The sequence below is a fragment of the Neoarius graeffei genome, chromosome 27 (genome assembly GCF_027579695.1).
Source record: "Neoarius graeffei isolate fNeoGra1 chromosome 27, fNeoGra1.pri, whole genome shotgun sequence".
Classification (NCBI taxonomy): domain Eukaryota; kingdom Metazoa; phylum Chordata; class Actinopteri; order Siluriformes; family Ariidae; genus Neoarius; species Neoarius graeffei.
Window position 1 is genome coordinate 32,979,138 of NC_083595.1, and position 940,274 is coordinate 33,919,411.

At 42.9% G+C, this 940,274-nt stretch overlaps 10 protein-coding genes and 2 long non-coding RNA genes across 20 annotated transcripts; 6 read left to right on the top strand and 6 right to left on the bottom strand.

Annotated features, from left to right (window-relative positions):
- Positions 1–550: 550 nt before the first annotated feature.
- Positions 551–43,679, bottom strand: pamr1a (peptidase domain containing associated with muscle regeneration 1a). 3 transcript variants are annotated; one of them, XM_060911340.1, is made up of 12 exons: positions 43,458–43,679; positions 30,793–30,969; positions 27,882–28,007; positions 27,663–27,777; positions 27,367–27,584; positions 27,145–27,252; positions 23,669–23,851; positions 21,262–21,459; positions 21,108–21,174; positions 20,758–20,981; positions 17,727–18,058; positions 551–2,651 (listed from the first exon to the last, which is right to left on the bottom strand). In XM_060911340.1, exons 2-12 carry the CDS (start codon positions 30,920–30,922, stop codon positions 2,109–2,111), a joined length of 2,244 nt encoding a protein of 747 aa, XP_060767323.1. In that variant the 5' UTR covers positions 30,923–30,969; positions 43,458–43,679; the 3' UTR covers positions 551–2,108. The 3 variants fall into 3 exon arrangements, with proteins under 3 accessions (XP_060767323.1, XP_060767324.1, XP_060767322.1); XM_060911341.1 differs by lacking the exon at positions 43,458–43,679 and adding an exon at positions 42,833–42,930; XM_060911339.1 differs by lacking the exon at positions 43,458–43,679 and adding an exon at positions 37,447–37,623.
- A 92,225-nt stretch (positions 43,680–135,904) lies between these two features.
- On the bottom strand, positions 135,905–137,370 carry ascl1b (achaete-scute family bHLH transcription factor 1b). 2 transcript variants are annotated; one of them, XR_009651788.1, is made up of 2 exons: positions 136,465–137,370; positions 135,905–136,323 (listed from the first exon to the last, which is right to left on the bottom strand). XR_009651788.1 is itself a non-coding variant. In XM_060912057.1 (2 exons), the coding sequence occupies exon 1, from the start codon at positions 137,194–137,196 to the stop codon at positions 136,546–136,548; it is 651 nt and encodes a 216-aa protein (XP_060768040.1). In that variant the 5' UTR covers positions 137,197–137,370; the 3' UTR covers positions 135,905–136,323; positions 136,540–136,545. The 2 variants fall into 2 exon arrangements, 1 of the variants encoding a protein (XP_060768040.1); XM_060912057.1 differs by having other exon boundaries at positions 136,540–137,370.
- A 24,280-nt stretch (positions 137,371–161,650) lies between these two features.
- si:ch211-210p4.6 (malignant fibrous histiocytoma-amplified sequence 1) lies at positions 161,651–170,976 on the bottom strand. Its single transcript, XM_060911890.1, has 10 exons — positions 170,913–170,976; positions 169,746–170,613; positions 169,365–169,653; positions 167,622–167,808; positions 167,357–167,538; positions 166,757–167,256; positions 165,313–165,461; positions 163,720–163,918; positions 162,080–162,148; positions 161,651–161,989 (listed from the first exon to the last, which is right to left on the bottom strand). The coding sequence occupies exons 1-10, from the start codon at positions 170,926–170,928 to the stop codon at positions 161,965–161,967; spliced, it is 2,484 nt and encodes an 827-aa protein (XP_060767873.1). The 5' UTR covers positions 170,929–170,976; the 3' UTR covers positions 161,651–161,964.
- A 3,048-nt stretch (positions 170,977–174,024) lies between these two features.
- LOC132874816 (PHD and RING finger domain-containing protein 1-like) lies at positions 174,025–189,720 on the bottom strand. 2 transcript variants are annotated; one of them, XM_060911221.1, is made up of 6 exons: positions 189,650–189,720; positions 179,299–179,471; positions 179,057–179,140; positions 178,804–178,934; positions 174,416–174,704; positions 174,025–174,280 (listed from the first exon to the last, which is right to left on the bottom strand). In XM_060911221.1, the coding sequence occupies exons 2-6, from the start codon at positions 179,452–179,454 to the stop codon at positions 174,128–174,130; spliced, it is 813 nt and encodes a 270-aa protein (XP_060767204.1). In that variant the 5' UTR covers positions 179,455–179,471; positions 189,650–189,720; the 3' UTR covers positions 174,025–174,127. The 2 variants fall into 2 exon arrangements, with proteins under 2 accessions (XP_060767204.1, XP_060767203.1); XM_060911220.1 differs by lacking the exon at positions 189,650–189,720 and adding an exon at positions 183,119–183,399.
- A 7,654-nt stretch (positions 189,721–197,374) lies between these two features.
- LOC132874718 (uncharacterized) lies at positions 197,375–198,803 on the top strand. Its single transcript, XR_009651704.1, has 2 exons — positions 197,375–197,660; positions 198,404–198,803. It is a non-coding gene; the product is annotated as an uncharacterized LOC132874718 (long non-coding RNA).
- A 59,269-nt stretch (positions 198,804–258,072) lies between these two features.
- Positions 258,073–295,538, bottom strand: rassf7b (Ras association domain family member 7b). 2 transcript variants are annotated; one of them, XM_060911956.1, is made up of 6 exons: positions 295,272–295,538; positions 278,912–279,061; positions 274,078–274,961; positions 269,617–269,773; positions 259,665–259,772; positions 258,073–258,341 (listed from the first exon to the last, which is right to left on the bottom strand). In XM_060911956.1, the coding sequence occupies exons 2-6, from the start codon at positions 279,012–279,014 to the stop codon at positions 258,310–258,312; spliced, it is 1,284 nt and encodes a 427-aa protein (XP_060767939.1). In that variant the 5' UTR covers positions 279,015–279,061; positions 295,272–295,538; the 3' UTR covers positions 258,073–258,309. The 2 variants fall into 2 exon arrangements, with proteins under 2 accessions (XP_060767939.1, XP_060767940.1); XM_060911957.1 differs by having other exon boundaries at positions 278,912–279,064.
- A 20,054-nt stretch (positions 295,539–315,592) lies between these two features.
- Positions 315,593–336,641, top strand: hrasb (HRas proto-oncogene, GTPase b). 2 transcript variants are annotated; one of them, XM_060911781.1, is made up of 7 exons: positions 315,593–315,901; positions 318,115–318,276; positions 328,059–328,190; positions 330,519–330,697; positions 330,774–330,933; positions 331,790–331,913; positions 335,595–336,641. In XM_060911781.1, exons 3-6 carry the CDS (start codon positions 328,080–328,082, stop codon positions 331,907–331,909), a joined length of 570 nt encoding a protein of 189 aa, XP_060767764.1. In that variant the 5' UTR covers positions 315,593–315,901; positions 318,115–318,276; positions 328,059–328,079; the 3' UTR covers positions 331,910–331,913; positions 335,595–336,641. The 2 variants fall into 2 exon arrangements, with proteins under 2 accessions (XP_060767764.1, XP_060767763.1); XM_060911780.1 differs by lacking the exon at positions 318,115–318,276.
- Positions 336,642–345,549: 8,908 nt separating this feature from the next.
- On the top strand, positions 345,550–407,644 carry tsg101b (tumor susceptibility 101b). Of its 3 annotated transcripts, none has more exons than XM_060911664.1 (10): positions 345,550–345,692; positions 384,375–384,462; positions 393,357–393,422; positions 394,430–394,593; positions 399,782–399,908; positions 400,228–400,288; positions 400,375–400,463; positions 400,566–400,768; positions 403,029–403,268; positions 404,657–407,644. In XM_060911664.1, the coding sequence occupies exons 1-10, from the start codon at positions 345,654–345,656 to the stop codon at positions 404,744–404,746; spliced, it is 1,167 nt and encodes a 388-aa protein (XP_060767647.1). In that variant the 5' UTR covers positions 345,550–345,653; the 3' UTR covers positions 404,747–407,644. The 3 variants fall into 3 exon arrangements, with proteins under 3 accessions (XP_060767647.1, XP_060767646.1, XP_060767648.1); XM_060911663.1 differs by lacking the exon at positions 345,550–345,692 and adding an exon at positions 384,152–384,280; XM_060911665.1 differs by lacking the exon at positions 345,550–345,692 and adding an exon at positions 384,152–384,280 and having other exon boundaries at positions 400,378–400,463.
- LOC132875073 (uncharacterized) lies at positions 345,859–349,320 on the top strand. Its single transcript, XR_009651756.1, has 3 exons — positions 345,859–345,874; positions 348,083–348,155; positions 349,236–349,320. It is a non-coding gene; the product is annotated as an uncharacterized LOC132875073 (long non-coding RNA).
- LOC132875242 (uncharacterized) lies at positions 358,466–364,308 on the top strand. The gene is made up of 8 exons (XM_060911950.1): positions 358,466–358,681; positions 358,769–358,871; positions 358,987–359,078; positions 359,506–359,712; positions 359,802–359,834; positions 360,293–360,522; positions 361,165–361,342; positions 364,153–364,308. Exons 1-8 carry the CDS (start codon positions 358,483–358,485, stop codon positions 364,269–364,271), a joined length of 1,161 nt encoding a protein of 386 aa, XP_060767933.1. The 5' UTR covers positions 358,466–358,482; the 3' UTR covers positions 364,272–364,308.
- Positions 407,645–435,791: 28,147 nt separating the features above from the next.
- On the top strand, positions 435,792–857,569 carry brsk2b (BR serine/threonine kinase 2b). Its single transcript, XM_060911874.1, has 20 exons — positions 435,792–435,885; positions 639,254–639,348; positions 709,109–709,194; positions 709,936–710,076; positions 741,303–741,419; positions 763,402–763,435; positions 764,549–764,617; positions 776,487–776,633; positions 787,930–787,961; positions 792,246–792,410; positions 797,415–797,512; positions 801,134–801,284; positions 803,412–803,480; positions 809,863–809,923; positions 819,050–819,698; positions 825,862–825,910; positions 828,444–828,567; positions 838,215–838,395; positions 839,043–839,132; positions 857,376–857,569. Exons 1-20 carry the CDS (start codon positions 435,792–435,794, stop codon positions 857,567–857,569), a joined length of 2,646 nt encoding a protein of 881 aa, XP_060767857.1.
- A 2,163-nt stretch (positions 857,570–859,732) lies between these two features.
- Positions 859,733–929,184, bottom strand: abtb2a (ankyrin repeat and BTB (POZ) domain containing 2a). The gene is made up of 17 exons (XM_060911158.1): positions 928,146–929,184; positions 899,592–899,741; positions 891,406–891,613; positions 889,557–889,709; positions 889,290–889,455; positions 886,163–886,252; positions 884,727–884,828; positions 882,328–882,424; positions 881,110–881,242; positions 879,365–879,606; positions 876,224–876,402; positions 874,273–874,378; positions 871,861–871,963; positions 867,009–867,093; positions 866,848–866,916; positions 862,708–862,821; positions 859,733–860,962 (listed from the first exon to the last, which is right to left on the bottom strand). The coding sequence occupies exons 1-17, from the start codon at positions 928,990–928,992 to the stop codon at positions 860,777–860,779; spliced, it is 3,030 nt and encodes a 1,009-aa protein (XP_060767141.1). The 5' UTR covers positions 928,993–929,184; the 3' UTR covers positions 859,733–860,776.
- Between the last annotated feature and the right edge of the window lie 11,090 nt (positions 929,185–940,274).

Below are 940,274 nucleotides of genomic sequence, written 5' to 3' on the forward strand. Positions count from 1 at the left end.
TTTTACAAATCCCTGGGAGTCCCTGGACCCCATTTTGACATAGATGCAACTAGATCTTGTATTATTTTGAAAAATATACACTACTAAATGTAAAAAATATTGCTTTTTTTCATGTGGTGGTTCAACAAAAAAGTCAATAGACAACATTCACACTTGAACATGACCCTACATGCATACAGCCTTATCACTAGTTAAACCAGTAATGCCATTTATATTCCATGACTCAACCACTCCTGTCTTTCATGTGTGCTAACTTTCTCCAACAGTTTTTCTTGCTTTGCCACTTTTATAAAGGATGTCCTCCACATGCACATATGCATAGACATGCAAGTGGTCTTGATCCTTCATGACTACACCTAATCGTATAGTGCCTATTTACATCAGCATTAAGCTCTTTTGAAGTCTAGAAATGACTCCATCTAACACCACAACTTAATTCTCATTTCATCTTCACACCCTTTGAGTCATTCTGCAGAATAAATATTTTGAGAGTAATTTTCGTGTGAGACACGTTATTATTCTATTGAGTAAAAAATACAAACAAAGGGAGTGGGTTGGAAAAAAAAGTTTTATTGCCGTATGTTTTGGTTTAAACTTGTAATGATTAATGATGGTACAAAATACAATATTGAATCCTGTTACCCAGTTTCTTTCATGCCTATTTGAAAGCATTAATCATTGGGGTTGACGTTAATTTTTAAGGATCAGAAATAAAACATTATCGGCTTTGGCTTGTGAAAAGGCTCTGGGCCTGAGGACATGATTAAACAAAAGAGCTTGCACATGTGCTGTTTTAATTTTTAAATAAAATCTTGTTCATTATTGGTTTTTGCTTTGAATTACTATACGCACTTGTTAAACTGGTATTCTTGTTGTCTGTCCTTTCAATTAAATTGCCAGGCTCAGGAGTGCAATTTGAATCAATTGTTTGTGAGAAAGAAAATTTGTCTCCTCTTGCTTTAGATTGATTGTAGGCCTCCCCATAGTTTCTGTTTTTTATTTGATTTTCATTATTTAATATGAAAATGTAAGGTGGTCTGTATGTAATTGGACTATTGATCCAGGCAACAGTCACATAACCATGGGATGAGATCTATAAGCACTGTGTGGATCATACACAGACACGAAAGATGAGCTTATTGACATCTGGCAAATCCAAGCATGCCTTTGTAATATATCAAGAACCTGAGATCTGAACGAATGGGCAGTGGATAAGAAGAAAATGCTCCTGAAACTGTAGGAGTTGAAACCAGCTGGATATGAGTGTTAAAAGATATATAAAGAATGCCCTCGATTAGGGAAAAAAGACTTGCCTGTGCATGTGAAGATACAAACAAGTTTGGCAAAACACAGTATTATACCATGATAACAGGCTTGCACTGATGCCCTTATGATTCATGATTGTGCTAAGGAAATTCCTATGTGTTCGATACTTTGCCTAAAGACAAAATGACAAGGAAGTCTATAAAAAAATTAAGATAATGTTTAGAAGAAGAAGAAGAAACCTTTATTTTGTCACATGTACACTCAAGCACAGTAAAATTCCTCTTCTGTGTTTAACCACCTGAAGCACTGAACACACAAGTGAGCAATGAGCACACACACATACCCAGAGCAGTGGGCAGCGATGCTACAGCACCTGGGGAGCAGTTAGGGGTTAGGTGCCTTGCTCAAGGGCACTTCAGCCATGAAGTCATGATACAGAGGAAGGGGAAAGTGCTGTTCATTCACTCAACTCCCCTCACATTTTTCCTGCTGGCCCCAGGAATCAAACTGGCGACCCTTTTCCACCCAAGGCTTGCTTCTTTAACCTTCAGGTCATGGCTGCCCCTGTGTATATATTTTAAGATATTATTAAGTGTTAAATGCTTTCTGTTTTTGTTTTTGTTTTTTTAGATAAAGATTTAAAGGCTAACTTGGATCCAGACCATGTCGGAATTTGTACAGCACCATCTTTTAAGTATTAGTATTGTTCCAGACACCTTTCAATATCACCTGACATCACCAGCTCATAACTTATAAAATCACACCATGTACAGTCAGTGAGTGTCATCACTATTGTCCATGACCTGATTTGTCACATCTGTATGTTTAAGAAATACAGTATTCTACTTTATATTATTCTCAATCCAGTTCTTAAAGTTGGCCACTCGTGTATAAGCAGTGTATAAGTGTGGATTACAGTTTTGCAGATTGTAGCCAAAGCTCACCAGGCCCAGTAGTTCCCAGCTAGACTCAGAAACACTTTCCTCTGCTCTCCTGTGCTGTGGTGCAGTAGGTACAAGTATGATTCCGCCTGATCTGGCAGGACACACTCTGCTGGAACTGATTGGGTGTTGCCTCCCACACAACATATTATCAGTAATGCTGTTGTGAAGCCCTTGTTTTGCAAACTGTCTTTCACACTGCAACACATCAGTTAGTTCAATCATTCCAGTCTGTGCCACTTGAGAGTGTATTTCATGCTTTCTTGCTGCAGACCAGCCAGTGATGTAGGCCTGGTTCGCAGTTAGCTCCCCTCCCTGAAGACGAGGCAAACACACAGGGGAAACAAACTCGCTGATCCTCGCCTTCTCCACCAGCTTCAGTATAGCTAGGTCTGAGTCAAACCCAATAGAACCATAGCTGGGATGAATCAGGATCTCTGAGACCTGTAGAGAAGAAGGCAGGAGATGTCAAGGCTCCAGATCATGAGGAAATCATACCATGTACAGTGGCATGGTGGCACGATGGTGTAAGTGGTTAGCACTGTTGCCTCACAGCAAGAAGGTTCTGGGTTCGAGCACAGCGACTGACAGGGACTTTTCTGTATGGAGTTTGCATGTTCTCCCCGTGTCTGTGTGAGGGTGCTCTGGTTTCCCTCACAGTTCAAAGACATGCAGTTAGGTTAACCTGGGACAGCCTTGGGCTGAAGTGATCAAGAGTGGCGGTACGCAGTGGCTTTGCTCTCCGATGAGGAACAAAATTTCATTGTACATTTATGCAGTGACAATAAAGGCATTCTATTTCTAAAAAACTATTAAAGCTGTTGAGGGTGAAACAAGTTGATATTGATTGTATTTAAAGAAGAAGATTTATTCAAAGGGATTCTAAAGTGTCAATTGCTGCTATAGCAACAACTTACAAAGAAAGGATTTGGTGGCCATTTCATCAAGCTCTCTTTTATCATCTTTGGTGAGACACTTCAATAGCAAGACCATCACATCAATCAAATCTAGGATGGCAATGCAGATCTTATCTCGGTTGCAATGTTAGTTGTTGCTATGGCAGCAAAAACAAAAGCAAATTTAAGGAAATAGCATCTCATCTCATCTCATTATCTCTAGCCGCTTTATCCTGTTCTACAGGGTCGCAGGCAAGCTGGAGCCTATCCCAGCTGACTACAGGCGAAAGGCGGGGTACACCCTGGACAAGTCGCCAGGTCATCACAGGGCTGGAAATAGCATTCAGCTGGGGGTTTTTTTGGATACTGGTGGAGAGTGCTGTCTATCAAGTTGGTAGAAAATCTCCCCAAAATGTTCAATGACATAATTTAATACACATCAAACCATCCAGTTTGTGCCCTTGTGCCCTGTAGATGGGTACTGACATCCTGAAAGAGACAACTCCAATGATGATAGTAATGATTTATCAGAGGATAAAGGTGAACAAATTGTACTGATTTGCAGTGATGATTCCCTCTAAGGGGCCAAGTGAACTCAAACAACGGCAGCAAAAACTGGACTGCATCTGTAGGGGTTAAGTGTTAGGTTCTGCACCATTCTCTTGGTGCACTCACACACTTAACTCAAATGACCTTCCTCCCTGTTTTTTACGTCTCTGTAGACCAGTGTGTGTGTTTTTTGCACTACTGAACTCTAAAACATGCATCTCCCTGTACATTTGCAACCCTATTATAATCTCTCTCTCTCTAATACACCACACACACAGTGGTGCTTGAAAGTTTGTGAACCCTTTAAAATTTTCGATATTTCTGCATAAATATGACCTAAAACATCATCAGATTTTCACACAAGTCCTAAAAGTAGATAAAGAGAACCCAGTTAAAAAATGAGATAAAAAATATTATCCTTGGTCATTTATTTATTGAGGAAAATTATCCAATATTACATATCTGTGAGTGGCAAAAGTATGTGAACCTCTAGCATTAGCAGTTAATTTGAAGGTGAAGTTAGAGTCAGGTGTTTTCAATGGGATGACAATCAGGTGTGAGTGGGCACCCTGTTTTATTTAAAGAACAGGGATCTCTCAAAGTCTGATCTTCACAACATGTTTGTGGAAGTGTATCATGGCATGAACAAAGGAGATTTCTGAGGACCTCAGAAAAAGCGCTGTTGATGCTCATCAGGCTGGAAAAGATTACAAAACGATCTCTAAAGAGTTTGGACTTCATCAATCCACAGTCAGACAGATTGTGTACAAATGGAGGAAATTCAAGACCATTGTTACCCTCACCAGGAGTGGTTGACCAACAAAGATCACTCCAAGAGCAAGGCGTGTAATAGTCAGCGAGGTCACAAAGGACCCAAGGGTAACTTTTAAGCAACTGAAGGCCTCTCTCACATTGGCTAATGTTAATGTTCATGAGTCCACCATCAGGAGAACACTGAACAACAATGGTGTGCATGGCAGGGTTGCAAGGAGAAAGCCACTGCTCTCCAAAAAGAAAATTGCTGCTCGTCTGCAGTTTGCTAAAGATCACGTGGACAAGCCAGAAGGCTATTGGAAAATGTTTTGTGGACGGATGAGACCAAAATAGAACTTTTTGGTTTAAACGAGAAGCATTATGTTTGGAGAAAGGAAAACCCTGCATTCCAGCATAAGAACCTTATCCCATCTGTGAAACATGGTGGTGGTAGTGTCATGGTTTGGGCCTGTTTTGCTGCATCTGGGCCGGGATGGCTTGCCATCATTGATAGAACAATGAATTCTGAATTATACCAGCGAATTCTAAAGGAAAATGTCAGGACATCTGTCCATGAACTGAATCTCAAGAGAAGGTGGATCATGCAGCAAGACAACAACCCTAAGCACACAAGTTGTTCTACCAAAGAATGGTTCAAGAAGAATAAAGTTAATGTTTTGGAATGGCCAAGTCAAAGTCCTGACCTTAATCCAATCGAAATGTTGTGGAAGGACCTGAAGCGAGCAGTTCATATGAGGAAACCCAACAACATCCCAGAGTTGAAGCTGTTCTGTACAGAGGAATGGGCTAAAATTCCTCCAAGCCGGTGTGCAGGACTGATCAACAGTTACCGGAAATGTTTAGTTGTGGTTATTGCTGCACAAGGGGGTCACACCAGATACTGAAATCAAAGGTTCACATACTTTTGCCACTCACAGATATGTAATACTGGATCATTTGCCTCAATAAATAAATGACCGAGTATAATATTTTTGTCTCATTTGTTTAACTGGGTTCTCTTTATCTACTTTTAGGACTTGTGTGAAAATCTGATGATGTTTTAGGTCATATTTATGCAGAAATATTGAAAATTTTAAAGGGTTCACAAACTTTCAAACACCACTGTGTGTATATATATGTGTGGCAGCGGGGGCATGATCAAGCACCGGTCTGTGACCGGAGGGCGGAGTCAGGGAAGGTAAGTGGCAGAATCACTACACCTGATGTCAATTAACCTGTGTTTGTGTGTCTTCCCAGTGACCGCGCCCTATATAAGAAGAGAGAGAGCAGAGGAAGAGAGCTCTCTCCCCAACCAGACGACTTGTGTGTGTGCGTGCGTGTGTGGCTGGTAGAGTTAAATTGCACTGAAAAGTGAAAATAAAAGAGTTTTGTGAACTCAGTTCTGGCCTGCCGTCCTTCTGTGCTCCACCCACCCATACGAAGTGCTACAGTGGTGCTGAAACCCGGGACGGAGCACAGAGAAGAACAGCCCCATGGAGTCCTCCCCCTTCGCGGACCTGATCCACACCCTCGCCACGGCCCAGCAGAGCCAGCACCAGGTGCTAATCGCCCTCCAGAAGGAGCAGGAGCAAAGGTTCGAGGCCCTGGTGCTGGCGCTGCAGGAAGATCGACAGGCATTCCAGTACCTCCTCGCGTCGGCGGGGTCCACCACGTCCACCGCCGCGAGCCCTTCCCACCTCACCCTAACGAAGATGGGCCCGCATGACGACCCCGAGGCCTTCCTCATGCTCTTTGAGCAGGCAGCAGAGGCCTCGGGCTGGCCAGTGGAACAGCGCGCGGCGCGCCTCCTCCCCCTGCTAACGGGTGAGGCGCAGCTGGCCGCGCTACAGCTCCCCGCAGACAGCCGGCTGGTCTACGCGAACCTCCGCCGGGCCGTCCTCCAGCGTGTGGGGCACACCCCTGAACAACACCGACAGCGCTTCCGCGCTCTGCGCCTGGAGGAAGTTGGCTGGCCATTCACGTGTGGCCAGCAACTCCGGGACGCCTGCTAGTGGTGGCTGAGGGCTGACAACCGTGACACCAAGGGAATCGTTGATCAGGTGGTACTGGAACAGTTCATCACCCGACTACTCAAAGGGATCGCGGAGTGGGTCCAGTGCCATTGCCCAGCGTTGCTGGATCAGGCCATCGAGCTGGCGGAGGACCATTTGGCAGCTGTTCTGACGGCAGGACAGCAGATCTCCTCTTCTCCCCTCTCCTCTCTCTCTCTCTCTCCCCCTCCCGTTCTGTGTCTTGTCCTCGCCCCGTTCCCCCACCGCGGAGGCGGGGGCCGGCTCCACCCCAGCCGGCCCGCCGCACCTGCGGTGCCCTCCTGTTTCCCACTTCTGTGTCTGTCTCTTCCCCCCCTCAGGTGAGTGAGCCCCAGAGTGCCGGTGCAGAGAGAAAGCCTGGGCCGGTTTGCTGGCGCTGCGGGGAGCTGGGCCACCTCCAGCAGCAGTGCTCAGCAATGGAGGTGGGCACGGTGGTTCAGATCCCCGATGCGCCAGGAGCTGCCCGTCTCTCGGGGAATCCCTTGCGGATTTCCCGTTAGAACAGTCGCGAGATGAGACTCTGCGGCATGCGTTTGACCAAGTGAGAGTAATCGATGGTCAAACGCTCCAGCCAAACGCCACTCCATCCTTCCCCTATTTCTCCATTATGATTGATAGATTATACTGAGTGACGCTGGACACTCAGACTAAGGAGCCGATTACACAGCTTTTGATTCCAAAGAGCCGCTGGGAATTAGTATTCCAGGCGGCTCACTTTAATCCCATGGCTGGACACTTGGGGCAGGATAAGACACTAGCCCGAATAATGGCCCGGTTCTATTGGTCAGGGATTCGCGGTGATGTCCGTAGGTGGTGTACGGCATGCTGCGAATGCCAATTAGTAAATCCAGTGGACATTCCAAAAGCGCCTTTGCACCCTCTCCCATTAATCGAGACCCCGTTCGAAAGAATTGGTATGGATCTCGTCGGGCCATTAGATTGGTCAACACGAGGGTACCGCTTTATTTTAGTTCTAGTGGACTATGCAACGCGATACCCGGAAGCAGTGCCTCTTCACAATATCTCAACACGCAGTATTGCGGAGGCGCTCTTCTGCGTCATCTCCCGAGTCGAAAGCCCAAAGAGATTCTGACTGATCAAGGCACCTCATTTATGTCATGCACACTGAGCGAACTGTATGGGTTATTGGGAATTAAACCGATCCACACCAGCATTTATCACCCACAAACAGACGGTTTAGTCGAACGGTTCAATCGCACACTCAAGAATATAATTAAAAAATTTGTTCGCGAGGACGCACGTAATTGGGATAAATGGCTTGAACCCTTGTTATTTGCAGTGCGAGAGGTCCCACAAGCCTCCACGGGTTCTCCCTGTTCTAATTATTATATGGGCGTAAGCCGCACGGTATCCTAGATGTACTACGAGAAAATTGGGAGGAGGGACCTTCCCCGAGCAAAAATGAAATTCAATACATTATTGACCTGCGCGCAAAATTCCACACACTCACACACCTAACCCAGGAGAATTTGCGGCAGGCCCAAGAACGGCAAACCCGCCTGTACGACAGGGGTACGCGCCTTAGGGAGTTCGCACCAGGAGATAAAATACTCGTACTGTTGCCCACATCGAGCTCCAAATTGATCGCCAAGTGGCAAGGACCCTTTGAGGTCACATGGCGAGTCGGGGACGTCAACTATGAGGTGAGGCAAACGGACAGGGGTGGGGCGCTACCGATTTACCACCTCAATCTGCTCAAACTCTGGAATGAGGAGGTCCCCATGGTGTTGGTGTCGGTGGTTCCGGAGAAGGTGGAGCTGGGGCCGGAGGTTCAAAAGGGAACATTGACATCGCATACCTCTCCGGTCCCCTGTGGAGACCACCTCTCCCCGACCCAACTCGCGGAGGTTGCCCAGTCGCAGACCAAATTTTCGGACGTGTTCTCGCCCCTGCCCGGCCGCACCGACCTCATAGAACACCACATTGAGACGCCCCTGGGGGTGGTAGTGCGCAGCCGCCCTTACAGGCTACCCGAACACAAGAAAAAAGTGGTTTGAGAAGAACTCGAGGCCATGCTTGAAATGCACATCGTCGAGGAGTCCCACAGTGACTTGAGCAGCCCGGTGGTCTTGGTGCCCAAGGCCGACGGGTCGGTCCGGTTCTGTGTAGACTATAGAAAAGTCAACGCGGTGTCTAAATTCGATGCGTACCCAATGCCTCGTATTGATGAGTTGCTGGATCGACTAGGCATGGCTCGCTTTTACTCGACACTGGATTTGACAAAGGGTTATTGGCAGATCCCCTTGACTCCACTATCCCGAGAAAAAACAGCCTTTTCCACACCATTTGGCTTACACCAATTTGTTACACTTCCTTTTGGGCTGTTTGGGGTGCCCGCTACGTTCCAGCGGCTTATGGACAGGGTCCTCCGCCCCCACGCCACCTACGCGGTCGCATACTTGGATAACATAATAATCTATAGTAATGACTGGCCGCGGCATCTGCAACACCTGAGGGCCGTCCTTAGGTCGCTGAGGTGAGCGGGTCTCATGGCCAACCCGAAAAAGTGTGCGATTGGGCGGGTGGAAGTACGGTATCTGGGCTTCCACTTGGGCAATGGGCAGGTGCGTCCCCAAATTAACAAGACATCAGCGATTGCGGCCTGCCCGAGGCCCAAGACCAAAAAGGGGGTGAGACAGTTCCTGGGACTGGCTGGCTACTATCGTAGGTTTATACCAAATTATTCAGACGTCACCAGCCTGCTGACTGATCTCACTAAAAAGGGGGCACCAGATCAGGTCCAGTGGACGGAGCAATGCCAGCGGGCTTTCTCTGAGGTGAAAGCTGCACTGTGTGGGGGGCCACTGTTACACTCCCCTGACTTTTCTCTCCCCTTTATGTTACAGACGGATGCGTCGGACAGAGGGCTGGGGGCTGTTTTGTCCCAGGAGGTGGAGGGGGAGGACCGTCCAGTGCTGTATATCAGCAGGAAGCTGTCGGTGCATGAGGGGCACTACAGCACTATCGAGAAAGAGTGCCTTGCCATCAAGTAGGCAGTCCTCGCCCTCCGCTACTACCTGCTGGGACGCCCTTTCACCCTCTGTTCGGACCACGCGCCCCTCCAGTGGCTCCACTGCATGAAGGATGCCAACGCGTGGATCACCCGTTGGTATCTGGCACTCCAGCCCTTTAACTTCAAGGTGATCCACAGGCCGGGGGCGCAGATGGTTGTGGCGGACTTCCTCTCCCCTCAGGGGGGGGGGAGTCGGCTGCAGGCCGGATGGCTGCCCGGCCTGAGTCGGGCGGTGGGGGTATGTGGCAGCGGGGGCGTGGTCAAGCGCTGGTCTGTGACCAGAGGGCGGAGTCAGGGAAGGTAAGTGGCAGAATCACTGCACCTGATGTCAATTAACTTGTGTTTGTGTGTTTTCCCAGTGACCGCGCCCTATATAAGGAGAGAGAGCAGAGGAAGAAAGCTCTCTCCCCAAGCAGATGACTTGTGTGTGTGCGTGTGTGTGGCTGGTAGAGCTAAATTGCACTGAAAAGTGAAAATAAGAGTTTTGTGAACTCAGTTCTGGCCTGCTGTCCTTCTGTGCTCCACCCACCCATACGAAGTGCTACAATGTGTGTGTGTATATGTGTGTATATATATAAAATATATTTTATATAATGGGAAATATGGGTGTAACAGTTCTAACGAAGGGGTGGAGCACAGAGGACGGCAGGACAGAGATGAGGTTTGTAAATATGGCTTTTATTGCTACACTTTTCAGTGAACAACTTCCAACTCAGACACACCCACACACAACCGGCGTCTGGTCTGGAGATGAGCTACCTCCGCTCTCACGCTCCCTCCTCATATAGGGCGCGGTCACTGGGAAGACACACAAACACAGGTTAATTGCTCTCAGGTGAAGTGATTCTGCCACTTTCCTTCCCTGACTCCGCCCTCCTGTCACAGACCGGCGCTTGACCACGCCCCCGCTGCCACATACCCCCACCGCCCGACTCAGGCCGGGCGCCCGTCCGGCCTGCAGCCGACTCCCCCCCCCTTGATGGGAGAGGAAGTCCGCCACGACCATCTGCGCCCCCGGCCTGTGGACCACCTTGAAGTTGAAGGGTTGGAGTGCCAGATACCAACGGGTGATCCGCGCGTTGGCATCCTTCATGCGGTGGAGCCACTGGAGGGGCGCATGGTCCAAACAGAGGGTGAAAGGGCGCCCCAGCAGGTAGTAACGGAGGGCGAGGACCGCCCACTTGATTGCCAGGCACTCCTTCTCAATCGTGCTGTAGCGCCCCTCACGCACTGACATCTTCCGGCTGATGTAAAGGACCGGGCGGTCCTCCCCCTCCACCTGCTTGGACAAAATGGCCCCCAGCCCTCTGTCCGACACATCCGTCTGTAACATAAAAGGGAGAGAGAAGTCAGTGGAGTGTAAAAGTGGCCCCCCACACAGTGCAGCCTTTACCTCAGAGAAAGCCCGCTGGCACTGCTCCGTCCACTGGACCGGATCTGGCGCTCCCTTTTTAGTGAGGTCAGTCAGCGGGCTGGTGACGTCCGAATAATTAGGTATAAACCTACGATAATAGCCAGCCAGCCCCAGGAACTGTCTCACCCCCTTTTTGGTCTTGGGCCTCGGGCAGGCCGCAATCGCTGTGGTCTTATTAATTTGGGGACGCACCTGCCCGTTGCCCAAGTGGAAGCCCAGATACCATACTTCCACCCGCCCAATCGCACACTTCTTTGGGTTGGCTGTGAGACCCGCCCGCCTCAGCGACCTAAGGACGGCCCTTAGGTGTTCCAAGTGCCTCGGCCAGTCATTACTATATATGATGATGTCATCCAGATAGGCGGCCGCATAGGTGGCGTGGGGGCGGAGGACCCGATCCATCAGCCGCTGAAACGTAGCGGGCGCCCCAAACAGCCCAAACGGAAGTGTGACGAATTGGTGTAACCCAAACGGTGTGGAAAAGGTCGTTTTTTCTCGGGATAGTGGAGTCAAGGGGATCTGCCAATATCCCTTCGTCAAATCCAGTGTCGAATAAAAGCGAGCCGTGCCTAGTTGATCGAGCAGCTCATCAATACGAGGCATTGGGTAAGCGTCAAATTTAGACACCGCGTTGACTTTCCTATAGTCCACACAAAACCTGACCGACCCGTCGGCCTTGGGTACCAAGACCACCGGGCTGCTCCAGTCACTGTGGGACTCCTCGATGATGCCCATTTCGAGCATGGTCTGAAGTTCTTCCCGAACCACCTTTTTTTTGTGTTTGGGTAGCCTGTAAGGGCGGCTACGCACTACCACCCCCGGGGGCGTCTCGATGTGGTGCTCTATGAGGTTAGTGCAACCGGGCAGGGGCGAGAACACATCCGAAAACTCGGCCTGCAACTGGGCGACCTCCGTGAGTTGGGTCGGGGAGAGGTGGTCTCTACAGGGGACCGGAGAGGTACGTGATGCCAATGTTCCCTTTTGAACCTCCGGCCCCAGCTCCACCTTCTCCGGAACCACCGACACCAACGCCACGGGGACCTCCTCGTTCCAGAGTTTAAGCAGATTGAGGTGGTAAATCTGTAGCGCCCCACCCCTGTCCGTTCGCCTCACCTCATAGTCGACGTCCCCGACTCGCCGTGTGACCTCAAAGGGTCCTTGCCACTTGGCGATCAATTTGGAGCTCGACGTGGGCAACAGTACGAGTACCTTATCTCCCGGTGTGAACTCTCTAAGGCGCGTACCCTTGTTGTACAGGCGGGCTTGCCGTTCCTGGGCCTGCCGCAAATTCTCCTGAGTTAGGTGGGTGAGCGTGTGGAGTTTTGCGCACAGGTCCATAATGTACTGAATTTCGTTCTTACTTTGTGAAGGTCCCTCCTCCCAATTTTCCCGCAGCACGTCCAGGATGCCGCGCGGCTTACGCCCATATAATAATTCGAACGGGGAGAACCCCGTGGAGGCTTGGGGGACCTCTCGCACTGAGAACAGCAAGGGTTCGAGCCACTTATCCCAGTTACGTGCGTCCTCACTTACGAATTTCTTAATAATATTTTTGAGGGTGCGGTTGAATCGTTCCACTAAACCGTCCGTTTGTGGGTGATACACGCTGGTGCGGATCAGCTTAATCCCCAATAACCCATACAGTTCGCGCAGTGTTCGTGACATAAACGTAGTGCCTTGATCAGTCAGAATCTCTTTCGGGATTCCAACTCGGGAGATGACGCGGAAGAGTGCCTCTGCAATACTGCGTGCTGAGATATTGCGCAGAGGCACTGCTTCCGGGTATCGCGTGGCATAGTCCACCAGAACTAATATAAAGCAGTACCCTCGTGCTGACCGATCTAATGGCCCGACGAGATCCATCCCAATTCTCTCAAATGGGGTCTCGATTAACGGTAGAGGGCGCAAAGGCGCTTTTGGAATGGCCGCTGGATTCACTAACTGGCATTCACGGCATGCCGTACACCACCTACGGACATCGCCGCGAATCCCCGGCCAATAGAATTGGGCCATTATTCGGGCTAGTGTTTTATCCTGCCCCAAGTGTCCAGCCATGGGATTAAAGTGAGCCGCCTGGAATACCAATTCCCGGCGGCTCTTCGGAATTAAAAGCTGCGTGACGCGCTCTTTAGTTTGAGTGTCCTGCGTCACTCGGTATAATCTATCTTTCATAATCGCGAAGTAGGGGAAGGACGGGGTGGCGTTCGGCTGGAGCGTTTGACCATCGATTACTCTTACTTGGTCAAACGCATGCCGCAGAGTCTCGTCTCGCGACTGCTCTAAGGGGAAATCCGCGAGGGATTCCCCAATAGAGAGAGGAGGAGCCGGCGGCTCCTCACTCTGACGCGGAGATGACGTAGACGGCTCTGTGACAGCTGCTCCCGCCAAAGCGACACCGGGACCTCCCCCTGTCAATTGGCAGGACCCACTCTCGACTAGGCGTGTCATTAAACCCCGAAATCCCGGCCAATCAGTCCCCAAAATTAGAGAGTGGGTAAGGCGAGGATTAACCGCTGCCTTCACTATAAATTTTTCCCCTCTGAAAATAATGTGGACCGACACCAAAGGGTAGCTGTGAACATCCCCGTGCACACATAACACCTTCACCCCTTGTGCTCCCCCCAATGCCTCGTTTTGAACCAGGCTTTGGCGAATTGAGGTCTGATTACAGCCAGAATCCACCAATGCCTGATATGTAGCCCCTTGGATACTCACCGGTATGCGATACGCTCCGGCCCGATCGAGGGCGGCCTCTGGCGCATCGGGGATCCGAACCACCGCGCCCACTTCCATTGCTGTGCACTGCTGTTGAAGGTGGCCCAGCTCCCTGCAGCGCCAGCAAACCGGCCCGGGCTTTCCCTCTGCACCGGTGATCTGGGGCTCACTCACCTGAGGTGGGGGAGAGACAGACACAGAAGGGAGAAACGGGAGGGCACCGCAGGTGCGGCGGGCTGGCTGGGGGGGTGCCGGCCCCCGCCTCCACGGAGGGGGAATGGGGCGAGGACGGGACACAGGAGGAGGGAGAGAGAGAGAGAGAGAGAGAAGAGGAGAGAAGAGAAGATGCCATCTGCTGTCCTGCCGCCGGGACAGCCGCCAAATGGTCCTCCGCCAGCTCGACTGCTCGATCCAGCGACGCCGGGCGGTGGCACCGGACCCACTCCGCAGTTCCTGCTGGCAAGCGAGCGACGAACTGTTCCAGCGCCACCTGGACGAGGATTCCTTCGGTGTCGCAGTTGTTGGCCCTCAGCCACCGCCAGCAGGCGTCCCGGAGCTGCTGGCCAAACGCGAACGGCCGGCCGACTTCCTCCAAGCGCAGCGAGCGGAAACGTGGCGCTGCTGTTCTGGAGTGCGCCCCACGCGCTGGAGGATGGCCCGGTGGAGGTCCGCGTAGGCCAGCCGGCGGTTGGCGGGGAGCTGTAGCACGGCCAGCTGTGCTTCTCCCGTGAGCAGGGGGAGGAGGCGCGCCGCGCGCTGCTCCATCAGCCACCCCGAGGCTTCGGCGACCTGCTCAAAGAGCGTGATGAACGCCTCGGGGTCATCCTGCGGGCCCATCTTGGTGACGGTGAGGGTAGATGGGCCCGCGGTAGGAGCGCTGGTGGGCCCCACCGACGCGAGGAGGTGCCGGAACGCCTGGCGATCTTCTTGTTGGGCCAACACCAGGGCCTCGAACCGCTCTTCTTGCTCCTTTCAGAGGGTGAGTAGCGCCTGGTGCTGGCTTTGCTGGGCTGTGGCGAGGGCGTGGATCAGTTCAGCGAACGGGGAGGACTCCATGGGGCTGAGAGGCTGCTGTGCTCCAGGTCCCGGGTTTCGGCACCACTGTAACAGTTCTAACGAAGGGGTGGAGCACAGAGGACGGCAGGACAGAGATGAGGTTTGTAAATATGGCTTTTATTGCTACACTTTTCAGTGAACAACTTCCAACTCAGATACACACCCACACACAACCGTCGTCTGGTCTGGAGATGAGCTACCTCCGCTCTCACTCTCCCTCCTCATATAGGGCGCGGTCACTGGGAAGACACACAAACACAGGTTAATTGCTCTCAGGTGAAGTGATTCTGCCACTTACCTTCCCTGACTCCGCCCTCCTGTCACAGACCGGCGCTTGACCACGCCCCCGCTGCCACAATGGGAAATACACCACTCGTATTTTTCATACGAGCTACATCTGGGACATAGAGAACCAAAACCGTGACATGAATCTTTATATATCACTCATGAGGAAATCGATGAGTTGCTTTGATAAATCTGGGTACTTTTTGTTTGTGAATGTGTCATATATAATAAAAAGAAAACCACACGTTGGCTTAAAGATATTAAATTTATCTTATGTATATATGTAATACGTATCTCATGGCATTTTCAATTAACTTTGACAGTTTACTGCGGGCGCTGGAGGCTGAACAAAGAAGTGGTTCTGCAAATGCGCAGCATTCTCATTCAATATTCGCATCAGCTCCGACGTATGACATCATTTTTTCTTGACAACCATGCAATATCATAAACCATATTCAACGCTCATTCTCCACTGGGTAGAATGATGTAATACACGTAGAGTAAGCGATATGCTAACAATATTGCATGCTAGAAGGGAATAGAATACATGTTTTTATTCCATGGAAAAGTGTCCTGTATGTATAATAATTCCCAATATTTCACTCTGATGACGTCACTCCCAGTGTTTTTCCACTGACTGGATGTGTGTTGTCAAAATGGCAAACCGGTTCAAAATTAAAACTCTTTTCATTGATTAGCTTGCTTTTTTTGTGTGTGTGGATGTGTCCATATAATGCAAAGAACATTGCACAGTGGAGTGAAGATATGAAGTTTATCTTTTCATATTGAAAATATTTTCACTTGCTTGCTTCGGTCAATCATGAAATATACATTCACTACTTGAAGATAAACCTCATATCTTCATGCAACCATGGAACGTGTGTGTGTGTGTGTGTGTTTTCACATCGTGTTCACAGCCCGATCACGTCCTGGATCGACATTCTCAGTCACCTGAAGTTCAATCTTCAGGCTTTCCTTACATAGCACTCTAATGCATGAGCATCACAATCACTGAATGTGTGCTCTTAACCACAATTTCCAAACCCATTTACTGAATTGCAGATGTCACTTGAGTCACTGTTGCAATTGATTGAAGCTCCTGCCATCTGTGTCCCAATAAATAGCCCTCTTTCAAAGCCATACAACTTTTCTCTTGCCATCTTGATCCAAGATTGAGGTTAACTAGTCCTTTTAATCATGCCACAGAGCACGCTAAACTGCTAATTGCATAATTATATCATGCAGTACACCTGTCTAGAAGTATCTGCCCTTGTTTCTGTACTCATCTATTCTTTTGATTCAACACCTATGCATGTATATATATTATGTGTATATATGTTGCTCGAAGAAATCCATCCATTATCCATAACCACTTATCCTGTGCAGGATAAGCTGGAGCCTATCCCAGCTGACTATGGGCAAGAGGCGGGGTGCACCCTGGACAAGTCGCCTGGTCATCACAGGGCGGACACATAGAGACAAACAACCATTCACACTCATGGTCAATTTGGCACCACCAATTAACCTAACCTGCATGTCTTTGGACTGTGGGGGAAACCGGAGCACCCGGAGGAAACCCACACAGACATGGGGAGAACATGCAAACTCCACACAGAAAGGCCCCCATCAACCACTGGGCTCAAACCCAGAACCTTGCTGTGAGGCGACAATGCTAACCACTCCACCACCTTGCTCAAAGAAATCCTCAACTATATACATAAATACATATAAAGTTGCAGATTTCTTTGAGCAACCCTGGGAAGAAGATATTATAATGGATGTCAATGAAGATTAAATGGCGACAATGAAGATTAAATTTGAGGATGACTTTTCACCAGAAAAGACCGATTTCGAGTTCATCATGGAAAGTGCTAAGCTGCTGGTGTCAATGATGTCGACCAAGTCAAGTGAGAAAAAACTTCAAAAATAAGTCATGTTTTTATGTCTTATGAGCAGATACTATTATCTTTCTGCACTGTGTTGTAGAAGCTGTATATATATATATATATATATATATATATATATATATATATATATATATAAAACATTCAAAATGTGTGAGCAAGCTCTGTATAGTTCAGTTTCAAGGATCTGCGTTTTCCACTTGTGAGTTTATGCTATGTATTTGAATAGGTATTCCTTTGTATTCGATTTTGATAGTTATGAAATGACCTAGGTAATACACTAAGGCCTTTCGATCCTGTAGTATACAGTAGGGTCCAGAAGTCTAAAAGCACAAGTGAAAATGCTTCTATTTTGCATTCTTTCTAATTTAATACAACAATTTTCATATTAATTTGAATATTTTTTGAATAATTGAATATTTTTGGTATTTGGCACATACTGTTTTTGCTTTAATGAGAGTGTGCATTCAAGCTGGCGTGGACTTCACAAGTTTGTGCAAAACCTTATAATCCATTTTAGATCAAATCAGTTGTACTCATCTGAGTATATGCTTCAATGGAACAGATTAGACACAAGGAAAATCTGACCTGTTTGTAATTAACATTTTCAATATAATACATTTGCATACATTTACATTGGGACCTAGAAATAGTGCAGAAAGTTGAATATTAAATATTGAAGACATTGAACATGTACATTCTTTGTTTGAAAATTTTCAAAATTCTAAAACCTTCTGTTTATTCCAAAGAGAAAAAAAAATCCCAGATTTTCAATGTGGTCTCAGACTTTTGAACCCCACTGTATGACGTCCTGATGTTCCTGGATGAGATTAGATCAAAGTGTTGGTGTGTGAGCTTCTACCTTCATGTGCTGAAGTCTCTTATTCTTTCCCAGCACTACTTTTAGATCAGCCATGTTGTTAGGCAGTGACTGACCAGGCTCAGTTACACAGTGTGCTGGCACCAGGACAGCATGCTGGCTCACCAAAGCACCACTGCACACCAGATGCCACTTGTCCTCCATGCCCTTCTCCTGCCAGTAGTCATCGTCATCTTTGGAAAACATGTCCCTTTGTCTGTTGGTTCTCCCTGTAATGGGGCTGGTGTGGTCAGGGAGACGGTGATATATGGCTGCATGCCATGGCCAGTGAGTTTGCGCCAGGTTCTGGGGTTTGGATGAGAGCTTACCACAGACTGCAAAGGAGAACAAGAATTCTAATTTCCATTCCAATGAAAATGAAAGGTCAGAGTCGACTACCAACTAACAATTTCAATGATTGATCGAAATGACTACATAATGTTTTAAGGACTGTGCTATTTAGGCTAATACTAAGCATAGGTCGATAAGAGATTTAAACAATTACTGTACTTTGCTACAGGGGTGTAGGTGGCACAGTGGTTCGGATTGTGGCCTTGCAGCAAGAAGGTTCTGGGCTCGAGCCCAGCAGCCAACTGGGGCCTTTCTGTGTGGAGTTTACAAGTCCCCTTCTGGGTGTTCTGGTTTCCTCTTACAGTCCAAATACATTCAGATTAGGTCAGTTGGCTACTCTAGATTGCCCAGAGGTATGTATGTGCACCTGCCACCAGATGGGGTCTCCTTGGTGTGCTATAATCGCCCGAGAGAATTCATGGAAGCTAGTTAATGGCTTCCTGGATTGCTGACCCTCAGCTATAAGGATGGCAGATGACAGACAGACAGCTATAGGGGTGTAAGTCAATGTCACTACCTGTATTGTAATTAGATATGCATGAATTTATATATCCATGTACAGTAACTTATTGTTGGGATCTCATTTCTGAGCCACACCTCTAATCTCAACCATATGCCATATAAACATTTCTGGTTATTTCAGAAGAAGAAGAGTAGACCTCCTACTCATCTGTATTTGTATTCATTTATATATTCAAGCTGAATAATGCATATAATTTATTCATACTGGGTTACATCCCTGGTGTGTTAGGAGCATACATTATACAAATCTTGTGAGAACATGACATTCATACATTCATGTTTCTTGATGAGCTAAAATTTGTCTCAAGTTTAAATAATATATTCATAGCTAATTATCACTGAGTAAAACATTGTACTAGCTTATTACCAGTTATTGGTAGTGAATCTAACTCTGGAACTCTACTGTACATGAAAGAATGCCTCTGTATAGTACACCTCAATATATTATCGAATCTTTCTTTAAGACATCGGCTTCAATGATTCAGTGTTCAGTTATCTTCATTTATCACAATTCTCTTCATTTATCACAATTCTTGTTTTTAACACTATTAATGCACATCCACATGTACAAAGCACATATATTTTATCGTTGCATTTTTATCTTTATATTGTATAGTCAGATTGTTCTTGGGATCTTTTTTCTCTTCTAAATTCTATTTTATGTTGTAGAGTGTGTCTTTTTCTTTTTGAATGCCTGATAACTTGCTGTTGTAACATTACAATTTCCCAGCTTGTGATCGATCTATCTATCTATCTATCTATCTATCTATCTATCTATCTATCTATCTATCTATCTATCTATCTATCTATCTATCTAGTGTGTGTGTGTGTGTGTGTGTGTGTGTGTGTGTGTGTGTGTGTGCGTGGGCACATTATGTAGCAGCTGGATATAAGAATAACTGACACCTCAAACCGAAATCAGGGACGCTGTGTCATTTGGACTAAAGAGGAGAAGGACGACCCAAGTTGTTATCGGCGCTCAGTTCAGAAGCCTGCATCTCTGATGGTATGGGGTTGCAATAGTGCATGTGGCATGGGCAGCTTACACATCTGGAAAGACACCATCAATGCTGAAAGGTATATCCAGGTTCTAGAGCAACATATGCTCCCATCCAGACGACATCTCTTTCAGGGAAGACCTTGCATTTTCCAACATGACAATGCCAAACCACATACTGCATCAATTACAGCATCATGGCTGCGTAGAAGAAGGGTCCGGGTACTGAACTGGGCAGCCTGCAGTCCAGATCTTTCACCCATGTGTTGTTGTCATGAAATTTAAAATCACCTAATTTTTCTCTTTAAATGATACATTTTCTCAGTTTAAACATTTGATATGTCATCTATGTTCTATTCTGAATAAAATATGGAATTTTGAAACTTCCACATCATTGCATTCCGTTTTTATTTACAATTTGTACTTTGTCCCAACTTTTTTTGGAATCGGGGTTGTACATTATCGAGTCAGTACAAAAACATTTTAGAGTCCAAACGTTCATTTTCCAGCACAAAATAAAATGTTACAAGAAAAAAAAAAGCTTGTATCTGAGAAGCGTATTACATAAGAGAGGACTTTTCGGATTAAAAAAGAAAACATAATGAAGGCTGCTGGGTTTTGGTGCAAAATTAAGAAGCGAGTGTGACAGTCAAAGTGACCAGAAGAACTGCAGCTGGTTCTGTAAGATGCTCAGTAAAACCTACAGCTCATTTCTGCATAAAACTGCACTCGTACCTGAGACTACTTTTAAAAAAAAAAAGCAAAGGATCATCTCACACGAAATATTGATTTTGTTTCATTTATTATGGCTTACTGCTGTTTATAGTATTTTTTTTAATGTTGAAACATTTCACTTCGTTATTTTTAAGTCATTTTTGGCTTTTGGCTTGTTTCACCTGCAACATTTATAAATTTATTTGAAAAGCTAAGTTTGCAGGTTACATATGATTTTTTTTTTAAAGGCTGATGTACATTTCTCTATAGACTTTAATTGGCTTTCAATCAAATCTCTTCTGTTTCTAGTGTACCACTTATCACAGCACCTCGCAACCACTTATACATACTGTATATGTGGCTGTTTCATGATACCTGTCGTAAACCTGAAGAACATGAAGTCCTTCTTCTCTGTGCTTGAGTATGTGTGTATGTGTGTGCTGCCCCCACCTGGTAAACAGGAGAAATGTTGTCCACTCCACTTCCCAGTTTTTAGACATGTACGGCGTGCACTTCCAGTATACTGGTACAGAGGAGAGATGCACTCATACTCAATGCTTGTGTAGAGGTGGTGGAAACCAGTGGGTAATTCATCCTGCACTGTCTCTATACTGGTGCTGCTTTCTCTTCCATGAGGCTGGAGGGAAGCGTATAGCCTGTGCAGTGGACTCTTTCTTAAAATAAATAAATAAATTCTGGCATTTCAGGATGTACATTAATCTTTAATTAAGTGGTAATTAGTTGCACTGGCTTTTTTTTTTTTTTGATGGGGAGGTTAACAAAAAACAATATGTGTGTACCTTAAAGGAAGTTGGGACTTCAAGACCTTCTGGCGCACTAGCTTTGAAACCTTTGGTTCCCGACATGCTGTAACACAACCACTGGAACATGATTATTCTGGTCTGGCAATACTGAATGACGCATAGTATTGTGATATGACAAAAAGACAAATACCTTTGATACACTGAGGCTGCCTGCCATTCCAGGTGCCATCAAGCTGACATGTTCTTTTGGAGTTTCCACTGAGAACATAAGAATTATTGCAGGAAAATTCCACACTTTTGACAGCACCATCTAAGCCAATAGCTTTTAAGGTGTATCCATGATGGAGTTGTGATAATGGAGGACACTGTTTCCGAATGACGTCCGTGTCTGTATTTACAAAGAACAGTGGGAAAAAAATCTAAACATGGGTTATCACCCATTGATATGCTGATAAGCTCAGCTTTGGTAAGACAACATGTGGAATAAAACACAATAGAGTGTTGTTATAAGAAATAATGAATGACAGAGTGATGAAATGCAGCTGATTGTGAAACGGAGTTTCTGTTGACACATCAATGTTGATTACTTCACATATTTCACACAGCCCAAATTGTTTCACTGTGCTTGGACAACATCGCTTTTTCAAATATTACTTTTTTTTAAATTAATTAATTAACTTCATATTGATTTTTTAAAATCTGATTATAATTACATTTAAAGCTATACGACCTTTCGATTTCATAAAATTGGTGAAATTTAGTTCCCTCTGAAATTTGGTCATTGTGATACAGGTATATGTTTATTTCTGCCATATCTAAAAAAAAATAATAAATCAGTCAAGCAGACAGAGGAAGTCCGTGTGCGCATGCGCAAGTTTACCTTCTTCTTCTTTTGGGTTTTACGACAGTTGGCATCCACAGTGTTGCATTACTGCCATCTACAGGTTTACCTTGACTGTGCACTGACAGTTACATCATTCTGTTGCTAAACGAACAGCTGATCACACCGAGGTGCTCGCTGACCGCCAATATTTATTAGTTTGGTCCTGTGTTTCCTTTCCTTCACAACATAGCGTCTTTTCTTCTCACTTTCTGTTACTGTAGTCGGTCTTTCACGTTTCATTTGCACACTCACATCCTCCATTTTTCCCTCCTGTTTCAAATTTGTATCCCACAATGCCTTGTGAGAACAGGGAAAGCCCACCATGTGATGCATGACATAGTATCTTGAATTGGGTCATGGTGAAGCAGGAAAAGATAGCAGAGAATTTAGGGCCATGTGGCCCTAAATTAATTAATTGTTCTATTTAAAAACCCGAATAAAATTGGAAGTCTGTGATTCATATTCAGTAGCTTTCGGTCCACTAAACAAAAATAATCAGGTGTCAGGGAAAATTCTTTTTATGACCTAAACTTGAAAAATCTAAAAGTCAGTCTACCTTTAAAGTTGTGGTACATCTACGAGAAAATTTAGTTCCTGTTGTCAGTTTCATTCCCCCACTAGCCACTCTTTTTCCTCTCTCTTCAAAGATGAAAAAAGCACAGCTTGTGATGTTAATGAGAATGTTAATGAGAAGTCCTCTGTCCTGAAACAGACTACTACAAATTGCTCACACTGGAGACCCTTCCATAAATGTTAAATAAACATATTCTTACAGAAGTGATGAACCATAGCCATGATTTTTTTCTTCATTAAATAACACCTTTTTTAGCCATTCATTATTAACTTTAGATTATGGTTGAGCATCAATTATAAAAGTCTCTGTGAATGAGCTGTCACTATGGAAACAATAATGTATTCGAATGAGCTCATTAATAAAAACTAAAGCTGTGCTCTGACAGAAAATTATTCAGTGCTTTCTGACCAATCAGATTTGAAAATCCAACAGTGCAATGGTATATAGGGTTCCAACAATTGTCATAAAACTACTGTATTCAGTACTAGATGCTCCAAAATAAGCCTTCACAATGAATGATGATGATGACAACCTGAGATCATTATTGGTATAATATTGCTCTTGGACACAATTCCCTACAGGAATTGAAAAAAGTTTATCTTATCTTATCTTATCTTATCTTATCTTATCTTATCTTATCTTATCTTATCTTATCTTATCTTATCTTATCAGCAATAATTTAAATGTGCGCCTTTCCTCAGCATTGAAAATGTGCATACCATGAAGTACAGTCAGTGATTTTTAAGTCAGAGCATTACTTTTGTCATATTTGAAGAAATTCTTCTTACACTGAAGCAACTGACAGTATTTGGTCAGAGGAGAAACACAGGTGTCCAAAATTTGGAGAATTGGAACAAATGATCTGGACCACCAACCAGGACAAGGAGGCATCTCTGCTTGTATGTATATTTGGGGTTTGACTTTGGACGGAAAACTCCAAAGATTTTGAGCATCAACCCAGTTAACATGCACCAAAATCACTGACTTAACCTTTTTTTCAGGTTTTTCACAATCAAACTGACCTTCACACTGAATTTCATACTCATTATATCATCAAATTTAAGAAAAGTGAGAAATAATTGTCAGTTCTTATCAATGACCAAGCATACACAAGTTAAACTGGAATCATGTCTCCCATACCCCTGGTGCATGTAGGAGCTGTCCCACTCCAGGTGCCGTTGGATAGACACATCCTCCGTGAGACTCCTCTGAGTTTGTAAGGTTTATAACACCGGTACTGAACTCCCATAGCAATGCCTCCATTGTCATACAGCAGGAAATGATCCCCATGAGCAGGCTTCTGAGGGATTACACAGCCAGATTCTGTTTGTTCAAAAACAAGGTAGGTTTATATGAATAGCGTGCCATATAGCAGGGGTTCTCAAACTTTATGCAGCCAGGAACACCTTTAACTGTAAAATGAATGTGGCACATTCCCCAGACACTGCTAATACATTTTTTATGAACATAATAAAGCTATTGAAATATTTTCCAATAAGTCAAATCTGTAGAATAATATTCTGCCTATAACTTGGAACTATAAAGCTTTTTATTCTATCCACATTCACTGGATATGAGCAATCGCACACTCTGATTGGCTAGTGTACTACTAGGCTATCAGCTCATATACAATGAGGAGAGAAAAAACAAAATTTTGCTGAACCAACCGAGGATGAAATAAAGACTCTACTCAAAAACAAAACCCCCCAAAATCCATCCATTATCCATAACCACTTATCCTGTGCAGGGTCGCAGGCAAGCTGGAGCCTATCCCAGCTGACTATGGGCGAGAGGTGGGGTACACCCTGGACAAGTCGCCAGGTCATCGCAGGGCTGACACATAGAGACAAACAACCATTTACACTCACATTCACACCTACGGTCAATTTAGAGCCACCAGTTAGCCTAACCTGCATGCCTTTGGACTGTGGGGGAAACCGGAGCACCCAGAGGAAACCCACACAGACACGGGGAGAACATGCAAACTCCGCACAGAAAGGCCCTTGCCAGCCACTGGGCTCAAACCCAGGACCTTCTTGCTGTGAAGTGACAGTGCTAACTACTACACCACCGTGCCGCCCCTGGCATTACTTGTTCTGATTAATTTTCTACAACTACATAGCATGGACTTGGTTCCAGTTCCAAGGTTACTCACAGTTGTAATAAGATATTGTTCTGGATTCTATGGTAACAGCTTTTTCACTGGAACTTTGTGGTATACTTGGTGGAACTTCTGGGGAAAAAAATAAAACCCTTTGGGGTTATAGGAATATAATACATATCTGAGTAGGAACTAACTCTGATTTGCATAAGGCCACATGACACCACCCTGTCATTGATTATTTTCTGATAACAGCATGTCCCATCATGTTTTATTCCTTACATCTATGTAGCACTTGTCATACTTGACAGGCACTGTCATGAATCACAGTGAAATTACCATATGTCGTAACTCATAACTTGCTGCAGATCATTTGTTTATCATCTTACCTGAGAATGGATTGTGAACTTGTGCCAGCAGTGTCTCTGGTGCTATTTTTCTTATCCCAGGTCATTGCAGGGCTGACACATAGAGACAAACAACCATTCACACTCACATTCACACCTACGGTCAATTTAGAGCCACCAATTAGCCTAACCTGCATGTCTTTGGACTGTGGGGGAAACCAGAGCACCTGGAGGAAACCCACGCAGACACGGGGAGAACATGCAAACTCCACACAGAAAGGCCCCCATCGGCCACTGGGCTCGAACCCAGAACCTTCTTACTGTGAGGCGACAGTGCTAACTACTACATCACCGTGCCACTCCACAGAATACATATACACTACAAAAGTTTTAGTAAGTATAGAACTTACCAAAACAGCATTTTTAAAAACTTTTTACCAGAAGATAATTATAGTAGCGTTCTATTGGACCCAGTACCAGGTCTGTAGGGTTGAAGAAATTAACCCTAAATGAAGGGACAATTTATTGTCAGACAACCAACCTGAATCTTTTTGAAGCTTGGCACTTAATCTATTTTCTTACTTACTGTAATCGAATGCAGCATCATCAGCATAAAGAAAAAGACCATGCTTGCAACTTGCTTTTAAAATAATTATTATAAAATAAGAAAAATAATGGCCAAAGAATACTTCCTTGCAGAGCGCCACAGTATACTGATGGCTTGAGCATGTCCCATTTACATGTTTACCATTTGAGATCATCCAGTGAGGTAAGATTTAATCTAACCTGCATGTCTTTGGACTGTGGGGGAAACTGGAGCAAACCCACCAGACACAGGGAGAACATGCAAACTCCACACACTGGGCTTGAACCCAGAACCTTCTTGCTGTGACGTGACAGTGCTAACCAGTACATCACTGTGCCACCACCCCCAAAAAAATGCAAAAAAAAAAGCAACCAAATATGGAATAAAAGTATTTGATGGTAAGAACATCTCATCTCTCATCTCATTATCTCTAGCTGCTTTATCCTGTTCTACAGGGTTGCAGGCAAGCTGGAGCCTATCCCAGCTGACTACGGGCAAAAGGCGGGGTACACCCTGGACAAGTCGCCAGGTCATCACAGGGCTTACACATAGACAACCATTCACACTCACATTCACACCTACGGTCAATTTAGAGTCACCAGTTAACCTAACCTGCATGTCTTTGGACTGTGGGGGAAACCGGAGCACCCAGAGGAAACCCACGCGGACACGGGGAGAACATGCAAACTCCGCACAGAAAGGCCCTCGTCGGCCACGGGGCTCGAACCCAGACCTTCTTGCTGTGAGGCGACAGCGCTAACCACTACACCACCGTGCCGTCCGGTAAGAACGTATCTTTTTTTATTTTTCAAGAATTATTATTATTATAGCATTTTTCACAAATTGTTCCTGTCATTTTGCTGGTTTGTTTACATCAAGTTTTCATTTATTTTTATCAAATTTACTGAAAGTAGAAACTAAAATGCTCTGTTTCTCAAAATCCAGTGAATGTGGATATAATAAAACAGTTATTCCACTCAATCTCGTCGTACATGGCTTATAGTCAACTCGGTGCTACGCGCCTCGTTGGCTATCAGCTCATGTACGACTTGGTTTCATGGAATAACTGTTAATTATTCTTGAACATTACACCAACATCACATTTGGTCCAAGTTGACATTATTTATAGGCCACTTTTTATTGAATTTTCTTGGGGTTTCATTTCAACCCATATCATTTAAATGACAATGATATCGCTTTTAACTCTGAGTCAAGTTAACATTATTTATAGGCCAAAACTATACTGTAAAATAGATCCCTGAAATGCTGTGTCTTCCTTAAAGATTCTGCAGATCCTTTGTAGGAAAGTAAGAACACTTAATTATTTAATGAACCTTTAAAGAACCTTTTTTTTCTAAGAGAGATCTTTTTTTTAATTAATGAAGTTTGGATTAAACCCATTATATTTGAGTAACCAATCAACAACTCATAACTTAATAATAAATATGATAACTCTGAAAAAAGGTGGGTTGTGATATCCACACAAGAATGATATTTTTAGTTGCACCATTTTGCAGCTTTATCTCATTCACATAATTACTACGTACAGTTTAATTTTTTACAACGAATCAGTGGCACTCACCGTTCTCACAGTGTAGGCCTGTGAAACCTGCTTGGCAAGCACAGTGGAAAGTTTTAATTGTATTCAGTGAACAAACACCACCATTCATACACGGATTGGGGCTGCACACTGCAAACACAAAAATCCAAGCTAGTGAGGGCATACAATATGTGTTCTGTAATTAAAAAAATACACTCTGTCATTTGAACCAGACACATAGATACCTGTGTTTGTAAACTGCACCTGAGAGTTCCTGAAATGTAGCAGAGAAACCGTCATAATTATTATAGCCGTCTGACACAAAATGGATGTGCAGGGAGTCTCCTGAGCTCCTGATCGGTGGTGGGATTTTGTCTCCACAGTATCGGCCAATCAGAGGCGAGTGAATGCTGTCACCATCTCTGAGCTCTACAAAGTCATATCGACATCTATGATCAAACTCCAAATGAAGCATTGTAAACCTGCAAGAGATAAAACATTAAATTACATAATAAAGGAGTTCTGAAGTAAGTGAACTTGGCATTAGGTCATAATCTTGCCTGAATTCCATGGCCGATCCTCTGCTGACTTGTAGTGTCCAGTCACATTCTGCATTGATTGGATAACTCTCCAGGGTCACATGACCTTGACGCCTCTGTATAACTTGTCCACATGCTGAAGGGAAAAACAGCAATGTGAACGCAATTACAAATTTTTTTTTAACTTTTTTTTTTTTAAATCAAAACTTGTTGAAATCTGTGCTGGACCAAGACACTCACTGAGACAGTCCCCTCCAGACCATCCCTGACGACACTCAGTGCAGTATCTTCCACTGATGTAGAAATCATCCTTTGCCTGCCATGTGCCATTATTACATCTCTTACAGTTATCAAACACATTGCAGCCTGAGAATAGGAAAAGAGACGCAAAGTCAATTCTTGCTCCGTGTCAAAAAGGACATTTGAGGCAGGGGACAAGAACTAAGGACATTTTTTCAAAGGACTTGTCATTTGTCCATCACTAACTTATGTAACAGTCACTCTTGGGAAAAAAAAGTGTGTATATATATATATATATATATATATATATATATATATATATATATATATATATATATATATATACAGTGGTGCTTGAAAAAGTTATTGAAATCTTTAAAATTTTCTATATTTCTGCATGAATATGACCTAAAACATCAAAAGATTTTCACACCAGTCCTAAAAGTAGATAAAGAGAATCCAGTTAAACAAATGAGACTAAAATATTATACTTGGTCATTTATTTATTGAGGAAAATGATCCAATATTACATATCTGTGAGTGGCAAAAGTATGTGAACCTTTGCTTTCAGTATCTGGTGTAACCCCCTTGTGCAGCAATAACTGTAACTAAACGTTTCCGGTAACTGTTGATCAGTCCTGCACACCGGCTTGGAGGAATTTTAGCCCATTCCTCCGTACAGAACAGCCTCAACTCTGGGATGTTGGTGGGTTTCCTCACATGAACTGCTTGCTTCAGGTCCTTCCACAACATTTCGATTGGATTAAGGTCAGGACTTTGACTTGGCCATTCCAAAACATTAACTTTATTCTTCTTGAACCATTCTTTGGTAGAATGACTTGTGTACTTAGGGTTGTTGTCTTGCTGCATGACCCACCTTCTCTTGAGATTCAGTTCATGGACAGATGTCCTGACATTTTCCTTTAGAATTCGCTGGAATATTTCAGAATTCATTGTTCTATCAATGATGGCAAGCCGTCCTGTCCCAGATGCAGCAAAACAGGCCCAAACCATGATACTACCACCACCATGTTTCACAGATGGGATAAGGTTCTTATGCTGGAATGCAGTGTTTTCCTTTCTCCAAACATAATGCTTCTCATTTAAACCAAAAGGTTCTATTTTGGTCTCATCCATCCACAAAACATTTTTCCAATAGCCTTCTGGCTTGTCCACATGATCTTTAACAAACTGCAGACGAGCAGCAATGTTCTTTTTGGAGAGCAGTGGCTTTCTCCTTGCAACCCTGCCATGCACACCATTGTTGTTCAGTGTCCTCCTGATGGTGGACTCATGAACATTAACATTAGCCAATGTGAGAGAGGCCTTCAGTTGCTTAGAAGTTACCCTGGGGTCCTTTGTGACCTCGCCGACCATTAAACGCCTTGCTCTTGGAGTGATCTTTGTTGGTTGACCACTCCTGGGGAGCGTAACAATGGTCTTGAATTTCCTCCATTTGTACACAATCTGTCTGACTGTGGATTGGTGGAGTCCAAACTCTTTAGAGATGGTTTTGTAACCTTTTCCAGCCTGGTGAGCATCAACAACACTTTTTCTGAGGTCCTCCGAAATCTCCTTTGTTCATGCCATGATACACTTCCACAAACATGTGTTGTGAAGATCAGACTTTGATAGCTCCCTGTTCTTTAAATAAAACAGGGTGCCCACTCACACCTGATTGTCATCCCATTGATTGAAAATACCTGACTCTAATTTTACCTTCAAATTAACTGCTAATCCTAGAGGTTCACATACTTTTGCCACTCACAGATATGTAATATTGGATCATTTTCCTCAATAAATAAATGACCAAGTATAATATTTTTGTCTCATTTGTTTAACTGGGTTCTCTTTATCTACTTTTAGGACTGGTGTGAAAATCTGATGATGTTTTAGGTCATATTTATGCAGAAATATAGAAAATTCTAAAGGATTCACAAACTTTCAAGCACCACTGTATATATACTCCAAATTGTAAAAGTTTCATCCCCATTACCTTCTGGGTGAAAAATAAATAATATTTGTTCATGGAGTCGAAGCCAGAGGGTCGCTCTATGTGCTGACATAGCAAGCTCAAATGTGTGTATCCTCACTGAGCGCTAGTTAATTTAGTAGAACTTGCCAAATTAAGGTGTTGAATGGCATAGAATATTCAACACATGGCTACTTCGTGAAGTCTTTGCAAGCAGTTTGCTGTAAGCAGTCAAATTAATAAAATAATACTAGTCACCTGTCCCCTGTCTCACCTGTCAGTTCCACCCCACACCACCACAGATCCCCATCGCTAGCATTCTAGGCCACTTCCAGCTCATCTGTACTTTCACCTGCACTCCCTCAATGACTCACTGTTTATAAAACCCTGGTTTTCAATATCCTATCACGAAGTCTTGCCTTTTTTCCCTACAATTACAGTTCTTCATGTGCCAGGTTTGTTTTTTCTCTTTTTTCTGGATTTAAAAAAAAAATCTGCCTTTTGTTATAACTACACCTAAAATGCAAAATATTGAACTTTAATAGAGGTGCAATAGGCTTATTTAGAATAATTCAGAAATGTAAGAAACATAGACAAAAGTTGTTAGATGCACATCATACAGTTTATAATGTTTTTCTACTGTTAAAATATTGACATAAGTTTTTGACCATCTATGATACTAGTTTGTAACTGGCAGGGTCATTTATCGGATGGATGGATGGATGGATGGATGGATGGATGGATGGATAAACAAACTAACTAACTAGGATGGCCACTAAGATGGTACCCACAGAAATATATCATTTGTACTTTAAGTCTGAGTACCTACCTAGCACATATGCACTTGTAAATCAGCTTTTTCTAACAGTGTTTGGTCTGATTAAATCTGATTCGATCAGTTCCCACCCAGCCACAGATTCAGCACAGACTCAGTCATACCTTGGTGGATGATGCAGGGGTCACACTGGAGGATGTCGTTACGGCAGCAGGGCACAGCGTAGCCCACCTGTGTCCTTTGAGATGGACACTTACAACGGATCAGTTCATACTCACAGCAGGAGCGACACATGACATTCCAGCGAGGGCCAGGACACTTATCTTCCTGGACTCTGGACACTGAAACACACACATAGAATAAATAATAGGTATAAAATATATTGTGAAATATTCTGTTTCCTGCTTGTTAATTTACCTCCTGCTTTGTCCTGAAATTGAACGGGCCCCCTGGAACCAGAATTTGCACAGTAGAGGCCTTGGAGCCAGTCCATATTTCTCACCCACCCATATTGGTGATGGACACTAAACTTGTTAATGTCAGGAGCCTTGGGCACAAGATGGTGCATTGGCTAACTCAAAGTGGCAATTACAGCATTATTAACTGATATGTAAAATGCTAAATTGTAGTCATATAATTTTCACAAGTACATTGATTGAACCACTGTCAGGAAATGAGTCATGACTGTCTGAGCTACCATTTGCTAGCTAGCTGACATTATTCATCATTTTGGTTGGTCTTCTAGTTATAATATCAGTACAGTGAGCCTGCTTAGACATCTAAATGAGCAACATTTGATCCGAGTCAAGTCCAACACTCCAACCGCACCATCTGACAGTGCCTGTTTCAGTGCCATTAACATTAGTTTGTTCCTGAACATGACGTATGAACAGGTGAATGTGCTTCTCTTTGTCAGGGAGTGTGAAGTATTCTGTCAGAAATGGTTGGGAGATGGATGTAAGTGCAGAAGGTGTGTTTATTAATACAGGTGAAGGCAGGTAAACAATCCAGAATAGCAGGCAAAATCGTAAAACGATGAAACAGGCAATAGGCACAAACAGGCTATTGTAGACTCGGCAGAATCAAAGACGAGAAACAGGAAATCAGGGATCAGGAAACCAAACAAGGAAATAAGGCTTGGTAATGTGTCAGCAACACAACTCAATACTCAAGAATTCTGGCTCTCACAGACCTGTTAGTTTTTCTTTAAGAAGAACTCCTATTCTCCACTCATTACCTGTATTAAATGCACCTGTTTGAACTCGTTACCTGTATAAAAGACACCTGTCCACACACTCAATCAATCAGACTCCAACCTCTCCACCATGGGCAAGACCAAAGAACTGTCTAAGGACACCAGGGACAAAATTGTAGACCTGCACAAGGCTGGGATGGGCTACAGGACAATAGGTAAGCAGCTTGGTGAGAAGGCAACAACTGCTGGTGCAATTATTAGAAAATGGAAGAAACTCAAGATGACTGTCAATCTCCCTCAGTCTGGGGCTCCATGCAAGATCTCGCCTTGTGGGGTATCAATGATCATGAGAAAGGTGAGTGATCAGCCCAGAACCAAGGCCGGATTAACTATATGGGCCTGCGGCACAGTGCCCAGGGGCACTAACCACTCACAGCCAGTGGGGGGGGGCACCACATGACAGAAACTTTAAAAATATTTTTTGTGAATGTTTGTACACTTAAAATGATTATACACTTGACATTGTTAAATAGTCATATATAATTCATTATGAACACTAATTTCATAAGAACAACAACAATAATCATAATTCTGAGCAAGAGTGGCCTATGTGACCATTAACCCCCCTTTCTCAACCTGTCAGTTGAGCCAGTCCACCTACGGTGAAATGTATCAATTTTTTAAAAACCGCGGTAGAAATGAAAAATGGACAGACATCAATTGAGTGGTTGTGCGAAGAGAAAATTAAAAAAAGAGAGACTCCAGGCGTGTAGCTGCAATTAAAAATGTTCCAGTGTTAGATCGTTTTTTTTATAAAAACATCGACAACTGCTGTCACTACCAGCGCTGAAGCCGAAGCTAGTGAAATCAGCGATGCTAGTGAGGGAGATGGCCCTGCTAGCACTAGCCGGGGAGATGCTACAACCACAGCCAGTGTTAGCCGAGGGGTCGGCGACAACGAGGATCCCCTTGAGGAAGATGGGAGCGAGGGAGACCGCGGGGAGGAGGATATGTGTGAAGCCACTTTAAGCCAGGTAGAGATCAGTTCACACCATGGTGACGAGAATAGAGTATGGATGCTTTGAAGGTTTTTATTGAGACATACAAATATGCTGCTCATTTTTGAATAAGACATTTCAATATGCCTACATGCATATCGTTGGTTGTTTTCAGTGAATTTGATGGGCTGATGTAGCCTACTTAATACATTTTCAATGAGGAAGAATGACCTTGTTTATGTGTACTATTGTTTATGTATATGCTACTATTTTTGACAGCAAAAGGCAAGGTTTGTGAGTGTGTGCAGGAGGTTACTGAACGCGTGCGCGCAGGGTGGTGGTGGTGGGGGGGCACTTGAGGTATAGTGCCCAGGGGCACCGCATTGGCTTAATATGGCACTGCCCAGAACTACATGGGAGGACCTAGTCAATGACCTGTACAGAGCTGGGACCACAGTCTCAAAGATTACCATTATTAACACACTACGCCGTCATAGATTAAAATCCTGCAGCGCGCTGAAGGTCCCCCTGCTCAAGCCAGCACATGTCCAGGCCCGTCTGAAGTTTGCCAATGACCATCTGGATGATCCAGAAGAGGCATGGGAGAAGGTCATGTGGTCAGATGAGACCAAAATAGAGCTTTTTGGTATAAACTCCACTTGCCGTGTTTGGAGGAAGAAGAAGGATGAGTACAACCCCAAGAACACCATCCCAACTGTGAAGAATGAGGGTGGAAACATCATACTTTGGGGGTGCTTTTCTGCAAAGGGGACAGGACGACTGCACCGTATTGAGGGGAGGATGGATGGGGCCATGTATCGTGAGATTTTGGGCAACAACCTCCTTCCCTCAGTAAGAGCATTGAAGATGGGTCATGGCTGGGTCTTCCAGCATGACAATGACCCGAAACATACAGCCAGGGCAACTAAGGAGTGGCTCCATAAGAAGCATTTCAAGGTCCTGGAGTGGCCTAGCCAGTCTCCAGACCTGAACCCAATAGAAAATCTTTGGAAGGAGCTGAAACTGTGTTGCCCAGCAACAGCCCTGAAACCTGAAAGATCTGGAGAAGATCTGTATGGAGGAGTGGGCCAAAATCCCTGCTGCAGTGTGTGCAAACTTGGTCAAGAACTAGAGGAAATGTCTGACATCTGTAATTGTAAACAAAGGTTTCTGTACCAAATATTAAGTTCTGTTTTTCTGTTGTATCAAATACTTATTTCATGCAATAAAATGCAAATTAATTATTTAAAAATCATACAATGTGATTTTCTGGATTTTTTTTTTAGATTCTGTCTCTCACAGTTGAAGTGTACCTACGATAAAAATTACAGACCTCTCCATTCTTTGTAAGTGGGAAAACTTGCAAAATCGGCAGTGTATCAAATACTTATTTTCCCCACTGCAGGTGCACTGATTGCGCCTTAATCCTGTGCAGGTGCGAGAGTCCTCTTGGCGCACATGCTGTCCGGAGTGCGCCCGATAATCTATCTGATGCATGTGCCAAGGCACGCAGGTGTGGCACTTTTGCATGAAATTAGTACAAAAATTAATGTAGATATAAATATATTATGCCAAATTATTATGGCATGTTACCAAAAAAAATAAAGAAAAAATCTGAGTCCTTGTCTCCAATTTACGAGTCCTAATGCAGTTAATACATGAATCCGAGTCCAAGTCTGAGTCATCAGTACTCAAGTCCGAGTCGAGTCACGAGTCCTTAAAATTAGGGCACGAGTCAGACTTGAGTCCGAATCCTGGACTCAAGTACTACAAGCCTGCATACCCTCTCTTTAAACATCAGAGAACAATTTAAAATACTGAATAAATGCATTCTATGGCATCTTTAAACCATGGTTTCCACTACTGTCTGTTGTTCTTTCTAGTTTATCTCATCTCTCATTATCTCTAGCCGCTTTATCCTGTTCTACAGGGTCGCAGGCAAGCTGGAGCCTATCCCAGCTGACTACGGGCGAAATGCGGGGTACACCCTGGACAAGTCGCCAGGTCATCACAGGGCTGACACATAGACACAGACAACCATTCACACTCACATTCACACCTACGGTCAATTTAGAGTCACCAGTTAACCTAACCTGCATGTCTTTGGACTGTGGGGGAAACCGGAGCACCCGGAGGAAACCCACGCGAACACGGGGAGAACATGCAAACTCCTCACAGAAAGGCCCTCGTCGGCCACGGGGCTCGAACTCAGACCTTCTTGCTGTGAGGTGACAGTGCTAACCACTACACCACCGTGCCACCCCTTGTTCTTGATTATATTAATTCAATTCATTCATTCATCTTCAGTAGCTGGTTTAACCTGGTCAGGGACACAGGGATCCAGTGCTTCTTCCAGGAGCACTGGGAATACAACCTGGATGAGATGCCATGAATGGGACACTATAAAAGATTATAATGATCATTTGTTGTTTGAGCACCCCATGTGTTCTGAAACTCTGGGACTTTCTGGAAGCTCATTATGTTCAGATTCAGTTCCTGAACACAGATCCTTCAGCATACAATAAAACGCTTGTGTTTTGTGATATAATAGCATGTGTAACTTGGCTACAGTGTTGCTGCATAGAAATGAGACAGATCAGCAGCCCTACTGTCTAATTACTGCCATCAATCATTACTCACCTGTCATGAACATTGCTGTAAGCATTGTTGGAATATACACATCAGAGAAACAGCATATAATGATTCTACAACTGCAGAATTTAAAGGTGCATGACTTCCCCTGTGGCAGCACAGTGGTGTAGTGGTTAGCACTGTTGCCTCACAGCAAGAAGGTCCTGGGTTCGAGCCCAGCGGCTGGCGAGGGCCTTTCTGTGTGGAGTTTGCATGTTCTCCCCGTGTCTACGTGGGTTTCCTCCGGGTGCTCCGGTTTCCCCCACAGTCCAAAGACATGCAGGTTAGGCTAATTGGTGGCTCTAAATTGATCGTGAGTGTGAATGGTTGTTTGTCTCTATGTGTCAGCCCTGCGATGACCTGGCAACTTGTCCAGGGTGTACCCCGCCTCTCACCCATAGTCAGTTGGGATAGGCTCCAGCTTGCCTGAGACCCTATCCCAACTGCGAACAGGATAAGTGGCTACAGATAATGGATGAATGACTTCCCATGGACCTGATGGATAAGCGGATGGATGGATGGAATTCTGTTGGAAAACTCCTCTCTCATTCTCATTATCTCTAGCTGCTTCATCCTGTTCTACAGGGTCGCAGGCAAGCTGGAGCCTATCCCAGCTGACTACGGGCGAAAGGTGGGGTACACCCTGGACAAGTCGCCAGGTCATCACAGGGCTGACACATAGACACAGACAACCATTCACACTCACATTCACACCTACGGTCAATTTAGAGTCACCAGTTAACCTAACCTGCATGTCTTTGGACTGTGGGGGAAACCGGAGCACCCGGAGGAAACCCACGCAGACACGGGGAGAACATGCAAACTCCCCACAGAAAGGCCCTCGCCGGCCACGGGGCTCGAACCCAGACCTTCTTGCTGTGAGGCGACAGCGCTAACCACTACACCACCATGCCGCCTGTTGGAAAACTACTGAATTCATTTTATTTATTCATTATCTTCAGTAATCACTTTATCCTCATCAGAGTCAAGGTGGATTCAGAGTCAAGCCTGGGAACATGGGATGTGGGTGTGAGGTGAGAATGCACACTGAATGGGACTCTCTCTCTCTCTCTCTCTCTCTCTCTTTCTCTCTCACTCACTCACACTGATTCATGTGATTCATGCTTGGGGGCAATTTCGCATAGCCAATCTACCCACCAACAAGTTTTTCAGAATGTGATTTAAACTCGAGGAAACTTACACTAACACACGGAGAACATACTGTAAGAAGCTCTGCACAGACAGTAACCTAAGCTCAAGCCTTGGACCCTGGAACTGTGAGACAGAAATGCTACTCAATGGATTTAGCTCTCATTATCTCATTATTCATAATTACTGATACTATTACTTACCAATACTAAAACAGTTTTATTTTCTTCTGTCTACAAAATAAAATATATCTAATTTACTTTTCAGATAGAGGTGTCTCTAAATAGAACATAACAATTTCAAATTCCTCAGTTTAATCCCAAATAGCATTTCCAGCCATCCTTTCTTGGCATACTTATCTGATTTCTGCTTTTCTCATTTGGGGAAACAACACCATGGAGCAGAAAGCATTTGAACGGCGGTGGACCATAACCTCGAGCATAACCTTGGATCCTCATGTGACCCTTCCCTCCCCTCTCAACATACATCTGCATATCCCAGAGCACACTCATCACCAGGCAATGGTTAATGACTAATACGTCTATGGAGATCTGAACTCCATATATATATATGGAGTTTTATATATATATATATATATATATATATATATATATATATATATATATATATTTTTTTTTTTTTTTTTTTTTTTATCCATGTATGCAGCAAGGTCAGAGGAAGAATGATTTAATGATTTAAGAAAGAAACATTTGAAGAACTCTTGCAGAACACTGAACCATGCACAAGTACATACAGCATAATTTCCTGTGGAAACGTTTCAACTGCAAAATCCTAAGAAAAGAAAAGAACCTCATTAGACACAATAGACTATAAATTGTTCTTACCATATGGCCAGGTTATCACTGTACAGCAGAACTGAAGGGAATATAAGAAAAGAGGTAGCACACATGATTGCTGTCTGTGTAAAGAAAACATCCAGAATCCTCTGCTTTTTATGAGCAAGACCATTTTTTTAAGTAAGGACGCTACTACCTATTATTGATTTATCTGCCCACAGGCTCCTTCATTCACTCCCAGTCTCTCATTCAACTCTCTCTGAAACACACAGAAAGACTCACCACTGAATTATTGCGGTGACGTAACAGGGTTTTTGAGAGACTTTGATCGAGAGTAAGACTATTTAACCCATTCTCTCAACACAGCCACATCTGCTCTGCTGTCTCTCTCTCTCTCACACACACACACATAGACAGACACCCTTACACCAACTGATATCTAACACACAAAAAAACCATACATACAAATACGTACAGCTATATATAAATAAAAAAACAGGCCTCATAAACTACTGTGCATTGAATCTGGATATATTTTGGTACTAAAGCCAGACTTAAGACAGACAGTGAAAAAGCATATTTCCGTTTTGCAAAAACAAGTTTTTAAAATGAGTAATAGACATGTATGTGCCTCATGGTTCCATGTTCCAAGTAATAGTGATAGTCAGAAGAATGTTTTTTTTTTCTGTTTGTATTACCCTGATATCATCAAATGCATAAGTAAGCAAGCTGTTTATTTTTATTGGAATAACTGTACATGACTACACTCACACCTAAGCATCTGACTTGTTTGTTTTGAATCACCATGGACACCGAGTTTCCATGTTCTCAGCTGCTCCATGCTCCACTTAGTCTGTCCTACATAGAAGCACAAATTGGAATTACAGCAAAGACACGTCACAGACACACAGAAATATTTCAATAAATCTTTCAGTAATATTTTCTGCTCAACATTTCTCAACCCTTTCACAGATGGCACACTTTACTTTGTGTGATGTTTTGGTTTACTTTTGGTCTTTCTGATTTGTACATATCTACAGCATGTGTTCTAAAGGAGCTATAGGGAAAGAAAAATATATTCTACTAGCTATCATTTCAGCTAGGATGGAGCTCAGTTGTGGACTGGAAAAATGTAAACAGAAGCCTGAAGCCAAAATCCAAATGCTCTTCTTTCAAGATAGTAATCATGTTATATGTGATTATAATAGGGCTGTAATATCGTTTTTTATATCCCTCATAAAAAAAATTCCTGTGCAGGGATTGGCCAAGGATGGCTCACATAACATAAAATAGTTCCAACATTGATTAAGTAATGTTGGGGTGCCACGGTGGTGTAGTGGTTCGTACTGTCGCCTCACAGCAAGAAGGTTCTGTGTTCGAGCCCCGTGGCCGACGAGGGCCTTTCTGTGTGGACTTTGTATGTTCTCCCCGTGTCTGCATGGGTTTCCTCTGGGTGCCCTGGTTTCCCCCACAATCCAAAGACATGCAGGTTAGGCTAATTGGTGGCTCTAAATTGACCATAGATGTGAATGTGAGTGTGAATGGCTGCTTGTGTCAACCCTGCGATGAGCTGGTGACTTGTCCAGGGTGTACCCCGCCTCTCGCCCATAGTCAGCTAGGCTCTAGCTTGCCTGCGACCCTGCACAGGATAAGTAGTTACAGATAATGGATGGATCTCGCGATGTCAAAAAAAAAATGGATATGGTGCGAGTCAGTCATGGTGTATCCTTGATATACCATGAACTGACATCACAATTTCAAACTATACGGCCAACTTGAGTCACAGCTGTGGCTCTGCGAGCATTTCTTTGTGTGTAGATCTACGTATCATGATCATGCCTAGAGAGGCAGATGATAGATAGATAGATAGATAGATAGATAGATAGATAGATAGATAGATAGATAGATAGATAGATAGATAGAATTTAAAAAAGGATTAAAAAAGCAATAGCATGGTACATTGCACATGTGCAGGTTGAAGGTCGCTCTGTTGTAAACAACAAACATGGCTGCCTCCAGTGAGTTGATGCCAAGATTCAATATCATAGATGAAAGTTAAAAGTTAACATTTTTAGTTTGGAATTTTTTGATGAGGGATGTAAATCTAATATATCATGCACTGAGAGGCTCTGGTTGAAATTACAGATTCTCTGAGGTGACTGGCATAGTAGTATTTTCTTCAGGGCTGCACCACTCACAAAATAGTAATTAGTATCCATAAAAAATAAAATAGTAATAGAATACATAATTACAACTGGAGCTGGATTAGATTACAATATCACAACACTGTTTAATTATTTATTTTGATTAATCAAAAGAAGAAGAATCATTGTATATAAAATCACTTCATTTTGCTTTTACTTAAGTTATTGAACTTATTTAAATTTATTTTATTTATTCTTTTTTCAGATGATTTTATCTTCTATTTTTAGACATGTTTACTTCTTCTCTGATTCAGGAGCTTGGTAGCAAATTTGAATTTCCCTCCAGGGATTAATAAAGTAATTCTGATTCTGAAGAAGAAGGCTTTATTTATCATATATAGACTCAAGCACAGTGAAATTCATCCTCTGCATTTAACCGATCTGAAGCAGTGAACACACACATGCGCGCGCGCGCACACACACACACACACACACACACACACACACACACACACACACACACACACGTGAGCAATGAGCACACACACATACCCAGAGCAGTGAGCAACTATGCTACAGCGCCCAGGGAGCAGTTGGGGGTTCAGTGCCTTGCTCAAGGGCACTTCAGCCCAAGGTCACCCCATGTTAACCTAACTGCATGTCTTTGGACTTCGGGGGAAACCGGAGCACCCAGAGGAAACCCACACATACATGGGGAGAACATGCAAACTCCACACAGAAAGGCCCCCATCAGCCACTGGGCTCGAACCCAGAACCTTCTTGCTGTGAGGCGACAGTGTGAACCACTACACTAGAAGATGTTGATTAATTTTATTTTTATTTGTACACTGAAACCTCGGTGTTAGTTAGTCAAGCTGTTCGGCAAATTGCAGGTTCACATAGATGTGCTTATCAGTAGATTTAAGAATATGTGATATGTGTAAGGCCCCGTCACACTTATTTGGAATTAGCAGGAATCAAGCAGAACCAGCCGGAATGAAAAATTTTTCAAAATTGGGCCATATTCGTGCCACAATTTCAAATTGACAGCTTTGTAAGAATGCCGTTTGAATACTTAGAATGCACTTCAAACCCGCCTCAAATGATTCTTGCACATTCCAGGTGTATTAGCTTTCGAATGCAGTTCAAATGTAGTTGGAAAACAGTAGGAATACCTAGAATGCTGTTAGAATGCAGTAAGAATATTAAGAATGCACTTCGAATGCCGTACAAGCGCGGTTCAATTGCTGCCCGAATACCCCCCGAAGTCGGGTTGGAAGGTGCCTTGAATGCTGTATGAATTCACCTCAAATGCAGTCAGAACACTCCTGGAATAGCCGCCAAATATGTTTAGAACATCTAAGAATTCAAAGAGAATGCAGCTCGAATACTTAGACTGTACTTCGAATGTGCTTAGAATGTAACACAAATGTCCCGAGTGTACCAAGAATGACACCGGAATGGTCCCCGATAGGGTATAAAATTTTGCCAAATCTAGCATTTTCATCAGTCTCAGCCCAGACACCATAGAGTATGGACCCCCTGGTCCATGTTGCTTTGCTCCAGATTGCTGTCCTCCAGCAAGACCTGCTTGAAAGAGATGTGGAGGAGGCTAGGAGAAGAAACATTAGGAGGAGAAAACCCAGAAGGTATCAGATCCGACCATGGCCACAGCCAGTGGTGGAGTTCTTGACCTTGGCTCCCTTCTTCCTTGGTGGCATGACGTGAGAAACTTGGGAAACTTTTTTAACTTTTTAAAACAATGTACAAAAGGTTGATGTTGAGCAGGCGACTCCTCAATGCAGACTGAAGTTCCAGCGGCAGCTAGCCGTGTTTTTATGCAATTTGGTGGTGTTCTGAATCACATCCGGACTCATACGAGGGCCAATCGGGACGTTCCGACTGCATTCGAGATGTATTCGAGTGGCGATCAAAATATTCAGACAGCATTCGAAGTGCATTCCAGCTGAACTATTTTAATATCGAAATAGATCCCGGCAGCAATCGAGATGCACTCGAGGTGCATTCCGGCTCATTCGAGGCACATTCGGGACATTCTGGCAGGATTTGAAGTGGCTTGCCATTTAGATTTTTCCCTTGAACACGATCAGAATGTTTCGAATGCCGTAAGAATATTTAGAATGCAGTCAGAATGCAGTTAGAATACACTTCAAATGCTGTTCGATATTTCTCCTCTTCGAATGCACCTCGAATGCTTTGAGCATGAGCAAAACATTCGAGCCAGCCACAAGAATGGGCCCGAATGTTTGGAATGCACTCAGAATGCAGTCAGAATTTTTAGAATGCACTTCGAATATCCCGGAATATACGAAGAATTTTAATTCCGACGGCATTCCGGCTCATTCCGCCTCTAGTGTGACTACCCTATAATTGTTGAGGTGTTGTGGTTTTCTTTAAAACACTTTAGTATGTGCTGTTATAGAAAAATAATAGAAAAAATCAAGAGTAACCCCACTTTATATCAGGCCTCATCACATCACCTTGTCAACAGCACATCCTGTTGTGTTTTAATCCTTACTTATATAGCATGTTTTGTTCATAGGTTGCATTTCCATATGATAGAGTATGCTAAGTGCCCTACCATTGCATTGTGGGTATTTTCTAAAATGTTCTATAAGATAAGGGTAAGCGAGATAACATGCACAATAATGACATCAAACAACAGATGTTGAATGAGGGAAAGAAACTGAAACATTATTGATCTGTTAGTTAACTAAGTCTGACAGTGTATTATGACAATCAGTTATACTGGCAAAGCTATAAACTAATTGCACATGCCATAGCCAGAGTGCTCCCTTAAGCAATGGGAAAGATTTTATCACATTTTTTAAACGCTATGAATGTCTGAAATTAAATTTGCCTGTTTTTCTGTAGGCTTATTGAGCTCCTGTGCTTGGAATATTTGGTTACAGTAGCTGTTTAAGACTTTACAGTGCTATAATGCTCATATGAGATAAGGTATGATTAAACAGGAGCCATATGTAACTCCACACAGAAATCCCCCCCGTCTGCTGCTGGGCTCAAACCCAGAACCTTCTTGCTGTGAGGCAACAGTGCTAACCACTACACCACTGGAAAATATTGTAATATTGTAAAAAGAAAACAAAAATTCAGCTGAAATGAGCTCACTGAACATGGCTGTTTACAAAGATGTAGAGGAGAGTGAGGAGACTTTGGACAAGTTTTCAGCTTTTGTAGATTGTGTGAAATTCTTTCCAGCTAGTGTCACTTTCATATTGCATTAGAGAGGATTTACTGTTCCCACTTACCACAACATTAGTGTCTCAGCTTGTCGCATATACTGGCCTTCAGGCTTCACTTTTTCTCTCATTATTTTTTGCAGGGAGACATGGGACATTGTGTTGGGAGACTTGGGACATAGAGGGGAGACATGGAACAAAAATAAAATACCTAGACCTACATGTTTAATTTTTATTTATTATCAAAATGTGTAACATATGAACTGTATAAACACACAGTGCTGGTACAGTGATAGTAAAATGTCAGTTTACCCAAAACCTGAGGAGACAAACCAGTTCTGTTCTCAAGAAGGAATGAAATAAGTTTCATCCTCGTGCAGGGACACGCCCACATTTTTAACAAAGAATTTTAAACAATTTTATGTTTGCAAACCACAAGAAAAAAACTGTTACATGATGAACTGTCCCAACTCTCCCTATCTGGACATTTAGAGAAAAAAAATCCTGCAATGTTTTTTTTTCTTTCCCCAGAATTGAAGTTTAATCAATAACACTATAACCAGTAACTCTAGACAACATACTTTAATTCCTAACAAATCCCAAATTCACTAGCGTACATTACACCACAGAATAGAGGTGGAGGCGAAGTAGAAAATACAAGTTTTGGTTGACAAAAGTATTTAACTGCACAGACCTGACTGCAGTGTCCAGCTTCATAGCTCCAAAGGAAGTAGGTTACTCTCAGGTGCAACATCTAACTTCTGATATAATCTAAAACCTGATTGGTTGAAATTAATTCATGGGAATCCAAACTGTCCCAAGTCTCCCCTGTCCAAAGTCTCCCCGCTCTCCCTTATTCAGGAAAACCATTCTTTGTTCAAATCTGGGACTAAAGCACTTTATTCTGGCCTTGAGCTCTGGTCCCATTACTCCTGTTTGTCTCAGACATGTCTGATCAAGTGTAAAAGCTCACATGTCAACACAAGCAAGACATGCTTAAATGTGTTGAAAAGAACCCAGGTCTCCACAACACAACACAAAACAACACAACACCTATTATCTTTTATTATTACAGGTGGTTTGTGTATTACAGAGTCCATTATATAACAGATGAGCCACTGGAAAGATCTGTATCCTACAAATGAAGAGCCAACTAATGCAGTAGACAGACGTCATTCCCTTGGCTGCTGAACAGTGTAGTTTTGTAGTTCTGTTCAGAAACAGAAAGATGCAGGTATGTGGAAACTGGGCAAGAGGATAATGATTATAATGAACACAGTAATTTTCCGTAGTCTGTAATTTGCCTTATATCATTAGATTACATTAACTACCTTTTTTTTTTCCTTTGTCACTTAGGTTTGTGAGCAAGCAAAACATGAGACGGGGCAAGCATACTGGATTTGTTCATCTCTGTTATAGATACAAATCTATATAATTTGTTTGTTTGTTTGTCTTGAGTTAATGTCGCCATTTCTCGACACATTTTCACCAAATTTGGCAAGTAGGTCTGGGGATGATCCGGAAGATATAAGCAAAATTAATGTACGGGCCCCAGGGGGTCCCTGGTGGGTCCCTGGGTGGTGGATGCTTGGATTTTTGCTTGTCTTGGGTTAACATCAGCATTTCTCAACAGATCTTCACCAAATTTGACATGAAAGTCTGGGGGCAACCCAGAATTTTGCAAAACCCGGCCAACGCTGGGTAACCTGCTAGTATACAATATCCTGGCTGGAAAACAGTTACAGATTTGAAGATAATTTACAACAAATAGATGGTGCAAGGCGGCACGGTGGTGTAGTGGTTAGCACTGTCACCTCACAGCAAGAAGGTCCTGGGTTTGAGCCCAGCAGCTGGCGAGGGCCTTTCTGTGTGGAGTTTGCATGTTCTCCCCGTGTCCGCGTGGGTTTCCTCCGGGTGCTCCGGTTTCCCCCACAGTCCAAAGACATGCAGGTTAGGTTAACTGGTGACTCTAAATTGACCGTAGGTGTGAATGTGAGTGTGAATGGTTGTCTGTGTCTATGTTTCAGCCCTGTGATGACCTGGCGACTTGTCCAGGGTGTACCCCGCCTTTTCGCCCATAGTCAGCTGGGATAGGCTCCAGCTTGCCTGCGACCCTGTAGAACAGGATAAAGCGGCTAGAGATAATGAGATGAGATGAGATGGTGCAAGGCGGCACGGTGGTGTAGTGGTTAGCACTGTCACCTTACAGCAAGAAGGTCCTGGGTTTGAGCCCAGCAGCTGGCGAGGGCCTTTCTGTGCGGAGTTTGCATGTTGTCCGCGTGGGTTTCCTCCGGGTACTCCAGTTTCCTCCACAGTCCAAAGACATGCAGGTTAGGTTAACTGGTGACTCTAAATTGACCGTAGGTGTGAATGTGAGTGTGAATGGTTGTTTGTCTCTATGTGTCAGCCCTGCGATAACCTGGTGACTTGTCCAGGGTGTACCCCGCCTCTTGCCCATAGTCAGCTGGGATAGGCTCCAGCTTGCCTGCGACCCTGTAGAACAGGATAAGCGGCTACAGATAATGGATGGATGGATGGTGCAAATGATGGTATAATTTTTTTTTGTCTCAAGTACAATTAATTTCAGTTTACATGGGTCCTTAGGGCAGCAGGATGCAGAGGAACGTGATACAAGTAGATACACCACCTGTCAATAACGGTCCGTATGCCAGACGCCATTCAGATTAAGAGACTGCGAGGTGGCCGAGAGGGATCATTAACAATATGCTTTAATGATGTTATGTCTGCACTGATTCTATTCCCTTTTACTTTTTGTCAAGGGTGGTGAAAGTCCTCAATATTCATCAAAATAAAACCTCTGATAAAAGTCAAAGCACAACTTTGAATGAGGAAAAACCTTACATACAGCGAACAAGCAATAATTCAGCATTTGCTTATCTGTCAAATGTTAGCTAGCATGATAATAATTAACTTGTAACTAATACAAGTTAGTTAAAGGCTAATAGCTTGCTGTCATGATACAGACTGCCTCAATGAATGGGACAGATTTGTGGAGAATTTATATCAACTCCTCGAAGCTGTTTGATAGTGAAGGTCACCTCATGTTGCAAAAATTATATCGACATATGACAGAGACATGTAGTGATGTGGTGTTTAGAAATGTAATAATGTAATTTGCAAAAGCTGAAAGTACAGCATGAAGTGAGAGAAAAGTTCAACAAAACTAAGTACAGAAACAAAGTCCTTATTATTTATTACTTCCTTTTTCTGTGGAAGAACAACACATCTGTCACATTTTCCACCTTCACTTTTCTAATTTGTTTCCTGTTTTTATGTCCCTGCGAGTCAGGCAGTTCATTTGCATCACCTGTTGTGTTTCAACCCTTCATTGCATTACATTTACAGTTTCATAAGCTGAAGCAATAGTCACAGTATATGTTTTTCAGTCATTAATATTAATAAAACTCAGTTTAAAGGACTTGAAAATGTCTTTGGCTTATGGCTTGCATTATATGTAAGCCAAGAAGTATTTCTGAGAAGAGAATCAAGTCAAGTTTATTTGTATAGCACTATTAAGAACAGATATTGCTGCAAAGCAGCTTTACAGAAAAATAAAGACTTTAAACATATGAACTAATTTTATCCTTCATAAATTTATTTATTCCTGATGAACAAGCCTGAGGCGACGGTGGCGAGGAAAAACTCCCTCAGATGACATGAGAAAGAAACCTTGAGAGGAACCAGACTCAAAAGGGAACCCATCCTCATCTGGGTGATAACAGATAGCATGATTATAAATAACTCGCTTCCATAACGGCATCCTATATAGTCGCAAAGTATAATTATGTAACCAGGAAATTCATTATAGTTTGAGCATGAAGTCTATTTGTTATCAGCTGTTCACTGATGGAGACTTCAATGCAAAACTGTTCATGACAACTACGGTTCTAAAGGTATCATGTTAGTTGTAGTCCTATACCATAGTAGCAAAACTGTAAGTGTCCAGAGCCATCTTATAAATGTATCTTTTGACTGTCCATATGGGGCCATCCTCCACAGGAGCAATGTGATGAAACTCCAGTCAGAAGTAGGGCATCAGGATGGATCAGGCAGGGCTGAAGAGCAGGAGACACTGACATCACTGGTGTCGAAGGATTGACATTTGACTCGACAGAGAGAGAGACAGAGAGAGAGAGAGAGAGAGAGAGAGGGCTACAGAAAGAGTACACTTGTTAATGCCCATACTTCACATTCGTTTTCTCTCTCCAAATTTTCAAGGAAGTGTGACAAACACCCAAAGCACTCCAAAATAGATTTTATGCACTTTCTCCTCCCTCACATGTCCTGTTTAATCACCACATTGAATAAAATCTCATCTCGTCTCATTATCTCTAGCCGCTTTATCCTGTTCTACAGGGTCGCAAGCAAGCTGGAGCCTATCCCAGCTGACTATGGGTGAAAGGCGGGGTACACCCTGGACAAGTCGCCAGGTCATCACAGGGCTGACACATAGACACAGACAACCATTCACACTCACATTCACACCTACGGTCAATTTAGCGTCACCAGTTAACCTAACCTGCATGTCTTTGGACTGTGGGGGAAACCAGAGCACCCAGAGGCAACCCACGCGGACACGGGAAGAACATGCAAACTCCGCACAGAAAGGCCCTCGCTGGCCACGGGGCTCGAACCCGGACCTTCTTGCTGTGAGGCGACAGCGCTACCACTACACCACTGTGCCGCCCATGAAGTAAGATACCGCAAAAAAAAAAAAGGCACCCTATGGGTATATGTAGCTACTGCTTATAAATAAAATTGTTTTCTGATCCCATGTCCATACAGTAAATACAGCATATATATTTAATCTATGAGGCAGCAGCCACAAAGATGAAGCGTCATCCAATTTAAAAATCAAGTCAAGTCAACTTTATTGTCAAATATGCTATACATGCTCGACATACAGCACAGATGAAATTTCAGTCCTCTCTGACCCACGGTGCAAACAGGCAATGCAATAAATCTCATCTCATCTCATTATCTGTAGCCGCTTTATCCTTCTACAGGGTCGCAGGCAAGCTGGAGCCTATCCCAGCTGACTACGGGCGAAAGGCGGGGTACACCCTGGACAAGTCGCCAGGTCATCACAGGGCTAATGCAATAAATAAAAATAGAATAATTGAAAACAAACAAACAATATAAACAGTATAAACACTCTAGATAGGAACTAGACATAGACTAAACACTCAAACAATATAAACAGTATAAATAAACAGTATAAACACTAGATAAGAACAAGACATAGACTAAACACTCAGACAATATAAACAGTGTAAACACTAGATAAGAACTACACACAGACTAAACACTCAAACAGACAATATAAACAGTATAAACACTCTAGATATGAACTAGACGTAGACTAAACATTCATATATATATACATAATCATCATCATCGGCGGACACTCATCGTCGAGTATGTCTGTCCTCCTTCATGGTCCTTATGGGTCTTCAGATGGGCAAAGAGGCCAATCCTGGATCCACATACTTTGGGGCAATGTGGGCATGGGTGGGCAGGGGTAGTTATGGGTTTTGGTGGAACCTTATTGGTGGAGGTGATCCTTTTCTTCCGTTTGCGCTTCTGCTCTGCAGCACTGTGGAGATCATTGTTGTATTGTGCAGCCCCCTCTCGAACCGCTCGTCTCCAGGCAGGCCTGTCCTTCACTGTAGTCTCCCAGGTGTTAAAGGGTATATGGCACTTCCTGATGTTGTCTTTAATGTTGTCTTTGTACCTTTTCTTTTGGCCTCCTGGAGCACGTTTCCCTTGGACAAGCTGTGAGTACAGGACTTATTTGGGTAGCCGATAGTCTTGCATTCGGATGACATGGCCAGTCCATCTGAGCTGGTGTTGTGCGATGATGGCTGTGATGGTAGGGATGCCAGCCTCCTCCAGGACGCTGGTATTTGTTCGGAGATCCTCCCAGGTTATCCTGAGGATTCTCCGGAGGTATCTTTGATGGAAGGCTTCGAGTGCTCTCAGGTGCCTACTATATGTGGTCCAGGCTTCTGACCCATACAGGAGAGTGGGGAGCAGTACCGCTTTGTAGACTAGGATTTTGGTCTTTGACTGGAGATCACGGTTTTCAAACACCCTTTTCTTTAGTCTTGAGTATGCCGCACTGGTGCAACTAAGGCGGTGGTGTATCTCTTCATCAATGGTGGCTTTAGATGACAGAAGGCTGCCAAGATATGGGAAGTGGTCCACATTTTCCAACCTGGTGTTTTCAATAAAGATGTTTGGGGGAGTGATGCTGTCAGGTGGTGGCTGGTAGAGGATTTGAGTCTTTTTGATGTTTATGGCCAGACCAAGCTGTTTGTATGCTTTAGCACAGGGCTTTTCAAAGTGTGGGGCGCGCCCCCCCTGGGGGGCGCCAGAGTTCTTCAGGGGGGGCGCAACGTGAGGAGCCTTTACCAGAGACAAAATGGATCGATTTTTAGTACCTAAAGCTACAGTGAGTGAGGAGACAGAGTTTGGGCCAAGCAAAAAAACCCAGAGCCTCCAGGATGTTGCGATTTGCAACTTCAGCGCAAATTCAACCAATCCCCGCGAATTCAGGGCGGTGTTACAATTATATCCAATCACCGCAACTTTCCCGCAAATTTGACCAATCGTTGGCGTCGTCTTGAAGTGACGTCGACAAACTACCTTCCGCCTTACTTCCGTGTTTACGTTCAAGAGAAGCAGCATGCGCGCAGTGTTGCCAGATTGGTTTTAAGTGCATTTTGGCAGATTTTGAACATATTTTGGACTGGAAAACGTCAGCAGTATCTGGCAACACTGCATGATGTGCGAGTCAGTGTTTATGTAGGCTTAAATTCTGTTACTGAAAGTGTGTTATGTTTACAGTGAAGGACTGTGTGCACTTTTTTTTTTTTTACTTAATACAAGAAAGTAATGGATGCCAACATTTTTGCCAAAATGGTATTTTATTTTCCATTGTTTAGGCAGCTTCAGCATCATACTGTGAGATTCTGTTCAAATTGTTTTTTTTTTCTTCTATGAAGCCTGAGCCATTTATTTTATTAGTTTATAATTATTGTTTAATTTAGTCTTCAGGAGAGACTGCCTACACACAGCACTAGTATTAATAGTTTTTTTTTTCTTACATGAAAGCTGCAGCATTTATATTCTATTTTAAGGTAACTTCATGTTGTGCTGTGAGGTTCTATGCACTATAACTTTTGAACCAACAGGTGCATTTGGATAAGTAAAGCCTATTTTTCTGCATTTTTGTAGTCCTGGTAATCTTTTATATTGGTAAAGTTGTTTATAGGACCATTTCTCAGTGCCTTTGTTTTTTAATCAATAGTTTTTCAGTAATAACTTAATATTTAAGATGTCACTCAATTTTAATCACAAAAAGAGAAAATCGCAACAATTTCTCGCAACTTTCACTTTCTCCCGCAATGTAATCGCAACAAAAACCTAAAAAACACCGCAACTTTCATCGCAATTTTTTTGGGAACCCCCCACGCAACATCAGACATTTTAGCCCACAACAATCACAAAAAAGGCCCGCGGAATCCTGGGGGACTGGAAAAAGAAGGAAGTATGACCACGATTATTTAAAGTTTGGATTTTCATGGACTGGATCTGAAGATGCTCCACTGCCACAGTGTGTCGTCTGCCAAGAGGTGCTAGCTAATGATGCTATGAGATGTTTAAAATGTGTAAAACAAGATGTTTTAAAAAGCACAGATGTTTAAAATGTGAAAAAGAAAAAAATAAAAATGTGTACAACAACCATTTTTTTTAAATACGAATGGAACATTAAGTATAGCAACAACAAAAATTGTGGGGGGGGGGGGGGGGGCGCTGTTGTTTATTTGCTCTCCGAGGGGGGGCTGACTCTCCCACGCTTTGAAAACCCCTGCTTTAGCAAAAGCAGTCAAGGTGCACTGTAGGTCCTCTTCTGAGAGGGCTACAATAGCATTATCATCTGCATACTGCAGCTCTGTGATGGATACGGTGGTGGTTTGACCTTTGGCCCTGAATCTGTTGATGTTTAGAAGTCTGTCAGTCCTGTACATAATTTTGACTCCCTGTGGCAGCTGGTTCCCTGTAAGATGGAGGATGCTGGCAATGAAGATGGAGAACAGTGATGGTGCAATAACACATCCCTGTTTAACTCCTGTGTCAACCCGGAATGGTTCGGTTTCATCTCCAAAGCCAGTCAATACAGTGGCAGACATATTGTCATGTAGCAGCCTCAAGACTCGGATGTACTTATCAGGGCAGCCAATTTTTGCCAGGACCAGCCATAGAGCTTGGCGGTTAACAGAATCAAAGGCTTTAGTGAGATCTATGAAGGCCATGTATAGAGGTTGATTCTGTTCTCGGCACTTTTCTTGCAGCTGACGAGCAACAAAGGTCATATCCATGGTGCCTCTGTTTGGATGGAATCCGCTCTGTGACTCAGGAAGAGTGCTTTCTGACAGGGGGGCGAGTCTGTTGGCCAAGACCCTGGCTAATGCCTTCCCTATGGTGGAAAGGAGGGAAATGCCTCAATAGTTCCCACATTCTGCCTTGTCACCCTTCTTGAAGAGGGAGATGACTAAGGCATCCCTCAACTGTGCGGGTATTTCCTCTTTTTCCCATATTTTGACAAGCAGGGTGTGGATGTGTTCAAGAAGGACAGGCCTGCCTTCTTTCAGAACCTCAGCTGGGATACCATCAGGCCCAGGAGCCTTGTTGTTTTTCATCTTCCTGATGGCATCCTGTACCTCTCCCAAACTGGGTAGTTCTCCCATACTTTCAATTATGGGCAGTTGAGGGAGTTGGTCCAGGGCCTCAAAGTCAGGGGTAGTGTCCCTGTTCAGAAGCTCTTCATAGTGCTCCTTCCACCTATGTGTTATGGCCTCTTTATCCTTCATCAGGGAGAGCCCATCCTTAGAGCCAAGGGGGGTCAGGCAATGATGGCTAGGTCCATATATGGCTCTTGTGGCTTCGAAAAAGCCTCTGGTGTCTCCAGTGTCAGCAAGCTGTTGGATTTCCAGAGCTTTTTGTGTCCACCACTGATTCTTGAGTGCCCTAACCCTTGATTGAACAGCTGCTTTCGCTTTAGCATGGGCTTCGCTTTTAACATTGCAGTTGATGTCATTCTGCCAGGTGATGAAAGTTTTCTGCTTGATGTTGATAAGCCGCTGGATTTTGGTATCATTCTCATCATACCAGTCTTTATGTTTCCGCGTCTTCTGGCCAAGGATGGTTTTGCAGGAGTTCATGATGGTGGAAGAGAGGGTATCCCAATGTTTTTCAATATCCAAGGGGTACTGATCTGGCAAGTCTGGACTCATGGTTGCCTGTAGCTGTTGTTGATAGGCTGTTTCTCCCAGTCGCTCGATGTTGAACCTTCATCGAGGCTGTCCTTTTTGGTGCCTCCTTTTCCGCATCAGACGGATAGACATGGTGGAGCGAATGAGGCGGTGATCAGTCCAGCATTCATCAGCACTGGTCATTGCTTTCGTGCTGAGTACATCTCGACGGTCCTGGGAGCGGACAATGACATAGTCGATGAGATGCCAGCATTTTGAGCGGGGATGCATCTAAGATGCTTTGAACTTGTTCTTTTGACGAAAAAGGGTGTTGGTGATGACCAGGTCATATTCGGAGCACTTGGTTAACAGCATTAAGCCATTGGAGTTAGTGTTTCCAACCCCTTCTCTCCCCAGCGTGCCTCTCCATAGATCGTGGTTTTGCCTGACTCTGGCATTAAAGTCTCCAAGAAGGATTAGTTTGTCTTCCTTGGGGACTTTGGATAGAATTGTGTCTAGGTCAGCATAGAAGGCCTCCTTTACATCCTGCTGCGCATTGAGTGTTGGGGCATAAGCACTAATAACCGTGGCCATCTGACTGCTAGAAAGCATCAGGCGTAAAGTCATTAAGCGCTCGCTGATGCCTACAGGAAGTTCATGGAGCTGGTTGACGAGGTTGTTCTTAATGGCAAAACCCACACCATGGATTCGTGGCTCATCAACAGGCTTCCCTTTCCAGAAGAAAGTATAGCCCCCTTTTTCCTCCTTCAGCTGCCCTTCATCAGCCAGGCGGGTTTCAGAGAGAGCTGCGATGTCAATTCGGAATCTTTTTAGTTCCCTGGAGATGATGGCTGTTTGTCTCTCGGGCCAATCACTGGCTTGATTGTCTGTGAGGGTTCGCACATTCCAGGTTCCAAAATGAAATTTGTGTTTCTGACCGCATGGTGGTGACCCCTCTGGATGCGGTAGTCCAAACAGGGTAATAAGAGGCAGGATATGTTTAGGGTACCTTTTCTAACCCTCTCCCCTCTTGGGGTGAGCAGAGCGGATCCTAAAAAGGGCTGCTCAGTCATGGGTGCAGCTACCGAAAAGCTCTTTCTGCCTCATCCAAGAGCTTAGCAATCTTCTTGCACCCACCGCCTGTGTGCCGGGTTGTGGCTAGGGGCTGCCAGACTACACAATCCTGCCCCCGTCACCACTTCCCAATCGCCACAGGGCTTTGTATCCAGGATGTGAAATGGAATGGGTTTCCTTTCGGGAGGACGCCTGCGCGTGGCATCTTTTAACGTGGGGAGACTGATGCGCCTGCAGCCACCACACGGTCCTTGGCAGAGAGAGGCCTGGATCCAGTGGCATGGAGTCCAAGACAACTGGAGGTCACCCTCTGTTGCAGCCTTCATCCGCCTTCTCAGCCGTTGTGGTACGTCTCCCTGTTGCCATCTTCCGTCTGGTCCACCGTTGAGGTCTTTGCTATTTACCCATAGCTGGGACAAGGGTTGACGGGCAGCAGGGCGTGTCCACACTGTAGTGGGCATGCATGCCGCGTCTCTGGGGCCCCCCTGCTACTCTGAGATCCCGTACAACTTTGCCTGGAACCGCAGGGAACCAGTTACCATGTGTGGCCACGAGGAGGCGTGTACGAGTCTTGGCAATGGAGAGGCTATGTACCGGCAGAGGAGACTTACGCACTCGGCTCCTCTTTTCGCCCCCCGAAAGAGGTGGCTAGCCGGCGGCGGTAGCTGAAAGCAGAGAGCAGCAAGCAGAAGCAACATGCAGCATGCACTAACATGCACTAACCGCAGGCACTATTTCTACTCCAACACTACTGCACTGATGCATCATATATACTGCACATGACATACATATATATATATATATATATATATATATATATATATATATATATATATATATATATATATATATATACACACACACACACACGCATATAAATTGGTTCAAATAACCAAACAGTCAAAGGCACTTGAGGTATAGCATGTAAACATGAAACATGAAATAAGCAGTATAAACAAACTAGCAGCTGTTAAGATGAGGTAGTGTGGAATAGTGCAAATGAGCGAGGTAAAGTGAGATGTGCGGTCCCTGAGTTCAGTGCATTAATGAACGATGAGATGTATGTGTGTGTGTGTGTGTGTGTGTGTGTGTGTGTGTGTGTGTGTGTGTGTGTTGGGGGGGGAAACTGTGAGGATGACATGTCAGATGCTGAAGGGGGGTGTGCGAGCAGAATCTGTGGCAGGGGGCAGAGGGGGGAGGAGGGGCAGAACAGGGAGGGAGTTGAGCCTCCTGACTGCCTGGTGAAAGAAACTGTTCTTGAGCCTGCTGGTTTTGGCCCGGAGACTCCGCAGTCTCCTCCCCGATGGCAGCAGGCTGAAGAGGCTGTGAGATGGGTGGGTGGGGTCACCTGCAATCCTGATGGCTTTGCGGGTGAGGCGGGAGTTATAAATATCTGTTAGAGAAGGGACAGAGACACCAATGATCCTCTCAGCTACTCTCACGATGCGCTGCAGAGACTTGCAGCAGGACACGGTGCAGGCGCCGTACCACACGGTGATGCAGCTGGTCAGGATGTTCTCGATGGTGCCTCTGTAGAAAGTGTGCATGATGGGGGCTGGGGATCTTGCTCTCTTCAGTTTGCGGAGGAAGTACAGATGCTGTTGGGCTTTTTTGGCCAGTGATGCGGTGTTGTTGCTCCAGGACAGGTCTTCAGAGATGTGCACACCCAGAAACTTGGTGCTGCTCACCCTCTCCACTGCAGCACCATCAATAGATAGTGGAGCATGCTGGGTGTGCTCTCTCCTGAAGTCCACAACAATCTCCTTCATCTTCTCCACGTTCAGACGGAGATTGTTGTCCTTGCACCACATGGCCAAGCGGCTCACCTCACCCCTGTAGATTGTCTCATCGCCATTGTTGATGAGACCCACCACAGTCATGTCATCCGCAAACTTAATGAAGAGCTTTGAGCTGGATGATGGTGTGCAGTCGTGGGTCAGCAGAGTGAAGAGGAGGGGGCTTAGCACACATCCTTGGGGGGCCCCTGTGTTCAGTGTGATGGTGCTGGAGGAGTTGCTGCCGACCCATACAGTCTGTGGTCTCCCCGTCAGGAAGTCCAGCAGCCAGTTGCACAGGGAGGTGTTGAGTCCCAGCTGGTCCAGTTTGTGAATGAACTGCTGAGGAATGATTGTGTTGAATGCTGAGCTAAAGTCTATGAACAGCATTCTGACATACGAGTCTTTTGTCTCCAGGTGGGTGAGGGCTGAGTGGATGGCAGTGGAGATGGCGTCATCGGTCAAACGGTTGGACTGATATGCAAACTGGAAAGGATCCAGGGTGGGGGAGAGGGCAGACTTGATATGCCTCATGACTAGCCACTCGAAGCACTTCATGAGGATGGGAGTGAGTGCGACAGGGCGGTAGTCATTGAAGCAGGAGGGAGACGGCTTCTTCGGGACCAGGATGATGGTGGTGGTTTTGAGGCATGTGGGGACAACAGCCTGGCTCAATGAGATGTTGAAGATGTCTGTAAAGACATCTGTGAGCTCCTCGGCACAGTCTCTCAGGACACGACCAGGAATGTTATCAGGACCCGGGGCTTTTCGTGCATTTGTCGTCCTGTCCTGTCGTCCTCTCCTCACACTGTCTGGGGACAGCGTCAACACCTGGTCGCCAGGAGGTGGTGGGGTCTTCTGTGCCGTGGTGCTGTTGTCTGCCTCAAAGCGAGCGAAGAAGTCGTTCAACTGATTCAGCAGAGACGTGGAGTCGTCACAGGTCTGTGGTGAGGGCTTGTAGTCTGTGGTGGTCTGAATCCCCCGCCACAGGTTCCTGGTGTCTCTGCTGTCATTGAAATGGTCAGCAATGTGCCTGGAATACTGTCTCTTGGCCACCCTGATGCCTCGTGACAGATTGGCCCTAGCTGTCCTCAGGCCCACCTCATCTCCAGCTCTGAAGGCGGCGTTCCGAACCCACAGGAGCCTATAGACTTCCCCTGTCAGCCATGGCTTCTGATTGGCCCGAATGGAGATGGTTCTGGTGACCGTAACGTTGTCCATGCACTTCCTCATGTAGGCAGTGACGGTCTCCGTGTACTCCTGGAGATCTGTGGTGTTGTAGGTGGCCGCCTGTCTGAACATGCTCCAGTCAGTGGTGGAAAAACAGTCCTGGAGTGCCTCTGAGGACCCCTCTGGCCACACACGTATCTGTTTTGTAGCTGGTTTGGTGACTTTAACCAGCGGCCTGTATGCTGGCATTAGCATAACAGTGGCGTGATCTGAGGCCCCAAGGTGGGGGAGGAGTAGGGCTTTGTAGGCATCTTTATGCATGGTGTAAACATTGTCCAGAGTATTGTTTCCACGTGTAGGAAAGTTGATATGTCCATAGAGTTTTGGAAACACGCTTTTGGGGTTTGCATGATTGAAATCCCCAGCCAGGATGAGGAAAGCATCTGGGTGGGCTGTCTGCTGCTCACTGATGTGCTGATAGAGTTCATTCAGTGCTTCACTCCTGTTGTTATTGGAGCCGGGAGGGATGTATAATGCTACCAGCAATATGGCTGTAAATTCCCTCGGCAGGTAGAATGGCCGGCACTTAATAATCATAAACTCCACCAGAGGTGAGCAGTGTTTGCAGACCACAACAGCATCACAGCACCAGGCATCACTGATGTAAACACAGAGTCCTCCGCCGCGAGTCTTCCCCCCCTCAACTAGCGCTCTGTCTGACCAGTAGCATGTTAGCTGGGCTAGCTGAATGGCACAGTCTGGGACACTGTCATTAAGCCATGTTTCCACAAACACAAGGACACAGCACTCACTCACAGACTTAAAAGATGAGCGGAGCAGGTGGACATAATCCATCTTGTTGTCCAGCAAGCGTACATTGGCCAGAGTGATGGTAGGGATAGCCGGCCGGCGAGGGCTAGCCACTAGCCTAGCTCGGATACCCCCGCGTTTGCCTCGCTTCTGCTTCCGCATGTTCCACCTGTGGCGCTTCCACTGCGGGCTGGATGCAGGAGTGGGGGTCGGTGATTGAGCAGGCCTCCGGAGCAAACTGTAGCTGCATAGCACTTCCACGTCCACTGGATTTATATCCATGAATATAGTTCTGCGGATGTCGAGCAGAAACTTACGGGAGTATGTGCGCCTTGAGACTAATGGACGCGACAAAGACGAACAGATACACACTGTTTTAAAACACAAAAAACACGAAAACATCATTCTGTCGGGACAGAGAGGAGCCGCTGCGTGTGTGCGCGCCGCCATCTATTGACATTTATTTATTGTGATTTTGTACTTTATATTATTCTACTCTTACCTCTTACAGTTTTCGAAACTGAAACCTCCGAACTGAGGCTGACATACACACTGTTGCCATGACCCAAACTCTTATTTCCCAGAAAAAGCCCGGTGCTAGAGCTCACTGGAACACACTTTCCCTCTGTAATAAGCATAAACATGTCTGAAAGCGATTTCTTTAGTCTAGTCCATTTATTTCGAATGGTGAACTGAATTGTATACACTCACTAGCCATTTAAATCAGAAGACGTGTATGCGCAGTGCGCGACTGTTACACTCTTACATTCTTACAGCACAATGACATAGTGGCTAGCGCCTCTATATGAGGCAGCAGCCACAACAAAAACGATTTTGACCTTTTTGGTGACCTTGACCGGATGACTCTCAAAATGTTGGAGGTTCTATTTGAGACCAATGCTCATCTATCCTGAAAGTTTTATGAAGATTGGTCCAGCCATTTTCCCGTAATATCGTTAACAAAGAAACAAAGAAACCCAACCGAAAACAATACCTCACCCCCTGGTGGACTCCGTCCCAGGCGAGGTAATAATAATAATAATAATAATAATAATAATAATAATAATGCGTGCAGCGCATTCTCTCCTCTGTCCATCAGTTCTGCTTTCATGCCACATTTATCATGCAGTTAAATGGCTCTTTTACACAATGCACGACTTTCTCCTACAGTCTATTAGACACAAATGAAGTAATCATTTTTCTCCCTGTGGAGTCATTTGCATAATAAGAACTTATTAAACTGGAGGTGATATTAAAAAGCAATTCTACCCATTCCTTTTTAACTTCAGCCTAATTAACTTTTTACTTTTTGTAAAAGTCTTACAGTGTTTTGGAATATATAGAAAACAGTTCCAGTCAAAAGTTTGGACACCCCTACTCATTCACCGGTTTTTCTGTATTTGACTATTTTCTACATTGTAGAACAACAGTGAAGACATCAAAACTATCAAATAACACATGGAACATGTATACAATTATCTCATCTCATCTCATTATCTCTAGCCGCTTTATCCTGTTCTACAGGGTCGCAGGCAAGCTGGAGCCTATCCCAGCTGACTACGGGCGAAAGGCGGGGTACACCCTGGACAAGTTGCCAGGTCATCACAGGGCTGACACATAGACACAGACAACCATTCACACTCACATTCACACCTACGGTCAATTTAGAGTCACCAGTTAACCTAACCTGCATGTCTTTGGACTGTGGGGGAAACCGGAATACAGTAAATAGCCCTATTCCACAACTGTAGTAATCCATATTATGTCAAGAACCGTTCAACTAAGTAAAGAGAAACGACATCCATCCTTAATTTAAGACATGAAGAGTCTTTTCATTCATAAAAATAAAGAAAAACATTGAATTAGAAGGTGTGTGCAAACTTTTGACTGGTACTGGATATATTCTATCCACATTCACTGGATATGAGCAATCACGTGCTCTGATTGGCTACTCTACTACTCCAGCGCAGTCAGCGGCGGTAATGCACCTTTAAGTTCGTTTGCCAACCACCAAAAAACCCTGAAGAAGAAGACCCCCAAAAAGCTACAAAATATGGAATAAAAGTATTTGATTGTAAGAACATGTCTTTGTTTTATTTTTCAATAATTATTATGATAGCATTTTTCACAAATTGCTACTGTCATTTTGCTGGTCTGTTTACATTCTAAGTGAAAATTATTTTGTCAGACGTTTTGTATCAAGTTTTTATTCATCAAATTTGCAAATAAAATAAAAATAAAAATGCTCTTTTTCTCCAAATCCAGTGAATGTGGATAGAATAAAACAGTTATTCCACTCAATCTCGTCAGCGGCGGCTATCAGCTGATGTACGACTCGATTTCGTGGAATAACTGTTAAATATACACATACAGTATATGTACGGACACACACACACACACACACTGACTCATCTGCAATTTCTGTAGAATCATGTCTCAAAACCTTTGATTAATTGAAAGCGCATGACACAAAACAATTTTTTTTTTACTTTTTTTCTCCCTCAGGCCAAATTTACTCTGATGTACTCACTCCCTGCTGTTGATCGTTGCTATTGCCATAATCTATGGCTGACTCATGGTGTGAGTCATCACACAAAGACACACCCTTTTGTCTTTCTGTGCTTGTGGCATATTTATTAATGCATCTAATAAATATTTAACTTTTTCTACATCTACATCTAACCTAAAAGATAAAGCTTTTCGTGCTTTTGTTTGTTTGTTTGTCAAATAAAACTGCAGGCTTTTTTGAAGCACCCTTAGAAGCAATGGTATCCCATCCAGAGTGTACTTCTGTGCATTCCTGTGTATTTCTGTGCCCAGTGTTCCCAGGATAGTCTCTGGATCCTGTCCAGGATAAAGTGGTTACTGAAAGTGAGATTTTTTATTTATTTATTTATTTATTTATTTATTTATTTTATTTTTTTTTTTTTTGGGGGGGGGGGGGGGGGGGGTAAAAAAAACAGCTTCCCCACCAAGTTCCAACACGGCCAAAAGTGTCCTTTGTGGGTACTTTTGAGCCCCACTACACATTCACACACATACAAGAAGACTTGCATTGTAACATTTTGTCAATCCCTTAGCAGCTGAAGCTATAATGCACATATGTAAGCATTGATCATATTTTTTTTTTACATCTTCTTTGCAAATCAAACGCACCATCATCATCTTCAGTAACCATTTCATCCTGGTCAGAAAGCCATAGTTCAATTCAAGGTTCAGTCTTACTTTGAGCCATTTTGTGGATGTTTTGCCAGCAGTAAGGATATGTTTAGCATCGTGAGACTAAATATAAGTAAGGAAAGACAGAAAGGCATTTTTCTATAATTATTTAATATTTGTCAATGTTATTGTGCTTGGTTTGTCCAGACCAACTGAACTTGGGCGGCACGGTGGTGTAGTGGTTAGCACTGTCACCTCACAGCAAGAAGGTTCTGGGTTTGAGCCCAGTGGCCAATGGGGGCCTTTCTGTGTGGAGTTTGCATGTTCTCCCCATGTCTGCGTGGGTTTCCTCCGGGTGCTCCGGTTTCCCCAACAGTCCAAAGACATGCAGGTTAGGCTAATCGGTGGTTCTAAATTGACCGTAGGTGTGAATGGTTAAGAGGAGAAAACCTCTATAATAATCCTGTTGAAGGCAATGGGAAACCACTACTGCAATGTTCCCTTGAGACTCTGATGGCTGGAGCTGTCAGAGTGGCCATGTCACTGTAGCGATATGGATGGAACTGAACTGGGGTGGGTTTCCCAAAAGCCTCTTAATGCTAAGAGCATCTTAACTAGGAGAGAGAGAGAGAGAGAGAGAGCATTCATTATGCTGCTTGCTCTACCATTTAACGATGATCTTTGTGCTACGATGCTTTTGGGAAACTCAGGCCTGCACTGTTATCAAGATCAAAATGCAGCTATTAACTAACTAATTGATTGATTGATTGATTGATGTTAAAAAGTGGTTTGTTGGAGGAATCAGTTAACTAAAATCATGGACAGTCAGTGTTAGAATTATTGGAATTAAGAAACTTGTTCAAAAGCAGCCACCTGCTGCATCATAAAGTTTTGTTGTTGTTTGTTTGTTTGCTTGCTTGCTTGCTTTTGTTTCTTTGTTTTTTTTATCCAAATTTTGAATGTCCATCAGGTGGCGCTCTGTGTTCAACCACCTGCTGTATCCTAAAGATTATTTTTAAACCAAATCCTGAATGTCCACCAGGTGGAGCTCTATGCTAAAAAACTATTCATGAAACCTGCCATACTGTTGTGGATGTTTTTCATTCATTCATTCATTCATTCATTCATTGTGGGTTGTGGGTGAGTTGGAGCCGATTGCAGCAGACATTGGGCGAGAGGCGAGGTACACCCTGGACATGTCACCAGTCTATCACAGGGCTAACACAGACTGCCATTCACACTCACATTCACACCTATGGGCAATTTAGAGTAACCAGTTGACCTAAACCCTGTCTTTAGGCTGTAGGAGGAAACCAAAGCACCCAGAGGAAACCCGCACAGACACAAGGAGAACATGCAAACTCCACACAGAAAGACCGCAGCTGACCAACAGGTTCAGTGTAAGTGATAACAGGTAATGATTTGTCTCACAGACATTTCATACTGTTACAACTTAAATGTTACAATAAATGGATAAATAAAGACTTGTGTGTCATTCATTAATAAATTAAAAAGTGTAACTGTCATGTACAGCCATGAGATGTGACTTGAGTCCCTGTAACACGTCCTTTTAGATAGTTTGTTCTAATATTTATGTATTACTTTATAATACTGCTAACATACATTAAACCAGATTCTCCTACAAAGGAGTACAAGCGCTATCAAAATAACAAACCATCGCATTAATCCTGATTAAACAAATGCATATAGTTGAAGCATACGAAGCATGTTTGAAAAAGCCCTCCTCAGGCCTTTCCATCACCTGCCCTGCACCTTGCACTGAGGAATGTCTAAGTAGGCATGTGCAATTCCCTGAGGAGTGCCCCCACTTCCTATTACATTAAACCCCTCGAAGCGTAAACTGACACAAATATTTCACCATCTTAGTGAACCTGAAAACAATAGTCAGTGGAGTCTATAAGCCCAGGCAGGAGTCATTGTGATGTTCAACACCCCCTGTGGTGGTCAATGCGTGCCACACTTTCACTGCTTCAAACAGTAAGCATACCTTCCCTTCAGTGAGACACAAAAGACAACATGGGGAACATGCTAATCATCCGCCCATCAAACAAACCAGCAAGGCTACCTGCTCTCTTATCAGTCATCCAGTCAGTATCTTTTCTCAACATGCACGTTTATTTTAATTCTCCATCCAGCTTGGATTACTGAAAGAATGTCTTTCCAAAAATGGACTTCTGTGATTAAGATTTCAGCCAGCTGAAAGTGAATGTAAAGCCTCTCTACCCTACTTTTTTCCTTGTACAAAGCAGCAATCATTATGTTTATTGACCATGTGTTTTCGAACCATAGCTGATCCAAAAGGCCATAAATTAATGGAAAATCACTGAGCTCAGCTGATTTTCATGGAATCTGCCGAGACTGAACTGGAAGATCCCGAAGAGGTGTGTGACGTCACATGTGTAACAATTCAGGTATTGATTTCATTCCTGTGCACAACAGTGGTTAGATCAGTCTTGATAAGGAATCACGTTTTGGAGAGAATTCTGATAGTGATTGGGATTCTTGTATGTCGGATGAAGGGGCAGATGATTATCAAGGATATTCCGGAGTAAATGGTTATTTTTTCAAGAACCCAAGACGAGAAACTGCCAGTTCACTCAGTTCATGACAGTCTTCCTCTGTAGCATGCGAGATAGATAGATAGAGAGAGGGAGAGAGAGAGAGAGAGAGAGAGAGAGAGAGAGATGTGCAGAAAGTGGTGGTTACCTTTCATCATGTTTTCCTGAACAAAACTAAAAACAAATCGAGTCTTGCAATATTGCAATCTGAAAGCATTTAACACGCTTCAGTTAATAACAAATGATGATGATGATGACTGCGTGCGCACATTTTTCTTCCTGTTAAACTGCATCAGATATGATAAGATCGGATGTCTCGAGCGTGTAAATGTTGCTCATAATCCTGCGTCTGGTGCACTGTGTGTGTGTGTGTGTGTGTGTGTGTGTGTGTGTGTGTGTGTGTGTGTGTGTGTGTGTGTGTGTGTGATAATAGAGGAATTGACGAACTGTCCAAATGTCAGATCAAGTGTTTTTTATTAAATAAATGGGTTTGTTTTTGCTCCAGTAATTCCCGTATGGTCGTTCTGGTGGTGATGAACACTTGATGAATCAAATTTATTATTCGTAGGCGACACAAAAAATCTACCCGCTTCGTTTGCACAAACTTCACCCACTGTCGCTTTAGATTAGTGTCATTTCTCAGAAATTCATGAACTGAATGTCCTGTTGTATATGGATTTGAACATCCAAACACAATGCAGTGCTTTCACATTGTTGTTTTTGTAAGATTCCGACAACAATATCCAATTTCAGCGAGTAAACAAGCACGGAGTCAGATGAACCGAAATGACCCAGATAACCGGGGTTCCATGTATGATGTCATGCGAGATTAGCCCTGGGGCAAGGCTGCCTTTTTTTGGGATCCGGAAGCCATGATTTATCGATAGTTTTGTGCTTGATAATATAATAAAATAACAAATAATTAATATTATTTTCCCCCTGCTTTATTAATTCATTTTACTTTATGTTACTAATGATATATATTCATTTTAAAGCATTACAATAAGGCACTACATACGCTTTAAACACCTTTCCATCTAACAACCTTCATTCAAGCCAGTCCGATTTGCCTCACACTAAGAGTTGCACCTTACACTGAGGAATGTCCTTCCTGGGGGGGGGTTCCTTTCTATAAAGCTTGTCATTTTCCCCCTGACCCCAACCCTAACTTCCTCCCTGATCAAACCTCACGTGCCCCCTGCATCTGCAAATAACCTGCATGTCATCCTTATCAATAGAACAAACATGTAGCTTCATTCCAGCCTCTGCAGTGCAGTCCATGAGCCCAGTGAGGAGTCATTGTGATGGGCAACGACCCTTGCAGAGGGACAGTCAATGCGTGCCACACTTTCACTCCTGCAAATGGCAAACATACCTTCCCTTCAGCGCCACACAAAAGGCTACAAGCAAGAAATGCTAATCATCCACCCGTCAAAGTCTCACAAACCTGCTCTGCTGACTGTCATGGCTACAGGGATGCAGGGCTACTGATGGGTCCATTTGCCAGCAAAGAGAGACATCCTCTGAGGCTCAAATGGTGGCCCAGGATCCCAGAACAAAAGTTTTGGGCCCCAGGGATGTGGATACATTATTAGCATGCATGCCACTGTGTTCTCCCGTTGACTTCTGCACTGGTGACAAGAGCGAGAACCAGTCCTTTATTAAGCAATGGGGAGCTTATCTCATTCATCAGTGAATGCTCCTTTTTGTATGCATTCAAATGAATGTTATCTCATTACTGCTGCATGTCCATATTTCTACCAAACATTGTTCTCCTAGGTTAGGATGCATCGTGTTTGGTTAAGTCTGACTTTTAGAGCCGAATTTAGGAATTGAACAGAATGGAGAATTGAACCAATTAGAATGGTGAAAATTTAGTAGTACTGTATTTAACTACTGATTGTGGTCCAGGTCAGGACTTTTAAAGGTTCTAACAAGATCAAATAGCTTTTTATCATATATTTGAGCAGCCTTTGCAGGAAATGACATGCTGACTATTGTCCAAAAAGGAGACCAGAAAACAGAAACGAAAGTGAGAATTTGTGCAAATGATTATTTTTTCAGATATATTCTATCAGTTTACAGTTTATATCTTTTATAACTGCTCCCCAGTGAACATACAGACTAATTCATTGTGTCGTAGCCCCTTTACAGATTCATAATCAAATCCCCCTGTACCCCGCCTTGTGCCCATCCCACCCCCAACCCCAGCTTCTGGGGGCCATCCAGGGAAAGAGGCAGCACGTCCTCCATTCAGGCGCACCGCCATCCACAAAAGCAGTGGTGACCCAAAGCCCATCCGTCACGCTGCCGCCCCCAGTGCCTCCGCCACCCTCTCCCACAAAAAAAAGAAGAAACAGGAGCAGCACTCACTCCGAACAGCCTTCCACGGAGCTCAAAACAGCCTGAACCAAGCAGCGCTTTTGTCTTCCCCCTTTGAGGCCCCTATTTACAATACAGTCGGGCAGGAACAGAGAGAGATGGGAGTGTCTGAGCCCAGGCAGTGGACCCTCCTTTGCCGGCCTTCTTCGCTCTGGTCACCAGCAGCAGCTCTTGTGTTGCACCCTCTGAGGGGCTTGCCTGGCCTGCCCCCTATTGCGCTGATACCGTAACAATAGACTGGTGTCCATTCACAGCCACAGCGTTCAGCCATTGCTGGACCTAAAGCATCCAGAGGTGACGTATTGATGTTGAAGAGTCTTAGCTTTGAGATGAAAAGTGCTTTTGCTGTGTGTGACGTTTTTCGGCGCATTACAATGAGGAATGAAGGGTTTTGTGTTACTATTCCACTTGTGTCAGTGTTGCTCTGGCACTTGATTAAAATTCGGCACAAGTATTGAAACTCAGGATACATGGGAGTTAAGTTGAGTGCTGCTGTCACAAGGCACTATTGTGATACACTGCTTCAGTCGTCTTTGTTTCCCTTTTATTCAGTATACAATAGTTTAAGAGCAGTATCCTGTTTAGCCCTTAATGTAAGACCAAAAGGGTTTAAATTTATATCTTATCTAATGTCGTATTCTTTTTAACAGGAACGTTCTGTTCTGTTCTGAATTATGAGTCTGGCTGACTTGAAATTCACCTCATGCAAATGAGACGAGTCTCTTCACTGCTAATGTAAACAGCCATGCATGGGAACATTCGGAGATTCTGTCGTCCCTCTCTGTAATCCCTGTGGTGAGCAATTCAGCCGGCATCATGCCCTCAACTGAGCGGGCATGTGCCACTAGGCCAGAAGGGGCCACAACCTCAAATTACACTGAACCCCAATACAAGAACCCCGCTGTGCTGTGCGTTGAATCGAAAGAATAGTGGCACGCACTCATAGTGGAGGGTAACAATGAATCTGTGTGCATATGCGTGTATGCATGTTTGTGTGTACGTATGATTGAGTGAGTGTTTATGAATTAAGCGCCCTGGGGGAAACATTTGATTGGCTGGTAGGGAAATCCAGCTTGGCCCCTTTTCACAGCCCCTCTGATTGAGCTTTCTTCAGAATTTGCTATGGTTGTCTTGTCCTGCTGCAGCTGTCCTATAAGGGAAAGCAAGCATAGTGAAAAGGCCAGGCATGCTGGGAGTAAAGGTAACACAGGGTCGAAGGGCCTGTATTATTCAGTATTGTAGGGCATGACGCTTCTCATTAACTAATGTTATTTGGGAGAGTGGGAGAGAAAAAATGCAATGAATGAATGAATGAATAGGGTGGAGAAAGAGAAAGGAACGGGACATGAGAGAAAGAAGAAAGACAGAGAAAAAAGAGTGGAAATTAACAGTTGGTTATTAAAAATATTGGAGCTGTCCTGTACAATTAGAGGTATTGCATGCATTTAATTTTTTTTTTTTTTTTTGTGTGTGTGTGTGTGTGTGTGTGTGCGCGCGCGTGTGCGCACATCATGTTTGCTGGAGGTCGTAGTCCAGCGTATGCCCTGCAGGGCTATATGTTGCTAGGCAAAGTGTATTGGCTCAGTTGGAGGTAGATACACAATGCTGCAAGGCCCATTGGTCCTGATGAAAATAAATGAGGTGCCAGGGCATCTGTGACATCCCAAAACTCAAAGGGAGTCTCTCAGTATCCCTTCAATCTGACATTTTGAATTATAATCTGAGAGCAAAGGCCTTTTATTACTTTATTGTGTCACTTGGGAGCAGGGTGCCTTTCATAAATCTTAGAAAATGTGCGAGTGTGCCAGTAAAACTGTCTTTTTGATCAGCCATAGCTGATAAGATGTATCTCCGAAGGAATTTGAAGAATTATAACACTGCAACATGGTGGTAATTTTTTCTCGTTTATACTTGTTGGATGAAATCTGCAGTCTTAACTTGATTAATATACATTTTTTTGGTCTTTGCCTTATATATATCCAGTGTCAAAAACATTCCAATTATTTCTGAATATCCAACAAAAGTAGGAATTAACAAGAAATTCTAAATATTTATTGAGCCGCTTTTGAATATACTGTTAGCACATATACTGTCATCGGACACTAGCTCTGAAGAAGTTTTAATGCAAACAAGATGGGACAGTTTGGAGACAATGTACAAGGTACGATTAATGGAGTTTGTCTTCAAATGCGTAAAAGGTTATACCGTTACAGAATCCTTGACTTGCAAGTGACGTCAAAGCAAAATAGAAACCCGGATGTCGGCCATGTTGGTGGATATACAAATGCAGGGTCAAGCGACATTCCATACAAAACATAGTCATGCGTACGCAACTCTCTTTTTTTTCCACTGCTTTAAGCGTTCTTTTAGCTATGCCATATCTTTGTGCATGGTCATATCTATGACATATCTCTATGGTCATGGTCACAACAGTACTCATGACTGTGGCACGTTCCAATTTTTTAGAATTCTGTCCGTGATTCAGAAAGAGGGCAAGGAAACTCTGATGCTTAGTATGGAGAGGAGACGAGGGGATCAGGACACTTCATCCAATGACCATTTTGTCCAATAGTTAAGACATTTTATCCAAAGCCTTTTTAATTTGCACTATCAATTATTTTATATTTCAGGTATTCCAGTGTTCACGAATGAATAACTCGGCCAGCGGAGCTCACAGCGAGGCCAAAGTTTACAGGAACCTCCCTTTAAGCCTCCCCCTTCGAAAGAGCACAGTCTCAGGTTGGTAGGACTGCACCTCGGCCTGGGATTCGCAAACGAAGCCCCCGTGAGAGCGCTGCTCCGTGCCTAAAGATTTAATATGATCCAGACGGAAACATAGACATGCAAACGAGCAGTCTGCAATGACAAGGGAGTGAACTCATCCCAGGGTCAGCAAGTGACACAGGCTGACGTGGTTACCCCCCTTAGTACACTCTTTAGTGTCGAAGCACACATACTCTGGCACTCATTTGCTTTACAAAAATGTGTTTTGCTTCAGTCAAATTCCATTGAGAATTTCTCCTTTTTTCAAACAAATACCTGAAATATAAAATAACTGATAGTGCGTATGAAAAAGGCTTTGGATGAAATGACCTGTATTCATACTCGATGGTCGGTAGAAGCGTCTTATCTTCAGAAATGACAGACTTTTTTTAAATAATATGGGTCAAAACCACACATATCTATCTTCTCTTTGTATTGAATCTTCACTCGACCGTTCAAATCATGGTAATAGTGAGAAAATACAGCATTGTTTACAGACACACTTTCAGCGGCTGCCATCCAAGTTGCTTTGTATAGCCACCATCATGGCGAATGCTCATGACGTAGCACATTTTGATCACGTGGTTGCAAGTCATCTATTCAAGGATTTATTTGCACAGAGGAATTCAAGCCATGAAAGTAGAAGAAATGGAGACATAATTCTTCCAAGTCCAGAAACGAAGTACTGTATCCTAGGAACTCCATACGATACAGAGGAGCAATAGCACAGAACAGTCTATCTAGCAAGGAATCAACGTCCAATAACTTAAATGAATTCAAACATTTGCTAGCTAAATTTGACATTAGTAGAATCAAATTTGATCCTATTGTAGCTGGAACTAAATACAAAGACAGTAGTTATGCATACTAATAATTAACTTAATGTGAATATAATTCATAGATAACCAACAGAGCTTAAGTTGTTTTTTTAAAGGAGAACTGAAGGCAAGCTTTTTATTCTCAAAATTCTATTTATCTCATTTTATTAAATATAGGAATGCATTTCTGATAGCTATTTTGTCACTGCTATAGCAAGTTATGAGTGTTTGAAATATGCTATATAATATATCAGTCCATATGTCAAAGCAATGGCTGTAAACGAGATTCGTTGAGACCTGTGCGAGACTTCGTAGGACGGAAGTAAAACGTACAGCGGAAATCAAAGTGACCAACATCTGCCAACATTGTCAAAAGACGCGGGCGCCCTCTTTCGAATGCTGATGTAATCAAGCCAGAAGTTTTATTTGTTTTGATAGCAATCAAGAAAGTTTGTAAAAAGTAGGCAGTAATCGGCATTTAAACTCATTTTATTGTGCAATATTTTGTTTGGAAAACAGTTTTCAAAATGGCGGCACTGACACCTGGCTGACACTTCACGTTTCGAAGTCTCGCACAAGTCTCGTGAAAATCGTGCGGATAAACGACGCCTGTCGTGGACCAAACGAACTAAATTCAACATGGCTAAAAACCGAATAGGCCGATAAGTATAATATTTAATTGCAATTAGTTGCCAATACGAGTCACAATATAAGGTTACTAAAACCGAAAATGTAATTGAATAACATGTTAATTAAGAAATAAAGCAAGTTTAAAAATGACTTCAGTTCTCTTTTAAAGGTTGTGTATATTCTTAGTCTTTTGTATTTGTATTTATCTGTATCTGTACATGCACGACCCCACCAGCTCTGCTGATCAATTTTACCATGTTTAAATAAAGTCATTCATTCATTCAGTTGGTCAGTCTGTTCAATTTATCTACTGATTTCAGAACATTGAATATTGCACACTGATAAAGAAAAGATGCTCAATATTCGTCAATAAATCGTCTTTTCCAAGATCACTTGAGCTGCTTACTCAGTGTTGACCCTTGGTGCCCTGGGATCATTCATGCTAATAGTATCTTGGCCGTGCTGTTCCGAGGGCTCCTGAGTGCTATAAATCCATGCAGCAGCCTACTGTCAAAGGTCACTTCGGCCACACGCTCAGGTCAACTCATGACCTTGTGGCCTCTGGCTGAGCCCATGGAGATTTTTACTCCAAACGGTGGTGTAATTATCTGCTTATTGCAGGAGCGCTAAGGCCTGAGGAGTGCTCTGCACCCTGTAATCCACAGCCCTCATTAGCTCTCAAACCCTTTCTCCAGCCCAAGAGCACACAAAGAGCCCTCAGCTCGTCCAACAGAGAGAGGCTTCATCTTTGACAATAGAGGCTCCACCTTGTCCCTGAGCGGAACATAGGCCTTGCTAGGAGTTTGAGTAGCAGGCCCCACACTCTCTGTTAATCTGAGCGATTCAGCGTCAGACTCGAGTCGCGCTTCTAAATCCTTGTCCAAAAGGATATGTGGCAGCAGTGGCTCTCAGCGGTGATTCGGAAGCTCTTACTGAAGTCACTGTGGATTTTAGGGGCATAATGTACTCCCCAATAGCTACAACTGACAGACTGCTCACTGGGCAACCTTAATAACACCCTGGGCTGCATTGAGTAAAGAACAGAAGGAGGTGTAATGTCAAAAAACTGGAATGCTGTGGCATTTCCTGGGTAACACAAGAAGAGATAAACAGCAGCATGAGTTGGAAAAGATGGTTGCACCTGGGTTACATGCATGCAATCTAAGAAAGAGGAGATTTAGGAGTGCAAAGATAAAGCAACGGGTTAAAACAAAAACAACAACTCTGCATTACAGTAAACATGATTTGCTTTATCAAGAACTCAAAGAGGGAAACTCCATTTATAAACATGCCAAACTAGTTTTGTCCTCAGGCATGGCTCATTTGGTGTTGTAAATCAAAACATTGAAAAAATCCAGTTCTGGAGTTTGAATATAAGTGGTCAAGAAACTCTGTGAAACTGAGACAGGTTTATTGCTGAGGTCTAGATCCTGATAGAAGTCTGCATAGTTTTGGCAGTGTGTACACTTTAAATAGGAGCATGTTCAATCATGTTTGTGTAAATTTTCACAACCAGAGATTATGAATACAGTTCATAATCTCTGGTTGTGAAAATTTACACAAACATGATTGAACATGCTCCTATTTAAATCATCTTTTTCCTATTTAATCCTATTTAATCCTTCCTATTTAATCATCTTTTTCTACTGTTAGGCATGTTCATTGAATTTGATCTTGACAAAGAAGTGACATTAAATGTATTTGAAGGTGAGCTTTTGATTTTTATTTGTCTGTGCATGTTGGACCCTAAGAAAAGTCTCTAACTGGATTAATCACACATTAAAATAATTTCATGTTTTTTTTCTTTTTTTAAATAATTTCTGACAACTTCCTGGGTTTTGTCAATAGTGAAATGGTAGAAAACTAGGAATAAATAGGAATCAGATAATGCTTTTAAGTTCTTATTAACAATTTATTTTATAATTACCTTATGTCAGGCTTTAAATTATGTTAAAAACATGCAAATCTTTACCATTTTTCTTCATTAAATGTCAAAGGTTGAGAATATCACATTTGTATTCATACAGTAAATCAATTATATACACGAGACAAGTCAGCCCTTTTAATTTTATAAATTTTAAATGTTATATATTGTCTAGCATCATGCAAGGTGGTGAAGTGGTAAGCACTGTCGCCTCAAAGCAAGAAGGTTCTGGGTTTGAACCTTGTGGCCAACTGTGGTTTTTCTGTGTGGAGTTTGCATGTTCTCCCTGTGCTTGCATGGGTTTCCTCTTACAGTCCAAACACATGTGAATTAGATCAACTGACAACTCTAAATTTCCCATAGGTGTGAGTGTGAATGTTGTTCATCTCTGTGTTATAGTTTGGCGACCTGCCCAGGGTGTACCCCACCTCTCACCTGAAGTCAGCTGGGATTGGCTCCAGCTTCCCCCGTGACCCTGACGGATAGTACCTAATCAAGCATCTCAGTAATGAACAAGTGTTGCCAGGCAAAACAAACCTCACTCAGCAGCACTTATTTAATACCTATATGTACCTTGCTCATTTGCACTATTCCACACTACCTCATCTTAACAGCTGCTAGTTTGTTTATACTGCTTATTTCATGTTTACCTGCTATACCTCAAGTGCCCTTGACTGTTTGTTTATTTGAACCAATTTACCGGTGTGTGTGTGTGTGTGTGTGTGTGTGTGTGCGTATATATAAATATATATATATATATATATATATATATATATATATATATAAAATCTCCTTCTCACCCCCGGCGGGGGGGTGGTATCCATGTCATCCTCAAGCTCAGGTCCTCTACCAGAGGCCTGGGAGTTTGAGGGTTCTGCTCAGTATCTTCGATGTTCCTAGGACTGCACTCTTCTGGACTGAGGCTTCAGATGTTGTTCCTGGGATTTGCTGGAGCCACTCTCCCAGTTTGGGGGTTACTGCCCCAAGTGCCCCCACTACCACGGGGACCACGCAACCCTTGACCTTCCACATCCATTCCAGCTGCTCTTTCAACCCTTGATACTTCTCAAGTTTCTCATGTTCCTTCTTCCTGATGTTGGCGTCAGCTGGGATCGCCACATCTATCACCACCACCCTCTTCTGCTCTTTGTCCACCACCACTATGTCCGGTTGGTTAGCCAGGATCTGTTTGTCAGTCTGGAAGCTGAAGTCCCACAGAACCTTGGCCCTGTTGTTTTCAGCCACCTTTTGTGGTATGGCCCATTGGGACTTGGGTACTTCTATTCCATACTGGTTGCAGATGTTCCTGTATACTATCCCAGCCACTTGGTTGTGCCTCTCCATGTACGCTGATCCAGCTAGCATCTTACATCCTGCTACTATGTGCTGGACTGTTTCAGGGGCTTCTTTGCACAGTCTGCATCTTGGGTCTGATCTACTCTGGTAGATCCTGGCCTCTATGGCTCTTGTGCTTATGGCCTGTTCTTGTGCTGCCATGATTAGTGCCTCTGTGCTGTCTGTCAGTCCTGCATTATCCAGCCACTGGTAGGATTTCTTGATATCAGCCACTTCCTCTATCTGATGGTGGTACATGCCATGTAGGGGTTTGTCTCTCCAGGTTGTCTGTTCCTCCTCCTCCTCTGCACTCTCATCAGGGTTCTGCTGCCTGAGACATTCACTTAGCAGTTCATCCTTTGGGGCCATCTTTCTGATGTATTCTCGGATTTTCGATGTTTCATCCTGGACCATGGTCTTGATGCTCACTAGCCCTCGGCCTCCCTCTTTCCGCTTAGTGTATAGTCTCAGGGTGCTGGACTTGGGGTGGAACCCTCCATGCATGGTGAGGAGCTTTCTAGTCTTGATATCTGTGGCTTCTATCTCCTCCTTTGGCCAGTTTATGATACCAGCGGGGTATCTGATGACTGGTAGTGCATACATGTTGATGGCTCGGACCTTGTTCTTACCATTCAGCTGACTTTTCAGGACCTGCCTTACTCTCTGGAGGTATTTGGCTGTGGTTGACTTCCTTGTGGCTTCTTCATGGTTTCCATTAGCCTGTGGGATGCCAAGGTACTTGTAGCTGTCTTGGATATCACCTATGTTGCCCTCTGGTAGGTCAATCCCCTCAGTCTGGATCATCTTGCCTCTCTTTGAGACCATCCGGCCACACTTGTCCAATCCGAATGACATCCCTATGTCATCGCTGTAGATCCGGGTGGTGTGGATCAGCGAGTCTATTTCTCGCTCATTCCTGCAGAACAGCAGTGGTGATAGCGCATCTCCTTGGTATATGCCGCACTTGATGTTGACTTGGGCAAAGGGTTTTGAGTTGGCCTCTAGGGTTGTCTTCCACATTTCCATTGAGTTCTGGATGAAGGTCCTTAGGTTCCTGTTGATCTTATACAGTTCCAGACATTCCAGTATCCGTGTGTGGCATTGAGTTGTAGGCTTTCTTGTAGTCAATCCAGGCAGTGCACAGGTTGGTCTGTCTCTTCTTACAGTCTCGGGCAACTGTTCTATCGACCAGTAGCTGGTGCTTGGCTCCTCTGGTGTTACTGCCAATCCCTTTCTGTGCCTCGCTTATGTATTGAGCCACATGCTTACTCATTTTTGCCGCAATGATGCCTGACAGGGCCTTCCATGTTGTGCAGAGACAGGTAATTGGCCAGTAGTTGGATGGGATGGGTCCCTTCTGGGGGTCCTTCATGGTTAGCTGTCCTGCCTTGGGTTAGCCATTCTGGGTGGGTTCCATCCCTCAGCAGCTGGTTCATCTGTGCTGCTAGGCATTCTTGGAGTGCAGTTAGCTTCTTCAGCCAGTACGTATGGATCATATCGGGGCCTGGTGCTGTCCAGCTCTTCATCTTTGACACTCTTTCTTGGACGTCTGCCATTGAGATGGTTACTGGTTCTTGTTCTGGGAGGTTGCTGTGGTCAGCTCTTAGGTCCACTAACCATTGGGCATCGGTGTTGTGTGATGCCTTTCTTTCCCATATGTCTTTCCAGTATTTTTCCACCTCAGCTCTTGGTGGGTCTGACCGGTTGTTGTTCCCCTGCCACTGAGAGTACACCTTGGCTAGTTCAGTGGAGAACAGCTTGTTTATTCTTCTGGCCTCTCCCTCCTTGGTGTATCTCTTCAACCGGGTGGCCAGAGCTGTTAGTCACTGTTTGGCAGTTTCGAGTGCCTCTGGTATGGAGAGTGAGTTGTACTTCCTGGGTGCCCCTTTATTCACCATGTTCCCTTTCTGTAGTTCAGCTAGCTGGCTAACTTCTCTCCGTGCTGCCTTTATCTTGGCCTCTAATCGTCTCTTCCATGGTGGATACTGTTTGTTATGTCCCGAGCCCACCTTGTGTCCAAGCATCTCCATGATTACTGTTGCTGTACTGTGTATCAGCTTGTTGGTCTCAGTGATGGTTCTTGTGGAGATTGTCTTCAGAGCAGCATTCACATCTACTAGTAGATTTTCTGAAGGTACTTGGCAACTCAGCTTCGGTATTCGTCGGGGGCTCCAGGTTTCCAGTTGGGTCACAATCTTCCTTCTCAGGTCAGCAGCTCTTGTGTTGAGGCTGTTAGGTGTTGGGGCTTGGTACCCAATCTCTGGTTGTGGGGATGATGACATCTCCCCGCTGACCTGTCTTCCTGGCTCCCCCTTGCCGTAGCATCGTTGTTGTATTTCATTAATCTCTAGTTGTGATAGTAGATTTCGATTACGGATGTTGGAATACTGGGCTAATAGCTGTTTCTTTGTTAGCCTTGATTGTGGGTTTCGAAGCTCATGGCATTTTATATAATGTGTGTGTGTGTGTGTGTATATATATATATATGTATGTATATATGTATGTATATATATGTGTGTATATATATATATATATATATATATCTCATCTTATCTCATTATCTCTAGCCGCTTTATCCTTCTACAGGGTCGCAGGCAAGCTGGAGCCTATCCCAGCTGACTACGGGCGAAAGGCGGGGTACACCCTGGACAAGTTGCCAGGTCATCACAGGGCTGACACATAGACACAGACAACCATTCACACTCACATTCACACCTACGGTCAATTTAGAGTCACCAGTTAACCTAACCTGCATGTCTTTGGACTGTGGGGGAAACCGGAGCACCCGGAGGAAACCCACGCGGACACGGGGAGAACATGCAAACTCCATACAGAAAGGCCCTCGCCGGCCCCGGGGCTCGAACCCAGGACCTTCTTACTGTGAGGCGACAGCGCTAACCACTACACCACCGTGCCACCCATATATATATATATATATATATATATACACACACACATATATGGGTGATTCTTTAACTATGGGCACTATTGGCCTTGTGAACTTGAAGGGGAAAAAAGTGTGAAAATATAAATTGTCACACTGGGATAGGTAAACACAACTAGTCTAGTTTGATGGTTCATAAGAGAACACACTGATATTCTAAGACAAGTTGGTGATTTTTAACAGATTTCCCGACTCCCCTTGCACAAATATAATTTCCATCACATGTAAATATTTGTCATTTATTTTAAAATAGTATGATACACATCATTTCTTTTCACTGGAAGACCAATTTCATATATAGTTTTAGCAGTTTATGCCTATATTGTAATTCCCATGAATTTATGGATTAGGAAAATTAATTGTGATGAGGACCAAACACGAATCTTACGTCCACCACAACCTGAGATGTAACATTGGAATGGTTAGATACACTTCAAGGAGTAACTACTTGTGTTTTTACTTGAAGTGGAACATTACCTCATAAATTATGCAGATGTTTTTAATGAGTGATTAGAGTTTTGTAACTATTTGTTTAAAAAGAAATGGGGTGGTGGAAATTACTAGGCGTAGTGGAAATTACTGGTTGTTGTGGAAATTACAATAAATGGACCCCATAGAAAAACAAAACTTTTATTTTAAAACTTTATGAAGCATTCAATTCCATTCAACAAATTCATTTAGTATGTTTGAACCTTTCTTTTTAAAAAGACAACTTCATATACATTTCATATCATATATTGCATACAACATGAACAGTATTTTGAAACCGTTCACAAACAGTAGTCTTGACAGTATCATGAAAAGTATTCTGAACACAGAGAGAGGGAGGTTTGTCCTGAGAGCATGACCATTGTTGGCCAAGAGAGCATGACCATTGTTGGCATGTGAATGGTTAATCAGGAACACTAAAAACAAACAAACAAACAAACAAACAAACAAACAAACAAACAAACAAAATAAGGCGGCGGCTGGAGTTGTCACAATGAGAACACAAGTCATTGGGCTGGGAACAGTATTCACAATAAAGAAAGAAAACATCACAACACAGCCATCATGTGAACTTGCAATCAAGTAAACCTGAAGACATTTGGATGAGATATTGAAACATTCTGATTACTCACAGTTTTCTGAGCTAAGCGAGGAGCGTGTGTGTGTGTGTGTGAGTGAGGGTACACTGCCATGGTGGTTGGCCTGGACATGGGCTCTCTGTGAAAGGGAGATGGAGTGTGTGGGACAACATGGACTATACTGGATGCGATGGGAACCATGAACTTTGTGTGTGTCAGTGAGAAGTGAGCTATGAGTGGGGTAATGTGAAGGGGCATGAGGTAGTTGGGGTCTATGCGTGTCTGTGGTGTGAGAGAGCATTCAGTGATGTGGATGTGGGAGAGCATGGACAGGATGTGATGGGGGAGAGTAGACTGAGTGTGTGAAGTGTGTGCATAGGCTGAATGTGTGGGGAGAGCATGAGATGAGTGTGTGAGAGAGCAAAGGCAGTGTATGGGGATCTAAGAATTTCGCCTGCATGCATAAATGTAATTTCCACCAGACCATTGTAATTTCCACCCAAGAATGCAATGTGGTGGAAATTACGGTGGTGGAAATTACAGTCCTACAGTTTTTTGAGGAAAAATCTACGCTAACATCTTATATTAGCTAAGAAGTGGTATCTATCATTTTGTGCACGCAAAATACATCTATGTGCATTAAAAAAACAACTTATTTACAAACTCAGTTGACGTTACGGCATGTTTGGAAATTACATGCAATAAAAATATTTTCATTTCAAGCTATATTTACCTTGGCTTTTCTTCAAAAGTTGATGGATGAAGTCAAAATTCCCTCCATATCAGACATGTTCTCTGGTGTCACTGTTCATCTCCACAGAAACTACCCAAACAATCTTTCATACAAACCTTTTAAAGGGACATTACAGTGTTGTGGTGGAAATTGCAGCAATAGTGTGGGACAAATACATTTGGTTAAAAAAAAAACACAAATAGTTGAATGACCTCGAATACCCCAATTATGTTTTGATTATTTTACTGATACTTTATTCAGTGACATTTTAAAACATTAGAAAAAAATTTTTTTTTACAATTAATTTTTATCATTGAAGATCAAAAGTCTGGGTGTGGGACAACCACAAAACAGCAACATTTGCATATATAATGATGTTGAAAAAAGTGAAAAAGTCATCATACACTACCAGTACAAATTTCCTAAAACACTCTCATTGTAAAGATAACTATAAAGGTGTGAAATTTCCCTTTTTTTCTTTCTTTCATAAAATATGATCAAAGGACATAAAAGTGCCCGTAGTCTAAGAATCACCCATATATATATATATATATATATATATATATATATATATATATATATATATATATATATGTGTGTGTGTGTGTGTGTGTGTGTGTAGTATATATATATATATATATATATATATATATACACACACACACACACACATATATATATATATATATATATGTGTGTGTGTATGTGTATATATATATATACACACACACATTATATATATATATATATATATATATATATATATATATATATATATATATATATATGTGTGTGTGTGTGTGTGTGTGTGTATATGTCTATGTCTAGTTCATATTTAGATTGTTTATACTGTTTATATTGTCTGTTTGAGCGTTTAGTCTGTGTCTAGTTCTTATCTAGTGTTTACACTGTTTATATTGTCTGAGTGTTTAGTCTATGTCTAGTTCTTCTTATCTAGTGTTTATACTGTTTATTTATACTGTTTATATTGTTTATCTGAGTGTTTAGTCTATGTCTAGTTCCTATCTAGAGTGTTTATACTGTTTATATTGTTTGTTTGTTTTTTCAATTATTTTATTTTTATTTATTGCATTGCCTGTTTGCACCGTGGGTCAGAGAGGACTGAAATTTCATCTGTGCTGTATGTCGAGCATGTATTGCATATTTGACAATAAAGTTGACTTGACTTGATAATGGTAATATTTCTCAATCATCAGCTGTCAGGTTATAGTCCGATGAAAATCTATGACCTTGAGTTTGACATTTCAGAGTCATTCAAGGTCAAAGGTCATGGTGCCAAATGAAAGCCCATATAGCACTTCCTATAAGTTGATAATGGTAAATATCTATCTACCATCAACTGTTTTCAAGTTACAGCCCTCTGAAAATCCGTGACCTTGAGTTTGACCTTTTAGGGTCACTCAAGGTCAAAGATCATGGTGCCAAATGAAAGGCCATATGGGGGTTCCTATATGCTCATAATAAACATTTGTCTATCGGCAACCGTTTTTGAGTTATAATGGAAAATATGTTATTTTGACCTAAAAGTTGACCTTTCTGGTGACCTTGAGCTTCACCTTGACCGGATTACCCCCAAAATGTAATCAGGTAATCTATGGACCATTGCCCACCTACCCTGAAAATCTGAAGTCAATCGGTGCAACTGTCTAGACGCTAGGTTGTTAATAGGCAGACAAACAAACAAACCACACTGATTACAATACCTCACCCCGCTTACTCCTTCGCAGGTGAGGTAAAAAGCCCAAATTGTTCTGATAGTAACATGAATATTTCTGTTTTGACTGTAGCACTTGTGACATGCCAAGTTGATTCAGCACTAATCTTAGGATGTGTGCATAGTAGAAGACTGACAGCAACTGATTTTGATGCAAGTCATGAAAAACACATTTTTGCATTTTGCACTTTGTAAGATTTTTCTGACTTTGAAACAGTTCTATTTCAAAATTTTGAAAGACATCTACTTATCATGGCGGCACAGTGGTGTAGTGGTTAGTACTGTTGCCTCACAGCAAGAAGGCTCTGGGTTTGAGCCCAGTGGCCAATGGGGGCCTTTCTGTGTGGAGTTTGCATGTTCTCCCCGTGTCTGCGTGGGTTTCCTCTGGGTGCTCCAGTTTCCCCCACAGTCCAAAAACATGCAGGTTAGGTTAATTGGTGGCTCTAAATTGACCATAGGTGTGAATGTGAGTGTGAATGGTTGTTTGTCTCTATGTGTCAGCCCTGCAATGATCTGGCGACTTGTCCAGGGTGTACCCCGCCTCTCACCCATAGTCAGCTGGGATGGGCTCCAGCTTGCCTGTGACCCTGCATAGGCTAAGTGGTCATGGATAATGGATGGATGGATCTACTTACCATGTGATCCAGATGGGGGAAAAGTTTAATATTTCTTCCTGATCATATGACAGGTGTGACAAAATATGATGAGTACAGATACACTGTCTGGTGTCAGAAGACCATGCACTGCATAGCTGTGGCTGCATTCACTAAAACCAAATGGTTTTCTAATGATAATCAGTTTCTTTGAAGCAGAGATGGTTAGGCATGCAAGATCAAGTCTCACCTAACCTCAAGTCCCTCAAAGTCAATCCCAGGACTATGCCTGGATGAACATGACCGTTTGAGGATCCAATCAAAATGGATGAACATCTAATGAAAATACTATAAGCATGTAAACTAGTGACAATTAATTGCACATTCTGCTACATATTGCCATAAAATTTAGTTTTTATTTTGCAAAGACTCCTTATACATAGATATGATAGCAGTGAAACATAACCTATGAAAATGGAAACATAAGCAGTTGTTGAATAATCTTTCTGAAATATCTAGGGTGAGGAGAGCTGTAATGTATTAAAACCTTCCTTTGTTAGTTATTTTATGAGCTAGGCTTTTTACCGTATATATCACTGAAATGGTGTAGTAATTTTCATACAGAATTTCTTTCAGAATTAATGTATGAAACAAAACTTTTCCTTATTCTTGGGCTGGTACCATTGATGGAAACTTGAGTGCAAAACTGTTCATGACAACTGCAGTCCTAAAGTTAGCAAGTCAATTGTAATCCTCAGCTATAAACGTATTACTGTAAGGGTCCAGAACCATCTTCCAAGTGCAACTTTTGACTGTCCATATGAGGCCGTTCTCCACAGGAGCAATGTGATGAGACTCCAGCCAGACGTAGGGCATCAGGATGGATCAGGCGAGTCAAAGGAGTAGAAGAGGTCAGCATCTTACTGGTGTCTCAGGATTGGCATGTAACTCAACAGAGAGGGACAGACAGAGGGACGAAATGGGGGAAGAGAGACAGAGAGAGAGAGAAAACACAGGTTGTTAGGCATGCCCAATGTCACCTAAAGAGTGAGTTACATGTTGAGTTGAGTTACCTGTTGAGTTACATGTCAACCCTGAGACACTGGTGGTACTGACCTCTTCTGCTCCTCGGGCTCGCCTGATCCATCCTGATGCCCTACGTCTGTCTGGAGTCTCGTTACATTGCTCCTGTGGAAGACAGCCCCATGTGGACAGTCAAAAGTCGCACTTGAAAGATGGCTCTGGACACTTACAGTAATGCAGTTATGTCTGAGGACTTCAATTGACTTGCTTACTTTAGGACTGCAGTTGTCATGAACAGTTTTGCACTCAAGTTTCCATCAACGAACAGTTTATAACTTCAGCAAAACAGACTTCATGTTAAAACTATAAGGAATTTCCTGGTTACATAGTTATATTTTCTGACTATATAGGACACAGTTATAGAAGCAAGTTATTTATAATCACGCTATCACCCAGATGAGGATGGGTTCCCTTTTGAATCTGGTTCCTCTCAAGGTTTCCTCCTCATGTCGTCTGAGGGAGTTTTTCCTCACCACCATCGCCACAGGCTTGCTCATTGGGGATAAATTAGCTCATGTTTAAAGTCTTTAATTTTCTGTAAAGCTGTTTTGCAACAATGTCTGTAATTAAAAGCACTGTACAAATTGACTTGACTACCTTGTTGCTAGTGTACCTTTAGTGTTTTTTTTTTTTTTTACCTGGGACACTAACAGTGTACATTTTGCACTGAGTGCAATCAGGGACTCCAGCAAGACTAACTATGACAGCATAATTAAAAGGGGAGAGCCAGAAGGTAACACAGACATGAGGGTAGTATTGCTTATAGCATGAGGGAAGTACAGTTTGGTACCGTAATTTCTAAGAGTGTAGCATATTAAGACAAATGAAATGTTCCTCTCCAGCCCATATTCTCTAGAAGAATCTCTATGTGTAAATCAACTGGCTGGAAATACAGTAATATATTGATAATATGCATCTCACAAGATGTTAAAGATGAATAGCATTAATTCAGAAGGATAAAAAAGCAGTATGGCAGTTTTACAAGAAGGATTATTGTTATGTTGTCATGTTGTTTATAACTGAAGGATAGCACATCCCTTAAAACTCCAGTCAAAAGGCTTTGAAAGAGGCAAAAGCAACTCTGAACTTTATTTCTATCATAAGTTTTTATTCTACTAGAATCAATAAAAGACCATTGTTCCAGTTGTACAGACATTTGAAAGAGACTTTTAGAAGAAGGTCTTACTTTTCCAAACAGAGGATGGTTGGTCTGTCTCAACCATTGTGCAATAATTGGGCTATGAGAAGTATAGAGTTGGATGGACAAAGTGCAAAAGGGTACTAGGTAGGGGACATCTACACAAAGAAACTTTTTGCTTGACCATCTCTAATTGGCCACCCATGGCTTATGGCCGTTCACCTTTCACATTTGATCCCAAACACCAAAATGAAGAAAGAGAGAGAAAATGATGGATAAAAGCCACCACATCGACAGGCAGGGTCTGTCAAAAACGGACTAACAGTCTATAGTATTCTTTAATGCCATGTTTTCTATCTTGCTATATGATTTAGCACCACAACTGATGACAGACTGAGTCTCTGAGATGTGTTGGTTATGTTGGCTGGGTTAACGGGGTTAAGCTTAAGGTGAGGAAGGGGGTTGGGGATCAAATGCTTTATATGTTGGAAACCTTTTCAGCCCTGTTCATGAGAGCAGAGAAATGATTGGATTATTCTTTTTTCCTTTTGAGAAAAAGCAAAGGCATCTGAAAAGGGCTCGGCAACCCAGTGGCATTCCATAGCTCACTGCTTTCAAACTTTTTGCCAAGTAGCCTTGATAGATGAGCAAAAGATGATCCAATTATTTAATTTACTTATTAGCACCAAAAGAATCTGTCCTTGGTCTAGCTGGCCTCTTTAAAGTTCCCCTGTCCAAAAGGCCATCTTGATTTCTCCAGAAAGAGAAAAGGATAAAGACAAAGCTAATTTCATTGTGACTTTTTTTTTTCCATATGCTAGCTGGCCTGTGCGGTCAACCAAAGCCCCCTGAGACTGAGCCAGGGCATTTCAACCAACAATTGCTACATGTCACCCCCTAGAAAACAAACACGTTGAATCTAGTTAAGGGGAGGACGGTGGAACAAATAATGTAGGAGGAATCAAGTGACCCACAACAAATACAGCCAAACAGCAGCGCCAATCACAAAGCCAGGGGGAAGCTCTGTCTTTCCTGGGCTCTAGCACTGGCAAGGCAAGATAAGACATGGCACTGATAAACAAAAAGGATTATTTATTCTTTCATATTTTTTTTTCTCAAGGTTTGAATTTTGGGGGAAGGATTTGCTTAGGTTAAGGAACAAGATGGGGAGATTACACATATTTGAATACAACACACACCAACTGTTTTTTAAGGTAATATGAGCAATGTGGTGTGATTAACTGGGAACATCAAGTCAAGCAAATAAGGTGTTGGTTGGTGAAATACAAAGGATGCAGTTTGGTAAATGTTTATGTTTTACTAACTTGGAATAGCTGATGAATCTGGATGCGGTTTCTGCATATAATAAGCCTTCTCCATTGGGAAGTTGGCTTGAATCATGTGGTCATGTGATGCCTTGCACCATGCAGGACCATGTAGCATGTATTGTTGAGGGAGACTTCAGCATCACGCACTCATTAAACCTAGCCTCCATCCCTGCCTGCTAAAAAGCTTGGCTTTCTTTGCACCAAAGGAGCCAGCGTATGGATTCAAACCAAACAAGGATGCCATTAAGTACCACAATGCACTGAATGAAAGGCTCACTTCATTGTAAAGGCAAGGCCTGCAGGGAGAGTGCTCTGTCTGGCTTAAAGTAGGGGGGAGTGTTTAATTAAACTTTGGAAAAGGCTGAAGGTGCATCTGAACCAAATGACCCTCCAAGTGAATAGGGGATTAAGCTGGTGGAGAGAGCAAGTTCATTAAAGAAAGGAAAAAGACATGCTCAGTAGAGACAGTGCTTTAAGATGCTACTGCAACTATAGGCATGCAATCATGAGCAACTCAGTAATTACATAATACCATTAAATTCATACCAACTTCTTGAAGAGATTACCGTAATGTCAAATTAATAGTACTTTACAGACCACTAAAATATTTTTCATAAGAGGCTAAAACAATCAAACTTTTACTTTCTGGCACTTTTCGTAGTGCCATTACTTTGTTACATGTTGATCCTGAGACACCAGACCTCTTCTGACCTCTTCTGGTCTCCGGACCTGCCTGATCCATCCTGATGCTCTACGTCTGGCTGGAGTCTCATCACGCTGCTCCCGTGGAAGACGGCCACATATGGACAGTCGAAAGTCACACTTGGACGGCGGCTCTGGACACTTACAGTAATACATTTATGTCTGAGGACTTCAGCTGACTTGCTAACTTTAGTACTGCAGTTGTCATGAACAGTTTTGCACTCAAGTTTCCATCAATGAACAGTTTATAACTTCAACAAAACAGACTTCATGTTAAAACTATAATGATTTTTCTGATTACGTAGTTATACTTTGTGACTATACAGGACACAGTTATAGAAGCAAATTATTTATAATCATGCTATCTGTTATCACCCAAATGAGGATGGGTTCCCTTTTGAGTCTGGTTCCTCTCAAGGTTTCTTCCTCATGTCGTCCGAGGTAGTTTTTCCTCGCCACTGTCACCACAGGCTTGCTCATTGGGGATAAATTAGGGATAAAATTAGCTCATGTTTAAAGTCTTTAATTTTCTGTAAAGCTGCTTTGTGACAATGTCTGTTGTTAAAAGTACTATACAGATAAACTTGACTTGACTTAAAGCATCCTTGGGTTGGTGATAGGCACTGTACTATAAATTAAACTTCTTGTTGTTGAAGAACTTTTAGTTACTTTCACTAAAAATGTTACCACTGAGCCAAATGTTAACCATTATGACTTTTGTACTCGAATGCTTAGAAAATTTATGAGGAGCCCTTAGGACTGGAAATAATGTTCTTGACATTAAAACGGAGAACTCTACTTACGGTATGCCTGAGGTGTCGGTCTGGAGAACACAACCAGGGCTAACACTAAATTGTACCACCCACACAATAAAATATACAAAATGGCTCAAAGTGGCAAAGTGTTTGTACCACCTACTTCTATAGTGCATCTGCAGTGAAGAAGGCCATAATATGGTAATAATGGTGCCTCTCTATATATTTAACAGATTGGTCCAACAACAGGCCAACAACAGAGCTTACAAATCATGTTCCTATACTAGTTTTAATCTTTGTAAACATTGTGCACTACCCAAAATGCAGAACATAGAACTTGGATACAGATGCACAAATAGGCCCAACATCTGTGCAAGTCTGTGGACATTCCAGGGCCTTTGTAGAAATTAGCAGGGAGTACAGCTCCTGTCGGAAAGCTGAATTGGTGCATTAATAATTAACCATATCCCCATTTCTGAGTCTCAGTGTTGAAGCTTCCAGGGTAGGCCTCTGAGGGAGGACGGACTTCTTCATTTGGAGCGTAGGACAATGCAGCACACCGCTTTTGTCCCTTTGATATCCCACTGAGCCACAATATGGCCAGTCAAGGATCAATGAGAGCACACAATAGCCATTACCCCACAGTTTCTGCAAGCTTTTAGGGAAGACGCGGGGCGGACAGCTTCCAGACGGCATGGTGTCTGGGCCACACTGGGTGAAGAAGGAAGAAGGCAAAGGAAAGGCAGAGAGGAGAGAAAAAGAGAAGCTGTAGTGGAGGGGAGCAGTCACGGTAAGTTACTTTTTTTTATTGAAACTGAACTTGGGTGATGAATTTAAAAAAAAAAAGGAGCCTAACACGTCTTTCTTTCAAACAATATACACAAGCAGTATTTATATGAATGGCAGTTAAGCATTTAAGACAAGGCCATTCCATCAATCCCAATAGATTATTCTATAAATTCATTGAAGAAATTGGAACAGACTTGTACATATTCATCATGCTTTTCCCAATAAGGATTTTATTTATTTATTTTTTGAGCCATTCCTTTTCTCAATCTCATTCCTTTCTAGAAAAGGACAGATGGCCGTCCGTGCCATACATATCATCACGCACTGAGGGACTCTTTCGTCCCCATTTGACAGGATGTGATTTCTCAGTTCAGTCAAAGCCTGTGAGAGGCCCAGGCCCCGTCTTTTGTGTAAGAGATGAGTGCATGAATGAAGAAAGTGGCAGAAAGAAATAAAAGGGAGGCTGCCAAAAGGTGAACTCCATGCAAAAAGACAGCATGGAGGTGGTTGTGGAATTAGTACTATACACTTTCAAGCGTGCTAAAAATGTTGGACACTGGTCTGTGGGCTCCTGCCAAGACGTGGATTCTGGATCCCTGAATGTAGACACTGAAGTTTTAAAGATGGCATGAATGCCGAAACACCACCACTCTCTGTGAATGGAGGACAGCGGCAGGAGACCTTGCTCGTTGAACCTTCCACCATCTGCCAGTACTGAGTACTTTGTACTCCTGAGTTCATCAGCATGCGAATTCAACAATGTGCTAACATGCATGTACATAAGTGGGCTTTCATTTGCATGTTTTGGTGCAAACATACTGAAAAAAAATGTAAACGTTAATAAAAAAAACAAATAGATGAAATTTCAAAAAGGTAATAAATCATGTAAAATAAACTAATAGATAAATAAATAATTGTGACTTAGTAAAGTTGAAAAGATCACAAAGAGTAAACAAATGTTTCGAGTTTTTTCATGATAACAGAGAATGTGGGTTCAAATCTATGTCTGATTCACATCTTTTATTATTATTATTATTATTATTAAATTCACATTTGTTCACTTTTGGTTATAGCAACCATATACCTACAGTGTCTTGCAAACATATTCATTCCCCTTGGTGTTTGTCCTGTTTTGTCACATTACAAACTGGAATTAAAATGGATTTTTGGAGGGTTAGCACCATAAGTAGCCTACCACTTTAAAGTGTTGTTTTATTGTGACAGAAACAATAATTAAGATCTCATCTCATTATCTCAAGCCGCTTTATCCTTCTACAGGGTCGCAGGCAAGCTGGAGCCTATCCCAGCTGACTACGGGCGAAAGGCGGGGTACACCCTGGACAAGGCGCCAGGTCATCACAGGGCTGACACATAGACAACCATTCACACCTACGGTCAATTTAGAGTCACCAGTTAACCTAACCTGCATGTCTTTGGACTGTGGGGGAAACCGGAGTACCCGGAGGAAACCCACGCGGACACAGGGAGAACATGCAAACTCCACACAGAAAGGCCCTCGCCAGCCCTGGGGCTCGAACCCAGGACCTTCTTGCTGTGGGGCGACAGCGCTAACCACTACACCACCGTGCCGCCCCAATAATCAAGATGAAAAAAAAAACAGAAATCTGGAGTGTGCATAGGTATCTCCCCCAAGTCAATACTTTGTAGAGCCACCTTTTGCTGCAATTACAGCTGCAAGTCTCCTGGGGTATGTCTCTATTAGCTTAGCACATCTAGCCACTGGGATTTTTGCCGATTCCTCAAGGTAAAACTGCTTCAACTTATGCCACAGATTCTCAACTGGATTGAGGTCTGTGCTTTGACGAGGCCATTCCAAGACATTTTAATGTTTCCCTTTAAACCACTCCAATGTAGCTTTAGCAGTATGTTTAGGGTCATTGTCCTTCTGGAACATGAACCTTCATCCCAGTCTCAAACCTCTGGCCAACTCGAACAGGTTTTCCTCCAGAATTGCCCTGTATTTAGTCCCATCCATCTTTCCTTCAGTCCTGATCAGCTTTCCTGTCCCTGCAGATGAAAAATATCCCCACAGCATGATATGCTGCCACCACCATGCTTCACTGCAGGAATGGTGTTCTCAGGGTGATGGGTTTGCTCCACACATGGCATTTCCCATGATGGCCAAAAAGATCAATTTTAGTATCATTTGACCAGAGGATCTTCTTCCATGTGTTTGGGGAGTCGGCCACATGCTGTTGGGCAAACCCTAATGTGATTTCTTAAGCAATTACTTTTTTCTGGCCACTCTTCCATAAAGCCCCACTCTGTGGAGTGTATGGCTTAAAGTGGTCCTGTGGACAGATACTCCCATCTCCTCTGTGGATCTCTGCAGCTCCTTCAGTGTTCTCTTTGGTGTCTTTGTTGCATCACTGATTAATGCTCTCCTTGCCTGGTCTGCAGACCCGGCGGCAGAAGCGGTCTAGTAACCGGGCATTGCACTGGCTGGGGGTGGGCACGCATCAGCGAACCCAATTTTACTAGGGGGGTCCGGGGGCATGCTCCCCCAGAAGAAATTTTTGAAAAAAACACTCTAAAATGGTATATTTTGAGCTCTTCAGACACCCTGTTCCGAGAGCATTTGCAGGGAATATTCCGTTTCATACGGAATATTGGCAGTATTCCGTTTGCGCACGAATCATGTTGTAAACTCGTTCCGAATACCCAACACTGAATGCGCAAACGGATGATTGTGATCAATGTTGACAGCAAATTAAGATTGATATTTACAATTAAGAGTGCGCAACAGAAGATTACATCACACTCATACCCCTGTGCCACACTCATCCTCCCTGCACAAAGCCTAACTGCAGTCACTGAATCCCTTCTAAGTGAAACCATGCGCATTAAAAGTTTTATGTCTCAAATATAGTTTTGTGAAGCATGACAACATTAATCTTTAATACAGATGTGTTTTGTAGTTTAACTGAAACGTCAAAACCAGTTTCTTACCTCCAGTGCTTAGTTTGCAAATCAAATGCCAAGTGCATGACAGCGCAGGGCTAACGAGATGGGCGCAGGCCGAAACGTTAAGAAAACAGTGTGTCATATATAACTATTTTGTAGCCCATACAGTAGGCTTACTATAATCAACAACTCAAGTATAACTATTATGTAGTGATTAAAAATTCAAGCTCACCCTCAGTAAAGCGGTAGGTGACGATGTGCAGCTGCGTGGAATCTTCGCAAGACAGCGTCACTCCACTCCTCCCTGAACTTTTTTGTTAAGTCCTTCTCAAATGCCAATTTGATCAAATTGGCCTTGCGTGTGTGCAGCATGCTTTGTCTGTGGTCGGTGAAAACGTTCTTCAGAGTGGAAAAGGAGTTCTCGCAGAGAGCAGTGCTTGCGCCAAAAGTCAGAGCGTGTTTCCATTTCCGTTTAACCAAACCATTTCCGTTTAACCCGGATCATTATGAAATAACCAATCAGATGATTACAAATAGTTTTAACACATTTTAAATTAAGGACTTTTTCTTTAATATTATGCCCTTTTTTTTAAAAAAAAGAAAAGCGTTTAATTGTAGTAGCCTGCGATTTATTTATTTATTTATTTTAAATATTGTGTTAAGCTGTTGGCCCTAGCCTATGACAGGGCAGGCCCACACTAGGGCGGGCCCACGTGACTAAATGGGCAGGCCCGGCCCCCAAAGGCCTGCCCATCGCGCCGGGCCCGCTGGTCTGTGAGTTTTGGTGGACAGCCTTCTCTTGTCAGGTTTGTAGTGGTGCCATATTCTTTCCATTTTGCTATAATGGATTTAATAGTGCGCCCTGGGATATTCAAAGTTTGGGATATTTTTTAATGACCCAACCCTGATCTATACTTCTCCACAACTTTGTCTCTGACCTGTTTGGCGGCTCCTTGGTTCTCATGTTGCTTGCTTAGTAGTGAACCTTCCAGAACAGGTTGATTTATACAGACATCATGTGAGAGATCATGTGACACTTTGATTGCTTGTACACAGGTGGATCTTAATCAACTAATTATGTGACTTATGAAGTGAATTGGTTGGACCAGCTCTTATTTAGGGGTTTCATATGAAAGGGAGTGAATACCTGTGCACACTCCAGATTTCTGTTTTTTCATCTTAATTTTTGTTTGTGTCACAATTAAAAAAAAAAAATTGCACCTTTAAAGTTGTAGGCATGTTGTGTAAATCAAATGGTGCTAACCCTCCAAAAATCCATTGTAATTCCATCTAGGACAAACGCCAATGGGGGGAATACTTTTGTAAGACACTGTAGTAACCCAAGCTTACAATAAGCCTATACACACCCAGATGAAAATAAATGAACTACTACTGCTTTGCCGTTTATCTTATTATGAGCACTAAAATAGCTGTGTGTGTGTGTGTGTGTGTGTGTGTGTGTGTGTGTAATGCTAAAATGTGGTTTATTTGTTTAATTGCTGTGTACCGTGTGCCTTGAAAGGAGAAGTGTCCACAATAAATGGCATGGAGCCATTCAGAGAACAAGCAGCGACAGCAACTTTAAACGTCCTGTTTTGTTTGAGATCCATATCTGAGTCAAAAGCACAACAGACACTAAATAGTCCTAAAGTCTGTGGCTTAGATGTGCTTGGAGTGGCGGTTAAAGGAGCGTCACCGCATTTGTAAAGCAGACTTGCTTCCCCAAACACAGGCTAAATTCCAACACCCACAAACAGAGCGATGTTATTCTTAATATACCACTGTCGACTGATATCAATTAATCAAATGAATTAGCCTGAAAACATGTAGTGTAATTACAGATAACTTTTGTTACATATCACTCTGAAGACAAGAAAGGAAGTAGAAAGGCAACAGCCTGTTCCAAACAGTCAAAGGTGAGCATGAATACTGGACATGTAGGATCATGTTCAAATTGCTACTGGAAATTCTAATTATGAGTAAAGAAACTGAAATAAACAAGCCTTTTTTCTTTTCTTTTTTTGTTTGATAAATGATATTTAGCAACAAATACAAAGGTCAGTAGCTATTGTGATCACAGATAAGATTTGATTTATTATCTTTAGGGTTCATCACTGATATTTATATTCAGCATTTCTTTTTCTTTTTTCTTTTTTTTACCTTTCTGCTTTTAACTGAACAAGACTGAACAAATACTCAGAGTAAAAAAGACGGAGTAAAGGATAATAAAAAAACAAACGAGAAGACACTGAGTGGTTATATCACCTAATATATTCCAATTAAGTGTATATTGTTTTAAATACAATATTCATTTCAGTGAAATGAGGTTTGGCAGTTTAGTCTGAACAAATGTGTCATCAAGAGTTCTATCAAGCACAAGCACATGATCTGGACAGAAGATTGCTTTCCGATGAGTCACTTCAAATTTCAAGTTTAATAAAAATTAGGTCTGATTCACTAAGCACATATCAGTTAAACCCTATGTTTGTCTTTTTTTTTCCACAACAGCTTAAAAAATACATCACAAACCAGAACAGTGGTGAACTGTTACTATTAGAGCTGGGACTTGAGCTCAGCCAAAACTTAGCCAGACACACCAAAAAAGCAACAGGGCAAAGGATTTTGCAAGGGATTATAGCGGCAGGCTGCCAGGTCACTCCGTTGTGTGTAGCTGTTGATTTTAAAAGTAGCTAAGTAAATTACACAGGGAAATGAATACTTAAGCATAAGTGAAAAATACTGTAGCGAGCATGCAGCGTGGAAGAAGAGTCTGGAGACAGAAATCTTAGTTTCTTGGTCGTTAGCCTGTGCTACTTCCTCTTGAAAGCACTGGCTTGACCACTTTATTAGCATTCACTAACACTACTAATGAACGCTACACCAGCTGGAAGATGACTTCACTGCTGCACTGATGACGCCGACTCGCGGGTAAGCTAGCGTTGGCCTTCGAGAAGGCCGAGGGCGATAAATTTTTGGTCCCTCCCACTATAAGAAGAAGAACAGCTTTATTCATCACACGTACACTTTTGAAATTCCTCTCTGCATTTAACCCATCTGAAGCAGTGAACACACACATGCACATGAGCAATGAGCACACACACATACCCAGAGCATTGGGCAGCTACGCTACAGCACATGGGGAGCAGTCAGGGGGTAGGTGCCTTGCTCAAGGGCACGTCAGCCTAAGGCCACCCCATGTTAACCTAACCTGCATGTCTTTGGACTGTAGGGGAAACTGTAGCACCGGGAGGAAACCCGCACAGAGACGAGGAGAACATGCAAACTCCACACAGAAAGGCCCCCAGCAGTCACTGGGCTCGAACCCAGAACCTTCTTGCTGTGAGGCAACAGTGCTAACCACTACACCACCATACTATAAATCAAAATCTGATTGGTTAATTCATCTGTCACTTCTTACGTACACTGCCATGGCCTTTTGTCCTGACAATGAAGTCCTAACCAATGAGTGAGCCAGCTCTAAACTCTTCTCAGCCGAGAGACAACAAACAACAAAAAAATTAATTGGCTAACTCGATTTTGAAAAGAGAAGGCCTTTCCATTTCATAAAATCAGTGAAATTTAGTTCCCTCTGAAATTTGGTCTTTGTGATATGTTTATTTCTGTAATATCTAAAAAAAACCAGGCCACTTTGTGGCTGGGAAGTTATTTAATGTGAGGGGATTCCCTAGCAAATAATGTTCATGAAATCACTCGCTTCACGCAGTCAAGCAGACAGAGGGAGTCTGTGTGCACATGCACAGGTTTACCTTGACCGTGCACTGAAGGTTACATCATTTTGTCACTAAACGAACAGCTGATCACACCGAGGTGCTCGCTGACTGCCGATATTTATTAGCTTGGTCCTGCGTTTTCTTTCCTTCGCAACATAACGTCTTTTCTTCTCGCTTTCCATTACTGCAGTCGGTCTTTCACGTTTCATTCGCACACTCACATCCTCTATTTTTCTCTCCTGTTTCAGATTTGTATCCCACAATGCCTTGTGTGAACGGAGAAAGCCCACCATGTGATGCATGACATAATATCTTGAATTGGGTCATGGTGAAGCAGGAAAAAATAGCGGAGGATTTAGGGCCACATGGCCCTAAATTAATTAATTGTTCTATTAAAAAAATAATGATAATAAAATTGGAAGTCCGATTCGAATTCAGTAGCTTTCGGTCCACTAAACAAAAATAATTGGGTGTCAGGGAAAATTCTTTTTATGACCTACACTTGAAAAATCTGAAAGGCAGTCTAGCTTTAATGTTTTCAGGACAGTAACCCTTTCATTTCTGAAGCAAATTTGATAGTAAATGAGGCCAAATTAGAATTAGAAGAAAATGATTATATTGAAATTATGTAAGATTGAAAGAAATTAAATATCACATTTGAAATGGTGACATGTTTGGCCTTCTCTGAAGGCCTAGAAGGCCCTGATGGTTCCGAGAGGTGGAAAGTAATGAAGTACATTTACTTGAGTACTGTACTTAAGTACACTTTTTGAGTATCTGTACTTTACTTGAGTATTTTTTTTTTTGGAAACTTATGACTTTAACTTCACTACATTTGAAAGGCAAATATCGTATTTTTTACTCCACTACATTTCTATCTAGGTCCTCATTACTCGTTACTGTGAAGCAGCTTTGAAAGTGGATGTTTTTTCTTTTCTTTTCTAAAACATGATGTTTTTTTCACAGGTGAGACTGAGACAGCCGATCAGTAATCACTAGGGTCACGTCACATCCATAGACTGTATAAAATCAAGTTCAATGATTTCTCTGCAGCATTATTTGAACATGATCAGTTGATGTCAGAACAGAAGGAAGCAGTTTTTCTGGCGAATGCACGCACCCATGACGCATGAACCCATGTTTCAGTTTTCTGAAAAGATTAAAGATTCGTTTTGTTTTAAGTGTTTGCTTTGTTTGTCAAAAATGAACCACATCACAGCCACTTGCTGTCCAACCTGTGGAAGCATATTGAAGTCTGTAAACGTGTTATTCCAAGAGAAAGCTTGCAACGAAGTTGTCTGTGCTTTTAGAGCTAGCAATAACGTAGCTATGCAGTCTGGTTAGTCAAATGACTTGCTATGGATTTACCCGCCAAGTTGCCATCGCCTTGTCCATGGCTAACATTAACACATAGCTAATTAACTTGAACACCGTTAGTTAGCATGTAAAAACGGAGTTACGCTAACATGAATAATGATAACTTATCTGAAGTCCTTTCAGAAATATGTTTTAGCATAATCTTGATAAATAAACAGAATGTAGAAATCTTTCTTTTCTAGTAGCGTTAGCTACCCAATATGATTTCAAGTTGGAAAAGGGTTTGTTAGCATGTCAGGTGGAGCATCACTGACTAGCTAGCTTAACGTTAAACCACCATGATGGCATAGCATGTGGTCATTTTGTGAATTCACATTTCTGTCTTTGGTCACAGCATTAGGTTTTGTAAGTGTGACAATAATACAACAATGCATTGACAGAAAATTTTGACTGGACAACTTTCACTTGTATCGGAGTAACAGCTGACAAGTGGGATCTGTACTTTGACTTAAGTAATGAAGTTGGGTACTTTGTCCACCTCTGATGGTTCCCCTCTGAACCAAAACACACTGTAATTTCATTTGATGTCTCTAATTTTTCAGCGGCGTCTAATTTGACACTCTTTGGCAGCAGAAACTGTTTTTTCTTATGCTCCTGCATAACCTGGCAGTCTTACACCTCATGCTGTGGTAGTGTTTGCCAGAGGCCAGAAGGGTAAACAGTCCATGGGCGGGGTGGTGTTGTCTCTGGCTATTTTGGTAGCTCTGTTCAGGCAGCAGTGTTTCAGGTACAGCTCCTGTATAGGTGGCAGAGAGGTCCTAATGATTTTCTCAGCTGTTCTCGCCACCCTCTGGAGTGACTTTAGGTCTGATGCGGTGCCGCTGCCATACCAGACTGAGATGCTGCTGGTCACAACACTTTCAGAATGTGGTGAGGACAGGAGGGGGAAGGGAGAAGGCAATTAGAAAGGCATGTGACGGTTTTCTTCTTGTCTCAACTGTCAATAGAGCTAGGGGCAAAACTTTTGGATACATTCCACTGAACACCCCATTTACACAGTAGGTAAATACATATCATGTGGCACTGGGTGCATAAGCATTGTGTGTAATGTATTAATGAGAAACTGACTAGGCAGTTATATTGTATCTGTAGATTTCTTTTAATAAATCTGAGGAACAGAAAACAAGTCTGGAGAAGAGACAGGTCGGTTAAATCTCAGTGTCTTAACTTACAGTCTAAAGCAACGTTAGCACGTCCTCACACTTTACATGGCGTGATAATGTCTGACAAAAATCAAACCTGATGTTCTCCACAGCAAATGTTGTCTCACTTGTTGTCACATTTCTTTATAGCGTTTTTTTTCTTTTTCTGAGCTCTCATCTGTGTTTTTTAATGCAAATCAAGATATCTAAATTTTCTAATGAACCCATTTGCAATTTCGAATACCATCAACCAAATAACCATCCACATCATGTACAAAAAGAATGAAAGTTTCAGGAACAAAAGACGTAATAGGTTTAAATGCGAGTATTTGCATGATAGTAGACTTATCTCTTAGAAATGAGAGAGGAGAGGCCTTGAGGCCCTAAAATTCCACTCCAAACAGAAGAGGACTAATTGAGCAAAAGGAAAATGCAAGCTGGTCCTATCATAACAGCTAAGGAGAGAAGGGACATCAAGAGACCAGTCAACCTCAATTCAACCTCAAGTCAGCACTCTACAGAACAATTGACCTTGAAAATATAGCAGCAAAATGTTTTTTTTTTCTATTTATTATTAAGTCCATTTTGGTGCGGAGACTTTAGAAATGAAATTTGTAAACTTCATAGAGTTATGCTTTAATGGGTGAAGGTGAAAGTATGCAAGAAAGGAATGGAAAAAAAAACAGCCAATGAAATTCCAAAGGCTATAATATAAATAAAGCGTTGGTGAAACAGCAACTACTCTAACACTTCTATCCTCAAATGCACCCAATACCCCAGTGACCCCCACCAGACGCCACGGCCATTCAGACCCCCTCTTTGCTCCTGCCGGGGCCTCCATCCTCAATCTCTCATTCACAGATGGAGGCAGCAATGAAGGGGGGCAAAGTATTGATATAATGAGAGAAAGAGAGAATAAGAGAGAGAGAGAGAGAGAGAGAGAAATAAGAGAGAGCACAGGCCTGATTAGAGCCTGAATTCCATTATGTCTCTTGTGCACGCTGGACAAATAAAAGGCAGTAATAAGAATGAGTAGAGTGGGGCCTTCAGGAAGCACAAAACCTCATAACACATAAGTAGAGATGATCCTGCAAGGAAACAGAGCCTGATAGTCAAATATTTGAAAATACACTATTGACTGAACAGACGCATTGTGATGCATATAATTGTATATGGGCAGAAGCAAATATTGGCCTTGAGAACACACCAGAATGTGTGTAGACAGCAGGCCAAAGGGGAAAAAAATACAGGAAATTACCTGCTGCTTTCCTTAAACAGGCAGATCTACAGCTGAGTGGCTTTTTAAAATAAATAATGTTTGCTTTACGTAATTGTATTATGGACGTTACGTTTGGTGCATGCGTCGGGTGTGATTTTGTGTATCAGGGATGTTGTTGTGTCAACATATAAGCTCACCACTCATTTATAATAGACTGTGTGTAAATAACTGTATTTTTCTTGGGACCATATATACCAATACCATACTGTATATACCATTAAAGTACCAGATGTCTTCTGAATAGGTTGATGTCAACTTTTCGTCTTGACATGATGATATTGTTGCTCCAGTAATCAACTGTTGTTTGAAACCTGAAGCCCACTACCTCAGAAGACCTCTACAGTAGCGATGGCCAGCACCTGCCTGGCTGTTGACACAAGCCCTTTTGAGCTCATATCTTTAATCATCAAGCCTCTGATAAATGAGGTCTCTTATTCAGGCCGATTCTATCTACAGTGCTACGCTAAACACACAGATTGTTAATCATGGGGTGATAAGGGGGCACCTGAACGTCAAGCCAATGATTAAACCTGCAAGCTGGGAAGGCCAAGGGGCCGTGCATACACTCACACTCCATACCATGCAAATCACTATCTACAAAAAGCAAACTGAATGTTCACACCTTGTGCAGCATCGTTTGAGCTAATCATATTTGCTTGAAGTAGACATACCATATACTCTTAGAGGAGGAAAGTTAATGCTAGAATGTAAAAGGGAACTTCAGTTTGTTCCTCTGGAGGAAATGCCTATGTACAGCTCTACAACAATTTTTGCCTCTAAGAGAGGGTGCCAAACGTCCCTTTAAGGCACCATAATGATCCAGTAAACTCTTGAGAGTTTATTAACTTTTTCCCAGGGAGCATTTTAGGTTTTTAAATGAATGTACAGCATCACACTACCATTCAAAAGATTAACAAACTGGAATAGTTTTATTCAACACTTTTTTTTTTTTTTTTTTTTAATAATAATGCAGCGGCATGGTGGTGTAGTGGTTAGCACTGTCGCCTCACAGCAAGAAGGTTCTGGGTTCAAACCCAGTGGCCAACGAGGGGCTTTCTGTGTGGAGTTTGCATGTTCTCCCCGTGTCTGTCTGTGTGGGTTTCCTCCCACAGTCCAAAGATATGCAGGTTAGGTTAATTGGTGGCTCTAAATTGAGTGTGAATGGTTGTTTGTGTCTCTATGTGTGAGTGTGAATGGTTGTTTGTGTCTCTATGTGTGTGTCAGCCTTGCGATGAGCTGGCAACTTGTCCAGGGTGTACCCTGCCTCTCGCCCACAGTCAGCTGGCTCCAGCTTGCCCCCCTGTGACCCTGCATGGAATAAGTGGTTACAGATAAAACAAACAAACTTGTTTTATTCAGTAAATATTCTGAATAAAATAAACCAGGCACCAAAAGCTATTTTAGATTCTTGAGTTAGTATTTTAAGTACTTTGCACAAGCAAGTACAAGATTACAACAGAATCCAACATACAACAATACAACAAATACAACAGAACATGCTGTTGAAGAAAATTATCAGTGGCAGGGTGATGGGATGAGAATAGATTATTTTCTTATAACAGGAACAGTATGTCCTGAAGTGTTTTATTCCTCTTATAACACAGAAATTTGCCAATGCTATTATGGCAGTGGGGGTGTGGTCAAGCGTAGGTCTGTGACCGGAGGGCGGAGTCAGGGAAGGTAAGTGGCAGAATCACTACACCTGATGTGAATTAACCTGTGTTTGTGTGTCTTCCCAGGAGCCGCGCCCTATTTAAGGAAGAGAGCGAGAGCAGAGCGGGCTCTCTCCTAACCAGAGATGTGTGTGTGTGGCGTGTGTGTATATGTTTTTCAAAGTATAGTTAAGGCTGAAAAGCTTTAATAAACGTGTTTGTGAACTCAGTTCTGGCTTGCCGTCCTTCTGTGCTCCACCCACCCATCCGAGTTGCTACAGTGGTGCTGAAACCCGGGACGGAGCACAGGAGAAAACAGCCCCATGGAGTCCTCCCCTTTCGCTGAGCTGGTCCACGCCCTCGCCACGGCCCAGCAAAGCCAGCACCAGGCACTAGTCGCCCTCCGGACGGAATAGGAACAGCGGTTCGAGGCCCTGATGCTGGCTCAGCAGGAGGAGCGACAGGCATTCCGGCACCTCCTCACGTCGGCAGGGTCCACCGCCGTGGGACCGGCCCCCTTCACCCTGACGAAGATGGGCCCGTAGGACGACCCCGAGGCCTTCCTCATGCTCTTTGAACAGGTTGCAGAGACCTCGGGGTGGCCGATGGAACAGCGCGCAGCGCGCCTCCTCCCCCTGCTAACGGGAGAGGCACAGCTGGCCGCGCTACAGCTCCCCGCCGACCGCCGGCTGGCCTACGCAGACCTTCGCCAGGCCGTCCTCCAGTATGTGGGGTGCACCCCCGAGCAACAACGGCAGCGCTTCCGCGCGTTGCGCTTGTAGGAAGTCGGCCGGCCATTCGCGTTTGGCCAGCAACTCCGGGACACCTGCGGGCGGTGGTTGAGGGCCGACAACCGCGACGCCAAGGGGATCATCGACCAGGTGGCGCTGGAGCAGTTCATCGCGCGTCTACCAGCCGGAGCTGCAGAGTGGGTCCAGTGCCACCGCCCGGTGTCGCTGGATCAGGCAATCGAGCTGGCGGAGGACCATTTGGCGGCTGTCCCGACGGCAGGACAGCAAACAACCTCTTCTCCCCTCTCCTCTCTCTCTCTCTCACACCCTCTCCTCCTGTGTCTCATCCTCGCCCCGTTCCCGCACCGCGGAGGCGGGGGCCGGCCCCACCCCAGCCGGCCCGCCGCACCCGCGGTGCCCACCCGTTCCTCCCATCTGTGTCTGTCTCTCCCCCCCCTCAGGTGAGTGAGCCCCAGAGCACCAGTGCAGAGAGGGAGCCCAGGCCGGTTTGCTGGCGCTGCGGGGAGCCGGGCCACCTCCAACAGCAGTGCTCGGTAATGGAGGTGGGCGCGGTGGTTCGGATCCCCGACGCGCCAGGAGCTGCCCTCGATCGGGCTGGAGCGTATCGCATACCGGTGAGTATCCAAGGGGATACGTATCAGGCATTGGTGGATTCTGGTTGTAATCAGACCTCAATCCACCAAAGCCTGGTGCAAGACGAGGCATTGGGGGGAGCACAATTGGTGAAGGTGTTGTGTGTGCACGGGGATGTTCACAGCTACCCTTTAGTGTCAGTTCACATTCTGTTTCAAGGGGAGAAATTTATAGTAAAGGTGGCGGTTAATCCTCGCCTCACCCACTCTATAATTTTGTGGACTGATTGGCCGGGATTTCGGGAATTAATGAGTCATTTAGTGAAGAGTGGGTCCTGCCATAGTTTAACAGGGGGAGGTTATGGTGTCGCATTGGCGGGAGCAGCTGTCACAGAGCCGTCTACATCAGCTCCATGTCAGAGTGAGGAGCCGTCGGCCCTCCTCTCTCTCTCGGGGAATTCCTCGCGGATTTCCCATTAGAGCAGTCGCGAGACGAGACTCTGCGGCATGCATTTGACCAAGTGAGAGTCATCGATGGTCAAATGCTCCAGCCAAATGCCACCCCGTCCTTGCCCTACTTCGCGATTATGAAGGATAGATTATACCGAGTGATGCAGGACACTCAAACTAAAGAGCAAATCACGCAGCTTTTGATTCCGAAAAGCTGCTCGGAATTGGTATTTCAGGCGGCTCACTTTAATCCCATGGCTGGACACCTAGGGCAGGATAAAACACTAGCCCGAATAATGGCCCGGTTCTATTGGCCAGGGATTCACGGCGATGTCCGTAGGTGGTGTACGGCATGCCGCGAATGCCAGTTAGTAAATCCAGTGGCCATTCCAAAAGCGCCTTTGCGCCCTCTCCCATTAATTGAGACCCCATTCGAAAGAATTGGGATGGATCTCGTCGGGCCATTAGATCGGTCAACACGAGGGTACCGCTTTATATTAGTTCTGGTGGACTATGCAACGCAATACCCGGAAGCAGTGCCACTTCGCAATATCTCAGCACACAGTACTGCGGAGGCACTGTTCCGCGTTATCTCCCGAGTTGGAATCCCGAAAGAGATTCTGACTGATCAAGGCACCGCGTTTATGTCACATACACTAAAGGAACTGTATAGGTTGTTGGGTATTAAGCCAATCCGCACCAGCGTGTATCACCCACAAATGGATGGTTTAGTTGAACGGTTCAATCGCACCCTCAAAAATATAATTAAAAAATTCATAAGTGAGGACGCATGTAATTGGGATAAGGGGCTCGAACCCTTGTTGTTTTCAGTGCGAGAGGTCCCACAAGCCTCCACGGGGTTCTCCCCATTTGAATTATTATATGGGCGTAAGCCGCGCGGCATTCTAGATGTGCTGCGGGAAAATTGGGAGGAGGGACCTTCACAAAGTAAAAATGAAATCCAATACGTTATTGACCTGCGCGCAAAACTCCACACACTTGCCCACCTAACCCAGGAGAATTTGCGGCAGGCCCAAGAACGACAAACCCGCCTGTACAACAAGGGTACGCACCTCAGGGAGTTTGCACCGGGAGATAAAGTACTCGTACTGTTGCCCACGTCGAGCTCTAAATTAATCGCCAGGTGGCAAGGACCCTTTGAGGTCACACGGCGAGTCGGGGACGTCGACTATGAGGTGAGGCGAATGGACAGGGGTGGGGCGTTACAGGTATACCACCTCAATCTGTTAAAACGTTGGAGCGAGGAGGTCCCCGTGGCGCTGGTGTCGATGGTTCCTGAGAAGGCGGAGCTGGGACCGGAGGTTCAAAAGGGAAAATTGGCATTACCCACCACTCCGGTCCCCTGTGGAGACCACCTCTCACCGACCCAGCTCGCGGAGGTCACCCGGTTGCAAACAAAATTTTCTGACGTGTTCTCGCCCCTGCCCGGCCACACCCACCTCACAGAACACCACATTGAGACGCCCCCAGGGGTGGTAGTGCGCAGCCACCCTTACAGACTGCCCGAACACAAGAAAAAGGTGGTTCAGGAAGAACTCGAGACCATGCTCGAAATGGGCATCGTCGAGGAGTCCCACAGTGGTTGGAGCAGCCCGGTGGTCTTGGTTCCCAAGGTCGACGGGTCGGTCCGGTTCTGTGTCGACTATAGGGAAGGTCAACGCGGTGTCTAAATTCGACGCATACCCAATGCCTCGTATTGATGAGTTGCTCAATCGACTAGGCACGGCTCGCTTTTACTCGACACTGGATTTAACAAAGGGTTATGGGCAGATCCCCTTGACTCCATTATCCCGATAAAAAACGGCCTTTTCCACACCGTTTGGCTTACACCAGTTTGTCACACTTCCTTTTGGGCTGTTTGGGGCGCCCGCTACGTTTCAGCAGCTGATGGATAGGGTCCTTCGCCCCCACGCCGCCTATGCGGCCGCCTATCTCAACAATATCATTATCTATAGTAATGACTGGCCGAGGCACCTCCAACATCTGAGGGCCGTCCTTAGGTTGCTGAGGCGGGCGGGCCTCACAGCCAACCCGAAGAAGTGTGCAATTGGGTGGGTGGAAGTACGGTATCTGGGCTTCCACTTGGGCAATGGGCAGGTGCGTCTCCAAATTAACAAGACAGCGACAATTGCGGCCTGCCCAAGGCCCAAGACCAAAAAGGGGGTGAGACAGTTCCTAGGGCTGGCTGGCTATTATCATAGGTTTATACCTAATTATTCGGACGTCACCAGCCCGCTGACTGATCTCACTAAAAAGGGGGCACCAGATCCGGTCCAGTGGATGGAGCAATGCCAGCGGGCTTTCTTTGAGGTGAAGGGTGCACTGTGTGGGAGGCCACTGTTACACTCCCCTGACTTTTCTCTCACCTTTATGTTACAGACAGATGTGTCGGACAGGGGGCTGGGGGGCTGTTTTGTCCCAGGAGGTGGAGGGGGAGAACCGTCCAGTGCTGTACATCAGCAGGAAGCTGTCGGTACATGAGGGGGACTCCAACCCTTTAACTTCAAGGTGGTCCATAGGCCGGGGGTGCAGATGGTCATGGCAGACTTCCTCTCCCATCAAGGGGGGGGGGAGTCAGCTGCGGGCCGGACGGCTGCCCGGCCTGAGTCAGGCGATGGGGGTATGTGGCAGTGGGGGCATGGTCAAGCGTTGGTCTGTGACCGGAGGGCAGAGTCAAGGAAGGTAAGTGGCAGAATCACTACACCTGATGTGAATTAACCTGTGTTTGTGTGTCTTCCCAGGAGCCGCGCCCTATTTAAGGAAGAGAGCGAGAGCAGAGCGGGCTCTCTCCTGACCAGAGACGTGTGTGTGTGTGTGTGGCATGTGTGTATATGTGATTCAAAGTATAGTTAAAGCTGAAAAGCTTTAATAAACGTGTTTGTGAACTCAGTTCTGGCCTGCCGTCCTTCTGTGCTCCACCCACCCATCCGAGTTGCTACAGCTATTTTTTCATATATTAAAGAACGTACTTTAAAAATATGTTTTATCCTTTTGCAGGTTTGTAGTACTCAAGTCTGACTCGTGCCCTAATTTTAAGGACTTGTGACTTGACTTGGACTTGAGCACTGATGACTCGGTCTTGGACTCAGACTCGTGCATTAACTGCATTTGGACTCGTAAACTGGAGACGAGGACTCTGAGTTTTCTTTTTCTTTTCTGTAACATGCCATAATAATTTGGCATAAGATTAGGGTGACCAGATGTCCCAGTTTTACCGGGACAGTCCCGATTTGGGGTTGTGTGTCCCGAGTCCTGACAAAAGTCTGTCAGGACACGGATATGTCCCGGTTTTCGCCACTCGCGACGTTTGCGACTGAGCAGTGTGGGAATCATTAGCGGAGAAATGTCTGCATTTACTATTTTGATGAATTGACAGGAATCGCAAACTTACCTGATTACTGCCCCCTGGCCCTGTGGCATGAGTGTTTATTTAGCCACATTATTCCAGACAACAGAACGTGTTGCCATGCAACAATAAAATAAACATTAACTGGCACGAATGTTCTTTGTCTAGCAGCTAGCAGCAGTAATGCCGCAGCAATTATGCCGAAAAGAAAATGTACCTTTTCCAAAGATTTACAGGGCACTACCCCTTCCTCCGAGAGGTGCAGAACAATGCGCACGAAGCCTACTGCACCCACTGTAAGTGTTCCTTCTCCGTAGCCCACGGTGGTAACACCGATATACATACAGGATCACATTAAAACTGCTAAACACAAGTTGGGTGGATTGACAGTCACCTTAGCTTTGTTCCTGTGCTTTGTTCTTGTATTGAGTTGGGTAGCCTATGTTGCAAATGATGTGCGCTCCTGTGGGGGCTTTCCTCGGGCTGTCGCCCCTCTCCTCCTTTATTGCTGTTTTGTTTGAGTGTATATTCTCAAATCACTTGTCTCTTTTTTGTTTCTGTTTAACATACCATTCTGACAGTTTGGCCATATTGCTGTGTTGAACAACTTGTTGCACCTTCCATTAAAGTGTTCACTTTTGTACACATCTTCTTGCTTTATTTATTCAGTTGTGGGGAATGGTTAGTAAGGTTGATTCTGACCTAGGCTATGTTGAGGTCACATATCTACTTTTTAAGTTCACGCTATAGTGCATACAATTTTAGAGATATAGCCTACATGTGCCTATGCATTCTTCTTGGTGTTCTCACAAACAGGTGAAATAAATCAGTTTAAATTTGGCCTATGGACATAGCCTGGCCTATTCTCAGCCATTACAAAATCTGTTGTCTGACCATAATTTAACTGATCTGTATAACACCATGCTACTAGATAACAAAATGCCTGTTTGTTTTATTTCATGTGAGATGTTGATAAATGTGAGCTTCAACAAAATGATAAGAGCACCTCTCTGAGTGTCACGTTTACGTAAAAAAAAAGGTGTGCGTGCACGAGCATGGTTGTGCGCAAAAGTGTCCCGGTTTCAGACTAGGGAAATCTGGTCACCCTACATAAGATATTTATATCTACATTATTTTTTATACTACTTTCGTGCAAGAGAATGCACGTTCACCTGTTCATACGTCATGTTCAGGAACAAACTAACATTAATGGCGCTAAAATGCCTGGAGAGAAGCCCCTAGGATTGTCCACTTTGCTTATACAGACTTCTCGTGCAGTGGGAAAAAATGCACTGCTATGTGTTCAATATGTAGAAGAACTATCGAGGAGACGACGGGGACAACCTCGAACTTCAATCGTCATTTGGCAAGACTCCACCCAGCGAAGGAAGTGACACGCTGTGTTCATTGCTCTGTTGATAGCGGGGCTTGCTTGCTGAGTGATTAACTAGCTAGTGTTAACCCTCTCTCATGTTATTTGCCCTGTTGATATTGGGCAGGGCTTGCTGAGCAATGAATAAGTTTTTTATCTGTAGCCTATTAACTAAAATGGGGCAGTCGGGCAGTAACATTAGTCCAACACAGTAGCAGAGACGCTTTCACATAAAGGCAGCAACAGCCACCGTCAAATGGTGCAGTTGGAGTCTTGTTCTCGGACTCGACTCGGATCAATAGTGGACTCGACTCGGACTCAACTGGAAATTTTCTTTATTGACTTGGACTTGAACACTGGGGACTCGAGACTGGACTCGGACTTGAGGTTTAGTGACTCAACTACAACACTGTCCTTTTGTGAAATGTCTATGAAACAAGTTGCTTCCTGTTATCGCTTACATTATAACAGTGACAAACAGCACTGTTGAATTCTTGATTCTGATTGGTCAGAGAGTGTTCTATACACAGCTCTGACAGTAGTTCTAGCAGCAATCACAAGTTTTGTATTATTGAGCTTGTTTTCATACGCTATCATTTCTGTAGCAGCAACTTACACAGAGACTTGCATGGTTTCACATAAACTGATTAAAAACACCTGTAATTGTAATTGTTATAGTGAGATTTTCTAAAAATGAGCTTTATTTATACAGGAGACACACTTCGGCATAGACGTTCTCCCACGCACCCCGATACAAAATAAAATACAAAATTATAATGAATAGGATAATTACAATTATTTACAATTTGAGATATGCTATCAAATAATTATTATATACAAAATAGTGACGCTATTAAAATATATGTACTAGTAAGTATAGGTATGGGTGGCACGGTGGTGTAGTGGTTAGCACTGTTGTCTCACAGCAAGAAGGTTCTGGGTTCAAGCCCAGCGGCTGACAAGGGCTTTTCTGTGTGGAGTTTGCATGGTCTCCCCATGTCTGTGCGGGTATCCTCTGGGTGCTCTGGTTTCCCCCATAGTCCAAAGACATGCAGGTTAGGATAATTGGTGACGTGTGAATGGTTGTTTGTCTCTATATGTGTCAGCCTTGCGATGGCCTGGCAACTTGTCCAGGGTGTACCCTGCCTCTTGCCTATAGTCAGCTGGGATAGACTCCAGCTGGTCTGCGACCCTGTACAGGATAAGTGGTAATGGAAGTATAGGTGACTCCATTAAAATATATGTACTTGTAGGTATAAGGAACTGATAAATTAAAACATATCATTTAGACATCTTTTGAATGTTTTAATTGAGTCTGAGTTCTATATGTCTTCTGTGACAAGACATCTATTTAGTAATTTTCTGGAAGGCGTCTCCAGTGTCAATGCTTTGTAACAGTGAAAGGTAAAGCTGTTCCTTTACATTTTCAGAAATAGGAAAGTCTCCATGACAAATAGCTTTACTGGTAACTTAACAGGCTGAATTATTGTCTTATTAACTTGAAAAGAAAAAGAAGAGCCCCTGATAAGGGAACGGCTGTTTATAGCTGCTGTGATGTAAGAACAGGAACTTTCTTGGATGTTTTGCAACACAAGACTTTCTATATTATTAGAAAGTTATTTGTTGCATTTAAGATACATGGCAGAGAAGATTGAGAAAGACATAGTGTGCCAGTGGTGTACAGTGTTCTGTAATCTGGAGTCGCACACTTTCTCGGTAAGTTGTTGGTGTGTACTGTCACACCACATCACCATCAACTGAACTCATTGTGTAAAAACTGGAATATGGATTTAATGTAACATGAAATGTTTTTTCACAGCATGATAGAAGAGTCAGATGAAGTGATGCACAACGTTAATACTGCTGTAAATCAGTAGCCCAAGTGAAGAGATGAAATCATCGCTGATCATCAACATTGAAAAACAGCTAGTTAACACAGCTGGCTGTGATATAGTAAGGCAGATAAAGGAAGAGAATTTCCAATCATCCATTACACATCAGTCTTCATCCAGAAGGAGAAAGTTAGTTGACTGTTGAGCTTACTTCATGCCGGCTGAATAAATTCAGAGAGCCACCCACAAAGCGGACCTCTAATCAGTGCAGCTCTACAAACAAGCAGAAGCCATGGAGATATTAGACGGCTCACAACAATGGAAGTGTGGCTGTGTGATAGGAGCGAGACAAGCATATTTGCTTATGTGCCCCCTGATCAGCCCACAGCGAGACTCCACAAACCACACACAGGTTTGTAATACCAGCCAGTCTCTTTTTGTTAGGTCTCTGTAAATCATAATGTTGTGATCTCTTTTGTCTGTAGTACACTCAAGGGTTCTCTATGGTTATGGGCTCCTGACGCTCTCTACTAGAAACCCTTTCCTGTTCAGACACAGTCTCCTGTAGAATTCGACACCGAATCTTTAATTTAAGGGGTCTCTGGTAGGGAAACCCTCTTTTGTAGGTTTCTACATAGATCATTTAAGGTTTCTCTCTGACAGGGGAATGCTCTGCTATATAATCGTATATAGAAAATGGAAGGGTTTGCTTTGACAAGGAAACTCTGTTATAGGTTTCTACATAGAACGATATCTCTCTGATAGAGAAACATTTTTTACATAGGACATCTAGAAGTTCTTTCTGACATGGAAATACACTGTCACAGGTTTGTCAACAGAACATGCAAGGGTTCTCTCTGATAGGGAAACACACTGTTATGGGTTTCTACACAGAAGATCGAAGAGTTTTCTCTGATAGTAAAAGGGATAGAAAATAGGCAGTTTTTTCCATAGGAAAACACACAGTTGAATAGTGCACATACCGGTACACTGTCAGATAGGGGTACAGTAGGAGTCCATTTCTGTCCCCCAAGGTACAATCTACACTAATGTACCCCCTTGAGCTCATTGTTGGGCCTCAAGATAATTATGTGTACCTTTTTAGGGCCAAAAAGGTACATATATGTTCTCAAGCAGTATATAAAGTGTAGTAATAATAATAAGAAAAGGAACTTTATTCACCACATGCTTGTGAAATTCCCCTCTGCATTTAATGCATCTGAAGCAGTGAACACATACATGAGCAATAAGCACACACATATACCCAGAGCAGTGGGCAGCCATGCTAACAGCGCCTGGGGAGCAGTTGGGAGTCAGGTGCCTTGCTCAAGGGCACCTCAGCCCAAGGCCGTCCCATATTAACCTAACCGCATGTCCTTGAACCCCTTGAAACCCACGCAGACAACATGTAAACTCCACACAGAAAGGCCCCCGTCGGCCACTGGGCTTGAACCCGGAACCTTCTTGCTGTGAGGTGACCGTGCTAACCACTACACCACCGTACCACCCCAATAATAATAAGTACCATAGAGGGTACTGCCCCAGTGACAAGCCAGTGTACCCCTAAAGGTACAATAATGTACTTTTATTTTCTGAGAGTGTAAAACCTTTCAATATTTTAATTATACAGGGTGTTTCAAAAAATGTATATCATTTCACAGTCTAATAACTTTGCCAATTCTTGTTCGATTGACCTCAAATTTTAACAGCGTGTGTGGAAACAGGTCAAAATTTTATGTTTAATGTTTTTTGGATTTATCTTTTTAGGTATAGAAATGCCATTCACTGGAAAAGAAAAGACGTTTTGTGTGTTAGAGGACGCTCGAACACAGTCGAACAAGACTGTGCAGCATGCGTTTATGAGAGAATTCTCTAAAAATGCACCAACTGCAATGTAGATTTGGACATGGCACAAAAAGTTCAAAGAGGAAGGCTGTCTGTGTGTGCAGGGCAAAAGGATTTGGACGACCACCAGCATCGGAAGAGACAGTCGAGCGGGTTCACAAAAAACTCTTGCGAAACCCCAAGAAGTCCATAAGAAGAGCCAGCCTGGAGACCCAGATTCCTCCAACGACAGTTTGGCATGTCCTGAGGAAATGTTTGCGAATGAACTACCGACTTGACATGTGTCATGTCTCAGGCAGCATCCATCCATCCATCCATCCATCCATTATCTGTAGCCGCTTATCCTGTTCTACAGGGTCGCAGGCAAGCTGGAGCCTATCCCAGCTGACTATGGGCGAGAGGTGGGGTACACCCTGGACAAGTCGCCAGGTTATTGCAGGGCTGACACACAGAGACAAACAACCATTCACATTCACACCTACAGTCAATTTAGAGCCACCAATTAGCCTAACTTGCATGTCTTTGGACTGTGGGGGAATCCGGAGCACCCTGGAGGAAACCCACACAGACACGGGAAGAACATGCAAACTCTACACAGAAAGGCCCTCGCCGGCTGCTGGGCTCGAACCCAGGACCTTCTTGCTGTGAGGCGACAGTGCTAACCACTACACCACCGCAGGCAGCACCCATATTGAAAACTTGTGAAATCGTTCATGGAATCCACATACTTTTGAATTTCTCATTCAAATTTTGAGGAATCAATCTTATATTGGGGCAGCACGGTGGTGTAGTGGTTAGCGCTGTCACCTCACAGCAAGAAGGTCTGGGTTCGAGCCCTGTGGCCGGCGAGGGCCTTTCTGTGCGGAGTTTGCATGTTGTCCATGTGGGTTTCCTCCAGGTGCTCCAGTTTCCCCCACAGTCTAAAGACATGCAGGTTAGGTTAACTGGTGACTCTAAATTGACCATAGGTGTGAATCAGGGCTTTACATTAGCACCCACCCACCCGGCATATGCGGGTAAAATTCGGCTTTGGCGGGTAATAACTTTAGCCTCACTAGCCACTTTGGCGGGTGGTTTATTCTGTGGTATGACAATATATTTTAATTGCAGTTTTCTCTGAAGGCATCTGATATAATAAACGCATTGCAATGTAATATTACGCACCTACAACTCCCATGAACACCTGCATAAACATTCTGACAACATGTTAGAATTGTTTAGAACGTTCGTTAATGGCTCAGATAAAATCACTGATACGGTAACCTGCGGTTAATGAACGAAGCAACAAAGTTGCTGACGACTGACAAGCGCCCTATGTGGTGGCATATAGCTGGAGTTTCAAACCCTGCTGCTCAGGAAAAAAGGGGCCGAAATGAGCAGAGCCGGAGCAGCATTTTAAAATCACCGAGGTCTGTGATGCGCAAAGTGCGCGCCGAAACATTTTCGCCATATTTAAATGAGAGGGGTGAATTACACGCCACACAAGAGATCTATTCCTGAAATTACTTTTAATGGTGTTTGAACTGAATATCGTCAGTTTTGAAAAAAATCATGTATCTGGCAAGAGTAAGAATAATTTAAGCTTGTTTAATGGTTTGATCTGGCCCAAGCAATGAGGACAACAGATACCCTCACCATGTAGCCTATGGAACTAAGATACATTCACAATCTGGCATCTGTTACACCTACACAAAAAAAAAATTCTGGGAAAAAATCAGTATACACCACCATGTTTTAGGCAAAGTTATCCAAGGCAAACATAAGTTGAAACTTTCCATTCTATTGCTTTGGCTTATCGAATGATTTATTTTTAAAATCACAAACAAGGTAGGCTACAACTGCGCTGCTTCGAAAATGTAAATTTAACAGCTTGATGAAAGTGCGCTGATGGTTCCCATGGAAACCCCATGTATCCTGCACTGCATTCCTCCCCCGAGTTGCGCGCTCATTCGCTTTTGTGTTCTTGGTCTCAGAGCCATGCACCAAACACACACAGAAGACAGAATCAACGTTTAACATAATTAACAATGCACTTTTTACATAGACGTTTTAATGTTATTCTTTTTTTTTTATCCAGTTGAATATTTAGCGCCCTGGCGACTTGTCCAGGGTGTACCCTGCCTTTCGCCCGAAGTCAGCTGGGATAGGCTCCAGCTTGCCTGCGACCCTGTAGAACAGGATAAAGCGGCTAGAGATGAGATGAGATGAGAATATTTAGCATACAAATGTATTTTCAGCTCTTAAAAATGACCGAGGTCCGGACCACGGGGGCCTCAGAGCTGGCTCCGGCCATAGAGATGAACAAGACGCTAATAGGAAGATAAGACAGTTCAATGACAAATGGAAGTTCGGGCGAGATCGGCTAGTTCATAGCAAAACCGAAAATACCCTGTACTGTGAAGACTGTAGAAAGTCTGGCAAAGACAGGCACCAGCAATTTTAAACTCGAAACTATAAAGGACCACAAAAAGTCAAATGCACACATCGGTACTATAATATCAAAACAGGCGAAGACGGCTGGTTCACTACAGGACAGCATTGCTTTCAGTCCCTGGCTGTCATGAAGTCGGCTGAGCTGGAGAGGATGGAGCTGCTGGTTAGAAACATTCACGCGATTGGAAAGAAGTTGATCTCACCCCAGCTATCAACTTATGACCTGCTGGAAGCCTCAGATCACGAAGACCATTTTTCATGGACCATTCAGACTCATCTGATGATGAATGTAATGAGGACATTTAATGTCTCTCTCTACACATGTTCACACACACACATACACACACACTATTAATAGATAATACATAATATACATAATAATACTTGATAATACACATAATACTTGCATATCAAAACATCAAATGTTTTTCAATGATAAATGTTTTGAATTGGACTTTTAATATTAGAATCAGTTCAGTTGTACTGAATGTTATTTTTCATATTATACAATATTTCATATTGTAAGGGGCTTGAATTTGAGTTCAATAAACAGAATACTCTGTTTATATTTTTGTCTGAATTGGTTGCATGTTTTCATATAGGGAGCTACCTGAACAGCACTGAATACTTGAGTGCTACTGTAGAGATACATTATACGCTGCCATTCATAATTAAATCTAGATCTTCCGAACTTTAACGTATCATGGTGAAGAAAAAACTGTGATTTCCTGGCAACAAAATTGTGGCTAGTGAAAAGGCTGAATGTGACTCGGGAAAACCACTAGCCACAGTGGCCGGTGAGCAAAAAAGTTAATGTAAAGCCCTGGTGTGAATGTGAGTGTGAATGGTTGTCTGTGTCTATGTGTCAGCCCTGTGATGACCTGGCGACTTGTCCAGGGTGTACCCCGCCTTTCGCCCGTAGTCAGCTGGGATAGGCTCCAGCTTGCCTGCGACCCTGTAGAACAGGATAAAGTGGCTAGAGATAATGAGATGAGATGAATCTTATATTGCTCAACATTAAGCCTGTTCAGTTTCATTTGCCTAGACTATGTCGTTTGCGGGATATTTAAATCTCAAATAATATCAAATTTTTTGAAGCACCCTGGATGATAGAGAGCCTTCCCAGGTAACAAAACAGTCTGTTTTATAGGCTTAACATTGAACTTAAAAAACTCATAAAACAAAAAACTGCTGTGGATGGAAACAGCAAGTTATAGGTGTAGGTGGAATTGGGATTAATTAAATTATAAATTATGTGATAATTGATAATTAAATTAATCAATTTATAAATAAAGATCAGTCTCATAAAATCTTAAATTATTAATCTTAATACTCACCGTGAATGGTTACACTCAAGATTAATGGTAGCTCTGTATTAGATGGGAAACCCAGTTGTATACAAAAGCTAAATTCTGAAGGAAAAAGGAGTTCTAAATAGTTGACCTTGTGAATAAACAACAGGAACAAGTAAAATGCAATTCAATTTTATTAGCTTTTATTTGTCTACTACTCACTAATAATAATAAACTCAAAATACATTCAATGTCAGCAAAGGTAATAACAAGACAAAACAATGGAACAATTACACCTGGACTATAAATTTGAGGGAAAGAGAGAGAGAGAGAGAGAAGGAAAAAAAAAGAGAAAAGAATCCCTTGTGTGTGCGTGTGTGAGGCTAGGGCAAGCCGATGCGTGTGTGTGTGTGTGTGACCTAGCTTGTCGTTAGCTAAAACAAAGGAATGTTAGCTAAAACAAAGGAATGTTAGCTAAATAGAACAAAGGATTAGCTCTGTGGCTAATGTGTGCTTTGTGTAGGTATCTGTGGGCAGATGCTAATGACTAGCCACTCTGGCAATGCTTAAACAAAATGGCGGTCAGTGCCTAGGTGTCGTATCACAGGTAACTCAATGAGGAAGGTATCAAAATGGCGTCGGAAAAATGGCGCCTGCAGGCCTAGTCGAGAACACAAGCCTACCAGCTAGCGTATCACCCTGAGGTAGCTAGCAATAAGTTGCTAAGGAGAATCTGACCACGCTACAGCTGGATCCAAACACTGCACTTAACAACAATTTCCAACAGACTATCTAGGCAAAGAACTCAACGCGAGAGAGAGAGAGAGAGAAAGAGTGTGAGAGAGTGTGTATATGTGTTGGATGGAGAGAACTAGGCCTTGTAGCGGTCTAGCCTCGGAGCTTAAAATAACAAACTTGTCGCTGCGCTGCTAATCAGATAGGGAAGCTAGCAATGGAGTTAAGGAAAGATATCATGCAAGATACCCTGTCTAACAAGTTCAAAGAAAAAAAACAGAACCAAAACAAACAATAAAAACAAACAAACAAACAATAAAAACAAACAAACACCTTCCGTGTCTGAGCGGGTATGCTAAATAGCTCAAAGCTTAAACATGACCCTAACAACCATCTGAATAAGCTACAAATTAAAAATTTGCCCAAGTGCCTACTCAATGCGATGGAAGTTCTTTCTCCGATGTCCGCGCTGAGGGTCGCAGTCCGAGGAGAGGAGGTTAGCGGCGCGTTGCGTCCAACCGCGGCTAACGAAGCAGGGAGATGAAGGCCTAGCTGGCCCACGGTGCTTCAGGAGAAACCTCCGGTGATGCGTCGACGAGAAAAAGGCTGAGAGGAGCGAAGCTGTCCGCAAATGCCTCTTAGCGTGGAAAACTACTTAACTGTAGTTAAACTTTGCAAAGGTTTAGAATCGAAACCACTATATCGCTGAAACTTAGCGGGTCGTTCAAAAGTTCGGCCGAAACTAATTTGAACAGGCTGTTCTCAGACAATAGCGGTTAGTCTCAACACTGTAGCTTGCGTGCCTACAGTCCGTCCGACCACTCCAGTAGTCAGAACATGAGAGAGCGAATCGAGGCGCTCTCGATACAGTTAAAGCAGTTCCACTTTACATCACATCCGGGTGGAGCGCGCAAGGAATTGTGGGATCGTTATAGGGGGCGCTGGCGAGTTACCAACATTCCCCCCTTGGCCATAGGCGCTGAAAGGAGTGATACCCTATGGGCACATGGTGTTTAGTCTGCGGCCCACGGTCCCTAGTAATCCACAATGAGGTAGTTCCACAATGAGGTAGTTCCACAATGAGGTAGTTCCAAGGGTCCTTTCTGTGAAAAGTCTTTCAGACACAGTTCAACAGTTCAATTCATTTCATACAGTCCATAAGATGCATAGGCACTTGGGCATGAAAGCATAGGCACTTGGACATGAAAACAATTACACTATGGCTACTTAACTACCTTCTACATACAATATTTCACACAGCAAACAAAAATAATCAAAACTCCATAAGGGAAAATGGAAAAGAGGGGTTAGTTAGCATGTTAGCAAGCCTACTCTTCAAGAAAGTTAGTGGAGGCCTTAGGCCTGATGGAGAATCGGACAATGCCACGATCTAATTTCTCAGGTGCGTAGATCGTTTTGTCCAGTTTGCGGTGTAGTGTCAGTATGTACCTGTGTAGAGTGATGGCTATGAAGACTGTGATAACCCAACCGCTAGCTAGAAATCCCAGCGCAATTCGGCTTATTAAAGATCCTTGATCGGACGAAGGGTTTGCGCGGTTATTCAAGAAAGTGGTAGCGATGCCAGTGGGCTTAAGATCGAATTGCACGGTTTTGGTCCCTTCCAGCAGTAGTTGTGCTTGGAGGGTGGAGTTTATCTCAAGTTCGTGACCTGGGAAGGCATCGGGCATTTCTATCTCGGTCTCATACTGGTCAGCGCTAAGGTGATGGAGGGTGATGTCACCCACGTGAACAGTGGCTCCTAGTGGGACACTTAGGAGAGAGGTTTCGTTAGGGATCTTCATTCTAGTGGCAGTGTTATGTTGATCATATGATACCAGAATCTCAGTTTGGGGAGTGTTGATTAGCCACCGATTACCAGCTCTTTCTACTCTAGTTCCTATTCCTTCATCTTTAATAGACAATTTGCCTGCACACTTCTGCTCGGGGACTTTTGTCAATCCACAGAGACGGTCTGTGGTGTCTCGGATAAAGGGATTGCTGGGGCAGACCCAGTGGATATCTTTGGTAGAGATGCACATGTCTAAGTTAGGGACGAGGTAGATAGAGGGGTTGTCATCGTGATAGGCTATGGTGGGAGGTGTCTGCAAACGTACGTGTACGTCGTTGTTCCAGAAACCTACATTAAGGACAGATTTGATTCTGTATATGTTTTGCCGTTCAATAACGGGGAGATTGAGGATGAAGCCTATTTCTAGGTTTTGAGGGTTCACAAAAATGGGGATAGCACTGCCAAGACTATAAGCCAGATGAATCTGTGATGAGTAAACGTTAGTCGTGGTAGTAGATCGGAGTATGCTGTCAACCATGCTGAGGGGTATCAAATATGGTGGGATTTTACCTCCACTCAGGGTGCTGAGAGAGCTACTTACTTCTCTCATCAGGTCCTGCATTAGGTCTCGGATTACTCGGACGTACTTGACTTCGCTTCTCATGATTGCTGCTAGCCTGTCTACGGCATGTACTGTGTTCTTGATTAATGTAGAATGCATGTTAACGGTTAGTATGGTTCCCTGCAGGGTTTTGCCTAGGCCCTGCAGCTCCTCCTGTTGAGTTAGTAGTCTACCCTGGATTTCTGGCATTTCTTCCTTAAGAATGTTCATTTCTCGTTTGACCGCGGTTAGGCTAACGGTGTTAACGGCAGAGAGGCCCATTGAGAACAGAGAGCCAATGGCGGATGCAGCAGTAAGTAGTCCTCCGAGGAACCGTTTAGGGCGTGTTTTGCCGCTGAGTTCCTCCTCAGTGACTATGAACTTCTGTAACTGTTCGAGCATGTGAACTGTGGTACGCTTGGCGTGTTCGATGTTGGACCCAATCTCGGAGTCAGGCCCGGTTTCGAGGTTTGTTTGTGTGGGCGATCTAAAATGCTTACGGTACACGTCCCAAGGATCGAGGCGGGTGTACACGCGCTGGGTATGGACGCGGCAATTGGTGAGGAGCAGTCCTGGGGCATCTTGGAGAACGATGCCACTCGGCGGACCTGGTTCCACTATGTTACCGGCCAATGTGGTCTGCAGGACTAGGAAGATGCCGAGGATCCAGAGAGGGGCCATTCTGCAACATACAGGAGTTTGTTATTCCGATTTGAGTGGTAACGAGGGTGGTTACTTATAGATGCACGCTTATGGATTGAGAGGCATGCAACTAAGTTGGGCAGGCTATAACTTATTGTTTGTCCACCCCCCTATGGAGTGTGGACTGCTCAAAAAGCTTTATTTGGTTGCTATGGACCCATCTATACGAAGGCGCCTGGCTGGGCTTCGAAGTTTTGATGCGGTAGGCGACGGGGGACAGTTTACCGACGATTTCGAAAGGACCGGACCAACGGGGTAAGAATTTTCTGGCTACTCCTACCGGTTTGGTGAAATTGAAGTATAGGACTCTGTCGCCTACTTCGTACTCACGGTGTGTCGCCTTTCTGTCGTAGTAAGCTTTCTGTCCTTTCGCACTCTTTTCGAGGTGTTCCTGGGCCCACGCAAATGTGGCCTGCAAGTGGCGTTGCAAGTCGGTGACGTACTGGTGTGCGGTGTACGCAGTGGCAACGCTTAGGTCCTCTGGTCGGTAGAGGAGGTGTAAGGGAAGAACCATTTCACGGCCAGTCATCATTTCGAACGGGGTGACTCCGGTGGTGCGGTGAGGAGTGGACCGAATGGCCATCAGCACCAGAGGGAGTTTGATGTCCCAATCTTTGCCATGGTGACTCACATACTTGCGAAGCATGCTCACGATGGTTTGGTTGGCGCGTTCGACCTGACCGGAAGACTGAGGATGATACGCGATGTGGAATTTTGCCTCGACTCCGAGCATCTCCCACAACACTCTCATGACCTCTGCGGTGAAATGAGTACCTCGGTCGGAATCAATGGATAGGGGCAAGCCCCAACGGCTGAACACATGGTTCATAAGAAGGAGAGCGGTGGTCTCTGCGGTTTCGTTTGGGGCGGGCAAGCATTCCACCCACTTCGTGAACGCGCAAGTGACGGTCAGGAGGTACTTATTACCTCGAGCTGATTTCGGCACCGGTCCGACCCAGTCTATCTGGAGATTAGACCAGGGGAATGAGATGCCTTTGCTTTGCAGTGGGGCGCGGTTCAACGGTTGGGCTGGTCGGAATTGGCAGCAAATCAAGCACCCTTTAACATACTCGGTAACGTCCTGAATCATGAAGGGCCAATAGACAATCTGTTGGAGTGTCTGGTAGGTCGCCTGAGCGTTCCTATGGCCCCCGCACGGGCTGTCATGAGCGTACTGCAACATGACCCCCCTATGATCTGTGGGCACGACCCACCGGGGAGGTCCCTGGTTGCGTGGTGTGTACACCAGGAGTCCTTTCTCGAGTTTTGAGCCGTTTTTGAGATTGTGAAGGTGATTTAAGTCTCGGGACTGTTGCAACTCTTGTGGGGAAATTGGGGACGCCACGGGGTCCGCAAGGAACTTACGGATTTGGTGGATCACGGGATCCCTTTTCTGCATAGACACCAGGTCGGCATCCTGGGGCAGTCGGCCGAGTTGCACTGTTCCTGCTTGGGGTACTGCGTCAGTTTGACCTGCTCTAGCCTGTCGGCGAGTAATCGCGGTTACGTCATGGCGTGGCGTCTCGGGAAGCCATGGCGGCTGGAATTCCCAAAGGGGGCCGTCTACGGCTCCCGCTTTGGCGAGGCCATCTGCCTCATCGTTACCGACTTTGTCAGGTCCTGGGACTTGAGAATGTCCCTTCACCTTCTTCCAATAGACGCACATTCCCTGTTCGGTTACGAGTCGATCGCATGCTAGGAAGAGTTCGGAGTGTTTCACTTCCTTGCCCCTTGCATTTTTCATGTCCTGCACCTTCCACGAGGGAAAGTGTGAGACGAAGCTATGCCTGGCATAATTTGAATCAGAGCAGAGGACTAACCGCTTGATGTTCTCACGGGCAGCTTGTTGCAGGACGATGAGCACGGCTGCTACCTCCGCATATTGGCTAGTCTTAGCCCCGAGTTGGTGTTGGTATTTCCCTTGTATAGGGCCGTTCGCCCATACGATACCGACACCGGCTTGCACTTTGCATTCATGATGGAATGAGCATCCATCTATGTAAGCGGTGGGGAGGTCTTTGCAGACGTTCTCGTCATAGTAGTGGTGGTCGGAGGGAAGAGCAGGTACGGTTGTTAGTTCGGTTTGATCTGGACTATTCTCGCAGTCGCAATGCTGGCATTCCGCCAGCCCTCGGCCAAGCACCATCTTGTGGTTCTGGGCGTACTTCACCTCGACGTCGTAGCCCTGTAGTGCCATCATCCAAGCTGCGATGCGACTGTTCGAAACTCTTCCCTCTCTCAGCCTCTGGCTGTTCAAGAACGAGACCGGTTGATGATTGGTCTCTATCACCACCTTCTGGCCACCAATGTAACTGCGAAAGTGTTCAACGGCCCAGACCGTGGCCAGCAGGGCTTTTTCGCAGTCTGAAAATTTCAACTCCACAGCACTGAGGGGCCGACTGGCGTATGCTACGACACGGCGATCTTTGTCATGCTGCTGTGACAGTGCAGCGCTCAGGCAGTGGGTGGAGAAACTAGCCTCCAAGAAGAACGGTTTGTCTTTGTCGGGATACGCGAGGCAGGGAGCAGAGCAGAGCTTCTGCTTCATGCTCTTGAACGCGAGTTCTTGAGGCTCACTCCACTGGAAGGGTTTATCCTTCCGGAGGAGCTCGGTGAGCGGTCGTGCTATCTCCGCGTAGTCCTCGATGAACTGTCGGGAGTAGTTGCAGACCCCTAAGAAGCTCCTGAGTTCGGGTACGTTGGATGGGGCTTTGATATCTTGGATAGCCCGCACCCTCCCTGACTGGGGTTCAATGCCATCTGGCCCGACGCACAGTCCAACGTATTCAACTTTGGTGCGACACCACTGCCCTTTGGTGACAGAGAGCTTCGCTCCTGCTCTGGACAGCTGGGACAGAACATGGCGTATCTCTTCGAGGTGTGCATCAAAAGTCTGTGACCTAATGAGGATGTCATCGACATAGATCAAGTTGCCACGAGCTGCGGCATCGCTCATTGCCTTATGCAAGAAGATGTTGAATTCAGCGGGGGAGTTCGCGTAGCCGAACGGACATCGGTTGAAAGTTAGCTGACGGTTCCCAAAGGAAAAGGCCAGCTTGTGCTGGTCAGCTGGATCCACGCGCATGGTCCAGAATCCACTCGCCACGTCGGCGGTGGAGAAGAACTTTGCACCCTTCACCTTGGCAAGTTCTTGATCCAGATGGATCATGGGCCATCTTGACAAGGGCACTTGCTTGTTCAGCTGCCTATAGTCAATGGTGAGACGCCACTTGCCGTTCGGTTTCAGCACTGGCCATAAGGGGGAGTTGTAAGTCGAGTTACACTCACGAATGATCTGCTTTTCCAGCAGAGTGTCCAGTGTTTCTTGTATTGAGTCGTATGCGGCTAACGGGATTTTGTATTGCCGCACGAACGTCGGTGGAGCGTTCGGATCTGTTGGGATTCGGACGGTGTGGATGTCCGTGACTCCGCAGTCATTGGAATCTCGCGCCCAGATCGCCTTGAAGTCGTAGAACAGTTCACGGAGCTGTCGTCTCTGGGTGTCCGTGGTCAGGCTGTCAGCTTTCACCAGCTGTTGTTGAACTTCTCGTTCGAAGCCTGGGTACGGTTCACCTAGAGCTGAATCGACGACCTCAGTTGCAGGGGTGTCGTTGCTCGATTGCGTGGCAAGAGCGTACACCAGCATGTGTTTCGGGGTGTCAGTTCTGGTCATGACTATGCGCTCGTCGCGAAGCATGTCGTGAGGTTCGACGTGGATCATGTGGAAAGGAAGAGTGATCCAGGGAGGTTCCACTGGATCGGAATGAGTGTCCGGCGTTGGCAGCTCACCGATGACTGGAATGGTGAGTTCAAAGTCATGGAATGCCTGGTCTATCAGAAGGCCTAAAGGCCGACGGGCGGGGATCGTGATGGCGTCCCGCGTGGAGTTTTGAACCAGGAGGTAAGCGGAACGATGACTCACTTCAAGCAGCGGAGTCCCACACACGGCTAAATCGAGCTCCATGAAGAATCTGAGAGGCTGGAAGAACGCCTGGGAGCTACGAAACTGTTGGTCTTTCATGATGACCAGCTTAAGAGGGGAACCAGCAGTCCTAGCGGGAATGACAATGTCAAATTCGCTAGCGACATGGCAGGCTTGGGGAATCGTTTGTCCTGACCGCATTTGTTCCAGGTCAGCTTGGAACGGGTGCTTAGCAGCGTCGGCTTGGGTCCAGATGACCCGGTTGACTAGGTCCAGTTGGGCTCCCAGTCTGACCAAGATGTCTGCCCCAATGACCAGTGGGTCAGGAAGTCCGGGGACGACACTCAAGAAATGAAGGAATTCTCTCTGACCGATGGCGAGCGACACGGCGCAGACGCCCGTGGCTTTGATGGGGCTCTGGGGTTGTTCGGCTGACAGTAGCCGGTGGCTCTTCTGCACAAAGACAGCGGAAGGAGTGCTCTGACGCACTATGTCGAACCACGTTTGGCTGATGGCTGACTTCTCTGACCAAAGCGCTAACCTGACGGCAGGTGCCGTGACGCCGTTGACAGCAATGTTGCCAGATATCCAGGGGTAGTACCTGGTTGGGGCAGATTCGCCAAGAAAGCAAAGGAAAGACGGGTGGCCATCAAGCGCGTTGCGGTTGAGAGGAGTGTCGGTTGAGTTTGGTGCGTCTTGACTCGGCTCAGGGTGGAGCGGAGTGGTCTCGAGGTTCTCGGGGACCTGCCCTGACTCAGCTATCAGTGGAGTAGCCTCCACGCTAACTTCATCGCAACAGGCTCGATCGTGACGACGAGGATCTGGGGTCTGTGGGGACGCGACCTGGGCCCACAGTTGCCCACGACGACAGTCAATGAGGGGCGCTAGCCTATCTAGTAGGTCTTGGCCAATGAGGAACGGTTCTACCCCAACAGAGCAGATGTAAGTGGGGTGAGTGATGGACATGCCCTGGAAGGTGAGTTCTAACCATGCAATGGTTGTTACTGGGGCTTGATTCTGGGTGAAGCTAACCAAGTTGACGTCACAACGTTCGGTTCTGATGGGTCTACCTTGCGCGCGCCGCGCATCAGAAACCTCTGCGAAGACTTTGGAACACATCAGGGTGATTTTTGACCCGGTATCTAAGAGAGCTTGGAGGGAAACGTTGCCTTCTACCACAACTGGGGTATAGATACGCTTGGCGTTGCCTTTCCTAACCAAATCTCCAAGAAACTGCGTCAGGGGTGCATCCTGCGGGTCAGGCTTCACTAACGGAGGGGGTGGTTTCAACTCATCGCTGCCTATTGGGCAGGGATCCTTTCCCCACCCCACGAGGTAGACACGCGGTGGTGGTGGGGATGGGTCCCGGCCTAGTCATGCTGACGGTTCGTCCCTGTCCTTGCTCGGCTTACCCTTCCTGTTCTTATTGCTCAGCAGTTGTTTAACTCGTGCTAATTCGGTCCTCAGTTCTGCCATCCCAAGCGGCTCTTGGTTGGCTTGTTTAATCCGTGCTAATTCAGCCCTCAGTTCTGCCATCCCAAGCGGCTCTTGGTTGGCTTGTTTAGCGGTAGCTAGCTTAGGGCTCCGCTCCCTTCGAGAGGAGTTGCGATGGGGCCTTGACTGTCCGCTATTCTGAGATTTAGGGCCGTGACTGCCAGGTTTGCGGTTACCTTGCCCTTTGGCGTTGGGGCCCTGTTCCCCCTTGGCTCCAGCTTGTCGAACTTTCCAGTTACCTTTGGGTTGACTCGACGTCTGGTGGCCGGGGTTTGGGTTCGCCCAAGGGGGCCCGCGGTTTGGGGCTTCACCCCCTTCTAGGCCTAAGGACTGACCTTCCTGCTCATATAGGCTGAGGACTCTGGGATCGTCCTCGTGGCGGTCCGTGGGTCGGACGAACGTCTCCCACGTTAGTTGTGCGGTGCGACGCATTTCTCTCATAGTATGGGGGCGCTGGCGACACGCGAGTGTTACTTGGTTACGGATGCACGGGTGAAGGTTATGGAGGAAGAGGGACTTGAAGTTGCGATCTTCCTCTAGCCCGGGCTCGCTTCTGCCCTGAAAGTACGCTGCTCGGAGCCGACGGTAGTACTCGCGAGGGTGTTCGCTTCGTTTCTGTCTGATCAGAATGGCACCCATCGTCGCAGCAGTCTCGTCCTCGTACAACGAGTATTCCTCTTTCAAGTACTTGCGTATCTTCTTGTAGTTGTCGAGGACTGACTGCGGTAAGGTCTCAACGAATGCTCGTACGCCACTACCTAAAGTTTTCCAGACTAGTCTGGCCTTTTCATGCGACGTAGCCTCTGGCAGGTCCAGGAGGCTACGCTCGATTTCCCGGAAATAATCATTAACGCTTCGGTGTCTATGTTTTTCCGGCTCAAAACGCTCTATGTCTTTCGCAAGGACGTCGATTTGGCGGATCCTAGTTTTGCGTTCTGCGACGAGGCGTTTTGATTTTGACCCGTAGGGGTCCTCGCTGTCTTCGCTATTTGAGCTGCTCTCATATCGCCTATGTCTGCGTTTCGGCTTGTAGGCGGCCTCTCCGTCAGAGGAGTCTGAGGGTACGTAGCGCGGCGTTTTCTGCGGGCTAGAGGCTGCAGCGATATTGAAGCGCGAGGGGGTGTAGTGGGGAGTAAAGTAAAAACTCCCAGCGCCACGAGGTGGCGATCGTGCGACTTTCACGCGAGTTGAGCTTGAGTGCGGTGTCTGATCTACCGTTCTAAGCTCAGGTTCTTCCTCCTCCAGAGCGGAACTCTGTTCTTGGGAGGGTTTGGCCGATCCCTCATCTGAGCGACGTGCTTGCGTCACTTCTTCTCTGAGGTATTCTATTTCGCGCTTTAGTTCATCTTGTGTGGCTCTCAGGCCCACGAGGCTACTCTCCGCGCTTTCTGCTCTCCTTTGAGCTTCGGCCAGTTGTCGTTTTAGTGTTCTTTTCTCTTGTTCGAGGGTCATACACACATGTTCCATTTCCTTATAGTAGATCATGAACAATTTGGGTAGCCCTTCTGGAAGAGTCATAGTACGCTCCTTAAGTTCCCTAACGGCTATGTGTATTTCATCAAAGCGAGCCTTTTGGTCCAGATCACAGAAGTAATTTCTCCTATCCTCCGGGACTTGGCCTAAATCGCCTACAACGTCGAAGAGAGAGAGGAGGGGCCCTTCTGACTCCCTTGATGGGGAACGCGACATTTTGTTCGAAATGTATTAATTAACTTAAAGGAAATTAATACTAGGGGTTGATTAGGTTAGAATTTAATTTAATCCAAGTTGCTAAATAATTGATGTGGTTTCTTAGCTACTTTGTTTTCACTAATGTTTCACTTGTATTAATTAGCTCAATTAATAATTAGTTAACAATAATGATTATTATTATTAATAATATTAATTAAGTACTTGGATTAGATATTACTCTAATGTACTAATCAATTAAACCAGTTTATCAGCTAACTGTGGTTGGCAGCTGAATTTCAGTTCTGTGATTAACACACTGTTAATGATTCACCATTAAAGTCATCTGTGTTATACCTTGGCAGTTGATTTTGGGTATACAGCAGTTTACAAGTTATTGTTGAGAAATTCACAAGGTCATTAAACTATTCCTCACACGGGGCACCACTTTAATGTAGGTGGAATTGGGATTAATTAAATTATAAATTATGTGATAATTGATAATTAAATTAATCAATTTATAAATAAAGATCAGTCTCATAAAATCTTAAATTATTAATCTTAATACTCACCGTGAATGGTTACACTCAAGATTAATGGTAGCTCTGTATTAGATGGGAAACCCAGTTGTATACAAAAGCTAAATTCTGAAGGAAAAAGGAGTTCTAAATAGTTGACCTTGTGAATAAACAACAGGAACAAGTAAAATGCAATTCAATTTTATTAGCTTTTATTTGTCTACTACTCACTAATAATAATAAACTCAAAATACATTCAATGTCAGCAAAGGTAATAACAAGACAAAACAATGGAACAATTACACCTGGACTATAAATTTGAGGGAAAGAGAGAGAGAGAGAGAGAAGGAAAAAAAAAGAGAAAAGAATCCCTTGTGTGTGCGTGTGTGAGGCTAGGGCAAGCCGATGCGTGTGTGTGTGTGTGTGACCTAGCTTGTCGTTAGCTAAAACAAAGGAATGTTAGCTAAAACAAAGGAATGTTAGCTAAATAGAACAAAGGATTAGCTCTGTGGCTAATGTGTGCTTTGTGTAGGTATCTGTGGGCAGATGCTAATGACTAGCCACTCTGGCAATGCTTAAACAAAATGGCGGTCAGTGCCTAGGTGTCGTATCACAGGTAACTCAATGAGGAAGGTATCAAAATGGCGTCGGAAAAATGGCGCCTGCAGGCCTAGTCGAGAACACAAGCCTACCAGCTAGCGTATCACCCTGAGGTAGCTAGCAATAAGTTGCTAAGGAGAATCTGACCACGCTACAGCTGGATCCAAACACTGCACTTAACAACAATTTCCAACAGACTATCTAGGCAAAGAACTCAACGCGAGAGAGAGAGAGAGAGAGAGAGAGAAAGAGTGTGAGAGAGTGTGTATATGTGTTGGATGGAGAGAACTAGGCCTTGTAGCGGTCTAGCCTCGGAGCTTAAAATAACAAACTTGTCGCTGCGCTGCTAATCAGATAGGGAAGCTAGCAATGGAGTTAAGGAAAGATATCATGCAAGATACCCTGTCTAACAAGTTCAAAGAAAAAAAACAGAACCAAAACAAACAATAAAAACAAACAAACAAACAATAAAAACAAACAAACACCTTCCGTGTCTGAGCGGGTATGCTAAATAGCTCAAAGCTTAAACATGACCCTAACAACCATCTGAATAAGCTACAAATTAAAAATTTGCCCAAGTGCCTACTCAATGCGATGGAAGTTCTTTCTCCGATGTCCGCGCTGAGGGTCGCAGTCCGAGGAGAGGAGGTTAGCGGCGCGTTGCGTCCAACCGCGGCTAACGAAGCAGGGAGATGAAGGCCTAGCTGGCCCACGGTGCTTCAGGAGAAACCTCCGGTGATGCGTCGACGAGAAAAAGGCTGAGAGGAGCGAAGCTGTCCGCAAATGCCTCTTAGCGTGGAAAACTACTTAACTGTAGTTAAACTTTGCAAAGGTTTAGAATCGAAACCACTATATCGCTGAAACTTAGCGGGTCGTTCAAAAGTTCGGCCGAAACTAATTTGAACAGGCTGTTCTCAGACAATAGCGGTTAGTCTCAACACTGTAGCTTGCGTGCCTACAGTCCGTCCGACCACTCCAGTAGTCAGAACATGAGAGAGCGAATCGAGGCGCTCTCGATACAGTTAAAGCAGTTCCACTTTACATCACATCCGGGTGGAGCGCGCAAGGAATTGTGGGATCGTTATAGGGGGCGCTGGCGAGTTACCAACATAGGTTTCTACTTAGAAAATTTGTAGGGTCTCACTAGCCATGTTTCCATTAGCCTGTTTAATGTGCAATTTGAAATTTGCAAATCAAAAAAACAAGCAAAGTAAGCAAGTGAATTTGGAAAAAAAAAACTCTCAAATATCGTAATAATGTTTTTATGCTTGCATGACATGGCTTTTCAGATATTTTAAGAAAGCAATATTTTGCAAAATTGAAAAGGAAACACGTTTTTTGCATTTTAGTCACATGACATGAGGTGAAGAGTAAATGGAAATGCTACTATTCTGAAAAAAAGAGCTCCGTGTGCAGAGGAGAAACTATCACAAGAAAAGAAACCCAGTTTAATCACATAGCATCACTTAGAGTAAACACAGACCATTCACAATTGTGTTTTGTCAAAATTTTTTAATTATCACTTCTATTTTTGTGCAAAACTACAATGGAAACCAGGCTTCTGATAAGGAAATGCTCTGTTATAGGTCTCTATATCATATAAAATATTTAAAGGTTCTCTCACTGGGAAACTTTGTTATAGGTTTCTACAAAGAACATATCATGGTTCTCGCTGATGGGGAGGCGTTCCTTTGAGGAGATTTACTTAATGTTGAACATCTACAGCTTATTTAATCGGGAAACTTTCTCATTTCTCAACTTTCTCACTACATAAAACCTCTCAGTATTTTCACTAATAGAGAACCCTCTCTGATGATGAAACATGGTTTTGAGAGGTTTAGAACTTTCAAGGGTTTTTATCTTTCTAAGAGGTAGACTTTGGGGCAGACTTTCTAAGAGGCAGCCTTATTATTGGTTTCAAAATAGAACCTTGAAGGTTTTCTTTCATATGAATCTTTCTCTTATAGGGAAACACACTGCTGTGAAAGTGTATGTAGAACTCTAAAATGTTTTTTTCTGATAGAGACATTCTGTTTCATTTGGTTTGTACATAGAAGAAGAGGAATATTTAATATATATTTTTTTTTACTTTGAGATCTCATCTCATCATCTGCAGCTGCTTTATCCTGTTCTACAGGGTCGCAGGCGAGCTGGAGCCTATCCCAGCTGACTACGGGCAAAAGGCGGGGTACACCCTGGACAAGTCGCCAGGTCATCACAGGGCTGACACATAGACAACCATTCACACTCAATTTAGAGTCACCAGTTAACCTAACCTGCATGTCTTTGGACTGTGGGGGAAACCGGAGCACCCAGAGGAAACCCACACAGACACGGGGAGAACATGCAAACTCCACACAGAAAGGCCCTCGCTGGCCACGGGGCTCGAACCCGGACCTTCTTGCTGTGAGGCGACAGCGCTAACCACTACACCACCGTGCCATCCTACTTTGAGATGACTTTGTAAAAAATTAAAAGCATACATTTGTCAGTATACCGTATCTTTTTTGCATATCCCAGAAATATCATGTTTTTCCTCATTTTTTTAATCTTACACATAATCAGTGCTTTATACATTATTACCTGTGCCAACTTTGTTAGAGGAAGTTATGTTTTCATCTCCATTAATGGTTGTTTGTTTGCCTGCTCCAAACATAACTCAGAAAGTAATGAATGGATTTTTATGAAATTTTGAGGAAAGGTGAGCCATGGGCCAAGGAACAATTGATTAGATTTTGATGAAAATCCAGATATATATGCAGATCCAGAGTTGGGTTTTTTTGTCTGTTCCCAATGTAACTCAAAAAGTAGTAAATGGATTTGGATGAAATTTGGTGTACAGCTTTAGTATTATCCGAGATTCAAGTGATATGAGTTTGATGTTGATAATATGTGGCTTGGTGGAGGTATACACTCCACCAAGTGCCCTTCTAGTTAAATTTGTTGTTGATGAACAATGTACTCTTTTCTGGAACATACAGTTGTGGTCAGAAGTTTACATACAGTGACATGAATGTCAAATTGGATATGAATGTCATGGCAATATTTGGGCTTTCAATGATTTCTCTGAACTGTTCTTTTGCTGTGGAAGAATGATTGTACAGCATACATCTTTAATTTAAAAAAAACCACACACTAGAATTTGGTGCACAAGTTTTTATTTTCTTTGGGTTTTCTGAAATCAACACAGGGTCAAAATTATGCATACAGGGTCAAAAATGTACATACGCTCAATTAGATTATTAATTCAGAGGTGATGAAACGTCCAAAATGTCTCTTATCTTGCCAGGGCCAAGGTCTCTTAACTTCCTGTTAGTGATCTTGATTGACTATAGCTGATAGCTTCTCTGTGCCTTCATTAAAAGGGTTTGTTTACAGCACTCATTGGATTGACCAACACACAGTAAAATGGGAAAGTCCAAGGAGCTCGTTGCAGATCTGAGAAAGAGGATCACAAATATACACAACTCCAGAATGTCTCTTGGAGCCATTTCTAAACAACTGCAAGCTCCAAGGTCAGTTCAAACAATTGTATCCAAGTTATTGTGAGGTGTAGTCACGTTACCAAGCCACTTTGCTTCAAGAAAACCCAAACTGTCACCCTCAGCTGAAAGGAAATTGGTTTGGATAGTCAGGAACAATCTGGGAACCACCATGGCACAGCCCTGCCATGAACTGGAAGCTGATGGATCACTGTCTACAGTTCAGATCACCATGAACTAAGAGGCTGCTATCCAAGAAACAACCCCCTGCTCCAAAATTGACACCTTCAAGCTTAATTAAAGTTTGAAGCTGACCACACAGACAAAGAAAAAGCCTTCTGGAGGATAGCTGTATGGTCAGATGAGACAAAGATTGAGTTGTTTGGCCACAGTGACCACCATGTACAGAGGGATACTGTACCAACTGGTGGTGGTGGTAGGATCATCATGCTCTGGGGCTGTTTTGCTGCCAGTGGAACTGGTTCATTGCACAAAATGGATGGAATAATGAAGAAGGAGGACTACCTCAGAATTCTTCAGCATAAACCATCAGAAACTTGAACACAACTTGAGAGTTACAACAGGACAGTGAACCCAAACACACATCAGAGCTGGTTGTGGAAGATAAAGCAGGCTAACATTAAGCTTAAAACAAGTCCTGACTTCAACCCTATTGAAAATATATGGACCGTGCTTATAAGTCAAGTCCATGCCAAGAAAAAAAATTTAATTGAACTCTACTAATTCTACCATGAAGAGTTGTGAAATATCCAACCAGAATTCTGCCAGAAGTGTGTTCATGGTAGACAAAAATGTTTGATCAAGGTGAATCTTGCGAAGAGACATTTTACCCAAATATTAGGTGTGCTGTCTGTATATTTTTGATCCTGTGTTGATTTCAGAAAACCCAAAGAAAATTGAAACTTGTGCACCAAATTCTAGTGGGTTTTTTTTTTAATTAAAGACGTATGCTGTACATTCTGCCACAGAAAAAGAACAGTTCAAAGAAATTACTGAAAGCCCAAATATTGCCATGACATTCATATCCAAGATGACATTCATGTCACTGTATGTAAACTTCTGACCACAACTGTACATCTGTCCCTCAATTCATTTGATATTATTTGATGAAATGAAACACTTCTTGGTTATGACTTGTTGTTTACTGCATTTTAAAGAGTGTGCATTCTGCATCTCACTTTTTTTTTTCTTTTATTGCTGCTTTACTGCCTGTAGAATTCTGAATGTCTTGCTCTACTTTAGTAAGTTTTACTTTGGAGTTGCTATTGAGGCTTGAACACCATAATGCAGTGAGGAAAGTTAGTTATGTCTGAGGAGGTGGGGGGTGGCTCTGTGCCAAAACCGTCAGTCATTGTGTTTCAAAAGGAGCGTGTGAGGAGGGTGGGTAAATTAAGACTGCTTTTAGTATGCACAGTCAGTGCAAATGAATCATCTGCTCTGCACACAGTCACGCAGCATAAAAAGAGAGTGTGTGTGTGTGTGTGTGTGTGTGTGTGTGTGTGTGTGTGTGTGTGTGTGTGTGTGTGTGTGTGTGTGTGAGACAGACAGAGAAGAAAGAATCAAAAGAGTCATCAGAACACAAGTATTGATTTTCATGTGATGCATGAAATCACAAAATCAAGATAATTCCTTCGCTCTGTGTTTGTGCATGATAGCTGTACTGCAATGGGCAAATGAAGAAATATACTCTGCAAACAGTTATGAGCAAATACCTGAGAGATGGACAGATACAGTGCTCTGACAGGTGCGTAAAACATACAATAGTGATAGTGATACCAAGTAGATGATGTGCTGGATGACTAGAAGCCTTCATGAAGAAAAGAAAAGAACTCAGATTTTTAAACAGCATAATTCAATACGCTTTTGCACAGTGGAGATCTGATTTTTTAAATTTTTTTTAAATTAAAATTCACACTGGTCTTCATCCATACTGAAACTTTCCATGGTAGAAAAGCACCAGGCCCTGTCTGGCTAGCCACAATTAGTTGTTCTGCCAAAGTAGAATGGCTTCGTATATGCACACATACTCAAATAAAGCGTTAGGGGGGTGGGAGGGGGGGAACAAACAGAGGTACTGCAGAGAGTCTATAAGGAAGGCATGCAGTGAGAGAGAGAGATTAAAATTTGCTTGAATGAAACCCACGCTCGTCTCATTCATTTGGCATCAGGCATAAATCAGGCCTTTGTTTGCTCCTCTGTAAAGTAGTGTCAATCAGCCTGATTGTTTTCATAGGAGCAGTGTTATTATGAATTTACTCTTTCACAGATTAAAGGGACCCCCTTTTCCCCCACTGCTCCAAGTGCTGCAAATAGGCACTAGAGGCTGAAGTTAGCTATCACTGGGCCACTCACACACTAGATCAGCATCAAAGAGTGTGAAACAACCGATCTGATTTGTCTCAAAGACACTACATGATGAATATGGTGTGGCCCTTTGCACAAAAGTGCTTTTGTGTCACTTATGCAAAGACTATTCAGCATCTGAGCAGTGCTGTATGACTGGGTAATGGCAAGAGGGCTCTTCTACTTTGCAGCCACAAAAATTCAAATGATTACATTTACACATATACATACCGTATACTCAGGGTCTGGTCATACCAAAGACCATCATAAAATTGGTGCCCACTACCATCCGGCGAGGCACGCTGCAATACAGATGCGAGTGGAGAGTCAAACTCTCGCAGTTACCAGAGGACTAGCCCCCCACTGTAACCCTAGCTACAGTATGTAATATAGGCAAGAGGCTGAGGGCTATGAAACGAAGATCAGCGCCACCAAACTCGTCATGAATGGTGCGGGAAGGCCTTTGACATATACTTGACATGTACATATACATATACAGTGCCCTCCATAATTATTAGCACCCCTGATAAAGATCAGTAAAAAGGGTTAGAAAAAATCCACCATTTGATGAAGTAGCTTCATCCCACAATGAGAAAAATCCAATCTTGAATTGAAATACATCTATTCAAAGAAAAACTAATCCCTAATCAAGAAAAAAAATTTTCAACAAAAACACATGCACCACTATTACTGGCACCCCTGGAAACTGCAGTGAACACAATGTAACTGAAGCATGTTTCCCAGTTAAATTGTACAGTATTTTTGAGTTGATTGGCGTGTGTAGGAACTTTTGAGCTGTAATCCATGACTTCCTGATTAACTGGGGTACAAATATAAGGTGACACAGAGGCCAAACTCCCTTCATCATCCATCAACATGGGAAAGATAAGAGAACACACAAACCAAATGAGGGATCAGTGTGTTAACCTACATAAGTCAGGGAATGGTTATAAAAAACAATAGCTACTCACCCGAAAATGTCCATTTCTACTGTTAGGGCAATAATAAAAAAGTGGACACCAACTGGAACTGTTACAAATTTGCCTGGAAGAGAATCCAAGTTTATTTTGCCCTACGTACAGTGAAGAGGATGATAAGAGAGGCAAAAAAAATCCCCAAGGATCACTGTTGGTGAATTACAAGAAAAAGTCAAATCTTGGGGTTTCCAAAACTGCCATCAGACACCACCTACATGCCAACAGATTATTTGGAAAGTTTGCCAGAGAAAAGCCTTTTCTGTCAGTTAACCACAAACATAAGCACCTGAAGTTTGTGAAACACAACTTTGACTGGAACCATGTTCTCTGGTCTGATGAAACAAAAATGGAGCTTTTTGGCAATAAACACTCAAGGTGGGTTTGACATAAAAAGAAGGATGGCTATAATGAAAAGAACCTGAGCCCACCTGTAAAATATGGTGGAAGTTCTGTGATGTTTTGGGGCTGTTTTTCCTCTAAAGGCCCTGGAAACCTTCCACGGGCGATTGCTCTAAAGGCCAATTTATGCTGACAACCCAGTCCTCGCAGACGGTGTCGCAGATAGCGTCTGCGTAGCCCCCCCACCTTCGCAGATGCTCTGCGCACACCTCCCAAAAATTGTGACCACCGCAGAAGCCTCGCAGACAGCGTCGCAGACAAGAGGGCTCTGATTGGTCCACTCTACATCCGCTGTACACGCACTTCCGCTTCCCTACTTTCCCGGTTTGGTTTGTTTTCACAACCGGCATTTTTAAAAACACGAGCGAAGATGGAGCAGCACGAAGAGCGGTTGATCGAGGAAGTGAGGAAGTACGTACATCTATACGACTCCAGTTCTAGTCATTATAAAAAAAAAGTTCTAGTCATTATAAGTAACCGGAGGATAAACACTCCACTAACCACACCCACCAACTACTCCTAGCGACTTCGTGCCCCCTTGCGTTGTGCCGGTGAATAACATCGCGCATGCCTATTACTCCCCGCTCAACAATAAATTACAACTGTCTGTGAAAAGCTATCTGCGAAAGCCTTGTCGCAAGAGCATGCAGAGGCCTTAAGACAACGAGGGAGGCTCAGCCTCCTCTAAAAATGATGAACATCGTGTAGGATGAATTGCGCTAGGCTTATGTTCTAGCCGACCTTATAACATTGCTATTTCAGATCCAGAATCATAGAAATATATGTGCTCAACCCAACTACAGTGCGAAATCATTCCATTATAACTTTAATGTGTGCGTGAGTTTTTCCCCCTCGTGACAGCACGATGCAGCGCAGCCTCAGTGGATTGAGAGCTATGTGCTTGTCAATCTCAAAATGCAAGACGATTATTGGACAAATACTGCGAAAACGCCCGCCCACGGAGTCTCACGGACTCCCAGCCTCAATGGACTTCAATGGCATTTGGGAGCTATGCGCTTTTCAATCTCAAAATGCAAGACAGTAATTGGACAAATACTGCGAAAATGCCCGCCCACGGACTCCGAGCCTCACAGTGGGAGGGACATGGCAGTTTCCGCGAGGAGACTGGTGATTGGTGAAAGCGGCCAGATATTTTCTTTGATTGACAGCTCGTTTCAACTATAGACAGGCAGCGGTACAGTGTTGCCAGATTGGGCGGTTTCCCGCCCAATTGGGCGGTTTTAAGTGCATTTTGGCGGGTTTTGAACATATTTTGGGCTGGATAACATCAGCAGTATCTGGCAACATCAGTTCAGTCCCATGCGGATTCGCAAGTGCTGTGGTGTATTGTAAGAGATCAGCTTACATTTCGATTTCATTCATTACATACGGTTTCTACCAGCTTTTTTAGATTGTATATATTTTCATTGTAAATAAAGTGTAAATATAGTGTTGTCAAGTTTGCTATCTTAGTTCCAGAAATTTCATTTATTTGAGTGACTGAACTTGAGGGGGCTAGTCAGCTAGCAAGAAAGCTGCGCACAGATGCCAAGCATTGCTGATTTAATTTTGGCGAAGCCATTTGCCAGTCTTCCTTTCGAGGAAAAAATTAAAATTAAAGAGCAGGGTAGACCAACGCCTCAAATTGACTTGGTGAAAAAGGTAGGGAATAATACTCGTTCCTTTCAGCTCTCCTGGTACGAGAAAGTGAATTGGCTAACAGCAAGTGACCCACATCAACAACAGTAAATAGGCTACTTTAGTAATATGTCATGGATGGACCATAAATATAGAATCTATTTAAAATGTTTATGCTGAGTATATTATATTGGAATATATATTTTTCTGGATATGAATTAAACACAGCTACAATTTGGAAAACATTTTTAAACAAAAACACAGCCGAGAACATTTCACACTACAGACCTGGATTAAAAGTGAAGGGTTATCAAAATTGTCAATAAAACATTTCTCAGTCAAAATAAGTAAAATATAGGGAAAGTGTCATTGAATGAAATGTGTGGCACCCAGCTCTATGTTTGGCTCCCCAAGGTCAGTGCTTGTGCCTATTCCAGAACACTCTGCTGTTACTGCTGAGGTTCCTGACAAAGAGCTGCTTTCAATAATGATCAATTTTTAAACAACATGCCACAATTTTAAAATATAAAATGTTAAAATATACCCCCCAACACCACCATCATGTATACTGGACAGTAGGCTAATGGGCCAAAAGAACCTGTTATTTCATAGTTTGTGACCCTGCCAACAATCAGCCAGATCAGAGGCAAGAGTATGGGCAAAATTGATGTGTTTTTTCTTTTAAAATCTGGAAATATCGTGACCGACCAGCCTCCCCTGTTTGAAAGACTACCAGCCGCCACTGAAACCTTCTTATGGTACATGGTATCATGGACTCCATGAAATACCAGGACATTTTAAATCAAAATCTGTCTGCCTCTGCCAGGAAACTAAAACTGGGTGGTCATTGGATCTTCCAGCAGGACAATGATCCGAAGCATATGTCCAAATCAACACAAATGGCTCACTGACCACAGAATCAAGATTCTGCCCTGGCCATCTCAGTCCCCTGACCTGAACCCCAATGAAAACCTATGGGGTGAGCTGAAGAGGAGAGAGCACAAGAGAGGGGTCAAGGACCCTGGATGATCTGGAGAGATTGTGTAAAGAGGAATGGTCTCAGATGCCCTGCTCTGTAACCTTATAAAATCTTATAGTATTGTTTTACTGGCAATGGGGAGTTGTACAAAATACTGAATGTGGGGTATACCAATAACAGCGACATGTTTTTGTTGAAAATAATGTCTTGCAAAAGTATTCATCCCCCTTGGTGTTTGTCCTGTTTTGTTGCATTACAAACTGGAATTAAAATGGATTTTTGGGGGGTTAGCACCATTTGATTTACACAACATGCCTACCACTTTAAAGATGCACATTGTTTTTTTTTTTTTATTGTGACACAAACATTAATTAAGATGAAAAAACATAAATCTGGAGTGTGCATAAGTCCCCCCCCACACACACACAAAGTCAATACTTTATAGAGCCACCTTTTGCTACAATTACAGCTACAAGTCTCTTGGGGTATGTCTCTATTAGCTTAGCACACCTAGCCACTGGGATTTTTGCCCATTCCTCAAGGCAAAACTGCTCCAACTCCTTCAAATTAGATGGGTTGCATTGGTGTCCAGCAATTGTCAAGTTATGCCACAGATTTTCAATTGGATTGAGGTCTGGGCTTTGATTAGGCCATTCCAAGACATTTAAATGTTTCCCTTTAAACCACTCCAGTGTAGCTTTAGCAGTATGTTTAGGGCCATTGTCCTGCTAGCTAGACCATGAACCTTCGTCCCAGTCTCAAACCTCTGGCTGACTCAAATAGGTTTTCCTCCAGAATTGCCCTGTATTTAGTGACATCCATCTTTCCTTCAGTCCTGACCAGCTTTCCTGTCCCTGCAGATGAAAAATATCCCCACGGCATGATGCTTCACTGTAGGGATGGTGTTCTCAGGGCGCTGGGTTTGCTCCACACATGGCATTTCCCATGATGGCCAAAAAGTTCAATTTTAGTCTCATTTGACCAGAGAATCTTCTTACATGTGTTTGGGGAGTCTGCCACATGCTGTTGGGCAAACTCCAAACGTGATTTTTTAAGCAATAACTTTTTTCTGGACACTCTTCCATAAAGCCCCACTCTGTGGAGTGTATGGCTTAAAGTGGTCCTATGGACAGATACTCCCATCTCCGCTGTGGATCTTTGCAGCTCTTTCAGTGCTATTGTTGGCGTCTTTGTTGCATCTCTGATTAATGCCCTCCTTGCCCGGTCTGTGAGTTTTGGTGAACGGCCTTCTCTTTTCAGGTTTGTAGTGGTGCCATATTCTTTCCATTTTGCTATAATGGATTTAATGGTGCTCCCTGGGATATTCAAAGTTTGGGATAATTTTTTATGACCCAACTCTGATCTATACTTCTCCACAACTTTGTCTCTGGCCTGTTTGGTGGCTCCTTGGTTTTCATGTTGCTTGCTTAGTAGTGTTGCAGAGCCAGGGACCTTCCAGAACAGGTTGATTTATACAGACATTAAAAAAAATGTGCACCTTTAAAGTGGTAGGCATGTTGTGTAAATCAAATGGTTCTAATCCTCCAAAAATCCATTTTAATTCCAGTTTGTAATGCAACAAAACAGGACAAACACCAAGGGGGATGAATACTTTTGCAAGGCACTGTACACACACACACACACACACACACACACACACACACACACACCATTTTATATGCCTATAGATTTCCTAATGAACTTGCTGTTCTTTGTTCTTGCTACTTGATTCATATAACTATTCTACCATTGTGAATAGCAGACAAAACGTACATGCAAACAGTGAAAAGGCAGCACTTAAAACAAATGTCTTGCATGCAGCCACATTGCATGCATCCTGATGACGTCCACTTGGACACCCTCCAAAACAGTTTATCAATATCAGTCTTCTAGTGTTTTCTATTCACTGTCTCCGTCATCCTTTCCAGACAGATTGGTTACACTATAAAGCTATTCATGCGCTGTAAATTGCTTTGAACTTCAACTTTTTTGTTGTCTCTTTAAAAATTAACTGGCGAGGCAGTGGATCTCAAGGTTGTGCCAGTCCTTCCCGTTCCCTGTCAGCTCTCAGTTTTCTGGGTCGTAATAAATTGTGCCATCAATTAAACCATGCTGACACGATGCAGAGTGGCTCCTTTTGAAATGTCAGGCAATGCGAGACCAGCATGAATAATTTTCACAAATGGCCACTGAAAGTGATTTGAGGAGCTGATAAACTCATCCCCCCTATTGCACACAGTCTTATTTCAATGCAGCTCTTAGATTCATGCTGCAGTGCACTGATAGCTTGGTTGATTTATTGAATGCAGGGTATTGGATTTCTTTTTCAAATAAGTTTAATGCACTGAAACTGAAACATGTTTATCTCAATGCAAAAAAAAAAAGTTTATACCCAGTTCTAACATATAAATAAATGATTTTGGAGCATTAGATTCATTCAGAACTTACTGACAAAATTTGCACAATAGTTTTGTCTTGTGAATTCAGCAGCTCTTAAATGTTTTTCTTTCTAACCAAAAGTCCCGTGTTTGTGTATTTGCAGATTGTGACTAAAAGATCAGTATTATTTAGGTTTTCTGATGTATTTCGAACTGAACAGTTTGGTGACTCAGTAACACAAGTGTTTCTGAATAAATAACATCTTTATTTGACATAAAATAAGCATTCTCTATATATAAAACAGTCATATGCACAGGTTTGTATGAAAAGTCCCAAGTGCACACTTTTATGATATATAAAAGCCATTGATCAAATACAGAAAACCCTCACTGCTTGTGTAATGTGAATGCAATATCTATTACTATTCACTCTTTACCTAGACAAATGTGGATTTAGTGTTTACACACGTGCAGGTCTTTGCACTCATATGAAATAATAGTTGAAAGTCTCTGAGTAAAGGTCAGTATTCGCCACGTCTCCAGATGTTCTGATCATCACACTAGGAAGTGTTTGGGCGTGAGGTCACGTGGCTAAAGAGCACATGTGGAAGTTACTTTCGCCGCCCGGAACTTTCCTCGCGCATGTGATGTGTCGCGTTTTGATTGAACGCGAAGTGGACACCGGAGAAACCGCTGTTCTTTTCAGCACCACCACAGGACCAAACACATCTGGAGCGGAAAAGAAGGAATAATTAGTGTTGTGCAGTACATGGTGCTTTTGGGTTTACAATGCTATGTATTTTACATATAACCTTCACCACTATTGCTTACTAAAACCAATAAATTACAATGACTGAGAAGTCCCCTCACCATTACTTGCACACTATCTGTCTGCACCCGTTTGATGTTTACGGTCAGCCAGTGGTTTAAACTGGGCTCATTCACCTGTAACTAGAACCCGTCGAACCATGCGGCGAAGTCCAGCAGCTCCTGCTCTTCCGAGTTTAGATGCTCGTACCCGCCTTCGTCAGAGGAGCAGGCGGAGCGGGGGGACTCCGGGTCAGCAGAGCACGCGCTCGAGACCGTGGGAGACGGGACCGCGCACCGGAACGCAGCAGACACGGCGTCGTGCTCATCCAAAAGGCGCTGGAGCGCGCGGATGTACTCCACAGCCGAGCGCAGCGTCTCTACTTTGCTCATCTTCTTGTTCGCCGCGCCGTTAGGCACGTGCTGCCGGAGAGTCTGGAAGCCCATGTTGACCTGCTTCACCCGGTTCCTCTCGCGCTCGTTGCGCCTGGCCACAGCCACCGGCTGCTGCTGCTGCTGCTGACTGACCCCGAGCCCAAGAGCTCCGAAGTTCAGCCTGCGTGTGCACCTCAGGCGCTCCGGGCTGCTGCACCGTTGCCTTTTCAGCAGCGTGCGCTCTGGACTGCGCGCAACCGGGGCTTTCTGTCGAGGCGCAAAACCGTCCGAAATCTGCAAACTGTAAATCTGCGCGCCAGGATTTATCTGTGTCTTTGTGATCTCCATTTCCGTATAATACATGAAAAGGCAGCGACGATACAAATAAATAAATAAATAAATAAATAAATAGACGTTCATGAAGTCGCGCGGGACCGAAGTGGAGACGTGGCTAGACACCGCGCTCGTGCCTTTCGCGTGGCTCGCTCAACCGGAACGCGAGTGGAATGGAGTGGGATGTTGGCGGCACCTGTTCAACAAGCGATGTGAAAGTGACGGGCGACACGCGGTCCCTTTTCAACACGCACACGGTCACATCCCTTCCACCCCCCCACCACACCCTACCCCACCCCACCCCCGGGCTGCACGCTCCACAGAGAAAACCCCGCCCACTACTCAACGGCTCCCCCAGCACTGGCTCCGCGAGCCGGGCGCGTGGCTTTGACGAATTCAAAAGAATCTATTCGGTGCCACACGCACGAGCCAGACAAATAAAGAACACGTCACACTGTTGGCGGAAGTGAATTCCTCATATTCTTTACTTGTCATGTTTTAAGTTAGGCCACGGGTTTGCCCTCAAGTTCCAGAAAAGACATTTAAATGTATTTCATCCTTTGTGATTTTGTGAATCTGGACTTTATCAGAAATAAAGATACCAAACTATGTTTTTTTTTCTTGTTGCTCAGTTGTTCATGTTTCCTGCCTTTATCATGTATTTTACCTGGAAACCTTTAAAAAAAAACTGGCCCACATAAATAAGCTGAGGTTCTAATTGGACCATACTCTCAAAGACTGCTGGGTTATTTTTACAACTCAGTTGCTGGGTTTAGTTTTTTGTTTGGTTGGTTGGTGGCCGGGTTTGTAATGGACAACTCAGAAAGCTGCACTATAAAACATTTCAAATTGGTTTAACTTGGAAATGCAAATTGGTTAGTGGTTAGCACTGTCGCCTCACAGCAAGAAGGTCCGGGTTCGAGCCCTGTGGCTGGTGAGGGCCTTATGTGCAGAGTTTGCATGTTCTCCCTGTGTCCGCATGGGTTTCCTCCGGGTGCTCCGGTTTCCCCCACAGTCCAAAGACATGCAGGTTAGGCTAACTGGTGACTCTAAATTGACCGTAGGTGTGAATGTGAGTGTGAATGGTTGTCTGTGTCTATGTGTCAGCCCTGTGATGACCTGGCGACTTGTCCAGGGTGTACCCCGCCTTTCGCCCATAGTCAGCTGGGATAGGCTCCAGCTTGCCTGCGACCCTGTAGAACAGGATAAAGCAGCTAGAGATGAGATGAGATGAGATGAGATGAGATGAGATGAGATGAGATGAGATGAGATGAGATGAGATGAGATGCAAGCTGCCTTGAAAATGCAAGTTAACTCAATTTGACGATGATCTTTATTTCAACTCAGAAAAAGTCTCAATTAATCAAAACACCTAAGTAATTCAAGTCTAACCTTTGAAAACTTGCACAGATTAGTTCAAATTAAAACACTTTTCAGAGCTCATTGAGTTAAAGAGAAAAACGGCACAGTGGTGTAGTGGTTAGTACAGTCGCCTCACAGCACAAAGGTTCTGGGTTCGAGCCCAGCAGCTGACGGGGGCCTTTCTGTGTGGAGTTTGCATGTTCTCCCCGTGTCTGCAGGGGTTTGCTCCGGTTTCCCCTACAGTCCAAAGACATGCGGTTAGGTTAATATGGGACGGCCTTGGGCTGAGGTGCCCTTGAGTGAGGCACCTAACTCCCAACGCTGTTAGCATGGCTGCCCACTGCTCTGGGTATGTGTGTGTGCTCATTGCTCACATGTGTGTGTTCACTGCTTCAGATGGGTTAAATGCAGAGAGGAATTTCACAAGTGTGTGATGAATAAAGTTGTGCTTTCTTTCTAACTAAACAAGGCTGAAATGTTTTACAGTGTGGGGTTTGGAAGCAGACCTAAAAGGGAACAGGCATACGATTCCTTTCCTGGTATTTTCCACTGTACCTGTGGAGACCGAGCGACAACAAGGGGAAAAAAAGGTTTTAGTATTAAAAGAAAAGAAAAGTCAGCTGGAACAGCAAAAAAATTGCAAGTTTATGCTCACATTTAACTTCATTTATAAATTACTTTCACCTTTAAAAATTCTATTTCCATATACATTTTGTAGGAAAGAACTTTTTAATGTGCAGTTTGGCCTAATTCTTGGGTTTCACGTGATGTCACATCCGCCTCATTAGTTATTCCAAACTTTAGCTGGTGGTCTACCAAAGCTCAGTTGACAAAGCGTTTGTACAGAGAAGGTGCATTGCTCGCGTGAAAAATGCCTTACGCTTGTGTTGTTTTAGGTTGTTTGAATCGATCAAACCGTGAAACTGATAAAAGTTTCTTCAGGGTTCCCCATGAGCTAATAAAAAAGGGTGAACGAACACAGGATTTCACAAAAAGACGTGGAGAAAGGTGGCTTTTGAACCTCTCACTGAAATTGAAGGGAGCCGAGTCGAAGCACGCTCGAGTTTGCAGTGATCGCTTGGTGAAAGGTTTGTATCTCCCTCTCAGCTATGTCCTTAGTGTTTTCCAAGTACTTTTCTTGCTACAGTATGTATTGTTATTTTACGGTACTTTTTTTTTAGTCACGAAGCGATAAAGTCCCCAGCTGTTTCTTTGTTTAAGCCTCGGTCACAACTGGCCGTACGTGCTCCTATGGCTGGTCTACGTGCAAAAAACGCAAGAAACGCATGGAGGGTGTGCGTGTGACGTGCTGATTTTCGAGCCGTAGACTGGCCGCAGACCGGCCGCAGAGGTTCTTTGTCATGTCAAACAAACTCTACGGGCGCTTACGTTTTTTTCAGGTTGCAAGACAAACTTACAGCCAACGTGCGTCTTTCTCCATGAACAAAAAAAAAAAACGCAGCGATTTAGGAAATGCCAAAAATCGCACGGCCAAAAAATCGTACATCCGGTTGTGACCTAGGCTTTATTCCTCACTCGATGGCCGCCATACTGAAAACAACATGTGTCTCACTTTCTTTAACAGGGTGTCCTAGCAGTCTCTTCAACGAGTCTTTCAGCAAGTGCACGCAATCAAAACAATCATGAATAATAAAGTCCATATGCATGAAGGTTGCGACAAAATTCTTACCTAGCCAACCAGTTACAATGCGCTGTGATCACTTCTCCGTCTTGTTGAACTAAGATCCAGGTCTTTAAAGGGGTTTCTGATGATCTTTGTGAATGATTTACCTAAGAGATAAGAGCCAACACGAGTGAGAATCCAGCCAACTGATGTTTGTTTGTGCTTCATTGTAAATATATGAACGAAAAGCTTAAAAAATATACTTACACGGGCAAAAACAATACAGGATTCATTCGGCAACAACTTGATCCTGAGGTCCTTTACCCAGCCACTTAGAAAAAAGTTGTAAGCCTCCATACTCTTCCATGCTTTCATCTGGTTTGTGGTGTAGAAGGACGTCTGCAACACCAGATAGTTCGAGATGTCGGGGAACTCGACTGAAGGGTAGTTTTCGAGATCGTATGACAAATCCTTCTTTCCCAGACTGTAGGGGTCGATTCCATTGCACATACTGCAGCAATCTTCTGAATATATATAAAGCGAGCAGTGGCTTCTAGATTACGAGCATACTCTGATAAGTTATCGCTAATTGTTTGCACTACAGCAGCCGTTTTAGTTTATTTGACCACCAGCTGTTTTACCGGAAGTGAAATCGCTAAGAAAAGTCACGTGACTGAAACCCAAGAATAGCTTGCGGTGTTAGCCTGCTGACAAAAAGAACGCTAGCTAAGATTATCTGAGGGGAAAATGTGGCACAAGTTGGCTTCTTTCTTTCTTAAATCGGAAATTTAAGAACAGTTTAAAGAATAGATAAAAAATTTCCATTATTATATTTACAGTTAGTATAAATACACAGGTGATTATAGAAAATCGTGCGCACTGATTGATCGAAAGATTCAGATGAGAGCGGCAGCTACAATTATCGACAGTCCATAATTATCGACACCTTTTCAGATTTACCAATAAAAAACAATTTTACAAAGGTGAGTTTCAGTTACAACAGTTATTACTGGTTAATTAATCAACCGGAAGACCCCACCACCACCACCACCCTTTGATCTTGTCGTCTGATGACGCAGCTTGTTACCCGAGATGGAATTTTTTTTATCACGATCAGCAATTTGAGGAAAACCCGGACATTATCATCACAGGTAAGCATGGTGGAAAGATCATGGACATGTTTCTACTGATCAAATGCACCCATATTTCATGATGTCCTTGTCGAAACCTACTTTGTTTCTTACTCTTTCATTTGACAGTCGCCATTTTGTATCTAAACACGTGCTTGAGAAGTCACGTGAGGTGTCGATAATAGTGATCACTTTCACCGGTGTCCACCATTATCGACACCCTGTGGAATTAAGTGACATTTACAACTGTTATGTATCGATCTTTGTGTAACATTGTTGAAGTAGATGAAGTACTTTAAAAAAAATAAAAGTGCTGTAATTTATAATTTTTTTTCTGATTCATAACAGAATGGAATGTTTATAGAGTATTTGGAATCCTATTGCACATATCAGGTAAACATGAGTAAACAGAGGTGAACAGTAACAAAGTACATTTACTTGAGTACTGCATTTAAGTACACTTTCTGAGTATCTGTACTTTACTTGAGTATTACTTTTTGGGTAACTTATGAATTTAACTTCATTACATTTGAAAGACAAATATCGTCCTTTTTACTCCACTGTGTTTCTGTCAAGGTCCTCGTTACTCGTTACTATGAAGCAGCTTTGAAAGTGGACGTTTTTTCTTTTCTTTTCTAAAACATGATTGTTTTTTCGCAGGTGATGCTGAGACAGCCGATCAGTAATCACTAGGGTCACGTCACGTCCACAGACTATAAAATCAAGTTCAGTGATTTCTCAGCAGCATTATTTAACACGATCAGTTGATGGCAGAACGGAAGGAGGCGGTTCTTCTGGGGAACGCATGCAGCCATGGCTTTATCTGGAGCCCATGTTTCAGTTTTCTGAAAGAAATAAAGAGTTGTTTCATTTTAAATGTTTGCTTTGTTTGCCTAAAACGGAGCACACCACGGCCTACAAAAACTCGCCGTCCAACCTGCGGAAGCATATTGAGGTCTGTAAACATTTAATTCCAAGAGAAAGCTTCCAATGAAGTTGTCTGTGCTTTTAGAGTTAGCAATAATGTTGCAATAGCTATGCAGTCTGGTTAGTCAAATGACTTTCTGTGGATTTGCCTGCCAAGTTGCCATCGCCTTGTCCATGGCTAACGTTTACACATAGCTAGTTAACTTGGACACTGTTAGTTAGCGTAACTCTGTTTTTACATGCTAACATGAATAACGTTAACTTATCTGAAGAGCTTTCAAAAATGTTTTAATATAATCTTGCCAAATAAACAAAATGTAGAAATCTTTCTTTTCTAGTCATGTTAGCTACCCAAGATGATTTTGAATTTGAAAAGATTTTGCTAGCATGTCAGGTGGAGCATCACTGACTAGCTAACTTAACATTACAGTGGTGCTTGAAAGTTTGCGAACCCTTTAGAATTTTCTATATTTCTGCATAAATATGACCTAAAACATCATCAGATTTTCACACAAGTCCTAAAAGTAGATAAAGAGAACCCAGTTAAACAAATAAGACAAAAATATTATACTTGGTCATTTATTTATTGAGGAAAATGATCCAATATTACATATCTGTGAGTGGCAAAAGTATGTGAACCTCTAGGATTAGCAGTTAATTTGAAGGTGAAATTAGAGTCAGGTGTTTTCAATCAATTGGGTGACAATCAGGTGTGAGTGGGCACCCTGTTTTATTTAAAGAACAGGGATCTATCAAAGTCTGATCTTCACAACACGTGTTTGTGGAAGTGTATCATGGCACGAACAAAGGAGATTTCTGAGGACCTCAGAAAAAGCGTTGTTGATGCTCATCAGGCTGGGAAAGGTTACAGAACCATCTCTAAAGAGTTTGGACTTCACCAATCCACAGTCAGACAGATTGTGTACAAATGGAGGAAATTCAAGACCATTGTTACCCTCCCCAGGAGTGGTCGACCAACAAAGATCACTCCAAGAGCAAGGCATGTAATAGTCAGCGAGGTCACAAAGGACGCCAGGGTAACTTCTAAGCAACTGAAGGCCTCTCTCACATTGGCTAATGTTAATGTTCATGAGTCCACCATCAGGAGAACACTGAACAACAATGGTGTGCATGGCAGGGTTGCAAGGAGAAAGCCACTGCTCTCCAAAAAAAACATTGCTGCTCATCTGCAGTTTGCTAAAGATCACGTGGACAAGCCAGAAGGCTATTGGAAAAATGTTTCGTGGACGGATGAGACCAAAATAGAACTTTTTGGTTTAAATGAGAAGCATTATGTTTGGAGAAAGGAAAATGCTGCATTCCAGCATAAGAACCTTATCCCATCTGTGAAATATGGTGGTGGTAGTATCATGGTTTGGGCCTGTTTTGCTGCATCTGGGCCAGGACGGCTTCCCATCATTGATGGAACAATGAATTCTGAATTATACCAGCAAATTCTATAGGAAAATGTCAGGACATCTGTCCATGAACTGAATCTCAAGAGAAGGTGGGTCATGCAGCAAGACAACGAGCCTAAGCACACAAGTCGTTCTACTAAAGAATGGTTAAAGAAGAATAAAGTTAATGTTTTGGAATGGCCAAGTCAAAGTCCTGACCTTAATCCAATCGAAATGTTGTGGAAGGACCTGAAACGAGCAGTTCATGTGAGGAAACCCACCAACATCCCAGAGTTGAAGCTGTTCTGTACAGAGGAATGGGCTAAAATTTCTCCAAGCCGGTGTGCAGGACTGATCAACAGTTACCGCAAACGTTTAGTTGCAGTTATTGCTGCACAAGGGGGTCACACCAGATATTGAAAGCAAAGGTTCACATACTTTTGCCAGTCACAGATATGTAATATTGGATCATTTTCCTCAATAAATAAATGACCAAGTATAATATTTTTGTCTCATTTGTTTAACTGGGTTCTCTTTATCTACTTTTAGGACTTGTGTGAAAATCTGATGATGTTTTAGGTCTTATTTATACAGAAATATAGAAAATTCTAAAGGGTTCACAAACTTTCAAGCACCACTGTAAACCACCATGATTCCACAGGCAGATTCATATGTGCATGAATACTTACACTTGCGCATGTGTGAGACCTGTGAGATGGACAGTATTGTACTCGTCAGTTGCAACAAACTGTTGGAATTTTTTATTTTGATGTCAGATGATGGTCTTGAATTTTTTTGTCTTGCTGAAAGCAGTGTTGCTGTTGGGCAGTTATTAAGCTCGAGGTGTGGACCAGGGTTTTAAGCAGGTTGGATTGTCCTTTTTATTTTCTGAGCAAGCTGCATTTACAGCTATTCCACTGTCTTCCTGATTAACATACACATCCATGTGTGCACACACTGCCAGAGCTGGGTCAGTACACTACCATGCTGCTTTGTGGGGGTGGGGAGGAGTGATACAAATAAAAAAAAAGAAAATAACAATGGTTCTTTTTCAGTTCAGTTGTGTTTCATTTTGTAACATTCTACCAGGCGTTTATTCTACAGGCACGACAAGTTAGTCAGTAAATCCAGTCGGTTGCTTCAGAGGCATGAGGTTTTGTAAGCGTTGTGGCAATAATACAACAATGTGTTGACAGAAAATGTACTTTTAATACTTAAGTATTTTTAAAAGCAAATACTTCAGTACTTTAACCTAAGTAAAAAATTTGACTGGACAACTTTCACTTGTATTGGAGTAACATTTGACCAGTGGGATCTGTACTTTGACTTAAGTAATGAAGTTGGGTTCTTTATCCACCTCTGGTAGTAAATAATTGATCTATTTTGACATTACAAAAAATGTACCAAAGTATAACAACAGAACAAGTTTAGGATGACCGAGATTGACAACAAGGTACGTACAGTTTTGGTTCGAGGAATGACATGCGACCTTTGACTTGGATTTTCACGTGGTTACAATGTCAATTGCCTGTTGACATTTATTGGTAAACTACAAAACTAGAAATTAATACAAACAACAACGAATGATTAACAAAATATGATCTACAAAAATACTTAGAAAGTGGAACAAAAAGATTTTCTGACAGGTTAAACATCAGTTCATTTGCTTACAAACATTACAATTACTTCCTCATTTACGTCAGCAAAGACATCGATATATTTATATAAAAGATATTTTGTACTAAACATAAGTCTATGTAAAACAAATTTTAAATAAAAACTATGTTTTGTTAACTTAATACCACATACTGATTTTTAAAAAAATAAATGATCATCTAGATGTCGATAATTGTGGAACAGTGTTAATAACTGTGGACAAAGGTGTCGATAATTGTGGAATGGTGTCACGTGATCTGATAGGCTAAGTAATTGGGAATCAACTCATTTTTTTTTAGTGAAAGTTTGAGTAATTATTCAGGCACAATTTACATATTGAAAGTCTTTTCTACTTTTGCAACAGCCAAAAGATCATTAAGGTGTCAATAATTGTAGCTGCTACTCTATTTCTCGATAATCACCTCAAGCGAGTCAGCAAAATGGCAGCCAGTCGCTTTGTCACCATAAGTGAAGAATTACAAATGATGAAAGATGTTGTTGTTCCTAGAAGCACTAAAGTTGCTATGAAGTTTGATCTGAAACTGTTCCGTAAGGTGGAATTGTGATTTATTTTATCGATTTCGAAACAAGGGGCGGCACGGTGGTATTGTGGTTAGCGCTGTCGCCTCACAGCAAGAAGGTTCTGGGTTCAAGCCCCATGGCCGGCGAGGGCCTTTCTGTGCAGAGTTTGCATGTTCTCCCCATGTCTGCGTGGGTTTCCTCCGGGTGCTCCGGTTTCCCCCACAGTCCAAAGACATGCAGGTTAGGTTAACTGGTGACTCTAAATTGACCGTAGGTGTGAATGTGAGTGTGAATGGTTGTCTGTGTCTATGTGTCAGCCCTGTGATGACCTGGCGACTTGTCCAGGGTGTACCCCGCCTTTTGCCCGTAGTCAGCTGGGATAGGCTCCAGCTTGCCTGCGACCCTGTAGAACAGGATAAAGCGGCTAGAGATAATGACATGAGATGAGACCTGAATAACATTTATACACAAATAGCATGAACAACGTGACATTTGCATGCCGCTTTTGAAGTTTGAAATAAATAATTTTTTAATATGATTTTTTTTTCAATAATCACCTGTGTATGTATGCTAAAACAATTATCTGCCTCAGGCTCAATGAATATTCACTTCGCCTTTGGCGAATAATTGTTAATTGTTACATTAAAGGAGAACTGAAGTCATTTTTAAACTTGCTTTATTTCTTAATTAACGTGCTATTCAATTACATTTTCGGTTTTAGTAACCTTATATTGTAACTCGTATTGGCAACTAATTGCAATTAAATATTATACTTATCGGCCTATTTGGTTTTTAGCCATGTTGAATTTAATTCGTTTGGTCCACGGCAGGCGTCGCTTATCTGCGTGATCTTCACGAGACTTGTGCAAGACTTCGAAATGTGAAGTGTCAGCCAGGTGTCAGTGCCGCCATTTTGAAAACTGTTTTCCAAATTAAATCTCATCTCATCTCATTGTCTGTAGCCGCTTTATCCTGTTCTACAGGGTCGCAGGCAAGCTGGAGCCTATCCCAGCTGACTACGGGCGAAAGGCGGGGTACACCCTGGACAAGTTGCCAGGTCATCACAGGGCTGACACATAGACACAGACAACCATTCACACTCACACTCACACCTACGGTCAATTTAGAGTCACCAGTTAACCTAACCTGCATGTCTTTGGACTGTGGGGGAAACCGGAGCACCCGGAGGAAACCCACGCGGACACAGGGAGAACATGCAAACTCCACACAGAAAGACCCTTGCTGGCCACGGGGCTCGAACCCGGACCTTCTTGCTGTGAGGCGACAGCGCTAACCACTACACCACCGTGCCGCCCCCTCCAAATGAAATATTGCACAAAAATGAGTTTAAATGACAATTACTGCCTACTTTTTTCAAACTTTCCTGATTGCTATCAAAGCAAACAAAACTTCCGGCTTGATTACATCAGCATTCGAAAGAGGGCACGCGCATCGTTTGACAACGTTGGCAGATGTTGGTTGCTTTGATTTCCGCTGTACGTTTTACTTCCGTCCTACAATGTCTCGCACAGGTCTCAACGACTCTCGTTTACGGCCATCGCTTTGACATACCGTATGGACTGATATATTACATAGCGTATTTCAATCATTCATAACTTGCTATAGCAGTGACAAAATAGCTATCAAAAATGCATTCCTATATTTAATAAAATGAGATAAATAGAATTTTGATAATAAAAAATTAGCCTTCAGTTCTCCTTTAATGTGCCTATTTCAGGTTGCTACATATCTATTCACGTCACTTCTAGTGAGTAAAAATTGACCTTGTATTTCCTCTGTAACATTAGCTAGGTTTCCATTGCAGTTCTGTGCAAAATAGAGCAGTTGTTTTTAAAGGCGGCAAAATAAAATTGCAAATGATCTGTGTTTCACTTGAGTGTTGTGTTGTGATTAAAGCTGGGCTTTCTGCTCTCATGATCTGAGACCTGACATTTGGCACTGGATTTTGATTGCATGTCAGCCCTGTGATGACCTGGAGACTTGTCCAGGGTGTACCCCGCCTTTTGCCCGTAGTCAGCTGGGATAGGCTCCAGCTTGCCTGCGACCCTGTAGAAGGATAAAGCGGCTAGAGATAATGAGATGAGATGAGATTACTTTCTCAAATCAATTGAAAAACCACCTCATGCGAGCATATACAGTGGGGCAAAAAAGAATTTAGTCAGCCACCAATTGTGCAAGTTCTCCCACTTAAAAAGATGAGAGAGGCCTGTAATTTTCATCATAGGTACACTTCAACTATGAGAGACAGAATGGGGGGAAAGAATCCAGGAAATCACATTGTAGGATTTTTAATGAATTAATTGGTAAATTCCTCGGTAAAATAAGTATTTGGTCACCTACAAACAAGCAAGATTTCTGGCTCTCACAGACCTGTAACAACTTCTTTAAGAGGCTCCTCTATCCTCCACTCGTTACCTGTATTAATGGCACCTGTTTGGACTCGTTATCAGTATAAAAGACACCTGTCCAATGAGGAAACTCGCGTGGCTAGGTGGGAGTGCCGTAAAGCTGAGCGAAAGTGGAAGAAGGACAGGCTGGAGGTTTCCTTCCAAATCCTAAAAAGCTGCTGGCGATGCTACCAGAACACCGTTAAGGAGACCAAAAGACAATGCCTGTCAAATATCATTGAGTCCAATTGTCAAAACCCAAGAGTGCTATTTAAGACCATTGACACTGTTCTTAATGCCCCACAGCCTGTCAGCGTGGAGGCATCTCCTGAAATGTGCAATAGCTTCCTCCACTTCTTTATTGATAAGGTTGCTACTGCTCGGGCTCTCATCTCAGCTCCTGCATCGGACCCCTCGGACTCTGCTCCTTGTTCTGTAGTTCTTGATAAGTTTGAACCTGTGTCTCTGTCGTTTTTAGAAGATCTGGTCAGCCATATTAAGCCTTCAGGTTCTCCCTGTGATACTGTCTCTCCTCGTCTCTTTAAAAAGGTTTTTCCTAGTATAGGGCAGTCAGTCCTGGCTATCATAAACAGCAGTCTGTCTTCTGGTGTTGTCCCCCTGAGTTTTAAACATGCAGTGGTGCAACCACTACTTAAGAAACCTGGCCTTGATCGTAGTGTGCTGGCCAATTTCAGACCCATCTCTAAGCTACCTTTTATTTCAAAAATTTTGGAGAAAGTTGTTCATGCTCAGTTGAAGTCATATTTAGACGAGCATGGTGTCCTGGAGGTCTTTCAGTCCGGTTTTAAAACTCTGCATAGTACAGAGTCAGCTCTATTAAGGGTTTTTAATGACATCCTCATGGCTAATGACTCTGGTGACCATGTAATTCTTGTTCTGTTGGACCTAACTGCAGCCTTTGACACTGTGGACCACAACACCTTAGTGGCTCGGTTACACCGCCTAGTGGGCATTCATGGTACTGCTCTGGAATGGTTAAAATCATATCTGGCTGACAGAAGCATGAGTGTAAGCCTTGGAAATTTGGAGTCCAGCTCTGCTCCACTGTTGTATGGGGTTCCACAGGGGTCCATTTTAGGGCCGCTGCTTTTTTCTTTGTATTTATTGACCCTGGGCTCCATCCTGAGAAAGCATGGCATCTCCTTTCATTGTTACGCAGACGATAGTCAGATATATGTGCCACTGAAGAAAAAAAATGCTTTCTCCCTCACACCACTTCTGTCATGTCTCGAAGACATCAAGGCCTGGATGGCCTTGAACTTTTTAAATTTTAATGAAAATAAAACAGAAGTGATGGTGTTTGGCCCCAGCGGCTCTTGTGAACCCTTGCCCGTTGATTTGGGCCTTTTGGCAGACTATGTAAAGCCAACAGTTACAAACCTGGGTTTTAAGATGGACAGTGATTTTAAATTGGATCGGCAAATTAGTTCTGGAGTGAAGTCCAGCTTCTTTCAAATTAGGCAGCTGGCAAAGGTGAAGCCTTTCCTTGCACAAACGCACTTTGAGACAGTAATCCATGCCTTCATAACATCTTGGCTGGATTACTGTAATGCACTTTATTTTGGAGTCAGCCAGTCCTCCCTCGCACATCTCCAGCTGGTGCAAAATGCAGCCGCTCGCCTCCTAAATGGAGCACGTAAGAGGGAGCACATAACTCCCATCCTGGCCTCCCTCCACTGGCTGCCTGTGCACTTTGGAGTCCATTTTAAGATTATTTTATTTGTTTTTAAGTCTTTAAATGGTCTCGCTCTCCCTTACCTCTCTGAGCTCCTTCAACCCTATGCTCCTGCTCGGTGCCTCAGGTCAGCTGATTTGCTGCTCCTGGAGGTACCGAGGTCCAAACAGAAGCTCAGAGGGGACAGAGCTTTCTCCACTGCTGCTCCAAAATTATGGAACGAGCTACCATTGCACATTAGGCAAGCCTCCTCACTGTCCATTTTTAAAACCAGTCTTAAAACCCATTTTTACTCCTTGGCTTTTAACTCCACATGAGACTCTGCTCTTGTTTTAGTGTTTTATGGTTGCTTTTATTTATTGTTTTATTGTTTCTAATTGCTTTTAAAAACAATGAAACAACTGTTCTACTGTCTGTTTTATATATTTCATTGCTTTTAATTGTTTTATGTCTTTATGTACAGCACCTTGTTTTCAACTATGGTTGTTTTAAAGTGCTATATAAATAAAATTGAGTTGAGTTGAGTTGTCCACAACCTCAAACAGTCACACTCCAAACTCCACTATGGCCAAGACCAAAGAGCTGTCAAAGGACACCAGAAACAAAATTGTAGACCTGCACCAGGCTGGGAAGACTGAATCTGCAATAGGTAAGCAGCTTGGTGTGAAGAAATCAACTGTGGGAGCAATTATTAGAAAATGGAAGACATACAAGACCACTGATAATCTCCCTCGATCTGGGGCTCCACGCAAAGTCTCACCCCGTGGGGTCAAAATGATCACAAGAACGGTGAGCAAAAATCCCAGAACCACACGGGGGGACCTAGTGAATGACCTGCAGAGAGCTGGGACCAAAGTAACAAAGGTTACCATCAGTAACACACTACGCCGCTAGGGACTCAAATCCTGCAGTGCCAGACGTGTCCCCCTGCTGAAGCCAGTACATGTCCAGGCCCATCTGAGGTTTGCTAGAGAGCGTTTGGATGATCCAGAAGAGAACTGGGAGAATGTCATATGGTCAAATGAAACCAAAATAGAACTTTTTGGTAAAAACTCAACTTGTCGTGTTTGGAGGAGAAAGAATGCTGAGTTGCATCCAAAGAACACCATACCTACTGTGAAGTATAGGGGTGGAAACATCATGCTTTGGGGTTGTTTTTCTGCAAAGGGACCAAGACGACTGATCCGTGTAAAGGAAAGAATGAATGGGGCCATGTATCATGAGATTTTGAGTGAAAACCTCCTTCCATCAGCAAGGGCATTGAAGATGAAACGTGGCTGGGTCTTTCAGCATGCCAGTGATCCCAAACACACCACCCAGACAACGAAGGAGTGGCTTCGTAAGAAGCATTTCAAGGTCCTGGAGTGGCCTAGCCAGTCTCCAGATCTCAACCCCATAGAAAATCTTTGGAGGGAGTTGAAAGTCCGTGTTGCCCAGCGACAGCCCCAAAATATCAGTGCTCTAGAGGAAATCTGCATGGAGGAATGGGCCAAAATACCAGCAACAGTGTGTGAAAACCTTGTGAAGACTTACAGAAAACGTTTGACCTCTGTCAATGCCAACAAAGGGTATATAACAAAGTATTGAGATGAACTTTTGTTATTGACCAAATACTTATTTTCCACCATAATTTGCAAATAAATTCTTTAAAAATAAGACAGTGTGATTTTCTGGATTTTTTTTCTCATTTTGTCTCTCATAGTTGAGGTATACCTATGATGAAAATTACAGGCCTCTCTCATCTTTTTAAGTGGGAGAACTTGCACAATTGGTGACTCACTAAATACTTTTTTGCCCCACTGTACTTCTTTGTGATATTTGAGAGGGTTTTTGTTTGTTTGTTTGCTTTTTTTTTTTTTTACATCCACATGTTTCCGTAACTCATTTTTTAGTTTGCGATTTCAAATTGCACATTAAGCAAGTTTGTGGCAGTTCATATGAGTGGGAGGAGCACAGAAAGACGGCAGGCCAGAATTAAGTTCAAAAACTCTCTTTATTTTCAGCTTTTCAGCTTGAACATTCTCCCAGCCACACACGCATGCACGCACACACACAAGTCTTCTGGTTGGGGAGAGCTCTCCCTCTGCTCTCGCTCTCTCTTTAAATAGGGCGCGGTCACTGGGGAAGACACACAAACACACATTAATAGACCTCAGGTGCAGTGATTCTGCAACTTACCTTCCCTGACTCCGCCCTCCGGTCACAGACCGACGCTTGACCACGCCCCCGCTGCCACATACCCCCACTGCCCGACTCAGGCCGGGCGGCCGTCCGGCCTGCAGCCGACTCCCCCCGACGGGAGAGGAAGTCCACCACGACCATCTGCGCCCCCAGCCTGTGGATCACCTTGAAGTTAAAGGGTTGGAGTGCCAGATACCAACGAGTGATCCGCGCATTGGCATCCTTCATGCGGTGGAGCCACTGGAGGGGCGCGTGGTCCGAACAGAGGGTGAAAGGGCGTCCCAGCAGGTAGTAGCTGAGGGTGAGGACCGCCCACTTGATCACGAGGCACTCCTTTTCGATGGTGCTGTAGCGCCCCTCACGTACCGACAGCTTCCTGCTGATGTACAGCACTGGACGGTTCTCCCCCTCCACCTCCTGGGACAAAACAGCCCCCAGCCCCCTGTCCGACGCATCTGTCTGTAACATAAAGGGGAGAGAAAAGTCAGGGGAGTGTAACAGTGGCCCCCCAAACAGTGCACCCTTCATCTCAAAGAAAGCCCACTGGCATTGCTCCATCCACTGGACCGGATCTGATGCCCCCTTTTTAGTGAGATCAGTCAGCTGGCTGGTGACGTCCGAATAATTAGGTATAAACCTACGATAGTAGCCAGCACGGGCGATTGCTCTAAGACAACGAGGGAGGCTCAGCCTCCTCTAAAAATGACGAACGTCGTGTAGGATGAATTGCGCTAGGCTAATGTTATAGCCGACCTTATAACATTGCTATTTCAGATCCAGAATCATAGAAATATATGTGCTCAACCCAACTACAGTGCGAAATCATTACTTTATAACTTTCCCCAGTTCGCCTAATGTGTGCGTGAGTTTTTCCCCCTCGTGACAGCGTGATGCAGCCCAGCCTCAGTGGACTTCAATGGCATTTGGGAGCTATGCGCTTTTCAATAACAAAATGCAAGACGATTATTGGGCAAATACCGCGAAAACACCCGCCCACTGGACTCCCAGCCTCAGTGGACTTCAATGGCATTTGGGAGCTATGCGCTTTTCAATATCAAAATGCAAGACAGTTATTGGACAAATACTGCGAAAACGCCCGCCCACCGGACTCCCAGCCTCACAGTGGGAGGGACATGGCAAAGCTTTCCGCGAAGAGACTGGTGATTGGTGAAAGCGGATGGATATTTTCTTGGATTGACAGCTCGTTTCAACTATAGACAGGCAGCGGTGAATTTCAGTTCAGTCCCATGCGGATTCGCAAGTGCTGTGGTGTATTGTAAGAGATCAGCTTACATTTCGATTTCATTCATTACATACGGTTTCTACCAGCTTTTTTAGTTTGTATATATTTTCATTGTAAATAAAGTGTAAATATAGTGTTGTCAAGTTTGCTATCTTAGTTCCAGAAATTTCGTTTATTTGAGTGACTGAACTTGAACTTGAGGGGGCTAGTCAGCTAGCAAGAAAGCTGCGCACGGATGCCAAGCATTGCTGATTTAATTTTGGCGAAGCCATTTGCCAGTCTTCCTTTCGAGGAAAAAATTAAAATTAAAGAGCAGGGTAGACCAACGCCTCAAATTGACTTGGTGAAAAAGGTAGGGAATAATACTCGTTCCTTTCAGCTCTCCTGGTACGAGAAAGTGAATTAGCTAACAGCAAGTGACCCACATCAACAACAGTAAATAGGCTACTTTAGTAATATGTCATGGATGGACCAAAAATATAGAATCTATTTAAAATGTTTATGCTGAGTATATTATATTGGAATATATATTTTTCTGGATATGAATTAAACACCGCTACAATTTGGAAAACATTTTTAAACAAAAACACAGCCGAGAACATTTCACACTACAGACCTGGATTAAAAGTGAAGGGTTATCAAAATTGTCAATAAAACATTTCTCAGTCAAAATAAGTAAAATATAGGGAAAGTGTCATTGAATCAAATGTGTGGCACCCAGCTCTATGTTTGGCTCCCCAAGGTCAGTGCTTGTGCCTATTCCAGAACACTGCTGTTACTGCTGAGGTTCCTGACAAAGAGCTGCTTTCAATAATGATCAATTTTTAAACAACATGCCACAATTTTAAAATATAAAATGTTAAAATATACCCCCCCAACACCACCATCATGTATATTGGACAGTAGGCTAATGATCCAAAAGAACCTGTTATTTCACAGTTTGTGACCCTGCCAACAATCAGCCAGATCAGAGGCAAGAGTATGGGCAAAATTGATGTGTTTTTTCTTTTAAAATCTGGAAATATCATAACTGACCAGCCTCCCCTGTTTGAAAGATTACCAGCCACCACTGGTAGCCAGCCAGCCCCAGGAACTGTCTCACACCCTTTTTGGTCTTGGGCCTCGGGCAGGCCGCAATTGCTGCTGTCTTGTTAATTTGGGGACGCACCTGCCCATTGCCCAAGTGGAAGCCCAGATACCGTACTTCCACCCGCCCAATCGCACACTTCTTCGGGTTGGCTGTGAGACCTGCCCGCCTCAGTGACCTAAGGACGGCCCTCAGGTGTTGCAGGTGCCGCGGCCAGTCATTACTATAGATAATGATATCATCGAGGTACGCGGCCGCATAGGTGGCGTGGGGGCGGAGGACCCTATCCATCAGCAGCTGGAACATAGCGGGCGCCCCAAACAGCCCAAAAGGAAGTGTGACAAACTGGTGTAAGCTGAACGGTGTGGAAAAGGCCATTTTTTCTCAGGATAATGGAGTCAAGGGGATCTGCCAATCACCCTTTGTCAAATCCAGTGTCGAGTAAAAGCGAGCCGTGCCTAGTCGATCGAGCAACTCATCAATACGAGGCATTGGGTACGCGTCGAATTTAGACACCACGTTGACTTTTCTATAGTCTACACAGAACCGGACCGACCCGTCGGCCTTGGGTACCAAGACCACCGGGCTGCTCCAGTCACTGTGGGACTCCTCGACGATGCCCATTTCGAGCATGGCCTCGAGTTCTTCCCGAACCACTTTTTTCTTGTGTTCGGGTAGCCTGTAAGGGCGGCTATGCACTACCACCCCCGGGAGCATCTCAATGTGGTGCTCTATGAGGTCTAACTCGGTCTGCAACTGGGCAACCTCTGCGAGTTGGGTCGGGGAGAGGTGGTCTCCACAGGGGACCGGAGAGGTATGCGATGCCAATGCTCCCTTTTGAACCTCCGGCCCCAGCTCCGCCTTCTCCGGAATCACTGACACCAACGCCACAGGGACCTCCTTGTTCCAGAGTTTGAGCAGATTGAGGTGGTAAATCTGTAGCGCCCCACCCCTGTCCGTTCGCCTCACCTCGTAGTCGACGTCCCCGACTCGCCGTGTGACCTCAAACGGTCCTTGCCACTTGGCGATCAATTTGGAGCTCGATGTGGGCAACAGTACGAGTACTTTATCTCCCGGTGCGAACTCCCTAAGGCGCGTACCCCTGTCGTACAGGCGGGTTTGCCGTTCTTGGGCCTGCCGCAAATTCTCCTGGGTTAGGTGTGTGAGTGTGTGGAGTTTTGCGCGCAGGTCAATAACGTATTGGATTTCATTTTTACTTGGTGAAGGTCCCGCCTCCCAATTTTCTCGCAGCACATCTAGAATGCCGCGTGGCTTACGCCCATATAACAATTCGAACGGGGAGAACCCCGTGCAGGCTTGGGGGACCTCTCGCACTGCAAATAACAAGGGTTCAAGCCATTTGCCCCAATTACGTGCGTCCTCGCTTACGGATTTTTTAATTATATTTTTGAGGGTGCGATTGAACCGTTCAACTAAACCGTCCGTTTGTGGATGATAAACGCTGGTGCGGATCGGCTTAATTCCTAATAACCCATACAGTTCGTTCAGTGTACGTGACATAAACGAGGTGCCTTGGTCAGTTAGAATCTCTTTCGGGATTCCAACTCGGGAGATGACACGGAAGAGCGCTTCCACAATACTGCGTGCTGAGATATTGCGAAGAGGCACTGCTTTCAGGTATCGCATTGCATAGTCCACCAGAACTAAAATAAAGCGGTACCCTCGTGTTAACCGATCTAATGGCCCGATGAGATCCATCCCAATTCTTTCGAACAGGGTCTCAATTAATGGGAGAGGGTGCAAAGGCGCTTTTGGAATGGCCGCTGGATTTACTAACTGGCATTCGCGGCACGCCGTACACCACCTACGGACATCGCCGCGAATCTCTGGCCAATAGAACCAGGCCATTATTCGGGCTAGGGTCTTATCCTGCCCTAAGTGTCCAGCCATGGGATTAAAGTGAGCCGCCTGGAATGCCAATTCCCGGCGGCTTTTTGGAATCAAAAGCTGCGTGACTTGCTCTTTAGTCTGAGTGTCCTGCGTCACTCGGTATAATCTATCCTTCATAATAGAAAAATAGGGGAAGGACAGGGTGGCGTTTGGCTGGAGTGTTTGACCATCGATTACTCTCACTTGGTCAAACGCATGCAGCAGAGTCTCGTCTCGCGACTGCTCTAACAGGAAATCCGCGAGGGATTCCCTGAGAGAGGGAGGAGGAGCCTGCTGCTCCTCACTCTGACGCGGGGATGACGTAGACGGCTCTGTGACAGCTGCTCCCTCCAATGCGACACCGGGACCTCCCGCTGCTGAACTACGGCAGGACCCACTCTTCACTAAATGGCTCATTAACTCCCCGAATCCCGGCCAATCAGTCCCCAAAATTATCGAGTGGGTGAGGCAAGGATTAACCGCCGCCTTTACTCTAAATTTTTCCCCTTGGAAAAGAATGTGGACCGACATTAAATGGTAGCTGTGAACATCCCCGTGCACACACAACACCTTCACCCCCTGTGCTCCCCCCAATGCCTCATCTTGCACCAAGCTTTCGTGAATTGAGGTCTGATTACAGCCAGAGTCCACCAACGCCTGATATGTATCCCCTTGGATACTTGCTGGTATGCGATACGCTCTGGCCCGATCGAGGGCGGCTCCTGGCGCGTCGGGGATCTGAACCACCGCGTCCACTTCCATTGCCGAGCACTGCTGTTGGAGGTGGCCCGGCTCCCCGCAGCGCCAGCAAACCGGCCCGGGCTTCTTCTCTGCACCAGCGCTCTGGGGCTCACTCACCTGAGGGGGGGAAGAGACAGACACAGAAGGGAAAAACGGGAGGGCACCGCGGGTGCGACGGGTCGGCTGGGGTGGGGCCGGCCCCCGTCTCCGTGGTGGGGGAACAGGGCGAGGACGAGACACAGGAGGAGAGGGGGAGAGAGAGAGGAGAGGGAAGAAGAGGATGTCCGCTGTCCTGCCATCGGAACAGCCGCCAAATGGTCCTCCGCCAGCTTGATGGCCTGATCCAACGACGCCGGGCAGTGGCACTGGACCCACTCCGCGGTCCCCTCTGGTAGGCGGGCGATGAACTGCTCCAGTACCACCTGATTGATGATTCCCTTGGCATCGTGATTGTCGGCCCTCAACCACCGGCAGAAGGCGTCCCAGAGCTGCAGGCCAAACGCGAACGGCTGGCCAACTTCCTCCAGGCGCAGAGCACGGAAGCGCTGTCGCTGCTGTTTGGGGGTGCGCCCCACCCACTGGAGGACGGCCTGGCGAAGGTCCGCGTAGACCAGCCGGCGGTCGGTGGGGAGCTGTAGCGCGGCCAGTTGCGCCTCGCCCGTTAGCAGGGGGAGGAGGCACGCCGCCCGCTGTTCCACCGGCCCGAGGCCCCTGCTGCCTGCTTGAAGAGCGTGAGGAAGGCCTCGGGGTCGTCATGCGGGCCCATCTTAGTTAGGGTGAGGGGAGAAGGGCCCGTGGCAGTGGAGGTGGTGGACCCCGCTGACGCGAGGAGGTGCCAGAACGCCTGTCGATCTTCCTGCTGCGCCAACACCAGGGCCTCGAACCGGTGCTCTTGCTCCTTCCTGAGGGCGACTAGCGCCTGGTGCTGGCTCTGCTGGGCTGTGGCGAGAGCGTGGACCAGGTCTGCGAAGGGGGAGGACTCCATGGGGCTGTTCTTTTCCTGTGCTCCATTCCGGGTTTCAGCACCACTGTGGCAGTTCGTATGAGTGGGAGGAGCACAGAAAGACGGCAGGCCAGAATTAAGTTCAAAAACTCTTTTTATTTTCAGCTTTTCAGCTTGAACACTCTCCCAGCCACACATGCATGCACGCACACACACAAGTCTTCTGGTTGGGGAGAGAGCTCTCCCTCTGCTCTCGCTCTTTCTTTAAATAGGGCGTGGTCACTGGGGAAGACACACGTTAATAGACCTCAGGTGCAGTGACTCCGCCCTCCGGTCACAGACCGATGCTTGACCACGCCCCCGCTGCCACAAAGTTAAAGAAAGCCCACTATTGTCTCGGATTGTTGGCGAGCACTGAAATCAGGTCCACTCGAATCTTACTTTTGATTCACTGCTTTGATTTCAAAATGTATGTGGATATGATATTATCATGTTAGATTACATTACTCAAGTGTTCATTGAGTAGGCTGTTTTTCTGATGTTTTTGGAGAGGAAAAGCACTGCCTGAAGTTTCTTTTGCTGATATGGACAAAAAAATTTCACACCATGTGCTCACTGGATTCTTCATTCTTGATTCTTCATTCTTAAGCGGAAACGGTTAATGCACTCAACAATAATCAAAGATTCATTTTAGATAAATTGACAAAAGGAATAGGGTGGCACAGTGGTTTCATGGTTAGCACTGCCATCTCACAGCAAGAAGGTTCTGGATTCGAGCCCAGTGGCCAACAAGGGCCTTTCTGTGTGGAGTTTGCATGTTCTCCCCGTGTCTGCGTGGGTTTCCTCCGGGTGCTCCGGTTTCCCCCACAGTCCAAAGACATGCAGGTTAGGCTAATTGCTGGCTCTAAATTGACCGTAGGTGTGAATGTGAGAGTGAATGGTTGTTTGTCTCTGTGTCAGCCCTGCGATAACCTGGCAACTTGTCCAGGGTGTACCCCGCCTCTCGCCCATAGTCAGCTGGGATAGGCTCCAGCTTGCCTGCAAACCTGTAGAACAGGATAAGCGGCTACAGATAATGGATGGATGGATGGACAACAGGAATACATCTAACATCCTGTGGCATCCATGACACCCCCGAACTCCCCCCACTCCCCCAACTCCCAGGTGGGGTTTAGGCCACTTACAGAATTGTTAGGGTTAATTAAAAAAATAATAAATTCAGGCTTTCAGTAGCACCAGGAAAATACTGGACAACGTGCAATATCTTTCCTGCTTCCCCCCACCCACCCACCCCCACACACACTTACCCTAGCCCCACTTCTTCCCCCCTTCCCCATATCTTATTCTTTTATATTTGTATATGTAAATACTTAATTTATTTTAATTTATCTAGAAGTTTTTCTCTATTTCTTTTCTCTGTTTATCTGTAATGATGCTGCTGGAATCTTAATTTCCCTGAGGGAACCCGCCCAAAGGGATCAATAAAGTTTTATCTAATCTAATCTAATCTAATCTAATCTAATCTAATCTAATCTAATCTAATCTAATCTAATCTAATATGTGTTTATCCATTCTTGAGATTATAAGAGGTTATAAGCTTTTTAATGATAGTATTCACGATGGAAAATATTCAAGAGTTAAGCAATGACAGATTTAGAAACTTATAGTGGTGCTTGAAAGTTTGTGAACCCTTTAGAATTTCCTATATTTCTGCATAAATATGATCTAAAACATCATCAGATTTTCACACAAGTCCTAAAAATAGATAAAGAAAACCCAGTTAAACAAATGAGACAAAAATGTACTTGGTCATTTATTTATTGAGGAAAATGATCCAATATTACATATCTGTGAGTGGCAAAAGTATGTGAAACTTTGCTTTCAGTATCTGGTGTGACCCCCTTGTGCAGCAATAACTGCAACTAAACGTTTCCGGTAACTGTTGATCAGTCCTGCACACTGGCTTGGAGGAATTTTAGCCCATTCCCCCGTACAGAACAGCTTCAGCTCTGAGATGCTGGTGGGTTTCCTCACATGAACTGCTCGCTTCAGGTCCTTCCACAACATTTCGATTGGATTAAGGTCAGGACTTTGACTTGGCCATTCCAAAACATTAACTTTATTCTTCTTTAACCATTCTTTGGTGGAACGACTTGTGTGCTTAGGGTCGTTGTCTTGCTGCATGACCCACCTTCTCTTGAGATTCAGTTCATGGACAGATGTCCTGACATTTTCCTTTAGAATTGGCTGGTATAATTCAGAATTCATTGTTCTATCAATGATGGCAAGCCGTCCTGGCCCAGATGCAGCAAAACAGGCCCAAACCATGATACTACCACCACCATATTTCACAGATGGGATAAGGTTCTTATGCTGGAATCCAGTGTTTTCCTTTCTCCAAGCATAATGCTTCTCATTTAAACCAAAAAGTTCTATTTTGGTCTTATCCATCCACAAAACATTTTTCCAATAGCCTTCTGGTTTGTCCATGTGATCTTTAACAAACTGCAGATGAGCAGCAATGTTCTTTTTGGAGAGCAGTGGCTTTCTCCTTGCAACCCTGCCATGCACACCATTGTTGTTCAATGTTCTCCTGATGGTGGACTCATGGACATTAACATTAACCAATGTGAGGGAGGCCTTCAGTTGCTTAGACGTTACCCTGGGGTCCTTTGTGACCTCACCGACTATTACATGCCTTGCTCTTGGAGTGATCTTTGTTGGTCGACCACTCCTGGGGAGGGTAACAATGGTCTTGAATTTCCTCCATTTGTACACAATCTGTCTGACTGTGGATTGGTGGAGTCCAAACTATTTAGAGATGGTTTTGTAACCTTTTCCAGCCTGATGAGCATCAACAACGCTTTTTCTGAGGTCCTCAGAAAACTCCTTTGTTCGTGCCATGATACACTTCCACAAACATGTGTTGTGAAGATCAGACTTTGATAGATCCCTGTTCTTTAAATTAAACAGGGCGCCCACTCACACCTGATTGTCATCCCATTGATTGAAAACACCTGACTCTAATTTCACCTTCAAATTAACTGCAAATCCTAGAGGTTCACATACTTTTTCCACTCACAGATATGTAATATTGGATCATTTTCCTCAATAAATAAATGACTAAGTATAATATTTTTTGTCTCATTTGTTTAACTGGGTTCTCTTTATCTACTTTTAGGACTTGTGTGAAAATCTGATGATGTTTTAGGTCATATTTATGCAGAAATATAGAAAATTCTAAAGGGTTCACAAACTTTCAAGCACTACTGTAAGCTTAATATACTTCGACTTTTCTATATACTTTTCACTATAAGCCAAGTATACTTATGTATAACTTTATTAAGTATATCTCTGATAAGTAAATAAAAAGTAAACTGAAAGCATAACCTTATTTCCAGTTTAAAATAAGTATACTAGAAGCACACTTGAATAAACTTCTTTTGCATAAGGGAGGTGATATTTTTTCCCCCTTATCTTCAACTGTCTATTTTTGATGAGACGTTGTGGCTTATGTCTAAGCAGCACTTTAAGGTTTGCAGAGGGCCAAAATAAGGGGCTTTATTGCAACCATTTAATATGAATGCTTGTGTAGCATTTCACTTTTGGGGCAAAACCTTCATTCTGCATAAATCATAAGAACTCATGTGCCTTTACCCCCACTACAGAGTCATGTTTAAATTGCTCCTCAATAAATAATGTTCTCCACAGCTGAATTATATTTTTTTCTTCTTTATTAAATAAATTAAGTAGACATACTTCCATATGAAGGAATGTTAACATGAAGACCACAGACTTGAATAAAGTAAACAGCACCCTCAACTGGACATTCTACATTCCTCCAGACGAACAACTACAGTACATAAGTTACATTTATTTCCCTCTACTAACATTCTCATGAATCCTATGTGTGTGTGTGTGTGTGTGTGTGTGTGTGTGTGTGTGTGTGTGTGTGTGTAATAAGATTGTTTTCGTTGTATTGTTATTATATTTTGCCCAGAAGAGTGTGACAGCTGTTGGGTTCGAAGAAGGTGCCATGTCTCAGACGTCAGTTCTTCAGTCCCACACAACTTCTGGAAAAAAGACAAGATTTGGATTTTTTATTTAAAGACAGTTTTTGAAACAGTTTAAACAAATAAAAATGTCTTAATAATAAAGATTACCTAATAGGAAAGAGCAACTCAGTTCTGCGACTGTGCGAGTTAGAACAAGTCATTTTATCCTCTGGATCCCTGTAAAAACGAACAATGAAGTTAGGCATTGTGATGCCTTTAAACCATACCAAAAAAAAAATGCAGATGATTAAGACAGCATGTTTCATGGAAGATAACATGTTACAATCCTAAAGAGCCAATGTTGGGCCATGAAACATGACCCTTAAGGCCTGGTCCCACAATACCGATAACTATAACTACAACTATAGCTACTATAGCTATAATGATAACTATAAATAAATCAGTCCTCTGCAGTTTATGTGGTTGGTGGTCACACCAGACCGATAACGATACCTATAGCCCAGGCCTGGGTTTATCCGTTTCGGAGAGATTGCTTCTGGAGCCATTTTTCCAGGCCTGGATCTGATCTGATAAAACATCTGACCAATCAGGTAACTGTTTACATGTGACATTGTCTGAGCACATGCTGTTTTTCCTGAGCAACTTTGTCCGTGGGGCGGCACGGTGGTGTAGTGGTATAGCGCTGTCGCCTCACAGCAAGAAGGTCCGGGTTCGAGCCCCGTGGCCGGCAAGGGCCTTTCTGTATGGAGTTTGCATGTTCTCCCCGTGTCTGCGTGGGTTTCCTCTGGGTGCTCCGGTTTCTCCCACAGTCCAAAGACATGCAGGTTAGGTTAACTGGTGACTCTAAATTGACTGTAGGTGTGAATGGTTGTCTGTGTCTATGTGTCAGCCCTGTGATGACCTGGCGACTTGTCCAGGGTGTACCCTGCCTTTCGCCCATAGTCAGCTGGGATAGGCTCCAGCTTGCCTGCGACCCTGTAGAAGGATAAAGCAGCTAGAGATAATGAGATGAGATGAATTTTGTCCGTCATTGTTGCATCATGAAGTCACAGAATGCAGGTTCATGGAAAATTATATATATATATATATCATACAAAGCACAGATCTTTTATTCATGGTTATGTGATTTTCTGTGAAATATCAAGAGTAAATTAATAAAGTAAATATCTAAATGCAGGTAAGATATTTTAACTCTGAACTTCGGAAGTCCAAACATTTAATTGTTTTAAACTTCTTAAATTTTTTTTTTTTATCCGTGATACATCATCTGTAGGAAATTGATAACCAATCTGTAATATACTGAAACTTCCATGACCAATCCGTAAATTATTAGCATCCGTGATGCATCTGTATTAAAATCCGTAACCACTCTGTATTTTGTACACGTTTTTATTATATTTCTGTAGTCCGTGATCTATCTGTATTTTGTTAGCCATCAGAGTGCGTGCATGGGCTGTTTTGAAGTCCAAGCTGTACAGTATGACCTGGAATAATATGCTACTACTTGGAAAAAACTTCCATGACTATTCCGAAGTTGCATGTATTTATTTACCTGAGTGGCAGGACCAAGCGATATTATAGTCGGGATTATAGTTGTGGTGTGACTGCTCCAGACTGGAACTAAATTCAGTCAGAGGTACAGTCATAGTCATAGTGATAGATATAGTTATCGGTGTTGTGGGACCGGGCCCTTAACCTTTAACGGCTTCACTTTGTACTTACTGATAAGTCACTAAAAATTAGAGCATCTATCAAATGAAAGGTAAATGCACCAAACCATAACATACATGTTATATTTTTCACATGTGTTAGGCTCAATCCAGTCTTGCCAGTCTGCCCACTCGAAGTAAGCTGTGCAGCCTTTCTGTTTACATGGAGTGTGTACGAACTGGCACAGGCCTTTCCACTGCTGTGTGAGGTGAGCCAGCCGCATCATCATCACCTTTATCATGTCCCATGCCTTTTGGATATCGGCTGAGGTGGACACTGAAATACACAAGAACGAGCAATAGAAACCTCAATATGAGTCAAGGAACATCGAGAGCATCGAATAGTTCAGCAGAAAATCATATTTACAAAAATCTCCCATTTTACACAAACAGTCATTGATCAGACAAGAAATTTTTAGTTCCAAAATTCGCTTTAGTCTTTTATTAAAATTATGAGATGAACATAGGCGGCACGGTGGTGTAGTGGTTAGCGCTGTCGCCTCACAGCAAGAAGGTCCGGGTTCAAGCCCCGTGGCCGGCGAGGGCCTTTCTGTGCGGAGTTTGCATGTTCTCCCCATGTCCGCGTGGGTTTCCTCCGGGTGCTCCAGTTTCCCCCACAGTCCAAAGACATGCAGGTTAGGTTAACTGGTGACTCTAAATTGACCGTAGGTGTGAATGTGAGTGTGAATGGTTGTCTGTGTCTATGTGTCAGCCCTGTGATGACCTGGTGACTTGTCCAGGGTGTACCCCGCCTTTCGCCCGTAGTCAGCTGGGATAGGCTCCAGCTTGCCTGCGACCCTGTAGAACAGGATAAAGTGGCTACAGATAATGAGAGAGAGAGAAAGAGAGATGAACATATTAGTCATCAGAAAGCTATGAGCACCAATTAACATGCAAAAATCATCACAAATTGGCCTGAGTCCACATTGTGTTAAGTAAACTAAAATAGACCTGCCAGTGTGTTGGCCTGTAGAGAAACTGTGTGACGTGCTGTTAAAAAAATAAATAAATAAAATTAAAAAATAAAATAAAAAACATTTCCATATATAAATATCACTCAAGCGAAGTGTGTGGTGATCTCCTAATATACTTCAAATATAACTCATTTGTGATCATCCTCTTCCAATACTTTGTACTTTAACCTTATAGATTCAGTATTAAGTTAAACAACTTTAATTTTCCATCCATCCATCATCCTGTTCTACAGGGTCGCAGGCAAGCTGGAGTCTATCCCAGCTGACTATGGGTGAGAGGCGGGGTACACCCTGGACAAGTTGCCAGGTTATTGCAGGGCTGACACACAGAGACAAACAACCATTCACACTCACATTCACACCTACGGTCAATTCAGAGCCACCAATTAGCCTAACCTGCATGTCTTTGGACTGTGGGGGAAACCGGAGCACCCAGAGGAAACCCACGCAGACACGGGGAGAACATGCAAACTCTGCACAGAAAGGCCCTCGCCAGCTGCTGGGCTCGAACCCAGAACCTTCTTGCTGTGAGGCGACAGTGCTAACCACTACACCACCATGCTGCCAACTTTTATTTTTTTGCATTTTCATGTCAGGTAAGTGGAATATTTTGAGTGAATTAAATTCCTTCTTGAACATCTCCTTCCTTAAGCATAAAATGGGGAAGACAAAAAAAAAAACATAAATGATGGCTTACTATCACTGTGTTTTCCCCGGATCTCAATTAAATCATCCCCGGTACCAGTTTTCTCTCTGAGCAGGAGACGTCTGTTTCCGCTGGTGAAAAGACACTGCTCTTTCCCAATCCAGTAGGTTGAGTAAATCGAACATATCCTAATAGCCAGCCTGTAAGGAATAGAAATAAACACATACAATCTTGTAAAACCTTGTTCCCCTCAAATAATAACCAAATAACTCGAGAAAAGTTGGATTACGTCCTGTCTTGAAGGTCTGGTTATTTTGTTCTCAGCATTTGTTGTTAATAATACAGGAACTTTATGAAATAAACAGAAAATTGAACATTAGCTTAAGGAGGAACAACAGGACAAAATATTTTTCAGTGAAAGCTAGAACAACCACTCAAAATGCGTTGAATTCTTAGAACTGGATTAAAACCATTATCTGGAATATGAAGCAAGAGAAAGGATTGGGGAATAACTAGACACAGCATAATTTCTGGCCTATAATATTTAAATAATATTGGCTGGCGTTAAGTGGTCTATCAGATATATTCCATTCAGTTAATATGATATTGAACGAGTCAAAGACGAGTTCAATATCATGCGAGCTAAATATCTGATATACCATGAAAAATGCCAGCCATTATTTATTATTACCGGTATTATACATACACTCTTCATATCAGCATTCTCAAAGGCCAACTCTAGCTTACTTGCGAGTTGTCGCAGTCAGCACAGCAGTGAAGTCACCTTCCAGCAGGTGTAGCGTTCATCAGTAGTGTTAGCAAATGCTAATAAAGTGGTCAAGCCAGTGCTATCGAGAGAAAGTAGCACAGGCTAACAACCGAGAAACTAAGATTTCTGTCTCCAGACTCTTCTTCCACACACACTCGCTACAGAATTTTTCACTCAGACTTAAGTATTCATTTCCCTGTATAATTTACTACCGTTACTTTGAAAATCAACATTGAGAACTACACACAACGGAGCGACCTGGCAGCCTGCCACTAATCTCTTGCAAAATCCTTTGCCCTGTTACTTTTTTGGTGTGTCTGGCTAAGTTTTGGCTCTAATAGTAATGGTTCGCCACTGCTTGTAAATATCCATGAAGAATATCTTATGAAGTTTTGGTAGCCTTTCGGGTGTTCAACATCTCTTTCTCTTTCCAGGTGAATAGAGAAATTGTTCTGCGAACACGCAGCAGAAAACTTTCTTATTGGATATTCGCATCAGCTCCGACATGTGACGTCATGTTTTCTTGACAACCATGCAATATCGTAAACGATAATCAATGCTCTTTGTTCATTGGGTAGAGTGACGTAATACAAGCAGGATAAGTGATATGCTAACAATATTGCATGCTATCAAACCAAATGAAGGAAACCCACTAGAAGGGAATAGAATACATGTTTTTATTCCATCGAAAAAGTGTCCTGTATGTATAATATTTAATCATATTACCTATGGAAGAATCCATGGGGTATCTCAGGGAGGAAGTAAACTTGGACAGTGATGTCTTCCAGGTTGTCCTCTCCCCACTTCTGCATTACGTCCAGATTGTTTTCCTGAAGGAAACTCGGGAATAGACAGGCTCCATTTGGTGCATACACATCATGGCTTGATGGCTCCCATTTTTTGTTTGGACAAAACTCTGGGGCTGTTGGGCTGAGTTGAACACTTTCTTTACTTGGTAGACAAACATCAAAGTGCTGCAGCAGCCTGATAAGATTCCCGGCTTTCTTCTTGGTCCCAACTATGTCCTCAATCAGCTCTTTGTCATCAACACCTGACCGCTCGAGTTCTGCAGACACCAAGATTCTTATGGCCACATTGCTCAGAGTAGCTCTGCTTGTAAAGTCTTCAATCCATCTGTCTCTGTGCTTCTCAAGAGAGTTCTCCCTCTTCAGCTCTCCCCTGGAAATCTCTTTCAGCATCCTGTCTAAATCATGTCTAACAATGGCCTGTGTTAGAATAAAACATATGGATTTGGAATTAGATCTGCAAGTATGACGAACAGAATTTTCACTTTTGGGGGTATACTGGAGTTTTTCCATTACAAACCTTGAACAATGAAATAAGGAATGATGGTTTAACAAACACCATGTCTTGCAAATCTGGAATGTCTGTGTACCACATAATAACCCCGGTTCTGTGCAGGTATTGAAGAATACCCCTCAGCTTATCAAGGTTCAGTTCATGGCTAGTGTTCAGGTGGGCCAGGATGTCCCCTTGACTTACTATTCCTATTGAAAAGTGCATAACATCAAGACTGAGCGTATAATTAACAAATTAATATTAGTGCTTCTAATCAAATGAGGACACTCACCATGTTGCGGAAAGTTGTCTCTGATCAAATGGTCCTGAATAGCGTTTTCCACATCCTGATAGCATTGTGGTAGTGTTTGTTCCATGAAAGGAAATTTGTCTTCATCCAAGACCACACTGTTGATATATTTTCGTAACCTATTAATGTCCTCAGGTTTTCTGCAGTCAATGGCTATAAGATCAAGGACCTATATATGCAGAAGAGATGTGTATTACAAAAAAAAAATTGCAGGTATAAACACAGAATAGCCATAACATTAAAACCTCATCGAGGCATGGATTCCTCAAGACCTCTGAAGGTGTGCTGTGGTAACTGGCACCAAGACATTAGCAACAGCTCCTTTAAGTCATGCAAGTCGAGGTGGAGCCTCCATGGATCGACCTGTTTATCCAGCAAATTCCACAGATGTTTGATGAAATTGACATTTGGAGGCCATATCAACATCTTGAGCTTTTTGTCATGTTCCTGAAACCATTCCTGAACAATTTTTGCAGTGTCATAGGGCACTTTATTCTGCTGAAAAAGACCATAGCAGGAATGAGGGAACCATGGCATGAGGACCATGAGGGAATACCGCAGGACCATGAGGGAATACCGTTGCCATGAACGGGTGTACTTGGTCTGCAGTTATGTTTAGGTACATGTCAAATTAACATCCACATGAATGCCAGGACACAAGGTTTCCCAGCAGAACATTGACCAGTGCATCACACTGAGCCTCCACTGGCTTCTTCCCATAATGCTTCCTGGTGCTATCTCTTCCCCAAGAAAATGACACACACATCTGGCTGTCCATGTGATATCAAAGAAAATGTGATTCATAAGACCAGGCAATCTTCTTCCATTACTCCATGGTCCAGTTCTGAGGTTTGTGTGCTCATTGTAGATGCTTTCAATGATGAACAGGGGTCAGCATGGGCACTGTGACTGGTCTGTGTCTACGCAGTCCCCTTCGCAGCAAGCTGTGATGCAATGTGTAATCTGACACCTTTCTATTATAGCCAGCATTAACTTTTTTTTCAACTGTGAGCTGGCCTAGTGGTTAGTGTATCTACCTCTCAATCAGGAGCTCATGAGTTCTAATCGCAGTTGGGTCATACCAAAGACCATCATAAAAATGGTACCTACTGCCATCTGGCGATGCAATACAGATGCGAGTGGAGAGTCAAACTCTCGAGTTGACCAGAGGCCAAGGGTTATAGAAGTGGAGATCAGCACTGCCCAATGCAGCTTAAGGGCCTGATTGGGATAGGAGACTGCCTAGAAAGACCAGGTCCTGGCATGGGAAGGATCTTGACTTTTTTTCAGCAAATCATGTTACAGGAGCTATTCTTTCGGGATTGGACCAGACGGGCTGGCCTTCACTACCCATGCAGATCAATGAGTCTTGAGCACCCATGCCCCATCACTGGTTCACCAGTTGTCCTTTCTTGGACCACTTTTGGTAGGTACTAACCACTGCATACCAGGAACACCCCACAAGACCTGCAGTTTTGGAGATGCTCTGACCCAGTCATCTAACCTTCACGATTTGGCCCTTGTCAAAGTCACTCAGATCCTTATGCTTGCCCATTTTTCCTGCTTCCAACACATCACCTTTGAGAACTGACTGTTCACTTTCTGTTTAATATATCCCACCCCTTGACAGATGCCAATGTAATGAGATAATCAAAGTTATTGACTTGACCTGTCAATGATTTTAACATTACAGTTGATCAGATATATATGTACACACACACTTACCTGCAGTTTGTATTCTTCAAGTCGCACAATATCACTCATCTGTTCAGAGACCAGTGAAGGGTCCTCTAATTCTTCAAGGTTCTTTTTTTGCAGTTCTAAGCTATCTTTTCGGTCTAACAGCATCTGGTTCACCCGATCCTCAATGTCTTTCTTCTTGTCATGCACCTCCTTATCATCAGAGCAGCAGTCAACATGAGTACCCAATAACAAGACAACTGCATTTGGGACCTTAAGCTGTATATTGTTGATCCAAAAGCCCACTTTCTCTCTGAAAGACTCAGCATCATACCTGTTAAAACATTGGTTGTATTTAACAAAAACTCACAAAGACTACAGATTGTTGTTTTAATAGATTTCATCATAATATGAGTGTTTTAATACTTGGAAATATCAATAGCAAGAATGACGAACGCCTGGGGCGTTATGAAGACGTGGTGAGTGTAGTAGTATTCCTCTTGTCCCGCAAAGTCCCAAAAAAGGAAGCGAACGCCTGCATCGAAGACTTCTTGGATTTCGATACCCACAGTGCGATCATCTTCAGCAACCTTTACAGGGTTACCATGCCTCAGACTGCGACACACAGTGGATTTCCCAGCCATGGAGGACCCCAGGAACATTGTTTTAATGGTACGGATCGTGAAAGAACTTTCTTCTAACATCTCAAAGTAGCTTTGAATGTCCTTCAAACCACCTACACAAATTGCTTCAGGAGGCTGTCTCAGTGGGTTGCCGTTTGCTTTGAATTTTTCCAAGATCTGAGACTGAAAGAGGGCACGTGGAAGTTCTGTCAGCCGGTTCTTCTCCACGTAGAGCTCCTTTAATTGACCAAGACCCACCAGAGGCTCCACATCCCTCAGACAGTTGTTGGACAGGTTTAGATAGATGAGGTTTTCACATTTGTTCATGTCTGATGGTAATTGGCTAAGCTTGTTTGTGCTCATCTTTAGAAACTTCAGTTTCTTCAAAGATGGGAATATGTTCTCAGGTATGCACTTGATATTGTTCTGATTCATGTACAGTTTGACCAACTGCTGTAGCTCGCTAATCTCTTTAGGAAACTCAGTGAATTCATTCCGGCACAGATTGAGCTCTGTCAGGTTTGACAAGCAAGAGATGCCAGTAACTTCCTTCAGTCTGTTCTTCTGTAGGTCTACCTTGCCCACATCCTGGCCTCCCTGAACCAGATTTAAAGGAAGAGACTTCAACTTCTTTTCTGAGAAGTTCATCTCCAGGTTTCTATTGGAAGAGCCTAATGTAAGATAGACGACAAAGTGAAGATGTTAAGCAGCTTATAATTTCAGCAGATTTGATAAGCGTGTGTGATGAACATGCAGGGTTGACAATGAATTGATAAATATACAGAGATACATGGAAAGTAAAATGTAACTAAATTTTGAAAATCTAGTCATCAACTAAGAATGAACTGTAGCTTAAAGGAAGAAATGTTTGCCATCAGTTACTTTGCTTCTATTTATATAATATGACTGAATCTATAGGAATCCTACTTGTGTATATATGTATAGTTAAAGATAAAGGTAAAGTGCTTACCATTAAACACAGGCATGTTGACACTTAGCCGGTACACAGACTTTAATACTTCCTTCTGAACAATCAGAATAATAATACTTCCTTATTACTCCTCAAGGCAGAAGCGTCATGCTGACATCAACCAGCACTGGCACAACCCCTTAACCCTTTATTTCCCAAAGTTTTAATTATAACAATTTTTAAAACTAATGTTTTGAAGGGGTTTTTTTTCCTTTTATAGCCTAATACTTCCCATTCTCTGACTTTAAGCTGCTAATTCAGATATGAATCAAGTAAAGCTCAAACTTTAAGTAGGGAGGACCTCCAATCAGTTTCACTTTCATTTTCTCAAAAGTCACCATAACATCTCTTTCAGTTTCTGTCATATGACTTGTACAAGCCCAATTCCAAAAAAGTTGGGACACTGTGTAAAGCATAAATAAAAACAGAAGATCTGCAGATGATGGAAAGCTATATTTCACTGAAAATAATACAAAGACAACATATCAAATGTTGAAACTGTTTGAAAAATTTATGCTCATTTTGAATTTGATGTCAGCAACACGTTTCAAAAAAGTTGGGACAGGGGTATGTTTACCACTGTGCTGCATCGCCTCTACGTTTAATAACACTGTAAACGTTTGGGAACTGAGCAGACCAGTTGCTGTGGTTTTGAAATAGAAATGTTGTCCCATTCTTGCCTGATATACAATTTCAGTTCAACAGTTCGAGGTCTCCTTCTGTTTTTATTTACAGTTTACAGCATCCCAACTTTTTTTGGAATTGGGGTTGCAGAATGTCTAATGCCTCTTACATACAATAAGCATGAGGAAATGTACATTACATATACATCGCTCCAAAAGTTTGAACCTTGTAGTATTTTACAAACATTCATTCATCTGCAAAATAGCCCTGCTGTCAGTCATGTAAAAAACAAACAGTGTGGACCTATAGCTTTGACTCTAGCTTATAAAGTTGGTATTTCACACATACACACACAATTACACAGTTGCACGAAGATAAGAAGTTGATGTCCAAGCGGTGAACATATTCACAAGTGACCGAAATGAACAAGTGAAAATTTTTCAACCCAAGAAGATAAACTTCATGTCTTCACACCACCGTGTAATATTGCTTATTTTGTATGGACACATCTACAATTAAAAATAAAATAAAAAAATACAAATAAGTAAAAGCAAATTCAGGGTGGCACGTTGGTGTAGTGGTTAGCGCTGTTGCCTCACAGCAAGAAGGTCCGGGTTTGAGCCCCGTGGCCGGCGAGGGCCTTTCTGTGCGGAGTTTGCATGTTGTCCGCGTGGGTTTCCTCCGGGTGCTCCGGTTTCCCCCACAGTCCAAAGACATGCAGGTTAGGTTAACTGGTGACTCTAAATTGACTGTAGGTGTATGTGAGTGTGATGACCTGGTGACTTGTCCAGGGTGTACCCCGCCTTTCGCCCGTAGTCAGCTGGGATAGGCTCCAGCTTGCCTGCGAGGCTGTAGAACAGGATAAAGCGGCTACAGATAATGAAAAAAGCAAATTCATCAAAAGAATTTTAATTTTGAACCGGGTTGCCATTTTGACAATGTCCATCTAATCAGTGGGAAATAGTGAGCATGACATCATCAGAGTGCAATATCAGGAATTATTATACATACAGGACACGTTTTTGATGGAATAAAAACGTGTTCTATTCCCTTCTAGTGGGTTTCATTCACTTGGTTTGATAGCATGCAATATTGTTAGCATATCGCTTATCCTATGTGTATTATGTCACTCTACCCAGTGGAAAATGAGAGTTGAATATGGTTTACGATATTGCATGGTTGTCAAGACAACGTTACGTCACACTTCAAAGACGTAAAACTTCTGCACTAGCGAGTGACTGTGACAACTTTTAAACAAACATGGCCACCAGGTTTGCTTCATTAAAGGTCCCATGGCATGAAATTTTCACTTTCTGAGGTTTTTTAATGTTAAAATGAGTTCCTCTGACCTTCTTAAGTCACCCCAGTGGCTAGAAATTTCATAATGTGTAAACCAAACTATGCCCAACATTTGAGAATGGCGCTTCAAAACGGCGCGCTGATAAACTCTTCCCTTACCTACGTCAGCAAGGGAGATGATCCCCACGCCCCCCCTCTGGATTCCCACCCACCACGTTAGATTTTGAGAGAATTTTGAAAGAGAAAGGTGTGTTGAACACCCGAAAGGGATGTGTATGTATAATAATGGCTTTTTTCCAGGGTATATCAGCTACATGCAAGCTGAATGGAATGATACTGAACTCCTCTTCGACTCATTCAGTGTCATGTGAGCTAAATGGAATATATCTGATATACCACGAAAAAAAAGCCAGCCAATATTATATAAATGTCACTCAGATCCACGATGTATTTTGTATGAAAAATACGAGTTTTTCAACACAAGATAAACTTCATATCTTCAATCCAACGTGTGATTTTCTTTTTATTAGATAGACACATTCACAAACAAAAAGTACCCAAATTTATCAAAACAATTGATCGATTTCCTCACAAGTAAGGATATTGGAAAATTTATCATGGTTGTAGTTCTCAATGTCCCGCATGTAGCTCATATGAAAAATACAAGTGTTATATTTTCCAGTAAAACACTCATGTTGATGTCATTAATCAATTTATTAAAAAAAAAAAAACAAACAACCATACACATTTATTTATTTAGCAAAAAATAACCAGAGTATGGCTTGCCTTGTTTAGGTGACTTATGGTCTAACTTTGAAGAATATAACAAAAATTTAACGCCAATCCAGTCACTGAGACAAAGGCATTTTTCTGGTTGACCGTCAACCATGTTGTTGCTCTCCAAGTCCAGATCTTGCACAATCCAACTCTGTTAATGACCCTTTACCACAGGGGTGTCAAACCTGATCCATAAAGGGCCTTGTGGCTGCAGGTTTTCATTCCAGCCATGCAGCAGCACACCTGACTTGGCTCATTCAATCAACTGAACTGTCTTCACACAGTCAAATATTTGCAGCCACACCCACCCTTGATTAAAGGGTGGGTGTGTCAGTTGATTGAATAAGCCAAATCAGGGTGCTGCTGCATGGCTGGAATGAAAACCTGCAGCCACACGGCTCTTTATGGATCAGGTTTGACACCCCTGCTTTACCAAGTAGACTGCTGCCATCTTGTGGCCATATGCAAAGCATTTTAGTCTTTTTTTTTTTTTCAAATTGATTTTTCAAAAATCATCACAGTTTGGTGCCTTCACACAGAGTTTTCCGTCTTCTTGTTTTCTTATAAGTGACCTTCTTGTCTGCTGGTTGAGTGTGTAGTAGAAGGTTGCTTGTTGTGGCATCTTCACTATTAGAACAGCTTGATTTCAAAAGGTATCTGGGTACATGCTGTAAAATGAACAACCAAACATCACACATTTTGAATAAATCAGTAAACTGTAAATAAGTTCTAATGGTCATCGTCTAAAGATCCTAACATAATTAGGACCAAAATTAGTATGTTTCCAAAAAAGACAAAGTAACCTGGACTGTTTGAGACAGAGTGGTGTGTGTTCTGTTGCTTTGCTGTCGAACCCTCTCACTCCTGCGGGTGTGGACAGAAACAGCACGCTGGGCTGTAGTGGAAGGTCTGAGACGACTGGATGTTGGAACAACTTCAGATAGCAGATCCATGATTTCAGCCTCCACTATTTCATGCTCTTCTCTGGAGAAACTGTCACTTGTGTGACTGTCTTCAGTGGCACATTCCTTGCAGAACCAATCCTCGAATGGTACTGCAGCCAAAGGTGGATTGAGACAGGCTGTGTGGAACCTTCCAAAATCAAAACAGACTGGTCAGCGTCTTAGTTTCATTATAACACCATTGGGTTTTTCTCCTCTACTTGGACCTGTGTTGTATGTCAGGAATCAAACATGGCAGATGATGCTTTGTGTTCCAGGAAACTAATCAATAACAGGGGATGTAATCTGGCCTGAAGTGGATATCAATCGAAACTTGATTATGGTCCAATAACAGCATGCACCGTCTTATTTCTCTTACAGCACAGCAATTTGCCAATAAATACGTCTTATTTATTGATGGACTGAGACACAACCCCAAATAAATAAAGAAAATTGGGATGGTATGGAAAATCCAAATTAAAAAAGAAAGCAGTGATTTCTAAAAATACTTTGACTTGTATTTCATTACAGACAGTATGAACCCAAGATATTTCATGTTTTGTCTGGTCAACTTTATTTCTTTTGTTAACATACATCCATTCCTGCATTTCAGACCTGCAATATGTTTCAATAAAAATTTGGGACGGGAGAAATTTAGGGCTAGTAATGATGTGATTTGAAACGGACGATTGTCAACAGGTGATCGTAATCATGATTTGGTACAAAATCGGTATCCAGGAAAGGCCGAGTCTTTGAGGAGCAAAGATGGGCCGAGGATCTCTAGTTTATCAATAAAAGCATGAGAAAATTATTGAAATGTTTCAAAACAATGTTCCTCAAATAAAGATACAAAGGGATTTCGATATTTCACCCTCTATGGTGCATAATATCATTAAAGCTAGACTGCCTTTCAGATTTTTCAAGTGTATGTCATAAAAAGAATTTTCCTGACACCCAATTATTTCTGTTTAGTGGACCGAAAGCTACTGAATTCGAATCACAGACTTCCAATTTTATTATTATTTTTTTAAATAGGACAATTAATGAATTTAGGGCCATGTGGAGAAATTACTCCGTTATTTTTTCCTGCTTCACCATGACCCAACTCAAAATACTATGTCATGCATCACATGGTGGGCTTTCCCTGTTCGCACAAGGCATTGTGGGATACAAATTTGAAACGGGAAAGAAAAATGGAGGACGCGAGTATGCGAATGAAACGTGAAAGACCGACTACAGTAACGGAAAGCGAGAAGAAAAGACGTTATGTTGCGAAGGAAAGGAAACGCAGGACCAAACTAATAAATATCGGCGGTCAGCGAGCACCTCGGTGTGATCAGCTGTTCGTTTAGCGACGGAATGACGTAACTGTCAGTGCACGGTCAAAGTAAACCTGCGCATGCGCATATGGACTTCCTCTGTCTGCTTGACTGCACAAAACGAGCGATTTCATGCACATTATTTGCTTCAATCCCCTCAAATTAAATAACTTCCCAGCCACAGAATGGCCTGATATTTTATGAGACATTACAAAAATAAACATACATCACAATGATCAAATTTCAGAGGGAACTAAATTTCACCGATTTTATGAAATCGAAAGGCCGTCTTGCTTTAAACAATTCAAGGAACCTGGAGGATTTTTGGTGCATAAAGGGCAAGGGCCCAAGCCTAATCTGAACATCTGTGATCTCCAATCCCTCAGACGGCACTGCATCAAGAACCGTCATTCATCTATAGCTGATATAACCACATGGGCTCAGGATTACTTTAACAAACACCTCTGTCAATCACTACAATACGGAGTTACATCTACAAATGCCAGGTAAAGCCTTATTGTGCAAAAAGGAAGTCTTATGTTAATTGTGTCCAGAAGTGCCGTCGGCTTCTCTGGGCTCGGAGGCATCTGGGATGAACACAGTGGAAACATGTATTGCGGTCAGACGAATCAGTATTCCAGGGCTTTTTTTTTTTTTGAAGAAACAGACACCGTGTGCTCTGGATCAAAGACGAAAAGGACCATCCAGACTGTTATGAGCAACAAATCCAAAAGTCAGGATCTGTCATGGTATGGGGTTGTGTCAGGACCCTTAGTAAAGGTAACTTACACTTCTGTGATGGACAGATTAACGCAGAAAAGTACATTGAGACTTTGGAGCAACATATACTGCTTCAAGATGACATCTTTTCCAGGGATATTTCAACAAGACAATGCAAAACCACATTCTGCACACATTACAAAGGCAGGGCTGGGGAAGAAAAGGGTGCCTGTCCCCTCTGTCCTCAATAGAGAATATGTGGCAAATTTTGAAACAAATAACGTGACAATGACATCCCCGTACCGTTACACACCTTAAGACTTGTTTGCAGGAAGACTGAGACAAAATAACACCTGAAACACTTCATCACATGGTGTCTTCAGTCCCTAAACATCTTTTAAGTGTTGTGAGAAGGAATGGCAACATTATAAAGTGGTAAATGCTTTACCGTCCCAACTTCTTTTTTTTTAAATATGTTGCAAGAATCAAAATTGAAGTGTTGCACACTGAAGTGTTCATTTTTGCAAAATCAATAAAATTTATGAGCTAAAACATCAAATAATGTGCTGTTGTATTGTTTTGAGTTTAATACAGGACAAAGATTATTTACAAATTATTGCTTTCAGTTTTAATTTCAATTTCAACAGACCATCCCAATTTTTTTTTCTGATTGAGGTTGTACTTTTATTCTATTTACAGTTACATTTAATGTTGTCGAACATCCAGGAAACAAGTTAGTTCATGTTATTTCTTACGTTATAAGCTCTCTGTCCTGAGGTCTTTCTCTGCTCAGAAAACCAAAAACAGGTTTACCTCTGGAAATCTAATTTGCCAACTGCAACCTTCCTTTGTATCAGTCAGGCTTGTAGTGCTCAAGTCCAGGACTCGGACTTGAATCCGACTCGTGCCCTAATTTTAAGGATTCGTGACTTGACTTGGACTTGAGCACTGATGACTCGGACTCGTGCATTAACTGCATTCGGACTCATAAGTTGGAGACGAGGACTTGGATTTTTTTCTTTGTTTTTTGCAAAATGTCATAATAATCTGGCATATTTATATCTACATTAATTTTTATACTAATTTTGTGCAAGAGAATGCACATTCAGCTGTTCATACACAACCGTTCAAAAGTTTGGGGTCACCCAGACAATTTTGTGTTTTCCATGAAAAGTCACACTTTTATTTACCACCATAAGTTGTAAAATGAATAGAAAATATAGTCAAGACATTTTTCTGGCCATTTTGAGCATTTAATCGACCCCACAAATGTGATGCTCCAGAAACTCAATCTGCTCAAAAGAAGGTCAGTTTTATAGCTTCTCTAAAGAGCTCAACTGTTTTCAGCTGTGCTAACATGATTGTACAAGGGTTTTCTAATCATCCATTAGCCTTCTGAGGCAATGAGCAAACACATTGTACCATTAGAACACTGGAGTGATAGTTGCTGCTAGAATAGTCATTTACCACATTAGCAATGTATAGAGTGGATTTCTGATTAGTTTAAAGTGATCTTCATTGAAAAGAACAGTGCTTTTCTTTCAAAAATAAGGACATTTCAAAGTGACCCCAAACTTTTGAACGGTAGTGTATGTCATGTTCAGGAACAAATTAACGTTAATGGTGCTAAAATGCCTGAAGAGAAGCCCCTACGATTGTCTGCTTTGCACATACAGACTTCTCGTGCAGTGGGAAAAAATGCACTGCCGTGTGTTCCATATGTAGAAGAACTATCAAGGAGACGACCTCGAACTTCAATTGTCATTTAGCAAGACTCCACCCAGAGAAGGAAGTAACACAGTGTTCATTGCTCTGTTAATAGCGGGGTTTGCTGACCGATGAACTAGCTAGTGTTAACCCTCTCTCATGTTATTTGCCCTGTTGATAGTGGGCAGGGCTTGCTGAGCAATGAACAAGCTTTTTATCTGTAGCCTATTAACTAAAATGGGGCAGTCGAGCAGTAACTTTCGTCCAACACAGTAGCAGAGACGCTTTCACATAAAGGCAGCAACAGCCACCGTCAAATGGTGCCGTTGGAGTCTTGTTCTCGGACTTGACCCGAAATTTTCTTTAATGACTTGGACTTGACTCAGACTTGAACACTGGGGACTCGAGGTTTAGTGACTCGACTACAACACTGGTATCAGTACTGCAAATAATTGTGCTAGTGATTAATGATTAATGTGCAGCAAAGGGTTTGAGGTCTCACACCTTGAGTCACAGGCAGAGCAGAGGAGCATCAGGTGTCTCTGATCACTCCTGCCACACTCCTCACACACACTCAGCTCCTCAGATCTTTCTTCCTCCTCTAATCCCTGACCGTCATGTGGCTCTACCGTAATCTGAAAACATACACAGAAAAGTGTTCTGTCTGATATGCTTCTAATTAAAGTGAAATCTTATTTTCAACACACTATACCTAAAAAAGTTGACTGAAACATTTACAATAATTCATTTGCCTTACTATTTTTTGAATACCCCTTCCAACGCAACTTCTCTGGTAGAGGACAGTAAATTTTCGACGATCTACAGGGCAGGAATTTGTCATCTATATAGAAAAGCATCTATTAGTGTTGTCCATGTTGACACAAACAGCAAACATAAATTGACTGGAATCACAAGACAGCTGTTCACACTGATCAGTCCATGTAATAAGACAGAATAATTAATGGTAGAATAAATTGACGATACTAAAAATAACCTTACCTTGGCCCATTCAGTGATGCAGGTGAGGCAGTAGAAGTGGTCACAGTGTTGTGGACTCGCCACTGGCTGCCCGCTGAATGTGTTAAGGCAGATAAGGCATCGGATAGCATCAGACACATCGTCTGGCTTCAAATCTTTGAGATGCTGGTCATCCATTATCTACACTCCCATGCCTGAAGGAGAATATGTCTGATTTAGGATAGTCACATTTACACAGAAAACGCAGTGGGTTTTTTGTTTTCGCCCCAAATCAAGAGCTTTCAACAGTGTTCTTAAATCCTGGAGTCTTCATCAAGTCATACGCTTGTGTTCTTCTTACAGCTTTTTCATGAGATGACGAGTTGGATGTGGTGTGATAGAGCCACAAAATCATGTAGTGAACTGAGTCTTGAATCCATGACAAAGACAAATTTGTGTGTCAAATCTCATAGACACTGTACCTACAACGGTAAGTAATGGGAAGTAAGACTCACTGGTGGCCTCACTACTAAGACCCTTCATTTTGGTCTTGCCACAGAATCAAGGTCTTGGAGCAGCCAACTGGCCTGATTGTACACTTGAGGCTGTTAATCCATGCACACACATTACATTGCATTAATGGTATTTAGCAGACGCTCTTATCCAGAGGAGCCCGGGGAGCAGTTGGGGGTTCGGTGCCTTGCTCAAGGGCACTTCAACCATTCCTGCTGGTCCAGGGAATTGAACCAGCGACCTTTTGGTCCCAAAGCTCTAACCATTAGGCCATGGCTTCCCACTGTCCTATGAATGATGTTCAGACATTTGCCTTTAAAGATATCTCCGCTTAATCATGAATATCAAATGGTATAATCGGGTCACCAATGCTGAGGTTCTTGATTGGTGTTCCCTCTGGATTCTGAAAAATATTCCCCACTTTTTTCCTTGAAAAATCAAGTCAAAGAAGTATTCTTCACATTTTTCTTTGTTACCGACATATCAAAGTGGACTTGATACAGGTTTATACCAACCAAACTGGCTCAATTCAAATATATGTACAGATACAGCTGTACTGTTAATATTATAGTCAGGCTGTCTGTTGTTGCCCAAATGAGGATGGGTTCCCTTTTGAGTCTGGTTCCTCTCGAGGTTTCTTCCTCATGTCGTCTGAGGGAGTTTTTCCTTGCCACCGTCGCCACAGGCTTGCTCATTGGGGATAGATTAGGGATAAAATTAGCTCATGTTTTAAGTCGTTCAAATTCTGTAAAGCTGCTTTGCGACAATGTTTATTGTTAAAAGCGCTATACAAATAAACTTGATTTGATTTGATACAGCTAGGCCTCTCCATTACATATAAAAAAAATTGGGGCTCCACTCCAGCCTCAAATAAGACAGACTTGATTTTGGGCGCCCTGTGCACCATCAAGCTAAGATAAATCTCTTTAGTCTGATCTTACTTCAAGTTATTTGCACATGGAATTATTCAAAAGAGGTATTAGGACTCCCTTTAGCCTTTTACTTCAACACAACTTGATTTACAATTGAACAGAGTCAAGAAGAATCTTGGAACAACCAACAGTGAAGGAATCTGAATTTCCCGTTGATTTACGAACTGAACACAGAATGGCACGGCGTCTTTTATTATGCGTTAGCCACAGGGACTCAACACACCATGCTTTCCGAAACATAGCTCCCTTTAGTCGCTTGCCGGCTGACAACACTTTCACTTTGGCGTTTATTTTTTTTTACTGACCCCTGTATTACTGACACTGTCTGATGTGCTGGGGGACAGTAGGGGCTCTGAGTGTGCCTCCCTGTGGCTGTTTCGGCCCTTAAATCATCTTCAATGCTTGAAGAAGCTCATCCAAAAAACTTCATCAGCTTAGACTGCACCATTGTTTGGTTCACGTAGAGATGATTACACCACCACACCAGGCCAATTAATTCGCATTGTGATTGGTCAAAAGCTTGGTGCTCATTTGGTCATTGTGTAGTCGATTTTTATTGGTCACAAGCACGTGCTCATTGTTTAGTCTGGTTTCCCGCCATCTCTCCACTGGGGTTGGATTTCAGCAAATGGAGGGATTTCTATAAAAGATGACTTGTGATGATGACAAATACATTCGTCACTGTGATGACTGCTAGTAATTTTCTCTTCGTCACTGATGGATTATGTTCGTCAATGATGAGCGCCAGCAAAAACCCTCATGTTCTGTGACAAGCACTGAGGTGATATTACAGCATAATAGACCAAGATGGTATGAACATGTTAGAATGGACACACATCATCTTCTTAAGCAACTTTTCTTCAGTCAGTCAGCTGTCTCCAGGAACCAGAAGCATCAGTGCTCCTAAGAAGAGATTCAAAGATGTCCTCAGAAGGATACTGAGAGACTGTGAGATTGCTGATTGGAGATAGACTGGTGTGGAGGAGAACAGTTTGTGATGGTGTCAAGACCTTTGAAACCAACAGGCAGACAGCTGAGGAAAAAAGATGAGCTGCCGAGGCTCTCAAACTGGGGCAGCCTCCTGGGTAGACGCCTGAATAAACTTCATTTGGACTGACATGCTCGAGTCGAGCAGCAACGATGATGATGATTCTTCCAACGTATAAACCAAAGCAGTTATTGTAGGGCATACATTTTAGTGTCTGTGGAAAAGATGTTCCTTTATTTAAATCGACACGCAGTAAACTAACGATACACAGTTGTGGAAACCCAAGTGTTGTATTTTAAAAAGACAAATGATTAGAAAAACTAACAGGTTGTCTTTTTTTTGCATCACTGCCTCAGACCAACATCATGAATAAACTAATATTTATCAGTTTGTGGATTTGCAGCTGAATTTGTTTGCATTTATATGTTTCTCTATATTTTAATAAGTGATGGAGTGGACTTCAGGGTATCCTTAGCAGTCAAATGTTCTTGTATTGACTTTTGATCATGTCTTGCCAGGCTTTTCATCAACTGTACAGCTGAATGTGTTGAATATTTTATTCAGCATGCCCATATATTTACACTTACATGCTTGCTGTATACTACGGAAGCCTGTTTCCACCACCATAGTAATAATAAGAATTCTTATAATACATAGGGCCAAATTACTCAATTCTGATTGGTCAATCAAGGAGGGCTTTTTTTCCTTAACACAGGGCTGTATTTCTGAAATGCTATTAGCTAGTTCGTTGCTTGGTTACGGTTACAAAAATTAGCAAATTTTGTCAACAAAATGGCTGACTCTGCAACGCCGCGTTTCGCTATATTTGACGAAGAAATGATAAACCTCAAAATCCTCGTGTCGTGTCGCCGTGTCATGATGAAAGACGCTTTAGAAACTGATTCAAACGTGCAAGATAGTCTTGCGCCCTGATTGGTTCCGAAAACGTGAATGACAAATGTTGTGAACTTGAATGGCTTCCGAAGTATGAATTTGGCCCTATATATTATAAACAAGTAATCGTATGGTTCCTTGTAAAATTAAGGATCAATTTCACTCGTGATTTCAAAGTTTTAAAATTGCCCTCTTCGCTTCGCGACTCAGGCAATTTTCAAAACTTTGAAATCACTCGTGAAATTGATCCTTAATTTTACTCGGGCCCCATACGATTACCTATACTAATAATTGATTGGAATTCTCATAATAATGACTTGATATCTCATAATAATGAGATGACTTAGTATCTCAATTATTTACACAAGTTCTAATAATGAGATATTAAGTCATAGTTTTGAGAATTATAACACTCTATGTGTTTTCCATTTTTTTAATTGACATAAACGGCCTTCCATAATATACAGACGTTTGCCAGAAAGAAAAATAGAAAAACAAACAAAAAGCAGTGCTTAAAAGTAAAGCGAGTTCTGACCCGCGTCTCTCTTCCAAGTATAATCTTGCCCCATCCAAGATGTCGGGCGCGTTCTCGTATCACAGGAACTCACAAAGACGACTAATGACTCATTTCCTTGTTTCCTCGGACCTTTGAAAAATCCTCTCGTGCTTTAGAAACTCGCGTTAAAATTATGTTTGCTTCTTGTTGAGCGAGATACTGAATTACAGTGCAGCACAGGAAGAAAATATTCTAATATTTAGGTTCCAGTCGCTTAATAAACGACTAATTTTCACCGATCTGACTCGCCACCGATTTGTGCTGGTAAAGGAAGAGAAGCAATGGTGAGGCGCGCTAACAGATGACGTCACTACCGGTGCATGTGTTTACACAACGCAAACAGCTGAGAAAGTCTGAGTGAAGTAACGCGGACATTTTGTAAAGTAATGTTTTATAACCGCACATTCTTAAAATGTTTACACACTGGTTTTTTTTACGTGTGATTTAATTCACACCGCGGTGTATTATACAGTGAAATAGCGATATACAGTTGTTGTTTTTTCATATCGCGAATAAAGACATCAACCAATCGCGTCGCGCAGAATAGACGTCACGTGGTGATGTTGGAGACAGCACGCAAAACAGACTCGAATGTAGCAGTGAGCCTTTGCTATGCGCCGTTACTCACTTCCGGGATCTGAGGGCTTTATTTCATAGAGTTTTATTTCTGTCTTTTAATCAAGAGTGTATACTGTGTATATATATGAGAGTGTGTGTGTATATATACACACACACATATATATATATATATATATATATATATATATATATATATATATATATATAAAACCCCGATTCCAAAAAAGTTGGGACAAAGTACAAATTGTAAATAAAAACGGAATGCAATAATTTACAAATCTCAAAAACTTATATTGTATTCACAATAGAACATAGACAACATATCAAATGTCGAAAGTGAGACATTTTGAAATTTCATGCCAAATATTGGCTCATTTGAAATTTCATGACAGCAACACATCTCAAAAAAGTTGGGACAGGGGCAATAAGAGGCTGGAAAAGTTAAAGGTACAAAAAAGGAACAGCTGGAGGACCAAATTGCAACTCATTAGGTCAATTGGCAATAGGTCATTAACATGACTGGGTATAAAAAGAGCATCTTGGAGTGGCAGCGGCTCTCAGAAGTAAAGATGGGAAGAGGATCACCAATCCCCCTAATTCTGCGCCGACAAATAGTGGAGCAATATCAGAAAGGAGTTCGACAGTGTAAAATTGCAAAGAGTTTGAACATATCATCATCTACAGTGCATAATATCATCAAAAGATTCAGAGAATCTGGAAGAATCTCTGTGCGTAAGGGTCAAGGCCGGAAAACCATACTGGGTGCCCGTGATCTTCGGGCCCTTAGACGGCACTTCATCACATACAGGCATGCTTCTGTATTGGAAATCACAAAATGGGCTCAGGAATATTTCCAGAGAACATTATCTGTGAACACAATTCACCGTGCCATCTGCCGTTGCCAGCTAAAACTCTATAGTTCAAAGAAGAAGCCGTATCTAAACATGATCCAGAAGCGCAGACGTCTTCTCTGGGCCAAGGCTCATTTAAAATGGACTGTGGCAAAGTGGAAAACTGTTCTGTAGTCAGACGAATCAAAATTTGAAGTGCTTTATGGAAATCAGGGACGCCGTGTCATTCGGACTAAAGAGGAGAAGGACGACCCAAGTTGTTATCAGCGCTCAGTTCAGAAGCCTGCATCTCTGATGGTATGGGGTTGCATTAGTGCGTGTGGCATGGGCAGCTTACACATCTGGAAAGACACCATCAATGCTGAAAGGTATATCCAGGTTCTAGAGCAACATATGCTCCCATCCAGACAACGTATCTTTCAGGGAAGACCTTGCATTTTCCAACATGACAATGCCAAACCACATACTGCATCAATTACAGCATCATGGCCGCGTAGAAGAAGGGTCCGGGTACTGAACTGGCCAGCCTGCAATCCAGATCTTTCACCCATAGAAAACATTTGGCGCATCATAAAACGGAAGATACGACAAAAAAGACCTAAGACAGTTGAGCAACTAGAATCCTACATTAGACAAGAATGGGTTAACATTCCTATCCCTAAACTTGAGCAACTTGTCTCCTCAGTCCCCAGACGTTTACAGACTGTTGTAAAGAGAAAAGGGGATGTCTCACAGTGGTAAACATGGCCTTGTCCCAACTTTTTTGAGATGTGTTGTCATGAAATTTAAAATCACCTAATTTTTCTCTTTAAATGATGCATTTTCTCAGTTTAAACATTTGATATGTCATCTATGTTCTCATCTCATCTCATTATCTCTAGCCGCTTTATCCTTCTACAGGGTCGCAGGCAAGCTGGAGCCTATCCCAGCTGACTACGGGCGAAAGGCGGGGTACACCCTGGACAAGTCGCCAGGTCATCACAGGGCTGACACATAGACACAGACAACCATTCACACTCACATTCACACCTACGGTCAATTTAGAGTCACCAGTTAACCTAACCTGCATGTCTTTGGACTGTGGGGGAAACCCGGAGCACCCGGAGGAAACCCACGCGGACACAGGGAGAACATGCAAACTCCGCACAGAAAGGCCCTCGCCGGCCCCGGGGCTCGAACCCAGGACCTTCTTGCTGTGAGGCGACAGCGCTAACCACTACACCACCGTGCCGCCCATATATATATATATATATATAATGTGTGTGTGTATATGTGTATTATCCTGTCGTCTTTCCAACTCTTCTCTACCCCACGTTGGTTCGAAGTCGTATGGGATAATCTCCATCACCGATGAAGTTGGCAAATCTCGAAATTAATCTAAATTGGAATGATATGGTGATCTGGCCGCTGTGTAAACAGTTTTCAAAATCGCGGCGCTGACACTTCATGTAATTTAAAAGAAGTATACTAGAAGCACACTTGAATAAACTTCTTTTTTGTAAGGGATGTTTATCAGTCAGTTACAAAAAAAAATGTATCATGGTTTTGTGTGTCAAATCAGTCATACGTATATATATTATGTGAATAGTAACAAAAAACATGTATTGGCCTCTGCTTGCTTGCTTATTGATTTATTTGCCGCTAGCATGTACTGTACTAAACAAAGACTGGAGTCATGAACCTTTTTTTGACTCATTTAGATTTGAAGCTTCGTTGGTTCAGAAAGCTTCAGTGCCCCATGATTAGTAAAGGACCTTATAGCCCATATCGAACATTTCAAACATTTTGTGGTAGAGTAGGCGGGGCTAAGCATAAGCAAGATACTGACTGCCTGTATTGGATAAAATCACAGTCATTCATATCTTATGCAGCATCTCCTGATGAGGTGAAAAGTGGGCGTGTCGATCAAATGGGATCAGTGATTTCATAGAAATTTTCATTTTCCCTTAAAAGTATTGGAAGTTCTGTTCTGTTATACCACAACGCTGCTAAATTCTCGATTCTGATTGGTCAGCAGCTCTGACAATAGTGGTGACTGTAATTAAAATCACAGGTTTATATTAATTAATGTCCTCATTCTGGTTTCTACAGAAATAATTCATTCACAGGGACTCGGTGGACAAGCTACAAAATCTATAACTAATAATAAACAGATTAAAAACAAGAAAATAAAATTATTAATTAATTCATTGATTCAAAGCTTTATTTATCTGTATGTACAATGAGCCAAAATCTTGTAACAAATACATTCAAACTAATACACAGAGAATATTACATGGTTGCATGAAGATATGAAGTTTATCTTCGAGTGGTCAATATATTATCATGAGTGAGCGAAGCGAACAGGTGAAAATATTTTTCAACACGAGAAGATAAACTTCATAGCTTCGCACCACCATGTAATGCTCTTTATATTATATGAACACATCCACACACAAAAAATACAAGTTAATCAAAAGAATTTTAATTTTGAACTGGTTCGCCATTTTGATAAGTATCCAGTCAGCAGGAAAACACTGGGAGTGACATCAGAGTGCAATATCAGCAATTATTATACATACAGGACACATTTTCGATGGAATAAAAACGTGTTCTATTCCTTTTTAGCGGGTTTCATTAATTTGGTTTGATTGCATGCAGTATTGTTAGCATATCGCTTATCCTACATGCATTACATCACTCTACCCAATGGAGAATGAGCGTTGAATATGGTTTACGATGTTTCATGGTTGTCAAGACAACATCATGTCACATATCGGAGACGTAAAACTTCCACGCAAGTGAGTGACTGTGACAATTTTTAAACAAACATGGCCACCAGGTCTGTTTCATTAAATACAGAAGATATTGAGAGAATTTTGAAAGAGAAAGATGCGTTGAACACCCAAAAGGAATGTGTATAATAATAATAATAATAATAATAATAATAATGGCTTTTCTCATGGTACAGTATATCAGATATATTCCATTCAGCTACTCATCTTCGACTCGTTCAATATCATGCTAGCTGAATGGAATATATCTGATATACCACTCAATACCAGCCAATATTATTTAAATATGTCACTCAGATCCGCGATGTATTTTGTATGAAAAATGCAAATGTTTCAACACGAGAAGATAAACTTCATATCTTCAAGCCAACATGTGGTTTTCTTTTATTATATGGACGCATTCACAAACAAAAAGTCCCCAAATTTATCAAAACAAATAATCATTTCCTCATGAGTGACATATAGAGATTTATATCACAGTTTTGGTTTTCCATGTCCTGGATGTAGCGCATATGAAGAATACAAGGGGTGTACTTCTCAATAAAACACTCATTTCCATATAATATAATTGTCTGTTATTGTGGAGCTTTTGGTGAGATGTTTATTGAACATTTTTGGAAGGAGTCTCCAGTGTCATCATATTTTTCTCCACAGGAGTATTGTGGTATCATATGGATGGTGTACTTTCTTGTTTCTCAGTAACATGACAAATAAACTGCTTTATTTTTTTTTTGTCTCATTACCTTCAGTTTATTATGGAAGTCCAAAAGGGCCATCCAAAAAGGCCTTTATTCTTGTGATCTACAGATAACAAAAGTGGTTTTCTTGTGGCCAGTAATGTTAATGCAGTAATTACATCCTATTTCCAAAGATTTCAATCACCATTTGCCTTGTGAGCTACAAACCATTTCAGCAGCAGCTCTCAGACATCAAGTGGTAATCATGGAGACTGACCACCCATTCAGGATCACTGTAGTGTCCACAATGGTATTGTTGTAGTTTTCTGAGTTCACCTTTTCAACTAAAGGACACATTTGGAAATTGTGTAGCATAGATAGATTAGACAGACAGACTTTATTGATCTCGAATGGGAAAATTAAAGTCAGAGATCGACACAGTCACCGACGCTCAAGATTAAACCCACTAACCCGAGGGCTGTAAGACTGCAACTCCATGACACCAGCTATATTCTCTTGTGTCAGTCCCTGATTAAAATACAAATGGATGCAGTCATCCACGATGAAAAATATGTAAGCCTAATCATGTATTTTGATATCTCATCTCATCATCTCTGGCCACTTTATCCTGTTCTACAGGGTCACAGGCAAGCTGGAGCCTATCCCAGCTGACTACGGGTGAAAGGCAGGGTACACCCTGGACAAGTCGCCAGGTCATCACAGGGCTGACACATAGACACAGACAACCATTCACACTCACATTCACACCTACGGTCAATTTAGAGTCACCAGTTAACCTAACCTGCATGTCTTTGGACTGTGGGGGAAACCGGAGCACCCGGAGGAAACCCACGCGGACACGGGGAGAACATGCAAACTCCACACAGAAAGGCCCTCGCTGGCCACGGGGCTCGAACCCGGACCTTCTTGCTGTGAGGCGACAGCGCTAACCACTACACCACCATGCCGCCTGTATTTTGATATCATGAGAAAAAAATAGGTTGTAAATAAATAAATAGGCCGTATAAGTGTGAACAGGAACTGGCTTGTCCCATGGACATTTGTCAACATTAAATGTAATGAAACACTTACAAACATGATGTGTTGTTCATTGTTAAATTAAAAAAAAATGTAATTGGTAAATTGCTGTGGCATAATCAGAATACACTTTGGCTTGCTTTTTGAATCTTGAATCATCTTCAGAATAATCAGAGGCATCACACCACCTCAGGCTTGTAGTGTTTGAGTCCAGGACTCAGACTCGAGTCCGACTCGTGCCCTAATTTTAAGGACTCGTGACTTGACTTGGACTTGAGCACTGATAACTCGGACTTGGACTCGTGCATTAACTGCATTCGGACTCGTAAATTGAACAGGAGGACTCTGACTTTTTCTTTTTTTTGTAGCATGCCATAATAATTTAGCATAAGATATTTATATCTACATTAATTTTGTACTAATTTCGTGCAAGAGTGTCACACCTGCGCACCTTGGTGCGTGCATCAGATAGACTCTCGGACAGCGCACGCGCACCAAGTGGACTCTTGCATGTGCCGTAAACAACTTGCGCCTGCACAGGATTAAGGCGCAATCAGCGCGCCTATATAAAAACTGTGAAAACGCACTTACTTTGTGAAGTATTGAGTTGCATTGCTGACACATTACCGAGCCTTGTTTTCTTGTTTGGGTTCCTCATCCCTGATTTCCTGTTTCTCGTCTTTGATTCTGCCGCGTCTACGATAGCCTGTTTGTGCCTCGCTCGACCTGTTGCCTGGTTCGCTGTTTTATGATTTTGCCTGCCGTTCTGGATTGTTTACCGTCTTCACTTGTATTAATAAACACACCTTCTGCATTTACATCCGTCTCCCAACCAGCTCTGACAGAATACTTCACACTCCCTGACAAAGAGAAGCACATTCACCTGTTCATACCGGTACATCATGTTCAGGAACAAACTAATGTTAATGGCGCTGGAACAGCCACCGTCAAATGGTGCGGCTGGAGTCTTGTTCTCAGACTCAACTCAAAATTTTTTTTAATGACTTGGACTTGAACACTGGGGACTCGAGACTGGAGGTTTAGTGACCCGACTACAACACTGAACCACCTCATCATCATTTTTGCTGTTTGTAGTTTATCTTACATTTAGGTGTTTAGATAGTTAAATTAAGTTTAACTATAACTTAAATTTATATTATTGTGACATATGTAGTATCATATTGTATATGTAGTACATGTACATCATAACATCTTTTGGGTTTGGGATTATATCATTCATCATTATCTCTAGCCGCTTTATCCTGTTCTACAGGGTCGCAGGCAAGCTGGAGCCTATCCCAGCTGACTACGGGCGAAAGGCGGGGTACACCCTGGACAAGTCGCCAGGTCATCACAGGGCCGACACACAGACACAGACAACCATTCACACTCACATTCACACCTACGGTCAATTTAGAGTCACCAGTTAACCTAACCTGCATGTCTTTGGACTGTGGGGGAAACCGGAGCACCCGGAGGAAACCCACGCAGACACGGGGAGAACATGCAAACTCCGCACAGAAAGGCCCTCGCCGGCCACGGGGCTCGAACCCAGGACCTTCTTGCTGTGAGGCGACAACGCTAACCACTACACCACCGTGCTGCCGGTTTGGGATTATATATTAAGATAAAAAATAAATAAATAACATTATAAAACTCTAGAAGACTGGACTTGTCAATACAGAGAGAAATGAAACAAAAACAATCCAGACATTTTGTATTTCATAATGTTATTTAATAATGAAAGGTGTTTACAGGTGTTTAGAAATTATACATGAAAATACAATTTTTATAAAATACACTGAACAGTTATCTTCAGCTACTTAATAATTACAAAGGAAACAATATTTACATACATGTGCTTCCACATAACATTTTTACAAACAGATTTTATAGACTGCTACAATATAACATATACTTAATTAGAAAATTATATTATGTAGACAGGGAATAAAGTGACTAGATCCTCAGGCTTGTAATCCCTTCTTTATCGCCATGACACCTCTCTGGATTGCAGGACTGAAAGACATAAAAACGGATTGAGCTTTCTACCCAGGTTTTACGATTTTTTTTTTATTATTACAGTTTTCATTCACCATAAGATAAGATCTGAGGTTCATCCTTCCTAGATATAAAATTGTTTATGAGTCATTGACTTAGAGGCATCTGACTCCAGTCCTGGAGGGCACTGATCTTATAAAAATTTGTTTTTCACCTAGAAATTTGCCAAATTAAGTAAATATTTTAACACTTGTTGTAGGCATGTTAAATCGGTAGAATCCTGAACTTTGTAGATCTGTGACCTTTCAGGACTGAAGTCTTATATGTTAGAAAAGACAGTAAGCAGAAACAGGTTATGGGAGGGGAAAAAAACAATCACAACAATGACAACATCAGTTATCAACTTGCCCCAGGCCAATTTAGTTTTGGAAAGTTCACATAAACCACAAGACAACACAAGTCCTCTGTTAAAACACTGTCATAGACTTAGAGTCCTGTGCAAAAGTCTTAGGCGCATGTAAAGAAATGCTGCAGACCAAAAATGGCTTAAAAAATAATGAAATGAAACGTTTCAACATTTAAAAAAAAATACTATAAACTGTAGTAGTAAGCCATAATAAATGAAACAAAGTCAGTATTTGGTGTGTGACGACTCTTTGCTTTAAAAAAAAAAAATCGTAGTCTCCGGTACAGTGGGTGCAGTTTTATGCGGAAATGAGCTGTAGGTTTTACTGAGCATCTTACAGAACCAGCCACAGTTCTTCTGGACACTTTGAGTGTCACACTCGTTTCTTAATTTTGCACCAAAACCCAGCAGCCTTCATTATGTCTCATTCTCATCTCATCTCATTATCTCTAGCCACTTTATCCTGTTCTCCAGGGTCGCAGGCAAGCTGGAGCCTATCCCAGCTGACTACGGGCGAAAGGCGGGGTACACCCTGGACAAGTCGCCAGGTCATCACAGGGCTGACACATAGACACAGACAACCATTCACACTCACATTCACACCTACGGTCAATTTAGAGTCACCAGTTAACCTAACCTGCATGTCTTTGGACTGTGGGGGAAACCGGAGCACCCGGAGGAAACCCACGCAGACACGGGGAGAACATGCAAACTCCACACAGAAAGGCCCTCGCCGGCCACGGGGCTCGAACCCAGAACCTTCTTGCTGTAAGGCGACAGCGCTAACCACTACACCACCGTGCCGCCCGCCTTCATTATGTTTTCTTTTTTAATCTGAAAAGTGCTCTCTTATGTAATATGCAGCTCAGATACAAAATTATTTTTTTTCTGTAACATTTAATTTTGTCCTGGAAAGTGAACATTTGAACTCTAAAATATTTTTGGACTGACTCGATAATGAAGAAGTCATAAAATAGAGCTCTATAACAAAGTTCATACGAAAAAAAAAATATGGGTGCCTAAGACTTTCGCATGGTATGTCATACAGTTGTTGGAATGATCTAGATATGAAATGTGAAATTTGTTTCGAAGCAAAATAACCGGACGTTACTGATTACCATACCTCAGAATGTATCTGTTTTGCTTCGTCAGATTTCTGACTGAAATGCAACCCAGAGAAACTGAACTGAAAAGGCAACCGAAGGGAGAAGAAGAGCTGAGAGAAGCACAGCAGGGAGAGCGTTAAGTCTGAGAAGGAGGAAGAGGAAGTCTGGGAAAGGCAATGATGATTACTGTTATTCTATGACTATTCTTTCTACATCATCGTGCCTTAAAATGAAGTGGTGCTTATGTATGAAGGTTGTATGTAGTGTCAAGGCCAATAGACAATGTAAATGATTGCAATCTGCAGTTTCAGCACACAATCTCACAGAAAACTGACTGTGTCCCAAAGCCTGGCAGGACCAAACTGTTATCTGTTATCAAACAGAAACTTGAATCAAGGCCAAAATAGTTGTAAAGATGAATACTTTAGCAGTGGAAAGTGGTGAATGGTTTCTAACACATTGCATACGCTAAGATATTACACAATCGTGTGTCTGCATCTTTGCAAATCTTTATCTTTGGCAAATCAACCCACTGATTCAGCTCTCCATAATAAAATATGGAATCAAAGATCTGCCTGCAGGTCCTGACAAACCAGCCCTGCTTGGTCTTTAACATCAGCTGTGATATTCATGCTCCAAGGGCAGATCCGATCCTCAGGGCATTGTTTGTAAATGCACAGGTGAAGATCAATAATGCCATACAGTACTGATTGTGCAGTGTTAATGTTCTCCAACTCTCTATCAGGGTAAAGGCCGATGTGGAGGTGGAGCACTTGCACCAGCTTGTGTTTGATACAGATTACACGCCTAAGGCAATCATTAACCAATGCGCACATTCCTGCACATTCTGACACTGTGCTCACTCACATAAACCAAATCCAGACTGCACTCTGTGAAATTTTATATATAATCAACATGAAGCCTTGATTTCATGTTCTTTAAATTCGTTTCTTAAGACAAGGATTTTTTAAGATGTTACCTTGACAGTTTCGGCGATAAACTTCCGCCTTCTTCAAAACAGTCACCAGATGTCGAGTGGTGACGTGCCTTATCAGCTGATGCTACTCTAAGGAGGTGTGAACGTCCCGCCCAATTTGACAGGTAGTTCACGCCTCCTGCTGTCAGGTCGCTCCTCCAGGACGGCGCTCCAGGTGTACGACAGCGCATACGCTCCCTCATCCCGGTTCATCGTTCTCTGCGCACGCTTTCGTATCTCCACTGCCTCTAAAATCCAACGCTGGAATCTATTTTCTTCAGCTTTGGATTTTAGATCCAGCGTTGGATTTTAGAGGCAGTGGAGATACGAAAGCGTGCGCAGAGAACGATGAACCGGGATGAGGGAGCGTATGCGCTGTCGCACACCTGGAGCGCCGTCCTGGAGGAGCGACCTGACAGCAGGAGGCGTGAACTACCTGTCAAATTGGGCGGGACGTTCACACCTTCTTAGAGTAACATCAGCTGATAAGGCACGTCACTACTCGACATCTGGTGACTGTTTTGAAGAAGGCGGAAGTTTATCGCCGAAACTGTCAAGGTAACATCTTAAAAAATCCTTGTCTTAAGAAACGAATTTAAAGAATAGTTTCAATAGGTAGACATAATGAACTTTCACTACATACTTGATTTCATGTGTTAAAGTCCAAAAAACAAAAACATTTCATGGCTTGCTATTGTAGGTTTGAATTAAATTGATGAGAGCAGCAAGGAAGCTCACTTGCACAAAGCAAATTCAATTTATTCATGTTCTCCTAAAGTGTACGCCTTCTAATGATTAGTTGTCAGTGATGAGTTTAACCACAGAACAGTTACCACCTTCGTAATGGTTCAGATGTGGGCTGTACAAACAAAACAGGACTCATAACAGTACAATCCCTACAATCCTACGTTAGCCCGAACTAATCTCGTGGTGGCAAAATAGTACAAATCCCCATATTATGGGATTTACATCCTAGAATGAAACAAGAAAACTTTTTTTTTTGTTACTTTGTCCATTCCTTCATTCTATCTCTACACCACTTATCCATTGTGGGTCGCAGGGAAACTTGTTTTTAACTTGCTTTATTGTTCTCTTGCTGCTTATTTCTGTTTAAACGTTTGGTGATTGGGTGGTAAATCGGTTCACTGCAGCCCGACTTCTCCAAATCCAAAGGCCAGCCCCACCTCCTCGTGGTGCATCCTGGATAACGCACTTGTCTATGGACAGGGGTGGTTAAAGGGGCTCTGGTGAAGGCAGGATAGGGCTAGCAAGCCATTGCTGGATAAATATTGCTCGAGTCACTCAAAAAAAAGCTTATCTGCTGACAGGTGTTAGGCCTACCAGGAGCTGGGTGAGAGTAAGACCAACTGGGTATCTGCATCTCCCCACAACTGGATGAGGGTAAGAACTTCTTCCTTCGTCCAGTTATCACAGCGATTGGCTTGGGAATCACTTCACTCCGTCGGTTAAAGGCAGAGAAGTTTGACAAGGAAAAGCACTCGAGAAGAACTGACCACTGAATTTGCTTGTCTGGATGATAAATGACCTGGATAAATCTACTGCACACACGTAAGCCTTCCTACTTGCCACCAATTGTTTTAGATCGTGAGTGGGAACAAGTTGCACCCGGAACAAGATGTTCTGGAACAAGGTGCACCACCTCGTAAAAAGGGGGAGCAAGTTGTGCCCACTGGTGTCAAATTGTCCCGGAAGAAATCGTGTTTAGACAGGCAGTTGCACCAGGGCAACTTGTTCTGAGAGCAGCTTGTTCCAGCGCAAGTGGTCATGTAAAAGCAGCTTATAACTACCAAATGTCACTGCATCAGATACCTGATGATTACTGAGTGATTGCCACAAATGAAACTTTGGACAAGTTTTCCCCTAAACTCACCTATAACAGAAGCCTAACCCCTGTTGTTGAAGAGGTCGGTAAATGTTTGCACAAAACTGTAATTGCCTACTTTATCCTGTCTTGTTCTTGTGTTCAAAAGTAGGACATATGTATCTAAGAATTGCTTTGGAAAGACACATTTCCTCAGATTTATATTATCCTAAAAAACCTTTTCTGTTACCTTGTCTTGTTGAATTTGTGTGATTAATTGTGTATATTAAACGGTTATTGATGCAATTCAGGGCGGCATGGTGGTGTAGTGGTTAGCGCTGTCACCGTACAGCAAGAAGGTCCGGGTTCGAGCCCCGTGGCCGGCGAAGGCCTTTCTGTGTGGAGGTTGCAGGTTCTCCCCGTGTCCGCGTGGGTTTCCTCCGGGTGCTCTGGTTTCCCCCACAGTCCAAAGACATGCAGGTTAGGTTAACTGGTGACTCTAAATTGAGCGTAGGTGTGAATGTGAGTGTGAATGGTTGTCTGTGTCTATTAACCCTTTTCCTTTTCTTCAACGTATTGTCATTTAACCCTCCCCCTTTTGCGAAATGGTGCGGTCCAGTTCTGGTAGAAGCGCGATGCGTTAAATCTGTGTGCTGATCAGTGCAACGCTACTTGCTGCTGTGTCGCGGTGCAGCAGCCAGCAGTGGAGTGCGTACAGTCTATGATCACTAAATATGAAGAGTGGCTGTCAAAAACGTAAAGAAAGGCAGCTGAAAGCTGAGAGGGACCGGAGAGGCAGGCAACTGGTCACTCAGTTTTTCCCAAAGAAAGGTAGCTATCGCTCACATGTGTGTTCAAAATATTAGCGAATGGTAAATGAACAGTATGAACGTGGTTGGATTAGCCTATCAAGAGAACACTTTTACAGTTTGTACAGTGACATTTTTTCCATTTTAACAACTGAACTGACTTGTGTGATAAACAAGATGAAATATTACGTTATGCTGGTGCTAATGACTTGTGCTAATAACCAGTTTCATAACTAATGGGGTGCCCTAAATATGCACAGATTCAGCCTCAGGGGGACCTCCGCCCTACCAAACCACTGAACCCCCCTTTGGAGAAGGAGGGAAGCAGCAATACAACCCATAAATGCTTTAGGATTGAAGTTTTTAATGAGCGAGCCCCATATACAGTTCATGGGATTTCCATAGGTATTCTGATGCTGGGTAGAAAACTTTTTCTATAATTTATTAGCAGTCACATCATACATTTCACTACCAATTGTCCTAGCACACGAAGGCATGTGGCAAAATCTTGCATTTTCATTTGTGATTGTAAATGCACCAGAATTAGTCACTGACCAGTTTTCATCTAGTCCCTGGTAGGTTAATACATAAAATGTAATAACAAAGTCACAAACTCAAGGTCCATGGGCTATCAAAAGTCAAATAATGACAATAGTGCAATTGTGACGAAGGTGGGCAAAGTTGGGGGGCCCAAAATTCTAATCTTTCATGGGGCCCAAAATTTCTGGCGGCGCCCCTGGATTCACAAACATTTTAGAGTCCAAAGTTCGTTTTTTTCCAGCACAAAATTAATCGTTACAGAAAAAAATGTTGGTATGCGAGCAGCGTATTCCATAAGAGAGCACTTATCAGATGGAAAAAGAAACCATAATGAAGGCTGCTGGGTTTGGGTGTAAAATGAAGAAGTGAGTGTGACAGTCAAAGTGTGCAGAAGAACTGTGGCTGGTTCTGTAAGATGCTCAGTAAAATCTGCAGCTCATTTCCGCATCAAACTGACCTCACTGGCCCGGAGCCGGATGTTTATGGAAGCAGCATGAAAAATCAGCTCCCTCATGCTCTCTGTGGGATTGAGGCAGTTACAGTAAGCCTCCAGTAGGGGGCAGTGTCCCCCCGCTAGTGTTGTTTTCCCCGTGAGCCGAGCTCAGGTATCGCGTGAAGTGCGCACCTGCGAGCAGATGCCGTTTTTCTCTCAGACCCGAGGCAGACAGCAGCAGAGCAGACCGGATCGAGAGAGTCGGAGCAGGAAACAAAGAAAGCCCGAGGCAGAGTGTGTGAGGCAGCCGCGGATAAAGGCAGAGAAGTCCGCAGGCAGAGCCGGTGGTCACAGGCGAATCCAGGTTTGATGCTGATAAGCTGTGAGCCGAGGAGAAAAAGCCCTTTGTGAGAGGAAATGCTTGAGACTCCGGGGAGTTAGCACACAGTAGCCGCTCATTCGATGCCGCTCACAAGGAAAACATGCATTTATTGCGCTATTAACTTGGGGTAAGTTGGTCTGTGCGGCTTAAAATATGCCATAAGATGCTTTCCAATGTTTTTTCTGTGGCTTTTGTGCTCTTTATACCGCAGTTTATTGTTTGGAAAAAGATCGCTAGTTAATGCTAATGCTAATAGTGGCCGCGGTATGCTAATCGCTAGGCCCAAATGCTAATTTCTCTATTGTTTATGCTAATCGCTAAGCTAAAGCTAAGTTGCATGTATTTTGCATTGGGAAGATGCAGTTTATTTATTTTTATGCCGTTTGAGCTGCTCATTTTGTGTTATTAGCCGCTGCAATGGGTAACAGGACCAGTTAAGGTGCGGTATATTTCATTTTTGATTAAGAAATTGCATTTTAGTGAATAAAACTGTAATTCATCTGTTAGAGTTAAATATTAAAAAGGTGAATTAAAATAGTTAAAAATTGATAGAGGTTAAAAAGGATGCATACATTATGTGTCTGTTAAAAATAGTATTTTTGTTGTGATAATTCATGAATAATTGAGTACATTTATGGTTAAAACTAATATAGTTTTAATTCATAATTAATTTGTGTTTATGTATTTCCTTGATTGTTGGAGATATATTTCATGCTTTGAACTGAGAAAATGATGAGATCTCATAAGAAAATCATAAGAAACTGATCAGAAGCTGAGACAGAATCAGATGAAGTTCCTTACAACTGTGCACCTTCTGCGTAGATTTTTTAATTTATTTTTTGCTCGTCTGATCTCCTGTCGGAGAAATAGAGAGAAGCGATTAAGATGGCGAGCCCAGCCCAGCGATTCTGAGAGAGAGTTGGAGATGCAGTGTGGCCAGCTGCAGAACCGACCTTGACAACTCCAGATCATCTGAATCTCTCACTCTGAGAACAGATAAGACACACACACTCCTCACCTACCCGGGTAGTAGTTTATAGGAATTGAGGACAAAGAAACTGAATGGACATTGATACACTGAACACATACACACACCCACATTGGATCTTTCTTCTTGAACTGAACCGACCAGAATATCGAGCAGGAGAGCTCCAGTTCTGTGGACTTTTTTTTTTTGGTGGCGCCTTATTTTGGTAAATAAAAATACAGCCAAGCTGTTGATGTTATTTGTTTTGCATTTATATTAAAATATCACCTGTTCAAATGCCAACACCCACTCCTTTTTGTGAGTCACTTCCTGGTGCGACTCCTACCGGACCGAGAGCGATGTGAGGATCTCTTTAACCTCAAAGTCACGACTAAAGGTGCTACATTTATATTTTTAAAGCAAAGGGTCGTCTCACACTAAATACTGACTGTTTCATTTATAACGGCTCACTGATTACTGTTTAAAAAAATACTATAATGTTGAAACATTTCATTTTGTTATTTTTGAAGTGATTTTTGGTTGACAGCATTTCTTTACACGTGCCTCAGACTTTTGCACAGAACTGTATGTATACAGTGGACATAAGTGTACACACCCCGTGAAAATCTCCCGTATTCTCCATATGTCTGGACTATGAGGTAGGGTTGCAAGATGGAAGCCTTTTCTTACAAAGAAAAACATCCAGGCCCGGCGAAATTTTGCAAAACAGTACATCAACTCTCCCAAAAGCACGAGGGAAAATGTGTTATGGTCTGATGAAACCAAGGTTGAACTTTCTGGCCACAATTCCAAAAGGTATGTTTGGAGCAAAAACACCACTGCGCATCACCAAAAGAACCCCATACCCACGGTGAAGCATGGTGGTGGCAGCATCGTGTTTTGGGGTTGTTTTTCTTCAGCTGGAACAGGGGCTTTAGTCAAGGTGGAGGGAATTATGAACGATTCTAAATACCAGTCAATTTTGGCCCAAAACCTTCACGTGTCTGCTAGAAAGCTGATGATGAAGAGGAGTTTTATCTTTCAGCACGACAATGACCCCAGAAACGTTTGGAACGGCCCAGCCAGAGCCCAGACCTAAATCCAATTAAAAATCTGTGGGGTGACCTGAAGAGGGCTGTGTACAAGAGACGCCCTCGCAATCTGACAGGGTTGGAGCGCTTTCGCAAGGAAGAGTGGGTGAATATTGCCAAGTCTAGATGTGGCAGGCTGATAGACTCCGACCCAAAAAGACTGAATGCTGTAATTAAATCAAAAGGTGCTTCAACAAAGTATTACTTTAAGGGTGCGCACACTTATGCAACCAGCTTATTGTACGCATTTTATTTTTTGTTTTTCCCACCGAACAGATTTATCTGTTTTTCAATTGAATTTCTCACATTAAAGGTGAGAAAAGTTTTGAAATTATTTACCGTCGTCTCATTTTTTTAATATCAGAAAAACTAATATATATTAGTATGTGTGTGTATATAAAAACAATGAAATGGCATCAGGAACGGCACTCACTATAAACTAACAAAAAGCTGGTTTCCAATAGCAAATTTTCAATCCCACATGGGGATCTTCTTCGGGCACTGTATTTAAACGTACAAACAGCAGTACACGGAGCAAATGGCACGGTGGTGTAGTGGTTAGTGCTGTCGCCTCACAGCAAGAAGGTCCAGGTTCGAGCCCCATGGCCGGCGAGGGCCTTTCTGTGCGGAGTTTGCATGTTCTCCCCGTGTCCGCGTGGGTTTCCTCCAGGTGCTCCGGTTTCCCCCACAGTCCAAAGACATGCAGGTTAGGTTAACTGGTGACTCTAAATTGAGCGTAGGTGTGAGTGTGAATGGTTGTCTATGTGTCAGCCCTGTGATGACCTGGCGACTTGTCCAGGGTGAACCCCGCCTTTCGCCCATAGTCAGCTGGGATAGGCTCCAGCTTGCCTGCGACCCTGTAGAACAGGATAAAGCAGCTAGAGATAATGAGATGATATATATTACGGAAAGCCATTAGTGTTAAAACATGAGCGAAGTGGCACGAATGACATTAATTAAGCAAATAATTATGAAAGTCAAGTTCATCCAATCAAAAATAGCTAAAAGTTTACAATGGGAAACCGACCAATAAAGAACAGCAAGCCAAAGGCCAATCAGAAAAGGATTAGGAACGAGTGGCATGTGGGCCTCTAAGCTGACTACAGAAACAGTCTAACATTTAGACCTGAAGGGTGCACTGTTTTTAGTTTCCAGATCCAATCTCTTTCTGCCTCCAGTAGATCCTGAGTTTTGGAACTCACCTGTACAATGGTGAAGGACAAGTTAGATTGAGAATGTCCGTTCACAGTAAAATGTTCATACAACTGCGTACAATCGTTACCCGAGTTTACCCTGGTGTTTCTAATAGCACTTTTATGACTATTAACATGAAGTCTTAACGTTTTTGCCTGGCCGACGTACTGGGCCTTACACAGGGTACAAGTGATAACGTAGATACAGTTGGTAGAGGCGCAGTTGGCCGCACTACTGACAAGGGCAAAAGTAGCCGAAGTCGTTGTACTAGTGATTGAAGTTTGTGAAGGAAGAATACTACAAATCTGACAACGCGACTTTCCACAAGGCCCACAAGAACCTTGTGTAACTGAGTTAGTGTCTGGGTTGGGCAGCTTCGCCCGTGCCAGCAAATTACGTGGGAATTAAGGGGACACATTAAGGGGACGTCGGAAGCAGACCAAAGGCTCCTCAGGTACACACACTTTCATTCTGCTGGAGCAGTGGAGAATAGGGAGGTAGCGTGACAAAATATCCATAGTCCTTACCGGTACAGGGGCAGAAAACAGTTAAAGTTCTGATAGCGATTCACATATGCCGTGCAACTTTCAAGACACCAACCTTAAGTGCTTGCTTACTTGCTTAGCCTTACTTATCTGCTTGTTGCTTCAGTCCATTAACAAGATCCATCCCATTTGTGGAGACCACTTCTTCCCAAACTTGCCACAGGCTTGCCACTTCGCATGCAGGGTTGGCCACTTCTGGTCCTGGACTTCACCGAAGTGTTCTACTGTACCGCCCTTAGTCACAATCCAAGGCCCAGGTTCTTAATACTGATGTTTTTCTTTATTGTACAAACACCGTAGAACTACACAAACAGGACAAACATAACAGTCAACCATACATTCATAAACATGAACTTAAATCTTATTAAAATAACAAACAAAAGGCAACATGCCACTTTTGCCGGCTTGTAGACTAAGAGGGTTACAAGTTGTTGTTAAGCATAAAAGATGATCTCAAACTTGACTTGTGAGCATGAGAGGACATCAAACTTGCAATACTTAAGCACAAGAAACTAGAGAACTTCCAGCACATCAAACAAGTAGCCTTTGTGCTCACCTAAGAGCTCCTTCATTCATTAGGCGCCAACAACACACTTCACAGGAAGTGACATACAAAAATGCATCATGGGAGATTGAGTCCACCCAAACCATTACAATGTTCATCTTTACAATGTTTCTCTTTTAAATGAAGTCCATTACACTTTTAATACAGTCATAATATCATACAAATATGTGCAATATTTTAATATGTAAAAACAAAAGTTATAACTTTAAGTATGCAAAATTGTGCAATACTTGAACATTCAGGGTAGCCATTACTTTCTATGGCTGCCTTCACACTGATGCTGTGGCTGTTTTTATTAACCGCGGCTTTAATAAATCGCGTTTCTTTGACCCGGACAGGCGCCGTTTGGCCCCTCGCGGCTCCCGTCACTCTGTTTCCTTGGCAACACGTCAACTTTCCATCAAACTCTAAAGCGGATCCAGACGAATTAGAACCGACCAGGAAAATTCTCTCTCTTAAACAGCCTCTAGTGTAGATTTATTATTGTTAAAAGGGTTATAAATATGTATAATATGTGTTTTAATAATCTTGAGAGCTTTTATTTCAGCCAGCTGGGATTTCCGGCTTTAACGGAAGTGACGAAAAGAAAGATGGCGGCGCCTCAGAAGCGCTAAACACACAATTAGTTTTTTAATTAACCCTCATGATAAAACTCATCCCGTGTACCGACACAACCACAGAGTCAGGGAACTGATTTAATTATACATTATTAATTACAGAAACACCACACATTGGGCTAACCGTGAAGCGAAACGCAAAGCTAACTGCGAAGCTAACCACGAAGCTAACTGAGCCGCACGAGCTGTTGAGCTGAAGCTATTGTTAGCATTGTGTCCGCTGTGCTAAGCTAACGGCTTCTCCTCAGACCTTCACACGGCCTCCAGAATCCGGACCGAATTCAGCCATCCTCTTAAACATAGTCCCCACAGAGGGAACCCGGAACCCGTCCTCTTAAACATAGTCCCCACAGAGGGTACCCGTCCTCTTAGACATAGTCCCCACAGCGGGTACCCGTCCTCTTAGACATAGTCCCCACAGCGGGTACCCGTCCTCTTAGACATAGTCCCCACAGCGGGTGCCCGTCCTCTTAGACATAGTCCCCACAGCGGGAGCCCGTCCTCTTAGGCATAGTCCCCACAGCGGGAGCCCGTCCTCTTAGGCATAGTCCCCACAGCGGGAGCCCGTCCTCTTAGGCATAGTCCCCACAGCGGGAGCCCGTCCTCTTAGGCATAGTCCCCACAGCGGGAGCCCGTCCTCTTAGGCATAGTCCCCACAGCGGGAGCCCGTCCTCTTAGGCATAGTCCCCACAGCGGGAGCCCGTCCTCTTAGGCATAGTCCCCACAGCGGGAGCCCGTCCTCTTAGGCATAGTCCCCACAGCGGGAGCCCGTCCTCTTAGGCATAGTCCCCACAGCGGGAGCCCGTCCTCTTAGGCATAGTCCCCACAGCGGGAGCCCGTCCTCTTAGGCATAGTCCCCACAGCGGGAGCCCGTCCTCTTAGGCATAGTCCCCACAGCGGGAGCCCGTCCTCTTAGGCATAGTCCCCACAGCGGGAGCCCGTCCTCTTAGGCATAGTCCCCACAGCGGGAGCCCGTCCTCTTAGGCATAGTCCCCACAGCGGGAGCCCGTCCTCTTAGGCATAGTCCCCACAGCGGGAGCCCGTCCTCTTAGGCATAGTCCCCACAGCGGGAGCCCGTCCTCTTAGGCATAGTCCCCACAGCGGGAGCCCGTCCACTTAGGCATAGTCCCCACAGCGGGAGCCCGTCCACTTAGGCATAGTCCCCACAGCGGGAGCCCGTCCACTTAGGCTTAGTCCCCACAGCGGGAGCCCGTCCACTTGGGCATAGTCCCCACAGCGGGAGCCCGTCCACTTGGGCATAGTCCCCACAGCGGGAGCCCGTCCACTTGGGCATAGTCCCCACAGCGGGAGCCCGTCCACTTGGGCATAGTCCCCACAGCGGGAGCCCGTCCACTTAGGCATAGTCCCCACAGCGGGAGCCCGTCCTCTTAGGCATAGTCCCCACAGCGGGAACCCGTCCTCTTAGGCATAGTCCCCACAGCGGGAGCCCGTCCTCTTAGGCATAGAGGATGGGTTCCCTCTGTGGGGACTTAGACATAGTCCCGACAGAGTGAACCCGTCCTCTTAGGCATAGTCCCCACAGAGGGAACCCGTCCTCTTAGGCATAGTCCCCACAGCGGGAGCCCGTCCTCTTAGGCATAGTCCCCACAGCGGGAGCCCGTCCTCTTAGGCATAGTCCCCACAGCGGGAGCCCGTCCTCTTAGGCATAGTCCCCACAGCGGGAGCCCGTCCTCTTAGGCATAGTCCCCACAGCGGGAGCCCGTCCTCTTAGGCATAGTCCCCACAGCGGGAACCCGTCCTCTTAGGCATAGTCCCCACAGCGGGAACCCGTCCTCTTAGGCATAGTCCCCACAGCGGGAACCCGTCCTCTTAGGCATAGTCCCCACAGCGGGAACCCGTCCTCTTAGGCATAGTCCCCACAGCGGGAACCCGTCCTCTGAGGCATAGTCCCCACAGCGGGAACCCGTCCTCTTAGGCATAGTCCCCACAGCGGGAACCCGTCCTCTTAGGCATAGTCCCCACAGCGGGAACCCGTCCTCTTAGGCATAGTCCCCACAGCGGGAACCCGTCCTCTTAGGCATAGTCCCCACAGCGGGAACTCCTCCTCTTAGGCATAGTCCCCACAGCGGGAACGCCTCCTCTTAGGCATAGTCCCCACAGCGGGAACTCCTCCTCTTAGGCATAGTCCCCACAGCGAGAACCCCTCCTCTTAGGCATAGTCCTCACAGCGGGAACTCCTCCTCTTAGGCATAGTCCCCACAGCGGAAACCCCTCCTCTTAGGCATAGTCCCCACAGCGGGAACCCCTCCTCTTAGGCATAGTCCCCACAGCGGGAACCCGTCCTCTTAGGCATAGAGGATGGGTTCCCTCTTTGGGGACTTAGACATAGTCCCCACAGAGGGAACCCGTCCTCTTAGGCATAGTCCCCACAGCGGGAACCCGTCCTCTTAGGCATAGTCCCCACAGCGGGAACCCCTCCTCTTAGGCATAGTCCCCACAGCGGGAACCCCTCCTCTTAGGCATAGTCCCCACAGCGGGAACCCCTCCTCTTAGGCATAGTCCCCACAGCGGGAACCCCTCCTCTTAGGCATAGTCCCCACAGCGGGAAGCCCTCCTCTTAGGCATAGTCCCCACAGCGGGAACCCGTCCTCTTAGGCATAGTCCCCACAGCGGGAACCCGTCCTCTTAGGCATAGTCCCCACAGCGAGAACTCCTCCTCTTAGGCATAGTCCCCACAGCGGGAACCCCTCCTCTTAGGCATAGTCCCCACAGCGGGAACCCCTCCTCTTAGGCATAGTCCCCACAGCGGGAACCCCTCCTCTTAGGCATAGTCCCCACAGCGGGAACCCCTCCTCTTAGGCATAGTCCCCACAGCGGGAACCCCTCCTCTTAGGCATAGTCCCCACAGCGGGAACCCGTCCTCTTAGGCATAGTCCCCACAGCGGGAACCCGTCCTCTTAGGCATAGTCCCCACAGCGGGAACCCGTCCTCTTAGGCATAGTCCCCACAGCGGGAACCCCTCCTCTTAGGCATAGTCCCCACAGCGGGAACCCCTCCTCTTAGGCATAGTCCCCACAGCGGGAACCCGTCCTCTTAGGCATAGTCCCCACAGCGGGAACCCGTCCTCTTAGGCATAGTCCCCACAGCGGGAACCCGTCCTCTTAGGCATAGTCCCCACAGCGGGAACCCGTCCTCTTAGGCATAGTCCCCACAGCGGGAACCCCTCCTCTTAGGCATAGTCCCCACAGCGGGAACCCCTCCTCTTAGGCATAGTCCCCACAGCGGGAACTCCTCCTCTTAGGCATAGTCCCCACAGCGGGAACCCCTCCTCTTAGGCATAGTCCCCACAGCGGGAACCCGTCCTCTTAGGCATAGTCCCCACAGCGGGAACCCGTCCTCTTAGGCATAGTCCCCACAGCGGGAACCCCTCCTCTTAGGCATAGTCCCCACAGCGGGAACCCCTCCTCTTAGGCATAGTCCCCACAGCGGGAACTCCTCCTCTTAGGCATAGTCCCCACAGCGGGAACTCTTCCTCTTAGGCATAGTCCCCACAGCGGGAACCCCTCCTCTTAGGCATAGTCCTCACAGCGGGAACTCCTCCTCTTAGGCATAGTCCCCACAGCGGGAACCCCTCCTCTTAGGCATAGTCCCCACAGCGGGAACCCCTCCTCTTAGGCATAGTCCCCACAGCGGGAACCCGTCCTCTTAGGCATAGTCCCCGCAGCGGGAACCCGTCCTCTTAGGCATAGAGGATGGGTTCCCTCTTTGGGGACTTAGACATAGTCCCCACAGAGGGAACCCGTCCTCTTAGGCATAGTCCCCACAGAGGGAACCCGTCCTCTTAGGCATAGTCCCCACAGCGGGAACCCGTCCTCTTAGGCATAGTCCCCACAGCGGGAACCCCTCCTCTTAGGCATAGTCCCCACAGCGGGAACCCCTCCTCTTAGGCATAGTCCCCACAGCGGGAACCCCTCCTCTTAGGCATAGTCCCCACAGCGGGAACCCCTCCTCTTAGGCATAGTCCCCACAGCGGGAACCCCTCCTCTTAGGCATAGTCCCCACAGCGGGAAGCCCTCCTCTTAGGCATAGTCCCCACAGCGGGAACCCGTCCTCTTAGGCATAGTCCCCACAGCGAGAACTCCTCCTCTTAGGCATAGTCCCCACAGCGGGAACCCCTCCTCTTAGGCATAGTCCCCACAGCGGGAACCCCTCCTCTTAGGCATAGTCCCCACAGCGGGAACCCCTCCTCTTAGGCATAGTCCCCACAGCGGGAACCCCTCCTCTTAGGCATAGTCCCCACAGCGGGAACCCCTCCTCTTAGTCATAGTCCCCACAGCGGGAACCCCTCCTCTTAGGCATAGTCCCCACAGCGGGAACCCGTCCTCTTAGGCATAGTCCCCACTTGGGAACCCGTCCTCTTAGGCATAGTCCCCACAGCGGGAACCCGTCCTCTTAGGCATAGTCCCCACAGCGGGAACCCGTCCTCTTAGGCATAGTCCCCACTTGGGAACCCGTCCTCTTAGGCATAGTCCCCACAGCGGGAACCCGTCCTCTTAGGCATAGTCCCCACAGCGGGAACCCCTCCTCTTAGGCATAGTCCCCACAGCGGGAACCCCTCCTCTTAGGCATAGTCCCCACAGCGGGAACCCCTCCTCTTAGGCATAGTCCCCACAGCGGGAACTCCTCCTCTTAGGCATAGTCCCCACAGCGGGAACCCCTCCTCTTGGGCATAGTCCCCACAGCGGGAACCCCTCCACTTAGGCATAGTCCCCACAGCGGGAACCCCTCCTCTTAGGCATAGTCCCCACAGCGGGAGCCCCTCCTCTTAGGCATAGTCCCCACAGCGGGAGCCCGTCCTCTTAGGCATAGTCCCCACAGCGGGAGCCCGTCCTCTTAGGCATAGTCCCCACAGCGGGAGCCCGTCCTCTTAGGCATAGTCCCCACAGCGGGAGCCCGTCCTCTTAGGCATAGTCCCCACAGCGGGAGCCCGTCCTCTTAGGCATAGTCCCCACAGCGGGAGCCCGTCCTCTTAGGCATAGTCCCCACAGCGGGAGCCCGTCCTCTTAGGCATAGTCCCCACAGCGGGAGCCCGTCCTCTTAGGCATAGTCCCCACAGCGGGAGCCCGTCCTCTTAGGCATAGTCCCCACAGCGGGAGCCCGTCCTCTTAGGCATAGTCCCCACAGCGGGAACCCGTCCTTTTAGGCATAGTCCCCACAACGGGAACCCGTCCTCTTAGGCATAGTCCCCACAGCGGGAACCCGTCCTCTTAGGCATAGTCCCCACAGCGGGAACTCCTCCTCTTAGGCATAGTCCCCACAGCGGGAACCCCTCCTCTTAGGCATAGTCCCCACAGCGGGAACCCCTCCTCTTAGGCATAGTCCCCACAGCGGGAACCCGTCCTCTTAGGCATAGTCCCCACAGCGGGAACCCGTCCTCTTAGGCATAGTCCCCACAGCGGGAACCCGTCCTCTTAGGCATAGTCCCCACAGCGGGAACCCGTCCTCTTAGGCATAGTCCCCACAGCGGGAACCCGTCCTCTTAGGCATAGTCCCCACAGCGGGAACCCGTCCTCTTAGGCATAGTCCCCACAGCGGGAACCCGTCCTCTTAGGCATAGTCCCCACAGCGGGAACCCGTCCTCTTAGGCATAGTCCCCACAGCGGGAACCCGTCCTCTTAGGCATAGTCCCCACAGCGGGAACCCGTCCTCTTAGGCATAGTCCCCACAGCGGGAACCCCTCCTCTTAGGCATAGTCCCCACAGCGGGAACCCCTCCTCTTAGGCATAGTCCCCACAGCGGGAACCCCTCCTCTTAGGCATAGTCCCCACAGCGGGAACTCCTCCTCTTAGGCATAGTCCCCACAGCGGGAACTCCTCCTCTTAGGCATAGTCCCCACAGCGGAACTCCTCCTCTTAGGCATAGTCCCCACAGCGGGAACCCCTCCTCTTAGGCATAGTCCCCACAGCGGGAACTCCTCCTCTTAGGCATAGTCCCCACAGCGGGAACCCGTCCTCTTAGGCATAGTCCCCACAGCGGGAACTCCTCCTCTTAGGCATAGTCCCCACAGCGGGAACTCCTCCTCTTAGGCATAGTCCCCACAGCGGGAACTCCTCCTCTTAGGCATAGTCCCCACAGCGGGAACCCGTCCTCTTAGGCATAGTCCCCACAGCGGGAACCCGTCCTCTTAGGCATAGTCCCCACAGCGGGAACCCGTCCTCTTAGGCATAGTCCCCACAGCGGGAACCCGTCCTCTTAGGCATAGTCCCCACAGCGGGAACCCGTCCTCTTAGGCATAGTCCCCACAGCGGGAACCCGTCCTCTTAGGCATAGTCCCCACAGCGGGAACCCGTCCTCTTAGGCATAGTCCCCACAGCGGGAACCCGTCCTCTTAGGCATAGTCCCCACAGCGGGAACCCGTCCTCTTAGGCATAGTCCCCACAGCGGGAACCCGTCCTCTTAGGCATAGTCCCCACAGCGGGAATCCGTCCTCTTAGGCATAGAGGATGGGTTCCCTCTTTGGGGACTTAGACATAGTCCCCACAGAGGGAACCCGTCCTCTTAGGCATAGTCCCCACAGCGGGAACCCGTCCTCTTAGGCATAGTCCCCACAGCGGGAACCCGTCCTCTTAGGCATACTCCCCACAGCGGGAACCCGTCCTCTTAGGCATAGTCCCCACAGCGGGAACCCGTCCTCTTAGGCATAGTCCCCACAGCGGGAACCCGTCCTCTTAGGCATAGTCCCCACAGCGGGAACCCGTCCTCTTAGGCATAGTCCCCACAGCGGGAACCCCTCCTCTTAGGCATAGTCCCCACAGCGGGAACCCGTCCTCTTAGGCATAGTCCCCACAGCGGGAACCCGTCCTCTTAGGCATAGTCCCCACAGCGGGAACCCGTCCTCTTAGGCATAGTCCCCACAGCGGGAACCCGTCCTCTTAGCCATAGTCCCCACAGCGGGAACCCGTCCTCTTAGGCATAGTCCCCACAGCGGGAACCCGTCCTCTTAGGCATAGTCCCCACAGCGGGAACCCGTCCTCTTAGGCATAGTCCCCACAGCGGGAACCCGTCCTTTTAGGCATAGTCCCCACAGCGGGAACCCGTCCTCTTAGGCATAGTCCCCACAGCGGGAACCCGTCCTCTTAGGCATAGTCCCCACAGCGGGAACCCCTCCTCTTAGGCATAGTCCCCACAGCGGGAACCCCTCCTCTTAGGCATAGAGGATGGGTTCTCTCTTTGGGGACTTAGACATAGTCCCCACAGAGGGAACCCGTCCTCTTAGGCATAGTCCCCACAGCGGGAACCCGTCCTCTTAGGCATAGTCCCCACAGCGGGAACCCCTCCTCTTAGGCATAGTCCCCACAGCGGGAACCCCTCCTCTTTGGCATAGTCCCCACAGCGGGAACCCCTCCTCTTAGGCATAGTCCCCACAGCGGGAACCCCTCCTCTTAGGCATAGTCCCCACAGCGGGAACCCCTCCTCTTAGGCATAGTCCCCACAGCGGGAACTCCTCCTCTTAGGCATAGTCCCCACAGCGGGAACTCCTCCTCTTAGGCATAGTCCCCACAGCGGGAACCCGTCCTCTTAGGCATAGTCCCCACAGCGGGAACCCCTCCTCTTAGGCATAGTCCCCACAGCGGGAACCCCTCCTCTTAGGCATAGTCCCCACAGCGGGAACCCGTCGTCTTAGGCATAGTCCCCACAGCGGGAACTCCTCCTCTTAGGCATAGTCCCCACAGCGGGAACTCCTCCTCTTAGGCATAGTCCCCACAGAGGGAACCCGTCCTCTTAGGCATAGTCCCCACAGAGGGAACCCGTCCTCTTAGGCATAGTCCCCACAGAGGGAACCCGTCCTCTTAGGCATAGTCCCCTCAGCGGGAACCCGTCCTCTTAGGCATAGTCCCCACAGCGGGAACCCGTCCTCTTAGGCATAGTCCCCACAGCGGGAACCCGTCCTCTTAGGCATAGTCCCCACAGCGGGAACCCGTCCTCTTAGGCATAGTCCCCACAGCGGGAACCCGTCCTCTTAGGCATAGTCCCCACAGCGGGAACCCGTCCTCTTAGGCATAGTCCCCACAACGGGAACCCGTCCTCTTAGGCGTAGTCCCCACAGCGGGAACCCGTCCTCTTAGGCGTAGTCCCCACAGCGGGAACCCGTCCTCTTAGGCGTAGTCCCCACAGCGGGAACCCGTCCTCTTAGGCGTAGTCCCCACAGCGGGAACCCGTCCTCTTAGGCGTAGTCCCCACAGCGGTAACCCGTCCTCTTAGGCGTAGTCCCCACAGCGGGAACCCGTCCTCTTAGGCGTAGTCCCCACAGCGGGAACCCGTCCTCTTAGGCGTAGTCCCCACAGCGGGAGCCCGTTCTCTTAGGCGTAGTCCCCACAGCGGGAGCCCGTCCTCTTAGGCGTAGTCCCCACAGCGGGAGCCCGTCCTCTTAGGCGTAGTCCCCACAGCGGGAGCCCGTCCTCTTAGGCGTAGTCCCCACAGCGGGAGCCCGTCCTCTTAGGCGTAGTCCCCACAGCGGGAGCCCGTCCTCTTAGGCGTAGTCCCCACAGCGGGAGCCCGTCCTCTTAGGCGTAGTCCCCACAGCGGGAGCCCGTCCTCTTGGGCGTAGTCCCCACAGCGGGAGCCCGTCCTCTTGGGCGTAGTCCCCACAGCGGGAGCCCGTCCTCTTGGGCGTAGTCCCCACAGCGGGAGCCCGTCCTCTTGGGCGTAGTCCCCACAGCGGGAGCCCGTCCTCTTAGGCGTATTCCCCACAGCGGGAGCCCGTCCTCTTAGGCGTAGTCCCCACAGCGGGAGCCCGTCCTCTTAGGCGTAGTCCCCACAGCGGGAGCCCGTCCTCTTAGGCGTAGTCCCCACAGCGGGAGCCCGTCCTCTTAGGCGTAGTCCCCACAGCGGGAGCCCGTCCTCTTAGGCGTAGTCCCCACAGCGGGAGCCCGTCCTCTTAGGCGTAGTCCCCACAGCGGGAACCCGTCCTCTTAGGCATAGTCCCCACAGCGGGAATCCGTCCTCTTAGGCATAGAGGATGGGTTCCCTCTTTGGGGACTTAGACATAGTCCCCACAGAGGGAACCCGTCCTCTTAGGCATAGTCCCCACAGCGGGAACCCGTCCTCTTAGGCATAGTCCCCACAGCGGGAACCCGTCCTCTTAGGCATACTCCCCACAGCGGGAACCCGTCCTCTTAGGCATAGTCCCCACAGCGGGAACCCGTCCTCTTAGGCATAGTCCCCACAGCGGGAACCCGTCCTCTTAGGCATAGTCCCCACAGCGGGAACTCCTCCTCTTAGGCATAGTCCCCACAGCGGGAACCCGTCCTCTTAGGCATAGTCCCCACAGCGGGAACCCGTCCTCTTAGGCATAGTCCCCACAGCGGGAACCCGTCCTCTTAGGCATAGTCCCCACAGCGGGAACCCGTCCTCTTAGCCATAGTCCCCACAGCGGGAACCCGTCCTCTTAGGCATAGTCCCCACAGCGGGAACCCGTCCTCTTAGGCATAGTCCCCACAGCGGGAACCCGTCCTCTTAGGCATAGTCCCCACAGCGGGAACCCGTCCTTTTAGGCATAGTCCCCACAGCGGGAACCCGTCCTCTTAGGCATAGTCCCCACAGCGGGAACCCGTCCTCTTAGGCATAGTCCCCACAGCGGGAACTCCTCCTCTTAGGCATAGTCCCCACAGCGGGAACCCCTCCTCTTAGGCATAGAGGATGGGTTCTCTCTTTGGGGACTTAGACATAGTCCCCACAGAGGGAACCCGTCCTCTTAGGCATAGTCCCCACAGCGGGAACCCGTCCTCTTAGGCATAGTCCCCACAGCGGGAACCCCTCCTCTTAGGCATAGTCCCCACAGCGGGAACCCCTCCTCTTTGGCATAGTCCCCACAGCGGGAACCCCTCCTCTTAGGCATAGTCCCCACAGCGGGAACCCCTCTTCTTAGGCATAGTCCCCACAGCGGGAACCCCTCCTCTTAGGCATAGTCCCCACAGCGGGAACTCCTCCTCTTAGGCATAGTCCCCACAGCGGGAACTCCTCCTCTTAGGCATAGTCCCCACAGCGGGAACCCGTCCTCTTAGGCATAGTCCCCACAGCGGGAACCCCTCCTCTTAGGCATAGTCCCCACAGCGGGAACCCCTCCTCTTAGGCATAGTCCCCACAGCGGGAACCCGTCGTCTTAGGCATAGTCCCCACAGCGGGAACTCCTCCTCTTAGGCATAGTCCCCACAGCGGGAACTCCTCCTCTTAGGCATAGTCCCCACAGAGGGAACCCGTCCTCTTAGGCATAGTCCCCACAGAGGGAACCCGTCCTCTTAGGCATAGTCCCCACAGAGGGAACCCGTCCTCTTAGGCATAGTCCCCTCAGCGGGAACCCGTCCTCTTAGGCATAGTCCCCACAGCGGGAACCCGTCCTCTTAGGCATAGTCCCCACAGCGGGAACCCGTCCTCTTAGGCATAGTCCCCACAGCGGGAACCCGTCCTCTTAGGCATAGTCCCCACAGCGGGAACCCGTCCTCTTAGGCATAGTCCCCACAGCGGGAACCCGTCCTCTTAGGCGTAGTCCCCACAGCGGGAACCCGTCCTCTTAGGCGTAGTCCCCACAGCGGGAACCCGTCCTCTTAGGCGTAGTCCCCACAGCGGTAACCCGTCCTCTTAGGCGTAGTCCCCACAGCGGGAACCCGTCCTCTTAGGCGTAGTCCCCACAGCGGGAACCCGTCCTCTTAGGCGTAGTCCCCACAGCGGGAGCCCGTCCTCTTAGGCGTAGTCCCCACAGCGGGAGCCCGTCCTCTTAGGCGTAGTCCCCACAGCGGGAGCCCGTCCTCTTAGGCGTAGTCCCCACAGCGGGAGCCCGTCCTCTTAGGCGTAGTCCCCACAGCGGGAGCCCGTCCTCTTAGGCGTAGTCCCCACAGCGGGAGCCCGTCCTCTTAGGCGTAGTCCCCACAGCGGGAGCCCGTCCTCTTAGGCGTAGTCCCCACAGCGGGAGCCCGTCCTCTTAGGCGTAGTCCCCACAGCGGGAGCCCGTCCTCTTAGGCGTAGTCCCCACAGCGGGAGCCCGTCCTCTTAGGCGTAGTCCCCACAGCGGGAGCCCGTCCTCTTAGGCGTAGTCCCCACAGCGGGAGCCCGTCCTCTTAGGCGTAGTCCCCACAGCGGGAGCCCGTCCTCTTAGGCGTAGTCCCCACAGCGGGAGCCCGTCCTCTTAGGCGTAGTCCCCACAGCGGGAGCCCGTCCTCTTAGGCGTAGTCCCCACAGCGGGAGCCCGTCCTCTTAGGCGTAGTCCCCACAGCGGGAGCCCGTCCTCTTAGGCGTAGTCCCCACAGCGGGAGCCCGTCCTCTTAGGCGTAGTCCCCACAGCGGGAGCCCGTCCTCTTAGGCGTAGTCCCCACAGCGGGAGCCCGTCCTCTTAGGCGTAGTCCCCACAGCGGGAGCCCGTCCTCTTAGGCGTAGTCCCCACAGCGGGAGCCCGTCCTCTTAGGCGTAGTCCCCACAGCGGGAGCCCGTCCTCTTAGGCGTAGTCCCCACAGCGGGAGCCCGTCCTCTTAGGCGTAGTCCCCACAGCGGGAGCCCGTCCTCTTAGGCGTAGTCCCCACAGCGGGAGCCCGTCCTCTTAGGCGTAGTCCCCACAGCGGGAGCCCGTCCTCTTAGGCGTAGTCCCCACAGCGGGAGCCCGTCCTCTTAGGCGTAGTCCCCACAGCGGGAGCCCGTCCTCTTAGGCGTAGTCCCCACAGCGGGAGCCCGTCCTCTTAGGCGTAGTCCCCACAGCGGGAGCCCGTCCTCTTAGGCGTAGTCCCCACAGCGGGAGCCCGTCCTCTTAGGCGTAGTCCCCACAGCGGGAGCCCGTCCTCTTAGGCGTAGTCCCCACAGCGGGAGCCCGTCCTCTTAGGCGTAGTCCCCACAGCGGGAGCCCGTCCTCTTAGGCGTAGTCCCCACAGCGGGAGCCCGTCCTCTTAGGCGTAGTCCCCACAGCGGGAGCCCGTCCTCTTAGGCGTAGTCCCCACAGCGGGAGCCCGTCCTCTTAGGCGTAGTCCCCACAGCGGGAGCCCGTCCTCTTAGGCGTAGTCCCCACAGCGGGAGCCCGTCCTCTTAGGCGTAGTCCCCACAGCGGGAGCCCGTCCTCTTAGGCGTAGTCCCCACAGCGGGAGCCCGTCCTCTTAGGCGTAGTCCCCACAGCGGGAGCCCGTCCTCTTAGGCGTAGTCCCCACAGCGGGAGCCCGTCCATTTAGGCGTAGTCCCCACAGCGGGAGCCCGTCCATTTAGGCGTAGTCCCCACAGCGGTAGCCCGTCCTCTTAGGCGTAGTCCCCACAGCGGGAGCCCGTCCTCTTAGGCATAGTCCCCACAGCGGGAGCCCGTCCTCTTAGGCATAGTCCCCACAGCGGGAGCCCGTCCTCTTAGGCATAGTCCCCACAGCGGGAGCCCGTCCTCTTAGGCATAGTCCCCACAGCGGGAGCCCGTCCTCTTAGGCATAGTCCCCACAGCGGGAACCCGTCCTCTTAGGCATAGTCCCCACAGCGGGAACCCGTCCTCTTAGGCATAGTCCCCACAGCGGGAACCCGTCCTCTTAGGCATAATCCCCACAGCGGGAGCGCGTCCTCTTAGGCATAGAGGATGGGTACCGTCTGTGGGGACTTAGACATAGTCTCCACAGAGGGAACCTGTCTTCTTAGGCATAGTCCCCACAGAGGGAACCCGTTCTCTTAGGCATAGTCCCCACAGCGGGAACCCGTCCTCTTAGGCATAGTCCCCACAGCGGGAACCCGTTCTCTTAGTCATAGTCCCCACAGCGGGAGCTTGTCCTCTTAGGCATTGTCCCCACAGAGGGAACCCGTCCTCTTAGACATAGTCCCCACAGCGGGAACCCGTCCTCTTAGACATAGTCCCCACAGCGGGAACCCGTCCTCTTAGGCATAGTCCCCACAGCGGGAACCCGTCCTCTTAGGCATAGTCCACACAGCGGGAACCCGTCCTCTTAGGCATAGTCCACACAGCGGGAACCCGTCCTCTTAGGCATAGTCCACACAGCGGGAACCCGTCCTCTTAGGCATAGTCCCCACAGCGGGAGCCCGTCCTCTTAGGCATAGTCCCCACAGCGGGAACCCGTCCTCTTAGGCATAGTCCCCACAGCGGGAGCCCGTCCTCTTAGGCATAGTCCCCACAGCGGGAACACCTCCTTTTAGGCATAGTCCCCACGGCGGGAACTCCTCCTCTTAGGCATAGTCCCCACGGCGGGAACTCCTCCTCTTAGGCATAGTCCCCACGGCGGGAACTCCTCCTCTTAGGCATAGTCCCCACGGCGGGAGCCCGTCCTCTTAGGCATAGTCCCCACGGCGGGAACTCCTCTTCTTAGGCATAGTCCCCACGGCGGGAGCCCGTCCTCTTAGGCATAGTCCCCACGGCGGGAGCCCGTCATCTTAGGCATAGTCCCCACGGCGGGAGCCCGTCCTCTTAGGCATAGTCCCCACGGCGGGAGCCCGTCCTCTTAGGCATAGTCCCCACGGCGGGAGCCCGTCCTCTTAGGCATAGTCCCCACGGCGGGAGCCCGTCCTCTTAGGCATAGTCCCCACGGCGGGAGCCCGTCCTCTTAGGCATAGTCCCCACAGCGGGAACCCCTCCTCTTAGGCATAGTCCCCACAGCGGGAACCCCTCCTCTTAGGCATAGAGGATGGGTTCTCTCTTTGGGGACTTAGACATAGTCCCCACAGAGGGAACCCGTCCTCTTAGGCATAGTCCCCACAGCGGGAACCCGTCCTCTTAGGCATAGTCCCCACAGCGGGAACCCCTCCTCTTAGGCATAGTCCCCACAGCGGGAACCCCTCCTCTTTGGCATAGTCCCCACAGCGGGAACCCCTCCTCTTAGGCATAGTCCCCACAGCGGGAACCCCTCTTCTTAGGCATAGTCCCCACAGCGGGAACCCCTCCTCTTAGGCATAGTCCCCACAGCGGGAACTCCTCCTCTTAGGCATAGTCCCCACAGCGGGAACTCCTCCTCTTAGGCATAGTCCCCACAGCGGGAACCCGTCCTCTTAGGCATAGTCCCCACAGCGGGAACCCCTCCTCTTAGGCATAGTCCCCACAGCGGGAACCCCTCCTCTTAGGCATAGTCCCCACAGCGGGAACCCGTCGTCTTAGGCATAGTCCCCACAGCGGGAACTCCTCCTCTTAGGCATAGTCCCCACAGCGGGAACTCCTCCTCTTAGGCATAGTCCCCACAGAGGGAACCCGTCCTCTTAGGCATAGTCCCCACAGAGGGAACCCGTCCTCTTAGGCATAGTCCCCACAGAGGGAACCCGTCCTCTTAGGCATAGTCCCCTCAGCGGGAACCCGTCCTCTTAGGCATAGTCCCCACAGCGGGAACCCGTCCTCTTAGGCATAGTCCCCACAGCGGGAACCCGTCCTCTTAGGCATAGTCCCCACAGCGGGAACCCGTCCTCTTAGGCATAGTCCCCACAGCGGGAACCCGTCCTCTTAGGCATAGTCCCCACAACGGGAACCCGTCCTCTTAGGCATAGTCCCCACAGCGGGAACCCGTCCTCTTAGGCGTAGTCCCCACAGCGGGAACCCGTCCTCTTAGGCGTAGTCCCCACAGCGGGAACCCGTCCTCTTAGGCGTAGTCCCCACAGCGGTAACCCGTCCTCTTAGGCGTAGTCCCCACAGCGGGAACCCGTCCTCTTAGGCGTAGTCCCCACAGCGGGAACCCGTCCTCTTAGGCGTAGTCCCCACAGCGGGAGCCCGTCCTCTTAGGCGTAGTCCCCACAGCGGGAGCCCGTCCTCTTAGGCGTAGTCCCCACAGCGGGAGCCCGTCCTCTTAGGCGTAGTCCCCACAGCGGGAGCCCGTCCTCTTAGGCGTAGTCCCCACAGCGGGAGCCCGTCCTCTTAGGCGTAGTCCCCACAGCGGGAGCCCGTCCTCTTAGGCGTAGTCCCCACAGCGGGAGCCCGTCCTCTTAGGCGTAGTCCCCACAGCGGGAGCCCGTCCTCTTAGGCGTAGTCCCCACAGCGGGAGCCCGTCCTCTTAGGCGTAGTCCCCACAGCGGGAGCCCGTCCTCTTAGGCGTAGTCCCCACAGCGGGAGCCCGTCCTCTTAGGCGTAGTCCCCACAGCGGGAGCCCGTCCTCTTAGGCGTAGTCCCCACAGCGGGAGCCCGTCCTCTTAGGCGTAGTCCCCACAGCGGGAGCCCGTCCTCTTAGGCGTAGTCCCCACAGCGGGAGCCCGTCCTCTTAGGCGTAGTCCCCACAGCGGGAGCCCGTCCTCTTAGGCGTAGTCCCCACAGCGGGAGCCCGTCCTCTTAGGCGTAGTCCCCACAGCGGGAGCCCGTCCTCTTAGGCGTAGTCCCCACAGCGGGAGCCCGTCCTCTTAGGCGTAGTCCCCACAGCGGGAGCCCGTCCTCTTAGGCGTAGTCCCCACAGCGGGAGCCCGTCCTCTTAGGCGTAGTCCCCACAGCGGGAGCCCGTCCTCTTAGGCGTAGTCCCCACAGCGGGAGCCCGTCCTCTTAGGCGTAGTCCCCACAGCGGGAGCCCGTCCTCTTAGGCGTAGTCCCCACAGCGGGAGCCCGTCCTCTTAGGCGTAGTCCCCACAGCGGGAGCCCGTCCTCTTAGGCGTAGTCCCCACAGCGGGAGCCCGTCCTCTTAGGCGTAGTCCCCACAGCGGGAGCCCGTCCTCTTAGGCGTAGTCCCCACAGCGGGAGCCCGTCCTCTTAGGCGTAGTCCCCACAGCGGGAGCCCGTCCTCTTAGGCGTAGTCCCCACAGCGGGAGCCCGTCCTCTTAGGCGTAGTCCCCACAGCGGGAGCCCGTCCTCTTAGGCGTAGTCCCCACAGCGGGAGCCCGTCCTCTTAGGCGTAGTCCCCACAGCGGGAGCCCGTCCTCTTAGGCGTAGTCCCCACAGCGGGAGCCCGTCCTCTTAGGCGTAGTCCCCACAGCGGGAGCCCGTCCTCTTAGGCGTAGTCCCCACAGCGGGAGCCCGTCCTCTTAGGCGTAGTCCCCACAGCGGGAGCCCGTCCTCTTAGGCGTAGTCCCCACAGCGGGAGCCCGTCCACTTAGGCGTAGTCCCCACAGCGGGAGCCCGTCCTCTTATGCGTAGTCCCCACAGCGGGAGCCCGTCCATTTAGGCGTAGTCCCCACAGCGGGAGCCCGTCCATTTAGGCGTAGTCCCCACAGCGGTAGCCCGTCCTCTTATGCGTAGTCCCCACAGCGGGAGCCCGTCCTCTTAGGCATCGTCCCCACAGCGGGAGCCCGTCCTCTTAGGCATAGTACCCACAGCGGGAGCCCGTCCTCTTAGGCATAGTCCCCACAGCGGGAACCCGTCCTCTTAGGCATAGTCCCCACAGCGGGAGCCCGTCCTCTTAGGCATAGTCCCCACAGCGGGAGCCCGTCCTCTTAGGCATAGTCCCCACAGCGGGAGCCCGTCCTCTTAGGCATAGTCCCCACAGCGGGAGCCCGTCCTCTTAGGCATAGTCCCCACAGCGGGATCCCGTCCTCTTAGGCATAGTCCCCACAGCGGGAGCCCGTCCTCTTAGGCATAGTCCCCACAGCGGGAGCCCGTCCTCTTAGGCATAGTCCCCACAGCGGGAACCCGTCCTCTTAGGCATAGTCCCCACAGCGGGAACCCGTCCTCTTAGGCATAGTCCCCACAGCGGGAACCCGTCCTCTTAGGCATAGTCCCCACAGCGGGAACCCGTCCTCTTAGGCATAATCCCCACAGCGGGAGCGCGTCCTCTTAGGCATAGAGGATGGGTACCGTCTGTGGGGACTTAGACATAGTCTCCACAGAGGAAACCTGTCTTCTTAGGCATAGTCCCCACAGAGGGAACCCGTTCTCTTAGGCATAGTCCCCACAGCGGGAACCCGTCCTCTTAGGCATAGTCCCCACAGCGGGAACCCGTTCTCTTAGTCATAGTCCCCACAGCGGGAGCTTGTCCTCTTAGGCATTGTCCCCACAGAGGGAACCCGTCCTCTTAGACATAGTCCCCACAGCGGGAACCCGTCCTCTTAGACATAGTCCCCACAGCGGGAACCCGTCCTCTTAGGCATAGTCCCCACAGCGGGAACCCGTCCTCTTAGGCATAGTCCCCACAGCGGGAACCCGTCCTCTTAGGCATAGTCCACACAGCGGGAACCCGTCCTCTTAGGCATAGTCCACACAGCGGGAACCCGTCCTCTTAGGCATAGTCCCCACAGCGGGAGCCCGTCCTCTTAGGCATAGTCCCCACAGCGGGAACCCGTCCTCTTAGGCATAGTCCCCACAGCGGGAGCCCGTCCTCTTAGGCATAGTCCCCACAGCGGGAACTCCTCCTCTTAGGCATAGTCCCCACGGCGGGAACACCTCCTTTTAGGCATAGTCCCCACGGCGGGAACTCCTCCTCTTAGGCATAGTCCCCACGGCGGGAACTCCTCCTCTTAGGCATAGTCCCCACGGCGGGAACTCCTCCTCTTAGGCATAGTCCCCACGGCGGGAGCCCGTCCTCTTAGGCATAGTCCCCACGGCGGGAACTCCTCTTCTTAGGCATAGTCCCCACGGCGGGAGCCCGTCCTCTTAGGCATAGTCCCCACGGCGGGAGCCCGTCATCTTAGGCATAGTCCCCACGGCGGGAGCCCGTCCTCTTAGGCATAGTCCCCACGGCGGGAGCCCGTCCTCTTAGGCATAGTCCCCACGGCGGGAGCCCGTCCTCTTAGGCATAGTCCCCACGGCGGGAGCCCGTCCTCTTAGGCATAGTCCCCACGGCGGGAGCCCGTCCTCTTAGGCATAGTCCCCACGGCGGGAGCCCGTCCTCTTAGGCATAGTCCCCACGGCGGGAGCCCGTCCTCTTAGGCATAGTCCCCACGGCGGGAGCCCGTCCTCTTAGGCATAGTCCCCACGGCGGGAGCCCGTCCTCTTAGGCATATTCCCCACGGCGGGAGCCCGTCCTCATAGGCATAGTCCCCACGGCGGGAGCCCGTCCTCTTAGGCATAGTCCCCACGGCGGGAGCCCGTCCTCTTAGGCATAGTCCCCACGGCGGGAGCCCGTCCTCTTAGGCATAGTCCCCACGGCGGGAACCCGTCCTCTTAGGCATAGTCCCCAAGGCGGGAGCCCGTCCTCTTAGGCATAGTCCCCACGGCGGGAGCCCGTCCTCTTAGGCATAGTCCCCACGGCGGGAGCCCGTCCTCTTAGGCATAGTCCCCACGGCGGGAGCCCGTCCTCTTAGGCATAGTCCCCACGGCGGGAGCCCGTCCTCTTAGGCATAGTCCCCACGGCGGGAGCCCGTCCTCTTAGGCATAGTCCCCACGGCGGGAGCCCGTCCTCTTAGGCATAGTCCCCACGGCGGGAGCCCGTCCTCTTAGGCATAGTCCCCACGGCGGGAGCCCGTCCTCTTAGGCATAGTCCCCACGGCGGGAGCCCGTCCTCTTAGGCATAGTCCCCACGGCGGGAGCCCGTCCTCTTAGGCATAGTCCCCACGGCGGGAGCCCGTCCTCTTAGGCATAGTCCCCACGGCGGGAGCCCGTCCACTTAGGCATAGTCCCCACGGCGGGAGCCCGTCCACTTAGGCATAGTCCCCACGGCGGGAGCCCGTCCATTTAGGCATAGTCCCCACGGCGGTAGTCCGTCCTCTTAGGCATAGTCCCCACGGCGGGAGCCCGTCCTATGAGGCATAGTCCCCACGGCGGGAGCCCGTCCTATGAGGCATAGTCCCCACATTTGGAGCCCGTCCTCTTAGGCATCGTCCCCACGGCGGGAGCCCGTCCTCTTAGGCATAGTCCCCACGGCGGGAGCCCGTCCTCTTAGGCATAGTCCCCACGGCGGGAGCCCGTCCTCTTAGGCATAGTCCCCACGGCGGGAGCCCGTCCTCTTAGGCATAGTCCCCACGGCGGGAGCCCGTCCTCTTAGGCATAGTCCCCACGGCGGGAGCCCGTCCTCTTAGGCATAGTCCCCACGGCGGGAGCCCGTCCTCTTAGGCATAGTCCCCACGGCTGGAGCCCGTCCTCTTAGGCATAGTCCCCACGGCGGGAGCCCGTCCTCTTAGGCATAGTCCCCACGGCGGGAGCCCGTCCTCTTAGGCATAGTCCCCACGGCGGGAGCCCGTCCTCTTAGGCATAGTCCCCACGGCGGGAGCCCGTCCTCTTAGGCATAGTCCCCACGGCGGGAGCCCGTCCTCTTAGGCATAGTCCCCACGGCGGGAGCCCGTCCTCTTAGGCATAGTCCCCACGGTGGGAGCCCGTCCTCTTAGGCATAGTCCCCACGGCGGGAGCCCGTCCTCTTAGGCATAGTCCCCACGGCGGGAGCCCGTCCTCTTAGGCATAGTCCCCACGGCGGGAGCCCGTCCTCTTAGGCATAGTCCCCACGGCGGGAGCCCGTCCTCTTAGGCATAGTCCCCACGGCGGGAGCCCGTCCTCTTAGGCATAGTCCCCACGGCGGGAGCCCGTCCTCTTAGGCATAGTCCCCACGGCGGGAGCCCGTCCTCTTAGGCATAGTCCCCACGGCGGGAGCCCGTCCTCTTAGGCATAGTCCCCACGGCGGGAGCCCGTCCTCTTAGGCATAGTCCCCACGGCGGGAGCCCGTCCTCTTAGGCATAGTCCCCACGGCGGGAGCCCGTCCTCTTAGGCATAGTCCCCACGGCGGGAGCCCGTCCTCTTAGGCATAGTCCCCACGGCGGGAGCCCGTCCTCTTAGGCATAGTCCCCACGGCGGGAGCCCGTCCTCTTAGGCATAGTCCCCACGGCGGGAGCCCGTCCTCTTAGGCATAGTCCCCACGGCGGGAGCCCGTCCTCTTAGGCATAGTCCCCACGGCGGGAGCCCGTCCTCTTAGGCATAGTCCCCACGGCGGGAGCCCGTCCTCTTAGGCATAGTCCCCACGGCGGGAGCCCGTCCTCTTAGGCATAGTCCCCACGGCGGGAGCCCGTCCTCTTAGGCATAGTCCCCACGGCGGGAGCCCGTCCTCTTAGGCATAGTCCCCACGGCGGGAGCCCGTCCTCTTAGGCATAGTCCCCACGGCGGGAGCCCGTCCTCTTAGGCATAGTCCCCACGGCGGGAGCCCGTCCTCTTAGGCATAGTCCCCACGGCGGGAGCCCGTCCTCTTAGGCATAGTCCCCACGGCGGGAGCCCGTCCTCTTAGGCATAGTCCCCACGGCGGGAGCCCGTCCTCTTAGGCATAGTCCCCACGGCGGGAGCCCGTCCTCTTAGGCATAGTCCCCACGGCGGGAGCCCGTCCTCTTAGGCATAGTCCCCACGGCGGGAGCCCGTCCTCTTAGGCATAGTCCCCACGGCGGGAGCCCGTCCTCTTAGGCATAGTCCCCACGGCGGGAGCCCGTCCTCTTAGGCATAGTCCCCACGGCGGGAGCCCGTCCTCTTAGGCATAGTCCCCACGGCGGGAGCCCGTCCTCTTAGGCATAGTCCCCACGGCGGGAGCCCGTCCTCTTAGGCATAGTCCCCACGGCGGGAGCCCGTCCTCTTAGGCATAGTCCCCACGGCGGGAGCCCGTCCTCTTAGGCATAGTCCCCACGGCGGGAGCCCGTCCTCTTAGGCATAGTCCCCACGGCGGGAGCCCGTCCTCTTAGGCATAGTCCCCACGGCGGGAGCCCGTCCTCTTAGGCATAGTCCCCACGGCGGGAGCCCGTCCTCTTAGGCATAGTCCCCACGGCGGGAGCCCGTCCTCTTAGGCATAGTCCCCACGGCGGGAGCCCGTCCTCTTAGGCATAGTCCCCACGGCGGGAGCCCGTCCTCTTAGGCATAGTCCCCACGGCGGGAGCCCGTCCTCTTAGGCATAGTCCCCACGGCGGGAGCCCGTCCTCTTAGGCATAGTCCCCACGGCGGGAGCCCGTCCTCTTAGGCATAGTCCCCACGGCGGGAGCCCGTCCTCTTAGGCATAGTCCCCACGGCGGGAGCCCGTCCACTTAGGCATAGTCCCCACGGCGGGAGCCCGTCCACTTAGGCATAGTCCCCACGGCGGGAGCCCGTCCATTTAGGCATAGTCCCCACGGCGGTAGTCTGTCCTCTTAGGCATAGTCCCCACGGCGGGAGCCCGTCCTATGAGGCATAGTCCCCACGGCGGGAACCCGTCCTATGAGGCATAGTCCCCACGGCGGGAGCCCGTCCTCTTAGGCATAGTCCCCACGGCGGGAGCCCGTCCACTTAGGCATAGTCCCCACGGCGGGAGCCCGTCCACTTATGCATAGTCCCCACGGCGGGAGCCCGTCCATTTAGGCATAGTCCCCACGGCGGTAGTCCGTCCTCTTAGGCATAGTCCCCACGGCGGGAGCCCGTCCTATGAGGCATAGTCCCCACGGCGGGAGCCCGTCCTATGAGGCATAGTCCCCACATTTGGAGCCCGTCCTCTTAGGCATAGTCCCCATGGCGGGAGCCCGTCCTCTTAGGCATAGTCCCCACGGCGGGAGCCTGTCCATTTAGGCATAGTCCCCACGGCGGTAGTCCGTCCTCTTAGGCATAGTCCCCACGGCAGGAGCCCGTCCTATGCGGCATAGTCCCCACAGCGGGAGCCCGTCCTATGAGGCATAGTCCCCACATTTGGAGCCCGTCCTCTTAGGCATAGTCCCCACGGCGGGAGCCCGTCCTCTTAGGCATAGTCCCCACGGCGGGAGCCCGTCCTCTTAGGCATAGTCCCCACGGCGGGAGCCCGTCCTCTTAGGCATAGTCCCCACGGCGGGAGCCCGTCCTCTTAGGCATAGTCCCCACGGCGGGAGCCCGTCCTCTTAGGCATAGTCCCCACGGCGGGAGCCCGTCCTCTTAGGCATAGTCCCCACGGCGGGAGCCCGTCCTTTTAGGCATAGTCCGCACGGCGGGAGCCCGTCTTCTTAGGCATAGTCCCCACACCGGGAGCCCGTCCTCTTAGGCATAGTCCCCACGGCGGGAGCCCGTCCTCTTAGGCATAGTCCCCACGGCGGGAGCCCGTCCTCTTAGGCATAGTCCCCACGGCGGGAGCCCGTCCTCTTAGGCATAGTCCCCACGGCGGGAGCCCGTCCTCTTAGGCATAGTCCCCACGGCGGGAGCCCGTCCTCTTAGGCATAGTCCCCACGGCGGGAGCCCGTCCTATGAGGCATAGTCCCCACGGCGGGAGCCCGTCCTATGAGGCATAGTCCCCACATTTGGAGCCCGTCCTCTTAGGCATAGTCCCCACGGCGGGAGCCCGTCCTATGAGGCATAGTCCCCACGGCGGGAGCCCGTCCTATGAGGCATAGTCCCCACGGCGGGAGCCCGTCCTCTTAGGCATAGTCCCCACGGCGGGAGCCCGTCCACTTAGGCATAGTCCCCACGGTGGGAGCCCGTCCACTTATGCATAGTCCCCACGGCGGGAGCCCGTCCATTTAGGCATAGTCCCCACGGCGGTAGTCCGTCTTCTTAGGCATAGTCCCCACGGCGGGAGCCCGTCCTATGAGGCATAGTCCCCACGGCGGGAGCCCGTCCTATGAGGCATAGTCCCCACATTTGGAGCCCGTCCTCTTAGGCATAGTCCCCATGGCGGGAGCCCGTCCTCTTAGGCATAGTCCCCACGGCGGGAGCCTGTCCATTTAGGCATAGTCCCCACGGCGGTAGTCCGTCCTCTTAGGCATAGTCCCCACGGCAGGAGCCCGTCCTATGCGGCATAGTCCCCACGGCGGGAGCCCGTCCTATGAGGCATAGTCCCCACATTTGGAGCCCGTCCTCTTAGGCATAGTCCCCACGGCGGGAGCCCGTCCTCTTAGGCATAGTCCCCACGGCGGGAGCCCGTCCTCTTAGGCATAGTCCCCACGGCGGGAGCCCGTCCTCTTAGGCATAGTCCCCACGGCGGGAGCCCGTCGTCTTAGGCATAGTCCCCACGGCGGGAGCCCGTCCTCTTAGGCATAGTCCCCACGGCGGGAGCCCGTCCTTTTAGGCATAGTCCGCACGGCGGGAGCCCGTCTTCTTAGGCATAGTCCCCACACCGGGAGCCCGTCCTCTTAGGCATAGTCCCCACGGCGGGAGCCCGTCCTCTTAGGCATAGTCCCCACGGCGGGAGCCCGTCCTCTTAGGCATAGTCCCCACGGCGGGAGCCCGTCCTCTTAGGCATAGTCCCCACGGCGGGAGCCCGTCCTCTTAGGCATAGTCCCCACGGCGGGAGCCCGTCCTCTTAGGCATAGTCCCCACGGCGGGAGCCCGTCCTATGAGGCATAGTCCCCACGGCGGGAGCCCGTCCTATGAGGCATAGTCCCCACATTTGGAGCCCGTCCTCTTAGGCATAGTCCCCACACTGGGAGCCCGTCCTCTTAGGCATAGTCCCCACAGCGGGAGCCCGTCCTCTTGGGCATAGTCCCCACAGCGGGAGCCCGTCCTCTTGGGCATAGTCCCCACAGCGGGAACCCGTCCTCTTAGGCATAGTCCCCACAGCGGGAGTCCGTCCTCTTAGGCATAGTCCCCACAGCGGGAGCCCGTCCTCTTAGGCATAGTCCCCACAGCGGGAGCCCGTCCTCTTAGGCATAGTCCCCACAGCGGGAGCCCGTCCTCTTAGGCATAGTCCCCACAGCGGGAGCCCGTCCTCTTAGGCATAGTCCCCACAGCGGGAGCCCGTCCTCTTAGGCATAGTCCCCACAGCGGGAGCCCGTCCTCTTAGGCATAGTCCCCACAGCGGGAGCCCGTCCTCTTAGGCATAGTCCCCACAGCGGGAGCCCGTCCTCTTAAGCATAGTCCCCACAGCGGGAGCCCACAGCGGGAGCCCGTCCTCTTAGGCATAGTCCCCACAGCGGGAGCCCGTCCTCTTAGGCATAGTCCCCACAGCGGGAGCCCGTCCACTTAGGCATAGTCCCCACAGCGGGAGCCCGTCCACTTATGTATAGTCCCTACAGCGGGAGCCCGTCCATTTCGGCATAGTCCCCACAGCGGTAGTCCGTCCTCTTAGGCATAGTCCCCACAGCGGGAGCCCGTCCTATGAGGCATAGTCCCCACAGCGGGAGCCCGTCCTATGAGGCATAGTCCCCACAGCGGGAGCCCGTCCTCTTAGGCATCGTCCCCACAGCGGGAGCCCGTCCTCTTAGGCATCGTCCCCACAGCGGGAGCCCGTCCTCTTAGGCATCGTCCCCACAGCGGGAGCCCGTCCTCTTAGGCATCGTCCCCACAGCGGGAGCCCGTCCTCTTAGGCATAGTCACCACAGCGGGAGCCCGTCCTCTTAGGCATAGTCCCCACAGCGGGAGCCCGTCCTCTTAGGCATAGTACCCACAGAGGGAGCCCGTCCTCTTAGGCATAGTACCCACAGAGGGAACCCGTCCTCTTAGGCATAGTCCCCACAGCGGGAGCCCGTCCTCTTAGGCATAGTCCCCACAGCGGGAGCCCGTCCTCTTAGGCATAGTCTCCACAGCGGGAGCCCGTCGTCTTAGGCATAGTCCCCACAGCGGGAGCCCGTCCTCTTAGGCATAGTCCCCTCAGCGGGAGCCCGTCCTCTTAGGCATAGTCCCCACAGCGGGAACCCGTCCTCTTAGGCATAGTCCCCACAGCGGGAACTCCTCCTCTTAGGCATAGTCCCCACAGCGGGAACCCCTCCTCTTAGGCATAGTCCCCACACCGGGAACCCCTCCTCTTAGGCATAGTCCCCACGGCGGGAACCCGTCCTCTTAGGCATAGTCCCCACGGCGGGAACCCGTCCTCTTAGGCATAGTCCCCACGGCGGGAACCCCTCCTCTTAGGCATAGTCCCCACGGCGGGAACCCCTCCTCTTAGGCATAGTCCCCACGGCGGGAACCCCTCCTCTTAGGCATAGTCCCCACGGCGGGAACTCCTCCTCTTAGGCATAGTCCCCACGGCGGGAACTCCTCCTCTTAGGCATAGTCCCCTCGGCGGGAACTCCTCCTCTTAGGCATAGTCCCCACGGCGGGAACTCCTCCTCTTAGGCATAGTCCCCACGGCGGGAACCCGTCCTCTTAGGCATAGTCCCCACGGCGGGAACCCGTCCTCTTATGCATAGTCCCCACGGCGGGAACCCGTCCTCTTAGGCATAGTCCCCACGGCGGGAACCCGTCCTCTTAGGCATAGTCCCCACGGCGGGAACCCGTCCTCTTAGGCATAGTCCCCACGGCGGGAACCCGTCCTCTTAGGCATAGTCCCCACGGCGGGAACCCGTCCTCTTAGGCATAGTCCCCACGGCGGGAATCCGTCCTCTTAGGCATAGTCCCCACGGCGGGAACCCGTCCTCTTAGGCATAGTCCCCACGGCGGGAACCCGTCCTCTTAGGCATAGTCCCCACGGCGGGAACCCGTCCTCTTAGGCATAGTCCCCACGGCGGGAACCCGTCCTCTTAGGCATAGTCCCCACGGCGGGAACCCGTCCTCTTAGGCATAGTCCCCACGGCGGGAACCCGTCCTCTTAGGCATAGTCCCCACGGCGGGAACCCGTCCTCTTAGGCATAGTCCCCACGGCGGGAACCCCTCCTCTTAGGCATAGTCCCCACGGCGGGAACCCCTCCTCTTAGGCATAGAGGATGGGTTCCCTCTTTGGGGACTTACACATAGTCCCCACAGAGGGAACCCGTCCTCTTAGGCATAGTCCCCACAGCGGGAACCCGTCCTCTTAGGCATAGTCCCCACAGCGGGAACCCCTCCTCTTAGGCATAGTCCCCACAGCGGGAACCCCTTCTCTTAGGCATAGTCCCCACAGCGGGAACCCCTCCTCTTAGGCATAGTCCCCACAGCGGGAACCCCTCCTCTTAGGCATAGTCCCCACAGTGGGAACTCCTCCTCTTAGGCATAGTCCCCACAGCGGGAACCCGTCCTCTTAGGCATAGTCCCCACAGCGGGAACTCCTCCTCTTAGGCATAGTCCCCACAGCGGGAACCCCTCCTCTTAGGCATAGTCCCCACAGCGGGAACCCCTCCTCTTAGGCATAGTCCCCACAGCGGGAACTCCTCCTCTTAGGCATAGTCCCCACAGCGGGAACTCCTCCTCTTAGGCATAGTCCCCACAGCGGGAACTCCTCCTCTTAGGCATAGTCCCCACAGCGGGAACCCGTCCTCTTAGGCATAGTCCCCACAGCGGGAACCCGTCCTCTTAGGCATAGTCCCCACAGCGGGAACCCGTCCTCTTAGGCATAGTCCCCACAGCGGGAACCCGTCCTCTTAGGCATAGTCCCCACAGCGGGAACCCGTCCTCTTAGGCATAGTCCCCACAGCTGGAACCTGTCCTTTTAGGCATAGAGGATGGGTTCCCTCTTTGGGGACTTAGACATAGTCCCCACAGAGGGAACCCGTCCTCTTAGGCATAGTCCCCACAGCGGGAACCCGTCCTCTTAGGCATAGTCCCCACAGCGGGAACCTGTCCTTTTAGGCATAGAGGATGGGTTCCCTCTTTGGGGACTTAGACATAGTCCCCACAGAGGGAACCCGTTCTCTTAGGCATAGTCCCCACAGAGGGAACCAGTCCTCTTAGGCATAGTCGCCACAGCGGGAACCCGTCCTCTTAGGCATAGTCCCCACAGCGGGAACCCGTCCTCTTAGGCATAGTCCCCACGGCGGGAACTCCTCCTCTTAGGCATAGTCCCCACGGCGGGAGCCCGTCCTCTTAGGCATAGTCCCCACGGCGGGAGCCCGTCCTCTTAGGCATAGTCCCCACGGCGGGAGCCCGTCCTCTTAGGCATAGTCCCCACGGCGGGAGCCCGTCCTCTTAGGCATAGTCCCCACGGCGGGAGCCCGTCCTCTTAGGCATAGTCCCCACGGCGGGAGCCCGTCCTCTTAGGCATAGTCCCCACGGCGGGAGCCCGTCCTCTTAGGCATAGTCCCCACGGCGGGAGCCCGTCCTCTTAGGCATTGTCCCCACGGCGGGAGCCCGTCCTCTTAGGCATAGTCCCCACGGCGGGAGCCCGTCCTCTTAGGCATAGTCCCCACGGCGGGAGCCCGTCCTCTTAGGCATAGTCCCCACGGCGGGAGCCCGTCCTCTTAGGCATCGTCCCCACGGCGGGAGCCCGTCCTCTTAGGCATAGTCACCACAGCGGGAGCCCGTCCTCTTAGGCATAGTTCCCACAGCGGGAGCCCGTCCTCTTAGGCATAGTACCCACAGAGGGAACCCGTCCTCTTAGGCATAGTACCCACACAGGGAACCTGTCCTCTTAGGCATAGTCCCCACAGCGGGAGCCCGTCCTCTTAGGCATAGTCCCCACAGCGGGAGCCCGTCCTCTTAGGCATAGTCTCCACAGCGGGAGCCCGTCCTCTTAGGCATAGTCCCCACAGCGGGAGCCCGTCCTCTTAGGCATAGTCCCCTCAGCGGGAGCCCGTCCTCTTAGGCATAGTCCCCACAGCGGGAACCCGTCCTCTTAGGCATAGTCCCCACAGCGGGAACCCGTCCTTTTAGGCATAGTCTCCACAGCGGGAACCCGTCCTCTTAGGCATAGTCCCCACAGCGGGAGCGCGTCCTCTTAGGCATAGAGGATGGGTTCCCTCTGTGGAGACTTAGACATAGTCCCCACAGAGGGAACCTGTCCTCTTAGGCATAGTCCCCACAGAGGGAACCCGTCCTCTTAGGCATAGTCCCCACAGCGGGAACCCGTCCTCTTAGTCATAGTCCCCACAGCGGGAGCCCGTCCTCTTAGGCATTGTCCCCACAGCGGGAACCCGTCCTCTTAGACATAGTCCCCACAGCGGGAACCCGTCTTCTTAGACATAGTCCCCACAGCGGGAACCCGTCCTCTTAGACATAGTCCACACAGCGGGAACCCGTCCTCTTAGACATAGTCCACACAGCGGGAACCCGTCCTCTTAGACATACTCCCCACAGCGGGAACCCGTTCTCTTAGACGTAGTCCACACAGCGGGAACCCGTCCTTTTAGACGTAGTCCACACAGCGGGAACCCGTCCTTTTAGGCGTAGTCCACACAGCGGGAACCCGTCCTCTTAGGCGTAGTCCCCACAGCGGGAACCCGTCCTCTTAGTCATAGTCCCCACAGCGGGAGCTCGTCCTCTTAGGCATTGTCCCCACAGCGGGAACCCGTCCTCTTAGACATAGTCCCCACAGCGGGAACCCGTCCTCTTAGACATAGTCCACACAGCGGGAACCCATCCTCTTAGACATACTCCCACAGCGGGAACCCGTCCTCTTAGACGTAGTCCACACAGCGGGAACCCGTCCTTTTAGACGTAGTCCACACAGCGGGAACCCGTCCTTTTAGACGTAGTCCACACAGCGGGAACCCGTCCTCTTAGGCGTAGTCCCCACAGCGGGAACCCGTCCTCTTAGTCATAGTCCACACAGCGGGAACCCGTCCTCTTAGACATACTCCCCACAGCGGGAACCCGTTCTCTTAGACGTAGTCCACACAGCGGGAACCCGTCCTCTTAGACGTAGTCCACACAGCGGGAACCCGTCCTTTTAGGCGTAGTCCACACAGCGGGAACCCGTCCTCTTAGGCGTAGTCCCCACAGCGGGAACCCGTCCTCTTAGTCATAGTCCCCACAGCGGGAGCTCGTCCTCTTAGGCATTGTCCCCACAGCGGGAACCCGTCCTCTTAGACATAGTCCCCACAGCGGGAACCCGTCCTCTTAGACATAGTCCACACAGCGGGAACCCGTCCTCTTAGACATACTCCCCACAGCGGGAACCCGTCCTCTTAGACGTAGTCCACACAGCGGGAACCCGTCCTTTTAGACGTAGTCCACACAGCGGGAACGCGTCCTTTTAGACGTAGTCCACACAGCGGGAACCCGTCCTCTTAGGCGTAGTCCCCACAGCGGGAACCCGTCCTCTTAGTCATAGTCCCCACAGCGGGAGCTCGTCCTCTTAGGCATTGTCCCCACAGCGGGAACCCGTCCTCTTAGACATTGTCCACACAGCGGGAACCCGTCCTCTTAGGCGTAGTCCCCACAGCGGGAACCCGTCCTCTTAGGCGTAGTCCCCACAGCGGGAGCCCGTCCTCTTAGGCGTAGTCCCCACAGCGGGAGCTCGTCCTCTTAGGCATTGTCCCCACAGCGGGAACCCGTCCTCTTAGGCATTGTCCACACAGCGGGAACCCGTCCTCTTAGACGTAGTCCACACAGCGGGAACCCGTTCTCTTAGGCGTAGTCCCCACAGCGGGAACCCGTCCTCTTAGGCGTAGTCCCCACAGCGGGAGCCCGTCCTCTTAGGCGTAGTCCCCACAGCGGGAGCCCGTCCTCTTAGGCGTAGTCCACACAGCGGGAACCCGTCCTCTTAGACGTAGTCCACACAGCGGGAACCCGTCCTCTTAGACGTAGTCCACACAGCGGGAACCCGTCCTCTTAGACGTAGTCCACACAGCGGGAACCCGTCCTCTTAGACGTAGTCCACACAGCGGGAACCCGTCCTCTTAGACGTAGTCCACACAGCGGGAACCCGTCCTCTTAGGCGTAGTCCCCACAGCGGGAACCCGTCCTCTTAGGCGTAGTCCCCACAGCGGGAACCCGTCCTCTTAGGCGTAGTCCCCACAGCGGGAGCCCGTCCTCTTAGGCGTAGTCCCCACAGCGGGAGCCCGTCCTCTTAGGCGTAGTCCCCACAGCGGGAGCCCGTCCTCTTAGGCGTAGTCCCCACAGCGGGAGCCCGTCCTCTTAGGCGTAGTCCCCACAGCGGGAGCCCGTCCTCTTAGGCGTAGTCCCCACAGCGGGAGCCCGTCCTCTTAGGCGTAGTCCCCACAGCGGGAGCCCGTCCTCTTAGGCGTAGTCCCCACAGCGGGAGCCCGTCCTCTTAGGCGTAGTCCCCACAGCGGGAGCCCGTCCTCTTAGGCGTAGTCCCCACAGCGGGAGCCCGTCCTCTTAGGCGTAGTCCCCACAGCGGGAGCCCGTCCTCTTAGGCGTAGTCCCCACAGCGGGAGCCCGTCCTCTTAACAATTTGTTCACTTTTCTCGAAAAAAATCATCGAATGAGATGGTGAACTGTAATCTTGCAGCATTTACTTTACTGTTAATATTTACAGGTTGCTTTTTTTAACCAACAACAAAAAATTTGACTGATTGACCATGATTCCTCGATCATCAGTCAAGCGTGGCCATCTCGTCAGGCAATGTTGGCTTCCAAAAGCTAATCGGTTCATGTAGCCTCCCCTAAGTTTTAGCGGGAAAAAGTAAAAATCCGGCCACCATTACAAAAGTTATTGTGCAAACAAACATCTGTTATGGACACCCGTACATTCAGCCCAATGACAGCCTAAAAATAAAGGCTTGGAGCAAATATTCGGAAAGCATCCGTTAACATTGAGCCAGCGCACACAAGTGTCTGCATGACACTTTATTTATTTATCTACTACAAACGTTTTTGTAGAGTTCCTACACTCGTTTTGAACAGCCAACGGTGATCTTAATTAGGATGCCAAACAACTTGTGTTTAATAAATCATGCTTAGGCTAATCCTTGTTTAACAGCCACCATCCGCCACAAAACCAAAATTACACACAAATGTACCTTGCCTAATGTAGAACATGCACTGTTTCTTTCAATATTGTAAAAAAAACATATTGAACTTACCAGGAAATAATGATTTGATGATGATCGATCAAAATTTACCAGATAACCAAGAAAACCTTTCACACTGATCTGCATCAAGCCGACGCATGCGCTGGAATTCTACAAAAATGCCCGTTGCTCCCCCCGTCTGCTTTATAGATAGTTTTCACTGACGTCACGGCATTCCGGGGAACGCCCCCCAGCTGCCATGTTGGTGGGCAAACAAAACGGACCATCGCCACTACCGGCTACGTTATCTCGGATGAATTTATGAAGTTATATAGTCAGTTTTCTAAAATAAAGATCAATGTCAGCAAAATCAAGCAAACAGAAGTATATAGATACATTAGACGACATCTCACGACAACGGTATGCAGCCAAACTGGCCTTGATTGGGGGAATTGACCCCTACAAAGTGGACAAAGATGCATTTTCAAGTGACTATGCAGGGCTGCCAAAGCCTGAAACTGCCAAAGCCTGAAACTGACTTCATCAAACTTTAAAGGCTGTCTGATATATACAACTTTACATATTCACAGCGTGCCTTTTGGCGGATGCCGCCTGAATCGCGCAGATCCGTTTTTTTTTTTTTAGGGGGGGCGTTGGAGTGTCTGATTATAATTTCAAAGTAAATTCTGTATTAAAATGCGCACATTTGCGCAGTCCTGCACACCGCTCGGGCTGCGCAAATGTGCGCAGCTTTCCGATTTAAACTGTTTTTTTCTCATCCTTATACTTCCTGTTTCATGGACTGTAACGGATTTGCTTATTTAGTCATTTTAATACAGAATTTACTTTGAAATTATAATCAGACACTCCAATGCTAGTCTGGCTAACGCGACTGCAAAGCTCTACGAGCTATTGGTCTGGCCAAGATATTAAGCCCAACCGTTTCCCAAAGTGCATGCTTGACCCGCAACAGGCCCTCGTGTTGCGTCACGCTTAGGATGGGCGGGCCCAGGCTACTCCAACGCCCCCCTTAAAAAAAAAAGATCAGATCTGCACGATTCAGGTGGCATCCGCCAAAAGGAGCGCTGTTTGCATCCCAAAGTCACAAATCAAATCATACAGAATAGACCTAAAATGTTTTTTAAAAATGACCCTTGCGTCAGTGAAGTGACAAGTGTCAAATAGAAACGTGACAAACGAGCGATATTAAGTGTACATTACAATGTAAACGTACACTCAGTGGTTCCAGTTAGGCATTCTCCAGAGAGTGTTCACATGATGTTTTGGTTTCCAAAAACAAACTTAAACACAATTGATTGTTTATTTAAACAACTTACCACTTATAAAATGATCGGAGCAGACTTTGCTGTGTTTGGAAGGCTGATAATCCTTGCGGTGGATTCTCGCAAGCCATAGATTTCTCCTTTGTATGCTGAGTTTCTTTGTTTGCTCGCCTTCGTGCTCCCGTACAGTGGGAATTCCATAAAAGCTCCGCTTGACTTCATCATCTGACCTATTACGACAACAGGTGTGCACCATTGCTAGCTTTAAATAGCCTGCTTGGGTTCTTTTGAAGACTTTGTACTCGCGCGTTACAATGTGTGCTCAGTCACCCGTACGGTAAGCTGGACCCCCAAGATGGCCGCCACTAGGGAATCCCCGACTCTGTGACGTCATGTGAAAACTACCGACTGTTGCCAGGATGCGCGCGCAATTTCCTCTGACGTATGAAAGTACGGAGAGCGCATTGGGACAACCTGAATGCAGTTTAATCAACTGTATTACATAAATCCAACTCAATATGGTCTAATAATCATAAAAACCAAAACTGTTAGGTTATTAAAACAAAACTCACTTGATTTAATCGTTAAACAGGACAATATTTAATAAATTTAACATGAACTAGTTATTTAACTCCAGCAACATGCATGTTTCATTTCTAAGAGTGCAGAAGCAGCAGCTGTACAAACGCGAAGTCATCCATTATTGTTGTTGTTGTTGCTTTGATGTTTGCGCCAAGGTTTATGCAAACGCAGCGATGTAACTGACGTATACAGTGACGTAATGACGTGGCTCCCCTTAGCACCCCGAGCTATGGAAAAGCAAACTGGTTCTCAGCTGGCTCGCAAGTTGAACGAGTTGTGAACCAGCACCGGCCCCGAACCAGCCCTGGAACTGATTTGGTGGAAAAGGGGTAACAGTCACCCAACTTCACAAATTGTGTCGCTCAAATAACTTCTTATCCAATTTAATACAGCTCCCCTGATCCCATATTGTTCCATCTTATTAATTAATATATCATGATTAATAGCATCAAAAGCTTTTTGAAGAGTGTGGCAGAGGGGGCGTGGTCAAGCGTCGGTCTGTGAGCGGAGGGCGGAGTCAGGGAAGGTAAGTGGCAGAATCACTGCACCTGATGTTGATTAACGTGTTTGTGTGTCTCCCCCAGTGACCACGCCCTATTTAAGGAGAGCGAGAGCAGAGGAGGAGCTCTCTCTCCCCAACCAGACACCTGATGTGTGTGCGCATGTCTGTGTGTGTACGAGAGTGTGCAAGAGACCACTGAAAAGCGTCAAAATAAAAAGAGTTACGAAACTCAGTTCTGGCCTGCTGTCTTCTGTGCTCCTCCCACTCCTACAAACTGCCACAAAGAGCAATAAATATCCCAGCGACATATTTATCATCTATAGAGTTACTGATTTCTTCAATGGTTTCCATTAGTGCCAGCTCTGTTGATCTATTTGCTCTAAATCCATATTGACCATGGGCATAGCGGACGCGGGGTACACAGGGGACATGTCCCCCGCACTTCCCGCATTTGTGCCCTCTGTCCCCTGCACTTCCCGTATTTGTGCCCTCTGTCCCCCCGCACTTTTTACAGCCATTACAATCACTCAATTCATGTTTAACATATGGAAACGCGTTTTTCTGAGCCGCCTCTAAACGCATCATGAGCAGGCGGAATTCAGGTGGCAAACAAACCCCGCTGTCGTGTGTTATCAGGGACGCTTTAGAAAATATTGTATGAGTATTTTTGGTGTGATTCAGATCTGGGCAGCGCTTCTGTATGTTCAGTAAACCAGCCAAAAGGCTAAAGACTTTACACAGTTTTTTCCAAACAAACCGTGTACCGTAAGTTGAGTAATGCTGTTGAATGTAGATAACGTTTAGCTAAAAGATGACAAATAGATGTCAGTTTAGTTAGTTAAGCTAGCTAGCTAACTTAGAGGCGGTAGTAACTAGTTACATTTACTCCGTTACATTTACTTGAGTAACTTTTTGGATAAATTGTACTCTTAAGAGTTGTTTTGTTGCAAAATACATTTTCCTTTTACTTGAGTAATATTATTCTAAAGCAGTGGCGGCTGGTAGTCTTTCAAACAGGGGAGGCTGGTCGGTTACGATATTTCCAGATTTTAAAAGAAAAAAGAAAAAACACATCAATTTTGCCCATACTCTTGCCTCTGATCTGGCTGATTGTTGGCAGCGTCACTAACTGTGAAATAACAGGTTCTTTTGGCCCATTAGCCTACTGTCCAATATACATGATGGTGGTGTTGGGGGGGAGGGGTATATTTTAACATTTTATATTTTAAAATTGTGGCATGTTGTTTTAAAATTGATCATTATTGAAAGCAGCTCTTTGTCAGGAACCTCAGCAGTAACAGCAGAGTGTTCTGGAATAGGCACAAGCACTGACCTTGGGGAGCCAAACATAGAGCTGGGGGCCACACATTTCATTCAATGACACTTTCCCTATATTTTACTTATTTTGACTGAGAAATGTTTTATTGACAATTTTGATAACCCTTCACTTTTAATCCAGGTCTGTAGTGTGAAATGTTCTCGGCTGTGTTTTTGTTTAAAAATGTTTTCCAAATTGTAGCTGTGTTTAATTCATATCCAGAAAAATATATATTCCAATATAATATACTCAGCATAAACATTTTAAATAGATTCTATATTTGTGGTCCATCCATGACATATTACTAAAGTAGCCTATTTACTGTTGTTGATGTGGGTCACTTGCTGTTAGCCAATTCACTTTCTCGTACCAGGAGAGCTGAAAGGAACGAGTATTATTCCCTACCTTTTTCACCAAGTCAATTTGAGGCGTTGGTCTACCCTCCTCTTTAATTTTAATTTTTTCCTCGAAAGGAAGACTGGCAAATGGCTTCGCCAAAATTAAATCAGCAATGCTTGGCATCCGTGCGCAGCTTTCTTGCTAGCTGACTAGCCCCCTCAAGTTCAAGTTCAGTCACTTAAATAAACGAAATTTCTGGAACCAAGATAGCAAACTTGACAACACTATATTTACACTTTATTTACAATGAAAATATATACAAACTAAAAAAGCTGGTAGAAACCGTATGTAATGAATGAAATGGAAATGTAAGCTGATCTCTTACAATACACCACAGCACTCGCGAATCCGCATGGGACTGAACTGAGATTCACCGCTGCCTGTCTATATTTGAAACGAGCTGTCAATCAAAGAAAATATCCGGCCGCTTTCACCAATCACCAGTCTCCTCGCGGAAAGCTTTGCCATGTCCCTCCCACTGTGAGGCTGGGAGTCCGTGGGCGGGTGTTTTTGCAGTATTTGTCCAATAACCGTCTTGCATTTTGATATTGAAAGCGCATAGCTCCCAAATGCCATTGAAGTGCACTGAGGCTGGGCTGCATCGCGCTGTCACGAGGGGGGAAAACTCACGCACACATTAGGCGAACTGGGGAAAGTTATAACGGAATGATTTCGCACTGTAGTGGGTTGAGCACATATATTTCTATGATTCTGGATCTGAAATAGCAATGTTATAAGGTCGGCTATAACATAAGCCTAGCGCAGTTCATCCTACACGATGTTCGTCATTTTTAGAGGAGGCTGAGCCTCCCTCATTGTCTTAGAGCAATCGCCCGTGTCCTAAAGTAACAATACTCTTACTTGAGTAATATTATTCTAAAGTAACAATACTCTTACTTGAGTAACGTTACTATTTTGGCTACTCTAAGATTACTCACTTCTGGGTAGAAAATAAGAATATAAATGTATTTGTGTTCCTTTGACTGTCATTTTTGTAAAGATTTAATTTATTTTGTGGTAGTTAAAGTTTAAAGTACATAAGTTTGCTGATTAATACTGTATTCCTAATTCTATTTCAAAATGTTGCTTTCCACATATTTAATTTTTATTGCCACAATAGAAAGAGCAGGGTGAGAGGAGACAGTGGACCAGAGGCCAACAGGGATGATTATGCAGGGTCACAGCTGAGAAGAGAATATAACGAGCTATGTCACTACTATTCTTAATTCTATTTATAAATTTTACTTTGCACATTTACTATCTATATTATTGCAGGAGAAATTGTAAGTGGCTAAAGAAATGTATATAGGATAAGAGTGACTCTAAGATTAGCATTTCCACTGCTATTTCAGAACGAGTATTATTTATACTAAATGTTTTTTGTCTGTGTTGCAATAGGCAGCACAGGGAGAAGGTCATGGGTCGGGGAGAGACCAGGCTGCAGCATTGACAGGCAGGGAGAGGCTTCAGACAGAGATACAGCAGAGGATGGAGCTTCTGTGGCCACTTTAAAACCACATCAGCCAGATCCTAAGACCATTGTGTCTCAGAAGTTGGCAGACAAAACTCTCCGGTTTCAGAGACAATGGTATCAGGTTCCCTGGTGCTGTGCTGTTTGTGGTTATGTGGTTCTTTAGCTGCTAAGGAGAGGTTTAATTGAATGCGAGAGGATGATAAATCACTCAATAGACCTCTGAACAATTTGTCCCCCTCACTTCTAAAATGATGGCTACGCCCCTGATGTTGACCATCACTGAGTAGTTTGTATTTTTCAATGAATTTATCGAATCTGTTATTGAGTTTCTCAAGAATTTTGGAGAATTGAGGAAGTAAAGAAACAGGTGTGTAATTTGTGAAGTTGTGTTTGTCCCCAGATTTATACAATGGAATTACTTTTGCTGTTTTCAAACTGCTTGGAAATGTACCGGTTTGAAATGACAAATTACAGATGAATGTTAATGGTTTAGAAATCCCCAATAATAGTTTTCACTAGTTTCATATCAATATCATTACAATCTGTGGATATTTTATTACTACATTTATTAACTAGATCAATAATTTCCCTCTCATCTACTGGTGTAAGAAACATAGAACAAGAATTCCTCTTTATAATATTATCTATACAATCATCATTTGTTACCGGATCAGAGGTATTTTGAGCTAATCTTGGTCCAACATTAACAAAAAAATTATTAAAACTATTAGCAACTACATCCATGTTATAATTTTCGACACCTTTGTCATTAAAGTATTTAGGGTAATGTATTTGTCCAGAGCCATCTTTAATAACACTATTTAATATATTCCATATTCCTTTAATATTATTTTTGCTATTATATATTAATTTACCATAATAATCCTTCCTACATCTCCTTATGATACTCCTTAACTTGTTTTTATATTTTTTATATTTATTTTCTGCCTCTTTGGTTCTTAATTCAATAAATTCTCTATATAGAGTGTTTTTCTTCTTACAGGCATTTTGTAATCCCTTAGCAATCCAAGGTTGGTCATTATAGTTTTGTTTTGTACGATATTGCTTCAGTGGGCAATTTTTATCATATAATAATTTGAATATACTTAAAGTTATCATATGCTCCATCAATGCTATTCTCTATATAAACTGATTCCCAGTCTTGCAGTAATAAATCATTATTTAATGCAAACATGGCTTCCTCTGTCCTAACTCTTCTGTACTTAAGTTTATGGTCTGTCACATTTCTCTTACAATCCCATCTCATCTCATTATCTGTAGCCGCTTTATCCTGTTCTACAGGGTCGCAGGCGAGCTGGATCCTATCCCAGCTGACTACGGGCGAAAGGCGGGGTACACCCTGGACAAGTCACCAGGTCATCACAGGGCTGACACATAGACACAGACAACCATTCACACTCACATTCACACCTACGCTCAATTTAGAGTCACCAGTTAACCTAACCTGCATGTCTTTGGACTGTGGGGGAAACCGGAGCACCCGGAGGAAACCCACGCGGACACAGGGAGAACATGCAAACTCCGCACAGAAAGGCCCTCGCCGGTCACGGGGCTCAAACCCAGAACCTTCTTGCTGTGAGGCGACAGTGCTAACCACTACACTACCGTGCCGCCCCCATGCAGAAGTCATAAAATAAAAATCTATCACAAAGATTTCATTAAAAAATAGGATGCCTAAAAGTTTTGTACAGAACTCTCTCTCTCTCTGTATGTATGTATATGTGTATATATATATATATATATATATATATATATATATATATATATACACAGACATACTTGCTTTATTTGTGTTTACACTGAGGGTGTGGGAGGAGAAATGCTATTTCAATCCTGTCTGTCCTGTACATATGGCAGAATTTACAATCAAGTTCACTTGACTTGACTTGAAAAGCGCCAGTGACTATCAGCATCTTGTTTTCAGTGGCAATCTTCTTCCAGAGTGTGAACAGGTTCTTTACATCCCAGCAAACACATACGTATATACGACGTAGTGGTTAGGTAGTGGTCTGGTAATGTCAGGGAAATACGTCGTAGTTATGTAGTAGGCACGTCCTAATAAAACGTCGTGCCAATATGTAATGACAATATAGTGGAAATATATAATGGCACCGTCATAACAACAACATAGTGGTAATACGTAACGACAACGTACAGTAGTGGTAATACGTAACGACAACGTACAGTAGTGGTAATACGTAATGACACCATAGTAACGACGACATAGTGGTAATACGTAATGACAACATAGTGGTAATATGTAACGGACACGCTATCCAGCGACCATCCAGAAACGTATGTCCTAGTCTACATGTTGTGTGTATTTTCTATTTGATGATCGATGTATTAATAATTTGCTTTTGTACATTTTGTTGTATGTCTCTATGAATAACATTAACCATGTGATCTTGGTCTATTGATGAATTGATCGTGGTTTATTTAACTTTAAAATAGCGCTGAATGAGGCCATTTCAGTGACATTCCATGTCCCAACAGCCAGCCGCTGTGTCCGGGGATCAGGTCGTCGAGGCCCCTGCCTTCGACTGCCACCCAATCCACATTGCACCAGTCCCCTACTGCTACCTCTGTGGGTGGTGAACCCACAGGAGGTCGGGCCCACGTCACCTCTTCGGGCTGAGCCCGGCCGGGCCCCATGGGCAAAGGCCCGGCCACCAAGCGCTCGCATACGAGCCCCAACCCCGGGCCTGGCTCCAGGGTGGGGCCCCGGCTGCGTCATCCCGGGCGACGTCACGGTCCTCGGATTTCTCTCCATAGGGGTTTTGGTGAACTGCTCTTAGTCTGGCCTGTCACCTAGGACCTGTCTGCCTTGGGAAACCCTGACAGGGGCATAATGCCCCCGACAACATAGCTCCTAGGATCATTCAAGCACACAAACCCCTCCACCACAATAAGGTGGCAGTTCAAGGAGGGGCACCAGGACACCTTAGGTCGGAGGTCAATGATAGACTTTGTAGTCGTTTCATCTGATCTCCGGCCCTATGTCTTGGACACTCGGGTGAAGAGAGGGGCTGAGCTGTCAACTGATCACCACCTGGTGGTGAGTTGGATCCGCTGGCGGAGGAGGAAGCTGGACAGACCTGGCAGGTCCAAACGTATGGTGAGGGTCTGCTGGGAACGTCTGGCCGAGCACTCTGTCGGGGAGGTCTTTAACTCCCACCTCCGGGAGAGCTTTTCCCAGCTTCCGAGGGAGGCGGGGGACATTGAGTCTGAGTGGACCATGTTCTCTACCTCCATTGTGGACGCAGCTGTTCGGAGCTGTGGCCGCAAGGTCTCCGGTGCCTGTCGTGGCGGCAATCCCCGAACCCGATGGTGGACACCAGAAGTAAGGGATGCCGTCAAGCTGAAGAAGGAGTCCTATCGGGCCATGTTAACCTCCAGGACTCCCGAGGCAGCTGACGGGTATCGGCAGGCCAGGCGTGCTGCAGCTCGGGCAGTTGCGGAAGCAAAAACTCGGAACTGGGAGGAGTTCGGGGAGGCCATGGAGAAGGACTATCGGTCGGCCTCGAAGAAATTCTGGCAAACCGTCCGGCGCCTCAGGAGGGGGAAGCAGTACTCTGCCAACACTGTTTACAGTGCGGGTGGGGAGCTGTTGACCTCGACTGGGGACATTGTCGGGCGGTGGAAGGAATACTTTGAGGATCTCCTCAATCCCACCGTCATGTCTTCCACTGAGGAGACTGAGGCTGATGACTCAGAGGTGGACTCGTCCATTACCCAAGCTGAAGTCACTGAGGTGGTTTGCAAGCTCCTCGGTGGCAAGGCACCGGGGGTGGATGAGATCCGCCCTGAGTATCTCAAGTCTCTGGATGTTGTGGGGCTGTCTTGGTTGACACGCCTCTGCAACATCGCGTGGCGGTCAGGGACAGTGCCTCTGGAGTGGCAGACTGGGGTGGTGGTCCCTCTTTTTAAGAAAGGGGACCGGAGAGTGTGCCCCAATTATAGGGGAATCACACTTCTCAGCCTCCCAGGGAAGGTTTACTCCAGGGTACTGGAGAGGAGAATTCGACCAATAGTCGAACCTCGGATCCAGGAGGAACAATGCGGTTTTCGTCCTGGTCGCGGAACACTGGACCAGCTCTATACCCTTCATAGGGTGCTCGAGGGTTCATGGGAGTTTGCCCAACCAGTCCACATGTGCTTTGTGGATCTGGAGAAGGCATTCGACCGTGTCCCCCGTAGTATTCTGTGGGGGGTGCTTCGGGAGTATGGGGTTCGGGGCTCTTTGCTAAGGGCTGTCCGGTCCCTGTACGAACGGAGCAGGAGTCTGGTTCGCATTGCCGGCAGTAAGTCAGACCTGTTCCCAGTGCATGTTGGACTCCGGCAGGGCTGCCCTTTGTCACCGGTTCTGTTCATAATTTTTATGGACAGAATTTCTAGGCGCAGCCAGGGGCCAGAAGGAATCCTGTTTGGGAACCACAGGATTTCATCTCTGCTTTTTGCGGATGATGTTGTCCTGTTGGCTTCTTCAAACCAGGACCTTCAGCATGCACTGGGGCGGTTTGCAGTCGAGTGTGAAGCGGCTGGGATGAGAATCAGCACCTCCAAGTCCGAGGCCATGGTTCTCGACCGGAAAAGGGTGGCTTGCCCTCTCCAGGTTGGTGGAGAAGTTCTGCCTCAAGTGGAGGAGTTTAAGTATCTCGGGATCTTGTTCACGAGTGAGGGAAGGATGGAGCGTGAGATCGACAGGCGGATCGGTGCAGCCTCCGCAGTGATGCGGTCGCTTTACCGGTCCGTTGTGGTGAAGAAGGAGCTGAGCCAAAAGGCGAAGCTCTCAATTTACCGGTCGATCTACGTTCCGACTCTCACCTATGGTCATGAGCTTTGGGTAATGACCGAAAGGACAGGATCGCGGATACAAGCGGCCGAAATGAGTTTCCTTCGCAGGGTGGCTGGGCGCTCCCTTAGAGATAGGGTGAGAAGCACAGTCACTCGGGAGGAGCTCGGAGTAGAGCCGCTGCTGCTCCACATCGAGAGGAATCAGCTGAGGTGGCTCGGGCATCTTTTTCGGATGCCTCCTGGACGCCTCCCTGGGGAGGTGTTCCAGGCATGTCCCCCCGGGAGGAGGCCCCGGGGAAGACCCAGGACACGCTGGAGGGACTATGTCTCTCGGCTGGCCTGGGAACGCCTCGGTGTTCTTCCCGAGGAGCTGGCCGAGGTGTCTGGGGAAAGGGAAGTTTGGGCTTCCCTGCTTAGACTGCTGCCTCCGCGACCCGGTCCCGGATAAAGCGGAAGAAGACGAGACGAGACGAGACGAGACGAGAGGCCATTTCAATGAAATAAAAGTTCATAGATTCATGATTTTGCAGTTTGTCTTATCAGTTTATCTGCATTGTAACCCTCGAATATAACTATTAGTGGTATTTTTTTTTAATCCCAAATCATGTTCGGTACACGCAAAACTTTAACTGAAGGGAAGGACTTTCACATGACCCATGATTGCCAATTTCCATGACCCGTGATTTGAGCCTGTTTCTATTCCTGTGATGTGTGATTGAGAATTTTTATTTTTGTGATCCCCCAGTGGCGGATCCGTAACCCCCCACCCCCCTTCAGCGACCAAGGGAGGGGGGGAGGTATAAAAGAGTAAACACAACAGAAAGCTTGAAGCAAGCAAAAATATTCAAAATATGCTCAAATTCACTGAATGAACATGTACATTTTCATTTTCCAGGGCGCTCCCTTCGGGCCGTTCGTCGACGCTTTTCATAGAAATGATCAATATCCCCCCACTTTTTTTCCAAAGCCAATACCCGCCCCTATCCCGTGACCCCCTCCACCACCCCACTTCACCCTGTTAACTTGGCGGGAAAAGGGCATGCTGAATGTCCCGAACTTTGGGCTGACCTCTATCCCATCATGCTTTGCGGCTCCAGATTGCGTCAGTCTTTCAAAACCCATTGGATCAACTTCCGTCCCAGTTTTTTTTATTCGTGCGAAGGGAAGGTGTTTCATTATAATCGGAGAGCTGTGATCGACAGAATCTTTCAAGGTAAGAATAGTAGATGTGAATGTAAGGGGATTAAGTCTGACGATATATTAGATGCAAATGTTATCGTTAAATGTTTATTTTAACGAATTTTAGTGTATGAGTATCCACCGCAGGAAAGCGCGCCGCCGCACCATTTTGAAATCTTACTTGAGTGTCAACCCTGTTACTGAATGTTCGTGTGGATCCTTTATGGGGAATTTCATTCACTTTTTTAAACCATGGTTTAAAGCTGTGAAGGTTTAACTACCTCCTGATTTCAATCAAAAGATGACTTTGGTCAGTTATTTCATATTGTTACAATATAAACTGATAAACATGCATCCGAATATGAATGTTTGGTGAAATTTAAAAACTAAATTGTTTCACAAAATGTATTCTGTAACAACACATGTCGACTACTTATTGGGGTGTTTGGAATGTTTCATAACGCTGTTCCACACTATTTCAGTTTGTTTTACTGTTACATGCATTTATTATGCAATCAAAAGAAAAATTCACTTAGGTGGAATTTCTTTTTATCTCTTGGGAATATCATTCATCTCCAAGGTTTGCATATTACATTCATTAAAAACAAACAGTAAAATCTGACCATTAGCTTAATTAATTCCATTCGTTCTGCAAGATATTAACTGGTTTGCAAATTTGTCTCTGAGACAGAGGACCTTGAAGAGCTGTTCAGGCCGAGGAGTGCAGATCCACAGCAAAATACCAGATCAGACAGGGAGTTCTATTCTTACTTACAAAAGAGACATGCTAGCGTACACATTTTATGAAAAGATAGAAACACTACTTGAATAAATGACTTACATTTGTGATCTGTCAGTCTGAATATCTGTGTAGTGACATCCAGTACTAATAATATTACTTATTGATGTGTGGCATTTTATCATAAAATCCAACCTTTTTTTTTTATTTATGTCTTTAATTCATAAATGCATAATGCTCACTCATTTTTATGTGACCCATGACACTAACCGTTTCCTTTTTATGTGTTTTTATAGATTATCAGAGAAAGGTTCTGATGCGCCTAGATGAAATTGTGCAGAATCAGAAGGTTCAGATGAATCTTTTGAAACAAATCCTGGCAAAAGGTTCAGCAGCAGGGCCTGATGTTGATGTTATTGAAGACGTGTTGGAGGATCCTCTAACATCAGCTGAAGAGTTAGACAGGTTCTGTGAAAAGCTGGCAAAGTGTGATAAATAAAGTTGTTGTTCTTCATCTTAAAAAATGATTGAATGACAGTAAAGAAAGCAGCAGATTACAGAAAAGATCATTTTCAGGAAAAAAAATGAAGGCTGCTGAGTTTTCTGCAAAAATAAGAAACAAGTGTGACAGTAAAAACCTCCAGAAGAACTGTGGCTGGTTCTGCAAGACTTTCACTAAAGCTTATCTTTGAAGGTGTCTTTGTTCTCCAGCATTTCTTGACACATGCCCAAGACTTTTGCACAGTAGTGTGTGTGTGTGTGTATACACTTCTGGTGACATCTAGAGCTGATTGTTACCAGTTGAACATGTTGGGGAAAAGGCGATATTTTACTTGTAATTTTACTGATTTCCCACCAGAAAAACAGAAATAAACCCCAATAGTCGTCGCCCTGATGTGGGTGGAGTCCTGGAGCACGACAGGCAGGAGATGTTCACACACACTTTATTTTTAAGACTATCACTTTTCAGCTTCATTCATTCACTCACAATTCACACACACAAACAATTTTTCCATCCACTAGATGGCAGAAAAGCGCTTCCAACCTGAGAATACTCATCTCATCTCATTATCTCCAGCCGCTTTATCCTGTCCTACAGGTTCACGGACTGGAGCCTATCCCAGCTGACTACGGGCGAAAGGCGGGGTTCACCCTGGACAAGTCACCAGGTCATCACAGGGCTGACACACAGAGACACACAACCATTCACACTCACATTCACACCTACGGTCAATTTAGAGTCACCAGTTCACCTAACCTGCATGTCTTTGGACTGTGGGGGATACCGGAGCACCCAGAGGAAACCCACGCAGACACGGGGAGAACATGCAAACTCCACACAGAAAGGCCCTCGCCAGCCACGGGGCTCGAACCCGGACCTTCTTGCTGTGAGGCAACAGCGCTAACCACTACACCACCATGATGCCCAGGTAGGGAGATGGTACATAGTAATCTACATGAATGTGAGGACCCAAGGTTTCCCAGCAGAACATTGCCCAGAGCATCACACTGCCTCCTCCAGCTTGCCTTTTTCCCATAGTGCATCCTGGTGCCATCTCTTCCCCAGGTAAGCGACAGACACACACCTGGCCATCCACATGATATAAAAGAAAATGTGATTGATCAGACCAGGCCACCTTCTTCCTTTCCTCTTTGGTCCAGTTCTGATGCTCATGTCCCCGTTGTAGGTCTTTTGGCAGTGGACAGGGGTCAGCATGGGCACTCTGACCGCTCTGCAGCTACACAGCCCCAAACACAGCAAGCTGCAATGCACTGTGTGTTCTGACTCCTTTCTATCACAGCCAGCAGGAACTTTTTCAGCAGGTTGTGTTACAGGAGATCTTCTGTGTTATGGGACGAGATGGTCTAGCCTTCGCTCCCCTCGTGCATCAGTGAGCCTTGGGTGCCCATGACCCTCTCACCAGTTCACCAGTTTCCTTCTTTGGACCCCTTTTGGGAGAGACTCACCACTGCACACTGGGAACACCCCACAAGACCTGCCATTGTGGAGATGATCTGATCCAGTCATCCAGTAATCATTTTTGTGGCAAAAAAAGAAAGAAAGAAAACAAACTTTTTTCTTCAAATATTTTTCAAATATTTTTTGTTTTAGAAAACAAACAAACAAAAAAAATTAGTGGGTGGGGATTGATGGGGGGAGGGGTGTGTGTTTGCCCAGGGTGCCATATATAGCACGCACTGCCACTGCCTAATATACCCCACCCCTTTACAGTTGCCATTGTTACAAGATAATCAATGTTCTTCTTTTCACCTCTCATCATCATCATCATCATCATCCAGCAACATTCTAACAGCGCCCTCAGCAGGTCAGTTCAGAGAAAAATAAATTTCATGAAACACAATCAGGAACAGCAAAGACTCTCATGCGTGTCCTCCAAGGAACGTGACACCAGCCGACTGCATCTTTTTGATGCGGCTGCTGATGTAACATTAGGGGCGGAGTAACACACTCAGAGGAAAACGGTCTCCGCCCATGAGCACGAGCTCACAGATGCCCATGATTGGCTATCGTCACTGTAATAGACAGGGGTCAGAGAGTACACCACTCCTCCCTCCCTGAGAGCACGGATCTCTTGGGCTTCCGGCCACGGATGGCTATGACATCATCAGGATCTGAACTAGTGACCTCCAGATGATGGGGCAAATACTTTTCTGTTGTGGCCCTCAGGAGCCCAGTTAATTATAATTATTTGGAATGCCGCCAAAAAGAGTCTTCAGCCGAAAGAGAAAAAAAGACCAAAATGTGGCCCTAAAAGATGAAATGGGCTGACAGTGACGTGTCAGATCTAATGAATAATGTTAATGGTGATGTGAATTAGAAAGGGATTTATTTTTGCTGTTTTTGTGCCTGTGTTGTGCTGAATTCTGACTCCCTGCAGAATCTGACTCCCCTTCATGTGCACATGCAGATGGACCTGATTTCTGCTGTTTCTCTTCTCCTGGTAGATTGCAGTTCATTTTTAATTGTCCTCCACAGTGACCACCAGAATAACGCAAAACATCCCAACAAAGAGCCTCACAGTGAAAGTAAATGCATCTAATGAGCTGAAGACTTTGTGAGTGCGCTGTTCAGAATCCAACTTCCCTTCACATGCATGCAGGCCTCATAGTGTCCTTTTCCTCACATCGCATGTTCTCAACAGAAACTGGAGGAAATATGCAGCTTCACTATACGGATTCTGTAACACACATGAAGAGCAGTCTGATTCTGCCGGGAGTCTGAATTGGACACGACACTGACAAGCGATTCCCAAGCTCATGAATCGGCCGTCAGTTCAGGATGATTATATCGTTTATCTCCAGATTTTAAAATCTCAATCATGGACAAGGAATAAATCAATATCGCACAAGCTGATACTGCACTATTGCCCTTTCACCTGCCCCTGACTACCTCTATAAGCTGCTGTACCGTTCTACAGCCCACATTCTTATCATTATATACATCCATATTTTTATTTCTAATTCTGGGCATTTTAGGACTTTTATTTTACTGCAACCCAAATGTGACTGTACCTGTACGATAACAATAAAGATTCTATTCTCAGGAACACAAACATCATCAATCATGAGTTTATACACATACATCACCAAATTTAGGCACGCCAACATAGTTTTATTTGTTTTTATATATATATATATATATATATATATATATATATATATATATATAATATTAAATGAAAAAAAATCTACTGTACTATATATTATGTGTGTGTGTGTAGCTGATGTATTTGCAGTGTGCTGCAGTGGTTTATCAGTGTGTGTATCTGCTCTGTGCAGCTGTCAGGAATTAATGCTGTATGAGAGCCGAGTGCTTCCTCTCTCTGAAATCAGTGTGTGATGTGGTCGACTCTCATCAGTCACACAGCTCAGAGCCGGGAGGAGGAGCTCTGTTCATCAGTCACACAGCTCAGAGCCGGGAGGAGGAGCTCTGTTCATCAGTCACACCCCTCAGAGCCGGGAGGAGGAGCTCTGTTCATCAGTCACACACCTCAGGGCCAGGAGGAGGAGCTCTGTTCATCAGTCACACTCCTCAGAGCCGGGAGGAGGAGCTCTGTTCATCAGCGCTGATGTTATTTTGATATATATGGAGAAAGTGTAAGATGCCTCTTCTGATTTGTTCTTGAGGCTGTGTGATGATTTCCTCTCATCTTTCTAATAAGGTAACAGTGAGTGTGATTGGTCTCTCTCTCTCTCTCTCTGTAGGGGCTGAGTGAGGAGACACACTTCTCTCAGTCTCTCTGGGTGAGTGGAGGTGAACACATCGTGTACAGCGAGGAGGGAGATGGAAATCTGTCTTCGTTTTATGATTCTCGCTTCCACAATCAGTCTCTCCGTTGCAGGTAAGAACACACTGCTTATTCACACTAAAACATCACACACTTCTCACTTTAACAGGAGGGATGATTTTTAATCATGAAATCTGAGAAAGTTTCCTGGAGCCATCGTAACTTTATAAACAGTGAAACTTTCATTGTTATAGAATTTAAAAAGCTGTATATGAGTAAACACACACCATCCTCAGGGTTTTTTTCTGAGGCATCAGTTAAAAAATCAGCTCCAGATTAATGTTTAGAGTTTACACATGATTTATTGTGATTAAAAACACCTGAACTAACACAAGGCTGTGTTCATGCATAGGTCTGAGAGAAGGAGTGTGTGTGCGTGCGTGTGTGTGTGTGAGAGAGAGAGAGAGAGAGAGAGAGAATTTTGAATTTCCAAATTCCTTTATTACCAAAAGTTTAAACACGACAGACATAAAAGAATCTCACTGTCATTTTGTTAAAAAAAAGATGTTTTTAAATAAACAAATAAATCAGCAAGTAAGTAAATAAAGAAATAACAGAGGAAACGAAACATGAATCAGTCAGTACAGAAAACTCTAATAAGTTCTGAAATTGTGCCTCATCTTCTATGACGATACACACAGCTCTTTTCTGACACCAGATATTCTTGAAGGTTTCAAGATCTTTCATTTCTTTATAGAAACGAAAATCAGTGAAAATCCTTGATTTTATCCGGGTTGTAAACACCATTACTCTGCTGTACCCTGAACTGGCTCCACTTTGTTCCTCCTGCTAACATATACAGCCATCTTAGCCTGCCCAATGATGGAATTCATCAGCTGACACTTATACCATCGTTTCTCTCAATATTTACAACCAAAGATCAAAGTTTCCATTGAGACATTTTCATTAAAAAGACCAATCAGTTTCTGTAAAATGGAAAATAAAGGCTTCAGTCGTACACACCGCATGAAAGCATGAAACACAGTTTCCCTTAGTGTGCAAAAAGGGCCTTCCTGCCTCACATCACAATTTACAACACTAATAAAAGAATTAACAGCAACTGCACCATGTAAAATCCTCCACTGTAAATCCCCAAACTTTTTAATGAATGGTGACTTGTAGAAACTCCCCACTGTGGTTTGACCACAGCACACCAAGGTGTGTCAGCTCTGTTCTCAAGACACTTCATATTTAGAGATTTCACACAATCTGTAAAGAGCCTTTCCAGAGGCTCAATTGGGACCCACAAAAGCTAAATGCTCTTTCTTCAAAAACCACCAGAAACTTCTGAAGACACACTAACATTAGGTCCTGGATCTCACTCATTTGGATGGATTAGACCCCTTGAATAATGAACCAACGTTCTTAAACCCCCTTCTGTCAAGCATGAATGCAATTCCAAAATGAAATTTGTGACCCCACAGATGGATCTCATTTTTTGGTGCTCAGCCACTACCTTAGCATTCCCAAAGCCTGGTCCTGCTAACTTCAGGAGGTCCCCCAGAGCGATGACTCCAGCCTTGGAAAACACTTCTGTAAGTGCAGGAAAATGTTTCTCTTGTCTGAGATCCAAGATTGAACCATAGATCAGTGGCTGCCACTAGTCTGGTTAACACCAGACCATATCACAAGTGAAATATGGTCTGGAATCCGCCAATTGAATTTCTCGTAGGGGAGGTGTGGTTTACGATTGTCAACGGCCGTTTATTGGACGTTGTGAATGTCTATCATTTGGCGTATACGTACCCCATGGCCAATCATGGCAGTTGTACCCGGTGATGTAGTTAGAGCGACGAAGAAGACGAAGAGGCGAAGAAAGACTGTAATGCCAAACGCTGTTCTTTTTTTAAAACAAACTTTCGCTCTAAACTATTCAGAACAGTGTCTAAAGCTTGATTGAAAGTTTGGTTCGTATCGCTCGCCGCCATGTTAAATGTGATCCGGAAACAGTCCCAAATAAACTACAAGCTTCCGTTTGTCGAGTAGTACGCGTCACCGTCTTTCCACCCCTCCCCACTCTCTGATTGGCTCCCTAACTCAGGTGAGCCTTTAGACCATAGTTTCCATGCTGTCTTTTCAGATCGGAACGATTGTGCAAAGCAGCATGGGATTTCCCAGGCTAGGCTGCCACAGGAGCCAATAGAGAGAACTTGTGTTCTGAGCTCTCGATACTGTTAAAAGAGTCCATACTTTAAAAACATTCTGATAAAACACATGGAGCTTGTTAAGGTTCATTAGAGTTGGATTCATCCAGAAAAGGGTCCTATCCAGACTCAAGCGCTCGAAGGTCCTTAGACTAGCACATGCCACAGCTTTCCAGCTGGAGTCTACAGGTCCGTTCAAAAGACGAAAAGCTGCTGTCCTACTCTGCAGGTAAACCAGCCCCTGTCCACCTTCATCTTTGGGTAGGGAAAGGAGACTCTGTGGGACCCAGTGCAGACTGTGCCAAAAGAAGTTAACTCATGCTTCTTGTATTTTGAACAATGCATGTGCAGGAGGGTCCATACAGGCAAGTCTGTGCCAAAGGGATGATGCCACCAGGTTATTGATTATAAGAACATGCCCCTTGTTGGACGCATTTTTAACAACAACAAAAAAAAAACTCCATTTACCAAGATGGCCCTTAGCCTTCTAAACAATCTCTCAAAATTTTTCTGTATAAAATTCTCATCCCAAAGACAAACCCCCAAATATTTAAAACCATCCCTGGACCAAATTAAACCACCTGGGAGGCTTGGTGTTCCATCGGACCAGTTTCCAACTAACAAAGCCACACTTTTTCCCCAGTTAACCTTGGCAGAGGATAAAAAATTAAAATCATTAAACACTTCCAACATGATGTCCACATCTCTTTGGCTTCCAATGAGTATGGCCATGTCATCCGCGTAAGCCGATGACTTGAAAGAGGATTTACATTCTGGAAGAGTTACACCTTGCAATTTAGCTCTCAATTGCACTAAAAAAGGCTCAATCACTAAGGAGTATAACATACCAGACAAGGGGCATCATTATCAAATCCCCCTATTAACCTTAAAGGGAGCACACAAATCACCATTCATTTTCAGAATACTCTCATTGTCATGGGACAGAGCTCTTATTTTATTTATAAAATCAGGATTCAAACCAAAAGCAGTCAAGACACTCCAAAGATAACTCCGCCCTGCACATTTTTAAAAAGTTTCTGCTGTTTCATTTAAAACTAGCTCTAAAACCAAATTTGAGGAAGCTGATTTCAAAAAATGCTTTCCAAAAATTTCCTGGACCTCAAGTTTTTAAGATAAAGGCATATTTAATATATCTGCTGTAATTCTAAATACCAGCTTTCTACAATATACAGAAAATTACAGATATTCCCTTATAAAATAATATTTATTCAAATATTCATACAGAATATGAAATATTGATTAAAATAAGGCAGAACTTGGGTATAATAGTACAGTAAATAGTTAAATGGGAAATTACCTCCAAAAATATATGCAATATGAAACACAAATCTGATACATGTCCTGTACATATATTTCATTAAATATAAACCCCGATTCCAAAAAAGTTGGAACAAAGTACAAATTGTAAATAAAAACGGAATGCAATAATTTACAAATCTCAAAAACTGATATTGTATTCACAATAGAACATAGACAACATATCAAATGTCGAAAGTGAGACATTTTGAAATTTCATGCCAAATATTGGCTCATTTGAAATTTCATGACAGCAACACATCTCAAAAAAGTTGGGACAGGGGCAATAAGAGGCTGGAAAAGTTAAAGGTACAAAAAAGGAACAGCTGGAGGACCAAATTGCAACTCATTAGGTCAATTGGCAATAGGTCATTAACATGACTGGGTATAAAAAGAGCATCTTGGAGTGGCAGCGGCTCTCAGAAGTAAAGATGGGAAGAGGATCACCAATCCCCCTAATTCTGCGCCGACAAATAGTGGAGCAATATCAGAAAGGAGTTCGACAGTGTAAAATTGCAAAGAGTTTGAACATATCATCATCTACAGTGCATAATATCATCAAAAGATTCAGAGAATCTGGAAGAATCTCTGTGCGTAAGGGTCAAGGCCGGAAAACCATACTGGGTGCCCGTGATCTTCGGGCCCTTAGACGGCACTGCATCACATACAGGCATGCTTCTGTATTGGAAATCACACAATGGGCTCAGGAATATTTCCAGAGAATATTATCTGTGAACACAATTCACCGTGCCATCCGCTGTTGCCAGCTAAAACTCTATAGTTCAAAGAAGAAGCCGTATCTAAACATGATCCAGAAGCGCAGACGTCTTCTCTGGGCCAAGGCTCATTTAAAATGGACTGTGGCAAAGTGGAAAACTGTTCTGTGGTCAGACGAATCAAAATTTGAAGTTCTTTATGGAAATCAGGGATGCCGTGTCATTTGGACTAAAGAGGAGAAGGAAGACCCAAGTTGTCATCAGCACTCAGTTCAGAAACCTGCATCTCTGATGGTATGGGGTTGCATTAGTGCGTGTGGCATGGGCAGCTTACACATCTGGAAAGACACCATCAATGCTGAAAGGTATATCCAGGTTCCAGGTTCTAGAGCAACATATGCTCCCATCCAGACGACGTCTCTTTCAGGGAAGACCTTGGATTTTCCAACATGACAATGCCAAACCACATACTGCATCAATTACAGCATCATGGCTGCGTAGAAGAAGGGTCCGGGTACTGAACTGGCCAGCCTGCAGTCCAGATCTTTCACCCATAGAAAACATTTGGCGCATCATAAAACGGAAGATACGACAAAAAAAGACCTAAGACAGTTGAGCAACTAGAATCCTACATTAGACAAGAATGGGTTAACATTCCTGTCCCTAAACTTGAGCAACTTGTCTCCTCAGTCCCCAGACGTTTACAGACTGTTGTAAAGAGAAAAGGGGATGTCTCACAGTGGTAAACATGGCCTTGTCCCAACTTTTTTGAGATGTGTTGTTGTCATGAAATTTAAAATCACCTAATTTTTCTCTTTATACATTTTCTCAGTTTAAACATTTGATATGTCATCTATTTTCTATTCTGAATAAAATATGGAATTTTGAAACTTCCACATCATTGCATTCCGTTTTTATTTACAATTTGTACTTTGTCCCAACTTTTTTGGAATCGGGGTTGTAAAGCAAAAAGAAATAATAATGATAAATGTTGGTTAAATTATAGGGTTTTAAGAAACAAATGCACAAGACTAATAAAAAGTACAAAAAGTGAGCATTATCTGAATTTAATAAATGAAAACCTTAATGACCCCCCAAAATTTTGGAAAGCAATTAAATCTTCTTCAGGTGATGTGCCATCCACCACTATCCCTGAAGTTATAATAACAAGCCAAGGTGAAGTAAGGGGTAAACAAAATATAGTAGCTATTTTCAATAAGCACTTTATGAATGCAGGAATAGCTACTCAGTCAATACTCCCAGCCAACCCCATGGATAGCGCAACCTCCATCACAGACTTGTTTAATGTACGTTTGAATAATTTTAATTTTACTTCTATATCTGCCTCTGAAGTACGAAAGGCACTGTTAGGCCTGGACTGTAAAAAGTCTGCTGGCCCAGACCAGATTGAGCCATATTTTCTTAAAATTGCTGCAAACTTCCACATCATTGCATTCCGTTTTTATTTACAATTTGTAGTTTGTCCCAACTTTTTGGGAATTGGGGTTGTGTGTGTGTGTGTGTATATATATATATATATATATAGTGTGTGTATGTGTATTATCCTCTCGTCTTTCCAACTCTTCTCTACTCCACGTTGGTTCGAAGTCGTATGGGATAATCTCCATCACCGATGAAGTTGGCAAATCTCGAAATTAATCTAAATTGGAATGATATGGTGATCTGGCCGCTGTGTAAACAGTTTTCAAAATCGCGGCGCTGACACTTCACGTAATTTAAAAGAAGTATACTAGAAGCACACTTGAATAAACTTCTTTTTTGTAAGGGATGTTTATCAGTGGGCGGCACGGTGGTGTAGTGGTTAGCGCTGTCGCCTCACAGCAAGAAGGTCCTGGGTTCGAGCCCCGGGGCCGGCGAGGGCCTTTCTGTGTGGAGTTTGCATGTTCTCCCCGTGTCCGCGTGGGTTTCCTCCGGGTGCTCCGGTTTCCCCCACAGCCCAAAGACATGCAGGTTAGGTTAACTGGTGACTCTAAATTGACTGTAGGTGTGAATGTGAGTGTGAATGGTTGTCTGTGTCTATGTGTCAGCCCTGTGATGACCTGGCGACTTGTCCAGGGTGTACCCCGCCTTTCGCCCGTAGTCAGCTGGGATAGGCTCCAGCTTGCCTGCGACCCTGTAGAAGGATAAAGCGGCTTGAGATAATGAGATGAGATGTTTATCAGTAAGTTACAAAAAAAAAAATGTATCATGGTTTTGTGTGTCAAATCAGTCATACGTATATATTATGTGAATAGTAACAAAAAACATGTATTGGCCTCTGCTTGCTTGCTTATTTATTTATTTGCTGCTAGCATGTACTGTACTAAACAAAGACTGGAGTCATGAACCTTTTTTTGACTCATTTAGATTTGAAGCTTCGTTGGTTCAGAAAGCTTCAGTGCCCCATGATTAGTAAAGGACCTTATAGCCCGTATCGAACATTTCAAACATTTTGTGGTAGAGTAGGCGGGGCTAAGCATAAGCAAGATACTGACTGCCTGTATTGGATAAAATCACAGTCATTCATATCTTATGCAGCATCTCCTGATGAGGTGAAAAGTGGGCGTGTCGATCAAATGGGATCAGTGATTTCATAGAAATTTTCATTTTCCCTTAAAAGTATTGGAAGTTCTGTTCTGTTATACCACAACGCTGCTAAATTCTTGATTCTGATTGGTCAGCAGCTCTGACAATAGTGGTGACTGTAATTAAAATCACAGGTTTATATTAATTAATGTCCTCATTCTGGTTTCTACAGAAATAATTCATTCACAGGGACTCGGTGGACAAGCTACAAAATCTATAACTAATAATAAACAGATTAAAAACAAGAAAATAAAATTATTAATTAATTAATTGATTCAAAGCTTTATTTATCTGTATGTACAATGAGCCAAAATCTTGTAACAAATACATTCAAACTAATACACAGAGAATATTACATGGTTGCATGAAGATATGAAGTTTATCTTCGAGTGGTCAATATATTATCATGAGTGAGCGAAGCGAACAGGTGAAAATATTTTTCAACACGAGAAGATAAACTTCATAGCTTCGCACCACCGTGTAATGCTCTTTATATTATATGAACACATCCACACACAAAAAATACAAGTTAATCAAAAGAATTTTAATTTTGAACTGGTTCGCCATTTTGATAAGTATCCAGTCAGCAGGAAAACACTGGGAGTGACATCAGAGTGCAATATCAGGAATTATTATACATACAGGACACATTTTCGATGGAATAAAAATGTGTTCTATTCCTTTTTAGCGGGTTTCATTAATTTGGTTTGATTGCATGCAGTATTGTTAGCATATCGCTTATCCTACATGCATTACATCACTCTACCCAATGGAGAATGAGCGTTGAATATGGTTTACGATGTTTCATGGTTGTCAAGACAACATCATGTCACATATCGGAGACGTAAAACTTCCACGCAAGTGAGTGACTGTGACAATTTTTAAACAAACATGGCCACCTGGTCTGTTTCATTAAATACGGAAGATATTGAGAGAATTTTGAAAGAGAAAGATGCGTTGAACACCCAAAAGGAATGTGTATAATAATAATAATAATAATAATGGCTTTTCTCATGGTACAGTATATCAGATATATTCCATTCAGCTACTCATCTTCGACTCATTCAATATCATGCTAGCTGAATGGAATATATCTGATATACCACTCAATACCAGCCAATATTATTTAAATATGTCACTCAGATCCGCGATGTATTTTGTATGAAAAATGCAAATGTTTCAACACGAGAAGATAAACTTCATATCTTCAAGCCAACATGTGGTTTTCTTTTATTATATGGACGCATTCACAAACAAAAAGTCCCCAAATTTATCAAAACAAATCATCATTTCCTCATGAGTGACATATAGAGATTTATATCACAGTTTTGGTTTTCCATGTCCTGGATGTAGCGCATATGAAGACTACAAGGGGTGTACTTCTCAATAAAACACTCATTTCCATATAATTGTCTGTTATTGTGGAGCTTTTGGTGAGATTTTTATTGAACATTTTTGGAAGGAGTCTCCAGTGTCATCATATTTTTCTCCACAGGAGTATTGTGGTATCATATGGATGGTGTACTTTCTTGTTTCTCAGTAACATGACAAATAAACTGCTTTTTTTTTTTGTCTCATTACCTTCAGTTTATTATGGAAGTCCAAAAGGGCCATCCAAAAAGGCCTTTATTCTTGTGATCTACAGATAACAAAAGTGGTTTTCTTGTGGCCAGTAATGTTAATAAATGTGGGGTTTTTTTTCGTTTATGGTTAACCCTCAAATAATCGTATCCCAATAATACGTATCACTGACTTATCCGTATAGGTACTGTTGAATTTAGAGACATTGCTGTTAATGCTTAAACAGTCCATGTAGGAAAACTTCTTCTGGTGAAATAACATTATAAAACTCTAGAAGACTGGACTTGTCAATACAGAGAGAAATGAAACAAAAACAATCCAGACATTTTGTATTTCATAATGTTATTTAATAATGCAAGGTGTTTACAGGTGTTTAGAAATTATACATGAAAATACAATTTTTATAAAATACACTGAACAGTTATCTTCAGCTACTTAATAATTACAAAGGAAACAATATTTACATACATGTGCTTCCACATAACATTTTTACAAACAGATTTTATAGACTGCTACAATATAACATATACTTAATTAGAAAATTATATTATGTAGACGGAATAAAGTGACTAGATCCTCAGGCTTGTAATCCCTTCTTTATCGCCATGACACCTCTCTGGATTGCAGGACTGAAAGACATAAAAACGGATTGAGCTTTCTACCGAGGTTTTAAGATTTTTTTTTATTATTACAGTTTTCATTCACCATAAGATAAGATCTGAGGTTCATCCTTCCTAGATATAAAATTGTTTGAGTCATTGACTTAGAGGCATCCGACTCCAGTCCTGGAGGGCACTGATCTTATAAAAATTTGTTTTTCACCTAGAAATTTGCCAAATTAAGTAAATATTTTAACACTTGTTGTAGGCATGTTAAATCGGTAGAATCCTGAACTTTGTAGATCTGTGACCTTTCAGGACTGAAGTCTTATATGTTAGAAAAGACAGTAAGCAGAAACAGGTTATGGGAGGGGAAAAAAACAATCACAACAATGACAACATCAGTTATCAACTTGCCCCAGGCCAATTTAGTTTTGGAAAGTTCACATAAACCACAAGACAACACAAGTCCTCTGTTAAAACACTGTCATAGACTTAGAGTCCTGTGCAAAAGTCTTAGGCGCATGTAAAGAAATGCTGCAGACCAAAAATGGCTTAAAAAATAATGAAATGAAACGTTTCAACATTTAAAAAAATACTATAAACTGTAGTAGTAAGCCATAATAAATGAAACAAAGTCAATATTTGGTGTGTGATGACTCTTTGCTTTAAAAAAAAATCGTAGTCTCCGGTACAGTGAGTGCAGTTTTATGCGGAAATGAGCTGTAGGTTTTACTGAGCATCTTACAGAACCAGCCACAGTTCTTCTGGACGCTTTGAGTGTCACACTCGCTTCTTAATTTTGCACCAAAACCCAGCAGCCTTCATTATGTTTTCTTTTTTAATCTGAAAAGTGCTCTCTTATGTAATATGCAGCTCAGATACAAAATTATTTTTTTTGTAACATTTAATTTTGTCCTGGAAAGTGAACATTTGAACTCTAAAATATTTTTGGACTGACTCGATAATGAAGAAGTCATAAAATAGAGCTCTATAACAAAGTTCATACGAAAAAAAAAATATGGGTGCCTAAGACTTTCGCATGGTATGTCATACAGTTGTTGGAATGATCTAGATATGAAATGTGAAATTTGTTTCGAAGCAAAATAACCGGACGTTACTGATTACCATACCTCAGAATGCATCTGTTTTGCTTCGTCAGATTTCTGACTGAAATGCAACCCAGAGAAACTGAACTGAAAAGGCAACCGAAGGGAGAAGAAGAGCTGAGAGAAGCACAGCAGGGAGAGCGTTAAGTCTGAGAAGGAGGAAGAGGAAGTCTGGGAAAGGCAGCACAGGAAGTTTTAAGAAGCATCAGCACTTCAGTGATTGTCTCATTTCACACATACACACCCTCTGGATGGAGGCTGGACACCAGCGGGTTTTGCAGACTGCGAGGGTTGTCCAGGATCTGCTTGGCAGTGGTACGAGGGTTGAACTCTAACACTGAGTGATTTGAGTCTGTCAGAGAGTTCAAATAAAGCAAGAAATGCAGATTGTTATGGTCTGTCATGTAGGATTTTTTTTTTTAATCCTCTTCAGTCTGCATGATTATCTGGAACAACCTGGAGGTAATTTGTGTCAACTTTGTTGTGAAGCATGTGATGGTTCTTACAATAAATGTGTATACAATAAATAAAAGCTCGCAAGAGTTGACATAACACCTGAACCAGAGATATAATCGCTACATTTATATTAATGTGCATGCCAAAATCAATTTTTTAAATGTCACCACATCTCTAGAGATGTACGTCTCAACAGCGAAGATCTTAAGTGTGTTTTTATTCCAAAATATGCACTGGGCTGTTGAGTGACATGTCACCTCCTTACACATCTCTGTGCTAAATATCTACCAATAAACTAGTTGGACTGGAATACTGTAATAACATTCAGCTGAAAAGGAGAATTTCTTCCTTTGAGCGTGTGTGCTTTTGTGAGCTGGGTGCCAATAAGTGACAGTTTATCCTTCCATGAAATATCACTTTGATACTTGTGTGGAACTGAATGGCGCTCCCGCCTATTCCCGAACGAATTCTAAACAGTCCCACCTCCACCTGGAGTTATTTTTGTTTGTACCCACTCATGATATTTTGAAACAAATTTCGTTTTTATTTCAGAAAATAAAATACAGTATATTGCCAAAAGTATATGGACACCCAGCCAACTACACCCAGTGTTGTAGTCGAGTCACTAAAGCTCAAGTCCGAGTCCAGTCTCTTGTCCCCAGTGTTCAAGTCCAAGTCATTAAAAAAATGTTCAAGTCGAGTCCAAGAACAAGACTCCAACTGCACCATTTGACGGTGGCTGTTTCAGCGCCATTAACATTAGTTTATTCCTGAACGTGATGTACGAACAGGTGAATGTGCTTCTCTTTATCAGGGAGTGTGAAGTATTCTGTCAGAGCTGGTTGGGAGACGGATGTAAGTGCAGAAGGTGTATTTATTAATACAAGTGAAGACGGTAAACAATCCAGAACGGCAGGCAAAATCGTAAAACGGTGAAACAGGCAACAGGTCGAGCGAGGCACAAACAGGCTATCGTAGACTCGGCAGAATCAAAGACGAGAAACAGGAAATCAGGGATCAGGAACCCAAACAAGGAAATAAGGCTCGGTAATGTGTCAGCAACGCAACTCAAGACTTCGCAAAGTAAGTGTGTTTTCACAGTTTTTATATGGGCGCGCTGATTGCGCCTTAATCCTGTGTAGGTGCAAATCATTTACGGCACGCGTGAGAGTCCGCTTGGTGTGTGCGCTGTCCGGAGTGCGCCTGAGAGTCTATCTGATGCATGCGCCACGGTGCACAGGTGTGACACTCTTGCGCGAAATTAGTATAAAAATTAATGTAGATATACAGTAAATATCTTCAAGCAAATTATTATGGCCTGTTACAAAAAATAATTTACGAGCCTGAATGCAGTTAATGCACGAGTCTGAGTCATCAGTGCTCAAGTCCAAGTAAAGTCACGAGTCCTTAAAATTAGGGCACGATTTGGACTCGAGTCCTGGACTTGAGTACTACAAGCCTGATTACACCCATACGTGCTTGTTGAACATCCCATTCCAAATTTATTCCCCCTTTGCTGTGATAATAACCTCCATTCTTCTGGGAAAGCTGTCAACAAGATTTTGACGTGTGGCTGTGAGAATTTGTCTTCATTCAGTCATGCACTGAAAAAAGTGACTTTTTGGTGCAGTAAACTCTATTAGAGTAACTAATAATTTCTACCTTGTATTTTTAAGATTCAGTAAGAACTAGGGGACGGCACGGTGGCGTAGTGGTTAGCGCTGTCGCTTCACAGCAAGAAGGTCCGGGTTCGAGCCCCGGGGCCGGCGAGGGCCTTTCTGTGTAGAGTTTGCATGTTCTCCCCGTGTCCGCGTGGGTTTCCTCCGGGTGCTCCGGTTTCCCCCACAGTCCAAAGACATGCAGGTTAGGTTAACTGGTGACTCTAAATTGACCGTAGGTGTGAATGTGAGTGTGAATGGTTGTCTGTGTCTATGTGTCAGCCCTGTGATGACCTGGCGACTTGTCCAGGGTGTACCCCGCCTTTCGCCCGTAGTCAGCTGGGATAGGCTCCAGCTTGCCTGCGACCCTGTAGAAGGATAAAGCGGCTAGAGATAATGAGATGAGATGAGTAAGAACTAGAGTTTCTTAAGTAAAATTAAGCATTTTATTAACGTAATACATGAATTATGGGGGAAAAGTAAGTTTTACTTAGGTTTCCTCATACTATTTAAATGTTTAATAGTTGTATGTACATAAACCTAGAAATACTACATAAACTTTACTCTAGCGTTTTGAAACGCATGCACGACGCATGCGCACAGTACAACAGGACTGGCTCTGCTCCGGACGTTACAGGATCACAGTGCAAGGTGTAGCACATACGACAGTCATTTCGCAGGTACACTACCGTTCAAAAGTTTGGGGTCACCCAGACAATTTTGTGTTTTCCATGAAAAGTCACACTTTTATTTACCACCATAAGTTGTAAAATGAATAGAAAATATAGTCAAGACATTTTTCTGGCCATTTTGAGCATTTAATCGACCCCACAAATGTGATGCTCCAGAAACTCAATCTGCTCAAAGGAAGGTCAGTTTTATAGCTTCTCTAAAGAGCTCAACTGTTTTCAGCTGTGCTAACATGATTGTACAAGGGTTTTCTAATCATCCATTAGCCTTCTGAGGCAATGAGCAAACACATTGTACCATTAGAACACTGGAGTGAGAGTTGCTGGAAATGGGCCTCTATACACCTATGGAGATATTGCACCAAAAACCAGACATTTGCAGCTAGAATAGTCATTTACCACATTAGCAATGTATAGAGTGGATTTCTGATTAGTTTAAAGTGATCTTCATTGAGGGGCGTCACGGTGCTGTAGTGGTTAGCGCTGTCACCTCACAGCAAGAAGGTCCGGGTTCGAGCCCCGTGGCCGGCGAGGGCCTTTCTGTGTGGAGTTTGCATGTTCTCCCCGTGTCCGCGTGGGTTTCCTCCGGGTGCTCCGGTTTCCCCCACAGTCCAAAGACATGCAGGTTAGGTTAACTGGTGACTCTAAATTGACCGTAGGTGTGAATGTGAGTGTGAATGGTTGTCTGTGTCTATGTGTCAGCCCTGTGATGACCTGGCGACTTGTCCAGGGTGTACCCCGCCTTTCGCCCGTAGTCAGCTGGGATAGGCTACAGCTTGCCCGCGACCCTGTAGAACAGGATAAAGCAGCTAGAGATAAAGAGATGAGATGAGATCTTCATTGAAAAGAACAGTGCTTTTCTTTCAAAAATAAGGAAATTTCAAAGTGACCCCAAACTTTTGAACGGTAGTGTAAGTTATTACCGTTCTGTTTTAAATTTGTGATAATATATAAGTCTGCATGTAGTTTGATGCAAGATATGTCACTGTTCATAAGTTAATTTAAAGTTAGCATAATGCCACATTGATCCGTGCTAGCCTGCAAGTGTGTGTGTGGGGGGGGGGGGGGGGTGCAGTTTTTCCCTCTTTTATATACGGTACAGTCTATGGTTTTTCCCGATAAAAATAACTAAAGTTAGGATATTAAAAAAGCACCAACGTAACGGTACTATAACGTTTATCAACTGATGTCAACATAGTAGAACATGTTTTTTTTTCTCTGTAAAACTTTTGGCGGCGACAGTGAAGTAACGTTCCGTTAATGAATGAACGCTGTGCGTTGAGAATGAGGGGGAGAGGCTGATGAATGGGAGAAATGCCACAGAATAGGTTTTTAAAACACACGTTTACTGGCAGAAGCGCCAGAGGTCTTTGAGAGCACCAGCTTGCAAATACAAAGAGACGTCGCTGGCAGTTTTCTTTCTTTTCTTTTTTTGACACGAAGCTAGTTAGCACGGCTAGTAGCATGGCTGTGCCGTGCAGTATGAAGCCCACAGCAAGTTCGTGATGTGCGGACCGATACTTTCGATACCAAATGTGTCCGTTTTAGTATCGATACTCATAATAAATTGTCTATATTTTCACCAGTCTGCACTAATTTGGGTTAACTTTTTTCGTCACAGTAGACAGTTATTTCACTAGTTATAGGACCTATTTTCTGCAACTGAGGCAACTAAAGTTGTATACTGTAAATGTGCCCGTCCATGTGCGTGCGTACGACTGAATTCAAGTGACTGCCAGCCACTACTGCACACTGCATGGCGTCACTCTCTGTTGACTAATGTTAAAACATCCCAATATATGAGTGGAATGTACTGTTCTTGCAACAGTATTTACAGAACAGAATTTATAATCTTTTTTTTTAATAACTGTCATGTGATCTGCTACTTATGTCTACTGTACCTTTTTAAAAAGGTTATTCCTCAATCACGTGCACACAGCACAGCTCACTGCAGGGATATTGTGTGTGTGGGGGGGTATTATTTTACTCAGGATTCATGTTTTTGTAATTAAATGAAAGAATCGATTGTTCATTACAAGTTCTACTCGCAAATAAATGTCATGTGTTAATTGTTTTATTTAGCTATACAAAACAAAATGTTCATTTACGCTTGCTCATGATACAGTTTATTTCTTCTCATCTCATTATCTCTAGCCGCTTTATCCTGTTCTTCAGGGTTGAACGCAAGCTGGAGCCTATCCCAGCTGACTACGGGCGAAAGGCGGGGTACACCCTGGACAAGTCGCCAGGTCATCACAGGGCTGACACATAGACACAGACAACCATTCACACTCACATTCACACCTACGGTCAATTTAGAGTCACCAGTTAACCTAACCTGCATGTCTTTGGACTGTGGGGGAAACCGGAGCACCCAGAGGAAACCCACGCAGACACGGGGAGAACATGCAAACTCCCCACAGAAAGGCCCTCACCGGCCACGGGGCTCGAACCCGGACCTTCTTGCTGTGAGGCGACAGCGCTAACCACTACACCACCGTGTGGCCCCAATATTATTATTATTATACATACACATTTCTTCCAGGTGTTCAACACATATTCCTGGTGGCCATGTTCATTTACAAATTGTCACAGTCGCTTGCAAGTGCGGAAGTTTTACGTCTCCGATATGTGACGTCATGTTGTCTTGACAACCATGCAATATCGTAAACCATATTCAACACTCGTTCTCCACTGGGTAGAGCGACATAATACACGTAGGATAAGCGATATGCTAACAATATTGCATGCTATCAAACCGAATGAATGAAACCCGCTAGAAGGGAATAGAACACGTTTTTATTCCATCGAAAAAGTGTCCTGTATGTATAATAATCAGCGATATTCAATGAGCCTGAGGCGGATAATTGTTTTAGTATAAATACACAGGTGATCATTTAAAAAGAATTTTTAAAATCAAAAATTATTTATTTCAATCTTCAAATGCGACATACAAGTGTAATAAAGGCATGATGCTGACTTGTGTCACTTATCTACGCCGACTCATATAAAATACTTTGTTACTTAAGTACAGTACTCAAGTAAATGTACTTCGTTACTGTCCACCTCTGGTAAAGGGGAATTCTTAACGCTACAGCATATAAAGACATACAGTTTGGGGAAGACCCAAATATGGGTGTGATGGTCAAGTGTCCATGTACTTTTGGTTTCTAGTCTACTTTAAACAACAGTGACCCTAATCAGGGAAAAACTGTTCCTGAAATTGAATGACTACACACTAAATGCTTTGCGCAGTACCAAGCCACATCCAGTACACTCCGATGTTCCTGAAACTTTTCTGTTAGATCCCAGTGAGATTCCACTCCTGATGCACACCTTGACCTACCATCACTTTGCATTCTTTGACTAGGTCAATTCCTTATGATTTAAAGCACTTGTAGTCTGTAGCTCTAGTGGCGTGTATGTTTATGCGCCAATTAGGGATGAAACGGTTATTGGTTTCACGGTAAACTAGGGTAAAATTCCTGACAGGTAGTATTACCATTTCAAATTTTAATTATCATTAAAACCGTGTTGATTACTGCAGTTTGAAACACTCACATTAAATATTGTTCAGCATCAGCCAAAGTTAGCAACAGTCTCCCAATATCACAATGTAAATGCTGCATGCTAGACGCCAGTCGTTTTTCTATGGCGTATAGTCTCCATTCTCCAAACCTGCATGTGCATGTGATCTGCGAGCGGAAAACTATCCTTGTACCTGTTCTGTGCACTCGTATCACATGTATGCATGAGTTTTTAATGGCTTTTTTTTTTAGCTCTGATCATTGGTCAACTCGAGTCAACACGACAGTTTAAAATGTCACGGCGGCTAGAAGTTCAATTCGGTTCAATGTAAAAGTTTTTATAGACCCCAGGCTTCGAAGGTATGAGAGTACTTCAAATTATAGCAACACTATGCACGAGCCTGACAGAAAAGGCAAAACAAAACTACCATAAGGCCCCGGCCCCACAACACTGATAGCTATAACTATACCTATAACTACAACTATGCCTGAATTTAGTCCCAGTCTGGAGCAGTCACACCACAACTATAATCCCGACTATAATATCGCTTGGTCCTTCCACTCAGGTAACTGAATATATGCAACTTAGGAATAATCATGGAAGTTTTTTCCAAGTAGTAGCACATTATTCTGGGTTACACTGTACAGCTTGGACTTCAAAACAACCCATGCACACACTCCAGTGGTTGATATAATACAGATAGGTCACGGATTACGGAAATATAATAAAAAAGGATACAAAATACATATGTTATTTACCAGCTGGGAGGTCCGTATCGTGAAATACCGTGACCGAGGTCTTGGAAGTACTGAGCGAGGCCCTCTGGGCCGAGGTCAGTATTCAAGGCCGAGGTCACGGTATTTCACCATACGGACCGACCTTAAGCTGGTAAATAATATTTTTTTCTTTACCAAATTCTAACAGAAAACGAGAGCGCCCGAAAGGGAAAACCGAGCCGAGCAGCCATTTTGAATCCTCATTCACGGCTGTAATGCAAATGGCTTTCTCCTCGGTATACAAGTGCACTTCCACGGCAGGAAAAAAACCCTACATTTTGCCACCTATGTAGTCCCCTATTTATACAAATAGGAGTCATTCAGGATTCAGCCATGTTTTTGCTCGGCGTTAGCAAGTTACAGGTTTTTAGCTTTCTCCTGAAATGTTTTCTTTTATTTTGTCTTCCTCAGGGTAGTAAAACTCGCTTTTGCTGTGAACACTGTCGTTATCGCTATCCATGCTGTAAAATTAATGCTATTCTCCTGAGAAATGCTGGCAAAAATTTATAAGATTTTTGATAATCTTATAAATAAATCTTATAAAAAAAGATACATGTTGACAAAAAATGCTACTATGTTTGTTGTGAATGAGCGAGTCACCAGAGGTCCATAACCGGGGTCCATAACTGGGGTCCATACTGTAGGATACGGATCCGCTCGCCAGCCAATCAGAGTGCAGGATTTGGACCACGAAAAAAATACAGAGTGATTACGGATTTTAATACAGATGCATCACGGATGCTAATAATTTACGGATTGGTCACGGTCGTTTCAGTATATTACAGATTGGTTACTGATTTCATATCACGGTTAAAATATTAAGAAGTCTAAAACGATTAAATGTTTGGCCTGCCAAAGTTCATAACTAAAATATCTTACCTGCATTTATATGTTTATTAATTTACTATTGATATTTCACAGAAAATCACATAACCGTGAATAAAAGATCCATGCTTTGTATTATTTTTTTTTAATTTTCCGTGAATCCGTATTCCGTGACTTCATGATGCAACAAGGATGTACAAAATTGCTCAGGAAAAACAGCACGTGTTCAGACAACGTCACGTGTAAACAGTTACCTGATTGGTCAGATATTTTACCGGATCAGGTCCAGGCCTGGAAGAAAAAAAATCGCTCCAGAAGCAATCTCACCGATACGGATAAACCCAGGCCTTGGTGTGTTGAATTCAAATATGAACATTAAAACAGCTGATTGGCTACGGCTTCCAAGATATTTAAGATTTTACATTTTATACTTAGGTGCATTGTGTAGATTATAACGTTTTAAGTATAAATTGTAAACCTAGGTCTCTTCATGTGTTTATGGTTGGTTTACATTATATTTCACCTGTTCTCTGTATGTAACACTAGAAAATCAGCAAAAAGTTCATATAAATAAAATGTATTATGAACCAAATGGGTGGTATGGTGGTGTAGTGGTTAGCGCTGTCGCCTCACAGCAAGAAGGTCTGGGTTCGAGCCCCGTGGCCGGCGAGGGCCTTTCTGTGCGGAGTTTGCATGTTCTCCCCGTGTCTGCGTGGGTTTCCTCCGGGTGCTCCAGTTTCCCCCACAGTCCAAAGACATGCAGGTTAGGTTAACTGGTGACTCTAAATTGACCGTAGGTGTGAATTGTTGTCTATGCGTCAGCCCTGTGATGACCTGGCGACTTGTCCAGGGTGTACCCCGCCTTTCGCCCATAGTCAGCTGGGATAGGCTCCAGCTGAGTACACACTGAATAAGGACTAAACCTATTCAGTACTTATACATAATTGGTTTTTTTTTCCATTTGGTTCATCTCATCTCATTATCTGTAGCCGCTTTATCCTGTTCTACAGGGTCGCAGGCAAGCTGGAGCCTATCCCAGCTGACTACGGGCGAAAGGCGGGGTACACCCTGGACAAGTCGCCAGGTCATCACAGGACTGACACGGACACAGACAACCATTCACACTCACATTCACACCTACGGTCAATTTAGAGTCACCAGTTAACCTAACCTGCATGTCTTTGGACTGTGGGGGAAACCGGAGCACCCGGAGGAAACCCACGCGGGCACGGGGAGAACATGCAAACTCCGCACAGAAAGGCCCTCGCCGGCCATGGGGCTCGAACCCGGACCTTCTTGCTGTGAGGCGACAGCGCTAACCACTACACCACCGTACCGTACCACCCTACCTCCAATGATACTTGTGAAAAAATACTATTCAGAATCTACCTCATAGCTGAAAATCCTACATGCTGTCATCGAGACTAGGCGGACTGACAAATGATGTGGGTTGTTGTAGATTTACAGAGGTTGGTGGTTGGCATCATGGTATCATGTAAACATGTTTTATCAACTTCAAGGAAGCCAAGAGCTTATCATCAGATGTGGAAAGATGTTGTTTACTGATGCAGTACTCCAAAAGTAATTTTGATAGTGTTTTTACAGTGCCTATCTTTGGTAAACTGTGTTTCATCTCATACCAAGAATTCTCAATGGAGTGAGTCATCTGTATCAACTTCAAAACCTTCACGAAACTCAGATGTGATTGATAAAACTGCGAATCATGTCTTATTGATTTCTATTTTCCGCATGGACTGCATTGCCAACAGACGCTGTCTTGACTAAACGTTTTATCTTCCCTCAAAGACACTTTACCTTTCAGTCACCACAAATACCACTGAAATCTCCCAGCAAGCCTTCCTCGATCAGCCGTTTCCTCAATTCCACCTCATCTCTACACAATTCGTTAAAATTATGCTCATAATTCATACTCATGATTTAGATCTACTCCATTCGTGTTTGTAAACAAGCCACCACGGGTCATTGGACAGCGTTGAAGAACTGATTTTTGAATATTCATCAAGCACACACACTCTTAGCCAATCAGCACTTTCCTTATATAAGAGCAATACCTTTGCAAGATTTCATCAACAAATTTGGCAGAGTGCCAGTTTCGCTAAAGTGCAGTTGTCCCATATTTTTTCCCAAAGTGGTCTTCAGGATTTGTAATTTATATGTGTAAATAAAAACGTTACGATTAAAAAGTAAGCTTTTTTTCCCCCTGGGAAATGTAGTTGTGTCAGGAATAGTGTTATTTTATTTACCTTCATCGCTCTGTCCATCTGGCATGAGGTAAGCAAGTTCAGGGTCATCTGCTGGGACACTGAGCTGAGGTGAAGGACCTCCTGCCTGCTGGATGAACTGCTGGAGATTACACTGCCGTAGCTCCTTATTTAGTTCATCCAACTCCCTGCTCTTAGCCTACAAACAGATCAGAGTTTATTGCTTTTTATTACTCATGAGAGAATTCCGTTCATGATAACAAAAGAATATTTCTTTCGCATTTTTCACTTAAGTCACAATCAAAGAAAAGATCACTTCAAGCCAAGTGGAAAGTACATGATTGGTTCATATACCTTGTTTTATATCTGTTACTTAAAGGTGCATTACAGTATGTAGTATTGAGGGAGATCTAGTAGCAGAAATGTAATATAGTATTCATAATATGTTTTCAGGGGCGGCACGGTGGTGTAGTGGTTAGCGCTGTCGCCTCACAGCAAGAAGGTCCTGGGTTTGAGCCCCGTGGCCGGCGAGGGCCTTTCTGTGCGGAGTTTGCATGTTCTCCCCGTGTCCGCGTGGGTTTCCTCCGGGTGCTCCGGTTTCCCCCACAGTCCAAAGACATGCAGGTTAGGTTAACTGGTGACTCTAAATTGACCGTAGGTGTGAATGGTTGTCTGTGTCTATGTGTCAGCCCTGTGATGACCTGGCGACTTGTCCAGGGTGTACCCCGCCTTTCGCCCGTAGTCAGCTGGGATAGGCTCCAGCTTGCCTGTGACCCTGTAGAAGGATAAAGCGGCTAGAGATAATGAGATGAGAATATGTTTTCATTAGTGTGTAACTATGAATCATTGTGTTTTTGTAAGCTTAGAATGAGCTCTTCATATCTACATAGGGAGCGGGATATCTACCAAAGTGGCCACGCCTTGCATGTGCTGCCGCTGGGATAAAACTGCCGAGGTAACATTGAGGTAAAACTGCTGAGATGTGCAGATAGAAATACCGTACATGACAACCACTGTATGATGTAGTACGTGATTGGAAACAGTGGAATAGTCAGTTGTAATCTGCAACCTCATCACTATGTGCCACTGAATCCTACATAGTGCACCTTTAAACTTATTTGAAACACACCTCCTCAAATATTTCCTCAACTTCTTTACAGTGCTCTTGCCTTTTCGTGATGCATTGTGGGATACTTTGAGTGCACTATACAGTATAGGGTGTAAATAATCCTCACTAAGGTTTCGGACAGCACTACAAAACGGCGTCCCTACTACATAGTGCCCTATATAGCGAGTAGGGAGCGATTTTGGACACAGGGATTGTCAAAAGACGTGCACGTTCTCTTTCAAAGGCTGATGTAATCAAGCCGGAACTTTGTTTGTTTCGATAGCAATCAGGAAAGTTTGAAAAAAGTAGGCAGTAAGCATCATTTAAACTCGTTTTTGTGCAATATTTTGTTTGGAAAACAGTTTTCAAAATGGCGGCACTGACACCTGGCTGACACTTGACGTTTCGAAGTCTCGCACAAGTCTCGTGAAGATCGCGCGGATAAGCGACGCCTGCCATGGACCAGACAAACCAAATTCAACATGGCTAAAAAACGAACAGGCCGATAAGTATAATATTTAATTGCAATTAGTTGCCAATACGAGTCAAGATATAAGGTTACTAAAACCGAAAACATCTCATCTCATTATCTCTAGCCGCTTTATCCTTCTACAGGGTCGCAGGCAAGCTGGAGCCTATCCCAGCTGACTACGGGCGAAAGGCGGGGTACACCCTGGACAAGTCGCCAGGTCATCACAGGGCTGACACATAGACACAGACAACCATTCACACTCACATTCACACCTACGGTCAATTTAGAGTCACCAGTTAACCTAACCTGCATGTCTTTGGACTGTGGGGGAAACCGGAGCACCCAACCGAAAACGTAATTGAATAAAAAGTTAATTAAGAAATAAAGCAAGTTTAAAAATGACTTCAATTCCCCTTTAAGGTCACCTTGATTTTTCTAATGTCACTTCATAAAGTAGCCACAGGGAGGCAGCAAAAAATCCAAGGGTTGAAATCCAGCACAAATTTAAACACCAGGTTTCAAGTTCCTTTCAATTTATTTACTTTCAAATTTCAAAGCATGTCTGGTTCAGAGCTGATATCAAATCCACACTGATACGGTTTCTGTTAATCATTAATACTATGTACCTCTTTCATCTCCATTTCACCTCTGCCTTCCTTTTACGGTTTCGTGTTCACGTATAAACTCGCTCTTCTGTGTTTTCAATCATTTTTCACAATTACAAAATGGTTTAGAGTTCAAAGTTATTGTTCTTAGTACGTGAGGCTACATGGATCTTATGTTACCATTTTATGAGATTTAATTGTTAGATTGTTAGTGTTACCAGTTTAAAAAATTTTAACACTGCATAGACGTCACACTGTTCAATTCAGGGCCTATGAACTGATATGAACATTTTTATTTTTTTTAAATAAAAGTAAACTGTTCAAACTAAAAAATTAATTTATGAGTCAGACAACACTAGTTATGGTTAGCGCTGTCGCCTCACAGCAAGAAGGTCCTGGGTTCGAGCCCCGGGGCTGGCGAGGGCCTTTCTGTGTGGAGTTTGCATGTTCTCCCCGTGTCCGCGTGGGTTTCCTCCGGGTGCTCCGGTTTCCCCCACAGTCCAAAGACATGCAGGTTAGGTTAACTGGTGACTCTAAATTGACCGTAGGTGTGAATGTGAGTGGGAATGGTTGTCTGTGTCTATGTGTCAGCCCTGTGATGACCTGGCGACTTGTCCAGGGTGTACCCCGCCTTTCGCCCGTAGTCAGCTGGGATAGGCTCCAGCTTGCCTGCGACCCTGTAGAAGGATGAAGCGGCTAGAGATGATGAGATGAGATGACAACACTAGTTATACACTACTTGCTGTGTTTCAATAGCATTTCTATATCATGAGGAGCTTAGCCTGGACTCGTTTTCTAGCTGTTGGTTGGTTCTTCTTAGTCTTGTGTCTTGTCTTTTTTCTAGTTTATAAAAAAGGACCCTTGGATGGTGTAGCAGCTACGATTAATGGACTAAAAACATAGTCTTGCATCGACACACTTGTATCTTTCACCTTTTACACCAGTGTGGTCTGTTTCATTAAGATTCATTATAGCTTGTGTAAGTATGATTACAGCCTTTTCTGCCTTCTGCAAACTAAAGTGGTTGACGAGGCTGTGATGCAGGATGGATTTAATCACACCTTTTAGGTGTAGTTGCCCTGCGGTAAACTTAGTCATATTGAGTTTACACTATTTTGTTTGCGTAACTATACCTCACTGTTAAGTTTCCTGGAGTGATGTGTGAGTCTTCAGAAAACATTGAACTCTGCCTTAATTTAAGCAGTTGCAAAGAGGTGATGTGACAAGCCTGGGCAACTGATCAACAGGAAATAAAAGTGGTTGTACAATGCTGAGTTTAGCTAGACATTACATATAAAAATGGGGTTGGGACATAACCAAAAAAAAAATCACCACATAACACGCTTATTGTATGTTACAGTATATAAACATACACCATGAAACTGCATATAGCACTCCAGTAACCATGCAAGTACGAATATCGTTAACTTGGTTGGGCAAACCACAAGAATAAAAGTACATTTTTATTTTTTAACTTTTTAAGAGGTGTATCTGGAAATTATATTTTTGTGACACGACCATGCAGAACAATATAACACAATGTTACCAGCATAACTCATTCACATTTCCTAATCATGGTATACAAGTATCGCCTTTTAAAAACAGAATGAACTGGAAAATGTAATCACATCTGTTTTCTAGCCAGTGAGCACTCATACAGTAGTGGGCAGTTACTGATTTCAAAATATGACCTTTCAATGAAATCAAACATTTCAGCTCCATCATGTTCTGATCACAGTGAGACGCAACCATCTCATGTCTTCCTGAATTCACCTCCCAGGGTGCCAAAATAAATAGTAAAGAATGGGGGAACCGGGGCAGCACGGTGGTGTAGTGGTTAGCGCTGTCGCCTCACAGAAAGAAGGTCCGGGTTCGAGCCCCGTGGCCGGCGAGGGCCTTTCTGTGCGGAGTTTGCATGTTCTCCCCGTGTCCGCGTGGGTTTCCTCCGGGTGCTCCGGTTTCCCCCACAGTCCAAAGACATGCAGGTTAGGTTAACTGGTGACTCTAAATTGACCGTAGGTGTGAATGTGAGTGTGACTGATTGTCTGTGTCTATGTGTCAGCCCTGTGATGACCTGGCGACTTGTCCAGGGTGTACCCCGCCTTTCGCCCGTAGTCAGCTGGGATAGGCTCCAGCTTGCCTGCGACCCTGTAGAACAGGATAAAGCGGCATGAGATGAGAATGGGGGAACCGATCCTTTAGATACTCCATCCCAGGATACCAAAATTAATAAGAAAGAATGGAGAATTCTGGCTGGATAATGTTTCCTATCATTGACTGTACTAGAATGATAATACTAGTGAATGAGAGCATATTACCTGCAGCAGTGCCTCTGCCATCTTGAGAGCCTTTTCTGTCTCCTCGAGGGAGGAGCTCAGTTCAGATCCCTGATGTTGCACCGTTTCTAGCTGTCCCCTGATCTGTCCCAGAGATTGCGCCATGTTAGCTTGTGTGTAACGCATACCATTGTTCCTGTTCTCTTGTAGTTGGATATCGTGTTCAAATCTCCCAGAATGGGTTTCTGCTTCATGAATCCTCTGGCTATGCTCATCTAGAACTACATTGAGCTCTCTTAGTTGTTTGAGCATGCTTTGTTCTTTTTGAACCTCAGAGTGATACTCAGACTCCCAGTACTCCCCATGAGCCAGTTCTGCCTCGTTTTGCCTAAATTTGTCTCCCAGATAGTTCATCTCCTCTATAAAGTCTGGGGAAAAACTCGGAGGTGAAGGTTGCTCCAAAACCCAGGTATGCTTTTCCACAGCTTCCAAATGGGCCTGGATGTCCTGCAACCTGCTCTGCTGCTGAAGAATCTGCCGGAAGACCTCCTCTTTGGATGGGTCGGCTTGGGCATTGGATGATCCAGGAGGACCAAGGGGTACTCGTAGTTCTGGAGAGTCCTTTGGAACATTTTTGGGTTGCTTAACAAAAGGTTCTGAAGAAGCAGATGGCCCCAGGTTGAAGCTGAGAGCCTTCTTGGGCACTTTACTTTTTGGAGGTTCTGGTTCCAGGAGTTTTGGTAAGGAAGGCACTCGGTCCAGGTCAGAGCCCTCACTGCTGCTGGGTCCAGTACGGCGCAGGATGAACTGTACTTCACTGCTCAACTGGCCTAGTTTGGCCAGGGCTTCCAGAGGACGCTCATTAGCAACAAGCTGACGCTCTTTGTCTCTCAGCTTCTGGACAAGAACATAGCGACCTGTTTGCCCTGCAACATAGTTATATAATTTCATAGTGAGACAAACTAGGATTTATAATATTGCTATGCAGTACTGTAGATCTGGTTAGATTATCTCTGTCCTCTATTAAAATATTTTCCAGGCTAGCAATTAACCCCACCCCTAGCCAGAAAACAATTACAATGTCTTGCAAAAGTATTCATCCCCCTTGATGTTTGTCCTATTTTGTTGCATTACAAGCTGAGATTAAAACTGATTTTTTTTGGGGGGTTAGCACCATTTGATTTACACAACATGCCTACCACTTTAAAGGTGAAAATTGTTTTATTGTGACACAAACAATAATTAAGATGAAAAAAAACAGAAATCTGGAGTATGCATAAGTATTCACACACACACACACACACACACACACACCAAAAAAAGTCAATACTTTGTAGAGCCACCTTTTGCTGCAATTACAGCTGCAAGTCTCTTGGAGTATGTCTATATTAGCTTAGCACATCTAGCCACTGGGATTTTTGCCCATTCCTCAAGGCAAAACTGCTCCACCTGCTTCAAGTTAGTTGGGTTGTGTTGGTGTACAGCAATCTTCAAGTTATGCCACAGAGTCTCAACTGGATTGAGGTCTGGGCTTTGACTAGGCCATTCCAAGACATTTAAATGCTTCTCTTTAAACCACTCCAGTGTAGCTTTTGCGGGATATTTAGGGTCATTGTCCTGCTGGAACGTGAACGTTCGTCCTAGTTTCAAATCTCTGGCCAACTCGAACAGGTTTTCCTCCAGAATTGCCCTGTATTTAGTGCCATCCATCTTTCCTTCAGTCCTGACCAGCTTTCCTGTCCCTGCAGATGAAAAATATCCCCACAGCATGATGCTGCCACCACCATGCTTCACTGTAGGAATGGTGTTCTCAGAGTGTTGGGTTTGTGCCACACATGGCATTTCCCATGATGGCCCAGGGATGAGAGTTTTCCGCTTTTCGGCGGATTTCCGCTTTTTCTGAGTAAAAAACAACCTTTTTATATTATGCCAAATCTGTTGAGAATTTTTTTTTATTAATTTCGGGGGGTTGGGGTATGTTCCTTCATGCTGTTCAAACTTTATTAACTCCAACGATGTTTACACATTATTTGTAAGTCTCCATCTTTAGTCTCGTTTAAATCTCGTTGAATGTGATGTAAAATTCGTGTTATCTACATTGTTATTGGTCAAAACATCGATGTCGAGACCATAATAGCCAATCAAAACAGTTTGTACAAAGGCACCCACATCCGCTTTCTTTTATCAAAACTTACACATGTTCGTGAGCTGCATATCAAAAATACTTTCCTCTAATCGGCATTTTTTTCTCAAGATGCCGAATACTATTTACAAGCGAGATGAAGCGAAGGTATGTGAAATTGATGCTGGTATAAAAAACAAGTTAACAAAGCAAAAGGAAAGCAAGAGAGGAGTGTGAGAGAGAGCAGAAGAGAACCAGGTTAGAGCATGTAAAAACACAGGAGGAGCTAGCTTATGAAAGAAAAAGGAAAAAAGAGAGGACTGATGAGCTTTTGGCTTTGGCCAAGAAGCTGAAGTCCAAATGATCAAATGAAAATTTGCTTCAAAAATAACTGGGAACTGTAAATAACTTTTTACTGTAAAAAGTGTAAATAGACATTTTCCTTTTGAAGAAAACATACAAGTGATGTGGACAGTAAGATAAAGACAGTCCCCATAAAATATGCATTTGTTTGATTCAATACATTAAATATACGCTACCGTTCAAAAGTTTGGGGTCATTTTGAAATGTCCTTATTTTTGAAAGAAAAGCACTGTTCTTTTCAATGAAGATCACTTTAAACTAATCAGAAATCCACTCTATACATTGCTAATGTGGTAAATGACTATTCTAGCTGCAAATGTCTGGTTTTTGGTGCAATATCTCCATAGGTGTATAGAGGCCCATTTCCAGCAACTCTCACTCCAGTGTTCTAATGGTACAATGTGTTTGCTCATTGCTTCAGAAGGCTAATGGATGATTAGAAAACCCTTGTACAATCATGTTAGCACAGCTGAAAACAGTTTAGCTCTTTAGAGAAGCTATAAAACTGACCTTCCTTTGAGCAGATTGAGTTTCTGGAGCATCACATTTGTGGGGTCGATTAAATGCTCAAAATGGCCAGAAAAATGTCTTGACTATATTTTCTATTCATTTTACAACTTATGGTGGTAAATAAAAGTGTGACTTTTCATGGAAAACACAAAATTGTCTGGGTGACCCCAAACTTTTGAACGGTAGTGTATGATCATTTGAATTATAGCTGACAGTGTTGATAACTATATAACTTTAAAGTTTAAATAGACATTGTGAAGAAATCATATGCAAGTAATGTGGACGTTAGGAAAAGGTCAGTTTCCATAAGATATGAATGTTTTTATTTAATTCAATATATTGAATATATGAAAATTTGAATTATTAATGGAACTGTAAATAACTATGAATTTTAATGGACATTAGAAAAACAAGTGATGTTGACAATGAGTAATAACCAGTCCCCATAAAATGTAGATATTATTTTGAATTAATGCAATGCACATATTGATTTTGATACATACTGTTTTATATAATAGTGTTTTTATTTCAATAAGTATTAAAATAGTCATCAGGTGTTTTAATTAACTACAGCTCAGATTGCAGGAAATAGGGTGTGTAAGGTCTCATTTTGAAAAAAAAAATTCCCGGGGGGTGTCCCCCTGGACCCCTCTTATTACAGATTTTCTGCTTTTTTCATCAGGACCCACTCTCATCCCTGATGGCCAAAAAGATCAATTTTAGTCTCATTTGACCAGAGAATCTTCTTCCATGTGTTTGGGGAGTCTGCCACATGCTGTTGGGCAAACTCCAAATGTGTTTTTTTTTCTTTTTTTTTCTTGAAGCGTTGGCTTTTTTTCTGACCACTCTTCCATAAAGCCCCACTCTGTGGAGTGTATGGCTTAAAGTGGTCCTATGGACAGATACTCCCATCTCCACTGTGGATCTTTACAGATCCCTCAGCGTTATCATTGGTGTCTTTGTTGCATCTATGATTAATGCCCTCCTTGCCCGGTCTGTGAGTTTTGGTGGGCAGCCTTCTCTTGTCAGGTTTGTAGTGGTGCCATATTCTTTCCATTTTGCTATAATGGATTTAATGGTGCTCCCTGGAATATTCAAAGTTTGGGATACTTTTTATGACCCAACCCTGATCTATATTCCTCCTCAACTTTGTCTCTGACCTGTTCGGAGGCTCCTTGGTTTTCATGTTGCTTGCTTAGTAGTGTTACAAAATCAGGGTCCTTCCAGAACAGGTTGCTTTATATAGACATCATGTGACAGGTGGATCTTAATCAACTAATTATGTGAGTTATGAAGTGAATTGGTTGGACCGGCTCTTATTTAGGGGTTTCATACGAAAAGGGGTGAATACCTAGGCACACTTCAGATTTCTGTTTTTTCATCTTAATTATTGTTTGTGTCACAATAAAACAATTTGCACCTTTAAAGTGGTAGGCATGTTGTGTAAATCAAATGGTGCTAACCCTCCAAAAATCTATTTTAATTCCAGCTTGTAATGCGACAAAACAAGACACACCAAGGGGGATGAATACTTTTGTTAGACACTGTAACCAGCTTTTTTTTTTGCTTGTTTTTGCTTGTCCTACAAAGACCACTCATGGTGTATACATAACCAAGGGGATGGGCTCAAATGTAGTGGAGGTAAAATACTGCCAGCATTTTCACCTCCCAGACAACAGGGGGCTCTAAAATTACAGACTGCTCCTTTAGGCCTCATCTGTTAAACTATATGCTGGTGTCTGTTCTGGCTCAGCTTACTTTAGACAAAACAATCTGCCAAATGTGACTATATTTAATTTACCAAAACCTGTTGAGAAATATCGATCAATCAGAATAACATTACATTTTGCTATCACACAGATTCTACATGCTAATACATACCTATTGCCTGAGCAAGAGCGATGACCACATCCTGACAAGACGTTTCTTCAGACAGGCCGCAGACGACTCGCTGCACGCCGTCGACCCACACCTTTAGCTCCATCTCTGTGTATGAGCTTCATGCAGCAACTCCTTTCACATGGTAGTGTCCTACTGAAGAAAATGGACACTTTTAAGTAAATCTAGATGAATAATCATACTGAGAAGATTTGTGATCACAAATATCCAGCGCTGTTAAAATCCAGGTACAAACAGAGGCAGTAAGCTTTACACTGATTATACTAAACAATGTGAAAATGATGAATTGTTAAAACAAAAAATCAATAATATTACACTCAAGTCTCCCAGACTGGGTCTGTAACTTAAGAAGTTCTGTCAGGTAATTTGTGCCATAGTGTTTTCTAAAAGGGCAGCAAGATGGGTATCAACTGTATGTAAGTTGGTATTCATATGTTTTGCAAAATATATAATATTTTAAAAATTATTAATTTTGCCATTTTCCGTGCTACTTCCATAAATAAACATCAACTAAAAAGTTACATCTTTCGACGTAAAATATGTTTCTGATATTAGTTCCCTTTATATGCATTTTTTTTTCTCCAATGAGGAAGTGACATGCAGGAAGTTAATATCGGATGGCAGTTTTAGCACTGAGTGCACATGAATCTGATGGTCTGGATGTAATAAAACAGACGCAGAATCCAAAGGTCTGTGAACACTCGTTAAAATGCCTCTGTTTTTTGTTTTTTCCTCACTGAAAACAACATTTTACATTGCAAATTTCATTCTCAGCAACACCTAGAGTGAAAAATAGAATCTTAGAAAGATATACTGTACATACAGTTTGTATTTAAATAGATTCAGTAAACTTATTCAATACATTTCAGAACATATTAGTATTTGGTACATTCCCCCAGTATAGTCATTACAATACAGGCATTTAGCAGACACTCTTATCCAGAGCTACTGTACGCTCAACAGGGTGATACATGATATAGTGCTCCAGGGTTAAGGGCCTTGCTCAAAGGCCCAACAGTGGCAGCTTGTCAGTGCTGGGGCTTGAATCTATGACTTTCAAGTCAGTAACCCAGAGCCTTAACCATTGAACCACCACCGCCCCAAGCTGGCATAGTCTCTACAAACTTGCCGTTCTGTATTAGATCAAATCGGAGTGTCATCTGCACAGTTGCTCAATGGGAGGTATAAGACTCAAGGAAAATCTATCCTTTTGTATAAAAGAGGTGGTGAATATATCAAAGTCCCTCTCACACCAGAATCTGGTCTTCCCAGGTAGTCTCCTGTTCCAGTACAGTACTAACCAACTCTTTAAGGCATATGGGTGCAGCGTCAATCTCCATTTCGATAGCCTATACAGCTAGGGTTACAGTGGGGGCTAGTCCTCTGGTAACTGCGAGAGTTTGACTTCCCCGCTCGCATCTGTATTGCAGCGTGCCTTGCCAGATGGTAGTAGGTACCATTTTTGTGGCTCCTGCCTCATAGAGGTAGAGCCACGATGTCATTGTCTTGTCAGAATGTAAGAATGAGTGTAACAATAGTACACTGTGCATGCGCATACACATAAGCATTACAATCACCAGAACAGCGAATTGTGATCTTGTGATACAAACAGTTGATTTCGCGTTATCAAAGGTACACAAGAACGAGTGGCAAAGCCACCATGTCATCGTGTTGTAAGAATGCAAGAATGAGTGTAACAATAGTGAAACTTCGTAAACAATCAGCACTTATCCTCATCAAGTTCGATTACCCGTTCTACTTCTTGATAAACTTCGGAACCAATCAGAACCAGAAAAGAAATAAGAGAAACTTCGTTATAACTTTGTAGTATCAAAAGATAATTGGCAGATAAAAAGATAAAATTCACCTCGTGGTTCGCCAAGGCTACTGATTCAATATCAAGTAAATGGTGTTTATTTTAAGAAAATTTACCTTTTGATTATCACAGCTTTTGTTTCGTCCTTCTGAAAGGTCAAATGAAAGGTTTTGTAAGGTTTTTTTTAGCTTTTTGGCAGATATTTACGCCAAGATTTCCAGCCATTCAACAAAAACTTGAGAAGGCAGTGAAGACAACGTTGAAATCTTTTGAGTGATCCGCTCGGTTTGCAATTACAAAAGTCCCATGTGGGAATAAATCAGCTCCTTCGTGAAAACTAAGAGTAAAAGTTCAAAGTATAACTGGTCAAACTTCTGCTATTCGCTTTAATTTTTTAATTTTAGAGTCTTTACACTACACTTGTGAAACAGAATGTGCTCATTAGTACTAAAAAATGCTTCTAAGACAATTCATGAACAAGTGCTTTCTTACTATTTTGAAAATAGATCTAGTTCACAGCACTGTATTTTGAACAAAACACAGTAAACAAAATTGGTAACTAAAATACTCCAAACCCTGATGCTGCCAAGAGATGAGGCGAGTATCACTGATAACGTACATATTTACTGTATGGACATGGAATCAGAAAACGATTTTATTTATAAGCAGTAGCCATATGTACCCATAGGGTACCTGTTTTTATGATGGTCTTTGGTATGACCCAACCATGAGTAGAACTCATGATCTCCTAGTCAAGGGGCAGAGACACTAACCACTTGGCCAACTCACAGTCGGTGAAGACAGAATATATCATAAATTTAAATAGTGACCTACAATATTGAATAAATATTTCCTTTCTTTGGTTAAGGGAACAGTCCACCGTACTTCCATAATGAAATATGCTCTTCTCTGAATTGAGACGAGCTGATCCGTACCTCTCCGAGCTTTGTGCGGCCTCCCAGTCAGTCAGACGCGCTGTTACTCCTGTTAGCAATGTAGCTAGGCTCAGCATGGCCAATGGTATTTTTTGGGGCTGTAGTTAGATGCGACCAAACTCTTCCACGTTTTTCCTGTTTACATAGGTTTATATGACCAGTGACATGAAACAAAGTTCAGTTACACAAATTGAAACATGGCGATTTTCTATGCTATGGAAAGTCCGCACTATAATGACAGGCGTACTAACACCTTCTGCGCGCTTCGACAGCGCATTAATACCTTCACTCCTGTTTTCCCCCTCTCCCCCCTCTCCCCAGCCCCCCTGACTAGACTGTGTTCCAAGGAGTGCAGGCTACTTGTCTTGGTGGTCACGTTGGTTGTATTGACGGAAGTTGGGGGGGGGGGGCGGGGGAGAGAAAAAAAAAACAGGAGTGAAGGTATCAATGCGCTGTCGAAGCGCGCAGAAGGTGTTAGTACGCCTGTCATTATAGTGCGGACTTTCCATAGCATAGAAAATCGCCACGTTTCAATTTGTGTAACTGAACTTTGTTTCATGTCACTGGTCATATAAACCTATGTAAACAGGAAAAACGTGGAAGAGTTTGGTCGCATCTAACTACAGCCCCAAAAAATACCATTGGCCATACTGAGCCTAGCTACATTGCTAACAGGAGTGACAGCGCGTATGACTGATTGGGAGGTCGCACAAAGCTCGGAGAGGTACGGATCAGCTCGTCTCAATTCAGAGAAGAACATATTTCATTATGGAAGTACAGTGGACTGTTCCTTTAAAATTTTTCAAAATTCTAAAACTTTTTGTTTAGTTCCAGATTTAGAATGTGGTCTCAGACTTTTGGACCCCACTGTATATGTATTTAGATACCTTATAGCTACAATAATTAGTCATTTTTCATCAGATAAAGCTATCATATACGTAAGTGCTCTTTGCCAACTATGCTATACTCCATCTATCAATAGAAAGGGTTGATTGTCGAGTCACAGCTGACCAGATATTATAGAAGAAGTGGATCAGTCTCAGCACAACAGTGACATTGTGTGTGTGTTGTACACACTGTATACACAGTTTAAAACTACAGCTCAAGAGTTTATATTAATCACCCTACAACCTTCATTGGTTAATTATTCTTTACCCAGCAGTGACATCAACACAACTGTCAACACTACTGTTTTTGTATCCTTGGGTTAGAATGGACACACCTTCTAATTCAATGTTTTTTCTTTATTTGTATTCATTAAAAAACACGTCATGTCTAAAAGTAATGATGGACGCTGTTTATCTTTACTTAGTTGAGCGGTTCTTGACGTAATATGGATTACCACAATTGTGGTGTGGAATAGGGCTATTTACTGTATTTTTATTATTTACTGTTTGATTTCAAACACGGGCAGCACGGTGGTGTAGTGGTTAGCGCTGTCGCCTCACAGCAAGAAGGTCCTGGGTTCGAGCCCCAGGGTCGGCGAGGGCCTTTCTGTGTGGAGTTTGCATGTTCTGTCCGCGTGGGTTTCCTCCGGGTGCTCCGGTTTCCCCCACAGTCCAAAGACATGCAGGTTAGGTTAACTGGTGACTCTAAATTGACCGTAGGTGTGAATGTGAGTGTGAATGGTTGTCTGTGTCTATGTGTCAGCCCTGTGATGACCTGGCGACTTGTCCAGGGTGTACCCCGCCTTTCGCCCGTAGTCAGCTGGGATAGGCTCCAGCTCGCCTGCGACCCTGTAGAACAGGATAAAGCGGCTAGAGATAATGAGATGAGATGAGATTTCAAACACATTAAGAAGGAAAGAAATTTCACTAATTAACTTTAGACGAGGCACAGCTGTTAACTGAAAAGCATTCCAGGTGACTACCTCATGAATCTGGTTACGATAATGCCAGTAGTGTGTAAAGCGTCATCAAGGTAAATGCTGGATACTTTGAAAAATCTAAAATATGAAACCTATTTTAACACTTTTTTTTATTTACCACACAATTCCATATATGTTCCATATGTTATTTCATGGCAGCGCGGTGGTGTAGTGGTTAGCGCTGTCGCCTCACAGCAAGAAGGTCCGGGTTCGAGCCCCGTGGCCGGCGAGGGCCTTTCTGTGCAGAGTTTGCCTGTTGTCTGCGTGGGTTTGCTCCGGTTTCCCCCACAGTCCAAAGACATGCAGGTTAGGTTAACTGGTGACTCTAAATTGACCGTGAATGGTTGTCTGTGTCTATGTGTCAGCCCTGTGATGACCTGGTGACTTGTCCAGGGTGTACCCTGCCTTTCACCCGTAGTCAGCTGGGATAGGCTCCAGCTTGCCTGCGACCCTGTAGAACAGGATAAAGCAGCTAGAGATAATGAGATGAGATGTTATTTCATAGTTTTGATGCCTTCAGTGTTGTTCTACAATGTAGAAAATAGACAAAATACAGAAAAACATATGAATGAGTAGAGTAGGGGTGTACACACTTTTGGGGTTTGATTCCAGGTGGTTTACTGTGGTAAAATTTGTTTCATATTCAGAACTTACCCAAGTTCTTATTTCAGAAATGTTTTTAATATGACATTAAAAAGAGAATCAACTGATTCTGAGTTAGTAGGACATTTTCTCCAAGTGTGTTTCACTGAAACATTAGGGACCATCTCTAAATTACAGTAAAACAGAAAAGTGTAAAAACCTTTTACCAATTGCCTGATTACAGTAGGATGTTGCTAAATAAAGGCCATGAAACCCAAATCACTCTAATCAGTGACTGCCTACACACGCAAATTGGTTAGCTGAATTTTTCAGGTGGAAAAGATTTGAACAGTAGCTTCAAAACTATTTGTACAGCAATAAGCACCGTCTCATCTCATCTCATCATCTCTAGCCGCTTTATCCTGTTCTACAGGGTCGCAGGCAAGCTGGAGCCTATCCCAGCTGACTACGGGCGAAAGGCGGGGTACACCCTGGACAAGTCGCCAGGTCAATAAGCACCATAATAGGCATATTTGACTTCATATTTGCGATAAATGTGTAATTATTTTTAAATAATCATTAATACTTGATAATGATATAGAAATAAACAAAGCTAGGCTAATCAGATACTATTAAGATAATGGAGTGGCTGAGTAGTTGCTATTATATCATAAATTGTCCACTACTACCATGTCATCATGCTCATTTAGTAGCTGACTGGTAATTATTGCCCGTAAAACCTGTGTCTCCTCAGTGACGTAGACTCGGCCCTAGCGGAAGTCTCCGGCGAGGAGCGCTGATTGCGAGGTCCCGTACAATTGAAACTCTCAGGTGAGTCGGGGAGGGGATTCTCCACCGAGGCTGCGTGCAGAGTGTTAGCATGAGCATGTAGCTTATGGCAAATGATAGTGTCTTGGATTAGCATAGTGCATTCGCACGAGCATGTAGCCTACAGGAAATGAATAGTGTGTTGGATTAGCACTAATCCCATGTTTTGGAAAATCGAAAATGTTGTCTTGGGCCCCTCTGGGGTGTGACCAATCCATGTGCAAAGTATGGAGTATGTGTGTCCAGCCGTGTCGATTTGCATAGGCGGACAGACAGAGAGAGAGAGAGAGACAGACAGCCTTCCTTTGGTAGAATAAATATACCTTTTGTACTGTAGCAGCTCTGCTTTTTCTTGGTTGGAGAAGTTGTAGATTCATGTCATGGTGTGTGTCCATAGGGCCCCAACAATGGTTTAAGCCCAGGGGCACCCGACACCCTACGTCTGCCCCTGCCTATAGATAAAAAGCCCTGCCTATAGATGAAACCCTCAGTCACATGCTCACATCCTGACACTGACATTCCAGTGCAAAGCCAATTCACTGAGGAATGCTGCATTACAAGTCTGAGAGGAAGACCGAGACTAGGACAACATGGTGATGTAGTGGTTCACACTTTCGCCTCACAGTAAGAAGGTTTCAGGTTTGAACCTCACTGCCAACGGGGCTTTTCTGTGAGGAGTTTGCATGTTCTTCTTGTGTTTGCGTGGGTTTCCTCTGGGTGCTCTGGTTTCCCACACAGTTCAAAGACATGCTGATTAGGTAAAAAATACCCAGCCACTGAGGTTGTACAAGCCAGTGCATACTTAGTGCTGGTCCCAAGCCTGGATAGATTGGGGAGGGTTGCGTCAGGAAAGTTATCTGGTGTAAAAGCCTATACCAAATCAAATATGTGGATCATGATGATCCGCTGTGGTGACCCTTAAGAAGAAGGACACGTAGATATGTCATGAGGGACAAAATCTTACTAATGATGATTACTGTTATTCTATGACTATTCTTTCTACATCATCATGCCTTAAAATGAAGTGGTGCTTATGTATGAAGGTTGTATGTAGTGTCAAGGTCAATAGACAATGTAAATGATTGCAATCTGCAGTTTCAGCACACAATCTCACAGAAAACTGACTGTGTCCCAAAGCCTGGCAGGACCAAACTGTTATCTGTTATCAAACAGAAACTTGAATCAAGGCCAAAATAGTTGTAAAGATGAATACTTTAGCAGTGGAAAGTGGTGAATGGTTTCTAACACATTGCACACGCTAAGATATTACACAATCGTGTATCTGCATCTTTGCAAATCTTTATCTTTGGCAAATCAACCCACTGATTCAGCTCTCCATAATAAAATATGAAATCAAAGATCCGCCTGCAGGTCCTGACAAACCAGCCCTGCTCGGTCTTTAACATCAGCTGTGATATTCATGCTCCAAGGGCAGATCCGATCCTCAGGGCATTGTTTGTAAATGCACAGGTGAAGATCAATAATGCCATACAGTACTGATTGTGCAGTGTTAATGTTCTCCAACTCTCTATCAGGGTAAAGGCCGATGTGGAGGTGGAGCACTTGCACCAGCTTGTGTTTGATACAGATTACACGCCTAAGGCAATCATTAACCAATGCACACATTCCTGCACATTCTGACACTGTGCTCACTCACATAAACCAAATCCAGACTGCATTCTGTGAAATTTTATATATAATCAACATGAAGCCTTGATTTCATGTTCTTTAAATTCGTTTCTTAAGACAAGGATTTTTTAAGATGTTACCTTGACAGTTTCGGCGATAAACTTCCGCCTTCTTCAAAACAGTCACCAGATGTCGAGTGGTGACGTGCCTTATCAGCTGATGCTACTCTAAGGAGGTGTGAACGTCCCGCCCAATTTGACAGGTAGTTCACGCCTCCTGCTGTCAGGTCGCTCCTCCAGGACGGCGCTCCAGGTGTGCGACAGCGCATACGCTCCCTCATCCCGGTTCATCGTTCTCTGCGCACGCTTTCGTATCTCCACTGCCTCTAAAATCCAACGCTGGAATCTATTTTCTTCAGCTTTGGATTTTAGATCCAGCATTGGATTTTAGAGGCAGTGGAGATACGAAAGCGTGCGCAGAGAACGATGAACCGGGATGAGGGAGCGTATGCGCTGTCGCACACCTGGAGCGCCGTCCTGGAGGAGCGACCTGACAGCAGGAGGCGTGAACTACCTGTCAAATTGGGCGGGACGTTCACACCTTCTTAGAGTAACATCAGCTGATAAGGCACGTCACTACTCGACATCTGGTGACTGTTTTGAAGAAGGCGGAAGTTTATCGCCGAAACTGTCAAGGTAACATCTTAAAAAATCCTTGTCTTAAGAAACGAATTTAAAGAATAGTTTCAATAGGTAGACATAATGAACTTTCACTACATACTTGATTTCATGTGTTAAAGTCCAAAAAACAAAAACATTTCATGGCTTGCTATTGTAGGTTTGAATTAAATTGATGAGAGCAGCAAGGAAGCTCACTTGCACAAAGCAAATTCAATTTATTCATGTTCTCCTAAAGTGTACGCCTTCTAATGATTAGTTGTCAGTGATGAGTTTAACCACAGAACAGTTACCACCTTCGTAATGGTTCAGATGTGGGCTGTACAAACAAAACAGGACTCATAACAGTACAATCCCTACAATCCTACGTTAGCCCGAACTAATCTCGTGGTGGCAAAATAGTACAAATCCCCATATTATGGGATTTACATCCTAGAATGAAACAAGAAAACTTTTTTTTTTGTTACTTTGTCCATTCCTTCATTCTATCTCTACACCACTTATCCATTGTGGGTCGCAGGGAAACTTGTTTTTAACTTGCTTTATTGTTCTCTTGCTGCTTATTTCTGTTTAAACGTTTGGTGATTGGGTGGTAAATCGGTTCACTGCAGCCTGACTTCTCCAAATCCAAAGGCCAGCCCCACCTCCTCGTGGTGCATCCTGGATAACGCACTTGTCTATGGACAGGGGTGGTTAAAGGGGCTCTGGTGAAGGCAGGATAGGGCTAGCAAGCCATTGCTGGATAAATATTGCTCGAGTCACTCAAAAAAAAGCTTATCTGCTGACAGGTGTTAGGCCTACCAGGAGCTGGGTGAGAGTAAGACCAACTGGGTATCTGCATCTCCCCACAACTGGATGAGGGTAAGAACTTCTTCCTTAGTCCAGTTATCACAGCGATTGGCTTGGGAATCACTTCACTCCGTCGGTTAAAGGCAGAAAAGTTTGACAAGGAAAAGCACTCGAGAAGAACTGACCACTGAATTTGCTTGTCTGGATGATAAATGACCTGGATAAATCTACTGCACACACGTAAGCCTTCCTACTTGCCACCAATTGTTTTAGATCGTGAGTGGGAACAAGTTGCACCCGGAACAAGATGTTCTGGAACAAGGTGCACCACCTCGTAAAAAGGGGGAGCAAGTTGTGCCCACTGGTGTCAAATTGTCCCGGAAGAAATCGTGTTTAGACAGGCAGTTGCACCAGGGCAACTTGTTCTGAGAGCAGCTTGTTCCAGCGCAAGCGGTCATGTAAAAGCAGCTTATAACTACCAAATGTCACTGCATCAGATACCTGATGATTACTGAGTGATTGCCACAAATGAAACTTTGGACAAGTTTTCCCCTAAACTCACCTATAACAGAAGCCTAACCCCTGTTGTTGAAGAGGTCGGTAAATGTTTGCACAAAACTGTAATTGCCTACTTTATCCTGTCTTGTTCTTGTGTTCAAAAGTAGGACATATGTATCTAAGAATTGCTTTGGAAAGACACATTTCCTCAGATTTATATTATCCTAAAAAACCTTTTCTGTTACCTTGTCTTGTTGAATTTGTGTGATTAATTGTGTATATTAAACGGTTATTGATGCAATTCAGGGCGGCATGGTGGTGTAGTGGTTAGCGCTGTCACCGTACAGCAAGAAGGTCCGGGTTCGAGCCCCGTGGCCGGCGAAGGCCTTTCTGTGCGGAGGTTGCAGGTTCTCCGGGTGCTCTGGTTTCCCCCACAGTCCAAAGACATGCAGGTTAGGTTAACTGGTGACTCTAAATTGACCGTGATTGTGAATGGTTGTCTATGTGTCAGCCCTGTGATGACCTGGCGACTTGTCCAGGGTGTACCCCGCCTTTCACCCGTAGTCAGCTGGGATAGGCTCCAGCTTGCCTGCGACCCTGTAGAACAGGATAAAGCAGCTAGAGATGATGAGATGATGCAATTCAGCGATTTCCTTTAGACTTCTATTCCATTACGATTCCAAGTAAATAGGCTTTTTGTGTCAAAATGCGTTGAAAGGCACACGCCTGTAATCTATAGATGTGGTGGGCAGACATTAGTTTGAAAAAAAATTCACATATTTCTTAACTTAAATTTAAATGCGTTCTGCTGAAAGATGTTTTCCTTGGCAGATGTTTAATCAGACTAGCTGGAAAAAAGTGCAAATGGAATGCAAACATGGAATTCACCTTTTAAAGGTCTGTGAAAAGTAAAGTCTTAGAGTGGAATATTTCACAGAAGATAGTGCTCTGTTTTGCTGAAGTCATCAATGATTAACTTATTGGAAATTATTTAACAGCCGGTGTTAGAATGCTTGGTATTTGGTTGTGTGTTTGTTTAATTATTTATTGTGGCTACTACCTCATATAGAGGCGCTAGCCACTATGTCATTGTGCTGTAAGAATGTAAGAGTGTAACAGTCGCGCACTGCACATACACGTGTTCTGATTAAAATGACCAGTGAGTGTATACAATCCAGTTTACCATTCGAAATAAATGGACTAGACTAAAGAAATCGCTTTCAGACATGTTTATGCTTATTACAGAGGGAAAGTGTGTTCGTATTTTAAAATATACTCCAGGTCGTCCCCCTTTCCTCGCCTTCTTCGGCCAGTGGTCCCATGTGTGATGTAGATGCGACGCACTTCCGAGTTGTTACGGGAAGTTGTTGAAAAGAGTATTGAGACCACTGAGCTCTAGCACCGGGCCATTTCTGGGAAATAGGAGTTTTAGTCATGGTGACAGCGTGTGTATGTCAGCCTCAGTTCGGAGATTTCAGTTTCGTAAACTGTAAGAGGTAAAAGTAGAATAATATAACACTTGGTATATTTTACTTGTGATTTTTAAATTGTTCATTTTTGAATTACGCTTCATTTTTGTTGCTACTGCCTCATAGAGTAAATATATATGCTATGTTTACTGTATGGACATCTCATCTCTCATCTCATTATCTCTAGCCGCGTTATCCTGTTCTACAGGGTCACAGGCAAGCTGGAGCCTATCCCAGCTGACTACGGGCGAAAGGCGGGGTACACCCTGGACAAGTCGCCAGGTCATCACAGGGCTGACACATAGACAACCATTCACACTCAATTTAGAGTCACCAGTTAACCTAACCTGCATGTCTTTGGGGGAAACCGGAGCACCCGGAGGAAACCCACGCAGACAACGTGCAAACTCCACACAGAAAGGCCCTCGCCGGCCACAGGGCTCGAACCCGCACCTTCTTGCTGTGAGGCGACAGCGTTAACCACTACACCACCGTACCGCCCCTGTATGGGCATGGTATTAGAAAACAATTTTGTTTATAAGCAGTAGCTACATGTACCCATAGGGTGCTTATTTTTATTTAGAAATGACAAAACCCTTTAATTCCAACGTAAACAATTTTGCAAGTTACGAGTTAAAAAATGCTATAAAATTTATTGTTCACAATTTATTTATTTATTTGTTTGTTTTTTATTACAACATTCTAACACGAACAATTTTACAACTTAGATGTTTTATTTATAATAATTTTAATTTTTTTTTATATGATGTATTATTTGCTGCTTATTTATTTATTTATTTATTTATTTTAAATGAACATTAACAGTTTCAAAATACAGTTTTTTTTAAAAATAACTTACAACTATTTATTTGTTTATTTTAAAATACAATATTCTAAAAAATTATTTACAATTTATATCCAATTTATCTATTTGTTTGTTTGATTGGCTGTACTGCACTAAATGACAAAATTCTTGAACTCGAATGCTAACAATTTTACAGCAATTCAGTTCTATTCACCAAACTAGTTCTCTTTCCACTCGGATCAGTAGAGATCTTATTAAGTTTCATTCGTGCCCACACCACTGATCTGTGTGAAATTACACACCCATTCCCCAACTCGGTGAAGCTGCACTAGATTATGGTCTGCCGAATGTCCCTCACAAAAGAGTCACCTGTTCTCCGAGCTCCTCTTCCAACCACTCAGATGTGGCATCAGCAAGATGAAAGCAGAGGGACAGAAACTAATGCAGGTGTATAGATCCCATATGGGAAACTGGTGACATCAAAGATCCAGGTGTGCCTGTGTTCATGAGGGTTTTAATAAAAAGAGACGATGGTGTGTCGGTGATGGTTAAGAAGAAATGCATTTAGTTCAATAGATATGGGTTTTTGTTTGTTTGTTTTTAACTATTTTCTTTGTACGCCTCTTGCGTACACCATATGCACTCCCATTTTCCCATGTTTACCCATAAACATGGAAATTTGATCAGTCCCCAGAAGGAAAAATGCAAATGTAAACAGTAATAAATAAAGGGAAAACAAAAGATGCTGGTTTTCCTTTGACATTATTCTTTTGCCAGATACCAGATACCATGCCTAATGAGATACAGAGGGAGTGTTACGTATGTTTGACAGCTGTCACCGAATAAATAAGAATATCTGAGAGATATCCAGCAGGTACGGTAGGGAGGAGGTTTTTTTGTTTTGTGTTGTTTTACAATGAGGACTGTCTGTATTTGATACTATGAACAAAACGTGTTTAAACATTCAGAATTCCAGAGAGTACATGAACCGGTCAGAACCAGGTTCTCGCCCTGGCATTAAGTTTCACATGTCTAGTTAAAGAGTGAAACACATTCTCAAGGCCAGCATATCTACAGTAAGCCTTCCTCATTGTGTACAAAGGGAGGAGTGTACTTTCTCATTCCTCTATGAGTTCACCAAAGCATCAAACTAAAGAATGATTACAGACTGAATAGGCAATTGATGGCATGCGGTATTTCAGGTGGATCAACCTACACTTCACTGTCCAGGAAGTCCAAAGAGCCTTAAAAAAATCTATATTTAATGTCAGCGTTTGAATTTATATTACTGTACATACTACTTGACTGACTGATTTGGTACAGCATGGAAATTTAAAGTCGGATATTTTCCAAACTACTCGGAGCAATGTTGTTTCACTGTTTATAATAAATTTGCCTTTGAGCTCGAAACACTCTGCACATCTGATCTGTTCTAAAATTTCATTAAATAGTCTCCCTGATCTGATCCTTACAGTAAACCAGACACTATCATTACTAGAATCTGAAATGCATCATTTACCAACAGGAACCTAGCCTTCTTTTCATTATCTAAACTTCAGCAAAGTGGATTTATTGTTATGTTTAAACCTTTGTGTTGATGGAGGCAGGAAGCAAACACACGCTGGATCTTCATGAAGTGGAATAGATGTGACCGGATAGTTTCGTTTGCATATCCAAATGAACTTGTCATCAGATAAAAGGAACTGGAGTTTAAAAAAAAGCCAGTGGAGTGAATCATCACAACTTCCTGGATGACCTCATGTTTAACCCTTTGTGCTCTTTTAGGTTAACCAACCTGGACTCCTATTATTCAGTAACTACAGGAAGAACAAACAAAAAAAATCATGATGGTATGTTACATTCAGACGCGCAGCTTGTGAACTGGCAAGGCAGGCAACTGCTTGGGGCCCCCTTGCCCAGGGGCCCCCCGAGAGTCGGGGCCCGAGGGCTTATTTATTTTGTTTTTTATTGTTTTTATTGTTCTTTACCATTGTATTTTCACATTTGGAATTTAAAAAACTTTGGTTTCATACATTTTTCATTGGTGTCAGATTATTTATAACATATTGGTGATGAACACAGGTCAGAAGGGCCCCCTGGAAATTTTTGCTTGGGGCCACAACAGACTCTAGAATCGCCTCTGGTTACATTATAAATTCGAGGTGGAGTTGTCAGACTATCCATCGATACGAGAAGCTTGGGGGTTTTAAAGAACAGCTTAAATATTTCAATTTAAACACCTATAAATTAAAACAAACTATTAACACACTTCATAATATTTTATTCTCAGTCACGCATTCTAAAAGAAGTGGGATCGATTACGGACAAAATATCTTTCCCAATATTTAATGTTGGTCTATATATCATGAGTAATAGTCATTTTTCCAGGATTATGAACAGCTCAATCTGTCTTACAATACAGCAATGGATGTCAGATCTGGAGTGACGTCCAGCAGATCATGAAAACCAGAGGTGGACAAAGTACCCAACTTCATTACTCAAGTCAAAGTACAGATCCCACTGGTCAGTTGTTACTCTGATACAAGTGAAAGTTGTCCAGTCAATTTTTTACTTAAGTTAAAGTTCTAAAGTATTTGCTTTTAAAAATACTTAAGTATTAAAAGTACATTTTCTGTCAACACATTGTTGTATTATTGCCACAACGCTTACAAAACCTAATGCCGTTACCAAAGACAGAAATGTGAATTCACAAAATGAACGCATGCTGTGCCATCATGGTGGTTTAACGTTAAGCTAGCTAGTCAGTGAAACTGCACCTGACATGCTAGCAAACTCTTCTCAAACTCGAAATCATATTGGGTAGCTAATGCTACTAGAAAAGAAAGATTTCTACATTCTGTTTATTTATCAAGATTATGCTAAAACATATTTCTGAAAGGACTTCAGATAAGTTATCATTATTCATGTTAGCGTAACTCTGTTTTTACATTCTAACTAACAGTGTCCAAGTTAACTAGCTACGTCTAAACGTTAGCCGTGGACAAGGCTACGGCAACTTGGTGGGCAAATCCATTGAAAGTCATTTGACTAACGAGACTGCATAGCTACGTTTGCAACATGATCGCCAGCTCTAAAAGCATAGACAACTTTGTTCCAAGCTTTCTCTTGGAATAAAACATTTATATACCTCAATATGCTTCCGCAGGTTGGACGGCGAGTTTTTGTAGGCCGTGATGTGGTTCATTTTCGGCAAACAAAGCAAACATTAAAATGAAACATGGATTCCAGGTATAGCCATGACTGCATGCATTCGCCAGAAGAACCGCCTCGTTCCATTCTGCCATCAACTGATCGTGTTAATGCTGCTGAGAAATCATTAAACTTGATTTTATACAGTCTATGGACGTGACGTGACCCTAGTGATTACTGACAGGCTGTCTTAGTGTCACCTGCGAACAAACCAAATCACGTTATAGAAAAAGAAAAGAAAAAAAAACATCCACTTTCAAAGCCGCTTCATATTAACGAGTCACGAGGACCTTGATAGAAATGTAGTGGAGTAAAAAGTATGATATTTGTCTTTCAAATGTAGTGAAGTTAAAGTCATAAGTTTCCAAAAAAAATTAATATTCAAGTAAAGTACAGATACTCAAAAAGTGTACTTAAGTACAGTACTCAAGTAAATGTACTGTACTTCGCGACTGTCCACCTCTGATGAAAACCCATCAGCCACACCGATCTTTCACTTGGATTTAATATTTATCAGATGTTGTATTTGAGGAAATTAATAAATAATGAGGCTGTTCGTATGTATTGCTTGCCAGAATTAAACGTTGTTTATAAACAGCTCGGATTAAGCACAGGTCGAAATAGATTTGTATTACACCCTCCCTATAGTGACATAGATATTGAAAAAAAATGTAGATACAGTATTACATGTTTGTAGGTGTTATATAAAAATGTCCCTGGAAGATCCTGTGTCTGTGTTCACAGTCGGTGTTACTGATATGATAAGAAAAAGAAGAAATTATGTCAGTAAGTACCATAGGTACCGTCATCTGTATATAAGACTCACCTTGGAAAATAAAATGACTGTCATTTGTAAATGAAATATACAGTATATTATCGAGCTGAATGGCCTTTCAAGAGCTACAAAGGTAAATGTTGCAGTAAACAATAATCTAAGAAGATAAAGTATGACTTTTCTTGCAAAAGTCCAGCATTGGAACCATTTTGTAATGTCGACTGATTATAAGCCTATAAGCGTCAATGACATATGACAGACTTATAGTCAGACTCAGACTCAGACCATGTCTTTTTCAACTGATCTAGCATACGGCACACTTTCTACTGACGTTTCTATTTCGTCTCTGGATAAAAGACGAGAGCAGACATGAATACTGGAAGAAAATCATCGACAGGAACTGATTGACCCTGTGGAAGAACGAGACAAACCTGCTGCTCAGGCGCAGAAGGCTGTATTTACCTTAGAGCTGAAGCGTCTCTCCTGAGCAACAGCTTTTCTGATCACCATTCTGAGCGAAACCAAAGACAGTATCAGCCACCTTCAGTACTCCTCTGTAGGTAAGGTAAAAGAAAAAAAAATCCTATAATGTACAACTGGTGTTTTGCTCTTGTTATGTAGTAAATATCAAGAGTGAGGCTGTCTAAGTGTCAAAAAGTGACTGTCTTTCTCCTTCTTTCCTCTTCTCACTACTATGCTATGCTGGTGCGTACCATGACTTTCCCATGCTCCTCCCCTCCCACAGGTGAGAGTCAGAAAAAAAATGCACTTCCTATTTAATCTCACTCTGGCGCTACGTCTCTCGCCCTCTTGTTTGACTTTGACTAAAGTTTTGGATAAAACTATGGCAACGCAGTCTTGCTTACAAATAACAATGCAAACCGATTACTTACATTTTACAGAATTAACTACCATTTGTTATTTTGATGCAGACATACAGTAGAGTCCTTCAAAAAGGGTACTAAATGAAACATGAGTATAGGATACCATTAAAGCTGTTACTGCATAACTGAACCATAAAGATCATCGTTATACCTTTAATTCATTTTTAAAGCAAGTCTTTCAAAGTAAAATATTCATATTTAATTTTAATTAAAAAAAAAGAGACAAAACAAACTTGTGAAAATATCCTACTGAGGAAAGCACCTCAGCAGCAAGAAAAGGAAGAGTTTAGTACCTTTTTTTTGTCTGACAGGACTATATGAAGTCCTTCCTCTCTTTGATACAATAAAGTTCCTTTATGTTTATAGTATATACAGGTTCATCTACTAATGGACACTTGCAGCTCTCTCTCTCTCACACACACACACACACACACTTTAATACTATTATTAAAGGAACTATGCACATGGTGGTGTAGCGGTTAGCACTGTTGCCTCACAGCAAGAAGGTTCAGGGTTTGAAGCTCACTGCCAACAGGGCCCTTTGTCTGTATACTTTAATTAGCTTTGCCATAGCAAGATATATGTACATACATTATGTCTGGGAAACCACTACAGCTTGCGCCAATTACAGTGGCCCCATTGTACCAAATCTGCATGTCTTTGAACTCTGGGGGAAACATGCAAACTCCATACGGAAGTGTTGGCCGTGAGGTTTGAACCCAGAACCTTCTCACTGTAAGGCAACAGTGATAACCACCATGCCACCCTATGGTATGGGTTTCCTCCGGGTGCTCCGGTTACAGTCCAAAGACATGCAGATTAGGTAAAATACCCATCCGCTGGGGTTGTACAAGACAGTGCATACTTATTGCTGGTTCCAAGCCCAGATAGCTTGGGGAGGGTTGTGTCAGGAAGGGTATCTGGTGTAAAACCTACGCCAAACCAAATATGTGGAACAAATCCACTGTGGCGACCCCTAACATCTCATCTCATCTCGTTATCTCTAGCCGCTTTATCCTGTTCTACAGGGTCGCAGGCAAGCTGGAGCCTATCCCAGCTGACTACGGGCAAAAGGCGGGGTACACCCTGGACAAGTCGCCAGGTCATCACAGGGCTGACACATAGGTGGGGTTTACATTAGACCGTATCAGCGGATCATCAGATTAACGTTTTTAAAATGATTAGCGTGCACACAGCAACGCCAATACACGATTCGCGTGCATACAGCAACGCCAATACACGGATACGCTCGGCTCCGCAGGCATCCTGCGCTCCAAATCACTCCGCCCTGAACAGCGAGTGCCCTCTGGAGGGTGCGCACTCCGGCCCTGCGCAGCTCACAGAGCACGCGAGTGAAGCACACGAGCAGTGATTCGGGACTGAGCCGCTGTGTGTGTGATCTCAGTGCATATCGGGCATGCGCGTCACTTACCACTTGCAAGTGGAAGGATGGCAAGCCTAAAGACAATCATAACTACACAATGGGCAGTATTTGCAGTATTTTCATACTTTTATACTCTTTAATGAAAGGTGATACAAGGCGGAAGTCCGCGCCGTTTTTCAGCAGTCGTGTCACATGACCAACGCCAGCTAATCAGGAAGGTGGATGTCACAGTGACGTTGTCCAATGATGACGCCAGCTAGAGCTCAGCACAGCGTATCCGCGTATTCTCAATGTTTACACAGCACCGGACCAGACACGATCTGGATTGAATACGTGGACGCTGGCGGATTCCCGTTTCCCGGCGTTTCCAGGTAAACGGACAGTGCATCCGCGAAGAAAATGAGACAGATACGGTCTAATGTAAACTTGGCCATAGACACAGACAACTATTCACACCTACAGTCAATTTAGAGTCACCAGTTAACCTAACCTGCATGTCTTTGGACTGTGGGGGAAACCGGAGCACCCGGAGGAAACCCACGCAGACAACATGCAAACTCCACACAGAAAGGCCCTCGTCAGCCACGGGGCTCGAACCCGGACCTTCTTGCTGTGAGGTGACAGCGCTAACCACAACACCACCGTGCCGCCCACTGGTTGCAAAAAATGTTATCTTAGGAAGTGAAAATAGTTGAAATGATCTGGCATTTCCTATTAGAAGAACACAAGACACTGATTCTGAGATTATTAAAGCTAGTTTGAGATTGCACCCAACTTATTCTAAGATGTCTTATCAAGTAAAAATATTGGTCCATGCAGCAAGATAATTTCACTAGTATGAAGTAATTTTGTCCTCAAATTCAGTTTTCAATTTTTTGCAGTGCAGGAGCAGCCGAAAGAAGAAGAAGAAGAGGAAGAAGAAAGGAAATATGCACAGGTTACTGTGATATTATTCAGTTCAAATTATTGGAGCAATGCTTGAGCAGCAAAGCAATGTCTTGGCTCAACATTTATATGCAAATTATTCCTCTGTCATGTAAAACAGATGAACTTTTTGAACAGATTGAATGAGAACGACGCATTCAGGTTACATTCACACAATCTCAATGCCCAGCTCCAGCACTAACCACCTAAATACTGGAGCCTGCTATTATAAACCTCTCATATTCAGAATTATTTTGTGGATTTTGGCAAGATATGTACGTCCTCAGAAGAAGCACTGACCACACACACCTTTACTGTTATTATGCTTCTTTATTTCACTCCTGTTACTATTTAAGCCCACGTCAGCGTCACAACTGAGCAATGACATGACTGTGTGATTACTCGGCTGTGTACTTCCTATCTACAATGCCACCTTTAGAGATAACTGACTGTCTGTCCCTGAAGAGCCTTACTGCCTCTGATTCTGACAATGGACCATCTTGCACATGTTAAACAAGCTGCAGTGAAAGATTATGTCATGTGTTTGGATTTAGTAGTCTCGGAAGATACCAGTGAGCACTGACTGAGTGTCCACCAGAAAAGGTGGGCGTCATACATATAACGACACGCCTTTTCTTCATCCTCAGAAGCCATAACAGAAATTCAGATATCCCAATAGCACTGAGTGAAGGTTTACCGTATACTGGGGTTTTGTTGTTGTTACTTGCGAAAATCGGAGATTTTTGCAAGTATGTTGATTTGTCCGTTTGTTTGTTGGTGCTCTACTGTAGCATCGTCATTTTTTGACCAATCTTCACCAAAATGCACAGGACAACTCACTAGTGTCACACAAAGACATTAGTAGTTTTTGGTGGGTCAAGGTCAAAGGTCAAGGTCACCAAGGTCAAATCTAGTAAAAACACCTCATCAGCCATAACTTCCGAATCAGCATGCGTATCGAGATGGGACTGGTGGCGTTTGGAAAACATTTTTGAATGCCTTTCGATGACACCATTGACGGTTTACCTGCGATGTCATCTTGAGGTCAAAAAATGAGGTCAGATTTCGCAAGATTAGGAAATTTGTGCTTATTTCTCGTGAATTGTGAATGTGTGTTTTTATTTGCCATGAATTATGATCAGGGGACCACACACACACACACACCCTCATATAGATTTAATTTATAGAGTATTTCGTCTTCGGGTGGCACGGTGGTGTAGTGGTTAGCGCTGTCACCTCACAGCAAGAAGGTCCGGGTTCGAGCCCCGTGGCCGGCGAGGGCCTTTCTGTGTGGAGTTTGCATGTTCTCCCCGTGTCCGCGTGGGTTTCCTCCGGGTGCTCCGGTTTCCCCCACAGTCCAAAGACATGCAGGTTAGGTTAACTGGTGACTCTAAATTGACCGTAGGTGTGAATGTGAATGGTTGTCTGTGTCTATGTGTCACCCCTGTGATGACCTGGCGACTTGTCCAGGGTGTACCCCGCCTTTCGCCTGTAGTCAGCTGGGATAGGCTCCAGCTTGCCTGCGACCCTGTAGAAGGATAAAGCGGCTAGAGATAATGAGATGAATGAGTATTTCGTCTTTGAAGTTCTCAGGTCAGTTACGCTTACTGTTTTCTTCTGTTTTTGCTTTCTTTCTTGATTTTGTTTGGTTTTGCTTTGTTTCTTTGTGATTTTCATAAGTATCGTGCTCTGCACGACTTTTCACTTGTTTGTTTGTTTGTTTGTTTGTTTGTTTGTTTTAAATTCAAACCTGAAATTGAAATTATATAAAACATTATGGTAAAGCACAATGACGAATCAATTTCGCATGATTCATCAAGTAACTATCGATGAAGGCTATGAAAATGACCATGAAAAGTAAGTTTGATAAAAGGTTTATTTAAAAAAGAAAGAAAAAGATAAAGGCGGGGCGGCTTGTGCCAATGGACTAGCAGGGCTAATCCTTCCTGTCTTTCAAATGTAAAAGAAAAATTAATATCAGGTTTCATTTTGGACATCCACATCTGTGGTAAACAAGCATTTTAAACAAGATTATTATTATTTTTTAAACCAAGTGTAAGAGCAGCACTAGCATTCGTCCAAAAAAACACACAATGATATGAAGCGAGGCTGTGAGCGAGCAGTAACGAACCCAGTGCTGTAGGTTCATGTACCCAAACACGACAGTCATGTCACATGATTACAGAGCACGACACGTTCTCTAATTTTGAGCTCCAATGGGCTAATATTCGAGCCCATTTTGGTGACTCGGTCATAGGTGTAATGAATGTGAACAAAGTGGATTATTTACTCTATGATTATTTTTCCACTAAAATATATTTGAAGGAGAAACTTTCTTCTCTGCAACTGAAGCTAATAGACTGAGCACACATTGCCTAACCAAATTACACAAAAGGACAGATGACCTTTTGTAAACTTAGTGCTTTTTTGGTTTGTACAAAAGTGTTATAACTTTTCTGTGTACTGTTGTTATTCAGACGGAACACAGTTGAGATTCACATGCCATAAGTTTTATATAAACTTTTACGTTATACATTACCGTTCAAAAGTTTGGGGTCACTTTGAAATGTCCTTATTTTTGAAAGAAAAGCACTGTTCTTTTCAATGAAGATCACTTTAAACCAATCAGAAATACACTCTATACATTGCTAATGTGGTAAATGACTATTCTAGCTGCAAATGTCTGGTTTTTGGTGCAATATCTCCATAGGTGTATAGAGGCCCATTTCCAGCAACTCTCACTCCAGTGTTCTAATGGTACAATGTGTTTGCTCATTGCCTCAGAAGGCTAATGGATGATTAGAAAACCCTTGTACAATCATGTTAGCACAGCTGAAAACAGTTGAGCTCTTTAGAGAAGCTATAAAACTGACCTTCCTTTGAGCAGATTGAGTTTCTGGAGCATCACATTTGTGGGGTCGATTAAATGCTCAAAATGGCCAGAAAAATGTCTTGACTATATTTTCTATTCCTTTTACAACTTATGGTGGTAAATAAAAGTGTGACTTTTCATGGAAAACACAAAATTGTCTGGGTGACCCCAAACTTTTGAATGGTAGTGTATATTAGTGAAATAATAATAATAAAAATAACCATCTGCTGGAGCGGCACGGTGGTGTAGTGGTTAGCACTGTCACCTCACAGCAAGAAGGTCTAGGTTCGAGCCCTGTGGCCGACAAGGGCCTTTCTGTGTGGAGTTTGCATGTTCTCCGTGGGTTTCCTCCGGGTGCTCCGGTTTCCCCCACAGTCCAAAGACATGCAGGTTAGGTTAACTGGTGACTCTAAATTGACCGTAGGTGTGAATGTGAGTGTGAATGGTTGTCTGTGTCTATGTGTCAGCCCTGTGATGACCTGGCGACTTGTCCAGGGTGTACCCCGCCTTTCGCCCGTAGTCAGCTGGGATAGGCTCCAGCTTGCCTGCGACCCTGTAGAACAGGATAAAGCGGCTAGAGATAATGAGATGAACCATCTGCTGCCACTGGATAAAGGGGCTTTGAACAACATAGGCCAGATAAAGCAGATATGTTTTTAACTTGGATTTAGAAGAAACTAAACATCATGTGTGAACACAATATCAAAAAGAAAGATCTTTGTAATATCTAAGCCCAAGAATAATCTCCATAGTTTTGCTATCTGTAAGAGAATGGGTCTGTTGTGTCATGGACACATATCTTGGTGTACAATTAATAAGAAATCCAACATATGCTACCATGTAGTGAAATAGACAATGATATTCTTCGTGTGCATGTGATGTCATGCTTATTTTCCAAACCGGAAGTCCACCATGTTGGATGATAACAACAACCAAGACTTCACGTGTGAGCTGCTGCAACATTTCATGATTTTCTTTTGATTTCATTGCCTTTGAAGAAAGACAATGACTACTTTGTGTGCGAGATAATAATTGCAGTAATAATGCCACTCGTGACAAAGAGAAACGATTCTTCAGAATTCCCAAAATAATTAAAAACAGCGACAGAACAGATGAAGAGCTGTCCAGATATTGCCGTGCATACACTGTGGTTCAAAAACATCCATGGTCAGGACTTAACTGAGGAAAAAGCTAATTGCACCCGCGTGTGTGGTGACCACTTGATATCTGTTAAGAGCTCATGGCTAATTAAAGCTGTGTTTATTGCTGATTAAAGGGGAACTGAAGTCATTTTTAAACTTGCTTTATTTCTTAATTAACATGTTATTCAATTACATTTTCGGTTTTATTAACCTTATATCGTGACTCGTATTGGCATATTATATTACACTTATCAGCCTTTTCAGTTTTTAGCCATGTTGAATGTAGTTCGTATGGTCCACGGCAGGCGTCACTTATCCGCACGATCTTCACGAGCAAGACTTCAAAAGTGAAGTGTCAGCGCCGCCATTTTGAAAACTGTTTACACAGCGGCTGGATCACCATATCATTCCAATTTAGATTAATTTTGAGATTTGCCAGCTTCATCAGCGATGGAGTGTCAGTCCTGCATGCTGTGGCGCGTGCACCTGAAGGCGCGCTTCAGGCTGTGCATGCCAAGCGGACTCGAGTACACGTGCCGTGAACAAGACGCACCTGAGCTCAATGAGTTCCAGGGTTGGTTCGGGGCCAGTGCTGGTGCTGGTTCACAACTCGTTCAACTTGCGAACCAGCTGAGAACCAGTTTGCTTTTCCATAGCTCGGGGTGCTAAGGGGAGCCACGTCATTACGTCACTGTATACATCAGTTACGTCGCTGCGTTTGCATAAACCTTGGCGCGAGCATCGAAGCAACAACAACACGGAGAAGAAGAAGAAGCAGCAACAACAACAATAATGGATGACTGCTGCTTTACTGCATCCATGATATCTCATCGCTTGTTTAAAAATGGCGCCCTCTCGCGGTCTTGCTATCGTTGTTGGTCTTAACAACTCCCCCCCCCGCTGACGTAAGCAGTTCTTTCCTCTAGCCCAGCAAAGAGCTGGTGCTACCCTGGAACCAGTTTTTCTGGCCCAGAGCCAGTTCTTTGTCAGTGGAAACAGAAAACCCGGTTCCAAACTAAGCACTGGCCCCAAACCAGCCCTGGAACTGATTTGGTGGAAAAGGGGTATTAAGGAACTGTGTTTGCCTATTTAAGGACTGTGCTGATGCATTTGCATCACGAAGTATTACGATACGCATGACCGAGCCTTTCTACCTGTTGTCTTGAGTTCCTGTTTCACGATCCTTGTGCCTGTTTCTCGTTCTTGTCCTTGCTTAGCCTTTGATGTACTGTTTGCGCCTCGACCGACCCTTTTGCCTGTATTCTCATTTTTGATCGAGCCTGCCGTTTTGGATTGTTTGCCTGTGTATATATTGTCTCACTGTATATATATTCTGCACTTTATTAAACTGTATACTTCTGTACATACATCCGCCTCCCTCGCGTACATGACATGGAGATTATTCCATACAACTTCGAACCAACTGAGAAGAGTTGGAAAGACGACAGGATAAGGACTAGTCCGTCGCGCTGGTATTTACATCATTACTGTCACACAATTAAAACGTGCCGGATCAGGCAGCTGGTGGGTTTTCAAAATAATAAATACATGCATGTATTTTTGTGATAAATACATATTATACTGAGTGCATTTCCCACAAAATCCTCACTAAGGTTTCGGACAGCACTACAAAATGGCGTCCCCGCTATATAGTGCCCTATATAGTGAGTAGGGAGCGATTTCGGACACAGGGAAAACTTCCAGCTTGATTACATCAGCATTCGAAAGACAGCATTTTGACAATGTTGGCAGATGTTGGTCACTTTGATTTCCACTGTACGTTTTATTTCCGTCCTACGAGGTCTTGCACAGGTCTCAACAAATCTTGTTTATGGCCATTGCTTTGACATATGGACTGATATATTACATAGCATATTTCAAACACTCATAACTTGCTATAGCAGTGACAGAATAGCTATCAAAAATGCATTCCTATATTTAATAAAATGAGATAAATAGAGGCGGCACGGTGGTGTAGTGGTTAGCGCTGTCGCCTCACAGCAAGAAGGTCCGGGTTCGTGGCCAGCGAGAGCCTTTCTGTATGGAGTTTGCATGTTCTCCCTGTGTCCGTGTGGGTTTTCTCCGGGTGCTCCGGTTTCCCCCACAGTCCAAAGACATGCAGGTTAGGTTAACTGGTGGCTCTAAATTGACCGTAGGTGTGAATGTGAGTGGGAATGGTTGTCTGTGTCTATGTGCCAGCCCTGTGATGACCTGGCGACTTGTCCAGGGTGTACCCCGCCTTTCGCCCATAGTCAGCTGGGATAGGCTCCAGCTTGCCTGCGACCCTGTAGAACAGGATAAAGCGGCTAGAGATGATGAGATAAATAGAATTTTGATAATAAAAACTTTGCCTTCAGTTCTCCTTTAAATTGAACTGTTGAGCTTTAGCATGAACACTCTGCTTCTCACCTTGCAGGAGCACCGGCAAACCTACACGATAATGCAAATCCAGATTGGGCACCAACACTCAAATTAGGACACGATAAGCTCAAGACGAAAACTTATCTCACAGTATCGAGAAGCAACAGGATAAATGAAAGATCTGCCAAGAAAGCCAGATTAGAAGCAGCGCGAGAAACCTTAGCGAGTTTGTATACACAAGGAGAACAATGTGGGTCAACTTTGCCAGGTGAGATATTAGTAATGCCGTTCCAGTAACCCGGTAACTTCATTTTACTTAAGCACTTTTTTTGTGTGTAGAACAAGATGGTTCACAATATCAGGGTAATCAATTGCTGGTAATGAAGCTAAATCCTTTGTATACTGTAATCGGATGGCTTTAACATATACGGGTCAAAGCCACAAATTTCAACTTTTTCTCTGAATCTTGACTTGGCAGAGGACGCCAGAGAATCATAATATTTCGAGAAAGTCAGAGATGCATTACAGTTATCATCCAACATGGCAGCAGATGCATCTCATTCTCATCTCATTATCTCTAGCCGCTTTATCCTTCTACAGGGTCGCAGGCAAGCTGGAGCCTATCCCAGCTGACTACGGGCGAAAGGCGGGGTACACCCTGGACAAGTCGCCAGGTCATCACAGGGCTGACACATAGACACAGACAACCATTCACACTCACATTCACACCTACGGTCAATTTAGAGTCACCAGTTAACCTAACCTGCATGTCTTTGGACTGTGGGGGAAACCGGAGCACCCGGAGGAAACCCACACGGACATGGGGAGAACATGCAAACTCCGCACAGAAAGGCCCTCGCCGGCCACGGGGCTCGAACCCAGGACCTTCTTGCTGTGAGGCGACAGCGCTAACCACTACACCACCGTGCCGCCCGCAGATGCATACGTCACACTATTTTGTCACGTGGTTGCACATGAAGAATTGCACATATGCCTATTAAATTTCTTGCAAGATTAGAACAAAGAACCAAGGCAGCCCGCTTTTTAATGAACAACCTTAAGAGGTGAAATTTCCATGTTTCCTTACCTACAAAAATGAGTACTGTACTTGGACTCCTAGTGCAGTATACAGTAATATTTCTGATTTAAAATGCCGAAGCTGAAATGATATGAACAAATACTGAGTTATAGTTATCATACCTCAACTTAAAAAAAAAATCAACTGTATCTCTTTATTCAAGTCAGTCTTTTAGTTGCCATGGTTCACACACTTCCCACTGAATTTAGATTACAAAAGAAGATAAGCTGATAGACGCTGATCCTTTTCCAAAACGAAATTTAAATACTGATATTAAACTTATATACATGGCCAGTGGCATGACTAAGATGGAGCACTTAAATGTTATATGACATTACAGTTTTGCACAAAAAAAAGGTCAATTTTGCAAAGTCAGCACCAAACCTAGGAAATATTGAGCACAAATTTAAGTATATCTTCAAGGAAAATCCCAAGAATCAACAGGACTTTGTCAGTAGACTCACCTGGTCTGGACTCTTGTCGTCCACTTGGCAAAATGGTGAAGATAGAGTGAGAAAAGACAAAGAAAGATAAACAGAGGGTATAAATGGATCAGAGTGACTTAGCTAAGGCCTCAGCATTCAAGTGAAGAGGAGCTGCAGCTCTCCGTCGCCTTGGATACGGATGCTTTTTCAAGCAAATCAGCCAATGGGAAGCTGTCATGGTGGGACAGACAAAAGACCATGTGACGGGCTTTCAGCAGAAAAGGAGACATGGAGGGCAAGGATTACTGACTCAGAGAACGGCAGCTGAACTTTTTTTTCCCCTCGTCTCTCTCGTAGCTCAGTAACCACAACAGCCAGTTGCGGTTAACATAACTGTGCTTTATCATGAGCGTCACATTTCAAACAAATTTAATGTATTTAATATGTTAGAATCAAGATCCAGAAAGTCTGGGAGGCACATGTTTGATTGGTTGTGGTGTGAAAAATAGATTGGTATGATTTTACAACATATCGTTAATGCATTCATCTCCAGAAAGCCCTTTATCCTGTTCTGAGTAGATCCTATCCTGGTAAGAATGGGTGTGAGGCGGGACCTCACCCTAGATGGGACACCAGTACGTCATAAGGCACCATGTACGCACGGATTCACACACACACACACCCACACACACCTAAGGGCAATTCAGCAAAAACCAATCCACCTACTACCAGGACTTTTGAGTGGGAGGAAGCCAGCAGAAACACAAGAAACTGTAAAACTCTGCATCAACATAAACTCAGGCTCAGGGTTGAACAAGACACCCTGGAGTTGTGAAGCTCGCTGCACCTCCATATCAAAGAAATTACCATTTAGAGTCTTATACACATGCTATGCTATGCTTTATACAGTTATACATACACTACATACAAAAATATAATCTTATCCTTTGTATTATTTTTTAAAACAGGTTACCTTCTATGACCATATAACTTTATTTTTGATCATATAGGACAATTATAGAAGCAAGTTACTTACAGTATAATCATACTATCTGTTATCACCCAGATGAGGATGGGTTCCTGTTTGAGTCTGGTTCCTTTCAAGGTTTCTTCCTCATGTCATTTCAGGGACTTTTTCCTTGTCACCATCGCCTCAGGCTTGCTCATTAAGGATAAATTCATAAGTTTAAAATGTATATTTTCCTGTAAAGCTGCTTTGCGACAACATCTCATCTCATCATCTCTAGCCGCTTTATCCTTCTACAGGGTCGCAGGCAAGCTGGAGCCTATCCCAGCTGACTACGGGCGAAAGGCGGGGTACACCCTGGACAAGTCGCCAGGTCATCACAGGGCTGACACATAGACACAGACAACCATTCACACTCACATTCACACCTACGGTCAATTTAGAGTCACCAGTTAACCTAACCTGCATGTCTTTGGACTGTGGGGGAAACCGGAGCACCCGGAGGAAACCCACGCGGACACGGGGAGAACATGCAAACTCCGCACAGAAAGGCCCTCGCCAGCCACGGGGCTCGAACCCGGACCTTCTTGCTGTGAGGCGACAGCGCTAACCACTACACCACCGTGCCGCTGCGACAACATCTATTCTTAAAAATGCTATAAAAATAAAGTTGACTTGACTATACAGTATCTGTTTTCTGAAATCTGTTTTCAGGAACTCTGCAATAAAACATCCATCCATTATCTGTAACCGCTTATCCTGTGGAGGGTCGCAGGCAAGCTGGAGCCTGTCAAAGCTGACTATGGGCGAGAGGCAGGGTACACCCTGGACAAGTCACTAGATCATCGCAGGGCTGACACATGGAGACAATCCACAATTCACACTCACATTCAATTTAGGCTACGGTCAATTTAGAGCCACCAATTAGCCTAACCTGCATGTCTTTGGACTGTGGGGGAAACCGGAGCACCCAGAAGAAACCCACACAGACACGGAGAGAACATGCAAACTCCACACAGAAAGGCCCTCGTCAGCCACCGAGCTCAAACCCAGAACCTTCTTGCTGTGAGGCAACAGTTCTAACCACTACACCACCGTGCCGCCCTCTGTAATAAAACCGTCACCTAATAACACTTCTATACTGAACAGAATGGCTCAATAAGGCTAGATAGCAAATATGAACACAGGCATTTCCTGATCAAGTGCGTGTCACTTTCCCACATAACTCACATAGCTATCTGTTGAAGTAGGAGGAGTTTCTCTGGAGCTTCTCGGCTCTTATGGTACCTTGGTAAGAAGTGAAAATCATAGCACTTTTCTATACGATATTGTGGTAATTTTTGGCAAATTACCCATAATCCTCCATTTCTACCACCAAACAAGCCATAATACTTACAGTAAGTACCCATTCTGAATTAAGTTACCCTTCTTGTCCAGATATGACTCAAGCCAAGGGGCATGGAGGCAGAGCTAAAAAATATATAGCAGCCCTTTGAGTTATCACAGTCATCACAGAACCATCCTGATTCATGTCGAAGCCTGTCCACTCTGCGGCCATCTTAGCAACACTCTGGTCTTTTTCTTTACCCGAATCTCAAATGTCATTCGACACCATTTGTGAGGGCACTAAGTAGGGCATTCAGCTTCACCTTATACCTAAACAAAAAATTTGTAATGTGATGATTATTTGTTACTCGCTTACTGTTGGTCTTCATGAAGTAACTTTGAGTTTGAGAAATTATCTCATCTCATCTCATTATCTCTAGCCGCTTTATCCTGTTCTACAGGGTCGCAGGCAAGCTGGAGCCTATCCCAGCTGACTACGGGCGAAAGGCGGGGTACACCCTGGACAAGTCGCCAGGTCATCACAGGGCTGACACATAGACACAGACAACCATTCACACTCACATTCACACCTACGGTCAATTTAGAGTCGCCAGTTAACCTAACCTGCATGTCTTTGGACTGTGGAGGAAACCGGAGCACCCGGAGGAAACCCACGCGGACACGGAGAGAACATGCAAACTCCACACAGAAAGGCCCTCACCGGCCACGGGGCTCGAACCCGGACCTTCTTGCTGTGAGGCGACAGCGCTAACCACTACACCACTGTGCCACCCAGGGCTGATGATTATTATTATTATTATTATTATTATTATTTGAAGACATGAAAAGTACTGATAGTCAAAAAAAGATGAGTACTCAAAACAAAGCATTTAATCGTTACACTCTGCTGTAGTATTTGATGTCATGTAATAAAGTCTTTTGAGAAATGGATGATGCAGAGATAGGTTACTGACTGCTGTGATATTTGGTGGTACAGTTATACTGTACATTTTTCAATCCTGTTCCACTGATACCAGATCAAATATCGACAAGATTTTCCTGATTTTGTGACAGAAGTGATCATTTCACTTGGATTTGACTGTGTGCTGTGGTTGGAGATCTAATATACTGTTTGAGCAAGATAAGCTTCTCTACACTGTCCGAGGAAGAACTGAGGTGAGTGCTGGGGTTCAAAAGAGAGCTGTTTCCTGTCTCGCCATAAATCGTGTACTGCTGCACTCTACTGGAGGTCTGTACACCATGCAACCGGGTCATTATGATGGATTAAAAATGCAAAATACTTCATTCAAACATGCAGATAAAATAATAAACCTTAACTGTTCACATCACGGGGTGGCACGGTGGTGTAGTGGTTAGCGCTGTCGCCTCACAGCAAGAAGGTCCGGGTTCGAGCCCCGTGGCCGACGAAGGCCTTTCTGTGCGGAGTTTGCATGTTCTCCCCGTGTCCGTGTGGGTTTCCTCTGGGTGCTCCGGTTTCCCACACAGTCCAAAGACATGCAGGTTAGGTTAACTGGTGACTCTAAATTGACCGTAGGTGTGAATGTGAGTGTGAATGGTTGTCTGTGTCTATGTGTCAGCCCTGTGATGACCTGGCGACTTGTCCAGGGTGTACCCCGCCTTTCGCCCGTAGTCAGCTGGGATAGGCTCCAGCTTGCCTGCGACCCTGTAGAACAGGATAAAGCGGCTAGAGATAATGAGATGAGATGAGATATTATCATCACTTGATAGAGTACCTTGGAGTGAAGGAAGTGTTTTACATGATTGACCAGAAATATTCTTCTAATAAGCTTTTCACATGTAGCAGTGTTCAATACAGCAGATAAATGACTAAAAAAAAACCTCCTGTGGGGCTTTTAGAGGCTGTTTTTAAGTAAAATGAAGTGATTATTTCATGCTTGAATTGGTTCAGAGTGAAGGCCAGAGGATCTGCAGCTCAGAGCTGTTGAGTTTGGGCGTGGGCTGCAGCAGTCGAGACAGGGTTGCCAGATTGGGTGGTTGTACTCTCGACTCTGCATATTTTCTATAGCCTCAGGCAAATGATGAACACTGTCAATGAGGATATCTATTTGGAGGTCAATCAGGGTGATAAATAAAAGAGTAAATCACAGCATAGCTGCAAACTGAAATAAATGGAAAAGTGTACAAGGACAGAGTTACTTTTCTTGCTTAATTATGTTATTTATTCAACAAAATGATAAGATTAATATGATCAGATAGGTATAGTTACAGTATGCTGATATTTAACAGTTATTCCATGAAATCGAGTCGTACATGAGATGATACGCGCCTTGTCGGCTATAAGAAAATTACAATTTTTCCGTTTCTGGTTGAGAGTACGTTGTGCACATTCTGGCTGTCGCTTCTCATCGGAGCTTTTTATTTTATTTTCTCTCCTTTTTTTCTTTTTTCTTTTGTGTGTGTGTGTTTGTGTAGTTTGATGTTTGCTTTTGTTTGAGTGTTTTTGTCCGCCGGTTGTGGTGTGGCTCCGGACCCAGTTTTGGGCGTCGGTTCCCTCCAGGCCTTGGTTCGCCTGTGCTCCTCGCAATGGACTGCAGTGAGTTCGTTGCTTATTTTAACATCATGATTGTCCAGCGCTCTCTGCTTTAGTGCTTGGCGTGATGTTCCGAGCGATATTGCTCGGTGGCGTCGCGGCGGATGTGCAGGCAGTTTGGGACATAACAGCGCTCTGCGTGGCGGTGCTTCTGTGCTCGTTTTGTGGATCCATGGTGCGGTGTTCCGAGTGATGTTGTCCGGTGGCGGTGCTGGCGGTGTGGTGGCAGTTTTCATGCGCCTTTTGATGGGACTGTGACTGCTATACCATTGGAATGACATCCTGACCTCTGTTTGGTAGACTTTTTTTTCCCTTATAATTGTAAAGCGACCTTGGGTTTTGAGAAAGGCGCTGTATAAATTGAACTTATTCTTATTACTTATTATTATAAGCCATGTCCAACGAGATTGAGTAGAATAACTGTTTTATTCTATCCACATTCACTGGATTTCGAGAAACAGAGCATTTTTATTTTTACTTTTAGCAAATTCGATAAATAAAAACTTTATACAAAATGTCCGACAAAATCATTTCCGCTTAGAATCTAAACAAACCAGTGAAATGACAGAAGCAATTTGTGAAAAATGCTATACTCCTAATTCTTGAAAAATTAAAAAAGACACGTTCTTACCATCAAATAGTTTTATTCCATATTTTGTTGCTTTTTTTGTAATTTTTGGGGTTTTGTTTTCGAGTAGAGTTTTTATTTCATCCTCGGTCGGTTCAGCAACACACTCCACCGTTTCGTTTTTCTCTACTCACGGTATATGAGCTGATAGCCTAGTAGTAGAGTAGCCAATCAGAGTGCGCGATTGCTCATATGCAGTGAATGTGGATAGAATAAACTGCTGATATGCTGTTAGTATTTAAGCATTGAGGTAGTTATTAGAACTTGAGAAGCATTAATAATAGGCCCTATTACTTCAGTGTGGTTTGCTCGCTAGTGCATTGTAAGAGGACGTCTTCTGGGTGTTGCAGCTGACAATTCATGGGGTTTATGGGGTTTATTGCATGACACTGCGCTCAGAACATGGCAGAAAAAGAGGAACAGAAACAATGCATTAAAACAGTCACTTAATAACACTTCTCCAATGAACACAATGGCTCAACAAGGCTTGGTAACAAATATGAACCCAGGCATTTTCTGACCAAGTGCGTGTCACTTTCCCACATAACACACATAACTCACATAGCTACCTGTGGAAGTAGGAGGAGTTTCTCTGGAGCTTCTCGGCTCTCATGGTACCTGAGTAAGGAGGGAAAATCATAGCAGTTGTCAATGATATTGTGGTCATTTTTGGCAAATTACCCATAATCCTCCATTTCTACCACCAAGCAAGCCGTAATACTTTCTTGTCCAGGTACTACTCAAGCCAAGGGACATGGAGGCAGAGCTAAAAATACAGCAGGCCTTTAATTGATCACAGTCATCACAGAACCATCCTGATTCATGTCGAAGCCTGTCCTCTCTGCGGCCATCTTGGCAACACTCCCAGGCAGTTATTTTCAGTCGTAGAAGACCAGGCTCTGGTCTTTTTCTGTAGCTGAATCTCACATGTCATTCTACACATTTTGTAAGGGCGTTAAATCGGACATTCAGCTCCATGTTCTGCCCAAACCAAGTGAATAGGAAGCGATTTGGGTTTTACACCAAGTACAAGATGGAGGATTTTGGATCAAGGGGAAGAAGTGTAACAAAAACCTACAGTAAATATTGATATGAAATTGAATATGAAACATTAAATTGCCATGGGCGGCACGGTGGTGTAGTGGTTAGCGCTGTCACCTCACAGCAAGAAGGTCCAGGTTCGAGCCCCGTGGCCAGCGAGGGCCTTTCTGTGTGGAGTTTGCATGTTCTCCCCGTGTCCGTGTGGGTTTTCTCCGGGTGCTCCGGTTTCCCCCACAGTCCAAAGACATGCAGGTTAGGTTAACTGGTGACTCTAAATTGACCGTAGGTGTGAATGTGAGTGTGAATGGTTGTCTGTGTCTATGTGTCAGCCCTGTGATGACCTGGCGACTTGTCCAGGGTGTACCCCGCCTTTCGCCCGTAGTCAGCTGGGATAGGCTCCAGCTTGCCTGCAACCCTGTAGAACAGGATAAAGCGGCTAGAGATAATGAGATGAGATGAGATGAAATTGTCATTTAAGACTGTTTAAATTATTTAGATTATTTAAAGAAACTTTAGCAGGTGCAACATTAGAAAATGTCTGTGTTCATAGCAAAGCAATTCCAGCCAGAGTCATTAATCAGGATGATCCTGTGACAATATTATGATCAATCTGCACTATGGTCTGCGTTATTTTTAGCTTCATCTGTTCCAGCTTGGTGCACATGGCACCTGCTGCACAGTGAAGAAACTTGCTACCAAGAATTTCACTATATGAAGATATTGTACTCTGTGCAACAATTTGCATTTGACAAATAAAATTTGAATTTTGAATGCTAAATCAAGAAGGTTAACCAAATTCTGCACAGGTACTTAATTATGGCACAGCTCACTTAGTGGAAAAAGCAACAAGAAAAGAGAATTATGGGTAATTTTCTGTGCTGAAGTTTACTGGTGGGAAAAATGTTGCTGTATGTATTGGGAAAGCATCATGTGCACTTGGCTAGGATGTACGTAGCCCTGGGTTCGCATTTGTTGTCAAGCTCTGGTGGGTCCCACTGTTTGGTGGAGAAGCACTGTAAATTCAGCACAGGTACAACACAACTCACTTGGTGCTGGAAACATCACACCAACATGAAGGATAATGGGTACCGTAATGAGCCATAATACGCTATCCGGTGGAAAGACGTTCTTACCATCAAATACTTTCATTCCATATTTTGTTGCTTTTTTGTATTTGGGGGGTTTTGTTTTCAAATCAAGTTTTTATTTCATCCTCGGCTGATTCAGCAACACGCTCCGCCATTTTGTTTTTCTCAACTCACAGTATATGAGCTGATATCCTAGGTAGCCAATCAGAGTGTGTGATTGCTCATCTCATCTCATTATCTCTAGCCGCTTTATCCTGTTCTACAGGGTCGCAGGCAAGCTGGAGCCTATCCCAGCTGACTACGGGCGAAAGGCGGGGTACACCCTGGACAAGTCGCCAGGTCATCACATAGACACAGACAACCATTCACACTCACATTCACACCTACGGTCAATTTAGAGTCACCAGTTAACCTAACCTGCATGTCTTTGGACTGTGGGGGAAACCGGAGCACCCGGAGGAAACCCACGCGGACACGGGGAGAACATGCAAACTCCACACAGAAAGGCCCTCGCCGGCCACGGGGCTCGAACCCGGACCTCCTTGCTGTGAGGCGACAGCGCTAACCACTACACCACCGCGCCGCCCGTGATTGCTCATATGACTGAATATATAATAATAATAATAATAATAAAACTTTATTTGCCAGGTATGTGAACACACAAGGAATTTGACTCCGGTTTCACTTAGCTCTCTTAGTACAAACAGATAAAAAGCGTAGACAAAAACAAAAAGCTATGTACATGTAGAAGGGTAAATATATGTATAGACAGCATAGTGCAAAGATGAATTAGTAAATATAAATATACAGTGTGCACAGAATGACGGTATGAGTGTGCAGATATTTCACAGTTGATGTAACTGATATTTGAGTCCGGTTTTAGCTGTTCATCACAGAGACAGCCTGAGGGAAAAAAACTGTTCTTGTGTCTGGTTGTTTTTGCGTACAGTGTTCTGTAGCGTCTCCCAGAGGGGAGAAGTTTGAACAATTTGTGACCAGGGTGTGATGGGTGTGCAGAGATGTTACCTGCCCGTTTCCTGACTCTGGACAGGTAGGTACAGGTCTTGGATGGAGGGCAGGCTGACACCAATAATTTTCTCTGCAGACCTTATTGTCCGTTGCAGTCTGTTCTTGTCCTGTTTGGTGACCGATCCAAACCAAACAGTGATGGAAGAGCAGAGAACAGACTGAATGATTGCAGAGTAGAATTGTGTCAGCAGCTCTTTAGACTAAAGTAATGGTTAGCGCTGTCGCCTCACAGCAAGAAGGTCCAGGTTCGAGCCCCGTGGCCGGCGAGGGCCTTTCTGTGTGGAGTTTGCATGTTCTCCCCGTGTCCGCGTGGGTTTCCTCCAGGTGCTCTGGTTTCTCCCACAGTCCAAAGACATGCAGGTTAGGTTAACTGGTGACTCTAAATTGACCGTAGGTGTGAATGGTTGTCTGTGTCTATGTGTCAGCCCTGTGATGACCTGGCGACATGTCCAGGGTGTACCCTGCCTTTCGCCCGTAGTCAGCTGGGATAGGCTCCAGCTTGCCTGCAACCCTGTAGAACAGGATAAAGCGGCTAGAGATAATGAGATGAGAGATGAGATAATTGCAGGGCGGCACGGTGGTGTAGTGGTTAGCGCTATCGCCTCACAGCAAGAAGGTCTGGGTTCGAGCCCCGTGGCCGGCGAGGGCCTTTCTGTGTGGAGTTTGCATGTTGTCCGCGTGGGTTTCCTCCGGGTGCTCCGGTTTCCCCCACAGTCCAAAGACATGCAGGTTAGGTTAACTGGTGACTCTAAATTGACCGTAGGTGTGAATGTGAGTGTGAATGGTTGTCTGTGTCTATGTGTCAGCCCTGTGATGACCTGGTGACTTGTCCAGGGTGTACCCCGCCTTTCGCCCGTAGGCAGCTGGGATAGGCTCCAGCTTGCCTGCGACCCTGTAGAACAGGATAAAAGGGCTAGAGATAATGAGATGAGATTGAGATGAGATGAGATGACCATGTAGCTCAGCCAATCATCCAAACCCTCCCTTGTTGTGCACCGTTTCCCTATATAGCTTATCCTCCAATCTGGCAACCCGTCTGTGTTAACGGTGGATTCGAACCTGGGCGGCAGCGCGCGCGTTGTTGTGCAGCCCCAGCAGAGCGGCTGGAACAGCGGTGTGTTTTACTGAACACGCCCAAAATCTGCACTGCTCTTTATTTACTGCTTTTATTTTAGTGGCGGTGGTATTCCTGACATTCATAAAGCGGGGCTTTTTTTTTAAATTGTGTTTTCCAGCTGTGGACTCGAAACCTAATAATAATAATAATAATAATAATTAAAAACACACCACCCGTCTTGGTGGGTCGACTACGGCAGCAGCAGCAGCAACAAGAAGAATCCGGGACTGGACGGTGGTGTATATTGTGTCACTGTGAGTAATGTTATTGTGTACATTGCATACCTGTGAGTAGTGTTATTGTGTATCTAATAGTGTTATTGTGTATATTGTTTATCTGTGAATAGTGTTGTGTATCTAATAGTGTTATTGTGTATCTAGTAGGGTTACTGTGTATATTGTTTATCTGTGAATAGTGTTATTGTGTATCTAGTAGGGTTACTGTGTATATTGTTTATCTCTGAATAGTGTTGTGTATCTAGTCGTGTTACTGTGTATCTGTGAATAGTCTTAGTGTATATTGTTTATCTGTGAATAGTGTTATTGTGTATCTAGTAGGGTTACTGTGTATATTGTTTATCTTTGAATAGTGTTGTGTATCTAGTAGTGTTACTGTGTATCTAGTAGTGTTACTGTGTATCTAGTCGTGTTACTGTGTATCTGTGAATAGTGTTAGTGTATATTGTTTATCTTTGAATAGTGTTGTGTATCTAGTAGTGTTACTGTGTATCTGTGAATAGTGTTACTGTGCATCTAGTAGTGTTACTGTGCATCTAGTAGTGTTACTGTGCATCTAGTAGTGTTACTGTGTATCTAGTAGTGTTACTGTGCATCTAGTAGTGTTACTGTGTATCTAGTAGTGTTACTGTGTATCTAGTAGTGTTACTGTGCATCTAGTAGTGTTACTGTGCATCTGTGAATAGTGTTACTGTGTATCTAGTAGTGTTACTGTGCATCTAGTAGTGTTACTGTGCATCTAGTAGTGTTACTGTGCATCTGTGAATAGTGTTACTGTGCATCTGTGAATAGTGTTACTGTGCATCTAGTAGTGTTACTGTGCATCTAGTAGTGTTACTGTGTATCTAGTAGTGTTACTGTGTATCTGTGAATAGTGTTACTGTGTATCTAGTAGTGTTACTGTGTATCTGTGAATAGTGTTACTGTGTATCTAGTAGTGTTACTGTGTATCTAGTAGTGTTACTGTGTATCTAGTAGTGTTACTGTGTATCTGTGAATAGTGTTACTGTGTATCTAGTAGTGTTACTGTGTATCTAGTAGTGTTACTGTGTATCTGTGAATAGTGTTACTGTGCATCTAGTAGTGTTACTGTGCATCTGTGAATAGTGTTACTGTGTATCTAGTAGTGTTACTGTGTATCTAGTAGTGTTACTGTGCATCTGTGAATAGTGTTACTGTGTATCTGTGAATAGTGTTACTGTGTATCTAGTAGCGTTACTGTGTATCTAGTAGCGTTACTGTGTATCTAGTAGCGTTACTGTGCATCTGTGAATAGCGTTACTGTGTATCTAGTAGCGTTACTGTGTATCTAGTAGCGTTACTGTGTATCTAGTAGTGTTACTGTGTATCTAGTAGTGTTACTGTGTATCTGTGAATAGTGTTACTGTGCATCTAGTAGTGTTACTGTGCATCTAGTAGTGTTACTGTGCATCTGTGAATAGTGTTACTGTGTATCTAGTAGTGTTACTGTGTATCTAGTAGTGTTACTGTGTATCTGTGAATAGTGTTACTGTGTATCTAGTAGTGTTACTGTGCATCTGTGAATAGTGTTACTGTGTATCTGTGAATAGTGTTACTGTGTATCTAGTAGCGTTACTGTGTATCTAGTAGCGTTACTGTGTATCTAGTAGCGTTACTGTGTATCTAGTAGCGTTACTGTGTATCTAGTAGCGTTACTGTGTATCTAGTAGCGTTACTGTGCATCTGTGAATAGCGTTACTGTGTATCTAGTAGCGTTACTGTGTATCTAGTAGCGTTACTGTGTATCTAGTAGTGTTACTGTGCATCTGTGAATAGTGTTACTGTGTATCTAGTAGTGTTACTGTGTATCTGTGAATAGTGTTACTGTGTATCCGTGAATAATGTTATTGTGTATATTGTCTTACCGAGAGACCTTTTTCTGTGTTTAATTTGTTATCATTTGCATTTAGCGCCACATATCTTGTTTCTTGTTTTTAACTGAACGGGTTTTGTGATAATGGAGAAGGGAAAGAAACAAAGGAGTTGACCAAATCAGTGCTGACAGACAGACAGGCTGTATCCTGTGTGGAACCATAACAACATTTAGCTCCTCTGCTACAGTCATGACCATTTATCTCATTACTGAGGGGTTTGTTTGTAAGCTCCAACCCTTAGAGCCCTGAACAGGAGGCTCATATTTGTGTCTTTTTAGGAATTAAAGATTTAATAAGTGATATTTTGATAAATCTCGAGCAGTCGTGTATGTGTAGTTTCCAGATGTGGTTGCAGTGTTTACAGGGCCCTCACTTTACTGAGAGATCAATACAGAGTCAGGGTGATGTCATTCACTGCGGCCTCGCACACATCACATCCCATCCCATCCCATCCCATCACAGCTGCAGGCGAACAGCCATCAACATCAGCACACGGAGGTGAGGTGGCCTACTGCATCGCCTCTTTCAGGAAAAGCTTTTAAAAAAAATAGCAAATCTGCTGTTTAAATTGCACTGCAGACTCGGACAGCATCCTCTTCTTGCCTCTGACTGAGCGACTGTTCTGTACAAACTGTGTGTTGTTCTAGGGTGACGCCCAGTTATAAACAAACAAACAACACAATAGCACTTGTAGGCTCCAGCAGGGGTGCGCAAACTTTTTGCAAGGCAACGATCCTTGTGAAATAAATGTCCCGGATCCAATCTGAACATAATAAGGCTACTCAAATAGTATTAGGTTAAATATTAATGCGTGTACTAATGTATTTAATGACTTTGTTTATTGAGATTTATGGAGATTTTTCTTCCTGAATTAAGCCTGTACATCATCCAAGTTGACATTAGTTATATTTGTTTGTTAGTTTTACTGAATTTTGGATTAAATTCAAGTAACTGATCAAACAGGCTAATAACTACCGGAACTCAGTTGATTTAAGAGCTTTGAAAATTGTGGATTGTGATTTTCACCACTGTAACAAAATAGTGAATGAATGAATGACCCTTTGGTGATGCTTCATAAACTCCTGGAGTTCCTCAAACCGTACTTTTGAGAAGCACTTTAACACCTTAATTTCAGCTGCCATTTTGCCACGTTCTTCTTCTCCCTCCTCCTGTAAAAGTGTACGTCTTAGGGTGCCAATCACTGATTAACTAAAAACACGACTACCATAGTCTGTATCGTGGTCACCAGCTAAAAATAAGTTTGTGACCCCTACCCATTGGATATACCCGTCCTAATGTTATTCCTTCTCAGCTCGCTTAGAGTGTAAATGTGCTAGAGGGATTTATGATTTAGGGATTTATACAACAGCACTGTTGAAGGTTGATTAATTTTCTGTAATAGCAGTGACGACAGTAGTGCCACTGTAATTCAAATCACATATTTATATTAATGCATTCATTCTAATGTGTTATCATTGTGGCTACTGCCTCATATAGAGGCGGTAGCCACTATGTCATCGTGCTGTAAGAATGTAAGAGTGTAACAATTGCACACTGCACATACGCATAAGGATTACAATTGCGCATGCGCATTACAATCACCGGAACGGTGAATCGTGATCTTGCGATATGAACAGTTGATCTCGCGTTATCATCGTGTTGTAAGAATTAGTGTAACAATAGTGCAATGCGCTAAGTATTACAATCACCAGAACGGCGAATCGTGATCTTGCGTTATCAAAGGTATGCAAGAACGAGTACAAGAATGTAAGAATGAGTGTAACAGTAGCAAAACTTCGGAACCAATCAGCACTTATCCTGATCAAGTTCGATTACCCGTTCTACTTCTTGATAAACTTCGGAACCAATCAGCATTAGAAACGAAATAATAGAAACCTCATTATACAAACCCCGATTCCAAAAAAGTTGGGACAAAGTACAAATTGTAAATAAAAACGGAATGCAATGATGTGGAAGTTTCAAAATTCCATATTTTATTCAGAATAGAACATAGATGACATATCAAATGTTTAAACTGAGAAAATGTATCATTTAAAGAGAAAAATTAGGTGATTTTTAAATTTCATGACAACAACACATCTCAAAAAAATTGGGACAAGGCCATGTTTACCACTGTGAGACATCCCCTTTTCTCTTTACAACAGTCTGTAAACGTCTGGGGACTGAGGAGACAAGTTGCTCAAGTTTAGGGATAGGAATGTTAACCCATTCTTGTCTAATGTAGGATTCTAGTTGCTCAATTTTCTTTGATCTTTTTTGTCGTATCTTCCGTTTTATGATGCGCCAAATGTTTTCTATGGGTGAAAGATCTGGACTGCAGGCTGGCCAGTTCAGTACCCGGACCCTTCTTCTACGCAGCCATGATGCTGTAATTGATGCAGTATGTGGTTTGGCATTGTCATGTTGGAAAATTTCAGGGAAGACCTTACAGAGACGTCGTCTGGATGGGAGCATATGTTGCTCTAGAACGTGGATATACCTTTCAGCATTGATGGTGTCTTTCCAGATGTGTAAGCTGCCCATGCCACACGCACTAATGCAACCCCATACCATCAGAGATGCAGGCTTCTGAACTGAGCGCTGATGATAACTTGGGTCGACCTTCTCCTCTTTAGTCCGAATGACACGGCGTCCCTGATTTCCATAAAGAACTTCAAATTTTGATTCGTCTGACCACAGAACAGTTTTCCATTTTGCCACAGTCCATTTTAAATGAGCCTTGGCCCAGAGAAGACGTCTGCGCTTCTGGATCGTGTTTAGATACGGCTTCTTCTTTGAACTATAGAGTTTCAGCTGGCAACGGCGGATGGCACGGTGAATTGTGTTCACGGATAAAGTTCTCTGGAAATATTCCTGAGCCCATTTTGTGATTTCCAATACAGAAGTATGCCTGTATGTGATGCAGTGCCGTCTAAGGGCCTGAAGATCACGGGCACCCAGTATGGTTTTCCGGCCTTGACCCTTACGCACAGAGATTCTTCCAGATTCTCTGAATCTTTTGATGATGATATGCACTGTAGATGATGATATGTTCAAACTCTTTGTGATTGTACACTGTCAAACTCCTTTCTGATATTGCTCCACTATTTGTCGGCGCAGAATTAGGGGGATTGGTGATCCTCTTCCCATCTTTACTTCTGAGAGCCGCTGCCACTCCAAGATGCTCTTTCTATACCCAGTCATGTTAATGACCTATTGCCAATTGACCTAATGAGTTGCAATTTGGTCCTCCAGCTGTTCCTTTTTTGTACCTTTAACTTTTCCAGCCTCTTATTGCCCCTGTCCCAACTTTTTTGAGATGTGTTGCTGTCATGAAATTTCAAATGAGCCAATATTTGGCATGAAATTTCAAAATGTCTCACTTTCGACATTTGATATGTTGTCTATGTTCTATTGTGAATACAATATCAGCTTTTGAGATTTGTAAATTATTGCATTCCGTTTTTATTTACAATTTGTACTTTGTCCCAACTTTTTTGGAATCGGGGTTGTATTTTCCTTTAACAGAATGCCTCATTGTGTTTTATTCCTTACATACTTAAGCACAATGTCGCCAAAGTTTGAAGTAAAGTGCGATGAAGTGACGATATTTTGAAGTGACCACTTAAACAAGTGTGTGTTGAATTTCACTGCATATCATAATGGTTTATTGGTAAATGGAATGAATAGAATGAGCATGTTCTCCCAGTGTCTGCATGGGTTTCCTCCGGGTGCTCTGGTTTCCCCCACAGTCCAAAGACATGCAGTTAGGTTAACTGGCTACTCTAAATTGTCTATACGTAGGTGTGAATGTGTGTGAATGGTTGTTTCCCAAGCCCGGAAATGGCAGGGTTGTGGCAGGAAGGGCATCCGACACAAAACTATGCTCCAGTTAATGACGTGGATCGCTAGGGTCCATGTGACAGTGAGTGGGGAATGAACAGAATGAAGAGCTGCTTTGCTTGGTGTCGATTTTGTATGGAGCTTCGTCTTTGATAAAATAAAAAGTTGATGTTTGATGCATCAGCAAAACAGCAGCAAGGTGTTCTGTGAGCTGTTGAACGAGGCAGATTGTATCCACAGAACGAACTCTTCCGGCAGCATGAGCTACTAATAGATCACTGGCAGGGTTTGACAGGGAAAACCTTGTCACTGATTCTAGCCGAGTTTCTTTTTGCTGCCAAAATAGCTTTCTTTTTTTTGCCGCGTGTACGTCACTACACAAAAGGTTGTCTCATTTGTCATGGCAACAAAAGGCAAGGTGGCTGGTTGCCATGCTCCGTTCCGGTAGAGTTGGCTGCGGGAAAGTGGAGAGTGTTCACTTTTAATGGAAGGCAAGGAGGTTTAAACTCACTGCACCATGCTGTTGTGTCATTAATTATTAGTGAAGTGACCAGAATTGATGAGGACAAACCTCTGTTTTCTGCTGTAGGATTTTCAACCACTGCTAATTTGGTTTTACTGAGCCATTAGGCATTAGTGCATTTTTATTTATTTTTTTAAATCACCATTAAATACATTTTAGCACCGTTTATGATATATAATATATATTTTTGTATGTAGGTGCTGTTACTGATCAGGCCTGAGTTTCCTAAAAGCATCGCAGTACAAAGATCACCGTTAAATGGTAGTGTGAGCATTACAATGAACACTCTCTCTCTCTCTCCTAGTTAAGATGCTCTTAGCGTTAAGAGGCTTTTGGGAAACCCACCCCAGGTCAGAGTTTTCTGAAAACATGGCGGTGGGTCTGGCAGCATGGATCAAGCACAGTATTACAAACCAAACTTTTAGCATTCACTAGAATTATTTGCAATGCGGCAATAACATTGAACTCTCTCTCTCTCTCTCTCTCTCTCTCTCTCTCTCTCTCTCTCTCTCAGTAAAGGTGATCTTAACTTTATAAAGCTTATGGGAAACGGGGCCCAGGCCGATCTATGAAATGTATGGGTGTGGCCTAATATTTTTCGGAGCGTGCCTGATTGAGATTCCTCTGTCCAAGTATCTCAGCCTGCTGTATCACACAAGCAGAATGAAACACCACAGCACTAGTGGCGAGAATTTGCATGGCTCAAGATGACATGTATAAACACGCTTAATGATGGAGTTAAGCTATGCTTGCTATGTTTGCTTTCACTCACTTGATTGTTTCGACTTGAAGTGACCATTCAAGAGTGAGTGCATATTCCTGAGTAGCCAGCTCCCTTGGTAAAGGAGGCTTAAAAAAAGTTTGGGGAGTAAAAAAAAAAACACCATTCCTAGTAGTTGTTATGACCAACATATAACAGAAGCATGTTCCAATTCCTATTTTACCTTTGTGTTTAGAAACTCAATGACTACATGTTTCACTGGGGTATAAATACGAGGTGACCCAATGGCCACATCCCTGTAGTCATTCATCAGCATGGGGAAGATTATAGAATGTGCAAACGAGACCAAATTTACCCCTTTTCCACCAAATCAGTTCCAGGGCTGGTTCGGAGCCAGTGCTGGTTCACAACTCGTTCAACTTGCAAGCCAGCTGAGAACCAGTTTGCTTTTCCATCGCTCGCGGTGCCACGTCATTACGTCGCTGTATACGTCATTACGTCGCTGTATACGTCAGTTACCTCGCTACGTTTGCTTAACACGGAAGAAGCAGCAGCAACAACAACGACAATAATAATAATGGATGACTTTGCGTTTGTACAGCTACTGCTTCTTGTCGCTTAAAAATGGCACTCTTTCGCGGTCTTGTTATTGTTGTTGGTCTTAACAACTCCGCCCCCCCCCCGCTGACGTAAGCGGTTCTTTCCTCTGGCCCAGCAAAGAGTTGGTGCTAGCTTGGAACCGGGTTTTCTGGCCCCAGAGCCAGTTCTTTGTCAATGGAAACAGAAAACCCGGTTCCAAACTAAGCACTGGCCCCGAACCAGCCCTGGAACTGCTTTGGTGGAAAAGGGGCATGTTGCCCTTCATAAGTTAGATGATGGAAAATGGACATATCCTCAGTTACAGCTCAAGCTTTAATGAGCCTGCATATAACAGGATGCAAGTGCATTTTTCTCAAACACACAATGAGTAAAATGGGTAGAGCGGGAAAAAATTATCCAAGGATTCCCTTTATTAATATTTTAGAAGATGGTAGCATTTAGCATCACCAACTTTCCAGATCAATGCCACATCAACACCAAAAAACTATCTAATCATAAACTTAGAAGCCTGGAGGCTGCTAGACACGACTGGAACTTTGACTCGGATCAGAATGAAATTCGAGCTTTTTGTCAACAAACACTGAAGGTGGTTTTGGTGTACAAAGGAGGATGGTGACAGAAAAGAACCTAATCCCTATTGTCCTGTGATCTGTGATGATGTAGCTGATTTTCTCCAAAGGCCATGTGAACCTTGTTAGGATACAGAGTATCATGGACTCCACAGAGTACCAGGATATTATAAATATAAATCATTCTGCCTCTGCCAAGAAGCTACAACTTGATTGTGGGTAGATTTTCCAATGATCGAAAACATATGCCTCAATCCTCACGCAAATGGTTCACCAGTTTTAGCAAAAATGGTTCAGTGATTGGATTTTGATCTAGCCTTCCCTGTTCCATGATCTAACCCACATTGAAACCCTTTAAGGCAGGGCTGCCAACTTTTCGAAATTCCTTGGAGTGAGATTTTTTTGGGGGGGGGGTCGACGGCAAAATTTTTCCGCACACCATGCAGTAAGTGGGAATTTTGTATTCAGTTTGATATTCACTTGTCCCCCTGCATTCTGGTGTTTTGTTTGTGGGTCGTCCAGCTGGAGATGGACAATTGGGGGGGGGTGTTGAAATTTTGGATTTAGTAGATGTTCCTGCATTCTGGTGGATTTTTGGAGTGGCCTGCTGTGCCATACCTACATTCTTACACACCCTGACTTGCCAGGCCTTCAGCTTGTGGCCAACAAAAGCACCAAGTTTTGGCTTAAAAGTCCCCACACTAGAAAACTACAGAAGACTGCCAATGTTCCTGTAGCCCTATAGGCCTGTGTTTCAGATTTAAAGGCAAGTTCATGTTTGAAAATATTTCATCAGCTAAGCCTAAACACCTTCTGAATTGAAACTAAGGCTACATCCACACGACAACGGCAACGAGATTTTTTTTTTTTTTTTAAATATCGCATTCACATGGGCAACGGATCAGTAAAATATCAGGTACATATGGCAACGCAACGCTTGCTGAAAATGATGCAATACACATGCCACACCTCTACGTGCGCTGTAAGACGGTCCCATCGGAGACACCAGAACAATAGAAGAAGTAGACGCATGCGCATAAACCCCTTCTTCTGTAGCATTAGCCACATAAAGTTTTGATTATTAATCAGTAGCGTAAAACGAAAGACTCGGAAAGAGGAATGAATGGGGGTAGATGGAAGCCGGTACGCCAACATTCTGATATCCTCCAGAATTCTTTAATGGTCCGGAATAAATTGAATGCTACACGTTGATGGATTACTTTGTTCTTCTACGCCCTTTTTGAGGAATGTATTGTCGGACTTAAACCAACATCTGAAGAGGTGAGATCGCTCCTTTTTTTTTTTCCTATTTTTGCTGGCGGGATTGTTTTTGTTTTTGGAAAGCGCACGGGCGGTGCGCGGTTTGGTACTGCTTCCGCAGTGTTTGGACTAAAGACTCTGCCCTAAGGGCTATTCTCTCTCTCTCTCTCTCTCTCTCTCTCTCTCTCACTTTGCACCATTACACAATAAATATTCACAGTGAAAATATTTTGTAAGCGCTTTCATGAACCAAGTTATAGGATTTGTTGACAACTCACATCGAGTTCATTACACTTCTACCCGGCGTGAAGCACTGACAGTCATGTGGTTGTGACGTCATCGTAAACAAATCCGTTCTACTCATCCAGACGACTTTGCAACGGCTCCGTTGCCAGATTTTTCCACTCTGGAACCCATTCTCAAAAGATTTCGTTTTGGGGCACCCAAAACGCTGGTGCCGTGTGGATGCCAGGCCGAAACGATAAACAATTTTATCAGATTCACCTGAATCCATTGCCATGTGGACAGGGCCTAAATGTTAAGTTTTTAATAACTGTTGCAAAAAATAAGATTGTCCCTCACTGACTATTCATTATGCATTTAAGGGCTTTCCCCACCACTGGGTTCAGCAGAAGATTGGCATGGGGAAAAATATCAACAGCAAAAGAACAAATAAAATGCTTAAACAGTAAGCAAAATGTGCATGTGCTACAAGAAACATTAAAATGATTAAGTTTGAACAGTATTGAAACACAAAAAGCTGAACCTTGGCCATAGGTGGGACTGTGCACACAAAGTTGGGCTTAAAAATGTTGGTCATACTTAAATAAGCTATAGTAATATATTTCTTATTAATTTATTTCTTATCTATGTTTCTTATTAGTAATAGAGCATTCGCCAGGGCCTGTTATCTGACAAATATTCTCTACCTGTCTTGCCCTCTTTGAAACCCTGTCTCCTCAGTATATTGTTCTCTGTCTTTTTTTTTTAATTATTCACAAGTTCAAGTTCTTTGATATTACAGGTGACCATGCTTTATTTACTTTAACTGAGCAATTACATACATCATAAATAATTAAAAATAAATACCCTGTAAATAAACAATAGATATGGTGGCTAATGGCTCTTCTTGCATTTGTAATATTATCTCTTACTTGCTTTATTTTACAACATTTCCAGTATGGCTTCAAATAAAGTCATAAAGTATGATAACATACAGTAAACAAACTAAAAATGTGCCTTAATAAACGTGTGCTAAGGAGGTGCTCTCCCGTGCTGCTTGTTGGGGAAGATAGAGGCTGTGGCACGGCAGTAGGCCTATAATGATTTAGCATGCCTAGTACACAGCTCTCGATATGGCATTAAATATTCTCACAACACTTATAGGCTAAAACGATTAAGAAACTTTATAGAAGTTCATAATTACGCCAGTAACACCACACATTGGCGTGCATATGTACAAACCTGTCTGAGACACCCGTCTTCAACTCGGATACCTTCTTCTCTCTCCTCTTCCTCTAAATTGACGGTAGACAATTATCCAACTTCCGGCGAGTGCAGCATCATTAGATGCGCCACCTACCATAGCGGAGTCTGTACAGAAGGGAACACCTCTCTGCCTGTTTAGCCGTGCGTAAGGCGTAATTGATCGATCGCAAGTGGTTGGCGCGACGCAATGGGTAGCCTAGATCAGATAGATAAACTAGATTTTTTTCTAGCGTGAGAAATCAGAGGTATGGCGTGTGAGCGTGTGAAGACAATCAAATGCGTGTGTCTCACGCTCATTGCGTGAGAGTTGGCAGCCCAGTGTAAGGTGAGCTGAAGAGGGCGCAGGAAAGGATCTAGGACCCTGGAGGATCTGGGAAGCTTCTGGATTGAGGAGTGTTCCCAGATGTGTCCTTCCTGTGTATTGTCCAGTCACTTCAAGTATTGTAAGAGAAGACTCGCTGCTGTTATGGTGGCAAAAGAAGGTTGGAACTATGTAGGGGTGCCAGTACTTGTCAAATCTGCTTTTATTTCTTGGAGTAAATTGAATTAAGGGTTATATTTTGCTCATAATTTCAGTGTGAGGTTAAGAAAATTAACCACAAAAGGCTTTTTTTAAACCCATCCTTACCAAGGGTGCCAAAAGATTCTGGAGCTGACGCTGTGTGGGAGGGACAAGCGGCATCAGGAAATTATGAAGTTTATACAAGGTTTACTCAAGATTAGTCATGTTGCCTTTACACCGAAAGGCGAGTCAGAAAATTATTCACACTTTAGATGAGAAGTCAATCGGTTATTTATTTTAAACATGGGGTATGCCCTTTGCATCATTTCATTCAGATGCAGCGAGATGTACATGTGACATTATGTACATGTGCTTGCAAGTTTCTCAGCTCGAGTGATGGCTCAGGTTTTTGAAATGGGTTTGGCTCTCATCTCATAGCAAACAGCAAGCTAACTATTTGCTGGCTTATTGAGCTAACTAATGCATGCTAGATACGATGTCTGGACGTTAGCTAGCTTAATTAAACCATAGAATATTTTTTGCCAGTGAATTAACCAAACTCAAACTATTTACCGAACTGAGGCAGAATGATAAAAACAATTTTAATAATAGCATAATGTTATGACCATGTGCATTGAATATTGTATAAATATCATGTGGTTGCGTATTAGTACTTGTATGCTAGCCATATTAGTTTTCTCTTAATGATTGACCTTGTTCTGTAAATAAATTGTATTGCATTCTAGTTCATGCCCTTTTGCTTCCTGTTTTCAGATTATTACAAACACTGTGAAGATGACGGAGTACAAATTGGTGGTGGTTGGTGCTGGTGGTGTGGGCAAGAGCGCGCTCACAATTCAACTGATCCAGAACCACTTTGTTGATGAGTACGACCCTACTATTGAAGTAAGACTCAACCCAGCTGAAATGCTTTTCTCTTAGTAATCATCCCCTGCCCAAACAAAGTTTAGCGGAGGATATAGAAACAGGTGGGCGACACGGTGGTGTAGCGGTTAGCGCTGTCGCCTCACAGCAAGAAGGTCCGGGTTCGAGCCCCGTGGCCGGCGAGGGACTTTCTGTGCGGAGTTTGCATGTTCTCCGCGTGAGTTTCCTCCAGGTGCTCCGGTTTCCCCCACAGTCCAAAGACATGCAGGTTAGGTTAACTGGTGACTCTAAATTGACCGTAGATGTGAGTGTGAATGGTTGTCTGTGTCTATGTGTCAGCCCTGTGATGACCTGGCGACTTGTCCAGGGTGTACCCCGCCTTTCGCCCGTAGTCAGCTGGGATAGGCTCCAGCTTGCCTGCGACCCTGTAGAAGGATAAAGCGGCTAGAGATGATGAGATGAGATAGAAACAGGTTCCGTCTGACTGTCTATCCGGTCACGTTTCCGTTTCCAGTCCATATCTTTAAAACTACTGAAGATATCTTCATGAAACTTTGTCTACATATCAAGCAACATGTGAACTAGTGCCTTTTTCTATTTTGGACTTTCAAAAAAAGTATTTTCCAAATTTTTACATCATAAATAGATTTTGACTTAGTTCCTAAGAGCAATGTTCGTTTCCGGAGCATATATCCAAAACTATTCATGATACGGATTTGAAACTTGGTATACATGTTAACAAGGTGATATAGATGTGTCTTTTCCTACTAAGAAATTTTAATTTTTCATGTTTCTATGGAAACAATTTCAGACTTAGTCTCTCAGGTTAGTCTTAGGGGTAGGTTTTGTTTCCAGAGAAGAACTTGAAAACTATGAGTGATATGGTCTTGAAAGTTGGTGTATGTGTTGAGTAAGTAATGTATATGGGCCTTTTGATACTAAGAAATGTGAGAATTTTTCATTTTTAGCTCACCTGGACCAAAGGTCCGGTGGGCTTATGCCATGGGCTGCTGAGGTCAGTGTAAAGAGGTAGGGTTGGTTTCCTGCAGCAGAACTTGAAAAATGTGACAATATCTTGAAACTTGGCATATAGTTGGTATATAGGGCGAGGGATATATAGATGACTGTCTTCATGTTTGTATCTCACAGAGGTAATTGCTGGGTTTCACGTGACATCACATCTGCCTCATTAGTTATTCAGAACTTTAGCTGGTGGTCTACCAAAGCTCAGTTGACAAAGTGTTTGTATGGTGAAGCTGCATTGCTCGCGTGAAAAATGCCTTACGCTTGCCTTGTTTTAGGTTGTTCGAATCGATCAAACCGTGAAACTGATAAAAGTTTCTTCAGGGTTCCCCGTGAACTAATAAAAAAAAAGGGTGAACGAGCACAGGATTTCACAAAAAGACATTGAGAAAGGTGGATTTTGAACCTTTCACTGAAATCGAAGGGAGCCGAGTCGAAGCACGCTCGAGTTTGCAGTGATCACTTGGTGAAAGGTTTGCATATCCCTCTCAGCTATGTCCGTAGTGTTTTCCAAGTACTTTTCTTGCTATGTGTCGTTATTTTACGGTACTTTTTTTTTGTCACGAAGCGCTAAAGTCCCCAGCTGTTTCTTTGTTTACTCCTCACAAAGTCCATATGCATGAAGATCGCAGCAAAATTCTTCCCCAGCCATACAGTTACAGTGCGCCATGATCACTTCTCTGTCTTGTTTAACTAAGATCCAGGTCTTTAAAGGGGTTTCTGATGATCTTTGTGAATGATTTACTTGCGAGTTAAGAGCCAACACAAGTGAGAATCAAGCCAACTGTTGTTTGTTTACACTTCAACTTGCAGCGCTTCGTTTTAAAGACGTGAATGAAAAGCTTAAAAAAACATACTGACACGGGCAAAAACAATGCAGGATTCATTCGGCAGCGACTTGATGGCGAGGTCCTTTACCCAGCCACGTACAAAAAAGTTGTAAGCCTCCATACTCTTCCACGCTTTCATCTGTTTTGCAGTGTAGAAGGACGTCTGCAACACCAGATAGTTCGAGATGTCAGGGAACTCGACTGAAGGGTATTTTTCGAGATCGTATGACAAATCCTTCTTTCCCAGACTGTAGGGGTCGATTCCATTGCACATAGCAATCTTCTGAATATATCTAAAGCGAGCAGTGGCTTCTAGATTACGATCATACTCTGATACATTATCGCTAGTTGTTTGCACTACAGCAGCCGTTTTGGTTTGCTAGACCACCAGCTATTTCACTTCCAGTAAAACCGCTAAGAAAACCCAGCAATAATGTAACTTCTCAGAGACACTTGGTAGGTGTTGTCCATTTTCTGTTCTGTTTTCCATTCTCAGGACTCCTACAGAAAGCAAGTGGTGATTGATGGCGAGACATGTCTGCTGGACATTCTGGACACTGCCGGTCAGGAGGAGTACAGTGCCATGAGGGACCAATATATGAGGACAGGAGAGGGCTTCCTCTGTGTCTTCGCCATCAATAACACTAAGTCCTTTGAGGACATCCACCAGTACAGGTTAGTGTACAGCATGCTTTATTTATTCAAGATCAAGCTTCACTTCCTTGCTTGATTTGGTTGATCTGCTTCACAGGGAACAGATCAAAAGGGTAAAAGATTCAGACGATGTGCCCATGGTGCTTGTGGGTAATAAATGTGACCTACCAGCTCGTACAGTGGACACAAGGCAAGCCCAGGAACTGGCTCGCAGTTATGGCATCCCTTATATTGAAACATCTGCCAAGACGAGACAGGTTAGTAACATTTCTGAAGTGGTTTTACTGTACATCAGCATGACCTCACAACTTTGACCCAACAGCTATAAAAATTGAAGAAAGGTATTTATTTGGTACCGGAAAATATTGCGTAAGATTATCAGCAACTTACCTATTTAGGATGTGTTAAAGGAGAACTGAAGGCAAATCTTTTTATTATCAAAATTCTGTTTATCTCATTTTATTAAATATAGGAATGCATTTTTGAGAGCTATTTTGTCACTGTTTATAGCAAGTTATGAGTGTTCGAAATATGCTATGTAATATATCAGTCCATATGTCAAAGCAATGGCCGTAAACGAGATTCGTTGAGACCTGTGCGAGACTTCGTAGGACGGAAGTAAAACGTACAGCGGAAATCAAAGCGACCAACATCTGCCAACGTTGTCAAAAGACGCGCGCGCTCTCTTTCGAATACTGATGTGATCAAGCTGGAAGTTTTATTTGTTTTGGTAGCAATCAGGAAAGTTTGAAAAAAGTCGGCAGTAATCGTCATTTAAACTCGTTTTTGTGCAATATTTCGTTTGGAAAACAGTTTTCAAAATGGCGGCACTGACACCTGGATGACACTTCACGTTTCGAAGTCTCGCACAAGTCTCGTGAAGATCGCGCGGATAAGCGACGCCTGCCGTGGACCAAACGCACTAAATTCAACACGGCTAAAAACCGAATAGGCCGATAAGTATAATATTTAATTGCAATTAGTTGCCAATACAAGTCACGATATAAGGTTACTAAAACCGAAAGCATAATTGAATAACACGTTAATTAAGAAATAAAGCAAGTTTAAAAATGACTTCAGTTCTCCTTTAATGTATGCTGGTTTTCTGTGCAGGGAGTGGAGGATGCGTTCTACACACTGGTGCGGGAAATCAGGCAGCACAAGCTCAGAAAGCTGAATCCGCCAGACGACAACGGTCAAGACTGCATGAACTGTCGCTGTGTCGTGTCATGACCAAGTCAGTACCCTTAATTTTACAGTTATAAATTTGCCCGTGCTTTCTTGTTAGCACTGGAATATATAGACAATACCAAACAACAGAAGTCTTTAATTTTTACAGATTTGAGATTGTGCCTCGAGGCCCTTTTTTTTTTTTTAATGAAGTTTAATCATCGTATATTTGTCAGTATTTTAGATAAACATGAAATTTTACAAAGACAGAAATTGAATGTTGTTTTCTGTTAGGTTCCAGGCCATGTTGTAATGAGCAGGCAGATAATGTGGCCGAAAGAGCCATCACTAAAGAGGTCACTGAATGTAAAATCCCAGCCTCAGACCTCAGACCTGTGCTAGCAGCTTATATTTTAAGGAAGTGGCAGACTGAATGGGACGTATGTCTTGAAAACAAATTGCATATGAAATCAACCCTGCCATCAATAAGACACTTTTATTCTCATTTCAAACCAGACATGATCAAGTTGTGTATACCAGGTGTCATACTGGTCATTCAAGACTCATCCATGACTTTTTGTGGCTACTGCCTCATAGAGGCAGAGCTACTGTGTCACCGTGTTGTAAGAATGAGAGTAACAATAGCACACTGCGCGTAAGCATTACAATTACCAGAACGGCGAATTGTGATCTCGTGATATGAACAGTTGCTCTCGAATTATCAAAGGTACACAAGAACGAGTGGTGAAGCCATTATGTCATCATGTTGTAAGAAGGTAAGAATGAGTGTAACAATAGCGAAACTTCATAACCAATCAGCACTTATCTTGATCAAGTTCGATTACCCGTTCTACTTCTTGATAAACTTCGGAACCAATCAGAACCAGAAACAAATTAAGAGAAACCTCATTATAACTTCGTATTATCAGAAGATAATCGACAGATAAAAAGACAAACGAAATTCACCTCGTGGTTCGCCAAGGCTACTGATTCGATATCAAGTAAGTGGTGTTTATTTTAAGAAAATTTACCTTTTGATTATCACAGCTTTTGTTTGGTCCTTCTGAACGGTCAAATGAAAGTAATCTGTGGTTGGTTGAAGAGAGCAACTGGACTTGTTTGAAGATTCTTGAAAACATTTCGCCTCTCATCCTAAAGGCATCCTCAGTTCTGTCTGACTAATAGGGAGTATCCAGTATTTATCCTCTCATGGATCATCATAGAATCCGAATCAGAATGCTGATGGCTGCATTGTAGGTGGCTGATAAAAGATGTCTTAGACACCCACCTCTGTTCAATGATGGTCGTTCCAGGTTGACAAAAATGAACGATCCTCTCTGGCTAAGATGTCTGCCAGTTTTCTGGAAGTCCTCTCATAGGGATCTCATCCCAAAGTGCGTAGAAACATATCTGTGACGAATCTCAGTCATCCAGGTACATAGTAATCTGTGGTTGGTTGAAGAGAGCAACTGGACTTGTTTGAAGATTCTTGAAAATAAGAAGAATGAAAGGTTTTGTAAGGTGTGTGATTTTTTGTTTTTTGTTTTTTTTAGCTTTTTTGGCAGATATTTACGCCAAGAATTCCAGCCATTCAACAAAAACTCGAGAAGGCAGCGACGACAATGTTGGAATCTTTTGAGCGATCCGCTTGGTTTGCAATTACAAAAGTCCCATGTGGGAATAAATCAGCTCCTTCGTGAAAACTAAGAGTAAAAGTTAAAAGTGTAATTGGTCAAACTTCTGCTATTTGCTTGAATTTTTTTTTTTGAGTCTTTACACTACACTTGTGAAACAGAATGTGCTCATTAGTACTAAAAAATGCTTCTAAGACAATTCATGAACAAGTGCTTTCTTACTATTTTGAAAATATAGTTCACAGCACTGTATTTTGATCAAAACACAGTAAACAAAATTGGTAACCAAAATACTCCAAGCCCTGATGCTGCTCACAGCTTGGTGATGCTTGCAAGAGATGAAGCAAGCATCATTGATAACATGTACACTACCGTTCAAAAGTTTGGGGTCACTTTGAAATTTCCTTATTTTTGAAAGAAAAGCACTGTTCTTTTCAATGACGATCACTTTAAACTAATCAGAAATCCACTCTATACATTGCTAATGTGGTAAATGACTATTCTAGCTGCAAATGTCTGGTTTTTGGTGCAATATCTCCATAGGTGTATAGAGGCCCATTTCCAGCAACTCTCACTCCAGTGTTCTAATGGTACAATGTGTTTGCTCATTGCCTCAGAAGGCTCATGGATGATTAGAAAACCCTTGTACAATCATGTTAGCACAGCTGAAGACAGTTTAGGTCTTTAGAGAAGCTATAAAACTGACCTTCCTTTGAGCAGATTGAGTTTCTGGAGCATCACATTTGTGGGGTCGATTAAATGCTCAAAATGGCCAGAAAAATGTCTTGACTATATTTTCTATTCATTTTACAACTTATGGTGGTAAATAAAAGTGTGACTTTTCATGGAAAACACAAAATTGTCTGGGTGACCCCAAACTTTTGAACGGTAGTGTATATATGCTATATTTACTGTATGGACATGGAATCAGAAAACAATTTTCTTTATCAGCAGTATTCACATGTACCCATAGGGTACCTATTTTTATTTAAGGGTGAAGAACCACCAACATGCCATTTTCTCTAAGATATCTCTGACAGTCAAGCATATTTTATTTTGTTGTCCTGGTCTAAACTCCACAAGGGGACAATTTTATAGTCAAAGTACTTTGGATGATGTTTTTAACAAGGTGCCAACGCAAGCATCTCATTTAATTACTTGTATATTTATGTAACATATGTTTTTAATTCATTTATTTATGAATAAATTATAGTACCTTTTTATAAATGCTCTTGCCATGAAATAGCTTTTAGTGCTGACATGGCTTTAAAAAAAAAATCACTCGGTTATAAGTTTACAGTTGCATTCTGAATGCTGTCCCCTGTGAATATAATTACATTGCTTCATTGTTTATATACACTCACCGGCCACTTTAATAGGAACTTGTTCTTGATCCTAAGATTCCTGTTCTTGGCTGCAGGAGTGGAACCCAGTGTGGTCTTCTGCTGTTGCATGCCGAGATGCTTTTCTGCTCACCACGGTTGTAAAGAGTTGCTATATCCTTCCTGGCAGCTCGAACCAATCTGGCTATTTTCCTCTGAGCTGTCTTATCAACAAGGCATTTCCAAACACAGAACTGTCGCTCGCTCAATGTTTTTTGCACCATTCTGTGTAAACTCTGGAGATTGTTGTGTGTGAAAACCCCAGGAGATGAGCAGATTCTGAAATACTCAAACCAGTCCATCTGGCACCAACACCCATGCCACGGTGAAAGTCACAGAGATCCGTTTTTCCCCATTCTGATGTTTGAAGTGAACATTGACTGAAGGTCTTGATTTGTATCTGCATGATTTTATGCACTGTGGTGCAGTCAGCGGATTGACTGATTAGAGAACTGTGAATAAAGTGCCTGGTGAGTGTATATTAGGAGAATGATGTATCGTATACTGGCGTACAAGTACTCATGAATTAGTTACAGGAGATTGTTCTTGATGTCAGTTTTTCCACATTTTTAACAGAAAATACTATTGGTTCTCATGGGAAACTATTCTGTTTTTGTTAAAGTGAGAAATTTCAATTGTTTGAGTATTCTTTTGAGTTTATATTTGTGTGTGCGTGTACAGCAATTTGCCTAAATCAGCTAACGACGAGGTATCCATGTTCTCATTTCTCAGGTTGCTTGCATAAAATGGAAGAGACTTTTGGAGTGGCTGCACTGCTCCAACACTCCAATGCCTCCACAGATGTTGGAGATTGGGACAGACTGTATAAAAGGAAAACCTTAACGTTGGCACAAGTGGATTGATTCTCCACATTTGTTTGCTGAGGGACATCTCTGACACTGGCCTCCACTGGAGAAAATTTACCTCAAAGACTAGTCTCAACACTGGGTTTGCTTGGGTTGTGTTAAGGACTGCCACACTTAAACATGTTATCCCTACTAAAACACTATCTACTCTGAACTGGAAACAATAACCTTGCCCATCACCTCATCAGCTTTGGACTTTTGACCAACATGCAGGAGGAATGTAGAATGGTTACCATACTCCAAGTTGTGAACATAATGCATAGATTAGCAAATGTAATGTGAGGAAAAAATTATACAACTTGTATACCATATTTGAGAAGGGCCTAACTCAATATAATGTACATATTTACTGACCTCTGTTGCGGCAAAATATTTCACTGTTCCAGTGCAATAGTTGGTAGTGTTGATCAAGGTACAGTGATAAGGGAACACACTGCTTGGACACTATTGATTTGTACATGGCAAAAGACTGTGTTTTAAGTGCAAGGCCACAGTTCATATGTGATCCTCTTTATCTGTTGGCCTCTATTTAAATAACAATGAAAATTTAGGATTCTAACACCAAAAATTTGACAAGGTTTGTCGACTTTGTGATCATCTGTGTTTTTCTGGAGTGGTAATACATGGTGCCTGTAGGCTACTTTATTTCACAGAGGGCAGACTCTAACTGAATTGCACATATTGCAACCTCAAACGCCTAAAGCACTTATGTTTCTGCCCATCACTGTGCTTTGTTTTGCTCAGGGCACAGGGTTGAGACAATGTGTTTTGGTTTGGAGTCTCTTGTCATATTGTGAATGATTTGACTTCTGATGGTTCTGTTCTTTCTTATCGGAGTGTTTAGAAAGGACAATGAAGTGCTAATGTTACCAATTCAAGTGCTGAAACATTAAAATCAGTGGTCTTTTAGGGATTACTGTAATATTATTGTATTGTTATAACATCTTTTTTTTGGGGGGGAGCATGGTGGTGCAGTGCTTATCACTGTCACCTCACAGCAAGAAGGTTCCGGGTTTGAACCTCGCAGCCGACGGGGGCCTTTCTGTGTGGAGTTTGCATGTTCTCCCTGTGTCTGTGTGGGTTTCCTCCAGGTGCTCCAGCTTCCTCCAACAGTTCAAAGATATGCAGATTTGGTAAAATACCCAGCCACTGGGGTTGCACAAGACAGTGCATACTTAGTGCTGGTTCCGAGCCCGGATAGATTGGGGCTTGGGGAGGGTTGCGTCAGGAAGGGCCTCCGGTGTTTTTAAAAAAAAAAAAAAACTATGCCGAATCAAATATGCGGAACAGATCTGCTATGGGGACCCTGAATGTACGGGAGTAGCCAAAAGAAGAGGAGGAGTGTTATAAAAGCGGGGTTTTTTTTGTTTGTTTGTTTTTTGTTTTTGTTTTTTTTAAATTAACAGGTGATAAATGTTACACTGTTGGGGGGGGGGCCCTCGAAATATTAGATATTTAGGATTCACTTCCAAGTTGGAATGGTTTTAAACATTTTCCCTATGAAGAAGAAGTATTTGTAATAATAATAATCATCATCATCTTTCGGCTGTTCCAGTTAGGGGTCACCACAGCAGATAATGTCCCTCCATTTCCTCCTGTCCTCTATATCTTTTTCTGTAGCACCAACCATTCTCATATCCTCCTTCACCACATCCATAAATCCCATCTTTGGTTTTCCTCTTTTCCTTCTACCTGGCAACTCCATCTCCAGCATTCTTTTCCCAATATACCCTGGATCTCTCCTCTGTACATGTCCAAACCATCTCAATCTCACTGTTCTCACTATGTCTCCAAGCCTCTTTCTTGCTCCTACTGGCTTTAATCCCCCTTCTCTGTAGTGCATACCTCCATGTCTTTTCCACTTGCTTACTGTTCTCACTACAGATCACAAAATCATCTGCAAATATCATTGTCCATGGGGCCTCTTGCCTGATGTTGTCTGTCAACCTGTCCATTATCAGGACAATCCCACATCCACCTTAAATGCCTCCATCATTCCCATTGCAAATCTCATTGCTGTCACACTGTCCTCATACATATCCTGCACCAATCTCATACTTCTCCGCCACTTCTGATTTCCTCATGCGGTACCACAACTCTTCTCTCACCACCCTGTCATATGCCTTCTCTAAATCCACAAATGCACAATGCAGCTCCTTCTGGCCTTCTCGATACTTTTCCATCAGTATTCTCAAAGCAAATATTGCATCTGGGGGCGGCACGGTGGTGTAGTGGTTAGCGCTGTCACCTCGCAGCAAGAAGGTCCGGGTTCGAGCCCCGTGGCCGGCGAGGGCCTTTCTGTGCGGAGTTTGCATGTTCTCCCCGTGTCCGCGTGGGTTTCCTCCGGGTGCTCCGGTTTCCCCCACAGTCCAAAGACATGCAGGTTAGGTTAACTGGTGACTCTAAATTGACCGTAGGTGTGAATGTGAGTGTGAATGGTTGTCTGTGTCTATGTGTCGGCCCTGCGATGACCTGGCGACTTGTCCAGGGTGTACCCTGCCTTTCGCCCGTAGTCAGCTGGGATGGGCTCCAGCTTGCCTGCGACCCTGTAGAAGGATAAAGCGGCTAGAGATAATGAGATGAGATGAAATATTTCATCTGTAGTACTCTTTCCTGGCATGAAACCATATTGCTGCTCACATATCTCCACCTCTCCTCTTAGCCTAGCTTCCCCTACTCTTTCCCATAACTTCATGCTGTGACTGGTTAGCTGTATGCCTGTGTAGTTACTGCAGCACTGGACATCCCCCTTGTTCTTGAATATTGGTACCAGTATACGACTCCTCCACTCCTTAGGCATCCTCTCATGTCCCAAGATCTTGTTAAACAATCTAGTCAAAAAGTCAATTGCCATCTCTCGTAAGAATCTCCACGCCTCCATTAGTATATCATCTGGCCCAACTGCCTTACCACTTTTTATTCACGTCATAGCTCTCCTTACTTCTTCCATGCTAATCTGCTGTACTTCCTGATTCATTATCTCCTCCTCAGCCAACCTTCTCTCACTTTCATTTTCTTCATTCATCAGCTTCTCAAAGTACTCCATCCACCTTCTCAACACACACTCTTCACTTGTCAGCAAATTTCCATATGCATCATTTATCAGCCTAACCTGCTGCACATCCTTCCCAGCTTGATCTCGTTGTCCTGCTAATCATTATAGGTCCTTTTCTCCATCCTTAGTTTCTAACCTTTCATATAGTTCATCATATGCCTTTGCCATTGCTCTCTTTGCTTTCCCTCATATCTCCTTGTATTCTTGCCTGCTCTCTTGATCTCTCTTTTTATCCAAGTTTTGCTTTGCCAACTTCTTCCTCCTTATATTCTCCTGGACGATCTCGTTCCACCACAAAGTCTCCTTGTCTTCCTTTATTTGTCCTGATGTCACTCCCAGCACCTTCCAAGCTGTCTCCCTCATCACTTCTGCCATAGTTGTCCAATCATCTAATACCTCTTCACCCAATGTCTGTCTCATCATATCCCTAAATTCTGACTTACAATCTTCCTCCTTCAACTTCCACCATTTGGTTTAGCTTTCTCTTTCTTCCTCTTTTTTTTTTTTACCTCAAAGGTCATCCTCTCAACCACCATCTGATGCTGCTTATCTACACTCTCCCCTGCTATCGCTTTGCAGTCTCCACTTTCCTTCAGATTCCATCTCCAACTTAAAATATAGTCCACCTGAGAACACCTTCCTCCACTCTTGTTACTCTATGCTCTTCTTTCTTCTTAAAGTATGTATTCACCACAGCCATTTCCATCCTCTTTGCGAAATCCACCACCATCTGCCCTTCCATATTTCTCTGCTTCACTTCATACCTACCCATCACCTCCTTGTCACCCTTGTTCCCTTCTCCAACATGCCCATTTGCAGTAGGTCTGCTCCAATCACCACTCTTTCCCTTTTTCTGTATACTTTCAACCACTTCATCCAACTCGCTCCAGAATTCTTCTTTCTCCTCCATCTTGCACCCCACTTGAGGAGCATATGTGCTGAAAATGTTCATCACCCCTTTGATTTCCAGCTTCACACTCATCAATCTGTCACTTACTCTCTCTACCTCCAACATACTCATACTCTTCGTTCAGGATTACCCCACACCATTTCTTCTCCCATCTATACCGTGATAGAAAAGCTTGAAACCGCCTCAGATGTTCTTGGCCTTACTTCCCTTCCACTTTGTTTCTTGTACACACAGGATGTCAGTCTTTCTCCTGACCATCATATCTGCCAGTTCTCTTCCTTTACCATAGTGCCAACATTTAAAGTTCCAACTTTCAATTCCTCTATCCTGCTTTTTCTATCATCACGTTTCTTCCGAATTCACCTTCCACCTCTCTCCTCCTTTTCCCACTAGTAGCATAGTTGCCACTGGTAACCTGCTGGGAAACAGTTCCAGTGGCGGTCATTGTTAACCTGGAGCCTTGACCGATCCGGGATGAAAGGCCTCACCGTCATCCGCATAGTTGATTTGGTATGAGTTTTACGCTGGATGCCTTTCCTGATGCAATCCTTCCCATTTATCCAGGCTTAGGACCGGCACTAAGAACACACTGGCCTGTGCATCGTGGTGGCTGGATTTAATAATAGCAGTAGTAGCAGTAGTTTTCAGACGTCACTCATTCTTGAGTCAGATCCAGGATATACGGAGTTCTTCTATCTTATAATAGACTAGCTCCCAGTTCTGTTGATCTAACAACAACAAAAAAAAGGTTAGATACAGTATCTTGCAAAAGTATTCATCCCCCTTGGTGTTTGTCCTATACTGTTGCATTACAAGAGGGAATTAAAATGTGTTTTTGGAGGGTTAGCACCCTTTGATTTACACAACATGCCTACCACTTTAAAGGTGCAAATTTGTTTTATTGTGAGATAAACAATAATTAAGATGAAAAAACAGAAATCTGGAGTGTGCTCATAGGTATTCACCCACTTTCGTATGAAACCCCTAAATAAGAGCTGGTCCAACCAATTAACTTCATAAGTCACACAATTAGTTGATTAAGATCCACCTGTGTGCATAAGTGTCACATGAAGTCTGCATAAATCAACCTGTTCTGGAAGGATCCTGACTCTGCAACACTACTAAGCAAGCAACATAAGAACCAAGGAGCCTCCAAACAGGTCAGAGACAAAGTTATGGAGAAGTATAGATCAGGGTTGGGTTATAAAAAAAAAAAATCCCAAAATTTGAATATCCCACAGAGCACCATTAAATCCATTATAGCAAAATGGAAAGAACATGTCACCTCTACAAACCTGACAAGAGAAGGCCATCCACCAAAACTCACAGACCGGGTAAGGAGGGTATTAATCAGAGATGCAACAAAGACACCAAAGATCCACAGTGGAGATGGGAGTATTTGTCCACAGGACCACTTTAAGCCGTACACTCCACAGAGTGGGGCTTTATGGAAGAGTGGACAGAAAAAAGTAATTGCTTAAGAAAACACGTTTGGACTTTGCCCAACAGCATGTGGCAGACTCCCCAAACACATGGAAGAAGATTCTCTGGTCAAATGAGACTAAAACAGATCTTTTTGACCATCATGGGAAATGCCATGTGTGGCGCAAATCCAACACCCTGAGAACACCATTTCTACAGTGAAGCATGGTGGTGGCAGCATCTTGCTGTGGGGACAAGCTAGTCAGGACTGAAGGAAAGATGGATGGCACTAAATGCAGGACAATTCTGGAGGAAAACCTGTTTGAGTCAGCCAGAGGTTTGAAACTGGGACAAAGGTTCACGTTCCAGCAGGACAATGACCCTAAACATACTGCTAAAGCTACACTGGAGTGGTTTAAAGGGAAACATTTAAATGTCTTGGAATGGCCTAGTCAAAGCCCAGACCTCAATCCAATTGACAATCTGTGGCATCACTTGAAGATTGCTGTACACCAAAGCAACCCATCTAACTTGAAGGAGTTGGAGCAGTTTTGTCTTGAGGAATGGACACTCAATATGAAATGTGCACAAACAGATCATATATATATATGTGTGTGTGTGTGTGATCTGTTTGTGGACATTTCATATTCAGTTAAAACACTGCACATTTTTTTCTTATGTGTTGAAGACATTTTATCAAAAGAAGTATTTATGTAGCCTACCTACCTACTTACTAGCTTATTTTTGTTAGACAATAACAAGGACTCATTCACAATGTAATTACATCTTTCTACTACATTGGAGCAGTGGCTGTACTGTATAGAAGTAGTTCTTTGGTAACGGAATTACATTCACAGGAAAAAGTGATAACTTTTTTAGTTGCAGTACTCAAGATAATGGTATTAAATGAAAACATTCACATTGTATGGGGTATCTTTTGACCCTAAAAAAAAAAAACAAGTGTTGCCAGGCAAAACAAACCTCGCCCGGCAGCCTGGCCTATTCACCTTACAAGGTGAATCTGTGACCTTCAGTTTGACATTTCAAGGTCAACATTCATGGTGCTAAATAAAAGCCCATATGGGACTACCTCTATGTTCATAATGGTAATATTTCTCAATCATCAGCTGTCAGGTTATAATCCTATGAAAATCCATGCCCGAGAGTTTGACATTTCAAAGTCATTCAAGGTGAAAGGTCATGATGACAACTGAAAGCCCATATGGGACTTCTTATATGTTGATAATGGTAAACATCTGTTTATCATTAACCATTTTAAAGTTATGAGCCTTTGAAAACCTGTGACCTTGAGTTTGACCTTTCAGGGTCACTCATGGTCAAAGGTCATGTTGCTTAATGAGAGCCCATATATGACTTCTTATATGTCAATAATATTAAATATCTCTATTTTTTTTGCGGTCCGGTTTCCATCAAATCGTGCGCTCTGATTGGCTCGCAAGTGGTCCGGAATCCTACAATACGGACCCCGGTTATGGACCTTTGGCGACCTGCTCGTTCACAACAACAAAAAACATGGTAGCAATTTTTGTCAACATTTATTTTCGCATTTCTCAGTATAATAGCATTAATTTTACAGCATGGATAGCGATAACGACAGTGTTCACAGCGAAAGCAAGTTTTACTACCCTGAGGAAGACGAAATAAAAGACAATATTTTCAGGAGAAAGCTGAAAACCTGTAACTGTTGCTAACGCCGAGCCAAAACATGGCTGAATCCTGAATGACTCAATTTTGTATAAATAGAGGACTACATAGGCGGCAAAATGTAGTTTTTTTCCTGCCATGGAAGTGCACTTGTATACCGAGAAGGAAGCCATTTGCATTACAACCATGAATGAGGATTCAAAATGCTGGCTCGCCTTGGCTTTGTTTTCCCTTTCTGGCGCTCTCATTTTCTGTTAGACTTTGGTAAAGAAAAAAATATATTTACCAGCTTAAGGTCGGGGGTGGCACGGTGGTGTAGTGGTTAGCGCTGTCGCCTCACAGCAAGAAGGTCCGGGTTCGAGCCTCGTGGCCTGCGAGAGCCCTTCTGTGCGGAGTTTGCATGTTCTCCCCGTGTCCGTGTGGGTTTCCTCCGGGTGCTCCGGTTTCCCCCACAGTCCAAAGACATGCAGGTTAGGTTAACTGGTGACTCTAAATTGACCGTAGGTGTGAATGTGAGTGTGAATGGTTGTGTGTCTATGTGTCAGCCCTGTGATGACCTGGCGACTTGTCCAGGGTGTACCTCGCCTTTCGCCCGTAGTCAGCTGGGATAGGCTCCAGCTTGCCTGCGACCCTGTAGAACAGGATAAAGCGGCTAGAGATAATGAGATGAGATGAGCTTAAGGTCAGTCCGTATCGTGAAATACCATGACCTTGGCCTTGAAAATACTGACCTCGGTCCAGAGGCCTCAGTCAGTATTTTCAAGACCTCAGTCACAGTATTTCACAATACGGACCTCCCAGCTGGTAAATAATATATATATCTTGAACCGTTTCCCAGTTATGAGCCTCTGAAAACCCACGACTTTGACCCCTGACATTTGACCCCCAACCACTAAGAAAACTATGAGAGATACCCGATCATGTAGCATATCAATGGAAGCAGAATTGAAAGATTAACATTTTGGATTTAGTTTGAAGTAAATATGATGAATATGAAGGAAGATATCGCAAAAAAAAAAAAATTTACCTTTTTGGTGACCTGGACCGGATAACTCTCAAAATGTTGGAGGTTCTATTTGAAACCAATGCCCATCTATCCTGAAAGTTTCATGAAGATTGGTCCAGCCGTTTTCCTGTAATGTTGCTAACAAAAAAACAAAGAAACCCCACCGAAAACAATACCTCACCCCCTGGTGGACTCCTTCCCGGGCGAGGTAAAAAGCACAGAAAAATTGGTTATGTTTAACTATGAAAGCGAACTCTTTTATGAGGAAAGAAAAGTCAGTTAATGAATTACATCGGAAAAAAAACCTGAACTTTCATTTGTTAAAATTCAAACCAAGATTTCACTGAAGCGACATTGCTATAATTGGGGTGATGATGGTTAGCGCTGTCGCCTCACAGCAAGAAGGTCCGGGTTCGAGCCCCGTGGCCAGCGAGAGCCTTTCTGTATGGAGTTTGCATGTTCTCCCTGTGTCCGTGTGGGTTTCCTCCGGGTGCTCCGGTTTCCCCCACAGTCCAAAGACATGCAGGTTAGGTTAACTGGTGACTCTAAATTGACCGTAGGTGTGAATGTGAGTGTGAATGGTTGTCTGTGTCTATGTGTCAGCCCTGTGATGACCTGGCGACATGTCCAGGGTGTACCCCGCCTTTTGCCCGTAGTCAGCTGGGATAGGCTCCAGCTTGCCTGCGGCCCTGTAGAACAGGATAAAGCGGCTAGAGATAATGAGATGAACTAAAAACATCACTTTCAGACATGTTTATGCTTATTACAGAGGGAAAGTGTGTTCCACTGAGCTCCAGCGCCGGGCCATTTCCGGGAAATAAGAGTTTGGGTCATGGCAACAGTATGTGTATGTCAGCCTCGGTTCGGAGGTTTCAGTTTCGAAAACTGTAAGAGTAGAATAATATAAAGACACTTGGTATATTTTACCTCTGTGATTTTTAAATTGGGGTGGCACGGTGGTGTAGTGGTTAGCGCTGTCGCCTCACAGCAAGAAGGTCCTGGGTTCGAGCCCCGGGGCCGGCGAGGGCCTTTCTGTGTGGAGTTTGCATGTTGTCCGCGTGGGTTTCCTCCGGGTGCTCCGGTTTCCCCCACAGTCCAAAGACATGCAGGTTAGGTTAACTGGTGACTCTAAATTGACCGTAGGTGTGAATGTGAGTGTGAATGGTTGTCTGTGTCTATGTGTCAGCCCTGTGATGACCTGGCGACTTGTCCAGGGTGTACCCCGCCTTTCGCCCGTAGTCAGCTGGGATAGGCTCCAGCTTGCCTGCGACCCTGTAGAAGGATAAAGCGGCTAGAGATAATGAGATGAGATGAGATTTTTAAATTGGATTACGATTCATTTTTGTGGCTGCTGCCTCATAGAGTAAATATATGTGCTATATTTACTGTATGGACATGGGATCAGAAAACAATTTTAGTTATAAGCAGTAGCCATATGTACCCAAAGGGTGCCTATTTTTTTTTCCCACGATATCTTCCTTCATATTCATCATAAGTGCTACCGGGCGAGGTTTGTTTTGCCTGGCAACACTTGTTAAATATGGATTTAGTACATTTTGCCTTGGATTCCATACTGTACTTCAGCAATATCACTGAGCTGACAAGTTAATGCAATCTTAATAATTTCATAATTTTGGCCTCTATGCTGAAGAATTGCCCATAAGTATTTATTGTGGAGTCCATTCGGAAACAGACCCACTTTTTTTTTTTTTTATGATTAGTCAGCTGACCGGAAATAACATGATTTCCGCATTGTGGGATGTCAGTGCGCATGCGCAGTGTCATAGTGGAAGTAAAATCACTTTCTCAGCACAACGTTTGTGAATTCTTTTGTCGGGTTGAAAGTTGAAGTAAATTTATTCAAAATATGGCTGTGAACGAGAATGCTCTACGGAAAATGTGTAAGGTAGATAACTTCGTGTTTTTGAAGCTCTTTCGAAGTGTGTTCTTGTTTTTATTTTCTGTTTGTTGAAGCTGAAAGGTTTCTTTTTCTTGTTCAGAGTTATAAATACAGAGACCTGACCGTGAAGGAAATCATTCATGTCATAAATCAGTACAAAGACCTGAGACCTGTCATGGACATTTATGGTAAGTGTAAGATACTGATTATTAGTTTTAATTAACGTTAACATGCAGTGTTGAGAATGGAAGGGCCCTATTTAAAGCAAACCTTTCAGCATGTAGATTTTGTTTGTCAGCTGTTTTTCCAGATTTTTTTTAATTTGATAATTTGCTTATATAACACATCTTATCTTAGTGTCAAAACTCAACAGAAAAATAAGTTTATTTCACTCTATTTCCTCTTGCAACTACCTCCTTATCTGAAACTACCTGAAGCAAGATTGAACTAGAGTCGACAGTTCCCCGGGGGAAATTGTGAGAGTGATGCAGTGCGCGTAGCCACGTCTCTAGGTGAAAGCATGCCAGAGCAGCGGATGTCTGAAAATGTGTGTAGTTTTTCAAAAAATCCCATTTTTCCTAGGTATAGCGCCCCCTAGCGGCCAATTGGTCCCAATTTTTTTGTGGGCCTTTCTGGTGGGTTGCGGCATAATGCCACCAAGTTTCGTTAAGATATGCCAAAGGGCGGCCGAGATATGAGCACGCTTCCTGTTTCGCGTCTGCGCAGGCAATTTTGATTGGCTGCCACGGCCAAACGCCTATGAAATTCTAAACACTGGTTAATTTTCTTGTGCAGCCTAGTCCAAAGTTGCTATGTACCGAGTTTGGGAGAAATTGGTCAAAAATTGAGGGAGGAGAAGCATTTTAATTGATTTTCACAAAATTCAAAATGGCGGGAAAACTTTCCGGGGTTGAAAATGACGTCATAGGGTGCGCTGGATTCGTCTTGGCCCAGGGATACCACGTTTTTGAAAATCGGACCAACGGTTCAAAAGTTACAAGCAGAAATGTACCCACGACTTTGAGCTGCTGGTGGCGCTAGAGAGTTTAAGGTGGTGACTTGAAACTTGCTGAGAAGAACCGTGAGGGTGTCAAGTATCAGTGTGCAAAATTTCACAACTTTTCGCCAGACGGTTCTGGGGCCGCCAAAGTTTTTCAGAAAATTCCATAGAAATGAATGGGAAATTTTGGGTGATTTTTTTCACGACTACGTCGTGAAAAAATCACATTTTGATGAACAAAGTAATAGCATAGCGAGTCCGATCGAGCCGCACGTTTTGATATATTGCTTGTCTGTGTGCGATGTCCGGTTATTGAGTTATTCAACGACAAAATTTGTACGGAAGATGAATAAGAAGAAGAAACACATAGAAGAACAATAGTGATGCTGTGCTTTGCACTGCATCACTAATAAGCCTTTAAGCTCCACCCACTCATCACATCACATATCATATCATACCTACAACCCGCTGGCCACTTTAATAGGAACTTGTTCTTGATTCTGAGACTCCTGTTGTTGGCTGCAGGACTGGAACCCAATGTGGTGTTCTGCTGTTGCATGCTGAGATGCTTTTCTGCTCACCACGGTTGTAAAGAGTTGCTATGAGTTACTATATCCTCCCTGGCAGCTCGAACCAGTCTGGCAATTTTTCTCTGACCTCTCTTATCAGCAAGGCGTTTGTTTCCACCCACAGAACTGTCACTCACTCGATATTTTTTGTTTTTCGCACTATTCTGTGTAAACTCTACAGACTGGTGTGTGTGTGTGTGTGTGTGTGTGTGTGTGTGTGTGTGTGTGTGTGTGTGTGAAAACCCCAGGAGATCAGCAGTTTCTGAAATGTTCAAATCAGTCCAACTGGCACCAAACACCCATGCCACAGTGAGAGTCATGAAGATCACAATTTTTCCTGTTCTGATGTTTGAAGTGAACATTAACTGAAGCTCTTGATTTGTATCTGTATGATATGCATGTAATGAGTATGTGATGTAATGTGATATTTCACTGAACCTTTCTGTAAGTTTTCCTCCAACAATTGTCTTCAGCGTGAAGTAAATTTTATAAATGTAAATATCAGCTTTATTCTAACATCAAAAGGCAAGATTTCGCTTTTAAGTATGCATGTTTAATTAGACAGCCTCTTTTGCATAAATCCGTTTACATTTAAAAAAAAAAGTTCCAAAAGTAATAAAAATACAAGTAATAATCCCAGCAATCCACTGGCAAAGGTTGTTTGAAATATATTTTTGTTTTTAAAAAATGCCCCATTCATCTATAGTGTTTTGCCTTAAAATAATTTCCAGCAGGATGTAATACCAGATGTATAAAGCATGTTTATATGTAATAATATATTTAGTTTGGTTGTGGCTGATTTCTTAATTTTTCTGCCTTATGACAAGTTTTCAGAGTTCAATGATGGCAGCAACAGAGAGTTACTGAGTCTTACAGGAACTGTACCAGTGAGCTTCAAAGGTGAGAACAAGAACATTTACATGATCTGGTAGTTAAATGAGCTCCAAAATAAACTCATCATGTTAAATGAACACGTACAGGATGTAATGATGCCTCCTTTGTGTTGATTTGTGTCTAGTTAAACCTGTAGACAGTATATCCACGCAACATTGGCTGATTTTGATGTCAATGTACAATACATATTGCTGATGGGCTTCCCCCAGCACACTAACTTACTTTATTTACCATGGAGAGTGATATATTTGCAGTGTGTAGATGGACTTTTAGGGATATATTCTGTGATCCAATCCTAAGTGTCAGTATCAGGGCTAATACTGGATCATTAAATTGTTGGATTTTATTTATCTTACAGTCCAATTCACTCTCACATTTTTATGTGTGGGGCGGCACGGTGGTGTAGTGGTTAGCACTGTCACCTCACAGCAAGAAGGTTCTGGGTTCGAGCCCAGTGGCTGATGGGGGCCTTTCTGTGTGGAGTTAGCATGTTCTCCCCGTGTCTGTGTGGGCTTCCTGCGGGTGTTCCGGTTTCCCCTACAGTCCAAAGACATGTGGTGGTTAATTGGTGGCTCTAAATTGACCGTAGGTGTGAATGGTTGTTTGTCTCTGTGTCAGCCCTGCGATGATGTGGTGACTTGTCCAGGGTGTACCCCACCTCTCACCAGCTGGGATAGGCTCCAGCTTGTCCACAACCCTGCACAGGATAAGCGGTTACGGATAATGGACGGATGAATGGATTTTTATGTGTGAAGGAGCGTGATGTGCATCGGCTTGCATGTGACCATACAGCATATCTTGTCTTAAAGCACGCTGTCATCACAATACTGAGGGCTCTGATATAGCAATGAAAATAGGAAAGTGTGTTCTATGCAACTATGGAAATTCGCAGGTTCTGCTGTAGTCCTTGGTGAATATTTGACTACTGACACTCTGCTTTCAGTTTGTATTGTTTTGTTGTTTTTTCAGTTTTGCTTGTTTTCTATTTTTTTTTTTATTTTTTTTTTAGGAAATGTGTACAACATTCCCATTTGCCTGTGGCTGCTCGACACTTATCCATACTATCCTCCCATCTGCTTTGTCAAGCCCACTAGTGCCATGATGATCAAAACAGGGCAGCACGTCGATGCCAATGGAAAAATCTCCCTCCCGTATTTGCATGAATGGAAACATGTAAGTTGAATTTACACACAGGCAAGTTTTTAAAATCTTTCATTCATTCTTTACCAAGTTGATATGATTCCATTATCATTTTAAAGGATCCATTTTCAGGCACTACTTAATAATTTTGTTCTGTTGGTTTAGCCGCAGTCAGATTTGTTTGGGCTGATCCAGGTGATGATTGTAGTTTTTAGAGAAGATCCACCAGTTTTTTTCACGGCCAACCACACAGACAGCTTATCCAAGATTACAAGCTGCTGATCCATTTAATGGTGTGTTGAGATTATTGTTGATTTGAAGTACGCTAGGTTCATACATGCAGTTTAAAGCTGCTTTTTATTCTGTTCTATCCTAGTTGTTTGCTTGTTTTATATTTTACTGAATTCTACTTTATATAAAGCAGGGTTGCATTTTCTGATCCAATTTGTGTGTTGTCGATTTCTGGACATGTGATTCAGTTTGACAACACAGATCACATGTTTTTTCCTCTTATTATCTCTTCTCATTATCTCTAGCCACTTTATCCTTCTACAGGGTTGCAGGCAAGCTGGAGCCTATCCCAGTTGACTACGGGCGAAAGGTGGGGTACACCCTGGACAAGTCGCCAGGTCATCACAAGGCTGACACGTATACACAGACAACCATTCACACTCACATTCACACCTACGGTCAATTTAGAGTCACCAGTTAACCTAACCTGCATGTCTTTGGACTGTGGGGGAAACCGGAGTACCCGGAGGAAACCCACGCGGACACGGGGAGAACATGCAAACTCCACACAGAAAGGCCCTCGTCGGCCACGGGGCTCGAACCCGGACCTTCTTGCTGTGAGGCGACAGCGCTAATCACTACACCACCGTGCCGCCCTTATTATTATTATTATTATTATATACTCTCCAGTTCTTTGACGTTCTACTGGGTCTTCTAAGTCATGTCTCAGCTACTTCCCGCAACTTAGAGGCATAACGCTTTCTGCAACATATGAGCTGTTCCGAGGATGGCAGGCATTATTATTATTGTTGTTATAATTCCAACTTCAAAAAAAGATGGTCCCTTGTCAGGGTGCAGGCATTTACCGATGCAGGCGCAGGGGAGAGCAGGTGTGTGGCAAAACTAGTAACCAAACCCGAATCGTAATCCAGGAAACGTAATCAGGGTCAGGCAAAGGTCGGTCAATGTACAAACAGAATATCAGAGACTAAACTAGGTCGAGCTCAGAAATAAACAGCAACAAGGTCAGAGTCATGAGAATCCTGAAACAGGAGATAAAGGCTCAGTAAAGTCATGTCACAACACCGAGCAATACTTAGTAGTCTGATTGTGTGAATGTGGATTATATAGGCAGGGTGAAAATTGGGGAAACAGGTGCGTGGTTAATATTCCAGGGAGGAGGGGCGCTGTAGCGCTTGGGAATTGTAGTCCATCACAGCCATGTTTGGAGGCTGCGCTGAACTTAAGCTTTCGGTGCTATCCACAGCTTTCCTGCGAGAGACAATGGGGGTCGCCATGACACCCGCCTCTCCCGGATGCCGGTCTTTGAGTTACGGTTTACACTACCGTTCAAAAGTTTGGGGTCACTTTGAAATGTCCTTATTTTTGAAAGAAAAGCACTGTTCTTTTCAATGAAGATGACTTTAAACTAATCAGAAATCCACTCTATACATTGCTAATGTGGTAAATGACTATTCTAGCTGCAAATGTCTGGTTTTTGGTGCAATATCTCCATAGGTGTATAGCGGCCCATTTCCAGCAACTATCACTCCAGTGTTCTAATGGTACAATGTGTTTGCTCATTGCCTCAGAAGGCTAATGGATGATTAGAAAACCCTTGTACAATCATGTTAGCACAGCTGAAAACAGTTTAGCTCTTTCGAGAAGCTATAAAACTGACCTTCCTTTGAGCAGATTGAGTTTCTGGAGCATCACATTTGTGGGGTCGATTAAATGCCCAAAATGGCCAGAAAAATGTCTTGACTATATTTTGTATTCATTTTACAACTTATGGTGGTAAATAAAAGTGTGACTTTTCATGGAAAACACAAAATTGTCTGGGTGACCCCAAACTTTTGAACGGTAGTGTATCTAAGCAGCTGAGGCTGAAGGAGCTGAACTTGGCTGAGCAGAGCTAGCTACGACAGCCATGTTTTAGTCAGAGGACAACACCTTTTTAAATTAGATCTTTTTCTGGTTCAATGTGTGCCATCAGGTGCACAAACAACTTGCGAAAGCTGAAAGGTTTTATCAATGGAATCTGTTTTGAGCTCAAACGGACTCGCAAGACGTGTTGTCCAGCAACATGCGCTACTCATCTGTACATGCGATTCCTGTCTTTCCATGAACCAATGCATTTTGGACCTGAGTCAACAATGTTAATTCTATATAATTGTAGTTTAGATATTGTACATTATTCAAACATTACACTACATTAGTCATTTAGCTGACGTTTTTATTCAAAGTGACTAACAATAAGTGCAGGTAGCCAAGAGAATCCAAGAGCAACCTGTGCTGAAGTACAAGTGTAAACAAATAGCCTACAAATACCAGACAATATCTGGAATGATCAGGGGGTTCAGAAGTTGAAGAAGCTTGGACAAATACATCAACAAGGAATTAGTTAAGTATGGTATGTTTATTGTTTCCAAAGTTTGACAGCATCTGCATTAAAATGGTTAGCCTGTGCTTCTCTTTTTTTAAGATTTTTTGGGGGGCTTTTTTCACCTTTATTGGATAGGACAGTGTAGAGACAGGAAATAGGCTGGAGAGAGAGACGGGGAGGGATCGGGGAATGACCTCGGGTCGGAATCGAACCCGGGTCCCCGGATTTATGGTATGGCGCCTTAGTCGACTGAGCCACATATATAAACACTACATTATTCGTAGGGCTGGGCGATTTTACGATTACGATGTTATTCACGATATAAAATCTCTACGATTAGAAATTAGACACGTACGATAAGCCTACGCCTTCAATAAAATTACTTCATCCGAAGTTTTGACAGACACGTGAATAGCCAATCATAACTAAACAGTACCGCACGTAACCAATCAGTTGGAAGAGAGCCACGTCAAGTTAGGTTGCGTGCACACACAAACGTGTAGCAGCAACGCACAGCATGGCTGTGGTGAAGTTTGCAGGAGCGCGGCATTTCTCCAACAAATCGTGAAACAAAGCGATTATAACAGGGTTCCCGCGGGGTTTTAAAAGGTAGTTAATTAAAATAGGCTAAATTATGGCCAGTAAAAAGTAGTAAAAGGTAGTAAACGTAATCTGACGTGGTAGTAAATTTTTTTGACCCCCATCCAACTGGGCCTATGTGTTTTCTAATTCGTTTAATTAACCTGCATGCCATAATATCCATAAATTACTACATTTGGGCGAATTTATTTTTATGTATCGAGGAGGACCGCAGTGAGGAGTTGGTGGCGCATGCGCTTTGAATTCCAATAACGGTCGAATCCAGTATAACCCAGATAGCAAGCTGACATTGAATAGATATTGATTTTCCATCTGAATCATCAGAATGGTCGACATTGAAATCTTGATGCAAAATAGATGTTGAATCACCATTGTTAAACCGATGTAACCCGACCTAAAATAAAGTTGACAGCAGTGATATTGAAACAACATTGATTTATAGTCGTCCTTATTATGATTGATGTATCATTGATATTTGGTTTACCGGGTGATAACAGTCATGTTGAAAAGTCATTGATTTTGTGTTGACCGGGAAATCACGTATGGTCGAAAAGCCATCGATATATAGTTGACCGGGAAAGATGATTGAAAAGTCATCGATCATTGTTGAACGGGACAGACAAAGACCGGCAGCGGCGCACAGGCACCCGTTCTCGGATCCGGGATCAATTACAGGTAAGCAGCACTTTCAGCATTTAATCCTTACACATAGTTCAATGTATAGTTCACGCGATACATAGACTGCCACAGCGTGCTGTCACGGCCGATCAACTCCGATCAACTCCGATCAGCAACGCAAGCTGTCAAGTAGGCTAGCCTGCTAGCAAGCTTGATAAACTGCAGGTTCTAGTTAGCTCAATGACTTCACTGGTGTCATAGTTGCTGTAACCAGGGCAGTAGCCAGGATTTTTCAAATACTGAGGTCAAACATTGCGATACATCTTATTTGCCAAAAAAAAAAAAAAAAAACCCGCCCGGTGACTTTTCATACATTTTGGAAACGAGTCAAAATCACAAGCCCAACAAGATGAACATGCAGGTGAACATGTTTATTTTAACAATTGCAAAACTGCACGATCACAAAAGTATTGTGTGTGTGTGTGTGTGAGAGAGAGAGAGTGTGAGTGAGTTAGTGTGAGTGTCTGCTCTTCGCTTCTCTTCCTCTCCTGGCTCTCCCTCTCCAGTGTCCTCTATTTGATTTTAAAACATTATCATCATCATTATTACTACTATTATTGGTGATCGGAGGAGGAGCTGTGAACGCGGCTGGGCTGCTCATGATTGACAGAAAGCAGTCAGAGGTGGTACATCATGTTGTAAATAAAATGTGAACATAAGTTTGCTACCCGTTTTCATTTCCGTTCGAAAATACAACCAATGATCAAAACAATAGTGTCTTGTGTTCACGTTAGCCTATAGTCTGGTAAGTTAGCAAAATAGCTCAAGTCTCGTCAGTAGCCAATAACTTCATAAACAGGTCACGACTGTCCAGCCTTTTCTGATCTGAAACGCACCAAATCAAATCGAGAGAGAGAATAAAAGAGTTTGTGCCGAATCCTATCTAGCTAAGTGGCTTCGACTGTTGTTGCTTGAAATGCTAATTAAAATTGCACTGTTAATGATCATAAGCATTCCGGACTGGCAAAATTAACTCCCCTTCTTCCCTCTTTCCTTTTCTCTCACTTGTTGACTTTCCAGAGCTGAGTTTGGTTTGTTTTAGTGTAGTAGACTTCTTCATCTTATGTCAATTTTCAGATTCCACGACTAATTGACAAACTGGCTGGCTGCGGAGTCGGACCTTGATGAGAACACTTCTCAGCTCTTGTATATCCCGTGGTGCTTAGCTGACTATCGCGAGGCTGCCTAAGATGAAATGTTTCCAATGTCGGATATTTCAGCTTCGTTTAAAAATGATTATGTGGACCAGTGGCGGCTGGTGAAAAAAATTCTTGGTGGGGCTGGTGTGTGCCAATAGATTTCCCTGCCTAGTCCAGTATAAGCATTCAAATGAACAGTCAGAAAATGACAATTCCACAATAATAATTTAATTTCCTTCTCAAAATCAGCAGTTTCACAGATAAAGTAAATTAACAATTTACAGCTATAGGCTCCATTTATGGAACCTAATATAGGAAAGGAACGGTATCAAATACAATACTCAAGTTCTTGAGAAGTTTACAGCAAGGGTATGATTTCAGCTGAATCTATGCAAATCAACTGTGTGTGTGTGTGTGTGTGTGTGTGTGTGAGAGAGAGAGAGAGGGGGACTGAGTGATTGTATGAAAATAGAGAGGTGGTGTGTGTGTGTGTGTGTGTGTGTGATTCTAAGGTGAGTATTTCTTGTGTGTGTGACTATGAAATGGTGTGTGCGTGTGTGTGTTCTGAGCTAGGTGTCTGTCTGTGAAACGAGAGAGGGGGAGTGAAACAGTGTTGACACTCTTGTTGTGAATACAAACTATGACAAGAAAGATGTGATTATTGTCCAGTATGAACCAAAAATCTAGTTTTGAACATCACCTCTAACCAGAGAGAGAGAGATGCATTTTCTGTAGCAGGGGCGAAATTTCCAGCGCCCCAAAACCATTAAATTCGGCGATGCCGATTGGCCAAATATTTATTTTTCCCTAGCAACCATACACGATTGGCTATTTCGCTGCACTTCTGAGGCGCTTTGACGAGCGCCCAAGAAGAGAAATGATCCGAGTCTTTCGGTGGAAATTCACTGTTGAATAAGAGTCAGTTGGTGGAAATGTTGTTTAAATAATTAAAATTGCGCGCATATTTTTATATATATATATATATATATATATATATATATATATATATATATATATATATATATATATATATATATATTTTTTTTTCCCTCCTCCACATCTGGGAGGGCGGCGCCCGAGCGCCCCCTATGGGCCAGCCGCCACTGATGTGGACTTTATTTTTAAACAAACAAATGAGAACAGGGGGATGCAAGCTGAATTTAGAATTTTCCACCGATCAAAGTCAGAACGATTTTCATCATGTATTAATTTCACATTTCTGAGTGAAAAAAAAAATACCGTGGGAAAAAAATGCCAAGGACATGACCTCGGTGTCCTCAATGGTAGTTACGGCCCTGGCTGTAACACTTAACACACTTAATACATTGCCCACTTAATACAATTGTGTTGCACTGCAATGTAGATCCTAGTCCCTTTACCTAGGATCAGCGATCAAGGCGGAATGTCGATTTTGAATGAAACACTGCATGTGTGACCGAGGTCATCCTGCGACAGTTCGCTCGAACTCGCGACCTTCTAATCAACGTCCCTCTGTCCGGCTTGAGAGCATCGGTGCGAAGCCGCTGAGCTAAAGGTCCGGGCCGATAGCTCAGCAGCTAGCCAGAAATGAACTCGTAGCCTATTACAAGCCTATTACAAGTATTATGGACATTATCACAGTAATGTTATGCTACTGTCTGTGCAAACAATTCACGTAACATTATGTTCTAAAAACAGCAGAAAGTAATAGAAAATGAAAAAGTAATAGTCTAAAAATATTAGGTGCCCAACTGTTTCTCATACAGATAATTTAACATACTGTTATCATATGCTTTGCTGCACAAGTGAGTGAGATGCTGTTTGCCAACACTGTACTCTCCTTTTTTCCCCTCTTTCCCCAGAAAATTCATTGTTTGTCAAGTAAGCAAGTGCCTTTTCTGAATTGGTACACCACTTCCACAATGGCTTCACGCTGGTCAAAGAGGCGCAAAATTAGGTCACAGCTTAAGGCCACAGAAGCTGATATTTTACAGACCTTTGAAGAGAAATTTAGAGGTTCAAATATGCAAGGCAGCACAATCATAATAAAACATACTGATTGCCAGAGTGTAGAAATACAGTCAGGTTTGTCAGCCTCTGGCCCAGGTACAGAGGATGTACCCATATGTGAGGATTGGGAAAATGAGCCAAATTCACTCGATAACGAGACCCATGAGCCAATGGACACTGTAAATGATAATGACTCAGATTCAGAACATGAGGAGGAACCCAGCCTTGAGTTTTTGTTGATTAGTTTGAGGTATTGGGCTTCAAAATTTTCAGTCTCTCTAGTGGCTCTGACTGCACTTTTGAGCATTTTGCACGTGTTTCACCCAAAATTGCCCAAAGATGCTCGGACAGTTCTTAGGACGCGAGCTGAAGTACCAACTCAGGAGATGGAAGGCGGGGAATATCACCATTGTGGGCTAGCCACAGGGCTGATGTCAAGACTAAAAGCTTTGACCTTCTCTGGTAACACTTTGTGGCTGCAGTTCAATGTGGATGGACTGCCACTGTTTAAGAGTAGTAAACTGCAATTCTGGCCAATTCTTGCCACAGTGAATGTGGATCCTACCAGGTCGCCATTTCTTGTGGGCCTCTTTTGTGGTGCTGGTAAGCCAAAAAGTGTGTTTGAGTATTTGGGGCCATTCATAGCAGAGCTGAAAGAGATCCTAGAGAAAGGTATTTGGCACAATGGACGGCAGATACTGATTAAAGTTGGTTCATTTGTGTGTGATGCCCCTGCCCGAGCCTTTCTCAAAAACATAAAGGGCCACAATGGTTACTCTGGCTGTGATAAGTGTGTTCAAGTGGGTGAATGGCAAGGCAAAATGGTCTTCCCGGAAGTTGATGCGAAACTGAGAACTGATGAAGACTTCAACTCAATGGTTGATGAGGACCACCACTTAAATCAAACACTGTCTCCCCTAGCTTCTGTGGTGAAAATGGTAACAATGTTTCCCTCAGACTACATGCATTCATGTTGTCTCGGAGTAACCAGAAAACTGCTGAATATCTGGATAAAAGGGAAGTCACTGAAAAATAGGTTGGGTAGCCGCACGATTACAGAAATCTCTGATAAACTCTGCCAACTGAGTCCCTACACCCCAACTGAGTTCAGTCGCAAGCCCAGGGCCCTCTCAGAGATCGATAGGTGGAAGGCAACTGAACTGCGGTACTTGATGCTATATGCTGGCCCTGTAGTTCTTAACAATAGCATACCCATAGAGATGTACAACAACTTTTTGTTGTTTTCTGTGGCAATGCACCTCCTTCTGTCACCAGGAACAGCTGAGAGCATGATAGACTGTGCTAATGAATTGCTTATTTCATTCGTCAATCACTTTGGGCAACTGTACGGGAAAACTGAAATCACTTATAATGTCCATGGGTTGACACACCTGGCAGCAGAATACAAGGTCTTTGGTCCCCTAGACAACATTGCATGTTTTCCTTATGAAAACTATTTAGGCCAATTGAAGAGCCTGTTACACAAGCCTCACCTGCCTTTGCAGCAAGTCGTTAAGAGGCTTTCAGAGATGCCCACAGAGACAGACTCAAACCAGAACAGCCACAAGTACATGCATCATCACTATGATGGTCCAGTGGTGCCTCACTTAGAGCATGGGGATCAGTACCGTAAGGTTGTCACTGAAAAGTTCACCTTAACAACCAACTGTGGAGACAATGGCATACAAATTCTTGAGGACATTGGGATTGTTGAAAACATTGTCAGGGTAGCTTGTGAGACTTTCATAATTTTCCGAACCTTTAGAAAGAAGGACTCCTACTTCCAGTATCCCTTTCCTTCCTCGACAATAGGGCTATATAAAGTGTCAGGGCTGAGCAAGAGTGTCAGTGTGGTAAAGTTGGACTTGATTAAAAAAAAATACATACTTTACCCCGATAAAACCGATTTCATTGCCATTCCCCTACTTCATACGAAGTAAATATCCTAACTGTCAACCAGTTTATCAAAAGAATCAAATAGTATATTACAGTTCATTCATAAATTCATAAGTCATAAAAAACTCAATCAGTTCAACAATCAGTTCATCAAAAGAATTAATAAATAGTATATTAAATAAATAAATAAAATTAATAACAATCATAATAAATTCATAATTCAGTTATTTGTGTCCTTTTTAGTCCTTACAAACCGCCTCTCTAAATCACAGCAATGAGCCAGTGGTCAATTATCCAGTTCACCAATGGGGGTACAGAACTGGTACCCAATACATGGGTGCAGGGTGACAAAGTCTTCTGGCCACCCTACCCTCCCAAGGACACTGCCAAGCTCCGGGCTGCCGTCAATAGGAGGGATGAGCCAAGTAGTGGGTGGCATATGTATCAGCCCATAAAAGTCCTCTGTAGCCGTGGTGGGTATTGTCAAATAATTTTACATTTGATAAACATGTCAATGTTATCAACACTTGCTCGTATCTGATAACAATTCTGCGTTATAGGGACATTTGAGGAAGCACAGAGGAGCATAGACCGGTACTTGAGGCAGCATTGTGATACAACAGACATGGAGTCAGATGGGGAGGATTCTAGAAGATTGAAGAGGTTTCCTTTAAATTTACAAATTCAAAACCATGCATGTTTTCGGTACTTGGCAGAGTTCCCACTGTTTTAAACGGAATATTCAGTTTTGTTTTGCTTGTTTTTTTTTCACTTCTAGACCAAATCCAAACTACGTGAATGATGAATTTGACCGGGGAAGTAAAGCATCCAAACATCAATATCCAGCTGCACCAAAAGTTTTACTGCCAGGTATGGCGAGCTGGATGTGTGTGTGTGTGTGTGTGTGTGTGTGTGTGTGTGTGTGTGTGTAAACTTAAAGGAGAAGTTTGGTGTGAATCAATCCATAGCCCTGTTGTTGAGGGTCACTGAATGCTGTTTATAGGAAAAAGAACGAAAAAAAATTGATACAATATAGACCGAATAATGAACAAGGCAACTAAGTAAATGGAGCATAGCATCTTTCAGTTTCATTCAGCTATGCCCCATTCAGTTAACAATAGTTATTGGTTAATAACTCGGCCTATGTTGCATCATTTTTTTTTCCGTTCTTTTTGCTACAGACAGCATTCAGTGATCTCTAACAACAGGGCTATGGATTGATTCACACCAAACTTCTTTAAGTACAATGGCTTGTAATTAGGCTACCTTCATTTCCCCTAACTCTTTGTTGATACAGCAACAGCATCCACCACCCTGCAGTCCCCACCAAATAAAAGCCCTATATACCACAATCTCGAGCCCCTCTCCAGCTCCTCTCCTCAGTCCACAAATCTCCCGGTCCTGCAATCCTCTGCGATGCTTTCTTTCGCAGAGGACTTCCCAGCCATAACGCATCATGCAGAGATGCCAGCAGTCCATCCCTTCCAAGAGTTTTCACCTGAAGGTCTGTTGTAACAGAGGATATTTCATGTAATATTTAATTCCCATATTCAGTACTGTGCATTATTCATTTTCTCTTCATGGTTGTTACAGATACCAGAGACACTGCCAGGCAGGCTTTAAAAGGCAAGTGCAACTTTTGTGCCTTTATATTATCAGTAGATTGCCACTTGATGTAAATGGCCATATACAATGCCTCTGGAAAGTATACATACCCCTTCCAATGAGTCACCTTTTGTTACATTGCAGCTGTCTCCGAGAATATGTTCAGTTTTTCTCCCCAATCTATCATGTCCAAACAATTTAATTAAACAAAGGTGGTAGGATGTAGACTTGTGTCAAAGATATATTTGAAGAGGTGAGGGGTGCCATAATCTAATTCTGCTCATGTGGATTGAGGAGAAAAAAAAAATGAACACAAATGACTCAAGGAGATGGCTGCAATGTAACAGAAGGTGAAGCATTGAAAGGGGTGTGAATACTTTCGAGGGGCACTGTAGTTGTTTGCATAGCCTTAATTTTATTATTTCAACATGAAACACATACAAATCCTTGAACTCAAGTGTGATGAATACCATCAACAGATGTGGCCTTGCAGAAGCTGCTGGCGATGGTCACTGAGCTCTCCTCTGAAGTGAGGGAACTTCGGAAGGAAGTCCAGGAGTTCCGCCAGTCTTGCAGGTGCTGCCAACCTGTAAGGGGGGTGGGACAACAGGTGGCCCAGGCAGACGTGCTGGAGTTGCCCCTCCGAAGCATCGATGCATTTGAGCGCGCAGAGGATGTTCTTCAAACTTCTGAGGCCTGCAAGGCCTTGGTAACTACGTCATTGTTGTGGTTGAACATGCAAGAACATGACAAGCTTTTCAGACATATAAGGAATCATTCTGAATGAATGAACCTTATAGTCCTTGAGGGTGAATAGGGTAAAATTTTCAATAAGTATCCCCACAAAACTTCCCCAGTAGATTGTTTACATTAAAACAATACCTTTTTTTGTTTTGCAAGCTTACTGGAATACTTTGTGCATATATGTAGATGAGCAATTATCAACTGAAATATTTGAAATTGCCATGGGTGGGGGGGGGGGTTCTACCAATGAAACGTACTTTTTGTGAAAGGCCTTGGCCAAGCGCTGTTGGTAGGTGTGAGAACAGCATGTCTTTTCTACAAAATAGATCAGATAGCAAAATGACTGATATTATAAGATAACTTTTGTCCCCTGTATTTTTGCCATGTGGTCTATGTGGCACTACATTCTCCCTCATACATACCATCAGCACTCAAACAATACCACATTAATTACTCTGACATTGTGTAACCAATCTCACAATCTGAAGCTACAATCTGCATTACCAGCAGGACTTAATTGAGGTGGAAAGAAAAGGCACTTTTGTGCATTACTAGCTTTAAAATAACTTGCCATCTGAAACTCACAATCACTGTATTTTTATAACAGGTGACTCGCTTGGCAGTTGTTGGTGGGAACAATTTGGAGTCCAGGGTGCGCCGGATCCTTTCATTGCTGCTGACCAATGAAGTGGCCTCTGGACTGAACTGGGCTGGGAAAAGGTCTAAGGAGGATGGGAGACAGAAGAGGGCCTTCAGAGATACAAGACTCTGTAAATGCATTTATGGTGAGTCATTACTGCTACCATTCTGCCTTTGTCAGGTTGTCATATGGTAACACACACCAATCTCACACACACTAATCCCGCTTGGTGTATGGGTCTATATTATGTCCACTCTGCATCGTAGCCTAGCCTACTTACATCACTAACGCTTAATCTATACAAGTTTAATTTTTTAAACTAAATTATAGAAATAAATAAACTTTTCCATGATACTCTAATTTTTTGGAAAGCATCTGTAGTATATTTGACGTTTTGTGATACTTTCCGTTTAATTGTTGCCGTTTGCTCGTTATGCAGCAAAAGTTGATTAGTTTTACCGGAGCAATCCCAAAATACAATTTGGCAACACTTGACGCGTCCCATGTAAAGTGAATGGAGCGCTGCTTCACTTATGCGTCTGCCGCTTCACTTTACATGTGACGAGTCAAGTGTTGCCGAATCAACTTTTGACGGATGACGAGCAAGCGTACGACAAGCATAAAAGGGGTTTAATTGGACTTGGTGGATGAAGGCTACGGAGCATCTGCAGGTTGTTAGAGACACACTCACATTACCCTTCAGATAACGTTTCACCAGACTGTAATGTTACAGTTGTCCCATGTTGGATGCTGAGCATGTTAACTGCAGTGGCATGCTAATTCCTCTGGAGGTCTAAATGGGCCGGTTGTAGTGAATTTGTCATCGTCACGACGCACGTAATGAAACAATTAAAGGGTCATTCCACGTCAATTCAACCAGTGCCCACGCACTTAGGTCTCAAAAAAATACCAAGTGTACCTATGGTACCCAGGGGACACTTTGTAAATTTTTGTTATGTTAAGATCAATCCTTTCCAAGTTACAGACAGTTTTATGGAGGGAGGAGTGTGTCGATAAGGGGGAAAAAATCAAGAGCTTATGCTGAGTGAAAATATGCCTTCTGAAGGTCTCAACAGAGCCCAGACAAAAATGCCAATAAAATTTTGATCAACTTTGAGGGACAGATGTGACCATGCAGGATCATCCAGACCATGTGACAATTCAGCTACATACTATTCCTATTTATGTACCAGCATACAATATTTTAACCTCCTACATGGTTTAGTTCTTGAGCTATGGGCTTGTGAACTTGGCCAAAAAAAAAAAAAAAAAAAAAAAAGGACGAACAAAATCGACACCCTCCTCCCTCCGTAAAACTAACTTGAAAAGGATTGATCTTAACAAAACAAAAATGTACAGAGTGTCTCTGGGGTACCATAGGTACACATTTTTTTCAAATTTTTGAGACCCAAGTGTGTGGGCCCTGGTTGAATTGACATGGAATGACCCTAAAGATAATTCCAAAACCAACAAAAGTTCTTGTCTGATACCTACACGGCCCTCGATGCGGCATTATCCACATTAACTTAAAACATGCAATGTTAAAAAGCAATGGCAATAGAGATTAAAAATTTAACTGGTGTTCGAACCACGACCACAGCTAATAAATCAATTAACTTACATAAAAGACTGGCACGCATCGCATCACGCCACCTATTGCCGAAAGCCTACAAATGGTAGCAGCTAACCGCACATAATCATCAGGTTAACATAAGATAAATAGCCTACACTTAGACCTCCAGAGCCTTATAAACATTCCGTGAAATTAGGCAAATGACAAGTTGACATGTTCACCATCCAACATGGAACACCTGGAACGTGGCACTAACTTGGTCTACAAAAAAAATCTCTAAATAAACAAAATTTGTCCGCAGAATAACCAGAGATAGTCTATCCAATTAGGTCTATACGCATACAACAGGCCAGTTGATTTGTTACACTTTCGTATAGGTAGGCTAAGCTAACTGGGGCGTGGCAGTAGTGCCTGAATACAACGTAGACGACCCGGTCGATTCCCTCTATATTTTTCTTATGCAAGCGAACATCGAAACTAACGTTAAAAGTAAGGTTTTGTTAGGTAACTTGGACAGTTCCCACACCGAAAATAATTTAGGTTCCCCGAAAGTTCACATAACCAGAAAATGTCACCTGATGACCCCTCTGCTGCAGCTGGGCCTAGCGTTCTGCTTACCTTCGTTCTGCTTACCTTGGGGAAAACACACATAGGCGTGAGGCTAAAAAAAGCGACGTTAAACTGGTACAAGACAGTATCATATAGCCTATATAATAAAGGTGTGCTTACCATTTGACGTTCCCAGATGTAAATTCTCTTCAAAGAAATTTTGAAATGCATATATGGCATCGATGGTGCCTGCTGAGCCTTCACCTTGCGACCCCAGTGTGTGTCTGACCTAAATCTCTGGGCAGAATTAACTGATCATTCAATCAGCGCAAACGTTCACATATTCTCCACCAATCAGAGAGCGAGACGGAAAGGCGACGGGAAGATGAGTTGAGGCTTGCTTGCTAGTTATTCATTTTTCTCCTCGAGTTTTACTTGCCTACTTTTTATCTTTTCCCCTCCCCGAGCGTGTTTGACCTTTATGAGGATAGATGACTGTAGCGAGAGTAACGTGTGGGTGGAGCACAGAGGACGGCAGGACAGAGATCAGGGGGAATACAAGGCTTTATTGCCAGACTTTTCAGAAAAACAAGTCAACCAACACTCAGAGGCGCGCGCACACACACACACTCTAGTCTCCTCTCCGGAAGCTCCCCGACTCCGCCCTCCTGTCACAGACCAGCGCTTGACCACGCCCCCGCTGCCACAGTGACATTTAAATAATAGTATTCCACAAAATATATAGCCTATTTTTTTTTTTTTTTGGTAGCAGCCTATTATTAGCAGCAGTAGTACAATGTGTAACTGAAAACTATGTTTTGTGTGTGTTTCAGATGCCCTCACTCAACAGCCTGGCATGAATGATCTGGTCTTCACCCAGGCTGTGCAGAAATGGCTACGATATGCGCCAGACAGAACTGGAGGTGTCGCTCGCGCCGAAAGACATAATTAAATGAATTTAAAATAAAAATCTTGTTTTCTTAAAAAAAGGCATGTGTTTCATATTTACTATTTTAGGCAATTAAAATGGAGATCCTGGCTGTAGATAAAGCAGGATATATGAGCCAGATATTTCTGGTAGGCTATCAATTGAAATAACATTGAAAGCGCATTGATTTTTAGTTATGTCGAAATTTCAATGTTGTTTCAATATTGACGCGAATTGAAATACAATTGAAGTTACGTGTGTCCATAGTTAATAAATCAACATCGTTTCAATGTTAGCGGAGGGTGCAAACTGATGTTAAATCAACATCGAAATCTGACGTTGGTTCAATGGTTTAACGTCGACAATGCAATGTTGATTCTACATCGTTTCAATGTCAGCTTGCTATCTGGGAAATTTATACCAGAGATTGTTTAGTACGAGACTGACTTTGTTTATACGGCTCTAGTCGAATCTATCTGTTGACCCGACTGGCGACATCTGCACGAGAATTAAACAATGGGGAAATGCAAATTTTCAGGCCTCTGGCTGGAGGAACCTGATTTTAAAGACTGGCTAAAGGCGGTAGATGGCAATCGGCGAGAGGCGCTCATTGAAAAGTTGATCGAGGCACATGTAGTGCGTTGTGCGCGCGCGCCTGGTGCATTGTGCGCGCCATTTGAGGCATCCAAAATGTGATGAGCAAATCTGTTGAACTGTTGAAATGATTAAGATTAACCCTCTAAAACACTGATCTCTGGGAGGAAGGTGTTGACTCTGCCCATGGGCCTTCACGACTACAGGACTGGTGCAAATGACTATCTTAAGCAAACTTGGCAATGTGTTGAGAGACTGCCAAAATAGGGCTTGGGTTATGTGTGTTTTGTATCTTTAGGGTGTGCGTCTTGTCTTTGTCATGTGTGTGTGGGGGGGTTCGTGTTTGTCATTTGACCTGATCTAAATGTAATGAGTTGATGTACCTAAGCACATAAGATTTTTTGTGCAAATCTGTTCACCTGTTCAAAAGATTATTCCACAAACAAAAGGTTGGCCATCTTGAAAGTGTTGGCCGACAAAATGTAATCAGATCTTGTACCTAATGTGAAGTGTTGACACACAAGGTTTAGTGCAAATCCGTGTACCCGTTAAGAGGTTATGGGCCACAGTTTCACAGTTCAATAAAATTATAACTTGTATGTGGAAGTTTGTTTTCTTTTATGCAAATATGCATTACTCCATGTGTAGCCCTAGCAATGGGAGGTTCTATTATGCGTCCAAAGGGAAAGAGTTACACTACCGGTACGTTCAGATTTTCTTTCTATCTTGTCTCATCAATCCAACTCTTTGGGTAGAGTTGTCACTAACTTATATGTAGCACATTCACTTGGACTAACACATACACTCAAAGATTACCTTGTTAAATTGTGAGAAAATGTCCAAATCCAAATTGTCGCTGTGGTAGTAAAAAAAATTGTGAAGGTAGTAAAAAGGTAGTAAATTCAACATAAAATATCTGTAGGAACCCTGTATAAAAATGAGCGAGAAGCCGACTGACCGGAGTTCTGAACAGGAAAGTCAGAGCACTGCCCTGGAGGACATCGTTGAAAAGAAGGGCCAGAGATCTTCGGTTGTGTGGAGGTATTTTGGATATTTAAAATCGGACATACAACAAAGTGTTACACAAAACCTTAAACACACTGACGTACAGGATTGCACTTTTTTTCTCCTTGCAGCATAAGGTTTACATGTCAATATGTCTTTTATGTTTATTTGAAAGCTGCTAGAATTTGCACAAATGATTAACAATGGTATATAGTTTTTATTTTTCAGTTTCAATTTATTCATTTGAACAAAAAGAACAAAAGAATGTGCATCCAGTTTGTTTTGGTTCTGTGAAACTTGAAGGCTTGTTAAGCTATTTTTGTTAATTAGGAAGGAACTACTAATTTGTAATGTTCATATTTTGAGCAGAAAATTAAAGAAAATACAAAAATGGTGATTTGATTTATATCGTGATATATATCGTTATCGAAAATTTTGAAAAAATATATCGTGATATAATTTTCTCTCATATCGCCCAGCCCTAATTATTCGTAAACCAATACAATAATACAGTCGCTCTACTCTGACACAGCCTCCCTTCCAGATGCTGCATGACTGCAGGATTTCCCTTTTTTTGCTCTGGCTCGGCTCAACCTCAGCCTTTCAGCAAGCAAACTCGCCCTCTCTTTTACACATAATTTTGCCAATTTTATTACTGTGTGGATAATCGTACGCCTCCGTGCTTTCGTAGCTCCTTAGCTCCTCACCATCAACGCCCTCACTAAGAATAAAATAAATTGACAATGTCAACGTAGCTGACATCAGGCCACAACTTCGTCGTCTATCCATTCCATGAGGGTAGACGGATGTGGCACTTTGATCATATTATCCCTAGAGCACGTCAGAAAATCGGACCCGCGTAACCATCTTTTAGCCATCCTACGTAGTAGTTAGCGTTAGCTACAAACGTCAACACAGTGGAGCGGAAGAAAGAGGCCGGCTTCCGCTATGACGCAGCAATGAATCATGGGAAAGGTCAGAGTTCGGGAAAGTTGTGGATTACTGACACTCCTTTTCAGCCCAGAGGATGCTGTGTCCATGATTTTCATTTGTCAGACCACAGGACAGTTTTCCACTTCGCCTCAGTCCATTTTAAAAGAGCTCAGGCCCAGAGAAGGTGCTGATGTTTCTGGACATTGTTTATATCTGGTTTTAACTTGCATTTGTGGATGCAGTAATGAACTGTTTTCACAGACGATGGTTTTCTGAAGTGTTCCTGAACACGTACAGTGATTTCCACTACAGACAGTCTGCTTTTAATGCAGTGTCTCCTGAGGGCCTGAAGATCCCAGGCATCCAGTGTCAGTTTTCAGCCTTGTCTCTTGCATACGGAGATTTCTCCAGATTCTCTGAATCTTTTAAGTATATTATGTACCATAGTTGATGCGATCCCCAAATTCTTTGCAATTTTACATCGAGGAACGTTATTCTTAAATTGTTGCACTGTTTGCCCACGCAGTCTTTCACAGAGCGGTGAACCCCTCCCCATCTTTACTTCTGAGAGACTCTGCCTCTCTGGGATGCTCTATTTATACCCAATCATGTTACTGACCTGTTGCTAAATAACCAAATTAGTTTTTTTTTTTTTTAATCATTACACAACTTTTCTAATCTTTTGTTGCCTGGCCCAACTTTTATAAAACATGTCGCTGACATCAAATTCAAAATGAGCATATATATATATATATAATATATATTTTTTTTAAACAATAAAAATCTCTGTTTTAACATTTGATATGTTGTATTTGTACTATTTTCAATTAAACATAGGGTTTCCATGATTTGCAAATCATCCCATTCTGTTTTTAATTCATGTTTTACATGGAGTCCCAACTTTTTTTTTTGAAATTGGGGTTGTATTTAACCATTAAAAATGTGTGACGCAGCATAGCTTAGTGCATTCTGCAATCTGTATAAAACAGCAAGCCTGTGTATCCGGTCAATTCCTGTGCTCTTCTGCAATAGCTATTGTATTTTGACATAGCTAAATAAGATTTAGCATGCAGTGCAGTGTAGCTTGATCATTCACTTTGCCCTGTGTATTTGTCTTGTTTGTAGATGATTCTCCAAGACCAGAAACACTCACAAGACGCCTGGGAGAGATGATTGTGAAGGACCTCCAGCCTCTGTCCATAGTGGAAGATGAAGGGTTCCAGGGATTTGTGAGAGCGCTTAACCCAAGCTATAAACTCCCGAGCAGAGAAAGCCTGACTGAGACTCATCTTTTAAATATGTTTAATGAGTGCAAAGGCAAAGTAAGAGAAATCATACAAAATGCTTCAAGTGTCGTCCTCACCACTGATATGTGGACTTGAGTGCCCACAAAGGCGTACTTGACTGTAACATGTCATATGATTCAAAATTGGCAAATGAGCGAACTTGTTTTGGGAACTCACAGTTTCCATGGGCAGCATACAGCAGATGATCTCAACTTGGAGCTTAAGCGAATCACGGATGAATGGGGCATAAGTGAGAAGGTGGTGGCAGTCGTGACAGATAACGATGTGAATATGGTTGCTGCAGTGCAGAAAGCTGGGTGGAGTCATTATCCTTGTTTTGCACACACCCTTAATTTAGTTGTAAAAGACAGTCTAAAGGCTGTCCCAGAAGTGGTTCAGGTCCTGGCAAAATGCAGTAAGATCGTGTCCTTTTTTGACCACAGCGCAAAGGCCACAGAGAAGCTCAACGCTGTTCAACAGCAGCTGAAATTGGCAAAACACAAGCTGATTCAGTCAGTAGATACTCACTGGAATTCTGTTTTCGACATGATGGAGAGGTTGTATGAGCAGAATGAAGCTGTAACCACAGCCCTCTGCCTGCTAGAGGAGAATGAATTGTGTTTAAGTACAGCAGAATTATCCCTGATCAGTCAAACACTTGATACACTGAGGCCGTTTGAAGAAGTTACACAAGAACTTTCATCTGAAAAATATGTTTCGGTCTCGAAAGTGATTCCTCTTGTGTCACTCATTCACAGGGCTGTAGCAGCCTGTGAACATCCGGGCAGCTCCCTTGCCACACAGCTGATACAGCAATGCCAGTGCAGATTCGGGTGTGTTGAGACCATGCACTGTCTGGCTGCCAGTACGTTTCTGGATATTAGGTTTAAAAACCTTGGATTTCGAGAGAATAATGCCGAGGCAATAAAACTCCAACTCCTCGCCGAGATGCAGGAAATCTCTCAGACAGTAGAATCAGCTCCCATTCGAACGCCAGACTCTACATTGACATCTACTGCTAGCTGTACCTCAGTACCTACGATCCATTCTACATCAGTGCCTAGCTCTCAGAGCCCTGCACTTGCCTCAAGTTTACCTGCAGCAAAAAGAGGGTTATGGTCAGATTTTGATATGCATGTTTTGTCAGCCAAACATCACCCGTCAGCAACCGCTGATGTACTCAATGAAATGCATCATTACACAAAGGAAAAACTGATTCCCCGAAATAAAGATCCATTACTTTGGTGGCAAGAGCATGAGCAAACCTTCCCAACCCTTAGCAAACTTGCAGTGAAATACTTAGGAATTGTTGCTACTTCTGTACCTGCAGAAAGAATTTTTTCAAAGGCAGGGGAGGAAGTGAACAAAAAACGGAGCAGACTTCAGGAGAAAACTGTCAACATGATGTTGTTCCTGAACAAAAACCTATGAATGACGGAAAATTTGAGAAAAGGTCGAGTCAAACATTTTCGACAGAACCTGATTTAACATCTTGTTTCTCAACAAACAAACAAAAATAGGTACCCTAGGGGTACATGTGGCTTCTGCTTTTAAATAAAATTGTTTTCTGATACCATGTCCATACAGTAAATATAACAGTCATGTGAAAAAGTACACCCTCTTCCAGTTATATGGTTTTACCAGTCAAGACATAACAAAAAAAATAAATCATCTGATCCTTACCAGGTCCTAAAATTATGCAAATCTTACCTCAGGTGTAAAGTGTAGGTACAGTCACGTCCCATCTAAGAACTACAAATCCCATCAACTAACTTCCGCGATGACTTACATCACGGCTGGGCGAGATTACCTACGTCACATCCGCCCTGAGCCCATAAGTGACTCAGTCAAGTTCCGTCCGTCCTCTTTTGGCGCTGTGAACTCATCACACAGACACAAAGAGACATCCTGCTCATCGGAACATCCGAGATAAAGACGTCTGACTTGCAAGAAAAGAAATTCCGCGCGTTTTCGTTTACCACTGGCCGTGGTAAAACTACTTAAATCGCGTCATCTCACTCAGATCAAGTTACAACCGGTTTTTATTTGTTCATTATAAGTAACGTTACGACTGCAGCCCAAAGCAGTTGATTAAAAGTTAGAAGCGACCGGATTCCTTCTGACTTAATCGCTGTGCACATTGTTTGATCAGAGACTTTTCCTCACGAACGCTGAAGTTCGGACCAAGAAATTCTCTGCGCTTTCTACAGAAACCTCTACGAGCTCTGTGAACTCCAGAAGTTTCGGAACATCTCGGCATAATCTTGCATAGAAGCAAGATACTGGAAGTAAGACTGGCATTTTGGGCAAAACTAGTCTTAGGAATTAGCTTTATGAAGTAGTGTGAATTTAAACTCAGGAACTGTTTAATTGTGCACACTGAATATTGGTTCTATGTGTCCTCTCAGTTGTTTTTAAGAGAGAGGTATTGCATGCTCTTTCTTTATCCTTTCTAACCTTTAATTTCATTATTACACGTATTTTGACCTCATCAAGATTTCAGTGGATTTGGTAATGTTATAGGCTAGTGGGTTAGCTAGCAACCAGGGCTAATCCCCTTTGTTCTCCTCAAAACCACGAGGTGGAATCCCTTTTGTCTCAAAAGCTAGTGGAATTAGCAATCAGGGCTATTTCTTTTGTTCTCGAGGGACCACGAGGTGGAATCTCCACCCCCACCCCCCCCACCCCCCCACATCTCAGATAACATATACACACACACATACATACATATATAACTGTTGATGCTTATATATATATATATATATATATATATATATATATATATGTGTGTGTGTATGTGTATAGATCACTGATGACCATTTGAATGTATTTCAGCTGCTATTAGTCATTTTTATCATTATTATAATGAATTCAATTATTCTGAAACTGTGATTGCCTGTTTTTGCTGATATCCTTGAAGTCACCCAATCTCAAAGAATTCCAAGGTGTATGAGTGCTATTGGCTGTAGCTTGGTAAGTGATACATTATTGCTGCATTGGTAGTGATCATAATAATTTGGAATATACCATAATTTAGCTGTTTGATAATTTATTATTAAGCACCAAAATTAAAGGTATTATTAATGAGACTGATCACTTAAGACCAATTGCACCCACAAAAGCAACACACAACAGATTCTACCGTGTCACTACTTATTTAACATAAATTAAGTGAAAATGCATGTGTGAAAAAATAAGTACATCCCATGATTCAATAGCTTGTAGCAATAACCTTTTGCAGCAGTAACTTGAAGCAATCATTTTCTGTATGATTTAATCAGTCTCTCACATCATTGTGGAGGAATTCTGGCCCACTCTTTACAACATTGCTTCAGTTCATTCATGTTTGAGGACATTTGCTTATGCACAGCTCTCTTAAGGTCCCGCCATAGCATTTCAATTGGGTTGAGGTCTGTACTTTGACTTGGCCATTCCAACACCTTGATTCTTTTCTTTTTCAGCCATTCTGCTGTAGATTTGCTGGTGTGCTTGGGATCATTGTCCTGTTGCATGACCCAGTTGAGGCCAAGCTTTAGGTGTTGGGCAGATGGCCTCATATTTGCCTCTAGAATACTTTGGTATACAGAGGAGTTCATGGATAACTCAATGACTGCAAGGTGCCCAGGCCCTGTGGCTGCAAAACAAGCCCAAATCATCACCCCTCCACCTCCGTGCTCGATGGTTGGTATGAGGTGTTTGTGCCGATATGCTGTGTTTGGTTTTCGCCAAACAAGGCGCTGTGCATTATGGCCAAACATTTCCACTTTGGTCTCATCTGTCCAAAGGACATTGTTCCAGAAGGTTAATGGCTTGTTCAGATGCATCTTTGCAAACCTAAGCCTTGCTGCTGTGTTCTTTTTAGATAAAAGAGGCTTTCTTCTGGCAACCCTTCCAAACAAACCATGCTTGCGCAGTCTTTTCCTAATTGTACTGTCATGAACTTTAACATTTAACATGCTAACTGTGGCCTGTAGAGTCCTAGATGTAGTTCTTGGGTTTTTTGCAATTTCTCTGAGCATTGCACGGTCTGACCTTGGAGTAAATTTGCTGGGATGTCCACTCCTGGGAAGATTGGCAACTGTCTTGAATGTTTTCCTCTTCTGAATAATCTTTCTCACAGTAGAATGATGGATTTCAAATTGTTTGTAAATGGACTCATAACCCTTCCCAGACTGATGTGCAGCACCAATTGCTTCTCTAAGATCATTGCTGATGTCTTTCCTCCTTGGCACTGTGTTAACATACACCTGAGTGCTCCAGACCAGCAAACTGCCCAAACTTCTGCTTTTTAAGAGGTGGCCACACTGGCTGATGATCAGTTAATCAAATTCGTATGATCAGCAACACCTGGCTGCTAATTGCCTTCAAAATTTCTATGGAAGCAGTAAGGGTGTACTTAATTTTTCACACACTGCTACTGCATTTTTGGCTTACTTTGTGTTAAATAAATAATGACAGGGTGAATATGTCACGTCTTATTGGTCATCTGAGGTTGTATTTGCCTAATTTTAAAACCTGGTAATGGCCAGATGATTTTTTATTATGTCCACACTTAAAACCTAGACTTGAAAAAGGGTGTACTTTCTTTTTCACATGACTGTATATATTTACTCTATGAGGCAGTAGCTACAAAAATGAAGCGTAATCCAAAAATGAACAATTTAAAAATCACAGAAGTAAAATATACCAAATGTCTGTACTTTTATATTTTTCCACTCTTACCTCTTACAGTTTTCGACACTGAAACCTCTGAACCGAGGCTGATATACACACGCTGCCACCATGACCCAAACTCTTATTTCCTGGAAATGGCCCGGTGCTAGAGCTCAGTGGTCTCAATACTCTTTTCGTCAACTTCCCATAACAACTCGGAAGTGCGTTACATCTACATCACACATGGGACCACTGGCTGAAGAAGGCAAGGAAAGGGGGACGACCTGGAGTTTCATCTCATCTCATTATCTCTAGCCGCTTTATCCTGTTCTACAGGGTCACAGGCAAGCTGGAGCCTATCCCAGCTGACTACGGGCGAAAGGCGGGGTACATCCTGGACAAGTCGCCAGGTCATCACAGGGCTGACACATAGACACAAACAACCATTCACACTCACATTCACACCTACGGTCAATTTAGAGTCGCCAGTTAACCTAACCTGCATGTCTTTGGACTGTGGGGGAAACCGGAGCACCCGGAGGAAACCCACACGGACACGGGGAGAACATGCAAACTCCGCACAGAAAGGCCCTCGCCGGCCACGGGGCTCGAACCCGAACCTTCTTGCTGTGAGGCGACAGCGCTAACCACTACACCACCATGCCGCCACGACCTGGAGTATATTTTAAAATAGGAACGCACTTTCCCTCGGTAATAAGCATAAACATGTCTGAAAGTGATTTCTTTAGTCGAGTCTGTTTATTTCGAACGGTGAACCGGATTGTATACATTTACTGATCATTTTAATAGGAATATCTGTATGTGCGTGCGCAGTGTGCGATTATTACATTCTTACAGCATGATGACGTACTGGCTAGTGCCTCTACTGTATATGAGGTACTGTAGTAGCCCAAAAAAAAGAATGTGGAACGTTCTGTCAAATGTTTGAGGCTTTCAAGGTGGTTTTCAAGTATATCTGATTCAAATGCTGAAATATCAATTGACATGCAACTTTTTAAGTGTGTTTTTTTGTTTTGTTTTTTTAACCTGTAGTGCATCTTTTTTTTATCTTTTAGGAAAACTGAAATTATTCTGAAGGTGCTGAGGATGCCGCAGTACCTCATAACTAATAGGCTATCTGATCATGTTTTAAATTCTGAATAACATATGATAAGGTGGGCGGTACAGTGGTGTAGTGGTTAGCACCGTTGCCTCACAGCAAGAAGGGCCGGGTTCGAGCCCCATGGCCGGCGAGGGCCTTTCTGTGTGGAGTTTGCATGTTGTCCGCGTGGGTTTCCTCCGGGTGCTCCGGTTTCCCCCACAGTCCAAAGACATGCAGGTTAGGTTAACTGGTGACTCTAAATTGACCGTAGGTGTGAATGGTTGTCTGTGTCTATGTGTCAGCCCTGCTATCACCTGGCGACTTGTCCAGGGTGTACCCTGCCTCTCGCCCGTAGTCAGCTGGGATAGGCTCCAGCTTGCCTGCGACCCTGTAGAACAGGATAAAGCGGCTAGAGATAATGAGATGAGATATGATAAGGTGCCGGTCAGGAAATATATGGAGAAAAAATATTTCAAATTCATGAATTGAATTTGTCATCAGGTCAGGTCAAACTTTGAGTAAAAGGTATAAAAATAAATTATGTACTGTATAATTTTGTAATAAAAAAAAAAAAACATGAACTTGATTTTTTGAGAAAGAAAATTGACACAGAGCTAAACATGATGGGATTGTGTATCGGCGACAGTATTATTGCCTTTGCTGATAAATATTGGGGTTGGTGGCACGGTGGTGTAGTGGTTAGCACTGTCACCTCACAGCAAGAAGGTTCTGTGTTTGAGCCTAGTGGCTGACAGGGGCCTTTCTATGTGGAGTTAGCATGTTCTCCCCGTGTCTGTGTGGGTTTCCTCCGGGTGCTCCGGTTTCCCCTACAGTCCAAAGACGTGGTGGTTAATTGGTGGCTCTAAATTGACCGTAGGTGTGAATGGTTGTTTGTCTCTATGTGTCAGCCCTGCGATGATGTGGTGACTTGTCCAGGGTGTACCCCACCTCTCGCCCATAGTCAGCTGGGATAGGCTCCAGCTTGCCCACGACCCTGTACAGGATAAGCAACTATGAATAATGGATGGATGGATGATTAAATGGGGGAATGTTGATCTCCTTCTGACATTAAACTGTGTTCCTCGTCACATAGCATCTTGCATCGTTTGTTTCTTTTTGAAAATATTTCATATTTCATTTGAAAGTGGTCAAGTCGTCGACAGGAAGTGAAAATAACTTACATACATTACCGTTCAAAAGTTTGGGGTCACTTTGAAATGTCCTTATTTTTGAAAGAAAAGAACTGTTCTTTTCAATGAAGATCACTTTAAACTAATCAGAAATCCACTCTATACATTGCTAATGTGGTAAATGACTATTCTAGCTGCAAATGTCTGGTTTTTGGTGCAATATCTCCATAGGTGTATAGAGGCCCATTTCCAGCAACTATCACTCCAGTGTTCTAATGGTACAATGTGTTTGCTCATTGCCTCAGAAGGCTAATGGATGATTAGAAAACCCTTGTACAATCATGTTAGCACAGCTGAAAACAGTTGAGCTCTTTAGAGAAGCTATAAAACTGACCTTCCTTTGAGCAGATTGAGTTTCTGGAGCATCACATTTGTGGGGTCGATTAAATGCTCAAAATGGCCAGAAAAATGTCTTGACTATATTTTCTATTCATTTTACAACTTATGGTGGTAAATAAAAGTGAGTTTTCATGGAAAACAAAATTATCTGGGTGACCCCAAACTTTTGAACGGTAGTGTATGTATACATATCCAAACAATGCTTCTAAAACCCAAATAAAATCAGCATATCCCACGTCTTAATTCGGAAAATCCTAAATTCAGAATAAGGCCAATTCGTAATATCCAAACGGAATATGCGGTTCACATGACACGTATCAAATTCCAAATATTGTCATATTTGTAATAATAATGGAATATTTGTGTGCATGTAAACATACTAAATATTGCTTGGCCCAGTGAATGAAAAATTTACATTAAAAAAAAAAACACCCAGATGGAATTTTGCAGGAAGGAATTTTCATACCATTGGCGTAATTCAAGCCTGAAATACCACCACAATGAAAAACACTGAGCAGCGAGCTTGGAGGTAAAATCTAGCGTAGGCCCTGATGCTCGAGCAGGCGCTTAGACACAAATTGAATAAATTTACCTGTGACAGATTAACCAACTCAGTAGCTAAATGGATTGCAATGGACTGCAGGCCAATTTCAGTGGTAGAGGACAGGGGGTTAATGGAGGTTTTACAGACTGCGTCCTCTGACACAATTGAAAATGTTATGACTTGTGTCTTAAACTGTATCATATGTTACTATTGGTCTGTGTTAACTAATTTTAGTTTATGGTTGTTGTTTATTTTTGCATTTAAAATACACATTGATAATTATTACAATGTCAAGAATATAATTAGAAACTTAGGGACTTTTTTTCAATCATCCGGTCCTTGCTGAAATATTTCTGGTTTTATTTTTTTTGTTTTTTTTAATTTCCTATTTTCTCAATTCATTAAGTCATTTTTTTATTGTTATAGTTATTGCATATGAACAGTGTAAAAATGTTCTGAAAATACGGGAAATAAAAGAGATTTTGACCATGAAAGTTTATAATGTCTTATCATTGATGCACTCATCTACAAAAATCCATTTGAAGTTAATATTTTTAAATGCTTCTATTTGCTATAATTTGAAATGGGAACAACCTACATTTTATTCCCTTTTCTGAACACATTAAGCATTTGTACACAACATGTATCAGTATCGGTGACACCAGCCTGGGATTTACTTGGCATTGGATCTGAAAGGTATGGAGCCAATCTGTTGATATTGGTGGGGAAAATATTAGTGTGGCCATGAGTTAGCCATGCAATAACTCACTCCGAAACTTAAAATCCAATTCTGTTGTTATAACAAAGATTTATCTAAGAGATCCAGGATTGACTTTTGGCTCATATCAAATATGTAGTGGTTAGCGCTGTCGCCTCACAGCAAGAAGGTCCGGGTTCGAGCCTTTCTGGGCGGAGTTTGCATGTTCTCCCCGTGTCCGCGTGGGTTTCCTCCGGGTGCTCCGGTTTCCCCCACAGTCCAAAGACATGCAGGTTAGGTTAACTGGTGACTCTAAATTGACCGTAGGTGTGAATGTGAGTGTGAATGGTTGTCTGTGTCTATGTATCAGCCCTGTGATGACCTGGCGACTTGTCCAGGGTGTACCCCGCCTTTCACCCGAAGTCAGCTGGGATAGGCTCCAGCTTGCCTGCGACCCTGTAGAACAGGATAAAGCGGCTAGAGATAATGAGATGAGATGATGGAAAGCTCAAGAAGATAAAATATATGGCAAACACTGGGAATATACAAAATTTCAGATTTCTAATATGGAAATTAAAAGGGCGAAAGGACTTGGCTAAAGAAAAAAGATTTTAAAATTTTCTTTGTGTGTGCAAACTCCACACAGAAAGGTCCCTGTCAGCCACGGGGCTCAAACCCAGAACCTTCTTACTGTGAGGTGACAGTGCTAACCGCTACACCACCGTGCCACCATTCTTACAATCGAGAAGGCTTAAATGTGCTTGACATCCACTCATCTAATATAATTCAAGGTAATCTGGATCAAATATTTTATTAAAAAATAAAGATACATAATGGTACCTAATTCGAGAAGTTATTTTTGAAAAACAAATTATATAGATTTGTATAGAGGTATAGCCTTCCTTCCTAAAGGCAATTTTGATGTAAATAAACTTTTCAGGGTAGCACGGTGGTTAGCACTGTCGCCTCACAGCAAGAAGGTCCCGGGTTTGAGCCCAGCGGCCGACGAGGACCTTTCTGTGTGGAGTTTGCATGTTCTCCCCGTGTCTCCATGTGTTTCCTCCAGGTGCTTCGGTTTCCCCCAAAGACATGCAGGCTAAGGTTAATTGGTGGCCCTAAATTGACCGTAGGTGTGAATGGTTGTTTGTTTCTGTGTCAGCCCTGCGATAACCTGGCGACTTGTCCAGGGTGTACCCCGCCTCTCGCCCATAGTCAGCTGGGATAGGCTCCAGCTTGCCTGCGACCAAGTACAGGATAAACGGTTACGGACAATGGATGGATGGATAAACTCTTCAGTTATCCAGTTTCTACAGGCAGGCTCTTTTATGTTGGCTTCTTATTTGTTTTATCTGTAACCGCTTATCCCGTGTGGGGTCGCGGGGGCAAGCTGGAGCCTATCTCAGCTGACCATAGGTGAGAGTGAGGGTACACCCTGGACAAGTCACCAGCTCACTGCAGGGCTGACACACACATAGAGACACAAACAACCCTTCTCACTCATGGTCAATTTAGAGCCACCAATTAACCTAAACTGCATATCTTAGGACTGTGGAAGGAAACCCACGCAGACACGGGGAGAACATGCAAACTCCACACAGAAAGGCCCTCACCGGCCGCTGGGCTCGAACCCAGGACCTTCTTGCTGTGAGGAGACAGTGCTAACCACTACACCACCATGCTGCCGGCTTCTTACTTATAGGCACAATTATTATTTTTTTTAACATACACTGAATTCTTCAAGACATTTGGTATCCAAATCCCTGCAGGAGAATACAGCATAGTATTTGAAGCAGTACCAGCATGTTATTTAAAACTGGTGCAAAGCAGCAATGCATCTAATGAACAGTCTGTTTTTAAGACAGATGTTCTGTTAAATAGCATCAGTATAAAGGGAAAAAATGTAATTACAGATTTTTTTTTTAGACATATGATTCATTGCCCTGCAACTTGTTATCGAAGACACTAGTGGAATAACCATCCATACATCCATTATCTGTAACCGCTTATCCTGTCCTACAGGGCCGTAGGCAAGCTGGAGCCTATCCCAGCTGACTATGGGCGAGAGGCAGGGTACACCCTGGACAAGTCGCCAGGTCATCACAGGGCTGACACATAGACACAGACAACCATTCACACCTATGGTCAATTTAGAGCCACCAATTAGCCTAACCTGCCTGCGGGGGAAACCAGAGCACCTGAAGGAAACCCACACAGGCAGACACGGGGAGAACATGCAAACTCCACACAGAAAGGCCCTCGCCGGCCGCTGGCCTCGAACCCAGAACCTTCTTGCTGTGAGGCAACAGTGCTAACCACTACACCACCATACCGCCTAGTGGAATAACCATTTGAGAGAATTAATCAGAAACTGACTTAGGCTTACAATAACAAATGTTTTGTCAACAATAAAGTCAATAATGTATATTTTAAAATGGTACATTTAATTTATCCAACAAACCATTTTCTAAATTATATATAGAAATTATTTTCCTGAATCCTGTGGGATTTTTTTTTTTTTGGTAATACTGGATCAGAAACAATTTTACATTTATTTTATGAATAAAGTAGTCTGGCTCTGATTCTGAATGCATTTATGTTTTTTTTTTGGACTGATGTCTCGTCTCGTCTCGTCTTCTTCCGCTTATCTGGGACCGGGTCGCGGAGGCAGCAGTCTAAGCATGGAAGCCCAAACTTCCCTTTCCCCAGACACCTCGGCCAGCTCCTCGGGAAGAACACCGAGGCGTTCCCAGGCCAGCCGAGAGACATAGTCCCTCCAGCATGTCCTGGGTCTTCCCCGGGGCCTCTTCCCGGGGGGACATGCCTGGAACACCTCCCCAGGGAGGCGTCCGGGAGGCATCCGAAAAAGATGCCCGAGCCACCTCAGCTGATTCCTCTCGATGTGGAGGAGCAGCGGCTCTACTCCGAGCTCCTCCCGAGTGACTGTGCTTCTCACCCTATCTCTAAGAGAGCGCCCAGCCACCCTGCGAAGGAAACTCATTTCCGCCGCTTGTATCCGCGATCTTGTTCTTTCGGTCATTACCCAAAGCTCATGACCATAGGTGAGAGTCGGAACGTAGATCGACCGGTAAATTGAGAGCTTCGCCTTTTGGCTCAGCTCCTTCTTCACCACGACGGACCGGTAAAGCGATCGCATCACTGTGGAGGCTGCACCAATCCGCCTGTCGATCTCACGCTCCATCCTTCCCTCACTCGTGAACAAGATCCCGAGATACTTAAACTCCTCCACTTGAGGCAGGACTTCTCCACCAACCTGGAGAGGGCAAGCCACCCTTTTCCGGTCAAGAACCATGGCCTCGGACTTGGAGGTGCTGATTCTCATCCCAGCTGCTTCACACTCGACTGCAAACCGCCCCAGTGCATGCTGAAGGTCCTGGTTTGAAGAAGCCAACAGGGCAACATCATCCGCAAAAAGCAGAGATGAAATCCTGTGGTTCCCAAACAGGATTCCTTCCGGCCCCTGGCTGCGCCTAGAAATTCTGGCCATAAAAATTATGAACAGAACCGGTGACAAAGGGCAGCCCTGCCGGAGTCCAACATGCACTGGGAACAGGTCTGACTTACTGCCGGCAATGCGAACCGGACTCCTGCTCCGTTCGTACAGGGACCGGACAGCCCTTAGCAAAGAGCCCCGAACCCCATACTCCTGAAGCACCCCTCACAGAATACCATGGGGGACATGGTCGAATGCCTTCTCCAGATCCACAAAGCACATGTGGACTGGTTGGGCAAACTCCCATGAACCCTCGAGCACCCTATGAAGGGTATAGAGCTGGTCCAGTGTTCCGCGACCAGGACGAAAACCGCATTGTTCCTCCTGGATCCGAGGTTCGACTATTGGTCGAATTCTCCTCTCCAGTACCCTGGAGTAAACCTTCCCTGGGAGGCTGAGAAGTGTGATTCCCCTATAATTGGAGCACACTCTCCGGTCCCCTTTCTTAAAAAGAGGGACCAGCACCCCAGTCTGCCACTCCGGAGGCACTGTCCCCGACTGCCACGCGATGTTGCAGAGGCGTGTCAACCAAGACAGCCCCACAACATCCAGAGACTTGAGATACTCAGGGCGGATCTCATCCACCCCCGGTGCCTTGCCACCGAGGAGCTTGCAAACCACCTCAGTGACTTCGGCTTGGGTAATGGACGAGTCCACCTCTGAGTCATCAGCCTCAGTCTCCTCAGTGGAAGACATGACAGTGGGATTGAGGAGATCCTCAAAGTATTCCTTCCACCGCCCGACAATGTCCCCAGTCGAGGTCAACAGCTCCCCACCCGCACTGTAAACAGTGTTGGCAGAGTACTGCTTCCCCCTCCTGAGGCGCCGGACGGTTTGCCAGAATTTCTTCGAGGCCAACCGATAGTCCTTCTCCATGGCCTCCCCGAACTCCTCCCAGTTCCGAGTTTTTGCCTCCGCAACTGCCCGAGCTGCAGCACGCCTGGCCTGCTGATACCTGTCAGCTGCCTCAGGAGTCCCGGAGGTCAACATGGCCCGATAGGACTCCTTCTTCAGCTTGATGGCATCCCTTACTTCCGGTGTCCACCACCGGGTTCGGGGATTGCCGCCACGACAGGCACCGGAGACCTTGCGGCCACAGCTCTGAACAGCTGTGTCCACAACGGAGGTAGAGAACATGGTCCACTCAGACTCAATGTCCCCCGCCTCCCTCGGAAGCTGGGAAAAGCTCTCCCGGAGGTGGGAGTTAAAGACCTCCCCAACAGAGTGCTCGGCCAGACGTTCCCAACAGACCCTCACCATACGTTTGGGCCTGCCAGGTCTGTCCAGCTCCCTCCTCCGCCAGCGTATCCAACTCACCACCAGTTGGTGATCAGTTGACAGCTCAGCCCCTCTCTTCACCCGAGTGTCCAAGACATAGGGCTGGAGATCAGATGAAATGACTACAAAGTCGATCATCGACCTCCGACCTAAGGTGTCCTGGTGCCACGTGCACTTATGGACACCCCTATGCTTGAACATGGTGTTCGTTATGGACAAACCGTGACTAGCACAGAAGTCCAATAACAAAACACCACTCAGGTTCAGATCGGGGAGGCCGTTCCTCCCAACCACGCCCCTCCAGGTGTCACTGTCGTCGCCCATGTGAGCATTGAAGTCCCCCAGTAGCACAATGGAGTCCCCAGTCTGAGCACCCCTCAGTACCTCTCCCAGGGACTCCAAGAAGGCCGGATACTCTATACTGCTATTTGGCCCGTAGGCACAAACAACAGCAAGAGCCCTCTCCCCAATCCGAAGGCGCAGAGAGGCGACCCTCTCGTTCACTGGGGTAAACTCCAACACATGGCGGCTGAGCTGGGGAGCTATAAGCAAGCCCACACCAGCCCGCCGCCGCTCACCACGGGCGACTCCAGAGAAGTGGAAAGTCCAGCCCCTCTCGAGGAGCTGGGTTCCAGAGCCCAAGCTGTGCGTGGAGGTGAGCCCGACTATCTCTAGCCGGTACCTCTCAACCTCCCGCACAAGCTCAGGCTCCTTCCCCCCCAGCGAAGTGACATTCCATGTCCCAACAGCCAGCTGCTGTGTCCGGGGATCAGGTCGTCGAGGCCCCTGCCTTCGACTGCCACCCAATCCACACTGCACCAATCCCCTACTGCTACCTCTGTGGGTGGTGAACCCACAGGAGGTCGGGCCCACGTCATCTCTTCGGGCTGAGCCCGGCCGGGCCCCATGGGCAAAGGCCCGGCCACCAAGCGCTCGCATACGAGCCCCAACCCCGGGCCTGGCTCCAGGGTGGGGCCCCGGCTGCGTCATACCGGGCGACGTCACGGTCCTTGATTTTTTCTCCATAGGGGTTTTTGGTGAACTGCTCTTGGTCTGGCCTGTCACCTAGGACCTGTCTGCCTTGGGAAACCCTGACAGGGGCATAATGCCCCCGACAACATAGCTCCTAGGATCATTCAAGCACACAAACCCCTCCACCACAATAAGGTGGCAGTTCTAGGAGGGGTGGACTGATGTTAAACATGTATTTGATATGTAGGACTATGTTTAAGTTACAGAAAAGAAATGTTATATTTCATTTTGAAGAAAATGACGTGTTTTTTTTAGTGCTTTCAAAAATGTTGCATTATTAACGCGTTAACTTGACTCAATTTTAACGGCGATAATTTTTTTATTGCGAGATTAACGCTCTGTGACATGATGTAGGTTTTTCATAAGCTTTTGAAACTGCCAGGAACTTGGAACAGAGACTTTGCTTAGAAAAACGATAGCAGCTAGACTGTAATGCCACGCCCCGCACAGCCAGAGTCCTCTGCCCTCCCCCGAAGAGCCACAGTGCTCGGCTTAGGTTTTGTTTTCCCATCGGTGGCTCCAGCCCGACTTTGCAGTGGCTGTGACAAGACGTGTTATGCTCTGCAATAAAAAAAAAACATTGGTACAACCAGTGTTCGAACTATGCCGATATTTTCGGGGGGTCCCTGTTTTTCCCTTGGGGGGGTGCTTGCGCTTGTCTCAGAGCGCGGATCTCCATCGCGCGCTCACTTCGGATATGCAAATGCTTCCCGTTACACACGATTGCTATGTCAATAAACATCATTTTGCCAATATTTTAGAGACCCCCCAACATTTCCCAAATCATGTTTTCAAGGGATCTCATGTCTGTTTCAGGGGAGATCGGATCCTACCCCCGTAGTTCGAACGGTGAGCAAGCCCATTCACTTTATGCTGATAAGAGAATTACAATGGTTTTTCATGCGACAAAAATGTGCGATTAAATTGCGATTAATCGCGAGTTAACTATGACAGTCGTGACATTAATCGCGATTAAATATTTTAATCGCTTGACAGCACTAGTTTTTTTTAAGCTTCTCATTTTACACAGGAAGTTTTATCTCCATAAATGCCAAGTGTCTGAAAGGAAACCCAATATTCACCAATTTAACTGTGAAATGAAACTTTAATTGGGGACAAAATATGTATACATGTACTACCCCTTTTATTTTTTCCCCTTTAATGTTCCCTGTTAATAATTGCATTCCTGACGTTTTTGTATCCTTGTATGAGATAATAATAATAATAATAATAATAATAATTCTTCAGTGCTCGTGCACGTCACGAGTACAGAGTACAAGTGGAATAACTACACAGGACTACTCCCTTAGTATCAAGGATATTTTTTTCTATTATAAAAATCCTGAAAAGAAATCCCTGGAATATGCTGTGATTTTTTTTTTTATTTTGCAATCTAAATTTTTTGTTCATAAACAAAAGTGGCAAAAATTGCAACCCTCTTTCTCTCTGTTCTCCTTAGAAATGGAAACACTCTTTAAATATAGTTAAGAAAAACTCAAAAAATGACAGACTGTTGTGTCTTATTAGCACAGTATTGAATAGGTGATCTACATAATTGATTACTTGCATTCATTATATGTTAGGTTTTTTGTTTGTTTTACTTCTTTCTGTTAATATCTGATGTCTATTCCTTTAAATGACTGGCTTTGTTGTATTGTGTTGTTCTAATAAAGCATTCAAAAGGAAAAAAAACAACTACACAGGACTTCCGCATTGTGGGATGTCAGTGCGCATGCGCAGTGTCATAGCGGAAGTAAAATCACTGGTTATCAACACAGCATTTGTGAATTCTTTTGTCGGGTTGAAAGTTGAAGTAAATTTATTCAAAATATGGCTGTGAACGAGAATGTTATACGGAAAATGTCTAAGGTAGATAACTTCGTGTTTTTGAAACTCTTTCGAAGTGTGTTCTTGTTTTTATTTTCTGTTTGTTGAAGCTGAAAGGTTTCTTTTTCTTGTTCAGAGTTATAAATACAGAGACCTGACCATGAGGGAAATCACTCATGTCATAAATCAGTACAAAGACCTGAAACCTCTCATGGACACTTATGGTAAGTGTAAGATACTGATTATTAGTTTTAATCAATGTGTTGAGAATGTAAATAACGATGACATCATTTAAGATAAAATACTACACACAGAAACGACCATTTAGTTTGTCAGCTGTTTTTCAGATTTTTTTTTAAACTGCATATTAGAACACATCTTCTCTTAAACAGTCAAAAGTAACAGAAAAGTGCTTGTTTATTTCACTCTTTATCGACCTTATTATCTGATACTTGGCGAAATTAAAATAGGCTTTAAGCTCCGCCCACTCGGTATGATCACGTCATCCCTGAAAAACTTGTTTCCTGATGTACAGTATACTGCATGGCAGATTATATGGCATTATTTAATACACTGTATTCCACTGTTTTTCAAACTTTAAAAAATCTTTCCATAAGATCTGCATTAATGAAATTCTGCATCTTCATTCCCTAATTAGTAGGATAGGATGCATACCTCCATCTCTGCAAAGGAGGTTGAGTTGGGTTTGGAGAGATGGAGGTATGCATTGGAATGAAGCAGGAGCAAAACAGAATACATGTGCATCAATGAGAATAGGGATGAGAGTGTAGTGAAGATGCGAGGAGTAGACGTAAAGAAAGTTGGTGAATTCAAATACCTGGGGTCAACTGTGCAGGAAAATGGGGGCTGCGATAGTGAGGTGAGAAAGAGAGTGCAGGCAGGGTGGAGCAGTTGGAGAAGGATTTCGGGAGTCGTTTGTGATAGGAAAGTCCCAGCAAAAGTGAAAGGTAAGATGTATAAGACAGTAGTGAGACCAGCTGTGATGTATGGGTTGGAGACCGTACCCTTAATGAAGAGACAGGAGGCAAAGTTGGAGGTGGCAGAGTTGAGGATGTTAAGATTTGCGATGGGAGGTTGGACAGGATAAGGAACGAGCACATGTGGAGAGCTTGGGAATGAAGCTAAGAGAGAGGAGACTGAGATGGTACGGGCACATCCTGAGAAGAGATGCAGAGCATGTTGGAAGGAGAATGTTGAGGATGGAGCTGCCAGGCAAACGAAAACGAAGAAGGCCAAAGAGGAGATGCATGGATGTGGTGAGAGAGGACATGAACGTGGCAGGTGTGGTAGAGAAGGATGCGGAAGACAGGGAGCGATGGAGATGAAAGATCCGCTGTGGCAACCCCTAATCGGGAGCAGCCAGAAGATGATTATTCCCTAATTAGTAGGATGTTGGAGAGAAATCTCCTAAATGTTTATTACCACTGGATTTACATTCAGTTTTAAATTGGGATAAATGTTTTCAAGTGCATTGTATTTTCATTGGGTAGCCTTCCTACCGCACAGCTTCATGAGCTTGAGTTACTGGCAGTGTGGAGTTTCTTAAACTCAGTTGGCGGCACAGTGGTGTCGTGGTTAGCACTGTCGCCTCACAGCAAGAAGGTTCTGGGTTCGAGCTTGTGGGTGTGGAGTTTTCATGTTCTCCCCGTGTCTGCGTGGTTTTTCTCAGGGTGCTCCGGTTTCCTCCACAGTTCAGAAACATGCAGTTAGGTTAGCATGGGGTGGCCTTGGGCTGAAGTGTTCTTGAGCAAGGCATCGAACCCCCAACTGCTCCCCAGTCCACTGCTCTGGGTATGTGTGTGTGCTCATTGCTCACTTGTGTGTGCATGCGTGTTCACTGCTTCATATGGGTTAAATGCAGAGGATGACTTTCACTGTGCTTGAGTGTACATGTGGCAAAGGCTTCTTCTTATGTCCTCCCCATCGTATGTGTGGGTTCTCTGGTTTCCTCCCACCTCCATGAAACATGGCAGGTGGATTGGCTAAGATAAATTGCCCCTAGGTATGAATGAGTGTGTGGCTGTGTGCCTGGAACACTGAGATGGATTGGCTTCTCATCCAGGGTGTCTTACTGCCTGATTCCCAGTGTTCCTGGGGGGGGAAGGGTTGGTGGGTGGGTGTGAGATGCTATTCCAACAAACATTTCTGTAAGTTTTCTTCTGAACAGGATGTGTGAAATAAATGTGAATATCAGTTTCATTCTAATATCATCAAAAGAAAATATTTTTTGCTTATAAGTACATACTTGAGGTCAGAAGTTTACATACACACGTCATGGACATGCACTATTGGGCTTTCATTGATTTGTTTGAACCGTTCTTTTTCTGTGGTAGAATGATTGATTGTTAAACATGCATTTATAATAATAAACACGAATTTGGTGTGCAATTTTTCATTTATTTTGGGCTTTCTGAAATCAACACAGGGTCAAAATTGTACATACAGGACACCTAATAGTTGGTAAAATAGTTATGCCTTAGTAAGTTTCACCTTGACCAGATGCCTTTCGTAGCCATCAACAAACTTCTGGCATAATTCTGGTTGGGTATTTGACCGCTCCTCATGGCAGAATTAGTTGAGTTCTATTAAATTTGTTGTTTTCCTGGTAGGGTTGGGCGGTATTACGGTAAGAAGGTATCCCGAGGTATCCAAAAGTACCAACGGTATCGGTCTCATTACCGTCATTTTAAAAAAATATATAATATCTAAATAAATATGGAGTACATGAGGTCATAATATAAAATAATTGTCATGGCTCAGATGGCTAAGGCACCGTACCATAAATCCGGGGACCCGGGTTCGATTCCGACCCGAGGTTATTTCCCGATCCCGTCTCTCTCTCCCCCGCTCATTTCCTGTCTCTCTATACTGTCCTATCTAAAAAAAAAAAAGAGACTGAGACCGCGGTTGAAAGATGGCAAGTCAAGATAACGAGTTAGTGGCAAAAAAAAAATACAACATCGGCAGTGTGGCAGTATTTTGGTTTCAAACCAAACGAAAAATCTAATATGTCCCCGAAGGCACACCATAGCCTGGGGTACTCCACTTCCACGAGATCTCTCCAATGAGTTGTGTTTTGAGTAGGTTACATGAGTAACAACAAGGTAAAATAATATAACGTATGACATTTGGGATGTGGGTAATAAACGTTTGAAATGTCATCTACTGAAGAAACGGAAGAAAACATCGTAGCGTAAACCGTTAGGTTTCTGGTGGGAATTAGCAATGCGCTTGCTATCTTTGTTGGGTGTGTTAAACCGTATGGATTTAAGTGGAATAATTGTAAGGAGTTATGTGATCAAGACAACGTTTTAAGCAAGGTAAGGCCATTTGATTATTAATTTCCCCGCCATGGCATGACGTGGGCCCATATGATTTTGCCTTGTGCAGCTACCGCGCATTTGAATTAGGTTCGCCTCATTTGCGCTGAAGAATATGGTTTATCGCGCAGTCTAAACGGACTTGGGTGTTGGTTGATTCTTTTTCTTTTTTTTATTTCCCATGCTTGAAAGGGTATGATCCTGCTCATCGTGTACTTTTTTTTTGATGGAGTAGGTGAAATAGTGCTGCAAATGGCGTTTCAACACAGACGTGTAAACGAGAGTTGAATGCTATTTTCAAGATGAAGGAAGAGTTGCGTGATGCTTTGAAATATCTCTTAATCCATTCATCAATGCACAAAATTCGCTTTGCTGCTTAATCCATACCACAATGCATACAATTCGCTATGCTGCTTTTAAATAGTACATTTGAGGCATAGGCGCACGTTACACAGTAGGCCGAAACAAAATATTATTTTTTTCTCGGTAATACCGTATACCCCGGGAAAACACAGAGACGGTTTAAAGGTATCAAAATTTGGATACCGCCCAACCCTATTTCCTGGCAAGGAACTGGCTTTTAAGCACATTTCATATATTTTTGAACGGGTTGAGGTCAGGACTTTGGGAAGGCCATTCCAAAAGCTTAAAGTGCATATCCTGGACCAATTTCTTTCTTTTTGTTATATGAAAGAATGTCCTTTTACACACTCATCCAGAAGGGTAATTTTGCACAAGGCCATCTGTCTACAGCAGAAAAAAATAAAATAACAAAACGCATCTGGAAAAATCCCAAGGGAGTCTGGAGCCAGATTCGTGACGTCACCTGCGGAAGCGCCAGCAGGCTGAGAGAGCTTGCACGGTTTTAGTGCACAGCCTGTGTAGACCAAGTTTAACAGCTAGCAATTTTGCATTGAAGTATGGAATTGTCACCTGAGCGCAATGCTACTTCACCTTTGGATGAAGAATATAATGAGATGTCAGAATTATTTCTTACCCTGGCAACAGTCAACTTGTGAATTGCCGATTTTCTTGGTCTTTTTCTCGGCTCTGCTTGGTCCTCGGCTTTTTCCGGGTGCCTCGCACAAAGCGCTCCCATTTCTCTCTCATTGTCCAGTCTTTTGGAAAACGATGAGTACTAATCCCATCAAGATTGGTGTTGCTACACCCTCCTACGATACATCTGTTAACCATTTTAATAATTACGTGATAACGTTGAAGAAATTTGCAGAAAACCACCAGGTCGTTTTCTCATAAACAAACCAGCGCTGACGTAGGATTCAGAGGGAGGCGTCCCGCACGCGACGTCAAGAAAACCACCACATGTCAGTGTTTCCTGGGAAATCCAAATGCCAAGTTTTTTCAGAGGCAGACCAATTCACCTCAAATGGCTTCATTTCAACTGAATTTTTCTGGTATTGCGCAAGGTAAAAAAAATTGCGCAAAATGTGACAGATATTTGACCCTAGTTTAATATAAAATAGAATTACATTGATCTTGCTCCTGAATTTACCCGTGATATGCACTTTAATATTAACCTGCTTTATCCATTCCACAACCGGCTTTGATGTGTTTGCGGTCATTGTCCTGTTGGAAGACCCAGTTGTGCCCAATTTTCAACCGTTTAGCTGATGGTTTGAGGTTTTGTGGAAGAACAGGCCTCCTGCTTCATTATTCAATGCACAAGGTCCACTAGCAGCAACACAGCCCCAGAGAATGATGCAACCACCACCATGCTTAACAGTTGGTACAGTGTTCCTCTGTGCCTCTGGTAATTGTGGCCAAATAACTGAATCTTTATCTCATCTGACCATAAAACTTTCCTCCAAAAGGCTTTTTCTTTGTCCATGTGGTCAGCTACAAACTTAATTAAAGGTTGAAGGTGCCAATTTTGGAGCAGGGGCTTCTTTCTTGGACAGCAGCCTTTCAGTTTGTGACAGTGTAAAACTTAATTGACTGTAGACAGTGATGCTGCTGTTCTAGCAACTTTGAGTTTAATGCAGGCTTGTGCTTTGGTGGTTCCTGTGTTGTTCCTGATCATCCAACTAATTTCTTCTCAGCTGAGGGTGATAGTTTAGGTCTTGTTCCACACCTTGGTAAAGTGGTTACACTACCCAATAACTTGTAATTGCATACAGTTGTTTGATCTGATGATCTTGGAATCTGTAGTTGTTTAGAAATGTCTCCAAGAGGCATTCCTGACTTGTGTAAATCTAGTCAAATCAAGTTTATTTGTATAGACCCCTTTCACTGACGTCACCCGAAACCGGAAGTAAACAGACCCTGCGCCATTTTGGAAGACCAACAAACTCGTGATTAGGGGAAAATAACGGCAGCGGTATGTGAGCCCACGAGAATAAAGTGGAGTGGCAAACGACTTAAACAAACAAATCTGAGCTGTTTTATTTATGATTTATTGGCCCAACAGTAGACTTGAAAGAAACCTGTGTGAGACTTGGCAAAAAACTGTGGATATAATGGATAAGTCTGTGCATGATCTGTGGACATTTGAGGTAAGCAAACGCAAGAAATTCAGATTTAAAACATGCTAAATTGGCCCCAAGTTGATAACTGTATGAGGAGCAAGCCTCCCAGACTTCTACAGTATAATAATAATAATAATAATAATAATAATAATAATTTAGGATGGTTTGGGGCTTGCTCGCTGCTGCCAGGTTGGTTGTTGAGTAGCCTGACTGTTTTTTTTTTTTTTTCTTGCGTGTGGTATCATTGTTGACGCGAGGTTGTTTTTTGAACATGCCAATGCGGACACGATTTCCCCTGATGAGTTATGACTTCAGACGCGATGCGTGTGTGGAGTCCGCGTGATATGTGCGTAAGATAGGCTTCTCATGTGTTTGGAGATCTGCGCTCCGAGACAAGCGCAAGCGCACCCCCCCCCCCAAGGGAAAAAAAGGGACCCCCCGAAAATATCGGCATAGTTCGAACACTGAGTGTAGGCACTGGGTGTAAACAACAAATAGTTTACAATGTCTAGCAAACAGATGGCAGAATTGGTGTCAGGTCCTCCTTATGTTTCCATTCTCCCTTGCCGCGAGTCTTATCATATAGGTCAAACCCATCAATCACAGCCAGTTTCTCCACATACCGTGCCCTTTCTGCAGCTGGTAATGTACTCACATAACCCGAATTATCATCCATCGTGTCACTTTACTCTCACTCGTACTTTGTTTTATATTGTGAGTTCATGTACTTGGTCTTCCAATATGGCGCCTAACAAAATCTCGCGGCGTGGTGACGTCATGTGAAAGGGGTCTATAGCGCGTTTAACAATAAACATTGTCACAAAGCAACTTTACACAATTTGAACGACTTAAAACATGAGCTAATTTTATCCCTTATCTATCCCCAATGAGCAAGCCTGTGGCGACGGTGCCAAGGAAAAACTCCCTCAGATGACATGAGGAAGAAACCTCGAGAGGAACCAGACTCAAAAGGGAACCCATCCCCATTTGGGCAACAACAGACAGCATGACTATAATATTAACAGTTTTAACATGAAGTCAGTTTTGTTGATGTTATAAACTCTTCATTGATGGAAACCTGAGTACAAAACTGTTCATGACAACTGCAGTCCTAAAGTTAGCAAGTCAACTGTAGTCCTCAGCCATAAAAGCATTACTGTAAGTGTCCAGAGCGTCCTCCAAGTGTGACTTTCAACTGTCCATATGGGGCCGTCCTCCACAGGAGCGATGCGATGAGACTCCAACCAGACTCAGGGCACCAGGATGGATCAGGCAGGTCCGAGGAGCAGAAGAGGTCAGCATCTCAATCCCAGGACCAACATGTAACTCAGACAGACAGATTTGATGGGGAGAGGGAGAGAAAACACAGGTTGTTAGGTATGCCCAATGTCACCTGAATAAGTAGGAACAGTGTAAATATTGCACTGAGTACAATCTACAGTCCTTTTTCTCGGATCTGCACTGAGCTTCTTGGACTTTCCCATTGTTTTATGTGCTGGTCGGTCCAATGAGTGCTGTAAAACAAACCTTTTTTTTGCTGGTGCAGAAAAGCTACCAGCTGTAGTCAGTCATAATGATTAACAGGAACTTAAGAGGCCTTGATGTTGGCAAGTTAAGACGTTTTGAAACTTTCAGCACCACTGAATTAATAATCTAAGTGGGTGTATGTATAATGTTGACCCAGTGCTGATGTCAGAAAACCCAAAATAAATTAAAACAAGCACCAAATTCTTACTTTTTTATGAGCATTTAGTACAATCATTTTGCCCCAGAAAAAGAACAGTTCAAAGAAACCATAGAAATCCCAATATTGTCGTGGCATTCATGTCTGATGAGCGTATGCAAACTTCTGACCTCAACTCTATGTATGCATGTTTATTTAGACAAAGTCCTATTTGCATAAGTAAATTTACTTTTTATTAAACAAAAAAGTTACAAAAGTAACAGTCTAATAACTTTGCCAATTCTCGTTCAATTGACCTCAAATTTTAACAGTGTGTGTGGGAACAGGTCAAAATTTTATGTTTCATGTTTTTTGTTTTTATCTTTTTAGCTATAGAAATGCCATTCACTGGAAAAGAAAAGGCGTTTTGTGTGTTAGAGTGCACTCGAACACAGTCGAACAAGACTGTACAGTGTGCGTTATGAGAGAATTCTCTAAAAATGCACCAACTGCAATGCAGATTTGGACACGGCACACAAAGTTCAAAGAGGAAGGCTGTGTGTGTGTGCCGTGTCTCAGGCGGCACGAATATTAAAAATTTGTGAAATTGTTCAGGGAATTCACACATCTTTTGGAATTTCTCATTCAAATTTTGAGGAACAAATCTTGTATTGCTCAACATTAAAGTGCATATTCTGGACCAATTTCGTGTTTTTTTGTTTGTTTGTTTGTTTGTTTGTTTGTTTGTTTTATATGAAAGAATGTCCCTTTACACACTCATCCAGAAGGGTAATTTTGCACAAGGCCATCTGTCTACAGCAGAAAAAAAATAACAAACACGTCTGGAAAAATCCCAAGGGAGTCTGGAGCCAGATTCGTGACGTTATCTGCGGAAGCGCCAGCAGGCTGTGAGAGCTTTGCGTGGTTTCAGTGCACAGCCTGTGTAGACCAAGCGCTCCCATTTCTCTCTCATTGTCCGGTCTTTTGGAAAACGATGAGTACTAATCCCATCAAGATTGGTGTTGCTACACCCTCCTATGATACATCTGTTAACCATTTTAATAATTACGTGATAACGTTGAAGAAATTTGCAGAAAACCACCAGGTCGTTTTCTCATAAACAAACCAGCGCTGACGTAGGATTCAGAGGGAGGCGTCCCGCACGCGACGTCACGAAAACCAATGTTTGCCGGGAAATCCAAATGCCAAGTTTTTTCAGAGGCGGACCAATTCGCCTCAAATGGCTTGATTTCAACTGAATTTTTCTGGTATTGTGCAAAATGCAAAATGTGACAGATATTTGACCAAAGTTTAATATAAAATAGAATTACATTGATCTTGCTCCTGAATTTACCCGTGATATGCACTTTAAGCCTCTTCAGTTTCATTTGCCTAGACTATGTAGTTTCTGGGATATTTACATCTCAAATAATATATATATTTTTTTGAAACACCCTGTATGTATGTTCGTTTTATTTATTTCCCTATTCATCTGGAGTGTTTTGCCTGAAAATAATTTCCAGCAGGATGTAATACCAGATGTATGAAGTATTTTTATGTGTAATAATATATTTAGTTTGGTTGTTGCTGATTTCTTCATTTTTCTGTCTTACAACACAATTTTTCAGTGTTCAATGATGGCAGCAACAGAGAGTTACTGAGTCTTACAGGAACTGTACCAGTGAGCTTCAAAGGTGAGAACAAGAACATTTACATGATCTGGTAGTTAAATGAGCTCCAAAATAAACTCATCATGTTAAATGAACACGTACAGGATGTAATGATGCCTCCTTTGTGTTGATTTGTGTCTAGTTAAACCTGTAGACAGTATATCCACGCAACATTGGCTGATTTTGATGTGAATGTACAATACATATTGCTGATGGGCTTCCCCCAGCACACTAACTTACTTTATTTACCATGGAGAGTGATATATTTGCAGTGTGTAGATGGACTTTTAGGAATATATTCTGTGATCCAATCCTGAGTGTCAGTATCAGGGCTAATACTGGATCATTAAATTGTTGGATTTTATTTATCTTGCAGTCCAATTCACTCTCACGTTTTTATGTGTGGGGCGGCACGGTGGTGTAGTGGTTAGCACTGTCGCCTCACAGCAAGAAGGTTCTGGGTTCAAGCCCAGTGGCTGATGGGGGCCTTTCTGTGTGGAGTTAACATGTTCTCCCCGTGTCTGTGTGGGTTTCCTGCGGGTGTTCCGGTTTCCCCTACAGTCCAAAGACATGTGGTGGTTAATTGGTGGCTCTAAATTGACCGTAGGTGTGAATGGTTGTTTGTCTCTGTGTCAGCCCTGCGATGATGTGGTGACTTGTCCAGGGTGTACCCCACCTCTCGCCAGGTGGGATAGGCTCCAGCTTGTCCACAACCCTGCACAGGATAAGCGGTTACGGATAATGGACGGATGAATGGATTTTTATGTGTGAAGGAGCGTGATGTGCATCGGCTTGCATGTGACCATACAGCATATCTTGTCTTAAAGCACGCTGTCATCACAATACTGAGGGCTCTGATATAGCAATGAAAATAGGAAAGTGCGTTCTATGCAGCTATGGAAATTCGCAGGTTCTGCTGTAGTCCTTGGTGAATATTTGACTACTGACACTCTGCTTTCAGTTTGTATTGGGTTTTGTTGTTGTTTTTTCAGTTTTGCTTGTTTTCTATTTTTTTTTTTTTTTTTTTTTAGGAAATGTGTACAACATTCCCATTTGCCTGTGGCTGCTCGACACTTATCCATTCAATCCTCCCATCTGCTTTGTCAAGCCCACTAGTGCCATGATGATCAAAACAGGGAAGCACGTCGATGCCAATGGAAAAATCTACCTCCCGTATTTGCATGAATGGAAACATGTAAGTTGATTTTACACATAGGCAAGTTTTAAAATCTTTCATTCATTCTTTACCAAGTTGATATGATTCCATTATCATTTTAAAGATGAGCTTGTTCACACTGCTGGGTATCAAAAACCAATTACCATGTTTTAAGCTTCAAATAATAATACACTTTTTTGCCGATTGGATATGCATCTGATTGATTGACATGAAACACCAGCAGTCTGAGGCCAAGTTTACATTAGACCGTATCTGTCTCGTTTTCTTCGTGGATGCACTGTCCGTTTACATTAAAACGCCGGGAAACGGGAATCCGCCAGGGTCCACGTATTCAATCTAGATCGTATCTGGTCCGGTGCTGTGTAAACATTGAGGATACGCGGATACGCTGTGCTGAGCTCTAGCTGGCGTCGTCATTGGGCAATGTCACTGTGACATCCACCTTCCTGATTCGCTGGCGTTGGTCATGTGACGCGACTGCTGAAAAACGGCGCGGACTTCCGCCTTGTATCACCTTTCATTAAAGAGTATAAAAGTATGAAAATACTGCAAATACTGATGCAAATACTGCCCATTGTGTAGTTATGATTGTCTTTAGGCTTGCCATCCTTCCACTTGCAAGTGGTAAGTGATCTGCGCTGGGATCACACACACAGCGGCTCAGTCCCGAATCACTGCTCGTGCGCTCCACTCGCGCGCTCTGTGAGCTGCGCAGGGCCAGAGTGCGCACCCTCCAGAGGGCACTCGCTGTTCAGGGCGGAGTGATTTGGAGTGCAGGATGCCTGCGGAGCCGAGCATATCCGTGTATTGGTGTTGCTGTGTGCACGCGAATCGTGTATTGGTGTTGCTGTGTGCACACTAATCGTTTTAAAAACGTTAATCTGATGATCCGCTGATACGGTCTAATGTAAACCCCACCTGAGAGAACAAATCTCGTACGAGGGTATGTTGGAGCTACCAATTGCAAATTTTTGTCATCAAAATTACCTCTGTTTTAACAAACAGATGTGACGTTTTGGGGAATGTTATACTATCTCACAAAAATCATGTATATACCGGCTTTCACTGTCCTTTTATATTTCCTGTGTGATTCAGAAATACCTTGACTTTGTAACGATGTATGATAGTTCATACTTCATATTGCTAGAAGCAGTTTGACCAACAGGCACATAAACACAAAATGACATTTGTATATCATCTGTGGATTATGTCATTAAATTGTTCCAAAGTTGTTATTGAAAATGGAGATATCCGCTTTAAAAATGTGATGGGAAATAATGAAAGTGATAATAGCTCATAATAACAGATTTCTTCTAAACAAGCCTTTCAATTTTACTACAGATAATATTTAAATAATACTGGCTGGCTTTGAGTGGTATATCAGATATTTTCCATTCAGCCAGCATGATATTGAATGAGTGGAAGACGAGTAGCTGAATGGAATACATCCATGAAAAAAGCCAGTCAGTATTATACATACACATTTAATGGAACAATTATAGATTTTACAAAAAGTTAATAACAGGGCTGTAACTTACCAATATTGAATGCTGATTCTGATCGAATGTAATTCAATGTTCTGTCAATCCAGTGTATTGTACAAAGTCAAAGTTCTAACACTAAAAATGGTACAAGTCTAAAAAGCCTGAACAACAACCCAACTTGTATCCAAGTAATATCCAGGTAGACAGTTCAAGTTCAGTTACTTTTGGTCGTAGTTAATTGTTCCATTGCAGTTGTTCAAAGGGGTTTGCTGAGTGAAGTCCTCTTGTAAAAGTCTCCGTCACTTTTCCTCACCTCCAACTAGAACTTTGACAGTATTTCCGCTATTGCTCTCTTTTCCAGTTTTTCAATGTCCATTTGTATGTTTTTCTCTTGTAAATATGTGTGAAGAATATCCAGTGAAGTTTCGGTAGCCTTTCGGGTGTTCAGCACATATTTCTCTTTAAATTTTCCACTTTTAATGAAGCAAACCTCGTGGTCATGTTTGTGTACAAACTGTCAGTCACTCACTAGCGCGGAAGTTTAACATCTCCGATGTGTCTCTTTTCCAGTTTTTCGATGTCCATTGGTATGTTTTTCTCTTGTAAATATGCGTGAAGAATATATAATGAAGTTTTGGTAGACTTTCGGGCGTTCAGCGCATCTTTAGTTTCATTTTTAAGTTTATTTATTTAGTGCTTAAACTGAGTACTGGTCCTTCTCTCTTTTCTGGCTGACCAAGAAATGATTGTGTGCATGCGCAGCAGCAAAGTTTTGTCACTGGCTCTTCGCATGAGCTCCGATGTGTGACATCGTGTTGTCTTGACAACGTACAATATTGCACGCTCATTCTACATTGGGGAGAGTGGCGTAATACATGGAGGATAAGCAATATGATAACAATATTACATGCCATCAATAAACCCACTAGAAGGGAACAGAATACATGTTTTTATTCCATGGAAAAAGTGTCCTGTATGCATAATAATCAATAATAATAATCAGTAATAGTTTATTTATATCATACTCACAAATCAAGCTACATACATAAAACTAATACATATGAACGATATCCTGCCTAGAAATAACTAGTAAGCTAATCTAGCTAGGCATTTATTATAGTTATTTATTACAGATATTTTTTCCATCCCACAGCGTCTGTCCATGATGGCACACAGCTCCTCAGCAGTGTATGCAGTTGTAATGCTGACATGATGGTAGAAAGAGCTAATGATGGTCTACTTGTACAACCCTGATTCCAAAAAAGTTGGGACAAAGTACAAATTGGAAATAAAAACGGAATGCAATAATTTACAAATCTCAAAAACTGATATTGTATTCACAATAGAACATAGACAACATATCAAATGTCGAAAGTGAGACATTTTGAAATGCCATGCCAAATATTGGCTCATTTGAAATTTCTTGACAGCAACACCTCTCAAAAAAGTTGGGACAGGGGCAATAAGAGGCTGGAAAAGTTAAAGGTACAAAAAAGGAACAGCTGGAGGACCAAATTGCAACTCATTAGGTCAATTGGCAATAGGTCATTAACATGACTGGGTATAAAAAGAGCATCTTGGAGTGGCAGCGGCTCTCAGAAGTAAAGATGGGAAGAGGATCACCAATCCCCCTAATTCTGCGCCGACAAATAGTGGAGCAATATCAAAAAGGAGTTCGACAGTGTAAAATTGCAAAGAGTTTGAACATATCATCATCTACAGTGCATAATATCATCAAAAGATTCAGAGAATCTGGAAGAATCTCTGTGCGTAAGGGTCAAGGCCGGAAAACCATACTGGGTGCCCGTGATCTTCGGGCCCTTAGACGGCACTGCATCACATACAGGCATGCTTCTGTATTGGAAATCACAAAATGGGCTCAGGAATATTTCCAGAGAACATTATCTGTGAACACAATTCACCGTGCTGTCCGCCGTTGCCAGCTAAAACTCTATAGTTCAAAGAAGAAGCCGTATCTAAACACGATCCAGAAGCGCAGACGTCTTCTCTGGGCCAAGGCTCATTTAAAATGGACTGTGGCAAAGTGGAAAACTGTTCTGTGGTCAGACGAATCAAAATTTGAAGTTCTTTATGGAAATCAGGGACGCCGTGTCATTCGGACTAAAGAGGAGAAGGACGACCCGAGTTATCAGCACTCAGTTCAGAAGCCTGCATCTCTGATGGTATGGGGTTGCATTAGTGCATGTGGCATGGGCAGCTTACACATCTGGAAAGACACCATCAATGCTGAAAGGTATATCCACGTTCTAGAGCAACATATGCTCCCATCCAGACGACGTCTCTTTCAGGGAAGACCTTGCATTTTCCAACATGACAATGCCAAACCACATACTGCATCAATTACAGCATCATGGCTGCATAGAAGAAGGGTCCGGGTACTGAACTGGCCAGCCTGCAGTCCAGATCTTTCACCCATAGAAAACATTTGGCGCATCATAAAACGGAAGATACGACAAAAAAGACCTAAGACAGTTGAGCAACTAGAATCCTACATTAGACAAGAATGGGTTAACATTCCTATCCCTAAACTTGAGCAACTTGTCTCCTCAGTCCCCAGACGTTTACAGACTGTTGTAAAGAGAAAAGGGGATGTCTCACAGTGGTAAACATGGCCTTGTCCCAACTTTTTTGAGATGTGTTGTTGTCATGAAATTTAAAATCACCTAATTTTTCTCTTTAAATGATGCATTTTCTCAGTTTAAACATTTGATATGTCATCTATGTTCTATTCTGAATAAAATATGGAATTTTGAAACTTCCACATCATTGCATTCCATTTTTATTTACAATTTGTACTTTGTCCCAACTTTTTTGGAATCGGGGTTGTATAAATTTCAATTTCAATCCTTTTTACCTACTATAGAATCATCTCCCTGCCAGGAAGTCTTTGTTTAGGTTGTACAAGATCACTGTAGACTGAATAAAAGTATTTCACTTGTCCTGATAAGTGATTTTATAATTACACTAACTGTGGAATTTAAACCTGCTTCTAAAAAAAGGAGTTGGAGATGTTCTTCAGCCCAGTGTGTCATGGTGTTAAAGGAGCTATCAACTAAACACTGACCAGATTATTTCCTCGATTCGAAACAAGCTTTTGAGTCCAGTGTAAATATGTACAGGAAAATGATAATTATTCTGACACGCAATGTCTATTTTAAAGCCATTTTAATCAAAGGCTACTGATTTTATGTACTGAATCCAGAGAAAGACTGCTTGCTTACTTATACACCTCAAGGAAATGAAAAATATACAAGCGACGGTTTATTTTTCAGCAGCGGCGTTATATTGTTGATGACCACTCTTTAAAAAAAAAAAGTTATTATACACAACTGAAGAAATTTTCACTTACTTATGACGTTTCGATGTCTTTCTTAGCCGACATCTTGATCACATCTAACGCTTGGCGTCTCTGGCCACCGCCGGATGGTGCACGTGACCTAGAAATCAATTCTAGCACCATCCGGCAGTGGCCAGAGATGCCAAGCGTTAGATGTGATCAAGATGTCGGCTAAGAAAGACATCGAAACGTCATAAGTAAGTGAAAATTTCTTCAGTTGTGTATAATAAGAACTTTTTTTTAAGATTACTAATCAACCAACTGGATGAAACTTTGTTGTTGATGATCAGCATTGTGAACACACTCTGGATCCTTTTTTCAGGCACTAATTAATAATTTTTTCTTTCTCCCCCCGTCTGTTTAGCCTGAGTCAGATTTGTTTGGGCTGATCCAGGTGATGATTGTAGTTTTTGGAGAAGAGCCACCAGTTTTTGCACGGCCAACCACACAGACAGCTTATCCAGGATTTCAAGCTGCTGGTCCACCTAATGGTGTGTTGAGATTATTATTACTGTTGATTTGGAGCAGTTTCGGTTCATGCAAGCAGTTTAAATCCCTTTTTTAAAATCTCTTCTGTCCTATTTGTTTGCTTGTTTTTTATTTCATTTTACTTTTATTTTATAAAGAGGGTGACATTTTTCTGATCTACTTTGTGCTTTTTTTTTTTTTTCAGCATTTGATGCTTGGCACTTCTCGCCATCAAAAATTTGTGGCACAGTATAGCTTAGTGCCTCTTTAATTGTTTTACAATTTCACTGACAATATTCATGTAACAGTGGTGGTGTTCTGATATTTCACTCTTTCTTGTAGCTTCCTACTTGCCAAACACACCGAACACTCAGTTTGTCCAGAGTTACTCTCCTAACCCAGGGTAAAATATCTTTTTAAAGTCTTGTTGTTGTGATTATATGATTTAAATCTTTTGTTCTACAACATTCTTCTAAATGTCTCCGTTAGTAGTTTTCAGGGTTATCCGTACCCTGCTGCCAGTTCAGGATACCCAGCCACATCTGCAACAACACACTATACTCCCACCACCGCTGCAGGCAAGTTCTACAAAACCTGTGTGTGTGTGTGTGTGTGTGTGTGCCCGCCTTTCAAACTTCAGAAATGACAGCTGGCAAAATGAACTCCTTTCTATGACCCAGGTCCCAGTCGTGATGCCACCATTGGCGAGGACACGATCCGTGCGTCTCTGGTGTCTGCAGTGAGTGATAAGCTGCGCAGGCGGATGAAGGAGGAGATGGACCGCGCTCAGGCTGAACTGGATGCTCTCAAGAGGACCGAAGAGGACCTGAAAAGGGGACAAAAGAAGCTAGAGGAGATGGTGTCCAAACTGGACCAAGAGATAGTATGCCTTTTCCTGTAGCATTGCCTAAAAATGAACCTTTTGTAAACAGTCATGTTCTTATTATAAAATTATTTTTTTTTAAAAACTGCATATTGTTACATATTAGGAACACCTGAACTCATTCATGAATGCATTATTCCAGTCAGCCAATCATGTGGCAGCAGCACAGTGTACGCCAGCACATAAATTCATGCAAATACAGGTCAAAAGCTACGTGTTGACATTCTCAGAGTTACTGCATTCTCAGTTACGTTGACCCTGGCATGTCTGTAAGTTGGGTTGGTTTGAGTGTTTCAGAAACTGCTGTAGACTGGTACCAAAATCCAGAACTGTGACACCCAAAGGCATTTTTGAGACAAAGTCAGCAAACAGTCGTATTTTGTCAATTTGGGTGTGCCGAATTCAAATCTGCAATATGCCGAGCTCTATCTGACCTCTGTTGACCTCTAGAGGTCATTGAACTGTGGGCCTGTAAACGTCTCAGCTGAACCCAGTTTCTCAGCTTTCTAAGGAATGAAATGTACTAAAATGATTAATGAAGTTAGCAAATGGCCTTGTTTGTTAAATGTTTGGGTGCTGAATTCATTTTTCATTTGTAAAACGACATATGACCTCTGATAACCTCAAGGTCTTTAAACTTGGCCTATAGGCCTATGCATTTAACGGCATTTTTAAACTGACTTTACTCCCCCAAAAAGAATATGAACAGACAAAAAACAAATAGAAAGGAACAAATACAACATTAAATGCCAGTCCATGTACATGTGACTTACTTTTCACAATGAGAATGCCTCGGCGATCACCTTACATAACATTGCATTACATTTAGCGGTTATTGTTTATACAAAGCTACCGAAAAAAGGACAGATTCAGCAGTATACAAAATGTGGGGGCATACAGGGTATACAGGTTAATCAGGGTTAGTATATATGAGTTTTTTTCTTTGTTGTTTGTTTTTTGTAAAGGCTTTACCCCATTTAAAACAAAACAAAAAACAAACAACAAAGAAAAAAACTCATATATACTAACCCTGATTAACCTGTATACCCTGTATGCCCCCACATTTTGTATACTGCTGAATCTGTCCTTTTTTCAGTAGCTTTGTATAAACAATAACCGCTAAATGTAATAGCCTGGGCCCGCCCATCCTAAGCGTGACGCAACACGAGGGCCTGTTGCTCGTAGAGCTTTGAAGTCGCGTTAGCCAGACTAAAATGTAATGCAATGTTATGTAAGGTGATCGCCTAGGCATTCTCATTGTGAAAAGTAAGTCACATGTACATGGACTGGCATTTAATGTTGTATTTGTTCCTTTCTATTTGTTTTTTTGTCTGTTCATATTCTTTTTGGGGGAGTAAAGTCAGTTTAAAAATGCCGTTAAATGCATAGGCCTATAGGCCAAGTTTAATGACCTTGAGGTTATCAGAGGTCATATGTCGTTTTACAAATGAAAAATGAATTCAGCACCCAAACATTTAACAAACAAGGCCATTTGCTAACTTCATTAATCATTTTAGTACATTTCATTCCTTAGAAAGCTGAGAAACTGGGTTCAGCTGAGACGTTTACAGGCCCAAAGTTCAATGACCTCTAGAGGTCAACAGAGGTCAGATAGAGCTCGGCATATTGCAGATTTGAATTCGGCACACCCAAATTGACAAAATAAGACTGTTTGCCGACTTTGTCTCAAAAATGCCTTTAACTCCTTAAATAAGCACTTTTTTGAATTTTGGTACCAGTCTACTGGTCTCCTGGGGTGTTTACACACAACAGCCTCTAGAGCTGACCGAGAATGGTGCAGAAAACAAAAAACATCCACCGAGAGGCAGTTGTACAGATCCAAACGCCTTGTTGATAAGATGGGTCAGACGAGAATGGCTAGAGTTGTTCTAGCTGACAGTAATTTAAATAATCACTCTTTACAACAGCGGTGAACGGAAAAGTGTTTGAGAGCGCAATGCATCAAATCTTCAGGGTACAGGAATCTGAGGCTACACTGAGCACAGACTCAACGAAACTGGACTATTGGGAAAATGTTGTCTAGTCTTATTGCTGCTCCTGAATTGGATAATCACCTGAATGTGCAGGGGGACAGGTATTTCTGTTAAAGCGTAATAATGCTGTAAAATGAATGGTGGTCGACATAGTGCAGCTCTGTTGCTGTTCTTTTCATTAGAATGGTTTATGATTTTATTTATTTATTATTTTTTTTAAATCTAGCTGTGGTGGAAAAATATTCTGTTTCGTCTTGCTTGTCCAGGCTGATGTGGACAGAAACGTAGATCTGCTGAAGAAGAAGGACGAGGAGCTCACAGCTGCTCTGGACAAAATGGAGCAACAGTCAGAGAATAACGATATTGACGAACTCATCGTGCCCACAGCGCCGCTGTACCGCCAAATTCTAAACCTGTATGCTGAAGAGAATGCCATCGAAGACACGATCTTCTACCTGGGCGAGGCACTACGCAGAGACGTCATCGACTTGGACATCTTCCTTAAGGTCAGTCCTTCTGCTGTCATCCCTCCGTTTTACGGTGATACTATTTGCAGAGGTGGCTGTTGGCTGAAGTGTACAGTCCAGTCGTGTTAGTCTAGTAGTTACTTTGAATTTTGGAGAACATCCACAAGACAAGTTGGTTCCTTTTATTACTTGTGTGATAGTCGTTCCCGCACTGAGAAGTGTGCTTACCTTGGCTTACTGATGCAGTTAACAATTATTCCACGAAATCAAGTCGTACACACCTCGTCGGCTTTCAGCTCATGTACGACAAGATCGAGTGGAATAATTGTTTTATTATATTCACATTCACTGGATTTTGAGAAATGGAGCATTTTTATTTTTTTGCAAATTCGATAAATAAAAACTTTATACAAAACGTCCGACAAAATCATTTCCGCTTAGGCGGACTTCTTAAAAAAGCCATCAATGCCTGCACGAACCAACTTTAGTGGTGTTTTGTTTTGTGTTTTTGTGTTTTTTTTTTTTTTTTTTTTTTGTAGAAATTGCCGTCTTGCTGTCGTGCCAAGGTAGAGAATAGCTTTAGACTTTTATTAAATTTTTCCCTTGGACACTTCTTCAGTTTTGTAATTTTCAAACTACTTTTCAGCTTTTGAACCAGTCCAAAAAAAATTCAACAAATTTTAATTCGGGCGGCACAGTGGTGTAGCGGTTAGCGCTGTCGCCTCACAGCAAGAAGGTCCGGGTTCGAGCCCCATGGCCGGCGAGAGCCTTTCTGTGCGGAGTTTGCATGTTCTCCCCGTGTCCGTGTGGGTTTCCTCCGGGTGCTCCGGTTTCCCCCACAGTCCAAAGACATGCAGGTTAGGTTAACTGGTGACTCTAAATTGACCGTAGGTGTGAATGTGAGTGTGAATGGTTGTCTGTGTCTATGTGTCAGCCCTGTGATGACCTGGCGACTTGTCCAGGGTGTACCCCGCCTTTCGCCCGTAGTCAGCTGGGATAGGCTCCAGCTTGCCTGCGACCCTGTAGGACAGGATAAAGCGGCTAGAGATAATGAGATGGGAATGAGAAATTTTAATGCTTAAGGATGAAGAATGTAAACAAACCAGCGAAATGACAGTAGCAATTTGTGGAAAATGCAATAATAATAATTCTTGAAACATAAATTGTTCATTCCATATTTTGTTGCTTTTTTTTTGTGTGGTATTTTTTTTTGGGGGGGGGGGTTGTTTTCAAGTAGTTTTTATTTCATCCTCTATTGGTTCAGCAAAACGCTCTGCCGTTTTACTTCTCTCTGCTCACGTATATGAGCTGATATCCTAGTAGTAGAGTAGCCAATCGGAGCATGCGATTGCTCATATCCGGTGAATGTGGATAGAATAATACAAAATAGCCTGTAAAACATTTTTTTTGTGCTTTGTTTGTTGTAGCATGTGAGACTTCTCTCACGGAAGCAGTTCCAGTTGCGCGCTTTGATGCAGAAAGCCAGAAAAACTGCAGGCCTCAGCGACCTCTACTGACCAACTCCAAGCTCAACACATCTCTCTCACATCTCTCTTCTCTGTCCTGTCTAACCCCACAGTCAGTGCATTATCTACACACAATTACCAGGTTTCACTTTATAGAACAATCAAACATTAAAGTTTATACACACTTTTTTTATTTGACCTTCCACTACAATCTTAAGGGCATATGGGAATTGATTGATTGATTGATCATAGAATCAAGAAATGATTAACACTTGCGTTTAAAAATATATATATTTTTAAATCATGCATTACTATGATTATATGTAAATGTGAAGTGACCTTTCCAGATGATCTGTAGTGACAGTTTTGACAATCAGAAGGCACAGGGAAGGCAGATGATCGCAACTGCTGTTGCTCCGAAGGGTTTAGACAGTTTGACTTTTGTACTTTTTTTGTTTAGAACACTCAACAATCCATTCAGGCATATTAGGAGTCACAGATGTTTGTCTTCCATCAATTTAAAGCACTAACAGATTGAACACGGCTCATATTTAATCCATTCTGGCTATGCAAATGGAAAATGCACAATACGTTCCAAATATTGTGTATTATTTGATTTGATTGAATGTAAATGCACCCTTTTTGCATGGTTTGTGTGCGCATGGGGAAATTGTCATGAGCTGTCGTGGAAATAGGAAAAAAGTTCGTTTTTTTTTTTTTAAACCCAGGATTAGTCTGTATGATATCCACATTCACTGGATTTTGAGAAACAGAGCATTTTTTTTTTTTTTAAGATTTTTTTTGGGCTTTTTTCACCTTTATTGGATAGGACAGTGTAGAGACAGGAAATGAGTGGGAGAGAGAGACGAGGAGGGATCGGGAAATGACCTTGGGTCGGAATCGAACCCGGGTCCCCGGATTTATGGTATGGCGCCTTATCCACCTGAGCCACGACGCCCCCTTTCTTTTAATTTTTTGCAAATTTGATAACTATATACAAAACGTCTGACAAAATCATGTAAACAAACTGAGGAAATGACCGTAGCAGTTTGTGAAAAATGCTATAATAATTCTTGAAAAACAAAAAAGTGATGTTCTTACCATCAAATACTTTTATTCCTTTTTTTTTGGGGGGGGGTTGAGTAGAGTTTTTATTTCATCCTCGGTTGGTTCAGCAACATGCTCCGCCATTTTGTTTTACTCTACTCCCGGGATATGAGCTGATATCCTAGTAGTAGAGAAGCCGATCAGAGCGTGATTGCTCATATCCAGTGAATGAGGATAGAATAATTTCTTATATATTTACAACAAAGTTACTCAAATCTTGTAAGTGACTTCATGAGTTGCATGTTTAATGATATCACGTGAGCTTTATTATTCTTTTTTTTTTTTTTTACTCTACACTTTGTCCTGGGTTAATACTACCATTAGTATTTTTACAGTATCAGTTGTAATAGGAATTGTATTTTTGTGTTATTGCATTGTGTATATTATTCAATCCTTTTTTTTATTTATATATGTGCATACTTGAAAATAACCTCAAAAGCACTTATACTCTTCTCATGAAGGGAATTATTCATAATTCAAAATTATTCTTATTTCATCTTTATTATATTATGTAGTTCTCTAAAAAGATTTAATTAAAATCATGACGCTTGTATAATTGCTGTGATTCTTGCACCATGCTGCGTACTTTCCTCCCAAATGTGATCCAAGATGCATCAGGATTTAAAAAGAAATTGGGCCGTGCGTCAGATGAATGACGTATGTATCGACACCTCACACAGACAGAGTATAGCTTTCAACCTTGTGATACCGTGTCTCTCTCTTTTTTCTCTAATGTTTCTGTTTAAGATCTAAATCCCCAGAGGTGATGTATTGAGGTTACACATAGACCTGTGAGTCTAAAGCTGTGACACCGGCTTTACGTTTTCCCCTGATGTGGGATCAGACGGTGAGGGGGGAGGCTTTGTCCTACTTTGAAGGGATTTCTTCTTAGGGTGCATTCAATCAGGATATCGAGAGGTTCACAAGTTCACCAGTCCTACAGTGTGTAATGCATGTAATGAAGCTCTGGTCTGGTTTTACTTGCTTTTTAATACATAGTTAATGTTGTGGGGGATTTTTTTTTCCTTTTCTTTTTTTCTCTTAAGTTTTGAAACCTTGATTTCACACTGGGGTGATTCATTGATAAAGAGATGATGTTCTAAAGATCGTTTTTGGAACAAATGATCTGATTGTAAATATGAAACAGACTTTATTTAGCTGAAGCTTTTTTTTTTTTTTTTAAATGACATCACCTTGTCTAGCCTCTTCCCAATATCCTGACCAAATAATTTATTTTAAATTAAAGTTAAAATGATAATTTTTAAATAATCATTTAAACTTTTGATTGAAAGTATACACTTTTTTAAACATACCGGAAATTGTTCTTTTGAGCAGTGCTATAGAAGAACTACTATTGTTTTCATGTTCATAACTACTTTTTTTTTTTGTATTAACAAAAGTGATTATAGATCCAGCACGTGAAAGTTTGCACGCACTACAAACTTGTGTATGTGGGAATTAAGACATTATTAACACTGATTATAATTAAACATGAATATTTTATAAGCATAAATGTGGCGTGACCCTTTTCAGATGATTTATAGTGTTTTTGACAATCGGTCATATGGGAACAGGATTGATTTTTTTTTTTTGAGGAAGGGACGCAAACAATTACAACTGCTTTGGCTAAGAAAGCATTAAACAGTTTTGCCTTTTGTACTACTTTGTCTTTAACAATGAACAATTTTTGAGCATTAATTAAGATTCACACAATTTTTTTTTTTATTATTATTAAAACATTTTGATTTTTATAAGCCATGCTTTTCTTACATTCCTTGTTACATTCCTTATATTAAAAACAACAATTCTGACAAATGTACTAATTTCATACTCGCTGTAATTCATTTTGGTTGTTCAAGCTGAATTTTTAATTGTGTTTTTATTTGTATTGTTAAATGTTAAAAGATCTATCAATTAAAAGATTCATTATGAAAAAAACGACAATAAAAAAAATCTGTCGTCATGTTTGGGTTTTTTTATGCCTCAGAACTCATCGGTGTAGCAGATCATTAGAAAGCTTTACATTACATCACTTACACCAGAATGAAAAATCCCGAGCTGAGACTATAAGCATTAACCATGACAACTCATAAGCATACGCCTGGCATAAGACGCAGGACTGACTATATTAGTTTCATACCGTAAAATATATTCATCCAATATCTGATTATAATATACTGAATATTATATATCTCAAGTGAACCTTTAACCTTCAATCTGCCATCTTACAGGCCTTCTGTTCAAACCCCTTTCCCCCTCAATACACACACGCACGCACACCCACATGTGGCCTCTCCCCACTCGGCCATCCAAAATTTCATTTCACAGATGACAGGCTTCGGCCTCTAATCCAGCAGCTGTGAAGGAGGGGACGACTGGCCAACTGTTTCAACTCTAATCAGCTTTTATTGCACGCAGAAGGAGGAGAAAGGCCCCCCTGCTACTCGAAGCACAACTCGGCTTGGGTGTGAGGAAGCTGCTGACTCTTAATTCGCTTGGAGCTGGTGGACAGGCCTGTGTCAGCAGAGCCGCTGCTGCTAATGGGCCTGTCAATGCTCATGATTTTACCTTACAACCTTCAGCAGCTTTAAGGTGGTAGTCTGTGTGCCATTCAGCCTGTTCATCTGTCCTTTTTAATCACTAAACTGCAACTGTTCACTCGGGTTTCCTCAATTAATTAGAAGCATCATCAAAATCTCATCTCGTCTCATTATCTCTAGCCGCTTTATCCTGTTCTACAGGGTCGCAGGCAAGCTGGAGCCTATCCCAGCTGACTACGGGCGAAAGGCGGGGTACACCCTGGACAAGTCGCCAGGTCATCACAGGGCTGACACATAGACACAGACAACCATTCACACTCACATTCACACCTACGGTCAATTTAGAGTCACCAGTTAACCTAACCTGCATGTCTTTTGGATTGTGGGGGAAACCGGAGCACCTGGAGGAAACCCACGCGGACACGGGGAGAACATGCAAACTCCACACAGAAAGGCCCTCGCCGGCCCCGGGGCTCGAACCCGGACCTTCTTGCTGTGAGGCGACAGCGCTAACCACTACACCACCGTGCCGCCCACATTTATATATGTGTGTGTAATTCTAATTTCATAGATTAACCATCCGTTATCCGTAACCACTTATCCTATACAGGGTCGCAGGAGCCTATCCCCAGCCGACTATGGACAAGAGGCGGGGTACACCCTGGACAAGTCACCAGATCATCGCAGGGCTGACACAGAGACAAACAACCATTCTCACACAGTCAATTTAGAGCCACCACTTTGGACTGTGGGGGAAACCAGAGCACCCAGAGGAAACCCACACAGAGAACATGCAAACTCCAGACAGAAAGACCCTCATCAGCCACTGGACTTGAACCCAGAACCTTCTTGCTGAAAGGTGACAGTGCTAACCACTACACCACTGTGCCGTCCCTCACAGATTAACACTCAGTTATTTTTTAAAGCTTTAATTCCATTATTTACTTTAAAGGAATGTAGGTGAATGCAAAAGACAAGGCTGTTCATCCTTGTCATGGTCACAGTGGATCCTGAGCCAATCCTGGGATAACTGGGCACAAGTAAGGAATATGCCAAGGATAGTACGCCAGTCCCATGCACTTACACGTTCATACCTAGGGGCAGTTAAATATAGCCAATCCAGCTACTGGTAGGTTATTGGGTAGTGGCAGGAAACCAGAGAACCTGGAGGAACCTCATGCGAAACATGACATTGACAATAACCCAAGCTCAGGATCGAACTTGGGACCCAGGAGCTGCGAGACAGCAATATTTCCCACTGTGCCACTGCAGTGCATAAATACGTCTACATATGTACAACAATATTGGCTGTAGAATTGTAATAAATAATTGCAATATTGTGGAAAAATTACAGTCATTATGATTTTGACTATTACTCTTCAGCCCCACTGGTTAGTATATATTAGTATTAATATTTTGCTATGTTTTTATTTAGATCTTTTTCATGAAATTTGCATTATTTTATTCCACACTATAGTGTATTATTTGCCTTGCTTTCTTTAAAAATCAATAAAGCAGATTACAACCCTCCTGGGTGTGCACAGAACAGTGCTGTTTGATTGGGACTGCTGTGTGTTTGATATATTATGGGACACTGTAGCACATCAGGCTTGTAAACACTCGACAGAAAGCACATAAACGTAACACAAAAGGCCATAAAGGTATTTATGGGGTTTAATGTTCGGCCATGGCCTTGTCGATTTTTACTGGCCTCTGGGTGTGAAGCTGAGAAGCCCAGTGAACGGGTTTTTCAACCCGTCAAGTGATTGGCTCTCAGAAACGAGACTGACGGGCTGACGGCTACACACTGCCTGTGACTCCTTCTATTCCCCCTCAGTGACACTTTACTGACCTCAATTGAAGAAAGCTTTTTCAGGCAAACACTCAAGTCACATAGATTTGACCAGAGTGACCAATTTGTATCCCTGGCGAATCCATGTGTCTGCTCACTGCCGCTAGGATTGTTGTGTCGGAGGATTTGGCTTAACCGCCACCATAGATCATCTACAGCCAAGGCCTTAGGAGCTGCAGTCACTTATAGGAAGCCAAGAACAAGTGCACTGATGACAGGTTCCATTATAGTGGCAGGATAGGGAATGCTGTTTGTTCAGTGTGTCCCTTAAAGGAAACCTCCATCTTGAAATGCATTTAATATGTTTATACTAAACTATCTGTGGCACTATGGTGTTGGATGGTATTGTATTTTCATTATTCATGTGAGAAGTCAGTGGTTATGTACTGCACTGATATCACAGGGGGACAATGCTGGAGCACTTACAATGGACCCGTCATTAAGGGATAAGGGTTAACAGTTAGGTTTCACTATTCGCACTTAAAAACGAAAGAATGAGAGTTTCTTTTCTCTCATACTGATTTTCAATGATGTTAAATTTCACTGAACATAGAAATAATGCAGAGAGCAAACATTGGATTAAAAGTTCCAGAATGTAATGCAGCTATACACTACCGTTCAAAAGTTTGGGGTCACTTTGAAATGTCCTTATTTTTGAAAGAAAAGCACTGTTCTTTTCAATGAAGATCACTTTAAACTAATCAGAAATCCACTCTATACATTGCTAATGTGGTAAATGACTATTCTAGCTGCAAATGTCTGGTTTTTGGTGCAATATCTCCATAGGTGTATAGAGGCCCATTTCCAGCAACTCTCACTCCAGTGTTCTAATGGTACAATGTGTTTGCTCATTGCCTCAGAAGGCTAATGGATGATTAGAAAACCCTTGTACAATCATGTTAGCACAGCTGAAAACAGTTTAGCTCTTTAGAGAAGCTATAAAACTGACCTTCCTTTGAGCAGATTGAGTTTCTGGAGCATCACATTTGTGGGGTCGATTAAATGCTCAAAATGGCCAGAAAAATGTCTTGACTATATTTTCTATTCATTTTACAACTTATGGTGGTAAATAAAAGTGTGACTTTTCATGGAAAACACAAAATTGTCCGGGTGACCCCAAACTTTTGAACGGTAGTGTACAATGCAGTTGCTCTGAGTTATAGCAGAGACATAGAACAGTTTGTTACTCGAGTCCGACTCATGACTTGACTTGGACTTGAACGCTGATGACTCGGACTCGTGCATTAACTGCGTTCGGACTCACAAATTGGAGACAAGGACTCAGATATTTTCTTTATTTTTTGTAACATGCCATAATAATTTGGTATAAGATTTATATCTACTTTAATTTTTGTACTAATTTCTTGCAAGAGTGTCACACCTGCGGACAACATGCACTCCAAGCAGACTCACCTGCACAGGATTAAGGCACAATCAGTGCACCTATATAAAAACTGTGAAAACACACTTACTTTGCGAAGTATTGAGTTGCGTTGCTGATACGTTACCGAGCCTTATTTCCTTGTTTGGTTTCCTGATCCCTGATTTCCTGTTTCTCATCTTTGATTTTGCCGAGTCTACGATAGCCTGTTTGTGCCTCGCTCGACCTATTGCCTGTTTCACTGTTTTATGATTTTGCCTGCCATTCTGGATTGTTTACCGTCTTCACTTGCATTAATAAACACACCTTCTGCACTTACATCCGTCTCCCAACCATCTCTGACAGAATACTTCACGCTCCCTGATAAAGAGAAGCACATTCACCTGTTCATACGTCATGTTCAGGAACAAACTAATGTTAATGGGGCTGAAACAGCCACCGTCAAATGCTGCAGTTGGAGTCTTGTTCTTGGACTCGACTCACAATTTTTTTTAATGACTTGGACTTGATTTGAACACTGGGGAGTCGAGATTGAACTCAGACTCGAGGTTTAGTGACTCAACTACAACACTGGTTTGTTAGTGATCTATGATATAACAAGTGCAGTGATATTGATAGAGGTATTATCATGAAATGTGACGCTTTGGAAGCTGGTTTGATTGAGCAGAGTAGACAGATAATGAAGCAAAAGAACTGGACTAAAGAATTGAAGCACTACTGAGTAGCTCTCTTTAGGTAGGGATGAAGCAAGAGCTGGGGGTGGCACGGTGGTGTTCTGGTTAGCACTGTTGCCTCACAGCAAGAAGGTTCTTGGTTCGAGCCCAGTGGCCAATGGGGGCCTTTCTGTGTGGAGTTTGCATCTTCTCCCCGTGTCTGCATGGGTTTCCTCCGGGTTTCACCCACAGTCCAAAGGTTAACTGGCTCCTCTAAACTGTCCATAGGTGTGAATGGTTGAGAGGAGAAAGTTTCTATAATAATCCAGTAGAAAGCAACGGGAAACCACTACTGTAATCCTTCCCTAGAATCTTTGATATCTGAGGTGGTCAGAGCGGACCTGCCATTGGACAGAACACTGAAGAAGGAGGCAAGGGCTAATTTACTGCCGCCGCTAGCAACAGGTAATTGTGGGTAATGTAGAAAACTGCAAAATAGGCTGGCATGTCAATGAAAGAAGCCCCAAAGACTAAACTCATTCATTTTCTATACTGCTTATTCATTGTGGATCGCAGTTGGGCTGGAGCCAATCCCAGATGAGATTGTGCGAGAGGCGTGGTAAGACTAAACTCATTATGAAATAAATCTTTTGCACAATTGAAGATCATATGTTAATTATAAATATTACTGTGTAAATTCTTCAGGGTGTAGCTTATTCTTCCTTTCCGGCATCCCCTTTACAGAAAGCGCATTCAGTATAAGCCACTGCCTTTGAGAACAACTAATTAAAATGAAAATAACAAACATAGAACATGAAGATAGTAATGAACAGCATACTAAAATCAAGACGGAATGAGCTCTGAGTGGGAGGTGTGTGCCAGAGGCCTGGAGCAGAACTCTGTGTACTGCCGGATTGGGGATAATTATGAGAGCCTGGTTAATGTAATTGCGCTGATTTGCAGGGACTAGAATTGCAACACAGCATTCCGCATTAGCCACTGTGCAATTATTCAGACAGCACATGCATAATTATCCCTGCCAGCATTTGAGTCTTCTTTTGATTGCTAGCAACTTGCACTTTTGATGCTAATTGTTGGCCATGTAATCATGCATATTTAATAAGAATTAAAGACACAAATCGTATATACAGTACTTATTTTCTGACTGACCACTCTGCATGGACGTACTGTATTGAAGAAGTGACAAAGACATGGATTTTACTTCTACGTCTCAGAAAACAGGTGAGACTGATTAGCATTTGAGCAGTGATTACAGGATCTCAGGCTTGTCCACTCCTTGTCTACTGTGTTTGGCGAAAGCATTTCAATGCTTAAATCATGTAGTAAGTCTTGCGATTATTTTCTAGCATGACATAAGGTGAGGAGACACGACTGCTCGCCTCCAGAAAGCTGAGTAGACACGCCCACGGATACAGACGTTATTCAAACACAGGCTAGTCAGATTCCTGCACACGCATACTCTAGCCTCTTCTTCAGGAGGATTTGTCTTTGACATAACTTCACAGTTAAACTTAAAGGTAGACTGACTCATAAAAAGAATTCTCCCTGACACCCAGTTATTTTTGTCTAGTGGACCGAAAGCTACTGAATTCGAATCACAGACTTCCAGTTTTATTAGGTTTTTTTCCCCTAATTGAACAATTAAAATTAATGAATTTAGGGCCACGTGGCCCTAAATTCTCCGGTATCATTTCTTACTTCACCATGATGCAATACAAGAAACTACGTCATGCATCACGTGGTGGGCTTTCCCTGTTCGTGCAAGGCATTGTGGGATGCAAGTTTGAAACAGGACAGAACAAGTGTTGCCAGGCAAAACAAACCTCACCCGGTAGCACTTATGATGAATACGAAGGAAGATATCGCGAAAAAAAATAGGTACCCTATGGGTACATGTGGCTACTGCTTATAAATAAAATTGTTTTCTGATCCCATGTCCATACAGATATATAAATATAGCATATATATTTACTATATGAGGCAGTAGCTACAAAAATGAAGTGTAATCCAAAAATGAACAGTTTAAAAATCACAGAAGTAAAATATACCAAGTGTCTGTACTTTATATTATTCTACTCTTACATCTTACAGTTTTCGAAACTGAAACCTCCGAACCGAGGCTGACATACACACGCTGTCGCCATGACCCAAACTCTTATTTCCCGGAAATGGCCAGGCGCTAGAGCTCAGTGGAACGCACTTTCCCTCTGTAATAAGCATAAACATGTCTGAAAGTGATTTCTTTAGTCTAGTCCATTTCTTTATAATTTATAATAATAAATCAACAGAACGGGGAAGTTTTTATCAATGGGGTTTAAAAGTGGGCGTGGCCAAAACCCCTTCCTTTGCGTATGTAAACAAACCAAGAAACCATTCAATGACAGCACAGTGTATGCAAATGATGCAGGTAGTGATCCAATCAGTGTGTTTGTGGGAAGAGTCTTTCCAAGGCAGCGCTCCTGCAGTCTGAGCTCAGACCTTTTTTTTTTAACCTTTTTGGTCACCATGACCTTGACCGGATGACCCTCAAAATGTTGGAGATTCTATTTGAGACCAATGCCCATCTATCCTGAAAGTTTCATGAAGATTGGTCCAGCTGTTTTCCCGTAATGTTGCTAACAAAGAAACAAACAAACCCGACCAAAAACAATACCTCATCCCACTTACTCCGTAGCAGGTGAGGTAAAAATGGAGGACGTGAATGAAACATGAAAGACTGACTACAGTTACGGAAAGTGAGAAGAAAAGACATTATGTTGCGAAGGAAAGGAAATGCAGGACCAAACTAATAAATATCGGCGCTCAGCGAGCACCTCGGTGTGATCAACTGTTCGTTTAGCGATAGAATGATGGAACTGTCAGTGCATGGTCAAAGGTAAATCTGTAGATGGCAGTAATGCAACACTGTGGATGCCAGCTGCCGTAAAACCCAAGAGAAGAAGAAGAAGAAGAAGACAATGTCAAAATGTAAACATGCGCATGCGCACACTGGACTTCCTCTGTCTGCTTGACTGCGTAAAGTGAGTGATTTTATGCACATTATTTACTCAGGAATCCCCTCAAATTAAATAACTTCCCAGCCACAGAGTGGCCTGATATCTCATCTCATTATCTCTAGCCGCTTTATCCTGTTCTACAGGGTCGCAGGCAAGCTGGAGCCTATCCCAGCTGACTACGGGCGAAAGGCGGGGTACACCCTGGACAAGTCGCCAGGTCATCACAGGGCTGACACATAGACACAGGCAATCATTCACACTCACACCTACGGTCAATTTAGAGTCACCAGTTAACCTAACCTGCATGTCTTTGGACTGTGGGGGAAACCGGAGCACCCGGAGGAAACCCACACGGACACGGGGAGAACATGCAAACTCCGCACAGAAAGGCCCTCCCCGGTCACGGGGCTCGAACCCGGACCTTCTTGCTGTGAGGCGACAGCGTTAACCACTACACCACCGTGCCGCCTGGCCTGATATTTTGTGAGATATTACAGAAATAAACATATATCACAATGACCAAATTTCAGAGGGAACTAAATTTCACAGGTTTTATGAAATCGAAAGGCCTTCTACTTTTAAACGGGGCCTAAAACCTGTTGTATCTCTTAGCGATGGGTTCTTTGGGGAGAAAAACACGTCCTGAAGATGGCAGCGGTAGAACCTCAAATGGTGGGTGAAGGATGAATCATTGGAAGGAAGGGATGAGAGTCAGGTACATCTTTATGATGGATTAACAACTGCCCCCTGCCCCCCTGGTTCAGTGAAGCCGATGACATGCTATACAGTATTACCAAAATGCCCTCTTCGTTCTGTATATCATCATATCATTTCAACAGCAGTACACACACTATTAGCTGTCTGTCACCCTGAGCAAAGAATGATCGGGATCTGCTGTATGAGTACATCACACTTTGGTTCTGCTTGGACTGCTGAACAATGACTCACTTGGCCACCAAAGTGATAAACTGACAGAAAGAGAGAAAGATTAACTGGCCTCCTTCTATCAAGTTTATCACAGAGCTGATGCAGTGAGAGTGATGACTGCTATGAAGTTACCGTACACCAGCCACATGGAGCTGTACAGCTTGTCCTGGGATTTATTTATTTTTATTTTATTTTTTAACAGGCTACGATGTGCACAGAATCCCTAATGCTACATCAATAAAATGTATTCAAGAACTTTTCAAGCTAATCTCCATCCAATGCAGTAACAGCATATGTACAATTACCAAGGACAAGAATTTTGGTGCAGTGAATGGCGGATGTTTCCAGTGGGCACATTGGTTTCCTCCTGCATTGTATTGGCTAATTTAAATTGCCCCTAGGTGTGTGTGTGTGTGTGTGTGTGTGTGTGTGTGTGTGTGTGTGTGTGTGTTTTGCTCCAGCTATGGACTAGCTTATTACTAGACTATTGACTTGCACCCAGCATTCCCAAGATCCACTGCAAACCTGACCAGAATAAACTGTTCACTAAAGAAGAGCAAACGAAGCAAATGGACATGATAAAGATCTCAGGATGTAGCTAGCATCAATAAAAGAAACATTGATGCAAATGTTGTACTTTTCTACTTTTTTTTTCTAATATACCTAATGCCCTCCACAATTATTGGCACCATTTGTAAAGATTAGTTAAAAGGGTTAGAAAAAAACCCACCTTTTGGTGAAGTTGCTTCATCTCACACTGAAAAAATGAGAAAAATCCAACCTTTAATTGAAACAAAATTATTCAGAGAAAAAAAAACAACAACAAATCCGTCCATCATCTGTAGCCGCTTATCGGGTCCTACAGGGTCGCAGGCAAGCTGGAGCCTATCCCAGCTGACTATGGGTGAGAGGCGGGGTACACCCTGGACAAGTCGCCAGGTTATCGCAGGGCTGACACATAGACACAGACAACCATTCACACTCACATTCACACCTACGGTCAATTTAGAGTCACCAGTTAACCTAACCTGCATGTCTTTGGACTGTGGGGGAAACCGGCGCACCCGGAGGAAACCCACGTGGACATGGGGAGAACATGCAAACTCCACACAGAAAGGCCCTCACTGGCCGCAAACCCAGGACCTTCTTGCTGTGAGGTGACAGTGCCAACCAACAACAAATCCTTCATCAAGAAATAATTATTTTCAACAAAAACACGTCACTATTATTGGCAACCCGACATTTAACCTTTGTACCGGTATGGTGTTCATATTTTTGTTACTCAGCCAGTGTTCGTGGGTCTGGTGCACCCGCTGCATTTTGGTGTTTTAAATTCAACACAAACAATTTTACATTAAATACTTAACAGATGTTTACTTCACCCCAATTACAAGCAACATAAACAGCATATATGGTTAATATTTGCCCTTTACCTTTGTTAGATTAAATTTTTTTTAAAAAGTGCCACTCGTTTTGTATTTTTAATAAAATGTAAATTTGCAAAAAGAAAATCAATTACAGTCAAGATATGAGTGGAAAAAATATGTTTATCTTCAGATTTACAAATGAAGCAAGGTTTTTCATAACAACTGATTTTTATTTCTTTGAATTTCATTAGAAATTTAACCCATTCAGTTCAGTTTACACAACACAAGCTGAACACATACAGTAACCATGTCAGTCTATATAACACATCATCCCCATGCTCGTCTTCATTTTGGGACTGGCTGATGCTCCATCTCATCCTCTTCTTCAAAGTCACTGTCAGACTCTGAATTTTTAGAAATGTGATCCTCATGTTCTGAAACGTCTTCCTCTACATCATCATCAAAAGCTTCTCTCTCTTCCAAAATCATTTGCAAGTCCATCTGAGCAGAGAATCTTTTGGCCATCTTCATCAGTTGTGATAAGCAGCCACAGTGGAAAAGCTACAGTTAGGTCCATAAATATTTGGATAGAGACAACATTTTTCTAATTTTGGTTCTGTACATTACTACAATGAATTTTGAACAAAACAATTCAGATGCAGTTGAAGTTCAGACTTTCAGCTTTAATTCAGTGGGTTGAACAAAATGATTGCAGAAAAATGTGAGGAACTAAAGCATTTTTTAAACACAATCCCTTCATTTCAGGGGCTCAAAAGTAATTGGACAAATTAAATAATTGTAAATAAAATGTTCATTTCTAATAATTGGTTGAAAACCCTTTGTTGGCAATGACTGCCTGAAGTCTTGAACTCATGGACATCACCAGACGCTGTGTTTCCTCCTTTTTAACGCTCTGCCAGGCCTTTACTGCAGCGGTTTTCAGTTGCTGTTTGTTTGTCGGCCTTTCTGTCTGAAGTTTAGTCTTTAACAAGTGAAATGCATGCTCAATTGGGTTGAGATCAGGTGACTGACTTGGCCATTCAAGAATATTCCACTTCTTTGCTTTAATAAACTCCTGGGTTGCTTTGGCTTTATGTTTTGGGTCATTGTCCATCTGTATTATGAAACACCGACCAATCAGTTTGGCTGCATTTGGCTGGATTTGAGCACACAGTATGTCTCTGAATACCTCAGAATTCATCCGGCTGCTTCTGTCCTGTGTCACATCATCAATAAACACTAGTGACCCAGTGCCACTGGCAGCCATGCATGCCCAAGCCATCACACTGCCTCCGCCGTGTTTTACAGATGATGTGGTATGCTTTGGATCATGAGCTGTACCACGCCTTTGCCATACTTTTTTCTTTCCATCATTCTGGTTGAGGTTGATCTTGGTTTCATCTGTCCAAAGAATGTTCTTCCAGAACTGTGCTGGCTTTTTAGATGTTTTTAGCAAAGTCCAATCTAGCCTTTTTATTCTTGAGGCTTATGAGTGGCTTGCACCGTGCAGTGAACCCTCTGTATTTACTTTCATGCAGTCTTCTCTTTATGGTAGATTTGGATATTGATACGCCTACCTCCTGGAGAGTGTTGTTCACTTGGTTGGCTGTTGTGAAGGGGTTTCTCTTCACCATGGAAATTATTCTGCGATCATCCACTACTGTTGTCTTCTGTGGGCGTCCAGGTCTTTTTGCATTGATGAGTTCACCAGTGCTTTCTTTCTCAGGATGTACCAAACTGTAGATTTTGCCACTCCTAATATTGTAGCAATTTCTCGGATGGTTTTTTTCTGTTTTCGCAGCTTAAGGATGGCTTGTTTCACCTGCGTGGAGAGCTCCTTTGACTGCATGTTTTCTTCACAGCAAAATCTTCCAAATGCAAGCACCACACCTCAAATCAACTCCAGGCCTTTTATCTGCTTAATTGAGAATGACATAACGAAGGAATTGCCCACACCTGCCCATGAAATAGCCTTTGAGTCAATTGTCCAATTACTTTTGGTCCCTTTAAAAACAGGGTGGCACATGTTAAGGAGCTGAAACTCCTAAACCCTTCATCCAATTTTAATGTGGATACCCTCAAATGAAATCTGAAAGTCTGGACTTTATGTCCATGTCCATTATATAACTATAACTTGAATATCTCATCTCGTTATCTCTAGCTGCTTTATCCTGTTCTACAGGGTCGCAGGCAAGCTGGAGCCTATCCCAGCTGACTACGGGCAAAAGGCGGGGTACACCCTGGACAAGTCGCCAGATCATCACAGGGCCAGTAAACAGGTAAAAAAACAAAATTTGTGTCAGTGTCCAAATATATATGGACCTAACTGTATATTTATTGCGTCCTGCCCCCAATTTATGGGAAACTCTGTCTTGGTTCCCGCAAGACACAGGGTAAAATGTGCAGGAATGTGAGAGCAGACAGGTGTCAGTGCTTGAATGGCAGGGGCAGAAACACAAAACACACACACACACAATAACAGCAGGCCCAGACAGGAGGAGGACAGAGTGAAGGGGCACACTTTTATTAGCCCCGGGTCCAGTGGACCCGAACATCCTGTATGTAATATAAATGTGTGTGTGAGTGTTACAGTGTGTGGTCATCAAAAATGTGTTCTGATATATGTTCTTCACAGAAAATGAGCCAAGGCCAATGAGTCTGAGTTTGAAAAAATAATTAATCGTATCATTGTTCCTTTGATAAAAAATGAAAACAGGTCCTGGGTGGCACGGCATGGTGGTGTAGTGGTTAGCGCTGTCGCCGCACAGCAAGAAGATCCTGGGTTCGAGCCCAGTGGCTGACGAGGACCTTTCTGTGCGGAGTTTGCATGTTCTCCCCGTGTCCACGTGGGTTTCCTCCAGGTGCTCCGGTTTCCCCCACAGTCCAAAGACATGCAGGTTAGGCTAATTGGTGGCTCTAAATTGACCGTAGGTGTGAATGTGAGTGTGAATGGTTGTGTGTCTATGTGTCAGCCCTGCGATGACCTGGTGACTTGTCCAGGGTGTACCCCGCCTCTCACCCGTAGTCAGCTGGGATAGGCTCCAGCTTGCCTGCAACCCTGTAGGACAGGATAAGCGGCTACAGATAATGGATGGATGGAAAACGGGTCCCACAGACCCAAACACCATTCAAGGGTTAATACTTTGTACAACCTCCCTTTGGCAGTAAAACAGCACTGAGTCTCCTATAACATTTGATAAGGTTGGAGACACAGAGCAGGGCATCTGAGCCCATTCCTCTTTACACAGTCTCTCAAGATCATCCAGGGTCCTCGGCCCTCTCTTGTGCTCTCTCTTCTTCAGCTCACCCCACAGGTTAATACAGTGTCTTCCATGATCATTGGCACCCCTTTTAAAGATTTTAGGGTAAGGAAAAAAAAATCCACCTTTTGGTGAAGTCGCTTCATCTCGCACTGAAAAAATGAGAAATTTTTTATATAACCTTTAATATAATCATGAAGGGCTCATGATGGGCACTGTAGCTTATTGGCATTTGACATATTTTTGAGGAAGACAGCATGGTAGCAGGGTGGTGGAGTGTGTAACATTGCTGCCTCACTTCCTCTGTAGAGTTTTGCTTTTTCTCCCCACAGCTGTGTAGGTTTCCTTTATATACTCTGATTACCTCCCCAGCTCCAAAAACATGCCTACAGATGAACTGTCTATTCTAAATTTGCCTTTGTGAATGAATGTGTGAATCAGTGTGCGCATGTTGTTTTGAGATGGATTGGTGTCCCATTGACGGTGTATTCATACCTCACAAAAGGTTTTGAATCCACCACATTCTGGACGAGGATAAAGCTTTGACTAAAGATGAGTGGGCGGCATGGTGGTGTAGTGGTTAGCACTGTCGCCTCACAGCAAGAAGGTTCTGGGTTCGGGCCCAGTGGCCGACGGGGGCCTTTCTGTGTGGAGTTTGCATGTTCTCCCCGTGTCTGCGTATGTTTCCTCCGGGTGCTCCGGTTTCCCCCACAGTCCAAAGACATGCAGGTTAGGCTAATTTGTGACTCTAAATTGACCGTAGGTGTGAATGTGAGTGTGAATGGTTGTCTGTGTCTATGTGTCAGCCCTGTGATGACCTGGCGACTTGTCCAGGGTGTACCCCACCTTTCGCCCGTAGTCAGCTGGGATAGGCTCCAGCTTGCCTGCAATCCTGCACAGGATAAGCGGCAATGGATGGAGGAAGATGAATTACATTTTTGAGGTGACATAATGCGCATACTCTGAATCACTTACTTTAAAGAACTGAAAAAGTAACATGTTTTCCTAAAGACAAAGGGTCTTGCCTTAGTTTTATTCAAAGAGGTAATTTTTTTGTAAATATCTTGGTAACACCAACTGTGAAGATCATGGTTATTTATACATTTACAAAAGGTTTTAAGAAATACTGTCAGGTTAGCTTTTTTTAGCTATACATAATCTCTCTCTCTCCCTCACACACACACACACACACACACACACACACACGCTTTATTAATACCAATGGCTTCCTTCCATCTACTTGAACAGTTACAAATATGGAATCAAAGATACGTTCACACTCAAGCGCTCATAAGAATTTGTGAATGAATATTTGTTGACATACAAGATTTTTCATGAAGCAAGTCATGTTTTTTTTGTAAATAAGTATAATATATATTTATTTTATCCACATTCACTGGATATGAGCTATCACGTGCTCTGATTGGCTACACTACTACTAGGCTATCAGCTCATATCCCATGAGCAGAGAAAAACAAAATGGCGGGGTGTGTTGCCGAACCAACCGAGGACGAAATAAAAAAACTACTCGAAAACAAAACCCAAAAAAATACAAAAAAAAAGAACTAAAGTATTTGATGGTAAGAACATATCTTTATTTATTTTTCAAGAATTATTATTATAGCATTTTTCACAAGTTGTTCCTGTCATTTCGCTGGTTTGTTTACATTCTAAGCGGAAATGATTTTGTTGGACGTTTTGTATAAAGTTTTTACTTATCGAATTTGCAAAAAATTAAAATAAAAATGCTCTGTTTCTCAAAATCCAGTGAATGTGGATAGAATAAAACAGTTATTCCACTCAATCTCGTTGTACATGGCTTATAGCCAACTCGATGCTACGTGCCTCGTCAGCTATCAGCTCATGTACGACTTGATTTCATGGAATAACTCATCTCATCTCATTATCTCTAGCCACTTTATCCTTCTATAGGGTCGCAGGCAAGCTGGAGCCTATCCCAGCTGACTACGGGCGAAAGGCGGGGTACACCCTGGACAAGTCGCCAGGTCATCACAGGGCTTTCATGGAATAACTGTTAAATATTTTATTTTCACACATCCAATTACAGGGTGAGCACAATTCCTGCATTGCATACCAAAGAATCTGGCAAGTATCTACAGTGTACTTCAGTAATAATAGTAGATAAAGATTTGAGATATATAATGCTCTTTGGGGAAAAACATCAAGCTAATGCATGCTTGTGTGCATTCAAGGAGAAACAAAAAGTAAACTATTAGAAAACAAACCAAAACATTTGAAAATGAGCTATTGGCTCATGTACAACTCGATTCTGTGGAATAACTGTTAAATGACAGTGTACTGTAGATGTTCCTGTTATAGATCAGAAGCAGAAGTGGAACCAAAGTCAGATGGGTCCACATGACAGAAGGAAAAATCCCATTCACGTTAAGTACTCACTTAACATGAATGGGGTTTTTCCTTCTGTCGTTACATCCATCATCAGATGACACCGAACACAAACAGAGCTGATGATTAAATACACTCGCTCGAGCATCTCTTGTGGTTTATATGATCTGCTATTGCTAATTCACTTTGATCATTTGATGTGAAATGTATCTGACATAGGAAAGAAAGCTAATGTATACAAGATCCCTTGTGCCTGTTAGTGCTGTTCAAGTTTAAAATAAACTCCACTAGTTGCATAGGAACCGAGTGCTGATGATAGTCCACTTAGTCACAGATCTACAGATAAATACATAAACTTCCATTTTCTGAAGCATTTTTTATACAGTTTTCTTGGGACTTGATCAAAGTAGGCTATTCATTTGTATAGAAACCTTTAAAGGTGCATCTTTATGCTGCTCAGCAAGTACTCTTGTAAGTATCTGTCTATCAGTGTTGTAGTCGAGTCACTAAACCTCGAGTCCGAGTCCAGTCTCGAGTCCCCAGTGTTCAAAGCCGAGTCAAGTCCGAATCATTAAAGAAAATTTCGGGTCGAGTCCGAGAACAAGACTCCAACCGCACCATTTGACGGTGGCTGTTGCTGCCTTTATGTGAAAGCGTCTCTGCTACTGTGTTGGACGAACGTTCCTGCTCGACTGCCCCATTTTAGTTAATAGGCTACAGATAAAAAGCTTGTTCATCGCTCAGCAAGCCCTGCCCACTATCAACAGGGCAAATAACATGAGAGAGGGTTAACACTAGCTAGTTCATCGGTCAGCAAGCAAGCCCCGCTATCAACAGAGCAATGAACATAGCATGTCACTTCCTTCTCTGGGTGGAGTCTTGGCAAATGATGATTGAAGTTCGAGGTTGTCCCCGTCGTCTCCTCGATAGTTCTTCTACATATGGAACACATGGCAGTGCATTTTTTCCCACTGCACGAGAAGTCTGTATAAGCAAAGCGGACAATCCTAGGGGCGTCTCTCCAGGCATTTTAGCGGCATTAATGTTAGTTTGTTCCTGAACATGATGTATGAACAGGTGAATGTGCATCTCTTGCACAAAATTAGTATAAAAATTAATGTAGATATAAATATCTTATGCCAAATTATTATGGCATGTTACAAAAAATAAAGAAAAAATCAGAGTCCTCGTCTCCAGTTTACGAGTCCGAATGCAGTTAATGCACGAGTCCGAGTCCAAGTCTTCAGTGCTTAAGTCCAAGTCAAGTCACGAGTCCTTAAAATTAGGGCACGAGTCCTGGACTCGAGTACTACAAGCCTGCTCTCTATGCATGTTAGTCTGTTAGCTATGACTTTAGATATTTTTGGTCACAGTTAAACAGATTTATACCACAGCACTGTTGAATTCTCAATTTTGATTGGCCAGAAGGTATTGACTAGATGTTGGTTGTTTCTATGGCAACAGTTAACACAGGGATTATATGATGCTCCATATAATCTAAGGCTCATAACAGACGGGTTACAAAAAATCATTATATAACAAAGGGAAATCTATAATTGTTGATATAGTGAAGCTTACTGGAGGGAGATATTTCATTTTTAGAATATTTATAGAAGGAATCTTCAGTATGAGTGCTTTGTAAGAGTCAGTAAATTTTCCACCATGGAAAACTTTGTGCTTTCCAAGTTGGTTTCTCTGTAACATCACAACCTGCACAACATTAGATACAACCATAAATGGATAAAACATAAGATGTATTATTTTTAGAAAATTTTTAAAATGATTGATGCAGTGGTTAGCACTGTTGCTTCACAGCAAGAAGGTTCTGGGTTCGAGTCCTGTGCTCGACTGGGAGTTTGCATGTTCTCCTCATGCCTGTGTAGATTTCCTCTGAGTGCTTTGGTTTCCTCCTGCACTCCAAAAGACATGTGGATTAGGTCATGTGCACTCTCAGAAAATAAAGTACCGTATTGCACCTTTAGAAGTACAGTGGCTTGTTACTGGGGCAGTATCCTCTAGGGTACTTATTTGTACCCTTTATATACTGACTGGGGACATATATGTACATTTTTGGCCCTAAAAAGGTACACGTAGTTACCTTGAGGTCCAATAATGAGCCCTAGGGGGTACATTAGTATAGACTGTACCTTGGGGGACAGAAATGGACTCCTACTGTACCCTTATTTCTGACAGTTTGGCTACTCTGAATTGTCCGCAGGTGTGAATGGTTGTTTGTCTCTGTGTTGGCCCTGCGATGGACTGTCCAGTGTAAACCATAGGTGCTAAAGAAGGCAACTGGACTCGCTTGAAATCCTTGAAGGAGGATTTCAAGCAAGTCCAGTTGCCTTCTTTAGCACCTACAGTTTACGACGACCTGGATGACTGAGAACCTTCACAGACAGACCGTCCAGTGTCTACCCTGCTTCTCGCCCAGTGTCAGCTGGGATTGGCACCAGCTTCCCTGCAACCTGCAATGGATAAGCGGTACAGAAAACGAATGAATAAACAATCATTTTTGACAAACTGCTGTGGTTTAAGAGGAATAAAAGACTTTGGAACATACTTTATCATACTGATCCAGTATTGGTTATTTCTCTATAACAACATGCCCCATTGTTCGATTTCTTACTTATGTGTCCATACACAACAGGATCAGTCCCATCATTCCTTTTCATGTTTACATCAGAGATATTATGTACATCATAAAATTCACGTTATATCTTTCAACGCAATATAGTCATGTACACAGGACCCCCAAATATTTAAGTCATTGGAAATGTACTGTAAGATATATATATATATATATATATATATATATATATATATGTTATTTACCAGCTGCAGCTGGGAGGTCCGTATCGTGAAATACCGTGACTGAGGTCTTGAAAGTACTGAGCGAAGTCCTCTGGGCCGAGGTCAGTATTCAAGGCTGAGATCACGGTATTTCACCATACGGACCGACCTTAAGCTGGTAAATATTTATTTTTTTCTTTACCAAATTCTAACAGAAAATGAGAGCGCCCAAAAGGGAAAACCGAGCCGAGCTGCCATTTTGAATCCTCATTTACGGCTGTAATACAGATGGCTTCCTCCTCAGTATACAAGTGCACTTCCATGGCAGGAATAAACTACATTTTGCCCCTATTTATACAAATAGGAGTCATTCAGGATTCAGCCATGTTTTTGCTTGGCGTCAGCAACAGTTACAGGTTTTTAGCTTTCTCCTGAAATGTTTTCTTTTATTTCTTCTTCCTCAGGGTAGTAAAACTCGCTTTCGCTGTGAACACTGTCATTATCACTATCCATGATGTAAAATTAATGCTATTCTCCTGAGAAATGCGAAAATAAATGTTGACAAAAATTGCTACTATGTTTGTTGTTGTTGTGAACGAGCGAGTCGCCAGAGGTCCGTAACTGGGGTCCGTATCGTAGGATATGGACCCGCTCACCAGCCAATCAGAGCGCAGGATTTGATGGAAACCAGACCGTGAAAAAAATAATTAACAATTATTCCACGAAATAAATTCGTACATGAACTGATAGCCAACGAGAGAACATTTCGTTCTCTCTTAAATTCTTAATTTTGATTAATTTTAGTAAAATTCCCTCAATAGGTCATTTATTTACTACAAATGCCTTCGGAAAACAACCGAAACATAAGAGTAGAATGATATTTTGTCATATTTATGATTATTAAGAATTTAAAGTAAAAGAAACAGCCTTAATTCATATGTACACTTTATTAGGTTTAATTAGTTTGTTAGCTTGCATACTCATCTACATTTATTGCCCATTTTATCAGATTACCTATCATATAGATCACTTTGTATAAGCATATAGACCCCTTCGCATGTTTGTAAACAAACCGACCGTTGCCAGGATGCGCACGCAGCCTGGACTCAGAAACAATGGCGCTGCCCATAGACCGGCATTATGAGCTGTCAGATTATGCAAAACAATTGTCGTTACACGATCGAGAATGCTACATAAATAAGTTAACTCTAACAAGTGGACATCGCCTACCGGATCCGCATTTAATTAAAGAGTGGACGGACGATGTTAGTAAGTTTTCCTCTGATACCTGAAGGCAGTCATATGTACTATTTACAAAAAATGTCAAACTCAAAAAAAAAAAAAAAAACAATTTACAAAAGTAGCCTGCCATCAACATTCTGGTTACAGCGAGACTACAACTTGATTAACAATGGGACATTCATATTCATTTTGTTTTAATCAAATTATGCCAGTGATGTGATGGCAATGTGGCTTTAGCTACAACAGCAAATACCAACACTAAACAGCAATTTGCAGGAGGTAACGGCATGAAAGGAATGATAGTGTAAAGAGTGCAGCGAAGAGAAATCAGAGCTGCGTAAAAAGCGAGAGGCAGAGAGCAGAAATGAAACTGAACGGGGCGGGAGCTAGGTTAGCGCAGTCAGCATAAGTTGGCATTTAGAGTGAGGGCACACAATTTTACCTTTCCATCCTTGCTTTAAAATTGTGATTTTCGGCATACACAAATAATGATGGCACAAAATCTGGACTGCTTGAGTCAAGCGAGACCTCTCCTACAAACAAAATTGCATGCAAAGCTAAGTTAACATGCTAACAATATTCATTACATTGTGTAACTATGACCCAGCTAATCAGACAAACGTTACCAAAGTATTTTGCTACATCAATAAACGAAGACTAGAAAGAATAAAAAAGAAAGATTTAATAAATAGCCTGATCTTACCTGTGATGAAGTGGGTGCTGCAAACCCGCGCGTTTTTGATAGTGCTTTCATCCCAGTCTACATGTTTGATGGCTTGTAGCCATAGACGTCGGCGAATTTTTTGGAATGGGTGAGATCCTGCTGGAATTCTGTACATTTTAACCCCATCACTGCTACGATTCTGACACCCGACAACAGAACAACTAGGCATTTCTTCCAAATATTTCTTCTCGTCTCTATCGTCGCTGAGTCTTTTTTGGGTCCAGGCTGCGCGCGCAATTTCCTCTTACGTATGAATGACGTTTACTGCGAAGGGGTCTATACTTAACAGTTATTCCACAAAATCGAGTTGGACATGAGCTGATAGTCATGTACGACGAGATTGAGTGGAATAATTGTTTTATTCTATCCACATTCACTGGATTTTGAGAAACAGAGCATTTTTATTTTCATTTTTTGCAAATTTGATAAATAAAAACTTTATATAAAATGTCCAGCAAAATCATTTCCACTTCGGCGGACTTATTAAAAACCTATTGATGGCTGTACAATTTGATTTTGGTGTTGTTTTTTTTGTAGAAAGTGCAATCTTGTTGTTGTGCCAAGGTATAGAATAGCTTTAGACATTCATTTAATTCTTACTTGGACATTTCAGTTGTGTAGTTTTCAAATTTCTTTGAGCTTTTGAACAAGTCTAAAAAAAATTCAACAATTTTTAATGCTTAAAGACGAAGAATGTAAACAAACTAGCGAAATGACTAGCAATTTGTGAAAAATGCTATGATAATAATTCTTGAAAAATAAAAAAAGATATGTTCTTACCATGAAACACTTTCATTCCATATTTTGTTGCTTTTTTTGTATGTTTTGTGGTTTTGTTTTTGAGTAGAGTTTTTATTTCATCCTTGGTTGGTTCAGCAACACGCGCTGCCATTTTGTTTTTCTCTACTGACGGTATATGAGCTGATATCCTAGTAGTAGAGTAGCCAATCAGAGCATGCAATTACTCATATCCAGTGAATGTGGCTCTAATTATTATCATTTGTCTGCACTTTTCTCTTAGTTACATCAAACATTAAGGCAGTAAACAGCCAATAATGTAATCAAAGCCTCTCTTTTTTTAGTCTTTCTTTCCAATCACTCATTCCCCACTTCATCATTTTAATTATTCCGTATGTCCTAATTGCATTTTACAATGGAATAAGATTGTCCAAATTATAATAATTTCATGATCAAAAAGCCATGAAGTTATTCCACAGACTTCAGTGTGGTTTGTTTGGCAGTGGAAGATGGGTTTTTGAGTTCTCCTCTATGAGTAACTAGAGTGACACATTTCACATAAAAGAACTTCATGGTTGATTGCACTGGAGTTGTGTATTTTAGAGCTGAAACAATAGATAAAATGTCACGGACAATAGAGATGTAAATAATCAAGAATTTACTTGTAACTAAAAGGTCAAATTACAAATACTGACACACCACCCTTTGAGAAGTCACGGAGTGCGCATGTTTGTAGGTGTGCCTGGGGAGTCAGAAAATAGTGACTCCGTTTTGAACCCTGACTTAGGCCCTGTCCACACGGCAACGGATTCAGGTGAATCTGATAAAATTGTTTATCGTTTCGGCCTGGCGTCCACACGGCACCGGCGTTTTGGGTGCCCCAAAACGAAATCTTTTGAGAACGGGTTCCAGAGTGAAAAAATCTGGCAACGGCGCCGTTACGAAGTCGTCTGGATGAGTAGAACGGATTTGTTTACGATGATGTCACAACCACATGACTGTCAGTGCTTCACGCCAGGTAGAAGTGTAATGAACTCGATGCGAGTTGTCAACAAATCCTATAACTTGGTTCATGAAACGCGCTTACAAAATATTTTCACTGTGAATATTTATTGTGTAATGGTGCAAAGTGAGAGAGAGAGAGAGAGAGAGAGAGAATAGCCCTTAGGGCAGAGTCTTTAGTCCAAACACTGTGGAAGCAGTACCAAACCGCGCACCGCCCGTGCGCTTTCCAAAAACAAAAACAATCCTGCCAGCAAACATAGGAAAAAAAAAGGAGCGATCTCACCTCTTCAGATGTTGGTTTAAGTCCGACAATACATTCCTCAAAAAGGGCATAGAAGAACAAAGTAATCCATCAACGTGTAGCATTCAATTTATTCCAGACCATTAAAGAATTCTGGAGGATATCAGAATGTTGGCGTACCGGCTTCCATCTACCCCCATTCATTCCTTTTTCCGAGTCTTTCGTTTTATGCTACTGATTAATAATCTAAACTTTATGTGGCTGATGCTACAGAAGAAGGGGTTTATGCGCATGCGTCTACTTCTTCTATTGTTCTGGTGTCTCCGATGGGACCGTCTTACAGCGCACGTAGTGGTGTGGCATGTGTATTGCATCGTTTTCAGCAAGCGTTGCGTTGCCATATGTACCTGAAATTTTACTGATCCGTTGCCCATGTGGACGCGATATTTAAAAAAAAAATCTCGTTGCCGTTGTCGTGTGGATGTATCATGAGTGTCCTCTCATATGGACATTTTGGAACACTCCAGTGGTGAAGATGTGCCAAGTCAGTAATACTCCTTCATTAATGGAATCATCTGTTGAGTCGACAGTTTCCAGAACACGTTCAAAATTCTTTAACAGCACCACAGTCGTCCACACAGTGCCCGTCTAACACCTTTAAATAAAACAATCGGACAGTATGCTTGTCTAGATCACAGCTTTGCTTAGACAAGAAACTGAAAGAGAGAAAGGGACAGTGTAGAACCATGAGCTCCAACCTGAACAGATGTTCCCAGTAACTTCAAAAGAGCATAGCAGCTCTGAAGTGTTACTTTGGAATGTGGTTTTGAAACAGATCCAGATGCTCCTGGTAGCATCTGACTGTCCATGTGTCAGATTATCAAGCCAAGAACCACTAGAGCTACATTTTATTCTGACAGCAGCTGCTTTAATAGCCACATTTTTCAGAGGTACCTGTTCATTGGGCAGAATTTGAACTGAAACGATCCAAGGCAGGGATTGTGTTCAGACACTATTTAGTGTCACGATATGCCATAACTTCCAGCACATTTGACAAAGCTTACCAAAAAAGCCATCATAACCAAAATGGCTTCAGGAAAAGCAGATCAACCACTGGCCAGATTCTCACTGTCAGAAGAATCATAGAAGGTGTTAGAGCAAAAGATCTTCCAGCTGTATTAGTTTTCATAGATTTCACCAAAGCCTTCGACTCCATCCATAGAGGCAAAATGGAGAAAATATTAAGAGCATATGGTATTCCATCTGAAACTGTTGCAGCCATCGTGATGCTCTATAAGAATACAAAATCACTTGTAAGATTACCAGATGGGGATACCGATTTTTTCAACAAACAAGCTGGCATGCTACAAGGAGACACCTTAGCTCCTTTCCTCTTCGTCATCACCTTAGATTATGTATTGAGAACATCCATAGACAAACACAATAGCTTAGGTTTCACACTCACCAGAAGACAATCACGCAGATTTCTAGCAAAAACATTTACTGATGTAGATTATGCTGACGATTTAGCCCTCTCGGCAGATATCATCGCCAACGCTACCAACTAGAAACCGCTGCCCAAGATGTTGGTCTATATGTCAGTACCTCAAAAATGAAATACATATGTTTCAACCAATAAGGCTCAATGCAAACCCTAGGAGGTGAATCCATTGAACATGTTGAATCTTTCTGTTGCCTTGGCAGTGAAATAGCATCCAGTAAAAAAAAGACCTCAGCATGCGTATTGCTAAAGCCTGGACTGCCCTCCACAAAACGAATCCTGTGTGTGTGGAAATCCAATCTCCCCAACCACCTAAAACGTAGCTTCTTCAGAGCATCCGTTGAATCCGTATTGATGCACAGTGCCACAACCTGGAATTTAACAAAATCACTTGAGTCAAATCTTGATGGAACATACACATGCATGCTGCGAGCCATATTAAACATCTCATGGCGTGACCACCCCACCAAAGCTCAGCTATATGGAGATTTACCCCCATATCAGAGACCCTGAGAGAGTGCAGATTGCAATTCAGAACAAAACAAGAACTTGCTAGTGAATTGCTTCTTTGGACCCCTCGACATGGCCATCTTCGTGTGGGTTGTCCTGCGACAACATATATTGATCAACTCTGTTCAGACACTGGGTGCAAACCAGCCAATCTCCCAGCAATGATGATGGATCATGATGGATGGCATTGGACGGGTCAAGTTTATCTGAGATCGCTCGACCAATGATGATGAACCAAAAAAGCTATAATTGACAAATAAGCTAGTTTGGTAATGTGGGATATTATGAAGCAACTTCTGGTGATCTATAAACACAATTATGAACATGAATAGGACTATTAGCTATGAAGGACACAAACAATTTACCCTCACTTTGTAAACATAGGCCTTCACTTCTTAATTGGAGTGAAAGCTTGGTCTTCCAGGTTTACTCTTGAGAACCCCAGAGGACAGCCACTATTCAAATGGGACAGCCTTTATCCCAGAAGCGGTTGATGGTTCCTAAAAACTCTGCATAGATACTCCATTCAAATGGGAACAACACACATGATACCACCACCATGCTTCTCTGTGGGAATTGTGTTCTCAGGGTGATGAACAGTGTTGGATTTCAGCCAAACAATTCAATTTTGGATTCATCAGACCAGACCATTTTTCCTACATCTTTGCTGGGTCTCCAATATGCATTTTGGAAAACATCATTGGGATTTCATTTGCTTTTTTTCAGCATTGGCTTTCTTTTGGCCACGCTTTCATAAAACCAGACTATGATTGTGGATTTCTCCAGCACCTTCAGAATTATGGGCTATTTTCTATAGATTCATGACCTACATTATAATCCCAATTAAGTCCATTTCAGTTCCAGATTATAACACTACAAAACGCAGAGAAGTTCCATGGGGTTGAATACTTATGCAAGGCACCGCATTGCATTTTAGTTTATACTTTGGTTTGTGATTTCTTCTGTGCCAGAAAGGAAATCAATTTTCAAGCTCTATCACTAACATATACAGTAATATATGAAATCAGAAAAAAAATTAAACCCGTGACAGGAGAGATAGATTTCTGATATGGATATGGATTTCAGTAATGGGATTAGAACCAGGCTGAGCTTTATGTGTTTGCAGGGTTGCCAGGGTGGTGGATTCAAAACACTATTTTTTTTTATTATTTTTTTTATTTGAATAATTATTTGCTTATTTATTTGATTAATTAATTTGGTCTTCATGATACAAGCCCATCACTGTGCTTCTAAATCAAATGCTATATAAAAATAACATGATGATCTCAATGGTTTCATCAATTAACAAAAAATAATATGACAAATAAAACAGCAAAAATATGCTATTTGGCCAAAAATTTGTGGACTCCTTCCCATTACACCCAAATGTACTTGTTGAATGTCCCATTCCAGATTTAGTCTTACTTTGCTGTTATAATGATCTCCATTCTTCTGGGAAGGCTTTACTATATGTTCAAGCTTAGTTGTGAAGATGTGTCCATTTTGCAACCAGACCATTAATGAGGTCAGGCACTGAGGTCCGATGAGGAGGCCTGGGGTGCAGTCAGCGTTCCAGTTCATCCCAAATGTGTCTAGTGTTGTAGAGTTCAGGACTCTGTATGGGACACTCCAGTTCTTCCACTCTGACCTTGGAGAACCATAGCTTCATGGACCTCACTTTGTGCCAAGGGCATTGTCATGCTGGAACACGTTTGGGCAGTGAAGGGAAATTGTAATGCTCCAGCATACAAAAGTATATAGCTTCCTAGTTTGTGGGAACAGTTTGGTGAAGAGCCACGTATGGTATGGCTGTGATGGTCAGGTGTCCATACAGGTGTCATTTTACAGGTATCCATATACATCATCTTCTTCGTCCCATAGCCAGCAAGGGCCGTAGGGGCACCACTGAAGACATTTTAACCATCCATCATTGGTGTGTCTAGGGTATTTTAAACTTGGCAGAGCCAATCCCTCTCCAAAATTGATCAATTGGATGGTGGCACAGTGGTGTAGTGGTTAGCACTGTTGCCTCACAGCAAAAAGGTTCTGGGTTCAAACCTGGTGGCCGAAGGAGGCCTTTCTGTGTGGAGTTTGCATGTTGTCTCCATGTCTGCATGGGTTTCCTCCGGGTGCTCCAGTTTCCCCCACAGTCCAAAGACATGCAGGTTAGGCTAATTGGTGGCTCTAAATTGACCGTAGGTGTGAATGTGAGAGTGAATGGTTGTTTGTCTCTATGTATCAGCCCTGTGATAACCTAGCGACTTGTCCAGGGTGTACCCCGCCTCTCGCCCGTAGTCAGCTGGGATAGGCTCCAGCTTGCCCATGACCCTGCACAGGATAATCGACTACAGATAATGTATGGACGGATGGATGTCTTTGGACTGTGGGGGAAACCGGAGCACCCATTGGAAACCCATACAGACATGGGGAGGACCACTACACCACCGTACCACCCATCCATAATCATCCATCCGTCCATTATCTCTAGCCGCTTATCCTGTTCTACAGTGTCACAGGCAAGCTGGAGCCTATCCCAGCTGACTATGGGCGAGAGGTGGGGTACACCCTGGACAAGTCATCAGGTCATCGCAGGGCTGACACAGAGACAAACAACCATTCACATTCACACCTACGGTCAATTTAGAGTCACCAATTAACCTAATCTGCATGTCTGGGAAGCCAGAGCACCCGGAGAAAACCCACGCAGACACGGGAGGAACATACAAACTCCACACAGAAAGGCCCTTGCCGGCCGCTGAGCTCGAACCCAAGACCGTCTTGCTGTGAGGCGACAGTGCCACCCCCCATCCATAATCATCTCATCTCATCTCATTACCTCTAGCTGCTTTATCCTGTTCTATCCCAGCTGACTACGGGCGAAAGGCGGGGTACACCCTGGACAAGTCGCCAGGTCATCACAGGGCTGACACATACACTACCGTTCAAAAGTTTGGGGTCACTTTGAAATGTCCTTATTTTTGAAAGAAAAGCACTGTTCTTTTCAATGAAGATCACTTTAAACTAATCAGAAATCCACTCTATACATTGCTAATGTGGTAAATGACTATTCTAGCTGCAAATGTCTGGTTTTTGGTACAATATCTCCATAGGTGTATAGAGGCCCATTTCCAGCAACTCTCACTCCAGTGTTCTAATGGTACAATGTGTTTGCTCATTGCCTCAGAAGGCTAATGGATGATTAGAAAACCCTTGTACAATCATGTTAGCACAGCTGAAAACAGTTTAGCTCTTTAGAGAAGCTATAAAACTGACCTTCCTTTGAGCAGATTGAGTTTCTGGAGCATCACATTTGTGGGGTCGATTAAATGCTCAAAATGGCCAGAAAAATGTCTTGGCTATATTTTCTATTCATTTTACAACTTATGGTGGTAAATAAAAGTGTGAGTTTAGAGTCACCAGTTAACCTAACCTGCATGTCTTTGGACTGTGGGGGAAACCGGCGCACCCGGAGGAAACCCACGCGGACACGGGGACAACATGCAAACTCCGCACAGAAAAGCCCTCGCCGGCTACGGGGCTCGAACCCGGACCTTCTTGCTGTGAGGCGACAGCGCTAACCACTACACCACTGTGCCACCCCCCCATCCATAATCAGTAGTTTCAAAATAAATGGAACACTACAAGGCATGAGTCATGAAAATGCAAACTGGTAATCTGGCAACCCTTAAGTGCGTCTTTGCTCTCTTGCGCCATCTGCAGGTAGATAGAGATAGAGAGAGTGAGAGAGAGAGAGAGAAAGAGAGAGAGCTGGGCGGGGAAGGAGTTGCTCCTACTGGCCTTGAGAAAGCCGCACATAGCGGACTCGCAGCTGATCGCTGAAGCATCGCTCCTTTTTCACTCTAAAGCCAAAATGTCCTCTTTATCGGGGAAAGAGAGCTGCGCTCAGCACGCCTCCTACGTGGGACCGTACCGGCTGGAGAAGACACTGGGCAAAGGACAGACAGGTCCGTGCGCTTTTGTGCGTCTCTCTCTCTCTCTCTCTCTGTGTGTGTGTGTGTGTGTGTGTGTTAGGTACCCTCTGCACGCGCTGAACTGATGCTCATCCTCAGCATCACGCACCGGCTGGGCTGCGTCTCATCCCGCACAGTGACACTACAGTTAGACAGTTTGGACAGATCTGTAATTTCTCGCACACTTTTGCACTCAGTTGCATGGCTCTGACATTCACTTGTCTCCACTACGAGACGTTTATTAAAGTTGCTCTGTGCAGTTGTCACTTCAGCTGTCTGTTCTGCAGATTATTCCCGCCGGTTAAAGCGTTCAGTCCGGATTTTGCGCCACACGCGACTGCAGCTGGCACTGGGATCAAATGTGATTTGAGATTAAACGGTATGGACTGAATGGTGTGTGCGTGTGTGTGTGCGCGTCCTGCGCTTGGACACATCTGGTGTCTCGAAACAGCGCTTCTTCATGATGCTCTGCGTAACAGCGCGCCCCCTACTGGTCACCTGGAACGTCAAAATCGAAGCATTTCAAACTGAAAAAGGGACTTTTTTATTCATCCATCCATCCATTATCTGTAGCCGCTTTATCCTGTTCTACAGGGTCGTAGGCAAGCTGGATCCTATCCCAGCTGAATATGGGTACACCCTGGACAAGTCGCCAGATCATCGCAGGGATGACACACAACCGTTCACACTCACATTCACACCTACGGTCAACTTAGAGCCACCAGTTAACCTAACCTGCATGTCTTTGGACTGTGGGAGGAAACCCACACAGACACGGGGAGAACATGCAAACTCAGCACAGAAAGGCCCTCGTCGGCCACTAGGCTCGAACCCAGGACCTTCTTGCTGTGAGGCGACAGTGCTAACTATGGGCGAGAGGCAGGGTACACCCTGGACAAGTCGCCAGATCATCGCAGGGCTGACACACAACCATTCACACTCACATTCACATCTACGGTCAATTTAGAGCAGACCTGGGCATTTTATGGCCCGCGGGCCGCATCCGGCCCTTTGGTTCATTCTGACCGGCCCGCATAAGGTTAATTAGAAATTACAAAATAAACGTATTTTCTAATTTTATCTCATGCAATGACTGAATGTGCATTGCTTTTATTTTGAAGTTGTGTTCAACAAAAACGCAATGCGCGCGACATGAACATGACATGAAATCCCACGAAACCTAATCCCGCGATAACTACTTCCGTAATTTGTCCAGACCAACCACAAACTTGTACGTCATCCTTCAAACGGTCCAGCCAATCACATAGTGTGACGTCACCAGCAAGCGCCAGAGCCCAAGCCGATCTGTAGATCTGATACCTACACCGAATCGACACGGCATCATTATTATAATATGATGTATCTTGCTTGATATTTGGAGTAGAAAGACAATATTGTGATGTCTTTATTGTGTTTTGGGGTGAATGTGACTGAAAAAAAATGGTACAAACGTTCACATTTTGTTAACCATTGTTTTGGGAAATTTGATTGAATAAATGACCGTTTTTTTTGTAAGGCAACCTCGTTTTTTCCATACTCTTACCAGTCTTAGCAGCTTGTAAAAACAATGTTATTTACTGCTTTATATAAAGAAATACAATTAATATTACGCAGAATTTAGTTCAGCCTTTTGGTCCGGCCCTCCCCAAAATTTTCTGTTTCTCATGTGGCCCCATGGAAAAAATAATTGCCCACCCCTGATTTAGAGTCACCAGTTAACCTAACCTGCATGTCTTTGGACTGTGGGGGAAACCGGAGCACCCGGAGGAAACCCACGCGGACACGGGGAGAACATGCAAACTCCGCACAGAAAGGCCCTCGTCGGCCACTAGGCTCGAACCCAGGACCTTCTTGCTGTGAGGCGACAGTGCTAAAGACTACACCACCGTGCCACCCCACTTTTTAAAATAATTTTTATTTATTTATTTATTTATTTATTTTTTAGCATTCTTGTGCTGTAGCTTTAATTTTACTTGGTGTGTTAAGTTTAAAAGCTGCTCAGGACATGTTGCATCGCCACCTCACACCTCCATGGTTTCTGGTTCGATCCTGGGGGTTTTCACGGGGTCTTTGGAGATTTTTACGTCTGTCTGAATGGGGTTTTTTGGGTTTCCTCTAATTACCCCCCCCCCCCCCCCCCAAAAAAAAAAACCCCAGCAAAACATGGCAGTAGGTGGATTGGCGACTATAAATTGATTAACATTTGCCGTTGTAACAACTGTCTCAGGCAGGTTGTTCCACCAACAGACCACTCGGTTGCTGAAGAAATACAGTCTTTTGTTGCTCTTGACAGCGTTCTTTTTCAGTTGTAGACTATGCCGTCTTGTCTTGGTGTTTGTCTTCATTCCTGTTATGCATGCATTTGTATCGTATTTTTCATGCACATATACAAATTAGCCCTGCATGTGTGTGTGTGTGTGTGTGTGTGTGTGTGTGTGCATGGTACCCTACAATAGACTGGCATCATATCCTGAGTGTATTCCCATCTCGTACCCTCGGACAGGCTCTAGATCCACCGTGACCCTGACCAGGATAAAACTATTACTGAAGATGAAAGAAAGAAAGAATGATTGCTTCACATGATGCATATCACAATAAATAGAATTTGGTACAGAAATAGATTTCAGTGTGCAGTCAGTGTTTCTCCTAAATTAACTGGTTTGGAGGGGGGGTGCACTGGATGAGGATGGTCACCTGCAGGACCCCTCCCTGCGGCTCCTATTCCAGAACATTTGGACCTGAGCAAACGGTTAAAGGAGTCATGTTTAAGTCTTCACATTTATTTTAGAACAATAATTAGAACAATATAATGGTGGGGAAACACTGCCAATGTGTTAACGTGTTACTGTGAGTAAGAAAGAAGTTGGTTGGTTGTAGTGCTGACATGAAAAGCTTATTGTGTCAAATGTACCACAGTGTTATGTTGCCCAATATTATACTGATTGAATGTGTTGATTCATTTTCTTTAGCAGCAGCTGGTAGTGACAGTAGTGACAACTTCAAGGTTTACAGTGGTGCTTGAAAGTTTGTAAACCCTTTAGAATTTTCTATATTTCTGCATAAATATGACCTAAAACAACATCAGATTTTCACACAAGTCCTAAAAGTAGATAAAGAGAACCCAGTTAAACAAATGAGACAAAAATATTATACTTGGTCATTTATTTATTGAGGAAAATTATCCAATATTACATATCTGTGAGTGGCAAAAGTATGTGAATCTTTGCTGTCAGTATCTGGTGTGACCCCCTTGTGCAGCAATCACTGCAACTAAACGTTTCCGGTAACTGTTGATCAGTCCTGCACACCGGCTTGGAGGAATTTTAGCCCATTCCTCCGTACAGAACAGCTTCAACTCTGGGATGTTGGTGAATTTCCTTACATGAACTGCTCGCTTCAGGTCCTTCCACAACATTTCGATTGGATTAAGGTCAGGACTTTGACTTGGCCATTCCAACACATTAACTTTATTCTTCTTTAACCATTCTTTGGTAGAACGACTTGTGTGGTTAGGGTCGTTGTCTTGCTGCATGACCCACCTTCTCTTGAGATTCAGTTCATGGACAGATGTCCTGACAGTTTCCTTTAGAATTGGCTGGTATAATTCAGAATTCATTGTTCCATCAATGATGGCAAGCCGTCCTGGCCCAGATGCAACAAAACAGGCCCAAACCATGATACTGCTACCACCATGTTTCACAGGTGGGATAAGGTTCTTATGCTGGAATGCAGTGTTTTCCTTTCTCCAAACATAACGCTTCTCATTTAAACCAAAAAGTTCTATTTAGGTCTCATCCATCCACAAAACATTTTTCCAATAGCCTTCTGGCTTGTCCGTGTGATCTTTAGCAAACTGCAGACGAGCAGCAATGTTCTTTTTGGAGAGCAGCGACTTTCTCCTTGCAACCCTGCCATGTACACCATTGTTGTTCAGTGTTCTCCTGATGGTGGACTCATGAACATTAACATTAGCCAATGTGAGAGAGGCCTTCAGTTGCTTAGAAGTTACCCTGGGGTCCTTTGTGACCTCACCAACTATTACACGCCTTGCTCTTGGAGTGATCTTTGTTGGTCGACCACTCCTGGGGAGGGTAACAATGGTCTTGAATTTCCTCCATTTGTACACAATCTGTCTGACTGTGGATTGGTAGGGTCCAAACTCTTTCGAGATGGTTTTGTAACCTTTTCCAGCCTGATGAGCATCAACAACGCTTTTTCTGAGGTCCTCAGAAATCTCCTTTGTTCGTGCCATGATACACTTCCACAAACATGTATTGTGAAGATCAGACTTTGATAGATCCCTGTTCTTTAAATAAAACAGCGTGCCCACTCACACCTGATTGTCACCCCATTGATTGAAAACACCTGACTCTAATTTTACCTTCAAATTAACTGCTAATCCGAGAGGTTCACATACTTTTGCCACTCACAGATATGTAATATTGGATAATTTCCCTCAATAAATAAATGACCAAGTATAATATTTTTGTCTCATTTGTTTAACTGGGTTCTCTTTATCTACTTTTAGGACTTGTGTGAAAATATGATGATGTTTTAGATCATATTTATGCAGAAATGGAGAAAATTCTAAAGCGTTCACAAACTTTCAAGCACCACTGTATATTAACACATTCGTTCTAATACGTCATTGTTTCTGTAGTAACAAGTTACAAAGGGTTGTGCATGGTGGATGCTTGACATAAACACATATGTGTTACATACAATTACAATGTGTGTAATTGTTGCTGTGGTGAAGTTTTCTATGAGGAGACGTTTATAGTGTTTATAGAAGGAGTCTCCAGTGCCACTGTGGTCAAGCCGTAAAGTTTTTTGACATGGGAAAGTCTTCAGAACCGAGAGCTTTGTGGTTTCTTGGGAAAGTTACGAATGGCACTTTTGTCTTATTAACTTCAAGAGAGGTAAAATGAAAGCCTGGTGAGGGAATCACTGTTTACAGCTGCTGTAACACAAGTGACAGGAACTAACTGCTTTCATGAACATTTCAGAAAATTAATCAATACTTAGGAACTGAGCACGAGGTCTTTATGGGAAAATATCAGACCGAGGTCTTGACAGTATAGACCGAGCCATACAAAAAGACGAGGTCTGATATTTTTCCGTAAAGACCGAGCAAGCGAGGTTAATATGGAGTTTATTATATGGCTTTTTTATTTCTAAGATTAAAATAGACGGTCATTATAATGAGGCTTTCAGTCACGTCATATTTGTAACATAGTTGAGTCACGCATGCAGAATAAACGGCTAGCGGTTTCAAAACTGAATTTCTGTTAGCAGTTAGCGGTTTCTGAATGCTCTTCGTTGCTCATTTCTTGAATAACTTGGCGACTCTTGTTTGTCTTTTGTGTTTCAGTCACTTTTGATTCAGTTTTGATTTCCAATGAATCTTTTTTTGTTGTTTTGTTTTTGTTTTTGTTTGTTTTTTGCAACATTGAAAGCCTAGGCCTTGGAAAGAAAGTCCGTAATTGCTCACGGGCATACTGCCCGCCAAGGAACCAATCAGAGTGCACGATTTTACCGAAAGTAGCTCATGCCATATAATAAACATAATTATAACAAAGTATGATGCATCATCAGCCTGTCGCTGATTAGTTTCCTATAACAGCACTTCCTGTCATGCTTTATTCCTTACAATGGGGATTGGGGATGTCATCAGTTTCTCAGAGAAATTGTTTTTATTTTTTTTGTAACCAAAATAACCAGTTAGATATTTTCACATTACTATAAGCCATTTTTAACTGTGACAAATTTCATGTTAATTAGTTTTCGTTATTAAAATGCAGTATCTTTTGCCATATCATTTCAGCTTTCCTCAAAGGTGCTTAGGGTAACTAAGGGTTTTTTGGGGTTTTTTTCTACCAGAGTGCTGCTTTGAACCTCATCCAATGTGGAAACACCGTAATAGAGTTTAACGCACGATTATCATTAAGGGTTCACCTAGCGAGGAACCCTCTAGGCTTTTAGATCTATTTCACATCATACAACTCTAACAGTATTTACATGATTTGATTAAATATAATTGTATTTAAAAAAAATAAGTCCTGTGCAAAACACTTTTTTTTTTTGCTGACTGTATATTTTTTTATATCAAGGGCTCGTTCTATTTTTCTTTTGGGTTCGACATCTGAAAGAGACATTCCCTGTTATCAGGTTTTATATAGGGCCTTTAAAGGAGCAGTCCACCGTACTTCCATAATGAAATATGCTCTTATCTGAATTGAGACGAGCTGCTCCGTACCTCTCCGAGCTTTGCGCGACCTCCCAGTCAGTCAGACGCAGTCAGACGCGCTGTCACTCCTGTTAGCAATGTAGCTAGGCTTAGCATGGCCAATGGTATTTTTTGGGGCTGTAGTTAGATGCGACCAAACTCTTCCACGTTTTTCCTGTTTACATAGGTTTATATGACCAGTGATATGAAACAAGTTCAGTTACACAAATTGAAACGTAGTGATTTTCTATGCTATGGAAAGTCCGCACTATAATGACAGGCGTACTAACACCTTCTGCGCGCTTCGGCAGCGCATTGATACGGAGCTCAGATATCAATGCGCTGCCGAAGCGCGCAAAAGGTGTTAGTACGCCTGTCATTATAGTGCGGACTTTCCATAGCATAGAAAATCACTACGTTTCAATTTGTGTAACTGAACTTGTTTCATATCACTGGTCATATAAACCTATGTAAACAGGAAAAACGTGGAAGAGTTTGGTCGCATCTAACTACAGCCCCAAAAAATACCATTGGCCATGCTGAGCCTAGCTACATTGCTAACAGGAGTGACAGTGCGTCTGACTGCGTCTGACTGACTGGGAGGTCGCGCAAAGCTCGGAGAGGTACGGAGCAGCTCGTCTCAATTCAGATAAGAGCATATTTCATTATGGAAGTACGGTGGACTGTTCCTTTAAGGGAGGGTTAACTCCTTTAGGACCATTTAGGATGGTAGATTTAACCTGTCGAGGTGTGTAATATGGCAAATAATATAATTTACATGTATAGCGTTTAGCAGACATCCTTCTACAGAGCAGAGTGATGTACAGAAGTGCTTTATAAATCCTCATGCTAGTACAAATAGGTCAGGATCTAATAATAATGCTATTATGCTCAAGCCCTATTAGTGAGGAGATAATGCGAGGAGTTGGTACAACAACAAAAACAGGACAAAATATATATTTTTTAAATAGTGATTATGTAAGTGTTGGCAAAGAAGTAGGTCTTTAGACTTCATTCGAAGATAGTCAGTGACTCAGCTGTTTTTGACACCCACAGGAGTTCATTCCACCACCTTGCTGTCAGGACAGAGACATCCGGAAGTTTGTATTTCTTGTACTTTGAAGGATGGCGGGTCAAATCGAGCTGTACTCGAGGCTCAGAGGGAGTGTAGTGCAGATCAGGGTGTAATAAATACCTTCAGGTCGGTCCGTTCTTGTCTTTGTTGGCTTTAAATGTGATGCAGACTGCTACAGGTTGCCAGTGGAGACCATGAAACAATATTGTGACGTGGAGGAGAACCTGAGGAGATCCAAAACAAGTCGTATCATCAACGTACATCAAAAACATTTTCAGGAAACACAATATTTCGGTTTGCTAACCAAGGATGCTTGATGGAACCGTTCCCCCCCACACCCACAAGTGTATCGTTATTGATCTTGCTACAATTCATTTGGTGCTCAGTGTGTTGTAAAGCCCTGAATGACCAATGGCCTCATCTTGCCTGGAGTTGATTGAGTGCAGTCAGAGTTGTGTGACTGGGTTTGTCCTCTGTGGTTGAGTGTTTGGAAGTTAGGAAGGATTTAAGCTGTATACATCCACGTAAATGCTTAGACCAAAGTCCATGCGTAATCCTCAAATCAGTCAGCAGAAGGTCTGACAGACTGCTGCAGAGACTATGCTGTTGTAGTGTTTTACAGAGAATTGATGTGAGCATGACTTAAAGGGGAACGGAAGTCATTTTTAAACTTGCTTTATTTCTTAATTAACGTGTTATTCAATTACATTTTCGGTTTTAGTAACCTTATATCGTGACTCATATTGGAAACTAATTGCAATTAAATATTATACTTATCGGCCTATTCGGTTTTTAGCCATGTTGAATTTAGTTCGTTTGGTCCACGGCAGGCGTCGCTTATCCGCGCGATCTTCACGAGACTTGTGCATGACCTCGAAACGTGAAGTGTCAGCCAGGTGTCAGTGCCGCCATTTTGAAAACTGTTTTCCGAACGAAATATTGCACAAAAACAAGTTTAAATGACAATTACTGCCTACTATTTTTCAAACTTTCCTGATTGCTGTCAAAACAAACAAAACTTCCGGTTTGATTACGTCAGCATTCGAAAGAGAGCGCGCGCGTCTTTTGACAATGTTGGCAGATGTTGGTCGCTTTGATTTCCACTGTACGTTTTACTTCCGTCCTACGATGTCTCGCACAGGTCTCAACGAATCTCGTTTACAGCCATTGCTTTGACATATGGACTGATATATTACATAGCATAATTCAAACACTCATAACTTGCTATAGCAGTGACAAAATAGCGATCAAAAATGCATTCCTATATTTAATAAAATGAGATAAATAGAATTTTGATAATAAAAAATTTGCCTTCGGTTGTCCTTTAAAAATTGACTGCAAGATGCGTAAGCAATGTAATACTACTGATATAGACCCCTTCGCATGTTTGTAAACAAACCGACCGTTGCCAGGATGCGCGCGCAGCCTGGACCCAGAAACAATGGCGCTGCCCATAGACCGGCATTATGAGCTGTCAGATTATGCAAAACAATTGTCGTTACAAGATCGAGAATGCTACATAAATAAGTTAACTCTAACAAGTGGACATCGCCTACCGGATCCGTATTTAATTAAAGAGTGGACGGACGATGTTAGTAAGTTCCCTGGTATACAATGGCCAGATATATACTCGTACCTTACTGACAAGACTTCAGTGTACACCCACGAAAAACTTCGTGCCTACAAGTCTTTAGACGCATATGATTATGTTATGTGCGGGCATGTACAGAACGTGTTTTACACTGAAATTGTTTTAATCAAATTATGCCAGTGATGTGATGGCAATGTGGCTTTAGCTACAACAGCAAATACCAACACTAAACAGCAATTTGCAGGAGGTGATGGCATGAAAGGAATGATAGTGTAAAGAGTGCAGCTAAGAGAAATCAGAGCTGCGTAAAAAGCGAGAGGCAGAGAGCAGAAATGAAACTGAACGGGGCGGGAGCTAGGTTAGCGCAGTCAGCGTAAGTTGGCATTTAGAGTGAGGGCACACAATTTTACCTTTCCATCCTTGCTTTAAAATTGTGATTTTCGGCATACACAAATAATGATGGCACAAAATCTGGACTGCTTGAGTCAAGCGAGAGCTCTCCTACAAACAAAATTGCATGCAAAGCTAAGTTAACATGCTAACAATATTCATTACATTGTGTAACTATGACCCAGCTAATCAGACAAATGTTACCAAAGTATTTTGCTACATAAATAAACGAAGACTAGAAAGAATAAAAAAGAAAGATTTAATAAATAGCCTGATCTTACCTGTGATAAAGTGGGCGCTGCATTTTTGATAGTGCTTTCATCCCAGTCTACATGTTTGATGGCTTGTAGCCATAGACGTCGGCGATTTTTTTGGAATGGGTGAGAGCCTGCTAGAATTCTGAACATTTTAACCCCATCACTGCTACGATTCTGACACCCGAAAACACAACAACTAGGCATTTCTGAGTCTTTTTTGGGTCCAGGCTGCGCGCGCAATTTCCGCTTACGTATGAATGACGTTTACTGCGAAGGGGTCTATTACAGTACCTTAACATCTTTATTGGAGCTAACTCGTCTGGTTTCTAATCTGTGAGCTAGCTGTGGCCTCAGAAGTGCAGGAGCACATTGTAACCCAAAAGAAAAGAATATCAATTACTCTGTAATATGTCTCTCTTAATACCTTGCCTGGTGTTCCTGCTTGTACACACTGTATTTAAAATGAGACATACATTTAAAAGACATTTATAGCCCAGAACTGTTGAATTCTTGAATCTGATTGGTTGGAAGGTGTTGATTTTTCCTATTCCAGTATTATATCCTATATTATTCTGTCCACAGTCATGGGATATGTGTAGTCATGCACTCTGATTGGCTACTCTACTACTACGCTATCAGCTCATATACCGTGAGTAGAAAAAAACAAAATGGCAGAGCGCATCAAGTCAGATAGATCATTTTATCAAGTGTTTAAAAGAAACAAAAATAGCTAAAAGAATATAGTTTTTTCCTCCCCAATATCTCCTGTTCCACACTCCAGCTCAGTCGGTGGCAGTAATGCACCTTTAAGTTGGTTTGCCAACCACCAAAAAAAAGTAAAGAAGAAGAAGAAAATGGTGGAGCGTGTTGCTGAACCAACCGAGGATGAAATAAAAACTCTACTCGAAAACAAAACGCCGAAAAACACACACACAAAAAAAGCAACAAAATACGGAATAAAAGTATTTGATGGTAAGAACGTATCTTTTTTAATTTTCAAGAATTATTATCATCGCATTTTTCACAAATTGCTACTGTCATTTTGCCGGTTTGTTTACATTCTAAGCGGAAATGATTTTGTTGGACGTTTTATACAAAGTTTTTATTTATCGGATTTGCAAAAAATTAAAATTAAAATGCTCTGTTTCTCAAAACTCAATAAATGTGGATAGAATAAAACAGTTATTCCACTCAATCTCATCGTACATGGCTTATAGCCAACTCGGTGCTACGTGCCTCATCAGCTATCAGCTAATGTACGACTCGATTTCATGGAATAACTGTTAATTATTCTTATAGTAACAACTAATTCACATGAAGTTGTATAGCAGATGCTCTACATAATCTAAAGTGAGTAATAAATAGATTGCAAATGTTATTTTACAAAGAGAGACATAATTGTTGAGTTGATGAAGTTTTCTGTAAGATGTGTATTTAATATTCATGTAAAGGGTCTCAGGTGACACCACTTTGTAACAGTCAGTAGGTTTTCCGCTACTATAAAGTCTTCAGGACAGAGCACGTTGCACTTGCTGGTTTTTCGGTAACGTGACGAGCTGCGTTTTTTTTTTTTTGTCATATTAACTTCAAGAAAGTGGACAAAACAGAGAATGTCAATGTACCAAGTGTTTATAGATGCTGTAACATAAGCAATAACAAGAAATAACTTGCCTCATGGATGTTCCACACCATTACAGGAGGAGTCATTGATTCTGGAGAAAGATTGTTCATATTCAGACTCGACAACCAAACAAACACACACCACCCTTCAGTGCTCCTTCAGAAGCTCCGCCCACAAATTCATTGACAAGGCAACGACACTAACAACTGGTCTTGCTGACCAAAAGAGAAATATGGTGGTGTAGTGGTTAGCACTGTTGCCTCACAGCAAGAAGGTTCTGGGTTCAAGCCCAGTGGCTGATGGGGGCCTTTCTGTGTAGAGTTTTCATGTTCTCCCCGTGTCCGCGTGGGTTTCCTCCGGGTGCTCCGGTTTCCCCCACAGTCCAAAGACATGCAGTTAGGTTAACATGGGGTGACCTTGGGCTGAAGTGCCCTTGAACAAGGTACCTAACCCCTGACTGCTCCCCGGGCACTGTAGTATGGCTGCCCACTGCTCTGGGAGTGTGTACGCGTGTGTTCACTGCTTCAGATGGGTTAAATGCAGAGGATGAATTTCACTGTGCTTGAGTGTGCATGTGACAAATAAAGGCTTTGTCAAATCTGAAACAAAACAAACGAACGACGCAAACACATCATCCAAACCACAAGGAAGTAAAATCTAGCCACAGTTACTAGTTTATATTCTTTCAACAAAACAGCAGTGACCTAAGAGAGGACTATAGTTTTGTAGCTAAGCTAACAAGAAAAGTCACGTTACCTAATATAGCATTTTGAATTATGCATCAATCCAACTAACCCCACTGTGTTAGCATACTTGTGTTTTTAGGTCTATGTGGTTATAAAACCCTTTGCAAACTTTGCACAAACAAATACCATGATCAAGTCAAGTTGCTTTATTGTCATTTCAAACATATGCAGCTGGCACAGTGCACAGTGAAACGAAACAACGCTCCTCTGTGACCATGGTGCTCCATAAAACAACGCAGGACTACACAACACTACACACAACTAAATAAGAATACATAGGAATACATAAAGTGCACATGCGCAAACATCGCAAGACAGTGTTTACTAAAACAGGGCGATATCTCATCTCATTATCTCTAGCCGCTTTATCCTTCTACAGGGTCGCAGGCAAGCTGGAGCCTATCCCAGCTGACTACGGGCGAAAGGCGGGGTACACCCTGGACAAGTCACCAGGTCATCACAGGGCTGACACATAGACACAGACAACCATTCACACTCACATTCACACCTACGGTCAATTTAGAGTCACCAGTTAACCTAACCTGCATGTCTTTGGACTGTGGGGGAAACCGGAGCACCCGGAGGAAACCCACACGGACAACATGCAAACTCCACACAGAAAGGCCCTCGCCGGCCACGGGGCTCGAACCCGGACCTTCTTGCTGTGAGGCGACAGCGCTAACCACTACACCACCGCGCTGAACAGGGCAATAGTAAAAGAAAAAAAAGAAAAAAGTTCAAAATGACCCGTACACAGTTCTGCTGTGAATAACGTGATTAGCAGTAACTAGAAACTAGCACCAAGTTCTTGCTCCATTCCTTGTTGATGTAAACACACAAACAACCACTGTGAACCTTTACCGCAGAGAGGTACATTTCTGTTAGCGTGAAACGAGGCGACTCTGTCTAGCTGAATGAACTCCCGCTAGGTAGACAACTAGAGTCGGATCTAGTCCAGTTTATTGTCCATCGCTTTCTACACCCACTGCTTATGATACTGCCTCTTCTGACCAATGGTCCTCTTGTCTTTCTTCTTCTTCGAGGTCTGTTAGTGGTTGAGAAAGAACGAATTGGTATTACTGCCACCAACTGGACTGGTATGGAGTGTGGATCACTGTTCTTCTCGCTCCCATCGCCCCTTTCCCTCAGCTCCCTCAGCTCCCCTGGGGGAAGCCATGGCCAAATATTTAGAGAAACAGCTTTGGGACCAAAAGTTCGCTGGTTCGAGTCCCTGAACCAGCAGGACTGGCTCAAGTGCCCTTGAACAAGGCGCCTAACCCCCAACTGCTCCAGTAAGAGTGGTGGCATACCTTGTGTCTGATTAGCCAGAGAAAGACTGATGATGTGATTATCAGTTCAGGCAAGAACCCGGCCATAACTAACTAACTAACTAACTAACTAACTAACCCTCCTCCCCTAACCTCTGTCCTGTACATGATCATGAATGCCCCGTCCTCTGTTGGTGATTGGCTGGAAAAGTGTTGTGTAGCTTGGTCCGAGTGACTTCCTTTGTTTCCCATTTAAAGAGCCAGGGCTGTGTGTGTACACCGGATTTTTTTTTTTTTCAGCGCACTCAGACCGGACAGCTAGCAGACCGTGAGGAGATATTCGCTCCATTTGAAAAGTGATTAGACTGGATTAGAATTGATGACTGCACTTTTAAACTCGACTATAAATTGTCAACATGACAACGCGTCATTCAGAAATAAAAGAATGAATTGCTGCAGTTTAAGACGAATAAAACACTTTAGGATGTGTTGTTATTGGAAAATAATGAATTCCGGGTCGTAAAAAAACAACAACTTCCTTTCGCATTGGGCCACCGTTGATTGTCGTCCTATGACAACATGTTCTGTCGTGTTTTATTCCTTACATATTGCAGAACAAAAGCTGAGCCCATGTGGGGCTCGGGTGAATACATTAGTTTAGTGGCGATTGAAACTCATCATCGTTAAATGAATCTTAGTGTAGCTGGAGGCCCCTGGCTGGTTAGCGGCTGTTTCGGGATTTTAGTGCATTCTGCAGCCGTTGGCATAGCTGCTGAGAGTAACGCTGCACAATAAACGGAGCCGCCACCACAGAGGATTGTCCATATGTCATGAAAGAGACTTGTACAGAGAAAGCAAGTGATTGGGGGAGGGAACGAGATGGATGAGGGCGAAGGAGGGGGGTGGGGGTGCTAAAGCAGGACCACTGTGGGAATAAAGCAATGCTTCTGTCTAATTTCACTCCCTCCTTCGTCAGAATCGGATTGAACGTGCCTTCAAGCCTGCATCTTCTTTCCTTTACTCACTGTACTTAATGATCTATCTGTACAACCTGCAGACACCTCGTCATGTTAAATCGTGTTACTTGCTTCCTTTAGATTTCCCCTCTCATCTTTACCGTGTCTTATTTCTTTTCTTTTTCTACCCCACTCGCTCGTTCAGCTAGGCCTCCCAAGGGTGGCTCTCTAATGAAGCAGGGAAGTAGCTGAGCCACGCAGCCTCTCAGGCCCACAGATGGAGGCAGAGTGCCGGGTCAGGGCTTCCCGCGATGCCCTGTGAAAGCTGCAGGCCTCCAAAACACGGTCCGACAAGACAAGGACATAATCAAACCATGTACATTCCACTCCTGAGCCAGGGAAGGTCTGCTGGAAGAGAAGCGCTGATGTAGAGCACCTGTAAAGACCTACTGGCAGGGTTCCATAAACAGCTGCAGTGTGTGAAACAGAGTGATCTTGCAGGGCTTGGTGAGATGTGAGAGCCTCTGGGCTCCTGAAATATAACTGTTTAGGGGGAAAAAGACTTGCTGAAATGACTGCATCATGAAGATATCAACATGGAGCTTTACGTCCTTATTCTGGGGTTTCCTTAAATATGCTGACTTATAACACAAAAACAATTTATGTAGAATAATAAGTTGGAGTGACTACGAAACTACTAAAGTTGTCTTGAAAAATATAACAAAATCTGTATAAATCTGTACAAATCTGTGATTTCTACTATTCCTAAGGGCCAATTTATGCTGACAACCCAGTCCTTGCAGACGGCGTCGCAGATGGCGTCTGCGAAGCCCCCCCACCTTCGCAGACGCTCTGCGCGCACCTCCCAAAAATTGTGACCACCGCAGACAGCGTCGCAGACAAGAGGGCTCTGATTGGTCCACTCTACATCCGCTGTACACGCACTTCCGCTTCCCTACTTTCCCGGTTTGGTTTGTTTTCACGACTGCCATTTTTAAAAACACGAGCGAAGATGGAGCAGCACGAAGAGCGGTTGATCGAGGAAGTGAGGAAGTACGTACATCTATACGACTCCAGTTCTAGTCATTATAAGTAACTGGAGGATAAACACTCCACTAACCACACCCACCAACTACTCCTAGCGATTTTGCGACTTCGCGCCCCCTTGCGTTGTGGCGGTGAATAACATCGCGCACGCCTATTACTCCCCGCTCAACGATAAATTACAACTGTCTGCGAAAAGCTATCTGCGAAAGCCTTGTCGCAAGAGCATGCAGAGGCCTTAATAGCTAGCTGGCTGTTTAGTGGCTAGTTACTTAGCTTATATTTCCTACAAATAGACGTGAGTGGCATTTGAGTATTGGAAATCTAAATTTAAAATGCGATTTGTTATACAGTAGCCAATCCTATCAAACTATACCATAAAACATCAATTTTGTTCAGTGCTAACATTTTGCAAAGTTAGCTAGCTAGTTTAGCAAATGCTCTGTGGCTAAATGTTTCAAGATTATCCTCTAATATTTTCCTGAGCAAATACATAGCGTTCTGTGAACCAATAGTTATAAAAGTACAAAGAAAATTTCAATTCATTATACTGTTTTTTTCCTCTGTCTGTCCATCCATCCAGTATACCCTTTTTTTGTTTTGTTTTGCTTTGTTTTTACCTCTATCCGTCCATATCTCCGTCCGTCCGAAACACCCTTTTTCTCAGCAACCACAAATCATAGCCACTTGGTACTTGGTACGAAACTTCAGCTTGGGTTTCTATACCATGTATACCGTTTTCAGGTCTGTCACACATTGACTTCCTGTTTACCGAATGAATGTAGTTACGAAAAATATAGCGTGGATTTACAGAATTTTCGTAACATTTTTTCTCAGCAACTACAAATCACAACTGCTTGATATTTGGTACCGAGCTTCAGCTTGGGATTCTATACCGTGTATACCGTTTTCAGGTCTGTCGCACATCGACTTCCTGTTTACCGACTGAATGTATTTACGAAACGTATAGGATGGATTTTGATGCTATTTCAAGAGGCAAAATGCTATTTCAAAATGACAGTTTGCCAGGATGCTGTTTGAAATCCCTGGGGAGAACGCTGCTCTTTACTTACTCGTTTCAGGATTAATTATTTGTTGAAGTCAACATTCATAATAAGTGTCCTATTCCTCCGATTGTTTGCATTCTAATATAAGCGAGAGCGGTAGGATATGTAAGTGAGCAGTAGCTCACAGTCGATCTTGTTTCATTTATTATCCAGGAAAAGATTAAAGTAACATTTCAGTTCCAGTTAAACGGGCCTGACTCAGTTACCGGTAAAACTGTTTTACAGCAGGTTCCTGTTCTACAGCACATAAAAGACAAAAATCACATCACAATACAAACAAAACAAAACCTCATTAAGGATGTCAACAGATCTCCATTTTTTAAATTGAAAATTTCAAGTGCACGCTTATGGCCATAATAAAAGTCTTCTCACTGATATAGAAATTTGCGAAAAAGCCGCTGGTGTACGTTTTCTGATCTACCACAAAGAAACCTTTGTCTGTCAGCCCGTGTGAAGTGTCAGCGGCTGACTGTCTTGCCGCGCTGACTTTCAGAACAATTTGTCTGTGTGTTTCTGTCCGAGGGGGTTGAAGTCTTCTTCTTTTTTTTTTTCCCAGCGTTCAATTGGCTCTCGTTTGTAGAGTGCTGGGTAACAGTGGCTGGTTGTCATGGTTGCACCCCCTTCCCACAAGGCTCTTCTCACAATGACCATGCTTTCTGTCTTGGAGATCACAGGGAGACAGCAACAGCTTGGCTTTGAAACCCACTTTGCCTGTTAGCATTCAGAAAATCCTCAATTCAGCACGAAACACTGGTGATTTCAACCTGAATTTTGAATTTGAACGTATTCTGGTAATAAGAAAGGACTGATTGTTTAAAGTGTCGGAAATTTAATTTTTGCATAATTAGTGTTGCATGTAAAATATTCATGAATCAGTTGGGGATTTTTTTTTTTTTTGCGTTTAATAACGATTTAAAACATGAAACAGAGAGGAAGTTAAATCAGTTACGTGGTTTTGTTCACTATCAGCTTCACAGATGAAGATGTGACCCTCTGAGATGCACTTGCCACCTGACAAAGTAATACAACAGTTATAAATGTAAGATTTTGGCCTTTTTAAAAATTTTATATATATATATATATATATATATATATATATATATATATATTTTTTTTTTTTTCAGAACAGCTGCTCTTTAATTCTGTACTATTGTTGAGAGGCTGTTGCATGTTCCTGATGATTGGTCTCAATGGTATTGTCTCCGTTTTCGCCTCCTCTGGTCCCCCCCCCCATAAGGCCTGCTGCTGCCTCTGTGGTTTTTTTCTTTATCACAGAAATGCAGCAAAGCCCAACAACTCATGCTGCCCCTCCATAGCGTTGTTCTGTCTATCTCCAATGCTCCAGTCCTGTTCTCCCTGCACCACCACAGCTGCTTTGTGGGATAACCTCTCCATTAACTGCCCCCTTGGGATTATGCCACCGAGGATGGACTCAAAGAGCCTGTCAGGACAGCTGTATATTGACTTTCAACACGTCCTGTGTGACTGCTTGTTTTAAAATCTCATGACAAGCATTACGACTTTCGGTACTGCAGAGCCAGCATGACATCTCAAACCAAAAATAACATATTAATCATGGAGCTTTATATAGAGCCGTATGCATCCATCCGTCATGAACGCCTTGGAAGCTAAATATTGCGTTTCTAATAAATCGAGAACACTGGCTGTGGTCAATGGCTCAACAGATGGGCTTATTTTGGGTTTAATTAGGAGAAGCTCTCAGCCTGGGGAAAGTGTCTTTCCATGATCTGGGAGGAAAGAGCCAGATGGGGGGTGAAAGTGTGAAATAAAGACTAAGAGACAAGTCCGTGTCAGTGCAGAGAGAAACAGAACAACGCACACACAGCAGCAGTTCCCATACAGTTGAAGTGAAAGCCTCACAGTCTTCCAACAAGCCCCAGCTATTAAAGCCTCAAGACTACCGAGCCGTCATTTGAGAAATAATATTTACGTATTAATGTATTCACTTAGCATGTGCCAGATGAATACATTAATAACTGTTCTCTTACTGTATGAATGAAATGACATTCTGTGTCATTTTGCATGCGTGATTGATCGGGAAAGGAACCAGAGGGGGTATATCGTCCTCTCCAGATGGCTGGGTTGTGCAGGGCCATGATGGCTGGTCATTAGTCCAATGCCTGGTGGCTCAGGCGCTATTCAGAGACAAGGAAGGGTCCAGGGTGCTTTTACTTATGGCTCGGAGATAAAAATGGAGATAAGGGATAATGAAGGGTGAGGTGAAATGATTGTAAAGGAGGTAGCCATGAGCCAACAGAACATTAAAAGAGAAATTGTGGAAGAAAAGAACTTAAAGCGAATGTTATATGTTTATAAGTAGAGCTCAAATGTGCAAATTATGACTGTTTGTTGCTGAATCTTTATTTCCCATACTGTTTTTTCACAATTTCATAGAACTTGTGTCTAGTAGAGAGATTTAAAAAAAAAAATAAAATTTGCTAAGGGCGGCACGGTGGTGTAGTGGTTAACGCTGTCGCCTCACAGCAAGAAGGTCCTGGGTTCAAGCCCCGTGGCTGGCGAGGGCCTTTCTGTGCGGAGTTTGCATGTTCTCCCTGTGTCCGCGTGGGTTTCCTCCGGGTGCTCCGGTTTCCCCCACAGTCCAAAGACATGCGGGGGTTAGGTTAACTGGTGACTCTAAATTGACCGTAGGTGTGAGTGTGAATGATTGTCTGTGTCTATGTGTCAGCCCTGTGATGACCTGGCGACTTGTCCAGGGTGTACCCCGCCTTTCGCCCGTAGTCAGCTGGGATAGGCTCCAGCTTGCCTGCGACCCTGTAGAACAGGATAAAGCGGCTAGAGATAATGAGATGAGATGAGATGAGAAAATTTGCTAAGATTTGAGAGGGTACAAATGTGGACCCAACAGGGGACCAAACCATGCACTTGAAAAAAAAAATTGTAGCAAAGTCGTTAATTATATAGTATGGAGAAAAAAAAAATAGCCTCAATGAGGCTGTAGCTCATACCGGCCACTGTTGTTGTGTGTGAGTTTGAAATCTGATAAATTTTCGTGAAATTGCATATGACCCCTCTGTAGCCTCATTCATGGTAGGTGGCGCCACCTGGTGAACAATTCTTGTTGGAATGTTTTTAGAGTCTTCTGGGTGAGTTTCAGTGAAAACATCCTAGCAGTTTACGAAAAGTAGCATTTGGTGTGACGAGTCGCCCAAAATTTTCAAACACCCATAAAATGTTAAAGATGACAGATGGCGCCACCATCTTGACAACTTTTATACAGACCAACCTGGGGAACATTCCTTATGAGTTTGATCAAAATCTGATCACTTCTGTAGGAGGAGTGGCGATTTTCATGAAATTGCACATGACCCCTCTGTAGCTTCATCCATGGTCAGTGGCGCCACCTGGTGAACAATTCTTGTTGGAATATGTCTTTAGAGTCTTCTGGGTGAGTTTCAATGAAAACATCCTAGCAGTTTACGAACAGTAGCGTTTGGTGTGACGAGTCATCCAAAAATTTCAGACGCCCATAAAATCATAAATATGACAGGTGGCAGCACCATCTTGACAACTTTTATGCACACCCACCTGAGGAACATTGTATGTGAATTTGACCAAAATCCAGTCAATCCTGTTGGAGGAGTAGCAATTTTTGTAAATTGTGGACAGATGACGGATGGATGACGGACGGACGATGCGTGATCGCATAAGCTCATCTGGCCTGGCCTACGGCCGGATGAGCTAAAAACTGGCTGTCTTTCAGTAACCCTAGTTTTCGACAGTGTTTGTTGCAGATCTTCTGTTGTGGCTTATCCAATCATGTGCATTTAAGTAAACCGTTTAGCTAAAGGCATCTCATTCAACCAGAGACAGTAAAAAAAGTTTTTACAGTCTTTCATAGATTTCTCATTTTATCTACCTTTTGTGGTCTGATTAGTGAACTGAATCCAACCTTCATCCATAACTGGAACCTTCATAATATCTCATCTCATCTCATTATCTCTAGCCGTTTTATCCTGTTCTACAGGGTCGCAGGCAAGCTGGAGCCTATCCCAGCTGACTACGGGCGAAAGGCGGGGTACACCCTGGACAAGTCGCCAGGTCATCACAGGGCTGACACATAGACACAGACAACCATTCACACTCACATTCACACCTACGGTCAATTTAGAATCACCAGTTAACCTAACCTGCATGTCTTTGGACTGTAGGGGAAACCGGAGCACCCGGAGGAAACCCACACGGACACGGAGAGAACATGCAAACTCCGCACAGAAAGGCCCTCGTCGGCCACGGGGCTCGAACCCGGACCTTCTTGCTGTGAGGCGACAGCGCTAATCACTACACCACCGTGCCGCCCACCCTTCATAATATTTCAAACAAATTAAATTGAACTTTATTACAGATTTGCAAGCGTAATAATACAGTATGTTGCTCTTGTCGGACGTGAGTTAAAGGTTTATAGACTTCACAAGTCTGAGTTTTCTAAAATCTCACTGAACACACTCTCTTGCCAGATTATCTTAACTTCATGATGCTTTGGGGAAACTTGTTTCAGATCATGAAATGTATTTTGTAAATCCTGTTGCTACTCATATACCTGATGGAGTACTCTCTCACTTTGAATTGGCAAACTTTGGGAAACGTTTATTTAAGTATTTCACTCAGCTTGGGACTGGGTTGATAAGAAATCAAGAAAGCCAATGATAACGTGTCCACTATACACATCCCATGCTCTTCGGCAAAAGGCATGTTGGCCGTTTCCATAGCAACCACCCACTTTTCTCCACGTGTACTGTGCAAGTCTGAGCCGAGTGCTTCCTCAGCCACTATCGATCAGACCGGAGCTGCTATACCCAAGCTATTAGAGTGGATCTCCTTCATCCCTTCATGACATGAACAGTGTCTCCAAAGGCCAAATTAGTGATCAGACTTATTACTGTCTGATATCTGCAGTACGATGGTAATTTCATATCAATTGATTTGATGGGTCACACTAGTCAGAATGATCAAGGGGACAAAATCAAATCAAGCGCATTTATTGTTCTTGCATTTTGCTCCGCTGAAGCCTACAAGGTTCCTGGCCATAGCTTTTGAAAGAAGAACCAAGAATAGCGGACATCTGAAGGTATTTCAGATGCGGAGAGATTTGAATGGTCAAGATGTCTACTGGGTGCATGCCAGTGATGTGAAAGAAGTATGAAGAGTAACTCTGATGGTTCAGTCAAGCCTTAACACTCAATAGATGACTTGCAACCACGTGATCAAAATGTGCTACATCATGAGCGTCCGCCATGATGGTGGATATACAAAGCAACTAGGATGGCAGCCGCTGAAAGCGTGTCTGTAAATAATGCTGAATTTTCTCAGTATTACCATGATTTGAACTATCAAGCAAAGATTTGATACGAAGAAAAGATAGATATGTGTGGTTTTGACCCATATTATTTAAAAAAGTCAGACTTTTCTAAGGATAAGATGCTTCTACCGACCATCGAGTACCTAGACATTGCGTTCTGTCTGGTATGGCTGCTGCAGAATCAAGTCCGACCTTGGACGAATTAGCCCATTTTCTGAGTGGGTGCCCAGTCTGGATTGTTTCTATTGTATAATTTTGCTGGCGCTCCTAGAAGCGAAATGGTAATACACGTGCTAAAATTACAACAACGACCGAGTGAACCATGACAAGAGAGCGCTCATTTTATAGCAAAATTCTAGCAACACGAAATAAAATTCTTCCATGATATTATCGAGAAGGCTTTTGAATCTCACCTGAGATAAAATTATCACTGCAAATACGAGCTGTTTTGGTTTTAGCCTCTGTTCGATCAGCCCTGCCGATGTTGTTCAGCCGTGCTCGTCTCTTCTCCGTACTAAGCCTCAGAGTTTCCTTGCCTTCTTTCCGAATCACGGACGGAATTCTAAAAAATCGGAACATGCCATGGTCACGAGTACTGTTGTGATCACAACCATATACAGCACAAAGATATGGCATAGCTAAAAGAACGCTTGAAGCAGTGGAAAAACAAAGAGTTGCGAACGCATGACTGTGTTTTGTATCGAATGTCGCTTGACCCCGCATTTGTATATCCACCAACATGGCCAACATCCGGGTTTCTATTTTGCTTTGACATCACTTGCAAGTCAAGGATACGTATAAGATTTCAAGTTATTTAAAGAAGAACCTTTTGACAGCACCTTAGACATCTATTAGCTATTAGCTTTTTACCTGTTTTGCTGTTGCTTTCCTTCATTGTTCTTTCCATCACTCAGTGCTCGCTGCTAATATGGCCATAATGAGAAATTCATTCATCGAGGCGGTGAGAACTTTTAAGGCCTGTTACTCCTGTTCTCCGGAGAGATCTATCAGGCTAGTCTGCCCTTTAAAAATCCATCACATAGCACAGGCAACAGAGCCACACACCCATCCATCTCCCCTTCTATTATGCAGTGATGACATTAACAAGATGCAGAGCGAGTTAGAACCTGTGCTCCTGGGACTGATTTTTTTTTTTAAACTCACAAATTAAGGTTTTTTTTTTAAATAGGCCCAAATTATACAGTAGCTTTTTAACAAGATTATTGCTGGTACTCTTATGGAATATACATCAACTTAAGTAAAGGGAGAGATGGCAGTTTCATTGTTAAGGAGAACTTAATGAAGGTTACATCAGTTTTGTTCATGGTCACGTGACCATGATCGCAGGATTTGATTGAATTTTCCAGTACTGATTCACTCAGACATCTTCGAGTAGCCTTGACTAAGTGTTGGAGCTACAAATACGAATTCTTTATTTTCATAATTTTTTAGGATACCTTTGAGCGCTTGTTTAACGTACTAGATACTCCAATGCAGTGTTTCTCAACCACTGGGTCGCGGCCCATTCGTGGGCCATGAAGCGCCATCTAGTGGCCACAATTCTTTTTTTTGGTTGAAACTAATTTCTAGTAGGGTACAATTGATGGGTTGCATCCGACATTACATCCGCCTCGTTAGATATGCAAGACATGAAGTGGTGGTCAGCTGAGCTCACTGTTCACAAAGCGTTACTGTCGCAGGGATGCCTTGCTAGTCGTTAAAATGCCCTACACTTGTGTTGTTTTGGGTTGTTTGAATTAAACAAACCGTGAAACTGATAAAAATTTATTCTGGGTTCCCCGTGAAGTGATAAAAAAGGGTGAAAGAGCAAAAGATTTTACCAAAAGGCAATGAGAAAGGTGGCTATTGAACCTTTTGCTGTGATGGAAGGGAGCCAGGTCGAAGAACGCTCGAGTTTGCAGTGATCACTTCATGAAAGGTTTGTAAATTCCTCTGATTTATTTTGTTTGGATTCATAAATCACTTTTGTCATCATTTTCTGTTATTTTGTGATGTTTTGAAGTTCAGGAGACGCTTAAGTCCTCAGATGTGTTTTTGTTTACTGTTTGATTGTGGTTGTCATTTTGTAAACTAATGCGTATATAATACATGTAATACCCAGATCTTTAAAGGGGTTTCTGTGGATCTTTATGAATGATTTAGCTGGAAGAGAAGAATAGGGAGGACTGAGAATTGAGCGGCTGTGGTTTGTTTAAACCCGATTCTATAACTTGTCGCCTCCTAGCAAACATCACAAAGACAAGAAACCCAAAGATGCTACTTACCCGGACAAAAACGATACAGGATTTATCTTGTAGTGTCCTGATTCTCAGATCTTTAACCCAGCCACATATAAAAAGTTGTACTCCTCTATGCTCTTCCAGATTTTCATCTGTTTGTCCGTGTAGAACGAGGTCTGCAGCACCAGGTAGTTTGAGATGTCGGGGAACTCAATGGATGGATAATTTTCCAGCTCATAGTAAAAATCCTTCTTTGTTAGTGTGTAAGGATCTAATCCCATTGAGTGGTTTCTATATCCACTTCTTTTGAGTGTACTTCTTGGTTTTAATAACTTGCTTGTTTGCTGAACACAAACATGGCAATAAGTTCTTGTGTTAATGAACCAGACTCCACTTTTGGATCATTAATCCCTTTTGAGTGAGAATGCCCTGCGTGCATGGTTTGGCTTCTGGCACAACCATACAGTTTTAAATACAATACCTACAATTAAAAACAGTTTGTTTTTATTGCATTTATTTAATTCCTGGACTCCCATCTGTAACAGGGAATGATGTTGCATCCCATTAATACACTTTACAATAGATTATTAGATTCTAATAGAATAGATGAACCAAAATAATTGGGAATCTTTTTTAATAGGCCCCGACTTGTTACAAGTATGAATAGGTGAGCCTCAAAGCAGAAAAGGTTGCGAACCCCTGAGCTAATGCTTTGTATCATGGTGTATCTTTTCTGGTGGGCTAAAAGTGAAGGAATTTCTTTTCATCATCTGTGAATTTTTTTTTTCCTTGAGCCAGAACTGATGAAATAACCTTTTATCTTTTTTGTTTCTTCATTAATGAAAACTATAAGCACTTTGTATTTGGGTGAGTTACAGTTTTAATGGAGTGATGAGAGACTTAATTGACTTGCATGGATAGTGGAAGGAATGCTTTGATAATTAGAACTTCGGAGTAATGATCCCGCTGCAGTATTGACTTTCTCTTTTGCCGAATATACTCAGCATTGTTAAAGGACACGAGACGACCAACTCTTCATTTCCATGTGACCTGTGCAACCTGAGGGACTTGGAGGGGGTTCAGTAACCAAATGTCCTTTTAGTCAGCTTCAATCAAATGATATTCATTACTGAGGGTGTCACATGGCCACCAGAGGTTTGAAGGAACTTCCGCTGGATGAAGATCTTGGCCGAGGCAGCAGCTATGTGATCTGAGAAAGAGGATCTGAAGACAGCTGAGCTCTGCCACATCCTTGCTGTTTGGTCAGTGCATGACACCATTTATAGAGACCGAATCCAATTTCGTGAGCCCGAGACGTGAGGTTTATGTTTTCTAACAGACTTTCATATGACAAACGTGGAGGATGGCGTATAAATCAGGCTCGCTGAAGCAGAAAGTGAAATATAAAGGAAAATCTCAAGAAGAGATTTTCTGGTGCACAGCACGATGAAACGGTTCACTGCAGATGAAGACGTTGAGTCTATTTATGTGAAGCGGGCTGTGTATGCATCAAGCAACTTTCAAAACATTCAACGGGTACGACAAAATGTTTGGATGGGATTAGTTCTGTATTCGCAAAATTCCAACTTTTTCTATCCAGATTTTGTGATGAAACAAAATTCCCTGCAAGAACCCCAACATTTTGATGACTTAAAGCTAGACTGCCTTTCAGATTTTTCAAGTGTAGGTCATAAAAAGGGGCGGCACGGTGGTGTAGTGGTTAGCGCTGTCACCTCACAGCAAGAAGGTCCAGGTTCGAGCCCCGTGGCCGGCAAGGACCTTTCTGTGTGGAGTTTGCATGTTCTCCCCATATCCGCGTGGGTTTCCTCCGGGTGCTCCGGTTTCCCCCACAGTCCAAAGACATGCAGGTTAGGTTAACTGGTGACTCTAAATTGACCGTAGGTGTGAATGTGAGTGTGAATGGTTGTCTGTGTCTATGTGTCAGCCCTGTGATGACCTGGCGACTTGTCCAGGGTGTACCCCGCCTTTCGCCCGTAGTCAGCTGGGATAGGCTCCAGCTTGCCTGCGACCCTGTAGAACAGGATAAAGTGGCTAGAGATGAGAGATGAGGTCATAAAAAGAATTTTCCTGACACCCAATTATTTTTGTTTAGTGGACCAAAAGCTACTGAATTCGAATCACAGACTTCCAATTTTATTAGTTTTTTTTTAAATAGAACAATTAATAAATAAATTTAGATCCACATGGCCTTAAATTTTCCGCTATTTTTTCCTGCTTCACCATGACCAATTCAAGATACTACGTCATGCATTACATGGTGGGCTTTCCCCGTTCGCGCAAGGCATTGTGGGATACAAATTTGAAACAGGAGAGAAAAATGGAGGATGTGAGTGTGCGAATGAAACGTGAAAGACCGACTACGGTAACGAAAAGTGAGAAGAAAAGATGTTATGTTGCGAAGGAAAGGAAACGCAGGACCAAACTAATAAATATCGGCGCTCAGCGAGCACCTCGGTGTGATCAGCTGTTTGTTTAGCGACAGAATGATGTAACTGTCAGTGCAGTCAAGGTAAACCTGCGCATGCGTAGCACACGGACTTCCTCTGTCTGCTTGACTGCACGAAGCGAGCGATTTCATGCACATTATTTGCTCAGGAATTCCCTCAAATTAAGTAACTTTCCAGCCACAAAATGGCCTGATATTTTGTGAGATATTGCAGAAATAAATATATATCACAATCACCGAATTTCAGAGGGAACTAAATTTCACCGATTTTATGAAATCGAAAGGCCGTCTAGCTTTAAGGCTGGCCGATCATTAGTTTCTTACAGAAAGACATAGGCGTAATTTTTAAACCCCACTGAAAAGTATTTGGATTATTACATGGTGCATTTTGTTCTTTCTTAAATTTCTAATTTTGCTTAATTTTAGTAAAAGTCCCTCAATAGGTCATTTATTTACTACCAATGCCTTCGGAAGACAACCAAAATATAAGAGTGGAATGATATCATGTAATATTTATGGTTATTAATATTATAAAGTAAAAGAAACAGCCTTCATTCGTATGTTTGTACACTCACTTATCACTTTATTAGGTATAGTTTGTTAGCTTGCATACTCGTCGACATTTATTGGCCATTTTATCAGATTACCTCTCATATACGTAGATCACTTTGCATAAGCATATACTGTATACTATACGACGACTCTATTTTCACTAATATATCTCAATTCATGCATACCTTGGATTTTTATAATCATATATAAATCACATGGTCTACCACATGGCCATATATCAAGTCAAAGTCCTTCCTGCACCAGGACCTGGTCTTCCCAGGTAGTGTCCCAGTACTAACCAGTCTTTTGAGGTGCGCTGGGTGAAGCCGATCTCTGTTTCCATAGCCCTCGGCCTCTCGCCTAGGGTTACAATGGGGGGGGCTAGTCCTCTGGTAACCGCAAGAGTTTGAGTCCCTTCTCACATCTGTATTGCAGCGTGCCTTGCCAGATGGCAGTAGGTACCATTTTTATGATGGTCTTTGGTATGACCCGACCGCGAGTAGAACTCGCGATCTCCTGGTCGAGACTTGGACATGTTAACCTGTAGGCTAGCGCGTGGTCATGGCCTTATATACTATACCACAAACATGTTTATATGAAAAGAAGTTTAAAGAAACCTGGTGTTAATTCATAGCTGCCTAGATGAAAGAGGAGGAAGGAGGCATGCAAAGTTTGAATGAAAAAATATCACTTAGAAGCAAATACCAATTGAAAAAGGCTTTTTAGCAGCTGCCAAAATTCTGAGGTGATGTGGAACTGTTCCTGAATCAGCTCAACGTGTGAAGCAGATGGAGAAATAATGTCCTTTGTTGCAGGCAAAGCTTTAGGCACTACTGTACGGTATATACTATAGTCAGTAAAACGAACTTATACTTTATTCTGTAATCTTATAGCCACATGCTTTTTTATTTCCCCTTGGTCAAAGCAGGAGATGAAGCTAAGCTAGTACACACGGCCATGCATTGCCTCAGGTTCCGTCAGAACTGTGATCTTTCGGCACTGTCATTGTCCTCACACCTCACAGAGCACACACAGATGGCCTGCTGACTGCTTGTGTTTCTGTGTGTGTGAGAGAGAGAGAGAGAAGCCTGTGTGAACCTCTGCATCCTTTAGCCTTGGCTGAGGTATCCAGTCATGTGGTATAATCAGATTAGGGAGGTGAGGAGAAAAACTGCCATTATTTCCACTTTACCAACAACAATGGCAGGCCAGGCATTGGAAGGAAATAGATAGAGGAGAGGGAGTGGAGTAAGGGTGTGCGTATGTATGTGTGTGTGTGTGTGTGTGCATGCGCACGCGCGCATGCTTGTGGATTCCCTCTAATCTGACTGGGCTGTGTTTCCGAGCTCAGCTGATGGAGTCCAAAGCAGCGATGCTGCATTACACCACAGCAACGGTTGCTGGCTGCGTATCCGTGGTGACAGCGAAGGGCTTGTGCTGGGCACATCTGGCCTGGGCGGGCGCTGCCTGGCTCAGCATGGCAACAGCATCACCCAGACACACAGCCTCTCATCAGAAAGCCTGCAGCAAGAAAACCTGCACGGATTTACACACACACACACACACACACACACGCGCGCGCGCACTAGGTGCTCAGCAGCACAGTGAACAAACTAGATTTTGATGTACTTGTTTTATTGAATTGTTCTATAATTCTTAGCCTACAGTATAAAAATAACATGCATTTATTACCTTTTATGAAACCGTTTTAATTAACATTATGTTCATTATATTTCTAGTACAATAGCAGTATAAAAATATTTATATAAATAGACAACTGTGTTTCACATTCTTGAGAATTCTCCTTTGTGTGTGTGTGTGTGTGTGTGTAAAGATAGGAGTGGAAATGTGGAGACGTAGTGGATGTGACAGCAACTAAAATCACCTTTTGTTTCATATTTGCTGCTCATTTGAACATTTTGTCTCATTTTTACTTGCATGTCTTAATCATTTACTTATATATAAGATTCATTAGTATCGTTCCAGATTAAAGGGTTACTCCAGCACTTTTCAACCCGGACTTTATCTAGTGCATCTGTATCAATCGTTGATTCCAACTAACTCAACTTAATTCAACTCAACCGAGGGGGAAAAAAAAAAACACACCAGAAAATTCATTTATTCAAATGTCACTGATTTATAATGGAAGTCTAAGGGCAGTTGTTGGGGCAGTCAATAAACAAGTGTTTACATGATTTCTTTAAAAAAAAAACTGTATAATTCCTCCTTTCTGAGATGGAACTACGTAGAAGCTTAAAGAGTTTGTGGTTGTGTTCATGTATATGTAGCGGTGGGGGCGTGGTCAAGTGTCGGTTTGTGAATGGAGGGCGGGGCCAGGGAAGGTGAGTGACAACGTGATCTCACCATTGATGTTGTGTGTCTGTTTCAGTAATGGCCAAGGGATGATAAAGAGAGGGAGAGCGGAGAGGTGGTGTCTCCCGACCTGAGCGTGTGCGCATGTGTGTGGAGAACAAGTAAACGCTGAAAAGCTAATTCCAAAATAAAAAGAACAGTGTTGGAACATCATTACCCGCCTGTGTGTGCTTCAGTATTCCACCCACTTCAGGGACATACTACAGTATAGTTCTGTGCAAAAGTCTTAGGCGCATGTAAAGAAATGCTGTAGATGAAAAAATGGCTTAAAAAATGAAATGAAATGGTTCAATATTAAATAAAATACTATAAGCAGTAAGCCGTAATAAATGAAACAAAGTCGATATTTGGTGTGAGACGTCCCTTTGCTTAAGAAAAAAAAATAGCAGTCTCAGGTACAGTGAGCGCAGTTTTATAAGGAAATGAGCTGTAGGTTTTACTGAGCATCTTACAGAACCAGCTGCAGTTCTTCTGGACACTTTGACTCTCACACTCGCTTCTTCATTTTGCACCAAAACCCGGTAGTGTTCATTATGTTTTCTTTTTTAATCTGAAAAGTAAGTGGTCTCTTGTGTAATATGCAGCTCAGATACAAACATTTTTCTGTAACATTTAATTTTGTCCTGGAAAGCGAACGTTTGGAACTCTAAAATGTTTTTGTACTGACTCGATAATGTAAAAGTCGTAAAATAGAAATTTTATTATTTATTTATTTATTTATTTATTCAACTGCGAGTTGACCTAGTGGTTAGCGTGTCCGCTGGGAGATCGCGAGTTCTACTCGCAGTCAGGTCATACCAAAGACCATCTTAAAAATGGTGCCTACTGCCGTCTGGCAAGGCACACTGCAATACAGATGTGAGTGGGGAGTCAAACTCTCATGGTTACCAGAGGTCTAGCCCCCCACTGTAACCCTAGCTATGGAATACATAAGAGGCTGAGGGCTACAGAAACGGAGATCGGCACAGCCTAATGCGCCATATGGTGCGGGACGGACTTTAGACTTTTTTTTTAGATAAAATAGAAATGTATATGGCGCCACGGTGGTGTAGTGGTTAGCGCTGTCACCTCACAGCAAGAAGGTCCGGGTTCGAGCCCCGTGGCCGGCGAGGGCCTTTCTGTGCGCAGTTTGCATGTTCTCCCCGTGTCCGCGTGGGTTTCCTCCGGTTTCCCCCACAGTCCAAAGACATGCAGGTTAGGTTAACTGGTGACTCTAAATTGACCGTAGGTGTGAATGTGAGTGTGAATGGTTGTCTGTGTCTATGTGTCAGCCCTGTGATGACCTGGCGACTTGTCCAGGGTGTACCCCGCCTTTCGCCCGTAGTCAGCTGGGATAGGCTCCAGCTTGCCTGCGACCCTGTAGAACAGGATAAAGCGGCTAGAGATAATGAGATGGGAGATGAGAAATGTATATCAAAGTTTGTATGGAAAGAAAATAGGGGGCCTAAGACTTTTGCACAGTACTATATAGTGGTGCTTGAAAGTTTGTGAACCCTTTAGAATTTTCTATATTTCTGCATAAATATGACCTAAAACATCATCAGATTTTCACACAAGTCCTAAAAGTAGATAAAGAGAACCCAGTTAAACAAATGAGACAAAAATATTATACTGGGTCATTTATTTATTGAGGAAAATTATCCAATATTGCATATCTGTGAGTGGCAAAAGTATGTGAACCTTTGCTTTCAGTATCTGGTGTGACCCCCTTGTGCAGCAATAACTGCAACTAAACGTTTGCGGTAACTGTTGATCAGTCCTGCACACCGGCTTGGAGGAATTTTAGCCCATTCCTCCGTACAGAACAGCTTCAACTCTGGGATGTTGGTGAGTTTCCTCACATGAACTGCTCGCTTCAGGTCCTTCCACAACATTTCGATTGGATTAAGGTCAAGACTTTGACTTGCCCGTTCCAAAACATTAACTTTATTCTTCTTTAACCATTCTTTGGTAGAACGACTTGTGTGCTTAGGGTCATTGTCTTGCTGCATGACCCACCTTCTCTTGAGATTCAGTTCATGGACAGATGTCCTGACATTTTCCTTAAGAATTTGCTGGTATAATTCAGAATTCATTGTTCCATCAATGATGGCAAGCCGTCCTGGCCCAGATGCAGCAAAACAGGCTCAAACCATGATACTACCACCACCATGTTTCACAGATGGGATAAGGTTCTTATGCTGGAATGCAGTGTTTTCCTTTCTCCAAACATAATGCTTCTCATTTAAACCAAAAAGTTCTATTTTGGTCTCATCTGTCCACAAAACATTTTTCCAATAGCCTTCTGGCTTGTCCACGTGATCTTTAGCAAACTGCAGATGAGCAGCAATGTTCTTTTTGGAGAGCAGTGGCTTTCTCCTTGCAACCCTGCCATGCACACCATTGTTGTTCAGTGTTCTCCTGATGGTGGACTCATGAACATTAACATTAGTCAATGTGAGAGAGGCCTTCAGTTGCTTAGAAGTTACTCTGGGGTCCTTTGTGACCTTGCCGACTATTACATGCCTTGCTCTTGGAGTGATCTTTGTTGGTCAACCACTCCTGGGGAGGGTAACAATGGTCTTGAATTTCCTCCATTTGTACACAATCTGTCTGACTGTGGATTGGTGGAGTCCAAACTCTTTAGAGATGGCTTTGTAACCTTTTCCAGCCTGATGAGCATCAACAATACTTTTTCCGAGGTCCTCAGAAATCTCCATTGTTCATGCCATGATACACTTCCACAAACATGTGTTGTGAAGATCAGATTTTGATAGATCCCTGTTCTTCAAATAAAACAGGGTGCCCACTCACACCTGATTGTCATCCCATTGATTGGAAACACCTGACTCTAATTTCACCTTCAAAGTAACTGCTAATCCTAGAGGTTCACATACTTTTGCCACTCACAGATATGTAATATTGGATCATTTTCCTCAATAAATAAATGACCAAGTATAATATTTTTGTCTCATTTGTTTAATTGGCTTCTCTTTATCTACTTTTAGGACTTGTGTGAAAATCTGATGATGTTTTAGGTCATATTTATGCAGAAATATAGAAAATTCTAAAGGGTTCACAAACTTTCAAGCACCACTGTATGTAGTCAGATGGAAATACACACAAACACAACAAAACTTTCAGGAAAGGTGAAGTAACTGGACTTACTTTTTCCTGTATTGCTCAAGTTGAATTAAAGGAGGTATGAAGTTTGGGAAAAAGGCCATCCCTTAATTTCCAATCTCTATCTCTCTCTCTCTCTCTCAACTAGTGATGAAGTTTCTGTCCTCACCTTCTCTCCCCTACAATTCAACACCTACCCATGAATCTTTCATGGTTGTTTAGGCTATTTAATGCAAAGCAGAAACTAAAGTCCAAGTTCTCACAGTTCTCATTACTTTTCACATTGCATAATCATGTCATTTAGTGGGTGTGATCTTCACTTAGCAAGAAACAAACACTTTAGAAAGAACACCTCGACAGGATCTTTATGCTTATGGTTCGTAATTGTGGTTCGAATTGTAAATTTGTGTCATGTAGTCTCATTTTAAACTTTAATTTAGGGAATTCAACACTTTCCCTTCGACTTAAGCCAAAGAAGTAAATCAGATGAGAATCAAACAGAACATAAGGATCACATTTATCCAGTATGTGGAATTATTATACATACAGGACATTTTTCAATGGAATAAAAACGTGTTCTATTCCCTTTTAGCAGGTTTCATTCATTTGGTTTGATAACAAGCATATCGCTTATCCTACGTGTATTACGTTACTCTACCTAGTGGAGAATGAGTGTGCAATATTGTTACAATATTGTACGTTGTCAAGACAACATGACGTCACGCGTCAGAGCTGATGCGAATATCCAGTGAGAAAGTTTTCTGCTGCGCATGCGCAGAAGCATTTCTTTATTCGTCGGGAAAGAGAAACACACGTTGAACACCCGAAAGGCTACCAAAACTTCATGAGATATTCTTCACGCATATTTCCAAGAGAAAAACATACCAATGGACATTGAAAAACTGGAAAAGAGACACATCGGAAACGTAAAACTTCTGTGCTAGTGAGCGACTGTGACAGTTTGTAAACAAACATGGCTGTGAGGTTTGCTTTATTAAATATGGAAGATTTTGAGAGAATTTTGCATGCCAGGCTGCTCCGTTGTGTGTAGTTGTTAATGTCAAGTCAAGTTTATTTTTATAGCGCTTTTAACAATAGACATTGTCGCAAAGCAGCTTTACAGAAAATTAAAGCCTTTAACATGAACTAATTTAATCCTAATTTATCCAAATGAGCAAGCCTGTGGCGACGGTGGCAAGGAAAAACTCCCTCAGACGACACGAGGAAGAAACCTCAAGAGGAACCAGACTCAAAAGGGAACCCATCCTCATTTGAGTAATAACAGATAGCGTGATTATAAATAACTCACTTCTATAACAATGTCCTGTATAGTCACAAAGTATAACTGTGAAACCAAGAACTTCATTATAATTTTAACATGAAGTCTGTTTTGTTGAAGTTATAAGCTGTTTATTGATGGAAACTTGAGTGCAAAACTGTTCATGACAACTGCAGTCCTAAAGTTAGCAAGTCAACTGAAGTCCTCAGCCATAAATGCATTACTGTAAGTGTCCAGAGCCGTCTTCCAAGTGCGACTTTCGACTGTGCATATGGGGCCGTCCTCTACAGGAGCAATGTGATGAGACTCCAGCCAGACGTAGGGCATCAGGATGGATCAGGTACATCTGAGGAGCAGAAGAGGTCAGCATCTTACTGGTGTCTCAGGATAGACATGTAACTCAGAGGGACAGACAGAGTGAAAGGGGGGAGGGGAGAACAAGACAGAGAGAAAACACAGGTTGTTAGGTATACCCAATGTCACCTAATGAGTAAGAACAATATACATTTTACGCTGAGTGCAAGAAGGGACTCCAGCAAAACTAACTATGACAGCATAACTAAAAAGGGAGAGGCAGAAGGTAACACAGGCATGAGGGAGCCCCGGGACATAAAGCAGCCAGCCACTACACCGTCAATAAACTCGAGTGAGCAAGCGAGTGGGGGACTGACAGCATCCATACATCCCAGTTTACCAAAACACTCTATGTCTGAGGACCCTCCAGATCTACACCTTTACCTCATAAACACCATTAACAAAAGGCTTGACTAAACAGATATGTTTTCAGCCTAGACTTAAACGTTGAGACTGTGTCTGAGTCCCAAACACTACTTGGAAGGCTGTTCCATAACTGTGGGGCTTTGTAAGAAAAGGCTCTGCCCCCTGATGTAGCCTTCACTATACAAGGTACCAACAGACAGCCTGCACCTTTTGATCTAAGTAGGCATGGCGGGTCATAGAGGACCAGAAGTTTGCTCAGATACTGTGGCGCGAGAAAATTCAGTGCTTTAAAGGTCAATAGTAGTATTTTATAAACAATATGAAATTTGATTGGTAGCCAATGCAATGTGAATAAGACCGGGGTGATGTGGTCATATTTTCAAGCTCTAGTAAGGACTCTTGCTGCTGCATTTTGAACTAACTGAAGCTTGTTTATGCACTTATTGGAACATCCAGACAGTAAGGCATTACAATAATCCAACCTGGAGGTAACAGAAGCATGAACTAGATGTTGGTTTTAAAAGTAACTAAGTAAATTACAGAGGTAAATGAATACTTAAATGTGAGTGAAAAATACTTTAGCGAGCATGCGTGGAAGAAGAGTCTGGAGACAGAAATCTTAGTTTCTCGTTCATTAGTCTGTGCTACTTGCTCTCGATAGCACTGCTTTATTAGCATTCGCTAACACTACTGATGAACGCTACACCGGCTGGAAGGTGACTTCGCTGACAGCGCCGACTCATGGGTAAGCTCACATTGGCCTTCGAGAATGCTGATATGCTGATATGAAGAGTGTGTATGTATAATAATGATAATATTGGCTGGCTTTTTCTCATGGTAGATCAGATATATTCCGTTCAGCTAGCGTGAAATTGAACGAGTCGAAGACGAGTTGGTATTCATGGTATATCTGATATACCATGAAAAAAAGCCAGCCAATATTATTTAATTAATGGCTGTTAATTCTTTAATTTAATTGTAACTGTCGTATATTAATAATAATCCTTGAATTTGTTATCACTATACCTGCGTATTTCTGTTTTTACCAGCCATGTTACGCCTCGTCCTCCTGGTCTCCTAGTAAATCAGCTCTTTGTATTAGCTATCGAGTGCTCCGAAAGCCATTGTGTTTTTCTGGCAGCTATATACCGCAGAAAAAAGACCTTGATTTCAGCGCATTATGTGTGTCATGTACTTCCCGCATTTGCCTCAAATCACTATGGTTACAGCACTGACTGTGTGCATGTGCGTGTGTGTGTGTGTTTACATCGGGTATGTTTTGTTCTGTGTATATTTGAGGTAGCTGTTGAACAGTGTCATGATCAGACATCTGGGAAGAGTTCATAATTGGATTGCTTCGAATATTTTAGAAAACACGCCATCCTTGTTGACCTGAAGCTTTTTTGCAGGCACGTTCTGTGGTAGAAGGAAAATTTGTTCTGAAGCCATCAAAAACAGTGTGTGACTACCAGGCCATGCTTCAGTGATGTGTTTTAAGATTCTTTTAAATGCCTTTAAAATTTGCGCTCACAGCAGGGGGTGGACAACTTTAAAGGAGAATTGAAGTCATTTTTAAATTTGCTTTATTTCTTATTTAATGTGCTATTCAATTACGTTTTCGGTTTTAGTAACCTTATATCGTGACTCATATTGGCAACTAATTGCAATTAAATATTATACTTATCGGCCTATTCGGTTTTTAGCCATGTTGAATTTAGTTCGTTTGGTCCACGGCAGGCGTCGCTTATCCGCGCGATCTTCACGAGACTTGTGCGAGACTTCGAAACATGAAGTGTCATCCAGGTGTCAGTGCCGCCATTTTGAAAACTGTTTTCCAAACGAAATATTGCACAAAAACGAGTTTAAATGACGATTACTGCTTGCTTTTTTCAAACTTTCCTGATTGCTATCAAAACAAACAAAACTTCCAGCTTGATTACGTCAGCATTCGAAAGAGGGCGCGTGCGTCTTTTAACAATGTTGGCAGATGTTGGTCACTTTGATTTCCGCTGTACGTTTTACTTCCGTCCTACGATGTCTCGCACAGGTCTCAACGAATCTCGTTTATGGCCATCGCTTTGACATATCGACTGATATATTACAGAGCATATTTCAAACACTCATAACTTGCTATAGCAGCGGCAAAATAGCTATCAAAAATGCATTCCTATATTTAATAAAATGAGATAAATAGAATTTTGGTAATAAAAAATTTGCCTTCAGTTCTCCTTTAAGTGGCAGCTCCAGTGTGCTGTTCAGTGCTGTGCTTTTATTTACCCAGAAACCTCACTGATTATAAGGCTAAAAAGTGGTAGCGAATATCATGTACCGTACTAGCATATGGCCAGCTAGTTAGCTAGTTAAGTACATGAATACAGAAATGAATGAGTGTATGAGTTCTTGGTGTAGCCGTAGTCTTTATCCTCTCTTGATAACATTCTTGATGTGGCATATTGTATTAGTGACCTTGACAGAAAGTCACAATGTCATTGGGTAACGTTTCAACTATGTTTCAGCATGCTGGTCTTCCTGAAACGATCTGAAATGATCGCCTGTCATCCGTGCACACCAATTAATCCTTCTAGTAAAAGCCATTCTAACAGATCACATAGATATCCACAAGCACCAGTGACCGATGGTTTTCTCCGCCTACACAGACAGTCTGCGCCGGCTACTCGAGCCCAGAAAAAAATAAAAACTTGCGTTTCAATGTTCAAGCGATTTATATTGTCTCCGCTGCCCAGAATTTGCTGCAAATCCAATTATTCCGCCATGAAATTGTTTTCAATTCGGGTCTAGCATGACCGGAAGCAACGCCATATTTGTTGATCGATTCTCGTGCTCTTATTGACTGAGCCAGACCACATGACCACGCCATAGCGTATGTAGTTATGTTACACCATGCAGTTATGCTACAGAGTCAGGCAGCATACTACAAAGGGGAACTGAGAAAGCCAAGCACACATACATCTGGAGGAAAATTTCATACAGATTTTGCAAGTATTTTACAGGGAAATTGTTAGTAATTTATTAGCTGAGAATGCACCAGAAGGCATGTAAATTTCAAAAATTTTTAGGGCGGCATGACCCCAGACCCTCCTAGCATTAGCACAGTGACTTTGCTGCCACAAATTCCAGAGCCGCCTTCTACTTTTTTTTAGCCAGCTACTTCAGATTTTCTGGAGAACGCTAAGATTACATCTCAGACCCGTGGTGTGTTGGGAAGGGCATTAAAGTTTAAACATACAGTACATATCAAATGAAAAAAAATTTTTTTAGCTTTTGTCAAAGTGATTTGTCCACTTCTATCTTGTAATGTTTTGTTGTCATTGACATTCTTGTGAAAGCGGGTATTTATCTTCATCTTATCTTCATGCAGGAATTGTTTTTGAGGCAACTTCTGCTTCATTATGTATGCTATACACAGTATACACATAAATAATCCCTCACCAGAATCTCCTTTTCCCTCTTTCTCTCAAAAAACACAACTTGTCCTTTTACCAAAAAACTAGAAAGCGTAAACTTGTCTGTTTTGAAAACTTCCCTATGCTAGGAGAATTAATAATGCCAGGATCAGACGATGCAATATTTTTGTCTTTCACGATGGTCACTATGTCAGATTTTGCGATCATAGTGCCATAAATTCTTGCTGTGTCTTGGCTGGGAGACTGGAAACACTAGAAGTTTGACCTGGACCAATCATCGTTCGTGTCCTTGCTTATTGTTAGGGAGAAGGGTCAAGAAATTGTCAGTCATGGCTTGTGATGGAGTGCCCGTCACTACGGTTGAGTATGTGCTCTGACTGCCATACCAACGAGCCTGGCTCTTTGGTGTTGTGGTCAGGGTGCAGGTTTGGCACCCTGTAGACCTGGGTTCAAGTCAGGTTGGGGTGACTGCTCTCACTCCCTTTGCTACAGTTGGTGCCAGAAGTGGGATGGCTTGCCGTGAGGCCATCAGAAGTGTTCCCTGTGCGTGAGCCGTGCAAGGAACCCCAGAGGTTGGTGAAGCATGAGTGTGTGGGGCACCCTGGTATGGGAGAAGTATGACTGGGGGATCCATGGGTGCGCCTCTTGAAGGGGAGGGCAGTGTGATGGAGTGCCCATTACTACGGTTGAGTATATGCTCTGAGTGCCATACCAATGAGCCTGGCTCTTTGGTGTTGTGGTCAGGGTACAGGTTTGGCACCCTGTAGACCTGGGTTCAAGTCAGAGTGGGGTGACTGCTCTCTCTCCCTTTGCTATAGTTGGTGCCAGAAGTGGGATGGCTTGCCATGAGGCCATCAGAAGTGTTCCCTGTGAGTGAGCTGTGCAAGTGACCCCAGAGATTGGTGAAGCATAAGTGTGTGGGGCACCCTGGTATGGGAGAAGTATGGCTGGGGGATGTATGGGTGCACCTCCTGAAGGGGAGGGCAGTGTGATGGAGTGCTCATCGCTACGGTTGAGTATGTGCTCTGACTGCCATATCAACGAGCCTGGGTTCAAGTCAGGGTGGGGTGACTGCTCTCTCCCTTCGCTACAGAAGGAACATCAAAGAACATGTTTTAGGAGATGTCAAACTAGACGAGAAAGTATTCTGATATGCTAGACTTTTCGTCTGAGTGGGGCATCACAGACACCACATCGCTGTTCTTCGATTATGTTACACTATAAGGCCTGTTTGTTTTTCTCAATGTCCATATTCAGGCTTGGCGCTGGAAATTTGTTGGCTATGCCCAAACTGTGTCAAAATCAGGCTGAATTCGTGTTTTCTGATCCCGGCTGACAATCGAGATTTCGATTGTAAATGTTAAATAAATGTAAAAAAAACCCCTTCATATAGTTGTCTTTGTTAAATACATTTCTTTTAAACATGTGTCTTTTGATGTTTATTCGAGGTGCATAAAACTGGAACACATTATCTAAATTATTTGAATGTAGATGTTGAGTCTTGGAACACTTCAATATTATGAAAACTTGAAGATTATTTGAAGTGTGAAATTTTGACAGCCCTACTGTGTGTTTCAAGGCTTTCAGAATGAGATGAGACAGCGTGGGTGTGTAAGTATGTGTGTGTGTGTGGAGATTGAAAGTCCAGACAGGCATGTTTCACCCTCATCTGTGTCTTCTGAGAGAATTACCAGGCGCTTATACTACACCAGGCTCTCACTGCATACAGAGCTTGTTGGGTTTTTGTTTGTTTGTTTGTTTTAGCCGCCCACCATTTTCTTTCGTGTCGCTGTTGCTGATTCTGTCATATTTAGTGCAGTAATGAGGTCAGGTTGGTTGCCATGTTGCAGCTAGCTTGTTATTGGCTGTGTGTAATTTTCTAATCCAGGAGTAGGTCAGTGTATAATTCAGTGTAATGAGGAGATGTTAGATGATATAAGGTCAGGTTTGCAATTATCACCTGTCGTAATGCTGCTAGACTGCATTTAGACTGTAATGGCTGCAGGTTATTTTGCTTTTTGGTATAATAATAATTAAAAAAAAAACTTGCTGAAGTTGAAGTAGCTGCTGTTTTTAGTGGTCATATGACATGCACCTAACTATACCTTGCTTCATATTAAATTTTAATATACAGTGGTGCTTGAAAGTTTGTGAACCCTTTAGAATTTCTATATTTCTGCATAAATATGTCTAAAACATCATCAGATTTTCACACAAGTCCTAAAAGTTGATAAAGAGAACCCAGTTACACAAATGAGACAAAAATATTATACTTGGTCGTTTATTTATTGAGGAAAATGATCCAATATTACAAATCTGTGAGTGGCAAAAGTATGTGAACCTTTGCTTTCAGTATCTGGTGTGACCCCCTTGTGCAGCAATAACTGCAACTAAACGTTTCCGGTAACTGTTGATCAGTCCTGCACACCGGCTTGGAGGAATTTTAGCCCATTCCTCCATACAGAACAGCTTCAACTCTGGGATGTTGGTGGGTTTCCTCACATGAACTGCTCGCTTCAGGTCCTTCCACAACATTTCGATTGGATTAAGGTCAGGACTTTGACTTGGCCATTCCAAAACATTAACTTTATTCTTCTTTAACCATTCTTTGGTAGAACGACTTGTGTGCTTAGGGTTGTTGTCTTGCTGCATGACCCACCTTCTCTTGAGATTCAGTTCATGGACATATGTCCTGACATTTTCCTTTAGAATTGGCTGGTATAATTCAGAATTCATTGTTCCATCAATGATGGCAAGCCGTCCTGGCCCAGATGCAGCAAAACAGGCCCAAACCATGATACTACCACCACCATGTTTCACAGATGGGATAAGGTTCTTATGCTGGAATGCAGTGTTTTCCTTTCTCCAAACATAACGCTCCTCATTTAAACCAAAAAGTTCTATTTTGGTCTCATCCGTCCACAAAACATTTTTCCAATAGCCTTCTGGCTTGTCCACGTGATCTTTAGCAAACTGCAGACAAGCAGCAATGTTCTTTTTGGAGAGCAGTGGCTTTCTCCTTGCAACCCTGCCATGCACACCATTGTTGTTCAGTGTTCTCCTGATGGTGGACTCATGAACATTAACATTAGTCAATGTGAGAGAGGCCTTCAGTTGCTTAGAAGTTACCCTGGGGTCCTTTGTGACCTTGCCGGCTATTACACGCCTTGCTCTTGGAGTGATCTTTGTTGGTCGACCACTCCTGGGGAGGGTTTGCCTGGGCCCGCCCATCCTAAGTGTGACACAACACGAGGGCCTGTTGCGAGCTTAGTCTGGCAAGGCAAGCTATCTCCAGCTCTTCCAAGCTCCCGAAAAATCGGGAGCCAATCAACTTTGAGCATCTCCAACGGCCCTGGGTAGAGGCGTGTTCAAGGCAGTGACGTAGTAGAACTGCGACCGGAAGCCATAGATTGTTTACAGAATCTATGCCGGAAGCGCTTCATTCACTAGAAACATTACGAACATGGAGCAGCGGCAAGCCTTTGACACAGTGGTAGATGCTGTATTGAAAGCATTCAATGGGAAGTTCTCATTGAAAACGGAGCAAAGAGCAGCCCTGGAGGTATTTATCTTCTTCCTGTTACTCAAGCAGTTTCCGTCGCGTCACATACGTCAGAGGAAAGAGTGATGTGATTGGTTTAAGCTTCGTCACAGCCTTTTCTGGCTTCGACCAATAGCAAACTGAGGCATTTCAGGGAGGCGGGTCAACCACGCCTTTGGGAAACGGTTGGGCTTAATATCTTTGCCAGACCAAATGCTCGCAGAGCTTTGAAGTCGCGTTAGCCAGACTAGGGGAGGGTAACAATGGTCTTGAATTTCCTCCATTTGTACACAATCTGTCTGACTGTGGATTGGTGGAGTCCAAACTCTTTAGAGATGGTTTTGTAACTTTTTCCAGCCTGATGAGCATCAACAACGCTTTTTCTGAGGTCCTCAGAAATCTCCTTTGTTCGTACCATGATACACTTCCAAAAACATGTGTTGTGAAGATCAGACTTTGATAGATCCCTGTTCTTTAAATAAAACAGGGTGCCCACTCACACCTGATTGTCATCCCATTGATTGAAAACACCTGACTCTAATTTCACCTTCAAATTAACTGCTAATCCTAGAGGTTCACATACTTTTGCCACTCACAGATAAGTAATATTGGATCATTTTCCTCAATAAATAAATGACCAAGTATAATATTTTTGTCTCATTTGTTTAACTGGGTTCTCTTTATCTACTTTTAGGACTTGTGTGAAAATCTGATGATGTTTTAGGTCATATTTATGCAGAAATATAGAACATTCTAAAGGCTTCACAAACTTTCAAGCACCACTGTATTATTATATGGACTATGACTAACGACTAATGCGGGACAATTCAGATGGTCTGGATGCCTTAAAACCTTCACAGACATCTGCTAAGAGACGCTGAGTAAATAAGCCGGTCATGTTGCCCTTCAGCTGAGGGTCGCACCAGATGAGGGAGTTCAGGGATTAGTGTCCTGACTCGAACAGATGGCTGTCTGGGTATGAAGGCAGTCAAGCCCACCAGTACATGACCATACTTCTGATATCTTGGCCACATACACACACATACACACACAGACCCCAAGCCACACCTGTTTCTACACTTCTGCATGCATTCATGCATACACATGATTGTATTTGCACATAAATTGAGTGATAAATCATGTTCTGCATTAAGCTGTAGTCAATGAGTAAACACGATTGACTGTAAACCATCGTTTCCGCTTTGGGCCCCACTGAGTGACGTGCACATGGAGACATGCAGCAGACGCTACGGATTGGTCGGGGTCACCGTGCCAGCGGCTCAGCGCCAAAAACATTCAAGGGCGCAGGGTTTCATGATGCACACAGCAGGAAGAGAAGCTCCAGTAACACACACACACACACACACACACACACCCTCCGGCAGCGGACCTCAGATTGTTGCATCACTGTATCACTGTACAGCAGCTGACCATTGAAAAAATTTTACGCCTTGAGCATTTACTAATTATGAATATCAACTGGTTCAAACTCCTATAGATTTAGAAACATTTAGCTTACACAGTTGATCCTGGGCTTTGTGTATTATGTAATCATTTTACAGTGTACACCAAAAAAAAAAAGCAGTTGGAATTCAACAGCCACGAGTAAAGGCAATTCCATTCACAAAACCATTCGCATTATATGTTAAAGGAGAACTGAAGTCATTTTTAAACTTGCTTTATTTCTTAATTAACGTGTTATTCAATTACGTTTTCGGTTTTAGTAACCTTATATCGTGACTCGTATTGGCAACTAATTGCAATTAAATATTATACTTATCGGCCTATTCGGTTTTTAGCCATGTTGAATTTAGTTCGTTTGGTCCTGTAACGAACTCGATACGAGCCGTTAACAAATCTTGTAACTTAATGCATGAAACGCGCTTACAACATATTTCCAAAGTGAATATTTTATTGTGTGTTGGTGCATAGTGAGAAAGAGTGAGAGAATAGCCTTCAGGGCTGAGTCTTTAGTCCAACCACTGTACAAGCAGTATAACAAAAACCCGCGCACCGCCCGTGCGCTTTCCAAAAACAAACAATCCTCGCCAGCAAAAAAAATAGGAAAAAAAAAAAAGGAGCGATCTCACCTCTTCAGATGTGGGTTTAAGTCCGTATGTACCTTCCTCAAAAAGGGCGAAGAAGGAAAAAAAATTAATCCTTAAGCGTGTAGTAGTCAATCTATCTCGGAGCATTGAAGAGTACTGAAGGATGTCAGAAATGTCCGTGCGCCGGCTTCCATCTACCTTCATTCATTCCTCTTTCCGCTTCCCCATTCAAAACCGAGCACGTGATTTAAAGGGTCTAAGGCCATAGGACAGGGGTGAGGAGGTGTGTGCGTGTGTGTGTGACAGGGTGAGTGACAGAGAAGAACCCTATAGACTTCCTATGCTCACGCTCGCCCTGAATTTCTCTTAAAGTGAGGCTTTCTATGTCTTACTTTACATAGATACTATTTTACGCTACTGATAAGTAAAAATTTTATGTGGCTGATGCTACATAGTTCCCCCCCCCAGACTGGATATGTCGAGAGAAGGACCAAAGTAGGGTTTAAGATTCACCACGTTCACATTGTCAGTGGACTTGTCAGGGAACTGAACCTTGTAATTTAGGGCTCCCAATTTCTTCTTTACAATGCATGGTCCCGTCCACTTTGGTGCCAGTTTGGCTGAGAATCCTTTTACAGCATCAGATAGTGGATGGGCTTTGACCCACACCATGTCCCCTTCAAAAAGTTCCATGTTTCTCCTTTTTAAGTTGTAATATTTAGTTTGTTTGTCCTGTGCTCTTTTTACATTGGCAGCCACTTGTTTCGACAGTTCCAGCTGTCTTTCCAGTAGAGAGTGTTGCGAGGAGGTTGGAGGCAGAGCCTTTGACAAAAGTTGGTCAAGAGGACCTTTGAGACTACGTCCCAGATGCAGCATGGCTGGTGCAAAACCAGTGGACTCTTGCCATGAAGAGTTGATGGCGAACCGGAACTCATGTACCCACTGGTCCCAGTTGTTATGTTTTTCCCCCACATAGGAGGCTATCATGGTTTTGAGTGTTCGGTTGACCCGCTCAGTCTGGTTCGTTTGTGGATGATAGCTTGTGGTGAACTTATTTATCACTCCCCATGATTTGCAGGCAGCTTTCAAGAGGTGACTGGTAAACTGGCTCCCCCTGTCGGATAGAAGATATTTTGGTGTACCCCACCTCGTGAATATCTCTTCTGTGAGAATCCTTACTAGCTTTGGGGTCCGGCTATCACGCACAGGGAACAACTCTGTCCATTTGGAGTAATAATCCACAAGGACCACCAAGTAGCAGTTACCCTTGCGGCTGCGAGGAAATGGGCCCATGATGTCAATACCCATCATTTCACCAACCTCTAACACTTGGGTCGATTGCAGCAGACCACTGGGTTTAGAATTGGAAGGCTTATGTTGCTGGCAGACAGTACACTCTCTGATGTGGGCCCAGGTGTCTTTGCGGATATCGGGCCACCAAGCAACCTCTAGGATGTGCCGGAGGGTCTTCAGGCGCCCAAAGTGTCCGCCTAAAGGATTGTCATGGTAATACTGCAAGAAAGTGGACTGCAGCTCCTTTGGGACAACTAGCTGGAATTTGTGCCCATCCCGTGCAATTGGGACTCGCCTGTAAAGCAGCCCCTGCTGGTCAACAAAGGTGATGCGGCTAGGAGAAACAGAGTCAGAGGAAGACATCTGCCCACGGACCCCTGCGATGTAAGTGTCTCTTCCTTGAGCAGCAGAAATTTCATCCAGGGAGTTGGGCAGATCAACGACCACTTTTGTGGAGGCAGCACATATAGCGAGGCGTGGTGTCATTATGGTGGTATTATCAGCGGACATTGGACTGCGTGACAAGGCGTCGGGAACAACATTTAATGTACCCTTTCTGTAACGCACAGTAAAGGTGAAGGGCTGGAGTCTCAGTGCCCAGCGTATGAGGCGTGAAGAAGTTTTGGGGGTGTTAAAGACCCAAGACAGGGCTGCATGGTCTGTCACCACTTCAAATTGGACTCCTTCAAGGAAGTGTTGCCATTTCTCCACAGCCCATACAACAGCCAAACACTCCTTTTCAGATGTAGAGTAGTTTCTCTCGGCCCCATTCAGTAGGCGGGAAGCAAAGGCAATAGCGTGTTCGCCATCATCATCGTCCTGTGTCAATACTGCACCTAGCCCAATATCACTAGCATCCGTGGCAACCTTAAAGGACTTCGACAGGTCTGGATGAGCAAGCACCGGGGGAGATTGTAGTGCCTCTTTCAGTCTTTCCCAGCTCCTCTCACAGTCCTTCGTCCACTTCCATTCAACATCCTTCTTTTTGAGATTGTGAAGAGGGGCGGCCAGATCTGCAAAGTTTTTAATGAATTTATGATACCAGCTGGCAAGACCCAGAAACCTCTGGAGCTCTTTGATGTTTTGAGGCCTAGGATAGTCACTGATGGCCTTGAGCTTCTCAGAGTCAGCTGCAATACCCTGGCTGGACACTTGATGGCCTAAGAACGTCAAGGAGGTCTTGAAGAAATGACATTTCTTCAGGTTGAGGGTCAGTGAGGCTAGATGGAGCTTCTCAAACACCTTCCTCAGATCAGCCAGGTGGGCAGCTTCAGACTTTGAAAAGACAATAATGTCGTCTATGTAAACAAAACAGCATACCCCCTTCAATTCGGCCAGGACTGTCTCCATAAGCCTCTGAAATGTGGCTCCCGAGTTCTTGAGACCGAAAGGCATTGAAAGGAAATGGAAGAGACCATAAGGCGTGATGAATGCTGTTTTTTCAACACTGTCCTTGTCCATTGGGACTTGCCAGTATCCTGAGCGTAGATCTAGAGAGCTAAATACCGAGGCACCAGAAAAGGACTCAAGGATGTCATGGATCTTCGGCATTGGATAGGCATCAAACAGAGTCTTTTTATTCAGGCGCCTGTAATCGACACAAAATCGCCATTTCCCTTCAGGCTTGGGCACTAGAACAACTGGAGAGGCCCATGGGGAGGAGGAAGGCTCAATAATCCCATCAGCTTCCATCTCCTTCAGTTGCTGCTGGATAATCTCCCTCTTTAGTGGAGACACTCGATAAGATGGACAGCGCAAAGGGACGTCATCGGTCAGCCGGATGGTGTGTTCTACAGCGGTCGTCCTCCCAAGTCTTCCAGAGCAGACGAACGGCCACTTATTCATCAGCTGTAGCAGCTCAGGCCTAGGCTGCTGGGGTAAGTCAGACAAGATGCTAAGATGAACAGATGTGTTAGGTGCTGGCTTTCTATGAGGCAGAGCATAATAGATGTGAACTCTTGCTGGTTCCACTGTACACCATTCATTTCCCCACTCGTTCTGGTCAGGATGCAGATAGTGTGTTATTTTCCCTCCATTTCTTACTCCATAGGTTCCCCGCTTAAAATCCAGGTGCACGCCACTCTTTTGTAAGAAGTCTAGGCCTAAGATAAGAGGGAAAGCCAGATCTTCATCAGATAAGACATACATGGAGTGTGTCCAGTACGTGTTATGGAGGTCAAGGGTACAGTTAACTATCCCTAAGGCCTTTTTGGCTGTCCCATTGGCCAGGGCAAACTCCTGATCACCACACGGTGACAGGTTTTCCTGTGGCTTCTTAATCTGCTGCCACAGTTTGTCGCGCATCAGAGAGAAAGTACTCCCTGTGTCCAGCAGGGCGGCTCCTTGGAAACCTCTGATAGAGAGATTGACGGCCAGGAGAGACGGTAGATGTTTGGGAGGAGCGTGGGAGTGTGTTTCAGATTTCACAACAATTACTTCAGCTTTTTTTGTCTTTGGTTGCTGTTTAGCTGCTTTCTCATTATTGACTCGTGCCCAATAATTTTTCATTGATGCTAGATCATTCTCGATCATGCTGCCTACTTTCACTAATTCAGCCACTGTGTTCACTGTTCCACGTAGGCCTGAAGCGATTTTCGGATTGGCATTACTGAGAATGCGGCGGACCAATGTAGCCTCATCAATGTCGGGCTTCCATTTCAGACAGAGAGCTCTATAATCGTAAGCAAAGTCCCTAATGGGTTCATTTAGACTCTGGATACGAGTATGCAACCGTTCTTCAATTTCCTGAACAAAATCAGTGGACAAGAATGCTGATAGGAATGCAGTTTTAAATTCCTCCCATGTATGGATGTTCTTCCGCTCTGCTATCCACCAGCTTTTGGCTGGACCTTTCAGCACAGAAGACAGTGTGGCTAATATTTCATTGTCTGGTGTGGGTCTTAAATCCAGAAATTCCTTACATAGCTCTATGTAAGTCATGGGGTCTTTTATTTCACTGTCACCACCAAATTCGGGAAAATTCAATTTAATGGGGAGCTTAGATGTTCTTACACCCGTAAAGCTAGGGGGGCTCTGAGTGTCATATTGAAACCTCACAGGTGATTGTCCTTCTGTCTGATTCACAGGAGACAGTTTGGGCGTGCTGGTGAGTTTTAAGTGCCTCAACTGAGCTTCCCACTGATGGTCACGTCTTTGTAAGCAGCGTACAACTGCATCCTCCAGTTTCGCGACAATATTAACAGCAAAAGTTTTCACTGTCTCAATTTTATTGTCAACCATTTGTCTCATTAAACCTTCTCTGTTAATGATACTGGTGTTTGATTCAGACACTTGCGTTTCTAGATCAGTCAAACGAATTTTCATTTCATCAAGTGCTCTTCTGAGTTCGTGTATTTCCACTTGTTGGACAGACGCATGAGACACGGTAACATTTGTTTCATCTTCACCGTCATTGTTAATCTCTTCCTCCTCATTATAATCATCACCCTCCCCACCTTCAACATTAGAGCTTGTAGTTCTGCTCTCGTCCTCACCAAGATACAGGCTACCAAGGGATTCAGTGAGATGATCTACCCGTTCTCTAAAGGTAATGTGAGGGTGCGCTAGATGTGCCATTTCAGCATCAATGGATATTGGTGGCCTGTCTAACCCTCCCTGTTCAGATGACTCATGTAAAGGCTCTAAAGCCCCCTCAGCAAGCTGCTCTGCCATATATGATGAAGGACAGAAAAGGAAAGGCTATTAGTAGGCGAAAGGTGAAAAATTAAAGTTAGAAAGAAAGCGCGTTCAAATTCTCACTGGGGCCTCCACTGTAACGAACTCGATACGAGCCGTTAACAAATCTTGTAACTTAATGCATGAAACGCGCTTACAACATATTTCCAAAGTGAATATTTTATTGTGTGTTGGTGCATAGTGAGAAAGAGTGAGAGAATAGCCTTCAGGGCTGAGTCTTTAGTCCAACCACTGTACAAGCAGTATAACAAAAACCCGCGCACCGCCCAGGCGCTTTCCAAAAACAAACAATCCTCGCCAGCAAAAAAAATAGGAAAAAAAAAAAGGAGCGATCTCACCTCTTCAGATGTGGGTTTAAGTCCGTATGTACCTTCCTCAAAAAGGGCGAAGAAGGAAAAAAAATTAATCCTTAAGCGTGTAGTAGTCAATCTATCTCGGAGCATTGAAGAGTACTGAAGGATGTCAGAAATGTCCGTGCGCCGGCTTCCATCTACCTTCATTCATTCCTCTTTCCGCTTCCCCATTCAAAACCGAGCACGTGATTTAAAGGGTCTAAGGCCATAGGACAGGGGTGAGGAGGTGTGTGCGTGTGTGTGTGACAGGGTGAGTGACAGAGAAGAACCCTATAGACTTCCTATGCTCACGCTCGCCCTGAATTTCTCTTAAAGTGAGGCTTTCTATGTCTTACTTTACATAGATACTATTTTACGCTACTGATAAGTAAAAATTTTATGTGGCTGATGCTACAGTCCACGGCAGGCGTCGCTTATCCGCGTGATCTTCACGAGACTTGTGCGAGACTTCGAAACGTGAAGTGTCATCCAGGTGTCAGTGCCGCCATTTTGAAAACTGTTTTCCAAACAAAATATTGCACAAAAGCGAGTTTAAATGACGATTACTGCCTACTTTTTTCAAACTTTCCTGATTGCTATCGAAACAAACAAAACTTCCGGATTGATTACATCAGCATTCGAAAGAGGGCGCGCGCGTCTTTTGACAATGTTGGCAGATGTCGGTCGCTTTGATTTCCGCTGTACGTTTTACTTCCGTCCTACGATGCCTCGCACAGGTCTCAACGAATCTCGTTTACGGCCATTGCTTTGACATATGGACTGATATATTACAGAGCGTATTTCAAACACTCATAACTTGCTCTAACAGTGACAAAATAGCGATCAAAAATGCATTCCTATATTTAATAAAATGAGATAAATAGAATTTTGATAATAAAAAAAATTGCCTTCGGTTGTTCTTTAAGATAAAAACATGAGCCATGCTGTTATAGGAAAATAATCAATGATAGGTTGGTTGGTTGGTATGATGCATTATTGACCTGACTGATTATTTCCCCATAGCAGCAACCCTGAAGTGTTTTATTCCTCTTATACCACAGCAATTTTCCAGTGGTTAAATTTATACATTTATATGAATTCATATTTCTCTGTCTTGAAGTAAATCAGACAAAACAATGCAGCTTGTCATGCTCTTGAGAAACTATAAAGTGCAAAGTCCTGAAGACTTCCCTGTAGTGGAAAATCTACTAACTATTACAGTACTACCGTAAGTCCTTACACCTGTCAAATAAACATCTCAGTGATTCAACGACTAGATAGTTTTACTTTTTAAATAACATCACATTTGTAACCAATTTGTTAATAGTCTTATATTATGTGACAACAGGAGTCACTAATGAGTCAGTAATGCTGTTCATCCATTCCAGTTGATTCCTTATTGGCAGCAAATCCAGCTGGAAATGGGTTCGCTTGTCTCTTTACCATTGCTGCACTTCTTTATGGTAAATTGCTGTTTTAATAGATAGATTTACATACAGCAAGTTAATATATTGATCTACTTATACCTACTATCATTCTCACTGCTCGTGCTCCCACTGACAGTTCATTCATTCATTGCTTTGTCCTGGTATGGAGTCTGACCCAAGAATAGTAGGTGTGAAGTGGGATTAGACCCTGGATGGTATCGCAATCCATTGCATCACAGTATGCACACAGACACACATTCATACCACCATTCACATCTGGGGCAATTAGAGTAGCCAATCCACCTACTAGCAAGTTTTTGGGAGAAAACCAAAGAACCCAGAGCAAACCCAGACTGACATGTGGAGAACCAAGCAAACAGGAGTAAAAACGAGACCCAGGAGACTCAGTCATGCAACAATGCAACACTACTGTTGCCACACAATTCACTGATAATGTAAAACAATTAAATACAAGTGTTGCCAGGCAAAACAAACCTCACCCGGTAGCACTTATGATGAATATGAAGGAAGATATCGCAAAAAAAATAGATACCCTATGGGTGCATGTGACTACTGCTTATAAATAAAAATTTTTCTGATCCCATGTCCATACAGTAAATATAGCGTATATATTTACTCTATGAGGCAGCAGCCACAAAAATGAAGCGTCATCTAATTTAAAAATCACAGAAGTAAAATATACCAAGTGTATGTACTTTATATTACTCTACTCTTACATCTTACAGTTTTCGAAACTGAAACCTCCGAACCGAGGCTGACATACACACGCTGTCGCCATGACCCAAACTCTTATTTCCCGGAAATGGCCCGGCGCTAGAGCTCAGTGGAACGCACTTTCCCTCTGTAATAAGCATAAACATGTCTGAAAGCGATTTCTTTAGGCTAATCCATTTATTTCGAATGTTGAACCAAACTGTATACACTAACCGGCCATTTTAATCAGAACACGTGTATGTGCATGCGCAGTGCACGACTGTTACACTTTTACATTCTTACAGCACGATGATGTAGTGGCTAGCGTCTCTATATGAGGCAGTAGCCATAACAAAAACGATTTTGACCTTTTTGGTGACCTTGACCAGATGACCCTCAAAATTTTAGAGGTTCTATTTGAGACCATTGCCCATCTATCCTGAAAGTTTCATGAAGATTGATCCAGCCGTTTTCCCGTAATATCGTTTACAAAAATACAAAGAAACCCGACCGAAAACAATACCTCGCCCTGCTTACTCCGTAGCGGGCGAGGTAATAACCTGAACTATAATACAACTCTAGACTCTATAACAACAGCAGATTTGAAGTCTGGAGGCTCCTGGGTAGTACAGATGTCCAGGGTTCTCCAGAAAATATGAAGTAGTCAGCTAAAAAAAAAGTAGTAGGCGGCTCTGGAATTTGCGGCGTCAAAGCTGCCTTGGCACGCTAAAGGTGCGCTAATGGCAGGGGGGTCTGGGGGCATGGCCTCCCAGAAAATGTTGAAATTTGAATGCCTTCTGGTGGCTTCTGGTGCATTCTCAGCTAATAAATTACTGACCATTTCCCTGTAAAATACTTGAAAAATCTGTATGAAATTTCCCTCCAGTTGGATGTGTGCTTGGCTTTCTCAGTTACCCTCCGTAGTACGCTGCCTGGCTCTGTAATATAACTACATATGCTTCGGTGTGGTCACGTGGTCTGGATCAGCCAATCAGAGCATGAGAATTGATCAACAAATATGGTGTTGCTTCTTGTCATGTTAGATCCCAATTGAAGACAATGTCGTGGTGAAATAATTGGATTTGCAGCAAATTACGGGCAGCGGAGACAATATAAATCACTTGAACATTGAAAGGCAAGTTTTTATCCCCCGCTGGCCGAAAGGCCTGAAGGGGGATTATGTCATGGCGATGTCCATCCATCCGTCTGTCCATCCATCCTGGGAAGGGTACTCACCTTCTGAACTCCTCTCCTGTCACAATTTTTGGAGGAATTTCACAAAACTTGACAGGATTCTTTGTTATATGTCGGTAATACGCATATTATAATTTCATTCAATTCAGTCGCATTTTACCAGAGTTGTGGCATAGTTGCCAGCAGGGGATATTGTGCTCTCAGAGCACTCTTGTTATTTTTTTCTGGGATTGAGTAGCTGGCGCAGACCGTCTGTGTAGGCGGAGAAAACCGCTGGTCGCCGGCACTTGTGGACATCTGTGGATGTCCAAGAGATCTTGAAGAGCTCATACATGTCAACCTTTGGTCAATCAAACCTGTATAACCAACCTCCAAAATCCGTATTTCCCTTATAAAATCCGCATAAGATATAAATGAAAATAATTTACCTAAAATTTGAATGATAATTAACAATGATATATCCCAGTTACTTTTTATTCAATATTAATAACAATAAACCTTCAGAATGAATACAAAGCTCCAATGTTTGACAAAAACACAAAGTGTTATCAGCGTAGTTACGAAGGAAATACTTCGTTGTTTGGAGACAGGTTTCACCGAGCGGCTATTATGCACGAGCCTTCATATTAGCCACAAAGTCAGGAAAATCTGTTCGTAAAATTACGTTATAATGACCAAATGCAATGAAAAGTATTTTTCCAGTCTCACCTGTGAAAGGTAATCCCATGTGATCTCGTTTGGACGGTAAACCTGTTGGTACAGTTAAACGCAGCACATGAATGAGGCATCTTTATTCTCGGCTACTGTCTAGACGCTATACCAGAGACGGTTGAAGAATCTCCACTTTGCCACATCCAATATGGCGGCGAGGATGACGTATGATTCTACGCAGAAGGCGACGTCTATGTTTATATGTCTATGACTTCCCGGTTGGCGGGATTCTCGCAATGCGGTGTGCGCATGATCAAAAGTGGAACGAAGTCTCGCTACCACAAGATAACGCGCGATTTCATAAGACTCTTTACTGGCTGGCTGTGATGTACAGTACGTTTGTAAATGTTATGCACTCTTTTATCATCGTGGGAATTGATTATAGCTCTAAATAAATATTGAAGTTTTTTTAAAGAATCCGTATAACTTTATTTATACGACCGTATACTACGTTTATTGAATCAAATCCGTATAAAATACGGACATTCCGTATAGGTTGACATGTATGAGAGCTTGTGAGTTGGAAGCCCAGTGATAATGTTGGTTGATGGTTGATCTAAACAACTTTAATGAAATGTTCTTGCATAACACATGTGATCGATGCTTTATTGATTGCCACCAATGCTGATAAGTCCATAAAGCTTTACTATCACCAGGTTTATTGGTCAGCTGAAGTATCAGCCTAGTCCTTTTATATGTTCTCTTCATCTCAACTTCATCTCTATTCAGTTATATTTATCTAACTCCATCTCCATCTCTATAAATGATTGATGGCTTCCTTCCAATCATGAAAAAGGGCAACAAATGAGCCTGAATATTATTATTTCATATTTGAGCAGCAGTTAAAACCTCATTAATGGACTATTCAGTAATACGAGCTGCATAAATTATTACACATAGTTGTCCTTCTTTGTCTGCCAATAGCTTTCTGCACATTCTGGAAACAGTTCAACTGATTTTGAGTAAAATTATTACCTCTCTCGTTCTATCTCTGTGCTGTTTGTGCATCTCTGCGTTCCTGTCTATTTCATCCTCTATCCAGGGTGTAGATCATGTGACTGTTGCTTCATAATTGGCCGTGTTTCAACTATAATTGAATGCTAATGGAGGACGGGTAACAATTACAGATTACGTCATTGCGATTTGCCTCCAGGTTTGGATGTCATCCCACATTTCACGAGACCCGGATAAATGGTGTAAAAAAAAAAAAAAAACCTCTTTCTCCGACTGTCTCCCCCTCACTCACTCTCTTGCTCCATCTCTCCTACCTCTCTTTTGTGTGTTTGGCTAGAGAGCGTGGCTGCATGTGACTCATAGTTGAGCAGGACTGTATTTTTAGCAACGATTCTCCTTCTCACCGCGTTCCTTCCTTTAGGGAGAAGAAAAACCCATAAAGCAGGATTCAAGTGTACGTCCATTATGGAGCATCATTTAATAATGGATAACTCAGTGCAAAAGCATGATGTCCTCCCACTTATAAGAGAAAACAGCGGGATAGCGGATAGTCCCAGACACACTCCCGTTTTGTTTGTCTTGTTTTGTCAGTTTGTCTCAAAGCAAAAGCGAAAAACGTCTGAACATGTTGGTACAGCAGTCAAGAACTTTTAACTTTTGTTCTCATTCCCTTCACTGTGATCTTTCTTTAGTGACAGAAAGAGTTCTCTCTGTCTTCTTTCTCTCCGCCTTCCCTCTATTGTTCTTTTAAACTCAGTTTCGGATTAAAGCAGATTAGCCGAGGCGCTGATTTCTGTGTGCTTCTGCCTCCCTTCCCCCATCGCTCTTTGTCCTGCCGTCATGCAGCTCCTTGAATAGTGTAAAAAAAATTGCATGAAAGCGGTATGAAGAAACGATCCAGATTTTAAGCATGGACAGGATATGCAACTCATGCAACAAATGAAATATATAGTGTTGCGTGATGTCCACCATCAGGCTGCTTATTGTTTAATTATTAATGTATAGAGAAGTCTAGGAAAGCTGAACAGTTCTAAGTTTGTGCATCATATACTGTATATTAGAGCTGTAATTTAACATTATACAGAATTATGTTCAATACTTTTGACTACTATTTCCTTTCTTCCTTTACAACCCTGTTTCTTTGTTTAAAGCAGGATAGAAATTTCCCAAAGGGTTTTTATGTGTCAAACCGACAGCGAGCCAGCTTAAAGGTAATTACACAAAATGGTTGGAGTGGGAACAATAAAAACAGTGATGTAGTGATAATTGTGGATCAGTCCATCAGTAAAAAGACTTCTCAATTTCTATTCGCCGAGTGTGTGTTCATGCTTGAAGCTCTGTTGAGTGAGATAGCAAATGTTCCTCGGGGAAAAAAAACGCAGTTGTTCAACTGAGTTAATTAACCTTTAAGACTCTTTTACCTTTCTAAAGACTGAGGCAGTGTTCATCAGGATATACAAGAAAAACAGGTGATATTATTTTATAAGAGGAAAGAACGAAAGTGTGGAAAGTATCCACAGTTCTCTGGAAATTATGCCATTTTGCATAGCTTTTTTTGCTTTGTCTTTTTTTGATGGTATATTTAACAGTCCATGAACTCAAGTCATACATGAGCTGATAGCCAACGAGTCGGCTACAAACCCTGTGCGACAAGATTGAGTGGAATAACTGTTTTATTCTATCCACATTCACTGGATTTTGAGAAACGGAGCATTTTTATTTTTATTTATTTTTTTGCAAATTCAATAAATAAAATCTTTATACAAAACGTCTGACAAAATAATTTTTGCTTCGAATGTAAACAAACCGGCGAAATGACAGCAGCGATTTGTGAAAAAATGCGATAATAATAATTCTTGAAAAAATAAAAAACACGTTCTTACCATCAAATACTGTACTTCTCATCTCATCTCATCTCATCTCATCTCATCTCATCTCATCTCATTATCTTTAGCCGCTTTATCCTGTCCTACAGGGTCGCAGGCAAGCTGGAGCCTATCCCAGCTGACTACGGGCGAAAGGCGGGGTACACCCTGGACAAGTCGCCAGGTCATCACAGGGCTGACACATAGACACAGACAACCATTCACACTCACATTCACACCTACGGTCAATTTAGAGTCACCAGTTAACCTAACCTGCATGTCTTTGGACTGTGGGGGAAACCGGAGCACCCGGAGGAAACCCACGCGGACACGGGGAGAACATGCAAACTCCGCACAGAAAGGCCCTCGCCGGCCACGGGGCTCGAACCCGGACCTTCTTGCTGTGAGGCGACAGCGCAAACCACTACACCACCGTGCCGCCCATCAAATACTTTCATTCCGTATTTTGTTGCTTCTTTTGTCGTTTTTGGGGTTTTGTTTTCAAGTAGAGTTTTTATTTTGTCCTCGGTTGGTTCAGCAACACGCTCCGCCATTTTGTTTTTCTCTACTCACCATATATGAGCTGATAGTCTAGTAGTAGAGTAGCCAATCAGAACGTGCGATTGCTCATATCCAGTGAATGTGGATAGAATAATAAGAATTATGTCCCTTGATTCAGCACAACCTCAGTTAATGAGATATGTCACTCAGGAAACTATACACTCCTATAAGTTACAACAGGATTTCGAAATAAGACACTCTACATGAATGTCATTCAACTTGCCAAAAAAAAGGCGTCCTTGTGTATATGACTAACAAATACGCTGGATAAAAAGTGAACCAACAATAGATCAAAATGATAAGATAGAGCAAGCAATACATCACGCAGCAGGAACAACTCTCTCCCAATTCTCTTCAAATCTGCACACTAGTTTGATGGTGGAAGGAAATGCTCATTTTGACAAATTGGTGCTTGCAAGTTTGTCTAGTTTCACAACAAAATCGCTCTAAATATAACATGTTAAAGCAGAAAGTTCAGTTTGCGGTGCTGACAGACATTTGTCAGTGTATATAAACTCTTTTCTTCAGCCAAACCCAACCCATTAAACCCTAGTGTTCTATCAAACTGTGTTCTTTTGATTATATTCTGAGGGCAGCTCACCTCTCTGTGGATCTTTTGGTCTACCTGCCATGTGGATCAAAATGTTGCCACAAGTGGAAAAGAAGACTTAATCGTATTGTTTGAAGCTCAGCGAGAAAGGCGTTAAGACACCCACTTACTAAAGAATGAGGCCGTTTTACAGATGTTGTCCACGGCTGTTGCTCGCATGCCTTTGCCGTTCTCTGTGAAGAATGGTGTCATTTCATGGTGAATGCTCAGTGACACCAAAAATAAAGAGAGAGATTGTCAGGACTCATTGATTTCTCGCGATAGTGAAAAACATCAAGAACAACGCCACTTAGCCATGGCTGTGCGGGCTGATGTGAGCGACACAATGACTGTCTCAGAGGGATGCTGGTATTGGCTCGATTTGGTATGTTTATCTAGCAGTGCTTGCATGGCTTCATAAAGCAGCAGCAGTATTACTTTTCTTGGGAAATGGGAAATGCTCCCTCATTGGGAGCTTACAGCCTGTGGAGTGCTGAATTGCTGATTCCTGGTTTGAGGAAATGGGAATGACTGTCAGAAATCTATATTCTATATAAATCTGTATTCATGTAGCTTCAAAAATGCACCTGCCGCAGATGTCTAGGAGTAGCCTTAGGGCTTGTGGAAGAGCTTTTCTTCCTGGGCTTATGGAGCTGTGGTGCTTTTGGGAATTGGCAGTGCTACCCTCTTGGCTTTGTTTGTGGCTTTAAATGCATTATGATTATGACTTCTGTGGTTTGCATAGCTGAGATATGTCTTGCTTTTGTTGGAGCTTTGGTTTCCTTACTGAATTCCCCAAGGCCACCTTATGGACATGAGCTATGTATATTGCATCCATATGGCACAAAGAGTTGCACAAGCAGTTTGCTGCTTTGTTATCTATAGTGTACAGTTGCATTATTGTCTGTATATCTTTAACCATGCAAAAGTCCCAGCTATTTTTTTCCTCCAAAACAAACTATTCATTATCTACTTAACGGTTATTCCACGAAATCGAATTGTACATGAGCTCATAGCTGACGAGACGCGTAGCGCTGAGTCGGCTATAAGCCATGTACGACGAGATTGAGTAGAATAACTGTTTTATTCTATCCCCAGTCACTGGATTTTGAGAAACGGAGCATTTTTATTTTTATTTATTTTGCAAATTTGATAAATAAAAACTTTAGAGAAAACGTCTGACAAAATAATTTCTGCTTAGAATGTAAACAAACCAGTGAAATGACAGTAGCGATTTGTGAAAAATGCTATAATAATAATTCTTGAACAATTAAAAAAAAGTTCTTCCCATCAAACACTTTCATTCCATATTTTGTTGCTTTTTTTGTATTTTCTGAGGTTTTGTTTTCAAGTACGTTTTTCATTTTGTCCTCGTTGGTTCAGGAAAACGCTCCGCCATTTTGTTTTTCTCTACTCACGGTATATGAGCTGATATCCTAGTAGTAGAGTAGCCAATCAGAGCATGCAATTGCTCACATATTTATTACCTTGCCCGGGATAGAGTCCACCAGGGGGCGAGGTATTGTTTTCGGTCGGGTTTCTTTGTTTCTTTTTTGTTAACGATATTACGGGAAAACAGCTGGATCAATCTTCATGAAACTTTCAGGATAGATGGGCATTGGTCTCAAATAGAACCGCCAACATTTTGAGGGTCACCCAGTCAAGGTCACCAAAAAGGACATGGTATCAGAAAACTATTTTATTCATAAGCAGTAGCCACATGGACCCATTGGGTACCTATTTTTTTCGCAATATCTTCCTTCATATTAATCATAAGTGCTACCAGGCAAGGTTTGTTTTGCCTGGCAACACTTGTTTTTATTGGAGTGATTTTCATTAACCCTTGAAATCTAAGTTAATCCATTTTAGATTACTGTACTTCAGTTGTAGAATTTTCTTTTCCACGCTTTCTTATCCGCTGACTTGATTGGTCGGACCTATGTTCTTTACTTTTATTCACAGCTACACTTTATTTCATGGGTTGATGTAAACCACTCGACTAACTTATGTGTTTTTCATATTTTATACTGTATCACTTTTATAGTTTTTAATTTTATTTATATTTTTGAGGACCCTTCTGTAAATCACTTTGTGACATTGCCATCCTGAATGAAGATCATTATTCGTTAATAATTGCTCATATCCAGTGAATGTGGATATAATAATATCATTTATTCAGGGGCTATAGGAAAGGAAGGTAAGTAAGGAATGTAAACGTCTAAGAGGTTATATGTGACTTCACAGCACTTCTATGGCTTGCCTTTCCTTGATACACTACCGTTCAAAAGTTTGGGGTCACTTTGAAATGTCCTTATTTTTGAAAGAAAAGCACTGTTCTTTTCAGTGATCACTTTAAACTAATCAGAAATGCACTCTATACATTGCTAATGTGGTAAATGACTATTCTAGCTGCAAATGTCTGGTTTTTGGTGCAATATCTCCATAGGTGTATAGAGGCCCATTTCCAGCAACTCTCACTCCAGTGTTCTAATGGTACAATGTGTTTGCTCATTGCCTCAGAAGGCTAATGGATGATTAGAAAACCCTTGTACAATCATGTTAGCACAGCTGAAAACAGTTTAGCTCTTTAGAGAAGCTATAAAACTGACCTTCCTTTGAGCAGATTGAGTTTCTGGAGCATCACATTTGTGGGGTCGATTAAATGCTCAAAATGGCCAGAAAAATGTCTTGACTATATTTTCTATTCATTTTACAACTTATGGTGGTAAATAAAAGTGTGACTTTTCATGGAAAACACAAAATTGTCTGGGTGACCCCAAACTTTTGAATGGTAGTGTATGTGTTGTTTGCAGCAGTGGGAACAATGGAAGCCTGTGTCATTGGGGTTTTCTCCTTGTTTTGTGCATAACATCATTCAGAGATGTATAATAGCACTGCTGTTCTCTGTCTGTGGATGATCAGTGCTGCTGTGCGATGTTACTGTGCATGTTTGAGGGGGCAGGACATCCATTCAGAGTGGATAATTGGGGGGAAGAACACATTAATGTGTAGCACTACTTAATTATGTAGAGGGCAAAGTTAGCCGCCAGTGACCAGGTCATAGAGTGTGTTCTAAGAACCACTGTGTATCACAACTCATGACTAAGGAATTCTTGTGATTTTGTCCTGGCTTAAACCCATGTCCAGCATCTGAGTACACCATTAATAACTGGCGGTTACTGTGAAGGGTTTATAAAACTATATAACACATATATCTGTGCGTAAAATCTAGTGCGTCTTGTAAAATCTGACCCCAGTTCAGGTCACTCCTGCCAATGGACTAAGCTCATTAAAGGCCCAGCTGTTATAGGAGTTGACAGTTGGACCTTTCTGCTTCATCCAAACTCGCTCTGTCATGTCCTCTGGGGTCAAAAACATTAGGTTACGGTGGCCTTTTCTCTTCAATGCAATATTGGAAATACTAATGAGAACCCATTAAATGTCAGATCATCAAATACATTCGTTTTGGAACTGTGTTTATAATGATCGCTTGTGTTGTCCCTGCAGGATATTTGCTATTTATTAAGCAGGTCAATTGAAAAGAAAAAAAAAATAGCACATTGAATTCTGTTAACACTTGCTAAGTAGAAGGACCACCACCAATAACCTTTGCTTAACAAATGTTCTACTTTTACATTCATGGCATTTAGCAGACACTCTTATCCAGAGCAACATACAACATACCCAAAGCAGCCTGGGGTTAGGTGCCTTACTCAAGGACACTTCAGCCATTCCTGCTGGTCCAGGGAATCAAACCAGCACCCTTTTGGTCCTAAAGCTGCATCGGTAACCATTAGACCATGGCTTCCTCTTAAAATGCTTCAGCTTTTACCCTTAAAACTGAAGCAGTAGAGAGGAAGAGGGTGCTGAAAGTTTGATAAAGCACAAGATCACACAGAGGGGATAATAGTGCCTCCTTCGACTGAAGCTTGCACATAATCATCTGTTCCCACGCACAAGGTCATTGCTGCACCCATAGGCTCAAGTATGTAGGAAATTGCTGACTGAAAGAGAGGAAGTATTTAACACGTGGTCACCCCTCAGCAGGCTCCGTGCACAATCGGGAACGGTGAAATTACTTTTCTGCTGATGCCTATCCACCCTCTCTTGCCGATAAGTATTTCGGGATTTACTTAATTATTTCTCCTTGATTTGCTTTCCGTCTTTTCCTTGCCAAAGGCTGACTGCGTCGAAATGCATTTTTGGCCATTTTAAAGATCAGATATTAATCCAGGCTCTCTCAAAAGTGAAACACGAATATATACATTTCATTCCGTAAAGTTGTGCACTGTTCTTCTTAATCTACTGCTAGGCCTGCATGAGTTACTCCACTGTAATTTTGTGAGAGTGAAATGTTCAAGCTGCTTCATCAACTTCTCAGAGATGTGATTAGAGGTGACTTGGTGTATCTTGAAATCCAAGTTGATTCAATCCAAGCTGCTGGAAGGCAGTAAAATAATGTATGTAGGTAATTCACACACCAGAGCAAACAAAAATACAGGAAGAAAAGTCTCCGTTTGGGCTCCACAAACCTCAGGAACATAGCATTTCTGAGCAACACTAGTTGTTTCTAGATGCCACACTAATACTGATATATTTTCTCTTGAAATAAACCTGTGTAAGCTCGGCTTGAACTGTCCGATTTTCCAGCTTGGTTTTGCTCTCACACACAAAAATTGCACAATGGAAGAGAATTCAGTTGTGAGTTGAACTGGTGGTGCGTAATATGACATGCACACCAATGGCGCTTTTTTTTTTTTGGTCTGCCATTGTGACCAAAAGATCTGCCAGCAAATCTCAGAATGACTCCTGTTCTGACACTCAGCTAAAAAGCCACCAATTTGAGGACGGCTCCAAGGACAGCTGCAACAATAGAGTAGTGACAGTAGCAAAAGCTAAATAAAGCATACTAAAGAACAAATATCTTTATTACCTCAAGCTCACTAACAAGCCGGGATCAGACTTATTGATAGCACAAGTAGAACACAGCCATTTTCGTTACTCTCAGGTCTGTCGTGAGAGGATCTTCATCATATAATTTGGCATGGAGAATACATTATCACATGGAGATTTTATTTGGATAATCTCATACACTGGGACAAATAATAATTGTAAAAGAATCAGACTGGTTTTAGTTTGAAAGGTTAGCCCCCTGAACTCCAAGAAAAGAAATGTTATTATTAGCATAAACCTTTGGCACCTTTTTTCACTTAGTTCAAAAGTCAAAGTCCTTCCCATGCAAGGACCTGGTTTTCCAAGGCGGTCTCCTGTCCCAGTACTAACCAGGCCCTTAAGGTGCACTGGGCGGCGCCGATCTCCACTTCTATAGCCCTTGACCTCCCGCCTATACAGCTTGAGTTACAGCGGGGGGCTAGTCCTATGGTAACTGCAAGGGTTTGACTCCCCAATCGCATCTGTATTGCAGTGTGCCTTGCCAGACAGCAGTAGGTACCATTTTTATGATGGTCTTTGGAATGACCCAACCATGAATAGAACTTGCAATCTCCCAATCGAGAGGTGGACACGCTAACTACTAGGCCAGCTCATGGTTTTCACTTAGTGACTTGATAATAAATATAAGAAAGCATAAGAGGTTACTACAAACCAACAGCAAAAGAAAAAATCCCATATATTAAGATCCATCCATTTTGGCATATCACGACAGTGACGTGGCCACTGTGATGGCTTCAGCCATCAAAGTTTCTAGGGAACATTACAGTACCGTAGTAGCTTCCTCTTGCCTTCTACTGGATTATTATAGAGGTTTTCTCCTCTCAACTATTCACACACACATACACGTATGGACAATTTAGAGCTGCCACTTAGCCGAACCTGCATGTCTTTGGACTGTGGGGGAAACTGGAGCACCCAGAGGAAACCCACACAGACATGGGGAGAACATGCAAACTCCACACAGAAAGGCTCCCACCAACTGCTGGGCTTGAACCCAGAACCTTCTTGCTGTGAGGCAACAATGCTAACCGCTACATCACTGTGCCGCCATATTAAGATACTTTGAAGAAAAAAAAAACAAATATATTGTCAAGTAGTGGATTTAAAGGAATATTTAATTGAAAGGATGTAAATGCGAGGCCTCAAATGAACCAGAGGACACTGAAAAGAAGCTCCATTGATAATAAAGTCCTTTTGGATCTTTGAAGTTATAGGCTCTTGATTCATGGGTGCACGAAATTCGACATGCATCTGCCATGTGTTGGCCTTACCAAAGCAGAAGTATGAATTATATATACCCAGAGTATTCTCCTCGAAAACAAAAAAAAAACAATACATTCCTCCTATTTCTATAGAGAAGTCGATGGTATTGTGAAGGGATGGACCTTAGTGTTCTTTTAGGAGTCCTTGTAAATGGTTTGAGTCATATATGCTGGCTTCCATGGTGCACTTGGCTTGAGTCGGACACTGAAAGGGGCAGGGCTTCATCACTGTCCATAGCAGGGAATAATTTACTGTAGAACATGATGCTTATGGATCTCTAAACAAACCATTCCCTCCAGCCCTTTTGCCTTTTCCCCGAGATAACTGGGAGGATACGATTAAGTGAAAGGGAAAGGAGCTTGGCTAGTATGTTGCTGCGTTCATGTGCTATGGGAAGATGATATTTTCCAGTTGGGAAGTGGTATTTACCAGTGTGTTGTGTTCACATGCTTTTGTTGTTGTTGACAAATTAAAGATGGTGGACCAGATTCAAGTTAGCAATAGTTAGTTAGCTATCGTTAGCAATAGCGTCTGCTCTGGATAGGTAAAAACAAACCATAACAACACATTTTTAAAGGAAACGGATTTCTAACGTATTATATTACACTTGTTAATGACGCAACATTGCATAGACACCAAAAACTACCCACTAGTACTAGTAAAAAAAAACTTTAGTAGCGTACAATGCTTAGCATTCAAGTGTCTTGTACCGCTCGCCGCCATGTTGAAAAGGTTAAAGTTCATCTCATCTCGGCAACTCGTGTATCAAAATTTTCTACGAGTTGCCCAGTGGAAAATACCACAAGAGGGGGCGTTCATGTGTGCTTTCCATGTCGGCGTTTGGTATTTACCATAATTCCCATAGCACATGAATGCAGCATGTGTCTGGCAGTGGTGGCTCGTCAATGTGGGGCGCCGCCCCCTCCAAATATCGAGAAACAAAGTCCACTTTAGCATATTAAACATAGATTAATTATATAATGGGAAGTAGCTATGAAATAAAAACTGCTGACTCGTACAGTGCACCTGGTCATCCATCAGCGCCTATCAGTATTAATTAAAAATTAGTTCCAGATCATATTAATTAATTTCTGTGTGAATACATACACTTCCTGGTTAGAAGAACTGGCCAAATGAGTGTCTGTTGAAGTCCTTAAGCTTTTTGAATGTAGTGATCAGTATGGAATCAATTTTGTGCCAAAATGTTCATACAATACTTTTGAAATATCAAACAAAAACGACAAATCAAAATACAAAAAAAGAAAAAAAAGTAAATTTTTTTAGACTGGCAAACAAATTATTCGTGTAATTGTGCAAAATATCAGTCTATTACTCTTCAGAACCTTTTATTTTTGTTCCGCGTCTTTCTCAGTTTTGTTTGACGTAATTTATTTTGGTTGCGATTCCAGCTTTCTCATTTGCGCTCCCTGACTTTTTGCTTGCAGTTTTGGCACAAACTTGACGTGTGGGTGGGCTGTCCAGGAATGCATTCCCATTGGCTAACTTGTGTTTGACTGACAGCTACGCTCAGCCATTCCCTACTCGGATTCTGGTGGACTGTTTGACGAGTGACCGATCCATTGACGGTAAACAAGGATCGAGTGGACTTCAGTGGCGACTATGATACTGAATTAATTAAATTCAATATTATAGTCGCCACTGAAGTCCACTCGATCCTTGTTTACCGTCAATGGATCGGTCACTCGTCAAACAGTCCGACAGAATCCGAGTAGGGAATGGACGCAACAGCCTTCGGGGGAATGGCTGAGCGTAGCTGTCAGTCAAACACAAGTTAGCCAATGGGAATGCATTCCTGGACAGCCCACCCACACGTGAAGTTTGTACCGAAGCTGCAAGCAAAAAGTCAGGGAGCGCAAATGAGAAAGCTGGAATCGCAACCAAAATAAATTACGTCAAACAAAACTGAGAAAGACGCGGAACAAAAATAAAAGGTTCTGAAGAGTAATAGACTGATATTTTGCACGATTACATGAATAATTTGTTTGCCAGTCTAAAAAAATTTACTTTTTTTTCTTTTATTGTATTTTGATTTGTCGTTTTTGTTTGATATTTCAAAAGTATTGTATGAACATTTTGGCACAAAATTGATTCCATAGATCAGAGGCTGCTTTTTAATTTGTTGCTGTGGTCCCACTTTTATTGGCAGCCTTTTTTTTTTTTTCGCTCTAATGTGACTCAACAACAAAGTCCTCTAGAAAATCTGAAGTAGCCGGCAAAAAAAAAGTAGTAGGTGGCTCTGGAATTTGCGGCGGTGGCAAAGCCGTGGCGACACACTAAAGGCCCGTTAATGCTAGGGAGGTCTGGGGTCATGCCCCCCAAGAAAATTTTGAAATTTACATGCCTTCTGGTGGCTTCTGGTGCACTCTCAGCTAATAAATTATGAACCATTTCTCTGTGAAATGCTTGCAAAATATGTATGAAATTTCCCTCCAGTTGTATGTATGCTTGGCTTTCTTAGTTACCCTTTGTAGTACACTGCCTGGGTCTGTAACATAACTACATACGCTATGGCATGGTCACATGGTCTGGATCAGCCAATCAGAGCATGAGAATCAATCAACAAATATGGTGTTGCTTCCAGTCTTGCTAGACCCAAATCGAAGACAATTTCATGGTGGAATAATTGGATTTGCAGCAAATTATGGGCAGCGGAAACTATATAAATCACTTGAACATTGAAAGGCACGTTGTTGTTGTTGTTTTTTTTCCTGGGATCGAGTAGCTGGCACAGACTATCTGTGTAGGTGGGGAAGACCGCTGGTCGCCAGCGCTTGTGGACATCTCTGCAACAACAATTCTCAACGCTGTATTTCAAGTTCACACCCACCTGACACCATTATGGATCACTTCTTTTACTTAGCTAGATGAGATCAGTGCTTTCAGGATGCCAATTTCGAGTGGAACCTTGGAAATAAAAGAAAATTATATTATTGCACCTCTGGCTCTTGTTATGGACATAAACAGAGTTAGCTAGCTGGATGAGATGTAATGGCCTTTTTATTGATTCCCCTGTTTGTTATTTCAAAGCGTCGGCACTAAAACATCTTCCTGAAAAAATAATGCAGATGAGGCTAAATTTTTTTCACAGGCTTAACATTGATGAATAACTAGATCAATGTTACAGGATTGTCATTAGAAGGCTTATCTATTTACTGTATGTTTTATATTTCAAGAAGTCTCATTTTGAGCCTGACTCATCCAGTGACTCGTGATCTTACCTCCGCCGTCTGCCAGAGCTATGATAAGAAAACCAGGAAGTCGGACCTAGGGTCAAAACCTGAATATCATTCAAGACAGATAACAGGCTTGGTAACAAACTGGAGCAATAAACACGCAGTGTATAGTTAGCACGGAGCTGTGCTGTTGTGTACTTAAATGCAGTCGGAGTGATTGTATAAGTGATTCCAGGTGTACATGATTAGTATGAGATTAGCGTGATTAGTGAGAGAGAGTTAGTGTTAGTTGCTGGGAAATACACTCTGTACTGCCCATGTCTGTAGGCCGTGATGTGCTTTGGGACATAACTTATTAAAGTTATGCATAAAAAACTGCGTGAGCAAATGCCAGTTCTCATCTCGTCTCATCTCATTATCTCTAGCCGCTTTATCCTGCTCTACAAGGTCACAGGCAAGCTGGAGCCTATCCCAGCTGACTACGGGCGAAAGGCGGGGTACACCCTGGACAAGTCGCCAGGTCATCACAGGGCTGACACATAGACACAGACAACCATTCACACTCACATTCACACCTACGGTCAATTTAGAGTCACCAGTTAACCTAACCTGCATGTCTTTGGACTGTGGGGGAAACCGGAGCACCCGGAGGAAACCCACGCGGACACGGGGAGAACATGCAAACTCCACACAGAAAGGCCCTCGCTGGCCACGGGGCTCGAACCCAGACCTTCTTGCTGTGAGGCGACAGCGCTAACCACTACACCACCGTGCCGCCGCATTTGAATCTGAACTCCAAATATATTTTTTATCACTAGCAGCCACTAGTGTCTGGGCATTGTCACCAGTCCTAAAACCTATTTGCTGACAAAGCAGTGGTTGAAGACTATCATTAGCTCTGACTCTTCATCTATAGCACATTATTAAAGCAGAGAACCGAAGCTTTTTTTTGATCAATGAAACAACTGAACAGAGTCTAAATGTGCGTAAATCACTATCGCAAAACTGTTGCAGTTCCCTTCTGAACCATTTTATGCTAAGCGATATCTTCTTTCAGCTCTCTTATTATCATTTTTCAGTGTAGGATCAAAACGAGAAAATTCTCACAATCACAGGATGATATTAATTCACCAGAGAGCTGGGAACAATGGCTCGCTCACTGAACAGAAATAGACCATAGTTTCTTGCTTGAGTTGTAATTTTGCTTTGGATCAGCAGATTTGAGAGTGTGCAAACAACAACAACAACAACCCCAAAGATGTGTTTTTGTTGTTCAGTTGTTCAGTCTATATATATATATATATATATATATATATATATATATATATATATATATATATATAGTCTATAACTGCCTGCTGAGTACGAGGATTAATTTTATGGGATAAAACATGACAAAGCTTGCTGTTATAAGAAAATAATCCACAACACCTTGGTGTGATATGTTTTTTTTTTTCATCCTGACACCCTGTAGGCCAATTGGCCTATCGGTTGTCAGCCTCTTATGAGGCTTTCTGTGTCTATCGAGAGCTGTTTACGGTTATTTAACACAAAAGTCTCATCTCATCTCATCATCTCTAGCCGCTTTATCCTTCTACAGAGTCGCAGGCAAGCTGGAGCCTATCCCAGCTGACTACGGGCAAAAGGCGGGGTACACCCTGGACAAGTTGCAGGTCATCACAGGGCTGACACATAGACACAGACAACCATTCACACTCACATTCACACCTACGGTCAATTTAGAGTCACCAGTTAACCTAACCTGCATGTCTTTGGACTGTGGGGGAAACCGGAGCACCCGGAGGAAACCTACGCGGACACAGGGAGAACATGCAAACTCCACACAGAAAGGCCCTCGCCGGCCACGGGGCTCGAACCCGGACCTTCTTGCTGTGAGGCGACAGCGCTAACCACTACACCACCGTGCCTCCCCTTAACACAAAAGTCTTTCAGCATAAGTTCTAAAGTCTCTTAGCACAACTCTAAGTTCTTTAGCGCAAGATCCAAGAACACTTAATCTTTATTATGAATACTTACTGATCATGTTTACAGATGTTTGATGGATTTTTTTTAAATGAAAGCTGCCGAGATTCCGATGGAAAATGAGCGATTGTATTTCCCCACTCCGCCATCTTGAAACCGCCATGTTTGATGTAGCCCGTATGTTAATCACCAATCCTGCCTCTAAATTATTGAACGCAGCACGTACCGTGACACAGTACACCACTACAGCCAACTTCCAGGTTTGTTTTGTCTTTATTAAAGTGCTAAGCTTAAATTATACCATATTTATGATTTACAATTTGCTAATTTGATAAAGAATGAAAAGTCAAGTGAAATTTACAAGATGATAAGAATTTAAATTAAGCTTCTTGTTTGTTCTTTGTTTTAATTCATAATTTTTTTTCAGTTAAAGACTTTGCAGCTTTATTCGTCAAATATAGATGAAATATAGTCGGCAAAACACATGTTGTCAAACAGGGCAAGAGACATAATCCCCCGGTTAATTAATTTGGTAAATGCGTAATTATTGACAGTCAGTTGAATTTGTGATATGATCAGAAGTGATTGAAGTTATCTATGAAGGTGCCGACAATTCAAGGTTTGTTATGGCTTAACTACAAATATCCAAAGACACCAAAGAATCGGATTTTCAGTCCACGTTTCAGGGATCAACAACTGATCCTTAACTTGGCAAAGCAAAGGGGGGTCCCATATACGATTCCGTACATTGGGGGAGTGGCTGTTAGAGCGCGCACTTGTCCTGGGCCATCGGCATAGTGAGGTAGGGTGGCCAGTTCCTTTCCTCACCGCCTTTAACTTCCCCAGTGTTTCCACCAGGTCCCCATTCACTGCTGGGTGGACAGGAAGCGAGCCCCAGATCCCCGTCGAGCCGAGGCTCGAACCAGGGACCGTTCGCTTAGCGGTCAAGCGCTCTAACCACTTGGCCACCTGCGGTCCCCTTAACTTGGACAGCAGCAGAAATTCTGGCTTCCAGTCCCTAAGCAATCATAATAAACCCCTTCCTATATCAAGATGAGTATTTTTTTCGATTATTGTGACCATAATCCAGAGTTCTGCTAAGAGACTTTAGGACTTGTGCTAAATAACCAGATACCATCGTGAGTACACCTAATCTATCACCGGCTTGCTAGGCCTGTCGCAGCTTCACAACGATTCACACTCACAGTCAATTTAGAGCCTCCAATTAGCCTAACCTGCATGTCTTTGGACTGTGGGGGAAACCGGAGCACCCAGAGCAAACCCAAGCAGACATGGGGAAAACATGCAAACTCCGCACAGAAAGGCCCCTGTTGGCCACTGGGCTCGAACCCAGAACCTTCTTGTTGTGAGGCGACAGTGCTAACCACTGCACCACCATGCCGCTCTTGTGACATGTTACCACGCTAAAATGGATTATTTTGTTACAACGGCATGTCCTTTAGTATCTTATTCCTCTTATATCTCAGCGACTTGCCAAAACTGATGAATTACAGTTTATTGTGTTACAGAGAAGCCAGAGAGCACAACTGTCCTGGAGAGGCCTTCCATGATTGATAAATAAATATCTCCTTCAAAAAAGCTGCACCATATCTTGCATGCTTGCATTCATTCTTTTTCTATACCGCTTATCCATTGTGGGTCTCAGAGGAGCTGGAGCCAGCTGACATCAGGCAAGAGGCAGGGTACATCCTGGACAGGTTGCCAATCCATCACAGGGCCAACACAGACAGACAGCCATTCACACCTATGGGCAATTTAGGCCATCCTTAAAAAAAAATCCGTTTCCTGTCCACCGGGTGAGCAAAAAAATTTTCAGCCGGGAGGGAGGGATTTTTTTATTTATATATGGATGGATAAGAAATCTCAATGCTGTGTTTGCTTTTTCTTTCAGTACTTTTTTATTACAAAAGCAGACACATTTAATAAAATGACAGTTTAATCAACTGAAACTTGTACAAAAACTTTAAGTTAGCATTTTAAATGCTGACTGCAACATTTGCAAAACTTTTACAAAGGTACTTAAAATGTCCAACACACGGACTTTTTGTAGTTCTAAATCGACCGTTAGGCCTAGTTCGGATGAAATTACACTATTAAAATGATCACTGAATGATTTGTTTTTCTCAATCTTTACTATTTTGTTGTTCGCTAGAATACCATTTTGCGATTTCACACTTAAGCAAATGTTTGAAAACTCTGGATCTCCTTCCTTCATGGTGGCTGCCATTTTTTTGTGCCGCATGGCGCATGCGCAGAGCTGATTCAGTTCACTGAGTGTGTAATTGTGTAGCCCCACTGCAGACCGTTGTCGTTGTTAATTCATAGCATGCTCAGTTGCGTGAATGTGTCATGCACCGAAAATAAGAGATTTACAAGCCAGGAACGCCTCATGATGCAATACGCAAGAAAAGAAAGAAGATTTACTGCCATTTTACTTTGTATTTGAGTAAAGTGAATAAATAAATGGTCTGTGGAAAAAACATTTAATCCTGGGAACTGCGTGCACAGGAGCTTATTTTGTGTTTACTCCCCCCGGCTGGCTACTTATTTGTCATGGCTGGCTAGTATGAGCCTTAGTGGAAAGCCCTGGGAATGCGGAAATGTCAAGTTTGATTTTAGATTTACGAACCCGAAAAAAATGTCAAAAAACTGGCGTTAAAAAAAAATTTTCAACCGCACAAACGACACTCACCCGGCCGGTGGACCGGAAACAGAACGTTTTTTAATAATGGCCTTAGAGTAGCTGATTGAACTCGTATGCATGTGTTTGGACCATGAGAGGAAACACATGCAGGCATGAAGAGAACATGGAACTCCATACAAAAAGGCTCCAGGCAGCCGCAGGGCTTGAACCCAGAACCTGCTTGCTGTGAGGCAACAGTGCCGACGACTGCACCACTGTGCAGCCATGTATGTTGTATTTTTATTTATTTTTTTAATCAAAACACATTTAAATAACAACACTTTGGTACAGTGTCTTGCAAAAGTATTCATACCACTTTAAAGGTGCAAATTGTTGTTTTATTGTGACACAAACAATAATTAAGATGAAAAAAAAAAACAGAAATCTGGAGTGAGCATAGGTATTCACCCCCTTTCGTATGAAACCCCTAAATAAGAGCTGGTCCAACCAATTAACTTCATAAGTCACATAATTAGATGATTAAGATCCGTCTGTGTGCAATTAAAGTGTCACATGATCTGTCACATGATGTCAGTATAAATCAACCTGTTCTGGAAGGACCCTGACTCTGCAACACCACTAAGCAAGCAACATGAAAACCAAGGAGCCTCCAAACAGGTCAGAGACAAAGTTGTGGAGAAGTATAGATCAGGGTTGGGTCATAAAAAATATCCCAAACTTTGAATATCCCAGGGAGCACCATTAAATCCATTATAGCAAAATGGAAAGAATATGGCACCACTACAAACCTGACAAGAGAAGGCCGCCCACCAAAACTCACAGACCGGGCAAGGAGGGCATTAATCAGTGATGCAACAAAAACACCAAAGATAACACTGAAGGAGCTGCAAAGATCCACAGCAGAGATGGGAGTATCTGTCCACAGGACCACTTTAAGTCATACACTCCACAGAGTGGGGCTTTATGGAAGAGTGGCCAGAAAAAAGTCATTGCTTAAAGGTCCCATGGCATGAAATTTTCACTTTCTGAGGTTTTTTTAACGTTAAAATGAGTTCCTCTGACCTTCTTAAGTCACCCCAGTGGCTAGAAATTTCATAATGTGTAAACCAAACTATGCCCACCCTTTGTCAACATTTGAGAATGGCGCGTCAAAATGGCGCGTTGATAGGCTCTTCTCTTTACTACGTCAGCAAGGGAGATGATCCCCACGCCCCCCCTCTGGATTCCCACCCACTGTATGGATTGCCCGCCCAGCTCAAAAGTTGCCACCATAGATACGTCACTTCAATTTTGTAGCGAGGAGACCATAGAGGACACAACAACATGGCACCACCTAAGCGAGCGAAACATGGAAATTGCGCTGTACATGGATGTGACAACACAGAAAGGAGTCTGTTTTTACTGCCGACGGGAGAGCCCCTGAAGACGCAGTGGCTTAATTTTATTTACTTTAATAATACGCCGTCGAGTCTACCTAAGACAGTGTATGTTTGTCGGAAGCATTTTCCTGAGGAATGTTTCCACAACTTGGGACAGTACAGGGCAGGTTTTGCACATCAATTGTCACTGAAGCCTGGGTCCGTACCAAGCATCCCTGCCACATCAGCCACAAACACCGAACAAGTAAGTGTATAACTGTTAAGTCGTTTTGCCGTGTTTTAAAATCGGTGCGTTAGCCTAGCAATGGCTACATTAGCTGTGCAGCTAACCGCTTCCTGCAGTTAGCCAGGTAATCTGCGCTACAAAACTAAAGAGCATGCAGCATGCTCTGTTAAACTGAGTTTAGTCTGGAAATTGACTGTAACTTATGAGCTTATGTTTGACTATTGCTCCGCAATGCATGTCTTCTGTTGGATAAGCGATATGTTGCTGTAGTTGCTGCTTCTATTCTCTTTGGTTATGGAGTGCGTGTTCAAGCCTAGGGTATTATACGTTCGTAAACTACCACTCCGAACACTCTCACTCTCTGTTCTCTGTGTCACGTTGAGTTTACGAAAGGAGTCCGAGGGAGAACGGGGTTTTGTTCAACTGCTTGCGCTTCTGCTTCGAGGTCGGACTCCAGGTCAAAAGCGAAAGCCTGGACTGTTGCTTGACCTGCCATTGCTACTGTTCACACACAGGTAGCATGCCCGCAGCTTGGTCAAGCCCCTCCCCCTGCCCCCATGGCCCGCCCCCACCCTCTACCCTTCCCCGCCTCCATGCTTCTCATTAGCAAAACGACGCACTGGGAAAAGGGCTGAAATGGGGCTTTCTCCCAGGAGGCTATATCTACGTGCCGAGGGTTCATTTCGAGAAAGGCTGCGGATATAACATCCGGAAACCTCCACGAGCCCGTTTAAAGCATCAACAAACCACCATGCCATGGGTCCTTTAAGAAAACATGTTTGGAGTTTGCCCAACAGCTTGTGGCAGACTCCCCAAACACATGGAAGAAGATTCTCTGGTCAAATGAGACTAAAATTGATCTTTTTGACCATCATGGGAAATGCCATGTGTGGAGCAAACCCAACACCCTGAGAACACCAGTGCTTAATTTGTGAAGTGGGAGGTCCCGGAACGCCAAGTATTTTCAAATACATTTTTGTGAGAGCCATATAAAAAGTGACGCTGAATACAACTAAAATGCATTTTTATGTATGACCAACAATTTGAGTGTAATATATTCTTTTTCATAATGAAGAGGCTGTTGACACGCCGTCTTCCTCCTGTCCCCCGCTGAATATTTTGACGCAAACGTAGCTTGGCATGTTTCGAAGTGCTGCTTTATTTCATTGTTTCATCGATGCAATCTTGTCATTGTGTAGGCCTATTGGACACAAAGCAGAACCCTCTCACCCCACAAAGGCGAATTCCTCTGTCCATTCCTGTTGAAATGTACGGTAGCCTACCAGTCACCTTTTTTCCCTTTTCGCCATGTTCTTTGTCAAAAGGCTTTGCTTTGCGGACAGCTAACTGACTTTTTCATTAAATGGAGGTGTACTTCTTGATCTCAGTGTGAGCTGATTAATCTGCGAGCCAGATGCAGTCACCAAAAGAGCCACATCTGGCTGCCGAGCCATTGCAGACCCCTGCGTTAAGGCAACAACTGGATCAACAATTAACAAATCAAACACAGGTTACAATATATTGATGGCCATAATAAAACACAGCAGAGTAAAGACTTAATCTGGCTTGTGTATCTGACTGAGATTATAAAGAAAGTAAATAAATAAAACGGTCCTGGCACTTGCACCCACAACGCAGCCCCATAGACCGTAGAACGCATTTGAACAATAGACCTACCACGTGTCGACCACTTGGCAAAAAAAATAAATAAATAAAATAATATCAGACATTATGATCTTAGAAAACGCTTTAGTGACGAACAGTTACAGACAGTAATATGTCGTGATATTATGTTATAAAATATTATTTTTATTAGGCTATATATTAAATTATACATTAAATTTATCTTCTAAAATAACAGACTGTACTCATATCACAACCAGTTTATTTCACCATTGGAGATCAGATCACACAAGACATGAGTTAAATGACTCATTTTAAGGATTTAAGTAGGGTATTTAAAAGCATAGCCTAGGATTTCAAGCATATTTCAAGTTTAAAAGCAGTGCCAGCAAACATAAGTGCAATCAATTCAAGTAATAGTTAAGAAATAAAGGGTTTACAAAACAAGTTGGAGAATTCATTTTAAGGATTCAAGTTTTACTATATTCCAAGGATTCAAGTAGCAGCCATAAGTGCAATCGATTCAAGTAATAGGTAAGTAATAACGGGTTTTTAAAAAGTGACGTGAATCATTTTTTCTTTTTCAAGTAACAAGGTTAATTCTTTTCTTAAGTAATAACGAGTTGACATGTAACGTTTTTTTTTTCAGGGCAGCTATCCGCGTACACCCTTCACATAGTCAAGGATTTGTTATGTAACTGGGATTCTTTGCAGGTGGTCAGCAGGTTCAGGATGCACTGGAGCTGTCGTTGGTGTGCGTGTGTGTGTGTCATAGGAGAGAAATCAACAACAGATATCAATATTAAAACCGAACACTAAACAAATTTTTATTTACTTATTTATTTAATTTATTGTTTTATTTTTTTTTCCCTTTGTGATGGTCACGGAGGTGATCTGATCCATTTAAATAGCTGCTGGAACACCGAATGAAATGAAAATAGCTGCCAGATCCGACGATGGAGGTTCCGGATCTTGTTCCGGCTCAAATTAAGCCCTGGAGAACACCATTCCTACAGTGAAGCATGGTGGTGGCAGCATCATGCTGTGGGGATGCTTTTCATCTGCAGGGACAGGAAAGCTGGTCAGGACTGAAGGAAAGATGGATGGCACTAAATACAGGGCAATCCTAAACATACTGCTAAAGCTACACTGGAGTAGCCTGGGAAATCCCATGCTGCTTTGCACAATCGTCCCGATCTGAAAAGACAGCATAGAAACTATGGTCTAAAGGCTCGCCTGAGTTAGGGAGCCAATCAGAGAGTGGGGAGGGGTGGAAAGACGGTGACGTGTACTACTCGACAAACGGAAGCTTGTAGTTTATTTGGGACTGTTTACGGATCACATTTAACATGGCGGCGAGCGATATGAACCAAACTTTCGATCAAGCTTTAGACACTGTTCTGAATAGTTTAGAGCGAAAGTTTGTTTTAAAAAACCTCTTTGTCTTCTTCGTCGCTCTAACTATGTCACCGGGTACAACTGCCATGATTGGCCATGGGCTACGTATACGCCAAATGATAGACATAAACAACGTCCAATAAACGGCCGTTGACAATCGTAAACCACACCTCCCCTACGAGAAATCCAATAGGCGGATTCCAGACCATATTTCACTTGTGATATGGTCTGGTGTTAACCAGACTAACACTGGAGTGGTTTAAAGAGAAACATTTAAATGTCTTGGAATGGCCTAATCAAAGCCCAGACCTCAATCCAATTGAGAATCTGTGGCATAACTTGAAGATTGCTGTACACCAACACAACCCATCTAACTTGAAGGAGTTGGAGCAGTTTTGCCTTGAGGAATGGGCAAAAATCCCAGTGGCTAGATGTGCTAAGGGGGGGTGAATACCTATGCACACTCCATATTTCTGTTTTTTTTTCCATCTTAACTACTGTTTGTGTCACACTAAAACAACAATTTTCAACTTTGAAGTGGTAGGCATGTTGTGTAAATCAAATGGTGCTAACTTCCCAAAAATCCATTTTAATTCCAGCTTGTAACGCGACAAAACCGGACAAACACCAAGGGGGATGAATACTTTTGCAAGGCACTGTATATAGACACATAGATGACATATTTCTAATTTTAATGTTTAGTGTGTTTGTGTACTTATTTCTTAATGATATAACCAGTGATTTTGTTGAAAGTTTTCTATCGCTTGGGTCTCTCAAATATGGCCACCACCTTAAAACCCAAGTACATGTGCTCACTGAGCTCCCAAGTGCATTGATGGTCTCCCCATCATTAGATCAAATGTTTATCTTGCAACAATGCCATAGCTATCCATGTACCAGAGTCCAAAACAAGTAGCTTTACATGTCACAAGCTTGTGATTTGTTTCACTCTCATAGGTGGGAAGTGACTATGACTAAAATTGGGAGAAAAATGGTGTTACCCCCTTTACTTACTCGGAATATATGATTTAGTATGTAACATTAGTAAAATACGGAGGTGATTAGAAAATCGCTCACGTTGATTGGTCGAGAAATTCAGACTATTTTTCGATAATCACCTTGAGTGACTTGGCAAAATGGCGGCCAATCGCTTTGTCGCCGTAAGTGAGGAAGAATTGTAAATTATGAAAGAAAATGCTGTTCCTAAAAGCACTAAAGATGCTATGAAGTTTGGTCTAAAGCTATTCAGAGGTTATAAAGGATTGTGGTTTATTTTATCGATTTCAAAACAAAGTATTTTATATGAGTCGGCGTAGATAAGTGACACAAGTCAGCGTCATGCCTTTATTACACTTGTATGTCGCATTTGAAGATTGAAATAAATAATTTTTGTTTTTGGAATACGATTTTTAAAAATTCTTTTTAAATGATCACCTGTGTATTTATACTAAAACAATTATCCACCTCAGGCTCAGTGAATATCGCTGATTATTATACATACAGGACACTTTTTTGATGTAATAAAAGCGTGTTCTGTTCCTTTCTAGCGGGTTTCATTCATTCGGTTTGATAGCATGCAATATTGTTAGCATATCGCTTATCCTACGTGTATTATGTCGCTCTGCCCAGTGGAGAACGAGTGTTGAATATGGTTTACGATATTGCATGGTTGTCAAGACAACATGACGTCACATATCGGAGACGTAAAACTTCCGCACTTGCAAGCGACTATGACAATTTGTAAACAAACATTGCCACCAGGAATATTTGTTGAACACCCAGAAGGAATGTGTATGTATAATAATAATAATAATAATAATATTGGGGCGGCACGGTGGTGTAGTGGTTAGCGCTGTCGCCTCACAGCAAGAAGGTCCGGGTTCGAGCCCGTGGCCGGCGAGGGCCTTTCTGTGTGGAGTTTGCATGTTCTCCCCGTGTCCGTGTGGGTTTTCTCCGGGTGCTCCGGTTTCCCCCACAGTCCAAAGACATGCAGGTTAGGTTAACTGGTGACTCTAAATTGACCGTAGGTGTGAATGTGAGTGTGAATGGTTGTCTGTGTCTATGTGTCAGCCCTGTGATGACCTGGCGACTTGTCCAGGGTGTACCCCGCCTTTCGCCCGTAGTCAGCTGGGATAGGCTCCAGCTTGCCTGCGACCCTGTAGAACAGGATAAAGCGTCTAGAGATAATGAGGTGAGATAATAATATTGTCTGACTTTTTTCATGGTATATCAGATACATTCCATTCAGCTAGCATGATGTTGAACTCGTCTTCGACTCGCTCAGTATCATGCTAGCTGAATGGAATATATCTGATTTACCACTCAATGCCAGCCAATATTAATTAAATAATTACCTCGACTTTGTCTCAGTTATTATTCACTGATATTCACTTTGCCTTCAGTGAATAATTGCTCATTATTAAATCAGAGAACTGAAGCTTTTTTGGTCAAAGAAATAACTAAACTTTTTTTTTTTTTTAAGTGCTCAAGTCACTATTGTGAAACTCTGTGTGTCCCTTCGGAACCATTTTTTCACTGTGATATCGTCTTTCAGCTCCATCTTATCATCATTTCTCACTGTAGTATCAAAACTGGAATATTCTTACAGTCACAGGATAATATTTATTCACCACAGAGCTGAGAACAATGGTCGCTTTCTGAACAGAAGTGGATCGCAGTTTCTCACATGGTGGTCGTGGTTGTAGGAAAGAGAAGATTCAGCTAATGAGTAGGAACGGGCTGTGACTAAAATTTGAAGGAAAATGATGTAAAAGAAAAAAAAATAATAAGATGACAGGGTTTAGTAACTTGTGGCCTATTGCTGTACTAAGGTATGAGTTTGCTTCACCAGACCACCCAGTGTTGAAGACCAGACTATTTCCACTGTTTAGGATGCAACCAGACCAGCTAGCTTAGTTCCCATTTTCACATCGTGGTACGTATATGCTTAACTGATCTGCTCTGCCATTTTGCTAACATATAATTAGCTATAGAGATTAAGAAATAATGATCAGATACACTTGCCAAAAGTCTGTGGACACCTGAACATCATGCCATATGTGGCTCTTCCACCAAACTGTTGCCAAAAGATGGAAGTACTCAATGATATAGAATGTCTTTGTCTGTTGTAGCATTACAATTTCCCTTCACTGGAACTAAGAGGCCCAAATATGTTCGAGCATGACAATGCCCCTGTGCACAAAGTGAGGTTGATTTAAACATGATTTGCAAAGGTTGGTGTGGAAGAAGGTGACATGGCGGTGCAGTGGTTCGCACTGTCACCTCACAACAAGAAGGTTCTGGGCTTGAACATTGTGGCTAACTGTGGCCTTTCTGTGCGGAGTTTACATGTTTTCCTCGTGCCTGCATGGGTTTCCTCGGGGTGCTCCAGTTTCCTCCCAAAGTCCAAAGACATGCGGATTAGGTTAACTGGCTATTCTAAATTGCCCATGGGTATGAATGTGAGTGTGGCTGTCTGTCTCCCTGTGTTAGCCCTGCGATAGATTGGCGACCTGACCAGAGTGTACCCTGCCTCTCGCCCGAAGCCAGCTAGGATTGGCTCCAGTTTCCCTCACAGCCCTGCCGGATAAGTGCCAAAGATGATGGACGGATGGAGTGGAAGTACTATAGTGGCCTGCACAGAGTCCTGACCTCAACTCCGCTGAGCACCTTTGTGATGAAATGGAACACTTTTATGGAACTGCTAGGAAATGCTTTTGTGGCAGAATGTGCAAATCCCCACAGCCATGCTCCAAAATCTATTGGAAAGCCTTCCCAGAAGAGTGAAGGTTATTATAACAGTAAAAAGGGTACTGAAATGAGATGTTCAAAAAGCACAAATGAGTGCGATGATCTTATGTCAAAACCTTTGGCCATATAATGTAATTTCATGTTAAAAAAAAAAAGATAGTGAATGATCAACTGTGTGTGATTTCTTTGTTGCTTTGCTCTGCCTTTCCTTCTTGGAACTGCCAATCAGTGAACCTCTGTCCCACTGGCACTGATGAGGACTTATAGTGACTGACTAGTGCCTGCAGTATGGGCTGCACAAACCATGGCTGACCTTCAGCTTGGTGTACCAAGCCCAAAGTCAGAGCCATATTTTGGGAACCACTGAACCCCAACTCCGAACCCCTCCTCCTCCACTCCCACTCAGACCATGCCCAGTGTTGCTTTCTACGTGTTTTCTTTTCAGTATGAAGCATGTGACCAGTCCAAATGCTCTTACTGTGAACCATCTTTGAAGAGACAGAAAGGTCGCACTAGCTGAGGGCTCAGGCATCCTGTTTACCACATCCCCATTCCCTCAGCCTTCCCCTTCTCTGCCCTTGTGCGTTTTTGTCATCTACACTCCTGCATTTTCCTCAGAGGAGGATAATTCTGGGTGATTGTCGAGGATTACAGAAGGCCAGCAGAGGATTTCATCCACCGCTCGGCAGCGTTATTGCAGTAATGGGCTGAGGAGGCTGAACTGTCTGTCTGAACTTGGTGGGGGTCTGGAGAAACATGCGTGCCCTCTGATGACAGAGGGGTGAGTTAGCATGAAGCAAACAGAGAAAAAGCTGTGATCTAGTCGTTGTAACATGATATAACAAGAGAATATGAAGAAAAGGTCACCATTTCCCTGAGGGGGCATCATGCTGGGTAGTGGTGACCCCAGTTTAAACTGCTGCTGTGGAGCTTTCTATCATCTCTCGCAAAACAACATACAGATATGTGGCTGTATTCAGAGTTGAGCTAAGCATGTGCAGTGAGGATTTCTTACTGAAATTGTGCACAAACCTGTAGGTATTCAAAGAGCTATATGAATACTATTTAGTTATTAGCTCATCCAGCCAACAGGTGATGAGTTTATGCCATCATGCGTTGTCCGTCGTCTGTCTGGCGTCGTCTACATTTCACGAAAATCGCTTCTTCTCTCTTATTTCTTCACCGATTTTTATTCTTTTTGGCAGGAAGGTCGGTCTGCCTGGGGTGCATATAGCTTCTACCCAAATTTGCATAATTGCAATTAATAATGAAGATATGGAGTAATTAAGCCCTACCGAGCAGTTTCCACACAAATTGCTTCTTCTCCCTCAATTCTTCACTGACTTTGATTCTTTCTGGCATGAAGATAGGGGTACCTAGGGTGCAAATAACTTCTACCCAGATGTGCTTAATTACAATTATTAATGAAGTTATGGACTAATTAAGCCTTAATGAGCAGTACACTTCTTCTCGGTCAATTCATCGGTGTTTTGGATTCTTTCTGGCAAATAGGTAGCTATTCCTAGGGTGTATATAGCTTCTATATATAGCTTGTACAACCCTGATTCCAAAAAAGTTGGGACAAAGTACGAATTGTAAATAAAAACGGAATGCAATAATTGACAAATCTCAAAAACTGATATTGTATTCACAATAGAACATATACAACATATCAAATGTCGAAAGTGAGACATTTTGAAATTTCATGCCAAATATTGGCTCATTTGAAATTTCATGACAGCAACACATCTCAAAAAAGTTGGGACAGGGGCAATAAGAGGCTGGAAAAGTTAAAGGTACAAAAAAGGAACAGCTGGAGGACCAAATTGCAACTCATTAGGTCAATTGGCAATAGGTCATTAACAAGACTGGGTATAAAAAGAGCATCTTGGAGTGGCAGCGGCTCTCAGAAGTAAAGATGGGAAGAGGATCATCAATCCCCCTAATTCTGTGCCGACAAATAGTGGAGCAGTATCAGAAAGGAGTTCGACAGTGTTGTTAAATTGCAAAGAGTTTGAACATATCATCATCTACAGTGCATAATATCATCAAAAGATTCAGAGAATCTGGAAGAATCTCTGTGCGTAAGGGTCAAGGCCGGAAAACCATACTGGGTGCCCGTGATCTTCGGGCCCTTAGACGGCACTGCATCACATACAGGCATGCTTCTGTATTGGAAATCACAAAATGGGCTCAGGAATATTTCCAGAGAACATTATCTGTGAACACAATTCACCGTGCCATCCGCCATTGCCAGCTAAAACTCTATAGTTCAAAGAAGAAGCCGTATCTAAACATGATCCAGAAGCGCAGACGTCTTCTCTGGGCCAAGGCTCATTTAAAATGGACTGTGGCAAAGTGGAAAACTGTTCTGTGGTCAGACGAATCAAAATTTGAAGTTCTTTATGGAAATCAGGGACGCCGTGTCATTCGGACTAAAGAGGAGAAGGACGACCTAAATTGTTATCAGCGCTCAGTTCAGAAGCCTGCATCTCTGATGGTATGGGGTTGCGTTAGTGCGTGTGGCATGGGCAGCTTACACATCTGGAAAGACACCATCAATGCTGAAAGGTATATCCAGGTTCTAGAGCAACATATGCTCCCATCCAGACGACGTCTCTTTCAGGGAAGACCTTGCATTTTCCAACATGACAATGCCAAACCACATACTGCATCAATTACAGCATCATGGCTGCATAGAAGAAGGGTCCGGGTACTGAACTGGCCAGCCTGCAGTCCAGATCTTTCACCCATAGAAAACGTTTGGTGCATCATAAAACGGAAGATACGACAAAAAAGACCTAAGACAGTTGAGCAACTAGAATCCTACATTAGACAAGAATGGGTTAACATTCCTCTCCCTAAACTTGAGCAACTTGTCTCCTCAGTCCCCAGACGTTTACAGACTGTTGTAAAGAGAAAAGGGGATGTCTCACAGTGGTAAACATGGCCTTGTCCCAACTTTTTTGAGATGTGTTGTTGTCATGAAATTTAAAATCACCTAATTTTTCTCTTTAAATGATACATTTTCTCAGTTTAAACATTTGATATGTCATCTATGTTCTATTCTGAATAAAATATGGAATTTTGAAACTTCCACATCATTGCATTCCGTTTTTATTTACAATTTGTACTTTGTCCCAACTTTTTTGGAATCGGGGTTGTATATAATGCATCAATTATTGCTTGCAACATTTATTGCGCAAGGTGGCCCACTTTAGATCGTTCCTATTGGACTAGACAGGGCCGGAGTGAGCTACACCGTTATTGACGGTCTCGTTAGCTGCGTCACGTACCATTTCCTTCATCAGTCCGCATTTTTGCTTGTGTTTAAATGTGGTGGTCGAGGCGCCATTGCAAACTCCATCTACTCAAGAAAAATTTTTCAACCACGATTGCAGGTTATTTGCATAATCTGAGCGTTGCTCCCAAAAAATCGACTTGCTGTAAGCATGTGCTTCACCTAGCTCTGAACTTTCCCAATGTAAATTTTGACATCACCTTTGCATTTAAATCACCAAGTCTGAATACAGCCCATGCTGGTTATGTGTAAGTCAAGTGTTTGACATGCTAGTCCTAGCATGTCAGTGTGCACCCTAGTGCTGTACATGCCATTAGCTTGAAAATGATGTGGTGTCATGAGTCATATTCTTCAAAGGAGACATTTGGCACCCAGCCTTCACCCTTCACTACACCACACCAAATGGATAGAAGCTAGAAGATGGGAGAAAGAAAATCAAGCGCTTGTAGTTAATTAAGAGAAATCCTCCCTTCCCCTCCCCTCCCCTACCCCCAGACTATTACCAGCAAAGTCTTGGAATCTTAATGGTATTAAAATATCTTTAAATACAATCATTTCAGACACGTCTGCGAAAAGCCTGCTGCTATGATCTATTGTTCAATTTAAATCTCATATGTCTTCCATTGGAGCAGGTTCACGTGCGCACTCCAGCCATAAATAAATGATAAATGGAAAATGTGGTCTGGCATTTTATTTCATCACAGAAGCCCACGTTTTTCTTTTGATAACGTCCACACCGATTGCCAGGGGTGAGGTTTGATTTCTGGCCTGTGGTGCTGGTTTATTATTGTTTTCATCTTTGTAGCCCACAGAGATTAAATGGAAATTCGGTTGCTCCATATATTCACGTAATGAGAGATAGACATGGCTGCTGAAATTTGCTTTTTGTTATGGCTTCCTATACCCCCACGTTTATCAAGATCTTTTAAGGCCCGCAGCTAAAACAAGGAGCTAAAAGGCATTAAATTACTGCAGTTCTTCAAGCATGATTAGTTCCATTTGCTGCAGAAAATCACTTCCCCTTCTGACTTCAAACAAACTTAATAGCTGCTGAGAGCGGGACAAGAAATACAAGAATATTTGTCTCACATGCATGAGCTTATACAAACAAGTAATTCCTCATGATACAAATTTCAGTGTTCAATGTTTTGCACTTTATTCTTTTCGACTGTGATGTTTAATGCACTTCTTAATGATGTTGCGCTACAGTATTTATTCCTGTCTTTTCTTGCAACCTTTTTTTTCAGAGTCCCCAGTCAAAGATTTTACAGTTTTAATCTTAACATCTTACCACTTTCTTGCCAAGCTTTTCGCCCTTTGCTAGTTGTGCTATCTGTTGCTGGCCTTGGCAGAAATGTTTGAACTGTTTATTAAAGGAACCGTGACATTTAGAATAATCTCAGAGCTTTATGGAGATTAGCATGCACTCTGGAGCCACACCTGGCCCACCCTGAGCCCACATTTCGCTTTCTTTGTTGCTTTGTTTATGATGTGTGCAGCACATGTGAAGGGAAGGGATCAGGATGGATTAAGCCTACTTCCATCCCTCCAATTTTTTCTACACCCCCTTCCTATTTTCCATATTTTAGCAACAAAAATATTTGGGTAGAAAGGGACAGGGTGGGTTTAACCCCTGCTGGGATGCAGGACCTCTTTAATCTGTCCCAGTTTCTCTTTGACATAATCCAGACTGAAATGTTCTCTGGTTTAACAGAGCTAAGACACACTTACTGTAGCTACGATGGCCTCATCTCATTATCTCTAGCCGCTTTATCCTTCTACAGGGTCGCAGGCAAGCTGGAGCCTATCCCAGCTGACTACGGGCGAAAGGCGGGGTACACCCTGGACAAGTCGCCAGGTCATCACAGGGCTGACACATAGACACAGACAACCATTCACACTCACATTCACACCTACGGTCAATTTAGAGTCACCCGTTAACCTAACCTGCATGTCTTTGGACTGTGGGGGAAACTGGAGCACCCGGAGGAAACCCACGCGGACACGGAGAGAACATGCAAACTCCACACAGAGAGGCCCTCGCTGGCCCCGGGGCTCGAACCCAGGACCTTCTTGCTGTGAGGCGACAGCGCTAACCACTACACCACCGTGCCGCCCGCTACGATGGCCTGTGAGTGCAAAAACATTATGACAAAGTACGAACCGATTGGCAAATGTCTTATGAGAAGCAAAACCTACATACGTTTGAAGTAAAATTACAATTTCAGTGCTGCATTCCCACTCAACTGTAAGGAAATTCATTATGCCTGTTGTTCTTTGCATACAATTGCCATAATTTATCTGACGTTATATATGGTGTATATTCAACCTTGGCATTGTACGTTAATCTCTAGAGCAAACCATATTCATTTATGAATATGCCCTGCTTGATCATTGACTTCCACACAAATACTTGCCTTACAAATCAGAGTCTGTTTTGCTTCTACTCGGCAAATAATGCTCGCGTCTCTGCGTCCACAGCACACCAGGGAATCCTCTTAGACCCTCATACAAGCTTAAATGACTCTTTTATGCACTTCTAATGAAACAGGAACCCTCAGCAATGCTCTAGTGTGCTGTGATGATGCCGTGTAGTCTGGCCCAGTACATGTGTATATTGTATGTCGCTGAAATAGAGTGCACAAGTAAGTAATCTGCAGTAAACAGTCTCGGTGTGTAGTGCTATGTATTTGTGTGGTGCTTTTTGCAGTCTTTTATCAGCCTGCTGGTGTTGTATGCTTTACTCTATCGGTTCTATCGGTGTGCAGTGGGAGGCTGCTCGGATGTGGAGAGTGTGGGAGGGAGAGGTCGTCTGAGTAGGCCGCACAGACAGGAAGTCATGCAATCCGAGGCTTCCCTCTGATTCCTGCCGGCAGGCTCAGAGCACCGAACCCGGTCAGGAATCGATCCTCGCCTCTGTGTAGGAGCAGCTTAGGTTTGGTTTAGATCGCATCAGTCCTGCTTATCCACTCCTGCAGACAAAATGGTGAAGAATCCGAGCTGCCCTCTATGAATCATGCCAAGTTTTGCTCGGAGATGCTATTTTTAACCGTGCCTGACAGCCAAAAATATTCCTGGAAATGCAGTTATTTTAGTGTCGCTAGGTGCAATATGATTAAGCAGAGAGAGAGAGAGAGAGATGTAGTTCCTCACCCCTGCAGCCAGTGTACTGTAGAAGTAACAACCTCTCTAGAGCAAGCACACCACTTACAAGTCAAGCTGCGAAGGGGTAAAACAACCAGAGTAATCAATGAAAAAGAGGGAGGGCCGTTAGCAAGACTTGGGATGAATAATTTGTGAGTGGAAAGGGGGGTTGCCGAGCTGATTACAGCTGCATGATGCTGACAGCTCGTCTGACTGAAGGTCTTTGACTGCCTTCATTATCTGTCTCAGTAGGGGGGTAAAATTGGAACACAGGGCTTCTCGGATGCTCAAGGAGTCAGACACTGAAACAAGACAGAAAATAAATACGTATCACACATTGCACACCATCATCCAGTTCTGTCTGCGTCATTCCAGTCCCTGAGCTGCAGCACAAACTAGATCAGGACGTTACAGCTTTGAGAATGACAGTAATCTTTTTCAGGGACTTTATTTTGAGAACGCATACTCCTGTGAGTTTGTCATTTCCTGTAATGCCATAGACTTAAGAAACAGCCCCCTTGATGAGAAGTGACTAGTTCTAAAATCAAGGTTGGTGCATGGTCCAAGTTTCTAGGGAAGAATTGCGGTAGTGGTTTCCCGTTGCCTTCTACTGGATTATTTATAGAGGTTAACTCCTCTCAACCATTCACACCTACGGACGGTAGGGGAAACTGGAGCACCTGGAGGAAACAACCCATGCAGGCATGAGGAGAACATGCAAACTCTACACAGAAAGACCCCCCGTTGGTTACTGGCCTTGAACCCAGAACCTTCCTGCTGTGATGCGACAGTGCTAACCACTGAACCACTACACTGCCCCTTGTTGGGTTATGTTCTGTTGTAAATGACATCATCCCATTTATTTCTGGCAAAGCACATTTGTGTAGAGCAGCAACAAGCAGCGCAAAACTATTTTTTGCTGCAATTTGGGACCAAATTAATTTTCCCCTGTTAGGCATTACTCATCAGTAGTTGTAAATACAAATGACGAAAATAGATCCTGTGTCTTCCTATTCAAATAAATCTGATTCGATTTGCCCCAGTGCTTCTGGTATTAATGCATCCCAATCGCTGCAAGAGTCCTTGGCAAATATGATGGAATTGGTGGACAAACTCAGTTTTGCCCTTTTCTTCCTCCACCCGTCGAGCCTTACATTTCGCTTCAACAAGAAGTTGCCTGATCGAGAGAGCTGACTACTACGAGTATCATTTACGATTAAATTAAAATCAAGGGCTCAGGCGTAGCGGGCTGCTGGTGGTTCATGTTTTCTGAAATGTGATGTGTTCCACTTGAACACCCTTCGGCTAGCCACCATCGTTTATCCGTCTCTGAGTGTAGAGACTGGGTTGTGTTGAAGGATGAAAGCATTGGCGCAGGAGGACAGAACACTTCTCTGCATGTGTATTTAACTATTAAGTCATGTTTGCTGCCTGCCATGTTGTTAAACTTAGGAGAAGGCAGAGGAACTCAACCAGATTTCTGAAACTGAATTGCCAATTTTGCAGTGTTTAAACAGTGTATTTATCCTTTCTTTGGTATATCGATAAAATCTTGACTATGCTCTTCGGTGGGTCAAGCCAAATAGATTTTTTTCATTGTCATCACATCCATCCGTATGCCTCGAGAAAACGACATTGCACTAAGCAGGTTGAGATACTATCAAAAAGAAAAAAAAAAAAAGCAAGTCCACACACCGGACCACTGGAATACATGATACATTATTGTGACGTATAGACATTTTGATACCAAGGAGCTTCTTTGTCTGAACAATGCTTACACACTCACTTATATAACCGATTTCAATTGCCTAATCCATCAGGTTAATGTCACCCAAAGCAGAGACAGATTATTCCAAAGGCCTCTGCTGACATGATTTGTTCACATGATGAAAAAAATGTTCATGTGCTTGACTCAGTGATGAACAGTCTTTGCAGGGCTGTCACAACAACGATGAAGAGGCCATTTTGACCATGTGCAGAAGTGTGGATTTGTCATATACAAACGAAGCATTGTGTTTAGTTATGAGAAAATAAAACAATCTTTCAATTACACATGACAGACAAAATGATGATGGCTAGGAAATAATGGCTTGGGGGATTTATATGGACATATTTTTGTGCTGATCTGTGGCACAGAACCACCTGATTGCTTATTTAGCAATGTTCATTTTGCACATTTGTTCTTTGGTTTGTATCATCCATCCAACCATCCATCTATTACCTGTACCACTTATCCGTCAGTTTTGTGGGGCAAGCTGAAGCCAATCCCAGCCAACTTTGGGCGTGAGGGTGGGTGGGGGGCATACACCCTGGGCAGGTTGCCAATCTATTGCAGGACTTGGTTTGTATCATTGCAGTTTAATTTGGGGAAATTTTAACCAGTTTTCATTTTTAGACCATGCATTATATTGTTATCATCCATAACTGGTTTTCATATACATATTTTCCACCTCTGTACACCATCAGAGATATCAGTGGCAAACTGTTACTATTTGAGCTGGGACTTGAGCTCAGCCAAAACTTAGCCAGACACCAAAAAAGCAACAGGGCAAAGGATTTTGCAAGGGATTAGTGGCAGGCTGCCAGGTAGCGCCATTGTGTGTAGTTGTCGATGTTGACTTTAAAAGTAACTAAGTAAATTACACAGGGAAATGAATACTTAAGTCTGAGTGAAAAATACTATAGCGTGGAAGAAGAGTCTGGAGACAGAAATGTTAGTTTTTCGGTTATTAGCCTGTGCTACTTGCTCTCGATAGCACTGGTTTGACTGCTTTATTAGCATTCACTAACACTTCTGATGAACGCTACACCAGCTGGAAGGTGACTTCACTGCTGCGCTGACTTGCGGTTAAGCTTGTGTTGGACGATAAATTTTTGGTCCCTCCCACTATAAATCAAAATCTGATTGGTTAATTCATCTTTCACTTCCTACATAAACATACACTGCCATGGCCTTCTGTCCCGGCAATGAAGTCCTAACCAATGAGTGAGCCAGCTCTAAACTCTTCTCAGCCTAGAGACAACAAACAACAAAATATCTCATTGGATAAATATTTTAATGTTTTCAGGACAGCAACCCTTTCATTTCTGAAGCTAATTTGATAGAAAATGAGGCCAAATTAGAATGAAATTATGAAAGAATCAAAGAAATTAAATATAACATTTGAAACGCTGATATGTTTGGGCCTTCTCTGAAGGCCTAGAAGGCCCTGACGGTTCCCCTCTGAGAGATACTATTAATATACATTAACTAGCTACTTCGGTAAAGGTGCAGATTGGAAAAAATACCAGGTGATGTTCTTCCAATCTTCAATTGACCAGGTTTGGGAAACCTGTGCTCACTGTAGCTTCAGATTGTTGTGGAACCTGATGTGGTCTTCTGCTGTTAGTCTTTCTGCCTCGAGGCTCGACGTGTTGTGTGTTCTGAGATGCTTCTCTGTTCCCCATGGGTGTAAAGAGTGGTATTATGAATTACTGTAGACTGGAATCAGTCAAGGAACAATTCTCCTCTGACCTCTCTTATCAATAAGGCATTTCTGGCAACACTGTTTTTTTTCCTCATAATTCTGTGTAAACTCTTTGAGACTGTTGTGTGAAAGATCCAGGAGATCAGCTGTTTCTGAAACACTCAAACCAAAGACAAAGTCACTGAGATTACATTTGGTCCCCATTCTGAGATTTGATTTGATTCCAAGGCTGCAGTATGAATTCCTGACTGAATAATTGCCTGGATGAATTGAAGTAGTCGGTGCTCGGTGCAGCTGTATTGGGTTTAGGACATAGCCACAGTCACAGACAAAGCGGAACTGTCCGTGGTACTGACTTGTAGCTCCGTAAGTAAGAATTCCTTCTCTTTTACGTTTCCCACTGACGCAATTGGGTAATGAACATATGAACGGTTGTATTTGGTTTAACAGAATCTCTTTTGTTTTGAGCATCTGCTCTGTGTTTATAATCTAAATTACTCATTTATTTAAGAAACACACTTATGAGGATTGGTGATGTTGCATCACTGGGGAGAGAAGTTAGTAGATTAGAGTAGGTTTTGTTCATCTTGCACACTTTATGCTTGTGTGTGTTTGTGTGTGTGAGAGAAAAAAAAAGACAAAGACAATGAAATATAGAGCGTGTGTGTGCATTTGTATGATTTACAGATCATTTTGGCTTCTCTGTTGCTGGCTCAGAGACTCAGCCTGAAGGCGTGATATTTTTGCCTTTGATACTCTCTCGCACAGGCGAGGAGAGATGCTCACTAGAGTTGGAAATTGCGGTCAGAGGGCAGTATGTGCGCGCGCACACACACACACACACACACACACACACACACACACACACACACACACACACACAAATGCATATGGAGGGCTACAATTGGCCCAAGGCTGTCGTTCATCATGTGGCGTCATTACCCACAGAAGATGGTAGAGTTTATGAAGATTACAGCCCAAAAGTAGGTTAAGATGACTACCACCTCTCTGCACCACAACACAAACACCATTACTGTCCTTTGATACCGATGGGAGCTTTTCGCCCTCAATTTTTTCAGCTGATTTGTTCATTGGGTTATAGATTTGTAGCTATTTATTTGTACATATGTGTGTGTGTGTGTGTGTGTGTGTGTGTGTGTGGTGGTTTGTCAGTACTCAAGGCTGCTCCTTAAACTACTTATACTATATGGATATTACATTTATATTACAGTGTTTATCCTTGGGCCTTTGTGACTTGAGGCCAATAAGATGAAATAAAAGTGTTAAACAAAAGTGCATTTGTAAATCTGAAAAAAAAATTCATTTAATGGCTCTAGTGTTTCATTTTGCATATTAGTGATTGAATTGTTGAAATATCCATCCATCTATCCATCCATCCATCCATCCATCCATCCATCCATCCATCCATTACCTTTAGCCGCTCATCCTGTCCTACAGGGTTGCAGGCAAGCTGGAGCCTATCCCAGCTGACTATGGGCGAGAGGCGGGGTACACCCTGGACAAGTCGCTAGGTCATCACAGGGCTGACACTTGTTGAAATATAGATAAAATATATTTTTGGGATGCATTAACTCACTGTTGAGTATTGGCATTAGCTTGATCTTGCCATAAACCCAGTTGGATTTGATAAAGATGTTTTGTGCCGCAAATATGCACGATGTTAACTGACACAACACCAATCCTGAACAGATCCTGAGCGCTCATGAACAGAAGATACAGATGGTCTTAAGCATTTTCTTTAAATACCCATGATATTTTGCAAAATGTAGCAAGAGAATATCAGAGACAGATGCAGGTTTGAGTTTTATTAAAAAGACTAGCAAATGGATCCAAAATGTGAGGCAAATTATGTAAACAGAAACAGGCAAGAAGTCAGATCCAAAAACCAGAGAGCAAGGAAAAAAAACACAACACAGAATATCAAAACAAAGAGTACAAAGCTTGGTAAGTTCAGGTAGTGGCACACTAAGCATTATTTTGGAAAAGTATTTGTCGCAAGTGTGTATTCAGAGCCGGTCCTGACCTCCCTGGGGCCCTAAGCAAAATTCTGCTCAGGGGCCGTCCTACCTGACCTGTGAGTCATGTAATACATTGTATTTTTACTTGTATATTTCCATAATACAAGTGAATTTCTGTAGAATCTGAGCTGCTGTCATTCACTGGGACATTCATACTTAAGTCGTGAACAGAACATGAGTGCTAATGGGAACACATGAGGGACTTTCGCCAAAGTTACTGCAAGGGTAATCAAAGGGTGAAGATCTTCTCCTTTATTGTTGTCCATGGATTTAACAGAGGGAAAAGAGGACTCCCACCAGACACAACGAAAATGTGAGGCATTCAGAGCATTGCAACCTACAATTGCAGATTAGATATGATAGAGAGAGTTGAGGATGCGAAGGAATGACTTGCTGACCTTTTACTTGTTTATCAGACTTCATCCATCAGCACAGCCTCTTCTCTTAACATCACAACATCTCTCTCTCTCTCTCTCTCTCTCTCTCTCTCTCTCTTTCTCTCTCTCAAATATACACAGGAGTATTAATGGAGAGATTCGTATCTTAAGATCAGAGATTATGATCCTCACTCCATCCCCATTTCCTGTGAGATGTGCTTGAACCATTTAAAGCTCTTTAAAATGGGAAAAAAGCTTGATGGCGTATTTTGTTGTGTACACTCACGCTTTCCTGAGGTATGAATTATATCACTTTTACTGCAGCCACTAATAAGCTCCAGCTCAGAAGGTCTTAAAAGCAAATTTTTCCAAATAACGCTTTTGGGCGCCAAAAATTCAAGTCAGTATGATTTAGAGCAGTTTGTGTTATGATGTGATACATTGTGTGACCATGCCGACTTCACTGGAACTAACAGGTACACAGGCCACACCTACTCATATGCACATGTCACGCCTACTTCATTGGAACTAACAGGTACACAGGCCACGCCTACCTCATTGGGACTGACATATGCACATGCCATGCCTACTTCATTGGAACTAACAGGTACACAGGCCACGCCTACTTCATTAGGCCTGGCATATGCACATGCCATGCCTACTTCATTGGAACTAACAGGTACACAGGCCACGCCTACCTCATTGGGACTGACATATGCACATGCCATGCCTACTTCATTGGAACTAACAGGTACACAGGCCACGCCTACTTCATTAGGCCTGGCATATGCACATGCCATGCCTACTTCATTGGAACTAACAGATACACAGGCCACGCCTACCTCATTGGGACCGACATATGCACATGCCATGCCTACTTCATTGGAACTAACAGGTACACAGGCCACGCCTGCTTCATTAGGACTGACATATGCACATGCCATGCCTACTTCATTGGAACTAACAGGTACACAGGCCACGCCTACTTCATTAGGACTGACATATGCACATGCCATGCCTACTTCATTGGAACTAACAGGTACACAGGCCACGCCTGCTTCATTAGGACCGACATATGCACATGCCATGCCTACTTCATTGGAACTAACAGGTACACAGGCCACGCCTACTTCATTAGGACTGACATATGCACATGCCATGCCTACTTCATTGGAACTAACAGGTACACAGGCCACGCCTACTTCATTAGGACTGACATATGCACATGCCATGCCTACTTCATTGGAACTAACAGGTACACAGGCCACGCCTACCTCATTGGGACTGACATATGCACATGCTATGCCTACTTCATTGGAACAGGTACACAGGCCACGCCTACCTCATTAGGACTGACATATGCACATGCCATGCCTACTTCATTGGAACTAACAGGTACACAGGCCACGCCTACTTCATTAGGACTGACATATGCACATGCTATGCCTACTTCATTGGAACAGGTACACAGGCCACGCCTATTTCATTGGGACTGACATATGCACATGCCATGCCTACTTCATTGGAACTAACAGGTACACAGGCCACGCCTGCTTCATTAGGACTGACATATGCACATGCCATGCCTACTTCATTGGAACTAACAGGTACACAGGCCACGCCTACTTCATTGGGACTGACATATGCACATGCCATGCCTACTTCATTGGAACTAACAGGTACACAGGCCACGCCTACTTCATTGGGACTGACATATGCACATGCCATGCCTACTTCATTGGAACTAACAGGTACACAGGCCACACCTACTTCGCTGGGGCTGAGACAAATGCATAAATGAAAACGTGTAGATTATTGGATAGTTTCTGTATACCTTCAGTTTCTTGACATGACATAATTCCCCTCAGTAGAAATTTAGATCTCCAAAATATTTATTCTATCTCTATTAAACGTCACACTGATATGTGGATATGTGTCGATTTTATAAAACATGCACCGTCTTTCCTGCCATGTTCCCCTGTAATGAATTAGTGACCCTGTCACAAAGCTTAATGAGGTGGAGAATGAGGGCACAGAGGGCTGGGAGAAAGAGAGAAGTGTAATCTTGCACAGGAGTGATCTGTTTCTGAAACCTAATTGATAGTTGAGGGATTACGCAAAGCCGCTTCACCCCCAAAGGCCCCAAACTCCATTTTGTGGAGTTTCTCCCTTCCAATCTCTCTCTGTGTGGTGCCGATCCTGTTTAAGCCTTCCACTTCAAAGACTCCGAATGCTCCATGGCTTGAACACTCAGCCAACAGGATTTGTTTCCAAAATGACAAAAATAGGACCTAGATTTCTGGTGGGAGTGTCAGAGTGAGAGGTAGAGACAGTAAATTGGAGTTTGGCTGATTTTGAATTTGCAGAATTCACTGTAATCTCACAGAAACATTCACTTGGCTGAGGTGGAAAGGTTCCTGGATGATGATTCTATAGGCCTGTGTTTACAATCGTAAATTAATTGCTGACATCGTACAACCCCAATTCCAAAAAATTGGGACACTGTGTAAAACATAAATAAAAACAAAATGTTATGATTTGCAAATCATGAAAACCCGATATTTCATTGGAAATAGTACAAAGACAACATATCAGATGTTGGAACTGAGAAATTTTATTGTTTTTGGAAAAATATATGCTCATTTTGAATTTGATGTCAGAAAAGTTGGGACAGGGGCAACAAAAGACTGAAAAAGTTGTGTAGTGTTAAAAAAAATCCTAATTTGTTTAATTGGCAACAGGTCAGTAACATGATTGGGTATAAAAAGAGCATCCCAGAGAGGCAGAGTCTCTCAGAAATAAAGATGGGGAGGGGTTCACCACTCTGTGAAATACTGTGTGGGCAAACAGCGCAACTATTTAAGAATAACATTCCTCAATGTAAAACTGCAAAGAATTTGGGGATCGCATCATCTATGGTACATAATATAGTTAAAAGATTCAGAGAATCTGGAGAAATCTCCGTATACAAGAGACAAGGCTGAAAACTGACATTGGGTGCCTGTGATCTTCAGGCCCTCAGGAGACACTGCATTACAAGCAGACACGTGTCTGTCATGGAAATCACTGTATGGGCTCAGGAACACTTCAGAAAACCATCGTCTGTGAAAACAGTTCATCACTGCATCCACAAATGCAAGTTAAAACCAGATATAAACAATGTCCAGAAACACCACCACCTTTTCTGGGCCCGAGCTCTTTTATGATGGACTGAGACAAAGTGGAAAATTGTCCCGAGGTCTAACAAATCAAAAGTAGAAATTCTTTTTAGAAATCATGGACACCACGTCCTCTGGGCTAAAGAGACGAGGGACCATCTGACTTGTTATCAGTGGACAGTTCAAAAGCCAGCATCTGTGATGGTATGAGGGTGCATTAGTGCACATGACATGGGTAGCTTGCACATCTGGGAAGGCATCATTAATGCTGGATGATATATACATGTTTCAGAGCAATATGCTGCCATCCAGACAAAATCTTTTTTTTTTTTTTTTCAGGGAAGGCCTTGTTTATTTCAGCAAGGCAATACCAAACTGCTTTCTGCACATATTAAAACTGCATGGCTCCATAGTAAAAGAGTCCAGGTGCTAAACTGGCCTGCCTGCAATCCATACCTGTCTCCCATTTAAAACATTTGGTGCATTATGAAGCGTAAAATATGACAAAGGAGACCCTGAACTGTTGAGGAATTGAAATTGTATATCAGGCAAGAATGGGACAACATTTCTTTTTCAAAACTACAGCAATTGGTCTCCTCAGTTCCCAAACATTTACAGAGTGTTGTTAAAAGTAGAGGTGATGCAACACAGTGGTAAGCATGCCCCTGTCCCAACTTTTTTGAAATGTGTTATTGATATCAAATTCAAAATGAACACATATAAAAAAAAAACAATACAATTTCTCAGTTTCAACATCTGATATGTTGTCTTTGTACTATTTTCAATGAAATATTGGGTTTCCATGATTTTTCAAATTACCGCATTCTGTTTTTATTTACAGTTTACACAGTGTCCCAACTTTTTTGGAACTGGGGATGTATTTAGCTAAAAGTTATTGTTGTATTCATAGATTTCTGTGGTTAATATTAACTAAATAACGTGCAGCAACCTCACAAATTAGCTTATGTGGCTAACTTGCTAACACCTAACTGGCAAATTAGATTCTTCCTCTCCTTTTTTCTTCCCCTCTCTTCCTATTCTTCTTTCTCCCTTCTTCTTCTTTCTCTAATGCTGTCTCTTCCAGAGAGAGAGAGAGAGAGAGAGTGTATTAAGAAGTATTAGTGCAAGTGCAGCAGTTTTTTTTTTTCATCTTCTGATTGTGTTTGGTTTGGTTCTGAATTGGTTTGAAGAGAGCACTTAAAATGCCTCTTTTGCTTTTCCCCCCTTCATCTTTTCATCTTCCCATCTCTTGCACTTCCTCTCTCTCTTCCTCTCTCTTTATTTCTCTTCTGTTTATTCTCTCTTCCTCTCTCTTCCTCTTCTTCTGTTGCTCTCTAGCCAAAATAAGAATGGCATCTCTCATCCTCGTTTGTTTCTGCTGCAGTCTCTTTGTATTATCTGTTCCTATGAGTCTCCGAAGGAAGAGCTGAACACTGTAGGAGTTAACTCAACCCTGGGGGATTTGTTTGTGCACTGGAGGGGTTCAGTTATGTTACACACCTTTGTTCATGAGCTGCCTCTGACCTTCTTCATCACTTCTATACCCTGTATAATCCCATACCCATTTATACCCATTAGCTGCATATGATAATTGCTTGTTGTTTATCAGTGTTTAGAGTTGTCAGTCTGTGTATTCATTTATTCGTATAATTTACAACACTTCCTGCTGATGCAGCCTAAATAATGCAACCTGGTGATTCATGATTTCAGCAAAATAGCAAATTGGTGGCATGAGATTGAATAAAAGCGGATTATTTATTTTTGATCCATTGCTCTACATATTGTGTGGGCTGTAAATGGACCCACAGTGATTTTTTTTTTTAACTGGCAAAATGAGGCTGTTTGGTAAATTTCATCAGATGGGATGATGTCATCGTGCAGAGCAGGTTACACTGAGGAAATTTGGATAACCATCATTCAAAATGCTTTCCTACTTCCTTTGTTACGCTATACAAGCACAGAAATGTTCACTCTCTGTTACATCATTGGTATGAACCAACCCTTGTGGACCTTCGAAAACCACCACTGCTCCCTCGCTTCCTTTTCTTTTTAGTCTCTGGGTGACAAGCGGAAGACAAAGGACTGGTTTTATTGTGAGATTGATGTTCAGAGTTCATGTACTTGCTCAGGTCTCCAAGTCATCAAGTGAGGTGGCAGTGTTATGTAAGAAGCCTCGGGAAAAGGCAAAGAGTCCCCCCACCCGCACACACACATTTATGCCTGTCTTACTATCCTTCTCAGGACCTTTTATTGACATTATTATTTATGCGGATAATTAGTGCTAAACCTGCACCTAAACCTAACCCTATCCTTAACCCTAACACTGAGTCCACACGGCTAACACAGTCTACATAACTAGATCAAGGGCGTAGCTAGGATTTTTCAAGGGGGGGGGGTCACACACTGACTGGCAGCCTGAGTACATTATGTAACAAAAAATCATTACCATTGCTAGTTTCAGGTAGCTTAGAAACCGGCTCTTCCATTATTGCTGTTTCTTCCACGTTTTCTTGATGTTGTGTTCTAGAAACGGCACTAAAACTTAGCTTCGAAGCCACAAAATGCAACTTTGATGGAAAAAATATATATAATAAATTGCTTTCCTCTCTTCACGTCGAAAGAAGGAGGAAAGTTTCGCTTGTTTTGACAGGGCGAATTATTAAACACGAGGAAATACTCGTAATTCGCAACTAAAAAGACTGCAGCTACACTGGCAGCTTGAACATGCTTTCTAGTGCGATCGTGTTGCGCTTGCGCAGAACTGTTTAAGTCCTGCGCGCCTTGGCTCGTGCACCTGAAGGTGCGCCTCGGGCTGTGCGCGCACCTAACGAGCTCCGGCGTGCGTGCCGTTAACAAAGAACACCTGTCTTTAATCAATGAACTATGTTTGGGCTATTTAAGGACTGCGCCCATGCAAGGACGATGCGAAGTATTACGCTGCGTCTAGTGTGCCTTACTGAGCCTTGTTTCCTGTTCTTGTTGACCTCCTGGTTTTTCAACTCCTGTTTCTTGTCCCTTGATCTTGTATAGTAGTTTTGCCTCTGATATTCTCTCCGCGCTTCGATTACGACTTTGCCTGCTGTTTTTTCCCCCTCCTTCCCCCCTCCCCCTTCCTCTCTTCCTCATATCTTATTCTTTTTATATATTTGTATATGTAAATACTTAATTTATTTTAATTTATCTAGAAGTTTTCTCTATTTCTTTTCTCTGCTTATCTGTAATGATGCTGCTGGAATCTCAATTTCCCTGAGGGAACCCACCCAAAGGGATCAATAAAGTTTTATCTAATCTAATCTAATCTAATCTAATCTAATCTAATCTAATCTAATCTAATCTAATCTAATCGGACTGTTTGCCTGTTGCATGCGTTTCACACACTTTATGCTCATATCGCACTGTGTATTATTTAACATATCTGCACTTATATCTGCCTCCCCCACACACACTCTGACAAACTGGGTTTTCGTACCCAAGCCACAGGAAGTCCATACAAGGTTATAGAAACCCTAATGAGGCTGAGGTGACAATCTAATTTAAAAAAAAAAAAGTTAGAAAAATTACAGTGGGCGCTTTTCTAATATTCTTATGCAGCTATTGAAAAAAAAATGCATGGTCCAACAAAGGGGGGGGGGGGGGGGGGGGTGTCACAGGCACCCCACGATCCCCCCAGCTATGCCTCTGTAGATGACTGAATGACTAAACGAGTTAACATTTCCTACTCTTCAATCTACTCAAAATCTTGCTGCATGAACATCCAGTAAAGCCCTGTGCAACAAAGAAAAAACAATCAATAAAGATGTTCATTTATTCATTCAGATTAATTCATTTAAATATACCTAAAATAGGAATTTTAAAATGCACGAATAACATCTAGGTGATATACTAAGTTTCTTTCGCTACAATTGCTAAAATCTATCAGAAAAAAAGTGTAGTTGAACCTGTTTGTACTTAGCTTGCTATGCTAGCTAGCTAAACTAGGTAACCTGAACTAAAAAAACAAATTAGTTTGCGTTGTCATAGTATGGTTTTCAGTCTTAGCTCTTCTGAATTAAATAGCTGGAAATATGAAAAAGGCAAATTTCGACGATGTAGCTGAAATCCCAGTTGTGTTGCTATCTGTGACAAATGTGAGCCAGTATGCTAGCAGTTAACTAGCCGATTAGCTTTTCGTGATGGCTTTGTGAGGACATCAGTTTTTCTAAACTGTACATCTAGGAATACCTGTAAGCTGTTTTTTTAATGAGCATTCAATGTTCTGGCAATTTTTGGGCATTTAAACAAAACTAATTTAAAAACAAGGAAGTTATTACGTGTGTGTGTGTGTGTGTGTGTGTGTGTGTGTATAATTGTATTAGTTTAAAACTGTATGTTGAAGGAGGTATTGCGTAAAATCCATCAGATGGAAACCTGTATCATAGAAACAAGGAGGAGAGAAAGAAAGAAAGAAAGAAAGAAAGAAGCCATTTATTTGAAATAATATTACAAAGCTAGAGCAGACTTAGAAACAATGGTGAGAGACTCTCTCTCTGTCTCTCTCTCTGTCTCTCTCTCTGACAGTGTGTGTCTGCCCATGAAGTCCTCATACATGCTCGTTCTGCTTGGCTGCGTGCCCATCTGCTATCCTCTGTGTGTGTGTGTGTGTGTGTGTGTGTGTGTGTACTGTCAGGTGGCACCAGGTGTTACTTGGCTTTGCCTTACTGCATCGTAGACCACAGGTGTCACACTACATCTCTCTCTCTCTCTCTCTCTCTCTCTCCCTCCCTCCCTCTCTCTCTCTCGTTGAGAAAGTAGAAGTGGTGGTGATAATGCTAAGTGAGTGTGTAGTGACTTTGCACTTTTACACATGATTACAGATCTGCTTCTGTTAAAAACACACACACACACACACACACACACACACACACACACACACACACACACACTGTCACACAGTTAGAGGCTTTTAGTGCGGTCAATTCTTTGTCATTACAGAAGATGTGCAATGTGATAAACATTTTGGTTTGAAGCCTCCAATAGAGAGAGAGAGAGAGAGAGAGAGAGAGAGCGAGAGATATTCATTGATAGAAAAAGAGACAAAGGTTCAATGAGAGAGAGAGAGAGAGAGAGAGAGAGAGAGAGAGAGTCACATGACCATTGCTGCACACATGTAGTGATTCATATAGTACTTCTTAATAGTCGAATACATTCCTTTTCTTTTCCTTATTCCTCAGGCAATAAAACAGGATCTGAATCTGAGGGATTAAGATAAATACACATCAGTCATAATAATGTATTCACTTTTAAATTCACTCCCATAATGAGCCACAGAAATATTGCTAATCTGCCTAAACATGGACTCCTGAAGCTCAAAAACATACATCTCGGCTTCTGCGTATTAAAGCCCACACTTCTCGAGTGCACTAATTGCTTTTTTTTTAAATCAATTGTGGAATGAAGTGAGAATAGCGATACATGGCGGATGCAAATTAGAAGTGATATACGGCTGCGTTTGGAGATAATCATGTGGAATGAGGAGTTAATAATGAAATTACACACAGCAGTATTCAGAGCTCAGAATTAACTATAGACTTAAATGCTGCTCAGTCAGTGGACGTGTAATGCACAGGATGTGAGGCGTGTCTCAGGTATGTGCCATCTCAATCTTCTGTTTTTCCACTCCACTGATGAGTGACATTATGTCCAGCAAAGAACAAAAGACAGAATTGTAAAGAAAATATACTGGAGAGTTCATAAAGTTGGCCAAAGCACAGTCAGACAGGGTGAAACAAGGATCGAAGCCAAAACAGGTAAAGGTCAAAACCAGGAAGTGTGAGAAGACAGAAATTATACAACTCAGAGACACAGAAAGAATGATAAAACGATGCAAAGAAACTGAAATGGCAGGGTTTACGTCGACAAACTTCACCATCCAGAATTAACACAGAACAGGTGAACACAGTCAGGTAACAAATCAAGAGTCTGCAGCTCTGAATACAGGACATGTAGTTGTAGCGTAGTACATGATTTCAGACAGAGTTTTTGTGATTATTAATGAAATATACAGTACTGCGCAAAAGTCTTAGGTACCCTAATTTTTTTTTCATACAAACTTTGTTATAGATTTCTATTTTATGACTTCTACATTATCGAGTCAGTACAAAAACATTTTAGAGTCCAAATGTTCGTTTTCCAGCACAAAATTAAATGTTGCAGAAAAAAAATATATTTGTATCCGAGTTGCATATTCCATAAGAGAGCACTTTTCAGATTAAAAAAGAAAACATAATGAAGGCTACTGGGTTTTGGTGCGAAATTAAGACATGAGTGTGACAGTCAAAGTGTCCAGAAGAACTGTTCTGTAAGATGCTCAGTAAAACCTACAGCTCATTTCCTTATAAAACTGCACTCATTGTACCTGAGACTATGATTTTTTTTTCAAGCAAAGAGTCGTCACACACCAAATATTGACTTTGTTTCATTTATTATGGCTTACTGCTACTGTTTATCATATTTTTTTTATGTTGAAACATTTCATTTCATTATTTTAAGCCATTTTTGGTCTCCAGCATTTCTTTACATGTGCCTAAGACTTTTGTACAGTAATTTATGAAAAAAAGAAAAAAAAAAAGAGGTGGCCAGGAGCCCAGGAGAGCTAAATTGGCCTGTGCTTTTAGGTAGAGAGAAGTGGCTTACTTTGTCTCCCCTGTCAATGATAGTGACACTAGCTAATCATGGGCGTCTGTCAGCTCCTGTATGTAGAAGTGGGCGGATAGCGCTTTCCTCTGCATGGGTTACGCCACCCCCGAACGCCGCATAAGCAGCACTTTGAAAAGATGAGGTTGACTAGTGTCTCAGAGGAAGCACCTGATAGCGTTCGCTCTCCCTGGTCCCTGGTTGGTAGCTGGATTGTGACAGGTGAGACTTGTCTGGTGGGTGGGAATTGGGCGTGAATAAATTAGGGAGAAAATCAGAGAAAAAAGTACTGTTACATGAGAGGCTAGAGGTATAGAATGTATAGAAATGAGCATGAATGCCACTTCCATAACAGATATAACAGTTGTGTATATCCAGAGTGAACGACATTATAAAGAGGTGGTAATGAAGGAGATAGACACCTAGACAGAGATAAAAGACCCCCATGGGGCAATTACAGATCCTGTATATTACAGTATCTACATTACATACACTTAGGAGGTTATAGATTCAGTTTCACTGACAGTCTCCAGCCAGTGTTTTTCAGTGTAGTGACTTTTTAAAAGGTAGATGAGTGTGTGTGTGTGTGTGTGTGTGTGTGTGTGTGTGTGTGTGTGTGTGTGTGTGTGTGTGAGAGAATGTACTCCACCTCCTTGAGGCAACTCATCTTTGTCTCATAATAAAAGCTGTCTTTGTGAAAGGCTTTGGCTGGACCAAGGCATCCGTGCGTGTGTGCGTGTGTGTGTGTGCGCGCGCAGTATGTACAAGAGGATATTATGCTGCAGCGGCTGCAAGAGTGTGATGAGTGCTCTGTGTGTGTGTGTGTGTGTGTGTGTGTGTGTGTGTGTGTGTGTGTGTGAGGGGGTGGAAGTAGAGAGTGAGAGAGGGTGAGTGATGCACTACTATAAATAGTTCTGGTTGCTTTGCAGCTTGCTCAGTTAAGGAAACTCCGCTCTATTTGCAGCTGAAAGACACAATCAACGTCACATCCAGCCGAGAAATTTCTGAAATTCATTGTGTGTGTGTGTGTGTGTGTGTGTGTGTGTGTGTGTGTGTGTAGGGCTTCTATGTTAGATATATGAGGATGACTCAAACAGGAGCGATGCAGGGAAAACTCTCTCTACTCATGAACACCCCTCATTTCTCTCTCTCTCTCTCTCTGACCATCTTCATCACTTTCACATCACTGTCTCCATTTCTATCTCTGTGCATTCTTCTGTCTTACTTTCTGTTTCTCATTGTTTCACTCACCATGTCTCACTGTTGCTCATCATCTCTTTCTCTCATTCCTCTCTTCATTTCTTTGCATATTTCTCTCTACGTATTTCTCTTTCCATTCGCCTCTTGCGCATTTCTTATTTCGTCTCTCTCTGTCTATTTATATCTCTGTCTCATTTTCAACCTCTCTCTCTCTTTCTCTCTCCATCTTTTCCTTTCTCTCTTTGCATCTCGTTCTGCATCTCTCCATATTTTCTGCATCTCAGTCAGTGATAACAGTCTATTGCTTTCCATCTTTTTCTCTTGTAGACGTCAGATATGGAAGAGTCAGTAGAAGAAGACTGCAATAAACAGTAATGGGGTGTGTGTGTGTGTGTGTGTGTGTGTGTGTGTGTGTGTGTGTGTGTGTGTGTGTGTGTGTGTGTGTGAGCATCAGAGACAAGGCATTCTTCAAGACGATGCATTTATAAAACATCACACACAGCCCCAGGCCAGTCAAACCACGTACTCTGTGTGTGTGTGTGTGTGTGTGTGTGTGTGTGTGTGTGTGTATGGTTGGATTTATCTGCTATTTCAAAGCCTGCACTTGTCTAGACACATAATGTGGCTGTATAATGTGTGGTCTGTAACGGTAATGGAAATGTAATGGACCAGTGTGAGTGTATGATGAACAACACAATATGATCACCTGTGCCAGGTAGCATACATCTGTAATCATTAACGGTATTGAGTGCTTTAGTCTGTGTGTGTGTGTGTGTGTGTGTGTGTGTGTGTGTGTGTGTGTGTGTAGGCATGTCAGAGTGAATCAGAGCTGTAACTGGATCCTCCTAATCAAAGCTGTTCTCGCCGCGTGTGACTGTGTCATATTGATCTCGGAGCTCTTGTATGGACTTTGTGTTCGGGATGCTTAGTCTCAGCCGACATGCAGCACCACTCATTACTGCGACCACACACACACACACACACACACACACACACACACACACACACACACACACACACACACACAATATCATCTCCATTGCATTGTGTTCCCACAGGTGTATTCTAAAACCTATTCGTATATCTTTGTCTTTAGTAGCACTGGAGCTAGAAGGCTAACGAGTTAACAAATAAAGGAAATATTTCCACATGCAGGCTTCAGATGACATTTTGAACTTTTGTAATGTCATGTTTAAATCAACAATTTGGTAAAATAGCAGGGAGAAAGCATACACTTACGAAAGTTTGAACAGGACTGTATTTTTCAAACATGCAAACTCAGAGGAGAGAATGTGGTTTGGGATAGACATATAAATAAGAATACATTTATAAATGTACTATAATAATGATGATTATGATTTGCTTCATTAAATATGGAAGATGGCGGCACGGTGGTGTAGTGGTTAGCGCTGTCGCCTCACAGCAAGAAGGTCCGGGTTCGAGCCCCGTGGCCGGCGAGGGCCTTTCTGTGTGGAGTTTGCATGTTCTCCCCGTGTCCGCGTGGGTTTCCTCCGGGTGCTCCGGTTTCCCCCACAGTCCAAAGACATGCAGGTTAGGTTAACTGGTGACTCTAAATTGACTGTAGGTGTGAATGTGAGTGTGAATGGTTGTCTGTGTCTATGTGTCAGCCCTGTGATGACCTGGCGACTTGTCCAGGGTGTACCCCGCCTTTCGCCCGTAGTCAGCTGGGATAGGCTCCAGCTTGCCTGTGACCCTGTAGAACAGGATAAAACGGCTAGAGATAATGAGATGAGATGAAATATGGAAGATTTTGAGAGAATTTTGAAAGAGAACACCCAAAAGGAATGTGTATGGATAATATTGCTAATACTGTAACATTGGCTGGCTTTTTTTCATGGTATATCAGATATATTCCATTCAGCTAGCATGATATTGAACGAGTATTCAACTCATTCAGTATCATGCTAGCTGAATGGAATATATCTGCTATACCATGAAAAAAGCCAGCCAATATTATTGAAATATACTATAAATTTGAGCTGACTCAGAGCTGTTCTAAACAGAAATCTTTCCATGTCATTTTTATAGAAAACTGATCCAACACTTTCAGATAGAAAGCTGAACTTTACTATTTACGTCACTCTACCCAATGGAGAATGAGCGTTGAATATGATTTACAATATTGCATGGTAGTCAAGAATGCATGATGTCACATGTCGGAGACGTAAAACGTCTGTGCTAGCAAGTGACTGTGACAATGTGTAAACAAACATGGCCTCTAAGTTTGCTTCGTTAAATATGGAAGGTTTTGGCAGCACGGTGGTGTAGTGGTTAGCACGGTCGCCTCACAGCAAGAAGGTTCCGGGTTCGAACCCAGCGGCCGGCGAGGGCCTTTCTGTGTGGAGTTTGCATGTTCTCCCCATGTCTGCGTGGGTTTCCTCCGAGTGCTCTGGTTTCCCCCACAGTCCAAAGACATGCAGTTAGGTTGATGTGGGGCGGCCTTGGGCTGAGGTGCCCTTGAGCAAGGTACTGAATCCCTGACTGCTCCCCGGGTGCTTTAGTGTGGCTGCCCACTGCTCTGGGTGTATGTGTGTGTGTTCACTGCTTCAGATGGGTTAAATGCAGAGGATGAATTTCACTGTGCTTGAAGTGTGCATGTGACACATAAAGGTTCTTCTTCTTATTATGGAATCAAAGCTAGAAAATGGTAGGGGATGATTAATAGACATGTATAAAGTTAAATCTTGACTTACGTATTATTATAATTAGTATAATTGTAGAGGCCAAAGCCAAACATAACGCCACCTATTGACGAGTCACAGTTTTCAGAAAATTTCCAGTTTCCTGCCAGTAATCATGAGTTCTACAAAGACATGGAAGCTTGTAATGGCCGTCATTCTGACATGACGAGCACATTACATGAGAAATTTTGCTTAGAAAAAAAAAGATCCAGCATAAAACACAGCTATTATATTTAAAGGCACATAAGCAATGTTTTTCAGAAACTTTTTTGTAATATTTCTTGAAATTCTCTTTACACCCTGACAGCAATGAATAAATCAAATGCTCTGACAGTGAAAAGAAAAGAAAAAAAATCAGTCGTCTGTGACAATCACAGGGTTCTAAAAACCCCGTCCAGGCACATCATTTGGTCCACAAGGCTAGTCAGACATATTGCTAAAGCTAGCGAGCTATTTGCACAAGCATGGCGGAGAAAGGGCAGCCAAAATTTCCAGTTACACTTAACATTATACCTACAACGGCTTGCACTGTTCTGTTGTAAACGAAGCAAGAAAAGAAAGACTTAAGTAGAAAAGGCTATGAGGAAAAAGAAGTTGGATAAATGCTGCCTTTACGTGTCAGAATTACGGTAAATACGAGTTGCAGACTTGGATGTTGCACATGAACGCTGCCTCAAGTCATAATTTCAAGTGGGAACTTCGGAAATAATTTTGATACCCAAGTTCCCGATTTGGGATGATCATTATCCTTTCAACATGGTGGACAGTCTCAGAAGTGGATGGTAAGTAATTGTTTATTTTTAGCAAAAAAAAAAAAATCATTAGCTGTTGCTTGTGTGCATAATCTAATCTGTAATCTGTGTACACTTTACTTGACATAGTACAATGCTATTTAGCAGGAAGTAGGATTTCCACAAGAAACAACTGAGAAGGGACCTTGTGTCTGTTATTTTTCATTTTGCTCTGACAACAAAACACTTGAACATGACATACCCATAATTCTGACTTCACAAGTGGGAAGTCAAGTCAAAGTCCTTCCCATGCTAGGACCTGATCTTCCCAGGTAGTCTCCTGTCCCAATACTAACCAGGCACTTAGCGTGTTGGGCGCCACTGATCTCTGTTTCTATAGCCCTCAACCTCTCGCCTATTACAGTACATAGCTAGGGTTACAGTGGGGGACTAGTCCTCTGGTAACCACAAGAGTTTGACTTCCTACTCGCATCTGTATTGCGATGTGCCTTGCCAGATGGCAGTAGGCACCATTTTGATAATGGTCTTTGGTATGACCCAACTTGTGATCTCCTAGTTGAAAGGCTGACACGCTGACCACTAGGCCAGCTCGCGGTCACAAGTAGGAAGTCGGACCTCTCAAATACAGTAGTACGTGCTAACTGATAGCAGTACCAACAAGAAGGAAAATGTTGGAAGTATGTGTGAGATCTCGGCTAACCTATATGGAGTGCAAGCTTGGCTCCGAAAAGAAATGTTAATGCATAAAATGGAAGTGTGCTTGTTCCAATGCTTAAGAAGTATGGATAAAGGGGGTTGGGGAAGACGCAACTCAGAGGAAGGTAAATACAAGTTTGAGTATTCTAACAATGACCTAGAAAGTATTGTCAAAACCACCCCTTGACAAAACTTCATATACCGTATGGACAACATCTCAAATATATCGGTCACGTATGTAGAGCAGAAAATACCACCGACATGAAGAAGTTGTTATTTGCTAAACCAACTAAAAATATACAGTGGTGCTTGAAAGTTTGTGAACCCTTTAGAATTTTCTATGTTTCTGTATAAATATGATCTAAAACATCATCAGATTTTCACACAAGTCCTAAAAGTAGATAAAGAGAACCCAGTTAAACAAATGAGACAAAAATATTATACTTGGTCATTTATTTATTGAGGAAAATGACACAATATTACATATCTGTGAGTAGCAAAAGTATGTGAACCTCTAGGATCAGCAGTTAATTTGAAGGTGAAATTAGAGTCAGGTGTTTTCAATCAATGGGATGACAATCAGGTGTGAGTGGGCACCCTGTTTTATTTAAAGAACAGGGATCTATCAAAGTCTGATCTTCACAACACACGTTTGTGGAAGTGTATCACGGCACGAACAATGGAGATTTCTGAGGACCTCAGAAACAGCGTTGTTGATGCTCATCAGGCTGGAAAAGGTTACAAAACCATCTCTAAAGAGTTTGGACTCCACCAATCCACAGTCAGACAGATTGTGTACAAAAGGAAGAAATTCAAGACCATTGTTACCCTCCCCAGGAGTGGTCGACCAACAAAGATCACTCCAAGAGCAAGGTGTGTAATAGTCGGCAAGGTCACAAAGGACCCCAGGGTAACTTCTAAGCAACTGAAGGCCTCTCTCACATTGGCTAATGTTAATGTTCATGAGTCCACTATCAGGAGGACACTGAACAACAATGGTGTGCATGGCAGGATTGCAAGGAGAAAGCCACTGCTCTCCAAAAAGAACATTGCTGCTCGTCTGCAGTTTGCTAAAGATCACGTGGACAAGCCAGAAGGCTATTGGAAAAATGTTTTGTGGATGGATGAGACCAAAATAGAATTTTTTGGTTTAAATGAGAAGCGTTATGTTTGGAGAAAGGAAAACACTGCATTCCAGCATAAGAACCTTATCCCATCTGTGAAACATGGTGGTGGTAGTATCATGGTTTGGGCCTGTTTTGCTGCATCTGGGCCAGGACGGCTTGCCATCACTGATGGAACAATGAATTCTGAAATATACCAGCAAATTCTAAAGGAAAATGTCAGGACATCTGTTCATGAACTGAATCTCAAGAGAAGGTGGGTCATGCAGCAAGACAACGACCCTACGCACACAAGTCGTTTTACCAAAAAATGGTTAAAGAAGAATAAAGTGAATGTTTTGGAATGGCCAAGTCAAAGTCCTGACCTTAATCCAATCGAAATGTTGTGGAAGGACCTGAAGCGAGCAGTTCATGTGAGGAAACCCACCAACATCCCAGAGTTGAACCTGTTCTGTACGGAGGAATGGGCTAAAATTCCTCCAAGCCGGTGTGCAGGACTGATCAACAGTTACCAGAAACGTTTAGTTGCAGTTATTGCTGCACAAGGGGGTCACACCAGATACTGAAAGCAAAGGTTCACATACTTTTGCCATTCACAGATATATAATATTGGATCATTTTCCTCAATAAATAAATGACCCAGTATAATATTTTTATCTCATTTGTTTAACTGGGTTCTCTTTATCTACTTTTAGGACTTGTGTGAAAATCTGATGATGTTTTAGGTCATATTTATGCAGAAATATAGAAAATTCTAAAGGGTTCACAAACTTTCAAGCACCACTGTACTACCATGATCCGTGGATAAAATATGCAAGAATTCTCAACCTTACTGTGGATGAAGCAAAGAAGTTAACACAATCTAAAGTGGAGTTCGCCAAGCTAGTCAATGATAAAACAAGCTTGCCTCATCCACTTCAATGAAGTAAATGGAGGAACTTACAGGTAAAGGTACGGGTAGGTACGTGGAGGCAGCAAAAGCAAGACGTCAAACCAGAGTGAATATCAGTATGGCTTTTCAGCAATGGCAGCAACTGAGGGGGTTATTTGGTTTGTTTTGTTTTTGCTTGTTTTGAATTTTGTAAGTTGGATAGGACAATGCCTTGCGCTCATATCCACCAACGCGCACTCTCATGGACTCGTCCTCCAGCTGTAGTCAGGCAGTGTGTGTTCATGCATTTTAGAGGAGTGACTTTGGAGCAAGGGTTGAAGGGAGGGGGTGTGATTTTTCATTTGGATACTTTCAAAATCTCGAGTAATCTTGCTGGTTTCTCTGAAATCACCATTTAACATTTTGTTAATTTTCAAATTATAAGTAAAGTATAAAACAATGCTGTAAAGATATAATGTGGTTATAAGAATCGCCTCCACAGCCTTTGCTGTTTCTCTGCTTCCTTTCTTCTCTGCTAAATTCCATCATATTTTCATGGTCTTTTAGAATAATTCTGTCATTCCGAATATATATCATACAACAAGGAGGGTTATATGCTCCGTCAGCTTAACTCATGACATACTCTCTAACACACACACCCATATACACTGTTTTCTTCTCCCCTGAAGGTATGTCATGCTGTGGACTTCTCACGTCTCATATGATGTGCTCCACTGGCCTGTAGAGGCTCTTATACCTGATAGCATCAATGCTGGCCTGTGGGAGCACAAAGCTGCTACACACACACGCACGCACACGCGCACACACTGTGAGGAGATCGAGAGAGAGATAGACGAATGTGAGATAGAAGGATTAGCCACAGATGTGACAGAGATCGGTCCCGGAGGGTGTCGGCCCTGCTGTTTAGCTCCTTGTTGCCTTTAATACACCTCATTTAACTCATCTGGTAATGAGTAATTCTTCATGATAGGAAACAGGTGTGTTATAAATCATTGGTTGGAAGTTGCACAGGAACGAGAGGTTAAAATGTAGCATTTGGTAAAATAACTTCCATTCCAGCATGCAGTGTTCAGGGGATTTTCATGGAACAATAACATTGAAATAAAGAAAAACTATGTTGGCTAAACCCTCACTATAAATATAATCGCATCACTGCCACACACACTCACCATAACAATCATATAGTACTGTAGTAACAGTAATAATACTAATATAACAGCAATATAAACTAGAAGGACACTCAATAAAGTGCATACTTCCGACAAGCCACATATCCAGATGTTTACTCATCTGGGATGTGGATCAACATCAAAATAACTTGAACCGAACTTGAATCAAATATCAAGTGCTAGCCTTGATATTAGCTCCGTCACTGTGATTTTTTTTTTCTTGCCGTCATCCTTAACACTCCTATCAAGGATTAATATATTGTCCACTATATGGTCAAAAGTATGTGGCCACCTGACTATAGTCTCATCTCATCTCATTATCTCTAGCCGCTTTATCCTTCTACAGGGTCGCAGGCAAGCTGGAGCCTATCCCAGCTGACTACGGGCGAAAGGCAGGGTACACCCTGGACAAGTCGCCAGGTCATCACAGGGCTGACACATAGACACAGACAACCATTCACACTCACATTCACACCTACGGTCAATTTAGAGTCACCAGTTAACCTAACCTGCATGTCTTTGGACTGTGGGGGAAACCGGAGCACCCGGAGGAAACCCACGCGGACACGGGGAGAACATGCAAACTCCACACAGAAAGGCCCTCGCCGGCCACGGGGCTCAAACCTGGACCTTCTTGCTGTGAGGCGACAGCACTAACCACTACACCACCGTGCCGCCCAGCACTATATGTGCTTTTTGTATATCCTAATCCAGATTCATCCCCCCTTCATTGTCCACTCTTTTAAGACGGCTTTCCACTAGGTTTTGGAGTGGTGTTGTGGAGATTTGCTCAACCACAAGAGCATTAGTGAGGTTGGGCACTGATATTGGGTGAGGAGGCCTGGGGTGCAATCAGCGTTCCAATTTATCCCAAAGGTTTCAGTGGGGTTGAGGTCACGGCTCTGTGCAGGACACTTGAGTTTTTCCATGCCAACGTTGGCAAACCATGTTTTCATGGTGCACCACAGTAGACAAAGACATCCTTTACAACTATGTGCTTCAAATTTTGCAGATACAGTTTGGGGAAGGAGCACATATAGGTGTAATGATCAGGTGTTCACATACTTTTGGCCATGTAATGTACTGTATGTAATGCTGCTTAAGACCTAAAAAAAGAATTATAGAAATCAAATTATATTTCATTCTGTAAGTACATTAAAGCGAACACATTGTACGTTGAACTATTGTTATGATGAGCCTTTGTTTTGTTTTGTCTGTGTATAACTGTATTTATTCTGTCCGCATTCACTGGATATGAGTAATCGCGTGCTCTGATTGGCTCCTGTACTACTAGGATATCAGCTCATATACAGTGAGTAGAGAAAAACAAAATGGTGGAGCGTGTTGCTGAACCAGCCAAGGACGAAATAAAAACTCTACTCGAAAATAAAACCCCAAAAATTATCAAGTATGTAAAAAAAACAGAAATAGCTAAAAGAATATAGTCCACCCCCCCAAAAAAAAACCTAAAGAAGAAGAAGAAACCCCCCAAAAAATTGTAAAAAGCAACAAATTATGGAATAAAAGTATTTGATAGTAAGAACGTATCTTTTTTTAATTTTACAAGAATTATTATTATAGCATTTTTCACAAATTGCTGTTTGCCGTTTTGTATACATTCTAAGCGGAAATGATTTTGTCGGCGTTTTGTATAAAGTTTTTATTTAGCGAATTTGCAAAAAATAAAAATGCTCTGTTTCTCAAAATCCAGTGAATGTGGATAGAATAAAACAGTTATTCCAGTCAATCTTATCGTGCATGGCTTATAGCCGACTTGGCTCTACGTGCCTCATTGGCTATCAGCTCATGTACGACTCGATTTCGTGGAATAACTGTTAAATATGCTTATACTGCGTTACTATTTTTTTCTGCGTCCAAATAAAATCTTTGCCTGCCCTTATTTCTGAAGCATCCTTCAAATAAATTACTAAATACATCAAAACAGACTGAATAAAAAAGCGACATACATGTCATGTTAAATGAATCCACACCGTATATAAAAGCTACGCTAAGAAGCCGTCTGTCTCTCGCTATTCAAACCCTGTAGTAAACTGGAAACAGTGTAGGCGCTCTGCTCTCGTCAGTATTGAGGCAGCGTTTGCAGCGGGAGGGTGTGTGTGCGTAAATGAATGAATTATTAAGCTGCTGATGTGAAGGAGCCTTTCCTTTCCTCTTCTCTCCCCTGTGCATCAGCAGCCAATCAGAGGGAGAGAGAGCCGCCGTCTATTTGGGTCACACCAACGTATTGGCGGTTTGGCGGAGATATTGTGCCATGTATTTGGGTTGTGTGATGGAGTTCAGACATAAAAGGAGAGACAACCTGGAAAAGGCGAATTCAAATCTCGAAGCTCATTTGTGGAGCTTTCAGTAGCTTTTGGTATGTAGGTCTGTAAGATTCACAGAGAAATTTCCAGTAATACAGTTTTAATGGGTTCCAATGTGCTGAACATGGAGAGCTGAGGATGAAACCTTGGTGGGTGTATGGCAATGACTGGCATTAACCATCGCACTCAATCACTTAAGTTCTACCTATTTATAGAGTACTAAAGTGATCAAAATCCTCAGTTTGCTGGGATTTCAAGGCACATGGATTTATTTATTTGATCTTGCATCTTTTTATACGACTAATTCGTTGCCTGTGTCACTCATTAGGATAATGAACAGAATGCTGTTTTCTCAAAAATAGAGAAATATACTGTATTTAGTATTGTGACGGTTCAGTTGCTAGGTAGATTTCTGTTCTTGATGCAGATTCAACTAATATTGACATGGTATTTCAACTGTTTATGGCAAGACCTAACTGGTTTTAATCAATTCACAAGCCTCAGTGTTAGGTTGCTAAATGTTGAACTACAACCCCATTTCCAGAAAAGTTGGGACATTTTCCAAAATGCAATAAAAACAGAAATATATGATTTGTTAATTCGTGTGAACCTTTATTTAACTGACAAAAGTACAAAGAAAATATTTTCAATAGTTTTACTGACCAACTTAATTGTAGTTTGTAAATATAAACAAAATTAGAATTTGTTGCCTGAAACACTCAAAAAAGTTGGGATGGAGGCAAAATAAGACTGAAAAGTTCATAAGATATTCAAGTAACTCCATTTTGGAAGATTCCACAATAAGCAGGTTAATTGGTAACATGATTGGGTATAAAAGGAGCAACACCAAAGGGTCAGTCTTTGCAAGCAAGGATGGGTCGTGGCTCACTCCATTGGGCCAAAATCCATGAGAGAATTGTCCGTCAGTTCAAAAAGAACATTTCTCAATGCAAGATTTTAGGTTTTTCAAAATCTACAGTACACCATATTGTGAAAAGATTCAGGGAGTTCAGAGACATCTCAGTGCGTAAAAGGCAAGGTTGGAAACCACTGTTGAATGTGCGTGACCTTTGAGCCCTCAGGTGGCACTGCCTGAGAAACCGTCATGCAAATGTGACAAATATAGCCACATGGGCTCGGGAGTACTTTGAAAAAAATGCTGTCAATTAACACAGTCTGCTGCTGCATCCAGAAATGCAACCTGAAACTGTATTACACGAGGAAGAAGCCATTTATCAATTCTATGCAGAAATGCCACCTATTTCTCTGGGCCTGAACTCATCTCAGATGGACTGAAAGAGAGTGGAAACGTGTGCTGTAGTCAGATGAGTCCACATTTCAGCTTATTTCCAGAAAAAAATGAGACGTTGAGTTCTCAGTGCCAAAGGTGACCATGACCATCCAATTTGTTATCAGAGAAAGCTGCAAAAGCCAGCACTTTGTGATGGTATGGGGAGGGGGTAAGTTGCATGTGTGTGTGAAGGTACCATTGATATATTGGGGCATATATTGGGATTTTAGAGAGACATATTCATCAAGGCAGTGTCTCTTCCCGAGAAGTCTATGCTTATTTGAGCAGGACAATGCCAGGCCTCATTCTGCACGGGCTACAACAGCATGGCTTTGTAGACACAGAGTGTGTGTGCTTGACTGGCCTGCTGCCAATCCAGATCTGTCTCCTATTGAGAATGTATGTGGCATCATGAAGAGGAGAATCAGACAACAGCGACCACGGACTGTTGAGCAACTGACGTCTTGTATCAAGCAAGAATGGACAAAAATTCCAATTGCAAAACTGCAACAATTAGTATCCTCAGTTCCCATACAAGTAACAAAGTGTTATTAAAAGGAAAGGTGATGTAACACAATGGTAATAATGCCTCTGTCCCAACTTTTTTTGAGTGTGCTGCAACCATCAAACTTATCTCATCTCATTATCTCTAGCCGCTTTATCCTGTTCTACAGGGTCGCAGGCCAGCTGGAGCCTATCCCAGCTGACTACGGGCAAAAGGCGGGGTACACCCTGGACAAGTCACCAGGTCATCACAGGGCTGACACATAGACAACCATTCACACCTACAGTCAATTTAGAGTCACCAGTTAACCTAACCTGCATGTCTTTGGGGGAAACCAGAGCACCCGGAGGAAACCCACGCAGACAACATGCAAACTCCACACAGAAAGGCCCTCGCCGGCCACGGGGCTCGAACCCAGACCTTCTTGCTGTGAGGCGACAGCGCTAACCACTACACCACCGTGCCGCCTTCGTTTAGGTTTACCAAATAAAATTAAGTTGGTCAGTAAAACTATTGAAAATCTTTTATTTGTACGTTTGTTAATTAAATAAAGATTCACACGAATTAACAAATCACACATTTTTGTTTTTTTATTGCATTTTGGAAAATATCCCAACTTTTCTGGAAATGGGGTTGTATAATTGCACACTTTGTAAAATGAAAATGGAAACCATACTTATGATGTTGAATAGTCAAAAGGAATCTCTGACTGTGATTGATTGTGAGTGATGAAATGACTCAGAACCTGAAAATTTCCCACTTTCCTGGTTCCTCTTGAGAGGATTAATAATTGTAGATATTCTTGTGAAGAGTGACTTACATGCGGAGTGTAGCCTGATGATAGCTTTATGGAATTTCCTCACTCATGCAGAAACTTGGAAGTGTAATAAGATGATAAGATGCTTTGACGCATGGAGAGACACATTTTCTGAACAGGATTATTATCATTATCATTGTCATTGTCATTATCATTATCACTGAAGGAGATAAGGTCTCTGTTCCTGTTCCAGTGGATCACATTGAACTGTTGCTTGTTTAAATGTGCATTTTATACATCTGAGCATTGATTGTGCTTCCAGACCCACACTGTTTCTTTCTGAAGAACACATCCATACCCTTAAAATGAGAGATTCACACTCATACTGATGCTTGTGTGTGCACTACATTCTCGATTTCAGTTCTTTTCCATTGCGGTTTGTTGTGTATGGAAGCAGGATGTTGGGTTGTGTGAGGATGTGCATTTAAACATGAATATATCCTGGCAGTTTTTTTTTCCCCCTGAAAATTTCTCACTGGCTACAGCAAGGCTTGTTGGAAGTTATGCGCCGCATAGAAATGACTATTGGAGTGGAGATTTGACTGTATTCTGTTTCTGTCCCAATTCATCACCTCATTCACTGCTTCCTAAAATGCAATGTAAAAAATAACAATCGGAATCATTTGAAATTTCATCATGAAACCCAACAGATTAAGTTACTCTTGATACTAAAATTTGCATTTTAAAACCTTAATTATTAGTGTCTTGCAAAAGTCCCATCCCCCCCAGAATTAAAATGAATTTTTTTGGAGGGTGAGCACCATTTGATTTACACAACATGCCTACCACTTTAAAGGTGCAAATTGTTGTTTTATTGTGACACAATCAATAACTAAGATGAAAAAAAAAAACAGAAATCTGGAGTGTGCATAGGTATTCACCCCCCAAAGTCAATACTTTGTAGAGCCACCTTTTGCTGCAATTACAGCTGCAAGTCTCTTGGGGTATGTCTCTATTAGCTTAGCACATCTAGTCACTGAGATTTTTGCCCATTCCTCAAGGCAAAACTACTCCGACTCCTTCAAGTTAGATGGGTTGCGTTGGTGTACAGCAATCTTCAAGTTATGCCACTGATTGGCAATTGGATTGAGGTCTGGGCTTTGACAAGGCCATTCCAAGACATTTAAATGTTTCCCTTTAAACCACTCCAATGTAGCTTTAGCAGTATGTTTAGGGTCATTGTCCTGCTGGAATGTGAACCTTTGTTCCAGTCTGAAATCTCTGGCCAACTCGAACATGTTTTCCTCCAGAATTGTCTTGTATTTAGTGCCATCCATCTTTCCTTCAGTCCTGACCAGCTTTCCTGTCCCTGCAGATGAAAAATATCCCCACAGCATGATGCTGCCACCACCATGCTTCACTGTAAGGATGGCGTTCTCAGGTTGTTAGGTTTGTGCCACATGTGGCATTTCCCATGATGGCCAAAAACATCAATTTTAGTCTCATTTGACCAGAGAATCTTCTTCCATGTGTTTGGGGAGTCTGCCATATGCTGTTGGGCAAACTCCAAATGTATTTTCTTAAGCAATGACTTTTTTCTGACCATGCTTCCATAAAGCCCCATTCTGTGGAGTGTACGGCTTAAAGTAGTCCTATGGACAGATACTCCCATTTCCACTGTGGATCTTTGCAGCTCCCTCAGTGTTATTTTTGGTGTCTTTGTTGCATCTCTGATTAATGCCCTCCTTGCCCAGTCTGTGAGTTTTGGTGGGTGGCCTTCTCTTGTCAGGTTTGTAGTGGTGACATATTCTTTCCATTTTGCTATAATGGATTTAATGGTGCTCCGTGGGATATTCAAAGTTTGGGATATTTTTTATAACCCAACCCTGATCTATACTTCTCCACAACTTTGTCTCTGACCTGTTTGGAGGCTCCTTGGTTTTCATGTTGCTTGCTTAGTAGTGTTGCAGAGTCAGGGTCCTTCCAGAACAGATTGATTTATACAGAGATCATGTGACAGATCATGTGACACTTTGATTGCACACAGGTGGATCTTAAAGGAGATACACAGAACCTTTATTTTTAAATAAATTTTTGAGTGGATGGTATCTCCATCCTTGACTCTTGTATGCTACATAAATGGGAATAAAAAAAAATTTTGAGAGTTAAAATCGACCGCAAAGTTAGCATTCGAGCTGCCTCGCTGAGCCAGCCAGCCCTGAGTGCGTGACGTCACAGCAGGAACCGGTTTTAAGGCCGAGGCCTTTGACAGCTATAGACCAGTCATGTAAATAAAAATTTATGGTGAAAGTAAGAAATACCGTTACCAACTTGCTCAACTAAGACTGATTTGCCTTCATTGATTGTAGGTTGAGTCTCATTAAAACAGGATGGGTGTTATAACTTATGCAACATACATGTACATGCATGCATTTTCACTGATAAAACGTAAAAGGCTAATTAAATAATCAGATGAACTGAGACAATCACATTCTGAAGCAAATTAAATCTTATACTTAAACACACAATACAAGTTACATGTATTAATCTAAATGCAGGTAAACAATAAGTGTTGTTGTTTTTGTTGTTTTGTATCCAAATGAGAGTCGCAGCTTACCTGTCTGTGTTCTCGCTTCTTGAAGGCCGAGCTTGTGGCCAATTGTTTTGAAACAATCTGATTTTCAGTTGTTCGTTCAGTTCTCTGTTCATTCGCTTCTTCCACGTAAGGGTGAGATGTTGCTGCTGAGGCGAGCATATCCAGTGGAGAAATCAGACGGCTGGTCCACTCATTCTCCATTTTCTCCATACTGAGTACTCTGCCATTACTGCTTGGCTCAGGCAATTACTAAAACCTGGGACGGGACATCACTAGTTTTACCAACAACCGCGGGGAGGTCCCGTCCCGTGCTGTTCCGTCCCGGGTTTTAGCAACAACCCTCAGCTCACACTCTGGGAGAACTGGTGCAACTGAACTTACTTTCCTTTTCTTGTAGTTTTCTTTTCCCTTAATTGTTGGTACTGCACCCTCTTTCAATACGGGCTTATAGCCAACGCTCCTCAACAGATCAGAGGTTTCATACGAGTCCTCACTAAAATGTGCAGAGCAGAGGAGAGACCACTTCGTAGGCGCCCAATGTGCCCGTGAACTTCTCGCAAAACACGTCCAAATCTTTGCAGTTTGAACATTCTTGGGCCATGAATGTAACGTAAATCCACCTTCTGCCGTGTTGCTGCACCCGCCAGCAACACATCTACGTGGCATGGCAATAAATTAGCTCAAAATGGAAGATCAAAGTTGCAGTCAGCTCTGTGTTTTAGTATAGCGGAAATGGCAAGGAGACCGATAGCCTTCCTGCTGTGATGTCACAGATATCAAGGTCATTCACTCAGACCACTACCTATATGAATCACTTTAATCATAAAAATTACTATATTAGATTTATTGTTAACGCTTAAAACTATTCCTATGCCATTCTTGAGGTCTCAAGGCATTTATAAACAAAAAGTGAGGCAATGGTTCTGCGTATATGCTTTAAGAATCTAATTATGTGAGTTATGAACTGAATTGGTTGGACCAGCTCTTATTTTGGGGTTTCATATGAAAGGGGGTGAATACCTATGCGCACTCCAGATTTCTGTTTTTTCATTTTAATTATTGTTTGTGTCACAATAAAACAACAATTTGCACCTTTAAAGTGGTAGGCATGTTGTGTAAATCAAATGGTGCTAACCCCCCAAAAATCCATTTTAATTCCAGCTTGTAATGCGACAAAACAGGACAAACACCAAGGAGGATGAATACTTTTGCAAGGCACTGTAATTTCATATTTGTTATGATTTCTTCTTCTTCTCCTTCTTCTATCTCTTTTGAGAATTATTAGCCTAGAAGCACTTAAAACTATGATACTCTATGTAGGATGTTTTTGGGATGTGCTGTTATAGAAAAGAAAAGTGTCAGATGACAAAGAAATGTTATATAATTTGATATATTTTTTTTAAATCTCTTTTGATTCATCCTGAAAATCTCATCTCATTATCTCTAGCTGCTTTATCCTGTTCTACAGGGTCGCAGGCAAGCTGGAGCCTATCCCAGCTGACTACGGGCGAAAGGCAGGGTACACCCTGGACAAGTCGCCAGGTCATCACAGGGCTGACACATAGACAACCATTCACACTCACATTCACACCTACGGTCAATTTAGAGTCACCAGTTAACCTAACCTGCATGTCTTTGGACTGTGGGGGAAACCGGAGCACCCGGAGGAAACCCACGCGGACACGGGGAGAACATGCAAACTCCGCACAGAAAGGCCCTCACCGGCCACGGGGCTCGAACCCGGACCTTCTTGCTGTGAGGCGACAGCACTAACCACTACACCACCGTGAAAATCCTGTAGCAATAATTCAGAGACAGCACTGTTTCTGTCAGGGGTTTCAGATTAGAATTTGTGTGAAATTTGTAAACATATGAATATCATCATGACCCAACTTTAGATATGAAATAAGTCTGACAACATGATGACTGGCAGCAATCAGCAGCCAATGAGGGCAGTGAAATTGCATGAGAGCGTGAGATAGTGAACGAGACTCCATTATTACACTACCAGAGGAAAGTGGGTTAAGGACTGATGGAGTTTTAGCATTTTTGTAGCATTTTAGCATTAAGTGTTTAGTTTTTCCCAAGTTTGGAGAATGAATGACAGGTGATCGTCAGGTGATTTATCCTTGTTGTAGAGATTGTATTTTTAACCATTTGTGAAGTTGTTTGATTTGGAAAACTCATGGTATCAGGTTGGTGACTAACAGGAGTCATAAATACTAAGGCTGTGTTTACTGCATACTACTGGACAAAATACGTCACTATATGTCACTAAACCATTGGTATCCTTCATATTAAGGCATACTAGTGAGTATGTGTTGTGCAGTTTGGGACAGAGGCCTTGAATTTTATCAAAATGTCTTGCACTCCCACTAGCAGACCCACATTAGGAAATATTCTCTCGAGTAACTGGCAACACCAATTTTCTCGAGGGTGAAATTCCTAAATATTATGTCTTGAGGCTCACAGATTTTGGTCAGACTTCATTTTGAAAATCTTTTCAGTGATAATTAAGGAATTCATTTGGATAATTGAAGGATAAAGCTTGAAATTTTCCTCTTAAAATGCAATGAAATGATGTGTGTCCATTATAATTCCACCTGCCACTGGCAACATTGACCTTTAGAGCTAGTCAATCAGCAACTTTGCTTAAAACATACACGCACACAATGCAGGTGCATACTGTAGAACAGCTACATATACATGCTGTATATAGCTGCTCTACTGCGAGTTGGCCTAGCGGTTAGCGTGTCCACCTCTTGATCGTGAGTTCTACTCATGGTCGGGTCATACCAAAGACCATCATAAAAATGGTGCCATCTGGCAAGGCATGCTGCAATGTGAGTGCGGAGTCAAACTCTTGCGGTTACCAGAGGACTAGCCCCCCACCGTAACCCTAGCTATGTAATAGGCAAGAGGCCTACAGAAACGGAGATCGGCACTGCCCTATGCGCCACATGGCGTGGGAAAGGACCTTGACTTGATATTTATTTTTCCACACACACTCACCGGCCACTTTATTTGATGCAGTTCTCTAATCAGCCAATCAATGCATCAAACCATGCAAATACAAATCAAGAGCTTCATTTAATGTTCACAACGTTCAAACATCAGAATGGGAAAAATTGTGATCTCAAAGTGTGACTTTCACTGTGGCATGGGTGTTGGTTTCAGCCAGATGGACTGGTTTGGGTATTTCACAAACTGCTGATCTCCTGGGGTTTTCACACACAACAATCTCCAGAGTTTACCCAGAATGGTGCGAAAAACAAAAAACATTGAACGAGTGACAGTTCTGTGGGTGGAAACAAACATCTTGTTGATAAGAGAGGTCAGAGGAAAATGGCCAGATTGGTTCGAGCTGCCAGGAAAGATGTAGCGACTCATATAATCACTGTTTGCAACCGTGGTGAGCAGAAAAGCATCTCAGCATGCAACAGCAGAACACCACATTGGGTTCCACTCCTGCCTCTCTTAGACTCAAAAACAAGTTCCTGGGGTGTGGTGGCTAAGGCACCATACCATAAATCTGGGGACCTGGGTTTGATTCTGACCTGAGGTCATTTCCTGATCCCTCCCTGTCTCTCTCTCCTGCTCATTTCCTGTCTCTACACTGTTCTATCCAATAAAGGTGAAAAAAGCCCCAAAAAATATCTTAAAAAAAAAAACAAGTTCCTATTAAAGTGGCCAGTGAGTGTATATTAACCTATTATCTTGTAACATAATGTATCACTAAACATCATTGAATGATCAGATATTCTCACTGAGAAGACAGGGTAGGTTGTAAGAAGGAATGTGTACGATGATTTTCATGTGTGTGGTGTTGCCAAATTATACATGCAGTATATAGTAATGCTAAATATGTGTGTGTGAGAGTCCAGTGCTTTCAGCTCTCTGATTTTGCTTTTGGTGTCTTGGGCTCAAGTATTGCACTTGTTTTGCTTAACAAGTCATTTGATGGGGCTCAGAGTAATTTGCTTGGACTCTGCATAAGTGGAACTGAACATGCGTTACTTTGGTTTTCGTGCCTAGCTCAAGGGTACCAAGGCGTCCCCGACTCTGTCACCAGCCCATTTCCCCAGACACTTAGCTTTGCTGTTACTCCGCTGACTTTACATGCCTTTGCTGCAGGCTAAATGGTATTTGCAGTCAGTCCCTGTGTCATTCCGAGTTGAGTGTACGAGAGAGAGAGAGAGAGAGAGAGAGAGAAGAAAACATATGTGACTGTGACTTTGAAATACAGGGCAGTGCATGTTGGTTTTTGCTGTCAGTCTGTTGTAGTGAACAATTTAACAAAGCAGATTGAGATGATAATTACTTACAAGAGATCCAATCAAAACATCCAATCAAATATTTACTAGATTGTTTGTATACACAACCAGTTATCTTTGCACAAGGATTGCCTATTATTCTCTGCCTATTATTATTATCATTATTGTTCCTTGCACTGTAATATTAAAATTAGTTTCACAGAAGATTTAGTTCATGATTTCAATTTACAACCTCAAGAGAGCAAGTGATGTGATTGGATTTTGCTCAGTTTAAGGTGAATGAAATGGGAGAAAAATGTTACAAACAACTATCCCGACTAGGTGAAATCATGGACTTTTTACTTTTACTCAGGTATAATTCACAGTTATTCCAAGAAATTGAGTCGTACATGAGCTGATAGCCGATGAGGTGCATAGAGCGGAGTCAGCTATAATAATAATAAGTTAAATTTATATAGCACCTTTCAAAAAACCCAAGGATGCTTTACAATTATAGACAAGGAAAGAAAAATAAATAAATAAATAAATAAATAAAAAGATAATAAATAAAAAGTAAAAAGTCCACCAAGTAGGGGTCAGAATGTAATTCCCGTGGTGTAGCAGCCACAGGCGCACGAAAAGGCGCACGAAAACAAGTCCCACATCTCCAGCACCGCCGCCATGACGCCGTCAGCAACATCACTTGAACACCACGCCGTGGATCCACAAAGCGAGCAGAGAAGCTCCGCCACGCAGAGCACTGGTGTGTCCCAAACCGCCTGCACAGCCGCCGCGACAGCACCGAGCAACATCGCTCGGAACATCACGCCAAGCGTTAAAGCGCAGAGTGCTGGACAACCACGATGTAAAATGAGCAACAAGCTCACTGCAGTCCACAGCTGGGAGTGCAGGCATCACCCACAGCGAACCAAGGCCTGGAGGGAACCGATGCCCAAAACTAGGTCCGGAGCTACACCACAACCGGCGGACAAAACACTCAAACAAACATCAAACTACACAAACACACAGAAAAAAAATAGAAAAAGAAATATAAGCCATGTACGACGAGATTGAGTGGAATAACTGTTTTGTTCTATCCACATTCACTGGATTTTGAGAAACAGAGCATTTTTATTTTTATTTTTTGCAAACTCGATAAATAAAAAGTTTCGACAAAATGTCTGACAAAATAATTTCTGCTTAGAATGTAAACAAACCGGCGAAATGACAGGAGCAATTTGTGAAAAATGCGATAATAATACGTATTTCTTGAAAAATAAAAAAGATACATTCTTACCATCAAATACTTTTATTCTGTATTTTGTTGCTTTTTTTTGTATTTTTTGTGGTTTTGTTTTCAAGTAGAGTTTTTATTTCGTCCTCGGTTGGTTCAGCAAAACGCTCTGCCATTTTGTTTTTCTCTACTCACGGTATATGAGCTGATATCCTAGTAGTAGAGTAGCTAATCAGAGTGCACGATTACTCATATCCAGTGAATGTAGATAAAATAATTTTGACTTATGACCACTTTTGAGTTAAGATTTCACATCATGTCCATACCATCACTTAAATCCCATCTTTCTGTACTTTTTCCAGAAAGTTTGTGGACACCTGACAATCAAACCCGTATATGGGTCTTCCCCAAACTGTTGGAAGTGCACAATTCTGTAGAATGTCTTTGTATGCTGTAGCATTACAATTTCCCTTCATTGGAACAAAGCACAAAGCAAGCTCCATGAAGACATGGGTTTCCAAGATTGGACTAGAAGAGTGGCCTGCACAGAGCCCTGCCCTCAACCCCACTGAACATCTTTGGAATGAACTTGGATGGCCTTCTCCCCTTACATCAGTACCTGACTTCACTAATGCTTTTGTGGCTGAATGGCCAAATCCCCACAGACACGCTCTAAAATATAATGGAAAGCCTTCCCAAGAGAGTAGAGGTCACACATCTGGAACAGGGGTGTTCAAAAAGCACTTGTGCGTGTGATGATCAGGTGTCCACATACTTTTGGCAATGTAGTGTATTTGTAGTTATGTCTGTTGTAAGTCCTGAATTTTAATTTCAGCGGAAAAAAGAATCCTTACTTCAGAGTTCCAAAAAAAGCTATTTTCTTGGAGAGCTGATGAAAATCTTTTTAACCAATTATTCATATATATGTGTCGCGCCACAGGATTTTTGTACCAGATGCTCTGTTTACAGAATGCGTAGAAACGGCGTTGAAAAGGACATGATATTTTGCACCATTTTCACTGGCTGATCCAGTAACTATCAAAGAATAATCACCTAAATATCACCCCTACGGGATACATTTACCACTTTTAACATCATCCATGCCTGTGTTGGACTGAGGCTGGTTCTAGAGCAATGTTTCTCCACCACTGGGCCACGAAGTGCCATCTAGTGGGCTGCGAATTTTTTTCAAATTTGAAGCCAAATACTAAATAGTTCAGGATGTCGTAGTTTCCCAAAAACGGTAGCTGGTTTGCCGAAGACTTTTCAAGTGGAATAAATACATCACATCACACATCACATTATCTCTAGCCACTTTATCCTTCTACAGGGTCGCAGGCAAGCTGGAGCCTATCCCAGCTGACTACGGGCGAAAGGCGGGGTACACCCTGGACAAGTTGCCAGGTCATCACAGGGCTGACACATAGACACAGACAACCATTCACACTCACATTCACACCTACGGTCAATTTAGAGTCACCAGTTAACCTAACCTGCATGTCTTTGGACTGTGGGGGAAACTGGAGCACCCGGAGGAAACCCACGCGGACACGGGGAGAACATGCAAACTCCGCACAGAAAGGCCCTCGCCGGCCCCGGGGCTCGAACCCAGGACCTTCTTGCTGTGAGGCGACAGCGCTAACCACTACACCACCGTGCCGCCCCGGAATAAATACATTTGTGGGTAAATTAAGATGAACAAGCATTTATTTTGTCACATTTTTCACACACACACACACACACACACACACACACACACACAGAGAGATAAATACGTTTCTGGGTAAATTCTATGGATCTGTGATGCCTGCTGGAAGAGAAGAGCAGGGACGATTGGGAATCGAGCGGCTGTCATTTGTTTACACCTGATACCAAAACTTGTAGCGTTCTAGCAACCATCGCAAAGACGTGGACAAAAAGCCCAGAAACTCCTACTTACCTGGTCAAAAACGATACAGGATTTATCTTGTAGTGTCCTGATCCACAGATCTTTAACCCTGCCACACGTAAAAAGTTGTACTCCTCCATGCTCTTCCAGGTTTCATCTGTTTGTCCGTGTAGATTAGAACGACGTCTGCAGCACCAGGTAGATTGAGATGTCGGGGAACTCAACGGATGGATAATTTTCCAACACATAATGAATGAGTAGCTTTATTCAACCACGATAAGTTGATCAGCAGAGCTGGTGGGGTCGGGCATGTACAGATACAAATAATTACAAATACAAAAGACTAAAAATATACACAGTCAATTAAAATCTGTTGATTATCTGTTAATTATCTTCACATTAAGTTAATTAATAGTATGCATAACTATTGTCTTTGTATTTAGTTATGGCTACAATATGATCAAATTTTATTCTACTAATGCCAAATTTAGCAAGTAAAATTTTCTTTCATAGGAAAAATCCTTTGTTAGCATGTAAGGATCTAATCCCATTGAGTGGTTTCTATATCCACTTCTTTTGAGTGGACTTCTTGGTTTTAATAACTTGCTTGTTTGCTGGACACAAACATGGCAATAAGTTCTTGTGTTAATGGACCAGACTCCACTTTTGGATCATTAATCCCTTTTGACTGAGAATGCCCTGCATACATGCTTTGGCTTCTGACACATCCATACAGTTTTAAATACAATCTAAAATTTTTTTTATTGCATTTATTTAAATTCCCATCTGGAACAGGGAGTGATGTCGCATCCCATTAATACACTTTACAATAGATTATTAGATTCTAATAGAATAGATGAGCCAAAATAATTGGGGATCTTTGTTAATGGGCCCCGACTCATTACAAGTATGACTAGGTGGGCCTCGAAGCAGAAAAGGTTGAGAACCCCTGGTCTAGAGGACTTGAGACAGGGACTTGTTTTAAATGACTCCTGTGTAGTTACTGTCCAGAACCAGAAATGAGTCAACATTCGACAGTGTCCATTCATTGTCCATGTCCTAACTGATTCTGAGTCCTGGTCTCCATGTTTTCAACACTGCATGTTCAGAGGTTAGAAAGAATAAACACTTTTTATGACTGACTATCTTGTATGAGCAACAGTTCTAGCTTTGTTGCTAACATTTTGTCGAGGTTAAAGTTGGTCCCATGTTTGAAACAGAGTATCGGCGACTAATATCCTGACATCATTGGCACAGTGGCAAAAATGAATTTGGAATGGTGTCAGCCAATCAATGAGGCATCGAATTAAATTAACTATAGCTGTTTTGCAAATCCGTAGTAACAGTAGTGTCATTCTGGTCCAAAAATCCACTTTAGACCTAGCTGAAACATCATGGACATCATGGACATTTTGAAGGCTTTCTGCCTGGAAAATGGACCATTTCATGTCAGATTTACAGTAACGTCCTTTGGTCCAATTTCACTTTGGTTTGCATTTCCTGCATACGGAGGCTTGATCGTGTAATGCAGCAGGTATAACTCAAAATCCATAATCTGAGCATCCGGTATGAAAATCTGGTAGACTGACACATTTACTGTAATATAGTATATCGAGTGTTATTTTTAAATGTATAAAGTGTACAGATGTGCACGGAGCGCAAAGCTACAAGGCTAGAACCAAGCAGTTTTCTGCTAACCCAGTCTGAAAACAGCCTTCAAACCATGTTCTCCCGAGGGAGTAGGCAGGTCTTGTGAGTCTCTACTCAGATCAGGAGCTCCATGATGAATCCACCGGCCCGGTTAACACATACGTGCAGAGGGTCCTGAAATGCAAGAGAGAGTAATGAAGCAGAGAAACCTCCTTTCCCTCACAAGGACTTCCCCATAACCCTGTTACTGTAGGAAAACCTCACAGTGGAGACAGGAAGTCCTTGAAATGCATTGCATCTCTGAACAATTCAGTGTGTGTTGAAAACAATAGCAGGTCCAGTATCTGGTGTGCCATTCTGTATTGTGTTGCCTCTAAATGTGTGTGTGTGTGCATGAGAGACCACTCACTGGGCTGTCTGGCACGCTCTCAGTAGGGGAGAGAGCATTAGCAGGGTTGTGCTCGACCCTCAGGACTGCACGATTAGGGCCAATCTGAGAGCGCTGCTGGACGTCAAGACACAACCACAGCTCATTCTCAGCCTCCCTGTGCATCTTACACTCCCTCACACTCCCTCCATTTACCCCTGTGTATACGTTAAGGGGTGTGCCGGGAAAGGAAAATATTCATTGATGGGGTAATGTGATGCGGCAAGACGTTTATCGATAACAACAACAACAACACATCCCAAGGTGCTTTATTCCTTTTACACAGCAACAATTTATCATCGGCATCAACTACATTTAATAGGCTCATCAGACATGTTACTTCCTGTCATCACTTACATTATCGCAGTTACAGTGCCTTGCAAAAGTATTCATCCCCTTTGGTGTTTGTCCTGTTTTGTTGCATTACAAGCTGGAATTAAAATGGATTTTTTGCGGGTTAGCACCATTTGATTTACACAACATGCCTACCACTTTAAAGGTGCACATTGTTTTTTATTGTGACACAATCAATAACTAAGATGAAAAAACAGAAATCTGGAGTGTGCATAAGTATTCGCCCCCGTTCGTATGAAACCCCTAAATAAGAGCTGGTCCAACCAATTCACTTCATAACTCACATAATTAGTTGATTAAGCTCCACCTGTGTGCAATCAAAGTGTCACATGATGTCTGTATAAAGCAACCTGTTCTGGAAGGACCCTGACTCTGCAACACTACTAAGCAAGCAACATGAGAACCAAGGAGCACTCCAAACAGGTCAGAGACAAAGTTGTGGAGAAGTATAGATCAGGGTTGGGTTCTAAAAAATATCCCAAACTTTGAATATCCCAGGGAGCACCATTAAATCCATTATAGCAAAATGGAAAGAACATGGCACCACTACAATCCTGACAAGAGAAGGCCGTTCACCAAAACTCACAGACTGGGCAAGGCGGGCATTAATCAGAGATGCAACGAAGACACCAAAGATAACACTGAAGGAGCTGTAAAGATCCACAGCAGAGATGGGAGTATCTGTCCATAGGACCACTTTAAGCTGTACACTCCACAGAGTGGGGCTTTATGAAAGAGTGGCCAGAAAAAAGCCATTGCTGAAGAAAACACGTTTGGAGTTTGCCCAACAGCATATGGCAGACTCCCCAAACACGTGGAAGAAGATTCTCCGGTCAAATGAGACAAAAATTGAACTTTTTGGCCCGCATGGGAAATGCCATGTATGGCGCAAAGCCAACACCCTGAGAACACCATTCCTACAGTGAAGCATGGTGGTGGCAGCATCATGCTGTGGGGATATTTTTCATCTGTAGGGACAGGAAAGCTGGTCAGGACTGAAGGAAAGATGGATGGCATTGAATACAGGGCAATTCTGGAGGAAAACCTGTTTGAGTCAACCAGAGGTTTGAGACTGGGGCGAAGGTTTACATTCCAGCAGGACAATGACCCTAAACATACTGCAAAAGCTACACTGGAGTGGTTTAAAGGGAACCATTTTAATGTCTTGGAATGGCCTAGTCAAAGCCCAGACCTCAATCCAATTGAGAATCTGTGGCATAACTTGAAGATTGCTGTACACCAATGCAACCCATCTAACTTGAAAGAGTTGGAGCAGTTTTGCCTTGAGGAATGGGCAAAAATCCCAGTGGCTAGATGTGCTAAGCTCCTAGAGACTTATCCAAAGCGACTTGCAGCTATAATTGCCCCAAAAGGTGGCTCTACACAGTACTGACATGAGGGGGGTGAATAGTTATGCATGTTGAAGTTTTCTGTTATTTTGTCCTATTTGTTGTTTGCGTCACAATTAAAAAAAATCACATCTTCAAAGTTGTAGGCACATTCTGTAAATGAAATGATGCAAACCCTCAAACAATCCATTTTCCAAATTCCAATTTGTGGCAATTCTAGTTTAAATCAAAATAAGAGTAGAAATGTTGTGTCGAGGAGTTTGGCTTCAAGGTGGGCACTATAACATCTTTTTGAACAAAGCTACTTTATCTTATCCATTTTTAAATAGAAAACCTTGCTTTAAACAGTATCACAAATGATGCAGTGCTCTCCACAATTATTGGCACCCCTTCTAAAGATGAATAAAAAAAATGAAAAAAAAAATACACCTTTTGGTGAAGTCGCTTCATCTCACACTGAAACAATGAGAAAAATCCAACTTTTATTAAATTTGAATAAATTTATTCAGAGAAAAACAAATCCCTCATAAAGAAAATTATTTTCAACAAAAACACGTGCGGGCGGCACGGTGGTGTAGTGGTTAGCGCTGTCACCTCACAGCAAGAAGGTCCGGGTTCGAGCCCCGTGGCCGGCGAGGGCCTTTCTGTGCAGAGTTTGCATGTTCTCCCCGTGTCCGTGTAGATTTCCTCCGGGTGCTCCGGTTTCCCCCACAGTCCAAAGACATGCAGGTTAGGTTAACTGGTGACTCTAAATTGACCGTAGGTGTGAATGTGAGTGTGAATGGTTGTCTGTGTCTATGTGTCAGCCCTGTGATGACCTGGCGACTTGTCCAGGGTGTACCCCGCCTTTCGCCCGTAGTCAGCTGGGATAGGCTCCAGCTTGCCTGCAACCCTGTAGAACAGGATAAAGTGGCTAGAGATAATGAGATGAGATGAAAAACATGTGCTACTATTATTATTGGCACCCCTGGAAATGATAGTGAACACAATGTAAGTGAAGCATGTTTCTTATTTAAATTGTACATGTTTGAGTTTATTGGAGTGTGTAGGAACTTTCAAGCTGTAATCCACGACTTCCTGATTAACTAGGGTACAAATATGAGGTTACACAGAGGCCAAACTCTCTTACCCTGTGTCTGAAATCACTCCCTACTCACAATATAGTGGACTATATAGTGAGTTCGCCATTTTGTAGTGCTGTCCGAATGTATAGTGAGAATTATTACACCCTATATAGTGCACTCAAAGTATCCCACAATGCATCACGAAAAGCAGTGTACAACCAATAGTCACTAACCAAGCAATATATACCATCATGCATTGCGGTCGCACTGAAAGAAATCAAAAGCCTCAAATTTGATTTAATAAAAGGCAGCAACAAAGAAGAAAGTATTCAGCCTTGATTTAAAAGAACTGAAAGACGCAGCAGACACAAAGTACTTTAGATTGATTAATGTGGGAAAGATGCTCAGCATAATATGGATTTATCACAAAAATACATGCATGTATTTATTATTTTGAAAACCAACTAGTGACTGATCTGGCACATTTTAATTGTGTGACCGTAATGACGTAAATATCAGCGTGACGAAATAGTGTCCGAAAGTTGTTGTTTTTTTTCTTCATTTTATCAATGAGCTCACTATATAGTCCTCTATATAGAATTCCCTATATAGTGAGTAGGGAGTAGTGAACGAGTGAGTGATTTCAGACACAGGGATAGTCATCATCAACATGGGAAAGATAAGAGAACACACAAACCAAATGAGGGAGAAGTGTATTGACCTTTGTAAGTCACGGAATGGCTATTAAAAAAAACTACTCACCTGAAAATGCCCATTTCTACTGTTAGGGCAATAATAATAAAAAAGTGGTCACCAACTGGAACTGTTACAAACTTGCCTGGAAGAGGAACCAAGTTTATTTTGCCCCCATGTACAGTGAAGAGGATGGTAAGAGAGGCAAAAAATCCCCAAGGATCACTGTTGGTGAATTACAAGAAAAAGTAAAATCTTGGGGGGTGGCACGGTGGTGTAGTGGTTAGCGCTGTCGCCTCACAGCAAGAAGGTTCTAGGTTTGAGCCCAGTGGCTGACAGGGGCCTTTCTGTGTGGAGTTTGCATGTTCTCCCCGTGTCTGTGTGGGTTTCATCCAGGTGCTCCGGTTTCCCCCACAGTCCAAAGACATGCAGGTTAGGCTAATTGGCGGCTCTAAATTGACTGTAGGTGTGCATGGTTGTGTCTTTATGTGTCAGTCCTGCGATGATCTGGCGACTTGTCCAGGGTGTACCCCATCTTTCTCCCATAATCAGCTGGAATAAGCTCCAGCTTGCCCACAAACCTGCACAGGATAAGCAGTTATGGATAATGGAAGGATGGAGTAAAATCTTGGGGTTTCCAAGTCTCTAAAACCACCATCAGACACCACCTCCATGCTGCCAGATTATTTGGAAGGTTTGCCAGAAAAAAAAAAGCCTTTTCTGTCAGTTAACTACAAACGTAAGAACCTGATGTTTGTGAAATGCTACTACAACTTTGACTGGAAGCATGTTCTCTGGTCTGATGAAACAAAAATGGAGCTTTTTGGCAATAAACACTCAATGTGGGTTTGGTGTAAAAAGAAGAATGACTATAATGAAAAGAACCTGATTCCTACTTAACAATATGGTGGAAGTTTTGTGATGTTTTGGGGCTGTTTTTCCTCCAAAGATCCTGGAAACCTTGTTAGGGTGCATGGCATCATGAACGCCATGAAAGACCAGGACATTTTAAATCAAAATCTGGCTGCCTTTGCCAGGAAACTAAAACTGGGTCGTCCCTGGATCTTCCAGCAGGATAATGAGCCAAAGCAAATGTCCAAATCAATACAGAAACGATTCTCTGACCACAGAATCAAGCTTCTGCCCTGGCCATCTCAGTCCCCTGAACCCCAATGAAAACCTGTGGGGTGAGCTGAAGAGGAGAAGCACAAGAGAGGGCCAAGGACACTGGATGATCTGGAGAGATTGTGTAAAGAGGAATGTTCTCAGATGCCCTGCTCTACCATATATCTCCAACCTTATAAAATGTTATAGGAGACTCAGTGCTGTTTTACTGCCAAAGGGAGGTTGTACAAAGTACTAAATGCAGGGGTGCCAATAATAGCGGCATATATGTTTATGTTGAAAATAATTATCCCTTGATGAGGGATTTGTTTTTCTCTGAATAATTTCATTTCAATTAAATTTTCTCAGCGTGAGATGAAGCGACTTCACCAAAAGGTGAATTTTTCTAACCCTTTTTACTAATATTTACAAGGAGTGCCAATAATTGTAGAGGGCACTGTCTAAGCAAGCATATTTATGATACTACACAATTTGATATTGTTCTGAGTTGTGTGTGTGATTCCGACATGCAAGCAACATGACGCTTGTAGCTTCGGTACAAAAAAAAAAAGTGAGAATTTTCCTTCATCTCTCATCTCATTATCTCTAGCCGCTTTATCCTGTTCTACAGGGTCGCAGGCAAGCTGGAGCCTATCCCAGCTGACTACGGGCGAAAGGCGGGGTACACCCTGGACAAGTCACCAGGTCATCACAGGGCTGACACATAGACACAGACAACCATTCACATCTACGGTCAATTTAGAGTCACCAGTTAACCTAACCTGCATGTCTTTGGACTGTGGGGGAAACCGGAGCACCCGGAGGAAACCCACACGGACACGGGGAGAACATGCAAACTCCACACAGAAAGGCCCTCGCCGGACCTGGGGTTCGAACCCGGACCTTCTTGCTGTGAGGCGACAGCGCTAACCACTACACCACCGTGCCGCCAATTTTCCTTCATATAATCCTTTTTTTTATTCACCTTGTTATCCCGAGATAACGACATAATTAATTCAGGATCTCGAGAAAACAACACAACTAATTCGAGATCTCGAGAAAACAAAACCGTTATTTCGAGATCTCGAGAAAACAAAACCGTTATTTCGAGATCTCGAGAAAACAAAACCGTTATTTTGAGATCTCGAGAAAACAAAACAATTATTCCATGATCTCGAGAAAACAAAACAATTATTCCGTGATCTCGAGTAAACAGCTGAGAAATGGTTCATTCAGGTGCGCCAAGAGACTTGTGATATGCTGACTTTGGGGCTATTTCTCATTCTGTATAGACGCAACTTTGGTCATTAGAATGTCTGGAATAATCGATCACCTAATAAGGCAATATTTTGATCAGGGGTTGACTCGAGATCATGAAATAATTTTGTTTTTTCGAGATCACGGAATAATTGTCTTGTTTTCTCGAGATCACGGAATAATTGTCTTGTTTTCTCGAGATCACGGAATAATTGTCTTGTTTTCTCGAGATCTCGAATTAGTTGTGTTGTTTTCTCGACGTCCTGAATTAATTATGTCGTTATCTCGGAATAACGGTTTTGTTTTCTCGAGATCTCGAATTAGTTGTGTTGTTTTCTCGAGATCCTGAATTAATTATGTCGTTATCTCGGGATAACAAGGTGAATAAAAAAAGATTATATGAAGGGCCTCTCACGGCTCCCGTATTAAACAAATCATGTTTGATTGGCTACATTTATAGTAAAGGTAAAACTGTATAAAATTTTCCTTTAGTCGTTATATTATTGCGGAAACTGGAAATGCAGGTCAGCAAAGTGTGCGCTATAAACAGTCTTAGATTAGCATTTTTAAATGCTAGGTTATCTGATTATCCTGAATAAAACAGGATTGCTGGATGACGAGCTTCTCAAAGCACTTATATAATGAATCTAATTGTCTGGAAAGCGAAGCCTTTCACTCGGATTCTGTGCAATTTCTCAAACTTTTTGGAGATCTTAATGGAGATTTTCTGGCTTGACAAAGCATGAAAATTATCGAGTGACTGTGTGTGTGTGTGTGTGTGTGTGTGTGTTCATGCATAAGGGGCCATTGTAAGTGGAATTGATGTTAAATGATTTCTGTCATCCACCACCAACAGCTAAACTTCTTTTTCATTGGTTCATCTATTTTTCTTAAATGGTTCTGCAGCAGACCACCATGGTACAACTTTAGTATCGCATTATAGTGTTACGTGAACGGTTTGTGCTTTGTAGTGATCAGGCTAATTTTTAGACATGATGTTCAAACCCTCTGAGATGCTCATCCAGGCTAGCAAAAGGAGTTCAGGTACCAGTTAGGTTCATATTTTGTTGCTTTTTTTGTATTTTGGGGGGTTTTGTTTTCAAGTAGTTTTTATTTCTCCTCGGTTGGTTCAGCAACACACGCCGCCATTTCGTTTTTCTCTACTCACAGTATATGAGCTGATAGCCTGGTAGTAGAGGAGCCAATCAGAGTGTATGATTGCTCATATTCAGTGAATGTGGATAGAATAAAGAACTAACAAGCGTTGCCAGGCAAAACAAACCTTGCCCGGTAGCACTTATTTTAGTGTTATAAGAACCGCTAAGAAAACTATGAGAGCTACCCCATCATGTAGCATATCAGTGGAAGCAGAATTGAAAGATGGACATTTTGGAATTGGTTTAAAGTAACTATGATGTACTTGAAGGGAGATATTGCGAAAAAAAAACACAATTTTGACCTTTTTGGTGACCTTGACCGGATGACCCTCAAAATGTTGGAGGTTCTATTTGAGGCCAAGTTTACATTAGACCGTATCTGTCTCGTTTTCTTCGTGTCCGTTTACATTAAAACGCCTGGAAACGCCGGGAAACGGGAATCCGCCAGGGTCCACGTATTCAATCCAGATCGTGTCTGGTCCGGTGCTGTGTAAACATTGAGAATACGCGGATACGCTGTGCTGAGCTCTAGCTGGCGTCGTCATTGGACAACGTCACTGTGACATCCACCTTCCTGATTCGCTGGCGTTGGTCATGTGACGCGACTGCTGAAAAACGGCGTGGACTTCCGCCTTGTATCACCTTTCATTAAAGAGTATAAAAGTATGAAAATACTGCAAATACTGATGCAAATACTGCCCATTGTGTAGTTATGATTGTCTTTAGGCTTGCCATCCTTCCACTTGCAAGTGGTAAGTGATATGCGCTGGGATCACACACACAGTGGCTCAGTCCCGAATCACTGCTTGTGCACTTCACTCGCGCGCTCTGTGAGCTGCGCAGGGCCGGAGTGCGCACCCTCCAGAGGGCACTCGCTGTTCAGGGCGGAGTGATTTGGAGCGCAGGATGCCTGCGGAGCCGAGCATATCCGTGTATTGGTGTTGCTGTGTGCACGCTAATCGTTTTAAAAACGTTAATCTGATGATCCGCCGATACGGTCTAATGTAAACCCCACCTGAGACCAATGTCCATCTATCCTGAAAGTTTCATGAAGATTGGTCCAGCCGTTTCCCCGTAATGTTGCTAACAAAAAAATAACAAAAAAACAAACAAAGAAACCCCACCGAAAACAATACCTCGCCCCCTGGTGGACTGCGTCCTGGGCGAGGTAATAATATACTGTATTAAGTCGGGCTGTCAATTTATTAAAATATTTAATTGCGATTAATCACAGTATTGTCAATGTTTAACTCACGATTAATCTCAAATTAATCGCACATTTTTAAAAATCTGTTCTAATTGTACCTTAAAGGGATATTTTTCAACTTTTTGGGAAGTGGGAGTGGACAAATATGCTTGCTTTATGCAAATGTATGTGGCCAGGTCAGGAAGGAGAAGGCTGGAAACAGCAAAAATTGTTTTTGTGGGTATTTTATTCCCCCACTGCATTTAAAAAATAAAGCAGCATTAACTTGATAATTTTGAGGGTTTAGCATAATTCAGTGTGAACAAAACAATATAGTATTTTCCTGTAATTCTGTACTTAACTTCCAGCCTTAAATTATGCAATAAAATAAACTAAACCAATTAGGCGATGTGGACTCTGGACAACAGTAGCGGCTATCTTTAAATAAAGAAATTAAAAATACAAAACCCAAATAAATACATTTGTTAAGCCACACAGCTCATAAAGATGTTTTCCAGTAAATTCAATAACTCACTGGTAAATATACAGTACAGTCATGAGCAAAAACTGCATTTATAAACACTTTTGCATAACTCACAAATTTCTCAGAATAAAACTAACTCTCACTCCAGTGTGCAGCCTATGCGCTTACTTACACACACACACACACACACACACCTGGACCTTAACACGTCTTCTTTTCTCCCCTCTGGGCATAAAAGCATGTGAAAAATACACACATTTTATGTAAATAATCAGAATACAACAATATAAGTTGGTTCTGTACATAAGTGCACTTTATCACAACTTACACCGACCAGCTACTTGCTATGTCACTTCCTGATTTCCCAAACTACGGGGGAGGGGGCACAGAACGTGCATGCGTTAATCACACGTCAAAAAAATTAGTGGCGTTAAAAGGAATTTGTATTAACGCATTATTATCGCGTTCGCTTTGACAGCCCTCGTATTAAGTATTAAGACAAAAACAGCATTTCTTGCCATGCATTTTAATGCAAACAATGTAGAGGCAGACAGCAGGCACTAAAGAGCAGCAATTATCTGTTTAAAAAGTTAGTTTGGTGGCTAGTCCTGTGTAGCCATGTGTGACGTCTGAAGACATTCTGAGGCAGACTTTGAATAAATTTCATGGTCATAAGATTCCTGGTCATTTCAGGAAGGAAAACATAAAATAGATGTCAGCCCACAAAGATGTCAGGAAAAAATATTGGTGCATTTTCTGAATCAATAATGTACTTTTTTCCCCCCCTCAACTGCTTTGTTTTAATGCATATGATTATGAAGATTTTTAGGATTATGAAATGCACTTAGAAATAACAAGGAAACCACAAGGATGTATAATGGCTCAGTGTTCTATCGAACCGCTTTTGTTGTAGAGCTCTCCAAGCAAGAAGGACAAACCGAAGCACTCTTTGGGGTGATTAAAGGACACACAATAAAGAGTCTAAAGGATGTTTGTGTCATAAAACCAGTTGCATGAATTCATTACTTATTTTTTTATTTGAGCTCCAGCTTGGTGGCACGGTGGTGTAGTGGTTAGCGCTGTCGCCTCACAGCAAGAAGGTCCAGGTTCGAGCCCCGTGGCTGGCGAGGGCCTTTCTGTGTGGAGTTTGCATGTTGTCCGCATGGGTTTCCTCCGGGTGCTCCGGTTTCCCCCACAGTCCAAAGACATGCAGGTTAGGTTAACTGGTGACTCTAAATTGACCGTAGGTGTGAATGGTTGTCTGTGTCTATGTGTCAGCCCTGTGATGACCTGGCGACTTGTCCAGGGTGTACCCCGCCTTTCGCCCGTAGTCAGCTGGGATAGGCTCCAGCTTGCCTGCGACCCTGTAGAACAGGATAAAGCGGCTAGAGATAATGAGATGAGATTCTGTATTGATACAAAAAAGTTTCAATTTTTTTTAAGAAAAAACATTAAATCCCAGAGATTTCTGAATAAAAATAAACAGGACTAGATTAAGAAAAATCATATCTATTGTTCATGATGGATAAAAACAATGTTTTAAAATCAGCAAGCCAGAAACACAAATATCAAATTGCACCAATAATCATTTTATAAGCACGTCTGGCCATCGTGAATCAAAATAAAATCCAACCACAATGTGCCCTAGATTCAATAAGACAATAATGATAATTGACTGAACCAACACATAAAGGCCTTCTAACTATACGAGTTGCATGCCATCAGACGATCATAAACAAAACCTAATTGCACTTTTAATTGGTAAACCCTGTGTATGGATCCATTACAGTGATGGATCCCTGGGCCACCCACAGCTCCAGCCAGCTCTGGTGTTCCACAAGCAGCCCCAGCATTTGTTTGGCAGACTAGAAGTGCTCAGTATCCTCCATAGACGTCCCATCATGCCAGTAGTCCCTTTGATGTCAACATCCAGAAGCTCTGAATTAGTTAGGGAAAGGCAAAGCAGCTCCCAATCTCCATGCTAATTAAGCCCAAACAGCTGGTCCTCGCGCCTCTCCGAATGCAGTAAACACTCGCACAAACGATTGCATTTCACTAAAATCAACGCTGCTCTGTGACAATGGAAAGGATGATTGAGGACGGCTGAGGTGTTCATTCCACTTATATGAGTCTGTTTAAACATGATCACAGGCATGCGCCTATATTTTATTTTTATATCATGATAACTTCCTCACCTTTTGTCACATCTACGTACAGTATGTTGTATAATAAGTCTAGAATCTGGGGTCAGATTGGTCAGAAAGTGTTTAATTTTAGTAGCTGTGACAATAGTGTTGGGCCAAAGGTAAATCACAGGTTTATATGAATGTAAATAAAAATAAAATAAAATAAAAAAACTCATTATAAAACACAAATCGTGTTTATCGGAGAGCTAACAGCATAGGGGCTTGTATGATGAATACACCACATGTGTTAACTCACATTTGTTAAGTAATGCTGGTTAGATTGACTAATATGAGGTACTTAGCTAGGAAACTGGCTAAGTCTAAGCCATTCGAAGCGATATCATACTTGCCAACTTTTCAAAATTCTCATGGGGGAGAAAAGTGCGCAAACGACATTTTCAATTGGCCGAGGGTATGATGCGCGGTTGAATTGATAAAAACAGTGGATCCCAATTAAATGCAAACCATTTGAAATTTATACAATTAAAGAGTTTTTGAATTGTTGATATTGTTCTATAAATTACTATAAGTTATGGGATTCATGTATCAGGCATGAGATACCTCAGAGTGAAGAATCTGAAACAATACTCTTGTCTTGAATTTTAATATACGTAATAACAATGAAAGGGAAGTCTTAAATCAGATTTTACGTAGCTGAAAAATCTCATGCCTGAATATTGTATACATACAGAGACCCGCAGAAAATAACACAAGTGATGTTTTAGAAGAATGTTTATAATTTCTTAAAATAGTCACAGTGAATGAAAGTATTACTGGATTGCATCAAATGTGTTTTCCTTCTGTAAGCTCATGTAAAAATACAGAGAACTATAATATCATATATAAATACAATTTTAATACGATTTAACCAAAATAGTAACAACTCAATTAAATAAATACTGCACTGTCTTAGTACGACTAAAATGCATCTCTCACTAAACACTTTCCAACAGAATTTTTAAAAAGCACTAGAAATCCGATCAAAATCCTATCGGAATGCATCAAAGGAATTTGCTCATTTGCAAACTTTGACTGAAAGTTTTCTAACAAAATTTAAAAACAGCGCTATAAATACTGCCGTACTATCAAAATATCCTCCACAAAGAAATTCACTCGAATGCAAAATTTTAGTACGACCAAAATACACTCACTAGTAATCTTTCACTTAAAACCTCAAAACTCGATCAAAATCAATCACTTTCCAGATAATTCACTTGCAAACTTTCACTTAAAACTTTCAAACATAAATTCAAAGTAGCACTAAGACACGACCACACTATTCAAATACACTCACCAAACAAATTCTCTGTCATGCAAAATTTCACTAAACACTTTAGAAGTTGTACAGTTTCTTTCCAAATGGAACGGAAGACTAGTTTAATTTCACACTCAAATGTCCATAATATTCTGATTTAAGGTATCTTTACCTTAAAATGTGTAACTGGCTGGTTGAACATTTGCTTATCTGTGGAAATTCATTCTCCCAGGCAACCTGGGATTTGCATTCACATTTTTGCCGTTTGGTATTGGGTTTAGTGGCTCTGGTGAATGACTGCTTGCAAAAAATGTCGGACAGCCTGGGTGAATCCTACATTACGGAAATGACTGTCATTCTGTTCGTTGATTGGTTAAAAATCAGTTGACGTTAGCAGTGTTTCTCATACAATTCTGATTGGACATAATCAGGAGTATTTTTAATTTGGCGGTAGGGATTTCCCAAAACCGGGAGATTATCCAGTTTTTAACAAATACGATTGGGAGGCGGGAGATGGAGGCTAAAATCGGGAGCCTCCCGCCGAAATCGGGAGGGTTGGCAAGTATGCAATATTAGCATTAGTAAGTGAACTAGAACCTTGTTTTTTGTTCAAAAAAAAAAGCTGTATTTACTGCTTCACAGTAAGGACATTGTGTATTTTAAGTCTATTTAACAGTTATTCCACGAAATTGAGTTGTACATGAGCTGATAGCCGATGAGGTGCGTAGCGCCGAGTCGGCTATCAGCCATGTACGACAAGATTAAGTGGAATAACTGTTTATTCTATCCACATTCACGGGATTTTGAGAAACAGGGCATTTTTATTTTTATTTATTGCAAATTTGATAAATAAAAACTTTATACAAAACGCCCAACCAATATTTATATTAAATAAAAACTGGTTTTTTTTTAAACTTAATACCACATACCAAATATTTTTTTATAAATAATCATCTGGATGCTGATAATTGTGGAACGGGGTCACGTGATCTGATACGCTAAGTAATCAGGAATCAACTCTTTTTTTTTTTTTTCCCCCCAGTGGAAGTTTGAGTAATTATTCATGCACAGTTTACGTATTGAAAGTCTTTTCGACTTTTGCAATGGTCAAAAGATCGTTAAGGCGTCGATAATTATAGCCACTGCTATTCTATTCATGTTTTATCCACACTCACCGGCCACTTTAATAGGAACTTGTTCTTGATTCTAAGGCCGAATCCCATTTCACCCCTTGGACCAACCCCTTGGCCCTTCCCCTCCATTTTGCGCGTTCACGTGAAGGGGTAGGGGTATCCCAATCCCAGTTAACTCGGAGGGGTAGGGGAAGGGGTAGGGCTTCTGTACCCCTCCAAACGGAGATTTTCCTGGAGCTGACTCCGAACGAAGGGGTTTGAGTGATTTCCCACAATGCCATGCGGATTTCAGCGAGATTTCATGCGGATTTCAGAAAGATGGCGGTTCCCGCGGCGAAAGATTGTCATAAATGTATTTTCTCCATTATTTACGTGTTTTAAGTTGTTATCCAGAGGAAACACGCCGCTTGATTCGCTTTCGAGCTGAGAATGAGCAGCGATTTCTGAAATCCAAGCTGCTGCTAAAAAGCTTTGGGAGTGAGTATTGGCTTGACTGCATACGTTTTGTTCTGTTATTCTCGCTTTTATTGTTTACATGAGTGTTCTGACACCTCATTCTGTCGGATGTGGTGCACGAAGCGCCAAAGATATCCCATTCAGTGGTGTTAGTTAACAAATCACACCCTGCCAGCAGAGATTTCTGGTTCTGGCTCTGACTGTAGCGGCTGGTCGCAGCCAATGACGCATTTGGTCGCGTTTTGCTAACGTAAACGCTGACGGAGGTACGCGATGACGTATGCGATCGTTGAAGGGCTATCCCAATACGTAAGGGTTGAATTTCAAGCCCTATCCCTTGTAGCTCAGTTTCAAGGGGAAGGGCCAAGGGGAAGGGGGAGGGGAAGGGGGAGGGGTAGAAATTAGAATTGGGATTGGGCCTAAGATTCCTGTTCTTGGCTGCAGGACTGGAACCCAATGTGCTCTTCTGCTGTTGCATGCTGAGATGCTTTTCTGCTCACCACGGTTGTAAAGAGTTGCTATGAGTTGCTATATCCTTCCTGGCAGCTCGAACCAATCTGGCCATTTCCCTCTGACCTCTCTTATCAACAAGGCATTTCCATGCACAGAACTGTCGCTCACTCGATGTTTTTTGTTTTTCGCACCATTCTGTGTAAACTCTCCAGACTGTTGTGTGTGAAAACCCCAGGAGATCGGCAGTTTGTGAAATACTCAAACCTCATACTCATCTGGCTGAAACCAACACCCATGCCACAGTGAAAGTCACACTTTGAGATCACAATTTTTCCCCATTCTGATGTTTGAACGTTGTGAACATTAACCGAAGCTTTTGATTTGTATCTGCATGATTGTGCTGCTGTTAAGGGATCAGCTGATTAGAGACCTGCATCAAACAGCAGGTGGATGTATGGGTGTTCCTAATAAAGTGGCCAGCGAGTGAGCGTACATACCAATTACAGTCTAAATGACAAGTTACCGTTTCTGATATACTGGTGCTGAGCTGAGCTCTGCTACGAGCGCTGTGGGTAGGCTTGTAGCTGACACACTTAAAAACCTTTATTTTAATTACATGAACGGTGTGATATGAATAGAAAGAAGTGAGCAAGGTGAAAACGGACAAGGAGGCAGGTAAAACTGGAAGTGTGCATCGAATGAGAATCAAGGACATGTCCCAATTCCATAACGTAACAGCCCTATACTCTCGCTCTAATTATGTGTGCAGTATAAAGAACAGTTTGCGTGTTTCCATATGGGTCAGAAGACTATAAGACAACAGGAAGCCATGACTGACCGAACAGGCGCAGCAGTCCCTTCTGTTTGTCTTAAAGGACAGTTGGTACATGTGAGGGCACGGCCTCTGCCCCTACTGTTTCACTCGTTCCGATGTCTCGCTCACTGTCGTTTTAATCATGAGGTTGTGGAAGAAAGAAAAAAAAAAAACTGGAGCATGTTCCCTCCTGTGGCATAATTAGTTTTTAAGTTGGAGAAGTGGACTGAATTGGGTGTGAGTGTTTGTGATAGAAAAGTCTTGTGATTAAAAGGGAAATCTGTAGCCCCTCTGCACATCTGGGGAAAGACCCGAGTGTGACTGAGGTGAACACAAAGCTTGTATAATGACCCACTATATGCTTAACATGGATGATATTCTCAGAGAGAGCCATAAAACTGAAACCACGGTTGGCTTTCCACAATCCTAAAGCTTGTATTGTTTTCTTTCCTTGTCTGCTAGGAGACTGTAAACTGAAAAAGTAAACTTTTATTTATTATTTATTTTATTTTATATATATATATATATATATATATTTATTTATTTATTTATTTTATTTTATTTTTTTGAAAAATTGGCTACTCAGGGCTTATATAGGAGTGTGTTTTGTGCACCAGCAGCCATTTCCAGGTTTATTTGCTGCACTGATTCTTTATTGTTTCCTGGCCTACTGAAGCAGTGCTTTTATTGGTTGGCCTTGAGGGCAAAGGAAACCGTGCAGAAAGAAACTACTCTGTTTTATAAGGCCTCCTATAAGCCTGGTGTAACATACACACATCTGCTCCCTAACATTTCCTTACCATTCATAACACTGATATTTTGGTCCGGTCAGTATTTACAACAATTGATTTTGCTTCATAACGTCGACTCATAGAGCCTTTAAAACGTTTGTTGTTTTTAAGTATAATCTGGGTGCGATTTGCTGGGGGGGATGGGGGGATCATCCCCCCCTCTGGTTTTTATCTCTGCTGAAAAAAAAATCCTCGGGGACAACCCCGTCAATAAAACAAACAAACCAAAAAAAAGTTGACATGACAGGCATGTTGTGACACAGTTTTCTATGGTCTACATTGCACTCACTTTCAAAATGACCCGAAGTGGCAGCTTTGATGTTCACGAACGTCCCCAGCAAATAGATACATTGTAGATAATAACAATATCTTTGCGTTCTCATAGAACGCAAAGATATTGTTATTATCTACAATGTATCAATGTATCTGCAGGGATGCAAACAGCGCGCCTTTTGGCGGATGCCGCCTTTTTCACGGCCGATTTTTTTTTTTAGGGGGGCGTTGGAGTGTCTGATTATAATTTCAAAGTAAATTCTGTATTAAAATTACTAAATAAGCAAATCCGTTACAGTCCATGAAACAGGAAGTATAAGGATGAGAAAAAAAAACAGTTTAAATCGGAAAGCTGCGCACAATGTGAACTGCGCCATCAGAACAAACTGTTCATTTAGTATTCATGTATTTTAGTGATTTTCGAGTCACTGTCCATTTAATCCGGAGGGAGAGAAACATCACAGCAACGCGACAAGCAATGCGAACTTTGTTGTGTTAGTGTTCGTGTATTTAGTCAGAGAGATAGGAAGATGAATTTACTGTACTATCTCTGGTTTAGTGTTCCTTTTCATTTAGTGTTATTCATTTGATATCATCGGATGTTATTGAGCTGTTAGCCTATTGTTACCTTAATTTTGTGACCTTTCATGATTTAAAAAAAAAAACCATCCCCCCTTCTGGTTTTTTGACAAATCGCACCCTGAGTATAATGCAGCCTCCACTGCCTGGGTATTAAAGTGCGGCTGATGAAAATACGAGCTGATGAAAAATCGTATAACCAACATGAAAAAGTGCATTTGTTTATTCATTTATACGTCATCCAGATCTCTCCCTCTTTTCTCTCTCTCTCTCACCCTGTGTCCTCCCTGTCCCCTCAGGGGACTTGTCCTGCTTTCTCGGCCTTCCTTCTCCATTCATCATCTCTTCTCAGATAGGCGGAGTGCACCATTTTTAATTAGCTGATTAATAACGAATGAGAAAGCTGCGTGTCTCCTCCAGCCTGGTGTTGAGAGATAGATCAGAGTCAGATCGCATCTCACAGACGAGCGTCATTTAAGCCTTTATGAGGGACCAGTTCAAAACTTCCTCTGAATTCGACGGAGAGTCGTTCGAGTCATTTTAAATCACTTCTTTTAAAAGACGAAATTAGAAAAGCTTCTTATTTGAAGCTATGTACAATTCGAAGAGTTGCCAAAGTATGAGTAACTTGGCTCTTTATTTTATTTCCTCTTCTACGTGTTGAGCCTTAAAATGATGTGATACAGATTTATGGAACATTATAGAAGGTTCTAGAGTTGTATGCTAATGAGTAAAGTGTTGATTTATGAACAAAATAGTTTAGTTGTCCCTCATCCAAATGAAGTTTGGTGGGGGATATAGAAACGGGTTCTGTCCGTCTGTCCAGTCACGTTTTCGTTTCAGCGCCATATTTTTTAAACTACTGAAGATATCTTCATGAAACTTTCTATACATATCAAGCAGCATGTGAACTGGTGCCTTTTGCTATTTTGGATTTTGGAAAAAAAATATATATTTTTTTTCAATTTTTTACATAAGAAATAGATTTTGACTTAGTTTCTAAGAGCAATGTTCATTTCCGGAGCATATATCCAAAACTATTCATGATACAGATTTGAAACTTGGTATACATGTTAACAAGATGATGTAAATGTGCCTTTTCATACGAGGACATTTGAGAAATTTAAATTTTTCATGTTTCCATGGAAACAATTTCAGACTTAGTCTCTCAGGTTAGTCTTAGGGGTAGGTTTTGTTTCCGGAGCAGAACTTGAAAACTGTGAGTCTTGAAAGTTGGTGTATGTGTTGATTAAGTAATGTATATGGGCCTTTTGATACTAAGAAATGTGAGAAATTTTAATTTTTAGCTCACCTGGACCAAAGGTCCGGTGGACTTATGCCATGGGCTGCTGAGGTCAGTGTAAAGAGGTAGGGTTGGTTTCCTGCAGCAGAACTTGAAAAATGTGACAAATAATATCTTGAAACTCGGTATATAGTTGGTATATAGGGCGGGGGATATAGATGACTCTGTCTTCTTGTTGCCCTTCATTGAATCAACAGAAGACACATGAATTATGATTAGACCACAGTGTTACTGAATTCTCAGTTTCTATTTTTAATTGTTTCTATAGCAACAGCTAATTCACAGGGATGGACACTCCACATCTAATCTAACACTAATTATAAATGGATCAAAAAGCATGTTGATATTTAATAAAGCAAGATCCATAATCATTGATATGATGAGGTTTTCTGTAAGGCGTTTATTAAATATTTATGGAAGGAGTCTCTAGTGTCAGGGCTTTGTAGGTTTCTTGCCATAGGAAAGTCTAGATGACAGAAAATTTTGCAGTTTCTGGTTTCTTGGTGACATGATAAGCTGTGTTTTTTTGTCATATTAAAATATGTGTTAAAATGTATTTAAATGCATTAACGGCTAGCTATAGTGCACTGGATAATTGTATTAAGGTGTGTAAGATAATTAGCAAGGTGGCTTTTTATATGTATGATTATTGTTTCGCTCTCTAATGCGTTTCTCTTTTTCCTTCCCACTATGTCCATCATTGCTGCACCTGACTGATCTTCTCAACTAAAGGTGAGCAAAAATTTTACCTCATTTGCTGTCTTATAGTCACCTAATAAGGACAGAAATAGCATACTGCTATTATGTTGCTACATATCGCACCTGCAGTATTGTTGTGTCATGGTTAAAGCCTGGCTGGGAATAATGTGGGGGGAAAAAACATTATCCTGGATTTATAAAAGGAGCCACTATAAAAATTGTGTTTTGTTGTTACCTAAGCCAACCTTGTTAGAGTATTTTGATGAAATTTTGAGGAAAGATGAGCCATGGGCCAAGGAACAATTGATTACATTTTGAAGCAAATCCAGATATCTATGAGGATCCAGGATTTTTTTTCTTTTACCTGTTCCCAACATAACTCAAAAAATAGTGAATGGATTTTGATGAAATTTGGTGGACAGCTTTAGTATTATCCGAGGTTCAAGTGTGCTGATTTTGATGTTGATAATATGTGGCTTGGTGGAGGTATACACTCTACCGAGTCCCCTTGTAGTATTCCTATTTTTTACATATCAAAAATCCATACTTTTTAAATGGTCAGTCTTTAATTCTGCTTTGACATACTAAGTCCAAGCGTGAATCAGTTTGGGAAAGTTGAACAAGACTGTCAATGACGGTGTAACTCACTCCGGCCCCGTCTAGTCCAGAAGGAACGATCTAAAGTGAGCCACCTTGCGCAATAAATGTTGCAAGCTATATACACTATATACAAGTTATATATAGATATGATATACACACTAGGAATACCAACCTATTCACCAGAAAGTATCCAAAATGGCGAGGAATTGACCGAGAAAAAGCGATTTTTGTTGAACTGCTCATTAAGGCTTAATTAGTCCATAACTTCATTAATAATTGTAATTAAGAAAACTTGGGTAGAAATTATATGCACCCTAGGTGCCCCTACTTTCATGCCAGAAAAAAAATCGAAATCGGTGAAGAATTGAGGGAGAAGAAGCGATTTATGTGGAAACTGTTTGTTAGGGCTTAATTACGCCATATCTTCATTATTAATTGCAATTATGCAAATTTGGGTAGAAGCCATATGCACCCCAGGCAGACCTACCTTCCTGCCAAAAAGAATAAAAATTGGTGAAGAATTGAGAGAGAAGAAGCAATTTTTGTGAAATGTGGACGGCGCCGGACAGACAGACGACAGCCAACACTCATCACCTGTCGGCCGGATGAGCTAATAATGGAAGAAGACAAATAGTTTTGTGTTGTGTGGTGATGGGAACAAGTAGTCCACTACCTGAGTATTCATTATACAGCCCCTTCACCGAGCAGTAAAATACTACACAAAATGTGTGTGGAGCTGTCACTTCTGCTGTTCGTCTTACTGACTGCAACCGAAAGAAAGCCAAAGCTTTAGTGAAAATAGAGTCAATATTAAATGCGACACGGTTACTTTTTTGTATAATTTTCTGTGACTGAATCTTAAATGGTGGTGTTCTGTTTAACATTTCATCCATTCTGTAATACCACTATGTAGGCTAGCAGTGAGCATATACTGTAGTGAATAGGAAGCTATTTGGGATTCACCCTACACTCTTAAGAGATTTCTTCTTTAAGAAGTTTGGGATTTAACTTGAAGATGCTGGATTTCACATGGTTTAGGGCAAGCATATGAAATCTAACGGAACGATGTGTACTTGATTCCAAAATTACTCGAAAGTAATTGAACCTGTGCTGAAACACTACAGGGTTAATCTCCACACACACTTTCCTCCAAGCCATACACCTTTGACTGTGTACGCCTCTGCTCTCAGCACGCTCTCAGCTGTTCCTCCCTTGCTGTCCCGCTCTCTCTGTTTCCCGACACGTCCTCTGTTATAACAGACTCTTTATTTTCTCTCCCCTGGGGAGAGGACAATGTCACAGAGACACAGAGGAACCCCCCAGAACACAGAGGTATTAACTTCCTAACCCTCTGCCCTCTGTAGTGTTGAGTTCCCACAACACTTCCACCCCAACCCACACCCACACAAATACCTGAGCAGATACACATCCAAAGAAAGGTTTGGGAAGGAAATGTTTGGAAAAAGAGAGAGAGAGAGAGAAAGAGATGAAGAGTGAAGAAAAGAGTGACAGAATGAGAAGCTGATAAGAGAGTAAGAGAAAGAAACAGCTCTTAAAGACGCCTGTGTATGTTTGCTGCCTCTGAGGAATAAGCACTGGACTGAAGTGCACCCTAGCTGGCAATTGCCCTCCAGTGCATCTCCTCATTTCCTTATCAGAGGACGTAAAGCATTGCCGCTCTGCTGCGCGTGACACTGCATGAATACTCATGATTGAAGGAGCAGCACCATCTCTCCCTTGCTTCCTCCTCCCTTCCTCCATCTCTTTCCGCACACTGAGTGCTTGAGTGGTGGTGAACGGAACTGATTGATAAACGAGTGTGGAGAAAGTCGAGTTCTTACTCCTGGCCTGACACCATGCTGTGCTGACGGCTAGCTGCTGTTCCACAGCGACAGAGCTGTAGGTCTGTTTTTACCCAGGGCTGCTGAATCAATTTTAAATCGCCTTCGGATTTTAATTACATAAACTGTTTAGTATTCTAATGTAGTCTGATATGAATGGTTCTAAAACTTACTGCCACAGGCAGAACAAATATTAGTAGCAGTTATGTGTTTGTTTCACTTAAACATGGAAGGTAAAAGCTGTGTCCCGCTCATAAAATAAAAACATGAAGAACACAATATAAAAAGAACACCATAACATTTCAGAATTATTTATTTATTTCATCTCATTATCTCTTTTTTTTTTTAAAGATTTTTTTGGGCTTTTTTCACCTTTATTATTGGATAGGACAGTGTAGAGACAGGAAATGAGCGGGAGAGAGAGACGGGGAGGGATCGGGAAATGACCTTGGGCCGGATTTATGGTATGGCGCCTTATCCACCTGAGCCACGACACCCCCATCTCATTATCTCTGGCCGCTTAAACCTGTTCTACAGGGTCGCAGGCAAGCTGGAGCCTATCCCAGCTGACTATGGGCGAGAGGCGGGGTACACCCTGGACAAGTCGCCAGGTCATCACAGGGCTGACACACAGAGACAGACAACCATTCACACTCACATCTACGGTCAATTTAGAGTCACCAGTTAACCTAACCTGCATGTCTTTGGACTGTGGGGGAAACCGGAGCACCCGGAGGAAACCCACGCAGACATGGGGAGAACATGCAAACTCCACTCAGAAAGGCCCTTGCCGGCCACGGGGCTCGAACCCGGACCTTCTTGCTATGAGGCGACAGCGCTAACCACTACACCACCGTGCCGCCTATTTATTTATTTATTTATTTCTCCACAGTAATATTTTCCTGTTTCTTTTATTAAGCTAGATTTGGCATACAGTACCAGTCAAAAGTTTGGATACACCTTCTAATTCAATTTTTTTTTCTCTTTATTTCTATTATTTAAAAGACAGTTCATGTCTTAAAGTAATTATGAACTGTTGTTTCTCTTTACTTAGTTGAACGTTTCTTAATATAATATCAATTACTACAGTTCTGTCGCAGCTACTTCGTCAAGGAACATTATTTACATTGCAACATTTGCAACAAGGGTGGCACGGTGGTGTAGTGGTTAGCACTGTCGCCTCACAGCAAGAAGGTTCTGGGTTCGAGTCCAGTGGCTGACGAGGACCTTTCTGTGTGGAGTTTGCATGTTCTCCCCGTGTCTGTGTGGGTTTCTTCCGGGTGCTCCGGTTTCCACCACAGGCCAAAGACATGCAGGTTAGGCTAATTGGTGGCTCTAAATTGACCATGAGTGTGAATGGTTGTTTGTCTCTATGTGTCAGCCCTGTGATGATTTGGTGACTTGTCCACGGTGTACCCCGCCTCTTGCCCATAGTCAGCTGGGATAGGCTCCAGCTTGCCCAAGTTGTATTTGGTGGGTGGCTCTGTTCCGAGACCTCCCTGCCCTTCCACGGGCATACGTGGAAAGCTTTGGGGCAGGGAGAACATGCCTCACTGCCCTACCATGTGCCTTTCCATATAGGCACATTGTCCTTCCTTGGACCACTTTCTCATCACTGCATAACTACCATGCATAGGGATCTTAGCCTCTTTGACAAGGGCCAAATGTAGGATGACTGGGTCAACATGTCTCCAAAATTGTAGGTCATGGGGGTGTTCCCGTTATGCAGTGATTATCATCTATCAGAAAGTGGTCCAAGGAAGGACCTCCCAGCCCTTCCATGCGCCTGCATGGAACGGCTAAAGCAGCGATGGCGGCAGCAATGAAAATGCATGGCTTAGGGATCTTAGTCTCTTTGACAAGGGCCAAATGTTAGATGACTGGGTCAACACATCTACAAAATTGCAGGTCATAGGGGTGTTCCCGTTATGTAGTGATTATCATCTATCAGAAAGTGGTCCAAGGAAGGGCAATCAGTGAACCACAGAAAAGCACCTGTACAACTGCTGAAAAGTTAATGCTGGCTATGATAGAAAGGTGTTAGAACACACAGCGCATCACAGCTTGCTTGTATGGGCTGCGAAACTGCATACTGGTCACGGCGCTCATGCTGACTCCTGTCTGCCAAGGAAAGTGCCTACAATAGGCATGTGAGCATGAGAACTGGACCATGAAGTAATGGAAAAAGGTTGCCTGGACTGGGTTGTAAGCCGGCATCAATGATACAGAAATGACACTGATTAAAGTCAGACAGCATGAAAGGGGAGGAGCTGGGGTGGAAGTGGGTTGCAGAAAGGCTTGCAGAGGAAGCAGCAAAGGTAGGCAAGTTAAAGCAGCTTAAATAAGGTCCTCTATTTGCTTATAGAATGCATAGAAAGGAATCAGCTGAGCTGACAGCTGATGTGGATTGGATTGAGATCAGCTAATGTAGCTGGGATTGAGGCCTGAGCTTGACTTCGTGGCCTGCCAGAACTATGCTACGCTCGTTTTGTGGAATAGGGCTCGTCATTGTCGTTACTGCCGAACCCGATCTGGGGTTGAGTCGAACCTTCGTTTTGGCTGACTTGGCCAGAATTGCAGTAGTAGGGTGGCCAGTTCCTTTCACACACATTCACACGTATGGGCAATTTAGAGTAGCCATTTAACCTAACTGCAGGTCTTTGGACTGTGGGGGAAACTGGAGCACCCGGAGGAAACCCATGCAGACACAGGGAGAACATGCAAACTCCGCACAGAAAAACCCCTATCGGCCACTGGGCTCGAACCCAGGACCTTCTTACTGTGAGACGACAGTGCTAACCACTACACCACCGTACCGCTAGAATAGGGCTATTTACTGTATTTTTATTATTTACTATTTACTGTTTGATCTCAGACTCATTAAGAAGGTAGGAAATTGCACTAATTAAGTTTTGATGAGGCACAGCTGTTAATTGAAAAGCATTCCAGGTGACTACCTCATGAAGCTGGTTAAGATAATGCCATTAGTGTGCAAAGTGTCATCAAGGTAAACGCTGGGTATTTTGAAGAATCTAAAATACGAACCTTTTTTTTAAAAAAAACACTTTTGTTTACCACATAATTCTATATGTTTCATATGTTATTCCATAGTTTTGATGTCTTCAGTATTGTTCTACAATGTAGAAAATAGTCAAAATACAGAAAAACCTATGACTGAGTATGAGATGTGAACAAACTTTTGACCGGTATTGTATATTAGGGTATAACATACTGTAATTCCCCTGTAAAATTCCACTGTAGTAGTTGCAATGAGGATTTAATCCTGAAATGTCTGACTTTGGATTCTGACCTTTGACTTAAGTGCATTTTTCTTGCATGATATTGGGTGACAGTTAGATATAAGCACAAATCTTGCTGACATGCATGTCTTATCATATAACATCATATTAGTCTTATTATTTTTCATTTATTGTTTGTGCATTTATGTTGGATTGTATTACATTTGACAGCAAAGGCAAAATTTGCTGCTTGCAGGATGTAATGGGATTGTAGTACACCAGATAGTCCACAGTATTCCCAGTAGGACACCATTTCAGAGTCAAATCATAATTTTTTAGGATGCTGTAGGAAGTATACATTTTTAAAATGACATTTAAAAATGAGCGCCATGTCATAACATATATATCTTCAGGCAGTACAAAAGGAGGTGACTTGGAGTCCACATAAAGACACACTTCAAACATCTCATCTCATCTCATTATCTCTAGCCGCTTTATCCTGTTCTACAGGGTCGCAGGCAAGCTGGAGCCTATCCCAGCTGACTACGGGTGAAAGGCGGGGTACATCCTGGACAAGTCGCCAGGTCATCACAGGGACACTTCAGACATATCTGAAATTATTCTATCCATACTCACTGGATATGAGCAATCGCGTGCTCTGATTGGCTACTCTACTACTAGGATATCAGCTCATATACCGTGAATAGAGAAAAACAAAATGGCAGAGCACATCAAGTTAGATATATCACTTTGTTATCAAGTATTTAAAAGAAACAAAAATAGCTAAAAGAATATAGTCCTGCCCCCCCCACCACACACACACACACACACACACTCCAATATCTCCTATTCCACACTCCAGCCCAGTTGGTGGCAGTAATGCACCTTTAAGTTGGTTTGCCAACCACCAAAAAGAAACCCTAAAGATGAAGAAGAAAAAGAAAATGGTGGAGCATATTGCTGAACCAACCAAGGACGAAATAAAAACTCTACTCGAAAACAAAACTCAAAAAAATAATTTAAAAAAAGCAGCAAAATACGGAATGAAAGTATTTGATGGTAAGACTGTCCATCCATCCATTATCTGTAGCTACTTATCCTGTCCTACAGGGTCGCAGGCAAGCTGGAGCCTATCCCAGCTGACTACGGGCGAAAGGCAGGGTACACCCTGGACAAGTCGCCAGGTCATCACAGGGCTGACACATAGACACAGACAACCATTCACACTCACATTCACACCTACGGTCAATTTAGAGTCACCAGTTAACCTAACCTGCATGTCTTTGGACTGTGGGGGAAACCGGAGCACCCGGAGGAAACCCACGCGGACACGGGGAGAACATGCAAACTCCGCACAGAAAGGCCCTCGCCGGCCACATGGCTCGAACCCAGAACCTTCTTGCTGTGAGGCGACAGTGCTAACCACTACATCACCGGGCCGCCTGGTAAGAACGTATGTTTTTTTATTTTTCAATAATTATTATGATAGCATTTTTCACAAATTGCTACTGTCATTTCGCCAGTTTGTTTACATCCTAAGCAGAAATTATTTTTTTCGGGCATTTTGTATAAAGCTTTTATTTATCAAATTTGCAAAAAATAAAAATGCTCTGTTTCTCAAAATCTAGTGAATATGGATAGAATAAAATAGTTATTTCCACTCAGTCTGATCATACATGGCTTATAGCCAACTTGGCGTTACGCACCTCAGCTATCAGCTCATGTACGACTCGATTTCATGGAATAACTGTTAAATAGTTTGATAGTTAAATAGTTTTAACACATTAGTTTTAACACTGTTAAATAGTTTTAACACTCCAAATCATTTTTACAGCCTGTTAATCCAGCATCAGCAGTGAAAATAAATATAAATATGACTTCAGTTCACCGCAGAAATCTTGCCAACTTGGCTAATGTTAGCTATCTGGATAGTATTAGTAGTGAAGATTATTTACATCTACTGTATAAACATGACTTAAGAATCCTGTCCGATTTGTTCACGCCAGCTATTTAGCTAGCATTGGCAGCAAAGATTATAAACATTAAGTATAACTTTGAAATCCTGTCAGAAATCCTATCAGGTCAGCTAACTCGCTTTTCTTATTATTATCTTTAGCAGCAAAAATGACAAGCATTAATAAATATGACTTAGAAATCTATTCAGAAATGCTGACAGGTTCGTTGATGTTCGTTGTTTTTATCTAGACCTTGATGATCAAGAGGAGAACATTTAAATGTTGAATTTCTATACAAGTACATCAATACATATGAAAAGCTGAAAAGTATTTTAGTGATGAAACTCTGAGCATGGCATGTGAACCATATAGGGATTACGGCCTTTTGTACACACATTTCAGGGACCGGGATGGTTGGCTAGTTGCTGTATTTGGCTAGTTGTGTCTCAGTACACAGAAGGTAACAAAAGCTTGTGACATTTGCATTTGAGCTGTCAGCAAAAGAAACACCAGCTTTCTCTGTAATCTATGAATGTTATCTTTTCTTTGGAGGAACACTCAGAACTGTAGTTCACTTCTGAACACCAGCTCACAAACATATAGTGCACCAATAAATGCACTATATCCCCAGAAGTATGTGGACGCCCCTCCTAATGATTGCGTTCAGTCACACTCACTGCTAAAATCAAGCAAACAGCCATGTATTCTCCATAGACAAACACTGGCAGTAGAATGGATTGTATTGAAAAGCTCATCTCATCTCCTCTAGCCGCTTTATCCTGTCCTACAGGGTCGCAGGCAAGCTGGAGCCTATCCCAGCTGACTACGGGCGAAAGGCGGGGTACACCCTGGACAAGTCGCCAGGTCATCACAGGGCTGACACATAGACACAGACAACCATTCACACTCACATTCACACTCACGGTCAATTTAGAGTCGCCAGTTAACCTAACCTGCATGTCGTTGGACTGTGGGGGAAACCGGAGCACCCGGAGGAAATCCATGCGGACACGGGGAGAACATGCAAACTCCGCACAGAAAGGCCCTTGCCGGCCACGGGGATTGAACCCGGACCCTCTTGCTGTGAGGCGACAGCGCTAACCACTACACCACCTGTATTGAAAAGCTCCGTGACTTTAAATATAGTACTGTCATAAGATGCCAGAAGTCAGTTTGTGAAATTTCTGTCCTGCTAGATCTGCCACCGTCACCTGCAGGAGCTTGTCCTTTTTCTCTATTGCCATAGCACTGTTTTTCCCTTCCCCCTTTTATCTGCACTGTTATCATGTACCTTATCACATGTTGCACTATGATTGTTACAGTGCCACCATACCTACGGCTACCTCACTTCACTGTGTCACTTTATATGGCTCTACACCACTAGTTTATGCACACCATTAGTGGATGTAGTGTCACTACCAATTTTTGTTATTTGTTGCTGTCTTTTGTTTTCATTCTTTTTTTCTTCTATTATATATATATATATATATATATATATATATATATATATATATATATTTTTTTTTTTTTTTTTTTACTTAGTCTACATTTATCTATATTTACCTTGCCCGGGACGGAGTCCACCAGGGGACGAGGTATTGTTTTCGGTGGGGTTTCTTTGTTTCTTTCTTTCTTTGTTAGCAACATTACGGGAAAACAGTTGGACCAATCTTCATAAAACTTTCAGGATAGATGGACATTGGTCTCAAATAGAACCTCCAACATTTTGAGAGTCATCTGGTCAAGGTCAAGGTCACCAAAAAGGTCAAAGTCATTCCCCCCCCCGCAATATCATCCTTCATGTTCATCTTTCAATTCTGCTTCCACTGATATACTACATGATAGGGTATCTCTCATAGTTTTCTTAACGGTTGTGAGTCAAATGTCAGGGGGGTTCAAGGTCATTGCTAAAATTTGCATATTTTCCATTATAACTCGAAAACAGTTAGAGATAGAGGGATGTTTATCATTATCAACATATAAGAAGTCATATATGGACTTTCATTTGTCACCATTACCTTTGACCTTGTTTGTTTGTTTGTGTGTGTGTGTCTGTCTGTTAACAATCTAGCATCTAGACGGTTGCATCGATTGACTTCAAATTTTCAGGGTAGGTGGGCAATTGTCCATAGATTACCTGAGTAAATTTTGGAGGTAATTGGGTCAAGGTGAAGGTCAAGGTCACCGGAAAGGTCAACCTTTCGGTCAAAATAACATTTTCCATTATAACTCAAAAATGGTTGCAGATAGACAAATGTTTACTATTATGAGCATATAGGAACTCCCAAATGGCCTTTCATTTGGAACCATGATCTTTGACCTTGAGTGACCTTGAAAGGTCAAACTCAAGGTCATGGATTTTCAGAGGGCTGTAACTAGAAAACGGTTGATGGTAGACAGATGTTTATCATTATCAACTTATAGGAAGCACCATATGGGCTTTCATTTGGCACCATGACTTTTGACCTTGAATGACTTTTAAATGTTAAACTCAAGGTCATGGATTTTCATAGGACTATAACCTGACAGCTGACAATTGAGAAATATTACCATTATCAACATATAGGTATAAAATAAGTGTTGCCGGGCAAGGTTTATTTTGTCTGGCAACACTTGTTTATGCTGTACTTGAACTGCTGCAATACTTGAATTTCCCCTCATGGGGGTCAATAAAGGAATATCTTATCTTATCTTATCTTATCTTATCTTATCTTATCTTATCTTATCTTATCTTATCTTATCTTATCTTATCTTATCTTATTCTGAAATTAAGGCTACAGCTCCTCCATGAAGTGGTAGACCATGCAGACTCATAGAATGAGGTTACTGTAAAAATCGTCTGTTCTCTGTTGTATTGACCATGAGTTGGCCTAGTGGTTAGCATGTCTGCCTCGCGACTGGAAGATCGCAAGTTCTACTCACGGTTGGGTCATACCAAAGACCATCATAAAAATGATACCTACTACCATCTGGCAAGGCACAGTGCAATACAGATGTGAGTGGGGAAGTCAAACTCTTGCGGTTACCAGAGGACTAGCCCCCCACTGTAACCCTAGCTGTATAGGCCGAGGGCTATTGAAACGGAGACCAGCGCCGCACCCATGCACCTCAGAAGAGCTGGTTAGTATTGGGACAGGAGACTGCCTGGGAAGACCAGATTCTGGCATGAGAGGGACTTTGACTTTTTTTCTCTTGTATGACTCACTACAGAGTTCCAAACTGTCTGGAAGCAACATCAGCACATGGAGAAACCATAGCCTAAAGGTTAGAGAAGCAACTTTGGGACCAAAAGGTTGCCGGTTCAATGCCCTGGACTATCAGGAATGGCTGAAGTGTCCTTGAGCAAGGTACCTAACCTGGTACCTAACTGCTCCCCAGGCTGCCCACTGCTGTTCTGTTCTATGTTGCTCTGGATAATGTAATGTAACTGTGTTGAGAGCTTTGTGGGTTTCCATGGCCTAAGATCACTAGGTGTGATGTGATCAGCTGGAGTGGTGTAAAGCACACCACTACTGGACTCTGGACCATTTGAAATGTGTTCTCTGGAGTGATGAATCTGTGTTTCAATACATACTGGGATTCATACTGCCAGTACTAAAGTTTGGTGGAGAAGGGATAATGTTCTAGGGCTATTTTTCAGGGTTTGGGTCCCTTAGTTCCAGTGAAGGGTTAATGTTAATGCTACTGCATAGAAAGACATTTTAGCGTTTTAACATCAATTGCAAACCAGACCTTCTCGTCCAACATCAGTGCCTGACCTCAGTGTCTGGTCTTGTAATAGAATGGATGCAAATTCCCACAGACACACTCAGATATCCTGCAGAAAGCCTTCCCAGAAGAATGGAGATTGTTATGGCTGCAACAGTAGGAGCCAACTCCATATTAATGCTCATGGTTTTGATTTGGGATGTCCAACAAGCTTATATAGTTGTGACAGTCCAACGTTCACACACTTTTGGCCTTTCATGTACGTGTTCATGCCTTGGCTTCTCTTTGAACCTATTTGCATGATACATGCACTGGTTAAATTGTATGTGAAGTAATAAATCATGGTTATTTAAGCTCTGCCTGCCACTGGTCTCCAGAGTGATTCTGAGTCCCTCATACTAAATCTCATTTGAGAAGTAACAAAGTCAGTTAATCAATAGCCCATTGGCTGGAGGCACAGCAGCAGAATAAGTTGATTGGTTGAGCCTTGGGGCAGGGGGAGTGACAGCAAGGTGTCTTCGCAGTAAATCTGGCGATGCTAACAGGGAGCGGGTCGATAGCTCTTCAACCGTTATAAGTGACTGTCTCTGATGTAATTTCATATGTCCTCAATCAGATTATTTTATTACCTGACGCAAATGGCTGGCATTGGATTCATTTAACAACACACACACACGTAACCTGTATGTTAGTAAGGAAGGCATTAGCACTTATGAAGATGCATGATGCTTTTCTGATCTGTGTTCAATGGCTCTGTGCATGAACATCTGTGTATTTGCTTTCTAAATATAAATGAACTGCCATGTTGTAGGGATGCTTTTTTACACGTACAGCATTGAGTGTAAGCGTACTTTATCTGGCCTAACAAGTCCATTTTTTTTTTCTGAGGCAACAGGAACATCCAGAGCTAAAAATAATGCTTGCTGTATTTTCTATATCAGCACATTGGTCGTCAGGCAGGCAGGAAGGAAGGAAGGACAGCACCATTGAGAAATCCTCACACTAATTCATACTCTAACCAGCAAACCTTATCTCTATTTGCCTCTCTACTTATAGAGATGCACTCCTCCTAGTCGACTATACAAGAATTTCCATGAAGATGTCTTTGTCGTTAATGAATTCACAGCAAGAGAAAGTAAGAGGGGAAAGAATAAAACGAATGAATTTGAGTGCAGGTGATGTGTTGAGGGGCAGATCTGGATAATAAAAATCAGTGCAATGAGGTGGTAATACACAGTAGGCAGCAAGATAACGAGCTAGCCACTGCTGATACATTGATTTAGTCTGAGCGGTGATGGCAATGGCATTAGCGGCTGCATGAAAGAGCTGTCAGTGGACCCTACAATTGTGGCCAGCATAATGAGTGTCACCTCCTTACACACCACCCCCTGCACCTCTACATTTCATAGATTCAGAGGATGCTTAGAGCCTGCTCTGCTCAGGACTCTCTTGCTAGCTGCTATTTTAGTCGAGGAAGAAGGGTTTGATTGCTACCCTGGGATTTGAGTCAGTTAGAATTGCCAGTAAGTCCGGAATCTGTTCTCCATATATTTCACTACACCACTTTGTGTAGTCAGTTTGTGGTTTGATAATTGGATTGCAAAACTGTCGACGGTAGAAAGACATAGATGTTTCATGCATGAACATCTGTGTATCTGCTTTCGAAATATAAATGAACTGTCACATTGTAGAGATGCTTTTTTATACCTACAGCATCCTGAGTGTAAGTGTACCTTATCTGGCCTAACAATTCCATTTTTTTTCTGAGGCAACAGGAACATCCAGAGCTAAAAATAATGCTTACTGTATTTTCTGTGTCAGCACATTGGTCGTCAGGCAGGCAGGAAGGAAGGAAGGAAGGAAGGAAGGAAGGAAGGAAGGAAGGACAGCACCATTGAGAAATCCTCACACTAATTCATACTCTAACCAGCAAACCTTATCTCTACTTACCTCTCTACTTAGAGACGCACTCCTCCTAGTCGACTATACAAGAATTTCCATGGAGATGTCTGGACCCCCACCCATTCCCCCTTTTGCTAAATACTTAAAAGCTAACAGAAACATGTTTTCGGCACGGATATTCTTCCAAACCATTACATTTACCTTTGCACCATTTAGCATGCACCTGTTTTTTTTTTCCTTTTCTTTATTCAGAGCAATTTCAGATGGAAGCGTTATGTAGTCTCTATCAAAAAGATATCCTCAAGCTAGTTCACTAGGTCAGGGACTAAGAATTATAGCAACCTCAAACCATGTTAGGGGGATGAGTACAGCATGAAAAGGAAAAAAATAGTGAAGGAATATTTTTAAATAGAATAACTAAGTGATGATTCAAGTGCTTGGTGAAGAGGTAGGTCTTTAGTCTTTGTTCGAAGACAGTGACTCAGCTTTCAGACAGCCAGGGGAAGTTCATTCTACAAACTGGATGCAAGGACAGAGAACAGTCTTTTTTGTGAGCAATGTTTTTTAAATTAATTTTTATTTTGTTCCATAAGAAGATAAACATAGAGTAGAATAAGAGGAGTATATTAGATTAGATAAAACTTTATTGATCCCTTTGGGAGGGTTCCCTCAGGGAAATTAAGATTCCAGCAGCATCATTACAGATAAACAGAGAAAATAAATAGAGAAAACTACTAGATAAATTAAAATAAATTATTTACATATACAAATATAAAAAGAATAAGATATGGGGGAGGAGGGGGGAGAAAAAAAAGGGGGGGTGGCGGCAGGAAAGATATTGCACTTTATATTGCACATTATATTGCACATTGTCCGGTATTGCTTATTGTTAGGCTAGGCTACTGCTCCTTCCCATCCTCTGTCCTCCTGTTACCCCCCAAGAGAGGAGTTGTACAGTCTGATGGCGTGAGGGACAAAGGAGTTTTTAAGTCTGTTTGTCCTGCACTTGGGAAGGAGCATTCTGTTACTGAACAGGCTCCTCTGGTTGCTGATGACGGTGTGCAGAGGGTGACTGGCATCGTCCATGATGTTCAATAGTTTGGCCATAGATCTCTTCTCTGCCACCGTCACCAGAGAATCCAGCTTCATGCCGACCACAGAACCGGCCTGCCTGATCAGTTTGTCCAGCCTGGCTGCCCCCCCAGCACACCACGGTGTAAAGCAGGACACTGGCGACCACAGACTGATAGAACATCCACAGGAGTTTCCTGCAGATGTTAAAGGACTGCAGCCTCCTAAGGAAGTATAGCCTGCTCTGTCCCTTCCTGTATAAGTGTTTGGTGTTGCAAGTCCAGTCCAGCTTGTTGTCCAGCCACAGCCTGAGGTACTTGTAGGAATCCACAGCCTCTACCTCGACTCCCTCGATCAGAACTGGTCGTGACCTTGGTCTGGACCTCCCAAAGTCAATGACCAGCTCCTTGGTCTTCGAGGTGTTGAGCTGCAGATGGTTCCTGTTGCACCACACAGCAAAGTCCCTCACCAGGCTCCTATACTCCTCCTCTCTGTTGTCACTGATACACCCAACGATGGCTGTGTCATTGGCAAACTTCTGAATGTGACACAGCTCCAAGTTGTAGCAGAAGTCCGCGGTGTACAGGGTGAAGAGAAGAGGGGCCAGCACCGTGCCCCGGGGTGCTCCGGTGCTGCTAATCACAGTGTCAGACGTGATGTCTTTCAGCCTGACGTACTGCGGCCTGTCAGTGAGGTAGCTGGAGATCCAAGTGACCAGGCAGGGGTCCACTCGCATCCTGTTCAGTTTGTCCTGAAGCAGTAGGGGCTGGATGGTGTTGAAGGCACTCGAGAAGTCCAAGAAGGGGATCCTCACTGTGCCATTTCCCTTATCCAGATGCAAGTGGGCTTGGTGTAGCAGGTAGAGGATGGCATCTTCCACACCGACACCTGCCCAGTACGCAAACTGCAGACAGTCCTGGGCATGTTGTACCTGGGGTCTGAGGAGGCTGAGGAAGAGCCGCTCCAATGTCTTCATCAGATGTGAAGTGAGTGCCACCGGTCGGAAGTCGTTCAGCTTGCTGGGCCGATTCTTTTTGGGAACTGGAACGATATATATGTTATTTACCAGCTGGGAGGTCGGTATCGTGAAATACCATGACCGAGGTCTTGAAAGTACTGAGCGAGGCCCTCTGGGCCAAGGTCAGTATTCAAGGCCGAGGTCACGGTATTTCACCATACAGACCGACCTTAAGCTGGTAAATAATATATTTAATTTTTTCTTTACCAAATTCTAACAGAAAACGAGAGCGCCCAAAAGGGAAAACCGAGCCGAGCCGCCAGTTTGAATCCTCATTCACGGCTGTAATGCAAATTGCTTCCTCCTCGGTATACAAGTGCACTTCCATGGCAGGAAACAAACTACGTTTTGCCGCCTATGTAGTCCCCTATTTATACAAAATTGAGTCATCCAGGATTCAGCCATGTTTTTGCTCAGCGTTAGCAACAGTTAGAGGTTTTTAGCTTTCTCCTGAAATGTTTTCTTTTATTTCTTCTTCCTCAGGGTAGTAAAACTCGCTTTCACTGTGAAGACTGTCATCGCTATCCATGCTGTAAAATTAATGCTATTCTCCTGAGAAATGCTGGCAAAAATTATAAGATTTTTGATAATCTTATAAATAAATCTTATAAAAAAAATGTTGACAAAAAATGTTTGTTGTTGTTGTTGTTGTGAACGAGCGAGTCGCCAGAGGTCCATAACCGGGGTCCGTAACTGGGGTTTGTATCGTAGGATACGGACCCGCTCGCCAGCCAAGTAGAGCACAGGATTTGATGGAAACCGGACCGTGAAAAAAAATATATATTTATTCTATCCACATTCACTGGATATGAGCAATCGCATGCTCTGATTGGCTACTCTACTACTAGGATATCAGCTCATATACTGCGAGTAGAGAAAAACAAAATGGCGGAGTGTGTTGCTGAACCAACCGAGGACAAAATAAAAACACTACTTGAAAACAAAACCCTAAAAATTACTATCAAGTATTTAACAGAAACAGAAATAGCTAAAAGAATATCATGTTTTTCCCCCCAATATCTCCTGTTCCACACTCCAGCCCAGTCGTTGGCGGTAATGCACCTTTAAGTTGGTTTGCCAACTGCCAAAAAAAACCTAAAGAAGAAGAAAACCCCCCAAAATATTAAAAAAGCAACAAAATATGGAATAAAAGTATTTGATGTAAGAACATATATATATATATATATATATATATATATATATATATATATATATATAATTTATTTTTCAAGAATTATTATTCAAGCATTTTTTCACAAATTGCTACTGTCATTTCGCCAGATTGTTTATATTCTAAACGGACATGATTTTGTCTGACATTTTGTATAAGGATTTTATTGATCAAATGTGCAAAAAGTAAAAACAAAAATGCTCTGTTTCTCAAAATCCAGTGAATGTGGATAGAATAAAACAGTTATTCCACTCAATCTCGTCGTACAAGGCTTATAGCTGACTCGGCGCTCTGCGGCTACTTGGCTATCAGCTCATGTATGACTCGATTTTGTGGAATAACTGTTAGTTATAGGAAGCAAGGTGCTGTAGTGGTTAGCATGGTTATCTCATGGCAAGAAGGTTATGGGTTCGGTCCAGTGGCCGATGGGGACCTTTCTGTGCGGAGTTTGCATGTTCTCCCCGTGTCTCCGTGGGTTTCCTCCGGGTGCTCCGGTTTCCCCCACAGTCCAAAGACATGCAGGTTAGGTTAATTGGTGGCTCTAAATTGACCGTAGGTGTGAATGGGAGTGTGAATGGTTGTTTGTCTCTATGTGTCAGCCCTGCGATGATCTGGTGACTTGTCCAGGGTGTACCCCACCTCTCGCCCATAGTCAGCTGGGATAGGATCCAGTTTGCCTGCGACCCTCTACAGGATAAGGTTAATAACCAGTTTAGCTCACACTAATCTCACACTGGGCCTTCAATTTTGGCATAGATTTTACACCGGATGCCCTTCCTGACGCAACCCTTCCTAATCTATCTGGGCTTGGGACCAGCACTAAGTATGGACTGTCTTGTACAAACTCAGTGACTGGGTATTTCCCTACTCTACATGTCTTTGAACTTTGAGTAACAAAAATACATCACACAAAATGGAAAAACTAAAATACAGCATATAGAGTTTGTTACATTTCAGTCATGACTGGTTAGATCCTTCAGAATCAATGCATTATCCTTGTCCTTACTAGAGCTGGCTTGACTTCATTAATCACTGCCATGTTTTTTTTTTTTCCTCATGAAATTATACTATTATAAAATAAAAGCTACTACCTAAGCATAGTCATATCCAAATTATACCATTGTGTAAAATAGTCTTTTTTGCAGCTCTGATGTCAATGAATCATATCTACTCCATGTAAAAGTAGGCAAAGAAGAGTCTTGATACATGTTTTACTTGTACCTTGAGGGATGGTGGGTCCATTCAAGCTGTGCTTGTGGCCTGAAGGGAGCATAGTGCAGTCTGGGGTGCGATAAGTACCTTAAGGTAGGTGGGCTTTGCTCACTCACTTACTCCTTCCAGCTTGTCCCACTGATGTGTGTGGGGTCGCTGCCATGTGGACCCTATCGATCCACATGCCATATCAATTTACGCCAGATGCCCATTCACTCACTCACACACACACACACACACACACACACACACACACACACACACACACACACACACACCCCTATGGACAGTTTAGAGTAGCCAGTTAACCTAACTGCATGTCTTTGGACGGTGGGGGAAACCAGAGTACCCAGAGGAAACCCATGCAGACATGGGGAGAACATGCAAACTCCACACAGAAAGGCCCCCGTTGAATCCAGAACCTTCTTGCTGCAAGGCAACAGTGCTAACCACTGTACCACCATGCCCCCTGTAGGTAGGCTTTGCTGCCAAGTGTGAATCTGATGTGGGCAGCTATAGGAAGCCAGTGGAAGGAATGCTACAGTGGGATGAAGTGGGAGATCTTTTTGGGATTGAAAACAAATTTTGCAGTTGCTTTCAAGATTGCAAGGGTTGAATGGCATGCAAAGGTAAACCAGCCAGTGGCCTGGCCTTAAGGTGACAAGGGATTGGACAAGCACCTGAATGACCTTCATTCATAGAACTGGCCAGATCATCCCGATGAGGGATGTTGAGAAGCAACCCTTGGCATGACTGAATCAGGTTAGCAATGTGAGGCAAGAAGGATAGTTCAGAACTATCCCAAGGTTGTGTGCAGGTGTCGGATAGTGTGATCTAAGAGTTGTCCAGGTAGAGCACAAGAGTTTTACAGTTGAGGGATTTTTTTTGTACACTCAAGGCTGTTTGCACAGAGAGGCTGGTTAAAGCTAGTCGGCCTTTCGATTTCATAAAATCGGTGAAATTTAGTTCCCTCTGAAATTTGGTCATTTTGATGTGATTTCTGTAATATCTCACAAAATATCCGGCCATTCTGTGGCTGGGAAGTTATTTAATTTGAAGGGATTCCCTAGCAAATAATGTGCATGAAATCACTCGCTTCACGCAGTCAAGCAGACAGCGGATGTCTGTGTGCGCATGCGCAGGTTTACCTTCTGCTTCCTCTTTTGGGTTTTACGGCAGCTGGCATCCACAGTGTTACATTACTGCCATCTACAGGTTTACCTTGACTGCACTGACAGTTACATCATTCTGTCGCTAAACGAACAGCTGATCACACCGAGGTGCTCGCTGAGCACCGATATTTATTAGTTTGGGCCTGTGTTTCCTTTCCTTCGCAACATAACGTCTTTTCTTCTCACTTTTCGTTACTGTAGCTAGTCTTTCACGTTTCATTCGCATCCTCCATTTTTCTCTCCAGTTTCAAATTTGTATCCCACAATGCCTTGCAGGAATGGGGAAAGCCCACCACGTGATGCATGACATAGTATCTTGATTTGGGTCATGGTGAAGCAGGAAAAAATAGCGGAGAATTTAGGGCCACGTGGCCCTAAATTCATTAATTGTTCCACTTAAAAAAATAAAATAAAATTGGACGTCTGTGATTCGAATTCAGTAGCTTTCGGTCCACTAAACAAAAATAATTGGATGTCAGGGAAAATTCTTTTTATGACCTACACTTGAAAAATCTGAAAGGCAGTCTAGCTTTAAGTATGAAAGCTTTTAAGTCTGACCTGATCTCTTGTTCTCCTCAGAACTGGGGTTCGCTTCAAGGGAACTCTCAACATAAATGAAAGCTGTATAACCATTAAACAGAATATTGGTTTAACCCATGATGACACCCTCCCATAACAATCCCAGAATTGATCGTGGGTGTGGCTGGACATGACTATGCAGGCCAAGTATAATTATTGAAGTATACCATTATGGTGAAATCTCATTAGAGAAAATCTTCCTGATTCTCTCTTTTGTTACAGTTGCTTTAGCTATGAGGTCTGTTTTATGACACTCTGGGCTTGCTCCGTCAGCAAAGCCAAACAATGACGACATAGTGACTTTCACATCATCATATGAGGCACAAGTAACAACTTAGCCCTTGAGGACCTATTTGGCTCCCCTTGACATTCGTTAGGGGCAGTAAACGCAAATTTAATGCTGCTGGCCCGTATCCTTATTTTCTGAATCAGAACTGGCAGCATCTGGAAAACTGCCTTGTGCTTGGCTCTTTTGCTTATGGGGAGCTGCACCTAGAGGCAACAAAACTGACTAAGTCTGCTACATTTGAACCATGGACTATGCGATCTGAGAAACGCTCAGAATGTGTTAGGAATTGCAGTGGGAATCACCAGTTCATTGATTCTCCAACCCTTTAGGGAGCGAGGAATAAGCTTGGCTGAGTATTAAATGATTGCTGCGGGAGATGAGGGTTTACCCAAAAGAATTAGTGAGATCCACCAGAATTGATTTTGTTACAATTAGATGTTAGGATGCACTTAGACTAAATATATTCATTGTACCATAGAGGTTAGGATGATAATGATGATGATGATGATGATGATGGTGGTGGTGATGAGGCTGAAGTAATCGTCTTTCCCAGTCTTGTCCTCGGTACAATTTGTTTTTTCACCATCTTTAGAGTGGAACAGTTTTATAGCCATGATGAGTTCCCCCTCTCTCAGAGCTCCATGGGGGTCCGTATTCGAAAGGGGGGGGGGGAGCCACTGCCACCGCCACCCCTTAGGCAAGTCCCATTATGTCTATTCATTTGCAATAACCAGATGGTATTTCAGATTGTATCTCCAATAGGCTTCTGCATTAACACAGTGCTTTAGGTGGGGACAGAGCAAAAGCACCTCGAACTGTGGAGAAAAAAATAATTTTTGTCATGATACCCTGCCTGTTTCACTTTTTTTTTCTTTTTACAGTGTTGTCAAAGTTATTGCAGACTTTTGCAAGCACCCAATCCAGGCCTCTTTTCATTTATTTAGTGTGTTTGTGATTCATTTTTAGATTCGGTGATCATCAATCATAGCTCTGACAGGCCCAGATGGCACATTGTTGAGCTTCCAAATGTTTTTTCTCATAACGCCAATCACCTGCAATCTGCACTTGCTCTTTCCGTGCTATTATGACAAGTGAAACTCGAAGACTTACTGAAGAATTAACATTGTAATAGCGTCCTAATATTACATGATATTCGAGATTAGAATAAATATCTAATTTGCTTTATTACGATACTATTTTCTGCTTTCCCTCTGTAAATCTGTCTTGCTTTGCCCTAACTTAACAAAAATGAAAAATGTAAATTTGACAACGTTATTCCGAATACATGGCATTTATAAAATCAAAATTCCTGCTTCAGGTATGATGACACTTGGGGAATGACTGCAATGAATTGTTCACCATCACCAAGTTATTGCAGGAGGAGGTCTCCCTAAAGTTAAAAAAAAAAGAAAAAGTCCAGCTCCATGTAGGTCAGCGTGATTGGAATGATTAAGATTTGAGCAGGCAGTGTGTTCCCTGGACACCATTTAAAATGCAAAGTAAATACACAGAGCTTCAGGTCTGCACAGATGCTTGGCATGTTAGTGTGATAAAAAATAGCCCGTTAAAGTCCTGCAGAACGCACATGGCTAGCTCCCTGATATCATGGTGTGTGTGTGTGGGTTGATGGAGATCTCCAGATACTCCTTCCTCTAGGCAGGAGCTATAAAAAGGCCTAATTGAAAGATTTTCACTGCCAAAATGCAGACAGAGAAAAAACACAAAGGACATGATACGTTGGGTTTCAATGCTCCTGGCTGTATCAGAGAGGTGTGTGTGTGTGTTCTTGTTTCTAGCTGTGGGATGTCATCATTTGAGTAGATGCTGCTGCTGCCGCTTGTGAAAAAAGGGCTCATCAGATTTCCTTTCTATAGATGTTTTTTGGACCAGTGTGAGTGGTTCAGGATGGTATGTCTAACATCATAGATCAATGGATTAAGTTAGGTTTCATTCATTCATTCATTCATTCATTCATTCATCCATTATACATAACTGTTTATCCTGTGCAGGGTCGCGGGCAAACTGGATCCTATCCCAGCTGACTGTGGGCGAGAGGCGGGGTACACCCTGGACAAGTCGCCAGATCATCGCAGGGCTGACACACAGAGACAACCATTCACACTCACATTCACACCTACGGTCAATTTAGAGCCACCAGTTAACCTAACCTGCATGTCTTTGGACTGTGGGGGAAACCGGAGCACCCGGAGGAAACCCACGCGGACACGGGGAGAACATGCAAACTCCACACAGAAAGACCCTCGCCAGCAACTGGGCTCAAACTCAGAATCTTCTTACCGTGAGGCGACAGTGCTAACCACTACACCACAGTGCTGCCTTCCTTCCTTCCTTCATTCATTCATTCATTCATTATTAAAGTTCCTTTCAACAGTAATTTTAAATCATTAAAAATAATATATGCACAATAGTGTAATAAATAATTCAATACATGTTTAATGTAAAAGACCTGGGGACGTCTTCCCACTTTACCCTTTACCCTGAAAAGGAAGTATAAATATTAATGAAAAGTTAATGACCAGCTAATTAACTGCTAGTAAACTAGATCACATTTGTCACATGATTTTAGCTTGACTTGCTAGCTTACACAAGTAGTCGAAACAGAATCAGTAGTGTGTGATTTTGCTGTTTTTGGTGTGTGTGTGTGTGTGTGTGTGTGTGTGTAGATATATATATACAGTGGTGCTTGAAAGTTTGTGAACCCTTTAGAATTTTCTATATTTCTGCATAAATATGACCTACAACATCATCAGATTTTCACACAAGTCCTAAAAGTAGATAAAGAGAACCCAGTTAAACAAATGAGACAAAAATATTATACTTGGTCATTTATTTATCGAGGAAAATGATCCAATATTACATATCTGTGAGTGGCAAAAGTATGTGAACCTCTAGGATTAGCAGTTAATTTGAAGGTGAAATTAGAGTCAGGTGTTTTCAATCAATGGCATGACAATCAGGTGTGAGTGGGCACCCTGTTTTATTTAAAGAACAGAGATCTATCAAAGTCTGATCTTCACAACACATTTGTGGAAGTGTATCATGACATGAACAAAGGAGATTTCTGAGGACCTCAGAAAAAAACATTGATGATGCTCATCAGGCTGGAAAAGGTTACAAAACCATCTCTAAAGAGTTTGGACTCCACCAATCCACAGTCAGACAGATTGTGTACAAATGAAGGAAATTCAGGACCATTGTTACACTCCCCAGGAGTGGTCAACCAACAAAGATCACTCCAAGAGCAAGGCGTGTAATGGTCAGCAAGGTCACAAAGGACCCCAGGGTAACTTCTAAGCAACTGAAGGCCTCTCTCAAATTGGTTAAGGTTAATGTTCATGAGTCTACCATCAGGAGAACACTGAACAAAAATGGTGTGCATGGCAGGGTTGCAAGGATAAAGCCACTGCTCTCCAAAAAGAACATTGCTGCTCATCTGCAGTTTGCTGAAGATCATGTGGACAAGCCAGAAGGCTATTGGAAAAATCTTTTGTGGACGGATGAGACCAAAATAGAACTTTTTGGTTTAAATGAGAAGCGTTATGTTTGGAGAAAGGAAACCACTGCATTCCAGCATAAGAACCTTATCCCATCTGTGAAACATGGTGGTGGTAGTATCATGGTTTGGGTCTGTTTTGCTGCATCTGGGCCAGGACGGTTTGCCATCATTGATGGAACAATGAATTCTGAATTATACCAGCAAATTCTAAAGGAAAATGTCAGGACATCTGTCCGTGAACTGAATCTCAAGAGAAGGTGGGTCATGCAGCAAGACAACGACCCTAAGCACACAAGTCGTTCTACCAGAGAATGGTTAAAGAAGAATAAAGTTAATGTTTTGGAATGGCCAAGTCAAAGTCCTGACCTTAATTCAATTGAAATGCTGTGCAAGGACCTGAAGCAAGCAGTTCATGTGAGGAAACCCACCAACATCCCAGAGTTGAAGCTGTTCTGTACGGAGGAATGGGCTAAAATTCCTCCAAGCCAGTGTGCAGGATTGATCAACAGTTATCGGAAATGTTTAGTTGCAGTTATTGCTGCACAAGGGGGTCACACCAGATACTGAAAGCAAAGGTTCACATACTTTTGCCACTCACAGATATGTAATATTGGATCAATTTCCTCAATAAATAAATAACCAAGTATAATATTTTTGTCTGAGTTATTTAACTGGGTTCTCTTTATCTACTTTTAGGACTTGTGTGAAAATCTGATGATGTTTTAGGTTATATTTATGCAGAAATGTAGAAAATTCTAAAGGGTTCACAAACTTTCAAGCACCACTGTATATATATATTCCTTCTTTGTAGAATTCTGGGGGATGTCTTTCACACCTTTTGAAATTATAACATCTGTCTTAAAACGTTTTGACTTACCCTCGTGTGTGTAATGTGTGTGTATATATATACACTACCGTTCAAAAGTTTGGGCTCACTTTGAAATGTCCTTATTTTTGAAAGAAAAGCACTGTTCTTTTCAATGAAGATCACTTTAAACTAATCAGAAATCCACTCTATACATTGCTAATGTGGTAAATGACTATTCTAGCTGCAAATGTCTGGTTTTTGGTGCAATATCTCCATAGGTGTATAGAGGCCCATTTCAAGCAGCTCTCACTCCAGTGTTCTAATGGTACAATGTGTTTGCTCATTGCCTCAGAAGGCTAATGGATGATTAGAAAACCCTTGTACAATCATGTTAGCACAGCTGAAAACAGTTGAGCTCTTTAGAGAAGCTATAAAACTGACCTTCCTTTGAGCAGATTGAGTTTCTGGAGCATCACATTTGTGGGGTCGATTAAATGCTCAAAATGGCCAGAAAAATGTCTTGACTATATTTTCTATTCATTTTACAACTTATGGTGGTAAATAAAAGTGTGACTTTTCATGGAAAACACAAAATTGTCTGGGTGACCCCAAACTTTTGAACGGTAGTGTATCAGGGCTTTACATTAACTTTTTTGCTCACCGGCCACTGTGGCTAGTGGTTTTCCCGGGTCACTAGCTGTTCAGCCTTTTCACCTGCCACAATTTAGTTGCCAGGAAATCGCAGTTTTTTCGTCACCATGATACAGTACGTTAAAGTTCGGAAGATCTAGATTTAATTATGAATGGCAGCGTATAATGTATCTCTACAGTAGCACTCAAGTATTCAGTGCTGTTCAGGTAGCTCCCTATATGAAAACATGCAACCAATTCAGACAAAAATATAAACAGAGTATTCTGTTTATTGAACTCAAATTCAAGCCCCTTACAATATGAAATATTGTATAATATGAAAAATAACATTCAGTACAACTGAACTGATTCTAATATTAAAAGTCCAATTCAAAACATTTATCACTGAAAAACATTTGATGTTTTGATATGCAAGTATTATGTGTATTATCAAGTATTATTATGTATATTATGTATTATCTATTAATAGTGTGTGTGTGTGTGTGTGTGTGTGTGTGTGTGTGTGTGTGTGTGTGTGTGTGAGAACATGTGTAGAGAGATACATTAAATGTCCTCATTACATTCATCATCAGATGAGTCTGAATGGTCCATGAAAAATGGTCTTCGTGACCTGAGGCTTCCAGCAGGTCATAAGTTGATAGCTGGGGCGGGATCAACTTCTTTCCAATCGCGTGAATGTTTCTAAACAGCAGCTCCATCCTCTCCAGCTCAGCCGACTTCATGACAGCCAGGGACATGAAAACAATGCTGTCCTGTAGTGAACCAGCCGTCTTCGCCGGTTTTGATGTTATAGTACCGATGTGTGCATTTGACTTTTTGTGGTCCTTTATAGTTTCGAGTTTAAAATTGCTGGTGCCTGTCTTTGCCAGACTTTCTACAGTCTTAGCAGTACAGGGTATTTTCGGTTTTGCTATGAACTAGCCAATCTCGCCTGAACTTCCATTTGTCATTGAACTGTCTTATCTTCCTATTAGCGTCTTGCTCATCTCCATGGCCGGAGCCAGCTCTGAGGCCCCCGTGGTCCGGACCTCGGTCATTTTTAAGAGCTGAAAATACATTTGTACGCTAAATATTCAACTGGATTAAAAAAATAAAGAATAACATTAAAATGTCTCTGTAAAAAGTGCATGTTAATTATGTTAAACGCTGATTCTGTCTTCTGTGTCTGTTTCGTGCGTGCGGCTCTGAGACCAAGAACACAAAAGCGAATGAGCACGCGACTCGGGGGAGGAACGCAATGCAGCAGACGAGGGGTTTCCATGGTAACCATCAGCACACTTTCATCAAGCTGTTAAATGTACATTTTCGAAGCAGCGCAGTTGTAGCCTACCTTGTTTGTGACTTTAAAAATAAATCATTCGATAAGCCAAAGCAATAGAGTGGAAAGTTTCAACTTATGTTTGCCTTGGATAACTTTGCCTAAAACGTGGTGGTGTAGACTGATTTTTTTTTCCCAGAATTTTTTGTGTGTGTAGGTGTAACGGATGCCAGATTGTTAATGTATCTTAGTTCCATAGGCTACATGGTGAGGGTATCTTTTGTCCTCATTGCTTGGGCCAGATCAAACCATTAAACAAGCTTAAATTATTCTTACTCTTGCCACATACATGATTTTATTTTCAAAACTGATGATATTCAGTTCAAACAGCATTAAAAGTAATTTCAGGAATAGATCTTTTGTGTGGCGTGTAATTCACCCCTCTCATTTAAATATGGCGAAAATTTTTCGGCGCGCGCTTTGCGCATCACGGACTTTGGTGATTTTAAAATGTTGCTCTGGCCCTGATCATTTCAGCCCCTTTTTTCCTGAGCAGCAGGGTTTGAAACTCCAGCAATATGCCGCCACATAGTGCGCTTGTCAGTCGTCAGCAACTTTGTCGCTTCGTTCATTAACCGCAGGTTACCGTATCAGTGATTTTATCTGAGAGGTTAACGAACGTTCTAAACAATTCTAACGTGTCAGAATGTTTATGCAGGTGCTCATGGGAGTTGTAGGCGTGTAATATTATATTGCAATGCGTTTATAATATCAGATGCCTTCAGAGAAAACTACAATTAAAATATATTGTCATACCACAGAATAAACCACCCGCCAAAGTGGCTAGTGAGACTAAAGTCATTACCCGCCAAAGCCGAATTTTAGCCACATTTGGCGGGTGGACGGGTGCTATTGTAAAGGCCTGATATATATATATATATATATATATATATATATATATATATATATATACCGGTGTATATATACATACATACATACACACACATCAGTTATTCCACAAAATCGAGTAGTACATGAGCTGATAGATTAGTGGAATAACTGTTTTATTCTATCCACATTCACTGGATTTTGAGAAACAGAGCATTTTTATTTTTTGTAAATTCGATCAATAAAAACTTTACACAAAATGTCCGACAAAATCATTTCCGCTTAGAATGTAAACAGACCGGCAAAATGACAGTAGCAATTTGTGAAAAATGCTATAATGATAAGTCTTGAAAAATAAAAAAAAAAGATACGTTCTTACCATAGCCCTGTGATGACCTGGCGACTTGTCCAGGGTGTACCCCGCCTTTCGCCCGTAGTCAGCTGGGATAGGCTCCAGCTTGCCTGCGACCCTGTAGAACAGGATAAAGCGGCTACAGATAATGAGATGAGATGAGATGAGATGAGATGAGACGTTCTTAGCATCAAATACTTTCATTCTTATTTTGTTGCTTTTTTTGTATTTTTTTGGGGGGGGTTTCTTCTTCTCCTTCTTCTTCTTTAGGGTTTTTTTTTTGGTGGTTGGCAAACCAACTTAAAGGTGCATTACTGTCACCAACTGGGCTGGAGTGTGGAACATGAGATGGGGGGGGGGGGGACAAAAAAAATCTATATTCTTTTAGCTATTTCTGTTTCTTTGAAATACTTGATAACAATTTTTGGGGTTTTGTTTTCGAGTAGAGTTTTTATTTCATCCTCAGTTGGTTCAGCAACATGCGCCGCCATTTTGTTTTTCTCTGCTCACCGTATATGAGCTGATATCCTAGTAGTAGAGTGGTTAGCGCTGTCGCCTCACAGCAAGAAGGTCCGGGTTCGAGCCCCGTGGCTGGCGAGGGCCTTTCTGTGCGGAGTTTGCATATTCTCCCCGTGTCCGCGTGGGTTTCCTCCGGGTGCTCCGGTTTCCCCCACAGTCCAAAGACATGCAGGTTAGGTTAACTGGTGACTCTAAATTGACCGTAGGTGTGAATGTGAGTGTGAATGGTTGTCTGTGTCTATGTGTCAGCCCTGTGATGACCTGGTGACTTGTCCAGGGTGTACCCCGCCTTTCGCCCGTAGTCAGCTGGGATAGGCTCCAGCTTGCCTGTGACCCTGTAGAACAGGATAAAGCGGCTCGAGATAATGACAGGAGGTTTTTTTTGGGGGGGGGTCATCTTCAGTAAGTGGTTGGGATGAACTGGATCTGGAGTTTATCCAGGGAACACTCTGAGGCAGGTTAAAAAGCAGATGCTTTTTGTTATTGTAATGTTGGCACCAAACCTTGCTCCAACCTTGGAATGGATTAATTGTTTTATGTAACATGCATGGTGGTGCAGTGGTTAGCACTGTTGCCTCACAGCAAGAAGGTTTTGGCTTCAAACCTCAGCCACCTGGGGCCTTTCTTTGTGGAGTTTGCATGTTGTCCCTATGCCTGTGTGGGTTTCCTCCTACAGTCCAAAGCGATCAACTGGCTACATTACATCGACCAACCAGAAAGTGTGTTCCTGTTTTTACTTGTGCAAATATGGGTGTCTGTTTATAGATGAGTGAAAATGATAATCTTGTGCAATTATTGATGGGAAAACCATCTGAAAACTCCAAGAAAAAATATTAAGGAGGATTTTTTTTTTTGGCAAACTTCAAAACATGTAGCCAGTAGACTAGAACTGTTAAAAATTGTATTCTCTCCATATTACATGTGGATGCTGTATTATGAATAGTACAGCATCACTATATAATTAATATATAATACATTTAGTATAGTTTTTGCCACACGTTGGTAAGACAAAAAGATGGAACCTATTAAGCACCTGAGCATCAGTGACTATTATGGATCATGAACATCCTCCCAGATGGCCAGAGCTCAGGAGTCTGGGCCTTGTAGAGGCTTGTAGTATATTATCACCTCTGTACAGCTGGCAGGTAAACTGGCTTGTAAGGTGTGAGAGGTACATTTTCTCCTGATGACATGATGGTGTTGGAACTGGCTCACCCTAAACCAAAGCGTTTTTATAGATCCAAACATCAGTAAATAGAATCAATCATCCAACAGAAGTTTAAAAATGTTGTTGCTGTTGTTGTTGTTTCAATAATCAGACAACTGTTTGATCATTTATAGAAACCTAAACATTTATACAGAATAATGCTTTGTAGAAATCAGGACATATCACATGTACAGTGGGGCAAAAAAGTATTTAGTCAGTCACCAATTGTGCAAGTTCTCCCACTTAAAAAGATGAGAGAGGCCTGTAATTTTCATCATAGGTACACTTCAACTATGAGAGACAGAATGAGAAAAAAAAATCCAGAAAATCACATTGTCTGATTTTTAAAGAATTTATTTGCAAATTATGGTGGAAAATAAGTATTTGGTCAATAACAAAAATTCATCTCAATACTTTGTTATATACCCTTTGTTGGCAATGACAGAGGTCAAACGTTTTCTGTAAGTCTTCACAAGGTTTTCACACACTGTTGCTGGTATTTTGGCCCATTCCTCCATGCAGATCTCCTCTAGAGCAGTGATGTTTTCGGGCTGTCGCTGGGCAACACGGACTTTCAACTCCCTCCAAAGATTTTCTGTGGGGTTGAGATCTGGAGACTGACTAGGCCACTCCAGGACCTTGAAATGCTTCTTACGAAGCCACTCCTTCGTTGCTCGGGCGGTGTGTTTGGGATCATTGTCATGCTGAAAGACCCAGCCACGTTTCATCTTCAATGCCCTTGCTGATGGAAGGAGGTTTTCACTCAAAATCTCACGATACATGGCCCCATTCATTCTTTCCTTTACACGGATCAGTTGTCCTGGTCCCTTTGCAGAAAAACAGCCCCAAAGCATGATGTTTCCACCCCCATGCTTCACAGTAGGTATGGTGTTCTTTGGATGCAACTCAGCATTCTTTTTCCTCCAAACACAAGAAGTTGAGTTTTTACCAAAAAGTTCTATTTTGGTTTCATCTGACCATATGACATTCTCCCAATCCTCTTCTGGATCATCCAAATGCTCTCTAGCAAACTTCAGACGGGCCTGGACATGTACTGACTTAAGCAGGGGGACACATCTGGCACTGCAGGATTTGAGTCCCTGGCGGCGTAGTGTGTTAATGATGGTAGCCTTTGTTACTTTGGTCCCAGCTCTCTGCAGGTCATTCACTAGGTCCCCCCGTGTGGTTCTGGGATTTTTGCTCACCGTTCTTGTGATCATTTTGACCCCACGGGGTGAGATCTTGCGTGGAGCCCCAGATCGAGGGAGATTATCAGTGGTCTTGTATGTCTTCCATTTTCTAATAATTGCTCCCACAGTTGATTTCTTCACACCAAGCTGCTTACCTATTGCAGATTCAGTCTTCCCAGCCTGGTGCAGGTCTACAATTTTGTTTCTGGTGTCCTTTGACAGCTCTTTGGTCTTGGCCATAGTGGAGTTTGGAGTGTGACTGTTTGAGGTTGTGGACAGGTGTCTTTTATACTGATAACGAGTTCAAACAGATGCCATTAATACAGGTAACGAGTGGAGGTCAGAGGAGCCTCTTAAAGAAGAAGTTACAGGTCTGTGAGAGCCAGAAATCTTGCTTGTTTGTAGGTGACCAAATACTTATTTTACCGAGGAATTTACCAATTAATTCATTAAAAATCCTACAATGTGATTTCCTGGATTCTTTCCCCCCGTTCTGTCTCTCATAGTTGAAGTGTACCTATGATGAAAATTACAGGCCTCTCTCATCTTTTTAAGTGGGAGAACTTGCACAATTGGTGGCTGACTAAATACTTTTTTGCCCCACTGTACATATGGTGTTGCAAAGTTGTGAAATACAGATTTTCGATGAAAAAAAAAAGAAAGAAACGCTGTAAACCATAACAAAGAGTAAAATGGATCACAATGGATTATGCATGCACCCTGTAAGCAAAATTGTCTTCACTCATTTCATTTGGACTCGACCAGACTGTGTTTGCGTCAGGGTCTGTTAAATTATAAAGCCTTTATCCTGACAGTGAGTGCATTAATCAAATATAGATCAGCGTGGGACCACAGAGCCTTGGCACAGCTACAGTGTGACTACTATTGTCTGCAGAAGCTCTTCTGCATAAGCTGAGAGAATCCACATCGGCAGATGGAAATAGGAGACAAAGTAGAAACTCAGGGGTGAGATTCTGTGCCACTAAAGGAAGCGATAGTAGAATGTGTGTGAAAGAGACAAAAGGAGGGGGATGTGAGGACGTTAGTAGAAGAGGTTGATGGGGGAACCCCTGGTTATCACCGATAGACTGTCTAAAGGTCATAGGGAGTAACTTATATATATATATATATATATATATATATATATATATATATATATATATATATATATATTACATTACACAGGATGTTTCAAAAAATTTGATATCATTTCACAATCTAATAACTTTGCCAATTCTCATTCCATTGACCTCAAATTTTAACAGCATGTGTGGAAACAGGTCAAAATTTTATGTTTCATGTTTTTTGTTTTTTATCTTTTTAGGTATAGAAATACCATTTGCTGGAAAAGAAAAGGTGTTTTGTGTGTTAGAGTGCACTCGAACACAGTCGAACAAGACTGCAGCGTATGTTGATGAGAGAATTCTCTAAAAATGCACCGACTGCAATGCAGATTTGGACACGGCACAAAAAGTTCAAAGAGGAAGGCGGTCTGTGTGTGCAGGGCAAAAGGATCTGGACGACTACCAGAATTGGAAGAGACGGTCGAGCGAGCGGGTTTGCGAATATTGAAAATTTGTGAAAACGTTCATGGAATCCACATTAAGCCTGTTCAGTTTCATTTGCCTAGACTGTGTAGTTTCTGGGATATTTATATCTCAAATAATATCAAATTTTTTGAAACACCCTGCATATATATGAGATAAATAAAATAAAACAAAACACGGAATAAAAATCTTTACAAGTTAAACAAAGGGGGAAAAATAGATGTGTATGGCAGGGTAACCACAACAGTGTTAGCCAATTACTGTGGGCCCAAGGTATTTAAAAAAAAATTATATTATTTATATTTATACATATATACATACACACACACACACACACACACACACACACTATCTGTAACCGTTTATCCTGTACAGGGTCATGGGTAAGCTGGAGCCTGTCCCAGCTGACTACGGGCAAAAGGCGGGGTACACCCTGGACAAGTCGCCAGGTCATCGCAGGGCTGACACAGAGACAAACAAGCATTCACACTCACATTCACTTTCAATTTAGAGCCACCAATTATCCCAACCTGCATGTCTTTGGACTGCGGGGGAAACCGGAGCACCCGGAGGAAACCCACAGAGACACGGGGAGAACATGCAAACTCTATACAGAAAGACCCCCAGTGGTCGCTGGGCTTGAACCCAGAACCTTCTTGCTGTGAGGTGACAGTGGACAGCGCTAACCACTATGCCACCCTTATACACACACACACACACACACACACACACACACACACACACATTTCAGACATGTAGATTTAAAAGTGCGAGGGTTGTTGCAATCATAATTATTTACAGCAGAAAAATAATAATTCAACATGGTAGGTTTAAAAGAGCTAAGATTGTCCATGTTTAAATTCAGTTCATCATAAAGAGTGTTCTGAATTCTTGTAGTTCTAACAAAGATTTTTTCTTTTATTTCCAGAGCTTTTTTATTTTATTTCTTTTTCTATTTTTTTTTCTGTGTGTTTGTGTAGTTTGATGTTTGTTTGAGTGTTTTGTCCGCCGGTTGTGGTGTAGCTCCGGACCCAGTTTTGGGCGTCGGTTCCCTCCAGGCCTTGGTTCGCCGTGGGTGATGCCTGTGCTCCCAGCTGTGGACTGCAGTGAGCTTATTGCTCATTTTACATCTTGGTTGTCCAGCACTCTGCGCTTTAACGCTTGGCGTAATGTTCCGAGCGGTGTTGCTCGGTGGTGTCGTGGCGGCTGTGCAGGCGGTTTGGGACACACCAGCGCTCTGCGTGGCGGAGCTTCTCCGCTCGCTTTGTGGATCCACGGCGTGGTGTTCGAGTGATGTTGCTGACGGCGTCACGGCGGCGGTGCTGGAGATGTGGGACTTGTTTTCGTGCGCCTTTTGGTGGGACTGTGGCTGCTACACCACGGGAATTACATCCTGACCCCTACTTGGTGGACTTTTTATTTTTTATTTATTTATTTTTTATTATATTATTTTATTTTTTCTTTCCTTGTTTATAATTGTAAAGTGTCCTTGGGTTTTTTGAAAGGCACTATATAAATTTAACTTATTATTATTATTATTATTATTATTATTTCTGGTAGGTCGTGGTTTTACACTTACGAACATTATACATAATAACATTGTTGCTCGAGGATCTTGTTGATCTCGAGCAGCAAGGAACAGGTTCCACTGATGGAGATACAGTTACTAGACCCATGAATATAACCCATGAACTCTCGTGTGTTGATTACTTGGTGGTGTAGTGATTAGCACAGTCGCCTCACAGCAAGAGGGTTCTGAGTTTGAACCCAGCGGCCGGCGAGGGCCTTTCTGTGTGGAATTTGCATGTTGTCTGCGTGGGTTTCCTCCGGGTGCTCCGGTTCCCCCACAGTCCAAAGACATGTGGTTAGGTTAATATGGGACGGCCTTGGGCTGGGTGCCCTTGAGCGAGGCACCTAACTCCTGATTGCTCCCCAGGTGCTGTTAGCATGGCTGCCCGCTGCTCTGGGTATGTGTGTGTGCTCATTGCTCACGCGTGTGTGTGTGTTCACTGCTTCAGATGGGTTAAATGCTGAGAGGAAATTTCACAAGTGTGTGATAAACAAAGTTGTGCTTTCTTTCTTTAGTTAAAGGCTGTCAGTGCTGTTCCCAAGAGAGTTCCACATCACGTGTTCTTTCTTTCAGAAATTGCACACTCCTTTTCCACCAGGAACCCTGGTTATGAACCGGGGAGCTTTCTAATGAACAGTGTAACAGAAGTAATTTCTTTACAAGTTGCGCTTCAGGTTTTGAGAACATATTCTACCTGCCAAAGTCAAATGCAAAGTCTTCAGCATCTACACCTTCTTGCTGTTTGTTTAATAATAACACTTGCATAATGTTTGGCTGAGATGGATTAAAAAAAAAAAAACCCAGACTCGCGTGCTTCTTGGGGGCGGCACGGTGGTGTAGTGGTTAGCACGGTCACCTCACAGCCTGAAGGTTCTGGGCTCGAGCCCAGTGGCTGACGGAGGCCTTTCTATGTGGAGTTTGCATGTTCTCCCCCTGTCTGCGTGGGTTTCCTCCGGGCGCTCCGGTTTCCCCCACAGTCCAAAGACATGTAGATTAAATTAACAGGCTATTCTAAATTGCCCATGTGGGTGAATGGTTGTTTATCTCTGTATTAACCTGATGAAAAATTCGTGACATGCCCAGGGTGTACCCGCCTCTTGTGTGAAGTCAGCTGGGATTGGCGCCACCTTCCCCCGTGACCCTGACGGATAAATGACATACTGTAGATGATGGATGTAACATGCATATAAATGAAGCTTGGCTATTGAGTGCTCAGTTTAGAATATACACTCACCGGCCACTTTATTAGGTACACCTAAACATTTCTGTATCCAGTTGAGACTACGCCATGCGCATTTTGGCTGCCGCTTCTCACCAGAGCTTTTTAGTTATTTTTTTCCCTTTTGTCTTTCTTTTTTGTGTTTGTATAGTTTGATGTTTGTTTTTTGTTTTTGTTTGAGTGTTTTGTCCACTGGTTGTGGTGTAGCTCCGGACACAGTTTTGGGCGCCGGTTCCCTCCAGGCCTTGGTTTGCCGTGGGTGATGCCTGTGCTCCTTGCTATGGACTGCACTGAGCTCGTTGCTCATTTTAACATCAGGGTTATCCAGCACTCTGTGTGGCGGTGCTTTTGTGCTTGGCGTGGTGTTCCGAGTGATGTTGCTCGGTGGCGTCGCGGCAGCTGTGCAGGCAGTTTGGAACATACTGGTGCTCTGTGTGGTGGTGCTTCTGTGCTCGCTTTGTGGATCCATGGCATGGTGTTCCAGGCGGTGTTGCCCAGCAGTGTCGAGGCAGCTGTGCAGGCAGTGTGGGACTTGTTTTCTTGTGCCTTTTGGTGGGACTGTGGCAGCTACACCATTGGAATGACATCCTGACCTTTATTTGGTGGACTTTTTTTCCCCCCTTTTCCTTATAATTGCAAATCGACCTTGGGTATGAGAAAGGCGCTATATAAATTTAACTTATTATTATTTCATCTCATCTCATTATCTCTAGCCGCTTTATCCTGTTCTACAGGGTCGCAGGCAAGCTGGAGCCTATCCCAGCTGACTACGGGCGAAAGGCGGGGTACACCCTGGACAAGTCGCCAGGTCATTACAGGGCTGACACATAGACACAGACAACCATTCACACTCACATTCACACCTACGGTCAATTTAGAGTCACCAGTTAACCTAACTTGCATGTCTTTGGACTGTGGGGGAAACCGGAGCACCCGGAGGAAACCCACGCGGACACGGGGAGAACATGCAAACTCCGCACAGAAAGGCCCTCGCCGGCCACGGGGCTCAAACTCGGACATTCTTGCTGTGAGGCGACAGCGCTAACCACTACACCACCATGCTGCCCATTATTATTAATATTATTATTATTATTATTATCATCTCATCTCATCTCATTATCTCTAGCCGCTTTATCCTTCTACAGGGTCGCAGGCAAGCTGGAGCCTATCCCAGCTGACTACGGGCGAAAGGCGGGGTACACCCTGGACAAGTCGCCAGGTCATCACAGGGCTGACACATAGACACAGACAACCATTCACACTCACATTCACACCTACGGTCAATTTAGAGTCACCAGTTAACCTAACCTGCATGTCTTTGGACTGTGGGGGAAACCGGAGCACCCGGAGGAAACCCACGCGGACACGGGGAGAACATGCAAACTCCACACAGAAAGGCCCTCGCCAGCCCCGGGGCTCGAACCCAGGACCTTCTTGCTGTGAGGCGACAGCGCTAACCACTACACCACCGTGCCGCCCCCTATTATTAATATTATTATTATTATTATTATTATTATCATCCACCTGCTGTTTTATGCAGTTATCTAATCAGCCAATCTGTTGACAATAGCACAGTGCATACAATCATGCAAATACAAATCAAGAACTTCAGTTCATGTTCACAACGTTCAAACATCAGAATGGGAAAAATTGTGATTTCAAAGTGTGACTTTCACTGTGGCATGGGTGTTGGTGCCGAATGGACTGGTTTGAGTATTTCAGAAACTGCTGACCTCCTGGGGTTTTCACACACAATATTCTCTAGAGTTTACACAGAATGATGCGAAAAACAAAAAACATTGAGAGAGCGACAGCTCTGTGGGTGGAAACAAACACCTTGCTGATAAGAGAGCTCAGAGGAAAATGGCCAGATTGGTTCAAGCTGACAGGAAGGATATAGCAACTCATTGCAGCTCTTTACAACCATGGTGAGCAGAAAAGCATCTCAGCATCCAAGAGCAGAAGACCATATTGGGTTCCAGTCCTGCAGCCAAGAACAGGAGTCTTAGACTCAAGAACAAGTTCCTATTATAGTGGCCGTTGCATGTATATCAGCAGTTCGTTAGGAATCTGAAAATTGGAACAGTCTTTTTTTTTCTCAACAATATTTTCCTAATTATGTTCATGTTTTGTTGTAAAGGTTGTCATGTAAATAATCTGAATTGCTTTTGTTTATGATGCTGCTTCAGACCAAAAGAAGCATTTGGTTCAAGAACCCAAGTGAGAGACCAAGATGGTGCCGCTGGTGTTTTCACGTTTTTCTGCGTAGTTTGTGTTTGTATCTGTGTTTTTGTAAGTTTGATGGGCTACCTGATTCAGAATAACTTTCATCCTAGGTCTCAGAACTGTGCTAACAACTTGGTGATGGTAAACAGTAGGCTAAATAGCAACATAGCCTACTTTTATAACAATGAAGCAAACTGGTCTGGTTGCATTAACAACATGAGACTATTGGTTTACCTGTTGCTCGCTCATGTGCTGAGCTCACTGGATGTTCTGGGATCTGGTGAGGGATCATTCGCATCTTCCCGGATTATTCTCACAAATTCTGGAACTATACTGCTTCCTGATACTGGCGGCTTTACATCAATCCACATGGCGTTATCGGTTTTTCCTGACTGTTCTATTGAGACCCTGCACAAGTACGAACTTCTTAGTTGGGCAGAAATATGGCAGTTCCAGTCCATCTCCTGCAGGCGTGACCAGAGAGTCGGCACTGCCCGCCCGACAAGATCAGCAGGCTTTTGGATTATTCTACTCCTGTTCCTATCAGGTAACATCCATCCCAACCCAGGCCCAGAACTGATTGAGCTTTTGAAACCTGACGATTTAAAAAATAGCAGTGGCTTGCGTTTTATTCATGTCAACGTGAGCAGCCTGATTAATAAAATCGACACTATTCGTCTGTGAGCTAAACTGACAGAAAGTGACATATTCGTCTTGTCAGAGACGTGGCTCAAGCCATTAGTCACGAACAATATGATTCACATCAAAGGGTATAATCTCTTTAGGACGGATAGTGTGAATAAAGGAGGGGGAGTAGTCATATATGCCAAGGCGTCGTTGGACTGTTGTTCCGTCGAAACAATAAAGCCAAAGTTCTTCGAACTATGTGCCATTAAATTAGATCTTCCCAATGGTGCTTCTCTGATTGTGGTAGGATGCTACCGCCTACCATCGGCTGCAGCTGGAGCAACTGCCCTGCTGTCTGACTTTTTGCATAAACTGCCCAACGAGTATATTATCCTAGGAGACCTGAACTGGGACTGGCTATCGACTTCATCAGCGTTAAGTGACTTATGTGATGAGTTACGCCTGACACAACTAGTACAGTCACCTACACGCCTCAATCCAAAACGAATGGACAAGTCTACATTAATTGACATCATTCTGACTAATGCTCCACATAAGTACTCGGCTGCTGGAGTTTTTTGTAATGTCAGTGATCACTGTATGATTGCCTGTGTTAGAATTGTAAATTGAATAAAACCAAGCCATGGTTTATTTTTAAACAAAATTACAAACGTTTTAATGAACAAGCTTTCTTTCATGGAATCTATCAGAGTGATTTAAATTTAGTTTGTGACATGCATGATGATGAGCTGGCTTGGAATTATTTTAAAAAGACCTTTTTAGCCATAGTTGACAAACATGCCCCCATTAGAAGATATAGAGTGAGGGGCAGAGATAATCCTTGGTCTAATGACTCTATTGAAACTGCTATTAGAGAACGGAACGAAGCTTGGACTACAACCCCGATTCCAAAAAAGTTGGGACAAAGTACAAATTGTAAATGAAAACGGAATGCAATAATTTACAAATCTCAAAAACTGATATTGTATTCACAATAGAACATAGACAACACATCAGATGTCGAAAGTGAGACATTTTGAAATTTCATGCCAAATATTGGCTCATTTGAAATTTCATGACAGCAACACATCTCAAAAAAGTTGGGACGGGGCAATAAGAGGCTGGAAAAGTTAAAGGTACAAAAAAGGAACAGCTGGAGGACCAAATTGCAACTCATTAGGTCAATTGGCAATAGGTCATTAACATGACTGGGTATAAAAAGAGCATCTTGGAGTGGCAGCGGCTCTCAGAAGTAAAGATGGGAAGAGGATCACCAATCCCCCTAATTCTGCGCCGACAAATAGTGGAGCAATATCAGAAAGGAGTTCGACAGTGTAAAATTGCAAAGAGTTTGAACATATCATCATCTACAGTGCATAATATCATCAAAAGATTCAGAGAATCTGGAAGAATCTCTGTGCGTAAGGGTCAAGGCCGGAAAACCATACTGGGTGCCCGTGATCTTCGGGCCCTTAGACGGCACTGCATCACATACAGGCATCCTTCTGTATTGGAAATCACAAAATGGGCTCAGGAATATTTCCAGAGAACATTATCTGTGAACACAATTCACCGTGCCATCCGCCGTTGCCAGCTAAAACTCTATAGTTCAAAGAAGAAGCCGTATCTAAACATGATCCAGAAGGGCAGACGTCTTCTCTGGGCCAAGGCTCATTTAAAATGGACTGTGGCAAAGTGGAAAACTGTTCTGTGGTCAGACGAATCAAAATTTGAAGTTCTTTATGGAAATCAGGGACGCCGTGTCATTCGGACTAAAGAGGAGAAGGACGACCCAAGTTGTTATCAGCGCTCAGTTCAGAAGCCTGCATCTCTGATGGTATGGGGTTGCATTAGTGTGTGTGGCATGGGCAGCTTACACATCTGGAAAGACATCATCAATGCTGAAAGGTATATCCAGGTTCTAGAGCAACATATGCTCCCATCCAGACGACGTCTCTTTCAGGGAAGACCTTGCATTTTCCAACATGACAATGCCAAACCACATACTGCATCAATTACAGCATCATGGCTGCATAGAAGAAGGGTCAGGGTACTGAATTGGCCAGCCTGCAGTCCAGATCTTTCACCCATAGAAAACATTTGGCGCATCATAAAACGGAAGATACGACAAAAAAGACCTAAGACAGCTGAGCAACTAGAATCCTACATTAGACAAGAATGGGTTAACATTCCTATCCCTAAACTTGAGCAACTTGTCTCCTCAGTCCCCAGACGTTTACAGACTGTTGTAAAGAGAAAAGGGGATGTCTCACAGTGGTAAACATGGCCTTGTCCCAACCTTTTTGAGATGTGTTGTTGTCATGAAATTTAAAATCACCTAATTTTTCTCTTTAAATGATACATTTTCTCAGTTTAAACATTTGATATGTCATCTATGTTCTATTCTGAATAAAGTATGGAATTTTGAAACTTCCACATCATTGCATTCCGTTTTTATTTACAATTTGTACTTTGTCCCAACTTTTTTGGAATCGGGGTTGTAAAGCAAAAAGAAATAATAATGATAAATGTTGGTTAAATTATAGGGTTTTAAGAAACAAATGCACAAGACTAATAAAAAGTACAAAAAGTGAGCATTATCTGAATTTAATAAATGAAAACCTTAATGACCCCAAAAAATTTTGGAAAGCAATTAAATCTTCTTCAGGTGATGTGCCATCCACCACTATCCCTGAAGTTATAATAACAAGCCAAGGTGAAGTAAGGGGTAAACAAAATATAGAAGCTATTTTCAATAAGCACTTTATGAATGCAGGAATAGCTACTCAGTCAATACTCCCAGCCAACCCCATGGATAGCGCAACCTCCATCACAGACTTGTTTAATGTACGTTTGAATAATTTTAATTTTACTTCTATATCTGCCTCTGAAGTACGAAAGGCACTGTTAGGTCTGGACTGTAAAAAGTCTGCTGGCCCAGACCAGATTGAGCCATATTTTCTTAAAATTGCTGCAAACTTGATTGCTGGTCCTATCTCTTCCATTTTCAATCTTAGTCTATACAGTGGTTCTATCCCTAAGTCATGGAAGTCTGCATTTGTCCTCACACTATTAAAAAGTGGATACCTGTTGATCTTAGATAATTACCGGCCAATCTCCAGACTATCTGTTTTGGCTAAACTGTTTGAGTCTCTTATAAATGAGCAACTGAAACATTTTTTAGCTGATAATTGTATTTTAAGTCCCACTCAGTCTGGTTTCCAACAAGGACACAGTACAATTACAGTTGTAACCTCTGTTATAAATTATATTGTTTATGCTTTGGATAGGGCGTCACGGTGGTGTAGTGGTTAGTGGTGTCGCCTCACAGCAAGAAGGTCCAGGTTTGAGCCCCGTGGCCGGCGAAGGCCTTTCTGTGCGGAGTTTGCATGTTCTCCCCGTGTCCATGTGGGTTTCCTCCGGGTGCTCCGGTTTCCCCCACAGTCCAAAGACATGCAGGTTAGGTTAACTGGTGACTCTAAATTGACCGTAGGTGTGAATGTGAGTGTGAATGGTTGTCTGTGTCTATGTGTCAGCCCTGTGATGACCTGGCGACTTGTCCAGGGTGTACCCCGCCTTTCGCCCGTAGTCAGCTGGGATAGGCTCCAGCTTGCCTGCGACCCTGTAGAAGGATAAAGTGGCTAGAGATAATGAGATGAGATGCTTTGGATAACAAAAAGTCTTGTGCTGCTCTATTCATTGACTTATCTAAAGCATTCGACACCGTTAACCATCATCATCTTCTGCAAAGATTGCAAAGCATAGGTTTTAGTAGCACTGTGTTAGATTGGTTTTCTAATTACCTGAGTGGTAGAACTCAGTGTGTTGTATTAGATAACTGTACCTCATCCTTGCTAGAAGTAAAAATGGGTGTCCCCCAAGGATCAGTTTTGGGTCCTATTTTATTTTCTATTTATATAAATAATTTAGGTATGGATCTGAAACAAACAAAGGTTCATCTTTATGCAGATGATACTATTTTGTACACTTCTGCTACATCACTGAAGGAAGCAATTCATTATCTACAGTCTGCTTTTAGTCAGGTACAAGAATCTTTGGTAGGATTAAAGTTGGTATTAAATGTTAAAAAAACAATCAATGGTTTTTACACGTTCATGTTCTCTTATAGATTTCACTATTTTAACACAAGATGGTACTCCAATAGAGAGAGTAACTTCTTACAAATACCTAAGTATTTGGTTGGATGATAAATTGTCTTTTGGGGTTCATATTGAGAGTCTTTAAAAAAAAAAAACCTCAGACCCAAGTTAGTTTTTTTCTTTAGATTAAAGAAGTGCTTTTCTTTTTCAGCAAGGAAAAGGCTGGTGCAGAGCACATTCTTATCAGTGTTGGATTATGGTGACCTAATTTATACGCACTCTACTTCATCTTTATTAAAAAAAACTAGATGTACTATACCATTCAGCCTTGCGTTTCATTACAGGTGCAGGAGCTATGACTCACCACTGCATTCTGTATTAAACTGTACAATGGTCCTCCCTCTCTCTCAGAAGGAAATTTCATTGATTGATTTTCATTGTTAAAGCATTAATGGGTAAATTACCGTTCTATATTTCAAACTTGCTTACAGTGGTGCTTGAAAGTTTGTGAAGCCTTTAGAATTTTCTATATTTCTGCATAAATATGACCTAAAACATCATCAGATTTTCACACAAGTCCTAAAAGTACATAAAGAGAACCCAGTTAAACAAACGATACAAAAATATTATACTTGGTCATTTATTTATTGAGGAAAATGATCCAATATTACATATCTGTGAGTGGCAAAAGTATGTGAACCTTTGCTTTCAGTATCTGGTGTGAACCCCTTGTGCAGCAATAACTGCAACTAAACGTTTGCGGTAACTTGATCAGTCCTGCACACCGGCTTGGAGGAATTTTAGCCCATTCCTCCATACAGAACAGCTTCAACTCTGGGATGTTGGTGGGTTTCCTCACATGAACTGCTCGCTTCAGGTCCTTCCACAACATTTCGATTGGATTAAGGTCAGGACTTTGACTTGGCCATTCCAAAACATTAACTTTATTCTTCTTTAACCATTCTTTGGTAGAATGACTTGTGTGCTTAGGGTCGTTGTCTTGCTGCATGACCCACTTTTTTTTGAGATTCAGTTCATGGACAGATGTCCTGACATTTTCCTTTAGAATTCGCTGGTATAATTCAGAATTCATTGTTCCATCAATGATGGCAAGCCGTCCTGGCCCAGATGCAGCAAAACAGGCCCAAACCATGATACGACCACCACCATGTTTCACAGATGGGATAAGGTTCTTATGCTGGAATGCAGTGTTTTCCTTTCTCCAAACATAATGCTTCTCATTTAAGCCAAAAAGTTCTATTTTGGTCTCATCCGTCCACAAAACATTTTTCCAATAGCCTTCTGGCTTGTCCACGTGATCTTTAGCAAACTGCAGAAGAGCAGCAATGTTCTTTTTGGAGAGCAGTAGCTTTCTCCTTGCAACCCTGACATGCACACCACTGTTGTTCAGTGTTCTCCTGATGATGGACTCATGAACATTAGCCAATGTGAGAGAGGCCTTCAGTTGCTTAGAAGTTACCCTGGGGTCCTTTGTGATCTCGCCGACTATTACAGGCCTTGCTCTTGGAGTGATCTTTGTTGGTCGACCACTTCTGGGGAGGGTAACAATGGTCTTGAATTTCCTCCATTTGTACACAATCTGTCTGACTGTGGATTGGTGGAGTCCAAACTCTTTAGAGATGGTTTTGTAACCTTTTCCAGCCTGATGAGCATCAAGAACGCTTTTTCTGAGGTCTTCAGAAATCTCCTTTGTTCGTGCCATGATACACTTCCACAAACATGTGTTGTGAGGATCAGACTTTGATAGATCCCTGTTCTTTAAATAAAACAGGGTGCCCACTCACACCTGATTGTCATCCCATTGATTGAAAACACCTGACTCTAATTTCACCTTCAAATTAACTGCTAATCCTAGAGGTTCACATATTTTTGCCACTCACAGATATGTAATATTGGATCATTTTCCTCAATAAATAAATGACCAAGTCTAATATTTTTGTCTCATTTGTTTAACTGGGTTCTCTTTATCTACTTTTAGGACTTGTGTGAAAATCTGATGATGTTTTAGGTCATATTTATGCAGAAATATAGAAAATTCTAAAGGGTTCACAAACTTTCAAGCACCACTGTACTTACCATAATAGTGCTTATAGGACAAGGTCATCAGAAAAAATACATATGTTATTTACCAGCTGGGAGGTCCATATCATGAAATACCGTGACCAAGGTCTTGAAAGTACTGAGCGAGGCCCTCTGGGCCGAGGTCAGTATTCAAGGCCGAGGTCACAGTATTTCACCATACGGACCGACCTTAAGCTGGTAAATAATATATTTATTTTTTCTTTACCAAAATCTAACAGAAAACGAGAGTGCCCGAAAAGGAAAACCGAGCCGAGCCGCCATTTTGAATCCTCATTCACGGCTGTAATGCAAATTGCTTTCTCCTCGGTATACAAGTGCACTTCCATGGCAGGAAAAAAAAAACATTTTGCCGCCTATGTAGTCCCCTATTTATACAAAATTGAGTCATTCAGGATTCAGCCATGTTTTCGCTCGGCGTTAGCAAATTAGAGGTTTTTAACTTTCTCCTGAAATGTTTTCTTTTATTTCTTCTTCCTCAGGGTAGTAAAACTCGCTTTCGCTGTGAACACTGTCGTTATGGCTATCCATGATGTAAAATTAATGCTATTCTCCTGAGAAATGCTGGCAAAAATTTATAAGATTTTTGATAATCTTATAAATAAATCTTATATTAAAAAAAGATAAATATTGTCAAAAAATTCTACTATATTTGTTGTTGTTGTGAACGAGCGAGTCGCCAGAGGTCCGTAACCGGGGTCCGTAACTGGGGTCCGTATCGTAGGATACGGACTCGCTCGCCAGCCAATCAGAGCGCAGGATTTGATGGAAACCGCACCGTGAAAAAAATAATACTAATTATTCCATCAGCAAGAACAGAACTTGGTAAAGCAGCTTTCTCATCATATGCACCAAATGTCTGGAATGAACTCTAAACACTTTAAATCTAGAATCATGTCCATCTTTCAGTACTTTTAAAAACCTTTTAATGTCAACTCTGACTGAACAGTGTGTTTTTAATTAGGTGCCCTTTAAGTTGTGTCTGTATCAGCTTGATATTTGTCATATTAAGTGTAATGTCTTGTTTGTATTTTAGTATGTATAGTATGGGATTTGTGGTGTAGTATGTAACTTTGTCTTGTTTTTTATGTATTTTGAAACTTTTTGCCGCCAGTCTTGGCCAGGACTCCCTGGGAGAAGAGTTATTGTAACTCAATGGGGCTTTTCCTGGTTAAATAAAGGTTAAATAAATAAACTGAAAAGAATTTGCTTTCCAAGAACTGGCTCTTTTATTGGAGAAACCCAGGCCTGGTTCATGATTAGACACTGGCTCGAGAAAAAGCACCAGCACGTTGTTGATGATGTTTATTCTCAGTGCTTTACCTGATTCTCCACTTTGTGTCTCATTTCTTGATTTTTCTGCTTAGTTATTCTCCCCTTTTTTGCCTGTGTTCTCGGTTTTACATTGAGATTTGACAGCTCTGTTCGCACATGCCTCCGCCATGAGATTTCAACTCTTAGAGTTATCGGCAAAGTGTTAACGGACAAATCTCTCATGGAAGAGTGTTGTTTCTGTCTGTAAAAATGACAAGAACACCACATGTTGACCTGCTGGGAGAAATGTTTGACTCAGTGATGTTGATCTGTTTATCTGTGTAGCACAGTGACTGAAGAAGGCCAAAGTGTACAAATTCTCTCATTATCTCTTGCAGAAACTCAAACATGAGGATAATAAAGACATAATTTATTCTAAGTAGGAAATTCTCAGGCGGCACGGTGGTGTAGTGGTTAGCGCTGTCGCCTCACAGCAAGAAGGTCCGGGTTCGAGCCCTGTGGCCGACGAGGGCCTTTCTGTGCGGAGTTTGCATGTTCTCCCCGTGTCTGCGTGGGTTTCCTCCGGGTGCTCCGATTTCCCCCAAAGTCCAAAGAGATGCAGGTTAGGTTAACTGGTGACTCTAAATTGACCATAGATGTGAGTGTGAATGGTTGTCTGTGTGTCAGCCCCATGATGACCTGGCAACTTGTCCAGGGTGTACCCCGCCTTTCGCCCGTAGTCAGCTGGGATAGGCTCCAGCTTGCCTGCGACCCTGTAGAACAGGATAAAGCGGCTAGAGATAATGAGATGAGAGGAAATTCTCACACACTCATAGTAGCCTGTTGATCTACACTTCTGCACGATTATAAATCGCACACATCTGGCTTTAATATAAAAAGATCATAGATGAAATGAAAAAAAACAAACAACAACACGAGCCTGCATATCAGTAGATATCGTAGGTGCTAAAGAAGGCAACTGGACTTGCTTGAAATTCTTGAAGACGTTTCACCTCTCATCCGCAAGGCTTTTTCAGTTCTGTCTGACTAGTGCGGAGTTCCAGGTATTTATCCTCTAGTGGACCAAAAACCACCTGAAGGAGAGTTGTTGAGGTCACATGGGTTGTTGACACTCTCAGTCATCCTGTAGGCATTAGGGTACCTGGAGGTTAAGACCAGAAAAAGAAACATAACAGACAAGGAAGAAAACAGCAATAAACGCAAGAACATTGTCATCTCCTACATTTCTGGACTATCTGAGAAACTCAGGAGGATCTTCTACAAACATAACATCCCTGTACACTTCAGACCCAGTAACACTCCGAGGCAGAAATTGGTCCGCCCTAAGGACAAGATACCCAGACACAAACAGGACAACGTCGTGTACGCAATTCAACGCAGTGAAGAATGCACAGACCTGTACATTGGGGAAATGAAACAACCGCTTCACAAGCGAATGGCTCAACACAGGAGAGCCAGTTCCTCAGGCCAGGACTCTGCAGTCTATCTTCATCTCAATAACAAAGGAGACTCGTTTCAGGACTGCAATGTACAGTACACATTCTAGCCAGAGAAAACCGGTGGTTTGAAAGAGGAGTAAAAGAAGCCATCTTTGTCAACCAGGAACGACCATCACTGAACAGAGAAGGTGGTCTGAGACACCTCCTGTTGATCTACACTTCTGCACAATTATAATCGCACACATCTGGCTTTAATAAAAGTATGTAAATCAGACACCTACAATGCAGTCCTTGGCACACTTCCCAGAAAACTGAATACACATCCACACCAAGACTCAGCTGACTTCAATGACTCACATGATGGCAGAGAGAGCCAACGACCCACAGTTCACCCTAACGACCCTCTAACACAGTTCACACTCAGCCTCCAGGGACCCTAACACCTACAGGATGACTGAGGTGGTGTTTACATTAGACCGTATCAGCGGATCATCAGATTAACGTTTTAAAAACGATTCGCGTGCACACAGCAACGCCAATACACGATTCGCGTGCACACAACAACGCCAATACACGGATACGCTAATCACATGACTAATTAGACGGCACGTAAGTTGAAATGTGTCAGTGCGGCTCAGCGCTTCCTCCTCAGTGGCTGCGCTCCAAATCACTCCGCCCTGAACAGCGAGTGCCCTCTGGAGGGTGCGCACTCCGGCCCTGCGCAGCTCACAGAGCGCGTGAGTGAAGTGCACAAGCAGTGATTCGGGACTGAGCCGCTGTGTGTGTGATCCCAGTGCATATCGGGCATGCGCGTCACTTACCACTTGCAAGTGGAAGGACGGAAAGCCTAAAGACAATCATAACTACACAATGGGCAGTATTTGCATCTTACCATGAACAACATTAAGAATGGCAAAGCATTATATTCATACTTTTATACTCTTTAATGAAAAACAAAAAGGAGATACAAGGCGGAAACAATACCAGGAAGTGAAGTCCGCGCCGTTTTTCAGCAGTCACATCACATGACCAACGTGGCATGAACAACGCCAGCGAATCAGGAAGGTGGATGTCACAGTGACGTTGTCCAATGACGACGTCAGCTAGAGCTCAGCACTGCGTTTCCTCGTATCTCAATGTTTACACAGCACCGGATCAGATACAAACTGGGTTGAACACGTGGGCCCTGGCGGATTCAAGTTGTTCCGCCTGTGGAGTTGTTTCCCGGCGTTTTAATGTGAACGGACAGTGCATCCGCGACGAAAACGAGACGGATACGGTCTAATGTAAACACCACCTGAGAGGGTCAATGACCCATGTGACCTCAACGACTCTCCTTAGGTTTGCTTTTGGTCCACTAGAGGATAAATACCTGGAACCCCCCACTAGTCAGACAGAACTGAAGAAGCCTTTCAAATGAGAGGTGAAGCGTCTTCAAGAATTTCAAGCAAGTCCAGTTGCTTTCTTTAGCACCTATGGTTTACGATGACCTGGACGACTGAGAACCTTCACAGACATATCAGGACATACTGTATCAGTGGTTTATAAGTGAATCCCTGATTTCCAGAACTGAGTACTACAGTGGGGCAAAAAAGTATTTAGTCAGTCACCAATTGTGCAAGTTCTCCCACTTAAAAAGATGAGAGAGGCCTGTAATTTTCATCATAGGTACACTTCAACTATAAGAGACAAAATGAGAAAAAAAAACACTCCAGAAAATCACAGTCTGATTTTTAAAGCATTTATTTGCAAATTATGGTGGAAAATAAGTATTTGGTCAATAACAAAAGCTCATCTCAATACTTTGTTAAATACCCTTTGTTGGCAATGACAGAGGTCAAACGTTTTCTGTAAGTCTTCACAAGGTTTTCACACACTGTTGCTGGCATTTTGGCACATTCCTCCATGCAGATCTCCTCTAGAGCAGTGATGTTTTGGGGCTGTCGCTGGGGAACACGGACTTTCAACTCCCTCCAAAGATTTTCTATGGGGTTGAGATCTGGAGACTGGCTAGGCCACTCCAGGACCTTGCAATGCTTCTTACGAAGCCACTCCTTCGTTACCCGGGCGGTGTGTTTGGGATCATTGTCATGCTGAAAGACCCAGCCACGTTTCATCTTCAGTGCCCTTGCTGATGGAAGGAGGTTTTCACTCAAAATCTCACGATACATGGCCCCATTCATTCTTTCCTTTACACGGATCAGTCGTCCTGGTCCCTTTGCAGAAAAACAGCCCCAAAGCATGATGTTTCCACCCCCATGCTTCACAGAAGGTATGGTGTTCTTTGGATGCAACTCAGCATTCTTTCTCCTCCAAACACAAGAAGTTGAGTTTTTACCAAAAAGTTCTATTTTGGTTTCATCTGACCATATGACATTCTCCCAATCCTCTTCTGGATCATCCAAATGCTCTCTAGCAAACTTCAGACGGGCCTGGACATGTACTGGCTTAAGCAAGGGGACACGTCTGGCACTGCAGGATTTGAGTCCCTGGTGGCGTAGTGTGTTACTGATGGTAGCCTTTGTTACTTTGGTCCCAGCTCCCTGCAGGCCATTCACTAGGTCCCCCCGTGTGGTTCTGGGATTTTTGCTCACCGTTCTTGTGATCATTTTGACCCCACGGGGTGAGATCTTGCGTGGAGCCCCAGATCGAGGGAGATTATCAGTGGTCTTGTATGTCTTCCATTTTCTAATAATTACTCCCACAGTTGATTTCTTCACACCAAGCTGCTTACCTATTGCAGATTCAGTCTTCCCAGCCTGGTGCAGGTCTACAATTTTGTTTCTGGTGTCCTTTGACAGCTCTTTGGTCTTGGCCATAGTGGAGTTTGGAGTGTGACTGTTTGAGGTTGTGGACAGGTGTCTTTTATACTGATAACGAGTTCAAACAGATGCCATTAATACAGGTAACGAGTGGAGGTCAGAGGAGCCTCTTAAAGAAGTTGTTACAGGTCTGTGAGAGCCAGAAATCTTGCTTGTTTGTAGGTGACCAAATACTTATTTTACCAAGGAATTTACCAATGAATTCATTAAAAATCCTACAATGTGATTTCCTGGATTCTTCCCCCCCATTTTGTCTCTCATAGTTGAAGTGTACCTATGATGAAAATTACAGGCCTCTCTCATCTTTTTAAGTGGGAGAACTTGCACAATTGGTGGCTGACTAAATACTTTTTTGCCCCAGTGTATAATTCAGCATTTTTCAAACATTTTATTTTAACACCCCACTGGTGTAGGTGGCATGCACATGCAAGTGACGTGCTACTGTTATGAGATGTGGTTAACTCGTTAAGGGTGCTTTTGGATGGGCAATTGGCACACAACCCCTAAATAGTTGAGTTCTTATTTCCCCCCATCCATGGAGGGTGAGGGCTAAGATCTGCTTTCTATGATATACATGAAGCCAACCAAATGCATCTTTTCAAACTGCTGCTCATGCTGCTTCACAGGACAGTGTAAGACGGAACATGCTGTCCATCCTCTTACTCATTCACAGACACCCATGATTGGCTAGTGATGAAATGAACTCTAATGAGCTGGAGAAATTGGCTTGAGAAAATAGTATTTTCCTGTCTGCCATAAATATACCACATAAAATGGTAAATCATCCTTGCATTCATCCATCCATTCTCTAAACCACTTATCCATCAGGATACATAAAAGGAATATATTGTAATATTATACATACAGGACACTTTTTCCATGGAATAAAAACGTGTTCTATTCCCTTCTAGCGGGTTTCATTAATTTGGTTTGATAGCATGCAATATTGTTAGCATATCGCTTATCCTACATGTATTATGTCACTCTACCCAATGGAGTATGAGTGTTGAATATGGTGTACAATATTGCATGGTTGTCAAGACATGACGTCACATGTCGCAGCTGATGCAAATATCCAATGAGAGAGTTTTCTGCTGCACATGCTCAGAACCATTTCTTTGTTCGCCAGGAAAGAGAAAGTCACACTGAACACCGGAAAGGCTACCAAAACTTCATTAGATATTCTTCACGCATATTTACAAGAGAAAAACATACCAACGGACATCGAAAAACTGGAAAAGAGATACGTCGGAGATGTAAAACTTCTGTGCGAGCAAGCGACTATGACAATTTGTAAACAAACATGGCTGCCAAGTTTGCTTCATTAAATACAGAAGATTTTGAGAGAATTTTGGCTGCCAGGTTGCTCCGTTGTGTGTAGTTGTTGATGTTGACTTTAAAAGTAACTAAATAAATTACACAGGGAAATGAATACTTAAGTCTGAGTGAAAAATACAGTAGCGAGTGTGCATGGAAGAGGAGTCTGGAGACAGAAATCTTAGTTTCTTGCTCTTTAGCCTGTGCTACTTGCTCTCAATAGCACTGGCTTGACCGCTTTATTAGTGTTCGCTAACATTTCTGATGAGTGCTACACTGGTTGGAAGGTGACTTCACTGCTGCACTGATGGCGCCGACTTATGGGTAAACTATGGCGATAAAATTTTGGTCCCTCCCACTATAAATCAAAATCTGATTGGTTAATTCATCTGTCACTTCCTACATACTGTACACTGCCATGGCCTTCTGTCTCAGCAATGAAGTCCTAACCAATGAGTGAGCCAGCTCTAAACTCTTCTCAGCCTAGAGACAACAAACAAACAAACAAACAAACAAACAAATCACATTGGATAACTCTATTTTGATGTTTTCAGGACAGTAACCCTTTCATTTCTGAAGCAATTTTGATAGAAAATGAGACCAAATTAGAATTAGAAGCGAATAATTATCATGAAATTATGAAAGCAATTAAGGAATGAAAGAAATGAAACATAACATTTGAAATGCTGATATGTTTGGGCCTTCTCTGAAGGCCTTGAAGGCCCTGACGGTTCCCTTCTGTGTACAAGAGAAAAACATACCATTGGACATCGAAAAACTGGAAGAGAGAGTGTGTATGTATAAATAATAATAATAATAATAATAATAATAATAATAATAATATTGGCTGGCTTTTTTCATGGTATATGAGATGTATTCCATTCAGCGAGCATGACATTGAACTCATCTTTGACTTGTCTTTGACTCGTTCAGTATCATACTAGCTGAATGGAATATATCGGATATAGCATGGAAAAAAGTCAGCCAGCATTATTTAAATATTCATATTCTCTGAGACCTACGGTACAAAAGTTAAAGGATATACTCAGATAAAGGATCTAAGTGAGATGTTAGACCACCATAAGCTACCAGCACAGCTTCAGTATGTCCTGGGATGGATCCTGCATGTCTCAAGAACTGTATACTAAATGGCTGCACAACATTGTTCCAAAGGAAAATCCCCTCACTTGGTGCTTTGATGATGGTGTTCAAGAGCGCTGTCTAACAAATCAGTCCAAAATCTGCCATAGGTGCTCTTCATCCTGTGACAGACCACACCCATCAAGACAGAAACGCTTCATCATCGGATTAAGTTGATCATTCGGAATAACTCTATATTTATTTTTTAGTGATAAAGGGACAAGAGGCTTCCAAACCATGCCAGCTAAATAAATTCCGCCATATGATATTCATATGCAGCAATAGTGTGTGTGTTTTATATGCTTGAATGATAAGCTGTAATTTGGCATGCGTATGCTAACATATGCGGTTATGTTTATAAGTTCTTAGGCAGTGTGGATGCCCTTGCACTCCAACTCTCTCTGACTAACATGTGTTGAGCCATTAGTTTGCCTGATACTTATGCATTTATTCATATTGAAATGTTTGACTGAAATCCAGATTAGCATCCAAACAGAGGTGGTGTGTTTTCCGCACAGCCTTCACTGTGCTTCTTTATTGTGTCAGAATGGGCACTTCATGTTCATGTTTACTTGTACATGTCTCCTGTTTGAATAATGAATTCTTGGAGGCTTTCAGTGCATCGCTACAGAAGGGAAGCATATGGAGCTGGGTTTTTAGAGCTATTTTCATTTTCTTCATCCTTTTATTTCCTCTAACTGGCTGTAAGGGTTCATATAGGTGATACTTGTTCTCATGCATATACTTTTAAGCTTCACACTCTCCAAGAAAATATAATTTTAAAAATAAAAGGAAAGAAAGCAAATACAAAGAAAGACCAATATGATATGTAAATGAGAAGGTGCCAAACGTTCAAATAAACATCTAATAGGAACTTAGTATACTGCTAATTTATATTACATGAATTGTCCTAGTTATAATTTTCACATTAGTAACTGTTAATTTGGTTTAATTTAATAATATAGCTTCCACCCTAGCCCTGTGATGACCTGGCGACTTGTCCAGGGTGTACCCCGCCTTTCGCCCGTAGTCAGCTGGGCTAGGCTCCAGCTTGCCTGCGACCCTGTAGAACAGGATAAAGCGGCTAGAGATAATGAGATGAGATGAGCTTCCACCCTTACTACTACTACTACTACTACTATTATTATTATTATTATTATTATTATTATTCACCAGCTTATAAAATAACACTTGATCTAACAAATTATATCTTTTGCACAATGGACTTGAAGTACAGTAGCCTGAACCTTAAAGAGGAGTGAAAAAAAAAAACCTGTCTACTGTTAATAGCTATGGAAAGCTGTGTCTACCGAGTAAGCTACAGAAAATATTTACAGTATGTGCTACAACCAATCAGTCAGTCAGTCAATCAACAATTTTAATAAAGTGCCAAACTTATAGCTGGCCACAAGTAGCTTATTAATTGGGGACACCTTGAAATATATATTTCTATCTATAATCTTAAATATAAATGATAAATCTTAAATGTAGGCTATTAAAAAAACTAGTTATGGATATTATAAAAAACTGGCGAGTAGCCAAGTGGTTAGCATGTCCACTTCTCGATCGGGAGATCGTGAGTTCTACTCACGGTCAGGTCATACCAAAGACCATCATAAAATGGTACCTACTGCCATCTGGCAAGGCACGCTGCAATACAGATGCAAGTGGGGAGTCAAACTCTCACGGTTACCAGAGGACTAGTCCCCCGCTGTAACCCTAGCTATGTAATATAGGTGAGGGGCCGAGGGCTACAAAATGGAGATCGGCGCCACTAAACGTGCCATGAATGGTTTGGGAAGGACTTTGACTTTGATACTATAAAAAACTATACTATAAAAAATGTATACTATAAAAAAAACTATGCTAAATACAGTTAGCATAATTAAGGTCATGAGAGACTAAATCCAGGTCAAGAAATCATCATCATTTGTGTCCGTAGTTAGTGTTGTAGTCAAGTCACTAAACCTCGAGTCCGAGTCCAGTCTCGAGTCCCCAGTGTTCAAGTCCGAGTCAAGTCCAAGTCATTAAAAAAAAAATTCAAGTCAAGTCCAAGATTCCAACCACACCATTTGATGGTGGCTATTTCAGCACCATTAATATTAATTTGTTCCTGAACATGACGTATGAACAAGTGAGTGTGCATTCTCTTTATCAGGGAGTGTGAAGTATTCTGTCAGAGATGGTTGGGAGACGGATGTAAGTGCAGAAGAAGGTGTGTTTATTAATACAAGTGAAGACAGGTAAACAATCCAGAACGGCAGGCAAAATTGTAAAACAGTGAAACAGGCAATAGATCGAGCAAGGTGCAAACAGGCTATCGTAGACTCGGCAGAATCAAAGACAAGAAACAGGAAATCAGGGATCAGGAAAACAAACAAGGAAATGAGGCTTGGTAATGTGTCAGCAATGCAACTCAATACTTCGCAAAGTAAGTGTGTTTCACAGTTTTTATATAGGTGCGCTGTTTATGCCTCAATCCTGTGCAGGTGCGAGTCGTTTACAGCGCGCGCGAGAGTCCACTTGGCAAGCGCGCTGTCCGGAGAGCTCCCAAGAGTCTATCTGATGCACGCGCCAAGGTGCGCAGATGTGACACACTTGCGCGAAATTAGTACGAAATTAATGTACATATAAATATCTTATGCCAAATTATGATGGCATGTTACAAAAAATAAAGAAAAAATCCGAGTCCTTGTCTCCAGTCTGAATGCAGTTAATGCACGAGTCCGAGTCCAAGTCCAAGTCATCAGTGCTGAAGTCTGAGTCGAGTCACGAGTCCTTAAAATTAGGGCACAAGTCGGACTCGAGTACTACAAGCCTGTGCGTAGTATAACATTTTTTATCATGCTTTTTAATACAGTAATCTGTCAAGTTGATAAAATAGTGACAGTGTTTAGGTTAATGTGTTTGCCTGTGTATTGAGGAAAAAAAAAAAAAAAACCACCCATGCCCACAGTTTAAACTAGAAAGGCACTTGGTAGAGTGCATACCTCCACCAAGCTACATATTAGAATATCCAGATATTTACTACGTTTACATACATATCCAGATTTACATGAAAATCTAATCAATTCTTCCTTGGCCCATGGCTCACCTTTCCTCAAAATTTAATCAAAATCCATTCACTACTTTTTGAGTTATGTTGGGAACAGATAAGCGAAGGTGAAACGAAGGTTAAAACATAACCTCCTCCAACAAACTTGGAGGAGATAAAGATAAACTGATAAAGTACTCATCCATTACAGTTACCGGTACAATTCACTTTAAATTAACTATTATTCATCATATAATTTGTATAAAAATACTTCCTCAAGACCCTCAAGTATTGAGTCCTCTGGCAGTGTGTGAAGTGCAAGGTCTGCTTTTTTGGCTTGTGTGTGAAACTCTCACATGACTGTTTGAGTAGTGTGTTAAATGTGTAGTTACGTCTGCGGTCTGAATATCGAGGTGTGCAACTTCGGCTCTGAGTGATTAACACCTGGTTTTGACATCAGCCTGTGTGGTATGTCTGGTGGTATATCACAATCTAATGCACTATTCTAGATGCTTCGAAGTATACAGAACCGTCTACTGTGTTCATAGAGAGAAATGCAAACAGATATAGTATATCAAATATACTGTCTCAGAGGATGGGCAGTATTTGATGAGAAAGCCTTTCGCACTAAACAGAAAGGAGAGGAGATTGGAGCAGACACAGGATACGATCAACAAGGCTATCAGTCGATGGCAACTGGAGAGTTCACGAAAACTAAAATTGTGAATGAACTACTGAGGGTTTTTTCATGGGTTGTATTATCTCAAGTAATAATACCAATAATACCAAAATAATCCCAAGGCTTTTGGCAACATATAACATGACAGCAAAGTTTAGATATAAATTTCCATTGTTTGAAAAAAACAAAAAAACAAAAAACTGAATTATATATTTGTTGACTTTTATACAGGGTGGTATAGTGGTGCAGTGGTTAGCACTGTCGCCTCACAGGAAGCAGATTCCATGTTTCATATGGAAAAGATATTAAAAAACATGCAAAAGTATGCACCGAACAGCATTATTGGTTAAACTAGCTAGCTAAAGTAAACTGCTGTTGACATGACGTGCGTTTTTAATGCAATTTCCCCAAATATTATTTATTAGTGTGAATTTTGTCAACGAACATTTTGACGATAAGTTTTCATTGATGACCTTTTATTATATGACTAAATTATGACGATAATGTAAATTTAAAGACATTTGACAGCCAAAATTACAGCAAAACCTCTGCTTATTTTGTCCTGACGAATAAAGATGAGATGAAACAGCTGGCTCTGATCGGGCAGACAACTTAGTTAAGTATTCATTCTTATGTGAAAGAAGTATGTGCAGCAGGTCTTCTTCTGTTTCCCTTGGCTGCTTACGGAGCACGTTACTTGTAACAAGCATGACGTGAAAAAGTTCTCAAAGAACAAAAAACTTCAAGCAAAATAAATAAATAAATAACTTTGGGCGGCACTGAAGTGGTTAGCACTGTCACCTTACAGCAAGAAGGTTCTGGGTTCGAGCCCAGTGGCCGACAGGGGCCTTTCTGTGTGGAGTTTGCATGTTCTCCCCGTGTCTGCGTGGGTTTCCTCTGGGTGCTCTGGTTTCCCCCCACAGTCCAAAGACATGCAGGTTACATGCAGCTAACTGATGGCTCTAAATTGACTGTAGGTGTGAATGTGAGCGTGAATAGTTGTTTGTCTCTATGTGTCATATGCTCCAGCTTGCCCGCAACCCTGCACAGGATAAGCGGTTACGGATAATGGATGGATGGATGGATGGATGACTTTGTGAATCCAGTAATGACAGTTACATGTTACAGTTGGTTCATTAAAATTTCAGTCAGAAAATTGTTACTCCTAACCTGACCATCTTATTTCCGTTAATGCAATACCTAATGCATGAACAGTAAATAGAATGTACCATTACAATATCAGACAAGGGGATATTTTATTCAAGCAAAACCACTGATGTAGGGTGTCAGTAATGGCGCCGACAATCTGAGTTCGGAGCGGTCTTCAAACATGGCCGCCACGGACTACAAACCTGTCAGGGTGTAGGTGCTTACAGATGCAAGCGCAGGGGCGAGCAGGTGCATCGCAAACTGGCAGCTAAATCCAAATCGTGAGACAAATGACGAAGTCAGAGTAGAGCAAGGGTCGGTCAACGTGCAGGCAGTATGTCAGAGATCAGGCGAAAGTTCAAAGTCAGAGTTAAACAGAAAATTGGGTCAAAGTCATGGAGAGTCAATAACTAGGAACAACAGCTTGATATGGTCAGGAGTGGAAACACTGAGCAATACTTTGCAAAGTGCGTAGGTGTTTGCTGTCTTTAAATAGGGGGAGCTGATTACCGGGAAATGTGGAACAGGTGTGTCCTCAGTATTCAGGAGAGGAAGGACGGTGTTGTGCTTGGGGATTTGTCGTCCATGGTGGCCATGTTTGGAGGCCACTCCGAACTCGGATTGTCGGCGCTATTAGTAACATAAGGGGGTACCTCTTATCTACAACACAATATAAATAAGTATCAGGGCCAAACATTGATATTAATGTTTAACAAATTAGTAAATTAAAAGAAAAATCAAACCTACACTGAACAACAACCTACAGTGTCTTACTTCTTATCTATCCTTACTTCTCAAGGAAATTTTTTTACAGCCAGGAGAAATATCCTTCAGCGAAATCCATTACAGTATCATGAAACTGTCTGAAAAAAATTATGACTAAAACCAGTGACTAAATCTTGACTAAAACAAAACTAAAAAGACTAAAATGTGACTAAAACTGAATTTAAAATTCTTGTCAAAATTAACAGACTTATGTAATTCAGAACTACTTTTTATAGTGCACTGTGACCATTACACCATACTATTTTAGTCCATATGTATCTTTCTACCTTGAGAAACGTCTGTTAAAGGGAATTGCACAGAGATAAAATATTCATTTGGTCCCTGGATGCAGGATTTTACATCTCCTCGCACCTTCAACAGGGAATGAAAGCGACATTGGCTTTACACTGCCCTTCAGGCTCTAATGACACATGGACATAAAAGAGAGGCAGAGATACATCAGGTGTATATAACCCCTCAGCCCTCTGGGGAAGTCTGTAGGGAAATCAACAGTTTGATATGCAGAGACTGGCTCAAAATAGAAAAAATAAAAGCATGGCGGTAATAAAAAAAAATGCAAAGCCATGGCATTTCGAGATGGCGCGTGATATATAGTTGCTGTGCTGTCGGACTGAGTGAGGAAGCAGCGTCTTTTTTATGGTTGCTGTGACAGAAAGCTGTTCAGGGATTTCCTTCATTGATCTGGCCTTGTTTGTGTTTATGTATGTTCTCTGACATTTTGAAAAGTGCGCCGGCGTATTTATTTTACGCATGATGGAGAACATTTTCATTTCAGATGAAAGTGCTGAGAGAGGATCTTTATTGCCACTGAGCATTCTTTTGATGAAACTTTTTTTAACCTTTTTTTTTTCTTTTCTTTCATCTCCTCTCTTTTGTCTTAGGCTTGGTGAAGTTGGGGGTTCACTGTGTCACATGTCAGAAAGTCGCCATAAAGATCGTGAACCGGGAAAAACTTAGCGAGTCAGTATTGATGAAGGTAAGGTCATTTTATGTGTTTGGTTTATGCCCATGCCTCTGTTTTTATGCCATTTATAAACAGATGTACTTGATAGTAATACAGTCACCCTTCAGACAAACACAGTTCTTACAATGTTTCAGAGTAACATTGTGGCATTATCCATCAATCATAATCAGGGATAGTTTAAAAATATTCCTAACCAGTGTCTGGAAAAAAATATTCCGATATGACTTCAATTTTAAACTCACAGATCCTGCATTTCTCAACTATTTTGTGAGTAAAAACACATGCAACCTTGATACTACTCACAAAAAACCCCCAAAACACCCAAGCTGATTTATAAGAGGCTTCATGGAAGATTGCACTGAATTTGCCATGGCTATCGAGAACATTTACTTTGTTAGGAACGTCATTTACGCAATTATTCTTTCTAAATCATCTGTAACACACCCATTAACAAATTACAAACGCAAATTAGTACTCATTATCTGGGATCTTAATAAATCAGGGGCTTAGGATGCTTTCAAATGTATTAAACCCATTTACTGGGTATTTGTTTTTTTGAGGTTTCACACTATATATACACAACCCCAAATCAGAAAAAGTTGGGACGGTATGTTGAAATTTAAATTAAAACTGAAAAAATGATTTGTAAATAATTTTTTTCATCAGTAGTGCACTCAAAACACTGGAACAGCACATTGTTTGATGTTTTACCTTATTTTTTTTTTTTTTTACTCAAAATAAACACATTTCAATTTTAATTCTTGTAACACATTTAAAAAAAATCGGGATGGTAAAGCATTTACTACTTTATAATGCTGCCATTCCTTCTCACAACAGAGAGAGACTGAAGACACCAAGTGATGAAGTGTTTCAGGTGTTATTTTGTCCCATTCTTCCTGCAAACAGGTCTTAAGGTGTGTAACAGTACGGGATTGTTGTTGTCATATTTGTTTCAAAGTTCTCCACACATTCTCTATGAAATCTGGGTATGACTTTAAACTGCAACCGGTGGTGAGTCTCAGGTTCGGAAGGACTTGAGTATTGGGAAAAGTGGAGTTACCCCTTAATCACCATTGCTCCCAGGTCCGCTCTGACCTGGCATGGTAGCACCTGCCTGGGTTCCAGCTAAGGGTTAAATAGTACATCACCAATAAGGCGCTGGCAGCAGGACGCTTTTCGGTGCAATGTGGCAGATGAGCCCAACAGGGTTAATGGCACACCACCAGATGGCATGCGGAAGGCCAATGATGGCATCAAATGGTCAATGGATGGCATCACTCGGCAAGTCAGTTGTCACTGCGGGGCAACTTCCATACCAGTCAGGTCTGTGGCACTTTTGTGCACCACTTGGCATCAGGTCTGGAGGTCTAGAGAGACAACATGATGGGGGCACAACATTGTTTGTCTTACCTTACTGTTCAAAGTGCTTTGTTAGGAGAGGAGAATAGTATACGAGCGCTCACGAGCCCAGACGTTCCATGGTGGCTTGGCCGGGCCGTCACTCTTTTGCTCTGGTGTGGGCCTCGCGGCCCACATCTGCATTTCTGTGCATCCTAATGAAACAGTCATCATCGCTAGCGATGGACAGCTGATAACGACACATTCTCTGTTGAGGACAGAGGGGACCGGCACCCTCTTCTTCCACAGCCATGCCTTTGTAATGTGTACAGAATGTGGTTTTGCATTGTCTTATTGAAATATACTTGGAAAAGGTGCCATCTTTAAGGCAGCACATGTTGCTCCAAAATCAAAAATGTACTTTTCTGCATTAATGCTGCCATCACAGAAGTGTAAGTTACCTTTGCCAAGGGCACTGACACAACCCCATACCATGACAGACCCTTAGATCTTTCCAAAAGTCATTTTGGACTTGTTGCTGGTAACAGTCTGGATGGTCCTTTTTATCTGTGGTCCAGAGCACACAGCATCCATTTCTTCCAAAAAAAGACCTGGAATACTGATTCATCTGACCACAATACACATTTCCACTGTGTGATTGTCCATCCCAGATGCATCAGAGCCCAGAGAATTTGACAGCACTTCTGGACATAGTTAACGCAAAGTTAGCATAAGGCTTCATTTCTGCACAGTAAAGTTTTAACTGGTATTTGTGGATGTAACTCGGTATTGTCGTGCTTGACAAAGGTTTGCCAAAGTAATCCTGAGCCCATGTGGTTATATCAGCTATAGATGAATGATGGTTCTTGATGCAGTGCCATCTAAGGGATCGGAGATCACAAGTGTTCAGCTTAGACTTGCGCCCTTGTGCCTTATGACCTGCTGACATCACATATTTGAAATCACATCATTATTTAATTGTTTTACCTCATTACTTGCCCTAAATTGCCCCCGTTCCATCTTTCTTTGGAATGTGTTGCAGGCCTGAACCTTAGGAATGGATGTATATTAACAAATGAAATGAAGCTGACCAGACAAAATATAAAATATTTTGGGTTCATACGGTCTGCAATGGGCGGCACGGTGGCGTAGTGGCTAGCATTGTCGCCTCACAGCAAGAAGGTTCTGGGTTCGAGCCCAGTGGCCGATGAGGACCTTTCTGTGCGGAGTTTGCATGTTCTCCCCGTGTCTGCGTGGGTTTCCTCTGGGTGCTCCGGTTTCTCCCACAGTCCAAAGGCATGCAGGTTAGGTTAATTGGTGGCTCTAAATTGACCGTAGGTGTGAATGAGAGTGTGAATGGTTGTTTGTCTCCATTACCCCTTTTCCACCAAATCAGTTCCAGGGCTGGTTCGGGGCCAGTGCTGGTGCTGGTTCACAACTCGTTCAACTTGTGAGCCAGCTGAGAACCAGCTTGCTTTTCCATCGCTCGCGGTGCTAAGAGAAGACACGTCAGTTACGTCGCTGTATACGTCAGTTACGTCATTGTATACGTCATTACGTCGTTGTATACGTCATTACGTCGCTGTATACGTCAGTTACGTCGCTACATTTGCATAAACCTTGGCACGAATATCGAAGCAAAAACAACGTGGAAGAAGCAGCAGCAACAACAACAACAATAATGGATGACTTTGCGTTTGTACAGCTGCTGCTTCTCATCGCTTAAAAATGGCGATCTTTCGCGGTCTTGTTATTGTTGTCGGTCTTAACAACTCCGCCCCCCCCCGAGGTAAGCGGTTCTTTCCTCTGGCCCAGCAGAGAGTTGGTGCTAGCCTGGAACCGGTTTTTCTGGCCCCAGAGCCAGTTCTTTGTCAGTGGAAACAGAAAACCCGGTTCCAAACTAAGCACTGGCCCCGAACCAGCCCTGGAACTGCTTTGGTGGAAAAGGGGCATATGTGTCAGCCCTGTGATGACCTGGCGACTTGTCCAGGGTGTACCCCACCTCTTGCCCATAGTCAGCTGGGATAGGCTCCAGCTTGCCTGCGACCCTGTAGAACAAGATAAGCGGCTAGAGATAATGGATGGATGTTTGTTTGCTTTTTTATTTGTGTTTTCCATACCATACAAATTTTTCTGATTTGGTGTTTAAAGTAAAAGAATAAAAAAAAATTTAAGTAATGTTGGCTGAGAGACATGTAGGGTGAAATATGTATTTATAAGAACTCTTTCAGTCATTGATCAGATATACAAAGACAGAAAAAGGTAAGCAAAACTTTGTGAAACGTGGGTAGACATCATAAAATGTACTAGTTCAAAGGATTTTTTGTATCACATCCAACACTTATTATCTATTGTTGCTTGTTGGTGCAAATATCTGGAACACATCGCGTTCTTACAGCTTTGTCCTTTGTTTTGAACTTTTTGATTTAGTCTGCACACGAAATGTGATGTCTGTGTTCTCACCTGTCAATGGAGCTCATAAAGAGGGACAACACAGCAGGGTTTCGCTACAGTGGATCATCATGATCCACATATTTGATTTGGCATGGGTTTTACACTGCATGCCCTTCCTGATGCAACCCTCCCCAATCTATCCAGGCTTGGGACCGACACTAAGTATGCACTGGCTTGTTCAACCCTAGTGGCTGGATATTTTACCTAACCTGCATGTCTTTGACCTGTGGAGGAAACCAGAACACCTGGAGGAAACCCACGCAGACACAGGAAGAACATGCAAACTCCTCACAGAAAGGCCCCTGTTGGCCGTGAGGTTCGAACCTGGAACCTTCTTGCTGTGAGGCCACCGTGCTAACCACGACACCACCGTGCTGCCCATTAAGCTTTATAGATGAAACACTACATATGTGAAAGCAACCAGAGAGTTTGTTACATATCCAGTAAATTATTTTGACAGGGTCTTTCCCCTCAATTTAATAGCATCACCTCTTTTTAATGATGATGATGATGATTAATAGTAGTTGTAGTAGTAGTAATAGTGTTATGGTTATTGATATTATTATTAGTAGTAGACTTTCTCCCTGCAAAGTTTTTTGGGCTGCACTAAGGACAAATGTAATCTTTGTGGTGCTAGACAGCTGTCTAGGGTTTCTTTGGTCCACATAAATTGATTAGCATGGATGCTCTCACCCCCAAATATAATTTTTACTGTGGCGCCATCTTCCACAACAGCTTATGATCAGATGACCAACATGAAATCCCACAGGCCTGAGAATTTGACGTCGATTGTTCAAAGTTCAGCCGAGGTTAGCCGCAAACTTGTGTTGTCATCCTCAGTTTAGAATGAGGCATCCCGGTGTGGTATATATGGGATGTGACAGCTTTCACTCTGGCGAGCAATGTAAACAGTGACTACTGATGAGTGTCTCAACGTGCCGCAGCACTCTCTGCCTCTTGTCCTTTTGATGAAAGTCAGTGCCTATAAAAAGAACCTCTCTCAAATCTACAGACACACTCACTGCGCCACACACCACACACCCATAAATACATTCGCTATTCCTATCCACATCCGTGTGTTTGAACTAATTGATCACTTTTCGAAAACCATGCCCAGGGTCTGATGGGAAATGAATGGTCCGTAATCTGATTAAGGGTAATTGTCTTTGATAAGGTGCAGTCGCCATACCTAGGAACAACCAGATGTGACTGATTTGAATTTAATTGATGTAAAAGTGGATGCAATTTCATGCCGCCCCCGAGCCTTGCTCTGTTACACGCTTTGTTCCAAGTGACACGCTCATGCACGTGTGTCGTATGAGCAATAACAGTTTCTCCTCATATGACTTGCTGTCTCATCGAGTGAACATCTATTACCCCTGAACGCCCATGACGGTGCACTGCTTTTTGTGAGCTACTGACAGAAAATGAGCACATCATCATAGACTGGAAAAATCAACATGACCAAACCTTTGAGTAACACAAATAGAGATTTGATGCTGTCTTTAGCTTGGCCATGTGATCATTTATGTTGATAAAACTGCAGATATTTAGATTTCTTCCCTATGACAACTTCACACAGCCTCTCGTTGTCTACAAAAAGGTTCTTGTGCGTGCAGCATTGTGATTCCCCCCACTGCCTCTCTAATATAGACGACCAGCGATGCTCTTCTCTTCTGAAAAGGTCTGCTGAATCAGCGAAACGAGCGATTTGCTCCCAATTACTGGCTTTTGCAGTTTCTGCTGATGCCCTTTTTTATGCTAACAAAAGGTGAGGTTTCAAATGGAAAGAACACCTGAAAGTTTTGACCCACTTATTATTATATGCCATCTCTAACTGTCCTCCTATTGGCTTCATTATATGGTTAATGGCTCATTAACTTCTGGAAGACTGTGGGCCGATTGGGATGTAGATAGAGTTGATTGGCTGAAGGCTGTAATTGTATGACTGGAGTCCCTGGGCTCTCTTCCCCAGCTGCTCTCACTGTTCTTGGTAGGAGGTAAAGCCTGCCTCTCCATCTCAGGAGACGTTGCTTATTTAATTCATTTCTGTAAGGTGTTGTCTGATTACACAAGGGAGCTCTAATCTGCAGCACTGGGATTTTAATGGAGACCATGTTTATATAGATGTACCCAGTGGTGAGCCCTGCATTTCAGGTCATATTCACTCAAATAAGGATTATTTGGATAGTTAAGGCTTAGGGCTTGTGCTACTGTAGCCATATCAGACGCTCGCTGGCCGTGCTGTGAAAACTGTGCATGCAGATGCTCATCTAAAAGTTTTTACATCTGTCATTGCTTAATGCTTGAATATTTTCTAATCATTAAAAAGCTTATAACCTCTGCTTTCCAAAGAAATTTATCTTGTTCAGATCTGTTCAGTACTTTGGGAGTAACGGCAGGTTGAAATTGGGACAACAGAGTGCACTCTCTGCTTGCGCGATGTTGGGAAACTGTCGGTGCTTTTTGAGTCACGGTAAAGCAGTCAGGCTCTCTCTCTTGTTCTTTTGGTCATTACCCAAAGCTCATGACCATAGGTGAGAGCCGGAACATAGATCGACCAGTAAATCGAGAGCTTCGCCTTTTGGCTCAGCTCCTTCTTCACCATGACGGACCGGTAAAGTGACCGCATCACTGCGGAGGCTGCACCGATCCACCTGTCGATCTCATGCTCCATCCTTCCCTTACTTGTGAACAAGATCCCGAGATACTTAAACTCAAGTGGAGACTTGAGGCAGGACTTCTCCACCAACCTGGAGAGGACAAGCCACCCTTTTCCAGTCGAGAACCATGGCCTCGGACTTGGAGGTGCTGATTCTCATCCCAGCCGCTTCACACTTGACTGTAAGCTGCCCCAGTGCATGCTGAAGGTCCTGGTTTGAAGAAGCCAACAGGACAACATCATCCTCAAAAAGCAGAGATGAAATCCTGTGGTTCCCAAACAGGATTCCCTCCGGCCCCTGGCTGCACCTAGAAATTCTGTCCATAAAAATTATGAACAGAACCGGTGACAAAGGGCAGCCCTGCCGGAGTCCAACATGCACTGGGAACAGGTCTGACTTACTGCCTGCAATGCGAACCAGACTCCTGCTCCGTTTGTACAGGGACTGGACAGCCCTTAGCAAAGAGCCCTGAACCCCATACTCCCGAAGCACCCCCCACAGGATACCACGAGGGACACTGTCGAATGCCTTCTCCAGATCCACAAAGCACATGTGGACTGGTTGAGCAAACTCCCATGAACCCTCGAGCACCCTATGAAGGGTATAGAGCTGGTCCAGTGTTCCACGACCAGGACGAAAACTGCATTGTTCCTCCTGGATCCGAGGTTCGACTATTGGCTGAATTCTCCTCTCCAGTATCCTGGAGTAAACCTTCCCGGGAGGCTGAGAAGTGTGATTCCCCTATAATTGGAGCACACTCTCCGGTTCCCTTTCTTAAAAAGAGGGACCACCATCCCGGTCTGCCACTCCAGAGGCACTGTCCCCAGCCGCCACGTGATGTTGCAGAGGCGTGTCAGCCAAGACAGCCCCACAACATCCAGAGACTTTAGATACTCAAGGCAGATCTCATCCACCCCCGGTGCCTTGCCACTGAGGAGCTTGCAAACCACCTCAGTGACTTCGGCTTGTGTAATGGATGAGTCCACCTCTGAGTCATCAGCCTCCGCTTCCTCATTGGAAGACGTGATGGTGGGATTGAGGAGCTCCTCTAAGTATTCCTTCCACCGCCCGACAATATCCCCAGTCGAGGTCAACAGCTCCCCACCCACACTGTAAACAGTGTCCCCCTCCTGAGGCGCCGGACGGTTTGCCAGAATTTCTTCGAGGCCGACCGATGGTCCTCCTCCATGGCCTCACTGAACTCCTCCCAGTTCCGAGTTTTTGCCTCCACAACTGCCCGAGCTGCGGCACGCCTGGCCTGCCGATACCCGTCAGCTGCCTCAGGAGTCCCGGAGGCCAACATGGCCCAATAGGACTCCTTCTTCAGCTTGACGGCATCCCTTACTTCCGGTGTCCACCACCGGGTTCAGGGATTGCCGCCACGATAGGCACCCTTGCGTCCACAGCTCCGAACAGCCGCATCGACAATGGAGGCAGAGAACATGGTCCACTCAGACTCACTGTCCCCCGCCTCCCTCGGAAGCTGGGAGAAGCTCTCCCGGAGGTGGGAGTTAAAGACCTCCCCGACAGAGTGCTCGGCCAGACGTTCCCAGCAGACCCTCACCATATGTTTGGGCCTGCCAGGTCTGTCCGGCTTCCTCCTCCGCCAGCGGATCCAAATCACCACTAGGTTTGGATTATATTAAAGAATAGAAATTAATCTCATTTCATTATCTCTAGCCACTTTATCCTTCTACAGGGTCGCAGGCAAGCTGGAGCCTATCCCAGCTGACTATGGGCGAAAGGCGGGGTACACCCTGGACAAGTCGCCAGGTCATCACAGGGCTGACACATAGACACAGACAACGATTCACACTCACATTCACACCTTTGCATTTCAATTCAATTAACTGGAAATGTTTATTGAATGTGGCTCACATTTTTTTTTCCGAGGTTCGTCTGTGAATAAAGCTGTGAATATTATAATTTCTATTCTTTAATATAAACACTAGTATTTATTAAAGAATAGAAATGATAATATTCATTTCTATTCTTTAATATATACTAGTAGGCTATGTAGGCCTTTGCATTTCTCAAAAGTAGGCCCTATTTTTAAGAAATACAAAGGCCTACATAGCACAAAGAAGGTCTCATCTCATCTCATTATCTCTAGCCGCTTTATCCTTCTACAGGGTCGCAGGCAAGCTGGAGCCTATCCCAGCTGACTACGGGCGAAAGGCGGGGTACACCCTGGACAAGTCGCCAGGTCATCACAGGGCTGACACATAGACACAGACAACCATTCACACTCACATTCACACCTACGGTCAATTTAGAGTCACCAGTTAACCTAACCTGCATGTCTTTGGACTGTGGGGGAAACCGGAGCACCCGGAGGAAACCCACGCGGACACGGGGAGAACATGCAAACTCCGCACAGAAAGGCCCTCGTCGGCCACGGGGCTCGAACCCAGGACCTTCTTGCTGTGAGGCGACAGCGCTAACCACTACACCACCGTGCCGCCACAAAGAAGGTATTAGAAATAATCTTTTATTACTTTTTTATTGAGTGTACCTATTTAATGTTTTTACCATATTAGCATAATTAATACTAATTAAATGCTAATTTGCATAATTTGCTTTTACTAATTTTTCAAACTTTGTATTCAGTACACAGCCATCTATGTGCCTGCCAATTTCCATGTAAATATCTTAAAAAATAGAAAAGTTAAAGAAAAAAAAAAAATATATATATATATATTGGGAAATCACTGTGAGCCAGTAAGCCACAGTCTACCAACACTACAATCAGGAGAGTTAATACCCGTAATAAGTGCCTAACCATGAAGAAAGTGTGCCTCATCATGCAGAACGATAAAAAAAAGTAATATAACTTACCAGTGGCTCTGTGCCAGCAATGACATTCCCAATTTTCTTCATTTATCCTCCATAAAAAGCACATCCGCCAACAAGTTCGGCCCTCTATCACAGCAATATTTTTGAAATATTTCAATTTTGTTTTATAGGACACGCAGACAGGGCTGAATTTGTTGACTTGATTTCAGAAGCTCACACTGTCAACTCAAGAAGTGACACTGGCTTGACATAAAATGTTTGATTACATACATCAAGGCAGGTAACGGTTAGGCTACAGATGGTATTGGCATTCAGTGGTGTATCTTGGCCTGGAGCGACTTTTTCCCCGAAAATGGTTCCATCCATTGGAAGTGAAAGCATGAATGGTTGATTTCACTGTCATACAATAATGATGCTGCTGTTTAGTTGGCCACATGAGACCTGGTCATTCCATATTAATTCAACCATCCAGCTTCTTGCCAAAATCTGTGTGTGGACAAACCAATGTGTGTGTATATCAGTGTGTATATTTGACTAGTTAAAAAAAAAAAAGACTAAAATTAAACAATTTTGCCAGGAAAATTTTCTAAATTTAGCTGATTTGATATGGAATGACTCCCCTGTTTAGCTTCAAACCAGTGTCTGAATCTGCAAGACTGTATCTACATTAAAGGAAATCCTGATAATCTGCATATTTTTTCAGATTTTAACAATGAAAAGTAAAGATTATGGTACTTATAGAGATTACCTACAACAAGCATGGCTATTCTATGATACAAGAATGAATAAATTACAGACATTACAAAAAGAATCTTAATCCTGTTCACTTTATTATTATTAGTAGTAGTAGTATTAGTAGTAGTAGTATAAATACGCAGGTGATTATAGAAAATTGTGCACTGATTGGTTAAGAAATTCGGATTATTTCTCGATAATCACATCCAGCAACTCGGCAAAATGGCAGCCAATCGCTTCATCACCGTAAGTGAGGAAGAATTACTAAGTATGAAAGAAAACACCGTTCCTTAAAGCACTAAAGATGCTACAAAGTTTGGTCTAAAACTATCCAAAGGTAAGGTGGAATTGTGATTTATTTTATTTGTTTCAAAACAAAGTATTTTATGTGAGTCAGCGTAAATAAGTGACAGGCCTGCACTGTGCCGTTATTACATTTGCATTCCGCTTTTGAAGATTGAAATAAAATATTTTTTTTATATGATTTAAAAAAAAATCATCTGTGTATTTATACTAAAACAATTATCCACCTAAGGTGAATAATCGGTATTATTCTATCCACATTCACTGGATATGAGCAATCGTGCACTCTGATTGCCGTGGCTACCCTACTACTAGGATATCAGCTCATATACCATGAGTAGAGAAAAGCAAAATGGCAGAGCGTGTTGCTGAACCAACCGAGGACGAAATAAAAACTCTACTCGAAAACAAAACCCCCAAAAATACAAAAAAAAAGAGCAACAAAATATGGAATAAAAGTATTTCATGGTAAGAACGTATCGTTTTTTATTTTTCAAGAATTATTATTATCGTCACATTTTTCAGAAATTGCTACTGTCATTTCGCCGGTTTGTTTACATTCTAAGCGGAAATTATTTTGCCGGGTGTTTTGTATAAAGTTTTTTACTTATCGAATTTGCAAAAAATAAAAATAAAAAGGCTCTGTTTCTCAAAAGCCAGCGAATGTGGATAGAATAAAACAGTTATTCCACTCAGTCTCGTCGTACATGGCTTATAGCCGACTCGGTGCTACGCGCCTCATCGGCTATCAGCTCATGTACGATTCGATTTTGTGGAATAACTTAATTATTCACTGATATTCACTTCGCCTTCAGCGAATTATTATCTCATCTCATCTCATTATCTCTAGCCGCTTTATCCTGTTCTACAGGGTCGCAGGCAAGCTGGAGCCTATCCCAGCTGACTACGGGCAAAAGGCGGGGTACACCCTGGACAAGTCGCCAGGTCATCACAGGGCTGACACATAGACACAGACAACCATTCACACTCACACCTACGGTCAATTTAGAGTCACCAGTTAACCTAACCTGCATGTCTTTGGACTGTGGGGGAAACCGGAGCACCCGGAGGAAACCCACGCGGACACGGGGAGAACATGCAAACTCCGCACAGAAAGGCCCTCGCCAGCCACGGGGCTCGAACCCAGAACCTTCTTGCTGTGAGGCGACAGCGCTAACCACTACACCACCGTGCCGCCCCTGAATTATTATTATTATTATTATTATTATTATGTAGGTCTTCATTTGTTTTGAAAACTCACCGAGGAACTCTGTTTGTTTCTTATTCTTTTTATTTTATTTTTTTTTAGCTTTTCTCAAGGTGCTGTTGTCACATGCACATGACATGATTGGGTTGATTAGGTGAAAATGTTGCTATTTGCCTTTAGGAGGAGTGATCTCAGACTTTAATATAAAAGGTGTTCTACAGTAATGAGAGAACCTGCTATGTGAAGAGAGCAAGCTTTTAGAAAGTATCGAGTTGCTCAAGTTGCTCACATGTACAGTAAAACATTCATTTCTGTATATGTGTAGAGTTTTGCATGAATATGAGAGTCCACAATCTTCTGGTACCATCTTTTTTCCCTTGCTGGTTAGCCTTTGCTAAAGCTTTCCACTGGCTTTCTGTTCTGTGTAACCTCGTATCAGCTCTATTGTGTGTGAAGTGGGACGCAGATGCTGGAACACCCCACCTTTCCCTCCCTCGCAGGGATAAATGAATAAATAAACAGAAATGAGTGTATTAGCATAGTTGCAGACATTCAGCAGGAGGTCACCTGTCTTTGTTTTTCGCTTATCCTTTTATTTCGCTTTGCCTCAAGCAGAAACCCCCCCCCCATTGGGTGCCATTTGCATAGTATGGAATCTGTGCTATTGTGTGTGTGTGTGTGTGTGTGTGTGGTGTTATTATGTGGGGGTTGGGAAAATTGCAACTGCCTATGCTTTTGTCTACATTTCAAGATTCTCTCTGCAGTTGTGTGTGTGTGTGTGTATGTGTGTGTGTGTGTGTGTGTGTGTGTGAGAGAGAGAGAGAGAGAGAGAGGGTGTGTGGGTGTGCGTTCACAGATGCATGTCTGCACCAAGGCGGGGGTGATGTTGAGTGTCAGGTAGTCACGTACGCAGATCAGTAGTTTGGCATTTGGAAACAGGGCCCTCCCAGTGAGCAGCATTGCCCTTCCTGGCCCCGCCTGAGCTAATGAAGTCATCTCTGGCATTTTCATGCAGGCAGAGAAAAAAACCCACGCTGACTCGCTGTGAAGTTGCACTAATGAGGGTTATGTCAGATTCAACCTGAGCTCATTTTCTTTCGCAATGGAGAGCTGATGTAAAACGGGAAACATAAAACACATCTTGAATGGTTATCGATTACAGCCAACATTGTGTCTTTAAAATAGCTCAGTTATATGATGCATCAAAATAATTTCTCGATTAAGTTTCTTTCAGGCGGCACGGTGGTGTAGTGGTTAGCGCTGTCGCCTCACAGCAAGAAGGTCCGGGTTCGAGCCCCGTGGCCAGCGAGGGCCTTTCTGTGTGGAGTTTGCATGTTCTCCCCGTGTCCGCGTGGGTTTCCTCCGGGTGCTCCGGTTTCCCCCACAGTCCAAAGACATGCAGGTTAGGTTAACTAGTGACTCTAAATTGACCGTAGGTGTGAATGTGAGTGTGAATGGTTGTCTGTGTCTATGTATCAGCCCTGTGATGACCTGGCGACTTGTCCAGGGTGTACCCCGCCTTTCGCCCGTAGTCAGCTGGGATAGGCTCCAGCTTGCCTGTGACCCTGTAGAACAGGATAAAGCGGCTAGAGATAATGAGATGAGAAGAGAAGTTTCTTTTGCTTATGACAGTCTGTGCTCAGATGCTAACTCAAGTACTTGCATGTCATTTTCCCTTATGTATATCGGGGAAGCTTTGAAACCTCCGAGTTTCTCTGAAATCTCGGGTGATGCCCTTCATTCAGGCGATAATGAGTCAGCCTCGTTTGCTTCTTGAGCTTGGAGGTGGAGCACAGCAGATACGTCAGTAGTGTTTGGCTCAGGTCATGAGCGAGGGCTCTAGAGGTGATAAAGGAGAAGGATGGAGAGAAAGCATGTAAAGGGAGAGGAACGCATGCAGTAGTCAGCAGGTGGTGCAAGATGCAGCTGGGTCCTCAGGGAATTCGCTAACATTTCTGAAAGCGGGCTCTGCATCTCCTGGGAGATGTGCAAGGAGAAGTGAGGAGGGACGAGGAGAAGAATCGTGCACCCCTGCAGCAAGCAGATAACTAAAGCGTTGAATGGGTGCCATGCATAGTACTTTGGAGCGTGAGAGAGATAGAGAGAGAGAGGGAGAGAGAGAAGAGGTTGCACATGAGTGAATCTCTGACTCTGAATCTCTGAAGCTTGTGCTCTGTACTTTATGGTGGATGGATGATGGATGGTGCCACCCGGTGTGAGTGCACTCGCGTGATAACCCACTAGCACTGAATTAACATTAAGAGGAAAAGTCAGGGAAGCTTAACCACCTATAGTGTAACACTACGTGTCTACTTCTAACTCACTGCACTGCATTCAACTGTCTGCTCTGGATATGGTTATGTGGAGTGGTGAAATCTGATTTTGGGGGGAAAAATTCTATATTATATATTGTGTGTGTGGGCGGCACGGTGGTGTAGTGGTTAGCGCTGTCGCCTCACAGCAAGAAGGTCCGGGTTCGAGCCCCGTGGCCAGCGAGGGCCTTTCTGTGCAGAGTTTGCATGTTCTCCCCGTGTCCACGTGGGTTTCCTCCGGGTGCTCCGGTTTCCCCCACAGTCCAAAGACATGCAGGTTAGGTTAACTGGTGACTCTAAATTGACCGTAGGTGTGAATGTGAGTGTGAATGGTTGTCTGTGTGTATGTGTCAGCCCTGTGATGACCTGGCGACTTGTCCAGGGTGTACCCCGCCTTTCGCCCGTAGTCAGCTGGGATAGGCTCCAGCTTGCCTGCGACCCTGTAGAACAGGATAAAGTGGCTAAAGATAATGAGATGAGATGAGATGAGATATTGTGTGTGTGTAGCTAAATTCAAGAGGGGCGGCACGGTGGTGTAGTAATTCAGACACTCCAACGCCCCCCCCAAAAAAAAAATCGGATCTGCACGATTCAGCCGTGAAAAAGGAGGCATCTGCCAAAAGGCGCGCCGTTTGCATCCCTGTTAAACTCATAGGTTAACCGACTTTAACCGGCTAATGAGGCTCGGTGGTCGGTCAAGATTTTTTTTTAGCTTTCGCCATCCCTACTCTGGGTATGATGTACGTTGCTCTGGACAAGAGCGTCTGCTAAATGCCTGTAATGTAATGTAAATAATAAGCAAATATTATAACATAATGTAAATCATATAATGCTAGGTTACATGGCTTGGTAGAGAGACTTATCAGTGTAGCCACACTACAGCTCGTGATGGGTTTACGAACACTTGGCGAAGAAAAATCGGTTGCATCGCCACCAATCATGCAATGCACTGCGAATGTTCTCCAAGTGTCGCGAGTTGTTTTTTTTTGGTGAGTGGCCAAAAATATCGCGGGAAATTTCAATGCATGATATTTCCCGAAGCTTGCGGAAGCATCACCACCAAAACGCCTCATTTTCATCTATAATCCATCGCAAAGCGTCGCGAGCTGTAATGTGACTAGCCTAAACTGATCAGACAGCTGATCAGACAGGTTAGTCTAGCGTTCACAGCGATCAGATTGTTTACTTCCTCAAATACAAGTTCAGTGTGGTTCGTTATTGTTTACTTGATTTCCAGAACCACGCCCATAAATATTCATAGAAATAGCCAATAGTGTTGAACAAAGAGGGAGAAGTCGTCATTCAGTTTGCTTTTCTTGCTGGGGATTGTAGTGACAACAGACTGAGAAAGTCAACCCATTTACAGAGTTCATCTCCTATGGGATGAATGATTTCCAGGCATTCCCAAGGCAACTGTGAAATATCATCTCTCAAGCAGGTCCTGGGTCTGCCCCGGGGTCTCCATCCAGTCGGATGTCTAGTGGGAACTGATCAGAGGATATCCACGTAAGATGCTCAAACTCCACAATTGGTTCCTATCAGTTTGGAGAAGCAGTGGCTCTATTTTGAGGATTTCCCAGATTGTCACCCTATCATGGCGAATGAGCCCAGCAATCTTGTAGCGGAACCGCATTTTCAACACCTGTATTCACAACCTTATTCTTTGGGTCACTAGCCACAGCTTGTGTCTGTATGTGAGGATAGATTAACCAGTAAACAGAGAGCTTTGTCTGAAAACTGAGCTCCTGCTTCACCATCTCAGACAGGTACTGCACATCCCATTGTTTTCTGGGACAGAGTCATGACCTCAGACTTGGTGTCGATTTAGCCTCCTTCCGTATTTCACTGTGGTTTCAGTAATATGTTTATTTAATTTTGGCGATGATTGATTTATTATTTAACTTGGAAAAAGAACTATATTAAACATTTCAGTCGGATTATTGTAATAGTAGAGAAAATCAGAGTTATACTGTCCTGACAATATTTAAATAATATTGGCTGGTGTTGAGTGGTATATCAGATATATTCCATTCAGCTAGCATGATACTAAATGAGTCGAAGATGAGTTCAATATCATGCTAGCTGAATGGAAAATATCTGATATACCACAAGAAAAGCCAGCCATTATTATTATTATTATTGGTTAGTTTTTTCTTTTTTATCAGACATCTAGTTTTAGGTTTGTTTACCTGACATGTTTCGACGTACGTAACTGTCGTCTTCCTCAGAGTGTCACCGGATGTTGTTGGTGACGCATCTTATCAGCTGATGTTTCCGAAGGCGTGACCTTCCTGTCTGGTTTGATCTGGTTTGGATCAGGGAGGCCATGGAGATCCGAAAGCGGAGCCCGAGGACCATCAACCAGGATGAGGGAGCATACATGCTGTCCCATACCTGGAGTGCCATTTTGTAGGGGACGAACAGACAGTAGAAGGCGTGACCGACCTGTCAAACCAGACAGGAAAGTCACGCCTTCGGAAACATCAGCTGATAAGATGCGTCACCAACAACATCCGGTGACACTCTGAGGAAGACGACAGTTACGTACGTCGAAACATGTCAGGTAAACGAACCTAAAACTAGATCTCATCTCATCTCATTATCTCTAGCCGCTTTATCCTTCTACAGGGTCGCAGGCAAGCTGGAGCCTATCCCAGCTGACTATGGGCGAAAGGCGGGGTACACCCTGGACAAGTCGCCAGGTCATCACAGGGCTGACACATAGACACAGACAACCATTCACACTCACACCTACGCTCAATTTAGAGTCACCAGTTAACCTAACCTGCATGTCTTTGGACTGTGGGGGAAACCAGAGCACCCGGAGGAAACCCACGCGGACACGGGGAGAACATGCAAACTCCACACAGAAAGGCCCTCGCCGGCCCCGGGGCTCGAACCCAGGACCTTCTTGCTGTGAGGCGACAGCGCTAACCACTACACCACCGTGCCGCCCTAAAACTAGATGTCTGATAAAAAAGAAAAAAACTAACCATATCTAATATAAGACATAATGAACGTAATTGAGATATTATTATTATTATTATACATACACATTCCTTTTGGGCGGCATGGTGGTGTAGTGGTTAGCGCTGTCGCCTCACAGCAAGAAGGTCCGGGTTCGAGCCCCGTGGCCGGCGAGGGCCTTTCTGTGCAGAGTTTGCATGTTCTCCCCGTGTCCGCGTGGGTTTCCTCCGGGTGCTCCGGTTTCCCCCACAGTCCAAAGACATGCAGGTTAGGTTAACTGGTGACTCTAAATTGACCATAGGTGTGAATGTGAGTGTGAATGGTTGTCTGTGTCTATGTGTCGGCCCTGTGATGACCTGGCGACTTGTCCAGGGTGTACCCCGCCTTTCGCCCGTAGTCAGCTGGGATAGGCTCCAGCTTGCCTGCGACCCTGTAGAACAGGATAAAGCGGCTAGAGATAATGAGATGAGATGAGACATTCCTTTTGGGTGTTCAACACGTCTTTCTCTTTCAAAATTCTCTCAAAGTCTTCCGTATTTAATGAAGCAAACCTGGCGGCCATGTTTGTTTAAAAGTTGTCACAGTCGCTCGCTAGCGCAGAAGTTTTACATCTTTGATGTGTGAAGTCATGTCCTGACAACCATGCAATATCGTAAACCATATTCAACACTCATTCTCCATTGGGTAGAGTGACATAATACACGTAGGATAAGCGGTATGCTGACAATACTGCGTGCTATCAAACCGAATTAATGAAATCCGCTAGAAGGGAATAGAACACGTTTTTATTCCATTGAAAAAGTGTCCTGTATGTATAATAATTAACAATAAGGCATCAAACCTTATCTATCCATAAGAATGCAGTAAATATAACATAATGAAGCTAGACATGGTGCAAAAATGAAAAGGAGACGTATAAATACACAGAGTAATTCTGAACCATATTCACTCGAAATAGATTTACTTTAGACCTGCTGTGTGGCTGGCCTTTCCCTGATGGCGTCCTAGTTAACTAAAAGCTTTGCCGCTGAGCTGCAGTTGCCATGCAGCTTGGGAAAACATGAAGAAAATTACAAAGGCATCTTTTTCCCAAAGCCAATTTAAACGGCTGCTTGAAAATCCCAAACCTGTGCTTGCTCAGCAAATCATGCCATCTAAATTGCCTGCGGTTTGTTGTTCGTTTTCCTTTTGTCATACTATCATGCATCTTCTCCAGCAGGGTCAGAAACCTCATGCTCTCCACATCTGCTCTCGGGCAACTCTCGCACTCAGCACCCAAACAAAGCTGCTAATCACACAGCTTTAAACAACGTCAGTGTGTTTTAGCACATATATTGCTGACTCTGTGCTGAGTGATGTGATCAGTCAGCTCCACGCCGCTTCTGGACTTGCAGGCTCAGCCTGGCCTTGACAGCACGGCTCCAAGAGAGCTGAATGCCCATCATGCTTTACTCAGAAATGGAGCATGGCGCCTCATTATGACACTCCTTCCACCTCGTCCTGTATCCTCGCTATGTAGCTTGTCTACTTGGACGCTTCCATCAGCCGTGCAGCGGCCTTTGCTAATGATGTCGACATGCACAGGGCAGGCTAAGTGATTTGAGATGATGTTTGTTTATTCCGCGAGTGCTCTACCTAATGGGAGGACGAGGCAGCAGTTGATGAAGGAGCTGGATCACTTAGGCAGTGGAGATGCAGAAAACTCAAGGACATATGCGAGATGCCTGTATGATTTAATGTACAATTTGTTTACTGGAGTGTGTGTTTGGGGCGGAGGGCTGTATGGATGATTAAATGAGACAAAATCCTGTTTTATAAACAATTCAGATATGCTTTTGTTTACATGGTTTAAGGTTTAAATTATGTACATATAATGAAACAACATTGTTATTATTACAAGATATATAATTTATAGCTCAGGCATTCAACTAAAATTTATAACAGTCCCGTTATAAAAATTCCTCATCTTCAAAGGTTTAGATAAGCGGCTATCATGAATGCTTAGCTTTTAATGCTTAACTGTTAATAATTAGTTTATTGCTGTGAATATGTCAAGTCCAGTGAAATGCCTTATCTCATCTCATCATCTCTAGCCGCTTTATCCTGTTCTACAGGGTCGCAGGCAAGCTGGAGCCTATCCCAGCTGACTACGGGCGAAAGGCGGGGTACACCCTGGACAAGTCGCCAGGTCATCACAGGGCTGACACATAGACACAGACAACCATTCACACTCACGTTCACACCTACGGTCAATTTAGAGTCACCAGTTAACCTAACCTGCATGTCTTTGGACTGTGGGGGAAACCGGAGCACCCGGAGGAAACCCACGCAGACACGGGGAGAACATGCAAACTCCGCACAGAAAGGCCCTCGCCGGCCACGGGGCTCGAACCCGGACCTTCTCGCTGTGAGGCGACAGTGCTAACCACTACACCACCGTGCCGCCCCGAAATGCCTTATTTTTAATTAATTAATGATGATCTTTTATTGAGGATGCCAGCATCACAAAAGTGATTTACAGAAGGGTCCTCAAAAATATAAATAAATTAAAAACTATAAAAAGTAAGACAAAAATTATGAAAAACTCATAAGTTAGTCGAGTGGTTTACATCAGCCTACAAAATAAAGTATAACTATGAATAAAAGTGAAGAAACAGGTCCGACCAATCAAGTCAGCGGATTAGAGAGCATGGGAAGAAAAAAAAAATCTACAACTGAAGTACCGTAAGCTAAAAGGGATGAGCTTAGATTTCAAGGGTGAATGAAAATCACTCCGTTAAAAATGATAATATATATATGAGATTTTTTTGAGAGCGAGAGAGAGATAAGTATTTCGGCAAATCATACTAGAAAACTACTTTGCAGAGGTCTTTTTTAAACTTTCTTAATGATGTCAGTTCCCTCAAGGACTTATCTAACTTGTTCCAATCATCTACAGCAAAATTTGTAGATGTCCAAAAGCCCCAGTTTCTATTGGCTGCTGTTTTTCAAATATTACCCCTCGCCCAAACAAAATGTGGCGGGGGATATAGAAACGAGTTCCGTCCGTCAATCCATCCATCAGTCTGGTCACATTTTTGTTTCTGGGCCATATCTTTAAAACTACTGAAGATATCTTCATGAAACTTTGTATACATATCAAGCAACATATGAACTGATACCTTTTGCTATTTTGGATTTTTTGGAGAAAAAAAAAAGTATTTTTCAAATTTTTACATAGAAAATAGATTTTAACTTGGTTTCTAAGAGCAATGTTCATTTCTGGAGCATATATCCAAAACTATTCATGATACAGATTTGAAACTTGGTAGACATGTTAACAAGATGATGTAGATGTGCCTTTTCATACTAGGAAATTTGAGAAATTTTAATTTTTCATGTGTCCATGGAAACAATTTCAGACCTATGCCGCTTTTCCACTACCAACGCGGCTGAGTTGGGCTGAGCCGTGCCGTGCTGAGTTGGGCTGAGTCGAGCTGAGTGGGGCTGTTGGAGTTGCATTTCGACTACAACTGCGCTGAACCGCGCTGGCTGGAAGTGGGTGGACACATTGGGTGGAGTTAGCGAAAGTGGGTAGACGTCACGTGATGTCGTTAGGCGGCGCAAACAGTGACATCAGTGACCTTTTAAGCGGTAGTCTCACGACCCGGATAGTAAACAATAAACATGGAGGACATGGAGTCGTTAGTGTTGCTGGTCTTGGTGCTGTGGCTTGTTGTCACCGACAACGCCAACAGATACTGGCAAGAGCGTATAGATGAGGCGAGGCCCATAAGGCTTCAGAAATTCTCGTAATTCGTAATTCTTCCGGGTTTACGGTGTTTACAGATCCCAGCGTGCTCGCGGGGCGTGTGTGGGCATGTGAGGACACTCCTCCTCACCAATCAGTGCACAGGGGAGTGTCTGCTCACGCCCCCAGCCCCACTCAGCTCGGTTTGGCTCGCTTCAGCCCCACTCCAAAACCGTGCGAGTTTTGGGTGCTGAGTAGGGCTGAAGCGAGCTGAGTCGTGCTGCTCTGAGGTAGTCGAAACGCGAGCCGTGTCGGGCTGAAGTGAGCTGAAAAAGGGTAGTGGAAAAGGGCCATTAGTCTCTCTGGACAGCATGGTGGTGTAGTGGTTAGCGCTGTCACCTCACAGCAAGAAGGTCCAGGTTCGAGCCCAGTGGCCGACGAGCACCTTTCTGTGCGGAGTTTGCATGTTCTCCCTGTGTCCGCGTGGGTTTCCTCCGGGTGCTCCGGTTTCCCCCACAGTCCAAAGACATGCAGGTTAGGTTAACTGGTGACTCTAAATTGACCGTAGGTGTGAATGTGAGTGTGAATGGTTGTCTGTGTCTATGTGTCAGCCCTGTGATGACCTGGCGACTTGTCCAGGGTGTACCCTGCCTCTCGCCCGTAGTCAGCTGGGATAGGATCCAGCTTGCCCGTGACCCTGCACAGGATAAGTGGTTACAGATAATGGATGGATGGATGGGATGATGTGTAATAGAACTCCTGCATAAAGGCTAATATAGAGCATTTGTCTGTAACTAGGCTGACAACCTCATGGGTAAAATAAATTTAGTTTACCTTCTGAACTTATGAAGGTATATAATTAGATTGTAAAGATGCAATCTGTAATTTTAAAAAAGTCCTTCCTGTCCTTTACTAATAGCATTGCCTCAAAAACTCATTTGCAACATCGCTGTGCATTGGAAATGCTTATTCATTTAAACGTACAGTCATTGATTTTCTCAGAAGTTTTTTAAAGTTATCTGTGTTGAAACCAAACCCCTAAACGCATGCATGCTCACTTCTAGAATGGGACGCCTTGTCAGGATTCATTGGCTACCGGCGTTCCAGCTGTTTAGTTTTTATTTGCAGCTCACATCTCAAAGTCCAGATTACTTTTTTCAGAGCAAAATTTTAATTGCCAACTTTGCAAAAACATTACAAAAATTACTGCCCAAAGGCTTTTGTTGACATTTTCTGGCCCAGAAATTAGCTCCGTCTCCAGCTGGAACATAACTGCTTTTTTTATTTTGCCTTTATTTATTTCAAAGGTAACTTGGCCGTGAGGAAGGAGAAAGCTTGTCACTGTTGTTAATGACTTTTAAAAAATGACAAAAGGACCGCTGAGTACCTTTGAAGGAACAAAATGTACTTGTAAACATTCATTTTCAGAGTGTGTGTTATGTTTCATTCCTTTTCAGCTTCCTTTTCTTGATCCTTCTTTGCAAAATGTGTGATTATGTGATTTTTTTTTTTTTTAACGTCCGTTTTTGGACTGGGATTCGTTTTCAAGGCCACATTCCTGGTTTGTGAGAGTGAAGCAAATAAAGATATTAGAGACGGAAGTGGAAGTGAGCACAGTGCAAGAAGGTAATAAAAGAAGAAGCGGTTTGTGCTGCGCCACAGCAGGAAGAACAGTAACCGAGTGCCTGATGAATCACAGCGAAGCTAATCGTGTTATCTCCACTCTGTGATGACACCACTATCATTCTCTCCTCTCCGTTTCTCTCTTCTCTGATAAATGATTACAGACTGTGCATCTCCTCCCCTGCTCAGTGGGCAGACTGTTGTCTCTCAGAGTAGAAAGCTCCTCCTCTCGCCACGATACCGAAGCAAAACAAAACAAAAGGAACGTCTGTGGGTTGCTTCCTGCAGCCTGGGGTTATTAGCATTGTGCTAGTCCCCCCCAACCTCCAGGCACAAAGCAGTGTATCACTTGATCAGCTTTTGTTAACCCTTGTGTTCTGTTGTCCCATAGACCCAGACCATCTCTTGTTGATTTTATATCAATGACTATTTTAAACTATTTTAATCTGTTATTTACTGTATAACTTGTACTGATGGAAACAGACACACAGGATCGTGTGCGTGTGTGTGGACACGAGTCTCCCATCCCATCTCATCATCTCTAGCCGCTTTATCCTGTTCTACAGGGTCGCAGGCAAGCTGGAGCCTATCCCAGCTGGCTACGGGTGAAAGGCGGGGTACACCCTGGACAAGTCGCCAAGTCATCACAGGGCTGATACATAGACACAGACAACCATTCACACTCACATTCACACCTACGGTCAATTTAGAGTCACCAGTTAACCTAACCTGCATGTCTTTGGACTGTGGGGGAAACCGGAGCACCCGGAGGAAACCCACGTGGACACGGGGAGAACATGCAAACTCCGCACAGAAAGGCCCTCGCCAGCCACGGGGCTCGAACCCGGACCTTCTTGCTGTGAGGCGACAGCGCTAACCACTACACCACTGTGGACACGAGTACAACACAGAAAATTGGGCATCGATGAAAATAACCTTTTTGTTTCATGTGTATAAAACGCAGGTTTAATTTTTAACAGGTTCTTCCTAGTTCAGTCGCTCAAAAATAATATATTGATAGATGTTTTAATAATTTGTCATGTCACATTCTTTGTTGTTGTTTTTTTAAACATGTTTAAAAAACCAGAAAAACCTGCTAGCTAACGTTAAAGTGCATATCACGGGTAAATTCAGGAGCAAGATCAATGTAATTCTCCTATTTTATATTAAACTTTGGTCAAATATCTGTAACATTTTGCATTCTCTGCAATTTTTTTTTACCTTGCGCAATACCAGAAAAATTCAGTTGAAATCAAGCCATTTGGTCCGCCTCTGAAAAAACTTGCCATTTGGATTTCGCAGGAAACACTGATTTTCGTGACGTCGCGTGCGGGACGCCTCCCTCTGAATCCTACGTCAGCTCTGGTTTGTTTATGAGAAAACGACCTGGTGGTTTTCTGCAAATTTCTTCAACGTTATCATGTAATTATTAAAATGGTTAACAGATGTATCGTAGGCGGGTGTAGCAACACCAATCTTGATGGGATTAGTACTCATCGTTTTCCAAAAGACCAGACAATGAGAGAGAAATGGGAGCGCTTGGTCTACACAGGCTGTGCACTGAAACTGCACAAGCTCGCGCAGCCTGCTGGCGCTTCCGCAGGTGACGTCATGAATCTGGCTCCAGACTCCCTTGGGATTTTTCCAGACGCGTTTTGTTATTTTATTTTTTTCTGCTGTAGACAGATGGCCTTGTGCAAAATTACCCTTCTGGATGAGTGTGTAAAGGGACATACTTTCATGTAAAAAAAAATAAACCCCGAAATTGGTCCAGAATATGCACTTTAAATGAAAGGTAAACTTGCTTCCTATATACAGCGCCCTCCACAATTATTGGCACCCCTCGTTAAGATATGTTCTTAGGCTTCTAATAAATTCATTTTTAAAAAAAATAATATAGGACAACAGTGCAAAGAAAGAGAAAAATCCAACCTTTAATTCAAGTGTGTTTATTCAGTGGGAAAAAATCCCACATTAAGAAATAATTCTTTTACATGAAATCATGTGTGCCACAATTATTGGTACCCCTGATGTTAATACTGTGTACAACTCCCTTTTGCCAACAAGACAGCACTTAATATTCTCCTATAACATTTCACAAGATGGGAGAATACAGAGAGAGGGATATTCGACCATTCCTCTTTGCGCAATCTCTCTAAATCGTCCAGAGTCCTGGGTCTTCTCCTATGCACTCTCCTTTTTAGCTCACCCCACAGGTTTTCAATTGGGTTGAGGTCTGGGGACTGAGATGGCCATGGGAGGAGCTTGATTTTGTGTCTGGTGAACCATTTTGTGTTGATTTGGCCACATGTTTAGGGTCATTATCTTGCTGAAAGACCCAGTGACGACCCATCTTCAGCTTTCAGGCAGAGGCCACCAGATTTTGATTTAAAATATCCTGGTATTTCAAAGAGTTCATGATGCCATGCACCCTAACAAGGTTCCCGGGGCCTTTGGAAGAGAAACAGGCCCACAGCATCACCGATCCTCCCCCATACTTCACAGTGGGCATGAGGTGCTTTTCCGCATACTCATCTTTTGTGATGTATTAGAGTGTTTGTTGCCAAAAAGCTCTATCTTGGTCTCATCTGACCAAAGCACACGGTCCCAGTTGAAGTCCCAGTACCGCTTGGCGGACTCCAGATGTTTACGTTTATGCTTGTAAATGAGAAAAGGCTTTTTCCATGCATGCCTCCCAAACAGCTTGTTGGCATGTAGATAGCGCCTGATGGTTGTTATGGAGACTTTGTGACCCCAAGATGCTACTCTTTGATGCAATTCTCTAACAGTGAGCTTTGGGAAACTTTTTACTCCTCTTACCATCCTCCTCACTGTGTGTGGTGGCAAGATAAACTTGCATCCTCATCCAGGCTTGTTTGCCACTGTTCCAGTTGTTTTAAACTTCTTGATGATTCCTCTGACTGTAGATATGGGCCGGTGTCGGCGAGTGGCTATTTTCTTGTAGCCATTGCCTGACTTATGAAGGTCGACACACATCTGCCTTCTTTGAATGGTGTGTTCTCTTGTCTTTCCCATGTTGAAGAGCGGATAAGAGAAATAGGCCTCTGTGTCACATCATATTTATACCCCAGGGAAACAGGATGTGATGAATTACTAATTAAAGGTTCCTAGATACTCTGATCAACTTTATAAACTACAGTAGAAATGACAAATGCTTCAATTACATTTATTTTCTAGGAATTGTTATGGGTGCCAATAATTGTGGAACAGGTGACTTTATGCAAAATAATTATTTCTTAGTCAGGGATTTTTTTTTTTTTAAATTCACTCGAGTTAAGGGTTACATTTTTGTATAATTTTCAGTGTGAGATTATGCTTCTGCAATAAAAATGTAATTTATTTTAAGGCTTTTAACACATCTTAACCAGGGGTGCCAATAATTTGAGGGTGCTGTATATATTTTTCCCAAAATGCCCAGATTGGGAGGGGTTTTTTTTGTGTGTGTGGTTTACAAATATACATTTTTTATTTATTTATTTTTAAATGTGGGAGTGTACTTGCATGAGGATTAAGTTTTTCATTCCTTCTTGAGAATGGAACTGTTTTGTCTCATCAGGTTTTGGGTAAACTGACATTCTTCTATCGCTGTACCAGCATTGTGTGTTCATACAGTTCATATGTTACACGTTTTGACAAATAAAAATGAAACATGTAGGATTAAGCTAGGTATTTTATTTTTGCTCCATGTCTCCCATCAATGGCCCAAGTCTCCCAATATAAATGTCCCATATCTCCCCCTCAATGTCCTATGTCTCCCTGCAAAAAAAGAGAAAAAGTGAAGCCTGAAGGCCAGTATATGTGACAAGCTGAGAAACTAATGTTGTGGTAAGAGCGTATAGTAAATACTCTCTAATGCAATATGAATGTGACGCTACCTGCAGAGAATTTCACACAATCGACAAAAGCTGAAAACTTGTCCCAAGTTTCCCCGCTCTCCTCTAATAGACTGTATATTATAATTTGTCCTACCTTCAAGATTCCATCAAACACCCCTTTAACTGTAAAATACCATCAACCCTCTTCTCAGTACAGATGTATTTTCTGAAAATAGTACAGCTATGCAAATATGGGCTTACTGTGTAAATTTAGTGCCATCTGGGAAGACTTTTTTTGATGCTTTCACCAAAGTTATCGAAGGTTTTGCAAACTATAGTCATTCCTGAACAGGAATATAGTACAACCCCGATTCCAAAAAAGTTGGGACAAAGTACAAATTGTACATAAAAACGGACTGCAATAATTTACAAATCTCAAAAGCTAATATTGTATTCACAATAGAACATAGACAACATATCAAATGTCGAAAGTGAGACATTTTGAAATTTCATGCCAAATATTGGCTCATTTGAAATTTCATGACAGCAACACATCTCAAAAAAGTTGGGACGGAGCAATAAGAGGCTGGAAAAGTTAAAGGTACAAAAAAGGAACAGCTGGAGGACCAAATTGCAACTCATTAGGTCAATTGGCAATAGGTCATTAACATGACTGGGTATAAAAAGAGCATCTTGGAGTGGCAGCGGCTCTCAGAAGTAAAGATGGGAAGAGGATCACCAATCCCCCTAATTCTGCGCCGACAAATAGTGGAGGAAGATCAGAAAGGAGTTCGACAGTGTAAAATTGCAAAGAGTTTGAACATATCATCATCTACAGTGCATAATATCATCAAAAGATTCAGAGAATCTGGAAGAATCTCTGTGCGTAAGGGTCAAGGCCGGAAAACCATACTGGGTGCCCGTGATCTTCGGGCCCTTAGACGGCACTGCATCACATACAGGCATGCTTCTGTATTGGAAATCACAAAATGGGCTCAGGAATGTTTCCAGAGAACATTATTTGTGAACACAATTCACCGTGCCATCCGCCGTTGCCAGCTAAAACTCTATAGTTCAAAGAAGAAGCCGTATCTAAACATGATCCAGAAGCGCAGACGTCTTCTCTGGGCCAAGGCTCATTTAAAATGGACTGTGGCAAAGTGGAAAACTGTTCTGTGGTCAGACGAATCAAAATTTGAAGTTCTTTATGGAAATCAGGGACGCCGTGTCATTCGGCTAAAGAGGAGAAGGACGACCCAAGCTGTTATCAGCGCTCAGTTCAGAAGCCTGCATCTCTGATGGTATGGGGTTGCATTAGTGCGTGTGGCATGGGCAGCTTACACATCTGGAAAGACACCATCAATGCTGAAAGGTATATCCAGGTTCTCGAGCAACATATGCTCCCATCCAGACGACGTCTCTTTCAGGGAAGACCTTGCATTTTCCAACATGACAATGCCAAACCACATACTGCATCAATTACAGCATCATGGCTGCGTAGAAGAAGGGTCCGGGTACTGAACTGGCCAGCCTGCAGTCCAGATCTTTCACCCATAGAAAACATTTGGCGCATCATAAAACGGAAGATACGACAAAAAAGACCTAAGACAGTTGAGCAACTAGAATCCTACATTAGACAAGAATGGGTTAACATTCCTATCCCTAAACTTGAGCAACTTGTCTCCTCAGTCCCCAGACGTTTACAGACTGTTGTAAAGAGAAAAGGGGATGTCTCACAGTGGTAAACATGGCCTTGTCCCAACCTTTTTGAGATGTGTTGTTGTCATGAAATTTAAAATCACCTAATTTTTCTCTTTAAATGATACATTTTCTCAGTTTAAACATTTGATATGTCATCTATGTTCTATTCTGAATAAAATATGGAATTTTGAAACTTCCACATCATTGCATTCCGTTTTTATTTACAATTTGTACTTTTTCCCAACTTTTTTGGAATCGGGGTTGTATTTTGTACATCTCAACCTGATGATTAAAAAAAAAATTCAAAGAATTTTAAAATCCGGACAAGCGAAAAAATATGGCATTTAAAGATGTTCTGCTTTTCCAATGAAAGACATCAACATGAAAGTCACCAGTGAAAAAGAACTGGCACAAAATATCAAATGGTGAAATCCGTGTAATCGGGGACACACACACACACACAATCAGCAGAATTTGAATGCTAATGAAATAAATGGAAAAAAAATTTGTAAACTGAGTGCTTTTGATGTCATTCTTTAGTCTTAGTCTAGTTAGTTTGGGTTTTGAATCTTACGTCGGTCTTTTATCTGAGACATGCGAAGCCATTGCAGTGGCATAGGGCAGCTGAATGTACTCAGAGGACAGCACTAATTTTCATACACTCTGCCGGGTGGGGTGTTTCAACATTTGGATTTAAATAAGCAAATATTTAACAGCCTTGAATTGGATCATTACTGTACTGATTAGTATGTTTCAGCTAACAATTCTTTTAACTCTAACTGATGCAGTGAGTAGCTTCTCATTTCTTTAACAACCATGTTGGAAGACATATCCCATGTATATGTGATATCCATAGATAAGAAAAGTCTTCATATTGTTAGGGAGCATAAAGATTGGACTCTGGAGCAATGGAAAAAAGTTCATGTGGTCTAATAAGTCCATATTTACCCTATTCCTGAGCAATGGGTGTGTCCGGGTAAGTAGGGACGTGCATGAAGTGATGTGCCCATCATGCATAGTGGCCACTGTACAAGCCTCTGGAGGCAGTGTTATAATCTGTGGTTGCATCAGTTGGTCAGGTTGAGGCTCAGCAACATTATGTGGCAATAAAATTAAGTCAGCTGACAACCTGCTCATTCATTACATTCAGGTAATCACATCAATGGATTTTTCCTTCCTTCCTGATGGCACGCACATAAAATTAGGACCCAAATTATGAAAGGGTGGTTCAGGGATCATGAGAAATCATTTTCATACATGAATTGGCCACCACAGGGTTCCAACCTTAACCCCATTGAAAGTCTTTGGGATGTGCTAGAGAAGACTTTATAGAGTGGTTCGACTCTCCCATCATGAATACAAGATCTCGGCAAAAAATTAATGCAAATCTGGTTGGAAATAAATGTGATGTTGCATAAGGTTGTTGAAACAATGCCACGGCGAATGTGTGTCATAATCAGGGCAAAAGACGGTCCAATTAAATATTTATGTGTGACTTTTTAGCCGGGGAGTGTACATGTATAAATGAGCTAACAGATGCCTTCTGCTATTTAGTGTTACTCTGATCAACAGAGGGCGAAATGGTTAGAATTTGAACTCACATTGCCCTTACACGGTTACTTTACTAGGAAACCTAAAGAATTCCCATTTTGCCATGAACAAAATATATTTGCCTGATTTTACTGCTTACATCAGTAGTTAGCATTTTGGCTGTTCTACTACCTCCCACGTGGCCACCTTTGGGCTTCTGCTTGTAGTTATCATTCTTTTAAAGTGACACAGGTCAATGTGCTGGTTCAGGAATCATTTAATCCACTCCCCTTTCTGAATTGTTTGAGCTGATACCCATCCCCATAGCTGGTATGCATCATCTTGTTTCAACACACTTTATTTCCTAACGTGGGCCGTCCTAACCATGTGTTAGTCTGTTTACAAACCGCTCAGCAGCCAGTTCAGAAAAGTCACAAGAGATCATGTGCGGGTCAGAGGTCACGACCGTGGAGCCACTGCAAACATGGCGGATCACCCAGATTGAACGAAGACTCCTAAAAAAAAAAAAAAAAAAAAAGAGTTTTTCATTGATATCTTTACTTATTATATCAACTTTTATGCAGGTTAAAATTAAAATATTCCAAATCTAAACGCACTTGTGAGCTTGAAGGCTCGCAAGTGCTCGCTTCTGTGTTGGAGGCTGCCAGTTCCGCCATGTTTGTTGCGGCCTCACTCATTATAATATTATAATGAGGATGAACTTCGGCCATTTACAGTGGTGCTTGAAAGTTTGTGAACCCTTTAGAATTTTCTATATTTCTGCATAAATATGACCTAAAACATCATCAGATTTTCACACAAGTCCTAAAAGTAGATAAAGAGAACCCAGTTAAACAAATGAGACAAAAATATTATACTTGGTCATTTATTTATTGAGGGAAATGATCCAATATTACATATCTGTGAGTGGCAAAAGTATGTGAACCTTTGCTTTCAGTATCTGGTGTGACCCCCTTGTGCAGCAATAACTGCAACTAAACGTTTCCAGTAACTGTTGATCAGTCCTGCACACCGGCTTGGAGGAATTTTAGCCCATTCCTCCGTACAGAACAGCTTCAACTCTGGGATGTTGGTGGGTTTCCTCACATGAACTGCTCACTTCAGGTCCTTCCACAACATTTCGATTGGATTAAGGTCAGGACTTTGACTTGGCCATTCCAAAACATTAACTTTATTCTTCTTTAACCATTCTTTGGTAGAACGACTTGTGTGCTTAGGGTCGTTGTCTTGCTGCATGACCCACCTTCTCTTGAGATTCAGTTCATGGACAGATGTCCTGACATTTTCCTTTAGAATTCACTGGTATAATTCAGAATTCATTGTTCCATCAATGATGGCAAGCCGTCCTGGCCCAGATGCAGCAAAACAGGCCCAAACCATGATACTACCACCACCATGTTTCACAGATGGGATAAGGTTCTTATGCTGGAATGCAGTGTTTTCCTTTCTCCAAACACAACTTTTCTCATTTAAACCAAAAAGTTCTATTTTGGTCTCATCCATCCACAAGATATTTTTCCAATAGCCTTCTGGCTTGTCCAAGTGATTTTTAACAAACTGCAGATGAGCAGCAATGTTCTTTTTGGAGAGCAGTGGCTTTCTCCTTGCAACCCTGCCATGCACACCATTGTTGTTCAGTGTTCTCCTGATGGTGGACTCATGAACATTAACATTAGCCAATGTGAGAGAGGCCTTCGGTTGCTTAGAAGTTACCCTGGGGTCCTTTGTGACCTCGCCGACTATTACACGCCTTGCTCTTGGAGTGATCTTTGTTGGTCGACCACTCCTGGGGAAGGTAACAATGGTCTTGAATTTCCTCCATTTGTACACAATCTGTCTGACTGTGGATTGGTGTAGTCCAAACTCTTTAGAGATGGTTTTGTAACCTTTTCCAGCTTGATGAGCATCAACAATGCTTTTTCTGAGGTCTTCAGGAATCTCCTTTGTTCGTGCCATGATACACTTCCACAAACATGTGTTGTGAAGATCAGGCTTTGATAGATCCCTGTTCTTTAAATAAAACTGGGTGCCCACTCACACCTGATTGTCATCCCATTGATTGAAAACACCTGACTCTAATTTCACCTTCAAATTAACTGCTAATCCTAGAGGTTCACATACTTTTGCCACTCACAGATATGTAATATTGGATCATTTTCCTCAATAAATAAATGACCAAGTATAATATTTTTGTCTCATTTGTTTAACTGGGTTCTCTTGATTTACTTTTAGGACTTGTGTGAAAATCTGATGATGTTTTAAGTCATATTATGCAGAAATATAGAAAATTCTAAAGGGTTCATAAACTTTCAAGCACCACTGTACGTACCCAAGTGTAAACATTAGTGCACGGTGTTTTTCCAGCTCATTCTCCTTCACAGGCATGAGGCAGCAGGCAATACAGTGTGTGATTCAAGTGCCTAGGGGTTATTCTAGCTCCACAGGGTACGATTAATCTTTTTAATACATCGATCTGTGTCACTTTAACATGTGACGGTTATTCAGAAGTGGACAAATCAGTAGCCTGGATGTGGATTTCACGTCTGGGTTTTTATTTGTAGTTGGCCTGGTTTTAGATAACCAAAAACTGTTTCTTCATGAGTTTCACAAAATAAACATTTTTGTTTGGTGCGTAGTTATGTTTAACATACATCACAGTGGAGAGCTTTACCACATGATACTCATTATGAATCCCACAACCTGCTGCAATACACACATCAGCTGACAATATTTTCAGGATCAGGAACGTGGATGCACTAACCATCTGGGGGAAAAAAATGTAATCCAGATCTGTCATGTAACTCACCTGCTATAACAATGTGTAGTCATCATGTGAATAGAGTCATTATCCAGACTCTTACATGAGATCCCAGGAATCCCATTGTTCCTTCAGTACGGAGTCTGATAACCAAAATCCTAGCCAGTGCCTCGATGACGTTTTGTTGAGCATGCAAACTTGATGTATGACGCCACAAACTTTGTATGAAGAGAGTAATAATCCGAAACTCATTTGTTACCTCATGGGGAAGCCATGGCCAAATGGTTAGAGAAACCGCTTTGGGCCAAAAGATTGCTGGTTTGATTCCCTGGACCAGCAGGAATGGCTGAAGTGCTCTTGAACAAGGCACCTAACCCTCAACTGCTCCCCAGACTGCTCTGGGTACATTGTATGTTGCTATGGATAAGAGTGTCTGCTAAATGCATGCAATGTAACGCAGGTCTTTGGCTGCCCTAGGCGAGATTGAGTTTTCGCCCCCCCCCCCAAGAAAAAAAAACCCTCTAATAACATCTAAATAGCACTTTAATCTAATCACTCTATTCTATTACTATTAAACAATGTACGGTGCATGGACAATAAACAAGAAGTCATTTTTATCTTTTTCATTATTGTTATTATTGTTATCATTATTAACATAAAGTGTCACAAAGTAAAATGACCACACAAATTCAATACATATCTCCATATAATGGGCAAAAACTCTTCCGCACCCTGTTCAAAGTGTAGTGCATGGACAAGAAACAAGAAATTATTTTTAGTTTCTTTTTTGCTATTAAAAGTTAAGTCATCTCTGAAGAATTAACAAATTAAATGAATAAAAAAATTCTACAATTCTAAATTGTGCAAACTTAAGCACCCTGATAGGACATCAATGGGCTGTATTTTCAAACAAAAGTGCTATTATGGGTACTTTGTTATTGCTGTTTGCAATAACAAAGTTATGGGTTAATAATAACTTAGTACCCATAATAACAAAGTTATTATGGGTACTAAGTCTATTGCTGTTTGCATCTAGTTAGCTAGGCAGACGTCTAAAATATAAAATATTAAATATTCAGGTGTCTAAAATATTAATTTGCCACTATAATGGTTGATATGAGAGATTAGATCAGACTTACCTTTATACTTGGATCTATTTGTTTCTTCCTGTAGCCTTCGTTTGCGCCCTTGCGCACCCGAGAGTTTGGATTTCTTCATTTAAGCACTTGTAGTCTGGGCTACTTTTTGCAGTGGATAGCCATTCTCATTCCCCGATGAGCACTGCTCCCCCCGCCCCCCTTATAACCTATCATTCTGCGTTTTTAGTAGGCATAAGGAAATCACCGACCACTACTGCGTAGGCTACACTTGTTTTTCAACCTTTTTGAGCCAGGATGCACTTTTTTCAATGAAAAAATCTCAAGGCACATCACCAATAGAAAATGTTGACTGAAACTAAAATGCTGTTGCCAATATTTACAATATACAGTCATTCTATAATTTTCCACGGTACACTTGGTGATCTCTCACAGCACACTAGTGTTCCGCGGTACTAGAGTTCGGCAGCACAGTGGTTGAAAACACTGTACACCACTAAATGCACTTGGTAACATCTCCATTCAATAACTCCATCCCTCCTTTTTGGTGGGGTTTTGGTCGCCCTTGGCGCCCCTGGGCACACTTTGCGCTCTAGGCAATTGCCTAGGTCGCCTATCGCAATTGCCGGCTATGATTACATGGCCAAAACAGAGAATAGCCGCGGATGCGCACTTGCGCGCCCGAAGAAACACTATAGACAGGGCGAACCACTGTTGAGCGCTTATTGTTTCATGATTAACAACCACCACCACACCCCACCCCACCCCACCACACCCCGCTTTTTTTGACAAATCGCACCCTGACTACATGCTTTGCTGTACAATTAAATTAGGCTAAGACATTATAATGCTGACTCGTTTTCAGAATAGCGGAAGTCATAATTTTTCTCCCCCCGTTTCTGCGCCCCTGGATGGACGCAGCGCCCTTAGCATTTGCCTATATTGCCTATGCCACGGGCCGGCTCTGATGTAACGTAGGCTGTATTAATGCACTTGTGTTGCAAACTTGCCTTACATTGTTACTTTGCGGTTTCTGGGCAAACAAAACTTTAGACTGGATAGCACATTGGAGCTTTTGTTTCTGCTGGGCTAGCTAATAAATTCATGATTTGTCCACCCTTGATTAGGGGATATAATTAATGAGCCAGACATTTTGTAGCCTCTTGTTGTTCTTCACATCATCATCATCATCATCATGGACCCTGCTTTCATCTCAAGAACCCCTTGATCCAGAAGCAGGAACGTTAGCATCTGGTGTGCTTTTGGTTTGCTTTTGGCACTGGGTTTCTCTCAGCTGCCTCGTCAGGACCGCATGCAGCTATTTCATCTGCAGACATCAAATGGACACCATCGGAGTGGACACACAGCTTCACATGCTGTTCTCAGAACCCTATCCGTGAAGTTATTGAGATGGAAATGTGACCTTGTTCCTCATCAGTTGTTGGCATGCCTTTAAACATGCTCCTCTCTGCCGAGGTGTGAAAACGTTTCTGCTGCATCGGTGACGTTATATCTGTTAGAGATCTATGCTTCACATGGTGTGAGGATTGTGTGTGAAAATGCTCCAGCTGTTTACTGAAGGAGAGTAATGGAGTTATTTGCACACTGGGCAGTTGCTACAACAACAGGTGGCGAGTTTGATTTACACTCATGTTCCTTCAATTAATTACCCTGCCCCCTTAACATAGACTCACATCATGTTTCAATTAATATGGGATTTAAATGCTGTTCAACTCCTGAATCAATGGTGATAATTTATTGAAATAACAATCCCCTGATCAGACCAAATTGATTAGGAACCTGAGACAAGGGATTACTTAAATTAGCCAGGATTCAAGCAGCCTTAATAGAATATTAATCTTGGTCATTGCAGCTTGTGCTATACTTCAAGGGTTTACTCTAATAAAGTACAATATTTTAATATCATCTTTATTAAATGACTTGTCTACTTCTATTAGAGTTCTTTTATCGACCATTTTACTTTTACGGCGGCACGGTGGTGTAGTGGTTAGCGCTGTCGCCTCACAGCAAGAAGGTCCAGGTTCGAGCCCCGTGGTCGATGAGGGCCTTTCTGTGCGGAGTTTGCATGTTCTCCCCGTGGGTTTCCTCCGGGTGCTCCGGTTTCCCCCACAGCCCAAAGACATGCAGGTTAGGTTAACTGGTGACTCTAAATTGACCGTAGGTGTGAATGTGAGTGTGAATGGTTGTCTGTGTCTATGTGTCAGCCCTGTGATGACCTGGCGACTTGTCCAGGGTGTACCCTGCCTTTTGCCCGTAGTCAGCTGGGATAGGCTCCGGCTTGCCTGCGACCCTGTAGAACAGGATAAAGCGGCTAGAGATAATGAGAGGAGATGAGATTTTACTTTTACCTGCATTTCAAGTAGAATACAATTTATTTATCTTTCAGTCTTTTTAACCAGCAATGATTTTTGGCGGCGGCACGGTGGTGTAGTGGTTAACACTGTTACCTCACAGCAAGAAGGTCCTGGGTTTGAGCCCAGCAGCCAGCGAGGGCCTTTCGGTGTGGAGGTTGCATGTTCTCCCGGTGTCTACGTGGGTTTCCTCCGGGTGCTCCAGTTTCCCCCATAATCTAAAGACATGCAGGCTAGGTTAATTGGTGGCTAAAAATTGACCGTAGGTGTGAATGTGAATGGTTGTCTCTGTGTCGGCCCTGCGATGATCTGGCGACTTGTCCAGGGTGTACCCTGCCTCTCGCCCATAGTCAGCTGGGATAGGCTCCAGCTTGCCTGCGGCCCTGTAGAACAGGATAAGCGGCTACAGATGATGGATGGATGATTTTTGGCACTGGTGGTGGTGTTTTTCTTCTTCTTCTCCTGGGCTTCCATGACGTTGATAATACCATCAGATCAGGCACAGGGTAAAGATTACCACCTAAACATAAGCCTTTTCTAAAACATAAGAATGGGGAATTTGAAATGTGTGTTTGTAGCTAAAGCTTATAGGTTAGGTCAGTACAAGAGCTTGTAACTGACTCTCCCTTGGTGGTTGTTTCTGCTTGCTTCGATGGATGACTATCAGTGGGAATTCGCCCCAAGGAGTCACGAAGTGGAAGATAAAAAAAGGTAACGCAGTGACTTTATTTGGTCCCTGGAGTCACCCTTGACCTTCCCGCCTTGCCGGTCACAGTCGTTATACCCGAATGGAGATGAGACGAGTCCTGAAAAGGTCCATTAGTGGAGATTTATAACTGGTACATGTCCACTGAAGCCTGACCATGACAGCTGGATCGATTTACCGTGGACTTCTGGAAGCCATGATTATGATGGCACGCAGGCCCTGACAGAATGTGAAGGTGAAAGGTTCGCTATTCTTTTTTGACTTGTGATGACTAAGAACTGGTTTGGCCTTAGTGTTTATAGCAAGAGGATCAAGAATTTTTCACCACAATAAAAAGAAAAGGTCCTGTTTCAGAACAGTGTAGTAGTAGCTCAATGATCAAAGGTTGTGAATTCAAATTCCAGGACTGTCTGTGGTCCACCTTTGGGTCCTTGAGAAAAACGCTTTATCCTCTTGTGCATAGCTCTGGGCTTGAATTGGATTCTGTCTTTCTTGTAACTTGCTTTGGATAAAAGCAGCTGCCAAAATGAATATATATTGACTATCAGAGATTGAAAAAGTGACAGCTATTGTGAATATAGTATCTCATCCCAATGGAAATATTAGCTTTGCTAACCACATTCTCTTTAATTTCTTTTTTTTTTTTTTAAACCCAGACACCTAAAACTCAAAGCAGCAGCCAGACAGCTGTTAGTCGAAGGCATATTGATAGGTCACTGTTAAACTTCCATATTGTTCACAATGAAGGTGTACTCACAGCAGGTTAAAGGCGAAAGAAGAGGGGGGAAATGCAGTGCATTTGCCACACTGCATATTATATAAAAGGCATAAATGTGTTAGAATAGAGCTGAAGCAGAGGCTTGGAGAGCTGTAGATTTGCTATTGATTACAAAACACTGTGCTCAGTGAATGAAAGACCAATACAAAGCTGTTTATCCATTGATTTCCATGTGGCAGGGGATGCGGTCTTAGAGTCCCCTGGTGGAAGGGATTGAGGGACTTCACTGTAGACAAAGGATGCAGAAGGGTACATAGATGATTTGTGGGGTAATTCAGTTCAACATGGAGTCTGCTGGCAGTAGTTGATGGAGGCATGATGTTTTTAAGTTGTCTTTGCACCCGTCTGAGATTCTCTTTAGCGTGATCTCAAGCACAAGTGGCTGAATGTTTGTAGGATTTATAGGGAATTATCATTGTAACCAGCAGATAAAATTATTCATTTTTGTATTATTCCAAATAGAGTTAAGGTCACATGTCTGAAATAGGTTTTATTCAATAGCTTCCTTCCTGTTTGAAGGGATTTTGTAGGTATACAAGTTAGAAAGAATAAGGACTAGATTTGGTGGTGGAGGCATTCCCATTGGTGTCCATTTCTATTTGTTAGTTTTAGCACCCTTAAAAATGTATTGGACTGCAGGGGCAGCAGGAGGAAGTTTTGGCGAGGGGGTGTTGCATGCCGAAGGTGCACCAAATCTAGGGGGGTCCGGGGGCATGCAGGCCCCCCCGGGAAATTTTGGAATTTTTAACCCTCTAGAACACTATTTCCCACATTTTGAGAGGCAAATTTTGGTGGAATAAAGCTAAGTTTAATGTCTCTATTAGAGTACATTTCATCCATGTGTTTTTTTCTATATGAAACAGAACCAATGATACTCTAACGCAGGGGTCGGCAACCTATGGCACGCGTGCCACTGCTGGCACGCGGCGGCATAATCACTGGCATGCACAACACTGGACCAGTATCAGCAAAAAAAAAATCGCTCCACAGCGCTCTCCACCCAGCTCCTGCCCACTTTCCCAGAGACCCATGTGTAAAATTAGCCTAGCGTGCATCAAAATCAAAGTTACCTGATAGCGTTACAAGTGCAGAGATGACAGAGCCTCCAGCTAAAAAAAAAACCTAAAGCTAGGGTATTTCAGCCCTCCTGGACAGAAGAATATGGTTTTGTTTTCGTCAAAGATCGTGCTGTATGTACCTTGTGCTGTGAAAACGTTGTGTGCCGAACTTCCAGCGTTAAGCGGCATTTCGAGACAAACCATGAGAAGACATACAGTATAAAGACCCTGCATCCTCGCATGCTGGACGTCTGCACCAGAGAAGTTAAGCTGTCTCAAGAACATTGCATTAGCCGTCTTGTCAGTGTTCGGCTCAACATACCTGTGTGAGCAGGTATTTTCGCACATGAAAAGCGTGCTCAGCCCCACCCGCAGCCGTTTGACGACGGACCATTCTGAGGCATGCTTACAATTAAGGTGGTGTTTACATTAGACCGTATCAGCCGATCATCAGATTAACGTTTTTAAAACGATTCGCGTGCACACAGCAACGCCAATACACGGATACGCTAATCACATGACTAATTAGACGGCACGTCACATGATCCCAGTGCATATCGGGCATGCGCAAGTCACTCACCACTTGCAAGTGGAAGGATGGCAAGCAAACACCTTCTCCAGCAGATAAACACACCTGGCTGTGACGTTCATGTTCTCACTGAGTTTAAGCGCCTTTAGGAGGTAAATAAGTTGAAATGTGTAAATAAACCTCAGTGTGGCTCAGCGCTTCCTCCTGCGCTCCAAATCACTCCGCCCTGAACAGCGAGTGCCCTCTGGAGGGTGCGCACTCCGGCCCTGCGCAGCTCACAGAGCGCGCGAGTGAAGCGCACGAGCAGTGATTCAGGACTGAGCCGCTGTGTGCGTGATCCCAACGCCAGCGAATCAGGAAGGTGGATGTCACAGTGACGTTGTCCAATGACAACGTCAGCTAGAGCTCAGCACTGCGTTTCCTCGTTCCTCAGTGTTTACACAGCACCGGATCAGATACGAACTGGGTTGAATACGTGGGCCCTGGCGGATTCAAGTTGTTCCGCCTGTGGAATCATTTCCTGGCGTTTTAATGTGCATGGACAGTGCATCCGCGACGAAAACGAGATGGATATGGTCTAATGTAAACACCACCTACAAGTGACAAACTACGAAGCCCAGATAAAAAAGCTCAGCCAAGAAAAGCAAGGACAGGGATCACACTGACTGGTAGGCAAGATATATTAATTGAGGCATAGCCTATGATTCATTTTAGCCTCAGCCCACACTGATTAGTTAAATACGTTGCTGTTTGCTTATATAAAATGTTGTGGCCGTTTCGTTTGTGATGCGTTTTTATGCGTCACTGGCCTTTGTTAAAATGATTTATGAGAGGTTTCTTTAATTGTTGATTCATAAGATGTTTATAAGAAGAAGAATTTTATAAGAAGATTAATACAGTAAGATTCTATGTATAATGACACACACACACACACACACACGGGTGCATGAGGGTCCTCCTCAGCATCACAGAGGAGAAAACAGAGACAGAGAAGTTGAAACATTCAGAGAAAAAAAATACAAAATACAAATCTAACTACCAGTTCTATTTTGGGTTATACTATCATCTGGTTATCATAGTCTTTGGTAGATGTATTTTTTGCTGTTAACTGTTTTTTTTACCTTGATTTTGGAGTAGATTATAGGCCTACAAGCAAAATGTGAAATTGTGTCTGAGCACAACAATTTATCTGTAAGGAATACTCATATGCATGCCTCATCTCATCTCATTATCTCTAGCCGCTTTATCCTTCTACAGGGTCGCAGGCAAGCTGGAGCCTATCCCAGCTGACTACGGGCGAAAGGCGGGGTACACCCTGGACAAGTCGCCAGGTCATCACAGGGCTGACACATAGACAACCATTCACACTCACATTCACACCTACGGTCAATTTAGAGTCACCAGTTAACCTAACCTGCATGTCTTTGGACTGTGGGGGAAACCGGAGCACCCGGAGGAAACCCATGCAGACACGGGGAGAACATGCAAACTCCGCACAGAAAGGCCCTCGCCGGCCCCGGGGCTCGAACCCAGGACCTTCTTGCTGTGAGGTGACAGCGCTAACCACTACACCACCGTGCCGCCCCCATATGCATGCCTATGTATAATAAAATTCCAAATTTGTTGGAAATTTTCCTGTAGTTTGTGTCATTTTACCATTATTGTTGATAGTGGCACACTCATTGACTAGAAAATTTGAAATTGGCACTCGATGTCTCAAAGGTTGCCGACCCCTGCTCTAACGCAATTACGTCTACTTAGTATCGTTGAGAGGATAACACCTTCTTACCATGGGTTTGGTACTTTCTACTGCATTTACGGTACATGTGAGTAAATACACATACAACGTTCAAATGTACCTTGCTTAATTGAAGGAACCAAAGTAGCGCATTCTCTCGTCATTGAAAGATGAGAAGGCAGCAGCAATAGGGGTCAAGTCCATGGTGTCCACGATATCTTTATGTACATGTAGCAGTGTACAGTTGTTCAGTCATCGAAGACTGAAGGCATGTCAACACCCTTTTTAAAGTGGAGAAAGCTCTTTCAGATTTTGCGGATGCCGCCGGGATGAAGGGATGCAGCGGAATTTAATAAGGGAAAACAAAGGCACGCAGCGGGCTCCTTATTCACACTACTCTCTCCTTTTCTTCCTTGTAAATAGTCAAAGGACTCAACATAATCTTCTGCCCCCCCGCCCTCGCTCCTGGATTGGTACAAGAAAGTATGTAGATAGCTACAGAAAATAAATACGATACTAGATGTTTGTCTTTTTGTTTTCTCACTCTTGATCTGATTTTGCCCCAACTTACCCCTATATCATTCATGCTTTGTTTCACACTTAAGGGTTTTTGTCCTGGACCCTGGGCTCTTTGTCCTGAGAGTTAATTGGGAAAGCTATTTTGAGGTCTAGAGAACTGATCCATGGGTTGTAATGAACATATTTTGAATCTGAAGCTCCAAATATTTTAATTAATATGAAATAGAAATAATCTATAAGTATGAAATACACTTCTATGTAAAGTTACAGCCTTAGACTATTTGAAGTAAGGTTCCTCAGTGGTTTTCAGGAAAGTATAGGGTTTTTGGCTTCCTAATCATTTCTATTTGGAATCCTATCCGAAAAGGAAACTTTGGGTTGTTGGGTTCTAAATAGAACCTTTGATTTAAGGGTTTTCTTGTACCCTCCCAACAAGGAATGGGTTCTTGAACTGGTTCCGCTCAGGATTCTTTAAACCTTGGTGCCAGGTAGTGAACTGGCCCATGTTTTCACCAATTTTGAGGAGAACTGTTGTAATCAAAGATCTGTCATGAACAGAGAGTGTTGCACAATTCACAATGGGAGTAAATAGTAGTAGCAAGATGGGAGAGTGCATTGATTACCTGCAAGCTTTTGTTCTGTTACTGCAGATATTTGTTTTTGGTCCTTTTTTTTCCTGAAGATGTATCCTTTTCCATTGCGTTCTCCATTGCTGCGCTTTGCTTCCTCTCCAAACTAATGACACGCCCACTGATGTTGTAAAGGTTTGCGCTAGAAATCCAGCTACATTTTAGTTTCAGCTGGGAACCAACTTTTCATGTTCTGAACCAATTTATTTTTGGTCGAAATGCTCTGATTGGTTCAAAATTTGGTCCACAAATAAGAACAGAACCCATTCTTTGTTGGTTGAACAGGGGTTCCTCATTCATCTCATCTCATCTCTAGCCGCTTTATCCTGTTCTACAGGGTCGCAGGCAAGCTGGAGCCTATCCCAGCTGACTACAGGTGAAAGGCGGGGTACACCCTGGACAAGTCGCCAGGTCATCACAGGGCGACACAGACAACCATTCACACTCACACCTACGGTCAATTTAGAGTCACCAGTTAACCTAACCTGCATGTCTTTGGACTGTGGGGGAAACCGGAGCACCCGGAGGAAACCCACAAGGAGAACATGCAAACTCCGCACAGAAAGGCCATCGCCGGCCACGGGGCTCGAACCCAGAACCTTCTTGCTGTGAGGCGACAGCACTAACCACTACACCACCGTGCCGCCACAGGGGTTCCTTTGGTTGTTAATTACTCTGACAGAGTTTACAAAGATTGAGAGTCCTTGATTCACCTCAAAAGTTTTCATTCAAATCACTTGTGCGTCTTTATATAGTGTAATTCATCTATGCGTTTATTCTAAACAGAGTAAAAACTAATTCATTTTTATGGGTTAATTGCTATAAAAGACAATTATGTCTTCTGGTGTAGTCACTTAATGAAAAAAATATTAACATAATTAATATTCTTATGTAAATTGTCATGCATTCATTTATATTCATGATGTTCCTCTATCACTTGTATTGGCATTGACCTGGAAGAAGCAAAGTTTGCAGAGGAGATCAGCTCAGTAACACTGTGTGTAGAGGTCATGTGTAGTGTTTCCGTATCACAGAGCAGCAGATCATGAACGTTCCAAGGGCATGTAGAAATATACACCGAACAGTTGTTTTGTGGAGCAGAATGGAACATTACTCCTGAGTTATGTCAAATTGCTTGGTTTTAAATCCCAGTTTCTTGTATTACAACCTTGCTAATTAGGCGTCCCTGAAATGTGTTTCCTAAAGCTATTTTAAAGAGAATTTTAACCCATTAGTCATAAATATTGAGGGCAAGATTTGTTCATTTGCCCTTGGTATAGGTTCTGATTTATACCATCCAACCCAAGGCCCTTACTGAGTGCTTCAGTAAGATTTGTTTGCTGGTGTGTTTGCTGAGGAAAGATGCAGTGGTATTGTAGAAAATTCAGAGTCCTTCTGCAAGAGACTGGAGGCTTTCTTTTTTCAAACTGGACTTATGCTATCCATTCTGTCAACTAGGGTCAATTTGTTCACAAATTCCCCTCTCAGTACATAATTCAGTTCCCAGTGCTGCAAGCACTGCTTCCACATGTTCTTAGTTCTCCATCTGCTTTTGTTTGCTTTGTCGAGTGCCTTTGTTTGGAGTTTTTGTCCTTTTTCCTCCCATGGTAGGTCATTGGTCTATTACCTGTTGTGTTCACTTGTTTAGTGTTAGCCCTTGAGTTTGTCTGCTTATACCCTGGGGTGTCTGTCCCATTGCAAAGTCTTGTCAATTGTATCGTACATTCTGAGCCTTGTTTTCCCACCATCTTGATTGTGTTATTATTGTTGATCATACTTTAGATCTACTGTACATTAGCTCTGGGCACCTGTGATTTGACCTTTGTAGTGGATTCTAGCTATGATTCATACTTGTGTCGTAGTACTTGAGACCAGTCTCAAGACCATTTTTTGAAGGTCTTAGTCTCGTCTCGGAATCCACTGCATTTTTACTCTGTCTTTTCTCGGTCTCCGACCTAGAGGACTCAGGATTTTATTTCAAGACCAGTCAAGGCCACAACTGCGGGGATTTCACTAAATTGCCTGTGCACTGTCTGATTTATTTGCTAACATCGTTATTGTGATTAGATGTAGAATTTCCTGCTTGAAATGCAGCCAATAACGTGACATTGCTAATTTGAAATTTTTCTTCCTGTTAACAGCTATCACCCCTCCTCACCCCCTTCAGGCACATACTTCTCTGGTCCTGGTATTTACTTGGTCTCTCCCTGCCTTGGTCTTGACTTGACCTCAACCCCTTCAAAGTCTTGGTCATGACTCGGTCTCAGTTTAGGTAGTCTTAACTACAACACTACCTGCGCTTGTGTCTTACCTCATTCTCCCATATGTTTCACACTCCTGCACTGGCCTAACAAAATTTGGAACATTTCCCAACCAGCTGTATGACAGTCTGTTTTGAAATGGTGCATGTATAGCATCTAGTACCCCATCCTTTCCCCTTCCCTACATTGAGCAAAAATGTGGTTATCTGCTCAGCCCAGACATGAGGATGCAGCAAGACTGACAGGATTGACCCTGGGATCTTTGGCTTATATAAACTGATGACTTGATAATCTGATCTCAGCATTGCCACGTTCCCAGATCTTCTTGACATATATGCTAGTGATCAAGGTTCAGAGTAAACCTGAGAGGCCTATTAATCCATAAATGTCTACATCCGTAGCACTGTCCTTCCAGCTTTAAAGCAGCACTGGAAATGAAAAAAAAAAAGTTTGCCATTTCTCTTATATGGCCAGCTTACCAATAAGATGATGTACAATATATTGCTTTGAAGTCTTGAAAAATCCATATCTGTGAAAGAACATTCCGCCTTTTCCGTTTGCACAGTTCTGTCTCAATGATCGCAGTAATGCAGTCATTTGTTGCACTGTCACTAGAAGCCCTCAGACCACCTGATCGTGTATGATTTTTAGACACAGCTGTTAGCTTGCCACTGAGATGAATCGGGCAATTGCCATGGGGGGGAGGAACAGTGTTTAATCTTCAATGATGGCAATGTACATCGTAACGGTTGTCTCAGGAGGCATTAGTTAAGCCAGAATAGCGCTCTCAGCGATGTGCTGAGGTCTGCTGGTTTAACCCCAACCAACCCTGCAATGCACGAGTGTCTGTTTGCACATGTGTTCGAGTTAATTAGCTACAAAGCCACCGTGGCTCCCAGGAGCATTGCAGGAGCAAAACCGGCTCCATGTTTGTTAAAGGAGCAGGACCGATATGGCGCCTTCTTGCTTTCTTAGGTTTCCTTTGGCACCTCTGGGTACAATGTGAGATATGAGAAGGCATGCAGGGAAGTTTGTGTTGTACCATAGGAATAAGAAAAGATGGATCGCTGGATGGACTGGGACAAAAGAAATCAAGCATTAACAAGTGAGAAAGGAGACGGTTTCCAGTTGCGTTCACTTGGACATTAAGAGTGTAATTGGATTGCACAGAATTAGAAAATGTGATGATAAAATAGTTAATTACTCTTCGATAGCTAAAGCTCATTATATAGATTGGCTTTTGGCAGAAATGCTAAATTTATATTTTCAGTTAAAACAGAGACTGTCAGTACTTCTGTTAAAAAAAAAAAATTCAGGAAGCATTATATATGAGCTCATTTAATGATTTCAGGGAATAGCCTTGTCTAAAATGCAAATAATTAAAGAAGACTTAGACCCATTGAGACATACATATGCAGTTTGTTATGTCTAGTACAGGTGATATGTTGTGTAGTATCTGTATTAGACACAATATCAATCTGCTATAGTAGGGCATCTCAAACTTTAACTGTCAAGGACCTGTGTGTGTGATAGTACATGCAAAGAAATGTTGTCGACCAAAAATGGCTTTAAAAATAATGAAATGTTAACATTTAAAAAAACAAACAAAAACGGTGGCGGGCGGCACGGTGGTGTAGTGGTTAGCGCTGTCACCTCACAGCAAGAAGGTCCAGGTTCGAGCCCCGTGGTCGGCAAGGGCCTTTCTGTGTGGAGTTTGCATGTTCTCCCCGTGTCTGCGTGGGTTTCCTCCGGGTGCTCCGGTTTCCCCCACAGTCCAAAGACATGCAGGTTAGGTTAACTGGTGACTCTAAATTGACCGTAGGTGTGAATGTGAGTGTGAATGGTTGTCTGTGTCTATGTGTCAGCCCTGTGATGACCTGGCGACTTGTCCAGGGTGTACCCCGCCTTTCGCCCATAGTCAGCTGGGATAGGCTCCAGCTTGCCTGCGACCCTGTAGAACAGGATAAAGCGGCTAGAGATAATGAGATGAGATGAGAAAAACGGTGGCAGTAAACCATAATAAATGAATCCGTCAGTATTTGGTGTGAGACGACTCTTTGCTTAAAAAAAAAAATTAATAGTAGTCTCAGGTACAGTGAGTGCAGTTTTATGCGGAAATGAGCTGTAGGTTTTACTGAGCATCTTACAGAACCAGCCACAGTTCTTCTGGACACTTTGACTCTCACACTCACTTCATTTTGCACCAAATCCCAGCAGCCTTCATTATGTTTTCTTTTTTAATCTGAAAAGTGATGTCTTATGTAATATGCTGCTCAGATACAAACTTTTTTCTTCCTGTAAACATTTAATTTTGTGCTGGAAAATTAACATCTGGAACTCTAAAATGTTTTGTACTGACTTGATAATGTAGAAGTCAAGGTATCCTAACTTCAATGGTGGGTTGGGATTGCCATCACTAACAAATTAAAAAAAAAAAAAAAAGACACCATGGTTATTCTTCATGGATCCATGGAGGTCCCCAGAGCCCACTTTGAGAACCACAGTTCTATAATTAACGATCTCTTCACACCAGCAGTGACAGTCTTTATTTATTTTCCAATGCTGGCTATTAAAAGCTTGCTCAGTCTAGTATGGTAATATAGTACACATCCCATGGTAGTATATCCGTATACAATTTTGACATACTCTGTAGTGTAGCTACAGTGTGGTTTGGGATGCAGCCAATGACAGGAGGTCACCTGACCGTGAAAAACAAGAAGTCCACCAGAAGTTTGCCACAAAACTAATTTGCATGTGAAAATATTGCCAAAGCTTAACCACAGCTGTCTGCCAGAAACCAAACATTTTTGGAAGGGGACTCAAGAGTCAGAGTTTCACACATACAGAGTCACATTCTAGTTGCAGTAGGCCATAGCATAGCATAACCAGAGAAGTTGGAGGAAGGGGTAAAGGTGGGATGGCAGGGGCAATTTATTATTCAAAGTCCCTTCTACGCCAGGATCTGGTCTTCCTAGGCAGTTTCCTATCCCAATACTAACCACCTCTTTTGAGGTGCATGGGTGCGGCACCAATCTCCGTTTCCATAGCCCTCGGCCTCTCGCCAATACAAGCTAGGGTTACTAGGCTACTGTCGGTAATCGAGCTAAGGGTCCCAGCAGGGGTGCCAGAGAAATCCAATCCTACATGCACACAAGGAAATCGAGCTATTGTGTGAGGTACATTGTGCACCCGAGCCACAGGTGGCGCTACACGCCCCATCGTGTTGGTACACTTCCAGTTGTCGTCATGAAGAAGAGCTATTCAAGAGTATAAACAAAGTTATCAGTTCCCTGTTCACAAGAAGAATGACGATGAGGACAGCAACATCGATATATATATATATATATATATATATATATATATATATATATATATATATATTTCAACTCCTTAAGCTGAATGAGTATGAACTCTATCTCCTCATTGCTCCAGAAGTGCACGTTTCTACTACTGTTGTCATGCCGACCGAGGCTGTTGTGTTACCCGCTTGTGGTCTCATCACTCGTCACTTCCGGAAGGGGCAGTGCTGAAGTAAGTAGCTCGACTACGTAGCTCGATAGGGTTTACATGCACTAAGTAGCTCGGCTACAATCGCATAATCTAGGTCGCATAGCTCGATTACGAGAAATCCAGTTCGGTTCGATTTCAGTCGAGCTACGGCAGAAATTCGATTTTCTCTATGTGCATGTAAACGCACGGAGTGAGGGGGCTAGTCCTCTCTGGCGAGAGTTTGACTTCCCTACTCGCATCTGCATTGTAGCATTTTTATGATGGTCTTTGGTATGACCCGACCGCAAATAGAACTCACGATCTCCCAGACACACCAATCACTAGGCCAACTCGTGGTAATTTATTATTCACAAGACTTTAAAATGGCGCATTCAGTGATAAAGCCCTTCTTTCTCTTCTCTTATTGTTTGCGCCACTCTCTTTGCCCTCATTCAGTCCTCTGCTTTCTGTGACCATCTTTACATAAGCCATTTAATTATCCATATTAGCTTTCCATCAGCACCCTCCAATCACACAGCACTTGAGTATAATGATGTTAAATCTGTTAATCATAAATCTTGTTTACATGTATTGTGTTACAACCTACACAAAGAGCCTGGAGGATTGGGTTTCTTATTAAGAAGCAAGAACAAAGAGCAGTGGTGAAGTGACTACCACACAAACACACACACACACACACACACACCAGATTCTCTCAGTATCCTGGATTAGCAATTCATTGTTCTTTTTCCGCAGTTCAAGCAGGCAGAGAAATGGAATATCCGAACCACAGCTCATGCATGTCATCAGTTCAAATCAAATTACTTCCAGTAGTGTTCCAGTCTGTGCCTTGCAGTCATTTGACCTTGTAATTTGATGGTAAACTCTGGCTTTAGAAGTCTGAACCCCAGTTCTCGAGGGAAATGAATCACTCGATAATCACTTTTGCAAGGCGCTATTGCACTAGTGATAATGATTAAACATGCTAAGCCAATGAGAAAGGGCACGGAGGTGAACTGCCATAATGAGACAAAAGCAGAGAGCTGCCTCGCTCCTCTGTCTATAGCAAACTCAGGCAAGGCAACTCTAATGTTTAATAGTGATCACGTGTGTGTGTGTGTCCAGTACCTGATCTGTTGTGTATAAATGATAGCAGTGCCCATCTCTCAGATAATCGTGCATGGGTTTTACACTTTACATTTCATTACATTACATTCATCCATTATACTGTATAAAGCCACTTACAAGCAAGGCAGAATCCCTTCCAAGTGATGCTCGAGAAATTAGGACACATCCAGTCTATTACTCTGTACGCCTGCCTGAATCCGAGTGATACTGATACTTTTGTTTTGTCTTCTTCTGGATCAGATTCAATTCTTATATTGCACATAAGGGGTGTTCACACGGCACATATTTGCATCGATGCTGCACCGATGTATTTTGTAGCGATATATCTTACACCGGTGTAAATTTTGTGGAGCGTTCACACGTCACAACCCTGCTTACTAGAGAGAAGCGTGTTAGCACCGGTGCAGCCCCACGGCAGTTTTTGCGACCGTGCTATACGATAGTAATAATGCGGAAATGAAATATGCGCATGCGTGAAAATGTACTTCCTTTTCCCGGTTGTCATGGCATCACCAAGTGCCGGGAAAACAACGTGGATGAAGACACCAGTGTTGCCAGATACTGCTGACGTTTTCCAGCCCAAAATATGTTCAAATCCGCCAAAATGCACTTAAAACCGCCCAATCTGGCAACACTGGAAGACATGCAGTTCTGTTGTTGATATTCGCCATTTTGGAAGCGCAAAATACCAGGATGCAAATTATGCAATGCCCGTATGTAATCAACTCTCCTCACGCGTAGCGAGTCTACCCCTGTAGCGTTCAGACGTCCCATTTTATATCGGTGCTGCCCCGCAAACTAGCATTTACTCCGGAGTAAATTTCTTAAACCACCTCCCGAGCAGGGTTAGATTTGCACCGGTTTAAGCAGCTTTCAGGGGCTACACCGGTATAACTTTGTACCGTTTGAACGCTCTACCGGGGCAGCCCCGGTGCTACACCGGAGTAAAAGTTGCCGTGTGAACACCCCTATAATTAAGTGCAAACGTTCACTGGTCAGAACATTGGAACTTTTTTTTATTACAGAAATCATAGAAAATTGTCAAGGAATAAGAAGGCAAGGCTGATACATAAGATTTAACAGTTATTCCACGAAATCGAGTCAGGCATGAACTGATAGCCGATGAGGCACGGGTTGACTATAAGCCCTGTACGATGAGATTGACTGGAGTAACGTTTTGGTTTTTTTAAAGATTTTTTTTGGGCTTTTTTCACCTTTATTGGATAGGACAGTGTAGAGACAGGACAGGAAATGAGCGGGAGAGAGAGAGGGAGGGATCAGGAAATGACCTCGGGTTGGAATCAAACCCGGGTCCCCGGACTTATGGTATGGCGCCATAGCCACCTGAGCCACGACGCCCCCTGGAGTAATGGTTTTAATTCCATCCACATTCAGTGGATTGAGAAACTGAGCGTTTTTATTTTTTGCAAATTCGATAAATAAAAAAAACTCTATACAAAACGTCCGACAAAATCATTTCTGCTGAGAATGTAAACAAACCGGCGAAATGACAGAAGCAATTTGTGAAAAATGCTAAAATAATATCCATCCATTATCTGTAGCCAATTATCCTGTGCAGAGTCGCAGGTAAGCTGGAGCCTATCGCAGCTGACTATGGGTGAGAGGCAGGGTACACCCTGGACAAGTCGCCAGATCATCACAGGGCTGACACATGGAGACAACCATTCACACCTACGGTCAATTTAGAGCCACCAGTTAACCTAACCTGCATGTCTTTGGACCAGTGTTGTAGTCGAGTCACTAAACCTCGAGTCTGAGTCCAGTCTCGTGTCCTCAGTGTTCAAGTCCGAGTCAAGTCCAAGTCCTTAAAAAAAATAAATTGAGTCGAGTCCACTATTGACCAGAGTCGAGTCCAAGACTCCAACCACACCATTTGACAGTGGCTGTTTCAGCACCATTAACATTAGTTTATTCCTGAACGTGACGTATGAACAGGTGAATGTGCTTCTCTTTATCAGGGAGCGTGAAGTATTCTGTCAGAGATGGTTGGGAGACGGATGTAAGTGCAGAAGGTGTGTTTATTAATACAAGTGAAGACAGTAAACAATCCAGAACAGCAGGCAAAATCGTAAAACAGTGAAATGGGCAACAGGTCAAGCAAAGCACAAACAGGCTATCGTAGACTCGGCAGAATCAAAGATGAGAAACAGGAAACCAGGGATCAGGAAACCAAACAAGGCTTGGTAACGAATCAGCAACGCAACTCAATACTTCGCAAAGTAAGTGTGTTTTCACAGTTTCTATAAAGGCGCGCTGATTGTGCCTGAAGGCCAATTTATGCTGACAACCCAGTCCTTGCAGATAGCGTCGCAGACAGTGTCTGCGTAGCCCCCCCCCCCCCACTTTCGCAGACGCTCTGCGTGCACCTCCCAAAAATTGTGACCACCGCAGAAGCCTCGCAGACAGCGCTGCAGACAAGAGGGCTCTGATTGGTCCACTCTACCCGCTGTACACACACTTCCGCTTCCCTACTTTCCCGGTTTGTTTTGTTTTCACGACCGGCATTTTTAAAAACACAAGCGAAGATGGAGCAGCATGAAGAGCGGTTGATTGAGGAAGTACGTACATCTATACGACTCCAGTTCTAGTCATTATAAAAAAAAAAAAAAGAAGTTCTAGTCATTATAAGTAACCGGAGGATAAACATAGTGAAAATTCATTATGTCTGATAATTATAACTATTCTTTTAAGTTCGTTTCTTAAGACACGTATTTTTAAGTATGTTACCTCGCTTGTTGACAGTTTCGGCGAACACTTCCGCCTTCTTCAAAACAGTCACCAGATGTCGAGTGGTGACGTGCCTTATCAGCTGATGTTACTCTATGGAGGCGTGAACGTCCCGCCCAATTTGACAGGTAGTCCACGCCTCCTGCTGTTAGGTCGCTGGCCCAGGACGGCGCTCCAGGTGTGTGACAGCGCGTACGCTCCCTCATCCCGGTTCATCGTCCTCTGCGCCCGCTTACGTATCTCCACTGCCTCCAAAATCCAACGCTGGTATCTATTCTCTTCAGCGCGAATGACTCTGGCCTCTTCCCAATTCATAATATGATTTTGTTGTTTGCAGTGGTCTGAAATGGCTGATTTTAAGTTTTCTTGGCTTGCTTTTTCTTTTTCAGATCTTGTGAGTCTTTTTGTTGTTTCTTTTTCACATTCTATTTGGTGTTCTTTCCTGCGAGTGTGGAAGCCTCTGCCCGTTTCACCAATATAGACTTTATTGCATGAACGGCAAGGGATTTCATATATGATATTGCATTTATTGTCCAGTTGTATTTTGTCTTTGGGGTGAACTAGCAGCTGTCGGAGGTTCTTGTATGGTTTGACCGGGGTGTTGATGTGGTATTTCCTCATGGATCGTTGGATGCGTTCTGTGACTCCTTTTATGTATGGTAATGTGACAAAGCCCCGGTTTGTTTTTTCTGTGTTTTTTCTTGTTTGTTTGTTTCTTTCCTTTTTTTGTGTCTGTGATTTTCCTTTTCGAATTGCCCACGGTGGATATTGGCAGTTTTTTAATGCCTGTTGGATGTGTTGTTCCTCCTCCTGTCTGTCTTTCTCCTCCGTGATGTTCTGTGTTCGGTCGTATAGTGTTCTGATTACTGACATTTTGTGTGCGATGGGATGTTCAGATGTCCAGAGAAGATATTGGTCGGTATGTGTAGGTTTTCTGTATGTTGTAATTCTGATGTTCCCTTCTTCTGTGTGGTGTATTTTTAGGTCCAGAAATGCTATTGTCTTGTCCGTTTCCTCTTCGTGTGTGAATTTGATGTTGCCTGTCTTGTCTATGGAGTTTAGATGATCCGTGAGTTGTTGTGTGTGGCCTGTTTTGGTTATTTCAAGAATGTCATCAACGTATCTTTTCCAGAAGATAGGTTTGCAGTCATCCGGTGCTGTTTCTATGGCTCGGGTTTCCAGATCCTCCATAAAAAAGTTGCATAGAGTGGCAGATAGCGGGTCCCCCATTGCAAATCCCTCTTTTTATCTGTAGATTGTACCTCTGTATTGGAAATATGTGGACGTGGAAATGAAATGTAATAGTTTTGTTATGTCCTGTGCTGTAAGTTTTGTACGTTTTTTCAGGGTTCTGTCTGTTTTAACCGGCTTTCTACTACGTTGAGAGTGTTTGTGACCGGTGTTTTTGTAAAGAGGGATATGACGTCATGTGATACAAATATTTCATCCTTTTTAATCTTGATTTCCTTTAGTTCTTTCGCCAGTTGTTTTGAGTTTTTGCAGTGATATTCCGTGAGTCCGAGGAGTGGTTTAATTATGTCTGCCAGTGTCTTGGAAAGGTTGTAAGTAACTGATCCTATACTGTCTACTATGGGTCTTAGTGGTGCTCCGGGTTTATGAATTTTCGGTGTGCCGTATATCCGGGGGGTGATGTCTGCTGTGGGGATGAGGTGGTTGTATGTTTATCAATTTTGTTGTCATCCATTAACGGTTTGAGTAATAGTTTTAGTCTTTTTTTCTTTTCCTCTGTCGGGTCTTTTTTGAGGGGCGGCACGGTGGTGTAGTGGTTAGCGCTGTCACCTCACAGCAAGAAGGTCCTGGGTTCGAGCCCCGGGGCTGGCGAGGGCCTTTCTGTGTGGAGTTTGCATGTTCTCCCCGTGTCCGCGTGGGTTTCCTCCGGGTGCTCCGGTTTCCCCCACAGTCCAAAGACATGCAGGTTAGGTTAACTGGTGACTCTAAATTGACCATAGGTGTGAATGTGAGTGTGAATGGTTGTCTGTGTCTATGTGTCAGCCCTGTGATGACCTGGCGACTTGTCCAGGGTGTACCCCGCCTTTCGCCCATAGTCAGCTGGGATAGGATCCAGCTTGCCTGCGACCCTGTAGAAGGATAAAGCGGCTAGAGATGATGAGATGAGATGGGTCTTTTTTGAGTATTTCATATGTGTTTGGGTCCGTGAGCATTTCATTCATTTGTTTTTCATATTGATTAGTGTCCATGATAACCGTGGTCCTCCCTTTATCAGCCGGTAGTATTGTTATTTTCTTGTTCTTTGCAAGTGTTCTGATGGCTTCCATTTCCTGTTTTGTTGTGTTTCTGGGTGGCGGTTTAGCTGAGGTGAGGATGCCTGCTATTTCGTTCCTTAATGCGGCCTTCTGTCCTTGGTCCTGTAACATGTTGCATGCTAGTTCCGTAGCCAGTATGAATTCTTCATTCGGGATTTTATTTGGTGTGATGGCATAGTTTAGTCCCCGTGAGAGTATAGTGCGTTCTGCTGTTGTTAGTGTGTGTTTAGACAGGTTGCATATCCATTTTTCATTTATGAATTGGGAAGAGGCCAGAGTCATTCGCGCTGAAGAGAATAGATACCAGCGTTGGATTTTGGAGGCAGTGGAGATACGTAAGCGGGCGCAGAGGACGATGAACCGGGATGAGGGAGCGTACGCGCTGTCACACACCTGGAGCGCCGTCCTGGGCCAGCGACCTGACAGCAGGAGGCGTGGACTACCTGTCAAATTGGGCGGGATGTTCACGCCTCCATAGAGTAACATCAGCTGATAAGGCACGTCACCACTCGACATCTGGTGACTGTTTTGAAGAAGGCGGAAGTGTTCGCCGAAACTGTCAACAAGCGAGGTAACATACTTAAAAATACGTGTCTTAAGAAACGAACTTAAAAGAACGGAGGATAAACACTCCACTAACCACACCCACCAACTACTCCTAGCGACTTCGCGCCCCCTTGCGTTGTGCCGGTGAATAACATCGCGCACGCCTATTCCCCCGCTCAACAATAAATTACAACTGTCTGCGAAAAGCTATCTGCGAAAGCCTTGTCGCAAGAGCATGCAGAGGCCTTTAATCCTGTGCAGGTGAGAGTCGCTTACGGCGCGCACGAGTGTCCACTTGGCATGCGGGCTGTCCAGAGTGTGCCCGAGAGTCTGATGCACGCGCCAAGGCACACAGCTGTGACTCTTACATGAAATTAGTACAAAAATTAATGTAGATATAAATATCTTATGCCAAATTATTATGGCATGTTACAAAAAAAATAAAGAAAAAAATCTGAGTCCTCGTCTCCAATTTACGAGTCCTAATACAATTAATGCACGAGTCCAAGTCATCAGTGTTCAAGTCCAAGTCAAGTCATGAGTCCTTAAAATTAGGGCATGAGTCGGACTCAAGTCCGAGTACTACAAGCCTGCTTTCGGTTGTGGGGGAAACCGGAGCACCCAGAAGAAACCCACGCAGACACAGGGAGAACATACAAACTCCACACAGAAAGGCCCCCATTGGTCACTGGGCTTGAACCCAGAACCTTCTTGTTGTGATGCGACAGGGCTAACCACTACACCACCGTGCTGCCGCTATAATGATAATTCTTGAAAAATTAAAGAAAAAAAAAGTTGTTCTTACCATCAAATACTTTCATTCCATATTCTGTTGCTTTTTTGGGGTTTTGTTTTCAAATAGTTTTTATTTCCTCCTTGGTTGGTTCAGCAACACGCTCCACCATTTTATTTTTCTCTACTCATAGTATATGAGCTGATATCCTAGTAGTAGAGTAGCCAATCAGAGCGCACGATTGCTCATATCCAGTGAATGTGGATATAATTATACCAGTGCTATTAAAATTCTTGAACGTGATTCACAGAAAGATTTATTTATATTATACTTATATTTATTTTTATAACAGCAGTTGTGAGAATAGTGTTGGCTGCAAAGCATATCACAGGTTTATATTACTGCGCTCGTTCTAATACATTATCATTTCTAGAGTAACAACGTAGACTGAATGTATGATAGATGATCCATATAACAAAGGTCTTTACACATACTTCCACTAGTTACGATTTGTCATAACTTTTTCCCCCTTTGGAAATTTTTTTTTCAAATGACTACCCTATAAATGAACACTTTTACATCAAAGGTGAATGTTCATGTCCAAAAAAAGCAATGATTTGATTTTTCATAGCGGTTTCAATGTTTGATATTTCTTCCATGAAAGTAATGTATTCAACCAATCAGGGCGCAGGTTGTGAAAACATCACACTGCTGCAGCCTTGGCCGAGTCTTTCCTTCAGTTTGTGTCTCAAAACCAAGCGCTATTTGACAAGAGCAACGAAAATGATAACGATAACGACTTTAAAGACAGTTTCTGGGGGGGAAGGAGCTCAGCAATGAAAACGGTGGGTGAACAGAACATTATCTGTCTCCTGCTTTGTGATGTGGTGAAGCTTGCTGTCAGTCTCAGCAGCTCCTGAACCAAGCAGCGAAGCTCCCCGCCTTCTCACCTACTGCTCAGGATAGGATGGAGCCAAAATCTTCATTTTCCCTCCTTTTTATAAAAGAATAAACACCAGCTTGTCTATGATTGTTTTTGTGATATGCTCACATAATCCCATCACGTTTAATACAAATATGAATGTTGCGTTAAATTCGTCAATGACTTTCACATCGTTTATTTGCGTCGCACCGGACACGAAAAGACCCAACGATAAATTGATTATTTAACAAAGAGAAACATGCTTTCTGAAAGAAGAGTCTCCGGTGTCAGTGCTTTGTCACAGTCAGTGTCGAGTTTCCCAAAAGCATCGTAGCACAAAGATCATTGTTAAATGGTAGAGCGAACAGCACAATGAACACTCTTCTAGTTAAGATGCTCTTAGTCTACATCCACACGACAACGGCAACGAGATTTTTTTTTTTTAAATATCGTGTCCACATGGGCAACGGATCAGTAAAATATCAGGTACATATGGCAACGCAACGCTTGCTGAAAACGATGCAATACACATGCCACACCTCTACGTGCGCTGTAAGACGGTCCCATCGGAGACACCAGAACAATAGAAGAAGTAGACGCATGCGCATAAACCCCTTCTTCTGTAGCATCAGCCACATAAAGTTGATTATTAATCAGTAGCGTAAAACGAAAGACGCGGAAAGAGGAATGAACGGGGGTAGATGGAAGCTGGTACGCCAACATTCTGATATCCTCCAGAATTCTTTAATGGTCCGGAATAAATTGAATGCTACACGTTGATGGATTACTTTGTTCTTCTATGCCCTTTTTGAGGAATGTATTGTCGGACTTAAACCAACATTTGAAGAGGTGAGATCGCTATTTTCCTATTTTTGCTGGTGGGATTGTTTTTGTTTTTGGAAAGCGCACGGGCAGTGCGCGGTTTGGTTATACTCAGTACTTCCGCAGTGTTTGGACTAAAGACTCTGCCCTAAGGGCTATTCTCTCTCTCTCTCTCTCTCTCTCACTTTGCACCATTACACAATATTCACAGTGAAAATATTTTGTAAGCGCATTTCATGAACCAAGTTATAGGATTTGTTGACAACTCGCATCGAGTTCGTTACACTTCTACCCGGCGTGAAGCACTGACAGTCATGTGGTTGTGACATCATCGTAAACAAATCCGTTCTACTCATCCAGACGACTTCGCAACGGGGCCGTTGCCAGACTTTTCCACTCTGGAACCCGTTCTCAAAAGATTTCGTTTTGGGGCACCCAAAACGCCGGTGCCATGTGGACGCCAGGCCGAAACGATAAACAATTTTATCAGATTCACCTGAATCCGTTGCCGTGTGGACAGGGCCTAAGTGTTAAAAGGCTTTTGGGAAACTCACCACAATATGGTTTCTGGACAGAGGACTTTGCTTTTTTTTTTTAATTATTTTTTACACAGTTTTTTTTTTCAGTCACATGACAAGCTGTGTTTATTTATCTATTTATTTAGTATATATATATATATATATATATATATATATATATATATATATATATATATACTTAAAGAGAATGAAAAAATATAGTTTGGTGAGGGAACGAACATTTATACCTGCTATAATGTAAATAAGAACAAGAAGTAACTTGTTTTTTTGGACATTCCAGAGTATTAAATATAACTATAAACTGAAGAAGCCTTTATTTGGTCACATACACTCAAGCACAGCAAAATTCCGTTTCTGTATTTAACCCATCTGAAGCAGTGAACACACACAGCAGTGGGCAGCAATGCTACAGCACCCAGGGAGCAGTTGGGGTTCAGTGCCTTGCTCAAGGACACTTCGGCCATGATACAGAGGGAGGAGAAAGTGCTGTTCCTTCACTCAGCTCCCCTCACATGTTCCTGCCAGTCCCAGGAATTGAACCAGCAACCCTTTGGGCTCAAGGCTGCTTCTCTAACCTTCAGGCCATGGCTGCCCCTAGTTTTTTGCCCCAGAAAATAGTCTCCCATCTCATTATCTGTAGCCGCTTTATCCTGTTCTACAGGGTCGCAGGCAAGCTGGAGCCTATCCCAGCTGACTACGGGCAAAAGGCGGGGTACACCCTGGACAAGTCGCCAGGTCATCACAGGGCTGACACATAGACACAGACAACCATTCACACTCACATTCACACCTACGGTCAATTTAGAATCACCAGTTAACCTAACCTGCATGTCTTTGGACTGTGGGGGAAACCGGAGCACCCGGAGGAAACCCACGCGGACACGGGGAGAACATGCAAACTCCGCACAGAAAGGCCCTCGCCGGCCACGGGGCTCGAACCCGGACCTTCTTGCTGTGAGGCGACAGCGCTAACCACTACACCACCGTGCCGCCCCCCCAGAAAAAAGTATGATACATAATTTTTATTCATAAAAAACAATTATTGTTGGCAAATTGCTGTGGTATTCGAGGAATAAAACATTTTGGTACATACTGTTTAGGAAAATAATCAAGCATGCCATTTTGTTTGTTTGTCCTTACATAAAGAACTGAAATAATGAATAAATCAGTAGTACAGTATATCCTGTCCAGTGGGTGGCATGGTGGTGTAGTGGTTAGCACTATTGTCTCATAGCAAGAAGGTTCTGGGTTCGAGTTTGTGTGTGTGTGTGTGTGTGTGTGTGTGGAGTTTGCACGTTCTCCCGTTGTCTGTGTGGGTTTCCTCCAGGTGCTCGGGTTTCCTCCAGGTGCTCTGGTTTCCCCTACAGTTCAAAGACATGCAGTTAGGTTAACATGGGGCAGCCTTGGGCTGAAGTGCCCTTGAGCAAGGCACCGAATCCCTGACTGCTCCCCGGGTGCTGTAGCATAGCTGCCCACTGCTCTGGGCGTGTGTGTGTGTGTGCTCATTGCTCACTTGTGTGTTCACTGCTTCAGATGGGTTAAATGCAGATGATGAATTTCACTGTGCTTGAGTGTGCATGTGACAAAGCCTTCTTCCATAAACTTAATTGAACTGAGTGAGGCAAGTTAGTGTGATGATGAACTAACTTGCTGAACTCCAACTTTGACTGTGTCAAATTTTTCACTTGTTCAGTTGGTAAGTATAGTATTTCAGAGATCTTTATCCATGGGTCATGATAATATTGTCTGGTAGGTTTGGCAAACATCAGTTTTTATCCCCAGCTGGCCAAAAGGCCCGAAGGGGGATTAAGTCATGGTGATGTCCGTCTGTCCCAGGAAGGGTACTCACCTTCTGAAATCAACTCCTCAATTTTTGGAGAAATTTCATGAAACTTTTTTTTTTAAAGATATTTTTTGGGCTTTTTTCACCTTTATTGGATAGGACAGTGTAGAGACAGGAAATGAGTGGGAGAGAGAGACAGGGAGGGATCGGGAAATGACCTTGGGTCGGAATCGAACCCAGGTCCCCGGATTTATGGTATGGCACCTTATCCACCTGAGCCACGATGCCCCTGGAAATTTCATGAAACTTGACAGGATTCTTTGTTATATGTCGGTAATATGCATATTGTAATTTCATTCAATTCAGTCACATTTTACCAGAGTTACAGCCCTTGATTACCAAACTTGTACTTTGACAATTTCCTGAGGGTGTATTAAGCACTTATAGCATATAGTTGCCAGCGGGGGATATTGTGCTCTCAGAGCACACTTGTTTTGAATGTATCTGGTGTTTTCAGTTCGACATACGCGTCCAATATACCTCAGATGTTGTGCACAGATTAAATTACAATAAATAAAAATCAGGTTTCGGGGCGGCACGGTGGTGTAGTGGTTAGCGCTGTCGCCTCACAGCAAGAAGGTCCGGGTTCGAGCCCCGTGGCCGGCGAGGGCCTTTCTGTGCGGAGTTTGCATGTTCTCCCCGTGTCCGCGTGGGTTTCCTCCGGGTGCTCCGGTTTCCCCCACAGTCCAAAGACATGCAGGTTAGGTTAACTGGTGACTCTAAATTGACCGTAGGTGTGAATGGTTGTCTGTGTCTATGTGTCAGCCCTGTGATGACCTGGCGACTTGTCCAGGGTGTACCCCGCCTTTCGCCCGTAGTCAGCTGGGATAGGCTCCAGCTTGCCTGCGACCCTATAGAACAGGATAAAGCGGCTAGAGATAATGAGATGAGATGAGAAAAATCAGGTTTCGTGCAGTGATGAAGAGCATAACGTGTGCACAGTCTCATCAGCTGAAGACCAAATCAATCACTGCATTTTAAATCAGGTGTTGAATTTAAAGCCTCTGAAGCTACGCTCTGTTCTAGAGATCTCCATTCACACATTCAGGAAAAGTCAATTCAGGAATATTGTGTACCCTGGTAAGATCTCATCTCATCTCATTATCTCTAGCCGCTTTATCCTGTTCTACAGGGTCGCAGGCAAGCTGGAGCCTATCCCAGCTGACTACGGGCGAAAGGCGGGGTACACCCTGGACAAGTCGCCAGGTCATCACAGGGCTGACACATAGACACAGACAACCATTCACACTCACATTCACACCTACGGTCAATTTTAGAGTCACCAGTTAACCTAACCTGCATGTCTTTGGACTGTGGGGGAAACCGGAGCACCCGGAGGAAACCCACGCGGACACGGGGAGAACATGCAAACTCCGCACAGAAAGGCCCTCGCCGGCCACGGGGCTCGAACCCAGGACCTTCTTGCTGTGAGGCGACAGCGCTAACCACTACACCACCGTGCCGCCACCCTGGTAAGATTTGTATTTTATATGTGCTAATGTGTGGATGTTCTGCTTAACACAGAATCAGCACATGACAACAGAACCACTAATATCACCCCATCTGGTCTGAGGTTTCTAAGCATGCCTCTTTCCCCACTTTAATCCATCTGAACATTTAATTTAATTCCCTGAAAAGGATTTAAATGATTAAAACGCCCATTCTCTACTATTTCAAGTGACTTTAATTGTCTTCGTCAGTGCAGAGGAAATAAGCCAAGATTCTGCTAGTATCAGATACAAAAAGAACAGGGATGATCATGACTCGGCATGTGTAGGAGTCCTTTACGCACTCCAGCTGTCTCTCTCTGTTTTCCTGAGGAAGAAGGAGTGAAGGCAGGGAGACAAAGCAGGGAGGAATTTGCCATGACTGGGTGCTTGATACATCAGCAAGTCAAGCAGAGCTTTAAAAAGGAACCGTTTCATTATTTATTTAGGTTTTTTTTTTCTTTTTCCATCTTTTTTCCCTCGCTTTGTCACAGAGGTCTGGGTGACAGACCTTTGAAGAAGCGAGGCTTTGATGGTAATAAAATGACAGTTTCTTCTCCGTCTGTCACTTAATTTGCCGAGGTGGTTGAGATGGAGTTGATTGTAGAGGGAGGGTGTGTGTGTGTGTGTGTGTTTGGCTGGCTCAGTGAGTATAGGCTGGTTTTTGTTGCATTTGTGAGCTTGTTTTTGTGTATATACATGTTAAGGGGGGCGGCACGGTGGTGTAGTGGTTAGCGCTGTCGCCTCACAGCAAGAAGGTCCGGGTTCGAGCCCCGTGCGGAGTTTGCATGTTCTCCCCATGCCCTCGTGGGTTTCCTCCGGGTGCTCCGGTTTCCTCCACAGTCCAAAGACATGCAGGTTAGGTTAACTGGTGACTCTAAATTGACCGTAGGTGTGAATGTGAGTGTGAATGGTTGTCTGTGTCTGTGTCAGCCCTGTGATGACCTGGCGACTTGTCCAGGGTGTACCCCGCCTTTAGCCCGTAGTCAGCTGGGATAGGCTCCAGCTTGCCTGCGACCCTGTAGAAGAGGATGAAGCGGCTAGAGATAATGAGATGAGATGAGACATGTTAAGGGATGCATAGACTGTTCAGCTAATACTGGTCACTGCTGTGGGGATTACTGTCAACTGGTTGGGATGGTGGGGAAAAAGAAAAAAAAAAGCCAGTGGTAAAGAAAGCAGCTAAATGACCTTTGTTAATACTTCGTTAAAATATTCCATAGTAGATGAAGCTAATTGCACGGCTCTGCAGTCAATTGCACATGATTGAAAAGGTTTTTTTTTTCTTTATATAAGTTACTTTCATATATGTTTTGTGGTTAAGTATCAACTTGTGCATAGAACTGCCCCCCCCCAAAAAAAAAAAAAAAGAATTCTGACGAATCTGACCTGCAGTCATTTTTGTCATCGTCTGTGCCATTGATTTGGGCAGTTAGCTGGCCATCAAAAAAATTATGTTCTATTGTTTTGGGATAAAGGGTTGGCAGTGGGACGGGTATTCAATGAGAAGGGTAAAAAATTCCATTCCATTCAATGAAAAAAGTGAAAACCCGTCCCACTGCCAACTTTTAATCTCATCAGGTCAAGTGATCAAAATGGTTCGTCACAATGGGTAAGGTAATGTTTTTTCACACATTCCAACACAGTTCTACAACTGCTTTTTACAGCAGCTTCATTTATCTATTATTTGACTTTATTTTGGTATTTGACTCTTTTCAGTGTGTCTTGAAATGAACTCTTGTACTATTTTACTCAGTTCAGAGCCACAACCAACTGTTACTTTGTTATACAATTACTGTAATTTTGCTCCCACTCCAACTTTTACTCTCTAAACTCAAAAGTATAGTAAAATTAACTATTTTTGAGGAAAATAATTTTAACTCTAAAAATTGCTCAGTCATTTTTCCTGTGTATGCACTACAGTGGATGCATATCAATCGATCTGCTCATAATAAATAGAAGAAATATTTACACTTACTTGAGTTGATCTTCAGCTGGATCAAGTCAAAGTTAAAAAAAAAGGCATCACTCACTCCATGTTGCAGTTCTCAAGATTGAATTGAATCGCTGTCCTGAATCATCTGAAGCGCATAAAACCCACGCGCCATCTCGCAAGAAGTTTTACCTCCAAACAGCCTAAAGTATGTCTGACAGATATTATCCTGTTTACGTTAGGCATTACCATGGCAGAAGAGAAACCAATCGAAACCGAAAGCATGAACGTGATTCTCATGCCGCTACCATGTGAATATTCTTATGAATGCGTAAGTGGGCACTCAGCGCTCCGACTCCGCTGTGACTAAGGTGACAAGTTTTATGTTTTATCTTATTCAGGTAATTTATAATATTATTTGGCAGTGGGAACATAGGAAAGTGGAACATATAAAGTTTGTCAATATGTTTATCATGCTTGTATGATAAAAACCCGCAAAGATATTTATCTAAATACACGACCTACTCATTCTAAACCTGCCGAGCTTCGCTGGCAAAGCTCTTGACCCCAGAGGGTTAAAACTCAATACTAAATGCACTGTAGTACAGTGAATTTCATTGTAAGCAGTGTGAGAGAGCTCATTTCATGCCACAGGTTTTACATTATCCAAATCCACTCATGAAAGTCATTTTCAGCCTGGAAAACAACGCAGACACTACTGCAGCCATGGCCTGTTCCATGGAATGCCGGTCTGTGCAATAAAAGAAGGTTCTGTGCTTCCATGCTGTGCACTCGGAGTTCGACAGACAGACACGGCATGATGGTGTAGTGGTTAGCACTGTCGCCTTACAGCAAGAAAGTCCTGGGTTCGAGCCCAGCGGCCAATGAGGGCCTTTCTGCGTGAAGTTTGCATGTTCTTCCTGTGTCCGCGTGGGTTTCCTCCGGGTGCTCCGGTTTCCCCCACAGTCCAAAGACATGCAGGTTAGGTTAACTGGTGACTCTAAATTGACCGTAGGTGTGAATGTGAGTGTGAATAGTTGTCTGTGTCTATGTGTCAGCCCTGTGATGACCTGGCGACTTGTCCAGGGTGTACCCCGCCTTTCGCCCGTAGTCAGCTGGGATAGGCTCCAGCTTGCCCGCGACCCTGTGGAACAGTGATTTCTTATTTTTGCTGTTAAGCATGATATCTGAAACAGCATAGAAGCTGGACATGTAACTGTTAACCTGTGTAGGGCTGTTAATTGAAGAACGGTTTGAAATGGTCTGTACAGTCATTTATCAGCATCGATAAAATAGCAACATCCCAAATCACTTTTTGCTCTACTATGGAAAACAAGTTTATTTAGCTGCTTTTATGAATTACTGGTTAGAGTTAATAGTCATGCAACATCTAGTACATGTTTGTGTCCAAGTACACTAGCAGTCAAAAGTTTGGACACACCTTCTAATTCAATGTTTGTTTCTTCTTTATTTTTATTAATTTAAAGATCCTTCATGCCTTAAAGTAACGTTGGATGTCGTTTCTCTTTACTTAGTTGAGCAGTTCTTGACATAATATGGTTATGGCTATAGTTGTTGAATTGGGCTATTTACTGTATTTTTATTATTTACTATTTACTGATTGATCTCAAACGCATTAAGAAGGCAATAAATTACGCTCATTAACTTTTGACAAGGCACAGCTGTTAATTGAAAAGCATTCCAGGTGACTACCTCATGAAGCTGGTTAAGATAATGCTAATAGTGTATAAAGTATCATCAAGGTAAACGGTGGCTACTTTGAAGAATCTAAAATATGAAACATTTTGTTTCGAACTCTTTTTGTTTACCACATAATTCCATTTACGCTCCATATGTTATTTCATAGTTTTGATGTCTTCAGTGTTGTTCTACAATGTAGAAAATAGTCAAAATACAGAAAAACCTATGACTGAGTAGAGTAGAGGTGTCCAGACTGGTACTCTGTGTGTATGGCTGGAGTAAGTGATTGTGCTATATATGTGTGTGTGATAAGCTGGCATGTCTGGGAGATGCACACTCTTTGTTCAGACACTGATTATGAACTCCAGGTACCTGAAGCTGTAGTCTTATCAACATGCAGTCTGTAGAGAGCACCGAAGTGAGAAGGAGCAGCTGGTGTAGGGGAGTCACTTGGCTTCTGTAGACTTTGCCAAAGAGTTCCAGCCCAGCATATGTTGATGAATTTGCTTGGGTTTGTGCAGCTTATCTTTAGATTTTTACATAGAAATGGAACAACTAAAACGATGGACCACCACCAAGAAAAAAAATGCTCTTCTCGAAAGCATATGTTCTGTTTGGGTCCAAATTTTGCATTATGGCTAAAACTGGAAGCATTGCAACTTGGCAAAGATTTCATTTCCTGTCATATTTCCTCTTGCTATATGCTATGGTGGGTGTTTTAAAATAAATTTTAAGTAGATGGTTTTTAGGTTGATTGTTACAGGCACTTACAGATGCAGGCGCAGGGGAGACTGGGGTTGTGCAAACTGTTGGAGGTATTCAAATCAGCGTTTAGGAAGTGATGTCAGTAAACTAGCAAGGGTCAGGTGATCAATAAACAGAGCAGTGTAAAACAAACAAACTGATGAGGTCGAGAAGAAACAGAAATGAGGTCAATAAACTGGAAAGACGATCAGAAACCAAACAGCTCAGTATGAGTGGGGAAAGACCGCCAAGCAATACTTCACAACAGGCTGGTTGGAGAGTGGGGCTTATATACGGTAGGTGAGTGGTTGATTGTGACATGACCTGCAGGTGGTGTGATTAATAATCAGGTGACAGAAGGCGCTGTGGTTCTTGGGTGTTGTAGTTCAGAGCGGCCATGTTTGAATGCCGCTCTAACCTTGGGTTCTCTGAGCCGTTACTGACACTGGGGCCAAATAAATGAAGTGATGCTGAGCTTTGTTTTTTCTGAGTTTTAGGAGTTCTTTCAACGTCTGTGTGATTTTTTACCAACCATGAAATGTAAAAATTGATGAACGCTGACAAATGCTGGAGGTTTGCTTTAATGCTGCAGGTGTTCAGTAATAAGAGTGATACAGCATCGGCTCCCATACGGTCATTTTCATTAGTACCAGATTATCCTGATTAGCTCCATATTCCCGCTGATAATTAATCCCAATCATATCTGGTAATCAGAACAGTGGGATAGGGATTTTACCAGATCAGTTTGAGCTTGTTCTAATACATACAGCTGATAAGAATGCATACATATGTACATATGTATTAGTTCCAGTGGTGAGTATTAGACTTTCCTGATGGACTGGTGGGAATTCCCACAAAATTCCACATTCAGAGTATTGCTGCTGTTAGGTTGTTTTCTGGTAGGTGGTACTAAAGCCTGAAAATTTTGGAATTAATGTTTTCCATGTGGTGGCACGGTGGTGTAGTGGTTAGCACTGTCGCCTCACAGCGGCTGACGGCGGCCTTTCTTTGTGGAGTTTGCACGTTCTCCCCGTGTCCGCGTGGGTTTCCTCCGGGTGCTCCGGTTTCCCCCACAGTCCAAAGACATGCAGGTTAGGCTAATTGGTGGCTCTAAATTGACCGTAGGTGTGAATGTGAGTGTGAATGGTTGTTTGTCTCTATGTGTCAGCCCTGTGATGACCTGGCGACTTGTCCAGGGTGTACCCCGCCTTTCGCCCGTAGTCAGCTGGGATAGGCTCCAGCTTGCCTGCAACCCTGTACAGGATAAACGGCTACAGATAATGGATGGATGGATTGTTCCAGTATGATGCTAGCTCTCTGCAGCTTCATAGGTTTCCCAAAATGTGTTGTGAATTAAAAATGTATTTACACATATACACAGTACTGTGCAAAAGTCTCACATGTAAATAAATGCTGTAGACCAAAAATGGCTTAAAAAATAATGAAATGAAATGTTTCAACATTAAAAAAAATACTGTAAACAGTAGCAGTAAGCCATAATAAATGAAACAAAGTCAATATTTGGTGTGAGACGACCTTTTACTTAAAAAAAAATTACTAGTCTCAGGTACAGTGAGTGCAGTTTTATGCGGAAATGAGCTGTAGGTTTTACTGAGTATCTTACAGAACCAGCCACAGTTCTTCTGGACACTTTGACTGTCACACTCGCTTCTTAATTTTGCACCAAATCCCAGTAGCCTTTATTATGTTTTCTTCTTTAATCTGAAAAGTAAGTGGTCTCTTATGTAATATGCTGCTCAGATACAATCTTTTTTTTTTTTTTTCCTGTAACATTTTATTTGTGCTGGAAAACAAATGTTTGGACTCAAATGTTTTTGACTCAGTAATGTAGAAGTCATAAAATAGAAATCTTTAACAAAGTTTGTATGGAAAAAAATAGGGTGCTGAAGACTTTTGCACAGTACTGTATGTGTGTGTATATACCGTATATATGAAAGAAGGTATTACCCAGCACTGTGGGTGATTTCCTGAATGGCAGAATAACCTGTACACAGTGGTTGAAATACTTTTTTCCAGTGTTCTGCAATATTGCAGAATGTCAATTTTGTTCTGCAATTTGGAAATATTTTCTGCAAATACACAAGCCTCCATACTACACCCTTCTCAACCTAATAATGCCTATATTTGCATTATATCTAGCTTTATAACTCATAGCATTACTGTAATTCTTTATTCTCTCACTCTATTTTTAATTTCAGTCTTCACAGATCCTTCTCTGCAGCAAAGTTATCATTCCATGATACCTCCACAGGTCTTTCATCCCCCTCGCCCTGACACTACGGGCTACTACAACTTGAAGTATACCAACTAATTCATAAATGTACTAGTTATCACACCCACACATTATCCTTCCACACAACATACTAATAAAGGTATCACCACAATAAAAAATAGAACACAACTGTTCTTCAAGAAACAAAACATTCATTTTCATGTTACACGTCATGTTACATTTTGTCAAGATTAAGTTTCTAGCTTGAACAATAGATTGTTACCCAAAATGTACTTCATTCACAGTGTTTGCATCTGCAACCTGTAGTTTTAAATTGAAAGCAAGGTTTCAATTCTACACTCTGTTACATCTTACGATGATGCAAAGAATGGATGGGGCGGCACGGTGGTGTAGTGGTTAGCGCTGTCGCCTCACAGCAAGAAGATCCGGGTTCGAGCCCCGTGGCCGACGAGGGCCTTTCTGTGCGGAGTTTGCATGTTGTCTGTGTGGGTTTCCTCTGGGTGCTCCGGTTTCCCCCACAGTCCAAAGACATGCAGGTTAGGTTAACTGGTGACTCTAAATTGACCGTAGGTGTGAATGTGAGTGTGAATGGTTGTCTGTGTCTATGTGTCAGCCCTGTGATGACCTGGCGACTTGTCCAGGGTGTACCCCGCCTTTCGCCCGTCGTCAGCTGGGATAGGCTCCAGCTTGCCTGCGACCCTGTAGAACAGGATAAAGCGGCTAGAGATGATGAGATGAGATGGAATAAAACCCAACTGGCAAATGGAAAGACGTTTGGATTCATTGTGTTTGCCTGGCTTCTTAAAGTGCAAGGTCATGAACTGAACTGAGAACTACTGCAGGGGCTTCACTGCTCTAAACTAACAACAGAGAACTGGGTACAAACTAATCATGGCAGAACTGAGAGCTACAGAACTGAACCTATGAGCTTTGTCTTACAGGGCAACTGTTTTACTTTGTGCTAGTCTGCACCACAGGCAAAACAGCACTAGTAAATAAATAGAACATGTACACAAAACATGTATTAGTGTAGCTTGGTATGAGGAAACAAAATATTCAAAAGTATCTATGAATAAAGGTAAAATACTGTTGCTGTCTTCAAAAGGGATATAATATCAGTATAATTTTCAACAATACAATATATACAAACCTATACAATTTACCAATATACATGTATGCAAGATAAGAACTAGTCAGCAGCGACCGTCTTCATTTTTGTCCCCCTCGCGGACGCGCGATCTGTCGCTGTCGTTGTTGGAGTCACGCTGGCTGCCGGTTTTGCCAAGATACGATAAAATCGTCCTTGTTTTCTTGGCGTTTTTGTCGGACTCTTGCCCCGAAGAAACAATCCTCTTCTTGGGAGCCATGTTTGTTGTGCCGCATTGAATTCTGGGAAATGCATGGCGGAAACTGCCGAACACTGCCGAGGTAGTTGTCGGGTCCTCCCGGCGGGTATTAAAAGTGACGAAATCTTACATCGGAAAATGGCAACTGCCCTTATTTGGTTGTCGTCGCCTTTCTTCGGTATTACGTAAATATTGCTCAACTTTGACCTGGAAAATGCCGTCAGGTTCGTGCGGCGCAGGCTTCAGTTTATTTACAGCGCCGCTAGTTTGCTAAATTGAGAACCATTGAATCCCGAGCCTGATTTTTTCATTCTGCAAAATAGCAGGTTGTTTAATTTTTCTTCTGCAATCTTGAAAATCATTCTGCAAAATGCAGACTGCAAACGGGTATTTCGAACACTGTGTACGTACAGCATCAAGAATGATGGTGCAATAAAATAAAAACCATATCAAGAATACCTTGAATTTGGGAAATGGTCTGTAAAATTCCAGGGACGGTAATCCACATAGATAAAAAGTGAATAGTAATTTTGTTAAGGACTTAACACTTAGGGCGGCACGGTGGTGTAGCGGTTAGCGCTGTCGCCTCACAGCAAGAAGGTCCGGGTTCGAGCCCCGTGGCCGGCGAGGGCCTTTCTGTGCGGAGTTTGCATGTTCTCCCCGTGTCCGCGTGGGTTTCCTCCGGGTGCTCCGGTTTCCCCCACAGTCCAAAGACATGCAGGTTAGGTTAACTGGTGACTCTAAATTGACCGTAGGTGTGAATGTGAGTGTGAATGGTTGTCTGTGTCTATGTGTCAGCCCTGTGATGACCTGGCGACTTGTCCAGGGTGTACCCCGCCTTTCGCCCGTAGTCAGCTGGGATAGGCTCCAGCTCGCCTGCGACCCTGTAGAACAGGATAAAGCGGCTAGAGATGATGAGATGAGATGAGACTTAACACTTAATACACTTTTACCATGGCAAAGTGTTGGAGCAGGTAGCATTGCCATCTCATAACCAAAGGGTCCTGAGTTCAGTCCTCAGCTCAGTTACTGCTTGTTTGGAGTTTTGCGCACTCTTCCTGTGTCTGTGCGAGTTTCTTCCAAACTCTCCAATTTCCTCGCACAATGTCAGTCAGTGGACAGGCTTGAATGGAAATGTGAAAATGGTTCGGAGCAGCTCTAAAACATCATTTCTTTACCCCTGACATGCTCCATTCAGACACCTAGTGAGTGTATGATGGTGTGTGTCATGGCACCAGCTCTGGATGCAGAACTTACTCCCAGTGTTTCACACTGCTGCTGTGTTCTTTGTTTATTTATCCCTTGCCAAGTGCTGATTAATGTTCAGCCTCTTAATGAAAGTGCTGCAGCACGAATTAGACATGACTGGACAGGATAATATCAGTGAACTGCATCTCTGCCTTTGCTTTTTACAAACGCAATGGAATCTGATGTTATTACAGTCATTAGTGCTTTATTATGGGTCCTCTCTTTGTACTTTACCCTCAAAGCTCTGCTCTTTTGTTAGAACAGACACAGGATGTAAATATTTGCTCATTTCTGTACTCCTGTCCATACTGGTTCGTAATTTTTTCTCTGTTTTTCTTTGCAGGTTGAGAGGGAAATAGCAATCCTGAAGCTCATAGAGCATCCTCACGTATTGAAGTTGCACGATGTGTATGAAAATAAGAAATATTTGTAAGTACACGCATCTCGTAGGTGTTTCTTTGTGTGTGTGTGTGTGTGTGTGTGTGTGTGTGTGTGTGTGTTTGAGTGTGTGTAAGGATTCATGATGCATGTCGTCGCGAAGGGCATGCTCTGTCTTTCTCTTGGGTTTGCACTCCACTGACTAGGCCTAATGCAGTCTTCGATAATTGATAAAAGCATCACCGTGGAAACTAGCAAGAAATTTGTTTTCTTAATATTCTGATGACACAGATGGATGGCCCAAGCGGTCGTAAAATGTTTGCCTAAGAATGTTTTTACGCTCACAAATCAAGTATGAATTCATCCCTAATTTAAATTGCCCTGACAGGTAATCGCATGAGAAAATCCTTTAATCGACTAATAAATCAGAGGATCTGTGTGTCTGTCTGTGCGTGTGTGTGTCAGTGCGACTGCGTGTATGCCGCTGCACGCACTTCTGTTTGAATATGCACATGAGGATAAAGTGTGTTTGCCATTGACACAGAAAAGGGCTACACACACACACAATTAACACTGCCTGCCTTGAAGTATAATGTTTTAGACTTGATGAACTTGAAAAAAGAAGAAGGAAGGCTTTAAGTTATGATAGCCCGTAAGTACAGAACACATTAACAAACCAAAAACTCAACACTGAAACCAAAACCACAGCCGACGATTCTGAAACAGATCCGTATCAACTCAAAACAGAAAGCGTAGGTCTTTACTGAACATGCTTTCCTCTGTTTCTGCTAGATATTTGGTTCTAGAGCATGTGTCTGGTGGCGAGCTTTTCGACTACCTGGTAAAGAAGGGCAGATTAACACCCAAAGAGGCCAGGAAGTTTTTCAGACAGATCATCTCAGCACTGGACTTCTGTCACAGTCACTCCATATGGTAAGTGCATTTAAATCCTTGAATAATCGGAGTGTAACACAGTGCCACAATGTCTATATCTGAATCTGTTTAGTGCTCCTAGCATCTGCATCTGTGTTTGAATTTAACGCAAAACTGCATTAGCATTAGCATTAGTTCCTTTGATCCTTGGGGGGACAAAAGGTAGCAAGTCCTCTCCATCGTCTTCTGTCTTGGGTGGCGTTGTTTCCCTCTTCCCATGTGAGTTCCCTCACCACCAAGTCCTCTCTAAATGTTGACCTCCATGTTGTCTTAGGTCTGCGCCTCCTGCGTGTTCCATCTGTTGGTGGCCAGTGTATTACTTGCATCGCCAACCTGTTGTTGTCCAGTCTAAGTATGTGCCCGGCAAACCTCATTTGGTTCTGGGTAAGACCTAAAACTGCAACTGGTGGAAAGACTCCGACTCAGGAGAACTAGAGCTGTGGGGAATGTGGAACTACCCCTTGGTCTCCATTGCTCCCAGGTCCACCTTGGCCCAGGGTGGTAGCACCTGTAAAGGGTCCCAGCTATGGGTAAATAGTATCTGGTGGATAGACACATCCCACTGCCTTGTGGGTTAGCCTTTTTAGGTAAGGGCTAAGGGAGTAAACCCTAACAGAAACCAGGGCCCATTCCCTCCAAAATAGTTGGGTGGTGGATGAGCACTTTGCCCCTGAAAAACTTTACACTGCTACTGAATCGGCAACGAAAATGCAAAACTGGGCGTGGCATAAACTAGAAGATTTTTTTTATGCCCCCAAAACACTGGAAAGATCCCAGAACTAGAATTTCCAGCTCTGTACAGTCTGCTTCTCACAGTTCCTCATTCTCAGCCAGCGATGTGGCTGGTTTAAAAGACTTTTATTTCTTGTTGTTTTTTTGCACAGTTATAACTTCCACCAAAGAGGTTATGCTTTGAGTGCGGTTAGTTTGTCTGTTTCTTTGTCTGTAAGCAGAATTGCACAAATCTACAGACCTGATTTCCATGAAACTTGGTGGAAGGCTGTGGCATGGGCCAAGCAAGAACCCATTAAATTTTCGAGCTGATCCAACTCACAGGGTGGCTCCACGAATGTTAGTTTTGCTTTCACTAACGTTACAATATACAGCATTAGGCATTGGCGGAAGTCTGTGCTCAACAGTGCCATATATCTTAAAATCCAATGACCCTAACCTGTAACTACGTCACCGCTTGTTTACCGCAGTGTATTATGGGCGATAACGGGGTCAGCGCCGCCATATTATTTACTTTCGCCTTTGTTAAACACTGCATTGTTCTGTCTAACCGGTTTTAACCATGCCTAAAGTGAATTGCTGTGTGCCTAAATGTGTCTCCACAACAAAGAGAACACCTAATTTGAGCTTTTATCAGCTGTCAATCGAAAAGAAGATAGAAATGGATAAGTTTAATCTGCGATGAAAACCTTCAAACTGAATCGAAATGGACAAGTGTTTGTAGCTTACATTTCTCTGGTGGGAAAAAGACGTACACAAACTGTGACCCAGCAATATTTCCATGGTCTGAGGAATGGCCTTCAGTTATCGAAGATTATAACAGTCGACAATGTTCATCGTCTGAAACTAGCGATATTCCAAAGCCTGTAAAACATTCTTCGGCCTTTGCCTCTCAATGTGCCAAAGCACTCAGCAGCCGAACGAGCCTGTCGGACCGATAAAAATCCCAAACCATGAAGGATTCTCTTTCGGGTATGTATAATGTTCAGTGTACCTCACTAGCGGCATTTATTGAAGAAAATGCATTTATACTGAACATAACATGGCAGATCAGCGGGCTTCCAAAGTTTTTTTTTTTTTGTAATGTTTCCTGATATCAAGTTTTATTTAACTACTCACTCATTTATCACTCGGACCGTTATTCGCCCACAAATCCCCCGCGAGAGCGCTGCTCCACGCCAATTCCCGATATTCAGACAGATTTGTTTTCTCAATAAAGTTTAGCTGGTGCAATATACGTCCTCAGAAATAAGACATTCTGAGATTTGATGTTGTCGTTGTACAGTGTGGTAGACTCGGTCTAGACTCTTACCTTCTCACCGAGCTTGATTTGGATCCCGATTTTCCTGCTGTAAACCCTCAACATGTTATCCACCTCTTTAAATCACCAATTTCATTGTCTTCCATGACAGTGCATGGCAAAATCGCTCCTCTCACATTGCTCTCACATAAAATTAATCTGACATCCGTTATATCGTTCAACTACCGACCCGGGCTATCCCCCACAATGCATTGCGGTAAACAAGTGATGACGTAGTTATACTTGGGGGCTATAGATGGAAGTAAAGTTCAGTAGTGAAAAAATGTAACCAGTGTAGAAATATCTCATCTCATTATCTCTAGCCGCTTTATCCTGTTCTAGAGGGTCGCAGGCAAGCTGGAGCCTATCCCAGCTGACTACGGGCAAAAGGTGGGGTACACCCTGGACAAGTCGCCAGGTCATCACAGGGCTGACACATAGACACAGACAACCATTCACACTCACATTCACACCTACGGTCAATTTAGAGTCACCAGTTAACCTAACCTGCATGTCTTTGGGGGAAACCGGAGCACCCGGAGGAAACCCACGCGGACATGGGGAGAACACGCAAACTCCGCACAGAAAGGCCCTCGCTGGCCACGGGGCTCGAACCTGGACCTTCTTGTTGTGAGGCGACAGCGCTAACCACTACACCACTGTGCCGCCGTCACAAAACATAAGTAAACTATTTGCCTAATTTAGACCACCATGACCCTGACCAGGCATTTACTAAGGGTTAATGATTGAAAGCTGTACATTCATAATGAATGTGATGTTGGTTTGTCCTGCAAGTTTTATGATCACTCACCAATGTTCGCATAAAAGTTTAAAACCTTCAGTTCGCTGAACTTTTTTTGTTGCATCTTGCAGGACCCCAGTCCCAATTCAAACCTCTAGAGTCAAACTGACGACCTGTGAACCTTTCTGGAAAAAAAAAAATACTTTAGTGTCACCTCCTCTTTACATGTTTGGGTTACATCCCTATTATATGAATGCCAATGATATAGTACGTCATGCCCATGCACACAACAGGCTTTCACTCATGCACGCTTTGTACGGCACAGGCCTCTAATGATTAGCAACTGCCCCGGATTTAGGCACAGTCAACGTGCACATAAAAGGATGCTGCGCACACCCAGACTTTGCAAAGTATTGTGTTGTTGATCACCATTACCCAGCCTTTGTATTTGTATTGTCTTTTTGGTTTCTTGACTTTTGTTCTGTTTTATTTCTGATCTTGTCTAGCCTAGTTTAGTCTGTCTGTGCCTCGCCTGACCCTTAGCCTGTTCATTGTTATGTTTCAGCCTGCCGTTTTGGACTTTATGCCTGTTTATTGCTTCTTTTCTAATAAAGACTCTTCCTGCAAATACAGCCGCCTCCAATCAACCCACCTTCATTGGCATAGTTGTGCTCTGATGATGGGAAATAAGTGATTAGCATGTCCGCCTCTCGACTGGGAGATTGCGAGTTCTGCTTGTGGTCAGGTCATACTAAAGACCGTCATAAAAATGGTACGTACTGCCATGGCATGCTGCAATACAGATGTGAGTAGGGAGTCAAACTCTTGCGGTTTACCAGAGGACCAGCCCCCCCACTGTAACCCTAGCTATGTAATAGGCAAGAGGCCAGAGGCTATAGAAACAGAGATCAGCGCCACCCAATGCACCTTAAGGGTTTGGATAGTACCAGGATGGGAGGCTGCCTGGGAAGACCTGGTCCTGGTACAGATGGGACTTTAACTTTTTTGACATAACCATGAGTAATTGAAACTGATGAGATGGATATTGATCTGATCTTCTGTCAAGTGCTAAAGCAAGATATAGTTGCGGAAATCTTATAGAAGTTACAATATAATTTCATAACTAATTATCAGCCATGGCCTAATGGTTAGAGAAGCAGCTTTGGGACCAGAAGGTTACCGGTTTGATTCCTGGGACCAGCAGAAATGGCTGAAATGCCCTCGAGCAAGGCACCTAACCCTGAACTGCTCCCCAGGCTGCTCTGGGTATGTTGTACGTCGCTCTGGATAAGAGCATCTGCTAAATGCCAATAATGTAAATCAATAATAATTTGGAATTGAAATCTATATACAGTGGTGCTTGAAAGTTTGTGAACCCTTTAGAATTTTCTATATTTCTGCATAAATATGACCTAAAACATCATCAGATTTTCACACAAGCCCTAAAAGTAGATAAAGAGAACCCAGTTAAACAAATGAGACAAAAATATTATACTTGGTCATTTATTTATTGAGGAAAATGTTCCAATATTACATATCTGTGAGTGGTAAAAGTATGTGAACCTTTGCTTTCAGTATCTGGTGTGACCCCCTTGTGCAGCAATAACTGCAACTAAACGTTTCCGGTAACTGTTGATCAGTCCTGCACACTGGCTTGGAGGAATTTTAGCCCATTCCTCCGTACAGAACAGCTTCAACTCTGGGATGTTGGTGGGTTTCTTCACATGAACTGCTCGCTTCAGGTCCTTCCACAACATTTCGATTGGATTAAGGTCAGGACTTTGACTTGGTCATTCCAAAACATTAACTTTATTCTTCTTTAACCATTCTTTGGTAGAAAGACTTGTGTGCTTAGGGTCGTTGTCTTGCTGCATGACCCACCTTCTCTTGAGATTCAGTTCATGGACAGATGTCCTGACGTTTTCCTTTAGAATTCGCTGGCATAATTCAGAATTCATTGTTTCATCAATGATGGCAAGCTGTCCTGGCCCAGATGCAGCAAAACAGGCCCAAACCATGATACTACCACCACCATGTTTCAGAGATGGGATAAGGTTCTTATGCTGGAATGCAGTGTTTTCCTTTCTCCAAGCATAATGCTTCTCATTTAAATCAAACAGTTCTATTTTGGTCTCATCCGTCCACAAAACATTTTTCCAATAGCCTTCTGGCTTATCCATGTGATCTTTAGCAAACTGGAGATGAGCAGCAGTGTTCTTTTTGGAGAGCAGTGGCTTTCTCCTTGCAACCCTGCCGTGCACACTTGTTGTTCATTGGTCTCCTGATGGTGGACTCATGAACATTAACATTAGCCAATGTGAGAGAGGCCTTCAGTTGCTTAGAAGTTACCCTGGGGTCCTTTGTGACCTCGCCGACTATCACATGCCTTGCTCTTGGAGTGATCTTTGTTGGTCAACCATTTCTGGGGAGGGTAACAATGGTCTTGAATTTCCTTCATTTGTACACAATCTGTCTGACTGTGGATTGGTGGAGTCCAAACTCTTTAGAGATGGTTTTGTATCCTTTTCCAGCCTGATGAGCATCAACAACGCTTTTTCTGAGGTCCTCAGAAATCTCCGTTGCTCGTGCCATGATACACTTCCACAAACATGTGTTGTGAAGATCAGACTTTGATAGATCCCTGTTCTTTAAATAAAACAGGGTGCCCACTCACATCTGATTGTCATCCCATTGATTGAAAACACCTGACTCTAATTTCACCTTCAAATTAACTGCTAATCCTAGAGGTTCACATACTTTTGCCACTCACGGATATGTAATATTGGATCATTTTCCTCAATAAATAAATGACTAAGTATAATATTTTTGTCTCATTTGTTTAACTGGGTTCTCTTTATCTACTTTTAGGACTTGTGTGAAAATCTGATGATGTTTTAGGTCATATTTATGCAGAAATATAGAAAATTCTAAAGGGTTCACAAACTTTCAAGCACCACTGTATTTTTGACAAGATTACCAATAGGAGTAAAAACTATGTTGACGTAAAGAAATATAGTTTTAAAGTGTAAAACCCTCATTTGAAACAAATGTCTACACTACAAATTTAGCCCAAAGAAATATTTTTTTTTGTTCAGTGTATTACATATTTATTTACATTTTTCCCCACAACATCACTAAAACTCCTATTGATGTTTCCGTTCCCTGATTTCATGCGTCATATGGGTACTGTTGACATGCTTATCACTTATGGCAACATCATTTATGTACGATGACGGCCACCTGAAGTGGAGCATTACTTAGTCATTATGAAGCATTGTTGCAAATACCAATTATCTCCCCGGTGAGGCATCATGATGTTGCTGCTCTGACAGGTCGGAGACTGATAGACCCCCTTTGGTATGACGCATGAAAGTAGTTTTCATCACCGACTGTGTCCTCAAGCTCATCTTCTATCCTCAACTCAAAGATAAAGAGGGAAGAGCGTGTTGAAATTCGCTCCATCTGCTCTCGCTCCGCAGAGCTTAGAGCCCGGAGGGCTTCAATTAGCTGTACAACAGGAGGAAATAATCAGAGAGAAATTGAGCCCTGCAACACAGAGTTACAAATGTTTTATCACGTTATCTATTTAGATGTCATTGCACAATTCACAGCTTTAGCCGTCACATTCAGGAGCACATTCATAAACCTAAAGTGAGGCTGTACAATTTCAAACTTTCAAAGTTAGTACTTAAAGCTATACTGCCTTTCAGATTTTTCAAGTGTAGGTCATCTCATCTCATCTCATTATCTCTAGCCGCTTTATCCTGTTCTACAGGGTCGCAGGCAAGCTGGAGCCTATCCCAGCTGACTACGGGCGAAAGGCGGGGTACACCCTGGACAAGTCACCAGGTCATCACAGGGCTGACACATAGACACAGACAACCATTCACACATTTTCACATTCACACCTACGCTCAATTTAGAGTCACCAGTTAACCTAACCTGCATGTCTTTGGACTGTGGGGGAAACCGGAGCACCCGGAGGAAACCCACGCGGACACGGGGAGAACATGCAAACTCCGCACAGAAAGGCCCTCGCCGGCCACGGGGCTCGAACCCGGACCTTCTTGCTGTGAGGCGACAGCGCTAACCACTACACCACCGTGCCGCCGAGTGTAGGTCATATAAAGAATTTTCCCTGACACCCAATTATTTTTTTAGTGGACTGAAAGCTACTGAATTCGAATCATAGACTTACAATTTTATTATTTTATTTATTTATTTATTTATTTATTTATTTTTTAATAGAACAATTAATGAATTTAGGGCCATGTGGCACAAAATTCTGTTCTATTTTTCCTGCTTCAACATGACCCGATTCAAGATACTACGTCATGCATCACATGGTGGGCTTTGCCTGTTCACGCAAGGCATTGTGGGATACAAATTTGAAACAGGAGAGAACAATGTGAACGTGAGTGTGCGAATGAAACGTGAAAGGCCGACTACAGGAACGGAAAGGGAGAAGAAAAGACGTGATGTTGCAAAGGAAACAAAACGCAGGACCAAACTAATAAATATCGGCAGTCAGCGAGCACCTCGGTGTGATCAGCTGTTCGTTTAGCGACAGAATGATGGAACTGTCAGCGCACGGTCAAAGGTAAACCTGCGCATGCGTAGCACACGGACTTCCTCTGCCTGCTTGACTGCACGAAGCGAGCGATTTCATGCACATTATTTGCTCAGGAATCCTGTCAAATTAAATAACTTCCCAGACACAGAATGGCCTGTTTTTTTGAGATATTGCCAAAATAAACATATATCACAATGACCAAATTTCACCGATTTTATGAAATCGAAAGGCCGTCTTGCTTTAAATTAAAATAGTCTTTAATAGAACTGTTCTTTTGGATCCATTCACATGCAGTGTGAATCAATAGAAAACCTATAAAAGCTATTTTTAATTCCATTAATATTTTAATAGAATGACCTACGTACTGAATGCGTATTTGTAGCTGTACCCTCTTCATGCATTACTATGCTAATGCATTGAAAGCATAGCCATTAGCACAATATTTGCATCTGTTTACCATTCGCCCGAGCCTAATGAAAACTCCAATCTACAAGCTCCTCTTTTTTCTGATGGATGGGTTGGAGGCCTCTCTGGATATGTGATGGAAATGATTGAATAAATAGCACTGCGGGGATGCTTTGTCTCTCTGGGCTTGTCTCTCCCAAATTCTTTTCTTTCCTTCCGAGCCTGAAAACTCTTGCTAATGTGCTGTGTTGTTAGCTGTCCAATATTATTGCAGCCAAGTGCTAAATTATGACTTTTTTCAGGCCCAGTTTGAGCACTAGCAGTACGGACGAGGCAGCTGCAGTGCAGCCTGTCAAACTGATAGGAAGCAAACCTGTCAGGTTTAGTTCCTCTATAATTCTTGGCTGCTGTCAGGTATTGCCAGATGCAAAAAGAGAGAGAGAGAGAGAGAGAGAGAGAGTTAAAACGTACAGTCATAATCTAGCTGACTCTGCCTGGGGAAATGCTGTGACTTTTTGTCAATCACAGTTTAGGAATTGAAACAACAAGAACTAGATTAATAAAGTCACAAACTGTTGACCTCTAGAGGTCATTGAACTTTGGGTCTGTAAACGTCTCAGCTGAACCCAGTTTCTCAGCTTTCTAAGGAATGAAATGTACTAAAATGATTAATGAAGTTAGCAAATGGCCTTGTTTGTTAAATGTTTGGGTGCTGAATTCATTTTTCATTTGTAAAACGACATATGACCTCTGATAACCTCAAGGTCATTAAACTTGGCCTATAGGCCTATGCATTTAACGGCATTTTTAAACTGACTTTACTCCCCCAAAAAGAATATGAACAGACCAAAAACAAATAGAAAGGAACAAATACAACATTAAATGCCAGTCCATGTACATGTGACTTACTTTTCACAATGAGAATGCCTCGGCGATCACCTTACATAACATTGCATTACATTTAGCAGTTATTGTTTATACAAAGCTACTGAAAAAAGGACAGATTCAGCAGCATACAAAATGTGGGGGCATACGGGGTATACAGGTTAATCAGGGTTAGTATATATGAGAGTTTTTTTCTTTGTTGTTTGTTTTTTGTTTTAAATGGGGTAAAGCCTTTACAAAAAACAAAGAAAAAAACTCTCATATATACTAACCCTGATTAACCTGTATACCCTGTATGCCCCCACATTTTGTATACTGCTGAATCTGTCCTTTTTTCAGTAGCTTTGTATAAACAATAACCGCTAAATGTAATGCAATGTTATGTAAGGTGATCGCCTAGGCATTCTCATTGTGAAAAGTAAGTCACATGTACATGGACTGGCATTTAATGTTGTATTTGTTCCTTTGTATTTGTTTTTTGTCTGTTCATATTCTTTTTGAGGGAGTAAAGTCAGTTTAAAAATGCCATTAAATGCATAGGCCTATTGAGGTATTTCACCTGACGTCACAGGGTCACGTGACGCCCCGGTGTCCGCCATTTTGGACGGCAAGCTAGCTAATGTCAACATCATAGTACCTAGTATGTTGCTGTAGCAACGTTTACGTTCAGTCATTTGGATGACTGTTAAAACCTTTCAGTCTCAAGTTTTTCCTTTACTGTATTTACTAGTTTACTGAGCCGGCCAGCCCCGGAGCGCTAGCTAGCGCCGGCCAGCCCCGGAGCGCTAGCTAGCGCCAGCCAGCCCCGCCAGCCCCGGAGCGCTAGCTAGCGCCGGCCAGCCCCGGAGCGCTAGCTAGCCCCGGCCAGCCCCGGAGCGCTAGCTAGCCCCGGCCAGCCCCGGAGCGCGCTCAGTAAACTAGTAAATACAGTAAAGGAAAAACTTATAACGGGCCATGTCTCAACAGACTAAGAAGTTATTTCAATGACATTTAATAACATTTTGTTTATCCTGAGGACCGAAAGTAAATGAAAATGTGAACAAATCTTAGCTGTCAGTGAACAGTCCTGGTGGAAGCAGGTAAACGTCGTTCTCTAAGCCTGCTAACCTCAATTTTTGCAAATACCTCTCCCTCTGCTCGCCCTGTAAATGCCCTACGTCGCTGGATAGTGAAGGTGTTTTCTGCATCTCGCTCCTTTTTCTTTTATGTTTTTCGTTTGTCGCCTTCCTCGCATTCAAACTGATTCGAGCCGTGCTGTCCAAAATGGCAGCCTCACATGACTTGGTCACGTGAGTGAAATACCTCAATAGGCCAAGTTTAATGACCTTGAGGTTATCAGAGGTCATATGTCGTTTTACAAATGAAAAATGAATTCAGCACCCAAACATTTAACAAACAAGGCCATTTGCTAACTTCATTAATCATTTTAGTACATTTCATTCCTTAGAAAGCTGAGAAACTGGGTTCAGCTGAGACGTTTACAGGCCCAAAGTTCAATGACCTCTAGAGGTCAACAGAGGTCAGATAGAGCTCGGCATATTGCAGATTTGAATTCGGCACACCCAAATTGACAAAATAAGACTGTTTGCCGACTTTGTCTCAAAAATGCCTTTAACTCCTTAAATAAGCACTTTTTTGAATTTTGGTACCAGTCTATCTCTGTCTCATCGCCCGAGGTAAAAGGCACTCAGGGCATTTAAACACCTGCCTCATAGTCGTCTCTTCACTCGGCTGATCTTTCTTCATATTACGTCAGTGGGGAAATAATCACTGATTAATTCGGCTTCTTCTACTCTGATGACTAAACTTCTTGTTTATTGTTCTTTTCATCATGTCCTTTAACCATTTTGTAAACAGAATGTGTAAGCACACTTCTCAGTTTTGATCATGATGATGTCACAGTGCAGGGGTATCGCGGAAATTTTGACACCCAGCATCTGATTACAAACAGGACTAACAAGAAGACGTGGTCATCACTATCCCCCGCCAAGAGCATCTTATGAAGACCCCTTAACACTTACGTACGACCTTATAAGCCCATTGCTTTAATACTGACTTATGATGCCGTAAGTGCTAGGACACCTTCATAAAACACAACCCAGCTTTTTTCAGTTGTGTGAGCATGCAAAGTCTCATTGATGTAGCTTATGTAGTTTCTGAGAAAACTTGTCCAGATTGAGTCCACTTGTACAAAGTCCAGTAACATAAATCAAGGGCCATAACTCTGAAAATAATAATTTCTCATGAATGATTTTTGAACTCAACTTAAATAATGACCAGTAATATAAGCATGCAAAGTTTCATTGATGTAGCTTATGTAGTTTCTGAGAAAACTTGTCCAGATTGAAACAGATGGACAGAAGGACGGATGGAAAGACGGATGGAAGGACAGACTCCATTCCTATATCCTCCTGTGCACTTCGTGGTGGGGGATAATAAAGCTTGTGTCCATTAGCTATCCAACATTGTACTCAGACAGAGGTGGACAAAGTACCCAACTTCATTATTTAAGTCAAAGTACAGATCCCACTGGTCAAATGTTACTCTGATACAAATGAAAGTTGTCCAGTCAAATTTTTACTTAAGCTAAAGTACTGAAGTATTTGCTTTTAAAAAATACTTAAGTATTAAAAGTACATTTTCTGTCAATGCATCGTTGTATTATTGCCACAACGCTTACAAAACCTAATGCCGTTACCAAAGACAGAAATGTGAATTCACAAAATGAACGCTTGCTGTGCCATCATGATGGTTTAACGTTAAGCTAGCTAGTCAGTGAAACGCCACCTGACATGCTCTTTTCAAGCTCGAAATCATAGTGGGTAGCTAATGCTACTAGAAAAGAAAGATTTCTACATTCTGTTTATTTGGCAGGATTGTGCTAAAACATATTTCTGAAAGGACTTCAGATAAACTAATGTTATTCATGTTAGCGTAACTCCGTTTTTACATGCTAACTAACAGTGTCCAAGTTAACTAGCTATGTGTAAACGTTAGCTGCGGACAAGGCTACGGCAACTTGGCGGGCAAATCCATAGAAAGTCATTCGACTAACCAGACTGCATAGCTATTGCAACATTATCGCTAGCTCTAAAAGCACAGACAACGTCATTGCAAGCTTTCTCTTGGAATAAAACGTTTATATACCTCAATATGCTTCCGCAGGTTGGACGGCGAGTTTTTGTAGGCCGTGATGTGGTTCGTTTTAGATAAACAAAGCAAATATTTGAAACGAAATGAATCTTTAATCCTTTCAGAAACCTGAAACATAGGTTCTAGGTAAAGCCATGGGTGCGTGCATTCGCCAGAAGAACCGCCTTCTGTCATTCTGCCATCAACTGATCATGTTAAATAATGGTGCGGAGAAATAATTGAACTTGATTTTATACAGTCTGTGGACGTGACGTGACCCTAGTGATTACTGATCGGCTGTCTCTGTGTCACCTGCGAAAAAACCAATCACGTTTTAGAAAAGAAAAAAAAAACATCCACTTTGAAAGCTGCTTCATAGTAACAAGTAACGAGGACCTTGATAGAAATGTAGTGGAGTGAAAAGTACGATATTTGCCTTTCAAATGTAGTGAAGTTAAAGTCATAAGCTTCCAAAAAAACCAATACTCAAGTAAAGTACAGATACTCCAAAAGTGTACTTAAGTACAGTACTCAAGTAAATGTACTTCGTTACTGTCCACCTCTGTACTCAAATCGTAACATTCGATGTGTGAGAAAATCACTCTTTGCTCACAGGATTAGAAAATAGCCTAAATTTCATGGGTAAATGTCCCCAAGGTCATTTGGGTGCATATTGTATATTTATGTGTTCTTAAAGTCGAGATGCCAGTATGCATCTTCATCATCCCATATAATCCCCTTGGGGGGGGGGTCAGGTTTCCGTATAGCCACGCTCCATTTTTGTCCATCACTCATCTGAGTCAGGTCAATCTGCTGAGCATCCTCTTTGTTGAGCTTCCCCCCAATTACTTTGGGCGTCCTCTGGGTCTCTTCTCTATCTCCATTCTTTCCGCTACCCATCTAATTATTTCTGATGGATCGTTCCTCTTTATGTGTCCATACTACCTAAGTCTGCTCTCTTGTATCTTCTCTCTCAACTGTCTAACTTTCGTTCTCTCTCTGATGGTCTCATTTCTTAGTTTATCTTTCCTAGTAATAGCTCTATAGCTGTGAGGCACCTCATCTCCGCCACCTCTAGTCTGCCGAGTTGGTTCTTCTTCACTGGCTTCACTCCTTCTACTGCTCCATAGAGTAGGATTGGTCTCACTACTGTTTTGTACACTCTACTTTTCAGTCTCTTGGTCATCCTTTTGTCATAAACCACTCCCTCAACTCTCCTCCATGCATTTCCTGTGTTTTGAGTCCATGCTTAGATTTCATGTTCCAGTTCTTGGTTGCTCTAGATCCAACCACCGAGATACTTAAAGACAGTGGTCTCAGCAAGTTGGTGCTCTTCTACCCTGATGGTGCACTGGGGCTGGGGTTGAGGGTTGTTTGATACTTTCATTACTTCCGTTTTGGCTTTGCTCATATTCATCCCATGTGCTGTTAGTTTGAATACCAGATGGAGACCATTTCCTGGAGTTCTTCTTTGCTGTTGGCTCTCAAGGCAATAGCTTCTGCATATATGATTTTAACCGCTCGCTCGGTTGGGATGCTATGACTGATGTAATCCATAATTATGATAAATAAGAGGGGACTTAGTGCTGATCCTTGATGTAGGCCCACCTTCACTTTGAAAGGGTTTGTCAAGCCAAAACAGGTTCTTATTTTTGGTCTCTGATGTTCTGTAGTGAGCTAAAACTGTCTGCACCAACTCTTCTGGGACACTGTAGTGTCTCAGGACTGGGGCTATCATCTCTCTGTTGACCTTGTCATAGGCTTTCTCCAGGTCCAAAAAAGCCCAGAAGCTATCTTTGCCATATTCTAGTTTGCTTTCTATGATTTGCCTGGCCACAAACAGAGCATTGACTGTACCTCAACCTTTTCTAAAACCAAATTGTTCTTCTCTGATTTGGCATTCCACTATATCTCTTATTCTTTCGTCCAGGATTCTCTCCAGATATGCATATTAGTCAAGTATGTTTTTCGAAGAAAAAAAAAACTCTTTTTGTCCAAAGCATGATTGTTTGTCTTCTTTTTGTTGATGTTTTCCATAATTCAGCCACAGAGACATTTGATGAGTTTTCTCACAACACTACACATATACAGCCTGGTTAGCTGTCGGCTTTTAATATCGTGCGTCCTACATTCATTGCATCAGTGTTGTATGTCCTGCATAGATTTTCCATTTCAAGTGTATAAGCACAGTTCAACCTGTAAAAGCATGCATGTGGTCTGCATGTGAGAACTGTCAGATACATGAAAGAATATGAAAGCCAAGCAAATATGTATCCCTAAATATATAAAATACACCCTAAATATGTCATTTTAAATCATTACAAATAAATGATGTAATTTGTAAAAATTATTTAATGTATCTGATGGGTTTTTAAACAACTACCAAAGTGACCTAGAACTATGTCAGTAATAAAAATGTCAGGATCTGTGATCACCTGCTAGTTAATTGATAGCTAGCTGCACTACAAATAGACATGGCTGGGATTTCACTACATTGGTGCATTAAAAAAGCAAACCAATGTAGTGTCCAAGATGAATTTAGTATCTGAGTCTAGATTTGCATTTCTATGTCCACAGCTACTTATTTAGTACGAGCCAAATCTATCAAAGCTATGATTTTTGTTTAGCTAAATTAACTAGCTTGATTAGGTGGCATGATGGTGCTGTGGTTAGCGCTGTCGCCTCACGCCAAAAAGGTTCTGGGTCTGAACCTTGTAGCCAACTGGGGCCTTTCTGAGTGGAGTTTGCATGTTGTACCTGTGTGGGTTTCCTCTGGGTGCTCTGGTTTCCTCCCACAGTCCAAAGACATGCTGATTAGGTCAAGTAGTTACTTGAAATTGTCCAAAGGTGTATGGTTGTTTGTCTATGTGTACCCTGCTTCACCCAAAGTTAGGATTGCCTCCAGTTTCTCACTAGCTGATACTTTTATCTAAATCAAAAGTAGTCCACTGTTGCCCCTTTTCCACCAAAGTAGTTCCAGGGCTGGTTTGGGGCCAGTGCTTAGTTTGGAACCGGGTTTTCTGTTTCCACTGACAAAGAACTGGCTCTGGGGCCAGAAAAACCGGTTCCAGGCTAGCACCAACTCTCCGCTGGGCCAGAGGAAAGAACCGCTTACGTCAGCGGGGGGGTGGAGTTGTTAAGACCGACAACAATAACAAGACCGCGAAAGTTCTGGGTCTGAACCTTGTAGCCAACTGGGGCCTTTCTGAGTGGAGTTTGCATGTTGTACCTGTGTGGGTTTCCTCTGGGTGCTCTGGTTTCCTCCCACAGTCCAAAGACATGCTGATTAGGTCAAGTAGTTACTTGAAATTGTCCAAAGGTGTATGGTTGTTTGTCTATGTGTACCCTGCTTCACCAAAAGTTAGGATTGCCTCCAGTTTCTCACTAGCTGATACTTTTATCTAAATCAAAAGTAGTCCACTGTTGCCCCTTTTCCACCAAAGTAGTTCCAGGGCTGGTTCGGGGCCAGTGCTTAGTTTGGAACCGGGTTTTCTGTTTCCACTGACAAAGAACTGGCTCTGGGGCCAGAAAAACCGGTTCCAGGCTAGCACCAACTCTCTGCTGGGCCAGAGGAAAGAACCGCTTACGTCAGCGGGGGGGTGGAGTTGTTAAGACCGACAACAATAACAAGACCGCGAAAGATCGCCATTTTTAAGCGACGAGAAGCAGCAGCTGTACAAACGCGAAGTCATCCATTATTATTATTGTTGTTGTTGCTGCTGCTTCTTCCGCGTTGTTTTTGCTTCGATATTCGTGCCAAGTTTATGCAAACGTAGCGACGTAACTGACGTATACAGCGACATAATGACGTATATAACGACGTAACTGACGTATACAGCGACGTAATGACGTGTCTTCTCTTAGCACCGCGAGCGATGGAAAAGCAAGCTGGTTCTCAGCTGGCTCACAAGTTGAACGAGTTGTGAACCAGCACCAGCACTGGCTCCGAACCAGTCCTGGAACTGATTTGGTGGAAAAGGGGTATGTGAGGCAGGAAACAAACAAGCGGTTTAGCGTCAAAATACATCACGGATCTGAATGACATATATTTAAATAATATTGGCTGGCATTGAGTGGTATATCAGATATATTCCGTTCAGCTAGCATGATACTGAATGAGTCGAAGATGAGTTCGATATCATGCTAGCTGAATAGAATATATCTGATATGCCATGAAAAAAAGCAGGCCAATATTATTATTATACATACACACTCTCTTCATATCAGCATTCTTGAAGGCCAGCGCTAGGTTACCCGCGAGTTGGCGCTGTCAGCGTGGCAGTGCAGTCACCTTGTAGCCGGTGTAGCATTCATCAGTCGTGTTAGTGAATGCTAATAAATCAGTCAGTCTAGTGCTATTGAGAGCAAGTAGCACAGGCTAACAACTGAGAAACTAAGATTTCTGTCTGCAGACTCTTCTTCCATGCACACTTGCCATAGTATTTTTCACTCGGACTTAAGTATTAATTTCCCTATGTAATTTACTGAGGTACTTTTAAAATCAGCATCAACAACTACACACAACGGAGCGACCTGGCAGCCAAAATTCTCTCAAAATATTCTGTTTTTAACAGAGCAAACCTCACGACCATGTTTGTTTACAAATTGTCATAGTCGTTTGCGAGCACGAAAATTTTACTTCTCTGACATGTCTCTTTTCCAGTTTTTCAATGTCCGCTGATATGTTTTTCTCTTGTAAATATGCGTGAAGAATATATAATGAAGTTTTGGTAGCCTTTCGGGTGTTCAGCGTGTCTTTAGTTTCAGTTTTCAGTTTATTTATTTAGTGCTTAATCTTAGCAGTAACACTGGATTCGCCTTGTCCTTTCTCTTTCCCAGCGGACAAAGAAATGTTTCTACGCATGCATAGCAGAAAAGTTTTGCCATTGAATCTTCGCATGAGCTCTGACATGTGACGTTGTGTTGTCTTGACAACGTGCAATATTGTAACAATATTGCACGCTCATTCTCCATTGGGTAGAGTGACATAATACATGTAGGATAAGCGATATGAAAACAATATTGCATGCCATCAGTAAACCCACTAGAAGGGAATAGAATACATGTTTTTATTCCATGGAAAAAGCATTCTGTATGTATAATAATTCCTGATATTTCACTCCGATGACGTCATGTCAAATGTTTTCCTGCTGACTTGATGGGTGTTGTCAAAATGGCAAACCGGTTCAGAATTAAAATTCTTTTGATTAACTTGCGGGTTTTTTTTTGTATGTTTGTTTTTTGTGGATGTGTCTATATAATATAAAGAACATTACATGGTGGCACAAAGATATGAAGTTCATATCTTTGTGCCACCATGTAATGTCACATATATATATACACACACATACATACACACACACAAAACCCACATTTGATTCCTTTGATTGCAGGCTTGAAATTGCTCTTTTTGACAGACAGAGTTTATGATAGAGGCCCAGGGCATAACAGCCGCCTTGCTGACAGAAAGCATGTCCTCTCCTCAAGGATGCCTTTATTGGTTCTGAGTGTTAGTGTTGGTCACCCATCAAGTCAGCAGGAAAACATTTGACATGACGTCATCGGACTGAAATATCAGGAATTATTATACATACAGAATGCTTTTTCCATGGAATAAAAACATGTATTCTATTCCCTTCTAGTGGGTTTACTGATGGCATGCAATATTGTTTTCATATCGCTTATCCTACATGTATTATGTCACTCTACCCAATGGAGAATGAGCGTGCAATATTGTTACAATATTGCACATTGTCAAGACAACACAACGTCACACGTCAGAGCTCATGCGAAGATTTAATGACAAAACTTTTCTGCTACGCATGCGTAGAATCATTTCTTTGTCCGCTGGGAAAGAGAAACAATATTGCATGCCATCAGTAAACCCACTAGAAGGGAATAGAATACATGGTTTTATTCCATGGAAAAAGCATTCTGTATGTATAATAATTCCTGATATTTCACTCCGATGACGTCATGTCAAATGTCTTCCTGCTGACTTGATGGGTGTTGTCAAAATGGCAAACCGGTTCAGAATTAAAATTCTTTTGATTAACTTGCGGGGTTTTTTTTGTATGTTTGTTTTTTGTGGATGTGTCTATATAATATAAAGAACATTACATGGTGGCACAAAGATATGAAGTTCATATCTTTGTGCCACCATGTAATGTCTGTATATATATATATATATATATATATATATATATATATATATATATATATATATATATGTATACACACACATACACACACACACAAAACCCACATTTGATTCCTTTGATTGCATGCTTGAAATTGCTCTTTTTGACAGACAGAGTTTATGATAGAGACCCAGGGCGTAACAGCCGCCTTGCTGACAGAAAGCATGTCCTCTCCTCAAGGATGCCTTCATTGGTTCTGAGTGTTAGTGTTGGTCAGGGGAGGATAATGACCATCCATCTTCTTCAGCTCTTTCCTCAAAGGGTAGCCATAGAGAACTAGAGGGAGGAAAAGTTAATGTGAGGGGAAGGGTAGGTCAAGTGGACGCCCTAGAAACCCACAAAGGTGGAAGTGTTGCCAATGGGAAAGTGAAACACTTTGGTAATCACACCAACAAATCCACCAGCACAACCTTTAGAGTAAACCCCCAACCTCTTATAGACAAATTTTTGACAGATGTGCTTGCAGCAGATGCCACTCTAGCGTGCCTCAGTCTGAAGGACCAAATTTTCGATCCTGATTTTCCTGAACAACTTTTTTATTGATTCTTTCTTCTCGTGTGTTTGACACATGCTGCTATTGAGTGAGAACTTCAATGACTTTCCTAACAGCTGATTATGTACACGTACTCTATGTTCTGGCTTCGACAAACAGAGGAACTCTGGATCATTTTGTGAAAAACAGTACATTGTGGTTCTGGTTTAATTCCTGATAGCAGTTGCAATGTCTTGTAATCCCTTGGTCTGTGTTGCATTCCAGTCAGTTCCCATCATTCCCACTCCACTGTTGGTTGTTTTTCATGGATGCGATTGTGTGAGACCTGTAGACCATTTCCTACCTGCCAGTCTCATAGCAGGCTATGCAGAGAGACAGACTTTGTGTTCCTCTTTGGACAAACCTAATAGTCAAGTGAAAATGGAATGGCCAGCATCCAGCTGAGTTAAATCCTCAGCTGCCTCAGAGAGAATGCAAAACTTTGTCTGATCACGCTCCTGTCACTTGATTAAGTAATTTGGAACCCGGCAGGTGAATTCAAACCAGTGGACTTTGCAGTGAGACTTTTAAGCAGCCCAAAGCAACAGAGAGTCATTACCATCCTGAGGACCTGAAAGTTTAGAGAAAAATGTTGAAGAATGATTGTTTATAGATGTGGTCTGGTGGACACACTGGTTTTCCTGAGCTGATGATTATTTGTGGCTTGTTTTGTAAGACAGTTAATTACAAAAAAGTTAAACATTGAAGATGATTACCATTAGTGTAACCACATTAATTGGCGATTGGTGATGTTTTTAAAATGGCATATTTCGAAAAGTTTCTTTTTGATCTTGGATTTTGCTCTTGGGCGGCACGGTGGTGTAGTGGTCAACACTGTTGCCTCGCAGCAAGAAGGTTCTGGGTTCGAGCACAGCGGCCGACGGGGGCCTTTCTGTGTGGAGTTTGCATGTTCTCCCCGTGTCTGTGTGGGTTTCCTACGGGTGCAAAGACATGGTTAGGTTATATGAGGTAGTTCAAAGACATGGGGCAGCCATGGCCTGAGGTTAGTCTGAAGTGCCCTTGAGCAAGGGTGCCTAACCCCCCCAACTGCTCCCCAGGTGCTGTAGCATAGCTGCCTGCTGCTCTGGGTATGTGCGTATGTGTGTGTGCATGAGTGTGTTCACTGCTTCAGATGGGTTAAATGGAGAGGTTAAACTTCACCGTGTGCTTAAGTCTGTGCTTGAGTGTACATGTGGCAAACAAAGGCTTCTTGGATGTACTCCATAGTGTTTTGTACCTGAAGCTCCTACCTAGTCAAGGTGAAAAGACTTCAAAGACCAATGCAGGTCTGTAAGTTTATCCTGAGAAGATAAAATACGATGCTAAAACAAGGAATCAAAGCCAATCATCAGAAACGTGGCCCATTTGCTGTTTTGGTTGCTGATTTAACCCTTAGAACCCAACGGACACAGATTGCATCCAAATTCATTCTCGGTTGAATTGCTCACAAAGTCTTCACTGCAGTGAGATGGATTACATATTGCATGAGATGGTATGACTTGACCTTTCCAACAATGCTGGCTGCTTGTCTATGCAATAAGGTCTTGGTAAGAAAAAATAATTTTGAATTTACATCCAGTTTAACCATGGTTACAATCTGCATACAGCTCTGCATTCAACTCCATATACATTACTCTAGTTAGCTCATCTGTCCATAAGGCCGGTCATGGCGTGGTGTCCGTCATCCACAATTCAGTTAAATCGTATCTCCTCCGTCAGTTCTGCATGGATTTCTGTTCCAATTGTTTTGTTTAAAAGAACTCATCACTCCACACAAAACTTGGTTGTTGTTTTGCCAAATGTTTTGCTAACGAGTTAGTAATTAGGCCAAATTAACAAATTTTTCCAGGCCTCTCATTAGAATTTTATCTCCTCTCGCAGTTCTCACCCAATTCCAGTTCTGATCGGTGTTTTGGGTAGATCTTCCCTCTGGGAACAAAACTTGGTCATTTGTTTGTTGAGTTTCCTGTTGTAAACGATTTGTTTACAACTTTGTTTATTTTCAGTGAAATCGTGTCTCCTCCCTCCCTCAGTTCTCAATGGACTTCAGTTCTGATTGTTTTATTTGAAAGAACTAGACCTTCTGCACAAAACTTGGTCATTGTATTGTCTATTTTTTTGCTAACAAATTAGTAATTATGTCAACTTAAATTCTCTTCTGACTAGAATTGTATCTCCTCTCTCATTTATCATGCGAATTCAGTTCTGACTGATGTTTTGGGTTGATCTTTCCTCAGGGAACAAAATGTAGTCCTTTGTTGCTTTTCCTGTTGTAAACAATTTGTCGTGGAAATTGGTCCTCTCTCACATTGCCACATTTCAGTTCTGTTTGATGTTTTGGTCATCATGGTTGTTTTGATGGCAGGCCAGATGAGCTACTACATCCTTGACGTTCTGGTTTGAATTACTCATCATGAACTCATCATTAGGTAGATATGGAACACACATCACAAGAAAGACCAGAACTGGATTTTTGTAATGATGCTAGTCACATTTGTACATTACAGCCTCACAGCAAGAAGGTCTGGGTTCGAGCCCCGTGGCCGGCGAGGGCCTTTCTGTGCAGAGTTTGCATGTTCTCCCCGTGTCCGCGTGGGTTTCCTCCGGGTGCTCCGGTTTCCCCCACAGTCCAAAGACATGCAGGTTAGGTTAACTGGTGACTCTAAATTGACCGTAGGTGTGAATGTGAGTGTGAATGGTTGTCTGTGTCTATGTGTCAGCCCTGTGATGACCTGGCGACTTGTCCAGGGTGTACCCCGCCTTTCGCCCGTAATCAGCTGGGATAGGCTCCAGCTTGCCTGTGACCCTGTAGAACAGGATAAAGCGGCTAGAGATAATGAGATGAGATGAGTATTTGTACATGCTGAAGTAATCACATTATGAATACAGATCAAACTTCTGCAAAGTAATATATTGACTAATTCTTTCACCCATTTTCACACTCCTGCTTCTCAGCTGAATAAGTCACAAAATCTCTATTGCTTCTCAGCATACCACATATCAAAATTAACAGCAGAACTAACCCATTCCGATGCTTCTAGTTATTTCTCTGTGCGATAAAGCTTTGTCGAGTAACCTGTTTTTAAAAATCACAGCAAATAAAACAATGACATTTACCGTATTGCCATGAAACACTATGCACATGTTTTTGCAAGTCATAGAATATCCTACCATCATGGTTCTGATATCGCCAGACTCCAGACAATCTCCCCCAAACAATTATGAAAAGATATCTCTACATCCACCATTTTATAGTGAGATACATCTAAAAACATAACTGATGGAAATATATGTTTGGCATGCTTGAACTGGAACAGGCTGGTCTGATTGCTACTTGTTTTGGTGAGTTCAATCCTTGAGCTTTATCTTCGCTCGCACATTCTGCTCTCTGCTTAATGAAGGTGATGTTGACCAGTAATGTCTTTCTTCTTTTCATAAGACGATGATCCTGACGGGTGATGTAATGGTACATAATGTCTCTCTTTGTTCATACGAGAGTGTAGTCTAAACCAGTGATGTAATGCTTCATCACCCATTTACGTTATGCATAGATAACTTCATCAATTAAATCATCATCATCCAATCACAGAGCTACAACACACTCTTGAATGTGAATATATATCCATGTTTGTCCTACAATAAACTGAGAAACATCTCTGAGCAGCTGTGTCTGTGGCAGTGACTGTTGGCTCCCGGATCGATCCGTGAGGCAGAATCTCCCAGATATCCATGAGGCAGAATCTCTTAGGTGGCAGAGGTCTACATTCCTAGATCATACTTTGCCAATTCAACCTTCTTCGGTACAGACAAATCAAACCCTAACAATAGCACTTTCATATGACACATTCTTTTTTTTTTTCAGTCATATAAAAGCTAATATAAAAATGTGCATGTATTATCATATCAAATGATGAAAGAAAGATCTGGATAGCCTAGGCTGGAAAAAAAACAACAACAACAACAACCATGACATACAGCATGCATTGGCCTTATAATGGCCAAGATAATAGCTTAAAAGTAAAAGTGGTGAAATTACCCAGAAAATAGCTTAGGGTTTGTAGCGTTAAAAAATAAATAATATAAATAAATAAACCCTTAAATATAAACTGATTAAGAAGAATTACCACATGTGGTGTGATGTAATAATGCTGGATGTGTGTGTGTGTATAAGACCCAGGTTGTTGTGTCCCTTACTGATTTTTGACTGCGGTCGATAGCAACATGTTAGTGGCAGGTAAATTCATCTCATTATCTCTAGCCACTTTATCCTGTTCTACAGGGTCGCAGGCAAGCTGGAGCCTATCCCAGCTGACTACGGGCGAAAGGCGGGGTACACCCTGGACAAGTCGCCAGGTCATCACAGGGCTGACACATAGACAACCATTCACACCTACGGTCAATTTAGAGTCACCAGTTAACCTAACCTGCATGTCTTTGGGGGAAACCGGAGCACACGGAGGAAACCCATGCGGACACGGGGAGAACATGCAAACTCCGCGCAGAAAGGCCCTCGCTGGCCACAGGGCTCGAACCCGGACCTTCTTGCTGTGAGGCGACAGCGCTAACCACTACACCACCGTGTCGCCCGGCAGGTAAATTGTTGGAGGAAAAAATGATACAAGGAACTGATTTCGTTGTAATTCTTCAAGGTCTCAGCCAACAAAAGTCTTCTTCTCTCAAAAATATGAATAATAAGCAAGAATTTATCTTAGTAACTCTTTACTGAGAGTAAAGAGCCTTTACTGCTCATAAAAAGCAACAAATTCTGTACCTTGTTGTTGAATATACTTTATTCATCCATTTCATGCCATACTCGGTCACATTCTATAACTGCTGCCATTTAAAAAACTGAATAGAGGATCGATTGCATCACTGTTATTTTTGTCTGCTCTTCATTAAGATGATTAATTTTTGTTTATACTGATAATCAAGCCCTTAATACACTTGACTACAGCTTCAACAAGTAGCAGCAGGAAACCATCCTTATCATGCTAAGTCATAGCTGTGTTTGTTAGCCATGTTATGGGACACCTGGGAAATTTAACTCCGCAGCAAGTATTGTGAACATTAGCAAAAGTTTGTTTGCTGATATTGACTTAGCCTTCCTCGGATCACCCTGAGATCCTTTACCCACCTGGATGTGAAGAGCTGCCAGGCTTCTGTACTCCGTCTGAGAATTTATCGATTTGTCATAGTTGTATTTATTCTTTTTTTTAGAGTAAGTTGAGTAAGTTTAGCCATTTTTCACCTCTAGTTGCAGTGTGCTCATATCTGAAGCATGGGCTTTTCTTAGGCCCTGGTCACACTACAGCTTACAATGGGTTTGCGAATACTTGCTGGTTAATTTCCCTGAGGGAACCCACCCAAAGGGATCAATAAAATTTTATCTAATCTAATCTAATGAAAAATTGGTAACATCGCCACCAATCATGCAATACATGGCAAATGTTCTCCAGGCTTCGCAAGTTGTCTTTTATTATTTCTCCACCTCATCAGTGGCCAAAAACGTCATGAAAAATTTCAGTGCATGCATTGAAATTTGATGGCAATGTTTTCGTCGGTAAACTAAGCAGCAGATACTCTGAGATGGGTTTGGAAATATTTCCTGAAGCTTGGGGAACCTTCGTCAAGCCTCTTGAGATGAATTTGCCTCGAATCCATGTCCCTGATGCTCGCGGGAGCCTCATCAACACAGCGGCTCGGCAGAGCCTAACCTGTGCCAAGACTTAAAAAGTACATTTACATTCGGGGATCCTTCAGAGCACATTGTGCATGCGCTGGGGACCCAGTCATTATGGGAAACGCCTTATGCTGATTTGAGTGCAGTCAGCATGTGCATATAAGGACTCTGTTTTCACAGAGACTTTGAAAAGTATTCTGTCAGGTATGCGGCAGTAGACAGATCTAAGTGCAGGAAGAGTGTTTATTAGCAGGCATGATATTTACAAAAACAAAACGTGAGGCAAGGTCAGAGTAACAAAAAGAAATGAAACCGAAAGCAGCATCATAAACATCAAGTCAAGTCAAAGTCCCTCTCACGCCAGAATCTGGTCTTCCCAGGCAGTCTCCTGTCCCACTACTAACCAACTCTTTAAGGCATATGGGTGTGGCACCAATCTCCGTTTCAATAGCCCTGGGCCTCTCGCCTATAGACCCCTTTCACTGACGTCACCCGAAACCGGAAGTAAACAGACCTTGCGCCATTTTGGAAGACCAACAAACTCGTGATTGGGGAAAATAACGGCAGCGGTATGTGAACCCACGAGAATAAAGTGGAGTGGCAAACGACTTAAACAAACAAATCTGAGCTGTTTTATTTATGATTTATTGGCCCAACAGTAGACTTGAAAGAAACCTGTGTGAGACTTGGCAAAAAACTGTGGATATAATGGATAAGTCTGTGCATGATCTGCAGACACTTTGAGGTAAGCAAACGCAAGAAATTCAGATTTAAAACATGCTAAATTGGCCCCAAGTTGATAACTGGATGAGGAGCAAGCCTCCCAGACTTCTACAATTTAATAATAATAATAATTTAGGATGGTTTGGGGCTTGCTCGCTGCTGCCAGGTTGGTTGTTGAGTAGCCTGACTGTTTTTTTTTTCTTGCGTGTGGTATCATTGTTGACGCGAGGTTGTTTTTTGAACATGTCAATGCGGACACGATTTCCCCTGATGAGTTATGACTTCAGACGCGATGCGTGTGTGGAGGTGTGGAGTCCGCGTGATATGTGCGTAAGATAGGCTTCTCATGTGTTTGGAGAGCCGCGCTCTGAGACAAGCGCAAGGCTTCTCATGTGTTTGGAGAGCCGCACTCTGAGACAAGCGAAAACACACACACACCCCCAAGGGAAAAAAAGGGACCCCCCGAAAATATCGGCATAGTTCGAACACTGAGTGTAGGCACTGGGTGTAAACAACAAATAGTTTACAATGTCTGGGTAGCAAACAGATGGCAGAATTGGTGTCCGGTCCTCCTTATGTTTCCATTCTCCCTTGCCCCGAGTCTTATCATATGGGTCAAACCCATCAATCACAGCCAGTTTCTCCACATACCGTGCCCTTTCTGCAGCTGGTAATGTACTCACATAACCCGAATTATCATCCATCGTGTCACTTTACTCTCACTCGTACTTTGTTTTATATTGTGAGTGCATGTACTTGGTCTTCCAATATGGCGCCTAACAAAATCTCGCGGCGCGGTGACGTCATGTGAAAGGGGTCTATACAGCTAGGGAGGCTAGTTCTCTGGTAACCGTGAGAGTTTGACTTCCCCACTCACATCTGTACTGCAGCATGCCTTGCCAGATGGTAGTTGGTACCATTTTTACGATGGTCTTTGGTATGACCCGACTGCAAGTAGAACTCGCGATCTCCCGGTCGAGAGGCGGACATGCTAGCTGCTAGGCCAACTCGTGGTCATCATAAACATGGCTAGAAACAAATGTGACAGTGAAAATTATATTTCACAAAGTCTCTGTGAAAACAGCGTCCTTACTGTATGCGCGTGCTGAAATTAGCATCAGGTGTTTCCCATAATGACTGGGTCCTGTGACTGAGTGTGGCCACTCGAGTGTGTGAAGGCATAACAGTCAAGTGTTCACCTGCTGTGCGACCACAACTTTTAGCTTGCCTGTATATCGGCATGCATCATCACCAAAACGCCTCATTTTCATTGATAACCCATCACAAAGCATCGTGAGTTGTAGTGTGACTGTAGCTTTATTCTTCTGTTAGCTAGTTGTGATGTCAGAGTCACATAGTTCTCTGTTACTATAGATGCATGCTTGAATCTTGTGTTCTACACAAATATGAACTTCCCAATCTCCATGATGATTTCTTTAACTCGAAAGGAAAGGCTGCCTGAGAGCAGCAGGGATTTTGCTATGTTTGCTGTATTAGCCGTATGTTTGCAGTATTAATCCTGGTATATGGTAGACATATTTGGCAGATTTGACAGACTTTACTGTTTCACCTCTCACTGACTGTCAGAGTCGTAACTTACCAGGAAGTCGGAAGTCAAGGTGCTCCCATACACTAAAGACCTGGGGGAATCTCACAGTTCCTGCTTGCTGCTCTACTTCATCATTGCTGTTTTTTTCTTCTTTCCAAGCTGATCCACTAGTATTAGTACTAGTAGTATGCTAGTATGCTAGATTATTGGCTTGTGAAAATAGTGTGCTTAGGAGAAATGTGCGCGTGTGTGTGTGTGGTTTTATCATCCCTCTAGCATCTCCTGATTAAATACAAAGAGGAAGATACTTTTCAGAGTATGGAGTGTGGACCTAATTACATTTAAATGTTTATTTCACTTCACATCACATCACATTACATCACGCGTTTTAAAGGGATAGTTCGGGATTTTTGACATGAATCTGTATGGCATTCCCATCAATAGTGTTGTGCAAACACACTGACTTACCCCTGACAGCATCCTGTGAGTCCAGTTCTTGTCCAGTTTTGGTCCAGAAGAAAGTAGTCCGGCAAGTTTGTTGGGGTCACGAAAGTAAAACGTTTTTCGTCTCAAAACAGTATGTGTTCAAAAGAGTGATATATTTGCATCACAAAACCGTTGCCAAATAAAAAGTCAGACCTCGAAATCGCTTGGCACTATTTTCTCTCCCTCGGTATCACTGCGCGCTGTCATGTTGACATCTGCGCAGGAATCAACACCTTTCCCATTGTTTGGCAGTGATTAGGAGTTCAGATCAGCGGCGCTAACAAGCTAATTTGAGAGCAAGAACAGCGACAAATTTATCACCTTCTATAACCTATACAATAATATATTTGTGAAAATGGTGCGCACTTGCGACTATCCAGGCTGTAGCAACAAAGATGTGGCTGAATCTCCGCACACATTTCACCGTCGTAGTCAGACATGTTGTCGCTAACTTTGCTAGCAGTAAACAATGTAGTGATGTGTCGGTCGCGAACGATCCGGTTCAAAGAGCCGGCTCTTTGAATTGAACGACGGGAGCCGGCTCTTCGGTGGGAGCCGAGTTGGGGAACCGAATCAGTTTTTTGTCCTTAGGTGCCTGCTGAAGGATGATTGTCTATTTGACAACCATGATCATTGTTTTGTTGCCGTGAATTCCTAAAGCTCATGATATAAATTGTCGCTCATAAATTGACAGGTTCGGTCGGCAACCGCCTCGGCATGGCCAGATTAATCTGCGGTATACAACGAGACAGTCATTATAACAGGAGCATATTTGCTGTTCCAGCGGCTTCTCATTACTGGTGGAGCAGAGTGCGGCACTTTTTTCTCTTTTTCCATGCGCTCAAGGTGCCACATATTTTGTTGCATATTGTTCTGTGTTTGTTAAAATAATTTCCAACTTTGCTTCATAGTTTCTTAGGCCTGATTTATACTTCATAATTTATTTTGTGGCATTTTGTTCAAGGTCGAGTGTGAAATAAAGCCATAAAGGATAAACAGTTGATGTCTTCTGTGTATTTTATATTGGTAATATAACACAGTTTTGTATTATGTTTGTGAGAAAATAATTTATTAATTGGTAAGTAAGTTTTATTTCTATAGCTAGAACATTGTTACACTGCTATATTTTACAAAGCTTTACAATGGCTACAAAAACTAAAAAATAAAATGGAAAACATCCTATTGATAAAATATAAATAATAATGTAATTAATTAACTAGTTAATTGCAGCAATTAAATCAAAAATAAAATCTCAGGAGCCGTTTGGGAGCCGAAAGAGCCGGCTCCTTATAGTAAGAAGAGCCAAAAGAGCCGGCTCCCGAAAAAGAGCCGAAATTCCCATCACTAAAACAATGAATGAAACAGCCGTGGCTGTCACCTGGCGGCAGCGCGCAGTGATAAGAAGGGAGAGAAAATAGTGCCAAGCGATTTCGAGGTCTGACTTTTTATTTGGCAACGGTTTTGTGATGCAAATATATCACTCTTTTGAACGCATACTGTTTTGAGACGAAAAACGTTTTACTTTCGTGACCCCAACAAACTTGCCGGACTACTTTCGTCTGGACCAAAACTGGACAAGAACTGGACTCACAGGATGCTGTCAGGGGTAAGTCAGTGTGTTTGCACGACACTACTGATGGGGATGCCATACAGATTCATGTCAAAAATCCCGAACTATCCTTTTAAGGTGTTTTAAGGTGAATGAACAGAAAGCCTTTTATTGAATGAAATGATCTTATACAACATACCATTACATCCTTAATTAGTATACAGCCAAATTTGTAAAAGATATTTAGAGATTTTAAGAAGGATTGCTGTGTGTATGAGATGATTGTCTAGACCAGAGGTTCTCAACCTTTTCTACTTAGAGGCCCACCTATTTGTACTTGTAACGAGTCGGGGCCCATTAAAAATGCTCCCCAATTATTTTGGCTCATCTATTCTATTAGAATCTAATAATCTATTGTAAAGTGTATTAATGGGATGCGACATCACTCCCTGTTACAGATGGAGCCCAGGAATTAAATAAATGCAATAAAACCAAACCATTTTTAATTGTAGGTATTGTATTTAAAACTGTATGGATGTGCCAGAGCCAACATAAAACCATGCATGCAGGGCATTCTCAGTCCAAAGGGATTCATGATCCAAAAGTGGAGTCTGGTCCATTAACACAAGAACTTATTGCTATGTTTGTGTACAGCCAACAAGCAAGTTATTAAAACCAAGAAGTCCACTCAAAAGAAGTGGATATAGAAACCGGTCAATGGGATTAGATCCTTAGACATTAATAAAGAAGGATTTTTCCTATGAGTTGGAAAGTTATCCATCCGTTGAGTTCCCTGACATCTCAAACTACCTGGTGCTGCAGACATCGTTCTACACGGACACACAGATGAAAACCTGGAAGCACATGGAGGAGTACAACCTTTTATATGTGTCCGGGTTAAAGATCTGGGGATCAGGACACTACAAGATAGACGGTGGTAGATGGATCTAAGTGCAGGAAGAGTGTTTATTAGCAGGCATCATATTTACAGAAACGAAAGCAAAACAGAAAGCAGAATCATAAAGCAGAGTATTTAAACAGCGTTATAAACGTGACAGTGATAATGATAATACTTCTCAAAGCCTCCTGTGCATGCTGATTGTGCTCAAATCAGTATCAGGTGTTTCCCATAACGACTGGATCCCAAGCGCGCACACAACTTGCTCCGTGAGCGTGCGTGGCCGCACAAGCTGTGCCAGGTTCAAGCGCGCAAAGACGTGACAGTCAAGTGTTCATCTGCTGTGTGACCACAACTTTTAGCTCATGTGTATATTGCCACCAAAATGCCTCATTTTCATCGATAACCCATCGCAAAGCATCATGAGCTGTAGTGTGACCGTAGCTTAATGAGGCAGATGTGATGTCGGATGCAACCCAGCAATTGTACCATCCATCCATCCGTTTTGGCATATCACTATAGTGACATGGCCACTCTGACGGCTTCAGCCATCAAAGTCTCTAGCAAACATTACAGTAGTGGTTTCCCGTTGCCTTCTACTGGATTATTAAAGAGGTTTTCTCCTCTCAATTATTCACACCTATGGACAATTTAGAGCCACCAATTAGTCTAACCTGCATGTCTTTGAACTGTGGGAGAAACCAGAGCACCCGGAGGAAACCCACACATACCCCTTTTCCACCAAATCAGTTCCAGGGCTGGTTCGGGGCCAGTGCTGGTGCTGGTTCACAACTCGTTCAACTTGCAAGCCAGCTGAGAACCAGTTTGCTTTTCCATAGCTCGCGGTGCTAAGGGAAGCCACGTCATTACGTCGCTGTATACGTCAATTACGTCGCGGTACACGTCAGTTACGTCGCTACATTTGCATAAACCTTGGCACGAATATCGAAGCGAAAATAACGCGGAAGAAGCAGCAGCAGCAACAACAACAATAATAATAATGGATGACTTTGCGTTTGTACAGCTGCTGCTTCTCGTCGCTTAAAAATGGCGATCTTTTGCGCTCTTGTTATTGTTGTTGGTCTTAACAACTCCGCTGACATAAGCGGTTCTTTCCTCTGGCCCAGCAGAGAGTTGGTGCTAGCCTGGAACCGGTTTTTCTGGCCCCAGAGCCAGTTCTTTGTCAGTGGAAACAGAAAACCCGGTTCCAAACTAAGCACTGGCCCCGAACCAGCCCTGGTGGAAAAGGGGCAACAGACCACGCAAACTCCACACAGAAAGGCCCCCATCAGCTGCTGGGCTTGAACCCAGAACCTTCTTGCTGTGAGGCAACAGTGCTAACCACTACACCACTGTGCCACCCAATTGTACCCTACTACGAGTAAAAATTAGCTTCAACTTGGAAAAAAAAATTGTAGCCCACCAGATGGCGCTTAGTGGGCCGCAGCCCAGTGGTTGAGAAACACTGATCAAGACCCTGTGAGAAATTTAAAGTCCTGTGCCTGCCTAGGAACCCCTGTCCTTATTACTAAGGTCTGATGTCGGTGAATGTGCAAAAAAGCAAAACAAAACCAAAAAAAAACCACCACAATATAAGAAAAACTGCAATTATAAAGATTTGACATCCTGTTCATTCATACTAATCTGGTAACTAATTTGATATTAGAAAAGTACAATAAACAGGCAATAAAATGGCATCACTTCAATGTAATCTATAATTAAATCTGCATTTAATCACAGTCTGTATTAGATCTAATCAGTTAACTGAAATTGCCTGAAGTCATCCAGCATCTCCATGTGTTCTGATTTCTCATGTAAAACATTTGCGTCTTTTGTTCAGCCACAGAGACCTGAAGCCAGAGAACCTGCTGTTGGATGAAAAGAACAACATCAGAATAGCAGACTTTGGAATGGCTTCTCTGCAGGTTGGAGACAGTCTCTTGGAAACTAGCTGTGGGTGAGTCATACTTTAATAGCAGCTTTCACAGACGTCTGTCTCCATGGCAAAACAATCCATACGTTTATTGCTTGCTGTTGGTATATCACAGAGATACTAAAAATATCAGGGTCCAGAATCAATCATTTCAAACTTAAGTGTAGATTTGTTCACAAGTCTGTTTTTGAGATGCTGAACACACTGATTGAAAATAATAATAATAATAATAATAATAATAATAATAATACAGTGGATATAAAAAGTGTACACACCCCGTTAAAATGATAGGTTTTTCTGATGTAAAAAAAAATGAGACCACGATAAATAATTTCAAAACTTTTCCCACTTTAATGTGACCTATAACTTGTACAATTCAATTGAAAAACAAACAAATCTGTTTGGGGGACAAACATAAAATGTACAATAAGCTGGTTGCATAAGTACGGAAGCCGCGAGAGGCCCTTCATATAATCTTTTTTTATTCACCTTGTTATCCCGAGATAACGACATAATTAATTCAGGATCTCGAGAAAACAACACAACTAATTCGAGATCTCAAGAAAATAAAACCGTTATTCCGAGATCTCAAGAAAACAAAACAATTATTCAGTGATCTCGAGAAAACAAAACAATTATTTCATGATCTCAGCTGGATCACTGTATCTCCGTCGGTAGAGACGAAGCCGGGCCAGTCTTCTGCAGAGGTGCTGCGGACTAATTTTGAAATTATCCCTTATTAAAAGACTTAATGCAATCTCTCCCTGTGTCAAACCCTGATCAAAATATTGCCTTATTAAGTGATCGATTATTCCAGACATTCTAATGACCAAAGTTGCGTCTATACAGAATGAGAAATAGCCCCAAAGTCAGCATATCACAAGTCTCTTGGCGTACCTGAATGAACCATTTCTCAGCTGTTTACTCGAGATCATGAAATAATTGTTTTGTTTACTTGAGATCACGGAATAATTGTTTTGTTTTCTCGAGATCTTGAAATAACGGTTTTGTTTTCTCGAGATCTCGAATTAGTTGTGTTGTTTTCTCGAGATCCTGAATTAATTATGTCGTTATCTCGGAATAACAAGGTGAATTAAAAAAAAGGATTATATGAAGGGCCTCTCTCGGCTTCCATACATAAGTGTGTACACCCTTAAACTAATACTTTGTTGAAGCGCTTTTTGATTTAATTACATCATTCAGTCTTTTGGGGTTGGAGTCTATCAGCCTGCCACATCTAGACTTGACGATATTTGCCCACTCTTCCTTGCAAAAGCGCTCCAAATCTGTCAGATTGCGAGGGCATCTCTTGTGCACAGCCCTCTTCAGGTCACCCCACAGATTTTCAATTGGATTTAGGTCTGGGGTCTGGCTGGGCCATTCCAAAACTTTTTTGGGGTCACTGTCATGCTGAAAGATGAAATTCCTCTTCATCTTCAGCTTTCTAGCAGACACCTGAAGGTTTTGGGCCAAAATTGACTGGTATTTAGAACTGTTCATAATTCCCTCCACCTTGACTAAAGCCCCTGTTCCAGCTGAAGAAAAACAACCCCAAAACATGATGCTGCCACCACCATGCTTCACCGTGGGTGTGGGGTTCTTTTGGTGATGCGCAGTGTTGTTTTTGCGCCAAACATACCTTTTGGAATTGTGGCCAAAAAGTTCAACCTTGGTTTCATCAGACCATAACACATTTTCCCACATGCTTTTGGGAGAGTTGATGTATTTTTTTTTTTTTTTTGCAAAATTTAGCCAGGCCTGGATGTTTTTCTTTGACCCTACCCCATAGTCCAGACATATGGAGAATACGGGAGATTGTTGTCACATGTAGTGCACAACCAGTACTTGCCAGAAATTCCTGCAGCTCCTTCAGTGTTGCTGTAGGCCTCTCGGCAGCCTCCCTGACCAGTTTTCTTCTTGTCTTTCCATCAATTTTTGAGGGACGTAGTTCTCAGTAATGTCACTGTTGTCCCATATTCTCTCCACTTCTTGATGACGGTCTTCACTGTGCTCCATGGTATATCTAATGCTGTGGAAATGTTTTTGTACCCTTCTCCTGACTGATACCTTTCAACAATGAGATCCCTGTGATGCTTTGTAAGCTCTCTGTGAACCCTGGCTTTCGCTGGAGGATGCAACTGAGTAAATGTCTGAACTTTATTTGGGATTAATCAGAGTCATTTTACTTGATGTCAGGTGTGAACCCAAAAAGACTGAATGCTGTAATTAAATCAAAAGGTGCTTCAACGAAGTATTAGTTTAAGGGTGTGTACACTTATGCAACCAGCTTATTGTACATTTTGTTTTTCCCCCGAAACAGATTTATTTGTTTTTTGATTGAACTCTACAGGTTATAGGTCACATTAAAGGTGGGAAAAGTTTTGCAATTTTTATCGTGGGCTCATTTTTTTTTTTTAACATCAGAAAAATGTGTCATTTTAACGGGGTGTGTAGACTTTTTATATCCACTGTAGTAGAAAAATCTTTTACTCTGAGCTCTGGTTTCAGATCAGTTTGCAGAAACACAAGATCAGAAAGGTGGATGGTTGATGGTCACAGGGTTAGGCGATGCAATGGGATGTTTTTTTAGGTAAAGACATGCTGTCGGGGCAAGTAGTTAACAGAATTTGATATGCTCTTGAGCATTACAGAAACATTACATTGTCTGTAAATTGAGTGATTTAAAATAGATGTGCATGTAGTGTGCACAGGACAAACATCCTGTTATATTATTATTGCAAGCCTCCTCAGACAACTTGCCTTTCTGTAGCAAATGTCACAGTCGCTACATGCCTCAATACCCAATCCTCCTCGGTCTTCTTTTCCTCCAAGTTATGACACGGAAAAATCCCCAAAGCTGTAATTCATGATTTTTTATTTTTATTTTATTGAGCTTCGCCTTAACATAATTGAAAATAATATGTACAAGAAAACACAATAATAAGTACGATTACACGTAGGCAGCGTCACGACAACAGTTTACACCAATTACTGTGGGTTAATAAAAACAAAACAAAAGAAGATGGATAGATACGCTAATACACTAAAATGCAATGCAATGCAATTAAAAAAAACAAAAACAAAACTGAACATTAATCTAAAAACAAGGTAATGGGGCTGGTAAGGATGTGTGACTTGTTACATTTCACACAGACAGTTTTCCATGAACGCGGGTCTTGTACGTTATACACAGAGATAAGTGCATCATGATAGTAAGCTTGGAACAAAAATTTAAACTGTATGAGAGAAACCTGAGTTAACCTAAAATGTTCAGGAAGAGAGTTCCAAATTCTAGTGGTTCTCACAAAAAAATGATTACTGGTGTGTCACAGTTCAACACTTACGAGGACGAAAGGAGATTACATTGGGATTTGTAGTAGATCTATTTAATCTAGGTGGTATCAAACGACTGGGTAAAACATCAGATAAGATTGTTACAATAGCATTTATGACCTTAAAAAAAATCATGTCCAAAAACTCGTGCCAATAGCAATGGCAACAAAACGGTTCACTCCACATGCAGTCTGTCGACCTCCGTTTGATCACAAAACAATAAAGGTTTCCCGAATCAACATGTCAGCAACTTCAAATCAATATTAGATTAGATTAGATTCACTTTATTCATCCCACATCGGGGAAATTCACGTGTTACAGTAGCAAGAAAATGTCAAACAGATAACAAAATAAAACTGAAATAAAAATTAGACAAACGAAGGATTAAATACAGAGGGCTATTTGCATTATCTACCGTGAAAAAGTATAGAAAAATTGCCTTATTGAGAGGCTCGGAAAAATTGCACATTACAGGTGGACTCTGTATATATACACACATATATACATCTCATCTCATTATCTGTAGCCGCTTTATCCTTCTACAGGGTCACAGGCAAGCTGGAGCCTATCCCAGCTGACTACGGGCGAAAGGCGGGGTACACCCTGGACAAGTCGCCAGGTCATCACAGGGCTGACACATAGACACAGACAACCATTCACACTCACATTCACACCTACGGTCAATTGAGAGTCACCAGTTAACCTAACCTGCGTGTCTTTGGACTGTGGGGGAAACCGGAGCACCCGGAGGAAACCCACGCGAACACGGGGAGAACATGCAAACTCCACACAGAAAGGCCCTCGCCGGCCACGGGGATCGAACCCAGACCTTCTTGCTGTGAGGCGACAGCGCTAACCACTACACCATCGTGCCGCCCATATATATATATATACACATATACATAAACATAAGTATGCATAAAAATAGTTTAGGGCCTATATTATTGCACATAATAATTGCATCGATGAGAGATGGCAGAGGTAGTAGTGGTGAAGTAGTGCAAATTAAACGATTAGTGAAATGTTAGTGTCTCATTTTCTGGATCAAGCCGAAAAGTTTGTCTACTTCGCCGGCGCTGATTGAAAATTATGTGATTGCATTCTTGCACGCTGATTGGCCAAAGCTCAGACGGTATTCGTGAACCTTACGCGCCATGCTGATTTCCCCCCAATCAACGCACAGGAATGCAATCGCATGATTTTCAATCATGGCGGCACTGGTAGAGTAGATGAACTTTTTGGCTCAGTTCAGAAAATCAGCGACAGGGGACACTGATATGGATTTGAAGTTGCTGATATGGTGATTCAGGAAACATTTATTGTTTTGTGATCAAACAGAGACTAACAGATTGTATGTGGAGTGGACCGTTCATGAATTACAGTTTTGGGGATTTTTCCGTGTCATAACTTGTAGGAAAAGAAGATCGAGGACAATTGTGTACTGTCGCTAATATCAGAGCCACTCCTACCGTACCTATCCCTTGCACTGGCTTTACCTAATCTGCATGTCTCTGAACTGTGGGAGGAAACCCACACAGACACAAGAAGGATGTGCAAACTCCACACAGAAAAGCCCCATCAGCCATGAGGTTTGAACCCAGAACCTTCTTGCTGTGAGGCAACAGTGCTAACCACTGCACCACCATGCTGCCCTAAACCCTAACGCTAGCAGCATTTAGTGTATCTTTTTAGACATAATTTAATCACTGACATGGAAAGGTGTACACGAGAGGCAGATAATATTGCATTTTAAATTTGTGGAAGCACTGTTGCAAGTTAGCAGGAAAATTTACATGCTAGCTAATGACTGAATCTAACAAGCTAGTGTGTAGACCTTCATGGTTAATACAACCCCGATTCCAAAAAAGTTGGGACAAAGTACAAATTGTAAATAAAAACGGAATGCAATGATGTGGAAGTTTCAAAATTCCATATTTTATTCAGAATAGAACATAGATGACATATCAAATGTTTAAACTGAGAAAATGTATCATTTAAAGAGAAAAATTAGGTGATTTTAAATTTCATGACCACATCTCAAAAAAGTTGGGACAAGGCCATGTTTCCCACTGTGAGACATCCCCTTTTCTCTTTACAACAGTCTGTAAACGTCTGGGGACTGAGGAGACAAGTTGCTCAAGTTTAGGGATAGGAATGTTAACCCATTCTTGTCTAATGTAGGATTCTAGTTGCTCAACTGTCTTAGGTCTTTTTTTTGTCGTATCTTCCGTTTTATGATGCGCCAAATGTTTTCTATGGGTGAAAGATCTGGACTGCAGGCTGGCCAGTTCAGTACCGGGACCCTTCTTCTACACAGCCATGATGCTGTAATTAATGCAGTATGTGGTTTGGCATTGTCATGTTGGAAAATGCAAGGTCTTCCCTGAAAGAGACGTCGTCTGGATGGGAGCATATGTTGCTCTAGAACCTGGATATACCTTTCAGCATTGATGGTGTCTTTCCAGATGTGTAAGCTGCCCATGCCACACGCACTAATGCAACCCCATACCATCAGAGATGCAGGCTTCTGAACTGAGCGCTGATAACAACTTGGGTTGTCCTTCTCCTCTTTAGTCCGAATGACACGGCGTCCCTGATTTCCATAAAGAACTTCAAATTTTGATTCGTCTGACCACAGAACAGTTTTCCACTTTGCCACAGTCCATTTTAAATGAGCCTTGGCCCAGAGAAGACGTCTGCGCTTCTGGATCGTGTTTAGATACGGCTTCTTCTTTGAACTATAGAGTTTTAGCTGGCAACGGCGGATGGCACGGTGAATTGTGTTCACAGATAATGTTCTCTGGAAATATTCCTGAGCCCATTTTGTGATTTCCAATACAGAAGCATGCCTGTATGTGATGCAGTGCCGTCTAAGGGCCCGAAGATCACGGGCACCCAGTATGGTTTTCTGGCCTTGACCCTTACGCACAGAGATTCTTCCAGGTTCTCTGAATCTTTTGATGATATTATGCACTGTAGATGATGATATGTTCAAACTCTTTGCAATTTTACACTGTCGAACTCCTTTCTGATATTGCTCCACTATTTGTCGGCACAGAATTAGGGGGATTGGTGATCCTCTTCCCATCTTTACTTCTGAGAGCCGCTGCCACTCCAAGATGCTCTTTTTATACCCAGTCATGTTAATGACCTATTGCTAATTGACCTAATGAGTTGCAATTTGGTCCTCCAGCTGTTCCTTTTTTGTACCTTTAACTTTTCCAGCCTCTTATTGCCCCTGTCCCAACTTTTTTGAGATGTGTTGCTGTCATCAAATTTCAAATGAGCCAATATTTGGCATGAAATTTCAAAATGTCTCACTTTCGACATTTGATATGTTGTCTATGTTCTATTGTGAATACAGTATCAGTTTTTGAGATTTGTAAATTATTGCATTCCGTTTTTATTTACAATTTGTACTTTGTCCCAACTTTTTTGGAATCGGGGTTGTACAATATAAAGGCAAAATGGTAGTTGGAACAAAAGAAAAGTGTTGGATATAGCAATATTTCCCTCAGAAGTGTTGGTAAATTGCTAACAAAAGACTCGGTACAACTAAAATCCCAGTGTAAGTATTAGCATCGAACACAAAGTCGTGTCTGCCGTCCCTACTGCTTCTGCCATATTGAGAAAGATAAACCTTGTGTCACACCAATGTTGTGAACTCATAGTTATTAAAAATGTCTTCCGAAGTGGTGAATAACAGAAAAATGTATTTATAAAATTGCCTTTTTTCAAAATCACTGTAAATAAAACGTCATTTTAGCTTACATACATTTCTATGCTAATATTGCCTGCTGTTGTTCAACAAATCCTGCAAACCAGTGAGTTCCTACTCCCCGATACTTTGAGTCAGTGGACGACTTTGCAGATAAAACTGTTCTTATCTGCATGCATCAGGAAGCGTAGCCTGATAGCCTGACCTGAGGTGCAGTCTGACAGCAGAGATAAGTAAAGGACAGCAAATACACAAGGGCTTTTAAATTTTTTATTTTTTTGAGGGTCTATAAGGTCTAGGGTGGCACGGTGGTGTAGTGGTTAGCACTGTCGGCTCACAGCAAGAAGGTTCTGGGTTTGAGCCCCAGGACCGGCGGGGGCCTTTCTGTGTGGAGTTTGCATGTTCTCTGCGTGAGTGTGAATGGTTGAGAGGAGAAACCCTCTATAATAATCCAGTAGAAGGCAACAGGAAAGCACTACTGTAATTCTCCCAGAGACTTTGATGGCTGAAGCTATCAGAGCGGCCATGTCACTGTAGTGATATGCCAAAATGGATGGATAAGGTCTAGACGTTCAGAGCCCATAAGCTCTAACACTCTCCATATGATCTGGCTGCATAGCCTTCTCTTCAGTTTAAAGTAAAAATGCTCATTATTTCATCAGTGGGACTATTATCTCAATAAAACACTTGGCATTATAGCTGAGCAAGACATATAAAAGGAGGCGAGATAATAGGTTGGTACTGTGTATACTATAGAGTCATCCCTCAGTGACCTCTGATTCCACGTCTTTTCTTCATATTAGCGAGTGCTAGCGCTAGGAAAGCATTGCGCTGGCACTAGCGTGCTGAGATTATTGATTGTCCCCTCATGGCTGCCTGGCCCATCTCTAAGCGCAGATATGACAGTTTTTAATTAAACACATTCATCTTTAGCCTCCTCGTGTGCTCTCTGCTTGACACAAATGTATTCTGTTTACCACAGCTAATGGACTTGGGTTGAATATAAAATGGTGGGCATTTCACACACATGTACACAGTGAAACGCACTGCTTGTTTTACATAGTGTATTTTATGCCTCCTTTATTTGTAACCGAGGCTGACTTCTCATTTGGTGGACCGACCCTGTTTTTAATTCACTAAGCCCTCATAGCCACTCTGCTAGATAGGTTAAGTGTTTAGCGCTGTTGTTAGCAGGACAGTCCAGAGCTAGCATGGTTCCTCAAGTTATATTGCGATTATATTGTGCTTATCACGTTTGTGTTGTGGTTTAGTAAAGATGGTGGTTTAATGAGCTAACAAAATCAATAACAATGTAAACAAAAGCTTTCTTTCTCTCAGGTATAGGAAGTGTGATGCTACAGAGAACGCATTTGCAATAAATTGTATCCATATTAGCGCAAGGTTGTGCTAATGTGACAAAAAAAAAGTTCACTAATGAGCAACGAGCATGTAAATGTATTTTTATGATTAAATGTATATTGTAGAGAGCTTTATCTGTGACGAATCTCAGTCATCCAGGTATATAGTAATCTGTGGTTGGTTGAAGAGAGCAACTGGACTTGCTTGAAGATTCTTGAAAACGTTACGAAATGTTTTCAAGAATCTTCAAGCAAGTCCAGTTGCTCTCTTCAACCAACCACAGATTACTATGTACCTGGATGACTGAGATTCGTCACAGATATGTTTCTACGCACTTTGGGATGAGTTCCCTTTGACTGGTGCAGGAGTATGAGAGGACTTCCAGATAACTGGCAGACATCTTAGCCAGAGAGGATCGTTTATTTTTGTCAACCTGGAACGACCATCATTGAACAGAGGTGGGTGTCTGACATCTTTTATCAGCCACCTACAATGCAGCCATCAGCATTCTGATTCGGATTATATGATGATCCATGAGAGGATAAATACTGAATACTCCCTATTAGTCAGACAGAACTGAGGAAGCCTTTAGGATGAGAGGCAAAACGTTTTCAAGAATCTTCAAGCAAGTCCAGTTGCTCTCTTCAACCAACCACAGATTGTAGAGAGCTGTTCAAATAATTATGGGTTAAAAGCAGTGGGCAGCCACACTACAGCGCCCAGTCAGGGGTTAGGTACCTTGCTCAAGGGCACTTCAGCCCAAGGCCACCCCATGTTAACCTAACTGCATGTCTTTGGACTGTGGGGGAAACCGGAGCAAACCCATGCAGAACATGCAAACTCCACACAGAAAGGCCTTCGCCGGCCGCTGGGTTCAAACCCGGGACCTTTTTGCTGTGAGGCGACCGTGCTAACCACTACGCCAATCAATGAAGGCTCGTTGATTAGCATGGGGCACGAAGGCCAGCCCATATGATCCAATCCAATGACACCTTTCTGTTTTAGCCACCATTAACTTTTTCAGCAGTTTGTGCTACAGTAGCTCTTCTTTGGGATTGGCCCCATGCGAATCAATGAGCCTTCAACACCCGTGACCCTGTCGCCGGTTCACCGGTCGTCCTTCCTTGGACCACTTTTGGTAGGTACTAACCACTGCATACCAGGAACACTCTGCAAGATGTGCCATTTTGGAGATACTCAGACCCAGTCATCTCTCCATCACAATTTGTCCCTTGTCGAAGTCACTCAGATCCTTACGCTTGCCCATTTTTCCTGCTTCCAACACATCAACTTCAAGCATTGACTAGTCTCTTGCTGCCGAATATATCCCACCCCTTGACAAGTGCTATTGTAATGAGATAGTCAATGTTATTCACTTCATCTGTCCGTGGTCATCATGTTATTGCTGATTGGTGTACACATCTATTATCATGGTAGTGGCAGTAATACTGGAGCTGCAAAACCAGCAAAAATGTTACATCTGGCCTTATTTTTCGCCTTCTCACTCTGATCGCGAAGAGATGAGGTGCTGCCAGAACTCTGGTGCAAATCATTTTTACAATAAAAGCCTGCGTTGCACTTTTTTGTATTGGTTTTGAAAATGTGGGCTTCTGTCCACACACACCACTAACAGCAGCACCTGAAAGGAAGATAAATTCTGAGGGGTGTTGTATTTCCTATTTCTGAAGTTCACCTTAGGGGATGGTTGTGGTTAAGGCATTTGTTTTTGATGGCCAGTTGGAAATGCTTAGTTCACAGTGCTGGACTGATAGCTGTCAGTGCGAAAAGGCATGCAAAAATAATTTATGATTATTATTAATTGTTTAATATAGCAGGCATTTGAACGAACTTGCAGTATTCTGAACAGTGCAAAATAAAGCATTTGGAAAGGTAACGTGTGCACATTAAGCAATCAGTGTAGCATTCATGTCTGAACTGTTGTATGGAATAAAAGATAAAGTGTGTTGTTACTGGAAAATAATGATGCAGCTCACTGTGAAGCACAGTTACTGTTACCCATGGATTAAAGCAAAAAAAAATCATCTGACTGAAAAAAAAAGCTCCATGTCGTTGGCCCCTACCATGTCAGCGATGCGTCAAATTTTAAACGCCGTGTTGTCCATTATCCCCTAGGCCCCTACTTATAGTACATTTACATAATTTTAACAAATGACTAAAGCTAAGGCAAGACTTTACCATTGTCATTACTGGCTATTCATGATGAACCATCAAGTTTTCAGCGCAAAGTGCAAATTTATTTCAACAATACTTTAGTAATGCACAACAGTGGTTCAGAGAAAAGTGCAAGTGCAGTCGAACTTGAACCATGCTTTCAGAAGAGTGGAACAGAAAGAAAAATAGGAAAATCTGTTGAAATAAAGCCAGGAAACAAGAAAAGTAAAGTGAAAGTTCACTTTTTCTGCTTCTTCGCAGTGAAGCCAAAAGCATCTAGTTTGGCAACACCCGATGCCTGTTTTTGTTTCTTTTTCCTTGGCACAGCAGCAGGAGCTTGCCATTATCGCCCATTTCATTTCGCCAAGCCCATCTCCACTTATTCTTTACCGTTTTGTCGATGTCTGACACATCTGTGCCTTCATTTAAAAGAAGCACGTCCATGCTGGCAAAACCGAAAGTAATTTGACGCGCTCTAGTGATGGAAATCGAAGGGCCTATGTCTGGTGAAATATGGCCTTATACGCAGTACTCGAGTTGAGGGGGGATGTGGGGGGAGGCATCCCCCTTCTGAAATAAAAATCTCAAATCATCCCCCTTATAAAACGGCCATCCCCCCATCACATCCCTTGGGCCATTTTACCAATTAATGTGGAAATTAGCCTACTATTATTTTAACAAATATTACTACCATTTCAACATTAGAGGCTTTGCGCAGTGATAGCCTACATGTAGCCGGATAAAAAAGACGCATATTTATTTATTCGGTTGCACCTCTCATTCACACCTATACAGCTAAACAGCTACTTTTGCAAACTCTGGGCAGAGTGGAGATTTCTGAAAACTCCATCTTCAGACACTCGTGTAAATCGGGAAAACGAAGCAGCAGTGGGCGAGAGGGCGCACGTGAATATAATGAGTCATAGGTGTGAATCTTTCACCGAATGCCAATTGTCCCGGTTCTTCATGAAATCGCACGCGCACGCACAAATTTGTTAGGTTAACTTTCAAATAAATGTTCTTGTGCACTTGCGACACCGGAGCCACTTTCCTGAATTTTGAGCTTTGGAGTATTCGCTTCTTTATCTATTTAACCAATTAATTTATTTGTCACATACATTAAATTACTAATGTAAACCATTAGTAGCCTATTTAAGCAATAGCTGTTTTCTCCACTGTTTTCTGACCTTTTGTACTTAGTGAATAAGACACTTCATTACACTCCACTGACCGACATCCAATTCCGGACTTTTTTGAAAATGTAAAATATAGGCCTACGAGATGTTTTTTTGGGACTTAATTTGCGTTGGTCCTTCACTATTAATTTTTGAGACTGACGAGGCACTAAATACTGTGGAATTATTTTCTCCTTACTATGAAGTTTGGCATCTTAAACAAGTGTCGGGAAATCTTGCAGCCCGACTCTGCAGCCTCCAATGTTTAAGCGAACTGCTGAAACCATAATGTTTAAAGATTAAATCGTAGGCTAATCAAACCAAAGAAAAACACAGTCTTTCCAGAACGTTGTCTGCCGAAGCCTGTTTAACCTACAAAAGGCTTAATAGCAAAGGTCTTGCTGCGGCTTCAACAGGACTGTTTAGATTTTTCACCTGATCACCTTTCAATAGGCAAATATCATTATTATTACTACTACTACAATAGGCCTAGCATTAGTAGTAGGCAAGTAGTTGCCTAGTAGTAGGACAGCCAGATTGTTTCATCAGTGGAGCCGCCGTTAAAAGGAAACTGATGCGGAGCGCCGCGGCTCGCCTCGGGGTGAATCGCATCCCGAGGCGTGGGGCTGGCCTGCCCTGGCAGTGCTGGTTCGTTGGGGAGAGGGCAGAGGTCGCTGGCTGCCAAGTTTGGAGAGGCTGGGACCTCCCCTGGCCGAGTTACGAGCGTGCAAAGTCGGGCTGGAGCTGCCGATAGAAACGAAACTCAAGCCAAGCACCACGGCTCGCTGCCTACGCCAAGCCTCCCCGGGACTAGACAGTAGCGGAGGCTGTATTTATTTATTTATGCCTATCTAGCGCAACAACTTATTCCTTTACATATACTCAAACATAGCACAAGAAAGGGTTCAACAACAGGCAATCACAGCAGCTTGGTGAAGTTCTAAATCACATCGGTGTCAGACCTATGGGCCTACCCCCCCCCCCCCTTTCCCTCGGATCTGCATCACTCTCATTATTGATCTTTAGCGCTCCCAGTTGACGGAAATCCGTCGTAGCGACGGAAAACTTTAATCCATGCTGTTACCACCTGTAACAGTACACATACCGTATTATCATTTATAGGTACAGTTAACGCTGTGAAACACTGTGAAACAAGTTAGCTTTTGTTACACAGCCATTCCATTACCAATCTCAATTTTTCTTCTGTCTCGTAAAAAAACAAAACCAATCTAGTTTGTCATGTTACTGAGAAGACGTCTACCCTGAAGACTGTTACAAAGCTCTGACATTGGAGACTCCTTCCATACATGTTAAAGAAACCTCTCTTTTTATTCTATCCACATTCACTGGATATGAGTAATCACACGCTCTGATTGGCTACTCTACTACTAGGATATCAGCTCATATACTGTGAGTAGAGAAAAATAAAATGGCGGAGCGTGTTGCTCAACCAACCGAGGACCAAATAAAAACTCTACTCGAAAACAAAACTCCAAAAAAGCAACAAAATATGGAATAAAAGTATTTGATGGTAAGAACGTATCTGTTTAATTTTTCAAGAATTGTTATTATAGCATTTTTTACAAATTGCTATTGTCATTTCATCAGTTTGTTTACATTCTAAGTGGAAATGATTTCATCAGAGGTTTTGTCTAAAGTTTTTATTTATCGAATTTGCAAAAAATATAAATAAAAATGCTCTGTTTCTCAAAATCCAGTGAATGTGGATAGAATAAAACAGTTATTCCACTCAATCTCGTCGTACGTGGCTTATAGCCAACTTTGTGCTACGCGCCTCGTCAGCTATCAGCTCATGGATGACTCGATTTCGTGGAATAACTGTTAAATGGAGGACTTTCATGTGATATCATCGCAACTGAGGATTTACACGGCTGAAAAATTTGCGGTGGTCCGGTCGCCCAAGGCGACTTAATTTGTCATTTGGTGGGTAATTCCTGTCACTAGCCAGCCCGGCTGGCTAGTTGAAAATAAAAAATATATATGAAGCAAAGATTCAGACACACCGTCAACTAAAGCCGCCACATATTAAGTGCGTGCCGTGTCTGTGTTCATCGATGTGTTTATCGGCAGGACGGAAAATACCGAGGAATTCCGAATCATATCGTGTACGAGTCAGGCTGTCACTTTTTTTTCACTACTGCGCATGCATATAACGCATCTCATTGAATATTGCGGTAATCATGTTATCAAATTCAATAGATGTGGCCACATTATCGCCCATTTAAACACGTGTTTTTGTTATTGTTTACATCTACATCTGCCAAAGCTACGTTGCGATGTGGAATTTTCTGAAAGGTGTACAGAAACCGCCAGAGACGGGGACAAAGCGACCTCGGTCTGAAGAGGAGAAAATGGCCGCCGATAAAGCGTACGAGAAGGAGAAACGACAAAGGACTTATAAGCAAACGTGGGAGCAGGGTAGGCCTTGGCTGCGATACGATTTTTATGGAATAATTAATTTTTTTCAAGTTGATTCCTAGTCAGTATGAAGCTCCTAATGCTTTCTCTCTCAAAAATGGTTAAATACAGAAAGCATGTTGGACATATTTTGGTGCTATAGTCATGATAGTAAGTATATTTGTTTTCAATACTCATACACCAAGTTGCCAAGTTTTCCAATATATTATTATTTGTTGATATTATATTATGGTGCAGGCGGCATGGTGGTGTAGTGGTTAGTGCTGTCGCCTCACAGCAAGAAGGTCTGGGTTCGAGCCCCGTGGCCGGCGAGGGCCTTTCTGTGGGGAGTTTGCATGTTCTCCCCATGTCCGCGTGGGTTTCCTCCGGGTGCTCCGGTTTCCCCCACAGTCCAAAGACATGCAGGTTAGGTTAACTGGTGACTCTAAATTGAGCGTAGGTGTGAATGTGAGTGTGAATGGTTGTCTGTGTCTATGTGTCAGCCCTGTGATGACCTGGCGACTTGTCCAGGGTGTACCCCGCCTTTCGCCCATAGTCAGCTGGGATAGGCTCCAGCTTGCCTGCGACCCTGTAAGACAGGATAAAGCGGCTAGAGATGATGAGATGGGATGAGATATTATGGTGCTCTGTGTTCTCATTTATGTATTTAACAACAGTATCAAAATACTCGGGTCTTGAAATAAATGCACATTAGTCATGAACAATGGTAACTACTCTCTTTTGTGTTATTTTTGACAGAAGTAAAATTCATACATGAACAAATTTTGGCTAGTTGATTTTCTGTTTGGCTAATTACTTTGGAAGGGAACTAGTCCGGCTGGCTGGTGAAAAAATATATGAATTTCTAGGCCTGATTTATGTGGCCATGTTGTCAGGTGAGCTTTGTGTTTGACAATGACCGGCACAAGTGTACGCGAGTGATTGTAAGCCCAAATCAGTAAACATCTACAGATAAACTTGTAGAAGTTAGATCTAAAAGAACAATGCTAGAAACCTGTAGTGCTTTTGGATGTAATAACAAAGTCCTTCCCACGCCATGATGCGGCGCCAATCTCCATAGCCCTTGGCCTCTCGCCTATTACATAGCTAGGGTTACAGTGGGGGGCTAGTCCTCTGGTAACCACAAGAGTTTGACTCTCCACTCGCATCTGTATTGCAGCATGCCTTGCCAGATGGCAGTAGGTACCATTTTTATGATGGTCTTTGGTATGACCTGACCGTGAGTAGAACTCCCGATCAAGAGGCGGACGCGCTAACCACTCGGCCACTAGATGTAATAACACGTGTGGAGATAAGCCTGGTTTAACTTTTCACTGCTTCCCGTGTGCACACACAGACAGAGAGAGAGCAGTGGGCAGAATAAATAATAAACTAATACATTTGTGGGTAAATTATATGGATCTGTGATGCCTGCATGTTTCAGCTTTTGAATGTAGCGCGATCTGCTGGTATAAAATAAACCTTTAATCATTTCAGAGAGCTTGTACTGACTGCAGTCGTCTCGATTTTCATCATTAACTGTCGCGGCTGTTTCTTTGTTTGCCCAGCAATATGGCGGTGCGTGAAAAACAAAAATCTATGGTATGACGTCAGTGTAAGTCCTCTATAGAAAGCTTCACCACTTCAACGATTATATGTTTTTCTTTGTTAAATAACAACACTTTTTAAAGCCTGTTTTTTTACTAGTTATGCGATTAGAAAACTCCCTGTGAATGTGCTGTTATAATAGAAAGGTTGACATATCATAATGTGTGTATTAATATGGACGTGTGATTTGCATAACAGCTGGAGAGCCTGATGGTCCTGAGGTATAATGTTATTTAAGCAGCTAGAAATACTTGTTATGATTTCTTTTTCAATATGTTTAATTGACACCTAAAACATTGTTTAATCAATATTAATGACTTAATGCTATGCATTTTGCTAATGATGCAGAGTAGTAGGCCAATACTTACATTATAAAGTAAGTGACAGTCATATTTAGTTGCCCAGGCAGAATACATTATCTTTCTATGCATTCACAGAGTAATAATAATAATAATAATAATGATGATGATAACAATGGGGCGGCACGGTGGTGTAGTAGTTAGCGCTGTCGCCTCACAGCAAGAAGGTCCGGGTTCGAGCCCCGTGGCCGGCGAGGGCCTTTCTGTGCGGAGTTTGCATGTCCTCCCCGTGTCCGCGTGGGTTTCCTCCGGGTGCTCCGGTTTCCCCCACAGTCCAAAGACATGCAGGTTAGGTTAACTGGTGACTCTAAATTGACCGTAGGTGTGAATGTGAGTGTGAATGGTTGTCTGTGTCTATGTGTCAGCCCTGTGATGACCTGGCGACTTGTCCAGGGTGTACCCCGCCTTTCACCCGTAGTCAGCTGGGATAGGCTCCAGCTTGCCTGCGACCCTGTAGAACAGGATAAAGCGGCTAGAGATAATGAGATGAGATGAGATGAGATGATAACGATAATAGACAGAATATTTCCCTTCAAATAAAATGCCATTGCCACAACTTTTTGTCAGGGTTTATGAAAAATCTTGATTTAATTAGGATGCGTTTTGACAAGTCACCGTTAACTTGCTGAAAATTGGTTTCATTTGCATGAATTTACATAATACTGTAAGACATTTGCAAACAGGTATCCCCTGTTTACAAAAGCAACTCTTCGACATCCCTCCATCGGTGCTAGAGCCTGGCTTCATCTGACAGCTCTGTCAAGTAACTGAACTGTCCGGGTCGTTACTCATAAATATGTTAAACAATTCTGACAGTTATTGGGCGGCAGTTTTACAGACCTCAAGCAGGAAGTCATTAAAATCTAATGTTACATTATTGGATCATTCAGCAGTGTCAGTGGAAGAGCAGCGGAGGAGCGGGCAGTGAGCCAGCACCCGAGACGAACATATTAGCATCAGAACGAGATACATATTGCTTTGGAATTTATAGTCTTAATGAATGTTGGAGATATTGTATAGAATTAAAGCCAGTCAAGTTTTCAATAATTAAAGATTTCCGGCCACCTTTAAGCCATCTCTGTTTGTCTGGTTATGGCCAGCTGTAAAGCGAGGAGCTGCCTAGTGAATATATGATTAAGAAAATGTAAAAAAATAATGATGAGGGTTTATTTTAGTTTTTTTAGAGTCCAATTGGTACGGAAGTCCTGATGGGTTAATATCTCAAAAAATGCATGCTAATTTGCATGTGCAGTGGAGTAAATTGCATGCACAAAACTTGTGACAGGTTTGCGTAGAATACAAAACAATATATAAATTAGGTTCTTGCTAATGCTGTTTGTTCTTGATACTGGCTACCGTTGTAAATATCTAAAAGACAAATGGAAGAGTTAAAAAACAAAACTTGTTTAAATAGAGGGTGTAGTGGTTAGCACTGTCGCCTCACAGCAAGAAGGTTCTGGGTTCGAGTCAAGTGACTGACAAGGGCCTTTCTGTGCGGAGTTTGCATGTTCTCCCCATGTCCGCGTGGGTTTCCTCCAGGTGCTCCGGTTTCCCCCACAGTCGAAAGACATGCAGGTTAGGTTAACTGGTGACTCTAAATTGACCGTAGGTGTGAATGTGAGTGTGAATGGTTGTCTGTGTCTATGTGTCAGCCCTGTGATGACCTGGTGACTTGTCCAGGGTGTACCCCGCCTTTCGCCCGTAGTCAGCTGGGATAGGCTCCAGCTTGCCTGCGACCCTGCACAGGATAAGTGGTTACGGATAATGGATGGAAGTTTAAATAGAATTTGCAATATAACTGCAAAATGTATGTGCGGTACCAGTCAAAAGTTTGGACACCTCTACTCATTCATAATTTTTTCTGTATTCTGACTATTTTCTACATTGTGGAACAATACTGAAGACATCAAAACTCTGAAATAACACATAACATATATGGAATTATCTCATCTCATTATCTCTAGCCGCTTTATCCTGTTCTACAGGGTCGCAGGCAAGCTGGATCCTATCCCAGCTGACTACGGGCGAAAGGCGGGGTACACCCTGGACAAGTCGCCAGGTCATCACAGGGCTGACACATAGACACAGACAACCATTCACACTCACATTCACACCTACGGTCAATTTAGAGTCACCAGTTAACCTAACCTGCATGTCTTTGGACTGTGGGGGAAACTAGAGCACCCGGAGGAACCTCACGCGGACAACATGCAAACTCCGCACAGAAAGGCCCTCGCCAGCCACAGGGCTCGAACCCAGACCTTCTTGCTGTCCGGGTAGCCACCGTTTACCACCGTTTACCTTCATGGTGCTTTGCACACTATTGGCATTATCTTAACCAGCTTCATGAGGTAGTCACCTGGGATACTTTTCAATTAACAGGAGTGCCTCGCCAAAAGTTAATTAGTGCAATTTCTTCCCTTCTTAATGCGTTTGAGACCAAACAGTAAATAGTAAATAATGATAACGAGTCATCAGGAGATGACACATCACCCCAGCCCCCACATGAAACCCCACTCCAAATTTTCCTAAGTTGAATTGGTTGCCATGGAAATACGGAAAAAAAATAAAAATCACAGAAATCCCAAAATGTCAAAAAGCCCAACTCCTCTAGTCATTTAACATAACTGTCAGGTTCCATGAAAAAAAAAATTCCTAATAGTTTTTAAGTTATGCTCCAGAAACTAAAATATTTACAGACAGGCAGACAGACAGAGCGATCGCTATATCCCCCCGCGTTATATGCCGAAGGGATCAAAATACAGTAAATAGCCCTATTCCACAACTGTTGTAATCCATATTATGTCAAGAACTGCTCAACTAAGTAAAGAGAAACGACATCCATCGTTACTTTAAGACATGAATAGAATAGATTTTTAATGTCATTGTACAGTGGGGCACAATGAAATTGTAGGAGCTCTACCCAGAACAGTGTACAGAAACAAATAATATAATAAATAAAACAATAATAAAATAGATAAAAAACACAACTTTTTTTTTTTGGGAGGGGGTCAGGTGTAAGTGATTGTTTATGGTACGTATGGCCCAGGGGAAGAAACTGTTAGAAAGTCTGGTGGTGTGGGATTTGATTGACCTGTAGCACTTCCCTGAGGGCAACAGATTAAACAGGTGATGGGCTGGATGTGAGGGGTCCGAGGTTATTAAGTCAACCCTGCTAAGGCAGCGGGACCTTGAGATATTGTCTCATCTCATCTCATTATCTCTAGCCGCTTTATCCTGTTCTACAGGGTCGCAGGCAAGCTGGAGCCTATCCCAGCTGACTACGGGCGAAAGGCGGGGTACACCCTGGACAAGTCACCAGGTCATCACAGGGCTGACACAGAGACACAGACAACCATTCACACTCACACCTACGGTCAATTTAGAGTCACCAGTTAACCTAACCTGCATGTCTTTGGACTGTGGGGGAAACCGGAGCACCCGGAGGAAACCCACATGGACACGGGGAGAACATGCAAACTCCACACAGAAAGGCCCTCGCCGGCTACGGGGCTCGAACCCGGACCTTCTTGCTGTGAGGCGAGAGCGCTAACCACTACACCACCGTGCCGCCCTTGAGATATTGTGTGTCTTTTAATGAATAAAAATAAAGAATCTTTTCTTAAACCAAACTTTTTTTGGTACTGTATATGCTGTTTCTCTGGAATGTGTGAATGAAAACTTTTTCACAAGCTTTATTTAAATAATATACGGTAGGCTGGCTTTGAGTGGTATATCAGATATATTCCATTCAGCCTGCATGATATTGAACGAGTTCAATATCATGCTAGCTAAATGGAATATGTCTGATATACCATGAAAAAAGCCAGCCAATATTATTATTATTATTATTATTATACATACACATTCGATGGAACAATTATAGATTTTACAAAAAGTTAAGAACAGGGTGGTAACTTACCAATATTGAATGCTGATTCTGATCGACTGTAATTCAATGTTCTGTCAATCCAATGTACTGTACAAAGTCAAAGTTCTAACAATAAAAATGTTACAAAAGTCCAAAAAGTCTGAACAACAACCCAACTTATATACAAGCTATATCCATGTTGACAGGCGGCACGGTGGTGTAGTGGTTAGCGCTGTCGCCTCACAGCAAGAAGGTCCTGGGTTCGAGCCCCGGGGCTGGCGAGGGCCTTTCTGTGTGGAGTTTGCATGTTCTCCCCGTGTCCGCGTGGGTTTCCTCCGGGTGCTCCGGTTTCCTCTACAGTCCAAAGACAGGCAGGGCGGGGCGGGTTAGGTTAACTGGTGACTCTAAATTGACCGTAGATGTGAGTGTGAATGGTTGTCTGTGTCTATGTGCCAGCCCTGTGATGACCTGGCGACTTGTCCAGGGTGTACCCCGCCTTTTGCCCGTAGTCAGCTGGGATAGGCTCCAGCTTGTCTGCGACCCTGTAGAAGGATAAAGCGGCTAGAGATAATGAGATGAGATGAGATCCATGTTGACAAAGTTCAGTTACTTTTGGTTGTAGTTAATTGTTCCATTGCAGTTGTTCAAAACAAAAGGGCTTTGCTGAGTGAAGTCCTCTTGTAAAAGTCTCTGTCACTTTTCCTCACCTCCAAGTAGAACTTTGACAATATTTCCACTATTGCTCTCTTTTCCAGTTTTTCGATGTCCGTTGGTGTGTTTTTCTCTTGTAAATATACTTGAAGAATATCCAGTGAAGTTTTGGTAGCCTTTCTGGTGCTCAGCGTGTCTTTCTCTTTAAATCTTCGGCTTTTAATGAAGCAAACCTCGCAGCCATGTTTGTGTACAAACTGTCATAGTCACTAGCACAGAAGTTTTACATCTCCGATGTGTCTCTTTTCCAGTTTTTCGATGTCCGTTGGTATGTTTTTCTCTTGTAAATATGTGTGAAGAATATTTAATGAAGTTTTGGTAGCCTTTCGGGTGTTTAGCGTGTCTTTAGTTTCAGTTTATTTATTTAGTGCTTAAACCGAGCACTGAATTAACCCCGTCTTCACTCTCTCCCGGCCAACAAAGAAATGATTGTGCACATGCGCAAGGACAAAAAGTTTTGTCATTGGATCTTCGCGTGTGATGTCGTGTTGTCTTGACAATGTGCAGTATTATAACAATATTGCATGCTCATTCTCCATTGGGTAGAGTGGTGTAATACATGGAGGATAAGCGATATGATAACAATATTGTATGCCATCAATAAACCCACTAGAAGGGAACAGATTACATGTTTTTATTCCATGGAAAAAGTGGCTTGTAATGATTATCATTATTAATCATCACCATTTTTATTAAACTTCCTGAGTACGTCCTGAGTAGATATAATCATTACAAACTATTTTAATGATTAAAACAGAGTGGATTGAACTAGAAACATACACCTTCTTTTCAGTCGTACAAAATTGCACTGGTTGTCACCATTCCTGAGTGGTTTAGTCCAGTGATTTCCAAACTTTTTAGGTCACACACCCTCTTCTACATCCTGACCAAGGTGACGCACCCCTCTCCTAGACCCCCCCCCCCCCAAGACATCATGAAGACATCACGTTTAATGTTTAATCATATACAAAAGGATAATAATTGGAACAACCGTATAGTAACAGTGTTGAAATGAATACTTTTCGGTGAAAATGCCTTAAATCTTATATTAATTACAGTAAACATGCAAAAAAGGATAATGCATGCTTTCTTTCTCATTTAGAAAGATGCAATCCTTTGTCGGCCCTGTGGGTATTTCAGCTTGCGCATTTTAATGGGTGTTATCATGTTTGCATACATTTTACACACTCAGACCTTCAGCAAACAAGCGCTGAATAATGCTAAACTAAATGCAGCCTCACACATCTGTAGTCTCTCACTCACCCATCCTTTTCTCTTTCAGATCTCCTCACTATGCCTGCCCGGAGGTGATTAGGGTGAGTGTACTCTCAAAGCCATCTCTTCTAATGTAGTTCTTTGACCAGCCTGTCCTCCAACCACCTCTCTTTCTTTTTCTCTCTCCCCCTTCTCCCCGTCTCTCTCTCTCTCCCTCTCTCTCTTTGTCTCTCTCTCTCGTTGTCTCTCTCTCCCTCTCTCTCTGTATCTTGCTGTCTCCCCCTCTCTCACTTGCTGTCTCTCTCTCTCCCTCTCCCCTTCTCTCTCCCCTTCTCCCCTCTGTCTCTCTCTCCCTCTCTCTCTTTGTCTCTCTCTCTCTGTCTCTCTCTCTCTCTTGCTGTCTCCCCCCTCTCTCCCCCCTCTCTCGCTTGCTGTCTCTCTCTCTCCCTCTCCCCTTCTCTTTCCCCCTTCTCCACCCTCTGTCTCTCTCTCTTTGTCTCTCTATCTCACTGTCTCTCTCTCTCCCTCTCTTACTGTCTCCCCCCTCTCTCTCTCTCCCCCCTTGCTGTCTCTCTCCCCCTCTCTCGCTTGCTGTCTCTCTCTCTGTCTCCCCCTCTCTCTCCACCCCTCCCCGTTTCTCTCTCCCTTTCTCTCTCTCTCCCCATCTCTCTTACCCCCTCTCTCACTGTCTCTCTCTCTCTCTCCCTCTCTCTCTTACTGTCTCCCCCCCTCTCTCTCCCCCCTTGCTGTCTCTCTCCCCCTCTCTCGCTTGCTGTCTCTCTCTGTCTCCCCCCTCTCTCTCCACCCCCTCCCCGTCTCTCTCTCCCTTTCTCTCTCTCTCCCCATCTCTCTTACCCCCTCTCTTGCTGTCTCTCTCTCCCTCTCTCTCTGTCGCTCTCTTTCTGTCTCTCTCTCCCTCTCTCTCTCTCGCTGTCTCTCTCTCTTTTTCTCTCTCTCCATCTCTCTCTCTGTCTCCCCCTCTCTCTCCACCCCCTCCCCGTCTCTCCCTCCCTTTCTCTCCCTTTCTCTCTCTCTCCCCATCTCTCTTCCCCCTTTCTTGCTTGCTGTCTCTCTCTCCCTCTCTCTCTGTCTCTCTCTCTCTTTCTGTCTCTCTCGCTCTCTTTCTGTCTCTCTTCCTCTCTCGCTCTCTCCCTCTCTCTCTCTCCCTCTCTCTTTCTGTCTCTCTCTCTCTCTCTCCCCCCCATGACTTACAGGGAGAGAAGTATGATGGCAGGAAAGCAGATGTTTGGAGCTGTGGGGTCATCCTCTTTGCACTTTTAGTGGTAAGTGGGCGTTTACCATCCTGTCACGCTTCCCTGACATCTCTGAAGTTATCTCAAAGACTTCTTACACATGTTAAAAAGTCTTAATTAGAAAATGAAAGATACTCTCAAATGTCAGCAGGCAACAAAGATCAGCATAAGGATATCCCCTCAGATTAAATTAATGATCCATATAAATGAATGTTTCCATTTCCTTCTGTTCATGTGGGTGTTTATGGCCCAAGAAAATAGTGCTTTTTTCTTTTTTTTTTTTTTTACAGATACAGTGTCTAATTTGGAACCATTCTGCATTGTTCTGGTACAAAAAGAGAAAATTTATTCAGCTCAGGCACTACTAGGCTGTTGGTCTAGAACTTTTAAAGATTAGAGGCAGGTCATTTTGTGTGTATAATAACAGTTCAAGCAACTCAACTTTCTTTGTTTATATGTTGGAAGAAAATATGGTGTTCAATGTGGGGGTCGAGTCATTTTTAAGTCAAAACACCTTTTTTAATATTTTGTCACATGGGTGTCATCGTGGTGCAGCGGGTAGTACAGCTCCAGGGTTCCTGGTTCAAACCAGAGCTTGGGTTACTTTAACATGCTGGTAGGTGGATTGATGATTTAGCCTGGCAAGCCAGACTAAATGTGAATATTTAGTCTGGCCTCGATCCGTAGACATTTCCGACGGGGGTGGGAGGAACAAACCGCTGTCTTTCAAACTGTCTCTGTGCGTATAGGCCAACGCTCTGACCAATCAGCGCAACAGTGACTGTGACGTAGTCAGAGCGACAGAAAGCAGTGGGGGAGACCTTGAAATAAATAATTTTTCAAAATGCGTATTAATTAATAAACAGGTTCTAGATATTAAGAAGTTTGGAGATAATGACCACAAGTTTGGAGTCTGTACCACATACACATTTTTTTTCCAAGTGTTTTTCAAGGGTTTGCTTAAACTGTTTTTGAGAGTTTTTATTTAGTGGTGTTTGGTGAAATAATTTCCCTTAAATTTAAAATAACGGGAAAATAAGAAACAATCAAAAAGTAATGTTTCAAAGCTGTTTATTAATTCTTCGTACTGCACAAACTAGCCCCATCCTTTTGGCTACGAGCGGAGCCAGCTGGTAGATCAGACTTTTGCCATAGCCGGTCGGCAAAACAGCGAAAACGTCCTTCTTGAAAAGGAATGAGCGGAGAGCCTCTTCCTGCTCATGTTTCAACGAAAACTCCAAATCTAATTCTTCTAAAACTGATTCCAAAGCGGAGTCAAACGCGCGCTGTTCACTAGCCCGTAGCCATCTTTCCTGCTGTGCTTTCTCCAGCGTCGCACAGCTTTGTCGTCACTCCTGCAAAAGCCCGCCCAAAGAATCCAAACAAAAACCTTGTGTTGTGATTGGCGGGCACGATTTGATGCCCGGGGTGTTTTTGTTTATATGGTGCGAGGCTAGACCCACTTGCTAGGCAAAAATATTTTTGGCCGCTAGGCGGGTGGGTCTAGTTTACTAGGCTATTAATGACTCTAAATTGCCCCTAAATATAAATGAGTGTGAGAATGTTTGTGTTGAAACAGACTGGTGTTGGTTTCGTCAAGGGTGTATTCCCACCTTGCGTCCAGTGTCCCTGGGATCGGCTCCAGATCCACATAAATATTGAATGATAAAGTACTTACTGAAAAATGAATTAAATGACAGGAAAAGGAAATGATGTGGGCCATCATGATCCAGCCAGTCAGGATAAGGATACAAGTTAATCAAATTGTATTATCAGTTCATAAAAGCTCCCCATCTTGCCCTAGCATTCAAACATTCTAGTGTAGGTAGTGTGTGTGTGTGTGAATGAGTTTTGAAAATAGGGTGCATCATTGTATTTTAATAAAAATTAAAAAAAAAGCCAACATAATCTTTGAAATGGGGTGTGAACCGAGGATATGTAGTCCATTAACATGTGCAGTACCAGCCAAAAGTTTGTACACACTTTCTAATTCAATGGTATTCTTTATTCTTATTAATTAAAAACACTTCATGGCTTCAAGTAATGATGGATGTCGTTTCTCGTTAGTAAGTTGAGCGGTTTCTTGACATAATATGGATTATTACAGTTGCTGAATAGGGCTCATCTCATCTCATTATCTTTAGCCGCTTTATCCTGTTCTACAGGGTCGCAGGCAAGCTGGAGCCTATCCCAGCTGACTACGGGCGAGAGGCGGGGTACACCCTGGACAAGTCGCCAGGTCATCACAGGGCTGACACATAGACACAGACAACCATTCACACTCACATTCACACCTACGGTCAATTTAGAGTCACCAGTTAACCTAACCTGCATGTCTTTGGACTGTGGAGGAAACCGGAGCACCCGGAGGAAACCCACGCGGACAAGGGGAGAACATGCAAACTCCACACAGAAAGGCCCTCGCCAGCCACGGGGCTCGAACCCCGTGTATTTTGTTTTAACATTTTTTTTTTAATTTACCACATAAGTCCATATACTAATGCATCTCAAAAAATTAGAATACCATGAAAAAGTTCCTTTTTTTCATAATTTAATTCAAAAAGGTAAACTTTCAAATATTCTATATTCATTACATGTAAAGTGAAATATTTAAAGCCTTTTTTTGTTTTAATTTTGATGATTATGGCTTATAGCTCATGAAAATCAGAAATCCAGTCTCATCTCATCTCATTATCTCTAGCCGCTTTATCCTTCTACAGGGTCGCAGGCAAGTTGGAGCCTATCCCAGCTCACTACGGGCGAAAGGCGGGGTACACCCTGGACAAGTCGCCAGGTCATCACAGGGCTGACACAGACAACCATTCACACTCACATTCACACCTACGGTCAATTTAGAGTCACCAGTTAACCTAACCTGCATGTCTTTGGACTGTGGGGGAAACCGGAGCAAACCCACGCGGACACGGGGAGAACATGCAAACTCCACACAGAAAGGCCCTCGCCGACCCCGGGGCTCGAACCCAGGACCTTCTTGCTGTGAGGCGACAGTGCTAACCACTACACCACCGTGCCGCCCCAGAAATCCAGTATCTCAAATTATTAGAATATTCCCTAAGATCAATCAAAAAAAGGATTTACAATACAGAAATGTCCAACTTCTGAAAAGTATATTCATTTATACACTCAATACTTGGTTGGGGCTCCTTTACCATGAATTACTGTATCAATGCAGTGTGGCATGGAGGTGATCAGTCTGTGGCACTGCTGAGGTGTTATTGAAGCCCAGGTTGCTTTGATAGTGGCCTTCAGCGTATCTGTATTTTTGGGTCGGGTGTTTCTCATCTTCCTCTTGACAATACCCCATAGATTCTCTATGGGGTTCAGGTCAGGCAAGTTGGCTGGCCAATCAAACACAGTAATATCATGGTCAGCAAACCATTTGGTAGTAGTTTTGGCACTGTGGGTAGGTGCTAAGTCCTGCTGGAAAAGGAAATCAGCATCTCCAAAAAGCTCGTCAGCAGATGGAAACATGAAGTGCTCTAAAATCTCCTGGTAGATGGCTGTGTTGACTTTGGACTTGATAAAATACAGTGGACCAACACCAGCAGATGACATGGCACCCCAAATCATCACAGACTGTGGAAACTTCACACTGGGCTTCAAACACCTTGGATTCTGTGCCTCTCCACTCTTCCTCCAGACTCTAGAACCGTGATTTCCAAATTAAATGCAAAATGCACTTTCATCTGAAAAGAGGACTTTGGACCACTGAGCAACAGTCCATTTCTTTCTCTCCTTAGCCCAGATAAGACACTTCTGACATTGTCTCTGGCTCAGGAGTAGCTTGATATTAGGAATGCAAAAGTTGTATCCCCTTTCTTGAAGATGTCTGTTCATGATGGGTCTTGATACACTGACACCAGCCTCAGTCCACTCCTTGTGAAGCTCTCCCAAGTTCTTGAATCAACTTTTCTTGACAATCCTCTCAAGACTGCGGCCATCCCTGTTGCTTGTGCACCTTTTCCAGCCACCCTTTTCAGCAGTGACCTTTTGTGGCTTACCCTCCTTGTGGAGGGCATCAGTGATCATCTTCTGGACAACAGTCAAGTCAGCAGTCTTCCCCATGATTGTGGTTGTGTGTAATGAACTAGACCAAGAGATACACTGTGTTCATACTGTTTTACTCAAACTCGCAATTAAATATTCTAATATTTTGAGATGTTTTTTTTTAATGTTTTTGTACTATATGCCATACTGATTAAAATTAAAATAGAAAAATGCTTGAAACATTTTAGTTTATGTGTAATGAGTCTATAATATATAACATTTTCACTTTCTTAAATAACTGATGGAAAATATTGAACTTTTTCACAATATTCTAATTTTTTGAGATGCACTAGTATGTTCCATGTGATATTTCATAGGTCTGATGTCTTCAATGTTGTTCTACAATGCAGAAAATAGTCAAAATACAGAAAAACCTATAAATGAGTAGGGGTGTACAAACTTTTGACTGGTACTGTATGTGTATGGAATGCTTTGGCTCTGAAAATGGTGGAAAATTGGCTCTTAATCAGCACTTAGAATCTTGATGGATCCCTGATCAGGCACTGCTTCATTGTCTTTGGAAAAGAGGTGGGGTGGTAAGAGCAAAGAAACTAAACTCCGACAAGAAGGCAGTAGTAAATCTGAAGAGTATTCTTACAATATTCTTGCTTAGTGGAAGAAATTTTCTACTTGGCTTCAAATATCTGTGCTTTCTAGTACGTATGTAATGATTCACCCAATCCACAACTCGATTCAATTCACGATACTGGGTTCATGATTTGGTTTTCCCTCGATATGTTTGAATAAAATTAAATGAAAACTTTAATTTGAAAAAAAATTTAATACCCATCCATCCTCTGTAACCGCTTATCCTGTTCAGGGTCATGAGCAAGCTGGAGCCTATCCCAGCTGACTATGGGCGAGAGGCGGGGTACACCCTGGACAAGTCACCAGGTCATCTCAGGGCTGACACATAGAGACAAACAACCATTCACACTCACATTCACACCTACGGTCAATTTAGAGCCACCAATTAGCCTAACCGACATGAAATTGCACCCGGAAGAAACCCACGCAGACACGGGGAGAACATGCAAACTCCACACAGAAAGGCCCCCGTCAGCCACTGGATTCAAACCCAGAGCCTTCTTACTGTGAGGCGACAGTGCTAACCACTACACCACCATGCCGCCCAAAAATGTAACATTTATTTTTCTATTCTTAATCAACTTAAATATTTCTTTTGTTAAAATAAAAAAAAAATTTTGTTTCATTTTCTTAATAAACAACAGCAATTATATACGCACATTTGTAATTATAGACGCACATTTGTGACAAGGTTGGAGTAGAATATAAAGGCCTACTAACTAAATTATTGCTTTTATTAAAAATGAAAAAAATAATAACAATCAGGCCTTTTCTTAATAAACTTTTATGAACATTTGTACTACCTCCATTCACTTCTCTTTTCTTTATCTTTCAGCAGTCTGTAAAAAAGATAGCACTGATTTCTTGTTAAATCTATTTGTATAGGCAATCACACAACAGCTCTTTGCCATTTTAGATCTGTTTTTTTTTTCTTTTTTTTGTGGCATTAGAGCTGTGATACTTCCACCTATAGTGAAGTCACATGTGCACCTCCTATTGTACATTACTGCACCCTCTGTTTCCAAACAACACAGTTACAGCTAGGAAAAACTAAGAGATTATGCAGCCTGATCATAATCATGATTCAATTTTTATTCATTGATTCAAATCATCACAAATTTGTATCAGGATTTATCATCACACGATATATCATTACATGCCTGGTTTGTTGGATTTAAGGTACATGAACCAACCTACTCTGTAAAATCTACTAAATGCTATAAAACTGGAATGATCCGTACCATAATTCTGCTCATTATGTCTAACGTCCGACAAAAAAGGACCGTAGCGCTGCATTAGTACTGAGTCATTTTATACCGTGGAGTTTCTGAATTCTCAAATCAGAAGGTGTGGATTTATTTTCTACATCAGCAGCTCTGACAGTAGTTCCATCTGTAACATAAATCACTGCAATGCGCTTTGCCTCATATCGTTATTGTTTCTATAGTGACACATACACACAAACTTGTAAAGTGGACGCACTACACAATCTAAAGCTAATACTAAAGAGAAGAAATGTGTTATTTAACAAAGGAAGATGTATTGATATGGTTAATCTTTCTGTATATTAAAAACAGATTTTTTTTATGTAAAAAAAATATGGAAGGAGTCTTCACTGTTAGTGCTTTGTAACTGTCAGTAAGTTTTCTGCCATGTGAAAGTCTTTAGGACTTTGTAGCATAACAAGCTGCATTTTTTTTGTCTAATTTACTTCAAGACAGAAAAAAGCGAGACATGGAATGACTGTTTATAGGTGTTATAATGTAAGTGATATCAGGAACCAACTTGGTATAACTCATGGGCGTTCTGCAACATTATAGCTGTAAATAGTTAAAAAGCACTTAAATATACCATGTTAAAAATTGTAATCATTGGGGAAATTATTGGTATAAGAAGAATAAAACACTTATTGGTGTTATGGACTGTTTCTCAATCAGGATCCACAATAGTCTAAAAATCAAACCTCAAATTTTTGTTCCTCTGCTGCCAAAAATTACCTTTGGAGATGGAAATGAACTGTGTAGAATTTCAGAGCTGCAGGTCATATAGTGGACGCGTTATATGCGGTGAGAAGACGGCATGTAGTGCATTTCTAAAATTGACCCACTTTCTTATAGTCCACAAGAGGAAGGGATATAAAGTGAAAAAGTGTTGAAATTGCTGTGATTTTAAGTACAAATGTTCAAGCACTGTGCAGTAATGTTTGTACATGGTGGGAACTGTAATAACAACTGAAGTGGTGACGATCCTTGTGGTTTTCTGGAGAGGACACTTTTTGGCAGACTCGCATTTCAACCACATGTGAAGCTCTGCTGCAAATGTGTCTCACATCTGTTTCAAATCCTGTTTTTTTTTACTGTGCAACAACAGAGTATTCGGCTTCAAAAGAGACAAATATTTTCTTCAAAAATCATTTACAGCCTCGTCACATGGTGAGTGATTCCCGGAGAGGATATTTTTGACAGACAAAGGATCCTGTCAGAGGCACTTAGTTTACAAAAAGATTTAACTTCCACTTAAATATCTTTCTATTTTGAATGAAAGTACTGTATACGTCCCAAAGTAAACCCTACTTAGTGCTAAAAATGCAATTCTGAATTTAACCAGTAAAATCCAAGTGTAATAATTACAGTAGAATTAATGTAAATGACTATAAGGTCAAAACTGAGCCCACATTTGACTCCTACAGACATATTTATAAAAACATATAAGAGACATTACTGCTGTAGGTAGGGCTGGTGTGTCCCTGTAAAATAAAGTCTGAGAAACTCCAGCATATATATATCATCTCATCTCATCTCATTATCTCTAGCCGCTTTATCCTGTCCTACAGGGTCGCAGGCAAGCTGGAGCCTATCCCAGCTGACTACGGGCGAAAGGCGGGGTACACCCTGGACAAGTCGCCAGGTCATCACAGGGCTGACACATAGACACAGACAACCATTCACACTCACGGTCAATTTAGAGTCACCAGTTAACCTAACCCGCCCCGCCCTGCCCTGCCTGTCTTTGGACTGTGGAGGAAACCGGAGCACCCGGAGGAAACCCACGCGGACACGGGGAGAACATGCAAACTCCGCACAGAAAGGCCCTTACCGGCCACGGGGCTCAAACCCGGACCTTCTTGCTGTGAGGCAACAGCGCTAACCACTACACCACCATGCCACCTTATATAAAACACATTCCACGAAATCGAATCATACATCAGCTGATAGTCGATGAGGCTCGTAGCACTGAGTCGGCTATAAGCCATGTATGATAAGCTTGAGTGGAATAACTCTTTTATTCTATCCACATTCACTGGATTTTGAGAAACAGAGCATTTTTATTTTTTTGCTAATTCGATAAATAATAACTTTAAACAAATCGTCCGACAAAATCATTTCCGCTTAGAATCTAAACAAACCGGCAGTAGTAATTTGTGAAAAATGCTATCATTATAATTCTTGAAAAATAAAAAAAGATACGTTCTTACCATCAAATATACTTTTATTCTATATTTTGTTGCTTTTTTGGTTTGTTTTTTGGGTTTTTCTTCTTCTTCTTTAGTGTTTTTTTGGCGGTTGGAAAACCACCTTAAAGGTGCATTACCGCCACCGACTGGGCTGGAGTGTGGAACAGGAAATGTGTGTGGGGGGGGGGACTGTATTCTTTTACCTATTTGTGTTTCTTTTAAATACTTGATAACAATTTTTGGGGTTTTGTTTTCGAGTAGAGTTTGCACTTCATCCACGGTTGGTTCAACAACACGCACCGCCATTTCGTTTTTCTCTACTCACGGTATATGAGCTGACAGCCTAATAGTAGAGTAGCCAATCAGAGCGCGCGACTGCTCATATCCAGTGAATGCAAATAGAATAAATAAATATACTGGACCTAGTTGCAGGAGTTAGTTGGCGTTATTCAAAAAGACAACTCTGATTGTGAAACAGCGTTTATAAGAAAGTAATCTGCTCAACTTCATGTCAGGCCATATCTCATCACCCCATGTGGATTATTTTCCTGTAAGAGAACACCCCGTTGTGTTTAACTCCTTACAGATACAACATTGAAAATAATTACAATGAAAACCATGCAATACACTGTGTGCACAATTATTAGGCAAGTTGTATTCCTGATGATTAATTTTATCGTTGAACAAATACAGTGCTCTCAGTCAATCCAAATTGTTAATAAACCTAAAACCAGAATGATTAACAAACGAAAGGGGAGTTTAGGCCTTCTCAGGGGAATATACAAGTGTGCAGAATTATTAGGCAACATTTAGTGTGCAGAATTATTATGCAACTAAATGAAAAGCTTAAAGTTTCCCATCTCACTTGTTTATTTTAATTTTCAGTGTAACAAATAAACAACTCAGAATTAACAAATAAACACTTCTAGCATTTCAAAAATATTCAGTGACCAATATAGCCACCCTTCTTTTCAATAACTGCCATGAGCCTTCCATCCAGTCTGTTAGTTTTTTGATTTGTTGACGATCAACTTTTTGTGCAGGAGCAACCATGGCCTCCCAAATGCTATTCAAAGTGGTGTATTGTCTTCCCTCGCTGTAAATCTCATGCTTAAGAAGGGGCCACAAGTACTCAATAGGGTTTAAGTCAGGTGAGGAAGGGGGCCATGTCATTACTTTTGCCGCTTTTCCACTACAAACGCGGCTGAGCCGTGCCGTGCTGAGTCGAGCTGAGTCGAGCTGAGCGGGGCTGTTGGAGTTGCATTTCGACTACAACCGCGCTGAACCGTGCTGGCTGGAAGTGGGTGGACACATTGGGTGGAGTTAGCGAAAGTGGGTGGACGTCACGTGATGTCGTTAAGCAGCACAAACAGTGACATCAGTGAGCTTTTAAGCGGTAGTCTCACGACCCGAATAGTAAACAATAAACATGGAGTCGTTAGTGTTGCTGGTCTTGGTGCTGTGGCTTGTTGTCACCGACAACGCGGACAGATACTGGCAAGAGCGTATAGATGAGGCGAGGCGCATAAGGCTTCAGAAATTCTCGTAATTCGTAATTCTTCTCCTTCCGGGTTTGCAGTGTTTACAGATCCCAGCGCGCTCGCGGGGCGTGTGTGGGCATGTGAGGACATTCCTCCTCACCAATCAGTGCACAGGGGAGTGTCTGCTCACGCCCCCAGCCTCACTCGGCACGGTTTGGCTCGCTTCAGCCCCACTCCAAAACGGTGCGAGTTTTAGGGGCTAAGCAGGGCTGAAGCGAGCCGAGTCGTGCTGGTTTTTGGTAGTCGAAACGCGAGCCGTGTCGGGCTGAAGTGAGCTGAAGCGAGCTGAAAAAGGGTAGTGGAAAAGGGCCATTAGTCATCTTTAAGGCCTTTGTGGGCTCGCCAAGCAGTGGAGTACTTGGGTGCATGTGATGGTGCATTGTTCTGCATAACAATCATGGCCTTCTTGAATGATGCAGACTTCTTCCCATACCACTGCTTGAAGAATGTATCTTTTAGAAACTGGCAGTAGGTTTGGAAGTTGATGTTAAGTCCATCTTCAACCTGAAATGGTCAAACTAGCTCATCCTTAATAATAGCAGCCCATGCCATTACTCCTCCACCACCTTGCTGGTGTCTGAGTCAAAGTGCCCTGTGTCCATTAGTTATCCAGCTATGGGCCCATCCATCTGGTCTATCCAGAGTCACTCTCATTTCATCCGTCCATAAAACCTTTGGAAAATCTGTCTTCAGATATTTCTTGGCCCAATCTTGACATTTCAACTTGTGAGTCTTGTTTAGTGGTGGTCGTGTTTCAGCCTTCCTTACCTTGGCCATGTCTCTGAGCACCGAACACCTTGTCCTTCTGGACACTCCAGGTCGGTTGCAGTTCTAGAATATTGTGGCACTGGAGGATAATGGGTTCCTGGTAGCTTCATGTTTAATCCTTCTCAAGTCTTTTGCGGTTAATTTGTGTCTTTTCTTCTCCACACATTTTTTGCGACCCTGTTGACTATTTGCAACAAAACGTTTGATTGTTTTGTGCTCACATTTCTATAGCTTAGCTATTTCAAGAGTGCTGCATCCCTCTGATAGGCATTTTACAATTTTTGTCTTTTCAGTGTCTGTTAAATCTTTTTTGGCCCATTTTGCCTGAGATAAAGAAGCTGCCTAATAATTATGCACACCTTAATATAGGGTATTAATGACTTTAGGTCACACCCTCCCTCATTACACAGATAAATACCACCTGAGAATGCTTAAATCCAATTAGCATTCAAGTGTATCTAGCTTGCGGTTGGAAAACATGCATAGAAATAATGGTAGGGTCAGAGTACTCACTTGCCTAATAATTGTGCACACAGTGTATTCTTATTACCTCCGCCGATTTTGTTGGAGGAGGTTATGTTTTTGCCTCCATTTGTTTGCTGGTTTGTTTGTCTATTTCCAACAAAGTAGTGAATGGATTTTGATGAAATTAGAAGGAAAGGTGGGTCACCGGCTGAGGAACAGTTGATTAGATTTTGATGCAAATTCGAATATGTGGCTTGGCGGAGGTATACACTCTTCTGACTGCCCTTCTAGTTAGCTATGAGATGAGTTTTAGACTTACAATCTGAACTGTGCACCATCTTTTTTTGTTGTTCTGTTAATCTTAGAAGGCTTTAGACCTCTACATAATCACATGTTTTTGAGGCTTTGTGTCTCGTAGGCTGCCTTGCACCCAATGCAGGTGGTTCACCTTTATTACAAACCTGATTGATTCCTTCCTCTGCTGCTGTATTTGCGTTTTTTCCATTATACCTACATTCACCTCACAAAACAATCAGTCTCCTTTCAGAACAAAAGCAGCTCCTCTCTGCGACGTGTCCCTGCGCTACTCTAAGGGTTTGCATTGGAAAAGGAATTGCTTTGTGCTTTTTTCCTTCGACATCTGCGTTTTGTTTTAGTGACAGTGGCTGCTAGCTTTTGTCTGATTACATCATCTGTTACACGGGCCTGGCGCCTGTCACATCTTTGTGTCATTCACATCGTTTGGCAAAAGCAGCAGTCTCTGTTGGGTCAGGGGCTGTGCTGAAATAAAAGAGATAAAGTCAGCTCAGACTGAAATGAAGCTAATTGTCCGTGAGTCTCTATTTGCCGGTCTGGTCTGATTCTATTGATGGAGCGCTTTGATAAATATGTCTCTGTCACTTCTGCTATTATTCACACACTTTCCTTTGTGTACAGTGCATGTTTTGCAGCAGGTACTTTATTAGAATGCATGTGGTTTTCTTTCATCCTTTGCAATGTTGTGTGTGTATATCAGGGTGCTCTGCCATTCGATGACGACAACCTGAGGAATCTGCTGGAGAAGGTGAAGCTGGGAGTGTTTCATATGCCTCACTTTATCCCTCCTGACTGCCAGAACCTGCTGAGGGGAATGATCGAAGTGGACGCGGCCAAAAGACTCACGGTTAGTCCAATTTCCGTAGACAGTGTCTGCTAAATCATAGTCACAATTTAAAGATAGGTAGTGTTAAAGGTATTTTTGTCAGGTCAGGTCAGGTAAGACTGGCAAAGTCCTGTTTTGGTTCTCTGTTCTTAGTGGTACTCCAGGTTCTGTAAATGACAGAAAACAACAAATGGTTGGACGTTGGTAGACCACCAACGTCCAACCAATCAGAGCAAATGTGTATCTGTCCGCCATGTTGCCTGAGAAACTGAGAAACCCTCGTCTTGGACTCAGGCATTCAAGGCTAGGCATGTTTTTTGGGAGTGTAGCTTTGCAGGGAACACTGGAGGGAGGGGCCTGCTTTTGAAAACAGTTTGCTTTTAGCAGAATTTTACCAATAATCTTGTAATCTAAATTTCTTAAGGTCAAGACACATATGTTAAGAAGAAGCCTTTATTTGTCACATGTACACTCAAGCACAGTGAAATTCTTCCTCTGCATTTAACTTATCTGAAGCAGTGAACACACACATATACACTACCGTTCAAAAGTTTGGGGTCACCCAGACAATTTTGTGTTTTCCATGAAAAGTCACACTTTTATTTACCACCATAAGTTGTAAAATGAATAGAAAATATAGTCAAGACATTTTTCTGGCCATTTTGAGCGTTTAATCGACCCCACAAATGTGATGCTCCAGAAACTCAATCTGCTCAAAGGAAGGCCAGTTTTATAGCTTCTCTAAAGAGCTCAACTGTTTTCAGCTGTGCTAACATGATTGTACAAGGGTTTTCTAATCATCCATTAGCCTTCTGAGGCAATGAGCAAACACATTGTACCATTAGAACACTGGAGTGAGAGTTGCTGGAAATGGGCCTCTATACACCTATGGAGATATTGCACCAAAAACCAGACATTTGCAGCTAGAATAGTCATTTACCACATTAGCAATGTATAGAGTGGATTTCTGATTGGTTTAAAGTGATCTTCATTGAAAAGAACAGTGCTTTTCTTTCAAAAATAAGGACATTTCAAAGTGACCCCAAACTTTTGAATGGTAGTGTATATCCAGAGCAGTGGGCAGCTATGCTACAACACCCGGTGAGCAGTTGTGGGTTCAGTGCCTTGCTCAAGGGCACTTCAGCCCAAGGCCACCCCATGCTAATCTAACCTGCTCGTCTTTGGACCGTGGGGGAAAACCAGAGCACCCAGAGGAAACTCACGCAGACAACATGCAAACTCCACACAGAAAGGTCCCCGTCGGCTGCTGGGCTTGAACCCAGAACCTTCTTGCTGTGAGGCAACAGTGTTATCCACTACACCACCGTGCCACCCATCCTTTGCAGTTACAGACATTAAGCAACTAAAAACATTAAAATATAGACCAAAAAAAAAAAAACCCTACAGAAATGCTAAAAATATCCTATTCACAATTTATACTTAAAAATGACTCGATTTCCATAAGAATTCTTCAATCTATTGGAATTTATTTGAGGGTGATGGCTACTGCTTTTCCTTAGGTTATATGATCTTTCATTCCTTTTCTGTAAACTAGCGTATAACAGCTGGGATGGGTCTAAATTATATTTCTTAAAAATATATCTGCTTTCTCTAAGAGATTATGAATATTTACTTTATTCGAGTTATATTTCCTTTTATAACATCTATCTAAAAAATAGGTACCCTATTGGTCCATGTGGCTACTGCTTATAAATAAAATTGTTTTCTGATCCCATGTCCATACAGTAAATACAGCGTATATATTTACTCTATGAGGCAGTAGCCATAAAAATGAAGCGTAATCCAATTTAAAGATCACAGAAGTAAAATATACCAAGTGTCTGTACTTTATATTATTCGACTCTTACCTCTTATAGTTTTCGAAACTGAAACCTCCGAACCGAGGCTGACATACACACGCTGTTGCCACGACCGAAACTCTTATTTCCTGGAAATGGCCCGGTGCTAGAGCTCAGTGGTCTCAATACTTTTTTCGACAACTTCCTGTAACAACTCGGAAGTGCGTCACATCGACATCACACATGGGACCACTGGCCGAAGAAGGCGAGGAAAGGGGGACGACCTGGAGTATATTTTAAAATAGGAATGCACTTTCCCTCTGTAATAAGCATAAACATGTCTGAAAGTGATTTCTTTAGTCTAGTCCATTTATTTCGAACGGTGAACCGAATTGTATACACTCACCGGCCATTTTAATAGGAACACATGTATGTGCATGCGCAGTGCGCGACTGTTACACTCTTACAGCACGATGACATAGTGGCTAGTGCCTCTATATGAGGTAGTAGACACAAAAATTCTGAATTTGTGTCAGATCTGAGTCAGAAGCACCATAAACAGAGCGTCCAGACACAAAAATTAGGTAAAACTAAAGTATTAAAAAGTCAATCTACCTCGACCTGGGAGAAACCTTCTTTTCTGATAATAATAAATAAAACTCGACTTTACAAAATGGCATCCAGGTGTACTTTGTGGCTCTACAGTAGCCGGTAATGGAAAGGTTCCACCATAGGTCCACCACTGGCCAGATATTATTTCTTAGGGGTGAAGCAGGAAAAGTGCTCCATATTGTGCTCCAGTCAGTGAATATATTCTCTCTCAGGCCCACTTTACACGGGGACGGTCTGAAACAAAAACGCAAAAGTCCGTTTTCGTTCTCACTTTTTTCCGCGTCTACACGACCGTTTTCAAGGAGGAAATCTGCGTCTATACGGTGACGCATTAATGTGTGGAATTCAATTGGATGTGCATGCCAGGCGGCTAGGTGGTGCTGTGAAAGACCTCCGCTATGTCTGCACGCATGCGCAACGTCTTCCGTCTTGTCTGATCTGCACATCTGCGCCGCGAAAACTTTGACTACTCTGGCTATGGTAAGTAAGAAAGTAAGTAAAAAGTAAGAGCATACTATACCCGCCTCTGTTCATTAACGGTATATGTGCAGATTCGGTATAGATGTTCGAAGGACTCCTGGACGTTTATTAAAGCTGCCAGAGCAGCTTGAAGGTCCGTTGGATCGATGTAATCAGACATGCTCTTACTTTTTTACTTACTTTCTTACTTCCCGGGCTGGCATGTACAGTATATGACATATGTATGACGTAAACGCGTACCCGACGTGAGCAGATCCGAGCAGAGTTTCGCGTATTGGGTAGTTTAGACGGATATGCAACGGGGGCTGTTTTTAACTTATCCACTCTGGAAGGCGTTTTCAATTTTTTCCGTTTTTCAGCCTCGGAAACGCCGTCCCCGTGTAGACGAAAGGCACTTCCGATAAAATATTTAGTCGTTTTTACCCGACAGCGTCCTCGTGTAAACGGGCCCTCAAACCATACTTTGAGCTTTTTTCTAGAGTCTCGTTGAACGTATCTACTTGCACATTTTTGTCCACATACCATCGCAGAGCCTCTCTATGCTCCTCGTTGATTTCTGTGTAGTTGACTTGAATTTAGTTACGGTGAATTAAAATGCTTCCTTCAGAAATCTTCAGGAAGCCCTTTCTTGATTGGTTAAATATAATATGACAGCCATAGTCATTTGCATAAGGTTCAGCTTTCGTGAACTTTTGCTGCCATGCAGCGAGCCAGGTTATACGACACAGTAACCATCATGCACCGTACAAACAGAGCAAGAAAAAAACAAGCGTCAGAGATGTCCACAAGCGCCGGTGACCGGCGGGTTTCTCTGCCTACACAGACGGTCTGCGCCGGCTTCTCAATCCCAGACAAAAGTACAAACTTGCCTTTCAATGTTCAAGTGATGTCTATCATTTCCGCTGCCCATAATTTGCTGCAAATCCAATTATTCCACCACAAAATTGTCTTCGATTCGGGTCTAGCATGACTGGAAGCGACGCCATATTTGTTGAGCAATTCTTGCACTCTGATTGGCTGAGCTGGACCACATGACCATGCCATAGCATATTCTTCTTCTTTACTGCCTATTATGCCTGCTGGCATGTGGGGCAGCGACAAAGGATGACCACTTCTGTCTGTCCTGGGACAATTTCTGTACTGTGCCCCAAGTTCATACGAACATCTTGCGATGTCTCTGGGAGCCTGGCACACACGTTTGCAGTCTTTTTCCTTTGTTGCTGTTTCCATAACACCTTTTTTTTTTTTTACGAGACAGTCAGTGCGTTTACATGCACATAGAGAAAATCGAATTTCTGCCGTTGCTCGACTGAAATCGAAGTTCTAAATGGCATGGAAACACCTTAGCTAGGCTGAAATTGAACCGAACTTGATTTCTCGTAATCGAGCTACACGACCTAGATTATGCGATTTTTGCCGAGCTACTTGGTGCATGTGAACCCTATCGAGCTACGTAGTCGAGCTACTTACTTCAGCACTGCCCCTTCCGGAAATGACGAGTGACGAGACCACAAGCGGGAAACACGACAGCCTCGGTCGGCATGACAACAGTAGTAGCGAGCAGCAGAAGAGGTCAGGAGGAACAAATGAAGAAGAGAAAATGGCAAGCAGAAACGTGCACTTCTGGAGCAATGAGGAGACAGAGTTCATGCTCATTCAGCTTAAGGAGTTGAATATATTAAAATTCATGGACGGGAGAAAAACGCGCAATGGAGAACACGGAACTGATAACTTTGTTTACACTCTTGAATAGCTCTTCTTCATGACGACAACCGGAAGTGTACCAACACGATGGGGCGTGTAGCGCCACCTGTGGCTCGGGTGCACAATGTACCTCACACAATAGCTTGATTTCCTTGTGTGCATGTAGGATTGGATTTCTCTGGCACCCCTGCTGGGACCCTTTGCTCGATTACCAACAGCAGCTCGATTTGGATGTGCATGTAAACGCACTGAGTGTTGTTAGCCCTGTACCCAACCCCCTAACCTGGAGGACCAGTGGACTGCGTCCTCAACCCTTTGACCTGTCTGGCTTGGGTGACCCTACCAGGAGACTAAGCTCCAGCCAGCATAACCTTAGGGGTCATAGAGGCACACAAGCTCTCCAACCACGACAAGGTGGCGATCTGCCGGAGAGAACGCCATAGACAGCATATGTAGTTATGTTACAGAGCCAGGCAGCGTACTACAGAGGGGAACTGAGAAAGCCAAGCACACACACATCTGGAGGGAAATTTCATACAGATTTTGCAAGTATTTTACAAGGAAATGGTCAGTAATTTATTAGCTGAGAATGCACCAGAAGGCATGTAAATTTCAAAATTTTCTAGGCGGGCATGACCCCAGACCCTCCTAGCATTAGCATGCCTCGGGCACGCCACAGCGACTTTGCCATCACAAATTCCAGACCCGCCTACTACTTTTTTTAGTCAGCTATATCAGGTTTTCTGGAGAACCCTGAAGATGTTCAGCGTGCACAAAAAGAGCTTATTCATAGAATTGTAGAAACTCACTCAGACTGTAATTTTAATTACTCTGTATTTACAAAAGTTATTAGATTTATTACTTTGGAGCCTGTGGGTGAAGGATCTGAGGGATGAAACTGGAAACAATGTCTACATACAAAGTGACATATGTGATGGATATACATGAAAAAAATCGTGAACGGCTAAAAGGTTGGTGTACTTAATAAATTAGCAGCTTAATGTAGAGTTCTGTAAGATAGGAAATTCCTTTCCACAACATAATTAAATCAAAAAGATTGGGATTCTTTTTTTTTTTGTCATCAGTAGCTTACCTTAAAAGCTTGATTTTTTTTTTTTTTTTATGCCTCCACCACCTTTAGGTGCAGGAGGCATTATGTTTTCGGGTTGTCCGTCTGTCCGTGCGTGCGTCCGTCCCGAAACCTTGTGAACGCGATATCTCAAAGAAAATGAAAGGAATTTCACCAAACTTTCACCATTTGTGCATTTGGGGACAAAGATAAACTGATTAGATTTTGAGGTTAAAAGGTCACAGGTCAAGGTCACTGTGAGGTCAAATGTCCGTCCGAAAACCTTGTGAACACAATATCTCCAAGGCGAATGAAAGGAATTTCACCAAACTTTCACCATTTGTGCGCTTTGGGACAAACATGAACTGATTAGATTTTGAGATCAAAAGGTCACAGGTCAAGGTCACTGTGAGGTCAAATGTCTGTCCCAAAACCTTGTGAACACAGTATCTCCAAGGCTAATACAAGTAATTTCACCAAACTTTCACCATTTGTGCATTTGGGGACAAAGATAAACTGATTAGATTTTGAGGTTAAAAGGTCACAGGTCAAGATTACTGTGAGGTAAAATGTCCATCCCCAAATCACAACTTAATAAGGCGTGTAGTCTACCAGGCGGAGGCATCCCCATTGACGCCGTTGGCGTCGAGTTCTATCTAGTTTATTTTTAAATTTTTATTTTAGGTAACAGCCTGTTTGCCGAATATGTATCTTCTGTCTCAGTCTAATACACAGGAAATAAATTATATTTGTGTTCAATACCAAAGTTTTATTCCAGGATTTTACTTTATTTCTTTATATCTGATGCACTCTTGACTCTCAATGGGTGATGGGACTGATCACATTTTGTACACAGTCTTAGAAGGATCTCACACACACACACACACACACACACACACACACACACACACACACACACACACACACACACACACTCTCTCTCTCTCTCTCTCTCTCTCTCTCCTAGTATGAAGCTTCACTGTGTTCATCTTATTTCCAGTCTGAGCCAGACTCTCTCTCTCTCTATCTATCTATCTATCTATCTATCTATCTATCTATCTATCTATCTATCTATCTATCTTTCTTTTTCTGTCTTTCATGCAAGAAGATGTGAGGGTTTATGAGCTTATCCTAATACCGGCTCTTTGAAATGTCCCTGTCCTTTTTTTTTTCTTTTTCCCCCCCGCTAGGAATATCTAATAGATTTGTCTTAACAGACCGCATCTGACTGATCAGAAATAATAGCACTCTGTAGCCATGAGATGTAGCCATGAGGAGCCCTAAAAACATTTTAAAGTTTAATAGTTTTTACTCAACAAACCCTGTCTAGTAGTCATGTGGTTTGAATTCACAACCTTCTGGTTACACAGCCTTTTCTGCATGAGCTATTTCCCCATTGTGTCATTATCTGCTGGATGTCACAGCGTACATACTTTGACACCTCTGCTTTCTGAAACCCTGAATATATTTCACCATAACAGTGTGCAAATGTTTTGATTTATTTTCTCATCTTGCAGAGTGTATCAGAGATCATGCTGGGTAAAAAGTAGTTTAACAAACACAGTGGTTTAAATAGTCAGTCTAGTGAAACATGTCAAAAATATTTAAATGCAACGTTCTTCTTTTTCACTTTTGGGATAAGCAGAGATTAAAATCCTGCAACTCGATTGGTTGATATACTGTACATACAGTGGTGCTTGAAAGTTTGTGAACCCTTTAGAATTTTCTATATTTCTGCATAAATATGACCTAAAACATCATCAGATTTTCACACAAATCCTAAAAGTAGATAAAGAGAACCCAGTTAAACAAATGAGACAAAAATATTATACTTGGTCATTTATTTATTGAGGAAAATGATCCAATATTACATATCTGTGAGTGGCAAAAGTATGCGAACCTTTGCTTTCAGTATCTGGTGTGACCCCCTTGTGCAGCAATAACTGCAACTAAACGTTTCCGGTAACTGTTGATCAGTCCTGCACACCGGCTTGGAGGAATTTTAGCCCATTCCTCCGTACAGAACAGCTTCAACTCTGGGATGTTGGTGGGTTTCCTCACATGAACTGCTCGCTTCAGGTCCTTCCACAACATTTCCATTGGATTAAGGTCAGGACTTTGACTTGGCCATTCCAAAACATGAACTTTATTTTTCTTTAATCATTCTTTGGTAGAGCGACTTGTGTGCTTAGGGTTGTTGTCTTGCTGCATGACCCACCTTCTCTTGAGATTCAGTTCATGGACAGATGTCCTGACATTTTCCTTTAGAATTTGCTGGTATAATTCAGAATTCATTGTTCCATCAATGATGGCAAGCTGTCCTGGCCCAGATACAGCAAAACAGGCCCAAACCATGATACTACTACCACCATGTTTCACAGATGGGATAAGGTTCTTCTGCAGGAATGCAGTGTTTTCCTTTCTCCAAACATAACGCTTCTCATTTAAACCGAAAACTTCTATTTTGGTCTCATCCGTCCACAAAACATTTTTCCAATAGCCTTCTGGCTTGTCCACATGATCTTTAGTAAACTGCAGACGAGCAGCAATGTTCTTTTTGGAGAGCAGTGGCTTTCTCCTTGCAACCCTGCCATGCACACCATTGTTGTTCAGTGTTCTCCTGATGGTGGACTCATGAACATTAACATTAGCCAATGTGAGAGAGGCCTTCAGTTGCTTAGAAGTTACCCTGGGGTCCTTTGTGACCTTGCTGACTATTACACGCCTTGCTCTTGGAGTGATCTTTGTTGGTCGACTACTCCTGGGGAGGGTAACAGTGGTCTTGAATTTCCTCCATTTGTACACAATCTTTTTGACTGTGGATTGGTGGAGTCCAAATTCTTTAGAGATGGTTTTGTAACCTTTTCTAGTCTGATGAGCATCAACAACGCTTTTTCTGAGGTCCTCAGAAATCTCCTTTGTTCGTGCCATGATACAATTCCACAAACGTGTTCTGAAGATCAGACTTTGATAGATCCCTGTTCTTTAAATAAAACAGGGTGCCCACTCACACCTGATTGTCATCCCATTGATTGAAAACACCTGACTCTAATTTCACCTTCAAATTAACTGCTAATCCTAGAGGTTCACATACTTTTGCCACTCACAGATATGTAATATTGGATCATTTTCCTCAATAAATAAATGACCAAGTATAATATTTTTGTCTCATTTATTTAACTGGGTTCTCTTTATCTACTTTTAGGACTTGTGTGAAAATCTGATGATGTTTTAGGTCATATTTATGCAGAAATATAGAAAATTCTAAAGGGTTCACAAACTTTCAAGCACCACTGTACATGCTTAGAGATAAACATATTTCATTTCAGGAAAATCTGCAGGTTTCATATAGGAGAAAAATGTCAAAATTTCGCCATGTCAAGGGTTTTCCCAGGCCTACACAAATAGCTTTTAATTTAGATATATTTAAGTTATTCCACGAAATCAAATCATACATGAGCTGATAGTCGACTTGGCGCGTAGCTCTGAGTCGGCTATAAGCCATGTACGACAAGATTGAATGGAATAACTGTTTTATTCTATCCACATTCACTGGATTTTGAGAAACGGAGCATTTTTCTCATCTCATCTCATTATCTCCAGCCGCTTCACCCTTCTACAGGGTCGCAGGCAAGCTGGAGCCCATCCCAGCTGACTACAGGCGAAAGGCGGGGTACACCCTGGACAAGTCGCCAGGTCATCACAGGGCTGACACATAGACACAGACAACCATTCACACTCACATTCACACCTACAGTCAATTTAGAGTCACCAGTTAACCTAACCTGCATGTCTTTGGACTGTGGGGGAAAACCGGAGCACCCGGAGGAAACCCACGCGGACACGGGGAGAACATGCAAACTCCACACAGAAAGGCCCTCGCTGGCCACGGGGCTTATCCTGTACAGGGTCGCAGGCAAGCTGGAGCCTATTCCAGCTGACTACGGGCGAAAGGCGGGGTACACCCTGGACAAGCCACCAGGTCATTGCAGAGCTGACACATAGAGACAAACAACCATTCACACTCACATTCACACCTACGGTCAATTTAGAGCCACCAGTTAACCTAACCTGCATGTCTTTGGACTGTGGAGGAAACTGGAGCACCCGGAGGAAACCCACACAGACAACATGCAAACTCCAAACAGAAAGGCCCCTGTCGGCCACTGTGCTCGAACCCAGGACCTTCTTGCTGTGAAGCAACAGTGCTAACCACTACACCACCGTGCCACCATTGTAGAGCGCATTATTCAGTAAATATATTCCAGTAGATCCAGGAACCACCACAAATTCACAGTCCAGTCCAATCCTATTGAACTCACCTGTTTCCTGTTAAAGCTCATTTACCTCTGTGTATTTGTCGGAGTTCATTCATCTCCAATCTGTTCAAGGTTTCATCATTCCAGTGTGTTTTCTGAGTGATATTTTCATATTTCCCTCAGACTCTCAATCCCTACCTTCATTTTCTGTGGGTTTATCAGCTGATTTGGATTGTTAAAAAATGTCTCCCTCTTGCATCCATCACACGATATAATTACAGTTACATCACTCCTTAACTTAAGCAGTTAAGTTTATTCTTAGTACATTCAACATCTGGATTGAGGGGCGTTTATTTAGGGCCTGAGACGTCATGGTCAGTTGATGAAGAAGGCGGAGATGAATCCCAGACCAGGAGCAGACAGAAGAAAATGACGACGTTACTAATGTAATAAACAAATAAATACATTTTAATGCATGATTTTTTCATTTATTTATTCCTTCGTTCTTCTTCAGCCCGGCCCAGGGTCATGATGAAAACACCGAAAATCAATTTAAGTCAACAGTCCACCTACTGATATGTTTTTGTCTGTAGAAGTAACCTGGAAAACCCCACAGACAGGGGGAGAATGTGAGACAGTAAAGCTCAGGATTGAGCCAGAGACCTTCATATAACATTTAAAAGCATCCGCATGCTCAACATTCATGGCACAGCACGCTCCTCCTATTTTTCTGTCTGGTAAATCTGAGTGCAGCACTCAGACAGAGATTCACCACATGAGGGAAAAGCCTCGACCCCAGAACACATCCGTGATACACACTCCACAAAGTGTTCGCAATGATAGCAGAGCATTTCCATAATGCACCCTGATGAAGCTGATGCGTCGATGAGTTGTGGTGCCACTGATACCTTGTCAGACTCCTGTTCTCTAATCAGCTCGTATGATGCCCCCATGGCTCAGCCCAAAACACAAACCCGGCTTTATCATCCAGAGAGCTCCAGTGGATTATATTCAAGGATCATATTTATAGCCTGGTGTCATTAAGCCACGGCTTAATATCATTACGATATTTCTCGTTGACACATAACGCAGTGATGACCCTTGTGAGCTTGTGTCGTGGTGCTAGCTGTCGTCCTGCAGTCTAATTAGAGGCTGAGTAGACATGCTCAGAGTCTCTGTAGTGTCTCCAGTTAAACCCTGAAGATCAGAGGCTGGGATACTGATGGAGGAAATTAGACTTGGCCAGCAGGAGACACATGAAATGGCTTCAGTGTTCGTTTTTTTTTTTTTCCATTCAGTTTACAATTCTGTAATTATAGTCATATAAATATAATCTAATGATGTTGGTGGAATTGGATTTCCTCCAGTTTTGATGGTCTTTTCTTTTGTTACAGTTAGAACAGATACAGAAGCACACATGGTACATGTAAGTATGAATCATTCTTATCATGTCTATGTGTGTCTGTGTGTGTCCATAGACTGTGTTGTCTGTGTTCTCTCAGTTGTATATGGTTAAAAAATGGCTTTAATGACAGCAAATATTTAAGTTATTCCACAAAATCGAGTCGTACATGAGTTGATGGTCGACAAGGCACGTAGCGCCGAGTTGACTATAAGCCATGTATGACAAGATTGAGTGGAATAATTGTTTTATTCTATCCACATTCACTGAATTTTGAGAAACAGGGCATCTCATCTCATTATCTGTAGCCGCTTTATCCTGTTCTACAGGGTCGCAGGCAAGCTGGAGCCTATCCCAGCTGACTACAGGCGAAAGGCGGGGTACACCCTGGACAAGTCGCCAGGTCATCACAGGGCTGACACATATGGCCCTTTTCCACTACCCTTTTTCAGCTCACTTCAGCTCACTTCAGCCCGACACGGCTCGCGTTTCGACTATCTAAGAACAGCACGACTCAGCTCGCTTCAGCCCTGCTCAGCCCCCAAAACTCGCACGGTTTTGGAGTGGGGCTGAAGCGAGCCAAACCGAGCTGAGTGAGGCTAGGGGCGTGAGGAGACACTCCCCTGTGCACTGATTGGTGAGGAGGAGTGTCCTCACACGCCCACACACGCCCCGCGAGCACGCTGGGATCTGTAAACACCGTAAACCCGGAAGAAGGAGAATTACGAGAATTATGAAGCCTTATGCGCCTCGCCTCATCTATACGCTCTTGCCAGTATCTGTTGGCGTTGTCGGTGACAACAAGCCACAGCACCAAGACCAGCAACACTAACGACTCCATGTCCTCCATGTTTATTGTTTACTCTCCGGGTTGTGAGACTACCACTTAAAAGGTCACTGATGTCACTGTTTGCGCCGCCTAACGACATCACCTGACGTCCACCCACTTTCGCTAACTCCACCCAATGTGTCCACCCACTTCCAGCCAGCACGGTTCAGCGCGATTGTAGTCGAAATGCAACGCCAACAGCCCCGCTCAGCTCGACTCAGCCCAACCCAACTCAGCCGCGTTGGTAGTGGAAAAGCGGCATTAGACACAGACAACCATTCACATTCACACCTACGGCCAATTTAGAGTCACCAGTTAACCTAATCTGCATGTCTTTGGACTGTGGGGGAAACCGGAGCACCCGGAGGAAACCCACGCGGAGAACATGCAAACTCCACACAGAAAGGCCCTCGCCGGCCACGGGGCTCGAACCCGGACCTTCTTGCTGTGAGGCGACAGTGCTAACCACTACACCACCGTGCCGCCCCAGAAACAGAGCCTTTTTATTTTTATTTTTTGCAAATTCGATAAATAAAAACTTTATACAAAACGCCCGACAAAATCATTTCAGCTTAGAATGTAAACAAACTGGCGAAATGACAGGAACAATTTGTGAAAAATGCTCTAATAATAATTCTTGAAAAATAATTTTAAAAATAGTATGTTCTTACCTTCAAGTACTTTTATTCCATATTTTGTTGCTTTTTTTTTGTGTGTATTTTTTGGGTGTTCTTCTTCTTTAGAGTTTTTTGGCAGTTCGCAAACCAACTTGAAGGTGCATTACTGCCACCAACCGGGCTGGAGTGAGGAACAGGAGATATTGGGGAGAATAAACTATATTCTTTTACTTATTTGTATTTCTTTTAAATACTTGATAACAATTTTTGGGGTTTTGTTTTCAAGTAGAGTTTTATGTTTCGTCCTTGGTTGGTTCAGCAGCATGCTCCGCCATTTTTTTTTCTCTACTCATGGTATATGAGCTGATATCCTAGTAGTAGAGAGTAGAGTAGCCAATCAGAGCGCATGATTGATCATATCCAGTGAATGTGGATAGGATATATATACCGTATATATGAAAAAATAATGAAATGAAATGTTTCAACATTAAAAAATTACTATAAACAGTAGCAGTAAGCCATAATAAATGAAATAAAGTCAATATTTGGTGTGAGACGACCCTTTGTTTTAAAAAAAAAAATAGTCGTCTCAAGTACAGTGAGTGCAGTTTTATGCGGAAATGAGCTGTAGGTTTTACTGAGCATCTTACAGAACCAGCCACAGTTCTTCTGGACACTTTGACCGTCACACTCGCTTGTTGATTTTGCACCAAAACCCAGTAGGCTTCATTATGTTTCTTTTTTAATCTGAAAACTGGCCTCTTATGTAATATGCTGCTCAGATACAAACTTTTTTCCCGTAACATTTAATTTTGTCCTGGAAAATGAACGCTTGGAACTCTAAAATGTTTTTGTCCTGACTCGATAATGTAGAAATCATAAAATAGAAATCTATAACAAAGTTTGTATGAAAAAATAGGGGACCTAAGACTTTTGCACAGTACTGTATATTACTCTTTCGTTACATGTTAAGATATTTTGTATGCAATTTTACACTATTTAAGGATGAAGTCAGACATAGATTTTAAATCAGAAATTTGTCATTTGTGAACTCCATCTGCTAGAATATCATTTAGCGTCATATGATCCTCAAAAAGGCACGTTGATTTTAGTCTTCCTCACATGCTGTTTAGGAGTGTAGAGTTTCAAAGTTTGACATTTTCGAAGTATAGACACAGACAGGTGCATCTATACAGTAGGCTTCAGCCAAAGGCTAAGCCAACAAGCAGGTGGTGAGAATTCATCCATTATCTGTAGCCGCTTTATCCTGTTCTACAGGGTCGCAGGCAAGCTGGAGCCTATCCCAGCTGACTACGGGCGAAAGGCGGGGTACACCCTGGACAAGTCGCCAGGTCATCACAGGGCTGACACATAGACACAGACAACCATTCACACTCACATTCACACCTACGGTCAATTTAGAGTCACCAGTTAACCTAACCTGCATGTCTTTGGACTGTGGGGGAAACCGGAGCACCCGGAGGAAACCCACGCGGACACGGGGAGAACATGCAAACTCCGCACAGAAAGGCCCTCGCCGGCCCCGGGGCTCGAACCCGGACCTTCTTGATGTGAGGCGACAGCTCTAACCACTACACCACCACGCCGCCCCTTTTTAAAGTAATATTTTCCGAATATTGTCAGCTAGTTGTTCTGGTCGGTGGAGGTAGATAAGTACAAAGTAAAGTAGTGAGGATGTGAACTTGCTGATTTGATTCTGTGCTTAATCAGCATCGATATTCTAAAATCACTGAGAAGGTGAGACTAATATGAAACCTGACATTCACTTCGCTTTAAGATGTCGAAATGTTCCCACACAGCCAATTTGAAACTTTGAATATTGTACCGTCCAGCTTTTTTGCCATTTTCCTACAAATATACTGTACTGGGCTAAAGTTATGCTCACAAGAAGTCCATGTAGGCTGAAAATGTATTGCAGATTTTGGAACCTGTACATTATTTATTAACTCAGAAACAACTGTTAATTGAATAAAAATTAGTGCTTTGAGGTCACTTTTATCAAATCCCGATGTGAACAAACCAAGGCTATGATCCCTGAAGCTGCTGAAGCTAATAAATACAGGACATTGTACAACATTAACACTGAGCCTGTCATCTATTTATAAGAAGAACAGAAGCAGCACCGATGTATAAAACTACAGCGTAAAATCTAAAAACCTCCCAAATAGCTGCTGTTTATCTCCGAGAGGTTCTTGTTGAGACAATTTTAGTTAAAATACTATTTACTTTTTTCATTCCGAAGTTTTTATTCTTATTAGATATTTGAGTCAATAAAAATATATTGCTTCATATTAGCGTAAACTACTGCCATTACTCTGGATTAAATTGCAAAACTATTTATTTTTTGTTTTTGTCTTTGGCCCATTATGTGTTTGCATGTATGTAGGCTGCTGTGATAAATGGTGTTCGAAGGTTTAATAATGAAGAAAGAAAAAAAAGGTCTTTGTTTGTGTTTGTGTGCATGTGCTGTATGTTTGAGGGAGAGCTGTAAGCCTCCTGCAGCTCAGTGTGTGTCTCTGCCTCCTGCTGTTCAGAGCTTTATTAAAGACCACAGACTCTCAGTGAGCTGATGCAACTTCGACAAGCGCTCTCATTTCTCATCTATCCATTACAGCCCCCATTATCTCTTCTTACCACGATTTAACTCTATTTATCCGCCTGCTTTGCTATAAAGAGCGCTAACCGAATGCGTTCAGACTGTATGAAGATTTCAAAATAAATAAAAAAGAAACAAAAACAGTGCATCAGGACATCAAAATGCACATTAGTATTACACCCGATCCTGTGTGTAGGGATATTAAACCAATTCTTCCCACTCTCATTTCCATACGTTGTTCACAGTGGGGGGAAGAACGAGCCGGAGCCGGAGCAGCCCGTTCCACGGAAGGTGGCGATCCGTACGCTGCCCTCGGCTGAAGATATCGACCCGGACGTGCTGGAGAGCATGCACTCGCTAGGCTGCTTCCGGGACAAGAACAAACTGATGAAAGACCTGCTGTCTGATGAGTAAGTAGCTCAGGAGAGGAGAGGGAAAAACAGGATCAAATGAGGAATCAAATCAAATGTGGGTGTACAGACTGCATTCCCAGTAAAGCGTGGTATAATAAATCTATTTGAATGACGATCTTACCCAAACGGTTTAATGTAGTTTTATCCAACTTTCCATCACTGGAGCAATACAGTAATCAATTCTATGGTATCTGTAAGCGATCAGATCGGCGGAATCGATTCTTGTCCTGATTTAGTATCTTGTGGCTTTATTAACTTGTCCAAAAAGATTAAATGTTCGTATACTGTTCGAGCAAATTAGAATAGAAAATCACACTCTGATTGGTCGAGAGATCCGGATTATTTTTCGATAATCACCTCCAGTGACTCGGCAAAATGGCAGCCAATCGCTTCGTCACCGTAAGTGAGGAAGAATTACAAATGATGAAAGAAAACACTGTTCCTAAAAGCACTAAAGATGCTACAAAGTAGCATTTTTGAACACCACAAAGGCTACCTAAGCTTCATTATATATTCTTCATGCATATTTACAAGAGAAAAACACACCAACGGACATCAAAAAACTGGAAAAGAAAGCAATAGCAGAAATACTGTCAAAGTTCTAGTTGGAGGTGAGGAAAAGTGACGGAGACTTTTACAAGAGGACTTCACTCGTGGACTTCACTCAGCAAAGCCCTTTTGTTTTGAACAACTGCAGTGTTACAATTAACTACGACCAAAAGTAACTTTGAACTTGAACCGTCAACCTATACACAGCTTGTATATAAGTTGGGTTGTTGTTCAGGCTTTTTGGACTTGTACCATTTTTATTGTTAGAACTTTGACTCTGTACAGTACATTGGCTTGACAGAACATTGAATTACAGTCGATCAGAATCAGCATTCAATATTGGTAAGTTACCGCCCTGTTCTTAACTTTTTGTAAAATCTATAATTGTTCCATCGAATGTGTATAATAATAATAATAATAATAATAATATTGGCTGGCTTTTTTTTGTGGTATATCAGATATATTCCATTCAGCTACTCAGCTTCGATTCATTCAGTATCATGCTAGCTGAATGGAATATATCTGATATACCACTCGAAGCCAGCCAATATTACAGTGGTGCTTGAAAGTTTGTGAAACCTTTAGAATGTTCTATATTTCTGCATAAATATGTTCTAAAACATCATCAGATTTTCACACAAGTCCTAAAAGTAGATAAAGAGAACCCAGTTAAACAAATGAGACGAAAATATTTTACTTGGTCATTTATTTATTGAGGAAAATGATCCAATATTACATATCTGTGAGTGGCAAAAGTATGTGAACCTCTAGGATTAGCAGTTAATTTGAAGGTGAAATTAGAGTCAGGTGTTTTCAATCAATGGGATGACAATCAGGTGTGAGTGGGCACCCTGTTTTATTTAAAGAACAGGTATCTATCAAAGTCTGATCTTCACAATACATGTTTGTGGAAGTGTATCATGGCATGAACAAAGGAGATTTCTGAGGACCTCAGAAAAAGTGTTGTTGATGCTCATCAGGCTGGAAAAGGTTATAAAACCATCTCTAAAGAGTTTGGACTCCAAGAGCAAGGCATGTAATAGTCGGCGAGGTCGCAAAGAACCCCAGGGTAACTTCTAAGCAACTGAAGGCCTCTCTCACATTTGGCTAATGTTAATGTTTATGAGTCCACCATCAGGAGAACACTGAACAACAATGGTGTGCATGGCAGGGTTGCAAGAAGAAAGCCACTGCTCTCCAAAAAGAACATTGGTGCTCATCTGCAGTTTGCTAAAGATCACGTGGACAAGCCAGAAGGCTATTGGAAAAATGTCTTCTGGACAGATGAGACCAAAATAGAACGTTTTGGTGTAAATGAGAAGCGTTATGTTTGGAAAAAGGAAAACACTGCATTCCTGCAGAAGAACCTTATCCCATCTGTGAAACATGGTGGTGGTAGTATCATGGTTTGGGCCTGTTTTGCTGTTTCTGGGCCAGGACGGCTTGCCATCATTGATGGAACAATGAATTCTGAATTATACCAGCAAATTCTAAAGGAAAATGTCAGGACATCTGTCCATAAACTGAATCTCAAGAGAAGGTGGGTCATGCAGCAAGACAACGACCCTAAGCACACAAGTCGTTCTACCAAAGAATGGTTAAAGAAGAATAAAGTTAATGTTTTGGAATGGCCAAGTCAAAGTCCTGACCTTAATCCAATCGAAATGTCGTGGAAGGACCTGAAGCGAGCAGTTCATGTGAGGAAACCCACCAACATCCCAGAGCTGAAGCTGTTCTGTACGGGGGAATGGGCTAAAATTCCTCCAAGCCGGTGTGCAGGACTGATCAACAGTTACCGGAAACATTTAGTTGCAGTTATTGCTGCACAAGGGGGTCACACCAGATACTGAAAGCAAAGGTTCACATACTTTTGCCACTCACAGATATGTAATATTGGATCATTTTCCTCAATAAATAAATGACCAAGTATAATATTTTTGTCTCATTTGTTTAACTGGGTTCTCTTTATCTACTTTTAGGACTTGTGTGAAAATCTGATGATGTTTTAGGTCATATTTATGCAGAAATATAGAAATTCTAAAGGGTTCACAAACTTTCAAGCACCACCGTATTCAAATAATAACCTCAACTTCATCTCGGTTATTATACACTGATATTCCTCTTGCCTTTGGCAAATATTTGTTCATTGTTAATAGGACGTGCTGGATCAGATGCTGTTTTATGAGCTGCTAAATAATTAGGTTAATTCATACTGTTAAATGAATCCAAATTTTCAGTGATGGATTAATCATAATAATTACAACTAGGACTATTCATGTAGTTATTGGCAATACACTATACCTCTATTAGATTTATTTATTTAAAAAGTGGTCCAAGGAAGGACAACCGGCGACAGGGTCATGGATGTCAAAGGCTCACTGATTCACATGGGGCCCGAAGGTTAGCTCATATGGTCCAGTCCCACAGAAGAGCGACTGTAGCACAAACTGCTGAAAAAGTTAATGCTGGCTAAAACAGAAATGTGTCATAATGTTACACTACCGTTCAAAAGTTTGGGGTCACTTTGAAATTTCCTTATTTTTGAAAGAAAAGCACCGTTCTTTTCAATGAAGATCACTTTAAACTAATCAGAAATACACTCTATACATTGCTAATGTGGTAAATGACTATTCTAGCTGCAAATGTCTGGTTTTTGGTGCAATATCTCCATAGGTGTATAGAGGCCCATTTCCAGCAACTCTCACTCCAGTGTTCTAATGGTACAATGTGTTTGCTCATTGCCTCAGAAGGCTAATGGATGATTAGAAAACCCTTGTACAATCATGTTAGCACAGCTGAAAACAGTTGAGCTCTTTAGAGAAGCTATAAAACTGACCTTCCTTTGAGCAGATTGAGTTTCTGGAGCATCACATTTGTGGGGTCGATTAAATGCTCAAAATGGCCAGAAAAATGTCTTGACTATATTTTCTATTCATTTTACAACTTATGGTGGTAAATAAAAGTGTGACTTTTCATGGAAAACACAAAATTGTCTGGGTGACCCCAAACTTTTGAACGGTAGTGTATGTCTGATCGGTGTGTATGGTAGACAGAGATTATCTTGGGGAAAAGTGTTCCTGACTTATTTCTGCCTGGCCCCCCTGTCTCGCACTAACTCTTCTCTAAAGCTCATACAAGCTCTTCTGGACAATATTTTCTTTGAGAGGCTATATACAAGCAGAGAAATGTTTTATGGCTCTGTTTCTCATGGCTATTAAGCCCACAGCACTTTTAGTGAATCCTGTTCACCTTCTTTCATCCTTCATCCCCCAAACCTTCCACAATTACCACCTGCACACTCAGTTGTGCACATCCACCTTTCTAATGCGGCTGATGGATCTGGCGTGATTTAGCCAGACTGCGATTATGAGTCGGCTTTTACTCTCTACCCAGCAGGTTCATACACTCCGTCTTAACTGTGTTCCCACACCAAGCACCCAATTTCACTCCGAGCTCCTGGACTTTGTTGTATAGTCTCACCAGGAAGAATTAATTCTCTCTTAATTAATTAATTAATTAATTTTTGGTAAGTGTTTTGTACATTTAAGCCTGGGGGTAGTGGTGTCGGTTTCAATTCACACTATTTATGTTCCCTAATCCATTACCTCCACTCTAATTATTAACATCAAAGCTATTTATCACAAGATATAATTATTTGTAATTACAGAGCATTGTTGTGATTTGTAAATTAACTTGAATAACTTGATTTAGTTTCTCACTTCAGACCTACATTGATGAAATTTTTATTTATAGCACTGGCGCAATGGGGCTAATGTAGCTAACATGTAAATGACTGCTTATACCAAAGTTGTGGCCCAAAGTTTAAAAATTTGAAGCTGGAATTGTACAGTAAATATGTCTCATCTCATCTCATCATCTCTAGCCACTTTATCCTGTTCTACAGGGTCGCAGGCAAGCTGGAGCCTATCCCAGCTGACTACGGGCGAAAGGCGGGGTACACCCTGGACAAGTCGCCAGGTCATCACAGGGCTGACACATAGACACAGACAACCATTCACACTCACATTCACACCTACGGTCAATTTAGAGTCACCAGTTAACCTAACCTGCATGTCTTTGGACTGTGGGGGAAACCAGAGCACCCGGAGGAAACCCACGCAGACACGGGGAGAACATGCAAACTCCACACAGAAAGGCCCTCGTCGGCCACGGGGCTCGAACCCGGACCTTCTTGCTGTGAGGCAACAGCGCTAACCACTACACCACCGTGCCGCCCGCAGTAAATATGTTTCAGATCAAAATATAGCTCAGTTTCAATCTCTTCTTCAAGCTGTTCCCGTTGAATGGTATGAGGTAGTGTTGCTGGGCCTGATATCTGTCTAGTCCAGACTGTAGATTCATACAAGCTATCAGTGACAGTCATGTCATATGATTACAAAGAATGACACCCCCCCGATTACACCTTACAGTTCTCCAAACTCTTCCTCCTAGTGATAACCAGGAGAAGATGATCTACTTCCTCCTGTTGGACCGTAAGGAGAGATATCCGAGCCATGAGGACCAGAACTTGCCTCCACGTAATGAGATTGGTAATGAGCTTTACATTCCTCAGAGTCATTTAATATATATATCCACATTCACTGGATATGAATAGTTGCGTGCTCTGATTGGCTACTCTACTACTAGGCTATCAGCTCATATACAGTGAGTAGAGAAAAACAAAATAGTGGAGCGTGTTACTAAACCAACCGAGGATGAAATAAAACCTCTGCTAGAAAACAAAACCCCCAAAAATACAAAAAAACCCCAACAAAATATCATATGAAAATATTTGATGGTAAGAACGTATTTTTTTAATTATTCAAGAATTATTATTATTGCATTTTTCACAAATTGCTACTGTCATTTCACCACTTTGTTTACATTCTAAGTGAAAATTATTTTGTCGGACATTTTGTATAAAGTTTTTATTTATCAAATTTGCAAAAAATAAAAATGCTCCGTTTCTCAAAATCCAGTGAATGTGGATAGAATAAAACAGTTATTCCACTCAATCTCGTCATACATGGCTTATAGTCAACTCACTGCTATGCACCTCGTTGGCTATTAGCTCATGTACGACTCAATTTTGTGGAATATCTATCTATCTATCTATCTATCTATCTATCTATCTATCTATCTATCTATCTATCTATCTATCTATCTATCTATCTATCTATCTACAACCCCGATTCCAAAAAAGTTGGGAGAAAGTACAAATTGTAAATAAAAACGGAATGCAATAATTTACAAATCTCAAAAACTGATATTCACAATAGAACATAGACAACATATCTCATCTCATTATCTCTAGCCGCTTTATCCTTCTACAGGGTCGCAGGCAAGCTGGAGCCTATCCCAGCTGACTACGGGCGAAAGGCGGGGTACACCCTGGACAAGTCGCCAGGTCATCACAGGGCTGACACATAGACACAGACAACCATTCACACTCACATTCACACCTACGGTCAATTTAGAGTCACCAGTTAACCTAACCTGCATGTCTTTGGACTGTGGGGGAAACCGGAGCACCCGGAGGAAACCCACGCGGACACGGGGAGAACATGCAAACTCCACACAGAAAGGCCCTCGCCGGCTCCCGGGGCTCGAACCCGGACCTTCTTGCTGTGAGGCGACAGCGCTAACCACTACACCACCGTGCCGCCAGACAACATATCAAATGTCGAAAGTGAGACATTTTGAAATTTCATGCCAAATATTGGCTCATTTGAAATTTCATGACAGCAACACATCTCAAAAAAGTTGGGACAGGGGCAATAAGAGGCTGGAAAAGTTAAAGGTACAAAAAAGGAACAGCTGGCGGACCAAATTGCAACTCATTAGGTCAATTGGCAATAGGTCATTAACATGACTGGGTATAAAAAGAGCATCTTGGAGTGGCAGCAGCTCTCAGAAGTAAAGATGGGAAGAGGATCACCAATCCCCCTAATTCTGCACCGACAAATAGTGGAGCAATATCAGAAAGGAGTTCGACAGTGTAAAATTGCAAAGAGTTTGAACATATCATCATCTACAGTGCATAATATCATCAAAAGATTCAGAGAATCTGGAAGAATCTCTGTGCGTAAGGGTCAAGGCCAGAAACCCATACTGGGTGCCCGTGATCTTCGGGCCCTTAGACGGCACTGCATCACATACAGGCATGCTTCTGTATTGGAAATCACAAAATGGGCTCAGGAATATTTCCAGAGAACATTATCTGTGAACACAATTCACCGTGCCATCCGCCGTTGCCAGCTAAAACTCTATAGTTCAAAGAAGAAGCCGTATCTAAACACGATCCAGAAGCGCAGACGTCTTCTCTGGGCCAAGGCTCATTTAAAATGGACTGTGGCAAAGTGGAAAACTGTTCTGTGGTCAGACGAATCAAAATTTGAAGTTCTTTATGGAAATCAGGGACGCCGTGTCATTCGGACTAAAGAGGAGAAGGTCGACCCAAGTTGTTATCAGCGCTCAGTTCAGAAGCCTGCGTCTCTGATGGTATGGGGTTCATTAGTGTGTGTGCCATGGGCAGCTTACACATCTGGAAAGACACCATCAATGCTGAAAGGTATATCCAGGTTCTAGAGCAACATATGCTCCCATCCAGACGACGTATCTTTCAGGGAAGACCTTGCATTTTCCAACATGACAATGCCAAACCACATACTGCATCAATTACAGCATCATGGCTGTGTAGAAGAAGGGTCCGGGTACTGAACTGGCCAGCCTGCAGTCCAGATCTTTCACCCATAGAAAACATTTGGTGCATCATAAAACGGAAGATACGACAAAAAAGACCTAAGACAGTTGAGCAACTAGAATCCTATATAAGACAAGAATGGGTTAACATTCCTATCCCTAAACTTGAGCAACTTGTCTCCTCAGTCCCCAGACGTTTACAGACTGTTGTAAAGAGAAAAGGGGATGTCTCACAGTGGTAAACATGGCCTTGTCCTAACTTTGAGATGTGTTGTTGTCATGAAATTTAAAATCACCTAATTTTTCTCTTTAAATGATACATTTTCTCAGTTTAAACATTTGATATGTCATCTATGTTCTATTCTGAATAAAATATGGAATTTTGAAACTTCCACATCATTGCATTCCATTTTTATTTACAATTTGTACTTTTTCCCAACTTTTTTTGGAATCGGGGTTCTGTCTGTCTGTCTGTCTTTCTTTCTTTCTTTCTTCCTTTCTTGTGTGTGTTTTGTGCCAGATGCTCTGTTAACAGAATGTGTAGAAACGGTGTTGAAGAGCGCACAATATTTTGCACTGTTTTCTCTGGCTGATCCAGTAACTATCAACAAATAATCACATCAGTAGCGCCCTATGGGATCAGCCAGCAAAAACGGTGCAAAATATCACACACTTTTCAATGCTGTTTCTAAACATTCTGTAAACGGCGCATCTGGTACAAAAATCCCATGGTGGCCACCCCCCCCACACACACACATATACACATATACAGAGCCATAAAATTAAAAGCACTGACAGGTAAAGTGAATTACATTGATGTTACAGTGGCACCTGTCAAGGGATGGGATACATTCAGCAGTAAAAGAACAGTCAGGTCTTGGAGTTGATATGTTGGAGGCAGGAAAAATGGGCAAGTGTAAGGATCTGAGCAACTTTAACAAGAGCCAAATTATGATGGCTAGATAACTGGGTCTGAGCATCTTCAAAATGGCACATCTTGTGAGGTGTTCCTGGTATGCAGTGATTAGTACCTACCAAAAGTGGTCCAAGGAAGGACAACCGGTGAACTGGCAACAGGGTCATGGGTGTCGAAGGCTTGTTGATTTGCATGGGGCACGAAGGCTGGTCCAATCCCACAGAAGAGTGACTGTAGCACAAACTACTGAAAAAGTTAATGCTGGCTAAAACAGAAAGGTACTAACCACTGCATAGCAGGAACACCCTACAAGATGTGCCATCAGCCCCAGTCATCTAGCCAACACAATCTGGCCCTGGTCAAACTTGCTCAGATCCTTACACTTGCCCATTTTTCCTGCTTCCAACAAATCAACTTCGAGAACTGACTGTTCTCTTGCTGCCTAATATAGCTCACCCCTTGACAGGTGCCATTGTAACAACATAATCAATGTAATTCACTTGATCAGTGTATATTCCCTGTACTGGACTAATGGGCTGGCGCGATTTCTCAGACCCTCCAAGGAAGCGGGTGGACTCTCCTCTGCTGACCAGACACAACAAGCGGAGGCCGGAGCGCAAGTCCATGGAGGTACTGAGTGTAACTGAGGGAGGATCCCCTGTGCCTGTACGGCGAGCGATCGACATGAACCAGCATGGACAGAGGTATGAACCCACAGGACAGGTCACCAAGTGCATCCTTCATTCGCTGTGCAGTCTGGGTTGAGCTTATCCTGAAGTTTTAAGGATGAAAAGCCATAAAGATGAAGAGTTTCCCCTGAACCTTAACGATACCTCTACGATCCCTTTTATTCGCCTTTACACTACCGTTCAAAAGTTTGGGGTCACCCAGACAATTTTGTGTTTTCCATGAAAAGTCACACTTTTATTTACGGGCAATTCCATGTAAATGTCAACCTCACCATGCAAAAATAAAGCAACATGTAATACATCAAAACCACTCCCAGAGATATCACCTAGGCCTGTATTTTACAGATGTGAATAAGTTGAACCAATTTGTAACCAACCTAATATGTCACTGTCAGTCTTTCTTTCTTATAATGTAAAACCCAAGCTAAAATCAACTTTGATCATGTACAATTCTATATTATTGCCACAAGCTACAGAAATGTATGCTAAAATCCACAAAACAGCAAAACAATAGCCATCCTAAATATTATTCAAGAACTTTAGTTTTAGCTGATATTTAGAGAGTTTTTCAAAGGGTTATGGTGGTTAAATTGCTGATTTTCTAAACATATGCCATGTCTATTTCAGACGCGTCACATCCATAACGGAATTTCGTCACATCCATAACGCTGACTTTTCCTTCCGAAACTCTGCATGAAATACAAAATATTTTAAACAAAGATTTTTTAATATTCACCTTGGACCCCTCTATCAAATGGATATCTCCATTTCGACATTAGGTTTACGATTTCACAGAGTTTGATAAAAATGTACAGTCACCCAAGAAAAGTGATACTTTTTCTGTCACATCCATAACGCATCTTTTATTGGCATTTTCTGGCATGCCCTAGATGTACTATGGGAATTGTTCTTGTTCTATCACTTCTCCAGTATGCTACAGCCTTAAAATATGCAACACCTGTTTAAATACTGGGAGACAATAAAACATGCACTGGGTCATTTGTTGCCATTTTGAGTTCAAGTGTCACGTCCATAACGCTGGAATTGCCCTTACCACCATAAGTTGTAAAATGAATAGAAAATATAGTCAAGACATTTTTCTGGCCATTTTGAGCATTTAATCGACCCCACAAATGTGATGCTCCAGAAACTCAATCTGCTCAAAGGAAGGTCAGTTTTATAGCTTCTCTAAAGAGCTCAACTGTTTTCAGCTGTGCTAACATGATTGTACAAGGGTTTTCTAATCATCCATTAGCCTTCTGAGGCAATGAGCAAACACATTGTACCATTAGAACACTGGAGTGAGATTTGCTGGAAATGGACCTCTATACACCTATGGAGATATTGCACCCAAAACCAGACATTTAGTAGAATTTAGCTAGAATAGTAATTTACCACGGGCGGCATGGTGGTGTAGTGGTTAGCGCTGTCGCCTCACAACAAGAAAGTCCGGGTTCGAGCCCCGTGGCCGGCGAGGGCCTTTCTGTGCGGAGTTTGCATGTTCTCCCCGTGTCTGCGTGGGTTTCCTCCGGGTGCTCCGGTTTCCCCCACAGTCCAAAGACATGCAGGTTAGGCTAACTGGTGACTCTAAATTGACCGTGAGTGTGAATGGTTGTCTGTGTCTATGTGTCAGCCCTGTGATGACGTGGCGACTTGTCCAGGGTGTACCCCGCCTTTCGCCCGTAGTCAGCTGGGATAGGCTCCAGCTTGCCTGCGACCCTGTAGAACAGGATAAAGCGGCTAGAGATAATGAGATGAGAGGAGTCATTTACCACATTAGCAATGTATAGAGTGTATTTCTGATTAGTTTAAAGCGATCTTCATTGAAAAGAACAGTGCTTTTCTTTCAAAAATAAGGAAATTCCAAAGTGACCCCATACTTTTGAACGGTAGTGTATCTCATGTTCTTTTCACCGTTACGCGATTCCATAAGTCTCAGACTTCTTTCACACTGCCCATGATGTTGCAGACATTCATAATGGTTTTGCTGGAACGATTAGCCCTCAGCTGAGGAATCCGATTACAGCAGTGGGTCTGCGTGTTCTATGAAGTCACAGCATGTTCTAGAAGAGAGCAGTAATTATAAAAGCAGCTCAGGATAGTGCTGTAATTACCATCTCTGTTCTTTCTGTCCTGCTGTAGTAAATCTGTTTTCATTAAAAGCCTGGATATTTCAGATGCCAACCCCAAAGTGGAAAGCAAAGATGAAAGGTAGAAATCGGCGCTGTCCTTTCGCTTGCACTCTGAAGGTGCAGTGGTTTTTTTTTTTTTAAATCAACGTCTTGGATTGATCTCTGCTTCGTATAGGGGCCAGGTTTCGAAGTGAGGTTTGTAGATTGAGAGTGCATTAGAGTCTCTGTGCTGCAGCACTTTTTTAATAGCACGGACGAATAGAGATTAACTTTTTCGGAAATAGGGCAAATTGGAAGGAATAAGAGATCCTTATTTTCTCTGATTTGTCCCCTCAGTTTTGGCAAAGCTGTTCCCCTCTGGCTTCCTCCACAAACATCAAAAGCATCTTATCTCCCTTCTTGTGCCTTTCATGTTTCTGTTTGATGTCTGGCAATTTTTTTTTGTCCTGTGGTAGAATTCTGAAAGTGAGGTTAATTTTCTCGGGTCTGTGTTACACTACCTGCACTTTTTTTCTCTTCATATTTGTTTGCCCGGTGAGGGCCTTTCTGTGTGGAGTTTGCATGTTCTCCCCGTGTCCGTGTGGGTTTCCTCTGGGTGCTCCGGTTTCCCCCACAGTCCAAAGACATGCAGGTTAGGTTAACTGGTGACTTTAAATTGACCGTAGGTGTGAATGTGAGTGTGAATGGTTGTCTGTGTCTATGTGTCAGCCCTGTGATGACCTGGCGACTTGTCCAGGGTGTACCCCGCCTTTCGCCCGTAGTCAGCTGGGATAGGCTCCAGCTTGCCTGCGACCCTGTAGAACAGGATAAAGCGGCTACAGATAATGAGATGAGATGTTTGTTTGTGTCCGTGTGCGTGCGTGCGTGCGTTCGTTCAAGCCGTGAGACAAAGATTTGTGGCGCACGTTCACAGAAGTGTAAATGAGTGCAATGATTTAATGAGTTACACTAAGAAGGCATTAAATTAGAGCTGTTCCTGACCCTGAATATTTCATTAATTCACAAAAGATTGTTATTTTTTATTAAGATGTAAAGTATGCTTCAAGAGAGGCGACGTGGCCAAGTGGTTAGAGCGTTTGGCCGCTAAGCGAACGGTTCCCGGTTCGAGCCTCTTCTCGGACGGTGATCTGGGGCTCGCCTCCTGTCCACCCAGCAGTGAATGGGGACCTGGTGGAAACACTGGGGAAGTTAAGGCGGCGAGGAAAGGAACTGGCCACCCTACCTCACCATGCCGACGGCCCAGGACAAGTGTGCTCTCTAACAGGCACTCCCCAACATACGTACGAAAACGTATATGGGACTCTTTGACTTGATGCTTCAAGACAGTTTAAAAACAGCTTTATCTATCTTTTTTTTTTTTTTTTTTACATTCAAAGGAATGTTTTAGAAAATAATCAGCGAAAAGATTTTTTTCCGAAAAGCTCCACTGCATCTTTAGTGCGCTTATCAGAAAATATTTCATTTGAGTTAACAGCTAGCAATTCTCTCATCTAATAGACTTTTATGTCGAGATATACAGTAACTCCTCTTTTTTCTCGCTTTCAATCCTTAGCTAGTAGATAGTTTTAAAAAAAATAAATCCGCTATTTCTCATAACTATAGAGGTTTATCTTTCCTCATATAATTGCTTTCTTCTTGTGTGTGTGTGTGTGTGTGTGTGTGTGTGTGTCCTCACTTTTTTCCTCACTCCCAGACTAATCAAATGTGCTGCTTCCCCACATGCTCTAATGTCTCAAATTGTGTGTTGTGTCACTCGTGGCTAATTAAATGAATCATAGAGGGAGGAAACGAGCCTCAGTGTTCAGGAGCATCAAGCTGAAATGTTTTCGGTGTTGCGATTTTCTGCCTGAATGATCACACGTTTTGTGCCTATAGGATAATACAGTATGCATTTAAGTAACATAAGTGATTGATCAATTTATGGATCGGATCTTTCCTCAGAGTAGAACTGCATGAGGGTGTGTTGACACGTTTAATGATGATTAACTGTTTCAATTTGGTTTCATGGTAAACATGTTTGCCTCCACGCCCAGTTAAACTCCAGACATTCATTGGATTCGCTCACGCCCACGGTCCAATACTGCACGCGGTAAAAGAAGGAGAAGGGAACAAGTCTGAAGATAAAGAAGATAAAGTCAAAATTGATTCTTTTCCCATGCCACAGTTTCTTTTAACAATTACGCTTCAGCAAGGGTAGCTAATTGTAGGCTTGTAGTACAAAACACACTAAACACAACAAATGCTAGTCTGATCTTGGTCAAAACCCATAATTCCATAATGGCCTCCTAGGTTTAAGTTATGTTTCTTCTGAATACCAGACACCGTCAAAGTCCTTCCCGTGCCAGAACCTGGTCTTCCCAGCGGGCTTGTAGTACTCGAGTCCGACTCATGCCATAATTTTAAGGACTCGTGACTCGACTTGGACTTGAGCACTGACGACTCGGACTTGGACTCGTGCGTTAACTGCATTCAGATTCATAAATTGGAGACGAGGACTCAGATTTTTTCTTTATTTTTTGTAACGTGCCATAATAATTTGGTATAAGATATTTATCTCATCTCATTATCTCTAGCTGCTTTATCCTGTTCTACAGGGTCGCAGGCAAGCTGGAGCCTATCCCAGCTGACTACGGGCGAAAGGTGGGGTACACCCTGGACAAGTCGCCAGGTCATCACAGGGCTGACACATAGACACAGACAACCATTCACACTCACATTCACACCTACGGTCAATTTAGAGTCACCAGTTAACCTAACCTGCATGTCTTTGGACTGTGGGGAAACCGGAGCACCCAGAGGAAACCCACACGGACACGGGGAGAACATGCAAACTCCACACAGAAAGGCCCTCGCCGGCCACGGGGCTCGAACCCAGGACCTTCTTGCTGTGAGGCGAAAGCGCTAACCACTACACCACCGTGCCGCCCTAAGATATTTATATTGACATTAATTTTTGTACTAATTTCGTGCAAGAGTGTCACACCTGCATGCCTTGGCACATGCACCAGATAGATTCTCGGTCATGCTCCGGACAGCATGCACGCCAGGTGGACTCTTGCACATGCGCTGTAAATGATTCGCACTTGCACAGGATTAAGGCACAATCAGCGCGCTTATATAAAAACTGTGAAAACACACAATACCGTTCAAAAGTTTGGGGTCACCCAGACAATTTTGTGTTTTCCATGAAAAGTCACACTTTTATTTACCACCATAAGTTGTAAAATGAATAGAAAATATAGTCAAGACATTTTTCTGGCCATTTTGAGCATTTAATCGACCCCACAAATGTGATGCTCCAGAAACTCAATCTGCTCAAAGGAAGGTCAGTTTTATAGCTTCTCTAAAGAGCTCAACTGTTTTCAGCTGTGCTAACATGATTGTACAAGGGTTTTCTAATCATCCATTAGCCTTCTGAGGCAATGAGCAAACACATTGTACCATTAGAACACTGGAGTGATAGTTGCTGGAAATGGGCCTCTATACACCTATGGAGATATTGCACCAAAAACCAGACATTTGCAGCTAGAATAGTCATTTACCACATTAGCAATGTATAGAGTGGATTTCTGATTAGTTTAAAGTGATCTTCATTGAAAAGAACAGTGCTTTTCTTTCAAAAATAAGGACATTTCAAAGTGACCCCATACTTTTGAATGGTAGTGTACGTACTTTGCGAAGTATTGAGTTGCATTACTGACACTTTACCGAGCCTTATTTCCTTGTTTGGTTTCCTGATCCCTGATTTCCTGTTTCTCATCTTTGATTCTGCCGAGTCTACGATAGCCTGTTTGTGCCTCGCTCGACCTGTTGCCTGTTTCACCGTTTTATGATTTTGCCTGCCGTTCTGGATTGTTTACCGTCTTCATTTATATTAATAAACACACCTTCTGCACTTACATCCGTCTCCCAACCATTTCTGACAGAATACTTCACATTCCCTGATAAAGAGAAGCACATTCACCTGTTCATACGTCATGTTCAGGAACAAACTAATGTTAATGGCACTGAAACAGCCACCATCAAATGGTGCAGTTGGAGTCTTGTTCTTGGACTCGACTTGGATCAATAGTGGACTCGAAAATTTTTTATAATGACTCTGACTTGAACACTGGGGACTCGAGAATGGACTTGGACTCGAGGTTTAGTGACTCGATTAAAACACTGGCTAGGTGTAAACTATTGTACATTATTATCCATACAGGTCACTTTTTTGATGGAATAAAAACGTGTTCTATTCCCTTCTAGCGGGTTTCATTCATTTGGTTTGATAGCATGCAATATTGTTAGCATATCGCTTATCCTACGTACAGTATATTACATCACTCTACCCAATGGAGAACGAGCGTTGAATATGGTTTACGCTATTGCATGGTTGTCAAGACAACATGACGTCACACGTTGGAGACATAAAACTTCCGCGCTAGCAAGCGACTGTGACAATTTGTAAACAAACATGGCCGCCAGGTTTGTTTCATTAAATATTGAATATTTTTAGAGAATTTTAAAAGAGAAAGACATGTTGAACACCCAAAGGAATGTGTATGTATAATAATAATAATAATAATAATAATAATAATAATAATAATAATTTGTTGGTAAATGCCAACCAATATTATTTAAATATGATATTCTACAAACAGTAAGCAAGTATTGGACGAGGTTGAACAAAACAATGATTTGTTAGTCGCGAGCAAGCAATTATTTGCCGATGCTGAAATAATTGCTTGCGAGACACTAACAAATTATGATATTTTGTTCAACTTCATCCAATAATTGTTTTATCTCATCTCATTATCTCTAGCTGCTTTATCCTGTTCTACAAGGTCGCAGGCAAGCTGGAGCCTATCCCAGCTGACTACGGGCGAAAGGCGGGGTACACCCTGGACAAGTCGCCAGGTCATCACAGGGCTGACACATAGACACAGACAACCATTCACACTCACATTCACACCTACGGTCAATTTAGAGTCACCAGTTAACCTAACCTGCATGTCTTTGGACTGTGGGGGAAACCGGAGCACCCGGAGGAAACCCACGCGGACATGGGGAGAACATGCAAACTCCGCACAGAAAGGCCCTCGCCGGCCCCGGGGCTCGAACCTGGACCTTCTTGCTGTGAGACGACAGCGCTAACCACTACACCACCGTGCCGCCCTAATTGTTTTATCATTACACTTATTATTATTTTTTTGTAAATACTGATAATACCATAATAGCTAAAACTATTGTTTTCACTGGGGTCACGCACTCGATTGGCGGAAACGAGACCATTTTATGCTGTTTGTTGTTCTTCCTGTCATTAATTGTTGCAATTCAGAGTGTGTAGATGCGAAGTAACTACGCACGAGCTGAACATTATTTGTAGGCAGTTATTTGCAGTTCGCTCAGCCAGTCAAAACGGCGTAAAATAATTTGAATTATAATAAATATTTCTTCTCATTTACTACATGTTGTATAAAACAGATCTAGAGATTAAAAGACTTTTCAGCAGTGAGATAAGGTTTGCGTTTTTGTTTTTTCGCAGTAAGCAGTAGAAGCCAATTAACTTGACAGGCTTCGGTATCATTATGCAGGGATCATTACACATTATTGGCAAGCTCTCAAAAGAAAACCTCCCTCTAATTCAGGACACATTTGGAAACAGCTGCAGATGTGTTCAAAATATTGAAGCTTAAAGGTGCAGTTTGTAATTTTAAATGGTTTTTAGATGCAAAAACAAACAAACAAACAAACCAATCTCAAAATTTTAAAAGATCTCTTAGAATATAACTGTGATTCCTAATATAGCTCATCTCATCTCATTATCTCTAGCCGCTTTATCCTGTTCTACAGGGTCGCAGGCAAGCTGGAGCCTATCCCAGCTGACTACGGGCGAAAGGCGGGGTACACCCTGGACAAGTCGCCAGGTCATCACAGGGCTGACACATAGACACAGACAACCATTCACACTCACATTCACACCTACGGTCAATTTAGAGTCACCAGTTAACCTAACCTGCATGTCTTTGGACTGTGGGGGAAACCGGAGCACCCGGAGGAAACCCACGCGGACACGGGGAGAACATGCAAACTCCACACAAAGTCCCTCGCCGGCCACAGGGCTTGAACCCGGACCTTCTTGCTGTGAGGCGACTAGCGCTAACCACTACACCACCGTGCTGCCCCTCCTAATATAGCTATGTAATTATTTGGCAAGTAGTTTCTATTTCAGGTTTCTTTTCTTTTTTTTTTCCATTTCTTCCATTTTTCTGGGCTGCAAATGAGCTCCGCCTTACAGTCAGTTCTGCAAACAAGCAAGACATACGCAATTTAAAATGGAAAAGGCTTGTCCTTTTTTGTATTGCATTGCAGGCAGGAGAAGTCTCTAAAAATGACAAACTGCCCCTTTAAAAGGCATCTGAGATTGATAACTATGCAAATGCTGCATTGTGATTGTCTGAAACTGTGTGTTGTGTTAGGTCACGGTCCATCAGCGGTGCTTCATCTGGTCTGTCCACCAGTCCCCTCAGCAGTCCACGGGTAAGTCTTTGGGTTTGTCCCAAATCACAGCCAGATATTTCCGAGAAAGGGCTACTCATGAGCGTGCCATGTCTCTAGAGATTGTAAATCAATGACATCAAGTACAATTTTATGAGAGATTACAGTGCTGTGAAAAAATATTTGCCCGCCTGCTGATTTCTTCCATTTTTGTTATTTGTCATATTTAATTGTTTGAGGTCATCCAACTGAGTCTAATATAAGATAAAGACGATGTACATAAGTAAACACAAAATGCAGCTTTTAAATGATCACTCCATTTAAAAGTAAAAGGTTAATCAAAACCTGTAACACCCATGTGAAAAAGTAATTGCCCCTTTCAACCTAATAACAGGTTGGGCCACCCTTGGCGGCCACAGCTGCAATTAAACGTTGGCGGTAACTTGCAGTGAGTCTTTTACATCGCTGTGGAGGAATTTTTGCCCACTCTTCTTTGCAGAATTATTTTAGTTCAGCCACATTGGAGGGTTTCGAGCATGAACTGCCCATTTAAGGTCTCGCCACAGCATCTCGATTGAATTCAAGTCAGGACTTTGACTAGGCCACTGCAAAACCTTCATGTTATTTCTTTTGAGCCATTCTTTTGTGTGATTCAGATCATTGTCCTGCTGCATAACCCAGCTGTGCTTGAGTTTATGTCACGAACCGATGGGCGGACATTCTCCTTCAGGATTTTCTGGTAGAGAGCAGAATTCATGGTTCCATCAATTATGGCAAATCGTCCAGGTCCTTAAAAAAGTGTATCTTCGTGGCTTCGGTGGAATCTATTCTCACCTACGGTTGTGAGGCCTGGACACTGATGGTCCGGGAGGAATCGAGACTGGACGGTTGCTACACACGCATGCTCCGAAAAGTCCGCAACGTCACCTGGCGGGACCAAATTCCAAATGAAGCGCTGTATGGAGATTTACCACCACTCTGTTTAAAGATAAGATCAAGACGATTGTGTTTGGCAGGGCACTGTGTCCACCATAGCGATGAGGCAGCTCACAACTTGGTTCTTTTTTTTTTATTAATATTTTTATTAGGAGGCAAGGCACATCAAAACAGGAAACAATGTCAAATCAACATTCAGTACCACACCATCCCTACCTCCTAGGATTTTTTTTTTCATACAAACAAGAACAAGACATTACACAATTCAAAGAAAATAAAAATAATTGATAGATAAATAAATAAATAAATAAATAAATAACAAAGTTCTATTATGTAATAATTAAATATTAAAGCTGCACAGTACAAATAAAACCAAAAGGCAAAAAAAAAACTAAAATAAATAAATAAAAAGGGAGAGAGGGAGGGTCCGTCCGTTAGGGGGCAGAGACTGGAGAGAGTGGAAGAATGTAAGAAAGGGAAGCCACTTGTTATAAAATTTAGCAGAGTTACCATTCACTGAATATCTGATCTTTTCCAACTTTAGAAAAGACATGACGTCATTGAGCCACTGACGACTCGAGGGAGCTTTAGTCGACTTCCAGTGGAGTAGAAGGTGGCGTCTTGCCAGTAAGGAAGTAAAAGCTAAAATATCCAATTGATGAGAGGTAAACCGGTTATGGTCCTCTGGGAGCCCGAATATGGCAACATGGGGGGAGACTTTTATGGTCACTGAAAGTATTTTAGACATGGTATCAAAATAATACAACCAGAAGCAAGAGAGTAGCGGACAAGAGTAGAACATATGGGTTAAATTGCAGGATGAGGCATGACATTTGTCGCATTTGTCAGCAATACTGGGATAGATTTGAGACAATCGAGCTTTGGAAAAATGGACTCTAAACAGTACTTTAAACTGTATAAGTGTGAGACGAGCACAGGATGAGCTTGTGGGAATTTTCTTAAGAGCAGTGTCCCACCAGTCATCCTCCAAGTTTAGATCCAGTTCATCTTCCCAGGCAGTCTTAACTTTAGTAACTGGTGAGCAATCAACAGAAAGAAGTTCGTTATAAACTTTAGAAATAAATGATTTTTGAAGTCGATTGCGGTTTAAAAACACCTCCCAGTGTAGAGTAGGCGGTAAGGAAGGAAAAACTGGAAACAAAGCTTTAGCGCAGTGTCTAATTTGAAAGTATCGAAATACAACTTGGTTCTGTGGGAACCACGCCATGGTCAGGCTTCCCGGGGCGGACAGCGCCTGACATATGTCAACCAGCTGATGCGCGATACTGGTCTCGCTTCAGCAGATGAAATCAGAACTGTTATGGGTCACAGGCCATCCTGGCATGTCATCGCCAGTCATTCCCGAGGAGACTTGACCTAGTAGTAGTAGTAGTCCAGGTCCTGAAGCAGAAAAGTAGCCCCGGATCATCACACTACCACCACCATGTTTGACTGTTGGTATGATGTTCTTATTTTGAAATGCTGTGTTAGCCTTACGCCAGATGTACCGGGACCCATGTCTTCCAAAAAGTTCTATTGTTGACTCATCAGTCCACATAATATTATCCCAAAAGTCTTGGAGGTCATCAAGATGCTTTTTGGCAAATGTGAGACAAGCCTTTATGCTCTTTTGGTCAGCAGCGGTTTGCGCCTTGCAAGTGTCCCATGGATGCCATTTTTGCCAAGTGCTTTCCGTATTCTAGGATCATGAACACTGGCCTTAACTGAAGCAAGTGAGGCCTGCAGTTCTTTAGACATTTGTCGGGGTTCTTTTGTGACCTCCTGGATCAGTCGTTGAAGTGCTCTTGGTTGAATTTTGGAAGGCTGGCCACTCCTGGGAAGGTTTGCCGCTGTTCCAAGTTTTTTCCATTTGTAAATAATGGCTCTCACTGCGGTTCACTGGAGTCCCAGAGCCTTGGCAATAGCTTTGTAACCCTTTCCAAACTGATAGATTTCAATTATTTTGTTGCGCATCTGTTGTTCTCTTTACTTCGCGGCATCTTTTTAAGATCTGTTAGCCTACTTTACATGGCCAGCCTGGTTCTGTTTATGTAATATTTAGATTGAACGGGTCTGGCAGTAATCATGCCCAGGTGTGGCTATTGAACTTGAACCCAATTATCAGTGAAATTTGGTTAATTGTTTGATTGGTTGAGGGGCTAAGTGCTTTTTCACATAGGGCCAGGTAGGGTTGGGTAACTTTTTTCCATCAATAAACGCAATCATCGTTTGAAAACTGCATTTTGGGCTTACTTGGGCTACCTTTGTCGAATAATAAAATTAGTTTGATGACATGAAACATTGAAGTGTGACAAATATACAAAAATAGAACAAGTCAGGAAGGGGCAAATACTTTTTCACAGCACTGTAGTATTAGTATAACAGTTGTATTTTCGGATGTAAAAGACAGGATTATATTTTAATCTCTTTCCAGTGACTACTTTAAATACACACTTTATACAGCATTAATCCTGTATTGGCCAACTACACCATGCAAATCACTTCACTTCTGTTGCGAACTTGAATATGACTCCGACTTTATCAGTCTTAACAAGAACACTTATTAGTTGAAGTTTGCTTAATTTGGGGCAAGGCCTTTACCGTCCCTCCAAAAAAAAAACCAACCCTAGAATGTTGAGATTTAGCCAATTAGCATCAGATGCAAAAGGAAAAGACAGTATTATAGCTGTACCCTAGTGCCATGGATGGTCCTTTAATTATGTACTACACGTCAACAGCTTCAAAGCAAACCTCCAAATAAACGGTATGGCTTATTAGCCATGTTCAAGGTCTGCAATTTAATTTAAAGCACTGATCCTGCAGTAAAATTGCTGCCTGTCAATACTAATAGACTAGTCCTTACTGCTAGTGCAATTGCACAATGATGCTCAGTATAATTAGCTGGAATCCGTTCCTTATTCAGACGACTGTCAGTCGTGGATATTTGAAGCTGCTAATGGCTCGGTAAAATCTGAAAATCCTCCTTTCCTTACTTACAGTAGAGCTTTTTCCAGTTGACTTGTTTGAACCCACTAACCATTTACAAATCCACCTCTAAGTCTTTCCAATATGCCGTCTTTGAATCACAGAGGCAAAATGCCAGCAGGATTTAGCCCTAACCCCCACACTGAGGCTGCCCTGATCAAATATTCTAGTCTCAAATATTTTACAAACTCAGACATAACTTTATTGACTCTCTTGCTGACTGCTGTTGGATAAAACATTGCTTTTGTGCAAACTATGTAGGACAGAAGGCATTGGAGGTCAACAGACGAGCTCTCGACACTTATATCTCAGCCAAGGGCAAAATTTTTATCCAGTTTTAAAAAGCACTTCAGAAATCTTCACTTTGATTTACACGATAGCAGACGTTTATATTGATGGTAGAGCTGTTTATGACAAAACGGTCAATGAGTCCTACTTCAGTATATCGTGTCACACATAAGACAACAATTCATTGCTAATAAGTGTGCATAGTAATCTAATATCCCATGCACTGAGAGGCTCTGGTTGAAATTATGGATTCTCTGAGGTGACTGGTATAGTATTATTTTGTGACTGGTGCAATCTTGAAGCGGCTAATACTACATCAGTCACTTCAGAGAATCCATAATTCCCGGTGCCTTTCAGTGCATGGGATATTAGATTTATATCCGTTATCAAAAAATTCCAAACTAAAAGTGTAAGGATTGAATCTCGGCATAAACTCAATGGAGGCAGCCATGTTTGTTGTTTACATCAGAACGACCTTCAACCTGCACATGTACAATGTACCATGTTATAGCCTGCCTCGCTAGGCATGATCATGATATGAAGATCTACACACACGGAAATGCTCGCGGAGCTACAGCTGTGACTCAAGTCGGCTGTATAGCTTGAAATTATGACGTCAGCTCATGGTATATCCAGGATATACCATGACTGACTCGCACCATTTTTTAATCAATTTTTAAAAAATTTTTGACATCAAAAGATACAAAGCTTAATCAATGGTGGACCTCTTTTATGTCACATGAGCCATCCTTGGCCAATCCCTGCACGGGATTTTTATTTGTTTATTTTTTTAATGAAGGATATATTTAACACTTATTCCACGAAATCGAGCCATACATGAGCTGATAGGCAACGAGGCGCATAGTGCCGTGTTGGCTATAAGCCATGTACGACGGGATTGAGTGATCCACATTCACTGGATTTTGAGAAACGGAGCATTTTTATTTTTTACAAATTAAATAAATAAAAACTTTATCCAAAACGCCTGACAAAATCATTTCCGCTTAGAATGTAAACAAACCGGCGAAACGACAGTTCATCATTACTTTAAGGCATGAAGAAGTGTCTTTTAATTAATAAAAATCAAGAAAATCCAAACTTTTGACTGGTACTGTGTGTATCTACAGTATAATGATTTTCGCAGGTGTTCTGAACTCAGTGTATACTGATACTTCCTGAAATCCCCATGCCCTTACTCCTTATCTCACGGCACCCAATTTCATGGTAAATGGAGAATCTTTTGAGTTTATTCATGTGAAATAGATTCTATTAGTGTATGTTCGAGTTTGCTAATGTCATACAGTGGTGCTTGAAAGTTTGTGAACCCTTTAGAATTTTCTATATTTCTGCATAAATAAGACCTAAAACATCATCAGATTTTCACACAAGTCCTAAAAGTAGATAAAGAGAACCCAGTTAAACAAATGAGACAAAAATATTATACTTGGTCATTTATTTATTGAGGAAAATGTTCCAATATTACATATCTGTGAGTGGCAAAAGTATGTGAACGTTTGCTTTCAGTATCTGGTGTGACCCCCTTGTGCAGCAATAACTGCAACTAAACGTTTCCGGTAACTGTTGATCAGTCCTGCACACCGGCTTGGAGGAATTTTAGCCCATTCCTCCATACAGAACAGCTTCAACTCTGGGATGTTGGTGGGTTTCCTCACATGAACTGCTCGCTTCAGGTCCTTCCACAACATTTTGATTGGATTAAGGTCAGGACTTTGACTTGGCCATTCCAAAACATTAACTTTATTCTTCTTTAACCATTCTTTGGTAGAAGGACTTGTATGCTTAGGGTCGTTGTCTTGCTGCATGACCCACCTTCTCTTGAGATTCAGTTCATGGACAGATGTCCTGACATTTTCCTTTAGAATTCGCTGGTATAATTCAGAATTCATTGTTCCATCAATGATGGCAAGCCGTCCTGGCCCAGACGCAGCAAAACAGGCCCAAACCATGATACTACCACCACCATGTTTCACAGATGGGATAAGGTTCTTATGCTGGAATGCAGTGTTTTCCTTTCTCCAAACATAATGTTCTCATTGAAACCAAAAAGTTCTATTTTGGTCTCATCCATCCACAAAACATTTTTCCAATAGCCTTCTGGCTTGTCCATGTGATCTTTAGCAAACTGCAGACGAGCTGCAATGTTCTTTTTGGAGAGCAGTGGCTTTATCCTTGCAACCCTGCCATGCACACCATTGTTATTCATTGTTCGCCTGATGGTGGACTCATGAACTTTAACATTAGCTAATGTGAGAGAGGCCTTCAGTTGCTTAGAAGTTACCCTGGGGTCCTTTGTGACCTCGCCGACTATTACATGCCTTGCTCTTGGAGTGATCTTTGTTGGTCGACCACTCCTGGGGAGGGTAACGATGATCTTGAATTTCCTCCATTTGTACACAATCTGTTTGACTGTGGATTGGTGGAGTCCAAACTCTTTAGAGATGGTTTTGTAACCTTTTCCAACCTGATGAGCATCGACAACACTTTTTCTGAGGTCCTCAGAAATCTCCTTTGTTCGTGCCATGATACACTTCCACAAATGTGCTGTGAAGATTAGGCTTTGATAGATCCCGGTTCTTTAAATAAAACAGGGTGCCCACTCACACCTGATTGTCATCCCATTGATTGAAAACACCTGACTCTAATTTCACCTTCAAATTAACTGCTAATCCTAGAGGTTCACATACTTTTGCCACTCACAGATATGTAATATTGGATCATTTTCCTCAATAAATAAATGAGCAAGTATAATATTTTTGTCTCATTTGTTTAACTGGGTTCTCTTTATCTACTTTTAGGACTTGTGTGAAATTCTGATGATGTTTTAGGTCATATTTATGCAGAAATATAGAAAATTCTAAAGGGTTCACAAACTTTCAAGCACCACTGTGGTATTTTTTTCTTTCATTGACATGTTGGTCGAGTTTCACTTTGGTTAGGAGTTTCCTTTGTTACCCAAAATGCTGTTTTACTTCTCGTGCTGATAGTGATGTGAAAGGGGTTCATTTCTAGCTAAAGCAGCAGTGCTTTAGTCATTTAGTCTGTCCGGTTGTCTCACCTCCTCATCTACACACTCTGCTCAAACCGATCAGGTCCCAAAGCTTCAAGTTTCATGCGTCATCATGTCACAGATCGCTAACTAGCCAAGCTGAGTCGTCTTCTGTAACTCTAAGCCACTTCAGCCTGCAGGTTCATTGCATTCAGAGACTTTGAGTCTAACATTTCCTGACTGCACTTCTTCTACTTCTACACTGGATAGCTTCGTAATGTAAACTTGAAAATTGGATTGAAATTTGACACTGGAAGATCAGAAGTCAAAGTCCGCCCCATGCCAGGACCTGGTCTTCCCAGGCAGTCTCTTGTCCCAGTACTAACCAGGCCCTTAAGGCGGCACCGAGCTCCGCTTCTATAGCTCTCGGCCTCTCGCCTATACAGCTAGAGTTACAGTGGGGGGCTAGTCCTCTGGTAACCACGAGAGTTTGACTCCCCACTCACATCTGTATTGCAGCGTACCTTGCCAGATGGCAGTAGGTTCCATTTTTATGATGGTCTTTGGTACGACCCGACTGCGAGTAGAACTCGTGATCTCCCGATCGAGAAGCGGACATGCTAACCACTATACCAGCTCACAGTAAAACTGGAAAATGAATTAAGAAACTAAGTTCTTGCTCTTCTTTGTAGGCGTGAACACAGAAAGCCGACTGTAATCCTGAAAATGAAATCAACAGCATTGCATGAACAGTGTCGCCGTGTGACATCAGAGCAGAACACAAGCGCTAACTTCTCACAGGAATAATGAAAACACAACCAAGAATCACTAAACACATCAGTACAAAATTATTTAACATGTTTTTCGGGGTGGAAGTTTCTTTAAGTGACCTGTGACCTTGGGGTATGAAATACTGTATTGTTTCCAAGAATTTTGAGTTTGAGAAATTTAAATCTCTTATGTTTACAAGGTATTTGCTTTCTTTAATGCTGAAAACCTGACGGGTATTTTTAGCGTTATTATGTTCGACTGTCTTCACCATATGTTTCATAACATTTTAATCAGTTCACTAATGAGTAATTAGCCTTTACATTTGTAGAAACAGCAGTTATTAATAAATAAAACCTGCAATCTGAGGTAAGAATGAGAACGCTGTATGAAGCACAGATAAGCTGTTAATGTTGACACTAATTAGCTGAATTCATGTCTAATACGTAACTCTTTATACTGAAGTATTACCAAATATCAGTTTAGTGGTCACTAAACCACTCAGTCTGATTTGGAAAACAAATCAACATCCTCGCTTTAAACCATGAATGCTGTTAGACTCCACAACATCTTCATGTCATTTCCCAAGCAGCAGCATCACAATTCAGCTTTGCACTGAATGGCCCTGAGTTTAAGTGGCCATTTTAATAGTGTGGCGCTATTGTTGTGAATGACCGCTTTTAATTATTTGATCTACTCTGATTACACTTGGGCAGTTCTAGATGAGCTACATCAATGCAAAACAGTTTATACTGAACAGTTCTGACAATAGCGCAAACAATTGACTCATCCTAATATTGCTCACATGTGGCACGTGCCCATTTCCCGCTTGCCCGGTCACTTCTGGCAGTTTTCCAACAAAGACTCAGAGCTTCTTCTTTTTGTTATTGTGGCTGCTTTTGCTTTGAGAACACTGCACATTTTCTTTCCACATTTTCTTGCTGCCTCTTGGCTGGTTGTGCTAATGGCATGTTTTTTTTTCTTTCTTTCTTTCTGCACTCTCCCTCCCTCACTCAACACCGCTGCCTCGTCCACCGTCCATCCTTGTGTGCTCTTGGTGCACGTGCCTGTGCCGTGGTGCGTGCTAATCTCGGACTCGTGTGTGTGCTGTACACGTGTGTGTGTGTTTGTGGGCTGCGGGTTGTGTGATGCTGCTGCCGGTTTCGGTGCATGTGCTCTCCCAGCCTGTGCGACGCTTTTTCATTCCCCCACAATCCTCGGAGCTCATGCAGTCGCCCAACCACAACTCAAGGCTAAATGGCACCTTCCAGCCAGGCACAGGGGCACAAAACCCAGCACAAAACAACAAAACTCAGACGCTCCCAGCCAAGCCCAAAGGGTCAGAAAAGCCCCTGCAGAGCACTAGATCAAACCCGCTTCCAAACACCATGGCCACACCGTTGACTGCCAAGTCTGAGCCATCGACGCCATCTACGCCATGTCATCCCATCTCCCCAGCCATCCCTGTGCCCAACAGCCCAAAGGTGCGCTGGCCGCCCCTGACTGTGCCCCCCAAGCTTTCAGTGCCCCTCTCACAGGCTCCACCTCTCTCTCCCATCCGCCTGCACCACCTGCACCCGCTGGCCATGACTGACCACAACGGCAAATGTATCCCCACTGTACAGGTGACTCCCCACCCCTCACCCCGCGCCAGCCCCCTGCCAACGCCCAAAGGGACACCTGTGCACACGCCCAAGGAGAGTCCAGCAGGTACGCCGAGTCCCACACCACCCCCCAGTCCCTCTATCGGGGGCATGCCCTGGAGGACGCGACTCAACTCCATCAAGAACAGCTTCCTTGGCTCACCACGCTTCCACCGCAGGAAACTACAAGGTAACCACAGGGAGGATTGATGCACTAGAAAACTTATCATGATCATTTTAGAAAGAAAGTCCTCAAAAATGTGATTTATTGTCCAGGTTTGGTGCCAAGAACTGGTGAGAACTTGCATATTAAACATTAAATTAAACACGTCACATCAAAGTTTGCTTAACTAACTTTGTTTACAGCTTTGTTTTTTTACATTTTAAAACCGTAATTTTGAATTTAATCATGAAGTTTAATAATAAACCTGTAATACTTCATCTTTATTCCACCTATCCATAAATATATCTCCTTTTTGCTGTTGAATTCTAAATTCCAATTGGTCAAAACGTGTTGATAATTTTCTATAACACTGGCTCTGATGAGTCATGACTATTGCAAGTAAGTCATGGGGGTATAGTAATGTGCTGGTTCTTTGAAGCTTATTTGAAATTATTATTAATTGTTATTAATTTTTTGACCATGACTATAGGGCGATTTTTAAAGGGACTTATCTGTTGAACTTTTTTTTTTTTTGAAGTACCCTAACGACACACATAAAATAAGGGTTGTTCTTTGAGAAAGAAAAAATAAAATATATAATCCTTTTCAGTTGATATTAGCAAGATTCATGCTGGTTTACTGGGTTTTGGTTTAATGCCGTTTCCACAACATTAAAGGAACAGTCCACCGTATTTCCATAATGAAATATGCTCTTATCTGAATTGAGACGAGCTGCTCCGTACCTATCCGAGCTTTGCGCGACCTCCCAGTCAGTCAGACGCAGTCAGACGCGCTGTCACTCCTGTTAGCAATGTAGCTAGGCTCAGTATGGCCAACGGTATTTTTTGGGGCTGTAGTTAGATGCGACCAAACTCTTCCGCGTTTTTCCTGTTTACATAGGTTTATATGACCAGTGACATGAAACAAGTTCAGTTACACAAATTGAAACGTAGCGATTTTCTATGCTATGGAAAGTCCGCACTATAATGACAGGCGTACTAACACCTTCTGCGTGCTTCGGCAGCGCATTGATACGGAGCTCAGATATCAATGCGCTGCCGAAGCGCGCAGAAGGTGTTAGTACGCCTGTCATTATAGTGCGGACTTTCCATTATAGCACAGAAAATCGCTACATTTCAATTTGTGTAACTGAACTTGTTTCATATCACTGGTCATATAAACCTATGTAAACAGGAAAAATGCGGAAGAGTTTGGTCGCATCTAACTACAGCCCCAAAAAATACCATTGGCCATGCTGAGCCTAGCTACATTGCTAACAGGAGTGACAGCGCGTCTGACTGCGTCTGACTGACCGGGAGGTCGCGCAAAGCTCGGAGAGGTACGGAGCAGCTCGTCTCAATTCAGATAAGAGCATATTTCATTATGGAAGTACGGTGGACTGTTCCTTTAAAGGGAGTTATCTGTTGAACTTTTTTTTTTTTTGAAGCACCCTAACGACACACATAAAATAAGGGTTGTTCTTTGAGAAAGAAAAAATAAAATATATAATCCTTTTCAGTTGATATTAGCAAGATTCATGCTGGTTTACTGGGTTTTGGTTTAATGCCGTTTCCACAACATTAAGTGTAGCTATAAACTGATGAAAAAAAATTCAGGCTGTTCTTTAACAAAGCAAATTGTATAATCATGAGAAAGTTATTGGAGTCTGAGAGGAATAAAAAACTCTGTGGGCTTTGTAAAATTATCAGCAATGGTATGGTTTTACGTTGTTGATGATGTTCCTACCCGTATAACTCTAAGTGCTTTATTCAGTACATAAAAGAGCCCATATTAAAATAAGGTAGTGTATATGTTACAGGTCAGAAATGTAAGTCAGGTGGAATTTTTCAACCTAGGTTCAAATTTTTAACCCAGTTCATAATTTGCTACTTGTATTGCTGGGTTTCACGTGACGTCACATCTGCTTTATTAGTTATTCAAAACTTTAGCTGGTGGTCTACCAAAGCTCAGTTGACAAAGCGTTTGTATGGAGAAGGTGCATTGCTCGCATGAAAAATGCCTTACGCTTGTGTTGTTTTAGGTTGTTCAAATCGATCAAACCGTGAAACTGATAAGTTTCTTCAGGGTTCCCCGTGAGCTAATAAAAAAGGGTGAACGAACACAGAATTTCACAAAAAGATGTCGAGAAAGGTGGCTTTTGAACCTCGCACTGAAATCGAAGGGAGCCAAGTCGAAGCATGCTCGAGTTTGCAGTGGTCACTTGGTGAAAGGTTTGTATCTCCCTCTCAGCTATGTCCTTCATGTTTTCCAAGTACTTTTCTTGCTATGTGTCGTTATTTTATGGTACTTTTTTAGTCACAAAGCGCTAAAGTCCCCAGCTGTTTCCTTGTTTACTCCTCACAAAGTCCATATACATGAAGGTCGCGACAAAATTCTTCCCCAGCTGTACAGTAGAGCCCTGCACTCCCGCGGGAGTCCCGCGGGACCCGACGCAAAGCAGTGCGGCGCGGGACAAATTTTGAAAGCTCATTGCGGGCGCGGGCGGGAGGGGGAGTGCACAATGCGGGCGCGGGCGGGAGAGGTGATAAGCTGCAGTCCCGCTAACTAAAAACGTGTTTAAAATAAAATTTATAAATTATTAATTTATGTCTATTGTATATAATTTGTGCTGGATATTTTATTTGGCATTAATAAAAACATTTTAAGATGCCTAAATTTGTGGATGTGGTCTAATCTCGCGTACGTTTCCGATTCCTTTCCGCTCTTCCGTGTTTGAGATCTCCGATCATGGCAGAAGAGCAGAGCTCCTCTAGTGAAGCTCACAGTGCTTCAGAAGTAAGTGCTGCTTTAAAAAGAGGTACATTTACCGTTAAAAAGTCAAGAGTATTAGTCCTAAGTATTAAAAAGTATTTAAAAAAGTATTAAAAAGTATTAACTAGTATTAAAAAGGACTGTGTATCGCACAGATTGTTCAATTTAAAGCTAGAAATAGACAGTGTATAATCTGAGGAGCTGGTTGTGGTTGCACAGCACTTCATATGAGAGGAGAATGAAATCGCGGTTGGAATCATAACGCCACAGACTCGGAAGTGGGAGTGCGAGTGCGCAAAGCGAGAGCTGTCAATCAAAGAGAGAGCTGTCAATCATGAGCGCATGCAGCGCTCAACTTGGAATGTGTCAGCAGAATGTCAGAGTCTAAACAATAAACTTACAATAAATGAAGGATTGGTCAGTGGAGAGCTCAGCTAAGCTCAGCATGTTTAATTCCCCAAGCCAATGACAAGAACTTTCGTGAGAAATAACGTGAACGTCTGCATCATGTGGGATATGCGGGCGGGAGCTGGACAAAATATGGCAGGCGTGGGCGGGAGCGGGAGTGAAAATCATAATTCTTTGCGGGAGCAGGCGGGAGCGGGACTGCACAATGCGGGAGCGGGCGGGAGCGGGACTGAAAATTCTGTCCCGCGCAGACCTCTACCGTACAGTTACAATGCGCCGTGATCACTTCTCCGTCTTGTTTAACGAAGATCCAGGTCTTTAAAGGGGTTTCTGATGATCTTTGTGAATGATTTACCTGAGCGATAAGAGCCAACACAAGTGAGAATCAAGCAAACTGTTGTTTGTTTACACTTCAACTTGCAGCGCTTCATTGTAAAGACGCGAACGAAAAGTTTTAAAAAAACATACTGACACGGGCAAAAACAATACAGGATTCATTCAGCAGCGACTTGATAGCGAGGTCCTTTACCCAGCCACATACAAAAAAAGTTGTAAGCCTCCATACTCTTCCACGCTTTCATCTGTTGTGCGGTGTAGAAGGACGTCTGCAACACCAGATAGCTCGAGATGTCAGGGAACTCGACTGAAGGGTAGTTTTCGAGATCGTATGACAAATCCTTCTTTCCCAGACTGTAGGAGTCGATTCCATTGCACATAGCAATCTTCTGAATATATCTAAAGCGAGCAGTGGCTTCTAGATTACGAGCGTACTCTGATACGTTATCGCTAGTTGTTTGCACTACGGCAGCTGTTTAGACCACCAGCTATTTCACTTCCGGTAAAATCGTTAAGAAAAGTCACGTGACTGAAACCCAGCAATTAGGGAGACTTACTGTATCTAGGGTTGGGTTTAAGGTCAGGATTAGGGAAGACTTTGTATTTTAAATTTTGTTGATGTAATAAGACTGGACTCATTAATACATTCAAAATATATATCATTTCTTGCGTAGCAATTGTTGCTGGTCTTGTGGTTAAGGTGTTGAGTTAAGAGCTAGAAGGTTCTGAGTTTGAATCCCAGTTAAGTATGAAAAAGAGATGTTTTTTAAAAATGCTAATTAGGTAGATGGGAATAGGTAGACAAACAGACACAAGGAAATACTAGGTACGTGGAAACAGAAAGGAAGTGGATGGAAGAAAGAGACAAAAGAAGTAATGGAAAATCCCTTTTAAAGGAGAACTGAAGGCAATTTTTTTATTATCAAAATTCTATTTCTCATTTTATTAAATATAGGAATGCATTTTTGATCGCTATTTTGTCACTGTTTATAGCAAGTTATGAGTGTTTGAAATATGCTATGTAATATATCAGTCCATATGTCAAAGCAATGGCCATAAACGAGATTCACTGAGACCTGTGCGAGACATCATAGGACGGAAGTAAAACGTACAGCGGAAATCAAAGCGACCAACATCTGCCAACGTTGTCAAAAGACGCGCGCGCCCTCTTTCGAATGCTGATGTAATCAAGCTGGAAGTTTTGTTTGTTTTGATAGCAATCAGGAAAGTTTGAAAAAAGTAGGCAGTAATCGTCATTTAAACTCGTTTTTGTGCAATATTTCATTTGGAAAACAGTTTTCAAAATGGCGGCACTGACACCTGGCTGACACTAAACGTTTCAAAGTCTCGCACAAGTCTCGTGAAGATCGCGCGGATAAGCGACGCCTGCCGTGGACCAAACGAACTAAATTCAACATGGCTAAAACCCCAATAGGCCGATAAGTATAATATTTAATTGAAATTAGATGCCAATACGAGTCACGATATAAGGTTACTAAAACCGAAAACGTAATTGAATAACACGTTAATTAAGAAATAAAGCAAGTTTAAAAATGACTTCAGTTCCCCTTTAAGAATCTTAGATAATCCAAAATTTTACCTCGGTTGGAAATTATGAACTCGGTTAAACATTTTAACCCAGATCAAAAAAAAAAAAAAAATCACCTAGGTTGAAATGTTTTGACCTTACCTCCGCCAAGCCACATATTATCAATATCAAAATCAAATCATTTGAATCTAGGATAATACTAAAGCAGTACACCAAATTTCATTAAAATTTATTCACTACTTTTTGAGTTACATTCGGAACAGACCAAAAAAAAAAAAAAATCGTGTATCCATATACATATCCAGATTTGCATCAAAATCTATTCAGTTGTTCCTTGGCCCATGGCTCACCTTTCCTCAGAATTTGTTGACTACTTTTTGAGTTACAATGGGAACAAACAAACAAACAAACAAACAAACAGAGGCAAAAACATAACCAACATAATCTCAAATGACTGGGTTAGGATTCACTATTCATCTAGCAATTAACCAGGAACAACACGTACAGTGTCAACTATGCTGTAAATAATGCAGATTAATTAAATTGTTTATGTTTATTTCTAAAATCAGCACTAGACCAGACTCATGCTATTTATTTAACTGAAGGTGGAATAAGCCCCGCCTCCTCTATCCTATTGTTCATGCTCATGCAAGCACAACTGTTTGTCTTATACAGAGCAGTTTAAGTACATAGATCCACTACAACATCGAAACCAAATGTAACCAACCATAACAGTCAATTAACAAAACAACTGATCTCTATCGATTTATATGAACTTCCTGTCAGTTTATTGAGTCAGGTGTATTCTCTCCCGAGTGTGATCTATAATCAACAGGCCAAGAGCCGCTTGATATACCATTATCTGCGTTATCTGTAGTGATGATGATGAAACCTTCATAAGCATATAACCTCCCACTAGCCCTCTTTTTCTGTCTCTCTGGAGGCCGGGATCAGGTTCACTGATTGCAGCAGTTATTAAGCAGCTCTTAAGGTTTTGAATAATGAGCTGTATTTCATCAGCATTCGCCTCTGGTAGTGTTTGTGAATGCCTGGACTCTTTTAGCATACTTTATGGTATCTGATGATTTGGTTCATGCCCCACTGTATCTTCCTGGCTCTTTGCAGTACCAACCCAAGAGGAAATGTCCAGTCTGACGCCGGAGTCTTCCCCTGAGTAAGTTATAACAAATTTAATCAATCCTTCTGTTATTTAGCTTACAAGCCCATTCCGCTTCTGATTTTTTTCCTGGTTTTTTTTTTTTCCCCCTGTAAAATACAGAGGGGAACCGTCAGGGCCTTCTAGGCCTGACGTATCAACATTTCCAATGTTATATTTCATTTCTTTTATTCTTTAATTGCTTTCATTCTTTCATAATTTCATAATAATTATTCTTTTCTGATTCTAATTTGGCCTCATTTTCTGTCAAATTAGCTTCAGAAATGAAAGGGTTACTGTCCTGAAAACATTAAAATCGAGTTATCCAATGAGATTTTGTTGTTTGTTGTCTCTAGGCTGAGAAGAGTTTAGAGCTGGCTCACTCATTGGTTAGGACTTCATTGCCGGGACAGAAGGCCATGGCAGTGTTTGTTTATGCAGGAAGTGACAGATGAATTAACCAATCAGATTTTGATTTATAGTGGGAGGGACCAAAAATGTATCATCCTCGGCCTTCTTGAAGGCCAACATGAGTTTAACCGCGAGTCGGCGCCATCAGCGCAACAGTTAAGTCACCTTCCAGCCGGTGTAGTGTTCATCAGTAGTGTTAGCGAACGCTAATAAACCGGTCAAGCCAGTGCTATCGAGAGCAAGTAGCACAGACTAACGACCAAGAAACTAAGATTTCTGTCTCCAGACTCTTCCACACTGCACGCTCGCTACAGTATTTTTCACTCAGACTTAAGTATTAATTTCCTTCTGTAATTTACTTAGTTACTTTTAAAATCAACATCGACAACTACACACAACAGAGCGACCTGGCAGCCTGCCGCTAATCCCTTGCAAAATCCTTTACCCTGTTGCTTTTTTGGTGTGTCTGGCAGAGTTTTGGCTGAGCTCAAATCCCAGCTCTAATAGTAACAGTTCACCGTTGGTAAAATATATGCAAAATTGATTAAAGCTATAAACAAAAAGAGTGCAAAAGGTCCAATGAAGGATTGAAGGATAGTGTTTGCTATAATGAATACAACTGCAATGCAATTTGTTAGAAGTTCAAAATGCAGGGAGGTGGCAATGCAAAATAGATCAATTTAGCACACAAAATATGATTTATTAAACCGAGTAGTTTCTTCGGGAACAACGTTTGTCTGCACAGTTTAGTACTACTGAAAAGCAGGTATTACGTTTGTGCAAATATAAAGAATATAATATTTGTGCAGAGTGCTGAGTTTATGCATTTTCATCCTGTGGCTTTAGACATGTTACAAAATGCATCCCATTTTTTTGGGAAAACTGTGGACCTGGCAACCTTGCTTACCGTGCCTGAGTCTAGCTTAATAATCCTTTTTCTCTTTAATAAATGTGTAAATTTTCAAGCTAAACCGATTTTAAATTGAACTGAAGTAAAAGTAGTGTGCAAATATCGTCAACATTTCCAACTCTTTCCTGTCTTTTTTTTTTTTTTATGGTGTAATTGTGAAGTTCTCGCTGTTCTGCTTTAATATGTGAGTGTTTTTGTTCCACTTCCTTAACTTCATGGCTACTTGCCACTGCTGGGACATCCAGTGGTTTTAAAGGCAGCCTTCATGTTGTCTCCTCTGGATTTCGAGAGTAGCTTCGTACCGTGCTGGCTTCAGGCTGTCCTAGATAAGCATGCTCTGTGGCAAAATCCCAGCATGCTCCACAGTTCAAGAGAGGCGGAGAAATGAGCCATTCAGCAGCCTTCCGACCTCAAACCAAAGGCCTGTAACTGTCTTCCCCTCAGGATTTCTTTTAATAGAAAAGCAGTACACTCGCTCATCTTTCTGCAATTCGTGACTGTCAATCCGAGCTGTCAATCACGTTCCAAGGCAGGAAGTTTATTAATTGGATGCATGTTAAATGGATGCACATTAGGGTGTTTGGTTTCTTTTCTATTCTTTTTTTTTTTAAATTCATGTTGTTTTATTTATTTTATTGAATATCTGATTCCAGGAGTTTGATCTCCGTGAACCTGATCAGATGATTTTTCTCAGCTCTTCGACTGACAGTATATGCTATAAATTATAAATTGCAAAGTATGCTTTTATCTGGTCATCATTTTTGTCTCTTATCACATGGTGTGTGTGTGTGTGTGTGAGAGAGAGAGAGAGAGAGAGAGAGAGTCCACAGCTGTCTTGCTGTGTTCAGCTCTGTGTGTTATACCATGAGTGAGCTGGAGCTCTGCAAATGTCAGAAACTGTGTTTGCGTGAAATGTCTTATTTACCAAAGACGAGATCTGTCAAAGGGAGCGCTCTTGTGATGATTTCACAGTACTTTAATTTTTTTTTCCCCTCCTGGTCTGTATCTTCTGCCTTGTCTTTTTGATGGGTGCAAATTCACTCACATACAGCTGACAGTTTGATTTTCCCTGCTCTTTAAAGACACGACCCATGTAGCACATTCTGCACAATATTGTGAATGATTGTGAGGTATTTATTATCGCTGAATTATCATGATGTCATTTTTATCTGCATCAGAGACATGATAGTTGTTTTCTCACTCCATGTTGGTCTTGCATTCTTTTTTCAGACTTGCAAAAAAATCTTGGTTTGGGAATTTCATCAATTTGGAGAAAGAGGAGCAGATCTTTGTGGTGATCCAGGACAAACCTCTGAGCTCGATCAAAGCTGATATTGTGCAAGCCTTTCTCTCTGTAAGTCTCCTCAGCACGTGTGTGTGTGTATTTGAGAATAATGGCGTAAGGACATTTGTCTTGTGTTCAATATTAACTCTAGTTTCCTATTAAGAACGTCCTACTCCAAGTTTACATTCCTCACTTTCATTATTATTATATAGAAGAAGAAGAACTTTATTCATCACAAGTACACTTGTGAAATTCCTCTCTTCATTTAACCCATCTGAAGCAGTGAACACATTATGTGAGCAATGAGCACAGACACATACCCAGAGCAGTGGTCAGCTGCGCTACACCGCCCGAGGAGCAGTTGGGGGTTAGGTGCCTTGCTCAAGGCCGCCCCATGTTAACCTCGCCTACATGTCTTTGGACTGTGGGGGAAACCGGAGCACCCAGAGGAAACCCACACAGACACGAAGAGAACGTGCAAACTCCATACAGAAAGGCCCCCGTTGGCTGCTGGACCAACTATTGTCACTGGACTCGAACCTAGAACCTTCTTGCTGTGAGACGACAGTGCTAACCACTACACCACCATGCCACCCAGTGGTGACCCTTATATGTGACTCTCCATTACAGAACCAGTCACATGGGTCAAATATTCAAAGTTGAGTTATTCTGCTTTCATGAAATGCCATTAAAAAGCTTTCTGATGATGCATAGATCAAGAAATTTGACCAATATACCACTGAGATATGGGAATTTGAAGTAGTCAGATTTTACTTTTTACGAAAAGTCAGAAATGGAGAAATCTGCTCGAAAAGTTTCCTACATAAACTCCTTAGCAATGTGTATTTAAAAAAATATATATTAAAATGAAATTTGGGGCACATATTTATTATGAGGGCGGCACGGTGGTGTAGTGGTTAGCGCTGTCGCCTCACAGCAAGAAGGTCCTGGGTTCGAGCCCCGGGGCCGGCGAGGGCCTTTCTGTGTGGAGTTTGCATGTTCTCCCCGTGTCCGTGTGGGTTTCCTCCGGGTGCTCCGGTTTCCCCCACAGTCCAAAGACATGCAGGTTAGGTTAACTGGTGACTCTAAATTGACTGTAGGTGTGAATGGTTGTCTGTGTCTATGTGTCAGCCCTGTGATGACCTGGTGACTTGTCCAGGGTGTACCCCGCCTTTCGCCCGTAGTCAGCTGGGATAGGCTCCAGCTTGCCTGCGACCCTGTAGAAGGATAAAGCGGCTAGAGATAATGAGATGAGATGAGATATTTATTATGGTTTCACAGACGTACTCACCAATTCTTTTCATTCTACCTTTTTAGGAACATGTTAATATTATAACATGTTTACAAAATGTAGATTTCCTTTGACATGATTTCCCCCCTCAGTCTATAGTTCAAAAGTCCCAAGATTCTAAAGCTTCTTGAAAATGGCGTCTATAGTTCATGTATAACAACAAAAGACCCCCCTCCCCGTTTCAATCCCTCTACCATGACCACTCATGGTACCCATGACCACTCCCATGTCTGTGGCCACACATGTCCTCACTCCTCACCCACATCCATTACCTCGACTCTGTCCTTCTTGTCCTTTATCTACAGTACCTGCACATGTATCTCTTTATCCTCTGATCCAACTAAAGGCAGCACATCTGGTTTAGGGCACATTATGTCATTGTAGGGCTCAGGAACAAAGGCTCAGATGTGTTTGTTGAGATGCTGTTGCCTAGCCAGCAGAAGTCCGGGTGAGAGAAGAGTGACTAGAAGACCACCTGGATGATTTCTTTGGGTACAAAAAGATGATAGCACGGTGCTCCATCAGGCCCGATCTGCATGCGCAGCTGGAAAAAAGAGGAGTTCATTGAGCTGCAGAGAACCAGTTCAACAAAAGATATTAGGTCTATTTCATTAAATTTACTCTAGTCTGTCATGTGCACCCACTGTAGGCACTCAGCATGACCATCAGTGCTTGTAAATGTAGAAATAAACGGGCATGAAAAAGAAAGGTCTACAGTGGTGCTTGAAAGTTTGTGAACCCTTTAGAATTTTCTATATTTCTGCATAAATATGACCTAAAACATCATCAGATTTTCACACAAGTCCTAAAAGTAGATAAAGAGTACCCAGTTAAACAAATGAGACAAAAATATTATACTTGGTCATTTATTTATTGAGGAAAATGTTCCAATATTACAGTACATATCTGTGAGAAGGTGGGTTATGCAGCAAGACAACGACCCTAAGCACACAAGTCGTTCTACCAAAGAATGGTTAAAGAAGAATAAAGTTAATGTTTTGGAATGGCCAAGTCAAAGTCCTGACCTTAATCCAATCGAAATGTTGTGGAAGGACCTGAAGCGAGCAGTTCATGTGAGGAAACCACCAACATCCCAGAGTTGAAGCTGTTCTGTACGGAGGAACGGGCTAAAATTCCTCCAAGCCGGTGTGCAGGACTGATCAACAGTTACCGCAAATGTTTAGTTGCAGTTATTGCTGCACAAGGGGGTCACACCAGATACTGAAAGCAAAGGTTCACATACTTTTGCCACTCACAGATATGTAATATTGGATCATTTTCCTCAATAAATAAATGACCAAGTATAATATTTTTGTCTCATTTGTTTAACTGGGTTCTCTTTATCTACTTTTAGGACTTGTGTGAAAATCTGATGATGTTTTAGATCATATTTATGCAGAAATATAGAAATTCTAAAGGGTTCACAAACTTTCAAGCACCACTGGATTTGTGTCTGTACACATTAATTACCGGTACATGTCAATTCTTTGTCAAAGTCTTGGAATTGAATGTGACTGAAACGTCTCGTCCTAGTTTATGGTTGCTTACTTTTTATGTGCCTTCAATGTTTGTCCACACAGTGCATATAAACGTAATGATGTAATGTTAGGCTTCTGTGAGGCTTAGAAATGTAAACTCGTACTCATGAAATTAATACTGATTCCCATCGTGTTTATGATGCCCCTCACAATAACAACTTCCACAACACACTACTGAAAGGTCATAGTAACTACCTACATGTTTCCAGTTGAGAAGCGCCGTGCGCGTTTTGGCTGCCACTTTTCACCGGAGCTTTTCATTTTTTCTTTTTTCCTTTTGCCTTTTTTTTTTGTGATTGTGTAGTTTGATGTTTGTTTTTTGTTCGAGTGTTTTGTCCACCGGTTGTGGCGAGGCTCCAGACCCAGTTTTGGTGTCCGTTTCCTTCAGCCCTTGGTGCGCTATGGGTGATGCCTGTGCTCCTCGCTATGGACTGCAGTGAGCTTGTTGCTCTTTTTAAAGTCAGGGTGTAACGACCCTACGTGTGGGTGGAGCACAGAGGACGGCAGGACAGAGATCAGGTTTTATCAACTGGCTTTATTGCCACACTTTTCAGTCTAGCAATACTTTTTACAGAGACACACACACAACTGGCGTCTGGTTCAGGGTTGCGCCCCTCTGCTCTCGCTCTCCCTCCTGATATAGGGCGCAGTCACTGGGAAGACACACAAACAGGTTAATTGCTCTCAGGTGACGTGATTCTGCCACTTACCTTCCCTGACTCCGCCCTCCTGTCACAGACCGGCACTTGACCACGCCCCCGCTGCCACATACCCCCACCGCCCGACTCAGGCCGGGCGGCCGTCCGGCCTGCAGCCGACTCCCCCCCCCCTTGACGGGAGAGGAAGTCCGCCACGACCATCTGCGCCCCCGGCCTGTGGACCACCTTGAAATTAAAGGGTTGGAGCGCCAGATACCAACGGGTGATCCGCGCGTTGGCATCCTTCATGCGGTGGAGCCACTGGAGGGGCGCGTGGTCCGAACAGAGGGTGAAAGGGCGCCCCAGCAGGTAGTACCGGAGGGCGAGAACCGCCCACTTGATGGCCAGACACTCTTTCTCTATGGTGCTGTAGCGCCCCTCACGCACCGACAGCTTCCTGCTGATATACAGGACAGGGCGGTCCTCCCCCTCCACCTCCTGGGACAAAACCGCCCCCAGCCCTCTGTCCGACGCATCGGTCTGCAACATAAAAGGGAGAGAAAAGTCAGGGGAGTGTAGAAGTGGCCCCCCACACAGTGCAGCCTTTACCTCTGAGAAAGCCCGCTGGCACTGCTCCGTCCACTGGACCGGATCTGGTGCCCCCTTTTTAGTGAGATCAGTCAGCGGGCTGGTGACGTCCGAATAATTAGGTATAAACCTGCGATAATAGCCAGCCAGCCCCAGGAACTGTCTCACCCCCTTTTTGGTCTTGGGCCTCGGGCAGGCCGCAATTGCTGCCGTCTTATTAATTTGGGGACGCACCTGCCCGTTGCCCAAGTGGAAGCCCAGATACCGTACTTCCACCCGCCCAATCGCACACTTCTTTGGGTTGGCTGTGAGCCCCGCTCGCCTCAGTGACCTAAGGACAGCCCTCAGATGTTCGAGGTGCCGCTGCCAGTCATTACTATAGATGATTATGTCATCTAAATATGCTGCTGCATACGTGGCGTGAGGGCGGAGGACTCTGTCCATCAGCCGCTGAAACGTCGCGGGCGCCCCAAACAGCCCAAATGGAAGGGTGACGAATTGGTGTAAACCAAACGGTGTGGAAAAGGCCGTTTTTTCTCGGGATAGTGGAGTCAAGGGGATCTGCCAATATCCCTTCGTCAAATCCAGTGTCGAATAAAAGCGAGCAGTGCCGAGTCGATCGAGCAACTCATCAATACGAGGCATTGGGTACGCGTCGAATTTAGACACCGCGTTGACTTTCCTATAGTCCACACAGAACCGGACCGACCCGTCGGCCTTGGGTACCAAGACCACCGGGCTGCTCCAGTCACTGTAGGACTCCTCGACGATGCCCATTTCGAGCATGGTCTGAAGTTCTTCCCGAACCACCTTTTTTTTGTGTTCGGGTAGCCTGTAAGGGCGGCTACGCACTACCACCCCCGGGGGCGTCTCTATGTGGTGCTCTATGAGGTTAGTGCGACCGGGCAGGGGCGAGAACACATCCGAAAACTCGGTCTGCAACTGGGCGACCTCCGTGAGTTGGGTCGGGGAGAGGTGGTCTCCACAGGGGACCGGAGAGGTACGCGATGCCAATGTCCCTTTTTGAACCTCCGGCCCCAGCTCCGCCTTCTCTGGAACTACCGACACCAACGCCACGGGGACCTCCTCGTTCCAGAGTTTAAGCAGGTTGAGGTGGTAAATCTGTAGCGCCCCACCCCTGTCCGTTCGCCTCACCTCATAGTCGACGTCCCCGACTCGCCGTGTGACCTCAAAGGGTCCTTGCCACTTGGCGATCAATTTGGAGCTCGACGTGGGCAACAGTACGAGTACCTTATCTCCCGGAGTGAACTCTCTAAGGCGCGTACCCTTGTTGTACAGGCGGGCTTGCCGTTCCTGGGCCTGCCGCAAATTCTCCTGAGTTAGGTGCGTGAGTGTGTGGAGTTTTGCGCGCAGGTCCATAACGTACTGAATTTCGTTCTTACTTTGTGAAGGTCCCTCCTCCCAATTTTCCCGCAGCACGTCCAGGATGCCGCGCGGCTTACGCCCATATAATAATTCAAACGGGGAGAACCCCGTGGAGGCTTGGGGGACCTCTCGCACTGAGAACAGCAAGGGTTCGAGCCACTTATCCCAGTTACGTCCGTCCTCACTTACGAATTTTTTAATAATATTTTTGAGGGTGCGGTTGAATCGTTCCACTAAACCGTCCGTTTGTGGGTGATACACGCTGGTGCGGATCGGCTTAATCCCCAATAACCCATACAGTTCGCGCAGTGTTCGTGACATAAACGTAGTGCCTTGATCAGTCAGAATCTCTTTCGGGATTCCAACTCGGGAGATGACGCGGAAGAGTGCCTCGGCAATACTGCGTGCTGAGATATTGCGCAGAGGCACTGCTTCCGGGTATCGCGTTGCATAGTCCACCAGAACTAATATAAAGCGGTACCCTCGTGCTGACCGATCTAATGGCCCGACGAGATCCATCCCAATTCTCTCGAACGGGGTCTCGATTAACGGTAGAGGGCGCAAAGGCGCTTTTGGAATGGCCGCTGGGTTTACTAACTGGCATTCGCGGCATGCCGTACACCACCTACGGACATCGCCGCGAATCCCCGGCCAATAGAAACGGGCCATTATTCGGGCTAGTGTTTTATCCTGCCCCAAGTGTCCGGCCATGGGATTAAAGTGAGCCGCCTGGAATACCAATTCCCGGCGGCTCTTCGGAATTAAAAGCTGCGTGACTCGCTCTTTAGTTTGAGTGTCCTGCGTCACTCGGTATAATCTATCCTTCATAATCGCGAAGTAGGGGAAGGACGGGGTGGCGTTCGGCGGGAGCGTTTGACCATCGATTACTCTCACTTGGTCAAACGCATGCCGCAGAGTCTCGTCTCGCGACTGCTCTAATGGGAAATCCGCGAGGGATTCCCCAAGAGAGAGAGGAGGAGCCGGCGGCTCCTCACTCTGACGCGGAGATGACGTAGACGGCTCTGTGACAGCTGCTCCCGCCAAAGCGACACCGGGACCTCCCCCTGTCAAATGGCAGGACCCACTCTCGACTAGGCGTGTCATTAAACCCCGAAATCCCGGCCAATCAGTCCCCAAAATTAGAGAGTGGGTAAGGCGAGGATTAACCGCCGCCTTTACTATGAATTTTTCCCCTCTGAAAATAATGTGGACCGACACCAAAGGGTAGCTGTGAACATCCCCGTGCACACATAACACCTTCACCCCTTGTGCTCCCCCCAATGCCTCGTTTTGAACCAGGCTTTGGCGAATTGAGGTCTGATTACAACCAGAATCCACCAACGCCTGATATGTAGCCCCTTGGATACTCACCGGTATGCGATACGCTCCGGCCCGATCGAGGGCGGCCTCTGGCGCGTCGGGGATCCGAACCACCGCGCCCACTTCCGTTGCCGTGCACTGCTGTTGAAGGTGGCCCGGCTCCCCGCAGCGCCAGCAAACCGGCCCGGGCTTTCCCTCTGCACCGGTGATCTGGGGCTCACTCACCTGAGGTGGGGGAGAGACAGACACAGAAGGGAGAAACGGGAGGGCACCGCGGGTGCGGCGGGCCGGCTGGGGGGGTGCCGGCCCCCGCCTCCGCGGAGGGGGAATGGGGCGAGGACAGGACACAGGAGGAGGGGGAGAGAGAGAGAGAGAGAGAGAGAGAGAGAAGAGGAGAGAAGAGAAGATGCCATCTGCTGTCCTGCCGCCGGGACAGCCGCCAGATGATCCTCCGCCAGCTCGACTGCCTGATCCAGCGACGCCGGGCGGTGGCACTGGACCCACTCCGCGGTTCCGGCTGGTAAGCGGGCGATGAACTGTTCCAGTACCACCTGGTCGACGATTCCCTCGGCGTCGCGATCGTTGGCCCTCAGCCACCGCCAGCAGGCGTCCCGGAGCTGCTGGCCGAACGCGAACGGCCGGCCGACTTCCTCCAGTCGCAGCGCGCGGAAGCGCTGGCGCTGTTGCTCCGGTGTGCGCCCCACGCGCTGGAGGACGGCCCGGCGAAGGTCCGCGTAGGCCAGCCGGCGGTCGGCGGGGAGCTGTAGCGCGGCCAGCTGTGCCTCTCCCGTGAGCAGGGGGAGGAGGCGCGCCGCGCGCTGCTCCATCGGCCACCCCGAGGCTTCGGCGACCTGTTCAAACAACGTGATGAAAGCCTCGGGGTCGTCCTGCGGGCCCATCTTGGTGACAATGAGGGGAGACGGGCCCGCGGCCGGAGCGCTGGTGGACCCCGCCGACGCGAGGAGATGCCGGAACGCCTCGCGATCTTCCTGCTGGGCCAGCACCAGGGCTTTGAAGCGCTGCTCCTGCTCCTTTCGGAGCGTGACGAGTGCCTGGTGCTGGCTTTGCTGAGCCGTGGCGAGGGCGTGGATCAGATCGGCGAACGGGGAGGATTCCATGGGGCTGCGGGTTTGGTGCTCCACTGTCCCGGGTTTCGGCACCACTGTAACGACCCTACGTGTGGGTGGAGCACAGAGGACGGCAGGACAGAGATCAGGTTTTATCAACTGGCTTTATTGCCACACTTTTCAGTCTAGCAATACTTTTTACAGAGACACACACACAACTGGCGTCTGGTTCAGGGTTGCGCCCCTCTGCTCTCGCTCTCCCTCCTGATATAGGGCGCAGTCACTGGGAAGACACACAAACAGGTTAATTGCTCTCAGGTGACGTGATTCTGCCACTTACCTTCCCTGACTCCGCCCTCCTGTCACAGACCGGCGCTTGACCACGCCCCCGCTGCCACACAGGGCTGTCCAGCACTCTGTGTGGCGGTGCTTCTGTGCTTGCTTTGTGGATCCATGGTGCAGTATTCCAGGCGATGTTGCCTGGCGGTGTCACGGCAGCTGTGCAGGCGGTGTGGGATTTATCTTCGTGCACCTGGTGGGACTGTGATTGTGACGCCATTGGAATTGCATCCTGACCTTCTCTTGGTGGACTCTTTTTTTTTTTTTCCCCGTAATTGTAAAGCGACCTTGGGTGTGAGAAAGGCGCTATATAAATTGAACTTATTATTATTATTATTATTATTATTATTATTATTATTACATGATATAAAAACTTGACTCATCCTTTGAAGCGTTCTCTCACTCGCCATGGGTGACATCGCTGACATCGTCAGCTTAGCATTTTCCATGAAAAACTAGAAATCGGTCATTTTTTGGGTCAAAGTCATCCTCCAATTCATATTCGTTGTTACTGATATCAGTTATAATATCCTCTTCCCAGGGTTCTGTGAAGAATTTTGCAAATAAATCACTGAACTTTTAACTATCATTGCAATTTAAGTTTAAGAGCTCTGTGATTTCTCCCACTATGGTTCATACAGGAACTATGCTACACATTTATCTATGTACTGTATAAGAAGGCTTCTGATTGGCTGTACAGCTTTTTACATACACACATAGTTCACATGGCTGCTGTCATGTAGATCATTTTTTACCTAGCCTACTAGGTTTATGTGTTTTCATTTTATCGTGCCAGTTGTATATGTTGTTTTACGACAAAAAAGCTTTCGTTGCGTTGTCCGTTTCATCCCTGTACCAAGGTTATTGTGGAGGGATGTCAGTTGTTTGTCTTTGAGGTGTGAGTTGTTTGTGAAGTCTCTCCCATCGTCCTGCTCACCAGCAGCTAAACACAGAGTCACGATATTCTACACACAGAAAAACAACAGTGTCCTGACTAATCTTATAACAGACTTGCAGAAATAAAATAGTTAGTTTATACTGATTGAAAATCTCATCTCATCTCATCATCTCTAGCCGCTTTATCCTGTTCTACAGGGTCGCAGGCAAACTGGAGCCTATCCCAGCTGACTACGGGTGAAAGGCGGGGTACACCCTGGACAAGTCGCCAGGTCATCACAGGGCTGACACATAGACACAGACAACCACTCACACTCACATTCACACCTACGGTCAATTTAGAGTCACCAGTTAACCTAACCTGCATGTCTTTGGACTGTGGGGGAAACCGGAGCACCCGGAGGAAACCCACGCGGACACGGGGAGAACATGCAAACTCCACACAGAAAGGCCCTCGCCGGCCCCAGGGCTCGAACCCGGACCTTCTTGCTGTGAGGCGACAGCGCTAACCACTACACCACCGTGCCGCCCTGATTGAAAATGCCCAATAAATTGATTTCTATTGCACCAGCCAGGTCAGATCCTGTTGACCATAATCAGTCTCTGTGGTGAAATGTTTTTTTTTTTTCTCTCACTCTTTGACCCGTGTCAGATTCCCAGCCTCAGCCACAGTGTGGTTTCTCAGACGAGTTTTCGGGCGGAGTACAAGTCCACAGCCGGCCCTGCCGTCTTCCAGAAGCCTGTGAAATTTCAGGTGGACATCACCTACACAGAGAGCACGTCAGCCACCAAGGAGAACGGCATCTACTCTGTCACCTTCACCCTGCTCTCAGGTAACTACAGTACATATCATCGACGGTCTTTCTGGTTATTATCATTATTATTTTTTCCCTTCTGTGTGATTTTCCTGTCTACTTTCTTCCCCTTCTTTCCTTCATCCTGTCTTTACTTGTGGAGCTTAAAATAGTCACTCTCCTCAGGGCCGCACTGGCAAAGGTTCAAATAAAAGACACTCTTTTTCCTCCTGGCAATCATTTCCTATTTTCAGTCTACTGAATTTCAAAGGACAAATCCCCTCATCTCTCTCTCTCTCTCTCTCTTACTTTTCACTTTTCTTCCCCCTGCTCACATTATCTCACCTATAGATTCGAGACTGAGGGGAAATGTTGCTCGATGAGTTGCTGAACTTAATGTGTGCATCAGAAAGTGAGCCGTTGGCTGTCACACCATAAAATGCACCATGATCCCATTAGACTTAATGAGGCTGTTGCTAAGGGGAATAAAACTGACACGCAACAACATAAAATGTGTACATTCATTTAATTCAATGGAATTGTGCAATACATTACACATATTTAATATACTGAAAGTGTATGGCAGTGTATCCTATGTATTGCAAAATATTCTAATTTCATATAGCAGACCATATAGTTAAATAGCGTGTGTGTGTGTGTGTGTGTGTGTGTGTGTTTTCCGGCAGGTCCCAGCCGACGTTTCAAGCGAGTTGTGGAGACGATTCAGGCTCAGTTGTTAAGTACACACGACCAGCCTGCCGTCCAACAGCTGTCTGGTGAGCAGAGACTCCGTCTGCCAACACACACCGCCACTGCTCTCTCTCTCTCTCTCTCTCTTGCTCTCTATTTTTGCTCTCTCTATTTGTCTTTCCTTATCTCTCTCTCCGCCTCTTTCCCTCCTGCTTTCTGACACAGCATCAGCTGCATGCATGGCGTCCAGCCCACCATGCTCCAGCACCTTGAACGCGACACTTGCACTCACCAAGGTCAAATAGGTGTTTTAATGTGTTGGAAATGTTTTATGTATTGGAGATAGTTTCAAATTTATTCCGCACTGTGTATATTTTAGGGACCGAGAATTAAAGCCTTTACAAGATACGACATACCCACAGAAGAAAAAAAAATAAACTATATGAAGTTAATTATACATACTGAATATATATATATATATATATATATATATATATATATATATATATATATATATATGAGCTTAAAGGAGCATTGTGTCTTTTTCACAGCCACCTGCTTCCTGTCTGATGTCATGCAATTCCACTGAAAATATCAACTAGACGGTCACGTTTTTATCCTTTAAAAACTAAGAGATCTATGTGGCCTTTTAAAGAAAATAAGCTCATTCCAGCTAGTGATGGCACTAATTTCTGGGCCAGAAAAATGGAAGTTAAAACCCTAACATAAGGAAATATCTAATATCATTTTCATGGTTATATTATGCATCCTAGTTTCTGTAATGTATATTTGAAAGTGTACACAATGGCACAGGCCTTAAAACACTTTTAAATATTACAGACTGCATCTTTAATGTAGTTTCTGCTTTGGGGTTTTACGTTTCAGTATTTGAAACTATTTCGAATACAGAGATCAGACAAATGCCTATTTGACCTGAGCTGAGAGCACTGAACCGCACTGAAACCCTTCTTCATTCTCTCTCTCTCTCTCTCTCTCTCTCTCTCTCTCTCTATCTATCTATCTAACTCCCACAAAAGCACATACACTCATCAGGATGTTCAATGAGCACATATTTGGATATTTACGTTTGCATTTCTTTTCGAGTGATGGCTCACCCTGTGTCCTCACAATGAAAGTCTATAAATTATAAAGGATTTCAGAAAAGGAGTTTTGAAAATCAGTATCGGTAGGATACACTCCGGGTCCACTTGGAGACGAAGAACGGATTAGAAAAGAGAGGAATTCCCTTTTGTTCTTTATCACTGTCTGTCTCATCACATGGCTGTGCTTGTGCTTGTGCCAAATCACCTGGTAACAGCTCCCTCCAGTGGCCACATAGTTAAAATGAGAGCCTTGTCCAATATAAAGGTTTCAGACACTGTTCAGGCTTTTATTGATCTAAGAATTGAATCCTTTGAAGCTGCTGTTTCTGCCAGAAAAAAAAAATCGCTCTAGTAGTTTCTTGCTTGTAGTTCAAGCAGAGACACAACAGCTAAAGTTTTTTTTTTTCTTCCCTGATTAAAAAACTCCTTGATATCATCTACACTACCGTTCAAAAGTTTGGGGTCACCCAGACAATTTTGTGTTTTCCATGAAAAGTCACACTTTTATTTACCACCATAAGTTGTAAAATGAATAGAAAATATAGTCAAGACATTTTTCTGGCCATTTTGAGCATTTAATCGACCCCACAAATGTGATGCTCCAGAAACTCAATCTGCTCCAAGGAAGGTCAGTTTTATAGCTTCTCTAAAGAGCTCAACTGTTTTCAGCTGTGCTAACATGATTGTACAAGGGTTTTCTAATCATCCATTAGCCTTCTGAGGCAATGAGCAAACACATTGTACCATTAGAACACTGGAGTGAGAGTTGCTGGAAATGGGCCTCTATACGCCTATGGAGATATTGCACCAAAAACCAGACATTTAGTAGAATTTAGCTAGAATAGTTATTTACCAGGGCGGCACGGTGGTGTAGTGGTTAGCGCTGTCGCCTCACAGCAAGAAGATCCGGGTTCAAGCCCCGTGGCTGGCGAGGGCCTTTCTGTGCGGAGTTTGCATGTTCTCCCCGTGTCCGTGTGGGTTTCCTCCGGGTGCTCCGGTTTCCCCCACAGTCCAAAGACATGCAGGTTAGGTTAACTGGTGACTCTAAATTGACCGTAGGTGTGAATGTGAGTGTGAATGGTTGTCTGTGTCTATGTGTCAGCCCTGTGATGACCTGGCGACTTGTCCAGGGTGTACCCCGCCTTTCGCCCGTAGTCAGCTGGGATAGGCTCCAGCTTGCCTGCGACCCTGTAGAACAGGATAAAGCAGCTAGAGATAATGAGATGAATGAGTCATTTACCACATTAGCAATGTATAGAGTGTATTTCTGATTAGTTTAAAGTGATCTTCATTGAAAAGAACAGTGCTTTTCTTTCAAATATAAGGACATTTCAAAGTGACCCCAAACTTTTGAACGGAAGTGTATCTTATCTCTGGTTAGACTAACTAACCGTACATCTATATCGGTAGCTTTTCTGTGCTAAAAGCGAGATAAAATGATCCTCTAATCCCTCTAAACTCACTCATATAAATATAAGAATGACATTAAGATGAAATGTAATATTAAGGTGTGGCCTTAAAATGGAGGAAGATGTTATGAGGAATTCAGTCATCTCACCATTCTGCCAGTCATTCCTCCTCTGTCACCGTCACAGCCCTGCGCGTCACTTCACCTCCCATGTAGCTGAAAGCACACGTGCACATGACGTGATGGATGAATGGCATGTGAGCACTGGCAATCACAGAGCAGGACAGCAAAGACACAAAACCCAGGACACATCACATTTGATCCTGAAACAGTTCACATCACAGATAACAGGATAGGAAATGCACTCATTGTATTGTTAGACTTGTACTTGAATAATGCACTGGACTGTTAAAGGTGCAGTTTGTAATATTAACCCCATTTCCAGAAAAGTTGGGATATTTTCCAAAATGTAATAAAAACAAAAGTCTGTGATTTGTTAATACGTGTGAGCCTTTGTTTAACTGACAAAAGTGCAAAGAAAAGATTTTCAATAGTTTTACTGACCAAATTAATTGTATTTTGTAAATATAAACAAAGTTAGAATTCGGTACCCGCAGAACAGTTGAAAAAAAAGTTGGGACGGAGGCAAAATAAGACTGAAATGTTTATAGGATATTTAAGTCACACCATTTTGGAAGATTCCACAATAAGCAGGTTAACTGGTAATATGATTGGGTATAAAAGGAGCAACAGCAAAGGCTCAGTCTTTGCAAATGAGGATGGGTCGTGGCTCACTTCGTTGTGCCAAAATTTGTGAGAGAATTGTTCATCAATTCAAAAAGAACATTTCTCAAGGCGGCGGCACGGTGGTGTAGTGGTTAGCGCTGTTGCCTCACAGCAAGAAGGTCCTGGGTTCGAGCCCCGTGGCCGGCGAGGGCCTTTCTGTGTGGAGTTTGCGTGTTCTCCCCGTGTCCGTGTGGGTTTCCTCCGGGTGCTCCAGTTTCCCCCACAGTCCAAAGACATGCAGGTTAGGTTAACTGGTGACTCTAAATTGACCGTAGGTGTGAATGTGAGTGTGAATGGTTGTCTGTGTCTATGTGTCAGCCCTGTGATGACCTGGCGACTTGTCCAGGGTGTACCCCGCCTTTCGCCCGTAGTCAGCTGGGATAGGCTCCAGCTTGCCTGCGACCCTGTAGAAGGATAAAGCGGCTAGAGATAATGAGATGAGATGAGATTTCTCAAGGCAAGATTTTAGGTCTTTCAAAATCTACAGTACATAACATTGTGAAAAGATTCAGGGAATTCAGAGGCATCTCAGTGCGTAAAGGGCAAGGTTGGAAACCACTGTTGAATGTGTGTGACATTCGAGCTCTCAGGTGGCACTGCCTGAGAAACCGTCATGCTAATGTGACAAATATAGCCACATGGGCTCGGGAGCACTTCAAATACAGTTAAGTTGGTCAGTAAAACGATTGGAAATCTTTTCTTTCTACTTTTATCAGTTAAATAAAGGTTCACATGAATTAACAAATCACATTTTTGTTTTTATTGCATTTTGGAAAATATCCCAACTTTTCTTGAAACGTTGTCTCACAAATGGAGGGGAAGACATTATTATTATTATTATTATTACAAACTGTACCTTTAAAAAGGTATTGTTATGACTACAAACTGCACCTTTAAAAGAGTACTGCTATTATTACAAATCACACCTTTAAAAGAGTACTGCTGTTATTACTAACCGCACCTTTAAAATAGTACTGCTGTTATTACTAACCACACCTTTAAAAGAGTACTGCGGTTATTACTAACCGCACCTTTTGAGTACTGCTATTATTACTAACTGCACCTTTAAAATAGTACTGCTGTTATTACTAACCACACCTTTAAAAGAGTACTGCGGTTATTACTAACCGCACCTTTTGAGTACTGCTATTATTACTAACTGCACCTTTAAAAGAGTACTGCTGTTATTACTAACCGCACCTTTAAAAGAGTACTGCTGTTATTACTAACCACACCTTTTGAGTACTGCTATTATTACAAACCACACCTTTAAAAGACTACTGCTGTTATTACTAACCGCACCTTTAAAAGAGTACTGCTATTATTACAAACTGCACGTTTAAAAGAGTACTGCTATTATTACTAACCACACCTTTAAAAGAGTACTGCTGTTATTACAAACCGCACCTTTAAAAGAGTACTGCTGTTATTACTAACCACACCTTTTGAGTACTGCTATTATTACAAACCACACCTTTAAAAGACTACTGCTGTTATTACTAACCACACCTTTAAAAGAGTACTGCTATTATTACAAACCACACCTTTAAAAGACTACTGCTGTTATTACTAACCACACCTTTAAAAGAGTACTGCTATTATTACTAACCGCACCTTTAAAAGAGTACTACTATTATTACTAACCGCACCTTTAAAAGAGTACTGCTATTATTACTAACCGCACCTTGAAAAGAGTACTGCTATTATTGCAAACCGCACCTTTAAAAGAGTACTGCTATTATTACTAACCGCACCTTTAAAAGAGTACTGCTGTTATTACTAACCGCACCTTGCTATTATTACTAACCGCACGTTTAAAAGAGTACTGCTATTATTACTAACCGCACCTTGAAAAGAGTACTGCTATTATTACAAACTGCACCTTTAAAAGAGTACTGCTATTATTACTAACCGCACCTTGAAAATAGTACTGCTATTACTACAAACCGCACCTTTAAAAGAGTACTGCTATTATTACTAACCGCACCTTTAAAAGAGTACTGCTATTATTACTAACCGCACCTTTAAAAGAGTACTGCTATTATTACTAACCGCACCTTGAAAAGAGTACCGCTATTATTACAAACCGCACCTTTAAAAGAGTACTGTTATTATTACTAACCGCACCTTGCTATTATTATAAACCGCACCTTTAAAAGAGTACTGCTATTATTACTAACCGCACCTTTAAAAGAGTACTGCTATTATTACTAACCGCACCTTTAAAAGAGTACTGCTATTATTACTAACCGCACCTTGAAAAGAGTACTGCTATTATTACTAACCGCACCTTGAAAAGAGTACTGCTATTATTACAAACCGCACCTTTAAAAGAGTACTGTTATTATTACTAACCGCACCTTTAAAAGAGGACCACTATTATTACTAACCACACTTTTAAAAGAGGACTGCTATTATTACTAACTGCACCTTTATAAGAGGACTGCTATTATTTCTAATCGCACCTTTAAAAGAGTACTGCTATTATTACTAACCGCACCTTTAAAAAAGTACTGCAATTATTACTAACTGACTACATCATTAAAAGACTGCTATTATTATTCTAAAGACAATTATATGCTAAGTGGTGGGATGGAAGCTCAGAATTTTCTTACCATGTTGTATTCGTCTTGTTGTGTTATGATCACATCTATCATTGATCTGACAGGCAAACATTCCAAGAGTGGTAAGAGCTTTCCTTATTTTATAATGAATGTAGCACATTTGTTATTTACAGCATTAGTTTAAATAATGATTATGTCTGAATACGAGCACTTTATCTGTGCACGCTTTCCTTTCACGCACATAAGTCTTGATTCATGAAAGTTTAAAGCCTCCCATCAAAAGGAGTTTCGGCACTCATGCATTCTTTATGGTGTTTTTCTGCCTTAGTTTTAATTCTTGCATCATTCTGCTTTAAGGTGCAGCGTGCAGGTTCTGCATCTAAGTCAGTGAGCTCAACTAGGGCTTCCAGTCATCCGTCTTCAATCGCAGTGTCTGCTTATTAATCAGAACTCTCAGGATACTATGATCTTATTGAAATAAAACAAAAACAAATGAACCCTAGCTCTCTATTTGAGTTTATCTGGAGTGCTTTTTTAAAAAAAAAATTGGCTTATATTTGTTCTGTTAACGTGTGCTGAGTTGCCGTCTCTTTCATATCCCACTGTATGGATTCAAACACGCTTTGGCTGGGTATTGTTATCTCTGTGACCCACTTAACTAGCAGCCTGTTTGATAAACTAGTACCACACGATTTAAGTTGTACTCATTTAGAGCCTCGTTTATGCTTTAAATCTTGAAATATCCTGCATCCAGCATTTATCTTATGCAAGGAAAATAAATAGTTAGTGCAATGCAAAAATTCAAAAAGCACTGCATAACTAATGTACTATTGCTTTAAATTGCATATAATAATCACTTGGATCACTGAGGACACTGGATCGTAGCTTCATCAATAATCACTAAGCCGTGCCAGATAACAATATTAATAATACATATTATTTATACAGAATGCTTCAGTAGCCTGTAGATGAGTGCAGTACATAAAAAGTAGCATCTTTTTTTTATATAAAGAGCAGATAATAAGTGGAAAGGTTGGCGTGTGATAGGTCACTCATCTTCAACCTGCTTTATGTCACTGCACTTTCATGGCATTTTCCTCCAGAGCAAATGGTCAAGAGTCTCTGGGTGTCAAATGGGACTGAGTGAAAAGACGGTAGCTCAGAATCAGCAGCAATAAAAAAAAAAAAAAGGCCTGAGACAGAGACAAGTGGTGCAGTTGAAGCAATCTTCTGTAGCGCTCATTCTTTTCCAGTTCAAAGAGAAAGAGAGAAAAAAAGAGAGAGAGAGAACTCATAATGTAGGTCTCATAATTACAGTACAGTGGTGCTTGAAAGTTTGTGAACCCTTTAGAATTTTCTATATTTCTGCATAAATATGACCTAAAACATCATCAGATTTTCACACAAGTCCTAAAAGTAGATAAAGAGAACCCAGTTAAACAAATGAGACAAGAATATTATACTTGGTCATTTATTTATTGAGGAAAATGATCCAATATTACATATCTGTGAGTGACAAAAGTATGTGAACCTCTAGGATTAGCAGTTAATTTGAAGGTGAAATTAGAGTCAGGTGTTTTCAATCAATGGGATGACAATCAGGTGTGAGTGGGCACCCTGTTTTATTTAAAGAACATGGATCTATCAAAGTCCGAGCTTCACAACACATGTTTGTGGAAGTGTGTCATGGCACGAACAAAGGAGATTTCTGAGGACCTCAGAAAAAGCGTTGTTGATGCTCATCATGCTGGAAAAGGTTACAAAACCATCTCTAAAGAGTTTGGACTCCACCAATCCACAGTCAGACAGACTGGGTACGAATGGAGGAAATTCAAGACCATTGTTACCCTCCCCAGGAGTGGTCGACCAACAAAGATCACTCCAAGAGCAAGGCGTGTAATAGCCAGTGATGTCACAAAGGACCCTAGGGTAACTTCTAAGCAACTGAAGGCCTCTCTCACATTGGCTAATGTTAATGTTTATGAGTCCACCATTAGGAGAACACTGAACAACAATGGTGTGCATGGCAGGGTTGCAAGAAGAAAACCACTGCTCCAAAAAGAACATTGCTGCTCGTCTGCAGTTTACTAAAGATCACGTGGACAAGCCAGAAGGCTATTGGAAAAATGTTTTGTGGACAGATGAGACCAAAATAGAACTTTTTTGGTTTAAATGAGAAGCGTTATGTTTGGAGAAAGGAAAACACTGCATTCCAGCATAAGAACCTTATCCCATCTGTGAAACATGGCGGTGGTAGTATCATGGTTTGGGCCTGTTTTGCTGCACCTGGGCCAGGACGGCTTGCCATCATTGATGGAACCATGAATTCTGAATTATACCAGTGAATTCTAAAGGAAAATGTCAGGACATCTGTCCATGAACTGAATCTCAAGAGAAGGTGGGTCATGCAGCAAGACAACGACCCTAAGCACACAAGTCGTTCTACCAAAGAATGGTTAAAGAAGAATAAAGTTAATGTTTTGGAATGGCCAAGTCAACGTCCTGACCTTAATCCAATCGAAATGTTGTGGAAGGACCTGAAGCAAGCAACATCCCAGAGTTGAAGCTGTTCTGTACGGAGGAATGGGCTAAAATTCCTCCAAGCCGGTGTGCAGGACTGATCAACAGTTACCGCAAATGTTTAGTTGCAGTTATTGCTGCACAAGGGGGTCACACCAGATACTGAAAGCAAAGGTTCACATACTTTTGCCACTCACAGATATGTAATACTGGATCATTTTCCTCAAGAAATAAATGACCAAGTATAATATTTTTGTCTCATTTGTTTAACTGGGTTCTCTTTATCTACTTTTAAGACTTGTGTGAAAATCTGATTATGTTTTAGGTCCTATTTATGCAGAAATATAGAAAATTCTAAAAGGTTCCCAAACTTTCAAGCACCACTGTACTTTAGTAAATTCACCCAAGACTTATTATTATTATTATTATTATTATAGGAAGTGCAATTAAAAAGTTCTGGGACTGTTCCTGTTGTGAACAAACGGAACATGGCACAGTCATGGACATGCAGCCAGAGTGAGCAGGAACTCTCATGAGACGGTATGCCGTGAGACGTAATGCCGTCAACATTTGGGTGGCACGGTGGTGTCGCTTCACTGTGAGTACTGTCGCCTCACAGCAAGAAAGTCCCGGGTTCAAACCTCACAGCCGACAGGGGGCCTTTCTGTGTGGAGTTTGCGTGTTCTCTCCGTATCTGTATGGGTTTCCTCCAGGTGCTCCGGTTTCCCCTACAGTCCAAAGACATGTAGATTAGGTAAAATACCCAGCCACTGGGGTTGTACAAGCCAATGCGTACTTAGTGCTGGTTGCAAGCCCGGATAGATTGGGGAGGGTTGCGTCAGGAAGCTGATATCTATGCCAAATCAAATATGTGGAACAGATTCACTGTTCATGACCACTAACATGCAGGAGCAGCTGAAAGAAGAAGAAGATGCACATTTGCAATTTTCCTATGGACCACATCAAATTCTGTGGCAAACTCAGGGAATCAGCAACAGAGACATTAGCAAGCCTGCGGCAATGACGCAGCAAACTGCGTGAGGTGTTTTGAGTGGTATTAATGCTTCAAGAAGGGCACAACCTCGTCCTCCAATGACACCCTGCCCCTCTTGAAGCGCGAATGCCATTCAAAACACCTCGCCTGGCTCATTGCTTGTAGGTTTACTGAAGCATTTCAGGGGTCTCAGTTATTGATCACAAATGCTTGCAAGTTGCAATCGCAAATGTGCACGTTGTCACAAAAACACGTGTAAACACGGGTTGACAGCGTGACGTCAGTTGGCATACTGACCCACCCTTGAGATTTACTGCTCGCTACAAATGCATGTGCATAACCTTGCTATGCTTCATTGGTTCACAACAAAAACAGTCCCGGAACCTTTTGATCACGCCTCGTATATAGATGGCTAAATATTATTCTGTAGGTGGTTAGGTTTCACGTAAATAAATACTAATCAATACATGAGTAATCAATGTATATTAATGTTATATTCTGATTGATCACTTATATCCAATCCTCATGTTTCTATCCTGATGGGAGTGGTCTCTTCTATGATGATCCCGCCCCAATTCACAGGGCACCAAGGGCTCACTGAATGATTTGATGAGGATAAAATTATGTAAATTATATGGTATGGTGGTCACATTCACCAACTCTCAGCCCAACTGAACACCTATGGGAGTGGGATGTGTTAGACGGCACTCTGAACTATCATCAAAACACCAGTTGAAAGAATATCCTTTCTGGCTGTTCTGGTGGCTCATGGTGGCCTGATGCTTTACTAAGACACTTTATGTTGGCTTTATTTTTTTTTCCTTTAATTTGTCACCTGTTTCCACATGGCCCATTCTATAATTGTGGGTACATTTCAAGTGTCGACTCTGTTAGTCGTCATCAACTCTGTTTTCGTTAACCTGGGCGAACAATTAATTAACAGAATTGATGGAAACAGAGTTGACCTTTCCCACCATTTTGTGTCTTAAGTCCACATGCTAACCTCAAACTAGCTACCACATGGCATGGATAAAAACAGAATTTTATGGCTTTTAGTCATATTACTATTTAAAAAAATGAGTAAGAGATTCACTCCAATATCATAATAACAGATTTGACGAATAATTAATCTACTGTTGGTGTAAGATCCTCAACATTTTGTTCAAATTAATGAGAGAAGAAACGTAACATACCTCACTGCCTTTCTGAAGTTTCCCGCCAGAGGAAGTGACATCGCTCGGTGCAGGTGTCATGCGTATTATTAAAAGTCTTTGTGGATTTTATGCGGTTTTATTACAGAGATAACAGAGTTGACAAGAACATTGAGACAGATATTACTGAAATTTCACATAATACAGAAAATCGACTTTCTGTGCCCCCAAAAACAGATTGTTAGACTGAATCGCTTCATGTTTATTCAAGCTGAATGTATGAATCTATAGTCGAAGACAACCAGTAATGTGGGGGGAGGGGTGGGACTCATGTAGTTAATGTTTTATGGATAAATTGGGTCTAAAATGTACATCAAGCATTGCTATTGGTGAAAGCTTGTCATAATTTGCATTATTGTTCAAAACTGATTTAATAAAGATTTCTTTTGTGGAAAATAACAAAAGGTTTATCTCGGAGACGTGAAATGTACCCCGAATTCTAGAATGACCCATATATTTGTACTGAATGATTTGCTTTTGACTTGTCGGAGTGTTGCACTGCAGCAATGAATTTACACACAGTAATTCTCCACGGTTTTTCAACCTAATCTTGAACTTCTGCATCTATAGCGTGTGTTTGAATTCCATTGGACATTTTTTTTAAATGTCTCCCTATAAAGAAAAAAACCCTGTTTATTTTATAAAAAAAAAAAACACTTTTTCAGTGCTTGTGCACATTCATTTGGGCCAACCAAGCCACAAACTCTGAAATAAGACACCCAGTCAGTTTGTTTCGGGCTGTCTGTTTCGGAAAACATGCCTCAACAAGCTGTTCAGATTTGGCTTTACTTACTATATCACAAGGGAAGCTCATTTGAGTATCTCCACTCATGCCCTGTGTCCAAAATCGCTCACTTGTTCACTACTACATCCATCCATCCATCCATTATCCTGTTTTACAGGGTCGCAGGTAAGCTGGAGCCTATCCCAGCTGACTATGGGCAAGAGGCGGGGTACACCCTGGAGTTGTTGCCGGGTTATTGCAGGGCTGACACATAGAGACAAACAACCATTCACATTCACACCTACGGTCAATTTAGACCCACCAGTTAACCTAACCTGCATGTCTTTGGAGGAAACCAGAGCACTCGGAGGAAACCCACGCGGACACGGGGAGAACATGCAAACTCCACACAGAAAGGCCCTCGCCAGCCGCTGTGCTCGAACCCAGAACCTTCTTGCTGTGAGGCGACAGCGCTAACCACTACACTACCATGCCACCCGTTCACTACTCCCTATATAGGGAATTACTATATAGAGGACTATATAGTGAGCTCATTGGTAAAATGAAAAAACGCTTTCGGACACTACTCTGTCACGCTGGTATTTACATCATTACTGTCGCACAATTGAAACATGCTGAATCAGCCAGCTGGTGGGTTTTCAAAATAATAAATACATGCATGTATTTTTGTGATAAATACATATTATACTGAGCATATTTCCCACATTAATCAATACAAAGGACCTGCATCTGTAAGGTTTTTTTTTTTTTAAATCAAGGCTGAATACTTTCTTCTTTGCCGCTGCCTTTTATTAAATCAAATTTGAGAATTTTAATTTGATTTCTTTCAGTGCGACCACAATGCATGATGGGATATATTGCTTGGTTAGTGACCATCGGTTGTACACTACTTTTCATGATGCATTGTGGGATACTTTGAGTGCACTATATAGGGTGCAAATAATCCTCACTATCGTTTCAGACAGCACTACAAAATGGCGTCCTCACGTCAGTCTGGAGTGCCCTATATAGAGATCTTGCAGTCACATGACCGGAAAGTACACAACCGCCATCATGTCGGTCAAAAACACCGCTGAATACTGCTGCACTCGTGTACAGAATGGATCAATTTCAACCGACGGACTACACGGCTCATTTTTCTAATGAACAGATAACTAGATACAGTGGTGCTTGAAAGTTTGTGAACCCTTTAGAATTTTCTACATTTCTGCATAAATATGACCGAAAACATCATCAGATTTTCACACAAGTCCTAAAAGTAAATAAAGAGAACCCAGTTAAACAAATGAGACAAAAATATTGTACTTGGTCATTTATTTATTGAGGAAAATGATCCAATATTACATATCTGTGAGTGGCAAAAGTATGTGAACCTCGAGGATTAGCAGTTAATTTGAAGGTGAAATTAGAGTCAGGTGTTTTCAGTCAATGGGATGACAATCAGGTGTGAGTGGGCACCCTGTTTTATTTACAGAACAGGGCTCTATCAAAGTCTGATCTTCACAACACATGTTTGTGGAAGCGTATCATGGCACGAACAAAGGAGATTTCTGAGGACCTCGGAAAAAGTGTTGTTAATGCTCATGAGGCTGGAAAAAGTTACAAAACCACCTCTAAAGAGTTTGGACTCCACCAATCCACAGTCAGACAGATTGTGTACAAATGGAGGAAATTCAAGACCATTGTTACCCTCCCCAGGTGTGGTCGACCAACAAAGATCACTCCAAGAGCAAGGCGTGTTACAATCAGCCCGGTCACAAAGGACCCCAGGGTAACTTCTAAGCAACTGAAGGCCTCTCTCACAGTGGCTAATGTTAATGTTCATGAGTCCACCATCAGGAGAACACTGAACAACACTGGTGTGCATGGCAGGGTTGCAAGGAGAAAGCCACTGCTCTACAAAAAGAACATTGCTGCTCGTCTGCAGTATGCTAAAGATCACATGGACAAGCCAGAAGACTATTGGAAAAATGTTTTGTGGACGGATGAGACCAAAATAGAACTTTTTGGTTTAAATGAGAAGCGTTATGTTTGGAGAAAGGAAAACACTGCATTCCAGCATAAGAACCTTATCCCATTTGTGAAACATGGTGGTGGTAGTATCATGGTTTGGGCCTGTTTTGCTGCATCTGGGCCAGAATGGCTTGCCATCATTGATGGAACAATGAATTCTGAATTATACCAGTGAATTCTAAAGGAAAATTTCAGGACATCTGTCCATGAATTGAATCTCAGGAGAAGGTGGGTCATACAGCAAGACAACAACCCTAAGCACACAAGTCGTTCTACCAAAGAATGGTTAAAGAAGAATAAAGTTAATGTTTTGGAATGGCCAAGTCAAAGTCCTGACCTTAATCCAATCGAAATGTTGTGGAAGGACCTGAAGCGAGCAGTTCATGTGAGGAAACCCACCAACATCCCAGAGTTGAAGCTGTTCTGTACAGAGGAATGGGCTAAAATTCCTCCAAGCCGGTGTGCAGGACTGATCAACAGTTACCAGAAACGTTTAGTTGCAGTTATTGCTGCACAAGGGGGTCACACCAGATACTGAAAGCAAAGGTTCACATACTTTTGCCACTCACAGATATGTAATATTGGATCATTTTCCTCAATAAATAAATGACCAAGTATAATATTTTTGTCTCATTTGTTTAACTGGGTTCTCTTTATCTACTTTTAGGACTTGTGTGAAAATCTGATAATATTTTAGGTCATATTTATGCAGAAATATTGAAAATACTAAAGGGTTCACAAACTTTCAAGCACCACTGTATATGTCTAAAATAAACGATCTACAGATTTGTGACCCTTATGGCTTACCGGACGGAGTTTTCACGACCGGATTTTGAACTGCCAGCGGAATACCCGGACGTGTATGATTACCTCATTAACTTTCCCTCGCTGTTCAGTGGTGAAGCACTGCGTGCTTATAAATCTCTGCACAGTTATCTTTACAGAAATTCAGGATTTGTCAGCGACTCAGATGTGGCATCTTGTAAACAAGAAAATGATCCTCACTGGATGGGTAAGTAAGTATTGAGTATAGCACTGACCAGCCGATTATAGAATAGAATAAGGTAATTCCAGTTGTAATTCCAAATCGTCCGTCTTGTTTACATGGATCTGGCGTTGGAGAGGTAGAGGCTTGGCAGTGGAGGTTTGAGTGGCTGTTTTCTGAGCTTAGTCAACAGGCCGGCTCTGCAGCCTCGCTTTTGCTTCGGCTCCCGGCGCGCCTCCTTCGCTTTGCTTCCGATAACAATCCACGGAGACCCCGCTGGTCTCGCAATCTCGTCCGGAATGTTTTGGGGTTTTTTTCTCGTCCGGAATGTTGTGCATGCGATGGAAATCGCTACAAACCGTCATTTTCTGCTGGAAACCAATGTCCAGTAAGTCCATACGGTTGTAGTGGATATTGAAGTCCGGTACAGACGAACAACACGCAAAAATACACACAAAAAACATAAAAACGTGCACAGGTAGGGAGAGCTTGTAGCCGCAGCCGTTGTAGTAGAATTGTATATAGTAGGGTTTTCCAGAAGAAAAGGTAGAAGTAAAAGCAGAAGTAGAAGGCGGAATATGACGTTTGACCTACAAGATGGCGTCTGTCACAATCTGGATCGGCTGTGACGTCACATGCAAGATCTAGGGAGTAGGGAGCGATTTCGGACACAGGGATGGCCTTTGTGACTGAATATTCATGAGGAAAGTGCGACCTAATTGGCTGGTGGAAGATGGGGGTGGGATGAGCAGTGGCTCATTCTTATTTAAAAGAACATGCACTCAGAATAGGCTGTTTAGAACAGGACTGTTTAGACGGGGAGAGAAGGGAGCTATGGTGCTTTTTCCTTGAGGTATTTAGACCAAAGCACATCACAGATATTTAATTAAGACCTCAGGGAACTGTGTCAACTTGTGGAAAAGGGGTATAATATGTCACCTTTAAGACTCCCTTATCATGGAAGGTGGTTGTATCTAAAAGCTATGTAATTCATCCCTTTAGAGATGAGATGAATTTATCAGATAGAAGAATGGGCCCAGTTTATTTGGATGGCTCGTTTTTGCTGACCAGGGACTATAATCCACTGATTACTCATGAAATTTCACTGAGTTGTCACAGTTAGGTGATACAGTAGTTTGTTGAATGTGTACTGATAGTTTGTTTACATTACATATAGAATAAAACACTTTGTATATGCTCATAGAGGAAAATAATCAACGGGATGTGACCCAGTGTGAAGCAGAGTTCTGTTGCCACCCAAAGTGGAGTACTTTCCTCCAACAGCAACATGTTTAACTCAGCTATAAATAGTCATCTCATCACTAATCTCTGTTTTCTCTCCCTTAATGTTAATAAGACAAAAAGAAGAAGTGCAAAATCCGTTCTCTGGAAAACTCTCCCATGTCTGAAAGTCACAGCTTTCCCTCTGACTGTGACAAAACAGTGACGCTGGAGACTCCTTCCAAAACTTCCTCACCAAAAATTCACTTAAACATGCTTTTAATGCGTTTATTTGTAACAGATGCCACCTGGTTTGATCCTAAGCTCAGTTTACTGTCTGTGTGGAGTTCGGCATGTTCTCCCTGTGACCATTTGGGTTTTGTCAGGGTTCTCTGTTTTTTTCCAATATCTTAAATTAGGCATATCAGATACTCGCTGGCTGTGCTGTGAAAACTGTGCATGCAGACGCTCATCTAAGTTTCCAAATCTGTCATTGCTTAACTCTTGAATATTTTCTATCGTGAATACTATCATTAGAAAGCTTATAATCTCTGCTTTCCAAATAAATTGATCTCATTAAGATCTGTTCAGTACTTTGGGAGTAACGCCAGGTTGAAGTTGGTACAACACTCTCTGCTCATGGGATGTCGGGAAACTGCTGGTGCTTTCTGAGTCACAGGAAAGCAGTCAGTCTCTCTCTCTCTCTCTCTCTCTCTCTCTTTTCTGATCGGTTTCCAACTGGATTACTCGTGAATATCAATCAAATAACTTTTATAGGGATGTTCTCTCGCTCTCACCGTTTCTGATGAAGTATTCAGCAAAATTTTCCGTCTGCTAGTTTTGACGCTACGATTCACAGGGAACTTTGAATTTTCATAGCTTTACCTACTTGTTTTTTCCAAATCAAACTGATTCATGTAAATAAATAACTATTTTAGAATATAACTGGAGTTATTTTGATGAAAAATATTGAGATCTTAGTGATCGGAATGAGATTTTTATAAAACCGGAAGTCAGAAACGCGAGTGTCAATTTCAGTACAATTAACTGGAATTGTTTACTGGATGTGGATCACACAGATTTTTCGAGGTTAGTCTGGAGCGCTGTGAATATTATCATTTATATTCTTTCATATAAACACTAGTAGGCCCTACTTTTGAGAAATACAAAGGCCTACAGAGCACAAAGAGGGGATTAGAAATAATCTTTTATTACTTTATTTTGATAGAGAATGGTAGATGTGAATTACATTCAGTGCTTATTTAAGCATATTTTATAATTAACATTGATTTCTCCTTCTTTGTGATGTATAAATGAGAGTTAAGATCAGCTTTATGTTGCACAAATAAAGCCATTTGGTGAAACTTTGAAGAAGAGAGTGTACCGATTTAACATTTTTACCGTATTAGCATAATTCGTACGAATGAAATGCTAATTTGCATTATTTGTTTTTACTAATTTTTCAAACTTTGTATTCGGTACACAACCATCTATGTGCCTGCCAATTTCCATGTAAATAACTTGAAAAATAGAAAAGTTATTAAGCAAAAACATTTGATCTCATTGGTTAATGAGGCCCGTTTTGGGCCATGTGATCCTCATACAGAATATTACGGCAGTTTTCTAAAAATTAAGCCGTTTCTTCAATATTTGATTTGTAATATCTCAAGAACAGATAAACATATTTTAATTCTGTAAAAAGTATGTTGTTCTGCATCCATCCATTATCCGTAAACACTTATCCTGTGCAGGGTCACGGGCAAGCTGGAGCCTATCCCAGCTGACTATGGGTGAGAGGCGGGGTACACCCTGGACAAGTTGCCAGGTCATCACACATAGAGACAAACAACCATTCACACCTGCGGTCAATTTACGTAGAACCACCAATTATCCACCACATGTCTTTGGATTGTGGGGGAAACCGGAGCACCCGGAGGAAACCCACGCAGACACGGGGAGAACATGCAAACTCCACACAGAAAGGCCCTCGCCAGCCGCTGGGCTCGAACCCAGAACCTTCTTGCTCTGAAGTAAGAATGCTAATATTTAGCATTCAGTTCTGAATTCAATGAGAGCAGTTTCACGCAATTTGGCTTGAATTAGAATTTTCACCTGATATGCCTACTTAAAAAGCATGGACCGGTAATCTGAAATTGCCCCTCGGGTTGTGCGAGCATGAGCACCGTGACTCTGACCGAGGTAAAGCACGCACGCCCTTACATTTCACGAATAAATGAGTGAGTCAATATTTCTTTTTTTTTTGTTTCTTTTTCAGTAAAAAATGTCAAAAGTTCTTGTGTGGTACAGTACTGATATACACTAAAGATGCATTGGTTAGTGATCAGGCTGAAAATCAGTGAAGTATTTCTTTAACAGGTAATAGTCTGCATGATCGTGAAAGCACCTGCAAGACAAATCTAGCACTATAAAAGCAGAGTAAAGCTGCACTGGTGACACTGGGTCCTAAATGTCAACCTGAATGATTATAAAGCCATTTATTTTCATTCCATCCAGACAAGATCAAATGGGGGACTGTTTCAAGCATCATGATGTATTTTAGTTTGGAGTAATGATGAGACTGTGATTGTACATTGTGTGTGTGAGAGAGAGAGAGAGAGAGCGAGAGAGAGAGCATGTGTGAGTAACACCAGGCTTTACATTTCTCATTGATCTTGTCTCCACATTCTCATTGTGTTCTCCTTGTGATCCATATTGTTCATTTGTTTGTTCTCTCTCTCTCCCTCTCTCTCTCGTTCTTCTCTTCCCGGTGTGTACCCAGGCAGCCCGTTGACTAGCTTCTTTGACGTAATTAAACAGCTCTTTTCAGACGAGAAGTCCGGGCAGGTGTCGCAGCCCCCTGGCACGCCCAAGCACGGTGCCAGCTCCAAGAAACACGAGTCCGACTCTAATGCCTCCAAGAGCAAAGACATATCCAAGGTGGCACCATCAGTTGGGACACAGGAGCAGCCTTAAAACCCGGAGTGTTAGTAGATGACTAGATTTTTCTAGTCCACTCATTAATTTATGAATAAATCTCAACCAAGTCAATCAAAACCCTCAATAAACCACCCTTTTCGGACGATTCCTGCAGTAAAACATCAACCCGAGGCGCGTACGGATGTTCTCGGTTTCTTGTCTTATTACTCTCTTGCTTTGCATTTCATTCTTTTGTGTCTTTCTGTTCCATTTCGTGACGCCTTTTGCACATTTCTGCTGCCAGGGATTATCCAGAAAACGTGTTAGAACCCGACTGCTGCTCTCACATGAGCTTCGTGTACAATATGTTGATGGAAGGCACATTACACAGCAAGTACAAGCTACGGATGGATGCTCCTCAACACCAATCCACAGAAACCACCGTGATTCATTCAGCCTTCACCTTCTTCCCTCTTACTGAGAGCCACAGCTGTCTGAAAAATTGACAAACGCCTTAAAATATTTAATCTACAAGTGTTGCAATTCTTATTTAATGGTATTTTATATTCTTTTCATCTCTGTATGATCTCTATTGGCTATTGCTCATCCCCTTTACACACACACACACACACGCCCCAGATGCATGGAGAGGAAGACGCAGCCAGTGAAGTGGACATTAAGGCGTTCGAGGAGCAGCCCACACGGACTCTCGGTGGATTGTAATTCTTTTCGATGTAGTGTTTCTTTATGAATGACAGAATCGAACTATTTTATGAACTCTGTGTCATTGCTGTACAAGATTTTGAAATCTTATTTGGAAAATAATATGGCCGAGCCTATTCCAGGGTGCTTTGGGATGGGATCAGAAAGGGGAAATGTTTGACTAAATGCTCTATTCTCTTGTACAGCCTGTATATGTTCATTACGTAAACCTCGTCTAGTCGTGACTCTGCTTGGACTGATTGTGTTGCTATTATTTTCTCCATTTCCTCCATGTAGTGATGAAATATTTTGTCACCTTTTGAATGAAACGATGCATAATGATTTACTTTTGATGTCAAATTTTGCATTTTTTTGAAAAAACATTTTTTTTTTTTTTTTTGGAGAAGCATCTGCAGGATTCAGAGAACTTTGGCCATAATTGTGTATAATTTTATAACTTATTTATCATTGTATTTGATTTGTTCTTGTTGTTTGTTAATTTATGCAGCTGGGACTATTTATAAACCAAATTTGGGTAGTTTAGTGTTCGTATCAGAGCTATTTGTCAAACTGTTTGCATATTTTTTTTTCTTCATCATTTGTTGTTTGTTAGGATTCATCTGAATTTTGTGAACAAAGCACTCTTTCTTTTCTGGCTTTGAGCAGAAAAAGAGCTTGTAGTATATGTTAAATTATTTACCAGTAATTTAAGAATGTAGACTAGCCTCTACGCGGGATGGGGCGGGTATAAGGTTATGAACTCTTGCTATTTGTCACTTTTTAAATCTCATAGTGTGTGTACAAACAGGTCAAAACACTTGAACCATGTGATGTATATAGATAACTTTGCCGATGAGTTTCTTAAGGCAGCGAGGGGATCGCCCTACTCATGGCTGTGTTCTCGTATTTGCCGTTTGCATGTCAGACATCCAGCTTTTCTCTGCATGATGATGTATATGTTCAATTTGCCCTCTCTTGTGCTTTCCTGCTTCTCTTTTTCCCATTTTTATCCAAATGACCGAATTGTTTTTCCCTTCACTTTTGTTTTAAATGTTTATGTTCACGTCTCATTCCCTTCTTGTCCTTTAGTATTTTTTATTTTTTTGTCCCTTCTGTTCTATATGGTTTTCTCTGAGAGGGTGTGCTGATGTCATAACCCACCTTGTTTCAGGTGCGTATCCACAACACGGCAGAATTCAGATAAAGAGAAATAAACTAAGCAATACCTATTCTTATCCTTCCTATTTTCTACGTTGAGAGAGAAGATAAGCTGGGAATAAGATTGATTAACATGAGTAGGTTAAAAAAGAAAACCCACACTGTATCCCCTTGTAACTACTGTGAATGAATTCGGTGCAAACAGAAATAAATCCATTGGATTCTTTGGATTTGTGCGTCAGTCTGCATGAATGTATAGAGGAGCTCGGATGTGAAAGTTTGTTTATGGAGAAGCTTTTGAATGCCTTTTTTTTTTTTTTTTTTGCAGATGCTTTTATTCAAAGTGATTAATGTGAGGCAGGAAGATAAGCCTAAGAGTGGCAGTCCTGGGACTGAAGCCAATACCCTTCTGGTCATAGTTCAGAAATGTAACCCTTTAAACCCCTAGATTTACAATCCCTCTTGCTGAAATATTCACTATTTTCTAATTGTGTCACTGTAATTACAGCACAAGAAGATTTAATATATGAAAAAAAAAAAAAGACGCATGAAGCAGTTAAATGCTGGACAATACACAAAAAGTTCCTCGTGAGTTCTTTCGATGCTGAATGGTTCGAGCGTTTCTAAACGGACCCAGCTTGGACCCTTTTCTGAAAGAGAAAGCCTCTGGTGGCACGTTCTACATAAAACTCCCATAGGGACAAACCAAAGAAGGTACTAGAACTCACCCAAGACTGTACCACTGCTAATCTATTTGTAATATGTTAGAAATAATAAAAAATTAGGCGTACAGAAAAACTATATGTGCAATAAATTAGTCTTTACAGATGGTCCCTAAGTACCAGCGTACCACTTGCGTAATACACAATACATATATTTACAGTATAAAAAAGTTATGGATACAAAACTATGCACAGGTGATATTACAGAGCTTCTGAAAAGTCAGGAACCAACGGAACATCTTGAGACAAAGCGTAGAGTGTAAAAGTGAACATGCATCATGTGTGCTGTAAATAATATATACATAATTAAGTAAATGTCATTTTTCTCGAATTGGTTTGAGACTTTTCGGACACCCTGTATTTTCAACAAATATTTGATTCACATTTTGTCCACTAGATGTCACTATTGTATGGCTATTGTTTTTCTGTTCATTGAACAGAAAAAAAGTATTCAGTTGCATAAATTAAAAACTTACCCATATAGTAATTTACAGTGACTTAATACTCGGTCGTGTAGTGCTTGAACAGCCAGATTTCAAATGTTCAACGTCTAATATCTATACGTATACGCGCGAGTTTAAGGTTGATAGATTCAGCTCCAGCCGGCAGTGAGAGGTATGATCTTTCAGCTCACACTGCTTGGCTGTCCATATTCCAGAGCTGTTAGATTATCCCTTTCCCTTCACACTGTTCCTGAGCCGGAGACAGAGTGAAGCCTGGAGATAAGCGCTTCCTGCAGGTCCCCCAGAGTTTCAGTGCTCTTGGGTCCCAGCAGCAGCTCTTCAAAGTCTCGTCTCTGCAGCAGGATGGGCATATTCTGCACGAAGAAGCTTTGGCAGAAGGTAGCCAGCTCGGCTGCATTACTCGCCTGTTACAGAGAAACAACAAACGCCAAAGGAGAATGTCATTAAAATGTTATACACCATTTTAAAGGAAAACTGAAGGCAATTTTTTTTTTATTATCAAAATTCTATTTCTCATTTTATTAAATATAGGAATGCATTTCTGATCACTATTTTGTCACTGCTAGAGCAAGTTATGAGTGTTTGAAATATGCTCTGTAATATATCAGTCCATATGTCAAAGCGATGGCCGTAAACGAGATTCGTTGAGACCTGTGCGAGACATCGTAGGACGGAAGTAAAATGTACAGCGGAAATCAAAATGACCGACATCTGCGAACGTCGTCAAAGGAATGCTGATGTAATCAAGCCGGAAGTTTTGTTTGTTTTGATAGCAATCAGGAAAGTTTGAAAAAAGTAGGCAGTAATCGTCATTTAAACTCGTTTTTGTGCAATATTTCGTTTGGAAAACAGTTTTCAAAATGGCGGCACTGACACCTGGCTGACACTCGACGTTTCGAAATCTGGCACAAGTCTCGTGAAGATCGTGCGGATAAGCGACGCCTGCCGTGGACCAAACGCACTAAATTCAACATGGCTAAAAACCGAATAGGCCGATAAGTATAATATTTAATTGCAATTAGTTGCCAATACGAGTCACGATATAAGGTTACTAAAACCGAAAACGTAATTGAATAACACGTTAATTAAAAAATAAAGCAAGTTTAAAAATGACTTCCGTTCTCTTTTTAAAAAATCGTGCTGTAAATTTTACTGGAAACTTGGGTTACCAGTCCACTGGCAACTCAGAAACCCAGTACACTTGTTCATGTGGCGGATGCAGGATACAGCTGAGCTCACGGTTAAGAGTCATACCACCAAAGTGTCATGGGGTTTGAAACACACAACCTTTTGATCTGTGCCTCAAAACTTGAACCACTGCAATCAGCTTGCATTAATTCAACTACTTTTACCACTGAAAAAAACAAACAAAAACCCTCCACTAAAAGTCTGTGATGAATCAGTGTAAGCTAAGTGAATTAGTTGTGGTGGCTCAGAGGTTAAATCTTAGTGTGTCACAGCTAAGACAAGTGTGTTCAAATCCCAGCACCACCACCAAACTGCCTTGACTGGGACCTTCAAGTTCAGTTGCATCCTGCATCAACCAAATGACCAAATGTACTGGGTTGTGTGTCATTTTATACTTCGTGAGGTATTACAGTAGTACGGTGGTGTAGTGGTTAGCGCTTTCGCCTCACAGCAAGAAGGTCCGGGTTCGAGCCCTGTAGCCGGCGAGGGCCTTTCTGTGTGGAGTTTGCATGTTCTCCCCGTGTCCGCGTGGGTTTCCTCCGGGTGCTCCGGTTTCCCCCACAGTCCAAAGACATGCAGGTTAGGTTAACTGGTGACCCTAAATTGACCGTGAGTGTGAATGGTTGTCTGTGTCTATGTGTCAGCCCTGTGATGACCTGGCGACTTGTCCAGGGTGTACCCCGCCTTTCGCCCGTAGTCAGCTGGGATAGGCTAGCTTGCCTGCGACCCTGTAGAACAGGATAAAGCGGCTAGAGATCATGAGATGAGATATTACAGTTCTTTATTGCAAATAAATATTTTACAGTTGTTTACTGTAAATTGGACAGTACTTTATGGGAAACCCAGCCAAGAAATGACTAAAATCTACAGTAATGCCAAGAAAATGTTAAAACCAGTTCGGATTAAGAAACAAACCGCTTCATTTTGCAGATGTGGCTTGATATACTGTAAGTGTTCTCACCACAGCTGCACGGTAGATGGACACGGCATTTTGGACGGTCATCTGCTCAGCACAGTGTCTCTCACATGCCCTCTTCAGAGCACCGAGCTGGAACGAGTCGGCCACTGGCAGGAGCTGGAAACGGAACAGATGCCCTTGATGAATACTCCAGCATAATCACTACTGCATCTCGAACTATCGATACGATTAGCACTGGAAATAATTTCCTTGACTGAGAAGAGAAGGGAAAACCTGTTTATTCAAAGTGTGTGTGTAATAATAAAGCTGACTAATGCAAAGTATGTGAGACACCAAGGTTAGTTTAAATTTACCTTCCTGCTAATGAGACGTCATGCAATTTGGTTCCACATATTTATTTCCATTACTGCTATAGTCTCAAAATGTTCGATTTACCAGATGCAGTACCAGTCAAAAGTTTGGACACCCCTACTCTACTCATTCATAGGTTTTTCTGTATTTTGACTTGTTTACATTGTGGAACAACACTGAAGACATCAAAACTATGAAATAACACATGGGAAATATATATGTGGTAAACAAAAGTGTTAAAAACCTAAAACGTTTCACATTTTAGATTCTTCAAAGTAGCTACTGTTTACCATGATGCTTTACACACTATTGGCATTATCTTAACCAGCTTCATGAGGTCGTCACCTGGAATGCTTTTCAATTAACAGTTGTGCCTCATCAAAAGTTAATTAGTGCAATTTCTTGCCTTCTTAATGCATTTGAGAGCAAACTGTAAACAGTCAATAATAAAAACACAGTAAATAGCCCTATTCCACATCTGTAGTAATCCATATTAGTATAAATACAGAGGTGATTAGAGAAAATCACATGCGCTGATTGGTCGAGAAATTCAGACTATTTCTCATAATCACCTCGAGTGACTCGGCAACATGGCGACCAACTTTTGTGTCACCGTAAGTGAGGAAGAATAGCAAATTATGAAAGTAAATGCTGTTCCTAAAAGCACTAAAGATGCTATGAAGTTTGGTCTAAAACTATTCAAAGGTAAGGAGGAATTGTGATTTATTTTACCGATTTCAAAACAAAGTATTTTACGTGAGTCGGCGTAGATCAGTGACAAGTCTCCGTGCATTACATCTGCATGCCGCTTTTGAAGATTGAAATAAAGGATTTTTTTTTTAAATATTACTTTTAAAAATAATCACCTGTGTATTTATACTAAAACAATCATCGGCCTCAGGCTCAGTGAATAATAACAACCTTGACTTTGTCTGTTATTCATCAATATTCACTTCGCCTTTGGTGAGTAATTGTTAACTATTTCAAGAAGCGCTCAACTAAGTAAAGAGAAAGGACAGTCCAGCATTACTTTAAGACATGAAGCACCTTAATAAAAATAAATAAAAAAAATCACAAGTCAGAAGACTTGAATTAGAAGGTGTGTCCAAACTTTGACCTAGTACTGTACATGCAGAAATTGTTAAGAGAAGACAGTGATGCACTATACGGAACCATTTTAGCATGGTATTTTAGATTTAGTTTTCTGACTTGTGATTTGGAGTGGCATGTTCTGCAATTAGCTTGTGTGGATATCCGATTAGCTTGATTACCATTGAAACGACGGTAAACGTCCGTAAACTAAAGATCGGTATGACTAAAAAAAAAAAAAAGTGACCATCATACAGCAATTTGAGGGACATGAGATGAAAAATGGCTGCCAGTATGAGTGCAGGATGGGGCCAGTTTTACAGGCAGTCTATAAACATTTATGCAAAATGTACCATTTGTGAAGTCGTCCATTAAAGCTATTTTTAATTAAAGCTCTAAATTACAGTGGTGCTTGAAAGTTTGTGAACCCTTTAGAATTTTCTATATTTCTGCATAAATATGACCTAAAACATCATCAGATTTTCACACAAGTCCTAAAAGTAGATAAAGAGAACCCAGTTAAACAAATGAGACAAAAATATTATACTTGCTCATTTATTTATTGAGGAAAATGAGCCAATATTACATATCTGTAAGTGGCAAAAGTATGTGAACCTTTGCTTTCAGTATCTGGTGTGACCCCCTTGTGCAGCAATAACTGCAACTAAACATTTCCGGTAACTGTTGATCAGTCCTGCACACCGGCTTGGAGGAATTTTAGCCCATTCCTCCGTACAGAACAGCTTCAACTCTGGGATGTTGGTGGGTTTCCTCACATGAACTGCTCGCTTCAGGTCCTTCCACAACATTTCGATTGGATTAAGGTCAGGACTTTGACTTGGCCATTCCAAAACATTAACTTTATTCTTCTTTAACCATTCTTTGGTAGAATGACTTGTGTGTTTAGGGTCGTTGTCTTGCTGCATGACCCACCATCTCTTGAGATTCAGTTCATGGACAGATGTTCTGACATTTTCCTTTAGAATTTGCTGGTATAATTCAGAATTCATTGTTCCATCAATGATGGCAAGCCGTCCTGGCCCAGATGCAGCAAAACAGGCCCAAACCATGATACTACCACCACCATGTTTCACAGATGGGATAAGGTTCTTATGCTGGAATGCAGTGTTTTCCTTTCTCCAAACATAATGCTTCTCATTTAAACCAAAAAGTTCTATTTTGGTCTCATCCATCCACAAAACATTTTTCCAATAGCATTTTTGCTCGTCCACATGATCTTTAACAAGCTGCAGACAAGCAGCAATGTTCTTTTTGGAGAGCACTGGCTTTCTCCTTGCAACCCTGCCATGCACACCATTGTTGTTCAGTGTTCTCCTGATGGTGGACTCATGAACATTAGCGAATGTGAGAGAGGCCTTCAGTTGCTTAGAAGTTACCCTGGGGTCCTTTGTGGCCTCACCGACTATTACACGCCTTGCTCTTGGAGTGATCTTTGTTGGTCGACCACTCCTGGGGAGGGTAACAATGGTCTTGAATTTCCTCCATTTGTACACAATCTGTCTGTGGATTGGTGGAGTCCAAACACTTTAGAGATGGTTTTGTAACCTTTTCCAGCCTGATGAGCATCAACAACGCTTTTTCTGAGGTCCTCAGAAATCTCCTTTGTTCGTGCCATGATACACTTCCACAAACATGTGTTGTGAAGATCAGACTTTGATAGATCCCTGTTCTTTAAATAAAACAGGGTGCCCACTCACACCTGATTGTCATCCCATTGATTGAAAACACCTGACTCTAATTTCACCTTCAAATTAACTGCTAATCCTAGAGGTTCACATACTTTTGACACTCACAGATATGCAATATTGGATCATTTTCCTCAATAAATAAATGAGCAAGTATAATATTTTTGTCTCATTTGTTTAACTGGGTTCTCTTTATCTACTTTTAGGACTTGTGTGAAAATCTGATGATGTTTTAGGTCATATTTATGCAGAAATATAGAAAATTCTAAAGGGTTCACAAACTTTCAAGCACCACCCTAAGAATTAAAAGTTAAGAATATCATGCTATATGCTCCCAGTCTTGCTGTGAGGGTCTAAATGTTCATATGTACCAAAAAACAGTGATACAACTACAGAAGAACATTATTTCATATCTTTGTCGTTCTGAGACACTTATTGTTCGACCGATGGTGCGGATTTTGAATTTGCATTAATCACAGTGACGTTCAAAGGCTTTGATTAGAGCGAGTTCTTTTATCAGAACTAAAATGCACCAGGGGCGGCACGGTGGTGTAGTGGTTAGCGCTGTCGCCTCACAGCAAGAAGGTCCGGGTTCGAGCCCCGTGGCCGGCGAGGGCCTTTCTGTGTGGAGTTTGCATGTTCTCCCCGTGTCCGCGTGGGTTTCCTCCGGGTGCTCCGGTTTCCCCCACAGTCCAAAGACATGCAGGTTAGGTTAACTGGTGACTCTAAATTGACCGTAGGTGTGAATGCGAGTGTGAATGGTTGTCTGTGTCTATGTGTCAGCCCTGTGATGACCTGGCGACTTGTCCAGGGTGTACCCCGCCTTTCGCCCGTAGTCAGCTGGGATAGGCTCCAGCTTGCCTGCGACCCTGTAGAAGGATAAAGCGGCTAGAGATAATGAATGAATGAATGAATGAAAATGCACCAAAATTCTTAGCTATAGCAATCACAAATGTGACAGAATCCAACATCATATTTAACAAAATCAGCGATTCAAAACTGGAGACTCGGTGAACGATCGATAGATTTCTCTCACCTCTAGCGTATCAGAGACGGCTGAATCAGAGTTCTCTGCTCCTCCACCATACAGGTGAGACATCAGCATCTGAAATACCAAATTTTATGCTTTTCGTAAACAATTATTCTTTCGAAGCTGTTTATTTCACAGTCAGGTTTGCTTTCTCTTTGTTGTATCACCTGAAAAGTGCTGTGCTTGATGTCCGTGATCTCAATGATCTGATCCGTGCCATTTGATTCATTACTGCTGAGCAAATCTTTGAACCTTAATCGGGACACAAAGAGCAGATGTTTGAGTATTCTGATTGATTGATTGATTGATTGATTGATTGAAGTGTTTATTTTGAATATGAAAACCAAAATAATAAAAAGAAAAAACAAAACATTTCAAGAAAATACATAGAAATACATATTCGAAAAGGAGTGAGAAGAAGTATAACTTATAAACTCCCACCCCTTCTCCTTAAATAATGAATAACAATAACAAGCTTCCTTGTTACCTGTTTAGATCCTCATGCCTGATACTTATAGATAAATAAAATGTATTTCTGACTTTGTATTTAGAAAAACCTAAATGTAATTTACAAATATCCATACCCATATATCCATCCATCCATCCATACATACATATACACATATGCATAAACACACATACATACATACATACATACATACATACATACATACATACACCCATATAAAATATATCTATTATAAGCATACACCTTCACATACGCACAACACACACAGACACGAAAAGTAACAGAAAAGTGTTCTCATAACACTTGGTGCTACCCATCACCTCCATCATCCCTGTACCTCTTGAAAACAGTATCTTTGAACCTCATTTTAAACTGTTTCATGTTTGGACACTGCTTCAACTCCATGGTGAACCTGTTCCATAGTCTCACCCCGCTAACTGAAACACAAAAAACTTTTCCTGTTTGTACGAAATAAAGTTAAATTCAAGTTAATTTTCCCCCTTAAATTACAACTCCCCTCATGGATACTGAATAATTTCTGTATCTTTATTGGTAATAGATTATTTTTAGCTTTGAACATTATTTGAGCTGTTTGATAATCCACGATGTCTGTAAATTTGAGTAATTTGGACTGTAAAAATAATGAGTTTGTGTGTTCCTGATAGCCAACGTTGTGTCTGATCCGTATTGCTCTTTTTTGAATGATGGTTATTGGCCGTAGTGATGTTTTGTAATTGTTGCCCCAAACCTTAGCACAGTATTGAAAGTATGGTGTGACTAGGGAACAGTAAAAAGTGTGGAGTGATTTCTGATCCCAAACCTTTTTTGCCTTGTTTATTATTGCAATGCTTCTTGAGACTTTAGTTTGTACATGTTTGATATGCGATTTCCAACTGATTCTGTCATCTACAGTGGTGCTTGAAAGTTTGTGAACCCTTTAGAATTTTCTATATTTCTGCATAAATATGACCTAAAACATCATCAGATTTTCACACAAGTCCTAAAAGTAGATAAAGAGAACCCAGTTAAACAAATGAGACAAAAATATTACACTTGCTCATTTATTTATTGAGGAAAATGATCCAATATTACATATCTGTGAGTGGCAAAAGTATGTGAACCTTTGCTTTCAGTATCTGGTGTGACCCCCTTGTACAGCAATAACTGCAACTAAACATTTCTGGTAACTGTTGATCAGTCCTGCACACCGGCTTGGAGGAATTTTAGCCCATTCCTCCGTACAGAACAGCTTCAACTCTGGGATGTTGGTGGGTTTCCTCACATGAACTGCTTGCTTCAGGTCCTTCCACAACATTTCGATTGGATTAAGGTCAGGACTTTGACTTGGCCATTCCAAAATATTAACTTTATTCTTCTTTAACCATTCTTTGGTAGAAAGACTTGTGTGCTTAGGGTCGTTGTCTTGCTGCATGACCCACCTTCTCTTGAGATTCAGTTCATGGACAGATGTCCTGACATTTTCCTGTAGAATTCACTGGTATAATTCAGAATTCATTGTTCCATCAATGATGGCAAGCCGTCCTGGCCCAGATGCAGCAAAACAGGCCCAAACCATGATACTACCACCACCATGTTTCACAGATGGGATAAGGTTCTTATGCTGGAATGCAGTGTTTTCTTTTCTCCAAACATAACGCTTCTCATTTAAACCAAAAAGTTCTATTTTGGTCCCATCCATCCACAAAACATTTTTCCAATAGCCTTCTGGCTTGTCCACGTGATCTTTAGCAAACTGCAGACGAGCAGCAATGTTCTTTCTGGAGAGCAGTGGCTTTCTCCTTGCAACCCTGCCATGCACACCATTGTTGTTCAGTGTTCTCCTGATGATGGACTCATGAACATTAACATTAGTCAATGTGAGAGAGGCCTTCGGTTGCTTAGAAGTTACCCTGGGGTCCTTTGTGACCTCACCGACTATTACACACCTTGCTCTTGGAGTGATCTTTGTTGGTCGACCACTCCTGGGGAGGGAAACAGTGGTCTTGAATTTCCTCCATTTGTACACAATCTGTCTGACTGTGGATTGGTGGAGTCCAAATTCTTTCGAGATGGTTTTGTAACCTTTTCCAGCCTGATGAGCATCAACAACGCTTTTTCTGAGGTCCTCAGAAATCTCCTTTGTTCGTGCCATGATACACTTCCACAAACATGTGTTGTGAAGATCAGACTTTGATAGATCCCTGTTCTTTAAATAAAACAGGGTGCCCACTCACACCTGACTGTCATCCCATTGATTGAAAACATCTGACTAATTTCACCTTCGAATTAACTGCTAATCCTAGAGGTTCACATACTTTTGACACTCACAGATATGTAATATTGTATCATTTTCCTCAATAAATAAATGAGCAAGTATAATATTTTTGTCTCATTTGTTTAACTGGGTTCTCTTTATCTACTTTTAGGACTTGTGTGAAAATCTGATGATGATTTAGGTCATATTTATGCAGAAATAGAGAAAATTCTAAAGGGTTCACAAACTTTCAAGCACCACTGTATGGTTACCCCCAAAAATTTAATTTCGTGAACTCTATTTCAACTCCATCTATTTTTATTAGTACCTGTGTATTCAGTGTACAATTACCAAATAACATTATTTTTTGTCTTGCTCAGATTTAGGTGGGGTTTACATTAGACCGTATCAGCGGATCATCAGATTAACGTTTTTAAAAACGATTAGCGTGCACACAGCAAGGCCAATACACGATTCGCGTGCACACAGCAACGCCAATACACGGATACGCTAATCACATGACTAATTCGGCACGTAAGTTGAAATGTGTCAGTGCGGCTCATCGCTTCCTCCTCAGCGGCTGCGCTCCAAATCACTCCGCCCTGAACAGCGAGTGCCCTCTGGAGGGTGCGCACTCCGGCCCTGCGCAGCTCACACAGCGCGCGAGTGAAGCGCACGAGCAGTGATTCGGGACTGAGCCGCTGTGCGCAAGTCACTTACCACTTGCAAGTGGAAGGATGGCAAGCCTAAAGACCATCATAACTACACAATGGGCAGTATTTGCATCAGTATTTGCAGTATTTTCATACTTTTATACTCTTTAATGAAAGGTGATACAAGGCGGAAGTCCGCGCCGTTTTTCAGCAGTCGCGTCACATGACCAACGCCAGCGAATCAGGAAGGTGGATGTCACAGTGACGTTGTCCAATGACGACGCCAGCTAGAGCTCAGCACAGCGTATCCGCGTATTCTCAATGTTTACACAGCACCGGACCAGACACGATCTGGATTGAATACATGGACCCTGGCGGATTCCCGTTTCCCAGCGTTTCCAGGTGTTTTAATGTAAACGGACAGTGCATCCGCGAAGAAAACGAGACAGATACGGTCTAATGTAAACTTGGCCTTAGTGATAACCTGTTTCTATCGAACCATTTTTTTTAGTTTGTTCATTTCTATTGTGATGTCCTTCTGTAATTTTTGTAAGTTATCCCCAGAATAGAAAATATTTGTGTCATCAGCAAACAACACAAAACGCAATACCTTAGTGACTTTACATATATCGTTAATGTACAAAATGAAAAACTTAGGGCCCAACACTGACCCCTGGGGGACCCCACAAGCAATGTCCAAACATGAAGAAACAGTCACCCAATTTCACAAACTGCTGTCTCCCACTTAAATAACTTTTCACCCAATCCAGCACTATTCCCCTGATACCATATCTTTCCAGTTTCTTGATTAATATTTCATGGTTGATTGTGTCAAAAGCTTTTTTTAAAATCAATAAATACTCCAATAGCATATTGCTTGCAATCTAGAGCATTTGTGATTTCTTCTATTGCCTCTATTATTGCCAATGATGTTGATCTGTTTGACCTAAACCCATACCGATTCTCTGCAAGAATTTTGTGTTTTTCTAAAAATGTGTCCAATTTGTTGTTGAAGAGTTTTTTCCAGTATTTTTGCGAATTGTGGGAGCAAGGAGACAGGTCTACAGTTTGTGAAATGATGTTTGTCTCCAGCCTTGAACAGCGGTATGACTTTAGCTATTTTCATTTTATTTGGAAATGAACTGGTTTGAAATGATAAATTACAGATGTATGTTAATGGCTTAGCAATGCCCTCATCAGTGACATATTGATATCATTAAAGTCAGTGGACTGTTTGTTCTTACATTTTTTAACAATATTCAAAATTTCATTTTCGTCTACTGCTTGAAGAAACAATGAGCAAGGATTTCTCTCTAATAACTGTTCATCATAAGTACCTGAATCAGGGACTTTTCTTGCAAGGTCAGATCCAACACTTACAAAGAATTCATTAAAGCTATTAGCCACATCTTTCATGTTATAATTTTCAATATCCTTATCAATGAAATACTTAGGCAGATTATTGTGTTTAGATCCATTTCTTATACTATTGCTTAGTATTTTCCGTATTCCTTTAATGTTCTTTCTATTGTCATCTAATATCATCTTATAGTAAATTATATATTTGATATTGAGTATTTGATAACATTACCACTCGCATGCATTGCTCCAGGGTGTAAAGTGAACCTGCTTCAGTAACCAACCTCTGTGATGCGGACATGAGGAGCACTCGGTGTGCGTAGAACGGCCTGCCTTCCACCAGGAACATCACATCTGACATCTCGGCGTTATTCAGGAAATGGATGTCTGGAAGTCAGGAAAACATGTTGTATGAGATTTGGGATATTTTCGAATGGGAAATAAAACTATTCTAATTCTTCGTATTTTGTAGTTTTGGGGAGTACAAATGATTTGTTTTTGGGGAAAATGTGGATTAAGTACTGAGAGCTACATATCTGGGAAATAGAGGTTAATATGGAGCAGGAAAATCACTGTCAGAAGGGGTTGAATCATCATCGATAGCTTCCCACTGCTCTGTGTGTGCTCACTGCTTCAGATGGGTTAAATGCAGAGAGGAATTTCACTGTGCTTAAGTGTACATGTAATGGATAAAGTTGTTCTTTGGACTAAGACGATAGATAGATAGATAGATAGATAGATAGATAGATAGATAGATAGATAGATAGATAGATAGATAGATAGATAGATAGATAGATAGATAGATAGATAGATAGATAGATAAAAAACTTATTAGGGTGTATACTAATGTGCTATTTTTATAGTCGAAACTGACTTGCATTGTGGACGTTCCACATAAATTAATTTTTAAAAACATGTGTAATCATTGATATGGTGAGGTTTTTCTTTTTTTTTTCCTTTCCTGAAGACACATTTAACAATTTTGAAAAAAGTCTCCATTGTCAGCACTTTGAAGCAGATGGTTTGTGGTTTCTTGGCAAGATTGAAAGTTGGGCTGTTATTTATTTATTTATTTATTTATTTATTTTTAAACTAACCAAGCTCATGAGAGAAAAAAAAAGAAAAGAAAAAAAATGAAGGCTGGTGAGGGAATGACTGTTTATAGCTGCTATAATAAGTGAAACTAGGAACCAACTTGTTTCAAGGAAGTTACACAAAAGTCCTAGGCAAGTCTTGCCACTCAACAGTCATCTTGGTAACGCATCTGGGCAGTTACTTGGGGTAGCACGGTGGAGTAGTGGTTAGAACCGTCCCCTCACAGCAAGAAGGCTCTGGGTTCGAGCCCAGCAGCCAACGGGGGCCTTTCTGTGTGGATGTTCTCCCCGTGTCTGTGTGGGTTTCCTCCGGGTGCTCCGGTTTCCCCCACAGTCCAAAAGACATGCGGTTAGGTTAACATGGGGCAGCCTTGGGCTGAAGTGCCCTTGAGCAAGGCACCGAACCCCCAACTGCTCCCCGGGTGCTGTAGCATACTGTAGCTTCCCACTGCTCCGTGTGTGCTCACTGCTTCAGATGGGTTAAATGCAGAGAGGAATTTCACTGTGCTTAAGTGTACATGTGATGAATAAAGTTGTTCTTGGGGCTAAGACCAAGCACCTATCTAAATGGATGGAGAGAGAGCACCATAACTCCACTTTCAATGGCCACCGTATAGAATCTGATTCCAGATTCTATATGGTGATTCCAAATCTGATTTTTTTTTTTAAATTGCTTAAAAAGTTGAGTGACTTTGTGCCAAAATAAGGTTTAAAAAGCTCCCACCAGCGTACACAGGTTATATTTCTACTACACATGCCTAGCATTGTGCTTACATCAGTGCAACACCATGTTGACTTGATGTATTTCCTGGTTTGGCAGATGACTGACCTTTTTGGGGAGACGGGCAGGACATGTGCATACAATCACCATCTTTGGTGTTCTGGAATTTTCCTATAGATTTCTGTTCAGGGTTGTTAAAGTGGGATGTTTCCTCCCTTATAATAAATGTCACTGTTTACCCATCATTAAATGCAACTATAAACTGAAATTTCAATACTTCATTCATCTCATCTCATTATCTGTAGCCGCTTTATCCTGTTCTACAGGGTTGCAGGCAAGCTGGAGCCTATCCCAGCTGACTACGGGCGAAAGGCGGGGTACACCCTGGACAAGTCGCCAGGTCATCACAGGGCTGACACATAGACACAGACAACCATTCACACTCACATTCACACCTACGGTCAATTTAGAGTCACCAGTTAACCTAACCTGCATGTCTTTGGACTGTGGGGGAAACCGGAGCACCCGGAGGAAACCCACGCGGACAACATGCAAACTCCATACAGAAAGGCCCTCGCCGGCCATGGGACTCGACCCCGGACCTTCTTGCTGTGAGGCGACAGCGCTAACCACTACACCACCGTGCCGCTATACTTCATTCAATCATCAATAAATGCATTCATTGGTAAATTGTTATCGTATAAGAGGAATAAAATGGGCTGTATCACATTCCCCAATCACGGATTGCTTTCCTATAACAGCATGCCGTCATGTTTCATTATTTACATCATGTCTTAAATACAAATGTGTTCGAATACATGCAGGAAGACAGTTCAGACAGTTCTTGCTCATAAAATGGAGTATATGGTAAAGTGTCTGACCAAGCTGAGCTGCTGATGTGTTCCTCAGTTCTGGAATCGGAGGCAGAGGAGCCGAGCCGAAGCAATGACTGAACACCAATCCCAGCTTCTCACGGATCTCTTTATTCTGAAAGGAAAAACAGACACGTGTAAGCTTATAGCCAACGCTGGCAAAGTCAGTTATTATAAATACTGTTTAAATAAAGAAAAAAAAATAGTAGTGTTCCAATCCAGTGAAGTCTAAGATTGTGCTTACTAGATCAAACGTTTAAAACCTTTCTGCAGGCAGTGTCTCACATTTAGGTCATAAACTGATATACAGTGGTGCTTGAAAGTTTGTGAACCCTTTAGAATTTTCTATATTTCTGCATAAATATGACCTAAAACATCATCAGATTTTCACACAAGTCCTAAAAGTAGATAAAGAGAACCCAGTTAAACAAATGAGACAAAAATATTACACTTGCTCATTTATTTATTGAGGAAAATGATCCAATATTACATATCTGTGAGTGGCAAAAGTATGTGAACCTTTGCTTTCAGTATCTGGTGTGATCCCCTTGTGCAGCAATAACTGCAACTAAACATTTCCGGTAACTGTTGATCAGTCCTGCACACCGGCTTGGAGGAATTTTAGCCCATTCCTCCGTACAGAACAGCTTCAACTCTGGGATGTTGGTGGGTTTCCTCACATGAACTACTTGCTTCAGGTCCTTCCACAACATTTCGATTGGATTAAGGTCAGGACTTTGAGTTGGCCATTCCAAAACATTAACTTTATTCTTCTTTAACCATTCTTTGGTAGAACGACTTGTGTGCTTCGGGTCGTTGTCTTGCTGCATGACCCACCTTCTCTTGAGATTCAGTTCATGAACAGATGTCCTGACATTTTCCTTTAGAATTCACTGGTATAATTCAGAATTCATTGTTCCATCAATGATGGTAAGCCGTCCTGGCCCAGATGCAGCAAAACAGGCCCAAACCATGATACTACCACCACCATGTTTCACAGATGGAATACGGTTCTTATGCTGGAATGCAGTGTTTTCTTTTCTCCAAACATAACGCTTCTCATTTAAACCAAAAAGTTCTATTTTGGTCCCATCCATCCACAAAACATTTTTCCAATAGCCTTCTGGCTTGTCCACGTGATCTTTAGCAAACTGCAGACGAGCAGCAATGTTCTTTCTGGAGAGCAGTGGCTTTCTCCTTGCAACCCTGCTATGCACACCATTGTTGTTCAGTGTTCTCCTGATGATGGACTCGTGAACATTAACATTAGTCAATGTGAGAGAGGCCTTCGGTTGCTTAGAAGTTACCCTGGGGTCCTTTGTGACCTCACCGACTATTACACGCCTTGCTCTTGGAGTGATCTTTGTTGGTCGACCACTCCTGGGGAGGGAAACAGTGGTCTTGAATTTCCTCCATTTGTACACAATCTGTCTGACTGTGGATTGGTGGAGTCCAAATTCTTTCGAGATGGTTTTGTAACCTTTTCCAGCCTGATGAGCATCAACAACGCTTTTTCTGAGGTCCTCAGAAATCTCCTTTGTTCGTGCCATGATACACTTCCACAAACATGTGTTGTGAAGATCAGACTTTGATAGATCCCTGTTCTTTAAATAAAACAGGGTGCCCACTCACACCTGACTGTCATCCCATTGATTGAAAACATCTGACTCTAATTTCACCTTCGAATTAACTGCTAATCCTAGAGGTTCACATACTTTTGACACTCACAGATATGTAATATTGTATCATTTTCCTCAATAAATAAATGACCAAGTATAATATTTTTGTCTCATTTGTTTAACTGGGTTCTCTTTATCTACTTTTAGGACTTGTGTGAAAATCTGATGATGATTTAGGTCATATTTATGCAGAAATATAGAAAATTCTAAAGGGTTCACAAACTTTCAAGCACCACTGTAATCTGCATCTGGAAGGCTGCCTGCTTGATGGATTTGCTTACCTTGGTGGTTGTGATGATGGAGAAGAGCAGGGGAAGGCCATCAGAGATGAGCTCGTCACAGTGTTTCTCCTCCCAAAGAGAGCTGAAGTCATTCAGGAGGGAGAGAGTTAACTCCGTTCTGGACTGAAGCTGTGCGCTGTGGAGAGACTCCAGCCACATGTGTAACCTCCATGGTACACCTGCCAGACAGACAGACAGACAGAGGATGTCAAAACTACAAACTAAAGTCTGAAAGTAGATATAAATGTTAAATTACATGTCTGTTTTATGCATTGGACAACTTAGTCTTGTATTGTTCACCTCTTTACTCTCAACGATATGTTTGCTTTTCTGTTCACCTGCATGTCCATGTCTCTCATCTCATTATCTCTAGCCGCTTTGTCCTTCTACAGGGTCGCAGGCAAGCTGGAGCCTATCCCAGCTGACTACGGGCGAAAGGCGGGGTACACCCTGGACAAGTCGCCAGGTCATCACAGGGCTGACACATAGACACAGACAACCATTCACACTCACATTCACACCTACGGTCAATTTAGAGTCACCAGTTAACCTAACCTGCATGTCTTTGGACTGTGGGGGAAACCGGAGCACCCGGAGGAAACCCACGCGGACACGGGGAGAACATGCAAACTCCACACAGAAAGGCCCTCGCCGGCCACGGGGCTCGACCCCGGACCTTCTTGTTGTGAGGCGACAGTGCTAACCACTACACCACCGTGCTGCCCCGCATGTCCATGTCTTTTTTTTTAATGTTTGTCCATCTGCTTATCTATTGGTCCATTCATTTGCCTGTCTAATCTATCCATTTGTCATTCCACTCATTTATTTGTTTACATTTCTGCATTTCTGTCTGTCTATCCATATTTATTATTGTCTACATGCTAACTACTGTAATTACTGTCTCTCTCTCTCCTCATCTGTCTGACCACCCATCTGTCAATCTGCCATGTCTCCATTTAAAAGTTATTCCACGAAATCGAGTCGTACATGAGCTGATAGCCAACGAGGCGCAATGTGATTTCTATGCACATTCACTGGATTTTGAGAAATGGAGCATTTTTATTTTTTGCAAATTCGATAAATTTAAAAAAAAAACTTTATACAAAACATCCGACAATCATTTCCACTTAGAAAGTAAACAAACCGGCGAAATGACAATAGCAATCTGTGAAAAATGCTATAATAACAAGATCAACTGTGAGCTACTGCTCACTTTACGTATCCCCCCCCCACTCTCACTTATATCAGAATTCAAACAATCGAAGGAATAGGACACGTATATGAATGCTGACTTCAACAAACGAGTAAGTAAAGAGCAGTGTCTCTCCCCAGGTATTTCAAATAGCATCCTAGTAAACTGTCATTTTGAAATAGCATTTTGCTTCTTGAAATAGCATCATTCCATGTCCCAACAGCCAGCCGCTGTGTCCGGGGATCAGGTCGTTGAGGCCCCTGCCTTCGACTGCCACCCAATCCACACTGCACCAAACCCCTACTGCTACCTCTGTGGGCGGTGAACCAGTCGAGTGTGAAGCGGCTGGGATGAGAATCAGCACCTCCAAGTCCGAGGCCATGGTTCTCGACCGGAAAAGGGTGGCTTGCCCTCTCCAGGTTGGTGGAGAAGTCCTGCCTCAAGTGGAGGAGTTTAAGTATCTCGGGATCTTGTTCACGAGTGAGGGAAGGATGGAGCGTGAGATCAACAGGCGGATCGGTGCAGCCTCCGCAGTGATGCGGTCGCTTTACCGGTCCGTCGTGGTGAAGAAGGAGCTGAGCCAAAAGGCGAAGCTCTCAATTTACCGGTCGATCTACGTTCCGACTCTCACCTATGGTCATGAGCTTTGGGTAATGACAGAAAGAACAAGATCGCGGATACAAGCGGCTGAAATGAGTTTCCTTCGCAGGGTGGCTGGGCGCTCCCTTAGAGATAGGGTGAGAAGCACAGTCACTCGGGAGGAGCTCGGAGTAGAGCCGCTGCTCCTCCACATCGAGAGGAACCAGCTGAGGTGGCTCGGGCATCTTTTTCGGATGCCTCCTGGACGCCTCCCTGGGGAGGTGTTCCAGGCATGTCCCCCCGGGAGGAGGCCCCAGGGAAGACCCAGGACACGCTGGAGGGACTATGTCTCTCGGCTGGCCTGGGAACGCCTCGGTGTTCTTCCCGAGGAGCTGGCCGAGGTGTCTGGGGAAAGGGAAGTTTGGGCTTCCATGCTTAGACTGCTGCCTCCGCGACCCGGTCCCGGATAAGCGGAAGAAGACGAGACAGGACGAAATAGCATCAAAATCCATGTTATATGTTCTGTAAATACATTCAGTCGGTAAACAGGAAGTCGATGTGGGACAGACCTGAAAACGGTATACACGGTATAGAATCCCAAGCTGAAGCTCAGTACCAAATATCAAGCAGGTGTGATTTGTAGTTGCTGAGAAAAATGTTACGAAGGTTTTGTAAATCCATGCTATATGTTTCGTAAATACATTCAGTCGGTAAACAGGAAGTTGATGTGCGACAGACCGGAAAATGGTATACACGGTATAGAACCCCAAGCTGAAGTATGGTACCAAGTGGCTATGATTTGTGGTTGCTGAGAAAAAAGGATGTTTCGGATGGACAGAGATACAGACAGACGGACAGACATAAACCAGTATTACACCCCCATTTGGAGCAGGGGTATAAATAATAATAGTAAATAATAATAATTCTTGGAAAAAAAAAAAAGATACGTTCTTGCCTTCAAATACTTTCATTCCATATTTTGTTGCTTTTTTAAAATTTTCTGGGGTTTTGTTTTCGAGTAGAGTTTATTTCATCCTTAGTTGGTTCAGCAACACGCGCCACCATTTTGTTTTTCTCTACTCACGGTATAAGAGCTGATAGCCTAGTAGTAGAGTAGCCAATCAGAGCATGCGATCGCTGAGATCCAGTGAATGAATCTGTTTGATTGCTGAATCTGAATGACTGCTGATAAACAGAATAAATCTGTTTATACTGTATGCCCACCTGTCTACCAGTCTGTCTACATGCCTACCTGTCTCCCTCTCGACCCAACTGTCTGCATGCCCATCTACTTATCTGTCTGTATTTGTCCACCTGTGTCTTTCTACCCATCAACATGTACCGTACATAGTTTGTGTTTCAGGCCATACCGAGTGCTCGGAGCTCCATGGTGACATCCAGGTAGCTGTGCTCTGCGCTGTGAAGGCTGGCCTCCTGCAGGGCTCGGATTCGGGCCTTGGTTAGAGGTGGGGCTACCCCTGCACTGAGCGGGGATATAGAGCGATGCTCTGGCCTCTGGACCTCTTCCACACCTTCAGCCAGAATCTCCTCCAGAGAAAGCACATCCTCCTGCAGCCGCTGGGGCTGGCTCAGTAACTTCCTCAGCACGTTCCTAACGCAGAGTATAGCATGAGACAAAGCAGACTTTTGCATGGCGTGCCTTTTGCTAGTGTGAACGGAAGGTTAAAGGGCTGATGACACGAACATGACTCTATGCAATTTCTTAAATAAACTATACAACACGGCAAACATGTTAGATTTCTGTTATAATTACTTGAAAAGAAGCTGTTGTTACGCGAATATCCAACTTTTAATTGCACAGCGCAAGAAAACTGGGTCCGTGGCTCACGGCCATGCTGTGACGTCAGCGGAAGAACACGCTGCGGTTCACTGGCTGTTCTACTCTGATTCTACTCAATGGAAATGGCGCATGAAAACGCCGGTGAACTCTCTAGTGCTAGCTCTTCCTCTTCTGGGAGTCTAGAATTGTGTTGATCTCTTCCGAATAGAATCTATGATAGCCTACCCTCTTTACCCTTTGCCTCTCGTTGCTAGGCGGCAGTTACATGAAAGCCGCAAGCTTTCACAAGCAAATACATGACTGATATCACGCCGACTTTATGATTACATTTATGATTATCATGTAGAATCTATAGCTCTACGTACCTTTATCTTATGTCGTTTCACAACACATGTTCTGACAGGAGGACTGTCTTTGGATCCGGCATAGCTACGAGTAGACCCCCTCCGGAATACTGGCAGTGTTGCCAGATTGGGAGGTTTCCCGCCCAGGTGGGCAGTTTCAAGTGCATTTTGGTGGGTTTTGAACATATTTTGGGCTGGAAAACGCCAGCAGTATCTGATACTGCTGGCGTTTTCCAGCCCAAAATATGTTCAAAACCCACCAAAATGCACTTGAAACTGCCCAACTGGGCGGGAAACCTCCCAATCTGGCAACACTGTGTAGGCACTGCTGATGGTAGTAACACACGTTTGTGCTGAACTGAACACCCAAGAGATTCTTTTAAGCTGGGAAGGGTGTCAAAACAATCCAAATCGAAGTGTTCAGAGCACAGGACGGATGTTGGTGAGGGCTCCCACTTGTCACGAGTGCGCCTGACTTGCTTCACCCACTTCGCATGCAGCTCGGGATCTCTGGGAAACTTGAATAAACTTACCCCATCCTTGTGGGTTTTGGAGCAAAAGCCGGCAACACAACGCGAAGGCATAATAAATATATATATATATATATATATATATATATATATATATATATATATATATATATATAATGTATAATAATGTCTAATAAAAATACTAATAATGATAAACTGAACACCTGCCGCATCAACAACAAACTGGTAAGTTAGGAGGAAGGTTCTTTCGCTGACGTCATATAGCCCCTCCTCCTCTTTCGTCTCCTGGGTGCTGCAGCACCGTCAAATTTGCCCAAATAGCCGCATTTTTTATCATAACTTGTAAAATAGGCGCCTTCGTGAATTAATATATGGATCATCGGGAATTACTTTTTATGTTATAAAACATCGCCAAAGATGTCAAAAACGTGTCATCAGCACTTTAAGCTTGGACTCTAAATACTATATTGTTACTCTACCTGTGTCCATGTGCTGCAGCTTGACTGAAGCAGTTCATATCCTCGTACAGTGATGTCATAGAGCTCCCACTGTGCACTCGAAACATGGGGTCAGCGCCACGGGACAAGAGCAGGCTGACCATCTCGTAGTTCCCTAAACACATCCAGGATGCAGTTATAACCATTGTAGTGAGACTTAGTTGAACAAGAGTGCTCTGACAGCACAATATCCCTTGCTGGCACCTAGGCCATAACTCTGGTAAAATGCGACTGAATTGAACGAAATTGCAGTGTGTGTATTACCGACATATAACAAAGAATCCTGTCAAGTTTTGTGAAATTCCTCCAAAAGTTGTGACAGAAGTTGATTTCAGAAAGCAAGCACACCTTGATGAACTTGCCAAAGTACAAGTTTGTTAATAATCGAGGCCATAACTCTGGCAAAATTTGCCCAAATTAAATGAAATTTCAATCTGCATATAACTGTCATATAACAAAGCGTTGTGCTGAGTTTGGTGAAATTCCTCCACAAATTGAGAGGAGTTGATTTCAGAAGAACGTACACCCTCATGAAATTGTCAAAATACAAGTTCTTTAATCAAGGGCCAAAATTCTGGGAAAATTTTCACAAACGAAATTAAAATCACAATATGCGTATTACCGTCATATAACAAGGCCTTTTGCCAAGCTTCGAGAAATTTGTCCAAAAATCATGAGAGGAGTTGATGTCAGAAGGCGAGCGCACCTTCATGAAATTGTGAAAGTACAAGGTTATTAATCAAGGGCTGGAACTCTGGTAAAATGCGACTGAATTGAACAAAATAATGTGTACTACCGACATATGACAATGCCTTTTGCCAAGTTTGATGAAATTCCTCCAAAAATTGTAAGAGGAGTTGATTTCAGAAGGAAAACACACTCATGAAATTGTCAAATTATAATTTTGTTAATCAAGGGTTTAACTCTGGTAAAATATGACTGAATTTAATGAAATTACAATATGCGTATCATCGATATATAACAAAGAATCCTGCCAAGTTTCGTGAAATTCCTCCAAAAATTGTGAGAGGAGTTGATTTCAGAAGGTGAGCACCCTTCCCAGGACGGATGGACGGAAATTGCCATGACATAATCCCCCTTTGGGCCTTTTGGCCAACGGGGCATAAAAACTGTGCCACATTTACATACATATAAAGCTAATTTAACCAAGTCTATTATTCTTCTCTGCACAATTCATACCTGCAGCAGACGCCAGTTGGAGCGGTGTCTCCGCTGAGCCCTGGTGCCCGCTCTTATGAGCACGGCCCTCCACGTCAGCCCCCATATCCAAAAGCAGCTGAAAAAGTGAATTCATATTTAACATTATATCCCTTATCAAAAAAATTCCTGTGCAGGGATTGGCCAAGGATGGCTCATCTCATCTCATCTCATCTCATCTCATCTCATCTCATCTCATCTCATCTCATTATCTCTAGCCGCTTTATCCTGTTCTACAGGGTCACAGGCAAGCTGGAGCCTATCCCAGCTGACTACGGGCGAAAGGTGGGGTACACCCTGGACAAGTCGCCAGGTCATCACAGGGCTGACACATAGACACAGACAACCATTCACACTCACATTCACACCTACGGTCAATTTAGAGTCACCAGTTAACCTAACCTGCATGTCTTTGGACTGTGGGGGAAACCGGAGCACCCGGAGGAAACCCATGCGGACACGGGGAGAACATGCAAACTCCGCACAGAAAGGCCCTCGCCGGCCACGGGGCTCAAACCCGGACCTTCTTGCTGTGAGGCGACAGCGCTAACCACTACACCACCGTGCCGCCCTCCAAGGATGGCTCACGTGACATAAAATAATTCCACCACTGATTAAGCTGTGCATCTTGTGACGGCAAAAATTTAAATAAAAATGGATATGGTGTGAGTCAGTCATGGTATATCCTGGATATACCATGAACTGAGGTCACAGTTTCAAGCTACTGTATATGACCAACTCGAGTCACAGCTGTGGCTCTGCGAGCGTTTCTGTGTGTGTAGATCAATGCATCATGATCATGCCAAGTGAGGCAGGCCATAGCCCAGTACATTGCACATGTGCAGGTTGAAGGTCGTTCTGATGTAAAACAACAAACATGGCTGGCTCCAGTGAGTGAATCTCGGCATAAAATCTTAACGTTTTTAGCTTGGAATTTTTTGATGAGGGATATAAAACCTAATATACCATGCACTGAGAGGCACCAGGAAATATGGATTCTCTGAGGTGACTGATGATGTACTATTTTCTTCAGGGCTGCACCAGTCACAAAATAGTATTATACCAGTCACCTCAGAGAATCGATAATTTCTCTCAGCGCATGGTATATTTGATTACTATAACATGAGTAGAAGACTCCGCTGTTAGTTTTCTTTCACTAAATATTCTTGGGTTTCAGTCACGTGACTTTTCTTAGCGATTTCACTTCCGGTAAAACAGCTGGTGGTCTAGCAAACCAAAACGGCTGCTGTAGTGCAAACAACTAGCGATAACGTATCAGAGTATGCTCGTAATCTAGAAGCCACTGCTCGCTTTAGATATATTCAGAAGATTGCTATGTGCAATAAAATCGACTCCTACAGTCTGGGAAAGAAGGATTTGTCATACGATCTCGAAAACTACCCTTCAGTCGAGTTCCCCGACATCTCGAGCTATCTGGTGTTGCAGACGTTCTTCTACACCGCAAAACAGATGAAAGCATGGAAGAGTATGGAGGCTTACAACTTTTTTGTACGTGGCTGGGTAAAGGACCTCGGGATCAAGTCGCTGCCGAATGAATCCTGTATTGTTTTTGCCCGTGCAAGTATGTTTTTTTAAAGCTTTTCGTTCATGTCTTTACAATGAAGCGCTGCAAGTTGAAGTGTAAACAATCAACAGTTGGCTTGATTCTCACTTGTGTTGGCTCTTATCTCTCAGGCAAATTATTCACAAAGATCATCAGAAGCCCCTTTAAAGACCTGGATCTTAGTTAAACAAGATGGAGAAGTGATCACGGCGCATTGTAACTGTATGGCTGGGGAAGAATTTTGTCGCGACCTTCATGCATATGGACTTTGTTTACTCCTCACACAGAAACAGCTGGGGACTTTAGCACTTCATGACGGAAAAAAAAACAACGTAAAATAACAACACATACCGTAGCAAGAAAAGTACTTGGAAAACACTAAGGACATAGCTGAGAGGGAAATACAAACCTTTCACCAAGTGATCACTGCAAACTCGAGCATGCTTCGACTCGGCTCCCTTCGATTTCAGTGCGAGGTTCAAAAGCCACCTTTCTTCACCTCTTTTTGTGAAATCCTGTGTTCATTCACCCTTTTTTATTAGTTCACGGGGAACCCTGAAGAAACTTTTATCAGTTTCACGGTTTAATCGATTCGAACAACCTAAAACAACACAAGTGTCAGGCATTTTTCATGCGAGCAATGCGCCTTCTCCGTACAAACGCTTTGTCAACTGAGCTTTGGTAGACCACCAGCTAAAGTTTTGAAAAACTAATGAAGCGGATGTGACGTCACGTGAAACCCAAGAATAATACAAGTCTATGCAGTGTAAAGCTAGTGTTACAGTATATATTGAATGTATGAGGATCTCCAGCTCACCTGTACCACTGATAAATGTCCATACAGTACAGCAAAGGTTAGCGCCACCCAGTGGCGACTGTCAGGGTGAACAGATGGATGTTTGGGCGAGCAACTAGGCACCTGCATTAAAGGATAAGAAGAATCACTCTTTAAATAAAGCAATATTAATGCTATTCCATCCTTATGATATTAATTATATACACTGTCCGGCCAAAAAAATGTTGCACGCTAATATTTCCTCGGATTGCCTTTAGCTTTGATTATGGCACATATTCTCTGTGACATTGTTTCGACAACCTTGTGCAATGTCACATTTATTTCCATCCAGAGTCGCATTCAATTTTCGACGAGATCTTGTCACGATGACGGGAGAGTCGAACCACTCCTCTCCAGCACATCCCAAAGACTTTCAGTGGAGTTAAGGTCAGGACTCTGGTGGACAATTCACGTGTGAAAATTATTCCTCATGCTTCCTGAACCACTCTTTCACTATTGGAGTCTGATGAATCCTGACACTGTCATCCTGTAATATTCCTGTGCCATCAGAGAAGGAAAAAAAAAATCCATTGATGTGATAACCTGGTCATTCAGTACCTTCAGGTAGTCAGATGACTTCATTTTATTGGCTCATAATATTGCTGAGCCTCGACCTGTTCAACTGAAGCAACCCCAGATCATAACACTACCTCCAGAGGCTTGTACAGTACATGATGGGTGCATCACTTCATGCACTTCCCTTCTTACCCTGATGTGCCCATCGCTCAGGAAAAGAGCAAATCTGGACATATCAGACCTTTTTCCATTGCTCCAGAGTCCGATCTTTATGCTCACGAACAAATTGAAGCCTTTTCTTTCGATTAGTCTCATGAACAAGTGGTTTTCTGATTGCTACAGCTTTTTAGTCCCAATCCTGTGAGTTCTTGTCACGTTGTGCACGTGGAAATGCTCTTACTTTCATTATTAAACCACCATGAGGCCATCGATTTTTTTATGATTCGACTTCAAGTGTTTAAGTGATTTCTGAACACAGTCAATCAAGATTTTTTCCCCCAGACCAATTTTTTTCCATTAAGTTGATGGTTCCCCACTATCCATCCAGGTTTTAATAATGTGTTGAACAGTTCTTAACCCAATTCCAGTCATTTCAGCAATCTCCTTAGTTGTTTCTTTGCTTGATGCAGGCTAATAATTTGACCTTCTGAAACACAGCGACATCTTTTCCACGACCACGGGACGTCTTCGGACATAGGTGTTAAAGAAAAGAGAAGCTACTCACTGCATCAGTTAGGGTTAAAAGAATTGTTACCAGCTGAAATGCATCAATCAATACAGCAATTATCCAATCAAAGGCTCTGAAGCATTTGCTTATTTAAATCCAAACAGCAACTTTTTTTTGGGGGGGTGGGACAGGCAGGGTGTAATAAGTACTTTCTACAGTAAGCATCATTCTTTACCCCAATATCCAGATTAGCGCCTGCGTGAATGAGCATGTGGACCAAAGCTTCATCTCCTGCTGAGCAGGCGTACATCAAAGGAGTCATGCCCTAAAAACAAAACAACAACAACACACACTTATTTCTGCATCCTAAAATCAACAGCTCTGTCTCACACTCAAAATAGAGTTCATTAGTGGTTGGTTAATAGTCAAGAGTTTCTAATGTCCTAAAGAGGCTCTACTTGAAATTGTATATACTCTTAATACAACCCCGATTCCAAAAAAGTTGGGACAAAGTACAAATTGTAAATAAAAATGGAATGAAATAATTTACAAATCTCAAAAACTGATATTGTATTCACAATAGAACATAGACAACATATCAAATGTCGAAAGTGAGACATTTTTAAATGTCATGCCAAATATTGGCTCAATTGAAATTTCATGACAGCAACACATCTCAAAAAAGTTGGGACAGGGGCAATAAGAGGCTGGAAAAGTTAAAGGTACAAAAAAGAAACAGCTGGAGGACCAAATTGCAACTCATTAGGTCAATTGGCAATAGGTCATTAACATGACTGGGTATAAAAAGAGCATCTTGGAGTGGCAGCGGCTCTCAGAAGTAAAGATGGGAAGAGGATCACCAATCCCCCTAATTCTGCGCCGACAAATAGTGGAGCAATATCAGAAAGGAGTTCGACAGTGTAAAATTGCAAAGAGTTTGAACATATCATCATCTACAGTGCATAATATCATCAAAAGATTCAGAGAATCTGGAAGAATCTCTGTGTGTAAGGGTCAAGGCCGGAAAACCATACTGGGTGCCCGTGATCTTCAGGCCCCTAGACAGCACTGCATCACATACAGGCATGCTTCTGTATTGGAAATCACAAAATGGGCTCAGGAATATTTCCAGAGAACATTATCTGTGAACACAATTCACCGTGCCATCCGCCGTTGCCAGTTAAAACTCTATAGTTCAAAGAAGAAGCCGTATCTAAACATGATCCAGAAGTGCAGACGTCTTCTCTGGGCCAAGGCTCATTTAAAATGGACTGTGGCAAAGTGGAAAACTGTTCTGTGGTCAGACGAATCAAAATGTGAAGTTCTTTATGGAAATCAGGGACGCCGTGTCATTCGGACTAAAGAGGAGAAGGTCGACCCAAGTTGTTATCAGCGCTCACTTCAGAAGCCTGCATCTCTGATGGTATGGGGTTGCATTAGTGCGTGTGGCATGGGCAGCTTACACATCTGGAAAGACACCATCAATGCTGAAAGGTATATCCAGGTTCTAGAGCAACATATGCTCCCATCCAGACAACGTCTCTTTCAGGGAGACCTTGCCTTTTCCAACATGACAATGCCAAACCACATACTGCATCAATTACAGCATCATGGCTGCGTAGAAGAAGGGTCCGGGTACTGAACTGGCCAGCCTGCAGTCCAGATCTTTCACCCATAGAAAACATTTGGCGCATCATAAAATGGAAGATACGACAAAAAAGACCTAAGACAGTTGAGCAACTAGAATCCTACATTAGACAAGAATGGGTTAACATTCCTCTCCCTAAACTTGAGCAACTTGTCTCCTCAGTCCCCAGACGTTTACAGACTGTTGTAAAGAGAAAAGGGGATGTCTCACAGTGGTAAACATGGCCTTGTCCCAACTTTGAGATGTGGTGTTGTTATGAAATTTAAAATCACCTAATTTTTCTCTTTAAATGATACATTTTCTCAGTTTAAACATTTGATATGTCATCTATGTTCTATTCTGAATAAAATATGGAATTTTGAAACTTCCGGGCGGCACAGTGGTGTAGTGGTTAGCGCTGTCACCTCACAGCAAGAAGGTCCTGGGTTCGAGCCCCGGGGCCGGCGAGGGCCTTTCTGTGTGGAGTTTGCATGTTCTCCCCGTGTCCGCGTGGGTTTCCTCCGGGTGCTCCGGTTTCCCCCACAGTCCAAAGACATGCAGGTTAGGTTAACTGGTGACTCTAAATTGACCGTAGGTGTGAATGTGAGTGTGAATGGTTGTCTGTGTCTATGTGTCAGCCCTGTGATGACCTGGCGACTTGTCCAGGGTGTACCCCGCCTTTCGCCCGTAGTCAGCTGGGATAGGCTCCAGCTTGCCTGCGACCCTGTAGAAGGATAAAGCGGCTAGAGATAATGAGATGAGATGAGATTTGTACTTTGTCCCAACTTTTTTGGAATCGGGGTTGTACTTTCAACCAATTTAAATATTTAATCATGAGCATACTTATATTTGGCTTTAAGCATTTTACTTATTTTAGGTTGCATCTCTGTATTTTGGCAACTCAGCCCAATTATTAGCTCATCCGGCTGACAGGTGATGAGTTTATGCCATCATGTGTTGTCCGTCACCTGTCTGTCCAGCGTCATCCACATTTCACGAAAATCGCTTCTTCTCTCTCAATTCTTCATGGATTTTTATTCTTTTTGGCAAGACGGTAGGTCTGCCTGGGGTGCATATAGCTTCTACCCAAATTTGCATAATTGCAATTAATAATAAAGATATGGAGTAATTAAACCCTAATGAGCAGTTTCCACACAAATAGCTTCTTCTCCCTCAGTTCTTCGCTGATTTTGATTCTTTCTGGCATGAAAGTAGGGGTACCTAGGGTGCATATGACTTCTACCCAGATTTGCTTAATTACAATTATTAATGAAGTTATGGACTAATTAAGCTTTAATGAGCAGTTCAACAAAAATCACTTCTTCTCAGGTCAGGTCCTTGTGGTTTTGGATTCTTTCTGGCAAATAGGTTGGTATTATATAGGGTGTATATAGTTTCTATATATAGTTTGTATTTATCGCACAAGGTGGCTCACTTTAGAGTGTTCTTTCTGGCCTAGACGAAGTCGTAGTGAGCTACACCATCATTGACGGTCTCGTTTCATTGAGAGTGCAGGTTGCAAAGTTAAACATGTTTCCAGACTTTTAATGATCATACAATTCCAAAGAAATTTAAAAAAAAAATCATAACATCATGATGCAGTGGATCTGGCTGGTTTCCACATTTCAGGTTTCTGTTTAAATTTTTTCAGGCTCCTGGATATTAACCTCAGAATGAAAAGGGTTGTTTAGGAAGTGAGAGAAAGTTTCGTCATTCATATAGAAAGCGTTCCAACCTGATCATCCATCGAATCGACTCCATCAGGACCTAGCAGCTGGATGGCCTGACTGATCAGATCTGTGCGTCCGCAGTTGAGCATGCGGAAACCCAGGTCCAGGTTGAACTTGTCTAATGCAGACTTTGAATCCAAACGCTTAAAAGAGCTGAAACAGCACTCTGGCCTGAGAACACAAGATGATGTAAATGGCATGTGGTCACTTATATGAAGGGAAAGAGACCATTTATAGGACCATGAAGATTTGATTTTTTTTAAAAATTATACTTAAGCTGTCTGGGTTCACAGTCCAGTCCAGGCAGGAGCAGCCTGGCTGTCTGTCTCACATCATCGCTGTCCACGAAGAGACTCCGCCGATGCTCAGCGTGAACCGTCGCAACCCGCATCCACTCCATCAGAGGGGGGAGTAAAGGGAACGGCCTAGATGAAGAACAGATTCTTCTACTCATTTAGCTCTCTGCACCCCTTATAGAGTCACGTCGCTCCCTGGTGTGTTAATTTAATCACAGACAAGTGGAGTAACACTCTTCTCTTATGGTGCCGAGACTCTGCTAAATAACTTGACATGATTGTCAAAAAAATATGAAACAGTGCGTTGATTTTGCATTTTATCAAAGATCTACAGTTTCCAGAAAAGCAGCTACTGCATTTATTGTACTGTACTGAAACTCAATATAAGAGATTACACCTGATAAAAAGTCAACGGCATTCACAAGCAAGAACTCGGTAGAGTGCACGCCTCTGCTAAGCCACAAAATCAAAACTTTCAAATTTCATCAAAATTCATTCACTATTTTAAGTTATACAAACAGACAGACAGAGAGACAGACAGCTAGATAGAGACAGATGGATAGATAGACATACAGATAGACAGACAACATATAGATAGACAGACAGACAGACAACATGTAGATAGACAGACAGACAGACAGACAGACAGAATGAATCCTGGATCCACATATATATCCAGATTTGCATCAGAATCTAATCGATTGTTCTTTGGCCCATGGCTCACCTTTCCTCAAAATCTGTTCACTACTTTGAGTTACACTTGGAACAGGAAAAAAAAAGAAAAAATTATATTTATCTATATAATAAGCAGCAAAGTTTGTTTGTTTGTTTGTTTGTTTGTCTTGCACCAGCATCGCCATTTCTTGACGGATTTTCACCAAATTTGGCAAGTAGATCCGGGGATGACCTGGAATTTTGCAGATATAAACAAAATTCATGTACAGGCCCCAGGGAGGTTCCTGGGGGCACAATATCCACCCACACCCTCTCTCAATGCCCTTCACATTATATTTATCATCAACACAAACTCCTGACAGATCTTTACTAAACCTGGCACGTAGGTACAGGAGATAGCCACGATTTGGCAGAACTCAGAAATTCCATATTTGGGCCCCAGGGGGTCTCTGGTGGGCCCCTGGGTGGTGGATGTTTGGATTTTTGTTTGTCTTGGGTTAACATCACCATTTCTTGATGGTTCTTCACCAAATTTGACATGGAAGTCTGGGGGCAACCCAGAATTTTGCAAAACCCAGGTAACATGCTAGTGTGTGTGTGTGTGCGTGCGCGTGCACGCGCGCGCACACACACACACACACACACACACACACACACACACACACACACACACACAGGATTCACATATATATCCAGATTTTCATCAAAATCTAATCAATTGTTCCTTGGCCCATGGTTCACCTTTCCTCAGAATCTGTTCACTATTTTTTGCGTTATGTTGGGAACAGGCAAACAAGCAAGCAACCCGAGGTAAAAACATAACCGCCAACAAAGTTAGCAGAGATAAACAACACACATTTCCACATGCTCATTCTGAAACACAAATGATGCTTTTCCCTGATACATGAATTCCCATTACCATATCCTCACAGGACTGGAGTCCCGATAAAACAATCATGTATAGTTTTTCCTTTTAGAAAAAAAAAGACAACGGAAAAATTTAACAACACTTTCGTTGGCAGATCTAATCCCATGAAGAAATCGACTGGGGGGGAAATCTGCACACAAGTAGAACATTCATTCATTCATTCCTTTTTTCATTCACTTGGGAAGCAAAAATAATGGTAACCTGTTCTGTACTGTCACACACCTCTCTTTGCTCAGGGCCATCCTGGGTGGCTCTAAATTTGGATTCTCCATCGACTCCATCTGTGGACTGCGCAGGAAATAGTAGAGTGTGTGCAGAGCATCGGGAGACCAAGAGAGCTGCTGCTTGTGGCTGGAACGGCCAAGACTGAGGATGCATCCCCTTGAGAGCATATGTTGCATGTGGCGCATGGCGCGGGATACGAGGTCACCTGAAAACATCAAAACAAGTTGCCAAATTTGGGATTGTGAGCAGTTTGTGCAGAGCTGCCATGATCTGACCTCAGCATATGAAAATAAAATGTATGGCGATGCTCTTACACACTCAGAAAATAAAGTACATTATTGCACCTTTAGGGGTACAACAGCGTGCCACTGGGACAGTACCCTCTAAGGTACTTATTTTTACCCTTTAAACACTGCTTGGGAACATATATGTACATTTTTGACCCTAAAAAGGTACACAGTTATCTTGAGGTCCAATAATAAGCCCTCAGAGGTACACTGGTGTAGAGTGTACCTTGGGGGACAGAAGTGAGTGGACTCCTACTGTACCCCCATTTCTGACAGTGTACAGTACAAATGATTTACAAACAGCCATTTAAAAAGCTGTGAAATGTTTCCCAGCCACATAAAATGAGTTTGTGAACAAGTGCATTAACTCCACCTACACACTTAAGTTTTTTTTTTTTTTTTGTCTCTCAAGGATGTTCTCCAGGGGTTTCCATTTCAGGTCTTTTCTAGAAATCCAGGCACCTTAATCAAGAATATTTGAGGAACATTTTTCTCAGCATGTAAAGAAAGACCTGAAAATGTCCTGATGAGGCAGGACACTGAAGACTGAAGTAATTAGTCATGACACTCATACAATTAAGAGCTTACAACACTAAAACTAGTTCATTCATTTCGATTTCATCAACTAACATTAACTGATAGACAATTTCTGCACCTCCAAATTCTAAAAGCATTCTACAAATACACAATTTATACAGAGTCTCCCATCGACTCATAGCAGAGGTGGAAATGTGACCAAATACAGTGTCTTGCGAAAGTATTCATCCCCCTTGGTGTTTGTCCTGTTTTGTCGCATTATAAGCTGGAATTAAAATGGATTTTTGGGGGGTTAGCACCATTTGATTTACACAACATGCCTACCACTTTAAAGGTGAACATTATTATTGTATTGTGACACAAACAATAATTAAGATGAAAAAACAGAAATCTGGAGTGTGCATAGGTATTCACCCCCTTTCGTATGAAACCCCTAAATAAGAGCTGGTCCAACCAATTCACTTCATAACTCACATAATTAGTTGATTAAGATCCACCTGTGTGCAATCAAAGTGTCACATGATGTCTCTATAAATCAACCTGTTCTGGAAGGACCCTGACTCTGCAACACTACTAAGCAAGCAACATGAAAACCAAGGAGCCTCCAAACAGGTCAGAGACAAAGTTGTGGAGAAGTGTAGATCAGGGTTGGGTTATGTTAAAAAAATAAAATAAAATTTCAATATTCCAGAGAGCACCATTAAATCCACTATACCAAAATGGAAAGAATATGGCACCACTACAAACCCGACAAGAGAAGGCCGCCCACCGAAACTCACAGACCGGGCAAGGAGGGCATTAATCAGAGATGCAACAAAAACACCAAAGATGACACTGAAGGAGCTGTAAAGCTCCACAGTGGAGATGGGAGTATCTGTCCATAGGACCACTTTAAGTCGTACACTGCACAGAGTGGGGCTTTATGGAAGAGTGGTCAGAAAAAAAAGCCACTGCTTAAGAAAACACGTTTGGAGTTTGCCCAACAGCATGTGGCAGACTCCACAAACACATGGAAAAAGACTGTCTGGTCAAATGAGACTAAAATTGATCTTTTTGGCCATCATGGGAAACGCCACGTGTGGTGCAAACCCAACACCCTGAGAACACCATTCCTACCGTGAAGCATGGTGGTGGCAGCATCATGCTGTGGGGATGTTTTTCATCTGCAGGGACAGGAAAGCTGGTCAGGACTGAAGGAAAGATGGATGGCACTAAATACAGGGCAGTTCTGGAAGAAAACCTGTTCGAGTCAGCCAGAGGTTTGAAGCTGGGACAAAGGTTCACATTCCAGCAGGACAATGACCCTAAACATACTGCTAAAGCTACACTGGAATGGTTTAAAGGGAAACATTTAAATGTCTTGGAATGGCCTAGTCAAAGCTCAGACCTCAATTCAATTGAGAATCTGTGGCATAAGTTGAAGATTGCTGTACACCAACGCAACCCATCTAACTTGAAGGAGTTGGAGCAGTTTTGCCTTGAAGAATGGGCAAAAATCCCAGTGGCTAGATGTGCTAAGCTAATAGAGACATACCCCAAGAGACTTGCAGCTGTAATTGTAGCAAAAGGTGGCTCTGTAAAGTATTGACTTTGGGGAGGTGAATACTTATGTAGGCTTCAGATTTCTGTTTTTTCATCTTAATTATTGTTTGTGTCACAATACAACAACAATTTACACCTTTAAAGTGGTAGGCATGTTGTGTAAATCAAATGGTGCTAACCCCCCAAAAATCCATTTTAATCCCAGCTTGTAATGTGACAAAACAGGACAAACACCAAGGGGGATGAATACTTTTGCAAGACACTGTATATCATCCAGGCCTTAAAACACACAGTGGAACGCTAAATCAATACTACCAGCTTTGATTGTGTAGAAATCCAGGCTTGTTTTATTCCCATAAGAAGGATGAGCAGAAGATAAACAAACAGAGGAAGACTGATGTCCTCTCCTTATCATCTGGGTTCATCATTAAAAGAACAGGAGCCAGGAGAAAGAGCAGTAGCCACATGGAGAAAACATCACACCGCATCAAGGAAGCAAGCCACAGGAGCAGGACACTGATCTAATAAACAGGGACCGATATTGTCTTTATAGGGATCGAGTTCCAGGTTTGTGTGGCGGTCGAGAGGCCAAATTTTGGCCAGGCTTTAAATGAAGTGGCACTCTGTAACTGGAAACCCATCTGTCTTGAGGCTGTGCCGCTCTGCACTCACTCCTTAATTACCATATCAAAACGAATACGGATGAATGATCTCCGATAGATCTACCACAAAGACCTGCCTTTTAGCTCTCATGGGTATTGGGTGTGGTGTTATTTTAAAAGTTTGTCACAAACACAAGGCACAAAAGAGGTATTTTTCTCTCCTTGGGACCAAACAGAACATGCTCTTGTACCAGGAGCACAAGTAACGGAGTGTTTCAGATCGCCTGAGGGCTGGACCGAGCAGCGGTCAGGAGCACACGCTGCCCGCACCCTGAGCTGTGGGCTGGAAAATAAACACACGGCCAGCAGCACAGCCACATGTTTTAGGGGAGAGTAAGTCAAGCATGTCCGACAATGCTAATGACACAAAGAAGCTCTTTTATAGACGACTTGGGGGGAAAAGCAGTTAACATGGCAATAAACAGGACATGATGAACATAAATGAACACCAAAGTTAAAATTATCATCTCTGAATGCTTTCAGCATTGCTTAATGCTCTTTTTTTTTTATAAAGAAATGGTCAGAAATATGCAAAACACTTCTACAGAGATAGAAATGGGGATGCAATTACAGTACATTTAGTCAGCTAGTTCTCATAAGTGTGCATCATTATTGTATAAACGTTACAGAAACCTATACACACACACACACACACACACACACACACACACACTATATGACCAAAAGTATGCGGACACCCATATGTAGGCCTTTCCTAAACAGAGTTAGAAGCACACAATTGTCTAGAATGTCTTTGTACACGGGGCGGCACGGTGGTGTAGTGGTTAGCGCTGTTGCCTCACAGCAAGAAGGTCCGGGTTCGAGCCCCAGGGCCGGCGAGGGCCTTTCTGTGTGGAGTTTGCATGTTCTCCCTGTGTCCGCGTGGGTTTCCTCTGGGTGCTCCGGTTTCCCCCACAGTCCAAAGACATGCAGGTTAGGTTAACTGGTGACTCTAAATTGACCGTAGGTGTGAATGTGAGTGTGAATGGTTGTCTGTGTCTATGTGTCAGCCCTGTGATGACCTGGCGACTTGTCCAGGGTGTACCCCGCCTTTCGCCCGTAGTCAGCTAGGATAGGCTCCAGCTTGCCTGCGACCCTGTAGAAGGATAAAGCGGCTACAGATAATGAGATGAATGGGAATGGGTCTTTGTACGCTATACGGTAGCATTAAAGGATATGGGACATGGATTTTTTTCTGGGCATAATTATGTATAAAGGACATAAGAAATGCCATCTAAATCACTGCAGGGCGTCAAAAATGTGAAAATCATCACATTATTCAAGTTTTTCTATACATCAGCGTAAAACAAGGATTCGTTAATGAGCTAGGTGGTCACGTGACCCGTGACGTCACAAAAACTTTCCAAGGAGCCAGCGCTTGGGAATCTAATGTAAACAGGTTACCGAAATGGACACCATCGACAGTGATATTCCCGATGTTTCACAGAGATGTGAAGTTAGACCCTATCAATTCGAACCGATAGCTGGAAATTCACATGAACATGGATCTTGTATTTACTCTGACGGGTCAGATGATTCTGAGAGTGAGGGTTCATTCAGCCCTCATGAAACTGAAAGCGGTCGGCTGGATAACACTTCCTGGTAAGTTAAAAACAATTCTGCTCAAAGGCTAATGATCTGTTGAAAGAAGTATTATTTTTGTATCATACATTGAAAGTTCATCATAGATCTAGCAAAAGTCCGTTGCAAGCTATTTTTTTTTTTGCTGATATTTTTCGAGATTGATTGAGATACAATGCTTCCAGAGTCTGAGATGAAAACATTCAAAATGGCGAAACGAGTCAGAATTATGATAATCAATAATTGATACACCCAAAATTATAATACTAATCCTTACCTCGGCTTTCAGTCGCTTAGCGCAGAGGTCTTCAACAGGGGGTCGCGAAATCGCACCGGATCACTCATATCAACAAAAATATTCCTGCCCTGTCCCCTGGCCTCCGTGCAGGGATGCAAACAGCGCGCCTTTTGGCAGATGCCGCCTTTTTCACGGCTGAATCGCGCAGATCCGATTTAAAAAAAAAAAATAGCGATGTTGGTTCATGGAGCATGAGGCATGAAGTGTAAGGATGAGAGAGAGGCGGTTTGGGTCGGGAAGCTGCGCGCATTTGTGCAGCCTGGCGCAGGTGTGCGTGGCTTCCCGATTTGAACTGTTTTTTTTTTTCTCATCTTTATGCTTCCTGTTTCATGTTTCATGAATTAATATCGCTCAGTACCTGAGTATTAATGTTGAAAGAATCCTCAGTGAAATGGTCCGAATACAGTTTGTGGGAAACAGTAGGTGCAAAGTTTTTTTCAACAGGTGTTCTGTAAAGTTGTCCTACCAAGCCTACTGCGCATGCGCGAAGCCTACTGCGCATGCGCAGGTGAGTCCACACTTTCCTCAGCTTCGGGTCCTTGGGGAATGCAAAAAAACTTACTCCAGGGCATTTCCCATTGGAATTATTGCAACCATAAGCAGCACAATACACCATGATGTCCAATGTATGATGTCCAATGTACTTTAAAGACTATAAAAACAATTTTCTTGTCATCCACTTCTCCATTCATCTACCCGCTTGTGCTGTGCCCGAAAGTTTCTGTGACGTATGATCACGTGACAGCGGCTCTTCCGGTTGCAAAAAATGCATATCGGAAGTCGAGCAGAAATGCCATATAATCATCACGAATATAACGATTTTGCTGAATTTAATAGATGATTTTGTATTTGTTGATGCAATTAATTCATATTTTTAATGGAAAGAAACTGATATAGCGTGCTTTTATGTTTCATGTCCCATATCCTTTTACTGGAACTAAAAGACCCAAACCTGCTCCAGGATGACAATGCTCCTGTGCACAAAGCAAGCGCCATGAAGACATCAAGGTTCTAATTAGGCCTTTTCAACGTATCGGGCCGATATGCAATGCTTCCTTACTGCTACGCCCACAATATTGTTGCTACACTAATAAAAAGACTTGTCAATCTTGAAAATGTGCACTTTTGTGTAATTTTCTCTTGTTATCCCCATGCAGCGGTGGCAGAGCACCACCATGTGAACGTTCTACATTTGGACATACTCCACTCCCCGTTCACGTAAGCGCCCAGTGCATATAGCTGCCCGAGTAGTTCGGTGTGGAGATTGTCACTGATCGTGCTAGTCTGGTTCACTTCCTTCCTTATGCTGTGTTCACGGTAAAGTGCCAGCCGTGTTAAGAGGCGCTTACGCGCCATGCATGTAATATGTGCCGGTCCCCGAGTTAGATCTGGATAGTCATGTATTGTAATTGAAGGGCTGAAGCTGAAAATAAAGCTGACGCTTGGTGAACATCAACTGGCTGTTTTATTCTTACTCCATAAAATGTGTCACGGATATAGTTGAATATTAATTATAATAAGAAGTCTTCAAATCACAGCAACTTTTGACAAAAATAAATAAATAAATAAATAAATAAATAAAATCACAATAATCAAAAAAAGAGTGACTTTCCAGGAGGCCTGCAAATGCCAGGAAATGCACTAGAATGAATGCATCTCCGAGCATGTAGAACCCGTGAGCTTTCGAGGGCCTAATGTGGCTCCTGAACCCCGGGCCGTTATAACTAGTGTCACTATGCTGATATCTTTGGTCTAGTCAGAATCCTGGACATGGTTTCCCAACTTTGTGGAAGAACTTGAGTGGCCTACACAGAGCCTTGATCTCAACCCTGATGAATACCTTTGGGATGAACTGGAATGACAGCTGGGCACCACGACTTCTCGTCTGACATCAGTGCCCCATCTCTTACGCTCTCTTGGCTGAAGGAGAAAATCCCCACAGCCATGTTCTAAAATCTTGTGAAAGCCCTTCCCTGAAGAGTGGAGGGGGTTCCAGCAGCAAAGAGTGAACAATTCAATAACTTTTTCTTCTTCTTCTGTTTCATACAGTAGTTTTGGAATGAAATATTCAATGCTCATGTGTCCACATACTTTTGGCCATAGTGCATATTTCCTCTAACATGCATCATTTCTATAAGAACTTCTTTTTAAAAATGTTCTCAAAGTCATATGAAGTAAAATAAAACACGACAATGCACAACAATCAAAAACAAACATGAATATCAGGGTGATAATAGAAAGGTTTTGAAAGTCTGGGTTGGTTGAGAACTGCCCTTATGCCCTGTAAATGTGTTCATTTTCATGAAAAGTGCCAATAATTCTAAAACTGCTTGTAGATTTTTATCCATCCATGCATTATCTGTAGCTGCTTATCCTGTTCTACCGGGTCGCAGGCAAGCTGGAGCCTATCCCAGCTGACGATGGGCGAGAGGCGGGGTACACCCTAGACAAGTCATCAGGTCATTGCAGGGCGTAGATTTTTATGTTTCAGGAACATTTAAGTTGGTCAGTTGCTGATTTATAAACATGACTATCAGGTAAAATCTGGGAATTGGAGCAATGATTAAAATTCCAGCCATAGCAATCTGAGCATTTTCCTCTTGCTTTTTTCTTTTTAAATGATTTTGAGAGGGGGCGGCACGGTGGTGTAGTGGTTAGCGCTGTTGCCTCATAGCAAGAAGGTCCGGGTTCGAGCCCTGTGGCTGGCGAGGGCCTTTCTGTGTGGAGTTTGCATGTTCTCCCTGTGTCCGTGTGGGTTTCCTCCGGGTGCTCCGGTTTCCCCCACAGTCCAAAGACATGCAGGTTAGGTTAACTGGTGACTCTAAATTGACCGTAGGTGTGAATGTGAGTGTGAATGGTTGTCTGTGTCTATGTGTCAGCCCTGTGATGACCTGGCGACTTGTCCAGGGTGTACCCCGCCTTTCGCCCGTAGTCAGCTGGGATAGGCTCCAGCTTGCCTGCGACCCTGTAGTACAGGATAAAGCGGCTACAGATAATGAGATGAGATGATTTTGAGAGGGCCTGTAAGAAAGCCATAATAATCCACCACGATGGCTTTCTCGAAGTCATGCTTGGATAAGAATCCCCAAATTTTCCACCAACTTCCAAGAATAAAATCATGGTTTAGGCATTTCTACTGATGGTAGAATATGAATCCACAACACCACCGAGATTTTACACATGGATTCGAGGTAGGACTTTCTCATGGAGTCGTCTTCATTTCCATCAAAATAACTTCTCATTGGACTTCGACTAGTTTGAAGAAGCCATACTCACTGAGCTCGGAGATGCTTCCCACACAGGTGGCCAGCAAAGCCTGCTCCAGCGTCCGCACCTCCATCTGAACACATGGTTCCTGTCTGCTTTCTGAGCCTGGACCATGACCCTCGGCGTATGGGCTGAAGTGGGCTGGCAGAGAGAGCTCTCCTACACACCAAAAAAAAACCACAATCAGATATGAGAAAAAAAAAAACACAACGGAAATAAACCTACTAGCGAAGAGGAACACCCACACTTAAAGCCAAATGATGTGATTCTAATTATTTCCAATTATGAAGCAAGATAGGAATGGCATAAAAGGCACAACCCAAGATGGCATTAACGCACTAAAATACTATGCATTCATTGGTACGGTGCCCCAAAACAAACATGTAAAGCCTTATCATTAGTTAAATGATTGTGCAAAACTGATAACGCTAGTTTTCTAGGTCTGAAGTTATTACCGTTTAGTGGAGCGAACCAGTGAGCCATTAGAGTAATAAGTCACAACCTCACATAGAGTTAGTGTCTATTAGAGATAAGAAGAGGACAAACTTTGAAGTCTAGCTGCAATTTTCTTTCCCAGGATCCCTCAGGGAGTGTGAACACAACGCCCTTTGTCTTTCTCCTTTCACAAGGAGTGAGTTATTGGGACAATTGTATCAAATCCATCCATCATCAATACCACTTATCCGTCAGAGTCATGAGGGAAGCTGGAGCCAATCGAGTTGTATTTAATGTTCTAAGCTAATCACTGATTGCAAATTCACAAGTCACAGGACTTTGAGTGCCACTACTGGGTGGATGAAGTGAAGATGGATGTGTTTAACAAACAAGAGGTGTTCTCTTTGTTATGTTCATTGGTTGTCATCAGTGTTGTAGTCGAGTCACTAAACCTTGAGTCCGAGCCCAGTCTCGAGTCCCAGGTGTTCAAGGCCGAGTCAAGTCCAAGTCATTGAAGAAAATTGAGTCGAGTCCAAAAACAAGACTCCAACGGCACCATTTGACGGTGGCTGTTGCTGCCTTTATGTGAAAGCGTCTCTGCTACTGTGTTGGACGAATGTTACTGCCCGACTGCCCCGTTTTAGTTAATAGGCTACAGATAAAAAGCTTGTTCATTGCTCAGCAAGCCCCGCCCACTACCAACAGGGCAAATAACATGAGAGAGGGTTAACACTAGCTAGTTCATCACTCAGCAAGCCCTGCTATCAGCAGAACAATGAACACAACACATCGCTTCCTTCTCTGGGTGGAGTCTTACCAAATGACAAATGAAGTTCGAGGTTGTCCCCGTCGTCTCCTCGAGAGTTCTTCTACATATGGAACGCATTTTTTCCCACTGCACAAGAACTCTGTTTAAGCAAAGCGGACTATCCTAGGGGCGTTCTCTCCAGGCATTTTAGCGCCATTAACGTTAGTTTGTTCCTGAACATGACGTATGAACAGGTGAATGTGCATTCTCTTGCACAAAATTAGTATAAAAATTAATGTAGATAGAAATCGTATCCGGGCGGCACGGTGGTGTAGTGGTTAGCGCTGTCGCCTCACAGCAAGAAGGTCCTGGGTTCGAGCCCCGGGGCCGGCGAGGGCCTTTCTGTGTGGAGTTTGCATGTTCTCCCCGTGTCCGCGTGGGTTTCCTCCGGGTGCTCCGGTTTCCCCCACAGTCCAAAGACATGCAGGTTAGGTTAACTGGTGACTCTAAATTGACCGTAGGTGTGAATGTGAGTGTGAATGGTTGTCTGTGTCTATGTGTCAGCCCTGTGATGACCTGGCGACTTGTCCAGGGTGTACCCCGCCTTTCGCCCGTAGTCAGCTGGGATAGGCTCCAGCTTGCCTGCGACCCTGTAGAAGGATAAAGCGGCTAGAGATAATGAGATGAGATGAATGAGAAATCGTATCCCAAATTATTATGGCATGTTACAAAAAAAAAAAAATCGGAGATTTCATCTCTAATTTATGAGTCCGAATGCAGTTAATGCACGAGCCCGAGTCAGTGCTCAAGTCCAAGTCAACAGTCCTTAAAATTAGGGCACGAGTCGGACTTGAGTACTGCACGCCTGGTTCTCATGAATTGAACGTGGCTTTCTTTGCAAATATCATGGGTGTTTTCCTTTCGTGGGCTCCATATCCGTTTACAAAAGATGAATAAATTAACTAGCAGTAATTAAACTAATAGATCCATTAAAGTTCCAGGTAAAGTCCAGTTATTCTTTCCTTTGTGCAGATAATAATGCATAGAATAAGCTACTGAATAACCTGCACACAACTGGTTTAGCTGGAACTGTTTGAGACACTGATTTACGGCTTTAGCGAAACGGTTCTCAACAAGTAACTGACTCCAGTAAAGCTTAAAAATGGCTTTCATTATTTAACCTCCTGCGTTTTAATCCTTTCCCATGATGGAGATCAACTGCTCCTCTCCAGAACTCCACAGCTCTCCTGATTCCCACTGGAGCTCTAATAAAGTCATGAATCTGAGGCTGAACTGAATGGCTTAGAAGGTTGCCTCTGGAATACACGTCTACGTTTACTTTCTTATAAGCCGCAGGGGATATAAAGCATACTGTGAGCAAAATGATAAAGGGAGCTCGAGCTTGGCTACTGATTTATAAATGATGTTCAGCTCCGAGGAAGATAGAAAGCTTCGGGGATTCTTCTTTTACACATGATTCGAAATACATCCCTTTCCCTGCGAACTTTCATTCACTTGGTATGAAAAAGGGATCAAACAGAGGATAAAGGAATGGACTTGTTTTCAAAATTAAAGGAAACGACTGACCAGTTGTCCAGGCATGTGCAGCCGTTCATTCAAGTAATTCACATACTGTACTTGGTATGGTGAAAACGTCTTTATCCAGATGCTGGTCATTTGGTATATTTAGGTCACATTTACGAATATGGATGCAATGTTTGCGATTATTATACATACAGGACACTTTTTCGATGGAATATAAACATGTGTTCTATTCTCTTCTAGCTGATTTCATTCATTTGGTTTGATAGCATGCAATATTGTTCACATATCGCTTATCCTACGTGTATTATGTCACTCTACCCAATGGAGAATGAGCGTTGAATATGGTTTATGATACTGCATGGTTGTCAGGACAACATGACGTCAGAGACGTAAACAAACATGGCCGCCAGGTGTGCGTCGTTAAATATGGAATATTTTGAGAGAATTTTGAAAGAGAAAGATGCATTGAACTTCCAAAAGGAATATTCATAATAATAACAACAATAATAAACAACAAGTATTGTCAGGCAAAACAAACCTCACTCAGTCGCACTTATGATGAATATGAAGGAAGATATCACGAAAAAAAAAATAGGTACCCTATGGGTACATGTGGCTACTGCTTATAAATAAAAAATTTTCTGATCCCATGTCCATACAGTCAGTACAGCATATACGGTACAATGGTGCTTGAAAGCTTGTGAACCCTTTAGAATTTTCTATATTTCTGCATAAATATGACCTAAAACATCATCAGATTTTCACACAAGTCCTAAAAGTAGATAAAGATAACCCAGTTAAACAAATGAGACAAAAATATTATACTTGCTCATTTATTTATTCAGGAAAATGATCCAATATTACATATCTGTGAGTGGCAAAAGTATGTGAACCTCTAGGATTAGCAGTTAATTTGAAGGTGAAATGAGAGTCAGGTGTTTTCAATCAATGGGATGACAATCAGGTGTGAGTGGGCACCCTGTTTTATTTAAAGAACAGGGATCTATCAAAGTCTGATCTTCACAACACATGTTTGTGGAAGTGCATCATGGCACAAACAAAGGAGATTTCTGAGGACCTCAGAAAAAGCGTTGTTGATGCTCATCAGGCTGGAAAAGGTCACAAAACCATCTCTAAAGAGTTTGGACTTCACCAATCCACAGTCTTACACAGATTGTGTACAAATGGAGGAAATTCAAGACCATTGTTACCCTCCCCAGGAGTGGTCAACCAACAAAGATCACTCCAAGAGCAAGGCGTGTAATAGTCGGCGAGGTCACAAAGGACCCCTCCTCTCTCACATTGGCTAATGTTAATGTTCATGAGTCCACCATCAGGAGAACACTGAACAACAATGGTGTGCATGGCAGGGCTGCAAGGAGAAAGCCACTGCTCTCCAAAAAGAACATTGCTGCTCGTCTGCAGTTTGCTAAAGATCACGTGGACAAGCCAGAAGGCTATTGGAAAAATGTTTTGTGGATGGATGAGACCAAAATGGAACTTTTTGGTTTAAATGAGAAGCATTATGTTTGGAGAAAGGAAAACACTGCATTCCAGCATAAGAACCTTATCCCATCTGTGAAACATGGTGGTGGTAGTATCATGGTTTGGGCCTGTTTTGCTGCATCTGGGCCAGGACGGCTTGCCATCATTGATGGAACAATGAATTCTGAATTATACCAGCAAATTCTAAAGGAAAATGTCAGGACATCTGTCCATGAACTGAATCTCAAGAGAAGGTGGGTCATGCAGCAAGACAACGACCCTAAGCACACAAGTCGTTCTACCAAAGAATGGTTAAAGAAGATTAAAGTTAATGTTTTGGAATGGCCAAGTCAAAGTCCTGACCTTAATCCAATCGAAATGTTGTGGAAGGACCTGAAGCGAGCAGTTTATGTGAGGAAACCCACCAACATCCCAGAGTTGAAGCTGTTCTGTACGGAGGAATGGGCTAAAATTCCTCCAAGCCGGTGTGCAGGACTGATCAACAGTTACCAGAAACGTTTAGTTGCAGTTATTGCTGCACAAGGGGGTCACACCAGATACTGAAAGCAAAGGTTCATATACTTTTGCCACTCACAGATATGTAATATTGGATCATTTTCCTCAATAAATAAATGACCAAGTATAATATTTTTATCTTATTTGTTTAACTGAGTTCTTTTTATCTACTTTTAGGACTTGTGTGAAAATTTGATGTTTTAGGTCATATTTATGCAGAAATATAGAAAATTCTAAAGGGTTCACAAACTTTCAAGCACCACTGTGTATTTACTCTATGAAGCAGTAGCCACAAACACGAAGCATAATCCAAAAATGAACAATTTAAAAATCACAGAAGTAAAATATACCTGGTGTCTGTACTTTATATTATTCTACTCTTAACTCTTACAGTTTTCGAAACTGAAACCTCCGAACCGAGGCTGACACACACACGCTGTCGCCATGACCCAAACTCTTATTTCCTGGAAACGGCCCGGCGCTAGAGCTCAGTGGAACGCACTTTCCCGCTGTAATAAGCATAAACATGTCTGAAAGCAATTTCTTTAGTCTAGTCCATTTATTTTGAATGGCGAACCGAATTGTATACACTCACTGGCCATTTTAATTGGAACACGTGTATGCGCAGTGTGCGATTGTTACACTCTTACAGCACGATCACGTAGTGGCTAGCACCTCTACGTATATGAGGCAGTAGCCACAACAAAAACGATTTTGACCTTTTTTGGTGACTTTCACCGGATAACACTCAAAATGGTGGAGATTCTATTTGAGACCATTGCCCATCTAGCCTGAAAGTTTCATGAAGATTGATCCAACCGTTTTCCTGAAATATCATTAACAAAAACAAAACAAAGAAACCCGACCAAAAACACAATACCTCACCCCCTGCTGGACTCTGTCCCGGGAGAGGTAATAATGAGACCATCAATGACGGCACAGCTCACTCCGGTGCTGTCTAGTCCAGAAGAAACGATCTAAAGTGAGCTACCTTGCGCAATAAATGTTGCAAGCTACATATATACACTATATACAAGCTATATAATAGGAACTATATACACCCTAGGAATACCTACCTATTTGCCAGAAAGAATCCAAAACGGCGAGGAGTTGACTGAGAGGAAGCAATTTTTGTTGAACTGCTCAATCATTAAGGCTTAATTAGTCCATAACTACATTAATAATTGTAATTAAGCAAATCTGGGTAGAAGTCATATGCACCCTAGGTACCTTCATGCCAGAAAGAATCAAAGTCAGTGAAGACTTGAGGGAGAAGCAGCGATTTGTGTGGAAACTGCTTGTTAGGGCTTAATTACTCCATATCCTCATTATTAATTACAATTATGCAAATTTGGGTAGAAGCTATGCACCCCAGGCAGACCTACAGTGCAATGCAATAATGAGTACACCCTCTTTGAAAAGTAACATTTCACACAATATGACAAGGAACACAAAGATATATTTCCAAAATGTTCCCAGACTAAGTTAAACACAGGTTCTGTTGAGCTTTTGAACTCAAAACAAAGGCTAATAATATAACTTAAATGATTTTTATTTCAGTTTTAGTGAAATTTGTGTGGTGCAGAAATGAGTACACCCCACTAAAGGGCTCTGAGTAAAGCAATTTTTTAGGCTACCAATGTGGACCTGAATAAACAATTAACCACAGGTGAGTCTAATTAGTCATTACACAGGTGTTAATTAGGCAGTTGGCTACAAAAGGCTGTTACCTAAAGCAAACCACCCTTTCCCATTTCCTGCTGTCAGCAATGGCACCTCATGGCCAGGAAATGTCTCTGGATCTGAGAAAGCGGATTATTGCTTTACACAAGAGAGGTGAGGGCTACAAGAAGATCAGTAAAGCCTTACTTATCAGTAAGAACACGGTTGCAAAAGTGATCCAAAAATTCAAGACAGATGGAACTGCAGCCAAAGTACAGAGACGTACAGGCCGGCCAAGAAAATTAACACCCAGGCAGGAGCGGCTTGTAATGAGAAAAGTTGAGGAAAATCGGCATGCAAGTGCACAACAGGTATCTAAGGAAGTAGAGACTGAAATTGGAGTGAATGTGTCACGTGACACAATATGCCGTACAGTGCAGCGGAATGGCATGCATGGGTGTCGTCCCCGAAGGAAGCCTCTCCTAAAGCCCAGTCACAAAAAAGCCTGTCTAGAGTTCGCCAGGGCACATGCTGAAAAGGATGAAGGCTACTGGGACTCTATACTCTGGAGTGATGAGACCAAAATCAATCTTTTTGGAACTGATGGCTTCAAAACAGTCTGGCGTCGCAAGGGTGAGGAGTACAAGGAAAAATGCATGGTGCCCACAGTGAAACATGGAGGGGGTAGTGTTCTTATGTGGGGTTGCATGAGTGCTGCGGGTGTTGGAGAACTGCATTTCATTGATGGCATCATGAATTCTCAAATGTACTGCTCTATACTGAAAGCTAAGATGCTTCCATCACTTCGGGCCGTTGGTCGTCGTGCCATTTTTCAACATGACAATGACCCAAAACACACATCTAAGGCCACTGCTGACTTTCTGAAGAGGAACAGGATGAGAGTGATTCCATGGCCAAGTATGTCACCTGATCTGAACCCTATAGAGCAGGGGTGTTCAAATTGATCCATAAAGGGCTGTGTGGCTGCAGGTTTTCATTCCAGCCATGCAGCAGCACACCTGACTTGGCTCATTCAATCAACTGAACTGTCTTCACACAGTCAAATACTTGCAGCCACACCCACCCTTGATTAAAGGGTGGGTGTGTCAGTTGATTGAATAAGCCAAATCAGGGTGCTGCTGCATGGCTGGAATGAAAACCTGCAGCCACACGGCCCTTTATGGATCAATTTGAACACCCCTGCTATAGAGCATCTTTGGGGAATACTGAAGAGGCAGGTTGAGCATCACTCTCCATCCAACATCCAGGCTCTGAAAGATGTCATCCTTGAAGAATGGAAAAAGATTGATGTAGCCAAATGTTGTCAACTTGTGCACTCCATGCCAAGGAGACTTGGGGCTGTCATTGCAAATAATGGAGGCCATACAAAGTACTAAATGTACTGGATGTAATTGAGTTTGTTGTGGGGTGTACTCACTTTTGCTCCACCCCACTTTCACGGAAACAGAAAAATATGTAATTTAAGGCATCTTTTCACCTTTCTGCTTGAGTTATAATGTAAGAACATAGTGCAATAAACATCATCAAGGAACTGTTTGGGACATATTGTTTGTGTTCATTTTAATACTGTGAAAAATGTCATTTTTCAGGGGGGGTGTACTCATTATTGCATTGCACTGTACCTTCCTGCCAAAAAGAAGAAAAATCAGCAAAGAAGCGATTTTCGTGAAATGTGGACAATGTCAGATAGAGGACAAATGACACATGATGGCATAAGCTCATGGTCTGTCGGCTGGATGAGATAATAATAATAATAATAATAATAATAATAATAATCTCATCTCATCATCTCTAGCTGCTTTATCCTGTTCTACAGGGTCGCAGGCAAGCTGGAGCCTATCCCAGCTGACTACGGGCGAAAGGCGGGGTACACCCTGGACAAGTCGCCAGGTCATCACAGGGCTGACACATAGACACAGACAACCATTCACACTCACATTCACACCTACGGTCAATTTAGAGTCACCAGTTAACCTAACCTGCATGTCTTTGGACTGTGGGGGAAACCGGAGCACCCGGAGGAAACCCACGCGGACACGGGGAGAATATGCAAACTCCACACAGAAAGGCCCTCGCCGGCCACGGGGCTCAAACCCGGACCTTCTTGCTGTGAGGCGACAGCGCTAACCACTACACCACCGTGCCGCCCATAATAATAATAATAATAATAATAATAAAAATGGCTTTTTTTCATGGTATATCCAATATATTCCATTCAGCTAGCATGATACTGAACGAGTCGAAGATGAGTTTATCATGCTAGCTGAATGGAATATATCTGATATACCACTCAACGCCAACCAATATTATTTAAATGTTTCCTGACAAGGAAGCAAGTCAAATCCCTCAACACAAACAAACAAACAAATCTATGCAGGACTAGACAGTGTGAGCAGAAAATATAGCTTATTTTATACAGGCTAAAATACGGCCTGCATAAAAACTGCGTGATGGGAATTACAATTTTTCAGTCTGATGATAAATGTGTACTCAGAAATATAGGAACTGCAGAAGAATAAAAACAGTGGGGGGGGGGGGGGGGGGGGGGGGGACTCCAGTTCTGAAATATAATACAATCTATAAAATCTGACGGGCTTGCTTTAAACTTTAGGATGTATTTAAGAGTCAAAACCAAAAGATGACTAATTCCGAGACCGCAACGTGCAACAGAGTGCCTTCATTTCACATGTGCTTCATATAATAGCCATTAGCTCACAGCCCAACTTTAAATATACAGTATAATAAATACATTCAGCCTCAAATCAGCACAGCTACCTCATACGTAATCGTTTAGCCTGGTCTACACACATGCCGGTTCTGCAAAGGTCAGATGGGTTTTTGTGAGCCACAGGGTGTGTTGTACAGCTGGGCGCATGGTAAACCCCGAGACCCAAACTCTTCCATCCACACCCATCCTTCACCAACACATCCAACCCAGCTCCTTTCCCATGACCAGCCATTCCTCCACTGGCAGTCCTGAGGCTAACATGTGCGTCATAAACAGCCACACACGCATGCCGAAGTACACTCAGAGACACATCCACACACGTCTGGTCTCGTCATAGTGGATTGAGGGAAAGGGAATGCATGTGCGCTGCCACTGTGAGAAGGGATAAGGAGGACTGAGGTTGAACTTGGCAGACTGTTTCATTTAGAACTACAAATCACGAAGACCGCTGATGGGAGACTGAGAAATCTGTAGAAGTGCAGTGGGTCAAATCTGGGCTACAGCAGAGCCACGGAGAGGCGTTAAAACCGGTTGTGTAATACATTCAATTATGAAAGCAAGTATTATCAATTGAACCAATTAAATCAGCCAGCTACTCAATAGACTCTTCTTTATGAGGAAAAAATATATACACTTCACATTTTTTTCATAATTACTTTGATCCGTTCAGTCGTCTCGCAAACGTTTAATGATTCTTCAATATGAGCCTGCAACAATCATTTTCATGATTTTTTTTTTTTTTTGCCAAGTTAATGAAACATGATCAATTCCATTTTTGGCAAACTTCGCTGCCGTTTGTTGATTGGTATTGCTAGGTATCTTTTTTTTTTTTTATTAGTGGTGCATTAAATTACAAACACCATTCTGACAGATCATATTGGCTATCTGGTTGGATCCTGTTATTTAATTCTTGAAAGTCTAACTGGGTTTCTGTTAGTCACAAGATACACTCAAATCTTCCGTTAAAATTTACATACAGTGCCAGTCAAAAGTTTGGGCACCCTGATTCATTCATAGGTTTTTCTGTATTTTGATAATCCATCCATTATCTGTAGCTGCTTGTCCTGTGCAGGGTCATGGGCAAACTGGAGCCTATCCCAGCTGACTATGGGCGAGAGGCAGGGTACACCCTGGACAAGTCACCAGATCATCACAGGGCTGACACATAGAGACAAACAACCATTTACATTCACACCTATGGTCAATTTAGGCCCTGTCCACACGGCAACGGATTCAGGTGAATCCGATAAAATTTTTTATCGTTTCGGCCTGGCGTCCACACGGCACCGGCGTTTTGGGTGCCCCAAAACGATATTTTTTGAGAATGGTTTCCAGAGTGGAAAAATCTGGCAACGGCGCCGTTGCGAAGTCGTCTGGATGAGTAGAACGGATTTGTTTACGATGACGTCAGAACCACATGACTAGAACAAGCAGCACTCACTCATTCACGCCGGGTAGAAGAAGGGGTTTATGCGCATGCGTCCTACTTCTTCTATTGTTCTGGTGTCTCCGATGGGACCGTCTTACAGCGCACGTAGAGGTGTGGCATGTGTATTGCATTGTTTTCAGCAAGCGTTGCATTGCCATACTGTATGTACCTGATATTTTACTGATCCGTTGCCCATGTGGACGCGATATTTTTTTTACCCGCTAAAAAAAAAAAAAACAACATCTCGTTGCCGTTGTCATGTGGATGTAGCCTTAGAGCTACCAATTAACCTGACCTGCATGTCTTTGGACTGTGTGGGAAACCGGAGCGCCAGGAGATGGGGAGAACATGCAAACTCCACACAGAAAGGCCCCCATCGACCACTGGGCTCAAACCCAGAACCTTCTTGCTATGAGGCGACAGTGCTAACCACTACACCACCACATGTGGAACAATGTGGTTTAAAAAAAAAAAAGGTTCATGTCTGAGATTCTTCAAAGTATCCAGCGTTTACCTTGGTGACACTTTGTACACTGTTGGCATTATCTTAACCGGCTTCATGAGGTAGTCACCTGGAATGCTTTTCAATTAACAGGTGCCTCGTCAAAAGTTAATTAGTGCAATTTCTTGCCTTCTTAATGCGTTTGACATCAAACAGTAAATAAAAATACAGTAAATAGCCCTATTCCAGAACTGTAATAATCTATATTAGGTCAAGAACCGCTCAACTAAGTAAAGAGAAACAACATTCATCCATCCATTATCTGTAGCCGCTTATCCTGTCCAACAGGGTCGCAGGCAAGCTGGAGCCTATCCCAGCTGACTATGGGCAAGAGGCAGGGTACACCCTGGACAAGTCACCAGGTCATCGCAGGGCCGACACACAACCATTCACACTCACTTTAGAGCCACCAATTAGCCTAACCTGCATGCCTTTGGGGGAAACCAGAGCACCTGGAGGAAACCCACACAGACACAGGGAGAACATGCAAACTCCACACAGAAAGGCCCTCGTCAGCCGTTGGGCTCGAACCCAGGACCTTCTTGCTGTGAGGCGACAGCGCTAACCACTACACCACCCCGAAACAACGTTCATCATTACTTTAATACATGAAGAGTCTTTTAATTAATAAAAAAAAGAAGAAAAACCATTGAATTAGAAGGCGTTTTAACTTTTGACTAGTACACACACACACACACACACAAAGGAATATAGGGTTACAGTGTAATATAATCATGACTGTCAATATTTTCATGCATTCTTATTTAAATATGTAATAAAAATACTGTACTTTCAAATCTAGTGTAATTTGGAATGACCAAAAAAAATAAATAATAATAACCCACCCACCCTGATTCTTTTTACATTTTCAAAAGTATATCCATTAAAACTTAGGGGAAAAAAAACTTGGCAAAGTCTAAAATACCAATGCATATCCTGGATCTGTCATCACATTTCAATTTCAGCTCATCAAATCTGTACTTTCATTGCTTACTTATGTTGCTGGATGAGCACACTGGCTTTAGTTCATATGAGTTCCCACTACAATTTCTACCAATGATAAATGATAACGCAGCGATTAACTGTGTACAAACTATGGCTTGAATACGGAGCTAGAATCCATCTTTTGTAACTACAACCCCTGAACGTCATTAAGCCGGTTCAAGCTGCAGCTCGAACACTTTCCTCTCAGTGCAGGTACGCCACGGAAATAAGATTCAAACCATAATTTAGACTTCAGTCGGACACGTTTTCAATGAGAGCAAAAAGACTGTGCGTCGGCTTCATTTGAACTTCAGGTCTTGTAAAAGAGCTTACTCTTTACAGAACAAATGTCTGAAAGAAACTCCACTCAAAACCCCAAAACACAGCTACTCTCATTTGCCTAAAGATGAGTGATTAACCCATTTACCTCTCTGAAGCAGCATGGTGTGAAAACAGCAAGTCAGTCAGAGTGGAAGACCGTGGTACAACAGTGCCATTCTGAGCAGGGCACAATGGTGCGAGTGTGCTGCACAGGTAGGCTCAATCAGCCCTTGTGCTACATGCTGATGTTTAGAGCGTTCTGTCAATATGAACATGTAGGTTGGCTTGCTTACCCCGAAACACCAAGGGGAAATGAAGCCTGGATGATTTCGTATGACTGCGTACTCATGCAAGCCTGCGTTTCTCTTGAGAAATCAACTAAATGACCGAGTGATAAGGTTTTTTTTTTTTTTAAACCAAGTTGAATGGATTTCCTTGAGTAGCAGTGAAAAAGCTTACAAATGTAACCAACATGGACAAAGGCTCCAGTTTTCTTTCAGCCTTCAGATTTTTTGCCCTCCTCTCTTGACTTTTCATTCATTCATTCTAAACTACATATAAATGCCTACATATGGATTAAAACGTGACAGAAGAACATGGCTGGGAAACTGTCGCTAAAATATAAGAAGAATTTATTAGTGTTAAAAAAAAAGATAGGATGCATGCAAATTCCTCTTCTGCAATAAATGGTTAGATAACTTGGTTTTCCTGAGGAAAGTATCTAGCCTTGACATATCTGCTAAACCCATGCACATGACCATTAAAGGAGAACTGAAGGCAAATTTCCTGTGATGACCTGGCGACTTGTCCAGGGTGTACCCCGCCTTTCGCCCGTACACTGTAAATGCAAATATTCAAATTAATTAGAAATGATTAGTGAATCAAACTTAGAAATCATCAACCTGTTGTCAACACTAATATTAAATAAATAACTGATAATTTCAAGTTGGAGAACACGCTTAACTTAGTGTACTCCACTTCAGTTAAATTAGAAAATATAATTTATTGTCCCAGAGTCCTTTGGGCGTTGTGTTTAGACATGCGCAGACCTGCCCCATCTACGCACGGTCTTTTCAGCACATGCACCAGGATTAACAAAAGTGGAACATGTTTCCAGAGCCTTAAATGATGCGTTGTTTAGCATTTAAAATAAATGTTAATTGCAAAGTAAATCCAATGTGTTCACCATTCATTTTGTTTGGGGGCTCATTACCTTGTATTGTGTGTTTTTTTTTTTTTTATTAAATTAGCATGTGTCCTATTGTCTTTCGCAAAACTCTTTGGTCAAGAAAATTAAAGTTAAATTGGCCTCAATATGAAGGATGAGTAAAACTAGAGAATTAAGCTTTCACAATTCATGAATATTAAGTTAAATTTATGAAAAAAGATATCTGAAAGCCATTGATTTGAGTACTGTAAACTTAAAATAAATAAGTTAATGTAATCAAAATTATATAAGATGAGTACTGCAAACTCACAATAAATAAGTTAATGTAATCAAACTAATCCAAGTTAATTTGAGTACTGCAAACTCACAAAAAATAAGTTAACCCAATCTAATTTATCTAAATCAACATAAATGACTTTTTTTGAGGCAACGACTTTGCATATTTTTTTTAAGTAAAGTCAACTTATTATATTTTACAGTGTAGTCAGCTGGGATAGGCTCCAGCTTGCCTGCGACCCTGTAGAAGGATAAAGCGGCTAGAGATAATGAGATGAGGGCAAATTTTTTATTATCAAAATTCTATTTCTCATTTTATTAAATATAGGAATGCATTTTTGATCGCGATTTTGTCACTGCTATAGCAAGTTATGAGTTTTTGAAATACGCTACGGTATGTAATATATCAGTCCATATGTCAAAGCAATGGCCGTAAACGAGATCCGTTGAGACCTGTGTGAGACATCGTAGGACGGAAGTAAAACGTACAGCGGAAATCAAAGCGACCAACATCTGTCAACATTGTCAAAAGACGCGCACGCCCTCTTTCGAATGCTGATGTAATCAAGCCAGAAGTTTTATTTGTTTTGATAACAATCAGGAAAGTTTGAAAAAAGTAGGCAGTAATCGTCATTTAAACTCGTTTTTGTGCAATATTTCGTTTGGAAAACAGTTTTCAAAATGGCGGCACTGGCACCTGGCTGACACTTCACGTTTCGAAGTCTCGCACAAGTCTCGTGAAGATCGCGTGGATAAGTGACGCCTGCTGTGGACCAAACGAACTAAATTCAACATGGCTAAAAACCGAATAGGCCAATAAGTCTCATCTCATTATCCCTAGCCGCTTTATCCCTTTTCTACAGGGTCACAGGCAAGCTGGAGCCTATCCCGGCTGACTACGGGCGAGAGGCGGGGTACACCCTGGACAAGTCGCCAGGTCATCACAGGGCTGACACATAGACAACCATTCACAGTCAATTTAGCGTCACCAGTTAACCTAAACTGCATGTCTTTGGGGGAAACCAGAGCACCCAGAGGAAACCCACACGGACAACATGCAAACTCCACACAGAAAGGCCCTCGCCGACCACCTTCTTGCTGTGAGGCGACAGCGCTAACCACTACACCACCGTGCCGCCAGGCTGATAAGTATAATATTTAATTGCAATTAGTTGCCAATACGAGTCACGATATAAGGTTACTAAAACCGAAAACATAATTGAATAACACGTTAATTAAGAAATAAAGCAAGTTTAAAAATTACTTCAGTTCTCCTTTAAAAGCATCGCATGTATATTATAAACTTTAGCTGTTTGTTTAAAAAACAACAACAACAAAACAATACACTGAATATTGGGGATACCCATATTCTGTACTCGTGAAGCCATGGCCTAATGGTTCGAGAAGCAGCTTTGGGACCAAAACGGTTGCTGGTTTGACTCCTTGGACCAGCAGGAATGGCTGAAGTGCCTTTGAGCAAGGCACCTAACCCCAGGCTGCTCTGGGTATGTTATACGTCGTTAAGAGTGTCTGCTAAATACCTGTAATGTAATATTAAATGGTGGTCTAATTTACATTATACCACAGTGCTTTTGATTTCTTAAACCTGACTGGTCACAAATCTTAATTCATTTCCAACTAGGACACTCGGTAGTGTGCATGCCTCCACCACGCCACATGTTAGCATCAAAATCACTTGAACCTAGGATAAAACTAAAGTTGAATGTACTAAAGTCAAAGTCCCTTCCATGCCAGAATCCGGTCTTCCCAGGTAGTCTCCTTTCCCAGTACTAACCAGCTCTTTTAAGGCACATGAATGTGGCACTGATCTCCATTTCCATAGCCCTCGGTCTCTCACCTGTACAGTTAGGTTTACAGTGGAGGGCTAGTCCTCTGGTAACCATGAGAGTTTGACTTCCCTGCTCGCATCTGTATTGCAGCATGCCTTGCCAGATGGCAGTAGGTACCACTTTTATGATGGCCTTTGGTATGACCTGACCACGAGTAGAACTCGTGATCTCCCAATCGAGAGGCGGACATGCTAACCACTAAGCCAGCTTGCGGTGTATATACTAAAGGATAATGTTAAATCCTTGAGCCGCAGACATATCCGGATTTGCATCAAGATAATCAATTGTTCCTTGGCCCATGACTCACTTTTCCATTGGGAACAGAAACAAAAACAACCTTTTCCAACAAAGTTGGCTGAGGTAATAATAGCATCTCTGATTATAAATGCTAAATTTCAATGACTGTGTTTTTCTAATACTGAATAAGCTCATTCAGAGGGACTCGTATGGCAAATGCTCCACTAAGCCCAAGCTGGGCACTCCAATATGTAGCTTAAAAACATCTATAAGGAGGAAAAGTAGTTAATTTCACATTTATGGAAGGAGTCTCCAGTTTCAGCGCTTTATAACAATGAGTAAGTTTTCCACCACAGGAAAGTCTTCAGGACAGAACGCTTTGTACTTTCTGGTTTCTTGGTAAAAGGACATGCTGCTTTGGGTTGTTGTTGTTGTTTTTTTTTGCTTATAGCTACTATAACTTGCATGATAGCAGCAACCAACTCATTTCCTGTACAGACCACAACATTAAATGTAAATCTCAAATGGTTAAAAAGCTTGACGTGTCACATCAGGCCTCGTCACACCACCTGGTTCTGGATATTGTCCCAGGACAGAATTCCTCATTATATTTTATTCCTTATTTCTCAAACCATTATGCAGAAACTAACCAAAACCATCCTTAGGACAAACTTTAGATTAATATCACTCAGATGTGGAAATCAGAGTACGCGCGCGCGCACACACACACACACACACACTTTTTAACCCCTTCAACTTGTTGCCAGCTATATTCTCCAATTCCAGCAGAAGACAAAAAGCAGACCGTAGCCAAAAATCACAGGCCGCCAGTTGGCAGAGCTGTTTAACACGACGTCCAAACCTTCCTTCCCTTTAAAGTCAAGGATGGGATAGAAAAACCACAAGTGGCTTAGCATTACTCCCTGAGATTCAACATCTGCCCCCTCTATTCAGCCTAAACACATGAGCTACTTTCCAACAAGGCTGCAGTTTCAATCTCAATTGAAGTAAATTCCCTCCCAATGTGCCATGCCGGAGAAGTGAATTAAGCAGAATCTCTCCTTATAATATAATTTCTCAAACAGCATCCATCATGCTTTCACCAGCTAACAGGGCTGTCGTTGAGAGAGGGGTCAGTGTAATTAAGCGCATCAGTCTGAAATATTAATCAAAGCTTGGGCACTTGTTAAGCACCATGTTAAAGAGAGATGACATCTGGTCATTAGTTATCCAGGGTTAACACAGAGGTGTAAATGAATATTACTAAATAAATAATATGATTAATATAGAATATGACGCATGTCTCAGATTAAAGACACTGATATTGAAAATTGTTTGAGGCTGATTAAAATACATAAACTCTGAATAAGCGGTGAGAACTTTCCTGGGGTGTCTCATCTCATCTCATTATCTCTAGCCGCTTTATCCTTCTACAGGGTCACAGGCAAGCTGGAGCCTATCCCAGCTGACTACGGGCGAAAGGCGGGGTACACCCTGGACAAGTCGCCAGGTCATCACAGGGCTGACACATAGACACAGACAACCATTCACACTCACATTCACACCTACGGTCAATTTAGAGTCACCAGTTAACCTAACCTGCATGTCTTTGGACTGTGGGGGAAACCGGAGCACCCGGAGGAAACCCACGCGGACACGGGGAGAACATGCAAACTCTGCACAGAAAGGCCCTCGCCGGCCACGGGGCTCAAACCCGGACCTTCTTGCTGTGAGGCGACAGCGCTAACCACTACACCACCGTGCCGCCTTCCTGGGGTGTATGGGTGCATTTAATGGAGTTGGTGGTTATTCGTTTTGCTCAGAGACCAACCCTGATGATACACCTGCTGTTAGTCGCACCCTTTGGGGTAAAATTCATATCCAAATTCACAATGCAGGGGCTAACCATACGTGTCTGATAACCAGCTGCCTTCTAACTGATTTGATTTGCTATATGATTGTCAAGTGTGAGGCAGAGATTTATTTAAAAAAAGTCCGGCTACATTTCAGCCCACATCTGGACGATACTGTTTCTCATCACTGCCTGATCAACACCTCGTTTCACTTTTATTAGTTGCTAAGAACTACAGGAAGTCACTCAAGTGCTATTCCCTTGCGAGTGATCTGAAAGAGTGCAGTGTGTGTGCGTTTCACTGCTTGTGCGAAATGTTCAAAGGTGTTGGTGGCTTTCAATGTTTATGACGCACCTGTGGTTTGGTCTTTGCACCCATGAATAATGATGTATACAAGCCAAAGGCCACAGAAGTATGGAATTATTTTTGGAACTTCAGGAAGGGAATTAATGAACTGTTAATATCCCGTTTTATTATTAATGAGCTGTTTGTAGACCTTTGAATCTCAGTCGTTTGACGCAAAGATATTTACACTTGGAAGGAAAAGCCTTTTTTGCAGTTCCAATGGACGCTCCAACTCATCATGATGAATAACGTGTTGCTCAAGTTCTCCAGATTCAAAATGGTAGAGAAAAACTAAAAAACTGTGTAGGGCAGTACATGCCCACATCTAGAGTCTATAATCCCTGTACTAGAGCCAGGTCATAAAAATGTCATCTGTAATTTAATTTCAATTATTTTACTTATGTTACAGTGGTGGAAAATCATCATCATTATCATCTATTATCAAAGTGGTTTATAATACTCATTATTAGTTATGATAGTCTTAAGTATAATTGGCTGGTCAAGTGAAAGAAACATGTTTAAACCACAACTTGATTTGAATAAAACTAGAAAAGATGATGCATAAAGTTTATTGACTTTTTTTTTACGCAGTTTCAGGTTCTGGAATACAACTAACAGCTCCAACAGATATCTAAAGAGTACAGTATATTTGTCTTATGTGCTTATTACTTGAATAACTGGGGAAAACCATGGCCTAATGGTCAGAGGAGCAGCTTTGGGACTAAAAGATTGCCAGTTTGATTCCCTGAACCAGCAGAAATAGCTGAATTGCCCTTGAGCAAGGCACCTAACCTCCAACTGCTGCTCTAGGTATGTTGTATGTTGCTGTGGATAAGAGTTTCGGCTAAATGCTATTAATCTAAGTGGATTTCATTAATAAATAAATCTGCCCTGTGATCATAACTCACATTTTTGGCAGGGGTTCCATGCCTGCAAAAACTTACAGAACCCCTAAGATACAGTGCCTTACAAAAGTATTCATCCCCCTTGATGTTTGTCCTGTTTTGTTGCATTACAAGCTGGAATTAAAATGGATTTCTGAAGGGTCAGCACCATTTGATTTACACAACATGCCTACCACTTTAAAGGTGCACTTTTTTTTTTTTTTATTGTGACAAACAATAATTAAGATGAAAAAACAGAAATCTTGAATGTGCATAAGTATTCACCCACCTTCGTATCTCATCTCATTATCTCTAGCTGCTTTATCCTTCCACAGGGTCGCAGGCAAGCTGGAGCCTATCCCAGCTGACTACGGGTGAAAGGTGGGGTACACCCTGGACAAGTCGCCAGGTCATCACAGGGCTGACACATAGACACAGACAACCATTCACACTCACATTCACACCTATGGTCAATTTAGAGTCACCAGTTAACCTAACCTGCATGTCTTTGGACTGTGGGGGAAACAGAAGCACCTGGAGGAAACCCACGTGGACACAGGGAGAACATGCAAACTCTGCACAGAAAGGCCCTCGCTGGCCATGGGGCTCAAACCCGGACCTTCTTGCTGTGAGGCGACAGCGCTAACCACTACACCACCGTGCCGTCCCCCACCTTCGTATGAAACCCCTAAATAAGAGCTGGTCCAACCAATTCACTTCATAAGTCGCATAATTAGTTGATTAAGATCCACCTGTGTGCAATCAAAGTGTCACATGATCTGTCACATGATGTCTGTATAAATCAACCTGTTCTGGAAGAACCCTGACTCTGGAACACAACTAAACAAGCAACATGAAAACCGAGGAGAACTCCATACAGGTCAAAGACAAAGTTGTGGAGAAGTATAGACCGGGGTTGGGTCATAAAAAATATCCCAAACTTTGAAAATCCCAGGGAGCACCATTAAATCCGTTATAGCAAAATGGAAAGAATATAGCAAGCAACATGAAAACTAAAGACCACTCCAAACAGGTCAAAGACATAGTTATGGAGAAGTATAAATCAGGGTTGGGTTATAAAAAATTTCCCAAACTTTGAATATCCCAGAGAGCACCATTAAATCCATTATAGCAAAATGGAAAGAACATGGCACCACTACAAACCTGACAAGAGAAGGCCGCCCACCAAAACTCACAGACCGGGCAAGGAGGGCATTAATCAGCGATGCAACAAAGACGCCAAAGATAACACTGAAGGAGCTGCAAAGATCCACAGTGGAGATGGGAGTATCTGTCCATAGGACCACTTTAAGCTGTACACCCCACAGAGTGGGGCATTATGGAAGAGTGGCCAGAAAAAGAAAAAAAAATCACGTTTGGAGTTTGCCCAACAGCATGTGGCAGACTCCACAAACACATGGAAGAAATTTCTCTGGTCAATTGAGACAAAAATTGAACTTTTTGGCCATCATGGGAAATGCCATGTGTGGTGCAAACCCAACACCCTGAGAACACCATTCCTACAGTGAAGCATGGTGGTGGCAGCATCATGCTGTGGGGATGTTTTTCATCTGCAGGGACAGGAAAGCTGGTCAGGACTGAAGGAAAGATGGATGGAACTAAATACAGGGCAATTCTGGAGGAAAACCTGTTCGAGTTGGCCAGAGGTTTGAGACTGGGACGAAGGTTTGCATTCCAGCAGGACAATGACCCTAAACATACTGCTAAAGCTACACTGGAGTGGTTTAAAGGACCAAGACATTTAAATGTCTTGGAATGGCCTAGTCAAAGCTCAGACCTCAATCCAATTGAGAATCTGTGGCATAACTTGAAGATTGCTGTACACCAAAGCAACCCATCTAACTTGAAGGAGCTGGAGCAGTTTTGCCATGAGGAATGGGCAAAAACCCCAGTGGCTAGATGTGCTAAGCTAATAGAGACATACCCCAAGAGACTTGCAGCTGTAATTGTAGCAAAAGGTGGCTCTATAAAGTATTGACTTTGGGGAGGTGAATACTTATGTAGGCTTCAGATTTCTGTTTTTTTCATCTTAATTCTTGTTTGTGTCGCAATAAAAAAAAGCAATGTGCACCTTTAAAGTGGTAGGCATGTTGTGTAAATCAAATGGTGCTAACCCCTCAAAAATCCATTTTAATTCCAGCCTGTAATGCAGCAGAACAGGACAAACACCAAGGGGGATGAATACTTTCGCAAGGCACTGTATGACTAGTGCAAAATTAGTCTCAGGGCTTTGAGCTCTCTCTTTAGGTCAGTCTAGAAAGCTCATTGGGACAAGGTGAGGGTCACGTAGGACACCTGCCAGACGCAATACATCAAAATATCCACCAAGCAGCCAAGTTACTATAAACACAGACACGTCTTATAATGAACATGTGACCGAGTCCTGTTCAGTGAATACATAAACATAAAAAAAATTGTCACTTCTATAAACTTTAAGCCAATATTTAGGCTCCAGCACACCTCTCCAGACCAGGTGGTATTTGTTTCCAGGCCAGTACACCGAGAGGTGAGAAAGGTCAGTGGCAGGAAGATCTGCTGACACTGCAAACTGCCTCTTCCTCCCCCTGCTCAGTCTGAAACTTTTGCCTCGGTCAGATGGGAGAGGATATGAATAAAGCCTTGTACAGTGGCTTTACAAAAAAAAAAAGTCTGAGCATAATGATAATAGCTGTAATGTTCAAGCTGCTAAATACTCACTAATCCAACTAACTGGAGCTTATTAGAACATTATTTTGGGCATTTTTGGAGCCACCCGCTTAAGTTTAAATGGTCTTCAAAGAAAAATGCGTACATTTGGTCCCTAACTGCCCGTGCTTTGGAAATGGTCCAATTCCTTTGGTTTGTAGTGAAGTTCAAAGAAACTGGACTGTATCGCAGAACACTTTATAAGCGTAATTAAGCAGGGCTGATTATTGTAAGGCTTAACACGCCGACCAAACTCTGGTTCCCACCACTGAGCCAGTCAGACCAATGGGGCCACCTCACCTGGATCCCTTAATTTTCCCCACTCTTTTGCAAATATCCAGTCAGCCATTCCTGTCAAGCTCACTGTTTAGTCCAGAGGATAACAACTTCCTTTTAGTCATAGTTCTAAAACAGCTAGAGCCTAGCCGCAGCGCTCACTTACTCACTCTGGGTTTCTACTTGACATTGCTGATATCATCTGCACTCGAGTTTCTGGTGTGGTCTTGTCACGGTTATGATTGTTAATGAACTCTTCCTACAATTAGATGATGTGGAGACACTGATTTTGTCCCTTTTACGCCAAAAAGACTTCCCAGCCTTCTCTCCACAGCATACAGACCCAACTGATTTACATCTAGAAATGTTATGCAGTAGAGAAATTAAACCTGATTAATGAGGTAAACAGACAGTTCTTCGCTTTCAGCGGTTTTAAGAAATACCGTAAGTAAAGCCTCGCCCTTGGTCAGTCCTCCTAGTTTGAGGGAAATCCTTGTTTTGATATTCATATTTGTCATGCTTCCAGTTTTTTGGTGCGTTAATACAGTTTCAGCTGAAACCCATCATAACTTCACAGACTTACCCAAGCCGTGCATTAAATCTGTACGGTTCCAGTGAAAAGATCTAATCAATTCTAGCTCTCAAACACTCAAAGTGCAAAACCACCAAACTGAAACTGCTGAACCGACACCTGGACTGGCCAAGATTAGCTCAAGGTTTACTGATAAGAGTGGAAGTCATTAATGGAAAAATACTGAATGGAAGTGTAAGAACTGCAAGTCTATAATTGAGCAGATAATCTTTCTGACCTTCCATTTGTTATTATGGATATTTACTGCTCTAATAATTTAATATACGATTTGGCAAAAAAAAAAAAAAAAGGCATACAGATAAACTACTACGAGTTTCTCTTCTCCAAAGAATTTCTGAATGAACAAGATGGTAGAAAAATCTCACGCACTAGAAAATAGGGCCACTCTGTTCCAGGAGTTGAGGAGGGTCAGTTTGGTCTTAAAGACTTCCAGATGTGGGCCTGCTCAGTGTTTGTGAGAGCTGCTTTTGTATGGAAGTGAGTGTGCCAACCGTAAGCCTGCATGTCTCAATCTGTTCTCCATAAGTAGTTCTGGCTCCACTCCCCCAGCCACTAATCAAGCACAAACACCAACAATTGATAAGTTTATATTTTTACCACACATATGGACAACATGTGAAAGACAAACACATTACGGGTGTGAAGACAGATGTTTAAGTACTCGCTCATTTACGGATTCATGGCCTTTAACAGATTCTCAAGTAATCAAGAAGAAGCCACTTGATATTTTGCTTTAAAAACAGTATAGATATCAGTGGTGAACTGTTACTATTAGAGCTGGGACTTGAGCTCAGCCAAAACTTAGCCAGACACCAAAAAAGCAACAGGGCAAAGGATTTTGCAAGGGATTAGTGGCAGGCTGCCAGGTCGCTCCGTTGTGTGTAGTTGCCGATGTTGATTTTAAAAGTAACTAAATAAATTACAGAGGGAAATAAATACTTAAGTCTGAGTGAAAAATACTGTCGTGAGTGTGCGTGGAAGAAGAGTCTGGAGACAGAAATCTTAGTTTCTCGGTCGTTAGCCTGTGCTACTTGCTGTCGATAACACTGGCTTGACTGCTTTATTAGCATTCGCTAGCACTACTGATGAACGGTACACCGGCTGGAAGGTGACTTGACTGCCACACTAACAGCGCCAGCTTGTGGTTGAGCTCGCGTTGGCCTTTGAAAAGGCTGAAAGCAATAAATTTTTGGTCCCTCCCACTACAAATCAAAATCTGATTGATTAATTCATCTGTCACTTCCTACATAAACATACACGGCCATGGCCTTCTGTCCCGGCAATGAAGTCCTAACCAATGAGTGAGCCAGCTCTAAACTCTTCTCAGCCTAGAGACAACAAACAAACAAACAAACAAAAAATCTCACTGGATAACTCCATTTTAAATGTTTCCAGGACAGTAACCCTTTCATTTCTGAAGCTAATTTGATAGAAAAGGAGGCCAAATTAGAATAAGGAGAGAATAATTCTGAAAGAAATTAAAGAATGAACGCGATTAAATAGAACCTTTGAAATATTGAGCTTCACCTGTGGAAAAAAAAATGAATGATGAAGAGAACGTCTGGGAACATTTTTGCCCAAACAACCGGTCATATTCAATCACACTGAGAGCAAGGGTGTGTATCCATCCATCCATTATCTGTAGCCGCTTATCCTGTTCTACAGGGTTGCAGGCAAGCTGGAGCCTATCCCAGCTGACTATGGGCGAGAGGTGGGGTACACCCTGGACAAGTCACTAGATCATCACAGGGCTGACACAGAGACAAACAACCATTCACACCTACGGTCAATTTAGAGCCACCAATTAACCTAACCTGCATGCTTTTGGACTGTGGGGGAAACCAGAGACACGGGGAGAACATGCAAACTCCACACAGAAAGGCCCTCGCCGGCCGCTGGGCTCGGACCCAGGACCTTCTTGCTGTGAGGTGACAGTGCTAACCACTACACCACCGTGCCGCCCCCCAAGTGTGTGTGTGTGTGTGTGTGTGTGTGATTCATCTCATCTCATCTCATCTCATTATCTTTAGCCACTTTATCCTGTTCTACAGGGTCGCAGGCAAGCTGGAGCCTATCCCAGCTGACTACGGGCGAAAGGCGGGGTACACCCTGGACAAGTCGCCAGGTCATCACAGGGCTGACACATAGACACAGACAACCATTCACACTCACATTCACACCTACGGTCAATTTAGAGTCACCAGTTAACCTAACCTGCATGTCTTTGGACTGTGGGGGAAACCGGAGCACCCGGAGGAAACCCACGCAGACACGGGGAGAACATGCAAACTCCACACAGAAAGGCCCTCGTCGGCCACGGGGCTCGAAGCCGGACCTTCTTGCTGTGAGGCGTATTATGAGGCAGTATTAACCACTACACCACCGTGCCGCCCCCCAAGTGTGTGTGTGTGTGTGAGTGATTCAATTAGGCAAAAAATAAAATAAAAATTCTCCTTGGAGGCTCTTCAAAACTACATTCAAGTCACTCAGACCTGGAAGTACTTATTAACGCTTTTCACAACCAGTGCAGGGCGGCACGGTGGTGTAGTGGTTAGCGCTGTCGCCTCACAGCAAGAAGGTCCTGGGTTCGAGCCCCGGGGCCGGCGAGGGCCTTTCTGTGTGGAGTTTGCATGTTCTCCCCGTGTCCGCGTGGGTTTCCTCCGGGTGCTCCGATTTCCCCCACAGTCCAAAGACATGCAGGTTAGGTTAACTGGTGACTCTAAATTGACCGTAGGTGTGAGTGTGAATGGTTGTCTGTGTCTATGTGTCAGCCCTGTGATGACCTGGCGACTTGTCCAGGGTGTACCCCGCCTTTCGCCCGTAGTCAGCTGGGATAGGCTCCAGCTTGCCTGCGACCCTGTAGAACAGGGGTGTCAAACCTGATCCATAAAGGGCCTTGTGGCTGCAGGTTTTCATTTCAGCCATGCAGCAGCACACCTGATTTGGCTCATTCAATCAACTGAACTGTCTTCACACAGTCAAATACTTGCAGCCACACCCACCCTTGATTAAAGGGTGGGTGTGTCAGTTGATTAAATAAGCCAAATCAGGGTGCTGCTGCATGGCTGGAATGAAAACCTGCAGCCACACGGCCCTTTATGGATCAGGTTTGACACCCCTGCTGTAGAAGGATAAAGCGGCTAGAGATAATGAGATGAGATGAGACAACCAGTGCAATAACACGGAAGAAGCAATATACTCCATTACAGGCACCACATTTTACAACAGTAACACATCCACATAATCAGCCCGGGTCGCTCTCCTGAACCATTTTGCATCATGTTTACTATGATGCAGAGCCAGACTGTCACAGACCCAGTCCAAATGTTGATTCGACCCAGAGCAGAGAGAGAAAACAGTACGATAGCTTTTCACTTCTGGCCTCTTTCATTCACAGATTTTTGCTTACTTTGCCAGCAGTGTACAGCTTGGCACAGAAAACACAGGGCAGAACAATGGGCCTTTGTGTACTCGTTCCCTGTTCGATGACTGTTTGAATGTAAGATGCAAGTTTACTAACTGTAGCCCATCTGTTGCTGTGTCGGCCCCCTCTACCCTGTCTGTCAGTGGAAAGAGACCACCATGAGACCACAACTGACAGGATATTATTTAACTGAGTATTTTCAGCACATCAGTGACAATGATGACAATAAGAGTGGCAGCTGGTCGTGGCATTGTGTGCCATTCAGTCAACCATAATACAGGTTAGTTACAGAAGTCCTATGGTCAGAAAACGACGAGTGTTCCATCATCCATTATCTGTAGCCGCTTATCCTGTTCTACAGGGTTGCAGGCAAGCTGGAGCCTATCCCAGCTGACTATGGGTGAAAGGCGGGGTACACCCTGGACAAGTTGCCAGGTTATCGCAGGGCTGACACACAACAATTCACATTCACGGTCAATTTAGAGCCACCAATTAGTCTAACCTGCATGTCTTTGGAATGTGAGGGAAAACGGAGACATGGGGAGAACATGCAAACTCCACACAGAAAGGCCACTGGGCTCGAACCCAGGACCTTCTTGCTTATGAGGCGACAGTGCTGCCCAGTGTTCCATCATATACTCCTGATAAGACTGCTGATTGTATGACTTACAATCTAAATTTCATTACATGAAACATGCCCGGGGCGGCACGGTGGTGTAGTGGTTAGCGCTGTCGCCTCACAGCAAGAAGGTCCGGGTTCGAGCCCCGTGGCCAGCGAGGGCCTTTCTGTGCAGAGTTTGCGTGTTCTCCCCGTGTCCGCGTGGGTTTCCTCCGGGTGCTCCGGTTTCCCCCACAGTCCAAAGACATGCAGGTTAGGTTAATTGGTGACTCTAAATTGACCGTAGGTGTGAGTGTGAATGGTTGTCTGTGTCTATGCGTCAGCCCTGTGATGACCCGGCGACTTGTCCAGGGTGTACCCCGCCTTTCGCCCGTAGTCAGCTGGGATAGGCTCCAGCTTGCCTGTGACCCTGTAGAAGGTTAAAGCGGCTAGAGATAATGAGATGAGATGAGTCCTTAATTTAACTCTTGTGAAATTGTACTGGTCAACTGTTACATTTTTAATATAAACTCTTTGGTGCATAAACAAAACTAAGTCTTGTTTCTATTTGTTGTTGAGTTCTGCAACTTTTAAGCTGGACAAAAAGAAAACCTGAGCAATTTTGCTTTCATTTGCACGCACTGTCGCAAATGAGAGTCAGCAACAAACTTCCCTTACGAAAATTAACCATGGTTTTACTATGAAAACTAACCATGGTTTTACCATGGTTTATAGTTATTCATGGTTTTTTGGGTAACCATGAAAACCATGGTGCATTTTACCTCAATGTTCACTTAAATTTTTAGGTTCTAAGTAAATGTTAATGTATCTGGGCTGTTAATCGAGATCCTTCTCTACAGCATTGACTGTTGGACGAAAGCATGGTAATACTACAGTTAGTGCATCCTCTTAAAAACCATACTATCCCTTTTTAAACTTATTTCGTGGTTACTATGACCTATTACACATACAACTATGATGCTACCACAGCTACTGCAGTACTATGGATAAACCACAGTAATGCTATGGTTGGTTCATAGTACTTAGAATAACCATGAGATACCATAGTAGAACCACGGTTACTACCATGGATGAACCATAGTAATACTATGGTTGGTTCATAGTACTTAGAATCACCATGAAATACCATAGTAGAACCACGGTTACTACCATGGATGAACCATAGTAATGCTATAGTTGGTTCATAGTACTTAGAATAACCATGAGATACCATAGTAGAACCACGGTTACTACCATGGATGAACCATAGTAATACTATGGTTGGTTCATAGTACTTAGAATAACCATGAAATACCATAGTAGAACCATGGTTACTACCATGGATGAACCATAGTAATGCTATGGTTGGTTCATAGTACTTAGAATAACCATGAAATACCATAGTAGAACCACGGTTACTACCATGGATGAACCATAGTAATGCTATGGTTGGTTCATAGTACTTAGAATCACCATGAAATACCATAGTAGAACCATGGTTACTACCATGGATGAACCATAGTAATGCTATGGTTGGTTCATAGTACTTTGAATCACCATGAAATACCATAGTAGAACCACGGTTACTACCATGGATGAACCATAGTAATGCTATGGTTGGTTCATAGTACTTTGAATCACCATGAAATACCATAGTAGAACCATGGTTACTACCATGGATGAACCATAGTAATGCTATGGTTGGTTCATAGTACTTAGAATCACCATGAAATACCATAGTAGAACCACGGTTACTACCATGGATGAACCATAGTAATGCTATGGTTGGTTCATAGTACTTAGAATAACCATGAGATACCATGGTAGAATCATGGTTACTACATAAAAACCATGGTAAAACCATAGTAAACCATGGTAGATTTTCACAAACACACACACACACACACACACACACTTCAAACCAGCTTTGAAAGTGTGAATGTTACAATGTGTTATTTATGGCGCTGTTCCGCCTCACCGTTGGCGTTTTTCCCGCAGATCAGATGCTCATAGCTCTGCAGGAGCCCGTAGAGCTCGGGGTCGCTGTTCACTGCTGCTTCCAGAGCGTCTGCGGGCCCCGGGCCCCCGGGTTTCCCCGCGTCACTCAGCACCCTGGCACCGACCTCCTCCATCAGAGTCTCCATGCACGAGGCCAGGCAGATGGCCGCGTGCTCGTGGACGCGCACCGACACCCGAGTGTCCACCATCCAGCGGAAGAAGCGACCCACGGACAGGATGAGGCCGCAGCGCGAGGACTTGCTCCTGCGCAGCACTTCTCCCGCGCTCATGCTGTACAGGGACATGGCGCGCGCTGCAGCCGAGACGCACGCGTCGGCGAGCGGCCAGCTGAGCACGAGCCGCGCGGCGCTCTGCACTTCGTAGCGCGTGCACCTGCAGCGCAGCACGCTCAGCCTCTGCGCCTCGCGCGCCACGCGCAACAGCGGCCGGCGCAGCAGCGTGGATACAGCGCGGACGAGCTCGCGCGGAAAAGGCGACGGCTCGCGCTCTCCACAGACTTTACGCAGCACGCGGTCCACCGCGTCATCCGTCCAGGGGAATTCTTCGAGGTCTGGCAATCGCGGGCATCTCGAGATGATGTCCTCCGGGTCTTCCGGTACTGTGTTCACGGAGTCCCAGCTGTCGTTGCGGCTGTTGGTGGAGGCGGAGCGGCGGCACCGGGTTGCCCGGTAAGCAGCGGAGGTGAGCTGAGAGTTGGACTTGGAGGATGAGAGGCTGAGGGAGCGGTACGAGTCTCCCGCACCGTATCCCGAATCTAAAGTCAAATCCTCCAAAGTCTTCAGGTTAACACTGCTTAATGCGGCCATTCCGGTTGGATGGACAGATGTTCCCGTTGCGCTCCTGAAACAGCGGCACTGATCGTGTACTAGCGGCGGAGTTCATGCGGATCCATCTGCTTTCCGTCATACAGCTTGTGCACGCGCTACCAGCTGGAGGGTTTTTAGGGAGATTCGAACTGAAGTAACAGCTGAAAAGTTTGTGACCTACCTACAAATCAGCTGAGGGCTTATCCCAGCCAATCAACAGACACCTTTCTCCCAGCCAATCAACAGACACCTTTCTCCCAGCCAATCAGAAGACACCTTTCTCCCAGCCAATCAACAGACACTCACTCAGCCAATCAGCAGACACCTTTCTCTCAGCCAATCAACAGACATCTTTCTCCCAGCCAATCAACAGACACCTTTCTCCCAGCCAATCAATAGACACCTTTCACTCAGCCAATCAGCAGACACCTTTCTCCCAGCCAATCAGAAGACACCTTTCTCCCAGCCAATCAGAAGACACCTTTCTTCCAGCCAATCAATAGACATCTTTCTCCCAGCCAATCAGCAGACATCTTTCTCTCAGCCAATCAGAAGACACCTTCCTCCCAGCCAATCAGCAGACACCTTTCTCCCAGCCAATCAGAAGACACCTTTCTCCCAGCCAATCAGCAGACATCTTTCTCTCAGCCAATCAGAAGACACCTTTCTCCCAGCTAATCAGAAGACTCCTTTCACTCAGCCAATCAGCAGACACCTTTCTCCCAGCCAATCAGAAGACACTTTTCTCCCAGCCAATCAGCAGACACCTTTCTCCCAGCCAATCAGAAGACTCCTTTCTCCCAGCCAATCAGAAGACACTTTTCTCCCAGCCAATCAGCAGACACCTTTCTCCCAGCCAATCAGCAGACACCTTTCTCTCAGCCAATCAGCAGACACCTTTCTCCCAGCCAATCAGAAGACACTTTTCTCCCAGCCAATCAATAGACACCTTTCTCCCAGCCAATCAGCAGATGTCTTTCTCCCAGCCAATCAGACACAAACAACCAAGGAAACTCTCCAATCTTTGCGTCAGAAAACCAACTTACCTTACATATTAACATCCATTTTAATTCTTATAATAGCTGTTCATTCTTGGAAAAATAAAACCCATATCCTCAACCGGACACCTTTTTACCTTTAATGCATGTTTTTATCTGGAAATGTGCCTTTAGAAAAGTGAAACTCTGAAGCGTCACTCTAAAAGGTTAAACCTTTTTAAAGGTACACTGTATCTACATTTACAGATGAAAAATATGGAGAAAAGCTATCTCTATATTACTATATCTGGAGTATACTACTCCAGAGACTAGGAACGAGAGTGTGGGCAACATCTGAACTTTGATCTGATACATGTAACATCAACCTTTTTAATTTTTTCCCAAGAAAATATTTTACACAATTTAAATGTGTGTGTGTGTGTGTGTGTGTGTGTGTGTGTGTGGTGGGGGGGGGACTTTTGGTGTGTGAACGTGACTATATAATTAAAAAAAAAATCACCCATTAGCTTGAAGATGTGAAGTTTATCGTCCTGTGTCGAAAAAATTTTCATATGAAATACATCGCGGATATGAATGACATTTTTAAATAATATTGGCTGGCATAGAGTGGTATATCAGATATCTTCCATTCAGCTTGCATAACCCTGTAAAACCCAGACACTGGAAAAAAATGACCAAAAATTTTTTGTATGAGTCAAAGACAAGTTTAATATCATGCTAGCTGAATGGAATACATCTGATATCTCATCTCATTATCTCTAGCCGCTTTATCCTTCTACAGGGTCGCAGGCAAGCTGGAGCCTATCCCAGCTGACTATGGGCGAAAGGCGGGGTACACCCTGGACAAGTCGCCAGGTCATCACAGGGCTGACACATAGACACAGACAACCATTCACACTCACATTCACACCTACGGTCAATTTAGAGTCACCAGTTAACCTAACCTGCATGTCTTTGGACTGTGGGGGAAACCGGAGCACCCGGAGGAAACCCACGCGGACACGGGGAGAACATGCAAACTCCACACAGAAAGGCCCTCGCCGGCCACGGGGCTCGAACCTGGACCTTCTTGCTGTGAGGCGACAGTGCTAACCACTACACCACCGTGCCGCCACCATAATAAACTATATATACAAAAGAAAACAAAATCAACAAAAAAGAAAACATACCAACATACCAAGACATACCAACATGGTATATTATGGACCAAATCAAATCATATATACAAATACTTATGTTATGCATATATACACACATACAATACATATATACAGTACATATTGTACGTATACACATACCTATAACTATACACATCCATACGTACACAGACACCCATATCATAATTATGCATATTATGCTTATATATTATATACATTTATGCATATATATATATATATATATATATATATATATATATATATATATATATACACAAAAAAACCTCACTTTTTATATAATATATCCGTATGTACCCATACCCACATACAGTATATACACTTATATTATCAATAGCATGTTATTGTAATTCCTCCTCCATATACCTCATAAAGATCTGTTCCTTATACCTTTTTTTGAACTGGTTTATAGTTGTACATTTCATGAACTCCACATTCAAACTGTTCCATAGCTTTACTCCACAAATAGAAATACTGAACATTTTTTAACTTTGTCCTAGCACTGCGAATTTTACATTTCAATTTCCCCCTAAAATTATAGCCCCCCTCTCTATCTGAGAACATTATTTGGATATTCCTTGGTACTTTATAATTCCTTACTTTGTACATTACTAAGGCAGTTTTATATTCTATTATATCCCTGAATTTTAAACATTTTGAATTTAAGAATAGTGAATTAGTATGATCTCGGTAACCAGCACTATGAATTATTCTGATAGCTCTTTTTTGAAGTATAGTTATTGCATGAAGTGAACATTTATACGTATTTCCCCACACCAATGAGCAGTAATTTAAGTACGGTAAAACCAGGGAACAGTAAAGAATGCAGAGTGAATTATAGTCCAGGACGTGCTTAGCTTTACTCAACACAGATATGCTTCTTGATAGTTTCATTAGTATGTATTTTACATGTGATTTCCAATTAATTCTATCATCTATTATTACCCTAAGAAATTTATTATTAGAAACCCTTTCAATATCAACACCAGCTACCTGTACATTTATTGCCCTATTTATTTTATAATTATTAAATAACATGATTTTTGTTTTAGACAGATTTAATGATAATTTATTTTGATCAAACCAACTTTTTAACCTACGCAATTCTGAACAGATTATGTTTTCTAACTCATGTAAATTTGTTCCAGAACAAAACATATTTGTGTCATCTGCAAATAATACCATCTTAAATATCTTTGATACATTGCACATATCATTTATATAAAGAATAAACAGTTTAGGACCCAATACTGACCCCTGAGGGACACCACAATCAATATTCAAACAAGTTGAGACAGAGTCACCCAACTTCACAAATTGTGTCCTGTTGCTCAAATAACTTTTTTATCCAATTTAATACAACTCCCCTTATCCCATATTGTTCCATCTTATTAATTAATATATCATGATTAATAGTATCAAGCTTTTTGAAGATCAATAAATATCCCAGCGACATATTTCTTATCATCTATAGAGTTACTGATTTCTTCAATTGATTCCATTAGTGCCATCTCTGTTGATCTATTTGCTCTAAATCCATATTGACTATCACTGAGTAGTTTGTATTTTTCAATGAATTTATCTAATCTGTTATTGAATAGTTTTTCAAGAATTTTGGAGAATTGAGGAAGTAAAGAAACAGGTCTATAGTTTGTGAAGTTGTGTTTGTCCCCAGATTTATACAATGGAATTACTTGTGCTATTTTCATATTGTTTGGAAATGTACCGGTTTGAAATGACAAGTTACAGGTGTATGTTAATGGTTTAGAAATCCCCCCAATAATAGTTTTCACTAGTTTCATATCAATATCATTACAATCTGTGGATATTTTATTACTACATTTATTATCTATATCAATAATTTCCTTCTCATCTACTGGTGTAAGAAACATAGAACAAGAATTCCTCTTTATATTATCTATACAATCATCATTTGTTACCGGATCAGAGATATTTTGAGTTAATCTTGGTCCAACATCACACATCACATTACCTCTAGCCGCTTTATCCTTCTACAGGGTCGCAGGCAAGCTGGAGCCTATCCCAGCTGACTATGGGCGAAAGGCGGGGTACACCCTGGACAAGTCGCCAGGTCATCACAGGGCTGACACATAGACACAGACAACCATTCACACTCACATTCACACCTACGGTCAATTTAGAGTCACCAGTTAACCTAACCTGCATGTCTTTGGACTGTGGGGGAAACCGGAGCACCCAGAGGAAACCCACGCGGACACGGGGAGAACATGCAAACTCCACACAGAAAGGCCCTCGCCGGCCCCGGGGCTTGAACCCAGGACCTTCTTGCTGTGAGGCGACAGCGCTAACCACTACACCACCATGCCGCCCAGCAACTACATCCATGTTATAATTTTCGATACCTTTGTCATTAAAGTATTTAGGGTAATATATTTGTCCAGAGCCATCTTTAATAATACTATTTAATATAGTCCATAGTGGTGTGGTGTAGTGGTTAGCGCTGTCGCCTCACAGCAAGAAGGTCTGGGTTCGAACCCCATGGCCGGCGAGGGCCTTTCTGTGTGGAGTTTGCATGTTCTCCCTGTGTCCGCGTGGGTTTCCTCCGGGTGCTCCGGTTTCCCCCAAAGACATGCAGGTTAGGTTAACTGGTGACTCTAAATTGACCGTAGGTGTGAGTGTGAATGGTTGTCTGTGTCTATGTGTCAGCCCTGTGATTACCTGGCGACTTGTCCAGGGTGTACCCTGCCTTTCGCCCGTAGTCAGCTGGGATAGGCTCCAGCTTGTCTGCGACCCTGTAGAACAGGATAAAGCGGCTAAAGATAATGAGATGAGATAGTCCATATTCCTTTAATATTATTTTTGTTATTATATATTAATTTGCCATAATAATCCTTCCTACATCTCCTTATGATACTCGTTAACTTGTTTTTATATTTTTTATATTTATTTTCTGTCTCTTTGGTTCTTAATTTAATAAATTCTCTATACCGGTATAGAGTGTTTTTCTTCTTAGAGGCATTTTGTAATCCCTTAGTAATCCAAGGTTGGTCATTATAGTTTTGTTTTGTACTATATTGCTTCAGTGGGCAATTTTTATCATATAATAATTTGAATATACTTAAAAAGTTAACATATGCTCTATCAATGCTATTCTCTATATAAACTGATTCCCAGTATTGCATTAATAAATCATTATTTAATGCAAACATGGCTTCCTCTGTCCTAACTCTTCTATACTTAAGTTTATGGTCTGTCACATTTCTCTTATGATTACAGTCATAAATTGTAAAAACTGGTAGATGATCACTAATATCATTGATTAATATTCCGCTTATAATGTTATTATCTATATCACTGGTAAATATATTGTCTATTAAAGTAGCACTATGGTCAGTAATTCTGGTGGGTCTGGTAATTTTTGGGTGGAGACTCATACTGTACATGATATTAATAAATTCCTCAGTCATACTGTGCTTATTAGGGTTCAACAGATCAATATTAGTATCCCCACAAATGAAGATAACTTTTTCATTATCTACTGTAAATGTCTTTTCTACCCAGTCCTTAAACGCCTCTATACTAGTTTCTGGCGCTCTATATATACAGCTACAGTCATTAATACATTTCTACTTTTTTCAATATTAATTTTGATTGTTAAACATTCCATCACTGTTGTCATGCCATCTATTAACTTATAATTCAAATTACAGTCCACATACACCACCACTCCTCCTCCACCTTTATTTTTCCTGTTTATGTAATTAAATTCATATCCAGCCAGTTTGAAATCCACTCTTTTCTCCAGGTCAATCCAGGTCTCCGTTATGGCAATTATGTTGAATGGATGAGTAAACTGACTTAAGTATTTCTTGATGTGTTTGAAGTTAGTGTACATGCTTCTGCTGTTGAAGTGTATTATTGATAATTTTCCCACAACCTTAGTGAACTGATTGTACTGTTCCTCTGTGTAATAGTGGTAATTGTCATTAATGGTTGAAAAAAAGTTATTGTCCGGGTCTATGTCATTTTCTGTATCCAATAGTTTATGGTCAGTGAATTCATGTGATTTCAGTTCCAGGTTTTCATAATCAACAAGCATTTGCGTGAGCCGAGTAGTGTTCCGGGTAATGGATGAAGGAGTTATTTCGGTGTGTGTCATGGTTGAGTTTGGTGTAGCGTCACGTCGGTATTAATTACCATACAGTCCCGATAGCATCACTGGTATTTGTCCAAATCCTCGATGTTCCGTATGACCAGAACTCTCGCCTCCTCCGGTGTACCGTTCAGCTTGATGAATACTTTGCAGTTGGTGATCCATGTAGATTGAATTTTGTTTTCTTTCTTCAGATGTCGTGCTTTTCTGGCGATGTCAGCATTGCATTTTGTCAGGTGCTCGTTGATGTAGATGTTTGTCCCTTTCAGTTTCCTTCCTTGTTTCAGCAGTGTAGCTTTATGTTTCCGGCTGATGAATCTCATGATGACGGCAGTGTTCTCCTTGTCTCTCCTGGGTAGAATGTGGCAAGCCTCGACATTCTCATCTCATCTCATTATCTGTAGCCGCTTTATCCTGTTCTACAGGGTCGCAGGCAAGCTGGAGCCTATCCCAGCTGACTACGGGCGAAAGGCGGGGTACACCCTGGACAAGTCGCCAGGTCATCACAGGGCTGACACATAGACACAGACAACCATTCACACTCACATTCACACCTACGGTCAATTTAGAGTCACCAGTTAACCTAACCTGCATGTCTTTGGACTGTGGAGGAAACCGGAGCACCTGGAGGAAACCCACGCGGACACGGGGAGAACATGCAAACTCCACACAGAAAGGCCCTCGCCGGCCACGGGGCTCGAACCCAGACCTTCTTGCTGTGAGGCAACAGCGCTAACCACTACACCACCGTGCCGCCCGGCCTCGACGTTGTTGCAATCAATATCGATTCCCTTTGAGTGTAGGAATGCCGACACTTGTTACTCCACGGAGTTGCTGCCCAGTTCATCAGATTCCCCCTCCCTTGTCACTGCTTTTGCATATGACCGGGGTTTAATCTGAATCCCAGTGACGATGACGTCGTTCATCCTGGTGTACTGTTCTAAATCAGCAACTCTGCTCTCCAGGTGGGCGAGACGCCGGTCCTTCTCGGCGTTCTGCAGCCTGAGTGACTTCACTTCCATCACCAGGTCCATGATGGTTTTCTGTTGCTGTTTAATAACAGAAACCTCTTCTGCCAGAAAGTCAAGTTACTTTTTAATGTCCTCGCCTTCCTCGGCTGTAAAGTTCTTTTTTGGTGGCATAATTCAGGATGTTTTACTCTGATGATGTCACTCCCAGTGTTTTCCTGCTAACTTGACGCACATTGTCAAAATGTTAAACTGATCCAAAATTAAAATTCTTTTGATTGTGTTTTTTTTTTTTCTTGGTGGATGTCTATACAAAAAAAAAAAAAAAAAAAAAATAGAAGAACCTTATTCAAGCATATAGCTAAGAAGTTGAGGGCTTGGCCTGGTTCAAGTGTCAAACTGTGGCTTTGATTTAGACTTACTGAACATGAAAACTGGCAGCACAGTGGCGTTGTGGTTAGCACTGTTGCCTCACAGCAAGAAGGTTCTAGGTTTGAGCCCAGTGGCCGATGGGGGCCTTTTTATGTGGAGTTTGCATGTTCTCCCCATGTCTGCGTGTCTCCCCTGTCCTAAGTCTTCCTGCTCTCCTCTTCCTAGCTCGCTAGATAAGACATTAAAAACTAACAATACTCTAATGCTAGTCAGAGTAAATCAGTTACCTAATTAACTTTAACTAGCTGTCTAATCGGTGGCATGGTGGTGTAGTGGTTAGCACTGTCGCCTCACAGCAAGAAGGTTCTGGGTTTGAGCCCAGTGGCCAACGGAGGCCTTTCTGTGTGGAGTTTGCATGTTCTCCCCGTTTCAGTGTGGGTTTCCTCTGGGTGCTCCGGTTTCCCCCACAGTCCAAAGACATGCAGGTTAGGTTAACTGGTGACTCTAAATTGACCGTAGGTGTGAATGTGAGTGTGAATGGTTGTTTGTCTCTATGTGTCAGCCCTGTGATGACCTGGCGACTTGTCCAGGGTGTACCCCGCCTCTCACCCATAGTCAGCTGGGATAGGCTCCAGCTTACCCATGACCCTGCACAGGATAAACGGTTACGAATAATGGATGGATGGATGGATGGATGGATGAACACCAAAACTGTTCTGCACAAGTTTGATTTGAGTTTAAGATAAGGCAGTGTCTCAAACTGGCACATTTACCAAAGCCTCAGGACTCAGAAGGTGAAGAGAAATCACAGGGAAGATTATTAACTGATTGTACAGCAAATGATTACTCTCTGAACCATCTGCTCTTCCTGTAATATCTCTGCATTAATATGCCTACCATCCCACAAAAATACATGCTCATCATATATGGAGTGATTTTTGGACAGAGCAGACAATCCCAGCTTTAATTTTAAAGTGAACATTGCTTATCATAATTGATGTAAATATTAATTTGTTCTGATACATTGTGAGCAAAATAAAATATTATGTAAGCCTTCTTCATATGGTTATTTTCTGTTGGCTTGTAGTAGACTTTCTGGAGTACTACTTTTACAAGATAGTTAAGGGAGGTATTAAAATAACTGTAGTTTATTACCTGAAGAAGACTGAAAGACGACAAGCGTTCACAAAACTGCATGGAATATGAGCTGTAGGTTTACACTGTGTAATGCATGTGCACAAATGTACCCTAAAAATACAGGTGTGCAATACGTTTGTTTGAAATGATTTCTTTTTCATTGTTTCCCTTTATTTTAATTACTCTTTTAATTTAACTGCTCTGACTAATATTACTTTTTTTTAAATAAAGTAATGAATGCAGCCATAAGGTTTGCATTGTAAGGGACGTCCTCTTGTGGAGAGATGTGGTATCACCCCCTAAAAAAGTCCAGTGACTCCTCCATTTATTCTTGAAAATAAGAAAATAAAAGAATAGGAAATAAATTTACATCCTTGACATATTCTACATACAATTTCACAGAAATTATCCTTTAAACATGGCATCAGCAACCACTAGGTTTGTTTTTTTTCTTTTCATACAATCCTCTGTGTATTGAAATGTAAATTTCAGACTAATTAAGGGCAGCAGCTCAGCATTTTGACACCTACAAATACAAACATCATCTGTGTGCTATGAGAGAGAGATGGAAGGAAAGAAAGAAAGAAAGAAAGAAAGAAAGAAAGAAAGAAAGAAAGAAAGAAAGAAAGAAAGAAAGGATCCAGCATCATAAACTGGACACATATGTTGACACCATTTTTGAAAATAAAATACAGTCTCTCTTAGTAAGCACCATTTATATATATATATATATATATATATATATATATATATATATATATATATATATATATATATACACAGTGCTCAGGGTAAATGAGAACACCCACTTTGAAAAGTAACATTTTAAACAATATCTCAATGAACACAAACAATTTCCAAAATGTTGACGAGATAAAGTTTAATATAACATCTGTTTAACTTATAACGTGAAAGTAAGGTTAATAATATAACTTAGATTACACATTTTTCACTTTTACTCAAATTAGGGTGGTGCAAAAATGAGTACAGCCCACAACAAAAACTACTCCATCTAGTACTTTGTATGGCCTCCATGATTTTTAATGACAGCACCAAGTCTTCTAGGCATGGAATGAACAAGTTGGCGACATTTTGCAACATCAATCTTTTTCCATTCTTCAACAATGACCTCTTTTAGTGACTGGATGCTGGATGGAGAGTGATGCTCAACTTGTCTCTTCAGAATTCCCCAAAGAAAATAATTTCTTTACACCACAAAGGCAAAGGCTACAAGAAGATCAGCAAAGCTTTACTTATCAGTCAGAATACTGTAGCAAAAGTGGTACAAAATTTAAGAAAGATGGAACTGCAACCATCTCACAGAGACGTCCAGGTCATCCACGGAAGTTAACACCTCGACAGGAGCGTCTTCTGATGAGAAGGGTTGAAGAAAATCGGCATGCAAGTTCACTGCAGTTATCTAAAGAAGTAGAAAGCCAAACTGGGGTGACTATTTCCTGTGACACAATACGGCGTACGCTGCAGAGGAATGGCATGCATGGATGCCGTCCACAAAAGAAGCCTCTCCTAAAGCCCAGGCACAAAAAAGCCCGCCTAGAATTTGCCAGGGCCCATGCTGACAAAGATGAAGACTACTGGGACTCTATACTCTGGAGTGATGAGACCAAGATAAATGTTTTTGGAACTGATGGCTTCAAAACTGTATGGCGTCGCAAAGGTGAGGAATACAAAGAAAAATGCATGGTGCCTACAGTGAAACACGGTGGTGGCAGTGTCCTTATGTGGGGCTGCATGAGTGCTGCTGGTGTCGGGGAGCTGCATTTCATTGATGGCATCATGAATTCACAGATGTATTGCTCCATACGGAAAGAGAAGATGCTACCATCACGCCATGCCCTTGGTCGTCGTGCACTTTTCCAACATGACTAAACACACATCTAAGGCCGCTGTTGGATTTCTGAAGAACAGGGTGAAAGTGATTCAGTGGCCAAGTATGTCTCCTGATCTGAACCCAATCGAACACCTATGGGGAATTCTGAAGAGACAAGTTGAGCATCACTCTCCATCCAGCATCCAGCCACTAAAAGAGGTCATTGTTGAAGAATGGAAAAAGATTGATGTTGCAAACTGTCGCCAACTTGTTCATTCCATGCCTAGAAGACTTGGTGCTGTCATTAAAAATCATGGAGGCCATACAAAGTACTAGATGTAGTAGTTTTTGTTGTCGGGTGTACTCATTTTTGCACCACCCTAATTTGAGTAAAAGTGAAAAATGTGTAATCTAAGTTTATATTATTAACCTTACTTTCATGTTATAAGTTAAACAGATGTTATATTAAACTTTGTCTTGTCAACATTTTGGAAATTGTTTGTGTTCATTGAGATATTGTTTAAAATTTTACTTTTCAAAGGGGGTGCACTCATTTACGCTGAGCACTGTATATACACACTGTATATATAATTTATGAACACATCAACCCATTAATGGAAACATCATACTAACATTATATTACCTGAGCACTCTCACTCCTCCAAA

What these genes read in the sequence shown, in the direction of transcription:
- rassf7b (XM_060911956.1), bottom strand. Translation starts at nt 279,014, where the DNA reads ATGGAGCTAAAGGTGTGGGTCGACGGCGTGCAGCGAGTCGTCTGCGGC. An exon ending in TGGCAGAGGCACTGCTGCAG is followed by an intron (nt 269,774 to 274,077) that starts GTAATATGCTCT and finishes ATCTGTTTGTAG; the next exon opens with GCTAAGAGCAGGGAGTTGGA. An exon ending in AGATGGACAGAGCGATGAAG is followed by an intron (nt 259,773 to 269,616) that starts GTAAATAAAATA and finishes ACTCTCTGACAG; the next exon opens with ACTCAAATCACTCAGTGTTA.
- abtb2a (XM_060911158.1), bottom strand. Translation starts at nt 928,992, where the DNA reads ATGGCCGCATTAAGCAGTGTTAACCTGAAGACTTTGGAGGATTTGACT. An exon ending in CCAACTGGCGTCTGCTGCAG is followed by an intron (nt 881,243 to 882,327) that starts GTATGAATTGTG and finishes GGATGTGTTTAG; the next exon opens with GGAACTACGAGATGGTCAGC. An exon ending in GCTGCAGCACATGGACACAG is followed by an intron (nt 879,607 to 881,109) that starts GTAGAGTAACAA and finishes ACTCTGCGTTAG; the next exon opens with GAACGTGCTGAGGAAGTTAC.
- ascl1b (XM_060912057.1), bottom strand. Translation starts at nt 137,196, where the DNA reads ATGAACGTCTATTTATTTATTTATTTATTTATTTATTTGTATCGTCGC.
- pamr1a (XM_060911339.1), bottom strand. Translation starts at nt 37,570, where the DNA reads ATGGTCTTGCTCATAAAAAGCAGAGGATTCTGGATGTTTTCTTTACAC. An exon ending in CCCCTGCATCATCCACCAAG is followed by an intron (nt 28,008 to 30,792) that starts GTATGACTGAGT and finishes TCCTATTCTCAG; the next exon opens with GCTGCAATGTGTTTGATAAC. An exon ending in GGATCGGCCATGGAATTCAG is followed by an intron (nt 27,585 to 27,662) that starts GCAAGATTATGA and finishes TATCTCTTGCAG; the next exon opens with GTTTACAATGCTTCATTTGG.
- tsg101b (XM_060911664.1), top strand. Translation starts at nt 345,654, where the DNA reads ATGGCTGTGAACGAGAATGCTCTACGGAAAATGTGTAAG. An exon ending in CTCTACGGAAAATGTGTAAG is followed by an intron (nt 345,693 to 384,374) that starts GTAGATAACTTC and finishes TTTCTTGTTCAG; the next exon opens with AGTTATAAATACAGAGACCT. An exon ending in TGTACCAGTGAGCTTCAAAG is followed by an intron (nt 393,423 to 394,429) that starts GTGAGAACAAGA and finishes TTTTTTTTTTAG; the next exon opens with GAAATGTGTACAACATTCCC.
- LOC132874816 (XM_060911221.1), bottom strand. Translation starts at nt 179,454, where the DNA reads ATGGATGACCAGCATCTCAAAGATTTGAAGCCAGACGATGTGTCTGAT. An exon ending in GCATCACTGAATGGGCCAAG is followed by an intron (nt 179,141 to 179,298) that starts GTAAGGTTATTT and finishes TTTTCTATATAG; the next exon opens with ATGACAAATTCCTGCCCTGT. An exon ending in TGCTCTGCCTGTGACTCAAG is followed by an intron (nt 174,705 to 178,803) that starts GTGTGAGACCTC and finishes TGATTTTGGAAG; the next exon opens with GTTCCACACAGCCTGTCTCA.
- LOC132875242 (XM_060911950.1), top strand. Translation starts at nt 358,483, where the DNA reads ATGAGCCAGTGGTCAATTATCCAGTTCACCAATGGGGGTACAGAACTG. An exon ending in CCAAGAGTTTTCACCTGAAG is followed by an intron (nt 359,713 to 359,801) that starts GTCTGTTGTAAC and finishes TGGTTGTTACAG; the next exon opens with ATACCAGAGACACTGCCAGG. An exon ending in ACTCTGTAAATGCATTTATG is followed by an intron (nt 361,343 to 364,152) that starts GTGAGTCATTAC and finishes TGTGTGTTTCAG; the next exon opens with ATGCCCTCACTCAACAGCCT.
- brsk2b (XM_060911874.1), top strand. Translation starts at nt 435,792, where the DNA reads ATGTCCTCTTTATCGGGGAAAGAGAGCTGCGCTCAGCACGCCTCCTAC. An exon ending in TGTCACAGTCACTCCATATG is followed by an intron (nt 710,077 to 741,302) that starts GTAAGTGCATTT and finishes TCTTTTGTTCAG; the next exon opens with CCACAGAGACCTGAAGCCAG. An exon ending in TGCCGTCCAACAGCTGTCTG is followed by an intron (nt 839,133 to 857,375) that starts GTGAGCAGAGAC and finishes GTGTGTACCCAG; the next exon opens with GCAGCCCGTTGACTAGCTTC.
- hrasb (XM_060911781.1), top strand. Translation starts at nt 328,080, where the DNA reads ATGACGGAGTACAAATTGGTGGTGGTTGGTGCTGGTGGTGTGGGCAAG. An exon ending in AGTACGACCCTACTATTGAA is followed by an intron (nt 328,191 to 330,518) that starts GTAAGACTCAAC and finishes TTCCATTCTCAG; the next exon opens with GACTCCTACAGAAAGCAAGT. An exon ending in CATCTGCCAAGACGAGACAG is followed by an intron (nt 330,934 to 331,789) that starts GTTAGTAACATT and finishes TTTTCTGTGCAG; the next exon opens with GGAGTGGAGGATGCGTTCTA.
- si:ch211-210p4.6 (XM_060911890.1), bottom strand. An exon ending in TTGAAGAATACAAACTGCAG is followed by an intron (nt 167,809 to 169,364) that starts GTAAGTGTGTGT and finishes CTGCATATATAG; the next exon opens with GTCCTTGATCTTATAGCCAT. An exon ending in GAGTTGCTCTTTCCTATTAG is followed by an intron (nt 161,990 to 162,079) that starts GTAATCTTTATT and finishes TCTTTTTTCCAG; the next exon opens with AAGTTGTGTGGGACTGAAGA.